This window comes from Mobula hypostoma, chromosome 9 (assembly GCF_963921235.1).
Source record: "Mobula hypostoma chromosome 9, sMobHyp1.1, whole genome shotgun sequence".
In the NCBI taxonomy this organism is placed as follows: domain Eukaryota; kingdom Metazoa; phylum Chordata; class Chondrichthyes; order Myliobatiformes; family Myliobatidae; genus Mobula; species Mobula hypostoma.
The window spans coordinates 93,877,233-95,027,200 of NC_086105.1; the positions used below are offsets into that span (position 1 = coordinate 93,877,233).

The 1,149,968-nt window shown below is 41.9% G+C and overlaps 2 protein-coding genes across 3 annotated transcripts; one reads left to right on the forward strand and one right to left on the reverse strand.

Annotated features, from left to right (window-relative positions):
* Positions 1–74,296: 74,296 nt before the first annotated feature.
* lmf1 (lipase maturation factor 1) lies at positions 74,297–859,233 on the reverse strand. Of its 2 annotated transcripts, XM_063057364.1 has the most exons (12): positions 859,088–859,233; positions 829,564–829,844; positions 828,634–828,782; positions 824,129–824,438; positions 607,000–607,148; positions 442,198–442,263; positions 258,302–258,469; positions 171,418–171,601; positions 158,152–158,305; positions 147,687–147,870; positions 93,166–93,278; positions 74,297–75,858 (listed from the first exon to the last, which is right to left on the reverse strand). In XM_063057364.1, exons 5-12 carry the CDS (start codon positions 607,009–607,011, stop codon positions 75,684–75,686), a joined length of 1,056 nt encoding a protein of 351 aa, XP_062913434.1. In that variant the 5' UTR covers positions 607,012–607,148; positions 824,129–824,438; positions 828,634–828,782; positions 829,564–829,844; positions 859,088–859,233; the 3' UTR covers positions 74,297–75,683. The 2 variants fall into 2 exon arrangements, with proteins under 2 accessions (XP_062913434.1, XP_062913435.1); XM_063057365.1 differs by lacking the exons at positions 824,129–824,438; positions 828,634–828,782; positions 829,564–829,844; positions 859,088–859,233 and adding an exon at positions 706,596–706,650.
* Positions 859,234–879,101: 19,868 nt separating this feature from the next.
* Positions 879,102–884,949, forward strand: sox8a (SRY-box transcription factor 8a). The gene is made up of 3 exons (XM_063058692.1): positions 879,102–880,016; positions 881,485–881,726; positions 883,027–884,949. The coding sequence occupies exons 1-3, from the start codon at positions 879,595–879,597 to the stop codon at positions 883,749–883,751; spliced, it is 1,389 nt and encodes a 462-aa protein (XP_062914762.1). The 5' UTR covers positions 879,102–879,594; the 3' UTR covers positions 883,752–884,949.
* Positions 884,950–1,149,968: the final 265,019 nt, after the last annotated feature.

The window sequence follows — 1,149,968 nt, forward strand, 5'->3', positions numbered from 1 at the left end:
CTTCTAAAGCAGGGACAGAGACTAAATCCCAGTATATCCATAAAGGCTTGTGATAAGACCCAAGGGAATATTTAAAGGGGTTTTCCACAGCATCCCAAAGTACAAGGCACATGAGCAATGCATTCCTTATGGTCATTCAACTCCACTCAGTGCCATCAAATGTAGAGCCTGTGGTCAAGTAGTTCTGATTCAGGACTAGGGATTTGTTTAAAGGTGTAAAGTTTTAGGCCAGTTTGTTCATTTTACTAGCCATGGGCTGTGACCAGAGTTTGAGCAAACCTTGTACACATGATAATCAGTTTGTAACGAGGACAACTATGAAATCAATCTTCACATTTATACGTGCTCCGCACCAAGTGTTACACAATAAGAGGGGCTGTTAGACCTATCAGTACAATATTACTGCAGATGGCTGTTAACTCAGCTTTAGAGAGATATCTGATATGGGACATCAATATTTCACATGTCTAGGAAGTAACAGCATCACGTATGCCTGCACACGGGAACAGAGAGACTTAAAGACACTAAATGCTGCCTCTCCCCACACCCCTTCAACCCCTGCCGGCTCCCAGGATTGATCAATGCATTATGGTGTGTGAGGAGAGAGCAAACTGCTAAGCTCTGATAAGCAGGGAATCTACAAGCAATGATTGGGACTTGGGCTATATATATATATAGTGACTGGAAGTATTTCTGCTATTGTAACTATTTGTGCTGTGTATGACTGTTGGTATTGTGTTCTGTACCTTGGTCCTGGAGGAACATTTGGCTGTATTCATGTGTATGGTTGAATGACAATTACACTTGAACTTGAAGCAGAAAACATCAGTGAGGTTTCCAATCCAACACTATTGACTAAAGGACCCAACTGGGAAAAATATCCTTCACAGCAACAAGAGTAAGTTTGGGATTGCTCCATCATTTAATGGTTAAACAGCATTCATTCTTCCTTGCTCCATACCCCTTGAATCTACTGATGTTAAATGTGAACATTTCCAGTGACTTCTAATGCCCTCACACTTCTAAGTCCTGTGTCTCAATTTTCACTGCACTCTGTAAGGGAGGCTCCCTGATTCCACTGCTGAATGGCTGCACTCTAACCTGAATATAGTGCCCCTTGTTCTGGATTCACCTGAACACAGAGGAAATCACTTGTCTGTTGAAGTACTGCTTGATTTATAGAGCCACAGAAACACAAATGTATGATCCACAGGGGTTGCCATTTTCACACCCCAAATGTACAAGCTTCTCGCTCTCTCTCTCATTTCCCGCTGCTTTAATCTGGTCTGAGCTGAGATACAGAGTTGTGCACAGCTGCACTGAGACAGGTGATGAGAACAGCTGCAGTTTGAGCTTAACCTATTCTATCCCGGGCTGCTCTCCACTCCCTGGGGCAGCCTGGCCCCCTTAACAGCCCCTAAGCCTGCAATAACTAACGGGAACCAATTGCTGCTTTAAGCAGCCTGTTGGCTTCCACTTTCTGACTTCCTCCCAGAACCTCCTGCTTCTCGTCAATTACCTTCACAATGACAAGAGTTTACTCTTATAAGTCACGCAGTAAGATTCTGGGTCAAAGATCAAGAATCAAATGAGGCACCTGCTGCTATAGCTGAGGACAACCAGGCTGCCCAGAGATGAGCCCAGTGTGTCCAGGTTTGTGAAATTTTGATCCAGTTGTCAACAGAGGCATTCAGTACATTTTTCCTGCTTCACCAATTTGTCCCCCAAGCCTAGTCCATGTTCCTTTCAAAAACCTTAAATGATCCTGTGTCAATGCTTTCCTCCAGCAATAACCCCCCCCACCCCCCATCCACTGGAAGCGGAAGCGAGGCGAGTGGGCAGGAGTCCGTTCCAGGAAAAAAGCAAGCCCTAGCCGGCCGGCTCTCCTGTTCATTCTGTTCTCCAATGGACATAAATTGGACTACATCCAACTCCAACGAAATACTCAGCAGGAGCACAGAAACGGACAGAATCCCGGACGCTGCCATTCAGCTGTTTATTTATGTAACAGTCTTTCCCCCAAGCCATCGGACTACCAACCTACTGCCCTCCACTGTGCCTATTGTCTTGTTTATTATTTATAGTAATGTCTGCACTGTTCTGTGCACTTTATGCAGTCCTGGGTAGGTCTGTAGTCTAGTGTAGATTTTGTGTTGTTTTATGTAGTTCAGTGCAGTTCTTGTATTGTTTCATGTAACACCATGGCCCTGAAAAACGTTGTCTCATTTTTACTGTGTACTGTACCAGCAGTTACTGGTCGAAATGACAATAAAAAGTGACTTGACTTGACTTAACTTGATTAGGTGTTGAGTTTGCAAGTGATCCTACCTTTACGGGAAAGACACCACATTCAAAAAGGCCGGGTTGTAAAGATACATGCCTTGGGCTGGGTTTATATTTCACGCAGATGTTACAATGATTTCCAATTGAGAAGATGTAAGTACATGATGTCAGTAAAAAAATAATTTAGCCTTAGCCCAAATTTTAAATAAGCAAAGTCAAAATTCAGAGTCAAAGTTCAAATTTATTATCGAAGTATGTATACCATATACAACCTTGAGATTCATCTTCTTGCAGGCATCCACAAAACAAAGAAAAAGAAAGACTGACAAACATCCAAAAGAGGTCAAATCAAGCAAATAGTACAAGAAAATACACAAGAAATACATAGAACATCAGCAGCAGGGTCCGGAATGTGAGTCTACAGCTGAATGTCCAGCGCTGAGGTGGGTGAAGTTGGTGCAGGAGCCCAATAGCTACAAAAACTGGCAGCATGGGACCCAAGGCTCCTGCATCTCCCGCCCTATGGTAGTAGTGCAAAGAGCGGAAGACAGATCAAACACAAGCAGGCAGCGCTGAGCACCAGTTCATTCTCCGCACTTGGTCCTCAATGCTTTAATCTGTGCAGGGTCATGTAGCTCAGCACAGGTTCACTTTCTGGTGCTCACCTCCTTTCTTTCCCCTGCTCTTCTTCTAGAACTGTTTATATGTACCTGAGAAGACAGAGAGACCCCAGTGTAATGTCTCAACCTTATCATGACAGCTCAGACCTTGTTGCTTTCTCTTGTTACTGCGCTGGAGTGTCAGCAAAGATTTTGTGCTCCAGATCCTGGGGTGAAGCTTGAACAAACCTTCAGATGTGGAGCCAGTGGGTAGCTCACTGCCTCATGGCTGAAAGTGTAGAAACAGGGGAAGGCCATTCATCTCCTCACGTTGACTCTGCGGTTCAATAACTCAAAGGCACTTTCCTCTACTCGCCCTACATTCCCTGATTCTCTTAACATCTAAAAATCTACCTGTCTCAAGTCAGTCTGTATTCTAGTCAGTGACTAAGCCTCCACCACCCTCTTGCTCATAGAGTTCCTAAAAGCACTCTCTTTGAATGAAGGACTATCTTTTCATATCAGTCCTAAATGGCCAATGCTTTACTTCAAAGTTGTGACCCCTGGTTCTGAACACCCCAGTCCAGGTAAGCATTGTCCCTGCATCTGTCATGTCAAATCCCAGATAAATTTTATACATTTCCCTTTCAAAAGACTAAATCAATGAACTTTTAATTGACACAGACCAGTGTGTTATAATTATTTCTGGCATGTTCCAACTTTTGACTTTTTGTCCTTTGTGGTAGTTCGCTGTTTGTTTTAATGTCTATTAAGCACTGGCATTAAAAAAAACCTGCTAATGTAAAGGCTACTGAGATAAGGTTCATCCATTGTCATCGATGAAGACCTCAACACCATTAGTACTTTTTACAAGGTCGAGTTGCTAGCTTGACACTCAACCCAGCACGGATGGAGAGTGTGCAAGGGAGCCAGCCGGATTTGAACTCAGGACCTCTCGTCCCGAAGTCCAACGCTGATGCTAATATGCCACCAGTTGGCTTTTGATGGTGTCAAGACTAGCACTTGATTTGGATTTAAGTGAGGAAGAGTCAGCCTCACTCTCTATTCCCAATTCCCATCTCAATCCAGTGGCAAGACAGAGTCGAGACAGCTGGAGATGGGACTAAGCGCAGTGGATGACCAGGATGTCTCCTGTGTCTTGTCCTGCTCTACATGTTCCACGACGCTTGCAGAGACTGACTTCTTGACTGCTGGACCTTCCATTGGTCTCGTCCGCTCAATCTGCCGGAGTCTGTCTTCACATGCTGGGATAGACAACTCCCTATCTCACTGAGGGTTTGAGACCCATCGGCTACCCTCACCTGGTTTAGCAGGCTTGTCGAAGCCGTTGCCCAGGGTGTGGCCGCTGTCACATGCAAACAGCTACGGGGAGCCACAGGTGAGAGCTGAGTGCCAGGTGGGGACCAAAGGTGGACAAACCACCTTGAAAAGGACGTGACATGTTCCCCCACCAGAGGTGCTACCCCTCCCTGACACCCCATACATCCCAAAGGCTACTGAGATACAGTTAGTGTATAAAACAGAGGACATCCCACATTTCAATTCAAGTTATTTTAAACAATTCACAGTAAACTCTACAATAGGTTGGGAGAAAAAATTTGGCTTTGGTTTTAGAAAAATAGGCCAGGGAACTGGAAGGTGAATTGATGGGGAGCATTTGTATGTCAGTGATCACAACTCAGAAAGATCAGTGGGAGAGCCTTTTTGTGACAGTGATCATAATTTAGTTAGACATAGCAAACATTTGGAAAGGAAGAAGTACAAAATAGATACAAAAGTCTCCAAATTGGGGTTAGGTCAATGTTATAGTGATTCAGCAAAAATGTTCTGGAGGCAGATGTTAATAGGAAACTGGTCTCAGAGCAGTGGGAGTCATTGAAAACACATAGATTCTGGGTAAGTGTGCTCCCACAAGGAAAAAGACAACCAGCTCTGAAGCCCCCTGTTGACAAAGTGGGTAGAGGATTGAATAAGGCAAAACAGAGAAATTTAATAAGGCAGAAAATGATAGGAATAGAGTAAGTGTAGAAATTAAACGGGAAATTAGAAAAATAAAGAATCAGTATGAAGAACACTGGCAATAACATCCAAAGATGTTTTTAAGTAGCAAAAGGATAAAAAATGAGATTACGTACATTAAGGTACCAAAACAAGGGTGGGAATGTTTTTAATGAATGTAGTGTGGGTCTTCTTGAAAGAAGTGAATGTTGCTGAGAATGACGCTTCTAATATATCAGTAAAGTAAGGGAAGAGTTCAGTGGTTTGGTTTGGCACTATGCTGAAATTTTGTGTAGCCAGGTCCAGTGGTAAAGAACAACATTGCCTCCCTCTGTGTTCGCCACCAATTGTGGACTAGCAGGAGAATGGCTAGCAGAGTGACTGATACCCGTCAGTCACTGGAGACACAAGAGAGTGTGGATACTGGAATCTAAAGCAACATATAAAATCTTGTAGGAACTTGGTGGATAAGGCAGCATCTATGGAGTTAGTGGACAGCAGAGATCACAGAGGAGGTCTGAAAAAGCTCCCATCGAGAAGAGGAGGAAAGTTCCTTAAAGTCAGCATACCAGGAAGAGGCATCATGGTGGAGTATCAAAATGGGGTCACAGAAGATTACAGGTATTGGAATCTGGAGCAAAAAAATCTGTTGAGATGAAGGGGCTAGACCTGAAATGTCAACTGTCAATTTCTATCCATAGTTGCTGTGTGGCTCATTGAGTTCCTCCAGATTTTTGCATGTTGTTATCTGGGTTAGGCTGGCTGGAGTCGGCAGCAGATGACAAAGCATACGTTTATGTTAGGGTGGGAACAAGGTGAAAAAGTCAGAGTCATACAGCACATAAAGCTTCTTAGTTCACAAAGTTTTTGCCAACCATCTGTACCCGTCAATACCAATCCCATTTATCAGCACCAGGTCTGTAGTCTTCTATGCCTTGGCAACTTGAGTACTCATCCAAATACCTATGAAGTGTTGTGAAAGTATCTACCTCCACCACATTCTCAGTGCAGTGCAGATTCTAACTACCCTCGAATTGAAAGAATTCTTCCTCAGATCCCCTCTAAACCTCTTACTCTCTACAAACTATGCCATTTGAGTTATAGATCACACTACTATAGAGGAAAGTGTCTTCTACATATTCTCTTCATTCCCTTCATGATTTTGTGCATCTTTACTAAGTTTCCCCTCAGCCTCTTCTGCTCCAAGGAGAACAAAGTCAGCCCTTCCAGTCTCTCAGCATAGCTTCAATATTCCATTCCAGCCAACGTCCCAGTGAAACTCCACTGCACCGTCTACAGTAGAAGGAAGTCCCATTATCACATGACTCAAGCCCCACCCTGCCCCCCCTCCTGGTCACTAGCGAGCTGCACCTCCAACGTCCGCTCAGTGATAATGAGCAGGAACATGAGTCAGTAGCTGGTGGCAAATGAGAGAAGTGGGGCAGGTTTTCAATTAGAAGCTGAAATGTTCTAAACTTTGATGCTGGAAATTAATGCCCTGTGTGATTCAGCATAATCCACACAGACAGCTGTTCCTATTTAGTGTGCAATTCAGAGCAGTAAAGATGAGGAGTGCATTGAGAAGGGGGAGTGTGCAGGATATAAAACCCCTCAAGTGTAAGTGAGCAGTTGAATTTTAAGGGAATATGGGGAGATGGTGGTGAATACTGGTAGTTTGGTTGATTGACTCACATTTCTTTGGCTCTTGGGGCTTCATAGATGGCATCAATTTCAATATGTTTGTTTATAGCGTTATCAGAAAAGAAACGATGCTTCTAAAGATTCTCATGCCAGCTTTGCGTTTGCCTGCGCCAGAACCTCCAAGTTGTCCCAGAATTCAAAGATCAACTGAAGGCGTAACTCATCAGAACCGATTAAAGCAAATGGGGGTCTACATAAATGCAAGCACTCCCAGAGAGAAACACCAACAACTGCCCACTGAGGATGTCACGTCGACTGGTGATGAAACGTCTGCAAGCTAATTACCCAGCTCGGCGACCATCACATGGGGAGAATATAATGGGAACAGCATAAATAGGTGCCCAATAGTTACTGGGGATTTGGTGCACCAAGGAGCCTATTTCTGTGCTGTAGGGCTCTGTTGCTTATGCAGAAGTGAAGCCTAATCTCTAAAATCAAGAAGGAAAAAGTTAATATTCTCCCATCCACCTCTCCTTAACAATTACGCTTTTTACTGGCATTCAGAATGTTGTCTTGCTGCATTTACCATTGCAACCCCCTCCCTCCCTCTGCCCCTTTATGAGTGACCTTTCCACAGTGTGTGTCTGCACCAGCCAGCTCCATGATGAATAGTTAGTCTAGATCCCCTCTGTACCAAGCACGCACAGCTGTCTCATTCTTTATTAAGCAAAAAATATCGGGGACCTTGCCAGGGCATAAGTCGCCTCTTCTCTTACAGGGACCAGCTGCAAGAAATCTTGGCCAAAAGCGACAGATTCCAGTTTCTTTTTATATAAAAAAAATTGACATTTAAATAGCTTTGTGGACAATAAGACTTGGTTCCATCAGCACTGATCCCATTCAAGTATTAACCCTCTCATACTGGAACACAAAAAGAGACATTAGGACCAGTGGCAGAACAGAAAGTCGGCTCTCTTCTCCTGTCCCTCATCATTCCGCGAGACAGCATCCTCACTCCCACAATAAGAGGCAGACTTGGCGTGGCACCAGGTGTGGCAGGGCATTCATATAGCGCTAGTGAACTGCAATTTGAGAAGAAAAATACAAGTCGGAGAGTCACAGGGTGTTTGGCGGGGCGGGGGGAGAGCGAGCATTGATTCCACATTAGTGTGAGTCACCAGTTAGAAGATTTTGAAGAAGAAGATTAGATTTATTTGTTGTACATGCATCAAAAAAGTGAGACATACAATAAAACGCAGCAGTTACTTCAAATCTAATTATGAAGGGTTGTGCTGGGCAGTTTGCAAGGATCGCCATGTCACTGCTGCCGCCAACATCGCGTGCCCACGACTCACTAACCCTAACCCTGACCATGACCAGGGCCATGCTTCCCTGGAATGTGGAAGGAAGCTGGAGTGCCCAGATAGAACGAAGGGTGAGATTTAATCAGGGTCCCTTTCGCCAAGTTATGTCATTGGGATCTGAGTCCCAGGTAAACTTTTCGGGCATGTGTGAAAAGGTTCGCATGGATTGTTCATCAGGATTAGCCTGTTGCAAACAAGTGACCCGACCAGACATTCCAGGAGAAGCAGAAATTTACATGCACGTTCTGGCGTACTGTACGCGGGCCTCTGCATTGGACTAAATTAAACTAAATACAGGCTGGTGATTGCTTTGAGGAGCACCTATGATTAGTCTGCAGGAGTGCACCAGCAGTTCCTGTTACAGGCCACGTTAATTCTCAATCCCACTCCCATCCTACCCTGTCAGTTTATAGCTTTCTCCACTGGCTTAAGAAAGGTCCGACAGAGACTTGAAAAAAGACATTTTATCTTCAATCTACGTGTTTTGCAAACTTCTAAAATCAACTTTGAATTTTCCAACTTCAAGTAAACTATTCCCTCATTGTCTTCCATTACCTTGCTTGCTCTCCGAATGGCCAGTACTCATGCTCCTTATCACCTGCAACTCATGTTCTCAGTGTTTATTTGCCTTTATTTGCATGTGCTGTATTATAGGTTGTTGGTCAGTCTTTGTTTGTGTGTAGTTTTACATTGATTTATTTCTTATTGTATTTAGAGAAATACAATAAAAGGGCCCTTCCAGCCCTTCAATCCGCACAGTTCAACAAAACCCCAATTTAACCCTCAACTAATCACGTGAGAATTTACGGTGACTAATTAGCCTACAAACCAGTACTTCTTTGGACTGTGGGAAGAAACCAAAGAATCCAGAGAAAACCCACACATTCCATGGGGAGGACGTATGGACTCCTTACAGGTAACGTTGGAACTGAAATCTGAACTCTGACAACCCGAATAGTAGTAGCGCCACGCTAATTGCTACACTACCATTAATGTTCTACTGTGACACTCACAACACGCTGGAGGAACTCAGCAGGTCGGGCAGCATCCATGGAAAAGAACAGTCAACGTTTCGAGCCAGAACCCTTCGTCAGGACTGAAGAGGGAAGGGGCAGAAGCCCTATAAAGAAGGTGGGGGGAGGGTGGGAAGGAGAAGGCTGGTAGGTTCCAGGTGAAAAACCAGTAAAGGGAAAGATAAAGGGGTGGGAGAGGGGAAGCAGGGAGGGGATAGGCATCTGGGGGAGGGGGCAGTGTGAAACTGAGATGGGGGAAAGGAGGGGGAGGGAATTACCGGAAGTTAGAGAATTCAATGTTCATACCAAGGGGCTGGAGACTACCCAGATGGTATATGAGATGTTGCTCCTCCAACCTGAGTTTAGCCTCATCATGGCAGTAGAGGAGGCCATGTATGGACGTATCCGAATGGGAATGTGAAGCAGAGTTGAAGTGGGTGGCAACCAGGAGATCCTGTGTGTTGTGGCGGACGGACATTGAATTGAATAACATTGAATTCTCCAACTTCCAGTAATGTTTTTGTAAAGTGGCTTGCTGGGTTTGATCTATTTATTTTTAGTTTGTTTGCTTTGGGCTAGATCTGTGAATAACTGGTTGTCCAGTGTTGCCTCTTGTAAGCTCTAAACTCAGCTTTGGTCCCTGTTGATGGTAACCTCCCAGAGCCCAACTGCCTACCTGCTCTGTAGCTCCCCCTGTTGGGGACAATGACAAGTAGACTGTCAGTAAGAGAGGCCCAGGAGGCTAACTTCAGCTGCCACCTGGCTCCTTCACCCAGCTTTGGACCTAGGTCCTGCGAGTTATACACTGAATGGCTCTACTTTGGTGCAATGTTCCTCCATCCAACTTGCATGTGGTTATATTGCACAGGGAAGCCATTGTCCCATTTTCCCCATGTTGGCTCTTTGAAAGAGTTTTCCAATTAGCTCCACCTGTGGAGAGAGAAAGGAGTAGAGTTCACTAGGGTTTTTCCCTCCCTATCACTCTGGACCAACAGAGGCAAGACCCCTTCCATATGCAATCATCTTCTTGCACCATCAGAGTATCCTTAATATCTGATGAGATGAGGTACAATGGCTCTATAAGAAAGGTTCACTGATGGTTGGCCTTGCAGCCTCTCTCTCCCCTGGCCATTCATCACTGCTGTCACTCACATCCAATCCCTCACCCCTCCATCTGGCCCTCTATGCTCTCTCCTTGTAGATTAAATGCAGGGGCCATCCCTCCTTCTCTAACATTGTGAGAGGACCCTGTCTCCTCCCCCGGACCTGCCCCCTTGCAGCCATTTTAATCAGGACATCAGTACACATACGCCTCTGCTGTGCATTTGCTAATTAGAGAGTTAGATGCCCAGTAAGAGTGCACCAAGTTTGTAGGTATGGTTTTGGGGTCAGGTTAGGGTTTATAGGCAGGGATGTGTGGTAAGTTAACGGTCATGCCTCTTCTCCATGTTTGAAGGTCGTGACAGCGTGGATGTGGGGCAAAGGACATCCACGGTCAGATGTCAGACCAGCAGACCAGTGAGGACAAATTGCTGATGCACCCCCCCACCCTCCCGCTGGGCAGTGAGTCATCGGATTTGTCCGGGATTGGAGTTCTGTGCTGACAGAAGGCACGAGGGAGACCCCCTAGATATCTGATGGTGGAACCAGAGTTTGAGGCCTGGTGTTCAGGGCGCCATCATCAGTGAGTCTGGGTCCACATCAATCATTGTCGTCAGTGAGTCCTGGGGTCAATACAGAAGATCAAAGCCCTAAGGTCAATCAGGAGTCTAGAAGTCTGTGGGATCCTGATCTGCAGGTCTCTGGTGAAGTCAAAACGCAATGTGAAAGTGAATGAGGCTGCTGGAGGTCAGAAACAGCCTGTCCTTGGTTGGTGTGCTATGAATAGTATGTGTGTTGGTGGGTGGGTGGGACCCACCTAACTCCTTTCTGTTGCTGGAAAGGTCCTGGCTAAGGTGATGCTTCAGAGACTCATCAGCAGCATCACCGAGTCAATGCTGCCTGAATCGCAGTGTGGATTTAGGAAGAACAGGAGCACGATCCACATGATCTTTACAGCCGGCAGCTTCAGGAAAAGTGCCAGGAGCAACATCAGGACCTGTTTATGGCCTTTCTCGACCTCTCCAAAGCATTCAACACTGTGCAAGGAGAGCTCTTATGGGACGTCCTCCTCAGGTCTGGCTGTCCCTATGAATTTGTTAACATCCTCCGCCAGGTACATGATGGGATGACTGCTCGGGTGGCCATAGGAGGACAAGAGTCCGAGCTCTTCCTTGTACGCACAGGGGTGAGGCAGGGGTGTGTGCTAGCGCCAGTGTTCTTTAACATCTTCCTCTTGTGTGTTCCCAAGCTTCTCCACAACGAGATTGAAGACAGCAGCAGTGTGGCAGTGGATGTCAGATTAGATGGCAACCTCTTTGACATCAGGAGGCTCCACCCAACCACCAAACTCTGTAGAAAGCGGGTCCTGGAGCTGCAGTATGCAGATGACTGTGCTCTTTGTGGCCGGAGGATCTTCAAACTGTCCTTGCTGTAGTGGTGAGAGCGTACAGCAGGATGGGGCTGACTGTCAATACCACCAAGACAGAAGTGGTTTGCCAATGGAGTACCAGTGTCCCACCCACTCTACCCGCCTTCACTGTTGGTGATGAAAAGCTGTCAGTAGTGCCACCTTTCAAGTACCTGGGGAGCATTCTCTCTGAGGATAGCAGCATTGACAACGACATCCAGAGCTGCATTAAACAGGCATCAGCTGCCTTTGGGAGACTTCGGCGTAGAGTCTTTCAGAACAGGAGCCTTCGTCCGTCCACAAAGGTCGCCGTATACCAAGTGGTCTGTGTCACCACCCTCCTTTATAGCTGTGAAGCTTGGGTAACCTACAGCCGTCACATCAAGTCCTTGGAGCGCTTCCACATAAGCTGCCTCCAGCGCATCCTGGGAATTACCTGGCGTGAGCGGGTGCCTCACACTGAAAAACTTGTAAAGACCAACTGCAGGAGTATTGAGGCCATGATCACCCAGCGTTAGCTGCAGGGGCTGGGGCACGTGATAAGGATGCCCCCATGTCGGCTACCCCACAGAGTGTTATACGGCCAGCTACATCATGGTTGATGCTCAGCTGGAGGGCCGAAGAAGTGCTATAAGGATCAGATGAAGAATGCTTTAAGGAAGTGCAAGATCAGACCTGAGGACCTGGAGGATGTTGCTGCTGAATATACCACTTGGTGACAGCTGTTATGGGATGGGGTTCGTATTCTGGAGATGGAAAGAACAACCAGAAGACAGCAGAAGAGAGCCAGGAGAAATGCAGCCATGGTTGCCACCGCTACCACATATACATGTCCCACCTGCAATAGAGCTTGTGCGTCCAGGACGGGACCGTATAGTCATCAAAGATCTCACCGTTAAAGGAGTGGATATCGTCATCGGATTTCGATGGACAACCGAAGAAGAAGGGTGGAAAGGGGTAACAGAGCTTGTTTTACTGTTGCTGTGTTCTGCTTTGTTGTTGCGAGCACAGTGAGCATGCTATGTTGGCACAGGGGTGTGTGGCAACACTTGCAGGCTGCCCCCTATAGCTGTGTTGGTTGTTAATGCAAATAACACATTTCACTCTATGTTTCAATGTATACGTGAGAAATAAACCTGAACCTGAATCTATTAACCATGCTCCTGCTGATCTCTCTCCCTCCCCCTCTCTCTCTCTCTCTCACTCTCGCTCTCCCTCTCTGTCCCTGTCTTTCACTTTCCATCATCTTTCCTGCCCCTCGTTCTCTCCCTCTCCCTCACTCTTCTTCTATCCCCCTTTCTCTCTCTCTCCTCCTTCCTCTCCCTCTTTCTATACCTCTTTCTCTCTTTTTCCCTCCATACACACCCTGGCCCCCCGTTTCCTGAATTTCCTGGCAGCTCTGTGATATCCCAATGAATTTCAGAGTCCTCTGAACTGTTTGCAAGACATTAGGTGATTCTACCAGTGACGAACATTAAATGTCTGCATTGGAGTCAATTTCAAACTTGCCAGATCAAGGATCATAAATATTGTGCTCTCTATATGCAGAGCTACTCTATATTCCTACTTTGCTGAGGCAGGCTGAATCGAAGAAGAAATTAAATTCACAGTGTATCATTAATATATGCAGATTGTATTAATGAGCTTTGCTGACACAGACGCTGTTTGTCCCAGCTTTCTTCCACGCAATCTGTGCAAGAGACTTCTGTCTGTGGAAGTTCTGTCACATGTCTTTTGAACAACTCAACGACGCATCTGCCGTGATAATTGAAACAGGTTTCAAATCAACTGGTGGCAGTGTGAGGTGAAACTCTCCTTTTCCTGGCAATATTCGGTGTTTAACGTCTCCCTATCATACTTGCAATGATAGGGACGGCAAGTAGTGGGAACAATGCCAAAAACTTATCTCCAGAGACACATTTCCAACCCTACTCAACTGACCTCAAATCATCAAGAGCCAACCGGCCTATCAACTCTGTACCAGCTCGTTCAAAGAGTAATCCAGCCACTCCCAGTATCTGTGATCTTATTTGTCCTTTAGCTTTCCTCTTGAAAGCTCAATATTCACCATCACATTAGGCATCACATTTTATACCATACCATTTGTTCTGCAAGAAAAAGTCCCCCTTTATCTCACTCCCCTTAAATCTGTTGTTTTAGCTCCTGGTCTTTCTACCGCAAGGAAGGTTTATTCATCAACACAAGTTACAGAAGAACTTTGACAACGTGCTGCACATGAGGCTGCTAGACAAGGGAAGAGCCCATAGTATAAAGAAGGTACTAGCTGGGATCGAAGATTGGCTGACTGGCAAGAGGCGAAGAGCGGGTACAAAGGTTGCCTTATCTGGTTGGCCACCGGTCACTAGTGGTGTTCCACGGGGGTCAGTGTTCAGACCGTTTCTTTTCACGTTACAGGTGATTGGCAAAAGGGGATATGAGAGGATCACAGTCCCATGATCCTCTCGTATCCCTTTTGCCAATCACCTGTCCAGCTCTTGGCTCCATCCCTCCCCCTTCTGTCTTCTCCTATCATTTTGAATCTCCCCCTCCCCCTCCCACTTTCAAATCTCTTACTAACTCTTCTTTCAGTTAGTCCTGACGAAGGGTCTCGGCCCAAAACGTCGACTGTACCTCTTCCTAGAGATGCTGCCTGGCCTGCTGCGTTCACCAGCAACTTTGATGTGTGTTGCTTGATGTAATCCAGAGGTTTTATTGCGCGTTGGTCAGACTGCACTGTGAGTATTGTGAGCAGTTTTTTGCCCCTTATCTGAGAAAGCATGTGCTGGCATTAGAGGGGGTTCACAAGAATGATTCTGGAAATGAAAGGGTTAATGTATGAGGACCGTTTGATGGTTCTTGGCCTGTACTTGCTGGGGCTTAGAAGAATAAGGGGGGCTGTCAGTGAAACCTATAGATTATTGAAAAGGCTAGACAGAGTGGGAGTGAAGAGCACGTTACCTATAGGTAGTTTAGGACCAGAGGGTTCAGCTTCAAAATAAGAGGATATCCCTTTGGAACAGAGATCAGAAGGAATTTCTTTAGCCAGAGGATAATGAATCTGTGGAATTCATTGCTACAAACAGCCATGGAGACCAAGTCATATTTAAAGCGGAGGTTGATAGGATTTTGATTAGTAAAGGTGTCAAAGGTTACAGAGAGAAGGCAGGAGAATGGGATTGAGAGCAATAATAACTCGGTTATGATGGAATGGTGGAGCAGACATGATGGGCCAAATGGCTAATTCTGCTCCTATGGTTTTATGGTCTTATGGTTACTGATTTGAACATTAATGTCAACTTTCCTCAGAATCTCCTGCTTTAGGAAGAACAATGCTTGACAATCCCAGTGCTTTCTTAATCTTTCTAATCCATCACTTCATACAAACCTTTTATTTGCCAAATATAGCTTTTTTTTAATAAATTCCTTCTGTTACTGATTAACACATGCCTTTCTAAATGCTCACTCACCTTATCTCTGCATATTGATCATGCGAGTCTAATCACAATTGGCAGAAGATTGACCTGGTCAACAGCTTCCTGGTCTATCCTTATCTCCTGTCTTTAGTAACGAGGTTACACTGGTTACCTTCCAATCCCAAGGCAATATCTTGCACTTAAGTTATTTACTTTGATGCAAAAGGTCCTTGAGATATCCCAGATATGAATCGAGTTCCAGTCGAAGGAAGTATCGGTTGGACTGACATAATTTTCATATCAGAGAAAGCTTGCAGACTGGACTGAGACCGAACCCCTCAGTAAGTCCCTTGCAATGTCCAAATGGGAGCGGCAAGGTAACATGGCTGTTAGCGTAATGCTATTGCGGTGCTACTGACCTGGACTCACTCCCTGCTGCTACCTATAAGGAGTCTGTACATTCGCCTTGTGTCTGCACAGGTTTCCTCCAGTTTTCTTAATACTGAGGTTAGTGTGGAATTGGCCCTTCCAGCCCCTCGAGCCATGCCACCCAGCAATCCCCCAGTTTAACCCCAGCCTCATCACGGGACAATTTACACTGACCAGTTAACCTACCCACTGGTACATCTTTGAACTGTGGGAAGAAACCAGAGCACCGATGGGGTCACAGGGAAAACGTACAAACCCCTTAGAGGCAGCAACGGGAACTGAATGCGGGTCACTGGTACTATAAAGCATTGTGCTAACCATATTCCCACAATTCTTTTCTTCCCACATTTCAAAGACATATGGGTTAGAAGGTCATAGAAACATAGAAAATAGGTGCAGGAGTAGGCCATTCGGCCCTTCGAGCCTGCACCGCCATTCAGTATGATCATGGCTGATCATCCAACTCAGAACCCTGTACCAGCCTTCCCTCCATACCCCCTGAGCCCTTTAGCCACAAGGGCCAAATCTAACTCCCTCTTAAATATAGCCAATGAACTGGCTTCAACTGTTTCCTGTGGCAGAGAATTCCACAGATTCACCACTCTCTGTGTGAAGAAGTTTTTCCTAATCTCAGTCCTAAAAGGCTTCCCCTTTATCCTCAAACTGTGACCCCTCGTTCTGGACTTCCCCAACATCGGGAACAATCTTCCTGCATCTAGCCTGTCCAAAACCTTTAGGATTTTATACGTTTCAATAAGATCCCCCCTCAGTCTTCTAAATTCCAACGAGTATAAGCCTAGTTCATTCAGTCTTTCATCATATGGAAGTCCTGCCATCCCAGGAATCAATCTGGTGAACCTTCTTTGTACTCCCTCTATGGCAAGGATATCTTTCCTCAGATTAGGGGATAAAAACTGCACACAATAATCCAGGTGTGGTCTCACCAAGGCCTTGTACAACTGCAGTAGTACCTCCCTGCTCCTGTACTCGAATCCTCTTGCTATAAATGCCAGCATACCATTTGCCTTTTTCACCGCCTGCTGTACCTGCATGCCCACTTTCAATGACTGGTGTATAATGACACCCAGGTCTCGTTGCACCTCCCCTTTTCCTAATCGGCCACCATTCAGATAATAATCTGTTTTCCTATTTTTGCCACCAAAGTGGATAACTTCACATTTATCCACATTAAATTGCATCTGCCATGAGTTTGCCCACTCACCCAACCTATCCAAGTCACCCTGCATCCTCTTAGCATCCTCCTCACAGCTAACACTGCCACCCAGCTTCGTGTCATCCGCAAACTTGGAGATGCTGCATTTAATTCCCTCATCCAAGTCATTAATATATATTGTAAACAACTGGGGTCCCAGCACTGAGCCTTGCGGTACCCCACTAGTCACCGCCTGCCATTCTGAAAAGGTCCCGTTTATTCCCACTCTTTGCTTCCTGTCTGCTAACCAATTCTCCACCCACACCAATACCTTACCCCCAATACCGTGTGCTTTAAGTTTGCACACTAATCTCCTGTGTGGGACCTTGTCAAAAGCCTTTTGAAAATCCAAATATACCACATCCACTGGTTCTCCCCTATCCACTCTACTAGTTACATCCTCAAAAAATTCTATGAGATTCGTCAGACATGATTTTCCTTTCACAAATCCATGCTGACTTTGTCCGATGATTTCACCGCTTTCCAAATGTGCTGTTATCACATCTTTGATAACTGACTCTAGCAGTTTCCCCAGCATCGATGTTAGGCTAACCGGTCTATAATTCCCCGGTTTCTCTCTCCCTCCTTTTTTAAAAAGTGGGGTTCCATTACCCACCCTCCAATCCTCAGGAACTAGTCCAGAATCTAATGGGTTTTGAAAAATTATCACTAATGCATCCACTATTTCTTGGGCTACTTCCTTAAGCACTCTGGGATGCAGACCATCTGGTCCTGGGGATTTATTTGCCTTTAATCCCTTCAATTTACCTAACACCACTTCCCTACTAACATGTATTTCCCTCAGTTCCTCCATCTCACTGGACCCTCTGTCCCCTACTATTTCCGGAAGATTATTTATGTCCTCCTTAGTGAAGACAGAACCAAAGTAATTATTCAATTGGTCTGCCATGTCCTTGCTCCCCATAATCAACTCACCTGTTTCTGTCTGTAGGGGACCTACATTTGTCTTAACCAATCTTTTTCTTTTCACATATCTATAAAAGCTTTTACAGTCAGTTTTTATGTTCCCTGCAAGTTTTCTCTCATAATCTTTTTTCCCCTTCCTAATTAAGCCCTTTGTCCTCCTCTGCTGAACTCTGAATTTCTCCCAGTCCTCAGGTAAGCCACTTTTTCTGGCTAATTTGTATGCTTCTTCTTTGGAATTGATACTATCCCTAATTTCCCTTGACAGCCACGGGTGCATTACCTTCCTTGATTTATTCTTTTGCCAAACTGGGATAAACAATTGTTGTAGTTCATCCATGCGATCTTTAAATGCTTGCCATTGCATATCCACCGTCAACCCTTTAAGTGTCATTTGCCAGTCTACCTTAGCTAATTCATGTCTCATACCTTCAAAGTTACCCTTCTTTAAGTTCAGAACCTTTGTTTCTGAATTAACTATGTCACTCTCCATCTTAATGAAGAATTCCACCATATTATGGTCACTCTTACCCAAGGGGCCTCTCACGACAAGATTGCTAATTAACCCTTCCTCATTGCTCAATACCCAGTCTAGAATAGCCTGCTCTCTAGTTGGTTCCTCGACATGTTGGTTCAAAAAACCATCCCGCATACATTCCAAGAAATCCTCTTCCTCAGCACCCTTACCAATTTGGTTCACCCAATCTATATGTAGATTGAAGTCACCCATTATAACTGCTGTTCCTTTATTGCACACATTTCTAATTTTCTGTTTAATACCATCCCCAACCTCACTACTACTGTTAGGTGGCCTGTACACAACTCCCACCTGCGTCTTCTGCCCCTTAGTGTTATGCAGCTCTACCCATATCGATTCCACATCTTCCCGGCTTATGTCCTTCCTTTCTATTGCGTTAATCTCCTCTCTAACCAGCAATGCTACCCCATCTACTTTTCTTTCATGTCTATTCCTCCTGAATATTGAATATCCCTGAATGTTGAGCTCCCATCCTTGGTCACCCTGGAGCCATGTCTCTGTGATCCCAACTATATCATATTCATTAATAACAATCTGCATTTTTAATTCATTCACCTTGTTACGAATGCTCCTTGCATTGACACACAAAGCCTTCAGGCTTGCTTTTACAACACTCTTAGCCCTTATACAATTATGTTGAAAAGTGGCCCTTTTTGATTTTTGCCCTGGATTTGCCGGCCTGCCACTTTTACTTTTCACCTTACTACTTTTTGCTTCTACCCTTGTTTTACACCCCTCTGTCTCTCTGAACTGGTTCCCATCCCCCTGTTGTGAACTAACCTCCTCTCTCCTAGTCTCTTTAATTTGATTCCCACTCCCCAACCATTCTAGTTTAAAGTCACCTCAGTAGCCCTCGCAAATCTCCCCGCCAGGATATTGGTCCCCCTAGGATTCAAGTGTAACCCGTCCTTTTTGTACAGGTCACGCCTGCGCCAAAAGAGGTCCCAATGATCCAAAAACTTGAATCCCTGTCCGCTGCTCCAATCCTTCAGCCACGCATTTATCCTCCACCTCATTGCATTCCTCCTCTCACTGTCGCGTGGCACAGGCAGTAATCCCGAGATTACTACCTTTGCGGTCCTTTTTCTCAACTCCCTTCCTAACTCCCTATATTCTCCTTTCAGGACCTCTCCCCTTTTCCTACCTATGTCATTGGTACCTATATGTACCACGACCTCTGGCTCCTCACCCTCCCACTTCAGGATATCTTGGACACGATCAGAAATATCCCGGACCCTGACACCAGGGAGGCAAACTACCATCCGGGTCTCTGGACTGCGTCCACAGAATCACCTATCTGACCCTCTTACTATCGAGTCCCTTATTACAACTGCCCTCCTCTTCCTTTCCCTACCCTTCCGAACTACAGGGCCGGACTCTGTGCTGGAGGCACGGCCACTGTCGCTTCCCCCAGGTAAGCTGTCCCCCCCAACAGTACTCAAACAGGAGTACCTATTGTCAAGGGGCACAGCCACCAGGGTACTCGCTATTACCTGACTCTTCCCCTTCCCCCTCCTAACCATGACCTACTTGTCTGCCTCCCGTGGCCCCGGTGTGACCACCTGCCTGTAACTCCTCTCTATCAACTCCTCACTCTCCCTGACCATACGAAGGTCATCGAGCTGCAGCTCCAGTTTCCTAACCCGGTCCCTTAGGAGCTGCATCTCAGCGTACCTGGCACAGATGTGGACGTCCGGGAGGCTTGGAGACTCCAGGGCCTCCCACATCCGGCACCGAGAACAACAAACTGCCCTCACACGCATACTGCCCCTCCCCTCAAATAACAACAAAAAATGAATACCAAACCTTCCTCGCCTCGCCCGTTTCCATCTAAGCCCGGTGAGCCGAAGCCCTTAAGCCTTCACTCTGCTCCCGGCTCACTCCGCTGCCCGCAAACTATGCTGCCTGCTGTATAAGGCTCTGTTCCTTTTAAATCTTCCGTGCTTCACTGCCCGACATCACACGCCTGCGCAGTCCCGCCTCTCTGAACGCCGATGGAAAAAAAACGAAAAATCCAAAAATGGCTTCCTCCGCACTCCCGCTCCAATTCTCAGACTTCCTTCTTCAAATTAAATCTTCTACGCTTCACTGCCCGTTGATCACGTGGGTATAATTGGGCACGTTGGGCCAGAACGACCTGTTACCATGCTGTAAATATCTAAATCTGAAAAGGACAGAGATTGAGGAAAGACTTCCAGTGATGTTCAACAAGACAAGTATAATCGGAGCTTGCACAGAATTGAATGGAGATGAGGATATTGCATAACACAATAATATTTACATTTTCACAGAAGTAAATTGGAGGGAAGTAATTACCAAATAGTTTTATCATAGGCAGTCCATAAAAATACATTTGTACTGTATGAAGGGTAAAATAATAACAACCAGCTGCATGTTCTTCTGAGGATGTTGGTTGTGAAGTAAATATTGACCAGAAAAAGCTGAAGAACTCTCCTTCACTATAGCACTGTGGAATATTTTACGTCCTGTTGAAAAGGAAAATGCTTCACCCAAAAGACCACAGAGAGACAAACATCACAGAGGCAATTGAGTCCGAGCCAGCCATGTACACTAGTTCTGCTCTAATCCCATTTTATTCTCCCATCATTCCAGTCAGATCCTTTTGCTCTCCTACACACTGGGGGCAATTCACAGCTACACAACATATCTCACCTCTCATCCAAGGATAGTCCTCCCTGGGGCAGCCTCCAAATCCAGACTGATTTCTAATTCTACTTCCATTCTGCTGCCTTAGGTCCACCTATGCCTTGCCTATTCATGAGTTTGTTTAAGTGCGTCTTAAATGTAGTGATTGTATCCAACCCCTCTGGTGACACTTTCCAGACATCAACCACTCTCTGTGTAAAAATGCATTCCTCTCAAATCCACTTTAAAGCTCCTTCCTCTCACCATAAACCCCTAAAGTCTTGTTTTCAATGTAATCAGAAAAAGACATCATCTGCGTTAACCATGTCTCATAATTTTATACATCTCTCTCCCTTAGCCTCTTTCACTGCAGAGTACAGAAATCCAGCTTCTCTATTCTTTTTACAAACTCTTCATGATGAAATCTGCCCTCTCTCCAGTGCAACACACACAAATGCTGGAGGAACTCAGAAGGTCTGGCAGCATCAATGGAAATGAGTAAGAATATTCTCCTGTGCAATTACTTCGATGCCCATTGAACTCAGTTCTGTCAGGGCTCCTTGATGCCACACAGTGAAATCCTGTCTCAAAAGCAAGGGGAGACAATTGCACTTCACTTCTTCGGGCCAAGCCTGTGACTGAGGTTGGCCCTGGTGAAATTATTTCTGAATTCTTTAATTGTTAACAAGAAATCAGATGACTCCCTTATTCCTTTATGCCCAAGGTTGGTCGATGCAACCTGTCCTCATTCATTAATCATTTTTAGCTGAGTTATCACTGTGAACTGAAATCCCTGTTAGAATAATCCTCAATGTCATGACGAAATGTGTGGTGATGGCAGTGATTTACAAACTGGACTACAATTATTTTAAGAGGTGTTGGATTGTTTTACCTTGTAATTGCAGACCATTATTAGAATAAAGGCTTTGTCTTCACAGTCCAATGTCATTCTAATGCCACCTTCCATCTCAATTGTCCAATGATGGCAATAAGACTTTCATGGGAGCATTGCCGAACAAAAACTGACACTAAGCCACATGAGGTGATGTAAGTTGCAGGCAACTAGAACATGTTTAAAGGAATGCCTCAGAGGAGGGAAGGGAGATTCAGGGAGGAGATTTTGGGTGCTGTCAGCTTCAGACAGACTCAGGATGAGGCATTTAAGTTCAGAGCTGAGCAGGAGATCTGAACCATCGGCACCTCAGGAAGATAGAGAATGAAAGAAGATTACTATTGCTGTGAGAGTTCAGACTGTGGACGCATCGAAAAACAAAAACAAGAGATTTGTTTGTCACTCCAGTTAACCAAGTTAACCAACTCAAGCAAAACACCTTCTGAGAACTCAGTTACATTAGGTGGAACAGTGCAGGTGATTTGCAACATCCAGTATCGACTGAAAGCATTACCTCACCACAGGTCACTAAGGAGCAGTACACAGAGGCAACTGCAGTGACTCGGATGTCAAACATTAACAAACAGAGCAGTTTCTGCCAATGTTGTAGGTGGAATCATTCATCTCAAGGACTCCAGATAAGTCACAGGTTATGCCAGCTAATGACTCATTATATTAATGGCAAAGGTGATGCAGGAGAGAGAAAGGAGAAAAACCCAATCCTGTGTTAACTGAGCGACAGGTGGAGGGGAAGAGAGAGTGCCTCAGGGTCACCCACACAGCAGTTGTTTACCTGGAGAACACAGCCACACCAAACCTAACAACCATACCAGCACCAGGTGGGCAACCATGAGAGCTTCTTACCGTAAACATTTGCCTCACTCATCTCTAACCAGGATGCAGCTTAACATTCTGGCTTCAGAATCTTGTGGTGGTTGTTATAAAGGAACTGGATCCTATCATTGGCCTTCACCTGACTGGGTTAATGGCAGCGATAAAGCAAGAGCCCAATCATATATTTTCACCAAATACCACCCGTGGGATCAAGTATAAGTGTGGAGAAGAAGCAGCTGGCCTGTTCCGTGCTTCTACGCTGTCATTTATGTAGACTTTATGGATCTTTCACGTTTCTTCAGGTGCGGGCTGGTATTCTGTCTGCTCTACCTATCATTTACATGTTTAAGTCTGTTGCCAGCTGAATATCACATCAGAATGAGAGATGATGGAGGCAGGTGCTCTCATAACATTCAGGAAGGATCAGAATGAGCACTTGAATTACCAAGACATAGCAGTGTGGAAGTATAGTAGTTAGAGCAATGTTTTACAGCACCAGCTTTAAGATTGGTGTTTGATTCCCCCCCCCCCACTACCTGTGAGAAGTATGTACGTTTTCCCCTTGACCATGTGGGTTTCCTCTGGGTGATCTGGTTTCCTCCCACATTCCAAAGTCTTACAGTTAGGTGAGTTGTGAGCATGCTATGTTGACGCTGGAAGCATGGCGACACTTGTGGGCTGCCCAGTCTAATCCTCGCTGATTTGATTTGATGCAAACAATGCATTTCACTGTATGTTTCAATGTACATGTGACAAATAAAGCTCATCTTTATCTTTAAAACATGGAAAGGTATAGACTGATTTCTGGTAAATGGAATTACTACAGATAAATATTGGTGACTGGCATTGACTCGGTGAGCTAAAGGACCTGTTGCTGTGCTTTATGATTCGATGAAAGATGCTAAATCATGAAAAGAGATATCAGGGAGGTTGAGCAAAACATTGGATATGAGAGGGATTTTAAGGAGGAAGAGAAGTAAGAAGATGGAGAGGGTTGAGAGGCTTAGCCTGTGAATTCCAGAATTCCAGCAACACTCACAACGCGCTGGAGGAACTCAGCAGGTCGGGCAGCATCCGTGGAAACGATCAGTCAACGTTTCGGGCCGTCCTGACGTAGGGTTCCGGCCCGAAACGTCAACTGATCGTTTCCACGGATGCTGCCCGACCTGCTGAGTTCCACCAGCATGTTGTGAATTTTACATTGCATTTCAAGGATATTGTTCTCTCCAAAGATGTTTGCAGTCAATTTTCAATATCAGCAGAACAGGAAACTGTGGGAGCAGGCCATTCAGCCCCATGCCTCTGCTTTGGTATTCAGTAAGATCACAGACAATCTTTTACCTCTCCATTACTTTTCCAATATCCTGTAGAGTCATACAGCATAGAAGCAGGCTCTAGTACCCAACTAGCTCATGCTGACCTATATTCCCATCTAAAATAATTCTATTTGCCTGCATTTGGCCCACATCCCTCTAAACATTTTCTATCCACCTATCCTTAATGTAAAAAACATCAATCTCTTCCTTTTTATATCTTCACTGACTGAACTTCCAAGGCCCTCTTGGGCAGCAAACTCCTCTGGGTGGTGAAGTTCCAGCTAATCTTAATCCTAAATAGCAAACCTCTTATCTTGAGACAGTGAGCCCTAGTTACAGACACACCAGCCAAGCAAAACATCAACCTTGTCAGACGGTCTCTGTTCAGACAGTAGAGGTCCAATCTGCTTAATCTCTCCCTCATTCTTGCATCACCATCTTTCCGTCCACACTAAAGCAAATACGTGCACAAGCTGACTTTTATAAATCCCAGCTCAGAGCTGAGATCTCAGAAAGTGTCATGAATTCTCCAGTGTCAGAGTGAGTGGAGCATTTTCTCAGCTAGTTAAGCATTAAGTGATTTATGAGAGTTAATGTTTGACTGTGTTTTATCTGGGGACATACAATATGTGATTTATGATTAAATAAGCAGAAGCACGTAGGCGTTCTGACTAGACAGGACACTACTGCTCACAAACAAACACCCCCATACTTTGAAACTATTGTAACAACACAGTCTAATATTAAAGCAATGTCTGAACTGATCATAAAGCAGTGCTTGCCTTTCTGAAAGTAATCATTGGTGGAACACCATTTTTTTTAAAGGCATCTTGGGAACTTCAATGTAATATGCCTTTTTCAGAGATTAAATGATGATTTAACAGTTGCATACAAAATTGATAATTTGGTAAATTAGTTTTATTATTGTCACATTTACTGAGATATGGTGAAAAATATTGTGTTACATCCCATTCACTTATATAAATCATTTCAACAGACTAGTACATCAGGTAATACAAGGGAAAAGCTAAAAGAGACGGCAGAAAATTGTGGGACAGTGCAGTGCAAGCAACCAATAAAGTGCAAGGCAGATTGTGAGGTCAAGGCTTCATTTAATCGTTCAAGAGGTCCATTCAATAGTCATATAACAGCGTGATAGAAGCTGTCCTTGAACCTGGTAACATTTACCTTCAGACCTTTGCATGCTGAAATGGTCGAGAATGCAGAATGACTGGGCTGGGAGGGGGTCTTTGATTATGTTGGCTATTTTATTGAGGCAGTAAGAACATTTAAGATAGAAATAAAAGGAGACTTACTTTCTTTACAGGACAATTGCATGATCAGAGGACATAGATTTAAAGATTTAAAGGAACCAGAGAGGACTTGAGAATTAGTTTTTGCAGCCAATTATTATGATCTAAAAATTAGGGTCCAAAATGGTGGTGGAAATAGGTTCATTCATAATTTAGTAATCTGCAGGGCAAAAGCAACAGCTGATTATACAGACCTTTGACCTGCACTGCCTTCCATTAACATGGCTGATCCTGTACTTCACACCTCAATGCCCATCTTCAGTTTCTCTTACTCTCCAACAATCCATCAACCTAGAGTCTTCAGGCAACAAACACGATGCTGGAGGAATTCAACAGGTTAGGCGGCATCTGGGACAGAAATGGACAATCAGTATTTCAGAATCAGAATCAGGTGTATTATCACTGGCATGTGTGGTGAAATCTGTTAACTTAGCAGCAGCACTACAATGCAATACATGATAATATATTTACAAAGTAAATAAATTACAGTAAGTATATATACATATATTAAATAGATTTAAAATAGTGTAAAAACAGAAGTAATATATATTTTAAAAAAGTGAAGTAGTGTTCATGGTTTCAATGTCCATTTAGAAATCAGATGGCAGAGGGGAAGAAGCTGTTCCTTAATCACTTAGTTTGTGCCTTCAGGTTTCTGTACCTCCATCCTGATGTAACAATGAGAAGAGGGTAGTCCTGGGTGATGGGGGTCCTTAATGATGGAAGTCTCCTTCCTGAGGCACTACGTTTTGGAGATATCTTGAATATTACGGAGGCTAGTACCCAAGATGGAACTGACTAATTTTGCAACTTTCTGTAACTACTTTCAGTCCTGTGCAGTAGCCACCCCTCATCCCCCCATACAAGAGAGTGATGCAGCTGAAGAGTCCAGATGAAAAGTCTTGATCCAAAACGTCAACTGTCCATTTCCCTCCTCAGATTCTGCCTGACCCATTGAGTTCTTCAACATCATGTTTTTTTCGCTCCATTTTCCAGACTCTGCAGTCTGCTATCTTCAATATGGTGAAGGACTGAGCATCCAAAGGTTCCAAAAATATCCAAAGATTTTTCCAAGTAAAGAAACCTCTCCTCCTCTGCTCAGTCATCAGACCCTACCATGGGAGAAAGAGCAGGTAAGTGGGATTAAATGACACTCTATTGGCCAGCACATGAATTATGGTTTGAAAGCTCTCTCCTTGTTCTCTACAATTCTATATGTGTTGCTGTGTATCTAGCACCAATCCAGAGGAGAGATAGTGACACAGCTGATAGAACTGTTGCTTTAAAGCTCCAAAAACCTGGGTTTGATCCTGACCACCGGTGCTGCAGTTTGTATATTCTCCCAGTGACCATGTGAGTTTCATCTGAGTACTCGGGTTACCTCCCATTAGGCTAATAGGCAGCATCTATGGAGGGGAATAGCCAAGTCCTGATGAAGGGTCTCAGCCCGAAACGTTGCCTGTTCCTTCCTCTCCATAGGTACTGCCTGACTTACTGTGTTCCTCCAGTATTTTGCGTGTGTTACTCTGGATTTCCAGCATCTGCAGAATCTCTTATGTTTATGATTGCTGATTAACAATGACTTGTTGGACCAGAGAACTTCCTTCCATGCTGTGTGATTGTATTACATCTCTGCCCTCAGCAGTCCAAGGCTTCTGCATTTCTTCTAATACCCATTCCACAGCCCTAGCTCATGTGTTGGCATCAATTCAGTGGGGCTGCTTCCATATCACAAGGAAATATGGGAGTCTAACTTCATGTGATGAGCCAAACAAGGCAGCTGAAATATGAGCAATTGTGATCGATAAAAACAATTAGTAAGATTGAGTGTGAACCGAGCAGTGGCCCATCCGCATCTGTAGGAATGCTGCTTCAAATTCAAAGTTAAAGTAAACTTACTTTCAAAGTATATGTTACCTGTTACCATATACTACCTTGAGATTCATTTGCTTGTAGGCATTTACATGAAAATAAAGAATTTATGAACCAAGAAAGACTGACTAAAAACCAATGTACAGAAGAAGACCCGGTTGTGCAATTAAATACATATTGCTGAGAACTTGAGTTGTAGAGTCCTTGAAAGTGAGTCTGTAGGTTGTGGGATCAGATCAGAGTTGCGGTGAGTGGAGCTATCTACACTGCTTCAGAAGCTGATGATTGTAGGGTACTAACTGTTCCTGAGCCTGGTGGTGTCAGGCTCCAGTAGCTCCTGTGCAAAGGTAGAAGTGGGAAAAGAGCACAGCCTGGAAGGTGGGGATCCTTGATGGATGCTGCTTTCTTTTGATAGCACTTCATGTCAATGTGCTCAATGGTGAGGTGGGTCCTTGTGACTTCGGGTTCAAGGAGCACCGATGGCATTTGAACAAGTGCCAGCTTGGCTCAGCTCTACCACTTCCGGAGGTTACAGGTTCAAACTTGCCCCAAGGATAAGGGGTCGGACACACCCTCTGCAAGTTGCAGCTGGAAATACTTTGCCAGAAGTTGCAGACTTTCAAATGAGGCTGTTGCAAATCCCATGGTACTACTGGTCACAGAGAGTTCAGTGATCTAAAAGTTGGCAGATGCGGTGTGCGCAGGAAAATGTGAGGTTATTCTCATAGAGGTATGAACAGAAAAGGAAGCTGTTATTTAAATGGGAAAGGGGCCAAGACCGATTAGCCATGATCACACTAAATGGTGGAGATGACACAAGGGGAGGGGTTTAGCAGATAGATCAACTGAAGCTGAGGCTGAGTACATGTTTAAATATTCAAGCATCAGACTATCTGCTGGAAGAACTCAGCAGATCAAGTAGCATCTGTAGCGGGAAAGAAATTGTCAATATTTCAGGTTGAAACCCTGCATCAGGGCTTGGGTGCTGCATGACTTCATGCTCTTCCAAGGCAGATTAGCCCAACTGATTCATAACTCCTCGACCATCTTAAACATTCATACCATTAACATATAAATATTAAATATACTGTATGAATTTATAAGTGTAAATATCTAATGGTTCTTTGCTTTATAAATGGAAAGCAGGGTAATATGTAGTATAAGTATATATACTAAATTGAATAATTAACATGTGATTATACCAAGTACAGCTTTATTTTGTTTACTCATTTTCATGATCCAGGGCAAAGTCAGCAGTTCAAAGTTCAAAGTAAAATTTATGATCAGTGTACGTACATGTCATCATATACAACGCTAAGATTTTTCTTCTGTGGGCATATTTCCATAGAACAGTAACTGTAAGCTGTAAACATCAGGCACTGTTAACTGTATACAAAATGTGCAAATGCAGATATAAACAGCAATAAACAATGAGCATGAAATAACAATATAACAGAGTACTTAAATGAGTGTAGTTATCCCCTTTTGTTCAACAGCCTGATAGTTGAGGGATAGCAACTGGTTTTGAACCTGGTGGTGTGAGTCCTGAGGCACCTGTGCCTTCTACCTAAAGGCAGCAGCAAGGAAAGAGCGTGGCCTGAGTGGTGAGGATCTTTGATGATGGTTGCTACTTTTCTAGGGCAACGTTTCATGTAGATGTGCTCAATGGTTGGGAGGGTTTTATCTGTGACGTACTGGACCAAATCTCCTACCTTTTGTAAGATTTTCCACTGAAAGGCGTTGGTGTTTCCATACCAGGCTCTAACGCAGCCCGTCAGCACACTTTCCACCAAACATCTATAGAAGTCTGCCCAGATATTCGATGACATGCTGAACCTCCACAGACTCCTGAGGAAGTAGATGCATTGTCGTGCTTTCAGCGCAATAATATTTATAAGATGAGTCCAGGACAGGTACTCTGAGACAGTGACACCCAGGAATTTAAAATTACTTAGCCTCTCCACCTCGGATCCTCTGATGATTACTGGCTCAGGGACCTCTGGTTTCCCTCTCCTGAAGTCTACAATCAGTTCCTTGGTCTTATTGACATTGAGTGAGAGGTTGTTGTTAAGACATCATTCAGCCAAGTTTCCAGTCTCCCTCCTGTCTGCTGGTTCATCACCCGCTTTGATACAGCCCACAGCAGTGGTGTCATCAGCAAACTAGTGGCTGGTGTTGGAGCTGTAGTTAGACACTCAGTCATAGGTGTAAAAGCGAGTAGAGCCGGGGTGGTGGGATGAGGGGTAAGTACACACCCCTGTGGTGTGCTCCGGTGCTGATGGAGATTGCAGAGGAGACGTTTTTGCCAATTCAAACTGACTGGGGTCTAGAAGTGAGAAAATCCAGGACCCGATTGCAAAAGGGGATATAGAAACCCAGGTCTTGGAGTTTACTGATTCGTTTTAAGGGTGTGATGGTGTTAAATGCTAAGCTGTAATCAATAAAGATTGATAAAGACCCATTAGTAATTGCCCAGAGAAGATGGTGGGGATCTAGCTATTTGAACCACTGCAGTTCAGCTAGCAATGTTCCTCCCACAGTGCTACTAGAGTGAGTATTTCCAGATTTATACCCAGTGATAAGGAATGTACGGTGATGTAGCATCTCTAAGTCATTATGGTGTGTGACTTGAAGGGGAACCTGCAGGGAGTGTTCCCTTGTACTGCTTGGTCTTAGAGGTTATGGACTGGGTGGTACTATCAGACAAGCCTAGTGAAGTGCATGTTGTAGATGGTACATTCTGCAGCCACCGTACACCAATCCTTGATGGAGTGAGTATTTAGGATGGTTAATGAGTTGCCAATCAAGTGGGCTAGTTTGTCCTGGAAAACCATAGAGTTATATAGCCCCACAATAGACCCATCATGCTCACATTGGCAGAGAGCTTTCAAAGGATTACGGGAGAGATATTCAGCATAGAATATCCAACCATCAACCGTCTCCTGTACCTAGAACCATAGAAAACCTACAGCATAATACAGGCCCTTCAGCCCCCAATGCTGTGCCGAACATGTCCTTACTTTAGAAATTCCTTAGGGTTACCTATAGCCTTCTATTCCTCGAAGCTCCATGTACCTATCCAAGAGTCCCTTAAAAGACCCTATTGTATTTGCCTCCACCACCATCCCCAGCAGCCCATTCCACACACTCACCACTCTCTGGGTAAAAAAACTTACCTCTGACATCTCCTCTGTACCTGCTTCCAAGCACCTTAAAACAGTGCCCTCTCGTGTTAGCTACTTCAGCCCTGGGAAAAAGCCTCTGACTATCCACACGATCAAAGCTTCTCATCATCTTATACGCCTCTATCAGGTCACCTCTCATCCTCTGCCACTCCAAGATGAAAAGGCCAAGTGCATTCAATGGATTCTCATAAGGCCTGCTCCTCAATTCAGGCAACATCCTTGTAAATCTCCTCTGCACCCTTTCTATAGTTTCCACATCCTTCCTGTAGTGAGGTGACCAGAACTGAGCACAGTACTTCAAGTGGGTCTGACCAGGATCCTATATAGCTGTAACATTACTTCTCGCCTCTTAAAATCAATCCCATTGTTGATGAAGGCCAATGCACCGTATGCCTTTTTAACCACAGAGTCAACCTGCGCAGCAGCTTTGAGTGTCATATGGACTTGGATCCCAAGATCCCTCTGATCCTCCACACTGCCAAAAGTCTTACCATTAATACTATATTCTGCCATCATATTAGACCTACCAAAATGAACCACTTCACACTTATCTGGGTTGAGTGCCATCTACCACTTCTCAGCCCAGTTTTGCATCTATTGATGTCCCACTGTAACCTCTGACAGCATTCCAACTATACGCAATACCTTCAACCTTTGTGTCATTAGCAAATTTATTAACCCATCCCTCCACTTCCTCATCCAGATCACTTATAAAAATCACAAAGGGTAGGGGTCCCAGAGCAGATCCCTGAGGTACACCACTGGTCACCGACCTCCATACAGAATATGACCCATCTACAACCACTCTTTGCCTTCTGTGAGCAAGCCAATTTTGGATCCATAAAGCAAGGCCCCCTGGATCCCATGCCTCCTTACTTTCTCAATAAGCCTTGCATGGGGTACCTTATCAAATGCCTTGCTGAAATCCATATACACTACATTTACTGCTCTACCTTCATCAATGTGTTTAGTCACATCCTCAAAAAATACAAAGAGGCTCGTAAGGCATGACCTGCCTTTGACAAATCCATGCTGACTATTCTTAATCATATTATGCCTCTCCAAATGTTCATAAATCCTGTCCTTCAGGATCTCTTCCATCAACTTACCATCCATTGAAGTAAGACTCACTGGTCTATAATTTCCTGGGCTATCTCTGCTCCCTTTCTTGAATAAGGGAACAATATCTGCAATCCTCCAATCCTCCGGAACCTCTCCCGTGCCCGTTGATAATGCAAAGATCATTGACAGAGGCTCAGCAACCTCCTCCCTCGCCTCCCACAGTAGCCTGGGTTAATCTCAACCAGTCCCGGAGACTTATCCAACCTGATGCTTTCCAAAAACTCCTTTCTTAATGTCCATATGCTCAAGTTTTTCAATCCGCTGTAAGTCATCCCTACAATCGCTAAGACCCTTTTCCATAGTGAATACTGAAGCAAAGTATTCACTAAGTATCTCTGCAATCTCCTTCAGTTCCATACACACTTTTCCACTGTCACACTTGATTGGTCCTATTCTCTGATGTCTTATCCTCTAGCTCTTCACATACTTGTAGAATGCCTTGGGGTTCTCCTTAATCCTACTCGCCAAGGTCTTCTCATGGCCCCTTCTGGCTTTCTTAATTTCATTGTTAAGCTCCTTCCTGCTAGCCTTATAATCTTCTAGATCTCTATCATTATCTAGTTTTTGAACCTTTTGTAAGCTTTCTTTTCTTCTTGACTAGATTTTCACAGCCTTTGCACACCATGGTTCCTGTACCTTAGCATCCTTTCCCTGTCTCATTGGAACGTACCTATGCAGAATGCCACACAAATATCCCCTGAACATTTGCCATATTTCTGTCATAAGTTTCCCTGAGAACATCTGTTCCCAATTTATGCTTCCAAGTTCCTGCCTGATAGCTTCATATTTCCCCTTACTCCAATTAAACACTTTCCTAATTTGTCTGTTCCTATCTCTCTCCAACGCTATGGTAAAGCAGATAAAATTGTGATCACTATCTCCAAAATGCTCTCCCACTGAGAGATCTGACACCTGACCAGGTTCATTTCCCAATACCAGATCAAGTACAGCCTCTTCTCTTGTAGGCTTATCTACATATTGCGTCAAGAAACCTTCCTGAACACACCTAACAAACTCCACCTCATCCGGACCCCTTACTCTAGGGAGATGCCAATCAATATTCAGGAAATGAAAATCTCCCACCACAACAACCCTGTTATTATTACACCTTTCCAGAAAGGAAGTACCTATGGTATTTTATGTGGTTAGTCATTTGAGTTTCAGGTCAAGGGTGACCCTCCTGGATATTGAGAGTGGGAGACTTAGCCATAATAATGCCATTGAATGCTAAGCAAATGTAGTTAGAGATGGAGGTGGTTATTGCCTGGCACTATTGTACACAAATGTTATTTTCCACTTACTGGTCCATCTCTGAACGTTGTTTAGGTCCTACTGCATTCAGTTATAGTTTGCTTCATTTGCTGAGGAGCTATGAATGGAATTTAATGTTGTGCAATCATCAGCAAGCACCTTATGATGAAAGGAAGGTGATCGATGAAGCAGCTGAAGACTCCATGGCTTAGGACACTCCTTGAGGACATCTTACAGTGACGTCTGGTAGACAGTTTGATTGACCTTCAACAATCACATTTGTACTCACTAGAATTTAGAAGAATGAGGAGTGATCTCACTGAAACTTGTTAAGTGTTGAAAGTCGATGTGCAGAGGATGTTTCCTATGGTGGGGTGGCTAAGATGAGAGGACACAATCTCAGAATAGAGGAATGTCCATTTAGAACAGAGACAAGGAGGAATTTCTTCAGCCAGAGAGTGGTGAGTCTGTGGAATTTGTTGCCACAGGTAACTGTGGAGGTCAAGTTATTGGGTATACTTAAGGCAGAGGTTGATAGATTCTTGATTAGTCAGGGCATGAAGGATTATGGGGAAAAGGCAGGAGATTGGTGCTGAGAGGGAAATGGATCAGCCATGATGAAATAGCAGCACAGATGTGATGGGCCGAATGGTCTAACTCTGCTCTTATATCTTATGGTCTATGCGCAGGGAATGATGGTAATGAAAGTAGTGTCTTTTATTTCCCCTTGCTCCTTGATGACAGTTTTACCAGGACTCCATGATGCCACAGACTATCAAATGCATCCTTGATATTATGACCAGTAACTATCTTCTCAGGAACTCAGCCCTTGGGTCCACTGTGAAAGCAAGGCCGTGATGAGGTCTGGACCTGAGTCACCCTGGTGAAACCCAACCTGGACATCAGTCAGTAGATCAATAGTGAGTATGCACTGTCTGAGGTTTTCACAGGTAACAAATGAGTTCTAATTTTATACATGACCATAAGTCAATTATATCTGTAACTTAGAAAATACATTTACAAAATCACTTGATACAGTAATCATAGCTATACAATATTGTAATGAATGACACCAATAAGAAAGAGAAGAGAGGGGAAACCAGTTCTGCCACTCATAAGAATGAACATACACGTGTTCGTCAGTGTGTAATAACATTAAGGGAGCTCGTTGATACGTTGGGGATGTCCATAACTCAGCTGTTCTTAACCTGGGGATGGCCTGTACATAATAACACCATTTGTGTCACCTTCCAGTGCTTTGTTGTTGATTATGAATTAATTGATTAGGTGGAAAATAGTTAGACTGGATTTGTCCTGCTTCCTTGTGAACCAGAAATATATACAATGCCTACAAAAAGTATTCAGCCCCCTTGGAAGTTTTCATGTTTATCGTTTTACAACATTGAATCAGAGGGTTTAATTTGTTGACAGTGGTCAACAGAAAAAGACTCTTTCATGTCAAAGTGAAAACAGATCTCTACAATTAATTACAAATATAACACACAAAATAATTGATTGCATAAGTATTCACCCCTTTAATATGACACACCAAATCATCACTGGTGCAGCCAATTGGTTTTAGAAGTCACATAATTAGTTAAATGGAGATCACCCGTGTGCAGTCAAGGTGTTTCAATTGACTGTAGTAAAACATTCACTTGTATCTAGAAAGTCCAACTGCTGGTGAGCTAGTATCCTGGTAAAAATTACATCAGGAAGATAAAAGAACACTCCAAACAACTTCATGAAAAGGTTATTGAAAATCACAAATCAGGAGATGGATACAAGAAAATTTTCAAGTCGCTGAATATCCTTTTGAAGTACAGATAAGTCAATCATCAAGAAATGGAAAGAATGTGGCACAGCACAGCTGTAAATCTGCCAACAGTAGGCCATCCTCAAAATCTGCGTGACCGTGCAAGAAGGGGACTAGTCAGGGAGGCCACCAAGAGACCTATGACAGCTCTGGAGGAGTTATAAGCTTCAGTAGCTGAGACTGCGCATACAACTGTTGCCCAGTTGCTTCACCAGTTGCAGCTTTATGGGACAGTGACAAAGAGAAAGCCACCGTTGAAAAAAATCTCTCATGAAATCTCAGCTGGAGTTTACCAGAAGGCAGGTGGGAGACTCTGAAGACAGCTGGAAGAAGGTTTCTACAATCTGATGAAACCAAAATTGAGTTTTTTGGCCGTCAGACTAAACACTATGTTTGGTATAAGCCTAATAACACCGCACACCATCAAAAACACAACATCCCTTCCATAAACATGGTGGTGGCTGCATCATGCGGTGGGGATGTTTCACTGCAGCAGGCCCTGGAAAGTTTGTGGAGGTAGAGGGTAAAATGAATGCACCAAAATACAGGGAGATCCTGGAAGAAACCCTGATGCAGTCTGCAAGAGAACTGTGTCTTGGGAGAAGATTGTTTTCCAACAAGACAATGACCCCCAAGCATAAAGCCAAAGCTACACGGGAATGGCTTAAAAACAATAAAGTTAATGTGTTAGAATGGCCAAGTTAGACTCCAGACTTCAATCCAATTGAGAATTTGTGGGTAGATTTGAAAAGGACTGTTCACTCTCAATCCCCATACAATCTGACTGAACTTGAGCAGCTTTATAAAGGAGAATGGGGGGAAAATTGCAGAGTCCAGATGTTCAAAGCTGATAGAGACCTATCTACACAGACTCAAGGCAGTAATTGTTGCCAAAGTTGGATCTGTCAAATATTGAATTGAAGGGGGTGAGTAATTATGCAATCAACCATTTTGTGTTTTATATTTGTAATTAATTTAGATCATCTTGCAGAGATCAGTTTTCACTTTGACACAACAGTCTTTTTCTGTTGATCAGCGTCAAAAACCCAAATTAAATCCATTGTGATTTAATGTTGTAAAACATGAAAACTTCCAAGGGGGTTGAATACATTTTATAGGCACTGTAGGTAATTTCCCTCATCGTCGGATAATTGTAACAGTGATGGAAGAGCTTGCTAAGAGGGTCAGGTAGTTCTTCAGTACTACAGCTGAGATGTTTCTTGTCCCCATGCACTTTTCTCTATCCAGATCTTTCTGCCCGTTCTTGATATTACAGTGACTCAGCCTTGTGTGATCATGGGATCTCTGGCAGATCAGAAATGTGAATGCGTCATCTTTCTCTCTAGCACTTAGAAAGCTGGGCTCCACTAAGATGCTGATATTGGCTACAAATGATGGTCCATATTGCCTCATGGGTCTAGTTTGAGCTGCTAGATCTGTCTGACTCTATCATTGAATTTTGTATGAACTTAGAGAGAGACAATTGCATGCACAACAACTGTAATTGGGTTTGATTGCCATTAATTGCAATAAGGTGAAACCTCGCAGTATTAATGATAGCGATGCTTCAATCCCCAATAAGCTTAATGTCTTTTATGCACACTTAAGAAAGGGGGAATAAAACCACAACCGTGCAAACCCCCACTGCATCTGGCAATGCAGTAATCTGTTTCAGAGACAGACATTCTAACATCCTTTAAGAGGATGAACCCTGCCAGATATAGAAACATAGAAAACCTACAGCACAATACAAGCCATTCGGCCCACAATGCTGTGCCGAATATGTATGTACTTCAGAAATTACTTAGGGTTACCCATATACCACTATTTTTCTAAGCTCCATGTACCTATCCAGGAGTCTCTTAAAAGACCCTATCATATCTGCCTCCATCACCATTGCCAGCAGCCCATTTCACGCACTCACCACTCTCTGTGTTTATTTTAAAAAAAACCTGACATCTCCTCTGTACCTACTGCCAAGCACCTTAAAACTGTGCCCTCTCGTGCTAGCCATTTCAGCCCTGGGAAAAAGCCTCTGACTATCCACACAATCAATGCCTCTCGTCATCTTGTACTCCTCTATCAGGTCACCTCTCATCCTCCAACGCTCCAAGGAGAAAAGGCTGAGTTCACTCAACCTATTCTCGTAAGGCATGCTCCCCAATCCAGCAATATCCTTGTAAATCTCCTCTGCACCCTTTCTATGGTTTCCACATCCTTCCTGTAGTGAGGCGGCCAGAACTGAGCACAGTACTCCAAGTGGAGTCTGATCAGGGTCCTATATAGCTGCAACATTACCTCTCGGCTCCTAAACGCAATCTCACAGTTGATGAAGGACAATGCATCGTCTGTCTTCTTAACCACAGAGTCAACCTGCGCAGCTGCTTTGAGTGTCCTATGGACTCGGACACCAAGATCCCTCTGATCCTTCACACTGCCAAGAGTCTTACCACTAATACTATATTCTGCCATCATATTTGACCTACCAAACTGAACCACCTCACACTTATCGGGGTTGACATCTTTAACCTCTCATTTCTGCAGCTGGAGGTTCCCACCTGATTCAAGAGGGCATCAATTATACCAGAACCCAACATGACCAGAGTGAGTTACCTCAATGACTACCACCCAGTTGCATTCACATCTACTCTGATAATGTGCTTTGAGAGGTTGCTCATGGTTAGAATTAACTCGGGCTTGAGCAAAGACCTGGACCCGTTACAATTTGCCTCCCACTTCTAAAGGTCTACAGTGGATGCAATCTTATTGGCTCTCCACTTGGCTTTGGGCCAACTGGATAACAGTAAACCTACATCAGGCTGCTGTTTATCAATTACAGTTCAGCGTTTAACACTCATTATCCCCTCAGTACTAATAAAAGGTTTCAAAATATGGCCTCTGTATCTCTGTCTGCAACTGGATCATTGAATTCCTCATTGGGAGACCACAGTCAGTGTAAATCAGTAATCAGCTCGCCTCCTCACTGAGAATCAAAACAGGTGCATCACAAAGTTGAGTGCTTTGCCCACACTCTCTACGCTCATGACTGTCTGTCTAGACTCAGTTCAAACATCACCTTTGTATTCACTGATAACACCACTGTTGTTATCAGAATTTCAGATGACGATGAGGAGGCATACAGGAGTGAGGTAAATCAGATGGCTGAGTGGTGTTACAACAACAATCTTGTACTCAATGTCAGCAAGACCAAGAAATTGGTTGTGGACTTTGGGAAGGGTCAGTTGGAAAAGCACACACCAGGCTTCATTGAGGGGTCAGCAGTGGAAAGGATGAGCAGCTTCAATGTCCTGGGCATCAACAACTCAAAGGATCTCTCCTCAGCCCACTGTTTTGATTCAATCATGACAAAGGCATATCAGCAGCTATACTTCATTAGGAGATTTGTTATGACACCAAAGACTCCAGCAAATTTCTACAGGTGAATTGTGGAGAGCATTCTGACTGGTTGCATCACTGCCTGATACGGCGCCTCCAATGTACAGGCTTGAAGGAGGCGACCCAACTCTATCACAGGCTCAAGCCAACCCTCCATCAAGGACACCTTCAAACGACAGTGCCCCAAGGAGGCTGCTTCCACCATTATGGGCCCTCACCGTCCAGGACATGACTTCTCTTAAAGATTCATACATCTTTAAAGATGAACTTTATTTGTCACATGTACATTGAAACATGCAGTGATGTGCATTGCTTTCATCAGCAAAAACACAGCCTGAGGGTGTGCTGGGAGCAGCCTGCTAGTGTCACCACGCTTCTAGCATCAACATAGCATGCCCACAACTCACGAACCCTAACCCCATTCTTTGGCATGTGTGGGGAATCTGGATTGGTCACAATTGCTAACCTTACCAATAATCCCCAGAGCCTTAAAGAGAAAAAAAAGAACAAAAATTAACAGTTCAATAGTTCAGTAGTTCCATTTAATATCAGAGAAATGTATGCAAAATACATCTTGAAATTCTTGTTCCTTGCAGACATCCATGAAAACAGAAGAGTGCCCCAAAGAAAGACAGTTAAAAATGTTGGAACCCCGAAGACTCGACCCTTCTTCCCCTCCCACGCACAGGCAGCAGCAAAGCAACACCCTCCCCCAACCCCACCCCTACCCTCTACCACAAAAAAAGCTTCAGCACCCTCCACTCACCAAGCAAGCAATAGTACAGCCCCCAAGAAAGACCATGATCTGCAGTACAATAAAAACTAATTGTTCACCGGACAATTTGACGTACCACAGTCTCCCCCTCCCCATCCCCCTCGAAAAGGAGGTGCCCCTTTCATAGCAATAGGGGAGACATACCAAAACAACTCACTGATTTAAAACTCTGTCAGGCTGCTTTTCTTTCTGAGTTCACCACCTGGAGAATCGGCAACAATCTTTCCCCGAGGGAGAGAGCGGGAGAGCACAATTCACCAAGTACAGAGCCTCTCACAGCTGGTCCACTGTTCATGGTTCCATTATCTCCCCAATGCTTCAGTCGGCAGCACCCCCTTAGAATCAGCCTGTTCACAGGGCCGTGAAACCTCGGAAACCAAAAGGTGCGCTCATCTCCTAGGCCGCGTCCTTGGGATATCAAAAAGAATCCGGACCTGAGCTCCTGGGAGTTTGTCTCACCACCACAAAGAGACGAAGTCTGCGTGTAACCCCGGGTTCTTCGACAGAACCCCATCCACCCTGAAAAGGAAAAAGGGGGGCACCAAAGGTAGTAATTAAGCAGTTTTTGCAGATGAACACAAAGGAGTCACCTCTGAGTGCCATTTTAACTCCACCTCTAACTCTAAGAACAATGACCTCACTGATGAGATCAATGGTATTAGAATGAATTAATGTGTTAGCATGATCGTCCATTCCATTCAAATACTGTACATTTGTATAGTTTCCCACTGGTTACAATCACATTATTTTCTTTATCTTCTCCAAGCAGTGGAGAGTTCCCAATTCCCACCATACTCTGAGTAAAATACTCACTCTAAATTCATTCTTAGATATATCAGCAGAGGTTCAGTATTTACGCCAACTAATTTGAGTCCACAACTGGAATGAATAACACTATATAATGCAAATGGTTAATAACATTGGCCTCCTTCTTTATTGAAAGCTAAGCAGAAATTGTCCGATTGCTATAAAGTTGAGATGTGGGATAATTCAGAGCCCAAGTAATGATAGACATCAGGAGAAAGTGACACAGATTTTAATCCAGGATTAAATTGAAATTTATCTCTTGACTTCAAAATCCACATCATTAAGACCTTGCACCTTATTGCCTGCCTGCCTGTACTGCACCGTCTCTAACACTTAAATCTGCATTCTAATGTTGTTTTCCCTTGTACTACCTCAATGCCCAATAAATTATCCCTCGTGTTCATGGTCAAAGGTACGAATCACTGTGCCATTGGGTATAAATTTCCAGGATGTAGATGTAATGATGCTAAAAGACCATCAGTATATTTTCAACTCGGAGTGGTGTGTGATCTCACAGTACTCCCATAAGACTTTGCTGTTGTTCTTCGGGATGGTGAAAATGAAGAATGTGGGAATAAGGTCTAGAGTCCATGGGGCTTATTTCAGTGTACTCTATATGTAGTCTACTTTGGTGAGCCCTTAGTGGAGAGAATGAATGCTGAAAGTGTGCATTTGATTTATGCTTGCAAATGAAAATTATTATTAGGCTATGGAGAAAGAGCAGTGCGATGATTTGGACATCTCTTTTAAAAAAACTTCGTAGGCACCATGGGCATTAACCTTCCTCCTGCAGGATGTAATTCTACAGAGGCACAGGTTTAGCTAACACCTGACGTGCCAGAATTGAAGAGTATTACACTGAAGCGTTTCACTTCAGACTGTGACCTTAAAATAGAAATTGTGAGGAAAATTAATAAATCTTACATTTATGTAATGCATTTTATGACTACAGGATGTCCCAAAGTGACATACAGGCAGCTATTTTTAAGGGAAGTGCAGTTAATAAAGCTGCTGCCTCTTGGTTCCAGCAACCTCAGTCCAATCCTGACCTCTGGTATTATCTGTGGAGTTTGCATATTCCCCCTGTACGATAAGAGTTTCCTCCATGTGCTCTCATTTCCTTCCACATCTTAATGATATACAGTTTAGCAGGTTAATTGGATATGGTAAATTGCAGAATAAATTATCTCTGGTGTATTAGTGAGTGCTAGAATATGGGGAGAGTTGGTGGGGAAAATAAAGAGCGATTAATATGGTATTTCCGTAAATGGTGCATAGTGGTTACTGTGAACTCAGCGGGTCAAAGAAACTGTTGCAGATTTAAGCAGGAATCAGGATAAATGCAGTAAGTAGACAGAAGTAGAGAGGAGAATAAAGCAGAGAGAGAAGTGCAAGGAGATGGGAATAAAGTGGAGAAATACTGAGAAATGAATACTGAGGAAAAACTCCTTTGGTCTAGATATCACTCTTTGCTAAAAGTGAGGATAAAAGAAAGGACTTGCCATAAACTTCAATAGAACCAAGGAGATGCCTGAGGTCAGCAATTGACTATCCCTAATCTGAAAGCATGCTTTTGACAAATGGGAGGAAACTGGAGCACTCGGAGAAAATCCATGTAGAGGATATGGGGAGATACTTCAATCAGGTGAGTCAAGATAGATAGAAAGATATACTTCATTGATCTCGAGGGAGATTGGGTTTCGTTACAGCCGCACCAACCAAGAATAGAGCATAAATATGGCAATACAAAAACCACAAACAATCAAACAACAAAGTGCAAACTATGCCAGATGGAAAATAAATCCAGGACCAGTCTATTGGCTCAGGGTGTCTGACCCTCCACGGGAGGAGCTGCAAGTTCGATGGCCACAGGCAGGAACGACCGCCCGTCGTGCCGCCCCGTGTTGTATCTCGGTGGAATATGGCCAAAGTCCAACAGTAAAAAGTTCAATATCCGGTCTACAAACACTAGCGTCCGAGAAAAAATGTTGCCAGATTGCTGGTAATACTGTGCCATGCGTAAAGGCAGGGTTGATAGTCCCTTTAGAAATCTATGCAGCCCCTCCTTAAGTATCCATTCCAAGTGCCTATTATTTTATTCTGTGATTAATGTTTCTATAACTTTACCCACTCCTGATATAAAACTGACTGGCCTAAAAGTGTTGGAAATGTCCTTTCACCCATGCTTAGAACAGGATGTCTTACTTGCCACTTGCCAACATCATCTTCTTTACTTTTTATTTACAAGACAGAGGTGAGCAGATGCTGAGATAGGATGGGTGAGAACGGTTAACATGGACGGACAGCTAGGGTATTTACTATTAGATCAGCCATGATCATATTAAGCGATGGAGCAATCTTCAGCGGCTGAGATCATGCTCCATCAGTTTGCATGTTAATTCAAATCTGGTTACTACAGTTTCAGAAGGATGTGGAAGTCCTGGAGAGAGTGTTGAGTATATTTGCCAGCAGGATTCCCAAGGTAAGAGATTTTCACTACAGCAGTAAGTTGAAAAGCTCAAGGTCATTGTCCTTGAAGTGGAGGTGAAGACAAAACAGAGTGGACAAGATCATGACAAGTTTAGATATGCATAGTGATCCCCTTTAGTTCAAGGTGCAAGGGCTGCAGGACATGGATTAAGGGAATGGTGTGATACAGGGAATGGTGTGAAAAGGAAAATTTTTCACGCAGCATGTTCTAATATCATAAATCTCACTGTCTATGAAGGTGGTCAAAGCAAAAGCCATCAATGAAATCCAAAGGCAATTGGATGGATTGCCAAAGGAAATATACCCACAGGATGACAGGGATTGATCAGGGAATGTACTGGCTGGATTACTCCACAGAAAGCCAGCGTAGACTCAATAAACAGGTGGCCTCCTTCTGTGCCATGACAAATTGGTCATTTGACATTAAGATGAAAAATCTGTGGAAGTTCATTTAAGTTTCTCCAAACAAGTTGCAATTTTGAACTTAGTGATACAATTTAAGGCCAGGGAGGACTTCTCCAATTTACAGCATACGGCGTACTTTTCGAAAGTAAAAAGAGAGTAGACTCTACGATGACTGCATTTCAGAGAGATTTTAGTATTGCTCATAGCTGCCGAGCGGTATTTTTCACATTTCCTTCCATTCCCCAAAGTGGGTTGGCTCTAAGTGTGTGCTGATGTAAAGTAAAAGGCTGATTTTGAATCAGTGATTATTTCAGGAATCAGATGTAATAGTCTGGGATTTATTGCAGGACTGTACAATCCCCAGAGGCTATCATACAGTCTGCATTTTTTTTTTGTCCGTCTGTACCTTCTTTTTAAATCTTAACTGTTTCCTGGCATTTGGTACTGCTCACATCTAGAGCCAGGCAGAGTGCTGAAGGGCTACTCTCTTGTCCCATGGGCAAGAATGTGGTGTGTGGGCAACGCCATGTGTGCTGATTAGTACTGCAGAGTGCACACTATCTGTAATACATCATCCCCTTGCTTCCCTGTCCAGTACACTCCTGCCAAGCTCCGCTCAAGAACAGTATCGTATTTAGTTCCATGTCCATTATCACCACTCACCCTCATTCCACGACTCCTTCACTCATCATTCATTTTCAATGACCACTCGCTCTCCCTGTTGATTCAAGGATGTGTCCATTTCTTTTCTGAAAGCTTTCATTTAATGAACCATCAGATTCTATAGGACTTCAATACTAAGCTAAAACAGTCTGTCTGATCTCTCACCAAAGATCCCATAGAGATAGTCATCCACGTCCATCTAAAATTAAGATCTGGCCTGGGCAAAGTAAAACCCCTTAGGATTCCACCTTCCTTTCCTATCGGATTCCATCTCCTGCAGGCCTCTGTTGTCTCCACCTATCAGATTCCATCTCTTGCATGCCTCTGCTGTCTCCACCTATCAGATTCCATCTCCTGCATGCCTCTGTTGTCTCCACCTATCAGATTCCATCTCTTGCATGCCTCTGCTGTCTCCACCTATCAGATTCCATCTCCTGCATGCCTCTGCTGTCTCCACCTATCAGATTCCATCTCTTGCATGCCTCTGCTGTCTCCACCTATCAGATTCCATCTCCTGCATGCCTCTGCTGTCTCCACCTATCAGATTCCATCTCCAGCAGGCCCTTGTTGCCTCCAACTATCACCTCTCAGCTTCCATCACTATTTCCATCCTTCCTTCCCCCAACTGCCTATCACTCCCTCTGACATGGATTCACCTATCACTTGCCACCTCTTGCTCCACTCCCTCCCCTCACCTCTTTATACTGATAACTACCCCCTTATCTATCAGTCCTGATGAAAGATCGCCTCTCCCACCCTCAATAATCATTGATGGTCCATTTGCCTCCATAGATACTGCTTGGCCCTCTGAGTTCCTCTGACAGTTTGTTTTCTCCAGTCTCCAACATCTGCAGTCTCTTATTTTCCTTGGGATTTTAAAAAAGACTTCCAACCAACTCGTTCATTTAGGATTGCATAGCAACAAGCAATCAGTTTGGGCCTGCCTCTGTCTCCCGGTTCCACCCCTTCCCCTACCCTATTTGGCTGCATCAGCTCATCATCCTTCAACCCACTCCTCAGTCCACCACCTACTGCTCTCTGTCTCACCACTTATCCCTCTGCTCTTCATACTATCTTCCCTCTGCCCTCTCACTCCTGATACAGAGTTTAGACCCAATGCATGAGCGATTCATTCCTCCTACACATGCTGCTGGACCTGTTGACTTCCTCCAGCAGATTCTTCATTCCAGCTTCTGCAGTCTCTTGAGTCTCTATTTTGGATTTCAAGTCCTGATCTGGCACACAAAGGATTAAATGGAAATTATATCAGTGTTGACCTGAGTTAGTGACAAAGAATTTAATGTTCCAGTTGTCTATAGGAGTCTTGGTGAAAATTATAAGCAGTTTTGGCTTTGGAGTGAGAGAAATCATTGGAAACAGAAGCTGTGTTAAAATATTTAAGTACTTATCTTCCACCTTCTGCCTTGATTGATAAAAGCAGATGAGATGCTTGCAAGTACAGGTAATCAAGGGCCAAAATCAGCAGGGAGGGGACAACAGGGAATGGAGGAGGTAGGAGTTACAATAAGCCTCTCTACACGTTATAAAACCCTGCGCCACAGTTCCAATAAACTTTCACTTGAGGAAAAAGCAAGAACTTTGCTTTATAACTTTCCTTTCACAGATTACAATCTCTTTGACCTTGTGTTAATGATAACACTTCCTGTTATAGCTGCACGTTTTGCCCTTGAGGCTAGATTACTAGATAGTCATTTAAACGGCGATTAACGATCAAAGCTTTCATGTTGCTGGGAACTTTTCTACAAAGAAGGGCAATATAGGTCTGATTAATATGCTAATGTACAATCTTAGTTTCTTGTTGATGAGAACAGAGATAAATAAGGGGGAAGATAAAATACTAGCAGAAGTGCAAATCGACTTTCCCCTCTGAGTCCAGGAGTTGGGGCAGCAGTTGATATCATACACAGGTGTTAAAAGCTGCCAGGGAAGCTGGGGTTTATGGTCCTTCCAAGTGCCTACAGGTGTGAGAATGACTGTATTTAGTACAGTAACCACCCTACAGTTCAAGGTTGCAAATTATTGAGTGGTAATTCTGTTTCCCCATACATTTAAAAAAAGAAATCCATCAGTGTGAGAGGGGTTCTCCACATGAACCTCTGCACCTGTAAAGGTGATGTAGTGGTGGACTTGTTCCTAGTTAGTTCAGTAAACTCGAAGACTGAGCCAGCGGGTTAACAATCTGCTGCAAGGCTTCACCTGGAAGGTCGATGATTTCATTTCTCCCACCCATACTGAGTTTCTCCATTTGATTCCAGCATCTTGTTTTTCCAGGTTAACGTTTGGATGGCACCCTTGACATGGCAAAATATCTCAGGGCAGTATAATCAAAGAAAAATTGATCCTAAGACACAGAAGTTCCTGTCAGGGCAGGTGACTAAAAGCTGGATCATTGACAAAATGTTGAGGAAAGTTTAGAGACAGACAAAGGCAAAGAGAGGTGCGAAGGTGGAATTCCAGGGCTTAGGGGTTCATACTTCCGAAGACAGCTTGCAGCCATGGGGTGCAGTGTGTCAGAGATAAAGAAGAGTCAGAACAGGTAATTCTCAAGAGACAGTGACATTCAATGAGAAGGCAATAGCATTTAATTCAGATTCAATAAGACCATAGTGAATCGCATGTGTGGCATCTTCAAGAATCATGGTTTTAAAGTAGTGAAATTGAAGATAATCCTTCTAATGGGCTTTTTTTATGTTGAAATGACTTTGAAACTCAATGTTCCTGCTTTTTCAACTATCATTGTTTCTTCACCATGCACTGGTAAAAAGAAAGGACAACAAAAATATATTTATTCAAATAAGTGACCAAAGCTTGGGGGTAGAAGGGAAGACAGATAATAAATCAAATTATCAGGTGTTGACGCATCACACAGTTAAGGATGTCACCAGATTCTTAGTGGGACTGTGGCATGAGGAAAGATTGGATCAGCTCCACCTATATTCAATGGATTCATAGAACGAGAAGGAATTTCATTAACACGTACAAAGATCTGACAAGCTTGATGAAGGAAGGTTAGTTCCCCAGGCTGAAGGGTCAAAGGTAAGGGATCATAGTCTTTAAATATGAAATATTTTGGGTCGGATGAGGAAACAAATATTCTTTTGGGGTGATAAAATCTGTAATTCTCAGTATTTATGGCTAAATTGCTGAATGCAGTTAAAAAGGAGATACATAGATTCCCAGACACAAAATGCATTAAGGGATATAGTGAGGAAGTGGAGATATCTTACTGAGATAAAAGATTGGTCACAACTATACTGAATAGCAGAGCAGGCTTGATGTGCCTATTCTATTCAAACTTCTGGATCTGATTAGCTTCAGATTTTTGGATCATTCGGCTCTTCCAGGGAAAGTAGGACCTGTACAGAAGAGATGGCTTGCACTTGAACTGGAGGGGGGTGTAATATCCTAGCAGGAAGGTTTGTTATTGCTGGGGGGGGGAGGCATGGTTTAAACTACAGCTGCAGAGAAATGAGAACCAGAGTGCCAGAACTGTTCGTGGAGAGGTTGTGGAGACAGATGTTGTTTAAGACCTCGGGCAAAGTCAGAGATGAAAAGGTTGAACATGGTGCGACTAACGTCCTGAGCTGCACATACTTCAATGCAAGAAGTACTTTAGGAAAGGCAGATGAGCTCAGGACGTGGATCAACTCATGGAGTTATGATGTTGTAGCCATTAGTGAGTCTTGATTGAAGAAGGGGCAGGTCTGGCAGCTCAGTGTTCCAGGGTTCCATTATTTTAGACACAACAGAGCGGGAGGGGTGGTGTTACTAGTCAGGAAAAATATCACGGCAGTGCTCCATCAGAACAGACGGGAGAATTCGACTAGTGAGGCTTTATGGGTGGAGCTGAAGAATAAGAAAGGTATGACAATGTTAATGGGGCTAACCCAACAGTCCGCAGGATTTAGAGGAACAAATTTAAAGACATATCGTAGACTGCTGCAAGAAATTTAAGGTTGTTATTGTAGGTGATTTTAATTTTCCACATATTGGCTGAGAATCCCACACTGTGAAAGGACTTGATGGGATAGAGTTTGTCAAATGTGTTTAGAAAAGTTTCCTTCATCAGTACATAGAAATCCCAATGAAAGTGTGTGCAAAACTAGATCTCCAATTAAGGAATGAGACAGGGCAGGTGTGTACTGGAACATTTTGCACCTCATGATCATAATACCATTCGTTTAAAAGTAAATATGCAAGAAGATAGGTCTGATCCGCAGGTTGAATTCTAAATTGGAGAAAGGCCAATTTTGATGGTATCAGAAAGGATCTGGCGAGTGTGGATTGGGACAGGCCGTTCTCTGGCAAAGGTGAACTTGGTAAGTGGGAGGCCTTCAAAAGTGAAATTTTGAGAGTACAAAGCTTGTATGTGCCTGTCAGAATAAAAGGTAAAGATAACAGGTTTAGGGAACCTTGGTTTTCAAGGGGGGGAAAGGGTGCTTAGCAGTTATAGGCAAGTAGGAACAAATTAGGTACTTATGGAGTAAAAAATGGAAGAGAATACTCAAGAAAGAAATCAGGAAGGCTAAAAGAAGGTACGAGGTTGCCCTGGCAGACAAAGTGAAGGATAATCCTAATGGATTCTTATAGATACATTAAGAGCAAAAAATTGCAAGGGACAAAACTGGTCCTCTGGAAAATCAGAATGGCAATTTATGTGTGGATATTGTAAATGGATTTTGCATCTGTATTTACTCAGGAGATGGACACAGTCTATAGAAGTGAGACAAAGCATCAACGAGGTCATGGATCCTTTAAAGATTGCAGATAGTCCGTGAGTCAGGACCCCAAAGTTGGGCGACCAGTACCATCTAGAGGGAATAATTCTTATAGTGATTTTTGGCAAAGTATACACCACTAGTGCGAGAAAATATGTGATAGCATTGCAGTGGTGGTAGCTTTCTGTGTGTAATCACTCAATTTATAACCCCATGACAAAACACAATTTTCAAAACTATACATAACACAGGATAAAGCATTCTACTTCAAACTGATGGTTCTCTCTTATTATTGATGCTTTATCTTTGAAAATCGGTGGGAATATAGCTCCAACTATATGTTTTTCAGAAAAGTTGTTAAAATTAGCATCTCTACAAATGTCATCTATTACTGGCAGTGACAACACAGTGACTATACATGACATAAGATGCGCTTCTGTTTTCATGTTCTGTTTCACATTTATATCTTGTATATCACCATTTATACATACATTTATATCACCTTTGCAGCAGGTGCTTTTTACACCAGCAATGTTAATGTGGTTTTTTTTCTGTTTCAGGTACTGTGGTGGTGGGATAGTCCTGCACAATAGAGGAGAGAGAAGAGGAGAATAGATTTAGATCTGGAGTAGCTGAATCACTTTGCTTCAGAGTGGAGAGCCATAAACACAAAGTATCTATTAACAAGCAGTTAATACACCAGAAAACATCAAAAGAAGCTGATGACCACTTAGTTAGTCCTCAAGACTATGAATACTGGAAAACATTACTTGAAGCAGCCAAAGTGAGAAACTATGCCCCTATTTTAGACGTTGCTAAAGAACTTGGAGAAAAAGAAGTCCCAAAAATCTACTATCACCGAAAGTGCCGAAGCCTCTTCACCATGAAGAGAGACGTAGAGACTCTGAAAAGGAGAGCCACGGAAAGCATTACTGATGAAGCTGGTGGGAATACCTGTACATCAAAAAGGCCAAGTAGGAGATCTTCTCGGAAGCAAGGGTGGGTGATCAAATCTGCATTTTTTGTAATAAGGTGAAATTTCTGAAGGGCTCCAAGTCACGTGAAAAGTTTACACAAGCTGTACAACTCAGAGCTGACCAAACACTACAGGAATGTGCAACCCAAAAGGAAGATGAAAAGATTCTCGCAGTAACAAGCAGAGACATAGTTGCTGCAGAGGCCCACGATCATGTTTCATGCTATAAGGATTATACCAGAATCAAGAAAAAGGAACCTGAGTACAAAGAGAATGAAGATGAAACAGATGGTGATGAACTGTATAAAAGGATTGAAAGGGAAGCCTATAAAGAACTTTTCAAGTACATCAGAACTGATACCATACCCAACAAGATGATTGTGCAAGTCACTTCTTTGGTCATGAAACTTGAATCTTTCATGCTATCTGTGGAGTTACGCTCCTGCAAGATTCTACAAGGAAGCTCATTCGTAGGAAACTGGAATCTGAGCTGGGCAATTCAGTAGATATATTTCCAGGTGACAAAGAAAAATTGTCCATGATTCCTGAAAGTGTATCATTAAGGGACGTTGTCTTAGAAAATCAAACTCTACAGAGAGAACTCAAAATTTGGAGGGCCAAGGCAAACAATTTTGAGCAGTAGAAGAGTAACTCCCAGGAAACTCTGCTACAGTGGTTGATGGAATGAACTTGGTCCAAAGAGTGAAAGGTGATCAAGTTACTTTCGGAGATGTTGCCACAACAATTCTGAGTATGGTTCTGAGGGAAGGCAGTCAGAGTAGCAGAATAGATGTTGTGTTCGACACATACAAGGAGAACTCCATCAAGAATAGTGAAAGATCTCTACGGGATGAAGAGACTGGTCATGAGTTGCAAGGTATCACAGGTACACAGATGGTGAGGCAATGGAGGAGCTTACCTTTTGGGGGTGGGGTAACATTTTCTGCTGTACTGATGTTAATATGGAATATATACTAAAAGTGATTACTTATTTGAAGTAATAAAGCTACCACTGGTGCAATGCTATCACATATTCTCTAACTCTAGAGATGTATACCTTGCCAAAAATCACTATGAGCATTATTCCCCTCAGATGGTACCGACCAACCCTACTGGCTCACAGACTAAGAAGAGGAGGTGTTTGCTGTCTTGTGGCAAATTAGGGTGGATAAATCCCCAGCACCTGACGAAGTGCTAACTCGGACCCTCTGGGAGGCAAGTGAAGAAATTGCAGGGGCCCTAGCAGAGATATTTAAATAATCTTTAGTAATAGGTGAGGTACTGGAGAATAAGAAGATATGTAATGTTGTTTTGCTGTTTAAGAAAAGATCTAAAAATAAACCAGGAAATTATAGGTCAGTGAGCTGACATCAGTAGTGGGAAAGTTATTGGAAGGTATTCTAAGGGACTGGATATATGAGTATTTGGATAAACATGGACTGATTAGAGATGGTCAGCATTGCTTTGTGTGCAGTAGGTTGTGTGCAACTAATCTTATAGAACTTTTCAAGGAAGTTACCAGGAAAGTTATTGAAGGCAAGGCAGTGGATGTTATTTACATGGACTTTAGCAAGGCATTTCACAAAGACTCTCATGGGAGGTTAGTCAAGAAGGTTTAGTTGCTCGGCATTCAAGATGAGATAGTAAACTGGATTAGACACTGGTTTTGTAGGAGAAGCCATAGAGTGGTAATAGGTGATTGCCTCCCTGACTAGTGGAGTGGTGCAGGGACTGGAGCTCAGTCTGTTGTTGTTTTCCATCTATTTCAATGATCTGGATCAACACTTTAGCAGATGACACCAAAATTGGGGATGTAGTGGACAGCGAGGAAGACTATCAACACTTGCAGTGGGATCTGAACCAGTTGAAAAAAAAATGGGCTGAAAAATGAAAGATGGAATTTAATACAGACAAGACACTTTAGTTGGACCAATCAGGGTGGGTCTTACACAGTGAACAGTAGGACACTGAGGAGTGTGGTAGAACAGAGGGATCACAATTTATTGAAAGTGACAGCTCAGGTAGATAGGGTTGTGAAGAAAGGTTTTGACATATCGGCCTTCATAAAACGAAGTATTGAGTACGGGGGATGGGATGTTATGTTGAAGTTGTATAAGACATTGGTGAGGCCTAGCTTGGAGGATTGTGTGCAGTTTTGGTCACTCACATACAGGAAGGATGTAAAGAAAGTTGAAAGAGTACGGAGAAAATTTACAAGGATGTTGCTGGGTCTGGAGGACCTGAGCTTTAGGGAAAGTTGGAATAGGTTAGGACTTTATCCCTTAGAACGCAAAGATTAAGGTGAAATTTGATAGAGGTATACAAAATTATGAGGGGTATAGTTAGGGTAAATACAAGCAGGCATTTTCCAGTGAGGTTGGGAAGGACTACAACTAGAGGTCATGGGCTAAGGGTGAAAGGTGTAAGGGAACATGAAGGAAAACTTCTTCACTGAGAGGTCTGTAGGAATACAGAATAATCTGCCAGCACAGGTGATGCATGAGAGCTTGATTTCAATGTCTAGAAGTTTGGATAGATACCTGGGCGGTAGGGTATGGAAGGCTATGGTCCAGGTGCAGGTCGATGGGATTAGCAAGTTTAAATGATTCAGCAACGGCCAGATGAGCCAAAGGGCCTGTTTCTCTGCTGTACTTTTCTTTGACTAAGACTTTATGCTGCTTTGCCCATGGATTTCCTTTAGCAAACTGTTAGTGGCTCCAGATTCCAGTATTTAAAGTCTCTTGTGTCTCCATGATTGAGGGCACATTTAATTACAGACATGAAGGTAATCAGAAAATACATGGACAAAAGGGGTATTTGGAAAAAGAGCTAAATTCTCTTTCCAGTGTTTATGACACAGTCGATTCCAAGTTGTTATGCATTTTTCAAATGCTGAATTCACTAACAGCAGCAAATGATACATTGAATTTCATTCTCTTTCAACACAAAGGTGTTCCTTCCTCAGTTAAAGTGGCAACAGTTTTGCATCATGCTGGTTGCTTTGAGGAGTTAGCACAGCTTCAGGCTGGCAATTGACAACCGAGTGTTGAGCAGCTCGCAGCCAGAGGAGTTGGTGAGCAGCAGCTGTAATGATCTGTTGCAAATCTGAGGGTGTATGGGAAAATGGAACAGGTGACAAAATAGAGTTCAGGCCATCAACCGTCAGTTAAACCAAGTTAATCCCGATTGCAAACGAAAGGGGAAGGGTGGATGGTGGTAAGGATAAGGGAGAAAAATCAAAGATAGCCAAGGAGCATTAAAAGAAATGAATGTTTAAATCCTATCTCCCTCTGGACAAATTAAACCTTCATCTGCTGAACCAACAACTGAAAGTGGAACGATATGGATATCTTCCAAGAATGTGTGTTCAAGAGAACTGCTGAAAAAGATATTTCAAAGTGAGCACTAAGCACTCTAAACTACAGCTGTTCTCAGATTGCTGCACAGTAGAATGTTTTGGTCATTTATGTTGGAAGAGAAGTTTAATTGTGAGCTCTCTGATCGGTCTCTTCCATGATTAAATTAGTATATTTTAAATAATTTTGTTAGGACATCCTGTCCATTACCCATCAAGCAAAGTACAGAAAAAAGCCAAGCAGCACATCAATGCCAGGTGTTTAGCACCCTTCAGCTTAGTCCTGCTACCCCATCCTTACAGTCTTGCAGATTTTTATTTATATTTATTCAATTCCCATTTGAAAGTCACAGATGAATCTGTTTGCAACAAGCAAAAAGCTGGAGGAACTCAAAGCGTCAGGCAACATCTATGGAGGGAAGTGGACAGTCAACATTTTGGGTCGAGAGTCTTCTGCTGGAAAGACAGAGGAAAGACAGTCAGTTTGAAGAAGTGAGGAGAAGGGGCAAAACAAGAGCTGGCAAGCAAAAGGTGGACCCAGGTGAGAAGGGTTGATTGGCAGAATGGAAAGAGTGACAGAACCTAGGAGATCATAGTCAGAGCTGCCAGGGATGAAGATGATGGAATCCGATCGAGATTCAGATTCTGATCCATTTATTTATCATGAGTACTTCGAAACGTACAGGGAAATGAGTCGTCTGCATTAACAACCAACGCAACCCCAGGATGTGCTGCACAGCACGTAATTGTCACCACACATTCCGGTACCAACATAGTATGTCCACAATGTGCAGCAACATAATGTCCCCTTCCTCCCTTAAATCCAGCCACCACTCACGCGCATAGACAGGAGGAAGGTGGAGCATGGAATAAAGGGATGGAGGGGGGAGGGTAGAGGGGAATCAATGGGGCGCGTGAGCGGGTGTTGAGTGGAGGAGGGGAAAAGAACAGGGTGATAAGGTATGGGATGAGTGTAGGTAGAACTGGGTAGATTGGGAGAGAGTAAAGAGGAGGAGCAGTTTAGCGGAAGCTGGAAAATTTGGTGTTTATGCCGTGGAGTTGTAGACTAAGCAGGAAAAATAAGAGTCTAGTCTGGATCTTTGAGCTCTGCCCTTTCTGGCTGAACAATCAGATTGTTACAAGTTGCTGAGAAGAAATTAAAATATCTCCGTTTCCCCACCTCAACCACACAGCTCTTTCATTAGTTACCTCGGCAGAGCGTCCTCTCCTGTTGTGATGCTGACTTGAAGAGTGGTACAACAGACACAGTGTTTGTGGCTCCAGCACACAATGCAGCAAAACAGTCTGATTATGAACTCTATCCTTCTTGGGTTCAACTTCCTCTGCAAATTGCTATCTTGACTGAGGATTACAGTAGGCCCTACCATGATCTCCTAAAATCTAAACTCTACAAAACAGGGACTCTTGGGTCTAGTAGATCATCAATGCTGAAAGACCTAATTTGGCTTCTCCAAAACTAGATGACCTTCCAGTGTATGGAGACGCCTGTAAGAGAACGCTGCTAACTTACTCAGTCCAGGCTGCAGGAGTGTGTGCTGAGGAATGCAGTGAAGCTCAGTGCAGACAACACAAAAACTTTCTGGAAGAATACTACAGTCTAGTGTTCTACCCTACTCTGGGCACTGAGGGGTTGGGGTCCTGAGTAATAACCTTTCAAAGTGTGGATGTGTTGCTGAAAGAAGAAATGTGACAGGCACTGGTGCTTTGCAAGAATATGTATTGGTTTGATGAGACAATAAAAGTAATAAAAGGCATCTACTGATCGTATTGCATTTTCTGTCAATTGTTTTATGAATAAAGTCTGTTTTGAAAATCAAATGGTCTCAGTAAAAATGTTTCTGCAGAAAAATTTTGGCCACAAGTCCAAGAGGCATTGGTCAACAAAGAATGGCCTACATGCCCAGTGGAGAAGAACATGATAGATGTTGTGGGATGGTTTCCATGAACGAACGGTCAATTGCCACAACTCACAAATGCTATTGCCTTCCTTGGCTGGCAGTGGGAAAAGCCGTCCCTGTCAGATTCTTCCTGCACATTTGGGTCCCATTCCTGATGTAAACCACCCTCAAGGTGACTGTGATAGAGATGAAATCTCCTTGTGGACTTTATGTTTGCCAAGATAATATGGAAAAGGATCCAATGGTTGTCAAGGTTCATCCAAGCATCTGTGTAACACTGGACTCTGTGACCTACAGGGTGTTTCCAGGGATGTATACCAAATCAAACATTGACTGCTATTGGAAATGATCAAGTCTGTATACGATACCCTTTAGTTCATCCAAAACTTGTGGCTCTCCCAGTGTAAGGAAATGTCCAGAAGTGAATGATTCCAAATGGCACAATCCAAGGTGCAGATGTCTGTGCTGACGGACACTGAAGCTTGCTGCAGCAATGCAAAAATTTTGTGGGGGAGGAACCAGTCTGATTTATGCATTGCAATCTACCTCTGTCAATTTAAATAGTTTACTTGCTTGAGGAGGAAAAGAATTATCCAATTGCTCAAATGAAACAATTTGAATAAAACAGCTGAAGAGTGATTAATTAATACAATATTTATCAAGCAATAAAAATGTTGCCTGTTATACCCAAAGAGCATGATTTATCTTACATTTGATAGGTTTACTTTGAGGCTGTATTTATTTTGGAAGATTAAAAGATTAGCTTTATTTGTCACATGTACATTGAAACATACAGTGAAATGTATTGTGCGCATTAAATCAACAGCAAAGAATTCATTGAACAGCCCACAAGTGTCACCATGCTTCCACTGCCAAAATAACATGCCCCAATTCGCTAACATAAACGTCTTTGGAATGTGGGAGGAAACCAGAAGAATCTCATGAGGTTTTGGGGAGAACGTATAAACTCTTTACAGACAGAGCTGGGAATCAAGCCCCAATCTTACAGCTGGCGTGATTAAACTCACTACTATGCTACCATGAATCCCCTATTTTTTGAAAAGGAGTCAACCAGATGTGGTGATCATCAGTAATCTAGTGAAAGAAAGGACTCCCTCTCTTGTTTCCAACTACATATTGTGAGGGGCTGAACAGGAAGACCCAGAAAAGGAGAAAGGAGGAAGGAAGTGGAATAACCTTTGGGAGTGGCAATGTGGCCACCAACATTAGATGCAGTTAAGTTCTTCATGAACAATCCAGGGCAGTGTGAAAGAAGCTAGGAGAAGTCATTTGTGGCTAGACAAGAGGCTAATGCTTGGGAGGCTGAGCTTCCCATTGCTGTTAACACACCACTCACCAGGTATGAGGTTAGAATACATATTGGTTTGTGCCTCAGATGTGGTCTACACAATGACACATCATAGATTATCTAGAAAATAAAAGGTCAAACAGGCTGTTTCCTCCTCCTCACTCCAAGTTTTCAAGTTTCAAGTTTAATTATCATTCAACTGTGCATGAATATTGCCAAATGAAACAGTGCTCCTTCGGGGCCAAGGTGCAAAACACATTACCAACAGCACACCACACATAGCACAAATGGTCATAGTTTCACAAAAACATACAGTCACAAATGACAAAAATATAGCCCAAATCCCTGAGCTGTCCTGGTCAAGCTTGTTCTTCTGCTGAGCGAAAACTGGAGGGCAGCAATGAGTGGCCATTGGAGGGCACTGAGTGAACACTGGAGAGCAGCACTGAGTGAACATTGGAGGGCAGTACGTACAACAATCCTGAGTCAGGAAAAGAGAACTGACTTCCTAAAACAGAATGATATTCAGTCCAATACATTCACTTTTCACCCAACCCATCCAATTCACCCAACTTCTGCACTATATTCCAAACAATATTTTTTTCTTAGCTTTTTAAGTATTCATCCAATTCTATTTCAAGTGTAGAATCAGCTCTCAAAAGCACCTTTTACATTGTCTCTTGCTCCTTAGCCAGTGGATGGCCCTCAACTCTGGGCTTTGACAGAGAGAAAAAAAAGATTAAGCAAAATAGATGCACATTTCTTCATTTTTAAACAATGAATTTATAGAAGTTAATGAAAAGTCACCATTGGCTCCAAAACCACATGATAGCTATGATAGGCTTCTGTTTCTAAAGAATAATTTAGATTCCCTGACAAACCAGGAACTTCAAAGGTTTATTTTATTGTTAAAGTAAGCATGTACAATACAACTCTGATATTTGTCTTCTCCAGATAGCCATGAAATACAGAAAAAACATCTTCTTGTTAAAGGAAAAGACTTCAACCCTGCCACCAGGCACAAAAATGAAAAAGAAACAAAATTAGCAAGCCACAACCCCGCCCCCCCCATCCCCTCGCTTGCACAAAAAGCTAACAGATCGCTCCAAATAGAAAATGGTAGCTGGAACTTCAAAACCCCAAACCCCCCAATACCTCCCTCACAAAAGAAGAGTGACAATAACATCAAATCTTCAACCCCCTCCCTTGCAAAAAAGCAACAACAGCATGAAACCCCCAAGCTCTTCCCTCACAGAAAAGAAATATGACAACAGTATCAAACCCCCAGCCCCCCTCACAGATGAGAAACTAACAGATCGCCCACACAGAAAAACACCAACAAGAACATCAGACTCCGAATCTGCAACTCCTCCCTCACACAAAAAGTAACATATCACCCAGCTGCCAATTGGCAACAAGAAAGAAACCATCTAAAACTGAAGGACACCAATATAAACTACAGTTCAATAATCAAATAAATGTCAAAATTTTGACAACATTCCCTTGTCGGTGTTGAAGGGAGCAGTCCCACAACCTCAGTCCTTCCATGAAGAGCAACCGCCACACTGGGTCCGAATGCCATTGACCCAGTTCCAACCACCATGGACCTCATGGCCTGTGGAGACTGACCACTGACCTCCTCCACAATCGCCTCGACGCTTTAATCTTCCTCGACGCATCGAAGTGGGGTCGATCATGACGCTGCACCCCGTCTCTGGTCTTCTCCACGAAGCAGCTCATGTTCTCAGTCCTCTCCAAGGACTGCAGAGCACTAGACCACTCAGTCGAATTCTAAACTGCACGTCACAGGCTTCAACGGTTTCTGAAACACAATCAAGACAAAAAGAGCAAGCAGAAGATGTAGAGAAAGTGAAATAATTGAAGAGGTTGGCTAGCTGAAAGATGTTGCCCGAGGAATCGTTGTTTGCTGGCACCGTCTTGACCACATGCAAAGAATTTCATCCTCTTTATTACTGATACTGTATTTTAAACTTATTTAAATATATTTAAAATTTCCAGCTACTCTGTGATTTCATGTGATGTTTCCTGATCATTTAAACTACTGGTCCTACAGTATAATTACAGAACAATTGTACCTCAAGATCATAACCCTTTTTTAACCACTTGTTCAGAGAGTTAGTACTGTAATGAATAGGAGGCTTTGTTCTTTTACAAACTGATTCTTTGGAGAGAGTCCACAGAAGGGAAGCTGGTATCCGTGATATGCTCACCCGTGTCCACAATTCTCTACAGTTTCTTGTTGTCTCAGGCAGAACAGTTACCATACCACTTGTGATGCATTTGGATAGGATGCTTTCAATGGAGCAACTATAAAAGTTGGTGAGAGTCAATGGGATCATACTGCGTTTCTTTAGTCTCCTGAGGAAGTAGAAGTGCTGGTGAACTTTCTAAGCCAAATTCCAAAGTCCATATTTTCCACTTTAATTTCCCACCTAAGATTCAATTAGTGTGGATTGAAACAAATGGATTAAAGAATAAAATAGCCACATCACGTAGGGCTATTAACTTCTTAGGAGATGTTTGCAAAATATCAGGCAGTCAACATTATGCTTTCTTTTTGCATAATCTCAGGAGACTTCCAGTTATACTGTAACCATTTATGACTCAAGTCATTTGACACCTTAAGATTCTCAATGGCGATACACAGGGAGAGAGGTTACAATGCCTAAGATTCTGTGTTTTCACTTGGCATGGACCTATTTTCAAAAATATTTCCATCACATGCACTCATAGAAAGCATTTGATTCCTTTTAACCCATGATAGTAGCCAGCATTTAAAGTGCTGCATCTGGTTTCTGAGAATTAGGCAAAGACTGCAATGCAAAAAAGAAATCCTTTCCTTTTGCAAAACAAAGGGAAATTGCATCCAGAAGGCTTCCCTCTAGCAAAGCATTCAATTTCAGTCATAGTTAGCAAGGATGAAAGTCTATATATCTGTACACCAATTCTTTTTCCCATTTGAGCCTAGCAACCTATGGATCTGCACTATTTCTATTTGGAAACACAAGCTCAGGAATCAGTTTCAGATTTGGAGTACATCATGGTGGTGAGAAAGGAAGATGGTTATTTTTATAGAGCTATGCAGTTGAGGAAATGATCACTACATGTCTGGAGTACTTCCTTTCCTTGCTAAATGTTGCTTTGCTTTTCCTTTGTTTGCACTTCCCAATCTGTTGGGACAGTCTACAGGAGTGAAATACCAAACAGAGCTACATTGGAGGCTGAGGATATTTTCTGTCCTCCTTTGAAATCCCAGTTTGAGAAGTAAAACCTGAGATCATAATTATTCCGACAGAAACCATGGTATGTGTTGCATCTCACAGAATGTGCCCAGACAGGCAAGCAAGTGACACTTACAACTCTCAGATGTTTCCACATGTTATCTGGTGAGCTGGTCATATGATAGTCAGTAGGGGAACCACATTACAATTTAACCCCTTGTGTGCTGTAAACAATCCTCATGAAGGAGAAAGAGGAAAATATGCTGGTAGGCTGAATCCAGAACAAAGGGAGCTGGAAATACAAGGAAAGCCATTCATCTTTTCATGGAATTTCTGATGATTCAATAGGTACAATGCAAAAGCAGAAAACTGGACCCAGAATGTGAGCTGGGTTTGCTCTGTGTAAATATTATTAGTTTTTAGTTTGATTTACTTCCAGTTATTTATTAATTAATTGTACTTCCATCCCCATTATGGAGACAAAGGTGAGGTGCACTGAGCTCAGCTGGAAACATCCACTGCGAGAGGTGGCCGTTCAGACCTTTGTGCTCTGCTCTGAACTGGATGTCCAACCTAATACCACATCTGTCTTTTTCCACATAAATTTCTGTACAATTTACCTTTCAGATTGTCTGCTGAAATTTATTAAGTCTGTGTGGGAATTGCTAACTTTGCCAATCATTTAAATCCCTAATCTTGAGATATAATCAAGCTGCCAAAGGAAAAAGGTTCTCCCTATCTACCATGTTGGATGTCATCTTAACTTCTCTAAGGTGAAGAATCCCAGTTTCCAATCTCAATTCTCCAATTCTATTTTTCCAATCCTACTTTCCAAACCCATCTCTCCAATAACAGTTCTGCAATCTCAATTCTCCAATCACAGCTCTCCAATCCCATTTCACCAATCCTGGTCTCCAATCATAGTGCTCAAATTCCATTCCTCCAATCATTTCTCTCCAATTGCAGATCTCCAACCAGAATTGGAGATTCTCCACATACAGCACATGATCCAAGAAAGACAATGCTACACAGTTGGAAATTGGCCTGATTTAGAGGACAGCAACTTTACATACCTTTCTGAGTGTTTTATCAATTGATCCCCTGAATTCTCAGTGGAGTATTTATTCACCCTGGCACTGCTATTTTTATGGCATCAACCTTTCATGATAACATTAGCTTGTAATATTTGTCTCCTGTGAGATTTTCAACCTTTACAATTTGAACAGATATGGTAAATTATAAAGGTTAAAAATCCCATTGGAGACAAATATTGCAAGTTAATGTCATTGTGAATGGTTGATGCCATTAAAAAAACACCACTTCCAGAATACACTTGATACATTACCTCCAGTGTGAGGTTGTAGGTGGATTCCTCCAACCAAGTTGCTCTAATTGTATTATTTCTTGTTCATCATTTTGACATAAATCTTCATCAGCTTCCCATGCATACTCCTGTATTGTAATTCTCACCCAATGCAGCAGTACCAACATGTGACCTCTCTCTGCAGTGTGCTGGTACTCTAGTCACTCATTGCTTCTGCTCTCTGGAGCCCACTAGCACCAGCTACCTTCCTTTAAACAGTTGTGCCAGTATTTGACCTCGTTCTGCATGGTGTGAGGTGCTGTGTCCATTCCCCTTACCCTGGTGCCTCCTCGGCTGAATGGGTCTCCCTTGATCGAAGAGCATATTCATTGGGAGTTCTTGGCACTATTGCTGGGACTTCCCAGCAGACACACACGGGTACCTGAAGACACCAGTGTAAGGGAGGGATTAGTAGCGAATGACAATAAATGACTTGTATGTTAGGGAGATTCAGCCCAATGGGTTGAGGATCCTTTCCTCCAGACAGTTGAGACTCTGGCTGAAGTGTCCGCTCTGAGTAGCTTTGGCTGCTTTCCTGAGGCAGCAGGAAGAGCAAGTGGAGTCAATGGAGTAGAGGCTAGTCTGCCTGATGTACTGGGTTGTTTTCCACCACTCTCAGCAATTTGTTGTGGTATTGGGCAGAGCAATTACCACACCAAGCTGTGACACACCTGGATCGGTGCATTTGTTATAACTGGTGAGGGTCTTCAGGAACTCTGTAATCTGTGTTATGACCCAGCCTGCCACTACAAAGCAGTGGATCAATCCTGGTTCAGTGAAGAGTACAGAGTAGCAGCAGCAGGTATGCCTAAAACCATCCTGGAGGAAGTGCAACGTATGTGCTGAACAGCATGCAGCAGACTGAGCCAATCAATCCTCAACTTCAGGTCAAATTCTGGAGCCCTGCAACATCTGGTCATGTGTGGTGGTGGACAGTTAAGAGGATCACAGCCAGACTGGGCCTCAACACAATCCCCATCCTCAACAATTAAAGGATCCAGCATGTGAGCACCAAACACAAGGTTATTCACAGGCATTCACAACTGCATCTGGTAGTTTTCATCAGCAAGGTCATTGATCCAAAATGCTGAATTTGTTTCTCATCCCACTTGCTGCCTGGCCTGCTGTGCATTTCCAGATTTTGTTGCAAAGGTTGACTATGCATCCAGAACCATTACAAAATCCAGGCAATTGCATAGTTAGGGAAAAGTCTTTGTTTATAACCAATTTTTTTAAATCATGCATTAATGGAATTGTGCCTAGCATTTATTGCCAATCTTTAATTATCCTTAAGAAGGAGGTGGTAAGCCCCCTTCTTAATCACTACGATCCTCACACAGTGCTATTAGGAAGAGAGAGCCAGGATTTAGAACCCATGTTGATGAAGGAACTGTGACATATTTTCAAGTCTGGATGGTGTGCACACTGGAGGGGAACCTGCAGGTCCTGGTACATTCAGCCAGAGACTCATTCCACCGAGATGCAGCACAGAGCATCATAGGAAGTCATTCCTGCCTGTGGCCATCAAACTTTACAATTCCTCCCTTGGAAGGTCAGACATCCTGAGCCAATAGGCTGGTCCTGGACTTATTTCATAATTTACTGGCAGAACTTACATATTACTATTTAACTATTTATGGTTCTATTACTATTTATTATTTATGGTGCAACTGTAACGAAAACCAATTTCCCCCAGGATCAATAAAGTATGACTATGACTATGACTATGTAATCCCATGCATTTGTGACCCTTGATCTTTGTATATCACTAACAGGGCTCAATAACACAGATCCGTTTAATTTTGCTCATTAAATGAGATGATTGTTAATGATGCCTTGCATCTTCAGTAGTGCAATTCCCTTCAGTTGGTCTTATCTTCAATCCAAGACAATGGCAACATGCTATTAGTGACCAGCATGGATGTAATTGTCTGTCAAATAGATAACAGCCTTACTAAATTGTTTACCTGCAGTAATGCAATGTTTTTGGGTCATATTTCTCTGTCAACACTTTTTTTTAACACTAGTCTATATTGGATAGATAACTGCATTAGTTTTACAAAGGTCTCTGTTCAGCACAGGATTGCTCGATGTCCAAATCTCTCAAAAGATTGCTGTATCGGGACTGAAATCTGCAGAGAGAGAGCTGTCAAAGAGTGGGAAAATTCTGCTTTAAACCCGTAATTTCAACAAACCCATCACAAAGCACCAGGCCAAAACAGTTATGGGTGCAGCAGAAGAATACACCTCATCAAAAATCTTTGATCAGTCACAACGTACTGAGCCAGCCTCCAATATGTGAAATGTGTCTGTGTTGCTTTGAATCACACTCTTCATTGTGTGTTTTCGGGAACATTGAACAGGCTCATGCTTGAGTCGGTGACTGTGTCAGTGAACACTGAAGTATCTGAAGCCAATTCACTATGGCAAAGCACAAAGCAAGAGTTACCATAGGACTGATGTTACTGCTTTATGTTCTTCATGTTAGACATAATTCAAAATCAGAATCAGCTTTACTATCACCAACACGTCCTGATATGTGCTATTTTTCAGCAGCAGTACATTGTAATACAAACTATAAATTACAATAATAAGTGAATATAAAAATCAATTAAGTAAGCATTGCAAAAATAGAGGGAAAATTGCTGAGGTAGTGTTCATGGGTTCGTTATCCATTCAGAAATCTGACAGTGGAGGGGAAGAAGCTGTTCCTGAAATGCTGAGTGTGGGCCTTCAGGCTCCTGTACCTTCTTGATGATAGCAGTGAGAAGAAGCTGTGTCCCGGGAGTCAGGGGTCCTGAACGATGGATGCTGCCCTTTCTGAGGCATCGCCATCTGTTCTCGAAGCTGCAGAGGCTAGTGCCCATGATGAGAATGGCTGAGTTTACAACTTTCTGCATCAACACATAGAAAATGCTGGAGGAATTCAGTAAGCCAGGCAGCATCCAGTAAGCAGTTGATATTTCTGGCCGAGACCCCTCATCTGGACTGGAAAGGAAGGGGAGAAATCAGATCAAGCAGGTGGAAGAAGGGAAGGAAGAAGTACAAGGTGTAAGGTGATAGGTGAAACTGGGAGAGGGGGAGAGGGTGGAGTAAGGAGCTGGGAAGTTGATTGGTGAAAGATAAAGGGCTGGAGAAGGTGGAATCTGATAAAAGAGGGCAGAAGACCATGGAATAAGGGAAGGGGAGGAGCATCAGAGGGAGGCGATGGGCAGGTTAGAAGATAAGGTGTGAGACGGAAACAAGAGGGGTGGGGCAATTACCAAATGTTTGAGAAATCAATGTTCTGCCATCAGGTTGAAGACTACCCAGACGGAATACAAGGTGTTGCTCCTCCACCCTGAGTGTGCCCTCATCGTGGCAGTACTGGAGGCTGTGGATTGACTTGTCAGAATGGGAATCTGAAGTAGAATTGAAATGGGTGGCCACTGGGAAATCCCACTTCTTGAGGCAGACAGAGTGCTTTTTATGGCAGAATGTCAAGCACATTCCATAGATGCTTCCTGACCTGCTCAGTTCCTCCAGCATTTCATGTGCATTGCTTTGTATTTCCAGCATCTGCAAGTTTTCTTGTGTATGTGATTTACAACTTTCTTCAGCTTTTTCTGAAACTTTGCAGTGAGTGCTCCATACCAGACAGTGATTCAACTAGTTAGAATGCTCTCCACAGTACTTCTGTAGAAAGTTATCAATGTATTTGTTAATATACCAATTCACCACCCTTTATATGAAAATGTTACCCCTCGGGTTCCTTCTAAGTCTTTCCACTCTCATTTTAAATCTAACTCTTCTAGATTTAGATTCTCCAACTACGGGAAAAAAGACCTTACTTACTCCCTATACGATACAAAACTCTATATGTTCCCACCTCAGTCTCCTACACTCCAGGGAAATCAATCCCCATCTACCTAGCCTCCTCTTATATCTCAAGCCCTTCACTCCTGGTAGTTTCTTCATGAAGCTTTTCTGCATCCTTTCCAGTTTAATGGTAACCAAAGTACATATATGTAAACAAATATGATATTAAGATTAATTTTCTTGCATTTACAGGAAAAAAAGGAACACAATAGAATTTACAAAAAAAACTAGACATAAACAAAGACATAATAGAGAAAGTGAGTCCATAGGTCATAGGTTCAGCTCAAATCAGTACTGATTGAAGTTATCCATGCTGGTTCTGGAACGTGATGGGTGTAGACTAATAACTGTTCCTGAACCTGGTGGTGGGAAGCTAAAGCTTCTGTACCTCCTGCCTGATGCTAATAGCAAGAAGAGGGCATGGCCTGGATGGTGGGATCTTTGATGATGGATGCTGCTTTCCTGTGGCTGTGCTCCATATAGATGTACTCAATGATGGGGAGGGCTTTGCCTGTGATGGACTGGGTTGTATCCACCACTTTCAGTAATCTTTTCCATCGCTGAGCATTGGTGTTTTCATTCCAGGTCATGATGCAACCAGTTAGGATAATCTCCACTGTCAAAGTTTGTTGGAATGCCGGATCTATGCAAACTTCTAAGAAAGTTGAGGAACTGTTGTGCCTTCTTTATGACGACACTTATGTGCTGGCCCAGGATAGATCCTGGTTATATGCACTCTTCCTCTCACAACTGTATGCAATACTCCATGTTGCAATTGTAAATATCTCACTAAAAACTTCGACGGTTGCAACACAACATTCTATCTCCTGTAGTCAATGCCTTGACGAATGAAGGAAAGCGTGCCACCCTGATTATTTGTGTCACCAGCTTCAGGTACCCTTGGATCCCTCTGTTCTACAATACTCCCAAACCTCTATTTACTGTGTAAGTCCTGCCCTAACTTAAATAGTGAAATGCCTTGCAGTTATCTGTGTTGAGCTTGCTGTTCTTATCTGCTTTTACAATTTATGGCCTGTTCTTGTGCCTTAAATACAAAATAATCTACAGATGCTGGGATCAAAGCAACACTCACAGCACGCTGGAGGAACTCAGCAGGTCGGGCAGCATCAGTGGAAACGATGAGTCGACGTTTCGGGCCGGAACCCTTCGTCAGGACTGAAGAAAAAAAGAGGGGGAAGTATTTGAAGAATGCTTGTAGGTTCAGTTGAAAAACCAGTAATTTGAAAGACAGAGGGCTGGGGGAGGGGAAGCAGGGGCATCATAGGCAGGAAAACAATGGGTAGTAGAAGAAGGAGGCTTCTTCTACTATTTATTGTGTTCACTTCTTCTACTACCCATTGTTTTCCTGCCCATGATGCCCCTGCTTCCCCTCCCCCAGCCCTTTGTCTTTCAAATTACTGGTTTTTCAACTGAACCTACAAGCATTCTTCAAATCCTTCCCCCTTCTTCTTTCTTCAGTCCTGACGAAGGGTTCCGGCCCGAAACGTCGACTCATCGTTTCCACTGATGCTGCCCGACCTGCTGAGTACCTCCAGCGTGCTGTGAGTGTTGCCTTGTGCCTTAAAGCTGCTCTTCCATGGGTTTTCCAGTTGCTTGTACCATCTTGAGTACACTCTGTCCAGTGTGTGATGTGCATACAGCTTTCACTGTGTTTTCAACATGTAAATCTAATCACCCCATGTGTGTGCTGCACCCACTCTGCATCAGAGAATGAAAAACATTTATAGCACAGAATGAGGCAATCCAGCCCATTAAGTCCACACCATCCAAAAAGTGTCACTATTTATGATAAAAACAACAGAAAGTGGAGGTCAGGCAATAGAAAGAAAATTCATTAATGTTTCAGGCTGGAGAAAGAAAACAAATTGGATGGTTTTAAGTTGCAGAGGAAGTGGAGCAGGATTAATCTGATAATGAGAATATTTTTGAAAGCGTGGGGTCTTGATGATAAATTGATGAAGCCCTCTTGCTGGAAGATTAATGAAGACAGTTAGAAAAGAGAAAAAGAAAACAAAAAAGAACATGTAAATATTAGGAAACATAGATCAAAGCTGTATGAAATGCCCAGCAGACCAGGCGGAGTCAGTGAAGAGCAAAAAGTGAATTAATGTGGATAACCTACAGAAATGGCCATTTAAAAAAATATTTTTACCTTAAATTGTTAAATTCAGCACTGACTCCCAAATGCTACAAGTTGCCTAGACACAAACTGAAGCTCTGTTCCTCAAGCTTACTGTATATTGGTCACAATAGGAAGCTATAGATGGAGAGATAGAGTAGGAATGCGATGGATAATTCAAATACATAATTCAATATGTAGCTCAGGGTCACCTCTGCAGACTGAAATGATCATGCTTTGTAAAGCAGTCTCCAATATGCTCTCTGACTGTAGGTTGGTAATTTACAGCTCTTCAAGGGTTCATTTTGCTTCACTTTAAATATGATGATAGGTTCTGGCTCAGGCAGTGAATGACTTTTAAAGAAAAGGGTTTTCCTGAACTTCCCATATTTCTTCTCGAAAATATATTCTGTACCTTATGTAGTGCTCACTTTTTCTTTCTGGAGTGTGACAACCTGAAATGTATGCAGTGCTCTCATCATGGCTTCACTAATGGAAGGATTAACAGTTCTGGCATCATCTCTCTGCTACTATATTCCATGTTACTGCCAATTTAAGGTAAGTATTTTAATTGGCTTTTGTCTGGCCGTGTTGCAGTCTGTAAGAGTCAGTACTGAATTCAACAGTTTCAGGTAAAACTATTTCAAAACTAGTCAGTTCTGTAGGTTAAACATCACCTTAGTGTATTCTCTTTTCACCAACACTACCTGGTCTTTCTTCCACAAAATACCTTTGTTTGAATTCCATTTGCCATCGATTGCAACTCACTGACATTATCCTGCATTTTATTCCTTTCGTCAGCTACACCTTCAATTCTAGTATGATCAGAAAATGTATTCATTGTTACCTCATACAAAATTGAAATTCATTGAAACATTATTGGACCGAGCAATAAGTCCTTATGGATCCTACTATACCATAGGTCCTGTGAAGATACTTGTAAAGTAATTCCCATTGACAATCACCTTTGCTTTCTCCCACTAATGTGCATTTAATTCCCTTATCAATCTAGTAAGTGGGATACTGTCTTACTAAAGTAAAGTCAATGTATACTACAGTATACATCAGTTACGTTACCCTCTTGACGCTCTCTATTACCTCTTCAAACAATTCTGAATCAGACATAACCTGCCCTTAACAAATGCTGTTGTCTCACTAAACACTGATACCCCAGAACTTTTACCACATTTTCCCCCCAGTGATTACACCTGTACTAGTCAAAGCTGTACTTTTTCTTCTCTTTAGAACATTAGATACATCTTTCTTGGACTTTGCAATTTGTTTTCTTATAGATATTAAGAATGTAACTTAATATGCCCTCTATTTTTACTGCTTTCAATGGTACATCATCTTCTTCCTTAATGCCAATGTCAGTACTATCCCCTTCACTTAGAACTATATAGGTAGCTAACTTCACTTCCACACTAAGGAAGGAAGGAGGGAAGGAAGGAAGGAAGGAGGGAAGGAAGGAAATGCAAGTAGTTAACATGGAGATAATGTGGCACACATATTACACAGCAAGAGCAACACAAAGGAAGTGGCACACACATCTGACAACAAGAACAGTTTACAGCTCCCATAGAAAGAGCTGTATGCAACACACACGGTAAGAACAGAGTTGGAAATGTAATTGATTTATTATCACATGTACTGAGATAAAGTGAGAAACCTTTTATTTGTGTGCCTTCCAACCAGAACATTTCGCACGTAAGTATTCATCCCATACATAAGGAAGTAAAAACAGAAAAACAGAATGCAGAATTTATTTCTGATACCTCCCTCCCTTTACTTGATCTCTCTGTCTCCATTTCTGGAGACAAACTGTCAACCAACATCTTTTATAACCCTACCGATTCTGACTATATCTCGTCCCACCATTTCTCCTGTAAAAATTCCTTCGTCTCCACTGCATCTGTTGTCAGTATATGGCTTTCCTTTCTAGGACATCAGAGACATCCCCCTTCTTCAAAGAATGGGGTTTTCCTTCTTCCACTATGGTTGCTGTTCTCACCCACATCTCCTCTATTTCCCAAACATGCACACTCATCACATCTTCCCCCCACTTTAACAGTGATAGAGTTCATCTTGTCCTTACCTATCATTCCATGAGCCTCTGCAACTTCCATCATCTCCAAAGGGATACTACCACCAAACATATCGTTACCTTCCCACCTCTTTCTCCATTTTCTGCAGGGATTGCTCCCTCCATGATTCTGTTGTCCATTTCCTCCTCACTAATCTCCCTCCCTGCACTTATACCTGCATGCAGCCTAAGTGCTACACCTGCCCATTGTCCTCACCTCCAATCGGGGTCCCAAACAGGCCTTCCAGGTGAATCTGCTGGGGTTGTCTATTGTACCTGGTGCTCCCAATGCGGCCTCCTATATATTTGTGAGACTCATTGTTATTTGGGGGACCGCTTTGTTGAGTATCTCTGCTCAATCTGCCAAAAGCAGAACTTCCCACTGGCCAAACATTTTAATTCTGATTCCTATTCCAATTCCGACATGTCTGTCTCCTCTTGTGCCACAATGAGGCCATCCTCAGGGTGGAGGAGCAACATCATATATTCTGTCTGGGTAGCCTCCAACCTGATGGCATGAATATTGCTTTCTTCTTCCAGTTAAAAAATCTTACCTCACCCTCCTCTTCTATTTCCTACTCTGGCCTCTTAGCTCTTCTCACTTGAAGGAGATCATCTTCTTCCCTTTCTTCTATGGTCCACTCTCCTCTCCAACCCTTTATCTTGTCCACTCACCTATCACCTTCTAGCTATTCTCCTCCACCTCCCCCCACCATTTTATTCTGAGATCTTCCCCTTTCCTTTCCAGTCCCGAAGAAGGGTCTTAGTCCGAAATGTCGACTATTTATTCATTTCCAGAGATGCTGCCGAACTTGCTGAGTTCCTCCAGCATGTTGTGTGTGTTTGGATTTCCAGCATCTGCAGACCTTCTCACGTTGATACAGAATATAAAGTTAGTTAAAGAGAAAGTACAGAGCAGGTAGGCAAATAATGTGCAAAGACCACAATGAGGCACATAGATCACAGAAAAAACCACACACACACAGTGTGCATCATAAAAGGATGTAGATCATATTTTTTAAAAAAACATGAGAAATAAAAGCAGGAGTAGGGTATTTGGAAACTTAGTGCCTTCTTCATTATTCATTACTTTATGGTGACCCTTCACCATATGACCTACATGATGCTGTGTGTGTGAGGTATCTTAATTCTGTCTGCCTTAACAGGATGCTCCTGTTGTGCAATGTGTATGCATAATACTCATTCTGCATGCATCGTGCTCTGACTATGGATTTTGCTCTTTGTGTATCCTATATATGTCTTCAAATCAATTTGCGCTGTACTTACATATGATCTACATGCAGCTCTCACCATGTACTCAGTGTGCAGCTCTCTCTATGTATTGTACAGGCCACACACTGTCCATTTTGCATGCTGCTCTTTCTATCTATTCTATATGCTGCTCCTGCATCAGGGGACTGCAGAGAGGCTTCAGAGGGATACAGACTGGCAAAATGGATGGATAGAGACATGGCAGATAGAACTATGTGTTGAAAAGTAAAGGTCATCCAAATTGCCAGAAAAAAGAGAAAAGCAGAGTATTATTTTTAAACAGAGCATTTGACAGATAAGCAACACACATCAAAGTTGCTGGTGAATGCAGCAGGCCAGGCAGCATCTCTAGGAAGAGGTACAGTCGACGTTTCAGGCGGAGACGAAGGGTCTCGGCCTGAAACGTCAACTGTACCTCTTCCTAGAGATGCTGCCTGGCCTGCTGCGTTCACCAGCAACTTTGATGTGTGTTGCTTGAATTTCCAGTATCTGCAGAATTCCTCGTGTTTGCATTTGACAGATAATGGAGTTCAAGAGGAACTTGGGCAACTTTGTACACAGATCTCTGAAAGTAAATAAGCAGGTAAAACAAGCAAGTATAATGTGGCGTGTATGGCAAAAGAAATTGAGAAGAACTGAAATTTTGCTCCAAATATGGCAAAAATGGGTGACACTGCTACAGTAAGCAGTAAAGATTCACTAAATTGGATGGCATGTTTGTCAAATGAAGAGAGGTGAGACAAACAAGAACGTACTCTCTTGAGTTTAGAAAGAGAGGTAATCTTATAGAATTGTACAAAAATCTAAGGTTTTTATAGGGTAGATGTGGGGACAATGCCTCAAAATAGAGGGCCAACTATTAAAAACTGAGATGAGAAGAAATTTCTTCACCCAAAAGGTTGTGAATCCCTGGTTGTTGAACTCTCTACCCAGAGGGATGTTGGCATGCATTTGCTGAGTATATGCAAGGCAGCCTTTTCAGGAAATCAGGTCAGATGTGATTAGTCTAAATGTCAGTGATTTTACTGAATGACAGAACTTTTGACACCCTTTCTTCTTCCCTTTCGCAGCAAAATCACTGAAAACTCCAAACGGTATTAAAAAAATGTCACAATGCTTTAAAATACAATTGCTTACATCTTCAAATTTTTAATAGCTAATCATTTAATTGAACGGTTATAGTAAAAATAGATAAAGGTGTAACGTTAACTAAATATTATTAAGTGTTGATTACTTGTTAATTACGAGTACATATGCTTAAAAGAGCATGTAAAACTAAGGGTTGTGTATATAATTTCATTTATATTCACTTTTGGCATTTTGGCTTCATTGGGAAGACAACAATTTAGCACTATGCCTAATTCTCACGACAATTAGGAACTGAGCTGCTACCTTGATTTGTTGCAATGCTTCTAGCACAGATTCTCTCGATGAAGAGTCTTGACCCAAAAACATCAATTCTTCATTTCCTTCCTTAGAACCCGCCTGACCTACTGAGTTCCTCCAGCATTTGGATTTCCAGCATCTGCAGAATCTTTTGTGTTTAAGATTCTGCCAGTGTTGTTGTGCGGAGCAATAGCATGAGACCTATCTAGGATGAAGGACTGTCAATATTCTTCTAAGTCAGAAGAGTGTGCGACTGGAGGGAAAACTCTAAGTACTGGTGTCCTACTTGGTGTTATGAGTCATGAGTTTGACAGTTACTGTCAGAGTAACCTGGGCATGTAACTGTAGTGCATTTTGTTGATGGTGTGCTTTACTGCCAATGTTGACCCTGTTTAGGTCTTATCGAAACGTATAAAATTCTAAAGGGATTGGACAGGCTAGATGCAGGGAGATTGTTCCCGATGTTGGAGAAGTCCAGAACGAGGGGTCACAGTTTAAGGATAACCGAGATGAGGAAAAACTTCTTCACACAGAGAGTGGTGAATCTGTGGAATTCTCTGCCACAGGAAACAGTTGAGGCCAGTTCATTGGCTATATTTAAGAGGGAGTTAGATAAGGCCCTTGTGGCTAAAGGGATCAGGGGGTATGGGGAGAAGGCAGGTACAGGGTTCTGAGTTGGATGATCAGCCATAATCATCCTGAATGGCGGTGCAGGCTTGAAGGGCTGAATGGCCTACTCCTGCACCTATTTTCTATGTTTCAACAGGGTGCCAATCAAGAGGGCTGCTTTATCCTTAATAACGTTAAGTATAAGAGTTGTTGACTCAGTACTCATCCAAATGGAGATTATTCCAAAATGTTCCTTACTTGTGCCTTACAGAGCGAGAGCGAGAGAGAGAGAGACAAGAACATGTGGTGGCAGTAGAAGGGTCACGCTGCAGTTCATCTAACTTCTGACTAGTTCCAATAGCCATAATAATTAATGTGGCTGCTCAGTTGGGTTTCCAATCAATGATTACCTTCAGGACACTGATTGAGGGACTTGCGATGACAATGCCATTAATTGTCAAACATAGCTATTAAATCTTTCTTGCTAGAGATGGTCATTATCCGGCATTTCCGTGGGATGAATAATGCTTTCCACTTGTGAGCACTACTGCATCCAGGCACAGTCTGCTTCATTCACTGAAACGTTGTGAATAAAATTGTGCCTTATGCAATCATTAGTCAACATCCCTACATGTGGCTTTCTGAAAGAAGGAAAGACACCAATGAAGCAGCTGAAGAGCAATTGACAGGATACAATCATCTTTCTTTGTGTGGAGTGTACTGGAGGCCTGAAACTCCTGACTGAGAAGGTGGTAAAATAAATCCCAAAATTCCACAGATGCTGGAAATCCAAAGCAATACACACAAAATGCTGGAGGAACTCAGGCACCCTCTAAAGAAACAGTCGATGTTTCAGGCCAAGACCCTCCTTCAAGATTGGAAAGGAAGGGGAAAGATGCAGGAATAAAAAGGTAGAGGGGAAGGAAAAGGAGAATAGTTAGAAGGTCATAGGTGAAGCCTGGTGGGAGGGAAAGGTAAAGGGCGGGAGAGGAAGGAAGCTGATAGAGGAGAGTGAACCATGGTAGAAAGGAAAAGAGGGGCACCAGGGGGAGGTGATAGGCAGGTAAGAAGAGGTAAGAGGCCAGAGTGGGGAATAGGAGAGGGAAAGAGGGGAGAATTCTTTTTATCAGAAGAAAAAAATCGATGCTCATGCCTCCATATTGGAGGCTACACAGACAGAATATGAGGTGTTTCTCCTCCATCCTGAGGGTGGCCTCCTCTTAGCACTAGAGGAGGCCATGGACCAACATTTCAGATTTGGAAAGAGAAATTGAAATGGTTGTCCACTGGGAACCTACACTTTTGGCAGATGGAGTGGAGGTGCTTGACAAAGTGGTCTCCCAATTTACAACAGTCTCACAATGGGAGCACTAGATACAACAGATGAACCCAACAGATTCACAGGTGAAGTGTTGCCTCATCTGGAGGGGCTGTTTGGGCCTGTGAATGGAGAGATGTGGCACTCTTGGCACTTGCAGAGAAAAGTGCCAGGAGGGACAAACGGACATGGGAAGCACGGAGGGAGCAATTCCCAGAAAGCAAAGAAATGGTGGTATTTGATGGTAGGATTACTTTGGAAATGGTTGTGGAGGATGATGTGCTGGATGCGGAGGCTCATGGGGTGGTAGGTTAAGACAAGAGGACTCTATCCCTGTTAAAGTGGTGGGAAGATGGGGTATATAAGGATGTCTGTGAAATGGAGTTGACGCAGGAGAGATCAGCAAGAACCGTGGTAAATGCTCATCACTTTTAACTGTATTTTAACTATATTTGCATACTTGAAGAGATGGGACCTGCAGAGTTATGGATCCAGTGTGTCAGAATGTGGATTAGTACAGATATGATAATCAAATGGCCTCCTTCTGACTTGCAAGTCCTATACTGAGTGGCAGATAGAAGATGGTGAAGGTGAGCAGCAGGCAAAAGCAATTACGTATTTATATAATGACCCAAACATCCTCAGGATATCCCAGAGCACTTTATAGCCTAAAAAGTATACTTCAGTGATATTGTCCTAGACAAATGCAAAACAGGAAATACAGATAAGGTAGGGAGACAATGGCACAGACAGTGGAAGACGAACGGAGAGAGCATTATTGAAACAAAGACAGTTGTTGAAGCCATAAGCAGAATATCAGATAATTATGCCAATTTGTCACAATGTTTTAGTTATCTCCTGTCTATAGCAACTAAATTATAACCATAAGCAACTCGGTAAAACTGAAAGTTGGGCATTGAAATAGCAAATGAAATAATAGGTCAAATTATATAATTTGAATTCCACAACAATAGAGTAAAATGGGAACAAGTGATGTATCAATAAGAAGAGTATGACTTCAAACTGTGGTGAAGTTTTAAATGCAGGAAGCATTCTCTGATCTCAAATGAAGATACTACATACCAGCTTTCTGTGGCAGTGATCTAAACCGTACAACCCCATATTCTTCACCAATTTATGTTTAATCATTTGAGAACTATTGAAAAGCATGATATCGGACAGATCCTCAGCACACAGTGACACTTGGTGGTTGTGTGCTTTGATTCCACACACAAAGCTGGCCATCAGGACAAAGGTGATGTTGGATGAGCTTCTCCTCCCCATTGTCTAGGGACCTCTACATCATGACCCATTCCATCTCAGATCCCCAAAAGAAACAGAAAATGGCTCTACGACTAGCAGCAGAGAAATTGGGTATCAGCCACATCTGTGCCAAGTACAATACTAACTGCTGACCACTGCTTACCTCTCTTCAGGTGCACAAGTGACAGAAACCTCATTATATAAGAGATGAGCTAAATGTGGACTGAGGATCAATGGAAATACTCTTGAAAACATAAAGGATCTGTAAGGGTCTGTATGCATCTTGGATACATAGACAATGTGAAGTTACCCACTAAAATACCAAAGTATATTCTCTCCGTTCCCAGAAAAGTATTTGACAGAAAAAGGCAGGAGTTGGGCAGGAAAGGTCAGTCAGGTATTCACAAGTAGTATGCAGAATAATTCCTTCCACTGCTGTCACTGTTCTACTTACTATCATTCTAAAATGGTCATGCTGTTTCAGCACCACATAAGAAAGGCATTCATCAATGGAACTGTGCTGACTCTTGGAACCATCCTGCACTCTAACATTGCGTGATCAAAGTTCTGTACCCTGGCCACTTGGGGCAAAGAATTGTTAACTCAATTCTGTTAAGCACTTCCAAACCCACCCCTTGCCATCTCTTCTCCATCAAAATGCTATACCCGATGAAAATTGGAAAAAAAAACATTACATGGGATGATAATTTCATTGCAAAAACAAAAGGAGGCAGGTGATAAATTCCTTTATTTAATTTTGAAAATACAAAATCCATTTCTGGTTATAGAGTTGATTGATCAGCAGTAACCACTTCAAGAGGAGTTGGGTCTTTAGCCTGCCCAGGAGCACATTCACAAAGCCACCACACAACCTTCAGGCAGTTCTTTGTCTATTTTCTTGCAGAAAGATGAATCAACATCATAAATCACTGATACTTAGAACAAATGCATTTAAAAGAAGAAGGTTCAAATTACAACAAAGTTTTGAATGGTTACAGCCTCCAGAATAAAATCACTGTTCAACTTCAATTCATTCTCTCACTTTTGTACTCTGAAGCCGTTATAGGATCAACCATTGTTTGATGAGATCAAGGATTAAATTGCTCAACAATCCACCTTAATGGCATAATTGATTAATTATGTCATTAAAGAAGTACATAAAACAGTAAGTGGGGGTGTGTATGATGGTTCGTTGTTGGGTCAGAAGGGGTAGATGTGAGTGGGTTTGGGTGTGACTCGGTAGATGTTGGCAGATAGGGGTGTTAAGGGATGGGTAGGTGTGGGTATGGAGAGGTAGGCGGGAAATATAAATGTTAGGGATAGGTAGATGTGGGTGGGTTTGGGTGTGGCCAGGTTGATATTGGGAGATAGGGATGGATACGGGTGATGGTAGGGTGGGTTTGAGTGTTAGGGAGCTGGATCCAACAGAACGAATGATAAAGGGAGTGAGCAAGGAACTGGAAGAATGATGCCTTCTGCCACTCCTTGGCTGTAGCCAAACATAACAGTGGGCAACACAGACAAAATGCTGGAGGATCTCAGCAGGCAAAGCAACATTTATGGAAAAGAGTAATCAGTCACGTTTCAGGCTAAGACCCTTCATCAGGCCAAACCGTGGCTGAACTTGATTCTGGACAAATCAATGGTCCAAGCCTTTTCTGAAGATTGACATAGGAGCTTTACGGGTTGAAATGATGAGCAGGAAACTGCACAGAAGAGAGGTGCACGGAGCAGTTAGTCTAGTTGTATGTTTTAGCCTCTTGATTTGTATCTGTCAAGTGAAGATGCATAGAAAGGAAACAAGAAATAGGTCTAAATTACAATTTCCTGAAATAACGAGTTAAAGAAAATTCCTTTGAAATCTGTAAATATTGTAGATATTGGGGTATGAAGATTTGTTGGAGGTTCATCTGAAAACATCACAGATCTTAAAAATGACTCCCGTTTTCAATTAAAATATATTCATTGTGTAGGGAACAATGTAATTCCAGTCATTTTGATTCTGTCAGATGGAAATTAGTCATTATGCTTCACGGAATGAAGTGATATGTTTGCATTCTGAGGTGGCATTGTGGTGTTCTTGCTGGAAGCCAACTGCCTTAATTCATAAAGGAATCATTGCTTCAGTGGTTGCCTTGAATGGGCCATTTCCGCTCCTTAAAATACCTCTTCAGCCCATTCACATTGAGAGGTGGAAAGTATGCACCAATCCGTTTCCGAATCCACCACTTCCCCTCCGCAGCATGGCCGCCACCAGGTCTGCTGAACTTGTAGCGATAGTGCTCTCCCCTTATCCATCTGTTGACAGAAACAGATCGTGTCACAGAGGCTGGTTACCAAGCCAAAACAGCAAAAAAAAAACAACAACCAGTCGTAACAGGTTACTCGGCTTTAGCAGGCTGAGTGGGAGATTGAAAAGAACTACTTGCTCCTTTCTCAACATTAAAATAACACGAGGATTGACGACAATTCTGCGCATTTTTGTGGTGCTGTCAATGTATGGAATACAACATGCAATATACCTTCAGCAAGAATTCACAGAAAACAAGGTAATAATGATCAGATACCCTACCCCTCTGTGATTTAAGAATAAAGGATATCAGGGAGAGCTCTCATACAGATTGTTTGAGACAGTTCTAGTTAATGCTTCATGTTCACCAGAGAATACATATTGGGACTTGGTTAAATGCTTGGCCAAAAAGACCTTCTGGAGTTCTCCCTTAATATTCTACTGCAGAATCAGTCTGCTTTACAGGTTCCTTTCAACATTAACACTCCCACCTCATTTAGTACCATCAGCTAACTTGAACATATGATATATAGTGCCCTGATTCAAACTGTTTATATGCATTGTGAATATCTGAGGCCCAAACAGCTGAGAGGTTTCTGCTCCTTTCCACTCTTTGCTTTCTGTTCAATACCAATTTTTAATCCAATTTAAATCTAAAATTCTTAGATGTTAACTGTGTTGACATCTGGACATGATCTGGGTTTCAGATTTGTAGATCATTGGGATCTCATCTAGGAGAGGTATGGCCTGCACAAGAGCGACAGGTTACACCTAAACTCGAGAGATCAATATCTTTGTGGGCTAGAGCTGTTGGGGAGGATTTAAACTAAGTTGGCAGGGGGATTGGAAACAGAGTGATAGGTCAGATGATGTTAGATGCAATGTGTAGAGAATCTGTGATGAAGGCCTGGCAGTAGATAAGGCATAAATGAAATCAATTGGATGGGTTGAAATGTCTTTACTTTACTGTGAGAAGATTCAGGAACACAGGGAATTACTTAGAGCATGGATCAGTTTTTGAAGCTACAATGTTATAGCCATTGCAGAGAGCTGATTCACAAGGGCAGGAATGACTGTGGGATGTTCAGGATTTTAAATGTTTCAAAACAGAGGGAGGGAGGTAAAAGAGGTGGGTGAGTGGCATTAATAATCAGGGATAGTATCATAGCTACAGAAAGAGAAGACACCATGGAGGGATTATCTACTGATTCAGTATGGTTAGAAATCAGAAATTGAAAAGCAGTAATCTCTGTATTGGGAGTAATATATAGCTGCCCAATTGCAACAGAGGAACAGATCGAGAGACAGATTTTGGAAAGGTACAAAAATAACAAGAGTTGTGGTCTTGGGTGATTTCAACTTTCCTAATATTATTGTCACTTCCTTAGTGCAAGAGGTTTAAATAGGACAGAACTTGTTAGGTGTGTTCAGGAAACATTCCTGGCACAATATGTGGACAGATAGACTAGACGAGAGGCGATACAAGATGTACTACTAGACAATGAAACTAAGTTTAAAGTAATCTCATTATCAAAGTACATATATGTCACCATATACATCCCTGAGGTTCACTTTCCTGCAGGCATACTCAACAAATTTATAGAACAGCAACTATAACAGGATCAATGAAAGATCAACCAGAATGCAGAAGACAACAAACTGTGTAAATGCAAATATAAATAAATAGCAATAAATAACAAGAACATGAACTATCAAGATAAAGAGTCTTTAAAGTGAGATCATTGGTTGCAGGAACATCTCAATGAATGGGCAAGTGAGTGCAGTTAATCCCTTTGTTCAAGAGTCTGAAGGTTGTGGGGTAGTAACTGTTCTTGAACCTGGTGATACGAATCCTAAGATTCTTGTACCTTCAGCGAGAAAAGGGCATGGCCTGATTGGTGAGGATCTCTGATGATGGATGCTGCTTTCCCATGATAACGATGTACTTAATGGTTGGGAGGGTTTTACCGTGAGGTACTGAGCCAAATCTATTACCTTTTGTAGGATTTGCCATTCAAAGGCACTGGTGTTTCCATACTAGGCTGTAATGCAGCCAATTAATACAGGAAACCCCAATGTACTTGACACAAATGAGAAGAAGAGAAGAATGACTAGACTGAGGGTAGGACTGATCAGAGATAGTAGAGGAAATATGTGCCTGGAGTCGATGGAGGTAGGGGAGGTCCTTAATGAAGCAAACTTCCATATTCACCAGTGATGAAGATCTTGACGTTTGCGAGGACAGTGCAAAACAGAATGATATGCTGGAACATGTTGACACTAAGAAAGAGGATGCACTGGAACTTTTTGAAAACATAATGATAGTTGCGTGCTGGGGCTGGGCAGGATATATCACAAGTTACTATGGGAAGTGAGGGAAGAAATGGCTGCAACTTTGGCAATGATTTTTGTGTCCTTACTGTCCATAGGAGTAGTACCAGATGACTGGAGTGTGGCAAATGTTATACCTTTGTTCAAGAAAGGGAGTAGGAATAACCCTGGGAATTATAGATCAGTAAACCTTAATTCAGTGGTGGGCAAATTATTGGAGAAGGTTCTTAGAGACATGATTTATGAGAATTTGAAGAAGCATAGTCTGATTAGGGATAGTCAGCATAGCTTTATGAGGCACAGATCATGTGTCATGAGCCTGATTGAATTCAGTAGTTCCGTTTATTATTAGAGAATGTATACAATATACACTCTGAAGTTCTTACCCTCCACAGACATCCTCGAAACAGAAGAAAAACCCCAAAGCCCCCTGCCTCATCCCATGCAAAAGCAGCATCAACCCTCCCATCCTCAATTCTTTGAGGATGTGACAAAGCACCCAGATGAAGATCGTGTAGTGAATGTGATGTATATGGGTTTTAATAAGGCATTTTTACAATGTTCCCCATGGAAGGCTCATTCAGAAAGTTAAGAGGTATGGGATCAAGGGTACAGAATTACTTCCCAATAGAAGGCAGAGGGTGATAATAGATGGAGAATATTCTGCCAGTGGTCAGTGACCAGTGGTATTTTGCAGGGATCTGTTATTGACCCCGGCATTGACAGGATGCAGAACTGGGCAGAGAAGTGTCAGATGGAGTTTAAGTTGGAAAAGCATTAAGTGATTTACTTTAGTGGGTTGAATTTGATGGCAGAATACAAAGTTAAAGGCAGGATTCTTTGCAGTGTGGAGGAAGAGGGATCTTGGGGTCCAAGTCTATTGATCCCTCAAAGTTGATGCTCAAGTTGGAAGGGTGGAAAGGTGTGTGGTATGTTGGCCTTTATTTGTTGCAGGATTGAGTTCAAGAGACGTGAGGTAATGTTGCAGCTCTATAAAACTATGGTCAGACCATGCTTGGAGAATTGTCTTCACTCTTGGTTGCCTCATTACAGGAAGGATGTGGAAACTTTAAGTGCAGAGAAGATTTATCAGAATGTTACCTGGATTAGCGATGTCTTGTGAGGAAACGTTGAGCTGGCTAGGGATTTTCTCTTTGGAGTGAAGGAAGGGGAAGGGGAGTGGTGGCTTGATAGAGGGGCCTTTCTCCCAGGGTGGCAATGGCCAATATGAGAGGACATACAATACTTTTAAGCTGATTGGAGGAAATTACAGGTGGGATGTCAGAGGTAGGTTTTTTACACAGAAAGTACATGTGATGCACTGCCAGGGTGGTGATAGCAACAGATACACTAGGGACATTTAAGAGACTCTTACATAGACACATATATGGATGAAAGGAAAATGGAGGGCTATGTGGGAGGGAAGGGTTAGATTGATGATGGAGTAGTTCGATATAGGCCAGCACAATATTGTGGGTCGAAAAATCTGTACTATGCTGTACTGCTGTTCTATGTTATTATTTTATTTTGTACTATCTCAATATACTGTTGTGATGAATTGATCTGTATGGAGGATATGCAAGACAAATTTTTCACTGTACCTTAGTATATTGACAAAAAAACGAATTACCACCATCACCAACTGTTCTCCTACTTTTTTGATTAAAAGGTATATCCTTCAGTTATTCATTCTCACTGGACTCCTGATCCTTTAACATTTCTAAAAGGTATTTTGTGAATTCTTCATTGAAGATAGACACAAAGTATTTGTTTATTTACCTCCATACCTTGATCAGGACACCTCAATAAAGTGCTCATCTGCACAGTCTCTCCTTGTAACTCAGTGCCCAAGTCCAGGTAACATCCTGGCAAATGTGTTCTGCACTTTTTCTAGTTCAGTAACATCTTTGCTTTAACAGGTAATAGAAACTGTACATATACTCCAAGCGCAGCCTCCCCAACATCTTGCGTAACTCCAACATAACTTCCCCCTGAATGATGGAAGTCTGCATGCCAAACACCTTCTTCATCACCCTGTCTGCTGTGATGCTGCTTTCATGGAACTATGCACTTGCACACCTGGATGCTTCTGTTCTATAACACCCCAGGGCCCTACCATTCACTGTACAAATCTTAATCTGGTTTGACCTCCCAAAATGCAATAGCTCACATTCATCTGCATTTAAAACCAAGTCCTCAGCCCACAAACTTTGCTGATCAAGTTATTTCAAACTTTCTACACTGTCCATGATAGCACATAGTTTAGTATCATCCACTAACTAAATAATCATGCTTTGAACATTCATGCCTTGACCGTTCATACCTCTATAATTTACATTATATTTCTCACCTATGTTTTGTTTCTCATCAGATTACTCATATACAATTTTGCCTGTATATTAATCATTTTTTGACATACAGTGCAAAGTAAGCCCTTCCAGCCCTTCCAGCCTCGCTGCCCAGCATTCCACCAATTTCATTCTAGCCTAATCATGGGACAATTTACAATGACCAGTTAACTTATCAAGCAATACGCTTTTGGACTGCGTGAGGAAACCCGAGCACCTGGAGGAAACACATGCGGTTACAGAGAGAACATGCAAACTCCTTATAGACAGTGGTGGGAATTAAACTCAGGTTGTTGGTACCAGAAAGTGTTGTGCTAACCACTGCATTATCGTGCCGTCTGTTTCCTGGTGTTTTCTTGCCAAGTTGTAAAATATTCCTAATGCCAGGTCCTGTTGCTATTTCTGGCAATTTTATAAGTTTCCTCCTTTAATTTAATGTTATTTTAAATTTGTTTTGAAGCTCCTACGTGCAGCATTGACACCTGTGTAATGCATTGGCAGTCAAGATGCATAACAGAAGACAATGAGTATACCGGACATGTAAAGAATTAAAATGGTCAAATAGTGCAAACATAAAAAATAGTGGAGAAGTAATCATAAACAGAATAAGTTTAACATAAACATTCTTTAATAATTTGTAAAAATTTTTAAAAACTGCAAAAGAAAAAAAAACACTGGATCTACTCGGCAGGTCAGATAGCATCTGATACTGTGATCTTCATTCACAGAAGAACTTGCTATGAATGTGCTTATGCATTCAAAACTACTATCACAAAGCTCAAGTCAAATCCATTGCTTGCAGCTATCACTGAATTTGGATATTATGTACTTTCAGCTTGATTATTAAGATGCTTGACTAGAAATGACTCCTGAGAATTCAGTTCACTTCAAATCTCAGGATGCAAATTTGTGCCAAGACAGAATCATAAGCAAAACCTCATGCTGGTCAGGAGTTGGAAATATTAATTATTTAGGAACATAAAAATGGAATTACTTTTCCTATTTTATGAAATAATTAGTTAACACTAAGTCAACACTTCTGGAAGGTCTTTCTGCCCTCTCCCAGTTCTAGATACACAGACCACATTCAGCCCAATCCTTTGCCAAGGTGGTTGGGAGTATGACCAGACATTCTCGTCTGTAAGTGCTGTAAATTCTATTTTTTCAACTAACAATAGGGACTCAATTATTTACAAATTTTGACAACTGAAAATATTAAAAGGTCTTACCTGACCTCTTCAGAATTTGAGTGCTTCTGAGAGGCTATTCTAGCAATCTCCAGCATTGCAGACTCTAAGAAGACCCTGATCATCTGTGGAAAATTCCTTCTCTCAGCAAGTCCTCAGCTTCCAGCTCTTTAGGTCAATCTTCCTAATTATTCCCTTTACTATAATCTGTTCATTCTCCTTCCCTCCTAGGAGTACTTGGGGCCAAAGAATGCAGAGGATTGGATTCACCTACTCAATTAGAGTTACACGCTTCATTCCATCCATGACCTTATGATCTTTAAAAGCATTCTGCATCAAAAATTCATCATTTTTGAAATGTTCAAATTGCATGCTCATCTTACTACTACCCACAACACTTTAAATGTTCTCTAGTGAACATTTTTTCTAATTTTCCATTATCACTTAAATTATGTTTAACACAAGTGCTGTCAACTTGTACGGTATAATTTCTACTTTAATGTATTGGCTTATGAGAATCAGCTCCTCCATATGCTAACAATATCTGGGCTCAAGGGGCTAAGGATGTCAACAAATTGTCCTCCATTCCCAATTCTCACTGCCAATCTACAAAAGGATAAAGGAGAAGGGCCTTTTGCTTGCTAAGTGGGAGAGTAGAGAACTGGTCAGATACCTGACCCCAGAAAGCTCTTTGGGACTCCATTCAATATTTGTCACCATCATAGAAAAAGAAACTGATACTTAAATGCAACCTTTAAAGTGCAGAAGATTCTCAAGGGATATTTACTGGTATTACCAATCACAATGTGAGGCTGAACCATATCAGGAGATAATGGTACAGGTGACAAAAGATTGGAATGAAGTTAATCTATCAGCAAGTAGGTCTTTAGGGTGTAGGAGAGAAGTGGAACACCCAGAGGGTGAACCTATGTTATCACAGGGAGAATGTGCAATCTCCACACAGACATGGGTTAGAATCTAACCTAAATCACTGAAAATAAGAGGCATTTGCTCTCCTTGTTGTGCCCTTGTACTACTTTTACACAGAAAAGTGGAAGCAAAGGCATGGAATCATCTTAGGGCACAAGTATTGGTAATGGCTTATTATTGTTGCATGTACCAAAATACAGTGAAAACCTTGTATTGCATACTCTGCGTACAGATCAACTCATTTTGCAGTGCACTGAGCTCAGATAAGGTAAAATAATAACAATGCAGAACATGACCCATGGAATGCATGGGTTTCTTCCGGGTGCTCCAGTTTCAATCGCAGTCCAAAGGCGTACTGGTTAGTAGGTTAATTTGTTGTTGTAAATTGTCCCCTGATTAGGCTAGGGTTAAGTTGGCGGATACTAGCCAGTGCGACCCAAAAGGCTGTAATAGCCTATTCCATGCTGTATCTCTAAATAAATAAATGAATGAATGAATGAATGAATAAATAAATAGTGTAAAAGCTACCAAAAAAAAAGAACAGCGCAGGTAAATGATAAAGAGCAAGCTCACTGTGAGGTAAATCGTGAGGTCATAAACACAAGATTCTGCAGATGCTGGAAATCCAGAGCAACACACTCAAAATGCTAGAGGAACTCAGCAGGTCAGGAAGCATCCATGGAAATATATTAACCGTTGACATTTTGGGCCGAGACCCTTCATCAGAATTGGAAAGGAAGGGGGAATAAGCCAGAATAAGAAGGTTGGGAGAGGGGAAGGAGTACAGCTAGAAGGTGATAGGTGAAGCTAGGTGGATGGGGGAGGAAGTAAGAAGCAGGGAGGTGATAGGTGGCAAAAGTAAAGAGCTGGTGAAGAAAGAATCTGATAAGAGAGGAGAGTGGAAGAAAGGGAAGGAGGAGAAGCACCAACGGAAGGTGAAAGGCAGGTGAGGAGAAGAGGAGAGGCGAGAGGCAAGCCAGAGTAGGGAACGGAAGAAGATGGAAAGGGGAGGGGGGAAATTACCAGAAATTTTTCAGTGTTGTAAGTTTACTTGTGTTCATATAAATAACATGATAAAAAACTGAACCTTTGAATCTTTTCTTTAAAGAGTTTTTTTTAAGATTTTGAAAGTCAGCAATATTCAGTACTTATGATGGTGAAACCAGAAATGAAGTAACAACTTATTAAGTGAATTCTATGTACACATTGATGACATGGGCAAAGGCAGGTTAATCTTTCCTATGCTTTAGAAAATTTTGACAATACATCTGGTGCCTTGGCCTCATTAAAACTGTGGGCTTTTATCTAATGCTCAGAATTCCTATTATTGATATTCTCATTCTGAGCAATTTCCATTTATATCCACCAGGAATGACTAGGACGGGGAGAGAACTGACTGCCCAGTAACAGTGGCATCAAAAGGGTGGACAGGGAAGGTAACATGGAAAACTGGAGAGGGATAACTTCTCAATTTTGTTGAAAACACAGTGCACCGTAATTTGTGGAAATCTTGTAGCTTTTTTTTAAATGATGACTAGAACTCAGAAGAACAAGAAATAAAGTCTGACATATTTTTCATAATGTCTATAAGCAATAAAGAGATAAACATATCTTGGAAATGGCAGATGAAGTGCCAGAGGACTGAAATATGGAAATCATGACACACACAATGAACAAGGTTTGTAAGGGCTCATCAGACAACAACAGTGTAGTCAGCTTAACCTCAGATACGGGGAAACTGTTCAAAACAACGATCAAGGAAAACATTGACAGACAATTGCAGAAGTTTGAGTTGGGGAATGAAACCATGCACAGACTTGTTAAACACAAATCATACTTGACTTACAAGATTAATGTTTTTTATTGAATTAACAGAAGGCTGAAGAAGGGGATATGAAAAATATTGTCTACATGGATTTTTAGAAGGCATTTGACATGGTCCTGCATTAAAGGCTAGTTAGTCAAGAAATAAAAGGTTCTACATAACATGAATAAAAACCCTTAATACAGAATACAGACAGCTGTGTTAAACAATTTGCTTTTCAGACTAGAGTAGGAGTCAAAGTTAAAGTCCAGTTTACTGTCATATGCACAAATACATTCAAAGGATTTAAAGTATTACAACCCTGAGATTCGTCTTCTCCACAGACAGCCATGAAACAAAAAAAAACCATGGAAACTGTTCAAAGAAAACTATCAACCCCTCCCCCCACACAAAAACACAAATCACATGTGTGTACAGGTGCAATGAAAATCATACTTGCAACAGCATCTCCAGTACAGAGCATCAAATAAGCAGCAGTCACAAGAAAAACATAATTTACACATAAATTGTCATACAATTTTTACAAGAACGACAACTTTATAAGGGACAATGCAAAGGACCACATTTATCCTTTGAGTATGGGTGTGAAAAGTAATAAAATTTGCAATTGACACTAAACTTTGAGTTGTGATAAACGAGTCTCCTATTTCTGCATACTGATTGTAGGCTGAGTATCATCACCAACAGTGATGACAGAATAGAGATACAGTGTTTTTTGGGTAAGGCTAATATATCTAAACAAAGAGAACAGCATTATATAATGGGATGTCCAAAGCCATGCTATTAGCAATACATAACACAAAGTATAATCTGCTTCATCTGCCACATGAATCCATTTGGTCTCAACCTACCAGAGATATTCTTTCTTTTTCCACCTCCCTCCCCCACTTCTCTGTTACTGAAAGCTAATATGTTTTCTCTCTTTCCCAGTTGTGATGCAAGGTCTCAGATATAAAATATATTCCTCTCATACTGTATATTTCTCTTTCCACAGATGTTGTCTAATCTGTTGTGTTTTATATTTAAGATTTCTAACATCTGTGTTTTTTTTTATTTTTCATTTACTGTGAAAAGACCTTAGCTGGAAAAGACTAGAACTCTTCTCTCCAGCCACTCATGGCAGAATGAAATTTGTCCAATACATCAACAGGCAGAAAGAGTCAGTAATTAGCCTTCTATTGTCATAGCTACAGCATTGAAGTAAAAATTGAATTTATTGCCTATTATTTAATTCCTGTGTCAGATATGATTAATTTAAAAATAATTTCTGTTCCAAGCCACTGGGGTATATTATGTCATGATTCCTGATAAAGTTGCAACAAATTAGTATTCCATATTAACTACTGAATTTTATTTTGATTTAGGAAATAAATATGTGGATTTGTTAGAAATATGGCATTATTCCAACTCTGAAATTTCATGGCTACTTTTATCCAAGTTTTGAAGGCAACTTACTTGTTATGATCCTCCATAAAATGAAAGGTCATCTTCACAACAATCTTCACCCTTCCACTCTTCCAGAAAAGAGAGACAAAAGTACAGGTTCACCAGGAGATGTTGGGGTAAAAAGAGCTAAGGTGAAGTTGAATGGATTAGGCTTATATTTCTTCAAGTTTAGAAGGTTAAGAGCATCCACCTAATGTGATTAAAAAACAGGGTAACACAGACAGAGACAAACTACTTTCTCTGAATGCAGAAGTCCAGTATATAGGAGCATAATTGTAAAATTCAAGCTGTCAAAGTCAGCAAAGATTTGAAGAAACAGTTCAGCCAATTCTGAACTGAGTTTGAGAGGTTTTTTGTTAAACCAGAATACAAACAGATGTGAAACCAAGATAAGCGTGTTTCTAAACACTGATTCTTCCTTACTTAGCTGAAGTTCCAGCTTGGATCGTAGTAATGACAGTTTGGATAGAGTTAACATTGTTTCGGAGCTGCACTCAGTATTAAATTTCACTAGCCAGGCTCACAAATTAGGAATGAGCTTTCAGATTCTTTTGCACAATTTGGGTATAGATACCAAGGCTGGCTTTATTGTTTATCCCCTATGCTACAAGAGGTGGTGGCAACTGGTCTTGATACGCTTTTACCTAGATACTCCAGAGGATGGTTGAAACTCTATACATTGGTATGGGGGCTGGATTCTGACTAAGTAAGTAAAATGAAAAAGACATGGAAAACCTCTCTGGGTTTTACAACAGCCTGGCACTTCTCAACTGGATTTACTGAATACCATTCACTTATATTTTCAAAGCAGCAAATTCAGATTCCAGGATCTAAACTGCTTCTGAAAGATTTGAGCACTATGACTAAAGAATTTAGATCTGTAATCTCTCAATTTTACAAGAAGGGTGATTTTGTTGAAATGTGCACAATCCTGAGGGGGCACAACACAGTGGATGTTAAGCAACAAACAACTTTCTGGAAGAACTCAGTGGATCAAGCAGCATCGGTGGGTGGTTAGGAACTGTTGATATTTGGACTTGAAGGGTTTTGACCCAAAACATCAACAATTCCTTTCATGATGCTGAACTCACCAAGTTCACCCAGCATGTCGTTTATTGTTCCAGCAATTGCTGTCACTTGTGTCTTCAGGGTAGATGCTGAGATATTTCTATTCATGGGAGAGTCTTGAATGAGGGGACAGTGTTGCAAGATTAGAAAGTACTTATTTAAAATTGATGTGCATGGGAATTCTGGATTTCTCTACCCTGGAGTTTGAGGAAAAGTGCTCATTTGGGGTATTAATAGAGGATGTGTATGTATTTCGAAAGAAGGAGAAATTGTGGGCTCTGAGAAACTGGCTGAGAAGAGGGGGGCAGATCAGACATATTGAATGGTGGAGGCAGGCTTGAGGGTCTGAGTGGCCTACTTCTGCTCCCATTTTAGTTTGTTCTAACTTGTGCAGAAACAGAATTATGCCTTGACTGCCCTACAGCAAGGTTTGTGGTTCTCAGAGGAATGGTATTTTAATAATATCTCAATTGCAGTCAAGTTTCAAAATGAACTTTAAAGAATATCACAGTCATAATTGAGAGAAATGGACTCTGCCCAATAAATCATGGGTACATCCCTCTCCACCATTGGCAGTACCTACAGGAGGCAATGCGTTAAGAAAGCAACATCTATTGCGCAAGTTCCCCAATATTTGGGCCATTCCATCGTGCAGGAGATACAGAAACCTGAAGTCCCACACCACCAGGCTCAAAATCAGTTTCAACCATTCAGTTCTTGAACAAAGTGGCACAATCCTTATCACCAGGCAACACTATGACCACTTTCATCACTTTACACTAAAATGGACAGTTTTTTTATTGTAATTTAATTCTTGCAAAAATGATACTTAAGGTTTTTTGTGAATGCTGATAATATGGTGCCATATGCCTGTGATACTGCTACAAGAATGTTTTCATTGAACCTGGGCATGTATGTACTTGTGCATACATCCAATGCTTAAAGAGTTAAAACCTTTAACCCATTAATTACTGATCATACGGTTTTATTACAATAACTGGCTGTAAAAATTGCAAGATATCTTGGATCAAGATTTGTATAGAAGTCTTGCTTGGTTAAATACAGATTAATTACTGTACAACAGCAAGAACAACTTTAAAAACAGCTTGATCAACATTGCTTTTAAAATTTTCAGTACCCTTCTGAAAAAACACCAAAAAAGGCAGAAATTATTCTGAAAAGTTAGATCAATTTTTTAAAGAGTGGCTAATTACCTGGGAAAAGAAAACTTACAGAAGAAAAATGCAACATAAACTAAAAAAACACGTGGCTATATTTGTAACGTTATGCTTACTGCTTAAGATTCCCGACAGCTGGAATTAATTCCAGAGGGTAGCAGCTGCTCCTGAACAGCAGCTGGGAAGTTTTGGAGGGAAAACCTAATCATGTCTTGTGTCAGGATTAATGGTCCAACAGGAAGTTGGACACTCAAGAGCAAAATTGAGCAAAGCAGGGTTTTACATCTTCTCTACTTACGTGTAGTTACTGTAAGTCCAAACGCCCCCGACAAAAAGTTGTATCCTCTTTATCTTTATGTCTGGTTTTTAAATTACTGCACGTATGCTCCAACAACTGCTATTGCTTCAAGCTACTCTTATGAGGATTATTTCAACATTGCTTTATGCTTTTTTTAAAATATATAATGTAACCACAAATCATTTGTTCAAATTTAGTCTGTGACTTATGTCATGGGGATGTTGGCTATTTTGCTTTGCTGTTCATATTTTTTTCCTTCAGTCTCTCTTCAGCAAATGTTCCTGGCTAACAGAAAAAACAAGTAACCACATTAAAAAATAAATAAAAGAAAAGAAAAAAGAAGGTAAGTAGGTATAAAATAGAAAAGGGAGGGGGAAAAGGGAAGAACAAAAAGGAACGAAAAACAAATAAGAAAGTAATGAGGAGAAAAAAGAATGCCTTTCATGATCTCAAAATGATTGGCTCTTCAACAACTCTGTTTTGAAAGTACTGCTGTAATAAGGAAATACAGAGGTAAATTAGCATACAGTGATTCCAACAAAAGCAATGTTAGATGACGAGGAATTAATGCCTAGTGTATATCTTTCTCTTCTTCAAAAAGAGGTATGGAATGTTGTATATTTAGCAAGGAAATTTTCACCTTTCATCGGAAAATTGGCATTTAGTCAATGCACCACAAGGTGTTCAGCTGTTTTATCAACCTAGGTGTTTGTGCACAGGTCTCTGGGAGGCCTTGAAAGCAAACAGAATCAAGGTCAGTATTTCACATTTAGGACAACATATCCTATTCGAATGCTCCCATTTCCCCATCCTTCATTTGTTATTCTCACTTCAGCATATCCTATTAGCCCAGTTTACACAGAAGTAGTAATAGTGTCAAATGGTTATTCGACAAGGCCTAGTCCTGCCTATAGTGGGTATCACATCAGCCCAAGAGCTGGAATCAGCACTGGCAGCATACCTCTGTGAGTTAGAGCTGAGGTTAGTCTTCACAACACAGATTACAGTTGAAACTTCCCCTCTCCACCATCATTGTATCCACATGAGAGACTGGCTCAAGAAAACAACAACCATCATCAAAGATCTCTACATTCTGGTTCACGCCATTTTCTCACAGCTACCGTTGGGCAGGAAGTACAGAAACCTGAAGTCCTGCACCACCAGGTGCAAGAACAGCTACTTCTCTTCAATCATTTAATTCCTGAACAAACCAGTACAACCCTAATCACTACAGTTCAGCAACACAAGCACCACTTTCATCACTATACTAAAATGGACTTTGATTTTTATTTCATAATTGGTGATATTCACAACAAAAAAACAAGTTTTCACAGAATTTTTTCTGGTAAAAATTGTGTACAATTTATGTCTAGAACATATAAGATAGAACAATGCAACACAATAAGGCATTTCAGCCCACGATGTTGTGCCAAACTTTTAACCTACTTTTAAGATTGATCTAACCCTTCCCTCCTACATAATCCTCCATTTTTCTATCATCCATGAGCCTAACTAAGAGTTTCTTAAATGCCCTTAAAGTATCTGTTCAACACACCTACCAATCTCTGTGTAAAGAATTTACCTCTGACAAACCCTCTAAACTTTCCTCCAATCACCTTAAAATTATGTCCTCTCGTATTAGCCATTTTTGCCCTGGGAAAATGATTGTTGGCTATCCGCTCTATCTATGCCTCTTATCTTGTAGACGTTTATCAAATCGCCACTCATCCTGCAGTGGTCCAAAGGGAAAAGCCCTAGCTCGGTCAAAAATGCCCTCTAGTCCAGAAGCATTCTGGGAAATATCCTCTGTACCCTCTCCAAAGCTTCCATATTCTTCCTATAATGAGGTGAAGGGTGTATGGGGTATCAGGGAGGGGTAGCACCTCTGGTGGGGGAACATATGGCATCCTTTTCGAGGCGGTTAGTCCACCTTTGGTCCCCAACTGGCACTCAGCTCTCACCTGTGGCTCCCTGTAACTGTGTGCATGTGACAGCAGCCACACTCCGGGCAACGGCTTCAACAAGCTAAACGGCTAAACCAGCTGAGGGTAGTCGACGGGTCTCGAACCCTCGATGAGATAAAGAGTTGTCTATCCCAGCATGTGAAGACAGACTCCGGCGGATTGAGCGGACGAGACCATTGGAAGGTCCAACGGTCAAGAAGGCGGTCTCTGCAAGGGTCGTGGAATGTGCAGAACACAAGGCACAGAAGACATCCTGGTCATCCACTGCGCCTAGTCCCATCTCCAGCCGTCTCGACTCTGTCTTGCCACTGAATCCAGATGAGAATTGGGAAGAGAGAGTGAAGCTGATGCTGCGTAACTCCCCCTCACTTAAATCCAAATCAAGCACTAGTCTCGATACCATCATGGTGTCAAGGTCTTCATCGACGATGGCAATGGACGAACAACATAATGAGGTGACCAGAATTGAACACAATATTCCAAGTGTGAGCTAACCACGGTTTTATAAAGCTGCAATATTACATCAAGGCTCTTGATCTCAATCCCCTGGCTAATAAGGGCCCTCACCTATACACCACCTTCATAACCCTATCAAGTTGCATGGCAAATTTGAGAGATCTATGGACATGGACCCCAAGATCCCTCTGTTCCGCCACACTGCTAAGAACCCTGCCATTAATTGTGTATTCTCCCTTGAAATTTGACCTTCCAAAATGAATCACTTTTTGCAGGTTGAACTCCAGATGCCATTTCTCAGCCCAGTCCTGCATCCTGTCAATATTGCAACCTACAACAACCATCCACACTATTCACAACTCCACTGGCCTTTTTGTCATCTGTAACCTTACTAACCCACCCTTCCACTTCCTTATCCAATTCAATTCTAAAAATCACGAAGTCAGGAGTCCCAGAGTGGATCCCTGCAGGTCACTGACCTCCAGGCAGAATATTCTTCATTTACCACCACCCCCTGTCTTCTGTGGGCAAGCCAATTTTGTATCCACACAGCCAAGTCATACCTCCTGACTTTCTGAATGAACCTACCATGAGAAACCTTATCAAAACATCTTTCTAAAATCCATTATACACCACATCCACTGTTCTACCTTCATCAATGTGCTTTGTCATATCCTCAAAGAATTCACATGGGCTCGTGAAGTATGATTTGCCCCTCACAAAGCCATACTGACTACCAACTCTAACTATGTTTCTCCAAATACTTGTAAATCCTGTCTCTAGGAACCACCTCCAATAAGTTGCTCACCACAGAAGTAAGGTCTACAATTCCCAGGGTTATCTCTAGTCACATTCTTGAACAAAGGAGTAACATTTGCCACTTTCCAATCATCTAGTACTATTCCTGTTGCCAGTGGGGATCCAGGGATCATCACCAAGGGGTAATCCGCTGATATTCCATCTGTTTTTCTTGTGAATGCTTCTTATATGATGCTATGTTCATGTGATGCTTCCATAAGTAAGTATTTCATTGCACTTGTACATATGACTATTAACTTGACTTAGACTTTGAAACCTTAGGTCTTCCTGGCTTGCATAGTTTTGCAAATCACTAGTATAACTCACTGAAGTACCAGATGTGTGCCAATGGTGCCAGTCAACAAACACAACTACTGTTGATTGGTGAAATTAGTGCCATGAGCACTGTTATTATTAAACAGCTTAACTTCTTTTTTTAAATTAGTTACTTCAAGTTCCTTAAGAACAGAAATATTACACCTACAAATTCGTATATTAAATGGACATAGAATAATTTGACACTGTATCATGTACCTCAAAATATTAGAATGACTCGGGTCAGAAACACAAACCGTAAAGCACGTTCAATAATCCTACAGCAACATCAGCGAATGTCATGTCTGGCCTTTCACTTTCACTCATTCACTAAATAAACAAACCATGGGCTTATAGTCATTTTTGGGTGCTTTTTCTGTGTGGTATCATCTTACCTTTTTTTTTACACTGGGAAATGAATCCCCTGAATACAAATATTAAAGTTATTTAACAACCTGTTTATACACTTCATTCTCATTCGACGGTCTCCCTATGGAGTATGTTGGCTCCATGTTGCCGGTGTTATTAGGCCCAGTCTAATTACAAATCAATTTGGCTTTTATACCCATTCTCTGCATCCCACATGGAACTTTAGCAAACACCCAGGCCCAGTCTGTAAGTAAAAGCATAAAATGTCCTAGCTGTTACCTTTTATTAAAAAAAACTTAGCTGGTGTGCATCACAACAGATGAAGTAATGATCAACTCTTAAAAATACCGTTACTGAGTGAATTGCAATCCACAGCACTGTATGGACACACAAGGGACTAAAGATTCTAGAATCTGGAGCAAAGAGTCCTGGTGCAGGGTCATGATTTAAAATGTTAACAGTTCTTTGCCCCCATGGATACTGCTTGATCCACTGAGTTCTTCCAACAGACTGTTGCCATAACATTATATCATTTGCATGCACATATAAATCAGGAAGAGTAGTCTAGATCTCGGAAATCCCTGCCTAACAGCTCTACACAAACTAAATTGAGTGTTTCAAGATGGAAACTCACTACCATCTTCGTAGGGACAATAAATGTTTGCTCTGCTTGCAAAACCCACAATCAAAGTTTGAATTTTTAAAGAAAGCCAAATGAGAGATTAACAGATTACAACGAGGAGACATTTCACCATCAAATCAACACAAAATGATGGAAGGAAGCAGGGTTAGGACTTCTCACCTTGGTGGTCCTCGATCTTGAAATGGGTTGTATTCTATTAGTGACATTACAAGGCTATCATTCATCAGAAGTCGCCCAGCCAAATGGATTAACCATTCATTTTGTTCATAGGTCTGGAAAAATAATAGAGACAAAAGAGAATTTATTAATACAGACAACATACATCAAAGTTGCTGGTGAACGCAGCAGGCCAAGCAGCATCTATAGGAAGAGGCGCAGTCGACGTTTCAGGCCGAGACCCTTCGTCAGGACTAACTTTTTTTTTTATTAATACAGACTTTGGGCCAAACCAACCTAATACCTCCTCTTGTGGCTCAATTTAATTCTGTGCAACACCTTATGCAGCACACAAACACAACCTGTTGTTGATGACCGATACCCAGGACTGTGTTTTAATGTTGTAGGAATGTGCACCTAGAAATTGGATTCCAGGGTATTAGTTTGCTAACCCCATGGCACTGAAAATGAGTTGTAGACAGAGTGGAATGCAATTGTAACTGTTTCAGGGTCGCATTGTGGCACTCAAAAATTCAGCTGGGCACTGTTAAGCAAAAAGTGCCCTTGTACTCTGAAACACTTTCTGCATTAGAATGGAATCACGTTATTGTCTTTTCAAACGCAAACACGAGGAATTCTGCAGATCCTGGAAATTCAAGCAACACACATCAAAGTTGCTGGTGAACGCAGCAGGCCAGGCAGCATCTCTAGGAAGAGGTACAGTTGACGTTTCGGGCCGAGTCCTGATGAAGGGTCTCGGCCCGAAACATCGACTGCACCTCTTCCTAGAGATGCTGCCTGGCCTGCTGCGTTCACCAGCAACTTTGATGTGTGTTGCATTGTCTTTTCAAAGCTTCTTTTATAGCTTTGGCGAGAGGAAGCTTGGATGTACTGTGCTCGGACCTTCACCATTGGACACTGCAGGGATAATGTCAGACATCCCACCCTGCAAAAACTCATTTCGGGGAGGTACCATCAATTTACGGGAGACTCCCGGAACTTCCAGGAGAGGTGGGATGTCCGCAATAGAGTAGCTCCTTAGCAGCTAGCCAGCTAGTTTAAATAACGTTAGCTATGCTAATGTTAGCTATGCTACCAGAACTAGCCTACAAAGTACCCAGGATATTTTTAGGGAGCGGTGTCTCAGAAAGACAGCGTCCATTAATAAGGACCTCCAGCACCCAGGGCATGCCCTTTTCTCACTGTTGTCATCAGGTAGGAGATACAGAAGCCTGACGGCACTCAGCGATTCAGGAACAACTTCTTCCCCATCTCATTTTTCTTAATATATAGTATTTCTGTTTTTGCTCATTTTTAAAAATCTATTCAATATATGTAATTGATTTACTTGTTTATTTATTATTATGTTTTATTTTTTTCTCTCTCTCTGCTAGATTATGTATTGCACTGAACTGCTGCTGCTAAGTTAACAAATTTCACGTCACATGTTGGTGATAAGAAACCTGATTCTGATTCCGATATTAACTGCCGTTGGATCTCGGAGATTTTCTGGTCCCCAGGTTCTTTCAGGAGTCCAAGAATGAGTGAAACTTTGTTTCTTCATGACAAAAGAATAATGATTCAAAGCAGATGAAAGATACCAAAGAAAAAGGTGACTTAGAAAAATCTATCACCTTCCTAGGTCAGATAAGACAAATTCCATAGATAAGAGAATCCAGTCAAAGACTGTACAATCATAGCATGTGTGTAATGTACTAACACTTTAGCCAACTAAAAATGAAAAGGTGACAAACCATTATGTAACTACTATACCGCATTTCTGCCCATAAGTGGGGACAAAACACCACATATTGTAAAAAATATATGAATTTGTTAAAAATACAAGTTGTGTCAGTAAAAAAGAAACTACAGTTTTAGTTTTCAACAAATACCTTACAAAAAGCATAAAAAACCGATTCCAACATTGCTATGCTACCATTGGATAGAGACGTTTACGTGATATTAACCAGAGTAACTCAGGTCCATTTTGCTATCAAATCTATTTAATGAATTTGATGATCTGGTAAAAGAACATTTAAAAGCTGGTAAAACAAAACATATGAGTTCTTCCAACTGCACAGGATTGGGAGTGGTTGAAGCAAAGACACCAGAAGTGGAGAAATAATCGGAATCAACGACAACAAACTTTTTTATTACAAAGAGTGAACCAGCAAACTCTGACAACTTGCAAGATTGTTTTTGATGATTAATCAACACCATCCAAGCTGCAGATGTAGTTCAAAGACCCAGTGGTGTTTTGCTTGTAGGCTCAATCCCAACATTTTAAAGGTAAAAACTTTTAAGAATTATCAGATAGATGATAACAGTGTTTTTCAATCCTGATACAGTCTTGACCCAAAATGTCAACTATCCCTTTGCTCTAAATTAAGTATAACTTATGTTAATTTGTTTATATTAACGTATGTTTGTCCTGTTTTCGATGTGCAAAAAGCTAATTTTCATGTAATGGCACCATATGCATGTATATGTATATATATATATATATATATATATGTACATGCCTATGACAATAAATTGGCCTTCACAGATGCTGCCTGGCCCACAGAGTTCCCCGAGCAGTTTTGTTTTTGCTCCAGATTGTGTATCTAGCCTTTTCTCAGTGTTCTAATAATAAAATGAACACTCCTAGTGGTGCCATATTTTATAGGAAGGATGCCTGCAGAAAGATTGTAGAAACACACCATGACTGGAATACTTTCCATAGAGGATTAGTTTATCTACAAACTCTAGAGATGATGTAGTACTGCAGCAGCTTGAATCTGCAATGTTTTAAACTTGCCAAGGTAATTACATGAACGCTCATGTGTTGATTATCAAAAAAACTAATAACCATATGAGCTCTAGGAACTTCAACATTATAGTTAATATCATGATTTTAATATTAAGTGCTGAAACGTACATTAAGATTGATGAAAGCTGAATCTGGAGAGCGAACAAACTATTATTCAGGGTTGGGGAATGATCTCAGTCTTTAATGTTGCTTCACTGATTAAAAACATTTGTTTAAGGATTGTATAAAAATATGAATTGGAGTAACAATGTTGAAATATCAATAATAAAAAGTTAAGACTAACCTAGCAGTTGAAGTCTTTCCAGTAAACCCAATCTCTGATTCACTTGAGCTGAAGAGCAAGCAGCAAATGGACAAAGGAATAGAAAGATCTGTTGATGGAACTGGATGGAAGGAGGTTAGGCTATAAGCGTCCCTCTATTCAACTTGAATGATTAGTTTGGCCAAATAAGTTGAGTAATATGATACTGTGTGCTTTGTACCAGAAACATATATTTCTCCTGTTCCTGCAAGAAAGAGGCAAGATATGAATGAGGGTAGAGAAATGGAGGAGGGAGAGATGGTGTATAGGAATGTGCATGTCTGTGTGTGAGAATCATTCTGTGAGAGAGTAAGTAAGAGAGGAGGGTGGGGCTAGTAATAGCAAAGGAGAGTGAGACAGAGAGACAAAAGATGGCAAGAGGAAAGATGATGGTAATACCCAAGAAAAGGAGTCTGCACTGGCCAAGTGACTCTGAGATTATATTCTGATATAATCTCCACATTTTCAACTGTTGGTTTCCAGAGTTATCACTGTCTGTGCTCCCAAAATCCCCCAATCATATTCTTTTTCTTATCGGATCAATCAGGGATGTTTCAATTTTGTTGGCTCAAGGTCATCTGACTCCGCTGTGTCAGTTTCTCAGTTGACGTGGTCCAAGGCACCGCAAAGCAGTATCAGTATTGCTTTAAGACACCCCCTTCAGCCTTGTGACCTAGGTAATGTATTTTGTTCTGTGCAACTCGGACTGGTTCAAACCAGTTCAGCCAAACACTGGGCCCAGACAACCAGATAATAGATTGTTCCTTCTACAACTTATGTTGGCATAAAACATCCCAATCAACTGAGGCAATAGGGATTGCTGGTCTCCTCAAAGTAATTACCAAGCAGTACTGACTGCTTCCATAAGTGCAAGAATAATAGCAGAAGAAGAGCAATGGAAATAAGAATGGAAATGAGAAAGGGGATTGATATATTATCAGGGAAAGCAGCCTTATTACATTTCCATAAGATTTAACCTTTTATTTAAGAGAGAAGTTTTCGTATTGTGAGCACTGATGACATTAGTGAAGACCTGCCATGAAAAGCTACTGTCATCAGAGCTATGTGGAGCCAGTGATAAGTAGCAGAAATGATAGAAATGCTGAAATAAATGTATCAGCTATTGTTTAGAGGACAGCACATTTGCCCAATGTCAGAATGTTTTTGGAGACATCAGAAAGGCTGCAGATGCTGCCTGACCTTCCGGGTTCCGCCACCATTTTGTGTGTTGCTTCAGAAAGTTAATGATCCCTTTTCAGAGGACATGAGCACAACACTTAAGCCGACATGGTGTCAGATTTTTTAAAAATAAGTTGAAGTAGCACAGGAGGATAAGAACAGGAATGACAACTCAAATTTGGGCATCAATAATACTCCACTGACTATCAGCAGCAGAAAAGACGTACATCACCCCAATCTGTAACATCATGTCCTCACTCCATGATTACAATCAAATAGTGGATCAACCCTAGTTCAGTTCTGATGAAGGATCATCAACCCAAAATAGAAACTCTGCTTCTCTCTCCACAGCTGTCTTCTGCACTTCAGTTGATCTTTCATTGATCCTTTTACAGTTACTATTCTATAGATTTGCTGAGTATGCCTGCAGGAAAATGAAATCTCGGAGTTGTATTTAGTGACATATATGTACTGTGGTGCTAGAAAGTTGGTGAGCCCTGTAGAATTTTCTCTATTTCTGTGTAAATATGACCTAAAGTGTGATCAGCTCTCCACGTTAAGTCCTAATACTAGACAAAGAGAATCTAATTAAATAAATAACAGAAAAAACATGGTTCTTGTTCAATTATTTATTGAGAAAAATGATCCAATATTACATGTATTTGTTGGAAAAATTATGTGACCCTCTGGAGTAATGCCTTCTACAAAAGCTATTTGGAGTCAGGTGTTCTCATCAATGAGAGGAGATTGGAGGTGTGGGTTGTAGGGGTGCCCTGCCCTATGAAAAAGACACACAAAGTCAAGTTACTGACAGAGCCTGCTCTTCTCAAGAAAGATCTGTTCATGTGCACCATGCCTTGATCAAAACAACTTTCGGAGGACCTTAGAAGATGAATCGTAGAGATGCATAAAGCTGGAAAGGCGACAAAAGCATTTCTAAAGACCTGAGTGTTCATCAGTCCACAGTAAGAGAAATCGTCTACAAATAGAGGAAACTCAGTACTGTTACTACTCTCTGTAGGAGTGGGCATCCTGCAAAGATCACACCAAGAGCACAATATGCAATGTTGAAGGAGGTGAAAAAGAACCCAAGGGTTACAGCTAAAGACCTGCAGAAATCTCTAGAACTTGCTAAAGTCTCTCTTCATGTGTCCACTATAAGAAAAACACTGAGCAGGAGTGGTGTGCATGGAGGGACACCATGGAAGAAACCATTGCTCTCCAAAAAAAATTTGCTGCATGTCTCAACTTTGCAAAAGACCACCGAGATGTTCTACAACACTTCTGGGACAATGTTTTGTGGATAGATGAGATAAAAGTTAAACTTTTTGGCAGAAATGCACATTGCTATGTTTGGAGGAAAAAGCACACCAACACCAAAACCTCAACCAAACTATGAAGCATGTTGGAAGGGGCATCATAGTTTGGGGATGCCTTGCTGTCTCAGGGCCTGGACAGATTGCAATCATTGACAGAATAATGAATTCAAAATTGTATCAACATATTTTTCAAGAGAATGTCAGGGAGCAGTCTGTCACCTGAAGCTTAATAGTAGTTGGATAAGGCAACAAGACAATGATCCAAAACACAAGAATAAATCAACAACAGAATGGTTTAAAAAGAAGAAATTCATGTTTTGGAATGGCCAAGTCAAACTCCTGAACTTAATCCTATAGAAATGTTGTACAAGGACCTGAAGCAAGCAGTTCATGCAAGGAAACCCACCAACATCCCAGAGTTGAAGCAGTTTTGTAAGGAGGAATGGCCTAAAATTCCTCCAAGCCAATGTGCAGGACTGATCAACAGCTACCGGAAACATTTGGTTGAAGTTATTGCTGTACAACTGGGGGGCACATCAGTTTCTGAAAGCAAAGGTTCACATACTTTATCCAGCAAATACTTGTAATATTGGATCAATTTCTCAATAATTAAATAATCAAGTACTATAATGTTTTATGTTATTTATTTAATTGAGTTCTCTTTATCTAGTTTTAGCATTTACGAGAAGATCTGATCATATTTTAGGTCATATTTATGCAGAAATAGAGAAAATGCTACAGGGTTCACAAAATTTCTGGCACCACTGTACTTTGATAATAAAATTTACTTTGAACTTTGAATATCCTGTGATCAGTGACGCATTTCCTTTTATCTATCACCAACAACAGATATTAGAAACGTGAAGGAATGCTCTCCATTGGCCAAGGTGACTGCAGTTCCAATAATTCTCAAGAAGCTCAACACCAACTTAAGTAAAGCATTTGATTGATTGGCACCCCCATCCATTACCCTAAGTATTCATTCCTTCCTCCCTCCACAATTCACAGTGGCTTCAATGTGTACAATCTAAAAAATGAACTGCACTTGCTCACCTGGATTACTTTGACAGCATAGCTCACACTGTAACTTCAACTACAAAGGACAAGGGCTTCAGGCATGTGAGGATGGGGATACCATGGTAAAGGGTGTCCCTTCATGCTGTTCCACACTATAGACCCAGCAACAGCAGTGGCCACTTTATTAGGTACAACTACTCATTAATGCAAATACCTAATCAAACAATCACATGGCAGCAACTGTTCAGTTGTTGTTCAAACCAAACATCAGAGTGGGAAAGAAATGTGATCTAAGTGACTTTGACTGTGGAATGATTGTTGGTATGAGATGGGGTGGTTTGACTAACTCAGTAACTGCCAACCTCCTGGATTTTCATACCCAACAGTCTCTAGAGTTTAGAGATAATGGTGCAAAAAACAAAAAAAAACATCCAGTGAGTGGCAATTCTGTTGGTAAAATGCCTTGTTAACAAGAGAGATCAGAGGAGAATGGTCAGACTGGTTCAAGCTGATAGAATGGCACCAATAACTCAAATAACCATGTGAACAACACTGCTATGCAGAAGAGCGTCACTGAACGCACAATACATCGAACTTTGAAGCTGCAGCATCAGAAGTCCACAAACAGACACCATTATATTTGAAGACCACTGATTCCATACTTGAACCAGTGGCTGACAAGAGAGAAGCCTGCTAACAATGGGTCATCAGCTTTATAATGGAAGGATGGCATAACCATACATGTAAACAGAATTACTGGCTTTATGAGAAAAAGTAAATGAAAAAAAACACCACTTACTTTACTGCATATTAATATTATTACAAGTCGGTAAGCTTTTTATGAATAATTTAATCCAAAACAAGAGGCACAACTTAGAATGCCTGTTTTATTAGGTGGGGAGAAAGCTTTGCCTTATAATGTTTGAGAATAGTCTTGGGTGATGTACAGTATGTTCTGAGGCAGTCAGTTTGTACAGTGCACCCACAAATGGCAAAGTGTTTATGATCTAAGAATCTTCTTTTTTTTAGGTGAAAAACAAGAATTATCAGTTGCTGAAAATCTGACATAAAAATTAAAATTGCTGAAAATATTCAGCAGGTCAGACAGCATGAGAGAGAGAAACTGGGTTAACATTACATGCCTGATGCCTACAGATTGGAATAGAATTACTGTAACCCCAATATTTTAAAAAGGAAGGTGAGAAAGCAGGGAATTGTTACACTGATTAGCTTGATATCAGTTGTGAGGAAACTGGTAAAACCCATTATTAATGGCAGAGCACTTGGAAAATAGTGACAAGTCAGCACAGATGTACAAAAGGGCAATAATGTGTAAAAAAAAATTTATTGGAGCTTTCTGAGGATGTTGAACCAGTAGGTGTGGTATATTTGTTCTTTCAGAAGACTTTTAATAAGATTACTTGAAACAGATTACACTGTTGCGTTAAAGTGCGTGGGATCGGAGTAATGTACTGACATGTACGGACATACATCTGGCTGGCATACAGAAAACAAAGAGTTGTGGTAGACTGGTGTTTTTCTTAGCTTTGTGAGGTTGTGTAACTATTTACAATATGCATTAATAATTTAAATAAATAAACTAAACTCACTACCTCCACAAAGATAGATTGAAGTGTGGACCTCAAGGGAAGTGCAAAAAGGCTCAAGTAGATTGAGTGAATGGGTAAATGCATGGCAGATGCAGTGTAATGTGGATAAGTGTGAGACAGAATATTATCTGAGAGATTAATGAAGGGGAAAGTGCAGCAAGAGAGTGGTGCCATTGTACATCTGTTAACGGAAGTAAGCATGCAGTTCTTCTGGGTGGTTTGAAGGTAAATTGTCTGTGGGCCTCAATAATGAGAGGATTTGAGTACAGGTGCAGGGAAATCTTACTGCAATTGTTCATGGCTTTTGTGAGGCCACGCCCTGTGTGTTGTGTGCATTTCTGGCTTCCTTACCTGAGGAAGGATGTTCTTGCTATGGAGGGAGTACGGCAAAGGTACATCAGACTGATTCCATCAGACTGAAAGACTGGGACAATAGGGGTTAGATTCACTACAGTATAGAAGGATGACGAATACCTCATTCACACTTAGTATATCCTGATGGGACTAGGCAAAACATGGAACCTGCAGAGGAGTAGACAATCAGATGCACCATATCTGACCTCCAGCCTGTCTAGAATTTCAGCATTTCAGCCTACCTGCCAACAACTAATCAGCGTGATTCAGGACAAGATGGTCCAGTGATCAATGAAGCTATCAACTTGTGCACAAGTGCTCCCACGAAAAGCAAGGAAATGATTGACCAGACCATCTGATTTAATAATGCAATTCAGGGGAATATTGATTAGGAATATCTCTCCTCCCCTTCTTTGAAATGTAAGGAGACATCCTTCAGATCCACCTGAGAGAGCACATGGGCTTCAGTTTAATGGCTTAAAACTTGTCTTGGTGAAGTGCTACAGCACAGATGGATGTGATACTGGGAGGTTGATCTCAGCCATGCATAGATATGAGAAAGAGGGAACCTCATAACTCTATGATTCCTTCACTGACATGATGGACAAACTGGACAATAAGACTGGACACAGAAGATGCAGGAAGAATGGTTCAAATGGTAGGGAATTCCTGAACCAAGGATCACAGCCTGAGGACGTTGAGGTTAACCTACTATGGTGAAATGAGGAAAATGTCTTCACCCAAAGATTGGTGAACCTGCACCTCCCTACCATAGAAGACATTTCAAGCCCAAATCATTAAACCTATTTAAAAAGCAATTGGATTTCATGCTGAAAGCTAAACAGATTAAGGGATATTGGGAGAAAAAAAGTTATAGGGTACTGAGTTTGCACGCTCCTTCTGCTTTATATCATTTTGGATGATCAGCCATGACTGTATTGAATGACAGAACAAGTTTGGAGGGATAAATAGCTGACTCATACTATGTTCCAGTTTTTTAATGCAAAAGCTGGTTATCTGAAAGTGATCTATTTAAAGGGAAGAAATGTAAATGAATCAGTGTTTCATGGATGCTGGGAAGGAAAGTGGTAAAAAGAGGTCAGGCACAATCTTTGCAGCAAAAACATTATTAATGATTTACATCAGTGACCTTTCAGAAAAATATATAAAATGCTTGGAATGTCTTTCTCTTCAAACTTGTATCATTGTATTTTGTTGGATTCATGTTGAGCATGGAGGCTCAATCCTTCTACATCTGAGCAAAATTATGTAGGATGGGTGTGGAGAGGGGTAGGGGGAACCACCAAGCAAATGATTAGGTCCATGATGATCAAGTCCCTTCAAGGTAAGCGAGAGAAAGTTTTGTCAAAGAAGCTGAGGGACATCTTAAAAAAGGAGTGTAAGAAATTAAGGAAGGTATTCCAAACATTATTTATCATTGCTGAGCTAAAGGAAGCAAAACTGCATTAGTTGGTGGTGTCAAAAGATATCAAGAAATTATCAAATCAACAGAGGTTACTGAAATCACCTTGGTGTCATGAAGTCAAGAATGGGTCAAAGGATCGCTGAATGGATACGTTATTAATGGAGGCACAAGGGACTGTAGATGCTGGAACCTGGAACAGTGAGGAAAATGCTGGAGGAACTCAGTGGGTCAGGCAGCATTGGTAGTCAATGGGAAATGGGCAGTCAATGCTTTGGATCAAGACCCTTCAGCTGGACTAAAAGACATGGGAGTGACAGCCACTATAAGAGGTGAGGGGAAGGGGTAGATCGAGAGCTGGCAAGCAATTATTCCACTCCCCCTGTTTTCCACATTCCCAGATAATGGGATTATGAAGCTACTTTGAGGCTACCATTCTTGGACATAGGCAAAGCAGACTTTGGTAAGAGAAGTCCTGAGGAAGCATAGAATCATGAAGCACAGCAGCTGAATATTCAGCCCATCGTGCAAGAGCTTGCCATTTGAAAGAACTTCCTAACCAGTCTTGGATCCCTGGACATACTCCATGGCCCTATGCATCTTTTTCATTTTCAAATATTTACCTTTTTTTGGGAAATTACTAATGAATTATCACATATTCAGACAGTACATTCTAGATCATAACTCTTAGTGTAATTTACTTTCCTCATCTGCCCCACCAAACTTGTTACTAATTTTGTTAAATTTATGTCCTGCCAGTGGAAACAATTTCTCTCTATCCATTCTGTCAAAATGCCTCAACTTTTGAGCAGCTCTCTTAAATTTCCACTTAACCTGCAGAGTGAGAGATTTACGATTTTGCACCTGAGCCTCCTGGGGTAAACAGGGAACTAGTAGCCCTACACATTAAGTGGCGTCCACACCAAACTGAGCTCACATTGGTAACCTATGGGAAAACAGCCACAAACAAACAATATCCTGCGTCGTTTTCATCGCCTCTAGGCGTAAAAGTCTTGCATTCAACAGAGAGAAGCAATCCAATCTGCACATAAAACAATCAGCACTTCCTTACAAGGAACACATGTGAGTAATTTAGAGGAGGGAGAAGGGTGGAGAAGTGCAACATCTGGTTTGATTTGTTGGAATAAGTTGGAAGCCTAGTTACTGTTAACACTCATTTTTTTTCTTTTGCTTGATGGCAGATTATGGCTTGAAAATAGAAGTTATCCAGCAGCAGGCAAAAACTCTCATTTTTGCCCATCAGCTTGAGGAGTTCAGGACCAGAGTTTCCATTCATTAGTTCACATTGCTCAAATCAAGCTCTTGAGCCATGCTCCTTCATGTCTTCACAACAATCTGCTCTAGTTTCTTAACTCAGTCTAGCAAATTCTACTCCTTTACTTCTAACTCTAACACCTCAATAAACTTTGAATCCTTTAAGAATATCTTGTATATATTGCATATGAACTGAAGGTCAACATCTGCTGGGGTTACCTTATTATGGAAGTAAAGAACTTGCATTAATTGATACAGGAGTTTTCTGACTTATGGATGCCTGACTTATGGAAATCTGACTTTATGTAAATTCTCCCGTTCATTTTTAAAGCATTTGTCAAGCTAGTGATAAGATATTTAAGCATTTTCATTAATGGGTGGCTACAATATATATTCCATTTGTTCAATTATGGATCCTCCCTAGCACAGCCGACACTTGCACAGCCTGTGCATAAAAATGAGCTATGGGGAGACTGATGGGACGGATTTACCAGTGCTGCAGGCACCCTCTGCCATGAAGAAACTCAGATCACAACAGTATCATGGCACCTTGCAGAGAAATCTGAATGGTTAAGTTAAATAGCCTGGTTTAACTACATGTTGGCCTATGTTTTTATTTAAATATATTGCTAGACAGCACATTTTCAACTTGTGAACTGTTCAAGTTACCAGCAATTCTCCAGAATGGAGCCATGTTGTAACATGGGAAGGACGTGTATGGGTACTGTACCATTATGGAAAATACTCGATGAAATGAAAGAACTGAATGAAAGGCAACATCTATCATCAAAGTCACTAATACCCAGGCCATGCCGTCTCCTTGCAGCTACTATTGGGCAAGAGGTAGAGAGGCAGGAAATCAGTTCAAGAACAGCCACTTCTCTTCAACTATTTGCTTCTTGAGTTTGCACAACCCTCACCATTACATCACTATAGCAACAGTACGACCACTTCGATCAAATTGCACAGCCATTGACTTTTTGGTTCTAATTGGGTTCTTACTTGTACAATTTTGCATAATTTCCCTTTAATTTATGTTTTTGTTTGAATATTGTGCATCAGATGCTGTGCCTGCCATTCTACTGCTGTTCATTGCACATGTGCATACTGTACAAATTCTTGTGCATATGGCAATAAACTCAACTTTGAATTACAGTAAGTTAATGCAGAGCAATGGTATGGATAGCAATAGAAACTGAGTATTTCTGACTTATTGAGAAATCGGCCTCTGTACAAGTTCTCAGAGAACCAGGGTGTGCCTATTTAATCTCTTTCCTTCTCAGAAGATTCTTGAGTGCATTTACAATTGAGGAAGTTTATTTCAAACTACAGTTGCTGTCTTAATAACAGGGGCCTTGCAACCTCTAAGCAGAAGAAATTTCAATCACAGGAATTTGAGCTGAATTCCAAACTAAGGATAAAATGCCATTACCTTACACATGAAGATCCCACTACCATATGCATCCGCCATATACAATGAAACATTTGGAAAGTGGTAATATCACTAGGATTCTTTTCATTAAAATATTTTAATTGCTCACCCCTTGAAGCCAACTGCAAAGATTTTAAAATCATCAAGAAGTATTCTTCAATTATGAAGAGCCCTCTGCTCTTCAAATTCCCTTTTCTTGCACACCCTAGGTATTTTCTGCCCTGCCACTTCATCAGTCTAAGGCCTAAGTTCCAGAGTTCTGTCACTAAACTTCCCTTCTCTGTGCACTATTAAAGTCTAGCCCTTTGAGAGTCTCAATAATTCTTTATAATTCATATTAAATTATTATAGAGGCATTTTATTACATTAAGCAGTATTTAAACCTATGCTGTTGTTGTGGTCCATGCTCCATCTTTGCCAAATGCTTCTTTTGAAAAAAACATTCATGTCTACAATCTACATCATTGTCTGGCATTCTGGTTTTAGATTAGATTATGAGAACACTCAGTCCTCTTTTATTGTCATTTAGAAATGCATACATGCATTAAGAAATGATGCAATGTTTCTCCGGAGTGATAGCACAGAAAACAGGACAAACCAAAGACTAACTCTGACAGAACCACATAATTATAACATATAGTTACAGCAGTGCAAAGCAATACCATAATTTGATGAAGAACAAACCATGGGCACGGTAAATAAAGTCTCAAAAGTCCCCGGGTCCCCGATAGCAGGCCGCAAAAGGGAGAAACTCCCTGCCATAAACCTCCAGGCACCGTCAACTTGCCAATGCCTTGGAAGCAGCCGGCCACAGCCGACACTGAGCCCATCCGTCTGAAAACTTCGAGCTTCCGACCAGCCTTCTGATACAGCCTCCCGAGCGCCTTCAATCTCGCCCTGGCTGCTGAAACACGTAAAGCCAAGGATTTCGGGGTCTTCTGCTCCGGAGATTCCGGTTACCACACAGTAGCAGCGGCAGCGAAGCGGGCATTTCAGAAGTTTCCAAATGCTCCTCCATACTCTCACACCCGTCTCTCCATCACATCAGAATTGTGCATGGTCCCCTACTTGACAAATAACAGACATCACCACCGAAGTGGCCGCGCGCGCTGCCATCACGCCGCCATTTTCTCCCTGTAGAAAATGTGGAGATCCCTGTTTTTCTAGGTCAGTTTTCTGGCTCAATTGTTGTGACATGCTGAAATTTCAGACTATACAGCTCAAAAGAGAAGCCAGTGTTTCTTTCTGGAAGCACACAGTTGAAAAGCAGAGGTGTTACAACACACACCCAACCTTCGATCCCCTCACTCTCTGGAATATGGATAGCTGGCACGGGCCCTTTGAAGATTGAGGCCAGCCCCACTAATTGGTGGTTATTTCGGGCCACATGATTTTAATATTCAAAGAGCATCTGAACTGAAGTTTGATGCCCAATCATCAGCTCAACTTTGGATTCTCACCTAGAGTCATGTTTAGACCCCTGTCTTCCTTTCAGTCTCGCATCATATCTTGATCCTAGTCATGGATACTCCAGAACGTGGGTCATAATCATCCTCACTTAGGTATCTTATCTCAGTACAATTGATCCTAACATGGACCCAGTGGGATATTATAGCCTCCCATCAGCTGTGGCTAGCCACAGTGACAAAACTTTGAGACAGAGACTGAAGGTACATGACCTCCAAGTCGCCGTGCACCAACTGTTGCAAGGAGGAAACCAGAGTCGCTCGGGTAAGGCTGCCGGTCACTCTGCAGAGTCAGTCTATCTTCTGACCCTGGAGAGATTCGATGGTGATCTGAAGCTTCCTCACTCAATGTTCATTGGTGTTTGAACTCCAGCCATCCTGGTTTCCAACAGAGCGCAGAAAGGTGGCCTTCATGATCTCTCTCCTGATCGGGAAAGCCCTGGCCTGGGCCACCACACATTGGGAGCGGAGATTTACTCTGATTCAGAGGAATTCATGGAGACCATGGGGAGAATGTTCCATCACCTGCTGGAGCTAACGGAGCCTAGAATCATGTGATAAAGGTGCATCAAGGTAGTTGGTCAGCAGCCAACTATGTTATTGAATTTCAGACCTTGGTCAAGAAGAATAGCTAGAACAGGGAGGCATTGGCAATTCTCTAGCACCACGGACTCTGAGGGAAACTAAAGGATGCCCTTGCCTTGGGTGAGCCAGATACAGAGGCTCTGATTGACCAGTCCACCTGCCTCGATAATCACCTGGCGGAGCAAGAATAGGACTACCTCAAGAGCATGATGAGGGCTAGCCTGAGCCCACCCTCAATGCATTGCAGCCATTCTCCTTGACCAAGGTCCAAAATTCAGTAACGTAGTTGGCTGCTGACCAACTACCTTGATGCACCTTTATCAGATGGTCCAACCTCGGACAATGTCCAGCCCGTCTCCTGCTCAGGATCCTGTTAAGGCCTTGCAAATCAGGTGCAGAAGACTTTCCGCTGATGGAAGTTCCGGCATTGAGTCAAGGTTCCTGCTATTAACGCATGAAAGCAACCTGCGGGCTGAATGTCCGATGCAGCAGCCATTATTGTTAAGACCGTCCAGTCTCGAGAGGATTGTGATGGTTGCAGTGAGAGGTAAATGCCTTTGTGGACTCTGGGGCAGCCAGAAACTTCCTGGATTTGGAGACCATCCGTTTGCTCAAATGTACCTTTGCAGGTATGAGCCAGCCCGTGCCCACAACTTCCCTGAATGGTTGACCTCTTGGTTCCAGGCAGATCCTGTAGCAGACGTAAGGTTTGCGGATGAGGACAGAAGAACACGAGGAGGTCAATGTTTCTATATCATTGATTCCCCTCATGTACCCCTGATCCTTGGGCACCCTTGGCTGTCCCAGCAGGATCTATCCGTGAACTGGAAGAAAGGGAGAATCATTACACAGTCCAGTCATTGTAAGAGGATTTGTTTTCTGCTTGGTGCTCCAGTTCTCAGACTCTCCTAAGACCAGTAGTCGAAGAGGAGGCAGACTTTTGTTCGGGGTAACCTGCGGGCTTTGGGAGACCCAGTCTGGCCTCCAAGGGAAGACAAGCTGGTTCAAGCCAACAGGACCATGCAAGTCCCGACCCTGTCTAGTTGGAGGTGTGCTGGAACTAGAGAGAGAGGGTCTTTAGTTCAGAAGCAAGCCAATGAGGTGCATAAGCAGTCTGGAGCTCTAGCAGTCAAACCTAAGGGATCCAGTCACCAGGTCTCATCTACCGAAAAGGCTCCTCAAAGTGGACCCTTGGAGCCTAGTCCCAGGAGCACAAAGACCATCTGTAGTGCCTTGATGCCGTTATCTGAGGATACAGATGAAGAACTGGGCTCTGATTTGGTCTCTGTTTCAACTAAAGACTCCAGTGAACCTATGGAGGAGACCGAGGTCTGCCAGGTCACCCCACTAAGGAGCCTCAGGAGTTGTACTCAGAGGAAGATTTGAGGGCAATTGCAACACCCAAACCAGTCGAAATCTCTTCCATCTACATGGATTTGGAAGAGGTCTTCAGTAACGGAAAGGCCTTGATCCTTCCACAGCAATGACCCCACGATTCAGCTATAGATATACTGCCGGGTATTTGTCCTCCACAGAGTCAATTACACAAACTCTCAGGTTTGGAGGCAAGTGTTATGGAGGAGTACTTCTTCATTTACTTGAATGATATCCTAATCTTCTCAAAGTCTATGGAGGAGCACGTCATTCACATCAGAGACATCTTAAAGAGGCTTCTAGAATCATGGACTTTATGTCAAGTTGGAGAAATCCAAAATTCACGTAATCACCATTTTATTTTGGGTTTTATCATCTCTAATCAAGGTGGACCCTACTAAGACAGTCAGAGATTGGCCACAATCATTCCATATGAAACATGCCCAACAATTCCTGGGGTTTGCCAACTTTTACAGAAAGTTCATCAGGAACTTCAGCTCAGTGGTGGCTCCACTGACATATTCCCAGGTCCAACAATACATGCAGGCATGAGAAGCTGCTTTTACAGCAATTCAAGACAGCTCACATTTTGGTTTCACCCAGCCTGGACCATCCCTTCATCATGGAGGTGGATGCTGCAGATGTCAGAGTGGGTGCACCTTCAGACAATGAACTGCACCCGTGTGCATTCTTCTCCAGGTAGCTACCCCCAGCAGAGGTGAACTGGAACATCGGAAATAAAGAGCTGCTCATGGTCACATTGGCTTTGGAAGAATGATGTCACAGGCTTGAGGGAGCCAAGAACCACAAGACCACAGGAAGCTAGCTTATATTCAGGAGGCCAAAAGACTGAATTCTAGGCAGGCCAGGTGGTCTCTTCTTTAACCATTTCACTTTCATCCTGATCTATCGACCGGGGTCAAAGAAACAGAAACCATATGTCTTGTCTCACCAGTTTGATGAACCCAAAAGTGAGGAGCAACCTACCACCATTTTGCCCCAAGCTATAGTGATAGCACCCATTCATTGGGGAATCAATGTTCTTGTTTGCAAGGCCCAAACACAAGGACAGATTCTGAAGAATGGTTTTCTGGATTGTCTGTTCATCCTAAGTTCCATCAGATCTCAGGTACTTCAATGGGGACGTGCATCAAGAGAACTGCTCACCCAGGGATTGCCAGGACTCTTGAGTTCATTAAGAGAAGATACTGAAGCCTTGGAGTGGTGAGAGAGGTCCAACAATACATGCAGGCATGAGATTAGCACCAGAAACAAGGAGCCCCACCCAACCTCAAAGGCTCCTTCACCCTCTACCTGTTCCATGGAAGGCAGAAGACCTGTGACGAAGTCTACGGAGGGTGCACATCTCCGTAGACTTTGTCACAGGTCTTCTGCCTTCCAAGAGGAAGACCATCACCATGGTAATTTTAGATCATTTTTCAAAGGCCTGCAAATTCATTGCCATAGACAAAGTACCATCTGGCGTTCCAGGGTGGTTTTGAGGTGACAGACTGGCAGGCACTCTGTGAGCCACATGGAGAGAATATTGATGGGCTCACAGAGTGCATCACTGATTGCATCAACTTCCATGTGGACTGCAATGTTCAAACAAGAACTGTCCTTTGTTATTCAAATAACAAGCCATGGGTGACAAAGGACATTAAGGACATCCTGAACGCTAAAAAGAGGGCATTTAGAAATGGAAATAGGGAGGAGCTGAGGGCAATACAGAGGGACCTGAAAGCTAGGATCAGGGAGGCTAAAGACAGGTACAGGAGGAAGCTTGAGTGGAAACTCCAGCAGAACAACATGAGAGAGGTCTGGAGGGGGATGAGGACCATCACTGGGTTCTGGCAAACTAGCAAAAGAGGAGCTGAAGGCAGTGTGGACAGGGCCAATGAACTTAACCTGTTCTTTAACAGATCTGTCATTGTGGCCCCTGCCCATCCCCCACATGAGCCATCTGTTGTCGGCCCCCAACCAACACATATTCCACTCTCCCCTCCTACCCCTCCTCACAGTCCCCCACCCTGCTCTCATGACCATACCCCTTCCCCACACGAAACCACCACTGTGGGCTTCACAGCTGAACAGGTGAGAAGACAGCCGAAACGTCTCAACCCAAGCAAGGCTGCAGGACCGGATGGTGTCAGTACCAGGGTGCTCAAAGCCTGTGCCCTTCAGCTATGTGAAGTACTTCGCCATGTATTCAACCTGAGCCTGAGGCTCTGGAGGGTTCCTGTGCTGTGGAAGATGTCCTGCCTCGTCCCTGTGCCGAAGACGCCGCACCCCAGCGGCTTCATTGACTACAGACCGGTGACATTGACCTCCCATATCATGAAGACCCTGGAGAGACTTGTTCTGGAGCTGCTCCGGCCTATGGTCAGGCCACACTTAGATCCCCTCCAGTTCGCCTACCAGCCCCGACTAGGAGTTGAGGATGCCATCGTCTACCTGCTGAACCGTGTCTACGCCCACCTGGACAAGCCAGCAAGCACTGTAAGGGTCATGTTTTTTGACTTCTCCAATGTGTTCAACACCATCCGCCCTGCTCTGCTGGGGGAGAAGCTGACAGCGATGCAGGTGGATGCTTCCCTGGTATCATGGATTCTTGATTACCTGACTGGCAGACCACAGTACGTGTGCTTGCAACACTGTGTGTCCGACAGAGTAATCAGCAGCACTGGGGCTCCACAGGGGACTGTCTTGTCTCCCTTTCTCTTCACCATTTACACCTCGGACTTCAACTACTGCACAGAGTCTTGTCATCTTCAGAAGTTTTTGGATGACTCTGCCATAGTTGGATGCATCAGCAAGGGAGATGAGGCTGAGTACAGGGCTACGGTAGGAAACTTTGTCACATGGTGTGAGCAGAATTATCTGCAGTTTAATGTGAAAAAGACTAAGGAGCTGCTGGTAGACCTGAGGAGAGCTAAGGTACCGATGACCCCTGTTTCCATTCAGGGGGTCAGTGTGGACATGGTGGAGGATTACAAATACCTGGGGATATGAATTGACAATAAACTGGACTGGTCAAAGAACACTGAGGCTGTCTACAAGAAGGGTCAGAGCCGTCTCTATTTCCTGAGGAGACTGAGGTCCTTTAACATCTGCTGGATGATGCTGAGGATGTTTTACGAGTCTGTGATGGCCAGTGCTATCATGTTTGTTGTTGTGCGCTGGGGCAGCAGGCTGAGGGTAGCAGACACCAACAGAATCAACAAACTCATTCATAAGGCCAGTGATGTTGTGGGGATGGAACTGGACTCTCTCACATTGGTGTCTGAAAAGAGGATGCTGTCCAAGTTGCATGCCATCTTGGATAATGTCTCCCATCCACTACATAATGTACTGGGGGGGCACAGGAGTACATTCAGCCAGAGACTCATTCCACTGAGATGCAGCACAGAGTGTCATATGAAGTCATTCCTGCCTGTGGCCATCAAACTTTACAACTCCTCCCTTGGAGGGTCAGACACCCTGAGCCAATAGGCTGGTCCTGGACTTATTTCATAATTTACTGGCATAACTTACATATTACTATTTATAGTTCTATTACTATTTATTATTTATGGTGCAACTGTAACGAAAACCAATTTCCACCGGGATCAATAAAGTATGACTATGACTATGACTATGATCTGCAGTAGAGAAGGCTGAAATTGTCTTGCACCAGGTCATCAGGATCCATGGATTTTCAGTGGACATTATGTTGGATTGCAGTCCTCAATTTGCATCATGTTTTTGGAGGGCATTCTGTATGCTATTAGGGGCAACAGTCAATCTTTCCTCTGGGTTTCACCCACAGTACAACAGCCAGATTGAGCGGGTGAACCAGGATATGGAACAAACCCTAAGATGCTTGGTCTCAGGGAAAACAGACAAGTGATGCAACCATTTGATGTGGGCAATGGTCACCCACAACAGCATTCTACCAATTTGGATATTCTCTGTCACTCTTCCCTGAGCTGAGGTTGAACTTCCTGCAGCCAAAGATCTTGTCTAACACTGCAAGGGAAAATGGACTAGGGCAAGGGAGATTTTGTTGGCCTCGATCCGGAAAGCTGAAATAAAGGCTAACTGAGAGAACTGCTTTACAACAGGTCTGGCTGTCTGCTTAGGATTTCCCTCTCCAGGTGGAGTCTAGGAAGTTGGCGCCAAGTTCTTTGGACTCTTAAAGGTTCTCAAGAATGCAAACCTGGTGGTTTACACTTTGCAGCTCCCGAAGACCCTCATGGTTAATCCCACCTTCCACAGTTCCAAATTAAAACCTGTAAACACCAATCCTTTAGCACCATCACCATCACTCCCATTGCCACCCATGTTTGTTCATGGGCACAAGTCTTCAACAGAAGAAGAATTCCAGATTCACAAACTGTCCAGGGTATCTGGCAGTTCCTTGTGGACTGGGAAGAATTTGGACTCGAGGAATGGTGCTGGGTTCTTGAAAGGGACATCTTGTTTCTGGCATTTATCCATGACTACCATCATGGATAAATGGAGCAGCCAAGGGCAGTCAAGAGTCAGCAGTAGGGGAGGGGGTCCTGTTTCAACAAGCACCTGGCCACACCAAAGTATCCGGGGCTTATACACTGTAGCTCTCTGGAAAATTGATAGCTGACACGGCCCTTTTAAAGCTTCAGACCTTCCCCGCTAATTGGTGGCCATGTTTTGCTGCCAAGATTTTAATATTTAAAGAGCACTTGAACTGAGGTTCAGTGCTCAATCGTCAACTCAACTTTGGATTCTCATCTAGCGTCCAGCTTAGAACCCTGTCTTCATTTTAGTCTCCTATCGTGTTTTGACTCTAGTCTGAGGTACTCCAGCACTTGGGTCCTAACTATCCTTGCCCAGGTCTCTCATCACAGGAGGAACTGTTAAACATGTATCAAACCTTAAGACCATCCCTGCAGTGAACACTGGTCTTGTGTGGAACATAAGCTTTGACATGGGCTAACTAGTGTAAATGGGTGTTTGACAATTGGCAAAGACTTAGTGGTCTAAAGGGCCTATTCCAAAGCTGTTTCTTTCGATGGTTCTATCAGAGACATTTAGCAGCAGTGAAAAAGCCCTTGAGAACACAAGCAATCAGGAATCATTAGAATGGATTACAGGTCAGCATTAGTTTCCAATGCCTGTAGTCCAGTCAACTCTTTTGATCCACAGTGCCTTGTATCTCCAGAAGGAGGTAACAGTGAGATAGGGAGTCAGATTAAAAGAAATCCAAAATCAGAAGAAGATGTTTTATCGCTGAATATGAGAAGAACTAAAGAAATGTGACTTGGTAATTCCAATGATGATCAGCACTACTGCATTTCAGACATTTGATATATTGAATACACATGGAGTGACACAGTTAGTGTTGGAATGAGTGTGAGTGTTCGGGGTCATCCAGAGAACCTGGCCCACCGATCTCATTTCAGGTAATTCACTCATGTAATTTTCACAGAGCTCTATTCACAGCAGTTAAACAATGTAAAGGACCAATGTAAAGGATCTTTATGTCCTCGTTGTCCACGGGAATGGTACTGGAGGACTGGAGGGAGGCAAATGTTGTCCCCTTGTTCAAAAAAGGTAGTAGGGATAGTCTGTGTAATTATAGACCAGTGAGCCTTACGTCAGTGGTGGGAAAGCTGTTGGAAAAGATTCTTAGAGATAGGATCTCTGGGCATTTAGAGAATCATGGTCTGATCAGGGACAGTCAGCATGGCTTCGTGAAGGGCAGATCGTGTCTAACAAGCCGGATAGAGTTCTTTGAGGAGGTGACCAGGCATATAGATGAGGGTAGTGCAGTGGAGGTGATCTATATGGATTTTAGTAAAGCATCTGACAAGGTTCCACACGGCAGGCTTATTCAGAAAGTCAGAAGGCATGGGATCCAGGGAAGTTTGGCCAGGTGAATTCAGAATTGGCTTGCCTGCAGAAGGCAGAGGGTCGTGGTGGAGGGAGTACATTCAGATTGGAGGATTGTGACTAGTGGTGTCCCACAAGGATCTGTTCTGGAACCTCTACTTTTCGTGATTTTTATTAACGACCTGGATGTGGGGGTAGAAGGGTGGGTTGGCAAGTTTGCAGACGACACAAAGGTTGGTGGTGTTGTAGATAGTGTACAGGATTGTCAAAGATTGCAGAGAGACATTGATAGGATGCAGAAGTGGGCTGAGAAGTGGCAGATGGAGTTCAACCAGGAGAAATGTGAAGTGGTACACTTTGGAAGGACAAACTCCAAGGCAGAGTACAAAGTAAATGGCAGGATACTTGGTAGTGTGGAGGAGCAGAGGGATCTGGGGGTACATGTCCACAGATCCCTGAAAGTTGCCTCACAGGTGGATAGGGTAGTTAAGAAAGTTTATGGGGTGTTAGCTTTCATAAGTCAAGGGATAGAGTTTAAGAGTCGCGATTTAATGATGCAGCTCTATAAAACTCTGGTTAGGCCACACTTGGAGTACTGTGTCCAGTTCTGGTCGCCTCACTATAGGAAGGATGTGGAAGCATTGGAAAGGGTACAGAGGAGATTTACCAGGATGCTGCCTGGTTTAGAGAGTATGCATTATGATCAGAGATTAAGGGAGCTAGGGCTTTACTCTTTGGAGAGAAGGAGGATGAGAGGAGACATGATAGAGGTGTACAAGTTAATAAGAGGAATAGATAGAGTGGATAGCCAGCGCCTCTTCCCCAGGGCACCACTGCTCAATACAAGAGGACATGGCTTTAAGGTAAGGGGTGGGAAGTTCAAGGGGGATATTAGAGGAAGGTTTTTTACTCAGAGAGTGGTTGGTGCGTGGAATGCACTGCCTGAGTCAGTGGTGGACGCAGATACACTAGTGAAGTTTAAGAGACTACTAGACAGGTATATGGAGGAATTTAAGGTGGGGGCTTATATGGGAGGCAGGGTTTGAGGGTCGGCACAACATTGTGGGCCGAAGGGCCTGTACTGTGCTGTACTATTCTATGTTCTATAAACTTCTACAGTTTGCTGGAGATTGAATGAGGATTCCTGAGCTTAAGTAAATTACAATAGTTTTTGAAGGAGGGACACATTACCTCCTCACCACAGTACTTCTGCAGTGGACTCTCTAGAGTGGAAGCAGTGCAGTCTGCCTGGGGGTAGCAAGAGAGGAGGAGGAAAAAGAGATCATGTCCAGAGTATCAAGAGGAAGTCAATCTCTTATTTCTATATAACAAATTATCTGAGCACTCTGGCTAAGTGGGCAAGTGAATATGAGTTTCCTGAGGCTTTAGGGAGGTAGATTACACCCACACATTATTTCAGGTTCCAATTCAGAGTACAGAGATCTACATCTACAATAACATATAGCAACCATCAGAAAATATTTCTGACAGCTCATTTCATCCAAGGAAGGACAACTGTCACCCACAACTGGAGAATTATTTCCAGATTTAAGTGCCAAACTTTAAGAAAGATGTAAAAGTTTTGGCAAGGGTGCAAAGAAAATTTACCAAAATGAATCCAAGGATGAGTTATTTCAGTTACATGGATGGATTGCAAAAGCTGGGAATGCTTTTCTTGTTACAGAGCAGTTGTGAGAGGATTTGATTTGAGATATTTAAAATCACGAAGGGTATAGACAAAGAGAAATCATTCCTATTGCTGGAGGCATCTGGAACCAGGGGGCTTGAAAGGGAGCTGGATTAAAACCTGAATGGAAAGGATTTTTAAAACTTTAGTGGGAGGGCAGGTTACTCAAACTAATTAGATTACTGGGCATTTAGCTGGTATGGACTCTTGTATTTTATAAACATTCTGTGGTCCTGAATGGAAGAAGTGTGAATAGGTAGATATGGAAAGTTTAGAAGGGCATGTGGCAAACACAAGCAAATAGAATTAGTTTAGCTGGGCATTTTGGCCAACGTGGACAAATTGGGCTGAAAGGTATTCTTCTGTGATGTGTAACTCCATAAATGGGCTCTCCCAACCAGGGCTTATCTAACCAATCAAAAACATTAATCTTCTTGAAAACCATAATTAGATTATCCCTTTAATTTATAAGTGACAAAACTACCCTTTATTTGATCTCTTTAAGCTCAGTTTAAATTGACAAGGCTGGTTTATAGTCTCTCCAATGACATTATACCTTCCCTCAAGTGCATTACCCAGGAACAGACTTATGTGGACCAAAATGAGATCATGAAACTGGAACAAAACATCTCCTCTATTGCATACTGTTTCCTTGGCGGAAGTTATGAGCTGGAAAGCATCAACAAATAATGCTCAAAATTAGAAGTATGTTGAGGAGATCTGGTTCCATCTAGCTCAATGTGCTTCCTGCAGTGCAAAATCTATTTTTTACTGTAACAGCAAATAGCTAAAAGCCAGTTAAATGACAGAGAGCATTATCATTCCAATACCTAAAATGAGTGTATGAGTACCCAAAGTTTTATCCATCAGCAAATCCATGATGTTCCAATTTTGAGACTCTAATTTATTCACTTCTGAATAGAGCTGGTCTGTCTTCAGTTCCCATGAACTACAAATGCTAAGTTCTCCCTCAACTTAATGAAAAACTTCTCTTTCTGCTATAATGGTACTCCAGAATACCTACCCCTTCGACCATACTTTTGCCTTGATATTTCATGCAGACTGGTGCATGATTTATGGGAATGCTCGTGTAAAGTGTTTGCTCGACAAGAGAAGCTATAAACATGAAATTTCTTTTGTTATGACAATGCAGGAAGGATCAAAGCTGACAATAAAATCAATCAGCTCATACACACTTTTGTACAAAATGTATGGTTCATCTCGACTACATTGTAAAAGAACTTTATTGCTATTATTACACTACAGAATTATTTTTCTAACAGCTGCTATTATTTCATTTTTTAAACTTTCAAACCCTTTGTGCATAATCCCATGGGCTAACCTGTACATGCCACAGCTGTGCACCCTTTAGGATTTATGGACAAAAAGCAGCAGGCTGCCAGGTAGATGCTGAAGCAATGGAGAAGGCCATGCAGTGGAGGTGAGATATGACACCTAGCCTAGCCTCGAATTACAGCAAATTACTTCACCATCATTTAACTTTCTAACCTCCCACTGTAATAGAATTCCTTCATTTTCAAAAGTCTTACTCAAAGATTGTTCCGTATCAGGATTCTTTTAAAATTCAGGAGCTCATTGTGATTGTGAGATTTAAGCACATACATACTTAATATAGCTACAAATATAATTTTCCGAGGAAAAATTCTTTGTGATGTGCTGATTATATAATAAAGGAAATTGTCGGAAGAATTCCAGTGGAGTGAGGTAACTGAATTCATTGCAATAATGATGTAGCCATGCATGCGGTTGTTCCAGCTATTGTCTCATTTCAACTGTGCTAATCCAGTTTACACACCACCTCTCCATCTACATGACAGTTCAAAAGTCACAGCGCCTCAAAGCACTTCATACAATCAAGCCCTTTTGTAGTAGAGACCATTGCAAGACAAATTTGACATTCAGCAATATCAGCAAAAATACATATTCTGAAACTGCTTTACTTTGTGCCATACAATGGCTTAGAATGAAAGGGTTATTTATGAAATGCATCATTGGCATGGAGGCAGCTATCTGTATTAGTCTAACCCAGCTTTGAATGGCACAAGAGGGCCTCTTGACTGTTTACTCACCTTCTACTTAAAATTGCCTTCTATTCCCGAACAGCCTGGCTCTCCCTACCAGTTGGCTCCATGGATTTCAGACTTTGGCTCTAGATAGAATGGTGACACCATGATGTCACATGATATGTAGATTTAAATCATGGAGGAAAGCTCAGTTGCCAACGATCTCTCTATCGAAAACAAAGACTTAGAGTATATTTTGGCAAAAGACTCAAAAAGGATGTATTAAATTGAATAATGCTGGGCTGAGTTTTCATGCTGGAACTACTGATGTAATAAATGAATTCATACAGATCCACCCAATAAATCTCAATATCATGGAGCATTTGCCAAAGGATCTTATCATTAAAGGATTACTTAAACCTTCACAATATTGTCATAAAAATGTTTCTAATTGAATTGATAGAAAAATCTTTATTGAAGCAATTTTCCAAAAGGCTAATATGTTCTGTTTTGTTTAATATTTGCACTTCACATTAAGTAAACCTTTTCTGCATTTCTCTGTACAAGCAGCATTGTTTACAAGAATAAATGCCTTGGGTTCAGGATCTATTTAACTATGAGTAGTGTTAAGTATTTCCTTCTTTAAGAACTTGTTGTGTTTCTAATGTCCAGGAGGTAGAATTTTTCACATTACTCAGGAACATTATGTAGTATTTTGAATATAAATATGGTTTTCCTGCTTTTATACTTTTAACACAATTTCTCTGGTAAAAAAAATCCTCATGTTATGATAGATTTGACTATGCTTGTCATTTAAAGAGTATGTCTTTCAAAATGATGAGAATGCCAATTTGAACATGTAGGGAAAAAACACATTTTACTGAAAGAGTTTTCAAATAAAAATAGTTGGCTAGGAAACTGAAACCGAAGAGGGGGACCGAAATCAGGGAGGGGAGGAGGGGAAATACTACCTTCCATCGAGTTGCTATGAATTGAAGAAAATTGTTTAGATCTAAAGAAAGTTGGTTAACTACAGGAAAATTAAAAAAAACAATCCAAGTCTCTGCAGAAAAGAGAAGGGCAATGAGGCACAGTGGGTAGAAATACAGAGCAGGCGGTGAAAGATGTAAGAAAGGGCAGGGTAGTTGGACAGGGCAGGACAGTGGTACAGTGGAGGATAGTGGGAGAAACTGGAACAGAGCAGGACAGTAGGAAAGGCAGGAGCAGTGAAATCGAATGCGGCAGTGGTTCTGTTCAACAGAGGTGAAGAGTTGGAACGATGGATAGAGAAGAGGCGGTGGACAAAGCAGCAGCGTGGAACTGGGCTGGACAATCAGATAGAGAGGAACAGAAGGACTGAGAGTAACAGTAGAACAGAAAGCCAGGGAAGGATAGTGGGAATGGGAATGACCAGGACAATGGGGAACTTGTTCCAATGACTGTACAGTTTGCTTCTGCCACCACGCTAGGCCTTAGAAGGGAAAGCATTGGTGCAGAAGCTGTAAGATGGAATTTTACACTTATAAATTTTTGCTGTGCAAACAGTCTACATTAATGAATGCAGTTGAACAGATCTTGATTCACTCACATTTCAAATGTAAGTCTTTCTGTAGTACTACTGCTCAATCATTTGAGGGAGCCATGCACAACTAGAAGGAAGTAGATGGGAGAGTACAAGAATTGCTAAGTAAGAAGTTAAGTACGTTGGAGCAAAATAGGTTGAAGTATTTATCAAGGAAAAATGTAAATTAATGTATACACAAACAGAAATTTTCTAGTGAATCAGGAAAACGGTCAACATTTTACCCAAAAGAACAAACAGTATTTAAAAACTTCATCTGAACTTTTATCCAGCATTCACCAGCATTTGTTACACCATATGTAATGGAATGCCTTTGTACAAGTCATGGCTAGTAACCACTGATGCCATAAAGTGCATCTTTAAAAATACTACACAGTTCAAATTGACCATACTAAAATTAAACTTCAGTTCTTTGTAGTAAACTATATCCATTGGCTTCTTGTGGTCTATATAAACAAGTTGAGTTCACCAAACCTTAAACGAAAGTTTCAAACTTACTGCAACAGTTTTAGGGATATTCTTCCAACTATCTCTTTGTTTAGTTTATCATCCACCATCTGAAAGTCAATAGGTGCCAGAATTTTATTAGGATTTTGAAACACTTGTAAAGAACACCCTGAACATCAGTAGATTTTCTTCCCTGTTGTCTTTAAAAGTTCAATTTCAATTATTTTCCATTTCTTACATTCAAATAAAAATACTCTTCACTGTCTCCAGTGATACCACTAGTGAACCCTGCTTTATCCTTGTGAAAAATGAATGAGAATACTTCCTGTGTATTCACAAAAGAACTAGCAATGATGGATTTGCAATGGATAAGGTAGCCATCATAAGCTGAATAATTGTCAGATACTTGAGCTTGATCTCCACGACATGCATAACTTAACTTCACGTAAATGATAAGGTACAGATAAGATGAAATGGAAAAAACAATTTCCAATAAGGTTCTGATATCTGCCCTTCATGACCTCAGACTGTCCAAAACTTTTCTTTATAGTCAATTAATTATTTTTAAATAAAGACACCTTTGTAATGTAGGAAATACAACAGCTAACTTAAAATATCAGAAGTAGCAGCAAATGATTATTCTGGGTTTGTTGGTCTTGCAAGGGGGGCGGGATCAGTATTAGATGAGGCTGCTTCACTTGGACAGGTGCGATCAAATTGTTCAGGCCCAACTCTGGCAGCAGAAGAGGCCTTGGTTCACCATTTCAGTCACTCCCTTAGTTCTGCTAGCACGAAGTTTTGATATCACCGGAGTACAATTGATCCCATGACCTTATGAGACAGCAGTCAAAAAGCCACCTAATTGCTGAACATAGGGTGACAGAAAAACTTGGTGTACCAATGTGATGGGAAATAAATCCAACAATGGTGGGCAGGAAAGAAACTTGTCTGAAAGGAAAAAGCACCAAGCAGAATCTAACAAATGTAACAACTCTCCTGCACCTTCCAAGCTTGGCAGAAAGCTGTCAAAGAAATCTCGATCAAAAGAAAATTAAAATGGATTATAAAGCAACCTACCTGATATGAGGAAAAACTGAAAGACAGGTAATGCTGCTTATACTCAGCAATTCATAAAGCATTGGCTGAGAAAGAAAGAGTTAAGTTTTCCAGTCAATGACTGTCAGAACTAGGTAGGAATGTTTAGAAAACGAGTGTGTTTTAAGCTGAAGGGTAAATGATGCATGGAGGGAGTAAAGAGGATGTTTGTGACAGTGACTAACAGAAAGTAAATGATGTTGGCTGTCAGATGGTTGGTTAAAGGAGGTATAAATAAACGGACTGAATGAGTGGCGGGGTAGAGATACACCTCTATCAAAGGAAGTGTGAGGCACCCTTTCCCTCGCTTGCAGGTCATCCATGGGCAAGATATAGTACCTGCTTAGACCATAATTAAGGTCACGTGAAGCCATGGGAGTGGGTAGTGGATGGTCATATGAGCAGATGAAGCACATTACAAATCCTGGTTAGGTGACCACTGATGCCAGGCAGACAATCTCTTAAGAGAACTGATAATGGCTGGGGTCACCCATCTTGTCCAGAAGAAAGGCAATGGCAAACCACTTCTGTAGAAAAATTTGCCAAGAACAATCATGGTCATGGATACAGATGGAAGACCATGATCACCTATGTCATATGAAATAGCACATGATGATGATGATGACAAATGAAGTTAGAGGAGAAATAGTACTGGAACCTTGATCTACAGAGAGTATAGCCACTGCCGAAAATCTGAAATAAAGCAGGAAGCACGAGAAGTTCTGAAATAAAGCAGGAAGCTAAAAAAACTGATGTCTAAATAAATTGATTTTACCAAATCACTTCCTTTCAATTACAAAAGTTGCCTGGCCTTGATGGGTTAACACAACAGTGCTCCCACAACTACCCCAGCAACGCTAAAGCATTCTTAATTTCAAACTAGAGGTTCTTCACCACATTTCATCCTTGGGAGTCTAAAATTCTGAAACCACATTATATTGGGATCATAATAGCTGACAGATGCATGCCTCTGTTATGCTGCGAAAGATGAGCAGTGCTTAAGTTGCAGTCACTACATTCAGACATACTTCTTTCTCTATCTCTACACATCATCAATTAACATGTCCAGCGGCCCTACTGCCAAATCACCTCATAACTTTCTTCTGTCCACCTTGATGGAAAATGGCTTAATTTTCCATCATTCTCTAATAAATCACAGAAAATTTAACCAAGACCTCTAAGATAATTTCTATCCACAACAATAATGGGGTCCAACATAGAAACATAGAAAATAGGTGCAGAAGTAGGCCATTCAGCCCTTCCAGCCTGTACCGCCATTCAGTATGATCATGGGTGATCATCCAACTCAGAACCCTGTACCTGCCTTCTCTCCATACCCCCTGATCCCTTTAGCCACAAGGGCCATATCTAACTCCCTCTTAAATATAGCCAATGAACTGGCCTCAACTGTTTCCTGTGGCAGAGAATTCCACAGATTCATCACTCTCTGTGTGAAGAAGTTTTTCCTCATCTCAGTCGTAAAAGGCTTCTCCTTTATCCTCAAACTGTGACCCCTCGTTCTGGACTTCCCGAACGTCGGGAACAATCTTCCTGCATCTAGCCTGTCCAATCCCTTTAGAATTTTATACATTTCAGTAAGATCCCCCCCAATCTTCTAAGTTCCAGCGAGTATAAACCTAAGTGTGCTCTTAATAAGAGTGAAATTTTTGTAATAATTTTTAGCCAGAAATGCTAAAAGGACAGGCCTATGATACCGAGGGGTGGCTCCTTGAGTAAACTGTCCAAATCATTTGGTGGAATGTCTCATTATCAAAACTCACTAACAAGTACCAAGACCTTGCATGTTTGGCAGTGAGAGGGCCCTCCTGGTCAGATCCCTCTTGTATAGTTGAATACAGTACTAAGTGGGTGTGGAAAAGGATGCAAGGGTCCTTGCCTCTGTTCGTCACATGCAACTGCGCAACAGAAGACTCCCTGATCTACAAGATGTTCCCAGGGACAGGAACACAGACAAATGTCAAGCACTGCTGTTAGATTTTCATTGGAGATTTTGGATTGGTGGGCACCACAGGTACTCCAGTGTGGTCTGGATGGAGATGATTGTGTTATAATTGAAATTATAAATGATATGAATCATAGAAGACTGTCGTATTGTAATAGTGTGATTTTATATTCACTAAACAAACCTCCTTTGAAAAGGAAATAAAGAAGGACCATCAACAGTGAAAGATGCTCTTTGTCTGCCTGAAACATGTTGGTCTTCCTGCATAGTGAAATATCTGTAAGGGGATGCTGTCGACTGTTACATTCCAAGTTGCAAGACTACATGCTGAACTTCGCACTGAAGTATGGTTCAACTGATGCCATGGCTTTGTGGGGAAGGAGACATGCAGGGGCATGAGTCTGGAGGGGAAGCCCCTAAGACAATGAAAGGGCATTTCTTCCCCGGAAGCTATGAGTGGCAATGATGTTATAGTTTTTAAGAAAATTACCAAATATGTTGACTAAATGACACTAAGAATGTAAAGAGTTTTACTTACACAAACAAGGGCTATGGGTAACCCTAGTAATTTCTAAGGTAGAGACATGTTCGGCACAACCTTGTGGGGCGAAGGGCCTGTATTGTGCTGTAGGTTTTCTATATTTTTATGTTTCTAAGAGAAAATCTGCAGATGCTGGAAATCCAAGAGTTTTACACTTTTTTCTTATGGATAAAGATTATTAATGAAACAAAAATCTTGGCCATTTCCTGATTTGACCAAGCATCAATAGGCCTTGTCTTCTGCCAATACAATTTAATTAGCCCATGTGGTATCCAAGACCAATTAAGAACTCTGGATACAGCAAAACCTATGGGCTCAGACAATATGCTGGATGTACTGATGAAGGTACTGCACATAGGCCAAGCTATCCTAGTGCAGTTATCACACTGGGTTCAGTTGGAATATTATCCTATGTATTAATATGAAAGATGGAGTAATCCCTCCAGGTAGTTATGGTCACCCAGTAAAATGATAAAAAGGGTTATGAAATGGCAAATAATCAACAAATGAAACCAAGTTTGAGTTTCACAAGTCCACATCACAGCCTTGGCCCAAACACTGGTAACGAGGTGAATTACAGAGGTGAAACCAAGTGAGTGCCTTTCACTTGAAGCAAAATTTGACAGTGTAGCAACAAGGAGCCCTGCTAAAACTGATGTCAACAGGAATCACAGGGAAAACCTCCAGTGACAGACTCCTAGCTCACACATTCTGTAGATGTTTCAAAACAGAAAATGCTAGAAACATTCAACAGACCACACATGGAGAGAGATGTAAGCATGGCTTCTCTCTCTACTGATGATGTCAGACCATTCTGCGCTTTTCAATTTTCTGCTTTTATTTAACATCTGCAAAGAACATCTCCATGAAACGACAGTTTTCCATCTTCTCTTGATGTAGAACTTTGTATCCTAGGGGACTCCAACGGCACTCAAAAAGCCACATGACTGAAACTCCATCCATCTCCAGCAACCAACACAGCGCTGTGGTACATCTACAAATGCACTGCAGTTACTCATTAAGCATTGTCTGACTGCACTTCACAAACCTAGAACAGTATGCTTATACCTATGCTGAGAATGCTGGTAGCAAACTTCTCACCTCTTCCTAAACCAGAGATACACCATCCTGCATGGGAAAAATTGTCTATCTTTCATAGACATTCTGACAATACAAAGCTTAACTATTTCCATCCTATAGAGAGTGTGTCTGTTTGTAACTGAGTGAGTGGCCTGTGTGGCTGTATTCTCAGATGAAAGTAAATTTAACTGGCAAAACTTGGCGTATATCCTGAAGCTCCTTGCCAAAAACATCATGGAAGGACTGCATCAATCAAGGCCTTGCCTCAGTCTCACCAGCTCAAGTACAATTGGGCATAGGAAGTAGCTTTACCAGTGCTGTTCATACTCTATGAATAAATGAATGAAGAAAAAGACAGATTAGTTATGCTGACCAGCTATCCCAGGCTACAGTAAATATTTTGTTAAAAAAAAGTTAAAGTTTCTTTTCACCCAAAACGCCAGCTCCACAGGATGCTCAGAGATTCTCAGTTGAATGGAGATATCTATGGCCAATGCTGTCACAACTTCAAAGTAAGGATCAAGGATTTCCTTTATTTACCATATACAGTTATACACATATTAGGAATTTACTTCGGTGTATTAGTCTGACGTGCAACAAAAAAGAATGTTCAACAATTATAAGAATTGCAAGAATAAAGAATGATATAAAAATAAACAAAGGAATAAATGTACATATATATATATAAATACCATCATGTATTTATGAAAAAAACAGCATTATAAAAAGTGGTTTAAAATGTTTACAGTGTAATGCAGTGACTGAGGTAACAAATAGAGCGGGTGATGTCTTACTATAATGGTTGATCGGATTAACTGCTTGGGGAAGAAAGCTTTAAGATGGCATGAAGTTTTTGTTTTAATAACCCTATAGCATAAGGACACCAAGAAAGACGTTTGTTCATAAAGTGCCTTCTGCAACATCAGGACATCTCTTCAGTGTTTATAGGCGATGCATTGCTTCTAAAGAGAAGCGGCCTTTGTGATGCAAGACGCTTTTTGTCCACCGCAAGCTTTCACATGTGTTAATCAGATTTTTTTCTGAAGTGGTGTTTTTGAGGGATAAATATTAACCAAAGAGAAAATAATGCCTTGGTCTTTACCACCTATCTGACTGCACAGAACTAGAACTACAAAGCACAAACCTCACAAACAAGAGTTGACATAGTGAGCTAAGTAAATTATTAAAATATTTAGTAAGCATAATCCGGCACTATTAGCAGAAGCTAGTTAAAATAAAACAGTTTTAGTATAATTATGGGTATTTTTCCATGAGTTAAGGAGTGGGAAATGTGTGCGTGTAAGCCTCAGCTAAAATGCAGTCGGATGTATGTATACAACAAGTTGGACAATGCACTCTGTGACTCAACTGGAAGTATGTCAGAGACACCTAGTATTTATCAGGAGGAAATATAACTGCTGATAGGCCTTAACTAAAATAAACAGAAACTGCTGAACAAGTGATTCTTTTTTAAACCATCCGTTAATTTACCTGAGCAGAAAATGTGCTTTATTTGTGACAATAAAACAATGGATACACAATAAGTTTTCTCTTAGGATAATTATGTTTTCAATATATTTTACTGTTCGTGAAGCAGAATTTACATAGCCTGGATTTTGTGGCAGTAATTAATGCAAAATTCAGAGTTACCTTTATTACACTGTGAAACCAGTTGCAAATTCAAAAATCCAAGGCGTGTCTGATTCAATGCAGGAATCTCAAAGCTTCTGCCAGTGATTGAGCTCATCTCTATACCATTTAGAGAATCTTCAAACAAGCAAGAGAAATGACTTGAATTGGTCTGGACATGATTGACTAAGCAGTGCCAATGAATTTATACAGAATAAATGTTGCACTTCTTTGCTGATAACAAATATCCTACCCCTAAAAGGCTAACTTTACATATATATTTTGTAATAATCTTATGTAAATATTTCATGTTTGTTGGGAAGTCTGTTTATATGCCTGCTGTCTGTTAAGATTATCTGCATTTGTTTTCCTTCTTGGTCTTCCGACTGTGAGAAGCATTTAATATGATTGGCTGCTCATCTAACCTCATAACATCACAATGTATGCATGTCTGATACCCATAGTTTTCACAACAGAGATGGGTTTAAATTCCGACCATAAAACCATAAGATATAGGACTATTCTGCTCTGCCATTCAATCATGACTGTTTTTCTCCATCCCATCCTCCTGCCTTTTCCCCAATAAGGAACATATCAATCTCTGTCTCAAATATATTCAATTATGCCTCTACATCCCTCTGTGGTAATAAACTTGACAAATTCACCACATCCTGACTGAAGAAATTCCCCTTCACCCCAACTTTAAAATCTATGATGGCGCTTCACAGTGACCCCTTCGAGCTCATCTGCAGAAACAGCTTAACTTAAACCTTTAATGTCTTTCTTTTCCCTTTTCAAAGCGGATGCGGTTCTTTCAGAGACTGTGACCTAGAGGTACACTCAGATGGGACCCACTCCTGGGGGCTCAGGACTGGCCATTTTTTGAAATCCCAAGTACAAGGCCCAGAAGACGAGTGCACCTTTGGGGTTCTGAGGCTTCCCAGCCCTGTAGACGAGTTAATCCTAAGGCAGTGAATCACGGGAGGACGTGGAACATCAGGAATAGTGGATTGGCTATCGGGTGCTCTGTACTCAGTGGATTTCTCTCTCTACCTCTCTCTCCATTCTCTCTCTCTCTCTCTCTCTCTCCAAAAGAAGCAACATAAATAATACTCACAAAAAATAAAAAAGCAATAAAATATTGAGAACATGAAATGAAAGTATCCTTGAAACTGAGTCTATACATTGCGGGATCCATTCAGTGATGGAGCAAGTGAATTTCAGTGAAGTTATCCCCTCTGGTTCAGGAGCCTGATGCTTGAGAGGTAATAATTGTCCCTGAACCTGGCAATGTGAGTCCTGAGACTACCTTTTTCCTGATGGCAGCAGCAAGAAGAGAGCTTGACCTGGATAGATGTTGCCTTCCTGTGACAAAGTATCATGCAGATGTGATCAGTGGTGGGGAGGGTTTACCTGTGATGGATTGGGCCATATCCACTATTTTTATAGGATCTTCCATTCAAGGGATGGATCAATACTTGGAGCTATGATGTTGTGGCCATTACAGAGACTTGGGGCTCAGGGGCAGGAATGGCTACTAAGGGTGCTAGGCTTTAGATGTTTCAGAAAGGACAGGGAGGGGGGCAAAAGAGGTGGGGGCGTGGCACTGCTGATCAGAGATAGTGTCACAGCTGCAGAAAAGGAGGAAGTCATGGAGGGATTGTCTACTGAGTCTCTGTGGGTGGAAGTTAAAAATAGGAAGGGTCAATAACTCTTCTGGGTGTTTTTTATAGACCACACAATAATAACAGGGGCATCGAGGAACAGATAAGGAGACAGATTCTGAAATGGTGCAATAATAACAGGGTTGTCGTGATGGGAGATTTTAATTTCCCTAATATTGATTTGCATCTCCCTAGAGCAAGGGGTTTAGATGGGGTGGAGTTTGTTAGGTGTGTTCAGGAAGGTTTTCTGACACAATATGTAGATGGGCCTACGAGAGGAGAGACTGTATTTGATCTGGTATTGGGAAATGAACCAGGTCAGGTGTCAGGTCTCTCAGAGGGAGAGCATTTTGGAGATAGTGATCACAATTCTATCTCCTTTACCATAGCATTGGAGAGGGATAGGAACAGACAAGTTAGGGAAATGTTTAACTGGGGTGAGGGGAAATAAGAAGCTATCAGGCAGGAACTTGGAAGCATAAATTGGGAACAGATGTTCTCAGGGAAATGGACGGCAAAAATGTGACAAATCTTCAGGGGATATTTGCGTGGCATTCTGCATAGCTGTGTTCCAATGAGACAGGGAAAGGATGGTAGGGTACAGGAATCCTGGTGTACAAAGGCTGTTGAAAATCTAGTCAAGAAGAAAAGAAAAGCTTACAAAAGGTTCAAAAAACTAGGTAATGATAGAGATCTACAAAAATTATAAGGCTAGCAGAAAGGAGCTTAAGAATGAAAACTAGGAGAGCCAGAAGGGGCCATGAGAAGGTCTTGGCAAGCAGGATTAAGGAAAACCCCAAGGCATTCCACAAGTATGTGACGAGCAAGAGGATAAGACATGAGAGAATAGGACCAATCAAGTATGACAGTGGAAAAGTGTGTATGGAACCGGAGGGGGTAGCGTTGGTACTTAATGAGTACTTTCCTTCAGTATTCACTATGGAAAAGGATGTTGTAGGGATGACTTACAGCGGACTGAAAAGCAAGTGCATATAGACATTAAGAAAGAGGATGTGCTGGAGCTTTTGGAAAACATCAAGTTGGATAAGTCACTGGGACTGGACGAGATATACCCCAGACTACTGTGGGAGGCAAGGGAGGAGATTGCTGAGCCTCTGGCAGTGATCTTTGCATCATCATTGGGGACGGGAGAGGTTCTGGAGGACTGAGGGGTTGCAGATGTTGTTTCCTTATTCAAGAAAGGGAGTAGAGATAGCCCAGGAAAGTGAGTCTTACTTCAGTGGTTGGTAAATTGATGGAGAAGATCCTGAGAGGCAGGATTTATGAACAAATCGAGAGGCATAATATGATTAGGAATAGTCAGCATGGCCTTGTCAAAGCAGGTCGTGCCTTACAAGCCTGAATGAATTTTTTGAGGATGTGACTAAACACATTGATGAAGGTAGAGCAGTAGAGATAGTGTATATTGATTTCAGAAAGGCATTTGATAAGGTATCCCATGCAAGGCTTAGTGAGAAAGTAAGGAGTCATGGGTTCCAAGAGGACCTTGATTTGTGGATTCAGAATTGGCTTGCCAAAAGAAGGCAAAGAGTGGTTGTAGACAGGTCCTATTCTGCATGGAGGTCGGTGACCAGTGGTGTGCCTCAGGGATCTGCTCTGAGACCCCTTCTCTTTGTGATTTTTATAAATGACTTGGATAAGGAAGTGGAAGGATGTTTAGTAAATTTGCTGATGACACAAAGGTTGGGGGTGTTGTGGATAGCATGGAGGGTTGTCAGAGGTTACAGCAGGACATCAAGCGGATGCAAAACTGGGCTGAGAAGTGGCAGATGGTGTTCAGCCCAGCTAAGTGTGAGGTGGTTCATTTTGGTAGGTCAAATATGATGGCAGAATGTAGTATTAATGGTAAGACTCTTGGCAGTGTGGAGGATCAGAGGGATCTTGGGATCCAAGTCCATAGGACACTCAAAGCTGCTGTGCAAGTTGACTCTGTGGTTAAGAAGGCATATGGTGTATTGGCCTTCATCAACCGTAGATTATGGAAGCCTGTTGGTGGGGGATCGTGGACTAGAGGTCACAGATACTAAGTAAAGGGAAAGGAAATTAAGAATGGCATGCAGAAATACCTTTTGATGCAGCATGTGTTTGGAATCTGGAATGCACTGCCTTCAGAAGTGGTGATGGCAGGGTCCATGTGGTTTTCATGAGGATTTTGGATAAATACATGGTGAGAAAAATTTGCAAAGCTACTGGGCAAATGTAGTGAGACCAAGAACTATCTTCTGACTGAAATCATTCTATGATTCTATTCCCTATTGTATATACCTAAAGTACACTGCTCGAACTGAAGGACCAATAAATGTTAATTAAAATTTGGCAGATTCCATGCTTCGTGATGGGTTTGATGTTCCACTCCACTGGATTACAGTCTGAGTGATGATGATGAAAAGTTAATGTCTGAACACCTTAGTTTAGATTGACAATTAAAGATTACATCAAAGGACAGCTGCTTGAGAAAGTTTTCAGCAAGTGTACTCAAAAGGCTGAAAAATAAACAAAGGTCATAAACACCACTTGGCTTGAAAGCAACAACTTAACCTTCAGTATGAATTCTATAAAATAATCTTAACAACCCACTGCAGATGAGCCTTCTTCCAAAGTTCACATTCAAAATATTTTTGCAGAAGAACATTTCAATCAACCACTAAACAAACGATCAAAGGTGTGGTTGAAATTCCACTGCTCATGCCATGATTTTCCTTTTATCATTAAGCTTATTGGCCAAAGGAATTTTATCCACAAAGTATTCTGTCGTAAAATACAAAACAAAAGTGAAAAATGAACAGAGCATCTGTTTGAAAAAAAAGGATTTGATGAAGACCATTGACTGGAAGTTCAAATACATAATGCTGTCTTTTTTCAGCACCATGCAATTGAGTTGACTTTCTTGGAGTGAAATGCAATGAAATATCTCTCCAACATTCCCCAATGCTAGTCACCCTTGTGCTGTTGTTGGAATTTCCGTATTATTCATGCATGGGTTAATGCCATTGCAGTGCAGTGCTTACTATGAAGTATTGCCTGGAAACAAAGAACACGTTGTCCAAGGATACTCCCAGAGCAACTATTTTCAGCAGCACAACACTGGAATGGGAACCCTATGAGCCAAGCCTCCTTAATCATATTTCATTCCTCAGAACCCCTTTCCACACTACCTTGATTTGTGTTCCTTTTCCTCCAATCTCACTCTCCATTCCTTGAGGTTCAAGCTTGATATTTCCACACCAAGTCCTTCTGCCCACATTTCCAATCCTGCTGTCAATCCAAGACAGACTCTGATCTCCATAGTAAACCAGCCACAGACTGACACAGATAGGCCTTGGCTGATCTAAATAATTCCTACACTGCACTGCTGGCCATCCTTTGTGCCCATCCAGTCCCAGAAACACATTCCTAAGTGTCTAAGTAGTCAAAGCTCATTCAGTATGCTCAACTGCACAATTGTACCTTAGGTACAATTAAGCTTGTATAGGGATGTCACGTCTGGGGCAGTTGATTGCACCACAGTTCTGCTGTTGTGTGGCTACACTAAAAGTTCCTGGCCCATCTGTACCCCAGCTCAAGGTGGAGCATCCACCTGGACAAACTACACTCATCTCAAGTAACTTCTTATTTGTTGAATTAGAAAAAAATCCAATTTCTTGCTAAATGGTTTAATTAACAGATGATGTCATACCTTAGGGGACATAACCTTTTTCACTGCTATAACAATTACTACTTTAAAAAGATCTAGTGATTTCCCAGCATATATATAGATATGACGAATAAACTTCTCCTGGGCTTCCAAGCTGGGTAAAGGTATCACTCTGCCATCTCCATCAGGGATGACGCCTGGACATGTCTAGTCCAGGGGTATTTATATCCCAGTTGTCCGTCCCTCCTGATTGGTTAGTCCTCGTCCAATCAGGTTTCCTCTGTCCCACCTTGTCTACAATTGAATTCCAGTTCTTACTTAGAGCAAGAACTTCATCTTTGTTAAATTTTTTTCCTCTAGTTTTATTCCAATGGGTTCCTTCACCAGGCAGTCCAAAAGCCATTGGCACAGTATAGTAGTTTTGTGCCATCAAAGTGAATCCTATGGCCTTTATGAATGCAGTGTTCTGCTACCACCAATTTCTCTGGGTAACCCAAATAGATACAGCACCTGTGCTCCTTGATGAAGTTTTCCACCATGTGTCCCGTCTGGCCAATATATGCTACTCTGCATTCACAGGGAATCCTATAAACGCCAGCCATCCTGAGTCCCAGGTTATCTTTGACCTGCATAAGCTGTGATTTTAGCTTCCTTACATGTTTGTGGATGGTATTAATCGAGAATTTCTTCAAGATCCTGGTAATCCTTCCAGAAACCGTGGAAATACAGGGAAGACAGGCAGTAGCAACAGGTTCCTCCAGTAGTGTTCGGTTTCCTAGTTCTTCCGTTGGCCCTTTTAAGGACCCAATTGATTTCTTTCACCTTGTAGTCATTCTGTAGGAATGTCGTGCATAATTACTATTTATGTAGCACCTTTAATGGGACAAAACTATCTTAAGATCTTACACCTGGCAGTTACGATGAGCAATGTGTAGGAGGTATCAGGGAAGATGACCATAATAAAGAAAGAGACAGACTTTGAGAAGTGAAGACACTTAAATTGTAAATTGGTTTATTATTGCAAGATGCTCTGAGGTACAGTGTAAAACTCTGTTTTGCCTGTCATCCATATCGATCATTTCATCAGATCAGTGCACTGAGATAGTACATGGGAAAACAATTATGGAATGTAGAGCATAATGCTATAGACACAAAGTGCAGTGCAGGATGACAAAAAGGTACAAGGCTATTACATGTTAGATTGTGAGGTCAAGAGTTCATCATATCATACTAGCAGGTTGTTCAATAGTCTTGTAAAACAGGATAGAGAATAGATTTGGGAGGTAGCTTAGGGTTTTAGTGAATGAACACAATTCCATGTGGAACAATTCCATGAAGAGAGCAAGATTTGTAACTTTATCGGTATGCTATATTGCAGGAGGAAATTGAAAAGTGAGGAGGAAATCACAGACAATCTACCTTATCATTGAATTCCGGAAATGTTTAGCACAGAATGAGACCATATCATCCATTATGTCTACATCAGTTAAAAATGGATTATGTAGGTTAACTGAATTTTTCATTCTTAACAATAAAACCAGAGAAATACACTTCCTGAGGACTACCGAGAAGACTGGTTTTTATTATTTTAACCAATAAAACTTTATATTAGCAATAAATCTCAATTATGCAGGACTTGCATTTTGCTTAAAGACTGCTATATAGGGCTAACTGAACGGACATTGAACCCATGCACACTATCTCACTACTTCTTTTATTTCCTATTCTTTGCACTACTTACTTAATTTAACTATTTAAAATACAGTGACTATAAAAATAACCCCCCCCCCCGAAGTTTTCATGTTTTATTGTTTTACAACATTGAATCACAGTGGATTTAATTTGGCTTTTTTTACAATGATCAACAGAAAAAGACACTTTCGTGTCAAAGTAAAAATAGATATCTACAGATGATCTAAATTAATTACAAATATAAAACACAGAATAATTAATTGCATAAGTATTCACCCCCTTCAAGTCAGTATTTAATAAATGCACCTTTGGCAGCAATTACAGCCCTGAGTCTGAGTGGATAGATCTCTATCAGCTTTGCACATCTGGACACTACAATATTTCCCCATTCTTCTTTACAAAACTGCTCAAGCTCTGTCAGGTTGCATGGGGATCGTGAGTGAACAGCCCTTTTCAAGTCCAGCCACAAATTTTCAATTCTGACTTGGCCACTCCAGGACATTAATTTGTTGTTATTAAGCCATTCCTGTGTAGCTTTGGCTTTATGCTTGGCCTTTTCTCCTTGGAGTGACGGAGGATGAGAGGTGACCTGATAGAGATGTATAAGATGATGAGAGGCATTGATCGTGTGGATAGTCAGGGGCTTTTTCCCAGGGCTGAAAGAGCTAGCATTAGAGGGCACAGTTTTATGGTGCTTGGAAGTAGGTACAGAGGAGATGTCAGGAGTAAGTTTTTTACTCAGAGAGTGGTGAGTGCATGGAATGGGCTGCTGGCGATAGTGGCAAAGGCGGATACGATAGGGTCTTTTAAGAGACTCCTGTATAGGTACATGGAGCTTAGAAAAATAAAGGGCTATGGGTAACCCTAGGTGATTTCTAAAGTAAGTATGTTTGGCACAGCATCGTGGGCCGAAGGGCCTGTATTGTGCTGTATTTTTCCTATGTTTCTATGTCATTGTCTTGCTGGAAAACAAATCTTCTCCAAAGTCACAGTTTTTCTTGCAAACTGCATCAGGTTCTCCTCCAGGGTTTCCCTGTATTTTACCCTCTACCTTCACAAGCCTTCCAGGGCTTGCTGCAGTGAAACATCCCTACAACATGATCCAGCAACCACCATGCTTCACTGTGAGGATAGTGTGTTTTTAATGATGTGTGGGGCTTGGCTTACGCCAAACATTGCATTTAGTCTGATGGCCAAAAAGCTCAATTTTGGTTTCAACCTTCTTCCAGCTGACTTCAGAGTCTTTCACATGCTTTCTGGCAAACTCTAGCTGAGATTTAATGTGAGTCTTTTTCAACAGTGGCTTTCTCTTCGCCACTCTTCCATAAAGTGGCGACTGGTGAAGCACCCAGGCAACAGTTGTTGTAAGTGCAGACTCTCCCAGCTCAGCCACTGAAACTTGTAACTCCACCAGAGTTGTCATAGGTCTCTTAGTGGTTTCCCTTACAAGTCACCTTCTTGCATGGTCACTCAGTTTTTGAGGATGGCCTGCTCTTGGCAGATTTACAGTTGTGCCATATTTTTTCCATGTCTTGATGATTGACTAAACTATACTCCAAGGGATATTCAGAGACTTGGAAATTTTCTTGTATCAATCCCCTAACTTTTGCCTTTCAATAATCTTTTCGCGGATTTGCTTGAAGTGTCCTTTTGCCTTCAAGGAGCAGTTTTTGCCAGGATACTGACTCATCAATAGTTGGACCTTCCAATACAGGTGTATTTTTACTACAATCAATTGAAACATCTTGAAAGCACACAGGTCTCCAAAAACAGATCTCTATTTAACTAATTATGTGACTTCTAAAACCAATTGGCTGTATCAGTGATGACTTGGTATGTCATATTAAAGGGGGGGGGGTGAATACTTATGCAATCAATTATTTTGTGTTTTATATTTGTTATTAATTTGGATCACTTCGTAGAGATCTATTTCCACTTTAACACAAAAGAGTCTTTTTCATTGATCTGTATCAAAAAAGCCAAATTAAATCCACTGTGACTTAATGCTGTTAAACAATAAAACATGACAACTTCCAGGAGAGGTGATAATAAACCAACCAGAATTTTTTTTAAAATGACAATTGAAAAATTCATTCTCTTAGAATAGAATAGAACAGAATTTTATTGTCATTGCTCAAGACAACAAGATTGTGGTGCTACTCAAATCCAAGCAAAAACAGATATTTACAATGTATGCGGTACGGCTTAATTCAAAAAAACTCCCAAATTTACATGCAACAAGTGACTTTCATAGTCCATAACACTCAAAGGCCATTGGCAAGCCAGGGTGTGGCACTATTCAGCTGCACAACAACCCCAGGAAGAAGACGTTTTTCTGTCTTACTGTCTTGGCCAAGATGTTTCTGTAACTCCTATCAGGTGGCAGGAGATTGAACAGCCAGTGTCCAGAATGGGTTGGGTCTTTAATGATGTTACGCCATTGGTACTGAGAGCTGTGGATTGTCTCCAGGTCCAGTAGTTGAGTCCCAATAATGTGCGAAGCCATCCTAATTACCTGTTGGAGTGCTTTGTGATCTGTCTTGCTGCAGATAGAGTACCACATCTTGGGAATTGGGTATGACAGTTGCTGCTTTGAAGCATGTCGAAACCATAGCCTGGGACAGTGAGTGGTTCTAAATATCCGTCAGAGCTTCCTCCAGCTGGTCAGCGGAGTTTCTGAAGACTCATCCAGGTACGCCATTGGATCAAATGTAGAGGATCATGCTGCTCTACATTATGGAGTACATGCTCACTTCATGTACGTTCAGTGCTCCTCCATCTGATATTAAGGTCCTCATCAGTTGTTCCTTGTAGTCCTTATCAAAGCAAGCAAAGAATTAGTTTAGCTCTTCAGCTTGTTTGGTCTCACCATAAGCAGAGCAGGAGAGCTTTCCAATGCAATCTGAGGTAGATCTGATGTCTTCCCAAACACATCGAGAATCAGTGGCATTATAGAAACATGTCTCAATCTGTATTTTATGTCGATACTTGGTGACCTTGATGTCTTTCTTACGATCTGATCTGACCTCACTGTATGCTTTGACATCACTGGATCTGAAAGCAGAATCATGAGCTTTGAGCAGGTTCCATACCTCGTTGTTCATCGGGTTTGTGAATACCTGGATGTTTTTGGTTGTGATGACATTGTCTACACAAAGCTCGATGCAATACATAACATGCCAATCCTTTTGGAAGTGTTACGTCACTGTGCCAAGTTGAAATGAATTATGAGCACTCCCTCCAAAATGCTTTTCTATTGCAACTCCCATTTACTTGTCCACATTTAAACCCTGAAACTAAGTCCAGTAAATTTAAAAAGATCTCCTCAGAAGATTCAGCAACACTGCTCCACCTAGTACTGTTAATACCCCGGTTCGTTATGGTATTCCAACTATAATTTTTGTTTGTTTTTAGACACTTGTTCACATTTTGAGCTTCTATTTCCGTGTTTCAAGATGATTATACATTCCTACCCATGTGAGATTTTTTTTGTTCTTCATTCCCATAGATCATCCATTGATCTTCTGACATATCTTACGCTGTTTCCCAACAAGAGAACCACTCTAGGAGGAAAATTACTTTTCTTCGGCAGCTAGGCTCAGAAAGGGTTTCACTGGTACAAACACTAGCATAGAACATTTTGGATTATTCTACATAACTTTTTAATGTTTTTATATTTGTAAATAGGTTTATTATTGTTACATGTACTGAGGTACAGTGAAAAACTTTGTTTTGTTTGCCTTGCATACAGATTATTTCATCCCATTACTGCATTGAGGTAGTACAAGGGAAATAATTACAGAATGCAAAATGTATAGTTACAGTAGTTAGCACAGTGCAGTGTATCAGACAATAAGATACAAGGTATAAGGTAGATTGTGAAGTCAAGAGTCCATCTTATCATACTAGAGGAACGTTCAATAGTCTTACAATGGGGTAGAAAATATTCCTAAGCCTTGATGAATGTGCTTTTAGGCTTTTGTATCTTCTAAAACAAGAGAAAATCTGCAGATGCTGAAAATCAACCAACACACACAAAACATTGGAGGAACTCAGCAGGCCAGGCAGCATCTATGGAAAAAGTAAACAGTCATCATTTTGGGCTGAGGCCCTTCATCAGGACTGGAAAAAAAGGTGAGAAATCAGAGTAAGAAGATGGGGGGAGGGGAGGAAGAAGTACAAGGTAGTGGGTGATAGGTGAAACCAGGAGAGGAGGAGGGGTGAAATAAAGAGCCGAGAAATCGATCGGTGAAAGAGATAAAGAGCTGGAGAAGGGGGAATCTGATAGGAGAGGACAAAAGGCCATGGAAAAAAGGGATGTGGGAGGAGCACCGGAAGGAGATGATAGGCAGGTAAGGAGATAAGGTGAGAGACGGAAATGAGAATAGGGAATGGTGGGGGGGGGGGGCAGGGTGCAATTATCAGAAGTTCAAGAAATCGTTGTTCATGCCATCAGGTTGGAGGTTACTGAGACAGGACATGTGGTGTTGCTCCTCCAGCCCTTATGTGGTCTCATCGCAGCAGCAGAGGAGGCTATGGACTGACATGTCGGAATGGGAATGAGAAGTAGAATTGAAATGGGTGGCCACTGAGACTTTTAAAGTTAAAGTTAAAGTCTGTCCCGAGCCTTGTGACCCATCAGGCCGGTGCTTATGCCAGTGGCGTGAAGCGACTGAGAGTACAAGACTCCCCCCCCACCCCCCGATAGGACGCCAGTCTATCGCAAGGTTAACCCCCAGCATTTGCCGGTACCCATTTTCAGCTGGGTGGACTGGAGCAGTGTGTGGTTAAGTGCCTTGCTCAGAGACACAACAAGCTGCCTTAGCCAAGACTCGAACCCACGACCTTCAGATCATGAGCCCAACGCCGTAACTGCGCGCCACACACTGGGACCTTTACCATTTCATTAATCAGGGCCCTAGCTCTACTCAGAGCTCTACTTCCTTAGACAAGCTGTTTCATAGAAGTAACTTTTGTATTCAACATGTTTAATATAGTGTATTAAGTTTTCTTTCAAACCAGAAAAAGAGGAAAAGCATTACTAGATGGTCCTGTTGAAGGGCTCTGGCCCAAAACGATGAAAGTTTATTCTTCTCCATACGTGCTGCTTGACTTGCCGCTGAAACCTTCCAGCAGCATTTTGTGTGTGTTACATGTGGAGGAGTCCCTGTGGTTGTCAATTACACCAGGAACCTATGCTAGAAAGCATTACATATTCTTGACAACCATTCTGCAGTGAGTACCCCATATCCACAGACAAGGATTGAAGGGATGACAAGAGGTCTTAAAGAATGAAAATGAACCATAGAGAAAGGACAGAAACAGGAACAGGAAAAATAAAATAAAGATAATGCAGACCAGTAGCAAGAAATAAAAACTGCTGAGCAGTTACAGATGAGCAATCACATCCAAGATATTAGTCTTGAAGTTTTCTTGAACTAATAAGCAAGAACATGCTATGGTAGAGAATAGGACTCTTCTTGCTGTTGAAATACTTTCTCTGGAGCAACAGAAACAAAGTACTGTGACCATAATGTACTGTATATCACGTGCTGTACTTAAAACAATCTTTAAGTTCAAGTTCAATTGTCATTCAACCATTCACATGAATACAGCCAAACGAAACAGCATTCCTCTGGGGCCAAGCTGCAAAACACAGAACCAACAGTGATACACAGCACATATAATTAAGATATCAGATAAACAGTTATAAAAAGATAATATAGTCCAAGTTCTTGAGTGCCATGGCCTGTAGAATGATGGAGCATAGGATTTTGCCCCGAAGCGGTGTTTTGGCAAAAACAAGCACCTCAACGCACTAATGCAGCCAAGAAAGACGCAATCCAACTTGTCTTCCACCAACACTGTTCCCTCTAAACTGTGCAGGTGCATGGCTATGCAGTAACTGAAATGCTCCAGCGCACGTCAACTTTGTCGCTGCACAGTTGCAATTTTCTTTTATATAACGTTTTGTTAAAGTGCCAAGCATTTTTCAGGCAGTGTAAAAATCTCCTGCTCAGAGCAATGATTGGTCTGCGCAGCTTTATAAAATAAATTAAGGGGAACGTTGTCAAGTGAAAACTGGAGAGCAGCACCATTGAGAGGGACCAGCACCGAATGGAGGAGCCAGCGCTGATAGGAGGGGCCAGTGCTGATTGGAGGAACCAGCACCAATGAGAGGGGCCAATGCCAATGCCCAGTCTCTAGTGTCTCTTCCCCTAGGCAGCTGCAACTTAGTCTGGTCCAAATAGCAACCAAGGCCAAGCAGCCCCCCTGCCATTCCAATTTGCATACAGCTGCCTAAATTCAGATTATTTCACAGGGGCAGCTTGGTTACCTTCCAGAAATGAACAAATGGATGAGCTAACCAAGATCCTTTTAAATGTATTTTGTTTTTTTTCTGCATTACTGGAACTATTCACACTTACTGCCAACTCCTAACTGCCTTAGAGAAGGTGATCATGAGCTGTCTTCCTCAATCACTACTTTTGACCTAGCAACAATGAAGGAAAGGCACTATATTACAAGTCAGGATGGTGTGTGATTTAGAGGGATAACTGAGGTGGTGATATTCTCATGTCTAAAACTCATGACCTTTTGAATGGAGCAGTCATGGTTTTGGGAGGTTCTAATGAAGCAGCACAGGTAAGTACTGGCAGTGGAGTTTGCAGATGCTTTATGTGCTTATAAACTGCACTACAGCTTCAGTAGCACCAGCACACAGCACTTCACATTTAGGGACAGCCAGTCTTTTTCCCAGCATGCCCTTCTCAAATCCTCATTAAAGAGGGATTGATCCCATAGCTTATATATTGGAACAGTACGCTTACTGATGTGATGGTGTATTTAGCTGGTACTGATGGTCCACAGAAGCTCATGAGTGTGAAGTTTGCAACTGCCAGAGAAGTTGAACATTGACAGGAAAATAAAACAGAAAGTTCCAGAAATTTTCATGAAAGATAATCAACTTGAAGCATTAACCCTCGTTTCTCACTCCCCACAGATATTACTTGACCTGATGAAGTTTTCCTGAATACATCTAGCATCTACAGTTTTTGCATTTGTGCACCAAAGAATCAATTGAGACTATTTATATACAAGTCACAATCATGCTGACATGGAAAAAGAAGTTACAAATTGTTTTAATTAGTAACTTAGAACAGGCCTCAATGGATCTCAGTGGAGCAAAGGGACAAATAATTAAAAACATGTTTTGCATTTGTATTTTTGAACAAAAGTAAAAGAAAAAAATCTGAGGTATTAATGTAATGTCAGGAAGATGCTATTAAAAAAATTCCCATAGCTGAGGAGCACAGAACTTCAGTTTGATGTGAAGCTCATCAAATCTTTTGCAAGCTGAACTTGAGCAGGCCGTTTCGCACCGACTGGCTCATGTGTGAAGCAAAATCCCATCAACAAATAGACTTGTGGTGGTACAAGTGATTTAAAGTGGATCCCTAAGAACTATGCTAATCACTCAGAAAAAAAATCTGCAGCTTCAAGTATCTCAATCATTCAACACAGGGTTTGTTCTAACATTCCATCAATATGTGCAAGGAGAGTTTCATCTGAAGTAATAGGGGTTACATGGCTAGGAAGATAATATTGTACCAAAGGAGGAGTGTCATCAGGATGATGAGCAAAAGGCAGGCTTTAACCTTAAAGAATTCAAAGGTTGGGTAGGAAGCAAGTACAGAATCAGCTGAGAGATTTGGCATGGATAGTATGGATGTCAGACCTTCTGGTCATATCTGCCTGTGAACATGGACAACTATGTAGAACTAATGGTTTTGGGGTATGTTGCCACATGCTTTGAGAAGTTTATTTAGCTGAGATGAGTAGTGCAGCTCAGCCTTGGAAGGACCATTTTATGATCAGATGGAGGACTATAATTTGGAAAGTCAACGCAGCAATGCAGAAATAGGAATAAAAAAAAATGGCCCGAAAAGGAGTGAAGATTTCACACAGAAAAGAAACACCAAATAAAGGGAAATTTAAACTGCAAATTACCATTTCCTCAATACCCTTCATAAACTTAGCATTAACATACTAAATTCGTTTAGCACTTAACATTATTGTAACATTGGGAAATGTCACAATCAACTTGGATGCAGTAATTGGTTAACTAACTAATTAAATCACTTCTGAAATTCAAGAAAGAATATTCCTTCAATTATCTCAGGACTCCCAGGCACTTTAAGGGTATGAGGTACAAGAGGAAGTTGGACAAATTTGGTTTGCTTTCTCTGCAGCATCAGAGAATGACAGGAGACATTTTATAGAAGTTTATAAAATTATGAGTGGTATAAATAGGGTAAGGAATAAGAATCTTTATTCCAGTGTAGAACTGTTAAATACTAGAGGACATTTATATAAGGTGAGGGGGGAAAGTTAAGGGAATTTTTTTTTATATAAAATGACTAAAATACACTGTCAGGTGTACTGGCAGAAGCAAATATGATAGTGGTGCTTAGGAGACTTTTTGATATGTAGTTACAAGACTACATAGGCAGTCTACGCAGGGAATGGAGTGGTATGGATCAGATGGAGGCAGAGAAATTTAGATTAATTTGGCATTTAACACAGACATTGTGGCCTGAAGGGCTTGTTCCCCTGTGTATTGCTTGGTTTTACACTATATTTTATTTTTAAGTCAAAGAAGAGCATTAGGGCAAGGGAGAGGTTGAAGCCTAACCAAAGTATTAGTGTTATTAAAATGTTATATGTAGGGAATAAGTACAAATTGTTTAAAATCATTTGCAATTCTAAAAGTAAACTTAAACTTGCAAAGAAATATCAATGATGCTTTAATCATTACTCACCTTGGATTATTTTATTAAAACAATAAAACAAGTGACTTGCAAGGCATATTCTAAGGCAATCACTCAGCATGCTCTTCTTTACGAATAGCAGCTAGTTACAGTAAACATTTGTAAACCAGTTTCCAATGCAGCTGCTAAAAATGACCAGTCAGGTGCCAAGCAGAGTTTAAAGAAAGACACTCTCTGATTTTGAGGAAGTGAAAGAATTATTTCCTCCCCTTGTGTACCACCCAGATTCCTACACTTTGCCAGGTATGCACCAGCATATACACCCATCAGTTGTTCAAAATTACATGAAGTTACCATTACCAAACTGGCAGAGAGTATATTAAAGCATTCAAAAGAATCTCGAGTGAAAGTCAAAAAGGTTATCCAAAGGATTTTTCTTGTTATTACAGAGGTACTGTTCTCACTCTAGTGAAATGTTCCAGGACTACCCACATTAGAAGATTTGCTCATTTTTCCCTTCTTGATGAGATTATTCATGATGAGATTGCTCACTGCCGTCACAGAGATTGCTTCCTCCCCGGCAGAGACTCTCACTCCCTCATAGAGATTGCTCATTTCCCCCACAAAGATCACTCACTCCTTCCACAGTGATAACTTACCTCACACAGCTATTACTCAAAATCTCTACAATGTGATTACTCATTCCCTCTGCTGACCAATTATTCACTCCCTCTACAATGAGGTTATTCCGGCTTCCTTCAGCATCCATTTAATTTAATTTAATCATGAACACCACTTTATGTTCCAACTTTCTGTTTCAACCTGCCAGCAGATGCCTGGTTAATTTCAATTCGCAGCATGACATTCCATTACATTTGAAATGCTGATTGTTGCTTGATTAAATTTGAACCCCAGAATAATTTAAAATTTTTCATCTGTCAGAGATTAGATTTTAATCTACCAATTAATTTTTTGGTTAAATTTCAGCATATCATCCTGTCAAATGGGGTTTAATTAAATGCAAATCTGTCAAGTAATCTTTAATGAAATTCCAACTAACCCAATGACGTTTGGTTAAATCCTTACCAACTGGCTAAATCTGATTAAATTTAAACTTAGAAATTAACACTTAGTTTATTTTCAATTTGATGACAGATGTTTGGTTACATTCTAAGCTGTTGACTGATGTTTGATAATATCTCACCCAATCAACTGATATTTGGTTAAGTCCCAACCTGTTCACAGATATTTGGTTGAATTTCAAACTGCTGACTGATGTTGGGTTAACTGCGCAACACCACTCCCCACCCCCATTGATATTTGGTTAAATTAAAACTTCTTGACTGACATTTGATTGAACTTCAACCAAATTTTAGTCAGGAGTTTTGAATTTAGTCAAAAGTTACACTTTTGACTAAATTCAAAACTCCTGACTAAAATTTGGTTAAATTCCAGCCTACTGACTGACAGTGATTAAATCCTAACCTACCAATGAACTTGTCCTTACATCCAACCTGTGGAGTGAAGTCTGATCAAATCGCATCCAATGGACTGATGCTTGTATGAATTACAATCAGCAGATTGAAATGGCGTAAATTTCCATGTACTTTTGGTTAATTTACAACCTGTTGACTTACCCTTGGTTAAAGTCCAATCAACCAACTAACCTTTGGTAAAATTTCCACCTGCCAATTGATGTTTAATTAATTATCAATCTGTTAATGCATGATTGGTTCAACTACAATCTGTTGCATCATGCTTAAGTGAATTCCAGCTGACATCCGGCTAAATCCCATCCTCTGAGTGTAATTTATTTAAGTTCATCCCACTGACTGCCATTTGGTTAAATCCAGCCTTTCAGTTGATGCGTGGTCAAATTCCAAATTCTTTACTGACACTTGCTTAAATGTTGTTAACTAACACCTGATTAAATTATGTCAACTGATGTTTGGTTACATTCTCAAATGTGAATGATAGTTGCCAACTGGCATTTCATTCAAAGCCAACACGGCAATACATTTAGTTAAGTTCCAGTCTTCCAGACGGAAGCAGATGAAGTTCTAATCTGCTAACCACTATTTCATTAAATTCCAGCTTACCTACTGATATTGCTAATAGCAACCTACCATGGGACACTTAAATTTCAAACATCTGACTTACAATCAGTTAAATTCTAACCTCATGAGTGGTATTTAGTTAAAATCTAGATTTCCAAATAACAATTGGTTGAACTCCAATCTGTTTACTGACATTTGGTAAAATTCCAACCTTCGAACTGATGTTTGGTTAATTTCTATTCTGTCTACTGAGGTCTGGTTAAATACCAATCTACCAGCTGACATTTAATTCAATCTCCCAGATTGCACTTGATTAACTTTCAGCCTGTGCTGATTAATATATGATGAACTTCCTTGTTCTGATTATGGAAGTACTTTATTTTAATGCTAAGATTCTGCTGTTATTATTTTCCTGTAATTTATAACACTACTCACCTCTTAATAATTCAGGATGGTGGGGTGGAGATACATCTCTAGCAAAGGAGATGTAAGGTGGTCCTTCCCTCCGCTAGCCTGCAGGTCACCCTTGGGCAAGGTGTAGCACCTGCTTAGCCCCCCACCACCCCCCCCAAGTCATGTGAATCCATGGGAGCAGTACTAGATGGTCGTATGAGCACCTAGTTCACATTACAAGTCTTGGATATGTGACCACTGATGCCAGGCAGACAATCCCTGAACAGCATTGATAATAACTGAGTTACCCATCTTGTAAAGATCCTGCCCAGAAGAAGGCAATTGTAAACCACTTCTGTAGAAAAATTTGGCAAGAACAATCATGGTCATGAGACCATGATTGCCTACAGCATATGACACAGCATGTAATAATGATGATAATTAATTCAGAACCTCATAAATTTTCATCAGTATGACTTGCTGAGAACTTAAATAACAGTAATTACACATTTACAAGTGTTTTATTTATGGAATTTTGCTCAAAGATATTGATTCTGGGTTTTTGATTTACGAATCTATTTATATAATTACTATATAACAAATAGCATGCAGACTCTGCTCACAGGAATACACTGTACTAAAATGCCCAGAATGTATTTTCATTAATTTACAACCGTTTGCTGAATTAAATCTTCCAAGAGTGCATCCCTTTGCTAAACAAAAGAAAAGTTGTACATGAAGTTTAAACATACAGTGAATTCTGGTTAATTTGGGACAGACTGGGACCGGTTCATTTTGGCCCAATTATGTGGCTGCTCTAATTAGCTGAAGTTTCATGAAAATAGTTTAAAAGGTATAAAAAAGACAAACTACCATTTAACTGAGTAACAAATTATGTACTTCGTTACCGAAGTTAACATTCAAGATCACTGTCAATACCCTTGAGTTCTTCGTAGTTCCTAACCTGTTGAAGTAGTGAAATCATTTAATTTTCACTCCCGGGCGTTCCGGCATTTCCAAGTCTGAATGCTTGAAACCACAGTGAGGAAAACAGCTCTGAATTGCCTTACTGTTTATTTCTTGCCCACTATCAGTAACAAAAATCATTGCTTTTGAACACAAATACACGGAACTGAAGCATTTAGAAACTGTTCGCTCTAAGAACAGTATGGTATCTAATAGCCACATAATGTTCACACAACTGACACTACTTAGAAAATGTTCGACAACAGTCTCCTGCCCCAATTAAGTGTTATATTGTCCTAAATAAATGAAGGCAATTCCAGCTATTTTCTCAATTTGTTATTGTTCTTTATCAGTTGTCCCAAATAAGTGATTAACCAATGGCCCAATTAACTGGAATCCACTGTACTAATATATTAACTTTTCATAAAGAAGCTAACATTTCAATTTTCCCTTGGCTGAGTGATAGACACAATTTTCTATCTCCATTTGCACCCAAATAAAAAAAAACTGCAGATGCTGGAAGTCTGAAATAAAAACAAATATTGATGACAAAGGATCTTGGACTTGAAATGTTAGCATGGCTTCTCTTTCCACACATACTGCCTGTCCTGCTGAGTGCTTCTCTTTTTTATTCCATTCTCATTTACTTCAATCTACATGAAATTTGTTTTAAAGCACGTAATTTCATTTTGCTATTTTTGCAGTGTACTTTATTTTTAGCATCTCCTCCAGTGTAGGAATTACAATAAATCTTGCCATCTTGTTAACTTACTCAGTTATACAGATGTGGACATTCTGTCAAAGCAAAGCATTTGTTGGCCATTCTGCTTTGCCCTCAAGAAGACAGTGCTGAGCAGTCTTCTTGTATCAGTGCAGTTCTTCTGGTGAGGTGCTATACTAGATGTGTTAGGATTAAGACCCAGCATCATCAATAAAGGAACAGCAGGGCTAGATGAGTACACTGCTTTATATGCTTCTGTAAAGACTGCAGTTCTGAGATTTTGAAGACAAACATAATGGACATCACATCAAGATGCAACATTTTGCACTTATACTGTCACTTCACATTGTTTTCTCTATTTACCTGTTCATTCAGCATAACTATGGAGCATGGTCCTTGTATTCTATTAAACGACTTAAACTTTTACAGATAATCTAAAGTTGACGATAAATGAAGTGCTTGCCTGGAATAAAGCAAACCATATTAGCCAGTCCAGACAAAACTAGTATGGACTAACAATGTAAGAAATTAGTATTGATGAAAAATAAAACACTTGCCTGGAATGCAGCAAACCACATTAGCCAGTCGAGACGGTAATGGTATGGACTAATAATACACGGTCTCCGCTTTAGATCGCCAGGTTTACACTTGAATTCATATTCCTCCCACAAGGCACTGGGATCTTTTGGATCCACATTCATTGTTCCCTGAATTATGACCTCAGTCCGTTCCTTTGTAATACTGAGCAAATAAAAATACAATAGAAAATTTACAAAAGACATTTTTTCTCTATGCTTGAAACATCCAAGTTGTAAAGTTATCACCTTTAAAATATATTTTATATCTAATTTACAGCCCAGAAACAAACCATTTTATTCAGATGATCTCAATGCTTCATGTGAGACTCATCTTATCAAATAACATTCAATCCGGTTTCTTTTTTGTATATGCATCAGTTTTCCTTAAATGCTTCAATGCCGTTTGTCTTGACTACGACTTGTAGGGCGATCATCTTTTCAAAATAGAGGGCACATTCAAATACAAACAAAAAGAAGCTTAGAAAGTGATGTGAGAAAGACAGCAGTGCTTTGGATGGGGTTTTACAGACCCTCCTGACACACTTGTCACCCCGCTCCATTTGCTGGCTTTGACAGTACAATAAGCAGTATTAAAAAGGAATGTCAGTGTATAACCAAGTCTGAAGAAACAGGAGGAAAAAACAGTGATAAACTGGCCATAAACCATTATAAAAGACTGCTCAGGAAAAAATGAAAATAATAAATCTACAATGGCATCAAAACGAAGCACTAAATTTATGTCATAAATGAAATGAGGGGCCAGATAGTCTACTCCTGTTCCTGTTTCTTGCGGTCTTAGTTTTAAATAATCTTGAATTGACAACTGTACTCATAGTCATGGCAGTGGACAGCATCATCAAGACTGAATAATGTAAGCTTTAACATAAATCTTCAAATGTTAAGAAATCTGAGTCAAAATGCCACATTAAAAACTAATTTATGATTATGTCACAACCACTGCTCCCCTAGGAGACACAGTTAATCTTAATGGTGACTGTGGAAGATAAAAGAATAAATGTACAACATTGGATACTGAAAACCTAACTGCAGAAAGCTCTGAATCTTCCCATTTTTGCTCAGTTTAAAAAACAGATAATATAAAAATCATTTATTTCCTTTTCTCTTTGGATAAAAATTCAGGTGTACTAGAACACGCTCAGACATTCTTGTGTAGATTTTGTAAATAAATGTTGTGCTAAATTCCCATAACAAATATGTATGATTTATCTTTTTTAATAGTGAATTCTTGGGGCTGGAAGGGTTAAGTTATTCCCAGTGAATAAAAATCCTGCAGTCAGGCAGTGCAGTTCATTAACATATAAGGTTTGTTCTAATTCCAGGACACTAAATGTTCAAAAGAACTAAGTTCTCTATCATCACTTGAACTATGCAAAATTCAACATACATCACAAATGTCACTTCTTCCTACAGGGCAGACATTTCATTCAACATAAATTTCAAATGCACGTTATCAATTATTCAAAAAAATAGTAACAAAGGTTATCCCTGCTCTGAACTTCTATATTAATGATTCCTGCTGTGTAATGAATTGCTTAAATCTCCAGATTGTTTCTGGACTCTTGCTCAGCATCGGTTGACAGTATCAAGTACTCCCAGGTGTCACTGAGCAAACATTTGTTGACTATGTGACAGCAACAATGAATTATGGGGTAAATGGCCTGAATATAATTACGCCAGTTAACAACCTGACAACTTAGTTTGTATTTATATAACATAATCTAACATTTAAGAAGTCTTGAAACTTCTATTTGGCCAACCATACCTATGCTTAATCTTTGATAAAAAATGTCCAATCTAATACACCATAGTACTTAAAATTTACTTCTGAATAGCACTTGTCTTTTGAAATAGCCAATGAATTTTGTTTCAATTTTTTTTCACACAGAGTGGTGAGTATATGAAACTAGCTGCCAGATGGAGTGGTCAAGGCTTCAGTAGTATTATTTAAGAAGCACTTGGATAGGTACATGGAAGGGAGGGCATTTAGGGCAAAGGGCCAGTATCCATGCTGTACTACACTATAATCTAAATCTTGTTAGCAATAGAATTCATGGTGATCTACATGATAAAGTATTTTGCATGCCAATGGTAGTGAGTAATGTATATTTAATATTTCAGAAATATTTCAGTAATATTACAAATACAGTCGGCCCTCCTTATCCGTGAGGGATTGGTTCCAGGATCGCTCGCAGATACCAAAAAATGCGGATGCTTAAGTCCCTTATTCAACCTGTCTCAATGCAGTGGACATTAGGACCCGGCGGCAGAGCTCTGAATCCACAGTGTTTCTGTTCATGAAAATAACCACGATCGTGATTTAAAATAAAGTGGAAATAATAAAGCAATCGGAAAGAGGTGAAAAACCATCGGTCATTGGAAAAGCGTTAGGCTACAGTCGGCCAACAATTGGAACAATTTCAAAGGATAAAGTGAGAAAGGCCCTGCCCCGATAAAAGCTACAATCATTACTAAGCAACGCAGTGGTTTAATTATTGGGTTTTGAGGTTTTGGGCTTTTGATCCTCCACATCAACCCGGCACGGATGGAGAGCACACTCGGCAGCTGTCTGTCACTGGATCGAACTCGGGAACTTCTGTTCCCGAGCCTGGAGCTGAAACATACATTTCTTAGTGTTTTATATGCATTGAAAGGTGAAATATATACTAAGACAAATGTTTGACCAACTGACACTAAATAATACTGGATGTACCTGTTCCGACTTACTTAGTAAGAGAACTTCAGGTTTTTTTTCAATCTCGATCCAGGATAACCTACGTACATCCTCCCGTATACTTTAAATTGTCTCTAGATTACTTATAATACCTAATACAATGTAAATGCTATGTAAAATAGTTGTTATACTGCATTGTTTAGGGAATAATGACAAGGAAAAAAAGTCTGTACATGCTCGAACAACAAGTGCTGGAAGAGCACTTCCAGGTTTTCTCAATTCGCGGTTGGTTGAATTTGTGCATGCGGAACTCGCGGATAAGGAGGGCTGACTGTATATTGTTTAAGCATTCTGTGTTGTTTATATAATTCATTATGGGTTATAGGTACAACGTGAATGGCATACGTCATTACAGCATTACTTCATATTTGAGCACCTCAAAGTATTTCCATTTCCCAGCTCCCATGTTTTACATTTGATTAGTTTCTAGAGTTACAAAACATAACTGTTGTGATGAAGTAGTTTTAAAACAAACCCAAGGCAACTACCTACCAGTGCAGTGCAGCACATATTTTTTATTCATTAGGGGATAGAGACAGTCAAGTTAGATAAAAAGCAGGGAACAGACAAAATGCAAAGGTTCATAAACAATGAGTATCAGGTGGCTACATCAGAAAGATATAGACGTGTTCAATTGCACAACAGATAACTGGCAAATGTACAATGAATGAATTGAGCAGTAGTTTGAAGCAAATGAAATCACCAATGATAGATGAGTGCCAGTTTTGCTGAGTGCAAGTGAGTGCAACTGAGTTGCACTAGGGACGAATGTGAGTGTGAACAAAATTGCAACATTTAAACTGAAACCTGTCTGGCTGAACACCATTGTGATGGGGGCTCAAATACACCAGACTAATGCAGGTTTAAAAGTAAAATCTACAGAAAATGCAACAAAATAGGACATATTCAAGGGTATGCCAGGAAAACAAAAATAAATAGACTGCACAGGGAAGAGATAAAGATAAACAGTTAAGTTACAGTTTCAAAAAGGGCACTAATCTGCATGCTGTTGATGACAAATCTGGTAATGATGAGAGTGACACAGGACTGAGTAGCCTTGAAATTTACAGTGTGGAAACTAACAGGAGACAAGCAATATTGCTTACACCAAGATTGAATGGTAAATTAATTAAAATAGAATTAAACATTGGCTCAGCTGATTCAGTTATTCCACTAAATGAGTTTGAACAGCATTTCAATGAAGCCTGCAGATATCCAACTAAAAACTTATACTGGAGAAAAGATAACTCCTGTGGGAATGACATTCGTAACAGTGAAATACAATAACCAAAAGGCCACCATGGCCATGTACATGGTAAAAACAGGAGGGTCAGTATTGTGGGGTCATGAATGACCAAGACAACTACAACTTGATTGGAGATCTATCCACATCCCCTGTAACAGAGTCAACTGGAAGCGAATTAAGGAGGGTACTGGATGAGGCTGCAGTAGTTTTCAAGGACGGTATCGGAAAACTCAAACATTTCAAGGATAAAACAAAATGTTAAATGAAAATGCCACACCTAAATTTTACAAATCCCCTTTGGTTCCTTATACCATCCATTATAAAGGAGCCAGTGAGTTACATTGCATAGAGGGTGAAAATACTCTTTTCAAGGTTGAGTGGTGCTCATGGGCAATGCCAGTGGTCCCAGTATCTAAAAAGGATAGTTCTGTCAGAATCTGTGCTGATTTTAAGGTCATCGTCAACCAAGAACAGAAAGTAAATCAATACCCTCTGCCCAGGATAAAAGATATATTTGCAAACCTTTCTGGGGGAAACACTTCAGCAAAATGGACTTGGCTGAGACCTATCTACAGGTAGAGATGAAAGAAAAGTCAAAAGAATTTCTCACCATAAGCAATCACAAAAGGCTTTGTTGCTATAACAGGCTTATTTTTGGAATAGCATCTGTGCCTGCACTCTGGAAGAAAGCCATGTTTTGCAAGACTGCCCAGGCATCAGAGCACCTTGCAACAAGTGTGAATTCTTCAAACCAAGCATCACTTGCTGTGGTCACACCATTGACACACAAGGATTACATGACTGTGTTGAGAAAATTCAAGCAGTGGTAGATGTCTCAAGGCCAAAGGATGTGTCATCATTGTTGTCCTTTTTAGGATTTGTCAATTGCTATAACAGGCTCCTGCCTGCACTACTCCCTGTTACTATTGATAGTGAGGAAGTGGATGTGCTGAGGACCTACAGGTACCTGGGTATGCACCTGGATGACAGACTCGAGTGGAGCACCAACACAGAAGCTGTGTACAAGGAGCGCCAGAGGTGCCTGTACTTCCTGATGAGACTGAGGTCCTTTGGAGAATGCAGGCCTCTCCTTCACATGTTCTACCAGTTTGTTGTCGCCAGTACAATCTTCAATGCGGTGGTGTGCTGGGGTAATGGCGTCAACATTGATGATGCCAAAAGGCTCAATAACCTGATCAGGAAGACTGGCTCTGTATCAGAGTCAAACTGGACACACTGAAGGCTGCGGTAGAACAAAGAACTGTCCGGAAAATCCTAATGTTTCTGGACAATGTTTCTCACCCTCTGTATGCCACTTTGCTGAACAGAGGAGCACTTTTAATAATAGACTAAGACAACTGTGCTGCTCCAAAGGAGCGCTATATGAGGTCATTCTTATCCTCGACAATTAGGCTCTATAATGAGTCAACCTATAGCCGGGAAAGTGATAATCCCCTCTTGTAAAACTGCTATTAATCTCTGTTTACCACACCCTGCAATCACAGACCCCCAATGCAATATTACTACCACTTCTTATCTGGACGGTGTGAATGTGCACCATCACTGTATAATACTATGGTAATTCCTGCACTACCAATTTATCAGTGTGAATTTGGAAATCTTGTAAATCTTTTAATCTTTGACTTGTAAATCTTGTACATCTTATTTTTCTTCTTTTTTTTGACCCTCCCCTCCCCTCCCCTCCCCTCTTGCACCCCTGCCACCATCACTGTCATTCCGTGCAGAACCACATCTTATTTTTAAGGTAACTTTTTTTTTATTCTTTCTTACTTCTAGTATTTGTATATCTGTGCACTTGTAATGCTACTGTGACACTGTAATTTCCTTTGGGATTAATATAGTACCTATCTATCAAACCTGAGTACTTTGCTCCACCCCTTGAACGTATTACTACAGATTGGGAAGAAATGGCAAAGGACAAAGCAGTGGAAGACGGCTTTCCAAAATGCAAAGGGAGTGGTGGGGTCAGACATGGTACTCACACAGTATAATCCATATCATCCAGTGAAGTTTGCCTGTGATGCCTCAGCTTATGGCATAGGTGCAGTCATGTCACACATTATGATTGATGGAAGTGAATGCCCCATAGCTTTTGCATCACATTCCCTTATCGCTGTAGAGAAACATTATGCACTGATTGTCAGAGAGTTTTTGAGTCTGGTTTGGGTGTAAAACATTTCAACCAGTACTTGTATGGGAGAGAGTTTACCCTCATTACCGATCATCAACCACTGGTGTCCATTTTTAATCCAAGGAAATACATTCCACTAACAGCAGCAGCACAAATGCAGAGATCGGCCGTTTCTTGGAGGACACAATTACAAGATTGGTCATCCTCTTGAATTCAGTTATAAAAATGCTAATGGATTGTCCTCCTTATCCTTGTTAAAGAAAATAGCTGAAAGATTTGCAAAAGAGGATGCTCCTCTTGACATATTCTGCCTAATACAAATCAAAAGCCTCCCTATCACAGCAGAGATGATCCAAGAGGAAACCAGAGAAGACCCCACACTGTCTCAGGTCTATATAGCTACCTTAAGTTGCTGGAATGTACAGCAGAAATTCCAGCTCCCCCATTTTTACCAGCATCGGGATGAACTTGCCCTTGACAAGGTTGCATTTTGTGGCGATTGAGAGTTGTTGTACCATCCAAGCTCAGAGCGCAAGTGTTGGAGGAGCCACATGCCAGTATTCTAGGCATGATCAAAATGAAAGTGTTGGCTCTAAGATTCGTCTGCTGGCCTGGGATTAGATCCGCAGATTGAGTAGCTTGCCGTGCACTGTTCGGGATGCCAAAAGCAGTTCCTCTCCATCCCTGGGAATGGCCTGCATTGCCCTGGCAGAGGATTCATGTGGATTTCACCGGAAAATTCATGGACCGTTGATGGAGAGGGGAGACAGCCTTTTTTTCGCTGGTGGGTTTGCTTTGCCATCGGAGAGGGGAGACTGTCTCTTGATCGCTGGGGGATCGTTCTGCTGCTGGAGATGGGAGACTGCCTTTTGATCACTGGTTGGATGAGGACTAACCAATCAGGAGGGATGGATAACAGAGGTATAAATACCACCCAACTAGACATGTCCCGGTATCATCCTTGATGAAGATGGCAGAGTTTGTCATCAAAATGTCAGTTAAAATCGATACCTGTACCTAGCTGGAAGCCCGAGAAGAGTTTACCCATAACTGAGGTGCATTCTATATTGATTTTGAATTTGTAGCTAAATAGGGAGGAGTATTGTGCATTTATTCATAATTCATTATGGGTATTTGGACAAAGTACTTCATTATACCACCACATCATATTTGAGTGCCTCACTAAAGTAAGTAGACCGGTTTCTCGTGTTTTTCTTTTTATTAGTTTCTGGAGTTACAAAACATACAAGTGACAAATGTTTTCATCCTATGAGAAGATTGTTGAGAAATACCTCAATAATCTGAGGAATCTGCTAGGGGACATGATTAATTGATAACTGAGACACTATGCACCTCCCTATCTTCTTGAATAACAGTATCCATAACTATGATAATAGCAAACTGAATTTGTATGGTAACACCCAAGGTTTGCATGAAGAAAAACAAGTCTGTAGGTATTAGGTGACTTCCTTTTGTGCTGTAAATCAAGCTGAGACACAGCCATCAAATGGTGCAGAATGGTTAGGTGATTAAGAATCAGAATGCCATCCGGTTTGAAGGTAGCACAGCACTAGGCAACCTCTCATTAATGACCAATCTATATCATCCTGAGCACACTCTCTCCTACAGTCATAAGGGTATGGATATGTGCCAGTCCCCTTTGGTTGTTTACCGTTGCTATTGCCTGTGATTTCTTGTCTGTGTTAAGGAGTGTCACACAATGTTTTTGACTGCATTGTTTCTCATTTTTAAAAAGTGGAAGTGTATGCCATGAGATAAGACCATAAAACACAGGAGCAGAATTAGGCCATTTGGTCCCTTGAGACTACTCTGCCATTCAATCATAACTGATTTATTATCCTGCTCAATGCCGTTCTCTCGCCTTCTCCACATAACCTTTAACACCCTTTCTCATCAAGAAACTATCAGCTTCTGCTTTAAATATACATAATGACTTGGTCTCCACAGCCTTCTGAGGCAATGAATTCCACAGATTCACCATCCTATTCCTTGAAATAGGGAAATAAGGTATGTAGTAATGCTGAATGTGTCAGGATATGGTGAATCACACAAATATTAGGTGGTAAATACATCTGAAAAATTTCAAGACTGTGGTACATTGAGCAGTGCTTACAGAAAGTATGCAGCTGGTGGGAGATGGCATAAACTGAAGCTAACCACTCAAGTGAGGTCAAAGCATCTTGCAGCAGTACATCCAGACCTCCAGGGGTCATTTCCTGCTATTGACTGTCAGGACAATCTCTCACCCTGCCCCCCCTTGTTTTGTCCACCAATCACTCTATCCTCTGTTTCTGCACTGTTCCTCTCCATTTTATACTACCTTTCTTCTCCACTCTCAAACATGATGCAGGGTTTCAACACAAATGTTGATAATTCCATTCCCCCCACAGTTGCTGCTTAATGAGCAGACTGCTTGAGGCTCCAGATTCCGTCATCTGCAGTCTCTTGTATGTATCTCTACAGCTATGTCATTCTTCAGCAACTCCCAAATCTCTGGCAACAACAATATGTGCCCCTTTTAAGATCCGAAAACCATTCAATCTGAAGAGATGTGTAGCTTATGAACAGCACAGTTAAGGCTGATTTATACTTGTGCATACGGGCTACACCATAGGCCTGATTTATAGTTTTGCGTAGCCCTACGCTGTAGCGAGCATACATAGTTGTGTCTGCGTCGCTCTGCAGTTCACTGCCAAAATGCTAGTTGACGGTGGTGTTTCCATACCACTGTGTTGAGTTTCTTCGTGAGAGACATGGACGAGGAAATGCATTTCAAATATTTTCGGATGTCGGCAGGTAGATTTGATGATTTGGTTCATCGTCTCCAACCATTTATTTCGCATCAGTGTACAGACATAGCGGAGAAAAGCAACCGGAAATGCGTATGAGGAAATGCGATGCTACCAAGCAGACCAATCACAGTTGCTGCAGTCTGTGTCGCCGCGACGCATGAGTTACATTTTTGGGAAGGTGCACGTCACCCTACGGCGTACAGTACGTGATACCTACGGCGTACATTTGACGCACAAGTATAAATCAGCCCTTAGTCTGGCTCCACACTACAATCAGCTGTATGAATAGTTGATAGAGAGTATATAGAGACATAGAGTCATACAGCACAGAAATGGGATTTCAGCCCGACATGTCCACGTCAATCAAGGTGACCGAATAAGCTAATCCCTTTTGCCCGTATTTGGCTGGTATACCCTCTAAACTGTACCTATCAATGTACTTTTCCAAATGTCTTTTAAATGCTGTTATTGTAGCTAGCTAAACTACTTTTTCTGGCAGCTCATTCCATACACGCACCAGACTCTGCATGAAGATGATGTTTTATTTATCGGGGCACAGTGTGGAATTGGCCCTTCCGGCCCTTGGAGCTGTGCCGCCCAGCAACCTCCAATTTAATCCTAGCCTAATCACAGAACAATTTATAATCATTAATATATCTTTGGACTGTTGGAGGAAACCTACGCAACCACGCACAGAATGTACAGATTCCTTACAGGTAGCGGTGGGAATTGAACCCCAGTCTCTGATAGTGTAAAGCATTGGGTAAACCACTATGTTACTGTCCTCCTGAAATCCCTTTTAAATCTTTCCCTTCTTACCTCTAGTTTTTGGTTCACTTTCACTGGGAAAAAGACTGTGTGAGCTCACCCTATCTATGCCCCTCATGCAAGTTTATTCACTTCTCACCCTTCAGTCTTCTATATTCTAAGAATAGTCTGCCCAACCTTTCACTATAACTCAGGTCCCCAAGTCTTGGAAACTTTCTCAAATAATGTCTTTGTTTTCTGAACATATTCAATGAAATCCTAACTGTGGATAACTCCATTCGGACAGTCCCAAACCCAAATGAGAAAGGAGGGTTGGGTATGGGTTTAGTAATTCCATCCTGTAGAAAACCTTGCGCTACAGAAGCTCCAAAGACCTCATCCCTGGAAGAGGAAGGATACACTAAGATGGGGTACACCTGGGGACAATGTGAAAGACAGTAGCAAGCTACTTTTGGTGGCCTATGCCCCAGTAGGGGTGATGGGCTAAGTACATAAGTAAGTTAACTATTGATAAGGTTATCAGCAATCTGCATAAAAATTAATTAAAGACTAACATTATTTTGTACAACTGGGCACACTTGAAGCAGAATAAGTAAAACATCAGATCTCACCATATTTGTGACCAATCTCAACTCATGAGAGATCATGAAAAATACTGTTTGTGTGAAAGGTGACAATATTATTGGGTTACAGAGCTGTTCCCTGCTTTGTACCTTCCAAAGGCTCCATAGGTGTTGACAATTCGCAATGGATTAAAGGAAGTGTTCATCATTTGTGTTGAACTAAGCAGGTTTACAATCACTGGTAGACTGAGGTAAGCAATGAGGACCCCAAAGGAGATGTTCAGACAATGTCGAATGAAGGCACCTGAGAAAGAAAGCATTGAGAATGACTGCTTTAATATCATATAGACAGATGAAATACTAATGAGTGTTACAGACTGACTCAGTTAGTTTGACACACTGCTACCTCGCTCATCAAAACAAACTGGGGCTTGAGTCGAGGAAAATCAAATAACAGCTGTGGCGGCTAACATTGTCTAACTAGGTCAGGTAGGAGCTGTGGGAAGAGAAACAGTGTTAACGTTTCAGGCTGAAGACGCTTCTTCAAGGTTTGATAAATGGGCTTTGACCTGAAATAATAACTTTTTTTTCTCTTTCTATAGTTACTGCCTGACCTGCTAAGTATTTCCAGCATTTCCTGATTTTATTTCAGATTTCCAGCATCCTCAGCTTTTTTGATTTCCAAACAGCAATAGGGTCTGTAGTTCCCACTTACTGACTGCTGAACAACACACATATAACCACAACATCAGCCAGATGGTGGACAGTCTTCACCTGGATGCTGACTTCCTGATTCCCTAAAGATCATCTAAAGTGTGTAAAACTCAGTTAGAGGGTATGTGGAATGTTAACTGTACTCCTGATTGAATGCAGCAAGAACAACACTGGTTCTTGACAGTTCCCTTGAATGAATTGTCTGCAACCAAGCTCAATATCCATCCACTTTGAGAGCATCTCCTTTTCTGCAAAATCTGAGTACTGGGAAGGACAAGAGAAATTTATATAGATGCACCATAGAAAGCATTCTATTCAGATGCATCACAGCATGGCAAGACAACTGGTCTGCCTTAGTCCACAAGAAACTGCAAAGAGTTGTGAACATAGTTTAGCAGATCATGAGAACCAGCCTCCTTTCCATGAACTCATAGTCATAGTCATACTTTATTGATCCCGGGGGAAATTGGTTTTCGTTACAGTTGCACCATAAATAATTAAATAGTAATAAAACCATAAATAGTTAAATAGTAATATGTAAATTATGCCAGGCAGTAAGTCCAGGACCAGCCTATTGGCTCAGGGTGTCTGACCCTCCAAGGGAGGAGTTGTAAAGTTTGATGGCCACAGGCGGGAATGACTTCCTATGACGCTCTGTGTTGCATCTCGGTGGAATGAGTCCCTGGCTGAATGTACTCCTGTGCCCAACCAGTACATTATGTAGTGGATGGGAGACATTGTCCAAGATGGCATGCAACTTGGACAGCATCCTCTTTTCAGACACGACCGTCAGAGAGTCCAGTTCCATCCCCACAACATCATTGGCCTTACGAATGAGTTTTTTGATTCTGTTGGTGTCTGCTACCCTCAGCCTGCTGCCCCAGCACACAACACAAACGTGATAGCACTGGCCACCACAGACTCGTAGAACATCCTCAGCATCGTCCGACAGATGTTAAAGAACCTCAGTCTTCTCAGGAAATAGAGACGGCTCTGACCCTTCTTGTAGACAGCCTCAGTGTTCTTTGACCAGTCCAGTTTATTGTCAATTCGTATCCCCAGGTATTTGTAATCCTCCACCATGTCCACACTGACCCCCTGGATGGAAACAGGGGTCACCGGTATCTTAGCTCTCCTCAGGTCTACCACCAGCTCCTTAGTCTTTTTCACATTAAGCTGCAGATAATTCTGCTCACACCATGTGACAAAGTTTCCTACCGTAGCCCTGTACTCAGCCTCATCTCCCTTGCTGATGCATCCAACTATGGCAGAGTCATCAGAAAACTTCTGAAGTGTAAACTCTGTCTACACTTCCAAGTGCCTCAATGAATCAGCCAACATAATCAAAGACCCCTCGCACTCCAGGCATTCCCACTTCTCCCCACTTCCACTGGGCAGAAACAAGCGCCTGAAACTACATATCACCTGGCTCAAAGACAGCTTCTATCCTGCTGTCACAAAACTACTGAATGGACCTCTGGTAAGATACAATGGACTCTTGACCTTACAATTTACCGCATCATAGCCTTTCGCCTTATTATCTGCCTGCACGAAACTTCCTCCATAACTGCAGTACTATATTCTGCATTGTTATTGCTTTTGCCTTGTACTGTGTTAATATATTTATATGATGAAATTATCTGTATGCAAAGCATGCAGAACAAGATTTCTCACTGTACTTCAGTACATGTGACAATAATAAACCAATTTGTCTGCTTAGAAATTGATTTGTGGGAGCACAATCACTTCCAAGTCACCAAAGTCTTACACCATCACTAATATTCAATGCTGTCTACTCAGAGAAGCAAGAGCAAGTGATAGATATGGACTTTAGAATATACTTAAGAAAAAAAGAACATAAGAAAATAGGAACAAGAGTACGCACTCAGGTCCACCTACCAATTAGTGTGATCATGGCTGATCTATAATGGGTTCAACTCCACTTCTTTACATTTTTCCATACTTTACTCTATCAAGTATTTATCCACCTCCACTTTAAATACTTCTAAAGATTCAAATACCACCAACCATCAGGCAGAGAATTCCAGAGTAAATATATTTCTATGCACCTCCATTTCCAATAACCAGACCCTTATGTTGATATTGATGTAACGTTCCCTCGGCCAGGAATCTTGCACCAGTGAAAACATCTAGCCTGTCAAGCCTCCTGATACGTTTGAATAGGTCACCATCATTGTTCTAAAATCTAATATAGGCAGGCCAAAATTATTAAGTTTCTTATAGTAATGCAACACTCTCAGCCTGGTAAACCTCCTTTGGACTACCTCCTAAGTTACTATATCTTTTTTATAGGTAAGGGAAAAAACCATGCACATTATTCCAGCTCTGACTTCACTGAAGTCTTGTACAATTGCAACAAAACCTCTTTATTTTTGAACACCAACTGCTTTTCAATGAAGACCAGAATGCCATTTGGCTTCTCAAGTACTCATTGGACCTGCCTGTGAATGTTTTGTGATTTATGGACAAGAACACCTTGATCTCTTTGCACTTCACCCACTTGCAGTTTTTCTCCATTTAGAAAATAACCTGCCTTTTGTTCTCTCTTCCTGAAGTGCACAACCTCACACTTCCTCATATTAAACTTTATTTGCCAGATTTTGCCTATTCAGTCAATCTATCTGTATCCTATTCCAGAATCACAGTATCCTTGCACAATATGGCCTTCTACCTATTTTCATATCATTGGTAAACTCTGGAACCTTATGGACCATTTCTTCCTCCAAGTCATGAATGTAAATAGTGAACAACTTATGGACTAAGAATTACATTGATGTTTTCTCTCACAATACATTTTCACCTTCATATGAGCTGTTTACTCTCTCGCTTCTGGATTCTAAAAGCTTTTCCGTTTCTGGTCTAGCAGTGACCCTTACCCTGTTTATATACTCTAGTTTTCTAATTTAATTTTATCTCCTTTGTTAACCATGGTTTCTGTGTCTTTCCCATGGATACCTCATTTTGTCTGGGATAAACTGTTACTGAGCTTCATACACCAGGTATTTGAATATTTATCACTTTTCTTCTATTGACCCATCTCTTACTTAATTTATCCAGCCCACCTAGGGCAACTCTTCCCTCATACCAATAAAATCACTCTCAGTTAAACTGAAGACACTAATTATGGACCTTTGGTGTTTATTCTCAAACGGCATTGTTATCATTACCTCCTTGGGGATCTTTGAACACAGGATATTATACTAATCCTTTCTCAATACCTAAGAGCAAATCCAAAATAACCCATTCCTGGGTAGGTTCTGCAATATACTGCTCTAAAAAGCAATCTCTTGGGTATCCCACAAATTCTTCTATGATACCTTTTCCAGTTTGATTTGTTCAATCAATATATAGATTGGCAGCTCCCATGATAATTACAGTTCCTTTGAAATGTGCCCTTGATATTTCCCCATTATTAATCCCTTAATATTCCCTACTTCCTGAGGAGACTGAGGTCCTTTGGAGTATGCAGGCTTCTCCTTCACATTTTACATCTGTCTGTTGTTGCCAGTACTATCTTCTATGTGGTGGTGTGCTGGGCAATGGCATCAATGTGGATGATACCAACAGGCTCAATAAACTGATTAGAAAGGCTGGCTCTGTTATAGGAGTCAAACTGGACACACTAGAGGCTGTGGTAGAACAAAGGACCCTACAGGAAATCCTGGCAATTCTGGACAATGTTTCTTACCCTCTGCAGGCTACCTTGATGGAACAGAGAAGCACCTTTAGTAATAAAACAAGACAACTGCGCTGCTCCAAAGGGCTCTTTATGAGGTCATTCTTACCCTCGACCATTAGGCTCTATAATGAGTTAACCTACAGCTGGGAAAGTGTTGATACCCTCCTGATATACTGTTTGAGGTAACTTGGCTTTTTTATTCTTTTTTTACTTCTCTTCTAATGTTTGTATATCTGTGCACTTGTAATGCTACTATAATACTGTAATTTCTTTTGGGATCAATAAAGTATCTGTCTATCTTAATGCACTTGAGACCTATTGAGAGGTCACATTTTGGAGGTCTATACATTACTCCCATCTTTGTCTTTCTTCCCCTGCTACTCATGAAAAATCACAACTTAATCAACGGCTTCTTAGTACAATTTTATGTCCTCAACCTAATGACACATACCTGGATTATATAAAAGTATAAAATTTATTGCTGAATTCACAGAAGTTATTGGTCTATCAAGTCCCAATCAGCATTTTTGCTCACTACAAACTTCCTCCTCCCCTTTTTAACTTCATCAACATATCCCTCTATTTCTCTACATCTCTGTGCTTATGTGGTTTTTCTTTGAATACACCAAATAGTACTTCCCTTAGATACTTTATGTAATGAGATTTAAATCCAACTTATCACTCCATTCAATGTTCTAAATTCTGAGCTATCTTTAAAAAAGTTGCTAATGTTGGTCTCTCACACAGCACTTAGCCCCACTCTGCTTCACTGCTCCAAGTTAGATTCTACATGCACACACTACAAAACCGAGAGGAACTGGACGACTCCTACCATTTACTTGGAGTGGAAGGGATTGGGCAGGAAGCATAAATAATATCAGTGCTATCACATCTCATTTTACAAAGAGCTCAATCAAATTAAAACAAATACATTCTTTACAAATTAGTATTTTAGTAACTATAAACTTCAACAGTAATCACTCAATGTAACTGAAACAAACCTGACTTTTATTTCATTTCAATTCAAAGATTCTGGATCTGGCAAATTAACTTTTCCCAAAGCTTAATTGGCATAAATGAATATTTAATGAACACATCTTTATGATATATTGGGCAATAGAGCAAAATAATGAGCTAAGTGACATCGCAGAGCTAAGAGTTCAGATGTTGTTCTGGCTCGGGCCGTTTGCCGAGTAACAAATAAATCAAACTGCTTAATGACCCAGGTGTTAACATACTGTCATTAATTACATATACAAAGTGACATGTTTCAAGAATTATTATTTTGAAAGCAATCATGAAATTATATGGAAGCAACCATGGTAATGCTATAAAATGTTCAATAACCCTTAACTTACAAACAGATTTTTTTTAATGCAGGAAGAAGAGTTGCTGAATGGTCGCAGGAATACCCTATTTTTACTCCATAATGATTCTGAACATACTGAGGCAAATTGTGAAACTGCACTTGATACTGCTCCAATCCTGTCTGGAAAATGTGTGTGATACTGTGTAATCTTGGTGTCCAAGAAAAACAACACACTTGTGACATTGTGTGTGTGTGTGTGTTTGTTTGTTTGGGAAGGGGAAGACAGATAGTGCAAGAGAAAGAGAGAGAAACCAAAGAGAGTGTTTACAGAAAATCCTTCACCAACTAATGCCACTTCACTACTACATTTTAGATCATCAACAAAAATAGTGTCTGCTCCGAGGACGTTACTATTTGTCAGCTTGGATGTGGATTTACCATAGGCTTGGACAGGGATAGGAGCAGAAAGAATGGAAAAGTATTGAATTGAATTAGGCAGGAATGGGAGCATAAATTGGGAAGAGATGTACTCAGGGAAATGCACAATTGAAATGTGCAGGTTGTTGAGGGAGCACTTGCAGAGAGTTCTGGTAAGCCTTGTCCCATTCAGGCAGAGAAAGGATGGTAGGGTGATGGGACTATGGTTAACAAGAGATGTGGTACATGTTGACAAGAAGAAGGAAGCTTACTTAAGGGTTGGGGAAGCATGTATCAGACCAGGCTTAAGACAGTTACAAGGTAGCCAGGAAGGAGCTTAAGAATGGACTCAGGAGATCCAGAAGGGGACATGAGAAGCTTTGATGGAACAATAGAAAACCCTAAGGCACTCTACACTTACATGAAGAACAGGAGAATGACTGGAGTGAGGGTAGGAGTGATCAGGGATAAAAGAGGAAATGTGCCCAGAGTAGGAGGTGGTAGAGATACTTTGCAGCAGTGAAATAACTTATTGAATTTTCAAGGGAATACAGAACATGCTGATATGCTGGACCCATGGCTGACAAGGGAAATTAGGGATAGTATCAATTCCAAAGAAGAAGCAGACAAATTAGCCAGAAAAAGTGGCTCACCTGAGGACTGGGAGAAATTCAGAGTTCAGCAGAGGAGGACAAAGGGCTTAATTAGGAAGGGGAAAAAAAGATCATGAGAGAAAACTGGCAGGGAACATAAAAACTGACTGTAAAAGCTTTTATAGATATGTGAAAAGAAAAAGACTGGTTAAGACAAATGTAGGTCCCCTACAAACAGAAACAGGTGAATTGATTATGGGGAGTAAGGACATGGCAGATCAATTGAATAATTACTTTGGTTCTGTCTTCACTAAGGAGGACATAAATAATCTTCCGGAAATAGTAGGGGACAGAGGGTCCAGTGAGATGGAGGAACTGAGCGAAATACATGTTAGTAGGGAAGTGGTGTTAGGTAAATTGAAGGGATTAAAGGCGGATAAATCCCCAGGGCCAGATGGTCTGCATCCCAGAGTGCTTAAGGAAGTAGCCCAAGAAATAGTGGATGCATTAGTGATAATTTTTCAAAACTCTTTAGATTCTGGACTAGTTCCTGAGGATTGGAGGGTGGCTAATGTAACCCCACTTTTTAAAAAAGGAGGGAGAGAGAAACCAGGGAATCATAGACCGGTTAGCCTAACATCGGTGGTGGGGAAACTGCTAGAGTCAGTTATCAAAGATGTGATAACAGCACATTTGGAAAGCGGTGAAATCATCGGACAAAGTCAGCATGGATTTGTGAAAGGAAAATCATGTCTGACGAATCTCATAGAATTTTTTGAGGATGTAACTAGTAGAGTGGATAGGGGAGAACCAGTCGATGTGGTATATTTGGATTTTCAAAAGGCTTTTGACAAGGTCCCACACAGGAGATTAGTGTGCAAACTTAAAGCACACAATATTGGGGGTAGGGTATTGATGTGGATAGAGAATTGGTTGGCAGACAGGAAGCAAAGAGTGGGAATAAATGGGACCTTTTCAGAATGGCAGGCAGTGACTAGTGGGGTACCGCAAGGCTCAGTGCTGGGACCCCAGTTGTTTACAATATATATTAATGACTTGGATGAGGGAATTAAATGCAGCATCTCCAAGTTTGCGGATGACACAAAGCTGGGCGGCAGTGTTAGCTGTGAGGAGGATGCTAAGAGGATGCAGGGTGACTTGGATAGGTTAGGTGAGTGAGCAAATTCATGGCAGATGCAATTTAATGTGGATAAATGTGAAGTTATCCACTTTGGTGGCAAAAACAGGAAAACAGATTATTATCTGAATGGTGGCCGATTAGGAAAAAGGGAGGTGCAATGAGACCTGGGTGTCATTATACACCAGTCATTGAAAGTGGGCATGCAGGTACAGCAGGCGGTGAAAAAGGCGAATGGTATGCTGGCATTTATAGCAAGAGGATTCGAGTACAGGAGCAGGGAGGTACTACTGCAGTTGTACAAGGCCTTGGTGAGACCACACCTGGAGTATTGTGTGCAGTTTTGGTCCCCTAATCTGAGGAAAGATATCCTTGCCATAGAGTGAGTACAAAGAAGGTTCACCAGATTGATTCCTGGGATGGCAGGACTTTCATATGATGAAAGACTGGATGAACTAGGCTTATACTCGTTGGAATTTAGAAGATTGAGGGGGGATCTTATTGAAACGTATAAAATCCTAAAGGGATTAGACAGGCTAGATGCAGGAAGATTGTTCCCGATGTTGGGGAAGTCCAGAACGAGGGGTCACAGTTTGAGGATAACGGAGAAGCCTTTTAGGACTGAGATTAGGAAAAACTTCTTCACACAGAGAGTGGTGAATCTGTGGAATTCTCTGCCAGAGGAAACAGTTGAGGCCAGTTCATTGGCTATATTTAAGAGGGAGTTAGATATGGCTCTTGTGGCTAAAGGGATCAGGGGGTGTGGAGGGAAGGCTGGTACAGGGTTCTGAGTTTGATCATCAGCCATGATCATACTGAATGGCGGTGCAGGCTCGAAGGGCCGAATGGCCTACTCCTGCACCTATTTTGTATGTTTCTATGTTGACATTAAGAAAGAGGACAGGCTGGAGCTTCTGAAAACATCTCAACAGATAAGCCTGGAATTGGACAGGATATACTCCGACAGGAAGTGAGGGAAGAGATTGCCTCACCTTTGGCGATAATTTTTGCATTTTCATTTGCCACAGTAGTAGTACCAGAAGATTGGAGGGTGGCAACCCTTTGTTCAAGAAAGCTGATAGAGATAATCCTATGAATTATAGGCCAGTGAGTCTTACACCAATAATGGGCAAAGTATTGGAAAGGATTCTTAGAGAGAGGATTTACAAGCATTTGGAGAAGCATAGTTTGATTAGGGTTAATCAACACAGCTTTATGAGGAGCAGGTCTTGCCACAAGAGCCTGATTGAATTCTTCGAAAAAGTGACAGATCAAATAGATAAAGATAGAGCAGTAGATGTGGTGTATGAGGGTTTTAGTAAGATGTTTGAGAAGATTCCACGTGGTAGGTTCATTCAAAAAGTCAGGAAACCTTTGATCCCTTAAAGTTGCTAAGCAAGTTGATAGGGTGTTTAACAAGGCATAATGCATGTTGACTTTCATGAACTGGAGGGCTGAGTCAAGAAATGTGAAAAAACGTTGCAGTTCTATAAAACTCTAATTAAACCACACTTGGATTGTTTGTTCAGTTCTGGCTGCCTCATTATAGGAAGCTTTAGAGAAGCTGCAGAGAAGATTTACCAAGATGCTGCCTCGATTAGACAGCATGTCATCTGAGCAACACACACACAATGCTGGAGGAGCTTAGCTGGGCCGGCAACATCTATGGAAAAGAAAACAACAGGAATTCTGCAGATGCTGGAAATTCAAGCAACACACATCAAAGTTGCTGGTGAAAGCAGCAGGCCAGGCAGCATCTCTAGGAAGAGGTACAGTCGACGTTTCAGGCTGAGACCCTTCGTCAGGACTAACGTCAGGACCCTTCGTTAGTCCTGACGAAGGGTCTCGGCCTGAAACATCGACTGTACCTCTTCCTAAAGATCTATGGAAAAGAGTACAGTTGACCTTTTGGTCCAAGGCTCTTCTTCAGGACTCTTTTCCAGAGACGTTGCCTGGCCTGCTGAGCTCCTGCAGCATTGCATGTGTGTCACTTGGATTTCCAGCATCTGCAGATTTTCTCTTGTTCGTGATATCGCTTGAGGATAGATTGAACAAGCTAGGTCTTTCCTCTTTGAAATGAAGGAGGGTGAAAGGTGATTTGATAGAGATGTATAAAATGAGAAGAGGTATAGATTGATTGGACAGCCAGAGACTTTCTCCCAGGGTGGAAATGGCAAATATGAGGGAGCATAATTTTATAGTGATGTGAGGAAAGTATCGGGGGGGGGGGGGGAATGTCAGAGGTAGGTTCTTTTACACAGAGCAGTGGGTGCATGGAACACACTGCAAAGGGCAGTGTTAGAGGTAGATACTTTTGGGACACTTGAAGTCTCTTAGATTGGCACATGGATGAAAGAAACATGGAGGACTATGTGGGAGGAAAGGGCTTGATTCATCTTACGGTATTTACTTACTTAGCGATTCAGCAAGGAGTAGGCCCTTCCAGCTCTTCAAGCCACGCTGCCTCAGCAACCCCACAACTCCAATTAACCCTACCCTATTCATGGGACAATTTACAATGAACAATTAATCAACTGGTATGCCTTTGGTCTGTGGGAGGAAACCAGAGCACCGGGGGAAAGCCCACACATTCCATGGGGAGGATGTATAGACACTCCTTTACTGATTGGAGCCGGAACTGCACTCCAAACCCCAAAACGCCCTGAGTTGTTACAGTGTCGCGCTAGCCACTACACTACTGTGGGATGAGTTGGTTCAAAGATTAACACAGCATCATGGACTGAAGAGCCTCTACTGTGCTATATCATTCAATGTTCCATGCTCTTGATGGTGAGAGATGGCAGCAAAGTTGGAGCAGGTAGCTTTGTGGAAACACAGCAAGCGAATTAACGAAAAGAGTTTGAAGATCACAATGTCAAACCCAGCACAAGTAGTCTACTGAGCTGTATTGACTGTAATGGTTCTATCCTTCTGCACACATCTGAGATATGGACAGTAGACATCGCTAAACAATGAAAAGATATCACCAAAGGAGTTGCCACAAAACCCTCTAATAGTTGGGATAAATGAACAAACACCAGTATCTCTGCCCTAATTATATTTGTTGGGTCTGACAAGCAGGCTACATCATATTTATCTGCAATACCACAGCTGACCACTTTTTTCTAAATTCTAAATATGGCATGAGATTATCAGGTGAAAAGTTTCTTTGAGAAACTGTAATGTCCTCACCAGCTCATGGGGATGCTCCGGTTAAAGACAACTTAAAATGGAGGAGGAGCATGTGGATTTGCACTGCGAACTATCAGTCCTTGTTTTGGAAGTATACATTTTGTAAAATACCACCTGCCTGCTCCCAGCAAACACCTCCTACTCCAACTACAGCAAAGTTTGCAGATCTCACTTGACTTCATCCACCACAAAGGCAAACACAGAACTCAAAAGGTAACATGTCATCCTCAATCTCAAGGGTAAGTCTAAAGAGGAGGCAACAGACATAACTAATATCTACAATAAACACAAGCAATCTGTAAATGCTGGAAATTCAAGTAACGCACACACAATGCTGGAGGAACTCAGGTCAGGCAGCATAAATGGAAATGAATGAACAGGGCCAAGCTCCTTCTCCAGGACTGAGAAAGAAGGGGGAAGATGCCAGAATAAAAAGATGGAGAAGGGGAAAGAGGCTAGCTAGAAGGTGATAAATAAACCCAGGTGTCTGGGAAAGGTCAAGGGCTGGAGAAGAAGGAATCTGGTAGGAGAGGAGAGTGGACCATAGGAGGAAGGGGAGGAGGAGAGGACCCTCGGAAGTGATTGGTAGGTGAGAAGAGGTAAAAGGTCAGAATAGGGAACAGAGGAGACAAGGGAGCACCAGACACAATAGACGAACCCAGCAGTTATGTAGGTAAAGTGGTGCCTCACCTGGAAGGACAGTTTGGGCCCTGAATGGAGGTGAAGGGGAGATGAATGGGCAGGTGTAGCACTTAGGCCACTTGCAGGGATAAGTGCCGGGAGGGAGATTAATGGACAAGGGAATCATGGAGGGAGTGATCCCTGCAGAAAGTGGAGGGGGGTGGATAAAGGCAGGATCCCTTTGGAAATGGCCGTAGTTGCAAAGGCTGATGTGTTGGAATATCTACAATGTTTTTTCTGACAATAGGAATAACCATCTGAACTATAGCCTATCAGGTGATAGCTCATAGGTGAGATAGGTGAGGCAGTATAAAAACTTTTAAAATGTTTAATAAATTGTCCAAAACCAAGAGAAATCAATACATAACTGGTGTCTTTCAACTATTCCTTGTTCACTAATTCTATACAATAATAAGCAAATTGTACCATGGGAAACAAGAGAAAATCTGCAGATGCTGGAAATCCGAGCAACACACACAAAATGCTGGAGGACTGCTATGGAAAACAGCAGAGTCAACGTTTCAGGCTGAAATGATTTAGCAGGACTGGAGAAAAACAGCTGAGGAGCAGATCTGAAAGGTGGGGGGGGGAAGGTAAACAGAAACACCAGGCGATAGGTGAAACTGTGTGGTATAAGCTGGCGGCAAAGACATGTTCCCAGAAACGATACATGGCTGTAGTAGTAGGTCTGGGTAAGCACGTGGTCAAAGAGTTGAAGAGCAGCAGGGATCATAGCAGGGGAGCAGTGAGAGAGTTTCACTGAACTCTTTTCAAAGGGAAGATTTAAACTTCTTCAGGGTAGGCATCTTGGACGAGACTTTGCAGAGTAGTAATCAAATCACAAACAATAGAAAATCTGCAGATGCTGGAAATGCTTTCCGGGAACATGTCTTCACCGCCAGCTTATACCACAAGGTTCCACCTATTGCCTGGTGTTTCTCTCTCCCTTTCAAACCCCACCCTGCCCACCTTTCAAATCTGCTCCTCAGATTTTCTTTTCTCTAGTCCTGCCGAATGGTTTCGGCCTGAAACGTCCACTGTACCATGGGTATGTCTGTACTTCTCTTCAGTTGAAATGGTGGAATCCAATGAATGCACTTTTCAAGTGAGCTGCAAAGAGTTGAAATCAGAAAAACTGGATGCGAGTGACAAGAATTCTAGTAGGAAACCATCAGGTCTGACTGAGGAAGCTGAAAATATGTGATAAAGTTATGAAGCACTGATAAATTGCTGTCAGGTTCATATGTTAATAGCTTACAAGTTTCTAGCAGATAATGAAAACTGGAAAGAACTGTAATTACCATTGCTGGCTGTTCACGGGAAACAATATGGATGCATTTTTCACATTTCTGTGAGTTGATCTTGTCTGTAAGTTGGCAAATACACAATAACCTATAATGCCAAACTAACTGATTAATACACTTCTGACTTGAAATTCTGAATCCCACTTAACTTTAAATTCTTCTTTAATTTATCTGCTACCAAAAGAGCAATCACATTCTACCCCAGTGATAGTAATATTAGCATTAGCTGATATTTTGAATCAAGCCTCATTTTATTAACAATGAAAAATTGCTGTGCTTCATTGTGAATGAGGTAAGGAACTGATGTAGAGTTGGTTGAAAAGGCCTGAGTCTGAAACACTGAGCAGATCATTAATCATATTACATACCATAATGAGTAGGTGGTTTCTGACCTACTGCCTCTCTATCCTGAATCATGGATACTTGATCTTTGGCTTTGCCTTTTCGTGAGCTGAAGAGGAAGGCCAGACTGGAGTCATCAAAACAAGCAATACTGGGAACAATAGTCAACCAGTTTAAGAAACTGAGATTCCCACTGATGATGAGTAAGACCTAAAGAGAAGGAATAAAAATCAAATTAACAGCTGAAGCATAAGACCAAAATTGTATTGTAAAATATTGGTACAAAATTTATATAGTAGAAATGAATTACTATCAAATAATTTTACATTCAGAATCATGTTATTACAGTACACCAAAATACCAAACCATTTTCTCTTCCTTTTTATATATGTTATTCTGTTTCATAAGATAAAGGAACACAATTTAATTGTCATTTTTTTTTCAATTTTTTTTGGGTTCAACAAATCCAACTTTAATTGAATAATTTTCTTGGCTTAGCTTTGTAGAAGGTATCTAACTAAAATATGATCTAAATTTCTTCTCACCCATGCATAAACACATACAAACTATCTGAATTTATTTTCTTTATTTACTTTTTTTCTGTTATGGAGAGGCCAGACGGGTTGTGATTTCTTTTCTTAGAGCTGAAGAGGTGAAGAAGTGACCTTACAGATATTTAAGGTGAGGGATACAGGTAAGGTGAATGGTCACAGTCTTTTTTCCCCAGGGTAGGGGAATCCAAACCAGAGGGCATAGATTTAAGGGGAAAGGGGAAAGCAACCTGAGAGGCAAATTTTTCACATGGACATGTATAAGGAACAAGTTGCCAGAGGAAGCTGTACAAGCAAGAACAACGACAATGTTTGGACAAGTGCATGGATAGAAAAAGCCTACAGGAATATGGACCAATTGTAGGCAAACAGAACTAACTCAGAGAGACATCATACTCAGCGTGGGTGAGATGGGCTGAAGAATCTGTTTCTGTGCTGTATAACTCTAGTTTGTCAACTGATCCTTGTTACAATACTCTGATTCACATACTACATTCCTATTTTGATGTTCAATAATTTCATTATTTATTGCAATAACTGAGATGACTTTTGTGTGCAATATGTTTGGTGCCAAATGTGTACTCTGTGTCTACATTACAGCACTAAAATATTCACTGTTTTTAATGGAGGTCGGGATTGAGGACGTGATTTTAAGTTTAACTCTGTTTGGTTTCAAGTTAGCCCATTGCTTTGCTTTGCTTTTAGTTAGTTGCACGGTGGGTTTTTTTGGGGTTTTTTTTTTTCTTTTTTTCTATTGATATATATATAAAATTTAGTATACTATTATGTTATCTTGGTTTCTTATGTTTAAATTACATTGTTTGTAGTATTTTTTTGGTATTGATACCTTCTGTAATTTTATTATATTTTAACATTGTATTAATGTTTATATGGCTTACCTTTTGGTATACTTATTCAATAAAAAGATTTAAAAAGAAAAAAAACAAAAGCACTAAAATATACAGGATAGTCCAATTTATGCATCAGGACATTCAAGTCTAATTAATATTAGTCGAAAGCAGAAATGTTGGATCCTAGTAGAGAAATGGAAGTTTGTGAAGTAAATTTAGAGAAAAGCTTTGGATGAGCTATATAGTTTATTGAAATGTGCTAGGCTTAGCAGCAAAGACAAATGCTCTGCAGAAGAACACTAAGAGAGTTAAGCTACCAAAGATTTCTGCTGAAAAGGAGGCATAAGGTTTTTCTTGTCTTAATCTCTTGTATTCCAATCCTGTATGCTATATTTAACTCATTTAAAATCAAGTGAGACAGACTCATTTCTACTTGAGAATTTTTCTATGTGATTCCATTTCTAAGGGAAAAGTATGAAGATTTTAACAAGAGCATCCCAAATGAATGAAAAGTTGATTTTCTATTTTAGGCCGATGAACAGTGCAATGCTGTCTGGAATGTGGACAAATACACAGATTAGAAAGGATGGGACGCTTTTCCAAATATTGTCAGTTAAGAAAAACAGTTGTACAGGAATACAAAAAAAAAGCGATAAATCAATGCAGAAGATTGTGTCATTCTCAAAATAAGTCAGTCTCCCTGTAGACTTGATATTGCCTATATTTGCGTAGGAAGGTTAGTAGAAGACAGCACTAAGATTGTGGAGGGCAGTGCAAAGGCTTGTGAAGATAACAACAATTTACAGTTGTCAGTGGGAGTTATAGAAAGCTGCACACTAGCAGAATTAGTTAACAGATATTTTTAGGCTTCTTTTGACGTGCTGTTGCAGTTACAATGCTGGAGTGGCCTTCATTTTACATTTCTTTCCTTTGATGCTTGGCACGTGGCTCTGCACATCATACAGGGCCCTTTTATTTAACAAACATCAAAACTGAGGAGGGAAATTCACTGCTTATAAGCCAGTTGTGTTACTGACAGTAATAATATCAATGATCTAGCATTTCATGACTAAACTGGAAAATCTGTTTACTATTGTCATATAAACAGAGTACAGTGATAAATTTTGCTTTGTCGAAAAGTATTAGATGAAGATCTTTGAGTGCGTTAATTTCTATGGCAAATGCTCATTCAAACGTTTCTAGAATTATGTCAGCTGCCCTCTGTGCCAAACAGAACATAATGACACTTGTTGATTCTAAATGAATAGTATACTAAAGTCTTTGGGGGTAATGCATTAGGGGTGGGCTGTGACTTTACTACTTCATAATGAAACAATGCAGACAACTTCATATAAAATGATATATTAGAGTCATATGATTTGTACTCAAGAGAGAGATGTGGCATTTTTGTTATAAAATAGCCTCATAAACAATGAATTGCATACATTGGCAATGTTATGCCAACCAATTTTTAAAGCCTAATTATAACTAGTGGCCTAAGTTTTGGAAAGGTCCATAATGAGCTATAAAACAATTCTCACAGCCTCCAATTCTTCCATTGCAGTGAGGTTATATGTGCAATTTAGTCAATTACAATTGACATTTCATTTCCAAAGTGTTTTACTCTGAGGCTCTTTGCTTGCGGCAGAGTAGTGAATTAATTGGACTGGATTTGGGCTCTCTCCCAGACTCCGTCATTCCAAATTTCTCCAGTATTTTACTTCCTATGATGTATGCTTTAACATTATTGCATATAATATCATAGAATAAAGCACCTGCATGATCCTGACTTTTTTCTGGCTACATATTTTTAAAGGTATAGCCACTGAAAAGTGCAGAAAAAAAAAGAATTTTCAGAAGAATACACCAAATATTAACTTCCAGATCATCTGTTACAGAGGAATAAAAGCCTGGCAATTTTAAGTCAGGCGTTTGAGGGTATGTTGTGAATAAAATAACACATTTAGCTTTCCTGCTAGATATAGCTCATGTCTCAGGAACAGAAAGTATTTGGATGTTGTGCATGCATTCAACTCCTGGAGCAGGAGATAGAGAAAGATCCTTGCTGGAAATTGGATTGCATAGTCACAAGCTTTTGTGATGCAATTACGATATTAAAAAAACCCTTCACAGCAAATCAGGAACCATACTAGTTGCAAGATACATCAGTCAAGTTCCAAATCACTATGCACTTGATACAATGATAAAGCACAAAACATGCATAAACTCCCACAAAATTAAATGCATATGATGATGTTTTTATAAAATCACACATGCATACCAATACTATCTGTGGTTCATGCAGAAATTATTTCCACCTAACTTAAAGATCATGCCAAAAAGGGATGAAACTATTCACAAGTACTGTATTCACAAGAACATCAATTGGCTGTAAAGCGGCATGACCAACTCTCCCTACTCTCCACCTACGAAGATCGAGAGGGACACAGATTCCACTAGGTATCAGTCAAAGTCACGACGCAAGCAAACACGCAGCATGCAGAATTCCACAATCAATTCTATAAACAGACATAGACTTTAATCCTATTGATAAGCCATTGTGGGCAAAATTTCAGACCGCAACACACAGAGTTTGCCATGCAATAATGGGAACATCTCCCTGCATCACTGTTGAGTTTCCATGGTGACAACATTAATAGGCATGTAGGGGCCGAGCAGTCAGAGGACACACCACAAATGAACAGCGCACTGATGATATCTATTGTACGGTGACGAAACATTTGCAAATGGATTGCCAAGATAAGAGAACAACTGAACCCAACCAGCAACCTTCCGAGCTACATATTTTCAGAGTTATTTCTGTCACTTGTGCATCACACATATGTATTGATGCAGCCATTCAGCATGTTAGATTTTCAACAGCGATGATCTTAGAAAACTTCAATGAATTTCCCTGCTGCTTTGTAATCAGTAGACATTTTTATCATCACAAATTTTTAAAAATTCAATGCAGTGCAAGCAACACAACCATTGACATTTCAGGCCGAGACCTCAATGGTTTATTCTTTTTCATAGGTGCTGCCTGGCCTCCTGAGTTTCACCAGCATTTTGTGTGTGTTGCTTGGATTTCCAGCATCTGCAGATTTTCTTTTGTTTGGAATTTAATGCTGTACCTTTTCTTAAATTTCTGCAACCAGCCTGATGAATATTCACAACTAGCTTCAATTTTCAGTTCATCATGACAGATCTTTCCTTGTTTCATGATAAGCATACTATTAAGAGGTATAGTATACGTTCACTCCAACACTGATGAATCCACTCTTTCAATACATTATCGAGATCTTCATTTGTTGCTTTATGTAGTGCTTTTTATTTCTCATTAACTTCTGTTCATTCCATATGTGAAGTCTGTTCCCAGAACCGTCTGCGGTGCACAGACCTGCTCATCGCTTGGAAACTATTCCAACGCCTTGTGGAATTTCCACTGGTAACGTCATGTCAACATTCAAAACGGTTTTGGATTTTGCAATTTTGGATAAGGGTTCAACATTGTATATACATATACTTATGTAGCAGCTCTATCACTGCAAATGCCTCAGGCCCTTTATAGCACTATTATAAAGTAGCAGGTGAGTAACAGTAGAGTTGGACAAAGTATTGGAAGTGGAAATAACTTATCATGATGAAAACTAAGCACATTTGGCCCACGGAGTCCATGTTAGCAAACCTCTTTTCTTTTTTTCCCCTGTAGTCCTGCAATTTATTTTATCTCTCTCATGTTATCATCATCTTTCCCTTTAATTTTTTCCACTTACCTAGACCAGGGATCGATTGCAACAGGCAAGTAACCTGTCAGCATGTCACTGGGCTATGGAAATAAATCAGAGTACAATGGAAATCTATGAGGTCACATGCAATCTCCATGAAGTTAAGATCACATAAATATCCCTGGAAGTGTGAGGCAACATCACTAACTGCTGTGCTGTTCTGCAGTATCTAAATCAATGAAAGTTCAAAGTAAATTTATTATCAAACTACATATGTCACCATATGCAATCCTGAGATTCATTTTCTTGAGGGCATTCACAGTAAATACAAGAAACACAATAGAATTAATGAAAGACTGCCCCAATAGAACAGACAATCAATGTGCAAAAGACAACAAACTATGCAAATACAAAAGAAAAATAAGAAATAATAATAATAAATAAGCAATAAAAATCAAGAACATGAGATGATACCCAGAACTAGAGGCACAACCTCCAAGGCAGAGTACAAAGTAAATGGCGGATACATGGTAGTGTCAAGGAGCAGAGGGATCTGGGGGTACATGTCCACAGGTCCCTGAAAGTTGCCTCACAGGTAGATAGGGTAGTTAAGAAAGCTTATGGGGTGTTGGCTTTCGTAAGTCGAGGGATAGAGTTTAAGAGTCGCAATGTAATGATGCAGCTCTGTAAAACTCTGGTTAGGCCACAATTGGAGTACTGTGTCCAGTTCTGGTCATCTCACTATAGGAAGGATGTGGAAGCATTGGAAAGGGTACACAGAGGAGATTTAACAGAATGCTGCCTGGTTTAGAGAGTATGCATTATGATCAGAGATTAAGGGAGCTAGGGCTTTACTCTTCGGAGAGAAGGAGGATGAGAGGAGATATGATAGAGGTGTACAAGATAATAAGAGGAATAGATAGAGTGGATAGCCAGCCCCTCTTCCCCAGGGCACCACTGCTCAATACAAGAGGACATGGCTTTAAGGTAAGGGGTGGGAAGTTCAAGGGGGATAATAGAGGAAGGTTTTTTACTCAGAGAGTGGTTGGTACGTGGAATGCACTGCCTGAGTCAGTGGTGGAGGCAGATACACTAGTGAAGTTTAAGAGTCTACTAGACAGGTATATAGAGGAATTTAAGGTGGGGGGTTACATGGGAGGCAGGGTTTGAGGGACGGCACAATATTGTGGGCCGAAGGGTCTGTAATGTGCTGTACTATTCTATGTTCTATGTTCTATGTAAAGTTGAGGAGCAACCTTTCAGAGGTGGAGGATTTCTTTTTTAGCCAGAGTAGCAAATCTGTGGAATACTCTTCCAGAGACTGCGGTGGAGGCCAAGTCTGTGGGTATATTTAAGGTGGATGTTGATCGTTTCCTGATTGGTCAAGGCATCAGAGGATATGACAAGAAGGCAGGTGTATGTGGTTGAGTGGGATTGGGGATCAGCCAGGGTGGAGTGGCAGAGAGGACTTGATGTGCTGAATGGTCTAGTTCTGCTCCTATGTCTTATGAAGAGTTCTTGAAAGCGAGTCCATACATTGTGGGAACAGTTCAGTGGTGAGGCAAGTGAAGTTATCCCCACTGGTTCAACAGCCTGATAGATTAGGGTAATAACTATTCCCAAAATTGGTGGTGTGGGTCCTGAGGCTTCTGTACCTTCTTCCTGATGGCGGCAGTGAGAAGAGAGCATGTCCTGGATGGTGAGGGCCCTTGATGATGGATGCCGCTTTCCTGGGACAGCACTCCGTTTAGATGTGTTCAGTGGCAGAGAGGGCTTTATCCACTACTTTTGTTTTGGCTTTTCTATTCAAGGGCATTTCAAATGGTCCGATTGATGAACTCAGTAATTTAGTGGGAAATTGAGCCATTTCTCAACTACTGTTGATAGTGCATCTAGTAGTAGTAAGGTTGGGGATGGTATTAAACAGGAAATTAGAAATGTGTGCAATAAAGGAACAGCAGTTATAATGGGTGACTTCAATCTACATGTAGATTGGGTGAACCAAATTGGTAAGGGTGCTGAGGAAGAGGATTTTTTGGAATGTATGCGGGATGGTTTTTTGAGTCAACATGTCGAGGAACCAACTAGAGAGCAGGCTATTCTGGACTGGGTTTTGAGCAATGAGGAAGGGTTAATTAGCAATCTTGTCGTGAGAGACCCCTTGGGTAAGAGTGACCATAATATGGTGGAATTCTTCATTAAGATGGAGAGTGACATAGTTAATTCAGAAACAAAGGTTTTGAACTTAAAGAGGGGTAACTTTGAAGGTATGAGACGTGAATTAGCTAAGATAGACTGGCAAATGACACTTAAAGGATTGACGGTGGATATGCCATGGCAAGCATTTAAAGGTTGCATGGATGAACTACAACAATTGTTCATCCCAGTTTGGCAAAAGAATAAATCAAGGAAGGTAGTGCACCCGTGGCTGACAAGAGAAATTAGGGATAGTATCAATTCCAAAGAAGAAGCATACAAATTAGCCAGAGAAAGTGGCTCACCTGAGGACTGGGAGAAATTCAGAGTTCAGCAGAGGAGGACAAAGGGCTTAATTAGGAAGGGGAAAAAAGACTATGAGAGACAACTGGCAGGGAACATAAAAATGGACTGTAAAAGCTTTTATAGATATGTAAAAAGGAAAAGACTGGTAAAGACAAATGTAGGTCCCCTACAGACAGAAACAGGTGAATTGATTATGGGGAGCAAGGACATGGCAGACCAATTGAGTAATTACTTTGGTTCTGTCTTCACTAAGGAGGACATAAGTAATCTTCCAGAAATAGTAGGGGACAGAGGGTCCAGTGAGATGGAGGAATTGAGCGAAATACATGTTAGTAGGGAAGTGGTGTTAGGTAAATTGAAGGGATTGAAGGCAGATAAATCCCCAGGGCCAGATGGTCTGCATCCTAGAGTGCTTAAGGAAGTAGCCCAAGAAATAGTGGATGCATTAGTGATAATTTTTCAAAACTCGTTAGATTCTGGACTAGTTCCTGAGGATTGGAGGGTGGCTAATGTAACCCCACTTTTTAAAAAAGGAGGGAGAGAGAAACCGGGGAATTATAGACCAGTTAGCCTAACGTCGGTGGTGGGGAAACTGCTGGAGTCAGTTATCAAAGATGTGATAACAGCACATTTGGAAAGCGGTGAAATCATCGGACAAAGTCAGCATGGATTTGTGAAAGGAAAATCATGTCTGACGAATCTCATAGAATTTTTTGAGGATGTAACTAGTAGAGTGGATAGGGTAGAACCAGTGGATGTGGTATATTTGGATTTTCAAAAGGCTTTTGACAAGGTCCCACACAGGAGATTAGTGTGCAAACTTAAAGCACACGGTATTGGGGGTAAGGTATTGATGTGGATGGAAAATTGGTTAGCAGACAGGAAGCAAAGAGTGGGAATAAACGGGACCTTTTCAGAATGGCAGGCGGTGACTAGTGGGGTACCGCAAGGCTCAGTGCTGGGACCCCAGTTGTTTACAATATATATTAATGACTTGGATGAGGGAATTAAATGCAGCATCTCCACGTTAGCGGATGACACGAAGCTGGGTGGCAGTGTTAGCTGTAAGGAGGATGCTAAGAGGATGCAGAGTGACTTGGATAGGTTGGGTGAGTGGGCAAATTCATGGCAGATGCAATTTAATGTGGATAAATGTGAAGTTATCCACTTTGGTGGCAAAAATAGGAAAACAAATTATTATCTGAATGGTGGCCGATTAGGAAAAGGGGAGGTGCAATGAGACCTGGGTGTCATTATACACCAGTCATTGAAAGCGGGCATGCAGGTACAGCAGGCGGTGAAAAAGGCGAATGGTATGCTGGCAATTATAGCGAGAGGATTCGAGTACAGGAGCAGGGAGGTACTGCTGCAGTTGTACAAGGCCTTGGTGAGACCACACCTGGAGTATTGTGTGCAGTTTTGGTCCCCTAATCTGAGGAAAGACATCCTTGCCATAGAGGGAGTACAAAGAAGGTTCACCAGATTGATTCCTGGGATGGCAGGACTTTCATATGAAGAAAGACTGGATGAACTGGGCTTGTACTCGTTGGAATTTAGAAGATTGAGGGGGGATCTGATTGAAACGTATAAAATCCTAAAGGGATTGGACAGGCTAGATGCAGGAAGATTGTTCCCGATGTTGGGGAAGTCCAGAACAAGGGGTCACAGTTTGAGGATGAAGGGGAAGCTTTTTAGGACCGAGATTAGGAAAGACTTCTTCACACAAAGAGTGGTGAATCTGTGGAATTCTCTGCCAGAGGAAACAGTTGAGGCCAGTTCATTGGCTATCTTTAAGAGGGAGTTAGATATGGCCCATGTGGCTACAGGGATCAGGGGGTATGGAGGGAAGGCTGGGGCGGGGTTCTGAGTTGGATGATCAGCCATGATCATAATAAATGGCGGTGCAGGCTCAAAGGGCCGAATGGCCTACTCCTGCACCTATTTTCTATGTTTCTATGTTTACTTGGAAACCCTGAAGAAATCTGCAGCCTGTCCAAGGAGCAGTTTCCATTCATTGGTGAGTGACGGCTGCAAGGGATTATGTTTTAACTTTAGCATATAACAATTTTTATTGAATGTCACTGAAAGGTCCACTTTTTGACAGCTTGGACAAGTGGTGTGATTAACTAAACTAGCTACCAATCTTTTTTGCTTGAATTGGTCTGGCTTTGGACACCACATATGAAAACTATGTGTGCAAGGACTCATTGTGAAGGATTGGATCAGACCAGTATACCTCGTTTGGAAGACAGCAATGAGCAGGTGCTTTTCCTTCATACCTAAATTAAGCCTAGAATACAGATGACTCCACTTAATTATAAATTTTCCCCCAGTGCTTTCAGTTTTCCAATTATTTAATAGGAAATGTCACCTCCTCCAATAACACATGTCAAAAATCTGTCTTTTAATGTAGATAGATACAGTGATGGGTTCAAGAGAGGCAATTGTGGGTTGTGGCTGTGTTATCAGAGAACATATAGAAGCTATCACTATGCTTCTGCTTTGCAAGGGTACGTTGCCTACATATCAATGTGCTTTCTGCTTTGCAAGGAAATATTGCATTGATGGAAAATAGGAGGGTGGAATAATAACTTTATTAAGCATTGAACTGCATTTGTCAAGGAAATATAAAGACCAACAAAAAACATAAGAAAAGAACATAGCTCTGTTTCCTGCATATCTGCATTATATATAGATGAGTGAAGCAGAAAACAGGTTGATCTGGGAGATCGCATTAGCTAACATGCTGTTTAGATTGTGGTTTGCAGATGACATAATCCTCAGTCATTAGATAATTCAGCTCTCAAATGCCAAACAATTTACTCCAAAAGTAGTTGTCCCTGTGGTCTAACCTTGGGTTCACGTTAAGTAGTTTGACAAAAGTCTGGAATGAAATTCAAACCATATGGCTTTAATGCAAATACTGTAAATTCTCTTAAAATCTGCTAGATAACCACTAATATTGACCAAGTAAATACTTCCATACCAACAAAGATATCTTAGTCTATCGAAATAGACTCTTCTAAATTTCTTATCAGATACTGTCACTGCAATTAAAATACATAAATATACAACTAGCCGTAATATGTTCATTAATCTTCAACTGGTTGACTTCATGGTTAAACAACCAAAAAAACTGGAAGTCCAAACATCAGCAAAGGTATCCCTCTTCAAACTGATGCTCTATTATTTGATAAAATATCTGAGTACTAAGCAGCCTTCCTCTGCGCACTAATCTATCATTGGCTGCCTTACTCTTACTGCATCAGGCAGTGAACTTCACTCCCCAAACTTCTGTTTCCCCTCCTCATTTTTTAATAAATTCTTCGGTGTCTCTGTCCTCCTTTGTGGCTCAGGTTCAAATTCAGATCGATAAGGTTCTTGCAAAGTACTTTAGGATTGTTTGTTGTTGTTCAAAGCATTATATCAAAGTAAGCTGTTGTTCATGGGTTATGATAGATCCATGAAGTCCCAGCTTCCACTTCAGTCTGGAGACTTTCATTTGTTTGTACCTCCACTCTTGCTGGAAGCTCCAATTCACTACATCAGACTCATTCTTTGAGAAAGAAATTGTTCAATCATTTATATCTGAAATGGAGTAGAGCTGTCAAGCCTTATAAACAGCACTGGCTTTGTGCCTGTTATGACTTTTGGTCAAGGGAATTAAGTATTTCTGAACTCAAGAACCAGTTGTAATTTATTAAGTATAATAATAACCAGATCATTTGGCCTAGTGACACAGTGGTGTAGCAGGAAGTGCTGTTGCTGCACAGTTCCAGGGATCCAATTCTCAGCTCCAGTACAGTGTGTCAAGTTTGCACATTCTTCCCTAGGTACTCCAGTTTCCTGCCACATGCCAAATCATGTCAGTTGGTAAGTTAATTAGCTACAGCAAATTACCCTTTGTGTAGATAGATGGTAGTAGAAGCAGGGTAATGTTGATTGGTACGTGAAAGAGAACATGTTACAGGAAAATGGGTGGGGCAATTATATTGATGGGATTACTTTGAGAGCCAGTATTGACTCAGTGGACTGAATGGCCTATGTCACGTGAAAACATGAAAAAATACATTTGTACTGTCAAATAAGGAATGCTGAAGCTCGGAGACCAAAGGTCGATCAGAAGTCCGGAAGTTGAAGTCTAATGGCCAAAACCTGGAGACTGGAGACTAGAGAAAAGCCTGCCCTGGAGTTGGAGGAGTGTCTGTGTGTGCTTTGGTGCGTTGTAAAGAGGAAAGGGGCTTGTTTTGTTGCTTGTGGTGTTGTGTTATCCTGCTGAGCACTGTAGGCATGCTAGGTTGGCGCCAGAATATGTGGCTGCCCCCAGCACGTCCCTAGGTTGTGTTGGTTGTTAACACAAAACAAAGCATTTCACTGTATGTTTCAATGTACATGTGATAGTCGATCTGAATCTGAATATCAGCCAGAATTCCATGGAAAATTTACCCTCCTCTCATTCAAAATTATTCATTTTATTATTCAAAATATTCAAAGTTATTTTATTCTAGATTACCCAAAAACTTGAAGCTTTATTGCTTGGATTTTTCTATTCTGGTGTTTTTATTCTACAATAAAGTAAGGATGGCTGCTCCATCTAGGATAACAAGTATAATATAATCCAAAATTAAACAGAGATACGTGCCAATAAATTAAGCTGTTTTAACTCCACATCAAATCCTTTTGCCGAACTTCTGCCTAATCAGCGCTTCAAAAGGCAGGCCACCAGAGTTGCACTATCTGCTCTTCACTGACCCTCAGACAACATTTGGTTCACAGTGTCTGTGCATAGTTGTGAAGGTTACCACAGAACAAAGCTTTCATGTAACCACATCCTTTCAAGCGACCCCAGCAGGGGACATCTGCTGCATCAGGCAGTCTGCAGCATACACATGTAAGAGAGAGAAAAGACTAGCTGTGTTTTCAAAGGGAATGTGATCTTCTCCACACTTCCTGCACACAGATTGCAATAAGCAACAGAGTTCCTTTGAATGCAAAAAGTCACATGTTTCACCCAGATAAGCAAGAATCTTTTCATATTATTTCCATTGTCTTTGTATTGAGGAGAGGCTTGCATTCAATTCCATCATCACACCAGTGATAATTATCCAGGAATCACTATGTGGCATTCTTTGGCCCTCAGGCTAATTCAGGGAAAAGAAACACAGGATGGAACTCCATATATCTGTGGCTTCTGATTGCATTGAGAAATTCGCCCAGTCTCAGCCTTTATGCCATTTCCCCAAGTTCTGTCTCTATATTTTGGTTTTTATTTTGTGAGCGTGGCATTCCTGGAATATGAGATCCATCCCAACAGGGTCTGTTATATTCCTAATAGGCTAACTCAAATCTGCAAAGATTAATCTAGACCCTGTCTATCAGAATATTTTGCCGTCGTTTGCAAATGGCTTAAAAGGCAGATGGTGCCTAAATTGACCTGCATGGTGACTTGTCTTGTCAATCTGCAGCTAGGTCTCAAATGCATGGGATCATTCACTGTAAGAAATAAACTCCCACAGTGGGTGCAACTTTGACAGTAAACCTGCCACCATCATAGGGAGTAATTCTGCCCACAGGTTTCTGTATCACCACTGCTAATTAGTCCATTTACCTGCCTTTGCCCCAACTACAGTCTTTAATAGTTGCTCCACCTGTAAATTTTGTGCTGCCAAACCAACTACCATTACTTAATTTTATTTCAAAATCTATTGGACCTAACCTTCCAATATGCCTCATTGGTTAAATAGGCTTCCAAGTATGGTACCAAACTAGTTTCAATCTTCTACTGTGAGAAAGGCTCCTAAACAGAATGAGTAATCAAAGCTGGTCAAAAATATACAACACATATGCCTGTCACTTCAAATTTGCTACGCTTCTTAAATTTGAGCAAAAATTGCTTAAAATATTCAGATTGCTACCCAAGCATTCTATACTTAATCTGAAATCTGAAATTAAAACATGTTCATTTGATTATTTCCGCATTACTCATCCATTACATCCTATGCCTCAGAAGCAACATTCCTCTGTAACCTGCCAGCTATACTCACTGTATCACAATGAATAACATCATTCTCGTCACTGAACAGAACTATCTACTGCAGTGGTATATTGGCTGTAATCAGTTAGTGAAGAAATACTGTACTTAGATAGCAGATTTGGAAAATCCTAATTTTTTTTCATGGTCTACCAATACCAAGATTCTCCCTTATGATTATCTTTATTTATAAATAATATTTTCACTATCTCGACAAAGGTAAAGTTTATTGACCATCCCACATTGATCTTCATAATGTGGTGGTGAGCTGCTCACTTGAACCACTCTGACGAAGGTACAGTATTCCCACAGTGTTATTGGATAGAAAGTTTCAGGATGGAGTTTCAGTGGCAATGATGCAATACAAAATGATATGTGACTTGCAGGGGACTTGCAAGTTTCTATGCACTTGCTGCTATTACCTTTCTTGGCAATAGAGGTCATGAGTTTGAATTATGTTTTTAGAGTGGTTGGGTGAATTTACCTTTTGTAGATGGTACACACCACAGCCACAGTGCACTGGTCCCTGAGGGAATGAATATTTCTGGTGGTAGGAGGGGCACTAATCAAGTTTTCCTTGGTGCCTTGTTGGCTAATTGGACCTCTCACTGCAGTATCAAACTTGCTGATTTAGCTGTGCTCTGCTCAGATCAAGCTTGAGGGGTGTTAGATCCTGATGCTTTTGCAACACAAAGGTTCTTCGGAAGTTAAAAATGAGGCATCAAACTTATTGCTTACAATCATTTTATTAAGTGTTACAAGAACAAAGGAAATGAGGAAAGAAGCATGATGAAAGATGAAGGGGGGGTGGAAGGTCAGTGGAAGAGAGCCTAAGGAAAAGGAAAAAGGGAGAGAATAAGCAAAGGTGGTCTGGTCTTTTTATATCAGACCACTGATTCCACTGAAATTCCAACAGGTAACAGTTACCAATTAAATAGCCTGATTCAAGTAATGTGACACTTGCCATCGAAACCAAAAAGTTTCCAGAAAAATGCAGAGACAACTGTAACCATCAAAACAACTCACTGAACAATCTCATATATGTTGGTTAGTCCATCATTGACGTCAATGAGGACCTCGACACCATTATGATGGTGTCGAGACTAGTGCGTGATTTGGATTTAAGTGAGGGATTGTTGCGCAGCGTCAGCCTCACTCTCTCTTCCCAATTCCCATCTGGATCCAGTGGCAAGACAGAGTCTAGACGGCTGGAGATGGGACTAGGCGCAGTGGATGACCAGGACGTCTTCTGTGTCTTGTCCTGCTCTACACGTTCCACGACACTTGCAGAGACCGCCTTCTTGACCGTTGGACCTTCCATTGGTCTCGTCTGCTCAATCCGCCAGAGTCTGTCTTCACATGCTGGGATAGACATCTCTTTATCTCACCAAGGGTTTGAGACCCGTCGGCTACCCTCACCTGGTTTAGCCGGCTTGTCGAAGCCGTTGCCCAGGGTGTGGCCGCTGTCGCATGCAAACAGCTACGGGGAGCCACAGGTGAGAGCTGAGTGCCAGGTGGGGACCAAAGGTGGACAAACCGTCCTGAGAAGGATGCGACATGTTCCGCCACCAGAGGTGCTACCCCTCCCTGACACCCCATACACCTATATATATATAGGTGAATATATAAAAATACAAATAAGCATAAGAAAATTAAACTACAAGGAAAACAACAATTCTACAGCCCAATCCAACAGGATCAATGAGAATGTCAAAAAGGGCTCTTAAATCCAATAAATAGTTCATGAGGGCTAAAAATATGTCACCCACTCCAAATTCACTGAGTTTATGACATTTGAGGAGAACTTGCTTAAGAAATGGAACCACAAACAAGATGCTGGAAAATCTCAGCAAGTAAAGTGCATCTGTGGAGGGAAATAAACAGCGAATGTTTCAAGACCCTTCATCTGAACTGTCCTGGATGCAGCTGAGCTTCATGTATTGATGGAACTGCACTCGACAGTAAGCAATGTGTGTCCCATCAAACTCCTAAGATTCCTTCTAAATGTGGAAACTCTTGGGTGTTAGGAGATAATTGCTGCTGGATACCCAACCACTGGCTTGTTCTTGTAGCTCTAGAATATACGTAACTAGTCATGCTGAGTTTCTGTCAATGAGTGATTCCAGGATGTTGATGGCAAACATTGAATGCAGAAGGCTGGTAGAAAGACCTCGCTCTGTTTTGAGAAGGTCTCTGCTTGACACTTCTGTGGCACAAATGTTACTTGCAACATATCGGCCCATGCCTAAATGTTGTCCTGGTTTTGCTGCATGCCAGAATGAACCGCTTCATTTTGTGAATGGAACTGAATGTTTTAAAATAATCAGTAACCACCTACTTCTGACCCTATAACAGGAAGAAGGTCGATGATGAAGCAGATGAAGATGGTTGGGTCTAGGACACTGCCCTGAGGAACTCCTACAGGAATATTCTGAGGCTGGCATGACTGACCACCCACTTCCACAACCAAATGCCTTTGTGGAGTGGAGTGTTTTTCCTTTGATACCCATTGACCAGTTTTACCAGAAGTCCTTAATGGAATAGGACACCGCAGATGCTGGAATCTGGAGCCACACATAATCTGCTGGAAGATCTCAGCAGGTCGAGCAGCATTGGTGGACCCCAAATGTCAACTATGTCTTTCCTCCTACTGATGCTACTAAACTCATTGAGTTCTTCCAGCAGATTGTGAGTTTGTTCTTTATACCATACTTGGTCAAATGCTGCCTTGAAGTCAACAGCAGTCACACACTTGTGGCATGCAACTTTATCTCTCTAAAATAGTGGAAACTTCATCACAAACAACAGGAATTCTGCAGATGCTGAAAATTCAAGCAACACACATCAAAGTTGCTGGTGAACGCAGCAGGCCAAGCAGCATCTGTAGGAAGAGGTGCAGTCGACGTTTCAGGCCGAGACCCTTCGTCAGGACTAACTGAAGGAAGCAGTTCCTTCAGTTAGTCCTGACAAAGGGTCTCGGCCTGAACGTCGACTGTGCCTCTTCCTACAGATGCTGCTTGGCCTGCTGCGTTCACCAGCAACTTTGATGTGTGTTGCGGAAACTTCATCAGTTTGTTTTAAGACTACAGTGCACATTTGTTGTGGTTTTAAAAATGCTATGGTTAATTCTCCCCATCTTACAATCAGGACTGAGATTTGCAGAACCACTGGAAAAAAGTGGGAATATATTTGCACTTCTTGTGCCACTTAATATATTCAATCTAATCTCTCACTGCCGTTTCAACTTCCCGGCCCATAGCCCTGAGATAACCTGACTATTGTTTGACACAACATACATCAAAGTTGTTGGTGAACGCAGCAGGCCAAGCAGCATCTATAGGAAGAGGCGCAGTCGACGCTTCAGGCCGAGACCCTTCGTCAGGATGGCCTGAAGCGTCGACTGCGCCTCTTCCTATAGATGCTGCTTGGCCTGCTGCGTTCACCAGCAACTTTGATGTATGTTGCTTGAATTTCCAGCATCTGCAGAATTCCTGTTGTTTGCGTTTATTGTTTGACACACTCTATTTATGTTACAACTTGCCAGTATTAATCTAGCACATACACTCCAGTGGACGGTATCCAGTTAATGTCAATGATCCATTTAAGGAGACATCAGGGCATTCGTTAAAAATTTGGTCAAATACTTAGGTAACATTCAATTGTTAGGATTAATTGCTCATACAACCCTGAAGAGGGACTATGATTCTCTATAAATCCTTCCCTCAAGTGCAGCGGAGCTGAAAGTAAAAAGTAATTAGTTTTGTCCCCCAGAAATGAGACTTTGTTCAATTAAATGAAAACCTATGTCTTTAATGCCTTATGAAGTGTACAACAAAATGACAAATTTATAGAACACAGAGGAATAACCACTGATATGTTTTTGTTGTGCAAGTCATAAAATCCAAAGATATTTCTTATAACTGTCCAAGGTATCATAATTGTCCAGTCCAAAGCTTAAGCCATCATGTACCTACTGAAGCAACACACATCAAAGTTGCTGGTGAACACAGCAGGCCAGGCAGCATCTCAAACAGATAGGTATCAGAACAGAGAGGAAAAAGTCAGAATGGTGTCAAGATCAGAACTCAGTGTTTTGGAGCAGATTCAACTAATAATTTTAACAGCCATTTATAATATGGACAACTGATGAGTAACAGGAAAATTGAAATGAGAAACAGAAGCATTGAACACCGTGATGCAGTATTATACATGAAGTGACTACTAAAGGTTATTTTAAGGGTGAAAAACAATTCCGATTGAAGTTAAGAGATGGAATTGGATGCACGTCAGCTCTGGCAGGGTTTGCAAAGCCATTACTTCCTACAAGGCGAAACCTAACATCATGAATGGCTGTGATGTTTCACTCCCAGATGAACTCAACACTTTTACGCATGCTTTGAAAAGGAGAATAAAACTACACCTGTGCACATCCCTGCAAGATCTTGTGACCATGTGTTCTCTGTCTTGGAGGCAGATGTCAGAAAATCTTTCAAGAGGATGAACCTTCACAAGGCATCAGGTCCTGATGGTGTAGCTGGCAGGGCATTGAAAGCCTGTGCCAACCAAATGGCAGGAGTGTTCAAGGACATCTCCAATCTCTCACTACAGCAGTCAGGAGTTCCCACCTGCTTCAAAAGTGCGACAATCATACCAGTGCCCAAGAGGAGCAGAGTGCACTCGCCCAGTTGCACTCACATCTACTGTGATGAAGTACTTTGAGAAATTGGTCATGGCCAGAATCAACTCCTGTCTCGGCAAGGACCTGGACCCACTGCAATTTGCCAATCACCACTATAGCAGTTTCTCTCCTCTTGTTTTTGGACCTCCTGGTCAATAGCAATAACTACATCAGGTTGCTGTTTATTCATTACAGCTGAGCATTTAACACAATCAAACCCTCAGTGCTAATCAACAAACTGCAAAACCTGGGGCTCTGTACCTCCTTCTACCACTGGATCTTTGACTTCCTCACCAGTAGACCACAGTCAGTGCGGATTGGAAATAACATTTCCTCACTGACAATCGATACTGACGCACGTCAAGCATGCGTGCTCAGCCTACTGATCTACTCTCTGTGCACCAATGACTGTGTGGCTAGGCACAACTCAAACTGCATCGATAAATTTACTGATGACACAACTTTTGTTGGCAGAATTTCAAATAGTGACGAGGAGGCATAGAAGAACGAGATATATTAACTGGTTGAGTGGTGTCGCAACAACAACCTTGCACTCAACGTCAGTAAGACCAAGGAATTGATTGTGGACTACAGGAAGGGGAAGCTGAGGGAACACACACCAGTCCTCAATGTGACACCAGCAGTGGAAAGAATGAACAGTTTCAAGTTCCTGGGTGTCAACATTTCTGAAGATCTACTCTGGGTCCAACATATTGATGCAATTACAAAGAAGGCACACCAATGGCTATATTTCATTAAGAGTCTGAGGATACTTGGTATGTCTCCAAAGAATCACGCAAATTTCTACAGGTGTACTGTGGAGAACATTTTAGGAAGTTGTATCACCATCTGGTATAAAGACAGGATTGGGGAAAAAAAAGCTGCAGAAAGTTGGAATCTCAGCCGACTCCATCATGGGCTAGCCTCCCCAATGTCGAGGACAGCTTCGAAAGACAACACCTCTAGAAGGTAGTATCCATCATTAAGGACCCCCATCACCCAGGACATGCCCTCTTCCCATTGCTACCATCTAAGACGAGGTGCAGGAACCTGAAAACATGAACTTGACATTTCCGCAATAGTTTTTTTCTCCTCCGCCCTCAGAGTTCTGAATGGACAATGAACCCTTGAACACTACCTCACATTTTTTGTTCTCTTTTTGTACTACTTACGTAATTTAATTTTTAAATATATATTTCTTATTGTAATTTATTCTTTGTTTCTTATTGTAAGGTTTTTTCATTACAATGTCTTGCAATGTATAGCTGCTGCAAAACAACAAATCTCACGATATATGCCAGTGATATTAAACCTGATTCTGATTCTGAACTAATCAGATGCGAAGGGGAGATTTTTTTCTGTTTAATATATGCAACACAACAATAAAATCTGTGTTGCCCAAAAGAACTCAGTAGGTCAAGCAGCATCTGTGGAAGGAATCATTGAATTACAGGTTGAAACTCTGTATCAGGACAGGTGCAGGATTTTGATGCAAAATGTTACCAATTCCTTTCCTCACACAAATACTACTCAACCTATTGAGGTCCTCCAGCACATTGGTTATTGTACCAGATTCCAGCTCTGCAGTGTTTTATGTCAAAAAAAAAGGAATGAGATAAAAACATGAACAGACAAAGACAAGGCAGGGAGGAAAGAGCAGGTGACTGAGATTAATTAGGTTGCTTGATCATCGTTCTGAGATGAAACATGCATGATGGGCTGAACAGCTTACTTTTGTGCTGGACAATTTAAGATGAACGCAACACTTTTCTACACATTCAGCTGATTTGTATATTTGCCCCTATCATTAGACAGAACAATGACACATTTGTAAACAAAGTATCAGAATACAAGAGGCCAGTGATCTTCCTCCCCAGAAAGATATCCTCTGACTAGATGATAGTGAAAAGTTCTCTTGCATGAATATGGCACAGAAGTTGTGAGATTACTGACAGCAGTAAAATACTATCAGAATGTAAAGGAGCAAGCCTTTTGGTAATCGAGATAAATTACAGACCTGCAGCAAGGAAATGATCTCTTTTACAGTAGGATTTGTCTTGTGCATATCTGATAAAACTAACCAGACCAAATTTCAGGAAACCATTCTGTAGACACACCTTTTAAATAAATGACAATAATGTACCACAAAATCACTTTATTAAAAATCAACTTGTTTTGTTCAAGTTGTAGGATAGTGGCATTTAATGTTTTTGGTGGATTTTGGATATCATATGAACAGTTCTCATTGTACTTGCATTTAATTACCAATAATAAATTATCTTCCTTGCACCAATATGCCCTCAGAGCCAGTTGCAGCGTGGATATTTCCACTGATGTCACCAAGATCATTTGAGTAATCAGTATGGTATTCCTTTCTCAGTTTGAACTCTGTTTCGTATGACCATACCTATATTGACATACTAACTGGGCAGATTCAGCACCAACATATGGAACATGACAGAACTGTTTCCAGGAAACAGCATATAAAGCCTTGCTGTTCTTTGCCAGTGTGAATCCTTTCCTCAAACTCTGATCATCTCTCCAATATGTCACTATAAGGCTTCTACTTCTGATGATTGTGTTTTTGAGAATACCAACAAGGCTAAAAATTGTTGCTATATATGTAGTTCATCTTGTGGACACTTGTTCTTGAGAAACTCCCAACGGCTCCCAGTCATCTCAGGTGAGACTATATAGAGAACGACTTCTCTTTTCAGCATTCATTGTTCTGGGATTAAAACCTGAACTCAGAATCCTAGCTGAGACTACCCTCTTTCACTGAGGGGAAACTCTAATGCTGTGGTTCCCAAACTTTTTTACGTTAACCCCGCTTGGCTCCCAGACCATATCTTCAGCATCCCCTTCTCCCTTTCTGGACATTACATAAAAATTGTAAAGAATTTTGACTTATGACACATAGTGAAAGAAAATAAGAACTGAAAATTTAAAGTAGTGACAAATAATTGCAAAAATATTCAAATTTATTTAAAGCTACAAACGATACTATTTCTTTATTTAATTACAGTTAAAAATAATTTTCATCAACAATTTTAGAGTGTACATTAATAATCCAACTATTCACTACTTCACTGCTTTTTCACCTTTCAGTGAGATGGATGGGCTTGGCACAATGATATCAGGTTCTCAACATTAGCCTGAACGTCACTCAGAAGGAGTCTCAGGTCCCCACGGTCAGTAATTTGCAGTCTGTTTTGTTGATTTGAAAGAAGTTGAGTAACTGCAATGAAACTGTGCTCCACTAAATATGATGTTGGGATACATTAATTGGACTAGTATTAGAACAGTCAGGAGGTCCATTTTAATCCAATTGTTATTGGGTAAAAGTATAGGGTTAAATAGGGGATTTCCACATGCTTCTCTGCATGTGCACATCATGGAAAAATACTAGCAATAGTCGTTGGGAGTTAGGGTCACTGAACAGATTAGGGATAAAGAAAGGCATTGTCTGCAAAGATTGTGTTTTTCAAGTAGTTTCCAAAGAAGGGTCCTGAGGTAGTAAACATAGGATCACAAAACTCTTCCAGCACATGTTTGTCCTTCCATAATCGTTGTCATACAATTAATGCAACTACATCAACCTTTGTTTTAATGTGTGCAGAGATTTTCTTCTTGCAATAGAGCTTCAAGCATTGATACTTGTCATACAGTCATTCAGTTTCACATCATCTTGTGGGTCATCTGCTATATGCATAGTCAAAACATGCCTTGGAATTTGAGAAACATTGTCTGGCAGAAAGTGAGACACATATTCACTCATTGCAACAATATGACTTTCACTGTAACACGTTTGAGAAAACCATTGTTTCACATCCTCTAAAAATGCACTGCTATAGCTATCAATGCTTGGAAAACATTCATTCTGTTTTTCTTGTTCATCCTCGGAAAGTAATGGCATGAGCGTTTGACGTTGGTTAGAAGCTTCTTTATTTTTCATAAGATCCTTATTTGATGGTATTAAACTATAATTTTGTTAACATTTGTTTCATACTTCTTTCAAAGACTTTCAATTTGATAGGCCTTAGATTTTGATGGAAGCATATTTCCTTTTTTGTCAGCCCTGACTTCCATGCTTTGATTCACTCATGTCACTTTCGTCTTATTGCACAACTTGAAATTAACTTTTTGTTCGCCCACAGCAGATTTGCAAAATGTACCAGCGATATTCCATTCAGCGAACGTAGGCAACAAACTGTCCACAGTTCCTAAACCAGACCAATAAAACAGTGTCCTATTCAAATATTGGCAACTGGAACAATATTTCAACCCTTCAATAAGACAAGGAGACTAACCCTCAGGCAAACACCATGCCATCGAGCAAAGGACAGGCAGAGGTGACCGTTCAGAATTGTGGTTAGACTACAAATACACAGCATGAATCAACAAAAGGTCGCAGATAATCCTACTGCAATCTGCTCCAGTTTCGCCAACAGGGCCAAGACAAACCTTTGCCGTAGAATGATATTCAATTGGTATAGTATTTTTATATTGACAAAAATGTAGCAGTTACTTGAAAACAAACTAAAACCACTGACAGACTGAGCAAGGGACTCGGCGCTGTATGACGTGCTTTCAAATAACTGAGTTTCAAGTCAAAAAAGTACATTCAATCTTTTATTATGACACCAGCAAAGATAAATGATCTGAGAGCAATATTAGAAATTAGCATAACCAACATTAGCGAAATAACAAGATAAGCGGAATAAGAGTAATTAAGAGTTCAACTAAAAAGTAGCAACTCCGGCTCACTCCCTCTCAACTAAGCTAGGCTAACTAACTAACTAACTAACTAACTTGGACAAAGCATGTACATGACTATACTCATTTGCTTCAATAAACGTGCAATACAAAATACAATACAGACAGAAAATAGATACAGTACATAACTCCTACATGTCTGTTTTAATATGATTTCCACATCAGCCTGTGTTTCTTACTAACTAATGAACATGGCATCAAAAATCACTGTTGAAAATCCGAGAGGCTGGATCAATGGTAACTAATATCACTTCAAGAATACATGTAGGGCCAAACTGAATTGTGTTCAGCACTGCAGGATTTTATCATTCCAAACTCCTGAAAATACAAAAGTCATATTTATTCTGTAGTCCCTGAGTTAAAATAAATGTCAGAACCTTGTCCAATAATTGAAACAGCAACCAGGAGTGGAGTCTACACCTCCAACCCACATTGCCGCTGCTGGAGCAGATTTAGGGTTTGCAGACTGTGACCTCTTTAGTTCAACCAGGAAATCAGCTGTATCAGTGTTGAAGGAAATGGGTGGTTAGATTTATTACCTGTTACTGCTCCCAGATGATTTGTTTGAATATACAGCCACTGGGTGTCTTTTAACAAATACACAGGGCCATAAAACTATCTTTAAATGTCTGCAAATTTGCCATTTGTTTTAATTAGGAACTGCTCTAATTAGTTCTCCTAGATTGCAATAAGATTGCAGCTGGATTTTACCGAGAAGAATTAAGAATGAAAACCATGACAAAATAAATATTCAGACAGCTGCCAAGATTAGTGAATACTTGGCTTTATTAATGCCAAGGAACTCAGCTGACAGACACCAACCACACTCAGTGAAGCAGAACAGAGGAAATTGATCCTGAGGAAGATGCAATCTAATTCATTTGAATATTTGTATTTCTTTCAAATAATAACCAAGTTTCCTACAAATTAAAAACATTCTCATTTTTACACATACAATCATAAAGATCAATATGAAGGATATCTTCATCATGGCATGTGTAATTTGAATCAACTGCTTTTCATGTGTTCGTTCTCTAACACTTGGCCAGAGATATCACTGGAATAGCTACATAAATATTGTGGTTACAAAAGCAGGTCTATGATGGGTGACTCACCTAGTCACAGGCCAAAATCATCTACAAGGTCAAAATTACAACTGTGTTAGAATACTCTCCACTTGCATGGATGGGTACATCTCCAGTAATGTTTCCACTTGTAAAAAATCCACTGACTCTATTTGCATCCCACAGTAGCTACAGGAATGCCATCTGCAAGGTGCACTGCAACAGTTCAATGAGGATTCTTCAAAAGCATATCTCATACTCACTATTGCTACCACCTGAATAAATCAGAGGAGTAGGTGCACAGAATCCTGCTGGTAATCCACTCTTGCCCTGCCCCAACCTCCCAGCTCAAATTTCTCCATCCATCCTAATCCCAAGTCGCAAAATATTCTGACTATGTTACTGTTCTTTCATCATTGTGTGCCAAAGGGTCGGAACTCTTTACACAATAAGTTTAAAAGCACACTCACCAGCACATACCTTCAGAAAGAAAATCTTATCAAAGTTCAAAGTAAATTTATTATGAAACCATATACAACATTGAGATTCACCTTCTTGCAGGCATTCACAGTAAATACAAATAAACACAATAGAGTCAAAGACCGCACAAAACAAGATGGGCAAGCAACCAATGTGCAAAAGACAACAAACTGTGCAAATACAAAAAGAAACAAAAAACAAATTGATAATAATACATAAATAAGTAATAAATATTGAGAACATCAGATGAAGAGTCCTTAAAATGAGTCCTTAGGTTGTATTTGGTTCTGTGTTGATCTGACTGAATTTATCCCTCTGGTTCAAGAGCCCAATAGTTGAGGGGTAATAACTGTTTCTGAATCAGGTGGTGCTGGTTCTGAGGCTCCCGTACATTTTTCCTGTTGGCAGCAGTGAGAAGAGAGCATGACCTGGATGGTGGGGGTGCTTGATGATGGGTGCTGCTGTTTTGTGACAGAACTCCATGTAGATGTGCTCATTGATGGGAGGGCTCTACCCATGATGGACTGGATTGTATCCACTATTTATGTAAGCTTTTTTGCTCAAGTTCATTGATGTTTCCATACCAGACTCTGATGTAACCAGTATATATACTCTCCATTGTATATCTGTAGAAGTTTGTCAAAGTTTTTGGTTACATGCTGTATCTTTGCAAACTTCCAATAATGTAGAGATGCCGCAGTGCTTTCTTTGTAATGACATTTACATGTTGGACTTAAGAGAAATCCTCTGAAATGATAACACTGAGGAATTGAGAGTTGCTGACCCTCTTCACCTCCAATCCCCCGATAAGTACTGGCTCATGGATCTCTAGTTTTCTCCTTGGTCTTGCTGACATTGAGAGAGAGGTTGTTGTTATGACACCACTTAGCCAGATTTTCAATCTCCTATGTGCTGATTTGTCACCACTTTTGATTCTGCCAATGATAGTGGCGTCATCAGCAAACTTAATTAAGGTACTTGAGCTGTGCTTAACCACACAGTCACAGCGAGTAAGCAAGTAGAAGCGAGTAAAGCATGGGGCCAAGCACACAGCCTTGTAGTGCACCTTTGTTAATGGTGATTGTGGAGGAGGTTTTGCTGACTGGGGTCTGCAGGTGAGGAAATCAAGGATCCATTCACACATGGAGGTATTAAGGCCTAGGTCTTGGAGCATATTAATTAGTTTGAATGCAGAGCTGTAGTCAATGAAGTCCTTATCTCTGGTGTCTTGCTCTTTAGACTCTGCCCAGATGCAGATGAAAAAGGACAGCCAGATGATCAGATTTCTTGATATGTAGTCTGGTCAACTCACGCACATCAACTCTCTAACCAGCTAGTATCCTCCTACATTATCGTGAGGAACGTAGTTCTATGAAGAGCTCTTAGTAAGGAGCAAAAGAAATTAAAAGTTCTCTAGCAAAGTACTATAATTTTTACAATTTCAAAACTAAATTATTTGCCAATCATCTCTTGTGAGGAGATGTTTTTAAGTTATAGTACACTGTAATACACACTCACAACTTTAAGTTAAAATATTTTCACACCAGTTTATCTGCTAAATTGAATATGCATCAAATATTATGATGCAGTGATACAGCAAACTCATGCATGTCAACATGTGTGCATACATAACCAAACACAAAAACACATTCCTGTACATGCATATTCAAATAAATCCTTCTTTCTTGGCCCTTGTTCAAGGCAAAGCCAGTCAGTTGCACCCTACTGTATTTGAAGAGGCCATTCATTCCATGCAATTAACAAACAATGAAATCTTTACTGATGTTAAAAAACAAAGAAATTTCAGTTGACTTTCTCACAAATGTTTTCTTAAATTTAAAATATAAGTGTCTATCAGCACTAGTTGAGAAGTAACAACAAAAGTACAACTATTTCCAATAACATGGACCATGTATACTTTGGATTAGGACAATATTGTGGAGTAACAACAGGGAAATGTGCTTAAGTATACTAAGGACCATTAGACCATAAGACATAGGAGCAGAATTAGTCAGCTCCAGCATTCCATCATGGCTGATTTATCATCCCTCCCAACCACGGTCTCCTGCCTTCATCTTCTCCCCATAACCATTGATGTCCTGACTAAACAAGAACTTATCAAATGTCGTTTTAAACTTACCCAATGAGTTGGCCTCCGCAGCCGTCCATGGCAATGGATTATATAGATTCACCACCCTCTGGCTAAAGAAATTCATCCTCATACGTTCTCAATTTCTTCTGAGGCTATACCCTCTTTGTCCTAGATTCACCCACTATAGGAAACATCCTCACTATTACCACTCTATCTAGACCTTTCAATATTTGATAGGTTTCAATGAGATCCCCCCTCATTCTAAACTGCAGCAAGTACAGGCCCAAGGCCATAAAATGTTCCTCATACATTAACCCTTTCATTCTCAGAATCATTGTTGTGACCCTCAACTTGACACTGCAATTCCAGTACAATTTTTCTTAGACAAGGAGGCCAGAACTGCTCACAGTATTCCAAGTGTGGTCTGACCAATGTCTTATATACCCTCAGTATCATGTCCTTGCTGTTATATTCTAGTCTTCTCAAAATGAATGCTAACATTGCATTTACCTTCCTTTCCACTGATTCAACCTGCAAGATAATCTTAGGGAATCCTGCATAATGACTCCCAAGTGCTTTTGCACCTCTGACTTTTGAATGTTTTCCATCTTTAGAAAATAATCTATGCCTTTATTCTTTCTACCAAAGTGCACAACCATAGACTTTCCTAGACTATATACACTAGTCCTTGGTATCAGCACGAGATGAAACAGTCACTGGGAGATCCCTTTGAATTGTTGTTCATTCTTTATCCTAGAATGAGGCCATGACATCTTGTCTATAGTATTGTGATGCACAAGGAGATAGCTGATTATATCTATCTGGGTTTGGATGTTCCTTTCCCTCAAGGAACAGAGGTGTCGAGATGCTGTTGCATCACTGGTTCCTGATTTTTGAGATTCTTTTTTCCTCTTTGCGTCCTCCATTCCAGCGTCTTCCAGCTTCTTCATATAAGCAGGTACTATTTTTTATGCAGAAAATAGAAGATTCCAATGCTTATTGCTCCCAGTGGTGTGTGTCACTGTTGAAACACTTTAGGGACTTTATAAGAGAGTCTATGAATCTGTCTTTCTGTCCACCATATGATATTTACCCTCAGTCAACTCTATAAATTAGCAGCTTTAGGATTGTGTCATCAAACAAATAAGTTGCCATAGCCGGGGACAGTAGTGGGGTTAAGCTCCTACCACCTGTTAAATGCTGCCAATAGTATGCATCTCAAATAGCCTCTGACAACCAACCTCCTGGCCTTAATCTGTAACTCAGCTATTAAGCCTGGAGAAACCATTTCTAATCACAGGAGAAGGGGCAAAGGGAGGTTACTATTACCTTAAAACCAGACGCTTCAGGCAAATGTGACTCATCAGGCGTGGCTGGCAGCTCATCTCAGAGGAGGAAAACTCTAATCTCAAACCTCTGCTGCCTTGTGGCTCATGGGGAAGGCTTTGGGAGTAAACTCCGATGAAAAATCTGGAGCTGGAATCCCTAAGGTAGTCCTACACTGGTTCAATGCTGACTGGCAACTCCTGCAATGCCACTGGTGCCAAATTATATCAGTCTCTGCAGATCCTTTGGATTCATCAGATGCGTATTGGGAAGGGAAGCCTGCTGCAAGGACAACAGTTTCCTCGCCATATCATAATGCCCTAGCTTGCATATCGCATAGACAGTTAGGACACAACATCTGAGGACAATCCCTCACATCCTGACCACCTCACTAGTAATTTGTGAATTTATGAATACTGAGGAGGTTTGTTTAAATGAAAAACGACTCAAAATCTCTTTACAAAGGTCAATTAGGAATTTAATATTAGGCAGACAGTTAATATCTAGAATTTCCTCATCACCTTTTGCAGGGATTGTCGTATTCTGTGGGATTTATCAATGGCAATTTGAGATTGGGAGATTGGTGACACCTCCTTCCTCAATATTCTCTGTTCATCCCCTTCTTTTGTCAGCAGATGTATTCTGGACTGTGACTACAGCTGTCTATTCCAACTGAGGTGATCATAGTTCTGTTGGTATTACTATCACTTCAGAGTCAGAATGTTGTGAGTTTGGATCCGTACCTCCACCTCATGCCCTGGCCAATCTCCCTTAACTGACATGACTAAAAAGTGACCATCCACTCCTACACACAACTTGTAATGGAAAAGTGCAGTAAAGGAACCTGCTATCCAATTTCCTTTATTACAAAGGTAAATGCACTGCAAGACTGAATCAAATGCTGTAGCAGGAAGAACAATAGCTATGTGTTGCAGGTCTCCACTTGAGTGCCATTCCTTGAGTGTTTTGTGTAATGTTTTAGGCACTGCTTACAGACTCAGGTGCACAAACTTATTTGACACGGTTAATAAATGAGCAGTGAAATGTTATCTGAAGTGGGAAGAGATTAGATTGAATAAGAAAGGACCTGCATATGTACTAATTAAGCAGGTCCACGCCAGTAAGTCATATGCACAGAAGCACACTTTGTTTCCTGCAATTTCCTAAGCATAGAACAACTATATTTCAACTCATGATTCAAGAATTTAAAAAAAGACTTGCCAATTATTCTCTCAGTAGATTTTTTAATATACTTCCCAGGACAGACACACGTTAACTTGCCTAGAATCAAACTTCTGATGGTTTTCCTGACTGGAAAGACAACTGGGGCTACTTTTATGCCTCAAACAAATGATTTCATTTTCTTTGGTTCCTAAAGGTTGTTATAGCCAGAGGTGGTAGTGGGGATAATCTCCCACTAACTATTGAATACTCCCAATGGTCTGTGTCTCAAATAGCCTCTGAAAACCAAGTGCAGCTCCTGGCCTTCATGTGTGGCTTAGCTACTAAGTCCAACAGGACCATTTCTACTGACAGGTTACTGGTGCCTTAAAACCAGTCACTTTGGGCAGATGAGGTTCATCAGCCGCGGTTGGCAGCTTATTTAGAAGAATGGAAACACTGATCTCAAACCTCCACTGCCTTGCAACTATATCCAGTCTTGGAGAAGGCTTCGGGCGTAAACCACAAGGGAAAATCCAGAGCTGGAGTCCCTAATACAGTCCTACATTGAGTTCAATGCTGACAGGAAACCCCTGCAACACCGCTGGTCTCTGCCGTACTTTTGAATTCATCAGCTGTATGGTGAGCGGGAGCTTGCTACATGGGCCACAGCTTGCTCTCCATATTGTTATACCCTGGCTTGCGTACTGGTGGGCATATCACGTAGAAAGCTGGGATGCAACATTCACGGTTGACCAACGGAGGGCCTCAAACAATATATATATATTATATATGTAGCCCCCCGGTAAACCTCAGGCTCACTCAACTCGCTGTCGTCTAGGGGAAGCAGCCTTCGGCCCTGCCAAACTGGGTAATTAAGTTTGTGTGGATGCTGTGTGATGTACCCCACCCCGCCAAATAACAGACAATACACCATATACGATTAATTGATTACAATTTATAGATATTACTGGAACTATATAATTAATAGAGATAAAATATAAAAGGAAAATAAAAGGCGCCAAACTTATCAAAGTTCAATCTCTTCGTGCATAATCAGTTGGAGCTCTAGTAACGATCCTCTCTTCACTATTCGATTCCCTCTGACCACTTCGACCCGCAGCCTGGGACCAACCATGGTGGTCGACCAGACGCTCCACATGAGTCTGTCTCCTTCTCCTCTCCTCGCTGAAGACCCTGGACTTTGGACTCCTGCTCGGGGTCCGACCCCGTTAGCCAGTCACAGCACTGCGTCCACCCTCTCTCTCCCCATAGCACCTTCTGCCCAAAAACCCGCGCATCACAACAGCTTACAGACACACAAGAAAGAATAACATCTATCCCCATCAGTTCGTTCACTCTCTTATCAATAATACAACCCAAACAAGCTGCTAATGAGAGAACTTTCTCAGCAGTTAACATAACAAAGAAGCCATTTTAATTAGCTTATGCAGTAACATAAAAGAAGAAACCCCTTACATATATACAAAATTAAATAAATTGTTTTATTCTGCTTTCTACAAAGTAACCTGTAATTAGACAGATACAAAAAAAATGGCAATTGACAATTACAGTCATTATTCTGAGTTAGGTCTCCAATTGTCTTCAAATCTATTAAAAGCAAGCAAATATGTGACATTTCCTTTAACATGCCACATTCTGCCCATAAAGTCACCATGTGTTTCTATAAAACTATCTCCAGATGACAGAGTCTGATAATTATCTTGAATTCCTAAACTCTATCTTTAACAGATGAAAACAAAAATGCTTTACTCCACTCCGTAAGACAAAATGGGCAACCATTAACTATCATGCGTTCTCACTGGCAGCAGGATTTAGTCCACCATAATTAGTAATCCAATACTCAGCATATCCCTTATTCTTCCATAGCTATTAAGTCATGGGACCAATCCTGAATGTTGAAAAGCGTGCTGGCATGATCTCCATATTTAACCATGAAGGAAAGTGCAACACAAGACCATGAACAGTGCAAGCAATGTGCAAAATCCACACAAAGTGATTCTGAAGCAACAGATTGACTAAAACACAAGGGATTTGGCAGATGTTGGAAATCCAGAGCAACACACAAAAAATGCTGGAGGAACTCAGCAGTTCAGGCAGCATTCATGGAAATGAATAAACAGTTGACGCTTCGAGCCAAGACCCTTCATCAGGACTAGAAAAGGCAAAGATGCCAGAATAAAACTGTGGAGCAGGGAAAGGAAGACAAGCTAGAAGGAGATAGGTGAAGCCAGGTGGTTAGCAGAGGGGAAATGAAGTTGAATTGAATTGAATTGACTTTATTTCTTACGTTCTTCACATACATGAGTAAAAATTTTTACATCTCCGTCTAAAGTGCAATGTACAATCATAGTTATTTATAATAAATAGAACAGTTAACGTAACATAGAAATACACTCAAATCAGCATGAGTTAATCAGTCTGATGGCCTGGTGGAAGAAGCTGTTACCAAACATACCAAACTTCTTCAACTGGCTGGGGTGAAAGAGGGGCTGTTGTGCCTTTTTCACCACACGGCTGGTGTGTACAGACCACGTGAGGTCCTCAGTGACGTTTCGAGGAACGTAAAGCTGTTTAACCTCTCAACCCTAGATCCATTGATGTAAATAGGGGTTAGCCCGTCTCCACTCCTCCTGTAATCCACAACCAGCTCGTTTGTTTTTGCGACGTTGAGGGAGAGGATGTTTTCTTGAAACCATTGTGTCAGAGAGATAACCTCTTCCTCGTTATTGTTTGAGATTAGGCCAATCAATGTAGTGTAAGAAGCAGGGAGATAATAAGTGGAAAACGCAAAGGGGTGGAGAAGAAGGAATCTAATATGGGAGTAGACCATGGAAGAAAGGGAACCGGGGGATTGATATGCAGGTGAGGAGAAGAGGTAAGAGGACAAAGTGGGGAAAAGACGAGGAGGAAAAGGTGAAGGGAAAAAATACCGGAAGGAGTAATCAATGTTCATGCCATCATGTTGGAGGCTACCTGGACAGAATATGAGAAGTTGCTCCTCCACCCTGAGAGTGACCTTATCATGGCAGAAGAGGAGGGTGTGGACCAACATGTCAGAACAGGAATGGGGAAAGGAATTAAAATGGTTGGCCACTGAGAAATTCCGCTTTTTGCAGATGAAGTGGAGGTTTTCAACAAAGCAGTTCCCCAATTTACATTGGGTTGCACCAATGTAGAGGAGACAGCATCGGGAGCAGTAGGTGATGGAGGAGGTGAATGGGCAGTTGTAGCATTTTTATCGCCTGCAATGATATGTGCCAGGAGGGAATCTGGTGGGGATGGACGAATAGGCAACTGAAACACAAAGGGAGCAATCCCTGTGAAAAGCAGTGAGTAGGGGGAGGTAAAGATGTGTTTGGTGGTAGGATCTCTTATAAGATGGGGGAAATTGTGGAGAATGATGTGTTGGATATGAAGACTTGTGAATGTTAGGTGAGGACAAGAAGAACTCTATCACCATTAGGGTGGAGAGAAGATGGGGTAAGCAAGGACGTCTGGGAAATGAAGGAGATGGGGGTGAAGGGAGCATCAATGGTGGAGAAAGAGAAGTCCCATTCTTCAACTGAAGGTCAGATCGAAACCCTGCTGAGTCATGAATGGTGGTGGACTATCAAACAGGGAAGAACACTTGCACTATCAATAAGAAAGGGCGCAGCAAGTGAATGCCAGGCTGAAAAATAACTTCTATCGTTTGTGATTAGTGCCAGATGAATGACCCACAGCAGCCAGTCTTTAGCAAGTCAGATTCCGATTATGTAACACCAAATGACTTAATAGTGAATACTCCAAAAATGATGGATCAAACAACATTGAAGCTGAAGATCTATATTCTAGAAATAGCTACACATGCATCTGGCCAATCTATTTCACATTTCCAATAGTGCATCTATCCTATATGTGGAAGATTACCGAGCCACAGAGACACACAAGATTGTAGATGCTGGAATTTGAAGCAACAAATAATTATGAACTCAAGCCAGTGTTTTTACCTGAGAGATCAACAATTCCTTTTCTCCCACATCTTCTGTTCAACTTACTGAGCTCCTCCAGCAGATAGTTTATTGCAATTACCCCGCATTTATGGTCTTCAAAACGCAGGACAAAGGACAATAGTTGTGCTCATTGGTTTCCAGTCATTCTAGCCCCAAGAAGATATTGCAGGAGTAATTCATCTTCAAACCATTGTCCAGAAACTTAACTGTATCAATTACATAAATACAGTGACTAGAAGAGCAAGCCAGAGGCTGGAAACCCAAAACAGGTAGCTCACTGCCATACTCTCCAAGTCCTTTCCACTTTGATAAGTCACAAGTCAAGAGCTTTAATAGCACTGCCCTTTAAAACCCCACTCAACAAAAACAATACAGCATGGGGAGGAGGAGGAAGAGGAAAAGACAGTGGCAGATGAGATGAATTTAGGGCACTTCCAGAGAGAAAATATCCCTTACAGTGCCTATAAAAAGTATTCACCCCCCCAGAAGTTTTCATGTTTTATTGTTATACAACATTGAATCACAGTGGATTTAATTTAGCTTTTTTGATATTGTCAACAGAAAAAGATTATTGTGTCAAAGTGAAAACAGATCTCTACAAAGTGATCTAAATTAATTAAAAATATAAAACACGAAATAATTGATTGCATAAGTATTCACCCCCTTCAATATGACACACCAAATCACCACTGGTGCAGCCAATTGGTTTTAGAAATCACATGATCGTTAAATGGAGATTACCTGTGTGCAGTCAGTGTTTCAATTGATTGTAGTAAAAATACATCTGTATCTGGAAAATCCAACTGCAGATGTCTCAGCATCCTGGCAAAAACTACACCATGAAGACAAAAGAACACTCCAAGCAACGCTGCAAAAAGGTTATTGAATAGCAGAAGTCAGGAGATGGATACAAGAAAATTTCCAGGTCACTGAATATCCCTTGGAGCACAGTTAAGACATCAAGAAATTGAAAGAATATTGCACAGATGTAAATCTGCCTAAAGTAGGGTGTCCTCAAAAACTGACTGACCCTGCAAGAAGGGGATTGATGAGGGGAGCTACCAAGAGACCTATCACAACTCTGGAGGAGTTGCAAGCTTCAATGGGTGAGATTGGAGAGATTGGACACACAGCAACTGTTGCCTGGGTGCTTCATCAATTGCAGCTTTATGGGAGAGTGGCAAAGAGAAAGCCACTGTTGGAAAAAAAACTCACATAAAATCTCAGCTAGAGTTTGCCAGAAGGCATCTGGGAGACTCTGAAGTCAACTGGAAGAAGGTTCCTTGGTCAGATAAAACCAAAATAGAGTTTTTTGGCCATCAGACTAAACTCTATGTTTGGCGGAAGCCAAACACCACACACCATTAAAAACACACCACTCCCACCATGATGCATGGTGTTGGCTGCATCATGCTGGGGAGATGCTTCACTGCAGCAGGCCCTGGAAGGCCCGTGAAGGCAGAGGGTAAAATGCAGGGAAATCCTGGAGGAAAACCTGATGCAGTCTGCAACAGAACTGCGATTTGGAAAATTTGTTTTCCAGCAAGACAATGACCCCAAGCATAAAGCCAAAGCTACATAGGAATTGCTTAAAACAACAAAATTAATGTCCTGGAGTGGCCAAGTCAGGGTCCAGACCTCAAACCAATTGAGAATTTGTAGACGCAAACACAAGGAAATCTGCAGATGCTGGAATTTCAAGCAACACACATAAAAGTTGCTGGTGAACGCAGCAGGCCAGGCAGCATCTATAGGAAGAGGTACAGTCGATGTTTCAGGCCGAGACCCTTGGTCAGGACTAACTGAAAGAAGAGATAGTAAGATATTTGAAAGTGGGAGGGGGAGGGGGAGATCCGAAATGATAGGAGAAGACAGGACGGGGAGGGATGGAGCCAAGAGCTGGATAGTTGATTGGCAAAAAGGATATGAGAGGATCATGGGACGGGAGGCTGAGGGAGAAAGAAAGGGGGAGGGGGGAGAAACCCAGAGGATAGGCAAGGGGTATAGCGAGAGGGACAGAGGGAGAAAAAGGAGAGAGAGAAAAAGGATGTGTGTATATAAATAAATAACAGATGGGGTACGAGGGGGAGGTGGGGCATTAACGATAGTTAGAGAAGTCAATGTTCATGCCAACAGGTTGGAAGCTACCCAGATGGAATATAAGGTGTTGTTCCTCCAACCTGAGTGTGGCTTCATCTTGACGGTAGAGGAGGCCGTGGATAGACATATCAGAATGGGAATGGGAAGTGGAATTAAAATGCGTGGCCACTGGGAGATCCTGCTTTCTCTGGCGGACAGAGCGTAGGTGTTCAGCAAAACGGTCTCCCAGTCTGAGACGCAGACTGCCAGTGGATTTGCCAGTGGCCACGCATTTTAATTCCACGTCCCATTCCCATTCTGATATGTCTATCCACGGCCTCCTCTACCGTAAAGATGAAGCCACACTCTAGTTGAAGGAACAACACCTAATATTACGTCTGGGTAGCCTCCAACCTGATGGCATGAACATTGCCTTCTCTAACTTCCGTTAATTCCCCACCTCCCCCTCGTACCCCTTTTGTTATTGCCCATCCTCTGGGCTTCCCCCTCCCCCTTTCTTTCTCCCTAGGCCTCCCGCCCCATGATCCTCTCATATCCCTTTTGCCAATCAACTGTCCCCTCTCCCTCCTGTCTTCTCCTATCATTTTGGATCTCCTCCTCCCCCTCCCACTTTCAAATCTCTTACTAGTTCTTCTTTCAGTTAGTCCTGACGAAGAGTCTCAGCCTGAAACGTCAACTGTACCTCTTCCTATAGATGCTGCCTGGCCTGCTGCATTCACCAACAACTTTTAAGTGTGTTGCCTGAGAATTTGTAGATGGATTTGAAATGGGCTGTTCACTCACCCATGTAATTAGATAAAGCTTGAGCAGTTTTGTAAAGAAGAATGGGGAAGATTTACAGTGTGTAGATGTGCAAAGCTGATCGAGACCAATCCACACAGACTTAAGGTTGTAATTGCTGCCAAAGGTGCATCTGCTAAATATTGACTTGAAGGAGTTGAGTAATTATGCAATCAATTATTTTGTGTTTAATAATTGTAATAAATTTAGACCAATTTGTAGAAATTTGCTCTCATTTTGACATGATCAGTGTCAAAAAAGCCAAATTAAATCCACTGTGATTCAGTGTTCTAAAACAATAAAACATGAAAACTTCCAAGGGAGAGGGGAGAATACTTTTTATAGGCACTCTAGATATCAGCATTTCTCCTCTCAGCAATGGAATTCGGATAACTACTACAAGCTCAAAGGATCTAGTAGTGCCTGCCAGTGAAGTAAGTGTGTGAGCGTAACAATAATGGAACAGTGTATCACACAATGATGTTCCTCAACATTCACTCAGTTGTTAAACGTTAATAAAAGCATAGACAACATAGAAGGTCAAAGTCAAGTTTATTGTCATATGTGCAAGTACCTGTATGCACAGGTGCAATGAAAAACTTACTCGTGACAGTATCACAGGCACAAAGCCTCTGAAATATAGCATGGGTATATTGCTATATTCTTTAGAAGCCACCGAAATACAGGCTTCTTACAGGACAGCTCGAAACCTAGTTATAAAGAAAGTAAAATGGTGGGTGTCTCAAAAATATCTTCTGAAGGGAAGGTGCAGTTTTTCCATTCATAACTTTGGGAGCAAATTATATTGTACCACACTCTAGAAATACAGTACAAGAAACCATTCGTTGCTGATTAAGGCACTGTTTGAATTGTCAGTTCTAATCACAATCTCAACCATCATTTAGTTAGTCTTATAAATGGCAAGTGATTCTGTGGATATACAGTCAAAACCAAAGACAATGCTCTAGTAGACAATCCAAACAATTGCTTGGCTGATGAACAGTTAATTCCCTAAGACACTGTGAGATAGTTTTCTTGTCCTCCTGCAACATAAAACCATGTAGCCAAAATGACCAGTCTTCCAAGCTTAATGGTCTGCACTAATACCTTTCCTTCCATTGTTGACTCCTCCTCTATTATTAAAATTGTTCACCTGCAAAGATGATCAAGTTCTCCAAGCAACCTTGGAAAACACAATGCAACACAAATCAAAGTTGCTGGTGAATGCAGCAGGCCAGGATGCTGCCTGGCCTGCTGCGTTCACCAGCAACTTTGATGTGTGTTGCTTGAATTTCCAGCATCTGCAGAATTCCTCGTGTTTGCATTTTTAAAAACATAATGCATATTTTTAAAATCTCATCTGCCTGATATTGATTTAATTGGATATGTGTTTGACACAAGAAAAGTGCTGGTCGAAATGTAAATGCCACTTTAAGGAAGCAAAGCATTCTTTGTGTCAAAGTCATCAGGTTGGTACTCAATCATGCTCCAGAAGTAGCTAGTGAAGAAATTGTCTAATTAAAAGGCTGAGTGGTTAAATGATCTATGACAGTATACTCAGAGTTTATGTTACTCCAAGAGATCCATCTCCTCTGACACCTATATTCATCATCCTTCTCTGAAGGGCCTCAGGTCAGCTCTCCCTTTGGTTAACCTCTGATAAACAACACAGAGCCTTTTGAAAAAGCTATTGGCGTTCTCCACTGGACTTCATTTTGCTAACATTCGCCTGCAATCACTGAAGCACATTTGGGAGGTCAGAAGCCAAAGCTGAGGATAGTGCCTTTATCTATTAAGGTCGAACGCAATGTTTTGTTGTAGGGTCAACCACACGTTTACATTAAGGAACTTTTGGGCCTTGTGATTCATGAAGAGCCATACATTCTACAGGAGAAAGCAGAGCGCAGCATGAACGCAGTCTGTCACTGTGTGAAACTCCTGGAATCCTGCACTACTGAGAAAGGCACATGCCCATACAGCTTTACGTTCTTGATGAAGGAAAGTCCTTGTTTTGAGAATGGAGAGCATCAATAAGCCCTAACACGGTGTTGAAGAGCATACTGAAAGATATGGCAGAGAAGAGCTTCTGGGGTTGGAGGATGGTAGTGGCCTGGACTTCACAGAAAAAGCATTCCAGGTATGTGACAGATCTTTATAACAATTTATATGAAATGGTTTGTTCTCTGGAAGAATTGAGATTAGAACCTGGATATTATGGGAATAATCTACTGACATGAGGCCTTCCCTTTCTCCAACGCGCCCCCCCCACCCCGCCCCCAACTCCTGGGCAAGTTTGTCCTGCTACTGACATCAATCCTACACTAACAGCTCCTGCAGCGCATATCATGAGACCACACTCATAGGAAGGAAGGTTCTGATGAGTAAATTTCAATGAAGCTCACCCATGGTCCCTAAGATCAATATTGACAGTGTTTACTCAGCAGTCACCAGAATATTCTGCAGCAGACTGAAAAAGTTTGAGCAAAATCTAAGACTGGAAAGAATGCAAGGCTCTAAAATCATACTTCTCCACTGAAAGGCTGAACACCAAATGGATCAATATAACTTAATTTCTCCTGGGAATGTGTCAAACAAATGAGAATTGAATATGCATGTTAGAGGAATCATTCCCCCAAGTACAAGCTCCAACTGATAGTGTTCACTTTGATTTCCAAAGTGAGCTCAGTTATATATAAAAGGCATACTTAATACTTTACATTTCTTAGATCAGAATCAGGTTTATTATCGCCAGCGTGTGACGTGAAATTTCTTAGCAGCAGCAGTTCAATGCAACACATGATCTAGCAGAGGGAAAATAACAATAATAATAAATAAATTTTAAAAAATAATAATAAATAAATCAATTATGGTATATGTATATTGAATAGATTTTAAAAAGGGCAAAAACAGAAATACTGTATATTGGAAAAAAGTGAGGTAGTGTCCAAAGATTCAATGTCCATTTAGGAATCGGATGGCAGAGGGGAAAAAGCTGTTCCTGAATCGCTGAGTGTGTGCCTTCAGGCTTCTGTACCTCCTTCCTGATGGTAACAGCGAGAAAAGGGCATGCCCTGGGTGCCGGAGGTCCTTAATAATGGAAGCTGCCGTTCTGAGACACCGCTCCCTGAAGATGTCCTGGGTACTTTGTAGGCAAGATGGAGCTGTCTAGATTTACAACCTTCTGCAGCTTCTTTCAGTCCTCTTCAGTAGCCCCTCCATACCAGACAGTGATGCAGTCTGTCAGAATGTTCTGCACGGTACAACTAGAGAAGGTTTTGAGTGTTTTTGTTGACATACCAAAACTCTTCAAACTCCTGATAAAGTATAGCCACTGTCTTGCCTTCTTTATAACTGCATTGATATATTGGGACCAGGTTAGACCCTCAGAGATCTTGACAACCAGGAACTTGAAACTGCTCATTCTTTCCACTTCTGATCCCTCTACGAGGTTTGGTATGTGTTCCTTCATCTTACCCTTCTTGAAGTCCACAATCAGTTCTTTCATCTTACTGACGTTGAGTGCCAGGTTGTTTCTGCGACACCACTCCACTAGTTGGCATATCTCACTCCTGTACGCCCTCTCATCACCACCTGAGATTCTACCAACAATGGTTGTATCATCAGCAAATTTATAGATGGTATTTGAGCTACGCCTAGCCACACAGTCATGTATATATAGAGAGTAGAGCAGTGGGCTAAGCACACACCCCTGAGGTGCGCTAGTGTTGATCGTCAGCGAGGAGGATATGTTCTCACCAATCAGCACAGATCGTGGTCTTCCGGTTAGGAAGTTGAGGATCCAATTGCAGAGGACGGTACATAGGCCCAGGTTCTGTAACTTCACAATCAGGATTGTGGGAATGATGGTATTAAATGCTGAGCTATAGTCAATGGACAGCTTCCTGATTAGGTGTTTGTGTTGTCCAGATGGTCTAAAGCCATGTGGAGAGCCATTGAGATTGTATCTGCCATTGACGTATTGTGGCGATAAGCAAATTGCAATGGGTCCAAGTCCTTGCTGAGGCAGGAGTTCAGTCTAGTCATGACCAACCTCTCAAAGCATTTCATCAATGTTGATGTTAGTGCTACCGGGCGATAGTCATTTAGACAGCCCACATTATTCTTCTTAGGCACTGGTGTAATTGTTGTCTTTTTGAAGCAAGTATGAACTTCCACCCATAGCAGTGAGAGGTTGAAGGTGTCCTTGAGTACATCCACTAGTTGGTTGGCACAGGTTTTCAGAGCCTTACCAGGTACTCCATTGGGACCTTCTGCCTTCCGAGGGTTCCCTCTCTTTAAAGACAGCCTAACATTGGCCTCTGACACATAGATCACAGGGTCATCAGGTGCAACAGGGGTAGTTGTGTTCTCCCTTTCAAACATGCATAGAAGGTGTTGAGTTCATCTGGTAGTGAAGCATCACTGCCATTCATGCTATTGGGTTTTGCTTTGTGGGAAGTAATGTCTTGCAGACCCTGCCAGAGTTGGCGTGCATCCGACGTCACCTCCAACCTCGTTCAAATTTTCTCTTTGCCCTTGAAATAGCCCTCTGCAAATCATACCTGGTTTCTGGTATAGGCCTGGGTCGCCAGACTTGAATGCCACAGGTCTAGCCTTCAGCAAATGACATATCTCCTGGGCCATCCATGCGTTTTGGTTTGGGAATGTACAGTAAGTCTTTGTGGGCACACACTCTTCCACACAGGTTTTAATGAAGTTGGTACAACTGCAGCATACTCATCCAGGTCCAAAGATGAATCCCTGAATACAGTCGACTGGACCGATTTAAAGCAGTCCTGTAGGCGCTCCTGTGCTTCTCTTGTCCATACCTTCTTGGTCCTCACTGCTGGTGCTGCAGTCTTCAGTATCTGCCTGTACTCAGGGAGTAGAAGTACAGCTAGGTGATCAGACTTCCCGAAGTGAGGGCGTGGAATAGCACAGCAGGCATTCTTGATGGTGGTGTAACAATGGTCCAGTGTGTTGTTTCCTTTGGTATTGCAAGTGATCTGTTGATGGTAATTGCTTAGTAATTTTTTCAGACTGGTCTTGTTAAAATCTCCCAAAACGGTGGTGAAGGCGTTGGGGTGCACTGTTTTGTGTAAGTTGATCCCATTGCTCAGATCATCTAAAACCTGCTTGACATTGGCCTGAGGTGGAATGTAAACTGCTACCGAACTGACCCCAGAGAAATTCCCTGGGAGGAAAAAAGGAAGGCACTTTACTGCTAGATATTCCAGGTCTGGTGAGCAGAATTGGGACAGCACTGATATGTTTGTGCACCAAAAGTTGATCATGAGGCATACTCCTCACCTCTGCTTTTCAAGTCAAGTCATGTCAAGTCACTTTTTATTGTTATTTCGACCATAACTGCTGGTACAGTACACAGTAAAAACGATATTTACATGAAACAATACAAAAACTACACTGAACTACGTAAAACAACACAAAAACTACACTAGACTACAGACCTACCCAGGACTAAATAAAGTGGACAAAACAGTGCAGGCATTACAATAAATAAACAAGACAATAGGCACAGTAGAAGGCAGTAGGTTGGTGTCAGTCCAGGCTCTGGGTATTGAGGAGTCTGATGGCTTGAGGGAAGAAGCTGTTACAAAGTCAGGTTGTGAAAGCCCGAATGCTTCGGTGCCTTTTGCCAGATGGCAGGAAGGAGAAGAGTTTGTATGAGGGGTGCGTGGGTTCCTTCATAATGCTGTTTGCTTTACCGATGCAGCGTGTGGTGTAAATGTTTGTAATGGCGGGAAGAGAGATCCCGATGATCTTCTCAGCCGACCTCACTATCCGCTGCAGGGTCTTGCGATCTGAGATGGTGCAATTTCCCAACCAGGCAGTGATACAGCTGCTCAGGATGCTCTCAATAAACCTCTGTAGAATGTGGTGAGGATGGGGGGGTGGGAGATGGACTTTTCTCAGTCTTCGCAGAAAGTAGAGATGCTACTGGGCTTTCTTTGCTATGGAGCTGGTGTTGAGGGACCAGGTGAGATTCTCCACCAGCTGAACACCAAGAAATTTGGTGCTCTTAACGATCTCTACGGAGCAGTCGTTGATGTTCAGCGGAGAGTGGTCGCTCCGTGTCGCCTAAAGTCAACAACTATCTCTTTTGTTTTGTTCACGTTCAGAGACAGGTTGTTGGCTCTGCACCAGTCCATTAGCCGTTGCACCTCCTCTCTGTATGCTGACTCATCGTTCTTGCTGATGAGACCCACCACAGTCATGTCATCGGTGAACTTGATGATGTGATTCGAGCTGTGTATTGCTGCACAGTTGTGAGTTAGCAGAATGAACAGCAGTGGACTGAGCACACAGCCCTGGGGGGCCCCCGTGCTCAGTGTGATGGTGTTGGAGATGCTGCTTCCGATCCAGACTGACTGAGGTCTCCCAGTCAGGAAGTCTAGGATCCAGTTGCTGAGGGAGGTGTTCAGGCCCAGTAGGCTCAGCTTTCCAATCAGTTTCTGAGGAATGATTGTGTTGAATGCTGAACTGAAGTCTATGAACAGCATTCGAACGTACGTGTCTTTTTTGTCCAGGTAGGTTAGAGCCAGGTGGAGGGTGATGGCAATGGTGTCATTTGTTGAACGGTTGGGTCAGTACGCAAACTGCAGGGGGGTCCAGTGAGGGGGGCAGTAGGGTCTTGATGTACCTCATGACGAGCCTCTCGAAATACTTCATGATGATGGATGTGAGTGCAATGGGACGGTAGTCGTTGAGGCAGGACACTGACAGCCTCTCACAGGCAGCGCGACAAGGCAGCAGCGGCCTTTTGGATCTGGTGTTACTTTAATTTAATTTTTAAATTTAATTTTAAGGCACAATTTTTGATTAAGGCACATGGATAACAGAGCGACTATGTACCATCACCAGATACTGCTACAATACAGAGATCGCCCAAAAACAAACTTTCATGCAGATCTGCTGGTTAAATTATGCAACCTCGGCTTGCTGAGGGGATCGGGCCTATACTCCTCGGAGTCGCCTGATGCCGGTGGCCGGAAGTGGGAACGTCGTAAGCGGTGTGCGAGGAAGCGGAAGCGAGGCAAGCGGGCAGGAGTCCGTGCCCAGGCAAAAAGCAAACCCTAGCCAGCCACCTCTCCTGTCCACTCTGCTTTCCATTGCCTGCTCCCTGGACAATAAATTGGACTACATTCGACTCCAACGAAATACTCGACGGGAGTACAGAGTCTGCTGTGCGTATGTTTTCACGGAAACGTGGCTCTCCAATGGAATCCCGGACGCCGCCATTCAGCTGGACGGGCTCGTCTTGTTTCGAACAGACAGATGCAGCTCTTTCCAGTAAGACTCGCGGTGGTGGCTTGTGTGTTTACATCAATACGGAATGGTGCAAGAACTCTGTGCTGGTTTCCAGATACTGCTCATCGCTAGTGGAGTTTGTGACTGTTAGATGCAGACCATTTTATTTATCACAGGAATTCACCACTGTCCTTATAGTCGGTGTCTTCATTCCCCCCAGCGCTAACGCTAAGGAGGCGCTCTGTGAACTGTATGGGGCTATTAGCAAACTGCAGAACGCACACCCTGATGGACTGTTTATTGTCGCTGGAGATTTTAACCTTAAGTCAGTGCTCCCCAGATTCCATCAGAACGTGGACTTTGCAACAAACATTCTCGACGCGTACCGGGAGGAGCCCCGCACACACCTCGGTTACTCAGACCACTTCTCTGTTATGCTAATCCCAGCATACAGACCACTCATCAGACACTCCAGACCAGTTCAGAAACAGGTGAAAACCTGGCCAGCAGGAGCCATCTCTGCTCTCCAAGACTGTTTTGAGCACACTGACTGGCACATGTTCAGGGAGGTTGCAACCGATAGCAACTCTACCAACTTAGAGGGGTACACGGCATCAGTGACTAGTTACATCAGCAAGTGCATCGATGAAGTCACTGTGGCCAAGACCATCACTACACGCGCTAACCAGAAGTCATGGATGACCGTGGAGGTGCGTGCGCTGCTGAGGACCCGTGACTCCGTCTACAGAGTAGGCGACACGGCAGCCCTAGCAACAGTGAGGGCCAAACTGACCCAGGCCATCAGAGAGGCAAAGCGTGCACACACCCAGCGAATCCACAGCCACTTCCAGGACAGCGGCGACACGCGGCGCATGTGGAAGGGCATTCAGGACATCACCAACTACAAGACAACATCACCTGCCTGGGCTGGTGATGCCTCCCTCCCAGATGTGTTGAACAACTTTGAGAGATCTTTATTCTTTGGCAATTAGAAAATAAGGGATGATCTTATTGAAACATGCAAAATTGTTAGGAGACAAAACAGAATAGATGTCAAGATGTTTTCCTAAGTGGGAAAGTCTCAAATGTGGAGACATAATTACAAGAGTCAAGGATAGTCAATTAACACTAAAGTTTACAGGAATTTCATCTTGCAGGAGGTGGTGAATCTATGGAATTCTCTACCCTTGACTGTTGTGGAAATCAGATCCTGGGGTGTTTAAAGAGGAAAAATTAAATTTTTGAAAGATCAAGGAAATAAAGGGCATCGGGAACTGGCACAAAATACAGGATGAATCTGGGGCAGATCAGCCACGAACATATTGAATGCCAGGGCAGGCTTGAAAGGCAAAATAGTCTACTTCTGCTCCCGTTTCCTGTTCTTCAAACTCATGGCACGTGAGAGATTTTTTTTAGAAGATTATCCAATCGCCAATTTGAACACACTCTCAAAGGTTTGACACCTCTACTCTAGAAACTCTTCCCTAAAACCCACTGTGTTTGTAGCACTCTATTCTTTAAACTCTACCTTTGTGACCAAGCCCAAGCCTTCATTGACCAGGTGTCAAATTTTTATTTTAATTAAGCTTCTAACAGTCAATGTTACTTTGTAAAGGCACCGTATTTCAATAGTGGAGGACCCAATTACTAAAATTTCTTTCTTATAATTAACTAGTAATTTTAAGAGTGCCAAAATCACAGTACTGTAATTAATGTTAAATGCTATTAGTGAGCTGTAAATGGAACAATTGCTCTTATTTTACAAGAATGACTAAACTTCAAAGATGCTTTATTGGCAGTAAACTGGTGTGGAACACTCTTAAGGTCAAGAAAGGAGCTATATTCTTCTTTGTATATCTTCTTTGATAAGGTTGTCTAGTAAATCTATTTTGTTAGTTAAGCAGTACATTGATTTTAAGGAGAGGGAGTGTATCCCTGTAATACCATCATTTAAATTGTAGGTAGGCACAGTGTAATGTAGTCTAATGCTGAGTAAATGCTGCAGAAGTCACATCCTACAGAACTCCTTGTGTGTCATCTGTGGACCAAGTGGTTGTTGTGGACATAGCTGGTTTGAATATATTTAGATGTTTCCATATTTTATCCAGCAGATCAAAAAAAACAGGAATTTTTACTGTAGGATCAAAGAAAAGCAGAAAGACGCCTTCCTTTCCAGTCCTGATGAAGCATTGACTTTTTATTCCCCCACCCCAAAGATGCTGCTGACATACTGAGTGGATGTTTACAGTCTTTGTTATGTGTGGTTTTTCAAGGATTCCATTGTATTTCTTTATTTTGTGAGTGCCTACAAGAAGATGAAGCTCAAAGTTGTATATGGTATACGAGCATTGATAATAAATTTACTTCGTGCTTCATCTAGCAACTTGTGTGTGTTGCTTAATCATTCACCTGTCCGGGATATCTCTGCACCAAGATGGCGCTGGTGAACTATGGTGGCGTGCTACAAGCAGCTTACAAAACTTCTAAATATACCTCTCTTGAACTACACTTTCTGCAATCTGCAACCTGTAATTTCCCATTAAGTAACATTCTTTTGAACCATCTTTACAAACTAAAGATTTCATGATCTTCTGAATGACTCTATGACTTAACTCTCAGGCATTCTTTAGGTGGACACAGGTACATTGCCACAGCCAAAAGAAAGGGAGGAGGGGAGGACTCAAGCCAGGCTAAAATAAAGAGGCATGAAACTTCCTCTACCCGGCATTTTATTAACAAACGGACAGTCACTGGAGAACAAAACTGAAGATCTAAGGGTAAGATTGCTGTATCAGAAAGAAATGAGGAATTGCTACATTCTCTGATTCACGGAGACACAGCTTACTCCAGACACACCAGATACATCGGTAAGACCTGGGGATGTCTTGGTACATGGGATAGACCAGAATGCTGATTTGGAGAAGGTAAAAAATGGAGTCGGTGTTCTATGGCAAAATTCTTTGTGTGCTCAAATGCAGCAGTCTTGTCACATTCTTGTTTGCCTCAACATGGAACATCTAATGAGTAAGTGCTCTCTGTTCTATTTGCTAAGAGAGTTCTCCTCCATCATCCTGACTGTAGTTTACATACCAGCAAAGGCCAATGTTCAGCAAGCACTCAATGTATTGAGTGCCCCCATCAGAAACAAGAAACAGCCTACCCCAATCCCTTTCAAATCACTGTTGGAGACTTCAATCAAGCTTGTTTGTAGAAGTCTCTGCCCATTTATCATCAACATATCACCTGTAGCACCAGAGGCCTCAATACACTCGACCACTGCTGTACTATGATTAGGACCGCTTCCTGTTCCATGCCGAAATGACATTTCAGGAAGTCTGATCGCTTAGCTGGCCTGTTCCTACCCGCACATAGGTAGAGGCTAGTGCAAAGCTTCAGAAATAAGGACAACAAAGAAATGCTCACGGGAGGCAAAGGAATGGCTACAGGATTGCTTCAAGTTGGTGGACTGAGCTATGTTCAAGGACTCGTTGGAGAATTTGAACAATACACCTCAGTTGTCATGGAATTTATAAAAACAGTCACAGACGAGTGTGTCCTCACAATATTTCTCCAGCAGTTTGATTGGGGCATGACTGTGCAAGCATGTAGACGTCAGCCAGGTAGAGCAGCAAGAAGAGTTTAAAAGGAGACAGCTTTATAGAGCGGGCATCTGAGTAGAGGGAGACAGAGGAGGAAGGCTTTGGCCCAACGGGGCTTCGGTATTAACGGGTCGAGGCGATGTAGGTTGCCTGTGTAGAATACAGACAGGAAGTATATGTGTGAACAACAGGAATTCTGCAGATACTAGAAATTCAAGCAACACACATCAAAGCTGCTGGTGATCGCAGCAGGCCAGGCAGTATCTCTAGGAAGAGGTACAGTCAACATTTCAGGCCGAGACCCTTCGTCAGGACTAACTGAAGGAAGAGTTAGTAAGAGATTTGAAAGTGGGAGGGGGAGGGGGAGATCCAAAATGATAGGAGAAGACGGGCGGGGGAGGGATGGAGCCAAGAGCTGGACAGCTGATTGGCAAAGGGGATATGAGAGGATCATGGGACAGGAAGCCCAGGGAGAAAGACGGAGGGGGGTGGAACAGAGGATAGGCAAGGGGTATAGTCAGAGGGACAGAGGGAGAAAAAGGAGAGTGAGAGAAAGAATGTGTGTATAGAAATAAATAACGGATGGGGTACGAGGGGGAGGTCGGGCATTAGCAGAAGTAAGTCAATGTTCATGCCATCAAGTTGAAGGCTACCCAGACGGAATATAAGGTGTTGTTCCTCCAACCTGAGTGTGGCTTCATCTTTACAGTAGAGGAGGCCATGGATAGACATGTCAGAATGGGAATGGGATGTGGAATTAAAATGTGTGGCCACTGGGAGATCCTGCTTTCTCTGGCGGACAGAGCATAGGTGTTCAGCAAAGCAGTCTCCCAGTCTGCGTCGGGTCTCACCAATACATAGAAGGCCACATCGGGAGCACCGGACACAGTATATCACCCCAGTCGACTCACAGGTGAAGTGTCGCCTCACCTGGAAGGACTGTCTGGGGCCCTGAATGCTGGTAAGGGAGGAAGTGTATGGACATGTGTAGCACTTGTTCCGCTTACAAGGATAAGTGCCAGGAGGGAGATCAGTGGGGAGGGATGGGAGGGACGAATGGACAAGGGAGTCGTGTAGGGAGCAATCCCTATGGAAAGCGGGGGGGGGGGGGGAGGGAAAGATGTGCTTAGTGGTGGGATCCCGTTGGAGGTGGCAGAAGTTACGGAGAATAATATGTTGGACCCGGAGGCTGGTGGGGTGGTAGGTGAGGACCAGGGGAACCCTATTCCTAGTGGGGTGGCGGGAGGATGGAGTGAGAGCAGATGTGCGTGAAATGGGGGAGATGCGTTTGAGAGCAGAGTTGATGGTGGAGGAAGGGAAGCCCCTTTCTTTAAAAAAGGACATCTCCCTCATCCTGGAATGAAAAGCCTCGACCTGAGAGCAGATGCGGCGGAAACGGAGGAATTGTGAGAAGGGGATGGCATTTTTGCAAGAGACAGGGTGAGAAGGGGGATAGTCCAGATAGCTGTGAGAGTCAGTAGGCTTATAGTAGACATCAATGGATAAGCTGTCTCCAGAGATAGAGACAGAAAGATCTAGAAAGGGGAGGGAAGTGTCGGAAATAAACCAGGTAAACTTGAGGCAGCGTGAAAGTTGGAGGCAAAGTTAATAAAGTCAACGAGCTCAGCATGCGTACAGAAAGCAGCGCCAATGCAGTCATCGATGTAGCGAAGGAGAAGTGGGGGACAGATACCAGAATAGGTACGGAACCTAGATTGTTCCACAAAGCCAGCAAAAAGGCAGGCATAGCTAGGACCCATACGGGTGCCCATAGCTACACCTTTAGTTTGGAGGAAGTGGGAGGAGCCAAAGGAGAAATTATTAAGAGTAAGGACTAATTCCGCTAGACGGAGCAGAGTGGTGGTAGAGGGGAACTGGTTAGGTCTGGAACCCAAAAAGAAGCGGAGAGCTTTGAGACCTTCCTGATGGGGGATGGAAGTATATAGGGACTGGACATCCATGGTGAAAATAAAGCGATGGGGGCCAGGGAATTTAAAATCATCGAAAAGTTTAAGAGCGTGAGAAGTGTCACGAACATAGGTAGGAAGGGATTGGACAAGGGGGGATAAAACCGTGTCGAGGTATGCAGAAACGAGTTCGGTGGGGCAGGAGCAAGCTGAGACAATAGGTCAGCCAGGACAGGCAGGTTTGTGGATCTTGGGTAGGAGGTAGAAACAGGAAGTGCGAGGTGTGGGAACTATTAGGTTGGTAGCAGTGGATGGGAGATCCCCTGAGCGGATAAAGTCGGTGATGGTGTGGGAGACAATGGCCTGGTGCTCCTTAGTGGGGTCACGGTCGAGGGGTAAATAAGAGGAGGTATCCGCGAGTTGTCGCTGTGCCTCGGCAAGGTGGAGGTCAGTACGCCAGACTACAACAGCAGCCCCCTTATCGGCGGGTTTAATAGTAAGGTTAGGATTAGTGCGGAGGGAGTGGAGAGCAGAGCGTTCGGAAGGAGTGAGGTTGGAATGGGGACAAGATGTGGTGAAGTCGAGACAGTTGATGTCCCGTCGGCAGTTAGCAATAAAGAGATCCAGAGCAGGCAGAAGACCAGAGCGGGGTGTCCATGAAGAAGAGGAGGGTTGAAGACGGGAGAAGGGGTCATCGGTGGGGGTGGAAGAGTCCTTGCCGAAGAAGTAGGCTCGGAGACAGAGACGGCGGAAGAAGAGTTCCGCATCATGGCAAACACGGAACTCGCTGAGGTGTGGGCGAAGGGGGACAAAGGTGAGGCCCTTACTGAGGACAGAGCGTTCTGCCTCCGACAGTTGAAGGTCGGGGGGGATGGGAAAGACCCGGCACGAATGAGAGCTGGGATCAGAGGGGGGAGGGGGGAGGCTGGGGGTGTCAGTGGAGGGGGAGGGTTGGGGTGAGAGGAAGACGGAGCCTCTGACTACCCTACAGCCGACGATGGGATCTGAGGGAGACGGGATTGCAGAGTATTCGTGGGGGAAGGGGAGACGGGAGTCACAGTAGCAGCACATAAAGACCCGGCCTGGAGTTCAAGGCTGGCATCGCAGTTGGTGGTTGCGCAATCGCTGTGAAGGTGTCCATGGTCGTTGCTGGAGTCCAGGTTTTAAATATGCCCTGAGGTGTTGGAGCCGGGGAGATCAATGGCAGAGGCAATCTGAAGTTCATGCCTGCTAGTTTCAGGGCCTGCAGGCTCTGGGGTCCGCAGATGTAGGATCTTGCGATCTTTGCCTAACATGACAAAGTCAAAAAAACGGCGACTGCAGGCATGGATCCGACGGAGGGTGAAATAAGGGTAGGACCATTACAAACGGCGAAGAAAGTGTCCCAAAGGTGTGGAAGGGTCTGGGATAGGGAACACCAAATACTTCCTCATGGCGGACAGGGTCGCCTTCAGAGCTTGACGGGAGAAGCAACGAGAGGCAGAGTCAATAAAATGTGAGTACCTGGGATCCTCAGAAGGTCCAAAATGAAAGGCTCGGAAACGAATCCTAAAGCCAACTGGAGTAAGTTGGCGACGGAGGCACGCTCCAAGAAAGGATATATGGCTGTGATAGCGAGTCTGAGTCAAAATATGGTTGAAAAGTTGAAGAGCCGAAGAAATTACAGATGGGAAGCAGTGAGAGATGGTTTCACTGAACTCCTGTAGAAGAGAGGATTTATACTTCTTCGGTGTAGGCATCACCACAAGAGGCTTCGCAGTAGTGAATTTAAAAACGCAAACAACAGGAATTCTGCAGATGCTGGAAATTCAAGCAACACACATCAAAGCCGTTGGTGAACGCAGCAGGCCAGGCAGCATCTCTAGGAAGAGGTACAGTCAACGTTTCAGGCCGAGACCCTTCGTCAGGACTAACTGAAGGAAGAGTTAGTAAAGATTTGAAAGTGGGAGGGGGAAGGGGAGATCCAAAATGATAGGAGAAGACAGGAGGGGGAGGGATTTAGCCAAGAGCTGGACAGGTGATTGGCAAAGGGGATATGAGAGGATCATGGGACAGGAGGCCCAGGGAGAAAGATGGGGGGGCTGGTGGGGGGGAAACAGAGGATGGGCAAGGGGTATAGTCAGAGGGACAGAGGGAGAAGAAGGAGAGTGAGAGAAAGAATGTGTGTATAGAAATAAATAACGGATGGGGTACGAGGGGGAGGTCGGGCATTAGCAGAAGTTAGAGAAGTCAATGTTCATGCCATCAGGTTGGAGGCTACCCAGACGGAATATAAAGTGTTGTTCCTCCAACCTGAGTGTGGCTTCATCTTTACAGTAGAGGAGGCCATGGATAGACATGTCAGAATGGGAATGGGATGTGGAATTAAAATGTGTGGCCACTGGGAGATCCTACTTTCTCTGGCGGACAGAGCATAGGTGTTCAGCAAAGCGGTCTCCCAGTCTGCGTCGGGTCTCGCCAATATATAGAAGGCCACATCGGGAGCACCGGATGCAGTATATCACCCCAGCCCACTCACAGGTGAAGTGTCGCCTCACCTGGAAGGACTGTCTGGGGCCCTGAATGCTGGTAAGGGAGGAAGTGTATGGACATGTGTAGCACTTGTTCCGCTTACAAGGATAAGTGCCAGCAGGGAGATCAGTGGGGAGGGATGGGGGGACAAATGGACAAGGGAGTTGCGTAGGGAGCGATCCCTGCAGAAAGCAGAGGGGGGGGAGGGAAAGATGTGCTTAGTGGTGGGATTCCGTTGGAGGTGGCGGAAGTTACAGAGAATAATATGTTGGACCCGGAGGCTGGTGGGGTGGTAGGTGAGGACCAGGGGAACCCTATTCCTTGTGGAGTATATGTGTGAGGCCAGTGTCCTGTGCCTGGTGTCAGATGTGGGAAGTCCAGGAGATTCCCAGCCTCCCAGACGGCTACATCTGTGCCAGGTGCATCGAGCTGCAGCTCCTTAGGAACCACGTTAGGGAACTGGAGATGCAGCTCGATGGCCTTCATCTGGTCAAGCAGAGTGAGGAGGTGATTGATAGGAGCTATAGGCAGGTAGTCACACCGCGGCCTCAGGAGACAGGTAAGTGGGTAACAGGCAGGAGAGGGAAGGGCAGGAGTCAGATGTTAGGCAGTACCCCTCTGGTTGTGCCCCTTAATAGTAAGTACTCCTGTTTGAGTACTGTTGGGGGAGACGGCCTACCTGTGGGAAGCAACAGTGGCTACACCTCTGGCACAGAGTCTGGCCCTGTGGCTCAGAAGAATAGGGAAAGGAAGAGGATGGCAGCAGTAATAGGGGACTCTATAGTTAGGGGGTCAGACAGGCGATTCTGTGGATGCTGGAAAGAAGCACGGATAGTAGTTTGCCTCCCAGGTGCCAGGGTCCAGGATATTTCTGATCATGTCCACAATATCCTGAAGTGGAAAGGAGAACAGCCAGAGGTCGTGGTACATAGTGCTACCAACTAAATAGGCATGAAAAGGGAGGAGGTCCTGAAAACAGACTACAGGGAGGTAAGAAGAACATTGAGAAGCAGGACCACAAAGGTAGTAAGCTCGGGATTACTGCCCGTGCCACGTGACAGTGAGTATAGGAATAGAGTGAGGTGGAGGATAAATGCGTGGCTGAGGGATTGGAACAGGGGGCAGGGATTCAGATTTCTGGATCATTGGGACCTCTTTTGGGGCAGGAGTGATCTGTACAAAAAGGACGGGTTGCACTGGAATCCCAAGGGGACCAATATCCTGGCAGGAAGGTTTGCTAAGGCTATTGGGGAAGAGTTCAAACTGACATTGCTGGGGTGTGGGAACCAAACTGAAGAGATGGAGGAAGAGGCGGTTGACTCACAAATAGAGAAAGTTTGAAGACAGTGCAAGAGGGAGGATAGGCAGGTGATAGAGAAGGGACACGCTCAGACTGATCGTTTGAAGTGTGCCTATTTTAATAAAAGGAATATTATGAACAAAGCAGATGAGTTTAGAGCATGGATCAGTACTTGGAGCTATGATGTTGTCCCCATTATGGAGACTTGAATGGCTCAGGGGCAGGAATAGTTACTTCGACTGCCAGGCTTTAGATATTTCTGAAAGGACAGGGAGGGGGCCAAAAGAGCTGGGGGCATGGCACTGTTGATCAGAGATAGTGTCACAGTTTCAGAAAAGGAGGAAGTCACGGAGGGATTGCCTACGGAGTCTCTGCGGGTGGTAGTTAGAAACAGGAAGGGGTCAATAACTCTACTGGGTGTTTTTTTAAAGACCACACGATAGTAACAGGGATATCAAGGAGCAGACAGGGAGAGAGATTTTGGAAAGATATAATAATAACAGGGTTGTCATGGTGGGAGATCTTAACTTCCCAAATATCAATTGGCATCTCCCTAGAGTGAGGGGTTTAGATGCAGTGGAGTTTGTTAGGTTGTGTTCAGGAAGATTTCTTGGTACAATATGTAGATAAGCCCACAAGAGGAGAGGCTGTACTTCATCTGGTATTGGGAAATGAACCTGGTCATGTGTCAGATGTCTCAGTGGGAGAGCATTTTGGAGATAGTGATTACAATTCTATCTCCTTTACCATAGCATTGGAGAGGGATAGGAATAGACAAATTAGGAAAGCGTTTAATTGGAGTAAGGGGAAATATGAGGCTATCAGGCAGGAATCTGGAAGCATAAATTGGGTACAGATGTTCTCAGGGAAATGAACAGAAGAAATGTGGCAATGTTCAGGGGATATTTGCATGGAGTTCCAATGAGACAGGGAAAGGATGGTAGGGTACAGGAATCGTGGTGTACAAAGGCTGTTGTAAATCTAGTCAAGAAGAAAAGAAGAGTTTACAAAAGGTTAAAAAAACTAGGTAATGGTAGAGATCTAGAATATTATAAGGCAAGCAGGAAGGAGCTTAAGAAAGAAATTAGGAGAGCCAGAAGGGGCCATGAGAAGGCCTCGGCGGACAGGATTAAGGAAAACCCCCAAGGCATTCTACATGTATGTGAAGAGCAAGAGGATAAGACGTGAGAGAATAGGAGCAATCAAGTGTGGCAGTGGAAAAGTTTGTATGGAACTGGAGGTGAAAGTACAGGTACTTAATGAGTACTTTGTTTCAGTATTCACTACGGAAAAGGATCTTGGCGACCGTAGGGATGACTTACAGCAGACTGAAAAGCTTGAGCATGTAGATATTAAGAAAGGGGATGTGCTGGATCTTTGGAAAGCATCAAGTTGGATAAGTCACGGTGACTGGACGAGATGTACCTCAGGTTACTGTGGGAGGCGAAGGAGGAGATTGCTGATCCTCTGGTGATGATCTTTGCATCATCAATGGGGACGGGAGAGGTTCCAGAGGATTGGAGAGTTGCGGATATTCAAGAAAGGGAGTAGAGATAGCCCAGGAAATTATAGACCAGTGAGTCTTACTTCAGTGGTTGGTAAATTGAGAGGTAGGATTAATAAACACTTGGAGAGGCATAATATAATTAGGAATAGTCAGCATGGCTTTGTAAAAGGCAGGTTATGCCTTACGAGCCTGACTGAATTTTTTGAGGATGTGACTAAACACATTGACGAAGGTAGAGCCATAGATGTATTATATATGGATTTCAGCAAGGCATTTGACAAGGTACCCCATGAAAGGCTTACTGAGAAAGTAAGGAGGTATGGGATTCAAGGGGACATTTCTTTGTGGATCCAGAACTGGCTTGCCCACAGAAGGCAAAGAGTGGTTGTAGACAGGTCATATTCTGCATGGAGGTTGGTGACCAGTGGTGTGCCTCAGCGATCTGTTCTGGGACCTCTACTCTTTGTGATTTTTATAAATGACCTGGATGAGGAAGTGGAGGGATGGGATAGTAAATTTGCTGATGACACAAAGGTTGGGGGTGTTGTGGATAGTGTTGGAGGTTACAGTGGGACATTGATAGGATGCAAAACTGGGCTGAGAAGTGGCAGATGGAGTTCAACCCAGATAAGTGTGAGGTGGTTCATTTTGGGAGGTCAAATATGATGGCAGAATATAGTATTAATGGTAAGACTCTTGGCAGTGTGGAGGATCAGAGGGATCTTGGGGTCCGAGTCTATAGAACACTCAAAGCTGCTGCGCAGGTTGACTCTGTGGGTAGGAAAGTATACGGTGCACTGGCCTTCATCAATCGTAGGATTGAGATTAAGAGCCGAAAGGTAATGTTGCAGCTATATAGGACCTTGGTCAGACCTCACTTGGAGACTTGGAGTACTGTGCTGAGTTCTGGCCGCCTCACTATAGGAAGGATATGGAAACCACAGAAAGGGTGCAGAGGAGATTTACAAGGATGTTGCGTGGATTGGGGGGCATGCCTTATGAGAATGGGCTGAGTGAGGTCAGCCTTTTTTCCTTGGAGCAACGGAGGATGAGAGGTGACCTGATAGAGGTGTGTAAGATGAGAGGCATTGATCGTGTGGATAGTCAGAGGCTGAAATGGCCAGCACGAGAGGGCACAGTTTTAAGGTCCTTGTAAGTAGGTACAGAGGAGATGTCAGGGGTAAGTTTTTTTACACAGAGAGTGGTGAGTGCGTGGAATGGGCTGCCAGCGACAGTGATAGAGGCAGACACGATAGGGTCTTTTAAGAGACTCCCGGACAGGTACATGGAGTTTAGAAAAATAGAGGGCTATGGGTAACCCTAGGTAATTTCTAAGGTAAGGACATGTTGGCACAGCTTTCTGGGTCGAAGGGCCTGTATTGTAGGTTTTCTATGTTTCTAATATCATTCAGAATCTTCCCCAACCAGAAGTCCTGGATGAACCATGTGATCCACAATCTGCTGAGGGCCAGATCAGTGGCATTCAGGACTGGTGACCAAGTAAAGTACAAGAGGTCCAGGAACGATCTCCAGAAAGATGAGAGCATGGCCTGGATGTTGAGAGTCCTTGATAATGGATGCAGCAGTGTTCTGTTTAGATATGCTCAATAGTAGGGATCTCATGTGTGAAGTGGTAATTCTGGACCAAACTTGAATAACTGATGGATGCTCAGCAGCCGTGGCAGAGCTTAAATACTATCACCTCTTACAATGTAAAGCCATGTGATATAGGTGACTGCAAGGTTTCACTCCCAGATGAGCTCAATGCATTTGATGCTTGCTCCCTGGTGTTATTATTTCAGGGGATCCGTCCTGGATCCAGCACTTAAGTGCCATTTGAAGAAAGCACAGTTGTGTCTCTACTTTCTTAGAGGGTTGCGAAGGATGACATGCCGAATCTAAGACTTTAACAAACTTCTATAGCAGTGTGGTTGAGAATATATTGACTGGTCGCATCACAAACTGGTATGGAAAAACCAATGCTATTCAATGGAAAAGCCTACAAAAAGTAGTGGATAAACCCCAGTCTATTATGGGTAAAACAATCCCTACCATTAAGCATATCTAAACAGAACACTGCTGCATCCATTATCAAGTACTCCTACCATTCAGGCCATGCTCTCTTCTCTCTGCTACCATCAAGAATGTGATACAGGAGCCTCAGTACTCTTCACTACCAGGTTCAGAAACAGTTATTACCCTTCAACCTTCAGCCTCTTGAACCAGACAGAATAACTACACACAACTTCACTTGACTCATCACTGAACTTTTCCCACAGTCTATGGCCTCACTTCTATTTGCTCTCTATTTGTTCCTTATTTGTTATTATTATTCTCCTTTATATACATACCTGTACCACTTGTTGTCTTTTGCACATTGAATGTTTGTCTGTCATGTTGGAAGCAGTCTTTCATTGATTCTATTGTGTTTCTTGGATTTATTGTGAATGCCCGCAAAGAAAGTGAATCTCATAGTTGTATAATAGTCAAATAAAAATATGCTTTGATTTAAAATAACTAAATAAACAAATACATACACACACACACTCACTCTTCGAACTCCTCCCATAACAGAATTCAACGCAGATTGCAAGCTCTGGCTATCTGGCATCAGTCTCCCAGCTATTGTGTGTGAACCAGGCACTAGACTCGCCTGCCAGCCCAGCAGTGGACACTTACTGAGGAAAGCGTCTTGCCGTGCAGCTGGCCCATGGCTTTACACCAAATAAGTGGGTGTCCAAGCAGTAGCTCTATTCATTTTAATGAGGTCCCCAACTCTGTGGCAAATGGTAAGTGTCGCCATGTTTTACTCACTTCCCTTTATTTTAATTCTCTGTTGGTGTTCTAAGCTGCTCTTAATTAATTTTTGTTAACTGTTTAAAACCACACGAATAGATTTTAAATGTTTGTGACAATTATAGACATTTAAAAAGCCTTCCAGAGTCAACGCACCATCAACAGCTGTCAAGGCATTCCGGGACAGGGGTTCAGGTTACATTGCCCAAGGCACCTGTCCAGGGCTACAGATTGTTCAGCTCTTAGTGGACCAAGAAAAAAGCTGGTGGGTGGTAACTGCATGGAGGGCACTAGGTAGGCCATGGCACTTTCTGAAAACTATTAAAAATGAAATAAACAATTAATGTTATAAAAAGTACATACAACTTACAAATAAAATGTGAAAAATAAAACAAATAATTTTAAGAATGAGCTTGTTTTCTGCTCTGTAGATGTATAAACTCAATTGAGATGTTGGCATCTACCCCAAGACAGGGCTATCAGCTACAGGATCACAAGAAAACACCACTGGTGGGTACCATGACACATACAGTGTCCACAGTTGCTCAGAAGCTTTGTACCTTCCATATCTGAATACACAAGCACAGAAGTCCCAAACATCCAAATAGGCACTTTTAACCCAGGAAAACTTTCAAAGTTGATTCACATATTTACCAGGAGACAAAATTTGACAGAGCCACATGACAAAATAGGTGAGATGATAAAGGAAATTCCATTTTACTGAATATGAAGGGACATCCTAGAGGAAGAGAGCTAGAAGAAGTATGGATGGGTCAGTGGGAAAAATGATTAAAGACGCAACCACTTGTAACAATGATGTCAGTAAACACAGATATCAAGGATGATGCCAGAAATTAAGAACCAAAATCACTACCTTTATTTTGGTTTTGGTAGATCCTGGAGGTCTCACATTGTACCGTTCAAAGTGAGTATTTTCCATTCCTATTGCTTGTTCAGTAACAAATAAGGCCATTGATTGTTCATAGAAATAGGTAACAAGGAGACTAAACTCTTTCTGATTGCTGCAGGAGTATGTTAATGGAGTGCAGGGAGGGTGACAAGCTGAAGGGCATGTGATAAAAATTACAGAAACAGTAAATAACTGCTTAGACTCATATGGAGAGGTAAATTTGGTTACAGAGCACATAGCATCAAATATCAACCTACAAGTCCCTGTGCAACATCACAAGACTGCAATGTAAATTCCATCTATCCCATTAGACAGTAGAAAAGACTGGTACTTGCAATTAAATTGCTAGAGTTGTTTGGTGGACAGTATATTCAGAGAAGAGCTGTTTGTGATGTTCATTTTGCACAGTGTCAATTCAAAGCAACCCTATTCATTCAGCACGGCCTACCTTTCTTTATTAAGGTTATATCCAAAGGGGATTGTTGAGGGGTGATGGATTTTCTGTCATTTAGTGCTGTGCTGAAATACTGCAGGTATGAGTCTGAGTTTTTTCAGTGGTACCCACAGTTTCTGCCCAACAGTTAAGTTTCTTCTCTCAGTCTCTTCCAGGATCATATGAATGCCACAAGCAACTGCGCCAACTATGATCCATTTCAATGCACTGGTGTGGTTCAGTGTGGTGTCAAAATTTTTAGTGAGCCAAGCATAATACTCATGGAAACTGTGGTATTTCTAAGTACTTTGAAGTCAATACCCCACGTTGAACTGGTTAGGAAGCTTATAGCAGCTACCAAGCTGATACTTTAAAAATTATGCTCTGAATGTGATATTTTTAGGGAAAGGAAGTACAACACCCAGATAGATTTGGATCAATTTGAAGTCTCTCTGCTCTAATATCCGGAGTATATTTGGCTTAGTAAATGTGGACTGTTGTTTCATGTCGCTTAACAGTTTGAGTTCAGCAATGAACTGCATAGCAAAATTCATTCTTGTCCATTTCCAACATTTGAGTTACCACAGCATGTGTCACTTGGATAAATTCAATGCAGAAGAGAGCTAGCTTATCATCATATTATCATCGGTACAAAGTCAACTGGCAAGGTTTAACTGAGACCTCGGAGTGAAAGGAAAGTGTGCCTCATTTCTGGTGAAGTGGGTGAGTCCTAAACCAGCTCATTACCAGCTGCTCAATACTTACCAGGGGTGATGATGAGAGCCGTAAGATTTTGTTGGTATTGTATATACCTCACCAAAGTACAAGCAGTGATGCTAAACAGGCCTGAAATAATTGCATTACTACTTCATCACAGAATGATTCTCTCTTTTATTACTACACATCCATAGACACACTGGGAGTTTATACTAAGGAGCTTTCTCTTTTTTTTATATTTCAAACATCAATCAACAATTCGCTGTAAACAATTGAAGGATGAATTAACTGAATCCTTCGTATTTCTGTATTTTGAGAAGTCTGGAATCAGTAGTAAGTTCCATTTGCCATGATAGAAGAGATAATAATTGGTTCAATGTGCATCAAAATGCTGAGAGGTGCTTGTCTACATCACATGTACGATAAGATTTGTTAGAATTTTGTATATTTGAATTTGCACCTTTTATCTTTCAAAAGAGTGAAAAGCTAAACTATTTAATCTCTTTGTATGATAATCTTACCTTTCCATGAATTAATCAGGAGAACCTTTGCTGCACTCCCTCTACTGTTCAAATATCTTTCTTCAGATTGGGAGGTCAGACTGGACACAGTATTTTAAATAGAGACTCACAAGAGCTCTATATATTCAAATTCTCTCGCAATGAAGGCCAGCACAGCATTTGTTTTCCTAATTACTTACTACAATTGCAGATTTAATGATACACGTAGAGGACCAACCTGGTTCCTCCAAACACCAAAAGTTTTTAATCTCTCGCCTTTTAAAAATGCTCCACCTTTCATTTTTGCTACTAAAGTCAGTAGCCTCAAATAATGCATATCATTATAGCTGCTAGATCCTTGCACATTCCAGAACCCATCTACATCTCACTGAAGCTTCTCTGCACCCTCCTCAAAAACTTGTTGCCTCCTCAAAAACTTATTGCCATCTTGCTTAGCATCATCAGAAAACTTGGATACCAAGTATACCAAATCTCCTCATAGAAAGTGATTGTGAACAACTAGGATCCAAACACCACTCTCTGCAGCTTCCCATTCCCAACCCAAATTCTATTCTACCTTAGAAGTATGCTTCCACTGCCTTTTGAAGAAGGCCATTTCAACACTCATGGTTCCCTAAGAGAGATTAAAAAATCAATAAATGGGCTCCCCCATATCCTAATGTCTCCCACAAGAGGAAACATAAGATCCTGAGGGGTACACAATATTCCCAGATACAGACTAACCAGCACTCTGTAATAATTGAGGCGTATTTCTACCAACCTATCACAATCTCTCAGGATCTTATATGTTTCAAGTAAACTCCTGCAGATATAAATCTAGACATCTAACCTTTCCTCACAAGAGAGCCAGCCTATTCTATGTATCACACTAGTAAACCCTTTTTAATCAATTGTCAATGTGTTTACGTCCTTCCATAAGATAACATTGTGATCTTGCCCATTCAATTAAAATTAAGAAGGAATATTAAAAATGATTAGTAGCCATCACCTCTACGGCGACTATTGGATGTTAAACCATAAGACAAAAGTGCAGAATTAGGCTATTTGGCCTATCGAGTTTACTCTGCCATTCAATCATGGCTGATTTATATTCCCTCTCAAACCCATTCTTCTGCCTTCTCCCTGAACCTTTGACGCCCTTACTAATTTACTCCACTTTAAATGTACCCAATGATTTGGCCTCAACAGCCTTCTGTGGCAGTTAATTTCATAGATTCACCAGCCTCTGGCTAAAGAAACTCCTTCTCATCTCTGTTCTAAAAGGATATCCTTGTATTCTGAGCCTGTGCCCTCTAGTCTTAGACTCTCCCCACTGTTGGAAACATCCTCTCTGTGTCCATTCTGTCTAGGTTTTTCAATATTCAGTAGATTTTAATGAGATTCCCCCCACCCCCATTATTCTAAAGTCCGGTTTGTACAGGCTCAGAGCCATCAAATATTCTTCATACATTAATCTTTTCATTCCCAATCCACTCATTCTCATAAACCCCCTCTGGAACCTCTCCAATGCCAGCACATCCTTTCTTAGATATGGGGCCCAGGACTGCTCCCAATACTCCACATGTGGTCTGGCCAATGTCTTATAAAGCCATAGCTTATAAACTTGTTTACATATTCTAATCCTATTGAAATGAATGCTAACCTGTAAGTTAACCTTCAGGGTATCCTGCACTCTGCCTCCAAAGTTCCCTTGTACTTTAGATTTCTGAATTTGCTCAGTTTAGAAAAGAGCCTACACCTTTCCTTCCACCAAAGAGCATGATCCTATACGGTATTCCATCTGCCACATTTTTACCCCTTCCACTAATCTGTTCAAGTCTTTCTGCAAACCCCCTGATTTTTCAACATCTACCCTTCCACTGATCTTTGTACCATCTGTAAACGTGGCCACAAAACCATTAATTCTGTCACCCACATCTTCAACATACAACTTGAAAAGAAGCAGACCCAATACACCTCTGCAGAACTACACTAGTCACTGGCAGCCAACCAGTAAAGATTCCTTTTACTTACTCTCTTTGTCTCTGCTAGTCAGCAGATCTTCTTCCCACATTAATATCTTTCCATGGGCTCTTATCTTATTTAGTAGCTTCAAGTGTGGCACCTTGTCAAAGGCCTTCTGAAAATCCAAGTAAACAGTATACACTGACCCTCCTTTGTCAATCCTGTCTGTTATTTCCTCAAAGATTTTCTAACAAATTTGTCAGGCAAGTTTTCCACTTAAAAAACCATGCTGATTTTAGTCCATTCATCATGTGCTTCCAAGTACCCCAAAACATCATCCTTAATAATAGACATCATTTTGCCAACTACTGACGTCAGACTAGCTGGCATATAATTTCCTGTCTTGCCACCCTCCATTCTAAAGAGCGAAGTGAAAATTGTGCAAAGACTGCACAATTACTATCTTTGTAAATGAGCAAAGATCAGGAGAGAGTAAATTAGAAACTTCCAAGTCTCTTCATAATTCACAGGCACAATACTAGTGTCATGTTATAAGGAAAAGTGATTTTGAAGGCTGAATAAATTATGATCAACCTACACACCATAAAATATCTCAACATGCATAATGTTTAATTACTCTGGTTTTTAACTTCAAAGACATTTGTTTGTCCTTTTTTTCCCTGGAGTCCGTAACCACAATTATGCAGGTATATGTCAGTTTTTCATAAGAAGCTTCTTCAGCTGAAGTATCCCAGGTGCAGTTCGCAGTCTTGGATCTGGTTTCAGTCTTAAAGATTGAGTCACTTCTACCTTGTATCTTAGGTGAAGAAATCTAATGTAACATCAGCCAGTGATGCATCCTCCAGCAATGGCACACATGACGAGCCAAACTTTAATGCAATCTTCTGGCATTTGCCTCCACCTTTTCTGTTGCTTTCAAGTAAAATATATGTTCACACAGAAGAACAAGAGACATGTCTGAGAAGGCTCAAGTTTCTCTTGCTTTATTCACCCTGTAACTACTTTCAGTCGTACCATTGGCAGTCTAGTATTTCACCAGTGTTTAAATTCTGCCTCCAGCAGGAAGTAATGGATCTTCAGTGACTGCACTAACACAGCTGAAATGACTAAGAGTGTTGTACAAAGAACTGAAATTCAAGTCACTGGGAAAAAACAATAGCAAATTACGAAATTCACTGAAGCTATGCAATTCCCTCACGGTCTACCTCCCGCTGCTTAAACTGTCCCCTAAAAATTCAGTGTTTCCTGAACTAATGATTAAGATATATTATTTTTAACAACAACAATCATGAAAAGATTATTTCAATTCAGCTTGTTGTCAGCAAGTTACGGCCAATTCTCAGCTTGTAACCTAGATTGAAGATTCAATGTATAAAGTTTGCTTGACAATTCCATCTAACTTGCTCAAAACAAAATCAGAAAGAAAGACCTTTCACACTACAGAACATCCCAAAACTTTTTACAGATAATGAAGGTACTTTTAAAAGTGCCACCAGTGTTGTAATGTTGGAAACACTGCAGAAAATGTGCATGTAATAAGGTGTTGAAAGCAGCACTGTAGTAATGGCCAGTTTAATCAGGGGAACAAAGAAAGTTACTTTACCCGCTATGTCCATATCAGATGAAAATGAACTTTAATGATGAGTCAGGGGCTACACATCATGATTCTTCAAAAGTTCATCCGTGTTTTTTTTTAATATGGTGAAGGAACTACCTCTGCCACCCATTCAGGTAAGGAGTTCCAGACTCCCACTGTTTATTGAATGAAATAACTTCTCAATTCCTTGAGAAAATTACATAAATTTACATCAGTTAAAAACGTCTCTGCCAAAGAAAATAAGTCCTTTGTGTTCACCCTGTTTTGGTCTCATAATTTTATATACATCAATTAAATCTTTCATCAGCCCTCCTCGCTCCAAAGAAAAAAAAAGAGACCCGGAAAGTCTCCCTTCATAACTATGGTTCTCTGGACTTGGCAAAATCTTTGTAAAAGTACTTGGCACCCTCTGCAGTGATATCATGCCCTTCCTGTAGCATGTGGTGACTAGAACTCTATATTATGTTCTTGCCAAGGACTAACTAATATCTTTCAGGATTGTTGCATGATCTCCCTCTTATATTCTGTACTACAGCCAATAAATCAAGTATTCCCATGCCTTTGTGACACTCTTGCCTGCCTAAAGAGTACCCCCAAAACTCAAAACGTCCAACCACAAAGAACAAGGGCAGAAGGCTTACATAAATTTTATTAGAATTTATTAAAATCTTACATCCATCCCACAACATGAGGGAGCAAAAGTATTTGTGACTCTGTCGCAATGTACAGACCATCATTTGCACGCTCCCCTCCAAGTCATGCACCATCCTGACTTGGAAATATATCATCAGTCCTTCATCATCATTGTGTCTAAATCCGAAACACCTTATTCAAGGGCAAGAATTGGTTGAATTGTCAGCAACATCCATGTGGTGAACAATGAACATAAAAACTGCTAACATTCCTCTGTATCTCTACACTTAACAACGATGTTGAAGAATACATTACCCAGGAATTGGGGTATGACTTCTTCAGAATGGTACAATGGAATATTTAACATTAAACTGAAGCACAGGATTTTGATATATCACTTAACACAACATATAATACTTCAAACTGTGCAGTACTCACTCAGTGATGCAATGTAGTGTAGCCCTAAATTTTAAGCTCAATTTTGTTACAGAACTCAAACAAACAGAACAAAAATTACCTTCACTAACAGTTAGAGAGTGTTTCAAAGAAGTCTAAAACCATCACCAGGTTGGTAACCAGCACATTGCTTTATCATTGACCCTTCTGGAAAATATGTTAAAGAGACCTATTCCAAATAGCTTTTTTCTAAATACCAAAGTACTCACTTTCTTGACTGCTGAGGTTATTGAAGGCTTCAGTTAAATGTGATCAGACAAACCATACTCTCAGTCCAGTGCTACCCATAAAAATGCACATAACAGCAGCAACAGCAGGGCAGAAAGAGCTGTAAACCCACTCCATCATTCCATGGAATCATGGCTTATCTTGCTGTCCACTATTACATCCAATCACTTTACTATTCAATTCCCTTAATGGCCATAAACCTTCCAGTCTCAACTTTGAATATGCTCAATATTCACAGCCCCTAAGGTAGAGAATGTGAAACATTTACAATACTATGTAAAAAAAAATCCTCATCTCATACATATATGGCTGACTCCTTCACCAGAGCCTACGCCTCCCAAATTTTAAATTTTTCAGTTAAAGGAAAAAGCCTCTTCATGGCAATTCCTCTCAGAATCATGAATATCTCAAGGAGATCACAAACAAGCCAATCTTACTTATTCTTTCCTCATAGAATAAACCCCTCATCTTAGGAAACCTTCATTTGTACTAATTCCAAAGAACTATGTGATTTTTCATGTGCAGACATCAAAACTGAACAATTCCGCAAATGAGATCTTGGCAAGACCCTGTGATCTCTCAGGAAATCTACCTTCTTACTGCTTTCTTATTGCATGTTTATATTTTATGCCTCGTGATCTTCAACACTCTGTACATCGAGCTGACTGGTTCCCATCATTTAAAGCAGAAGCTCCCTGGGTTATGGATGACCTGATTTCAGAAGATCCTGCTTTACACAAACTCTCCCATATATTTTAAAACCATTGTTCAAGCTAATAATAATAATTTTTTAAATGTTTTTGCTGTAGTCATTAATAATAAGATACAGAAAATATTTTGTAAAATTCTACATATAACTCTGTCTAATTCTGTATAATATATTTTGCTAGAATTAACTCTTGCCTGAACCTGTTGCAATTTGCCAACTGCTACGACAAGTCTACAGTGGATATAATTTTTTTGGCTCTCTACCTGGCCTTTGGCCATCTGGACAACAACAATACTCCATCAGGCTAATGTTTAATGATTACATCGCAGTGTTGAATGCTATCATCTCCTCTGACAAGCTTCAAACCCTGGGCCTCTGCAACTGGATCCTTGACTTCCTCTTAAGGAGACCACAGTCAGTGCAAATTGGAAATAACATCTCCTCCTCATTGACAATCAACACAGGTGCACCTCCAGGATGCATGCTGAGCCCACTGCTCGACTCTCTCCAGTTTCGTGACTGTGTGGCTAGTTACAACTTAGACACCATCTATAAATTTGCCTATGATACAACTGTAGTTGGCCGAGTCTCGGATGGTGACAAGGAAATGTACAGGAGAGAGACAGATCAGCTGGTTGAGCAGTGTTGCAACAACAAACTTACACTTGTATCAGCAAGACCCAGGAATTGATTGTGGACTTCAGGAAAGGGAAATCGGGAGAACCCATTGCTGCTCTCATCAAGGAGTCAGCAGCAAAAAGGATGATTCTCAAACCCAATTTACACCTCAAAAATATTGTTAGCTTAAATCTGCACTTCTTTATTTGCTTCATCTTTGCTTTCATAGATAGCAATGTATTTCCAAAGGCCAGTAGGCAAATGGAATTCCTCTGTTTCTTCTAGTGTGTTTCTAGGCACAGTCTCCCATCAAGTACATCCCTCTGCTAAAATGCAAGCTCCTGCATTGTGTAACCATCTCCATCTTGAACTTAACTGGAGCTGGACACAGCAAACGGGGAAGGCCGAGAATCAGGAAGGATGGAAGATGGGAGATGTGGAGGGCGAGGGAGTCGGACATCATGAGTACTAGAGGGGATCAGAGGTCAAATAAATCAAAGTATGAACTATATTAGAATATTTTAAAGTTGTTAGATAAGCTGGGATTCAATTATTTGGCTCAGTCCATTTTTCTATTATTACAGCAAAATCTATTAATCTTGGTCATCAAACAACTCAGATCAACTGTTAAAGAGTTTTCAGTCTCAATAAGTGTAACAGAATCAAAATAACAATAATGAGAATGGATGATACAAGAAACACTAGGTAGTTCACAGTATCTGGCCTACTGAGTGTTTCTGGAACTTTCTGAAGACAAAAGAGACTCCAGATGCTGGACTCTGGAGCAATGCAAAAGAAACTCAGGTCAGACAGCACCTATGGAAGGAAATGGACAGTCGATGTTTTGAGTCACAATCCTTCATCTGGACTAGTTCCCCCAAAGCTTTCTACCCAGCATATTGTGTGTTGATTTCACATTCCCAGCATTTTCAGATTTTTAGATTTTCAAACTTACAATCAGATGATGGGCTGGCATGGTAATAAATCAACACTGATTTTTAGCTACATGCTGAAGTTCCATATTTTGAAATGTACTTACTCTGATTTTAGAGGAATACATTTGAAAGAACCCTGCCACTTGTTAGACACTGCAATAAAGACTGCCCTTAGCCTTGATTCTTTTAAATAGAATTTGTAATTCACAATGATGAAAGGTAGAACATACAGGGTAAATGGTAAGGCACTGAGGAGTGCAGTAGAACAGAGGGATCTGGGAGTACAGATACAAAATTCCCTAAAAGTGGCCTCACAGGTAGATAGGGTCATAAAGAAAGCTTTTGGTACATTGGCCTTTATTAATCAAAGTATTGAGTATAAGAGCTGGAATGTTATGATGAGGTTGTATAAGGCATTGGTGAGGCTGAATCTGGAGTATTGTGTTCAGTTTTGGTCACCAAATTACAGGAAGGATATTAATAAGGTTGAAAGAGTGCAGAGAAGGTTTACAAGGATGTTGCCGGGACTTGAGAAACTCAGTTACCGAGAAAGGTTGAATAGGTTAGGATTTTATTCCCTGGAGCTTAGAAGTATGAGGGGAGATTTGATAGAGGTATATAAAATTATGATGAGTATAGACAGAGTGAATGCAAGCAGGCTTTTTCCACTGAGGCAAGGGGAGAAAAAAACCAGAGGACATGGGTTAATGGTGAGGGGGGAAAAGTTTAAAGGGAACATTGGAGGGGCTTCTTCACACAGAGAGTAGTGGGAGTATGGAATGAGCTGCCAGACGAGGTGGTAAATGCGGGTTCTTTTTTAACATTTAAGAATAAATTGGACAGATACATGGATGGGAGGTGTATGGAGGGATATGGTCCGTGTGTGGGTCAGTGGGACTAGACAGAAAATAGTTTGGCACAGCCAAGAAGGGCCAAAAGGCCTGTTTCTGCGCTGTAGTTTTTCTATAGTTCTTTGGTTCTATGATGCTTCGTTCAAAGGTGAGCAGAAGTTGAAGTGGGCCTACTTTGCAATCTGACAGGAAACAGATTTAGCATTAAATATGATCCTATAAGTCACAATGTCTCTTAGTTTTCTTTCACCAAGTTTGCTGGTGCTTGGTTACAGATGAGGGAGAATTCACAAAATTGCTCTTTGAACAACTTAGCTTTGGGAATGAAACCCTTCAGTCTCTAACGACTGCAGGAATACCTGCATATTCTTTAACTTGATAAGCCATTGGTTTTATGATCAATTGCCACCAACACTTTTTTGTCTCCTCAACACTTAATCTCATCACCACCATCATACAGCAGACCAGTGTATCTGATCGATGGGGTTGTCAGTCATTTACCTGCATCTGAAAACAAGAGGACAGAAAAAAAACACAACAGCTGAGAAAAGAAAGTGAGAGGGCAGCAAGAGAGAAATGTGCAAGAGATGGGAAGAAAGTATGAGACAGAAAAAGTAGGTGAACAGAGAGAACAGTGAGAGTACATAAAGTGTGACAGCAGAGGGAAAAAGTGAGAGAGCAGAGAAAAATAGTGGGAGCACAGTGCATGAGAGAGAGGTGTGTAAGAGATGAGGAGAAGGTATGATAGCAAACAGAGAAAGTACACGAGCAAAAAGTATGAAGGCGGAGAGAAAAAATGTGGCAGTAAAGAGCAAAAAAAGCACGAAAATCAGAAATATATTTATTATCACTGACTTATATGATGAGAAATCCATTGACTTATGGCTGCAGTACATTGTAAAGGCATCAAATTAAACAAATAGTACAAAAAAAGAATAATGAAGTCGTGTTAACCGGTCAAAGACTGTTCATAAATCTGATAAACACAGCTGAGAGAGTGAAAGTGTGAGAGAGAAAGAAAGAAATAAAGAAAGAAACGGTAGAAAGCAAGAGGGTAGAGTGAGAAGGCGACACGAGAGCTGAGCAAAATATATAAGAGACAGGATCAACAGAATGTGAGATATGTGAATATACGAGACTCTGAGAAACAGAAAAAAAGCACAGAAGAATGAAATATAATTCTGTCTTTCTATATATAGTGCTAGAGTAGAGTTCAAAAATTACTGTTCGGCCCAATGGAATTTTAATCACGGCAGTAGATAATGCCTTAAGAAGATGGGAAAAAGAAAACAGAATAATTTTATGAGCTTTTTTTTCTCAAATGTCTTTTGGTTCTTGAATTGAAACATACGTCAGTCAAACTTCTAATTTTGACATTTACATATATTTTTAATTAGCTACAAACTGGCAACTAACAAATTTCCACAGGAGAAAATAATTAATAATGTATGACTTAAACAGTAACAAAACAACTTGTTTTAATTAGCTTACGTCTAGGCCACTTCAGGGTGTATTTTGAGAACTAACAGCACTCCATAAGAATCTGGTTAATGTACTGATATCCCAAAGGTTTTGAACATTTAGCTAGTAGTTCAGCAACATTTTAATTACCAATAAATTATCATGCAAAGCTATCAACAAAAACAGTTGAAGGAACCCAGTGTGGTGAATGCACCACGGCTTCAACGTGTTGTCAGAACAGTAGGACATAGTTTAACTCCATGATTTGCCGTTACAATAGTCTGTCAAGGGAGTCTCAGAAGTAGAAGCAGTGGAGCCAGTAAAGGGCTCGAGGTGAGCAAGAGAATTTCCAGTAACCCAACTGCTGCACAAGTTCATTAAAGAAACAAAAACACTTCTTTTGCAGTACCACCCTCTCTGGATGCCTCCCTGTTGTTCCAAGCTGAATCCAACAAGCTTGCTTCTTCATTTTTGTAAATGTGGACTTTGGACTTAGCTGCTTCTATTCTAATACTCCACAGTTCTAATCTTTCACACCCCATCCAAAGCTGGTTTAGCTTGTGCACCCTGCATTTGACAAACCACAATGACTCCAAATCAGACAACATCTCAGTTTAAAAGTCTTTGTCCTTATCTCCAAGTCCTTATCTATTAACCTCCCTTGCCCACCCAATCTCTACCATTCCCAAGAATATTTAATTAGCAATACAGTGTGGAGTAGACCCTACCAACCCTCTGAGACATGCCACCCCAGCAACCCCTTAACAATCTCGATTAACCCTAAGCCAATCCCGGGACAATTTACAATGAACAATTGCCCTACCTGGTACATCTTTGGACTGTGGGAGGAAACTGGAGCACCCGAGGAAAACCCATACATTCCACAGGGAGGGCATACAGAAATTCCTTACAGATGGTGCCGGAATTAAACTCTGAACTCTGACGGCCTGAGCTGTAATAGCATTGTGCTAACCGCCATGTTACCATGGTGCTATTATTCTTCTGGATTCTTTGCTGCTCTCTTGAATCTCTTTTTTTTAATCACTCCTTTTCTGGCATCTTTGCTTTCAGTTGACTTGGTCCTAGTCTGCTTCATTCAATCCCTTAAATTCTTGACCAGTCCTCCTTTAAAATGTTTTCAAACCTCCAAACTTGCTGCTTTTCAGCAATGATCTCTTCCTCAATTTCTGTGCAACTCCAGGCCAAACTTTACGTAATTTAGGAGGACGATGGCACCTAACGGCAACTCCTTTGCTTGCATCTTCAGAAACAGCTCTATTTCTATATTTAATATCTCTAGTTTTCCCTTTCAGGGTTCTTTTGAAGACCCTGACCTGGAGTTACACGCTGACTTCGGTTCTTTGCGGGAATGGGACCTGCTCTCGGGGTCTCACAACTGGCTGCTATTCGATATACCAAGGATGTGGCCTTCAGGGTTCCAGGATTTTGTGGCTCTGGAGGTGGGAGGACTCCAGATCGGTGCCTCTGCAGGAAACTGGTGTGTTGTGGGAGTACATGGAAGGTCGAAAGCAGTCAGCCAGCTGCTGGCTGTGTGCCCAGAGACCCAAGTTCTTTGGGCACAGAGCTTGGAAAAAGCAACGCAACAGACTTTTAACATCGTAAATCTGCGAGTTGTTTTGTTATGTCTCCCCTCTCACTGTGAAACAGGAACACCTCTTTTTCGAATTACAGCGTGAAAGAGTAGTCTTTGGGGTACAGTAAGTCTGTGTCTTTATTGATGTTTTGCTGCCTGCTTTAGTGGTCGGTGGGAAGTGCTGATGCTTTTTTTTGCTGGGGGGTAGTTGCTCTACTGCTGTTTATGCATGGGGGGAGCTGGGGGGGCTTTAGGGTTCTAACATTTAACTTTCATTCATTCTTTGGGGCACTCCTGTTTTTGTGGACGGTTGTGAAGAAAAAGAATTTCAAGATGTATATTGTGTACACTTTTCTGACATTAAATGTACCTTTGAAACCTTTGAATTTTTGCTTGATTTTACCTTTGTTCAGTGTCATGAGGTCCCATTTAAATAAAACTGTTGTTGTGTCGAATCCAGTTTGTTTGCTTCTTCTCTTTTATATTTGTACCCTTGATCATAGCTGGATATTATAATTGGAGGGGCAGCAGATATTAGAAAAGAGGCTGAGATCTAAAGAACACTGTCAGTCATGCTGCCTAGGCAGCATAATTGAATAAATCACTTGGAAAGGATCGTCTTTCAAGTTTCAGGATGTAATCTTATGATGAAGCTCCAATCTCTTTCCAGAGAGTGAGCACGAGGTCTACCATTCCCAGGCACTTACAGAAATCTGGTAAGGGTGGGTGTTACGTGTTGGACTGGGACGGTGCTCATGTTCATTTGCTCTCTGCCCCAATTTAGCAATAGCAGCTTAGTAGGCAAATGAAAGCTGCTGGTGCTTCAAAATAAAGTTCTGCTGTAAGCAGGAATTCATTGCACTGAAATATTGTAAATTCACTACAAACTTTGTCAATTATGTATTTATTAAAGGATTCTAAAATGCATGTGCATAGTATATACTATAGTTACTAAAATTTGCTTTTGATTTTACAACAATTGGAAAAATAAGAGCAAGTAGTAGAGAGCAAGTAGTAAAGAGCAAGGCATTTGGTAATACTGCAGTGTTTTAATGAGTGTTTTAGTAACGAGGTGTTTGACTTAAATGAATTACAGGATTCCTACTGTGAGAGCCATTAAACTGCTATAGGAAAACATGTGGATAAGTTCCAGAATGGTCTAATGATGTTCAAAATGCTGTATGTCAGAAGCTTGGACATAAAGTGTAGCAAATTCATACTTGCTGAAAACTAATGTTCAGAAAATCACACAAGAAATAAACAGGTGTCTAACCTTAAATTCCTAACATGCACTTTATCATAGGAACCACCGCATCATCCAACATTTTACCTACAATCCTACATGCATACATGGGTTAGAATATCCATTACTTTTAGCAGCATGAGTCTCTGGTCAGACAAGTAGCTCATCAGATCTCGGGCTGAGGATGAACACACGCACGCACACACACACACACACACACACACACACAAAATGACCACAGAAAATACTGGATGAACACAAAACATATGGAAGCAGAAGTGGGCTAGTCAGCTTCTTGTGCCTTCTCTGCTGTTCACTAAGATCATGCCTGTTCTTTCAAATCAGCACCACTTTCCTGCACTAATCCCTTGTTCCTAGGTTCTTTTATGTAGTCTATCCAACACTATTGTAGCTTGAGTTTTCTATCTTCCTGTAGTTAATGTAAATTTCCCAAAGGGCTAAATAAATGTAAGAGAAAATCCTACAGCCACAAGACAAATAGGAATAGAAATAAACCACTTATCATTTCATCAAATTAAATTTGATATGCATCTTAGCTTCAGGGTAAACAGAACAGAAATTGGAATTTCCCCCTCTAATCCCTCATTCTTGGCTCATTACTAACAAAACCCATTCCTTAATTTCTCTTATGGAAATGGTGGTAAGTCATCTTCTTGAACTGCTGCAGTCCTTCTGGGAAAGGCGTTTTCATGGAGGATGTGCCATGATTTAGATCCGGCAATAATGAAGAGCCTTCTATATCAGAGTAGTGGGCAATTTGGAGGGAACCCTGCAAGTGGCGATGTTCTATGGTGTCTGCTGCTCTTGTCCATCTTGATATTAGAGATTGGGAGGTGATTCAGAGTGGTCTAGGTAAGTGGTCTGCTTTGTCGTGGATAATTTGGAGTTTCTTGAGAGTCACTGGAGCTGCACTCCACTGAGAAAGTGGAGAGTACTGCAGTATGTTCCCTACATGTGTCTTGTGAAAGGTAGAAAGGCTTTCAGGTGTCAGCACATGAATTACTTGACACAAGATAGTCAATCCTGATCTGTTCTAACACCCACGATATTCATGTGATTGGTCCCAATGAATTTCTGATAAATGGAGACCACACCCAACCCTTGAACTACTTGTGTTGTTGATGGGTAAGCTCAACAATGGTAATGGCATTGAATGATAAGGATAGCTGAGAATTTTTTATCTTTTTGGAAAAGTCATTATCCCTGTTCTCGGAATCTACATGTTAAAATGGTAGAAAAATTTTAGGGACTTAGGGGTGGAGCTAAGATATTGTCAGCGGGCAGCTTCTTCGAGCTCACCTTACCCAGCTTAATGTCTTCCCTTTAAAGTCTCTTTTTCCCTATCCAAGGTGGATGGGGTTCTGTCAGAGACCCTGATCTACAGCTGCACTGAAAATCGTGGTTCTTTACGGCAATGGCTCCCGCTTCCGGAGCTCGCCAACCAGTTGCTTTAGGTATCCCCAGAATGTGGTATATATCCCCAGGATGATATATATATATCACTCTCTCTCTCACCCTATCTCGTTTGCTGCCCATTCTCAAGTCATAGAACTTGGAATACAAGCGCCCCAGCAGACTGTTAACATTGTAATCAGCCAGTTGTTTTCTTTTGCTGACCTCCCCTCTCACTGTGGAAAGGGCAACACCTCCCTGTCCCTTGGTAGGGCAAAAGAAAGCATGTTGAATTGTCAAGTGAACAATTAGTTTTTGTTAGACCTGGTCTGTCTTTGGGGGCTTTGCTACTGCTTGCTTAGTGGGTGGTGGGTGTGAATGATTTCTGCTGAAATAAGTGGGGGAGGGGAGGTTGATGCTTTGCTACTGCTTGAGCACGGGGGAAGGGAGCCTTGGGGTTCTAACATTTTGCTGTCATTCATTCTTTGGGGTTTTCTTCTGATTTTATGGAAGAGCAAAAATGTCACGTTGTATGCTGTATACATTCTCTTGTGGCGACCCACTTTCTAGCACACACGAACCGGCTCACAACAGCGCGCGCAGGCAGAGGGCCGGCCCCAAAAAGGGCGCCAGGCCATCTTCACCAGCAGGGGGAAAATCCCACGCGCGGAAAGGGTCTGGGAATATGCATTCCCCACGGTAGTCCCGCCCTACACTCTAATATTAAATGGAACCATTTAATATCAGTTCTGGTCACCTCACTACAGGCAGGATGTGGGTACTATAGAAAGAGTGCAAAAGAGATTTACAAGGATGGTGCCTGGATTGGACAGTGTGCCTTATGAAAACAGGTTGAGTGAACTTGCCGTTTTCTCTGTGGAGCAGCAGAGGATGACAGGTGACTTGATAGAGGTGTATAAGATGGTGAGAGGCATTGATCGTGTGGATAGCCAGAGGCTTTTTCCCAGGACTGAAATGGCTAACACGAGAGGTATAGTTTTAAGGTATTTGGAAGTAGTTACAGAGGGGATGTTGGGGTAAGCTTTTCACACAGAGAGTGGTGGGTACATGGAATGCACTGCCAGCGGTGGTGGTGGAGTTGGATACAATAGAGTATTTTAAGAGATTCTTAGGTACGTACATGGAGCTTAGAAAAATAGAGGATTATGCAGTAGGGAAATTCTAGGCAGTTTTTAGAGTAGGTTCCATGGTGGCACAACATTGTGGGCCAAAGTGCCTGTAATGTGCTATAGATGTCTATGTTCAATGTTCTATGTTCACTGAACCATTGAAATCACTCATAGGATTCCTTTCCTGCAAAGCTGAAAGAAGGCCTGACAGCTCTGTAAGTCTTTTAAACTGTTTTTATTATTGTAGGAGAATTTAAAAATACTGTTATCTGTTTAACACTAGGGCAAGAACTGTGAACAGCAAATGAGTCCTCACAGAGCTGCAAAAATAGTATTTTAAATTTTAAATCCAATTTATGGGTTTCTCAATCAAGACATGGAATCATCCACTCATAGAAACTAACAATGGAAACAATTATGTGTTGGGTCAACAGTGGATACATACAGGTTTGTTACTCTAAAATCCATCCACTACGATGAAAGTATGTACAGGAGCTTGAAGACACACACTCAATGTTTCAAGAACGGCTTCACTTCCTCCATCTTGAGGACAATGAACCCATGAACACTACCTCAGTATTTCTCCTCTTTTTTTGCTCTACTTATTTAATTTATTTTTGTATACACTTCTTATTGTAATTTATAGTTTTTATTGTATATGTATTGTAATTTATATTTTATTTATATGTATTGTTATATGTTTTTATTTATATGTATTGCAATGTACTGCTGCCACAAAACAACAAATTTCATGACATATGCCAGTAATATATGAAGATTGCAAATAAAGTTGCAGAATTTAGTACTGAATTCTGTAGGCTGAAATATGCCCAGATGGAAGATGGGGTGCTGTTCCTTAAGCATGTCGTGGGCCTTGGCTAACAGTGCAGCAGGTCACAGATGGAAAGGTTAGAGTGAGAGTAGGATGGTGAATCCATATGACAGGCAATCAGAAACTCAGGGTCAATCCTGCTGACTGAGCAGAGGGGTTCCCCAAAGCAATCACCTACTCTATGCTCAGTTTCTCCACTGTAGAAGAGACCATACTGTGAACACCAAATGCAGTGCAGTAGATTATAAACATCAAGTAGAGGGACATGGGTGATGTCAGATCAGGGAGAGTATACTGATATTCTTGGACATGTCCCTGTTGTAAGGAGGGAGTACAGCCAAAGACATTTTCCTAGAATGGAAATGGCGAATACAAGGATGCATAATTTAAAGATGATTGGAAGAAAGTGTATGGGGGATGTCAGAGGTAAGTTTTTACACAGAGAATGGTGGGTGCATGGAATGCCCTGCTAGAGGTGGTAGAGTCAGATATATTAGGGACATTTAAGAAACTCTTAGATAAGCACATAAATGATAGAAAAATGGAGGTCTATATAAGAGGGAAGGGTTAGATTGATATTAGAGTAGGCTATAAGTTCAGCACAACATTGTGGGTTGTAGTGTTCTATGTATAGACATTATGGATGAAAATGTTGGTACCTGATAATCTATTTGCAGACAACACGAAGACTGGCGGTATTGAGGATAGTAAGGAAGGTTGTCAAATGATACAGCAGAATGTAGGTCAGCTGGGAATTTGTGCAGAAAAATGGCAGATGGAGTTTAATCTGTGTATGTGTGAGATGTTGCTTTTTGGTACATCAAATGCAAGAGGGAGGTATACAATAAATGGCAGGACCTCAAGGAGCACTGATGTACCACAGAGATCTTGTGGTGCAAGTTCATTGCTCCCTGCAAGGCTTCTGGAATGTTTGCTTTCATCAGGGGTGGTACGGAGTACAAAGGTTGGCATGTCATGTTACAACTGTATACAATTTGGGCCACATCTGGAGTACTAAATGCACTTCTGGTTGCCACACCATGAGAAGGATGCGGAGGCTTTGGAGAGGACTCCAAAGGGGTTCACCAGAATGTTATGTGGAATGGGGTATATTACAATAAACAGAGGCTGCACAAACTTGGATTGTTTTCTCTGGAACATCAGAGGCTAAGGGGAAACCTGAGAGAAGTATATAAAATTATGTGAGTCTACAATAGGGTAGATAATCAAACTGTCTTCCTAGGCTGTAAAGTTAAATACCAAAAGGCATAGCTTTAAGGTGAGAAGTCGACAAGCTTAAAGGAAACGTATGAGGCAAATCCTTTACACAAGGACTTGTAGGTAGCTGTAATGTGTTGCCAAAGAAGATGGTGGAACCAGATATAATAGCAATAATTAAGAATCATTTATACAGACACATGCACAGGTAGAGAATAGATGGATACAGACTTTGTATAGGCAAATGGGATAATTTAGATTAGCATCATAGTCAGTGCAGACATAATGGTTGAATGATCTGCTCCTGCACTGTATTCTTCTATGTTGTAACTATGGGACCCAGAAAGAATGTTTGGGTCCCATACAACTACAGGATATGAAATGCCTGCTTTTTTTACCTCTTTCCTTTTCACCATCCAGAAGGTTAGCGAAAGGTCTCTCCCAGTGAATCAACCATTCAAGTTTATTTCTTCTATTCCTGTCTTTAACTGAGGTCTCATCTGGTGAGCATAAAAGACCTCAAAATACCATGTTGTAGAGAAGCCATTGACCCAAGCCAGAAAGTGTATTACAGGCCTAGTTTCTTCCTGTGCCCCATGCTTCATGACATCATATTGCCCCACAGCCTTTCAAAGCCAATGACATTTTCCTGCAGTGTATCTGCTGTTGTAATGTAGGAAACTTGGCAGCCAAGTTTCCATAACAATGAGATCATTTGAATATCTATGGCTAGGTCATAGATTTTGGTTAGCACACCGCAGGAATGTCCCTTATTCTTCTTCAAGATAGTGGCATGGGGGTAAATAATTTCTTACTGAGGGAATATCGGGGTCTTGGTTTAACAATCTCATCCAAAAGATAACATTTTTGGCATCTCCTCAGTATAGCACCAGTATCAGGTCTTTGGACAGGCAAGACTGCTATTGCTGAGAATGGCTGACTCCTTCCTTATAGAAAAATGAATTACAATGAAACAAACTTATTACTATTCCTGTTCTTACGGTGATCAAATCTCTAACTGCTCAAAGCCATCCTCATGGTGCACCCCAAGTACATTGTCTTGAATAGCCTTTATGTTATTGATGTTAACAATGCCAGCTCTGAAACTGTCTATTAGTCGAAACAATTTTATGATATTTTAGCACTCTTTGAGCAGCCCAAATTATCTTTCATTTATGACAGGCTCGGTGCTGCCACATAATTTTGTTTCTGTGTGCTTGTTCTAAGTTTGGCAAAAGTCTAACAAATATATGAAATCCGATTTGAGTCAAGAAAAAGTTGAAACAGTATCAATCCCACGTGCAGCTACTGTGAGTGACTACATCCTTTAAAATTTGAGGTGTGAACCAGACTTTGCTGCCTTTTCCGTCAGGGTGGCTCCATCATGTGATCGATGTTGCACAACAGATTGCAGTAATGAGCTAGCCCAAGGAAGGTCTGCAGTCACTACTCTTCTCACTAGTTTTAAACCAGCAGCTAATTACACTTGTGTCTATTCTCAATGTTTAATTGATACGATTTTCTTCCCCTGTGCCACATATGTCTATGGATTACAATGTAGCTTTAAATCAGAATGCATTGTTCTATTAAAGCAATGATAATGCCCTTATAAGATGGTCAACTCTGCCAAACCTTCTGATATGCTCTGCTGTCAAGAATTATTCCATTGATTTCCAAGGAAATAAAAATGTTCCATTGGCATCTCTATGCCTTGATTGTCCCTGAAGCTTTCCATTGGATAAATCTATAATTTACAGAACCATCTCTGTACCACAAACAATTTTTTTTAGTCTCCTTCACCGCACAAGAAAATGTACTTGGGTATCTTGGTCTCAGACTGAATTGCAACTGTTCTTCAAAGAAGTTTTTTATATAGATTTAAACAGCATCAAAATCAATTTCAACTTGATTTCCAACTCCTTTCTTCAAAGCTAGCTCCCTACGTAACCTGAATATAACAAATTTTACGACACATACTGATGATAATAAACCTGATTCTGAAAAAAGTGCTGGTATTGTTCTTTCATTGAAACAGGTAAAAACTCAAAACTTGAGACAGTAAGAGTCATATTATTATCTGGCGTAAAAGTTCAATATCTCTGAATATGGTGTAAATGATTCACTATAAACACAGATTTCCTCATCTCTTAATAAGTTATATTGAATGATTTAAGCAGAAGAAAGAAGCTTAAGCGACAGGTTATTTCTCAGAAGCTACACTGCATTTAATGTGAGATATTCCTAATGATAGAAATCAGCAAATTGCTTACCAGGTCCATCTTCGAATCATGAAATATATTACCCCAGGTTTGAAGCTTCAAAAATACTAAATGTTTGTTTTATGATTTTGGTTTCTCTAATTACAATGTCAATTGCCCCTTGCAACTAAAAAAAATATCAAAATTAAGATATAGTCCAAGTCTGTTAGCAATCACATGATGTAAAAGAGTAGCTTTTTATCTAAAGGCAAAATTAGATGGTTGAAACAGAATTCAGACAACAGCACGGCATGATCAATCAGTTTCTTATTGAACGGCTACAGAACTAAAGTTCCTCTCATTTACCCACCTTTCCTCTTCTGATTAGTTAATTAGGGGCAGGTTTTTCTTTTTGTTCTTAACTGTGCAATTTATCTACCCTATATTATTTTTACACTGTCAATTGAAGATCACTGCAGTAAAACTTAACACTGACCAAACAGAGAAAGGAAAATTTATACCAAGCATAGCATGAGCGACATTTCCTCCAGGGTAGGTTTGTCGAAAGTAGCCTTGTTATTTTCTTTTCATCAGTAATACTGTAGGTGTGAGTTATATTACTGAGGTTAAGTTTCATGAAATTACAGTTCCTGCACTTCACCAATGCACATTAACAATATTAACCAATGATCCATTCAATGACAATTCCCTTTTGAAAGTATCCACTCAGAAGCTACATTAATAAATTTACAGGGGGATGAACAGTACCTGAATTATTTTTTTCATTCTAAAGGTCTTATTTTTAAGCAGTACGTCAGGATTAAGGATGATTTCCTTCTCTACCATCTGACCTAAAGTGACTGATGAGGTCAATATGGGATTTGCTGTTGCAGCAGGAAGTGCCTAACAAGATTTGGATGTCTTTAGCACCTGTGATGAATACACATAGATAAGATGTTAGCTGTCCAGTGTGATCAGCAGTTGGTCTGCCACCTGTCTTCAAGAGAGAGATAGGGACACGATGAAACAGCACCTGGAGATGTGTAGAGAGCTGTCTGGAGCGGCTCCCCCTTTGAACCCTGAACTGTTTGAAGTGATGGACAGGCGATACCCCAGCAGGGGGATAAAAAGGGACAGGTTCGCTAAGGCAGGACACACGCCACCCGAGGTAACGAGACCCTGGAAGCGGTGCGCCTCTCACGAGTCGGTGGGAGGTATCAGACAACGCCCAGGGTGGAAAGGTACGATCAGCGGGAACCCGGTGTGTGTCCGCCCTTGCCTGGGTGCCGGGTTCACTGCAGAGGATCGACCGCATCTGGAGGAGGGGTCACAGTCGGTGACCTCAGGTGACATCACCAAGGACCTGCCCAAAAGTTGCTTGTGAGCCATATCGCCGGTCTGTGAGTGAAGCCGTGTCTGAATGATCAGTTGTTCCCGTTCTCTCTCTCTCTCCCCACGTTGTCCATCGCCATGGCAACGATTACTGCGAACTGAACTACTAAATTGGACTGAACTTTGAGTCACTTTGAAATTTGGTCATTTACCCCTAGACAACGATAGAGCTTGATTGATGCTGTTATCTTAATTCTGTGCACATGTGTGTTTATCATTGCTGAACTGTTGCATTTATTATCCTTTCGATTACTGTGTTGCTTGTTTCTTTAATAAAACTTTCTTAGTTCTAGTACTCCAGACTCCAACTGAGTGATCCATTTCTGCTGGTTTGGCAACCCAGTTACGGGGTACGTAACACACCTTACTTGCTCAATAACCAGCAGCAATTGAAGAACAGCATAGACTGGGCACATATGATTATACTACAGTCCATTGCTCTTGAAGATTTACAAGTCACAGCAACTAAGTCATGGAGAGATCACACAAGGAGAAAATGGCACAATAATGCAACTGATTGAGTTGCTGCCTCACACTTCCAGCGACCTGGGTTCAACCCAACTTTAAGTGGAGTTTGAATGTTCTCCCTGGGACTGTGTATGCTTCCTCCAGCTTTCTTTCCAAAAGCCAAAGACATGTGGGTTAGTGCAATTAGTTAGCCACTGCTCCTAGTGTGTAGATGAGTGAAGGTGTTTGGGAATGTAGGGGATGGAAATATTAGGGTGTGGGAAGAACTAAATGGGATGAGTGTCGGGTTATTGTAAATGGGTGGGTGGTGTGGATTTGATAGGTGAAGGGGCTGTATTGATCTTATGGCTCTAAAACTCATAATTTACTGTGCATTAATATTAATAGAAGCCTTGAATCATCACTTCAAGACTTTTTAGTAAATTATCTTTGATATGTAGACAGTGTAACAAAGAGGGATAAACAAAATACAATTTGTACACAGATGGTGGCAAATTTCCACACACAGCAATGTGAAGCTGACAGCTGTTTCTTTTAGTTATCTAATAACACTTATCACCTATCAATGTACCAGGCTACACCTATCCACTTTCCCTTGTACCTCGATATACTGAATCTATATATGACTATATAATTTCAACCTTTTATGATCCCTCTTAGCCCTGATGAGGGTCTTGACCTGAAATGTAGACCTACACCTCCTTACCTCCAACAGATGCTGCTTGATCCAGCAATCTATACTTGTTTTTGTTCCAGATCCCAGCAGCTACAGTTTATTTTGACTTCAAACTACTATCTTTGTTTTAATAATAGTGGATAATGGACCAGGAAATAAGGATACCTCCCATCTTTCACAATCACACCATGGAGTCTTTTATCCCCATGACAGAGAAGAGACCTAGGTATAACATCACTACGGGAAAAAAGGACTCCTGACAGTGCAGCACACACTTAGCTCTGCACTAGGGTGTACTGCACTGAAGCATCAGTCTAAGTTTGTGCTTAACATTCTAATGTAGTATTTGAATCCACAACGTTATGACTCAGAGCAAGGATGGTGAAAATGTGCTAATATAGTGTACATCCTCAGACAGTCTTGGAGACATAGCGTGTCAAACAGAAACAATGGAAAAAAACAATGACTGATGAGCAGCACCACCCTAAAGAGCATTCTAAACAAACAATTTCAAAAATAATTGTAAACTTTGAAAACCTTTGGATAAAAGTATCAAGTTTAGGTCGTCCATTAAAACAAAAATTGTGAGGCTCCACTGTGCTACTTGCCAATCCATTAAACTGGCTCTTAAGCAGAACCTGTGGTTAGAATTTCCTGAATGAAGTTGAGTCTACTCTCATCAGTGAGACCCTACATAATGCAAAGCCTTCCAATTTCATATCACACTGAAATCAAAGACAGCAATAAAATCATACCTCTAGGCACTTGCAAACATTCAAAATCTAGCAAAATTAAACCATATCAGAAAATACTAAAAAATTAGACATTTGTTAAACAATAAGAACCCACATTTTTCGAACCCAAAGTTGTTAGATACATTGAAATTAACTGAATTATACTGCAAAAAATGTAAAGGACTTAAAATGATGATTGCTTTGCCAAGTACCTGTACTCAGTCTGCAGAAGATCCCAAACTTACTGTATATATTAATTTGCCATTCTGTCAACACTCTAACATTTCTGTCTACAGCTCCTTGCACTGTTACAAGATTCAGTGAGAAGACTAGCACCCCTTCGTTCATTTGAGCACATTGCAGCCTATAGGACTCAATGCTGAATTCTTTTTCTGTCTGCATTAGAACATGTTATTTCTGCTTCTCATCAGTTTTGCTCAGTTTTTCTTATTCTATTCATTTAGTCTGGCTACTGATCATGTGCCAAGGTCTCACAGATAGACAAGCTTAATATGCTGGCAATTGCCCCCATTTAGATTTCCCCTTTTTAGTAAAGATTACACATTTGAGATAATTCCTTTGCTCTACCTATTTCTCCTTCACCCTCTCCCATTGAAAACTAACTTGTTTTTTTCTCATTTTTCTAGTTCTAACACAGAATTGAAACATTAACTGTTTCTCTCCTGCCAGAAGCTGCTTGACTTGCTGAGTGCTTGCAGCATTTTCCATTTTATATTCCATGGTTAATAATCTTCCGTCACATGGTTCACGCACAAAATAGCTTTACACTTCAGTGGATATTCCTGCCTCAGACGTATGGCTTTATTATATTCCACACAACAGTGAATATAACGGCAGTGTAAAAGCAGGGATTCATTTGCCCGCAGTTACCAAATTTTTTACTGAATTTTATAAGCTGTTGAAAAGCACAGCAGCAGCCTGAATATGAAAGCAATGAGATTACATTGCACCGATTAGTACATGTGGGACAGATCTCTGAGAAAATGGAAGCATTTATTGGGAATTTGGACATGGAGACTGGTGTGTTTCTTTCATTGTCTGAATAATGTTACACGAAAGATCACGGCACAGCTAATTGGTATGTTGATCTTCTCACCCAGACTGTTAAAATACACTCCTTCACACAGCTGGGTAATGGAAGTTCAGATCTGTAAGATCTCTCATAATTGTCACAAAATATTGTCGTATGCAACATGATAAGCTCACTATTCAGAACTATTGATGGAAATAATATACTTGATGCGTACTCCCTTGAGTATAGGTTCATGGTTAATCTGATTAAGACATTTAAAACTATTTAAAAGAAATTGATAGGTTAGTTATCTCTACTGAAAGGTAACGAAGGGTAAATTGAGAACAAGGAGACAAAAACTGAAAATTAACACCAGGCTATTCAGGAATGAGCTTATAAACACCAAAGTGTATCTGAAGAGTGGACTTGGAATACTCTCCATGAAAGGAATTGATCTTAAGAACCAAATTGAGCTCTTAAGACCAAGATTGATAGATCTGATTGGATTATCATATTGTAGTACATTATATAGAGGGTTTCTGAACTGAGCACAGAATCACATCATTCGGAATCTTTCCGCATGCAATATTTGATTGAGGGCTATTTTTCCCACAAGATTGTACTCTGTTTTATTTTTTTGGAATTCATATTTGGCTACTAAATTCAGTTGCCTTGAAATTCAATCTCTTTTGCTGTTATTTTTTTCCACAATTGTGCAATTGAAAACAGATCTTTCTTGGAGTAAAATGCAAGAATGACAAGTTCCAGATAATTTTGTGTCACTCAGGAAATTTGATCATGCACTTTTTGACTCAATCAACTTGTATCTCTGAAGTGACTTCTTCATCAGGTGCTCATTAGCTTCTGTCACCTCTCATGTAACCTTTCTTTTAGAGAAAAGGAGGGAGACCCAGGCCACTGCAACCAGAAACAACAACCACTGGGAACTGTTTGGACATGCATGCTTCCATAGCACAGCACTGCAATAGGAACCCTCTGAGATGTATCATATAAAATCTTTCAATCATTGAGATTCAATCTTATTCCCGATCTCAAGTTCAATGTCTCAACTAATCCACTAGATTCCTCAAGACTCCAAAAGGAGATCCGAATTCCACCTGAGCCAGATCTTACTTCTATACCTAACATCCCTCTTCACCCAGTGCCAGACATTGAACCATTACAGACCCTAAATGTATACAACAATAACATGTTTTCCCCTAGGCCACAACCAAAATGTACAGCAAGAGATTCAGAACCAAAACAGTCATAGCACCCTGCTGCAGTACCAAACCTGAGCCCCCAGGTCATGCTCTCTTCTCACTACTGCTATCAGGAAGAAGATACAGGAGCCTCATAACTCACACCATCAGTTTCAGGAACAGTTATTACCCCTCAATCATCAAGTTCTTGAACCAAAGGGCTGACTTCACTCAACTTCACTTGCCCCATTGCTTAACTGTTCTGACAACCTATGGACTCACCTTCAAGGACCATGTCTCATGTTCTTGATATTTATTGCTTATTTATCTAGCATTATTATTATTTCTTTTTTTCTTTCTTTCTTTTTGTATTTGCACAGTCTGTTGTCTTTTGCACACTGGTTGTCCACAGTGCTGGTGTGGTCTTTCATTGATTCTATTCTGGTTATTGGATTTATTGAGAATGAATCCACAAGAACATTAATCTCAGGGATGTATATGGTGACATATATGTACTATACTTTGATAATAAACTTACTTTGAACTTTGAAACCAGAGCATTCATTTAAGTGCACTAGAAATTCTAATGAAATCCGTTCACATATCCCAAACACATTTATTACAGCAAAGGCTGATTGCAAATTTGGAATTTTATTTGAAAATAGCACTTTTCATAGTAAAAATATTTGACTACAAGAATGACAAGTAATCAATCCTCACATATAAGAATGGAACACAAGCAAAAGCAGAAATTTCTGGTATGGAAACTCTGATGGAATTTGACTCATTCTGCCTTTGGGCATCCTTGCCTCCAAAATGCTGGGTGCAGCAAAAGGCAGAAAGAGGGAAATGTCATTCTGCTTTGCATTTGATAGACTTAATGTAAAAGTAACAACTGTTGAGGTGAAGTAAATCTAGCCCAGTGCTATATATAGACAATGAGCATTTCCATAGCTTTCTCCCCATAGTGATCTATCAAAGTGTTTGACAGCCAGTGAAGTGAATAATAAACATCATCAGTGCTAATCATAACTGTAGTCAGCAAGCTCACACAAAGAACAATATAGTTAACTTGCTTTGGGTGGGATAGGGCATCAGGGATAACTCCTCCACTCTTCAAAATACTAGGATCTTTTATTTCCAGATTACTTTTGGATCGGGACTACAGAGCATCGTGGGAGCTGAATTCTGAAGGAAGGCAGTTTTTTAAAAAACTTCTTCGAGTGCAAGAAGGACGAGACTGCGCAGGCGTGTGACGTCCACAGGAAAGCGCGGATAGTTTAAAAAGGAAGGTTGCTACAAACGGCTGTCTTTTGGATCGGGACTACAGAGCATCGTGGGAGCTGAATTCTGAAGGAAGGCAGTTTTTTAAAAACCTTTGAGTGCAAGAAGGACGAGACTGCACAGGTGCGTGACGTCAACAGGACAGCGCGGAGAGTTTAAAAAGGAGACCACCCTATACAGCGGGCAGCTGTTGGAGCGGGCAGTGGAGTGAACGGTAGCAGAGTGTAGGGCTTTGGCTTCAACGGGCTTTGGCGGTAAACGGGAAGAGGTGAGAGCGAAGCACCAACTCTTTTTTTCTCCTCCCCCCCCCCCCACACCTTTCACGAATCGGCCTGGACAGACAGGAACAGCAGGCCCCTCACAGCTAACGGTACAAGCTAACGGTTTAAAAAGTTTATCTGTTTGGCGAGGTAATTGGGTGAGGAGACTTATTTTTCCTGTTTCATTCCTGTAGAGTTAGATAGCATGCCTGCAGGGTTAGTGCTTTGTTCAGGGTGTCAGATGTGGGAATCCTGGGAGACCTCCAGCCTCCCTGATGGCCACATCTGCGCAGGTGCACCGAGATGCAGCTCCTCAGAGACCGTGTTAGGGATCTGGAGCTGCAGCTTGATGACCTACTGCTTATCAGGGAAAGTGAAGAGGTGATAGACAGGAACTACAGGGAGGTAGTCATCCCTAGGCTACAGGGGTCAGAAAATTGGGTGACTATCAGGAGAGGGAAGGAAGATGCCCGGATAGTGGAGAGCACACCTGTGGCTGTCCCCCTCAGCAACAAATATCTTGCTCTGGATGCTATTGAGGGGGATGACCTGACAGGGGACGCCTATGGTGACCGGGTCTCTGGCACTGAGCTGGCGCTGTTGTGCAGGAGGGAAGGAGGGAGAAGAGGAAATTCTAAATTTGTGTATGTTTACAAAATACAATTAAGTTGGTCAGTAAAACTATTGAAAATCTTTTCTTTGTACTTTTGTCAGTTAAATAAAGGTTCAAGTGAATTAACATATCACAGATTTTTGTTTTTATTGCATTTTGGAAAATATCCCAACTCTTCTGGAAATGGGGTTTGTAGATTAATTTAAAGGAAATTCAGTTGAGAAAAAAAGAGTGATAAAATGTTTAAGGCTATTAATTGAAAGAGATTTGGAGAAATCATGAATGGAGCTTTAACATAGGAAAATATTGGCTGAGACAAGTTGCTGATTTTTCTGCTGTATCATCGATGATATAAACCAGCAAGTGTTGGCCCTTCATCAGAGACAATTAAAAACTGAAAACAAATACCAGAAAGGAAACTGATGAATTTAGAAGGCAATTAGCACAGTAGGTCAGTAATTAGATGAATCAAACACTTTTGATCTTAAATGTTGTTCTTTCTCTGAAGACCTTTAAAGAAATATGCACGAGGAACTGAATTATTGAAAAATCCAATCTTACCTGGAAAAAGATCTGCAGAATTCCATGGATAATACACATCCGGCGCCCCAGAAGTAAGAAAAATGGAACAATGAGCTCAATAAAATGGTTGACCAGAACTTCAAAGCTGTGGAACCACCATGGAGATCGATGCATGTAATATGCAATTGGATTAGGTACAGGTTGAGTCTAAAATTAAAAAATCGAAGTTGGTAAGTAATAGGGCTAAGCAAACTAGTTTCAACTCACATATTCAAGGTCTTGATAATAGAAAGAATTATGAAATGCTATGAACAATGCTCCTTTTCATATCACCTGGCCCTTTCTCCCCCTTAATTTAAAATATAAACCTATCCACTCATAGAAATTTCAGTGATTAAAAAACCTTGTGCATCTTTAAGGTTTTGGGATGAGGGAAGTTTGATATTTCTGGCTATGGTATAGATGGGGTTGTGCTGAAGAAGAGGAAGAACAGTCAGTTCAACATGAAGTTGTGGAATGGAGTAGAGTAGGGGGAGCTTGTCAGCAGAGTCAAGGGTGAGGAATTTTGGGCACACTACTTGGTGACTGAGCATGAATTCAGGTAGTTAGCCAGTGAGATAGTGCTGTTGGGTGGTTCAGCGAATGGTAGAGAAGCCAAAGGATTAGGGTACTATTTCACTTACCAGCACTTATTCCTATTAGGTGCTGTGAGAACATGACTTCATTGTGCTGCGAGTGTGCAATGGGAGTGTCATTCCTGGAAAAACACATCCCAAGCTCTTCTCTAAAAGAAGTATTGCATGGAAATAACATCACTTTGTGGGGTCAAGGCAGAAGTTGTGATGGTTTGCAAAGGAACAAATATTGTCCAGCTAAATTTTGTTATTAGCATGATTCAACCCAAAAATCATTTCAAACATAATTTATTCCAAGTTAATCTTCAGCTACAGACCATAAGAGAAAATGGCATTTTATAATCAAATTTCAAGGTCCTGATCACTTTTCTTAGACTTCTGGAAGCAGTTGTAACATGTTATAAATTACTTGCTTTAAGGACCAGGGAGACATTGCCAGCATTTGAGTTCAGAGCTTTGCAAACCATGTATTAAAAGGGCCACAGCATGATAAGTGTGTTTACCACAAAAGCGAACAGAAATGGCTGTATGCCCACTGTGTTTTGTTTGCTTAGTATGATGAGAACTGAAGGCAAAGGGAGAAGAAATTTAGCGGATATGCATTTAAGGTGAACAGAGGATGTCAAGGGTAGGCTTTTTAACAGAGAAGTTGGTGGGTGTCTAGAATGTACTGCCATAGACAATGGCAGAGGCTGATACAATTGGGTCATTTATCAACCAGACATATGGATTAGATAGAAATACGGATGTAAGAAAAATGGAGGGTTATGGGCTGTCTGGGAAGGGAAGGAAGATTGCTCACTGTGTAGATTTACATTGGTTGGCACAACATCATGGAACACTGTGCCATACTGTTCTATGTTCTAACTCCAAGGATTGGTTCTAGAACTCTGAAGAGATCTGGAACCAATCATCTGGGAACAGATGAAAGTGAACAATGGAAGGAAGAAAGCTGCAATATCCAGGACAGACTTGGAAAGGAGAATAGCCACACAGCAGAATTTGTTACTTGTGCAGTATTCTTTTATTCTGTTTCTATACTAGGAGAAATGGTAAAATAGGAATTACTGAATTAAGTACACCATTGTAACTTGTTTATAGATAATACCATGAGAACATAATTATATATTTCCATCAGTCTTTTATTCATACACAGAAATTAAATGATGAGAAAGTTAATTGCACAGCAGAGAACTGGAATGGGGAGGAGGAGAATCATTGGCTTTGGTTTTCTAAATAGGAGCAGAGTGATACGAAAACACAGGACCATGTAAACAAGTCACGTTCAGTCTCACAGCACATGCAAGACATCTGGACGAAAGCTAAATTAATTTAAGGTTATTGATGTTTTTTGAGTAGCCGGCTGACATGAATACAAATAGAATTCAAGTAACTGAAGAATGACTTTCACATAATTTGAGAAGTGACAGAGGCAATTATAAGTATTTGCACAACATATTTTTACGCTTGTTTATTTCCAACATTTAGTTCTTCACAAGCAGTTTGACAAAAACACATCCGCATTGCCAATAAACAAGACTGATAATAATCTTTGTACAACCTGGATTTAATAAACTAGTTCTTGTGTTCATATTAAGAGAGTACTCATTCCCTCCCCTGGGGATACTACCGCATCCTTCCTTCCTCTTCCAAGACCAATGCAGGAAGCAGCCTGCTATGGCTAGAAGTTCACCAACTGCTTTGGGTAAGGGTCACAGAATTATTACTTCCCAGGTCAGCAAGGCAGATGTGTTTGAAAGACTTCTCAAGTCATTTCCTGAGGGGAAGCAACTCAAGGTTTCTGTGGTATCAGACGCAGCCAGCTTTCACTAACTATGATGCTTCAATTTATAGGCAACAATTCCTTCAAATAAACATTAAAAAAATCTTAATTTATGTTTATTGAGCCATGTTCTAGATTTAGCAAGTAGAGAGTGTTCAAAAGGCTTTAAAATTGGAAGTATATAAGCAGGAAAATATTTGTTTCTGAACATTAGGATAGTTTCTGAATAATAACCTTGTTTTTGAAAATCTAATAAAAATCATCTTGTACATAGTAGTTTAATGATGTTGCAGTTGCAGGGTTCAAAATAATGCTCTTTTCTTTCTACTTTTTTTATCAAATAAATTCTCGAAGTTCAAGAGCAGAGATATACTGCAACACCGTCACTTCTAACTCGTGCTGTAATCACATACCTTCCTGAATTGAATTATACAGCTATGCCTCAATTACCATTAGGTTGAAAATCTGGAACTTCCTACTCATCAGAACCATTCCACAATTTTCAAGGATGCCTACCATCATCTCTAAGTCAGGGGTAACCACAATTATAACTGGTAGAGATAAGTAACAACTGCTAGACCTGCCATCAATATAGTTACTCTCCATGATCAACAACAGTTTCTGTTTTGGTGATCTTATATTTTGGAAACTATAGCCATGCATCTACAGTATGCATAAAAATGACATGTTCAGTTGAACTACTGAAATATGGAATATGCAATTTATCCCAGAATTAATTAGTTTTTGAATTCTCTTCTTCTCAGATGAAAACATTTCCATTCAAATTCCAAACTGAAGTCTCTGGAACTAATCCAAATTGCTCGTGACATAAACTGACTACTTTAATTGTTGGTTATTGAGCGTGTTATTTATGTTTCTGACAAGAGAGTGTTTTGCACTACTGAAAATGTGTGACTTCTTTGGAAGTTGGGAAAAGGAGTCTTCCAAACCTAGATAAAGTTTGAAATATTTTAAAGAGATCCTCATATTGAAATGCTAAAAGCCTTTAGCAAGCACAGCTTTGACTTACTTGGAGAAGAGTGGAAAACAAAAGCAGTTGAAATCACTTTTCACCTGCAGTCCAATAGTATCTCTCACTGATCAATCTCAATTACATGGATTCTACACTCATCCTAAACTCTTTGATTCTGTAAATGCAGAACATGTGTCACACCTAGTAATTTGCAAAATGTAAAAAACTACTGTCAAAATAAACAAATAAACAAATTAGGACACTACTACATACCTATGGGCAGATGTTACCATTCATTGCTCAATGGAAAACCATCAGTCAAATTTTTCAAGTGGGTGGACAGGTAAGAAATGGGAGAAAGGTACATAGCATCTGGCCAGGATGGGTTCCTGGCCAAGTACTAAAGACCTGTGCAGACTAATGGCCTGTGCATTCACTGAGTTCTTTAACCTCTCACTTTGGCAGTGTGTGGTATCCACTTGCTTCAAGCGGGCTTCAATTATGACAATTATGGCCCAAGAAGAGCCTGGTGACCTGCCTCAATGTCTATCACCCAATAGCACTTACATCCACAGTGATGAAGTGTTTTGAGAGATTAGTGATGGCACAAATCAACTCCTGCCTGAGAAGTGACATAGATCCACTCCATTCTGCCTACTGGAGCAACAGGTCCACAGCAGATGCCATCTCACTGGCTCTTCACTCAACCCTGGAACACCTGGACAGCAAAGATGCCTACATCAGGATGCTCTTTATCGACTATAGCTCAGCATTGAATACCAGCATTCCCTCAAAACTAATCAATAAGCTCCAACACCACCTTGTGCAATTGGATTCTTGATTTCTTCATTAGCAGACCCTAATCAGTTCAGATTGGCAGCAACATCTCCTCTCCGATCTCCATCAGCACGGCTGCAACACAAGGCTTTGTGCTTTATCTCTTTGCTCTATTCACTTTACACTTATGACTGTGTGCCTAAGAACAGCTCCAATGCCATATTCAAGTTTGCTCATGACACCACTGTCATAGGCCAAATCAAAGGTAATGATGAATCAGTATATAGGAAGGAGACTGAAAATCTAACTGAGTGGTGTGATAACAACATAACAACAATCTCTTACTCAAAATCAGAGAGCTGATCATAGACTTTACAGGAAGGAAACCAGAGGTCCATGAGCCAGTCCTCACTCCTCACCGGAGGATCAGTGCTGGAGAGGGTTAGCAACTTGAAATTCTGAGGTATTATTATTTTGGAGGACTTGGCCTGGGCCCAGCGTATAAGTGCAATTACAAAGAAAGCATGACAGCGCCTCTACTACCTTAAGAGTTTGAAGAGATTCAGCATGACATCTAAAACTTTGACAAACCTCTATAGTTGTGTAGTGGGAGTATATTGATTGGCTACATCACAGCCTGGTACGGAAACACCAATGCCCTTGAATGGAATATCCAACAAAAAGTAGTGGATACAGCCAGTCCATCACAGGTTAAAGACCTCCCAACCATTGAGTACATCTACATGAAACACTGTCACAGAAAAGCAGCATTCATCATCAGGAACCACCCTGGAATGCTCTCTTCATGCAGCTGCCATCAGGAAAAAGGTACAAGGAGTTGCAGGACTCAAATCACCAGATTCAGGAACAGTTACTACCCCTCAGCCATCAGGCTCTTGAACAAAAAGGGATAATTTTACTCAACTTCACTTGCCCCATCATTGAAATGTTCCCACAATCAATGGACTCACTTTCAAGGCATCTTCATCCATTGTCCTTGATATTTATTACATTTATTATTATTATTTCTTCTTTTTTATTTGCACTATTTGCTGTCTTCTACATTCTTGTTGAATGCCTACTTGGGTGGTTTTTCATTGATTATGTTATGGTTATTAATTCTATTTATAGAGTATGCCCACAAGAAAATGAATCTCAGGGTTGTATATGGTGACATATATCTAATTCGATAATAAAATTTACTTTGAACTTTGTACTGCTTCACTCATATGTTAACCATGATGTGTAGCCAGATGATTTATGCAAGTCATGCATGAGAAACAAATTGCTATAGGTATACTTATTTCAACCCTAAAACAGTGAGTCTGACTGATAAGTGCCCTGATTCTCCTTTGGCAAATATATGCCAACATTTGCTGGAGAGCTTGTTAAAATACACTGCAAGGACATAATGGTGATTCAGCCAAAAGTCGAAGATGAACATTTCCCATCATTTCTAATTTCAGTCATATTTATACACGCTTCCTACACTTCCAGTGAAACTTTAAAAAACCTTACACTCAACTGTTGTGCTTAATTTTGAATTTTCCTGAAATGTATTATTCATTTTGGTATTCTATGTTGCGAAGTTATCGGTTTGTGTAATATGGGCAGTCCATGTGTTATTGCAGGTACCTGAGGTTATTGAAGGCTTCTAAATTGTAATTGTTTTCATATGTTAGTGGCTAATGCAGTTCAAAGCACGTGTCCTGCACTCTGTCGATCAAGTACATTAAAAACTCAACTCAAGATACTGTAGGAACTCATTATTTAATAATCTACTTCTCAGATAACATGCCCTTAAATTTGGAGCAGCTGCACAGTCTTGAACAGTTTTCTTAACTCTTACAAGACCAATATTTTCCCACAGCACAATATTTATGGATGGACTACTTCTTTGAATTGGAATTGCATGTACTTATTAATACAACTTCCAAAAATAATTAGTCCTGACGAAGGGTCTCGGCCTGAAACGTCGACTGCGCTTCTTCCTATAGATGCTGCCTGGCCTGCTGCGTTCACCAGCAACTTTGATGTATGTTGCTTGAATTTCCAGCATCTGCAGAATTCCTGTTGTTTCCAAAAATAATGTTAGTTTCCTAGAAATTAGTAATACAATCTGAACAAATTGGCAAGTAAAAGCTGGCATGAAAAGCTGACTTTAATTCACTGAACTCCTCTTTACAGTAGGAACCTTCGTTTTGAATATATCCAGCATTTAATAATGTAGCAATGCACTAAAGCACATCACTAAAACTTCCCATGAAATTTTGGCCATTGTGTGATTCAGGATCAGAATCCCTCACACAACAATTTCTAGGAAGTTGCAAAGACTTAGCAGTATAGAGCCAATATATTGCCATCAATTTTCAAAGCAATATTGTTTATAAGCCTTGGCCAATGTAATATTTATATCATCTTCTTCTATTTTACTACCCCATAGACAATGCCCTACCAATCAACTTAACTAAATGATACATCAAATGAATCTTAATCAGGAAAGATTTCTTCTGATGAGAACATAGCGGTGCTTAGAAACAAAAAAAATAGAGGTGGGAGAAAGTGTACATGAAAGGGGGTAGTTTGAAAGCAATGAGCAATTTCTCTGAAAATAAGTAGTTAGCCTAGGGGTTCCCAAACTTTTTTATGCGATGGACCAATACCATTAAGCAAAGAGTTCATGGATTCCAGTTTGGAGCTGAACTTCACTGGTATGATCAGGAAAAAGTGAGGAATAGACTACCAGCTATAAGAAAGTGTCTAAGTAGTAGGAAGTTTAAAAATCAGTTTAATATAAAGTTGAGTGTAATAACTTTTAATGAATGGAGAATATGGTTCACTTAAGCCTAGTTTTTAGTACAAGATGGAGGTGACAATCAAAAATTTGACTACTTTTATTAGACTAACACCTACTCTCTTAATTGAAGGGACGGTAGTTTCAGCAAATAAACGGAGGACAAACTTAAATTAATACTTTGTGTTTCAACAAGAATATTAGCAGATCTCCCATTATTTCTGAAAGCAAATCAGGTAATATCTTTTATAATGATAGGGTTAGTCCAACACTGTTACTACAGCTTTATTTACCTAACCTATATGCTGAAATATTTTGGAAAGAGCCACTCTTCGAGGTTTATTTCTACCTGAGTAGAACTGCTTCATTGACAGTAGAAATTCTATTGTATGGCAGCTTTTTCTTAAGCAAAATGCAATAGAATTATTGAGAAAAATAACTTGCTATTTGCACTTTTTATAAGTATTGAAAATTTGGCACGGTAGAGAATAAATTAAATGGAAGCCCCATACAACACTTGATTGGCAGCTGCCCTATGACTGTGATTTCTGGGTATGTCATTAACTTGGTCTGGACCAGCAGGAGCTCCGTCACCTCCTCCACCCAGAGTAATAAACATACACACCTATCTGTGAAGATTTTTTCTATTATCTCCATTCTTCATATTCTCTATCCTTGCAATATTTACTGTTCTTTTTCTCCACATTTTACCTGTAGAGATGAAGTGCTGGTCCAGTCTGGCCAAAATGGCGTTGAGCTATAGCATGCATCAAGTTTGTGACTCAGACTTGGTTGCTTTTAGGTTCGTACGGTTGGTTTAGAGGAGTTAGGGGTCAGATTAGTGCTAAGGGACAAGGAAATGGGGAGTTATAAGTCAGGCTGGAGACCTGGGCTCCACTCTGCACTCTCCATTTGCAGGCCAGCAACAATACGGACAAAAGCCATCCACATACAGATGCCGGGCCGGTAAGCACTGTGAACAAGGGTTGATGCCCCCAAAACCCCGGATAACTGAGTCCCCTGTGCGATCAGAAGGATTGTAAGTCTGTGCGGGCAGGAAGTATGAGGACCAGTAACCCCCTAGGTATGTGAGTTGGTGGCCCCGGAGTTCAACGCCTGCATTTCAGGATCCCGTTATCGGCGAGTGCAGGGGCTAACATGAAAGATTGAAGCTGCAAATCCATCGGAAGTCCAAACATTGTGGACCAGTAGCTGAAGCCCTGGGTCTGCAAATCAACTTGGGATATTGGAGGCCGATATCTGAGAGTCCGAGAGTACAAAGAAGCTTGGAGACCTGGCCTGTCGTGGGGTTCAAACACTATCTCTTTGTGTGAGTTGAAACCAGCTTATTTCACTGTTGATTTGTTGCTGTTGTACTGTTGAACATCGTAGGCATGCAACGTTGGTGCCAGAATGCATGGCTGCCCCCGGCAAATCCTTAGGTTGTGTTGGTTGTTAAATCAAATGGCACATTTCACTGTGTCTTTCAATGTATTTATGATAAATAAGTGAATCTGAATCAGTGCTTTAAATATACAGTGTCTCTTGATTCACTGAACAACTGGTTGAAGTGGTAGAAATTTTTCACAGCATTTTTTAAATCATGACTTGATAACTTTCAGTACAAAAAGACAAAAGGAAGCAGAACTTTAAATGGTAAGACATTTCCAGAGAAAGGTAAGAAGCCTCTTCCAGAAGTGCCTTAAGTATTGGCCCTCAACTTCCTATGGTTTTCCCAAGAGGTCTGTTTAGTAATAGTATCGCTGCTATATTTGGGTACACATACTTCTGACAAATGACCATATTTTAGGGATGATTGTCTTAGTGTTAACTAGAGTATTTAAAAAACACTTCTAAAAATCACTTGCACTGACAGCTTCTAAGGAGACAGAACTTGCACTGATCTTACAAGAAGATAGTGTACTTTTTCAGAGTCCCCATCCAATGTTTTCTCACAAAAGTGTCCTTCTGGCAAATTAAAGATTAATTCTGTACATCTCAAAACCCCCTAAAGGCTATAAGTTTCTGCTACTATGCGGATGTTCTGCAATCATGTGACTTGAACAGGAACATCTGGCTATCATATCGAACTGGAATAGGATCTCAAAGGTATAATAAAAATCAAATTGTTGCTTGACCTACAATTGTAAAACCATTCCTTTAATATTCTGCAGATTCTTTGTAATTAGCTGACACATAATATCTTAGGAATACATTTTATAAAAAGTAACCCTCCCCTCATCCAAACCTTCTAAGGCTGAAGTACAAATATTAGCTTGCTTTGAGTTCTAATTGACAAATGACCTGGATTAATTAGCAATAAAAAAATGCAGTTTTATATTAAAGATTAATTAACAACTGTTTGCAAGTAAAAATCCAGTTTGGTCAGATTAAAAAAAGAAGTAAATTTCAAAAGACTATAAATTTGCTCAACCTGTGTTGCACTGCCAATTCACCCATATTTATGCTCCTGTGGATTGGAAAAAGGATATATCATTATCCTGATGAAAATGTGTGTAGTAAGCTGCCTTCAAGCTGTTAATGCAGGAGTTATGATTATTATGGTTCAGTAGTGCATCAACCCATTCCCAAGCAATCAATGTGCCACTCCCCGTATGCCACAATTAATATCAGTTCAACTGATTGCCAGAAAGATCCCTGTTGGTTCATAATTGCTGGGTCTAGTTCCTGGAACTCTACCTAACAGCAATATAATTTGGTAATTGGTAATTGATTTACTATTGTCACATTTATTGAGATATGGTGAAAAGCTTTTGTTTGCCAACAGATCCTTCCACCCATAAGTCTGAGGTGATGGAAATGAAAAATGTTGCAATGCAGAATATAGTGCTGCAGTTTCAGACAAAGTATATTGCAGGCAGACAAATGGAGTATGAGGACCATGATGAGGTAGATCATATCATATCTTATCATGTAAGAGGTCCGTTCAAGAGCCTTATAACAGAATAGAAGCTGTCCCTCAGCAAGGTGGTACATATTCTCAAACTGTTATATCTTTGGCCCACTGGAATGTGTGTGTGTGGGTGGGGAGGGGAGAGTGACGAGGAGAAAACGACCATGGTACAGGAGTCCTTGATTATGTTGACTACTCTCCCAGGGCCGGGGGAAGAGTAGACAGAGTCAATAGAAGGGAGGCTGGCTTTCATGGTAGAGTTGGTAGAGTAGTTTCGATACCAAGCTGTGGCACGTTCAGATAGCATGCTGTCTATCAAACGAAGGACTACTGTTGTTTAAGTCAGTAGATCACCACCATTTTTTGAGCACACTCAAAGATAGGTATTAAATGCCAGATTTGCCACCAAGAAACAAAATGCTGAAATTTTATAAAAACCCTGCCTAGAAGGAAGCACCTTGATTTGTTTAAATTGATCCGCTGCTGGTTTCAAATCAGCTGTGTAGTTTGGGTCTCAGTAGATACACAGACTGCTAGATGTCTGTTCCCTGGAGGGTTCCACCAGCTTTGTTGAGCCTCAAAGTATCTTCCTCCCACATGATATCTTCATCTCATCTCCCATCACTAGTTCTCAAGCATGTGCTTTCAGTCAGCAACCATGCACTTGGGAAAAGAGCAAAGAGCAAGTTAGTGTCTTCAGAAATACATCAAGGTTAGTGCATCATAGAAAAAAAACCTTCCAATATTCTGAATAAGCATTGCATAATGAGTGACATCACTTGGACTGCATACTTTCATAAGCGGATGTGAGGTGTCATGTTTTGTGAACTACAGAATATTTACAGACTTACTGTCTTTCCTGGATTTCCTCACACACAAAAAAATGTTATTTAATCTAATGCTGCTTAAAGTCACTGCATTATACAATCCAGTTTCTAGGAAATTGTTCCTTGAAGTCAATCCTTTTATTTCTTTAAAAATTTAACTTTCATATTCTAGTACATCAGCATAGCCAGGAGTAGTAATCATGTCATCACTCGAGTCCAATATGATGTTCTCCTAGAGGGTTGTCTATTAGTGGGTCTTCAGGAGGCTGTAGAGGCCGATCTGGGATCCACATATTCTGAGGAGCTTCCAAACCTCACAAATCTGCCCCCTTCACCACTTGTTGATCACTTAATCCAGGATGTTAAGGTGGATTCCCTTAATTGAGAATACTTATGCATGACTTTGTTTACTGTGGAGAGGCTGATGCATGAGCAACCACAACACTGCCCTTGACAAATTGGGGTCAGGGCCTTGTGGCATGGAACGCAAGACAATTGGTGACTCCTCACTTCTGCGGCCTTCCTCCACCTTCACTGTCATTGTGATGTGTCATCATCTTCTGTCAGCTCCACCATTAATCACTCTTGTCTGGAACCTGCTCCTTGAACTTACCACCATGACCAACCCTACTAGGAGCTAAGTGTCAGATAGCTAAACTCCAGAAGCTGTTGCTTTCAGAATCTCAGGAACTCACAAGCCTCTCTACACATCAAGGTGATATCCTCAATAAAGATCCGGAAGTTTACTACAGGTTACACTGTCTGGTGCAAGTGACTCCAGAGGGAAATCATCTCACTATGAACACCTGCTTTCCCAATGTCAACAGGAACTAATTTATTGTGATAGTTATCATTTTAATACCAGTACATAGCTTTTGGCATCTCAGAACAAAACCTACTAGCAACGATATCAAATGAAGACCAACAGCTCTGACGATCACCTCAAAACAGGCAAAAAAAGTTCAATTTTAATTTATAAGTCTGCAACCCTCTCGAAAGTAATAGAACAACAAAAAAAACATGAACAACTTGTACTGATTTGACAACTCTAACAATGTAAAATGATCCATGGAGATGGCACACTATTTGACAAAATCAATGGTCAAAAAATCCTTAAAGGAACCTGACCAATTTTCAGCAACAAGAATGATGACATCAGCTATGTGGGTGAAACTGAGTAGGATGATAAAGCTCATAAACCAAAGCATATCTTTACCTTATTCCATACTGGACACCATTTCTCTTTCCTCTACCCCATAGAGGCAAAAAAGCAACATCTAAGCCACTTTGCATTTACCTTCACCTTTTTTTTAAGGATCTCATTACAAAGAACCACAAAACAGACGCAAGCAACTTTCAAAACATGAAGAATGCACTAATAAAAGCAAACTACTTGAGCACACATAACTGTCTAGGAAATCCTGGTGCCATTCACTTTGGCTTAACCCCAAGGAAATTCCCAGCACATGTTACAGGAAAGACTAATCCAATGCTTAAATAAATGCAAGATTTCAAAAATGGATAGCAAGATACCAGGCTTGAAATTGCTGCAAGTAAGCGATTACTAGGGGGAATACACAAACTAGGGGTATTCTCTAGTAAATGTCTGATTTAATCAAAGATTTCAGAGGAACTGATAGGGTCAATTGGGAGAAATTATTTCCTTCAGTTGGAAAGTCTAGGACTAGGGGGCATAGTCTAAAAATTAAAGCCAGCCCTTTCAGAAATGAATTTAGGAAACACTGCTACACACAATGGATAACAGCAGTTGATACACTCTTCCACAAATGATGTACAATTCCATGCCAATTGCTTGTTTTAAATTTGATATTGATAGTTTTATGTAAACCTAAAGATAAAAAATGATAATGGGAACAGAGTACATGGAGTTAGGTCACAGGTTAACCAATAAAATTATTAAATAACAGAATAAACTCAGGGGCTGAATAGCCTGTTCCTGCATCCTGAGTGGGTGAACAATTTCCATCTGCCCTTTGAGCTCTGTAATCATTGATTCCAACTGCATCTGGAACGTATGTGAGCCTGTCCAATGCAACATCCGGATCCACTTAGCCAATGATCAGAAGGTAAAAAATTCACCAGGACTATGTTGGTTTGATTGGAATTTTAGACAATATGTGCTGTTTGTCATTTTGTAAATACTGCAGCAGCCATGATTTTTCAAGCAGGATACAATACTTGGACACAATCCCTGGTATCCACTGCCTCAGGCTAAACCAGACCACTCTCATCAATTGCATCTTACTCAAATGAACTTTTAAAACATTATTTAGTTTAACAAGTAAGGCATTTAGCTCACTAGGCAACATGGACGAATTAGGACTTTGTTGTACATTTGTGAATGCAAATTTAGGTCAACAAGGTTGGTGATAGATCGCAGATAGCTGCACAGGAACATGTTGTGATGGCAATATCAAAAACTGCTCAAAAAGGAGCAGACTGGAAACAAAGTCCTCAGGAAGGATAGAGAAGAGAAGAAAGAAGGGTGCCAATAGTGATTAAAGTGTTGGATAGAAAGATAGAGGATGGCAGAGAACGATCAAGCACAGAATCTGTTTGGTTAGAGCTAAGGAACATAGATTAAATGATACTGTTAATTGTAATCCATAGGGGTCACCAATGCATGGGAAAGATGCAGAGGGGCAAATATGAAAGAAATCATTGCGGAGCACAAAGCTATAATGTAGTTATAGTTGGGTGGAGGGGGTGCAAGAATTTCAATTATCCCGATGTAAACTGGGATAACACCAATGTTAAATGCTGAGAGAGTGAAGAGTTTTCTGAAGTATATGAAGTGTGTCCAGAATAATTTTATTGCTCAACGAGAAGGGAGGCAGTGCTGAATCTGGTTCTACGGGATAACATAAGGCAAAGTATTCAAGTTCCCACAGTGGAATTTTTAGGAGACAGTCATCAATAAGGCATGACATAAGATTTATTTAGCTATAGAAAAGGAGAGGATGTAATTCAAAGATTAGATAATGAATTGCAGAAAGGTCATTGTCAGTGAATCCTGCCTTGAAACTGGAACATTCAATATTGTATCAGAATAGTTAACCAGTTTTAACAAAGAGTTGTTCAGGTACAGACATATTTACATGAGAGTCAAAGGAAGGACAAGCAAACTTTTTAAAAAAGGAGGGAGAGAGAAACCGGGGAATTATAGACCGGTTAGCCTAACGTCGGTGGTGGGGAAACTGCTGGAGTCAGTTATCAAAGATGTGATAACAGCACATTTGGAAAGCGGTGAAATCATCGGACAAAGTCAGCATGGATATGTGAAAGGAAAATCATGTCTGACGAATCTCATAGAACTTTTTGAGGATGTAACTAGTAGAGTGGATAGGGGAGAACCAGTGGATGTGGTATATTTGGATTTTCAAAAGGCTTTTGACAAGGTCCCACACAGGAGATTAGTGTGCAAACTTAAAGCACACGGTATTGGGGGTATGGTATTGATGTGGATAGAGAATTGGTTGGCAGACAGGAAGCAAAGAGTGGGAATAAACGGGACCTTTTCAGAATGGCAGGCAGTGAATAGTGGGGTACCGCAAAGCTCAGTGCTGGGACCCCAGTTGTTTACAATATATATTAATGACTTGGATGAGGGAATTAAATGCAGCATCTCCAAGTTTGCGGATGACACGAAGCTGGGCTGCAGTGTTAGCTGTGAGGAGGATGCTAAGAGGATGCAGGGTGACTTGGATAGGTTGGGTGAGTGGGCAAATTCATGGCAGATGCAATTTAATGTGGATAAATGTGAAGTTATCCACTTTGGTGGCAAAAATAGGAAAACAGATTATTATCTGAATGGTGGCCGATTAGGAAAAGGGGAGGTGCAACGAGACCTGGGTGTCATTATACACCAGTCATTGAAAGTGGGCATGCAGGTACAGCAGGCGGTGAAAAAGGCAAATGATATGCTGGCATTTATAGCAAGAGGATTCGAGTACAGGAGCAGGGAGGTACTACTGCAGTTGTACAAGGCCTTGGTGAGACCACACCTGGAGTATTGTGTGCAGTTTTGGTCCCCTAATCTGAGGAAAGACATCCTTGCCATAGAGGGAGTACAAAGAAGGTTCACCAGATTGATTCCTGGGATGGCAGGACTTTCATATGAAGAAAGACTGGATGAACTAGGCTTGTACTTGTTGGAATTTAGAAGATTGAGGGGGGATCTGATATAAAATCCTAAAGGGATTGGACAGGCTAGATGCAGTAAGATTGTTCCCGATGTTGGGGAAGTCCAGAACGAGGGGTCACAGTTTCAGGATAAAGGGGAAGCCTTTTAGGACTGAGATTAGGAAAAACTTCTTCACACAGAGAGTGGTGAATCTGTGGAATTCTCTGCCACAGGAAACAGTTGAGGCCAGTTCATTGGCTATATTTAAGAGGGAGTTAGATATGGCCCTTGTGGCTACGGGGATCAGGGGGTATGGAGGGAAGGCTGGTGCAGGGTTCTGAGTTGGATGATCAGCAATGATCATAATAAATGGCGGTGCAGGCTTGAAGGGCCGAATGGCCTACTCCTGCACCTATTTTCTATGTTTCTATGTTTCTATGTAAATCAAGGGTCCTGGATTACAAAAGAGATGCAGAAGCTTAAAATGCAAAAGAAAAACTGTGCATGCTAAGTGTCAGGTTAGGACCTTAAATGATAACAAAGGAATCAAAGGAGAAGTGACAATTAGAATCTGAGAAGCTGAGAGAGAATGTGAAAAGATTAGCTACTACATACTGGGGAATCCAAATGATTCAATAGCATATTCGTAAGTTATAGTTGGTTTACTTTTGTCCCATATACCACAGCATAATGAAAACTTCTGATTTGCATGCCACCCATACAGATAATTTCAAAGTCAAAACATATTGAGGTAGTACAAAAGAGAAGCAACAACAGAGCACAGAATATAGTCACAGTTACAGAGAAAGTGCAATGTAGGTAGACAACAAGGTGCAAGGGCCACAATGAGGTGCATTGAGAGATCAGAAGTTAAACTTCATTGTATAAAAAGTCCATTCAAGAGCGCTATAACAATGGGATGGAAAAAATCATACTTATGTGGTTGATAGTATTTTTAATACAGTAACGGATAGAGTTGATTAACGTAATGTGGATGATGTGATGTACTATATAGAACAAATCCGCAAAGTAGAAGCTTATGACATAAAAGAGTATCAATAGCATAGATGTGAAGTCAGCTAAGAAACAAACAACAGAGGGTCAAGCTGACTGGTTGATTTTCAGGTTGGTGGAAGGTAGATTGCAGCATGATCCAGGGATCAGAGTTAAAGCCAAAAGCAGATTTTTCATTAAATATAAAGAATGCAGTTTTGCAAATGCCTACAAAATGTCAACAAAGTTAGTAACCATATATAACAATTACAGCACGGAAACAGGCCATCTCGGCCCTTCTAGTCCATGCAGTCCGATACCATTCAAGGGGAATCACACATACGCACAGAAATGGTTGTTCAGTATGACATAAGAACTTGAGGTGCTCTTCTGATCCTGAGACCCTCCATAAGATTCAGAAGCTTTTTCCCTGGAAGCTTGTCTTTGAAAACTGGAAATACCTAAGCGTTCTTGTGGCCTTGGAGGTGAGCTGGTCCTAACTCTACAATACTGATGATGAAGAAGTCTTGCTGGGAAACCAATCTTTATACCAAGTCAGCCAAAACCTGTTGGCTCTGTGGTTAAGAAAGTATACAGTGCATTGGCCTTCATCAATCGTGGGATTGAGTTTAGGAGCCGAGAGGTAATGCTACAGCTATACAGGACCCTGGTCAGACCCCACTTGGAAGTACTGTGCTCAGTTCTGGTCGCCTCACTACAGGAAGGATGTGGAAACCATAGAAAAGGTGCAGAGCAAATTTACAAGGATGTGGCCTGGACTGGCGAGCATGCCTTATGAGAATAGGTTGAGTGAACTCAAGTCTTTTTTCCTTGGAGCGACAGAGGATGAGAGGTGACCTGATAGAGGTGTACAAGATGATGGAGGCATTGATCGTGTGGATAGCTTTTTCCCAGGGCTGAAAAGGCTAGCATGAGAGGGCACAGTTTTAAGGTGCTTAGAAGTAGGTACAGAAGAGATGTCAGGGGTAAGTTTTTTTTACACAGAGAGTGGTGAGTGTGTAGAATGGGCTGCCAGTGATGGTGGTGGAGGCGGATACGATAGGGTCTTTGAAGAAACTCCTGGATAGGTACATGGAGCTTAGAAAAATAGAGGGCTATGGGTAACCCTAGGTAATTTCTAAGGTAAGGACGTGTTCGGCACAGCTTTGTGGGCCCAAGGGCCTGTATTGTGCTGTAAGTTTCCTATGTTTCTATGTAACCCCAATGGGCATCAACATGATTTCCAGACAGCAAGGATTTCTGTTAAAATATCCAGCACTAAAACAACACACACAAAAAAGATGAATTTACCTAATGAAATTGCTAAGTTGTAGTTCCATTGCTGATTACTAAATAATGCTGTTCTGCAAGATTTGCTTTAATCTATAAACAAAGAAACAGATTCAGATAGAATAAGCAAGGCACATCAGACATTTGCAAAGCTATCAAACAACAGGCTTCCAGTAATCTTTTTTAGTTTCAAGACTTAACTTACATGGTGATGATTCATGGTGATGGTTTATAATGTTGAGGTTTGGCATTATTATGAAACTTCACAATCATAACACTTTCACCTTTAAGGCTGCACTGCGGGAGAACTATTAGGCCTCAGAGATAAGTCAATTAATTTGAAACCCAACTTAATAAATGGGGGTAGATTTTACTTTAATGTTTCAAAATGTGAATGGTTAGTTGCAGTTATTGCCCATCCACAATTATCTTTGTCAAATATCGGGGTGAAACACCTCCTTCTGATAGAAGTATTTCCACAGTACTGTTAGGTTGGCAATTAGACCCAACAAAGATTTCCAAATCAGGATGTTGTATGAATTGGTGGGAAAGCTGCTGAAGGTGATGCTCCTCTCCATCAGCTACTCTTGAGTTAGTTAAAGGAAGAGTTGCTCTTTGAAAAGATGCTATCTGAGCAGCCTGAATGAATAACAGTAGTGCATTTTGTGTATGGTATATAATGCAGCCATAGTGTTCAGTAGTGCAGGGAAGGAGTGTCAAGCATGGTAGTTGGAGTGCCAAAGGAAGGTTAATATCAGTTGGTATTAAATTGTTTAAAGGAAACAGTTCACTCTTAAGTAAATTTAATTTATATCCTGAGAACTGACTAAAATTAGTCAGTAAACAGAACACAGATGGTAAAGAGGTTGTAACATTAGATATAAAAAGCAATAAATTATCAGCATAAAGCGACACTTTATGACTAGTACCACTCCTTAAAATACCAGTAATCTCTTTAGTCTCTCGAAAAGCAATTGCTAAGGGTTCTAATACCAAATCAAAAAGCAGAAGGCTCAAAGGATAACCTTGTCTAGTCCCACGTTGGAGTTTAAAGGGTTTAGAATTCTGAAGATTAGTAAGAACCCGAGTGGAGGGAAATAAATAAAGTAATTTAATCCAATGAATAAAATTAGGTCCAACCCAAAATGAAATTTTTCTAAGGATGCAAAATGATAATTCCATTCAACTCTGTCAAAGGCCTTCTCCATATCCAAAAATATCACATATTCTGATATTTGCTTAGATGGAGAATGCATAACATTTAACAAACACCATATATTAAAATGGGAATATCGATTTTTAATTAATCCTGTCTGATCATCCAAAACTATAGAAGATATAATATTTTCACGTCTGCGAGCTAACACTTTAGATAAAATTTTAATATCAAAATTGAGTAAAGAGATAGGTCTATATGAAGAACATTCAGTAGGATTCTTATTCTTTTTAAGAATAAGCGAAATGGAAGCTTCGTAAAAAGACTGCAGTAACCTTCCTACCTTAAAGGAATCTGTAAGGGTACAGCATAAATGTGGTATAAGCAAGGAGGAAAAAAGCCTTATAAAACTCAACAGAGAATCCATCGGGTCCTAGGGATTTCCCAGAATGCAATTCTCGATAGCCTGAGCAATTTCCTCTTGGGAAATAGGTTGATCCAGTTGCCTATGATCATCTATCGAAAGATTAGGAATATTTAACTGATCTAAAAAATTATTCATTGCAATATTATCATTAACAAAGACAGAACTATACAATTTGGAATTAACATTCCCTAAAAGTGTCATTAATTTCAAAGTGACTAGTTGTCATGTCCCCATTAATTTCACGTATTTCTTTAATTTGCCGCTTGGCTATAAATGGCTTCAATTGATTAGCCGGTAGCTTACCAGTTTTATCTCTGTGAATATAAAATTGACTTCTATCTTTTAAAAGCTGGCTTTCAATTGGATACATTAAAAGAAGATCATATTTAGTTTTGCTTTTAATACGTCTCTTATATATTTCAGGATCGGGTACCGAAGCATATATATGGTCCAGATGTTTTAACTGACTAACTAGTTCGTATCTCTCTTTGTTAACTTTTTTAATGATGTTTGCAGTATAGGAAATAATTTGACCCCGGATATATGCTTTAAAAGTATCTCATATAATAAGACTAGACGTCTTTTCCAACGTATTTTCTTCAAAACAAAGGTAATTTGATTCTCCATAAATTTTAAAAAGTCCTCATCGGATAACTTTTTTTAAGGCATCCGTTAGTCTTGCGAGACCATGGATCTGCACCTGGAAAGTCTTCACTCTCCAGGGCACAGGCCTGGGCAAGGTTATATGGAAGACGAGCAGTTGCCAATGCTGCAAGTCTCCCCTCTCCACGACACCAATGTTGTCCAAGGGAAGGACATAAGGACCCATACAGCTTGGCACCAGTGTCGTCGCACAGCAATGTGTGATTAAGTGCCTTGCTCAAGGACACAACACGTTGCCTCAGCTGGGGCTCGAATTCACGACCTTCAGGTCGCTAGTTCAATGCCTTAACCACCTGGCCGCGCACCCACCATCGGATAACAGAGTTAAATTAAATCACCAAAATCTACTCATAGGGATAGGACCAGGAAGATTTAAAGATAAAAGTACAGGAGAGTGGTCAGAAATAGCAATCTCTTTATATTCGATCAATCGAACCAATGGAATCATTTGACTGTCAATAAAAAAATTATCAATCCTGGTATAAGAATGATGGACATGTGAGAAAAAAGAATCTTCGCTGTCTGTCAGATGAAGAAAATGCCAAGCATCAACTATACCACATTTAGTTAGAAAGGATTGGATAAACAAAGCTGATTTATTAAGTATGGCTGGTTTAACAGACCAGCGATCTAATACTGGATCTGACCAGCAGTTACAATCGCCTCCCATCACAAGAGAGTAAGTACACAAATCTGGCAAAAACGAAAATAGACGTTCAAAAAATCTTGGATCGTCTACATTGGGGGCATATACATTAGCAAAAACAATCAATTTACTGTCGAAGCTCCCTGATAAAATAACAAATCGACCATTAGGATCAGAAACAACTTTATGCTGAACAAAAGAAACGGTATTATCTACAAAAATCGAAACTCCACGTGATTTTGCATTAAACGAAGAATGGAATTGCATAACCTTCCATGAAGTAAAAAAACGTAAGCTATCACAGCTGCATATGTGCATTTCTTGTAAGAAAATAATGGGTGTTTTTAATTTTTTAATAAAACCAAACACTTTGTTCCGTTTAATGGGGTGATTCAGCCCTTTCACATTCAAACTAAATAAGTTAATATTTCAAACCATTTTAAATACCAATCATCATGTAATTAAAAGATTTGGCCATAAGTTATTAAAACTAGAAAGCAAACCGTAGGGTAAGGTAGTCAAACAGACAATCATATAATCAACCCAACACAGCTCCCAGAGAGAAATATAACAGTTTTAGACTTTAGCCTTCAGAAACTCTTTTGCGTCTTCAACTGACTTTATTTTTTTTTGCAATCTGTTCTTCAAAACAATAATCAGACAGGCAGGAAAACAAAGGGATGGTTTAAATCCTTTAATGTAAAGTTCCGACATAACTTCTTTATATTTCATACAATCAGCTATAACTTCAGGTGAATAGTCCTCCATGAATCTAACCTTGTAACCATGGAAATCGATCATCCTTGTCGACGGGTATGGTGAATTAAAAGGTCCTTAATACAAAACTCATGAAAACTTAGAATGACTGATCTAGGTCTCACTGCCAATGACAGTGGCTTCGAAGTCGGCGAGCAATATGCTTGATCAAGCTCAGGCTCAGAAGCGAATAACACAGGGAATAGTTACTTCAGAAAGTTTGCAAAGAACTTTGTAGGGTCAGCGCCTTCAATTGATTCTTCAAGACCCAGAATTCGCAAATTATTTCTCCTATTTCTATTTTCCAGATTGATAATCCTTTTCATCAATTTTTCATTGGATAAAGATAACTCTTTGCAGAGTTTAATTGTATCTTCAACATCCCCTTCAAATGTCAACAGCTTTGCAGGGTTTTTCCTGAATTCGGTTCTCATGTTCAGTTAAAGTTTGTTGGATTATATCCAATTTGCCATTAAGTCATTGAACCTCCTCAGAAAATTCCAATTTTTGCCGTTTAAGGAAGTTACTGATTGAACCCAAAGTGACTGTGGATTCATCTTCTACTTCCCTTTCTTCTGCAAAAGCGTTTTTTTTCCCAACCATAGTAGAGCAGTATTAAAATATTATAATAAGGTTTAAAAAAAAACTGGTAGGATTTGTATTTCCTACATCTACACTCGACTCTCTTTTACCTTTCATATACTTAAAAAAGCTTTTATTATCTCCTTTGATATTGGTCACTGGCTTCCTCACATAATTCATCTTTTCCTTCCAAATGACCTTCTTAATTTCCTTCTGCAAGTTTTTAAAAGCTCCCCAATCCTCTATCTTCCCAATAGTTCTGGCTTCCTTGTATGTCCTCTCTTTTGCTTTTACTTTGGCTCTGACTTCACTTGTTAGCCACTGTGGTGTCCTTCTTCCCTGTGAAAATTTCTTCTTATTTGGAATATATCTTTCTTGCACTTCTCTCATTTTCGCAGAAACTCAAGCCATTCCTGCTCTGCTGACTTTCCTGCAAAAGTGCCTTTCCAGTCAATTTCGGCCAGTTCCCCTCTCATACCATTGTAATTTCCTTTATTCCACTGAAATACCAACACATTGGATTTTATTTTTTCCCTCTCAAATTTCAATGTGAACTCAATCATATTATGATTACTCAAACATAAGGAAATCTGCAGATGCTGGAAATTCAAGCAACACACATCAAAGTTGCTGGTGAACGCAGCAGGCCAAGCAGCATCTCTAGGAAGGGGTATAGTCAATGTTTCAGGCCGAGACCCTTCATCAGGACTAACTGAAAGAAGAGCTAGTAAGAGATTTGGAAGTGGGAGGGAGAGGGGGGTCGATCCAAAATGATAGGAGAAGACAGGAGGGGGAGAGATAGAGCCAAGAGCTGGACAGTTGGTTGACAAAAGGGATATGAGAGGATCATGGGACAGGAGGCCTAGGGAGAGAGAAAAGGGGGAGGGGGGAAAAACCCAGAGGATGGGCAAGGGGTATAGTGAGAGGGACAGAGGGAGAAAACGGAGAGAGAGAAAGAAAATGTGTGTACATAAATAAATAACAGATGGGGTACGAGGGGGAGGTGGATTGTGATTACTGTTCCTAAGTGTTCTTCAACCTTAAGCTCTCTTATCACCTCCAGGTTGTGTTGTTTCATAGTAATGAAGATCCTGTTAATGTTGGCCTCCTCCAGTACAGTGGTGGTACATCCACCCTTCCAGCTAATCCTCAAAATCTTTTGTAAGGATCTATGTGGTATCGTTGCAGAGCTTTCAGGTGTCTTCTCTAGGTGGTCCATGATTCAGCTCCATACAGTAATGTAGAATTCATTAATGAGTCTTTGAAGACTGCAACCTACAGGTCCAAACATATCTTTTGGTCTGTAAAACAATTGTGCACTATTGTAAGCTTGTCTAGCATTCATTCACAACATATCACCTTGAAGTGAGCCTCCTACTAAAAACAATTTTTAAAAATTGATCTTTACAAAGATATAACTTGCTTACAAATAAAACTTTCCACAATTCCACAGATATCTCGAAGCACACTACAGCCAATAAAATATTTTTCAGAAACAGTCACTGTTGTAAAGTAGAAAACATTATGCATTACTCAAGGGAAATTCATACATATTTTCACTGGAAATGTTATTATGTTACTGTATAATATTTATTTCTATACATCTTAAAAAATGATTAAATGTGAATTGGGATATTAATAGGACTGGAATCCCTTAGGTCTGAAAATCTGCTGGGTCAGCACCACCAAAGTCCTGAGAGTGCTGGATCAACAGAGATTTACTGTTTTAAGATCTAGATGCAGATTTATTTATCACATGTATATCAAAACGTCATTTATGTTAACAACCAGCACACCCAAGAATGTACTGGGGCAGCCAGCAAAAAAAGTAAACAAAAACCCATGGAACATTCAAGATTCAAAGCACATTTATTATCAAAGAATGTATAAGTGATACACCTTGAAATGTGTCTGCTTACAGGCAGCTATAAAGCAAGAAACCTGAATGACCCAATTGAAAATAGACCAAAAACCACTGTACGGAGAAAGAATCGAGGAAACAACAGAAGCAAGCCAACAGCATTCCAAACCAGACTGAGTCCCAGGTTCACTCCCAGAACAGCCGAAGTAGGCCCAAGGCTCAGCCCACTGTTCATAAACGGGGCAAAAACGCACAGCACCCGGAACAGATCACAGCCTCAGCACTGTGAAAAAAGGAATAAACATTCATGGGAGAGTGAGCGAAATTAGCATGGCCTTTGCCTCCATATCCTGCACTTGGGCTTCCAGTCTATCTGGCCTGATGTTTAAATTGTCCAAGGACCAGGTAGTGCCTCACCCTAGGAGCCTATCCCAGCACCACAATACACTTGGTCCACCCAGCTGGAAGTCATTCTTGGTCTCACCAAATTGGCTTGGCGCTTAGAGTGATCCAACTTCGCAGCCGGGTTGGATGGACAGGCACCAACGCTCTTTCACATTGACTCTTATCCAAAACGCACACTCCATCTCCAGCAGCAATACGAACTCTGTCTGCAAACTCGACTCGACATGCTGTGCCTCGCATTGCCCCAGCACAGCTGATCCCCCGAACCAGCCTTGCCTCTGCCTGCCTCCTCAATATCTGCAGCAATAGTTTACCACAAATTGCTTCAGAAAAGGTGTTATAAGCAATGTTTTTTGCCAAATCTCTTGCCACACATCTTCAGTAGCACCATCTTAAACCGAAATTAAAATGTAGAGACGAGGAAATCTGCAGATGCTGGAAATTCAAGAAACACACATCAAAGTTGCTGGTGAATGCAGCAGGTCAGGCAGCATCTACAGGAAGAGGTACAGTCAATGTTTCAGGCTGAGACCCTTTATCAGGACTAACTGAAAGAAGAGGTAGTAAGAGATTTGAAAGTGGGAGGGGGAGGGGGAGATCCAAAATGATAGGAGAAGACAGGAGGGGGAGGGATAGAGCCGAGAGCTGGACAGGTGATTGGCAATGCAGAGTCCCCGAGAGTGAGTACACTTCACTGTACAGCCCTTTCGGCACAGAGGTAGTGAAATCCGTACAGGAGCCCAATGGCTGCAGAGGCAATAAATGCTCCCAAACCTGGTGGCATGGGACCAAACACTCCTGCACCTCCCCCCGAGAGGGAGACCAGTCAAATGGAGGCAAATGGCAGGGAGCACCTGTTTCTTTTCTGCTCTCATCCTCGACAGTTTTAATCTTGCTCAACTCTTTAGTTGGCACAGAGTAATGGAGCCATCCACAGGTTCGTCTTCTGCCACCGGGTCTCAATGTAGCATCTGCCTCCAGCATTGGTTGCACTCTTGAGTATCTCGTTCACCAAATCCCTCAAGTGAATATAAAAGCACCAGGTCATTTAGTTGGTTCAAAGGAGCTTCCTTAAAATGGAAGTTACAGGCTGCAGACTACAGTGATCACAGTTCAGAATAAGTTGACTACAGTATCTAGTAGTTTTGTGAGCTGTCTGCAAAATATCGCCGTTGGCCTTCAGCACCATCTTGACAGTCAAGACAAGAGCAGAACAAATAGGCTGATCAATACCCTCTGGTGCTACTTAACGAGTAAAAATTGGCCTTATGTCCTTGAGAAATTCTTGTCTCAGAATCGAGTTTAACATCACTGATATGTCATGAAATTTGTTGTTTTGCAGCAGAAGTACAGTTTAAAACATAAAAAGCTATAACTTATAATAAGAAACATATAAAAGGTTAAATGAAATAAGTACAGTAGTGCCAAAAGAGAGGAAAGCATATACTATTGAGTTGATTGTCAGTGAGGAGATGTAATTTCCAATCCACACTGACAGTGCTCTCCCGATGAGGAGGTCAAGGTTCCAATTGTAGAGAGAAGCAGGGAGGCCCAGGTTTTGAAACTTGTGATTAGTACTGAGGATATGATTGTGTTGAACGTTGAGCTGTAACCAACAAACAGCAGCCTGATGTATGTAGATATTGTTGTTGTCCAGGTTGACCAAGGCTGAGTGGAGAGCCAGTGAGATTGCATAGACCTATTATGGAAGTAGGCAAATTGCAGTGGGTTGAGGTATTTTCTTAGGCAGTAGTTAATTCTGGCCATGACCAAACTCTCAAAGTACTTCATCACAGTAAAGGTGAGTGCAGCTAGGCAGTAGTCAAATAACATTATCAAAAACAGATCACATTTGGTTTTGTTGTCAGGTGACCAAGCATTTGGTCAAAGACAAAGACATAGCAATTCCAAACTTTGGGCTGTGGTGCATGAATGACCACTGAAAATTCTGTTACAATTAAATGTGAGGAAACTAAAGAGCCCAAATCCAGAAGAATGCAGGGCTAGTGTTAATTACAAGGTCTACAGTCCTTGATTTTATCTTCTTAACTGAGACCTGGTTAAAGCCAAGTAAATACAGCCAGTTGTCTGACCTGTGTCCCCCTGACTATGCCAGTTTCAGCATACCAAGCATACCATGGGCAAGGCGGTAGGCTTGTCATCATGTTCAAAATGCATTTTTGGTACAATCTACTGTCTGTCAATATATTTTTCAAGTTTTGAGGCACATATGTTTAAAATTTGTGGTACGGACTGCAGACATCCCACCTCTCCCAGAAGTTCTGGGAGTCTCCTGCATATTGGTAGCGGCTCCCTGACGCCTGCAAGTTATATACAATATCCCAGAAAACGATTTTTTTGAGAGAGAGCGAGTGGGAGGAAGGGAGGGGGAGAGAGAGAGAGTGAGAGAGTGACAGACGTAGCGAGAGAGTGACAGAGAGAGCATCCTGATTGGTCTCTCTTTGTGCTAAGTAGACCTATCAATTTTCTCTGTTGGCGGGCTTTACAATTGACCTCTCTCTCTTTTTCATTGTCCATCAGTTCAGTTTAGTATCCTGTAGCACCATGGCAGAGTGTTTCAAAAAAAGAAAATATAAAACGTAATTCACCCAGACTACACTAAAGTCTACCCCTGCCTAAGAGGGGTCAAAAATAATGACAGTGTTGCTCACTGCACTGTTTGCAACAGTGACTTTTCTGTTGCCCATGGTGGGTTAAATGACTGTAAAAGACATGTTGGGGTGAGTTTAACAGGTGTCATTTGTTCATTAGCATAGCTAATGTTATTTAAACTAGCTGGCTAGCTGCTAAGGAGCTACTTATTGATGTCCTATGTGATGAGGCCAAACTCCCTTGCTTAAAGTTGTAATAGAATAAAAAAACGACTCCATGACGCCATGATAAGTTGTGATTCAAAGAGCTCTGCCAGTTGATGAAGCTGCTTTAGGTGCAGCCAAATTCTAATTGTGATGTAGAAAGGGCATTCAGCATGGTGCGTCACATTAAGACAGAATTCAGAAGACAGCTGTCTCACAAAACACTTGTGAATCTGATGTCTTGCAAAATTAACAAATTCATTGACACAGACTGCTATGAGGTTGAGACTTCCAACAAAATGCTTAAATCTGCCAAGCAAGCCACAGCACAGTACAAGGAAAGTTTGCAAAAGAAATAGAAAAGCTATTTGCATTAGCATTTATCTATTAGCATTGAAACTGCCAACAAAATACTCAACAAGGAATAGACAATAGACAATAGGTGCAGGAGTAGGCCATTCGGCCCTTCGAGACAGCACCGCCATTCACTGTGATCATGGCTGATCATTCACAATCAGTAGCCCGTTCCTGCCTTCTCCCCATATCCCTCGACTCCACTATCTTTAAGAACTCTATCTAACTCCTTCTTGAAAGCATCCAGAGAATTGGCCTCCACTGCCTTCTGGGGCAGAGCATTCCACAGATCCACAACTCTCTGCGTGAAAAAGTTTTTCCTCAACTCCGTTCTAAATGGCCTACCGCTTATTCTTAAACTGTGGCCTCTGGTTCTGGACTCTCCCAATATCGGGAGCATGTTTCCTGCCTCTAGTGTGTCCAATCCCTTAATAATCTTATATGTTTCAATCAGATCCCCTCTCATCCTTCTAAATTCCAGTGTGTACAAGCCCAGTCGCTCCAATCTTTCAACATATGACAGTCTCGCCATCCCGGGAATTAACCTCGTGAACCTACGCTGTACTCCCTCAATAGCAAGAATGTCCTTCCTCAAATTTGGAGACTAAAACTACACACAATACTCCAGGTGTCCTGTATACATACACGCTTGGAGGTCAACCGGGGTGGCGGGGGAGGGGGATATGGGGTTGCGGGGGCGCCGGGGGTGGTGGTGCTACCTCCCTGAAATGAGTTTTTGCAGGTGGGATGTCTGGGACCCTGTCCTCTGCATTATTATTGATCGTCCTCCTAAATCCAATGCCTGCTTTCTCTTGGAGTTCTCTGAATTCTTATTCTCTATTATTTTGAAATATGACAGGATTCTCGTCTCTGGTAATTTCAATATTCATATTAATGAACTTTCAAATAAGAACTCTATGGTAGCTGAATTCATGAGTTTACTAAACAGCCTAGAACTTACACAGCATGTCACTGAGCCCTCCCATTAACTTGGAAATACACTTTATTTAGTAATGACAAAAGGGTTAAATATTATCACTGTCTCTCTGTCTGATACCACTATCTCTGACCATTTTTTATGTACCTTTGATACCTTCCTGCCTGGAACCAAGACCACAAATGCAATTACTGTTTTAAAAAATGGTTTCTTGATGCTGCAACGCAACTTAAATTATCTGAGCTGACTAGTTTGTCTGACCCATGTGACTTAAACTGCTCAATAAATGAAATGGTTGATTCATTCAACAATAACTTGACGGGTATATTAAAGCCCGATTTAGGGTTAAGAAGAAATCACTGAGCAAAACAGCACCATGATTAAACAATTTTGTCCACGTACTCAAGAGACCATACCAAGTAGCTGAGAGAAAATAGAAGAAAAGTGGACTAGTAATGTTTTCAAGGAAAAAACTAGCCTCCTTTAATGCTGCTATAAGCTCTGCAAAAAAAGTCAATTTTTCCAATATTGTTACAGATGATAGTAGCGTTTCAAGAGTATTGTTCTCAACTGTAAACCAACTGTTGAACCCTGCCCCAGTCTATAATTTTCTCAGTCAAGCATCTGCCACAAAATGTGAGGAATTCACATTACTTTATCATCAAGAGAGGATAGTTACAGGTACTGATAACCCCTATAGCCAGCCTCTTAAAAAGACAGTAACCATGTCAAAATTTACAAGTATTGCTCATTCAGAACTCTGTAAGATTGTAGCAAAGAGTAAAACAGCCTACTTTCTGTTTCAACCACACTTGTCCCTGCCACACTTTTTAAGGACTTTTTTAATAGTGCTTTCAATTCTGTTAGGGAAATCATTAACCCGTCCCTTGAAACTAAAGTTTTTCCAGATCCCTTCAAAACTCCATCTGTCAAAACCGCTAAATAAAAAGCCCAATATTGATAGTGAGGGACTAGCTAACTACGGGCCTATATCAGATCTTCTCTTCCTGGGCAAGATTCTTGAGAGAGTCATTTTCAACCAACTCAACAACTTTCTGAATGAAAATAATATTCTAGAAAAGTTTCAGTTAGGTTGTAGAGCAAACCACAACATGGAGAAGGTCCTTATCAAAATTGTCCATCCACTTTTCTTCTATTTTCTCTCAGCTACTCTGTATGATCTCTTGAGTATGTGGACAAAATTGTTTAACCATGGTGCTGTTTTGTTCAGTGATTTCTTTTTAACCCTAAATCGGGCCACTGTGTTTCAATATACCCGTCAAGTTATTCCTCATCATGAGGAAGGACAATTATGTGGATATATTGAAGCAACATCTCAAGACATCAGCCAGGAAATTAAAGCTCGGTTGCAAATGGGTCTTCCAAATGGACAATGACCCCAAGCATACCTCCAAAGTTGTGGAAAAATTGCTTAAGGACAACAAAGTCAAGGTATTGGAGTGGCCATCACAAAGCCCTGACCTCAATCTGATAGAAAATTTGTGGGCAGAACTGAAAAAGCTTTGGTGAGCAAGGAGGCCTACAAACTTAACTCAGTTACACCAGTTCTGTCTGGAGGAATGGAACAAAATTCCAGCAACTTACTGTGAGAAGCTTGTGGAAGGCGACCCAAAATGTTTGACCCAAGTTAAACAATTTAAAGGCAATGCTACCAAATACTAACAAAGTGTATGTAAACTTCTGACCCACTGGGAAAGTGATGAAAGAAATAAAAGCTGAAATAAATCATTCTCTCTATTATTATTCTGACATTTCACAGTCTTTAAATAAAGTAGTGATCCTAACTGACCTAAGACAGGGAATGTTTTCTGGGATTAAATGTCAGGAATTGTGAAAAACTGAGTTTAAATGTATTTGGCTAAGGTGTATGTAAACTTCTAACTTCAACTGTATATAAAGAATTTCTTTTAACCACGAGTGTGGGACAGAGTCAAATGCTTTTTGGTAATCAATATGGCAACATAAAAGATTTCTGCTTTTCTGTCGGGCTTGATTTAGAATTACAGAATCTATTATCAGTTGGTCCTTACCTCCTTTCATACACTTACAGCATCCTGTCTGCCTCTTCTGTAAGTATATTGTGGTTATTTAAGTGAGTGGTGATTAGTTACGAGATACATGATGTTACAATTTTATATATAAATTGGAAAACAAGTAATAGGACAATATTTTAAAGGATCTTTTGTGATTTTCCTTTTAGGTAAAAGCTAAGTTTTACATTCTGTCAGAAATTCAGGCACTTTTTTCAGGGTATTTAAGAAAATTGTTGGTATGTATTCACAGGTACAGATGAAGGCCAGTAAATTTTATGTACTAAGAATTATGAATATTATCAGTGGAGATAAGCTCCCGCTACCTATTAAATGCTCCAAATCTCATGTGTCTCAAATAGCCTCTGACAACCAAGTCCTGCTCCTGGTCTTCACGTGTGGCTTAGCTACTAAGCTGTGTGGAATCATTTCTACTGACAAGAGAAGGGGCAAAGGTAGGTTATAGGCACCTGAAAACCAGTCACTTTGGGCAGATGGGGCTCGTCAGCCATGGTTTGCAGCTCATTTTGCAGAAGAAAAAACTCTTATCTCAAACCTCCGTTGCCTTGCTGGAATATCCACTCATGGGGAAGGCTTCAGAAGTAAATGCCAAGCGAAATATCCAGGGCTGGAGCCCCTAAGACAGTCCTATCTTGAGTTCAACGCCAACAGGCAACTCCTGTGACGCTGCTGACGCCAAACTCATCCCAGATCCTATTCGTCCCCATATACCTGCTCTCTCACCATATCCCTTGATGCCCTGACCAATCAGGAATCTAGCAATTTCCACTTTAAATATACCCACGGACTTGGCTTCCACCACAGACCGTGGTACAGCATTCCACAGACTCACCACTCTTTGGCTAAAAAATTTCCTCCTTACTTCTGTTCTAAAATGTCACCTCTCAATTTTGAGGCTGTGCCCTCTAGTTTTGGATACTCCCACCAAAGGGAATATCCTCTCCACATCCAACTTATCTAGTCCTTTCAAAACTCAGTAGGTTTCAATGAGATCCCCCACATTCTTCTAAATTCCAGTGAGAACAGGACCAAAGTTGCCAAATGTCCTCATATGTTAACCCTTTCATTCCCGGAATCTTCCTCGTGCCCCTCCTCTGGACTCTCTCCAATGACAATACATTCCTTCTGAGATAAGGGGTCCAAAACTGTTGACAATACTCCAAGTGCAGCCTGACCACTGTCTTCTAAAGGCTCAGCATTATCTCCTTGTTTTTATATTCTATTCCCCCGGAAATAAATGCCAACATTGCAATTGCCTTCTTCACCACAGACTCAACCTGTGAATTAACCTTCTGAGAGTCTTGCATGAGGACTCCCAAGTCCCTTTGCACCTCTGATGTTTGAATTTTTCCCCATTTAGATAATAGTCTGCACTATTGTTCCTTTTACCAAAATGCATTATCATACATTTCTCAACACTGTATTCCATTGCCACTTTTTTTGCCCATTCTTCCAATTTGTCTAAGTCCTGCTGCAATCACATTGCTTCCTCAGCACTACCTACCCCTCCACCAATCTTTGTATCAAATGCAAACTTTGCCACAAAGCCATCAATTCCATTATCAAAATCATTGACCAACAATGTGAAAAGTAGCGGTCCCAATACTGATCCCGAGGATCACCACTAGTGACTAGCAGCCAAGGAAAAAAGGCCCCAGTTATTCCCATTTGCTGCCACCTGCCTGTTAATCATGCCACTATCTTTCCTGTAACACCAAAGTATTTTATCTTGCTAAGCAGCCTCATGTGTGCACTTTATCAAATGCCTTCTGAAAATCGAAGTAAATGACATCCACTGCCTCTCCTTGGTCGACCCTGCTTGTTATTTCCTCGAAGAATTCTAACAGACACGTCAGGCAAAAACTATACTGACTTTGACTTATTTTATCATTAATCTCCAAGTACCCCAAAACCTCATCCTTAATAATGGACTCCAAAATTTTCCCAGCTACTAAGGTTAAGCTAACTGACCTATAATTTCCTCTCTCTTGTCTTCCTCCCTTTTTAAAGAATAGAGTGACATTTACAATCTTGCAGTCCTCCGGGACCATGCCAGAATCAAATGATTCTTGAAAGATCTTGACCAATAAATCCCTTATCTCTTCAGCACCTCTTTCCGGATTCTGGGATGTATTCCATCTAGTCTAGGTGACTTATCCACCTAAAGACCCTTTAGTTTGCCTAGCTGACTAATTTTCCTTTCTAATAGCAAAGGCACTGACTCCTGCTCCCTGGCACTCACGGACCTCTAGCATACAGTTAGTTTCTTCCACAGTTAAGGGTGAAGCAAAGTACTTATTAAGTACATCTGCCATTTCTTTGTCTCCCTTTACTACCTCACCAGCATCATTTTCCAGTCGTCCAATATCAACTCTCACTTCTCTTTTACTCTTTATATAACTGATAAAATTTCCAGCATCCTGTTTTATATTATCAGCTAGTTTGCCCCTATATTTCATCTTTTCCCTCCTTGTAGCTTTTTTTAGTTGCTTTTTGCTGGATTTTAATAGCTTCCCAATTATCCAACTTCCCACTCACTTTTGCTACCTTATATGCCCTTTCCTTGGCTTTTATGTAGTCCTTAACTTCCTTTGTCAGCCATGGTTGCCTAGCCCTGCCATTTGAGAACAACTTCTTCTGTGAGACATATCTATCCTGTACCTTGTGAATTATTCCCAGAGACTTCAGCCACCTCTGTCCTGCCATCATCCCCACCAGTATCCCCCTCCAATCCACCTGGGCAAGCTTCTCTCTCTTGCCTCTGTAATTCCCTTTATTCCATTGTGATAATCATATATGTGAATTGGGCTTCTCTCTTTCAAATTACAGTATGAATTACGGGGTTATGCTCCTTCCATGAAATGTGAGAGATCAGAATGAAGTTAAGATTTACAGGAAGTGTGTCTAGTTGCAGCTGCTCTCAGACTGCATGGATTGGTTGGGACACTCACTGTGGAGCATACAAGAGGCAGAAGGTGCCATAGACAGGTGATCACAGGTAGGTTCAGCCACAGAGTAGATAGGTGCCTACTAGGAGAGGCAGGCAGATAGTGCTATTGTTCCCTGTAGCTATTCCCCTCTCTGGGAGGAATACTGTGTTGGATACTGTTGAGACAGGAAACTATCTCTCGGGAAAAACAATATTAACAGCCTGATCAATGATCTAGCTCTTTTGTATAGCCGAGAAGGTTAAAATCCAAGACAGTAGCAGTGACAGCAGACTCTACAGTCAGGGGCACAGACAGGCATTACTGTGACAATGAACAGGACGCTAGGATGGTATGTTGTTTTTCCGGTGCCTATGTTAAGTTTGGCTTTGGCACCAGAGAAGTCATGATCTGAGTGGCCACAGGATATTCTGAAAGGGGTGGGTGAACAGCCAGAGTTTGTTGCCCATATTGTTATTAGACATTGTCAAAAGGAGAGAAAAGATGCATTGAGAAACTAGGTGGAAAATTATAAAGGACTTCGAGGGTTGCAGTCTTGAGATTACTCCCTTCTGCCATGTGCTGGTGATAGTTAGAGATTAAGATTGCTAAATTGGGGGAAAGCTAATTAAAACTGTAGTAGACAGGAAGAATGTAAATTGGCAGTGGCTGTTTGAGGAGAAACCAACATCTGACATGGGGTCTTTTAAAGGCCAGTAGATCAAGTACATCATGTTCCTCTGAGGATGAAAGATAAGGATGGCAAGATTCGGGAATCTTAGATGATAACAGGTACAAGTTCATTCAAAATGTAAAAAGAGAAGTTGCTGAAGAAGTCTACTTATTAAGATTTTCTAGTAGCAAGTACTGAATAACAAAAAAAAACATTTAACTAAATATTAGGTTGGCACATTGGAAGAACTTTGGTCAAGTCATAACATAATCTGAAAATCCACTTTGGACAGTATTGAAAGCGTTCATAGCATGCCTCAGCTAGAAAAATAATCCAAAGCCTTTTGTAGAGGGCACTGAACATCTCAGATCAATATCAAGAGCAACCCTATCAAGCATTTCTCTCATACCCACCAATACTAAAAATCGTGATCTGAAGTGCATTCCCTAAACAGGCCAATACAGACTCAAAGGCAACTCTCAAATGGAGATTGAGAAATTAAAGTAAAGGAGATATATGATGAGCTCTGGAATAAATTTAAGGGATTGAACAAACTGAATTACTCTTTCAAAGAGCAGGCATAGACATCATAGAATGAATGGTTGCTTCACAGGTTCTCAAAGGACGCAAAGATAAATAAAACCCTGCTTTGATTGTTCAGATTGGCATTTGCTTACATTTCACCACATTTCAAAATAACATTGCTTGTAACAATTGTAGATGTACAATAATGTTAGTTATTAATGAAATATAATTTTTCGTCCAAAATGTTTGTAAGTCCGAGGAGACAGTGACCAACAATCTCCAGATAAGCATGCTTGGTCATCAGAGATTAAGTACCTAAACAGTGAAATTCATCTTGCTTCAATGTCACTCCATCTCTTGGTTGCATGCAATTGCAGGCTAACTTCCTGAAATATTCTTCAGCAAAAATCTTTCACAAATAAAAAATAGGTTCCAAAGTATTACCTACTGTAACATTGAATTGGATCTGTTTAAAAAATGCTTGAGGTGCATTTTACCCAAAACTATTTTGTCAACCTGTGGATAAAACCCTAATGTGCTCTGATTCACTGATACCACACAGATGTAATTGCATGATAAATATTTAATAGCAGTGCAAACTACGCAAAGGTTAATTCTGCCCTAGAGGCAGTTTTACTCGATTCCTGCTCAGATTTATACCAGCATAATGGATAATGGATTTTAATAAACACAGTAGATTCTGCAGATGCTGGAAATCCAGAGCCACACACACAAAATGCTGCATGAACTCAGCAGGACAGACAGCATCTATGGAAATAAATAAACAGTTGATTTTTTGGGCCGAGCCCCTTCATCAGGACTGGAAAGGAAGGAGGAAGAAGCCAGATTGAGAAAGTGGGGAGAGGGGAAGGTGTACAAGCTAGAAGGTGATAGGTGAAGCCAGATGGGTGAGGGAGGGGTATGAAGTAAGAAGCTGGAAAGATAGTAGCAGGAAGGTAAAGGGCTGGAGAAGAGGGAATCTGATAGGAGAAAGGGAACAGGAGGGGCACTAGAGGGAGGTGACAGGCAAGTGAGAAGAAGAAGTAAGAAACGAGCCAAAGTGCGGAATTGAGGAAGAGGGAAAAGGCAGAGGGAGAAAGTACCAGAAGTTAGAGATTTTGTGTTCATACTGTCAGTTTGGAGGATACCCAGACAGTGTATGAGGTGTTGCTCCTCCATTGTAGTCTCATCGTGGTGGTAGAGGAGGCCATGGACCGACATTGTTGAATGGGTATAGCGATTGTAATTAAAAGGGTGGTCACCAGGAAATCCTGGTTTTTTTTTGAGGATGGAGCACAACTGCTTGACAAAGCAGTCCCTCTACCTACATTTAGTCTCACTAATATACAGGTAGCTGCATCAGGAGCACCAGATATAGTAGATGACTCCAACAGATTCACAGGTGAAGTGTTGCTTCACCTGGAAGAACAGTTTGAGGCCCTGAATGGAAGTGAAGGAGGAGGAGAATGGGCAGATGTAGTACGTCTTCTGCTTGCAGGAATATACTTGGAGGGAGATTAGAGGTGAGGGACAAATAGATAAGGGCATCATGAAGGGAGCAATCATTGTGGAAAGCAGAGAGTCAGGGGAAGTAAAGATGTGTTTGGTGGTCAGATCCCTTTAAAGATGGAGGACATTGTGGAAAATGATATATTGGCTGCCTAGGCTCACGGGGTGGTAGGTGAGAACAAAAGTAATTCTATCCCCAATAAGGCAGTGGAAAATTGGAGTGAGGGCAAACGTCCAAGAAATGGAGGAGATGCGGGTGAGCGCAGCATCAATGATGGAGGAAGGGAAACCCTATTCTTTGAAGAAGGGACATCTCTGATGTCCTGGAGAATAAAGTCTCCATCCTAGGATCAGATACGATGAAGACAAAGGAACTGAGAAGAGAATTGGCATTTTTACAAGAAACAGCATAGAAAGAGATATAATCAAGATAGCCGTGGGAAACGGTAGCTTTATAAAAGATGGACTTTCCTGCCAGTTCAAAAGCAGGGGTCCACATAGTGCTGTTGGTCCATACCACATCTGCAAAATTTTTTGCATGTGGTCCCACAAGAAAACCTTTCCTAATTAATCTTCATTGCCTTTGGAAGCCCTATGTTACAGAAGATAGAATAGTTTGTGATCTGTCCATGGGCATATTTGTCGACAGGTGTGTGAATGTAGATGGTTAAGTAGAAGAATAAACAACAATTTTGGAAAAAAAACATCCATTTATTAGCAACATTGAATGTCCAAAATGAGTATTTTAGTTCTACTTAAGAGGAGAAAAATACATTTTAGTTCTTTAAAAAATGGCAAACACTAGAGGTTAACCCTTTACAGTCATAGAGATCATAATGTGAGAAATGTGTCAGCCATTTTAGACATCATTGGCACCCATAGATAACAATGTGGCAATACCTCAGTATCATCTTCAGTGATGTCATTTAAAGAGTAATGTGTATCACATGTTGCATCCATTTCAGGATGCTTCAATATGATTTATAATCAATGAAGCAATTTTAAAGTGTTGTCACTATTTTAGTATCTGAAGTGCACCAGGGCAATTCAATATATAAGCTCACATGGTCCTCTTATCCTACACTGTAGTATGGCACATAAGGTAATGCATAGGTGATAAAAGTTCCAGGTCAGGTAGCTATTTATGTTTATTAGCAATTATGCTGTTACGTTTTATTTAAATAGGAAAGCTGAAAATCTCAGCAGTATCTTAGATCAGTTCTGACCTAAAAGGTTAAAACTGCTTAGGTTAAAACTGCTTTTATGTGGATGCTGCCTGAACTATTGCGTGTTCCCAGCATTTTTTCAATTTTTCTCACTGAGCATAATCATCTCAGTACACCAAAACATATTTATATCCCCCGGTAATCAAATGTTAAGAAGCAACTTCGATTAACACTTGACCAATATGGTAGTAAATACTGCAATCCACTAAAAGCTCATTTGGCAGAATTATCACTCACGATAGAGCACGAATAGTACACAGACCTTCTGAACTCACATGGAGTCATAGAATAATACAACATGGAAACAAGTCATTCAGCACACTGTGACCACACCAACCAGAGGATCCCCATCTGTATTTATCCAATATTTCATCATTTGGTTCATATCCTTCGATGCTGGGCAACTGAAGTGCTCATCTAGATACTTCTCAAGTGCTACCAGTGACTCTGCTTTCACCACTCTCTCACTATTCAAAGTACAAATTTCAAAGTAATTTATTATCAAAGCACCTACTGTATACATCACCATATACAACCCAGAGATTCATTTCCTCACGAGCTTACTCAATAAATCCAATAACCATAACAGAATCAATGAAAGACCGCATCAACAATATGGATAACCAGTGTGCAAAAGACAACAAACTGTGCAAATACAAAAAGAAAAAAAATTATAATAAAATAAAGTAACAATAAATACCAAGAACATAAGATGAAGAGCCTTTGAAAGTGAGTCCATAATTTGTGGAAACAGTTCAGTGATGGGGAAAGTGAAGTTGAATGAAATTATCCCCTCTGGTTCAGAAGCCTGATGGTTGAGGGGCAATAACTGTTCCTGGACCCATGGTGAGTGTCCTAAGGCTCCTGTACCTTTGTCCTAATGGCAGCAGCAAGAAGAGAGCATGGTAGAGCGGTAGAGGTTTCTCATGATGGATGCTGCTTTCCTGCAACACTGCACTGTGTAGATGGTGGGGAGGACCATATCCACTATGTTTTATAGGATTTTCCATTCAAGGGCATTGGCATTTCCATGCAGGGTGTGATGCAGCCAGTCAATATTTTCTCAACCACACATTTATAGAAGTTTGGGAAAGCTTTAAGTGTCATGCCAAATCTTTGCAAACTCCTAAGGAAGTAGAGGCGCTGCGTGCTTTCTTCAAAATTGCACCTATGTACTGGGCCCAGAATAGGTTCTCTGAAATGATGGAACTGAGGAATTTAAAGTTGCTGACCCTCTCCAGCTCTGATCCCCTGATGAGGACTGGCTCATGGACCTCCAGTTTCCTCATCTGAAGTCACTAATCAGTTCCTTGATCTTCCTGACAATGAATAAGAGCTTGTTGTGGTACAACTCAGCCAGATTTTCAATGTCCCTCATATAAGCTGATTTGTCACCACTTTTGATTTGACCTACAACAGCAGTGCCATCAGAAAACATAAACAAGGCATTAGAGCTGTGCTTAGCTACACAGTTATAAGCGTAAAGAGAGTAATACTCTCAGGCAGTGTATTCCAGATACTCGCCACTATCTGGGGTGAAAAATTCATCTTCAGATCTTCTCTAAATCTCTTACCACCTTACCCTAAATATATGTCCTTAAGTTTACTCAACTCTAATAAGAGAAAAAGTTTGTTGCAGTCTTACCCTCAAATTCTCTAAACCTTAGTCATGTTCCCTCTTAACCTCCTCTGCTCTAGGGGAAATAGACTCAGCCTGTCCTGTTTCTCCTCAGACATAAAACCTTCCATCCCAGGCAACATCGTGATGAATCTTCACTACATTCTCTCCAGTATGATCAGATCCTTCCAATAGTATGGTTACCAGAACCACATGAGGTCTAACTAATTTCTTTTGTAAAGTGGAACAGAGCCTCCCTGTTTGTATATGTCCCAACTAATGAAAGCAGTATCCCAAGTAAGCAGAAAAAGGCAAGCAATATCATGAAGGATCCCACCTACATTGTTCATGAACTGTTTATCTCATTCCCCTTAGGGAAAAGCCTATGCAGCATCCATGCCAGGGCATTGGAATCAAAAGCAGTTGCTTTCCCCAAGTTGTCTGGCTGATAAACTCCTCCAGCCATTAACCCACCACCACGATATCTACATCAGCCATTTCCTGTCAGAGTCACCATATGTTCAGATAATCCTGCTTCTAGTGACACTTTAGGTACATGCAATCAGTGTGTATGTGTGTGTGTGTGTGTGTGTGTGTGTGTAAACTAATCTTATGCATATACAGCCAAACTGAGCAGTTACTTGTACATTGTGTTTTTTAGGATTGCTTTTATATTTATCGTGTTTTATGCTTATTGTGTTTTATAATACTGCATCAGATCTGGTGTAATAATCATTACATTCATCTTTACACATATGTACTGAAGAATGACAGTAAACAATCTTGAATCTTGAAAATGCTTTCATAACAACACTGCTCATGGAACTGTAGACTTGCACGCTAAGGTCCCACTGTTGCTCAATACATTGTAGGGCATCACAATTCATGGTGTATGCTCTGACCATATCAGTACTCACAAAATGCATCACCTCACATTTCTCTGGATTTAACTCCATTTGCCATTTCTCGGCCCATCTGTAAGAAATATCTTCTGCACTTACAAACATATATATTCTCTTCCCCCATTTCAGACAGTAGAAGGGATTATACCAGGGTGATCTGTTCACCAATCACAACCCCCTGTCCAGAAGCACCTGGCTTCCATTCATAGCAGAGCAAATGCATGGTGGAGATGAGAAATCTAAGAACCTTCCTTACTTGCAGCTGTTAGAAATTTTACAACCACCTGAGGTTATCTCAAGCTATATCATAAAAATGGTATACTTGCTTTGACAAGCCTGCCAGATTCTGCTGGATAAATCAGCATTTAAATTGTACCTTACATGGGATTTAATAAGATCGATTAGATCAAATTCTGCAGGGTTTTTTTGCATTTGTATAATTCGACGATCAACATATTTTCTAAATTAAATAATACGTTTAAATGTTTTTTTCTTTACTCACCTTTTGGTCTATAATCCTGGTTAATGAGTATCATAGAGTACTTCAGAACAGAAACAGGCCCTTCAACCACCTAGTCCATGCTGAACTGTTATTTGCATCAACCTGCACCTGGACCATAACTGTCTACACTCTTCCCAGCCACGTACTTATCCTAAATGTTGCAATCAAACCCACATCCACAACTTCCGCTGACAGCTGGTTCCACATGCATACCACCCTCTGACTGAAGATGATCTCTTCAGGTTTCTTAAATATTTGACTTTTCACCCTTAAGCTATGATTTCTAGTTCCAGTCTCACCCAATCTCAATGGAAAAGGCCTGCTTGCATTTACCCTACCTATACACCTCATAATTTTGTACACCTTTTATCAAATCTCTCCCTATCCTCCTATACTCCAGGAAGTAAAGTCCTAACCTATTCAACGCTTTCCCTATAATTCAGGTTGTCAAATCTCGGCAAAATCCTTGTAACTTTTCTCTCTATTTGTTCCATCTAATTGACAGCTTTAGGTGACCAAAACTCCATACAATATTCCAAATTTGGTCTAACCAATGTCTTATACAACTGCAAAATTGCATCCCAAAACCTGGATTCAATACCCTGATTTATGAAGAACAATGTGTCAAAAGCTCTCTTTACGACTCTATCTACCTGTGATGCCACTTTCAAGGAACTATGGATCCTTGATCATAACACTGGACTACAAATTTTTTCAAAAGTGTTGCTTCCTCAGAATTTTTTTTTGTTTATGATAGACTGCTTAAAGATGAACACAAATAAAATTTCAGACTACTTGTATCACGTAGGAATTTGGAGAAACAACAAATTAACTTTTATCAAATATAATGTGTTTAATTGCATAACGGTGCTGATGCTTTGCAATAGTTCAACTAAGTTAAAAATATTTTGTTAATGATTTTCATTTGTACTCAGTGTCTGAGGCTTCTCACTTAAGTATCCAACAACAATTCGCCAGCTTTGATGGATTCCAGTTGCCCTGGTATCTTTTCTCCATGACCGCAACGTCCTAGTGAAACCTTTCACCATGCTCATCACTAACAGCATCAAGATTTACAGGGAAGAAGTCTAAATGGGAATGCAGAAAATGAATCTTTAGTGACCATGTTGCATTTTATGGTTTTATATGCTTGAAGCATGCTTTCAACCAGCTACATGTAGTTTGGTGCTCTGTAGATTCCGAGAAAAAATTCAACAACTTCCTTGAATGCCTTCCATGTGATTTTCTCCGGTCCCACTAGAAATTCTTCAAGTTGCCTATCATTGATGACCTGTTAGATTTGTGGACCAACAAAAATGCTGTCCTTCATCTTGGCATCAGTTATTCTGGGGAACATCTATCTCAAATTTCAAAATCCTTCATAGAAATTTTTGTGCCTGGTGATAGCAAATTCCATCCTTACAGTCTTGAACCCAGTAATTATTACTAAAACCTGTCCTGCCATGCAGCAGCCACGCCGCCTAAGCCTGCCCAAGCATGCCTGGACAAGATAGGAAACTTCCCAGCTTACATTGTAGGCAACCTTTTATTTGACTTGAATTATGAATTGAAATAATAAACGTAAGTGATTTCAAAAAATGGTGTGTGATAGGGAAATTACATGGTGATTTTAATGATCAGTAGCCCAAAATACATAAGATACACCTAAAGGTATTCAGGAAGCAATATCTTTGTTGTCCAGTGTAATCAGGGAATATGGATTCTGGGATCCATAATCCCAGAATTATGGATCTGGGAATACAGATCCCTTTGTTCTACAACACTCCTCAGAGCTCTACCATTCACTGTGCAAGTCTTGATCTGGTTTGTCCTCCCATAGGGCAACACCTCACACTTGACTGCATTAAATTCTGTTTGCCATTTTTTTCACCCATTTTTTCCAGTTGGTTCAGATACTGCTGCAAGCTTTGATAGCCTTCCTCACTACCAACAATGCCTACGATCCTGGTGTCATCTGCAACTTTGCTGATCCACATTCAAAGTTCAAAGTTCAAATTAAATTGTATTATCAAAGTCATACGTCTCATCACATACAACCGAGATTCATTTTCTTGTGTACATACTCAACAAATCGATAGAATGTTAATTATAACTGAATCAATGAAAGAACTCCCAACTACAGTGTTCGATCAGAGTGCAAAAGGCAAGAAACTGTGCAAATGCAAAAGAAGAAATAATAATAAATAATAAATAATAATACATAATAAATAAACAAGCAATAAAATATCAAGAACATGAGATGAAGAGTTCTTGAAATTGAGTCCACCGGTTGTGGGAACATTTCAGTGATGGTGCAGGTGAGTTGAGTGAAGTTATTCCATTTGGTTCACGAGCCTGATGGTTGAGGATGGTAACTGTTCCTGAACCTGGAGATGCAAGTCACAGGGCTCTTCCAAATTGTACCTGATGGCAGCGGTGAGAAAAGAGCATGTCCTGGGTGGTGGGGATCCCTGACGATGGATTCTGGTTTCCTACGACAGTGTTTCATGCAGATGTGCTCAATGGTTGGGAGGGCTTTACCCGTGATGGACTGTGGCGATATCCACTACTTTTTGTAGGATTTTCTGTTCAAGGGCGTTGGTGTTTCCATACCAAACTCTGTTGTAGCCAGTCATCTAAATCATTAATATAGATGAAAAGCAACAATCCCTGATGGAACCATCTACTGGTTTCTCCTGCTAAGCCAATGTTGAATTAAATGTATGCTGAATACCAAGCTATTGAACCTTCTAGACCAGCCTCTCCTGCAGGCCTTTGTCAAAGACCTTGCTAAAGTCCACGGAGACAACATTCCCTACCCTTCCTTCATTAACCTTCCTGGTAACCACCATGAAAAACTTTATAGCATTGGATAGAAACGACCTTACCACAAACAAAGCCATATTGATTATCACTAATCAGGGCCTGTTTTCCAAATACCTATATATCCAGTCCCTTCAAATACCTTTAATAATTTACCCACGAATGACATCAGGCCTACCAGCCCATAATTTCCAGGCTTATGCTTAGAGTTTTTAGACTATAAGACCATAAGACATCGGAACAGAAATAGTCCACTCAGCCCATCGTGTCTGCTCTCCCCATTCCACCATAGCTGATTTATTATCCCTCTCTACCTCATTCTCCTGCTTTCTTTCCATAATCTTTGACACTCTGATTAATTACAAACCTAACAACATCTGCTTTAAATATACTAAACGACTTGCCCTCTACAGCCATCCATGGCAATGAATTACATTAATTCACCACCCTCTGGCTAAAGAAATTCCTTCTTATATCTGTTCTAAATGAACGTCCCTCTATTCTGAGGCTGTGCACTCTGATCCTAGAGTCCCTAACTATAAGAAACAACCTCTCCACATTCACTTTGTCTAGGCATTTCAATATTCAATAGGTTTCAAAGAGATCCTCCTTTATTCTTCTAAACTTCAGCTATCACAGGCCCAGAGCCATCAACAAGCTCCTCATTCTGTAAGTCTTTCATTCCTAGAATCATTCTCATGAACCTCCTCTGGACCCTCTCCAATGCCAGCATATTTATTCTTAGATAAGTGGCCCAAAACTGCTCATAATACTCCAAGTGCTGTCTGACCAAAGCTTCACAATTTTGCCTCATAGCTTCAGCATCACATCTTTGCTCTTATATTCTAGTCCTCTAAATAGAATGTTAATATTGCATTTGCCTTCGTTAGTCTCAATCTACGTTAATCTTTAAGGAATGCTGTACAAAGACTAGGCACCTCTCATTTTTGAATTTGCTTCCTGCTTAGAAAATAAACTATGCCTTTATTCCTTCTACCGAAGTACATGACCACACACTTCCCTACACTGCATTCCACCTGCCACTTTTTTGCCCATTCTTGCAACCTGTCCAACTACAAGTTCTGTTTCCTCAACACTAATGTCCCTCCATTTATCTTGGTATCATCTATAAACTTGGCCACAAAGCCATAAATTCCATCATCCAAATCATTGACATGTAATGTGAAAAGAAGCAGTCCTAATACTGACCCTATACAACACCACTACTCACCAGCAGCCAACCAGAATAGGCCCCCTTAATCCCACTCTTTGCTTTCTGCCAGTCAGCCAATCTTCTATCAATGCCAGTATCTTTCCTGTAATATCTAATATCTTTTAAACAGACTTATGTGTGGCATTTTGTCAAAGGGTTTCTAACAATCCAAATAAATAAGATCCACTAACTCCCCTTTGTGTATCTTACCTGTTAGTTTCCCAATGAATAGCAACAGGTTTGTCAGGCAAGAATTCCACTGAAGGAAATTATGCTGACTTTGGCCCACTTTATCATGCACCTTTAAGTACCCTGAAGCCTCACCCTTTTCTTGAACAAAGGAACAGAATTAGCTATCTTTCAGTCCTCCAGAATCTCACCGTGGCTAAGGATGATTTATTTACCTCTGCCATGTATGTGCACAGCCACGCAATAACTGAAACGCTCCCGCACATATAGCTGTTGTTGCTGCACAGCTGGAATTTTCTTTTAAATAACTTATTAAAGTGCCTTGCAGTTTTCGGGCCTGCTCAGGGCAATGGTTAGTCTGTGCAGCTGTAAAAAAAAATAGACAGAACGTTGCTGCCAGGACCCCTGAAATTCCTAGACTAGCCTCCCACAAGGTCCAAGGAGATAACTTGGAAAACCCTGAAGACTTATTCACCTAATCTGCCCCAAAACATCAAGCACCTCCTCTTCTGTAATCTGGATATGGTCCATGACCTCACTCTTCTTTTGCCTTTACTCTGACTCCATCTCTCAAGTGAACACAGATGCAAAAAATCCTTTTCAGATCTCCTGCAGCTCTTTTGGTTCCATACATAGATGACCACACCGATCTTCAGGTTGATCTATTTTGTCCCTTGCTATCTTTTTGCCCTTAATATATCTGTAGAGGCCCTTGGGATTCTTCTACATCTTGTCTGCCAGAATAAATACATGTCTTCTTTTAGCCCTTGTGAGTTCCCTCTTCAGTATTCTACCTAATGACATGCTATCCTTTTCCAAAACTATATTGAAAATAATGCAATTATGATCACTAGATCTAAAATGCTCAATCCATATAGGCTCAGTAGATGAGCCTTCCAAACTGTCCTGTCTGAGCACTGTGTGACATTTTCCCTACAGAGTAATGCCATCCTTCCCCTTTAAAGAGATGGTTGTTGACTTCAGGAGGACACGGAGCGACCACTCTCCGCTGAACATCGACGACTTCTCCGTAGAGATCGTAAAAAACACCAAATTTCTTGGTGTTCACCTGGCGGAGAATCTCACCTGGTCTCTCAACACCAGCTCCATAGCAAAGAAAGCCCAGCAGCGTCTCTACTTTCTGCGAAGGCTGAGAAAAGTCCATCTCCCACCCCCCCATCCTCACCACATTCTACAGAGGTTGTACTGAGAGCATCCTGAGCAGCTGTATCACTGCCTGGTTTAGAAATTGCACCATCTCAGATCGCAAGACCCTGCAGCAGATAGTGAGGTCAGCTGAGAAGATCATCGGGGTCTCTCTTCCCGCCATTACAGACATTTACACCACACACTGCATCTGTAAAGCAAACAGCATTATGAAGAACCCCATGCACTCCTCATACAAACTCTTCTCCCTCCTGCCATCTGGCAAAAGGCACCGAAGCATTCGGGCACTCACGACCAGACTATACAACGGTTTCTTCCCCCAACCCATCAGACTCCTCAATACCCAGAGCCTGGACTGACACCAACCTACTGCCCTCTACTGTGCCTATTGTCTTGTTCATTATTTATTGTAATGCCTGCACTGTTTTGTGCACTTTATGCAGTCCTGGGTAGGTCTGTAGTCTAGTGCAGTTTTTGTGTTATTTTACATAGTTCAGTGTAGTTTTTGTATTGTTTCATGTAGCACCATGGTCCTGAAAAATGTTGTCTCGTTTTTACTGTGTACTGTACCAGCGGTTATGGGTCGAAATGACAATAAAAAGTGACTTGACTTCACTAACACCCCCTCCGGAACACTGAGCTACCATTTCTACTCTTCTTGCAACTAGGTCTCACTAATCACTATAACATCATAATTCCATATGCTGATCCATGCTCTAAGCTCCTATAATACTCCTTGCATTGAAATAGACGCAACTCAGACATTACTCCGACCATGTTTAACCTTTCCGTTCCTGTCTTTGAACGTAGGGTTAACTTTTCCTTTCCCCATACCACTCCATGATCTGTCCTGGTACTCTGGTTCTTGGCCTTCTGGAGCAGCATTAGCAAACCTTCCTGCAAGGATATTAGTTCCCCTCCAGTTCAAGTGCAAACTATCCAGTTTGTACAGGTCCCACCATCCGTGGGAGAGAGCCAAATGATCCATAAATCTTAAAACCCCCTCCTGCACCATTTCCTTAGCTACATTTTAAATTCTATTATCTCCCTACTTCTGGCCTCACTAGCATTTGCCATGAGTAACAGTCCTGAGATTACCACTCTGGAGGTGCTGTCCTTTAAAGTAATACCTGACTCCCTGAATTCATTTTGCAGGACTTTGTCATTCTTCCTGCCTGTATCATTAGTACCAACATGGACTACAATTCTGGCTGCTCACCCTCCCCTTTAAAAATCTATGGACTCTCTTCCCTTAACATCTGAGTCACAGAGCCATCAGTCTAGCTGCTGTGGATTTCCTCTGCTAGGTTGTCCCCCAAATAGTAACCAAAACAATATACTTGTACTGACGGGAATGACCACAGGGCAACCCTTTCCCTCTCCTAACAGTCACTCAGTTACCTGTGTCCTGCACATTATGTGTAACTATCGCCCTTTATCTCCTTCAATCAACCCCACCATCTTCTGAATAATCCAAAGTTGATCCAGCTCTAGCTTCAGTTCCCTAACTTGGTAATTAAGAACCTCCAGCTGGATGCAGTCTTGCAGGTGTAGTTGTGAAGGATACTGGAAGTTGTTCCTGTCTTCCCACATCCTACAGGAGGAGCACTCTACTGTCCTGATTTTCATTCCCACTGTTCTAACTGGAAAGAAAGAAAGAGAGAAAGAGAGAAAGAAAGAAACTTACATTAGCCTCCACCTCTTCTCACCAAAGCCTCTTATGCCAAAGCCTCGGTTCCCCTCCTCACGCTATGGACTCCTAAACCTCACTTCTTTTTATTGGCCCTTGCCAAATGCCTAATACTGGAAACAATTTCAAGCCCTGCAGAAAGTCCCAACAGGCCCTACCCCTTTTTTAAAACTAGCATTTAATTTCCATAAACAACTGTCTCTGTGACCTCAAGTTACTTGTCTTATAGAAAACACCTAACGTTCCAAAAATACTGTGCACATATTCTCCTATGCAGCAGAGTAAAAGTTGGATTGCAGTCCTGTGTCAAAGATGTTTCATTTATTCAATTTGATTTAATTTAATGTTGTCATGAGATTATTGTAAATATCTTCAAGATTGTCACATTTCCACTTCCAAATTTACAAATGTGATCACTGAAGGAATGCAACACCAGAGTTTAGAATACAGGCACAGAATACAAGGAATTTTTCTCTTTAGAGCAGAGACGAGGAGGAGTTTATTTAGCCACAGAGTGGTGGAACGTAGCTGAGAGGAGAAAAAAAATGCGCCATGACCGAATGGTGGAGCAGACTCAATGGGCTGAATGGCCTAACTTTGCTCCTGTGTTCCATGGTCTTTTCATCAGTTTCCTACACTAACCTTACATCCCACTCTTTTCTTAATGTCTCAAAACTTATTGTTTTCTATCTTGAATATGCTATGCCACTGAGCATCCACAGCCTTCTTGGGTAGACAATGCTATAGATTCACTACAGTCTGGGTGAAGGCATTTTTCTCATCTTTGTCCAGATAGTCAAACCTTTATTTTGCAACTGTAAGCTCTGGTTTTAGACACAGCAGCCAATGGAAATATCAACTCTGTATGAATCCTATAAAGGTCTATGAGAATTTGATATGCCTCAACAAGACCAGATCTTATTTTTCTAAAGTCAAAAGAGTACAGCCCTAGTATGTTTAGTCTCTCCTCAAATGACAAACACACCATTCCAGGGATTATTCCAAAAATCATTCACTGACTTACCTCTACCCCAAGTATATCCTTTTCTCCCAAGTAAGGAGACCAGACCTGCAGACATTATTCCAATGCTAACTTACCAGTGCTCTATATTAATCCAATTAATAGTTTAACTGAGGTGTCTATGCAAGTGTTCTCCTTACGTCTGTTGTAGGAAGGTATCTTCAGGGGCCTATATGACCCACCTCCTCCAGTGGCAGAGGAGCTACTCCCTAAATCACGGTTGCATCTTTACCACATAACAGCTCCAAGAAAAATGCAAGGAGCAGCAGCAGACACTATTCATATCTTAGAGACATGAGCAGCAGCTGATGTGGGAATCTGAAGCAAAAAAAAACAAGTTGCTGAATGAACACAGGTCAGGCAGCATTTAGGGAGACAAATGAAAATCAATGATTCAGGTTGAAAGTCCAAGATCCGAGTTCTAAGTCTCAACCTGAAACATGAACTATCCTTATGCCTCCATAGATGCTGCCTGGCCCATTGAGTTACTCCAGCAACGTATCATGTCCTTTCTGATCTGAGCCTCTGATTGCATTAAATAGGATTAACTGTAGAATATCCTCCTCAAATTCAGCCATTCATCTCTATTATTTGAACCCTTCTACAAACTTACAACAGTCCAATAAACTTTTCAGCTGATTAAGTACTTCTAATTTATTGACATATAAATGGAAAATGCTGAAAAATTTCAACAGATCAAACAGCATCTATGGAAAGAGATCCAGTCAATATTTTAGACATGCAACCCTTTATCACAATCGAATTTGACAAAGAATAATATAAACAACTGATCAGATTATAATTTTAGTAATAGTGACAATTGTCAGGGCACAAGGAAACACGTCACTGTTATCCTGTGAAATAATGCTATGAGATTTTTCTCACCCACCTTTGGGGAAAGTCAGGGCTTCAGTGAAACCACTTTACTGAAGGCAACAGCTCACTCTATTTTTTATCATTAAAAATCAAAAAGATGGTTTTTGCAACATGCAATTTTCCTTTACTCAGCCCCCAAACACCTAAAGAGGGCAGCATTGTATATAATCACAGATCTTTTTTGGATAAAGTATGAAAAATCCAATTTCTTTTGTTACATAAAATGGCTCAGTTTCAGAAGATTGAAAGACAGAGAATGCAGCCTGATTTGTTGTGAGACATAAAGCTGGTCATTTCAATGAACAAAAATCAGATAACCAAACAAAAGCAACTTTAGTCCAACCTACATTTTGATCCTGTGAGTCGGATAACTAGATACAGCTTTCTCTTAATGAAAATTTTCAGTTTTCTTTTAAAATGTTTCCCAAATGAAGTATTCAGCAATGTGCTATTCAGAATTCAGCTTCCATGCCAAAGAGCAAGTCTTGTACTTCAAAGAAAGGAGATGAAGGTTAAGTTTTCAATACTTTATGCATTATAACTAAAGAATTATATCTAGTGAACAAAAGATGTCCATTCCAACACTTCTGATAGCATGCATTTAAAACAAATTCTAATCAACTCCTGTGAAAGTTTTCTAAGGAACAGATAACATAAACTTTTGGGGTGTGTTACATGATGAGCCAATATCTATTTTTATTACATCCCAGACAGTTGCAACATGTTAACAACAGGAATTCTGCAGATGCTGGAAATTCAAGCAACATACATCAAAGTTGCTGGTGAACGCAGCAGGCCAAGCAGCATCTATAGGAAGAGGCGCAGTCGACGTTTCAGGCCGAGACCCTTCGTCAGTTAGTCCTGACGAAGGGTCTCGGCCTGAAATGTCGACTGCGCCTCTTCCTATAGATGCTGCTTGGCCAGTTGCAACATGTTACTGGTTTTGTACCACCAGCAACTGGAGTGGCCTTCTGGTAGAGGGTTAGAGCTTCAATTGAATACATATATACTTCAGATTTTCCACATTGAATACATATATTAAATCATTTTGATTAATGTATCACCAACAGAGTCTGTTTGTTGTTCGTGTTTCCTGCCTATATTTCGCTTCTCATTTCACCACTAGTCATTTGGATTCATCCCAGCAGGAACCTGGGAGATTAAGTAAACCAAACTATAATTCCTCAAAAATTTTCCCATAACAATCTGTTCCCCAGCAGAATTTTAGCTTTCAAACTGAGCAAGTGAGCACTTAGCAAGCTGATTGTGATGAACTACACTCAGTGGACACTTTATTGGGTACCTCCTGTACCTAATAAAGTGGTCATTGAGTGTATGTTCATGGTCTTTTGCTGATGTAACCCATCTACTTTAAGATTTGAGGTGCTGTGCGTTCAGAGATGTTCTTCTGCACACCACTCTTCTAACATCTGGTTATCTGAGTTACTGATGCCTTTCTGTCAGTTTGAACCAGTCTGGCCATTCTCCTCTGAACTCTCTCATTAACGAGACTTTTTTTGCGCACAGTATTGCCACTTACTAGATTTTTTTTTTGTTTTTTCACACCATTCTCTGTAAACTTTACAAACTGTTGTGTGGGAAAATCCCAGATCAGCATCTTCTGAGATACTCAAACTAACCCATCTGACACCAACAATCATCCCACGGTCAGTCACTTTGATCACATTTCCTGAATGTTTGATATGAACAGCAAATGAACTTCTTGACCATGTCTGCATGCTTTTATGCACTGAGTTACTGCCACATGATTGGCTGATAAGATATTTGCATTAATGTGCAGGTGTGCAGGTGTACAGGTGTACCTTATAAAGTGGCCGGAAAAAATTCAGTGATGCAAGTTCTTCTACAGTGCTGTTAGGGCATTCCAGATATTGAGCTAACAACAATGAAAGACAGATGATCAATATTCACTTCAGGCTGATGTATGATTTGCTTTCCCAAACACAAGCAGCCTTTAAGTAGCACAGGTCATGTGTTATTGAAGACATCTTGGAGAGTTGCAGCAGAGTAAAAGATATATTGCAGTGGTCAGAATATCAAGGTTCTGCAAACTATTTCCAGTGCTAATTTTCTGATTCCCGGCTGATTTACAGATGTATTTGCTCAGCATCAGTAGTAGAGAAAGTGCTGGAATCTATACTGAAAGTTCTAATAATGTGCATCTTGGACAGAACAGTAGGACTGAACAGAGTCAGTGGGCACTTCTGAAAAAGAAATCATTTTGACTAATCTACTGGAGTTCTTTGAGGATGTTACAAGAGAATAAACAGTGAATGTTTTCTATTTAGAATTTCCAAAGACATTCCAAAAGAGAAGGTTAGTCAATGAAGTCTGTCTGTAGCCCCTGCACTGCCATAGTGTGGTCCAATGTAAACCATAGGAACAACATCTTATCTTCCGTCTGTCCATTTCTCAAATGAACACAATTCTCCAACTTCAGATAAAGGGCTCACATTGTTTTCCATTATCCTGCTTATGTCACTTTCTCACTTCATTTCTATAATGGTCAATACTAGTGCTCCGTCTCACCTGACCTGTTTTAACCAAGCTCCACAGAGTCTTTTGTCTTACACCTCATTTCTCCTCTCAACTATGTTTTGGAAAATTCACTCATTCCCCAGTTCTGAGGAGAGGTCCTGACCCAAAACATTAACTGGTTTCTCTTTCTAAAGATGCTGGAATGGATGAACTCCTCCAGCATTTTGTGGGTGTTGCTCAAGATTTTCAACATCTGCAGAATATCTTGTGTCTATGATTTGTTCTTCTAGCATTTTATGTTTATACTGAGGAAATCATAGGTTAGTTGTGCAAATAAATTAAAGGCTTGCCTCAGAGCCTGGTTCCATTAAATCCACAATGGATCCTGATGCATGTTATTTCAGCTACCCTTCCCATTCCTACACTAACTTGTGAGTCCTCAGCCTTCTACATTACCAAGGTGAGGACTAACACAAAATATAAAAGCAGTACCTCATAATCTGTCTGGGTTGTCTACAAGCTAAAGAACATAGGATTTTCTAATTTCAGAAAACCCTCACCTCCTGAGTTTCTCCCTCTGTCACCTTCTGGTCTGCCTCAGGTCCTTACATTATTGTTTCCTTTTCCATGTCCCTTCTGCACAGCCCCTATCATCCTTTATCGGCCCCCTCCCCTACTGATTCCATCCACCTACTGCACGTACACACTACACAATTGGATCTTCTCCCACATCTGGTTCCTTCTACCTATCATCTCTCTTTTAAAGCTTCCCATTATCATCTTTCCTACCTGACACCTTCACCCTACCCTCCATCTCCTCGCTCCAGCTGCTCCCTTTTTCCCTCAACACACATCAAAGTTGCTGGTGAACGCAGCAGGCCAAGCAGCATCTCTAGGAAGAGGTGCAGTCGACGTTTCAGGCCGAGACCCTTCGTCAGGACCCCTGACGAAGGGTCTCGGCCTGAAACGTCGACTGCACCTCTTCCTAGAGATGCTGCTTGGCCTGCTGCGTTCACCAGCAACTTTGATGTGTGTTGCTTGAATTTCCAGCATCTGCAGAATTCCTGTTGTTTCCCTTTTTCCCTGTCTGCTTCAATCTGTCATCCACCTATCTCTGTCGCCCAAATGTACCCCTCGCTCATCTGGATCCATCTGCTCACCATTCTTCACCCCTCCTCAGTCCACCTTTCACCTACCAGCTCACCTCTTTATCTTTCCTCTCCACTCACAATACTGGTGCAGGTTTTTGACCCAAAACATCAACTATTCCTCTCACCCAGTGATACCGCTCAATTCAGCAGTTTATTTTTTGGTTACATTGACATGAGTTACTGAGTTTACCAGCAATCTACTCGCTCCACCAGCTAAAGGATAAATGGTTCCAGACTCAAAGCAAAACATTCAGACCAAAGGAAAATGGTTGTAGTGCATCCAACGTACTTCACAGGAGACAATGAGTTTTGCCAGTTTAACAAACAAGCACAAAATCAAAGAACAGACAGTACTGTGCAAAAGTCTTAGTCACATATATAATGCTAGGGTGGCAAAGACTTCTGCACAATACTGTATTTGTCAATGTAGAGCAGACAGCGAGTTGGTAAATCTGGCAGGAACAAAGGATATTGGGAATGGTGAGGGTGGAGTGTCACGTGAGGGGTGTGGTGCAGGTGAAGACACACCTAGTCCTGAGACACCAGGTAAGGTCATTTGATTCCATACAATTGGTTTATTGTTCATTACAGATGTCCCCCTGGTGCTCCCCTCTCCCTGCACCCTTCCCACTCGCAATCCACAATAGAGACCCATATCAGAATCAGGTTTATCATCACTCACATATGCCATGAAATTTGTTTTTTTTTTGTGCGAACGCAGTACAGTGCAATACATAAAATTACCACCGTACTATGCAAAAGTCTTAAGCATCCTAGCTATATCTATCTATCTATATATTTCTATCTATCTATCTAGCGTGTGTGTGTGTGTGCGCGCGCCTAAGACTTTTACACAGTCATGGGATTGAATCATGGGATTGCATGATTCAAAAGGCTATTCGATCCTTCAAATCCATGCTGATGTTCATGACTCCCATTTCCCATAAGCCTGTAGCCATCCTCACTTCAAGTGTAAAATCCTTTTAAAATTAACTACTAAACCTATTATATCTAAATATTTACTGTATTATAACTATTTTAAATCATACAAAATCTATTGTAATTCCATCACTAATTTTTCTGTACTATACCAAAGCATATTCTAAGTATGGTGCAGAAAAGGAAGCTATTCAGCCATCATGACCCTACCAGCTAGAAAGATATTATCAAAGTTCTCTCACTGTTCAGCTTATGATCCATTTGCCTTTTGGCTAAACTGTCAAGTATTCGCACAGGCAGCTTTTAAAAGTGATCAGGGTTCCTACCTGTACTTTTTATGACAACAAGTTCTATCCACCATCTCCTACCACGAATTCTTGATGAAAATATTCTTCGCCTGTTCCTTTAACCCTTCTATCATTCAATTACCTTAAATCTATACCCCAGTTTCTGAATTTTGCCAAGACAAATAGACCAGATCCGTTTAAACTGCCCAGAGGCCCTTCCTAATCAGTCTTTATTTCTTCATTCTGCTTCGGGGAATTCCAGTCTTATGTTAATAAAGTCAACTGACAAACATACAGAATGAAATCTGCACATTAAAATCGCAAGTTACTAGCTGCACATATCTAACGTTCTTTTTTGACATAAAGGAACATTGGCTGTTGTGTTATTCATCACGGCATAATTCTGACCCTCAATGTGCAAAGTAATTTAGTTAGAATAAATTCTTCATGAAAAGAAAATAGAAATATTTGCACACTTGACACTATCAAGTTGCACATAGTGACTTCTGTAATGTAATAAAAACTTGAGAGCTGCCTGATACGATTACCAAGTTACTCAAAGGTCATAAAATCATGGTGCAGACAAACAAAAGAAGTATTAATGTACAGTATGAGATAAGAGTGAAGTTGAAACCCAGGATGATTGTTCTAACACTCTACAGAGAATGTGGCAATCTATGAAATAATCTATGTAATATTTTAGGTTCTTGATTCGTCATGGCTATCCCTCGAGGTCGAGGATGACGGTCTTCATTCTGTTGATCTACTTATGGGCTCTCAAGTGGCTTATGAGTCCAATCTTGAAAAAAGTAAGGGTGTCAAAGGTTACTGGGAGAAGGCAGGAAAATTTGGTTAAGAAGAAAAATAAATTAACCATGATCAAATGGCAGAGCACATTTGATAAACCCAAAGGCCTAATTCTGCTCCTATACCTTATGGTTTTATTATTATGATAAAGACAATCTCATTCAAAGAAATAAAAATAGAAAATACTGGAAGCACTCAGCAGGTTAAGCAGTATCTGTGGAAAGAGAAATAGTTAATCTTTCAAGCCAAAGATGTTTTGTCAGAATAGAAAAGAGAGAAAACAAGCTAGTTTTAAATTGCTCAAAGGGTGGGGAATGATGAACAAGACAAAGGGAACATCTGTGACAGGATGAGGTCAAGTCACCAGAAGGATAAAATGTAGATTAAACAATCCAGTTGATAGTTTAATGAACTAAGTTAGAGATCACGAATAACAGAACACAAAAGCAAGGAAAATGAATAAACATTTCTTTATGTTTTCTCTCTCTCCCTCTCTTCTCTAAAGGATTTAGTAATTTATTAACCAGGTAGCTTCATCAAAAGCTTATTGCTATCCCTGGTCTTGCACTATCATGCCCAATGAAAGATAATCCCTTTGCCACTACACTGCCCCCAACTACCCCCACCCCACACCCACTGCAACTTAAAACTAATTTAGTCACTCTTGTTCAGTTCTGATGAAGGGCCTTCAACCTGAATCGTTAATCTTTTCACAGTTGCTGAGTGTATTCAGCATTTTCTCTTTTATTTCAGTTTACCAGAATTTGCAGTTGGTTTTTTATTTATTTTCATTCAAGAGATGATTTATGGATTTATTGAATATGCCTGCAAGACAATGAATTTCAGGGTTGTATATGGTGACATATATGTACTTTGGTAATTGCTAGGGTGTACTCAGGAGTTACAGTATAGAGCAAACATTAATTTTAATAGCAACAAGTCTTCAGACCTGAATGTGGATTGTAGATTGAGGTTAAAATGCAACTCAGAGCAATGGTGTTCTTGGAGCTGCAGACTGGGGCTAATTACAAACCAGAGTCAGTGGTGATTAACATTCATTTTCAGTATCTGGAGTGTTGGTGTGAAGATGGAAGTATTTATGAAAATTATATGTAATTCAAAGGAAGAATTGTAACTGTAGAATTGCCCTGTTGTTATCTTTGATCTTTAGCATATAAAAATGTCATGTAACATTGGGTCAGGAGGCCTCTTCTTCCAAGAGTGTCTGCAGTACGATGCCTGCTTCTTATGCAAAATAAAGACTCCTAAATAACCAGCTTCAGTGTCTCCCAGTGACTTCAATCATAATCACAACAATAAATTTACTTTGGACTTTGTTCCAAGGGGGTTGAGTAAAGAGCCAATGAGATGGCACCTGCTGTGGTCCATTCAAGGGACAGAAAATTCTGTGCAAGTTAGTATTTGTACTTCATCGTTTACAGAATTTTATTAAACAAGCACAGTTTTTCCAGAAATAATATTGCTAAATAAACTTTGCCAATGCAGATCTGCAATGGCTAAATTGACCAAAGAAGTCAGAGCTTTTTTCAAAAGCACACATTTATTCATCAAAATATAATTGATTACTTTCAGTATCATTCTCTGATTTGTTAACACCAAAATTTGATGTTACTATCCAGCATATTATTAGGTAATTTCCAAATAGATACTTATTAACTTGCAGCATCCACTAGTTCTTAACAGTGTAATTAACACAAGTAGACAGAATTATTGAGAGTTGATCCATAAATTGGGATTATCACTCTAAATTTTATACAAGCCACTGAACAGAATTTTAACTTCCACACACATAGGCAGATTTCCATAAAATAATTAGAACAGAGAAACAGAAAGCCTGTCTCCCATTATGTAGGGAGTTAATTAAATCATGTAAGGCAGAAATCATGCCAGAGATACATCATCATTCTCCAGTTGATGACTTTGGTCACTACTCTTTACCAGATGACTGCCAACAAGGGGAGAAAAAAACAAAATTGGGCAACTGTGTTTGTATAATGAGCTCTTTGCTATACATTCAATAAAATGAAGGAAAATAAACATAACCATGTTTAATAAAAACATTGTGAATGTCAAAATACTGGACTAATTATGATGCATTCTAGTGGAGGAAAACATTTTCTCAGGATTTAGTCCAAATGCCAATTTTTCCAAGTTGGGAAACAAGAACATTCACATCAATTTAGAAAGAACTTTTTTTTCATTTCTCCAGCAGAATAAACTTTACTTATCTGAACTGAGTAGCAGTTTTAATTTTTAAAAAACTGCAAAATTGATTCTGAAATTAAAGATGTCAGAGATTCGTTACATGGCTGGGGTTATGATGATGTAATTATGATGGTCATGTTCTTTACAGAAATCATCAGACACAATGATAGACTGTAGCTTAAGAAGGCTATACTTTGTATTAACAGGCACTGGAGAAGACATAAAAATGACATTCAAAGATAATACCAGAACTAAGAGGATATAACTGTCAGGGAAAGCTGAATGGGTAAGAGCTGTATCTCCAATGATGACAAGGCTGCAGTGAGTAATAGTAGTAATTAAAATGGTGGAGTGGTTTGACAGGAATTACATAAAAATGAAGTACAGAAAATCCATAATGGGGGGTGTCATAACTAGGTAACTTCAGTGAAATTACAAGAAAATATTACTTTACTCAGACGATGGTCTGAATGTGGAACTTACCACAACATAGAACAAAAGACGTTATTGCACCTAACTGTACGGTATCTGTAACTATAACACTATATTCTGCATTCTGTTACTGCCCTTCCCTTTGTTGTAACTCAATGTACTTACGCTTTGAAATGGTCGGTATGGATGGTAAGTAAAAGGAAATTTTTTACTGCATCCAGTACATATGACAGTAATGAACTAATTACTAATTAGCAACAGAATTGAAAACGTGAGTTCTATTCAATCATTAAATGTTGGTAGGTCCAAAGCGCAAAACTTAGCCCTGCTCCCATGCTATCTGAAATATTTTCTCTTTCAGATGTTAATTCAACTTTTATTTTTATTTTTATTTAAGAAGTTGGCTGAGTTTGTTTCTATGACTATATCAGGTAATGCATTTCAATTCCTATCCCGAACAGCCCTTGCTTTGGTACTGATGATGAGCATTCGGTGATCCTTCTAGTAACAGTGCTCCCAATGCTGTTGCAGACCTGATTACGTCAAAGGAAGAATTATATATTTTAAAGTCAAATGGAGTGTGACTTTGAGGGGAACCTGTAGGTGGTGGTGTTCCCATGCACCTGCTACCTTATCCCTACTCTGGCAGAGACTGCAGGCACAGGAACAGTACCAAGTAATTCAATTTGTGGAGGTCTCATATTATCAGGGATAGCACATTCCTAATGAAGCATCGAATCACACTTCACAATCATGCCTAGGACATTGCCCTAAGGAACACGCACAGCAATGCCCTTCCTAGGGATGGGTTAATCAATTACTGTACCATTAGCTGGAACAATACTGTATGTATTCGTTATATGAGATGCAACTCCAGTGAACAGTACAGACAATAGTCAAACCTATCATTTGTGAGTCAGTTGTTGGATGTTAAGTACTACTTGACTGCCTGTCAATAACACCATCATTCACTCCTCTAATGACTGAGACTGGACCGGGCAGTAATCAACCAAATTTGACCTGTCTTCCTGCTTGCTGACAGAATATGCCTGGGCAATTTTCCATAAGAACATTGAAAATACTGTCTAAAATCTACTGTCAGTATTGTAACTATACCAGGCCAACATGGCGAGAGACATGACTTTTTCTGGAGTACAGATCATTATTATCAGTGCAGCTATATTGTCACATCCCCACCATCTTTGCTACACCCCATGCTCCCATCTTTCCTTCAAATCATATCGGGTGAATCAGATTGTCAGTAGATTGGCTTCTGGGGTTTTGGAGTCTTCAGGAACAAACCAAGAGGGATCATCCACTCAGCACTTTTGGCTTTAACATGGCTTAGCACCATTACATTGTGGATTTCAGCATCATTAAGGATGGGAATTTTCAAGGGAGCCTCCTAATCCTGTTTACCTCTCTACCAACACTCAAGATTGCATGTTGCAGGATTAAAAAGCTTTGAGCGAATCTATTAATTTTGGTAGTACTTCCCCTGTTGATTGCGTGCTGCTTTTGCTTTTAGCTTGTTTGGAATTCTGAGTGATCCCTGTTCATTTTCCATTGTAACACTGTGAAAGGGCAGCAGAACCTCCAAAAATAAACTGCTCACACCAAGATCCCAAGGATTTCCAGTGGTGTTTCGGAGGGATCTGGGAGAATCCTATGGCACTTTAAAGTTGTTACTTTTAGGAGTTTAGAATTTGCTCTTTACAAAATCATTTAGTCTGACAGAAAAGAAAACTTATACTTGTGTATGATTGTTCATGAACATAGCATGTCCCCAAAGGCAGTGAAATACTTTAAATATTACAATCTAAGAAATTTTGGAACCTAAATGCACACATGCTTTCACAACAAATTAAACAGAAAACATGCTTCAGTTTCTTTGGCTGAAGATATATATTGGCCAACACAAAGGGGGCAATTTCCATGCAATTATTGAATGCTGTAGTGCCTACCTAGAAGCATTATTTATTATTAATATCTGAAAGAGAACACCTTGAGTATTGCTCAGTTCTGAAGTGAACCTCCAGGTCTGCCACCACTGAGCCACAGTAACATTGCTAGCGCTGGGCCAGATTATCCTAAATGTGAGCAGCAGGATTTGAATTCACAAAGCATACTTCAAAGGTAAATACCTGTGAATAAATATGGACAGCACAATGAAGCAGGTGGTACAGTCACTGTCTCATCACTCATTGACCCTGGTTCAATCCTGACCTCTGATGCTGTCTGTGTGAAGTCTGCACATATTCCTTCTGACCACATGGATTTCCTCCAGGAGCTCCAATTTGCTCCCATATCACAGACATGTGAATGGGTATATTAATTGGCCATTGTAAATTGTATTGGTGAGCTGTTGCTGAAAATGTGCAATGAATGTAGGATCAATGTAAATGGGTCACTGATGTTCAGCACAGATTCAGTAAAGTTCAGGACCTGTTTTCATGCTGTTTTTCTCTATGACTGTGAGTAAATCCTCTTCTGCCAACATTTATTCACAGTATTCATACACCTAAGTATTTTGCTCTTAAGCACAAAGAAAATAACATCAGCTCACTTTCCTGAAACTACTGCATTTTGAAGAGTGCAAAAGAGGGAAGGGCTAAGCATGTTCAGTATCATTATAGTAACCACTTATCAACTTGGATCAAGCCCTTTTAGAACTCCCGCTACAGCAATTATAGAGTTGAGAAATTGTTCACCTTGCCTGTAAACCATCAAACTATCTGATGCTTTGTCACTCAGACACAGAGAAACACACTAAAATGAAGCTCAATAGCAATGATCACAGACGAATGACCAAAGGAATGATTAATTTTACCACAATATGTTCTTAACCATGAGCTTTAACGAGATTTAAAGTAGACTTGCCACTGGATTAGTTCTGGTGTACAAAGATTCCATGGTGAAAATATTTGTAAAACAAAACCCTGCTTCTAACAGCGTGCACGCAATGAACATTTCATTTTACAAAAAATGTTTAGGTTATTAAAGGGAATGCACCTAAATAACACATACAACATATATTCACAGCAGCTTGCTGATCTAAATTGTGTTACTTTTGCTTTTGCAGTTTTAAAACTGTTGTGGGACTATGCAACTAGTTGTTGTTTCGTTCCTTCTCCACGTCTTGTGGCTCATCGGGAGGCAACCTTGCCATTTCTTAAGCATATGTCTGTTTTTTACAAGGCCGATTGTAAGATCAACACTCAGCCCAGCACAGATGGAAAGTGTGCAAACAGCCTGCCGGACCAGATTCAAGTCCGGGACCACTCACCATGAAGTCCAGTGCGGATACCACTACATTACCGGCCAGCTATGCACCCAGTAGGTATGGGTAAGATCATCCAAATCAACATCTACATCATGTAAGGAAATGCAAACCAAACCAGTACAAACAGCTCAAGTGTCTATTGAATTGTGACCCACACAGCAAGCCAGGCAGCTGACTGAAAGCATTCAAACATTTTTTCTCCATACATTCAAGGAATGGTCATTCCAAACTTGTTTGAGAGTTTCCTTGGGAAGGGCAGAGAACCAGCACCCACAACACTCAACTTGCTTCTCGAATAATGTATGAATGTTCCCTGTTGGAGGTTTGCTCACTACTAGTGAACCTAACTGTGTACACTAGACCTTTATAGACCAGAAGAACAAAGGTGGGATTAAGTGTAAGGACTTGCTGCCATGTACACACTGTATTTTTTCATCCTCATTTTTCCCCACACTTTGGTGGTAATTTTCAATCCACAGAAAATGAAATCAGTTTCCTTATCCCAGTTTGACGTGATACAACATTTAGAAGAGTGTGAAAATTGTATTACAAACTAGCAAAGATTAAAATACATTCACCTTTAATATACTCGCCTGTCCCCTCACACAGACACCCATTGACAGATCAGTGTGTACCTCAGAGGGGATGTTCTACCCTGATTTTCATCCAGCTCACATACTAGTATTCTTATATAGAATCAGAGGGAGGCCACTTTGATAATATTGTAGCTGGTATGACTGCAACATCAATTCTACATTCCCATCAATCAATGTCTATATTCAAAATCCATTTATTACCAAAGTATGTATAAATCTTGTTGTTGCTGTTGACTGCCAACAGGCTGTTGTTGACTCATGGCGACTCTATGGATAGTGCAGTTGTCCATTGAGTTTTCATGGCAAGATACAGAAGTATCTGTATCTTGCGGCTGGATTCGAACTCAAACCATCCACCTTGATGTCCAGTGCTGATGTCACTACATCACTGGCTGGCCCATATATACATTATACAACCTACTTATTCATCAAAAATATTCAAAGATTTAGTTCCACTGCCTTGAAGAAGAGAGTTCTAAAGACTCAAGATTCTCTAAGAGAAAAAAAATGTCTCACCTCTGTCTCAAATAAGCAACTCCCCTTTTAAAACAGTGATTGTGATTTCTAGTTTCTCCTATCATTCTATCAAAGTCCGAGTCAAGTTTATTGTCATATACACAAGTACATGTATGCAGAAGTACAATGAAAAGCTTACTTACAAGTGGCATCTCAAGCATATATCATATAAGCAGCAGTCACAAGAAAAAACATAAGATTTTTTTTACAAGAAAGAATATAATTTCAACAAAAATGTTCATTTTAGCGCAAATCAGTCAATGTCATCATAAGCGACAAACACAAAATGCTGGAAGAACTCAGTAGGTCAGGTAGCATCTATGGAAATCAAATGAATCAAATCATAGTTTAATTATCGTTCAAACTACACATTGATACAGCTAAATGAGACTGTGTTCCTCTGGGTCCAATGTGCGAAACATTCAAAATAGCAAGCAGACATTCAAAAGCAGTGAGCAACATCATTCAAAATAGCAAGCAATGAAACATATTCTTTCAGAACAAAACATATACTGCATATGGTCTAAGAGACAATGTCCAGTGATCGATGTTACAGTATCCCAGCATGCAAACCAGCCTGTCATTCCATGGACGGGCAGCACCGATGGGAGAGGCCAGGCACCAGCTGAGCTTGGACAACACACTGTAAACGCTTCAGTGTCTCTCATCTGGTCTGCAGCAGGAGGCAAGCCCGGGGCTCGAAGCCTAGTCCCCGCTACAACCAAGGCTATACAGCCCCCATGTTATCTGTCGCTCCACCATACAAGGGTAACAGGCCTGTGGCAACTTACATTATCACTGTCCAACAGAGTCTTGCAAACGCAAGTGAAACCTCCCACAGCTATACTGCACCAACTCTGATGCTTCTGAGTAGCAGGCAATGTGCTCTGCAGCCAGGCCCGCTCCTCCAATATCCCGACGGGCTCCTCTGATATCCAACCAGCTCCTTCACCAACTTGGCCAGAGCCTACTTCAACATCCTGGCTGGCCTTTCAACACCTCAGCCAGCTCTACCACCGGCACCAGTCTAGCTACCACAATCAACAAGCCGCTCACTGATGGAATAGCCCTGCAATACTCAATTCTTGGTGTAGAATTGTCTTTGGATCATAAAAAACAAATTTTACAAAGAGAAAAGCACCTTTGGTTGGCCCCTGAGAGGTCAGTGCATTCGCATCAATCACCATTTTACCGAAAACGTCTGGTAAGATAGAATAAATAGATAGTCGCCGTTTTGAGACAAGACCCTTCTTCAGGACAAATAACAAGAAGTAAAGCTCTCAAACTCACTCCCTAAAACAGCCATTCTGTTCCTCAATCCATTGATACCTATGTCTCACTATTTTGGCATGCATTTCTTTAACATTGAATATCCTGCAATGTGGCTCAGCATCTGATACTTGCTTCTGCAAAGTGCACTGAGAAGTTTATATAATGTGAAAGAGCTACATATGTGTGAAAATAGTTAGACATTCCCCTCTACCTCATCCTTAAGTACTGCTGGCTATTGTTCACTGATTTACTTTTACCCCTTCTTTCTAGATCATGGTGTCAGTCTCTACCTGTGACTAGCAGCCTACAAATGAAAGATTGCATCCAATAATTACTAAACAATGCAAATCTAAAAATACAGAAGCTGAGAATCCAAAGTAACAGTCAATGCTGATAGTTTGCAGCCAGTCTGGCAGTGCCTGTATGGCAGAAAAGAAACTGATCAGAACTGCTTATCTGGGACTTCATTTACATTGCTAATTAGTTGCTTATTGATGTTAATCACTCTTCAAGGCTGAATCTTTAGCAACTGAAATCTTTGCTTTTTCCGGAATTTCACACACTTGTCTTGGGTCTCTTTAATATAAATGACTCCAACCCCATTATATAAAAATTATGTTTATTAAAATGATCTGAAGTTATTAAATGAACAATGAACTAAATATAATATTGCATTGATAATAAATGTTTACTTCACCAAACTGTTTCAGAATACTTGGTGCTTTACCATGAAATTTGACAAAACTAAAAGCTTTGAAATTGTTCCCTGGTCCTCAAGAAATTCCAGTCAAATAAACAACATTGCATCATGAAAAATGATTCTCCATGTGGATAGCCTCAGGCTTGGAACAACTGCTGAAATTTCTGAAACTGCATCATATGATGTGACCTGAAGAAGGCCAAGTACTACATCGCTGCCCTGAATGAGATGACCTAATTCTGAATTTCCAACCTCTATTTCTGTAATATTAGTTCACACAAAGTATTATTTTACCCCTTTCAATAGTATCCTGAGCCTCTTGATGTTCATTTAGGCGTAGAGATTGTATTTCTTTTGTTGGTGACAGAATAAAATGCAACTTTCTCTCATCAGAGATTGTTTGAAAACTATCGAAACTATCAAGGAAAATAGAGGTGTCCACTTCAAGTTAAACAAGGCATTTTGTTTTAGTTGAAGCATTAAAACCTAAAGTCAACACTTTTAAAGCTTTGTTACTTACCTTTCAAATTCACAAAAGATATAAAATGCAACAAGGAATGAAAATTACAAGTATTATGTTCAGGTGACATAAAGGTATGTAGTGTGGAGATCAGATACTGAAATCAGAGTTGAGATCATGGTACAGGAGGAAATCACAGTGAGATTTCAAGGTTTCTTGGTAGCATTACCCAGTCACAAATCCCATCAATACTCAATTCCCTGCCTGCATATTGCAGAACAATATTACACAATGGCCCAGATTCTGTGACAGCAAGGACACTAAATCTACTGACGATCACTTTCACTCTTGCGAAACTGAGAGCAATGTATGGATTCTGACTCAACAATAATTTAATGAAAAAATCCCTGTATGTCAGTGTTTGTAACCTCCTTTATTGAACTCAAAGGAAATCGTGAGATCTTATGTGAATTTAACTGATTTTTAAACTGGTCATAATACTATATAGCCTGAAAACATTATTATTCATCACAAAAGGCCTAAAATTTGTTTATGGTGTAAGTTCTAACTATTGCTTATCAAACTATTATCTATAAAATAAAATGTTGAAAATGGAAGAAAATATTTTAAATAAATTTTACATGGTACTCCAGAATGAATTTTATTTGTATCTGCATATTCTAAACTTTATTTACCACTGTACAATTTTAAACTTAAAGCCATGAATTCCAGTAAAATTCACTAGAAATGCAGTTGAATTGATGTCTGAAGAAAGACAGCAGAATGAAAATTGTTCTGGCCACAAGTTTTATTAAACCTTGGAGGGAACCTTACCTTAAGGCCAGTAGCTAATACCTGTTCTGCCGCTGATCACAAATTCTGGGCCAAGATTAGAAGAAATTAGATTTACCACTGATCGAGTACAATGATTCTTCACAACGTCAACTGTTCCACCTAAAAGTAAGTTGTCTGTACAATAATTGTCTCCATCAGGGAGCAAATATTGTAGGATGACTTTGATAATAGTCCAAGAGCTTCCCAGGTGAGACATGATTCATTTTGATCTACTTTGCTTATGTTCATTCAATGGACGAATCAACATCAGAAAGAGAGTGTAGAAATATCATCTTAAAGAGCTCCATGGTAGTGTAGCAGTTAGCATGACACTATTACAGCTTGGGAACATTCTGGAGTTCAATTCTGGCACTATTCTGTACAGAGTCTCTGTACATCCTCCCTCTAGAATGCGTGGGTTTTCCCCGGGTGCTCTAGTTTCCTCCTACAGTTCAAAGGTGTCCCAATTTGTCACTGTAAATTAATTGTCCCATGATTAGGTTACGGTTAATCAGGTTAGACAGGGGTTGCTGGGGCAGTGTGGCTCGAAGGGCCAGATGGGCCAACTCCAAACTGTATCATTAAACAAATAAACAAAATGAAATAAAGGAATCACTTTTACATAAGGTGCACTGTTTTTTTAAAGTGTAGACTTCATCCGAGTAACTTAAAAGTCTTACCATTAGAGTCATGTAAATTTTTAACCAACATCATCACATGGGTCACTTTCTTACTAAATCACTGTAACAGAAATATTAACTTACTTTACCTCTGCTTCAGTGAGGAGAAGAAAAGATCATGAACTGCTGGGGGAGAAAACATCACTTCATTAATGCTCTTTTGGGGCGAGGGGAGCAGAGCAGGAGGTAGATATCACCTCTTCCTTGCTCACTTGCTCTGGTGCTACGTGATGTACCCACCTCCATACCTTCACATACAAAGTCATTTATTAGCACAAGATAGTTGCCAGGGCACGTCAGTTCAGAAAAGGAATAATTAATAAATGCAGCCTTATCACCATTGTAATTATTCCGAGATCAACAAAACAATTTCATCTTTATTTTTTAAAAAAATGTGCAATTGTAATTAACAAAAAGATGACAGAATACAGTTGTTTGTTAATTGCAATTTTCTTATTAACAAAATTTCTAAAGACAAACTCTGGGTACATATTCCATTTTGCTATTTCTTTATTAGTCCGAAGCCATGCTAGTTTTTGTTCCATTTCTTTCAGTCACCCTACAATACCATTCTTGAAAATATACTGGATGTTGTTTGGTTACTTCAGCGCACCAGGGGATTATTCTCTGATCAGTGCATCACAGCTAAGTCCAAGTCTATCATTACTAACTTCCGCACATATCAACTCCCATCAGGAGTGACTTAGCAAAGCCCTTCCCAAACACAGGACACTGCCAATTCCAGCAGAAGGAGACATCAGTAACTTAGTTTTCTATAGCGTACAAAAAAAGAATTATAGTAAAATAAAAGCTCACTAACTAAATCCAACATCAATATATCAAATACACTATTTATGTACAGTTTTACTAGTATTAAAGTTGCAAGTGTTCGCACTTCCCAAAATGAAAGCTTTGCTGGCTATGCAAGAATTTAATTTGACTCTCATCATAATGTTTGCAAATAATTTTTTCTCCACAGAGAGAAAAATTCCAATATTAAATCTGGTTTAAGATTTGAACCTATAACATTTAATATAACGAAATACCCCACGGCTCTTCAAAGGAGCATTAGAAAGCAAAACCCAATCCTGAATCACGTGAAAGACTATTTTAGATGAAAAGCCTGGTTAAACGGTTATGTTTTAAGGAATGTCTTGATAAGGAATAAGTAGAATGGAATGTTTTAGTGTCCACAACAGAAAGCGAGAAAAAATTACTCAGAAAGAACAAGGCTAGCAGGTACATAATTATTTCTAATTCTCTAACACAAACAATCCACATCATTTATACATCGTTTTTCCTTTATGCTTGTTGGATAAAAATCATAGAATCCCATACCTGTGGAACCAGCTTGACTACATGAACTGAAGAAGCTCAAGAATAAAGCCCACTACCATTTTAGCAAATGCAATTTGGAATTAGGAATAAAATGCCAGCATTACCAGTCGTGCCCATAACACCAGAATCACTTTTTTTTAAGCAGTTCCTGTACTGAAAGATCCACCATATGTTCTCATGAAAACCTTTAGGGTTTTCATGTATTTAGAAAATGGAAGGGTGGGGGGGGAGATCAATTACTGTTCATGTGTGGAAATGAACCTGAAAAGAGAATAGGGTGCTATATTAATAGATGAGTTTCAGATGTTTCCAAAAGTACATCCTCTAGGGTTTTCGTTTTTAAAAAAATTCTGTGTTGCAAACGGAAAAGTAAATATCATTATTACAATAATTTTTGGGACATGTGGAAACAAGCCAAAGAATTAATGTAAATATTTACCTTATAACTCTAGAGAAATTAAAACATGAATTAGTGTATAGCCTGCAGCCAAGCAAGAACCCTTGCATCTGACTTCCATTTTTCAATTGTGAATCTGACAAGAAAATCCGTCCATATGATACAACTTTGCACTTCAGCATCAGCTGGCCACTCAAATACCAGTATACTTAAACACCTCCCCATCAAGTGGTTACCAGGAAATTCGGCCTGTTATCTGGGAAATTCAAACCACAATTCATTTAAGCGTCTTGTGTCTTTCATTTAAAAATGCATTCCATCTGATTTTAGTTAGGATTTTTAAAAAGGAGAATCTCTTTTTGGGCATGTTATCTGCTTCGTCTTTGAGTTTTTTCCCCCTTCATTAATCCCTTCCTGAGCTCCATCTACCCTGCAGTCTACTGTACAATGACAGAACATCCCTCCAAACCTCATTAAGAAGACTTGCATATTTACAGAGCTTTTCATGATTCTAGATTTCCAAAAGCTCTTTATGACCAGTAAGTATTTTTGAAGAGCATCAATGGTTGTTATGCAAAAGTAGGTGGAAGGATATGTTGTGTTGAAGACATTATGATTCTACAGGGAATGGAGATAGATTGAGTGATTGGGAAAATGCCTGGCAAATGGAGTTTAATGTTCAGAAGTGTGAAATCATGCACTTCAGTAAGAGGAATCAAAAGGCAGATAATTATCTAAATGGAAAGACAGAGACTGTTAATTAGCAAAGTAGAGAGAGATCTAGACAACTAGAATAGCGCAATTAAATTGTTGGATCAGTAACCTAGAGACCTGAACTAACAATTCAGATACAAATTCAAATCCCACCATGACAGTTGACGAGATTAAACTAAATTAATAATCTGGAATGTAAACTGTAATAATGATCATAAATTTACTGGATTGTTATAAAACTCACTAATGTCCTCCAGGTCTCATTCCTACCTGGCCAGGATAGATATGGTGGGTCAAAAAGCTTGCTTCTTTCAGTATGATTCCATGACTTTATGCACCAATGTGGTTAACTCTGTAGTGACCCAATGAGCAACTCTATATTAAAGCTCAAAAAGATGAAATTAGACATCAAATTCAGATATGGCCATGTCACTTCAGCCAGGTTGATCCTTCTCACGAGCATCTATGACTGGTGTCTAAAGTGATGGAGTTGTCCTACAGACTGGTCAAGAAACCACCTGACACAGCTGTACTCTCAGAAATACCTAAAAAAGGAACTGGCACTGGAGATGGCCCAGAGAAGATTCATGAGAATTATGATGGGAATTAAAGGGTTAACTATGAGCCGTGTTTGATAGCTCTCAGACTGTACTCAATGGAGTTTAGTAGAATGATGGACAATCTCTTTGAAACCTATTGAATATACATACAAAGGCCTAGATGGAGTTGACTTGGAAAGGACATTTGCTATAGTGGGGAAATCTAGGACCAGAGGGCATAGCCTCAGAATAGACGGATGTCCCTCTAGAACAGAGATGAGAAGGAATTTCTTTAGCCAGAGGGTGGTGAATCTATAGAATTCACTGCTATAAAAAAATGTGGAGGCCAAGTCATTGGATATATTTAAAGTAGAGGCTGATACGTTCTTGATTCTTAAGGTTCTTAAGGCTGTCATAGGTCATGGAGAGAAGGTAGGAGAATTGTGTTGAGAGGGATAATAAATCAACCATGATAGAATAGTAGAGCAGACTTGATGGGCTGGTAGGCCTAATTCTGTTCCTATGTCTTACACTCTTATGGACTGTGATAAAAACAAGGTTGAGCCATTTAAAACCACATTTAAACAGAAATGCTAAATGAACGATCCATCTTGGCTTCCATGAAATCACCACCTTCACTGAAGCAATCTCGAATCAATTCTATTTACTCCATATGACATCAAGAAATGGCTGTAAGCACTGAATACATCAAAGATTATGAGACATGACAACCTGTTTAACATAGCAATAAAGATTGTGCTCGGGAACGAGCTGCGCCTCTAGCTGAGCTGTTCCTGTAAAGTTAAAATCATGGCATCTGCCAGATATCATGGACGACTGACAAGCTATATCTTCGTCACAGAAGCTGTTCAAATACAGTCTGGCTTATTATGATCAACCCTATCCTCAAGCATCAAAGTAGTAATAGAATCTGTCAGCAACAGTGCTATCAAGTGAAACTTACTAATAAATCTGCACACAGATGCCCCAATGGAATCATCAGTACTGCTCATGTCCAAAATTCAGAACTCTGATCCAAATCTGGTCCAAAGGGTTCAACTCCAAAGGTGAGGTGAGAGTGGATATCCTTTATATTAAGTCTGCATTCAACTCCAAAGGTGAGGTGAGAGTGGATACCCTTTATATTAAGTGCAGCATCAAGAAACTCTGGTCAAACTGAAGTCAATCCATCAAGGGGAATACACTCTGGTGGTTGGAGCCAAAACTTGCACAAAGGAAAATGATAAACATGAGAAAGTCTGTAGATGCTGGAAATCCAAAGCAACACACACAAAATGCTGGAGGAAATCTATGGAAATGAATAAACAGTCGACTTCTTCAGGACTGAAAAGGGAGGGGGGAAGATGATTGTGGTTACTGTTGGTCAATTATACCAGCCCTAGATATCGTTGCAAGAATTCCTCAGATCAATATCCAGGTGATCAGGTCAGAAGCCAGTTACCATAAGGATAGTTGCTCACTTCTTGAAACTCCAAATGTTTTCCTTCATCTACTAAGTAAAGTCAAAAGTGTGATGTAATACTCTCCACCTACTAGTATAGCTCCAATGAACATTAAGAACATGATACAATCAAAGACAAAGCAGCTTGCCTGATTTTTTACCCCATCCATTGCCAACAAGCCATGACTTCAGAAGAACATACTTGATTTTCTCAATAAAATGGAATAAATCAGAATCAGATTATTATCACTGGCATGTGTCATGAAATTTTGTTTACTTAGCAGCAGCAGTTCAATGCAATGCATAAAAAGAAGAAAAAAAGAAAATAATAATAATAAAGTAAATCAATTACAGTATATGTATATTGAATAGATTAAAAATCATGCAAATAACAGCAATAATATATATTAAAAAAGTGAGGTAGTGTTCAAGGATTCAATGCCCATTTAATAATAGGATGGCAGAGGGGAAGAAGCTGTTCCTGAATCACTGAGTGCGTGCCTTCAGGCTTCTGTACCTACTGCCTGATGATAACAATGAGAAAAGGGCATGCCCTGGGTGCTGGAGGTCCTTAATAATGGATACTGCCTTTGTGAAGATGCTCCTTGAAGATGTCCTGGATACTTCGTAGGCTAGTATCCAAGATAGAGCCGACTAAATTTACAACCCTCTGCATCTTCTTTTGGCCCTGTGCAGTACCCACCCCACCATACCAGACAGTGATGCAGCCTGTCAGAATGCTCTTCAAGGTACATAGAAGGTTTTGAGTGTATTTGTTGACATACCAAATCTCTTCAAACTCCTAATGAAGTAAAGTCTCTTACCTCCAAGACGGGAAAAAAGGGAGCCCTGGTTTAATTTTTCATTGATAATAAACAAGTTCAACAATGCATCATTCTCCTAGTATTCAACTAAAGTGTCAACATAGATACTTTGAAGCTTGCAGTTTGAAAAGGAATACCTAAGAATCACCATGGCATATTGCCAGAAAATCCCAAGTTTCAGTCAGAAGGTTTTAAGGTTTTGTTTCATTTTAAGTTTTATTGCAAGTCAGTCAGTTGATTAACTGATGAAGCCAAGAATGATAAAAAAAAAGAGTCACTCTTGGCATTGGTAGGTGACTCGGAGATATTGATGCTATTGAATGTCAAGTGTAGGTGGGTACTCTCTTCCTCTTAATGGAGAGGATCATGGCATGGGAACTTTGTGGTGTAAAGTTTGATCCCAGAAAAATACAGCATTATTTCTTCCAAACTTTTCTGGAACCGACTTTCCTGGTTACCTTCTTCCTAAAACTGGACAGGTACAGTTGTTCTGTACCTGCACTGTATCTGCCAGGCCAATGTTCTCCTCAGAGCTGGTTCCAACATTTTTTTTAGGCAGCTCAGAACACCAAGTGATGTGACCAAGCTAGTGATGCACTATGTAGGGAAGAGAAAATAGCTATGCCAATCTTTAACAGAAGAACCAAATTTACTTCTCATGAGAAACCATGGAAATTCTGAGCCAACATGAAGTGACAAAGATTCCACTTTACAAACACTACTGTTTTCACTGTGCAACACACATCAAAGTTGCTGTTGAACGCAGCAGGCCAGGCAGGATCTCTAGGAAGAGGTACAGTCGACGTTTCGGGCCGAGACTCTTCATCAGGACTCAGGATTAGTGCAGAGGAGTGGAGAGCAGAGCGTTCGGAAGGAGTAAGGTTGGAATGGGAACAAGGTGCGGTGAAGTCGAGACGGTTGATATCCCATCGGCAGTTAGCAATAAAGAGATCCAGAGCAGGCAGAAGACCAGAGCGGGGTGTCCATGAAGAGGAGGAGGGTTGAAGACGGGAGAAGGGGTCATCGGTGGGGGTGGAAGAGTCCTTGCGGAAGAAGTAGGCTAGGAGACGGAGACGGCGGAAGAAGAGTTCAGTGTCATGGCAAATGCAGAACTCGCTGAGGTGTGGGCGAAGGGGGACAAAGGTGAGGCCCTTACTGAAGGCAGAGTGTTCTGCCTCAGACAGCTGAAGGTCAGAGGGGATGGTAAAGACCCGGCATGGATGAGAGCTGGGATCAGAGGGAGGAGGGGTGAGGCTGGGTGTGTCAGTGGAGAGGAGAGGGTTGGGGTGAGAGGAAGATGGAGCCTCTGTGGGCCCAGGAGCTGACGGTGGGATCTGAGGGAGACGGGGTTGCAGATTGGTGGTGGGGGAAGGGGAGACGGGAGTCACAATAGCGGCACATGAAGACCCGGCCTGGAGTTCAAGGCTGGAGTCGCAGTTGGTGGTTGCGCAATTGCTTTGAAGGTGTCCATGGTCATTGCTGGAGTCCGGGTTTTAAATATGCCCTGAGGTGTTGGAGCTGGCGAGATCAGTGGCAAGGGCTGCAATCTGAAGTTCATGCCTGCTAGCGTCAGGGCCAGCAGGCTCTGGGGTCTGCAGATGTAAGATCTTGCGATCTTTGCCTAACATGACAAAGTCAAAAAAACGGCGACGGCAGGCATGAATCCGACGGAGGATCAAATAACGGGTAGGACCATTACAAATGGCGAAGAAAGTGTCCCGAAGGTGTGGAAGGGTCTGGGATAGGGACACCAAATACCTCCTCATGGCGGACAGGGTCGCCTTCAGAGCTTGACGGGAGAAGCGATGAGAGGCAGAGTCAATAAAATGTGAGTACCTGGGATCCTCAGAAGGTCCAAATTGAGAGGCTGGAAAACGAATCCTAAAGCCAAAATGAGTAAGTTGGCGGCGGAGGCACGTTCCAAGGAAGGATATATGGCTGTGATAGCGAGTCTGAGTCAAAATGTGATCGAAAAGTTGAAGAGCCGAAGAAATTACAGATGGGGAGCAGTGAGAGATGGCTTCACTGAACTCCCGTCGAAGAGAAGATTTAAACTTCTTCAGTGTAGGCATCACCGGAAGAGGCTTCGCAGTAGTGAATTTAAAAACGCAAACACGAGGGATTCTGCAGATGCTGGAAATTCAAGCAACACACATCAAAGTTGCGGGTGAATGCAGCAGGCCAGGCAGCATCTCTAGGAAGAGGTACAGTCGACGTTTTGGCCAAGTCCTGACGAAGGGTCTCGGCCCGAAACGTCAACCGTACCTCTTCCTCGAGATGCTGCCTGGCCTGCTGCTTTCACCAGCAACTTTGATGTGTGTTGCTTGAATTTCCAGCATCTGCAGAATCCCTCGTGTTTGTGTTTTCACTGTGGACAGGAAGTAAGTGTGCCCACAGGTAATAAGGATAGAAGGAGATGGGGAGGATAGAAGTGTTGAAGGGATATGTCATTTATTAACCACTGACCTCTCTGTACCAGGTAAAGTTAAAACTGCTTCTCATACCAAGATTATTCAGGACTGCAAAGAAAAGCAGCAGTTTTTCTCTACTCCTAAAGTCCTTATAAGCCTCTCTCTTCTGCTTACTCTGCTCTCGCATCTGACACATGCTTGTTCCCTGAGACTGAGATCATCCAATCAGCTGCCTTTGACCCAATGTTCTTCTCCAACTTAACCTGAACCAAACATCCTTCTCTAGTTCCACAAACACGAGAAAATCTGCAGGTGCTGGAAATCCAAGCAACACACACAAAATGCTTAAGGAACTCAGCAGGCCAGGCACCACCTATGAGTAAACAGTCAACAATTTGGGTCGAAACCTTCATCAGGCCTGGAAAAAAAGAAGAGGTCAGAATAAGAAGATGGGGAGGGGATAAAAAGTACAAGGTAGCAGGTGACAGGTGAAATCGGGAAAGTGGGAGAGGGTGGAGTAAAGAGCTAGGAAGTTGATTGGTGAAAGAGATAAAGGGCTGAAGGAAGGGGAATCTGCTAGGAGAGGACAGAAGACCATGGAAGAAAGGGAAGGGGGAGGAGCACTAGAAGGAGGTGATAGACAGGTAAGGAGATAAGGTACGAGGGAAACAGGAATGGAGAATGATGAAGGGGGGAGGGGGCAATTACTGGAAGTTTGAGAAAACGATGTTCATGCCATTAGGTTGGAGGCTATCCAGATGGAATATAAGGTGCTGCTCCTCTACCCTGAGTGTGGCCTCATCACCGCAGTAGAGGTGCCCATGGATTGATATGGAAAAGGGGGGTATTTTCCAACAATACTGTAATCTCAGTCAAATCAAGTCAAATTTATTACCATTTAACTATATATATGTATATAACATACATAACTATATAATGATTATAGAAATGAGATAATGTTTTTCCATATCAGGGAATTCTCGAAGTGTATTGGAAGTAGTCTTAGAATATTTTCAAAGCTGAGGCAGGCACTTGATAAGCAAGGGGTGAAAGCTTTCTGTGGCTATGTAAGAAAGTGGATTTGAGTGGATGGACATATCGGAATGGGAATGAGAAGTGGAATTAAAATGGGTGACCACTGGGAGATCCTGCTTGTTCTAGAGGAAGGAGCGTAGATACTCGGCGAAGCGGTCTCCCAATCTACGGTGGGTCTCACTGATGTACAGGAGGCCACACTGGGAGCACCGAACAGTAAATGACCCCAACAGACTCACAGGTGAGGTGTCGCCTCACCTGGAAGGACTCTTTAGGGCCCTGGATGGTAGTGAGGGAGGAGGTGTAGGGGCAGGTGTAGCATTTGCTCCACTTGCAAGGATATGTGCCAGGAGGGAGATCAGCAGGAGGGACAAATGGACAAGGGAGTCACATAGGGAGCGATCCTTGTGGAAAGCAGAAAGTGGGGGTGGGAGGGGAAGATGTGCTTGGTGGTGGGATCCCGTTGGTGGTGGTGGAGGTTTCTGAAAATTATGCGCTAGACACGGAGGCTGGTGGAGTGGTAGCTGAGGACAAGAGGAACCATATCCCTGGTAGGGTGGCGGGAGGATGGGGTAAGAACAGATATATATGAAATGAAAGAAATGCGGTTGAAGCAGCGTTGATGGTGGAGGAAAGGAAGCCCTTTCCCAGTGGCCACCCATTTTAATTCCACTTCCCATTCCCATTCCAATACGTCCACCTATGGCCTCCTCCACTGTCGTGATGAGGCCATATTTAGGTTGGAGGACCAACACCTTATATTCCATTTGGGTAGCCTCCAACCTGATGGCATGAACATCGATTTCTTAAACTTTTGGTAATATCCCCCAAAACCGCACCCTCTACCTTCACCATTTCCCATCCCCTTTTCCCCTCTCACGTCATCTCACCAACTAACTTCCCAGCTCTTTACTTCATCCCTCCCCCTCCAGGTTTCACCTATTACCTGGTGGTTCGCTCTCCCCTCCCCCACCTTTTAAATCTACTCCTCGTTTTTTTTTTCTCCAGTCCTGCTGTAGGGTTTCGGTCTGAAATGTCGACTGTACTTTTTTCCATAGATGCTGCCTGGCCTGCTGAGTTTCTCCAGCATTTTGTGTGTGTTGCTGGGATTTCCAACACCTGCAGATTTTCTCTTGTTTGTAGTTGGAGTTCAGTCTAGCCCCATTCTGCTTAGTCATTTTTAAGTGGTAATGAATGAACAACAATAATCTAATAATCATCTTCATTAACACAACAGAGCAAAAATTGCTGCTGGCAACAATAATAAAACAGATTTACTTTACAATACTCAATTTAACTTTTCCATTAAATTGGTGAAGACGGCAGTTCAACATTCCCAATGTTAATTGGTTTAAAAAGTCCTGAAATCATAGTTGTGAGAAACAATATCTCCCAATGCTATAGTTAAGATATATTACCAGGAATGAAATAGGGAGTTTATCAACATATGAGACTCATAGTGCAAACAGCTTGGATATTTTGACATTCAAAACCCCAGTATAAATAACTTTGTTTAATGAGCAAAAGATTCATCCAAATAATTAGAATATATGAACATCGGAAATAGAGGCAGAATTTGGCCATACGGTTTCTAGAGCTTGCTCCACATTCAATAAAAATAATGATTGATCTTATCTTTGGCCGTAAATCCACCTTCCTGTCAGAACTAATTACCACTGATTCTCCAGCATTTCTAAGAAGCATTACAATCTTGAATACACTCAATTCCTCAGGATCCAAAGGTTTCTCAATTAGAGGACTCCAGAGATTTAAAAAACTTTGGGAGAAATATATTCCTCAAATTCTCATTCTTAACTGGCTGACACATTATGCTAAGTGTTTGGCTTTTAGTCTTAAGACTCCTCATAACATTCATACAATCTAGTTCACTGAAAGTCTCAGCGCATTGCAATGAGATCAGCTCTCATTCTTTTTGAGTGTAGTCCCATTCCACTCCCGTTTACCTTATTAGACAATGGGAGTGAATACAAAGAACATTTGTTGTACTGTTTCCAAGGCAAGCCTGCCATTCCCTAATTAAGGAGACCAAAACGAGATGCAAGACCCTAGGTCCAGACTCACCAAAGCCCTAAAGAGCTCAGACAGTCAGGGTGCACAACTGCTCTTCCCTCCCAATTATTGTCAGCACAGGTGTCCTCCCCTCCCCACCCGCAGGGCTGCGTGCTGAGCCCATTGCTGTACATTCTACTCACATATGACTGCACGGCGGACACCCAAGTAATCACATTATGAAGTTTACCAATGACACAATGGTAGTGGGGCTCATCACTAATAACAATGAGACAGTCTACAGAGAGGAGGTGGAAGAGCTCAAGTTCTGGCACCAGGCAAATAACCTCTTCCTCAGTGTCAATAAGACAAAGGAGATGGTTATTGAATTGAGGAGAACTTGCACCAACAAAACCCTTTTTACATCGGCAGTGGAAACTGCAAGGAGTTTCAAACTCATGGGAATGCACGACTCGAACATCCTCTCATGGTACCAGAACACATTGTACACAGTAAAGAAAGCTCACCAATGCCTCTACTTTCTGAGAAGTCAGAAGAAAGTTAGTCTATACACATCTATACTCATGTTATTTTACAGGTGTGCAGTAGACAGCACTGTAACAAGATGAATCATAGCTGAAAACTGCACTGTGGCAGATAGGAAGGCTCTAAAACAGCAGTCGAACCTGACCTACGTATTACCAGCAGCAGCCTACCCACCATCAAGGACATACATACAGAAAGGTGCAAGAAAAGGGCCATGAAGGATTCCAACCACTCTGCCCATTCTCTGTTTGTCCCACCCCATCAAGGAGGAGGCAATGTAGCATCCACACCAGGACCTCCAGACTCAAAAGCAATTACTTACTCCAAGCAGTAAGGCCAATCAACACTTTCACCCCCTAACCCACCCCTGCCACAGACCCCGACTACCACTATTTTATCATTTCCTGTCAATCACCTATGTACAGACACATGTGCCTAGCCTCACTTTATGGACATACAATCAACGTACACAAGCTATTTTATGTTTTGTATCTGTTGTGTTTGCTTTTATTATTATTGTGTTCTTTATCTTATTGTGTTTTTTGTGCTGTATTGGATCCGGAGTAATAATTATTTTGTTCTCCTTTACACTTGTGTACTGAAAATTACATTACACAATTTTGAATGTTGAATCATGAATCTTGAATCTATTCAGTTAAAATAACATTTGTAATCTGCCCTCTTTGCAATAATGGTAAATATATCATTTGCTCTAGTTACTTGCTATACCTGCATGCTAATTTCTGAACACTCTAGTTCCTCCGAACAACAGCATTTAGGTCTTAGTCCATTTATTACTGCTTTTCTATTTTCCTACAGACGAACACATCAATTTCCTGCCATTATACTCCATCAACTATCTTCATTTAATGTGCATCTATTTGTAGACACCTGTATCCTCTACACAATTTAATTTCCCACTCATATTTTTACCAGCAAAAGTGGAAACGTTACTCTGTAATGACATCATTAATATACCATAAGTTGTAAATAGCTGAGATCTATCCCATTACTGATTCCTGAGGCATCCTTCTAGTTACAGCCTACTGACTTGAAAATGACCAGTTTAACTTTACCCTTTTGCTAACAAATCCTTCATTGATAGCATACCGAGAAATTCAGTTGGAAAATGTGCTTTTTTAAAGACTGAAGCACAGTAGCAACTATTTCAAGGTTATTTTATGTCACTTAAAATTTTAATCAGGGAAATTTTGCCTTGAGCAATCCTGACAAACATAATGAGCTTTATGTATCATGACAACAATGAGATGACATCAGTTCCTGTGCTGCATCCTTTTTTGAGCACTGTGGGGACAAAATTGTGCACTCCCAAGACAAAATGGGCTTGCTCCTGTAATCTGCTAGATAAGTCAAGAACTCATCCACTTGAACAATTTGCTAAACACTTGCCTCACCAACCACAAATCTCCACTAAAATGTTGCCAGCTCCAAATTCACTCATTTCAGAACCTGATCCCTACCTGAAACATAAGACTGCCAGTGTGTCTATCGATCCCCTTCAGAACCAAGTACACTCAGTGGCCAATTTATTAAATACAGGAGTGGAACCCAGTGTGGTCTTCTGGTGTTGAAGCCCATCCACTTCAAGGTTCGACATGTTGTGCATTCCGAGATGCTGTTCTGCACACCACTGTTCTAATGCATGGTTATTTAAGTTACTGTCAATTTCCTGTCAGTTTGAACCAGTCTGGCCATTCTCCTCTGACCTCTCTCATTAACAAATCATTCTTGCCCACACAACTGCCGCTCATTGGATGCTTTGTTGTCTCTTGTGTCATTCTCTGTAGGCTCTACAGAATGATGTACATGAAAATCACAGCAGACCAGCAGTTTCTGAGATTCTTAAACCACCCCAACTGGCACCAATAATTATTCCACAGTCAAAGTTACTTAGACCAAACTTCTTCCCCATTCTGATGTTTGGTCTGAACAACAAATGAACATATTGACTATGTCTGCATGCTTTTATGCATTGAATTTCTGTCCTATGATTGGCTGATTATACACTGTATTTGCATTAATGAGCAGGTATAGATGTACCTAATAAAGTGGCTGAGTGTACAGGCATTTCCTCCAATTGTCTTCCAACCAATTGTCTTTCAACACTACATTGGCCCTCCACCAATGCTTATCAGAACCAAAGGCTCGCATTTCTTAGATCATCTCTTAAGATAAGAACCAGTGTCTCTCCTCATTTTACATCCACATCACCTTCCCAATTAACTGCCAACACTTCTCTCCAATGTTTTTCCGAGCCAAACATCATCATTTTCTGATCACCTCTCAAACCAACTGCCAGCATGTCACCAATTGCCTTTTGGAATGGGGATGTCAGGGGCAAGTTTTTTCGCACACAGAGAGGTGGATGCGTGGAATGCACTGCCAGCAAAGGTGGGAGGGGCCGATGCAATGTCTTTTAAGAGACTCTTAGATAGGTACAAGGAGCTTCGAAAAACAGGGGGCTACATGGTACAGAAATCCTAGGCAGTTTCCAGAGTAGGTTACATGATCAGCACAATAATGTGGGCCAAAGGGCCTGTAACATGCTGTAGATTACTATGTTCTATGTCCCGAGATATAGTGAAAAGCTTTCAGCTGATTGCTATCCAGAGAGATCATCCCATATGTAAGTACATAAACGTACTTGATAAAAGTGAAATAGACCAAAAAGTATAATATTACAGTTATAAAAAAAATACAGTGCACATAGACAAGTGTAAGGGCCACAGCAAGCTAGATCTTCTCTTGATCATATATGTTTTCCACAAATGAACTGTCCTCTACCCAAATTTGTCCTGCAAATGCCAGGTTCCCTTCTTGTTCACTATCTATAAGTATCAGTCCCATACTCCTAATGCATCCTTACCCCATCAGCAAATACCTGAGTTCATTTAAAAACTCTTCTTTGATTAAGCTTCTACTTAGCCTGAGGTTGAATATTGTTTGAAAAGTCTCCTGCGAAATAGTTTACAGCACCTCATGATACTAAAAGTGTTGCATAATTGGAATTTTTTTGTTGTTCAAGTTACCAAACTCAAATTGGTACCCTGCTGGACCTCTTTTATTCCGGGGTAAATATAGTACATCTGGTAGAAATCTGCTATTTTTTTTGCTGAAGAGTCACAGTTCCCTGTCCTTCAAAATGACTTCACCAGGTTCATGTCCTATCAAGAGCTTTACTTTACTTTATTGTCGCCAAACAATTGATACCAGAGCGTACAATCATCACAGCGATATTTGATTCTGCACTTCGCGCTCCCTGGATTACAAATCACTAGTAAATATTAAAAATTTAAATTATAAATCATAAATAGAAAATAGAAAAGAGAAAGTAAGGTAGTGCAAAAAAACCAAAAGGCAAGTCCAGATATTTGGAGGGTACGGCCCAGATCTGGGTCAGGAGCTGAATCAGACTCAAGTTGCTTGTAGCTGTATGGTGGATTGCCACTTCAGAAGGCTGTGAAATTGGGAAGCATGTTTGTGTCTGTAACCATGACATCACTTAGTTGTATTTGACATGCTGATTTTCAAGACAAGTCATTTTGCTGTACCTGTTGCAGGGTCAGCTATACTTCATAGAATTATCTTGGAGTATTTAACTCCCAGGGACATGGAAAGGAGCAAGCAGCAAACGGCTGACTGCAAGTAGCTGCATATACTAATGCGTTCAAATAGTGTTGGATTATTAGGCAACTTAGAAGAAGGTAGACACCACATAGAGTGATTTTAATAAACTATGAATATTTCTGGAAAATTTGTTTATCAGTAAATATTAAATTATATAGCTATTAACATTAGCTATTTTCACTGCAAGTTCAATAAATCTTAATTTTAGATGGATCAGATGATGCAATCAGTAGTAAGTCACAGAACTGGAACAAGTATGCTGCTGTGGCATGTTGGCTTGATTCTAGCATAATTTTGTAGGACTGGATGAAAAACAGGATATCTTAGGAATTCAGAGCAAAATGTATTCTTCAGTATTACAAAAGTAGTCATTAATATATAGATGTGGAAGTTTGCATTTGGCTTGTATGAGTGCTATTTGACAACTATAATACTTCAATGTTTAACACTTTGGGACATTGAGAATATGAAAGGTAGTTAATGAGCTCGCTAATTATCTCTAAAACTGGGGTTCGCAACCTGGGCTCCACTGAGCCTTCAGTTAATGTTAAGCCTCCATGGCATAAGAAAGGCCCCTAGGAACCCCTGCTCTAAAGGAAGTAGCATGCTGATATTCAAATGACAAAGAATATCAGAGTCACAATGATCAAAGTCATATCATATGCGTCCACGTGTATCTACAGATGATAAAATAGCATGAATTGCTTTCGTGCTTTAGCAGTAACTCTTTTTTTCCATGTACACATGAATTCAACTACAGTTGGCTAATCTAAATAAATTATTTAACAAATGTTTAACCAAGCTAATAGCCACAGGGAGATCTTTAATTTGTGCTTAAAATGTTTTCATGAACCATCCAGTTAAGGCACACAACTGCTAACATAAGTTGTATTGACAATACCTCTAGCCAAGGGGTTTTGTCCTTCTCAGCTGATTGAGGGCATTGCAGAGCTTGTTTGTGATAGTTCCAACCAATTTGCATGATTTTCAGTGATACAGCAAAATGAAAACATCTCAAATTCATGAGAGTGCAGGTTCCTTCTATGAAACTTGTCATCAGAAAAAAAGGAAGTTAATCGCATGCCAAATGAAGCAAAGAGTCACATTCACTTTAAGGGATATTAATACATTTTCTCAGAAAGGTAGTTCATTTTTCCATACCTTCATTTGTGTGGTTGAATGTACTCTGAACCCCTTAGGGGCCTTCCTGTTGCAGTTTGTTAGTGGTGGAAGTGCCTCAGGCAAATATAGTGCTAACATTCAGCCAACAGAAAAGCCTCTACAGGATGTAGCAGAGTCTGAAGCTCAGGTTACTCAGTTAGGTGCAGAGCAGGAAGCTGAACAGTCTGAATAGCCTGGGATTAACCCTCTTTCCCCAAAGGCACACAGTAGCATGTTTGACACTACATCATAAGTATATTATTCATCAATGGCTTTATCTTAAAGAGACAGTCTCTTTTTAATCAATTGGCAACAGACATAGCATAACACAAAAATGTTAATTACCTTTTAACACTATCCTATTCTCACCCAGTGCTTTGTTAACTCCACTGAACAAACTGATCCACAGAACTGTTACCTTGAGTTTTCAATGAAAGGAATCAGGAAAGACCATTGCCTGTTGTAATGTTCATCAACACGCACAGACAGTAGAGTCAATTCCCAATGAGTGCATCTTCTAATTAACACCAAATCATCAACAAGGATTTAACTTTGTACATGTTTCTAGAGGCTGCTTAACAGACAACAGTCTGCATTTCTCAAACACAAAATACTCTGCAAATGCTGGTTTCCACGGATGCTGCCCGACCTGCTGAGTTCCTCCAGCGTGTTGCGAGTGCTAGTCTGCATTTCTCCCTCCACACAGACTATGATTGATACACTGCCTGTAATTAAATAGGGAAAAGCCACAGAAGCTGACAACATCTTTGAAGAAGCTCAGACATTCATAGAAATGGGTAGTAAAACTGTTCACATACATCCAGAGAACTGAGGTCTTCAGACCCAGTCAATTGTACTGGAAAATCTGAAGTTAACAGCATTATACAGGCTCTTCAACTTTCAACCAGGTTAAGGCCTACAGTGTCTGAAAAGTTAAAATTCAATAGAGTTTGCCACTGTTCTTATCAGTTGCTTTCAGATATTCCCCATTAAGACTCAGCATTGGGCTGTCCTCAAAATGGTGACTTCTTCTGTAGAACTTTCTGTACCTGCAACATTATCTGTAGTCTTCAGTGTCCTGCCTCAACGACTACCATCCCATTGCACTCACATCCATCATCACAAAGTGTTTCGAGAGACTCATCATGAGGCACATCAAGACGCCGCTGCCCCCCTCACTGGAACCCCCTGCAGTTCACGTACCGTCCCAACCGTTCAACAGACGATGCCATTGCCATCACCCTCCACCTGGCTGTAAACCACCTGGACAAGAAAGACACGTACGTTCGAATGCTGCTCATAGACTTCAGTTCAGCCTTCAACACAATCATTCCTCAGAAACTGATTGGAAAGCTGAGTCTACAGGGCCTGAGCACTTCCCTCTGCAACTGGATCCTAGACTTCCTGACTGGGAGACCTCAGTCAGTCTGGATCCGAAGCAGCATCTCCAACACCATCACAATCAGCATGGGGCCCCCCAGGGCTGTGTGCTCAGTCCACTACTGTTCACTCTGCTGACCCACAATTGTGCTGCAACACACAGCTCAAATCACATCATCAAGTTCGCCGATGACACGACCGTGGTGGGTCTCATCAGCAAGAACAATGAGTCAGCATACAGAGAGGAGGTGCAACGGCTAATGGACTGGTGCAGAGCCAACAAGCTGTCTCTGAATGCGAACAAAACAAAAGAGATGGTTGTTGACTTCAGGAGGACACGGAACGACCACTCTCTGCTGAATATCGACGACTCCTCCGTAGAGATAGTTAAGAGCACCAAATTTCTTGGTGTTCACCTGGTGAAGAATCTCACCTGGTCCCTCAACACCAGCTCCATAGCAAAGAAAGCCCAGCAGCATCTCTACTTTCTGCGAAGACTGAGAAATGTCCATCTCCCACCCCCCATCCTCACCACATTTTACAGAGGCTGTATTGAGAGCATCCTGAGCAGCTGTATCACTGCCTGGTTCGGAAACTGCACCATCTCGGATCGCAAGACCCTGCAGCGGATAGTGAGGACATCCGAGAAGATTATCGGGGTCTCTCTTCCCGCCATTACAAACATTTATACCACACGCTGCAAAGCAAACAGCATTATGAAGGACCCCACGCACCCCTCATACAAACTCTTCCCCCCTCCTGCCATCTGGCAAAAGGCACCGAAGCATTCGGGCTCTCATGACCAGACTATGTAACAGTTTCTTCCCCCAAGCTATGAGACTCCTTAATACCCAGGGCCTAGACTGACACCAACCTACTGCCCTCTACTGTGCCCATTGTCTTGTTTATTATTTATTGTAATGCCTGCACAATTTGTGCACTTTATGCAGTCCACTTCTGGGGCATTGGAACCAGTTCTGGAGGAGGTGGGACCAGGACAAACAGGACGGTCTGCACCTGGGCTGGACTGGAACCAATGTCCTAGGGGGAGCATTTGCTACTGTTGTTCAGGAGGATTTCAACTAATGTGGCAAGGGGATCGGAACAAGTGCAGAGAGACAGAGGGGTGTAAAGTGAGGGTGAAGCAAAAAGTAGTAAGGTGAAAAGTAAAAGTGGCATGCAGACAAATCCAGGGTAAAAATCAAAAAGGGCCACTTTTCAACATAATTGTATAAGGGCTAAGAGTGTTGTAAAAACAAGCCTGAAGGCTTTCTGTGTCAATGCAAGGAGCATTCATAACAAGGTGGATGAATTGAATGTGCAGATAGTTATTAATGAATATGATATAGTTGGGATCACAGAGACATGGCTCCAGGGTGACCAAGGATGGGAGCTCAACATTCAATATTCAGGAGGGATAGACAGGAAAGAAAAGGAGGTGGGGTAGCATTGCTGGTGAGAGAGGAGATTAACGCAATAGAAAGGAAGGACATTAGCAGGGAGGATGTGGAATCGATATGGATAGAGCTGCATAACAATAAGGGGCAGAAAACGCTGGTGGGAGTTGTGTAGAGGCCACCTAACAATAGTAGTGAGGTTGGGGATGGCATTAAACAGGAAATTATAAATGCGTGCAATAAAGGAACAGTAATTATAATGGGTGACTTCAATCTACATATAGATTGGTGAACCAAATTGGTACGGGTGCTGAAGAAGAGGATTTCTTGGAATGTATGCGGGATGGTTTTCTGAACCAACATGTCGAGGAACCAACTAGAGAGCAGGCCATTCCAGACTGGGTATTGAGCAATGAGGAAGGGTTAGTAAGCAATCTTGTCATGCGAGGCCCCTTGGGTAAGAGTGACCATAATATGGTGGAATTCTTCACTAAGATGGAGAGTGACATTGTTAATTCAGAAACAAAGGTTCTGAACTTAAAGAAGGGTAACTTTGAAGGTATGAGACGTGAATTAGCTAAGATAGACTGGCAAATGATACTTAAAGGGTTGACGGTGGAAATACAATGGCAAGCATTTAAAGATCGCATGGATGAACTACAACAATTGTTCATCCCAGTTTGGCAAAAGAATAAACCAGGGAATGTACTGCACCCGTGGCTGACAAGGGAAATTAGGGATAGTATCAATTCCAAAGAAGAAACATACAAATTAGCCAGAAAAAGAGGCACACCTGAGGACTGACCAGAGTCCAGCAGAGGTCAAAGGGCTTAATTAGGAAAGGGAAAAAAGATTATAAGAGAAAGCTGGCAGGTAACATAAAAACTGACTGTAAAAGCTTTTATAGATATGTGAAAAGAAAAAGATTGGTTAAGACAAATGTAGGTCCCTTACAGTCAGAAACAGGTGAATTGATCATGGGGAACAAAGACATGGCAGACCAATTGAATAACTACTTTGGTTCTGTCTTCACTAAGGAGGACATAAATAATCTTCCAGAAATAGTAGGGGAAATACATGTTAGTAGGAAAGTGGTGTTAGGTAAATTGAAGGGATTAAAGGCAGATAAACCCCCAGGGCCAGATGGTCTGCATCCCAGAGTGCTTCAGGAAGTAGTCCAAGAAATAGTGGATGCATTAGTGATAATTTTTCAAAACTCTTTAGACTCTAGACTAGTTCCTGAGGATTGGAGGGTGGCTAATGTAACACCGCTTTTTAAAAAAGGAGGGAGAGAGAAACCAGGGAATTATAGACCGGTTAGCCTGACATCGGTGGTGGGAAAAGTGCTAGAGTCAGTTATCAAAGATGTGATAACAGCACTATTGGAAAGCGGTGAAATCATCGGACAAAGTCAGCATGGATTTGTGCAAGGAAAATCATGTCTGATGAATCTCATAGAATTTTTTGAGGATGTAACTAGTAGAGTGGATAGGGGAGAACCAGTGGATGTGGTATATTTGGATTTTCAAAAGGCTTTTGACAAGGTCCCACACAGGAGATTAGTGTGCAAACTTAAAGCACACAGTATTGGGGGTATGGTATTGATGTGGATAGCGAATTGCTTGGCAGACAGGAAGCAAAGACTGGGAATAAACAGGACCTTTTCAGAATGGCAGGCAGTGACTAGTGGGGTACCACAGGGCTCAGTGCTGGGACCCCAGTTGTTTACAGTATATATTAATGATTTAGACGAGGGAATTAAATGCAGCATCTTCAAGTTTGCAGATGACACGAAGCTGGGTGGCAGTGTTAGCTGTGAGGAGGATGCTAAGAGGACGCAGGGTGACTTGGATAGGTTAGGTGAGTGGGCAAATTCATGGCAGATGCAATTTAATGTGGATAAATGTGAGGTTATCCACTTTGGTGGCAGGAACAGGAAAACAGATTATTATCTGAACAGTGGTCAATTAGGAAAAGAGGAGGTGTAACGAGACCTGAGTGTCATTGTACACCAGTCATTGAAAGTGGGCATGCAGGTACAGCAGGCGGTGAAAAAGGCAAATGCTATGTTGGCATTCATAGCAAGAGGATTCGAGTACAGGAGCAGGGAGGTTCTACTGCAGTTGTACAAGGCCTTGGTGAGACCACACCTGGAGTATTGTGTGCAGTTTTGGTCCCCTAATCTGAGGAAAGACATTCTTGCCAAAGAGGGAGTACAAAGAAGGTTCACCAGATTCCTGGGATGGCAGGACTTTCATATGAAGAAAGACTGGATCGACTGGGCTTGTACTCGCTGGAATTTAGAAGATTGAGGGGGGATCTTATTGAAACGTATAAAATTCTAAAGAGATTGGACAGGCTAGATGCAGGAAGATTGTTCCCGATGTTGGGCAAGTCCAGAACGAGGGGTCACAGTTTGAGGATAAAGGGGAAGCCTTTCAGGACCGAGATGAGGAAAAACTTCTTCACACAGAGAGTGGTGAATCTGTGGAATTCTCTGCCACAGGAAACAGTTGAGGCCAGATCACTGGCTATATTTAAGAGGGAGTTAGATATGGCCCTTGTGACTAAAGGGATCAGGGGGTATGGAGAGAAAGCAGGTACAGGGTTCTGAGTTGGATGATCAGCCATGATCATACTGAATGGCGGTGCAGGCTCGAAGGGCTGAATGGCCTACTTCTGCACCTATTTTCTATGTTTCTATGTAGTTCAGTGTAGTTTTTGTAGTGTTTCATGTAGCACCATGGTCCTGAAAAATGTTGTCTCATTTTTACTGTGTACTGTGCCAGCAGTTATGGTCGAAATGACAATAAAAAGTGGCTTGACTTGACTTGACTTGAGATAAGAATGATAGCACAACTGTTGAAGATCAGCTGTTGGGGCAAAACATTACCAGTCATCAGTTCATAGCTGAGTAATCAAAATGTTAATTCTCCAAGCTAAATGTGAAAGTAAGTAAATTATGTGACATTTTACCTTTCAATGAACAAAACAGTGACCTCTAAAGTTTAATCTCTTGACATACGGATGACATCTAACTACGAATAGCAATCAGAATGATGTTAAGTTCATTCGAAACTACATTCTCCTGAAGATTATTTCTCAAATATTGCCCAAACTAGCCTTTACCTGAGAAACACAAGGCTGCTGAGAAACACAAGGCTGCTGAAAAACTTGTAAGTTAAATATTATGGTCGACCCTAGCTCATCATCAAACCCCATCTGAACTTGACAATCCCGACACAACACCTCTAGAGTCCTGAGAAAAAAAATCTAGACTGAATTTTCATGAACTGGCAAACAGAGCTTGGATACTACACAATTCCACTTGCAACTGTTTACTCAACAGTAAGATACAATTCCATGGGCTGCTGAAATTCAGCCAAGGAGAGACATGATGCAACTTCAGGGATACTGAAATCAATTATACTAATATGCTGTCAAGATATAGAAAGCAGTCATTTGGCCCACTAAGATTAAGCCTGTCCTGGGATTAGAGGGCTGGGTATTTGTATGAGTATTGCATAGTTGCTTGGTATGTTCTGTTTTGTCATGTTATTTGTTACTCTGATGGACACGGTGAGCATGCTATGTTGGCACCAGGATGTGTGGTGACAACTGCAGGCTGCCCCCTAGAACATCCTGTGTGTGTTGATTGTTAACACAAATGATTAATTTCACTGCATGTTTCAGCCATTCTAGAGGTAGCTAATAGCAGCCAATTATCCTACCATCCAGCACATCTTTTGGGTCTAACAAAAAAAAATCAAGGTGAAGAATGAGAACCAGTCATAAGGTAAATTTTGTTTAAATTAATGATCATGCTGAAGCAACATAACAGAAAATTGACCACTCAAACCCAATCTTCAATTGGGAAGTTTACTGATAGTGATGCATTAGAGGCTCCAACTATACAATGATACATTTGTTCTGCAATTTTACAAACCATCCTAACTTCTTTGCTCCAACTTAAATAAAAATGTATAGAAGAGTTAACCTAGAAATGAGAAGAAACCGGATTTTTGTTCTATAGTCCTTCATAGAAGACTTTTTTGAGGATTTTCGAAACTCCTTAAATCTTCATAATTAATGTAGAAAGAAGCGTAGTGAAAGAAAGATCTGGATTTCTGAGGCTAAATGGATTAAAAATACGTCATCATCCAATTGTGTTTTGGCATTTTTCTCAAAGACAAAGTAACTGCTGAGATCATAAAAATGTTTTACTTATTGGGTTACTATACCTTTTTCAAAACATGCCCAGTGGCCTGCATTCAATTATTCATTCTGTATAATCACACAGACACAATCCTTACTATGTTAATTGGAAGTTAAGCAAAGGAAAATGTCTTATTAGGCAACATCGTTCTGGCAGGGAAAGTGGAGGAATAATGTTTACATTAACAAATCAATGACAATTTAAAAAGTTTCCTTCCAAACAACCATGATTAAGTATACATCTGGAGGGATTCACCAGCACTTATTTTCTCTTAAATACACTGACTTACAGGTCTCTGGAGAGGTGTTATACTGTTTTGCAACAAGATAGGGAATACAAAAGTTTGGTTGCTAATAAACGAATTATTTGCCAAATGTCAAATCTACTTCCACACTAAACACAGCTCAGATGTCATGGTGAGTCAAACTGATGAAGCTACATCAGCAACAAAATGGAAGCAGTCACCAACAATGCAGCCTCATAGTATTATTTTGTTATACGTCATATAAATGCTTATTGTTGCTGCTGAAGGAAAGTGAAATTGCGCAGTGCTACCTAGCAAGGTAAGCTCAGCAAAGACCATACCCTCCTCTACACTGTTGGCCCCTTCACTGCTCATAGTGGAGAAGATTGTCTTTTTCAGACGTGTTCCACCTAGCAATATTCTACACAATTCAATCTCCCCAAATGCTTCGTTGCACTACTTCAAATCATCTGCTTTTCCAGTTGTCCGAAAGTCTCTCACAGGAACCTTGCCCAATGTATTTAGCCAGCACTGCTCATTTCCCGTGATATTGCACAATGATTGTTACTTTGTTCACTTACAACCTGTGTAATTTCACACTGTAATGACAAAGTTGCTCATGCATTTGAAATCTAGACTAAAGCTGTCACTTTAGCTATCTTGCAGCATGGAATCAAACGTCAAGGTTACTTATCAATGCAGACATGCTTAGTAAGTGACAACTTGAGCTAAAGCAAAAAGCAGCTGAAGTTTTGGTTACTCAGATTGTTAGTTAATTGCGATGGTGCACAGACCAACTTAAAGTCAAGCACTGTGTGAAAGCCAAAGGAGAGCAGGCATAGTGCTATTGATGTACTTTACATGAGCGGGGTCATCTGTATCCAATTAACAGGGACTTCTACAATCCTACTCTCCAGCCACTTTGCCAAGATGCAGTCATAGTAATGAGGCTGATCTGAGAGGGTGCTGTTTGATTCCAAACCAATATCTATGTTCTGCTGTAATCCACAAAGATTGTTTCCCAAATACAGATCACAAAAAGCAATTTCCTTTTAAAAATCAGAATGTTAACTTCAATATTAATTTCAACAATCGTATGTGCTTTGTCGAAATCACTGAAACATACTATAATGTACCTAAGAGATGGGAAAATTTAGTTATAGGAAGAAATAAGAAGATTTGAAGGTTGATCACCTATAAACAAAAATGTTACATGAAGTTTCCGGGGAGTAAATAGGGTGAAGTGGTCTCCACGGGCAAGAGGAGCAGTAAAAGGTTTTGGATGATTGGCACAAATCTTGGTAGAATAAGGCACTTAGTTTTACACAGAGGAAACTAGTGATCTGGAACACCATGTCTGAAAAGGTGGAGAAGCAGATTCAACAGCAACTTTAAAAAAACGTATAAAACTGGAAAGAATGCATTTGAAGCCTAAGGGAAAGGAGCAGGGAAGTGAAACTAATTGGAACATCAGAAGTGAAGTAGGGTGTTTATCCTCCACCCTCCCCCGACCCTATTCCAACATTGAATGAGATCATGCCTAATCTGTCATCGTCATCCACTCCCCATACTTGCCCTTGTCCCATACTCTTTATACATTCAGTTGACAACAAAATTATCAATCACATATTAAATTGTCAACTGACTTAGCATCCAATGCCACTGGCACAAAACAGCATTAAACATAAATGCTATTCTGAAGAAGGCTCTTGGCCCAAAATGTCGACTGTTTGATCATTTCTATAGATGTTGCCTGGTCTGCTGAATTCGTCCAGCATTTTGCGTGTGTTACATTAAACATCAATCCTAGTTCTAAATTTTTGTCTGCACCTCCAAGTCACACACTCCACAGTGAATGCAACAAATTTCTCCCTACCTATCCTATCAGTTCATTTTCAAATATATTTTACAAATGAATGCTGCTCAATCTCATTTTAACGTTCTAATTTCTTGGTATTAAACTCTGGTTTAGTAATCTCACTTCATAAAGTGAATATTTATGGTAAACCTTTTCAGACATGGAACTACATGCAAATAAGTAATTTTGGACTGCTGCCTGGGATATAGTAATCACTGCACAGTCCACTTAGCCTCCACCCAGCCATTCAACTGACATGCACACACTAAACCTTCACTCCTTCCTCATCTTCCATCAATACAAACTAGTCCAGCCTTTTACACCATCTTCACCTCTCACTACAGGGCATTAGGTCATACCACTTGCCCTTTGGTACTCTGAGATGTTCCGGAATTAGACTTGTTTAAACTGTCCTTGTGCCGGTATAAATTTGACCTTCCTCTTCCTAAATTTCTCCTGTAGTATAACTCCTGTGGTTCCAGCAAGTTGCTCAGCGTGCTTATTACCCAGATATATTGCAATCCTACTACAGATTTTCCACCTGACCTGAGTAGTAGCAGACTTCGGTATTAGGTGAAGTCATGACCATGGAAAGTGGGAGAAGTGTGCAGTCATGTCATCAATCTCTCGCATTTTATTCCAACACTTCCCTACTTGCAATAAGCTGATGAGCACTTATAGTGATTCAGTGGGGTCAGTGACAGGCTAGTATTAAGATAAGGTAATGCATATGCTGTTCACATATGAATGGGCCTGTTTGTTTTTGTGATTGATGCAATTGATATTCCATTCTTCCTATGGATTAAGACATCATAGCTAGCAAAATCACATCACCCATCCAAAATTCAGACACTTCCTATCTCTGTGTAAATATGCACATGCAGCCCTTTGTGTAAGTGTTTGTACGAAGTTGGAATGTCTACCAAATCATCACATACCATGTTGCTACTCCAGAAGGATAAGGTTCAACAATTTCTTTTCATTAACATTAAATGGTCAGATAGAGTTTGCATGCTCCTGTGTCCCCCAGTGTAAATTTTCACTTCTGTCTCTTTCTCTCTCCACTATCATATGACCATATGACAATTACAGCACAGAAACAGGCCATCTCAGCCCTTCTAGTCCGTGCCGAACTCTTACTCTCACCTAGTCCCACCGACCTGCACTCAGCCCATAACCCTCCATTCCTTTCCTGTCCATATATCTATCCAATTTAACTTTAAATGACAACATCAAACCAGCCTCAACCACTTCTGCTGGAAGCTCGTTCCACACAGCTACCACTCTCTGAGTAAAGAAGTTCCCCCTCATGTTACCCCTAAACTCTTGCCCTTTAACTCTCAACTCATGTCCTCTTGTTTGAATCTCCCCCACTCTCAATGGAAAAAGCCTATCCATGTCAATGCTATCTATCCCCCTCGTAATTTTAAATACCTCTATCAAGTCCCCCTCAACCTTCTATGCTCCAAAGAATAAAGACCCAACTTGTTCAACCTTTCTCTGTAATTTAGAAGATGAAACCCAGGCAACATTCTAGTTAATCTCCTCTGTACTCTCTCAATTTTGTTGACATCTTTCCTGTAATTCGGTGACCAGAACTGTACACAATACTCCAAATTTGGCCATACCAAAGCCTCATACAATTTCAACATTACATCCCAACTCCTATACTCATTGCTCTGATTAGATTAGATTAGATTATGAGGACACGCAGTCCTCTTTTATTGTCATTTAGTAATGCATGCATTAAGAAATGATACAATGTTCCTCCAGTGTGATATCACAGAAACACAAGACAGACCAAGACTGAAAAACTGACAAAAACCACATAATTATAACATATAGTTACAACAGTGCAAGCAATACTGTAATTTGATAAGAACAGACCATGGGCACGGTAAAAAAAAGTCTCAAAGACTCCCAAAAGTCCCAACATCTCATGCAGACGGTAGAAGGAAGAAAACTCTTCCTGCCATGAGCTTCCAGCGCTGCAAACTTGCCGATGCGGCATCCTGGAAGCACCCGACCACAGTCCGACTCTGAGTCCGTCCGAAAACTTCAAGCCTCCGACCAGCCCTCCAACACTGAGCACCAAGCACCATCTCTGCCGAGCGCTTCGACCCCGGCCCCGGCCGCCAGCAACAGGCAAAGCCAAGGATTGGGGCCTTCCCCTTCGGAGATTCTCGATCGCACAGTGGCAGCAGCAGCGAAGCAGGCATTTCAGAATTTTCTCCAGATGTTCCTCCATGCTTCTCACGTCTGTCTCCATCAAATCAGAATTGTGCACGGCATCCTACTTACAAATACCAATATCATTCACTGGAGAGGCCACACGCGCTGTGTTGTGCCGCCATCTTCTAATCCCAGCACTTATAAAGGAAATGCTGATCTGATTACTGATTATTTGTATGTGAATCACCAGGTGGAAGACTGCTGAACTGGTAACATCTGAACCAGTGCACAACTCTCACCATTGTGCATAATCAGAGTGATGACAGAGGAGTAAGCATTTTCTAAAGACACATCTTGTGTGTCATGTGAAAGTGCTGGGAAAGATTAGGATGTAATTCTGTCAAAGTGAATCTTTCACCAAGTATCTGTGAGGCCCCCCAATCAAGAACCTATCAACCTCTGCTTTAAATACACCCAATGTTTTGGCCTCCACAGCCATCTGTGGCAATGAATTCCAGAAATTCCACTACCCTCTGGCTAATGAAATTTATCCTCATCATAGTTCTAAAGGGATGTCTTTCTAGCCTGAGGTTGTGCCCTCTGGTCATAGACATTCCCATTATTGGAAACATCCTCTTCTCATCCACTTCTAAACTCCAGCAAGTACAGGCCCAGAACAATCAAATGCTCCTTACACATTAATCTTTTCATTCCCAGGATCATTCTCATAAACCTCTGGACCCTCTCCAATGCTAACACATCTTATCTTTGATATGGGGTCCGAATCTGCTCACAATACTCCGAATATGGTCTGATCAAAACCTTATAAAGCCTCAGTATTATATCCCTGCTTTTATATTCTAGTCCACTAATAATGAATGCTAATATTGCATTTTCATCCCTTACTACTGACTGAATCTGCAAGTTAACCTTTAGGGAACCCTGAAGTAGGATTCCCAGAGAATTAAAATTCTGAAGGAATCAAGTTACATGGGGATTAATCAGGAAAAATGTGGATGAAGCTGAGGATGAACCTACCAAATAGCAGTCCTGCCTTATCAGGCAGTAAAACTACTCCTGTTCTATCTCTTTCATTGTTAGAGCGGCAGAAGAAAATAGAAACATCAGAATTCATGTTTGATTAAAACACTGAACTATAAAGGGCAAATCAGCAATATGTGTAATAGTTTCCCCTTCTAAAACAAAACAAATAAATTTACTAAGTAGTCCAATTTATTCAAAAGTTACACAGTGGCCTATTTTTATGTCTCAGTATTTACACACAATGAGCTAGATTATCTAACCCAGGCACTGTGCAGACATCCAACCTCTCCCGGAACTTCCGGGAGTCTCCCACAAATTGATGGTGCTACCTCCCTGAAATGAGCTTTTGCAGGGTGGGATGACGGCACTGTGTTACCAGCATTGCTGCTGGAATTTAATGGAGGCTTGGATCAAAATAAGGATGGATCAGCACGGACTATCATCAGTACGTCCACTTTCTCCAGATGAGGACTCTCTCTGAGGCCTATTGAGCTTTCAACTGTGCATCAACGGCCTCTGCACTCAGTAATCCAAACGTGTCAATACATTTTACTAGACTCCTACATAATGGGATTTGCTCTGCCCATTTGAGATCCCAGAGTCCCTGGCTCAATCAGGCTCTCTGTAGGGCAGAAGTCCATTTTCCCATGGGGTAGATTTATTGCTGCGTAAAACTTTCAGTCTGTGCTGTGGCGTAGAAGCAGAAGGATCTCATAGTTAAAGCTATTGAAAACCACAAAATACAGGCCCAGTTGCAGAATGAAAAAGTAAAATACTGGATGATCAATTATACTTCACTGGAACAATATGATAGCACCCAAGCTGGCTATATAAAAATTTTACAGAGGAAAGAAAATCTCTAATTTCCAGAAGCACACAGCAGGTAAAGCGATGTCTGTCTGGAGGATAGCATTAATGTTTTGGATTCAGAAAAGTGCAAAGGCTGTAAATACTTGGCCATAGACTTCTCCCACAGCTGACATACTCAATAGCAAAAATTGAGCCATTTGGACTGTTGCGTGGAAGATCTGTTTTTACTGCCATCCTTGGCAAGTCTATTAGGGCTGCTCTCACCTGTTAGAATATTTCCACTAAAAACCAAAACAGAAGTACTTTAGATGTAAATAAAGAATTACAGAGTATCAGTGCAAGATAATAATATTTGGTTCTGAGATGTTGAAAAAATTTCCAGTTGGTAACATAAAATCACACTTTACTAGTCAAAATGTTTCTCCTGCAGTGTATCTGTCAAAACTTACATCATCAACATTCAGGAAGGCTGATCATATAGTCTCCACTGATCTGGAGTCTATCTCCTGGTAAGATATGTTAGATACGTGATTACAAAATTACATCCAGAATTCAGCAAGAACAGAAAGGGACAAAGGAACAAAGTACGATACAGCTGTACATATGCGTACTGTAACTTTTAAGTGATGGATGATCTAGCGTTTCATTGAAAGATTCCTTTCTCAAAACACTCTGGTGTTACCAAGCAAACAAACAAACCTGACCTACAGATCAATGCTAAGTAATTCACCTGCTTTCTCAACCTGTACTTCCCAAATAACATCTGTTATAATCATCAATGTTTAAAGCTGCTGTTTCATTGCCCTTACCAACATTATTTTGATACATTTTTGTGCACATCAAAGTGAGGCATGGTAGCTCTGGGAAATGGAATAGTTTCCTCCTTCTTCCCAATTATGTTGGCTGCATGAGAAGCCCCTGCACTGCTTCAATAATGAGCTTGGGGCCTGGCTCACAGAAGAGTGTGTTTCATCTGGTAGCATGAGAAAAAGGAACACTTTAATTGAGATTTTTAACTTAGAAGGTAAGTTCAAGAATGAGTAATTGATATCGCTGTGATGCCACTCACTCTGAGTGACCCCAAAGTCCTGCACAATTAAATGGCAGAAAGAAAGAAGAAGCCATAAATATTAACTGTACAATCCCAAAGTTAAATGCCACGTTTGGGACTTTTCTCTCACTTTCTGAATGCCGTACAGTACATTTCATTCAATAAAGCATTTTTTACAAGATAGTTACAGCTAGAACGAAGGGAACACAATTTTATAAACAATATACTCCCATCCCAAAAAAAGAATTGTAATAATGACTAGCTAAGTCATTTATCAGTAACGCTGAACAAGGGTCATAAACTGCAAAATACTGGAGATATTTCTCTTGCTATTATTCCAAAGAGTACTACAGGATCCATTACATCTCCCCTCACTGAACTGATGCCTTACCTAAAGGACACCAATCCTGATGGTGCAGAATTCCCTCAGTACTACACTGCAGTGTCAGCCTGGGTTATTGCCAAGGCTATATGGAGTGTGGTTTAAATCTACCATAATTCTGATTCAGAGATACAGTATTATCAACTAAGCCAAAGTTAAGCATTTAAATCTTTATAATGATTGCCTATAGGAAGAATGCTTTTAGAGTAATTCTTGAGCAAAATACAACAATGGAAATGCCATTGTCATTCTCCCCGTATCCTGTTAATATTTTCTATCTCCTCCAAAAGTTAAATTTGAGTAAGGCACACATTGTATGTTCTAAAACAGACAAACTTCTTGCAGGGTTTAATAAGGTAGATACCAGAAAAGTACAGTTTAATAAAACTGGATAAGTGTCTAGAGCTGGGAGTCACAGTCTCAGCATTTATGACTTAAGTAAGGAGAAAATTCTTCACTCAGTGAAGAATTTTCACAGTAAAGAATCTTTGTAATTCTTTGCGATGGAAAATTGTGTAGACTCAAAGCAGAGATTGACAAATTTCTGGACATTAAAGAAATCAAGAGATATGGAAGTAGTACAACAAAATAATGTTGAGGTAGAATATTAACCACAATCTTTCTGGATGGCATGATGATTCAAGGTTATAAGCTTATGAGGTCAGTCTCTTGATTTATGCCTGTAAAGAATAGATCACATTCTAAATGAAAAAGTAGAGACCAAACAGTTCACATCTTCAATTATCCCAAATTTTTTTTTGATGTAACTAGAGACTAGTATAGCAACAAAGCTCAGTGCCCAAGAAGAGTAGTGTAAGCTGCCTTAATGACTATCGTCCAATAGCACTCACATCGTAGGTGATTAAATACTTTGAGAGGTTGGCCATTGCCAGAATCAACTCCTGCCTCAGGAAGGACCTGGACCCACTGCAATTTGCCTATTGCCATAATATGTCTACAGCAGACACAATCTCAATGGCTCTTCACATGGCCTCAGATCACCTGGACAATACAAATACCTACATCAGGATGATGTTCGTTAACTATAACTCAGCATTTAATACCATCATTTCTACAGTCCTGATCAATAAGCAATAGAACCTGGGTCCCTGTGCCTCCCTTCGCAATTGGATCCTCGATTTCCTATCTAGAAGACCACAATCTGGTATTAATAACACCTCCTTGCTGACGATCAACACTGGTATCCCTCTAGGATGTGTGCTTAAGCCCACTGCTCTACTTTCATTAATATGCTTTGTCACATCCTCAAAGAATTCAATCAAGCTTAATTGGCTACACTTACTTGTCTATAATTTCCTAGTTTATCCCTACTCCCTTTCTTTAACAAAGAATAACATTTCCCACTTCCAATCATCTGATACATCTCCTGTGGCTAATGAGAATGCGAAGACCATCATCAAAGATGTAGTAAAGTCTTCCTTTGCCTTCCATAATAACCTGGGGTATATTCTGTCTGACCCTAGGGAATTATCTATCCTAAGCTTTTCAAAATTTCTAGCACATTCTTTCTCTTAGTATCAACATATTCAAGCATATCAGCTTGCTTTATGCTATCCTCACCAACCTCAGAGTCTCTCTCTGTGGTGAATATTGGAGAAAAGTATTGATTAAGGACCTCCTTTACCTCCTCCAACTCCAGGCACATGTTTCTTCTACTATTCCTTATCAGTCCTACCCTCACTCTTGCCACCCTATTGTTTTTCACGTACACGTAGAAAGCCTTGGGGATTTTCCTTAATCCTACTCATCAAGGCCTACTCATGCCCCCTTGTCTCTCTCCTAAATCCATTCTTTAGCGCTCTCCTGACTACTATGTTCAAGTTCCTGGGTGTCAGGGTCTCTGAGGATCTACCCTGGTCCCAACATATTGATAAACAACAGAAATTCTGCAGATGCTGGAAATTCAAGCAACACACATAAAGGTTGCTGGTGAACGCAGCAGGCCAGGCAGCATCTCTAGGAAGAGGTGCAGTCGACGTTTCAGGCCAAGACCCTTCGTCAGGACTGACTCTTCCTTCAGTTAGTCCTGACGAAGGGTCTCGGCCTGAAACGTCGACTGCACCTCTTCCTAGAGATGCTGCCTGGCCTGTTGCATTCACCAGCAACTTTTATGTGTGTTGTCCCAACATATTGATGTAGTCATAAAGAAGGCAAGACAGCAGCTATAGGAGTTTGAAGAGATTTGGCATGTCAACAAATACACTCAAAAACTTCTATAGTTGTACCGTGGAGAGCATTCTGACAGGCTGTGTCACTGTCTGGTATGGAAGGGCTACTGCACAGGACAGAAAGAAGGTTGTAAATCTAGTCAGTTCCATCCTGGGCACCAGCCACAAAGTACCCAGGGCATCTTTAGGGAGTGGTGTCTCAGAAAGGCAGTGTCCATTATTAAGGACCTCCAGCACCCAGGGCATGCCCTTTTCTCACTGTTACCATCAGGTAGAAGATACAGAAGCCTGAAAGCACACACTCAGCGATTCAGGAACAGCTTCTTCCCCTCTGCCATCCGATTCCTACATGGACATTGAAGATTTGGACACTACCTCACTTTTTTTAATATACAGAATTTCTATTTTTGCACATTTTTTAATAATCTATTCAATATACGTATTTCATTTACTTGTTTATTTATTATGTTTTATTTAATTTATTTTTTTCTCTCTATACTAGATTGCGTATGCATTTTACTGCTGCTGCTAAGTTAACAAATTTCACGTCACGTGCCGGTGATAATAAACCTGATTGTGATTCTGATGTAACTCTCGAGAGATCTATTTGATCATTGCTTCCCGAACCTTCAGTCAGCTTCTTTCTCCCTTGACTAGATATTCCACATCTCTTGTTAACCACTGTTCCTTCATCCAACCATCCTTTCCCAACATCAATGGGACAAATCTATCCAGAACCTCCACATTTGTGCTATGCATTTCCGAATGCATGTGTTCCCAATTTATGTTCCCCAGCTCCTGCTTAATAGCAATATAATTCTGCCTTACCAATTAAATATTTTCCCATATCATTTGCTCTTATCCCTCTCCAAGGCTATAGAAATGGGATCTGATACCTGACCAGGTTTATTGCCGTGCACAAAGTCTAATATGGCCTCTCCTCTAGTGAGCCTGTCGACATATTGTATGTGAGATCCCTCCTGGGTGCACCTAACAAGTTCTGCACCATCCAAAACTTTTGCACTAAGGAGGTGCTAATCATGCATCAAAAGTTACTGTGGAAAATAAAACCTCAAGGTATAGCAAGTATCATACCGGCTTGGATGGAGACTTCAGGAAAGGGAAGTTGAAAGAACACACAGCAATCCTCATTGTGGGGTCGGCAGAGAGAACACACAGCAATCCTCATTGTGGGGTCGGCAGTGTCACGTGCCTAACCATCTACATCTCAGTTGACAGCTCGGAACATGAACCAAACACAAACAGGTGTGCCAAACACACTGATGTAATAATGAAGAAGGCACACAAGAAACTCTATTTCATTTGGAGTCGAGGAAGTTTGGTATGTCACTAAAGAAGAAGATGAAGAAAAATAGCCCTTAACTCAGCAGTGGAGTTATCGGGGCACCGTCTTTTTGACGGTGTTTCCGTAGCAAGCTATTCTTGTTTTTACGAGGCCGAGTTGCTAGCTCGACACTCAACCCAACTTGGATTCGAACTCGGGAGCCTTCGCCCTGGAGTCCAGCACTGATATTATTGTGCCACCAAACAGAATGTCACTAAAGACTCTTGCACATTTCAACAGATGTATAGCTGGAGATGGTCGTGGGGATAAGCTCCCACTACCTATAAAGTGTTCCAAATGGCATGCATCTCTAACAGTCCCTGACAACCTAGTCCAACTCTTGAGCTTCATATGTGGCTTAGTTACTAGGCCCAGCAGAACTGTTTCTACTGACAAGAGAAGGGGCAAAGGTTGGCCACTGGCACCTCAAAACCAGTTGTTTCAGGCAGGTGGGGTTCTTTAGCCTTGGACAGTGGCCCGCCTAAGAGTAGGAAATGCAAAAGGAGATCTGCAGATGCTGAAATTTCAAGCAACACACATAAAAGTTGCTGCTGAACGCAGCAGGCCAGGCAGCATCTCTAGGAAGAGGTACAGTTGACATTTCGGGCCGAGACCCTTTGTCACGACCAACTGAAAGAAGAGCGAGTAAGAGATTTGAAAGTGGGAGGGGGAGGGGGAGATCCGAAATGATAGGAGAAGACAGGAGGGGGAGGGATGGAGCCAAGAGCTGGACAGGTGATTAGTAAATGGGATATGAGAGGATCATGGGACAGCAGGCCTAGGGAGAAGGAAAAGGGGGAGGGGCGAAGCCCAGAGGATGGGCAAGGGGTACAGTGAGAGGGACAGAGGGAGAAAAAGGAGAGAGAGAAAAAGAATGTGTGTATATATAAATAAATAATGGGGCACAAGGGGGAGGTGGGGCATTAGCGGAAGTTTGAGAAGTCAATGTTCATGCCATCAGGTTGGAGGCTACCCAGATGGAATATAAGGTGTTGTTCCTCCAACCTGAGTATGGCTTCATCTTTACAGTAGAGGAGGCCGTGGACAGACATATTAGAATGGGAATGGGATGTGGAATTAAAATGTGTGGCCACTGGGAGATCCTGCTTTCGCCAGAGCGTAGGTGTTCAGCGAAACGGTCTCCCAGTCTGTGTCAGGTCTCGCCAATATATAGAAGGCCGCATCCGGAGCACCGGACGCAGGATATCACCCCAGCCAACTCACAGGTGAAGTGCCCATCATCCCCCCCCATCCCTTCCCACCGATCTCCCTCCTGGCACTTATCCTTGTAAGCGGACTGCTTTCTGCAGGGATCGCTCCCTACGCGACTCCCTTGTCCATTCGTCCCCCCCATCCCTTCCCACCGATCTCCCTCCCGGCACTTATCCTTGTAAGTGGAATAAGTGCCACACATGCCCTTACACTTCCTCCCTCACCACCATTCAGGGCCCCAGACAGTCCTTACAGGTGAGGCGACACTTCACCTGTGAGTCGGCTGGGGTGATATACTGCGTCCGGTGCTCCCGATGTGGCCTTCTATATATTGGTGAGACCCGACGCAGACTGGGAGACCGCTTTGCTGAACACCTACGCTCTGTCCGCCAGAGAAAGCAGGATCTCCCAGTGGACACACATTTTAATTCCACGTCCCATTCCCATTCCCATTCTGATATGTCTATCCACAGCCTCCTCTACTGTCAAGATGAAGCCACGCTCAGGTTGGAGGAACAACACCTTATATTCCGTCTGGGTAGCCTCCAACCTGATGACATGAACATTGACTTCTCAAAATTCCGCTAATGCCCCACCTCCTCCTCGTACCCATCCGTTACTTATTTATATACACACATTCTTTCTCTCTCTCTCCTTTTTCTCCCTCTGTCCCTCTCACTATACCCCTTGCCCATCCTCTGGATTTCCCCCCCGCTCCCCCTTTTCTTTCTCCCTGGGCCTCCTGTCCCATGATCCTCTCATATCCCCTTTGCCAATCACCTGTCCAGCTCTTGGCTCCATCCCTCCCCCTCCTGTCTTCTCCTATCATTTTGGATCTCCCCCTCCACCTCCCACTTTCAAATCTCTTACTAGCTCTTCTTTCAGTTCGTCCTGACGAAGGGTCTCGGCCCGAAACGTCAACTGTACCTCTTCCTAGGGATGCTGCCTGGCCTGCTGCGTTCAGTAGCAACTTTTATGCGTGTTGCTAAGAGTAGGAAAACTCTGATTTTAAACCTCCGCTGCCTTGCGGCCATACCCACCCATGGGAAAGGCTTCGTGAGTAAACTATAAGGAAGAAAACTGGAGCTGGGGCCCCTAAGGCAATTTAATGTTGTTTACAACTTCACTCTGGCAATCTCTGCGACGACACTGGTGCCAATCTGCACCGGCTCTTGCCCTTCCCTTGGACTACATAAGTGATGTGGAGAAGGGGAACCCACTGCATGGGCAATAGCCGGTCCTTCAAATGTTCCCACCCAGGCTTGCACCCTGGAGAGGATACAGTCCACCAGGGGCGCAAACCCGTGATCCCTGGGATCAACGGCTGCCTACTACTACAACTATAGTGGAGAGCATTCTGACTGGTTGCAGCACCACCAGTCATGGAGGCTCCAGTGCATAGGATCAAAAGAGACTGAAGAGGGTTGCAGACTCAGCTCCATCATGGCACAACCCTCATACTGCTGAATACTACCTGGTTATTTGTTTTGTAACTTATGGCATTTTTTACATCTTGCACAGTACTGCTGCAGCAAAACAACAAATTTTACGGCATATGTCGGCATATTTCCGGGAGAAGGCTCAGGAGCTTGAAGACTCGTACGGCCAGATTTGGGAACAGCTTCTTTCCAACTGTGATAAGACTGCTGAACGGATCCTGACCCGGATCCGTACCCTCCAAATATCCAGACCTGCCTCTCGGTTTTTTTGTACTACCTTACTTTCCATTTTTCTATTTTCTATTATGGTTTATAATTTAAATTTTTAATATTTACTAATTTTAACTATTTTTAATATTTAATATTTGTAATCCAGGGAATGGGAAGCGCAGAATCAAATATCGCTGTGATGATTGTATGTTCTAGTACCAATTGTTTGGCGACAATAAAATATAAAGTATAATAATATACCTTATTCTGATTATGATATTGGTTGGCTGAAAAGAAACACAGTAGCTTCAATGGGTTTTGCTCCGTTTGGCAAGATGTGTTGAGTAGTGTGTCACAGGCATCGGGTGCTGGATCCTCAGCTTTTCACAATTTATATAAATGGCTTAGATGAAGGCATTGAAGTTGCTGTTGCCTTATTTTGTCTGTGTTCCAATATTTGTTGCTCTGCCTTCCAAGCTCTCATTAATTCTCTGTCTTCTATTTCCAGTTCTGTTTCACTATCCTTTGAATCTTTGCTCAGTTTTCCATGCTCCTGCTAAGCTAGTTGAAACCCTACGCAATTACAGAATCAAGCAGTCACAATGCCTCAGCAACCCAAAGCTTTCATCCTCTAGTATCCATCCAGCTGCATATTAATCTGCAGTACCTTTTCTTAGACTTCCTGGCACCCCTGGATTCATCTGACCATTAAAATCCAGATTCTGAATCTCTTCCCTTAAAATCTACTTTTATATCTTTACATCTTTTGTTCTATCCATGTCACTGATGCCAATCTGGAACAACTGGTTGCTCCCCCTTGTGCTCCTGAAGATCATTTTCTTGATGCCAGGAAAGCAACAAAGCATCCTGGAAACACGTCTCAGAGGACAGAAACACCTGCCTGCTTCCTTATCAAGAGAACTCCCATAATTTTCCCCACTATCCCAGTGAATCCTGGCTGAATTCCAAAGTACTTTCAAGGTTAATGATGACTGTAAGTATAATTCTTAAATTAATAAAACAGTAATGTCGATGCATTCTGATTAAGGGAATGCTCTAACAATTAAATGCAATTTCAAAAGATTCACTCTCTCTTAGGTTATATTTCCTTCTGTAACAGGATTCTCAATTTCCTGTTGAACATGTGGAAACTTTCTCTGCATGCGATTTAACCATCTGTGTTAAACTATACATCCTCTCAGGTACAGGGTCAGTGAACATCTAACACTTTGCCATAGGCATACACACGTTATGGCTGGCCATCTGGATATTTCCAACAATTTATATTCTTATCTATTCTAACTGTGCACCTGATTAACATTTCAGGTCAATTTCATGGACATTGCACCTGCCCAGTTGTTACAGTCTTTTCAGTGGTCCAATACGCTCTAACCTAATTAAGTAGTAAAACAGTCTCCGCCTGTTTGTACATTGTTAAGGTATTTGGAGATATGCAAATACCCTCAAGATTTTCAAAGCTTCGGTTTTATAAAGCCATGTTACAACAACATAAGGATTAGAAGTGAAGAAGTATTTCAAGTTCAAGTTGATTGTCATTCAACTGTAAACATGTATACAGCTAAAGGAAACAACATTCCTCAGGGATCAAAGTGCAAAAACAGTATATACAGCACACACATACACACAGTATATATAGCACACATACACACAGTATATATAGCACACACATACACGCAGTATATATAGCACACACATACACGCAGTATATATAGCACACACATACACACACGAGAGATTCTGCCGATGCTGGAAATCCAGAGCAACACACACAAAAGGAACTCAGCAGGTCATGAAGCATCTACAGAAATGAAAAAACAGTTGACATTTCAGGCCAAGACCCACACAGCATACAACACATAAAATAATAAAAACACAATAATATTAACAGATAAAAAGTTTTCTATAAATGTACAATTTAACAAAGTGCTATTAATGCTGTTGGTGCTGTCATAAATAATGTGTACTGGATGGTAGAAGGTTGTTCAAAAGCATTACAGCCTGGGAGAAAAAGCTGTTACGCAGCCTAACAGTCCTTGTTCTCATTCTGCAGTACCTTCTGCCTGATGAAAGGAGGTTAGAGATTGTGGGATGGGTGAGGGTCCTTGACAATGCTGAGGGCTCTGCAAATGCAGCGCCTCTAGGGTATGTCCTAGATGGGGACCCCAATATTCTCTCACTAGGGAACAGGTGAAATAATCTGACATGTACATGCCAAGAAATTTGGTACTCCTGATTCTCTCTATGGAGAAGCCGTTGATGTGCAGTACAGAGTGGTCAGCCTGTACCTTCTTGAAGTCCACAACCATCTCTTCATTCTTGTCCATATTAAGACTCAAGTTGTTGTGTTCACATCAGTCCACAAGCTGCCTTACATCCTCTCTGTATACCGACTCATCATTGTTGCTGATGAGGCCAACCACTGCTGCGTCATTAGCAAACTTAATAGCATGGTTAGAGTTCGATCTAGCAGTACAGTCATGCATCAGCAATGTGAAAAGCAGCGGGCTGATGACACCGCCCTAGGAAAGCTTAGCGTGATAGACTATCTGAAGTCTCTCCAGCAGAACCTTGTGTGCCAATGCCTTGGATACAGATTGTTTGATTTCCATTTTGTTGAAAATGAAGCTCCATTTTTTTTAATGTGGACATTTCATAGGACTTAATTAATCACACTGGCGTAACCAATAAAGGAAAATATTTAAATTAGTATGTCAACCCAGAAAATTTTCCTGCTGTTTACTGTGTAACTTATTATCTGAATATTTTACCTGGAAGCGAAAACTAAAGTAGATGAAGTTTTAGGTATTTCAATATTTAAGGCTGACTGCTAGAAAATGAGGCGGAAGAATAATAACGGGGGACAAGGAGATGGCTGATGAACTAAATGAGTATTTTGCATCGGTCTTCACTGTGGAGGACACTAGCAGTATGCCTGATGTTGTAGTGTGTGATGGAAGAGAAGTAGGTGCAGTTACTGTTACAAGAGAGAAGGTGTTCAAAAAGCTGAAAGACCTAAAGGTACATGAGTCACCCAGACCAGATGATCTGCATCCTAGGGTTCTGAAAGAGGTAGTGTTAGAGGTTGTGGTGGCATTAGAAATGATCTTTCAGTAATCAATTGACTCTGGCATGGTGCCAGAGGACTGTAAAATTGTAATTGTCACTCCGCTCTTTAAGAAAAGAGGAAGGCAGCAGAAAGGACATTATAGACCAGTTAGCCTGACTTCAGTGGTTGGGAAGATATTAGAGTCAATTGTTAAGGATGAGGTGAGGAGTACTTGGTGACACAGGACAAGATAGTATAAAGTCAACACAGTTTCCTTCAAGGAAAATCCTGCCTGACAAACCTGTTGGAATTGTTTGAAGAGATTACAAGTAGGGTAGATAAACAGACATCCCACCCTGCAAAATCTCATTTCAGGGAGATAGCACCACCATTTCAGGGAGGTAGCACCCCTGTCCCCCGCAACCCCATAACCCGTGCCCCCCCCCGCAACCCCATATCCCGTGCCCCCCTGCCCCCAGTCGACCTCCAAGGGCGCATGTATATAGGACATTTGATTATGAAAGAACACAACAATTTATTTAACACACATTGAAACTATTTATACACACACACACACACACACACACACACACACACACATATATTCCTTGTTGAGTATTTTGTTGGCAATCTCAATGCTAATGCAAATAGCTTTTCTATTTCTTTTGCAAACTTTCCTTGTACTGTGTTGTGGCTCTGCCGAAAACAACTGTGAATAAACCTCCCTAATATGTTGTGGTCCCCAAAATAAATAAAAGCACAAGGCGTATCCTTATTATATTGTTTAATGTAATACTTTGTTTAGTGATTTTGTCTAATCTGTAAACCAATCTGTAATCCGTAAACTGGGTATATGCAGAAAATGTGACATTAAAATATGTACTTGTATATTATCATGGAGTCATTCTATTACAACTTCAAGCATGTCTACAGGGAGTTTGGCCTCATCACGTAGGACATCAATAAAGTAGCTTCTTAGCAGCTAGCCAGCTAGTTTAAATAACATTAGCTATGCTAATAAACGAATGACACCTGTTAAACTCACCTCAACATGTCTTTTACAGTCCTAACCCACCATGGGCAATAGAAAAGTCACTGTTGCAAACAGTGCAGTGAGCAACACTGTCATTATTTTTGACCCCTATTAGGCAGGGGTAGACTTTAGGGTAGTCTGGGGTGAAGTGCGTTTTATATTTTCTTTTTTTGAAACACTTTCACATGGCGGTGCAGGACAGGAAACTGAACTGATGGAGAGACAGAGGTTGACTATAAAGCCCGCCCACAGAGAAAACTGATAGGTCTACTTAGCACAAAGAGAGACCAATCAGGTTGCTCGCTCCTGCTCCCACTCTCGATCTTGCTCTCGCTCCCGCTCTCCCTCTCTCTCTCATTTCCAGGATATTGTATATAATTTGCGGGCATCAGGGAGCTGCTATAAATATGCGGGAGACTCCCGGAACTTCCGGGAGAGGTGGGATGACTGGATAAAGGGGATGCAGTGGATCTTGTATATTTGGACTTCCGGAAGGCCTTTGACAAGGTGCCACACATGAGGCTGCTTACCAAGTTCTATGGTATTACAGGAAAGTTACTAACATGGTTAGAGCATTGGCTGATTGGAAGAAGGCAGCAAGTGGGAATAAAAGGATCCTTTTCTGCTTAGCTGCCAGTGACTAGTGGTGTTCCACAAGGGTCGGTTTATATACATTTCTTTTTATGGTGTATATAAATTATTTAGATAATGGAATAGATGGCTTTGGCGCCAAGTTTGCAGATGATACGAAGATTGGTGGAGGGGAAAATAGTGTTGAGGAAACAGGTAGGATGCTGAAGGACAGACAGATTAGGTGAATGGGCAAGAAAGTGGCAAATGAAATACAATGTTGGAAAATGCATGGTCAAGCACATTGGTAGTAGAAATATTTTCTAAACAGGGAGAAAATCCAGGAATATGAGATGCAGAGGGACTTAGGAGTCCTTGTGCAGAACACCCTGAAGGTTAACTTTCAGGGTCAGTCAATGGTGAGGAAGGCAAATTCCTTGTTAGCATTTATTTCAAGCAGCGTAGAATACAAGTTAAGTCACTTCTTATCGTTATTTCGACCATAACTGCTGGTTCAGTACACAGCAAAAACAAGACAATGTTTTTCAGGACCATGGTGCTACATGAAACAATACAAAAAACTACAAAAACGACATTGAACTACGTAAAACAACACAAAAACTACACTAGACTACAGACTTACCCAGGACTGCATAAAGTTCACAGAACAGTGCAGGCATTACAATAAATAATAAACAAGACAATAGGCACAGCAGAGGGCAGTAGGTTGGTAGTCCGATGGCTTGGGGGAAAAAAACTGTTACATAAATAAACAGCTGAGTCCCGGATTCCGTCCATTTCTGTACTCCTGCCGAGTATTTCATTGGCGTCGGATGCAGTACAATTTAATGTCCATTGGAGAGCAGAATGGACTGGAGAGCTGGCCGGCTAGGGCTTGAGCAAGGATGTGATGCTGAGGCATTATAAGGCACTGGTGAGGCCTCACGTTGAGTATTGTAAACAGTTTTAGGCCCCGGAAATAAAAGGGTTATCATATGAGGAACATTTGATGGTCTGGGTCTGTACTCGCTGGAATTCAGAAAGATGAGGGGGGATCTCATTGAAACATTTCAAATGTTGCAAGGCCTAGACAGAGTAGATGTGGAAAGGATGTTTCCCATGGTGGGAGAGTCTAGGACAAGAGGGCACAGTCTCAGGATAGAGGGGCGCTCTTTCAAAACAGAGATGCGAAGAAATTTCTTTAGCCAAAGAGTGGTGAATTTGTGGAATTTGTTGCCACATGCAGCTGTGGAGGTCAGGTCATTGGGTGCATTTAGGCAGAGATTAATAGATTCTTGATTGGACATGGTATCAAAGGTTACAGGGAAAAGGCCGGGAACTGGCTTTGAAGCGGAGAAAAAAAAGGATCAGCCATGATTGAATGGTGGAGCAGACTCGATGGGCCAGATGGCCTAATTCTGCTCCTATGTCTTAAGAATTACTTAAAGCCTGCATGCAACACTGCAGTGCTAATATGTGCTAATCATATAATATCAAGCTAAAGGAAGTACTGCATGCATGAAGAGGCATAGGTTTACTGCACAGTACAGGCTCAATGCACCTATTTACAAATAGATGAATTTCTGAGCTAAACTCTTTAACAAACAAAAAAGAAACATTCCATCTACTTTCTTTACCACGTTAATTTTATTGAATCAATCATGGCTCTACCATCAAACCTCATCAGTAGCATCCAGAAACAAATGGCTACCAAATCTAAATCCAACAGAAAAAACTCTACGAGGGTCTTGATCATCATTCATAAATCAGCAGAGATATGAACCAATCAGTAATTAGGAAGAATACTTTCTCATAAGTTACAGAGACTTTAAAGGGAGAGTGAAAAATAGGCATAACTACAAGGCTGAGCTTTCCGTGCAGGAATTTCACGCACAACTTTATTACCAATGACCCAAAGCAGCTTCAGTCAATAGTTGCTCTGTTTATATGAGGAAGAAAGATAGACCTTAACTTCACCATACATTATTAATCATGAACCATCAATTTATATATACAAAGGTCTTGTGCCATGAAATCAGTAACTAGCTTTCAATACAGCAAACACTATTCACATAACTATGCTGTAATCAGTTTACAGGCTGAGGCAGACATTGCCTGATGCCATGATCAACTGTAGTTGACAAGGGTTATGTAAGTCATAGCTGTACTGCTATCATCAATAATTTCTCCATGACTGCATATTTAACAGAGGAGATAATTGGTCTATTTTGGGAATACAGATAACAATTGAGCACTCCAGAGAACAGTTACAACTTGCTTAAATCATGACATTACTAGCACGCCGATTTCTTTTTAAAATTATTAGTGGGATGATGAGTTATTGGAAAGCGAAATATTCATTGCCCATCACTAATTCCCCTTGAGAAGTGCAACAATAAGGCACATTATTGAAAGTCTAACTTATTTCTGGTGAAGGCATTCCTAAGGATGGTATTGAGGAGGGTGTCCAGCATTTAAACCACCAATAATGAAGGAATGCCATGTATTTCCAAGCCTAGATGGTACCAGGTTAGGAGTGGTGGTATTTGCATCTTTTGGACTCAATATTTAGACGACAATTATGGCACCTGGTCAGATTGAAAAGGTCAGGGTGTCGCAGCCCGAGGCAAAGGACAGGCTGGTTCAGTTTGCTGCTCCGCTCTGCGCTGAACTGAAGGTCTGTAGATGGACTTCAGTTCAGAATGGTATTTGCTTGTGTTTATTGCTTGCATGATTTTTTTTTTCTGCACATTGGGTGTTTGAAAGTCTTTTTAATTATGCTCTTTTGGGTTTCTTTGTTTTGTGGTGGCCTGGAGAAGACAAATCTGAAGGTTGTATAATCTATATATACTTTGATAATAAATGTACTTTGAACTTTGGTCTGGAGGAAATACATAAATACATGTTCATTCTGGTGCATGGTATCACAGTTAAGTAGCCTGCTTTATTCAGAAGCCCTGATGTGGTTCTTTCCTCTCCTCCACCCACCCCATCTGTCAATCACCCACACACTCCTTCCTGTGGTTCCACTCACTCACTGTTCCCATCTTCCCATCCCTCACTTCTCACACCTGATGCCATGGGCCTTCTTTCAGATTCCTTCATCTTCAGCCCTTTGTCATTCCCAGCCTCTATCACTTTTTCCACTCGACCCTCATCCATTTGCTATCAGCCTTCCCCACCTGGACTTACCTATTGTTTGCTAGTTTTGCTCTACTCCTTCCCATTAATCTCTTTATCTGGTACTTCCCCTCTATCTTTCAGTCCAGATAAAGAGCCTCAACACAAAATCTTTCATATCCATTTCCTTCCATAAATTCTGCCTGCACGGCTGAGTTCCTCCAGCCACGTGTGCGTTACTACAGGTTCCATTATCTGCAGGCTATTGTGTCTCTTTTTATTTAGGGGGTGGGGTTGATATGCCAGGCCATGAGTTTTCACTATTTCTCTTTTAAGGCGGTCTCTGAAGATTGAGAAATGACTGGCTTCCACCCCAACCTTGTGGAATTTGTGGTGGGTAATGGGGATAAAAAGTGCCTTAGACAGCACAAGAACCATTTGCAGAATGGCAGGTGGATATTGAGAGGTAGACATTCCTTCTGCAGTTTGTGCTGAGCACCTGTGTGCTCCTAATGAACAGACCCAAATTTTCAATGCCATCCAAAACACTCCTTCTTCATTTTGAGTGGCCATCAATCTGGAATACCACAATCGGTGGGAATGTCACAGTTTTTCTGCAAGAAGAATCCCCATATATCTTTTCCTCTATCCACCAGATAATTTCTTGGAACAACAGAACTCATAGATAAGCCATCTATTTTGGGAGTCAGGTGTTGGGCATGTGAAGAATTCTGCCTGCCCAGGGGAGTCAATCAAATGTAAGTAAGGCCTCAGTGCAGGAGATGTTGTCCTGGGAGATGATGGTTTGCTTATCTTGTCAATAGATTTGAATGATTTGGTGGAATTTCTCCTGAACTTCGAGATGCTTTTTTTGCAGTAGAATACAATTCTGTCCACGATTAGCCACAGCGTCTCATAGGTTCCATTTGTAAATATGGCAAGCGTTTGCCGCTACTGCTAGCAACCATTATCTGATTACAGACATCCCACCTCTCCCGGAAGTTCCGGGAGTCTCCCGCATATTAATAGTGGCTCCCTGATGCCCGCAAATTATATGCAATATCACGGAAATCAATTTTTTGAGAGCGAGAGAGCAACCACGAGAGAGAAAGCAAGCAAGAGCGATCACGAGAGAGAGAGAGCAAAAGCGAGAGTGACCATGAGAGAGCACGAGCCAGAGCAACGAGAGAGAGAGAGAGAGCATGAGCGAGAGCAAGTGAGAGCACAAGCGAGAGTGTGAGAGAGAGAGCATGCAAGCAAGAGCAAGCAAGCAAGAGCGACCACGAGAGAGAGCGAGAGAGCAAGCAAGTGAGAGCGAGAGAGCAAACAAGCAAGAGCGCGACCGAGAGAGAACGTGCGAGCGACAGAAAGCAAGAGCGACCACAAGAGACCAAGAGACAGCGCACGAGCGAGACAGCAAGCAAGCGAGAGCACGCGAGAGAGAGAGCAAGCAAGCAAGGGTGACCACGAGAGAGAGAGAGCGTGAGCGAGCAAGCGACAGAGCAAGCGAGAGCAACCACGAGAGAGAGAGAGAAAGCGCGAGCGAGAGAGAGTGCGCGCCATGGGAAACTGTTCCAAAAAAAAGAAAATATAAAATGTATGTAACCCCGGACTACCCTAAAGTGTACCCCTGCCTAATAGGGGTCAAAATAATGACAGTGTTGCTCGCTGCGCTGTTTGCAATAGTGACTTTTCTATTGCCCATGGTGGGTTAAAATGTAAAAGACATGTTGAGGTGAGTTTAACAGGTGTCATTCGTTCATTAACATAGCTAACGTTATTTAAACTAGCTGGCTAGCTGCTAAGGAACTACTCTACTGCAGACATCCCACCTCTCCTGGAAGTTCCGGGAGTCTCCCGCAAATTAATGGTGCTACCTCCCTGAAATGAGTTTTTGCAGGGTGGGATGTCTGTGATTACACACTGCAACCACCATCTAGCACTTCACATCCCAATCCCCCACTTCCAACTATCACATACAAGAATAAAGGAAATGGGAGCAGCAATAGGCCATCACGTTTCTTAAGTCTGCCCAATCATGTCTGATCCACCCCTGGCCTCAACTCCCATGCTAATTCCCAACAGCCCTCAATTCACTGTTCTTCCAAAAATATACCTACCTCCTTTTTAAACAGCTCTAGTGATTTAACTTGCACAGCCATCCAGGTTAGAGAAACACAGAGATTCACTGTCCACTACAAGAAAAAACCAAGCTCCCATGCATAAGTCAAAATACAATGGGCAATAAGGTCGTCCACCGTAGAGATCACTAACACCAAATGTCAGTCCTGTCCATTGGCTTAACTCCATCAAACATGTTAAATTTATTAGGAAAATTAAGGTTCTCCCATTTATTCGCAGCCTCACAGGTTCCAAATTTACAACTTAACAATCTTAGTCAAACTGGGCAAGAAACTTAAAAAAGAATCAAAGGACTAGGCAAACAGGGAGTAACCATTGGGAAGGGAAAGATATAAACTAACATGGAAGGAAGAGAGATATTCCAGTTTAAAACAGAGCATTGAAATTATAAATGGATACTCAAAAACAGACCATTCCACTGAAATATGAGATGCAAGCAGTAGTAGTCCAAGCTAGATCTAGATCTACCCTTCAACCCAAAGCTTATCAATATCTCCTATTTCTCCCTTCACACAATTAACCTGGGCCCTTAAATGAATCCTGCCTATTATGAAATGATTATCAAGTCACCATCATGTGTGCTAAAAGTAATTTCATAAAACTAAGTTAGCACGATGGTGAAGCAGGAACAGAAAAGGCTACCAAAAGCATGGATACATTTAGAAGGAGTGCTACTCAATACCTCCTTGTGTAATTCGATCCTTGATTTCCTCACTTGCAGACCACTGTCAGTTCAGATTGGCAACAATATCTCCTCCACAATCTCCATGTGTGCTTAGCTCCCTACTCTACTCACTTATACTTGTGACTCTGAGGCTAACCACAGCTCCAGTGCCATATTGGAAGTTTGCTGACGACACCATTGATGTTGGCTGAATCAAAGGCAGTGATGCATTGTACTGTGCAAAAGTCTTAGGCACATCTAAAAAAATCCTATAAGATGAAGATGCTTTCAAAATTAATGAAATAGAAAGTTTCTAAATATAAATAGCAATAAACAGTAAAAAACTATATCAAATATTTTGTGTAACCAGCTTTTGCCTTTAAAACTGCATCAATTCTTTTAGGTACCCTGCTATGCAGTTTTATAAGAAAATCAGCTGGTAGGTTGTTCCAAGCACCTTGCCACAGTTCCTCTGAAGACTCTGGCTGTCTCACTTGCTTCTGTCTCTCCAGATAATCCCAGACAGGCTTGATAACATTGACATCAGGGCTCTGTAGAGGCTATACCAAATGACACTGCACTAAAAAAAAATCTGGGGTGCCTTAAGGCTTTTACACAGTACTGTACTTGATAATAAATTCACTTTGAAATTTTTTTTCATTGCCTTTGCAAGTCAATTCAATTCACTTGGTTTGGAGAGGTGTAAAACAGAGAGCAGATTTTATACCAACATTCAAAGATAAAGCCATCCAGAGATTCACAAAAGGATTGAACACTATAGCAGAAAGAAAGTAACATGAAAACTCAAAGAAAGAATATGTGAGAGAGAATGAGAAACAGCATGAAAGAAAGGGAAAGAATAATAAACAAACCAGAAAAGTGAATATGTGACAGGCAGAGTTGACAGATTGTGATAGAATGATATGAAAAACTCACAGAGAAATTAACTGGACAAAAGCGTGTGAAAAGTCACATTGGTGAGTCACCATACTTTTCTGTTAGAAAACAGCACCTGGAAGCATATAACTGCCATTCATTGAAATATTAGTTGCTGTGATGGCTGAGAATGTCTTCACTGGGTATCAACATTATTTTTTCGATATCCAGAAAAAAAGTGGCAATAGGCTTTTCAATTACACTTCAAACAATACAGTTGGAGTACATTTAAAATAACTGCTTCTGAGTGCAAAAAAAATCTTTAAATTTGGTATGCAAAATAAAACTTAAAATTCAATACATGCAAATGTTTAGCACTGCAGCTCAAACATTAATCCCTCTCCTTGCTTTGAATGTTTGATTTAAACCCAGAAATGGGCTGAAGCTATTCAAATCAATTCAACAAAAATGGGTCTGTTAGTTCCCTTTGAGACCAGTAAGTATATCCTAACACTCTTGTACCACAGTCAAAGGATTTTGAAAGTTTATCTTACAAAAATTAAAGCCAGTTCAGTAGTTCTAAAACCATGAAAGCGACAGAAAAAGACGAACACCCAGGCACTTCACCAGCATTAGCAGAACTGAAGTATGGTAAATAAGGCAACAAAAGAGTAGTTCACACCACTTTAGTGTATACCCTCATGTCAAGCAGCTTTACTTCATCATTCACCCTGGGTCAGGAAGTGTCCAGGAATACGTAATAGAGCAAAATGTAAATATGGGTCCAACTGCACAAATCGTCAACTAGTCGCCATCGTAACAGATAAGTGCACCCTACAGCAAAGGCGAAACAATATCTGAACTGATAAATGAGCTACTGGAACTCAGCATCTGTGGAGGGAAATGAACAGTAGATGTTTCAGATTGAGACTCTGCATCAGTCAGTCCAGATGAAGGGTCTCAACCTGAAACACGAATCCAGATGAAGGATTTTTATTTCAAATATCAACTGCACAATTCCTTCCCAAATGTTGCCTAACTTGCTGAGTTCTGCCAGCAGCTCTTTATTTTTGCTTTAGATTGTAGGATCAGCAGTCTGTTATGTCTCCAATATCTGAAGCAATGAAGTTCTGTAGCCAGTATTTCTGCCGACTGAGAACAGCAGAAGATAATCAGATAGCAAACTGAAGGAGATATTTTGGAGGACTGAATACAACTAGAAAAGAACAGCCCTAAGTCACCATGTCATCTGGTGTGCTATATGTGCTCAACTGTGTAGTAAGTGCCAGGATTTAGATATCTGATTGAGTCCCATTGTGCTTTATCAAAAAGTTGAAATTGGCTCTGCCACAAAACTATAGTGAAAGTTGGTTTGAAATGAAAACTAAACTGTGATATGAATACTGGCTCGAGGTTAGCAATTATGTCAAATGATAGGGGATAACAAGCAACTCTGGAATCCCCACTCTTTCTCAACAAGTGAAAACAATGAGTTTCATAAAGGTACATCTGCAAAGGTGGACTAACTGGGATCCAAATGTTCGTTAAATTTTAATATTAAAATTATCTAACAAGATAAGCAGCTCTTGGTTAAAATAAAAGGATATAATGTGAAAAGTTAAAGCAGCCAGCTTTTATGCACCCTCTAGATATCTGTGCACTGAAATAAAGTAATGTAACTTGAAGCTACTTTCCACTAATGCAAATTATATTATTTAAATGGCTTGGAATATAACAGTTCCTTATTAGGAGAAAGAATTAATTTTTCAGCAAAATACCAACAAGAGTTCCAGAAAGAAAGCACAACAAAGTAAAGAGCATGAAGGATTTCAATTACAACCTCCACCAGTGGGGCCAAGGGATTGCTAACACCTCCAAGAAAGCCCCCTGGTTGCATATGATGATGTATTGCTGTTTGTTTATAATTGCTAGATCAAACTTTTCTATTCCCAACAGCACAATGGTAGTTACTTCACCACAATATAGATTACAAAGACTCAAAAAGAAAGCTCTGTGTCATCTTCTCAGAAGCAATAAATTCCAGCCTTGTCACTGACATCTGCATCACAAGCAATAAATAAAGCGCACTAAAATATGCTCAAAGGGTGGAAAAGCACACAGCAGGTCAAATAATTACTGACATTACATAATAACAATTAATAGTTGTTTATTAGTATTTAATATCTTTTTATTTTGTTACAAATATTGATACTAATAGTAATATTAATATCAATTAACAACTGAACCAACAACTTTGATATATTTAAAAAGTGTGTTATTGTACTAAAGATAATCGACTGAAACGTGTTAGCAGTTCATTTCCTTATGAACGGAAGAAAGTGATTTATCAGAGGAAACCTTTTCAAAATTTGCAGTAATTGGTGTTGCAATGATTTATGTTTGATAGACCTGAAGAGCAGATTACAAAACAGCAAGAGCTTGTTTAGTACTGCTTATTTTATTCAAAACATCTGGGTTGGAATCCTGAGAGTACCTCCTAGAAACAGCCGCTGTTGCTAACCTTTGTATTGTTAGCTTGTGCTGGTTTTCGATGTGACCTTTCACTGTGAAATTGAACAGCAGCAATCTTACTCACCACTGTCATTAAGTATAACCAGTTGACTAATGTTAAAACATAAAATTTGCCAACTCAACCCAAGTTTTTTGAAACTATTTTTTGTAGAATCAGGTTATGTCCAAAATTATTGTTTTGAATAAACAGAAAGACCTAAATGTTTTTCAATCTAAATCCTATTTTCTTCCAAGCAAATCTTTAAGTCAATGCATGCAAAGCTCAGGATAATGTCATCTGAACCTTGGTGAGGTACTCTTCAGATTTTACTCAGTGCTCCTGAATCTCATCTGCCATTGGCATCTCCCTGTCTAAAATGGAAAACGCATGTAATGTTTAATTCAACAACAGACATCGGGGCCAGAGCTTATTTTAGCTGGAACAGATATCATGATGCGATTAATCCACCACTAATAGTGTACAGTTGCACTTGAATCACAAACTACATTTATATACCGTCTTTAAAGACCGGTGAGGTGTCAACCGCAGATCGATAAAATCTCTAGAATGGGGTCTAAGTACATTGGCAAGTGTACGTGGGCTAAAGAAATAGCAATGTTAGTAAAACGCATGGTAAACAAGTGTGTGAAATTATGCTAAAGGGAGTGCCTTCACATTCAGTAAAGAAGCGCTTTAAGAAATTGAGGGCAGTTTGTTAAAACAGATCTACATTCCCTGACATTTACAAGAATGAGAAATAATCTCATTGAAGCACCTATAAATCTTGGAGAACTTTACTGAGTGGATGTTGACATTTTTCTTTCTTTCCCTCCAACTTGAGACTCTAGAAGTATAAAGGGATTAGCTACTTAAGACTGAAATGAGCAGTGTGAATCTCTAAATTTGTCCATGCTACAGACCTGTGGAAGTTCATTTCATTAAGTATATATTCAAGACTGTAATCAATAGACATGTAGAATCAAATAGCCTGGAAACGAAAAGCACAAGTTGAGTGGAACATCAGTCATGAACTTACTCAAGGCACAGAAAGCTTAAGGAACCACACCAGATCCTGGTTTCATAGCCTGATGACCTGGTGATGCTATACCCTCCATCAACACCAGCAAACAAAAAATCCAGATTAACTAGTTTTTTTTGTAATTTATTTTTTATTGAAGTTCATCGTCAAACAAAACTTTCCATAACATGTATTTTAGATACTGTACATATGTATCATATAGTCATATTTGTCACAAATCTCCACATAATATTTATCTGAGGTATACACTTATAGAAAGGAGAGGAAAGAAAAAACAATCAAAAGAAGAAAACTATGTACAAAGTAGGGAGTGATTTTTTTAACATCATATTCATAGACTTGTGAGAATAAAATCAGGCCTATGAGGTGTTATGTAGTTAAACCATTTTTCCCAGTATGAATCAAATTGTTCAAACTTATGATTAACAGATGCTGTTATCTTCTCCATTTTGTAAATGTCTATTGTAATTTCCATCCATACATTTAAAATGGGGCTCTCCTGTGATAACCATTTCCTGGTAAGGGTATTTTTACCAGCCACCAGCAGTATATTCATTAAATATTTATGGAAACCAAAATGCAAACCATTATCATATTTTCTGGGAATACCCCGTTATCAAAGACTATTGGAGTGGGATACACAATGCCCTACAAGACATCTTTAAATGTGAAATATCCTTAGAAAGTAAGACCATATATTTTGGGTATATACCTCAGATTAACTAGTTATGCAGTTCTTGAAGGTTAGCAACCACATTTCTACTCACAACATAATATATTGCATGACTGACTTTTAGTAAGTACTTTGAGACTTTTGCATTAGATGCAATAAATTGGCAAGTAAGTACTCATCCAAATAAAGTCAATGACAACCGCTGAGGCACAAGGAGAGTAAATAGTTATAAAAGGCACATGAAAGTGATTTAGATGTTACTCTGGGTGGTACTCCATAAACATCTTTTAAGCAGGCAGTAATCTTTTGAGTTGAAATCACAAAAGTAGTTGAGGTAGATGTGTTGTTTTTTTAAATCTGGTTTTCATTTGCAGCTTCATTTGTTGTAACTGAAGTTCACTGGGCTATATTTCATATCTACATTTGGCAGTTTCAAAGTATGTGCCCATAACTCAGATTTAACATATATCAGAAAATGTAAATATTTTCCCAAAAAATACATAAATATAAAGAAATGTTTTGTCATTACTCATCTATCATCTTTTTTCTTGCACTTCTGCAAAGACTGTATTTTAGTAATGACTCGAAATGCAAATTAAGACCTTAGTGATAAGGAATGATGTTAGATATACTGTACTATAAACGCCAGAATTTTCAACCTAGTTTATGGTTTTCCCCTCTTTTAGGTCCCATTGCAAGAGCAGTAAACAGGAGTTAATTAATGTCAACTAACAGTGTGCTTTATCATAAAAAAGAACCCAGCCATCAAAAATTCACGTTATAAGATTTTCTCACAGTTTTTGGAGGAGTGAACTTGGCAAGTCAACTCCACACCACTCATCACCTATTTTTCCACATCAGAAAAGGCAGTGATGAACAATGGAACAATGAGCAGTCTCACCCTCCTTTCTTTTATTTGTACTCTAGAGAATCTCCCTTTTATACCAACATTGAGACTGGGAGCTCTGTAAAAGAAACTGTAGTTAACTATGATACTAGATCTTCTAATAGGGAGTGAGACAGGACAGGTGACAGAAATTTGTGTAGGGGAACACTTTGCATCTAATGCTCATAATACAGGAGGGCACTGAGGAGTGGAGTAGAACAATGGGATCTGGGAATACGCATTAGCCTTCATACTGTAAATCAATTTACAGAGTTCATGAGTTGGGACGTTATGTTGAAATTGTATATGATGCCAGTGTGGCTTAATTTGGAGTATTGTGTGTAGCTTTGGTCACCTACCTACAGGAAAGATGTAAATAACATTGAAAGAATACAGAGAAAATTTACAAAGATGTCGATGGGACTTGAAGATCTGGGTTATAGTGAAAGGTTGAATATGTTAGGACTTTATTCCACAGAATGTAGATAATTGAGGGGAGATTCAATAGAGGTATACAAAATTATGAGGTGTATAGATAAGCTAAGTGCATGCAGACTTTTTTTCATTAAGGTTGGGTGAGACTAGAACTAGACATCATGGGTTAGGGTGAAACATGAAATGTTTAAGGGGGAACTTCTTCACTCAGAGGGTGGTGACAGTGTGCAATGATCTGCCAGCACAAGTGATGGATAAAGGGTTGATTTCAACATTTAAGAGAAATTTGGATGTACATGGATGGGAGGTGTACGGAGGGCTATGGTCTGGGTGCAGGTCGATGGGACTAGGCAGGTTCATGGTCTGGCACAGACTAGAAGGGCCTGTTACTGTGCTGTGGTGCTCTATGACTCAAACTATGCTTCTTACCACTTCTCCATTCACTGTATTACTCATACATTTACATCTATTATGAAAAATAGGCAGCTTTGAATGGTAATATGAGAGAGACAGAGAGACAGAGAAAGGAACAGACAGAGACAGAGAGAGCGAGATAGAGAGACAGAGACTGAGAGAGAGTGAGAGACAGAGACTGAGAGAGAGTGAGAGAGAGAGACAGAGACAGAGACAGAAATGAACACAGGAGGATAAAAACATAAGAAATAGGACCTTTCAATTAGTCCAATTGAAATTTCAAAGTTACAACCCTTACTGAAGAAATGATTTATTCCTATCTGAAAAGCATTAACCTAAAGCTACACCTGCTAATCCTTAATTCATCAGAAAAAGACATCCAATACCTTTCACACCAATTTACTTCTGAAAACAGAGAAAGCTGGAAATACACAACAGGTCAAGAAGTACTTGTGGAAAGGGAAACAAAGTAAACATTTTGAATACAAAAATCAGGGACATGCAGCTGAACTCCACTCTGCAATCACTCCAATTTTAAAATCAGCGTTAATTCAGCAGTTCCCACTGCAGGTATATATCACTCATCTGCATGCCAGATGAGATGCCAGAACAGAGTGGTTGTGCAAATCATCAGCAACCCACACCTGGCAAATAAGAGGGCACGGGCTTAAGGAGAGGGGAAGAAGTTTTAAAAGGAATCTGAGAAGTTGCTGCTACCAAAAGTTCAAAGTTCAAAGTAAATTTATCATCAAAATGCATATATGTCATCAAATACTATCCTGAGATTCATCTTCTTGCAGGCATTCGCAGTAGAGCACAGAAATACAATGATATCAGTGAAACACTACATACAAAGACTGACAGGCAAAACTAACGAGCAAAGGAGGACAAACGGTGCAAAAAAAAACAAATAATAAATAAATAAGTATTATTTATAGCCTACCCTGATGCCTTCCGCTCCTAACCGGGAATTTCGTTCAGGCTTGCTTGGCAAAGTCACCGCTGAATCACCATTAGCCCTTCTCCTGCAACACTGGGGACCCAACACACTCGACCACTACTACACTACCATCAAGAATGCCTACCGTTCCATCCCAAGACTGCATTTCGGGAAATGTGATCATCTGGTTGTCATCCTATCTGCATTTAGGCAGAGGCTAAAAAGCAAGGCACCAGAGCTAAGGACAACAAAGGGGTGGCCATGGGAGTCACAGGAACAGTTACAGGATTGATTCGAGTCTGTTGGGGTTATCTACTGCATCTGGTGATCCCAGCAAGCCCTCCTCTACATTGCTGAGACATGACCAACTTTCCCTCTAACTTATTTTTTACAGGTTTACAGACTAACCATTGCTCTGAGCAGGGAAATTTTACATGGCCTGAAAACCACGGCATTTTAAATGTTTTTTTTTGTAATATGCAAATTAGGAATCACATTTTATCACATTCTTTAGATTATACTTAACAATTGAAGGGTATAATAAAATACAGTACAATAAAGAAAATCTTTCATGTTTCATAAACTTTTTCTCATCTATCTTTATTGCAAATCCATTATCTATAAACACTGTCCAGATTAATTTTGCATCCAGATGAAAGACACTCTTAATTGTCATGAGATCATTTACATGTTCCACTTCTAGTCCGTTTCTGGATTTACATTTGATTGAATTCATAAGACTGAATCCACGTTCATAGTCAGCACTGGAAGCTTGAAATGTTCCAATGATGTAAACAAAAACTTCAAATTCTTCATTTCTATGCAAGTAGTTCAATATATCAGTGAATGTCTTAATTGAACCCCAGACTTAACTTTCTCAGAAACAACAAATTTGAAATCATAGTATTGCTGCGATATCTTTGAAGCAACGCTTTCATCGTAGTTCAAAAAAGGAGCAGAGTATTTTTTTGTCAGTCGAACAAAATTCTCTTTTCCAAATTCAAAATTGGTCATGTTTGCAATAGCAACAGGGTAAAAAGCTTGCTATTCTCTTAACTCATCATCAGGAAAACTATTACCCAAGTGTAACGCCCTGGGAAAGGTTTTACTGCTAATGTAATGTTTTCTCTGTAGCAGCAGCGTTTGGGTTATGACTAGAGATAATGGAGGCTTTGGACCGTGCGGTGTCCAATGCCCCCGAGAGCGAGAGGTTCGCAGGCTTTTGTTCGGCAGAGGATTGAGAGAGAAGACGCCAGAACAGAGAGGTCGTAGACTGCAGAACTGTGGACATGGAATGGGGTCGAGAGTTGACGACGCACAGGGGAAATCAATGAAGAACGAACAGACAGGAAAATCGTGAGCTCCAAAGTGCGCATTAGACTATTTCGTTAAAATGGGCCTTTTTCTTTTTGTTTTCTTTACTAACCCTCTAGTCAAATTAAGAATTATAAAGCTAAATCATTTAATTGTATACGGTGTACTGTTTGTTATTTCCTGGTACTGACTTCAAATGGGGAAAACTTCACGCAGCATCCACAAAAACGAGATTTCACAAGTTTGGCAGGCCAGAGAACATCTTCCCCTGGATTAGCGCTGGCAAATGAACCTGAGGGTTACACAAGTGATTTCACACATATTGAACGAATCGAATAATAAGCAAAGTATCAGCATCAGAACTTGTAGGTGCAGGCAGATCTTTCACATTGTCACTCTAATAAGCAGTATTGTCAAGATACTGTGACCATAACTCGTTAACTTTTGCTTTTGCATACTGAGGTGCTTCAATTGTATTCAACAATTTTTCTGAAGAAATTTACAAGAGATGACAGATCCTCTTAAATATCGTTAAGGACAACATCGTTTATGCTATTCGATATTGTAGATTGGTCAAAATATTCAGGCAGTAAATGCTGATTGGATCGTTAATGAATTTGCTCTTTGCAATTACTCAGAATCAGGTTTATTATCACCAGCATGTGACGTGAAATTTGTTAACTTAGCAGCAGCAGTTCAATGCAATACATAATATAGGAGAGAAAAAAAGTAATAAATAAAAGAAAAATAATAATAATAAGTAAATCAATTACAGTATATGCATATTGAATAGATTAAAAACATACAAAAAACAGAAATACTGTATATTAAAAAAAGCAAGGTAGTGTCCAAAGGTTCAATATCCATTTAGGAATCGGATGGCAGAGGGGAAACCTGAGTCGCTGAGTATGTGCCTTCTGTATCTCCTACCTGATGGTAACAGTGAGAAAAGGGCATGCCCTGGGTGCTGGATGTCCTTAATAATGGACGCTGCCTTTTTGAGACACCGCTCCCTGCAGATGTCCTGGGTACTATGTAGGCAAGTACCCAAGATGGAGCTGACTAGATTTACAACCCTTTGCAGCTTCCTTCAGTCCTGTACAGTAGCCCCTCCATTCCAGAAAATGATGCAGCCTGTCAGAATGCTCCCCACAGTAGCTCTGTAGAAGTTTTGGAGTGTATTTGTTGACATGTCAAATCTCTTCAAACTCCTAATTAAGTATAGCGGCCGTCTTGCTTTCTTTATAACTACATCGATATGTTGCGACCAGGTTAGATGCTCAGAGATCTTGACAACCAGGAACTTGAAACTGCTCACTCTCTCCACTCCTGACCCCTCTATAAGCAGAACTTCATAATTCCTCATGAAAGCAGTAACAGCGAAAGTACTGATAGCCATCTTACTTCGTTTAGTGGTCTAAATGACACAATACCACATTCTGTGACATCAGCTAAAAATCAACGACCTGCTGAACATTGTCTACATTGTTCAAAGCAGTGCTTCTATATCCTGCATCATGGATACGTTTTCAAAGTCTAATCCCAGGCCTTCTCTGTGTGCAAAGCCATGTTGCTCACACAGACACATTATTTCTCATCAAAGAATTGCTGGCAGGTGATTATTCTTTCCAAGTGTAACTTTGCCCATCTGACATAAACATCTTTTGAATATCAAGATTGTTGATAAAAAATTTTTATTGCTTCAACAATAGTGATACCGTCACAGAGTTTCAAAGTACCGACAAATACAGTCTTATAGGAAGTTTCATTTTCCAGTCGAAACTTAAAATACAGAATTAATATTTTCTGTACAAATATGCTTGTACTTCCCTCAGCAATTAGTGTATGAAAAATAGGTTTCCGCATTTCTTCCATTATCTGTTTTTGAAGCACCCAACAAATTCAAATGCAGGTTTTGCTTCACCAACTCCCTGGTATATTAACATAATTGGTCACATGTGCATGAATTTCTTGCACTGAATGCATAGCAGCATTAATCTTAATTGCTAAGATAATGCTATCAATTATCACTTTGGCCGTATGAGAGTTAGGCTTCATCCACACTAGACTGGATAAATCCCTAACCAAAGCTTTTTCTCTTCGTTTTGACCCTCCGTGCACACTGAAACGGCGCTTTCCTTTCCCGAAAACGGAGCTTTTCTAAAACACTCTCCAGAGTGTTTAAATCTGAAAATGCCGGCTGTCCGTTGTAGTGTGTACTGGGTAACCGGCTAATTTTAAAAACACTGTCAGGATGTGCTGGAACAAATTGTTCATTGTTTTCTTGATCGCAACCTCCAACACCACAACAACAATATCTGACAATAGATGTGTAACAGTCTAATGTAACATTGTATGGAAATACAAGATAACACTGATGCAGACATGTTTTTTACATTTAACAAGGCGCTTTATTTGTCATGGTCCCTTCTGGCAATCCCCCACTTTACTATTTACCTCAGGAATTGGGCTTCAATCCCCTCATTTAATTTCCAATCATTCCCAGATTCCACTAACTACACACACCTGCTTTCCATCAGAAAATGCAGGATAAAGACCCTGTGATCACAACAAGGAGCTGTCAGTGTGTTGGTCGACTCCAGTGTGAGTAACCTCGTTTCATGGATCTTAGGGCTATTAGTTCTAAGTCTAGCATTACTCCTGGATTCTCTCCAAACCCAAGACTTCAGGTAAAGACTCTCCTGGAAACCAATTCCATGCTTGCTACAGCGATAACCCCTCCTGACTCTGCCCCCACGCCCGTGTTCTGCATTTGGGTTCGTCCACTGACACGCTCACGTCACATTATTATTGTATTGCTTGTGCAAACATTCAATAGATGCAATTGTCACTTTTGCCCAGTAACTCATTTTATTGCACGTGTTAAATACAGCAAAATAATACACAAAGACATGGCAAAAGTAAAGGCAAACAAATGAGGTAACAGCAAATTTCACTTTTGCCCAGTAACGAACCTTATTGCATTTAGTTGTAGCTGTTGTCCCTTTTATCGGTGAAGAGACTATGGCTGTAGGAAATGTTTCTGGACAAACGCGCACCAAGTCTTTCGTTTGGCAGTTTCCTTTTAAGTTTTTCTAGTCTAACTGGACAAACGCGCACTAAGTACACTATACCATTTCCTCTTTGCTTGTTTTCTGTGTGTCCTGTGCATACCCAGTAGGAGGAGATTCACCCAAATATCCGTGCTAATGTGGCTGGAGGTACTTTGAAAAATCCCTGGTGTGGACTCCTATCGTTTTTACGCGAAACCAGCATTTTCAAAATTATCTGGTCTAGTGTAGACGTAGCCTTAGACTTCTTTCACGCATCTTGTTTCACTCTCGCTTCATGCTCTTTCGGAGTTTCAATTAACATGCGCAAAATTCCATTTTTCTTCTGTTGCATAATTTGGAAAATGCATTTCATTTTAAGTCATTAACTTTCATTCTTCCCATTTTTTCCACTACTGAACTCACCCCAAACTTTCGCTTCTGCACAAATGGTGCATACACCGCTAGTATCTTGATATGTAAAAACATCACCAATTTTTTTTTGTTTTTGATGCGAAGACGCTAGTTCAGTATCCACCAGTTGCAAAAGCCATTCTACCTTAAATTTTGTACAAGTTTTATTTGTCAAAGTATTTACTTTTCTGCTTTTCCTTTTGGCATCCTTAGAATACTAAAAATAACAATTGTAGAGTACTTACAAAAACATTATTTTTAAAATTTTTTAAAGGTAAGTCAAAAACTTTACGTTAATAAAATAACCACAGTCATGCAAACAATTTTATAGAAATGAATTTTTACCTTATTCTGACATTTTTTAATTTTAAAAATTCTTATTATATTATGACTTTTATGAAAAATCACTTCCCACAAATGTCAGAGCATAGAATTTTTCACCTCAAACAAGCACAAATCACAACTCACAACACAAGTTAATGATGTCAGGCAGTCCAAAGTAAAATGTTTTGACTTGACTGCACTGGCATTTATTAACAATGAGCTACTGACTTCCATTTTGTGTTTATTGTTACAATTTGTAACAGTGTTGCAAATTGAAACACTGACAATGTAAATATGTTGAATCTTTAAAATATTTCAAAGTAAAGGTTGTGATACATTTATTATTTAGAAAATTTATGGAGAGTATTGATTAACACATAATTAATTCAGGTATTTTATAATAACATAGATTTTAGAATTATATTAGCATAATTTAAAAATTATGTGAACATTACATAAAAGAGAAATTCCAGCTGCGTAACAACAAAGCCTATGTGGAAAGAAGTATTTCAGTTTCTGCGTGACCGCATACCTATGCAGTTTAGAGGGAACAGCGAACTGTTTCGCTGAGCACCTCAGCTCCATCTGCAAAATCCGGAATTTTCCGGTGGCAAACTATTTCAATTCATGTCCCCCTTCCCATCCAACATGTCAGTCCATGCAAAATTCCACATTTTTTCTGGTTGCATAATTTGGTAACTACGCCTACTCCCTCTTTAACCACGATAAAGCCACTCTCAGGTTGGAGGAGCAACACCTTGTATCCCATTTTGGTACACTCCAACCTGGTGCCATAAACAACAATTTCTCCAAATTCCAGTAATTTTTCCCCATCCATTTCCCTCTTCATTGCCCTAGTCTGGCCTCTTACCCCTTTCTTCTCAGCTGTCTATCACCTCCCCCTTCACAATATTGGTATGGCACTGGAACAGTGGTTAAGTTTCAGAAATAGTGACTGAAAGAACCTTCACTGCCAACATTCTGGAGAGTTAACAAACAACATAAACTCATCTAGAGCAGCCACATAAATACTGAGGCTATAAGAACAAGTCAGAGATTGGGTATCCCACTAAGAGTAACTCAACTTCTTTCCACACACATCAGTGTCATGATGGAGTACTCTCCACTCACCTGAATGAGCAAAGCAACAGAACCCAAGCAGCGTAACACTAGGCAAGGATAACTGGCACCCATCTATCACCTAACATTAATTCCATCCAAGCCCAAGCATGGTTGCAGTGTGCACTATCTCAAAATGCAAACTGCAGTCATTCACTTAATCTACTCTGACTGCTTCTCCAAATCTGTGACCTTGACAGAAGGTTAAGGCAGCAGCACCCCTACAAGTCGTACACCTTTCAGCCCAGGAAATATGTTGCTGTTCCTTCATTGTTGCTGGGTTTAAATGCTGCAAATCTATCCACAGCTGCACTGCAGAGGCACATTCACCAGAATAACTCCAGTGCTTCAAGAAAGTATTTCACCACTGTCTTCTCAAGAACAATTATGGATAGGTAAGCAATACTACCTTGTCAATCATGCTCATATCCAGAGAAAAAGAATAAAAAAAAATAGCACAGAAAGAATGTGTGTGTTATCTCTCTATCAGAAGAAGTGTCTTCATCTGCAGGCCCTTGCCTGTAGCCTTGCAAGATTTTCTTCACCATCTATTTGATTCACTGTTTTAGGCCACAATTGGACCTGTTCTCAGCAGATCTTTAAGCAATGCACTTCAAATTCCAATCCCTCCAAGAGGAAAAATAACATTTCTTCACGCTAACCTTAACTTTCATCCCCAACAGAAAGGATTCTACAGAAGGTGGAAATCTTGAGTAACACACACAAAATGCTAGACGAACTCAGCAAATCAGTTAGTATCTATGGAAGGGAATAAACAGTCAAGTTTCAGGCTGAGATCTTTCTGTAATCTCCATCCTTCAATCCTTCCATGAATGGACAGCCTCTCACTATCCGTCTGATCCCTTATCACTTTCTATATTTCTATCAGAACTTTGTTCATCCTTCTTATCTCTAAAGAACGGTCTCAGTCTCTGTAATATACCCTAGTAACTGTAGTTTTTCATCCAAGGGACCATTCTCATAAACCTTGCTAGGTTCTTTCTGATGCCTACACATTTGTCCTATAATGAGACAACCTGAAGTAAATACAACATTCTAGCTGAGACCAACAATTTTCAGAAAGGTTCAGCATAATTTCTCTGATTTCATACTCAGAGCTCTATTAATATATCCTTACTTCTTTTCAAAATGACTACATGATCATTTCATTCCACCAGGAAAGTCAGTCAGTCCTTCGTTTAATTGTTTAACACACTGTAGGGAACCCTCTGTACTGCACTGAAGAATCGGGCATGATGAAGTCATAGGCAAGACATCTGAGATCATATCTGAAAATATAAAAGCTCTGAGCAAAGCTACCATCCATATAGTACTTAAAGCACAGAAAAGCTGCATTCAGCAGAATAGTTTGTCGGATAAGAGAAAATAAAAAATATATTTCAATCTTTTCATTATTACTTTGACTATAATCAATACAGGATACATGGTACCAATCCACAAAACAAAACTGTTATAACTATCACATAAATACATTTTAAATTTATTTTGCTCTTTCATGTTAATGTACAAACTAAGATTCTCATCCAAACTATCAAACTAAGACTAAGAATTGATTAAACTGGAATGCCTACTGTTTTACAGGTAACTAGTTCTGTAATTAAATATTCATAATCAAGAATGTGGAATAATTTGCATTATTTGTTAATCCTTTGGATCTGCAATTATCTAAGCTGGATACACATTCACAATTGATGGAGTGAATGGTTATAAGCATTAAGGACATGAGAAAAGGAAATAGGAGAAGGTCAAACAAGTCCTCAGTGATTCCCTTGTCCAATACCATCATGGCTAATTTAATCTTTGGACTCAACTCCACTATCCTGTCCAATTCCCTGTCCCCTAACTTCTCTGGTCCAAATATCTCTCTCAACGTTGTACACTGATAATGACAGTTTTCAAAGTTTCCTGAGGTCAAAAAAACTCAAGTTTTGCAATCCTCTGAGAAAAGAAATTCCTCCTCATCTCATTCTCTGATCATTTATCCTCTGAGTCTAGAAATCACAACAATATAATCAGCCGGTACCCATCTTTCTCCTCCAAAACCTTGCACATCTCAGCAAGAACACTTTGTTCTTCTAAACTCCAGAGAGCATCTGCCAGTTCTACCAACCATTATTCATAAGGAAACTGCCTCAATTAAAAAATAAATCCAGTGAACTTCTGATGCATTGTCTCTTAAGCAAGTACATACTTTTTAAAATAAAGACAAAGAATTGACCTCATCAAAGAACTCCACAGTGATACCAAGACTATCCTACACTTGCCCTCCATACCGCCCCCTTGCAATAAAAATCAACTTTTTGTGTTTCTGGCTGTACGTCTATACATTTTTCCGTTAACTACTAGGATATCATTTCAGGTTGGGTCTGTATTTTCAATGGAAATTAGAAAATATGTATTTAAATATCTACTATTGCTTCCCTTCCATTATTTTTACCTATTGTTCCAATAATTCACCCCTCATAACCTTTCTAATTGTCTTGAAGTTGACAACTCAATTCTGTCTTGAATTCCTTCACCACCAACCAAAACTGGATTCAGACTTGTAACATGTTAGAGCACACTTCTCTAGATGATTGTTTATAATAGTTGACTTACAGCCTTTCCCAATTTGATAAGATCAGAACCTTGTAAGATTAACTGTCCCAATGATCTTGCATTACCTTTGTTACACGTCCAACTATTTCTTGATTAATTGATTCTCTTTGTAACTGTGTAACCTCTAACTGGTCTTCTGGTAGGCAACCATTGACAGTTCAATGCTTAAACCGATTTCTACTGCCTGTTTTTCTCAAGAAAGACTCTTTCCGGCAACCATCCAAACATCATCCTTTATTACAGGTCCTTCTGTAGCTGCTATGCTCGTCTCAAACCCAACACCTATTCTCCTTTCCATTCCTCTTATCTTTCCGATTCATCAAGTAACTTGGAATATATTTTCTCAGTTCCAGCATTCTTCCTACTGTCTCTCTGAAATGGCTTTAAATCATCCAAGTATCCATCGTTATTATTACTTCTTTCCATTTTGCTACAAATATTGTGTGCATTCAGATAAAGAATCTTTCCATTCAGATAATGAATTTTTCATTTTGACTTACTTACCTTTCACCTAATTACAATACATTTGCTGCTTTACAGCTGCTTTTCAACTATATTGTTAAGTTGGACTATTGCCATCTCTTCTTTATTTTGCCCCTTACCTGAGCCCTTTTCTACTTAACTATTTAGTTTTAAAATCTTATCTACAGCCTTCATTGTTTTATTTATCGGGACACAGGCTGCAGGCCAATCAATTCAAGACAGCAAAAACAAAACATTAATTTTTGGCTCTTTTCTAATTTGTTTTACTTAAAGCTCTGCCCCTTGCCAGGAAAACAGAATAATTATGGACCTTCTCAGATTCACTATAAATGCTCCTCCATTTAAATTCACAAGAGATAAACAAATCATCATTCATCCCCAATACCTTCCAAATTTTAATTAGAAATAAGAGATAGAGGTTCAGCCAGTTCCAGCGTCCTTGCCAAAGCTTGCACCATCTGTTCCTACCTTCTAATGGTCTAATCAATGTGCCACAATAGCGGCACAGTAAAAAAGAATGATGTACTTTATTTAAACTTACAGGCACAGACATCCCTGAATATCCAGCCTTTGACCTGTTCTTGTAGGCACAGTATTTATGTGGTTTGTCCAGCCAAATTTCTAGTCAATGGTGATCCCCAGGGCAGTGGAGGGTGCATTGACTATAATGTCATTGATTGCTTTCAATGGCAGTACTGTACTGTTTCCATCAGTTATTAACTCAGGTGGGGTCTCTTCCAAAATTCTTTCTTTACACTCAGGATAAAAGATTAGCTTTATTTATCACATGTACATTGAAACATACAGCAGATCGTGTCATTTGCATCAATGATCAACATATTCCGAATATGTGTTGTGGCAGCCTACAAGTGTCGTTATGCTTCCAGCGCTAACATAGCACACCCATAACTTACTAACAGTGATCCATATTTCTTTGGAATATGGGAGGAAACCCACGTGGTCACAGTGAGATTGTAGAAGCTCCTTACACACAGCTGCAGGAATTGAAACCTGATCGCTACCATGCCGCCCCAATGATTATTGGCAGCAGTGTGATACAAATTCCACTCCCCCCCCCACCCCCCAAAGAGACTGAAGTCTTAACCTAACACCTTAGAGACCACTTGGCCAGGCTGCTGACCGACGTATAATTTGCATCTAGCAGACTGAAACACTAAAAATTGCAGTGCTGAAGCACACAATTGGTTCATCAAAACTAGTCTGGCTTTATTAAACCATTAATAATAATAATTAATAAGCATCCATTAGTCTCATGAGACCATGGATATGTGCCTTGGAAGGTTTCCAGGGCGCAGGCCTGGGCAAGGTTGTATGGAAGACTGGCAGTTGCCCATGCTGCAAGTCTCCCCTCTCCACGCCACAGATGTTGTCCAAGGGAAGGGCATTAGGACCCATACAGCTTGGCACCAGTGTCGGCGCAGGGCAATGTGTGGTTAAGTGCCTTGCTCAAGGACACAACACCCTGCCTCAGCCAAGCCTCGAACTAGCGACCTTCAGATCACTAGACGAACACCTTAACCACTTGGCCACGCGCCAATACACAAACCATTATTAAGACAACATAATACCCCTAGCCCCTTTAGGGAAAACTGATTTACATGATGTGATTAATCAACTAGCTTTGTAACAACAAATATCCTTTTAAGTTTCTTCTGAAATAGAACAATATTTTTTATCTACCTCAAACTCCCTTCCTCTCAAAATGCCATTTCCCAAGAGTCAAATGGTTGGAACTTAAAAATCTCTTTATTCTCGTTTCTTTCCCAAGAGGAAGCATCTAATTCGCTTGAAATTACGGGTTGAAGACTGAATGTGTGAACACATCACGAAGAATATTTTAGGAGTTTAATCATAAAAGATCACTGCAAATGCTCCCAAACAATCATAATCAGATTTAAAAATATTCAGAATTTCAGTTACCATTATCTTGGTTGTTAGATTAGGTAAGTACAAAATTTGTGCTGCAGATCTACAAAAACAAAGTTTTATCTGCCTTTGCATGCTTTTGTTTGGGGATGATGTCCAAAGCATTCTGAGAATCCCTCAACACTTTAAAACAGCTAATTGAACTTGTAGATCACTAAATTTCAAGTGGCTGTGTTTAAGTACCTCTGCCAGGGACAAGGTGGTGTAATGGTTGCTTTTCAGGCCTGCCAAACCACTTAAAGGGACAAAAAGTGCAGTGATGGTTACCTTCCATAACCGATTAAAGTGCTTGTAAAGTATGTTTGAGGTTGAACCCAATTAACACTCAAAGGTTTGCTGCAATATTTGAAATCAGATTCCGACTGTATAGGTGGCCCCTAGTCAGAGTTTCAGATTCATGGGAGTCTGAGACAACTGGGAAACTAAGGATTGTTAGACTTACGGTAATACTTTCAAGAGGGATATTATTTATGTATATTAAATATCCACATGCAAGAATCAAATTACATACCTTTAAAAGTTTATTGAGTAAAGAATAGTGTTTGGAATTCAGATTTATATACAGAAAAGTATCAGTGTTGGAAAAGCTACATACTGTGGCTGCCAGAATTCAGAAACAGAAGGGAAAATTTCCAGAAATAGTCAGTCAGGAAATATTTCTAAAGAGATTAATGCTTCAGGTAACAATTTTTAAATCAAATTTAGGCAGAATAGTAGAAATAAACACATCTTAAGGTACAGAGAAAGTGGGTGGAGGGAAGAGTACAAGATAGGACAAGTGTGGGAAAGAGAGAGAATTTTTTTAATTATACACTCAGTAGCCACTTTGCTAGGCATAGGAGGTATCTAATGGAGTGGCCACTGAGTGTAAGTATTGCCATTGTCCAGGTGCTCCAGAGTGAGATCTAATGAGACTGCAATCATTGTAGACCTGTTGTAGCAGCAGGAGAATTGCAACAGGTCTAGGTCCTTGCTTCGGCAGGAGTTAACTCTAGCCATAACCAACCTCTTGAACTACTTTTTTATGGTAGATGTGAGTGCTATCAGCTGATAGTCACTGAGGCAGCTCAATCTGCTCTTCTTGGATATTGGAAAGATTGTTGTCCTCTTCAAGTAGATGGGGAACCTCAGTCCACAAAAGAAAGCAAGCACAAAAGGCACTGAGCTGATTGGGGAGTGAAGCTTCACAGCCTTTATATTGTTAGGCTTTGTCTTATAGGAAGTAATGGTATAGCTGTTATACATCTAATTTTGTCCGTAACTTCACTCAGAATTGCCTTTAAACTCTCACAATAGCCTTCCATAGGTCAGTCCTGTAATTCTTGTAGGACCTTGAATCACAAGTCTGGAAGGCCACCAGTCTTGGAGCTCTCAGCAGACTGTGAATCTCCTAGTTCATCCAGGGTTATGGCTTGGGAAAACTTGGTATGTTCTCAAAGGCACACAGACACCTCGACAGTGGTCCTGATAAAGTAGGTGACAGCTGTGACATATTCATTCAGATACAAAGGTAAATACATTAATATGATCCAGTCTACTGATTTAGCCCTGTGAGAGCTTCTCTGCCTTTCCTGTGCATTCCTTTGTGGTTCTCAGCCTCTGCCTATATGCTAGGAATAGAGGTCATGCGATTAGACTTGCCAAAGTCCAGATGTGTGATGCCACTTGCGCGTTCTTGATGGTGGTGTAACAGTGATCAAGAGTGTTGGCTCCTCATTAATCTGCAATAGGAGATCAGGCTTCAGAGTCCAGCCAGGGCAGTGAATCAGATCTTGGACTGCGGCTGTTGCCAAGGTTAGGGTCCAGAATATCAAAGGTTGGGAATGTGGCTAAGTTTGCAGCCAGGGCAGGGGTTCGGAGTATTCATGGGTTCACAGAGCAGTGGTCCCCAACGTCCAGGCCACAGACCAATACACTGCCGCGAAGAATGCAGCGGTGCAGCGGTAGCCGGAACGCACCCAGCACATCTTTAAGAAAAAAGCCGAAATAAACAAGCTAATTAATTAGGCGCCGGTTGGCACGTAAATGTCAGCCCAGATCTTTACATGCCAGGCAGCACCTAATTAATTAGCTTGTTTATTTCGGCTTTTTTCTTAAAGATGTGCTGAGTGCGTTCTGACTACCGCTGCACCACTGCATTCTTCGCGGCAATGTATCAGTCCTCAGCCCGGTGGTTGGGGCCACTGGTTTAGAGGAATAGAATTCAATGATCCAGAAAGCTGGTTTAGAAACAAAGTTTAAAGCTATAGGAGAAGAGGGAAGGGGTGAGGAGAACATAAGTGATTGAGTGGACACAAAGAGAAATTGAATGACACAAGTGTTGAGAGAGGGTGGTAAAGCCTAGTGAATCACAAAAGGTATACCTGGCAGAAGAAGGTAAATGAAATTTGAAATAGCAGAAAAGGAGAGAAAGGAAAAACAATCAATGCTGGAAATACAAGACACAAAACTGTGCAGCTGACTATAAAAGTGTTGAATTCAGCTTTAAATACAGAGGGACATATTGTACTAAATCAGATGAGGAGGTGCCATGTATTGAGCTTGTGGTTTGCTTCAATGGAATGGTGCAGAAGGTCAAAGGAGATTAGGGTAGTAATGGGATAGAGAGGTAAAGTTACAGATACATACTAGAAGTTCAGGGTCAAACCTGCATTCAAAGCAGTGGTATTCTGCGAAGTGGTTACCCAATGCACAGAAGACTACATCATTAGTAATAAATGCCGTAGACTAAATTTGGAGTACAAGAAATCGTTCCTTCAGCTGGAGGAAATGTCCCTACCCTGAATGGTGAGAAAGGCTCAGATGAAATGGCTCTCATTGCTGACTAATAGAACACTGGACAATTTCAGTCTCTATCTTACAGACATACCTTTGGTTCTATTCACCATTCCCACTTTCCTCATTCTTTCAGTTCATTAACCTGAAGCATGACTTTGTTTATCCCTCTCAAAAGATATTGCCTAACCTCCTGAGTATTTCCAGAATATTCTACTTTTTTTCACATTTCCATCCTTTTACACTGTTTCAAAATGGGTATCAAGTTGAAAGTTAAAAGTTTGTAAAGGTAAGTTGGAAAAAAGGAAGTAGATTGCGAGACTGTTAAGATTAGTTATTAATGACAGATAAAATCAGCTAAAAACACTGAAGTCAAGGAAATATTAGGATAGATATTTGATCAGAGGTGGTTTCTAAGTGTAATGTTATAAGAGGCAGAAGAGTGAGGAAGGAGGTAGAGTGGTTTTGGGAGATAATTTGGGAGAAGCATGAAACAATGACATTCAGGAATGACCAAGAGCCAGGGACTAAAGGAACACACAAATGTCAGAGGATTAGTGTTAGAGGACTAATGTCTCTATTTTCCTTTTCAGGGTTGCCGAGGCGGTCCTAATGGGATCTTTGATCTACAGTGGCACTTCTGCATAGCAGCATGTTCCTGTTCTTGGAACTCACCAATCAGCCGCATTTTGGTATGTCCGGGTGCAGCCTGAAGTCAGGAAATTTCCGGACCTTGCACAGCCCTGTAGACATGAATTCTCACAGGTGTAGCGGGAGCCGGAACATCAAGGACAGCGAGCAGCTGTCGGAGGGTTCTGTACTCAGGATCCCTCTCCCTCTCTCAATCTCTCTATTAGGAGCATTTGCTTCTGCTTCGAGTCAGGGATCTTGAAATAAAAAGCAACGTTTCAGACTGACTGTAACATCGAAATAGAGACTGGTCATCTCCCCTTGCGCTGTGTCTCCCTTGTTAGTGAGAGAGAGAGAGCCTGTAGGATGTTGAAATGTTGGAGTGAACAGTTAGTTTTTGATGCACTGTAGGCCATGGTCTCTATTTGGGGGCTTTGCTAGTGCTTGCATGGTGGGCAGTGGGAACGCTGATGCTTTCGCTGCTGCTCGTGCGTGCAAGGGGGCCAGGGGGCTTTGGCATTCTTACGTTTTTGCTGTCATTCATTCTTTGGGGAATTTCTTCTGTTTCGAGGATGTCTGTGGAGAGTAAGAATTTCAGGTTGCATATTGTATACATTCTCTGATATTAAATAGAACTTTTAAACTGTTGATTACAGGACTGGAGAAGATTACAAAGACAGGAAGGCAAGATCATGAAGATGTTCAAGCCCAGCATGGGAGGTTTAAAATGAAGACACTGCTGAACTGGGTGTTAATGCTGGTCAGCAAGCACACGGATAGTGGGTGAATGTGGCACAATTTGAATTTTGACATGGGTAGCATATTTTTAATGAGCTCAGTGATTTGATCTTTGGAATGATATCCAAGTTTGCACTGGGACAGTAAAATCTAGAATGGGTAACGATCTCAAAAACAGATAAACTGATGCCAGGCTTGAGACAAGCGAAGTCATAGAGATGGAAATAGCTAATGAAACAAGTCAGTTATGACACCAAAGTAGCAAACCAGCTGTTTCAATTTCACAGTTGGCAGGAAGAGGCAGAACTTAGGGTTGAAGGTTCAGGCCATGTGTCAGAAGCTAGATATAAGTAATTCTTTCTAAATTTTCTAATGTACATAACTGGACTTGTGACCTGATTTACAAGGAGAGGTGGGGTAGATTAGGAGTTTATTCCATGGAATTTAGGAGATTAAGGGGATACCTGACAGAGGTATATAAGATTATGAAGAGTAGAGACAAGGTGAAAGGACATAGTAGTCCTTTTCCCACGGAAAGAGGTGCTGAAAACAGGACAGCATAACATTAACTTCAGAGGTAAGAGATTTAAAAGAGACATCAGGGGTGGCTTCTTCGCACAAAGGGTGGTACGTATTTGGAATGACCTGCCAGAAATTGTCGTTGAGGTGGGCACATTAGCAACATTTAAAGGCCATCTCAATAACTACATAAATAGGAGAGGTTTAGAGGGTTACAAGTGAAATGTGGGTAGATGGGACTAGAGCAGATCACTGGGCAACACAGCTCACATAGATCAGTTGAGCTGAGTTGAACTGTAAAAAACAAAAAACTTTTTTAATGGCTTACTCAAAGAGGAGGAGGCTAGCATTTCCTCAGCATTGATGCAGTCTTAAAAAAATTCTTTGTGACCTTAAACCAAATAAATTATTGTTTATTTTAAACAACCTTTCTAGAGCCTTTACAACACGGCTGATCTCTGTCTTCCTTCAATCTCACTCCATCCTTCAGTCATGTATAAATTGTTGGTCATGTATCAAATTACATCCAGAATTAATAGAATAGTAATATCCCAAAACTACTTCTAGAAAATTGCAAAGGTATTTCCCAAACCCCCTCCAATTTCTCATCCACATGCCACTTCTTCACAATCCTATCAAAAAACTCATCATGATCCAGATGTACATTAATGATACAGTTCGATCTTACCATCACATCTTTTGTCCCCTCTCCTTTATTCATTGCTTGATTTCTAACATGATTTGCCAGACATTTAATGTCTTCCAACTAAATGTCAGGGAGCCTGAAGCCATGGGATTTTTGCCTTACAATAAACTGCATCCCTGGTCACTATTTCCATCTCTGGAAATCAGCCAAAACTGAATCAAGTCAATTGCAACCTCAGTGCAGTGTGTGACGTGGAAATTAGCTTATCTGCTTTATCAGTAAGATTGGCTGTTGCCACCTCCATAATACAGCCCAGCTCATCAGTTGCTGAAACTCTCATTGATAGCTTAGTTGCTTTCAGTCTCAATAATATGAATTTTTGTCTGGCAACCCTCCCAATTTCTTTCCTATGCACCTAACATACCGTGGAATGCAGGTGGTCAGGTAGCATCTATGGAGGGGAATAAACAATTGAGGTTTCTCGCCAAGACACTTCATCAGGACTGCAAAGGAAAGGGGAAGAAACCAGAACAAGAATATGGAGGAAGGAGAAGGAGTACAAGATGGCAGGAGATAGATGAAGATAGGGAGGTGGGGGAGGGGTGATGAAGTGGGAGATGATGGTGGAAAAGGTATAGGGTTGAAGAAGAACAAATCTGACAGGAGAAGAGAGTGGACCATGGGAGATAGGGAAGGAGGAAAGGCACCAGAGGGAGGTTACAGAAGAAATCCATGGTCATGCCATCAGGTTGGAGGCTTCTCAGATGTAATATAAGGTGTTGCTCCTCCAGCCTGAGAGTAACTTCATCATAACCATAAAGGAAACCATGGACTGACCTGTTGGTATGAACATTGATTCCTTTCTTTAAGCAAGTACAGGAATCAAAGCATTCTAAAACAGAGTCCCATTGTGCTGGTTTATATGAGACTTTACATTTGGGGATATGTAAATAAATGGATAGAAACTTGATGAACACAACATCACAAAAATTTGGATGCAATTGTACCTTGACTGCAGACATTTCAAAACACACACAAAATTTTCAAGGAACTCTGCAAGTCAGCGAGTATCTCTGGAGGGGAATAAACAGTAGACATTTTGGGCTGAGACTCTTCATTAGTACTGGAAAAGAAAGGGGCAGAAGCCCTTTCAAAAAAGCAGAGAGCTTTAAGACCTTCGTGATGGGGGACATAAGTGTATAGGGACTGGATGTGTCACGGATGTAGGTAGGAAGTGCCTGAACCATGAAGAACAAAACAGAGTCAAGGCATGTGGATATGAGTTCAGTGGGGAAGCAGCAGGCAGAAACAATGGGCCAACCAGACGGTCAGTTTGTGGATCTTGGGTAGGAGGTAGAAACAAGCAGCACACGGAATGGGAACTGAGGTTGGTGACGTAATTGGGAGATTTTTCAGAGGTGATAAGGTTGGTGATGGAGACAATGGCTTGATGCTTCTTAGTGGGGTCCTGTTCAACTGGTAAATATGAGGAAGTGTCCAACAGTTGCTGCCAGCCCTCAGCAAGGAAGAGATCAGTCTGCCAGACTTGTTAGTGGATTTGATGGTGAGGATGGAACCAGAGAGAGTGGTGGACAGTGGGTTCAGAAGGGATGAGGTTTACATAGGGAAGAGAAGCGCTGAATATAAGACAGTAGATGTCTTGTCAGCAGTTAAAGATAAAAAAAAAATCCAGAGTGGGCAGACGACCAGAGTAGAGTGTCCAAGAAGAGGAGGAGAGTTGCAGAAGGGAGAAGGGGTGGTGGGGTATTATTGCCAAACTGGTAAGCTCAGAGACTGAAGAAAAGCTCAGCATCATGGCACGCATTGAACTCAGAGAGGGAAAGGTCGGAGAGGAATGGTGAAGATGTAGAAGAGATTAGAGGTGGGATCAGGAGTGGATAGAGAGTTGGAGGGGTCAGATGAGAGGGGAATTTGGGCTGTTCAAGGAAATTGAGGTGACCGGAGGCTGGGGCTCAGAGGAATGAAGGAAAGATTAGGGGTAGAAGGGAACCAAAAGGATTAAGGGTTGGTGGGGAGCAGTGGCCGAAGAAGAGAAGCTGTAGGATGCAGTGGCCGTAAGAAAGGTCTCAGCCCGGAGATAATCCACACTTCTGCATCCTTCCTTTTTAGCCCTGAAGGGCCTCAGCACAAAACTTCGACTGCTTATACCCTTCCACAGATGCTGTCCAACTTGTTGAGATCCTACAGTCTATTGTCTGTGTTGCTCAAGATCTCCAGTATTTGTAGAATTTCTTGTGTTTACAATTTGCAAAAACTGGGAATATAATTTGAGATTTCTAAATATATTTAACTATAAACTCTTAAACTACTAGTGACTTTAATTTAAATCATCAGTAAACTCAGCTATTTATCCAAAAATCTTTATTACAGACCATAGTACTGTCCCTTATCCATTCAGTCAGAATTCAATTTATGTTTTTGACAATTAAACTCCTTCTGATACAATGTTGCCTATAAGAATGAGGGTGTTCTGAATGAACCACAGAGGTAAACAGAGATAAGGAAGAATCCTAATCTCCAACCATCAAAGAAATCTTCAAGATAATGTGTGAATTCTTTCAGAAAACCTACTGTCTTAGTTTTAATGTAATTTTAAGTTAGTTGTTATAAGTATTTTTAAGTGTTCTGATACCTACACAAGGGGGGATGAGGGGGTTAGAGGGTAAGAAGGTAAGAGGGGTGGGGATGAGGGGTGGGACGCACAGGTGGGGGATGCGTGGGTTAGGAAGAGTGGGAGGGCAAAAGAGAGGGAGGGGAATGAATGGCAGGAGAGAATAACAGGCAGGGGAAAAACAGGAAGGGGATGAAAGAGGGTGGAAAGAGATTGGAGAAAGATTGTCGAAGAGAGAGGGGGTAGGGGAAGAGATAGTATAAGGAGAAAGTGGGAAGTAGAAAGAATGTGAGGAGAGAAAAGAAAAAGTCATGTCAAGTCATGCAGAGAGATACAGCATTGAAAAAGGCCTTTTAGCCCCCCGTTCCTCTGCTCACCAGTGTTAACACTAATCCTACTTTAACCTATTTTATTCTCCCCACATCTCAATCTGCACCATCTCCCCTCCTGATTCTACACTCACCCTTACACTGAGAATGTTAATCCAGCAACTTGCACAATTTTGAAATGAGCGAGGAAACTTGAGCTCCTGGGGGAAACCCGTGCAGTTAGGGACAGAACATGCAAATTCCAGACATACAGCACTGGAAATCAGGATTGAACCTGGAACACTGGAAAAGGAGGCAGCATTGTGCTGTGCCGTTATGCAAAGCTGAATTCAAATCCTTGCTTTGAACGGCACTGTAACATTTTTGAAAAACATAGTGACTTCACTTTTTTAAAAGATATTTGCTCCACTTTTAAGGGCATGATATCTAGCTTCTTTGTGTGCTGATCGCTGAGAAACAGACAAAAGCAGAATTAGTTTTCACTCCCTTGGTCACTGCTCTGTTTTTTTGGAAGCTCTACGTTTACACTGGCATGACATTGAACTCACCTTATGGAAGCTGACACATGGACAGCAGTTAACAAGTTAATGCATGTCTAATGATTATTAACGATCTTTAAGAATATTGTTTTACTGGCTTTACAAACAATGGTAGCAACAACTTTAGATCCTGGGTTAAGAAACTATATTGAAAACTTCCTAGATCTCCTCGAAGTTTCTTTCACACTGATTAAATATAGGCTCCAACTAGATGGTACAAATCAAATAAATACTTCATTTGATATAGATGTTAAAGTGGAGTCACTGAGTAGTTTAAACCAGTTTCTGATGAATACTAGTCCATATCCCAAGGCTGCTATAAGTGGCAAATTCAATTACTAAGCAAGTGCAATTAGAATTGTCAGCATAGCAAATCAAAATCACACTCTTCTCACTAGTTCACGTGAGCACTCTTTGTGAAAGGGAAAGATTGCCTTCTTTTTCCATATTTCTGATCATTAAACATCATCGTCATCTATCATTACAAAGACAAATGGATCATATCACTTTGAAATACCTAGATACTGACAGTTGCTATCCACAAGTCTGCCCTGACTCCAACCTCAAGCATGTCCACATGTTTTTGGTTCTCCACATCAACTACCCACACATTCATCCCTGAATCACAAAATCAGGTGCTTCAAGTTGCAGTCCAATGGTTACAGCATCTCGGCCAGGGGTTCTCAACCTGGTTAATGGTAGGGCCCATGGCAGAATACGCTGAGAACCCCTAATCTAGGTTGTTACTTTAGTGATGCATTAAGGAAATGCAACACATTCAGATTAAAACTGTCCCTCTTTCCTCCAAGATGGCCTTAAAAAACTACAGAGTGGGAATAAAAACAGACAGAAAGATCTTGAGGCAAATTTGTCTCTCGGTGAAGGCCTAAAACAAACAAATATCAGCTCAATTTTTCTCTCTGTACAGATGCTGCTTGATTTGCTTGACACTTCCAGCATTCTTTGTTTCAGATTTCCAACAGCCATATCTCACAGCTTCAGCGTTTCTCTCTCTCACACACAAAATCAAGTAATTCCATAGGTATTCAGGAGCTCAAACAGTATCTGTTGGTGGAACAAACAATTTAACATTTAAAAGTAGATTATTTATCAAAGCAGCTTTAGCAACAGGTCTCAGACTCTAAACTTCAATATGTTTGCTTTTTTGTAAACATGCTTCCTAAGCTACTGATAATAACTACATGTTAAATTCTTGTGCAATTCACTGTTCTTCCGGAAGAGTTACAGTGACAAGCATAAGAGCCATAGATCTGATGATCAGTGTTGAAGCTGGTTATGGTCTAGTTGGTGTTAGGAATCTCTCAAAATGCATCTCATAAGCTCAAACCACAACTTCATTTGACCCTGCAAATTCATTGATACCAGTTAAATAAACTTCACCAGATCTTTGCCAATTTGCTGCCCTCAGAATTTTATACTGACATAAAATAGAAAAAAGTCTGTAAACCACTAAGGGGAGCTCCACAGCATGTTTGCCTACATTAAGTATGTTTTGTTTGCAGTCACTAGTGTAAAATATTTTGATTTCTCATGATACCTGATACACAAATGCTAGTTCTTACATTTCTCTCTGGTAAAATACTAACTAGAAGCAAACTAAAAGCTAAAAACTAGATGGAGCTTTAAAAATAATTTCAATTAACTCTTTTCTGATGAAAGTTTTATTTATGGCAGGAATTATTGTTCCCTTTTCAGCAAAAGGTCAGTCCAGAATCCAGCCCAACCTCTAACAGTTCAGTGAGAATTTTTCTGTGCATTACTCTTTTGTTCAAAAAGAAACAATGCTGCATCAGGATTGGTTTTTAAAAAATGCTCTTGTTGGTGGCATATGTTCAGCACACAGTTGTACTCTCACAGTTTTGAATTAAAGATATACAAAATTGCTTCCTTGGACATTAGTGCTTTTTTTTCCCAAAAAACCATAAACACAACAATTTTCCTGACAAAATACTGCATTCCAAGTAACAGGATATATCCTATTAAAATATTATAGCATTTTATAATGTTCTGAAATCACATGTGGATCATGGAATGATATTGCTGCTTTGATCAAAATTTGCAAATAGACCCCTAATAATTAAGCAGTAGAATAGCATAGATGCTGCTGCTGGTCCAATGTTAAAATGTGCTCATTATGCTGTCAGGGAAACACATAAACAGATCAATATGTATTCACTTTCTACATCAATCATAATTTAAACAATAAATGTCCTTTGATTCACAATCACAACAACAAAATCAGTGAAGACAAGGAAAATTTTATAATATGCTGGACTGAAATCATATACTGTTCTGATGAATAAATCAGATTTTAATAGATTCCAGCAAGAGATAGTACTAGTCATAAATATAATTATATTTGCTGCGATTTTAACCAAATGTGCTCATCATTGAAGGCACATTCCTCCAAAGGAAAGCTTTTAAACAGATTGCTTTCATAATAAATCTGTTGAATTATAATTATAATTTACCATACTAAATTTTTCAATAATGCCACCATGGGAGTGGAGAGAAGTGAGAGGGGGAACCACAGCAGAAAAAGAAAATAAGCAATACCAATCTGATTTTACATTCTTTTCAAAAGACAGGAAATGGGGTGTATTTGTGCAGGAGAAGAGATTGAGGCTATAAGACCATTAGTTACAGGAGCAGAATTAGGCCATTTGGCCCATCAAGTCTGCTCCGTCATTTCATCAAGGCAGATCCATTTCCCTCTCAGCCACAGCTCCTATGTTTTCCCTGTATCCTTTCATGCCCTGACTAATCAAGAATATACCCAATGACTTGACCTCCACAGCCAACTGTAGTAATGAATTCCAGCTCACCTCTCTTTGGCTAAAGAAATTCCTCATCTCTGTTCCAAACAGATGTCCCTCTATCCTGAGGCTGTGTCCTCTGGCCTTAGAACCCCAACCATAGGAAACATCTTCTCCACATCCACTCAACAGTCAATAGGTTTCAACATTCTTTCACACCTTTCAACATTCAATAGGTTTCAAAGAGATCCCTCTTGAATACAGGTCCAGAGCCATCAAACAATCCCCAAATGATAAGCCTTTCAATCCTTGAATTATTTTCGCTAAGTTCCTTTGAACACTCTCCAGTGTCAGCACATTCTTTCTTAGTTAAAGGGCCCAAAACTGCTCATGATATTCCAAGCGAGGCCTCACCACTGCCTTATAAATCCTCAACACTACATCCTTGCTTTTATATTCTAGTCCAGCAGTCCCCAACCACCGGGCTGCAGAGCATGTGCTACCAGGCCGCGAGGAAACAATATGAGTCAGCTGCACCTTTCCTCATTCCCTGTCACGCACTGTTGAACTTGAACATAGGGTTGCCAACTGTTCCTTATTTGCCGGGACATCCCGTATATTGGACTAAATTGGTTTGTCCCGCATTCCCCCGCTAAGGTAGAGCATTCCTATGAAACCTTTCGAGCCGAAGTGGCGTGAAGCTAAGAAGCAATTACCATTAATTTATATGGGAAAAGTTTTTGAGCGTTCCTAGACCCAAAAAATAACCTAACAAATCATACCAAATAACACATAAAACCAAAAATAAATAACACTAACATAGAGGAAAAGCAGGAATGATATGATATACAGCCTATATAAAGTAGAAATAACTTATCTACAGTATAGTCGGGAAGATGAAGGCAAAATCGATTTGTGGGGAAAAAAATCGGCACGTATGCGCACGTCACATGCGCACACAGGTTCCCGCGCAAGGCTTCATGGTCATGGTAGTCTTCCCTGGGGTAAAGTGTCCCAGGATTTGACTCGCAAACATGAGGAAATCTGCAGATGCTGGAATTTCAAGCAACACACCTAAAAGTTGCTGGTGAATGCAGCAGGCCAGGCAGCATCTCTAGGAAGAGGTACAGTCAACATTTCGGACCGAGACCCTGAGTCCTGACAAAAGGTCTTGGCCCAAAACATCGACTGTACCTCTTACTAGAGATGCTGCCTGGCCTGCTGTGTTCACCAGCAACTTTTATTTGTGTTGCCCGGGATTTGACTGCTGCTTTTGTCCCTTATTTGGGAGTGAGAAAGTTGGCAACCCTAACTGTAAAAGACATGTTGAGGTGAGTTTAACCCTACTCGAACAACCGCGGCCCCCCCCCCACACCAGTCGGCCGGTCAGCAAGAATATTGTCAATATTAAACCGGTCCGCGGTGCAACAAAGGTTGGGGACCCCTGTTCTAGTCCTCTCAAAATGAATGCTAACATTGCATTCGCCTTCCTCAAAACAGACTCAACCAGCAAGTTAACCTTTAGCGAATCCTGCACGAGGACTCCCAAGTCCCTTTGGACCTGAGAGTTTTTAATTTTCTCTCCATTTAGAAAATGATCCACACTTTTATTTCTTCTTCCAAAACACATGACCATACAGTTCCTGATACTGTGCTGTATCTGCCACTTCTTTGCCCATTCTCCTAATCTAAGTACTTCTGTAGCCTCTCTGCTTCTTCAACACCACCTGCCCTTCAACCTATCTTTGCATTGCATGCAAACTTGGCTAAAAAGCCGTCAATTCCATCACCCAAATCATTGGCATTTAACGTAAAAAGATGCAGTCTCAACGCAGACCCCTTTGGAACACCATTAGTCAATGGCACCCAATCAGAAAAAGCTCCCTTATTCCCACTCTTTGCCTCCTGCCAATCAGCCAGTGTTCTATCCATTCTAGTATTTTCGCTGTAATACCATGGGCTTTTAACTTGTTAAGCAGCCTCATGTATGGCACCATGTCAAAGGCCTTCTGAAAATCCAAGTACACAACATCCACTAATTCTCCTTTGTCTATCCTGCTTATTATTTCTTCAAAGAATTCCAAAAGATTTGTCAGGCAAGATTTCCCCTTAAGGAAATCGTGCTGACTTTGGCCTATTATATCATGTACCTCCAAGTACACAAAACCACATCCTTAACAATGGACTCCAACAGCTTCCCAACCAGAGGTCAACTAACTCACCTATAGTTTCCTTTCTTCTGCCTCTCTCCCTTCTTGAAGAGTGGAGTGACATTTGCAATTGTCCTGTTCTCTGGAACCATGCCAGAATCTATCAATCCTTGAAAGATCATTACTAATTTCTCTACAATCTCTTCAGCCACCTTTTTGAAAACCTTGAGGTGTAGACCATCTGGTCCAGCTGACTTAACTACCTTCCAACTGTTCAGTTTCCCAAGCACCTTCTCCCTAGTAATGGCAACTTAACTCACTTCTTTCCCCTGACACCCTCAAATTCCCAGCATACTGCTAGTGTCTTCCACAGTGAAGAATGATGCAAAATACTTATTCAGTGTGTCCGCCTTTTCCTTGTCCATATGACTATCTCTCGAGCATCATTTTCCAGTGGTCTGATATCTACTCTCATTTCTCCTTTACACTTTGTAATCTTTATAACCTGAAGATACTTTTGGTATCCTCTTCAATATTAATAACTAGCTTACCATCGTATTCCCTTAGTTCCTTCTTTATGACTTCTTGAGTTGTCTTCTGATGGTTTTTAAAAGCTTCCCAATCCTCTAACTTCCCACTAAATTTTGCTCTATTGTATGCCTTCTCTTTGGCTTTTATATTGGCTTTGACTTCTTTTGTCAGTCACTGCTGCATCATCCTGCCTTTAGAATACTGCTTCATCTTTGGGATGTATCTGTCCTGCGCCTTCCAAATTACTCCCAAAAACTCCAGCCATTCTACTGTGCCGTCATCCCTGATAGTGTTCCCTTCCAATCAATTTTGGCCAGCTTCTCCCTCATGCTTCTGTAATTCCCTTTACTCCATTGTAATACTGAAACATCTGACTATAGCTTTGCCTTCTCAAATTGCAGGGTCCTAAGGGTTCCTTTACCTTAAGTTCTCTACTCAATTCTGTTTCATTGCACAACACCCAATTCAGAATAACTGATCCCCTAGTGGGCTCAACAACAAGTTGGCCTAAAAAGCTATCTCATAGGCATTCTACAAATTCCTCCCCTTGGGATCCAGCATCGACCTGATTTTCCCAATCTAACTGCATATTGAAATCCCCCATGCATATTGTAATATTGACATTTTGAGATATTCTGTGGATTTTCTATCTACTGTTGTAATTTGTACACCACACCTTTGCTACCATTTGAAGGTCTGTATATAACTCCTATCAGGGTCTTTTGAGCCTTGCAGTTTCTTAGCTCTACCCACAACGATTCTACATCTACTGATCCTATGTCACCTCTTTCTGATGATTTGATTTCAATTTATTTTAACCAACAGAGCCACCCCAACCCCTCTGCCTACCTGCCTGTCCTTTTGATACAATGTGTATCCTTGAAATGTTAAGCTCCCAGCTACTGTATAACCTTTCAGCCACGATTCAGTAATGCCCACAACAGTAATGCCCATGCCGATCTGCAACTGTGCTTCAAGTTCATCTACTTTATTCCTTATACTGTGTGAATTCAAATTTAACACCTTTGGTCCTGTATTCATCACCCTTTACGATTTTATCCCCCTTTATACTGGAACACATCCCATTGACTGCAATTTTGCCCCATCATCAGCCTCTCCTTGCTAGCAGTTTCACAACACACTGCCTCTGTTTGTAAACCAACTACCCCATCCTCAGCCCTGTCACTCTGGTTCCCATCTCCCTGCTAAATTAGTTTAACCCTGCCCAACAGTTCAAGAAAATCGACTCAAAGATATTGGACCCCCTCGAGTTCTGGTGTAACCCACCCCTTTTGTACAGGTCATTCCTTCCCCAGCAGAGATCCCAATGATCCTGAAATCTGAAACACTTCCTCCTGCACCTATTCTGCAGCCACACATTCATCTGCTAAATGTTCCTATTCTTACCCTCACTGACCTGTACCACAGGAAGCAATCCAGAGGTTACTAATCAGGAGGTCCTGTTTTTCAGCTTTCTACCTAGCTCCCTAAAATCTCTCTTCAGGACCTCCTTACCTTTCGTACCCGTGTCATTGGTGCCAATGTGTATCAAGACTTCTGGCTGCTCACACTCCCCCTTTAGAATGCTATGAACTCAATCCTAGACATTCCTGACTATTGCACCTGGGAGCCAAAATACCATCTGGATGTCTCTATCACATCCACAGAATCTCATCTCTATTCCTCTAACTATGGAATCTCCTATCACTACTGCAGTCCTCTTCACCTCTCTTCTCTTCTGAGTGTGATTGCTGCAGCTCCCTCTGGTAGATTCCCTCCAATAGTATCTAAAGTGGAATACTTATTATTGAGGGGATTGAAAAATAGTTTAGTATACAGACACTTGTGCTAAAACCAGTGTAATTACATAAATTTGTCTTTACAGAATTCACAAATTACTACACAAAAGGATGAGATATGGAATAAAACTAGTTCTCACAAAAGTTGTTCATCATTTTTTAAAATTTTATTTTCACCTCAAGTACCTTGGTGCATGCAGATGATATGGCATTGCATCCTGAAAAATGCAGTCAGTTAGCAAAGTTAAAAGGACAAGACATAACACCTGTTCTTCATTCACGTTATCTTTAAATATGCTCATTAATCAATCAAATGGGTTAATTCTTCAATAACCCAACAACAATGGTCCTTCTGCCCTTGGAGTTTAGAAGAATGAGGGGAGACCTCATAGAAACATTTTGAATGTTAAAAGGCATGGACAGAGTGGATGTGGCAAAGTTGTTTCCCATGATGGGGGAGTCTAGTACGAGAGGGCATGACTTAAGGATTGAAGGGCGCCCTTTCAGAACAGAAATGCGAAGAAATTTTTTTAGTCAGAGGGTGGTGAATCTATGGAATTTGTTGCCACGGGCAGCAGTGGAGGCCAAGTCATTGGGTGTATTTAAGGCAGAGATTGATAGGTGTCTGAGTAGCCAGGGCATCAAAGGTTATGGTGAGAAGGCGGGGGAGTGGGACTAAAAGGGAGAATGGATCAGCTCGTGATAAAATGGCGGAGCAGACTCGATGGGCTGAATGGCCTACTTCTGCTCCTTTGTCTTACGGTCTTATGTCTTTGCCACCTTCTCTACAACTCTAACTTGCTAACAAAATTAACTTAAAAATAACTTCTTTACTCTCTTTCTCAGTGCTAATAAGTCTTTGATCTAAAATTTCAACACTTTCTCTTTCCACAGTTAATACCTGACCTGCTAAGCGTTTCTGGTATTTTCTGTTTTTAATTGAATTATAAACTCTGCGATTGTTTTGATTTTCAAATATTGTGACTGCTTGCTGGGGGGGGGGAACCTCATGCCACCTATATGCTTTACTAGTTACTCTGAATCTGTAGTCTCCAAATTATGACCCTTTAGCCAATGGAAACAACTGCTCTTGATTGTTAACATTTAGATTTTATGGTTTCAACACCCTGCAAAGTTCACCGTTCTATGAAGGGTATTCCCAGCTTCTCCAGCCTGTCTACAAAAACAAGTTCCTCATTGCCAGGACGAGTCCAATAAAACCCTTCTGAGCAGATTAGGCAGCATCGGTGGAAGCAGCACAATGGTTTGCATTTCAGGTCAAGGCCGTGAGTGCGGACTGAGAATACAGAGAGGAAGTTAGCCAGTACATCAAGTGAAAGGTAGGGTTGTGAAAGAGGCTGGGTAGGACTAGATAGGGGAGGAGGGGGGAATATAAGGGGTAATCAAAGCCAGGTTGGGGTGAGAGAGGATGACATGTTGAGAAAGAGGCTGTAGATGATAGGTGGAAACAAACAAGATGGCAATGATGGGCAGATGAAACCAGGTGAGGAAGGGGGAGGACTCTAACTCCATGTACTCTAACAAATTTCAAGAGATACACTGTAAAAAAAAAAAATCCTCAATTGTTGAATTAGGGTCTGATACAACAATTCCAATGCAGAGAAATGTAAGCAGCTGCAGAGAGTAGTAGAGTCAGCAATCCATCATGGACTCAGACCTCCCCACTATTTAAAGCATCTACATGAAGTATCACCTCAAGAAGGCAAAATCTAGGAACAGGAAAAATGAACCAAGGAAGGAGAACCTAGATACATAGGTTTGTTGGGAGTAGGCATATTGAATAACATGGGGCAGAGTGCCAATAGATTGGGGACGGTGCTAGGAATGGAAATGGTTAACAATAGAGAAGGTTAACAAAGGGACTGAGTACCTGGATGAACAAATGAGAAAGAAACACTAGGGTTCTGAATTACCTGAAATAGGAAAATTCAATGTTCATACCATTAATAACATGCAGAATACGAAGTGTTGTTCTTCTAGTTAGTGATTGGGCTCACCCTGGCACTACAGAAAGCCAAGAACAGACATGCCACGTGGGAATGGGAGAGGGAGTTGAAATCACATGCCATTTGAATTGGATGTTATGGCCAAAACCCAGGTGCTCTGCAAAATTGTCAACCAGTATAACCAACAAATCCCAGAGCATACAACCCTACATTTGCAACCTCTCCTCTTAATTTTAATCCTTACAGTCTACATTGCAGTCCCTCCAAGACCAACATATCCCTCATAAGGTGTGATGCCAATAACTTCATGTAGTACTCTATGTTTGGTCCAAAATGTGTTTTTTAAAGGTGTAGTGACAACACCAAGAGAAATACAAGAGCAGCACCTACCACTGTACACGGCCTCTTTCAATCTCTCTGAAGTCTTGGATGTTATCAAATGTTATCCATCCACAGAAATTTGTCTTCAACTTGCGTCTGCTTCATGGTGGCATACAAACCATGATCTTAGTCAACAAGTCTACAACAGTGGCAATCTCAGTGGCATTCTGTATCAAACAACCTCTTAGACCTAACCTTTCAGTCTTTCTCATGCAGTGCTGTGCCTCATGTTCAATAAGATTCCAGCAAGAATACACCTAATCTGCAGGACCAGTGGGTAACTGTTCAACCTGGCAACTACAGTTCTGAACTAAGGTCATCCCACCTTGCACTTCCTTGAATACCAAGCTCAGTGTCATTCACTGAAACATACAAGAGGATGGAACATACACTCAACATCTGTAAAATTTCCTCCATCAACCTACCCCCGCTTCTGATAACTAAAGTTAATAGCAAAACCTTGGAAAACATGGACCACTTTCCAAATCCAAGTTGACTTCATAAAAAGGAAGTCAGGAAACCATGAGGTAATTCTCACTGATGAGTCAAACGTGGAAAGAGTTCGCAGCTTCAAAGTCCTGGGCATTAACATCTCAAATGCCCTATCCAGGTTCAGCACATAGATGAAATCATGGAAAAGGTGCACGGGCACCACCATATTCCTAGAAGCTTAAGTAGATATAACAAGTCACCAAGTACTCCAACAAACTGTGACAGTATCCCAATAGCTGAATCAGGACCTGGTACATTTCCAACATACAGAAATGCAAGTAGCTGCAGATAGTCGTCGAGACAGCAGTCCGTCATGGGTTTAGCACTTCCCACTATTTGAAGCATCTTCATGAAGTGTTGCCTCAAGAAAACAACATCTACAATCAAGTATCGCCAGTGCCTGGGTCATGCCTTCTTCCTGCTGCAATAGTTGGCCATGAAGTACTGAAGCCCACATTATTAGGTTCAGTCTTGAAGATCAAGACTTAAAACCTGGCACAAGACTCATGATTTAATGGAGTAGTGATCTCCATTCTTCTATAAACTTTATGAGCTTGGACTATCTCCAGCAGGCATCTCAGGACACTAGAACGATAATACCTCCACAAATTCCTCCAAATACACCAAAAGGATAAGCAGATGAATATCAGTGTCCTCTCGAGACCAACATACCCAGCACATGGGTCAGACCATGTTGCTCTTATGTCTACCACCAGACTCCCAAAATTGACCCTGTATTCTCAGTTACACTGTATTACAGGAAGAGATTGTCAGTGGAAAGAGGAAAACATTCAGGGAGATTCTGAAATCCTCCTCTAAAATTTGCAACATCCATTCTGACTCCTGTCCCATGACCACTTACAATGAAGAAGAACTATTTATACTGGCACTCAAATGTCGAGGCCATATGTTGAGAGTATTCAGAAGCCCAGTAAAAATGGCAGAAATAATGCACCATCTCACAAATGAGCCACCCACTCTTCCTGTCAGGCACATCAGCTTCCCTGAAAGTGGTAACACAGGTAGACAGCATGGTGAAGAATTCATATGCATTCTTGCCTTCAATGGCCAAAGCACTGAGTACAAGAGTTGGGACATCACATTACAGATGTACAAAATGTTGGAAAGTGTTGGAGTATTGTGTGTAGTTTTGGTCACCGTGCTATAAGAAAGATATACTCAAGCTAGAGATGGTAGAGAAGGATATTGCTTGTACTAGAGGGTTTTTAAGGAGAGATTTGATAGACTGGGATTGATTTCTCTGGAGAGATGGAAACTGAGGGGTGACTTTACAGAGGTTTATAAGATTTTGAGAAACAGAGAGAGAAAAGATAGTCACACTCTGTCCCAGGATTGGAGAGCCTCAAATTATACTTAGGTGAGAGTTTAGGTTTGAACTAGGTTTAAAGTGAGAGAACAGATATTTAAAGGACAGGGCAAGTTTTTTTTTCATACTGAGAGTGGCAAATATACAGCACATGCTGTTAGAGGAAGTGGAGAAGCAGATATAATTACAATATTTAAGAAAGAGTTAATAAAGTACTGTACATGGATAGGAAGGTTTGGGGGGCATAGGCAAATGGAATTCATGTAAATAGGCATCTAGGTTAGCATGCATGAGTTGTGCTCAAGGCCCTGTTTCCATGCTATTCTGTAACCAGTCTGTAGGCCTGTGTAACTCTGTAGTCCCACAATGGCCCCCAATCTTCCAGTCCTTTGGACTGAGAAGTTAACATTCTAATAGTACTTCAGATTTTTTTTTAAGTCAGATAAGCAAAGGTAATGCATCAAGAAGACCAGCCTTCACTGCCATCCCAAAATCCTGTTAAATGAATGATTTCTAAGGACATTTTAGAGAGCAGCTGACAGTCAAAATCTCGATTCTGGAGTCACGCACTGATCAGACCAAGAAAAATTGGTAAATTTCTATATGCTAATGCCAAATTATAATCCAATAGTTCACAGTCACCATTAACATTTTTTCTGCACTTACTAAACTACCTAAAACAAAATTTCTCACCTGTAGAATATGTACTCCTATTATTGGTTCATTAGCCCAAGCCTCTTGATTACTAACCTAATAGCAGACTCACTATGTCACAATACCACTTTCATTCAATCACAATTTTTTTCATTATCCACATTCATGGACACCCAGGTTTCTTTGATTTTCACAAGCTCTAGTTTCTGAATACTTAACATGTTTAAGATATATATTGGTATTATTCAGAGATCCTTCAGTGTATTTTTATTCAATTTGCGAAACTCACTTCTGAATGAGTGAGCATGGCAAAATTCAGGAAAAATATCTTCCCCCATCTTAGTTTTAGAATAAAGTGGAAACCATTTAGGACCGAGACAAGGAGAAACTTTTTTTCATTCAGGGTCTTTGGAATCTTTAAAATTCTTTTTCCTGGAGAGGTAAAGAGATGGGTCACTGTATTTGTTCAAAGAAGAAATACTAGATTTTTGGATATGAAAAAAATCATGTGAACAGCACTGGAAAATGGCACTAAGGTCGAAGATCATCAATGATCTTGATAAACAACAGAGTGGGCTCAAAGAACCAGATGAGCTCCTCCAGCTCCTGTTCCTATCTCCTATGCCCTTCAACCCTCAAGTGGAATGAAGCAAATTATCTAGACTGACAATACAGTGGAGCAGCAAGAGAGTGCTGCACTGTCAAAGTTGTGGTCTTTTGGGTGAGATGCTAAAATTATTTGCCCTTTAAAGAGGATCTAAACAATGCCATTGTACTATTCAAAGAATGGCAAGGGACATTTTCCCTTTGTATCCTTGCTGATATTGATCCCACAGTATTACCAAAACATGGGCTCTCAGTATTCTTTTTCCTGTTATTGGGACTACACTGTCTGAAAGTGACTACTGCATTTTTTGCATCACTACAGTGATTTACATTTTTAAAGGTTTCTTGAACTATAAAATGTTTTGGGAAGCCTCAAAAGATGCAAAAATGCACTCTATAAATATAAACTTTATTGATTTGTCTAGTAGCTGAGAACTAATTGGCCACTAAAATAAAACTGAAACACTGCTGCTTTTCAGAAGGATCCTGTAGCCTTAAGATTATGGAAATGAACTACAAGAGTTTCCATAAATTACTCACAGAAGGAACTAGCCAAAGAATGCAGAGTAGTGAGAGAGTTGGAGGGTGTATCAGAAGATGAGAGCTGGAAATAATACTAGCACTAAACTCATAATTAATAATGAATTTTAATCATTCATACAACTTTGTTAATCCAAAACAAAAATAATGAAGATGTAGAAAGTTGAAACACAACAGCTTTCTGGCTAGGGACAGGTTAAACTAAAGAAAGGTAAATTAATTCCATCTGCAACATCTACATTGTTTTTTTACTGTATGCTGCTACTACTGAAGGCTTTTGGCATCAGCACTGCAGGGCACAAAAGGACACCATGGAGATGTCAAGCAGCATGATCCAAAGTACAGCATGTGATTGATTAAAAAGTTAAAGCCTGCTCTCTCAGGGCTGGTCATTATCCAATGACTTGGTGCAATACGTCACAATGCACAAGTGCGTGCACTAACTGGATTATAAACTGCAGTGCTTCAGTACTTTAGAAAGCAGCTTTGTTTTGCCCTATTTTCTGTTTAGGTTATTCCACCACACCTAGTTACACAGTTTCACTAGAAGGGTGGACATGTCACCAATTCTTGACAATAATATAAGCTTTACATTGTAAATAATATAAAAATTTAGCTAAAAGGCTCGCCCTGTACAAAGTGCTTCTTACATAAATGATTTCAAAAGATCTGAATATTGCAAAGTAACTGAAACAATAAACTACAACCATTGACAATTAACTGAATATTTAACAATGTTCTCCTATAATATCTTCAACGCACTGTCCTTCAAGGACTCAGAAATTCTCCAAATCCACAACTCCTCCTGGGCAATCTTCACTTCCAACATCTAATCAATAATTATTATTGTTTCTACCAATTAATACCCTCTCAAAATCCCTCCATATCTCGCTCCATTAACCCTACCTGTCCTAAACAACCTTTTTCAATGCGTAAGCTTTCCTCACCTGTAAGGACATCTTCATTGGGCAACAGCTCAAGAAGGTGGCAACCATCATTAAGGACACTCACCATCCAGGACATACCTTCTTCTCATTACTGTAATCAGAGAGGAGATACGGGAGCCCGAAGACTCACCCTCAACATTTTAGGAACAATTTCTTCCCCTCACCATCAGATTTCTGAATGGACTATGAACACCACAACTCACTTTTTGCTTTCCTTTTCCATGACATATTTTATATATTTTTATATTTTTTATTGCAACTTAGAGCAAGTTTTCTATGTTATGCATTGCTGCTACAAAACAAAAAAATGCATGACATACTTCAGTGATAATAAACCTGATTATGATTCTGTACTGTTACCTAGACCACATCTTGTACTTTCAAATATTTTAAGATTATAAGCATGACATAAGCTCGTTTTCTTATTCGTCTGGTGTCTTATTTAATTTGCAAACTAAAGAAGAAATTTTGAAAGGACTGCCACTTGGATTATAAATATAGCTTGAAATGGTGCTGCATGGCAGTGAAAGAGTCACTTCCAAAGTCTGACCACAAGACACTCTGTAACTTTATCCTACATTCTTATACTGTATTCAGATTTATGGCTTCTGTAATTTGCCCACCAGCTCACAGTGGCAGTGAGAAACAGAACACGCAAGGGAGAACTGCATCATTTTGCAATGTTTTTAATGCATCACATCTTTCTGGAACAAAAATGTTTCCAAATTATTGGCAGCATCTTTTTCAAAAAAACAAGAAGAAACAGACATTAGTGTCAACAGAAATTTACATACGTCATTGGATTCGCTTACATTCACATCTCTAGTAAAAACATTGTGTCCCAATTGTAAATCAAGTAATTGCTACAAAAGCCAAAAGCTATAACTTCCAAAAAGTTTTGAGAAAATTGGCAACAGGGCACTAACAATGGAGACCCAATGCAGTCTTGACGCAAACAACATTTAACAGAAACTAGTTAAGATGCAAAGGAAGAACCAGGAAGTCTAAAATTAAGTACACATTTCATTGTTCTTCTTCAACAATATATATACTGAACATAAAATTTCCCACTAATCAAATACAAATTATTTCTTTATGAACTTGGAAATAGCTAAGGCAAAACCATTGACGCTCATATTATTGTGTATCAATATCAATGGCTAAAATAAGCAAGAATATCCTGCTACTTTTAGGCTTTTAAACTCTCTCATCAAGTCATTTCCTCAGCATCCCAGAAAACAAAGTCAGTGAGGATTAGAACTCTTTTGCTGTTTTGGTCTGTTTAGTATTCTCCTCACCAAAAACTTCTAATGATAAATATGGGAACTAGACATTCAAATATTACTTTTGAAATTGTAATTTTTCTCCTGTATTTGCAATGCACTTCACTAAGAAGCTTTAAAATAAATGCCAACAAAAAGATTTCTCAAGAGCTACAAGCAATAAAGAATTGCAAACTTTATAGTATAATCGAGAAGAGTAACTTGCTCAAGCTTTGCTTCTTCAGCTTATGATGCCATTTGAGCTGGTAAAATTGTGTGACAACTGCTCACTACAATTCTAGAGAACGATGTAATTTGAAGCATTTTGCTGTGGGGAAAACTAGCAAAAATAGCTATTTACCCTAGTGCCTTGACAACTACAGCAAATCACTCAGGCAGATTAATTACCACTGTACAAATACAAAGGGTCAGGTTCTCATTAAACACTTTAATAACAGGTGAAATTCCCACAGTAAAGTGTTAGCAGCTTGTTCCAATGATACATATGTTGTCCCTATTATGCCCAATTTATTGATTATTTCATGGACTGCCAAAAATCTCAAAAGTTCAACTAAAACTAATATTGCATCTCAAGGGAAGTTGATCTTTAGCAGATGACTCAATTAGATCAAAGAAACGGTGAGATTATAAATGCGACAAGATTTGACAGAGCAAAGTTCTATATCATAAGGAAACTTAATTAAATTCAAAATTGCCTCAAAGAAAATCCCTTTTACAAACATAGTTACAGTGTTGAAATAGGCACAAAAAGAAATCAAAAGTCTTGATTTAAGCATCTAGGTTTATTTCTGTACTAAACCTGTAAGATTATAAATGATCCTTTCGTAAATAAGTGGTGTTCTCCTTAATTCATTTAACCATTGTAAACATTACGAATAGCCAAATACAGTTGATTACTGGGGTCCCTCAAAAAAATTAAAAGATTTTAAATAGTGGACAAAGATTTCCAGTGAGTTGTTTTAATTGCATAAACTTATATTATCGTGAATATGCTGTCTAAAAGGATGGTGCAAGCAGATTTTAAACTAATTAAAAAATAATAATAGAGCAATGGAGACAGAGCAGTATTTATACACAGCATCCACCAATTAGTTCAGTGATTTGCTGGATAATTTTATACTTAGTTCTTCCATTTTTTTCCTTCTATCTGTCCAATCTAGAGAACTCCATAATTAAAACATTAGCTTGTTTGCTCTATCACAAACATAGCCTGACCCTGTTGTATATTTTATTCTTCTTCTATTTATAAGGGATGTCTGGAACCAGCTATAAACATTACAGATAAGTAAAATTCACACCTTCATGAATCTCATAGTTTAATCCTAATAATCCCTTTATTACCTGAGGGCCTTATGTCTGGCCACAATTCTCCAAGTCCTAAAAAAATGTTCATGGGTCTTTAACTCATTCTCTACACTCAGTCAAGTCCCTTGCAAATATCGACCTTCATTATCACAAAACTCCTCATATCTTTTTGACCCAGGTCAATCAGTAACCCAGAAATGTAAGCAATAAGACCTTAACACACATATCTAAGACCCAGCCCAATACCAAGATACGATGTGGTCTTTATTAACGTCATCAATAGGTTCCCATTGCTCCTATCAAACAAGTTTCCTGACTCTGGTGATGACACTACAAGATAATTTTCACCCCCATGAAAATAATTGCCCTATAATGAGTTTTTAATTACTCCCTAAGCCATAAAATAGTCAAGACAGACTCCAGTTCACTGGTAATTTTGGAAGAAAGACAAAAGGGATAATTGCCTCTCTTGAGCAAGGGGCAAAGGTTAATTGATGTGACGAAACAAGCTCCAAATGACAAGAGTACCTTCTATTCTGATCTTTATCAAACCCATTATCAGTTAGTAAGTGTGTAGTTAGAGGTTACCAACATCACAGTTTATGGGATCTTTTGTGTAAGCTGGAAACCAAAGTAAATCCAAATATGTTGATCAAGTGGTTCTGTTAAAGGAAAAGGTGGTATACTTCATAGGATTTTAAGAAAAATAGTCTATATACTATTCCTGATACAAGTAAAGACAGATTTTAAGTACTTAAATAGTCCCGTGTCTGTTTTCAACGCAATCTGCAATTATAGAATAAAAATTAGGTTTAATGAAAGTAATACATGGGAATTAAAGAAAAAAAGCCAGGCAAATAAGAGTAACAACATTTAAAATACACTTAGAAAAGCATGTGGAAAGAATTAGAAGGAGATAGATCAAACAAAGGCAAATGCAAATAGGTAGGCACCTTGGTCAGCATGGACAAGTTAAGCTGAAGGGCCAGTTTCTGTGCTGCAATGCCTTATGACTTAAAGTCATATTAACAAAGAATCTATCAAACTGCTATAAAGATTATCTGATTCACTCATGAAAATGAGCCATCCTTACCCAATCTCAAGCCAGCTGGTGGCGTAGTGGCAGCAGCGCCCGACTTTGGAGCGAAGGCTCCTGAGTTCGAATCCAGCCGGCTCCCTTGCACACTTTCTATCATTGCTGGGTTGAGCATCGAGCTAGCAACTCGGCCTCATAAAAATAAGAAAGCCAGCTAAAAATATGCTGTCATGCCATCAAATATCTCATGACTGTGTGGCCAGATTCTGCTTTAACTCCATCTACAAGTTTGCAGATGACACCACCATAGTGGCCCAGATTTAAAACAATGAAGAAATAGAATACAGGAATGAGATAAAAGGCTTAGTTGCCTGGCGTCATGGCAATAACCTTTCCTTCAATGTCAGCAAAGCAGAAGAACTATCCACTGATTTCAGGAAGTAGGGCATAGTATATGCCCTTGTATGCATCAGTGGTGTTGTGATGGTTGTGAGTTTCAAGTTCCTTGGTACAAAAATCACCAACAGCTTGTCCTTACATATCGAAGCTATGGCCAAGAAAGATCAACCACATCTCTGCTTCCTCTGAGGGCTAAAAAAAACTCAGGATGTCCCTGTGAACCCTCATGAATTTTTATAGATATAAATCATGGCAAGCTTCCTGCTCAGATGTATCAGAGCTTGCAAAGCCAACTGTATGCTAAAGGCTGCAGGAACTTGCAGAGAGTCATGGGCACAGCTTAATTCATCCCAAAAAAAAATGGGCTCCCCTCCATTACCTTTGTTTACACTTCCCATTGCCTCAAGAAAGAAGTCAGCATGATCAAAGACCCTTTCCACCCTGGCCATTTTCACTTCTCCAATGGGTAGAAGACATCACAACCCCACCAGGATCAAAGACAATTTCTACCACACCGTTATAAGATTCTTGAACAGACCTCTTGCACAATAAAAATGAACTCCTGATCTTTCAATCTATGTTATCATTGCCCTTGCACCTTATTTGCCTATCTGCATTGCACTTTCGCTGTAACGGTAACTGTAACAATATATTCTGCATGTTATTGTTTTTCCCTTTGTACTACGTTGATGTACTTAAGATGGCATGCAAAACAAAGTTTTGTGACAATAATGAACCAATTACCAAATCCCGTGGCATTCCACAGGAACTTTCCCAACCAAAATTATATGCCAAGCCCCAATGAAAACAGCTAGACAAAATCTGGGCCTATTTGGCAGATTCAAAGAGCAGCTTAAAAGAATGAGTGGTAAAGTCCTATTCAAAAAGTTCAAAGGAACATCTAAACAAGCCTGATGCATTTTGGAAACAAGTCCTGTGGACTAATGAAGTTAAAATAGAACTTTTTGACTGCAATGAGTAAAGGTATGTTTGGAGAAAAAAGGGTGCACAATTTCATGAAAAGAACACCTCTCCAACTGTTAAGCACGGGGGTGGATCGATCATGATCTGGGCTTGTGTGGCAGCCAGTGGCATGTGGAACACTTACTGGTAGAGGGAAGAATGAATTCAATTAAATACCAAACACGAGGAAATCTGCAGACGCTGGAAATTCAAGCAACACACATCAAAGTTGCTGGTGAACGCAGCAGGCCAGGCAGCATCTCTAGGAAGAGGTACAGTCGACGTTTCAGGCCGAGACCCTTCGTCAGGACTAACTGAAGGAAGAGTTAGTAAGAGATTTGAAAGTGGGAGGGGGAGGGGGAGATCCAAAAAGATAGGAGAAGACAGGAGGGGGAGGGATGGAGCTAGTTGATTGGCAAAAAGGATATGGGAGGATAACGGGACAGGAGGCCCAAGGAGAAAGAAAAGGGGGAGGGGGGGAAAACCCAGAGAATGGGCAAGGGGTATAGTGATATCTCTATCCATGGCCTCCTCTACTGTAAAGATGAAGCTACACTCAGGTTGGAGGAACAACACCTTATATTCCGTCTGGGTAGCCTCCAACCTGATGGCATGAACACTGACTTCTCAAACTTCCGCTAATGCCCCACCTCCCCCTCGTACCCCATCCGTTATTTATTTATATACACACATTCTTTCTCTCTCTCCTTTTTCTCCCTCTGTCCCTCTCACTATACCCCTTGCCCATCCTCTGGGTTTCCCCACCCCCCCTTTTCTTTCTCCCTAGGCCTCCTGTTCCTTGATCCTCTCATATCCCTTTTGCCAATCAACTGTCCAGCTCTTGGCTCCATCCCTCCCCCTCCTGTCTTCTCCTATCATTTTGGATCTCCCCCTCCACCTCCCACTTTCAAATCTCTTACTAGCTCTTCTTTCACTTAGTCCTGACGAAGGGTCTCAGATCGAAACGTCGACTGTACCTCTTCCTAGAGATGCTGCCTGGCCTGCTGCGTTCACGAGCAACTTTGATGTGTGTCAATTAAATACCAGCAAATTCTGGAAGCAAACATCACACCGTCTGTAAAAAAGTCAAAGGTGAAACGAGGATGGCTACTACAACAGGATAATGAACCTAAACACACATCCAAATCCACAACGGACTACCTCAAGAGGCACAAGCTGAAGGTTTTGCCATGGTCCTCACAGTCCCCCGACCTAAACATCATCAATAATCTGTGGATAGAACTCAAAAGAGCAGTGCATGCAAGATGGCCCAAGAATCTCACAGAACTAGAAGCCTTTTGCAAGGAAGAATAGGCAAAAATCCCCCAAACAAGAATTGAAAGACTCTGAGCTGGCTACAAAAAGCATTTACAAGCTGTGATAGTTGCCAAAAGGGGGTGTTACTAAGTACTGCCATGCAGGGTGCCCAATCTTTTGCTTCGGGCCCTTTTCCTTTTTTGTTATTTAGAAAATGTAAAAGATGGAAATAAACAAGTTTTCTTGCTTAAAATATTAAAGAAATATGTCATCTTTAACTTTATGCCTTTTGGAAATCAGTTTATCTTTTACTTGCTTTGCTACTCACAGTAACAGAAATTTTGACCGGGGTGCCCAAACTTTTGCATGCCACTGTATATTTCTTACTGTAATTTATACTTTTTATGTATTGCACTGTACTGTGCTACAAATTCCACAAAATATGCCAGTAATATTAAATCTGATTCTGATAAAAAAAATTGTTCACAATGTGTAGCAATAAAAATCAAGGATAGCCATAGAACCATAGAACATTACAACACAGAAGCAGGCCTTTTGGCCCTTCTTGGCTGTGCCGAACCATTTTTCTGCCTAGTCCCACTGACCTGCACCTGGACCATATCTCTCCATACACCTCTCATCCACGTACCTGTCCAAGTTTTTCTTAAATGTTAAAAGTGAGCCCGCATTTAACACTTCATCTGGCAGCTCATTCCACACTCCCACCACTCTCTGTGTGAAGAAGCCCCCACCAATGTTCCTTTTAAACTTTTTCCCCTTCACCCTTAACCCATGTCCTCTGGGTTTTTTTCTCCCCTAGCCTCAATGGAAAAAGCCTGCTTGCATTCACTCTATCTATACCCATCATAATTTTATATACCTCTATCAAATCTCCCCTCATTCTTCTACACTCCAGGGAATAAAGCCCTAACCTATTCAACCTTTCTCTGTAACTCACTTTCTCAAGTACAGGCAACATCCTTGTAAACGTTCTCTGCACTCTTTCGACCTTATTAATATCCTTCCTGTAATTTGGTGACCAAAACTGTACACAATGCTCCAAATTCGGCCTCACCAATGCCTTATACAAACTCACCATAACATTCCAACTCTTATACTCAATACTTTGATTTATAAAGGCCAATGTACCAAAAGCTTTCTTTACGACAAATCTACCTGTGACGCCACTTTTAGGGAATTTTGTATCTGTATTCCCAGATTCCTCTGTTCTGCTGCACTCCTCAGTGCCTTACCATTAACCCTGTATGTTCTACCTTGGTTACCTAATAGCCTAGAAGCCTATCAGGCTATAGAGCTGGAGAAGGTTATACAGGTAACCAGGGAGAAACTACCTTGAAAACCAATGCAAGAACTTAAAATATAAGATGCTATCAGGCTGGCAACCAATTAAATCAACAAGCATAAGAATCTTGAGAAAACGAATTGTAGAAATTAGGATATAAACATTAAAAAACTGAATGAATTTGAACCATTCAACTGTATCTAAATATTTATGAATTGAATTGAATTGACTTTATTTCTTTCATCCTTCACATACGTGAGGAGTAAAAATCTTTATGTCTCCCTCTAAATGTGCAATGTGCAATCATAGTAATTTATAATAATTTATAATAAATATATCAGTCAATGTAATATAGGGTACACTCAAATCAGCGTGAGTTCATCAGTCTGATGGCCTGGTGGAAGAAGCTGTCCCAGAGCCTGTTGGTCCTGGCTTTTATGCTGTGATACCACTTCCTGGATGGCAGCAGCTGGAAGAGATTGTGGTTGGGATGGTTTGGGTCCCCAATGATCCTACGAGCCCTTTTTACACACCTGTCCTTGTAAATATCCTGAATCATGGGAAGTTCACGACTACAGATGTGCTGGGCTGGCCACACCACTCCATACATCCCACCTCTCCTGAAGATCCGGGAGTCTCCCGCATATCGATAGTGGCTCCCTGACGCCCGGAAATTATATACAATATCTCGGAAATAGATTTTTTTGAGAGGGAGAGGGAGAGTGAGCATCCTGATTGGTCTCCCTTCATGCTAAGAGCGGTCCCCAACCACGGGGCCGCGAGGAAACAATATGATTTGGCGATATGAAACGATATGAGTCATATACACCTTTCCTCATTCCGTGTCACGCCCACTGTTGAACTTGAACGCACGCGAGGTCATTACCTACGCGTCATCCATGTCAGCGCAGGAAGGAGATCAACTCCTCGAGCTTGCAAATGACGGCAGGCTGAAAAGTTTGTTTGACATAACATCTCTGCCGGCATTCTGGATCAAAGTCAAGGCTAAATATCCTGAGATAGCCACGAAAGCACTGAAAACGTTGCTTCCATTTCCAACATCATATCGCTGCGAAGTGGAGTTTTCTGCAATGAATGCAACGAAAACTAAATTGCGGAATAGACTGGACATAAGGAACCCCCTTCGAGTATCGCTGTCTTCCCTTACCCCTCGATGGGGCCGTCTTGTTGCAGGGAAACAAGCCCAGGGCTCGCACTGATTCTGCGATATTGGAGTGTTGCAATGATCTTATATGTTCATACGGGAAAAATATGCGCTGTGTGTTTAATATCCAAAATGTTACTTAAAATGTTATGATGTTATTGAGTTATCACCTATATTCCGGTCGTGATTAACACCCCCTCCCCCGGTCGGCCGGTCCACAAGAATATTGTCAATATTAAACCGGTCTGCGGTGCAAAAAATGTTGGGGACCTCTGCTAAATAGACCTATCAGTTTTCTCTGTGGGCGGGCTTTACAGTCGACCTCAAAAATAATGACAGTGCTGCTCGCTGCACTGTTTGCAACAGTGACTTTTCTATTGCCCATGGTGGGTTAAAATGTAAAAGACATGTTGACGTGAGTTTAACAGGTGTCATTACAGCATAGTTAACGTTATTTAAACTAGCTGGCTAGCTGCTAAGGAGCTACGCTATTGATGTCCTACGTGATGAGGCCAAACTCCCTGTAGACTTGTTTAAAGTTGTAATAGAATAAACATGATAATATAATATAATATAAGCACATATTTTAATGTCACATTTGCTGCATATACCCAACTTGGTTTACAGATTAGACAAAATCAGTAAACAAAGTATTACATACACCCTTGGAGGTCGACGGGGGCGGGGGGGTGCTACCTCCCTAAAATGGTGGTGATACCTCCCTGAAATGAGTTTTTGCAGGGTGGGATGTCTGCCACTCTCTGCAGATTCCTGAATTAGCATTAGCTACAATTAAGTTACTTCCACTCTATCTATATTCTACTGTGTAGAAGCAGGTTAGAATATCCTACAGTCATGCAGTTTAATCTCATGGCAGCAGCAAAGACCACAACACCAGAAATCTTGTTTGTAAAGTCTTCATTTCATCAATAAATAATAAAACTTGGAAAATCTGCTATCATTTGGGAAGCAAAATTTGTAATTACATTTAAAAAGTCTATTTCTTATTCCTTTGCAAAACAGTTAGTTGGATTTTGACCAAGGGAAATTGGCCACAGTGGGATAGGGGAGATTTACACAATAGAGAAGCAATTAGGGATTGGAGATGATGGATAAACACATGGATGTCATTTGCAATCTGGCAAGTAGTTTCGTTGTTCAGCTAACCGAATCATGCTACATCAGTTGGCCAGCAGAATGATCCTATCCTGAGATATAGGAACCAAAAGCGTGCAATAAATTAATAAAAAACATGCTGTGCCACTATTTTAATATATTTTATCAGATCAATAATGAAAGTTAATACCATCCAAAGACATAATTACCTCATATCATGATGTGCTGACTATAATGTTCAGGGGAAAATAGGCTTATAGCATCATGGAAATCACACAAAATTTACAACACAGGAAGTGATCATTTGGCTGACTGTGTTTGTGCCAGTTTAAAAAATAACACTGAGCCTAATTCCTCCCTTCCAGCACTGTGTCCATAACCTTGAAGGTCACGGCTCTTCCAATATACATGCAAGTTCAATTTAAACGTGATGAAGATTCTTGCCTCTACAACCTCAAGGAATGTCTTGCAGACTCCTACTACTTTCTGGGTGGAACGAAAATTCCATTGCCTCCACCCCCGTTTACTCTTCTCTCAGTCACTTTCAGTCAGTTTTTTTTAGCCACATTGCCAAGGGAAACACATCCTAGTTGCCTAACTAGGCCTCTCTTAATTTTATGCACATCTATTCAGTATCTCCATGGTCTCTTCTACTCCAAAGTAAACAACCTAAGCCTATTCAATCTTATCTCATAAATACATCAATGGGAATGGGAGAGGTTCCAAAGGATTGGAGGATTGGTAAATTGTGGTTCCCTTATTCAAGAAAGAGAGTAGAGATAGCCCATGAAATAATAGACCAGTGAGTCTTGCTTCAGTGGTTGGTAAGATGATGGAGAAGATCCTGAGAGGCAGGATTTATGAACATTTGGAGAGGCATAATATGATTAGGAATACTCAGCATGGCTTTGACATTACGAGTCTGATTGATTTTTTTGAGGATGTGACTAAACACATTGGTGAAGGTAGAGCAGTAGATGTAGTGTATATGCATTTCAGCAAGGCATTTGATGTTACCCCATGCAAGGCTTATTGATAAAGTAAGGAGGCATGGGATCCAAGGGGACCTTACTTTGTGGATTCAGACAACACACATCAAAGTTGCTGATGAACGCAGCAGGTCAGGCAGCATCTCTAGGAAGAGGTACAGTCAACGTTTCGGGCCAAGACCCTTCGTCAGGACTAACTGAAGGAAGAGCTAGTAAGAGATTTGAGAGTGGGAGGGGGAGGGGGAGGGATGGAGCCAAGAGCTGGACAGGTGATCGGCAAAAGGGATATGAGAGGATCATGGGACAGGAGGCCCGGGGAGAAGGAAAAGGGGGCAAGGAAACCCAGAGGATGGGCAAGGGGCATAGTCAGAGGACAGAGGGAGTAAAAGGAGAGAGAAAGAAAAAGAATATGTGTATATAAATAAATAATGGATGGGGTACGAAGGGGAGGTGGGGCATTAGCGGAAGTTAGAGAAGTCAATGTTCATGCCATCAGGTTGGAGGCTACCCAGATGGAATATAAGGTGTTGTTCCTCCAACCTGATTGTGGCTTCATCTTTACAGTAGAGGAGGCCGTGGACAGACATATCAGAATGGGAATGGGATGTGGAATTAAAATCTGTGGCCACTGGGATTCAGAATTGGCTTGCCCACAGAAGGCAAAGAGTGGTTGTAGGAGGGTCATATGGAGGTCAGTGACCAGTTGTGTGCCTCACGGATCTGTTCTTGGACACCTTCTCTTCATGATTTTTATAAATGACCTGGATGAGGAAGTGGAGGGATGGGTTAGTACATTCGCTGATGACACAAAGGTTGGGGGTGTTGTGGATAGTGTGGAAGGCTGTCAGAGGTTACAGCGGGACAACAATAAGATGCAAAACTGGGCTGAGAAGTGGCAGATGGAATTCAACCCAGATAAGTGTGAGGTGGTTCACTTTGTTAAGTCAAATATGATGGCAGAATATAGTATTAATGGTAAGACTCTTCGCAGTGCGGAGGATCAGAGGGATCTTGGGTCCTAGTCCATAGGACACTCAAAGCTGTTGCGCAGGTTGACAGTGTGGTTAAGAAGGCATATGGTGCATTGGCTTTCATCAACCGTGGGATTGAGTTCAAGAGTTGAGAGGTAGTGTTACAGCTATGTAGGACCCTGGTCAGATCCCACTTGGAGTATTGTGCTCATTTCGGGTCACCTCACTACAGGTAGGATGAGGAAACCATAGAAAGGGTGCAGAGGAGATTAATAAGGATGTTTCCTGGATTGGGAGCATGCCTTATGAGACTAGGTTGAGTGAACGTGGCCTTTTCTCCTTGGAGCGACGAAGGATGAGAGGTGACCTGATAGAGTTGTATAAGATGAGAGGCATTGATCGTGTGGATAGTCAGAGGTTTTTTCCTAGGGCTGAAATGGCTAGCACAAGAGGGCACAGTCTTAAAGTGCTTGGAAGTAGGTACAGAGAGATGTCAGGGGTAAGTTTTTCTACACAGAAAGTGGTGAGTGCATGGAATGGCTGCCGGCAACGGTCGTGGAGGCGGATACAATAGGGTCTTTTAAGTGACTCTTGATACATGGAGCTTAGAAAAATAGAGGGCTATGGGTAACCTTAGGTAATTTCTAAAGTAAGTACATGTTCAGCACAGCATTGTGGACTGAAGGGTCTGCACTGTGCCGTAGGTTTTCTATGTTCTATGTTTCTCATACAATTTTTCAACCGTTGCCAAATTTTCCTAACTCTCCTTTGCACTCTCGCCAGTACAGTCTCATTTCTTCATCATATGGTGGTCAGAACTATATCCAATACACAAGCTGGGGCCTAACTAATGTACACAATTCATACATCACCTCCCTGCTCTTAAGAACTAAGCCTCAATTTAATAAAGGAAAGCCTCACTAACTGGCTTATTGACTGAAATTAATATCTTTAAAGACTTCTGAATATACACTAAGATCTCAATATTCACCCACATCTCTGACAATCTTCTGTTTATTATGTACCCATTGTCTTGTCAGAATTTCTAAATGCACTACCTCGCAGTCTTCAGATGAAATTCCATTTGCCACACTTTGCCCAACAAACCAGACAGCCTCTATTTTCCTGCAGCCTGAAGCTTTTCTCCTCAATGTCAACCCAACAGCCATTTTCCCTATAATTTGCAATCTATTTTTGATCAAACTACCTGTACTGAAGACTAACATTAATGAAAAAAACAAGGGACTGAGTACTGAGACCTACAGAACAACTTTGGTAATAGACTTCCAATCACAAAAATAGATATTGACTAATTACCCTCTGCTTCCTGCCACTGAGTACATTTTGGATACAATTGGCATTTACTTTTCCCATCTGGGGATGCCAGTGGGGATGTCGGTGATAATAAAGCTAATTGATGCCCCTTGCTAACTAAACAAAAAAAATAGACCAGTCATGTTCTCCCCTTAGCAAACTCATGCTAATTAACCTATATCTATTCAAATCTAAGTTCATACAATATGCAAAATTGATTTCAATAATTTTGCCATTAACTGACCTGTGATTATATGGTTTATACCTCCCTCTCCCTTTAAACACCAACACAATGCTAGAAGTCTTCTAAATTCTGCTGTCTAGGATCTGTCCCGGGACCAGCACATAAGTGCCATCCATCACAAAGAAGGCACAATAGAGCCGCTACTTTCTTAGAGGTTGGCACAGATTTGGTATGTCAGCTAAAACTCTGATAAACTTCTATAGATGTACAGTGGAGAGTAATCCTGACTGGTTGCATCACAACCTGATTAGGAAACACAATTGCCCAAGAACAAAATGGTAGGTTTAGGAATAGTTATTACCCTTCAATCATCAGGCTCCTGAACCAGAGTGGATAACTTCACTCACCTCAACTTTGAACTGATTCCACAACATCTGGACTCAATCTCAAGGACATTTCAATTTATGTTCTCAGTATTATTTATTTATTTAATTTGCACATTGGTCGTCCATCTTAATGTGTCATTTTTCCATCAATTTGATTGCATTCCTCTGTTCTACCTGTGAATGCCTCCAAATCTTAACATGGTGACATATACTTATTTTGATAATAAATTTACTTAGAAATCTGAAATCACTGACACCATTTTTGTAGCCACGGAGGACAGAAAAAGATGGTCAGATCACCCACAGTTTCCAAGCTTCCTCCTTTAATGAGCCTATGATACATTTAATTTGGGTCTGGCGACTTGTCAAGTCACCAAATTATATAATTATTGTTACTGAAACTGTGAAAAGTTCTCAAGAATCAATCAATTTTTCAGGAGCAATGAAGATCAGATTTAAACAACTAATGACAATTATACTCGGGCAGACTACATTGGTCAAGATAATCTATGCAAATGAAAAGTTGAAAGTTAAATTGATGGAAGTATCTTTGCATTTCACTCACTCATATCCACAGCTAGATTGAACAACACAATGTACAAATCTCTGGCTGCAATTGAAAACGTGTCTCTATATGATCTTACATAAGCAACACACACAAAATGTTAGTGGAACTCAGCAAGTCAGGCAGCATCTTTGGAGAGGAACAAACAGTCAACATTTCAGACCGAGACACTCCATCAGGTCTCAGCCTGAAACATCAACTGTTTATTCCCCTCCAAGTTCTTCAAGCATTTTGTGTGTGCTGCTCATATTCGATCAGAGAGGGGCATGTTTGCAAATGCAGCCAGAGCTTTGCACATAGCTAGATTGCTCAAGATTTCCAACATCTGCAGAACCTCTTGTGTTTATGATTGTTCAAGAATTTCATATACATGTTTCCAAAAAATGTGATGACATGCTAATATAAATTCAAGTTTTTTTCCATTCACTACAAATAGAGGTTCTTAGCAGATACTCAAGTCCAATATTTCTACAGAAGACAAAATCATAAATTTGCTAGTGAATTCTGGCAGTTTTTATAATTACCTCTTTTATAAGTAACTTTAGCATCATTAAGAATAACTTGAGAGTGAGAGAGAGATTGTATAGTAAATCTATGTTGTTGCATTGATTGGTCAATTGTTATTACACCAATCCTAAGCATTCAGTGGTGCAGAAGTGGAATTCATTTACTTAGAAATATCCTTCAGTCTTCTGTAAAAGAAACCACTATGTAAGAAACATGATATTGATTGAATGATCAATGTGATATACTACTCAAATTACCTGTTGGAAATAATTTGTTCTTGTGCAACATTTGCCATCTCATCAATAATCCTCCACTCCATGACCATCAGAAATAAACAAAACAACAAAGCTGGTGCAATGTTCTTCAACTTATCTAGAAGGCAGGGGATGATGGTCAAAGAGTCGGAGTCATACAGCACAAAAACAGAACCTTTGACTCACCATCTTCATGTTAGCCATCAACACCTTACTTATGGTAAACTCTTAGTCTGTAGCATACTATGCCACAGTGATTCAAGCTCTTGCACAGATTCAAGCTCTTGCTCAGATGTTCAACTATGATTAGAGGAAAGTGTCCTATTCCAATCACTAGTGTCTTAGTCATAAAGTTATACAGCATAGAAACAGGCCCTTTGGCCTGACTCATCTATACTGACCAAGATGTCTATCCAAGCTAGTCCCATTTGCCTGTGTTTTGGTCCATATCACTCTAAACTTGTTCTATCCACGCATCTCCCTTTATGCCTTTTGAAGTTAAAGATTACAATTAGTTTCCAGGACAATGAATTGTCACTATTTGAAAGAAACATCAATTTTCTTTTATATCAGTTTATTTACATGTCCCAGTTTCAATTCATGATGAACTATGTTATGATAACAAAATGACAACCCAAAATTCATTGCAGAGGAGGCAATGATGGGTTTCTGCTATTTGAAAGATGAGCTGAATTCAACTCCCAAGAAGTGCTTCTCTTTCTAAGGAGCTCAATCACAAAGTTTTTGCTGAATCCACCATTGCACACGAAGGGAGTATCACTTCATCCATGGCATTTTCTTTCAATGAGGCATTAAACAGAGGCCTTGCCTTCTCACGTGAATAGAGTTGCAACAATGACCACACTTCATTCACTGTGAAGCACTGTACAACAACCTTTGAGAAAAGTGGTGCATTAATTCAGTTCTCACTGCAAGCAGAAAACAATGTAAAGATTTATACACGAAGAATCTGCAGCAGAAGCTTTGCAATTCCTAGCTAACAGTCTTTATAAAACTACATGCTAACAGTTGAACATCAACACAGTAATGAAGTTGTAACTCCATCTGCTTAGTAGATAAAGATGAACCTGGTGTAATATAGAAGTCTAGGACATTTGACTTCCCGCCAGGACTTCAGACAGAATATTGGAGTCAGACTCAACAGGCTAAATCTTATTTACCGCTAGCCAGTTGTTTCATAGAGAATGAATGGCAACATCCTTCTCATGACTCTACTCATTACAAACATTGAAATGATAAAGTCTGATGCGCTGGAGCTTAGATGTCAGTGAATCTGACCTGCTGCTCTCCTGCTACACAGTCTAGTGGCAAAGCTTTGATGTGCGGAACGGAAGTCCAGATCAGCTTCTATTTGCTAAGGCAAGCACAACTAAGCATTGCACTAATTTAATTTTTACTTTTATTTAATTTGCTATAAATTAAATTGGGTGCCAGGATAGTGTAGTGGTGAGTACAACACTCTTACAGCTCAGGATGTTCTGGAGTTCAAAGTTCAATTCCAGTGTCCTCTGGAGTCTCTGCATGTTCTTCCCATGGAACATGTGGGTTTTCTACAGGTTCTCCAGTTTCCTCACACAGTCCAAAGGCATGGTTAATTGGCCATTGTAAATTGTCCCGTGATGAGATTAGGGTTAATTGGGATTGTCAGGGGTTGCTGGGGCTGGTAGGGCCTGCTCCATGCTGTATTGCTAAAGTAATTAATTAATTAATTAGATTTCTAATAGTTTTCGTAACACTGAACTATTAAAGACACTTAAAAAGGGAAAAAAGCTTTTGACAATGGCAAACTAATGACCAGTATCTACCACCTCACACTTAATCACCAGTTACAGTTTAATCAATTAACCCCACACAGAGCTGCAAAAGATAAATGCAGATAAGGGAAAAGCTCTGGGGCTGAGGTCGGTGAGGGTGCAAAGAGGATGGATTCAAGTGAGAATGACAAGCCAGAACAACCACAAACCAACCAAATATCCTGGAGTTGATTAAAACCGACCAGATTTCCTCACTCAAAATAGGGTCAGAACTCACTTTTATCAACATGGATAAAAAAAACATGATATTATAAGGAAGTGGAGGGATTAATTAGTAAATTTGCTGATGACACAAAGGTTGGAGGAGTTGTGGTTAGTGTGGAGGGCTGTCGGAGGTTACAGCGGGACATTGATAGGATGTAAAACTGGGCTGAGAAGTGGGAGATGGAGTTCAACCCAGGTAAGTGTGGGGTGGTTCATTTTTGTAGGTCAAATATAATGGCAGAATATAGTATTAATGGCAAGACTCTTGGCAGTGTGGAAGATCAGAGGGATCTTGAGGTCTGAGTCCATAGGACACTCAAAGCAGCTGCGCAGGTTGACTCTGTGGTTAAGAAGGCGTACGGTGTATTGGCCTTCATCAATCATGGAATTGAATTCAGGAGCTGAGAGGTAATGTTGCAGCTAAATAGGACCCTGGTCAAACCCCACTTGGAGTACTGTGCTCAGTTCTGATCACCTCACTACAGGAAGGATATGGAAACTATAGAAAGGGTGCAGAGGAGATTTACAAGGATGTTGCCTGGATTGGGGAGCATGCCTTATGAGAGTAGGTTGAGTGAATGTGGCCTTTTCTCCTTGGAGCGATAGAGGGTGAGAGGTGACCTGGCAGAGGTGTATAAGATGATGAGAGGCATTGATCCTGTGGATAGTCAGAAGGTTTTTCCCAGGGCTGAAATGGTTGCCACAAGAGGACACAGGTTTAAGGTGCTGGGGAGTAGGTACAGAGGAGATGTCAGGGGTAAGTTTTTTACTCAGAGTGGTGAGTGCGTGGAATGGGCTGCCAGCAACGGTGGTGGAGGCAGATACGATAGGGTCTTTTAAGAGACTTTTGGATAGGTACATGGAGCTTAGAAAAATAGAGGACTATAGGCAGGCTTAGTAATTTCTAAGGTAGGGACATGTTCCGCACAACTTTGTGGGCCGAGGGGCCTGTATTGTGCTGTAGGTTTTCTATGTTTCTATATTGACAGCATTTCTAACTGGAAAAGAGATGGGGTTTAGGGTTTTGGCAATTCAAAGTGCATTGACCAATATAGGAATGATTTTACAAAGGTAAAAAGTGATGAGATCATATTAGCATTGGAAAAGAAGCATGTGATATTTTAAATTGAATGCCTGTACATTAACAAGTATTTTAAATGAATGGGACAGTGATATTTAGAATAAAGAAATTTCAATGACATCAAGTTGATAAAGGTAGAAAATGTGATGGCAAGTACTGTATTGATCAAGTTTCAGGGAAACAAAGTCACAGGTGTCAGCACTGGGTGTGCTGAGGCAAGCAATGTTAGATGATCTTCACAATGATCTGGATATGGCTAGAAGTTCATCTCAAAGCCAAACATACTTGGTACATCTCAGACAGCTTCCAAAGACCACTGGTCTTCTCACTCTCCATGGCTTAATCTATATTCTTTTTGACTAGGGACAGCTTCTCTGCCACCGGTTTTTGTTGAAGCTTGCTGTGCACAAAATGGCAGCCATTTCTTCTAGATTATAATTAGTAATTACATCCCAATATTTACTTTGCTGGAAAATGTTTTATATAATTTGAAAGGCATTGTAGTACTACAAGAGCTTTCTTTCCTTTGAAAAAGGCATCTAATAATAATATTTAAAACCAATATGAAAACAGATAATCAACTCATATAGCTTCCATTTCATCCAGTGGTTAATCTTGCTCATTTTACCTTTTGCAGTCACTGTTTCTGCAACTTGGCAAATAGCCAAAAGTCTACCATCACCTCTTTAAAGGCCGAGTCTGTGTTATAAAATACCCCTCTAATTGTACATTGTCCAGCAATTTAAGTTTAACCATCTGTTAGAGAATTACTACAACCACTATTCCTCACACATTAGGTCAGAAGTGCCGCATTATAACAGCTATTAGTTAATAACTGAGTCGATAATTTCACTTAGAAGTTGGTCCTTCTGCAATGTTTTGCTCTGATACAAAGCCAAAACTTTCCATCAATGCAAACTGAATTACAAAATTGGAGAGAGAAGTTAGAAATTTGGCAAGAAGTGTGAGACCACTTCAAGGAGGTAGTTTCACATTATAGTCAGCGCAAAACAAATTTCAAAAGTTTCTGAGTTATCTAAACTACAATTTTAACCTTTTCAATTCTGGCAATAAACTGACATTTATTTGGCATCTTGTTAAAAGTCTCAAATTTTGAAAGGAAAGAGAAATACTTCAGCAACACACACTAAATGCTGAAGGAATTCAGCAAGTCAGGCAGCATCTATGAAGTAGAAGAAACAGTTGATGTTTCAGGCCAAGATCCTTCATCAGGATTTTCATTAGTAATGCTCTAGCCTTCTGTACACAGCACATTTTCACAATCAAAACAGGTCAATATGTTTAAATATACTGCCAAGTGTCACTGACTGTGATTGAAATAATCGTTGGGAAAACAATGAGTTATCCACTTCGCTTGAAGAATATTGAAGGATTTTAAACATCCACCAGAACCAGAAAAGGCAAAGGCAGACATCCCACCTCTCCCAGAAGTTCCGGGAGCCTCTCCAAATTAATAGTGGCTCCCTGATGCCTGCAAATTACGTACAATGTCCCGAAACTTGATTTTTTTGAGAGCAAGCGTGAGAGAGCGCGCGAGAGAGAGCGAGCGCAAGAGCAAGAAAGCGAGCGTGAGTGAGAGCGACCACGAGAGAGCAAGAGAGTGCACGAGAGCAAGAAAGCAAGCACGAGTGACAGCGACCACGAGTGAGAGACCGCGCACGCGCACGCAGTAGAGAGAGAGCGAGAGAGTTCCAAAAAAGTCAGAGTGGCAGAGTGTTCCAAAAAAAAGAAAATATAAAACGTACGTCACCCCAGACTACACTAAAGTGTACCCCTTCCTAATAGGGGTCAAAAATAATGACAGTGTTGTTCGCTGCACTGTTTGCAACAGTGACTTTTCTATTGCCCATGGTGGGTTAAGACTGGACATGTTGAGATGAGTTTAACAGGTGTCATCCGTTCATCAGCATAGCTAACTTTATTTAAACTAGCTGGCTAGCTGCTAAGGAGCTACTCTATTACAGACATCCCACCTCTCCCGGAAGTTCTGAGAGTCTCCCACAAATTGATAGTGCTACCTCCCTGAAATGAGTTTTTGCAGGGTGGGATGTCTGGATGCTGGCTATCTTAAAGAAAGGACACAAAATCAATTGTGGTAATAAGAGGGCTCCCTCCTGGTTATTAAACAGTAACTCATTGCCAGAGTCCCCCTCAGCTTCCCCCCAGTAGCCTGTATCCATCTAATTAGAAATACTATGCAGCAAATCTCAGAAAAAAATAAAGGACAATAGGGAGCAGCATCAACCACTGCATGTAGCCTTCTCCTATCTCACAAAAACCTTTGATATTATCAGCACCAGAAATATATCATCATTCTGCTGCTACTACATGATGTTATGCAAGCCGTGATCCTACCAGTGACCAAATCCCCATGCACAATGAGGTCAAGCAAGGCTGTGTCATTATGCCAACCTGCTGCTTGAACTTCCCTGCTGCAACACTATATTTCCAGTAGGATTGACTCTGTGATGAGTTAAGCCATGGGACACATGGTAAACTGCTTCTTCACTCCAGTACAAACAGCACCCCAACCTCAGTTATTGATTTAAACTAAGTAGGCAAAAATTGTGAATGTCTACATTTGCAGAGCAAGCTGAATCTAATTCCTTCACATTAACAAACAACAGGATGAAGCTTTCACTTCATATAGGGAAAACAAAGCTGCTCTACCAACCGACTGAAGCCACACAATTCTACCTTTGAAAACATGGGCCATTTCCTGTATCAACAAGTAAACTTCTCTAAACACCATAACAGTACAAGAAATAAAATCAGGAATGGACTACTTGGCCATTCAGAAAGATCATGGTTGATCTCTTACCTCAGTGTCATTTTCCATCACATAGTTCATATCACTTGATTACCTTAATATGTTAAAAAATTGTCTTGAATATATTCAGAGACTAAGTTACAAAATCCAGCTTGGATTGAGGACTCCATAGCTTCAGCTCCTTAGGAGTTAAGAAACTTTTTCTCATCTCAGACCTGAATGACCAACCCTTTGTTTTCAGTTAAAGAGTTAGCAATGCCTCAAAGCTTAATCTGCAAATGCAGACACACATAAGTTTGGTCTGCTTACTGTAACTCAATGACTGAGGCTGGGGTACTCATTGTACTGGATCTGAGATGCAACTTACACAGCTTCCTAATTGCCGCCTGGCTAATTCCACTTCAGAGGCAAATTTATTGGAGATGCAGTATTGCAGCAAGGAAGATTGAGAAGATTGATACAATGATACAGACTTGCATTACCATCATGCACGGGGATTTGTTCAGCAGTGGAGTCGTTGGTTGGATCAATACTTGTATGACATCAGGAGCAATAGAACAGAGCAGAAAACACTACAACATAGTACAGGCCCTTCGGCCCATAATGTTATGCCGACCTTATAACCTACTCTAAGATCAATCTAACCTTTCCCTCCTACACAGCCATCCATTGTTCTATCATTCATGTGCCTCACTAAGACTTTCTTAACTTCCTCTAATGTACAATCAGTGGCCAGTTTATTAAGCACACATGCAATTATCTAATCAGCCAATTATGTGGCAACAACTCAATGTACAAAAGCATGCAGATACGGTCAACAGGTCCAGTTGTTGTTCAGATCAAACATCAGAGTGGGGAAGAAATGTGATCTAAGTGACTTTGATGGTGGAAAGCTTGCTGGTGTCAGACTGGATGGTTTGATTAGCTCAGGAACTGATCTCCTGGGATTTTCACACGCAACAGTCTCTAGAATTTACAGGGAATGGTGCAAAAAACAAAGAACATCCAGTGAACAGCAGTTCTATAGACAAAACGGCTTGTTAATAAGAAAGATCAGAGGAGAATGGCCAGACTGATTCAAACTGACAGGAAGGTGTCAGTAACTCAAATAACCATGCATTACAACAGTGGTGTGCAGAAGAGCATCTCTGAATGCACAACACATTGAACATTGAAGTGAATGGGTTACAGCAGCAGAAGACCACACTGGGTTCCATTCCTGTATCCAATAAAGTGGCCACTGAGTATTATCTACCTTCACTACCATTCCTGGCAGGGTGGTCCATCACTCTCTGCAAAAAACATACCTCTGACATCCCCAGTATACCTTCCTCCAATCACCTACAGATTATGCCCCTTCATATTAAACATTTCCACCCTGGGAAAAAACTCTCTGGCTATCCACTTAATCTATGGTTCTTATTATCTTGTACAACTCTATCAACTCATTTCTCATTCTTCTTCACCTCAAGCCCTATCTCACTCAATCTATTCGCACAAGACATGCCCTCTAATCCAGGCAGCATTCAGCATCCTCTGCACTCTCTCTAAAGCTTCCACATCCTCTCATAAGGCAACCAGAACTGAATACAATATCCAAGTGCAGTGTAACAAAAGTTTTATAGAGCTGCAACATTACCTCATGACTCTTGAACACAATCCCCCAACTAATGAAGGCCAACACACTCTATGCTTTCTTAATCAACCTATCAACTTGTGCAGTAACCTTGAGGGATGACTGACAGTTCTAAACAACCCAGAGAAAACATCAACTGTGCAACAACCTTCCAAGCCTATTAATAACTTTGCATGTTCAATGTGATCACCTCTCATTCTTCTAAATAAGAAAATATACACCTGGTCTGTGTAATCTCTCTAACACATGAATCAGGACCAGAAGTTGAGGAAGAGAGGTTACTTTCTTATTTGTGTCTGTGTCATTAGCAAAATCAGAACAAAACAGCTAAATGAATGATAAAAAGTTCAAGACCCGCACCGATTTCTCTTGCCCTTTACAACTTGTGAACCAGAAAGAGAACCATTTATATCTATTCCCTGTTTCCTATTGACCAGCTAATCTTTGATCCATTTCATTCTGTAATACATACACAAGCTTTTGTTTTCCCCAATAATCTTTGAAGTAATACTTTATCAAATTCTTTCTGATATCTGAGTACATCAACCAGTCCCCCTTTATCCAAGGCACATAGCACTTCCTCGAAGAACTCCAATAAAGAGGTCAAACATGATTTCATGATATCCTTTTCATAAAACCAGATTGATTGGCCTGATTATCTTGGATTTCCCTAATTTTTTTTGCTATAACACCTATAATAATATCTTCAATGTTTTCCCTAAGACAAATGTTAAGCTAATTGGAGACTGACATCCTACTCTCAAAATAAATGTACGTGCAATTTTCCAAACCTTCCCTGAATCTAGAAATTGTCCTCAAAAGGCAAGCCATCTTGTAATCAGTCTGACAAGTTTTGTTGCACTTCCTTTAATACAAGCTTGCATCAAACTTGATACCTCTTCCATTCACAGGAACACAGGGTCTGTAGTGAACATTCAAGGTGTGTTCTCATCTGTTCCTACATAACTTGAGTAAGATATCTTAATTCCTGAACTTAAGTCTTCTTAAAATTAAAGTTGTCTTAAAATTTGTTCAAAGACTAAAATATGTTTGAAAAATCTCCTTATTGGTGGAAGTATCTGCAACAGAATGATGTGAGAGTGTTCAATAGATAATGAATTTCCAGAAGAAATGACTGAAGCTCTGTTTCTCCACAATCAACAGGTGATAAAAGTGGAGCCAGAATACAAACAACTATTTCCAATCCAGTGCCATATATATATGAAGTAAGGCTTCAAGAGGAGAAAGAAATGTCAAATGATACACAATTCATGGCCTTTCATGTCTTCTGTTAAAGAATATTACCCTTATGCAAAGATTTGTTTATTGTGTGTTGTGTTTAATGATTGTTGTACTAAATCTTTTTGTAAATGTTTGCACAGAATTCAATAACTATTGAACAGGCTTTGTAGTAAATGCCTCAGTACAGACAGTATCGAGTATCCTAGTACTAAACTAAAGAAAGAATGAAAAATTAAACAATTTCCAAAGAGCACACTTATCAGGGATTTGCATATTCAATTACTGCAGATCTCAATTTATAATTTCCTTATTTTCTGAATCAATTGCACTAAAGTACAGATATTGCTTTCCTTGGTTGCAGAGTGGTGTCTCTTAATCCTGGCACTCAAACAAAATCTATCCTCGAATGCAACTATGCAACTTTGCCTGCAGACATTGAACAAAAGTAGAAAACAAAGCATGCTAGGTATACATCCAAAGCGCTATACAAGGGTAAAATATTGGGTGCACAGTTAGTCCAACTAATTAACATAGGAATTATTCCATAGGTAGCAAAGAAAAGGGGTCAGAGATGAGTTATAAACATGAGAAAATTTGAAGATGCAGGAAATCCAAAGCAACACACACAAAATGTTGGAGGAAATCAGCAGGTCAGGCAGCATCTATGAAAAATAGTAAACAGTCGACGTTTTGGACCGAGACACTTCTTCAGGATTGAAAAGGAAGGTGAGAAGTCAGAATAAGAAGGTGGAGGGAGGGAAAGAAGAAGAACAAGGTGGCAGGTGATAAGTAAAACCGAGAGAGGAGGAGGGGTGAAATAAAGAGTTGAGAAGTTGATTGGTGAAAGAGATAAACGGCTGGAGTGGGGGAATCTGATTGGAGAGGTTAGAATATCATGGAAGAAAGGGAAGTGGGAGGAGCACCAGTGGGAGATGATGGGCAGGTAAGAAGATAAGGTGAAAGAGGGAAACAGGAATGGAGAATGGTGGAACAGGTGGAAGTTCGAGAAATCAAAGCTCACACCAAATGTTTCAATCGTGAATAAAATCAACCTGATGACAGAGCAGAGATGGAGGAAATTATTGAGTTTAAAAGTAGAAATGCTCACCAATGAATTCATCCTACTGTAAGAATTAGGAAATAAATTACATTCAAGACATATGCATGTTGGCCTTAGTTGGAAATAAAACAATCAATTTACCATCTCTACAGTAATCTGGAGGAACCTTCAGCTCAAGCAAATGATATTGGTAAAGTACTGAGCCAAATCACACTTACTGTTATCAACATACGTGTAAGAACAAAACAACATGGTTATGGATGATAACACCAAGGACAATAGTGATGAGGAGAAACTCAACATGATGAACTGAACGAGGAAACAGTAAACCATACATAATACAGCCAAATGAAACAGCGTTACTCCAGGGCCAAGGTGCAAAACACAGTACCAACAATTACACACAGCACACAGCACACTGCACACATAGCACATATAAGATAGCAAACACAAATAAGATATCAGTAAAATAGAGTCACACAATAAGTTATAGTCCAAGACCCTGAATCCATTAATGTTGCAGCAATCTGCAATTGAACACAATGTGGCTTGTCTTCAGCCGAGCAAACACCGAAGGCAGCACCCACTCCAGCTTGGATGCAGTGCCATACCGCCTCCGGTGGAACGCACCAACTCCAGTGCCCCTCTCTTTGGTGGCTGTAAACAGGCGACACCACAGCTTGGGGTGTCCTCACTATGACCAACGCCATGCTGCTCCTTTATCATTCACCCTTGCCACCCACCAATAAGTCAGTGAATTGGACTTGCAGCATTCCACATTAACAATGTCTAACAAGGTCTTTTGATCATAAGAAAAGTGACTAAGACAATCACTTGCTGTCAGACTGCACACAGCATTCACACACTGACTCCTCCGATGTCTCTCTGATGAAGGTAGAAGCACACTCCAAACCAAGTCCAACTCCTTCAGTTTCTCCACCAACAAGCAATTCACTGATGGGGTAGACCTTCAGTACTTTAAGTTCTTAATATTCAGCAGGGTCTTGTGATCATAAAAAATGTTTAAAAAAGACAGTAACATCTTTGATTGACTCAAAGAATCCACTGTGATTGAATGCATCACCATCTTACTGGAACTCCCACACAGACACGAATACAAAGATAAAATGGTCAGCTATGAAAATGGGTACATGGGATATCTCCATGTACTGCCACTGTTTTCTCTGGTGCACTTTTGACATACATTGAAATTTGTGCACGTGGAGACAGACAGACAGACAGACACACACACACACACACACACACTCACTCTGAGTATTTCACCGGTTTACAGTTCATTTATACTGTTTAAAATCAGTTTACCTATCTTGCACTGATTAGTCGGTCACTCTGCAGAGATGTGCCAAAATGGTCTGATATACTTCAGATATAAAGATGTGCAGTAAAGAGCATCCTTATGTGCTGCATCACTGCATGATACAGAAACTACACTGCAGTGGACAGGAAGGCTTTACAATGGGTAGTCAAACTGCCCAACACATCACCGGTACCAGCCTACATGGCATCAAGGACATATATACAGAAAGGTGGTGGAAAAAGGCCAGCAATATCATGAAGGATCTTACCCACCCTGCTCATGGATTGTTTGTCCCAATTCCTTTGTGGAGGAGGCCATGAACAATTGTTCATCCCAGTTTGGCAAAAGAATAAATTGAGGAAGGTAGTGTACCCGTGGCTGAAAAGGGAAATTGGGGATAGTATCAATTCCAAAGAAGAAGCATACAAATTAGCCAGAAAAAGTGGCTCACCTGAGGACTGGGAGAAATTCAGAGTCCAGCAGAAGAGGACAAAGGACTTATTTAGGAAGGGGAAAAAAGATTATGAGAGAAAACTGGCAGGGAACATAAAAACTGACTGTAAAAGATTTTATAGATATGTGAAAAGAAAAAGATTGGTTAAGACAAATGTAGGTCCCCGACAAACAGAAACAGGTGAATTGATTATGGGGAGCAAGGACATGGCAGACCAATTGAATAATTACTTTGGTTCTGTCTTCTCTAAGGAGGACATAAATAATCTTCCGGAAATAGTAGGGGACAGAGGGTCCAGTGATATGGAGGAACTGAGGGAAATACATGTTAGTAGGGAAGTGGTGTTAGGTAAATTGAAGGGATTAAAGGCAGATAAATCCCCAGGGCCAGATGGTCTGCATCCCAGAGCACTGAAGGAAGTAGCCCAAGAAATAGTGGATGCATTAGTGATAATTTTTCAAAACTCTTTAGATTCTGGACTAGTTCCTGAGGATTGGAGGGTGGCTAATGTAACCCCACTTTTTAAAAAAGGAGGGAGAGAGAAACCGGGGAATTATAGACCAGTTAGCCTAACATCGGTGGTGGGGAAAATGCTAGAGTCAGTTATCAAAGCTGTGATAACAGCACATTTGGAAAGCAGTGAAATCATCGGACAAAGTCAGCATGGATTTGTGAAAGGAAAATCATGTCTGACGAATCTCATAAAATTTTTTGAGCATGTAACCAGTAGAGTGGATAGGGGAGAACCAGTCAATGTGGTATATTTGGATTTTCAAAAGGCTTTTGACAAGGTCCCACACAGGAGGTTAGTGTGCAAACTTAAAGCACACGGTATTGGGGGTAAGGTATTGATGTGGATAGAGAATTGGTTGGCAGACAGGAAGCAAAGAGTGGGAATAAACGGGACCTTTTCAGAATGGCAGGCAGTGACTAGTGGGGTACTGCAAGGCTCAGTGCTGGGACCCCAGTTGTTTACAATATATATTAATGACTTAGATGAGGGAATTAAATGCAGCATCTCCAAGTTTGCGGATGAGACGAAGCTGGGCGGCAGTGTTAGCTGTGAGGAGGATGCTAAGAGGATGCAGGGTGACTTGGATAGGTTAGGTGAGTGGACAAATTAATGGCAGATGCAATTTAATGTGGATAAATGTGAGGTTATCCACTTTGGTGGCAAAAACAGGAAAACAGATTATTATCTGAATGGTGGTCAATTAGGAAAAGGGGAGGTGCAACGAGACCTGGGTGTCATTATACACCAGTCATTGAAAGTGGGCATGCAGATACAGCAGGCAGTGAAAAAGGCAAATGGTATGCTGGCATTCATAGCAAGAGGATTCGAGTACAGGAGCAGAGAGGTACTACTGCAGTTGTACAAGGCCTTGGTGAGACCACACCTGCAGTATTGTGTGCAGTTTTGGTCCCCTAATCTGAGGAAAGACATCCTTGCCAAAGAGGGAGTACAAAGAAGGTTCACCAGATTGATTCCTGGGATGGCAGGACTTTCATATGATGAAAGACTAGATCGACTAGGCTTATACTCGTTGGAATTTAGAAGATTGAGGGGGGATCTTATTGAAACGTATAAATTCCTAAAGGGATTGGACAGGCTAGATGCAGGAAGATTGTTCCCGATGTTGGGGAAGTCCAGAACGAGGGGTCACAGTTTGAGGATAAAGGGGAAGCCTTTTAGGGCCGAGATTAGGAAAAACTTCTTCACACAGAGAGTGGTGAACCTGTGGAATTCTCTGCCACAGGAAACATTTGAGGCCAGTTCATTGGCTATATTTAAGAGATAGATATGGCCCTTGTGGCTAAAGGGATCAGGGGGTATGGAGGGAAGGCTGGACAGGGTTCTGAGTTGGATGATCAGCCATGATCATACTGAATGGCGGTGCAGGCTCGAAGGGCCAAACGGCCTACTCCTGCACCTATTTTCTATGTTTCTATGTTTCTATGTAGCATCCATGACAGGCCCATCAGACAAAAAGTTACTTTCCCCATGCAATAAGGCTCCACCGACTAACACACCCCATTACATCCCCCTATCACTACTTTATCATTTCCTGTCAAAATCACCTTATGTACAGATACTCTTGTACCTGTTATGTACATACTGTATCATCAATCTATGTATATAAGCTATCTTATATATTTATATTTACTGGCTTTTTATTATTGTGGTCTTTATCAGTGTGTTTTTATATGTAGCATTGGATGTGGAGTAACAATTATTTTGTTCTCCCTTATAGTTGTGTACTGGAAATGACATTAAACAATCTTGAAGCCTTGAAATACTGCTACGCTGCACATACCTCATAATGGTAGTTCATGCAGGTCAGATTTTTCCAACAACGATCTCCACGTATCTTAATCAGCCCCTGTTAATATAACAAAAGGTATTCACTTTAGATTACAACTTCAGTAACAAATACATAAAACAACAATATACAGAATCTGAACAATATTTGCTGCAATGTCATCATTAACTGACATCAATGTTTACATAAACAATTATTGATTCCATAGCCAACAAACTATCTGAAAATGAATAATCTGGAAGGAAATTATAGGCCAGGTCACTGCAAAATTTCTTTAAGAAACAAAAGCAATACACACAAGATGCTGAAGGAACTCAGCAGGTCAGACAGCATCTATAGCAGGGGTTCCCAACCTTTTTTACGTCATGGACTCCTACCATTAAACAAGGGATCCATGGACCCCAAGTCGGGAACCCCTAATCTATGGGGAGGAATAAACAGTCAGCAATTTGAGTCAAGAGCCAACTCATGAGGGGTGTCGGCCTGAAAAGTTGACAGTTTATGCCTCTCCATAGATACTGCCTGACCTGCTGAGTTTCTCCAGCACTTTGTGTGTGTGCCAACCTGTTTAATCTTTTTTAATTGCTGCATCCGCGATTCCCGTAACCACTAATAATGACACTGATGTATTCACATTGCTACCATTCGGGAGGAGGTGCAGGAGCTTGGAGACTCACACTCAACATTTTAGGAGCAGCTTCTTCTCATCCGCCATCACATTTCTGAACAGTCCATGAACTCGTGAACACTACCTCACTATCTTGCTCTCCGTTGGCACAATGTGTTTATTTTGATAAATTTCCTACTGTAACTTAATTTTTTTTAATGCATTACACAGCTGCGGCATAAAATCAAACTTCACAACATATGTCAGTGATAATAACCCTAATTCTGATTCAGGTAGGCATCTGTATTGGCACATGTATGCATTGCAAATGAGAACTTCTCCTGTACTTCAATTCCAAAACAAATGAGGGATAACATTTTTGACCCACTGAAAATGGATTAAATTTCTTCATCACTGCAAATAATAAAAATGAATCAGTGGCCTACAACAACAAAGACACCTGGATGAGGGCAATCCCATTGACAGGAAGATACACAATCAGATTGCATGGCCCTCGAGCTATGTAGCCTGACATGGGCCTTTGAAGTGTAGGCAGATTCTGATTAGAATTATAATGTAACAGACCAAAGAACACATCAGTAGCCAGAAAAATCTGATCCAATCTCCGCCTTTTCTTTCTCAAATTACAGGGATATCTCGAGGTGATCTCACAAGAATTCTAGAGGCATACTGCCAAAGCTGTCACCAAGGAGACACCACTTTATAGGAAAGCATGCAAAAGAACAGAATAGGATGACAGAAGATAATCTCGATAACCTTTTGCCGTTCTCCAATTAGTTCTGTTATTAAGCTGTAATATTTCAAATGGAGCTTCAGATTGGACACCACTATAACTTTTGTTAAGTGTTCCTTCCTTCATTCCACATTGCTTCATTTCATAGATAATAAACACATGGACCAAAACATTTCATGAATATTCTGGATGCTCTTTGGAATCCTGTTAAGTCAAATTTTGGAGAACATATTCCTGTCATTTAAATGGATACTACCGCTCATTCCAAGCCAACTTCAATTTTTATTTTGTCCCATATAATTTAAACATTAATTCTGCATGCATAACAACTGTGTAGCTTTTAAGTAGTGCATAAAATGCAACCTTTACAATCAAAGACAATAGTAAAAATGTTTCTATCTTCCTTTTTGCTGAATACTATACCAGTGATCAAACAGAATTTCAGAGGAGCCGGGGCTACATATTTGCAATCCTGCCAATTTTTATGGCAGCTCAGCCTAGCTACAGGGCTTTTAGATAAAGAAAGAAGATAAAGAAAAAGGACATACAGTGGGGAGATCATCCATATGGCCTGGTGGCATGCATGACACAGTGTACTGAACTCTTTCATCGCTTACCAGCTGCGGATTCTCGAGTGGACTTGGGTATATAGCCAAAGCTAAAATTACCCTTGATGAACCAAGAGAGCACTATTCGCGCAACAGAAACAAAGCTGGCATTGAGCTAAAGGAAACAAAGAATTAAGATTTAAGAAGGACCCTAAAAGGGGTGAGAGTTGGAGGCATGGTGAGGTGTGGGAAGGAAATGCAGAATTGAATGGAGATGCAGTACAAACAAGAGGAAATGAAATTCTTACAAAATTGGTGGAGGGGGACTATTTAAAAGCAAAAATATGAAAAATAAGATGACAAAATTTAATTGCATATTCTTTAATTTGGCAACAAAAGTGATTTACTTAAATTATAGACTTACATATGAAAGTGTCACATTGCAACCATCACTGGATAAGGCCTACAGTTGGGCAGGAATGGCAGCTCAGCTTGGCATTGGGATTTTCAGATAAAACAGAGGAGGATAAAGGGAATGTAGCAAATTTGGTTTAAGAAAACAATTAAAGCTGGGAGGAGGAATGATATGTGAGAAAGACTAGCCAAAGAGGTGATATACAGCAATTTGAATGGAAAAAGAAAACAATATCAGCTATCACATTACCAGGATTGTTCCAGTGACTTCAAAAGTCAATGGATATGGAAGAGCAAAATTAGAAAGAAATTTCTTAAATGTGAAAAGCAAATACAGTCACAGAGTAAAGGGTATCAAAATGTTGCAATTTCCTAGAAATATTTTCAAGATAACTTTTTTAAAATTTGCACATAGCAGGCCATAACAGGGAGGCAGCAGTTCTGAATGTGCTGAGCAAAAAACCTCACCAGTGGAGGGTGGCAGTGGGAAAGAAGCAATCATAATCTGATTAGAATTAGCATAAATAGATCTGAGGAGAGCCAAGGTACCGGTGACTCCTGTTTCCATCCAAGGGGTCAGGGTGGACATGGTGGAGGATTACAAATACCAGGGGATACGAATTGACAATAAACTGGACTGGTCAAAGAACACTGAGGCTGTCTACAAGAAGGGTCAGAGCCGTCTCTATTTCCTGAGGAGACTGAGATCCTTTAACATCTGCCGGATGATGCTGAGGATGTTCTACGAGTCTGTGGTGGCCAGTGCTATCATGTTTGCTGTTGTGTGCTGGGGCAGCAGGCTGAGGGTAGCAGACACCATCAGAATCAACAAACTCATTCGTAAGGCCAGTGATGTTGTGGGGATGGAACTGGACACTCTGACAGTGGTGTCTGAAAAGAGGATGCTGTCTAAGTTGCATGCCATCTTGGACAATGTCTCCCATCCACTACATAATATACTGGGTGGGCACAGGAGTACGTTCAGCCAGAGACTCATTCCACCGAGATGCAACACAGAGCGTCATAGGAAGTCATTCCTGCCTGTGGCCATCAAACTTTATAACTCCTCCCTTGGAAGGTCAGACACCCTGAGCCAATAGGCTGGTCCTGGACTTATTTCCTGGCATAATTTACATATTACTATTTAACTATTTATGGTTTTATTACTATTTATTATTTATGGTGCAACTGTAACGAAAACCAATTTCCCCCGGGATCAATAAAGTATGACTATGACTATGACCAGGGGTCCCCAACCTTTTTCGCACTGCGGACTGGTTTCATATTGACAATATTCTTGCGGACCGGCCTACCGGGGGTGGTGCTGGTAGGGTTGCCAACGGACAAGAGTAGCAGTCAAATGCTCTGGGTTTACCCCGAGAAAGACTACAATGACCATGAAGCCTTGCGCGGGCACCAGCGCGCATGCGTGACTTGCGCATGCGTGTATAATTTTTTTTCTACAAATTGTTTTTGGCGATTCTGTTCGGGGGTGTTAATCACGACCGGAATATTGGTGATGAGTGGCTAATACACTCAAAATTTCCTTCCTAAAAGGATTTATCTAACGAATTTAATATTAAACACACAGCGCATATTTTCCTCGCATGAATATAGTGATAAGTCAATTACCAGGGGAGCTTGAAGTAAGTGTTGAACGAACTTCCAGTAGAAGTGGTAGAGGCAGGTTCAATATTATCATTTAAAGAAAAATTGGATAGGTATATGGACAGGAAAGGAATGGAGGGTTTTGGGCTGAGTGCAGGTCGGTGGGACTAGGTGAGAGTAGCGTTCAGCACGGACTAGAAGGAGAGAGATGGCCTGTTTCCATGCTGTAATTGTTATATGGTTATATAAGTCAACAGCATCATAACATTTTAAGTAACGTTTGGATATTAAACACGCAGCGCATATTTTCCCCGTATGAACATATAAAATCATTGCAACACACCAATATCGCTGAATCAGTGGGAGCCCTGGGCTTGTTTCCCTGTAACAACACGGTCCTATCAAGGGGTAATGGGAGACAGCGATTCTCGAAGGGGGTTCCTTGTGTCCAGTCTATTCCGCAATTTAATTTTCGTTGCATTCATTGCAGAGATATGTTGGAAATGGAAGCAACGTTTTCAGTGCTTTCGTGGCTATCTCAGGATTTTTAGCCTTGACCTTGATCCAGAATGCCGGCAGAGATGTTATGTCAAACATACTTTTTAGCCCGCCGTCATTTGCAAGCTCGAGGAGTTGATCTCCTTCCCACGCTGAAATGGATGACGCGCGGGTAATGACCTCGCATGCGTAATGGCTCAACAGTGGGCGTGACAGGGAATGAGGAAAGGTGCAGCTGACTCATATCGCCAAATCATATCGCTTCCTTGCGGCCCGGTGGTTGGGGACCGCTGACTATGACTATAGAAAAGGGAAAAGATAAATCATAAGTTATAAAATATTCTTTATAGAGGCAGAATGAGGTATGATATAGTCAAAGTAAATCAGAAACAGCTACTTTGCAGAAGTCAGTATCAGAGTGATAAGAAAAATTAATGGAGAAAATTCATGGGTTCAAATCAATCAAATTCCCAATAACAGAGTGACCTTCCATTTTGAGACGCAATGGATACAAAAAAAATTATAACAATTATCAAGAATTAATCTTGGCAGGAATATAAAGTAATATAGGAGGTACACTGATGAAATTATAAAATGAAAACTAGGAAGACAAAGAAGATGAATCTAAAGATATTATCAAGTAAAAGCAAGGAAATCCCACAAAGATTTTGTTCATAACTATGTGAAAGCATACAAGATAGCAAAGTAAACTCTTTGAAACCAAATTGAGGCAACATAGGAAAGTAGAAGATATGTGCAAAGTTCTGAATGTCTATTTTCACTCAAGAGACTTCAAAATTAAAAGAGAATGTGAAGCACTATATGTGTGTATGTGGGGTAGGGAGGAGGGTGAAGGAAGCTGAGAGAGGGTGAGAAAGATGGAGCAAGATGGCGGAGAGCAAGAGAAGGAGAGAGAGGAGGAAGAGGGAGAGGAAGAGGGTGAAGAGGGGGAGGGGGAGGGGAGAAGGGGATAGATTTTTGGGGGGAGGAGGGATGGGGAGGAGGGAAGCGGAGGGGGAAGGGGAGGAGGAAGGGGAAGGGGAGGAGGAAGGGGAAGGGGAGGAGGATGGGGGAGGGGAGGGGGAAGGGAAAGGGAAAGGGGAAGGGGAAAGGGGGTGGGAAAGGGAGCAGGAAAGGGGAAGGGGAAAGGGATGAGGAAGTGGTGGGAAAGGGGTGCAATGGGGAAGGGGAAGGAAAAGGGGTGAGGAAGGAGAAGGGTGGGGAAGGGTGAGGGAAAATGGGTGGGGAAGGAAAAGGGGTGGGGAACAGGGAAGGGAGTGGGGGAAAATGGGTGGGGAAGGAAAAGGGGTGGCGAACAGGGGAGGGAGGGGAAGGGTTGGGGAAGGGGAACTGGGGAGTGAGTGGAGGGGGGGCAGAAAAAGGGAGTGACAGGGGAGTGGAAGGAGGAGAGAGAGAGCGAAAGAGAGCAGAGAGGGGGCAAAGGGAGAGGGAGAGGGGGCAAAGGGAGAGGGAGAGGGAGTGGGAGAGGGGAGGGGGAGAGGGAGAGGGAATGGGAAGAAGGAAAGGGGAGAAGGAAAGGGAACAGAGAGAGATAAAGGGAGAGAGGGAGAGAAAAAGTGTGTGGGGGGGAGCAAGGGAGGGAGAGTCCAGAGTTGCACATCTCTAGAAATTAATAAATCATCAAACCTAGATAAAAACATATCCCAGCACATTTTACAAATAGAAGGGAGCCAAGGTCCCTGCTCCCATGTTCCACTCATCTTACTGGCTGACTAACAAATGACTATGTAGCACCATGTTTAATTAAACAGGGTTAATCAGAAAAGTATTTGTAAAGTCACAATGGATCAATGGACTGGAGGAGAAGGAGCTTAGGAGAATCAATGCTGCCTCACGGCGACTCCTTCGCTTGCATCTTCGGAAACAGCTCTATTTCCATCTTTAATATCTCTATTTTTCCCTTTCAGGGTTCTTTTGAAGACCCTGACCTGGAGTTACATGCTAACTACAGTTCTTTGCGGGAATGGGACCTCCTCTCGGGGTTTCACGACTGGCCATTATTTGGCACGCTTTGCTCACCTTCGGAGGTCCGAGATTTCGTGGCTCTGGAGATGGAGGGGATCGGAGGTCGACAGCCGGGCAGGAAATCGGTGTGTCATGGGAGTCAGAAGTTCTAAGGCTGTGTACCCAGAGACCCAAGATCTTTGGGCACAGAGCTTGGAAAAAGCGATGCAACGGACTCTTAACATTGTAAACCAGCGAGTTGTTTGTTATGTCTCCCCTCTCGCTGTGAAACGGAGACATCTCTTTCTCCCTTACTAGGGAGACAGAGAGCCTGTGTGGTATGTCGAATACCAGGTAAAGGAGTAGAGCAGTCTTTGGAGTACTGCCAGTCTGTGTCTTTGTTGTTGCTTTGCTCACGCTTGAGTGCTCAGTGGTGGGTGCCAATGCTTTTTTTTTGCCTGTGTGGGGAGGCGGGATCGTTGCTTGCTGCCACTTACCTGCGGGAGGGAGGGGAGCTGGGGGGACTTTGGGGTTCTAACATTTAACTGTCATTCATTCTTTGGGGGCACTCCTGTTTTTCGTGGATGGTTGTGAAGAAAAAGCATTTTAGGATGTATATTGCATATATTTCTTTGACATTAAATGTACCTCTGAGGACTCTTCATCTCATCTCATGTTCTCAATTTTTTTTGCCTTTATTTTTCTTTCTTTCTTGTTGTATTTGCAGTTTGTTGTTTTTTGCATTGTCCATCCAGTTGGTGTGGTTTTTCATTGATTCTATTATAGCTATTGGATTTGTTGAGCATGCTTGTAAGAAAAATGAATCATATACAGTATGTACTTTGATAATAAACTTAATTCAAAATTTGAACTTTGGACAGTGAGTGGCATACCAGGTTACAAATCAGCTCAATGATAGAAGGCAATGAGTAATGATGAATGGGTGATTTAACATCTACACATCTGTGCGCAGTCAGATTTATACAGCTCAGCAATAGGTCCCTTGCTTTTCATGTTCATTGTACTTTCATCATTAAGAATGTGATGCAAGTAACTTTGACCACGGAATGATTGTTGGAGCCAGAGGGGATTTGGCAATTATCTCAAAAACTGCTCATCTCCTGGGATTTTCATGCACAAAAGTCTCTTGAGTCTATGAAGAATAGTGCAAAAACAAAAAATATCCAGTGAACAGCAGTTCTGTGGGTGAAAATGCTTTGTTAATGAGAGAGGACAGAGGAGAATGGACTAGTTCAGGTGACAGTAACTCAAATAACCACAAGTTACAACAGTGGTGTGCAGAAGAGCATCTCTGAATGCACAACATGTCAAACCTTGAAGTGGATGGACTACAGCAGCAGAAGACCATAAACATACAGTCAGTGGCCACTTTTTATTAGGTACAGGAGGTATGTACTGCATGAATGTCAAACAGAATTCAGTCTTGAGAACTAAAGTGTGAAGCCTTTGCCTCAAGGCCAGGGATATATCATAAATATGATTGTTACAAATGAGAGGGACAGACAGAGTGAGTGTTTATCAAGGTTTGAGATACATCCAACAGAAACTGAAGTATGAACCATTAGAGCAGTTATTGTGATAAAACTATATAAAACACAAGTTAGTCTAATTCTGAGGGAAAGTAATAATAAAAGCAGAGAAGATGCGGTGAAGATTTAATGTCTTAATTATAATTATGGAGATATACTGACCAGGCTGGGCATAGTTTGGGGAAGCTCTGCAGAGGAAATGGAAGAGGCATTAAGTAGGTGAGCGAGAAAACACTGAAGATGGTGACTTCCCTCCCAAATATAACTAGCCTTCACTTTGGTTAATATACACTGATTAAACAATATTCTGACCAAATATAAATATTTAGCATGCAGCATGCAGTGAGTATAACAGGAGAGGTAATCTGATTTACATATTATCTTTATCAAGAAATTACCTATCATTAGTAGGATCACCAGGAAAATTCAATACAGACTCAGACTGGGCGAGATGAACAAAAACTAATCAAAAGAGTGAGAAAACTGTGTTTCAAAAAGTATGGTTGATGCAAAGGCATAATCAGAGATATGGGAAGCAAATTCTGGAACTTGATTCTTTGCAGCTGAAAGCAAGCCTCCACATGGTAAAATGGAATAAAACGGATTAAAATAAATTAAAATGGAGGTGTGTTTTGGAGCAGAACCAAGATCAGAGAACTCTACAATTACAGGGGATTAATTTCAAGACTGCCAGTTTAGCTGGTATGTAGCCTCACTCTACGGTAGGGACATCTGTTCCAATGCAGACTGCTTTTTCAGTGCCTTTTAATTCTCATTTGAAAAACTGTTTTTAATTCTTAATCTACTTTCAACCTTACCCATCAAATGACAAATAAGTTACAAAATAGCAGTCTCAGAATGATGAATGGTCTGCTATCCTCTGTCTGCATTCCTTGCAAAAATTGGTACTGGGCCCTTAAATACACAGAACTCAAACCAATGCGAGACTACGCTGTAGTATCTTCAAATACAGACTGAAGTGATTTGAGTCCTAAGTTAAATACAGCAGATTCCGGTTACTTAGGCCATCAGTTCATCAGGACAGTTGCTTATTTGGAACAATCAAGAAAATAGCTGGGATTCCCTTCGTTTACTTAGGAATCTATGCCACTTAATTGGGGCAGGAGACGGTCAGTCACTTTCACTTGTGTGGCTGTTAGACATCACGCCATGCTTTGAGCGATGTTGTATCAATTGCATATGCTTGTATTATGCTATCCATTTGGGCCAACAGACGCCATTTCTAAAAGCAGTTGTTTTTGATATTATTTTAAAACTTTGACTTTAAAAACACTTTTGAGACCCTTGCCAAGATGCCATGAAAAGACTTGACATGAGCCAAAAAAATTACCCTACTAGATCAAATTGAAAGTATCTGCCTAACACCATTTATTGTCAGCTGGCAGAGATAACTGAAGTGCCAAATGTACAACTGCATGCTTGATACATCAGCAAGATAAACTGTGAGAAGACTGGGCATTACTCGAGGGACAACAGGGCACATCCCAAAAACGAAATGGTGAAGGTAAGGATCCAGATGTTTAAGAGGCCCTCAATCAATTGTTTTCCATTTAAACTGGAAGAGGTGAGCCTGTCAGTGGGCCAATATTGAAAAACCAAGTCAGAGGAGCTAGCTAAGAAGCTGGGTCACAAGTATTTTAAAGCAACAGATGGCTGGATGTCTTGATGGAAATGTAGGCACCACATTAAAGTCAAGAATGTACACAAGGAGAAAAGTAGTGCTGATGCTGTAAGTGCAAAAACATGGAAATCTACCAAACTACCTGACCTGCTTCAAAGATTTTGTGCTTTCAATACCTACAATGTCGATGAAACAGGCCTCCTTCTGCACACAGTATTCCAAATGACATCTCACCAATGCCCCATAGAGCCTCATCAACACCTCCTTACTCTTATACACTATTCCTCTGGAAACGAATGCCAACATAGCATTCGCTTTCCTCACTGCTGATCCAACCTGGAGGTTAACCTTTAGGGTATCCTTGACGAGGACCCCCAAGTCCCTTTGCACTTCCAATTTTTGAATTTTCTCCCCATCTAAATAATAATCTGCCCAATTATTTCTTCTTCCAAAATGTACAACCGTACATTTCTCAACATTGTATCTCATCTGCCATTTCTTTGCCCACTCTCCTAAACTGACAAAGTCTCTCTGCAACCTTTCCGTTTCTTCAACACTTCCTGCTCTTCCACCTATCTTGGTGTCATCCGCAAACTTAGCCACAAAACCATTTAATCCATAATCTAAATCATCGATATACATTGCAAAAAGAAGTGGCCCCAACACTGACTCCTGCAGAACACTACTAGTAACCAGCAACCAATCAGAATAGGATCCCTTTATTCACACCCTTTGCTTTCTGCCTATCAGCCAATGCTCCACCCATTCCAATATCTTTCCTGTAATTCCATGGGCTCTCATCTTATTAAGTTGCCTCTTATGCGGCACCTTATGAAGGCCTTTTGAAAACTCAAATACACAACACCCACAGCCTCTCCCTTGTCAATCTTATTTGAGATTACCTCAAAAAATTCCAATAGGTTGGTGAGGCAGGATCTTCCCTTCATGAAACCGTGCTGGCTTGAGCCTATCTTGTCATGCACCTCGAGGTATTTCATAACCTCGTCCTTGAGGATCGACTCCAGTAACTTCCCAACTAGCAATGTCAGACTAATAGGTCTGTAATTTTCTTTTTGCTGCCTCCCTCCTTTCTTAAACAGCGGAACTACATTTGTGACCTTCCAGTCCTCCGGAACCATGCCAGAGTCTATTGATTCCTGGAAGATAATTTCCAATGCCTCCACAATCTCCAAAGCCATCTCCTTCAAAACCCGTGGGTGCACCTCATCCGGTCCGGGAGACTTATCTATTCTTAGTTCATTTAGCTTCCCAAGCACTTCCTCTCTAGTAATCTTGACTGTACCTAATTCTATTCTCTGAGACCTCTGGCTATCAGGTATGTTGCTATTGTCTTCCACTGTGAAGACTGGTGCAAAATACTCATTTAGTTCCTCTGCTATCTCTTTGTTACCCATTATAATTTCTCCAGCATCATTTTCAATCGGTCCTATATCTACCCATGTCACTCTTTTACTCTTCATATATTTTTTAAAAATGGAGAAGTTTGTCAGTTTTAGATGTCATGCTGAATCTTCGCAAAAGAAGTAATAGTGCTGCCGTGCTTTCTTCATAAATGCAGGATAGGTCCTCTGAAATAATAACACTTAAAGTGCTGATCCTCTCTACCTCTGATCCACCTATGAGGACTGGCTTATGGACCTCTGGTTTCTTTCTCCTAAAGAGAATAATCGAGTCCTTGGTCTTGCTGACACCGAGTTAGAGGTCAGCCAAATTTTCAATCTCCCTCCTATGTGCTGAGTCGGCCTACAACAGTGGTGTCAGCAGTAAACTTGAATATGGCATTGGAGCCGTACCTAGCCACGTAGTCATAAATGTAAAACAAGTAGAGCAGGGGACTAACCACACAGCCTTGTGGTGTATGGAGATCACGGAGAGATGTTGTTGCCAATCCAAACTAACTGGGGTTTGCAAGAGAGGAAATAGAGAATCCAATTGCTCAAGAAGGTATTGAGGCCAAGGTCTTGGAGCTTATTGATTAATTCTGAGGTGATGATAGTATTGCATGTTGAGCTGTAGTCGATAAAGAGCATCCTGATGTATGTACAAGTTTCTCCCTCCATCCGAAGGTAGTGCGTTCCTATGAAACGGTTCATAAGCCGAAATGTCGTAAAGCGAAGAAGCAATTACCATTTATTTATATGGGAAAATTTTGTGAGCGTTCGCAGACCCAGAAGTAACGTACCAAACCATGCCAAATAACACATAAAACCTAAAATAATAGTAACATATAGTAAAAGCAGGAATGATATGATAAATACACGGCCTATATAAAGTAGAAATACTTTTCCACACTCATTACTGCACTGTTCTCCGAGGTGAAAATCTCACGCAAGCGCCGTTGACAGAAAATCTCACACAAGCGCTGTTGGCAAAAACACGGCTCAAGTGCTCTCCAGTAACCTTTAAGCTATGAAGCTGCCAAATCATACCAAATAACACGTAAAAATACACAGCCTATATAAAGTAGAAATAATGTAGGTACAGTGTAGTATCACTTACTGGAATCAGGAAGACAGCGCCAAGCACACTGATGATGGTGTGTTAGGCTGAGTCGGAGCTTGGGTGGTGCAGTGGCCCCCACCCTCCAGGCCGCCAAGCGATACATTGCCGTGAAGCATGCGGGGGTGCAGCAGTAGCCGGGAAGCGCACAGCACATCTTTAAGAAAAAAGCCGAAACAAACATGCCAATTAATTAGATGCCGCCCGGCTCGTAATTGTAGGCCCAGATCAGTGCCGATTTCCAATGGCGTCGTCTCGTCTCTGATCTGGGCCGACAATTGCGTGTCGGCGGCACCTAATTAATTAGCATGTTTATTTTGGCTTTTTTCTTAAAAATGTGCTTTGTGCCTCCCGGCTACCGTTGCATTATCCACGAATCGGTATCTGTCCATGGCCTGGGGGTTGGGGTGGTGGGACACTGGGGTGTCATCTTGTCATCATCTATTTCCATTAGGGCAGGCAGGTCATCTTCTACCTCTGCCCGCCTCGATGTCAAAGGTTGAGGTTCATCATCTGCTGTGGCTGATGTGGAAGGCTTGCTTGACTGCTGAGCCTCGCGCATTTTTCTATCTCACAGTTCTTTGTAAGGACTCAAACCATCCTGCAAATATCCCCTAAACTGAATACCCTTTCAAAATTAAAGTCGTACTTTATCATTACTCATTAGGTTTTCATTGTTATCCTTTTTTCTTCCAATTGCATCAGCTCTTCATCTATCAGATCTTGGTCATGGGATGCCAAAACCTCTTCAACATCATGTTCGTAAGCTTCCACAGCCAAACTCACTTTGTCCTTACTTCGTTCACCACGATCGAAACGCTTAATTATGTCTAGTTTTACACTAAGTGTAACACCCTACGAGCTCTTTTAGGCTTTTCTGATACCATAGAACTCATCTTGCAAACGACTGCTCACAGGCATGTGTTTAAGCAATGCCGGCTAGAATGCAGTTCCGAATCCGGGGGAGACCGGCTGATCAGGGCGCGCGCTGCCTTTTATCGCACGCTGATTTTTTCGTGTGCTGATTTTTTTATCACGCGCTGCTTTTTTTCGTAACAATGAAAACACCTTCTGAACGCGAAAACAGGGTACTAATGTAGGTCTTTCGTAACAGTAAGGTTTCGTAAAGTGAACATTCAAAAAGCGGGGGACACCTGTATCTTTGCTGTCCTGATGTTCCAGGGCTGAGTGAAGAGCCAATGAGGTGGTATCTACTGTGAACCTGTTGCTCCCATAGGCAAATTGTTGTCCATCCTGTTGGGTGCAGACTTTCATTAATTTTATTGTGTTTCTTGTATTTACTGCGATTTCCCGCAAAAAAAATGATATCAGAGTTATATACAGTGACAGATAGAGTATGTACTTTTATTAATAAATATATTTTGAACTTAGAAGGTAGTCCACTATCTGCACTAGGTGACTGTGCTGATTTTGTTCATTTACAGTCAAAAGATCACATCAGCATACACTCCAAATATTTCTTCGACAGTAACCATTATGAACTAATACAGTTTTATAGTACTTTAGGAATATTGGTAGTGTTCTAATTTGTTCTGTTCTTCATTTAAATACATAACTTATTACTCAGTTAAACAGCAGTCTGTCTTTTTTTAATACCTCTTTTAATTATGTCCACGAAATATAGGATAATCGGGCAGCTGACTGAGCCAAGACATACTTATGCTAGTGTCCCAATTATCTGTATCCACTGTATCTGTTAGAAGATACAATCTTGTAAACAATTCATATGGAAAATTATTTACTTTAAAGCTAGTAGCCCAGTTTTAATTCACATGCAGAAAACACTGTGATCAAAAGTTTGTGATCTTTGCTAATTTGCTGGTCATTAATCTAATTTAAATAATTCAGCTAATTTGTGCCTGAAGGCACTGCAGATTATGCTACTGCCTCATAGCTCAAGAGTTTGAGGTTCGAACCTGACCTCTGGTGCTGTCAGAATCACTGAGGGACGTCATGAAATATGTTTTTTTTTGTCATAGCAGTACAAGACACAAAATTATTATAATTTACAATAAAAATTAATAATAAATAGTGCAAAAGGGGAATAGTGAGGCAATTCAGAAATCTGATGGCAGAGGGGAAGTAGTTGTTCCTAAACACCAAGTGTGCATCCTTAGGCTATTCTACCCACTCGCTGATGATGGTAATGAAAAGAGGGCATGACTCGGGTCTGAGGCCTCTGTCAGTCAGAGTCAACCATGGATATTGTATCCGAGCTGTCTAGATATGCAAGCCAGGGCAGTACGATATGGAAGGCAAGCCGTTGCCCACGTAACAAGCTCCACCTCTCCACGTATCTGATGACCCCAAAGGAACGGCAGAGACTGAAATAGTTTGGTACCAGCAGCATTGCAGGAGTTGCCGGTCAACATTGAGCTCAATGTAGGACCGCCTTAGGGAGTCCTGCTCCATATTTTTCCCTGAGTATACCCCGAAGGCTTCCCCATGATTGGGTATAGTCGCAAGGCAGTGAAGATTTAAGATCAGAGTTTTCCTTCTCCTAGATGAGCTGCCAACCACGGCTGACAAGTCCCATCTGTCCAAAGCGACTGGTTTTAAGGCACCAATAACCCGCCTTTGCCCCTTCTCCTGTCAGTAGAAATGGCTCTGCCGGGCTTAGTAGCTAAGCACACATGAAGGCCAGGAGCTGCACTTGGTTGTCAGAGGCTATTTGAGGCACATACCATTGTTTAACGGCGGAGAGACTTGAGCTCATAATGCATCTGGCTCAGTCTACAATCCTCTGCAGCCTCTTACAATCTTGTGCATTGGAGCCTCCATATCAGGCAGTGATGCAGCCAGTCAGAATGCTCTCCACGGTACATCTGCATAAATTTGCTGATTTTTGGTGACATGCAAAATCCACTCAAATTCCTAATGAAGCATAGTTGCTAGCATGCCTTCAACATGATTGCTTCAATATGGTGGGTCCTGGACAGATCCTTTGAGATGTTGATATCCAGAAACTGTGTAGAGTTTGCACGTCCTTCATGACTGTGTAGTTTACCCCCTCCCCTCAGTGTTCTGCTTTTCTCCCACATGTGTACATAAGGTTAATTGGCTACTGCATATTAATTAACTCTGTGTCTTGATGTATGTATTGGGCATTTCCAAGAGAGAAAAAGTTGTACAACTACATGGAAATAAGGAGAGAGGAATCTTCTATTAAATGCCAGCAGACACAATGGGCTAAATGACTTCCTTCTGTGCTGTAATAAGCAAGTGTACTATATAGCAGATACATATTAACATATTGGATGAGTTTCAAATTCTTCCCAAATGTTTGAAGCTGCTCTTTCCACAAGGCAGCAAGGTGACTCCTTGGCACAAAGTTAAGAACCAACATGTAAACCTGTGCATAGAGATGGTTCTGACTCACATAAGCTGCATTAACAGTGTTCAAGATTTATGCAATGTATACTAGTTACTACAAACTAGTTTTCTGCTCATAGAACAACATGGAAATCTTATTTCCATGCCACAAGTGGTCATTCCCTCTGGCTGAAACAATGCAGACAAAATCCAGTTAGCCCTCAGAATCACATTTCCACTCTAATCCCCTATGACCCTTTTCCTTGTCTTGCTTTGGAAACAATCTCATGCCTACAAAAATGCTGAGGAGTTCAGAAAAGCAGTAAAGAGAGCAAAATCAAAGACAATATTATAAAGTTGAACACAGGAAATACATTATGTTCTGCAGTTCCAGACAGCCACATACAGGCACTTAAAAATTTGTAAGGGTTTGGAAGTTTGCAGCCACGATCAGAACAAATGTTAATTCATTCTGAAATGGGTATTCAGAATGAAGTGATCTCACTAACTCTTATACTAATTGTGCATGAACATGTTGATTTGAATATTATCTTTAAAAATAAGCACCAATCTCCGGGCAAGCATTTAAAATGAGCATTGCAGCACGGTGGTTTTAACTAACTGCTTCAGAGTTCCAGTCACTTGGTTTGACCCTTACCTCCGATGCCAACTGTGCGGAGTTTACGTTCTCCCCAATCTGGCATAGGATTTCCCACCTCCAAAGGTGTGTGGATTCGTAGGTTAATTGGTCACTGTATGTTGGTGAGTGCAGTGGTAATGGTAGAAATAAAAAGGGGTCAGCTGAGAATGGTGGCAGAGTCTCACTGACCATAGGGCCTGTTCCTGTCCTATCTGTGTCCATGACAATGACTACACTGATGTGGCTCCAAGCAAAGTCTTGCCTCAGAAGCAATATTCAAGGTCAAAGTGTAGAGAATCAACTAAGTACCAGGAACAGATATTCACGAATTGTTATATTTTTACTAAAGGCATTTGAGCCAAGGTCACCTTCGAGCATCTCAAGAAATAAGGGAATAATTATAAAAAGAAATAAAGCTGTTGCCCCAAGACACCTGCGACAAACAAGAGAAAATATGCAGATGCTGGAAATCCAAGCAACACACCCAAATTGATGGAGGAACTCAGCTGGCTAGACAGCGTCTGTGGAAAAGAGTCAGTTGACGTTTTGCGCTGAGAACCCCGACAGTCAGCCTGAAACATCGGCTGTACTCTTTTCCATAGATGCTGCCTAGCCAGCTGAGTTCCTCCAGCATTTTGTGCGTGACACCTGTGACAATAGTGAATGCTACCACTGAGGTACATAAGAGTTAACTGCAGTAGCATTTTAGCTAGCTGTGCAAAAGGAATTCCATTGTTCCAAATTATGTAGGGGAGAATGACAATTAAGTGTCCTCTCTCCCACGGCAACCACTGTGTATTAATTTCAGTTGGGCGAGCTGTGTGATTAGAAATTACCAACAGCTGTAATTTCACTTTATTTTGGGTCAAACTAAATCTCCAAAACACAGTTTAGAGAGCACAGAAAAATGATTTTTTAAAAACTTTCATTTCTAGAGCATGTAAAATCGAATTTCATCAGGTGTCAAGCAGCAATTAACACAACAGCTCAATTGCAGTTAGCTCAGGCAGCATTTTTACATCAAAAATATCTTACAGTAATAGATATCGTGTGGTTTTAGAATAGCTCTTTATTTTCGTAATGTGGCAGCTTTTCCAATATGAAACCAGATTTGAACAATGGCACCTTTCACTATGACTGGGGAAAATAATGCCTTGCAATTCAAATAACAACACTTACAGAGGCAATGTGCAAATGAGGATGCTATCTCCTGTCCTAATTATATAACAGCAGATGTCTGTGTAAGTTATTCCAATTGCCAATTTTGTTACTTGTGCAAACAAGTTCCACATCAGTATTTATTCGGCTGGAAATAAAATTTGGCAGCATTTCAGTTTCATTCTTCCTCAGCCACCCCAAAATTATCAATGCCTCTGTAAAAGTGGAATTCTTAACTTGAGTAGTTCTTATCTCTTTGTGTACTAGATTCCACTAAAGCACACACATACTCTATACATATTCAAACAACCATGATTCATTCATCATCTGCTTTCCGTTTGTAGTAAATCACAGTTGGAAATAATGCAGCGATGGGTTTGGAGCTTTTCCACAGAGAATAATAAGGTTAATGCTAAGGATGGGAGTCTACCAGATTGTCAAGCAATTCCTGCTATAATGTTCATGTGATAGAGCCGCACCACCACATCACACTGCCTGCCCCACCTTCATGGCCCTCCACATTTCCTTCCACTTGAAAGAAAGACTCGATGTTAGAGCACTTTACAAGAACTTGAAATGTGTCAAAACGCTTTCTATTCAAGAACATAGTTTAAGAATGATAGAGCAGCACAGTGTACAAACAAGCTCTTTGGCCTACTGCAGGGGTCCCCAACCTTTTTTGCACCGCAGACCGGCCGACCTGGGGGGGCGGGAGGGGGGGTGTTAATCGCGACTGGAATATAAGTCACTTATAAGTGGCTAATACACTCAATTTTGTTTCTAAAAGGGTATATCTAATGAATTTAATATTAAACACACAGCACATATTTTCCTCGCATGAATATAATGATAAATCAATTACAAGACACTTATAAATCAATAGTATCATAACATTTTAAGTAACGTTTGGATATTAAACACACAGTGCATATTTTCCTCGTATGAATATATAAAATCATTGCAGAACACCAATATCGCTGAATCAGTGGGAGGCCTGGGCATGTTCCCTGCAATCATACGGTGCCATCGAGGGGTAATGGGAGACAGCGATACTCAAAGGGGGTTCCTTATGTCCAGTCTATTCCGCAATTTAGTTTTCGTTGCATTCATTGCAGAAAATCCTGCTTCGCAGAGATTTGATGTTGGAAATGGAAGCAACGTTTTCGGTGCTTTCGTGGCTATCTCAGGATATTCAGCCTTGACTTTGATGCAGAATGCCGGCAGAGATGTTATGTCAAACATACTTTTCAGCCCACCGTCATTTGCAAGCTCAAGGAGTTGATCCTCTTCCTGCACTGACATGGATGATTCACCGGGGACATTCACAAATGGGTTACGGACCCATTCCTTTGCACGTCTTGGGTCATTTGCTGTTAGGAAGTAATGCTCAAATTCTGTTGACAGCAAAAATAGGTGATTGTGCACCAGCTGCGAGAAAGACGGTGCAGCCTCAGTCTCCCCAAACTCCCAGCTAATGTTGGGAACATGTCAAATATGCCCCTGTCCACTCGCCGTCCCCACAGTTCCAGTGTGAAAGCAGACACTTTATCTGCCAACTTGAAGACAGTTGTCATTCTCCCCTGAAGTGACAAATTGAGTTCACTGAGCAGGTTGAAGATGTCACACAGATAAGCGAGTTTTGCTATCCACTCCTCGTCACTGAAGTGTGCTGCCAGTGGTGACTTTTTTCCTGAAATAAATCTCTGCAGCTGCTCTCTTAACTCAAAACTCCTGGCCAGGGCTCTCCCCCGTGATAGCCACCTGACTTCAGTATGTAAGAGAAGTGTTTGTGCTCTGCATCCATTTCCTCACAAGGCTGCTCAAACAGACGTTTCTTAGCCTTAGCAACACAGCTAACCACTAAGTACGACGCTCTCAGAGCAGCAGCATTTGTGGAGGTGGTGGTTCTCAGCACTTGCTTCTGTCCCACTTGCTCATGTTTTTTCTGCTCAAAAAACACAACGGGTTTGTCTTTAAGGGCAGGGTGCTTGAACTCAGGGTGCCAAAGCAGTTTTGAAGGCTTCATTGCCTCATTAGGCAGTTTGTCTCCACATATCACACACAGGGGGCTTGGAGCATGCGAGTCACCAGTCGCAATAAAGCCATATTTTACGTACGACTCGTCGTATTTTCTGTTGAAGGAAGCTTTCTTTTTTTGCAGTCTCGGCCTCAGCTGTCTCTGCGTTATCATCATCATTAGACCTTTTACATCCCCTACCACCTCTTCTAAAGAAACTCTCAAGCGACGTTTGTCTTTTACTCATCATACCACCAAATCATACCGTTTCCTCGCGGCCCAGTACCAATCCATAGCCCAGTAGTTGGAGACCACTGGCCTACAGTATATATGTTGAACATCATGTCTCTATACTAATCCCACTTGCCAGTATTAATTCCATATTGTTGTGTTCTTTACATTTATACGTACCGTGAGTTTCTAATAAAGAATCATGTTCTGGAAGAATTAAAACTTTTATTTAACAGCAACAAAACCAAACCACGTTCTTACACTGCCATGCTTCTAGATCATTCTCTCATTTCTGCGCATGCTCCAAACTCTCTCCAATCACGTTCTTACACGTCATTACAGGTGATACCACCACACATATCTTTTACATCCTGCTCATTCAAGTACGTGTCTAGATACCTCTTATATGTTTTTACTCTTCTTGCCTCTGTCACCTCTTCTGATAGCTCTCCTTGTATGAACTACCCCTCAGAATCCTCTTCAACCTCCACTTTACACATTAAACATTGGCCCTATAGCTTTAGACACATCCTGCATCAGAAACAGATTCTGTATTTCTACCCTCTTTACTTAATTCCTTTACCTCAACCGAATTCATAATTTTGCAAACCTCAATCATGTCATCTCTCAGTCTCCATTCATTGACGGAAAACAAAACAAGTTTACCCACGCTCTCCTTAGAACACAAGCCAGGTAACATCCCTTTAGATCTTTTCTGCACCTTCTCTAGTTTAATCACATCTTCCCTCTAGTGTAGTAACCAAAACAGCACAACACACTCCAAGTGCAACCTAACCAATGTTTTGCATAACTGTAATATAACATTCCAGATCTGGTACTCATTGTCCCAGCCAATGAAGAAAAGCATCCCATACCTTCTTCACTGCTCCGCCTACCGGTGTTATAGTCATAGTCATAGTCATACTTTATTGATCCCGAGGGAAACTGGGTGTTGGTTGTATTGTTGGTTTCAAGGAACTAAGTACTTGTACACCGATGTCTCTCTGTTCAACGCTATCTCTCGGGTGCCTGCCATTAAATGTGTGTGTTCTTCCCTGGTTTAACTTCCTATAAGGCATCACTTCACACTTGTCTGAACATTACAGCAGTGATGTGAAGTGATGCACAATAGGCATTCTGCTTGCCACCCTTTTCCCCACTTTTCCAGTTGATCCATATCCGGTTGTAACCTTAGACAATTTTCTTCACTGTCCATAAAAACCCATAAATTATAAAAATAAATAAATAATGGAAAAAAGAATAGCAAAATAGTGGGACAATAGCAACTCCTAAATCTCTCAATATGGGTCTTCTGGATCCTTTAGCTCCTCGTTAATGGTAGTAACAAGAAGTCATGGCCTATATGGTAAGGGTCCTTAATGATAGATGCCTCTTTCCTGAGGCACCGCTTCTTGAAGATACCCACCTAAGAACATGGTAACTTGCCTCAATGACTATTGTCCAATCACACTTACATCCATTGTGATGAAGTGCTTTGAGAGGTTGGTGGTGAAATATATCAACTTCTGCCTGAGAAGCAACTTGGATCCACTCCAATTTGCCTACCATTGCAAGAGGTCAATGCCATTTCATTGTCTCTTCGCTCAATCCTGATACATCTGGATTGGCTTATAGCTCTGCATTCAACGAAATCATCCCCTCAAAACTAATAAATAAACTCCAAGACCCTGGCCTTAATATCCCCTTATGCAACTGAATCATCAATTTCCACATTTGCCAATCCAAGTCACTTTGGATTGGCAACAACAACTCCTCCACAATTACCATCAGCACAAGCGTACCACAAGCTTGTGTGCTTAACACCCTGCTCTACTCACTTTAAACTTATGACTGTTTGGCTAAGTACAGCTCCAATGCCATATTCAAGTTTGCTAATGACACTACTATAGTTTGCTAAATCAAAGATGGTGACAAATCAGCATGAAGGAAGGCTATTGAAAATCTCGCTCAATAGGCATCTGTTAGTCTCATGAGACTATGGATTTGTGCCTTGGAAGGTTTTCAGGGCGCAGGCCTGGGCAAGGTTGTATGGAAGACCAGCAGTTGCTCATGCTGCAAGTCTCCCTCTCCACACCACCGTTGCTGTCCAAGGAAAGGGTATTAGGTCCCATACAGTTTGGCACTGGTATCGTCGCAGAGCAATGTGTGGTTAAGTGCCTTGCTCAAGGACACACATGTTACCTCAGCCAAGGCTCGAACTAGCAACCTTCAAATCACTAGACGAATACCTTAACCACTTGACCACGCGCCACAACAACAACATCATTCTCACTCATCGTCAGCAAAACTAAAGAGCTGACTAGTGACTACTATTTCAGAGGGAACTGTAAGTCCATGAGCCAGTCCTCATCGGGGATCAGAAGACGAGTGGGTCTGTAACTCTAAATTCCTGGCATTATCATGTAAGTGCCATTACAAAGAAGGCACAACAGCAGTTTTGCTTCCTTAGAAGTGAGCAAAGATTCGGCATGTCATCTCATAGTCATAGTCATAGTGATACTTTATTGATCCCGGGGGAAATTGGTTTTCGTTACAGTTGCACCATAAATAATAAATAGCAATAGAACCATAAATAGTTAAATAGTAATATGTAAATTATGTCGGTAAATTATGAATTAAGTCCAGGACCAACCTATTGGTTCAGGCTGTCTGACCCTCCAAGGGAGGAGTTGTAAAGTTTGATGGCCACAGGCAGGAATGACTTCCTATGATGCTCCGTGCTGCATCTCGGTGGAATGAGTCTCTGGCTGATTGTACTCCTGTGCCCACCCAGTACATTATGTAGTGGATGGGAGACATTGTCCAAGATGGCATGCAACTTGGACAATATCCTCTTTTCAGACATCTTTAACAAACTTTTATAGATGCTCCACGTACTAACTGATTGCATTACAGCCTGGTATGGAAACACCAAGGCCACTGAATGGAAAAGCCTATTAAGGGTATTGGATACAGCCTAAGCCATCACTGGTAAAGCCCTAATCATCAATGAGCATAACCACAATCAGCGCTGTCGCAGGAAAGCAGAATCTATCATTAAGGACCCCCACCATCTAGACCATGCTCTCTTCTCACTAAAGCCACTAGCAAGGAAGTACAGGAGCCTTAGGTCCCACACCACCAGATTCAGGAACAGTTGTTACCCCTTAACCATTAGGTTCTTGAACCAGAGTGGATAATTTCACTCACACTCAATACTAAACTGATTCCACAACTTATGGAGTCACTTTCAAGAACTCTGTAACTCATGTTCTTCATATACTCATTATTTATTTACTTTTTATTATTATTTTGTGTTACTTTTTCATTTTTGTATTTGCACAATTTGTTGCTATTTGCACCCTGGTCCATCCTTGCTGTCTGCAGTTTTCATTGATTCTATTGTGTTTCTTTGTATTTCGTGGGAATGCCCACAAGAAAGTGAATCTCACTGTATCATACAGTGACATATATGTACATTAATAAATACATTTTGAACTTTGAACTTAACACCTCTTTCATCAACCTATTCACTTGTGATACCGCCTTCAATGAACATTGCACTTGTACTCCATGGTCCTTCCAATCTATTCCACTTCCTAGTGCCCTACCATATATAATGTAAGCTTTAGGCTGGTTTGAACTTCCAAATTGTATCATCTCACACTTAACTGCATTGAAGTCCATTCGCTAACTCTTTAGCCCACTTCCCTAACTGATCAAGATCCCCTGTAATCTACAATAATTTTCTTTTCTATCAAGAATAGCTCCCAACTTCATGCCATCTGCAAACTTGTAGATCAAGCCTTGTGCAATCACATCCAAACCACTTATAGAAGAAGGATTATAAAAGTGAGCTCTACAGCACACCATTAGTTGCCACTCTCCATTCTGAGAAACAACCTTCAACCACCACCCTCTTCTTCTTACCATTGCGCCAATTTTGAATCCACCTGGATACCATGGGACTTAACCTTCCAAACTAGTTCAGCATGTGAACAGTCACTGCCTTACCATCATCTACACTTTTGATTACTTCCTTTTAAAAAACTCTAAAAGATTTGTCAAATCCAGCATCCCACACACAACGTCATGCTGACTCCTCCTAATCAGATTCTGTCTATCAAAAAATCACCTCTGGCTAACAATGAAGCAAGCATCTCTGCAAGGACCTCTGCAATTTCTCCTTTAGCCTCCCACAGAGTCTAAGGATGTACTCAGCCAGGTCCTGGAGTTTCACCTACCTTAATGCACTTTAGGAACTGCAAATACCTCCTCCCTGGAAATATGAATGTTCTCCAAACATTTTCACTTGCTTCCGATAGCTCTTGAACAACCATGATTTTCTCCTCAGTAAACACCAAGGAGAAATATCCATTAAAAATCCCACCGATCTCCTGCAGCTTAAAACATAAAAGGAACTATTCCCTCCCTAGTTCCCCTGTTGCTCTTTATACAGTAGCTTTAAACCTCTTCAGATTTTCATTAACCTTACTTGCCAAACCCATCTCATACCCACTCTTTGCCCTCTGATTTCCCTCTTAAGAGTATTCTTAATCTTTTTATAGTCCCTGGCTATCCCAATAACTTGATTTGTTCTCAAAGGCCACCTCTTTATTTCATGATTTGCATCTGTTTAGAGTCACACCCCTTCTCCACCCAACTGTCAATCTAGTTGAAATTTTCCTTGTAGCACGAACAAATGTCTTGTACCTCTCTGGTTCAAGTGTAACCAGTCTCTACTCCAGAAGAGAGTCCAATAATCCAAAAACTTGACTCCCTGACTCCTGCAACTGCTTTGCAGCCACAAGTTCAACTGACCCATCTTTCTATTTCTGACTTCACTAGCAGAGATCACTCCCTTTGTGGTCCTCCTTCTTAACTTCTTACCTAACTCCCTCTGCTGGTTCTGCAGCATATCTTTCCTTGTACTACCTATGTCATTTGTACCAACTTATTGAGTGGTACAATTAGCAAACAAGAAATAATCTACTCCAACGCCTTCCACATCCGTGCCAGGGACTTCAATCACACTTTCTTGAAGAAACGTCGGCCTAATTATCATCATTATATTACCTGCAGTATCAGAAATCTCAACACACTTGACCACTGTTACTCTATAATTAGTAATGACTACCGTTCCATCGCCAGGCTGCATTTCAGGAGATCTGATCATCTGGCTGTTCTCTCCAACCTGAATACAGGCAGAGGTAAAGTGCAAGGCATCAGAGGCAAGCACAATGAAGAGGTGGTTGCATGAAGCAGAAGAGCAGCTACAAGATTGCTTCATGTCAATGGACTGGGCCTTAGGACTTAGGAGGATCAGAATGAAAATGCCATGGTTACCACAGATTTATAAAGACATTTGTGGATGAGCGTGTCCCTAAAATTCATTCAGGCACCTCTACAACCAAAAGCCCTGGATGAACCTGGAAAAGCCCTATCTGCTAAGGTCTAGACTGGTGGCATTCAGGTCTGGCGACCGTGTATAAGAGATCCAAGTACAACCACCAGAAAGCCATTTCACATGCAAAGTGGCATTTTTCAGCTAAACTTGAATCACAGAAGGATGCTTGACAGCTATGGCAGAATTTGAATACTATCACTTCCTACAAAGTAAAATGCTCAACGTATATGTGACAACAACATTATGCTCCCAGCTGAGCTCAATCGCTTTTATGCTCGCGTTGTCCAACAGTACATGAAGCATGTTCATGAACTCCCACAGATTCAACAATTTCAATATCTGAGGCTGACACAAGCGCATCCTCAGGAGGGTAAACCCAAAGGAAGCATCTGGCCCAGACAGTGTACCTGGCCAAGGACTGTAATGAAAACCTGTGCTAATCAACTGGCTGGACTGTTTACTGTAATCTTTAAACTCTCCTTTTAGCAGTCTGAGGTACCCACCTACTTCAAGCAAACTTTAATCATACCAGTGCCCAAGAAGAACATGGTAATCTGCCTTAATGAATATTGTCCAGCAGCACTTCCATCCACTATGATGAAGTGCTCTGAGAGGTTAGTGAAAAAACATCAACTTCTGACAGAAGAGCAACTCGGATCCACTCCAATTTGCCTGATGGCACAACAGATCAACAGTAGATGTAATTTCATTGGCTCTTCATTCAGTCCTGGAACATCTGGACAGTGAAGATGCATACATTAGGATGCTCTTCATTGACTACAGCTCTGCAACCAACACCATTATCTCCTCAAGACTAATCAATGATCTCCAAAACCTAGCCCTCAATCCCTCCTTGTGCAACTGGGTCCATGATTTCCTTGCTTATAGACCCCAGTCAGTTCAAAGTGACAACAACATCTCCTCCACAATCACCATCAGCACTGGTGAACCACTAGGTTATGTGCTTAATCACTTGCTCTACTCACTTTAAACTTATGACTGTGAGGCTGAGTGCAGCTCCAATGCCATATTTATGTTTGCAGACAACACCATTGTTGTTTTCCGAATTAAAGGTGGTGATGAATCAGTATGTAAGAGGGAGATTGAAAATCTGGCTGAATGGCAACAACTTCTCATTCAATCTCAGCAAAACCAAAGCACTGATTAGTGACTATAGGAAGAAGAAGCCAGAAGTCCACAAGCCAGTCCTCATCAGGTGATCAGAAGTAGAAAGGGCCAGTACCTTTAAATTCTTCACCGTTATAACCTCAGAGGATCTGTCCTGGGTCCAACATGTAAGCACCATTATAAAGTAGACGTGGCATCACCTCTACTTTCTTAGAAGTTTTCAGAGATTATGATAAACTGCTGTGGATGCATGATGGAGAATAAACTGACTGGTTGCATCATGGTCTGGTATGGAAACACCAATATCTTTGAACGGAAAATCCTACAAAAGTTAATGGATACAGCTCAGTCCATCACAGGTAAAGCCCTCCCCACCATTGATTCTGATTCTGAAATAAAATACCACTCACAAACCAAACAGAAACAAATCCAGGAATGTGTGTACCCAGAATAGGTGATACTCTGGTTAGTGTCTGTTCTCCATGTTAAGAGTGGCTGAAACAAAAAACCTAGCTGTAGGTATAAAAAGCAATATCCTTTTGCTTTAGAAATGGAGAGAAGTCTATGGAATAGAGTGATACGGCTGCTGCTGGGGGAATCACCAGAACATGCCTGAAGCTAGAGCTGGGCATGACAGCAAGCAAACCGCTAATGGTGCACTGCTGAATCGGTGGGCAGACATCGGGAAACCTGAAAAAGATACAGCCAGCATTCAAAGTCACTCAACACCACAGGCTGTGACTGCTGCAGGTATTTCTCAGCGAAGCAGTCCACTTAAAACTGAGACCACTCAAGCAGTTAAGAGAAGGAAGACACACATGAAATGATTATTAGAGTAAACACATTTATAATGAATGCATACTGGGGACTGACATGACAGCGTACAGGGACAAACTTCATCAACAATGCACATTGCAACATCCCTTCATGCAAGTAAATGCACAACAAAGAGCAGAACAAGGTAGAGTGATATTAAAAAAATAACTTATCCCCTATCAACATGTTAAACCAAATCAAATATGAAATTGCACAAGAGCTAGAAAGAAACCAACTTAAAGACCACAACACCAATATACATGAAAATAATGAAAATGCCAACCCCCCCCCAAAGCATTGGTGAAAGCAGAATTACTTCAACAACTGTTCCACAACCTAAAGGTGATAGCAACAACACAGATGTAGAGCCTCCAAAGAATGCTGATGATAAAGCTGAGTTTATAGGCAAATTAACCCAAACTTTAACATCCATTAACAGAATACATGGACACTGACCCAAAAAAAGACCCAACCTACCAAAACAAAACACATTATCAAAATATGGAAAGATTGTTAATACACTCAACAATATAATATTATCACAATATTTAGGAAAACACGAAACATTTGAAGAACTACACACAATAACATACTGCATGGCATTAACAGCAGTGATTGCAATGTCTCCAGAATAGAGGCATTCATTAATAGAAACCCAAAACTGAGTAATGAAATGAGAACACCAAAATGGCAAAAGAGATTAAGGAACAAAATTGAAACCTTAAGAGCAGAAATAGCCCACCTAATGGAGTATAAAATGTATAACCAAAATTAAGAAAGTTAAGAGAAAAGCGAAGGAATACTATGGAAATATTAGGCCCATACCAGATACAATCAATCTTTCAAAAGCATTGTAGAATCTACAGGTACACTGAAACAAAAGCTTGGTGCATACAAAGCCAGACTAAATAGATACATCAAATGTGTCAGATGAAGAAAACAGAATTATCAGTTCAGGAGCAATGAAAAAGGTTTATACAGCACATTGAAACTAAACTGGACACACCAAAATGTCACCATCTCTAGCACAGAATTACCAACAAACACAGAGATAAGGGTCAAACAGGGTGATGAACAATCAAGAAGCAAGCTGGTTTAGGGAGGAAAAAGAATGCACTCACACATTTGAAGACATGTAAACACCTGAAGTTACAATGGACATGCAAAAAGCAGTTATAAAAATACCTACAACTGGAAAAGTACTGGCAGTGATAATATTCATAATTGCTGGTATAAAATTACTTATCTTCATCTGTACCTATTAATATATATCAACAATTTTCTTAAAAATCCTAAAAAGGTGCCCAAATTTTGACAGAAGTTAAAACATATCTCTTACCTGAAGAAAAAAATCATAAATAACCCATCAAAACATGGTCTTATTACTTGTTAAAAAACTACATATAAAATTGTTACATCATGTATCTCACAACTATCATCACTCACTTGGACAACCACATTAGACTTACAGAAGATCAGAAAGGATGCCATAAGCATATGAAAAGATGTAAAGAACAACCGATAATAGATATTGTAATTCTAAATCAAGCCCAAAGGAAAATCAAAAATCTTTCATGTTGTTATATTGACTACATAAAAGCATTTGATTCTGTCCCACGCTCATGGCTAATAGAAATTCTTAATATATTTAAATTACATCCAACACTTGTGAAATTCCAACATCATCTGATGAAACATCAGGGTACTAAAATCAACCTATCAATTAACAACCAAAAGAGATCAATCACCATTATCAAACTAAACTGAGGTATTTTTCAAAACGACTTTGTAAACCCACTGTAGTTTGGTGCAGCATTAAATCCACTAATTTATTTTAATTGGACAAAAATTGGTATTAAATCTGAAACAACCAAATGAATTATACTTTGCGATACCATCTATATATTGATGATTTGAAGTTGTGTGCTCCTTCATCAAAAGAGCTAAAGCAATTAATTCAAACAGTAGAACTATTTTCAAAAGATAATGTATAAGCATGAATTTCTAGATAAATACAGAACATTAAACATAAAGGTGCAACAGAGCTAACAGAATACAAAACAGAGCAGCAGGATACAATACAACCAATGGAGGGATATAAAACATTTAAGTATTTGGATTATTAATAAGCAAAGAGAATAGATCATAGTGCGATAAAGGGAAAACTTTTGACAGAAATTACTTCAAGGTTTAAAGAAAATCTGTCATACAGAGCTCAATAGTAAAAATATAACAAAGACAATAAACACTTTCGCTATACCCATATTACCATATTCTTTTGGCATAATATCTTGTTCCAAAACTGATCTGGAAAATCCACACAAAGAAAAATAAGAACTGAAACAACAAATTCTAGAAAACACTATGTACACTCGAACACAATTAGATTAACACTACCTAGGGCAGGAGAAAGAGGAAGAACAGACATTTAAAATTTACACAACAGTCAGATAAAACTTATATGGACATATTTTCATCAACGACAACAGGATTCAGCACTCCATGCGAGCATATGCAGTTCTGATAAGAACTACACACCACTAAACTTAAACAAGAGCACAATGCAGAAAACTAAAGAAATTATCATTATAGAAAGAGAAGTTAACCAATGGAACAGCATAACCCTCCACAGAAGACAACCCCACAACCTGAGCAGACTAGATGTTGACATGGAAGCGTCGAACACCTGGTTCAGAGTTGAGACAATTCTTCCTAGAAACATAGAGGTTTATTGTGGCAATACAGGACCAGGTAGTTAACACAAAAAATTATGAAAAATACATAATAAAAGACCAAAAAATTCAAGATGATAAATGCAGAAAATGCCAAGAGAAACCAGAAACAATCCAACATATTACAGGATTCTGCAACAGTTTAACTCAATCTGATTACTTACAAAGGCACGATCAAGTGGCAATCAACATGGCAGTAGTCTCCCCACCATCAGGAACATATTTAAAAGCTGAGGCCTCAAGAAGGAAGCATCCATCATTAGGGACCCACACCACCTGGCACATGCCCTCTTTACTGCCATCAGTGGAGCCTGAAGACACACACTCAATGTTTTAGGAATAGCTTCTCCTCTCCATCATCAGATTTCTGATTGGACCATGAACCCATGAATATTACCTCACTATCTTGCTCTTTTTGCACTACTTATTTATTGCAACTTATAGTAATTTTTAAGTATTGCACTGTACTTTGGCAAAACAATAATCTACATGACATACAGGAATGTCAGTGATAATATATGTGATTCTGATCCTGATTATTGCTGCAGTCTCACAATTCACTATAATAAGTTACATGTCATCCAAAATCTTAAACATTCTGTTTGGATGAAAGCTTTCATCGTATCTCAGTATATATGACAACATTAAAGCAAAGTCCGGGTCATTATAATCACCAAGTAATAGTCCCAACACTGATTCACTATCCTCCAGTTCAAAAAACAATCATTCAACTCATTCTATTAATACAAAAAAAGAGTAGGCTCTGAAGTTGGTGGTCTAACTACTTACATCCAGTGGGATCATGGTGTGATGCCCAGCAGCAATCACAGCTCAGAAGAAATGCATTCAGTAGAGAAAGTAGCAATATACTTTATAATGTACTTGAACAAACATCTGGCAGGAACCTTGCACTTCTTTCCTTAGATGAAAGGGAAACACGTTGGGTAGCAGAAAAAGTCATGAAAAATAGTTCTATAATTTGGAGCAACACACACAAAATACTGAAGAAATCAAGCAGGTCAGGCAGCATTTATGGAGACCAATGGGTCCTGGCCTGAAAAGCGACTGTTTATTTCTCCCCATAGATTCTGTGTGACCTGCTGAGTTCCTCCAGCATTTTGTGTGTGTTGCTCTGGATTTCAGTATCTGCAGAATCTCCTGTGTTTATGATTAGCTGTATAATTGGCTTGTCAAACACAGTATAGGTCATAATTTATTGATTTATTGCCATTTTCAAAATTAAGAGAAGCTGAGATACAGCTGTGCACAACTTTCTCAAACTGCCGCAGGACAGAACTATTTTTGCATAACTGTTTGGAAGTTAATGCAGCATTAAGCACCTTTTCAAAAAATTCAAATAATACTGAACTTATATTTGCAATCACAGCAAGAATTTTAAATTGCCATTTTTTTGTTTTTAAAAAAAAGCATTACTTCTTATATGGGAAAATGTTTAGCAGTTAAACAAAGCTTACATGGTAGTATTAAGTTTCAGTCTTGACGAGCAGCAAGTTAAAGTAGAAGTATTCCATCTGACAATTGCAAACAGCATGCCTCATTATGATCTAAGGTGGCTTCACCCCACACCAGCAGAAATCATAAATAGAGTGTTGATTCAATTCGATGTATTGCATATTTTGTGCTTATTATTTTAAACAAAAATAGATTCACAAGAAAAACATTACTTCTTCATGGCACATTGGTTTACGGTACATTGTCCTTTAAACATAGAGATAAACAATGACAAGAGAAATACCATTGTAATACCAAGCAGAAAACATGTTTATTACATATCTACTATTGCTTCCAACTTTACTCGGCCTCTACTATAACTTTAATAATCTACAAAATGTAAAACCACATGTAAATTAACTACTGCAAAGTCATAGGGTGATACAGCATGGAGAAAGGGCCTCTGCTCAACTCATCCATGCCAACCAAGATGGCTTCCTGAGCTAATCCCATTTGCCTGCATTTGGCTCATATCCTTTAAACCTTTCCATGTACCTCCCTAATATATTTTTTGTAAATCTACGAGCCTCAAGCACTCATTCCATGTGCCACTATCTGCTGTGTGGCAAAAAATGGCCAGGGTTAAGTCTAGGGTTTATAATAGTGAAACTTAACTGCAATTCAGCTTTTAATATGACCATAGCCTCTCATAACAAAGAATACCTGTGGATTATTTTCTTAAAATAAAAGATAATGGAAACTTATGGTGATTTTATATTTATTTAAGTAAAAACAATGGAAACATTTTTGACACAACATTGAAAGTGATGCTCTGATGAGAATATGGTTCTAGTTTTACTTTTACACATTTGGACCAATATTCTTTGAGACATAGTCATAAAGCTAATTAAAAACTAGGCTAACAGAGATTATGCTTTGTGGTGTGATGTCTCTTCCTGCCAACTTATTTCAATATTTTGGTATTTGAATATCATTTTACTACAAATGCAAACTCATGGAGGAGTAATATTTCTATTTCTCATTCACCTTACGTAGGGATATTTTGAAACAAAAATACTGTCGAACTTAAGTTCAAAATTATTCCTGAAGTTTAATGTAAGCTAATGAACAGAGAGATCAGTTAATTTAACAGAAAACAATAATTTATTTCTGCACCTCATCAAATATGCATTGGAGACTTTTCTGAAAGCACTTCTTTTGCAAGTTAACTAACAGAAATGACATGCACTGAACTGCAATTCAGATCAAAGTAAGGGCATATTTCAGCAAACATATCACAGTGTATTTGACAAAATTTTGGTAGATATTAATGTAGCCCCCCCCCCCGGCCACCCTCAGGGTCGCTCAGCTCGCTGTCATCTAGGGAAACAGCCTCGGCCCCGCCAAACTGGATAATTCATTTGTGTGGATGCTGTGTGAGGTACCCCACCCCGCTCAAATAACAGACAATACACCAGATGCAATTAAATGATATACAGTTTATAGATATTACTGGAACTATATAATTAAAAGAGAATAAAATATAAAAGGAAAATAAAAGGCGCCACACTTATCAAAGTTCAATCTCTTCGTGCACAAAAAACCGTTGGAGCTCAAGGACCTTCTTCTTCACCCTGTGACCCCCTCGGACGACCTCGACCGGCCGCCTGGGACCAACAACTGTGGTCGACCAGACGCTCCACACGAGTCCGTCTCCGTCTCCTCGCCGAACGTCCCGCTCGGGGTCTGACCCCGTTAGTGGACTCACAGCACCTCGTCCATCCTCTGTCTCGCTCTCCCGCCTTCTGCCCCAAAACCCCGCGCATACAGCCTCTTCAAATACACCAAAAACATAACAACTATCCCAATTGGTTAATAACGTATTTCTTATCACACTCTAAACCACAACAAGCTGCTAGCGCAAACTTTCTCAGTGTTTAACACAACAAAGTCGCATTCCCCAGATTAACATAACAAAGATACCATTTTAATTAGCCTCCGCAGTAACATAAAAATCGAAACCCCCTTACACTAATCATATATAGCACTACCTCCAAACAACCCAGACAATGAAGTAAAAAGTACACTCTTTTGATAAAGGTGCCATGCATAAGGAGATGTTCAATCCATCTAGTCAATGTTGGTTCTTCATAGAGGAGTATCAGTTCTAATTCCCATTATCTTCGGACGACTCAGAGTCGAACTGTGGTTGGACAGGGCAGGGAGAGTTTTCTTCCTTCTCCCGTCTGTGTGAGATGTGGGACATTCGAGAGACTTTGAACTTTTTTACTGTACCATGGCCTGTTCTTCATCAAGTTATGGTATTGTTGCACTGTTGTAACTATATGTTATAATTATGTGGTTTTTGTTAGTTTGTCAGTCTTGGTCTGTCCTGTGTTTCTGTAATATCACACCAGAGGAATATTGTATCATTTCTTAATGCATGCATTACTAATAAAAGAGGACTGCATGTCCTCATAATCATACATTACTGGATTCTGCAGCAGTTTAACTCAATCTGATTACGTGCACAAGCAAATATCCAGTGGCAAATATCATTCATCAAAATCTTGTTTTAAAACACAAACTCATAAAAGACAGAATACGTTACTATAAATACAAGTCTGATGCAGTTTTAGAGTCAGAGTTCCACAAATTATATTATGACAGATCCATTATTACAGATAGAGCAATCCATAACAATCGTCCAGATATAACATTGCAGGATAAACATGCAAGAACAACTTACTTAATAGATATAGCCATTCTAAACACACATAATATGCAGAAATCATTAAATGAAAAACACCAGAAATATACTGAATTAAAAGAGGAAATTGAAAGACTATGGAACGTGAATAATATATGCAATGTCGCAATAGTCATGTCTACAACTGGTATCATCCCAAGTCACTAAACAATAGTATTAAACAAGTACGCCTACACAGCAATATCTATGCAAATCTTCAGAAAGCCACAATACTAAATGCTACTAGAATAGTCCAAATGTCCCCAGCAATTGAGAAATGAATGTACTTGGTTATGCCCATACCTCACATTTTACCAACTTGAGCTGAGAAAAAATAAAAGTATAATAGTCATAGTCATACTTTATTGATCCCGGGGGAAATTGGTTTTCGTTACAGTTGCACCATAAATAATTAAATAGTAATAAAACCATAAATAGTTAAATAGTAATATGTAAATTATGCCAGGAAATAAGTCCAGGACCAGCCTATTGGCTCAAGGTGTCTGACCCTCCAAGGGAGGAGTTGTAAAGTTTGATGGCCACAGGCAGGAATGTCTTCCTATGACGCTCTGTGTTGCATCTCAGTGGAATGAGTCTCTGGTTGAATGTACTCCTGTGCCCAACCAGTACATTATGTAGTGGATGGGAGATATTGTCCAAGATGGCATGCAACTTGGACAGCATCCTCTTTTCAGACACCACCGTCAGAGAGTCCAGTTCCATCCCCACAACATCACTGGCCTTACGAATGAGTTTGTTGATTCTGTTGGTGTCTGCTACCCTCAGCCTGCTGCCCCAGCACACAACAGCAAACATGATCGAACTGGCCACCACAGACTCATAGAACATCCTCAGCATCGTCCGGCAGATGTTAAAGGACCTCAGTCTCCTCAGGAAATAGAGACGTCTCTGACCCTTCTTGTAGACAGCCTCATTAGGAATAAATATCAAAACACAAATTATAGAGTCCTTAAAAGTAAGTCCACTGGTTGTGGAATCAGTTCAATGTTGGGGTGAGTGAAGTTACCAACTACGGTTCAATAGCCTAATGGTTGAGAGGTAATAACAGTTCCTCAACCTGGTAATGGGGGCCACCTCTAAGGCTCCTCTATCTCCTTTCTGATGGCAGGAATGTGAAGAGAGCATGGTCCTGATGGTAGGGACCCTTGATGATAGATTTTTCTTTCCTGTGATAGCGCTCCTTGTAGTTGTGCTCAATGATGAGAAGGTTTTTACCTGTGACGGACTTGTCAAAGTTTTAGATGACATGTGGAGTCTTTGTAAACTACGAAAGTAGAGGTGCTGCCATGCTTTCTTTGTAATGGCACTTACATGTTAGACCAAAATGACAACACCGAGTAATTTAAAATTACTAACCCTCTCCCCTTCTGATCCCTAATTAAGATCAGCTTGTAGACATCTGGTTTCACCTTCCTGCAGTCAATAATCAGCTCTTTGGTTTTGCCGACGTTGAGTGAGAGATTGTTGCAATGGCACTACTCAGCCATGGATTCAGCCAACAACAGTGGTGTCATCTGCAAACTTAAATATGGCATTGGAGTTGTGCTTCCCTCACAGTCATAAAGTGAGTGGAGCAAGTTGCTCAGCACATAACCTTGTGATGCGCCTGTGCTGTAGTGATTGTAGAGGGGACGTCGTCAATGTACTGACTGGGGTCTGCAGGTGAGGAAATCAAGGATCTAATTACACAAGGAGTTACCTAAGTCTTAGAGCTTTTTGATTAGATTCAAAGTATTGGAGCTTATTGATTAGATTCAGTACAAAGGACAGTGCTACTTTTTTTTTACTTTATTGTGTCAGAAAGCTGGGAGAAATTATGCCAACAGCGCTGTTGCTCAGTTTATGCAGGTTCTCCACAGAAGGCCCATGATGTTTTCACAAGGAAATGGGAGAAACCTCATGGAATTCTGAATTCTATCTTCAATATCTCACAATAAAAATAAATAACAAATTATCATTCTTCACTGGGTGAAGTTACCAGATTTGTAATGCAGAGGCTTGAACCACCAAATACAGTTTAGATGGCAGTTTTGAAGACTAAATCACTTAATACTCAGGAACTTCATAAACCCACTCTAACAATAAGCAGAGATTTCAATTAAAAAAATGTCCACTTCAATTCTGTCCTTCACGAGAGGAAGGTCTTCTGTCTTATTAGATCTGTCATCCTTAGACAGCCTCATGGCCATTCTATGTGACCAATGCGATTGACTATTAAATACCCTTTCCAAAGGGTACCCTACCAATGGTGCCATAACCTCTGATAAAAATCAAAAAGAATAAAACCAGATTAACTACTGGGTACTGACCAGATTCAGACACAATAAACTTTCTGAGCTCAGTCAACATTACAAAGACGTGCCCTCAAATAGGTGTCAAACTGGAGTATAACAGAAAGGAAAAAAATCTGGGAGTCCTCAGCAACAAGCCTAAACCTATAATGCCTTGTGGCATCAGATCAAACTTGGGCACGGAAACCTCCTCCCGATTACCACCAAATATCCAACTTCAGCTGATGCATCTGTGCTCCTCCAAACCTTCAAAGAGCACTGACATTGCAAGGACACAGATGTCCTTTGGATGGAGAGTTAAAAATACACGTGGACTAAGATGTTAACTATCCTGTGCTATCACCAGTTGATCTGCCATCTGTCTTCAGGAGTTTTGGCCCGTTTATGATCAAGACTCCCTCGAGGTGATGGGCCAGCAGTGCTAAAGCACCACCTCCCACTGGTGAGCTCTTCATTATCAATCACAAAGATTTGTGATGTATGGCACTACAGTTGCACAAAAGTACTGTTACAATTTTGTAACGTACCAGCAGCAAGAGATGACAAATTGAGTCAGGTTTTAATATTAAAACCACTATATTTACTTACATATACTCAAGAGATTAGAAAATTGAATAAACTACTTTCTTAAACAGAAGTTAACAGTGTTATGCGTCTATAGCTCCCTTACAGTCAAACTTAGAACCCGTTTTTAACAAATCTTACTCAAGCACAGTCGTAAAGTGGCAGTTCAGAGAGTCCCAGTAATTCAGGAAATAGGTGAGAGGAGAGACTTGTGGATTCACAATGCAACGATGAGGCCATCACAACGAATTCCAAAGATTCCACGGCTAGCGAACGAAGAAACTGTTACCGAGGATCCCAGCCAAGGAATACTGTTCCAATGTCCACAAAGAGTGATTTCACAAAATGACTGTCACGAAATCCACACCCATGGATCATACAAAGGACAGACACGTCTCCACAATGCACAGCGTGCCACTGATTAACCCAATCTTTTGGGTTTGGGTAAGAATTAGACTTTATCCTTCTCGATCGTGGGCTGTTCCCAGATAGCTCGAAGCTTGCGATCTTCACTCTCTCCCTCTTTCCTTCGACTCCTCCTCAGCACTGTCCACATTTCTTTTATACAGTCAGCATACGTCATAAGGTAATGCTTACAGAAACATAACTGTGGACTCCCAGTAAAACGAAACTGGGAATACGTGACGCCCACAGTAAACGAAACTACGGACTCCCAGGAAAACAAAACTGTGGACATGTAACAGTACTCAGTACAGGTCTGACAACCTATTCAGATGAACATCCATGAAATGGTATGGACCAGCAACAGAATATATATCACTGCAATCTGATATCACACAATCAGATCTTTCTCTCCAACTATTGAGTCAAGGAATCAATGGTTCAATGAGGCATATGCAAGGCTAAACCAAACCGGCAGCAGGAATAGCTAAAATGGTACGTAAACTAGTGAAACTGTAAAAGACTGCATGTGTGCCAAACAGTAAAAGCAACATGTATTCAACAAAGTTAAATTATCTCATGGCTTTGCAAGTAAATTAAAGCCTTGCAGTCCTACTATGTCTAGTGGTACATGGTAATTAAACAGCTAACATGAGGAGAGAGTATGAAGAACATCCCCAATTTCAATAATGGTGAGTAACAGCAATTAGAAGGCTGAAGCATTTTCACAAAATGTTGGAGGAACTCAACAAGTCAGGCAGCATCCAAAAAGAGGAATAAAGAGTTGACATTTCAGGTTGAGACCTTTTTTCAGGACCTGATGATTTATTCTTGAGACCTGATATAGAGTCTCATACTGAAATGTCAATTCTTTATTTTCCTCCGTAGATTCTGCATGACCTGCTCAGTTCCTTCAGCATTTTGTGTGTTGCTCTGGATTTTCATTATCTGCAGAATCTCATCATTATGAAGCACTGTCGACTATGTTCCACGAGAAGTACCAAAACAAATAATCCAACACAGAATCAGCTGCAGGAGGCCAGCAGGTCAATCAGAATGCTCCCCTTGTAAGATGTGGGAAGACAGGGAGACCTCCAGTGTCCCAGACAACTACACCTGCAAGGTGCAACCAGCTGCAGCATCATTCAGACTATGGTAAGGAATTAGAGCTGGAACGGGACAATTCATGAGGTTGAAGGATTGATCGACATTACATACAGGGAGGTAGATACACCCAAGGTGCAGGACACTGGTAACTGGCTAACCATTAGCAGGGGGAAAGGGAATAGGCAGCCAATGCAGAATACCCTTGTGGCAATTCCCCTCAACAACAGGTATACTGTTTTGAACATTGCTGGGAAGATTGACCTAACAGAGGAAAGCCACAAAGCTCAGGCCTCTGGCACAGAATCTGGCTCTATGGCTCAGAAGAGGAGTGCAGTAGTGAAAGGGGATTCCATAAATAGGGGAGCGGGCAAGAGATCCTGTTGATGTAAAAGAGACACCCAGATAGTATGTTGTCTTGCCGGCGCCAGGATCACAGATGCCACAGATCGCATCCAGGGGAATGACTGAGCAGCCAGAAGTCTTAGCACCAACAACATAAGCAGGAAAGGGATGAGGTCCTTAAGAGACAATATAGGGGACTAGGTAGAAAGTTGAAAAGCAAAACTTCCAGGCTAGTAATCTCTGAATTGCTGCCTGTGCCATACAACAGTGAGGGTAAGAACAAGATGATTTAACAGATGAGTGTGTGACTGAGGAATTGGTTCATGGGGCAGAGTTTCAGATTTCTGGATCATTGGGATCTCTTCTGGGGAAGGCATGGCTTGCAAAAAAGGACGGGTTACACCTGAAACCCAAGGTTACCAATATCAGTGCAGGCAGGTTTGCTACAGCTGTTGGGGAGGGTTTAAACTAATTTGCCAGCAAGATAAGAAACAGAGTGATAGGGTTAAAGATGGGGCACTTGATACACAAGTAGATGCAGTGTGCAGTGAGTCTGTGAGGAAGGACAGTCAGATGATAGGGCAAAGCTGCAGTCAGTGGGATGAGTTGAAGTATAACGTAGCAAAATTGAAAAATGTGATGAATGTAAGACTGAAGGTGTTAAAATTTCAATGCATACAGTATATGGAATAAGGTAGATGATTATGTAGCACAGTTAGAGATTAGCAGGTATGACGTTGCGGGCATCACTGAGGCGTGGCTAAAAGAAGATCATAGTTGGAAGCTTAACATCCAAGGATACACGGTCTATCAAAAGGACAGGCGGGTAAGCAGAGGGGGTGGGTGGCTCTGTTGGTAAATAATGAAATTAAATCCTTACAAAGAGGTGACATACGATCAAACAATGTAAAATTCTTTGTGGGTAGGGTTAAGAAACTGTAAGGATAAAAAGACCCTGATGGGAGTTATATACAGTACAGACCTCTGAAAAGTAGTTAGGATGTGGAATACAAATTACACCAGGAGATAGAAAAGATATGTAAAAACAACAATGTCACAATAGTCATGGGGGATTTGAATATGCTGTTAGATTGGAAAATCAGGTTGGTGCTGGATCCCAAGAAATGGAATTTGCAGAATGCCTACAAGATTGTTTTTTTTTAGAACAGCTTATGGGAAAGTCTGTTCTGGATTGGGTGTTGTGTAATGAACCAGATTTGACTACGGAGCTTATGGTAAAGAAACCTTAGTAGCAGTGATCATAATATGATTGAATTCACCCTACAGTTTGAGGGGGAGAAGCTAAAGTCAGATGTATCAGTATTACAGTGGAGTAAAGGGAATTACAGAGGCATGAGAGAGGAGCTGGCCAAAGTTGATTGGATAGGGATGACGATAAAATAGCAATGGCTGGAGTTTCTGGAAGAAGCAATTCGGATGCCACAGGATACAATCATCCCAAAGCTGAAGAAGTATTCTAAAGGAAGGATGCTGCAGCTGTGCCTGACAAGGGAAGTCAAAGAAGCATAAAAGCAAAAGAGAGGGCATATAATACAGTAAAAATTAGTGGAAAGTTAGAGAATTGGGATGCTTTGAAAAACCAATAGAAGGCAACTAAAAAGCCATAAGGAGAGAAAAGATGAAATTTGAAGATAAGCTAGCCAATAATATAAAAGAGGATACCAAAAGATTTTTCAACAATATACAGAGTAAAAGAGAGACAAGAGTGGATATCGGACCTCTAGAAAATGATGCTGGATCATTTATGGAGGATAAGGAAATGGTGGCCTATTTTAATAGGAATTTTGAATCAGGTTTTGCTGTGGAAAACACTAGCAGTATGCCATAAATTCAAGAATGTCAGGGGACAGAAGAGTGCAGTCACTATACTGAAGAGAAAGTACTTGGGAAGCTACAAGGTCTTAAGGTAGGTAAATCACCTACACCTGATGGACTACACCCCAGGGTTCTGAAAAAGGTAGCTGAAGAGATTATGCAAGCATAAATAATAATTTTTCAATAATCACTGAATTCTGGAATAATTCCAGGGGACTAGAAAATATCAAATGTTACTCTACTCTTTAAGAAGGAAGAGGGGTAGAAGGAAATTATAGGCCAGTTAGCCTGACTTAAGTGGTTGAAAAGATGTTGGAGTCCATTATTAAGGATGATGTTTTGGGGTACTTGGAGGCACATGATAAAATAGTGCAAAGTCAGCATGGTTCCCTTCAGGAGAAATCTTGCCTGACAAGTCTGTTGGAACTCTTTAAGGAAAGAATAAGCAGTATAGACAAAGCAGAGTTAGTGAATGTTACATACTTGGATTTTCAGAGGGCCTTTGACATGGTGCTGTACATGAGGCTGCCTGACAAGCTAAGAGCCTGTGGTATTACAGGAAAGATACTACTATGGATAAAACATTGGCTGACTGGCAGAAAGCAAAGAGTGGGAATAAAGAAGGTCCTTTCTGGTTGGCTGCTGGTGTCTACTGCTGTTCTGCAGGGTTCAGTGTTGGGATCACTTCTTTTCACATTATATGTCAATGATTTCGATGACAGTAGTGATGGCTTTGTAGCTAAGTTTGCAGATGATACAAGGATTGGTGGGGGGGCAGGTAGTGTTGAGGAAGCAGGGAATCTGCAGAAGGACTTAAGGCAGATTGGGAGAATGGGAAAAAAAGAGACAGATGGAATACAGTGTAGAGAAGTGTATGGTCATGCACTTTGGTGGAAGGAATAAAGGCATAGATTGTTTTCTAAATGTGGAGAAAATTGAAAAATCAGAGGTACAAAGGTACTTAGGAGTCCTTGTGCAGAATTCCCAAAAGGTTAACTTGGGGTTGAGTCAGTGGTAAGGAAGGCAAATGCAACGCTACCGTTCATTGCAAGAGAACTAGAATATAAAAGCAGGGATGTAATGCTGAGGATTTATAAGGCATTGGTCAGACCGCACTTGGAGTACTGTGAGCAGTTTTGAGCCCCTTATCTATGAAAAGATGTGCTCACATTGGTGAGGGTCCAGAGGAGGTTTACGAGAATGATTCCAGGAATTAAAGGGTGAATTTGATGATCTGTACTCACTGGAGTTTAGAAAAATGAAGGGAAATCTCATTGAAACCTATTAAATATTGAAAAGCCAAGATAGAGTGGATGTGGAGAGGATGTTTCCAAACGTTGGTGAGTCTAGGATCAAAGGGCACAGCCTCAGAATAGAGGGATGTCGATTTAGTATAGAGATGAGGAGGAATTTCTTCAGCCAGATAGTAGTCAATCTGTGGAATCTTGATTGGTCAGGATGTCAAAGGTTATGGGGAGAAGGCAGGAAAATGGGGTTGAGAGGGATAATAAATCAGCCATGATGGAATAGCGAAGCAGACTTGGTGGACGTAATTCTGCTCGTATATATTATGGTCTAATACTCAACCAGGCTACTCTGATAGAAACACTCAAAGCCGTGACCTACACCTCTACAAAAATCTAAGATCAGGTGCATGGGATAATCACCACTGAAATGTGTTCATCCAGGTTATATGTCACCCTGACTTATTAACTTATTACCATCAACTCTGTCTAAATCCTAGCAAACCTTACCCAAAATCATTTCTTAGCAGTTTATCCCCACCATCTCAAGAGCATCAAGTGGGTGAACATTAAATGCTGGCGTTGTCAACTAGACCCAAATTCTGAGTTTAATGGTGGTTTGGTAGTTAATAAGAGTAGTCTAACATAGGTGCCGTTACTAGATCAGTACCAAACTAATTTATTCTCTTCTTTCCAACACACAGGTATATAGTTAAGTGGACAAACTGAACCACCACTATAATTCAGATCTGAGGTAACACCTTTCCAGAGTAGCCTGAAACAGGGAAAAAAAATCCTCTTCACTTATGATGCTCAGCAAACTATGAATCTGGAGACACAGGGACTGCAAAGGATAGAAACTGAAGACACAGGAACTGCAAAGGCTGGAAACTAGAAACACAGGGACTGCAAAGGCTGGAATCTGGAGTGAAAACTCAAACTGCTGGAGGAACTCAGCAGGTCAATCAGCATCTCTGGAGATAAGGGGATGTTCAACATTTCAGATCGTGATGCACCTCAACTCACTGATTACTTCAGCAGTTTGCTTTTGATGAGCTCTTTAAGAGTTTCCCTGCTCAGGGCCATCATTAAAATTTGGGGAATGATGATAAAACTAAAGTTCTTGGCCCATGCATAATCACCTGCCAAGTACTTCACTTGAAAGGTGGGTTTCCACTACTAAGTTAGGATGCCTGAATATCAAACCCTTTTAATCACTATTGTTATTTAATATTTAGTTCTGTTGCTTCAAGAACTAGTCTCAGAAAAGAAAGTATCTGAGCTTGTTATACAGAATTCTCTCCACTTTCAAACTTAAAATTAGAGTGTGCAGAGGGTGGAGTATTACAAATAGGTAATTCTGCACAGCTGATGAAATTCACTTAAGATTCCAAAAAACTAATATCACTACATCATAAGCCTCAATAGCAACATGGACAAATAGATTTTTAGACAAATGCATGTCAGCATAATTCTGCGGAACTTCTGAATAACCTTCTGGAAATAGAATTTCTCCAGATTGAGCTCATTTTACATAAACCTTACTCACAACTGAAATTCATAAACACTCTCCATATATTGATGGCTAGACACTTCCATGATACAGAGGTTCTAAAATTCTGTTGGTCATATTCTATACAGGAAACTTCCAGCAGGACCTATAGAGAGATTACTGAATTTATCAAGTTTTTAGAGCAGCACTGTGAATGAATGAACTAAGAGTTGATGATTCCTAAGATTTTCAAGTAATCTAAAAACCCTTCACAAGATGCAATGGTGTCGTAATTCAAAGTTAATGCAAATCTCGAGATGGAATCTACACACTTTATTTGTTAGTCAAAATTCCACATGGCAGTTAATTCTGCTGTAACATGTGCTCCAAAGACGTTTCTGCACTGTTCAGGAAATTAAGGAAGTTAAATAATATGATCTGGTAACAGTATAGAGTTGTACAGCAGGGAAAAGGCTGGTCAGCTTATTCAATACCAACACTTTTACCTATCTCCACTCATCCCATTTGCCTGCACTGGTTCTGCATCTATTAAAGTCCTTGCCTATTAAAGCATGTTTCTTAAATATAATCCATCACCTCCTCTGAAAGTAAGTTCCATATATAAAGTACTCTCTGTGTATAAATATTCCCCATAAATCTCCTTTAAAGCTTCTTCCTCTCACTTGAAACCAATTGTCTCTTGATTTTAATGTACCCTGGGAAAAGGATTCTGATAAATAGACTATGGTTTTTATAACTTTATACAATTTTATACTCCTTAGCTTCTTTCACTCTAGGAAAATCTAGCTCAACCTATCCAAACTCTCAGCATAATAGAAGTCCTCCAAAGTAGGTAACATCCTATTGAATCTCTAGACAGTGCAACCATATTATTCCTACAGTGTAGCAAACAGGATTGTACATAGCAACACACATCAAAGTTGCTGGTGAACGCAGCAGGCCAGGCAGCATCTATAGGAAGAGGCGCAGTCGACGTTTCAGGCCGAGACCCTTCGTCAGGACTAACTGAAGGAAGAGTCATAATTAGTTAGATTATGAGAACACTCGTCCTCTTTTATTGTCATTTAGAAATGCATACATGCATTAAGAAATGATACAATGTTTCTCCAGAGTGATATCACAGAAAACAGGATAAACCAAAGACTAACACTGACAGAACCACATAATTATAACATATAGTTACAGCAGTGCAAAGCAATACCATAATTTGATGAAGAACAAACCATGGGCACGGTAAAAAAAGTCTCAAAGTCCCCGAGTTGATCGACTCCTGAGTCCTCGATAGCAGGCAGCAAAAGGGAGAAACTCCCTGCCATAAACCTCCAGGCACCATCAACTTGCTGATGCCTTGGAAGCAGCCGACCACAGCCGACACCAAGTCCATCCGTCTGAAAACTTCGAGCCTCCAACCAGCCCCTCCGATACAGCCTCCTGAGCGCCTTTGACATAGCCACGGCCGCTGAAGTAAGCAAAGCCAAGGATTCGGGGCCTTTTGCTCCGGAGATTCCAGTTACCACACAATAGCAGCGGCAGCGAAGCAGGCATTTCAGAAGTTTTCCAGATGTTCCTCCGTACTCTCACGTCCATCTCCATCAAATCAGAATTGTGTACGGTCCCCTACTTGACAGATTACAGATATCTCCACCAGGGAGGCTGCGCGCACCGCCATCTTCTCCTCCTCCAACTGCTGTCTAACCAGCACTTAGTAAAGTTGCAATATAACTTCCAAAGTATAGTCTCTGTCCAAACAAATGAAGGCAAGCATGTCAGAAGCCTTCTTCACCGCTTATACACAAGAACTGCCAGTGACATGTCTTCTTCACCATTCTATCCACTAAAATTGTATACTTTGCAATAACAGCAAATATCATGTGTGTTTGCAGTTCCATATCAAAACTGTATCTTTGCTGAAGATACTGACTCTTCCCTTTATGTTCCATACCCTCAAGTAGCCAGATTGTTACTCTTAACTAAGTATGATCCATGATCTTGGGGATATGGTTGAGTTATTCAAAGATTACATTTACTGAATTATGAAGAAATCACATTAACTGTGAAAATGAAATACCAATCATATAGAATAAACACCACACAAATAGGCTAACATGTGCTCAAATATACCTCCTTCCTCTAATTAAGCTACCATTTATCTTTTTATTTTTCTTCATCTTGCACTTAGATAAAGAGGGACAGAGGGAGAAAAAGGAGAGTGAGAGAAAGAATGTGTGTGTAAAAATAAATAACGGATGGGGTACGAGGGGGAGGTGGGGCATTAGCGGAAGTTAGAGAAGTCAATGTTCATGCCATCAGGTTGGAGGCTACCCAGACGGAATAAGTATATTTTACACATACATTCTTTCTCTCACTCTCCTTTTTCTCTCTCTGTCCCTCTGACTATAACCCTTGCCCATCCTCTAGGTTCCCCCCACCCCCCGCTTGTCTTTCTCCCTGGGCCTCCTGTCCCATGATCCTCTCATATCTCCTTTGCCAACCACCTGTCCAGCTCTTGGCTGCATCCCTCCCCCTCCTGTCTTCTCCTATCATTTTGGATCTCCCCCTCCCCCTCCCACTTTCAAATCTCTTACCAGCTCTTCCTTCAGTTAGTCCTGACGAAGGGTCTCGGTCTGAAACATCGACTGTACCTCTTCCTAGAGATGCTGCCTGGCCTGCTGTGTTCACCAGCAACTTTGATGTGTGTTGCTTGGATACATGCAGGCTGCCCAGTACAATCCTTGCAAACAATAATTTCAGTATATGTTTTGATGTGCATGTGACAAATAAAGCTAATTTTTTAAAAACACAACCATGGTGTCATAAAACACATTCTGTATACACTTATGATTATGCCCTGAGCCGATAGGCTGGTCCTGGACTTATTTCATAATTTACTGGGATAATTTACATATTACTATTTAACTATTTATGGTTCTATTACTAGTTATTATTTATGGTGCAACTGTAATGAAAACCAATTTCCCCCAGGATCAATAGAGTATGACTATGACTATGACTATTATGAGTATATTAGTTATATAACTAAGTAATTACATGACATCTTTAAACAATACACCATCAAGTGCCTGAGAGACTATTACATAAGACCTAGCCCTTCATTGTCTAGTCACGGCAGGTCCTTAGATTACAAACTTTCCCCACAAACCCTTGCACTAGCAACATCAGACTTTGATATACTTACTCCTGTAGCCTGTAATGTTCCATTTGGCAGCCCTCCCTTACAGACATCTCCTTTCTCTGGTCAACTAACAGGTTTCAAGGAAATCAAAGTTGATCTTGCATAAAGTTGATGACCTTCCAGCAGCAAATGATATTTGCCTCAGTATGAATCCTAGGAACAGCCCGCAGACCAAAGTCCCCGTTACGCAGCTGCCCATGATGAACTTTAAGAAGAATCCTAGCTTCTTTTTCCAGACCTTCTTGCCAAAAGCACAGCCACAAAGATGCAGTCCTTCATCTCATCTGCATCACAGCCATATCAGGGCAGCATGCACTGGGAGAAGGACTTCAAACATGCAAGAAGGATTTGACTGGAAAGTTCTCATTCACTGCTAGGTAAGCAAGGTTTTCGTGTTTGTCAATGAGTTCTAATGATAGCATTGACACTCTTCTCAGTAAACCACCCAATCTTGCCTGATAGACTTGTAGTAAGAGGTACTTCTTCTGCAAAAGCTTTTCCACAAAGGAAAGGTGGTGTTGCTCGTTGCACTGAATAGAACATAGTGGCCAGGTCCATTCTTTGTAACACTGGTGATAAGTAGGACTTCACTGCATAGTTTCACAGGATGCTTGTGTACTTCAGTTCAATGCAGCACATGCTAAACCACATACAAAGATGGACATCAGAACGAAGTTGATATTGAGCCCACTTTTTCCTGTCCTTGCTGGAGACTTTTGCATCACAACCCATCAGGCTCTATCATGGATCTCCCATTGAAAAGAAGGTGGCTCAGGTATACTAAGGTGAAGGAGAATGGTTTAGAACATGTTACCAACACATATAGCAACATAGAGAGCAGTTTACACATGATGATCAATTTCTTGACTACCATCAAGAGGGAGTGCCACTTTCATGTTCCCAATTTTTATTTAGCCTTGCTTATCCATTCCAGCCAATTCTTGCCATGTGCTTCGGAACAAGATGATCAGCAACTTGAGTAGTCAAACTCAATGATAAAGGAAACAGAGGGCTAGGCCAAATGCCAAAGAATCTTCCTACAGTTGACTTCTTTGCAGATGATGATCATTCAGCAGACCTTGGATCCAAGTAGAAGATTGTGACTTTGTTCATACACAGTGAGGCTTTGATCTGAATGCTTCTGTTGCCTGGAATCATCACCCTGATATGCCTGAATCTTTTTTGACAGATTCAGAGAAAGGTTCCTTGCAGCAAACAAACAAAATGGAGGTGAGTGGCCAACATTGCCAAACCCCAGAAATTATGGGAAAGCTTTAAGTTTCCCACCTATAAGTTTGGGCTGCACTGCAAGCATATGTGTAGAGCAGCTAGATCCAATTACCAGTTCCTTCCTGAAAACCCATTTTAAAGAGGACATCCATCATGCTCATGTACAATAGCCTGACAAGGCCTTCTCCTGGACCAAGTAGACCAGGAAAGTGCCCATTATAACCCTCCCCCTGACCCCAACTTCCATTCCACATGCAGAAAGTTATACCTCTCTGCAGCACAAAGCTGTCAGAGCTTTCCCATCATGAAACCTGTTTGGTCCGGGTGGATCATTTATCCTTGAACAGACTTACTCTGATTGCTGATGACTCTGGACAAGACCTAGATACTTCTCTAATCATCTCCTGCAGCTTTACATAATTTTCCAGACATTTATAGCCCTTTGTGGTAAAAAGTGCATATAGTTTATGTTTAATTTATATTTTTTTCTTGTGAATAGTGTCTATTTGATGCTATTTACCTGTGATGTGCTGCAAGAAACTTCTTCATTGAAAAGGTTTGTGCATATGATTATACTCTTAACCTTGACACACTTTTTTTAAAACCTCTAACGTGTGTTAGTCTTGGATGCTTGTGGTTGGTGTGTAGGTTGTTTGTGGTTTTCTTCCAGTATACCAGCTCATTGTCACTACAGGTTTCTATTGTTTTGTAAAATATGTACCACCAATTAATTTTCTGACAATCTAACAAAGAAAAATAAACTGCACTTTGTTGGACTTAGTACACCTTTGGTGCTTCAGAAAGTGCCTTTTCTATAAAAAACGCATGTACGTAGTTGTGTCAACGCACGCCTTTTTAATCGGTGGAGGGTTTTACAATTTCATTCTTCATTTAGAGCAAAATCTCGAGGGGTCTTGATTTTTACAGACAATACAATTTCTTTTGTTCAACATAAAGTTGTCTCGGACCCTAATGGGCGATTTGTTATACTGTCAGGGGAATTAGATAATAAATTAATTGTATTTGCTAATGTGTACACCCCTAATCTAGATGACCCAGGATTTTTTGAGCATTTCTTTTCATTCTTCCCAGATTTGAGTCTTTATTCTTTAGTGATGGGAGGAGATTTTAATTGTTGTCTTGACCCAGTATTAGATCGTTCTTCTCCTAAATCAGCCACACCTAATAAATCAGCTTTTTTTTTCAATCCTTTCTAATGAAATGTGATATTGTTGATGTCTGGCATTTTTTTCACCCGGCAGAAAGGGACTATTCATTCTTCTCTCATGTCCATCACTCCTATACCAGGACTGATTATTTTTTAATTAATAGTCAAATGATTCCATTAGTTTGATCTATTGAATATAAAGAAATAGCTGTATCCGACCATTCTCCTGTATTTCTATCTTTAAATCTTCCTGGTTTCACTCAAATGAACAGATCCTGGCATTTTAATTTAGCTTTGTTATCTGATAAGAACTTTCTAAAATTTCTGGAGAATCAAGTTACTCTTTTTTTTAAGAAAATAAGTTGGAAGAGACTTCTAGTCTTATCATTTGGGATGCTTTTAAGGCATATATTAGAGGACAAGTTATCTCCTATACTGCATATATTAAGAAAAAAGCTAATAAAGAGAGAACTGACTTAGTTAATCAATTAAAACAATTAGACCACAAATATGCTTTGGCACCAGAACCTGAACTATACAAAAGACGTATTGAAATTAAAACTAAATATGATCTTCTTATAATGTATCCAATTGAAAGCCAACTTTTAAAAGATAGAAGCCAATTCCATATACATGGAGAAAAAACTGGTAAACCATTGGCTAATCAATTGAAGACCTTTATAGCTAAACGGCAAATTAAAGAAATTCGTAAAACCAATGGTGATTTGACAACTGACCATCTTGAAATAAGTGACACTTTTAGAGAATTTTATTCTAAACTGTATAGTTCTGATTTTGTTAAAGTTAATACTGCAATGAACAATTTTTTAGACCAATTAAATATTCCGGGACCTTCGGTTGATAATCGAAAGCAGTTGGATCAACCTAGTTCTCAGGAGGAAATCACTGAGGCTATATGTTCATTGCATTCTGGGAAATCTCCAGGACCTGACGGATTCTCTGGAGAATTTTATAAGGCTTTTTCTTCATTGCTTATACCTCATTTATGTTCTACCCTTACTGATTCCATCTAGGTGGGTAGGTTGCCACAGTCTTTTAAAGAAGCTTCCATTTCGCTTATTCTTAAAAAGAATAAGAATCCCACCGAATGCTCTTCATATAGACCAATTTTTTTACTCAATGTTGATGCTAAGATCCTATCTAAAGTTTTGGCCCGTAGACTTGAGAATATTATACCTTCTATAATATCTGATGATCAGACAGGATTTATTAAAAATCAATATTCTCATCTTAATATACGGTGATTGTTAAATGTTATGCATTCTCCATCCAAGGAAATATCGGAATGTGTGATTTCTCTATATGTGGAGAAGGCTTTTGACCGAGTTGAATGGAATTACCCATTTAAAACCTTAGAAAAATTTAATTTTGGGCCCAATTTTATTTTTTGGATTAAATTACTTTACTTATCTCCCTCCGCTCAGGTCCTTACTAACTTTCAGAATTCTAAACCAATTAAACTCCAACGTGGAACCAGACAAGGATGTCCACTGAGCCCTTTGCTTTTTGATTTAGTATTAGAACCGTTAGCAATTGCCTTTTGAGAGTCTAAAGATATCACCGGTATCTTAAGGAAAGGTACTATTCATAAAGTTTCACTTTATGACCTATTGCTTTTTATATCTAACGTTACAACTTGTTTACCCGCTATGTTTCTTTTACTGACTAATTTTAGTCAGTTTTCAGGATATAAATTGAATTTACATAAGAGTGAATTGTTTCCTTTAAACAATTTGATACCATCCGATATTAACCTTCCTTTTAAAATTGTAAGAAAACAATTTACATATTTGGGTGTAACAATCACAAAGAATTATAAAGATCTATTCAAAGAAAATTTTCTAACCTTCATGAATTATGTGAAAAAGACACTTTCTAATTGGTCGCCTCTCTCTTTATCATTGATTGGTCAAATTAATTCTATTAAAATGAATATTTTACCTAAATTTATATACCTTTTTCAAGCTGTACCTGTTTTTATTCCTAAGTCTTTTTTTGATTCTTTAGTTTCGATTCTTTCTTCCTATAAATGGAACAGAAATCCTCGATTAAATAAAGCCCACCTTCAAAAAATTAAAAAGAATGGAGGCCTTGCTCTACCCAATTTTAGGTTATATTACTGGGCAATTAACATACGAAATCTCACGTTCTGGTTATATTATATTAGTCGTGAGGATTGTCCAATATTGGTCTTTTTGGAAGACAATTCTGTTATGAAATTTTCTATTATTTCTCTTCTCTGACCCTCTCTTCCTTTATCTTTAAATAAATTAACTGACAATTTAGTAGTTAAACACACTTCGAGGATCTGGCTACACTTTAGAAAACATTTCGGTTTATTGAGATTTTCTCTTTCTAGTCCTATTTTTTCTAATTTTTTTTAAACCATCTACGACCAATCTGTTTTTTAGAGAATGGGATAGATTAGGCATTAAACGATTTCAGGATCTGTTTGTTGGAGGGATTCTTCCTTCTTTTGAGCAGCTCTCAGTGAAATATAATTCATCAAGTACCCACTTTTCTCGATATCTACAGATTAGAGATTTTTTAAGATCTAAACTACATATATTTCCTACCAGCCCAGAAAAGAACATAATAGATGTAATTTTTAATTTGAAACCTTTTGATAATGGCTCAATATCTTATATTTATGGTCTGTTGTTGGAACTGAGAATGGCTCCTTTAGACAAAATTTAAAAAGATTGGGAAAAGGCTTTACAGACTTCATTATCTGATGAGACCTAGAGGGCTATTTTCAAAATGGTTAATTCTTCATCATTATGTGCTCGTCATTCCCTCCTACAATTTAAAGTGGTACAGAGGGCTCATATGTCTAAAGACAAGCTGTCTCGTTTTTTTGCAGGTATATCGCCTTATCGTGACAGATGTAATAATGGAGAGGCTTCATTAATTCATATATTTTGGTCATGTTCGAACCTTGAAAAATATTGGAAAGATGCATTCCAATCTTTTTCTGTACTTTTTAAAGTTAATTTTAAGCCCAATCCTTTGACTGCCTTATTTGATATTGTTGAGGAAAGAGCTATAATTTTGGAGCCTTCTCATTTGCGGGTACTGGTTTTTATTTCTCTTATGGCTAGGAGGGCGATCTTGCTTAAATAGAAGGAGGTTGCCCCCCGCCCACACATGCTCAATGGTTATGCGATGTTATGTCATGTTTAAATTTAGGGATGATTCGTTGTCCGATTTCTGATTCCAATCAATCGTTATGGGGACCCTTTCTGAACGATTTTGAAAATCTTTGAATTCTTACTGTTATTAAAATATAGATCTGGGCTATTATTATAAAACACTATATGGTAAAGTACTCTTCTTTTGTTTTTTTTTAACCAACCAGCTTTGTCTTCGTAGTGGGTGTAGATCTTTTTTTATAATATAATTAACCAAATTATTGTATTTCATAATTCAATTTATTTTATTTGATTGATCATGAATATGGGATACCGTGATTGTATCAGTGTGATTTATATACAGTGCATTATGTGCTACTTTATTTTGATTTATAATAAGTATCTTTATGAATTCTGTATTTGTGTATATGAAAATTAATAAATTTAATAAAAATATTGGGAAAAAAGTAAGTGCGTTACAGCTATTATCACAAGGCCGCTCAGTATAGGCCAGTGCAACATATTGCTCAGAGTCCACATGGTATTCACAACAAATGAGTAAAATATGATAGAAATGAACAGAAATAAACTTTAAGAAATTTTAAATTACTTTCACTTTTGGTTTTTATATAGAACACACAATGAAAGTTGCAATCACACAACCATTATTTCTGAGCTAAACCTTTTTATTAATTTTCAGGGCTTAGCACTTAATTTTCAAAACTTTACCAGAATCATTCAACCATAAAGATAATGTGTCTGTCTTGGCTAAATATCTTGTTCAGTATTTCAGCTTTGTAATAAATAGAAGAGGATAGAAAATGAGCACAATTGAATCAAGTTAAAGTTTGAAACTTCAAATAGCTCATAAATTTTACATTGTGAAATTTTAATGAAAGTATGTTACAAATAAAAAATTGTATAAATTAAATATGAAAGGATGCAGGAATCTTTCAAACAGCACATAATTACACTGACTCTTAATCTATTGATTCTCTACATGCAGATGTCAGATCCTCCACAGACTTTTAGATCACAAGTGTTTGCTGAACAAAGCAGTCTTTGAGCATTTAAACCCAAAATTAATTCAAAAACTGGTAACAACAGGGCAAGGGCAATGGAGACTAATAAATGCCAAGTGACCTATAGCTATGTCTGCATTGCTATTCATTTCTGGTGGGAAACGATGAGAAGAAAATTTCATCAGTAAACCCCTTTGAGATAATCTCCCAAAATGGAGCTTCTGCTCTCTTAACCATCATTTTAACTTGAAAGTAATTCTGCAATTAAACTTCTGGAATCAAAATTACAATGAAAGACACCAGTATCATGAACATTAATATGCCCTTTTAGATGTGACCAACCTGACCTATATTTCTAAAATGTTCCATCTTCAGATCTAACATACAGAAGTAATTAATGCATTTTATTTGAATCTTTGCTTCCCAAATGTATACAAAATATATTAACAATATTTCAGTAGTACTTGCCATTAAAATAAGATTAAAACATAAAATGAAAGTGAGTAAATGGATTATTTCATATAATTAAGACTGAAATAATAAAATTATTTCATACAGAAGATATGTACTTTGTAAATATTAGCCAGGGCATCAAAGGGTATGGGTGAAAGCAGGGGAACGGGGATGACTGGAAGAATTTGATCAGCCTATGATTGAATGGCGGAGTAGATTCGATAGGCGGAATGGCCTACTTCTGCTCCTATGTCTTAGAGTCCTATGGTCTAAATATGGTCACTTATGAGATCTGAATGAGAGACATTACTTAAAACCAAATAAAAATTAATAAAATCATCCACAGAAGTGATAGCATTGAAGTTATCTCTCAATTAAAAACAAAATTATAAACCCCACCACAAAAAGCAGTCTTCATGAAGGGAATAAATTAACTCTTCCTCATTAAACATGGGCAGTATAGGGAAAGACAGGCAAATGGTAAAAAAAAATCTGACATGAGACTGACAAAAATTTGATTTAACAGAAAATACAGTCATCAGTGAAGAGGCATAGGAGGTTAGTGAATTTACAATTTCATGAAATATAACAAACTCCAGTTTAGGTTACCAGCCCTGTCAATATTGACCCTTTACGATCACCAAGGGTGCTTACAGTCAGATATCTAAGATTACCTTTATCTAATATGCTTATGAAAATAAGTCACAAAAGTTACATCTCCAATTTATGAGAACAAAGTCATTTTAATATATACTTTAAAAAAAGATTTCAATTTTGAATGATAATGATATTTGTAGTATTTGAAGAGCTTTTATGTTTTAAGCTGGATAGTTTCAAACCAGCAACATTATTTCACATATATAAGTTCATACTGGTATGATTAGATCCATCAAACACATCTGCTGGGTGGTTAGATTCATGGAATGAAATCTGTAAATATACCTCTGCTTTGGAACTAAAGATTACAGTCAAAATATAATTAAGTCACTGCGATCTGAGAGAATCTATTCTATAAAGAACTGGTCTCCTTCGTTGCAAGTAAAATGCAAACACATTTCCTGCTTCACTATTGTCCCAAAATGGAACATGCATAAAAGTAAAAAAAAACTTGACTTTCAACCCCCATTGTTTACGTTCAGTTAATGTTTGTGAAATAGATAAGGCAAAATGGAATTTATTCTATCTTACTTCAGGTAACTTTATATTAGATTATGAGAACACTCAGTCCTCCTTTATTGTCATTTAGAAATGCATACATGCATTAAGAAATGATACAATGTTTCTCCGGAGTGATATCACAGAAAACAGGATAGACCAAAGACTAACACTGACAGAACCATATAATTATAACATATAAGACCATAAGACCATAAGACAAAGGAGCAGAAGTAGGCCATTCGGCCCATCGAGTCTGCTCCGCCATTTTATCATGAGCTGATCCATTTTATCCTATTTAGTCCCACTGCCCCGCCTTCTCACCATAACCTTTGATGCCCTGGCTACTCAGATACCTATCAATCTCTGCCTTAAATACACCCAATGACTTGGCCTCCACTGCTGCCTGTGGCAACAAATTCCATAGATTCACCACCCTCTGACTAAAAAAATTTCTTCGCATTTCTGTTCTGAAAGGGCGCCCTTCAATCCTGAAGTCATGCCCTCTCGTACTAGACTCCCCCATCATGGGAAACAACTTTGCCACATCCACTCTGTCCATGCCTTTTAACATTCGAAATGTTTCTATGGGGTCTCCCCTCATCCTTCTAAACTCCAAGGAATACAGTTCAAGAGCGGACAAACGTTCCTCATATGTTAACCCTCTCATTCCCGGAATCATTCTCGTGAATCTTCTCTGTACCCTCTCCAACGTCAGCACATCCTTTCTTAAATAAGGAGACCAAAACTGCCCACAGTACTCTAAGTGAGGTCTCACCAGCACCTTATAGAGCCTCAACATCACATCCCTGCTCCTATACTCTATTCCTCTAAAAATGAATGCCAACATTGCATTCGCCTTCTTCACTACTGACTCAATCTGGAGGTTAACTTTAAGGGAATCCTGTACGAGGACTCCCAAGTCCCGTTGCATCTCAGAACTTTGAATTCTTTCCCCATTTAAATAATAGTCTGCCTGTTTATTTTTTCTGCCAAAGTGCATAACCATACACTTTCCAACATTGTACTTCATTTGCCACTTCTCTGCCCATTCTTCCAATCTACCCAAGTCTCTCTGCAGACTCTCTCCGTTTCCTCAGCACTACCGGCCCCTCCACCTATCTTCGTATCATCAGCAAACTTAGCCACAAAGCCATCTATTCCATAATCCAGATCGTTGATGTACAATGTAAAAAGAAGCAGCCCCAACACGGTTACTTGTGGAACACCACTGGTAACCGGCAGCCAACCAGAATAGCATCCCTTTATTCCCACTCTCCGTTTCCTGCCAATCAGCCAACGCTCTATCCACGTATGTAACTTTCCCGTAATTCCATGGGCTCTTATCTTGTTAAGTAGCCTCATGTGTGGCACCTTGTCAAAGGCCTTCTGAAAATCCAAATATACAACATCCACTGCATCTCCCTTGTCTAGCCTACTGGTAATTTCCTCAAAAAATTGTAATAGGTTTGTCAGGCAGGATTTTCCTTTAAGGAATCCATGCTGAGTTCTGTCTATCTTGTCATATGCCTCCAGGTACTCTGTAACCTCATCCTTGACAATCGACTCCAACAACTTCCCAACCACCGACGTCAAGCTAACAAGTCAATAATTTCCTTTTTGCTTCCTTGCCCACTTTTTAAATAGCGGAGTGACATTTGCAATCTTCCAGAACCATGCCAGAATCTATCGACTTTTGAAAGATCATCGCTAATGCCTCCGCAATCTCCACAGCTACTTCCTTCAGAACACAAGGGTGCATTCCATCTGGTCCAGGAGATTTATCGACCTTTAGCTTATTCAGCTTCCTGAGTACTTTCTCTGTCGTAATTGTGCCCGCGCACACTTCTCTTCCCTGCCACCCTCGAGTGTCTGGTATCCTGCTGTCTTCCTCAGTGAAGACTGATGCAAAATACTTGTTCAGTTCCTCTGCCATCTCCTCATCTCCCATTACAATTTCTCCAGTATCATTTTCTATCGGTCCTATATCTACTCTCACCTGTCTTTTACTCGTTATATACTTGAAAAAGCTTTTAGTATCCTCTTTGATAATATTTGCTAGTTTCCTTTCATAGTTAATCTTTTCTCTCTTAATGACCTTCTTGGTTTCCTTTTGTAAGGTTTTAAAAACTTCCCAATCCTCTGTCTTCCCACTAATTTTTGCTTCCTTGTATGCCCTCTCCTTTGCTTTAACTTTGGCTTTGATTTCTCTTGTCAACCACTGTTGCATCCTTTTTCCACTCGAAAATTTCTTCTTTTTTGGAATATACCTGTGTTGCACATTCCTCATTTCTCGCATAAACTCCAGCCACTGTTGCTCTGCCGTCTTTCCCGCCAGTGTCTCTTTCCACTCAACTTTGGCCAGTTCCTCTCTCATGCCACTGTAATTTCCTTTACTCCACTGAAACACCGACACATCAGATTTCGACTTCTCTTTTTCTAATTTCACAGTGAACTCAATCATGTTATGATCACTGCCTCCTAAGGGTTCCTTCACCTCAATCCAAGCTTCAATCAAAGCCAAGGATTCGGGGCCTTCTGCTCCGGAGATTCCGGTTACCACACAGTAGCAGCGGCAGCGAAGCGGGCATTTCAGAAGTTTTCTAGATGTTCCTCCATACTCTCATGTCTGTCTCCATCAAATCAGAATTGTGCACGATATAAAGACATTTGCCATAGTGGCCAACAAATGTATTGAGGACTTTGAATACTAAATGGGCCATCTTTCCAAAATGCTACTGATCACAAATCCTGGCTTCCTCCTCTCCTCTAAAGACATGAAATCTTTAAAAAACATTTTGGCCTCTAACAAAAAAAAAATTCAACCAAAAGTGTACCTCCAGGGTAATCTAAGCAACAGTTAGTCCTAAACTGGTCAATAACCCAGAAGCGATATACTACAGGCACTGAATATCTAAAATAAAATAGTAAATCATGCAATATCACAGATTCATACAGCTTAGAAAAAGGCCCTTTGACCCTCCAAACCTGCACTGAGCATCATGCACCTATGTATTTTACAATAATCTTATTCTCCCTACAAATTCCTCAACTCCCCCAAGATTCTACCAATCAACTACACACAGACAACAATTTACAGTGGCTAATTACCCAACTTACTCCTAAGTCTTTGGGATGCAAAGATCAGGACTGAATTATAACCATGAAGCAACAGCTCTGCTAGTTGCACCAATGAGATTCCCTTCTTTCTGTGGAGAGAGAAACAAACTTGATATTTCAGACTCATGATCTTTCATCACATTGGCAGACAACACTACAGTGTCAAATAAAAATAGTGGGTCAGGGTTAGCTCGTCTGTGCTCATTGAATAGGTCTTCTATCTCTCCACCACTTCCAACAAAACTTAAGTTCAATGATTTTCCAAATGGCAGCAACCACCTAACAAGGAACAATGCATCCTTAGGCAGAATAATAATTTATAAAGCCCCTCTAGTTCAGTTTATACTTGCTTAATATCCACACCAGCAAGGTAAAGCAATCTTGGGAAGGAGACTCATGTGCAGCAGTTCTGCAGAAAGGCCTGTTTCTAAGCTGCAAAATATACACCAAACCACTATTACAGAAAATCATAGGATGTCATGCTCGAAACTCATAGCTGAAACCCCTTTTTTAAAAAGGATAAAAAGATGTACCAGACAGAATGAAGCCTGTGATTTTTGGATTTGAAGTTAATTGGCAATTATATTCTATTGAGTTCCTCAACCTTAAAATGTTCTCAATGGTCACTTTCTTTCTATGATTTAAACCCCTGATAATAGATTTTGACTCCTCTTTTGAGGAAAACAAAAGCTTGATCCTTCCTAAATTTTAAACACCCCAATAAAGTCTTCCATCATCCTCCTAAGGAAATGAAGCATAGCTTTCCAAATGTGTCCTCATAACTAATTTTTTTACAATCCTGATAATATCCTCATAGATCTCCTTCTGCCCTGATAATAGATAATAGAGAATGATAATTTAGTTAACACTTAAAATCCAAATTTGCAGAATTCATTATAACTCCTCAGCAAAATTCCATGGATTTTGTTGACATATATGTTGCTTTGTTGTATGCTGTGAACAAAATCATTGAAAATTTACAACATAAGCCATTCATCCCTTCATTTCATCCATCACTGAAAAGGAGGTGCTATTCAGCCGATTAAATCTGTGCTTTTAAGAGAAAAAATATTTACCCTGTATTCAAAATGTCTCCTTCTCTCACACATGGCCATGAATCTGATTTCTCCCTCCAAACTAGAGGTGGTTCTAATAGGCATGTCTGAATGGATGGGCAATTTACAGTAATTAATTAATCTGATAATTTAGTAATGGGAGAAACCATAGGAAATGGGGAAGACTCAGTGGCTACAAGAAGACTGCCTAAATTCTAAATCTAAGTCACCAAAGCTGTGAGACAGTTACACTAGCTGCAGTGCCATTGTGACAATTTATAATTGGCAATTCGGTCGGAAAAGCCTCATATGATACTATCTTCAAAAACTTAGACCAGAGCCCTGCAGGCCACAGCCCATCAAATACACATTTTAAAGTGTTATAAAGTTCTTTCAGTGAGTACCATACCCTTACCACCCACCCAGTGAAAATACCTCATTTCCCCAACCAATTGTTTTAAATTTCTGCCTTCTAGATTTTGACTCCTCTTTTGAGGAAAACAAAAGCTTGATCCTTCCTAAATTTTAAACACCCCAATAAAGTCTTCCATCATCCTCCTAAGGAAATGAAGCATAGCTTTCCAAATGTGTCCTCATAACTAATTTTTTTACAATCCTGATAATATCCTCATAGATCTCCTTCTGCCATTTCTCCAGTGAAATCTCATCTTTCCTGTAAAATAATGACCAGAACTCTGATGTATTACACAATCTGTGATCTACAGCAGTGGTCCCCAACCACCGGGCGGCGGACTGGTACTGAGCCGCAAAGCATGTGCTACCAGACCGCGAGGAAACGATATGATTTGGCGATATGAAACAATATGAGTCAGCTGCACCATTCCTCATTCCCTGTCACGCACTGTTGAACTTGAGCACCACCCTCGCCCCCCTGTCGGCTGGTCCGCAAGAATATTGTCAATATTAAACCGGTCTGCGGTGCAGAAAAGGTTGGGGACCCCTGATCTACAGTAGCTAGTGTTACATACAACACCAGCAACATCTCCCTATTTCCACAGTGTATGCCAGGACTAATAAAGCATCCCATACACCTTTTTAAACAACTGTATCAACCTACCTTGTTACCTTTAAAGATCTATGAGCCTATATTTCAAAGTTTCGGTATTCTCTCACACCTTTCAGCATTCTCCTATTTATTACATATTCCCTAGCCTAGTAGCACCTCCCAAAAATATCACCTTTCATTTCTGTAATACTAATTGCACCATCCACTGTTCTGCCCAACTGATAAGACAATTTATATCGTTCTGCAGTCATTAGCTTTCAGCATTATCGTCAACCATACAGCAATCCACAGTTCTTTATCTTGCCCCATACACTAATGTTAAAATTATTAAAATCTCTCAACTACAGTCCATTAACTTGTATGTTAATAACAAAAGATTAATGCAATTTAAGTGTTAACAAAAGCAAGTTTTCAAAAATGTAATTTCTGAAATGGAAATTATATGAATGGGTCATCAGACTGACAGGAAACAAATGCCCCCTCATTTTGCATTCATTAAGGAGGCACCTTTATGACCCTCAAACTTTGTTGGAATGGGTGTCAAGTTGATGCCGGAAATGCCAAAAGTTTTTGGGAGTCGAAGATCTGTTGGCAAGTCTTCCAGCATCAGCTGCATTTAAAATTTTGAGCATTTCAATTCACTGTTGCATCAAGCTCATTCAAGCTATTAAACAAAGAAAGCATCATCTTTGATTTCATACAAATAACCTCAATAAACAATTGGAAGAAAAACTACACATACAAAACTAATAACAATGATAACATTGTTTCACTCAAGCAATGTGATCATTACCAGCTCCAAATGTCCCTTTACTAGTCCAAACCAATAATAAAAAAAAATTTCAGGGTGCACCATATTGCATGACGAAAATATTGTTAGTCCTTTATTTCTCCTCAGCTGATAGAAATTACATTACATTTCAAGAAGAAGTGACTAATGTCACAGTAAGTGCCTTACCTCAAAGAGCTCATTAAATACCCCAAAGTAGTTTTTCCTTTGTTTAAAGAGACATTTCTCTGAAGGTAAGGCATAAACTAAGCTAATCAAGGTAGAGAAGGATGGCAGCCAAACTCATTTGTTGGACTGGACTACATCAGAAATTAAAAAATGTTTTTTTATATAAAATAGACTACATCAAGTAAGACATAAGGCTGAAAAGAAAAAGTAATCAAAACATTTTACACCTCCAATTTATATCAATTTGTATCAAGATGAAGCAATAAATAAATAGTGTGCATAGTTGAGACATATGAATGTCATTCTCAACAAAGCAGAGTATTTTACTGCATCGTTTCCATATGTTTGAACCATGTATGTAGATAAGTAAGTGACTGTGGAGGAAGGAACAGAACTGACGTTTCATAGTGAACAACCTTTCATCCTCAGTGGAAAATATTAAAGATGCATAGTATTCAGTAGTTATAACGTGAGGCATTTTTTTCAGTCATTCTGCTCCTCACTCCTTTCTCTGCATTCTTTATCACTTTCTTTTTCTATATGCACAGTTTTGTCCCACATTGGTTGTTGTTCCTCCTGTTAAGTGTGGTCTTCCACTGATTCCATTGTGTTTCTTGTATTTACTGTGATTTCCCACAAGTAAATGAATCTCAGGGTTGCATTTAGTGACATAAAAGTACTTTGATAATAAATTTACATTGAACTTTTAACTGTGATCTTATACTTTATCTCCAACTTCCTTCCACTGTGAAATCTTAACAACGAACTCTCCACTAAACTCCAGTTATTTCTACCATTTGATAATTTTATTTTAGAATTGTAACATCTGCAATAATTTGCTTTTGTAACAAATAGTTAAGAATGAATAAACTTAGGAAATGTTAAAAAAAGGGAGAGCTATAAGATTGATCAAGTACTGGAAGACAAGAGATAGTACACAATAATATGGAATAATAAAAAGATGGGCAGGGCGAAAAGCATTATCAGGGATGCATCTCACCCTAACCATGGACTTTTTACTCTCCTCCCATCTGGTAGGCACTACAGAAGCCTCCGCTCCCGCACCAGCAGGCACAGGAAGAGCTTCTTCCCTGAGGCTGTGACCCTGCTGAACCTCTCATCACAGCGCTAAGCAGTATTGCATCCATATTGTACTGTCTCAGTACTTTTATATTTGTGTGCTGTAGCACTTTTTTTATTCACAGTTATTTTGTAAATAACACTATTCTTTGCATTTCTGGTCAGATGCTAAATGCATTTCATTGGCTTTGTATCTGTACTTGGCACAATGACAATAACGTTGAATCTAATCTAATCTAATCTAATAAATTTCATGGCTGCTGAGAAGAATACTGCTCACAGCAAACAATTTGTGTAAACAGGGTTGAAATCAGGAAATGATACGTAGATGATATAATTCAAGTCCTAAGAAACAGCAATAGGTTTTTCAGCCTTGCACATCCATGCCAACGATCAAATACCAATTTATACTAATCACAGCATCTGATGTGTAACTTGTGCATCAATGCAACTTGGTACCTCTGAAATCTTGGAAGAATTTCCACCTTTACCACCCCTTCAAGCAGTGCATTCCTGATTCCAATCACTCTCTCAGTGACAAAATTCTTCGTCAGACCTTCTGGAAACCTCCAACCCTTCACCTGAGACCTCTGTCCCCTAATTTTAGATCCTCTCCTGTAGAGAAATATTTCTTACTATTTGCCCTGCCTTCCTTTACCAAGTCCTTTGACAAGGCTCCGCATGGGAGCTGTGTCAAGAAGGTTCATTGCTTAGCATTCAGGTTGAGGTAGAAAATTGAATTAGACATTGGCTTTGTGGGAGAAGCCAGAGACTGGAGATGGTTGCTTCTCTGACCGGAGGCCTGTCACTAGTGATGTGCCACAGGGATCAGTGCATGGTCTGTTGTTGTTTGTCACTTATATCAATGATCTGGATGATAATATAGTAAACTGAATCAGCAAATTTACAGATGACATCAACATTGGGAGCCTACAGGAGAGTGTGGAAGACAATCTGCAGGACTAGACCAGCTGAGAAAATGGGCTAAGAAACGACAGATGGAACTTAATGCAGACAAGAGTGAGCTGTTGCACTTGGGAAGACAAACCAGGATATGACTTAATGGTGCATGGCAGGGCACTGAGGAATGCAGGAGAACAGAGCAACTGGCTATACAGATCCATAATTCCTTGAAAGTGGTGTGATAGGTAGAGAGGGTCATAAGGAGAGCTTTTGGCACATTGGTCTTCATAAATCAAAGTACTGAGTTCAGCAGTTCATTTGTTATGGTGAAGCTTTATAAAAAGTTGGTGAAGCTTACTTTGGAGTATTGTGGGCAGTTCTGGTCACCTACCTACAGAAAAGATATCAATAAGATTGAAAGAGTGCAGAGAAAATTGTTGTCAGGAATTGAGGACCAGAGTTATAGGGAAAAGTTGAAAAAGTTAGAACTTTATTCAATGCAGCATAGGAGAATGAGGGGAGATTTGACAGAGGTACAGTATACAAAATTATGAGTGGTATAGATAGGGTAAATGCAAGCAAGCTTTTTCTACAGAGGTTGAGTGAGACTAGATCTAGAGTTCATGGTTAAGGCTGAAAGGTGAAATGTTTAAGGGGAATATGAGGGGGAGTTTTATCAGGGTGAGAGAATGGAATGAATTTCTAGTGTATGTGGTGGATGTGAGTTCAACTTCAGTAGTTAATAGAAATTTGAATAAGTACATGAATTGGAGGGGTATTCAGGGTTATGGTCTAGGTGCAAGTTGATGGGTCTAGGCAGAATAATAGTTCAGCACAGTCTAGATGGGCTGAAAGTCCTGTTTCTGTGCAGTAGTACTTAATGAAGCTATGATTCTACATCCTAATAGGTTTGTATACCTCCTACCTGGTCAGTCATCATAAACGATCAAAACTAGACCAACCTTAGAGTAGCAGTTCCTAATATAATTTCATTCTGATAATTTAGTGGTTTACTGCACTTCAAGAAATGAATTGTCCAATAATTACAATTAGGCAATCCAAATCCCAAAGCAAGGTAGGGATTGAGTGTTTTAAAATGACAACACTAAACTTCTGAGCCTCTCAGAATTAAGAGCAAATCACAAAGGATATCTAATAAAGCATAGATACCAACTCTCATTTGTGTTTTCCACTCTGAAGTATGTATTTTACTGCTGCCACTTTCCCATTTCCACAGTGGGAATATACAGCTCTGAAGAAATACAATTTCGTCATTTTAACTTTTATGGGAATGAATCTAAATAGAGTCATAGAGTCACTGATCAGTACAGCAGCGATACCAGCCCTTCAGCCCAACAATTCTGTGCTGACCACAGTGCCCAACCAGCCAGACCCAATTTCCTGCGTTCGGCACAGATCCCTCTAAGACCCACCCCTCCATTAGCTATCCCAAGTGCATCTTAAATCATGCTATTGTATTTGCTTCAACAATTATTTCTGGCAGCTTATTCCATATCCTCACCATCTTCTACATGTTAAAAAATTGCCCCTCTAGTCCATCTTAAATCTTCCCACTCTCACTGTAAATCTATGTCCCTTAGTTTTGGTCTTCCCTGTGCTGGGGAAAAGACTGTTACCATCCTCTCATAACTTAAAAAAATTTCTAAAAGGTTAAAAGGAGACGGTTATTTCTTCAGCAGTTTGATCGAGGTACAACTGTGCAAGTGCATGGATGTCAGCCAGTTTGAACAGCGAGAAGAGTTTAAAAGGAGACAGCTTTATAGAGCAGGCATCTTAGGAGCGGGTGATGGAGTAGAGGGAGACAGAGTAGGAGGGCTTTCATTCAACGGGGCTCCGGCAATAATGGGTTGAGGCGAGGTAGGTTGTCTTTGTAGTATACAGACTGGAAGTATGTGTTCTATGCTCGGTGTCAGATGTCGTAAGTCCTGGAGATTCCCAGCCTCCCAGACGGCCACATCTGTGCCAGGTGCATCGAGCTGCAGCTCCTTAGGGACCGCGTTAGGAAAATGCAGATGCAGCTCGATGACCTACGACTGGTCAGGGAGAGTGAGGAGGTGATAGAGAGGAGCTATAGGCAGGTAGTCCCACCAGGGCCTCGGGAGACAGACAAGTGGGTATCAGTCAGGAGAGGGAAGGGCAAAAGTCAGATGCTAGAGAGTACCCCTGTGGCGGTACCCCTTAACAATAAGTACTCCTGCTTGAGTACCGTTGGGGCGGATGGCCTACCTGGGGAAGCAACAGTGGTCGTGCCTCTAGCACAGAGGCTGGCCCTGTGGCTCGGAAGGGTAGGCAAAGGAAGAAGATGGCAGTAATGATAGGGGACTCTATAGTTAGGGTCAGTCAGGCGATTCTGTGAATACACGAAAGAAACACAAATGGTAGTTTGCCTCCCAGGTGTCAGGGTCTGGGATGTTTCTGATCGCGTCCAAGATATCCTGAAGTGGGAAGAAGAACAGCCAGAGGTCATGGTACATATTGGTACCAACGACATAGGCAGGAAAAGGGAGGAGGTCCTGAAAACAGACTCAGGGAGTTAGGAAGGAAGCTGAGAAGCAGGACCACAAAGGTAGTAATCTCGGGATTACAGCCTGTGCCATGTGACAGAGAGGAGAGGACTAGAGTGAGGTGGACGATAAATAAGGTGGCTGAGGGATTGGAGCAGAGGAAAGGGATTCAGAGTTCAGGATCATTGGGACCTCTTTTGGGGCAGGAGTGACCTGTACAAAAAGGACAGGTTGCATTTGAATCCCAGGAGGATCAATATCATGGCAGAGAGGTTTGCTAAGGCTATTGGAGAGAGTTTAAACTAGGATTGCTGGAGGGTGGGAACCAAACTGAAGAGACGGAGGAAGAGGCGGTTGGCTCACAAATAGAGAAAGCTTGGAGACAGTGCGAGAGGGAGGATAGGCAGGTGATAGAGAAGGGACGTGCTAAAACCGATGGTTTGAGATGTGTCTACTTTCATGCAAGGAGTATTATGAACAAAGCGGATGAGCTTAGAACGTGGATCAGTACTTGGAACTATGATGTTATGGCTATTATAGAGACTTGGATGTCTCAGGGGCAGGAATGGTTACTTCGAATGCTAGGCTTTAGATGTTTCAGAAAGGTTAGGGAGAGAGGGAAGAGAGGTGGGGGCATGGCACTGTTGATCAGAGATAGTGTTAAGGCTGCAGAAAAGGAGGAAGTAATGGAGGGACTGTCTACGGAGTCTCTGTGGATGGAAGTTAGGAACATGAAGAGGTCAATAACTCTACTGGATGTTTATCATAGACCACCCAATAATAACAGGGACATCAAGGAGCAGATAGGAAAACAGATTCTGGAAAGGTATAATAATAATAACAGGATTGTCGTGATAGGACATTTTAATTTCCCCAATATTGATTGGCATCTCCCTAGAGTGAGGGGTTTAGATGGGGTGGAGTTTTGTTAGGCGTGTTCAGGAAGGTTTCTTGACACAACATGTAGATAAGCCTACAAGAGGAGAGGCTGTAATTGACCTGGTATTGGGAAATGAACCTGGTCAGGTGTCAGATCTCTCAGTAGGAGAGCATTCTGGAGAGAGTGATCAGAATTCTATCTCCTTTACCATAGCATTGGAGAGGGATAGGAACAGACAAGTTCAGAAAGTGTTTAATTGGAGTGAGGGGAAATATGAGGTTGTCAGGCAGGAACTTGGAAGAAGAAGTTGGGAACAGATGTTCTCAGGGAAATGTACAGAAGAAATGTAGCAAATGTTCAGGGGATATTTGTGTGGAGTTGCATAGGTACGTTCCAATGAGATAGGGAAAGAATGGTAGGGTACAGAAACCGTGGTGTACAAGGGCTGTTATAGTCATAGTCATACTTTATTAATCCAGGGGGAAATTGGTTTTCGTTACAGTTGCTTCATAAATAATAAATAGTAATAGAACCATAAATAGTTAAATAGTTATATGTAATTATGCCAGTAAATTATGAAATACGTCCAGGACCAGCCTATTGGCTCAGGGTGTCTGACCCTCCAAGGGAGGAGTTGTAAAGTTTGATGACGCAGGCAGGAATGACTTCCTATGACGCTCAGTGCTGCATCTCGGTGGAATGAGTCTCTGGCGGAATGTACTCCTGTGCCCAACCAGTACATTATGTAGTGGATGGGAGACATTGACCAAGATGGCATGCAACTTAGACAGCATCCGAGACAGCTATAAATCTAGTCAAGAAGAAAAGAAAAGCTTACAAAAGGTTCAAAACACTAGGCAATGATAGAGATCTAGAAGATTATAAGGCTAGCAGGAAGGAGTTTAAGAATGAAATTAGGAGAGCCAGAAGAGGCCATGAGAAGGTCTTGGTGGACAGGATTAAGGAAAACTCCAAGGCATTCTACAAGTATGTGAAGAGCAAGAGGATAAGACGTGACAGAATAGGACCAATCAAGTCTGACAGTGGAAAAGTGTGTATGGAATCAGGGGAGATAGCAGAGGTATTTAATGAATACTTTGCTTCAGTATTGACTACGGAAAAGGATCTTGGTGATTGTAGGGATGGCTTACAGTGGACTGAAAAGCTTGAGCATGTAGATATTAAGAGAGAAGATGTGCTGGAGCTTTTGGAAAGCATCAAGTTGGATAAGTCACCAGGACCAGACGAGATGTACTCCAGGCTACTCTGGGAGGAAAGGGAGGAGATTGCTGAGCCTCTGGTGATGATCTTTGCATCATCAATGGGGACGTGAGAGGTTCCAGATGATTGGAGGGTTGCAGGTGTTGCTCCCTTATTCAAGAAAGGGAGTAGAGATAGCCTAGGAAGTTACAGACCAGTGAGTCTTACTTCAGTGGTTGGTAAGTTGATGGAGAAGATCCTGAGAGGCAGGATTTATGAACATTTGGAGAGGCATAAAATGATTAGGAATAGTCAGCATGGCTTTATAAGAGGCAGGTCATGCCTTACGAGCCTGATTGAATTTTTTGAGGATGTGACTAAATACATTGATGAAGGAAGAGCAGTAGATGTAGTGTATATGGATTTCAGCAAGGCATTTGATTAGGTATGCCATGCAAGGCTTATTGAGAAAGTAAGGAGGCATGGGATCTAAGGGACATTGCTTTGTGGATCCAGAACTGGCTTGCCCACAGAGGGCAAAGAATGGTTGTAGTCGGGTCATATTCTGCATGGGGTTCAGTGACCAGTGGTGTGCCTCAGGGATCTGTTCTGGGACCCTTACTCTTTGTGATTTTAATAAATGACCTGGATGAGGAAGTGCAGGGATGGGTTAGTAAATTTGCTGATGATACAAAGGTTGAGATGCTGTGGATAGTGTGGAGGGCTGTCAGAGGTTACAGCGGGGCATTGATAGGATGCCAAACTGGGCTGAGAAGTGGCAGATGGCGTTCAACCCAGCTAAGTGTGAGGTGGTTCATTTTGGTAGGTCAAATATGATGGCAGAATATAGTATTAATCGTAAGACTCTTGGCAGTGAGGAAGGTCAGAGGGACCTTGGGGGTCCGAGTCCATAGGACACTCAAAGCTGCTGCTCAGGTTGACTCTGTGGTTAAGAAGGCATACAGTATATTGGCTTTCATCAATTGTGGGATTGAGTTTAGGAACCAAGGGGTAATGTTGCAGCTATATAGGACCCTGGTAAGACCCCACTTGGAGTATAGTGCTCAGTTCTGGTCGCCTCACTACAGGAAGGACGTGGAAACCACAGAAAGGGTGCAGAGGAGATTTACAAGGATGTTGTCTGGATTGGGAAGCATGCCTTATGAGAATAGGTTGAGTGAACTCGGCCTTTTCTCCTTGGAGCAACGGAGGATGAGAGGTGACCTGATAGAGGTGTATAAGTTTTTTTAAGCAGAGAGCGGTGAATGCGTGGAATGGGCTGCCAGCGACAATGATAGAGGCGGATACGATAGAGTCTTTTAAGAGACTCCTGGATCGGTACATGGAGCTTAGAAAAATAGAGGGCTATGGGTAACCCTAGGTAATTTCTAAGGTAAGGACATGTTCGGCACAGCTTTGTAGGCTGAAGGGCCTGTATTGTGCTGTAGGTCTTCTATGTTTCTATGTTTCCCTTCATTTTCCTATGCTGCAAAGAATAAATGCCTCAGCTGACCGATTCTTCCCTATAACTCAGGCATCTATTTCTGGTAACATCCTCGTAAATCTTTTGTGACTCTTTCCAGTTTAACCATATTCTTCCTATAAAAGGGTGACTAAAACCATATACTGTAAAGGACTCCAGGTGCAGCCTCACCAATGATTTATATAACTGCAACATAATGTCCTACCTTCTATACTCAGTGTCCTGACTGATGAAGCGTAGCATGCTAAATGCCTTTTTCATCACCCTCTCTACCTGTGACACTCCTTTCAACAAACTATGCACTTGTAACTCCTATATCCCTCTATTCCATTACACTCCCTAGCACCCTATTATTCACAGGACAAACTCTACATTTTCCAAAATACGCCACCTCACACTGATCAGTACTGAGGTCCCTTTGCTACTCCTCGGCACACCCTCCTAATTGATCAAAAAATCAAGATCTGCTTGTAATGTATGATGACCTTCAACTAAAGACTGAAGATTGTATCTTATAATCTTCTTTAATGGAAGGGTATCTAATGAGGATAATAATGAACCTTCCAGTCAAACTAAGTGGAGACAATGTGGATCTCAGTAATCAATCATGTGTTTACATTTCAGTTGCAATTTGTAATTTCATTTGTAGTGGTTGCACACTGGGTATTACTGCACCAAGGTATGCCTCAAATATCCATAGTTCTAGATCATAAAACCATAAACAGTTTACTTCATGACCTGGAATGTTCTTTTACAAGTGACAAATTCACAAAAAGAATTCTTTTATACACTTTACTACCACAAAGTGACACCGTTTATAATTTAGGGTGAAATATATTGCGAATTTCAATATGCCATAGAACTGCAATTTGGTTTTAATTTCACTTTCATCTTAATTTCTTTTTAAGGGATACTTTCCCAACATTCTCTGCACCAGCTAATGGCATGGATCCTACTTATGAAGTAACAATTCTACTAAGTTATACAAGAAGATGGATTGGAGTGGAAGGAAGTGTTTTAGGAGCCGGGTTGGTGGTAGAGAAGCACTGCAGAGCAAGAATATAGTGCTTATCCCTAACTCTCCTGCAGATATGGTAGCGACCATGTGAAAGTGCTAGCACAATGCCTCTTGGAAGGAACTTCAGCTTTGGTAACCAGAGATAAAGGAGGAACAATGATGTATTTCTTGGACAGAAATGTCAGTGACTTAAAGCAGTTGATCAAGATGACTAGTTTGGGAGATGATGTTAATGTCATACTGGTGTGACAAGAATACACATAGATAAGATGTTAGCTGTCCTGTGTGATCAGCAGTTGGTCTGCCACCTGTCTTCAAGAGAGAGATAAGGAACACAATGAAACAGCATCTGGAGATGTGTAATGAAGGGATTACTGTGTTGCTTGTTTCTTTCATAAAACTTTCTTAGTTCTAGTAATCCAGACTCCAACTGAGTGATCCATTTCTGCTGGTTTGGCAACCCAGTTACGGGGTACGTAACACTGGCAAGTATTTATAGTGCATTTTGTAGGTCGTACATATGAAAACTGTCGAGTACCAGTGAATACTTCGGGATGAGAACAGAGTGCTGCTCACGTGAGCTGATTTCGACTAGGTCAGGGTTTCCCAACCTGGGGTCCGCAGACTCCTTAGTTAATGATAGGGGTCCATGGCATTATAAAGGTAAGGAACCCTTGATCTAGGTGGTGTTGAGTTTCATTGGAGTTGTACTCATCCAAGATAGCAGTATTCTTTACACCGCTGACCTCTGCTTTGCCAGTTAATGACTAGTTATGCTTATGATAGGACAGTTTTAGATAAACCATCTGAACATGGCATAGTCTAGATAATTGTCCTGAAGTACTCCTACCACCTGAATTCATGATTATTTACGTCCATCAGCTACAACCACTCTCCTCTGCATTGGAAATAATAGGGCTGCAGTGTCTTGATCTCATCATCAGTCAAGGTATTGCTTAGCTTTGTCTATTGCATGCTGCCTTTGCTTTAAAACTCACAGGTATCACTGTGTCATAGCAGTAACATGCAGGCACATTATTTTTAATACACCTAATGTTACCTTTGGAATGTTTTTCAATGAACTCGGCTCAGTTCTCTTTACTTGGTGGAAGTAGTAGAGAAGCCTATTCCAGATAGTTAGATTGTATTTGAATATAAGTACATTGGGAAAGATAGTTCAGAAACAAAATCTTTGTCCAGTGAACTTTTCTTTTGCGAAGCTCAGGGTTGTATATGACGACATATATGTACTTTGATAGTAAATTTAATGTGAACTTGAACTTTAAGATTATGGTAATTTAAATCTCACACTGTATTTCTTTATTTTGCCCCAAGTTCACAATTTTTCTCATATTTAATATAAACTGAAACTAACTCCAACTTTTAATGTTAAATTGTATCACTCCATTGAATTCTTAACATACATGGTTGCACAAGATTACAATCCTGTACATCCAGGTGTGATGTGAATGCCATGTGGTGGAAGAAAGAAATTTGAAAAGATCAAGACATTAATGATTTGATGGTATCAAATTGTGCTGCCAAAGGCTACAATCAAATAAACAGCAGATGATAACTACTACAAAGGACTTTCTAAGAAATCAAATGTGGGATCCCCGCAGAGAGAAGGCTGTGCAGCTGGAAAGGTCACAGGTCAGAGCATTTTAGACATCATTTTCTAAAAATTCCCATGAAGCATAGCACAAAAGTCACAAGTATAGGCTAACTGACTCTTCGCTTCTGAATAATAACAGAAAAATAAAGAAAGCCCTCTTTATTCATATGACCTAAATTGACGTAATAAAACAAATTAGAATAATTGCTCTCAATTTAAGGCCCGAATATGCAGGATGGAGACATACACGTAAACAGGATGACAAATAGCTCAGTTACACTTGGTATTTATCAGCACTGAGAAACCACTACGTACCACTTTTTATCTCATTACACCCAGGATGTTTACAAGTATACAGATGTCTAAAGCAATATGATTACTTTAACAAGTATTCAGACATTTGGTTGAGAATACCCAATGCAGTTGTCATAAGTGAACATCTTTATTTTCCATTCAAATAAAACTGTCTTGGAAAAGGTAGTTAGGAAAAAAGTTAATTTGAAATCCTTACCAAAGGGTGCATACTTGTAAACTGAGAGAAAGGACCACTCGATAGAATTGCTCTTAAACATAACAACTTGTTCTTATTAGCAATCAATTGTCCTTGAGCTGGAAAATGGGATCATGTTAACCAGCATTTTCAATCTATGAGCTGTTTCTTCTCAACTGGGTTATGTTGAGCAAGAAAAGAATAGAGTGCTTTGGGAGTGTCTGGCTTTTTTTTTATAATAGAAATGAGTTTCAGTCTTAGATCAGTATTAAAATCTTTCCAAATGAATAACAGCAGAATGAAACCTTCTATAAATATTCTGATACCACTTTCTATAAATATTCTGGTACCATACAACTTAGTTTAAAACGACAATGCCTCCATCCAAAAAATACACAAGCACAGTTTTAAAACAAAATCTTAAATCAAAATTACTCCAATCCCCTTTGTATCTACTAATGTCACAATGCACATATGATTTAAAAGAGAAGCAATATGCACCAGTTAAATACTCACAAACATTTTGAAATAGCAGTACAGTAGTAGCAAAATAAAAACAATTTTGCATTACCTTCCTCATTTAATCATGATGCCCTTGAAAGCCTGTTTTAACCCAAACACCTAAAATTTCTATCAATGATTCAGCATATCACCACAGTTTGGTTATCAGTAGTACATTCTAATAGAGCCAAGATAAACCATTTGAACCATCATAGTCAAGTCATGGGCAGCCATATAGTAGTACAGCATAAAAACTAGTCCTTGCCAATCTACACTGATCCCATTAGACCCACATCTCTCTACACTGTTCCTATCCAAATGCCTTTTGACAACTGTCATTGGCTCTACTTCTTTGACAGCTTGTCCTATACAGCAGACACCTTTCATTTGAAAACCTTGCCCCTCTGAATTTTCTTTAAGTTTCTTCCTTTACACTACAAATCTCTGAACTAGTTTTAGACTACCTACATTAGGAAAAACATTAAGTTGCAAGTGTGAAAAAAGCATTGGTCAGGCTGCACTTGTAGTACTGTGTATAGTTCTGACCATCACACTGCAGGGTAGATGTGGTATGAATAGAAATAGTGCAGAAGGAATTAATGAGCATGTGGCCTGGAATGGAGGATTTTCCTTGAAGGAAGGATAGGATGGTCTGAATTTATTCTTACTGTAATATCGGAGATTCAAGGTTGAATTTATAGAGGCTTAAGCCTCTATAAATTCAACCATCCTATCCTTCCTTCAACGAAAATCCTCCATTCCAGGCCACATGCTCGTTAATTCCTTCTGCACTATTTCTATTCCTACCACATCCACCCTACAGTGTGATGGTCAGAACTACACACAGTACTACAAGTGCAGCCGGACTAATTTTTCTTTACACTTGCAACTTAATATCCAAACACTTATACTCAGTGCATCAGCTTGAGAAGGCAAGCACGCTAAATGCCTTCCTCATTCCCCAATCCACCCATGCAATCTTTTCAGGGAGTTATGAACTTTCACCACAAAGTCCTTCTATACATCAACATTCTTGAAGTCCTTGCCATTTACCGTATATGCCCTGTTACTATTTGACATCCTAAAGTACTGTACTTCACACATTATCTGGATTAAATTCCTTCTGCCACTGTTCCAACCAACTAACTGACAACCCTCTGCATCTTTTCACAACCTTCCTCACTGTAATTTCAATAATTTTTATATCATCAGGAAGCTTACTAACTGGTCCATTTACATTCACATCCAAATCATGTACACACTGTATATGACAAATAACTATCATCTCCACACAAATACCTGTTCCATCATTGGTTTCAGAGTTCCATTCAGAAAAGCACCCCTTGACCACTATCCTCTATCTCCTACAACCAAACCAATTTTGAATCAAGTTTGTCATACATTTTGCATCCTGTGTGCCAACTATGCAGGAATTTGTCCATGTAAATCACACCTACTTCCCTGCTTCCTTTAAATTTCCTAGTTTTCTCCTCAGAAACTCATCAGATTAATGAGACAAGACTTCCCCTGCACAAAACCATGCTGACTCCTCGGATCAGTTCCTGCCTTTCCAAGTAAACATGTTCCTTATAATTTTTTCCAGTAAATTCCCTACTATTCATGCAAGGCTCACTGGCCTGTAGTTTACTAACTTATCCCGATGTCCTGTTTGAATGTGAACATCAGCAGCTATCCACCAGTCTTCTGGTACCTCACCTGTGACCACACTCCACTACAGTTCAAGCAATCTCTTCCCTTGCTTTCCATATCATCCTGGAATACATTCCATTAATCTTTAGAAATTCTAATGGAATCTACCTTAATGTGTAGCAGTATCTCTAAAACTTCCTTCCTCCTGACAGACATGGCGCAAACTATCTCCATACCCCTCCACCAACTCTCCACTCTCTGCAACTTCTCCTTTGCAAAAAACCATCAGAAACATTCATTTAGGATCCCACTCATATCCTCTAGCTCTACTCATTGATTTCATGTTTTGTTTCTGCAAGGCAATCACTTTTTGTCTTGCTACTATTAATAAAAGATTTTGTGATTCTCCCTATTCTTGGTTACCAGGGCTGATACAAGCCATCATTTTGCCCTCCTAATTTCTTTCTTAAGTTCTCTCCTTCATGGCTATGAACCTCAAAAGACTCACTTAATGGAAATGCCTATACCTAACATATACTTCCTTCTTATTTTGGATTTAACAACCAACTTCCAAAGAAAACCACTTTACTTTATTCTCAGCATCTTTGCCTCTTGTTCTTTAATCTCACCATCTTTGCCTCTTACAAGTTCATGTTGACTCTGAGCTCTTACTATCACATCTTCAAATTGGTCCCAATTATTAGATATTGTTTTTCACTCTAGCAGCTGCTCTCAATATACTTCCCCCACATCCTGTCACATCCTGGTGAAATCATCCCTCCCCTCATGAATTTTAGATACTTATGGACTTACGTACAGATTATTAGACAGTGTTCATGATTAACAGATGGTCAAAATGTGAGAGCTCCAAGTCTGTACAGAGTAGCCTGGTCTCTATTTGCCTTGCGACTGAACCAAGTATGGTAACTCATATGCAATAGTAACCCTATGTTAAAAGAATTCATTCACTGATATTTTCCACTCCTCTGTGAAAGGAATTCTGGAGTAGTGCCTAAAAATGAACAATGATATAGGCCTACATTAAATATAGTATGTCAAATTGTACAAATTGTTGCCTTACGTCTAAGGTATTGAGCTACTACAATCTCTCAGCTACCAATCCAGCACTTCACAATTTTATATATGGATTGCAACTCATTCATGTGAAGTTTTTAAAGTAAGTGATTTGAAAATATTTTAAAATTATCTGAACTGCATGTGTGATCCATCATTTTATAGCACCCTGAACAATATCTCCGTTCTAGCATCACTGCAATGTCATTTTCATACTTTTGTCACAGCAAGACTCAAATATTACTGAAGTACCCACACTCCTCCCAGCTTAGCTATAAACTCCAACTCATATAGAATGCATACCAACTCAAACATTTAAGGAACTGCTCTCTAGTCATATATAAAACAACCACTGTAATTTTAAATTGTCCTATTCAGACCTAATCATTGTGGAGGACTTCTTACACTTGTGGAATAATGTCTCTCCTGACCGGGGTCGGCGGCGGGGGGGGGGGGGGCGTGGGGTGCATCAGTCTGCTTGGCAAGTGAGAGTTATGGCTGTGAAGCAATCTCAGGTTTTGGGGCCTCCTCAGTGGTGAGTTGTCAGAGTTTACTCTGGACCGAAGGAAGTAGTTCTGACAGCTCTGGACAATTTTCTTCTCTAACAATAGAATCTGGTCTCCTTAACTGATCGATGTATCGTCTCCAGATGACATCAGGTGCAATCTCCACCGTGTAGGAGAATGGTCCAATTCTGTCCTTAATCTTTCCAAGTACCCACTGTGATCACCTCTGAGTCCTTCACCAGGACTGCTTGTCCAGGAGTAAAATATCGAACCTCCTTGTTTGAGGAGTCCTCAATTTGACTCAGCTGTTTGCCCTGCAAACTCCTTCTGAGATTGGGTTTGAGGAGATACAAGCGCGAGCACAATGAATCACCCAGGAACAGCATAACTGATGAGTTGTTGGTTGTGGCATGTACTGTATGGCCATACGCAAAGAGGAAATTGGTGAGCTTCGGGTTCAGTGTCAGTGTAGTCTGTTCTGCTGACATTACCCACAGTGCATCCTTTAGACTCAAGACAAAACTTTCCACCAAGAAATTTGTAGCTGGGTGATACAGTGCAGATGTTATGTCTTATTTCATTCATTTTCCGGAATGATTAAAACTGTTCCATAACAAACTATGGTGCACTGTAACTAAGTGTTCTGAAGTCAGCCCTTGAGAAGAGACTTCTCAACACATCAACAGTGTGCGAGGCTACATGAGGCCACAGGGAACACTTCTGGCTACTTTGTAGCTGTATCCACTACTACCAAGAAATCAGAGCTCATCAAAGATCCGGCAAAATCCACATGAATCCTCTGCCAGGGAAATGCAGGTCATTCCCAAGGATGAAAGATGCTGCTCTTGGTAAGTTCTGGACATGTTGGCATCTCAAACAGTGCATAGCAAGTTGCTTGATCAACTGATCTATCCCAAGCCACCAGACAATGCTCTAATTTTGACCATGCCCATATGACCAGTATGTAGCTCCTCCAACATTTTAGCTCTCAGATTGGATGGTACAAAACCTCTCAATCATCCACATAAGGCAACCCCCATCAAGGACAAGTTCATCTCAGCACTGGTAAAAGTGGAGAATATCAGTTTTCTGCTGCACATTCCAGCCATTTGGAGTTGCCATGTAGACCTGAGACCGTGTGGAGTCTTTTCTGTTTCCCTTTGGATCATCTCTGCCATAAGGAGACTTTCCATTTGCATTAGGGAGAATACTCTTTTGTCAATTTTTTTAGGTATTTCCTTTTCCAATGGTAAATGGAACAATACATCAGTACTTCCATGATTAACTGTCCTTTTGAATTTGATCTTGTACAGTAATTGTTTCCCCCAAGAAACAGAGTCCTCCCTCTACATTCACGCTGCTTTTGTTAGTGGAATGCACTTCCGTGGATTGAAAATGTATACTACTGGTTGATAATCAGTAATGAAGGTAACCTCTCTCCTGCAAAAGTACTGGTTGAAAAGTTTTACACCCCAAACCAGACACAAGGCCTCTCTGTCAAACTGTTATAATTATTCTCTGCGGTGGTAAAGGAATGTGATGTAAAGGCTATAGGACGTACACTTCTATCACTCATGGCACGTGGCATGATTGTACCTATACCATAAGGCAAGGCATCACAGGCAAGCTTCACTGGATGATATGGATGATTATGTGCGAGTACAGTCTCTGACGTCACCATTTCCTTTGCTTTTTGGAAAGCCATCTCACATGGCTTTATCCATTGCCACTTCTTCCCAATCTGTAGTGGTGAATTCAAGATTTGGCAGGAACCTGTAATAGTAATTGTCAAATCCTAAAAAGTACCACAAGTGTGACACATCCTTTGGCCCTTGGGCACGCACCACTGCTTGAATTTTCTCAGCACACTTGCATAATCCTTATACATCAATAGTGTACCACAGTAAGTGATACTAGGTTTAAAGAATTCACACTAGTCTCATCATGTTCTGAGCCCATAATCTTTTGAATACTATTTTGAGATTTTGATCCTTGTCATCCTCACCATTAACAATTATGTTATCAGGGTAACACTGAGCGCCTAGGCAGCCTTGCAGTACCTCATCCATAACTTTCTGACAGAGGATAGGTGCAGATGCTACTCCAAAATAAGCTTATTATAACAATAAAGCTATTTGTGAGTGTTTATGGTGACTCTTCTTCCACCTCCATCAGCTCCATTCGGCCTCAGCTAAGTTTGCTGAAGGACTTCCATCCAGAAAGGTTTTCAAGGATATCTTTTATCCAGGGCAGAGGGTATCGATCTACTTTCAGTACTGGGCTGGTGGTGACCTTAAAATCACCATGGATCATGACAGATCCATCTTCTTGACTTACCAGGACCTCTAGCAATGCCCATGGGCTCCACTCAGCCTTGGAAAGAGTTCCTTCAGCCCCCATGCAATCAAGTTCACTGGCTAATTTATCACGAATGATATAAGGAATGGGATGGTCTTTGCAAAACTTGGCTGCCGTATTTTCATTTAACACTATTTTACCCTTGATATGTTTGAGTTTTCCAATGCCATCCTTGAACACTGTTGTGGCATCATCCAGTACCCTTCTTAATTCACTTTCAATTATTACAGAGGACACGGCATGCAAATAGTGCTTGGATCTCTAATCAAGTTGTAGTAGTCTCAGTCAATCACAACCCCACAATGCTGGCCAACCTGCTTTTACCACATACAAGCCCAATATGGCTGGTTGACTGCTGTATTTCACTGTTACAAATAACATTCCCACAAAAATGACCTTTCTTCCAGTGCAAGTTCTTAGTTAGATAATGGCAGGCTTCGATTCAGTAACTTTGAAATGCCTTTCAAACTCATTTTGTGGAATGACTGCCAGTGTCCAATTCCATTTTAAATAATTTGCTGTTCACTTCTGGTGTAAGTCATATTGCTCATCTATTGTTAGTTTTTAAATTGTAAATCTCAAGGCTACTCAGTCCTATGTCACTCTTATCATTATCAGATTTTTCATCAACATGCAGATTAGTGCTTGTTTTGAAACTACAACTCAACTAATTTATCTTCTTCTCTTCCCTGAGCAGTCCATTTATTTTTGTCTGCCCAACATGCCCTTTGTATATGTCCTACTTTGTTGCATTTTCTTCAAGTATTGCCTTGAAGCCTGCATTGGTCTAGTGTATATGAGCCCCTGCCATAATGGTAACCCAATTTGTTCGCCCAGGCTGGTTTCTGTTTAATCGTTGTAATTTTCTTCACACTCACTTTCATTTCTGACTGCAACTTAATTGCATCTCTGGCTGCTGTTTCCATCAATACGGCACTCTCTACTGCTCTTTCAAATGTGGGTTGTGTTTCAGTTAGGAGAAGCTTTTGACTGTTTTCCTGTAAGATTCAACAAACTAAATGATCCCTCAGTGCTTCATTAAGCCCATCACTGAACTGGCAATGCCCAATTTCAATTCATCCACGTAAACTGAAATGAACTCTCCCAGCCTTTGATTCTGCTTATGAAACCTAAAGCATTCTTCAATCAATAATGTTCTTCCCCAACTCTGCAAAACCCCTCCCCACCTTAATCCTTCATCACTCGGACTCTGCACTTTTGCATTTTTATTGGCTGTGTTTTCAGCTCTTGGTTCTCCAAAATCACTCCCTCAAACTAGCAATCACTGTCTCTTACCAGAAAAAGACCTTAGTCATACCTTCTACTATATTGCTCACAGCTTAGAGATTGTTCTTTAGATATTTTTTCTTCAAAGGTGATCTTAAATTTAAATCCTTTCTATTCCTGTTTTATCAAAGCAGTGATTGTTTCAAGAAATCTTTAATAAGCACTTTAAAATAGGTTTACTTCCATAGAAATCACACTTGTGTTGGAATTATATTTATGCTAACATCTTCCCAAACAACAAGAAGCCTGGAACAACATACACAAAATGCTGGAGAAACTCAGCAGATCAGGCAGCATCTATATAAATAAATAAACAATCACCGTTTTGGGCTGAGACCCTTCTTCAGGAATTGAAAGAAAAGGGAAAGACACCAGAACAATAAGGTGAGAGGATAGTTAGAAAATGATAGGTGAAACCATGTGGGTTGGAAAGATCAAGGGCTGGAGAGGAAGGAATCTGATCGGAGAGGAGCGTGGATCATAGGAGAAGGGAGGAGGAGACCCGGGGAGGGGGGTGTAGGGAGATAAGAGGCCAGAGTAAGGAATAGAAGAAGAGGGGAGAGCAGGGAAACATTATTTTAACCCAAAGGCAAAATTAATATTCTCGACATCAGGCTGGAGGCTATCCAGACGGAATATAAGGTGCCTGTGGGTGGCCTCATCGTAGTACAAGAGGCAGCCATAGACCATCATATCGGAACCATAATGGGAATTGGAATTAAGATGGCTACTGGGAAATTTTGCTTTTGGTGAATGGAGCGGAGGTGCTCGATGAAACAGTTCCCCAATTTACGATGGGTCTCACCGACGTAGAGATAGCCGGATTGGGAGCACTGGACACAATAGACGACTCCAGCAGATTTTCAGGTGAAGTGTTGCCTCACCTGGAAGGGCTATTTGGGGCCCAGAATGGAGAAGAGAGAGGAGGTGAATGGGCAGGTTTGGTTCTTTGGCTGCTTGCAGGAATAAGTGCCAGGAGGAAGATTAGTGGGGAGGGACAAATAGACAAGGAACTCATAGAGAGCACAATCCCTGTGGAACGCATAGAAAGGGGAAGTAGGTAAAGAAATGTTTGCTGGTAGGATCCCTTCGGAAATAGCGAAAGTTGCAGAGGATGATGCGCCATATGCGGAGGTGCATGGGGTGGTAGTTAAGGACAAGAGGAACTTTATCACAGTTAAGGCAACAGGAAGATGGGGTGAGCACAGATGTTCGGGATGTGGGGGAGATACAGGTAAGAACAGCATCAATGATGGAGGAAGGGAAACCCCATACTTTGAAAAAGCAAGACACTAGCCTCCCCAGCATCCAAGGCATCTTCAAGATGCAATCCCTCAAAAGGTAGTATCCACCTTTTGGATAGAGAGGACAGAGGTATACTCAAGATAACCATGGGAATCGGTAGGTTTGTAAAAGATGTAGATTGACAGTTTGTCTCCAGAGGTGGAGGCAGATTGAAGAAGGGGAGACAGGTGTCAGAAATGGATCAAGCGAATTTAAGGGCAGGGTGGAAGTTGGAGGCGAAGTTTATGAAATTGTTAAGCTCAGTAAGGCTGCATGAAGCAGCACCAATGCAGTCATCAATGTAGCATTACCAGGGAATTGAGATATTTGTCTTATGATAGAGACTAATTAAGACTATAATGCACATGTTCTTTCAAATAGCAACATTGCCATTTACTGTATTCTTTTCCTTAAATGATAAATGTATTTTTTAGTAGTCATTTATGGGTAAAGAAGCACTAGTAATTTTTCAGTCCAAGGTTACATCTAATTAATGGTAATTTCTACATTCCTGTTTAATCAGGTTCTACTGACTGAGCACATGTAACAGCTTTTCATGCTTTCTTGCTGATTTCTTACTATCCTGATAGTACATACAAAGTTCAAGAATCCTCATGATAGTAAATAAGTGATTGGGGTGTAATTTAATCAAGAAGTTCAAATAATATTAAAAACCACAGTACCAAAGTTCAAGTGACTTATAGATGTCATCTGAGCCCATTGATTCAATTACACAATTATTATTTCATTACTCTGATCCACTAAAGTCAATATACCGAGATAAAAACCAAAGCCATATCCATAACACTAAAAACAGAGCTAAAGGCTATTTGACAAAGTTCTCACGCAATCAGTGCAATATAATATTATTGTTGTATTGTCACATTCTGCAAAAGATAGAAAGGTTTAAGGTAAAATGTAAATTAAATAAATTATAGCCCCAGGTTCCTCATTCAGCCAGTTTTCAAGGTTGTACATCACAGAAGTATTGAACCGCAAACTACAAAAATAAATAAATACACTTCAGCTTCCCCATTTTCATTTTTACCTTTTTTCCAACATCTACTTTAAATTCCACATCTGCATTGATTTTGAAATAATTTCTTCTTCATTCTGAGGGATTGCATCTAGTCTAAATCATTATTAAGTTTATATCGAGGCAAAAATGTCTATTCTTGAAGTCAAAAGCAAATATTTGTTAAATATTTAGGTCTGGGTAAACTATTATCCGAATAAATGTTATGTAATGAAGTCGTATTGCAAATGCATTCCAAAACCAGTACACATTGGCAATTGCCCACACAAAGCACATGCAGTATGAAAAGATCTTAAGGAATATCAGGAAAAACTCTTGTGAAGCAAACAATCAGCATTTTTCCATACTTGCACCATTTACTCAAAGAGCAGAAGTTGCATGTCACACCGTAAACAGCCAAACTACTACATGCACACAGTCCATCAGAGCAAAATGGGAAGTTGTTGAGAATCAATTATCCAAAAGCATAACAATGATCATGGTTTAAAGGAGCAGCGTTTAATCACCTCCAATACGTGTTAATCTCTTCATAAATCGGGTTCAATTTCAGGCCAAAGTTACACAAAAGAACTGGACAAAAAGTGTTGGGGAAGTCCTGTGACATACTTTATACTGTGTGTGAAGAGTGCCCTAATATTTGTTGGACAGGGAATCGTAAAAAGCCCTGCTAAACCAAAAAAAAGGGAGTGTTTGACAGCCAACATCACAGGTATTTTAATCCTGGTTACAAAAACAATTTTTGTCTGAAAATCAACTGCAGGCTGTTCAATTAACTTCAATGGGTAACTATAGTAATCAAGAATAGTTAAAGTTCAAGTTTTTTGTCATCTGATGGTACATATATATATATATATTATATATATACAACCAAAAGAAACAACGTTCCTCGAGATCATCATGCAACCCAAAATACATACAAACATACATCACGGACAGGTCATGAAACAAAATATTACCACAAATAAGTTAATAAAATTTTAAATGCATGTAGTGTACAGCACAGGTAAACTGTAAAGAGCACAGTAAACAGCACACTGTCCTACTGATGATACCTCGGTGGTGGTAAGGGAACCATTAGTCTCACAGCCTGAGGGAAGAAGCTGTTACTGAGTCTGGCAGCCAAATCCCTGACGCCTCCGTACCTTCTTTCTGACAGTAGCAGAACACATGTGGGTGGGATCCTCAACAATGCTTCGAACCCTTTGTATACAACACTCCCAGTAAATGTCACAAATAGTGGCAAGGGAGACCCCAGTGATTCTCTCAGTAGTTTTTCTATCTTCTGTGGTGTTTTGCAATCCATTGCCTTGCAGCTTCCATACCACACAATGATGCAGCCAAACAGGACACTCTTGATGGTCCACCTGTAGAGAGTTGTTAGAATGGGGGGAGTGTGGGGAGCCTTGCACAGCTCAAACTCCTCAGAAAGTGTAGACGCTGTTGTACCTTCTTGACTACTGAAGTAGTGTTGTGGGTCCCGGTTAGGCTGTCTTCACTCTTTCCATAACAGAACCATTGAAGTGCAATGGAGAGTGGTTGACCTGCACCTTCTTGAAGTCCACAATCATATCTTTTGTTTTGTCACATTGAGAAGGCTTCTGGGGCATTTGATAGCTCCTTGGCTGATCTGACTGCTCTCAATTTTGCATTCCATCTAGCACAGTAACCTTTCATCACTTTGTTTATCAAGTATCTATCTATTCTTGCTTTAAAAATTCAAAGATCCCACTTCAAACAATTTTAATAAGAGAATTCCAAAGATTCATAACACTCTGTCTTACATAGGCATTTGTCTTTAAATAGTAATCCCTACTTCTAAATTCTCTCACAAGAGGGAACACCCTCTCCACATCCATCCTTGAATACTTAAATCAAGGGTTTTTAATATTTAAAACAAAGCCTCTTCTAGGTATTAGTATAATAAGCCTCCTTTAACCTCCCATATATTAATATCAATTAATAACAATGTATCTATTAATACAGTAAAGAGATAGAAAGCTTAATGATATGGTGGCATGACAATCATCTTTCCTGCAATGTCAATTAAACAAAACACCTGGTCATTGACTTCAGAAAGGGGAGCAGTGCACATGTTCTTGTTTACATCAATGGCATTGACGTTCAGAGGGTTAAGAGCTTCAAGCTCGTAGGTGTGAACATCGCCAATAGACCACGTTGGTCCAACCACAGGATTATGAGCATTTGGAGAAGTATTGCTTTGTAAAAGACAGGACATGCCTCATTAGCCTGACTGAATTATTTGAGAATCTGACAAGGCATATTGATGAAGGTAGAGCATGGTATATATGAATTTAGGTAAGACATTTAATAAGGTTCCCCATGGTAGGCTCATTTAGAAAGTCAGGAGACATGAATTCCAGAAAAACTTGGCTGTGTGAACACAGAATTGACTTGCCCATAGAAGGCAAAGTGTGGTGGAGAGTATTCTGCCTGGAGGTCGGTGACCAGTAGTATTCTGCAGGGATCTATTCTGGGACTCCTGCTCTTGGTGCTTTTCATAAATGACTTGGGTAAGAAAGTGGAAGAGTGGGTGATTAAGTTTGCATATGACACAAGGGTTGATGGAGTTTGTGGATAATGTCAAGGGTTATTGTTGATTACAACAGGATATTGACAGGATGCAGTGCCGGACAGAGAAATGACAGATGGAGTTCAACCCAGAAAAGTGCGGTGATTCATTTTGGAAGATCAAATTTGGAGGTGGAAAACAGGCTTAACGATAGGATTCTTAGCAGTGTGGAAGAACAAAGGGGATCTTAGGTACACGTCCATAGATCCCTCAAAGCTACCATGCAAATTGATAGCGTTGTTAACAAGGTGTATTACCCCTCATTAGTCCAATGACAAAGTTCAAGAGCCGTGATGTAATGTTACAGATCTATAAAACCTTGGTTAGACTACACTTGGATTATTGTGTTCATCAATTCTGGTCACCTCATTATAGGAGGATATGAAAGCTTTAAAGGGGGTGCAGCGAAGATTTTACAGGATACTGCCTGGACTAGATAGCGTGTCTTATGAAGATAAGTTGAGCTGGAGCTTTTCTCTTTGAATCAAAGGAGGAGGAGAGGTGATTTAATAGAGATGTACAAGATGATAACAGCATAGATGGCATGGATAGCCAAAGACATTTTCCATGGGCAGAACTATCTAACACAAAGGGGTATAATTTTAAGGTGATTGGAAAGAAAGTATATTTGGGCGTCTGTTGTCAAAGGTAATTTCACCACACAGAGAGTGGTGGGTGTGTGCACTAGCCTACCGAGGTGGTGGTGGTGGCAGATACGTTAAGGGCATTTAAGAAACTCTTAGATAGGCACATGTATGATAGGTTATGTAGGAGAGAAGAGTTAGATTGATCTTAGAGTAGATTAAAAGGTTGGCACACATCGTGAGCAGGAGGGCCTGTCCTGTGCTATAGTGTTATATGTTGTAACATTTCTCCTGTAACGAATGAGCCCATAGCAACAATTTACTCAAAACCATTGCCTTAGTGCTTGTAATTTTCATGAGCATCTAGCTCCCTTCCAATTCCCAATTTACAGCTATTTATATTACTTGTATCCTCAGTAGTGAAGACTGATGCAAATTATATTTAATTATCTTTCTTATTTTCCATTAATAATTCTCCACTCATGTTCTGTAGAAGAGCACCCACTGTGCCAACTACTTCTCAATAAAATATCACCAAAACTCTTATAACCTGCTTTACATTTCTGCTAGTTTTATTGTACTCAAATTGTTCCTTCATTAATCTTTTAATCATTCTTTTTTATATTCTCAATCTTTTTTATATTCCCACTTCTTATACAGTTTTTTAGATTCTCAGACTTCAGATCTGCTACCCATTTTTATTCAACTGTATGTTATTGCTTTAAGTTATATATTATCTTTTTGTTAGTTGGTGCCCTTCAGAATTTTTCGCTCTGAACGTTTTCTCTAACTGCTTACATTCTGAACAGTTCCTGAATTTCAGCCATCCCTCTCTATTCCTCTAAGACCATCACTAATTATCAGAGCCAGTGTGGCACCCTTTCCTAACTTCTTGTCCTGCAGCCTTCAAAATTAGATCCCTTTTCTATGCCATTTTAAACACACAGCACTGTAACAGTAATCAGACCGTATTTAGTGCAGTTCTGTGTTTCAGGATTTGAATGTAATGAGCAACATCACCTCTCCAGGCCACCAAATCTATGCACAGAGAGAGACCACAGAGGGCACAGAATATCATCTGGTAGGTTTGCATGGTACATCATTGGCTAAACCACAATCAAAATCACTGATCCTTCAGAATTTGCTACACCATAACCAAAATGTCTTGGCTTAAGAATAAAGATCATTGTACTTAATATAGCCAAATATTCCAAGAAACTTCACAGCAGTTTTACCAAATAATACTTAGGGCATCGAGGGACAGAGGAAGAGGAGAGCCATCCACAGTACCACCGATGCGGCAGAGAGGGCCTCAAGATGGCTGTGGCTCAATAGAGGAGAGCGATGGAGTCATAAGTAACTAGCCATCTGGACACAAGCTGGGGTCTGATTAGCCCCGGCTGGGTCACCTGGAGGAGGTTGTATGATGTTGAAAGACCCAAAACACCTGATGATTCCAGGAACGTCACTGAAGATGTGTCCAGAAGCATCAATAGATGTATGTACATGGCACCAACTTGTATATGGAGAAGAATCCTGAACTGTGTTTAATGGATAAGTTTTTAAGAACCAAATTAAATGAACATGTAAGAGGTGACAAAGTCATATAATGCAAGAAAATCAGAGATCACAGTTGTCAGGATTTATACTGTGCATTATTTACAGTATTATGGTAAGAAATTGTGAATCAGTGTACCTTTAGATTCTTAACTGAATATTTATAATACATATTTATAGTTTTAAAATCTACTAATTTTTATTTAGAACCATAGCACCTGAAATTTACAGCAAAAGATTCAGAAAATAATCACAATTCTGAAAATAATGACTATAATATCAATCCCATTCAAATAATATCTTACATTTTTATTCTACCACAAAATATGTAAAAGCCATTGATATTTGCCAAAAGGAGCGATATAAACAATCTGATAATTTATAAAACTATTCAATACCAATAATGCAGAAACCATTTTGTGCCTTCCATCTCAATGCTTTCACTAATGCACTCACAACTTTCAATGGAGGTGTTTAACCAAAAGACAAGGCACACTACCCCAAGTTTTATCTTTGATTATTGAAATCACAGGAACTGAAAGAAAAATTTAAAAATTTAATATTGTTGCTTAACAATGTTCTTGGAATTGCCAGAGCAGTATGGCTTCAGTCCAACTACAAGTATAATAATAATAGAGTAGGTGTGCATGTAGGAGGGCATGAAGAGCAATATTTCCATACTCATTCACTTCCTTCTCAGCCCTGAACCAGACAGTCCTTATTATGGGTTACACAGAACAAAATCATGCACCTGCACAGAGCTTTGCTAAATCATGACAATCTGCACTCCCAGACTGTGCAATCAAATATTATTCATGCCAATCTCAATAGTTGGTCACTATTAAAGGAACAATAGCTGACAAGAGATGTGGATTATCTTGTCAACAGGAAGGAAGAAGCTTACTTGAGGTTTAGGAAGCAAGGGTCATTCAGGGGATCTAGAGAGTTACAGACAGTGAAGAAGGAGCTGAAGAACGGATTTAAGAGAATTAGAGACGGGGTATGAGAAGGCCTTGGCAAATAGGATTATAGGAAAACCCAAGGTATTACACACATGTGTGAACAACAGGAGGATGACTAGATTGAAGGTAGGACCAATCGTGGATAGAATCATTCACCAGTGAGAAGGACCTTGGCATTTGTGAAAGAACTGATATGCTAAAACAGGTCGACATTATAAAAGAGGATGTGTTGGAACTTTAGAAAAACAATAGGATTGATAAGTCCACATGGCCAGACAGGATATACCCCAGGTTACTACAGGAATGAGGGGAAAAAATTGCTGCAACTTTGGCTATGATCTTTGCATCTTCACTGGCCACAAGAGTAGCACCAGATGACTGGAGGGTGGCAAATGTTATTCATTTGTTCAAGAGAAGAAGTAGTGATAATCCTGGGAATTCTAGACCAGTAAGTTTTAATTTGGTGATGGATTATTGGAGAAGATTCTTAATGACAGGATTTATGAGCATTTGGAGAAGTAGAGTCGAAATATGGATAGTCAGCATGATTTTGTAAGAGGCAGGTCATGTCTCACAAGTCTGATTGAATTATTTGAGGATGTGACAAAGCACATTGATGAAGATAGTGGATATTGCGCATATGGATTTTAATAAGGCGTTTGATAAAGTTCCCCATGGTAGATTCATCCAAAAAGTCAGGAGGCATGGGATCCCGGGAAACTTGGCTGTACGGGCTCAGAAATGGCTTGTCCATAGAAGGCTGAGGATGGTTGTATACAGAGAGTATTCTGTCTGCAGGTCAGTGACCAGTGGAGTTCTGCAGCAATCTGCTCCGAGACCTCTGCCCTTTATAAATTTTACAAGTAGCTTAGATGAGGCAAAGGAAGGGTGCGTTAGTAAGCTTGCACATGGCTCAAAGGCTGGTAGAGTTGTGGATAGTGTAGGAGGTTGTCATAGCTTATAATGGGACACTGACAGGATGAAGAGCTGGGCTGAGAGATGGCAGACACGGTTCAAACCAGAGAAGTGTGTAGTGATTCACTTTGAAGCAGAATACAGGGTTAATGGCATGATTCTTTGCGGTGTGGAAGAATAAGGGGATCTCGGGATTCACGTCCAGAGATTCCTCAAAGTTGCCACACAAGTTGATAGAGTAGTTAAGAAAGCATATAGTATGTTGGTATTCATTTGTCAGGGGATTGAGTTCAAGAGTTACAAAGTCATGTTCTGTTCACCTCATTATAGGGATGATGCAAAAGTTTTAGAGACGGTGCAGGGATTTACCAGGATGTTGCTTGAATTAGAGAACATGTCTTATGAGTAGAGCATACAAAATGCTGGAGGAATTCAGCAAGTCAAAAAGCATCTATTGAAAGGAATAACGAGTCAATGTTTCAGACTGAGACTTTCCAACCCATCATCTTGCATTTTTGTTTTTATAAGGATAGGTTGAGCAAGCTAGGTTTTCCTCTTTGGAACAAAGCAGGATGAGGGGCAACATGATAAAGATATACAAGATGATGAGAGGCATTGATTGAGTGGATAGCCAGAGACATTTTCCCAGGGTGGAAATGTCTAATATCAGCAGGGATATGTTTAAGGTGATTGAAGGAAAGTATGGGAGGGGGAAATGTCAGACATAAGGATTCTACACAGAGTGGCGAGTGTATTTAATGTCCTGCCGGGGGTGGTGGTTGAGACAGATACAATAGGGGCATTTAAGAAACTCTTAGATAGGAACATGGTTGAAGAAAAATGGAGGGTTGGGTATGAGGGAAGGATTAGATTGATCTTGGAATAAGTTAAAAGGTCAGCCCAACATCATAGTAAGAATGACCTGTATTGTGCCATGTTCTATGTTCTATTCCAAAAACTGGTGGTCCAATTAATGGATATTTATCAGAGTGATAAATGATTGAGGTCAATTTGCAGTAAAAATAGAAATAATATTGTAGGGCAATGTAAAGGATGGAAATATATGCATAATTCACAACCATCGACATTAAGCTGCGGTTCACTTTAAAAGGCTGATCTGACGTGATGATGTACTGATGTGAAGGTTTTTTTTTAAACCATGCTTTAGGTTCTGTGTTTGGTTGACAATTAAGAAGTTGTTACAGTTTCCTTTAAACTTAGAACGCCTCTGTCATTTTATTTATGAAAGCCTACAACATTCTGAAAAAATGGATGATTTTATTATCTGTAAATTAAATGGTGTAGTAGCAATGAAAAGAAAGAACTTCTAAAATGTCTCTAGATCATGTTCAAGAATAGTGTCTCTTCATCAATAAGTGGGACAATAATCAGGAACACAAATATAAATGATCAAAATACATTAAGAGATTAATCATATGGGGGAAACGAATAGAAAAATGAAAATAAAACTTGGCAGATTATGCAGAAGAGAGTATCAGGACAATAATTTGCAAAATGATATTAGCTAGATGAATTTGGTTCCAACAACACTCGGCCTGAAACGTTGACTGTACTCTTTTCCATACATGCTCCCTGGACTGCTGAGTTCCTCCAGCATTTGGATTTCCAGCATCTGCAGATTTTCTCGTCTTCGTCCAACAACACCCAATAGGATTAATAACACTTAGGACAAATTATTTATTCTTTTCACCACCATGCAAAGTAAGTTGCTGTATGTACCACCTACAAAATGCAATGCAGTTATTCGCTTAGTTTACTTCAATAATGAGGGGTGGAGCTTAGAAAATAATGGCACCTAATGGCAACTCCTTTGCTTGCAACTTCGGAAACAGCTCTATCTCTATCTTTAATATCTCTATTTTTTCCCTTTCAAGGTTCTTTTGAAGACCCTGACCTGGGATGACATGCTGACTTCAATTCTTTGCAGGAATGGAACTTGCTCTTGGGGTCTCATGACTGGCCGTTATTCGATATACCAAGGACGCAGCCTAGAAGATTAGCTCACCTTCACAGATTCGGGATTTCGTGGCTCTGGAGGCAGACGGACTTGAGGTCGGTGCCTCTGCAGGGAATCAGTGTGTCGTGGGAGATGGAGGATCTCTGGCTGTGTACCCAGAGACCCGAGTTCTTTGGGCACAGAACTTGGAAAAAGTGACGCAACGGACTTTCAACATCATAAATCAGCAAGTTGTTTGTTATGTCTCCCCTCTCACTGTGAAACGGAGACACCTCTTTTTCCCTTATGAGGGAGAGAGAGAGAGCCTGTGGTATGTCAAATTACCGGGTGAACGAGTAGTCTTTGGGGTACTGCAAGTCTGTGTCTTTATTGATGTTTTGCTGCACATTTGAGTGCTCAGTGGGGGGCACCAATGCATTTTTTTGTTGGTGGGGGAGAGGGATTGTTGCTTTGCTGCTGCTTACATGTGGGAGGGGGGAGCTAGGGGTAGGGGTTGGGATTCTAACATTTAACTGTCATTTATTCTTTGAGGCACTCCTCTGTTTTCGTGGATGGTTGTGAAGAAAAAGAATTTCAGAATGCATATTGTATACATTTCTCTGACATTAAATGTACCTTTGAAATACTGCACCGGCCGGTGGTGTAGTAACATGTGCACCAGACTTCAAGGCGAGTGGACCCAGGTTAGACTCTGGCTGGCTCCTTACCCACTTTCCATTTGTGCTGGTTTGATTCAGTCTCATAAGAAAACAGACAAATGCTGAAGAAACTGCAGGTTTGCCACCTGATGCACCACAAGGCACAGAGAGGAACAACAATAACAACTTCAATAAAACCTTCAAAACTCCCAATTTCTACAATTTGGAGTGCAAGAGAAGGCGGCACATGGGAACACCAGTACTCACAAGTAGTCCAAAAATTTCTACACCATAAACACAAGAGATTCTGCAGATGCTGAAAATCCAGAGCAACACACAAAAAACGCTGAATGGACCCACCAGGTTAGGTAGCTCTATTGAAATGAATTAACAGTTGACGTTTCAGACTGAGATCAGGACTGTACCATCCTTCACCACCTTGACTTGAAAAACAATATCACCATTCATTCATTATTCTTGGTTCTAATTTGTGGAATTCCTACTAGAAGGCACTGAGGGTGCACTTAACAGTCAATGTACAACAGCTCAACAATGCACCTCAGCAACATCTTCACAAAGGCAATTAGAATGTACAACTAGCGGTCACATCTGAAAGAAGCATATGTAGGGCTCTCAGTATACTAGGTGGACTGTTAACTGTTGATCACTTATTATCAAAATGGCTTCTCTGAAGTGTTATATTAAAATGGCTTCTCGTAATGTTAACTGCTGAGCAAGAGGTTCTCTGTAACGGCAATGTTTGGGTTATACAGGGAGATAATGGAAATTGTATTCATTTGTTAGCCCATGGAAGTCATGTTCTGTTATCTTGTATATGTCTGCTGAGTTGAGGAGCGCGGGCTTTTCGGGAGGAGAGCGGAGAGGACGGACGTGTGTGGAACGGACAGCAGTTCCAGGGCGGCGGACACCAGACCTCGGGAGTTCGGAGGGTGGCCGGAGTCTTGGAAGGAAGTGTGGAGGGAATCGGAGGCGTGAGCTCCAACATATTAAAATCCTATGTGCACAAGACTGATAAGTTACTTATGTGGCGCCTATTTTTTTTGTAGTTATTTCTACTAACCCATCAGCAAAAATTTGTTATAAAGTATAATTCTTTATTCGCACTTGGTATATCGTTTCATATCTGTGGTGTGGCTGTTCATTGGGCGACTCACACCTTATCCACACCAAAGCAATTGCACTGTTTGGCGGGGTTGACGGCTATTTACGCTAGGCAACGAGGGGTCAGTGGGGCAAAGACGTTTACACATAAAATTACTCCATGTAATTGACTGTACCACAATGAATCCATTCAATGCATGTGGGTAGTAACTTCAACAGCATGCAATTGTGCTGTGTTCTTCATACATTTTTAAAACAGTATGTTAACTTCTGGCAAGTGAAGAAATAGAGGACATTGTTCAGTGCCCATCTCTATCTGAGTAAACTTTGAAAGGTTGCACATACAGTGTATATATAAAGCTTTCCTACATTAATACTATAACTGTGAGCACCTTCAACAGGAATGCAATGCATGGTGAAATTAACCTCAAGTTTTTAATGGAAACAGAATGATTGATGCAAATAGCTTGCCAGTCTTTAGAATACAGGTTAAACACTAGAACAGTTCAGCATAATGTATGTATGGAAGGATGTCAAGCCGAGGAGTGGTAGTGGGGACAAGCTCCCACTACCTAAAAGTGCTCCTCACGGCATGCACCTCAAATAGCCTTTGACATCCAAGTCCAACTCCTGGCCTTCTCATGTGGCTTAGCCTCTAAGCACGGCAGAACTGTTTCTACTGACAAGAGAAGGGGCAAAGCGGGTCCTGGTGCCTTAAAACCAGTGCTTCGGGTAGATGGAGCTCGTCAGCCTGGGAAGGCAGTCCACCTAAGAGAGGGAAAACTCTGATTTCAAACCACCGCTGCCTTGTGGCCATACCCATTCATGGGAAAGGCTTCAGGAGTAAACTCTGAGGACAAATCCGGAGCTGGAGTCCCTAAGGCAGTCCAACGTTGTCTTCAACCTCATTCCGGCAATTCCTGCAACAACACTGGTGCCAAGCTGTATCGGCCCTTGCCCTTCCCTTGGACAACATCGGTGTCATGGAGAGGGGAGACTTGCTGCATGGGCAACTGCCGGTCTTCCATACAACCTTGCCCAGGCCTGCGCCCTGGAGAGGTCAAAGACTTTCCAGGGGCAGATCCATGGTCTCGCGAGACTAACAGATACCACACATGTATGGAAACATATTATTGTTTCAAGTCTATGAACACTTTTCAGAACAACATTCTCTTTTCATACATCCCTGATAGGTTCAAATAATAGATATTAGCCAGATTTATTCTCAAGTTGCCAAGTTGCACTTAGCACCAACATCACTTCTTCAAAATAACTGAAATATCTAACAAGAATTTGTACAGTATTCAAAAACAATTAGAACACAGTGAAAGTCACTTTAATGAGCAAACTGTTCAGTTATAATATCTTTCAGAAGGAAGTCTGATAAACAAATTTAAGAAATGATAAAGGATTTTAGTTAAAGAAAAAACAATACTTCAATATTAGTAGCCTCAATTATTTTAAGTGACTGTATAATTAAACTATTTATTTATTTAGAGGTGCATTGCAGAATAAGACCTTCCAGTCACACTGCTACAGCAACCCCCTACAACCCCAATTTAACCATAACCTAATCACGGGACAATTTACAATGACCAATTAACCTACTCGGTACATCTTTGGACTGTGGGAGGAAACCAGAGCACCTGGAGAAAACTCACACATTCCACAGGGAGGACATACAGAGGCTCCTTACGGAGGATGACAGGATTAAACTCCAATTCCTTGAGCTATAATAGCATCGTGCTAACAACTATGCTGCCATGGCACCCATAATGGAATACTGTACATAATTCATGTGGTCATTGAAAACATAAGAAATAGATCGATTAGACCTCTTGGCCCCGTGTACCTACTCCCTCAGTAATCAAGATCATGCCTGATTTCTAGCAGATACCCTACATCCCCCAATTTCCTTGATATCTGAAAATCCACTAAACCTCAGCCTTCAGTAAACTCAGAAACAGTGCCTTTGCAGCTCTTTTGGGTGGAAAAGTCCGAAGTTTCACCACCCACTGGGTGAAGAAATTGCTTCTCAGCTATGTCCTGAATAGCAAATCCTCATTTTGAGACTGTGAACTTTGTCTAAATATCCCAACCAGAAGAACATGAACATAAACATAATGTTTCCACAAGATCATCTATCCTTCTTATACAGTCAAAAATGGGCCCATTCTCTCAATGTCTTAATATAAAACAAACATACCATCTCAGAAATTAATCCAGTGATCCTCGTCTCCACTGTCTCTATTATAAGTATATCGTTCCTTAGGTAGAAAGACCTTATTTGTACAGAATATTCCGGATGAGGTCTCACCAGGCTCTTTATAAGTGGACCAAGATATATCTAACTTTCATTCTTAATTCAGTTGAAATAAAAGCTGACATGCCAGTTGCATTCCTGATGTTTGCTGTAGAGAAAATTAACTCCAGATGATTTGTATACAGGAACACCCAGCCCCACTTAAATAAAATTTAAAAATACTGCACTTATTTATTCTTTCTATTTCATATTTCATCAAAATGTATTCCACCTGCTGCGTTCTTGCCCATTCACGTAACCTGTAAATACCTCCACAGGAAACCCCTCTGCATTCTTCTCCTGGCCATACTGCCATGAGTTTTACATTTCAACCAACTCAGAATAAATTTCACTTGATCTCCTCATCCAAATCATTGATAAAGAATGCAAGTAGCTGAGAGCATAGTACTTGATGGTTACTGCCTCTTAATCCATAAATAAATTATTAATTCTGAACCTTGATTTATTGTCTGATAATGTATCTCCAAATTTGCATCAATATATAACTTCTCAATCTCTGTATTTTAATGTTGTCCAATAATTCTTGTGTTGTCATTGTAAATGTGGTGGCAGCCTGCCTTCTTAATCTACTGCAGGCCCTCTGCTGAAGGTACTCCTTGGCAGTGATGTTGCAGAAGGAGGAGGGCGTTAAACATGGGGATGATAAAAGATGGACAATATTTTTCCAAGTTTGGATGGAGTATGATGGTAGGAAACCTGCAGGTTCTGATCTTCCCATGAGTCTGTTGACCTTATGCTCTTGGTGGCTGAGGTCATGAGTTTGGGATGTTCTGTCAGTATGGCCTGGCAAAGTAAATGCAATGCCTGGTACATACTGAAGGCAGCCAATGCTGATGAAGGGAGTGAATAAATGACTGGGGTAGCTTATGGAATACCAACCCTGCAGGATGTTTTGTCTTAACTGATATTGTACTTCTCAAAAATTGATGGTTTGTCACTTATCCTGGCACATGGAGAGTATTCCAACATACTCCTGACATGTCTTGTAGAAGATAGAAAGGCTTTGATGTATTAGTTTGCAAGTCACTGTGATACCCCAACTTGAAATTGACCATGACAGAATTAACAATAGTAATATTGATGAATGTCGGGATTCTCTCCTGATGCACTTCACATTTTTGTGAAATGAATGCTTTTTGCTGGTTATCAGTCCATGCCTAAAAGTAGTCCAGGTCTTACTGTATGTAGGATTGGACTGTTTCCTTTGCTGAGCAGTTGTTAATATAACAGAACACAGTGAAATCATCAGCTACCATCCCCATCTCTGACCTGATGATGGAAGAAAATTGGTGAAGCAGCTGAAGAAGGCTGCTTCCAAGGACACTTCCATGAGGAACACTTGTAGCAATGTTAACCTCTGCTTTTATGTATAACTCCGACCATCACACGTTTTCCCCTTGACGCAAACTCGGTTCAATGCTACTTTGACATCAAGGGCAGTCACTCTCACCTCAAAAAATCACCTGTTAGCTCCAGGACTGGGTCAAATGAGGTATAAAGCCAGTCTTCCTAGCGACAGCCAAACTGAGTATTGGTCAGCAGGTTACTGGGGAGTAACTGCACTTGATAGCACTGCCAATGACAACAACATTTTGATGAAGATTAAGATAGACTTATTCAGTGTTAATTGTCCTGGTGAATTCATTCTGCATTTTCTGAGCAGGACATATCTGGGTAACTTTCTATGGTGTTGCACCTGCACTGGAAAAGCTTAACTAGAACTACAATTAGATTCAGAGAAAATATCTTCTGTAAGTGGGATGTCAACTGGTGCCATCTGTGAGTCACATTGACAGTGTGAGTCTAGGGTGTATCTAGGGTCACAATGACCATGTGAATCAAAATGATGAAATACTGGCTTCCAAAGCGGTGAAGATTTCAGCAAGAATCTAAGTTGCCATTTCTGGTTGAACACGGGTGCAGTTACTCAGGCTCATGTCCTGCACTCACTTGTTAGGTCGTGGCAGTGTTGAGAATATGAATATTCTTATAGCCTTCCTCCCATGTTCAATATCCACCTCTGTTAATAACTAGATGTGGAAGAACTGTGAAACTTCAACATTCATCCATTGCTTGTAAGATTGTTTAGCTCTCTCTGCAGTATGAAGTAATTCACAATTACATTGGGTGTAGAACAGAACTAATATTTACTCCACAAAATAGTATTGTATCTTAATTTGAAAACTCAAGACTTCTAGGATGTAGTCTAAAAATTGCAATTAGGAGCTAAGTATATTATAAACAAACTGGATAAATATATGTAAGAGAGAAAATCTGCAGATCAGAGATATCAAAGGAATGGGAGCTCCTTCGGATACTTAATAGACCAAATGATACCCATTTATGCTGTAAAATTCTCAATCTGCAAAGTGTAAAATATTTGTTATAGATAATTACTTGGGGAATATTATAACTATGACCAATTTAATCAGTAAAATCATATTTTCTAATGTGGTCATGTTTCAGAGACTTTTAAACTCCATATATAATTGCAAGATATATCTAAATCTATCAAAGGTTCAAAGGTTCATTTTATTATCAAAGTATTAAACACTAAATTCTTCTTCTCCAGATAACCACAAAACCAAGAAAGAAAATGGCAGCACAATCCTCAACCTCCAAATCCCTGCTCCCTGCATAAAAACTAACAAAAACAGAACAAGCACATCAATCCACAAATGCTCCTTCCCCAGACACAAAAAGAACAAGAAAGATCATGCAAAAAACAGAATATAAAAAAAACCATGAGACTGAAAAAAAAGTCTACAGTTCAAGTCCACATCCAAAATGCAGAAAACCTGGGTAACATTCTCCAGACCCAGAGGCAGACCTTTCCCTCTCTGTAGCAAAAGGATCTCAACAGCAATCAAAAGGCAGGCAGGTGGTGCTCACCTTCCACATTTGTCTCAATGTTTCAATCTCCAAAGATGCTTTAATCAGTGAAATGAAGTCAAACATTGGCTTGTAAGCCTTCTCACCACAAGGTTCCCGCATACTGCCTTTGTCTCCTGGATTCCTCTCAGAGACTGCAGAGCACGGAAACATCCAAACTCACAGTTCCGGATTCACATTCAAGATGAAAAGCAAACTTAAAAGAGATAAAAGAAGTGAAATATATGGTTTCATGATCTATCTAGAAGCGTTGTACACTGGCGCCACCTTGACTGGAAGTAAGTTAAAAGGTCAACCTAAAAGGTCAATCTATCAGCTAAATAAATAATGAACATTCATGCTGTAAATGTAGTGTCTAAAATGATGGTTTTGCTTTCCACCAAGTCCATAATTCATTTTAAAGTCAGCATAGTGGAGTACCAACTGACACTGGATATAAGAGATGTGTAGCTCATTGAAGGACAAATTCCAGTTCAGCTTTACTTTGAAGTTAATATGGTCTTAGACACCCAACTTAAGCTACACATGATAACATCAAAGCAAAGAGAAAATTCCATCATGATACGCATACTACAAAATTTAGCCAATGAATTAATGGCATTGAGACTTTATGCATCTTTATTTTTCAGTGATTTTTCTTACATTTTGCAGAGGTTATTTACAGAGTCATGAAATCCTATTAAATCATTGCTAGCAAATGACAAACATGTACTGATTTATTCTAACTTCAAAGCACCATGAATACAGAAGAAATTCATAAGGATATTACAGATTCTGGACAATTTGAGTTATAAGTAGAGACTGAACAGGCTAGGACTTTTTTTTTCCTTGGGCCAAGGAGCTTGAAGAGTGACCTCAAAGGGATATATAAAATAATAAGAAGCACAGATGAGTTGTAGATTGTCTTTTTCCCATTGCAGGGGAGTCTAAAATAGGGGACAAAGATTAAAGTGAGAGCCAAAATATTTTATAGCAGAAATTTTCTCACACAGAAGATGAAGGGCATATGAGGCCGTCAGCAGAAGCTGTAGAGATGGGTACAATTATAAGGCTTAAAAGACATTTGTACAGGTATGTGAATAGCATATGTTTAAAGGGATATGGGTCATGTGTAGGCAAATGGGATGAACTCAGACACACATCTTGGTCAACATAGATGAGCTGATCTGTAGGATTTAATTCAGTACTCTATGATCAATGCTTTATAGTTTGTGGTGGTGCACTTTTTATGTCTAATTGATAAGTTAACAGGAAAGTTTCCCACTGGCAGTGGATAGTTGGAAAATTACTCCTGCTACACATAATTCAATAACTAATGTTAAAGGTGCTTATAAATGGCATGAGAAGATTACAATCATAGAAAAGTCTCTCAGGGTGCATTAGTTAAAGACGGTGCAAGCGATATTCAGCAGTGCTGGAAGGGTTAGAGGTTAAACATGATGCCTCAGGGACAGCCTATCCTGTTCCCACAGCAGAGATTGCTTTTTTCAAAAATTTCCACTCCAGCTGAAAATTCACAACTAAAATAAAGATTCTTCTGTTCAATCTAAGTGAGCAGATTTTTCAGAAGTATTCGTACATTGTAAAACCCAGAGAAAGAAAATCATTCTGAAATTGTACTTAGCTTTCTCTCATCTTCTTAAAAGCAGTAACTCAATTAAGAATTGATTGCAAGCTTACATTCATACAATTTAAAAGTTTTGATATTAAAAATGGGACAGAATTTTCTCCCACTAGCAGGAGGGTGAAGACAGTTAGAGCAACAGAATGCACTGACTGAGGAAAGATAGAATCAAATTCAACTTTAGATTTTAATTAAGAGGTTGTTGAACACTCAAAAGAAAGGATTTCTGAGGAAGAACAATGTTGTGACAGTTAATGCGATAACACTTTCATAGAGACTGCAGATTCAGTAGACAGCAGAGGCTTCTTGAATGCTGTTTTAATTTAGGTATTAGAAACATAGAAATCTACAGCGCAGTACAGACCCTTCAGCCCACAACGTTGTGTCAATCATATAACCTACTCTAGAAGCTGCCTAGAATTTCCTTACCACATAGCTCTATATTTTTCTAAGCTCCATGTACCTATCTAAGAGTCTCTTAAAAGACCCTATCGCATTGCCTCTTCCACTTTCACTGGCAGTGCATTCTATGCACTCACCCGTCTCTGCATAAAAAACTTACCTCTGACATCCCCCTTTTACCTACTTCCAAGCACTTTAAAACCATGTCCCCTTGTGTTAGCCATTTTAGTGCTGGGAAAAAGCCTCTGGCTATCCACGTGATCAATGTCTCTTATCACCAGGTCACCTCTTACCTCTGTCACTCAAAGGAGATAAGGCCAAGTCCACTCAACCTATTCTCATAAGGCAAGCTCTCCCAATCCAGGCAACATCCTTGTAAATCTCCTCTGCACTCTCTTTACATTAGATTATGAAGACACGCAGTCCTCTTTTATTGTCATTTAGTAATGCATGCATTAACTGATACAATATTTCCTCCGGTGTGATATCACAAAACACAGGACAAACCAAGACCGAAAAAACTAACGAAACCACATAATTATGACATATAGTTACAAAGTGCAACAATACCATAACTTGATGAAGAACAGTCCATGGCACAGTAAAAAGTTCAAAGTCTCTCAAATGTCCCACATCTCACGCAGACAGGAGAAGGAAGGAAACTCTCCCTGCCATGCCCGACCACAGTCTGACTCTGAGTCATCCGAAAACTTCGAGCCTCCGATCAGCCTTCCGACACCGAGTACTGAGCACCATCTCCATCTGAACGATTCGACCTCAATCTTGGTCGCCAGCAGCAGGCAAAGCCGGGGATTTTGGGGCCTTCCCTCCGGAAGATTTCTCGATCACGCAGTAACAATGGCAGTGAACTGGCGTTTCAGAAATTTCTCCAGATGTTCCTCTGTGCTTTCACGTCTGTTTCCATCAAATCAGAATTGTCCACGGCCCCTATTTAACAGATACGATACTATTTTTCACCAGAGGGCTGCGCGCACACGGCGCGCTGCTATCTCTCCTCCAGATGCACATTATCTACATCCTTCCTGTAATGAGGTGACCAGAACTGAACACAGTACACCAAGTGGGGTCTAACTAATGTCTTATATAGTTTTAACATTACCTCATGACTCTCAATCCCAAGGTTGATGAAGGCCAACACACCATACACCTTCTTAACATCACTGTCAACCTGTGCAGCAGCTTTGCGTGTTCTATGGACACGAACTCCAAGATCTCGCTGATACTCCACACTGCCAAAAGCCTTACCATTAATGTTATATTCTGTCTTCAAATTTAACCTACCAAAATGAACCACTTCACACTTATCTGGGTTGAACTCCATCTGACACTTCTCAGCCCAGTTGTGCATCCTTCCAATGTTGCGCAGTAACCTCTGACAATCCTCCAGTCTATTCACAACACCCCCAACTTCTGTGTCATCAGCAAACATACTAACTTACCCTTCTACTTCCTCATCCAGGTCATTCATAAAAATCACAAAGAGTAAGGGTCCCAGAACAGATCCCTGTGGAACACCACTGGTCACCGACCTCCATGCAGAATATGAACCATCCACAAACACCTTCTGCCTTCTGTGGGCAAGTCAATTCGGGATCCACAATGCAAGGTCTCCTTCGATCCCATGCCTCATTCCTTTCTGAATAAGCCTCGCATGGGAAACCTTATATTGTGGGGTTGAATGTTTTTCGTTTAATTTCTGTTACCGCACCCCAACCCAAAATCTCCTCACACATCTAATAAATTGGTACTAATGTGTCCAAGGATTGCAATGCCTGTGACAGTGAGGTCTCAGACAGCTTAGCACTGTGTCCTTCTGAAAGTCCTGACAATCTTTGACAGCTCGTCAAAGGTAATTTAACAAATTAAATGTTTCTGTGAGAGACAGTTAAAAACCATTCCGAACTATGTAAACAAAAATTTAAAATATACTAAATCTTTCATTAATTGCTTGCATGAAAAGTTTTTAAAAAATAAGCAATCATCCTCTTGCAAAGGCTTGCTGAAACTCATTGAAATAACACACATACCATCTCCCTGACATAAAGCTGTGTCCCTTGAAAAAGTTTACTGATCTGCTATGGACTCAGTGGAACTGTTCACTGTGATTCCATTCACCAGGATAAGAATAATAAAGAAAAAAAAACAACATATTCTCTGAAATAATTGTTTGGTAATCTGTTGAAATGACTATCACCCAGTGGCACTTGCACCTACTGTGATAAAGTGTTTTGAAAGGCTGGTGTTGAAGCAAATCAGCTCCTGTCTGAGCGGCCACTTGGATCCACTGAAATCCACCTACCAAAGCAACAGTTCTACAGTAGATGCTATCCACACAATCCACTCTCCACACAACCCTGGAACATCTGGACAGCAAAGGTGTATATATCAGGATGGTCTTTATCAATACAGCTCGGCATTTAACACCATCACCCCCTCAAAATGAATCAGAAAGCTTGAAGACTTGGGCCTCAATACTGTCTTATGCAATTAGATCCTGGATTTCTTCACTTGCAGACCCCAGTCAGTTCAGATAGGCAAAAATATCTCCTCCACAATCTCCATCAGCGAGAAGTACCGCAGGGATGTGTACTTACCCCTCTCCTCTACCTGCTTTTCACCTACGGCTGTGTGGTTAAGAACAGCTCTAACACCACATACAAGTTTGCTGATGACACCACTGGTTTGGGCTGTATCAAAGGTGATGATGAATCAGCATACAGGAGGGAGTTTGAAAACTTGGCTGAGTAGTGTAATAACAATAACCTCTCACTCAATGTCCATAAGACTAAGGAAGTGATTGTAGACTTCAGAAGAGGGAAACCTGAGGTCCATCGGAGGATCAGAGGTGGAGAGGGTTTGTAACTTTAAATTCCTGGGTGTCACTATCTCAAAGGACCTGTCCTGAACCTATTATATAAATATAATTGCAAAGAAAGCAAAATAGCACTTCTACTTCCTCAGGAGTCTGCGGGGATTCGGCATATCATTAAAAACCTTGGCAAACTTCTATAGATGTGGGGTGGAAAGTGTGCTGACTGACTGCATTATGGCCTGGTATGGGAACACCAATGCCTTTGAGCAGAAAATCCTACAAAAGGTAATGGATTCCGCCTAATACATCATGGGTAAAACCCTCCCAACCATTAAGCACATCTACACGAAACATTGCCGTAGAAAAGCAGCATCCATCATCAAAGATCCTCACTACCCAGGCCATGCTCTTTTATTGCTGCTGCCATCAGGTAGAAGGTACAAGGGCTGCAGGACTCACACCACCAGGTTCAAGAACAAATACCACCCCTCAACCATCAGACTCTTGAACAAAAGGGGATAACTACACTCATTTAAGCACTCTTTATTCTTGTCATGTTTATTATTTATTACTATTTACTTATTATCAGCATTTGCAGAGTCTGTTTACAGTTTACAGAGCCTGTTTACAGTTACTATTCTATAGATTTGTTGAGTATGCCCATTGGATGTGGTGACAAGAATCTACTCTGATAATAAATTTTCCTTTGAACTTTGGTCTATCTGGCTATTTTGAAAACTCAAAGCCAAGGGAAGGGTACTCCAGCACAGGAGTTCTCACCTTGGCCAACATTGCCCTGCTCCAGCAATTGCCTCTGTCCTGAACACTCTGCAGAACCACTCCCCTGGGTTTCCAAAGGAACTCTCAAGAGTCCAAAATTCAATTGCTTTTATACTCTTCTCTAAGGATAAGTAATAATATCCAAGGCATGAGCCAAGGTCAACATTTTAGTAACCCTCTAATTTTGTAACAAGCTCATTCAGGGCTGCAAAGGGATTTTGCTAGTTCACAAACAGCAGCTCTCATCCCTTAAGTTAAAATCTGCTCTTACATCATCTAATTTTTGTATATTACTCTGTTATTATTTCTAACAGAGATTTTTCAACTCTGCTGCATAATTCTGCATGTAACAATAGTTTAATTTCAAATGTCCATTTGGATGTATGTTCTTTCACATGCCACACAAGGAACATTAGGCATATTGTGAACATTGGTGCAACAGATAGAGCACACACAACAACACCATAACATTAACAATTTTGCGAGTTATTTGTCTCCATAAATACATTCAAACATGTTGGTTATAGCACCATCACTGCTACACACTCACCTTCTCAACATTCTTGAATGTTGAAATGAGGTTCTAAATTCTAGAAGTAAAGGCATAGTGAAAAATTGTCCCTACATTTTAATTTGGCGGTCTTCATCAACAATTTTGAATTTTTTTGAATAAAATCCATTTGTGTCATTTTCAACTAATAGTGCCATCACTCACATCTAAATACTGTATATACAGTAGTAGCCTATTACATGCACTGGAAGGAATCAGTGAGTAAAAACTATTAGCTTAGAACCAACTGCGCACGTATAGATGTTTGTTGAATACTAACAACATACGTGTACATCAAAGATCTGAACAGAGGAAAATCAGCATACCATAGGTTGTGTCGTTACAGAAGCAACTTCTAACTCTAAAGAATTGTGTGGAACCTTCTAAAATAAACTTTAAAAAAATTAAAAAGCACAGAAAGCACTCACCTAAAATTAGTATGGGGAGGCATGTGCTCAAGGTTTAGCGTTATTTTGCTGGGAATGCCACAAATAAATCTACAATTATTTACTTGTAGTTTGGAGAACACAAATCTTTCAAACAGCTTTCCTGCTGGCTTTTATTACAAATAGCTGTCTGCCTTGCATGACAAAAGCTTGACAACCTTTACCTGAGAAGTGGGAGCAGCACAAAAATCTCTAAATCTGTATTTTTTAAAATGCCTCAGTGTTTTAAACTAAGAATTAGCCATGGCAATGACCAGCATTTTGCAAAAAAAAACATCTTTAAGCATGATTAGGAACAGAAAGCAAAGCACACTATAACATTTAGATTTTTCCATTTTCTATGTGACCATTGCATAGCTTTTTCCCCAACTACTTAAGGAGTTTTTGGGAAAACAAATTAATACGTGATATTTGGAAGCCACTTAATGAGCATGCATAGACCTATGACGAGTCCCAAAGCACTTCACTTGAAGTGGTCAGTATCACATGCATATAGACATCCCATACAAATATAACTCCGCATATGAAGAACCAAATCCAAAATAAAACGTTAGTTAGATAACATTTGGAGTATTCAGCACATTTCTGATCCCCATTCTAAGTGAATAATGTGAAGTCTTCGGAGAGGGTACAAAAGAGGTATATCAGGACATTGTCTGGATTGGAGCACTTTAACTACAATAAGAGATTGGGAAAACTTGGATATTTTTTTCCCAGAACATCAGAGGCTGAGGAGTGACCTGTCAGAAGTATATAAAATTATGATTGGCAAAGATTTCACAGTCTCTTCCCCCCCGCCCCCATTGTTAGGGTCAAGAGGCAGGAAAGTTGAAAGGAGATGTGCAAGGCAAGTTTTTATGTAATATAGAGAATGGTAATGGATTGGGACATGCTGCCAGAGATAGAAGTGGCAGATATCACAGTGGCATTTAAAAGGTCTTAACGCAGACACATAAACAAGCAGGGAATATAGATTGTATGAGAGCTGATGAGACATGAGAGAAATAATGGGTCACAGGACCTGACTCTGCACTGTTCTAGGTTATATGAGGGACAGGGAGAGGGCCAAAATAATAAATAAAATGAAGTGCTCATGAAAATAAGATTATATTCCTGCATCATTTTAACCAATTTCACATGAATTAAGCAACTTTCATTCATTGTGTAATTATCTCCAATTCTACTTTGCAACATTGAAATTTCACAGAATATTATCTGATAGAAAACTGTAACTCGAAGAATAAAACTACACAGCAAGACAGCAAATAAAATTCAGTTTACATGCTACTGCACTTTGCAGATCTACCACCCAACAGAGTGCATTATTGAATACTTTGAGAACTACTGTTAAGCAGTATAGTTTGTTGAATTATAGTCTTCTACAACAAATTTTATAACCAAATATTTACAGTTCCTATAGAGCTCTTTTAACCTAAGCAGTATTTCAGGTGCTGATGTACAAAAGATAGAGAATGCAAATTCACAGAAATTCTATTGGCAGAAGTAAAAGGCATACAAAACATGCAAATTGAGAGAAAGTCTAACAAAAACAGAGTAAAAGAAAACAAAATCACCAGCGCACAGGATAATCCAAACAACATCCACAGCTATTGAACATTATAGGTCCAGCAATGACATGCATCATTGTATGCTGTAACCCCAGTTTTGTTATACATTTTGACAATTTTTGGACCTGCATTTATTTGACAATAAATCAAGATTTTTAAAAAGGTGCTCATTCCGGCATCAAAAAATAAAATCTGCATGCTGGGAAACGCCACTTATGTTCGTAGGTTTATCTGCCCTGGAAGAATGATGATTTGAAACATTCAGCAATTGAGCTTCAATGCATACAGAGTCATAGAATTGCACAGCACAGAAACAGGCTATTTGGCCCAACTAATACATGCTAACCAGTGGGCACCCTTCCATATTAATCCCATATCCAGTACTTGGTCCATAGCCTTCTATGCCCAAGCAATTTAAGTGCTTATCATTAATCCTGTAACTTCATTTCATTAACTAATTACTTAATGCACTTCATTAATGTTGTCAGTGATCCAACTTCAACCACTCTTTCAGGCAGTACTTACCACTCTCTGGGTGAAGAAGGTCTCTTCACCCTTACACTAAGTCTATGCCATTTAGTTTTATCTTCCTCTGATATGGAGAAAGGTTTCCTGCAGAAAATTGTACTTATAACACTCTCCTTATAATTGAACTGCTCCATTCCAGCAATATCTTAGCTAATTTCCTCTTCACCCCTTCTAGCACTATCACATCCTTCATATAGCATGGTGACCTGAATTGCATGCAGCATTCCTGCTGACATCTGACCAAGGTTTTATAAAGTTGAAGCATAACCTTCCTACTTCTGTATTCAGTGCCCTAACTAATGAAGACCAGTAACCCATGTGCTCCTAAAAACGTTATCCATCAATATCACCATCTTCAAGAATCAATGAACTTGTACTCCAATACATTTGTGGTATATCCAACCCTCTTTAGTGCCCCGAAATGCATCATTTCATATTTGCCTAAATATAACAAAAACAACAAATTTCAGATCATATATGAAGGTGATAATAAACCTGATTTTGATTAATTTGATTAAACTCCATCTGCCATTTTCCAGTACATTTCATAATACATCAATATTGTTTGATATATAGTTGAATACCCAGCATAAGAAAAAACAAGATACATCTTAAGTGGTTCAAGCATATATATATGATATTTGATGTTCAGTGTTATTAATGTGAAATTTCAGTTAAGAGTAGTTACACAAGATCCCACAAAATGATAACCAAAATGATCAATATGCTTTTCTTGTTTTTTTTAAACAAGAAATACTGCCGTCGAAAGAAATGTCAGGAGGAACTTCAGTCTAACATCTTACATAAGCAATTGCTTCACTGCACAGATTTCTGGGGAAGAACAAAAGAAAGAGGGTATGACAAAAATTTCATGACATAAAGTATTGAGCATCGTTTTGTGGAAATAGCTATCAGTCAACCTATAAGCAATAACAGGGATAGCTAATATGGGTCCTTAAAATGTGTCGTGTCACTTTCCCATCCAACTGTCAAATTTTCTGATTCTGGAAGAGGGTAAGATCTATCAGTCTCTGTAATGAATGCACACAGCAACTAAAAATACCCAGTGCTAAAGTGCACAGAATCCCAAAGATTCATAACTTCACAAATGAAAAACAAAATTATTTTCATGTCAAATGGTTAAGCTATAATGCTGAGATAATGAATCAATGGAATCTCCAGGGAGGGTCCCAGCTCCAATCTCCTACATACTCATATTTGCTATGAATGGACTTTCCAGGAAGATGAGTTCCTCACACTACATAAACCTGCTTGTCATTCTTCAGTTGGGTTTGAAACAGAATAACATATAATAATACGAAGTTCTAGCTCTGTGAAGCCAGAGAGAGAAATGATGTCCATAACAACTCAAAAAAAAACTTACTATGTTATCGATCCTTTCACCTCAGGATATCTCAGATCAACCTACAGCCAATTCCGCATTTTAACCTTAGTCATGGTTTGTAACACAAATAATTCCACACAGGCACACATCCTACAAAGCAATCACGAGCAGTACTGTCAGTAAGTTTAATTAACAACGAAGGCCTGAACCATTTCATCTACTCAGATAAAGGATGTTTTCTGCCTTGATTTGTATTTTCCTGACTAGTATCAATCTCAATCACACAGGAGCCTGTTTTTGTCCTAGGTTAAAAGGAGGAAGTTCCAAAAATAATCAGCAACTCAGCTGGTGCTTGTGCATACTTTTATGCATTGAATTGCTGCCGCATGATTGGCTGCTGAGATACTCGCCTCAATGAGTGGGTGTACAGGTGTACCTAATAAAGTGGCACTGAGTGTATGTTTTTAAACTAGAACCTTATAGGATAGGGAAGTCAATAGTTGAGGGAGCAGCACAGAAAAACTAAAATACAGTAAGACAAGGAGAAGTTGCTCTTATATCTTGCCTGTTACCACCATCCTGGAGATCAAAGGGTATTTTCAGATAATGCAGAGATTCACTTGCTCTTCTTCAATCTAACGCAGTGCATTCACTGTCCATGATGTGGTCTGTTCTACAATGAAGAAACCAGTTGTATCTTGGTTTGATTTGTAAATGCTTGTAATATTTTATGAATCACTAGTTTTTATTTTGCTTTTTGAAACTCATCTATATGTTGATACCTGCTCCAAATGTTTCTTGTCTTAACATTGTATATCATGCAACATCATCTTATTCTCTTGGTTCCAGGTATCGTTTGCCCTCATTTCCTCATTGTCTTCATATCAGTACTAGCCTGACCATTCCCTTTCCACAGACTTCAAAGTAATAACCTACCTCAGCCTTGTCCTTATTATAAAAATCCTTAAAACCCAGAATTAGCTACATTTAGACATTGCATTTAGGATTTGTTTGGTCTTACTGTTTAACATTGCTGATATCCTAAATTGGAGGTCTTGAAAATTGTTTTTGTATCTCAGAAAAGTAAGTTGCAACATGGTTATGGTACTTCACTGCTTTTGTAATCAAATCTTTTTTCTGTGTCTCTGTGGATACATCCAAACACATCCAATCACATTCAACAAACAAATCTAGGAAATCAACCAGCTATAAAAAGAGCACAAGTTTCACAACTGAATTTCTTCCAAAATTTACTTGCTTGTGAGTTACCTTGTAAGTAAAGCAGTCAGTAGACAAATAATATGAAACAAGTCCAGCTACACCATGCGCTGTAGACAACTGTGTTTAGTAAACTAAACAAAATAATCCTGAATCCATATAAAGAAAAGAACCAAAGCAACTGTTGGAAAATACAGAGATCATTAACAGCTGCTTGATAAATTTGCTAACAAACCTTCAGTTAAACTGGCCATGCTGCATTCACTTTTATGCAAAAATAGATCTACAGATTCCAAATCTTCCTTTGCATTGGTATCTTCCTGAACAAATGGCAAAGGCAAGAAGCAGCAATGGAATGTCTACAAACTTGTCTAACTATACACGGTCATTTAGATTAAATGTGTGCATGCACACACACCACTCACATGGAAAACAGCTAATCATTAGTGTCCTTTGTTCACTCACATTCTCTATTCCCTCTCCCTACCACTCACTGTATCTTAAAATACACTTGTCCCTTAAGAACGACACAGTTCATTACCTGAAATGTAGACAGTTTTTCTTCCTGCTGACACTACTTAACATGCTGAAAGCTTCCAGAAAATTCTCTTTCATGCTCTGCACCAGGAATGGATCGCTCCATAATCATCTAAAATGTTGCTGCCCTCATTGTAACTCACAATGAGATCTATTCACCTCTGATTATTGAAATACATTGTCAGTTTTGTTCCTATCCCCAAAGGTCCAACATCTCTGAGTCAGTGCCCATTTGTTTCATTAGAAGTCTACTGAAAGGATGAGGATGAGAGAATGGTCATGTGAGGAGAGATTGAGCCAAACTGATCAAAATACCCTCTGTAGTTTAGAAAACTGAGATGTAATTTCTAAGTTATCAATCTACAACATTAATTATGCTTATCTCTCCATTGATGCTATCTATCTTACGGAGTATTTCCAGAATACTCTGCTTCTATTAAAAATTCTAAGTGGGATTGACAGAGTTAATGCCAAGAGGCTGTTTCTTCAAGCTAAAATGTTTAGAACAAGGGAACATAGCCTTAGGAAATGGGGTTGGCCTTTAAAGAATAAGCAGAAGAAATATCTCTTTACTCAGAATGGTAAATTGCTAGAAGATTGACCCTAGGGGTACACTGAATACAGAATATAGATGAATGGACATCCAGATAAATTTAACTTTAGACTCTCAAGAAATCAAGGATCATCATGAAAGCGAAGTTGAGGTATAGGAGCAGCCTTGAACTTATTAAATCGAGCTGGCTTAAGGACTGAGCAGCCTATTCTTCCTTTAACTTCTGTTTTGTGTTCTCAATCCAACTATATGTGCCATTCAACTGCCGCTGTTATGAAATGAGAAATACTGTATGTTAAAAAACAAAAAGTAATTTGTTTTCCTTCACAAGAGAATTGGCTGTAATCAAAAGAGAACCATAGCAAGAAGAGATGACTGAACATCAGATCCAAACCTCTGGGGTATGAAGCATTATGAATAAAGCATAAGATCTCTGTAGTGGGCCAGAAAAGAAAAAAATATCAACAATTACCCAGAATTTTAGTACTTAGCTTTCCCTTTATTTTCACTTGTACCCGATAATTAAGTCATTAGTTAGCAGTGTGCCAGTGGGAAAAGGAGATGTGACAAGCTTCCTACTTCCACCTAAGGAATTTATCAGAATCCAGTTAACTAATTAATGCATCTAAATGTAATCCTGAAAAAAGGCTTAGCAGAAACTATCAGCAAGTAACTTCCACAAAGAAAAGATATTTGGGAAGGGTATAAGAGTAAGGTATCAAAGAAATAGATAGGAAAGATGAAATAAAATATTTCTACAAGTAATGGTGTCCTGAACCAAGGGTGCAGTCAAATCACACAGATAGTGACATTGATTCACAGAGCACTATCGCAGAGGAAAAGGCCTTTTGGCCCATCACACCAAGCTATTATTCTGCCTCATCCCATTGACTGTACCTGGACCATAGACCTCCATACCTCTCCCACCCACATACCTATCCAAACTTCTCTTAAATTTTGAAATTGAGCCCAAATCCAAGACTTCCTCTGACAGGTCATTCCACACTCACTCCACCCTCTGAGTGAAGAAGATCCCCCTTAGGTTCCTCTTAAATATTTCACCATACACCCCAAACATATGAAGATCTAGTCTCAGCCAACTCCAGTTGAAAAAGCCTGCTTGTATTTACCCTATCAATACCCCTCATAATTTTGTACACCACTATCAAGTCTCCCCTCATTCCCCTATGCCATAGGAAATAATGTCCTGAGCTATTCAACCTTTCCCGAAACTCAGGTCCTAAAGTCCCAAAGCATCCTTGTAAATTTTCTCTGTGCTCTTTCAATGTCATTGATACCTTTCCTGTCGGTAGGAGTATGCATGCAATACTCCAAATTTAGCCTCACCAATGTTGTCTACAATTTGAACTTAATATCCCAACTCCTGTAGCACTTTGATTTATGTAGGCCAATGTGCCAAAAGCACTCTTTACATTATCTGCCTGTGACACCACTTTCAAGTAATTACAGACCTGCATTGCCAGATCCCTTTGTTCTACCACACTCCTCAATGTTTAACCATTCAATGTGTATGTCCCTCCCTGGTTTGTCCTCTGAAAGTGCAACAACTCACACTTGTCTGCAATGAATTCCATCTGCTATTTTTTCACTATCCACTCACCAGCCTCCGCATCCAGCACATAATTCTCCGAAACTTCTGCCACCAAGCACATGTTTCCCTCCAACCCCCACTTTCTGGTTTCTGCAAGGATCGCTCCTTACACAACTCCCTTGTCCATTTGTCCCTCCCCACTGATCTTCCTCTTGGCATTTGTCCTTGCAAGCGGAACAAGTGCTACACTTGTCCCTATACCTCCTTCCTCACTACCATTCAGGGCCCTAAACAGTCCTAGGTGAGATGGCACTCCATCTGTGAGTCTGTTGGGGTCATATGCCGTGTTTAATGCTCCCAGTGTAGCTTCCTGTATATCGGTGAGAAGCGACATAGATTGGGAGACTGCCTTGTCCGTCAGAAAAAGCGGGATCTCCCAGTGGCCACCCATTTAAATTCCACTTCCCATACCCATTCCAAAATGTGTGTCCATGGCTTCCTCCACCTGTCGTGATGAGGCCACACTTAGATTGGAGGCACAACACCTTATATTCCATTTGGGTAACCTCCAACCTGATGGCATGAACATCGATTTCTCAAACTTCTAATAATACTCCCCACTCCCCCTCCCTTTTCCCCCTCTCACCTTGCCCACCCATCACCTCCCTCTGGTGCTCCTTCCCCTTTTCTTTCTTCCACGGTCTTCTGTTTCTTTCACCAATCAACATCCCAATTCTTTACTTCATCCTTCCCTCTCCAGGTTTCACCTTGTGTTTCTCTCTCCCCTCCTCCCACCTTTTAAATCTACTCCAGCTTTTTCCTTCGAATCCTGTCAAAGTGTTTCAAGCCCAAAATGTCAACTGTACTCTTTTCCTCGATGTTGTCTGGCCTGCTGAGTTCCTCCAGCATTTTGTGTGTGTTGCTCAGATTTCCAGCATCTGCACATTTTCTCTTGTTGCCTAAACCTATTAGCCTTGCCTTTTATTCTAAAAGGAACATGCAAACTCGGTAGTCTCAATATTTCACTTTCGAATGCCTCCCACTTAACATTCCACACCTTTCAGATCGTTTTCTGATGACATCAAAATTGGCCTTCCGCAATTCAGAAACTTAACCCAAGGACCAGCCCTCTCCTTTGAAAATCTACAAACTAGGAGTGGTAAGTAGAGTTGAGTTGCAGCTCAACCAACTTGATAAACAGCCAAAAAGAAGCATAGTGTCCTACCTCAATAACTACTGTCTGGTGACATACCAAATATAATAAAGTATGTTGAGAGATTGGTTATGGAACAGATCAACTATGCCTCAGAAATGGCCAGTATCCACTCCAATTTGCCTCCCACCACAAAAAGACAATTTTTCTGACTTTTCACTCTGCTCTGGACCATCTGGACAACAAGAACTCATATGTCACTCTGCTGTTCATCGACTACCATTTGAAGTTCAACACAATTATCCTAACCAAACTTATTGTTAATCTTCAAAGACTTAGGCCTCTGTACCTCACAGAACAACTAGATACCTTTCACATCAGCAGGCCTCAAGCCGTGAGGAACAGTAACAACAACCCCTTGCTGACCATCAGCACAAGTGCACCCCAAGGCTGCATGCTTAGCCACTTGCTCTATCTCACTATATATGCACAACTGGGTGGCTAAAAACAGCTCTAAAGCCATCTTCCAACTCCCCAATGACAATACTGTTGTTGGACAAATCATAGATGATAATGAGTCAGCTAATCAGAGTGAAATAGGTCATTGGCTTGAGTGGTGTCACAAAAACAAACTCTCAATCAACATCAGCAAAACTAAAGAGGTAATATCTCATTAACATTGATTTCTGAAACTTCTGTTAATATCCCCCCCACTCTCCTTCACCATTCCCCAACCCCTTTTCCCTCTCTCACCTTATCTCCTTGCTTGCCCATATCTATCTCTGGTACTCTACCTCCTTTTCTTCCTTCCATGGCTTTTCTGTTCTCTCTGATCAGATTCCCCCTTCTCCAGCCCTGTATCTCTTTCACCAATTAACTTCCCAGCTCTACCAGTTTCACCTATCACCTTGTGTTTCTCTCTCCCCTCCCCTCCCCCCACCCTTTAACTTTACGCCTCATTTTTTCTCTCCGGTCCTACTGAAGGATCTCGGCCCGAAACACCAACTGTATTCTTTTCCATAGATGCTGCCTGGCTTGCTGAGTTCCTCCAGCATTTTGTGTGCGTTGCTTGGATTTCCAGCATCTGCAGATTTTCTTGTTTGTAAAGAGGTGATTGCTGACTTCAGGAAGGGAAAGAAGGGTGAAGGTGTGCCAGTCTATGTTGGGGAATCGTAGAGTGAGACAGTATCTTTAAATTCCTTGGCATTATGATATCAGATGACCTGTTCTGCACCTAGCATGCAATGCAATCTTAAGGAAAGGACATCAGCATCTTTACCTTCTTAGGACGAAGGAGATTTTCTATCTATCTATTTATTTATTTGTTGAGATACATTGTGAAATAGGCCCCAGCAACCCCTAATTTAACCATAGCCTAATCATGCGACAATTTACAATGACCAATTAACCTATCAACTGATACGACTTCATCACTGAACATCCTGACACACTTCCACAGATGGTACTGCAGTAAGTATTCTGACCGGTTGCATCATGGCACCATGAATATGGCACTAGCGAACAACGTGACCAAAGGTGAAGTCATTCAGACAGCTTACAAAACTACTTCTTTCACTTATTCTTCTTCTTTCAAATACAATTCTGCTACTATTGGAACCTGTGATTTACATTCTGATGGTGTGTTTTCGGGCCGATTAAGCGATCTAGCACTTTGCTGTATCCAAGGGCGTTTGGTGAGGTGTCGAGGGCAGTGCATGGCCTAGAGGCCAAGAAGCCTGGAGAAGGAGCACGAGCTATTGATCAACTAAATCTCTCATTGATCTCGTCAATTAAAGCATCAAACAAGATTGAAATCAATGACAATGAGAGGGGAAAGTGCCCTACCTGCATTTGACAGTTTTCTCTCTCTCACTCACTGCTGTAAGAGAATGGTGCCTGTGTTTAGTCATAGTCATAGTCATACTTTATTGATCCTGGGGGAAATTGGTTTTCGTTACAGTTGCACCATAAATAATTAAATAGTAATAAAAATAAATAAATAAATAGTAATATGTAAATTATGCCAGGAAATAAGTCCAGGACCAACCTATTGGTTCAGGCTGTCTGACCCTCCAAGGGAGGAGTTGTAAAGTTTGATGGCCACAGGCAGGAATGACTTCCTATGACGCTCTGTGCTGCATCTCGGTGGAATGAATCTCTGGCTGAACGTACTCCTGTGCCCAACCAGTACATTATGTAGTGGATGGGAGACATTATCCAAGATGGCATGCAACTTGGACAGCATCCTCTTTTCAGACACCACCGCAGGGAGCCCAGTTCCATCCCCACAACATCACTGGCCTTACGAATGAGTTTGTTGATTCTGTTGGTGTCTGCTACCCTCAGCCTGCTGCCCCAGCACACAACAGCAAACATGATCGCACTGGCCACCACAGACTCGTAGAACATCCTCAGCATCGTCCGGTAGATGTTAAAGGACCTCAGTCTCCTCAGGAAATAGAGACAGCTCTGACCCTTCTTGTAGACAGCCTCAGTGTTCTTTGACCAGTCCAGTTTATTGTCAATTCGTATCCCCAGGTATCTGTAATCCTCCACCATGTCCACACTGACCCCCTGAATGGAAACAGGGGTCACTGGTACCTTAGCTTTCCTCAGGTCTATCACCAGCTCCTTAGTCTTTTTCACATTAAGCTGCAGATAATTCTGCTCACACCATGTGACAAAGTTTCCTACCATAGCCCTGTACTCAGCCTCATCTCCCTTGCTGATGCATCCAACTATGGCAGAGTCATCCAAAAACTTCTGAAGATGACAAGACTCTGTGCAGTAGTTGAAGTCCGAGGTGTAAATGGTGAAGAGAAAGGGAGACAAGACAGTCCTCTGTGGAGCCCCAGTGCTGCTGATCACTCTGTCGGACACACAGTGTTGCAAGCACACGTACTGTGGTCTGCCAGTCAGGTAATCAAGAATCCATGACACCAGGAAAGCATCCACCTGCATCGCTGTCAGCTTCTCCCCCAGCAGAGCAGGGCAGATGGTATTGAACGCACTGGAGAAGTCAAAAAACATGACCCTGACAGTGCTCGCTGGCTTGTCCAGGTGGGCGTAGACACGGTTCAGCAGGTAGATGATGGCATCCTCAACTCCTAGTCGGGGCTGGTAGGCGAATTGGAGGGGATCTAAGTGTGGCCTGACCATAGGCCGGAGCAGCTCCAGAACAAGTCTCTCCAGGGTCTTCATGATGTGGGAGGTCAATGCCAGTCTCTCTCTCTCTCTCCCTCTCTTGTCTGCTGCTCCTGGAGGAAGGTGCCTGTATTTGACCAGTCTCTCTCTCTTCTTCTCACCAGTCTTAGGTCTCAGTCTTAGGTTTCATTCATGTGGCTTGTGGATTGGTCTCTGTAGTTCATGTTATGACGTGTTTCTGGTCTCTGGTTCCTCCTTTTTTTTTGAATTGTTATTTTATGCTATTTTGATCGGGGCAGACTAGGTCTCTGGCCTGCAGTCTATGAACAACAAAGCACTAAACTGAACATTCCCAGACTGTTTCAATTACTTTGTGGTTTAATGTTTTATATCTTTTCACTCATTTTTGCCTTTTGTGCAAGTTGTTCTTTTTTTTTGCGTGTTGGCTGTTTGATGTCTTCTGTGAATGGGTCCCATGGTGTTTCTTTGTTTCATGGCTGTCTGTGGGAGGACAAACCTCAGGGTTGTATACTGCTTGCATACTTTGATTATAAATGTACTTAGAATCTTTGAATGGTCTGGTACAGTAATACAAATGTATGAATCTACAGAGTAGTGGACTCTGCTGAATACATAATGAACATATCCCTTGCCACCACTGGTAGTATCTAGAGGAGTTCTTGACTGAAGAAGATAACAAATATCATCAATGATCTCCAACTTCCAGACCATGCCATCTTTTCACAGCTACCATCAGAACAGAACCTTGAAGTTCCACACAATCAGGTTCAAGAACAGCTACTTCCTTTCATCTATTTGGTTCTTAAACTAACTGACAAAGCCATAATGATAGTTTAGCGACACTATGAACACTTAGACCACTTTACACTAAAATATAATAAAAAAGATCTTGTAAAAATGTGCATAATTTCAGTTGAATGCGTTGTTTTGATTGTTAATGCACCTTAAATGATGCTAATTCTCTAGAGCACATTAGAGCAATACCTTACCAATGAATCACTTCGCACAATGGTTTACTAGGTTTCTATGCAATTCGACTATTGCAAATAGCAATTGCATTTACGCTGATAATTCTTTTCTTCAAATAAAGGTTGATGAAAAGTAATAACTAGAAAAATATATGTAACTCATCAGTCCATGATGTTACAGCTTATGGTTCAGGTTGTACTGAGGAAACAAATTGATCATTATAAAAAGCTTCCATCCACACCACCATAAGTACAAACAGCCAAACTGAACACCCACTTATGCTGTTTTTGGCAAAACATTTCATGAGATTGACTTGGTCATTGAGTAAATTTATATTACTTTAGAAAAATAATGCATTAATTCCATATAGAATATTTTGCAGTTAAGATTCAAAACTATTATTCCACAGAATATTACCTTGGCTCTTACCAGAGAACTGTATCCTGTTTATTTTGCCAAACAATTGGAAAACTCCTCCATAGGAATCTCCCAAGTGAGCCTTAAAGAGTAATCATACTAAGAAAAGAACTGCAATGAAAAATCTACACTACATCCATTAAACAAAGTTCATTTAGGCAATCTAAAGTTGGAAGCAAAAGAGCTGACAAAATATATAATGCAAGAAACCAGAAGACGATCTGAAAGTTAGTGCTTTGTAGATTCTTCATTGCTGGTAGAAGGTATAATTAAAACAAGTATAAGAAAGCAAACTCAACACATGATTTCAGCTTATCCCGCTTAGTCATAAGGTTCCATTAAATATGGTGTATAGAAAAGGCAGGATAAACCAATTGGTCTTTCCATCACTGTTAGTTGTCTATATTCACCTATAACAGGGTTGCGGTGACGTCATCGTTGAGAATGGCAGCTTAATTCAATAGCTCCTCTGGAAAAACGCATATTTTACCCCGTTAATCCATCAAGTATAAGATCTTTTGAAAATATCTGAATAGATGAGGGGAGAAAGAATGGGGAAAACGAATGGACATAAAAAAAGCACCACTGCGGAAGAGAGAGGTACAGCGCGCGGTCCTCTTGCACATGTGCGTGGTGGCAAGGCTGATGCGGGGCCTCGTTCAGGCGAAGCGGCAAATATGATAAGGATTCTGGAAGAGATAAGGGAAGTCCAAAAACATGTAAAACAGCAACTCAGTGATATAAAGTCAGAGCTCACCAACGTCAATCAGAAAATAGCGGTGGCAGAGACTCGAATTGAGAAGGTGGAAGATCGCATGCAAAACGTGGAACAGAACTAAGTAAGACAATAAAAATATTAAATCAACAGGAAAGTAAATTACTTAACCAGGAGGGAAGATCCTGACAGAAAAGTATCAGGATTTATAATGTTCCCGAAGGAGCAGAGGGACTGTCAATGATAGACAATGTAGAAAAGCTGCTGCGGGAAGCGCGGGAGATTCCACCGACTATGGAGATTGAAATTGAGAGGGCGCATTGTTCGCTCGTCCCGTGGCCTCCCAGAGACAGAGAAAGTAGGCTGCTTTCAATAGTACTTAGATTCCTTCGACTCAAGAGCAAGGCGGAGATTCTACGAAGGGCCTGGGGTAAGAAGAGGGTTTTTTGGAACGGAAAGTTAATATACTTCGATCATGATTCCGCCCTACCCCACCCCCCGGCAATCCTACAGAAACAGAACGAATATTCCAAAACAAAACGAATATTAAGCAGGAAAAGATTAAATTCCAAACCCCATACCCTGCTAAACTGAGGGTATTTTACTAAGAAGGTATAAGACTGTACCAGACGGTGGAAGAGGCCACTACACACATGACCAACCTGGGACTGCCCATAAGCATGGTCAAACCAAGGGAAAGTCTGGCTGAGCAGTTATCCTGATCTACTCGGGAAGTTGTAAGAGAACCAAAAAAGCAGGGGACGAGGGAAGGATATTAGGAAGAGACTGTAGGTTCTCCGAGGACAGCCCTCACCTCCTCCAGAAGAGCCATAAGGTTTGGCTAACTTTAAAAATGCTGATAAACTAAATGGAAGCAAAAATAGACGGTGATATACCTATCTCGAGAAATACATGGATTTTATATTACTCAATTTTTTTTATTCATTCATTCACTCCTTTTTCCCCAACTAAATGAGAATATATACATGGGAGGAATACACAGGAAATCACTTCTGTGTAATGGACATAGTTTTTTTTACTTACTTTTATAGGTCCTGCAGCGGGGCCCTCGACTCACAGGTAGGAGGGGCTATTCCCCACGGCTAGATGTTTCTTCTAACTCAACCCAGGGTCATATAGAGACCCCAGCCTTGGAATCACACCTTTGTTACCTTTTTTTTTCAATTATTCGCGTTTCTTGGCTCTTATTTGTTCAGGGAGTAGATCGATTAAGTTATATTCTGCAAATTTCAATGATATACTAACAGATAAATACACATGGCTAAGGATAAAGTAAAATTCATTTCTTTTAATGTCAATGGGCTGTTGAATCCAGTCAAACGCAGTAAAATTCTATCAAAAATGAAAAAAGAACAAGCCCATGTAGTATAGTTACAGGAAACTCACTTGTGATAATGAGCATGGAAAATTAAAAAGAAAGGGCTTCACTAATTTGTTTTTCTCCTCACATAAATCAGGACATAGAAGAGGAGTTGCTATTCTCATCTCAAGCACGCTAATTTTTGAAAAAGTATTCGAAATGGGAGATAAGGAGGGCAGATATATTCTGGTAAGGGGGAATATAGATGGAAAACCAGTTACTTTATTGAATATACATGCACCCCAGGAAGTGATATTAGTTTCTTCCAGAAAACTACTAATATTATGGTAACGGAAACAGAAGGTCTCTTGATATGTGGGGGAGACTTAAAGTTACAATTACAACCAAAGTTAGACTCCTCCAATAGAAAAATTTATGAAACAAAATTTATGATTGCCGATGCATCGACACTGATCTGGGCCGACAATTACATGCTAGGCGGCACCTAATTAATTAGCATGTTTATTTCGGCTTTTTTCTTAAAGATGTGCTGTGTGCCTCCCAGCTACTGCTGCATTCTCCGCGAATCGGTACAGTATCTGTCCGGGGCCTGGGGGTTGGGGTGGTGGAACACGGGGGTGTCATCTCATTGTCGATCAGGGCAGGCAGCTCATCTTCTCCTATGACCTCCTGCCTCGATATTGAAGGTCGAGGTTCGGCGTCTGCTGTGGCTGATATGGAAGGCTTGCTTGATTGCTGAGCCTTGAGCATTTTTATATCACACAGTTCTTTGTAAGGACTCAACCCATCTTGCAAATATCCCCCAAACCTACGTACCGTTTCAAAATTAAAGTTGTACTTTATCATTACAGCGAAAATCTCACACAGTTGTTTCACGTTCAGTTCCTGGACGACTTCACTTTCGCTACTGCATTCGGTTTCAATTGTTATCCTTTCCTCTTCCAATTGCATCAGCTCTTCGTCTATCGGTTCTTGGTCATGGGATGCCAAAACCTCTTCAACATCATTTTCGTCAGCTTCCACGAACCAAACTCACTTTGTCCTTGCTTCGTTCACCACGATCGAAATGCTTAATTATGTCTAGTTATACGCTAAGTGTAACACTCTTACAAGCTCTTTCAGGCTTTTCCAACACCTTAGAACTCATCTTGCTAACGGCTGCTCAATGCAACGTGTTTAAGCAATGCCGTTCCGAATCTGTGGGAGAGCGCTGCCTTTTATTGCACGCTGATTTTTTCGCGCGCTGATTTTTTTATCGCGCGCTGCCTTTCTTCGTAACAGTGAAAACACCTTCTGAAAGTGAAAACAGGGTACTAATGTTGGTCTTTCGTAAAAGTGAGGTTCCGTAAAGCGAACGTTCGAAAAGCAGGGGACACCTGTATACAAGAATAGACTATTTCATAACATTTGGAAAAGATAGAGACAAAATAATCACCTGTGAAATTGGGACAATAGATGTAAGTGACCATGCACCTATATATTTATCTGTTGATTTTGACCGACAACCAAAGAATACTATTTGGAAACTAAATTCAAGTCTACTCAATGATCCCTATTTTAAGGAACAAATTAAAAAATAAATTGGTTTTTACTTAGAATTCAATGATAATGGAGAGGCTTCATCTCCTATTCTATGCGATACTCTGAAGGCTGTCTTAAGAGGGAAAATTATAGCGATATTGTCATATAAGAAAAAAAAAGGAATAAAACATTAGAGGAATTACGAAATAAGCTGAAGGAACTAGAAAAAAAAAACACAAATTGAGTTTGGCACAGGATAACCCAGAGGAAATTTTTAAAATTAGGAATGAAATTAATAATTTGGCTACACAACAAATTAGAAAAATATTAATGTTTCTGAAACAGAGACACTATGAAAGTGAATCTAAATCAATGAAAATACTGGTGTGGAAACCGAAAAAAAAATAGCAGAAAATACAATTCATAGAATTAGGGATCCAATAACAAAAGTGATAAAAAATAAGCTAAGTGAAATTCAAGAAGCTTTTGAAATGTTTTACAAAACTCTATATTCCAAAGTTCCAGGGGGAAGCATAACCCAAACTGACATCTTCCTGAATTCTTTCGAGTTACCCACTTTAAACAAAGAACAAAATAGAACGATGACTGCTGACATAACTGAAGCTGAACTAAAAACTGCAATTAGTAGGCTTAAATTAAGCAAGTCACCAGGATCAGATGGATATACGGCAGAGTGGTATAAAGAGTTTAGAAGTGAGTTAATCCTGTTTTACTCCCCACACTGAACTAGGCCCTAAGAAAGGCACAAATGCCACCCAGCTGGAAGGAGGCGATAATCTCAGCTACACCGAAAGAAGGCAAGGATAAAATGGAATGTGGGTCATTTAGACCAGTATCTGTTCTTAATGTGGATTATAGAATATTTACCTCCATCATGGCCAAACGATTAGAAGGGTTTCTACCCACACTGAAACACAGTGATCAGACAGGTTTTATACAACAACGACAAACACAAGGCAATATACGAAGGACACTACACATTATGGATCATATTTTAAAACAATGAAATTGAAGCAATAGTGATAAGCGTGGATGCTGAAAAGGCATTTGATTCGGTTAATTGGAATTTTCTTTACAGAGTTTTACATAGATTTGGCCTACATGACACAATTATTAAAACTATACAGGCACTATACGACAATCCTACTGCCAGGATTAAAATCAATGGATATGTATCTAATAGTTTTACCCTAGAAAGGGGCACGAGACAGGGTTGTGCATGGTCACCGCTACTCCGCATTATATCTGGAACCATTAGCTCAATACATCAGACAAAATGAAGATATCAGGGGAATTACTATTAAAGGGACAGAGCATAAATTGGCCTGTTACGCAGATGACATTTTGATCTATCTTGGCCAACCAATATACTCTTTACCTAAATTGATGAAATCCTTTGAACAATATGACCAATTATCAGGATACAAGATCAACATAGATAAAACCCAACTACTTTCATATAACTGTAGCCCACCAAGAGAATTTGCAAGTAGATATCCTTGGGCATGGCAAACAGAATCCATCAATTATTTGGGCATTATTATGCCAAAAGATTTGGCAAAATTATTAGAATGCAATTATCAGCCTATATGTAAAAAAATTAAGGAAGATATAACAAGATGGAACCTAATTCCTTTACCTGGTCTCAGTTCAAGGATTGAATCTACTAAAATGAATATACTGCCCAGACTACTTTTTTTTTTCCAGACCCTACCAATAGAGATTAACCAAAATCAATTCAATGAATGGGACAAGATGCTATCAAGCTATATATGGCAAGGTAAAAGGCCTAGGGTTCATCTCAAAACTTCGCAATTAGCCAAGGAGAAGGGGGGCTGGGGGCCTACATTCTCTTAGAGATTATTATTTTGCAGCACAGTTGACAGCCGTGATATGCTGGTGCAACCCATCACGTGATGCTCAATGGAAAAACATTGAGGAGAGGATACTTTCTATCCCCATACAGGCAATTTTGGCTGATAACAAGCTACAAAGTTACATAAATAATATTGACAACCGGTGAGTGAAATGGACTCTTAAAATATGGAAAACTATTATAAAAAGAATATAAACTAGAGAGAGACATTGCAATTCTTAAATGGTGTGCATATGACTCGGATTTTACGTCAAATAAACTGGATGCTAGATTTAAGGACTGGACAGCTAAAGGAATAACAGCTATTTGCAATATAATGAAAGAAGGAACACTACAGTTTTGAAATGTTCAAAAAGAAACACATTAGAAAAACAAGAATTTTTCGGTATTTACAGATGCGACAGTATGTTAATAGGACTGTTAAAAATGTAACCAAGGCAAGTACATGTCTGATAGAGCTATTTAGAAAAGTATATAATTTAGACAACGGTAGTAGAATCATTTCAAGCGTGTATAAGGTTTTGTCAAATCTTACAACACATTCGACTTCATACATTAAAACAAGATGGGAGAAAGAAGGAGGGATAATAATATCTGAGGAAGACTGGGCAATAATATGAAGGTATCAATGGAAGTGTCCAAGTTCACAGAAATGGAGGGAGTTCGGGTGGAAAAACTTGATAAGATATTTTATTACACCCTCTCAGAAATCCCATTATGATCGTAACCCCCCTGATTACTGGAGAAATTGTGGAAATCAAAATGCAAACCATCATCATAATTTCTGGGAACGCTCCGTTATCAAAGACCATTGGAGTGGGATACATAATGCCCTACAAGACATCTTTAAATGTGAAATACCCTTAGAGAGTAAGACCATATATTTTGGGTATATACCTCAAGAATGGTGGAAAAGAGATAGATATTTAATAAATGTACTGCTGGTAGCTGGTAAAAAAAACCCTTACCAGAAAATGGTTATCACAGGAGAGCCCAACTTTAAATGTATGGATGGAAATTACAATGGACATTTACAGAATGGAGAAGATAACAGCATCTGTTAATCATAAGTTGGAACAATTTTATTCATACTGGAAAAACTAGTTTAACTACATAACACCTCATAGGCCTGATTTTATTCTCACAAGTCAATGACTATGTTGTTAAAAAAAATCACTCCCTACTCTGTACATAGTTTTCTTCTTTCGATTGTTCTTTCTTTCCTCTCCTTTCTATAAGTGTATACCTCAGATAAATATTATGTGGAGATTTGTGATCATAAGACCATAAGACAAAGGAGCAGAAGTCGGCCATTCGGCCCATCGAGTCTGCTCCGCCATTTTATCATGAGCTGATCCATTCTCCCATTTAGTCCCACTCCCCCGCCTTCTCACCATAACCTTTGATGCTCTGGCTACTGAGATACCTATCAATCTCTGCCTTGAATACACCCAATGATTTGGCCTCCACTGCCACCTGTGGCAACAAATCCCATAGATTCACCACAAATATGACAAATATGATTACATGATATATATGTACAGTATCTGAAATACATCTTATGGAAATGTTTGTTTGATGATGAAATTCAATAAAAAATAAATTACAAAAAAAATTCACCTATAACAACTGAATCATAATTAACAGAGGTCTGGTAACATAAAACAGTTATGCTTTGCTGGTAAAGGATGAAGCAGAAAGCAAGCATGTAGAAAGAGATTTAATTATTCCAGTTGGATTATATACTTTAAATGACTTGTTTAAAACAGCAAATACTGGAAATCTGAAAAACAAACAGAACTTGCTGGAAAATATCAACAGGCCAGTCAGCGTCTATGGAAAGAAAAACAAAGCCTACTTTCAGGTCAATGATTCTTCATCAGAATACCTTTAAGTTGGAAAGAAAATACTTCTGCAAAGAGAATACTTCTGATGGCATGAGGCTAGGATACTATAAATGAAGCCAAGTTAGATGGCAGAATAAAGAAGAAGGTTAGAGAAAGAGAAAACAAGCAAAAGAAACATTGAAGTTGTGAAATGCACATCAGAGTGGTTGCAAATAGGTAACAAAAGATGATGAACTTACAGCACAACAGCCCAGTTCTAATACACATAGGGAAATTAAGTTACTTAAAATTGTTGAATTCAATAACAAATCTGGAAGATCGCAATGTGCTTTGAGCGAAGTTGAAGTGCTATTCCTCAAGCTTGCATTGGGCCTCATAGGAGAACTGCAGAATACCACAGTTACACATGTCAGAATGGAATTGAGGATTCAAGTCAGAGGCAACTGGAAAGCTCATATTTTCCTTTGTGGACTGAATAAAATTGCCTGCAAAGCTCCAATGATTGTTGTCCTCAAGATGAGAAATATAAAGGGTGGTAGCTAATGCGAAAGCATAGAGATGTATAAACATCAAGATTCCTAGGATTGGATCAAGCAATGGGGAGTTAGAATGGATTTCACCAGCATACAAAATACTGCCTGAATTTGTTTAAAATAAAAACACATTAACAAGACGCAATTGAGTTCATATCCAGGAAATGGTTAGTTTGTTAACAGTTGTAATCTACCACTGTGAAATTGAGATGTAGCATTTCAAAACCATTTAACATTTTTAATTTCATCTTTTCACTGACGTAGACTCTCTCTTCTTGTGGAATAAAATTAACATTTCCAAACAAAGCCCAGTTTTAATGTATAATAATCCATATTACATATTAAGAAAAATGAATCCACTAACGACTTTATTCCTTTCTTTAATCATAAGAATTTTTTTTCAATGCAACAGTTATTTTTAAAAGGGGAATGGAAATGCACATGTATCTATCGGGGATCTAAATTAATGGACTTTAAAATAAAATATTGGAGCTTGAGTTTCAAGATATTAATCAAAACATTAGCTTGCCTTAAAAATTTATTGACTGTTTTTTAAACCTCTGGAAAAAGTAGTACCATAAACTTTCATGTATTATTTATAAAATAAATCCTAGCAATAAATATGTCACAATTAAGGACATATCAAAAGACAACGATGTATTTAAAATTATTGCTTGATATACTTAATTGGATTTCAACTCTCATATGGTGGGATGCAATCTCAAACTTTGTCAACATTCTTTTCCCTCAATTATTTTTCGACAGGGAGGAAATCATTGACATGCTGCCAATAATCCTCTACCCATAACAGAAGCTTATTCTCATGATTCCAGATATCAACCATTCTCTACATGAAAACCTATCACTTCAGATACCTTTTTCAACTCCTTCCTCTCACTCAAACCTATTTACTCTTGCTTTAATATCTCTACATGTGAACACAATCCTGTGCAGCTTATCTATGCCACACATCAGTTTATATACGTCTGTCAGGTCACTCCTCAGTCTCCCCTTCACTTTAGAGAAAACAAGTCCAACCAATCGAATCTCAACCCATAACTAAAGTATTCTAATTACCTCAATTCAGGCAGCATCCAGTGAATCTCCTCTCATCCCCCTGACATAGCCAAAGAATACTAGTAAATTTATTAAACATGAATGTCCTCTCATAAAACCAAACTGACTTTAATCCCATCATCTGCTCAAAACTAATCAGTAAACTCCAAGTCTTGGGCCTCAATACCCCCTTGTGCAACTGGATCATGTGATAAAGTGTTTTGAGAAGCTGGTGTTGAAGCATACCAGCTCCTGTCTGAGTGGCCACTTGGATCCACTGAAATTCCCCTAACGAAGCAACAGGTCCACAGCAGATGTTATCTCGTTGGCTCTCCACACAACAATGGAACAACTGAACAGCAAAGATGCATACATTAGGATGCCCTATATTGATTACAGCTCAGCATTTAACACCATCATCCCTTCAAAATCAGAAAACTCTTAAGACCTGGCCCTCAATACTGTCTTGTGCAATTAGATCCTGGATTTCATCACATCCAGACCCCAGTCAGTTCAGGTTGGCAAAAACATCTCCTCCACAATCTCCATCAGCCGAGGAGCACTGCAGGGATGTGTACTTAGCCCCCTCCTCTGCTTGCTTTATACCTATGACTCTGTGGTTAAGTACAGCTCCAACGCAATATACAAGCTTGCTGATGACATCACTGTGGTGGGCTGTATCAAAGGTAATAATGAGTCAGCATACAGGAGGGAGACTGAAAATTTGGCTGAGTAGTGTAATAACCTCTCACTCAATGTCAGTTAGACCAAGGAACTGATTGTAGACTTCAGGAGACGGAAATCAGAGGTCCGTCAGAGGATCAGAGGTAGAGAGGGTCTGTAACTTTAAATTCCTGGGTGTTACTATCTCAGAGGACCTGTCCTGAACCCATCATATAATTACAAAGCAAAGAAAACAGCACCTCTACTTCCTGAGGAGACTGCGGGGATTCAACATATCAGCAAAAACCTTAGCAAATTTCCATAGATGTGTGGTGGAATGTGCTGACTGGTTTCATTATGGCCTGGTAGGGGAACACTAATGCCTTTGAGCAGGAAATCCTACAAAAGGTAATGGATTCAGCCTAATATATCCCGGGTAAAACCCTCCCAACCATTGAGCACATCTACATGAAACATAGCCGAAGAAAAGTAGCATCCATCACCAAAGATCCTCACCACCCAGGCCATGCTCTTTTCATCAGGTATCTGCTACCTGCCATCAGGTAGAAGGTACAGGTGCCTCAGGACTCACACCATGAAGTTCAAGAACAGTAACTACCCCTCAACCATCAGGTTGTTGAACAAAAGGGGATAACTACACTCATTCTATTTCTGGTGTTCCTACAACCAACGGTCTTACATTAGGGACTCTTTATCTTGTTATTTCATGTTATTTCATACTCGTTATTTATTAGCATTTATTTATATTTGCATTTGTACAGTTTGTTGTTCATTGATCCTGTTTACAGTTATTGTTCTATGGATTTGCTAAGTTTGCCCACAGGAAAAAGAACCTCAGGATTGTAAGCGGTGGTACGTATGTACTCTGATAATAAATTTTACTTTGAACTTTGGTTTGACTGACTTCAAATTTTTCAAATGTTCTGTTATTTCTTTCATAATTATGGCTTATTTTGCTTTATTTCCCCCTTGACTTCTTGTTGGATTTGAGTTTTGCCTCATTTAGCTGCACACAGAGACAACATACATCATTTGCTGTCATGGTTCTCAGATACATTCTCCAAAACCTATGCAGGTGTGACTGCTATAATGACAGTTTTCCTCTTTGTGGGATGCAAAATATCAAGGATCCCCATTATCCTGTGCAGCAATTTGCTCTCATCACTTAAAATACTTTCTATTTTATTGGTTCTTCCCCCACCTTTCCCAATAGCAACATTGTTACAATGTCACTATAGATCAAACACCCTAGACCAATATACCCCATGTATCATTGAAAAGAATTTTGTTAAAACCTGCAATACAAATTGTCCAAAGCACCCATTATTCACCTCAAGAAAAAGAAACTAAATCTATCTACTTAGCTTGCAAATTTTTTCCTATCTGATGAAATTGGATGTAATAAGACCATAAGACATAGGAGCAGAATGAGGCCATTCAGCCCATCGAGTCTGCTCTGCCATTCCATCATGACTGGTCCCAGATCCCACTCAACCCCACACACCTGCCTTCTCTTTTTTGCCCTGACTGATCAGGAATCAATCAACTTCCACCTTAAATGTACAGACTTGGACTCCACTGCAGTCTGTGGTAGAACATTCTATAGATTTACTTTTCTCTGGCTTAAAAATATGTTAAGCAAAATTAACATACATTAACAACAGACAATAGTTTAACAGCTTGAAATTTATCTGCTCACTACTTTGGTGTGCTCCTAAAATTGTTTTATGCATTCAATAGTGAAATTACAGAGATAATCATGGGGAAAATATTCCAGCTTTCATTAACATCATCTTCCAACACTCACAAAAATGTGTATCTTTCTTCTTCCAATACTGTATTTAATTGGACTCCCTAATCGCAAACTGTACGCCCACAACTCTATCTCAGATCTAAACTTCCTTGAATATGTTAAAAATTGATAGTATTTTGTTAATTCATCAAATTTTGCACAGAATGTAACCCAACATTACTGTGGGATCATTGCAGTTTAAGCTGAAGCCTCTGCTAACTTCTTAGTCTAAAGACCCATTTCAACTTTTAACAACCATAAGATTCTCTTTCTTTCTCTCAACTACACAAAATGAGTATGAGGTTTTCATTTTTTCTTCTTTGTTAACTAAAGGCAAAAGGTTATTCTTAGTTGGCCTGCATTCTCGATTGCCTTTGGAGAAAAATGAGAATGAGGTACTTTCAAAAGATTACATTTCATCTTTCTATGTCAATCACTTGTGAGTGTGGGTAGCAAGTTCCCAACCACTTTTATCATTTGAAATGAAGTTTTATTTTATCATTTGATGTAAGGAATAAATGTAAATCTTCATAAGTACCAGAAGATAAATCAATAACGTATATGTCATTAGATATATTGCAGTTAAACTTTAATAGCTGTAAATTAAGATTGCATAATAAATTACTACCTTCATCGACAAAAAACTACATTGTCTTTTGTATGTACATATATAAATTGTGGCAGAACACACCAGAATAAATTTAGTATTTCTTTTGTGCCAAAACCTATGCTGGAAGAACATCATGTAGTGGAAATGCGGAATAAAATAAGAACAATATGTTCTTTCTATTATACAGTTTGGAAATTAAAATCAGGAATATCAGTCATCAAAAGCAATGCTGGCATATTAATTATGTTTTCTCATAAAGGTTAAAGTAATTTTAATTCTCAACATGGTGTGTACAGATTCATTTTTATCTATATTTAACAGTACGGATAGTATTAATCTCATCACATCAAAAATATATAAAATACTGTAGTAACTTCATGTACACTTCAAAGAAAAGTTGCTCATTCTATTTTGCAGTGTGTCCCTGATTTATGAAAAAGGTCCATTTTTACAGATATCCATACGTCAATTTGTCCATAAGTTGGAAAATGTACACTCGATACAGTAACTACAGCTCTACAGTACAGTAACAAATAGTGTTGATGACAGCCAATTAACAAATATTTATTTATTGTCTTCCCCTGCCTGGTTACAATGGAACAGAATCTGGATGTCTCAAACTAAATGGCTAATTTTGATGGGCTTGAAATATCAGTGTAGGTTACATTGTTTAATACATATGTTTACATAAGTATCAATAGAAGCAATTACTTGTCAATTACCAAAGCAATTCATTGAAGTGGCCTTCAGGACAGTGAAACTGACAGCTGTGTTTTAAAGAGACAATGGTGCCTGATTACTGCAGGGAAGTTACATATATACAGGTCCCCCCCCCCCCAAAAAAAGAATGGTTTTTGTTTGAATTTAATATAATTTATGAAAGCTGATATGTATGTACAAATGTCCATAAGTCATGTATTCATAAGCTGAGAATGGCCTGAGTTTATATGTCAGTGGGGTACATGAAGGATTCCATCAATGAACATCAGCACGAGTTGCTGAAAATTTAATCTAATTGTGGATGAACTCCAATGCAGCTTTGAGGAAGAAGCAATTGATTCATCATCATCTTAACAAACCACTAAATTCCAACACTTGTGGCTAAAATTTGAATGAGAATGTCAAAAAGCCCATAACACTACTTGAAGAGTAGGTGACCTAGCCAACATTCCTTCAACTACAGCCACTAAATTTAAAATCAGCCAGTCACTACAATGTATTTTTGTGTAATGTTGAGTGGTGAGTTAAGATGCAAACAAAATCAAAATCAATTCTTTCCAAAATACAGCAAATTATCAAAGCACTGTATAAAATCATTCTAATGTTCACAGAGGGTAAAATCCTACAAAAAATGATTCAACTTATGTGCCAGAATACATTACATCTCCAGTATGATCGAATTTGTATTTACACATCTGTCGTAAATGAAGGAGGAATTTCAACATTTGCAAAAGCTGGATGTGATCAATTCAGCAGCTCACAAAATAATAAAATGAGACAGTGTTTAAAACCTTGGATCAGATGCTATAAAATTGAATGAAAAAAAACATTACTTTTGAAAATTTTATAATTCCCATCTTCTATGCAATGGCACAAAGCAAATTTGTGAATTTATATACTTGAAGTTATTCTGATTTTGTTGAGGTAAACTTGAGGAGATCAAATATACCTGCATTAAAATATTGCACCATTCAAATACAACTTCTCAAAAGTTAAATGCGCAACTTTTATGCCTTTGATAAACTTTGGAGATTAACAAGAATAAAACTCATTTTCACCATGACTTCATTAATGCCAGCAAGCTGTATTACTGCTACAGCTGTCCATTACACTGCCGAGACACTAGCAAATGAAAAGGGCAGCTACTGTAATCTTGGGCTCTGAGCTGCTTGCCTCCTTGACATTTTCACAATCAGCAGTAGGAAAAACAGAAAGATCTTTAGTCTTCTGCTATTAAAAATTATGAAAAACATTACTTGGTCTTTCAAATAACTTTCAGCATAGAAGGAATTGAATTCATGACTAATCTTAAAATTAGTAATGTCCTTTTTCTATTTATAATGGGGGGGGGGGGAAACTACTTTGAAAACCAGCAAATCAGCATCACCACAAACAGATCAACACAAAATATCTTTTCTTAACATATGATCATGACAATGTCATGTGAATCTGATGCTGCAGCAGATATTCTGGAGAGTGAAAATGATTTTGTTTCTTTCTCATTAGAGCTGACAGGATATGGTCTGGTACACTGAATTCAACTTTACACCAGCTGTAACACAAGATTACCAAAGTTGTTTATAGTTTCCAAATATTCATATGGAGTGAGCAAAAAAAAAACACCATTTATACAAATAACCCACAATTAGCAAGAATATTTTGTTCTACCTTTTGTTCAATTTTAACCAATATTCTCCAATTGGCTCATATCACAGATCAGCAGCCAATCAAAACCAAAGAATTTTTTTAATAAGACAATTGCAATATTATATTGTAGCTGAGAGTTAATCTATGTTTCCAAGAATTCAGTTAGATTTCGATTTAGAACTTAGCAATGTTAAGAAAAAACAAAGTTAAAATATTAACGCTGTGGGAAGGCCTTCTTTACTAAATTGATAAATGCATTTGTCAAAATGTAGAGGCAATAGCCACTTCATATAAATCAGTCTCAGAGCAGGGGAGCATGCAAGGGACTTGGGGTAAATATATTCCCACAAAAAGAAAGGATGCCATGTCTAGAGCTCGCCAGATGACCAGATGTACAGAAGACTGAATAAGTCAATAAAAGGAAACATATGGCAGCACAAGAACTAAATACAGCAGAGAGCTGATAGAGTAGAGAAATGTAACTGTGAATGTAAAGTGAAATTTGAAAAGCAAAGAGTGGCTACAAAAAAAACAAAAGAAAATCCAAAGAGGTTCTAAAAGTGAGAGTAGGTGGAAAGCGTGAGACTTATTTAGGAGTGAAAAGATAAACTGTGTGTCGAGGCCCCTTTATGAATACCTTTCAGCTACCCTCACTAAACAGAAAGCCAATACTAATGTTCCAGTTAAGGAAGAATAGTGAAATATTAGATGAGATAAATGGAGGCGGCATAGTTGTTAGCACAATGCTTTACAGTGCCAGCTGTAAGATCAGAGTTCATTTCCCACCGCTGTCTGTAAGGAGTTTTTACATTTTCCCCTAGACAACGGGGTTTCCTCCGGGACCTCTGGTTTCCTCCCACATTCCAAAGACATATGATTAGAGTTAGTAAGTAGTGGGCATGCAATACTGGCGCCAAAAGCGTGGTAACACTTGTGGGCTGCCCAGCACAATCCTCATTCATTTAATTTGATTTGACACAAATGACGCATTTTACTGCATGTTTTGGTGTACATCTGACAAATAAAGCTAATCTTTATTTTTAACCTTTGCAGGGGGAGAAAAGTTTGGCATTTTGGAAGTAGAAACATAATCCACGATTTTAAAAGGAACAAGGCAAAAAACACTGGATGCTCTGACAATTTTCTTCAATTCTCAAAGGAAGAAATACAGATGCTGACATTCACAAACAAAATTTTAAATCTTGCAAGTACATAGTAAGCAAACCAAAGCATGGGGAAGAAATACAGTTAATATTCCTGGTCAAGGGCCATTCATTAGAACTAAAAACATGAGAAGTCTTAGAATTAAAATTGTGCAACGCAGAAACAGGCCTTAGACCCAGCACATCCACACCAAACATTTTCCACCCATGGGAACTAATTGCATTTACTCACATTAGGTCCATACCCTTCCATGACTTGGCAACTGTTGCCTGGCAAGGACAGAAGGATTGTTTGTGATAAGACTGCAAACCAAGATATTTAAGGTAATAATTACTTTAAAGATCATCAATTAGAGAAAGAAGAAAAAAACAGAAACTAAAGTATACACCATATTTATGGGAAAAGAACAGTAAGTTAACCTTAGTTAGTCCAATCTAGGTTAATGTTCTCAACCGGAAATGTCAACTGTCCATTTCCCTCCATGGATGCTGCTCTTCCAGCACCTTTGTATGTTGCTCCAGTTAAATTCCTGGAAGTTCAGACTGAACACGTGGCTAAAGAATTGCTATAGAAGGTAGGGTTTCCGATTTCTGGATCAATGGGATTTCTTCTGGGGAAAGTATGAACTGTTCCAAAAAGATGGGTTACATCTGAACCCTAAAGTTGTGGGAGAGGGTTTAAACCAGGGGTTCCCGACCATTTTTATGCTATGGACCAATATCATTAAGCAAGGGGTTGGTGGACCCAGATTGGGAACCCTGGTTTAAACTAATTTTTCAGGGGGATGGGAACCGGAGTGATAGGGCTAAGGGTGGGGCAGTTGGTATACAAGTAAATGCAGTTTGTTGTGAGACTTTGAGGTAGATCAGGCAGATGATAAGGCAAAATTGCCATCAGTGGGATGAGTTGAAGCAAAATCGAAAATCTGAAAAAATATCATATGCGGGTAAAGTCATCCAAATGGGAGAAAAACAGTATAGGTATAAGGAGTAGTCAGGATTATTTGGTATGGGAAAGAACATCAAGAAGTATGACAGACACACAGGGTAAACTAGAATCCATTCCTCTGCCTTCAATGTCTGTGTCTGCTGCTCGTTGGTATGTCTTTTTAGCTGGAAATGTTTAATCAAGGTACATTTGTTGTTATTGGTTTACAAACTGGGATAAGACAGTTAGACAGTCACACATTCAGTTAAGAACAGTTCCATCACATATAAACTGGATTCTACAGCAAGTTTATATCAAATCCAGACTGGATTATTCCAAAACTTCAGTAAATTCAAATCTTCGTTATTATTTGACACATACTTCTTTGTTCTCTTTTATCTGCACCAACTACCAGTCACCACCGTTGAATGAAAGTATGAAGGAAACTTGAACTTATTGCTGTCAAACTGACTTTTTCAGGATCACCTAAAGTGCCTTACTGCCAACTGAAACACTTAAAATGCAGTGACTGCTGTGATGTAGGAAACTAAGCTGCTAATTCTAATATGTATTCAAGAGGGCTGGCAACCTTAGTGTCTTGATATTTTTATATACAGAAAGGTCTACAAATTCAAAGAATCGCAACATTCTCAGAGCACTGAAGGGAGCCATTCAGCCCTTAGACTCAGCTAACTTCTTGTAAAACAACCAATACAACACATTCCTTTTCTCCTTTTTCGTTGCCTGACAAAATTACTCTTTCATGTATCAACCAAATTCCCTTCTGAAAACCCAAGATGATTCCATGTTTTTCATACCTCCAAGTTCTGTGTTAACAGCAAATTTTGAAATTTTCCCCTATACTCTTGTCCAAGTCACTTATATGTATCAGAAAATGGGTCCAGCAATGCCCTTGAGGAACACCACTATCTGCCATTCTCCAGTCTGAGAAACAACTCTTTACACTTGCCTTTAAACCAATTTCTCACTCATTGTACAATTGACCCTTTAATTTCATGGGCTTCAATCTATCCAACCATTATCCTACTACTATTAACAAATTAGCCATCTGTCCTTGTCATTTTAACGGCCATCAGCAAGTGTAGGGCTACCAAACAGTAGAAGAGCACATGTGAACAAGCAGATGATTTGTTGGTGACCTCAAAGTAACACTGGTCGGCATAATTTCAGCTGCCTGCTGACAGAAGCAGCCGTTTCCTGACCTCTATTACCCAACTACGTTGGGCAGTGCGTTAGGCTACCAACCATAGACAGAGGCCCTAAAACACAGTAGTTGGGTCTGCATCTTGCCATCATACATTTGAAGCTTTTCTTCAGAGCAAACAATGAAAATGCCAACTCAAATTGGTGGGCCCTGATCTTAAATATCCTGGTGATGCTGTCGACCTTGGGATGCAACTGTAACTTAAGCCTGCGCTGACATAGGAGTGGCAGGGGCAGGTGGGGGGGGGGTCATCATATGCTAAATACAGAAGTGTCACATTGCTTTCAACAACTGTAACGCACTTCGAGCAAAGTCTAAGGGAAAAATGGGTTAGCAAGAGATGAGGTGATTACATGATCATTGTAATCAATTATGAGGCACTTCGGATTAAATTCTTGTAATACGTAATTAATTTCTTAATTTAAGTCTATAATCCCTCAGCTGCCCTGCTCATTACCAAGTGCCCCCCCCCCTTCATCTTTATTGCCCTTTAGAAACTTACACCACCCCCAGAAGTGTGATATCACCCACTTTGGAATCCATCAGTGCAGATGTTCCTGGGCACTGGCAGAAGTGTGCATTCAAACAGTAAGGTAGAAGGGCTGAAATGTGTGTCCCTCAATGCAAGAAGCATCAGGAACAAAGATGATGAACTGAGAGCTTGGATACATACAAGGAATTATGATGTAGTGGCCATTAGAGAGACTTGGCTGGCACCAGGGCAGGAATGGATTCTCAATATTCCTGGATTTCACTGCATTAAAAGGGATAGAGAGGGCGGAAAAAGGGGAGGAGGGGTGGCATTACTGGTCAGGGATACTATTACAGCTACAGAAAGGGTGGGTAATGTAGCAGGATCCTCTTTTGAGTCAATATGGGTGGAAGTCAGGAACAGGAAGGGAGCAGTTACTCTACTGGGGGTATTCTATAGGCCCCCTGGTAGCAGCAGAGATACAGAGGAGCAGATTGGGAGGCAGATTTTGGAAAGGTGCGAAAATAACAGGGTTGTTATCATGGGTGACTTTAACTTCCCTAATGTTGATTGGCACCTGATTAGTTCCAAGGGTTTAGATGGGGCAGAATTTGTTAAGTGTGTCCAGGATGGATTCCTGTCACAGTATGTGGACAGGCAGACCGGGGGGAATGCCATACTAGATCTCATACTAGGTAATGAACCGGGACAGGTCACAGATCTCTCAGTGGGTGAGCATCTGGGGGACAGTGACCATCGCTCCTTGGCCTTTATAATTATCATGGAAAAGGATAGAATCAAAGAGGACAGGAAAATTTTTAATTGGGGAAAGGTAAATTATGAGGCTATAAGGCTAGAACTTGCGGGTGTGAATTGGGATGATGTTTTTGCAGGGAAATATACTATGGACATGTGGTCGATGGTTAGAGATCTCTTGCGGGACGTAAGGGATAAATTTGTTCCGGTGAGGAAGATAAGGAATGGTAGGGTGAAGGAACCATGAGTGACAAGTGAGGTGGAAAATCTAGTCAGGTGGAAGAAGGCAGCATACATGAGGTTTAGGAAGCAGGAATCAGATGGGTCTATTGAGGAATATAGGGAAGCAAAAAAGGAGCTTAAGAAGGGGCTGAGAAGAGCAAGAAGGGGGCATGAGAAGGCCTTGGCGAGTAGGGTAAAGGAAAACCCCAAGGCATTCTTCAATTATGTGAAGAAAAAAAGGATGACAGGAGTGAAGGTCGGACCGATTAGAGATAAAGATGGGAAGATGTGCCTGGAGGCTGTGGAAGTGAGCGAGGTCCTCAATGAATACTTCTCTTCGGTATTCACCAATGAGAGGGAACTTGATGATGGTGAGGACAATATGAGTGAGGTTGATGTTCTGGAGCATGTTGATATTAAGGGAGAGGAGGTGTTGGAGTTGTTAAAATACATTAGGACAGATAAGTCCCCGGGGCCTGACGGAATATTCCCCAGGCTGCTCCACGAGGTGAGAGAAGAGATTGCTGAGCCTCTGGTTAAGATCTTTATGTCCTCATTGTCCACAGGAATGGTACCAGAGGATTGGAGGGAGGCGAATGTTGTTCCCTTGTTCAAAAAAGGTAGTAGGGATAGTCCAGGTAATTATAGACCAGTGAGCCTTACATCTGTGGTGGGAAAGCTGTTGGAAAAGATTCTTAGAGATAGGATCTATAGGCATTTAGAGAATCATGGTCTGATCAGGGACAGTCAGCATGGCTTTGTGAAGGGCAGATCGTGTCTAACAAGCCTGATAGAGTTCTTAGAGGAGGTGACCAGGCATATAGATGAGGGTAGTGCAGTGGATGTGATCTATATGGATTTTAGTAAGGCATTTGACAAGGTTCCACACGGTAGGCTTAATCAGAAAGTTAGAAGGCATGGGATCCAGGGAAGTTTGGCCAGGTGGATTCAGAATTGGCTTGCCTGCAGAAGGCAGAGGGTGGTGGTGGAGGGAGTACATTCAGATTGGAGGATTGTGACTAGTGGTGTCCCACAAGGATCTGTTCTGGGACCTCTACTTTTCGTGATTTTTATTAACGACCTGGATGTAGGGGTAGAAGGGTGGGTTGGCAAGTTTGCAGATGACACAAAGGTTGGTGGTGTTGTAGATAGTGTAGAGGATTGTCAAAGATTGCAGAGAGACATTGATAGGCTGCAGAAGTGGACTGAGAAGTGGCAGATGGAGTTCAACCCGGAGAAGTGTGAGGTGGTACACTTTGGAAGGACAAACTCCAAGGCAGAGTACAAAGTGAATGGCAGGATACTTGGTAGTGTGGAGGAGCAGAGGGATCTGGGGATACATGTCCACAGATCCCTGAAAGTTGCCTCACAGGTGGATAGGGTAGTTAAGAAAGATTATAGGGTGTTAGCTTTCATAAGTCGAGGGATAGAGTTTAAGAGTCGCGGTGTAATGATGCAGCTCTATAAAACTCTGGTTAGGCCACACTTGGAGTACTGTGTCCAGTTCTGGTCACTTCACTATAGGAAGGATGTGGAAGCATTGGAAAGGGTACAGAGGAGATTTACCAGGATGCTGCCTGGTTTAGAAAGTATGCATTATGGGAGCTAGGGCTTTACTCTCTGGAGAGAAGGAGATGAGAGGAGACATGATAGAGGTGTACAAGATAATAAGAGGAATAGATAGAGTGGATAGCCAGCACTCTTCCCCAGGGCACCACTGCTCAATACAAGAGGACATGGCTTTAAGGTAAGGGGTGGGAAGTTCAAGGGGGGTATTAGAGGAAGGTTTTTTTTACTCAGAGAGTGGTTGGTGCATGGAATGCACTGCCTGAGTCAGTGGTGGAGGTAGATACACTAGTGAAGTTTAAGAGACTACTAGACAGGTATATGGAGGAATCTAAGGTGGGGGCTTATATGGGAGGCAGGGTTTGAGGGTCGGCACAACATTGTGGGCCGAAGGGCCTGTACTGTGCTGTACTATTCTATTCAAAACAAAGACAATGCACCTGTCACAAATCCTGCAACACTACTTGAGCCAAAACCCATAACAATAGAAATGTGTACTAAAATCTCAGTTTCCAAGGTTACTGGACTATAGACAATAGGTGCAGGAGTAGGCCATTCGGCCCTTCAAGCCAGCACTGCCATTCACTGTGATCATGGCTGATCATCCACAACCAATATCCGGTTCAAGATGGACTAAGAATGTCCATCCAAAGTAAACCTGCAGGTTGTGGAGAAATGGAATTTCTAGGCTTATTTTGTGAATGTAGAGAGGATAAAATAAAAGGCAGAAAACAATTAAGATAAATCAAGCAGAATATTACTGGAAGTCACCTCACTAAAGATTGAGAATGTCAGTGCAATAATGGTCAAATATGCTTTGTTCCATAATGATATATCTTACAAGCCATTCTTTTCTCAGCATAGCAGTAACAATAAAAAAAGTTCTTACTTCATGGATGTCCTGTTATTTCAGCCTTCATGACAATTTACAGGTTAAGTATCTTGTCACCAATATTTCAAGGAAGCCCTCGATTTCTTTCAGTGAAACACCAGCTGTCTCATGCTCAAAGTTGCACAGTCTTATACTTTGCACCATTTTATTACAGCAGAAATCCTGCCGCCAGATCAGAATCAGAATCAGGTTTAGTATCACCAGCATATGTCATGAAATTTGTTAACTTTGTGGCAGCAGTACAATGTAATAAATGATAAATATAGAAAACTCTGAATGACTGTAAGTATTTATTTGTATATTAAATGGTTAGATTAAGACAAATAATGCAAAAACAGAAATTTAAAAGCTGTGAGGTGGTGTTCATGGGTTAAATGTCCATTTCGATATCAGAATACAGGGCAGGTTTGAGCCAATCCAATGACACCTTAAGAAATGATGCTAAAGTTTGGCTTGGAATATTGGGCTGACCACATAGTCAATTTTGATGCAGGTGACCAAGAATTTATTAGGTGGAATCGTCAATGTAATAAAAGACACTGAAGTTTCCTAGGAAAGCTGACAAAACAACCATATTATAAACTGACATAGATATAAAGAGATAGAGAACAAAAGTACAAAAATGTTGGAATCCTTCAGCAAGTCAAGAAGCATCTGTGGAAAGAGAAGCTTTTAACATTTCCGATCATGGACCCTTCAGAATCCTTAAAGACCAAACTACTTATAATGATGTGTCCCAATCTGAAATCCAGGATCTGAGACATTGACAGTTTCTCTTTCCCCAAAAGCTGCCTGACCTGCTGAGTGCTGCCAGCATTTTCAATATTTTTTTCATTTCAGATTTTCAAAATCTGCAGTTTTTCTTTATTTTCATACAGATAGACAGATTTTAAGTTGAGTCATGGGAGAGAGAAATATTTAGAAAGGGCATTCAAGTTTAAGGGCAATGCAACAGAAAATGCAGTCACCACAGAAATTAAGACTTGGGATGCACGAGGGATCAGAATAAGAGAAATGGAGAGAACCTAAAAGACTGGAAAAGTTTGAAACGTAACAGGCCCTACAGGATGCGGCTTTTAAAAAATGATATGTTCCCTCCCCACCATTGATAGCACCTACAGGAGGCACTGCCTCAAAAAAGCAAAATCCATCATCAAAGATCCCCACCTTTCAGGCCACCACATTTTCCATCAGAAGCATGAAATCCCACACCAGCATGTTCAAAGAACAGCTACTTCCCTTCAACTATTTGGTTCTTGAACTAACCAGCACACCCACAGTTTAGTAACACTATGACCACTTAGATCACTTTGCACTAAAGTTATCTTTTCTTTGTCATAATCGTTTCCTTTCTTGTAATGATTGTATATAATTTGCATTATTATGATTATCTTGTAAATGCTGTTTACATGATGCCATGTGCCTGTGATGCTGCTGCCAGTTAGATTTTACTGCACTTGTGCATATGACAAGTAAACTCAATTTTGTCAATTGAAGCCAGCAAACACAGGAGATTTGGGTGAAGAGGAAGGTTTCAAGTTACCTGAAAGAAAAAGAACTAAAATTTATAGCGGATGAAAGTTCTGAAACCGGAGAAAAGAGCAAAGAAACTGCCATATGTACAGGTAGTAAAAGTATAATTGAGGATTTACGGAGACAGGATGAATCTAGGAGCTGCTACAGAAGTTGAAGTAGAGTTTTCATGATGAAGATTGAAACTGTTCTTGGAAGTTCATCTTGGGGTCAAATACAACTTCAAAATTACATGTAGTTTGAAGGGTGAAGTCTACAGCATAGGAACAAAGTTCCATGAAAGTAATTAAAAACAATGACTTTAGTCTTCTCCATATTTAGTTGGTGGGAATCTTGATTCACCCTGTACTGGGTTTTGGTTATACTGTTGAAAATCACATAGAAGTAGAGGGGTTAGGGTACTAAGTATTGTTGGAACTAACAAATATTGTCCTGTCATAATTAAGCTACCATAGCAATAGTTCAACCATAGAAACATTTTTACATAACCTGTGAACCAACCAGGAAATCATTCCGCTTTTTCACAATTTTCTCTGTAAATGGCCTTGAACAAATACAACTTTGATAACAAACCTACAGTTGCATGTAGGGTGAGTCAAAGATCTTGAGAGCTCATAAAAAAGAGATGGCTAACAATATTCAAGACAAAAAAGGCAATTGGCTAAATGAATATTATTGATTGTATTGTTGTAATTGCATATATTGAACTATATAAGTGTTCTCCACTCAATCACACAAATATAAAGAGATACAACTTGCAATTGTTCAACTCTGCAATATTTCAGATTTTGCTCCATCAGATTTCAAACCTGCCCTCAAACTAACTTCCTCTACGTTCACCACCATGGGAGAAGATTGTGAAGTAAGGACCTATTCAGCAATGCACAATCCCTTGGACACGGCACGTGGTAAAATATTTGAGCCTCCTTCCAGAGTGCTTAAAATAGCCATATAGTAATAGTGTGAATGACTGTACCGTACTGCACACTTGGATTTGTGGATGTATTTTGCCGGGTTAGTGGGAATGAAACTGAATGAATAACATTCATTAGCACTCAATTTCTCTCTAATCATACAGTAAAATATAACAGACTATGAGCAGACAACAAATAAATCTGTCTACGAATCATTTATCATGAATATGAACCTTAAAGAAATCATTTGCTTAAATTTGGGCTAAAGCAATTTGTAAAAGCAGTAGTCAATTTGTTTGTCACTACACTTGTCAAATGCATTTGCTGTGCTTGGCAAAATCCCACCAAACTTGCTTTCAATTAAGTTACAAGATAATTATGCAAGTAACTCATTAGACACATCATACACCCTGAAGAGTCCTACTATCCCCAAACCTGATTCTTAAAAGTTTTAAATGCTCCATTTCAATTTTCTCATTAGCAACAACCCAAATAAGACAGTTCCATGTCTGAGTTCAAGTCACAAACTCTGACTTGGAAGAACTGACTTCAAATTTAGTTATATAATAAAATAAATACAGAATCATTGGTTACTGTGCCTTTTTTTGAAATCTAACATCAACATAAATGAGTTAACATATTTAAACCACTGGAAGTATCTGTAATAAAATATGTTACTGATCCACTCTGTGCAAGAGTCTCCATTTTAATCACCAACAACGATTTAAATGCCAACAATCAATAGAAAAGGTTCGGATGACAAAATGAGTATTTTTGACCTCCGTTGAAGATTCAGCCACAGGCTGATAAAGATAGTTACTTGAGATTAGTAACAAAAATAACAAGATTTTAATGAAGTAAGTTGGGGAGGGGGAGGGTTGATGCTTTCTGCTGCTTGTGTTTGGGGAAGGAAGGGGGTTGGGTTCTAACTTTTTTACTGTCACTCATTCTTTGGGGCACCCTTCTGTTTTCGTGGATGTCTGCAACGAACAAGATTTGGGTTGTATATTGTATACATTCTCGGATATTAAATAGAACTATTGAACTTCAATTCAATGGTTTGCAATGAACAGTGAAAGCACTGGATACTACACACTGTGCAAATCACAAAATCATTCTATTTAAGTACATAAATTTCAAAGTCATACCCATGATAGCAAAACTGATTTCCTTTAAATGCCACCTTACTTACCTCAAAATGTTCTGTTGGCCTAAACCCTTTGCTAAAAGAACAACAGCTAACACATTGTATATTCACATTATATCATCCATTCACAAATATCTTTTATCTCAGGGAGAGATGATCCATTACTCTCCAGGAGAAGCAAAGCCTTTTGAGAGAATATGCACAGATAGGCGGTAAAATCTTCCAAAAAAATTCTCTTGCATTCAATGGTAATGTTGAGCAGAAATTATCATTGGTTAATGATTTTGCAACTGCTATTATCACTGAATATTCAGTATTCATTCACAAATGACAGAAGCAAATAATAAGTAGAGCAAAGCCAATGCCAATGGGCCCAATCACTACTATCCAAATACTGATGTGTACATCAGGTCTGCAAGTATTTCAAAATGTTATCATGCAACGTCAGGTCTCCTCACAAACCTCTTGCTAACACCAAGTCAGCATGAGACAATTAAGCAGCAGCACTGCATGCAGCAGCACGTGTCAATAAAATTTTTGTGCATGGCAACTTAGCCACATGTGCTATAGATTTGCTACACCTGCACACTGTCCTGAACAATGAAATAGAATTTTCTGGCAGTTGTTTTCAATGTCTACCATATGAAGTGTTAGAATATTATGAAACAAATTTCTAGTGTATACTGTTCTTCTCAGCAAATGAATACAGTTCATTGCACCTTCAGTTCTCATCAAACATTACTCATTTAGAATAGTAACATTCAGAGAATTATTGAAAGAAGAGCTGTAACAACAAAATCACATGTAACAACGAAGTACTGAAAGATGTTATTAATATATAATATTTTTAAAGTACATTAATTCATAAAAACTTAAATATCATTTGATTAATATATTTTTAAAGCAGCATCTTTCTGTATACGGTATATGTCCTTGATAGCCTACCTGCCATCAGGAACATATATCCAGAAAGGTGCTGGAAAAGTAACATCATGAAGGATACCACACACCCTGCTCATGAACTGCTTACACGACTGCCATCAGGGAGGAGGCTACATAGCATCCACACTAGGACCACCAGTCTCAAAAACAGTTACTTTCGCCAAGCAGTAAAGCTGATAAACACCTCCACCCACTAACTCCACCACTACTTTATTATCTCCCGTCAGTCACATTATGTATAGCTTAGCATCACGACCAATCTATGAAGAAGCTATCCTATACATCTTCTCCTATCATTTTGGATCTCCCCCTCCCCCCCCCCCACTTTCAAATCTCTTACTAGCTCTTCTTTCACTTAGTCCTGACGAAGGGTCTCGACCCGAAACGTCAACTGTACCTCTTCCTAGAGATGCTGCTTGGCCTGCTGCATTCACCAGCAACTTTTATGTGTGTTATTTATAATTATTGTGTTTTTTCAATTATTATTGTCTTCTTTACCTTTTTGGGGGGGGCGGTTGTGCTGCCTTGGTTCCCTAGTAACAATTATTTTGTTCTCCTTACACCTGTTTACAAGAAGTGACATTAAACAATCTTGAATCATGAACAAGAAACCATGCAACTTATTGTACTGCAGATACAATAGAAGATTCATTAGACAGGGCAAATGAAATAGGGCAGGGGCAAATGGATCAGACTTTGTTAGACAATGTTAGAGTGAAGATTTGAGGCTTTAGTTCTTCGTAGCTTCAGGGAAGAGTGGTTTGAGTGAGAGAAGGTAAAAAGCTGTAGGTAGATTTTTTTCAATATATTTGTCATATCCTTTATAATTGCAGAGTTAGAGCAGTAGGATAAGTGAATGCTCCTCTTGCAGGATGTGGGAAGTCAAGGAAATGCCCAAATAGTGCGCATGCGCCGGTCGTGCATGCAGCCTGTTACAGCCGTTCCAGACTAGTATTCTTACTTTTTCTTCTTACTTTTTAATTTACGTTATGTTTTGTTTTTTTTTGCACGGTAACACGTCGAAGCTGCACCCTAACATGCTAGTAGAAAGAGTTTTATTTGGGTTTTTAGCGCTGGAAATAGTTACATTCCGACACGTCTCATTAGCGGGACAGAAGCATGGTAGCATTGTGTATTCCAGGGACCAGCTGATTGAGCTTATGCCAGCCGGTTTAGCAAGCAGAGCGGTGGACACCCCTGCTGAAATCTGGAGGAAAACACATAGAGGATGCAGAGGGGGATCACAAGGTTGAGGAAAGAGGACCAGGTCAAGACAACAGAGACTTATGGAGAAGAGGAGTTCGGTGGGTAATAAAATGGACGAGTTCACGGCACTAGCCAGGCGTCAGAGAACATTTCGGGAGTGCAGTGTTATGTGTTTCATTGGAACGGGGCTGCATGAGGACATACCCGATCAAAACTTCTCCATGGATGGCTTCCAGACCGTTTGGGCTGACTGGAAGTGCACTGAGAGCGGTAAGCGTAAAGGAGTTGGGTGCTTACTGTTCAGGTTAACAACAGATGGTGCAATCCAGGTCATATTACGATCGAGGAACGGGTTTGTAGACTGGATATTGAACTTTTTGCTGTAGGACTTTGGCCATATTCCACCGAGATACAACACTGGGCGGCACGGGAGGTCGTTCCTGCCTGTGGCCATCGAACTTGCAGCTCCTCCCGTAGAGGGTCAGACACCCTGAGCCAATAGGCTGGTCCTGGACTTATTTTCCATCTGGCATAGTTCGCGTTTTGTTGTTTGATTGATTGTGGTTTTTGTATTGCTATATTTCTGCTCTATTCTTGGTTGGGGAAACCCAATTTCCCTCAGGATCAATAAAGTATATCTATCTATCTATCTAGTATCCCTGATGACTTCTAACACTCCATCTAAGGAGATGGAGCTGGAGCTGGAACTGGATGAACTTTGGATCATTTGGGAAGCTGAAAGGGTAATAGATAAGACATATAGAGAGGTAGTTACACCCAAGGTGCAGGACACAAGAGACTGGGTGACAGGCAGGAAAGGGAAAGGGGTTAAACAGTCAGACCAGAGTACCCCTGTAGCCATCCCCCTCAAAAACATGTATACCACGGAATTCTGCAGATGCTGGAATTCTGCAGATGCTGGAAATTCAAGCAACACACATCAAAGTTGCTGGTGAACACAGCAGGCCAGGCAGCATCTCTAGGAAGAGGTACAGTCGACGTTTCAGGCCAAGACCCTTCATCAGGACTAACTGAAGGATACACCTTGGATACAGTTTGGGGGGGCGGGGTGACCTAGCAGAGGAAAGTCACAGTCCTCAGGTCTCTGGCACTGAATCTGGCTCTGTGACTTAGAAGGGTACCAATGACATTTGTAGGAAGAGGGACAAGGTTCTGCGAAGTCAGTTCAGGGAGTTAGGTGCTAAGTTAAAGGACAGGAACTCCAGGGTTGCGATCTCAGGATTGTTACCAATGCCACATACTAGTGAAGCCAGAAGTAAAGAGATCATATAGTTTAATATGCGACTAAGGAGTTGATGTAGGAGGGAGGGCTTCAGATTTTAGGATCATTGGTCTCTTTTCCAGGGAAGGTGAGACCTATGCAGAAGAGATGGATAGCACCTAAACTGGAGGGGGACAAATATCCGAGTGGGAAAGTTTGCTTGTGCTGCACAGGGGTTTAGGGGTGAGGTTTAGAGGATGGGAAATAGAGTGCAGAACAGACAATGGAGCAGTTGTTGAGATAAATGTTGTTAAGACCTCAGACTAAGTCAGCAATCAAAAGGTTGAACATGGTGGAACTGATGTTGTGAGTGGTATATACTTCAATGCAAGAAGTATTGTAGGAAGTGTTGACGCATGGCTAAGTGGTTAAGGTGTCGGTCTAGTAATCTGAAGGTCGCTAGTTCGAACCTCAGCTGAGGAAGCGTGTTGTGTCCTTGAGCAAGGCACTTAACCATACATTGCTCTGCGATGACACCGGTGCCAAGCTGTATCGGCCCTACTGTTCTTCCCTTGGACAACATCGATGGCATGGAGAGGGGGGACTTGCAGCATGGGCAACTGCCGGTCTTCCATACAACCTTGCCCAGGCCTGCGCCCTGGAAACCTTCCAAGGCACAAATCCATGGTCTCACGAGACTAATGGATGCCATATATTGTAGGAAAGACAGATGAGCTCATGGCATGGATTACACATGGAATTATGATTTGTATCCATTAGTGGGCCTTGGTTGCAGAACGTGCAGGACTGGCAGCTCAGTATTCCGGGATCACATTGTTTTAGGCATGATAGAGCGGGAGGGATTAAAGCAGTGGTCCCCAACCTCTGGGCCACGGACTGATACCGATCCACGAAGCATGCAGGTGCAGTGGTAGGTAGAGTGCACCCAGCACGTCTTTAAGAAAAAAGCCGAAATAAACAAGCTAATTAATTAGGTGCTGCCCGGCACGTAAATGTCGGCCCAAATCAGAGGCGACTGCCAATTTCATTTGCTCTATGCGATGTTCACTCCTCTTTCCAGGGCGCTGGAGCCTTTAGCTGTTCCATTGCTTGGTCAATTTAAATGCCAGCCCAGACAGGCTGAAAAGACAGGGCTGTCAGGATCGAGGTGGCATGTTGAATCTACACAATCTTCTAATAAATTATAGGCGCTGCCGTTTTGTAATGACAGTTACGTGCTGGTCCCAGGACAGATACTCTGACACTTTTCAGAGAGAGAAACGTCGATCCTTAATGCCGAAGAATTTAAAGTTATTGACCCTCTCCACCTCAGTTCCTCTAACTGGCTTCTGGGCGGCACCTAATTAATTAGCTTGTTTATTATGGCTATTTTCTTAAAGATGTGCTGGGTGCACTCCGGCTATCGCTGCACCCCTGCATGCTTCGCGGCCTGGTATCGGTCTGCAGCCTGGAGGTTGGGGACCACTGGATTAAAGGAAAGGTGGCATTACTTGTCTAGAAAAATGTCACGGTATTGCTCAGTGAGGACAGACTAGAGAACTTGTCTAGTGAGGCATTATGGATAGAACAAAGGAATAAGAAAGGTATGACTATGTTAATGGAACTATACTATAGACCACCCAAAATCCCACGGGATTTAGAGGAACAAATTTGTAGAGAGATCACAGACTGTTACAAGAAACATGAGGTTGTGAAAGTAGGTGATTTTAACTTTTCACTTATTGACTGGGATTCCCATACTGTAAAAGGACTAGAGGAATTAAAGTTTGTCGAATATGTTTAGCCAAGTTTCCTTAATTAGTGCATAGAAGTCCTAACAAGACAGTATGCAATACTTGATCTCCTGTTAGGGAATGAAACAAGGCAGGTGACAGGAGTTTCTGTAGGGAAACTCTTTGCATCTAGTGATCATAATCCCGTTAATTTCAAGGTAATTATGGAAAAGGATAGGTCTAGTCCTCAAACTGAGATTCTAATTTGGAGAAAGGCCAGTTTTGGTGGTATCAGAAAGGATCTGGGAAGTGTGGATTGGGAGAAACTGCTTTTTGGCAAAGGTGATCTTGGTAAAAGGAGGGCCTTCAGAAGTGAAATTCTGAGAGTACAAAGCTTCTATGTGCCTGTCAGAATAAAAGACAAGGATAACAAGTTTAAATCTTTTACATCTCTTCTTTCAGTTCATCCTGACGAAGGGTCTAGGCCCGAAACATCGACCGTACCTCTTCCTATAGATGCTGCCTGGCCTGCTGCGTTCACCAGCAATTTTTATGTGTGTTGCTTGAAATTCCAGCATCTGCAGATTTCCTCGTGTTTGAAGTTTAGGGAGTCTTGGTTCTTGAGAGATATTGAGGCCGCAGTTAACGAAAAAAAAGGAGGTACATAGCAGGTATAGGCAGGAACAAATGAAGTACTGAAGAGTGTAAGAAATACAACAAAGAAATCAGAGGGCTAAAGGAAAGGACACGGTTGTTTTGCCAGATGTAGTGAAGCAAACTCCTAAGGGCTTTTACAGATCTGTTAAGAACAAAAGGATTGCAAGGTGCAAAATGAATCCTCAAGTAGATCAGAGTGGTACTCTATGCGTGGAGCCAAAAGAGATGGAGGAGATCTTAAATGGATGTTTGCATCTGTATTTATTTGGGAGATGGACACAGAGTCTACAGAAGTGAGGCAAAGCACCAGCAACATCATGGATCCCATACAGATTATAGAGGAGGAGATGTTCGAAGTCTTCAGGCAAATTGTGTGGCACGTGGCCAAGTGGTTAGGGTGTTGGACTAGCAATCTGAAGGTCGTGGGTTCGAGCCTCGGCCAAGGCAGCGTGTGTGTCCTTGATCAAGGCACTTAACCACACAATGCTCCAGTCCACCCAATGAGAATAGGTACCAGCAAAAATGCTGGGGGTTAACCTCACGATAGACTGGCATCCTATCTGGGGGGGCGGGGGAGGAGAGGAGTCTTGTACTCTCAGTCGCTTCACGCCACGAGAATCGGCGTAAGCACTGGCCTGATGGGCCACAAGGCTCGTGACAGGCTTTAATCTTTGATTTCAGGCAAATTAGGGCGGACAAACCCCAACGGCATGACGAGGTGTTCCCTCAGATCCTGTGGGAGGCAAGCGCAGAAATTGTGGGGCCCCCGGTAAAGATATTAGGGACAGGTGAGGTATCAGGGGATTGGAAGATCATTAATGTTATTCCACTGTTTAAGAAAGGCTCCAAGAATAAATTCGGAAATTATAGGCTGGTGAGCCTGACATCAGTAGTAGGAAAGTTATTGGAAGGTATTCTAAGAGACTGGATATATGAGTATTTGGATAGAGAGGGACTGATTGGGGATATCCATCTTGGGTTTATAACCAATATTATGGAGTTTTTCAGGGATGTTACCAGGAAAGATGATGAAGACAATGAATGTTGTCTACACTGGCATTTCACAAGGTCCCACTTGGGAGGTTAGACAAGAAGGTACAGTCACTTGGCATTCAAAATGAGGTAGTAAATTGGATTAGACATTGGCCAGAAAGTGGTGGTAGATGGTTGCCTCTCTGTCTGAAGGCCCATGCTAGTGGACTGCCACACAGATTAGTGCTAGGTCGTTTGTTGTTTGTCATCTATATCAACGATCTGGATGATAATGTGGTTAACTGGATCAGCAAAAGTGCAGATGATACCAAGATAGGTCGTGTAAAGGACAGTGAAGAAGACTACCAAAGTTTGCAGTGGGATATGGACCAGATGGGAAAATGGCCAATGTAATTCAATGCAGACAAGTGTGAGGTATTGCACTTTGGGTGGACAAACCAAGTAGGTCTTACACGGTTGAGTGGTAGGGCACTGAGAAGTGCAGTAGAACAAAGGGATCTGGGAATACAGGTCCATAATTTGTTGAAAATAGCATCACAGGTAGATAGTTTCATAAAGAAAGCTTCTGGCACATTGGCATTCATAGATCAAAGTACTGAGTGCAGGAGTTGGTATGTAATATTGAAGTGGTATGAGACATTGTTGAAGCCTAATTTGAAGTATTGGGTGCAGTATTGGTCACTTACCTACAGGAAAGATATAAATAAGATATAGAGAGTACTGAGAAAATTTACAAGAATGTTGCCAGAACTAAAGGACGTGAGTTGTAAGAAAAGACTGAATAGGTTAGAACTTCATTCCCTAGAACATGGGAGATTGAGGGGAAATTGAATAGAGGTATACAAAATTATGAGGGATTTCAATACAGTAAATGCAAGCAGGCTTTATCCACTGACATTGAATGAGACTACAATGGGAGGTGAAACTTGGAATATTTTAGGGGAACACGGGGGGAAATTTCATCACCCAGAGGGTGCTGAGAGTGCAGAATGAGATGCCAGTGTAAGTGGTGGATGTAATTTCGATTTCAAGAGAAATTTGGACAGGTACATGGATGGAAGGAGTATGGAGGGCCATGGTCCAGGTGCAGGTTGATGGAACTAGGCAGTTTAAATTGTTCGGCACAGACTAGATGGGCCGAAGCCTGTCCGTGTGTAGTTTTCTATGACTCTATGACTTTAAAGCATTCAATAACATCTCCCAACTGAAGAACAACTTACATTTATAGGGGAAACTGAAATAGCTGTAACAAAGGAAACAGCAGAGACACAATTGAATTGCAGTCAGGAATGAAAGTGAGCGTGAACAAAATTGCAACGTCAAAACAGAAACTAGCCTGGTTGAACGCATTGTGTTACTTTTGTAGAAGGGTTCACATACACTAGACCAATGCAGATCTGATAATGATGAGTGTGACACAGAACGGTATAACCTTGAGATTTACAGTGTGAAAACTATCAACAGACAAGCAATATGGTTACACCAAAAGTGAATGGCAAATTAATTAAAATGGAATTGGACACTGGCTCAGCTGTTTCAGTCATTCCATAAAATGAGTTAGAACAACATTTCAAAGATACAGAAATGTAGCCTACAGATATCTAACTAACTGGACAAAAGTTAAAATAAGAAAGGTACTGGATGATGTGAAAGCAATGTTCAAGGATGACATTCAAAAACTCAAACATATTTAGGGTAAAATAGTGTTAAGTGAAAATGCCACAGCCAAGTTTTGCAAAGCATGTCTGTTTCCTATACCATCTGTGATAAAGTAACTAGCGAGCTAGATCTCATGGAGGCTGAAAGAATTCTTTCCAAGGTTGAGTGGAGCCCATGGACAATGCCAGTGGTCCCCCCAGAAGCCAAGAACAATGGGTCTGTCAGGATTTGTGGTCATTTTAAGGGCACCATCAACCCAGTACTGAAAGTAGATCAATGACCACTGCCCAGGATAGAGGATACCTTTGCTGAGGCCTACCTACAGATGAAAATGGAAAAAGAGTCTAAAGTGTTTTTCACCATAAACATGCATAATAATAGTCTTATTTTTGGAGTAACACATGCAGTTAAGCAGAAAGCTATGGACTAGGTGCTGCCCAGGCATTCATTGTTACCTGGATGACATCATTGTTAGCAGTAAGGATAACAAGGAACAACTCCAAAATCTCAAAACTGTGTTAAAAAGATTATAGGCTTAGAACATGACACAACAAGTATGAATTCTTTAAACCAAGCATCACTTACTGTGGCCAAGAAATGTGTTACAGAGCAACACTCACAACACGCTGGAGGAACTCAGCAGGTTGGGCAGCATCCGTGGAAACAATCAGTCAACATTTTGGGCCAGAACCCTTCCGCCAGTGTGTTGTGAGTGTTGCTTTGACTCCAGCATCTGCAGAGTATTTTGTGTAAATGTGTTACAGAGATGGTCTTTTTTATGATTTGTCAGTTTACTGTACCAGGTTCCTGTCAAAGCTGGGTACTGTGATCCAGCTGTTGAGCTCATTGCTACAGATCAGGAAGAAATGGCAATGGAAAGCAGTGTGAGGGGGCTTTCCAAAAGGTAAATGAAATGGTAACCTCAGTCACTGTACTGAAACGTTCTGATCCACGTTGTCCAGTGAAGCTTGTCATGCACTATTCAGGATGCCAGCACTTCCAGAAGAAAGGTGCTCAGAACTCGGAGAACCACTTCCTGTAGTCGCAGAGTCAACTTCTACAACCACCACAGAGGAGGCCCCAGAACCTGAGATTTGCCAAACGGAGTGACCAGACCCCACCCCCAGGTCAAGAAAAACATTATGCCACAAGAGCACGAAATCCTCCACAGCAATTAAATCTTCAGGCCTGAATCGGACAATTTTTAATTTATAATCATCTGCATATCTATATAGTAGTTGTATTATGTAGTATACTTTTTAGATTATGAGGACACAGTCCTCGTTCATTGTCATTCAGAAATGCATGCATTAAAAAATGATACAATGTTCCTTCAGAAAGATATCACAGAAACACAGGACAAACCAAGACTAAAACTGACAAAACCACATACTTATAACATATAGTTACAACAGTGCAAAGCAATACCATAATTTGATAAAGAGCAGACCATGGGCGCAGTAAAAAAAAGTCTCAAGACCTGATAGCCCCATCATCTCACGCAGATGGTAGAAGGGAGAAACTCTCCCTGCCATGAACTCCAAGCACCGCAAACTTGCCGATGCATTGGAAGCACCCAACTGCAGCCGACTCTGAGTCCGTCCGAAAACTTCAAGCCTCCAACCAGCCCTCTGACACCGAGCACCATCTCTGCTGAACGCTTCAACCCCGCCCCGGCCACCAAGCAACAAGCAAAGCCGAGGACTCAAGGCCTCCCCCTCTGGAGATTCAGGATCACACAGTAGCAGCAGCAGCGAAACAGGCATTTCAGAAGTTTCAAAGATGTTCCTCCGTGCTCTCATGTCTGTCTCTATCAAATCAGGATATGCACGGCACCCTACTTGACAGATAACAGACATCATTCACCGGAGTGGCTGCTGCAAGCTGCGTCGCGCCGCCACCTTCTCTTCCTTATTCTGTGTTTATAGTTGAGGAACATTCTTTAAGTTGAAGTTTACAGCTAAGCAGGAAGGATGTTGTATATTTAATATTTCAGTAATATTTGAATAATGTTGTATATTGTTTGATTAAGCACTTTGTGCTTGTTTAAATAATTCATTACATGCTATATGTAATAGTACATGAATGGCATATGTCATCATGCTTCCACGTAATACATGTGCAACTCACTAAAAGTAAAACTAAGGATGTACACAAGATACCCCCGCTCCATGTTTCCTTCAATTAGTTTTTTATGTTTTGGAGTTACAAAACATAACACCAGGTACTATCTGTGGAAAGAATAACAGTTAACTTTTCAAGTCTGAGACCCTTCATCAGAACTTCAAAGTTCAAAGTAAAATTTATTATCAGAGTACATACACGTCACCACATAGAGCCCTGAGATTCTTTTTCTTGCAAACATAAATTAATAAATTTATAGGATAGAACTGTAAACAGGATCAATGAACAACAAACTGTGCAAATGTAAATATAATTAAGTAACCAGTATGAAATAACATGAAATAACAAGATAAAGAGTCCTTAAAGTGAGACCACTGGTTGTGGGAACACCAGAAGTAGAACAAGTGCAGTTATCCCCTTTCATTCAAGAGTCTGATGGTTGACGGGTAGAAACTGCTCTTGAACTTGGTGGTGCGAGTTCTGAACACCTGTACCTTCTACCAGATGGCAGCAGCAAGGAATGAATACGGCCTGGGTGGTGAGGATCTTTGATGATGGATGCTGACTTTTCTACGACAATGTTTCACGTAGATGTGCTCAACAGTTGGGAGGATTTTACCTGTGATGTACTGGACCAAATCCACTTTTGTAAGATTTTCCACTCAGATGCATTGGTGTTCCCATACCAGGCCGTAACGCAGCCAGTCAGCACACTTTCCACAATACATCTATAGAAGTTTGTAAACGTTTTTGATGACGTGCCAACTCTCCGCAGACTTCTGAGGAAGTAGAGGCACTGTTGTGCCTTCTTTGCAATTATATTTATATGATAGGTCTAGGACAGGTCCTCTGAGATAGTCCTCTGATCCTCTGATGAGTACTGGCTCATGGACTCTAGTCTCCCTTCCCTGAAGTCTACAATCAGTTCCTTGGTCTTATTAACATTGAGTGAGAGGTTGTTGTTATTACATCACTCAGCCAGATTTTCAATCTCCCTCCTAAATGCTGATTCATCACCACCTTTGATACAGCACACAACAGTAGTGTCATCAGCATACTTGTACATGCTGTTGGAGCTGTTCTTAGCGACATAGTCATAGGTGTAAAGCAGGGGGCTAAGCACACAGCCCTATAGTGCTCCTGTGCTGGTGGAGATTGTGGAGGAGATGTTTATGCCGATCCAAACTGATTGGGGTCTATAAGTGAGGAAATCCTGGATTCAGTTGCACAAGAGGGTATTGAGACCCAGGACTTGGAGTTTACTGATTAGTTTTAAGGGTACAATGGTATTAAATGCTGAGCTGTATTCGATAAAGAGCATCCTAATATATGCATTTTTGCTGTCTAGAAATTTCAAGGTTCTGTGAAGAGGCAATGAGATCGCAGCTGCTGTAGACCTGTTGCTACAGATTGGAGCAGTTCCAAATTGCCATTCAAAGAGGATCTGATATGCTTCTACCACCAGCCTCTGAAAACACGTCATCACTGTGGATGTAAATGACACTGGGCGATAAGTCATTGAGGCAGGTTATCAGGCTCTTCTTGGGCACCAGTATGATTGAAGCCTGCTTGAAGCAGGTGGGTACCACACACTGCCAGAGCAAGAGGTTGAAGATATCCATGAACACATAAGCCAATTGATCAACACAGATCTTCAGTACTTGAGCCAGATGCTTTCCTTCAAATCACTCTCTTGAAGGCAGCCCACATGTCATCTTCAGATACTGAGACTAAAGGATTATCAGAAGACATGGAAGTGCGCGATGGTTCCTCCCTGTTCTGGTGGTCAAAGTGAGCAAAGAAGGCATTGAACTCATCTAGATGCGATGCTCTGCTGTCCTCTAGGTTGCAAGATTTAACTTTATAACACTGCCACAGCTCCCCAACAACCCTCATTGATACCAGTCTAATCTGGAATCTCCACTTCACTCATGAGATGGCTTTCTGGAGATCATACCTGCACCTCTTGAAGTATTCTTGATCTCCAGACTTGAATGTCTCGAATCTGACTCTCAGCAAATTCCGGATTTCATAATTCATCCAGGGCTTCTGATTGGGTAAACCCTGAACAATTTCATGGGGCACACTCATCCACAGCTGTTTTAATAAAGTCTGTTACGACCCTGGTATTGTTATTCAGATCATCAGATGAGTTCTTGAACATGGCCCAGACCATTGACTCAAGGCAATCCTGTATCCGTTCCTCTGCCTCCCGCAACTACCTCTTGGTTGTCTTGATCTCTGGAGCCTTGCTTTTAGGCTTTTGTCTGTATGCAGGTAGTAGGAGTACAGCCAAACAGTCCAATTTGCCAAAATATGGTCTTGGAAAGGAACGATAGGCATTCCTTATCGTAGTGTGGCAGTGGTCTACTGTGTTGGGACCTCTGGTACAATAGATTTCTTGTTGTTGATAATTGGGCAGGGTTTTCTTCAAACAGGCCTGGTTAAAGTCACCAACTATAATTTGAAATGTGTCAGGATGGGCTATTTCTTACCTGCAGACACCATCATGCAGTTTTGCAAGTTCATCAGAGTTCTCAAATATTAAGCTACCTAGAATCAACATTTAATATGCATTTGTGTTCAGCTGAAAGCATCTTAAAATATAATGCAAAAATATTCCATTTCTGTGTTTGAACATCAAAAAAATAAAGAACTGGCATTTATATAATACCTTGCCATATAATATTGATCAGAATGCTACATAGTAAATGAAATGGTGTTGGAAGATTCCCTTATGGAAAGGTTTTATTCCAGTGGGGCCTCAGGGATCTGTTCTGGGACCCCTACTCTTCGTGTTTTTTTTATAAATGACCTGGATGAGGAAGTGGAGGGATAGGTTAGTAAATTTGCAGATGACACAAAGATTGGGGTGTTGTGGATACTGTGGAGGGCTGTCAGAGGTTACAGCGGGACATTGATAGGATGCAAAACTAGGCTGAGAAGTGGCAGATGGAGTTCAACCCAGATAAGTGTGAGGTGGTTCATTTTGGTAGGTCAAATATGATGGCAGAATATAGCATTAATGGCAAGACTCTTGGCAGTGTGGAGGATCAGAGGGATCTTAGGGTCCAAGTCCATAGGACACTCAAAGCTGCTATGCAGGTTGACTCTGTGGTTAAGAAGACATACGGTGCATTGACCTTCATCAATCGTGGGATTGAGTTTAACAAGCGAGAGGTAATGTTATAGCTATACAGCACCATGGTCAGACCCTACTTGGAGTACTATGCTCATTTCTGGTTGCCTCACTACAGGATGGACGTGGAAACGATAGAAAGGGTGCAGAGGAGATTTACAAAGATGTTGCCCGGATTGCTTGTGAGAAAAGGTTGAATGAACTTGGCCTTTTCTCCTTGGAGCGACGGAGGATGAGAGGTGACCTGATAGAGGTGCACAAGATAATGAAAGGCATTGATCGTGTGGATAGTCAGAGGCTTTTTCCCAGGGCTGAAATGGCTAGCACGAGAGGGCATAGTTTTAAGGTGCTTGGAAGTAGGTACAGAGGAGATGTCAGGGGTACTCAGCAGGTCAGGCAGCATCCGTGGAAACGTGTGAGTCAACGTTTCGGGCCGGAACCCTTCAGCAAGACTGAAGAGGGAAGGGGCAGAGGCCCTATAAAGAAGGTGGGAGGATGGTGGGAAGGAGAAGGCTGGTAGGTTCCAGGTGAAAAATCAGTAAGGGGAAAGATGAAGGGGTGGGGGAGGGGAAGCAGGGAGGTGATAGGCAGCTGGGGGAGGGGGCAGAGTGAAATAGAGACGGGGAAAGGAGGGGGAGGGAATTACCGGAAGTTGGAGAATTCTATATTCGTACCAAGGGACTGGAGACTACCTAGACGGTATATGAGGTGTTACTCCTTCAACCTGAGTTTGGCCTCATCATGACAGTAGAGGAGGCCATGTATGGACATATCCAAATGGGAATGGGAAGCAGAGTTGAAGTGGATGGCAACTGGGAGATCCCGTTTGTTCCTAGGTAGTCTCCAGTCCATTGGTATGAACATAGAATTCTCCAACTTCCAGTAATTATTCTCCTGTCTCTATTTCACTCTGCCCCCTCCCCCAGCTGCCTACCTCATGGTTCCACCTCCTTCTACTACCCATTGTGTTTCCCCCTATTCTTTCTTCACCTTTCCTGTCTATCACCTCCCTGCTTCCCCTCCCCCACCCCTTCATCTTTCCCCTTACTGGTTTTTCACCTGGAACCTACCAGCCTTCTCCTTCCCACCCTCCCCCCACCTTCTTTATAGGGCCTCTGCCCCTTCCCTCTTCAGTCCTGATGAAAGGTTCCGGCCCGAAACGTTGACTCATCGTGTCCACGGATGCTGCCCAACCTGCTGAGTTCTTCCAGCGTGTTGTGAGTATTGCTGTGACCCCAGCATCTGCAGATTATTTTGTGTTTAAGATGTCAGGGGTAGGTTTTTTACACAGAGAGTGGTGAGTGCGTGGAATGGGCTGCTGGCGGCAGTGGTAGAGGCGGAAATGATAGGGTCTTTTAAGAGACTCCTGGATAGGTACATGAAGCTTAGAAAAATAGAGGGCTGGGGGGCATCACGTGATGACGTGGGATTGAGACGTGTAAATCCAGCTCTCCCGCAACAAATCAGTAAAGTACCATTTAAACAAAACAAAGTTAATAAATATTTTCTGAAAACTATTTATAAACTTTGTAAGACTACCTTACGATATGCCTCCTAAACCGCAACAAAAGAAGTCTGCTGTTGCGAAGCAGCCGCGAGAGGGGAAGAAAAAAGGCCTACTGCAACGATGGAGCCTCGGACTCAGGTTGGATCTCCTTCGGTAGAACAGGGAGCAATGGCGGTGGTAACGGGTTCTTCGAAGAAGGCACCGGAAATGCGCATGAGCAAAGAAGAGCGCATGCGCAAATCGACACAACGCAAACTACAAGAACCGACAGCCACTGCAATTGAAAATGACTCAGAGTCAGAATTGGATTCTGCAGAGAACACAGATGAAGAAGAGGAGGAAGAATTGGAAGCGATTGGAAGTAAAGGAGATGATAGAGACATAAGAGAGGCTATATTGCAATTAATGGCTGAACTAAGAAAAGTAAGAGAAGAGCTTAGAGATACGAAGATGTGCTATAATAAAGTTATGGAAAGACAGGACAAAATGGATAAGAAGCTTCAAAAGATGGAAAGAGCAATGGGGCATATGAATGATAGAGTGGAAAAAACAGAAAATGATTTGCTTGTCTGGAACTCAGAAAGAAATCGACTCTTGGAGAAAGTGGACATGTTGGAAAATTTCAGTAGACGTAATAATATTAAAATTGTTGGTCTTAAAGAAGGTACGGAGGGAGAAAAACCAATAGAATTTTTTTTAAATGGATCCCGGATGTTTTGCAAATGGAAGAGGAGGTTCGACCAATTGAAATTGAGCGGGCACATAGAGCTCTAAGACCAAAACCAAAAGATGACCAATATCCACGATCGATTTTAATAAAATTCTTAAGATTTCAAGACAAGGAAAGGATTCTACAGGCAGCTGCTCGAGCTGCCAAGGATAGAAAAGGGCCATTGATAATTAAACGGAACAAAGTTTTTTTCTACCCTGATATAAGTTATGAACTTTTGAAGAGAAGGAAGAAATTTAATCCAGTGAAAAAAACCCTATGGGATCATGGTTATCAATTTATATTGCGTTATCCTGCAACCTTGAAGATTTTTTTGCCTGGTGGAGAAAAAAGATTTTTTGATGATTACCAGAAAGCAGAGCAGTTTGTGCGAGATTCTCTGAATATTCACCAGATACAAGAACAAATCCAGGCGAGCGAGATAGATTGAAGATGAACATTGGGTTAAAGAATGGACTTGTTGGATTTTTGAAGCTGGATAAATGTATAAATATATCATTAATTATACGAGGGGGGTAAGAAAGGTTAAAACTGGAGGAATATTAGTTGGGAATACTAACATTAATTTTGCCTATATATATATAATTTTTTTTGTTGCGGGGGAGCTGGAAGAAGCACTGATCGATTGCTACGCTAATCATGTGTGCAAGCGTGGCATTTGCCACGACCCGTAAAATGGAGGGGGGTAGTGTTGTGTATCTTTTCATTCACAACATTAGTGGGAGGGTATTTTGATTTTTCTTTTTTTGTATTCTTCCTATCTTTTCTTTTCTTTTTGCCTGGAAGGTTGGGAGGGAAACACATAGCAACATGGTGAAGTTTAAAGAGATTCCCCAAGGAACTATGAGAGTTGAGAAGATAAGTAATGTTTTAGATTGGAGTAACTTTGTTAAGAATAATGACTAATTTATTGAATTTTTTGAGTTTTAATGTTAATGGGCTTAATGGACCAGTGAAAAGAAAAAGAATCTTAACACATTAAAAAAATGAAGATAGATTTAGCTTTTTTACAGGAAACGCACCTAACAGAAACAGAACATCAGAAACTAAAGAGAGATTGGGTGGGAAGCGTTGTTGCGGCTTCATTTAATTCAAAAGCGAGGGGAGTAGCAATTTTGATCAATAAAACGTTACCAATTAGAATACAAAAGGTAATAACTGATTCTGCGGGGAGATATGTGATTATACATTGTCAACTTTTTTCTGAATTATGGACTTTTATGAATATTTATGCACCAAACAAAAATGATGCAAAATTCATACAAGAAGCTTTTCTGAATTTGGCGGATGCACATGAAAAAATATTAATTGGAGGAGACTTTAATTTTTGCTTAGACCCAATCTTAGATAGATCAACCAAGGCTGTTATAAAATCGAAGGTAGTAAATTTAACTTTATCATTGATGAAGGATTTAAATTTGATTGATATATGGAGAAGAATCAATCCTAAAGAAAGAGACTATTCGTTCTACTCCCATAGACATAAAACTTACTCAAGGATAGATTTGTTTCTATTATCAATGCATATTCAACACAGAGTGAAAATTATGGAATATAAAGCAAGAATATTATCAGATCATTCCCCTTTATTAATGACAATAATAATGGCTGATAAGGAAGAAGTGGCTTATAGATGGAGATTTAATTCAACATTATTAAAACATCAAAATTTCTGTGATTTTATGAAAAAGCAGATTCAATTTTTTTTGGATACAAATTTTCATTCAGTGGATGATAAATTTATATTATGGGATGCGATGAAAGCATATCTTAGGGGCCAGATAATAAGTTATACGTCTAAAATTAAGAAAGAATATATGGCAGAACTAGATCAATTGGAAAAAGAGATTACAAAAATAGAAAAAGAATCTCAAAGATATATGTCAGAAGAAAAACGAAGACAACTTGTTAATTAGAAGTTACAATATAATACGCTTCAGACATATAGAACGGAAAAAGCAATTATAAGAACTAAACAAAGGTATTATGAGTTAGGTGAGAGAGCACATAAAATTTTTGCCTGGCAGTTGAAAACAGAACAAGCTTCCAAAACAATAAATGCAATTAGAACAAGGGCAAATAAAATATCTTATAAACCTCTTGAAATAAATGAAACTTTTAAAAATTTCTATTCTGAATTATATCAATCAGAATCCCAAAATGATGTTAATGAGATAGAAAGGTTTTTATCACAAATTTCTCTTCCAAAATTGAATTTGGAAGAACAGAAGGGATTAAATATGCCTTTTACATTAAAAGAAGTTGAAGAAGCTTTAGGATCACTCCAAAGTAATAAATCTCCAGGAGAAGATGGTTTTCCACCTGAATTTTATAAAAAATTTAAAGATTTATTATTTCCTCTTTTTATGGAACTAATACGTCAAGTAGAAAAAATACATAAACTTCCAGAATCTTTTTCAACAGCGATTGTAATAGTATTACCAAAAAAAGACAGAGACCCTATGAAATCAACATCATACAGGCCTATTTCTTTATTGAATACGGATTATAAAATAATAGCAAAAATTTTATCGAATAGATTATCTAAATATTTACCAAAATTAATACATATGGATCAAACAGGATTTATTAAAAATAGACAATGGGCAGATAATGTAACCCAGCTACTCAGTATAATTCATTTGGCAAAAAAAAGGGATGAGAAGAGTATAGTAGTAGCTTTGGATGCAGAAAAAGCATTTGATAGATTAGAATGGGATTTTTTATTTAAAGTATTAGAAAAATATGGGTTAGGAACATCTTTTATAAATTGGATTAAAACTTTAAATTCTAACCCTAAAGCTGAAGTAGTGACAAATTCTCAAATTTCAACACCATTCCAGTTAAAAAGGTCAACTAGACAAGGTTGTCCATTATCACCTGCTTTATTTGTACTGGCGATAGAGCCATTAGCAGAACTAATCAGAATTGATCCAGATATTATGGGTTTTAGAGTTAATCAGGAGGAATATAAAATTAATCTTTTTGCTGATGATGTTTTGATCTATTTGACAAACCCACAACATTCGTTACATAAACTATCTTCTAGATTGGATGAATATGGGAAGGTATCAGGTTACAAAATAAATTGGGATAAAAGTGAAATTTTACCTCTTACTAAAGGAGACTATAGTCAATGTCGATTAGTAACCCAATTTAGATGGCCGGTAAATGGTATAAAGTATTTAGGTATAAGACTTGATAATGATGTAAAGAATTTATATAAATTTAATTATTTACCGCTGTTGAAAAAAATTCAAGAAGATTTTGACAGATGGATGATACTACCAATAACATTAGTAGGTAGAGTCAATGTTGTAAAAATGAATATATTTCCTAGATTACAGTATTTGTTTCAAACATTACCAACACAATTGCCACAGAAATTTTTTCAAGAGTTAAATAAATGTGTGAGAAAATTTCTTTGGATAGGTAAAATGTCAAGAATATCATTGGAAAAATTGACATGTAAATTTAGGTTAGGAGGGTTACAACTTCAAACTTTAAAAACTATTATAAAGCAAATCAACTTAGATTTATTGCATCTTTCTTCGATGATCAAAAACCAGCATGGATTAAAATAGAACTAGATAAGATAGGAGAAAATAGACCTGAAGATTTTATATATAAATGGGAATCTAAAAAGATACGGGAAAAGAAAGAATCTCCTATATTAACACATTTGATTGATTTATGGAATAAGATAAATGATGATAATGAAACACAGAAATCTCTATTAGCAAGGAGACCTTTGTTTCAAAACAGACTTATTCCTTTTACAATGGACAATCAACTTTTATATAATTGGTACCAAAAAGGGATTAAATTTATAGGAGATTGTTTTGAACGAGCTATATTGATGTCATTTGAACAATTAAAGGATAAATATAAAATATCTAGTAATACTTTCTTTTGTTACTTTCAATTAAGGGCTTACTTAAAAGGTAAGCTGGGTCAAACAATGTTTTTGCCAAAACCTAATGAAATTGAAATTTTAATTCAAAAAGGGAAAATTAAAAAATTTATTTCTTGTATGTATAATTTGATTCAAGAACAGACAATTAAACAAGGAACCCATAAGTCAAAGCAAAAATGGGAAACAGATTTGAATATTAATATTGATTAAACAAATTGGTCAAGACTCTGTCTTGACAGTATGACAAATACAATAAATGTTCAACTTAGATTAGTACAATATAATTTTTTACACCAATTATATATTACAGCACAAAAAATAAATAGATTAAATTCAAATCTATCTGATAAATGTTTTCGGTGTAATCAAGAAATTGGTACTTTTTTACATTCTACTTGGTCTTGTTTTAAAATTCAACCCTTTTGGATAAATTTAAGAGTCTTATTGGAACAAATTACTGGAACTCAACTTCCACATAACCCTGTATTATTTCTATTAGGTGATATTGAAGGGATAAAACCGAAACTTAAATTGAATAAATATCAGAAAGACTTTATAAAAATTGCATTGGCAGTAGCTAAGAAGACTATAGCAGTTACTTGGAAATCTGATTCGTATTTAAGTATGGATCGTTGGAATAATGAAATGGCTAGTTCTATTCCACTCGAAAAAATTACTTATAATTTAAGAGATAAATATGTAACATTTTTGAATATTTGGCGCCCTTATTTACAAAAGATAGGATGGCATATTTAAGTGCTCCGATAAAGACCTTGGTCCCTTGGGGAAAGTAACAAATAATTATACCAAATTTATTTTGAATCCCATGGAGCATGTGGAAACCTTCCAACACCCAGGCGGTTCTTTTCTTTTTTCTCTCTTTCTTTCTTTTTAGGTAGGACTATATATATGGGGGGGGAGGGTTAAGGGGAGGGGGGAGGGTAGATTTTATCTTTTCATGTATTCTTTTTGAAAACTCAATAAAAATTATATTAAAAAAAAATAGAGGGCTATGGGTAAGCCTAGGTAGTTCAAAGATAAGGATATCTTCGGCACAGCTTTGTGGGCCGAAGGGCCTGTATTGTGCTGTAGGCTTTCTATATTTCTATTCCTATTAAACACATGCCAGCATTTGTTTTCAATACAGTTCACCTTCTTAAAAATGGTCTATAACCTACAGGGGATTTTAGTCATAAATCCAGTTAACTGCTCAGCTTTTCATATAGAATGCTGGGCTAACCTATATGACTGTTCATTTACCTAAAGTAGAATCTCTAATTGATAATTGATTTCAAATTGTTATTGGAGTGACAGCAAGTTATTGATGAGAAAGCATGCCGGCATCTTGCCATATACCTTTACTGATTACTGTGCCAAAAACATTGGGCAATGACATGACTTTGAAACACAACAATCAATTTATTCCTAAGTATATGAGAAAGTGAACATCCATCTAAAATTACCATTATCATCATCGTCAAAATGGCGGGAGGAGAGAGAGCAGCGCGCCACGCATGCACAGCCCTCCAGTGAAAGATGATGTCGTATACGTTAAATAGGGGCCGTGGACAATTCTGATTTGATGGAGATAGACGTGAAAGCACAGAGGAACATCTGGAGAAATTTTTGAAACGCCAGTTCGCTGCTGTTGTTACTGCACGGTCGGGAATCTTCCGGAGGGAAGGCCTCAAAATCCCCAGCTTTGCCTGCTGTTTGCGACCGAGATTGAGGTCGAATCGTTTGGACAGAGATGGTGCTCAGTACTTGGTGTCGGTGAGCTGATCGGAGGCTCAAAGTTTTCAGATGACTCAGATTCGGACTGTGGTCAGGCATAGCAGGGAGAGTTTTTCTTCCTTTCTCTCGTCTGCATGAGATGTGGGACATTTGAGAGACTTTGAACTTTTTACTGTGCTCATGGACTTCTTCATCAAGTTATGGTATTGTTGCACTTCGTAATTATATGTTATAATTATGTGGTTTTGTTAGGTTTTTTTCGGTCTTGGTCTGTCCTGTGTTTTGTGATATCACACCGGAGGAAATATTGTATCATTTCTTAATGCATGCATTACTAAATGACAATAAAAGAGGACTGTGTGTCTTCATAATCTAATAATCTAATCTAAAAGTAGAAGAACAATTCCCCTGTTTTCACAAACAAATCAATCTTCATTTATTTTATCCTGGAAAACTATATCGTTCCAGGTGAGCCGATTCCAGTTAAAAGTACCAGGTCAAAAATCAACCACTCCCATGTACACAACTCCCCAACTTTAAAATAGCACATATTCTTGATCCGTTTCTCTAAAAGACACACCAGGTAGATCATCACAACTTGTAAAGAAAAACATGTCTCTTACAAGCAATTATATTGTTTACTCCACAGTCAATAAATTATACAATACTCCACATTCAGCAAATCTGCTCTACCCTGCTATTTCTACTTTAATGAAATCTCTTCCCATTCCACCTCATCTAATATTAACAGCATTATTTACTAGATACTTCTACGTGTGGCAAACAAACTTCCAGTTAAATTATGCTATTTGCCTCAACTTCTCCAGATTCTAAAAAGTTAATTTTTCTAATCACTCCTTATTTCTTTACTTTATAGTAACTTTAAATGAAGGGGCTGCTTGCTACTTAGGGTAATATATACAGATTTTATATTCTCATTAAAGGTGGCAGATTATACAAGGATGTGAGATGATCAATGATTAACCAGACAGATGAATAAAAATTATTAGCTGACAATCTTATTTGAAAGTAATAATCGCAGTGAATACTTAAAGATCCTTTTAATATTTAGTTGCTAGGCATCAGTAAGATCTGTTCACATTGTTTAACACTGTTTGTCAGATGCAGCATCTTGTTTTTCCTTCATTGTAGTTTAATTAATGATCCTGTTGCAGAAGTAGTACTTTAGGATCCCTCATCTTAACCCAACCACAGTTTTCACTGCACATTTCTGAATTAGATAGTCATAGTCATTAGATCCTAAAGTACTTGATGTCTGAGAACCAAATATGATAGTGAAGTTCAATACTTTTGAAATAGGGAAAAAAATTCCACTCACCGCTCCTAGCATAATGCGGAAAATGAGCCAACGGAAAGCCCAGATGACTATTTTGGATGGTGGTGTATGATGTGGAATGGAACAGAGGGTCAGCACAGGGCACAGGAATATTCCAAGGAACCCGGTTTCTAGTAATTGAGACTCCCAGCCTGTAAAGAAATGGAAAAATATAGTAAAATCACAACGTTATTGAACTCTATTTTGATTGCTTATCTATAAAATTCTTTCTTTTAAGTTTCCCTCTGGATCCCAAAAAATTCAGGAGAACAGGTATTTTATCAACAATATATTGCAAGTTGATTCTAAAATTGTATTGTCTCTATCATGAACTATATGGGACTATATTGTTGTCTCCTTCATAATATTGGGATCTTGTCAACAGTAGCTGAGTTATATTCAGGAATTTATAATAAGATGAAATAAAAGAGCACCTTCTGTCCTAGAAGAGGAAAAAGCATTTAGTTGTGAGCTGAATGTGTAGGTTGGACTGTTTATATATACTGGAAATTTCATTCGTACATGACTTCCCAACTTCATACATGAAGTCCAAAAAACATACGTAGAAACAGAATGAGGCCATTTGCCCCTTTAAGCCTGCTCCCTCATTTGATCATGGCTGATTTATTTTCCCTCTCAACCCTATTCTCCTGCCTTCTCCCTGTAACACTGACACACTTACTAATCAATAACTTACCAAACTAAATATACCCGATGACTTGGCCTCCACAGCTGAATGCAATGAAATCCACAGATTCATCATCCTCTGGCTAAAGAAAGCACATCCTTTCTTAGATACAGGGTCCAAAACTCCAAATATGGTTTGACCAATGCCTTATAAAGCCACAATATTACATGCTTACTTTAATATTCTACACCTCTTGAAATGAAGGCTAACATTGTATTCATCTTCCATACTACGAACTCCACCTTCAAGTTAACTATTAGGGAATCCTGCACTAGGACCCCGAAGTTCCTCTGCACCTCTGACTTTGAATTCATCTTTATGCCTTCTACCAAAGTGCATAACAATACACTTCCCAACACTATATTCCATCTGCCACTTCTTCATCCATTCTCCTAATCTGTCCAAGTCTTTCTGCAGAATACCTTCTTACTCAACACTACCTGCCCCTTCACCTATCTTTGTAACATTGGCAAACTTGGCCACAAAGCCATAAGAACATAAGAAATATGAGAAGGGGTCGGCCATCTGGCCTGTCGAGCGTGCTCCGCCATTCAATAAGATTATGGCTGATCTGACCATGGACTCATCTCCACCTACCTATCTTTTCCCCGTAACTCTTAATTACCCTACTATGTAAAAATCTATCCAACCTTATCCTAAATATATTTACCGAGGTAACCTCCACTACTTCACTGGGCAGAGAATTCCACAGATTCACCACACTTTGGGAAAAGCAGTTCCTAAATTTACTCCTCCAAACCTTGAGGCTATGTCCCCTAGTTCTAGTCCCACCTACTACAGGAAACAACTTTCCTAACACTATGTTATCTATCCCTTTCATTATTTTATATGTTTCTATTAGATCTCCTCTCATTCTTCTGATTTCCAGCGAATACAGTCCCAGGCGACTCAATCTCTCCTCATAGTCTAACCCCATCTTTTCTGGAATCAACCTGGTGAACAACTTCTGCACTACCTCCAAAGCTAGTAGTATATCCTTCTTCAAGTAAGGAGACCAGAACTGCACGCAGTACTCCAGATGTGGCCTCACCAGTACCCTGTACAGTTACAGCATAACCTTCTTGCTCTTAAATTCAATCCCTTTAGCAATGAAGGCCAACATTGCATTTGCCATTTTGACAGCCTGCTGCACCTGCAAACCAACCTTTTGCAATTCATGCACAAGCACTCCCAAGAAAATAGACAATAGGTGCAGGAGTAGGCCATTCAGCCCTTCGAGCCAGCACCACCATTCACTGTGATCATGGCTGATCATCCACAATCAGTATCCCTTTCCTGCCTTCTCCCTATATCCCTTCACTCCGCTATCTATTTTTACAATTTTTATTGAAGGAATGACACAATACAGAATATATAATGGATTACATTTTCCTCCATTTTGCTTTAATATCGTACCCCCAAAACAAACCTCCCCCACCCACCCTCCCCGAACATATCATGGCAGCTAATATATTTACATCACAACAATTCACAAATACAAGTACGGACATTTCACAACCATACCCCAACACTACTTCAAGACGACGGCTCACACACATCTGCAACATGTCAGATGATCCAAAATACACTCATATTTACAATTCATCAACCACCCTGTGAGGTAAATTATAAGCGTGTTAAATGGGAGGCAACTTCCCAAGTACAATCAAATGCCCTCAACTAGTAGGTAATTCCTTAAGACTCCCAAAATATGATAAGAAAGGTTCCCATTTCGAATAGAACTTTTTCACAGACCCCCTCAAAGTGACTTTAATCTTTTCTAATTTCAGAAAAAACATTACATCTTCTAACCAAGCAGCAGCAGTTGGGGGAGTGGCAGATTTCCAAACCAGCAAAATTCTCCTACGGGCCAATAGCGATGTAAATGCAATGATATCCGACTGGCTTGCATTTAAACCCAAATCATCATCTGCCACACCAAATACAGCTATAAGCGGGCAAGGTCTCAGTGCCACCCCCAAAACCTCACTGATAATTTTAAAAACCAGTGCCCAATAGTCATCATGCATGTACTAAACCAGCTGGAGAAAAGGAACACCTGTCACAGCCAGCATCTGTCCCAGGGTATATGTCTGCAAGTCTGGCTTTACTTAAATGTACCCTGTGTAAAACTTTAAATTGTACAAGCTCCAGTCTAGCACATGATGATGAGAAATGAACCCTATTCAATACTTTTGCCCAATATTCCTCAGCCAGATCCATACCGAGGTCATCCTCTCACCTACTCTTAGTTTTGTTTAGATTTTGAACTCCCAAAGACATCAGCTGAGAGTATAGTTCAGAGATCAGCCCTTTATTGTTAAAGCTAAGAGTGAGTTTTTCCCATAACATAGCAGGTGGTAGAACAGGAAAAGAGGGAAATTTTTCCTTGACAAAGTGGCGAATCTGCAGGTATTTAAAAAAATGATTATGCGGAAGGCCATACTTACCGCACAGGTTATCAAAACTATCAAATATGTTATCAGTATACAAATCCTTAATGCGCATAAGACCGTTCAAACCCCATTGTTTGAAAGCTGAATCGAATGTAGAGGGAGGAAATAAATGGTTTTTATGAATGGGGCCCAAAACTGAAGCTGATATGAACTTATAGTGGCAGCAAAATTGATTAAAAATTTTGAGGGTGGAGAGCACGACCGGGTTAGATGTAAATTGAGAGGATTTCAATGGTAAGGAAGAATACACCAAAGCTGGGAGAGACGAGGAGTGGCAAGACCGTGACTCAAGCAGGCACCAGATTATATCTGGCCGGTGGAGCCAAAATAATACTTTTTGAATGTTCGATGCCCAGTAATAATGAATAAAGCCGGGAAGACCCATTCCACCTACGTCATGACCTCTTTGGAGAGTGCGCTTATTAACCCTTGGGACCTTATTTTCCCAGATAAAGGAGGTTATAGCTTGGTCAACTGATTTAAAACATAACTTAGATAAGAAAACTGGCAAACACTGAAACAAATAAAGAAATCTAGGAAGTATACTCATTTTCACTGACTGAATTCTCCCAGCTATAGTAAGGGGTAAACTGCGCCATCTCTTGAAATCAGCCTTCATTTGGCTAACCTGAGGCCTGTAGTTAGCTTCAAACAGAGATGTAAAAGAGCGAGTAATATGTATTCCTAGGTGTACAAAACCATCTTGAGATAAAGGAAAAGGTAAAGACTCCTGTCGAATCTGTAGGGCCAAGTTATTAATGGGAAAACACTTGCTTTTTTGAAAGTTCAGTTTATAGCCAGAGAAGGCTCCAAATTGACCTAATAATGACACAATAGCAGGACTACTACCTACAGGGTCGCTAACATAAAGTAAGAGGTCATCAGCATATAGGGATACATGGTGTTCCATGTCCCCTTTTCTAACACCTTGAAATAATGTAGTTGACTTAAGTGCAATAGAAAGAGGCTCAATTGCAATTGCAAAACAAAAGAGGGGACAATGGGCAGCCTTGGAGAGTGCCACGTGTTAATGGGAAATAGTCAGATCGAAAATAATTTGTCTGTATACATGCTAAAGGCGAGTGGTATAATAGCTTAACCCAAGCTATAAATATTCTGCCAAATCCAAATTTCTCCAAAACACTAAACAAGTACCCACTCCACTCTATCAAATGCCTTCTCCGCGTCCAAGGAGATAACAACCTCTGGACTTGGAGAATCGCTGGGTGAATAAACCACATCAGCCAGTCGACGGATATTAAAACAAGAATAGCGATTTTTAATAAAACCTGTTTGATCGTCTGAAATTATCTTGGGAAGGGAACGTTCTAAACGACATGCAAGCACTTTAGCCAAAATTTTCACATCTACATTCAAAAGTGAGATGGAGCGATATGATCCACATGGAGTCGGGTCCTTGACCTTTTTAAGAAGTAGTGAAATAGCTGCCTGTGAAAGAAAAGGGGGTAAGGAGCCATTCTCCAAAGATTCCTGAAACACTTACAGAAGGACCGGTATGAGCTTATCCTTAAATTTCTTATAAAATTCTATTGGATAACCATCAGGACCTGGGGACTTACCACTCTGCATAGCCATAATGGCATTATTAATCTCTTCCTGCCCAAGAGTCCAATCTAGGTTCTCCACCTCCTCTGGTTCAAGAGTTGGTATTTCCAAATTATCTAAAAAACATTCCATATTTGTTTTATCTGAGGGGAACTCTGAGGCATACAGAGAGGAATAAAAAGTTGCAAAGATGTTATTAATCTCTTTTGGATTGCTTGTCAAGGTTTGGTGTGTGTCTCTTATCTGAGGAATAAGTCGTGATGCAGCTTGACGTTTCAGCTGATGAGCCATAAGCCGGCTCGCCTTGTCACCATATTCATAATAGAGGCCACGTGTCTTAAGAATTAATTGTTCTGATAGGTTTGTAGATAGAAGATTAAACTTCACTTGCAAATCAACCTGGCTTTTATATAATTCCGCAGTGGGTGCCTCAGAGTATTTTCTATCCAGGTCCAAAATAGATTGCAATAACACTTGCATTTCCTTCCTACACTCTTTATTGGCATGTGAAGTATATTATTTGACCCCACAAGTAAGCTTTTAAAGTTTCCCAAAGTAAAGAATACGATACCGACTCAGTTTTGTTAGTCTCGAAGAATGTGTCAATGTTAGCCTATATATAACTACAAAATTTCTCATTAGAAAGCAAAAGGGGGTTAAGTCTCCACAGAGGCCGTTCTCTAACATTTAAAGGAAAACATAGGTCCACTTTCACGGGCAAGTGATCAGATATAACTATAGCAGTGTATTCAATTTGTCTAATCATTGGTATCAAGGAGTTATCTATAAAGAAATAGTCTAGCCTGGAATAGGAGTGGTGAACATGAGAAAAGAAAGAGAATTGCCTAACTGATGGATTCAAAAATCTCCAAGGATCCATATAACCATTTTGTTGCATAAACATTGAGAAGGCCTTTGCCATACCAGAAAATGTTCCCCTAGGGCAAGACCTATCAAGCAGTGGGTCAATAGCACAGTTCAAATCTCCGGAAAAGATTAGCGTATGTGTATTCAGGTTAGGTATTAATGACAAAACCTTATTTGCAAATTGGACATCGTCCCAATTAGGAGCATAAACATTTACCAAAATAACAGGTACCTGAAAGAGAGAGCCAGAGACTATAATAAAGCGACCATTAGGGTCACTGATTACATCAGATGGTGTGAACTGCACTCTTTTGGTGATTAATATTGCCACCCTCCGGACCTACTATTAAATCTGAAATGAAAAACCTGACTAATCCATGCTTTACGAAGTCTATTATGGTCCTCCACTCTTAAAAGTGTCTCTTGTAGAAATAGTATATCTGCTTTTAATTGTTTCAGATGAGAGAAAACTTTAGCTCTTTTAACCGGACCATTGAGCCCCTTTACATTCCAAGAAATAAACCTCACAGGGTGGCCTCCATCAGCAGCACTCACGTTAACCATATCAAAAGCCACACAGGGCCTACAATCCAAAACAGTGCGAGGGCATAAGTTGCACACAATAACGCACAATGAAAAGAAAGTCTGATCAATCCGTAACACACAAAAGAATAAACTGCCATGGTAATCCCCCAAAACACTCCCCCCACCGCTTTACACAAACAACAAAAAAACCCAATTAACCCCCGAAACCTAAATCTACCTTCCCAATTGAGGATGATCGCAGGCAGTACCCAACTTCCAAGGCGTTCCCCATACAGCCCAACTTTCAATCTAATCTAGGGTGGCTCCCCTCCTTAAAATATATCCTTTCACTTATACTACTTTTAATATAACATATAGGCTAAAGATGACACAGGTCAAGCTAAGCATTAAAAACAAAAAAAACACTAGGCAACTTAGCCTGAGATACAAATCCCAAACATTTACATTTTGCTGGTTGAAAGTTTCTGTTAATCAGTTTCGGCAGCATAGCAGTTCAACCCGATCGCGTTCCACAAATTAAACTGGAAAAAATGAACAAAGAAGTGGTTTATGAAAATTAACAGTTTGCCTCGGTATGAGGCCCCTTCCATGCTGCATGAATAACCTAAAAAAAAGTCATTGCTCTTCTCGTTCTTCTTCTCCCCAGCGCGAATGGTAAAACTCTTTGGCTGCCTCTGGTGTATCGAAATAATGCTTTTTACCTTCATGTATGACCCGGAGCTGGGCAGGGTACAAGAGGCCAAACCTGACCCCTTTCCCATAAAGCAGGGATTTCACTTCCTTGAAAGCTGCTCATTTCTTACCCAGCTCCGCACTAAAATCTTCATAAAAAAACACGCGGTGTCCGCGGAAATACAGCTCCTGCTTCCGTCTATTGATGATGCGTTGCTTATCTTGAAAGGAGTGAAAGCAAACCAGGAACGTTCTTGGTCTCGTTTGCTTGGCTCCAGAGACACTGGATGGTTTATGTCCGACTCCGTGAGCACGCGAAAGTACGAGAGGCCTTGGGAAAAAATTTGTCCCCAGCACTTCGTCAAAAAACTCGGTCATAAATTTAACAAGGTTCGAACCTTCCAAATTTTCAGGAATGCCGACCACTCTCAAATTGGATCTCCACAACCGATTTTCGAGGTCATCTAGCTTTCCCTTCAAAAATGCGTATTCCCTCTGCAATGCTGCAATGGCGGCTTCGGCGCTCACCAGTCAGTCACTGTAATCATTCAGGCCGTCTTCAACCCCATGAATGCGTTCGTCGTGCGACTCGTAAGAAGACACTATTTGTTCCATGGTAGCATTCACTGGTGATAAAGCATCTTCAAGTTCTCTTTTTAGGGCAGAATGCACTGCTTGAGTCATGTCAGTAATAAGTACTAAACGAAGCCTCTCCAAGTCATCGGGTAGCGCAGGTCCGGGTCCAGGTCCAGCAGCATGCAACGGTGCCATTACTGTAACATCCGCCTTCTTGCTCGAGGCTTCGCTATCTTTTTCCCCAGTTTTACTTTGAAGGTACATTCTATTTGCCACTTCAATGTCCAGCTATGTCCCGCATTGTTCACAATGGTAAATATTCAGTTATCTCGAGCATACGGCAAAGATAAACAGGTAGATTTTCAATAAAAATCGGGAGCCACACTCACACACACCGACTCACGCCATATTCAACCCCGGAAGACCTCACTCCACTATCTTTAAGAACTCTATCTAACTCTTTTTTGAAAGAATCCAGAGAATTGGCCTCCACTGCCTTCTGAGGCAGAGCATTCCACAGAACCACAACCCTCTGTGTGAAATCTGCCCACTCACCCAACCTGTCCAAGTCACCCTGCATTCTCATAACATCCTCCTCACATTTCACATTGCCACCCAGCTTTGTGTCATCTGCAAATTTGCTAATGTTACTTTTAATCCCTTCATCTAAATCATTAATGTATATTGTAAATAGCTGCGGTCCCAGCACCGAGCCTTGTGGTACCCCACTAGTCACTGCCTGCCATTCTGAAAAGGACCCATTAATCCCTACTCTTTGTTTCCTGTCTGCCAACCAATTTTCTATCCAGGTCAGTACCCTACCCCCAATGCCATTTGCTCTAATTTTGCCCAGTAACCTCCGATGTGGGACCTTATCAAAGGCTTTCTGAAAGTCCAGGTACATTACATCCACTGGCTTTCCCATGTCCATTTTCAAAGTCACATTCTCAAAAAATTCCAGAAGGTTAGTCAAGCATGAATTCCCCTTCGTAAATCCATGCTGACTGGGACCTATCCTGCCACTGCTATTCAAATATGCCGCTATTACATCTTTTATAATTGATTCCAGCATCTTCCCCACCTCTGATGTCAGACTAACTGGTCTATAATTGCCTGTTTTCTCTTTCCCTCCTTTCTTAAAAAGTGGGATAATATTAGCTACCCTCCAATTCGCAGGAATTGATCCTGAATCTATAGAACATTGGAAAATGATTACCAATGCGTCCACAATTTCTAGAGCCACCTCCTTAAGTATCCTGGGATGCAGACCATCAGGCCCTGCGGATTTACCGACCTTCAGTCCCATCAGTTTATCCAACACCATTTTGTGGCTGATGCGAATTTCCTTCAGTTCCTCTGTTACCCTAGGTCCTCTGGCCACTATTACATTTGGGAGATTGTTTGTGTCTTCCCTAGTGAAGACAGATCCAAAGTACCTGTTCAGCTCGTCTGCCATTTCCTTGTTCCCCATAATAATTTCACCTGTTTCTGTCTTCAAGTCCTTCTGCACAGCAGCATGCTGCAATCTTTTACCACTTAAGTAATAATCTGATCTTCCATTTTTTCTTCCAAATAGGATGATGTCATATTTACCAACATTGTACTCCATCTGCCAGACTCTTGCCCACTCATTTAACCTATCTATATCTCTCTGCAGACGCTCCATATCCTCTGCACAACTTCCTTTTCCACTCAATTTAGTGTCATCAGCAAACTTAGATACACTACACTCGGTCCCCTCTTCCAGACCGTTAATGAATATCGTGAATTATTGTGGGCGCAGTACCGACCCTTGCTGCACACTGCTCACCACTGATTGCGAACCAGAGTCAAAACCATGTATTCCTTTCTATTGGTTAGCCATACCTCTATCTATGCTAATACATCAACCACAACTCTATGTACCCTTATCTTATGAATGTTTTTTATGTGGCACCTTACCAAAGCCTTCTGGAAATCCAAGTAAATAACATCCATCTGTTCCCCTCTATCCACTGCACTCGGTATGTCCTCAAAGAACTCCAGTAAGTTTGTCAAACAGGACCTGCCTTTGCTGAATCCATGCTGCATCTGCATTATGGATCCATTTCTTTCCAGATGCCTCACTATTTCTTCTTTAATGGTAGCTTCAAGTATTTTCCCAACTGCAGATGTTAAGCTAACTGGCCTATAGTTACCTGCCTTTTGCCTACATCCATTTTTGAACAGTGATATGACATTTGCCTTCTTCCAATCCGCCAGGACCTGTCCACAGTCCAGAGAACTTTGTTAAATTATCACCAAAGCCTCGACTATAACCTCTGCCATTTCTTTCAGTGCCCTGGGATGCATTCCATCAGGACCAGTGGACTTGTCTATCTTTAGGCCCACAAGTTTGCTCAGTACCATCTCTTTAGTGATTGTTATTGTATCAAGGTCCCAACCTCCAATCGCATCCATAACATCTATCTTTGGCATGTTAGGTGTGTCCTCCACAATGAAACCAGCACAAAATAGTCATTCAAAGCCTCAGCTCTTTTCTCATTACTCAATATCAATTCCAACTTTTCCTCCCCCAAGGGACCTACGTTCAATTTAGCCACCCTTTTCCACTTCATATAATTATTAAAACTTTTACTATCCATTTTTATATTCTGTGTTAGTTAATTTTCATAATCAATCTTCCCTTTCTTTATTGCTGACTTAGCGGTTCTCTGTTGCTTTTTAAAGTTTTCCCAATCTTCCAGTTTACCACTACTCTTAGTGATTTTGTATGCACAAGCTTTTAGTTTGATGCCTTCCTTTATTTCCTTAGTTATCCATGGCCGTCTCTCCACACCCTTACTGTCCTTGCTTTTGACTGGAATATACTTTTGCTGAGCACGATGAAAAATCTACTTGAGAGTCTTCCACTGTTCCTCAACCATCCCACCATATAGCCTGTGTTCCCAGTCTACCCTACCCAACTCCTCCCTCATCCCATTGTAGTCTCCATTGCACTCTCCATTTGTATGAGAAACTCAATCATACTGTGATCACTCTTTCCAAGAGGATTCCTAGTTAAAAGATTGCTAATTTTACCTGTCTCACTGCATAGGACCAGATCTAAGATAGCACATTCCCTTGTAGGATCAATAACATGCTGTTCAAAAAAGCTACCACTTAAACATTTTATGAAGTCCTCCTCAAGACTGCCTTGAACAAACACTCAAAAATTTCTATAGATGTACAGTGGAAGGCATTCTGACAGGCGAGTATGGGACGGGTTGGGTGGGTTAGGGGGCTGCTGCACAGGACCGAAAGAAGCTGCAGAAGGTTGTAAATTTAGTTGGCTTCATTTGGGTATTAGCCTACAAAGTACCCAGGACATCTTCAAGGAGCTGTGTCTCAGAAAGGCAGCATCCATTATTAAGAACCCCCAGCACCCAGTGTATGCCCTTTTATGAATGTTAGCATCAAGTAGGAGGTACAGAAGCCTGAAGGCACACACTCAGTGATTCAGGAACAGCTTCTTCCCCTCTGCCATCCGATTCCTAAATGGACATTGAACCCATGAACATCACCTCACTTTTTCAATATATATTATTTCTGTTTTTGCATGATTTTTAATCTATTCAATATACATATACAGTAATCGATTTACTTATTTTTTTCTCCTATATTATGTATTGCGTTGAACTGCTGCTACTAAGTTAATAGGTAGTAAATGGGATTAGACATTGGCTTTATGGGAGAAGCCAGAAAGTGGTAGTAGATGGTTGCCTCTCTGACTGGAGGCGCGTGACTAGTGGGTGATTAGCTGGATCAGCAAGTTTGCGGATTACACCAAAATTGGGAAAGTAACAGATAGTGAGGAACACTATCAAAGCCTGTGGCAGAATCTGGACCAGCTGGAAATATGGACTGAAAAATAGCGGATGGAATATAATGCAGACAGATATGCGGTGTTGAGGACAAACCAGCATAGGACTAACACTGTGAGCAGTAGGTCACTAAGGAATGCAGTAGAACAGAGGGATCTGGGAATACAGATTCATAATTCCTTGAAAGTGGCAACACAGGTCATAAAGAAAGCTTTTGGCATATTAGCCTTCATAAATAATTGTATTGAGTACAGGAATTGGGATGTTATGTTGAAACTGTATAAAACATTGATGCAGCATAATTTGGAGTACTGTGTAAAGTTTTGGTCACCAATTTACAGGAAAGATAACAATAAGATCGAAAGAGTACAGAGAAAAATGATTAGAATGCTGTCAGGACTTGAGGACCAAAGTTATAGAAAAAGGTTGAATAGGTTAGACCTTCACTCCTTAGAGTGTAGAAAAATGAGAAGAGATTTGATAGAGGTATATGAACTTATGAGAGGTAAATGCAAGCAGGCTTTTTCCTCTGAGGTTGGGCGAGACTAGAACTAGAGGTTATGGGTTAAGGCTGAAAGAGAAACATTCGGGTGGAACATGAGTGGGAACTTCTTCACCAGAGGCTGATGAGAGTGTGGAACAAGCTGCCAGCAGAACTGGTGGATGCAGATTTGATTTCAACATTTAACAGAAATTTGGATAGGTATATGGATGCGATGGGTACGGAGGGCTATGGTCCAGCTGCAGGTCAATGAGACTAGGCAATTTAATCGTTTGACATGGACTAGCTGAGCCAAAGGGTCTGTTTCTGTGCTGCAGTGTTCTATGACTCTATGACACAGTTGTTTCCCAATTACTGGCAACGTTGAAGATCAAGCTGATTGCTCTGCAGTGTAGAAGCCATAGTATTCCAGCACTACATCAAACTGACAGAAATGTACTTTGAAATCAGCAAAGCAGTGTGAAAATGGCATTGCCAGTAGCAGGTGGTTATAATTGCTCATGCTGAGCTTGTGCTTTCTTTGGCCAGTCATCAAGAAATGCAAGGATTAAGCTAGCCTCTTCCAACTACAAGGTAAAAGCAAAAAAAAAGTTGTGTTGATACAACTCCACATTTGCAATCAGAAGCTGGTGATGAAACTCAGTATGATGCTTCTCATCTGGAACATGGATGATTTGAAGCTCAGCTATAAGCAGAGTTTGAAAAGAAAGTTTGCTCATTAATATTCTCTCGCTATTTTATCTTGCTTTATACTTCATATTAATTTTTACAAACACGTTTAAGCTACCAACTAGACAACATTCTGACATACTAGTGTTGAAAGTTACAAGCTCTAATCTTTCCTTCTTTGGTAAGTGACAAGGATCCATACAAGTTTGAAGATCTATACAGGTATACAATAGCAAGGAACTAAATTCATAAATAAAGATATAAAGTATTGAAAATAGAAGTGTAGGGTTAGGATATTTTACAACTAACAGACTGTTTTCTGGCAAAGGTGTTCTTGCAAAACGGAAGGCCCTCAAAAACTTGTTTTTCTGTGATGTACACAGAATGACTCCAACTATAAGTATAGTAGATCATCTTCACACTTTAAAATAACTACTTAGGTTTCTTGGGCCCTATATCACTAAGACAAGACACTGTTCATCAATAGACAATGATATTAAAATACGGTTTGTACGTTATTTCCACATTATCAAAAATGAATGAGTTTAAAATGATTTGATGGGAAATAGTGTTTAGCTCATTAAACACGACTATGGTGGTATGTTCAATCTTCTGATAGAAGAAACACATGTTTGAATTGCTAGCTTGGGACCTAATGTTACAATATAATAAGTATTAGTAGAACACATAACTGGTAAACATTTCCAACACCACATTTAATCCACATACTTTAAACAAAACAGAGACAAATGCAGGAAACAATCCATCGAAATTTCTTGATATTCTAGTGGAGGCAATAACCTATGTAAAATAAATATAACAGTCATAAAACAAATAGGATGATTAGAATGAAAACTAGGCAGGATGTGTGTTATGAGCATGAAATTCCACAACTCCTTTTCCTCTTTGTCCTGCTCAGGTCACATCTGACATTCGGGCTATAAGATTATATCCAGAATCAGATTCAGAATCAGGTTGATTATCATCAGCATCTGATATGAAATTTCTTAACTTAGCAGCAGTTCAATGCAATACATAATCTAGCAGACAAAAACTAATAATAATAAATAAAATAATAATTATAATAAATAAACAAGTAAATCAATAGGTTTTAAAAAACATGCAAAAACAGAAACACTACATATTAAAAAAAAGTGAGGTAGTATCCAAAGATTCAATGTCCATTTAGAAATCGGATGGCAGAGGGGAAGAAGCTGTCCCTGAATCGCTGAGTATGTGCCTTCAAGCTTCTGTACCTCCTACCTGATGGTAACAGTGAGAAAAGGGCATGCCCTGGGTGCCGGAGGTCCTTAATAATGGAAACTGCCTTTCTGAGACACCACTCCCTGAAGATGTCCTGGGTACTTTATAGGCTAGTACCCAAGATGGAGTGACTAGATTTACAACCTTCTGCAGCTTCTTTTGGTCCTGTGCAGTAGCCTCCCATACCAGACAGTAATGCAACCTGTCAGAATGCTCTCCACTGTACATCTATCGAAGTTTTGTGTGTACTTGTTGATATGTCAAATCTCTTCAAACTCCTAATAAAGTATAGCCACAGCCTTGCGTTCTTTATAACTACATCAATATGTTGGGGCCAGGTTAGATCCTCAGAGATCTTGACACCCAGGAACCTCAAACTGCTCACTCTCTCCACTTCTGATCCCTCTATGAGGTTTGGTATGTGTTCCTTCATCTTACCCTTCCTGAAGTCCACAATCAGCTCTTTCGTCTTACTGACGTTGAGTGCCAAGTTGTTTCTGCGGCACCACTCCACTAGTTGGCATATCTCACTCCTGTACGCCCTCTCGTCACCACCTGAGATTCGACCAACAATGGTTGCATCATCAGCAAATTTATAGATGGCATTTGAGCCATGCCTAGCCACACAGTCATGTGAATATGGAGAGTAGAACAGTGGGCTAAGCACACACCCCTGAGATGCACCAGTGTTGATTGTCAGCGAGGAGGCGATGTTATCACCAATCCACACAGATTGTGTTCTCCTGGTTAGGAAGTCAAGGATCCAATTGCAGAGGGAGCCCAAATCCCTTGGGCTTTCTGATCAAAATGGCTTCCATCAGTGTGTAAGATCTGAAGTATTACATTCATGCATATGTCCCTTTTCTGTTAGATTCCATATGGGAAAGAAATCTTACAAATTATGAGAATCTTGCTCATTCTGGTTTTCTTGCTTCAAGATGGTGCCTAGCTGCGGTCTCCGTCGAGGTTGTGGCTCAGATTTAGTTGTTTTATTACTTGTCTGTTAGGTTCATAGGGATGGTTTTGCAAATGGGGGGTGGGGGGAGTCAAGGGTCAGATTTAGGAACAGGGATATAGGGGAATTAGAGGTCAGGCTGGAGACTAAGCTTCTGCTTCGCATTCGAAAGCCAGTGACATGGACAAGGGACATCTACGGGACATCTGAGATTGGAAGTCAGGCCAGCAAACCAGCGTGGATGTACATGTGATAAATAAATTTGAACTTTAAATCATCAAACCACTGCTAAGGAAGTTCAATAGCCATGGCTCCTATCTGCATTATTCAAGAATTAGCATACTGATATAGCCACATAAAAAAAATAGAACATGCTTTTAATGATCTATCCCGAAGCAAATTCTGCTATGTACTCAGTATCAATGTCTTCTTCTTCTTCATGTGTCTTGCGCGTTACATGCTTGGGCGATCATGGCTTTCCACATCGAACGATCCCACGCAGCGTCAGTGATACCTCACACACTTAGATCTGTTAGTTTTTTCACAGTGTCCATATATTTTCTTCTTTTCCTTCCTCTTCCGCGTTTCCCAGGCATAAGGCCTTGTAATGTAAGGCATTCTGTTTCTCCCTTTCTGATGACATGGCCCAGGAATTTAAGTTTCCTCTCATTTAATGTTCTCATTAAAGATCTTTTTGTATGGGCACATTGGAGTACTGTCTCCTTAGTTACCCTATCTCTATATGATATTTTCAACATTCTTCTAAGAAACCACATTTCTGTTGCTTCTAAGTTTCTTTGGAGTTCTGGTGTTAGTCCATGTTTTGGAAGCATACATCAAGATTAACCAGATGTAACATTTTAGTAGCCTAAGCCTTGTTGTCATAGATATGTGTATGTTGGTAAAAATGGGTTTCATATTTTTGGAAGTTGGTTTTGGCGATGGCATTTCTTCTTTTTATTTCTAGCATCTTGTGATATAAAGCTACCAGGGTAATTGAAGCTGGTCTTTTGTTCAATCTCTTGGTTACTGATGTACAATTGGTAGTTGGGAGTATCCTGCTGTTTTGATATTACCATACATTTGTTTTTTTTACAGTTGACAGTTAGACCAAAATCTGGACTTGTTTGTACTACTTTGTCTAGGAGGATTTGTAGGTCTTCTGCAGCACTTACTATTAGGGTGGTATCGTCTGCATATCTTATACAAGTTTCCCCCACCATCCGAAGGTAGAGCGTTCCTATGAAACGGTTCGTAAGCAGGAATGTTGTAAAGCGCAGAAGCAATTACCATTAATTTAGATGGGAAAAATTTGTGAGCGTTCACAAACCCAAAAACAACCTACCGAATCATGCCAAGTAACACATAAAACCTAAAATAACAGTAACATATAGTAAAAGCAGGAATGATATGATGAATACAGAGCCTATATAAACTAGAAATACTTTTCCACAATCATTGCCGCACTGTTCTCCGTAGCGAAAATCTTATGCAAGCACTCTCGGCAAAAACACGGCGCAAGCGCTCTCTAGTAACCTTTAAGCTATGAAGCTGTCAAATCATACCAAATAACACGTAAAAATACACAGCCGATATAAAGTAGAAATAATGTATGGACAGTGTAGTATCACTTATGGGAATCGGGAAGACATCGAGCACACTGAAGATGGTGGGTTAGGCTGTGTCGTCGGAGGTTGGGGTGGTGCTGTGGCCCCCACCCTCCGGGCAGCAAACCGATACCGATCCGCGAAGAATGCAGGGGTACAGCGGTAGCCGGGACGCACCCAGCACATCTTTAAGAAAAAAGCCGAAACAAACAAGCTAATTAATTAGGTGCTGCCCGGCACGTAAATGTTGGCCCAGATCAGAGGTGACGCAATCAGCAATCGCCTCTGATCTGGGCCGACATTTACCAGCCAGGCGGCATCTAATTAATTAGTTTGTTTATTTTGGCCTTTTTTCTTAAAGATATGCTGGGTGCGTCCCAGCTACTGCTGCATTCTTCACGGATCAGTATCTGTCCGTTGCCCAGGGGTTGGGGTGGTGGGACACTGGGGTGCCATCTGTTTCCATCAGGGCAGGCAGGTCATCTTCTTCTATGTCTGCCTGCCTCGATGTCAAAGGTCGAGGTTCATCGTCTGCTGTGGCTGATGTGGAAGGCTTGAAAAACGATAGTATGCTTGACTGCTTAGCCTCACGCATTTTTCTATCATACAGTTCTTTGTAAGGACTCAAACCATCTTGCAAATATGCCCTAAACTGACGCACCCTTTCAAAATTAAAGTCATACTTTATCATTGCAGCGAAAATCTCACGCAGCTGCTTCACGTTCAGTTCCTGAACGACTTCACTTTCGGTCCGTTCACTACTGCATTCAGTTTTGATTGTTATCCTTTCCTCTTCCAATTGCATCAGCTCTTCATCTATCAGTTCTTGGTCATGAGATGCCAAAACCTCTTCAACATCATCTTCGTCGACTTCCACAAGCCAAGCTCACTTTGTCCTTACTTCGTTCACCACGATCGAAACGCTTAATTATATCTAGTTTTACGCTAAGTGTAACACACTTTCAGGCGTTCCGATACCTTAGAACTCATCTTGCAAACGGCTGCTCACAGGTACGTGTTTAAGCAATGCCAGCAAGAATGCCGTTCCAAATCCAGGGGAGAGCGGCTGCTCGGGGCGCGTGCTGCTTTTTTTCATAACAGTGAAAACACCTTCTGTGAGCGAAAACAGGGAACTAATGTAGGTCTTCCGTAACAGTGAGGTTTCGTAAAGCGAACGTTCAAAAAGCGGGGGACACCTGTATTGCTGATGTTAACACCTCCAATTTTTATCCCATCTAGGTCTTCTATTTCTTTGAGAATCATTTCACTATAGATATTAAACAATTCCGGTGAGGCAACGCATCCCTTTCTAACTCCTCTTTGAGTTTTAGTCTAACTGCTTATATTATCATCATTTTTACTGCCGTCATTTGGTTCCAATATAAATTTTGAAGCAGTTGTTGGTCCCTTCCATCAATGTTTAGATTAGTGAGAATTTGAAATAATTTTTCATGTTGCACTTTGTCGAATGCTTTAGTGAAATCAAAAAAAAACATTAAAAGACATCAATTTGATATTCAATTGCCCTTTCTGAAAGCATTCGTAGTATGAAAATTGCATTCCTAGTTCCTCTATCCTCAATAAACCCATATTGTAGTGTAGAAGTTTCTGGTCTTGTTTTTAAATCGACTCAGAATAACTCTCAACAAAATCTTTATTATGTGATGCATAAGACTGATTGTTCTACAAATTTTCGTAGTCAATAGTTCCAGTAATTTTTGGCAGAGTTATAAATACTGATTTCAAGAGATCATCAGACAATACATCAGACTCATATATGCCATTAAACAGTTCAAAAAGAATATCTATGCCCAGATCTTCTAGGGCTTGTATCATTTCCACTGAAATTTCATCAGGTCCAGTGGCTTTACCATGTTTCATGCTTTTCATTGCTTTAGTTATTTCTTCTTTGGTAATAGGTGGGCCAGAATTAGGGTGTTTAATATCTGGGGGTTCCCCTCTATTATCCTCAGACAGCTGCTCTATATACTGAATCCACCTCTCATACACTTTATCTGGATCTGTTAGTATCAATGTCATTAACTGTTAAATATCTTGCTGCTACATATTTCCTTCAAAAAAAAGTCCTTTATACTATGTGTAGAATATCCAAGTGTAACAATTGTTTGATCCAAGTGTTTGATACAGGGTTGTAGCAGTTAATGCAGTTTACTTTGAAGTTGACTCCCTTCAAAAAACACAAATTTTAATGGTTCTCTTTATAACTCTACCTCTAAATACTTTCTAATGCAAACCACAACGCTGATGGGACATTATGTCACATGTGATGAAGGCCTGTCACTGATTACAGACGGCACATGGTGCACTCAGTAAAACACTCATCACCAGCAGTAATAGTGACTGGGTCTGAAACAGAGCTGCTGCATAGAGCTGCCTTATATAGAGGCAGCAGCAACCTGCACAGGTGTGCTGATGATGGAGGATACCATCTTTAACTGGGTCAAGGGTTATGTTACCTAATTATTCATCTTGTGGTAAAGTTTTGGGGTTTATTTAAGTTATTTAATCGGGAAATGGTGAATCCTATAATGAGGTATATGTGTTTATTGTGAGAACTGGCAGTAGAGTTTCAGATTGTGTGAAATGGAAGATAATTGAGTTAATTAGCTTTTGGTTGGTCTAAGGGGAGGGGCTTAGCAGTTATAAGCCTCGGGTTACCAAGGCTTTGGGGGTTTTTTTTGGTGTTTAGTCTGAGGGTGGCTGTTAACCAGACAGGTGACAATTGCAAGCTGTATATATATATATATATATATATATATATATATGGTATTATTTTTCAGTTTTTTTTCTTGTTTTGTGTGGATGTCCAAGTTTTTGTTTTCCCACTATTTTTGTAAATAAAAGCACCTCAATCTATTTTTGTGAATCAAGCCATCTTGTTATTTTTCTTAGACGGTTAACCCACAGTTTTTGTGACATCACAGTTGCATAAAACATTGGTGAAGCCAAATTTGGAGCATTGTGTGTTCTGGTCACCTACATACAGGAAACAGATCAGTAAGACTGAAAGAGTGTAGAGAAAATTTACAAGAATGTTTCCAGGACTTGAGGACCTGAGCAATGGGGAAAGGGATGAATAGGTTAGGATGTTGTTCATCGTAGTGTAGAAGAACACAGAATGACTTGATAGAGCCATACAAAATTATGAGGGGTATAGATAAATAGGGTAATTACAAGCAGACTTGTTCCACTGAGGTTGGGTGAGAAAAGAACTAGAGGTCATAGGTTAAGGTTGAAAGTTGAAATGTTTAAGGGGAACATGAAGGGGAACTTCTTGACTCAGAGGGTAGTGAGAGCGTGGAATCAGCTGCCAGCAGAAGTGGTGGATTCCGGTTCAATTTCAAGATGTAGGAGAAATTTGGATAGGTACATGGATGGGAGGGGTAAAGAGGGTTATGGTCCAGGTCTAGGTCAATGGGATGAGGCAGATTAATAGTTTGGCACAGATTAGGTAGGCCAAAGGGACTGTTTCTGTGCTATGGTGTTCTATGACTCTATGACATGAATACTACACTGTCAACAAGGCTGTAATGTTGCTGCCTGAGGAGAAAATCCTGAGCAAGCAAAGTGAAAAGTGTGTCTTTTGAGAAGCAATGATAGTGGGTAGTGGATGTGTAAGATATCAGTGAACTCAGAATATTTGAGCAAACTTAGCCATTTGCCCTGCTTATGAGTCAAATAGAAATGGTCTTGAGCAAAAACCAAGTGGAGGGCATACAACATAGCAACACTGTATATGTGAGTAGAGAATACATTAGTGCTATCAACTATAACGGAAAGCACACAAAAGATCTCAATTAACTTACAGCACCAAACAAGGTTCCATACAATGGTAAAACCATTTGAGGGGACATAGAATATGTAATGAACCAGAGTGATTTGGGAGCTTATGGAACACTTGGGAGTCAATGATCACAATATGATTGAATTAATTGTGCAGTTTGAAAGGGGGAAGATAAAGTCAGATGTATCAATATTACAGTGGAGTAAAGGGAATTATCGAGGCATGAGACAGGAGCTGGCCTAAGTTGATTGGAAGGAGAAATTAACAGGGATAATGGCAGAAAAGCAATGGCTGGTGTTTCTGGGGGAAATTTGGAAGGCGCAAGATAGATGCTTCGCAAAGATGAAGAAGTACTCTAAGGGGAAGACAAAGCAACCATGGGTGGCAAGGGAAGTCAAAAGCAGCATTAAATCAAAAGCATCTGCAGATGCTGGAAATTCAAGCAACACACACAAAAGATGCTGGTGAACGCAGCGGGCCAGGCAGCATCTATAGGAAGAGGAACAGTCGACGTTTCGGGCCGGGACCCTTCGTCAGGACTAACTGAAAGAAGAGATATCTCTTACTATCTCTTCTTTCAGTTAGTCCTGACGAAGGGTCCCGGCCCGAAACGTCTGTACCTCTTCCTATAGATGCTGCCTGGCCTGGGGCGTTCACCAGCATTAAATCAAACGAGAAGGCATATACAGTAATATAGCAAAAATTAGTAGGAAGTTAGAGGATTGGGAAGATTTAAAACACCAATACATGGCAACTAAAAAGCCATAATGAGAAAAAAGATGAAATATGAAAGTAAGCTAGCCAATAATATAAAAGAGCAAACCAAAGGATTTTTTTTAGATATATGAAGAGTAAAAGAGAGGCGATAATGGATATTAGACTGCTGGAAAATAACGTTGGAGAGGTAGTCATGGGGGACAAAGAAATGGTGGACAAACTTAGTAAGTATTTCAAAGGTTCAAAGGTCGAATTTAATATCAGAGAAATGTATATAATATAAATCCTGAAATACTTTTTCTTCGCAAACATCCATGAAAAGAGAAGTGCCCCAAAGAATGAACGACAGTTAAACATGAAAACCCCAAAGTCCCCCCCAGTTCCCCCCTCCCGCACGTAACCGGCAGCAAGCAAATATCCCCCTCCCCCCACCACTAAAAAAAATGCATTGATACCGTCACTGAGCCCAAGAGTGTGCTAAGCAATAGCAAAGACACAGACCAGAGTTACCCCAAAGGCTTTGTATTTCATCCGACATTCGACAAACCACAAGTTCTCTTTCTCCCTGGCAAGGGAGAGGGAGGTGTCCCCCATTTTAAGAGTGAGCGGGAGACATAACAACAACCCACTGGTCTATGATGTTTAAAGTCCGCTTCGTTGCTTTTCTCGTCAGTCTTCACTATAGAAGACATAGGTAGTATGCCAGAAATTTGGGAGTATCATGGGGCAGAAATAATTATAATTGTTATTACTAAGGAGAAGGTAGCTTGGGAAGCTGATAGGTCTGAAGGTAGATAAGTCCCCTAGACCAGATGGACTACACATCATGATTCTGAAAGAGGTAGCTGAAGAGATTGTAGAGGCATTAGTAATGATCTTTGAAGATGAAAATGCAAGAAGAGCGTGCAGTGAATATAACAATTTGGTGTAGCACTGCACCAACACCTTTGCAGATGGAATTTGACAACAATCCATCCTGACTAAAAATGTGGACTATAAGGAAAGCTAAGCAATTAAATGGAGCCTTCTTAGAGGGAGGTAAACCAGCAGTGTGGTTGAATCATCAGGATATTGAATGCAAAAGAAATGGAAAAAAGGTCATGTGATAAAGAGATAAGGGGTGTGACAAATTCAAATGACAATGAATTAGTACATGATAGTCCCATATGTTCTCTGCAATTAGAATGGGCAGAATCAAAAAAAACATATACCTTCTGAAATACAAACTGAATTGAGGGGTTCTGACTGCTTAGGTGTCTGCCACAAAGAACTGGCCATGTGCCTGCTTCAGCACAGATCAGCTTGTGAAACAAGGTACTGCACCATAATGGCAGTCAGATTAAACCACAGCGAGACGTCTTGGACAGAAAAACATTCTGAGTACAAGTCCAGTGAAAATAAAAAGTTCATGATGAGCAGTCAGAGTCAAATGCAGCACTTGGGCAGTGATACTGCCATATCAGTCAGAACAATAGAAGTAATCAACAGAAAGGAAGCCAGAGGAAAAGACCATAATCTGTTTGAAAAGTTTGAGACCACCAGTTCACAGGACTTGGATGGCAAATATTTCCACCACAAGTGTCATAGTGAGACCCAAGGTGCAAAACAACATGAAACCAAAAGCACTAAGATGGAGTGGCTTAAGAAGCAACTAAACCCAAGACTGTTGAGAAACAGTACATAATATCCAGCAATGTACCAAATAAAACACATAATTACAACTGTTTAAGTGATCAATACCAATTACTAGCCTTGTGAAGTTTTATGTGAAGAGATTGGCATTTAGATATATCCATATTTATGAATACAAACATTGAAGCAACAATTACAGAACATGATATGAAACCAGATGTGCATGAACCCTACCCAGCTAAGTAACCCACTGTAATTACCAGTTTCTGAAAAAGATACTTCAGTAATGTTAATTTATAATTGGTCAAATATGCATACTATATGGTTTGCACAGCTTGATATTTTAAAGTAGAATCAGTGCAATGTAACTGTACCTTTCAAGATAGAGTGTACAATTTCTGATGAATTGTCATTCAGGACACTATTGGTTGTGTGTTTAGTTTACTTTCAGTAAAGGATGTTCTATTGATTGCCATTTCTTACGTTCTAGCTTCTGTAAGCAACAACAGCAAAGTGTCTACCATGTTCCTGAAATTACAATTGTACAAAATTTCAAAACATCACATCCACCAATATTATCAGCAGAATTTCTAAATATCTTGAAACAGGAAAAATACTAATTTGGTCTTGTTTTCTAATTTATATAATCAACATAAACATGTGAACAATGACTAATGAACAGGTAGCAAGTGCAGTTCCCCTTTATGAAAACAGAAGCGGGGAAGGTGTGCTGGTCTGCAGGTACTATTGAAACAAAGGCTTTAGACTCCCATTCCTGACTATTGAATTGGTGAAGGTAGTCTCTGGAAAATAAAATTGAATAAATCTCAGTTATATTGCTGTACCAGAGGGACATCAGGGACTGCCGTGTACTTTGCTTCATGGAAACATGGCTATCACTCACCATTTTGGACACAGCACCACAACCTGATGGCATGCCTCATCATGGGGCATAGATGTGGCAGTTCTGTCTCAGACTTACTCACCCAACCTGGAATATCTAGCAGTTAAATGTCATCCATTTCATCTGCCAAGGGAGTTTTCCACCACCATCCTGGTAGCGGTGTACATTCCTCCTCAGGCTAATGTCAGGCAGGCACTGGAGGAGAAGAGCATCATAATTAGCAGGCACAGAACAGTGCACCCTGATGTCTTCATATCTCATTGCAGGGGATTTCAACCAGGCCAGCTTGAAGAAGTCTCTGAACAACTGCCACTAAAATATCACCTGTGAAACCACAGGAGCCAATGCACTTGATCACTGTTATACCACCATCAAGAATGCTTCCTGTGCCATTCCACACCCACAGTCTGATAACCTGGCTGTACTTCTACTCCCAGCGTATACGTAGAGACTAAAGATCACACCATCAGTGGTGAGAACCAAGAAGGTATAGACAAGGGAAGCAGAGGAGTACTTACAGGACTGCTTAGAGTAGGTGGACTGGACAAAAATTCAGGGATTCATCTTCAAACCCAAATGAATACGCCACAGATGTCACCAACTTCATCAAGACCTACGTGGATGAGTGTGTGCCTTTGAGAACCAAACCAAAAGCCATGGATGAACCAGGAGATTTGTAATCTACTGAGGGCTAGATCTGTGGTATTCAAGACCAGTGATCCTGAAATATGCAAGAAGTCCAGGTACGACCTATAGAAGGCTATCTTAAGAGCAAAAAAACAATTCCGATTGAGGTTAGAAACGGAATCGGAGGCATGTCAGCTCTGGCAGGGTTTGCAGGCCATTATTTTCGACTAGGTGAAACTTAACCATCGCATGGCATCAGACCCTGATGGCGCACCTGGTAGGGCACTGAAAACCTGTGCCAACCAACTGGTGGAAATGTTCAAGTGTTCAATTGTTCACTTCTGCAGCTGAAGGTTCCCACCTACTTCAAAAGAGCGACAATCATAGCAATGCCCAAGAAGAGCGGGGTGAGCTGCCTCATTGACCATCACTCAGTGGCACTGAACAATATTAATACCTACATCACTTGGACAATAGTAATAGCTGTGTCAGGCTGCTGTTTATTGATTACAGCTCAGCATTCAACAAAATCATACCCTCAGTTCTAATCAACAAGTTTCAAAACATGGGCCATTGTACCTCCCTGTGCAAATGGATCTTTGACTTCCTCACCAGGAGACTACAGTCTCTGTGAATCAGAAATAACATTTCCTCCTCAATGACAATCAAGAATGCAGGCTTAGTCCGCTGCTCTATTCTCTCTACACTCATGACTGTGTGGCTAGGTACAACTCAAACACCATCTACTAAAGCCTCTAACAATCACCAAAGAAGGCAGAGGATCATTCTCAAATTTGGCTGCCTTCTAAAGGTCTTCTAAATTTGACATCTACTGCATAACAACACGCAAGCCACTTTAACCATCTAGTCCACCACAGATGCAATCCTATTCCAGGCTCAAGCAAAGCTGTCTTTCTCAATCTTTCTCACTGTGATAATGCACCTAACATCCAACAATCTTCCCGCTGGAGTGAAGTTAATCTACAGAACATATAGGAAGTAGTTCAATCTCTTTCACCTGCACTCCAGAACCAGTCACTTCGGTCTGATGCTTTGTAGTGTTGGTTTCAGGTAATGCAAAGCTCAGAAGCTATAGGAGGGCAGGGATCAGGATTTCCCAGTGAACCATGGATTTTAAGCCAGGTTTGTGATCTTGATCTTCAAACAACCTTTTCAATTGGCCGTTGGTTATCGTGGTGCACTGAAAGGTGCCGGTGAATTTCATTTTGATAGTTGCCTTCACTGAAGGGTGCTCCTAAAACATGGAAAATGGACCATGTTTTCCAGATTCTCCCTGACCACCTTTGCTGTTGGAAGTTTATGCTGTAAATTGAGGACAAGTGGCTGAGGGCCTTTGTTTTGCAAATGTAGAGTCTAAGGCCCATCTTCTCCAATGCTTTCAGTCATAAATAAATAAAGGCATCCGTTAGTCTTGCGAGACCATGGATCTGTGCCTGGAAGGTCTTCACTCTCCAGGGCGCAGGCCTGGGCAAGGTTGTATGGAAGACCAGCAGTTGCCCATGCTGCAAGTCTCCCCTCTCCTTGTCCAAAGGAAGGGCATTTGGACCCATACAGCTTGGCACCAGTGTTGGCGCAGAGCAATGTGTGATTAAGTGCCTTGCTCAAGGACACAACACATTCCCTTGGCTGGAGCTCGAACTCACGACCTTCAGGTCGCTTGTCCAATGCCTTAACCACTTGGCCACGTGCTTTCAGTCAACAGTGATGCCAACAATGACTTAAAGCTCAGCTTCTGACCATATACAAATATCATCTGAAAACTGCAGAATATGAAAGCAAGGATGTAATGCTGAGGCCTATAAGGTATTGGTCACACCACACTTGGAGCATTGTGAACAGTTTTGGGCCCCTTATCCGAGAAAGGATGTGCTGGCAATGGAAAGGGCCCAGAGGAGGTTTAGGAGAATGAGCCTTAGAATAAAAGGGTTAATAAATTAGTATTTGATGGCTGTGGGTCTGTATTCACTGGAGTTTAGAAAAATATGGGGGAATGTCATTGAAAGCTATCGAATACTGAAAGGCCAAGATAGAGTGGACATGGAGAAGATATTTCCTACAGTGGTAGAGTCTAGGACCAAAGGGCACGGCCACAGAATACAAGGACGCCCTTTAGAACAGAGATGAGGAGCAATTTCTTACCCAGAGGGTGGTGAATCTGTGGAATTCATAGCCACAGACTCCTATGGAGAACAAGTCATTGGGTACATTTCAAGCGGAGGTTGATAGGGTCTTGATTAGTCACCTGCATTTCCCTTCAGTTTCTCGTACAGTGAAGGCTAAGTCTCTGTGCTTCCAGCTGGATGGCATCCACATTACAATTCAGGAAGAGTAGCTCTTTGCTACTGAGAGAAAGCAATTCTCACAACAGTCTGATCAGAACTGAAGTGAAAGCAAGTCATTCTTGATCTTAAAGTCAAAGTAAATTTATTATCAAAGTAAGTATATGTCACTGTATGCTATCTTGAGATCAATCTTCTTGCAGGCATTTAAAGGAAAATATAGAAATACAATCAAATTTATGGAAAAACTATATAGCACATAAACAAAGACTGACAAACAATATACAAAAGATGACAAATCGTGTAAATAAAAAAGAATAAATAATACTGAGAACCTGAGTTACAGAGTCCCTAAAAGTGACGTCTGTAGGTTGCTAAGTCAGTTCAGAATCAAGGTGAGTGAAGTGATCCACACTGTTCAGGACTCTGATGATTGTAGAGTATTAAATGTTCCTAAACCTGGTGGTGTGCAATCTCCTGTACTTCCTGTCAGATGGTAGTAGAGAGAAGAGAGCATGGCGCGGATCCTGGAGAATGGATGCTGCTTTCTTGTGGCAGTGTTACTTGTAAATGTGTTCAATCATGGGGATGGTGCTGCCTGTGATGCACTGGGCTCTATCCATTACTTTCTGTAGACTTTCCCATTCCTGGAAATTGGTGTTTCCATACCAGATCATGATACCACCAGTTAGGATACTCTCCACTGTGCATCTACAGTCTGTCAAAGTCTTAAATGACGTACTGAATCTATGCAAATTTCTGAGAAAGTAGATGAGTTGATATGCCTTCTTTGTGATAGCACTTAAGTTCAAATTTAAAGTATGTTTATTATCAAAGTATGCATACCATATAAAACCTTGAGATTCATCTTCTTGCAAGCATCCATAAAACAAAGAAACACAATAGAACTTATGAAAAACCCCACAGGACAAAAACGGTCATGCATCCATTGCGTGAAAAAGAAAGAACAAATCATGTAAACAATATTTTTTAAAAAGCATGCAATCCACAGAACACGAACTACAGAGTGCTCAGAAGTAAGTCAACAGCCACGGAGCCATTTCAGCACTACAGGCAGTCCAGGAGGCTGATGGCTGCAGATCACAGACACGGACCCAGGTTCAGCACAGAGGTGAGTGCCAGTGGCTGCAGGCTGCAGCTATACAGTCTGTCCAGTGCCGAGGTGAGTAAAGCCTCACGCAATAGTGAGCTGAACACCAGTTCATCATCCACCCTCTGCCTTGATGCCTTAATCCTTTTAACCTGGATCCGCTCTTAAATCAGCCAAAACATGTTATTTGTATGTTATTCATGTATGTTATTTGTTCCTGAGCCCGAGCCTCATTGCTTTAGTCCAGCCAAAAGTTTCAGTCCGACCTCTATTCTGTTCCAACAATGAACGCCACAGCCATACCTGCATACTCGAGAGTCCAGTTTGCCGAATATTTCAGAATAACGCAAAATCGTCAGGTCATACAGACGGTTCAAAAGTGTATCATCTAGCAGGAAATTTCAAGCTGCGTATTGCTGCAATTAAACTACAGCAAGTATATTTAGTAAAATCATTAATAGTTTTGTTGGCTGCCTGCAAAATATCACCATGTCTCACCAGTGCCACCTCCGTTCAGGATTTGCACGCTTATCCCAGGACAGATCCTCTGAAATGATAAGCCAAGAAATTTAAAGTTGCTGACCCTCTCCACTTCCAATTCCCTAATGAGGACAGGTCATGAACCTCCAGTTTCTTCCTCCTCTAGTCAATAATCAGCTTTTTAGTTTTGCTGACATTGAATGAGAGTCTGTGTTCAACTAGATTTTCAATCTCTCTCCTATATGCTGATTCTTCACCACCTTTGATTCAGTCACCAACAGAGAAGCCGGTAGAAAACTTAAAATATAGCATTGGAGCTATACTTAGCCACACAATCATAGGTATAAAGCAAGTACAATAGGGGTCTAAGCTCACAGCCTTGTGGTGCCCCTGTGATGATGGTGATTGCGAGGAAACGTTTTTGTCAATCCAAATTGACTGGGGTCTACAAGTGAGGAAATCAAGGATCCGGTTTTACAAGGAGGTATTGATGTTTAGATCTCAATCTTGGTTTAGTGATTAGTCTCAAGGGGATGATAGTGTTGACAGTAGAGTAGGGGGCTAAGCACACAGCCTTATGGGATCACCTAGGAAGAAAAGCTTTTTAGGGCCACTGCAATGCTTTAATGCTTTTCCTCTGCGCTTTTGGGTAAGGAATCCCAGGATTTAGACTTAGAAATAAGAAAGGAAGGACAATATAATTTCAAGGGAGGTTGACATGTGATTCTGTGGAGGAAACTGCAAGTGGTGGTGTTCTCTTGCTCTCCTTGATAGAAGAGGCTATGAATTTAGGAGCTGCTTTTAAATCAGTTTGCTGAGTAACCGCAGTGTATTATGTCCATGGTACACATTATAGCTATGTTCCACTGGTGGTAGATGGTTGCCAGTAAATGGCCTTGCTATGTTCTTGATAATGTTGAGCTCATCGAATAGTGCCGGAATTGCACTCATTCAAGCAGGTGGAGAATCTTTTGTCTCATGTACCTCTGGATCTATATCACAAATATTACTTATATTATGAACCATGATCCAATATTGTCTCGGTTTTGCTATGTATTCAATTTTGCATCATTTCCTGAGGTGCTGAGAATGAAAATGAAAATTGTACAATCAGCAACATCACCACTTCTGACATTATAGTGGAGGGAATATTGCTGATGAAACAGCTGGGACACTATACTGAGGACAACCATCACAGAACCATCAGCTTTAATGCACACTGACTTCAGTTTTATCAGGAACCCTTGATCACACACTTGGTCTGATCTTGCATTGGTGGAAAGGTAACTCGTCTAACTTCACCTCTAAATTTTGGCACTTTTGTTCATGTCCATTTTGTCCATCAATAAGCTGAGAAATCCACTCCCTGGTTAAGTCTAGGATTGTAGCATTCAAATCAGGTGACCCTGACCTTTACAAGAAATCAAGACATTGTCTCCATAAAGTTATCACGGACACCAAAAGGCAATATCAGTCTAAAACCACGTTCCCGACCAGCCATTAGTGTGGCAGGGTGTACATGCTATAATGGGCTGCAAAATTAAGTTAAGCAGCAACACTAGCAACAGCACATCCCTTCCCAATGAACTTAACACATTTTCCACACGTTTAGAACAGAAGCCTCAAATGCAACTGAACCCATAGTCACTCTTGCAGATGTAAAGATCAGTCTTCTGGAGAGTGGACCTGCAGAAAGCAACTGGCTTGGATGGTGTCCTGGCTGGTGTCCATAGATCCAGCACAGATGAGCTTGCTGAGGTACTTGTAGACATTCTTAACCTCTCCCTAATTTAATCTGGAGTTCCCACCTGCTTTGAATAGACCACTATCACCCTGTTATTTAAGAAAATTAAGTAATGTTCCTTAATCACTACCGGCCCAATGACTGTGATATAAACCATCATGAGTAATTCACAAGACTGGTCATAATATGCATTTACTCCAGCTTCCCACACAACCTTGACCACATCAATTCGACTACCACTGAAACAGGTCTGTGGCTGACACTATATCCTTGGCTGTACACTCATCTCTGAAGCATCTGGACAGTAATGACACCTATGTTAAGACTTCATTTATTGACTAAAGCTCCACCTTCACTACTATACTTCCAAACAAACATCTCCAAACTCCTAAACCTGGGACTCAATCCCTTGCTTTGAAACTGGATCGTTGCTTTCCAACCCAATAGACCACAATCAGTAAGGATAAGTATCAACAACTCCATCATAAGTACTCTCAGCACTGATGCCCCACAAGGCTGCATCCTCGGCCCCCTACTCTGTTCCCTATGCAGATGATACCACCGTAGTAAGCCATATCCAAAATAATTATAATCAGTGTACAGACATGACAACAACCTTTCCCTCAATGTCAGCAATACAAAAGAGCTGCTCATTAACTTCAGGAAGTGAAGCACTGCACATGGTCCTGTTGCATCAATGATACTGAAGTTGAGAGGGTTGACAGTTTCTAGTTCCTAGAAGTGACCATCACCAATAACTTGACCTGGTCCAACCACATTGATAACATACCAAGAAAACTCATCTGTGCCTCTGTCATTTCAGGAGGCTAAAGAAATTTGGCATATCCCCTATGACCCTCACCATTCTTATCAATGCACCATAGAAAGTATCACATTTAGATGCATCACAGTTTGATATGGCAACTGCTCTGCGTGTGACCAGAAGAAACTGCAGAGAATTGTGGACACCACTCAGCACATCACAAAAACCTGCCCCTCTTCCATGGACTCAGCTATACTTCTCAATGCCTCAGTAAAGCAGTCAGTATAATCAAAGACATCACTCACCTTGGACATTCTTTATTCTCTACCCTCCCATCAGGGAGAAGATACAAAAGCTTGAAAGTAAGTACCACCAAGCTCAAGGATAGATTCTAACTCGTTGTTATAAGATTATTGAATGCTTCCGTAGTAGGTAAGACCCGACCTCACAATCTACCTGTGCTGCACGTTCTCTGTACCGAAACAACTTATTCTGCATTGGTATTGTTTATCTTGTTCTACCACAGTGCACTGTTTTGTGCACTAAATTGTATGGACAGTGCACTAAATTGTATGGACAGTGCACTAAATTGTATGGACAGTTTGCAAGACAAGTTCGCTGTACCTTAGTACATGTGACAATATTAAACCAATACCATGTTCCTAACAAGTCTGCAAAGAGGTCTGTGGCTAAGGGGTCCTGGTCAAAGTATCAGTGATCATTTTAGTGTTTTATTGTATTTATTCGTTTTACATTAGGTGGTTGATGGTTGCAAGAACAACATTTAGTTTTGAAAAGGAAAATGATAGAGTTGCTGGAAATCGCAAATCTAAAAAAAAGAAATTGCTAGAAATACTTAGAACTTTGGAACTGCCTCACTGGAGGAACTCTGCACTTCCTGCTTTTATTTCTGCAATTAATACATCCCTAAATTACCTTGAGAAAGTGATGGTAAGCCTTCTTCTTGAACCACTGAAGACCTCCTGGTGAAAATAATCTCACAATGCAGTTGGAAGGGCAGCTCTAGGATTACAACCCAACTACAATGAAGGACGGCAAAATACTTCAAAGGCAGAAAAACACGGTGAAACTTCAATTGGTTGGCATTCTTTATTGTGTTATGTCTACTAACCTTGTCTTTCTTGGTAATAAAAACCATGCATTTTGCAGTTGGTACATAGTGCAGCATCAATGTGTTGGCACAAGAAGAAGCCAATATTCTGAGTGGTGAAAGTGGTACTAATCATGCAGGATGTTGTGACCTGAATATTTCTGAGCTTCTTGAGCATACTTGGAGTTATACTCATCCAAGCAAATAAACAGGAATCCTACTCAATCTAGACTTGTACATGTAGATGGTGGAAAGTTGTTGTGGTGTTATTTGTTGTAGGGTACCTTGACCTGACCTGTTCTTGTAGACAGTTTTTTTTATGGCTGGCTCAGCTCACTAGCTAGTCACTCCTTAGTACTGTTCATTATTCTTTGCATTAATCTGCTGATGATTCTGAACAGACTAAAAAGGTGGTATTGGAAAGATTGGATTTATCATGCTTTTTGTGGACACCTAGACAATTCTTATATTGTCAGGTGGAAGACAAAGTTTTAAATTTATTAGGACTGATAGAATGATGTCCGGCCCAAAAGTCACCCCAAGAGAAAGCCATGATGGATCAATCTCTCAAGACATGGATGGAAATAACTGAAAACATTTCTGCCTTGCTTGGTTCTCATGAGCTAGACTGCCATCACTGAGGAATTTACTGGAGGATCCTGCTCCCACTAGCTGTTCCATTGTCCATACCATTCTGATCCATGGGCTGCATGAATGCCCCACTCCACCTATTGCATGCTACTTTAATGTTCAGCTCATGCAGAGTTCTATATCACAACTGAATCAGACTGGCACTCTATCTTTCAGTTTTGCTGATGCTACTTCCAGTGTACCCTTCTTCCTGCAATAAACTTGATACCCTGGCTTCAAGAGCTGAACAACATCTCACTTTTACATCTCACTTTTCTCTTTTCAACAGAAGAACCTCACCAATTTACTCTTTCTTGTTGGTACAATCTCATTCTCAGAACCAACTCTGAAAATGTGTTTTAACTTTCCATTGCTCCAATAATGCTTATAATACAGCAAGCAGAATTTGACTTTCTGAAGAAATAATTTCTCAAGAAATAAACTCAAGTGCTTGGTTTGCCTACTAGTTTAACGCTAGTTTTTTTTTAAATTTACAAACAGACACGTTCATTCCTTGTCCTTGGATTACTTTCAAAATAATATGAGGCATAGTTTTCAAGAAAACAAACTGTGTTACACTACTAATTAATGTCTAAATTAATTTGCCAATTATGTGGCAGTTCTGGAAATTAATGCTTATCTTGTGATTCAGATAAGATATAATTAAATTTGGAAATTGAGTTATTATAGGCCAGTGTTATCAACACTTCCCAAATTTTGAATATCCCTTCAAATGCTGAAAGGATCAGTCATGAAGGAATCGGAATCATTTCTCACTTCACCATGTGACTAAACAAAAATCAAAATTAAACACCACTGGCAAAAAAAGTACTCAGACAAGTGTGTTTCTGCCAGTACTCAATCACCTCTGTAATATTTAAATGCAGGGTGCAGCAAGGAAATTATGTCTATGTGTCTTGAAACTGGCATTCACCAGGCACACAGAGAGTAGTACCTAGACACAGGAATCTTTTTTGGCTCAGCTCTTAACTACAATGTCCATCATCTTTCCACATTTACACCTGAATTGTATGACATTAAAATAAAATGCCAGAAACAGAAAATGCCCAGTATTTCCACACCAAAACCATTCATGTCATGAAAAACAATCCTCTGAGAAAGACACCCTTCTTATATCCGAGACTGCATTAGAAATAGATTAATTCAACAACAATAATTCTCAGCCACATCTGCTCTCAGGATGAAGATTTTCATTCCAGAACAAAGGGGAGTCTTCCTTTTTCAAAAAAAGGGGCTTCCCTTCCTCCACCATCAACACTGCCCTCAACCACATCTCTTCCCCTTCCGGCACATCTGCCCTTACACCTTCCTCCCTCCACCCCACCAGGGATAGGGTTCCTCTTATCCTCACCCTACCAGCCTCCTCGTCCAGCACATCATTCTCCCTAACTTCTGCCACCTCCAACGGGATCCTACACCACGCTCATCTTGCCCTCCAACCCTCCCCACTTTCTGCTTTCCACAGGGATTGCTCCCTATGTGACTCCTTTGTCCATTCATCCCTCCTCACTGATCTCCCTCCTGGCAGTTATCCTTGCAAGCGGAACAAGTGCTACACCTGCCCTACACCTTCTCCCTCAGTACCAGTCAGAGTCCCAAACAGTCCTCCATGTGGGAGGCTACTCTTCAGCTGTGAGTCTGTTTGGGTCACCTACTGTATCCGGTGCTCCTGGTGCAGCCTCCTGTATACTGCTGAGACCCAACATAAATTGGGAGACCGCCTCGTCAAGCCAGAAGAAGCGAGACCTACCAGTGGCCACCCATTTTAATTCCTCTTCCCATTCCTATTCCGACATGTCAGTCCATGGCTTCCTCTATTGTCGAGATGAGGCCATACTCAGGTTGGAGGAACAACACCTTTATTTCTGTCTGGTGGCATGAACATTAATTTCTTCAACTCCAGTAAATCCCCCCCCCCTTTACCATACCCCATCCCCTTTTCCCTCTCTCACCCCATCTCCTTGCCTGCCCATAGCCTCTCTCTGGTGCTCCTCCCCTCTTTTCTATCTTCTGTGGACTTCTGTCCTCTCCTTTTAGATTCCTCCTTCTCCAGCCTTGTATCTCACTCACCAATCAACTTCCTAGCTCTTTACTTCACCCCTCCCCCCTCCAGGTTTCACCTATTACCCTGTGTTTCCCACTCCCCTCCCCCACCTTCTAACTCTGACTCATCTTTTTTTTCTCCAGTCTTGCTAAAGGGTCTCAGCCCAAAACATTGACTATACACTTTTCCATGGATGCTTCCTGGCCTACTGAGTCCCGCCAGCAGTTTGTGTGTATGGCTTGGACTTCCAGCTTCTGCAGATTTTCTCTTGTTGTAATTCAGTAACAGAATTTGTTATATTCACAAAATAAACTTTATTATTATTTTCCACTTCAGTGTTTTTTTCTGTTATTTTTATATTCATAAAATGAACTATCATCTCTATTTCATTGTTCATCACCTTAACAATTTTAGCAAAATTAAATTTGCACAGAAAGTATTTCTTGGATATGAATTTCCTCCTGCTACAATTAACAGAAACAGGAAACAGTATGCAAATATTAGGACCACGCAACCTTGATCCATGTAAATACCTGTGGATTAATAGTATCTAAGCATGCAAAGCTTATGCCTTTTTATCTTCACTTATCTTTCCTAGAATAACGATCTGATGGTAAGCTAATATATAATTAACAAATTTTGCCTCTACTGGTTTTCGGAATTCAGTAATAAGTACTTTGTACAAAGGGATTATTTTCTGAAAAAACAGTATGTAGTTGATGTGGGTAGAATATGTTTGTAACTTACTACATAAAGTAGTCTGAAAATACCATATAAAAGAACAATGACAAACGAACATGTACCCAACATTTGCAAAGGAACCCATGCAAACAGGAATATCTTCCCTTCACTGGTCTAAGACATGCTCTTTTGGTTGTTTTGATTCTAAAAATATATTTAGCAGGGGGCTAATCAAGAATCATTTCAAAACATGCACACAGTCCACGGACAATGCATTAATGAAGTGAAACAAAATGTCAGGCAGTATCACTAGAGAGAGGAAAACTGAGTTGAGGTTGACAAGCTTACATCAGAACTGTCAGTGCTGTATCACAAGGGTGCTGAGGTGCTGTTTCATAAATTGATGTTAGGCTTCATTGCACAAGTACAGGGGACTAAATACAGGTTAGAATGGGAATGGATTGGAGAACTGAAGTGAAGGCAACTGGAAAATCAATCCGCAAAGTGACTCAACAAAGCTCAAGGAACAGCATGACTTCTGACTCGGCATTTGGAAGCCCTCGAACTCAACAATTTCAAATCAGTAGTCACAGAGTTGTAAAGCACAGAAACAGCCCCTTTGGCCCAACGCAACCATGCCAACCAAGATGCCTACTGAACTCGTCCCATTTGTCTGCATAGGGACCAAATTTCTCTTAACCTATATAGTTATATAGTGGAATCACAGAATTATACTATTGTCTTTTATACCCATTTACTTGTGACATTAACTCAGTGTTCCCCTCTCCATAGATACTGGCTTATCTGCTGGGTATTTCCTATGTGTTATTTTGTCATTTACCAGCAACTATTGTGCTCTGTAGCTTTCAGTTCCAGCATGTACTTTTCTTTTCCCTCTCTATGTCCTTCATTCTTCTATTATTAAAGATACTGCATTATCTGAACAACCTTAGTTTCCACCCTTCACAGACATCACCATTAACCTCGCTGTCCCTCCCCCTCTCTGCAGTATAAAGTACATTTGTTTTTTCACTAATAGAAAATTAAAAATAGAAAATGCAGAAAGCATTCAACAGGTCAGATGGCATAAGTGGAAAGAGAAATGCAGTTAACATTTCAGGCAAAAGACCTTTTATCAGAACTGGGATGGCAAGAAAATGAATTAACTTTGTCATTTTCCCAGATCAAACAAAGGATGAATTAACCTGCAATACTTAGGTTTTTTCTCTCTCCATAGATGATGTCTGATCTATTCCAGAGCTTTGCTCTATTTCACATTTGTAGTTTTTTTTAATCTGAACTGAATTGAACTGGTATCAAAGTTCAAGTTTATCATCTTTCAACTGTACACATGTATATCACCAAGCGAGACAATGTTCCTGCAGACCAAGGTGCACAACACAATACATATAACACACACACATAACACACAAAATAATATTACCACAAATAAATTAACAAGCAATAAAGTACATATACAATACAAGTTAAAAAGTAAACAGTATAACATTACTGGTTCTTCATAAATGATGAGACCTGGATGGTGGCAGGGAGTTCAGTGGTATTACAGCCAAGGGGAAGAAGGTGTTTCCCATCCTAACAGTTCTTATCCTAATGCTATGGTACCTCCTGACTGATGGAAGAGAATCAAGGAGATTATTGGACAGATGGGAGGGATCACTGACAATGCTAAGGGCCCTGAGTGCACTGCGCTCCTGATAGATATCTCTAATGGGTGGGATTTAGACCCCAGTGATCCTCTCAGCAGTCCTCATAATCCCTTATAGAGACTTGGTGGCCTCGGATGTCTTGCAGTTCCCGGACCAGACAGTGATGCAACTGGTTGGGACACTCGAAGGTGATCCTGTAAAAATTGGTTAAAATATTTGGGGAAGAGCTTCACTTGCCTCAATTTCCTCAGGAAGTGCAGACTCTGCTTTGCTTTCTTGACCAAAGAGGTGATTTTGAGGGACCAGATGAGATCGTTCATTCTGTGCGCTCTCAGAAACTTGATGCTCCCAACCTTCTCTACAGAGGAGCCATGTACATGCAGTGAGGAATGCTCACCCTGCACCTTTCTAAAGTCTACAATCACTGCTCTACCAACTGTTCTACCTCTTTTCTGTACACCATCTCGTCATCATTGTTGATGAGGCCACTGGATGATTTGGTTTGAGTTGCATCTAGCAGTGCAGTCATGCATCAGCAGCACGAAGAGCAGCGGGCTGAGCTTGCAGCCTGGGGGAGCACAGGTGCTCGGTATGATGGAGCTAGAGATGTTTCTGTCAACACTCACTGACTGTGGTCTTCCTGTCAAAAAGTCCAGAATCCAGTTACAGAGAGAGATGTTGAGACCCAACAAGGTCGGTTTACTAACCTCATTCTGAGGGATGATCATATTGAATGCCGGGCTGAAGTTAATAAACGGCATCTCAGCATATTAGGCACCATTTCCCAGGTGGACATGACGGAGTGGAGTGCAGAGGCTATGGCATCATCAGTGGAACGGTTTAGGTGACAATTGAACTAGAAGGGGTCCAATGTAGCACGAAGGTGAGATTTAATGTGAGCTATAACCAGACACTGAAAGCATTTCATTATGTGTTAAAGTCCGTGCCACTGGACTGTCATCGTTGAGGCAGGTAGTGTCGCCCTCTTGGGTATCAGGATGACGGTAGTACCTTGAAGCCTGAGGAGAGAGATGTTAAAAAGATCTGTGGGAACCTCAACTGAAGGTTGCAACCAATGTTCCAATAACTCTATTTCTGCAAAAAGTCAAGCTTTGTAAAGTTTATCTAAAGCAGTTTCTGCTTTTGCAACCACAGTAGTCAAATGCAGGTAAATGGAGGCCAAATTATCATCCGACCTATATTAATGTTCAAATAAAAGGTCCCTGACCCCATAATATGAACTTCTTTTTCACACACAAGCTGTTGATCATCACCTGCATTTTCTGCTTTATTTGACACCAATATCTTTCTGCTGTTTCCGCAAGCCTGCACCACTTGATTTAGACTGAATGTGGGGAACACATTGCAATATAAAATTCTACACCCTATCCTCATTATATGCGGGGGATACGTTCCTCGAAGTCGACACATAATGTGAATAATTATTTAACTGGAGAAAATAGGGATGCGTTCTTGAGGGCTTCCTAAATATGTTTTATCTGTAATTTACTCACATTTTCATTCCAATACGACACAAAAGCAGTACCACAAGGCAACATTCATATTATATTTCATCAAGTTAAGGTAATATTCAACATAATAAATCATAGAAAGTTAACATACTAGGGTGTACAGTACTCACCAATAGTGGCAGCTGTGTTCACTCTGGGAGATGAGTGGTTTTTGTGGTGTCGGGCAGCTTTACATGGATGAGGTGGATGGTTGTGCATCATCAGGATCATCAAAGACAGCAAGGGGTGAAGGAAGACTCATAAAACTCTCAGTACTGCTCTCAGCAGGAGATGACACCGGTTTGAAGAAAGTGGTGAGGATTGTTTGCTTGGCAGCATTTGTTTTTCAGCATAAATTTGCTTGTAGGGAAGAAGGCTTAACTGCAGGGAACAACGGAAATGCTGACTTCGTTCTAAACTTGGGACCATGTCCATCGCCATTTGTGCCAAGTGTTCCACAGCCTTAAAACATTCTGTCAGTTGCTTCAGAGTGGAAGACCTGACCTCTTTCCAGGATTCATCAATGTTGTTGATGGCATGTCTGATGTTGAAGAACTTCCACCATTCCCTCACCGTTGGTAAACTCCCAGGATTTTCAAAATCGTCTGTTGCTTGCAGCATCTGAGAGACATTCCGCCGTTAAAAAATATGCCTTGAATGTGGATATCACACTTTGGTCGTGGTTGAATCAGTGATGTTGTGTTAGGCGGCAGGAAACGCACTGTTATGTTAGAATGAATGCAGTCCAAATGTTTAGGATGGGCTGGCACATTGTCAAGCAACAAAAGAACTTCAAAGGCAAGATTCTGTTCCCGGCAGTAGCATTCAGCCTCAACAGGAAAATGATCAGCAAACCAATCTTCAAAGGTTTGACCAGTGACGCATGCTTTCTTGTTAGCTGCCCAGTGGACAGGAAGCATATTCTTACTCAAACCCTTAAGAGCACAGGGGTTTAATGAATGGTAAACTAAGAGAGGCTTCATCTTACAGTCTCCTTTGGCATTGGAACACATAAGCAAAGTCAATCTATCCTTTGCTGCCTTGAAACCTGAAGCAGTTTTTTCATCCTTACTAATGTAAGTGCATTTCGGCATACGCTTCCAAAACAGCCTGGTCTCACCTGCATTAAACACCTGCTTTGGTGTGATGCCTAACTATGCCTAACATAGCCCGCAACTGCACAGGGTAGCGTCCCAGAGCTGTGTTACCTTCACCTGACGCCGCCCTGTTTATAATTTCTAACTTTTTTTCCAAGTGTTAAAGTGGTTCTCTGCCACTTGGCTGATGGCCCAGGACTTGACATTGGACGCTTAGGAGGCATAGTTAGATACTTCAAGCACAAAATCACTGCACTAGAGGTAAAAACACAAAAGTTTAAGAGCACAAAATCACACATCCACGCATTGCCAAAACTAATGCGAGACTGGCGGGAGTGAGACTGTGAGGCGTGCGCACGTGACTTGTATTGGCGGCAAAGCAGTGCTCCTTGCATAACTGTGAGTTTTGGACGCATATAACGAGAAGTTGGTAGAAATAGGTTCCTCGCATAACTGTGAATCTGCATTGTCTGAAGACATATATAACGAGGATAGGGTATACTTTGACATATTAATGCAATCAAAAGCCCAGGAACTTGTTCTTTTGATAAGTTTTTTTTTCTTCTGATATCATTAGCAAGGGTATCATTTAATACCTGTCCCTAACTGCACTTGGGCTTGAGATGACCAACTTCCTTGATCAGTGCATCCTTCAGATGAAGGTGCTCTCACAATACTGTTGGAAAGAAGAGTTCCAGGATTTAGAACCACCGAAGAAGGGAGGCAGAGTTTGATTTACGACATGGAGGGGAACCTGCAGGTAGATTCCCGATGCAACTAAATCCTTTGTCCATTTTGGGGGACAGCTTGCAGGTGCTGTTGGAGTGGCCTTGGTGAGTAACCATAGTGCATTTTATAGTAGTTCGGTGGTGAAGGGAATGAATGCTCAGGATGGTGTATGGGATGGGATTCAAACAGGCTGCTTTGTTCTGGATATTTTTGAGCTTTCTGAGTGTTGTTGGAGTTGCAGTGATCCAGGCAAGCGGTGAGAGTTCCATCACTGTCCTGATTTGTGCATTGTAGATGGTGAAAAGGCCTTAAGATGTAAGAAAGCAAATACCCGATCTCCAACATGCTCTTGTAGCCGCAACATTTATGTGGCTATTTTTTTTACTTTTTGGTGTTTGATAATCATTTGATGGTGGGGAACAGAGCAATGGCAAAGACAAGGGGTCGGCTTCTCACTTCTTTGAGATGGCCATGATGCTGTTACTTTCCACTTATCAGTCCATGCCTGAATGTTGTCTGGGTCCTGCTACTTTCAAGCACAAACTGCTTCACCTGCTAGGGAGTTATGAACAGAATTGAGTATTGTGCCTCAAGAGATACACTTCTTCTGATCAAGAGAAGTAAGGTCACTGATAATGCATCAGAAGATGGTTGGGCCTCAGACCCTGCCCAAGGAATTCCTGCAATGATGTCCTGGGGCTGATAATAATTAACTTTCAGCAACCATAAGCAGCTTCCTTCACACACTGAGCTAATCAAATGCACTAACAACCTCAAGGCACTCTTTGAGGCAAAGCTCATTTTAAAAGCTATAAAGGAAGTCTGCTTTTGAAATAACCATCAGAATACTGAGAAAATAACCAAAACAGGACAGATGAAAGCAAGATCCATATATCAGCATATTATAGCCCTGCTACAATACTGGAAAAGGAATTAGAAATATGACTTTGTTAAAGCTAAAATGAATTCCAAATATGTATGTTTTAATGTCTGTGAGAAATGCAACTTATTTGCAGGTATTGCAAATAAATTAAGTAAGCAATTCACTCATAGTTCAGAAAAGTACAACATGTCCACAGATTACAAATACCTGAGTTAGGGACCCCTTCATATGATTGAGCTCCCATTATATTTTTATTAGAGATATAGCACGATAACAGGCCTTTCCAGCCCAAGAAGCCTGCACCACCCAATTACACCCATGTGACCAATTAACCTACTGATCCGTACATCCTGGGAAAGTGCGAGGAAATTAGCTCACCTTGAGGAAACCCACACGGTCACGGGCAGAATGTACAAACACTCAGAGAGCAGTGGAAATGAACCTAGCAGATTCTGGATCGGTGGGCTGAGCACTTTAACAACGTCCTTAACCACCCTGCCGACATCAACGACGAGGCCATTGCCCACCTGCCCCAGGTAGAGATCAACAAGAACCTCGACACTCTTCCCACAGTAGATGAAGTCAAGAAGGCAGTGAAGCAACTCTCCTGTGGCAAAGCGCCAGGACCCGATGCAATCCCTGCTGAGGTATACAAAGCAGGAGGCCCTGTCATGATGCAAAAGCTGACTGTACTCTTCCAGTCCATGTGGAAAAAGGGACAGGTCCCGCAACAGCTGAAAGATGCCAGCATAGTCCACATCTACAAGAGGAAAGGCAACCGCCAGTCTTGCGACAACCACCGAGGCATCTCCCTCTTGTCCATTGCGGGGAAGATTCTGGCCCGCGTCCTGCTCAACCGCCTTCTCCAACATCTTGAGCAAGGTCTGCTCCCAGAAAGCCAGTGCGGTTTCCGTGCTGAACGTGGGACCGCGGACATGATTTTTGCTGCACGCCAACTCCAGGAAAAATGCCAGGAGCAACACAGCGACCTCTTCGTGACCTTTGTCGATCTAACCAAGGCTTTCGATACAGTCAGCAGAGAAGGCTTGTGGAAGATCATGGAGAAGTTTGGCTGCCCCAGCAAGTTCATCACAATCGTCCGGCAGTTCCACGACGGTATGATGGTGAAAGTTCTGGATGACGGCGACGAGTCGGAGGCCTTCCCAGTGACAAATGGCGTCAAACAAGGCTGCGTCCTTGTCCCAACTCTGTTCAGTATGGTATTCTCTGCCATGCTGACAGATGCCTTCCGTAACTACGAAGAAGGAATCCACGTCAGGTACTGGACTGACGGCAGGTTGTTCAACCTTAGGCGCCTGCAGGCAGTTACAAAGGTGCGAGAGACTGTCATCAGAGACTTGTTGTTTGCTGATGACTGCGCACTCAATGCCAGCACAGAGCAGGAGATGCAGCGTGAAATGGACTGCTTCTCACAAGCCTGCGACAACTTCGGTCTCACTATCAGCACCAAAAAGACCGAAGTTATGTACCAGCCCGCCCCAGAAAAGCCATACCAGGAGCCGCGCATCACGGTGAAGGGCCAGAACCTCCAGGCAGCCGACAACTTCACCTACCTGGGCAGCATACTCTCTCGCGCAGTGAACATAGACGCTGAGGTCAACAACAGGATTGCCAAAGCCAGCGCCGCCTTTGGGAGACTCCGTGAGAATGTCTGGGAGCGGAGAGGACTCAGCCTTACCACCAAGCTGAAGGTCTACTGTGCAGTGGTCCTTACCACCCTCCTTTAGGCCAGCGAGACCTGGACTGTCTGCAGCAGACACGCCAAACAGCTCAACCACTTTCACCTGAGCTGTCTCCGCAGACTCCTCCACATCACGTGGCAGGACAAAGTCCCCGACACGGAAATCCTGGAACGAGCTGGGCTCTGCAGCGTCTACACCCTCCTGCTGAAAGCCCAAGCCAGGTGGGCTGGACGTGTGGTCAGAATGCCAGACAGCCGATTGCCTAAGCAGCTGCTGTACAGAGAACTGTGTCAGGGCAAGCGCTCAGTCGGGGGGCAGAAGAAACGTTACAAAGACTGCCTGAAAGCGTCCCTCAAAGGCCTGGGTATCGACATCAACATGTGGGAGACGCTTGCCCTCGACCGTCCAGCTTGACGCAGCAAGATCACCACAGGAGCCCGTGCAGCTGAAGTCAGGCGCATCATCGAGGTGCAACGAAAGCGTGCTGTGCGCAAGGCCCGAGCAGCATCCACTGCCACGACAGCACCTACCCACTTGTGTCCCACATGTGGGCGAGCCTTCAGGGCCCGGATTGGCCTCATCAGTCACCTCCAGACCCACAGCCACCAATCTCCCATTTGACTTTGAAGCCATGGTCATCTTCAACTACGAAGGATGAACAACAACAGGTCATTCGTACTGTAACAGGGTTACACTACATGCTATGCTAGCATGTCGCGCAATTCAAAACTCAACAACTCTGCAAATATTTGCTTCTACAAATGACAGAAAAAGTCTCTCTCTCACTCTCTCTCTCTCTCTCTCCCTCCCTCTTCAGCTAAAAGCTGGGCCTTTACTCAGCCACAAGTTAAAATGGAAAAAAAAACACAGATGTGTACTTTGAAGACTTTAGAGACAATAAGGCCAAAGACCATGCATAGATCTGTCAAGGAAATGAAGCAAACTGCAGGGGAACAGGGTATCAGAAAACTGGAAATTGGGAGGGAGAAACGTCTTGAGAAAATTGGGTTGAATCAGGCTATGCAAGGTTGGGAGATTTTAAGGACAGAAAATATAGAATAAAGATCTTTCAACAAAATTAGGTAGTAACTGGCTTGCTGTGTGCTACCAGCATTTTCTGAGATTTTCTTGGAGGTCAGTGAGTTAGACTGGAGAGAAGAATTTAAACGGAGAGCGTTTTTTCTTCAGCGGTTTGATCAAGGCACGACTGCGCAGGCACGTGGACGTCAGCCAGTTAGATCAGCAGGAAGAATTTAAATAGAAGACAGCTTTATAGAGCGGGGCATCAGGAGGAGCAGATGATGGAGTAGAGGGAGTCAGAGTAGGAGAGCTTTGGCTCAACAGGGCTTCGGCGATAATGGGTCGAGGCGAGGTAAGTTACTTGTGAAGAATAGGAATAAGAAGTATGTCTGTGAGGCCAATGTTCTGTACTGGGTGTCGGATGTGGTATGTCCAGGAAACACCCAGCCTCCCAGACGGCCACATCTGCACCAGGTGTGTCGAGCTACAGCTCCTTAGGAACCAGGTTAGGGAAATGGAGATGCAGCTCAATGACCTTCGTCTGCTCAGGGAAAGTGAGGAGGTGAAAGAGAGGAGTTATAGGCAGGCAGTCACACCGGGGCTTCAGGAGACAGACAAGTGGGTAACAGTCAGGAGAGGGAAAGGCAAGAGTCAGATACGAGCGAGTACCCCGGTGGCTGTCCCCCTAACAATAAGTACGCCTGTTTCAGTATTGTGTGGTGGGGGTGGGGGGAACAAACTGCTTGGAGGAAGAAACAGTGGCAGCACCTCTAGCACGGAGTCTGGCCCTGTGGCTCAGAAGGGTAGGGAAAGGAAGAGGATGGTGGCAGTGAAAGGGGACTCTATAGTTAGGATGGGACAGACAGGCAATTCTGTGGAGGCAGGAAAGAAACACAGATGGTAGTTTATCTCCCAGGTGCCAGGATCCGGAATGCTTCTGATCGCATCCACAATATCCTGAAGTGGGAAAGTGAACAGCCAGAGGTCGTGGTACCTATTGGTACCAATGACACAGGTAGCAAAAGAGAGGAGGTCCTGAAAAACGAGTGAGTTACAGGGAGTTAGGAAAGAAGCTGAGAAGCAGGACCTCAAAGGAAGTAATCTCGGGATTGCTGCCTGTGTCACACAACAGTGAGTATAGGAATTGAGTAAGGTGAAGGATAAATACATGGCTGGGGGATTGGAACAGAGGGCAGAGATTCAGATTTCTGGATCATTGAGACCTCTTTTGGGTCAGGCGTGACCTGTACAAAATGGATGGGTTGCACTTGAATCCAAGGAGAAACAATATCCCAGCAGGGAGGTTTGCTAAGGCTATTGGGGAGAGTTTAAACTAGAATTGCTGGGGGTGGGGGGGGGGTGCTGGGAACTGAACTGAAAAGACAGAGGAAGGCATGGTTAGCTCACAAATAGAGAAAGCTTGTAAGCAGTTTGAGAGGGAGAATGGGTGGGTGATAGAGAAGGGATGTGCTCACACTGATGGTTTGAGATGTGTCTATTTTAATGCAAGGAGTATCATGAACAAAACGGATGAGCTTACAGCGTGGATCAGTACTTGGAGCTATGATATTGTGGTCAGTACAGAGACTTGGATGGCTCAGGGGCAAGAATGATTACTCAGAGTGCCAGGCTTTAGATGTTTCATAAAGGACAGGCAGAGAGGCAAAACAGGTGGGGGCGTGGTACTGCTGATCAGAGATAGTGTCACGGCTGCAGAAAAGGAGGAAGTCATGGAGGGATTGTCTACTGAGTCTCTGTGGGTGGAAGTTAGAAACAGAAAGGGGTCAATAACTCTACTTGGTGTTTTTTATAGACCATCCAAAAGTAATAGAGACATCAAGGAGCAGATAGGGAGACAGATTCTGGAATGGTGTAATAATAACAGGGTTGTCGTGATGGAAGATTTTAATTTCCTCAATGTTGATTGACATCTCCCTTGAGCACGGAGTTTAGATGGGGTGGAGTTTGTTAGGTGTGTTCAGGAAGGTTTCTACAATATGTAGATAAGCCTACAGGAAAGGCTGTACTTAATCTGATAATGGGAAATGAACCTGATCAGCTGTCAGGTCTCTCAGTGGGAGAACATTTTGGAAGTAGTGATCACAATTCTATCTCCTTTACCATAGCATTGAAGAGGAATAGGAACAGACAAGTTAGGAAGGTGTTTAATCGGAGTAAGAGGAAATATGAAGCTATCAGGCAGGAGCTTGGAAGCATAAATTGGGAACAGATGTTCTCAGGGAAATGTATGGCAGAAATGTGGCAAATGTTCAGGGGATATTTGCATGGAGTTCTGCATAGGTACATTCCAATGAGACAGGTAAAGGATGATAGGGTACAGGAACCGTGGTGTACAAAGGCAGTTGAAAATCTAGTCAAGAAGAAAAGCTTACAAAAGGGTCAAAAAAAAGGTAATGATAGAGATCTAGAACATTATAAGGCTAGCAGAAAGGAGCTTAAGAATGAAATTAGGAGAGCCAGAAGGGGCCATAAGAAGGCCTTGGCGAGCAGGATTAAGGAAAACTCCAAGGCATTTTATAAGTATGTGAAGAGAAATATGATAAGACGTGAGAGAAGAAGACCAATCAAGTGTGACAGTGGAAAAGTGTGTATGGAACCAGAGGAGGTAGCAGAGGTACTTAATGAATACCTTGCTTCAGTATTCACTACGGAAAAGGACCTTGGCAATTTTAGGGATGACTTACAGCGGACTGAAAAGTTTGAGCGTATCAGAATCAGGTTTATTATGACTGGCATGTGACGTGAAATTTGTTACATAGGCATTAAGAAAGAGGATGCGCTGGAGCTTTTGGAAAGCATCAAGTTGGATAAGCCACCGGGACCAGGCTACTGTGGGAAGCAAGGGAGGAGATTGCTGAGCCTCTGGCAATGATCTGTGCATCATCAATGGGGAGGGGAGAGGTTCCGGAGGTTTGGAGGGTTGCAGATATTGTTCCCTTATTCAAGAAAGGGAGTAGAGATAGCACAGGAAATTATAGACCAGTGAGTCTTTCTTCAGTGTTTGGTAAGTTGATGGAGAAGATCCTGAGAGGCAGGATTTATGAACATTTGGTGAGACATAATATGATTAGGAATAGTCAGCATGCCTTACAAGCCTGATTGAATTTTTTGAGGATGTAACTAAACACAATGATGAAGGTAGAGCAGTAGATGTAGTGTATATGGATTTCAGCAAGGCATTTGATAAGGTATCCCATGCAAGGCTTACTGAGAAAGTAAGGAGGCATGGGATCCAAGGGGACCTTGTTTTGAGGATCCAGAACTGGATTGCCCACAGAATGCAAAGAGTGGTTGTAAACGGGTCATATTCTGTATGGAGATTGGTGACCAGTGGTGTGCCTCATGGATCTGTTCTGGGACCCCTTCTCTTTGTGATTTTTATAAATGACCTGGATGAGTAAGTGGAGTGATGGGTTAGTAAATTTACTGAAGACATAAAGGTTGGGGGTGTTGTGGATAGTGTGGAGGGCTGTCAGAGGTTATAGTGGAACATCGTTAGGATGCAAAACTGGGCTGAGAAGTGGCAGATGCAGTTCAACCAAGATAAGTATGAAGTGGTTAATTTTGATAGGTCAAATATGATAGCAGAATATAGTATTAATGGTAAGACTTCTGGCAGTGTGGAGGATCAGAGGGATCTTGGGGTCTGAGTCCATAGGACACTCAAAGCTGCTGTGCAGGTTGACTGTGCGGTTAAGAATACATGCGGTATATTGGCCTTCATGAACCATGGGATTGAGTTCAAGAGCTGAGAGGTAATGTTACAGCTATATAGGACCCTGGTCAGACCCCACTTGGAGTACTATGCTCAGTCCTGGTCACCTCGCTACAGAAAGGATGTGGAAACTATAGAAAGGGTGCAGAGGAGATTTACAAGGATGTTGCCTGGATTGGGGAGCAGGGCTTATGAGAATAGGTTGAGTGAACTTGGCTTTTTCTCCTTGGAGCAACGGAGGATGAGAGGTGACCTGATAGAGGTGTATAAGACGATGAGAGACATTGATCGTGCGGATAGTCAGAAGCTTTTTCCCCAAGGCTGAAATGGCTAACACGAGAAGGCATAGTTTTAAGGTGCTTGGAAGTAGGTACAGAGGAAATGTCAGTGGTAAGCTTTTTACACAGAGTGGTGAGTGCATGGAATGGGCTGCCAGCGACGGTGGTGGAGGCAAATACAATAGGGTCTTTTAAGTGACTCCTGGATAAGTACATGGAGCTTAGAAAAATAGAGGGCAATAAGTAACCCAAGGTAATTTCTAGAGTAAGTGCATGTTTGGCACATCATTGTGAGCCAAAGGGCCTGTATTGTGCTGTAGGTTTTTATGTTTCTATGTTTCTAAAATTCTCTTGGGTTCAGAAGGAGAGATAACCTAAGAAAAACATACAAAATTCAAATCAGCTTAATCGGGTAATTGCAGAAATGCAAGGAGTTAGTGTCTCGAAATCTTTTCACTCTGAGGGTAGTGAATCTTTGAAATTTCTACCAATGAGGGCATTACAGGTTCTTCGGCAATGCTTAAAACAAAAAATCAAAAACTAATCGATACTAAAGAGACAAGCATTATATTAATGCACTGTTCCTTAAACTTTCTTGGGTCTCATTAGCACAGTGCAGTTGTGACAGATGGATAGGTCAGAGTGGGAGTATTTAGTTTGGTCTTAAAAGTCTTTTAAATTATCTTACTGTTTAGTTTGTTATAGCATGGGCACTCAGAAACATTTACTATTTTAATAATCAGCTAAGCAAAGAGCATTGTTTACAGTATGTGAATGTCAAAGTTTTGTCAGCTATTTTATGAAACAGGTATTTTCCCTTATCGTCAATCACATCACAGCGTCATATCATTCAACAACATTATTGCTCATTGAGGACTTAAGCTGGCTTACAACCAGCTGACCAAAAGGTATTCACCACTGAGATCAAGACAAATTAGGTGGGCCTGCAGTTGACAAGAAATTCAAGGGTAAAATGTTCAATTAAATAGTACTTCAGAGATGAAATAAACTGTTTGAATAAAATGCTTATCATAAGCTTAAATTGTAAACAGCCTCGACAATACAACCTGTCATTGAACTTTTCATATGGAAATTTTACCCACATTCTCTGTTCAAATACTACCAAGTTTTTCATATTTATAGTTTGGATTACTGGTCTGTTTTCAACCACGGTAGCACAGATTAAACTACATCCTTGTTAAACACAAACCAACCACTCTGCAATCTGCACACCTGGTAAGTCATTCTAACAATGGCTGTGCTTTCACTTCTAAAATTTATGAACTTCCATTACATGGTAGGAATGTTAAGCAGAATTCCAAATCCAAAAGCAAAGTCACATGGACAAATAGTTCATAGCAAATTTTAGATACAGTTAAGTCAACAAATTGAATTATATTGCAAAACCCTCACCTTGGTAATCAAACTTTATCAGTTATCCTTGAATCTGCATCTGAAAGTTTCCCATTAAAGGAAGAGAAAATTGACATATAGCAGACATCCCACCTCTCCCGGAAGTTCCGGGAGTCTCCCGTAAATTAATAGTGGCTCCCTGATGCCCACAAATTATATACAATGTCCTGGAAATTGATTTTTTTGAGAGCGAGCGTGAGAGAACGCGCGAGAGTGAGAGAACGAGCGCAAGAGCAAGAAAGCAAGCGCGAGTGAAAGCGACCGTGAGAGAGCGCGAGAGAGCGAGAAAGCAAGCGCAAAAGAGAGTGAGAGCAAGAAAGCAAACGCGAGTAAGAGTGACCACAAGTGAGAGAGCGCGCACGCGCGATAGAGAAAGAGCGAGAGAGTTCCAAAAAAGTCAGAGTGGCAGAGTGTTCCAAAAAAAATATAAAACGGATGTCACCCCAGACTACACTAAAGTGTACCCCTGCCTAATAGGGGTCAAAAATAATGACAGTGTTGCTCGCTGCACTGTTTGCAACAGTGACTTTTCTATTGCCCATGGTGGGTTAAAATGTAAAAGACATGCTGAGGTGAGTTTAACAGGTGTTATTCGTTCATTAGCATAGCTAACGTTATTTAAACTAGCTGGCTAGCTGCTAAGGAGCTACTCTATTGCAGACATCCCACCTCTCCCGGAAGTCTCCCGCAAATTGATGGTGCTACCTCCCTGAAATGAGTTTTTGCAGGGTGGGATGTCTGCATACAGTATATTGTCATCGAGTATGTGGAGTGAGAATAGACAGCCAAATGGTCCCGCCACACCTATCTGGCTATCTTCCAAATTACATTATTACTTTAAAGTGAACAAAACCTAGAATCTTCTACAGAGGTAGCATGTTCAGAAGTACACATATCCACAAAGACTATGAATATCCAAGTTAAATGAACATAGCACACAAAACACTTCAAATACAATAAACCATCCACCCATCCGTACTTTCTTGGACTCAAGAAAAGGCAAGTAAGCTCAGCAGATTTAAATCAAATTCATAATGAGTGTTTAGCTGCTAAGCGATAATATTTTTTCTATTATGTATTGCATTGTACTGCTGCCACAAAGACAACAAATTTCACCACAGGTGCCAGTGATATTAAACCTGATTTTGATTCTGCACATACAAAGCAAAGCATGGCTCCCTAAAGTGCATATGAAGAGCTATGACAGAAAATCACAGAGTCATTTCCCCATGTAATAAGTAGTGAAGGACAATCATTAGCCTCAGTATAACAAGATAACAGATAAATCAGTTAGGTTTCCACTCAAACTGCTAACTGGTAGCTCTTGCTGTAAATATGTGACTATGGATATAACAGAGAACACAGGCAAGCCTTGATCATCATCATAGAAGATTAACACTGTGTAAAGAGTAAGAATCACTTAGACAAGGTATCAGAAAGCAACCAGCATTGGTACTATAATGTATAGATCTATTTCTTTTAGATCAATGATCTCCCCCCTTGGCACTAATTATGATCTGCTGTCTGCGCATGCACATTGACGTGTTGGCTACACATGCACATTCATCTGCTCTCTACACCTGCACATGGTTCTCTCTCTCTCTCTCTCGCGCTGCAATGTGACTACACCAGTTAAAGCCACCTCCTGCTTGCCTGCTTTTATTTAATTGATATGTAGCTGTGCACAGACACAACAAATTGGCAACAAGTACGAACCCAAATGTCAGAGAATATCACCCACTGCACCGACAGTTATGGGATGAAACAGCGAGAGTTTAACAGTATGAGGGGCATCACAGACACTAACAAAGGGATGCATGAGTAATTGCTTGCATAATATAGAGTGAAAGACGCAACTAGCAAAGTTAAGGTGAAAATAACAGGCTTCATTTAGGAAAGTTGATGAATTTGATAGCGCTAATGAAGGCTGGAAGTCATATATCAAGAGAGTGGAACAGTGAACAACGTGGAGGAGCAAAAGAAAGCCCCCAGGCTTCTTAGTTTAATGGGTCCTAGAACCTAAGTCTTTTTAGCAACCTAGCAATCCCTGTAAAGCCAGCAAGCAAGACACTCGATGAAATTGTTATAATTTTACAAAATCACTTGAGCCATAAACCACTGATAATAGCTGAGCGGTTTTAACTTTACAAAAGGAACCAGTCAAAGGATGAAAGCATTTCTGAATACACTGCAGAACTGCACAAACTTTCCCAGGACCGTGAATTTAGAGATGGACTTTCTGATGCATTAAGGGACAGGCTTGTATGGGGCATGCATATTCAAAGCACTCAAAAGAGGCTACTATCTGAAAGAGACCTAACCTTGGAACGGGTATTCGCCATTGCAATATCATTACAGAATGTAACAAAGGATGCTGCACAATTACAGAAAAGGAGGTTAGAGTGTGAAATGCAGAAAATATTCCTGAATGGTGCAAAAAGCCAAAAGTGTTATTGCTGTGGCAAATCCCTCCATGATCCAAAAGACTGTTGGTTCAAAGAAAAAGCCTGCAGAAAGTGTCACAGACAAGGTCACATAGTATGCAAAGCAGATAAAAAGCAAAACCAAGTGAAAAGTCTCGAAAACAAAACTAAGCAAGTGCATAAAGTAACTGAATGTACAACAGAATCAAACAACAAAGGGTCCGACAAAGGTGACCTGTCATGCCTAGAACTGCACAGAATTACTGAAGATCACAAAATTATATGGATCACAATAGATGTGTCTGGTGTAAAACTGAAAATGAAGCTAGATACTGGATCAGCTTTGTCCATAATTCCTGAGGCTGACTACAACAGACTGTTTTCTAAGCTATTATTAGAGAAGACCTCAGTAATCTAAAGATTTACACAGGAGAAAAAGCGTCTCCCAATGCAAACTGAAAGTAAATGTGACAAATGGAGGCCAAACACAGCAGCTAGAACTTTAGGTATTAAAAAGTGGAGGGCCAGTACCTCTTAGACGTAAATGGTTAAGAAAATCCAACTAGACTGGCACTCAATCAAAGCTCTCAGTGTGGCATCAACAGGCAACGGTAGCCTAGATGGACCATTAACCAGAGACTGGCATAGCTGCTTAATGCTAATGAGAAAGTGATCGGTAAACTCAAAGGCATGCAGGCCTGAATTGAGCTGAATGAAGCAGCAAGACCAAGATTCCACAAAGCAGGTCCAGTGCCTTACGCACTACGTCCTAAAGTGGATGCTCAACTTCAGAGCCTGAAGTCATCTGGAATTCTCCACAAGGTTGAGTGGAGCGATTGGGCCATGCCCATTGTCCTGGTGATCAAGAAAGGGAAGGCCACAGCTGTTTACATATGTGTAGATTTCAAAATGAGCATCAACTCGGTGCTGCATACTATGCAATATACCCTGTCATGAATAGGAGACTTTTTTACAGCTTGGCAGGCAGGGAGAGGTTTTGAAAGATTGACTTGTCACAAGCCAGAAGCAGGAAGTTCCTCACAATCAACACTCACAAGGGACAATTCCAGTATAATCATCTTGTCTTTGGCATTGCATCAGCTCCAGAAACTTGGCAAAGAGCAATGGACCAGGTGCTCCAAGATATCCCAGGAGCACAGTATTACCTTGATGACATCATCATGATGGACAAGAATAATGAAGAGCACCTCCAAAACCTGCATACCAGACTGAGTGAGTATAGTGCGCAAAGAAAGAGAACTATGAGTTTTTCGAGAATGAAATTTCATATTATGGACATGTCATTGACAAGTGTGGCTTACAGAAGTCATAAGAGAAGATTGAAGTAGTGTTACAGGCACCTAAACCAGAAAATGTGTCACAAGTCAGGTCATACTTGGGCCTTGTAAACTACTGCCACCAGTTTCTCCCAAACACTGCTACAGTGCTACATCCATTGAATGCACTGTTGCAAACAGGAGCAAAGTGGGAATGGTCAGAAAGATGTGAAAAAGCATTCAAGGAAACAAACGGACTAATGACATCCAATGAACTGCTCACCCATTATGACCTATTGCTGCTATTCAGACCGAAGTGCAGTGCGTCTCCTGATGCCATTGGAGCTGTTTTGTCACACGTTATGAAAGATGGATCAGAACGGCCAATTGCTTTTGCTTCAAGATCACTGATGAACACAGAATGCAACTACGCACAGATGACTGAGAGGCACTAAGTCTAGAATGGGGAATAAAGATATTCCACCACCATCTCTATGGAAAAATTTATGTTAGTGACAGATCTCCAGCCCCTTGTATCCATTTTCAACCCCAGGAAGAGAATTCCAGTGATGACTGCTACCTGGTTACAACATTGAGCACTGTTCCTAGGAGCCCACTCTTATGACATAGAGCTCAAGAGGACCAAACAACACAGCAACACTGATGGCTTATCACACCTTCCACTGCTGGCAACTGGGAAAAAAAAATCTTCATACTGTGACCCAGCAGAAGTGTTCCACATAGCATTGGTGGACCAGTTGCCAGTAACAAATTCAGAAATACAAAGTGAAGCAGAGAATGACCCACCATTGCCAAAAGTCTATGAAATCACCATGCAAGATGGCCAGCTCACGGTAACCCTATGTTTTCAGAGTTCTCAGCAAGATGAGACCAACTCTCAGTATGTCAAAGAACACTGATGAGTGGATCTCGCGTTGTGGTTCCCTCTAAACTAAAGTGTTACAGAGTCTGCATGATGGAGACCTAGGTACAGTCAAGATAAAGAGTCTCGCCTGGAAATAGATAAACAGATTGAAGACTTGGCCAAAAGCTGTTTGGGATGCCAAAAAATTCGAAATGCACCTCCACAGGCACCATTACACCTATGGGAGTAGCTGTTTTCACTATGGCAAAGAGTACATATTGACTTTTCTGGGCCATTCATGGACTTCATGTTTCTGATTGCGGTGAATGCTCATTCGAAGAGGCTGGACTTTATACCAATGTAGTCAACCACCTCAGCAAAGACCGTCTCTGCTCTGAGGGCTATCTTTATCTGAAATTGCTTACCAGAACAAATCGTGAGTGACAACGGAGACATTGTGAAGAAAAGTGGCATCAGATGATTTCAAATCAGCTTCTCACCATCCAGCAATGAATGGTTTAGCTGAAAGGTTTATCCAAACCTTCAGGAAGTCCATTAAAACAATGGACAAAGAACATTTCTCTGCAGTACAAGGTGGACAATTTCCTTTTAGTATATCAGAACTCTGTACATGCTATAACAAATCAAACACCTGCAATGCGGTTCATGAACAGGAATCACATTACAGCCTTTCGACTTACCTCTCAGTGATGATCATGTCACTAACAGCAACATCACATTGGCAACCGAAAAAGTTGTCTTAAACAAGACAACTACCAAACCTGATGTCACTCCACAGGTCCAGATGTACTACGAGAGCATTGTCATTGACAAGACACCTGCCAAGCTGATACCACTTTACAGGTCCAGAGGCGCTATCTTGAAAGAAGCAAAGCACCACCCAAAAGACTGAATTTTTAGTATAGTGAAGTTAGTTATGGACCATTATTGTGAAAGCATGTTTATTTGGAATAAGGAAAATTCAATGTTTTGTACATATACAGTTTTTTTGTTGTATTACGTTGTATTACTTGAAAGAGGAAGTATAATGCATGGATCTATTTCTTTTAGAGCAATCAGCGCCCCCCCCCCACCCAGCACTACATATGATCTGTTGCCTACTCATGTGCTTTGTTCTGTTTCTCGCAACAATATGAACACACCTGTTAAAGCCACCTCCAGTGTGCATGCATTTATTTAATTGATATGTAGTTGCAAAGATGCAAAGGTACTACCTTGCAGATTTAACAAGCTATTAACTGAAACCTCGCCACATAAGATTACGTTAAGAAAGAACAAGAGACACAAAATGCAGGAGGAACTCAGTAAGTCAGGCAGCATCTATGGAAGGAATAATCAATCAACATTTCAAGATTTCCAACATCTGCAGGATCTCTTGTGTTTACTGTTGCCTCAATGCACAACTACATATCAATTAAATAAAAACACCCATGCGGGAGATGGCTTTAACTGGTGTATTCACATTGCAGTGAGAGAGAGAACAATGCACATGCATTGACAACAAATGAATATGCACGAGCAGACAACAGATCAACAGGAATTCTGCAGATGCTGGAAATTCAAGCAACACACATAAAAGTTGCTGGTGAACGCAGCAGGCCAGGCAGCATCTCTAGGAAGAGGTGCAGTCGACGTTTCAGGCCGAGACCCTTCGACAGTCCTGACGAAGGGTCTCGGCCTGAAACGTCCACTGCACCTCTTCCTAGAGATGCTGTCTGGCCTGCTGCGTTCACCAGCAACTTTTATGTGTGTTGCTTGAGACAACAGATCAATATGCATGTGTAGACAACATTGCTCTAATTGCTGTAAAAGAAAAATATCCATACATTCTACTTCCTCCCCTTTAGATTAATGTAGTTTAAACTGTATATGTAAAAGACATTGAATTTCCCTTTCACAAACCATATTCAAATTCAATAACAGTCCATAACTAACTTCACTGTTCTAAAGATTCAGTCTTTTGAGTGGTGCTCTGTTTCTTTTAGGATAGGGCCTCTGGATCTGTGGAGTGGCATCAGGTTTGGTAGGTGTCTTGTCTAAGATAATGTTCTCAGTTGCTGGTGTCATGTTGCTGTTCGTGACATGATCATCACTGAGAAGTAAGTCCAGCGGCTTTAATGTGTCTGTCTTGTTGGATGCAGTCAACTCAGGTGTGTTTTTCGGTTGAGCATTCAGTATTTGGCCCACATGATGTCTTCATGTATGATCTCCAACATCCACTGTGTACATCAGTAGTCCAGTTCTTGCAGCTATCCTACCAGATGTCCACTTGACTTCTCAGTAATCATGCGCTCGGACTTCCTGTCTAATCTCAAAGCTCCTTGCTGATTTATTCAGCAATTGGTTGAGCTGTTTATCTGCACCCCTCACTGAAGATCTGGTTTTGAGGTCTATGCAAGATCTCAGATTCCTGCTCATGAACTTAATTGCAGGTGTTTGATTTGTCGTCGCATGAACAGAGTTCCAATACACACAAAGAAAATTGTCCACCTTGTGCTGTAGAGAAATGTCCTCCTTGTCCATGGCTCTAATGGACTTCTTGAATGTCTGGATAACCTTTCAGTTAATCCGTGAGGAGCTGACTTGAAATGTCTGCTGCTATTTTTTTCATAAACAGTCAGAATTCTTCTGACTTCTATTGCGGTCCGTTGTCACTCACAATTTGTTCTGGTAAGCCATTGCTGACAGAGATAGTCCGCAGGGCGGAGACAGTCTTTGCTGAAGTAGTTGACTTCATTGGTATAACTTCCAACCACTTCGAATGAGCATCAACAGCAATGAGAAACATGGAGTCCATAAATGGCCAACAAACTCACTTCGTACTCTTTGCCATGGTGAAGACTGCTAGTACCACAGTGTAACAGTGCCTGTGGGGGTGCTTTTTGAACTTCTTAGCATTCCAAACAGCTTTTGGCCAAGTCTTTAATCTGTTTATTTATTCCCTTCTCAAACACCTTCTCATCAGTATTAAGCAACTGTGCCAGTCTCTGGTTAGTGCGATCATTTGGCTGCCGTTACCTGTTGATGCTACAGTGAGAGCTTTGATTGTGTGCCAATCTAGTTGGATTTTTCTCAGCTATTCACATACAAATAAAATTTTCAGTTTTATACCAGACACATCTATTGTGATCCATATGATTTTATGACCTGCTTCACAGTAATACCATTCAGTTCTAGGCATGACAGCTCAACTTTGTCAGACTTTGCGTTGTCTGATTCCATTTCACATTTGATCACTTTATACACTTGCTTAGCTTTGAGCTTGGAATGTTTCACTCGATGTGGTTTTTCTCTTTGGTTGTGCTTTTTGTCTGCCTTGCACACTCTCTCAATGTGACCTTGTCTGTGACACTTTCTGTAAACTTTTTCTTTGAAACAACAGTCATTTGCATCCTGGGAGGATTTGCCACATCATAACATTTTTGCCTTTCTGCACCATTCAGGGACATTTTGTGCATTTCACATTCTAACCTCCTTTTCTGCAGTTTTGCTATTTCCTTTCCTGCAGTCTCTAACAATATTGCAATGGTCAATGCCAGTTCTAAGGTTAGGTCTCTTTCTGCCAGTAGCCTCTTTTGAGTATTTTGACTATGCATGCCACATACAAGCCTGTCCCTTAATGGATCAGAAAATCCACCTCTAAATTCACAGTATTGGGAAAGTTTGCACAGTTCTGCAATGTATTTAAAATCTAAATCTCTCAGCTATTATCAGCGGTTCAAGTGATTTTGTAGGCATCTTGCTTGCTGGCTTTTCAGAGGTTACTAGGTCTCTAGACTGTATGTCCTAGGACCCATTAAACTAAGAAGCGTGATGGCTTTCTTTTGTTCTTCCATGCTGTTTGCATCACAATACAGTTCCACCCTCACAACATACAACTCCCAGCCTTCATTAGCGCTATCAAATTCGTCAACTTTCCAGACTGAAGCCATCACTATGATATTTTCACTTTAACTTTGTTAGTTGTGTCTTTCACTGTTACTGATGTGCTCCTTTGTTAGCATCCGTGATGACCTTTGTACTGTTTAACTCGTGCAATGAAAGAAGAGTGAGAGAACAACATGCATGCGCAGACAACAGATCAATGCGCTTGTGTAGACAACATTTCTCTAATTGCTCTAAAAGAAATAGATCCATACATCACATTTACATTAAGAAAGAGATCAGGAATGACACATCACATCTATCTGTGATCAAAAGTCAAAGAATAAGACAAACAAAAGTTAACTAGTATAAAATAATGTTGCAAAGTAACATCAGGTGTGCATTAACAAAAATAAAATAGCATTATTCCTCACAAAAAAAAATCAAGTCTGAAATACTCCAAGAAATATTGGCAGATGTGGGAGCAGGAAGGTAGGTAGGTGGGTTAACTCAGCAAACTTACTGTCTCCTTTTTTTGCAGAAGTAAAAATACAACTGTAAAATCTCTACTGAAATGCAATGGGATCAAAGATCCTGTGCAGATCTGAAGTCAGACTCCCAAAAGAAAAAGTTGAGAAATTCCAGCAAGTGCCTTTTTCAGAACACAACCAGGATAGCTTGGCTACTAAGCTGAGGACTTCTACATTTGACTAGAAGACCAACATTATACAGCAATTATAGCAGTAAACATCCACAATTCCAAGCCTGCAATGTTACAAAAGAGCCAATAAAATAACCAGCTCTTCGGCAGCAATATTCACTAGGGTCAAGAACAGCTTCCATCGACTTGTAAGATATTGAATGATCCCTGAGAACAGTGAGATGGACTGTGGATGGCATGCAAAACAAAACTTTTCACTGTACCTTGGTACACATGACAATAATAAACCAGTTTATTCATTTAAATAAAAACAGAAAAATGCAGATTTGACAGTATTTATGGAGAGAGAAACAATGTCAGATCTTTTTGGTTCAGAATTCCCAACAAGAATCGCCACTTGCATTTTTCTCACACCTGTACTTATCTGGTCCAGATTATGAGGGCCCATAATCCTGCAGATCTTCCAAGTCTAATGTCTGACATTACTAGCACTGATATCCAACACCTTCTGTCACTTTAAACAACTGAAGAAATGGTTTTGTTCAAAACTCTTATAATCAGTCAGAAAGATCTGCTCAAAAGCTTCCAGTAAATCAACTTTCATCAAAATTTATTGATGAAAGGGCATAAACTTAAGGGTTAATTTTAGTTGTTCCACAGGATGACTCTTGAATCCAACATTTTCTCCTTTTATTTCACATTTCTACCAGAATACTTGCTTTTTTACCCCCAGGAGTAAAACTAGGGCCTGTAAAAGTACAGCCACTTTGATACAACACCAAACCCTTCTGTTCAGCATGGACTTGGTGTGCTGAAGAGCCCGTTGCTGTTCTGCAGCTCTCCATGACTCCAAGGCCAAATTCTACGTAAGGTTTAAACTTTACTGATAAATTAGTTTCATACTATAACTGTTGTTACTCCATGGGTGCTTTTAATTGTTTGTAGAAAAGAAAGTGGTCTGATAACAAACTCAATTTGAAATAAAACCACGATTTATCAAAAGAAATTTCAGAACTGCAAGCAAAATAAATCTATTGGCCCAGATTTTGTGCAGAAATGCCAACAGCTCCACATACTTCCCAATGTAAGAGCTGGCAAGTTCAGGAATTCCACACAATTGTGCAAAACCATACAAGTCCAGTACTTCCTTACAAATGATTACCTCATTGGATCTAAGTTACTGAGACTTACTGCCACTTTGTACAGGAATCCTTTATTTCCCAGATATATTTATCTTTGGTATCTGCATTTATTACCCATCTCTAATTGTAAGACAAGCATTTATTGACCAGCTCTAACAGTCCATGAAAATGTGGCAGGGAATCATCACCTTGAACCTCTACAGTCATTCTAATGATGTTGCTCTCATGGAGCAGTTGGAAAGGAGCTCCAGCATTCAGACATAGTGACCAAGAAAGAGCTTTGAAATTTTCCAAGTCAGGATGGTATTCAACTTGAAACGGAAACTGCAGATGATAGGGTTCCCATGCCTTCATTGGTGGTAGAGGTAATGGGTTTGGGAGGACCTGCTGGACTAGTCAGGACAAGTAATTACAGTGTGTTTCATCGATGGTACAGACTGCAATCAGGTTGTCAATGATGGAAGTAAATTACATTCAAAGTGTGTGTTGGAGTACCAATCAAGCAGGCCACTTTATTTTGAATAGTTTCAAACTTCTTGACATTTGTTGGTGTTACCCTCTCCAGCTAAGTACAGTATTCCATTGCACACAATGCTCATGATTTCTGGATAGTAGAAAGACGTTTGGTTGTCAGAGAACAATTCACTCATCACAGGATACATGATCCCTGACCATTCCTGTAACATGGTATTTATGTTGCTGATCCAGTAGACTTTCTTATCACTGGTGATGCTGGTGACAGGGGATTCATTGACAGCAATACTTAAAGCTAATACTCACCAATTTGGACAACAACCTATTGAACTCTTCTATAACCTCTCAAAACTCTCACATCCTTCCTGTAATGTGACAACCGGACCACACATAGTACTCCAAATGTGGCCTGCACTAAGTTTTCACGCTGCAAAATGACTTTCTGGCTTTCATTTTCAACACCCTGACTGATGAAGGTAAGTAAGCCATATGCTTTTTACCACCCTATCTAGGTGAGGTGCCACTTTTAGGCAGCTATGGACATTCACTCTAAGATCACTCTGCACATTAGTTCTTCTAAGGATCCTGCCACGTACTGTGTACTTTCCTCTTACATTTGACATCCCAAAATGCAACATCTCACATTTGTCCAGATTAAGCTCCATAGCCACACCTGCCACTTCTCTGTTCATATTTCGAACTGGTTTATATCCTGCTGAACTCTTTGACAACCTTCTTCACTATCCACAAATATGTTGATTTTTTTATTAGCTACACAGCCCACCTACATATTTGTCCAAATTATTTATATTTATCATAAAGTACAGAGTTCCTGGTACTGATCCCTGTGTAACTCCTCTGCTCATAGAACTCCAGTCAGACTATATCTCTCACAACTACCCTACGCCTTCAATGGCCAAGGCAATGTTGAGTTCAAAATACCCAGTCTCCATGGATCCATGTGCCTTCATCTTCTCGATCAGCCGATGATGAGGGGCCTTCTCTAACGTCTTACTGAAGTCCATGTATACAACATTCACTGCTCTGCCTTCCTCATTCATTTGCTGCACCTCCTCAAAAAAATTCAATCAAGTTTGTAAGACAAGACCTACTCCACACAGAGCCATCCTAACACGTTTATTCCTTATGTGCCATGTCATATGACGTTGACAATCATGGTCTTTCAATGAGCATGATTGTTCTTGGTAAATTGTTCTACATTAGTGGTTTGCCATCACCTTGTTCTGGGTAGTCTTTACAAGACGGGCGACTCCAGTCTGCCTGGTATCAGTGGTCACATAACCAAGACTTATGATAGGCACTAGCTGCTGATAGGACCGTCCACCATCTGCTCCCATGGCTTCATCAGGGGGTTAAGCAGGTGCTACACCTTGTCCAAGGGTGACCTTCAGGCTAGTGGAGGGAAGGAGTGCCTCACACTTCCTTTGGTAGACCTTGCCACCCTAAGACCATAAGACATAGGAGCAGAATTTGGCCACTTGATCCATTGAGACTGTTCCAGCATTTCATCATACCTGATCAAATTTTCCTCTCAACCACAATCTCCTGCCTTCTCCCTGTATCCCTTCATGCCCTGACCAATCAAGAACCTATCAAACTCTGCCTTCAATATACATAAAGACTTAGCCTCCACAGCTACCAGTGGCAACGAATTTGAGTGATTCACCACTTTATGGCTAAAGAAATTCCTCCTCATTTCCTTTCTAAAAGAGCACCTCTAATCCTGACTATCTCTAATAAATCTCTGCTTTTCCAGATGTGTGCAGATCCTAACCTTTAGCTGTTAACTTCCCTATCACTGATGTAAACACACTGGTTTATCCCAATTGCCTCTTATAAATAATGGAACAATTTCATATCTCCACATTTCAGATATAATAACTGATCCAAGCAACCCTTACATCTCAAGTCTTCTCTGCGATCACCTAAAATGCCTGTAATCAGAGCCAATGCAGTTCTGACTTTTTCTTTCATTCATAAACTTCTTCACTCAGACCTGCCTCTATTTCAAAAATGCTTCAACATCTGCTCAGGGATTTGTCAATGCATCACATCAATTTTCAGGATTTTATTGCTCAGATAAAAAATTTCTGTTTGATTAGATTCAGATGGCTTGACGACACGAAGGTGGATGGTGGTTGGAGCAGTTACAGCTATGGAAGGAGATTTGAACAAGAAATATACAAAATTATAAAGATTTTACAAGTATTTCAATGAATAATACTATGTTGTTTAGTATATTTCACCTAAATCAGTTAAAACATCTGAAGCTTGTTACAAAATCACTGTCACTTTCTCAGCAAAAGTTATTTTTCCTTTCTCTGATCAACTTGATTTACTCCAAGCAAAAATATAATAAATTTTTCATGTCTTCCTTCCCAATCATCAGACAAGCGTCCAACAACTTTAGCTTCCACAGGAATCTCATTATTCATGTAATTTTAATTTAATATTTCTCACTTATCTGAGTAAAGGGCCATTTCAGAAGCCTGTAATTTTCTTCAATTGCATACTGCCTTTAGCTTATCACTGAAAAAAATCAGACTGATACGCATCTACAAGAAATGATCCGAAACTTCATTAGGATTTACAAATCAGAGCTTTTTTTTAAAAAAAGACAGCTCATTCAATTGAAGGAATGGTGTGACATTATAATCAAAGTTTAAGTTTCAAAGTTTCATATAAAGGGACACAAAGATTTAAAAGAAGAGGAAGTCAATTAACTATAATCATTTTGAAACAAGATCTTATGACAAACAGCAAAATATACTTACAAACACCTGACCCACAACTATTTTCTACTTCAAGACATCAGTCTCTTTTCTATACTGACCCCATACATTAAAGGTTGATGGTATGTGCAAAATATTGCACTCGCTTTTTAAGAAGCAACAGAAAGTCCCTGGGGAAAATGCCAAAACCAAATACAAAAAATCCTAATGACGAAACCTATCAACAAAATACTTGCAACTTGCTTAAATCCGATAACGCCAATTGCATTTGGTGAAAGGGCCTAAGCCCAAAGTCTCTCGACTGCTCAGAGAGAACTGAGGGCCTAATGATATTTAATGCAGCTTGCCCCAGGCCCAGAGTGGAGCTTGATATTTATGGGAAAGAACAGACTGGTTTGTTGGTTCACCTGCTCCTGCTCCTCTCTATCCCGTTCGATTTCTCCACACACCAGCTGCAGTCTGATGCAATAAGTCACTGTTGTTTCACTCAGTGTCACATATGTATTCCCCCAAAAAGGGCGCCAAGTGACTTGAATGCAATTGTTTGCACTTGTCCAATTCAAGTGTATCTTCTTCTCAAAGATGATAATGTAAATCAGTAATTCTATCCTGACTGTTACCACAAAAAGTAAGTAAATAGATGTTATTAGTCACTGTCTTACCACAAATGACTTGTATTTCAAAGAAAAAAATATGAAACTATCCAAATATGGAATGATAAAAAGTGCTGGAGCGTTTTTTAAACCCTTCACAGCATTTGCAAACATGTTCACAACAAAAAAAAAATTCTCAAACAGGAGACTGACAATAACTTTACTACCCACATACATGGAAACACTGAGGATTTATTCAGCTTTAAAAACATTAACATTTTAATCAAAAAGCATGCTCTTATTTGTTAGTTCTTACAATTCCTGGTGTTATAAGAAATAAATTCACTCACTGTTAAAAAAAAAATTCCATGCCAACAAAACAGGATTAATTTCAGGCTAGCTAGATCACTTGAAAAAGAAATACAAGGCGATACGGAACATAAAACAAAACTTACCTTTATGAGTAACATTAAACGATAAGTAATATAAATATATTTCTTCTATTCTGTAAATAATATTGAAGAAAGTCATGGGATAAAACTATTTCCATTCTCTCAATAATCAAAAGAGCAAATTTAAAGAGAAATAATATATTTGCTTTAACGCCAAAAATTTGGGACTGGGTAAATTGATTGGGTTAAAATGCCCGAAAGTAAAAAAAGAGGGCAAACAGCAGAAATGGACATTGAGGAATTTCTAAAGGCACCAACCTTGGATGCATTAGAGGATGCCAGGAAATCAGAATTGGCGACTGTTGCAAAACAGTTGAATCTTTTTAAGGAGAAGCCGACAATGAGGAGAGCGGAGGTGCACAGATCTATCATTGAGCATTATGTATCTAAAGGTGTTTCCCCATGGGGAGCTGGAGGTGGTGTCTATGAGCAAACCTGGTGGAGAAGCAGTGCAGCTGCAGATGGAAAAATTAAGACTCAAGCACGAGTTCCGAGTCAAGCAGCTAGAACAAGAAGAGAGAGAGAAGCAATTAAAACGAGAAGAAAGAAGCAATTAGAATGAGAAGAAAGAGAGAAGCAATTAGAACGAGAAGAGAAGCAGTTAGAACAGGAAGAGAGAGTAAGGCAGTTAGAATGAGAAGAGAGAGAGAAGGAAAGGGAGTTTGAGCTGGAGAAGTTAAGGATGGCGCTAGAGAGGAGCCAAATGCCGAACAAAGGTGGAGGGTTCAGGGTGACCAAGGAGGTTAGGTTGGTTCCCCCATTTGAGGAGGCCGATGTTGATCGGTACTTTCTACATTTTGAAAAAGTCGCTGCAAGTCAGGACTGGCCGAGGGATAAGTGGGCTGTTTTGCTTCAGAGCGTGCTTAAAGGGAAGGCTCAACAAGTTTACTCAGCGTTGTCAGCAGAAGATGCCCAGAGGTATGATGTGGTGAAAGAGGCTATACTCAGGATTTATGAGTTGGTCCCGGAGGCATACCGGCAAAGGTTCCGGAATGTGAGGAAGCAGTGGGGCCGCACATATTTAGAGTTTGCCCATGAGATGCAGATGTATTGTGAGCGTTGGTGCGCCTCGAAAGGAGTCACTGGAAATTATGACAGACTGCTACAGATAATACTGATTGAGCAATTTAAAGTTTGTGTCCCTGAAGGTATGAAGCCCTATCTAGATGAGAAAGAGGCAGAAACCTTAGCCACAACTGCTAAGTTGGCGGATGAGTACGCGTTAACACACAATGTTTACCCCGAGTAAGAGGTACCAGAAGGGTAGCCAAGAGGGTGGAGAAAGTCCGCCAGAAAAGCCAGAAAGTGAGCCAGGGACTAGTAAGAAGGATAAGGAAGACAGGAAGCAGTTTGGTAGGAAGTCTCCTGGGGTCATATGCTATAATTGTGGGAAAGCCAGTCACATTGCATAGATGGTGTCATTCCTGTCAGGTGGTAGGAAAGCCGAACCAGGTCCTGCCTAAGGCACCCCTTCGACCGATACCCGCTTTCGGGGAAGCTTTTTCCCGAATAATTGTGGATTTTGTCGGTTCCCTGCCCAGAACTGCGAGTGGGCGAGAGTATGTGATGACTATGATGTGTGCCACCATCAGGTTTCTGGAGGCTGTGCCCCTGGCAAGCGTCAAGGCTCCCGCAGTGGTAAAGGCGCTTGCGAAATTTTTCACTACAGTGGGGCTGCCAAGGGAAATCCAGTCAGATCAGGGGAGTGTCGTCACATCTCACACATTCCGACGGATGTTGGATGAGATGGGAACAAAGCAGATTTTGCCTCCGCGTACCACCCAGAGTCCCAAGGGGCGTTGGAAAGATTCCACGCCACATTAAAGACCATGATTAAAATTTATTGTCAACAGAACGCTAGGGACTGGGATGATGCCTTGCCTCTTCTGTTATTTGCCGTAAGGGACACGGTTCAGGAGTCATTGGGGTTCAACCCCTTCGAGCTCGTCTTCGGTCATTGGCCCAGAGGACCCCTAACCTTACTGAAAGAGCAATGGTCCAGTCCGACAGTACAAGTCAATGTGATTGATTATGTTTTAAAATTTCGTGAGAGGCTTAAAAGGATCTGTGACCTTGCCAAAGAAAAAGGCACAATCGACGGGAACCTGGTGCGTGTCCACCCTTGCCTGGGTGCCAGGTTCAGCGCAGGGAAACGATCGTATCTGGAAATGGAGGGGTCACGGTCGGTGACCTCAGATGATATCACAAAGGAGTCGCCCGACAGCTGACTGCGAAGGTCTGTGTGTGGAAGCTGTTTGAATATTCATTCGTTTTTGCTCTCTCTCTCCTTCCCCCATACTGTCCATCTCCCACGGCAGCGATTACTGCGAACTGAACTGAACTTTGCGTCACTTTGAAACTGGTCATTTGCCCCTAGACAACAATAGGGCTTGATTGATCCTGTTATCTGAATTCTGTGTACATGTATGTTTATTATTGCTGAACTGTTGCATTCATTATCCTTTTGATTAGAGTACTGTGTTGCTTGTTTCTTTAATAAAACTTTCTTAGTTCTAGTAATCCAGACTCCAACTGAGTGATCCATTTCTGCTGGTTTGGCAACACAGTTACGGGGTACATAACATAAGTGGGGGCTCGTCCGGGATTTTGAACGCTAAATTTGGGACGGAGTAATTGATTGGGTTAAAATTTCCAAAAGAAAGAAAAGACAAACAGCAGAAATGGAGGATGAGGAATTTATAAAGCCGCCGACCTTGGAGGCATTAGAGGATGCCAGGAAATCGGAATTGGTAGCTGTGGCCAAACGGTTGAATCTTGCTAAGGGGAAGTCGACAATGAGGAGAGAGGAGATACACAGAGCAATCGTAGAGCACTATGTATCTAAAGGTGTGTTTCCCCAAGGCGAGCTGGGGGTGGTGTCTATTGAAAAACCTGCTGGAGACGCAGTACAGGTGCAGCTTGAAAAACTGAGACTCGAGCACGAGTTCCGGGTACGGCAGTTGGAGCGAGAAGAGAAGGAGAGAGAGTCAGAAAGGCAGGAGAGAGAGTTAGAAAGGCAAGAGAGAGAGATAGAAAGGTGGGAGAAAGAGAAACAGTTAGAAAGGCAGGAGAGAGAGAAAGAGAGACAGCTGGAGCGAGAGGAGAAACAAGAGGGAAAGGGAATTCGAGCTGGAGAAGTTAAAGATAAGGGCAGAGCAGGGGCTCGTGCCGAACCAAGGTGGAGGGTTCCGGGCGACCCAGGAGGTTAGGCTGGTTCCCCCATTTGACGATACCGATGTGGATCGGTACTTTCTCCATTTCGAAAAAGTGGCTATAAGTCAGCACTGGCCGAGGGATAAGTGGGTTGTTTTGCTTCAGAGTGTACTGAAAGGGAAAGCCCAAGAAGCTTACTCAGCTTTGTCCACGGAAGATGCCCAGAGGTATGAGGTGGTGAAAGAGGCCATCCTCAGGATTTATGAGTTGGTCCCAGAGGCATACCGGCAGAGGTTCCGGAATGCGAGGAAGCAGTGGGACCGCATGTACTTAGAGTTTGCCTGTGAGATGCAGGCATATTGTGAGCGTTGGTGCGCCTCGAAGGGGATAGAGGGGGATTATGACAGACTGCTACAGCTGATCCTGATTGAGCAGTTTAAAGGTTGTGTCCCTGAGGGTATGAGACCCTACCTAGATGAGAAAGAGGCAGCCACGTTAGCCGCAATTGCTAAGTTAGCGGATGAGTATGCGTTGACGCATAAAATGAAGTTTGCCCCGAGTAAAGGTTACCAGAAGGGTAGTCAGGACGGCGGGGAGAGTCCGCCGGAAAAGTCAGAAAGTAAGCCGGGGTCGAGTGAGAAGGACAAGGTAGACCAGGAGCAGTCTGGTAGGAAGTCTCCTGTGGTCGTCTGTTATAATTGCGGGAAAGTCGGACACTTTGCGTCCAGGTGCTTTGCCCCAAAGAAGGAGACGGGAAAAGGAAAAACGGCGATTTTGACTGGCTGTATCGAGCTGGTAAACGAACCGCTAGGGAAGGACAGGTCTGCCAAAGTTCAGGAAGGGCGTGAGAAGTTTATCTCGGCCGGATTGGTGTCAGTGAAGGAGGGGTTAAAACCAGTTCCAGTGCGGATCTGGAGAGACACGGGAGCGTGTCAGTCACTAATACTAATACTGAAGAGTGTATTAGAGTTTAGCTCAGAGACCCAGACTGGGGAGGTCAAGGTCAAAGGTATTGGAGGAGGGACAGAGACAGTCCCTTTGCACCAGGTACACTTACAAAGCAACCTGGTCTCTGGACTAGTCACGATCGGGGTGAGGTCCGAATTACCGATGAAAGGCATGGAAGTCTTGCTCGGCAATGACGTCGCCGGGGGAATCGTGTTCCCAGTCGTGAGATTGACAGGTCAGCCTGCCAGAATTGAGGCCCCGCCCATGGACTCACAGGTTCATCACGGGACCGCAGTAGTAAATTTAGCTGAGACATTTCTGCCAGCCTTGTACGAGAAGGGGGTAGAAAGTGAAAAGGAGTGTAGTGAGGCAAGAGGTAGTGAGGGAGCTGGGACAGACGTAGCATTAGCCAGGAAAGAATTTGTGCAGACGCAGGAGAGAGACGAGGGGCTGATGGTTTTGGCAGAGACAGCTCTCTCTGACACAGACTTGACAAGGGAACTAGTAGGCTATTGTGTGGAGGAGGAAGTGCTAAGAAAGCAAGGCAGACCAAGTGCCGTGCCCGCAGATGAGGAATGGGGGGTGGTGCAAAAGAGTTATGGGGATGAGGTTTTTAACCTGGCCCACAAGGTACCCCCCGGTGGACATATTGCGGTACTGGAGGGAACAGTTGGTGGAATCATGAAAGAGGTTTACCGGCTGCCCAGTGGGAAGGATGTTATTGATTATGACCGACGCGAACTGAGACGGTCACAGGCTTTTGATATGCTAACAAACCTAGTTGGGGTTAGCGCGGAAATCAATGAAGCTAGGGTCCCCCCAATAAGAGAAAAAACCATTTTGAAAAGATGAGTATGGTATCGACCAGATGGGAGAAGGCTATTGTTCTGGCCAGGTCTGCTGATAAGGTCTCTCCCTTAATCCCCGAACACAGCGACTCTTTAGGAGAAGTAATTAAATGACTCGCACCCGTGTGTTTGGTTGTCCCGAGGTGATGCAAAGAACTGGGACGTTGGGTGGTGTCTGTTACACTAGGTTAGCCTAGCAAGCAACATCCATATAGAACGAGTAATTCAGTGACTAAAGGGCTGACGAACACAGAGGTGTGTATTGGCAATTTAATACAGTTGTCTGAAGCCAGCTTGATAGTGAACCTTGAAAAAAATGAGTTCGGCCACACGAAGATCACTTACCTGGGAATTGTGGTGACACAGGGGCAGCTGGCAGCGATGCAAGCTACAGTGCAGGCTATCGCTGACCTCCCAACCCCGACAGACAAGAGAGCCCTCAGAAGGCTCTTGGAGATGGTGGGGTACTGTAGGAAGTTTTGCAATAACTCTGCGGTCACTACCCCTCCCCCTCCTACTAAGCCCTTGCGAGAGAAAACTAAGTCGGAATGGGATGACCCTTGTTCTTGTGGTCCAGTACAAAACCAAATGAGAGGTTACATTGATCGCAATTCATCAGTGTTTTTGGCCACTATGAAGGTTGCTAAGTTGGAGCCTGGTCTAAGGGATTATTAATAACACATATAAGAGGAACAGAAAATATGATGGCTGACTGTCTGTCAAGGTGTTGACAACTTCAAATTCCCTGTATTAGCCAAATAGCTGATAAAGATGTATATTTGTGTGTGTATCAAATAATGTATTCATGTTTGTAATTTTTACCCCCCGGTAAAAATCCTTAAAGGGGGGAAGTGTGACAAGAATACACATAGATTAAGATGTTAGCTGTCCTGTGTGATCAGCAGTTGGTCTGCCACCTGTCTTCAGGAGAGAGAGAGAGAGAGATAAGGAAAACAATGAAGCAGCATGTGGAGATGTTAATGAAGGAGGGAGAGCTGTCAAGAGCGGCTCCCCCTTTGAACCCTGAACTGTTTGAAGTGATGGACAGGTGATATCCCAGCAGAGGGATAAAAAGGGACAGGTTTGCTAAGGGAGGACACACACGACACCCGAGGTAACAAGACCCTGGAAGCGGTGCGTCTCTCACAAGACGGTGGGAAGTACCGGGCCATAAATGCACAGGGTGGAAAGGCACGATCGGCGGGAACCTGGTGCGTGTCCACCCTTGCCTGGGTACCAGGTTCAGCGCAGGGAAACGATCGTATCTGGAAACGGAGGGGTCACGGTCGGTGACCTCAGATGATATCACAAAGGAGTCGCCCGACAGCTGACTGCGAAGGTCTGTTTGTGGAAGCTGTTTGAATATTCATTTGTTTTTGTTCTCTCTCTCCTTCCCCCACACTGTCCATCTCCCACGGCAGCGATTACTGCGAACTGAACTGAACTTTGCGTCACTTTGAAACTGGTCATTTGCCCCTAGACAACAATAGAGCTTGATTGATCCTGTTATCTGACTTCTGTGTACATGTATGTTTAGCATTGCTGAACTGTTGCATTCATTATCCTTTTGATTAGAGTACTGTGTTGCTTGTTTCTTTAATAAAACTTTCTTAGTTCTAGTAATCCAGACTCCAACTGAGTGATCCATTTCTGCTGGTTTGGCAACCCAGTTACGGGGTACATGACACTATTACCCTATTTCTGTGTATATATGTGTATTATCATTGCTAACCTGTTACATTTATATCCTTGCAATTAGTGTACTGTATTACTTATTTCTTTAATAAAACTTTATTGTTCCTAGTAATCACAGACTCCAACGAGCGTTCTATTTCTGCTGGTTTGGCAACCCAGTTACGGGGTACGTAACAATGAGTAACATTAAATGATAAGCAATATAAATATATTTCTTCTGTTCTGTAAATAATATTGAAGAAAGTCATGGGATAAAACTATTTCCAATCTCTCAATAATCAAAAGAGAAAATTTAAACAGAAATAATATATTTGCCTTACAATTATTTCCTAATTAAAAAGGTGCATTATACAGGTACATCAATCTGTAAATATTCTATTCAAGATCTACTCCTTTTGCAAAATGGGGAATAGAGTAAAGGGGAGAAGAGGGCAAGAGGGAATGACAGGGCAAGTGGGACGACGGAGTGGGGGGGTACGGGGCGGGGGGGAAGGGGAAGGACGGGGTGGGTGGGACGACGGGGGAACGGGTCAAGGGGGGATGGGGTAAATGGGATGACGGGGCGGGGGTAATGGGACGGGGGCGACGGGCTGGGGGGCGATGGAGCAAGGGGAGATGGAACAAAGGGGAATAGAGCAAAGGGGGGAATAGAGCAAAGGGGGGACAGAGCAAAGGGGGGATGGAGCAAAGGGGGGACGGAGCAAGGGGCAGTGCAAGGGGCAGAGCAAAGGGGGACAGAGCAAAGGGGAGACGGAGCAAAGGGGACAACGGAACAAAGGGGACGACGGAGCAAAGGGGGGACGGAGCAAAGGGGGGGACGGAGCAAAGGGGGGGACGGAGCAAAGGGGTACGGAGCAAGGAGGGATGGAGCAAAGGGGACGGAGCAAAGGGGGGACGGAGCAAAGGGGGGGATGGAGCAAAGGGGGGGACAGAGCAAAGGGGACATAGCAAAGGGGGGGACGGAGCAAGGGGGGGACGGAGCAAGGGGGGGACAGAGCAAAGGGAGACGGAGCAAAGGGGACACAGCAAAGGGGGGACGGAGCAAAGGGGCCACAGCAAAGGGGGGGATGGAGCAAAGGGGGGGGACAGAGCAAAGGGTGACAGAGCAAAGGGGGGACAGAGCAAAGGGGGATAGAGCAAAGGGGGGACAGAGCAAAGGGGGATAGAGCAAGGGGGGACAGAGCAAGGGGGGGACAGAGCAAAGGGGGGACAGAGCAAAGGGGGGGAAAGAGCAAAGGGGGATAGAGCAAAGGGGGACAGAGCAAAGGGGGGGACAGAGCAAAGGGGGGGACAGAGCAATGGGGACATAGCAAAGGGGGGGACGGAGCAAGGGGGGACAGAGCAAAGGGAGACGGAGCAAAGGGGACACAGCAAAGGGGGGGACGGAGCAAAGGGGACACAGCAAAGGGGGGGACGGAGCAAAGGAGGGGACAGAGCAAGGGGGGGACAGAGCAAGGGGGGGACTGAGCAAAGGGGGGGACAGAGCAAAGGGGGATAGAGCAAAGGGGGACAGAGCAAAGGGGGGGACAGAGCAAAGGGGGGGACAGAGCAAAGGGGGGGACAGAGCAAAGGGCGGGACAGAGCAAAGGGGGGCAGAGCAAAGGGGGGGGACAGAGCAAAGGGAGGACAGAGCAAAGGGAGGACGGAGCAAAGTGGTGGACGGAGCAAAGGGGGAACGGAGCAAAGGGGGGGACGGAGCAAAGGGAGGGACGGAGCAAAGGGGGGGACGGAGCAAAGGGGGGGACGGAGCAAAGGGGGGGACAGAGCAAAGGGGGACAGAGCAAAGGGGGGGACAGAGCAAAGGGGGATAGAGCAAAGGGGGGGACAGAGCAAAGGGGGGGACAGAGCAAAGGGGGGGACAGAGCAAAGGGGGACAGAGCAAAGGGGGATAGAGCAAAGGGGGATAGAGCAAAGGGGGACAGAGCAAAGGGGGACAGAGCAAAGGGGGGGACAGAGCAAAGGGGGGGACAGAGCAAATGCGGGGACAGAGCAAAGGGGGATAGAGCAAAGGGGGACAGAGCAAAGGGGGACAGAGCAAAGGGGGACAGAGCAAAGGGGGGGACAGAGCAAATGCAGGGACAGAGCAAAGGGGGACAGAGCAAAGGGGGGACAGAGCAAAGGGGGATAGAGCAAAGGGGGACGAGCAAAGGGCGGGACAGAGCAAAGGGAGGACAGAGCAAAGGGAGGACAGAGCAAAAGGAGGACAGAGCAAAGGGAGGACGGAGCAAAGGGGGGGACGGAGCAAAGGGGGAACGGAGCAAAGGGGGAACGGAGCAAAGGGGGAACGGAGCAAAGGGGGGACAGAGCAAAGGGAGGGACAGAGCAAAGGGGGGGACGGAGCAAAGGGGGGGACAGAGCAAAGGGGGACAGAGCAAAGGGGGGGACGGAGCAAAGGGGGATAGAGCAAAGGGGGGGACAGAGCAAAGGGGGGACAGAGCAAAGGGGGATAGAGCAAAGGGGGATAGAGCAAAGGGGGATAGAGCAAAGGGGGACAGAGCAAAGGGGGGGACAGAGCAAAGGGGGGACAGAGCAAAGGGGGGACAGAGCAAAGGGGGGGACAGAGCAAAGGGGGATAGAGCAAAGGGGGACAGAGCAAAGGGGGGACAGAGCAAAGGGGGGGACAGAGCAAAGGGGGGGACAGAGCAAATGCAGGGACAGAGCAAAGGGGGACAGAGCAAAGGGGGGGACAGAGCAAAGGTGGATAGAGCAAAGGGGGACAGAGCAAAGGGCGGGACAGAGCAAAGGGAGGACAGAGCAAAGGGAGGACAGAGCAAAGGGAGGACAGAGCAAAGGGAGGACGGAGCAAAGGGGGGGACGGAGCAAAGGGGGAACGGAGCAAAGGGGGGACAGAGCAAAGGGAGGGACAGAGCAAAGGGGGGGACGGAGCAAAGGGGGGGACAGAGCAAAGGGGGACAGAGCAAAGGGGGACAGAGCAAAGGGGGGGACGGAGCAAAGGGGGATAGAGCAAAGGGAGACGGAGCAAAGGGGACACAGCAAAGGGGGGGATGGAGCAAAGGGGGGGATGGAGCAAAGGGGGGGACAGAGCAAAGGGGGACAGAGCAAAGGGGGGACAGAGCAAAGGGGGATAGAGCAAGGGGGGACAGAGCAAGGGGGGACAGAGCAAAGGGGGGACAGAGCAAAGGGGGGGACAGAGCAAAGGGGGATAGAGCAAAGGGGGACAGAGCAATGGGGACATAGCAAAGGGGGGGACGGAGCAAGGGGGGACAGAGCAAAGGGAGACGGAGCAAAGGGGACACAGCAAAGGGGGGGACAGAGCAAAGGGGACACAGCAAAGGGGGGGATGGAGCAAAGGGGGGGACAGAGCAAAGGGGGATAGAGCAAGGGGGGGACAGAGCAAGGGGGGGACAGAGCAAGGGGGGGGACAGAGCAAAGGGGGGCAGAGCAAAGGGGGGGACAGAGCAAAGGGAGGACAGAGCAAAGGGAGGACGGAGCAAAGGGGTGGACGGAGCAAAGGGGGAATGGAGCAAAGGGGGGGACGGAGCAAAGGGAGGGACGGAGCAAAGGGGGGGACGGAGCAAAGGGAGGGACGGAGCAAAGGGAGGACAGAGCAAAGGGAGGACAGAGCAAAGGGAGGACGGAGCAAAGGGGGGGACGGAGAAAAGGGGGAACGGAGCAAAGGGGGGACAGAGCAAAGGGAGGGACAGAGCAAAGGGGGGGACGGAGCAAAGGGGGGGACAGAGCAAAGGGGGACAGAGCAAAGGGAGGGACAGAGCAAAGGGGGGGACGGAGCAAAGGGGGGGACAGAGCAAAGGGGGACAGAGCAAAGGGGGGGACGGAGCAAAGGGGGGGACAGAGCAAAGGGAGGACAGAGCAAAGGGAGGACAGAGCAAAGGGAGGACGGAGCAAAGGGGGGGACGGAGAAAACGGGGAACGGAGCAAAGGGGGGACAGAGCAAAGGGAGGGACAGAGCAAAGGGGGGGACGGAGCAAAGGGAGGGACAGAGCAAAGGGGGACAGAGCAAAGGGAGGGACAGAGCAAAGGGGGGGACGGAGCAAAGGGGGGGACAGAGCAAAGGGGGACAGAGCAAAGGGGGGGACGGAGCAAAGGGGGGGACGGAGCAAAGGGGGATAGAGCAAAGGGGGGGACAGAGCAAAGGGGGGGACAGAGCAAAGGGGGGGACAGAGCAAAGGGGGATAGAGCAAAGGGGGATAGAGCAAAGGGGGATAGAGCAAAGGGGGATAGAGCAAAGGGGGGGACAGAGCAAAGGGGGGGACAGAGCAAAGGGGGACAGAGCAAAGGGGGGACAGAGCAAAGGGGGATAGAGCAAGGGGGGACAGAGCAAGGGGGGGACAGAGCAAAGGGGGGACAGAGCAAAGGGGGGGACAGAGCAAAGGGGGATAGAGCAAAGGGGGGGACAGAGCAAAGGGGGGACAGAGCAAAGGGGGGGACAGAGCAAAGGGGTATAGAGCAAAGTGGGATAGAGCAAAGGGGGACAGAGCAAAGGGGGACAGAGCAAAGGGGGACAGAGCAAAGGGGGGGACAGAGCAAAGGGGGATAGAGCAAAGGGAGATAGAGCAAAGGGGGACAGAGCAAAGGGGGACAGAGCAAAGGGGGGGACAGAGCAAATGCAGGGACAGAGCAAAGGGGGACAGAGCAAAGGGGGGGACAGAGCAAAGGGGGATAGAGCAAAGGGGGACAGAGCAAAGGGCGGGACAGAGCAAAGGGAGGACAGAGCAAAGGGAGGACAGAGCAAAGGGAGGACGGAGCCAAGGGGGGGACGGAGAAAAGGGGGAACGGAGCAAAGGGGGGACAGAGCAAAGGGAGGGACAGAGCAAAGGGGGGGACGGAGCAAAGGGGGGGACAGAGCAAAGGGGGGGACAGAGCAAAGGGGGACAGAGCAAAGGGAGGGACAGAGCAAAGGGGGGACGGAGCAAAGGGGGGGACAGAGCAAAGGGGGACAGAGCAAAGGGGGACAGAGCAAAGGGGGACAGAGCAAAGGGGGGACGGAGCAAAGGGGGATAGAGCAAAGGGGGGGACAGAGCAAAGGGGGGGACAGAGCAAAGGGGGATAGAGCAAAGGGGGATAGAGCAAAGGGGGATAGAGCAAAGGGGGGGACAGAGCAAAGGGGGGGACAGAGCAAAGGGGGACAGAGCAAAGGGGGGACAGAGCAAAGGGGGACAGAGCAAGGGGGGGACAGAGCAAAGGGGGGACAGAGCAAAGGGGGGGACAGAGCAAAGGGGGATAGAGCAAAGGGGGACAGAGCAAAGGGGGGGACAGAGCAAAGGGGGGGACAGAGCAAAGGGGGGACAGAGCAATGGGGACATAGCAAAGGGGGGGACGGAGCAAGGGGGGACAGAGCAAAGGGAGACGGAGCAAAGGGGACACAGCAAAGGGGGGGACGGAGCAAAGGGGACACAGCAAAGGGGGGGACGGAGCAAAGGGGGGGACAGAGCAAGGGGGGGACAGAGCAAGGGGGGGACAGAGCAAAGGGGGGGACAGAGCAAAGGGGGATAGAGCAAAGGGGGACAGAGCAAAGGGGGGGACAGAGCAAAGGGGGGGACAGAGCAAAGGGCGGGACAGAGCAAAGGGGGGCAGAGCAAAGGGGGGGACAGAGCAAAGGGAGGACAGAGCAAAGGGAGGACGGAGCAAAGGGGTGGACGGAGCAAAGGGGGAACGGAGCAAAGGGGGGGACGGAGCAAAGGGAGGGACGGAGCAAAGGGGGGGACGGAGCAAAGGGGGGGACAGAGCAAAGGGGGACAGAGCAAAGGGGGGGACAGAGCAAAGGGGGATAGAGCAAAGGGGGGGACAGAGCAAAGGGGGGGACAGAGCAAAGGGGGGACAGAGCAAAGGGGGGGACAGAGCAAAGGGGGACAGAGCAAAGGGGGATAGAGAAAAGGGGGAGAGACCAAAGGGGGACAGAGCAAAGGGGGACAGAGCAAAGGGGGGGACAGAGCAAAGGGGGGGACAGAGCAAATGCGGGGACAGAGCAAAGGGGGATAGAGCAAAGGGGGATAGAGCAAAGGGGGACAGAGCAAAGGGGGACAGAGCAAAGGGGGACAGAGCAAAGGGGGACAGAGCAAAGGGGGGGACAGAGCAAATGCAGGGACAGAGCAAAGGGGGACAGAGCAAAGGGGGGACAGAGCAAAGGGGGATAGAGCAAAGGGGGACAGAGCAAAGGGGGACAGAGCAAAGGGCGGGACAGAGCAAAGGGAGGACAGAGCAAAGGGAGGACGGAGCAAAGGGAGGACGGAGCAAAGGGGGGGACGGAGCAAAGGGGGAACGGAGCAAAGGGGGAACGGAGCAAAGGGGGGACAGAGCAAAGGGAGGGACAGAGCAAAGGGAGGGACAGAGCAAAGGGGGGGACGGAGCAAAGGGGGGGACAGAGCAAAGGGGGACAGAGCAAAGGGGGGGACGGAGCAAAGGGGGGGATAGAGCAAAGGGGGGGACAGAGCAAAGGGGGGACAGAGCAAAGGGGGACAGAGCAAAGGGGGATAGAGCAAAGGGGGATAGAACAAAGGGGGACAGAGCAAAGGGGGACAGAGCAAGGGGGGGACAGAGCAAGGGGGGGACAGAGCAAAGGGGGGGACAGAGCAAAGGGGGATAGAGCAAAGGGGGACAGAGCAAAGGGGGGGACAGAGCAAAGGGGGGGACAGAGCAAAGGGCGGGACAGAGCAAAGGGGGGCAGAGCAAAGGGAGGGACAGAGCAAAGGGAGGACAGAGCAAAGGGAGGACGGAGCAAAGGGGTGGACGGAGCAAAGGGGGAACGGAGCAAAGGGGGGGACGGAGCAAAGGGAGGGACGGAGCAAAGGGGGGGACGGAGCAAAGGGGGGGACAGAGCAAAGGGGGACAGAGCAAAGGGGGGGACAGAGCAAAGGGGGATAGAGCAAAGGGGGGGACAGAGCAAAGGGGGGGACAGAGCAAAGGGGGGACAGAGCAAAGGGGGGACAGAGCAAAGGGGGGGACAGAGCAAAGGGGGATAGAGCAAAGGGGGATAGAGCAAAGGGGGACAGAGCAAAGGGGAACAGAGCAAAGGGGGGGACAGAGCAAAGGGGGGGACAGAGCAAATGCGGGGACAGAGCAAAGGGGGATAGAGCCAAGGGGGATAGAGCAAAGGGGGACAGAGCAAAGGGGGACAGAGCAAAGGGGGACAGAGCAAAGGGGGGGACAGAGCAAATGCAGGGACAGAGCAAAGGGGGACAGAGCAAAGGGGGGACAGAGCAAAGGGGGATAGAGCAAAGGGGGATAGAGCAAAGGGGGACAGAGCAAAGGGCGGGACAGAGCAAAGGGAGGACAGAGCAAAGGGAGGACAGAGCAAAGGGAGGACGGAGCAAAGGGGGGGACGGAGCAAAGGGGGAACGGAGCAAAGGGGGAACGGAGCAAAGGGGGGACAGAGCAAAGGGAGGGACAGAGCAAAGGGAGGGACAGAGCAAAGGGAGGGACAGAGCAAAGGGGGGGACGGAGCAAAGGGGGGGACAGAGCAAAGGGGGACAGAGCAAAGGGGGGGACGGAGCAAAGGGGGGGATAGAGCAAAGGGGGGGACAGAGCAAAGGGGGGACAGAGCAAAGGGGGATAGAGCAAAGGGGGATAGAGCAAAGGGGGATAGAACAAAGGGGGACAGAGCAAAGGGGGACAGAGCAAAGGGGGGACAGAGCAAAGGGGGGACAGAGCAAAGGGGGGGGACAGAGCAAAGGGGGATAGAGCAAAGGGGGACAGAGCAAAGGGGGACAGAGCAAAGGGGGGGACAGAGCAAAGGGGGGGACAGAGCAAAGGGGGGGACAGAGCAAAGGGGGGACAGAGCTAATGCAGGGACAGAGCAAAGGGGGACAGAGCAAAGGGGGGGACAGAGCAAAGGTGGATAGAGCAAAGGGGGACAGAGCAAAGGGCGGGACAGAGCAAAGGGCGGGACAGAGCAAAGGGAGGACAGAGCAAAGGGAGGACAGAGCAAAGGGAGGACGGAGCAAAGGGAGGACGGAGCAAAGGGGGGGACGGAGCAAAGGGGGAACGGAGCAAAGGGGGGACAGAGCAAAGGGAGGGACAGAGCAAAGGGGGGACGGAGCAAAGGGGGGGACAGAGCAAAGGGGGACAGAGCAAAGGGAGGGACGGAGCAAAGGGGGATAGAGCAAAGGGAGAAGGAGCAAAGGGGACACAGCAAAGGGGGGACGGAGCAAAGGGGACACAGCAAAGGGGGGGATGGAGCAAAGGGGGGGATGGAGCAAAGCGGGGGACGGAGCAAAGGGGGACAGAGCAAAGGGGGGACAGAGCAAAGGGGGATAGAGCAAGGGGGGACAGAGCAAGGGGGGACAGAGCAAAGGGGGGACAGAGCAAAGGGGGGGACAGAGCAAAGGGGGGACAGAGCAAAGGGGGATAGAGCAAAGGGGGACAGAGCAAAGGGGGGGACAGAGCAATGGGGACATAGCAAAGGGGGGGACGGAGCAAGGGGGGACAGAGCAAAGGGAGACGGAGCAAAGGGGACACAGCAAAGGGGGGGACAGAGCAAAGGGGACACAGCAAAGGGGGGGACGGAGCAAAGGGGGGGACAGAGCAAAGGGGGATAGAGCAAGGGGGGACAAGCAAGGGGGGGACAGAGCAAAGGGGGACAGAGCAAAGGGGGGGACAGAGCAAAGGGCGGGACAGAGCAAAGGGGGGCAGAGCAAAGGGGGGGACAGAGCAAAGGGAGGACAGAGCAAAGGGAGGACGGAGCAAAGGGGTGGACGGAGCAAAGGGGGAACGGAGCAAAGGGGGGGACGGAGCAAAGGGAGGGACGGAGCAAAGGGGGGGGACGGAGCAAAGGGGGACAGAGCAAAGGGGGGGACAGAGCAAAGGGGGATAGAGCAAAGGGGGATAGAGCAAAGGGGGACAGAGCAAAGGGGGACAGAGCAAAGGGGGGGACAGAGCAAATGCAGGGACAGAGCAAAGGGGGGGACAGAGCAAAGGGGGATAGAGCAAAGGGGGACAGAGCAAAGGGCGGGACAGAGCATAGGGAGGACAGAGCAAAGGGAGGACAGAGCAAAGGGAGGATGGAGCAAAGGGGGGGACGGAGCAAAGGGGGAACGGAGCAAAGGGGGGACAGAGCAAAGGGAGGGACAGAGCAAAGGGGGGGACGGAGCAAAGGGGGGGACAGAGCAAAGGGGGACAGAGCAAAGGGGGGGACGGAGCAAAGGGGGATAGAGCAAAGGGGGGGACAGAGCAAAGGGGGGGACAGAGCAAAGGGGGGGACAGAGCAAAGGGGGATAGAGCAAAGGGGGGGACAGAGCAAAGGGGGGGACAGAGCAAAGGGGGACAGAGCAAAGGGGGGACAGAGCAAAGGGGGATAGAGCAAGGGGGGACAGAGCAAGGGAGGGACAGAGCAAAGGGGGGACAGAGCAAAGGGGGGGACGGAGCAAAGGGAGGGACGGAGCAAAGGGGGGGACGGAGCAAAGGGGGGGACAGAGCAAAGGGGGACAGAGCAAAGGGGGGGACAGAGCAAAGGGGGATAGAGCAAAGGGGGGGACAGAGCAAAGGGGGGACAGAGCAAAGGGGGGGACAGAGCAAAGGGGGATAGAGCAAAGTGGGATAGAGCAAAGGGGGACAGACAGAGCAAAGGGGGAGGGGGACAGAGCAAAGGGGGACAGAGCAAAGGGGGACAGAGCAAAGGGGGATAGAGCAGAGCAAAGGGAGGGGGGGACAGAGCAAAGGGGGGGACAGAGCAAATGCAGGGACAGAGCAAAGGGGGACAGAGCAAAGGGGGGGACAGAGCAAAGGTGGATAGAGCAAAGGGGGACAGAGCAAAGGGCGGGACAGAGCAAAGGGAGGACAGAGCAAAGGGAGGACAGAGCAAAGGGAGGACGGAGCAAAGGGGGGACAGAGCAAAGGGAGGGACAGAGCAAAGGGGGGGACGGAGCAAAGGGGGGGACAGAGCAAAGGGGGACAGAGCAAAGGGGGGGACGGAGCAAAGGGGGATAGAGCAAAGGGGGACAGAGCAAAGGGGGGACAGAGCAAAGGGGGGGATGGAGGGAGAGCAAAGGGGGGACAGAGAACAAAGGGGGGACAGAGCAAAGGGGGGACAGAGCAAAGGGGGACAGAGAGCAAAGGGGGGACAGAGCAAAGGGGGATAGAGCAAAGGGGGGACAGAGCAAAGGGGGGGACAGAGCAAAGGGGACAGAGCAAAGGGGGACAGAGCAAAGGGGGGACAGACAAAGAGAGCAAAGGGGGGACAGAGAAAGGGCGGGAGAGCAAAGGGGGACAGAGGGGGGGAGCAAAAGGGGGGACAAAGAGCAAAAAGGGGGGGACAGAGCAAAGGGGGGACAGAGCAAAGGGGGGACAGAGCAAAGGGGGGGAAGGAGCAAAGGGGGATAGAGCAAAGGGAGACGGAGCAAAGGGGGACAGAGCAAAGGGGGGGAGCGGGAGAGCAAAGGGGGGACAGCAGCAAAGGGGGGGGACAGAGCAAAGGGGGGACAGAGCAAAGGGGGACAGAGCAAAGGGGGGGGGAGAGCAAGGGCAGAGGGGGGACAGAGCAAGGGGGACGGCAAAGGGGGGAGACAGAGCAAAGGGGGAAGAGGGGGGACAGAGCAAAGGGGGGGGGACAGAGCAAAGGGGGGGGGGCACAGACAGAGCAATGGGGAGCAAAGGGGACAGAGCAAAGGGGAGCAAAGGGGACACAGCAAAGGGGGGACGGAGCAAAGGGGGACAAAGGGGGATAGAGCAAGGGGGGACAGAGCAAGAGCAAGGGGGGACAGAGCAAAGGGGGGACAGAGCAAAGGGGGACAGAGCAAAGGGGGGGACAGAGCAAAGGGCGGGACAGAGCAAAGGGGGGCAGAGCAAAGGGGGGGACAGAGCAAAGGGGGGGACAGAGCAAAGGGAGGACAGAGCAAAGGGAGGACGGAGCAAAGGGGTGGACGGAGCAAAGGGGGAACGGAGCAAAGGGGGGGACGGAGCAAAGGGAGGGACGGAGCAAAGGGAGGGACGGAGCAAAGGGGGGGACGGAGCAAAGGGGGGGACAGAGCAAAGGGGGATAGAGCAAAGGGGGGGACAGAGCAAAGGGGGGACAGAGCAAAGGGGGGGACAGAGCAAAGGGGGATAGAGCAAAGGGGGATAGAGCAAAGGGGGACAGAGCAAAGGGGGACAGAGCAAAGGGGGGGACAGAGCAAATGCAGGGACAGAGCAAAGGGGGACAGAGCAAAGGGGGGGACAGAGCAAAGGGGGATAGAGCAAAGGGGGACAGAGCAAAGGGCGGGACAGAGCAAAGGGAGGACAGAGCTAAGGGAGGACAGAGCAAAGGGAGGACGGAGCAAAAGGGGGGACGGAGCAAAGGGGGAACGGAGCAAAGGGGGGACAGAGCAAAGGGAGGGACAGAGCAAAGGGGGGGACGGAGCAAAGGGGGGGACAGAGCAAAGGGGGACAGAGCAAAGGGGGGGACGGAGCAAAGGGGGATAGAGCAAAGGGGGGGACAGAGCAAAGGGGGGGACAGAGCAAAGGGGGATAGAGCAAAGGGGGATAGAGCAAAGGGGGATAGAGCAAAGGGGGGGACAGAGCAAAGGGGGGGACAGAGCAAAGGGGGGACAGAGCAAAGGGGGGGACAGAGCAAAGGGGGTTAGAGCAAAGGGGGACAGAGCAAAGGGGGGGACAGAGCAAATGCAGGGACAGAGCAAAGGGGGACAGAGCAAAGGGGGGGACAGAGCAAAGGGGGATAGAGCAAAGGGGGACAGAGCAAAGGGGGATAGAGCAAAGGGGGATAGAGCAAAGGGGGGGACAGAGCAAAGGGAGGGACAGAGCAAAGGGGGGGACAGAGCAAAGGCGGGGACAGAGCAAAGGGAGGGACAGAGCAAAGGGAGGACAGAGCAAAGGGCGGGACGGAGCAAAGGGCGGGACGGAGCAAAGGGAGGACGGAGCAAAGGGAGGACGGAGCAAAGGGGGGACGGAGCAAAGGGGGGACGGAGCAAAGGGGGGAACGGAGCAAAGGGGGGACGGAGCAAAGGGGGGAACGGAGCAAAGGGGGGGACGGAGCAAAGGGGGGAACGGAGCAAAGAGGGGGACGGAGCAAAGGGGGGGACGGAGCAAAGGGGGGACGGAGCAAAGGGGGGACGGAGCAAAGGGGGGATGGAGCAAAGGGGGGATGGAGCAAAGGGGGGGACGGAGCAAAGGGGTATGGAGCAAGGTGGGATGGAGCAAAGGGGACAGAGCAAAGGGGGGGATGGAGCAAAGGGGAGGACGGAGCAAAGGGGAGGACGGAGCAAAGGGGGGGACGGAGCAAAGTGGGGGACAGAGCAAAGGGGACATAGCAAAGGGGGGACGGAGCAAGGGGAGGACAGAGCAAAGGGGGGGACAGAGCAAAGGGGGATGGAGCAAAGGGGACACAGCAAAGGGGGGACGGAGCAAAGGGGACATAGCAAGGGGGGGCGGAGCAAATGGGGGGACGGAACAAGGGGGGATGGAACAAGGGGGGATGGAGCAAGGGGGGATGGAGCAAAGGGGGATAGAGCAAAGGGGACACAGCAAAGGGGGGGCAGAGCAAAGGGGACATAGCAAGGGGGGGACGGAGCAAATGGGGGGACGGAGCAAGGGGGGACGGAGCAAGGGGGGATGGTGCAAAGGGGGATAGAGCAAAGGGGGATGGAGCAAAGGGGGGACAGAGCAAAGGGAGGACGGAGCAAAGGGGACAGAGCAAAGGGGGATGGAGCAAAGGGGGGACAGAGCAAAGGGGGATGGAGCAAAGGGGACAGAGCAAAGGGGGATAGAGCGAAGGAGGCGACGGAGCACAGGGGATAGAGCAAAGGGGGATAGAGCAAAGGGGGATAGAGCAAAGGGGGGGACGGAGCAAAGGGAGGACGGAGCAAAGGGGACAGAGCAAAGGGGGATAGAGCAAAGGGGGGACAGAGCAAAGGGCGATGGAGCAAAGGGGACAGAGCAAAGGGGGATAGAGTGAAGGAGGCGACGGAGCACAGGGGATAGAGCAAAGGGGGATAGAGCAAAGGGGGGGACGGAGCACAGGGGACAGAGCAAAGGGGGGGACGGAGCACAGGGTCAGAGCAAAGGGGGGATACAGCAATGGGGTTATACAGCAAAGGGGGATAGAGCAACGGGGATAGAGCAACGGGGGGACGGAGCACAGGGGATAGAGCAAAGGGGGGGACGGAGCAAAGGGGACAGAGCAGAGGGGACAAAGCAAAGGGGGATAGAGCAAAGGGGGACGGAGCAAAGGGGGACGGAGCAAAGGGAGACGGAGCAAAGGGGACGGAGTAAAGGGGGAGGGAGCAAAGGGGGGGACGGAGCAAAGGGGGACGGAGCAAAGGGGGATGGAGCAAAGGGGGACAGAGCAAAGGGAGACGGAGCAAAGGGAGACGGAGCAAAGGGGTGATGCAGCAAAGGGGGGGCGGAACAAGGGGGTACAGAGCAAAGGGGGGGACAGAGCAAAGAGGGGGAGAGAGAGTGGAAAAAGTGGAGAGCGAATAATCAAAGAGGGAGAGAGGGAGGAAGAGCAGAGAAAGGGAGAAAAAAACAAGATATAGAAAGGATTGCAGGGGGGAATATAGGGTAAAGAGACAAAAGAGCAACATGCGTAAAGATGACAGAGATCATAGAGGAGAAAGAGAAAGGGAAGGAAGAGAGAAAACGGGAAGAGAAAGAGTAAAAAAATGGATGGAAGGGGAGAATGAGAAAAAGGATCTGATGTGATGAATGGTTTCATTTATTTAAAATGGACCTATCTACACCCAGCTCTCAGTGCTCAGTAAGGTCTCTTTCACCCTATGCTGAAGCAAGCATTGTTAAGCTATAAGCCTAAGGCACCAATAAAATCTCAGAAGTAATATTCAGACGTGTGCTGCACTGCCTCCTCCGCACATTACAATGTAATAAGCATCAATGGAAGAAATATTCAGAATTCAGTTCAAGTGGATTATATAACTTGGTAATTCTATCGTGGAGTACACTTCACAGCTATGTTACATGACAGTTTCTTAGTCTTCATCTTTTTTAGGAGCAAGTTTCATGAAATGGTGTAAACTTATTTTGAAATGAGATTATAAATTGTTATTTATTTCAATTGAATGCCAGTTTATACTCTGCAAAATAAACAATTTAAAGTTTCATTTAAACAACAGAGCTAAATAGGTAACACGCACAACACACTGGAGGAACTCAGCAGGTCGGGCAGCATCCGTGGAAACAAACAGTCAATGTTTCAGGCTGAGACCCTTCATCTGGACTGAAGAGGGAGGGGACAGGGGCCCAGGGCCCTATGAAGAAGGTGGGGGGAGGGTGGGAAGGAGAGGGCTGGTAGGTGCCAGGTGAAATACCAGTAAGGGGAAAGATCAAGGGGTGGGGGAGGGGAGGCAGGGAGGGGATCGGCAGGAAAGTTGAAGAAGGCTAGATAGTTATTGTACAAAAAAAAAGTTAACATACGAATGAAAAATAACAGTTGAAATAAATCAGAACAGTTGCAGGTCTTTCCAGCAGCTGGAAGCCACTTGTTTCTGCAGCTGAAGAAAAGCCAAAGAATGGGGCGGCATGGTAGAATAGTGGTTAGCACAATGCTTTACAGTACCAGCGACCCGGGTTCAATTCCCACTGCTGTCTGTAAAGACTTTTGTACGTTCTCCCCATGACTGCATGGTTTTCCTCCCACAGTCCAAAGATGTACCGGTTGGTAGATTAATTCGTCATTATAAATTGTCCCATGATTAGGCTGACGTGAGATTGGGGGTTGCTGCATGGCGTGTTTGAAGGGCCATTCTGTGCTGTTTCTCAATAAAAATAAAAATAAAGTTGGAAGTCACTGCTAATTGTGTTATGATGCATCTAAGCTAAACTAAGGAGAATGTCACCATGCTCACGGATCTTGAGTTAAGTGCTGCATTAGGCAACATATCAGTGGTTCCTTGCAGAGACTGTCTGTCCTTGGGCCCAAATGTTAACTTTATGACCAACATGCAATTACCTCCACTGGAAAAGCAGGGTGACACCATTACACACGCTTCTCCTAGGAAACTAAGTTATACACTGACAGTAAGTGAGGGAAAATTAGTTTTAAATTAGTTTTTAGTTTTCTTTTCTATCTTACTCAATAAAGAAAACTTTCATTTCAGATTTCAGAATTTGAATACCTTTCTTGAAAGGTTTCTCCCACACTAACTCTTCATTTAATAGAAAGCAAGCCAATTTGCCACAGCCAACTCTTCTCATGTTAAAACTTTCTATTAAATTTCTTTCTGCATAATGAATGAGTGGCCTCCACACCATGGCATCCAAAGCTGGGGTCTGAGATAAATACAACGGAAAGAACTCTAATTAAACTCAGCAACAAATATCTTGTTCTGGATGCTGTTGAGGGGGATGACCTGATGGGGGACGCCCACGGTGACCGGGTCTCTGGCGCAGTTATGCAGGAGAGAAGGAGGGAGAAGAGAAATGCGGTAGTCGTGGGCGATTCCATAGTCAGGGGAACAGACAGGAGATTCTGTGAGCCTGACAGAGATACCCACATGGTGTGTTGCCTCCCAGGTGCCAAGGTACGGGATGTCTCGGATCGGGTCCTGAATATTCTAAAGGGGGAGGGTGAGCAGCCAGTTGTCTTGGTACATGTTGGTACCAATGACATAGATAGGACAAAGGAGGAGGTCCTGAAGAGAGATTTCCAGGAGTTAGAAAGGAAGCTGAGAAACAGGACCTCCAGGGTAGTAATCTCGGGATTGCTACCTGTGCCACGTGCTAGCGAGGGTAAGAGTCGTTGGATCAGGCAGATGAATACCTGGCTGAGAGACTGGTGTAGGGGTCAGGGCTTCAGATTCTTGGATAATTGGGATCTCTTCTGGGGAAAGTATGATCTGTTCAAAAAGGACAGGTTACACCTGAACCCGAAGGGGACCAATATCCTGGCGGGAAAGTTTAACAGAGCTGTTAGGGAGGGTTTAAACTAATTTGGCAGGGGGATGGGAACCGGAATGATAGAGTGGAGGAAGGGGAAAACAGAAATAAATCTAAGATAGTGAGCAGTAAAGATGTCAGGAAAGACAGGCAAGTGATGGGGCAAATGTGTAGCCATTGGGATGAGTTGAAGTGCAATAAAGTTGCAGTGAAATCAAAGCAAAAAGTATCAAATACTGGTCTTAAGGTGTTGTACTTAAATGCACGCAGCATAAGGAATAAAGTGGATGATCTTGTTGTACAGCTACAGATTGGCAGGTAGATATTGCGGCCATCACTGAGACCTGGCTAAAGGATGCATGTCTCTGGGAGCTGAACGTCCAAGGATACACAGTGTATCGGAAGGATAGGAAGGTAGGCAGAGGGGGAGACGTGGTTTTATTGGTAAGAAATGATATTAAATCATTAGAAAGAAGTGATATAGGATCGGAAGATGCAGAATCTTTATGGGTTGAGCTAAGGAATAGCAGGGGTAAAAGGACCCTGATGGCAGTTATTTATAGGCTTCCAAACAGCTTCAGGGATGTGGACTACAAATTACAACTGGAAATAGAAAAGGCTTGTCAGAAGGGCAGTGTTATGATAATTGTGGGGAATTTTAACATGCGAGTAGATTGGAAAAATCAGGTCGGCACTGGATCTCAAGAGAGAGAATTTGTAGAATGTCTGCGAGATGGCTTTTTAGAACAGCTTGTTATTGAGCCCACTAGGGGATCGGCTGTACTGGATTGGGTATTGTGTAATGAACCGGAGGTGATTAGAGAGATTGAAGTGAAGGAACCCTTAGGAGGCAGTGATCATAACATGATTGAGTTCACTGTGAAATTAGAAAAAGAGAAGCCGAAATCTGATGTGTCAGTGTTACAGTGGAGTAAAGGAAATTACAGTGGCATGAGAGAGGAACTGGCCAAAGCTGACTGGAAAGAGACACTGGCGGGAAAGACGGCAGAGCAGCAGTGGCTGGAGTTTATGCGAAAAATGAGGAATGTGCAAGACAGGTATATTCCAAAAAAGAAGAAATTTTCGACTGGAAAAAGGATGCAACCGTGGTTGACAAGAGAAGTCAAAGCCAAAGTTAAAGCAAAGGAGAGGGCGTACAAGGAAGCAAAAATTAGTGGGAAGACAGAGGATTGGGAAGTTTTTAAAACCTTACAAAAGGAAACCAAGAAGGTCATTAAGAGAGAAAAGATTAACTATGAAAGGAAACTAGCAAATAATATCAAAGAGGATACTAAAAGCTTTTTCAAGTATATAAAGAGTAAAAGACAGGTGAGAGTAGATATAGGACCGATAGAAAATGATGCTGGAGAAATTGTAATGGGAGATGATGAGATGGCAGAGGAACTGAACAAGTATTTTGCATCAGTCTTCACTGAGGAAGACAGCAGGATACCGGACACTCAAGGGTGGCAGGGAAGAGAAGTGTGCGCAGTCACAATTACGACAGAGAAAGTACTCAGGAAGCTGAATAGGCTAAAGGTCGATAAATCTCCTGGACCAGATGGAATGCACCCTCGTGTTCTGAAGGAAGTAGCTGTGGAGATTGCGGAGGCATTAGCGATGATCTTTCAAAAGTCGATAGATTCTGGAATGGTTCCGGAAGACTGGAAGATTGCAAATGTCACTCCGCTATTTAAGGAGGGGGCAAGGAAGCAAAAAGGGAATTATAGACCTGTTAGCTTGACGTCAGTGGTTGGGAAGTTGTTGGGAGTCGATTGTTAAGGATGAGGTTACAGAGTACCTGGAGGCATATGACAAGATAGGCAGAACTCAGCATGGATTCCTTAAAGGAAAATCCTGCCTGACAAACCTATTACAATTTTTTGAGGAAATTACCAGTAGGCTAGACAAGGGAGATGCAGTGGATGTTGTATATTTGGATTTTCAGAAGGCCTTTGACAAGGTGCCACACATGAGGCTACTTAACAAGATAAGAGCCCATGGAATTACAGGAAAGTTACATACGTGGATAGAGCGTTGGCTGATTGGCAGGAAACAGAGAGTGGGAATAAAGGGATCCTATTCTGGTTGGCTGCCGGTTACCAGTGGTGTTCCACAGGGATCAGTCTTGGGGCCGCTTCTTTTTACATTGTACATCAACGATCTGAATTATAGAATAGATGGCTTTGTGGCTAAGTTTGCTGACGATACGAAGATAGGTAGAGGGGCCGGTAGTGCTGAGGAAACAGAGAGTCTGCAGAGAGACTTGGATAGATTGGAAGAATGGGCAGAGAAGTGGCAAATGAAGTACAATGTTGGAAAGTGTATGGTTATGCACTTTGGCAGAAAAAATAAACGGGCAGACTATTATTTAAATGGGGAAAGAATTCAAAGTTCTGAGATGCAACAGGACTTGGGAGTCCTCGTACAGCATTCCCTTAAAGTTAACCTCCAGGTTGAGTCAGTAGTGAAGAAGGCGAATGCAATGTTGGCATTCATTTCTAGAGGAATAGAGTATAGGAGCAGGGATGTGATGTTGAGGATCTATAAGGCGCTGGTGAGACCTCACTTGGAGTACTGTGGGCAGTTTTGGTCTCCTTATTTAAGAAAGGATGTGCTGACGTTGGAGAGGGTACAGAGAAGATTCACGAGAATGATTCCAGGAATGAGAGGGTTAACATATGAGGAACGTTTGTCCGCTCTTGGACTGTATTCCTTGGAGTTTAGAAGAATGAGGGGAGACCTCATAGAAACATTTCGAATGTTAAAAGGCATGGACAGAGTGGATGTGGCAAAGTTGTTTCCCATGATGGGGGAGTCTAGTACGAGAGGGCATGACTTCAGGATTGAAGGGCGCCCTTTCAGAACAGAAATGTGAAGAAATTTTTTTAGTCAGAGGGTGGTGAATCTATGGAATTTGTTGCCACGGGCAGCAGTGGAGGCCAAGTCATTGGGCGTATTTAAGGCAGAGATTGATAGGTATCTGAGTAGCCAGGGCATCAAAGGTTATGGTGAGAAGGCGGGGCAGTGGGACTAAATAGGATAAAATGGATCAGCTCGTGATAAAATGGCGGAGGAGACTCGATGGGCCGAATGGTCTACTTCTGCTCCTTTGTCTTATGGTCTTATGGTCTAAACTAATTGTGTTATGATGCATCTGAAGCTAAAGGACTCTAAGGACTCTAATTAGGACAATTCATTAAATACAAATGCCACGGTAGCGTAGCAGTTTGCATGGCACTACTACAGAGGGATAGTCAGAGCTCATAGTTCAACCCTGGTCTCCTCTGTAAGAAGTCTGGACATCCTCCCTGTGGCATGTGTGGGTTTTCCAAGGTTCTCCAGTTTCCTCCCACAGTCCAAAGTAGTACTGGATAGGTTAACTGGTCATTGTAAAGATTGGGGTTAAATCAGGAATACTGAGGGTTGCTGGGGAGGCACTGCTCAAAGAGCTGGAAGGGCCTACTCTGCCTTGTATCAAAAAAATAAATAAATAATGCCAACCACATGATTTCAGTTTTTACTTGTCTGTGAATCACTTGATAATTTTGAAAAATGAGTCATCTGTAAAACACATGAAAATTCTACATTTATCAAAAACTCAGAAATTTGGATAATTCTTTTAAATACTAAAATAAAATCTCAAAGTTATTACCTTACATAAGATTGAGCTTTAAAGACCAGAAGAGCTAATTTCACACAAACACGAGGACAGAGTGTTCCCTCGGACCTTGAAGGAGACTGGTGTTGAAATTGCGGGGGCCCTGGCAGAAATATTTAAAATGTCACTGTCTACAGGTGAGGTGCCGGAGGATTGGAGAGTGGCTCATGTTGTTCCGTTGTTTAAAAAAGGATCGAAAAGTAATCCAGGAAATTATAGGCCGGTGAGTTTAACGTCGGTAGTGGGTAAGTTATTGGAAGGAGTACTAAGAGACAGAATCTACAAGCATTTGGATAGACAGGGACTTATTAGGGAGAGTCAACATGGCTTTGTGCGTGGTAGGTCATGTTTGACCAATCTATTGGAGTTTTTCAAGGAGGTTACCAGGAAAGTGGATGAAGGGAAGGCAGTGGATATTGTCTACATGGATTTCAGTAAGGCCTTTGACAAGGTCCTGCATGGGAGGTTAGTTAGGAAAATTCAGTAGCTAGGTATACATGGAGAGGTGGTAAATTGGATTAGACATTGGCTCAATGGAAGAAGCCAAAGAGTGGTGGTAGAGAATTGCTCCTCTGAGTGGAGGCCTGTGACTAGTGGTGTGCCACAGGGATCAGTGCTGGGTCCATTGTTATTTGTCATCTATATCAATGATCTGGATGATAATGTGGTAAATTGGATCAGCAAATTTGCTGATGATACAAAGATTGGAGGTGTAGTAGACAGTGAGGAAGGTTTTCAGAGCCTGCAGAGGGACTTGGACCAGCTGGAAAAATGGGCTGAAAAATGGTAGATGGAGTTTAATACAGACAAGTGTGAGGTATTGCACGTTGGAAGGACAAACCAAGGTAGAACATACAGGGTTAATGGTAAGGCACTGAGGAGTGCAGTAGAACAGAGGGATCTGGGAATACAGATACAAAATTCCTTAAAAGTGGCGTCACTTTAGATAGGGTCGTAAAGAGAGCTTTTGGTACATTGGCCTTTATTAATCAAAGTATTGAGTATAAGAGCTGGAATGTTATGATGAGGTTGTATAAGGCATTGGTGAGGCCGAATCTGGAGTATTGTGTTCAGTTTTGGTCACCAAATTACAGGAAGGATATAAATAAGGTGGAAAGAGTGCAGGAAGGTTTACAAGGATGTTGCCAGGACTTGAGAAACTCAGTTACAGAGAAAGGTTGAATAGGTTAGGACTTTATTCCCTGGAGCGTAGAAGAATGAGGGGAGATTTGATAGAGGTATATAAAATTATGATGGGTATAGATAGAGTGAATGCAAGCAGGCTTTTTCCACTGAGGCAAGGGGAGAAAAAACCAGAGGAGATGGGTTAAGGGTGAGGGGGGAAAAGTTTAAAGGGAACATTAGGGGGGGCTTCTTCACACAGAAAGTGGTGGGAGTGTGGAATGAGCTGCCAGATGAGGTGGTAAATGCAGATTCTTTTTTAACATTTAAGAATAAATTGGACAGATACATGGATGGGAGGTGTATGGAGGGATATGGTCCGTGTGCAGGTCAGTGGGACTAGGCAGAAAATGGTTCGGCACAGCCAAGAAGGGCCAAAAGGCCTGTTTCTGTGCTGTAGTTTCTATGGTTTCTATATGGTTTCTATGGAAATCTGCAGATGCTGGAATTTCACTCAGTTTTTAATGGATGGCACTAGCCAGATTCAGCTGGGTAGTGACTGAGCTGCAGTGAGTGGCTTCAGAATATATGGAAGAAAACCAATGGAACAGAATTGGAATCAAGATTAATATCACTGGCATATGTTCATGAAACGTGTTGTTTTGTGGCAGCAGTACATCACAATACATAATAATAAAAAACTATAAATTACAATATAGTGCAAATTGAGTGCAAAAGAAATTTTTAAAAAGTAAGGTAGTGCAAATGGATTAATTGTCCATTCAGAAATCTGCTGACAGAGGGAAAGAAACCGGTTCAAATGTCCAATTTAATGTCAGAGAAATGTATACAATATACATCCTGAATTACCCTTTCTTCGCAAACATACATAAAAACAGAAAAGTGCCCCAAAGAATGAATGCCAGTTAAACATGAGAACCCCGAAGTCCCTCCCCAGTTGCCCCCTCCTACACGTAAGTGACAGCGAGCAACGATCCCCCCTCCCCCAACTAGCAAAAAAAGAGTGCATCGGTACCGTCACCGAGCCCAAGCGTGTGCTAAGCAATAGCAAAGACACAGACCAAAGTTACCCCAAAGGCTTCAAATTTCATCTGACATTCGATAAACCACAGGTTCTCTCTCTCTCCCTAATAAGGGAGAGGGAGGTGTCCCCCGCCCCCCCATTTTCACAGCGAGCGGGAGACATAACAACAACCCACTGGTTTACCATGCTAAAAGTCTGTTTCATCGTTTTTTTCGAGCTCTGTGTCCAAAAATCGCAAAGAACTCGAGTCGTAGGGCCCACAGTGAAAGATTTTCCGGCCTCCCTGACGACACATGAGTCTCCTACCGTGACACCGACCCCCAATCCGCCCATGTCCAGAACCCCGAGATCTTAGGCTTCCAAACACGAGCGAGACTCTCAGGCCACACCCTTGGCATGTCGAATAACGGCCGGTCATGGAACCCAAAGAACAGGTACCATTCCCGTATAAGAACCGAAGCCTGCGTGTAACTCCAGGTCAGGGTCTTCAAAAGAACCCTGAAGTGAAAAAATAAAGATATTAAAGGTGAAAATAGAGTTGTTTCCGAAGATACAAGCAAAGGAATCACCGTGAGGTGCCATTGTCCCTCCTAAGCTCCACTGGTCCTAAAATGTTGAATGTGTGTCTTTGGGCTCCTATACCTCCTCTTTGATATTCACAATGAGAAGAGGGTATGTCCTGGGTGATGGGGATCCTTAATGATGGATGCTGCCTTTTTGGTGTATCACCTTTGTGAGTAGTCCCCGATGCTGGGAAGACAAGTGCCCATGATGGAGCTGGCTGAGTTTGCAACCTTCTGCGGCTTTTTTCAGATCCTGTACTGTGGCCCCTCCATACCATGCAGTGATATAACCAGTTAGAATGTTCTCCATGATACATCTGTAGAAATTTACAGGTGTCTTTGGTAACATACCAAGTTTCCTCAAATTTGTAATGACATATAGCCGCCATTGTACCTTGTTGGTAATTGTATCAATATGTTGGGCCCAAGATAGATCTTCAGAGATGTTGACACCCTGGAACTTGAAACTGCTCATCCTTTCCACTGCTGATCCTTCGATGAGGACTGATGTGTTTGCTCGACTTTCCCTTCCTGAAACCCACAATTAATTCCTTGGTCTTCCTGATGTTTTTGAATAATAGCATTCCAAACAGTTCTGAAATAATGGTGAGGCCCATTTTCCATTTAGATCTATTAACTTGGAGCTGAATTTGAGCAATTCAATGTGAGCATTTCTTCAAAGTATTATCTGAACAAAATATTGAGCAATTGTCTTGGTGCTTTCTGCATCAATTCTTAGAAGGCTGAAGAAAATTTCTATGTTTCTGGCTGTAGTAAAAAAAAGACTGACAATAAAATAGGTATTCTTTTTATTACTCAGGGGAAAAAGGGTTCTGCTGGCTGAACATTTTCGTTATGTTATTTTCTTCTCCTTTTGATGCCTACATACAAGTGTCATAAATAGCAGAGTTAATTGTTAACAGTTTTAAAAGACATTGTAAAATACAGACAGAAAAAGTGACTAGGGTGACCCAAACACCCACATTAATAACCTTGCAGTTAAATTCTGTCCTGCCATAATGTTTGCTAAAAGTCAGTCTCCATAACAACCAGCATTCTCACAAACAGATGTACAGTGTACTCTCAATCTACACAGGTGGTACAAGACTGGTGTTCCGAAATAACAACAATGACCTCGGTCAATTTTACTTCTGTCAAACAGCTATCTGAGACGTTCTTTCCTTTTTTAGGAAATTAAACCAAACAATACAGGGCTCTTTGAGATTAATAGATTCTGGTGAAGTAGCACATTGCTGAAAGGCAATATAGAAACAAGTAGAGAACTCGGTTTTCCAACTGTTAAAATTATTGAGAAATTATCTTTAATGGATACAAGCTGTTTTATAGAAGTATTATGATTTTATTATTTGAAATCATTTTGGCACAGTTTTAAAAAAAAGTCCTAAAATCACAATCCAATAATTCTTCCTAGAACATGTGTTCATACCAAACAAGAATTGTATGCATGAATGTTAAGCTTACAAGCACATCCAGCATACAAGATGGTTCCCTCCCAATCCTTTAAGAAAACTGTCATTGCCATGTGTGCCTTCATGAAAACTAAACTGTTTGAGCTGTTAGCTAAGCCAGCCCAATCACAACCCTGCTTGGGAATGTGGGAGAGAGTGATTTAAAGATTCAAAGAACATTTATTATCGAAGTATGTATGCAGTGTCTGTGAGCATGTGGCCAAATGGTAAAGGCATTGGACTAGCTACCTGAAGGTCGTGAGTTCAAGCCCCAGCTGAGGGAACGTGTTGTGTCCTTGAGCAAGGCACTTAATCACACATTGCTCTGCGACGACACTGGTGCCAAGCTGTCTGGATCTTAATGCCCTTCCCTTGGACAACATCGGTGTCGTGGAGAGGGGAGGGGCAACTGCTGGTCTTCCATACAACCTTGCCCAGGCCTGCGCCCTGGAGAGTGAAGACTTTCCAGGTGCAGATCCATGGTCTCGCAAGGATGACTTTATTTTATTTTTTTGTATTCAGTATATAACCAACAGTCACAAAATGCTACAGGAACTCAGCAGGCCAGGCAGCATCTATGGAAAAGAGTACAGTCAATGTTTTGGGCCAAGACCCTTCAGCAGGACTGGAGGAAAAAAAGATGAGGAGTAGAGTTAAAAGGTGCAGGGAGGAAAGAGAGAAACACAAGGCAATTGGTGAAGTAAAGAGCTGGGAAGTTGATTAGTGAAAGAGATATAGGGTTGGAGAAGAGGGAAGCCAATTGGAGAGGGCAGAAGGCCATGGAGAAGAGAAAAGTGGGAGGCGAGGAGCACCAGCGAGAGACGATGGGCAGTACACAACCCTGAGATTCGCCTTCCCTACAGACAGCCATAAAACAAAGAAAAACCATGGAACCCATTCAAAGAAAAACACCACCCCCTCCGCCCCCCACATGCACTAAAAAAAACAAAATTGCACAAATGGCAACCAAAAAACAAATAGAAAAACACAGAATTTAAAACACAAAAATGAATAAGCCCAGGCTTATTCAGTTCAGCTCAGTGTTCGTTAGCTACAGGCTGACCCAATTCAAAATCACCCAAAATAGCAACAAAAAAAAGGAGCAACCAGAAACTCAAAATGTATCATAATATGAACTGCAGAGTCTAATCCACAAACCGCATCAGTTAAACCTTGCTCTGGCACCATCCTCTGACAGCATCGAAGGGGAGTAAGACCATTCAAACGCAAGGGCTTTCTTTCGAGAGCAGCAAGCAAAAGGAAGAGAGAGACAGTCACACTCAGAAACCTTCCTCCAGCAGTAGCAAGTGAGAGGCTGATAGACGGCGCTGAACACCTGCTGGCCTTCCGCACTCTCCTCCATGGTTTCAGTCTTTCTTGTCACTTCAGTGGAGTCAATCATGGGCTTGCGCCCCGTCACCAGGTTTCTTGGCCTCAGGGCCACACATTTCACTTGAAGCCTCACAGAAAACCCCCGGAGAAAGCAGGGCAACAGATTGCTAAATTGGCCTGAAGATGTAGATCACAGGATCTACATTTAAAAGATGCAGCAAAGAAAAGAAGGCTCAGTAAAAACAAGGGAGCCTTGGAGAGCAGGATCAGTGATCAGCAGAGACTCAAATGCATAAAAGGATCAGAAAGAAAAAGCAAAAAGATTATATGAATCTCAAAGGTTCCACAAGAAAGTAGACAAATATTTTGCTTTCTTTAAGGCAATAGATTAACTGTATATTTAATTTACCAATGGAGGGTTCCAGTCCAAAAGGAATTCAATTTGGAAATATAAAACACTAAGAATTACAGTTTCAATGAACTTACAAGATCACTGTACCAACATCCACCCAACTAATCATCCATTGAAAATATAAGACTTAGGTCATAGCAACTTTACAAAAGATATGACTATGTATTCCATATCACAATAGGATTTGCTGTTCTAACCAAGTGTTACGTTGTCATCCAAGCAGATTCAGTCGTCATACAAGAGTGCTCAGAATGCTTAAGGGAGTAAAAGTAATAACTAAAAAGGCATCTATGCCAGACCCATTTTGTTATCCAATTTCAGAGAAATTAATCATTTCACTTTCCAGGGAAGAGTCTTTATCCTGAAATATTAACTCAGTTTCTCTTTTCACAGGCGATCTTCAACCTCTCCTTGCTGTTGTCTGAGGTTCCCAGCTGTTTCAAAAGAGCAGTAATCATACCGGTGCCCAAAAAGAGCAGAGAGTGAACTGCCTCATTGACTATCAACTAGTCGTACTCATATCTCCTATGATGAAGTGCTTTGAGAGGTTGGTCATCGCCAGAATTAACTCCTGCCTGAGCAAGGACCTAGACCAGTGGATGAAATGTTACTGGCTAGCCACTCTGCTTTGGTGCGCCTAGACAACAGCAAAACATATGTCAGGCTGTTATTTATCAAATACATTTCATACCATCACCAAGCTTCTAAACTAGGCCTCTGTATGTCCCTCTGCAGCTGGATCTTTAGCTTCCTCATTAGGAGATCACAGTCAATAAAGACCGGTGATAACATTCCCCTCCTTGCTGTCAATCAATATGAACACACCTCAAGGATATGTGCTCAGCCCATTACGTGCTCTACGCTCTCTACACTCATGATGGTGTGGCTAAACAAAGGTTAAATACCATTTATAATTTTGCAGATAACACTGCTCTTATTTGTAAAACCTCAGAGAATGGAACTGTAGAGGCATACAGAAATCAGATATTGTAGACTGGCTGATTAAGATGTGTTACAACAACCACCTCACACTCAAAATCAGATGACATGACAGCCATAGCACTCAGCAGTAGTGGTGCTGAATCAGAACCAGTCACTCTCAAAACGGGGCTGCATCATTGCATCCACCCCAGTTTCCACCTTTATTGCTGCTGTCCTTCACTTCATTGGCCAAGAACTACCATACAGAATCCCAATTAGGTATATAATGGATAGCAAACTTTTCAACCTTAACTGGTTCAAGGCCAAGAACAAGGTCAACACCAATCATGGAGCTTCATTATGTAGATGACAACACCATTGCAGCACACTCTGAAGGACTTCAATGCATCCTGAATGTCTTTACCAAGGCATACAGGGCCCTAGGTCTTGTCTTGGAAATAAAAAAAACACATCCTATCTCAGCCACTGCCCAACCACCATTTATCCAGCCCTCCATAAAAGTTGGCAATATCATCCTTTAAAATGTAGACCACTTTCTTTTCCTTGACAGCACTCTCTCCTCAAAAGCACACATCGACTTACAGATCAACCACTGCCTGGGTAGTGCTAGTGGAGCCAATGCACAATTAAGGAAATAGTCTTTAAATATTGTGACCTATCGGTCCAAACAAAACTTTTGGTCTACACAGCAATTGTCCTTCCTATGGTATTGAATGGAGCTGAATCATGGACTATGAAACCACCTGAAAGCCCTAGAACAATTCCATCAAAGTATCTTACAAAATATTTTGAGGATCAGCTGGAAGGTCAGATATACTAACACCAGCATACTATAGGAGACCAACATGAACAGCATCACCATCAGCAATAAAGCAATACCAACTCCCAAGGATGGTACGTCATCCCTAACTCACACCTCACCAAACAGATCCTTTACTCCCAGTCAAAGTCAGTGAGCCTCTGGTGGGTGAAGGAAACACTTCTAAGATAATATTAAAATCAGCCTGAAGAAATTCAATATTACATCTAAAAACTGGAAAGGCATTGCACTCAATAGATACACCTGGAGGAAATATGTTCAAGAGGGAGCTACAGAGAATAAGACATATGGTAACTGAAAGCTGGAGCGTGTTGACCTGGAGTCTCTCCTAGATTTGCTGCCTTGCTTCCCCCATTGCTGCCCTCATGATATTGTTACGTACCCCATAACTGGGTTGCCAAACCAGCAGAAATGGACCACTCGTTGGAGCCTGGATTACTAGGAACTAATAACGTTTTATTAAAGAAATAAGTAACACAGTACTCTAATCATAAGGATATAAATGCAACAGGTTAGCAATGATAATACACACATGTACACAGAACTAGGGTAACAGAAATCAACCAAGCTCTATTGCAGTCTAGGGGTAAAATGATCAGTCTTAAGTGACGCAGAGTTCAATTCAGCTTAGTACAGTTCGCAGTAATCGCTGTTGTGCCATTGGAGAGAGAGAGAGAGAGAGAGAGAGAGAGAGAGAGATGCAATTCGATTCAGACAGACCTTTGATGTCTTCACAGGTGGTTTCGGGCGGACCCTTTTATGTTTTCTATCCCGCTGTGGTCACTGACTGTGACCCCTCTGTTCCGGATACGACCGTTCTTCCGCGGTGAACCCGGCACCCAGGCAAGGGCGGACACACACACCAGGTTCCCACCGATCGTACCTTTACACCCTGTGAGCCTATGGTCGGTTCCTGCGAACCGGACCTCCAAACTCCCACCACTCGTGGGGGCACACCACTCTTTCCAGGGGTCTCGTTATCTCGTGATCTCGTGATCTCGTGGTGTCCCATGCCTTAGCGAACCTGTTCTTTTTATCCCCCTGCTGGGGTATCGCCTGTCCATCAAACTTCAAACAGTTCAGGTTCAAAGCAACTGGTCTGTCAATATTCTGAATTGTGTTTCTTTTCCGTTATCTCTCTCTCCTCTCTCATTAACATTTTGAACGTTTCTCCATTGTCTTCCTTAGCTCTCTCATTAGCATCAATCGTCTGATAACTTGGTTTGTCGTCACAATATGGACAACTTGTCCAGAGGCAGGTGGCCTTCCTTGGTGGCCCTTCCCACCAACAGTTCAACAGTGTAGCTTGGAAGTCAAAAGGGCATCAGATGGCATGGCAAGCAGCTCTGTTTAGGAACACCCCTGACAGGCAACAAAACTAGGAATGCAGTTGTTACAGCTGCTAAAACTATAGTTCACTTAATAACTTTCCCATGTCTCTGATATGCATCTTTTAAAAATATAAGCACTGAATTAAATAATTTTCACTGCAGTGTGTACTTTTAATATAAATTTATTTCAAAACAAAATTTAAGCATTAAAACTATTTTTTTAACTTCTGCTTTGCTTTCTAAATCATAGAAACATAGAAAACCTACAGCACAATACAGGCCATTCGGCCCACAAAGCTGTGCCAAACATGTCTTTACCTTAGAACTACCTAGGCTTACCCATAGCCATCCATTTTTCTAAGCTCCATGTATCCATCCAGAAGTCTCTTAAAAGACACGATCGTTTCCGCCTCTTTGCCCTTGAATTCCTATTAAAACCAATGGAGTCTTGAGTGCTATGTCAGGTCCTACCTGAAGCAAAATTCAAGAGGAATTTTCATATGACAATGCCTATTAAGGCTTGACTTTATTTCTTGACTCCAAGTTGATACAAGTGGCTTCAACTCTGTAATCAAGTTCTAGAAAGACACATTTCATAGTAATGTTCAGAATATGCCTGTTTCAACAGCTAAATGCTAGCAGATAGATAGTACAGCCACTATATTCATCAAGAGCAGCAAGAGTTCTCTGCAAATATGGAATCGTCCATTTTAAAATGTAATGAAATGCTGTTGAATTGCTAATGGTATACAAAATATGGAATGAGAGAGGCCAATTGCTCAAATGGCCAGACACCCTAGGTAAAAAAACAGATGCTGTCTGGGATCCACTTCCACCACATGTACATAGAGAAGGTAAAAATATCACGACAATTAAGTTGGCAGGCATTGTATTAATAATTCTATTGCTTTATTCTAAACCAAGGCTAGCAGGAGCAATAAACTTGACTGTTCGGGCTGCAATTTATTTAACTTGCTTCAAGTAATGACAGATGAAACATATTAAACCAATTAACACAACTTACTAAAATTAAGTGACTCCATAACATTGCTCAAGCATTTCTGGCTTTTTAAAACACACCTCAGCAAAGATTATTTATAAGGAACAACTGACCTTTATCTTCTTACTAACCTCTTTCCTGTTACCACAGGAAATTGGGTGCTGGTTTCTGACTCCTATTTTTGAATTTTCTGTAAAGTACAACAGAGATGATATTTTATCCTCCCATGCCATGAATATGTTGTGGAACCTTCTGGGACTAGACAATAACTCCCCTTATTACTTGAAGTTGCCCTAAATAAGCTTCAATATCTTACTTTAATAAAAATACCTAAACCTCCAACACTGTTTTTGAACCTAAACAAGCGGATTCCATTTTTAAATCTAATATTTAGACATATTTTTCTCAAACCTATTCTGCAGAGAACAACATTCAAGTGAATCTGGAAGAAAAGTAGGCCACTGGGCCTTGAAAATCTGCATTGCTATTTTACAACACCACGGCTGATCTGACTGTAATCTTAACTCTGTAATCCCATCTATCCGTGGCAGCCTTTCACCCCTTTGCTTATCAAGAAACTGATCCACAACAGCCTTTAAAATAATCAAAGACTTTGCTTACAACACCCTTTGAGGAAGAAAATTCCAAAGATTCATGAATCTCAAGAGAAAAAAGTCACTTCATCTATCTTCAATGAGCCGACCCTTACTTTTAAGCAGTGACCCCTAGTTCTAGATTCTCCCATGAGCAAACAACCTTGCCAAATCCTTCCCATCAAGACCACCCAAGTTCTTAAATGTTTTAATCACTGACTCTTCTAAGTCAGAAGATACAAGACTAGCTTATGTAACTTCTTCTCACCCGATGACTCATCCATTCCAGATGAGTCTAGTAAACTTTCTTTAAACAGTTTCCAATAAAATAACATCCTTCCTTAAACTTAAAGGAGACTAATACTGTGCACAATACTCTAAGTGGGGTCTCACAAGTGCCCTTTATAAGTGAGGTATAACATCCCTATTTTTATCTTCATCTCCCCTAGCAAAACACTGTTAGCTTAGCTAATCCAAGGATCTATTCTGGGCCAAGATATTGATGCAATTACAAAGAATTCACGAGAACGGCTATATTTCATTAGGAAATTGAGGAGAATTGGTAAGTTACCAAAGACACTCGCAGATTTCTACAGATGTACAGAGCATTTTAACATCTTGCATCACCATCTGGTATGGAGAGCCACTGCAAATGATCGGAAAAAGCTGCAGAAAGTTGTAAACTCTGCCAGCTCAACTAGCCTCTCCGGCACCAAACACCTTCAAAAGGCAATGCCTCAAAAAGGCAGCATCCATCAATAAGGACTCCCCATCACCCAGGATATGCCCTCTTCTCATTGCTACCGTCAAGCAGGAGATACAAGAGCCTGAAGGCACACATTCAACATTTCAGGAACAGCTTCTTCCCCTCCACCATCAGATTTTTGAATGGACAATGAACCTATGAAAACTACTTAATTAATTTTCTTTTTACTTGTATATACCTCTTACTGTAATTTATAGATTTTATTGTTATGTATTGCAATAGACTGCTGCTGGAAAACAACAAATGTTGTCACAAATGCTAGTCATATTAAACCTGATTCTAATTCTAATTACTTACTCTACCTGAACACTAACATTTATGAATAATACAACAGGACATCTAGATCACTACATCTCAGAGCCCTGTAATCTCTCACCATTTAAATAAAGTAATTCCATTTGATTTTTCTGGCAAAATAGATGGAGAGAGAAATAGTTAATGTTTCAAGTCTGGTTCTTTTGTCAGAACAGGGAGAAAAGTTAGCTTTCAGTTCTGAAGAACAGGAGGAGCAAATAAGTAGAAATGGGAGTATTTCTACTTTATTAGGCCTTGATTAAATGGGTTAGAAGCAAGGTATGTTCTTAGTCTGTGTTATGCTAATAGCAGTACTGTGGGACATGCCCAAAAAACTAGGCTGTATTAATGGAGCGAAAAACTGAATCAAAATCAGAGGTATATTACTGGCAGAAGAGTCAGTTCTGACAGATAGAAAGACTACCACCACTGACTGTCAGGTCCTTGCTGCAGTTAATACTTGACTGAAAATTTCAGTGACTTTTCTTACTGAACACAGTGAAAGACAGTTTTAAAAACTTGTATTTATTTATACCCTCAATTTCGCAAAACACTTACAACTAATTATGAACCATTTGAGATTTAATCATTCTTGTGGAACATGGGGTTCAAACGTAGATAATGATATTACTTTTGATCCAAGACTGTCACTAAAATTAATATTAATAGCTTCAGTTCCTGCCTGCACCAGAATGACTTTGATTAACTGAATCTGCCTGATCAAAAGATTAGGATAAATTCGCAAAGCTGGATTTGATGTGGCAACGATGTCAAATTCTGGTGTGAGGTGAAATTTGCCCCTCATTTACAACCATTGCCAGGAACATCATCAATCCTTACCACCTTATGCTTTATCCATAGTTTCATCATTTGTGGACTCCACTTTTCAAATGTTCCTTTCTCTAATTTTTCTCTGAGCATCTACAACCACCACAGCAAATGCCCCAAAAGAAGGGTGACAAAATTGGCAATAATCTTCTAAAACATTCTTGCGGATGCCATGGTAATTTTTATTTATTTTTCTACAAAGTCATCAAATAGGAAAGGAGTAAACACTAGCCATGACTCTTTAACATGTTCCCCATCACTGAGTCAATTGCTGTTTCATTTGGCAATACACATAATCATTATGTATCTTTTTATTATGGGTAAGGTTTAAAAAATTGAGGTGTGGCACTACATGCATGCCATAGGTGTGGTAAACCATGTTGTAACTCGGTTACCTGTCTGGACACACCCCTCTGCTGACTGCCCCTGTGGCTCCTCCCACAGAATCCTGTATAAAGGTGTTCACCTTGCCCCTCCCCCTCAGTCCGGGGGCAGACACTCACTGTGGAGGTCATATTGTACAGCGAATAAAAGCCTTTCAGTATTTTACCAAACCTCAGTCTTTTGGAGTAATTGAAGGTGCTTCAATTTTATTCACTGTACGTTTTAAAACATGGAACAGGCCCTGAGACCAGAAAAATTAGACCTCAATCCGCAAACACCTGAAGCTGGAAACGCTTTCGAACTCTGGCTGGCCTGCTTCAAAGCGTATCTAGAGGAGATTAAAGCGACCGACCCCGTAGCGAAGTGCAGAGTTCTACTTTCCAGGGTCAGTCCATGGGTCTATTCGCTGATCAGAGACCAGCCGAACTACGACGGCGCAATGAACGCGCTCAAAAGACAATACCTGCGGCCGATAAACAGCGTCTATGCTCGGCACCGTTTAGTGACACGGCAACAATGCCCCGGGGAATCGAGTGCTGAGTTCATCCAGGCCCTACGGACGCTCGTGCGAGCCTGCAATTGCCAGGAGCTGACGGCGGCGCAGCATGCAGAACTCCTAGTGAGAAACGCCTTCATCACGGGGACCAGGTCAGCGTACGTGCACCAGCGGCTGCTGGAAAAAGCCGATCTTACCCTAAATTCGGCGATGGAGCTGGCTGATACGTTGGAGGCCGCTCTGCATAACTCCGAGGCTCTCCAAGCACGCGATCCCCCAATGGCCTCGTGGGTGCCGCAGACCCCGCAACCTGCCGGCGAATCGACCTCGGCTGCCGCCAGTCGTGAGTCCGCGAAGTGCTACTTCTGCGGACTGGAGAAGCACCCCCGGAAACGCTGCACGGCCCAACAAGCTACCTGCTCCAGCTGCGGAAAGAAGGGCCACTTTGCCAAGGTCTGTAAGTCAAAACCGCGAGCGGGATCGAGCAGCGCCGTGTGCGAGACGTGGGGGTCGCCATCTTCCCTGCACACTGCCACCACGTGCGAGACATGGGGGCCGCCATCTTCCCTGCACACTACCACCACATGCGAGACATGGGGGAAGCCACCTTGGTCGGCGCCACCTCCCACCGCCTACGACCAACGGGTGCTCATGGGGCACCCCACCACGCCGGACCAGGACAGCGACCCCACCCTGTCTTATGTGACCCTCGACCAAAGCGCTCCCCACCAGCTCGCAAGGTCAATGATGGACATCCTGGTGGAGGGGCACAGGACAAGCTGCCTGTTTGACACAGGCAGCACAGAGAGTTTTATCCACCCGGCCACGGTGCAGCATTGTGGATTCATGATACAGCCGGTAAGTCGGAGGGTCACCATGGCCTCTAGGTTGCATACAACAGACATCCGGGGGGGTTGTGTAGCCACACTAGTGGTGCAGGGCACAGAATATCGGGACTTTACGTTACTGGTCTTGCCTCAACTGTGTGCCCCTGTGCTGTTGGGGTTGGACTTCCAGAGCCACCTGAAAAGCGTGACAATGAAGTATGATGGGCCCCTCCTGCCAATTACTGTCATAAATCCCCTGTTTTGTAGAGATATGTCACGTACCCCGCTACTGACCACACCAACACACCAACCCGCACATCCCACCCAACATCATGCCAACTGCCACACTACCGACACCACTTGCGGCCTCTCCACCCTCAGGATCCCTCCCCCACCGCTGTTCGCCAACCTGACCCCCAACCGTAAACCTGTGGCAACTAAAAGCAGGAGGTACAGCGCGGGGAACAGAGTTTTCATTAAGTCGGAGGTGCAGCGGCTGCTCAGGGAGGGGGTCATTGAGGCAAGCACAAGTCCTTGGAGGGCGCAGGTGGTGGTTGTTCGGAACGGTAGGATGGTCGCGGACTATAGCCAGACCATCAATAGGTTCATGCAGCTCGACGCGTACCCTCTACCCCGCATCGCGGATATGGTCAATCAGATAGCACAGTACAAGGTGTACTCGACCATAGACCTAAAATCCGCTTACCATCAGCTCCCCATCCGCCGGGAGGACCGCCCTTACACTGCCTTCGAGGCGGACGTCAGGCTTTATCAATTCCTGCGTGTCCCCTTTGGTGTCACGAATGGTGTATCTGTCTTCCAGAGGGCAATGGACCGGATGGTGGACCAGTGCCAACTGAAGGCCACATTCCCATATCTGGATAATATCACCATCTGCGGTCACGACCAGCAGGATCACGACAACAACCTCCAAAAATTTATCCAAGTGGCCAAATCTTTCAACCTCACCTATAACAAGGACAAGTGTGTATTTGGGACCACCCGACTTGTTATCCTTGGGTGTGTCGTGGAGAATGGAGTCATTGGCCCTGACCCCGACCGTATGCGCCCCTTGTTGGAACTCCCTCTTCCCAATACCCTCAGAGCCCTCAAAAGGTGCCTGGGCTTCTTTTCATATTACACCCAATGGGTCTCTAACTATGTAGACAAGGCCTGCCCCCTGGTCAAGTCCACCACATTCCTCCTCTCTGCCGAGGCCCACGTGGCCTTCAACTGCATAAAAGGGGACATTGCCAAAGCAGCAATGCATGCGGTGGATGAGGCCATCCCTTCCAAGTAGAGAGTGACGCCTCCGACTTTGCGCTGGCTGCTACCCTCAACCAGGCAGGAAGACCAGTGGCGTTCTTCTCCCGTACCCTTCAAGGCCCTGAAATTCGGCACTCTGCGGTAGAGAAAGAGGCCCAGGCCATAGTGGAAGCTATAAGGCACTGGAGGCACTATCTTGCCGGCAAAAGGTTCACCCTGCTAACTGACCAGCGCTCAGTCGCATTCATGTTTAATAATCAGCAGCGGAGCAAAATCAAAAATGATAAAATTCTGAGGTGGAGAATCGAACTCTCCACCTACAACTATGACATCATGTACAGGCCTGGGAAGCTCAACGAGCCCTCCGATGCCCTATCCCGGGGAACATGTGCCAGCGCGCAGATCGACCGGCTATACGCCCTACATGTAGACCTTTGCCACTTCGTGAAAGCCCGGAACCTGCCTTACTCCCTTGAGGAGATCAGGATTTTTGATGACCAGGGACTGCCAAGTCTGCGCAGAGTGCAAACCGCACTTCTACCGACCCGAAAAGGCACCACTCATCAAGGCCACCCACCCCTTTGAGCGACTGAGTGTTGACTTTAAGGGCCCCCTTCCCTCCACCGATCGCAATGTGTATTTTCTTAACGTAATTGACGAGTACTCGCGGTTCCCCTTCGCCATCCCCTGCCCCGACACCACTACCACGTCAGTTATAAAAGCCCTGCGCAAGCTCTTCACTCTGTTCGGATACCCATGCTATATCCACAGTGACAGAGGGTCCTTGTTTATGATTGACGAGCTGCGCCAATATCTACTGGCTAGGGGAATTGCAACCAGTAGGACCACGAGCTATAATCCCCGGGGGAATGGACAGGTAGAGAAGGAGAATGGCACAGTGTGGAAAGCCACACTCTTAGCCCTCAGGTCAAAGAGACTGCCGGTCTCCCGCTGGCAGGAGGTCCTTCCCGAGGCACTCCACTCCATCCGCTCCCTGTTATGCACAGCCACCAATGCCACCCCTCATGAGCGGCTCTTTTCTTTTCCCAGAAAATCGACCACTGGAACCACCCTACCATCTTGGCTGACGTCCCCGGGGCCAGTGCTGCTCTGGAAACATGCAAGGAGCAATAAATACTCCCCGATAGTCGAGAGGGTTCACTTACTTCATGCGAACCCCCAGTATGCCTACGTGGTTTTACCTGATGGGCGGGAGGACACGGTCTCCATCCGCGACCTGGCGCCCGCAGGAGCTCCGGGCCCCTACCCTGAACACTCCGTGGTGACTATTGACCCCGTACCCGCCAATGTATGTACCTACGAGACACCATGCACCCCAAACCCTATACAGACACCACACGACACTCCCATACCAGGTGCGACGCACACGCACGAGGGATTACCGACGCCTAACATGCTGGCACCTGAAGTCAGGCTGGAGCCAGCACAACCGCCATCGCCGGTGCAATCACCGCCGGTGCTACGTAGATCGCAGCAACGGACTCGACCGCCTGATAGACTTAACCTGTAAATATACTTCTTGTAAATATTGTCAGTCACTTCACCCCGCGGGACTCTTTTTAAAAAAAGGAGGGGTGAATGTGGTAAACCATGTATATATGTTGTAACTCGGTTACCTGTCTGGACACACCCCTCTGCTGACTGCCCCTGTGACTCCTCCCACAGAGTCCTGTATAAAGGTGTTCGCCTTGCCCCTCCCCCTCAGTCCAGGGGCAGACACTCACTGTGGAGGTCGTATTGTACAGCGAATAAAAGCCTTTCAGTATTTTACCAAACCTCAGTCTTTTGGAGTAATTGAAGGTGCTTCAATAGGTTTGCCACCCCATGTGACCTACCACATTCCTATGTGTAAATTGCAAATCTAGCACACTGCTCTACGTCCAGCATTCCATTCTTGCTATGATGCAGTGGTTCCCTGTCCATCTACAAATTTTTTAATCCTTTCCACAGACTTGCATTAAATCATCTTCATGCTTCAAAGATACACCCAAAATGTTGGCCTGACGTCTATCTTTATCAGTTCCAATACACTTTGCACACAGTATTCTGTTTCAGGTTTCTGGTTCATTTCCAGTATCTTTTTAATAATTTTGAATTAAAAGGTTGGTTGACAAGTAATTGGACAGATTTTAGTCATAAAGCTGCAAGACAAATCTTCAAAGTGAAGACAATGTTTGATTAATAAGTCAAGATGAGTGCATACTGTTATCTCAGATCCATAGCAACATATTACATATTGGAGTCTAGTCAAATGTCATATTTTACTAAGATTTTACTATTGAAGGTTACCACAATGAAGCTGTAACTGTGGTTAGCATCAATAGTAAAATATGGTATTTGAATGCATATAGACAAAACAATGTTTTTAAGTTGTTACAATTTTTCGGTTCAAATTTTAGCACCAAGTAGATACTTTATTTGACACCTTTTTAATCATGAACATCATTTCCAATTGTGTATTTTTTGCATGCTTTGAAAGTAAATCTAAAGCATCAACAAAAGACAAGATATTATTTTCTTCCTTGGCCAGCATACAGTCCCGTCTCCATACTGCCCACTAGTCATGAAAAATCTTGTTAGCCTAACCTTAATGGTGTAAATTCTTACTCTGCTGAATCATTTGTTACAGCCTCAACAATCCTTATATAACCTCACTTCCCAAGCAAATGCAGTATAGAGATCACAATTGTTAATCATGTCCATTAGCTAAATAGTGATTTGGAGACTCTTGACTCCAGTCATTCAACACCTTAAAAGCAACCAACCATAAGATTTTAAGTGGCTGACTTGGAGGATTTTAAATTGTTTGTAAGAGTTACTCACAAGGAATGAAGTCACAAGTCAATAATAAAAGTATCTTGTATGTTGTGATTCAGAGATGGGTACGTGGTATACTGACAAATAACATAATGAGACAGGAATTAATGAATTTCATTTGCTCCTCCCAACTTGTGCACTCTTTTGTTTTCCTCATTTAACTATTCACAATACTTCTTTCTTTTAAGACAGAATATCTAGACCTTTTAATTCCTGGACACCAGCAGAAATTCTATAGGACCTCACTGTAATCTTTAAAAGTATTTATGAATTTAAACTTTAAGTCGATAATTAAGTACACTAACTTACTTCCATCTGATTACTCAATTCATAATGACAATTACAGAAACAAAGTAATTTAATTTTAGGACAGATTGGTTAGATCAGAGGACTCTTGTTTCTTAAGCAGAAACAATAGGGCACCAACACCAAACTATATTCCAGTATTAAGGAAATGCAATATCTGCAAAGTAACAGCATCACAAATGAGGAGCCAAGGACAAACTAGAATTTAAACCAAACTTGTTTTTCAATGATGGCATCCAAGAATTTGAGTAATTGGCTGTGACGTCTATAAGAGATACGCTGAACATATGAAAGGCAGTAGTAAATGTATGTAGGTTTTTTTTAATTTAAATTCCAATCTCTACAGAGGTCAAAATTATCCTACTCTTCAATTAAAATATTTCCCCAATTTTCTCCATGAACAGTTTTCATTTTGATTGTGCCCTTGTTCAAAATTTTCAAAGTGCACTAAGCTGATTCGTATCATAAGACCATAAGATAAGGGAGCTGAAGTAGGCCATTCAGCCCATCGAGTCTGCTCTGCCATTCAATCATGGGTTGATCCAATTCTTCTAGTCATCCCCATTTCACTGCCTTCTCCCCATACCCTTTGATGCCCTGGCTAATCAAGAGCCTATCTATCTCTGCCTTAAGTACACCCAATGACTTGGCCTCCACAGTCGCTCGTGGCAACAAATTCCACAGATTTACCACCTCTGACTAAAGTAATTTCTCCGCATCTCTGTTCTAAACGGACAGATAGTTGTATCGATGGATAAATGTATTAGGATAGTTAATCACATCAATCTCATCAATAATAGAATACACATAATTCTGATTCAATATTACAACACTTGAAACAGCAGAGTAAACTGAGCTGGAATTCTTAATGCAGCCAGTTTCATTGCTGACATAAAAGCATTTTTTTCTGGAATTAAATAGAAGGCTCATACATATCTATGGCAGTTATCCTTTCTGTTCTTTCCTCAAAGAATTCCAACAGATTTATCCTGCTGATATGTCTATTGAAACAATCTCTTGTATGATAAAGATGAACGCTGGACCACACAATCTACCTCATCAAAGCCAAGCTCCTTATTGTCAACCTGCAATGTACTTTCTCTGCAACTGTCACACTTTATTCTGCATTTTGTCATTGCTTTTCTCATGTGATATCTCAATGTACTTACAATCAGTGGCCACTTTATTAGGTATCTCCTGTACCTAATAAAGTGGCAACTAAGTGTACGTTCATGGTCTTTTGCTGCTATAGCCCATCCATTTCAAGGTTCAACATACTGTGCATTAAGAGATGCCCTTCTCCTCACCACGGTTCTAACACTGGTTATTTGAGTTACTGTCACCTTCACGTCAGCTTGAACCAGTCTGGCCATTCTTTTCTAACCTCTCTAATCAGCAAGGCATTTTCACCCACAGAACTGCCATTCACTGGATTTGTTTTTGTTTCTCACACTTTTCTCTGTGAACTCTAGAGACCCTCGTATACAAAAATCTGAAGAAATCAGCAGTTCCTGAGATACTCAAACCACCCTGTCTGACCCCAATAAACATTCCACAATCGCAGTCACTTAAAACACATTTCTTTCCCATTCTGATGGTTGGGTTGAACGATAACTGAACTTCTTGACCACGTCTGCATGTTTTTATGGATTGAATTGCTGCCACATGGTTAGTTGATTAGATATTTGCATTAACAAGCAGGTGTACAGGTGTTCCTAAAGAGTGGCCACTAAGTTTATGTGTTGAAATGGTCTGTATGGGTTGCATACAAAACAAAGTGTTTCCTGTATCTTGGTACATGTGACAATAATAAACCAATTACTTCAACTCCTATAAATAGTCTTACTTTCCCAAAAAAAAATAACTTGAAAAACTGATCACAAAGACTCTCTTTGGGTTCAGGTGTGAAACATATAAAAATCGATTAATGCAGCAACAGACAGGGCACCTGCATATGTTTGGTACACTTGGGGGAAGCCTGTAATGGTAGCAAATCCTCATGTGAAAATTAGAAGCTTATTTGGTTTACTAATGAAAATCTGGTTACCTCCTTAATTGCAACACAGAAGAGCAAACTGGAAAGTCTGGAATAGATCAGCTGCAGAAGTACAGAATGATGTTGAATGAGTTCACAGATTTCAGTCGGAATGATCTTAGTGAAGCATAGCCTGCATGCATATTCCTCTCAGAAGAGCCTGGCTATCAGCAAATGTCCATGCAATCACTTGGATATTGATCTTGGGTGATAAACCTTTCTATGCCTCCTCTGATGCTTCAATTCCATTTCTATGTCACCTAATGAAGAATTGTTAGGTGCAGACAACAGCTATAGGAGGTAAATTCTGACTGCAGAGAACTTGTTGAAGATGCAAGGAAAGATCAATCTTAAATGTGAACAGCATACATATTAGGCAACACATGCAAAATGCTAGAGGAACTCAGCAGGTCAAGTACACCTAAGGAGGGAAATAAACTGAATTTCTGGCTGAAACCCTTCATCGGGTCCTGATGAGACTCAGTCCAAATGATTGACTATTTATTCCCCTTCATAGATGGTGCCTGACTTGCTGAGTTCCTCCAGCATTTTGTGTGAGTTGTTCAAGATTTTCAACATTTTCAGAATCTCTTGCATTTAGCACTTGGGCACTGAGTTTGCACAGGGTTAAGGAGCAGCCTAACAAAGAATACAGTTTCAGTGCTGGTTATTTAAGTGGCACAGTTTCAGAAGAAGACACATTACTAAAAGCTGGTTGTTTTGCAAGTCAAAAACAACTGCCATTTTTCAGATATGTATTGCTTCATTCTCGATATAATTTGGGAGTGTATCATGTTAAAAATTAGGTTAAACATATTTTCAGAAGACATCGGGACAGCATGATAGCAGCAGTTAGTGTAACGCTATTAGACAGCCAACGATCCAGGTTCAATTGCCACCACTGTCTGTAAGGAGTTAAAATATATTCTCCCCATGACCGCATGGGTTTCCTCCAGGTGTTCCAGTTTCATCCAGAGTCCAAAGACTTAAGTGGTAGGTTAAATGGTTGTTGTAAATTATCCTGTGATTAAGCTATGGTTGCTGGGCAGCTCAACACGTTGGGCTGGAAGAGCCTACTCCACACCATATCGCTAATAAAATAAATAAACATTTAAGCATTGTTAGAACATACTGTTTACCTAAGCCCCTGTATCGAAGAATGTTAAATGGTAGCCCTTCCCTTTTTTTGAAATGTCACTTACAAGTACCTGTACTATTCTGTAACTCATTTGGTTATTTGTGCCACAATTTCACTAAACTTATTTACCACTCATTAAGCAGTTGCATATTCTCAGGTAACTTTCTCTTTGGCTTTCTCAATCAGCTCCTACCTAAAACCATATGCATCGTACTCCAGCTTTTCGACTGCTCCTTTGGCTTTCTCTACTATCCTACGGCAATGCACATCTCCCTGCCAGCTTGATTTAAACTCTTCTTGTGAACCTTCCTGCCAGCTGGACCTAATAAGGAATCACCCAGCCATCAAAAGAAGTCCCACAAAAAGCAAATATGGTGGATGTTACAAATCCGACATGAAAAAAGAAAATGCTGGTTTTCATGTCAGATTTATAGCATTTGCCATTTTTGCTTTTTGCTTTGAAGGTGGCAGCAACAAGAAGTATTATGCACAATTGTAGGGGAGGTTCAGCGGACTCAGGAGAATAAAGGACTACTCGCAGAGGTCGACACCATGATGATGTGAAACCAAAGAACCTTTGGAATTCTCACTCTCCAGAAAGAAATCTGGACCTTATTCTGCAGGTATGAAGCAACACTGGAGCCCTCATGTTAAGTGATAATCTTGATTTTAAATACTGTATGGACTTTGCATATCTTCAGCAACCACGAGAGTTCCTTCCAACATCCAAGTCATGTCTTCTTGCAGTTACCATCAGGCAGTAGCTACAGAAGCCTGAAGTTCCACACAACCAGGTTGAAGAACAGCTAGTTCAATCTGGTTCTTGAACTAATCGCCACAATCCTAATCACTACAGTTTAGCAACATTGTGACCATTTTGATAATTTTGTACCAAGATAAACATGGTTTTAATTGTGTTATTTCATGTAAAAAAATGCTGTTTACATATGCCTCTGATGCCAGTGCAAGTATGTTCTGCATTTAATCTGTGAATACATGTACTTGTACTTGACTTTGACATTCATCTATAAGGAGTCTGCACACATCCTCTCTGTGGAATGCATGTGTTTTCCATGGGTGTTCCAGTTTCCTAGGGTTAGACCAGGGTTGTTGAGGTTTTCTGGGGTGGCAGTGCCGGAAAGTCTCACTCTGCACTATTATCACAAAATTAATTAATTAATTAATTATACTGTCATTTCGTTTTGAGGCAGGTCATCGAGAAACTGGCAGCTGGATAAAACTACAGATATCTCTCAATGTAGTCAGTTTATTCTTGTTCGTTGTGCGCATGTTGACAGCATCAAAGAAGAATTCTTATTCTGTGAGTCCTTTTTGTAAATACAAAGACCATCAACGTCTTGGATATGGTAAAAAGATTTTTTGCCAAACAAAACTGACTGGAAAAATAACTTCATACTCTTTGCACAGATGGAGCTCCTGCAATGCTTGGTAATACATCTGGTTTTGCTACTCTCATGAAAAAGGAAGCTCTTCACATCGTCATCACTCATTTTTTTTTACACAGACATGCACTGGCAACAAAGACTCTTCCAACAACCCTGAAAGAAACTTTTTCAACCACCATAAAGTCATCAACTTTATTGGAAGTAGGTCTCTGAACAATTGCATTTTTAAAAGACTTTATCAAGAAATGGGTGCAGAATATGAAGTGCTTCTCTACCACATACCAGTTCTCCGGCTTTCAAGAGGACAAGTCTTAAAGTGCTTGTTCAAACTAACGTCTGAAGTTTCACTTTTTCTGATGGAAAAAAAAACACTCTTGGAACAATTTGGAAAAAAAGGCTAACCTGGTAGATATTTTTAACCATATGAATGAATTTCAAGGTCCTGAAGTCACTATTCTGGATGCCTCTGAAAAATTACAAACTTTATTGGCTAAGCTAGCAATATGGAAGAAGAGAGGAGCAGCTAACATCTTTGCAAACTTTCAAATGCTAGAGGAAGTACTTTACCACAATGGAGTTGAGATACAAAATTCTCTGTCAACTTCTTTGGAGAGGCATCTACAAACACCTGGAAACATTTCAGAACTCTTTCAAAAGTTATTTCCATCTTGATATCATTAAGATTGAACCATGGACCTACAATCCTTTTCCTTCTGATATGTATTGAAGCTGTTGACGTAGCCAAAGATGAACTTATTGATCTTAGAACAAAAAACTTACTATAATTGGACTTTAACTCAAAATGTCATGGCGAATTATGCTGATCCTTGAGAGAAGCCTATTCTCGCCTTGCAAAGAGAGGTATGGAAGCTTTAATTCTATCAGAAACAACATAACTTTGCAAATCAAGATTTTCCATCATTTGTAACTATTAGAACAAAACATTGAAATCAATTGGCTGTCCAACATGACATGCGTATTGCTTTGTCAAAGACCACCCACCCCACAGCTTAATGTTCTTATTCAAGCTAAGCAACAACAGTCTTCACACTGATGTGTCTTTAAAAATAAAATTTAATTTTAACTTGTTTATACTTTACCTGTAGTCATGTTACTTAATGCATTAATAAAGCACATGTATATCACAATTTTTAAAAAAATATTTTGATAACTGTATTTCAATATAATTGGTTTCTTTCATGATCCTATGTATTTTATATTATATATTTAAATACATTATTCAGAGAAGGGGTCCATGGGCTTCACCAGACTGACAAAGTGGTCCATAACATAAAAAGATTCAGAATACCTGATCTACCAATCTATATATATTGCATACATTTAATATATACTTTCAATCATTTATTCACCACCCTTTTCAATTTTATCCCCATGCTACCTGAAATTGAATTCTTATCCCTTTCTAAACTTTTTATCTTTTATTCTGGAAACTTCCATAACATCTTCTGCACTCACCTTCCCTTTTACTTTATCCATACTTTCCCTTAAAATTAAGTTCAAAACCCTATCCACAGACCTAGTTATGCGATTCACCAGGACCTTGATGCCAGATGATTCAGGTGGAGCCTGTCCCAACGAAACAGCTCCCTCCTTCCCCAATACTGAGGAAAGGCTCATCATTGAAGAGGTAATTACAGCACTAATGACCACAGTGCTGACAAGCAACACATCAGGGAAATCTGCCAGGATCAATTGTATTTACCAAATCTTCCCAAGGAAAGCAAAGAAATACAAAAATCAGGAGCAGAAATAAGCCACTTAGCCTTACGAGACTACTCCAGCATTCAACACAATCATGGCTAATAATCCACTTCAGTAACCTACTCCTGCCTTTTCCTCATTTACCTTGAACCATTTAACATGAAGAAATAATATCTACCTCCTTCTGGAATATTTTAAAGACTTGGCCTCCACTGCCTCCTGTCATGGAGAATTTCACAGGTTCATTATCCTGTGGATGAAAACATTTTTCCTGATCTTGATTCTCAATAACATAACCACATCCTGAGGCTGTGAACTCTGGCTTGGACTCCACTAACATCCACCCTGAATCCATTCTATCTAGTACTATTAGAATTTTTACAAGTTTCTATCCACTCTTTTTTATATATGTTCCGGTGTATAAAGGCCTGACTAATGTTCATTATAACAGATCCCCTTGGGAACATTTATCAGCTATATAAAGGGATTTTGTTTCCAAGTTTTTAGCACAGGACAGCTCCAGTGGTGATCACATCTAATTGTTGAAGAGTATTATTATTCAAAATAAATTGCAAATTTCCCCAGAGTTTTGTTGCTGGTATCTTCAATGAAGATAAATAAAATTTAATTCTTTCAATTTTATAGAAAAAATATAGTTCTTAGGTTTTTAATGACCTCCCTCATATTTGCCAATTTCTAAATTACAGCAAATAACTTTATGCCACTGCTTCAAGTGCAGCAAACATTGGAATGGAGTGGACCTGGGTAATGTTTTTAAAATACATTAATAGAGAAGGCCAATAAGCTAGGCACAGCAGATCTCTGCATGATTTGCTTTCAAGTGCTTCCTGAATAGATGAAGGGGCTTAAACAGAGATCAATATAGAAAAGTCAATAAAAGTTATGTAACAACTCGGTTAAACTGAGCTAAGAGAAACTTTATCACATACTTTATGCAGTTTGCAGCATCATCTATTTTCAGCCAGGTTGCTGAAGATAAATCATGCTCCACTTGTTGAGGTAACGAAGCACGAACTCAGTGGCCACTTTAAAAAGCAGGGCCTTAAAAGTAGTAATCTCTGGATTGTGGCCTGTGCCATATACCAGTGAAGGTAAGAACAGGTTGACGTGGCAGCTGAATGTGTGGCTCAAGAATTGCTGCAGGAGCAGAGATTCAGATTTGTGGATCATTGAGATCTCTTCTAAGCAAAGTATGACCTAAACAGAAGGGACGGGTTATACCTGAACTTGAGAAGTCCAACAACCTTCTGGGCAGGTTTGCTAGGGCTGTTAGGGAGGGTTTAAACTAGGAAGGGAACCAAAGTAATACGTCAGAGGTTGCAGCAGTTGGTGTAAAGGTAGATGCAATGTGTGGAGAGATTGTGAGGAAGGATAGCCAGTGGTTAAGGCAGCAAGTTGGATGTGTTGGAATGTGCCCACTTCATTGTGAAAAGCATCAGAAGCAAGGGTGATGAATTCAGAGTATAGGTTGGTGCATGGAACTACAATGTTGTGGCCATTACAGAGACTTGGCTGTCACACTGGCAGGCATGGCAGTTGTATGTTCCGGGGTTGAGGTGTTTCAAAATGGATGAAAAGGAGGCAAAAAGAGTTGGAAGAGTGGCATTGCTAATCAGGTTTAGTATCATATCTGCAGAAGAGAAGGATGTCATGAAGGGATCATCTACTGAGTCAGTGTGAATGGAAGTCAGAAACAGGAAGGGACGATCACTCAATTGGAACTGAGTCACTGATGAGCAGATCAGGAGGCAGATTTTGGAAAGGTGGAAAAATAACAGGGTTGTTGTCATGGATTACTTCAACTTCTCAATTAATGATTGGAAATTCCTGAGTGTAAAAAGTTTAGAAAGGGCAGAATTTGTTAAGTGTGTTCAAGAAGGAATCCTAGCACAATATGTGAACAGGCTGACTAGAAGAGAGGTCAAATTGGATTTAGTACTTGGCAATGAAACTGATTAGGTGACAGATCTCTCAATGAGTGAGCATTTCAAAGAGAGTGACCACAACTTTCCCATAGCCGTGGACAGGGATCGCAGCAGATGGAACAGAAAAGTTTTTAATTGGAAAAAGGCAAATTATGATGTTATTAGGCAAGAAGTTGGGAGCATAAATTGGAAACAGATGTACTCACAGAAAAATGGAGGTTGTTTAGAGAGCAATTGTAAAAGGATATGGATAGGTTTGTCCCACTGAGAGAGGGAAAAAAATGGTAGGGTGATTGGTAGGTTGGCAAAAGATGAGGAACATCTAGTGAAGAGAAAGAAGGAAACATACTTAAGATTCAGGAAGCAAGGATCAGAAGGGCTCTTGAGCATTAGAAAAGGTAGCTAGAAAGGAGCTTAAGAATGTACTTAAGAGAGCTAGAAAGAGGCATGAGAAGGCCTTAGCAAGTAGAATTAAGGAAAACTCATAGGCATTCTACATGTACAGGCATTCTATAAATAGAGAAGTAGACACAAGATTTTGTGGACACAATGAGCGACACCCAGAAGGTATGTCACCTCCCAGATGGCAAGGTCAGGGACATCTTGGATAGGGTCCACAAAATTCTAAAGGGAAAAGGTAAGCAGCCAGAAGTCTTGGCACATTTTGCCACCAATGGCATTAGGTAGGAAAATAGAGGAGGCCCTGAAGAGAGAATTTAGGGAGTTCTGTAGAAAGCTGAAAAGCAGGACCTTCATGGTAGCAATCTCTGGATTGCTACCTGTGCCACACACCAGTGACAGTAAGAATAGGATGACTTGGCAGCTGAATGTATGGCTGATACATGAGTGCTGAAGGCAGGGTTTTAGATTTCTGGATCCTTGGGATCCCTTCTGTGGAAGGTATGACCTGTACAAACAGGATGGGTTACACCTGAACCTGAGGGGAGCCAATATCCTCACAGTCAGGTTTGCTAGAGCTGTTCAGAAGGGTTTAAATTGATTCGGCAAGAGAATGGGAATGGGTGTAATAGGGCTGAGGACAGGGCTGTTGGTTTACAAACTGAGGCAGTGTGAGGTGAGACTGTCAGAAAGGATAGGCAGATGATAGAGCAAAATTGCAGTTAGCAGGATGAGTTGCAATGTAGAAGGGAACAAAAATTGAAAAGGGTGTGGGATACATGACTGAAGGTTTTATATTTGAACGCACACAGTATACAGAATAAGATAGGTAATCTTATAGCACAGTTAGTGATCAACAGGTATGATATTGTAGGCTTCTCTGAGTCATGGCTAAAAGAAGACTTAGGTTGGGAGCTTAACAGCCAAGAAGACACATTGTATCGAAAGGACAGGCAGGTAGGCAGAGGGGGCGGTGTGGCCCTTGATGAAAAATGAAATCAAATCCTTTGAAAGAGGTGCATAGGATTGGAAGGTGTAGAATCTTTGTAGCTAGAGCTAAGAAACTACAAGGGTAAAAAAAAAACCCGGATGGGAGCTATATACAGACCTCAAAATAGTAGCAAAGTTGTGGTCTACAAATTACAAAAGGGGATTTTAATATGCAAGTAGATTGGGAAAATCAGGTTGCTGCTGGGTCCCAAGGGACAGAATTTGTAGAAAGCCTACAAGCTGTTGTTTTAGAGCAGCTTGTGGTTGAGCCTACTAGGGGATCAGATATTCTGGATTGGATGCTGTGTAATGAACCAGATTTGATTACAGAGCTTAAGGTAAAGGAACCCTTAAAAGACAGTGATCATAGTATGATAGAATTCACCATGCAATTGAGAGGGACAAGCTAAAGAATTACAGTGGAGTAAAGAGAATTACAGAGACATGAGAGAGGAGCTAGCCAAAGCTGACTGGTAGGGGACAGGAGCAGGGATGACAGCAGAGATGCAATAGCTGGAGCTTTTGGGAGCAATTTGGAAGGTGCAGGATAGATACATTCCAAAGAAGAAGTCTTATTCTAAAGGCAGGATGATTCAGCTGCGGCTGACAAGGGAAGTCAAAGCCAACATAAAAGCAAAAAAGGTGTTTAATAGAGGAAAAATTAGTGGGAAGTTAGATGATTGGAAAACTTCTAAAAACCAAAAAAAGGCAACTAAAAAGCCAGAAGGGGAAAAAAGAATAAATATGAAAGTAAGCTAGCTGACAATATCACAGAGGACACCAAAAGCATTTTCAGATATATAAAGAGTAAAAGAGAAGCTTAAGTAGATATTGGAACATTGAAAAATGATGCTGGAGAGGTAGTAATAGGGGACAAGGAAGTGGCAGATGAATTGACGCTAGCAATATTCCAGAAGTTTGAGAGTGTTAGGGGGCAGAATTGAGTGCAGCTGCTATTATTGGGGGAGAAGGTGCTTGGGAAGCAGAAGGATCTGAAAGTAGGTAAGTGACCAGGTGGACTACACCTAGGGGTTCTGAATGAGATAGCTGAAGAGAATGTGGAGGCATTAGCAATGATCTTTGAAGAATCAAAAGATTCTGGAATGGTTCCAGAGGACTGGAAATTGCAAATGCCACTCCATTCATCAAGAAGGGAAGAAAGCAGAAGAAAGAAAATTATAGGTCCATTAGTCTGACCTCACTGGTTGGAAAGATTTTGGAGTTGATTGTTAAGGAAGTGGTTTGGGGTACTTGGAGGCACATGGTAAAATAGGCCAAAGTCAGCATAGTTTCTTCAATGGAAAATCTTCCCTGACAAAGCTGCTGAAATTATTTGAGGAAATTAACAACCAGCATAGACAAAGGACCCGGCTGGTGACGTAGTGGCATCAGTGCTGGACCTCGGGATGAAACGTCCCGACTTTGAATCCAGCCGGCTCCCCTGCACGCTTTCCAACCATGCTGAGTTACGAGCCGGTGATCTCTTTAGAAACTCACCCGGCAGAAGGCAATGGCAAACCACTGCTGTAACTTGCCTCGTACGTGATTCCCCACTACGTCAAGAGAGGCGTGGAGGGAAAAGACACCACAGATGCTGGAATCTGAAGCAACAATCTGCTGGAGGAACTCATCAGGTTGAGCAGCATCCATGGGGAGAAAGAAACTGATGACATTTCACACCAAATCCATGTATCAGGTCAGACAGCAAAGATAGAAAATAGACAGTAAACGTAAAGAGGAGGTGGGGGAGGGAAGGATGTGACCCTTTACATTTTACTCAATATGTCAGATCTTTGGGCACTATTAAAAGTACCTGTATCCCTTGGTAGCTTCTTTATGTCCTCTTCATCACTTACTTCCTGATCTAATTTTGTATCATCACAATCAGGCTAATTATCTATCTCAATAGTATAGTCTCACTTTATCCTCCAAAACACCTTTTGCATCTCGAGATGTATCTGTCACCAGTATCTTGGCCTCTGCAGCCCTCTGGAATAGCAACTTCCAATTCACTACCCTCAGTGTTCAAATAACTTTTAATTTTAGTCTTTTGCCCTGTAACCTAAATCTGCAGCCCCTTGGTTCAGACACTGCAGCTATGAGAAATATCCTCCCACATCCCCAACTGTCTAGCGATATCGGAATTTCTTAAGTTTCAATTGGAAACTTCTCATTTTCTAAATTTGAGTGAACACAAACCTACCTATCTTAATCTCTCATATGACTTTCCAGATATCCCTAGAATTGGACTGGTGAACTTTCGCTGCACATACGTTGACATATCTCTTTTCTGAGGTAAATAGAGCAAAACTGCATGCAATACTCCAAGTGCAGTCTCATTAAGGTCCTGTAGCAAGATACCCTTGTATTTCAAATCTTATTGCTATTAAGCCAACATATCATTTTGCAGTTTAGCAACTATTGTACAAGTACAACCAAGTTCCGGTGCATCAGCACTTCCTATACTAATATCACTTAAACAAGATGCCAACTTCCTGTCTTACCATCTGAAATGAATAAGAGGAGGAAATAATTTGGAGTCAGTACATCATAATTTCATTAGACTGAGATAACAAAGTTGTCATGTGAAGAGAAACCAAGAATTTAGAAGATAAGAATGATAAATTCAAGATTTAGAAAGGAATTGAGAGGAAAAATTGCCTAGAGGGTATTTCTTCTTACTGCAACAACTCGAATTAGACAGCATGATCAAAAGATAGGAGGCTGGATATTTTGAGCTGAGATAAGAAGCAATTTCTTTCAACAGGTGCTATGCATCTTTGAAGTTCTCCTTTGGCTGCTCAGTCATTAGAAATATACAAGGTTAAGATATTTCAATACCAAACGAAACGTAGAAAGTGGGAATTAGATGAGAAAGTTAGAAGTAGGACACCAGATCAGCCATGACCTTATGAATGACAGGGCCAGCTCAAAAGCCTCCTGCTGCTTTTCTAACATTTCTGCACTTACTTCACTTATTTAAGATCTTGAACTTTTAAGGACATTGACTAAAACTGCTGATGTGGGATTGCTGTGCCAACAAATGATCAGTTATATTTTTGTGATTAGCCTCACAAAAATGATTAGAAACAGAAACAATCTAATGACATTCAAAAGGCATTTTTTGTTAGCAGCTGGACCACAAATACAGAGATGCTCCCCTAACCTGTTGTTGAGTGTAATTCTTAAATAGAACCATCTGGTAAAGATAGCTAACAATGGTACTCCCTCTGGAGTATTGTGAAGCCTTATCCTCCAGTTGAGGTTTTGAAAAGATGGTTTTTAGACTGACAGTCTCTTGTGGTAACAGACCCTGCCTGAAGAACCAATTTTCTAACAGTCAATTTCAGTAGGCATTATCATGACAAAGATGTGATTTCAGTAACCCTAATATCCTTGGTTTAACAGCACAAGCTGGAAATCATTTTCCATAAGCAAAAATCGTTCGTTTTATTTCAATGTTCTACCATTTGAATAGTATTCTGTTGTACAGCTTCTCATATATCTGTACATATTTTCTCATTGCTGTATAAACTGATGAGTATTTGCTTTGTTTTTTTTAATTTTCACTGCTTTTAACTTCCCACTGTAATGGAGTCAAGCACTTGGTCTTGCGTCTCATTCAATATCTAATCACAGGTTAAATGGCGCTTTACAACTAGAAACATGGAGGTCTTGGTGTCATCCGCAGAATTTTACCTTCTTTAAAACTACTTAACAACTTTAGAACCATTAAAAAAATCTGATACTTCCCAGTGCAATACAGCCAGTGCTCTAGGGTAATATGCAAGTAGGTTGATCTGTTACAGATGTCTGCTTGTGCAGGATACAACATTAATGCATTCCATCAGAATTTCTTTAAATAGATATCATTAGTTTTTAAGCAATTGAAAAAACTTGAAGTTTTCAGTGTAAAGAGTGGAATCAAGCTACCTGTAGCTAGCAATACAAAACAAGACCATCAGCATTCAGTCATTTGCAAATAGGTACATCACAGACTAACGTAAACCCATCTCACGTCTGAGACAAGCCAACTGATGGGTGTCTGTGCAAATGTGAAGCTACAATATGTGGAGTTGGCAACTAAGAGCAATTATACTGAGATCCTTCAGCACTACTCTGGAGAATGAACCTCTGCAATCATACACTCAACGCTATTACAAGGTCCATCATCTGAATGGGGATTCCAGATCTGGAGATTTAAAAAAAGTTCCACAATTTACTTAAATTTACCATAATGCTTTTGGTTCTTTGTGTTTTAACATTTTCAATAAGTTTATTTTGCTTAAATTTTATAATATTTAAGCAACTTTAATAGTTTTCAAAACGTATTTGTATAACAGTTACATTGAAACTTCCAAATAAAGGACTGCTGCTGCCCGTTCTCCATAGTGCTGACACTTTCTCATTTCAGTAATGCTCTCCAGCATGTGACCTTTTAATATGACTGCACCACTCCTCTAATTATGGCCCGTTATCAACCCAGATTTAATTAGTCCACTACTGACAGCCAGGCCTTCAGCACCCAAGGCACCAAGTTCCATGATTCCCTTGCTAAGCCTCTCAATTACCTTCCTCGTCTAAGACTCCTTGACCCTGGCAATGGTAATATCTCCTTTTATGGCTGGGTGTCAATATTTTTGCATGATTCTCCAGTGACACCCCTCATGACATTTATGGAGAAAGGTCCATAAACTTTTATTGCAGAGATATATTTTTGCCTCTCAATTTTGTGTCCGCAAATAAATATAATCAAATTTTATTTTCAAGCTCTTCATATTCTTGAATTGACTTTATTTCTTACATCCTTCACATACATGGAGTAAAAATCTTTGTTACGTCTCCATCTAAATGTGCCATGTACAATCACAGTAAATCATAATAATTTATAATAAATAGAACAGTCAATGTAATATAGAGTACACTCAAATCAGCATGAGTTCGTCTGTCTGATGGCCTGGAGGAAGAAGCTGTCCCAAAGTCTGTTGGTCCTGGCTTTTATGCTGCGGTACCACTTCCCGGATGCAGAGAACTGAAGCAGCAACACTTTAGTAATTTTAACTTTAAATGAAAACATAAGATTAAAAGGTGGACACTCTTCCACCAAAATTTTAAACTGAAAGAAATTATGGACTTCAAACCCATGGATGAAAACTCAAGAACTGATTCAAGAGAATCATACCCATATCAGCTGCACATTTGAAATAACTCAAGTGTAGACAACTATACTCTCCATGCATCATGGCAGGTAGATTCTGTTTGACACCTCTATGGCTTAAATCAGGCACAAAGACTCTACTTGACACCAAAGAAGCCCGAACCTCCCATCTCCCAACAATCTCCTTCTTGTTTGTTGCCCTATATGTTAGTTCTTATCTACTCCCTGGTCTTCCTTTTGCCTGATTTACTTTACAGTTTCCATCTGGCCTTTCTATATTCAGCCTGCTCTGATTTGCGTTATCTGATGTATCCTTCCTTTTCTGCTTTATCCTGCTTTCTAACTTGCGCACAACAGAGTGAAGGAGCAGGATGGCCAGCGGCAGTGCACAAATTCAGTATGGACCTCGGAGCAACATCCCTTATCCTACCTATTTCACAATAAATATCAAAAAAAAAGCATTTCAGAAGTAGTCTTCACCAATGCTTTCACAGATTTGTGGCTTGGCTGTCAAGAATCATGGAATGTTTACAGAAGTCCATTCATTCAGATATCAGTCTTTGAAGTCTACATAGAAGACTTCATTAATACAGGAGCAAGCTCATTATTGCCACTGAACAACTGCCCACCATCATGGATGCTTAGGCATCCATCAAATAAAAGCTTGGCTCTTGGACATTGCATGAACTGAATCTAGCTGGCTGACAACTAGCTTCTGTGTCAGTTGAGGACGGGGAAAAATGGATTATGAATTTAGTACTTCTTGAAGGTATTGAATGTACAAATACTTCAGCCATGTTTTGTGCATTCACATGTTGGGTTTGGCCATATGGAGGATAGGAATGTTCAATTGACTTCCTGCACCCATACTGTGTTAATTGCCTTAACACAGGGCTAAATGTGGCAGTACTGTGAAACTTTCATCTGATCCACTGAGAATCATCTACTCAATCTGTAACTTATTGTTTTAGTTATATACCAAGACCTGTAGCTCTGTGTTTCAGCTTCACAACATTAGCTTCTTATTTTCTGGTAGAACTACTCCAGAAATGCTTTCCTACAAAGTAATTACAAAGGATGACCCCTGGCTGGGTAATAAAAGCAAAACAAGGAAAATGCCAGCATGAGAATTTATGAATTACAGTGGAATACTATTCTGCTGTTGTTTGAAATTGACAACACCTTGGAAGTACCCAAGTTCAAGCCAATTTTGTTTTTCGAAATCTATTCCAACCGCCATGGTGACACTGCACACAACATGACAGAGGGCGTCCTTAGTTTGAAGATAAAACTATGCCTCTGCAAGGATTATGCAGTAGCCATAAATAAATGGCTCTGCAATAGATAGATTAGCAAGAAAGTCAAGTTCTTGCCTCATCATTCCTTCACCTGACACACACAACAGACCCACTCTAATAACTATATCCCTCCAGCCTAGGTTCCATTCTAAGCCACACTGAATAACAAATATTGAAATCCCACATTCAGATTACACTGCAACATTGGTACACCCAGCAGTTAACTCCAAGTTGTGTTGAGTATGGAGCATAGCTGCATGCTTATTGCAGAATCAGAATCAGATTTATTAACACTGTCTTACCTGACATGAAATTTGTTGCTTTGCAGCAGCAATACAGTACAAAATAATAAGATTACCATAATTTACAAACTGATAAAAGTGTGAAAAAAAGAATAACGAGGTAGTGTTCATAAATTCATGAACATTCCAAATTCTGATCAAGGGGAAGAAGCTGTTTTTGAATCATTGTGTATGGGTCTTCAAGCATGGGCTTTAATTAGTGAAAATCATTAAATATTTGATAAAAGTTGCATTCAGTTTTTGCAAATACAGATTACCAACTTTAAAAATAACATCACCATGAATATGCACTAGGTCATTAGAAGAAAACATGAATATTTATACACTTCATAGCAAAAGTCATAGATGTACAAATTCTCACTGTGTGGGGAAATATATGATTTCATGAATGCTAAAATCATAAAGCAACAAACAAAATATAACAATAATATTATTACTACACTGCCCCTTTCCGAAGTACATTACCTTTAAATAAATTCTTTGTGTTTTGAATTTGTAAACCACATATAGGCATGTAATATTACTTTTGGAATTGAATACAAGTTGGAGGAAAAGTTAAACATCCTAACTATACGTAATAATAGCAAACAGATGGCAAAGTACTGCTTCAAGTTAAACACACAGGAAGTTTGCCAGAAAGATTTAATCTACTCTTATTTATTAACCCTCTAAATACAAGCATGGTGTTGAGTTATAGCAGGTCCTATTCCTTCATCAACATATTCATAAAAATACTTTACCCTAATGGAACGTGCCTTCTACTGAGAATAGTGACATAGAACATAAGCTTTTAATGCAACTTTAATTTGACCCCACAAATTTTGACCTCTACTCTTCAAACTCTACCACTGAAAAGATCAGCTATATCCAGTTACATACGTACTGTTGATAGTCAATACCTGAAATGCCAGATCACATCATTCATTGGTACACTCGCTCAAGCCAGGAAGCTGTGGAGGAAGCCAAGTATGAGTTGTACTTCGAACTTGAAAAAACCTTGACTGGTGTCCCAGTAGGGGACAAATTGATCCTCCTAGGCAATATCAATGCCAAGGTCATAAAGTATGCAAAGATCTGGATTCCTAAAATGAACAATATCACCCCCCTAGGGACAGAGGGAATTTCTAAGGGGGTGAGGGGGTACTTAGTAGCAAAAGGGGTACCTGAGAGATTACAGGCTAATTTAAGAAATTAATTACTTATTATAAGTATTTGATGCTCAGTGCCTCATAAATTACAATGATCATGTAATCACCTCTTGACTTGCTAACCCACCATTCGGTTAGACTTTGTTTGAAGCGCATTATAGTTGCTGAAAAGCAATGTGACTCTTCTGTATTTGGTATATCATGAGAAATCTGGACTGAAGGAATCGTGTTATTTCCAGGCCCAGACTGCGCGTTACTACCAGTCACTACTGTAATACAGTGTTAGCTAGGATAATTCCCATAATCTAATCACGCACTGATGCAATTTTTGTAACACAGTTCCTATGAATTGGGATATGGCATTCAATTGGATCAAGTTCAGAATCTGGCCTTTCAAATGATCTTGACACAATTAAATGGCTCCTTGAACATTTGAAGAGAACAGATGTTAATAAAACAAACAAGAACTTGACTTACTTTCAGTCACTTTGTGAAAACTTTCAGAAACAGAAAATACTTCAAAATATGTTTGCCGGCACTTCAAAACAAGACAGTGAAGGTTTGCATATTTAACACAACATTTCATTGCTCATTGTTAAATCTGGAAAGCCCCATACAATTCAAGAAGAACTGAATCTGCCAGCATTAAGGGAGGATCTGACTACCGTTTTGCATAAGTCACCAGACCAAATAATTAAAGCAATTATCCTCAGCAACAACTCTGTTCAAAGACAAATAGATGAAACGTCCGAGAACGTGGAAGGCGCATTATGCAACATAGACAGGACAAAAGAAATTGCTCTGCAGTTGGATGAGTCAACTTTGCCAGAAAATGAATCTTTGTTTCTTGGTTATGTTCGCTTCATAAAAGATGGAAGTATGGTTCAAGAGTTGTTATTTGCAAGGGGATTATAAACAGATATGAAAAGCAGTCAATATTTCAGGTTATTGATCAATTTTCAAAGAGAAGGACACTCTGCTCACCAACATTGGCCGTTGCAACCTTTTCCAATTTCTGAGCCTCTCTGAGTTGGAAGAGAAAGAAAGAACATCAGATGATGATCTTCAAGTACTCTGTGCCCACCTAGGTAGGCTGCATAAAGATATGCCAGAGAGATTTCAGGATCTTCTCTCAATCCAAATTCCAGATTGGGTAATAAAATCATTCCTGAACACTTGTAATAAGGATTTAACAGGAATGATGGAGGAAGAACTGATCTCACTACAAAATGACTTTTAGCTGAATCCAAGGTTCAAAAAATCATATTAAGACTTTTGGTTGCAGAAAGAAATCTCTGAACGCTATTCTGCACTGTCGAAAAAGGTCAGGATGTTCTTTATCACCTTCCCAACATCGTCTTTAGTGGAGCGTGGTTTCAGTGCAGTTGCCTAACTTTTTCAAAGCAATGAAACAGACTGCAAGTTACTGAACATGGGGATATAGCAACTCCAGGAATGATGAAATGATAGATTCGATAATGCTCTGAAGACCATCTGTAGCCCACAAGATCACCCTACTACGAACCAAAAAACAGAACAGTGCATATTAAGGATAGAGAAGTAGCCATTGTTGTTTGAAGCAGCACTTTGATGAACTCCTTAAGTACCTCCTTTATGTGACTGCAGAAAGCTGCTCATCAAATCACAGAAGGAAGTCTGTCCATTTTTGGCACAATGCACAGGATCTTCACGGAATGAGAATATTAAATCCAGGAAGCAACGTTAGCAATTATATGTCACCTGTTTCGCCCTTATAAAAATATGTGAACTGTAAACCAAAAAAAGACCCTGGAATAATCTTCTAAAATTAAGCTTCCCTCAGAAATTTCTCCTAATTCTATACCAACTGTATGATAACTTGCAAGCAGTGATTCTAATCAACAAGTTCACCACAGACCTAATCCAAAGCAAAGCTGTAGTCAAACAAAGCTGTGTGTCAACTGGGGTACTAAGCCTATGAATTAATAAGATCTCCCTCTCTCAAAGGTCAAAGGTTTATTTATTATCAAAGCATACAACTCCGAAATTCTTCTTCTCTGGGTAGCCATGAAATCAAGAAAGAAAAGAAGCACGATTATCAACCCCTAAATCCCCCTACCCCACACAAAAAAGTGAACAAAAGTGGAACAGGCGCATCAACAACCCCTGCTCTGCTGTACACTTTGAAGATAGAGGCGACAAAGAGCAGACATTTAAGTGCACTTGAAGTCAGGATTGAATGCAGGTTGCAGGAGCTGTGAGGCAGCAACTCTACAAGCTGAAGAAAATATTTCCTCTTACTGACAGGATGGATGTACAAAAAATGACTAATGCAGGAGGGGACTGGCAAAAAAATGAGAACAATCATGAACTTCCATTCATTATTTCAGAGACTCCCATCCCCCACCACCACCAGCATCACATACTTAGCATTAATAGGCAGCACGGTAACACAGCTAGTAGAGCCACTGCCTTGCAGAGACCCAGGTTCAACTTTGATCTCAGATGCTGCCTGTGTGGAGTTTTCACATTCACCTTGTGACCATGTAGATTTTCTCTAAGTGCTCCAGTCCTCCCACATCTCATATACATCCAGGTCCTCTTTGCTACATCAACAGACAAAATAAGTTAAATTTAGCTGTTCCAAAATCCAGTCAGCTTGGTAGGGAAAAATAATTCAGTCATACGTTTCAGCAAACATCTCAAAATGTTCCATCATCACCAGATTTGTTTGGCTTCAGTGATCAAAAAGCCTAACAATGGTAGTAACACATTGATATTCATCATAATGGAGGGGCCTAGAAGGCTCCAATGGTGATTCAGAGAATCAAAAATCTATGGCACAGTGTCTCCATTCATGACCTTTTAACTCATGCTATCCACACCAGCCAAAATAAGAACCACGCAAGTTACTCCCACTTTCCATTTCATGTTCCATAGTCTTGTATACTACAGCACTTTAGGCGCTCACCTAGATACCTCTCAATCCATTACTCACTTATGCAACAAGATATGGACACCAATGAAAATATTTTTCTTCAGACTTCTTCTCTTGTATTCCTAATTATTTGAAACTTTCATCCCCTCATCATCAACCACTTCAAGAGAAATGTGCCCTTCCTATTCATCCTAATGTTAGGTTAGCCTAACATCGGTGGTGGGGAAACTGCTAGAGTCAGTTATCAAAGATGTGATAACAGCACATTTGGAAAGCGGTGAAATCATCGGACAAAATCAGCATGGATTTGTGAAAGGAAAATCATGTCTGACGAATCTCATAGAATTTTTTGAGGATGTAACTAGTAGAGTGGATAGGGGAGAACCAGTGGATCTGGTATATTTGGATTTTCAAAAGGCTTTTGACAAGGTCCCACACAGGAGATTAGTGTGCAAACTTAAAGCACACGGTATTGGGGGTAAGGTATTGATGTGGATAGAGAATTGGTTAGCAGACAGGAAGCAAAGAGTGGGAATAAACGGGACCTTTTCAGAAAGGCAGGCAGTGACTAGTGGGGTACCGCAAGGCTCAGTGCTGGGACCCCAGTTGTTTACAATATATATTAATGACTTGGATGAGGGAATTAAATGCAGCATCTCCAAGTTTGCGGATGACACAAAGCTGGGCGGCAGTGTTAGCTGTGAGGAGGATGCTAAGAGGATGCAGGGTGACTTGGATAGGTTAGGTGAGTGGGCAAATTCATGGCAGATGCAATTTAATGTGGATAAATGTGAAGTTATCCACTTTGGTGGCAAAAACAGGAAAATAGATTATTATCTGAATGGTGGCCGATTAGGAAAAGGGGAGGTGCAATGAGACCTGGGTGTCATTATACATTCATTGAAAGTGGGCATGCAGGGACAGCAGGCGGTGAAAAAGGCAAATGGTATGCTGGCATTTATAGCAAGAGGATTCGAGTACAGGAGCAGGGAGGTACTACTGCAGTTGTACAAGGCCTTGGTGAGACCACACCTGGAGTATTGTGTGCAGTTTTGGTCCCCTAATCTGAGGAAAGACATCCTTGCCATAGAAGGAGTATAAAGAAGGTTCACCAGATTGATTCCTGGGATGGCAGGACTTTCATATGATGAAAGACTGGATGAACTAGGCTTATACACGTTGGAATTTAGAAGATTGAGGGGGGATCTGATTGGAACGTATAAAATCCTAAAGGGATTGGACAGGCTAGATGCAGGAACATTGTTCCCGGTGTTGGGGAAGTCCAGAACGAGGGGTCACAGTTTGAGGATAAAGGGGAAGCCTTTTAGGACCGAGATTAGGAAAAACTTTTTCACACAGAGAGTGGTGAATCTGTGGAATTCTCTGCCACAGGAAACAGTTGAGGCCAGTTCATTGGCTATATTTAAGAGGGAGTTAGATATGGCCCTTGTGGCTAAAGGGATCGGGGGTATGGAGGGAAGGCTGGTACAGGGTTCTGAGTTAGATGATCAGCCATGATCATACTGAATGGCGGTGCAGGCTCGAAGGGCCGAATGGCCTACTCCTGCACCCATTTTCTATGTTTCTATGTTTCTATCCTCTCTGGAACTGCCATAGTTTAATGCATTTTATCGCAGATGGGCAGTAATCAACCTGAAACACTATTGCTGTCTCTCTCTTCACAGATGCTGCTTGACCTGCTAAACATTTCAGCGTTCTCTATCACATCTCAAATTGAAAGTATCTGCACTGCTTTGTTTTTCAGGTCAACCTCCCTTCAGTCCCCTTTATTTCAAAATCATACTTAACCTGCAGTGTAGATCTCCAGCTATGGCTACACCCACAAAAATTTCCTTTGCATTGCTAGCACATCTTTCCTGAAGAGTGTAACTAGAACCGTTTCACAGTTCTCTTGTGCCCTTAGTGTTGCACATTGTTTTAGCATGACTTTATGCTCTTAAGGTGCTCCCTCAGCCAAATATTTAGAAACTTTTAGGAATGTCAAAAAACTAAAAATCTTCAGCTAATGACCGTTTTCCTAACTGCCAAAAACAGAATATCAATAATTCGAATCGTTCAAAGAAAAACATTTTGCATCTTCCACTGTGAATGATACAATTCATTGTTTAATACAGTATTCTCTAATTTTTTAAATTTCCAGTCCCTCTGCTGGTGGACATGAGTAAAGAGGGAGATTGAGCAAAATTAGGGTACAATCAGTTGAAGGCAGGGGACAACATTTGGAAAACCAGGAAGGTTAGCAAAGAAGGAAACTGTGAAATACAAGATGAGGGAAATTAGAAGATAACAGAAGGCTAATACAAGGGGAGGGGGAAGAACCGAAGAGAAAAGGTTGGGTCAGCAAGGTAATGGTTGGGAACAAAGGCATTCAGAAGAGGTGGTAGGGCCAATTGATAAAGACAGAAGGGGGAGTCAGCACACAGTGTAAGAATCAGAAGTAGCAATAGAAGAGTCAGCAGAGAAGTTGATGTGGCAATGAGGTAGTGTCCTTGCTGCCTCACTGATCCAAGGCAGTAGGAACGAAAAAACTCAATCTTATAATTTCATAGGTTAGGTCATGTGAATACTGGTTGCACCAGCAGCTACAAATTGAACATTTCCTGAAGTTCAACATTGGAGCTGGAAGTGGGCGGAATCTGGTCCAATCTCCAACTGACACGTCAACTTAAAGCAAGACATATCAAGTCAGTGTGGAACCCTCAGAACCATGAATGTATTGATAACAAAATTACACATTAATCACTCCCTTTAACAATGATCTGTTCACAGTTCTTGTTCTTTCTCAACCCATTTCTTCCTTCTATCATTCAAAACTTGTTATAAAGCTTGAATACTCTGCAGATCTCAAGCATCTTCTGTGAGCATTGCAATAAAATTTGAAAATTGTTGTATCTCAGATCCTTTAATGTTATAATACAAATTAATTTGATTCGAAAGGCTAACTCAATTCCTCCAGGAAATCACGCTTATTGATTCTATCTTTATTTCAAAATAGAAAGTATTATGCCCATTATGTAAACTTACACAACAAATTCAAAACACATTAACTTTGTCATTCATTGTATATCCATAAAATGACAGGCTTTGTTTGAACCTGCTGTTCACTTCCTCATCTAAAAAAGTTATTAATATCTTGGTGCAAATATTTCATATTTTTTCTCATTGTCTACCTGAAGAATGTTTTGCCTTAACGTAGTCAACAGAAGAATACGAGAATTTTTTTTTTAAGTATTTTACAGGAATTACCCAATTATCATTTAGAGTTATCTGGAAAATTCAATTTGTATTGATGGTGGTGGCATCCGTTAGTCTCATGAGACCATGGATCTGTGCCTGGAAGGTTTCCAGGGAACAGGCCTGGGCAAGGTTGTACGGAAGACCGGTAATTGCCCATGCTGCAAGTCTCCCCTCTCCACGACATCGATGTTGTCCAAGGGAAGGGCAAGGGCCGATACGACTTCGCACCGGCGTCATCGCAGGAGTTGCCAGAATGAGGTTGAAGGCAACATCGGACTGCCTTACGGACTCCAGCTCCGGATTTGTCTTCAGTATTTACTCCCGAAGCCTTTCCCATGAGTGGGTATGGCCGCAAGGCAGCAGAGGTTTGAAATCAGAGATTTCCCTCTCTTAGATGGACTGCCTTCCCAGGCTGATGAGCTCCATCTACCCGAAGCATTGGCTTTAAGGCGCCAGGACCCACCCTCACCCCTTCTCCTGTCAGTAGAAACAGTTCCGCCTGGCTTAGAGGCTAAGCCACACGAGAAGGCCAAGAGTTGGACTTGGATGTCAGAAGCTATTTGAGTCGCATGCCATGAGGAGCACTTTTAGGTAGTCCTTGTCCTTGGAAAACTTGGCACTCAGACTTATTAAATTCAGGTATTATTTTTGAGCTATCAACAAATTTCATTTGTTAAATCCAGGAAATTAATTGTATGGAAGTTGTAACCAAACCATTTTAATAAATAAAACACATTCCAAACCAAGGATAATGACAAATAGGATGCATATTTTGTATAATTAAACATCATATCAACATACAGTATACTGACTCCACACAAAATGCTGGAGGAATTCAGCAGGTCAGGCAGCATCTATGGAAAAAAGTACAGTTGATGTTTCAGGCCGAAACCCTTTGGCAGGATTGGAGAAAAATGACTGAGTAGATTTTAAAGGTGGGGGGAGGGGAGAAAGAACCACCAGGTGATAGGTGAAACTTGGAGGAGGATGAAGTAAAGAGCGAGGAAGTTGATTGGTGAGATGACATCTTTCCCGCCTCCCAACTTTCTGCAGGGATCACTCCCTGAATGACTCCCTTGTCCTTTCATCCCTCCTCACTGATCTCCCTCCTGGCACTTATCCTTGCAAGTGGAACAAGTGCCCCTACACCTCCTCCCTCAGTACCATCCAGGGCCCTAAACAGTTCTTCCAGGTGAGGCGACACTTCACCTGTGGAGTCTGTTGGGGTCATTTACTGTGTTTGGTACTCCCAATGTGGCCTCCTGCACATCAGCGAGACCCGAAGTAGACTGGGAGAGCGCTTCCCCGAACATCTACGCTCTGTCCACCAAAACAAGTAGGATCTGCTAGTGGCCACCATTTTAGTTCTGCTTTCGATTCCCATTCCGATATGTCCATCCATGGCCTCCTTCGCTGTCATGATGAGGCCACACTTAGGTTGGAGGAACAACACCTTATATTCTATTTGGGTAACCTCCAATCTGATGGCATGAATATCAATTTCTCAAACTTCCGGTAATGCCCCCCAACCCTTCTCCATTATCCATTTCCTTCTCTCACCTCATTTCACCAATCAACTTCCCAGCTCTTTACTTCATCCTTCCCCTTCCAGGTTTCACCTATTACATAGTGTTTCTCTCTCCCCTCCCCCACCTTTTAAATCTGCTCCTCAGTTTTTTTTCTCCAGGCCTGATGAAGGGTTTCAGACTGAAATGTCGACTGTACTTTTTTCCATAGATGCTGCCTGGCCTGCTGAGTTTCTCCAGCATTTTGTATGTGTTGCTTGGATTTCCAGCATCTGCACATTTTCTCTTGTTGTGGTTTGAATGCTGACTCCAGTTGGGGCAAACGGAACTTTCAAAAAATGTTATTATCATCTATTTCAAGAGTTTCACAAGCAATATAATGAGAAAATCTCAAATATTTAGAACATAGAATGTAAGAAGATATCAAAGTCTTGAAAACAAAATTAAATTTCAGATGCTAAGTGGATTAGTACAGGTACCAGAAGGGTAACATACAGGTCTCTAATGATCACAAATGTTCTGTCTGACATGTAATTCCATTTCCACGATCCCCGCGCCCCCCCCCCCAGGGCAACTAGAGTGAACATAAACTGCCACGTTAGTGTCGTCCATTCATCCATAACTTGTGAACAATATAAGGATATGCTGCAGGAGACCAAAGTTTCTGCAATATACCTACAAACATATCTGGAAACTGCAGACACAGAAAAAAATACTTTTAGGTCTGCCATTTCATACATTGCCACAAATTTCCTTTCTGCCTCTAAATAACATTACTCAGAATAAATATTTTCTTTGTGCTAAAAATAGCCAGTGCTATTCAAACAGTAGCAACTTTCATATCTAAAATCAGCAAGAGATATGTGAGCAACATTAACCTCACCATTCGTGAATGACTGTTCCACTCCTGAAGTTAGCGGATCCCTAAAATCACATTTAATTTCCCTTCATCCCACAGAGAATGGAGGTGAATCATAACGACTGATAGCCAACAATTCTGAAAGAAACCATTGGCCTCCAGCCATTTAAAGCTCAACATCACAGACTTCTGTGCACAAGGCCAAATGTGAAAGTCCAAGATGCTTTAGCATTTTGCCATTTCATCTGACTAGCTACTCTACGGTTGGGCTTGCCATCAACCTGAGTGCCACAGGAAAGCGTCCAGAGCACTACATGCAGCCCTTGATTTTGTACCATAAATGACTGGGTCACTCACCCAGTGGAAATACTTCTTGGCATAAGCTAATGACTTCAAATTTTACTTTTTATTTTAAATATTTTAAACTGTGCTTTATTATTTTTTCTTAATTTTTGTTTCATTATATTCATTTTAATAGCATTTAAATGACCCTAGCAAAGATATTTAGAAAGTGTTAGGTGTCTTTGATGGCTGTAAATACGTTCTGTTGGCAGGGCCTCATTATATGCTGTATGAGATCTACTAACTGTACACAGCCTGCCACTCCTCACCAGATTCCCAATAGTTGTATAAGGTCAGCTTATTCAGCTCTCTGAAGCTGGTAAAACTCAATCCTGGTGTAGAATACAAACAGCCAGTTGAGTGCTGGGTGCCTAGAACCTGAGGAATCAATATCTCTAAAATAATATGACATTCATAAATGTACTCACCAAAAAGACAGCCTTTTAATCTGCTCTCCTCTCAGCAATCTTTTAAATGTAATTATGGGGACTTGTACCTCTCAAGATCCACTTGTGAACAGTGCTAATATGTCTCATGCTAACCATATCTACAAGACTGCTTTTGCACTGAGTTAATCAAATGCATACACTAAAACTCTACGGCAGGATTGCCCAAAGGTTTCACCTTTGGAAGGGCTGTTAAATGCCTCAAAAACACGGGGCCACATTTCAGTCAAGATTCCTATTCATCTATATGAACGGAAGCTACTGATTCCATTGATATGGATATCAATGTGCTAAAATGGATTTGGTACAATATTATGCAAACCTCAATGATAATAATGCCATCCGACCAAAATAACACCAGTGTGATATTCTGAATCTTCTCTAAGCAAATGTGAAATTTCTGCTTAGTTCAGCAATCTACATGCTTTTTTTTCAGCTGTTGCATGCTGAATTATTGACATAATTAAATATATACAGTATATTTACCAAACAATACCCTTAGATGTCATCAAACCTTAGTGTTAGCTATGCTAAACTTTACAGTACAGCTATCTGGAGTTTGTAAACTTCACTGTGATTGCAATGTGTTGCAACGAGTTTCTGAAGCAAGGTCAAATATAAAGTTAAAAATTAGGGTGTCCAACAAATAACATATGGAGCACTTCTCATAAGAACTAGTACCCAGGATAGGCCACCTGGTCCTTCATGCCTGCTCCAGCACTCATCACGATCCCTGGCTGACCTCCAACCTCAGCCATACTTTCCTATACTATGGGGATAATCACTTAGTTTCCACCATATACAGAAATCTATTCATCTTTCTTTTCATGATCTCAATGAACATCCTCCCATCAAGCTTTATAAAAGCTTCAATGAAGTCATCACGTATTCTTCTATCCTCATCAACTCAATCTATCTTCATATGGTAAACCCACTATTCCAGGAATCACTCTAGTGAATCTTTGCTGCAAACCTTCTCTGGTAGGTACATCTTTTTTCTTTGGGTAAGGAGATTAAAATCATACTCTATTCTTCAGCTGGGGTCTCTCCTAGACTACATACAATTGCAATAATTCATCTTTAATTCCTGTACTCAAATCCACTTTTAGTAAAGACCAACATAGCATTTCCCTTGTAAATTGCTTGCTACATCTGCATGCTACATGCAGTGACATGTGTACAGACAGCTAGGTCCGCTTTTATCATCATGACTCTCTTAACATTTGAAAAATACACCATCCACCAACGAGATGTCCTCACAGTTTTACTTCCTGCTTTCTACAATAAAAACCCAATAATGTAACTTCATTCCCTTTCACTATTTCTAAACAATTCCCCTGATTTTTTTTGAACTCTCACAGCTTTACAACTGTTAAGTCCAGTGTGAATTATTCATGTTGCTGAATATTTGATAGAAGGTCTCCAAGGACCTTTTGTGCAAAGTCTAATACTTAATTAAAACCAATAATTCTTATTTCAATCATTTCTAATGCTGTTGGTGACTGATCAGCAACTAAAGGAGTTGTGATTAAACATACATAATGAGTTGCAGTGCTTATGTCTTGGTATGGGTCCACCATTACAGCCACAGTTCAACCACATTGCATAAAGAAGTCTCTTCAGCATGATACTCTAGTTACTAAAACAGCACTGCAACTTTGTATTCATAATTTCTGCAGTTAAAGAAGGTAGCGCAAGAGTTAATCAACCAATCTGGAAACATTTAATGGGAAGGTCCATTAGCGAAACCAGCACCAAGCAGGGTTTCTTTTAGTAATCGTTTCCTTAAGGAACAACTTTTAGCACTAATAGGTTTTATTAAAACTTCCAATTGGGTCAGTAAACCCCTCATTATGCTGTTTTTACAGCATGAAATTAAAGGAGAAGAAAAGGTGAAAGGTCTAAACTAAAATCTGTCACAGAACTATTCTCCATAGGTGATGTTATGATTAGAAACACAAGGGTTCAACTGGCCAGGCCACATAAACATCCGACTTCACTGCTGCAAACAGAGAAAAAGTGACAGCATGAAATATTAAGCTACACTTCCTACTGACGTGCTGATACAAAAAAATAGCTTTGTGAAATGCACTTTAAAATGAAAATTTTGAAATAATTTGAATATATCCATTAAAATGGTTTCAACAAAAGTGCTTTCTTCACAACTTGCAGTACCACACTTTATTTCTCAATAGGTTGGTCAGAATCAGATTTAATATCACTTGCATATGTCGTGAAATTTGTTGTTTTTGTGGCAGCAGTACATTGCAATACATAATAATAAAAAGTATAAATTGCAATAAGTATCGATATATATTAAATAAGTAGTGCAAAAAGAAAGGAAAAAAATAGTGAGGTAATGTTCATGGGTTCACTGTCCATACTGAAATTTGAAGGCAGGAAGTAAGAAGCTATTTCTGAAACAGTAAGTCTGTATTTTCAGGTTCCTGTAGCAATGAGAAGAAGGCATGTCCTGGATGATGGGACTCTTCAATGACAGTGCCACCTTTTTCAGACATAACCTTTTAAAGAGGTAATGTCCATGCTGAAGAGACTAGTACCCAAGATGGAGCTGGCTGAGCTTACAACTTTCTGCAATTTATTTTGATTCTGTGCAAAGCCCTCCCCCACCCTCCATACTAGACAGTGATGCAACCAGTTAGAATGCACTCCATGGTACATCTGTAGAAATTTGGAAGTGCCATTGGTGAAATATCAAGTCTCCTCAAGGTCCAAATGAAATACAGCCACTTTTGTGCCTTCTTTGTAATTGTATCAATATGTTGGGCCCAGGATAGATCTTCAGAGATGTTGATAACTAGGTGCTTGAAACTGCTCACCCTTTCCACTGCTGATCCTTCCATGATGACTGATGTGTGATCTCATGGTTTCTCCTACTTGAAGTCGACAATCAATTCCTTGGTTTTACTGAAACTGTGTGCAAGGTTGTTATTTTGTCACCACTCAACTAGCTGATCTATCTTGCTCCTACACGCTGCTTCATTACAATCTGAAATTCTGGCAACAATAGTTGTGTCATTTGCAAATTTATTGATGGTATTTGAGCTATGCCTAGCTACACAGTCATGGCTGTAAGGAGAGTAGAGCAGTAGGTTAAATAATGAATCCTTGAGGTTTGCTGGTATTGATTGTCAGTGAGGAGCAGATGTTATTTCCACACAAACTGTGGTGTCCCAGTGAGGATGTCAAAGGTCCAGTTGCAGAGGGAAGTACAGAACCCCAGGTTTTTGAGCCTGTTGACTATAACTGAGGAGATGGACCCCGGCCATATTCCATCGAGATACAACACTGGGCGTCACAGGAGGTTGATCCTGCCTGTGGCCATTGAACTTTGCAGCTCCACCCATGAAGGGTCAGACACCCTCAGCCAATAGGCTGGTCCTGGACTTAATTCCATCTGGCATAGTTTGCATATTGTTGTTTGATTGTTGTGGTTTTTTGTACTGCTAGTTTTATGCTCTATTCTTGGTTGGTGCAGCTGTAACGAAACCCAATTTCCCTTGGGATCAATAAAGTATATCTATCTATCTATCCGACATCATTGTACTGAATGCTGAGCTGTAATAAATAAATAAACAGCAGTTTAACATACTTATTACTATCGCCCAGATGATCCAAAGCCAAGTGGAGAGCTAGTGAGCTTGCATCAGCTACAGACCTATTGTGATAATATGCAAGTTGTAGAAAGTCCAGGTTCCTGCTTAGGCAGGAGTTGATTCTGGACATGACCAACTTCTCAAAGCATTTCATCACAGTAGATGTGAGTGCCATTGGGTGAAAGTCATCGAGGCAGCTCACCCTGCTCTTCTTGGGCACTGTATAATTGTTGTCTTTTTGAAGAAGGTAGGAACTTCTGACTACAGCAGTGAGAAATTGATGATGTCCTTGAACATTCCTGCCAGTTGATTGGCACAGGTTTTCACAGCCCTTCCAGGAACACCATCAAGATCTGACATCTTGTGAGGGTTCTCCCTTTTGAAAGATGTTCTAACGCCGGCTTCAGAGATGGAGATCACAGTGTCACCACTTGCTGCAGGGATTCACACAGGTGTAATTTTATTCTCCTTTTCAAAGTGGGCATAAAAGGTGTTGAGCTCATCTGGGAGTGAAACATCACAGCTATTCATGAAGTTAGGTTTTGCTTAGTAGGAAGTAATGGCCTGCAAACCTGCCAGAGTTGACGGGCATCCAATTCTGTCTCTCATTTCAATCAGAATTGTTTCTTTGGTCATAAAAAAGCCTTCCATAGGTTGTACCTGGACTTCTTGTATAGTTCTGCATCACCAGTCTTGATTGTCACAGATCTAGTCCTCAACAGACCACAAATCTCCTTGTTCATCCATGGCTTTTGGTTTTGATATGTCCGGTAAGTTATTAAAGGCATACACTCATCCACACAAGTCTTGATAAAGTCAGTGTCAACTCTGATGTACTTGTTCAGATTCAAAGATGAATCCCTCATATTGACCAGTCCACCAGCTCAAAGCAGGTTGTAAGCGCCCTTGACCGTAGCATTTTGGTCCTTACTACTGGTACTGCGGTCTTTAGTCTCTGCGTATACACTGAAAGTAGAAAATATAGCCGGGTGATCAGACTTTCCAAAGTGTGGGTGCAGGACGCATGGTAAGCATTCTGGATGGTGGTATAACAGTAATCAAGTGTGTCAACTCCTCTGGTTCCACAGGTGATATGCTAGTGGTAGTTATTCAGAGACTTCTTCAAGCTGGCCTGTATACGTAAGACTACTTTGTTGTAAGCAAGAAGCAGAGAAGTGGCTCAGATCCAGGGAATGTTGAAACTCCAAACAAGCCATGTAGTGGTAAGGACACAGGGTCACACCCATAATTCCTCACCAGAGTTAAATCATTAATCTCAACTCCGCCACAGTAAGATAGCTCTCCTAGACGACGGAAGGCTTGTATAGGATCTACTCTGCTTGCCAAAATACTCCTGTTTGATGTGGTAAAAGTGTGAAATCAAAGTTTAAAAAAAATCACTGAGGTAGCCAAACAAAAATGCTATCCAATGAAAGGACTTTAAGAAAATCTATATTCAATGTACAAAATATGTTTCCTGACATTTATTTTAACTTGCTTCTGGCACTGAAATTATTTTAATCACTTACCAGCAATATAGTGCCACTCATTCTTTGCAGCCTTAAAGGAAATTATGCAAACACCTAGCTGTGGGGGTCTCTTATCATATGTAGTTTCTTCTGTGGTGGACTTATGGCAGATAACAAGATTTTCTAAGTGGCAAGTCATAAGTAACTTACATTGACACAGGGAAGAAGCATATTTTTCCATAATGTGAAAACAACATCGTTGTTTTGAATACTGGAACACAAGAACGAGAGTAAGTCATTGTGTCTCTCAATTCTATTCCAGTACAAGCAACACACATAAAAGTTGCTGGTGAACGCAGCAGGCCAGGCAGCATCTCGACGTTTCAAGCCAAGACCCTTCCTAGAGATGCTGCCTGGCCTGCTGCGTTCACCAGCAACTTTTATGTGTGTTGCTTGAATTTTCAGCATCTGCAGAATTCCTGTTGTTTCTATTCCAGTACAAGTAGTTCTGCTATAATGCTCATTTCCATATCACAAACTGGTTACAATCTGTTACAGTTGATGAATTAGGGAGCATATTGGATAAAGCATGATCATGATTGTGAAAACCTGTTTAAATATGTGCTTCAAGGCCAACTATAGCCTGTCCTACTGTAATACCACTTTCCATAACATGAGGTTTCTTCGGAATGTAACGGTCAAATTATGGCAAAACTACTACCTGTATTCAATCAAATCATGTACATCTTACCTAATTTTATTCCGGTTTCCTTGATATCTTCACAAAACAAAAAATTATCTATCTTTCAATCTCAGTCATGAAATTTACAATCCTGCAGCCTTCTGGGGAACAAGAGTTCAAATTTCTACTACCCTTTGTATGAAGAAAGCGCTTCCTGCCTTACATCTCATTTTAGGATTATGTTCCCTTGTTCCGGAACCTCCACGGGAGGAAACAATTTCTCTGTATCTACTTGTGAGTCACTTCTGCTGAAATCTTAACTTAAAATTCAATTATAAACCTAACTAATAGAATTAGAGTAAACTACTGTAGCTTACTGGCAAACTCAGTCAGTAGTTCCCGCTCTGATATTTTATTAGCCAGATTTGCATATATGGTATTTATTTGTTTGTTGATTTACTTATTTAGAGATACAGTGTAGAATAGGCCATTCGAGCCACATCACCCAGCAACCCACTGATTAACCCCAGCCTAATCACAGGACAATTCACAATGTTATTAAACTACTAACCAGCACAGCTTTGGACTGTGGGAGGAAACTGGAGGAACTCACACACACACAGGAAGGATCGTACAAACTTGTTTACAGAGGACACCAGAATTGAATTCCAAACTCCGATGACCCAAGCTGTAATTGCGTCACACTAACCACTATATTATCATGGTATGACAAACTTATGCCGGAACTACATGCAGTCATTTCATTCAAACAACTAAGCTGCGATACAAACATATGAATTAGGCGCGGGGAGGACGATTTAGTCTCTGAGATGAGATTGATCTGATTGTGACCTGACCTCCACAACCCTGCCTACCCACAATAAACTCACAACAGAAAGGATTTTCTCCATATCCACCCTACCAAGGCTACCCAAGATTTGATCCCTTATGATGAAGTTGCCTCTCAAGTTTCTAATTTGCAGCAGATACAAGCCTAGCCTGTCTAATCTGAACATTCCCAGTCTGAGTCTAGTAAACATTGGCAGAGTGGCTTCCAAAGTAGTTATATTCTTGCTTTAAAAAGAAAATAATACTGGATGCAGCATTGCAGATGTGATCTTATCAATGTCCTATCCACACCCAACAAAACCCTAAATTTTTAACGCTACATGAACAAACACAGAAAGCAACTTCTATAAATGATGGGCACTTTCATAATATTCAGAAATCCGATGGCAGAGGGGAAGAAGCTGTTCCTGAATCATTGAGTGTGTGCCTTCAAGCTCTTGTACTTCTTCCCTGATGGTAGCAATGAGAAGAGGGCATATCCTTGGTGATGGGGCTCCTTAATGATGGACGTTGCCTTTTTGAGGCATTGCTCCTTGAAAATGCCCTGGATGCTGGGGAGGCTGGTACCCATGACGGAGCTGGCTGATAAAAATTAGACAGACTGTTGTGGCTACCACAGACATCCAACAGCAAAACTGGAAGTGAATCTTATAGAATACAGGTTAACACTTCACCACACAGCAAAAATGATTGTTTTGTTCTGGTCTTATACCTTTATAACTTTTCCACTGAATTATCACCTTAATTTTAAATTAATATTGTAAAAGAATTAACTATTTTGCATATTTGATTAGGCTGTATAAATATATGAGCATGCAAGTTTAACCAATTCTTTCTTTGCATGCTTTTACCTCATTCAAAGTACCCTAAAAGCAGCATAGTGGATCTGTCATGTCAGGCTACGTCCACGCTACGGCGGATAGTTTTGAAAACGAAGCTTTTTCTCTTCGTTTTGACCCTCTGTCCACACTAAAGCGGTGTTTTCATCCCCCAAAAACAGAGATTTCAGAACAGACGGCAATGAGACTGAAGCCAAAAGAGTTAGAAATGTACTCACCAAATACTTTGACCCACAGCTTACTGAATAAATAAGTATACTCACTTTGCCCTGTTTTCTGTCCTTGCTTGTATGAAGGTGATTTACCTATTTATGCAAGCACTTCTCTGACAATAGATGTGTAACAGCCTAATGTAACATTGTATGGAAATACAAGATAACACTGATGTAGACATGTTTTATACATTTAACAAGGTGCTTTATTAGTCAGTTTTTCAATGTTCGTCGTCAGCCGGATCATTCTGTCCGTGAACTCCCTGTCGGTTGCCTCCATACGCTCCAGTATTTGTTTTTTTTAGTTTTAAGTCCTCCTGCGCGAGAGCCAAGAGCAATTCCTTTGAAGTTTTTCTACTCTGTAACTGGACAAACGCGCACTAAGTATACCGTTTCTTCTTCGCTTGTTTTCTGTGTGTCCTGCGCATGCCCAGTAGAGGAGATTCGCCCAAATATCCGTGTTAGTGTGGACAGAGATATTTTGAAAAATGCTTAGTGTGTACGCCTGTCGTTTTTACTCGAAACCGGTGTTTTCAAAATTATTCGGCGTAGTGTGGACGTAGCCTCAGTCTATTGACATGATAAAGAGGTGAATGCGGGCTCAAGCTCAACAATAAATAAGTCAGCCCAAAGAGACAGGAACTCATCTGCTCTCCAGCACCTTCTCAGATCTGTGTGCACAAGGGGCTAGCCAATTAAACCTTCACCTGCTGTGCTGCCTCAGCATGAACATGAAAGTATAATGAATAAATATATTGTCAAAGGCATCACTGCTTACAGTGTCAATATGATTACAGCAGCATTGTCACTTCAGCTGAAGTGGTGCTAATTTCATCTGAGGATGAAAGTTCAATAGTTGCATAGTTTTATACCTACTTCCCCTCTGCCATCAGAATGGTCCATGAACTCATGAACACTACCTCACTATTCCTCTTTTGCACAACTTGTTTTTTAACATTATAGTAAGTAATTTGTTATTCCTGCTCTGTAACTGCTGCCACAAATTTCACAACTTAAGTCAGTGCTGATAAACCTGATTCTGATTCTGAAAAAGGAACAAAAGGAACAAAAGTATATTTTTTCTTTTCCATGTCATGATATGACTCTTATGTCAAAGGCACAATTCAATAACAAAGCATAGAGAAGTGACAGAAAAGGTAGAGAAGTAAACACCACCAAGCAAATTACAGCATTGTGTCTTAACACACAGGATTTGCTCTCAGCACACAAAAATGCACCTTAGTCAATAATTACAATCACAAATTCATAGTTGTGAAGGCTTCCAATTCCTTTATTAGCATTGGTACTAGCTAAAATAAAGTGAAGTCTCCAATTACTTTGATATAATTAAAATAGAATGAGAAATAATATTAATGTGTTCTTTATTCCTTTCCATGTAAAAGTAGCATTAATATATCATTTCCTGTGGCCTACACACATTAGACTTGAGTCTGAGATTTATTCCTCCCAGTAAGGATCCCTACTAAAATTAATTAGGTACATAAATCGTCTGGTTCAAAATTACTTGACAATTAGCCCAACAGCATTTTATAACTGTAGGATCTGCCTAGGAACAGCCTGATTGATTGTGGCGCTGATGGTAAAATTTGTCAGAGCCAGCGGAACTAATAATTAGACAGTTACTGATTTCAGAGGTGACCATAGGTGTAATGACTTGACAGTCAACAGAACTAAATAAAAATAAAAAGTACAGAAGAACTCACTCTGACAATACAGTTAAAAAAAAACACTTCAACAGGGTTCAACTGCTCAGAGTTTCAAACATAATAATTTAAGTTCAGTTTAATTACCATTATTGGATGTCTTAATAATCAACTTTGTTGCTTTTTGATTACTACACGAACCTCCTCATTCAGCTGCATTTAACAATATTCCGTCACTTCATTACAGCTTTATTCCTGGGGGTTTTGGCATCTGAATATCTTAATTGCTCAGAACAAGAAGCGCAGCATAAAGGTTAGCCTTGTTCTTAAACTGTTATTATAAAGCAAGGATGACAGATGCTGTAAATGTGAAATGAAAAGGAAAAGCGCTGTAAATAGTAAGCAGGTTAGATTCATTTTTAAGGGAGAAGGATTAACATGTGAACATACAAACTAAGAGTAGACCACTCAGCCTCTCAAGTCTGCTGCTTTGACAGTGGATAGGCTCAGAATGTTTCTCCAGGAGTAAAGGCAGCTAAGGGGTGATCTCACAAAGATATACAAGATTATGAGAGGTATAGATGGGTAGATAGTTATAGCCATTTTTACATCGGGTGGGGAAATCTAAAACCAGAGAACTTAGGTTTAAAGTAAGAAGAGATAAATGTCAAGGGGATCTGAGGGCCCAAGGTTTTCCAAACATAGGTTTGGTAGATATATGGAACAAGGTGCCAGAGACAAGTACAATTTCAATGTTTAAAAATCATTTGAGCAGTTAAATTTACAGGAAAAGTTTCGAGAGAAACAAGCTTAATGCAGGCAAATAGGAGGAACATTGTGCATTTTGGTCAGCATACATGAGTCAGGCCAAAGAGCCTGTTTTTATGAGCTGTATAACTCTATAAATCAATGCATCATAAGATCCTGTCTAATCTGACTGCAATCCTCTCTACCTGCAGTGATCTTTCAACCCATTACTCAAGTGTCTGTATACCTCTGCCTTATAAATATTTAGTGACTCTGCTTACACTACTCTTTGAGAAACAAATTTCCAAGGATTTCCAACCCTCAGAATGAATATTTCACCTCATCTGTCCCCAATTTTTAAACATCCTAAATTGTAAATTCTCCCCTAAGAGGAAACATCTCCATATCCATCTTAACCTTCTCTCTCCACAAATGCTGGATAATCTGAGTGTTTCCAGACATTGCTTTTATTTCTCAACCAGCCGCAATTCTGTGCAAGTTTAGAACATCAAAAGATGTTGAATTCATACCAGCCCATTACAAGATAAATCTATAGATCAATTTATTGTATTGCGATCTCCCCCACTTCATATACTGTGACATTTTCTCTTTAAAGTTGCACAAGTCTTCCTCAACATCTCTCTCTGACAAAGCATTTGTTACCACAAAATTCAATTATAAACATTTTCCAAAACACTTTTATTCCTATTTAAATAATAATTTTAATTGATAACACTTTCTTCCCTCTCTTTCCAAACAAAGGAAATAGCTTACATGTGTTCAGCTTATCAAATCCCATAACAAATTTGAAAATCTTTTTTAAATTTTCATTTGACCATCCCTGCATTTGAAATTAAAAAGATTTCTAAAAATTACCATTAAGCAGAATTATTTAAATGAGGAGGAGGTGCAATTTCAAATTTCAAACCTAAACCTTCAGACACAGCAATATTTCCAATTATTTGGCAATTTAACACTTACAAAAATAATGTTTAACTTCTGCACACGACATATCATCTATTTACTAATGAACCACAGATCTACCTCAACTGAGTGAGATACTGAAAAGTGCTAGAAATGGAGATGTGCATCCCAATAGCACCATTTCATGTGAATGTTGCAACCTAGTGAACTAAAGCATATTTATCATATTTATTTTTCATTCTAGCATTTGAAATACAAATAGGATTAAATTCCCATTTTGGTATAACAGACAGAGCTGGTCAAGGCACTTTTTTTTTGCTCTGGGTCATAAATATTGGATTATTAATACAGTGTCACTGTGAATATTATTTGCATATGAAAGTCTGAAACAGGCTTAATTAATTTTGATTATATTTATTTCCTTTTTTTCCAAGTGGATAATTGCATTTAAAAGGAATGTTTTCTGGAAGTGCAAATCTAAAAATAGCAGGTCAGAGACCTCTGTTCAGTGGAAATTCATGACCCTTGATAGCAGAGCATTCAGTTCAAATTGTATGTTGGTACAGCTGTTCCTCACTTGCAGATAAGTCTGATTACCCTTTTGTTTCAATTGATTTGATTATATAATTACACCCTCATACATAACTATTATTTTTATTTTCTTATTTAAATATATTCCAACAGTTTCGTAAAAACAGAAGCTTCAAAACATACAAAGAAATTCTGCAAAATACACACATTAGCTTTGGTTACAACAGTTTTCAAGTTTACTTCCCAAATTAAGCTCCGTCCTTTTGGAAGTGAGAAGATATTTTTGGGGACGGTGGGGGGGAGGAATGACCACTATACCTGGGTAGCTCTCATAACAAAATCATACAATTTTCTGTTGCTACAGCATTCAGCCTCTCCTCACTCCAAAGGACAATTAAATTCACTGGCGCTACTTTTCTAATAACCTAGTAGTTTATTGAACAAGTTTATGCAAAAAATACTTTGCTGCACTGCTGAATTTAAAAGTTTAATCCGATATTGAATAATTCACAACACAATTTGAAAAGATCAAACTTGACAACTAAAACCTTTACAAGCAATTACTTCTCTTGCTCTATGACTGGCAGTAAATAATTCAACTACACATGGATACACATATAGGATGTGTACCCAAGCAGTTTAATCTTTATTCAATAACAATTTGGAAAGTTGCATTTCTATGAATATAATGTATGGTGGCAGAGTGACCAATGCTCAAAGACTGAAGACTATGAATTCCTACATTAAAGAGAGTGAACCCTCGCAAGGCAGGAGGTCCCAATAGAGAACCTTATAAGGCTCTGAAAACCTGTGCCAACCAACTAGCGGGAGTATTCAAGGACATTTTCAACCTCTCACTGCTACAGGTGGAAGTTCCCACTTGCTTCAAAAAGGCAGACATCCCACCTCTCCCAGAAGTTCCAGGAGTCTCCCGCATATCGATAGTGGTTCCCCGACGCCCGGAAATTATATACAATATCCCGGAAATAGACTGTTTTGAGAGGGAGAGGGAGAGAGAGAGGGACAGCGAGCATCCTGATTGGTCTCTCTTCATGCTAAGAGTGGTCCCCAACCACCGGGCCGCGAGGAAACAATATGATTTGGCAATATGAAACGATATGAGTCAGCTGCACCTTTCCTCATTCCGTGTCACGCACCATTAAATTTTAACGCATGTGAGGTCTTTCTTTCTTTTTAAATCTTTTTATTGAATAAGTATACAAAAAGGTAAGCCATAAAGGCACTAATACACTGTTAGAATATAATAAAATTACAGGAGATATTAATACAAAAAAATGATACAAACTATGTAATTTAAACATAACATACTAAGGTAACATAATAGTATACTAATTTTTATATATATATATACCAAAAGAGAAAAGGAAAAAAAAAAACCCCAAAAAAACCACCGTGTAACTAACTAAAAGCAAAGCAAAGCAATGGGCTAACTTGGAACCAAGCAGAGTTAAAAATCTTAAAATCACGTCCTCAATCCCGACCTCCATTAAAAACAGTAAAAAAAACAAGAAGGGTATATAAATATGGAGCAAAAAAAGGAGAAAAAAAATTACATTAAATGAAAATATTGAATAAAAGATCTCCAGGTCTGTTCAAATTTAAGCGAGGAATCATAAAGATTGCTTCTAATTTTCTCCAAATTCAAGCATAATATCGTCTGAGAAAACCAAAAAAAGGTAGTTGGAGCATTAAGCTCTTTTCAATGTTGTAAGATACATCTTTTCGCCATTAAAGTAAGAAATGCAATCATTCTACGGGCTGAAGGAGAAAGATTACTGGAAATTTTAGGTAGTCCAAAGATAGCAGTAATAGGGTGAGGAGAGATATCTATATTCAATACCTTGGAGATAATATTAAAAATGTCTCTCCAAAAAGTTTCCAGAGTAGGACAAGACCAAAACATATGAGTTAAAGAGGCTATCTGCCCCGGACATCTATCACAAAAAGGATTAATATGAGAATAAAAGCAAGCTAACTTATCTTTGGACATATGTGCTCTATGAACAACTTTAAATTGAGTTAGGGAATGTTTAGCACAAATAGAGGAAGTATTGACTAATTGTAAAATCTGCCCCCAGTCATCCACAGAAATGATAGACCCCAATTCCTGTTCCCAATCTACCCTAATCTTATCAAATGGAGCTTTCCTAAGTTTCATAATAATATTATAAATCATAGCCGATGCACCTTTCTGACATGGATTAAGGTTAATTATAGTATCTAAAATGTATGTAGCAGGAAGCATTGGAAAAGAAGAAAGTATAGTACTTAGGAAATTTCTAACTTGTAGATATCTAAAAAAATGTATTCTTGATAAATTATATTTATTAGATAATTGTTCAAAAGACATAAGGGAACCATCTAAAAATAAATCCAAAAACCGTGAAATACCCTTAATCTTCCAAATTTGAAAAGCACGATCCGTAAAAGAGGGAGGAAAAAATATGTTACCTAAAATAGGAATCACTAGCCCAAATTGGTTAAGATCAAAAAATTTTCTGAATTGAAACCAAATACGTAAGGTATATTTAACTATCAGGTTAGATACCTGTTTGAGGCGTTTCAAATCAAAAGGAAGAGAGGAACCTAAAATAGAGCCAAGTGTATAGCCCTGAACAGATTGTAATTCCAATGCTACCCATTTAGGAATGGATAGTATATCCTGGTCAAGTAACCAAAATTTCATATGTCGAGTATTAATTGCCCAATAATAAAATCTAAAGTTGGGTAATGCTAAACCTCCATCTCTCTTAGCTTTCTGTAAATGTATTTTACCCAGTCTCGGGTTTTTATTTTGCCAAATAAATGAAGAAATTTTTGAGTCAACTTTATCAAAAAAAGATTTTGGAACAAAGATTGGTAATGCCTGAAATATATATAGAAATTTTGGCAAAAAAAACATCTTAACTGCATTAATACGACCAATCAAAGTTAAATATAAAGGAAACCATTTAGATGAAAGTTGAGTAATATGGTCAATTAAGGGTAAAAAGTTAATTTTAAATAAATCTTTGTATTTACAAGTAAATTTAATCCCAAGTCATCAGCATAGAGTGATATTTTATGGGACTTTAAGCCCCGAGTTATCCCAGTAATATTTGGAGATTCTCGAATGGCAATTGCAAGAGGTTCTAATGCATAAAGGACTAAGAGGACAACCTTGTCGAGTGCCTCGAAAAAGAGGGAAAAAAGGTGAGCTTAGAGAGTTAGTACGGACCGAGGCCACAGGAGAATGATATAACAGTTTGATCCAGGATATAAATTTCGAGCTAAAATTAAACATTTCAAGCACCTTAAATAAGTAAGGCCATTCTACTCTATGAAAAGCTTTCTCAGCATCTAAAGAGATAACACACTCAGGAACATTTTGTGAGGGGGTATAAACAATATTTAACAGTGTGTGAATGTTATAAAAAGAGTAATTTGGTCTTCCGAAATAATAAAAGGAAGTACTTTTTCTAATCTGTTTGCTAATAATTTAGAAAAAACTTTAGAATCAACATTTAATAAAGATATTGGTCTATAAGATGCACATTGAGCAGGATCTTTATCTTTCTTTAATATTAGAGAGATTGACGCTCTATTGAAAGATTCGGAAAGTTTACCAAGTTTTAATGAAGCCTCGAAAACCCTACAGAGCCAAGGGATTAATGAAGGTGCAAAACATTTATAAAATTCTATGGTAAACCCATCAGGGCCAGGAGCTTTCCCCAAATTCATAGAGGAAATAACATCCTTAATCTCATCAGTGGTAATGGGAGTATCTAACATAGAAGACATATCCTGTGAAATCTCAGGGAAGTCTAGGTTATCTAAAAAAATCATTCATATATTTAGAGTCTCGAGGAGACTCTGATTGATATAAGGAAGAATAAAAATCACAGAAGGTTTGATTAATCCCCGCATGATCAAGTATCAGTCGGTCATTTTGATTATAAATCTGATTAATTTGAGATTTAGCATAATTAGACTTCAACTGGTTAGCCAGCAGTTTGCAAATTTTGTCACTGTGTACATAAAATTCACTTCTTGTTTTCTTTAATTGGTTTACAATCGAGGACGAGAGTAATAAACTGTGTTCCATTTGAAGTTCAGTTCTTTGTTTATATAACTCCTCAGAGGGAGCTGTAACATATTTCTTATCAATTTCCTTAATCTTGTCCACAATTACCAACTCCTCCTGCTTCAGCTTCTTCCTCAAAGCAGCAGAATACGAGATAATCTGACCACGAATATAAGCTTTAAAAGTATCCCAAAGAATGTTCACAGAAATATCCTCTGTATAGTTGATTGTAAAAAAAAGATCAATCTGTTCATTCATAAAGTTAACAAAGTCCGAATCCTGAAGCAACAGCGAATTAAAACACCATTGTCTATTATTTTGTGTATTGGCCTGAATTTTAATAGAGAGCTTAAGTGGAGCATGATCCGAAATGGTTATAGAGTCATAATCACATTTAATCACTGAAGAAATAAGACGAGAGTCAATAAAGAAATAATCAATTCTTGAATAGGAATGGTGAACATATGAAAAAAAAGAAAAATCTTTTTCCTGAGGATGCAAAAAACGCCAAATGTCCGTCGACCCAGAATCAGAGAGGAATGAATTAATCAAAGTTGCAGATTTATTAGGTAAGGTCCGTAGAGGAGCCGAACAGTCCAAAGCTGGAGATAAACAGGTATTAAGATCTCCACCCCAGATCAATGAAAACTCATTCAAATTCGGGAACTGATTGAATAATGATTTATAAAATTCCGGACAGTCCATATTAGGAGCATAAACATTAACCAAAACTACCTTTTTATTAAATAGTAGACCACTAACCAGTAGAAATCTACCATTCGGATCAGAAATAATATCATGTTGTATAAAAGTAACTGAGGAGTCTATAAAAATAGAGACGCCTCGAATCTTAGCGTTGGAGTTCGAATGAAACTGTTGCCCCTTCCAGAATTTAAAAAACGTAGTCTGTCCCCCCTCCGCACATGGGTCTCTTGTAAAAATAAAATTTGTGCTTTAAGTCTCCGGAACACTTTAAAAACTTTTTTCCTTTTAATAGGATGATTAAGACCATTAGTATTCCAGGAGACAAAATTAATAATAGACTCCATAAACCCTAAAGTCAACCCGCAACAAGAAGGATTGACGATAGGCTCGACCCATGAACCCGGAAAGGGAACAGAACAAATAAGAGATACCGGGAAGGAGAACGCAACCAATACTTCAATAGTGTACATAGTCCAAGAAGAAAGAAACTAAAACATGAAGCCCCTCCCACCACCCCCCACTCCATGACCCCAAGGCTAAATCTAACACAGACCAGCCAGAAAGAAGCAAGCACTAAAACTACCCCCATGACTTCCGGTATACGCTCCCTAAAAAAAGTGTAAATATAAAAAAGATCAGCTAGTTATAAAACAGTAAAAGAATAAAAAAAGGTAAATTAATTAAAAAAATATAGCTGATCATAAGAAAAAAAACTCAGAGGTAATGGAGCGAGTCAAGACAACGACTTCACTCCATGAGCTCTACCGGAAGTCCGCATGTGAGGTCATCAGTGACCCAAGACCTGCAAAGGAGTGGGTCCGTGACCCATTTGTGAAAGTCCCCAGTGAATCATCCATGTCAGCGTGGGAAAAAGATCAACTCCTCGAGCTTGCAAGTGACGGTGGGCTGAAAAGTATGTTTGACATAACATCGCTGCCGGCATTCTGGATCAAAGTCAAGGCTGAATATCCTGAGATAACCACGAAAGCACTGAAAATGTTGCTTCCATTTCCAACATATTTCTGCGAAGCGGAATTTTCTACAGTGAATACAACGAAAACTAAATTGCGGAATAAACTGGACATAAGGAACCCCTTTTGAGTATCGCTGTCTCCCATCACCCTTCGATAGGACCATGTTGTTGCAGAATAACAAGCCCAGGGCTCCCACTGATTCAGCGATATTGGTGTGTTGCAATGATTTTATATGTTCATATGAGGAAAATATGCGCTGTGTGTTTAATATCCAAACGTTACTTAAAATGTTACGATGCTATTGACTTATAAATGACTTATAATTCAGTGGTCCCCAACCTCTGGGGCGCAAAGAATACAGCGGAGGCCAGAACGCACCGAGCATATATTTAAGAAAAAAGCCGAAATAAACAAGCTAATTAATTAGGTGCCGCCCGGCATGTAAATGTCGGCCCAGATCAGAGGCGATTGCCGATTGTGTCATCTCTGATCTGGGCCGACATTTACATGCCGGGTGGCACCTAATCAATTAGCTTGTTTATTTCGCTTTTTTTCTTAAAGATGTGCTGGATGCGCTCTGGCTACCACTGTACCGCTGCATTCTTCGTGGCCCGGAGGTTTGGGACTACTGTTATAACTGACTGATCACTACATTCATGTGAGGAAAATATGCGCTGTGTGTTTAATATTAAATTCGTTAGATAAACCCCTTTAGAAATGAAATTGAGTGTATTAGCCACTTAAAAGTGACTTATAGTTGACTTGTCACCTATATTCCAGTCGTGATTAACACCCACCTCCACAACCCCCCCCCCCCCCACCACCAACCGGGTCAGCCGGTCCGCAAAAATATTGTCAATATTAAACCAGTCCACGGTGCAAAAAAGGTTGGGGACCCCTGATTTAAACTATTGATGTCCTACGTGATGAGACCAAATTCCCTGTAGACTTGCTTAAAGTTGTAATAGAATAAACATGATAATATAATATAAGTACATATTTTAATGTCACATTTGCTGCATATACCCAACTTGGTTTCCAGATTAGACAAAATCACTAAACAAAGCATTATATACACCCTTGGAGGTCGATGGGGGGGGGGTGATATGGGGTTGCGGGGTGCGGGGGTGCTACCTCCCTGAAATGAGTTTTTGCAGGGTGGGATGTCTGGAAAGGCAACAATTATACCAGTGCCTAAAAAGAATAATGTGGGGCCTTAATGGCTATCGCCCAGCAGCACTCACATCAACAATGCTTTAACGCAGTTAAGATGTTTTTTTTGCCAACATTTTTATATATATTTCAGGCGTTACCAATCTTTGTTCCAAAATCCTTTTTTGACAAAGTTGACTCTAAAATTTCTTCATTTATTTGGCAGAACAAAAACCCGAGACTGGGTAAAATACATTTACAGAAAGCTAAGAGAGATGGAGGCTTAGCATTACCTAACTTTAGATTTTATTATTGGGCAATTAATATTCGACATATGAAATTCTAGTTACTGGACCAAGATATACTATCCATTCCTAAATGGGTAGTATTGGAATTACAATCTGTTCAGGGTTTTACACTTGGCTCCATTTTAGGTTCCTCTCTTCCTTTTGATTGGAAATGCCTTAAACAGGTGTCTAACCCGATAGTTAAATATACCTTGCGTATTTGGTTTCAATTCAGAAAATTTTTTGATCTTAATCAATTTGGGTTAGCGATTCCTATTTTAGGTAACATATTTTTTCCTCCCTCTTTTACGGATCGTGCTTTTCAAATTTGGAAGACTAAGGGTATTTCACGGTTTTTGGATTTATTTTTAGATGGTTCCCTTATGTCTTTTGAACAATTATCTAATAAATATAACTTATCAAGAATACATTTTTTTAGATATTTACAAGTTAGAAATTTTCTAAGTACTATACTTTCTTCCTTTCCAATGCTCCCTCCTACATACATTTTAGATACTATAATCAACCTTAATCCATGTCAGAAAGGTGCATCAGCTATGATTTATAATATTATTATGAAACTTAGGAAAGCTCCATTTGATAAGATTAGGGTAGATTGGGAACAGGAATTGGGGTTTACCATTTCTGTGGATGACTGGGGGCAGATTTTACAATTAGTCAATACTTCCTCTATCTGTGCTAAACATTCCCTAATTCAATTTAAAGGTGTTCATAGAGCACATATGTCCAAAGATAAGTTAGCGCGCTTTTATTCTCATATTAATCCTTTTTGTGATAGATGTCCGAGGCAGATAGCCTCTTTAACTCATATGTTTTGGTCTTGCCCTACTTTGGAAACTTTTTGGAGAGACATTTTTAATATTATCTCCAAGGTATTGAATATAGATATCTCTCCTCACCCTATTACTGCTATCTTTGGACTACCTAAAATTTCCAGTAATCTCTCCCCTTCAGCCCGTAGAATGATTGCATTTCTTACTTTAATGGCGAAAAGATGTATCTTACAACATTGGAAAGAGCTTAATGCTCCAACTACCTTTTTTTGGTTTTCTCAGACGATATTATGCTTGAACTTGGAGAAAATTAGAAGCAATCTTTATGACTCCTCTTTTAAATTTGAACAGACTTGGAGATCTTTTATTCAATATTTTCATTTAATGTAATATATACCCTTCTTGTTTTTTTCACTGTTTTTAATGGAGGTCGGGATTGAGGACGTGATTTTAAGTTTAACTCTGTTTGGTTTCAAGTTAGCCCATTGCTTTGCGTTGCTTTTAGTTAGTTGCACGGTGGGTTTTTTTTGGGGGGTTTTTTTTCTTTTTCTCTATTGATATATATATAAAATTAGTATACTATTATGTTACCTTGGTATGTTATGTTTAAATTACATTGTTTGTAGTATTTTTTTTGTATTAATATCTTCTGTAATTTTATTATATTCTAACAATGTATTAGTGTCTATATGGCTTACCTTTTTGTATACTTACTTAATAAAAAGATTTAAAAAGAAAGAACAATGCTGAAATGCTTTGAGAGGTTGGTCATGACTAGGCGGAACTCCTGCCTCAGCAAGGACCTGGTCCCATTGCAATTTGCCTATCACCACAATAGGTCAACAGCAGAGGCAATCTCAATGGCTCTCCACACGGCTTTAGACCACCTGGACAACACAAACACCTATGTCAAGATGCTATTCATCAACTATAGCTCAGCATCTAATACCATCATTCCCACAATCCTGATTGAGAAGTTGCAGAACCTGGGCCTCTGTACCTCCCTCTGCAATTGGATCCTCGACTTCCTAACCAGAAGACCACAATCTGTGCGGATTGGTGATAACTTAACCTCCTCGTTGACGATCAAAGTAGGTACATGTCAGGGGTAAGTTTTTTTTACACAGAGAGTAGTGAGTGCATGGAATGGGCTGCCAGCAGCGGTGGTGGAGTGGAAACGATAGGAGACTCCTGGATAGATACATGAAGCTTAGAAAAATAGAGGGCTATGGGTAAGCCTAGGTAGTTCTAAGGTAAGGACATGTTCGGCACAGCTTTGTGGGCCAAAGGGCCTGTATTGTGCTGTAGGTTTTCTATGTTTCTAACACTGGTGCACCTCAGGGTGTATGCTTAGCCCACTGCTCTACTCTCTATATACACATGACTGTGTGGCTAGGCACAGCTCAAATACCATCTATAAATTTGCTGACAATACAACCATTGTTGGTAGAATCTCAGGTGGTGATGAGAGGGCGTACAGGAGTGAGATATGCCAACTTGTGGAATGGTGCCGCAGCAACAACCTGGCACTCAACATCAGTAAGACGAAAGAGCTGACTGTGGACTTCAGGAAGGGTAAGACGAAGGAACATATACCAATCCTCATAGAGGAATCAGAAGTGGAGGGAGTGAGCAGTTTCAAGTTCCTGGGTGACAAGATCTCTGAGGATCTAACCTGGTCCCAACATATCAATGTAGTTATAAAGAAGGCAAGACAGCAGCTACACTTGATTAGGAGTTTGAAGAGATTTGACATATCATCAATTATACTCAAAAACTTCTATAGATGTACCGTGGAGAGCATTCTGACAGGCTGCATCATTGTTTCGTATGGAGGGGCTACTGCACAGGACCAAAAGAAGCTGCAGTAGGTTGTAAATCTAGTCAGTTCCATCTTGGGTACAAGCCCTCAAAGTACCCAGGACATCTTTAGGGAGCGGTGTCTCAGAAAGGCAGCATCCATTATTAAAGACCTCCAGCACCCAGGGCGTGCCCTTTTCTCGCTGTTACCATCAGGTAAGAAATACAGAAGCCTGAAGGCACACACTCAGCGATTCAGGAACAGCTTCTTCCCCTCTGCCATACGATTCCTCAATGTACATTGAATCTTTGGACATAAGTTCACTTTTTTCCCCATATACATTATTTCTGTTTTTGTACATTTTTTAATCTATTCAATATACATATACCACAATTGATTTACTAATTTATTATTATTATTTTATTTATTACATTTTTTCTCTGCAAGATTATGTATTGCATTGAACTGCTGCTGCTAAGTTAACAAATTTCACGTCACATGCTGGTGATAATAAACCTGATTCTGATTCTGTCAGAATGCTTTCAATTGTTCATACTCGAGCTTCACATTTAAATATTTTTGTGATTATATTTGATAGCTAACGTTTTCTAGGTTAGATGCTAATGAAAAAGTTCAAGAATATGAAAGATACCAATCACGATTTTCCACTTATCCCTTGTCCACTGACCCCCCTCACTGATCTCTCTCCTAGCACTTATCCCTACATGTGGGACAAGTGCTACACCTGCCCCGACATCTCCACCCTCACCACCACTCAGGATCCCAAACAATCCTTCCAGATGAGATGACAATTCACCTGTGGGTCTGTTGGGTTATCTACTATATCTGGTACTCCTGGTGCGGCCTCCTCAACATCAGTAAGACCCAACGTAGATTAGGGGACAACTTTGTCAAGCACCTTTGCTCCATCCACCACAAAAGCAGGATTTTCCACTGGGCACCCATTTCAAATTGACTTCCTATTCCCATGCTGACATGTCAGTCCATGGTCTCCTCTACTGCCATGATGAGGCCACTCTCAGGTTGGAGAAGCACCATCTCATTCTACCTAGGTAGTCTTCAACCTGATGGTATGAATATTGATTTCTCTAACTTTCGGTAATTTAACTCTCTTCCCAACCTCTTTTTGCATTGCCCATTCTGGTTACCCTCTCACCCCTTCTCTTTTCCTCACCTGCCGATCATCTTCCTCTGGTGCCCCTCCTCCTTTTCTTTCTTCCATAGTCCACTGTCTTTTCCTATCAGATTCCCTCTTCTTCAACCCTTTACCTCTTCCACTATCACCACCCAGGTTCTTATTGTACTTCATTACTTCATCCGCCGCCCCCCCACCAAAACCCTCCCTTCACCTGCTTTCAGCTATTTTTTATACTGTTTTCTTCTCCCTTCCTTATCACTCCTGATCATAGGTCTTCCCCAAAACATCAACTGTTTATTGCCCCATATAGCTTGACTTGTTAAATTCCTCCAGCACTTTGTGTGTATTTCTCAATCATTACAATACCTTTACAGTTCAATTTAAAACATACTTCAATTTAAATGTAGGAAAATTAATAATGAGTACTGGCACTATTTATACTGAAGTCTTTAGCAAATGGGAGAATATATGTCTAATCTCTCAAAAAATTCCTAATTCTTTAGCACATATTATAAGAAAAATAACTTGTATCTTTAAACATTCATTCTTTACAAAATTTTGTCACAGTTTCTCACCGCAGGACATTTTGTGGAACCATTAAATGAATGCTAAAAACTATCAACACACATCCTTTCTCCAAAATTATTGCTGATTTTTGTTAAATTTCACAGGAAAGCCCTGTGAAAGCATATCTCAATCCTAACTATCAATGCATATGCCAGTGAAACACTGGAGAGGCATCATCTTAACCGATCCAAAGAACTACTGGGGATAAAATACATTTTGGCCATTATACTTGAGCATATTTGGGATGCCCTCACCTCCTGATATTAGATAAATGGAGTACATTCCAATAAGAGTAACTGTGCAATTATCAGGCAAAATTTCTACCATGTGGGTTTCCAGCAGGCTGATTTAGTAATGCTAAAACACATTTAGAAAGACTGACAAATTCCCTTACATGTCATCTTTTTGGCCATTGAAACAAAGTGCTTGTATCCCATGATTCTGTATTGAACTGCCTCTTAAATGTGTTAAGAACATTGAGGATTAGTTAATAAAATAATTCATCTCCATTCACCATACCCAGAAAATGCTTCAAAAAGAAAATGATGGCCACCAATCTCTAATAAGGCATTGTGCAAATGAACAAATAACATTTTGGAGCCCGGACCATCCTTTGGACACACATCATAATTTCCACCATTTTGTTTTAATTTATAACAGATGGATGACAACTAAAATTGATAAGTTATCACCTGATAATCAAGGTTTTCTTCATAAAATACACAAAATTGACAGCACAACAGATCGAACTACCTATAACAACCAGCAGGATCTTGCCCATTAATCTCGCATGTACACTGCAGCGTGGTCATGTAGGAAGAAACATTATTGTAATTATATTAAATGCAGGACTTTTATATCCAATAACAAGACTTACATAACATGCTTTATTCCATCATTTATCATTCTAACATTAGATGCGCTCTAATAGGCTTTAATCCATTTGTTAAATTATTATTTGCACTATATCACCACATGATTTTCAAAATATATGAAGTTTTATCTACTTACCAAAGGAGTACCTGAAAAAAAGAATAGAAATAATTAGGAAAAAATATTTTAAAAGTTTATCAAATGTTTCTTGTTATCAAATATTAAACAAAGGTTATTATTTAACATCAAAAGACTTGACTGAACTGATAAAATAAAAAGTGACAATCAATTATCAAGTCATTGCCAGTGGTGTCCACAGCTTGATGAAATACCGCCTGAAATCAGAGTGATTGGGATGGGATGAAAGCGTAGGCACCAACATAAACAGCCTTGCAACTTGAAGTCTGGCCCTGCAGGACTAGGTAGTGAGTTAAGTATAGATAGCTAAAAGTGGCACTACCAGTCGTTCTGTATTTGAAGAGCAGGGATCTGATACAACATTACAAAGCTGAAATATTAATTCTGTTTCTCTCCACAGATGCTGCCTGGTCATCTGAGAATTTTAGTGTTTTGTGCTTTTATTTCAGAATTCCAACATTTGACATTCTTTGCTTGACAATGCATTTAAACTGCAGGCTCTCTGCATACTCCTCATGGCTTTCTTTCCTACCCAGCACTGAACCATCAGCAAACTTCAGAACTTGCTGCAGTAACACCACTTTATTTATCTTGTTCACTGAACATGGGCAGAGCTGACAATTCCAGTATCTGCTGTCCCGAAAGAGGCAACACTGGTAGCTCTGGAATTGTAAGTAGACCTGGTAAAGGTGACAGATTTCCTTCTTGAAAAACCTTAGTGGATCAGATGTATTTATCTGGCAATCCACTGATACTAACATTTATCCTAAATAAATGTGGATTAGAAAGCTTGAATTTAAGTGCCAGATACCAAGGTTGGATTTAAACTCAGGTTGTTAGTTCAATTGTCCTGAAGTAAAGCTTTTACCAATACCTTCATAAAAAAAGGAAGTGGAAACAAATGAAGATAAATAAACTAAAGGGGAAAAAGCAGAAATCCCAGCAGTGATAGGAGCAGAGTGTCTTCATGATGGGAGTCGCCTCACTCCTGACAGGAGTGACATTCATCTCTTTTATCTTATTCACCTCCACTGGTTTCTGTTACCTTCTTGTATACCTCACTGGCTTTTTATGCAACCCAAAAATGTAATGTTTGACTTCTCCAAGCTGTGAAGAAAGATCATTGACCTGAGACAGGTCCTCCACAGATGCTGCTTGACCTACTATTTCCCGTTTTTATTTCAGACCTCCAACAACTGCAGTATTTGGCTTAAGAAAATATTGTCTATTTTAATTGAAAGATACAGTACATAATTCACTATGTAAACAGCTTGAAATAATGCTAATTTCTTTTCCCACCATATCAATCTTGAACATTACTTTGACCAACTGATCCTATTAATCACTTCCATTATGTTGCTATGATCCATTTTCACAAAGGATAATTAGGAAAGCTTTCCATTAAGAAAGGGAAGCAATTAAAATCTTTGAACCAACAAATTCAAAGCACCCATGTCAGAGCAATTACAAGAGCCAGCTCATGAAGTTAAAAGAATAACATATATAACAAAAAATTACATCTTCTCTCAGATGGTGTGAGCACAAAAACACACATATTTTAAATTTGTAAGAAAGAATACAGAGCTACTTTCAGAATAGGGAAAAATTATTCAGTAAAGATTTAATGATTGCCTGAAGAAAAGTCAAGAAAATGCATTCTATCCATCCCTTGGGGAACAAATCTATGTACTATAATATCATATATAAATCTCCCAGGCTAATCAGAACACAGTGACAATATTCTGTCAACTATTGGCTCCATCCTTCCTTGAACAAAGCTTTATGTTAAACCAGAGCAACATACACAAAATGCTAGAGTAACTTAGTAAGTCAGGCAGCATCTATGGAAATGAATCAACAGTCAATATTTTGGGTGAAGACCCTTCACCATCTGCAGAATCTATTGTATTAATGTTAAACCAGACTTGGTCATTTTTTAAAAAAATCAAATACTGGAAATCTGAAGCAAATCAGAAAATGTCAATAATGCCCAGCAGATAGAAATGACCTACAGCAGAACTCGTGAGTTCTGATGCAAAAACTAAAAGTCAATTATCTGAACTTTAACAGGTTCTTCACCATCTGTATCAGATCTGAACAGTAGGTCATCCATCTGTAATACTGACTCAGTACTTCTCAATCCACAAAGTGTAACCTGCTGGGCTATTCTTATAGTTCTTCATTTTGCATTGCTTACATTCTCCTGTGTTCTCCTTTCCAAATGCCCTCATTTCACGGCTTTTGTATCCCTTTGTCCATGTTCTTCCTCTCTAACTACTCTCACTAACTATCAACCAAGTAAATTCTTCTACAACTTATATGCACAGCAGCCCAAGGGATACCCTTTGAAGTATTCCCCTTGTTCTGGAGTCATAAGTGTCTTGCAGCACAGAAACAGACCCATCAGCCGCTATATCCAAGCAACTATCTAATCACCTATACTAATCCCATTTAACAGCACTTGGTCTGTGCCCTTCTGTGCCTTGGAGATTTAAGTGCTCATCTAGAATTTCTTAAGTTTTGTGTGGGTACTTTCCTCCTCCCCCTACTCAGTTATCATTTTCAGAGTTTACCTCACATCCCCTTTAAGCCTCTTACCCTAAACCTATACCATCTAATTTTAGACAACTCTCACCTCTGCCAAAGGGAAAAGATTCTACTCTATCCATACCCTCATATCTTTGTACACCTCTATCAGGTGGCAGCTCCCCAACCAAATGGCTCCACCACATTCCCCCAGCAGCTTCTTCTACAAGAAAAACAAACTCAGCCTCTTCCAATCTCACCTCATAACACAAATGTTCTATCCCAGCAATATCATGGTGAATGCCTTCTACATGTTGTCCTGTGCAATCAAATCTTTCCTATAGTCTTGTAAATAGAGCACACACACTCTTCCCAGCTCTGACCTTACCAATACTTTATAAAATTGCACTTTATCTTCCTGCTATTACATACTGTGTCCCGACTAATGAAAACAAGTAGCTTGTGTGCTTTCTTCACCATCTTCTCTAAGTTCTCTAAGGAATCCTAGGACACGTATACCAAAGTCCATCTCTTCCTCAATACTCCTTAAGATCTTACCATTGTGTACATCCTACCTTCATTAGCCCTGCAAAGTACATCACCTCATACTAACCAGGATTAAGTCCCTCCCCTGTTGCTGTGCCCATCCTACCAACTGATCATCCTAATATTACTCTTCTCATTATCCAAAACACCACCTGCTTTTGTGTCACCTGCAAACTTACTGATCATATCTTCTACATTCATATCCAAGTTGTAAGGGCCTCATAACTGATTGATCATGGAGGTACACAATGGGTCACAAGTTTCAAGTTAAAGCAATTCTCCATCATCATCTTCTGTTTCCTGTTACCCAGCTAATTTTGGTTTCAATTTCCCATCTTGCCTTGGATCCCATGTTCTCTAACCCTCTGGACTGGAAACTCAAGTAGGATCTTGTTGAATCCTGTACAGACTACATCAACTGCATGGACATCATCAACAAATGTTGTTACCTATTTGAAAAATTTCAATCAAATTGATAAGACAGGATCTCCTTTTAACAAAGCAATAATGACCATCTTTGATTAGTTCCTGCCTTTCCAAGTCCTATCCCTCAGATTTTCTCCAACTAATGCTAGATTCATGGGAGGTCTGTAGTTACCTGACTTATCCCTGCAGCCTTCTATGAATAAAGCTACCACATTTCTTCTCTTCAGGACATCTAGTACGTCACCCGTGGCAAACAGAGATTTTTAAATGTCAGGCAGGTCCTCAGCAATGTCCTCCCTTGGGTCCCTTGTATTGTGGGATCTCATCAGGCCCTAGGTATTAACCCACCTTAATATGTTTTAAATGTCATTGTACCTGAAATATCCAAATACAATATCCTTTTCTTTAGTGGAGACAGATGAGAAATATACAATTAAGATTTGACCTGCATCTTCTTACTTTGTAGAGCTGTACTGTAGCGACAACAAAGTGAGTGTCCCCTTTTTGTTCCTAAGTTCTCCCTAAATAGCCTCACTTGACAAGCCTTCTAGATAACTCATTGCCTCCTTTTAATTATTCAAAAACAAATACTAATTTTCAGATGTTCAAATGCAGCAATGAAAGATCCAATAATGAAGTTTTAAGAACATGTTATTGTCTTTTCTTTGGAACTGTCAAGTTGAAAACATTGCATATATTAATAATTGAATGCAGTTGCTTTTCTTTAAGTACCATTTCCATTTTAAATTGAAGACCCTATAGGATGCATGGAAGATTCATAGAGGAATAAAGATTAAACCCCACGTGTACATCAAATGGGGGTCAGCAGTATGGCACAAACAATCTCAATCAAATCCAAACTGTAACAACATACAAATTGTAAAAGCAGAAATTCAGTCATTAATACAGTATCACTCAGATCACTCGTTGTTTTAAGAAACTCCTCTACTCAAACAAATGTAGATCCTTCAATACAATTCTACTGTGCCTCTATTCTAACATTCCTTCCGTCTTAATGGCTCAACTACTCAAAAAATTGAGTCATTAAATTAAGAGCAAAATTAACACTATCCTTCTGTAAATATGTCCCCTTCAGATAGGTTTGTGGTCATCCAGCACCGACATTTTTCCTTATTACTCAAAAACTATTTTATTCCTATGCTTTTCGTCCTTGGCTACAAATTTATTTTAAATGATATTTTCCAATGTAATCATCTTTATCTTTGTGGGCATGTGGCCAAGTGGTTAAGGCATTCAACTAGCGACCTGAAGGTTGTGAGCTCGAGCCCCGGCCAAGGCAGCGTGTTATGCCCTTCAGCAAGACACATAACCACACAGTGCTCTGCAGCAACACTGGTGCCAAGCTGTATCGGCCCTTGCCCTTCCCTTGGACAATATCAGTGTCGTGGGGAGGGGAGACTTGCAGAATGGGCAACTGCTCGTCTTCCATACAACCTTGCCCAGGCCTGCGCCCAGGAGAGTGAAGACTTTCCAGGCGCAGATCCATGGTCTCGCAAGACTAACGGATGCCTTAAATAATAAAATCATCTTTATCTAAACTTACATATATTTGAGTGCTCTCCAGTGCCTGTCAAAAGTATTCACCACCCCCCTGGAAGTTTTCATGTTTTATTGTTTTACAACAGTGGATTTAATTTGGCTCTTTTGACACTGATCAACAGAAAAAGACTCTTTTGTGTCAAGGTGAAAACAGATCTCTACAAGGTGATCTAAATTAATTACAAAAATAAAACACAAAATAATTGATTGCATTAATATTCACCCCCTTCAAATCAGCATTTAGTAGATTTACCTTTGGCAGAAATTACAGCCTTAAGTCTGAGTGGATAGGTCTCCATCAGCTTTTCACATCTGGACACTGCAACTTTTCCCCATACTTCTTTACAAAACTGCTCAAGCTCTGTCAGATTGCATGGGGATCATGAGGAAACAGCTCTTTTCAAGTCAAGCCACAAATTCCCAATTGGATTGAGGTCTGGACTCTGACTTGGTCAGTCCAGGACATTAACTTTGTTGTTTTTAAGCTATTCCTGTGCAGTCACAATTCTCATGCAGACTGCATGAGGTTTTCCTCCAGGATTTCCCTGTATTTTCCTGCATTCATTTTACCTTCTATCATCACAAGCCTTCCAAGGCCTGCTGCAGTGAAGCATCCCCACAGCATGTCATTGCCACCACCTTGCTTCACAGTAAGGATGGCATGTTCTTGATGATGTGCGGTGTTTGGCTTATGACATACATAGCATTTAGTCTGATGGCCAAAAAGCTCAATTTTGGTTTCATCAGACCATAGAACTTTCTTCCAGCTGGCTTCAGAGTTCCCACATGCCTTCTGGCAAACACTATCCAAGATTACATGCCAGTTTTTTCAACAGTGGCTTTCTTTTTGTCACTCTCCTATAAAGCTACTTCTGGTGAAGCACCCCGGCAATAGTTGTTGTAAGCGCAGTCTCTCTCATCTCAGCCACTGAAGCTTATAACTCCTCCAGAGTTGTCATAGGTCTTTTGGTGGCCTCCGTCACTCGCCCCTTTCTTGCACAGTCACTCAGTTTTTGAGGACAGCCTGCTCTAGGCAGGTTTACAGTTGTGCCATATTCTGTCCATTTCTTGATGATTGACTAAGCTGTACTCCAGTTATTCAGTGACTTGGAACTTCTCTTGTATCCATCTCCTGACTTGTACTTTTCAATAACCTTTTTGCAGAGTTGCTTGAAGTGTTCTTTTATTTTCATGGTGTAGTTTTTGCCAGGATACTGACTCACCAGCAGTTGGACCTTCCAGATACAGGTGTATTTTTACTACAATCAACTGAAACATCTTGACTGTACAGATCTCCATTTATCTAATTATGTGACTTCTAAAACCAATTGGCTGCACCAGTGATGAACTGGTGTGTCATATGAAAGGGGGGGTGAATACTTCTGTAATCAATTATTTTGTGTTTCATATTTGTAATTAATTTAGATCACTCTGTAGAGATCTGTTTTCACTTTGACACGAAAGAGTCTTTTTCTGTTGATCAGTATCAAAAAAAGCTAAGTTAAATCCACTGTGATTCAATGTTATAAAACAATAAAACATGAAGGGGGGGTGAATGATTTTTAATAGGCACTGTATGAGCAGCTAGCATGGAATCACTGGAATTGGAATTGATTTATTATCATGTGTACAGTAAAAAGTTAATCTTGCATACTGTTCATGCAAGTCAATTCATTATACAGTGTACTGAGGTAATGTAATGTAATACAATAACAGAATGCAGAATAAACTGTAACAACTATAGAGAAGGTGCAGTGCAGGAAGACAGTAAGACACAAGCGGATTATAGGGTCCATCTTATCATACTAGGAAACCATTCAAAAATCTTGTAACAGTGGAATAGAATCAGTCCTTAAGTCTGGTGCAATGTTCCCTCTAATTTCTTTGAGGAGTTTAGAAGAGTCAATGGTGCCTAATGGCAACTCCTTTGCTTGCATCTTCAGAAACAGAACTATTTCTATCTTTAATATCTCTATTTTCCCCTTTCAGGTTTCTTTTGAAGACCCTGTCCTGAAATTACATGCTGACTTCGGTTCTTTGTGGGAACCCGCTCTTGGGGTTTCACGACTGGCCGTTGTTTGATATGCCAAGGGCATAGCCTAAGCGCTTCGCTCACCTACAAAGGTCCGAGATTTTGCGGCTCTGGAAATGGGCGGACCGAAGGTCAGGGTCATGGCAGGAGATCGGTGTGTCGTTGGGGGAGTTAGAAGATCTGTAGCTGCGTGCCCAGAGAACTGAGATATTTGGGCACAGAGCTCATAAAAAGCGATGCAATGGACTTTTATCATCATAAACCCTCTCACTGTGAAATGGAGACATCGTTTTATCCCCTATTAGGGACAGAGAGTGCCTGTGGTATGTCGAATACCGGGTGAACGTGTAGACTTTGGAGTACCACAAATCTGTGTCTTCGTTGTTGCATTGCTGCACGCCTGAATGCTCGGTGGTAGGCGCTGTTGCTTTTTTTTCCCTATTGGGGTAGGAGGAATCGTTGCTTGCTGCCACTTATGCGCAGGAGGGAGGGGAGCTGGGGGTGCGGAGGACTTTGGGTTCTAACGTTTAACTGTCATTCATTCTTTGGGGGCACTCCTTTGTTTTCATGGATGGTTGTGAAGAAAAAGCATTTCAGGATGTATACATTTCTCTGGCATTAAATGTACTTTTGAAACCTTTGATTTTTTATTTGCAGCTGCGTGGACCAACCATTGCTATGAGCAGGAAATTCTTACACAGCCTGAAAATTGCATGGCACTTTAAATGCTTTTTTTGTAATGTACAAACTAGGAAAATTACATTGGTATTCAGCAGGCCAGTAGTTAATTAACAATGAGCTACCGTCTTCCATTCTGCATTTATTGTTACCATTTGTAACAGTGTTGTAACTTGAAACACTGACAATGTAACTGTATTGAAACTCTAAGGTTTCAAAGTAAAGGTTGTGATCCATTTATTATTTAGAATATTTAAGGATTATATTCATTAACACAATTACAGGGTGTTTCACAAGTATATTAACATATATTTCATAATTATATTAACATTATATACAAAAAAATTCTAGCTTCATGGCATCAAAAGCTATGTGAGCAGGAGCATTCCAGTTAGTGTGTGGCTATGCACCTTAGATGGAACAATGGTCTGGTGGTACATGCTTTCAGGCTTCACTATCTTCTACCCAAAGGGAAAGGGGAGAGGAGAGAATGCCCAGGGTCAGTGAGGTCCTTGAGTATGCTGGCTGTTTTATTGAGGCAGCAAGAAGTGTGAACAGAATCCATTGTGGGGAGACTGGTTTCTATGTTGTGCTCAGTTACATCCACAATACTGCAGTTTCCTGCAGTCACAGGCAGAACAATTGCAATACCATGTCGTGATGCATCCAAATAGAATGCTTTCTATGGTGCATCAATAAAAATTGGTAAGGGCCAGTTTTGGTAAGGAACATGCTAAATTTCTTTAGCTTCCAGGAGAAGTAGAGATGTTTCTGAGCTTTCTTAACCATTTTGTAAATGGTACTTCTAAAGAGTAAGAAGCTTAGGACTTTGTCGAGTGGAGGAATTTTAATGGATTTAAAGTGTTGATTGCTTTAAATAATTTAGACAATTTGTATAAACAAGGTAACGTGCCTTTAACAACTACAGTCTAGTGGCTCTGACATCCACCATCAACAGAAACCATGCTGCTTACTGGGTGCAGCTGCAGTTGCTGTTTAATTAGGTGGCTAGCTCGAACTGGTTACCATATAAATGCTGCTACCAGTGATGATTCAAGTCTTTTAACCTTTTTTTTTATTAAGTGCAATCGTGAACAATAGCCAGATCAGAAATGCTGATCAAGTCAACTCTGAGCCCAAAGAGAACTCTGATAGGGCAATCAGATGGTTCACTGCTGCTCAATGATAGAACACAAAAAAATCATATGTACAACTAAGAAACATTAAAAAAATAGTCGAAATACTGGAGTCATGATGATCATGATGAAGTCTGCTGGAGAGAGACATTTATACACATGCTGTCCTCCATAATTCAAAGAGATTGAAGGATAACGTTGCAGGGTGACAAAACATGGCAGGAGCACTTGGAACTAAAAACTAATCCCTACCAGGAGAAAACAGCACCTGTTCTTTCTGCACTGTTCTCCAGTAGTTTAAGCACTAAGTCCGACCAGAACATAACTCACAAGTGCTCTTGAAAGTCAGGTATTAATCCTACCGGCCAACAACCAAGCATTGCCATCCTGGTCCCCTTCACGATAGTTTATGAAGAAGCATGTGACTTCCCTCCCACAGATGATAGGTGTTTGTGCACTCGACTTGTGAAGGCTTGGACCCCTTCGGCGCAGATGTTTCCAACCACAGCATCTGGAAGGCTGTTCCAAATTCTGATAGCACAGTGAAGGAAGCTTCTATCCGGTGTGTAGGTCCTCACATCAGGGATAGAAACAGCATGAGCAGGCATAGATAAACTTGATCATGTAGTGTGCTGTCTCTCATAAGATGAAGGCAGCATGGCGCGAGGGTCTGCAGGGCTGTGGCTGGTGTGCATTTTGTATAGCAATTACAAACACAGGAGACTTAGTCAATAAATTGAGAACTACTTATACAGAATACAAAATTGAGGATTTTGGAAAGAAGGGGAATGAGGCAATGCTCTGGTACTTCACTTCTGCTCAATGAATTTATATAACCAATAAAGAATTAGTAGGATACTTCTGACCAATGGAATACACTTCATGAACTAAGCAGGAACTCCATACTCCGGACAACAAAAGAGGCAGAGATTTCATCAGCTGAAGGAGATCAAGCTCCAGGTTTGCATTCTGAGCCACAGCCAATATCATTGTGGGTTATCAGCAAGATTAGGTGTTTTGTGAATAACATGCCTTAGTAGATAGTCAGACTGAGGATCAACAGTATATAGGCAAAGAAGGACTGGGTTACATTCAGACTAGCAATAAAGAAAAGATAACTCAAAAAACAACTGAGGTCACGTAGTCTTCTAATTAGCATTCCATTCTGAAAACAGGGACGGTATACTGGGGTGGGGGGTGGGGGGGCAGGGGGAATGGTGGGAGACTGGGCAAAAGTAGCCAGAGTCAATATACTAGCAGCAGGTAGCTCCACTGCAGAAGGAAGGAAAAGGAGGGTCAAAAATAAAGTAGTTATAGGGGAGGCAGGCACTCTGCCTTCACAGATGCAATTCCAGGAGAGCGTGCTGCTCTCCCTGCTTCCAGGATCAAGCAGGAATCAAATACAACCCTGATAACAAATCAAGTTTTAAGGGAGAAACCCAAACTTCCAAACAGGCAAAATGAAATTTTGATATTAGAAATATTTGCGTAACAAGTAAAATTCTTTCCAATTACCGGAGGCTGGAACCAAATATAACAATGTTATGTTTTTTCAATCCATGATCTCATTTAAGCAAATCCTATGACATATATATCATCAATTAAACCTTTATAAACTCACATTGAAGCTAATTGTCTCTTGGTTTTACGAATTATTAGAGCAACTCTTCAGATTTGTGAACAAAACTTCAGACCACTAAACTTGTGAAAATATTTGGTAATTACTTCGATTTGGCAGGTTTATCATAATTGACTATGGCTCCTTGTTTTTAAAAGCCTTTACACTGCAAGGTAATATTTCTCTAATTATGAGTGGCCTGGAGTGCTTCAAGTAAGGCCCTTCCTTCCGTCTCTATAATCAAATACCCTAAAGGAGAAAGCTTCCTCTGCACTTTTTTCCCTTCCTTGGAATATGGACAGTGTAATTACAAGTTTAGAAGCTCACTTTGGAGAAATGCAACCACAACAAAGAGAATGCAGAAACCAGACAAGTGGTTTCATTTACCACCATTCCAACTTATTTCCTCCCCTACGACTGTTTCAGAATATTTAGGCTTGGCACCAACTGAAAACAGCTGTCAAATTTGTAAATTATTTTTCTTTGTTTAATGATGATCTTCAGTTACATGCTTTAAAGAAAGCATTTATTTTAATTCTTTCAGAAACACATTTTAATCTATTTGCATGGTTTATTTAATGACTTTTTGTGGACCATTCCAACACACAAGGCGATTATTTTAACAATATTTTTAAACAAGGGCATTGAAGCCTGTAATAATTATGAGGCATCCTAAATAGCTTTAACCTTTTGCCCTTACCCCATAATCATTGCTTCAAGTGTCAGTCTGTTTTTGGCAGTGAGTATCCTGGAGAGGGCAAATAGTTAAACATTTAAAAACAATTTGAAAACCTCTTCATTTTTTGTACCAATTTAACCAGGGCTATACAGAGAACAGGTCAATTATTCACCCTGATCTGTCTAGATTAAAACTAAGAATCAGAATCAGACTGAAGAATGTTCTAGTTTAGAAGTTGGCCTGCAGGGGAAAATAAATAAAACAATGACTGGATTATACAGCAAGAGTAAATTGTGTGAATAGGAATCAAGATCAGAACTATACATATGAATTCAGATGCTCATCTATGATCTTAAAAAGGATATTGAAAGACTCTAGGTGAAAACAATTTAGTTTTTTCCCTTGGTAGTGGTGTCAATGCACAAGCAACTGAACAATTAAACTCACTCTAGTTGTTGCCAAAGGAAGTTGCATAATAGGAAATCTTTGAAGCATCAATAAGCAGAGGGAAGATTATGTTCCATACTATGAATTACTTGCCATTTCGTTCTGAACAAAATACTTAATTGGTGCATACCGACAGAAGCCACGTTGAAAATATTCCTGGAAGGAATCCAAAGAAAAAGACCACTGAAACAAAACTTAGATCAGTATCTGAATTCTTAACGTGGAATACCTCAGATGAAAGACACTGGAAAAAAAAATACAGTACATCTTAGTTATCTGTGTAGCCAATACTACATCTTTCTTTTGTGGGCTACTTGGACATTTATGCAATTAGTCAAAATCATCTAAATGTAAGGTCTAAGGGAAGCATACAGCAGTTTGAGGCAAAAGACTGCAAGACAACGTAAAAGACCAGTTATAGGATGAGGCTTTGTTATTTCAGCATTGATCAATAAGGCATTCCTGAAACACATCCATAGATAGCCAGTTGAAGGAGGTCTTGAAAAGGGCTGAGTCATTATCAGAAACAGAAGGAGTGTGTAATTTAATAAGATCATGGTTGACCTTTTATCTCAGTGCACTTTCCCCCACTAATTCCACATCCCTCAATATCAAAAAGTATAGTTCACTTTTCTAGAATGGATTCAGCAACTAAGCCTCCACATTCCACTTGAGTAGAAAATTCCAGAGATTCAACAAATCCCAAGTGAAATGTTTTCCACATTTCTGCCCTGAATGGCCAACCCCTATTCGGGGGATTTTAGATAACCCAGCAAAAAGAGAAATCAACTCTGCATCTACACAGTCAAGCCCTGTAAGAACTTTGAATGTTTCAGTGAGATCACCATTCTTAGATTCAGATTTATTTATCACATGTACATCACAACAGACAGTGAATTATGTCATTTTAATTAAGAACCAACACACCCAAAGATGCACTTGGGGCAGCCCACAAGTGTCACCATATATAACAGCACCAACACAGCATGCCTACCATGCTTCTCATTCACAACAGCACAGGTCCACTCTGCTTAATCTCTCAACCCAAGAATCAGTCCTTTCACTACACTCTCATTGTCAAAAGTATATCCAAACTTAAATAAGAAGAAATGACATACATAGATTATTTCAGAATTACTGAAAATCAATAAAGATCTAGAAGTCTGGAATAAATAAAAAAAATGATGGAAAAATTCAGCAGGTCAGGTAGTATCTTTCTACAGACATTTTCAGGATGAAGTCTTCAGGAGAACTCACACCCACTTTACGGCAATTGCACAGCAGTGCAAACTGCAAGTAATTTCAAACTCCTGGGAGCGCACATCTAGTGCAACCTCTCATGGTTCCAGAAAACATACCACACAATCAGTAAAGCTTACCAACACCTCCTCTTTCTGAGAAGGCTGAACAGAGATGGACTATGCACATCGGTACTCAGGTCATTCTACTAATGCACAGTAGAGAGAGAGCATCCAAATATGCTGCATCTCTGTATGAGTGGAAACTGCACTACAGTGGACAGGAAGTCTCTACATTGGGTAATCGAAACTGGCCAAGAGATCACCAGCATCAGCCTACCCACATCAAGGACATATATACAGAAAGGTGTCAGAAAAGGCCAAGAAACATCGTGATTCTGCACATGGACCGTTTTGTCCCACTCCCATCAGGGATAAGGTTACATAGCATCCATGCCAGGACCACCAGACTCAAAACAATTACATTCCCTTATTTATTTATTTATTTATTTTAATTGAAATTCAGCATCATACAAACATTTCCATAAGATGTATTTCAGATACTGCATGTAAAGATCATATATTCATGTTTGCCACAAATCTCCACATAGTATTTATCTGAGGTATACACTTATAGAAAAGAAAGAACAAACAAAAGGAAAACTATGTATAAGTAGGGAGGGCTTTTTTTTACAACATAATCATTAATAAGTGAGAATAAAATCAGGCCTATGGGGTGTTATGTAGTTAAAGTATTTTTCCAGTATGAATCAAATTGTTCCAATTTATGACTGACAGATGCTGTTATCTTCTCCATTTTGTAAATGTCCATTGTAATTTCCATCCATGCGTTTAAAGTTGGGCTCTCCTGAGATAACCATTTCCTGGTAAGAGTCTTTTTACCAACCATCAGCAGTATATTCATTAAATAGTTAGCTCTTTTCAACCATTCCTGAGGTATATACCCAAAATATGTGGTCTTACTTTCTAAGGGTATTTCACATTTATAAATGTCTTGTAGGGCATTATGTATCCCACTGCAATAGCCTTTGATAACGGGGCAATCCTAGAAAATATGGTAATGCTTTGCATTTTGATTTCCACAATTTCTCCAGCAAACAGGGAGGTTTCTATCATAATGGGATTTCTGAGAGGGTATAATAAAATATCGTATCAGGTCTTTCCACCCAAACTCCCTCCATTTCTGTGAACTGATACACTTCTATTGATACCTCCATATTATTGTCCAGTCTTCCTCAGATATAGTTATCCCTCCTTCCTCCTCCTGTTTTGTTTTAATATATGAAGTTGAGTGTGTTTTTAGATTTGACAGACCCTTATACACGCTTGAAATGATTCTACTACCATTATCTGTACTATACGCTTTTCTAAACAGTTCTATCAAACGTACTTGCCTTGGTTACATTTTTCACCCACCTATTAACATAATGTCACATCTGCAAATACTAATAAATGTCTTGTTTTTCTAATAAGTGTTTCTCTTTAAGCATTTCAAAACTGAACAGTGTTCCTTCTTTCATTATATTGAAGATAGCTATTATTCCTTCAACTGTCCAGTCCTTAAACCTAGCATCCAGTTTATTCAGCGTAAAATCCGAGTCATATGCACACCATTTAAGAATTACAATATCTCCCTCTAGTTTATATTCTTTTATAATAGTTTTCCATATTTTGAGAGTCCATTTCACCCATGGGTTATCAATAGTATTTATATAACTTTGTAGGTTGTTATCAGCCAAAATTGCCTGTATGGGGATGGAAGGTATCTTCTCCTCAATGTTTTTCCATTTAGTGTCATATGATGGGTTGCACCAACATATCACAGCTCTCATCTGTACTCCAAAATAATAACCTTGAAGAGAAGGTAGGCCCCATCCCCCATTTTCCTTGGCTAATTGCAAAGTTTTGAGATGAACTCTAAGTCTTTTATCTTGCCATATATACCTTGATAACATTTTGTGCAATTCATTAAGTTGCTTTTGGTTAACCTCTATTGGTAGGGTCTGAAACAGATATAATAATCTGGGCAATATATTCATTTTAATGGATCCAATCCTTGACTGAGACTGAAAAAAGGAATTAGATTCCATCTTCTTATGCCTTCCTTAATTTTCTTACATATAGGCAAATAATTGCATTCTGATTGATCACCCAGTAATCCACCCCTCCACAACCCTGGTCAGGTGTCAGGTCTCTCAGTGGGAGAGCATTTTGGAAATAGTGATCACAATTCTATCTCCTTTACCATAGCATTGGAGAGGGATAAGAACAGACAAGTTAGGGAAACGTTTAATTAGAGTAAGGGAAAATATGAGGCTATCAGGCAGGAACTTGGAAGCATAAATTGGAAACAGATGTTCTCAGGGAAATATACGGAAGAAATGTGACAAATGTTCAGAGGATATTTGCATGGGGTTCCACGTACATACGTTCCAATGAGACAGGGAAAGGATGGTAGGGTACAGGAACCATGGTGTACAAGGGCTGCTATAAATCTAGTCAAGAAAAAAAGAAGAGCTTACGAAAGGTTTAAGAAAACTAGGTCATGATAGGAATCGAGAAGATTATAAGGCTATCAGGAAGGAGCTTAAAAATGAAATTAGGACAGCCAGAAGGGGCCATGAGAAGGCCTTGGCGGACAGGATTAAGGAAAACCCCAAGGCATTCTATAAATATGTGAAGAGCAAGAGGATAAGATGTGAGAGAATAGGACCAATCAAGTGTGACAGTGGAAAAGTGTGTATGGAATGATACTTTGCTTCAGTATTCACTATGGAAAAGGATCTTGGCGATTGGATGAATGACTTACAGCAGACTCAAAAGCTTGAGCATATAGATATTAAGGAAGAGGATGTGCTGGGGCTTTTGGAAAGCATCTCTTTCAATATTTTTATTAATATTATATAAATTGCTTAAATACAAATACAAAATTCATAAGGATGCAAGTAATACAAATTACATTACATTTAAATCACAGTAATATGATCACAGTATCCCACATTCTAAATCAATCATGTAGAAAAAAAGACTGAATTATGAAATGAAATAAAATAAAATAATTGTATTTTATTTTTAAAAATCCACCCCACTACCAAAATGAGCTGGTTGGTAAAAAAAAAGAGAAGGAAAAAAATACCTTACCATATAATAATAATATTATAATAATAATGGCTCAGATCCATACTTTAATAACAGTTCAAAGATTATGAAAATAACTCAGAAAGGGTCCCCATCACATTAGAAAATCATGTTTAGAATCGGAAATCGAACAACGAATCTTCTCTAGATCAAGGCACAATATAACATCAGATAGCCATTGAACATGAGTGGGCAGGGCGGCCTCCTTCCACATGAGCAAGATCGCCCTCCTGGCCATAAGAGACATAAAGGCCAATACCCGCAAATTAGATGGCTTCAGTTTTGTAGCACTATCCTCCCACAGCAATACCAAACAAGGCAGTTAAAGGATTGGGCTTAAAGCTAACACTGAAAAGTACAGAAAAAGTTTGAAATACATCTTTCCAAAATTTTTCAAGCCTCGGACATGTCCAAAACATATGAATTAGTGTGGCCTCTCCATTAGTACATCTATCACAGTAAGGGAAAAGATCTGCATAGAAACGAGAGAGCTTGTCTTTAGACATATGAATTCTATGTACCACTTTGAATTGTAATAAAGAATGACGAGCACAAAATGATGAAGAATTAATCAATTTTAAAACAATCTTCCAGCTCTCTTCGGATATGAAAATCTGTAAATCCTTTTCCCAGTCTCCTTTAATTTTATCTAAAGAGGCCTTTTTCAGTCCCAACAGCAGACTGTAAATGTAAGATACTGAACTGTTGTCAAAAGGTTTCAGATTAAAAATTGTATCAATTATATTCTTATCTGGACTTGTAGGAAATGTATGTAATTGAGATTTTTAAAAATCTCTAATCTGTAAGTTATCAAAAAAAGTGGGTATTGGAAAGGTTAAATAATGTTGAAAGTTGCACAAATTAAGAGAGATTCCCTCCATCAAACAAATCCTGAAATTGTTTAATACCCAATCTATCCCATTCTTTAAAAGATAAGTCAATTAAAGATGGTTTAAAAAAACAATTAGAAAAGATGGGACTCAACAGGGAGAATCCCAATAAACCAAAATGTTTTCTAAACTGTAACCAAATCCTCAAAGTATGTTTGACCACCACATTGTCCGTTAGTTTATTTAAAGATAAAGGAAGCGAGAATCCAAGTATAGCTTTTGGAAAGCATCAAGTTGGATAAGTCACTGACCAGACGGGATGTACCCCACGCTACTGTGGGAAGCGAGGGAGGAGATTACTGAGCCTTTGGCAATGATCTTTGCATCATCGAGGACGGGAGAGGTTCCGGAGAATCGGAGGGTTGCAGATGTTGTTCCCTTATTCAAGAAAGGTAGTAGGGATAGCCCAAGAAATAGACCAGTGAGTCTTACTTCAGTGGTTGGTAAGTTGATGGAGAAGATCCTGAGAGGCAGGATATATGAACATTTGGAGAGGTATAATATGATTAGGAATAGTCAGTATGGCTTTGTCAAAAGTAGGTTGTGCCTTACGAGTCTGATCGAATTTTTTGAGGAAGTGACTAAACACATTGATGAAGGTAGAGCCGTAGGTGTAGTGTATATGGATTTTAGCAAGGTTGATAAGGTACCCCATGCAAGGCTTATTGAGAAAGTAAGGAGGCATGAGATCAAAGGGGACATTGCTTTGTAGATCCACAACTGGCTTGCCCACAGAAGGCAAAGAGTGGCTGTAGATAGTTCATATTCTGCATGGATGCCATTGACCAGTGGTGTGCCTCAGCAATCTGTTCTGGGACCCCGACTCTCTGTGATTTTTATAAATGACCTGGATGAGGAAGTGGAGGGATGGGTTAGTAAATTTGCTGATGACACAAAGGTTGGGGGTGTTGTAGATACAGTGGAGGGCTGTCAAGTGATTACAGCGGGACATTGATAGGATGCAAAACTGGGCTGAGAAGTAGCAGATGGCATTCAACCCAGATAACTGTGAGGTGGCTCATTTTGGTAGGTCAAAGATGATGAGAGAATATAGCATTAATGGTAAGACTCTTGGCAGTATGGATGATCAGAGGGATCTTGGGTCCAAGTCCATAGGATACTCAAAGCTGCTACACGGATTTAAGAGCCAAGAGGTAATGTTGCAGCAATATAAGTCCCTGGTCAGACCCCACTTGGAATACTGTGCTCAATTCTGGTAAGGATGTGGAAACCATAGAAAGGGTGCAGAGGAGATTTACAAGGAGATTGCCTGGATTGGGGAGTATTAGATTAGATTAGATTATGAGGACACGCAGTCCTCATTTATTCTCATTTAGAAATGCATGCATTAAAAAAATGATACAATGTTCCTCCAGAGTGATATCACAGAAACACAGGACAAACCAAGACTAAACTGACAAAACCACATAATTATAACATATATTTACAACAGTGCAAAGCAATACTGTAATTTAATAAAGAGCAGACCATGGGCACTGTAAAAAAAGGTCTCAAGTCTCGATAGTGTCATCATCTCACACAGACGGTAGAAGGGAGAAGCTCTCTCTGCCATGAACTTCCAGCGCCGCAAACTTGCCGATGCGCAGCACCAGGAAGCACTCGACCACACCCAACTCTGAGTTCATCCGAAAACTTCGAGCCTCCAACCAGCTCTCCGACACCAAGCACCGAGCACCATCTCTGCTGAGTACTTCGACCCCACCCCGGCTGTCGAGCAACAAGCAAAGCTAAGGACTCGGGGCCTTCCCCTCCGGAAATTTTGGATCACACAGTAGCAGCAGCAGTGAAACAGGCATTTCAGAAGTTTCACCAGATGTTCCTCCGTGCTCTCACATCTGTCTCCATCAAATCAGGATATGCACGGCACCCTACTTGACAGATAACAGATATCATTCACCGGAGTGACTGCTGCAAGCTGCGTCGCGCAGCCATCTTCTCCTCTCATGCCTTATGAGAATAGGTAGAGTGAACTCGGCCTTTACTCCTTGGAGCGACGGAGGATGAGAGGTGACCTGATAGAGGTGTACAAGATAATGAGAGGCAGTGATTGTGTGAATAGTCAGAGGCTTTATCCCAGTGCTGAAATGGCTAGCATGAGAGGGCATAGTTTTAAGGGACATGGAAGTAGGTACAGAGGAGATGTCAGGGATAAGTTGTTTTTTTTTTAAACACAGAGAGTGATGAGTGCATGGACTGGGCTGCCGACAGCAATGGTGGAGGTGGAAATGATAGGGTCTTTTAAAAGACTCCTGGATGGATACATGGAGCTTAGAAAAATAGAGGGCTATGGGTAAGCCTAGGTAGTTCTAAGGTAAGGACATGTTCAGCACAGCTTTGTGGGCCAAGGGGCCTGTTTGTGCTGTAGGTTTTCTATGTTTCTAACCCCAACCACCAATACTTTATCATTTCCTGTCAGCCACCTTATGTACAGATATTTTTGTGTTTAGTGTCACTTTACGAACATACAATCAATGTATGTTTATAAGCTGTCTTATGTATTTATAGCCATTGTGTTTCTTTTTATTATTGTGTTCTTTATCTGGCTGAGTTTTCTTGTGTTGTATCAGATCCAGAGGAAAAATTATTTAATTCTCCTTTACTGGAAATGACACTAATCAATCTTGAATCTTGTTGGCAAGAACACCATCTCTAATCGCTCGAGATGGTGGCAGGGACCTGCCTTCTTTAACCACTACAAGTCTTAACATTGATACTCTTACACAGTGAGGATTTAGACCAAGCAACACTAAAAGGAATGGCTACTTCCAAATCCGGGTGCTATGTGACTTAAAAGGCAAAGTGAGGTGTTGGTGTTCCCATATGTCAGCTGCCCTTGTCCTCCTCAGTGATACAGGTCACTCGTTAGGGACTGCTGTAAACGAAGTACAGTGTTTTCTAATGAACACAGCAATCACTGTGCACCCACGGTCAAGGTGGTGAATGGTTAAAGTGAATCATGGACAAGAGAAAATCTGCAGATGCTGGAAATTCAAGCAACACACACAAAATGCTGCAGGCCAGGCAGCACCTATGGAAAAAATTACAGTCGACGTTTCAGGCTGAAACTCTTCACAAGGACTGAGTCAAGGGGTACTCTTATACTATTGTTTTATAAATATGATAGAAATCCTCCAATACATCAGCATGGAGGTTCCCTTTTCCATCTGAGTTAATATTAAGTATACTCTCATTTTACAAGCTGATGAGGAGATAATTAACCCATTAAAACAACCTGATAATGCAGATACAAAAAACTGTGGATGCTGGAATCTGCATTAGCAAACAACCTGCTGGAGGAACTCAGCAGGTTGAGCAGCATTTGTGAGGGAAAGGAACTGTCACTGTTTTGGGCCTGATGCAATGTTTCAACCCAAAATATCAATAATTCTTCTCCCCACCAACAGATGCTGCTCAATCCACTGAGTTCCTCCAGCCGGTTGTTTGGTGAACCTCATAATGCACACTCACTTTAAATTGCAGCACATTTTAATCTGAAAAAGGGATCAGAATCAAAATCAGGTTTACTATCACTGGCATATGTCATGAAATTTGTTGTACTGTGCGAGCAGTACAGTGTGATACATAATAACAATAAAAAATACAGAAAGTATATATTTTTTAAATTATATAGTAGTGCAAGAAGAGAGCAATAAAGATAGTGAGGTAGTGCTCATGGGTTCACTGTCCATTCAGAAATCTAATGACTGTCGCCCCCTTGAAACAGGTGGAAACTTCTGACTGCAGACTGAAGATGTCCTTAAACACCCCCACCAGTTGGTTGGCACAGGATTTCAGAGACCTACCAGGTATACCATCAAGACCCTGATGTCTTGCGAGGGTTCACCCTCTTGATAGATGCTCTAGCATCAGCTTCCAAGGCAGAGATCACAGGGTCACTAGATGCTAGAGGGATTCACACAGGTGTATTTTTATTCTCAATTTCAAAATGTGCATAAAAGGCATTGAATCATCTGGGAGTGAAGCATCACAACCATTCAAAATGTTAGGTTTCACTTTGTAGGATGTAATGGCCTGCAAACCCTGCCAGAGCTGACATGCATCCAATTTTGTCTCTAACTTCAATCAAAATTGGTATTTTTTTGATCTGAATATAGCCTTGCATAGGATGTAGCTGGACTTCTCTGGACCTCTGGATTGCCAGTCTTGAATGCCACAGATCTAGCCCTCAACAGACTACAACCTCCTGGTTCAACCACGGCTTTTGGTTTGGACATATCTGATACGTTGTCAAAGACACACACTCATCCACATAGGTCTTGATGAAGTTGGTGACAACTGTGGCATATTTGTTCATATTTGAAGATGAATCCATGAATATCATCCAGTCCACTGACTCAAAGCAGTCCTATAAACACTCTTACACCTCCTTTGACCATATCTTCTTGGTCCTCACCAGTGGTGCTGTGGTCTTTAGTCTCTGCCTATACTCTGGGAGTATAAATACAGCCAGGCAAATCGGATTTTCCCAAGTGTACATGTGTAATGGCACAGTAACCATTCTTGATGGTGGTGTTAGAGTGATTTTTTGAGGTTAGGTCATTTACATTTAGCAAATGGCTTTGGCTACTGGACTTCTGTTCCTTGAAAATGTATTGTGGATTTAATTTAGAACAATGGATTCCTAAAAGCTGTGAATCCCAGTCCACAGACAATGCTGGCATCTGTGGGATAGATGCGAATCAGAAGCTTTGAAGTTTGCATGTAGTTTACTTTGTAAATATGGAATTGTCCTTTATGTTTATCACATAAAATACCAAGTAAATGTATTGTGGATTCAGTTTGGAACCATAGGTTCCTAAAAGCTGTGGATCCCAGTCCAGACAATGCTGGCATCTGTGGGATGGATGTGAATCAGAAGGTGTGAAGTTTGTTTGTAGTTTCAAAAGGAAGTTTGGTCTATACTGTGCAAATATGGAACTGTCCTTTGCGTTTAGCAAATAAATAGAGTCCCACGTTGGGCCAGCAGACCTTTCCACCAAAAGCATCTCCATATGATACCTGCTGTACCTTGTTTTGTCAAATAAAGAAGCTGCTTTGTATCTACCAGTAATTCTCTCCGGCAATTTCATTCACGCAACAACAGTGGTATAACAATGGTCATGTGTGTTGGCTCCTTTTGTTCCACAGGTGATATATTTGTGGTAGCTGTTCCGAGACTTCTCCAAATTGGCAGTTGAAATCCCCCACAAAGATAGGGAAGGCATAAGAGCATGCTGCTTCATGCCTGCTGATTATGGAGCTTAGCTCCTCTGGTGTCTACCTGACGTTGGCCTGAGGTGAAATGTACACCACTACCAGGATGATGACAGAAAACTCTCTTGGCACATAAAAAGGACGACACTTAACCACTATATATATATATATATAGCAGGTCAGGTGAGCAGGACTGAGACAAAACAGCCTCACCTGTGCACCATGATGAGTTAACCATAAAGCATAGCATACTCTACCTCCTTTGCCTTTAAAAGACTGAGCTGTGCTGTTTTGCAGAGAATACTGTAGCCATTGAGCTTCAGTGCTGTGTCCAAAATGACAGAGGATAGCCATTTTCTGTGAGGAAAAGTACACAGCAATCCCTGATGGCCTTCTGGTACAGTAATCTTGCTCTGAGTTCTTCAGTTTTATTTTCCAAGGGCTGTACATTCACCAGCATCATAGTCGGGAGTAGAGGTCTAAAGCCTCTGCATTTCAAATGTACCTGTGGACTGGCTCAGCTTCTGCGCTTCCATTTCTTAAAGGGGAACTGCACTCGTAACCTGAGTCTGCAGTCTGGGATCCATTGATTTGATATTGATAGATTTTTTTTAAACGTCTTAAAACAACATCGCTTACTGAAGTACCCATGGTTGTGACTGTGGAGTTTAGCTGTAGTAGTTCTGAATGGGAATATTTCATGATTCCCATCAGAGCTGCACATTAAGATTATTGGTGCCATCTTCCAGTATCTTCTGTTTTTATTTCTTGACCTTACAAATTAACTTTTTCTCTTTCTACAGGTGCTGCCAGTATTTTGTGTTTTTAATTCAAGCACTAATCCATAACATAATGCATCTATTTCATCTGCCAATCATTACATCATGGGTTTTAAATTCAGGGGGTAACAGAGAAAAATAGTGGTTACAGCCCAGACCACATGTAAGTCCCTCCTCGCCACTGAGCACATTTACAAGGAGTGCTGTCACAGGAAAGCAATATCCATCATCAGGGACCCCCACTATCCAAGTCATGCGTTCTTCTCACTGCTGCCATCAGGAAGGAGGTATAGGAGTTTAAAGTCTCACACCACCAGGTTCAGGAAGTTATTACCCTTCACCATCAAGTTCTTGAACCAGAGGAGATAACTTTACTCACCCAAACAGTGAACTGATTCCACAACCTATAGACTCACTTTTAAGAATTGTACAGCTCATGTTCTTGATACTTATTTCTTATAGATTTAGTATTATTATTACTTTTTCTCTCTTTTTTGGATTTGCACAGTTTGTTGTCTTTGCACTTTGGATGTTTGTCCATATTTATTGTGAGTTTTCATTAATTTTATTGTGTTCTTTGTATTTACTGTGAATACCCACAAGAAAACACATCTCAGGATAATATATGGAACCGATATGTACAAACTTTGTACTTTGATAATAAATTTACTTTGAACATTTCATTTAATATCAAAATGACAATATTTATGATTATGTATAACCTATATTACAATTATAAACATATTTATTAATATCAGGATTATGATTCTTACAAACATATAATAATAGAGACCAAAAATGCAATCAAACCTGGACAAATTAAACTGTCAAAAACAGGCACATATTTCCTTACATTTCAAGCAAAAAATATAATCTATATCCTCTGCATGGTAAGAATGTCCAAAAAATACATTTGCTTTTTGGCTATTGCTGTCTACAGTAATTGCAAAATCATCTTTGTGTATCTTCCTATGCTGACACTTGACAATATCACAAAACAAAATTTCCTCTAATCTAATATTTGGACAAAATACATAGTACACAGTGATGCTAGAAAGTTTGTGAACCCTGTAGTATTTTCTTTATTTCTGTATAAATATCACTTAAAATGTGATCAGATCTTCACATAAGTTCTAAAACTAGATAAAGAGAACCTAATTAAATAAATAACACAAAAAATTATACTTGCTCAATTATTTATTGAGAAAAATGATCCTATATTACGTGTATTTGTTGGAAAAATATGTGAATCTCTGGGGCAATGCCTAGAACAAAAGCTATTTGGTGTCAGGTATTGGAGGTGTGGGTTGTATAGGTGCCTTGCCCTATAAAAAAGACAAATAAAGTCAGGTTATTGAAAGAAAGATCTGTTGATGTGCACCATGCCTCAATCATAACAAATTTCAGAGGACTTTAGAAGAAGAATTGTACAGATGTATGAAGCTGAAAAAGGCTACAAAATAATTTCTGAACACCTGAATGTTCAGCAGTCTACAAAAAGAAAAATTGTCTGCAAATGGGGGAAACTCAGTATTGTTGCTACTCTCCCTAGGAGTGGGCATCCTGCAATGATCACACCAAGAACACAACGTGTAATGCTGAAGAAGGTGAAAAAGAACTAAGGATAACAGCAAAAGACCTGTAGAAATCTCTAGAACTTGCAAAGTTTCTGTTCATGAATCCACTATAAGAAAAACACAGAAAAGGAATAGTGTTCATGGAAGGACACCACAGAGGAGACCACTGCTCTCCAAAAAAAAAACATTACAGCATGTCTCAAGTTTCCAAAAGATGACCTGTACAGTGGCATGCAAAAGTTTGGGCACCCCTGGTCAAAATTTCTGTTACTGTGAATAGTTACCTGAGTAGAAGATGAACTGATCTCCAAAAGTCATAAAGTTAAAGATGAAACACTCTTTTCAACATTTTAAGATTAGTGTATTATTTTTGATTTGTACAATTTTAGAGTGGAAAAAAAGGAAAGCAGCGCCATGCGAAAGTTTAGGTATTCCAAGAGATTTGAGCTCTCAGATAACTTTTACCAAGGTCTCAGACCTTAATTAGCTTGTTAAGGCTATGGCTTGTACACAATCATCATTAGGAAAGGCCAGGTGATGCAAATTTCAAAGCTTTATAAATGCCCTGACTCAGCAAACCTTGTCCCAACAATCAGCAGCCATGGGCTTCTCTAAGCAGCTGTCCAGCACTCTGAAAATTAAAATAAATAATGCCCACAAAGCAGAAGGCTATAAGAAGATAGCAAAGCGTTTTCAGGTAGCTGTTTCCTCAATTCGTAATGTAATTAAGAAATGGCAGTTAACAGGAATGGTGGAGGTCAAGTTGAGGTCTGGAAGACCAAGAAAACCTTCTAAGAGAACTGCTCGTAGGATCGCTAGAAAGGCAAATCAAAACCCCCATTTGACTGCAAAAAACCTTCAGGAAGACTTAGCAGACACTGGAGTGGTGGTGCACTGTTCTGCTGTGCAGCGACACCTGCACAAATATGGCCTTCATGGAAGAGTCATCAGAAAAAAACCTTTCCTGTGTCCTTACCACAAAATTCAGCATCAGAAGTTTGCAAAGGAACACCTAAACAAGCCTGATGCTTTTTGGAAACAAGTCCTGCGGACTGAAGTTAAAATAGAACTTTTTGGCCACAATGAGCAAAGGTACGTTTGGAGAAAAAAGGGTGCAGAATTTCATGAAAAGAACACCTCTCCAACTGTTAAGCACGGGGGTGGATCGATCATGATCTGGGCTTGCGTTGCAGCCAGTGGCACGGGGAACATTTCACTGGTAGAGGGAAGAAGGAATTCAATTAAATACCAGCAAATTCTGGAAGCAAACATCACATTGTCTGTAACAAAAAAAATCTGAAGATGAAAAGAGGATGACTTCTACAGCAGGATAATGATCCTAAACACACCTCAAAATCCACAATGGACTACCTCAAGAGGCACAAGCTGAAGGGTTTGCCGTGGCCCTCACAGTCCCCCGACCTAAACATCATCGAAAATCTGTGGATAGACCTCAAAAGAGCAGTGCATGCAAGACAGCCCAAGAATCTCACAGAACTAGAAGCCTTTTGCAAGGAAGAATGGGTGAAAATCCCCTAAACAAGAATTGAAAGATCTTAGCTGGCTGCAGAAAGCATTTACAAACTATGATACTTGCCAAAGGAGGTGACCATGCAGGGTGCCCAAACTTTTGCTTTGGCCCTTTTCCTTTTTTTGTTATTTTGAAACTGTAAAAGATGGAAATAAAAATGTAATCTTGCTTAAAATATTGAAGAAATGTTTCAGCTTTAACTCTATGCCTTTTGGAAATCAGGTCATCTTTTACGCGCTTCGCTATTCACAGTAACAGAAATTTTGAACGGGGTGCCCAAACTTTTGCGTGCCACTATATGTTCTACATTACTTCTGGGCCAGTGTTCTATGGACAGATGAGATAAAAAATTGAACATTTTGGCTGAAATGCACATTGCTTATGTTCGGACGAAAAAGGGCACTGCACACCAGGCCGAACCCCTTCAGCAGGACTGGGGAAAAAAAAGCTGAGTAGATTTAAAACGTGCGGTGCGGTGCGGTGCGGTGGGGTGGGGTGGGGAGAGAGAAACGTAAGATGATAGGTGACACTTCACCTTTGAGTCTGTTGGGGTTATATACTGTGTCCAGTGCTCCTGGTGTGGCCCTTGTATATCAGTGAGACACAACATAGATTGAGAGACCACTTTGCTGAGCACCTATGCTCTGTCCACCAGAAAAAATGGGATCTCCCAGTGGCCACCCATTTTAATTCCACTTCCCATTCCCATTCTGATATATTCATCCATGGCCTCTTCCACTGTCGTGATGAGGCCACACTTGGAGGAATGACCTGATAACATGAACATCCATTTCTCAAATTTCCGGTATTGCCCGCAGCCCCCTTCCTTCACCATTTCCCATCCCCCTTTTCCTTTCTCACCTTATCTCCTTTCCATCGCCTCCCTTTGGTGCTCCTCCCCCCTTTACTTTCTTCCATGGCCTTCTGACCAATCAACTTTTTATTACACCTATCATCTTGTGTTTTTCTCATTCCCCTTCCCCCACCTTTTAAATCTACTCCTCAGCTTGTTCTCTCCAGTCCTGCCAAAGGGTTTCAGCCTGAAATGTCAGCTGTACTCGTTTCCATTGGTGCTGCCTGGCCTGCTGAGTTCGTCCAGCATCTTGTGTGAGTTACTGGAAATGACTGGTTGAAGTTATTGCTATACAAGGGGCTCACACCAGTTACTGAAAGCAAAGGTTCATATACTTTTTCCAACAAATACATATAATATTGGATCATTTACATCAATAAATAAACAAATATAATGTTTGTGTTATTTATTTAATTGGGTTCTCTTTATCTAGTTTTCAGACTTAGGTGAAGATCTAAACACATTTTAGGTCATAGTTAAGCAGAAATAGAGTAAATTCTACAGGGTTCACAAACTTTCTAGCACCACTGTAGGGTTGACACAGGACAATAATAAAATTATGATTAGACTAGCACAGCACGAAAGTATAATTAATTTCAACCTGATAATATTTTTCTTTTTAACCATTATTATCTGATAGCAACTTTATCATTCAAAAATAAATGAAGTTTATGTTGTGAAACAAATTTTAATCAAAATGATTTTTATACATTTACAAATTAGCTTTGATGCAGATCAAAGTGCTGTTCAACATGTTAGTACATTTCTACATGCGCGAAATTACATCTCCAGGTGTAGCTAGCTGTATTAATAAAAGCAGCAGTTATCTGAATCAATTGTTTGGTCCCACTACACATAATCACATGGAATTTGCACTAAGAATTACTCATAAAATGGAATGATTAAACTCTTGAGATTTTATTTTGAATATTATAAATACTTTCTTTGATACTGAATAATGTTGGGTGCCCTTTCTTATGCTGTGAGAATTCACACTACCCTTCAAAAGTAATTTCAACCAAGTTTTTGGTCAGCTGCTCTAACCTATTTCTCTGCAGCTAAGTGTTTCATATTTCTGCTGCATTGCAAATAATATAGATTGAAGTTGTTATTACAAATTATTTCATAATATTGGAGAACATTAAGGAAAGGTCTAAGCAGATAGTTAAAATTATGAGAGAATAATTGATTGGAGATCAGGATAATGGTAATGTGAAATGAGAACAAGATAGGGTAATCTTTTCATGCATAAGGTTTCCAGAATATGAAATATTCCATCAATAGCAGCAAAAGAAGAAGAATGCTCTGTTTTTGAAATTCATGAAATGTTTGAAAATCAAGTACACTGACTGTAATACCAAGAATACTTCATTTTTAAAAGCTTCAATGCTTTTGACTGTTGTAAATGTCAGGAGTAGGCCTAGGATTTGGCTTAACCAGCAATTCCGGGGCAGAGGTTTCCACATGTTTAGAAAGGGCCTGAAATGTGCCGGATCTCACCAATCAGTGTGATGCTAAGTTACCAGCGGAAGTTCACATGCAGGAATCTCTCTAAATAGCAGTGGCTTTAGAAGACAGCCAACCAGCAAGCTCAGACAGCATGTAAATTAAGAGAAGACCTTGGGCCAACATTTTCAACATTAACTACTATCACCAAAGATGAAGCTTGTATATGGCACATGCTGAATACATAAGGCGAACAGACTGCTAAATGATTACTTGAATTACTTCGATCTAACAAAACCTACAAATTACCATATATCATAATGTATCAGTGCAAATAAGCTTCAATAGATAAACCAAAATTTTTTTAAAACTTTCTTAAAAGTGTTACCACATTGTAATCTATCATATCAAACAGAATACGAGGCTTCCTTTTTAAATACCACACAATAATAATGATTCTGGAGTTGCTGTTTTTCATTAAGAATACATAGAGAACATGTGTTCTCAGCTTATCCAGGACAAAAATTCAGATGGTTACATGCCTGTATATATGTTCCATCATCTCACTTCCTTCTGATCTGGTTTTCAATGTGAATATGGAAATTTCCTCTAACTTACTGATCATCTATTGCAGGTTGAATATCCCTGCATCCGAAACACTTGGGGCCAGAAGCGTTTCAGATTTTGGATTTTTTTCAGATTTTGCAATATACAATGAGATAGCTTGGGATTGTCATCATTTCCAACACTGGATTTAGGTGCTACTGGTAAGCAGTCTTTGTCTTACACTTGTTCATCACACCTATATACTTAACAGTAAAAATTATTACATACCACTAATATAATGAAAATATGATGTTTGTAGGGTAACAAAAGCAGCACAGCAACACTGTGAGAATACCTGAATCAGCTGTCAAACAGCAGGCTTTCAGTCTGCACTTACGATGCCATGATTTGATTAAAAAGGTACAGTATACTGTATTTGTATTTTACTTTAATTTTTAAGGTCTGATAAAAGTATAAAAACAATCAGCTTTATAGGCCTGTTCTGATGTTAGATTTTCATTAGCAATGATCTTGGCAAACTCATCAATAAATTTCTCTGCTGCTTCATGATTAACAAACACAGTATCACCACAAATCTTTCAAAAATTAATGCCATGCCTTTTCTTAAATTTCTGCAACCCACTTGCTGAGTATTCACAATTACCTTCAATTTTCAGTTTGTTGTAATAGATCTTTGCTTGTTTCATGATTAGCATACCATTAAGTGGCATATATTCACTCTGTGCCAACAAATCCACTCCTTCAATACACAGTCGAGATCTTCAATTTTTTTTGCTTTATGCAATGTTTTTCTATTTTTCATTAACATGTTCATTACCTATGTAACAACACTTCTCAGAACCGTCTGTACTGTGCAGAGACCTGCACATCGCCTGGGAAACTTCCCAGCACCTTGGGAAATTTTCCATTTGTGATGTCAGGTCAGCACTCAAGACAAAATTCAGATTTCAGAGGTTTTTAGATTTTCAGATGAAAGGTACTCAACCTGTATTAGAATAGTAATACCATATTGCTTAAATTGCCTGGCATCAAAATGACTCTGGAATACGTGAGAGGGGGAAAACCAGGATAATCACAGAAATGAATGAATATAATCAAATTTCGTTACAAAAAAAAAATCTTTGATGATGACAAACGCAGAATTCAATCAAAGATTATGAAACTAACATTTACAAGCTCCTGGATATTACTGAATGCTGTATCCAGATATGGCACTCATACTGTAAGATTTTATTTCATCTGTGAAAATTCAAATATGAGGTAAAAGGACTATGGCAGAGGACATTATAATCGTTTAAAGAGAAAGGATGAGTAAATCAAACAATCATCATTGAGGTTTTAATTATAGAGTGAGAGGGTTAAGGTGAAAAGTTCCAAAGCTTATGTTTTAAATTAGTAGCATATTGAAGGATTCTGATGTCATTGAAAGCTCAAGCATTGAAAGCCCAAGCATGATTGAAACAAATTATTTCTATTCAGATTAATCCTAGAGCTTGAAATTTTCCGATATAATTGATCAAAACTGAAAATAAACACGAAAAAAATTGTCCATAGATAAAATTCCACGCTACCAATAAATGTCAATTCTAATTTAAATCTTCTTTCAGCATAATGCAGCTTGGGTATTTCTTCATTACCAATCCCACTTGTGTGCGGGCTGACTGTGGTGATAAAGGCTGAAGAAGTGCATAAAAGGGGTGTGCACCATTACACAATGGAAGAAGAAAATCTTCCCAAATAAATAATCAAGCGGAAATCTGAACTAGCCAATCGATACCAGAGTTCTCATCTCTGTGGTTTACAGAGCACCTTTACACTGTATTGCACATAAAATTAAAAACCCTGTTGCCACTTCCTGAGGGATACTAATATCACTTACAAGAATTCAGACGAAAATGAAAAAACATGAGGAAGAGGAGTACTGCTGCAATTGGGAACCTGAAGACAGATCGATAAAGAGTACACCTTATATTCCGTCTGGGTAGCCTCCAACCTCATGGCATGAATATTAATTTCTCTAACTTCCTTTTATGCCCCTCCTCCCCTTCTTACCCCATCCCTATTTATCTATTTACTTCTTCTCTTCCCCCCACCCCGCCCTTTCCCTCTCACAATAACTCCTTGCCTGTTCTCCATCTTCCTCTGGTGCTCCCCTCCCCCTTTCTTTCTTCCGAGGCCTTCTGTTCCATCCCATGATACTCTCCCTTCTCCAGCCTTGTATCCCTTTTGCCAATCAACTTCCCAGCTCTTGGCTTCATCCCTCCCCCTCCTGTCTTCTCCTATCATTTCGGGTCTCCCCCTCCCCCTCCCACTTTCAAATCTCTTACTATCTCTTTTTTCCATTAGTCCTGACAAAGGGTCTCGACCCAAAATGTCAACTGTACTTCTTCCTATAGTTGCTGCCTGGCCTGCTGCGTTCAACCATCATTTTGTGTGTGTTGCTTGAATTTCCAGCATCTGCAGATTTTCTCGTGTTTGCATCGATCAAGAGTAAAGTTTCTTACACAACTTTCTTAACATGCAATAAATCATTATGAATTCCCCTGAACTTATTATATTTTAGATCAATTTCAAAGGCAATAGATGCGGCACCCTAAATCTCAGGATTATTTCATCATATGGTTGGCTGTGCAATTGTAAAAGACACTGCACCAATTGCTTTGCTGATAAAAGTAGGTTTATGTGTAATTTTCAGAATACAATACCAGTGGAAGTGAAATAAATTCAAACATTGCATCTTGTAATATTTCATATGGTACTTTCAAGGTGCAGTTGCACAGTAATCACTAAATTTTCAATTTACTATCACTATGTGCAGTAAATAATATCTAATTTATGTTACCTGGATTTAATTTGGAACACAGGATAGAAGAGTCAGTTTACATTACAAAATATCTTTTATGCTATTGAACCTGAAGTAAACAAGAATGCAAATGATTGTTTCCACTATCTTGGTACATTTAAGTTAGTTTTAAGTCTGTTCAAACATGCCATGAAAGACATCTTATACTCTTATACTCCCTCTAAGATTAAATAATGCATTTACACCCCACTACAGGTACAGGAAACAAGAAACACCGAAGAATCCCACTGACCTTGGATATCAATCCTCAATTTATTCGATAATTTTAGTGTCCCCAAACAAGATTCACAACAATGCAAATGTCACACAATTACAGTACTTGCATATGTGTAAGGAAGTATCATCGGGAAAGAGCCTGGCAGCTTTTATAGTATTTTTATATATCATAAAACAATACAAAACTTTCTGGCAGTGGTGGTACAGGTCAGATGTTTCTCTTATATTCACTTCCCAGTGTAACCACTAAAGTCAATTTCTATATGATATTTAAACTCAAAAATGTCATATAAAATGGCAATTTTACAGTAAAAGATAACAATATACAAATGAAGCTTATTTTTAATCGCTTAATATATTGTCTAAGAAGAACACTTCAATTCACAGAATATGTAAGTACGTACCCAAAGGAATGTCTTTAAAAGACACATCAATCAAGAGTTGCTACACAGATCACCTAAAACATCCAATTTACAATGAAATGCACTCTCATTTTACACTCATTATTCAAATGAACTCTTCAACGCTTTCAAACTGTAAAAGTTCACAAAGATCACAGTGACAAAAGCTAAAAAAAGACAATCACATTTCCCAATTAAGAAAATTATTACCACTTTCCTCCCAGAAATGCTATTCAAAATATGGTCAATATGTATCCACTGATGAAACATCAATACCATTTGTGTGTGCATCTTTGGTCAGGAATAAGTTACCAGACAACTGATTTATTCTCAGTATTTAGGTAACATTGTTAAAAAAGTGAGAAGTACATAATTGCTTCCAAATTCACAGGAATACAGAGCAGTCCTGAACATACTCAAATATGTTTCTATTCAACATTTTAAACTCCTAAAATTCCATACCTGTACTTAATCTAGCATGAATTCAAAACCTATATGGTTGCAGGAGAGGTGTGATTGGCAACTAACTATTCCTGGATTTCGCTGCTTCAGGCGTGATAGAATAGGAGGGGCAAGAGGGGGAGGTGTTGCATTGCTTGTCAGAGAAAATATACCAGCGGTGCTTTGGCAGGATAGATTAAAGGACTCGTCTAGGGAGGCTATTTGGGTAGAATTGAGGAATGGGAAAGGTGTAGTGATGCTTATAGGGGTGTATTATAGACCACCTAATGGGGAGCGAGAATTGGAGGAGCAAATTTGTAAGGAGATAGCAGATATTTGTAGTAAGCACAAGGTTGTGATTGTGGGAGATTTTAATTTTCCACACATTGACTGGGAAGCCCATTCTGTAAAACGGCTGGATGGTTTGGAGTTTGTCAAATGTGTGCAAGATAGTTTTTTGCAGCAATACATAGAGGTACCAACTAGAGAAGGGGCAGTGTTGGATCTCCTGTTAGGGAATGAGATAGGTCAGGTGACGGAGGTTAGTGTTGGGGAGCAATTCGGGTCCAGTGATCACACTACCATTAGTTTCAATATAATTATGGAGAAGGATAGGTCTGCACCCAGGGTTAAGATTTTTGATTGGAGAAAGGCTAACTTTGAGGAGATGCGAAAGGATTTAGAAGGAGTGGATTGGGACAATTTGTTTTATGGGAAGGATGTAATAGAGAAATGGAGGTCATTTAAAGGTGAAATTTTGAGGGTACAGGATCTTTATGTTCCTGTTAGGTTGAAAGGAAAGGTTAAAAGTTTGAGAGAGCCATGGTTTTCAAGGGATATTGGAAACTTGGTTCAGAAAAAGAGAGGGATATACAATAAATATAGGCAGCTTGGAGTAAATAAGGTGCTCAAGGAATATAAAGAATGTAAAAAGAATCTTAAGAAAGAAATTAGAAAAGCTAAAAGATATGAGGCTGCTTTGGCAAGTAAGGTGAAAATAAATCCAAAGGGTTTCTACAGTTATATTAATAGCAAAAGGATAGTGAGGGATAAAATTGGTCCCTTAGAGAATCAGAGTGGACGGCTGTGTGCGGAGCCAAAAGAGATGGGGGAGATTTTGAACAATTTCTTTTCTTTGGTATTCACTAAGGAGAAGGATATTGAATTGTGTAAGGTAAGAGAAACAAGAAGGGTAGTTATGGAAAGTATGATGATTAAAGAAGAGGAAGTACTGGCGCTTTTAAGGAATATAAAAGTGGATAAGTCGCCAGGTCCTAACAGCATATTCCCTAGGACCTTGAGGGAAGTTAGTGTGGAAATAGCAGGGGCTCTGACAAAAATATTTCAAATGTCATCAGAAACAGGGATGGTGCCGGAAGATTGGTGTATTGCTCATGGTGTTCCATTGTTTAAGAAGGGTTCTAAGAGTAAACCTAGCAATTATCGGCCTGTGAGTTTGATGTGAGTGGTAGGTAAATTGATGGAAAGTATTCTTTGACCTGGTATATATAATTATCTGGATAGGAAGGGTCTGATTAGGAACAGTCAACATGGATTTGTGCGTGGAAGGTCATGTTTGGCAAATCTTATTGAATTTTTTGATGAGGTTACTAGGAAAGTTGATGAGGGTAAAGTCATGGATGTTGTCTATATGGACTTCAGTAAGGCCTCTGACAAGGCTCCACACGGAAGGTTAGTTAGGAAGGTTCAATCATTAGGTATTAATATCGAAGTAGTAAAATGGATTCAGCAGTGGCTGGATGGGAGACGCCAGAGAGTAGTGGTGGATAACTGTTTGTCAGATTGGAGGACGGTGTCTAGTGGTGTGCCTCAGGGATCTGTACTGGGTCCAATGTTGTTTGTCACATATATTAATGATCTGGATGATGGGGTGGTAAATTGGATTAGTAAATATGCAGATGATACTAAGATAGGTGGAGTTGTGGATGATGAAGTAGGTTTTCAAAGCTTGCAGAGAGGTTTATACCACTTAGAAGAGTGGGCTGAAAGATGGCAGATGGAGTTTAATGCTGATAAATGTGAGGTGCTACATTTAATCAAAATAGGACATACATGGTAAATGGTGGGGCATTGAAGGATGCAGTAGAACAGAGGGATCTAGGAATAATGGTGCATAGTTCCCTGAAGTTGGAATCTCATGTGGATTGGGTGGTGAAGAAAGCTCTTGGTATGCTGGCCTTTACAAATCAGAGCATTAAGTATAGGAGTTGGGATGTAATGTTGAAATTGTACAAGGCATTGATAAGGCCAAATTTGGAGTATTGTGTACAGTTCTGGCCACCGAATTATAGGAAAGATGTCAACAAAATTCAGAGAGTACAGAGGAGATTTACTAGGATGTTGCCTGCGTTTCATCTCCTAAGTTCCAGAGAAAGGTTGAACAAGTTGGGTCTTTATTCTTTGGAGCATAGAAGGTTGAGGGGGGACTTGATAGAGGTATTTAAAATTATGAGGGGGATAGATAGAGTGGACGTGGATGAGCTTTTTCCATTGAGAGTGGGGCAGATTCAAACAAGAGGACATGAGTTGAGAGTTAAAGGGCCAAAGTTTGGGGTAACATGAGGGGGAAATTCTTTACTCAGAGAGTGGTAGCTGTGTGGAACGAGCTTCCAGAAGAAGTGGTTGAGGCAGGTTCTATGTTGTCATTTAAAGTTAAATTGGATAGATAGATGGACAGGAAAGGAATGGAGGGTTATGGGCTGAGTGCAGGTCGGTGGGACTAGGTGAAAGTAAGAGTTCGGCACAGACTAGAAGGGCCGAGATGGCCTGTTTCTGTGCTGTAATTGTTATAAGATTATATGGTTATATACATTCAAAACGTGGAATAAATAACATATATGTACAACTAAACATTAAACACTAATTTGATATTATGTTGAACCTGTGGCCTCATGTAAAGTAAAAAATAATGCTTCACATTGCTCCTGATCCAGTCAGATCCACTATCCCATATTTCTGCAATGTCTCAACACTCAAGATTACAACTGAACAGAAACATTCCAAGCAGTCAAAAACAACCACTGAATAGGTGCTAAAAAGATCTGGTAGTTTCCTTCAAGGTAGAACTGTCAAGTAATTTTACAAAACTGAGGCAATGTGTAATTAATGATAATCAAGGCCAGAGGAGCTTCTACAATATTCAAGATCTCTTTCTAAAACAAAGAATTAACATTCAATATATTTCTTTTTCCATGGTCTTCTGTTTTTCACCTATCAACTTATAAGCTCTTTACTTCTCCCCTCGCCCTTCACGTTTCACCTATCACCTTGTGTTTCTCTCTTCCTTCACCCTCCCACCACCCCCCCCACCTTTTAAATCTACTCCTCAGCTTTTTTCTCTCCAGTCTTGCCGAAGGGTTTCAGCCCGAAACATCGACGATACTCTTCTCCATAGATGCTGCCTAGCCTGCTGAATTCCTCCAGTGTTTTGAATGTGTTGCTTGGATTTCCGGCTCCTGCAGATTTCCTCTTGTTTGTGATTCAATACATCAGTTCAGGTTTATGAAGGTGACACCACTTACTTGTTTTAGCATCAAGTAGGCCAGAAATTAAAACAGAAAACTCTGTAAACACTCAGAAGGCCAGATGTATTCCTTGGAGTTTAGAAGAATGAGGGGAGACCTCATAGAAACATTTCAAATGTTGAAAGGCATGGACAGAGTGGATGTGGCAAGGTTGCTTCCCATGATGGGGGAGTCTAGTACAAGAGGGCATGACTTAAGGATTGAAGGGCACCCATTCAGAACAGAAATGCGAAGAAATTTTTTTAGCCAGTGGGTGGTGAATCTATGGAATTTGTTGCCATGAGTGGCAGTGGAGGCCAAGTCATTGGGTGTATTTAAGGCAGAGATTGATAGGTATCTGAGTAGCCAGGGCATCAAAGGTTATGGTGAGAAGGCGGGGGAGTGGGACTAAATGGGAGAATAATCAGCTCATGATAAAATGGCGGAGCAGACTCAATGGGCCGAATGGCCGACTTCTGCTCCTTTGTCTTACGGTCTTATGCAGCAGAAACAGCCTACAAAATCACTGTTCATACTTTTACACCATCTGAGCATCATCCCATCCTTCCGTCTTACCCTTTCAATGTATTTTTGTTCTTTACTCTCTCATGAAGTTACCTAGCTTCTCTTTATATACATCTGTGCTGTCCTCTTTTTGAAAGGAGTTTGAAGTTAATTTCCAAAATACCCATTGCATGAAAATTAAATGAAACAACTCAACTTAATATTTCTTAAAGTGTGTACAACCAATTAACTTAAGTAAGGCAAAACTTTAAGACAGCTCCCTCATTACAGGTCAAGAAATAATTTAAGATTTGAAATGCACAAAATGCTGGAGGACCTTGTGCTTGGTGGTGTGATCAGAGAATTATGTGCTGGATGCAGGGGTCTGGGAGAATTATGTGCTGGATGCAGAGGTCCACAAATCTGCCTGTCCAGGTAGACCCATTGTTGCTGCTTGTACCTGCCCCACTAATTTCATTATCTGCATACCCTGTCTCAGTGTAATCACCCACCCCCCCCCCCACCCCGGTTCAGTCCCTTCCTACCTAAATCGGTGACACTTCACACACTCTTGATCTTTTCAATAATTTCAAGTTCCCTGGCCAGGAGCATCTTATTTTCACCATGGATATCTAGTCCCAAAACACCTCCATCACCTGCCTGGAAGCCTCAAAGCTCTCCATTTCTTTCTGGGCACCAGACCCAACCAGTTCCCCTTCACCACCACTTTCTTCCGTCTGGCAGAGCGTCCTCACTCTCAATAATTTTTCCTCTGGCTCCTCCCCACTTCCTTCAAACAAAAGGTGTAGCCATGGGAACTCGCATGGGTCCCAGCTATGTCAGCCTTTTTGTCTGCCTAATGGGACAGTCTAAGTTCCAAGCCTACACTGATGTCACTCCCCACCTTTTCCTACACCACATCAACGACTGCATTAGTGTTGATTCCTGCACCCGTGCGGAGCTCGTTAACTTCATCAACTTTGCTTCCAACTTCCATCCTGCCCTCAAATTTACCTGAACCATTTCTGACACCTGCCTCCCCTTTCTCGTTCTCTCTTTCTCCATCTCTGGAGACAGCTTATCTACTGATGTCTGTTACAAACCCATTGACACTCATAGCTATCTGTTACTTGTAAAAATGCCATTCCCTTCTCTCAGTTTCTACATCTACGCCGCATCTGTTCTCAGGATGAGACTTTTCATTCCAGAACCAGGGAGACAATCTCTGAAGAGTATTGATAATGGCTGGTGGAGGGGGGGGCGGGGGGGGTCACTCTTCTTGTAAGGATATTGGTCAGAAGGCAGCACTGGCAAACAACTTTTGTAGAAAAATTTGTCAAGAACAATCATGGTCATGGAAAGACCATGATTGCCTAACATCATATGACATGGAACATAATGAACAAATGAAAATTCTTTTCTTTTTTATTATAGATATTTACATAGATGTGTATGGTAGTTAATTCATTTTTCCTTATGAAGTTCAATGGGCATGGTGTCTATGCAATGAATGAATACTGGGATTTCATTTTTGGCTTTAGGAGGCTTGCAGAAGCCTTGGTCTTAAAGTCCATTGTACATTAACTATGGTTCAATTTCAGCATAGAATGTGAAACAATATCTCCCCAATTCTCAATGTAACCATTAAAATAATGGAGAATTAGGTTGATGGAAGTGATTGCAAGAAGTTTCTATGATATCACCATCAAATTGTGACTTTTTACATTTATTGATTTTTTTATGTTGTAGTTTGTTTTGCATTCCATTGTTAAGTTAGATAATAAATTCAGAAAATGCTGTTTTAACACATTAAAAGTCTCTTAATTATGTTTGGTGTTATAGCCCTGATAACTAACAACTGGATTGGAGAGAGAGAGAATTGGGACAGGATAGTGGACTAGAGAGAGTGTCAGAAAGGAGTTGAGTGTTGAGCGGATTGGAGTGAGGCAAAGTACTGAAAGAATAACCAAAATATTCATGTCTTCATAAGTATGAAAAGCATGCTTTACAAAGGATATTACATCTTAAACAAGAGAAAATCTGCAAATGCCAGAAATCCAAGCAGCACACTCAAAATGCTGGAAGAACACAGCAAGCCAGGCAGCATCTATAGAAAAGAGTACAGTTGATGTTTTGGGCCTAGATTCTTCATTAGGATTGGAGAAAAATAGATGAGGAGTGGGGGGAGGGGAGGAAGAAACACAAGTTGATAGGTGAAACCAGGAGGGAGGGGGAAGGAATGATGTAAATAGCTGGGAAGTTGCTTGGTGAAAGAGATGCAGGACTGAGAAGGGGGAATCTGATAGAAGAGGACAGAAGGCCATGGAAGAAAAGGAGGAGAAGCACCAGAGGGAGGTGATAGGCAGGTAAGGAGATAAGATGAGAGAGGAAAAAGAGAATGGGGAATGTGAGGGGGTGGGGTAGATCGTTACCTGAAGTTTGAGAAATTGATGTTCATGCTATCAGGTTGGAGGCTACCCAGACAGAATATAAGGAGTTGCTCCTCCAACCTGACTGTGGCCTCATCGCGACAGTAGAGGAGGCCATGGACTGACATGTTGGAAGTGGAAATAAAGTGGGTGGCCACTGGGAATTCCCGCTTATTTTGGTGGATGGAGTGTAGGTGCTCAGTGAAGCCATCTCCCTATCTTCATCAGGTTTCAGTGATATACTGGAGGCCACACCGAGAACACTGGACAGAATAGTGACCCCCACAGACTCACAGGTGAAGTGTCGTCTCACCTGGAAGGACTGTTTGAGGCCCTGAATGGTAGTGAGGGAGGAGATGTAGGGGCAATTGTAGCACTTGCGAGGTTAATTGCCAGGAAGGAGATCAGTGGGGAGGAACAAATGGACAAGGGAGTCGCGTAGGGAGTGATCCATGTAGAAAGCAGAAAGTGGGGGTGGGGGGAGGGAAGACATGGTTGGTGGTGGGATCCAGTTAGAGACAGCAGAAGTTACAGGAGAATTATGTGCTGATGTGGTGGCTGGTGGGGTGGTAGGTGAAGACAAGAGGAACCCTATCCCTGGTGGAGTGGCGGGAGGATGGGGTGAGGGCAGGTGTGCACGAAATGGAAGAGATGCATTTGAGGGCAGCATTGATGGCAGGGGAAGGGAAGCCTCTTTCTTTGAAGAAGGTGGACATCTCCCTGGTTCTGGAATCAGGGGAGCTAAGCAGGTGCTACACCTCGCCTAAAGGTGACCTGCAGGCTAGTGGAGGGAGGGAGCATCTTATAGCTCCCTTGTTAGAGACGTATCTCCGCCAAACCACACGAGAATTTTACCAGTGTTAAAAATCATACTTCAACTCAACCAAATTTACCGAAGGAATACTGGCAATCTTGGCGCATCACAGCTCACCTCATCAGATATTTTTCTAAAGTAAAACTTTGCTTCTGGACTCCAAAAAGAAGTGGCAATTCCCCACAGTTCCCCAAGACTTTTGCTGGAAAATCTGCTGGATGAACTTGTACTGAAACAGGGAGGGAGGAAGAATATCTTAGCCAGCTATCAAATTATATTTTCTTCAAATATCTTCTTACATAGCTCTATGGAAGGAAAGTGTTTTGGTGGTTATGAAACACCTTATGACATCTTTACTACATTAAAGATACTATGCATGTGGACATTGTTGATGTTGTGACAACAATATCCAGCTCCTTACAATTAGAACTAGACTAATATAATAAATAGCCATGTTTGCCCATGATAATAGAAACCACATTTTGGAAATTCAGCTAAGTACAGTGCAGTAATCACAACTGTTTTCCTTCTCTGTGACTAAGCCTTAAAATGGAATCAGCAGGTCTCTACTGCACAAACACCAAAGTGGGGGTGGGGGGGGAAACAACACACCAGAAAATGAACCAGTCGTAATTTAACTAGCAGAATCAAACTGAGGAACTGAAGCAGATAGCAGTGATAGAAAGCATTCAATAAGAGCAATAGAAATGCTGTCAAACTCTAAAGACCTCACTAGAACTTATCATAGATATATGTTTTACTATTTGTAAGCAAAAAAAAAATCCCATGTAGTTAATGACAGGCATTCTTAGTTGCTCTCATCAGATTGTTCATTGATATGACTAAAAAGATTAAACAGACACCATCATCTTCTTGGCTGTAACAGAAACTGGAAGTGTAAGTTCATAGAAAGTATCCTCAGCCAAAGAGTTACTGTTTTATCCTACAATTGCAGTCAACAATCTGTGTCCCAAACAGAATAAACATAGCTACACTTCAGCACCCGCTGATCTGCTGAATATACCTCCACCAACCTGTCCCCTTAATCCATCCTACATAATAAGTAGAAACTGAATCAATTTATTCTATCCTTGCTATCTATATATTGATGTAGAGCTGAAGGACAGATGAGCAAGCATTGGTTTCAGAATGAAAATAGATACAGTTAAAAAGCATTATCAAGCGAGTAACTCATAGAATCATACTTCCACATTCAGAGACATCAGTCAATGAAAATCACAAGCAATCCAGTTGCTGATACATTATTTTGCATAAAATCCAGTCAATTTATTTGAGAGTGTGGCTTCAATTCACTGTTATCCCTATATTTCAAATAGACACCTCCTAGAGTAGGGGTCACCAACCTGTCAATCGCGATCAACCGGTCAATCTTTGAGACTTTCCCAGTAGATCCCGAAGAAAAATCAAAAATAAATACACAAATACTGCTGTAATGTGAGCATTATAAAAGTAAGTAATACTAATTAGGATAATGGTAATATAGCAATATTTTCACTAAAAAGCGGTTTGTAAAGAGAGATTGTTTCCAGGTTGCGGGTTTCAGTTCCGTTCTTCCTGCCCAGTGCGCATGTGTGTAGTTCCCCCCACCATGCACCGCATTTTCAGCGCAGCCTGTGCTGCATCAAAGTGACCAATTAGATTAGGTAATAGTACAGACTATCGTAAACATCGATATACGGCAGTGTCCCCAACCTCCGAGCCGCGAAGCATGCAGGGGTGCAGCGGTAGTCAGGATGCACACAGCACATCTTTAAGAAAAAAAGCCGAAATAAACAAGCTAACAACAGGAATTCTGCAGATGCTGGAAATTCAAGCAACATACATCAAAGTTGCTGGTGAACGCAGCAGGCCAAGCAGCATCTATAGGAAGGGGCGCAGTCGACGTTTCAGGCCGAGACCCTTCGTCAGGACTAACTGAAGGAAGAGTGAGTAAGGGATTTGAAAGCTGGAGGGGGAGGGATAGAGCCGAGAGCTGGACAGGTGATAGGCAAAAGGGGATACGAGAGGATCATGGGACAGGAGGTCCGGGAAGAAAGACGGGGGGGGGGTGACCCAGAGGATGGGCAAGAGGTATATTCAGAGGGACAGAGGGAGAAAAAGGAGAGTGAGAGAAAGAATGTGTGCATAAAAATGAGTAACAGATGGGGTACGAGGGGGAGGTGGGGCCTAGCGGAAGTTAGAGAAGTCAATGTTCATGCCATCAGGTTGGAGGCTACCCAGACGGAATATAAGGTGTTGTTCCTCCAACCTTTGTGTGGCTTCATCTTTACAGTAGAGGAGGCCGTGGATAGACATGTCAGAATGGGAATGGGATGTGGAATTAAAATGTGTGGCCACTGGGAGATCCTGCTTTCTCTGGCGGACAGAGCGTAGATGTTCAGCAAAGCGGTCTCCCAGTCTGCGTCGGGTCTCACCAATATATAAAAGGCCACATCGGGAGCACCGGACGCAGTATATCACCCCAGTCGACTCACAGGTGAAGTGATGCCTCACCTGGAAGGACTGTTTGGGGCCCTGAATGGTGGTAAGGGAGGAAGTGTAAGGGCATGTGTAGCACTTGTTCCGCTTACACGGATAAGTGCCAGGAGGGAGATCAGTGGGGAGGGATGGGGGGGACGAATGGACAAGGGAGTTGTGTAGGGAGCGATCCCTGCGGAATGCAGAGGGGGGGGGAGGGAAAGATGTGCTTAGTGGTGGGATCCCGTTGGAGGTGGCGGAAGTTACGGAGAATAATATGTTGGACCCGGAGGCTGGTGGGGTGGTAGGTGAGGACCAGGGGAACCCTATTCCTAGTGGGGTGGTGGGAGGATGGAGTGAGAGCAGATGTACGTGAAATGGGGGAGATGCGTTTAAGAGCAGAGTTGATAGTGGAGGAAGGGAAGCCCCTTTCTTTAAAAAATGAAGACATCTCCCTCGTCCTAGAATGAAAAGCCTCATCCTGAGAGCAGATGCGGCGGAGACGGAGGAATTGCGAGAAGGGGATGGCGTTTTTGCAAGAGACAGGGTGGGAAGAGGAATAGTCCAGATAGCTGTGAGAGTCAGTAGGCTTATAGTAGACAAGCTAATTAATTAGGTGAATGTCGGCTCAGATCAGAGGCAACGCAATCGGGAATCGCTTGTGATATCCTGACAGCATGGCGGAGGCTCCATGAAAGAAGGCGAAAACATACAAATTCCATCCAGAATGGGAAGAGGAATTTCTATTTACCTTGGTGAAAGACAAGTGTGTATGTATGTTGTGCCACCAAACACAAGCACTGACTAAAAGAGGGAATCTGGAGCGGCACCACAACACCAACCACCAGAAATTTAAAGACACCTACCCCCCAAAGAGCGCCTGGAAAGTTGAGGAGCTGAAGTCGGGGTTGAAGGCCCCACAAAACGTTTTCCACAAAACATGCTGCTCAAAATAAGGCTGCTATTGAAGCATCATTTCACATAAGTCACCTTTTGGCTGAACACAAGAAGCCTTTTACAGATGGCAACTTATTCAAGGAAGCAATGGTCATTACCACAGAGAATGTTTTCAATGACTTTAAAAACAAAAACGGCATCACAACCGCAATACATAATATGCCGCTTGGCCCTGCAACAGTGACAAGGAGGGTAGAATCACTGTCAGAGGATGTGAATATTTTTCACTACAGTTCGATGAATCCCTGGATGTAATGCAAACAGCTCAGCATGTTGTATTTGTCAGAATGGCTTTCCAGGATTTTACAACAAAGGAGGACTTCCTCACGCAATTAAAGGAAAGAATGAGAGGTGAGGATATTTACAATGAGATTTTTAAAATATGTCTGTGAAAATGACATCCCGATTCATAAACTGGTGGCAATTACTACTGATGGGGTCGAGCAATACGCGGTGTATGCGTTAGTTTTATAGCACTAAAAGTCAGCGCCTACTTCGGGTCAACTTATCTATGTGAAATTGCATTTTCACAGATGAAAATTATTAAATCTAAGTACAGGAGCTGACTTACCGACAGACACCTCACGAGGGTTGCCAACTTTCTCACTCCAACATAAGGGACAAAAGTAGCAGTCAAATCCCGGGACATCTGCGTTTACCCCGAGAAAGACTACCATGACCATGAAGCTTTGTGCTGGCACCTGTGTGCGCACGCGCGTACGTGCGGATTTTTTTACCCCACAAATCGGTTTTGGCTTAATTTTCATTATTTCTACTTTATATAGGCTGTGTATTTATCATATCATTCCTGCTTTTACTATATGTTAGTGTTATTTTAGGTTTTATGTGTTATTTGGTATGATTTGGTAGGTTTTTTTTGGGTCTGGGAACGCTCAAAATTTTTTCCATATAAATTAATGGTAATTGCTTCTTCGGCGTAAAGCATTTCGGCACGAAAGGTTATGTAGGAACGCTCTACCTTAGCGGGGGAAATACGGGACAGTTGGCAACCCTACACTTCACAGACTGTCTCAGACTGGCTATCTGTGGTTATGAGACAAATTTCAGGAAACTAGCAGACAGTATTCAGCCCCAGTCATCACACTGAGTGCAACAGTCAATTTTTATTCATTTATTTTTCGTGTTGAAATAAATTAAATAATGAAACTTAGAATTAAAGGTGTGAAGTATTGTAATATTTTTAAAGAAAGACAGCTATGGCCTGTTTGATATGCTAGTTACAGTGTTTTCTTCTTTGAATTAATTTGAAAGTTTGACAGAAGTACTTTGTGTAATTCAAATACAATTCGCCCAAATAAAAGGCCTCAAATTGGAAGTACAATTTGAGCTGTTTTTTCTGTAAACGATTTAGTAGGTAGATCTTGCCTTTCACTGAGGTCGAGGTAGGGGATCTTGGGCTTAAAAAGGTTGGTGACCACTATTCTAGAGCAAATGATAAAGCAATAATTAAAGCAACACACATCAAAGTTGCTGGTGAACGCAGCAGGCCAGGCAGCATCTCTAGGAAGAGGTACAGTCGATGTTTCAGGCCGAGACCCTTCGTCAGGACTAACTAAAGGAAGAGTTAGTAAGAGATTTGAAAGTTGGAGGGGGAGGGGGAGATCCAAAATGATAGAAGACAGGAGGGGGAGGGATGGAGCCAAGAGCTGGACAGGTGATTGGCAAAAGGGATACGAGAGGATCATGGGACAAGAGGTCCGGGAAGAAAGACGGGGGGGGGGGAACCCAGAGGATGGGCAAGGGGTACATTCAGAGGGACAGAGGGAGAAAAAGGAGAGTGAGAGAAAGAATGTGTGTATAAAAATAAATAACGGATGGGGTACGAGGGGGAGGTGGGGCATTAGCATAAGTTAGAGAAGTCGATGTTCATGCCATCAGGTTGGAGGCTACCCAGATGGAATATAAGGTGTTGTTGCTCCAACCTGAGTGTGGCTTCATCTTTACAGTAGAGGAGGCCGTGGATAGACATGTCAGAATGGGAATGGGATGTGGAATTAAAATGTGTGGCCACTGGGAGATCCTGCTTTCTCTGGCAGACAGAGTGTAGGTGTTCAGCAAAACGATCTCCCAGTCTGCGTCGGGTCTCGCCAATATATAAAAGGCCACATCGGGAGCACCGGACTCACAGGTGAAGTGTCGCCTCACCTGGCCACAAGCAATAATTAATTATTTTTGACTTTAGTTTCACAATTTACTTGTGAAAGTGCTAGTGAATGGAAGTCACTCTGTCCACTTTCCTGTTTTTCATTGGAAATCAATAAAATTAATGGAAAATAAATTTATTTTGTTCACTATTGCAAGGATAATAGACATCTCAAATGATATATTTCCTCTTGATAATAACAGTGCAGTGAATCAGCAGTGAACTAACACTGCCCCCTAACCCATCACCAGAAATTAGTAATCTTAAAGGTACCCACAGACAGAATTCTTAACCTGGTCATTGATAGCTAAAGTCCCAAGGTGACATAACAAAGGATCTGGCTCAGAGTGATTGAAAAATCCTGAGTAAAACATGCATACCAAAAAAATACATGTAATACTGCCATTTTCAGCATGGCATCAATTAGAAATATATTCTCAGAGTGGGATGCAATACAACATTTACCAATTATTTGCATCAGACTAGAAATTAGACTTCTAGTCATGAAACTAACAAACACCTGGCAGCTTGTCATGTAAAATTCCACATATCAGGATCAGAATTATTAACACCGATATAAGATGTGAAATGTGTTATTTTGTGACAGCAGTAGCGTACAAAAACAAAAATCTATAAATTACAAAAACAATACAGTGGATCCCAGTTAATTGGGACACAACGGAACCAGTACATTTTGGCCCAATTAAGCAGCTGCCCCAATTAACCGAAGTTTCATGGAAAGAGATAAAATGGTATAAAAAGACAAACTACCGTTTAACTGAGTAAATGAAACAAGGAGAAATTAAAACATATCAATACCTCAATACTACAATACTGTGCATTAGCTCCTAATAGTTATCAATAGAGGAAATTATCTAGTGTACAGTGGCATATTCTTTTTGATTGACTGTAAATGAACAAAATCAGCACAAAAACGGTAGGTAATGAACTGCCTTCATACCATGCTTTCAGTGATTGCATCCTCCATATCTTCATTATCATTGTAACGTTCAAGATAATTATTGACACATTCAAATTCTTCACAGTTCCTAACTTGTTGGAGTAGTGAAATTGTTTCATTTTCACTCCTGACATTTCTGGCATCACCTAGTCTGAATGCCTGAAACCGCAGTGAGCAAAACAGTTCTGAATTATTTTACCACTTAAAATAAAAACTTCTAACGAACTATCACAAAAATCACTGCTATTTGAAGAAAAGCACACAGAACTAATCCTATATTAAAAAATATTTTGCTCTCAGCACAATTTAGTATCTAATGGCCACACAAAAATAAATAAAATTTTAAAATAAATAAATTACAGTATACATATATTGAATAGATTAAAAAGCATGCAAAAAACAGAAATATTGTATATTTTAAAAAGTGAGGTAGTGTCCAAGGGCTCAATGTCCATTTAGGAATTGGATGGCAGAGGGGAAGAAGCTGTTCCTGAATCGCTGAGTGTGCGCCTTCAGGCTTCTGTACCTCCTACCTGATGGTAACAGCAAGAAAAGGGCATGCCCTAGCTGCTTAATAATAGACGCTGCCTTTCTGAGACACTGCTCCCTGAAGATATCCTGGGTACTTTGTAGGCTAGAACCCAAGATGGAGCTGATTAGATTTACAACCCTCTGCAGCTTCTTTCGGTTCTGTGCAGTACACCCCCCCCCCCCGCAATACCAGACAGTGATGCAGCCTGTCAGAATGCCCTCCACGGTACATAGAAACATAGCAAACCTACAGCACAATAAAGGCCCTTCAGCCCACAAAGTTGTGCCGAACATGTCCCTACCTTAGAAATTACTAGGCTTACCCATAGCCCTCTATTTTTCTAAGCTCCATGTACCTATCCAAAAGTCTCTTAAAAGACCCTATCGTATCCGCCTCCACCACCATTGTTGGCAGCCCATTCCACGCACTCACCACTCTCTGAGTAGACAATAGACAATAGATGCAGGAGCAGGCCATTCAGCCCCAAGCCAGCACCACCATTCACTGTGATCATGGCTGATCATCCACAATCAGTACCCTTTTCCTGCCTTCTCTCCATAAGTAAAAGCTTACCCCTGACATCTCCTCTGTACCTACTCCCCAGCACCTTAAACCTGTGTCCTCTTGTGGCAACCATTTCAGCCCTGGGAAAAAGCCTCTGACTATCCACATGATCAATGCCTCTCATCATCTTATACACCTCTATCAGGTCACCTCTCATCCTCCGTCGCTCCAAGGAGAAAACGCTGAGTTCACTCAATCTGTTTTCATAAAGCATGCTCCCCAATCCAGGCAACATCCTTGTAAATCTCCTCTTCACCCTTTCTATGGCTTCCACATCCTTCCTGTAGTGCAGCGACCAGAAATGAGCACAGTAATCCAAGTAGGGTCTGACCAGGATCCTACATAGCTGCAACATTACCTCTCGGCTCCGGAATTTAATCCCGCGATTGATGAAGGCCAATACACTATGCCTTCTTAACCACAGAGTCAACCTGCGCAGCTGCTTTGAGCGTCCTATGGACTCAGACCCCAAGATCCCTCTGATCCTCCACACTGCCAAGAGTCTTACCATGAATGCTATATTCTGCCATCATATTTGACCTACCAAAACGAACCACTTCACACCTATCTGGGTTCAACTCCACCTGCCACCTCTCAGCCCAGTTTTGCATCCTATCGATGTTCCGCTGTAACCTCTGACAGCCCTCCACACTATACACAACACCTCCAACCTTTGTGAAATCAACAAACTTACTAACCCATCCCTCCACTTCCTCATCCAGGTCACTTATAAAAATCACAAACAGTAAGGGTCCCAAAACAGATCCGAGGCACACCACTGCTCACCGACCTTCATGCAGAATATGACCAGTCTACAACCACTCTTTGCCTTCTGTGGGCAAGCCAGTTCTGGATCCACAAAGCAATGTCCCCTTGGATCCCATGCCTCCTTACTTTCTCAATAAGCCTTGCATGGGGTACCTTATCAAATGCCTCGCTGAAATCAATATACACTACATCTACTGCTCTTCCTTCATCAATGTGTTTAGTCACATCCTCAAAAATTTCAATCAGGCTCGTAAGGCAGGACTTGCCCTTGACAAAGCCATGCTGAGTATCCCTAATTATATTATCTATAGAAGTTTTTGAGTGTAATTAATGACTTGCCAAATCTCTTCAAACTCCTAATAAAGTATAGCCATTGTGTTGCCTTCTTTATAACTACATTGATATGTTGGGACCAGGTTAGATCCTCAGAGATCTTTACACCCAGGAACTTGAAACTGCTCACTCTCTCCACTTCTAATCCCTCTATGAGGATTGGTATGTGTCCCTTCGTCTTACCCTTCCTGAAGTCCACAGTCAGCTCTTGCGTCTTACTGATGTTGAGTGCCAGGTTGTTGCTGCGGCACCACTCCACTAGTTGGCATATCTCACTCCTGTACATCCTCTCCTCACCACCTGAGATTCTACCAACAATGGTTGTATCGTCAGCAAATTTATAGATGGTATTTGAGCTGTGCCTAGCCACACAGTCATGTGCATATAGACAGTAGAGCAGTGGGCTAAGCACACATCCCTGAGGTGCACCAGTGTTGACTGTCAGTGCAGAAGATATGTTATTACCAATCCACACAGATTGTGGTCTTCCGATCAGGAAGTCAAGGATCCAATTGCAGAGGGAGGTACAGAGGCCCAGGTTCTACAACTTCTCAATCAGGACTGTGGGAATGATAGTATTAAATGCTGAGCTATGGTCAATGAACAGCATCCTGACATGTGTGTTTGTGTCGTCCAGGTGGTCGAAAGCCATGTGGACAGCCATTGAGATTGCGTCTGCCATTGACCTATTCTAGCGATAGGCAAATTGCAATGGGTCCAGGTCCTTGCTGAGGCAGGAGTTCAGTCTAGTCGTGACCAACCTCTCAAAGCATTTCATCACTATCAATATGAGTGCTACCGGGTGATAGTCATTTAGGCAGCTTACATTATTCTTCTTTGGCACTAGTATAATTGTTGCCTTTTTGAAGCAAGTGGAAACTTCTGCCCATAGCAGTGAGAGGTTGAAAATGTCCTTGAGTACTCCCACTAGTTGATTGGCACAGGTTTTCAGAGCCTTACCAAGTACTCCATCTGGACCTTCCGCCTTGCGAGGGTTCACTTTCTTTAAAGAAAAACCTAACATTATTTAATAAATAACCTTATTTCCTGGCATAATTTACATATTATTATTTAACTATTTATGCTTTTATTACTATTTAATTATTCATGGTGCAACTGTAACGAAAACCAATTTCCCCCCGGGATCAATAAAGTATGACTATGACTATGACTATAACATTGGCCTCTGAGACAGAGATCACAGGGTCATCAGGTGCAGCAGGGATCTTCACAGCTGTGTTGTGTTCTTCCTTTCAAAGCGGGCATACAAGGCATCGAGTTCATCTGATATTGAAGCATCACTGCCATTCATGCTATTGGGTTTAACTTTAGGTATTGGGTTTAGTAATGTCCTGCAAACCCTGCTAGAGTTGTCGTGCATCTGATGTCACCTCTAACCTTATTTGAAATTGTCTCTTTGCCCTTAAAATAGCCCTCTGCAAATCATACCTGGTTTTCTGGTACAGGCCTGGGTCGCCAAACTTGGAATGCCACAGATCTAGCCTTTAGCAGACTATGTACCTCCTGGTTCATCCATGGATTTTGATTTAGGAATGTACAGTAAGTCGTTGTAGGCACACACTCATTCACACAGGTTTTAATGAAATCGGTAACAACTGCAGCATTCTCATCCAGATTCGAAGATGAATCCCTGAATATAGTCCAGTCTACCGATGCAAAGCAGTCCTGTAAGCACTCCTGTCCTTCCCTTGTCCATACCTTCTTGGTCCTCACTACCGGTGCTACAGTCTTCAGTCTCTGCCTATACTCAGGGAGTAGAAGTAGAGCTAAGTGATCAGACTTCCCGAAGTGAGGGCGTGGAATAGCACAGTAGGCATTCTTGATGGTGGTGTAGCAATGGTCCAGTGTGTTGTTTCCTCTGGTATTGCAAGTGATCTGTTGATGGTAATTGCTTAGTGGTTTTTTTCAGACTGGACTGGTTAAAATCTCCCAAATTGATGGTGAAAGTGTTAAGCTGCACTGTTTCATGCATGTTGATCCCATTGCTCAGATTATTTAAAGCCTGACTAACATAGGCCTGAAGTGGACTGCAACCAAAATGACCCCGGAGAATTCTCGTGGTAGGTATAAAAGACAGCACTTAACTGCTAGATATTCCAGGTCTGCTAAGCAGAATTGGGACAGCACTGATATATTTGTGCACCAAGAAGAGTTGATCATGAGGCATACTCCTCCACCTCTGCTTTTGAGAGACTCTGATAGATCTGTCCTGACGGTGTACATTAAACCCGTCAATCTGAATTGCTATATCTGGTACGGAAGGGGTTAACCAGGATTCTGTGAAACAAAGGACACACGCGGTACTAATGGCCCTCTGATTCAGCACCCTAGCTCTCAGATCATCGATTTTATTCACCAGAGACTGCACATTTGCCAGCAAGATAGGTGGTATAGGGAGTTTAAAACCCCACTTCCTTAAACGCACTTGTTACCTGGCTCTGCACCTGTGCTTCCTCCATGGTGTCCTATGTGGGTGCATCCAACCACCACCAGTGTTGTTTCTGTCAGCTTTAAGCAGCGATAGTTCATTTAAACGCATTAAGATATCTTTGTTGACTGTACTGACCTTGGAAGCAGTTGTGCTTTTTAGCTGTATCAGGCTGAAATGGGAATATTTAATCCTATCCATTGAGAATACTGCTGCTAAACGAGTTGCACCCAGGCACCCCAGAAGAGCATCGAAGAGCAGTTTAGTTCTTCTCCAAAGACCAGAACACTTCATATGACAGTGTAGCCACATACCACAAAAGCCAACATTTTTGAAAAGCATTTTTGCTTCTTCATCATTCTGAATTTCGATCATTTTTTCTTGAAAGCTCTCTTACTGTTCTTCCACCTTGCAAAGAAATGAGTAAATTACCAAGTCCGGAATTGTTCAAACCTAGATTGTTCAAATCCTGCAATCGATTCTGAAAATCTTTCTTCACTGACTGCAGGTGTAAGCAGTGCTCTTGCAAATCACCATCTGTGAAAGAGAGTGCCGTATATTCCAAGCAAGGAAACAGAGAACATTCTTCTCCCAATGTTTTGCTTATATATTTCCAATTTTCTAATAAAAGTGGATTAAATTAAAATTCTCACCCTGCAGTTTCATATTTAGAATGTTCATTTTGTCATACAGTTTGGCTAGGTATGCCACATCTCCACGTAAGAAGTTCATCTTGTTTCCCAAGCTTTTGTTGACTTTGAGCAAAAATTCAACTACAATGCCAAAAAGATTTAAGAAACACTTTAAGCAGCAGCCTTTTGACAGCTAACACCTCAGTGTAAAGAAGCAAGCATTCAAACTCTTCACTGTTTTTATCTTGGCATAACTGGCAAAATATTTAGCTATTTAATGGATCAGCTTTAATTTTGCTGATAGCAGATATTACAAGAGTCATAATTGAAAAAAATTGCTGGCTGAGGTTTTTGGCGTGAGATGTTGACAATGAATTACACAATAGATTGCAAACAGACCTGAAATTTCTTTTTCATAAATGCCACTAAACCAGCATGGTGACCTGTCATATATAGTGTTTCATCTGTTGCACAAGAAATCATGTTCCTAATCAGAATGCTTTTATCCTCAATATACATTTTGAGCTTGTTGTAGATTGATTCTCCACTGATATTTGTTTTTAACTTCTTACAAAATCTCTTCATAAACTTTTCCATTTTTGATAAACTGTACATGCCATTAGCAATGCTCCGTTGTCTCACGCAGTTGACTCATCCAGTTGTATCCCAAATTCTGTTTTTTGTAGCTCTGTGCATAGCTGATACTCAATGTCTTTACTCAATTCATCAATACGACAAGCTACAGTGTTATTACTCAGAGGAATTGATTTTAAAATACTGGCATCCATTTTGAGAACAGGACGTCTGATACAGCAGGCATTATTAATCTTTCACCAATTGTATGAGATTTTCCACACTTTGCTATCATTTTGGAAATGTTTTAAGAAGCAATGGGACCACTATCAAGGTTATTTTTAGCTTCTTGGCAAATGACACGAGTGTGCAATGCTTTTCAGATGCTTCTTTCACCTTCTGGATCTGAGTAAAGGGAATTGCATTTTTACAGGAGTCAGGGTGGGAAGATAACCGTGGGAACCAGCAGGTTCGTAAAGGATGTTCATTGACAGTTTGTCTCTAGAGATGGAGGTACGGAGATCTCTGAAAGGGGAGGGAAGTGTCTGAAATGAACCAAGTAAATTTGAGGACAGGGTGGAAGTTAGAGGCAAAGTTGATGAAATTGATGAGCTTAGCATGGGTGCATGAAGCAGCACCAATGCAGTCATCAATGTAGCAGAGGAAGAGTTGGGAACATTACTGGGGAAAGCTTGGAACACGGACTGTTCTACATAGCCAACAAAGAAGCAGGCATAGCTGGTACCCATGTGAGTGTCCATGGTTGCCTCATGAGTCTGCAGAAAGTGGGAGGAGCCAAAGGATAATTCTTGAAGGTGAGGACCAGTTCTGCCCGATGAAGGTGGTGGTGATGGAGGGGAACTGGATAGTTCTTTAACCGAGAAAGAACCAGAGGGCTTTAAGCCCTTCATGATGCAGGATAGAAGTGTATAGGGACTCCACAACCACGGTGAAAATGAGGCAGTCTGGGCCACGGAATTGAAAGCTACTGAGGACATTGAGAGCATGAGAGGTGTTGCAGATATAGGTGGGAAGGGACTAAACCAAGGCGGATAGGATGGAGTCGAGGTATGCCGACACAAGTTTAGTGAGACAGGAGAAGGCAGAGACAATAGGCTTACCCAGACACTCAGGTTTGTGGATCTTGGGTAGGAAGGAGGCAAAAGCGAACGGTGCAGGTAAGGGTACTATAAGTTTTATGGCAGTAGATGGGAGTTCTCCAGAGTTGATGAGGTCAGTGGTGGTGTCAGAGACAGTTTTCTGATGGTCCTCTTCAAACGGTAGGTACCAGGAGGTGTCTGAGAGTTGCCGCTTGGCCTCAGCAAGGTAGAGGTCAGTCTGCCACACTACAACAGCATCTCCTTTGTCTGCTGGTTTGATGGCAAGGTTGGGATTGATGCAGAGAGAACGGAGTGCAGTGTGTTCAGAGGGGATAAGGTTTGAGGAGGAGAGCAGAGTGATGAAGTTGAGATAGGTGATGTCTCATTGGCAATTCAAGGTGAAAAGATCCAAGAAGATGAGGGGGTCTGAGATAGGAGAAGGGGTCATTGGTGCAGGATGTGGAATTCTTGCTAAAGAAGGGATCTCAGAGACGGAAGCGATAGAAGAAGAGTTCAAAATCATGCCAGGTCAGAATTCAATAAGGCGTGGGCAAAGGGTGACAAGGACAAGGCCCTTGCTGAGAATAGAACGTTCCACCGCAGAGAGGGGAAGGCTGGAGGGGACGGTGAAGACACAGCAAGGATTAGAGCTGGGATTAGAGGGGTGAAGAGAGTTGGTGGCACCAGAGGAGACAGGAGGGTTGGTGTGTTCAGGGAAAGTGGGATGGGAGGAAGACAGAGGCTCCAAGGACCCAAGAGTTGACAGTGGGGCCCGAGAGTCTTGAGATTGAAGAGTGATGGTGGGGGAAACAAAGCCTGGGGCCCCAGCAACAACAAAGAAAGCTATCTTACAATGTGTGTGAAATACGTGGTAACTCCAGATTAGCAGAGGCTCTCAATGATGTAGTCTAACTTAAAACGGAGATGAATGAAGTCCAATAAACAGCTTTTGCTTTCATGACATCCAGGCAAATCATTCTATGCACATTGAGGTAGACACAACAGGAAAAATTATAAGAGAACGTAGAACATTGTGCTACAGGTACAGAGGAAATGCAATGCAGGAAACAAATGCAGTGTGAGAGTTAAGAGTTCATCTTTGTCATACTATAGGTCTGGTCAGGAATCTTATAAGAGCAGGAAAGAAGATGCCCTTGAGCCTAGTGGTACATGTTTCCAAGCTTTTGTATCTTCTGCCTGATGGAAGAGAGTAACTGGGTTGGGAGGGGCCCCGGTTTATGTTGGCTGCATTCTCGAGGCAGAGGGAAGTCTGGATAGTGTCCAAAAGTATCAGACACTGAAAAGTTTGGAAACATGCTGTTCCCAAAGAAACTGCAACATTTGAACCCACTTCAAGAGGGAATGGAAAGATGACTCAGCTACTGGCTCATCTGCAGTGTATATCCCCTTGGAATCATTCAAACAAGGAAACAGAGGGAATTCCAGTGCTTCAGAATGACTGATCCATTTTAATGTTTCACATTTATTTCATTTGCAGCTACTAAAGTAAGCAGCCACAGATGGAATAAATATGAAACATTCAGCCTGACCCTAATGTTTCACATTTATTCCATTTGTATTCTTGATGTTTGAATTAATGAAAAATGACTTAAATTAGAATCAAGATTAAACTTAACAAAAATGATGCCACACTCATGCCAACTCTTTATGCTTACCTTCCAGGTCACCTGACTTGACTTGGCCTTATGTGATGCCCTCCACTGACATTGCTGCCAGGTTGGAGGAAGGCTGCTGCCTGCACTTAGAAGGCTCAGGAGGGGCTGAGTGGCAGCAAATAATGATGCTAAATAACCAGAATACACTCCCCCCTTGGTAATAGTACAGTATCTGCCAACTGTAAGTTACCATTCCAAATAATGTTGTGGAAGTCCAATGGCATTTATAAATAATTAAAATATCTTCCCACATATTCTATAGGCATTACCACATTACTGCTATTTGAATATGCAATAGCCTACATTGGTATGGTTAAAATATAAAATAATTGTCCAAATGAATTAAACCCAACAGCGCAACTCAGATAAGCTTCCTTATCAGGTATCCATAGCACTCGGAAGAAATGTTACATTACATATATAATTTACTTTATCCATTCATTTCGAGCAACAGCAAACACCAATTATATTCAGAGAACATAAGCAGTTTTAAAATTACTCAATTTCAAGACATGAAATACTGCAAAACTCAGTCAGCACCAATTGTGGAAAGAGTTAAATGTTCAGGTCAAAACCCCTTCTACAAAACTGGATGAAAGTTATTCAACCTGAAATGTTCACTCTGTCCTTCTCTTTCTACAGAGGCTGCCCGACCTGCTGAGTGTTTCCAGCATTTTCTGTACTTCAGATTTCCAACATCTGCAGCATTTTGATTTTCATTTAAAATTACCTTCTTTTGAACAACATTGAACATGTAAGGACTGGAACCAGCCCTTCAGCCCACAATATTCTGCTGAACTAAATAAAACTAATAATTGAAGGCCTACTAAACTAGTCCCTTCTGCCATGTCCCATTCACGTACTTATCTAAGAGCCCCTTAAGTGCCTCTCTCATATTTGCCTCCACTACCACCCCTTGCAGTGCATTCTAGTCATCCACGACTCCCTCTGCAGTCAACTTGCCCCACACATCTCCCTTGAACTTACCGCATCACCTTAATTCCATGCCCTATAGCATTAGACATTCAGAGCCAGGGGAAAAAGTACCAGCTACCTACTCGATCTATACCTTTCATAATCTTATAAACTTCTATCAAGTTTCCACTCAATTTACAACACTAAGAAAACAACCCACAAGTTTGTCCAGAATCTTCTCATAGCACATGCCCTCTAATCCACGCAGCATCCAGGTAATCTCTCCTGCACCCTCTCCAAAATCTCCACATCCTTCCTATGATGAGCCGACCTGAACTGAACGCAATACTTCACATGTAGCCCAACCAGTATTTTTTTAAAGCTGCTCCACAATTTCCTGACTCTCTTACTCAATGTCTCAGCTAATAAAGGCAAGCATGCCATATGACTTCTTTGTGACCCTATCAACTTTTGCAATCACTAGTGCAGACCAGTAGCAACAATTTCCCAATCTTGTGAAGTCAGTAAAATAGAAACCAAGATCTAGAAAAGGTAATTAATACTGAATAAATGCATAAAGACTCTATGCTTCATTTCTTGCAAAAATCACAGGACAACAAGCATGACTTTTAAATGATACTACTCACAATATTGGATATAGCATATTGAGAACACACAATATTTTATTCAGTCAACATTTCATGTTGGAGTAAAATGCATTGTGATGTGTCATAATTTGATTTAAAAGAACATAAAAACTGAAAGTGATCCTTCTTCAGAACTGAAATTCTCTTTCCATAGATGCTACCTAATCTGCTAAGATTTTCCAACATTTTTCTGTTTTCATTTCAGATTTCCAACTTTCTTTTTATTTTCAGCATGTTTAAAATCAGAGAAAATGTAAAGAATTCAGCGCCTTCATAAGACTTGGGAGGCCTGGAGCAAAATTACCAATAAAATTCAAACATAAACACTTAATATCCTTGCATTATTGTTACACAAGCAGTAAAACATTTATCAAATCTTCAACTCGAAAGAAATATGACAAATGCTGAGACTAGAGGAAATAAAAAGTTTTGTTTGCATGTTTTACTCACCATGTAATTACATGCAACCATTATTTTCATTTCCCAGTACTGCTGCCCTCATCATTGCCTCATCCAGCCCTCTCATTCCCTTTCTTTCTTTTTCTTTTGCCACTGATAATCAGAATAATAGTAGTATATTGCCTTGCCATGCCCTATCCCCAATAGTTTCAAATATCCCTCTGCATTCTCAGCAAACATCTTGACTTCCACCCACCTTACCTCCAACAATAAATCCACCTATACAAGTCCCACCAACTATTCCTCGGCCTCAGTAATCCACATTTGGTCTCAAATTCTCCAGCATATCAATTCAAAATTCCACACTTTACTTTGAATCCATTATAACTTTCATTCTAACCTTTACTACCTCACCCCATCAAATTCTACATTCCAAGGACCTCTGGATCTTGTACCTCTCTAACATTAAAAATAGGAAAGAAATGTATGCACTTTGAGCCTGCTATGTTATTCAGTAAAATCAGAGTTTATTCCTCTGCCTCAAGTCTACATTATGCATTTGAGAGAAACCCTCAATTGTAATTTCAGCCTGAGTACAAAGTGGATACCATAGGCTGAACAAATTCATGACATAATAAAATCAGAATACCCCCTCCATGAATTCTCATACAGCTTTCTTCCCAAGTTCCGTCAAAACTCAATACCAAATTTTGGATCCTGTAACAGGGAAGAATTTCTCCATGTATAGTAGAGTAGCAATTAACCCATTATTAAATGTAGAAATTTTTTCTACTGTAATTATACAATAAGGTAGTCACATCACTTACCAAATCTGACCAACGTTCACAAGTGAATGATACAGAATCCATAAGACAAACATGATCATCATATTGGCACATCCTGTGAGCATTATAAACGCTGACAGTCCCATTCCTAATAGGGCAATATTGTCGAGGTGTGCATCCATGTCTGACCAGTCCAGAAACCACAGAATCGTTGGTGCATAACTCAAAGCTTCAATGCCAACTTTACCCCCAGCATATTGTTGAATCTTCTGTAAATATAGCTGACTTGGTAGCAATCCGTTCTTTCCAAGTAATTGTTTGTTTTGAAGGTAAGCAACAGAAAATGCTACAACTGCAAAGAAGAGAAGTGATAGTGAATAGCACTGAATAAAGCACAACAAAAATCAGACTATAAATTTATCTGGCACTCTTGGAACATTGTCGCACACTGTGCGCACCTAGTTACAAAAACAGACAATAGCAAGAAATACACAACACTGGTCAAAATAAGAATTACCCTAAAAAAAACTCTGCTCTTGCAGAACAAATGCAAAACATAAAATTTCTTTCCTAGATTGGGTTTTCGAACAAGAAACAAACGTCCTGAATTAAATTACACGTCGCAACACCAAAGAAATCACTTTCAATTGAAAATAAATCGATCACAAAAGGAAAATGGACTTACTAGGTATTTTGCAATGTCAACAATTTTTATTCAATTTTCTCCATGTCTTAAACACCAATACAGAGTTGAACCAGACATGCAGCGCAATGCACACATAGCTACCACGTGCATAGTCTTCAAAGACATACTCCACCACTGTAAGCCTTGACAGAGCTATGTAAGGACCTCCTTAACTCTTGCCCCTTTATCTCCTCTTGATAGATAGTCTGGTCCTGAGGTAATGGAAACATGTTTGCCAATCTGAATGACTTTCATTCAGCCCCTTTCAGCCAACATCAGCCTGTCATTTCACTTTCCAAGCTTACTGGTTCATTTTTGTCATCCAAAGTTGAAAAGAATGAATTGGTAGGAGCAAACTTCCACCTCTTCCAAAATTAGATCCAAATATTGCATGGGATATCTGAATATAATTTATGAATATATCATGAATATAATTTTCTGCAGCTAAATTCAGCTAATTAAATTCTAAACTGATCTCAGAAAAAATGCTTATAATATGATCAATAGATTGATAAAAGTCTGGAAAAAAATCAAAACCTTTAAAAATGGTATCAGAACCATGAAGGGAACTTGAAATGCAGGTGATACGTGAGCTAAAGTGGGATTGAGAGAAACAACCTTCAGTGGATCAAACATTGCTAAGAAAATCAGAAAACCACAACTACTGAAAATCTGAAAAATGCTGGAAAGACTCAGCAGGCCAGACACATCTGTTAATGTTGCTTGGGTCAAAAATCATTTTATAGAACTTTTACTTGTCCTTGGCTTTTTGCAAAAATGCTTTTTCTGAAACAAGGCAATCAAAACCAATAACTAAATAGCAACCTGATTAAAGATTGAACATATTACATGAAAACATTGAACATATTAATGAAGTCTCCAAAAGATTTAAAAACTATTTTTCCCAATTTTTAAATGCCAAATTCTCAGAAGAAATCATTGAGCAAAAGCTAAAAATTTGTGAAAATTGGTACCATTGCATGATGCATTAGGCAACATTTTGGACTGATGATCTAAAGCTTGCACAACCTGGTCATCCACAGTAAAACTCCAATAATTCCGTTTCAGATTGTCCATTATCTGGCTCACTAAGTTGTCTGGAATATGATCTAAAGGGTACTAAAGTGTAAGCAGTGTGTGTAGCCAGAGCTGGGTGCACCAAGTGGAGTCTGAACAGGGTAGTGAACTCTAGGGGTCAATAATGTGAGCTTGTGGCCAGAGAGCTTAAGCATTCCCTATTCTCTTTAAACCATTGGGTTCATTGGAAAATGCAGTATATTGCTACATAATTTGCAAAAACGTGAAACAAAAACTTTAACAAGATCCAATAGTCCAGAAAATTTACTACTCTGGCACCAAAGTCCAAAAACTGCCAGATTATCTCAGGCCTTACTATGTTTACCACATCTTAAGAACAATTTTAACAGAAAGTCAAGTGGAAAAAAAGGCACCTGCTGTATGGGAAGAGAAAATAATCTAGTTGTCTCTCCCAAAAATCTTGCGGCAGGGAACGCAACATAGTATTGAGAGCCCTGGGAGTATTTTGTCTGCCACTTATTTCATTACAGCATGGTATGAAGAAAGTAAATGATTAAGGAGGTAAGGAAGGGAGAGTGAGTACACCCTCAATATCCAATTCAACTACTTCAGCTAGCACACTTTCTTCACACTGACTCAGAGATATTCCCTTTGTCCTAACCAGTCCACCCCTAGGCACTCTGCAACTTAAAACTAAGTTTCTTTCCCAATTTTGAAGGGTCTTAAACCTAAAATAATAACTGTTTTCTCTTTCAACAGATGCTGTGTGACTTGCTGGGTGCTTCCAACATTTCCTGCACGTTTCAGATTTACAACGTTAGCAGTTTATTGATTTTAATTTCTCCCCATTAGTTTGCATAGTATTACTTTTGATCTGTATATTCTCCCTTTCCTTCATTGAAAGCATTCCACTAATAGTGGACAAAGTCTTTTACTCTGAAAACTTATTCAATGCAGTTGCTCAATGTCTCAACAATTTCCATATTTTATGTACATAGAAGATCTTACTGTCTGCTATTATAGTTTTCTAATCTATTTCCTCCCTCTTATTAATCATTCCTGAGTTTCAAATAATTTTCCAATCAGACCCATCAATAATCTTTGCAATATTATGTTCTTATTTTCATTCTTGTAAAAATTGTATATAAATTGTTTAATTTATGTGCTTCTCTGAACGCTACTTATATGATGCCATAAGTCTGTGCTGCTGCAAGGAAGTTTTTTTTAAACTGCATAAGTGCACACATGAACTCACGCATATGATAATAAACTCAACTTTGACCATCACTTACTTCATTTGCCTTGGATGCATTATCTTTTGCATGGAATTTATTTCTCAATGGAACATATCGCTGTTGAAAACTAGGAAATGCTCTACCTCCTTACTTTTAAACCTATTTTCCTAATCTCCTTTATCGTTAGATTTATGCAAATACTTTATGTAAATTTTAGACATTTGTTTCAGACTCAGGTTTCCCACTCCCCAATCAAATAATCAACCCTAAATTAAATAACCTGTTTCCTGGTTTATTCCACAATATATTGTTCTATGAAAGCACCCCAAACATATTCAATGAACCCATCAAGACCACCATCTGTAAGTTAATTTATCCAATCTATATGAACATTATAGTTACCTATGACTGACCAGACCCATTACTTCAATATTTATACTCTGTAGCTATCCTTAGGAGCTGAAAATTCACGCCACTGACTTCTTTTCCTTGGGCCAGCACAGTAGCATAGTGGTTAGCACAATGCCTTACAGTACCAGCGATGTGAGTTCAATACCTGCCGCTGCCTGTGAGGTGCTTGTATGTTCTTTCTGTGACTGCGTGGGTTTCCTCCCACATTCTAAAGATGTACCAATTAATTATTGGTCACTGTATAATGAAATACAGTGAAAAATAATAAAATTACTTATTTCTACCCAGGAGACCTGTGTGCACAAACTGGCTGCTTTGTTTTCAATGTAAAAGTAACTATGCTCTTCTTTTCAAAATCTACTCATTGGTATATTTGGAATCACATTATTTATGGATTGTAACCAGAAAAGAAATACAAGCAGGCAATGCTTCAATTCCCTAAAAGTCCAGATGTGAACATGCAAGATTGGAAAAGCCGCCATAGGATTTATAAGGATTCATTGGTACAGAACATGGTTAGAGATTGCCAGTAAAATGAACCAAATCAACGGGAGAAGTGGGGTAAATAATATTTCAACAAGCTCGAGAAAGACAAGGACAGGGTGTCAGTGTGACAAATACCAAAATACTTAACAGTTTAGGAAAATTGAAACCTGAAGAAATCCAAACAGAAAATTACAAAATAACTTAGATGAATAATTTAAAGTTTTTTTTTGTAAAATTTAAAGACAGGAATTTTATATAAGAAAGGAAAAAACATCTACGATCAAAGCTGCATCCTTTCTGCCATAATTTCATGACATTAGCTTAAAAAAATACTGACAAATTCTATTCATGAGATTACTCTATAACAAAACTCGGCATAAATAAGAATTGCTTTGTACTTCTATTTTAATAACCACCCTGAACTTCAGTTTACAAAGACATTGGACACAAATCCCTGAAATAACTAATGAACAATACTAACCCCGTGTTCTATTACTACACATCAGAAAGTTTGCAATACCATCACATACCTGGAGTATTAAAATATATTCTATATAGTAGGAAATACAACCTTATTAACCATAACATTCTATATTAAATAAATCTTTTCTTACCCATGGGGAAATAGTTTTGTTTTCTAAATTCTCCTCTTCGATGTCTCAAATTCCTTTATAAACCAAATAAATAATTACCTTTTGATTCACAATTACTCTGTTCATGTTTATAGATATTTTCAAGTCCTGCAAGGCTCAATATGAGCAGTCAGTTTCATTAATTGCTCCTTCCTCTTTCACCTTTCCACAAGCTTGCTTTCTTTTTATTCGGAACCTTCTTACGGGCTCTTTTGTTAACAAGGGAAAGAGACACAAAAGGGAGTCATGAATAAAGATTTTTATCTGCAGTAACCGACCCTACACAAAGTGTCAGTCATTAATAGAGCCCATTAACTTGCATAGAAGATCAGCAAACAACTCCTGTTTTGTATTGGCTGAAAGGTTCTTTTTAACAGACAGAACCTTTCATTAAAAAGTACAGTAGTAAAACTAACTTATTACGTACTGTATGCAGTATGTGTATTGCCATTGTTCTTTCAATTGAAATAAAATACAGAGATAGCGGTGTGGTTGATAGTTTAAAGTTTTATCTATGCAATGGCTCTGAGTGCAAGATTACAGAAGGCCACAATTTGAAATTAAATGTCACCAAGTCCTCCAATTACAGCATATGAAAAGATAGAAAGAAAGACCACAAATATTCTGTAAAACATTCAATTCAATGCATGTCAGGTGTAAAACTCAATAAACTCTGTTTGCTTTTCAGTAGAAGATTTGCATAAATTGAGTCATGACTACCTTACGGATATAAGCACGGAAGAATTTCACTCTGTAAACAATCAGCCTTCACTGCACAGTGATATTCTGCAACGTAAGATTATCCATTTTGTGTTGATGAAATAATTTTAATCCATTTAAATTATAAAATGGTTATTTTTCACAACAAGATTTTAATTTAAGAAAACAGAAAATGCTGGTAATAGTCAGATGGTTATACAATATAAACAGATTGAGATAATCTCTCAGGTTGATGACCTTTAATTAGAACTCTTCTCTATGGATTGTCACCTTGTCGTGGTGGAGAAGCTTGTGTGGTCCTGTAATCCCGAGAACAATGTCGTCTGGAGCTATGCTCCTGGTAGGGTCACCCATGGCGGTGAGGTCGAGGGTGAGGTCCCTGACAAAGAATAATCCAACCAAGACCTCAACGGTGAAACAGCCGGACGAAGTTACTTCCAACTCAACGGCTATGAAGGCGGACGAAGGCTGCAACATATCTATCAGCTCCAATCGTCGTGGTTTCCATGCCATTGGAATCAGTTGGTTGATTTGTGAAGTATCGTGTGCTTCTTGGAGTGCAACAACAAGTACACGTTAAACAAATACACGCACAGGCATCTTCACTCTGGGCCACTTGATCAACAGAATGAAGACCATCATCCTCGACCTCGAGGGATAGCCACTACGACGAATTACAACTGAGGTAAGTTTTGAGAGGTAGAACAGGCAAAAGAAAGAGAGAAGAGGTAGAACAGGCAAAAGAAAGAGAGAAGAGTACTATAAAGGGAAAACCTGGAAAAGGATAGAAAAAGAGAAACTGAGAAAAGAGGTGAAAATGCAAAGTGATAGAGAGTGGTAAATAACAAGTACATAATCGTTAGGAGGGAAAGCAATTGGGAACAGACACAGAAGAGAAGATCCAGAAATGAATCTCAAAGTGGTATATCATGATATATACATACTTTGATATTAAAATTACTTTGAACTTTGAAGAGAGATACAAACTGCGACAACAGAATGAGACCATTTGAAGAAATAAGATGTAAAGTGTGTCCCAAGTAACTAAGGGTTTCAGGCTTCCAGAAAATACTAGTCACTTGCCCAGCTTATCAAATTAAGATTGAGAGGTCAAGAATGGGGCGGGATGAGCTAGAAGTGGATCACATGAAGATGAGAGCAAGTAAGAAATTGGCAACAAATTGAATAAAATGTCCGAGTTCAGTGTAAGAGCAATAAAAAAAATATAGAGAGCAAGAAACCAAAAGGAAAAGGCCAGTGTTTAAGAGCAGTAAAGAGAAAAGGGGGAGAACAGTGGGGGGGCAGGTAGATAAGGAACTCTGAAGACAAAGATCTGGACTGAAAACCTCCGGTCAGAAGTAGTCATAAAGTCATAAGAGATCAATAGCAACACACACAAAACGCTGGAGGAACTCAGCAGATCAGGCTGCATCTATGGAAATGAATAAACAGTCGACGTTTTGATCCGATACCCTTCAAAAAGACTGAGAAGGAAGGGAGAAGACGCAGAATAAAAAGTTAGAGAAAGGGGAAGGAGGAAAACTGAAAGGTGATAGGTGAAGCCAGGTGGGTGGGAAAGGTAAAAGGCTGGAGAAGAAGGAATCTGATAAGACAGTGGACCACAGGAGAAAGGGAAGGAGGAGGGGACCCAGTGGGAAGTGACAGGCAGGTGAGGATCTACATCCTGTCAACCTTGAAATTCACTGAGCTGGAGATGTAAACAGATAAATCAAGAGCCTCTGATGTTCACATACTGACAGAGTGGAGAATCAGACAGGATAATGAAAACAAAGCAAGATGTCACTCGTAGGACACTCAAAGCTGCTGCGCAGGTTGACTCTGTGGTTAAGAAGGCATACAGTGCATTGGCCTTTATCAACAGTGGGGTTGAGTTTAAGAGCCGAGAGGTAATGTTGCAGCTATATAGGACCCTGGTTAGACCCCACTTGGAGTACTGTGCTCAGTTCAGGTCATCTCACTACAGGAAGGATGTGGAAACTATAGAAAGGGTGCAGAGGAGATTTGCAAGGATGCTGCCTGGATTGGGGAGCATGCCTTATGAGAATAGATTGAATGAACTCGGCCTTTTCTCCTCGGAGCGGCGGAGGATGAGAGGTGACCTGATAGGTGATTGGAAGTAGGTACAGAGGAGATGTCAGGAGGAAGTTTTTTTTAAACACAGAGAGTGGTGAGTGCATGGAATGGGCCGCTGGCGACGGTGGTGGAGGCGGATATGATAGGCTCTTTTAAGACACTCCTGGATAGCAGCTTAGAAAAATAGAGAGCTATGGGTAACCCCAGGTAATTTTTAAAGTAAGTACGTGTTCAGCACAGCTTTGTGGGCCAAAGGGCCTGTATTGTGCTGTAGGTTTTCTATGATTCTATGTCATCATAGGACTTGAAATTGAACATGCAATATTGTTTTATTTATGTTTATGGTACATGGCTCTTGAAAGTGGGCAGAAAGAAATATGCTAAAGCATCAGATAAGGCAAAGGATAAAGTAGATTCATTCATAAGACAGTTTGGGGGGGAAAAGGTGAGCTTGTGCTTCTCAAGAGAGTAATTAAAATTATTCTTTTGTCAGCCCATGGCACTGAGTGTGAATACTTGGATGCAAACAAAATAATGACAAGTGTTGAATATCTTGAAAACAACTTCAATCACCAGCAGATCCAAAACTGGTATATTTTGTAACTCCAAAAACTATTCAAAAGTAGAACACAGGAGCTGAGGAATGGGTCTACTTAGTTTTACTTTCCTTTTCTTTAGTGAAGCACTCACAACCGACATGGTGGCGTAATAACTGATGCCATTAACGTACCTTTACATATATACCATTATGAATTATGTAAACAAAGAATAATCAAACAATATATTTATAATATTACTGAAATATTAAATACACTACAAAAATCTTACTCTGAACCACAGAAAATGAATTTAGGGCAGCTGTACAAAAAATTAATTACAGAGGTAAGTTTTAAAGAGACCCCAAAAGATGAAAATGGAGATGTTTACATGAGGAGGAGGCTGTGATGTGGGAATTCCAAAGTTTAGGTCAAGCAGTTAAAGAAAGGTTCATCCAAGGTGAAGCAATAACCTTTGATGATGCACAAAAAGTGTGAAATGGAGAAAACGGGGATTCCAAAAGGCATGTATTACTGCAGGAGGTTATTGGAACTGAAAGGGGCAAGAGCAATAAGAGTAAGATTTTTCAAATTAAGGCATTGCCTGAGGCAGAGATAAATTGCATCAGCAAACACAAGTGTGAATGGAGCAACAAATCAAAGAAACAAAGACAAGCATTAAACATTCTGGAAGGAAAACGAATCAATATAAACCAGTTTAAAGGCACAACAGAGACATTAGATAATTATGCATAAATCACATCTCACCACCAAACCCAAAGGTCTCTTGTGCTTTAAATACAGCCAAATACATAAACAGGCTTTTAATCTCAAGCATCAATATTAAAAGGTGCAACCATGCCAGCAGAGAAGGGAAGGCATGGTCTAACAGGAAATGTTAAAATAGTTCTGGCCTAACAAGCTTTCCGATATTCATTTTTGGCATCTGGACATTGCTTTCAAGACCAGCATTTATTGCCCATCCCTAATAGTCCTTGAGGGGATAGTAGTGAACAACCTTCTTCAAACACTAGTCCTTCTGCTGAAGGTATTCTCACTGTGCTAAAAAGGAAGATTTAAGATTTAGATCCGGAAATGAAGAATGCTTTCAGCTCAACATAGGAGGCAACTTAGAAAATGATCTGCAAGGAGTTGTGTTGCAGCCCCTGCTCCTGTCCTTCATGGAGGTAAAGCTTGCAGGTTTGGGAGGTGCATTTGGAATTGTTTGGAAAAGTAATTGTATTGCTGCTAAAAACTTATATATTCAATATTAGTAATTAATATTTTAAATACTATAAATGCCTCTGAAATAAAGCCTTGAAATGCTATTAATATTCAATATCTTCATACAATTTTGCCACATGTAAGCTCTATTTAAAGAGATTATCAAGTCATTAATATTCATGACGTTACAGTTCTCCCTGCTGCAAAACTGAATCCATACAAGTGTTATTGGTTAACTAGCCCATACAGCATTTACAGTGTATAACACAAATTGCAAAAGAGTGACATATTGCCATATGCTGGCAGAGGAGGGTGTCTGTGTGTGGCGGTCTCTCTCTTTCTCACTTGCTTCTCTCGAGAGAATGTCCTTGCATTCGAGTGATCTCTCTCTCCCTCGATGCTGTCAGAGAATAGTGCCAGAGCAAGGTTTAATCACTACAGCTTGTAGATTTTGACTAATTCGGGTACATGATGTGTATTAGTTCTGGTCTCTCGTTTTTTTGCTGCTACTTTTGGGCAATTTTTGAATTCGGGCAACCTGCAGATAATGAACACTGAGCTGAACAAAAACACAATTTTTGATTTTGTGTTTTATATTCTGTGTTTTTGCTCACTTTTTGCTGCAGTTTGTGCTTTTTTTTTGCCTATGAGGGGGTGGGTGATTCAAGACCACTCACCTCGAAGTCTGGTGTAGCTGCCACTATGCAACCAGTCAGCTATACTACATACATAATTTGATATAAATACACTTTGAATCTTTGAATGAATGAGTTTCTTATTGTTAATCTGTCAAAACATAATGTAAAAAGCTCAACGACTTCATATCTTGTACAGAACATTTGTATGGATTACTGCAATTCCCTAAGGTTAAAAATTAACATGCAGGTTTTTATATAGACATACTAACCATTTTTGAAACAAATGGTTGACATAAGGAAAGGCTTGCATTTACATGGTAACTCCCATAACCAAAGGATGTATCATCAAAGTCCTTTAAGCTAACACCTGCTGAAATTAAATCTCCTTTTCTTTGGAACATTTTTTTTTAAAGTATAAAATAAAATGCTAGAATCACTCAGCAGGTTGGGCAATACCTGTGAAGAGGGGAAAATGGTTTATATTTCAGGTCAAAGTCTTCTTACAAAGAGATAGTTCTGATAAAGTGTCTTAGAAATAGTTTTAAACTAGCCAGTCAAAGACCCTTCTTCAGAACTGCCCCTTTGTCATAAGAGCCCTTGATCAGAAACTTCAACCAGATGCTGCGTGACTCGTTTTGTGTTCCCAGCATTTTCAGTTTTCTAGCACCTGCACCTTCACTATTTTCAGAAGCAGAAATATGCCCCTTACATATGCTCTGACAATCAAAAAATATTGACTAATCCTTTACCTGAGCACCAATTTTCTGCACTGTCCACATACCCTTAATGTCTAAACATCTCCAGCACTTCTCAGCAAAATAGTTGTTGTGATGCGTCTAGTGGATAGTGCTTGTCACTCCCCTTTTTAGCTTCCACTGCTGGCTAGCAGTCTTGCGAAAAGTAGAACAGAATGTGTAGGTCTTCCCCTGCCAGTACATAGCCTCACGCAGTGCCTTGTGGGCACCACATGGAAACTAAGCTCCTTTCAGACTCAGGCTGAACTACAGAGGATGAAGAGGAGATCTGGCCCCTGCACATGTAGCACACAGGACTACCAGTATGTGGACATGCCCTGGTGCTCATGAACCGGATCCCCAGCTATCAGTAAATAGCCTCACTGCTTTGTGGGCAGCCTCGGGAGAGATGAAGGCTACGGAACTAAACCCAGACAGCAAATCTCGAGGGGAGCCCCAAAGGCAGTTGGATGTCATTGAACATCCTTACAGCAGCTCCTGCAGCCAAGCTGATGCCAAACATATTGCTGCATAAGCTTTCCTTAGGACTACACTGGTGAGGCTGAGAAGGGGATCTTGATGACTGGGCATCTCAGGATCCCTATACCTTCCACCCAGTCTTGAGATGATAATGATCGTCACCCATTGTCCTTCAAAGCAGATGGATGCCAACCATCACTTCTCAGCAACAAGTGCTGAAGGACATTAGTGACAAGTCAAGGGTTATCCAATTTCTCCACCACAAGAAATGCAAAGCTAAAGAAATGAATTAAAATTTTACAAATGTTCAATCAAACTGCTTTTCTCAATTTCATTCCACAGTGGATTCCGGTTAATTGTGACACACTGAGACCGACCAGTACTTTTTGGCCCCATTAAGCTTACTTTTTGACTGTTACTTCTGCTGTGCCTCACCATGCCCTTCGTTCTCCACATAGCATTGCAGAACCGCCTTCCTAGCCATTGGATCTCTGTAGATCTTAACCACCCAATCTGCCAGAGTTGACTGTGCATGCTAGTACACGCCTGCCCCTCACAGTGGTACAAGGTCCACTGGCTACCCTCACCTGATTTAACCCACGTGTCAAAGTGCTATACTGGGGTATACCCACTGTCACGTGTAACCAGCTCACTGGAGCCTGAAGGTACACTGCCCTGTTCTTTGGATTGACTATGAATGAACAAAATCAGCATATACACCTCATATAGATATGGACTGCCTTCATACAGTTTTTGACTATTGCATCCTCCAAATCTTTATTTTCATTGTAACATTCAAGATGATTGTTGATACCTTCAAATTCTTCGAAGTTCCTAACTTGCTGAAGTAGTGATGTTGTTGCATTTTCACTCCCAACTGTTTCTACCATCTCCAAGCCTGAATGCTTCAAATCTCAGTGATCAAAACAGTTTTGAATTGTCTTACTGTTTAGTTCTCACCAACAATCAGTGACAAAAATCACTGCTTTTTAAACAGAAGCACACGCAACTGACTCTATTTAAAAACTGACGCTATTTAAAAACAAGCAACATACATCAAAGTTGCTGGTGAACGCAGCAGGCCAAGCAGCATTCAGGCCGAGACCATTTAAAAACAGTTCACTCTAAGCACGGTGTAGTATCTAATGGCCACACAAGTACACATGTCTGGTGCTAGTTAGAACTGTTCAGCAAAAGTCTCCTGACCCAATTGAGCAGCATAGTGTTCCAAATAAATTAAGGGAACCCTATGTGTATTCTTGATTAGTTTTTGTTCTTTAAGAGATGTCCCAAATAAGTGAGAGCCCCAATTAAGTGATGGCCCAATTACCAGAAAAAACTACGACCTTTATTTTCATTTTGTATAAAAATCTTGGATTAACTACATCAAAGTCAATCTTAAGGACTTATTCATCTTTCACTTTTTTAAAATTTTCTCATCTGGGCATTACCGATAACCAGGAGTCGTCTCTGGAGAGTGGAGCTGTCAGCTGTCACACCTCTGAGCTTCACAGTGTGACAAAATACCAAGACTATTTTAAGGATTTGTTTTAAAGTAAAAATGAGCTCATGGGAAAACCTTTTTTCCAGTAGAGTAAAAACTCAGTTTCACCTGATTCATTCAAGAAGAAGGTGTCTACAGTAAAAAATGACTAAGCTATAAATTCTGAAGACAAATTCTACACACTGTCCATTGTTTATGAGGTGAAGTTAGTTCACATTATTGCAAAACACACATTAAGCTCCCATAAGCCTTTTCCCAAGACACGGTCAAAATCATTCTTGACCAGTTTACAGTGGAATCCTGCAAATTCCTCAACACATTTTCTAGTCTTCCTCCCCATGGGTAAATATTTAGCTCTACTTCCTGAAACCCAAAACGAACCAGTCTGAGCCAGTCAGGAAAAGTAAAAGGCTGAGACACTCAGCAGGTCAGGCACCATCTGTCACAAGAATGTCAACATTAGAGAAATTGAACACATCCTCAAAATTAAGAAGGATTCACAATTCAAAATATCAGTGTGATGCCCCATGATCTTCTGAATGCCCCTACTGTTCTTGACCTTACTTCAGATTTCCAACGAGATTTGCTTCTTGACCTGTTAAAAGTCACCCGTCAACTGCTGCACAGGAAAGAGAATGCCTGAACTTTCCCTTACATATTCAAACACACTCCAGACAGGTGATTTTAAGGCACCTTTCACAATTGTGGATACCCAAAATACCTTCTAGGCAATGATAAACATGAGAAATTCTGCAAGTGCTGGAGATCCAAAGCAATGCACACAAAATGCTGGAAGAGCTCAGCAGGTCAGGTTGCATCTATGGAAATGAATAAACAGCTGACATTTCAGGCCGAGACCAAAATATAGCATACTAATATGCAAACACGAGGAATTCAGCAGATGCTGGAAATTCAAGCAACACACATCAAAGTTGCTGGTGAACGCAGCAGGCCAGGCAGCATCTCTGGGAAGTGGTACAGTCGACGTTTCAGGCCGAGACCCCTCATCAGGACTAACTGAAAGAAGAGCTAGTAAGAGATTTGAAAGTGGGAGGGGGAGGGGGAGATCCAAAATGATAGGAGAAGACAGGAGGAGGACGGATGGAGCCAAGAGCTGGACAGGTGATTGGCAAAAGGGATATGAGAGGATCATGGGACAGGAGGCCCAGAGAGAAAGAAAAGGGGGAGGGGGGAAAACCCAGAGGATGGGCAAGGGGTATAGTGAGAGGGACAGAGGGAGAAAAAGGAGAGAGAAAGAATGTGTGTATATAAATAACGGATTGGGTACGAGGGGGAGGTGGGGCATTAGCAGAAGTTTGAGAAGTCAATGTTCATACCATCAGGTTGGAGGCTACCCAGACGGAATATAAGGTGTTGTTCCTCCAACCTGAGTGTGGCTTCATCTTTACAGTAGAGGAGGCCGTGGATAGACACGTCAGAATGGGAACGGGATGTGGAATTAAAATGTGTGGCCACTGGGAGATCCTGTTTTCTCTGGCGGACAGAGCATAGGTGTTCAGCGAAACGATCTGCCAGTCTGTGTCGGGTCTCGCCAATATATAGAAGGCCACATCGGGAGCACCAGTTGCAGTATATCACCGTCCCATCCCCATTCTGATATGTCTATCCATGGCCTCCTCTACTGTAAAGATGAAGCCACACTCAGCTTGGAGGAGCACCACCTTATATTCTGTTTGGGTAGCCACCAACCTGATGGCATGAACACTGACTTCTCAAACTTCCGCTAATGCCCCACCTGCCCCTCGTACTCCATCCGTTATTTATTTATAAACACACATTCTTTCTCTCTCTCTCCTTTTTCTCCCTCTGTCCCTCTCACTATACCCCTTGCCCATCCTCTGGGTTTTCTCCCCCTTCCCCTTTTCTTTCTCCCTGGGCCTCCTATCCCTTGATCCTCTCATATCCCTTTTGCCAATCAACTGTCCAGCTCTGGGCTCCATCCCTCCTCCTCCTGTCTTCTCCAATCATTTTGGATCTCCCCCTCCCACTTTCAAATCTCTTACTCGCTCTTCTTTCAGTTAGTCCTGACGAAGGGTCTCAGCCCGAAACATCGACTGTACCTCTTCCTAGAGATGCTGCCTGGCCTGCAGCGTTCACCAGCAACTTTGACGTGTGTTGCGTAATAATATGCGTGCTTTTAAGCAGATTGTAAAAAGAGGAGACCGAGTACACACAATAATCTCCAATGAGATCCCACCACCAAACACATCTTTCCTTCCCACCCCATCCCACTTTCTGCTTTCCGCACAGATCGCTTCCTACGCAACTTCCACATCCATTCATCCCTCCCCACTGATCTCCCTCCTGGCACTTGTCCTTGCAAGTGGGACAACTGCTATTTGCCCATACAACCCCTCCCTCGCTGCCAATCAGTGCCTCAAACAGTCCTTCCAGGTGAAGCAACACTTCACCTGTGAGTTTATTTGGGTCACCTACTGTGTCTGGTGCTCCCGGTGTGGCCTCCTATATATCAGTGAGACCGAACTTAGATTGGGAGACCACTTTGCCAATCACCTACACTCTGTCCACCAGAAAAAGTGGGATCTCCTAGTGGCCACCCATTTTAATCCTACTTCCCATTTTCATTCTGACATGTCAGTCCATGGCTTCCTCCACTGCCGTGATGAGGTAACACTCAGGTTAGAGGAGCAACAACTTGTATTCCGTCTGGTAGCCTCCAACCTGATGGCATGAACATTAATTTCTTAAACCTCCAGTAATGACCCTCCCACTCTTTTTCACCACTCCTCATTCCCTTCTCTCATCTTATCTCCTTACCTGCCCATCACCTCCCTCTGGTGCTCCTCCCCCTTCATTTCTTCCATAGCCTTCTGTCCTCTCCTATCAGATTCCCCCTTCTCCAGCCCTTTATCTCTTTCACCAATCAACTTCCCAGTTCTTCACTTCACCCCTCTCCCTCTCCCAGTTTCAACAATCACCTACTATCTTGTATTTCTTCCTTTCCTCCTCTACCTTCTTACTCTGACTTCTCATCTTTTTTCTCCAGTCCTGATGAAGGGTCTTGGCTGGAAATATCAACTGTTTACCCTTTTTCACAGATACCACTACACACAGTAATAGTGTGGCAGCAAATACTAGGCAAAGTAAGAGGAAATTGTTTTTAAAAAAAGTCAAAATTAAACATTGTTTTTCTGAATGCAGAAAGTACTTGGAACGAGATGGATGACAGAAAGAAACTTGAGCAAATAGTCATTACAAGGAAATGGGTGTAAACTGACCAAGACTTGAAACTGAAATTCCAGGTTATTTGACATTTCAAGAAGGAGGACAGATGGAAAAGAGGGTTGGAAGGTGATGAAAGAGTTAATGATGATAAAATAATACATTATTAGAGAGAAAAACTTCAGCTCAAAGAGTCAAGGGACAAAAGTCAGTATGGAGAAGAAGAAAATGCTGGTGGGAGCAGTCCACGCCTGTCTGTCTGTATGAGCAGTCCACGCCCTCACTGCAATGCTATATTATTGGACAACAATAGGGATTAACAATAGTATTGCAATTAATTAACTACCTTACAGGTGAAAAGTGATCATAAATGAATTCCTCATTCACTTTGAGAGTAGCAATAGTCTTAAACTCAATAAAAATAATCACATGGGTTTAAAGAGGAAGCTAGCTAAAGTAGCAGATTGGGAAATTAGATTAAAAGGTGTAACAGTACTGTAATGACATTCGCTCAGAAGAAATGTTTCTTGTACTTCTCAAAGAATATGCATTCCACTGAGAAATAAATGTATAACTAGGAATGTGAACTATTCATGGGTAAGGATCCCAATATATTGAAAATAAGACGTAACGATTAGCAAAGAATTAAAGTAGGCCTGAAGATAGATGAATTTTAAAAGCCAACAATTGATAATTAAAAATGATTGGGGTGGTGTAAATAGAATACAAGAATGAAGTGAGAAGACAAGTAAAGAAAAATAGATTGTAAGAGTTCCAAAAATGTGAGAAATTGGGGAAAAAAGTCAGCAATGGTGCCTGCTAAACTGCAAGAAGTTGAATAATAATGCAGAATATGGAAGTAGCATATTTTGTGTCCGCCTTAAAAACAGAAGACACTAACAGCATACTCAAAACAGTAGGTAACCAAGGGGCCCGAGGAGGTGAGGACTTAAAATAATATCACTGAAGAAAAATACTTGCCAGATTAATTCAACTAACTCTGGCAAATCCTCTGAAGCTGACGTATATGTCCGAAGGTTTAAAAGATCACTGGAGACAGAGGATGCATTGAGTGTTTTCTTCTAAAATTACTTAGATTCTATTAAGGTTCTTCAGATTACAAATCAGTAAATGTGATAATGCTAGTCAAAGAGGAAAAAGGGAACTATGGGCCAGTTACCCCAACATCTGTGGTTGGAGTACATGCTGGAAACCATTATTAATAAAGCGATAAAGAGCACCTCAAAAGTACAATATGATTAGTTAGAGTAAACATGGTTTTATAACAAGGAAATGATGACGAGTAAATATTTGAATTCCTGGAAAATGTAACTAGCAGAGTGGTTAACAGAAACAGTAACTGCAGAACAACCACAGGAGAAAGAAGCTGGAAGACCATAAGCCAGTCTTCATGAGAGTATCAGAGGTGGAGAGGGTCAGTAACTTTAGATTATTTGGTGTTATCAGATTAGAGAATATGTCCTGGGACCAGCAGATAAATGCCATAACAAAGAAGACACGGCAGCATCTCTATTTTCTTAGAAGTTTTAGTAGTTTTGGTAGATTTGGCACACCACCAAACATTTTGACAAACTTCTATAGATGCACAGTGAAGAGTATCCCAAATGGTTGCAAAATGGCCTGGTATGAAAACACTAATGCTCAGGAATGAAAAAATCTCCAGAAGGTGGTGGATATGGCCCAGTCCATCACAAACAAAGCTCTCTCTATTATTGAGCACATTAAAATGGAGCACTGCCATAAGAAATCAGCATCCATAATCAAGGACCCCCACTATGGAGGCCATTTCTCGTCATCACCACCATCAGGCAAAGGGTATATAAGGCCCCACAACACCAGGTTCTGGAACAGTTAATACTCTAGAAGCAGTGGGCTCCAGGACCTGTGTGGTCACCAGAACTCACCACAACTCTGAACTAATTCTCCAAATTACAGACACATGTAAAAGGACACTTAACAACTCATGTTCTCAGTATTTTTTTGTTGCACAATTTGTCTTCTTTTACATATTAGTTCTTTGTCAATCTTTATGTATAGTTTTTTTTGTAAATTCCATTGTATTTCTTTATTTTCCTTCTACGAGGAAATGAATCTCAATGTAGAATATGGTAACATTACCAACTTTGATAATAAATGTTACTTTGACTTTGATTTGAATTTTCCAAAAAGCATTCAATAAAATGTCACATAAATATTATTGCATAAGATAATACTTGTGAGTTTTTACAGTAAGCAATATTTAGAAGAATGAGTGGTAAGTTTATCAATACGAAATTCTGAAAAGGATTGACAATATAAATGCTGAGAGAATGTTTCTCCTCAGAACAATCCAGAACTCAGAAGCATTATTTCAGAATAAAGATATGCTCTTTAAGACGGAACTGGGGGAACTTCTTTTCTCAAAGGATTAAGAATTTTGAATTCCATATTTGAAAAAGACGTGTGGAGATTGAATATATTCGGTGATTCTACGGTGAAACATAGATATTTGAGGAGCCAAGGAAACAGAAGCAGGCTGGAAAGTAGAACTGAAACAGGGATCACAACAGCCATGTTTTCTATTCAATGCACAGCAGGCTTGAGGAATTAGAATCAGAATCAAGTTTAATATCACTGGCATATGTTGTGAAATTTGTTGTTTTGCGACAGCAATACATAATAATAAAAAATTATAAATTACAACAAGAAATATGTGTACATATAAATAAGTGAAATAAGTAGTGCAAAAACAGAGCAAAAAGGAAAAAAAAGGAACGTATGTGGAGTCATTGACCATTCAGAAATCTGATGGTAGTGAGGAAGGAGCTGTTTTAAAATGTTGAGTGTGTGTCTTCATGCTGTAGACCTGCTATGAGGATAGGCATATTCCAGCAGGTTCGGATCCGTGCTTAGGTAGGAGTTGATTCTGGCCATGATCAATCTCTCAAAGCACTTCATCACAGCAGATGTGAGTGCAACTCGCTGAAAGTCGTTGAAGCAGCTTAATAGCATTGGGTCAGAAAATATGGACTTTTCCTACTTCTGCTCCTCACATTCTTGTGGGATCAAAGGTAAATCAATACCGTGCATAGAGGATTTAGTAAAAGACAGAAAAAAGGATAAGAATAAGCATGTTATTAACAAGTTGACAAGGTATAGCTAGGGATCAGCGCAGCAATTAACAACCTACTTTAAAGAGGTGAATACTGTGGGGAAATAGTTAGGGAACAGTGAAAACATCTTGGACCTTGGGGAGTCTTGTACTGGGACAGGGAAAACTATGAGGGTATTAGGCAGCAACTAGGGTGAGACACTGGGTACAGCTGTTTTTTGACAAGTTCACACCCCTGGTATGTGGAAGATGTTTAAAGACCAACTAAACGAAGTATAGGACAGGTATGTTCCAGTAAAAAGTAAGGACAAGATGGCAAAGTCAGGAATACTTGGATCTCAAGAAAGATGGTGAATTAGGTCAAGAAGAAAAAAGTGTGGACAGCTAAAATCAAAAATGGCATAAAGACACTCGAAAAGTACTCAAATGAGAGAGGCATTATGATCCTATTAAGCAGGAACTTGGGAGCATAACTTAGGAATGATGTACTCAGAGAAATGCAAAACAGAAATGTGGGGGTTGTTCAGGGAGCACTTGATAGGTTTGTCCCATTGAGGCAGGGAAAGAATGGAAGTGTGAAGGAACAAGACAAGAGAACATAGTTGACAAGAGAAGTGGATTATTTGGTCAAGAGGAAGAAAAAGGATTACTTAAGGTTTAGGAAGCAAGGACCACACAGGGTTCTTGAGGGTTACAAGACAACCAGGAAGATGCATATGAATGGACTTAGGAGAGCTGAAAGGAAACATGAGAAGGTCTTGGCAAGTAGCATTAAAGAAAACCTCAAGGTGTTCAACACGTATGTGAAGAACAGAAAGATGATTCGAGTGAGGGTAGGATTGATCAGGGATCAAAGAAGAAATGTGCCAAGAGTCAGAGGAGGTAGAGGAGGTCCTTAATGAATACTTTGCTTCAGTATTCATAGAAACATAGAAACATAGAAAATAGGTGCAGGAGTAGGCCATTCGGCCCTTCGAGCCTGCACCGCCATTTATTATGATCATGGCTGATCGTCCAACTCAGAACCCAGCCTTCCCTCCATACCCCCTGACCCCTGTAGCCACAAGGGCCATATCTAACTTCCTTTTAAACATAGCTAATGAACTGGCCTCAACAGTTTGCTGTGGCAGAGAATTCCACAGATTCACCACTCTCTGTGTGAAGAAGTTTTTCCTAACCTCGGTCCTAAAAGGCTTCCCCTCTATCCTCAAACTGTGACCCCTCGTTCTAGACCTCCCCAACATCGGGAACAATCTTCCCGCATCTAGCCTGTCCAATCCCTTTAGGATCTTATACGTTTCAATCAGATCCCCCCTCAATCTTCTAAATTCCAACGAGTACAAGCCCAGTTCATCCAGTCTTTCTTCATATGAAAGACCTGCCATTCACAGCAAGTGGTACTTTGTCGGATGTAAGGAAGCATAAACCAGGCTGATATGCTAGAACATATCAACATTAGGAAAGAGAATGTGCTGGAATATCTGAAAAGCATTAGGCTAGATAAGTCACCAGAGCCAGTCAAAATATACCAATACTGCAGGAAGCAAGGAAAAAGACTGTTGCACCTTGGGCAATCATCTTTGCACCCTTGCTGGCCACAGGATTAGTACCAGATGATTGGAGGGTGGCAAATGTTATTCCTTTTTTCAAGAAAGGGAGTAGGGATAACCTTGGGACTTTCTTCAGTGGTGGGCAAATTATTGGAGAAGATTCTTAGAGACAGGATTTAAAAACATTTGGTGAAACATACTCTGATTAAGAATAGTCAGCACAGCTTTGTGAGGGGCAGGTTGTGCCTCATGAGCGTGATTCAATTCTCTGAGGATGTGATAAAGCATATTGATGAAGGTAAAGCAGTGGATGTGATGCACATGGAGTTCAGTAAGGCATTTTTGATAAGGTTCCCCATGATTGGCTCATGCAAAAAATCAAGAGGCATGAGATCAAGGAAACTTGGCTATGTGGACATGGAATTGGCTTGCCAACAGAAGGCAGAGAGTTGTTGTAGATGGCATGTATTCCGCCTGGAAATCAGTGGCAACTGATGTTCCCCATGGATCTGTTCTGAGACCGCTGCTCTATGTGATTTTTATAATGACTTAGATGAGGAAGTGAAAGGGTAATGAGTTTGCAATTGACACAAAGGTTGGTGGAATTGTGGATAGTGTAGAAGATTGTCATGGGCTACAATGGGACATTGGCAGGATGCAGAGCTGGGCTGAGAAGTAGCAGATGGAATTCAACCTGGAAAAGTGTGAAGTAGTTGAATTTGGAAGGTCAAATTTGAAGGCAGAATACAAGGTTAATGGCAGGATTCTTAACAGTATGGTGGAACAGATGGATCTTGGCATTCACATCTATAGATCCCTCAAAGTTGTCATGCTGGTTGATGGGTTGATAAGAAGGCGAATGGTGTGTTAGCCTTCCTTAGTCAGGGGAATTGAGTTCAAGAGCCATGAGGTAATGTTGCAGCTCCATGAAACCCTGGCTTGACCACACTTGGAGTTTTGCATTCTATTCTCAACACACAATCATAGGAAAGATGTAGAAGCCTTAGAGAAGGTACAGAGGAGATATACCAGAATGCTGCCTGGATTAGATCACATGTTTTATGAGGATATATGTTGAGTGAGCTGGAACTTTTCTCTCTGGAGCAAAGGCAGATGATAGGTGGCTTAATCGAGGTGCACAAGAGGGTAAGAGGCATTAAGTGGATAGCCAGAGAATTTTTCCCAGAATGGACATGACTAATACAAGGGAGCAAAATTTTGAAGTGATTGGAGGAAAGTATTGGGGGGGGGAGGTGAGAGGCAAGTATTTTATGTTGCATTGCCAGAGGTGGTGGTAGTGGCAGATACATTAGGAACATTTTAGAGACTCTTGTATCAGCACATGAATTATAGAAAAATGAGAGTGATTTTGACAGGAAGGGTTAGATTGATCTTAGAGTAGGTAAAAAGTTTAAGAAGGGCCTGCACTGTGCTATAATATTCTATGTTCAATCATGAAGCACCCATTTCATACTAATCCTACACTAAAATTCCCAACAACTGCTCCCAGATTCTACCACTCACCGACACACCAATGGTAATTTTACAATGGACAACTAATTTCCTAATCCATTTATCTTTGGGATATGGGAGGAAATCAGAATTCCCCAAGGGAACGCATTATACTGAGCAGCCACCATGCCCTTTATGTTCATATTCAAATATTAATTCAATTGGCATAATGTTTCACTCCAATTTAATGAAATTAAGCCATTAAAAAAGACTTCTGAGACCATGTGAGTTTTCAGTGCTGCCCATACAATAGAACTACATTCAAACCAGTTACAATTATCTTTACACGTCTATCATGAGCTTTCAACTCAACTTGGGTAACATCAACATCAAGGCAATGCATGACTGCATATGATTGAAGATTTTTTTCCAAATAAGTTCTATTCCTGAAATACTTAGATTTTATTTTCCTGGGACAACAATTAGGATTTCATGTTTCTTTAACTTAGTTTAACATACTAGATGTACTGATTTAATTGAGTTATAGTCTCAAAATAAGGGATTGTCCATGTAAGATCAAAATGGGAAATATTTTTATTGTGTGGTGAATCTTTGCATATCTATGGAAGCTTACTTAATAATTGCATTCAGAACAGAATGATATTTTTCTGGATATTAAAGAATATAAAATGTCAGGAAAATATCAGGTTATTTTTCCAGTGGTTTGTACAGGGCACAACTGCACAAGCACATGGACGTCAGCCAGCGAGAACAACTAGAAGAATTTAAAAGCGAGAAGAGTTTAAAAGGAGATGGTTATTTCTTTAGCGGTTTGATTGGGGCACGACTACGCAAGCGCGCAGACGTTAGCCAGTGAGAACAGCGAGAAGAGTTTAAAAGGAGACGTTATTTCTTCAGCAGTTTGAGCGGGGCATGACTGCACAAGCACGTGGACGTCAGTCAGTAAGAACAATGAGAAAAGTTTAAAAGCAGAGAGCCTTATAAAGCAGGTGTCGAGGGAGCGGTCGACAGAGCAGAGGGAGACAGAGTAGAAAGGCTTTGGCGCAATGGGGCTTAGACGATAACGGGTCGAAACAAGGTAGGTTCCCTATGTAGAATACAGACGGGAAGTATGTGTGTGAGGCCAGTGTTCTGTGCTGAGTGTCAGATGTGGGAAGTCCAGGAGACTGCCAGCCTCCTGGATGGCCACATCTGCGCCAGGTGCATCGAGCTTCAGCTCCTTAGGGATCATGTTAGGGAACTGGAGATGCAGCTTGATGACCTTCGCCTGGTCAGGGAGAGTGAGGAGGTGACAGAGAGGACCTATAGGCAGGTAGTCATACCGGGGCCTGGGGAGACAGATAAGTGGGTAACAGTCAGGAGAGGGGAGGGCAGGAGTCTGATACTAGAAAGCACCCCTGTGGCTGTACCCCTTGACTATAAGTACTCCTGCTTAAGTACTGTTGGGGGGGGAATGGCCTAGCTGGGGGAAGCAATGGTAGCCACGCCTCTGGCACACAGTCTGGCCCTGTGGCTCAGAAGGGTATGGAAAGGAAGAGGATGACAGCAGTGATAGGGGACTCTACAGTTAGGGGGTCAGACAGACGATTCTGTGGATGCAGGAAAGAAGCACGGATGGTAGTTTGCCTCCTAGGTGCCAGGTCCGGGATATTTCTGATCATGTCCACGATATCCTGAAGTGGAAAGGAGAACAGCCAGAGGTCATGGTACATATTGGTACCAATGACATAGGCAGGAAAAGGGAGAGGATCCTGAAAGCAGACTACGAGGAGTTAGGAAGGAAATTGAGAAGCAGGACCTCAAAGGTAGTAATCTCGGGATTACTGCCTGTGCCGTGTGACAGTGAGTACAGGAATAGAGTGAGGTGGAGAATAAATGCGTTACTGAGGGATTGGAGCAGAGGCAGGGATTCAGATTTCTAGATCATTGGGACCTCTTTTGGGGCAAGAAGGACGGGTTGCACTTGAATCCCAGGGGGACCAATATCCTGGCGGGGAGGTTTGCTAAGGTTATTGGGGAGAGTTTAAACTAGGATTGCTGGGGGGTGGGAACCAAACTGAAGAGACGGAGGAAAAGGCGTTTGGCTCACAAATAGAGAAAGCTTGGAGACAGTGCGAGAGGGAGGATAGGCAGGTGATAGAAAAGGGACGCGCTCAGACCGACGGTTTGAGATGTGTCTATTTTAACACAAGGAGTGTTGTGAACAAAGCGGATGAGCTTACAGCGTGGATCAGTACTTGGAGCTAGGATGTTGTGGCCATTACAGAGACTAGGATGGTTCGGGGCAGGAACGGTTACTTCGAGTGCCAGGCTTTAAATGTTTCAGAAAGGACAGGGAGGGAGGCAAAAGAGGTGGGAGCGTGGCACTGTTGATCAGAGATAGTGTCACGGCTGCAGAAAAGGAGGAAGACATGGAGGGATTGTCTACGAAGTCGATGTGGATAGAAGTTAGGAACAGGAAGGGGTCAATAACTCTACTCGGCGTTTTTTATAGACAACCCAATATTAACAGGGACATTGAGGAGCAGATAGGGAGACAGATTCTGCAAAGGTGTAATAACGGACTGTAAAAGCTTTTATAGATATGTAAAAAGGAAAAGACTGGTAAAGACAAATGTAGGTCCCCTGCAAACAGAAACAGGTGAATTGATTATGGGGAGCAAGGACATGGCAGACCAATTGAATAATTACTTTGGTTCTGTCTTCACTAAGGAGGACATAAATAATCTTCCAGAAATAGTAAGGGACAGAGGGTCCAGTGAGATGGAGGAACTGAGCGAAATACATGTTAGTAGGGAAGTGGTGTTAGGTAAATTGAAGGGATTGAAGGCAGATAAATCCCCAGGGCCAGATGGTCTGCATCCCAGAGTGCTTAAGGAAGTGGCCCAAGAAATAGTGGATGCATTAGTGATAATTTTTCAAAACTCGTTAGATTCTGGACTAGTTCCTGAGGATTGGAGGGTGGCTAATGTAACCCCACTTTTTAAAAAAGGAGGGAGAGAGAAACCGGGGAATTATAGGCCGGTTAGCCTAACGTCGGTGGTGGGGAAACTGCTAGAGTCAGTTATCAAGGATGTGATAACAGCACATTTGGAAAGCGGTGAAATGATCGGACAAAGTCAGCATGGATTTGTGAAAGGAAAATCATGTCTGACGAATCTCATAGAATTTTTTGAGGATGTAACTAGTAGAGTGGATAGGGGAGAACCAGTGGATGTGGTATATTTGGATTTTCAAAAGGCTTTTGACAAGGTCCCACATAGGAGATTAGTGTGCAAACTTAAAGCACACGGTATTGGGGGTAAGGTATTGGTGTGGGTGGAGAATTGGTTAGCAGGCAGGAAGCAAATAGTGGGAATAAACGGGACCTTTTCAGAATGGCAGGCGGTGACTAGTGGGGTACCGCAAGGCTCAGTGCTGGGACCCCAGTTGTTTACAATATATATTAATGACTTGGATGAGGGAATTAAATGCAGCATCTCCAAGTTTGCGGATGACACAAAGCTGGGTGGCAGTGTTAGCTGTGAGGAGGATGCTAAGAGGATGCAGGGTGACTTGGATAGGTTGGGTGAGTGGGCAAACTCATGGCAGATGCAATTTAATGTGGATAAATGTGAAGTTATCCACTTTGGTGGCAAAAATAGGAAAACAGATTATTATCTGAATGGTGGCCGATTAGGAAAAGGGGAGGTGCAACGAGACCTGGGTGTCATTATACACCAGTCATTGAAAGTGGGCATGCAGGTACAGCAGGCGGTGAAAAAGGCGAATGGTATGCTGGCATTTATAGCGAGAGGATTCGAGTACAGGAGCAGGGAGGTACTACTGCAGTTGTACAAGGCCTTGGTGAGACCACACCTGGAGTATTGTGTGCAGTTTTGGTCCCCTAATCTGAGGAAAGACATCTTTGCCATAGAGGGAGTACAAAGAAGGTTCACCAGATTGATTCCTGGGATGGCAGGTCTTTCATATGAAGAAAGACTGGATGAACTGGGCTTGTACTCGTTGGAATTTAGAAGATTGAGGGGGGATCTGATTGAAACGTATAAGATCCTAAAGGGATTGGACAGGCTAGATGCGGGAAGATTGTTCCCGATGTTGGGGAGGTCTAGAACGAGGGGTCACAGTTTGAGGATAGAGGGGAAGCCTTTTAGGACCGAGGTTAGGAAAAACTTCTTCACACAGAGAGTGGTGAATCTGTGGAATTCTCTGCCACAGCAAACTGTTGAGGCCAGTTCATTAGCTATGTTTAAAAGGAAGTTAGATATGGCCCTTGTGGCTACAGGGGTCAGGGGGTATGGAGGGAAGGCTGGGTTCTGAGTTGGATGATCAGCCATGATCATAATAAATGGCGGTGCAGGCTCGAAGGGCCGAATGGCCTACTCCTGCACCTATTTTCTATGTTTCTATGTTTCTATAACAGGGTTGTCGGGGTGAGAGATTTTAATTTCCCAAATATCAATTGGCACGTCCCTAGAGCAAGGGGTTTAGATGGGCTGGAGTTTGTTAGGTGTGTTCAAGAAGGTTCCTTGACACAATACGTAGATAAGCCTACAAGAGGAGAGGCTGTACTTGATCTGGTATTGGGAAATGAACCTGGTCAGGTGTCAGATCTCTCAGTGGGAGAGCATTTTGGAGATAATGATCACAATTCTATCTCCTTTACCATAGCACTGGAGAGGGATAGGAACAGACAAGTTAGGGAAGCGTTTAATTGGAGTAAGGGGAGTTATAAGGCTATCAGGCAGGAACTTGGAAGCATAAATTGGGAACAGATGTTCTTCAGGGAAATGTATGGAAGAAACGTGGCAAATGTTCAGGAGATATTTGCGTGGAGTTCTGCATAGGTACGTTCCAATGAGATAGGGAAAGGATGGTAGGGTCAGGAACCATGTTGTACAAAGGCTGTTGTAAATCTAGTCAAGAAGAAAAGAAGAGTTTACGAAAGGTTAAAAAAACTAGGTAATGATAGAGATCTAGAAGATTATAAGGCTAGAAGGAAGGAAGAAAGAAATCAGGAGAGCCAGAAGGGGCCGTGAGAAGGCCGTGGCAGACAGGATTAAGGAAAACCCCAAGGCATTCTACAAGAATGTAAAGAGCAAAAGGATAAGACATGAGAGAATAGGACCAATCAAGTGTGACAGTGGAAAAGTGTGTATGGAACCAGAGGAGATAGCACAGGTACTTAATGAGTACTTTGCTTCAGTATTCACTACGGAAAAGGATCTTGGCGATTGTAGAGATGACTTACAGTGGACTGAAAAGCTTGAGCATGTAGATATTAAGAAAGAGGATGTGCTGGAGCTTTTGGAAAGCATCAAGTTGGACAAGTCACCAGTACCAGACAAGATGTACCCCAGGCTACTGTGGTAGGCAAGGGAGGAGATTGTTGAGCCTCTGGTGATGATCTTTGCATCAATGGGGACGGGAGAGGTTCTGGAGGATTGGAGGGTTGCGGATGTTGTTCCACTATTCAAGAAAGGGAGTAGAGATAGCCCATGAAGTTATAGACCAGAGAGTCTTATTTCAGTGGTTGGTAAGTTGATGGAGAAGATCCTGAGAGGCAGGATTTATGAAAACTTGGAGAGGTATAATATGATTAGGAATAGTGAGCATAGCTTTGTGAAAGGCAGGCCATGCCTTACGAGCCTGAGTGAATTTTTTGAGGATGTGACTAAACACATTGATGAAGGTAGAGCAGTAGTTGTAGTGTATATGGATTTCAGCAAGGCAAGGTACCCCATGCAAGGCTTATTGAGAAAGTAAGGAGGCATGGGATCCAAGAGGACATTGTTTTGTAGATCCAGAACTGGCTTGCCTACAGAAGGCAAAGTGTGCTTGTAGATGGGTCATATTCTGCATGGAGTTCAGTCACCAGTGGTGTGCCTGAGGGACTCCTACTCTTCGTGATTTTTATAAATGACCTGGATGAAGAAGTGGAGGGATGGGTTAGTAACTTTGCTGATGACACAAAGGTGGGAGGTGTTGTGGATAGTGTGGAAGGCTATTAGAGGTTACAGCAGGACATTGATAGGATGCAAAACTGGGCTGAGAAGTGGCAGATGGAGTTCAACCCAGTTAAGTGTGAGGTGCTTCATTCTGGTAGGCCAAATATGATGGCAGAACATTAGTGGTAGGACTCTTGGCAGTGTGGAGGATCAATGGGATCTTGGGGTCCAAGTCCATAGGACACTCAAAGCTGCGGCGCAGGTTGACTCTGTGGTCAAGAAAGCATATGGTGCATTGGCCTTCATCAATAGTGAGATTGAGTTTAGGAGCCGAGTGGTAACGTTGCAGCTCAGGACCCTGGTCAGACCCCACTTGGAGTACTGTGCTCAGTTCTGGTCGCCCCACTATAGGAAGGATATGGAAACCATAGAAAGGGTGCAGAGGAGATTTACGAGGATGTTGACTGGATTGGGGAAAATGCCTTATGAGGTTGAGTGAACTCGGCCTTTCTTCCTTGGAACGACAGAGGATGAAAGGTGACCTGATAGAGGTGTGTAAGATGATGAGAGGCTTTGATCACATCGATAGTCAGAGGCTTTTGCCCAGGGCTGAAATGGCTAGCACAAGAAGACACCGTTTTAAGGTGCTTGGAAGTAGGTACAGAGGAGACGTCAGGGGTAAGTTTTTTTACGCAGAGAGTGGTGAGTGCGTGGAATGGGCTGCTGGTGACAGTGGTGGAGGTGGATATGATAGGGTGCTTCAAGAGACTCCTGGACAGGTACATGGAGCTCAGAAAAACAGAAGGCTATGGGTAACCCTCGGTAATTTCTAAGGTAAGGACATGTTCGGCACAGCTTTGTGACCCGAAGGGCCTGTATTGTCCTGTAGGTTTTCTATGTTTCTATATCATAGTGGAGATTTTGTGGAATGTCTAAACAACTTGTACTTCCAATCTTATTTCTTATGTTAAGTCTTAATGATTAAAGTTGGGCGGGTTGTGTAATAAAGACCAAAGTTCTCTACGTTTGAATGCAGAGGCCTGTGATATGAAGACGTTTGGATGAAAATGACCATTTATGTTGGTTCACATATGCACAGTACAAATGCAGCTCCATGCAACGTGCAGGTAGGATACACAGAAAACAATTGTGCAGTCACACAGAGTGTAGCTGGACCAGAATACAAGGTCAAGATTTGGGTGGGGAGAGATGTCACTTAGTCTCTGAAAACACGAGGAATTCTGCAGATGCTGGAAATTCAAGCAACACACATCAAAGTTGCTGGTGAACGCAGCAGGTCAGGCAGCATCTCTAGGAAGCGGTACAGTCGACGTTTCAGGCCGAGACCCTTCATCAGGACTAACTGAAGAAAGAGCTAGTAAGAGATTTGAAAGTGGGAGGGGGAGGGGGAGTGGGAGATCCAAAATGATAGAAGACAGGAAGGGGAGGGATGGAGCCAAGAGCTGGACAGGTGATTGGCAAAAGGGATATCAGAGGATCATGGGACAGGAGGCCCAAGGAGAAGGAAAAGGGGGGGGGGGAAAAAAACCCAGAGGATGGGCAAAGGGTATAGTCAGAGGGACCGAGGTAGAAAAAGGAGAGTGAGAGAAAGAATGTGTGTATATAAATAACGGATGGGGTACGAGGGGAAGGTGGGGCATTAGCAGAAGTTTGAGAAGTCAATGTTCATGCCATCAGGTTGGAGGCTACCCAGACGGAATATAAGGTGTTGTTCCTCCAACCTGAGTGTGGCTTCATCTTTACAGTAGAGGAGGCCATGGATCGACATGTCAGAATGGGAATGGGATGTGGAATTAAAATGTGTGGCCACTAGGAGATCCTGCTTTCTCTGGCGGACAGAGCATAGGTGTTCAGCAAAACGATCTCCCAGTCTGCGTTGGGTCTCACCAATATATAGAAGGCCACATCGGGAGCACCGGACACAGTATATCACCCCAGCCGACTCACAGGTGAAGTGTCGCCTCACCTGGAAGGACTGTCTGGGGCCCTGAATGGTGGTAAGGGAGCAAGTGTAAGGGCATGTGTAGCACTTGTTCTGCTTATAAGGATAAGTACCAAGAGGGAGATCAGTGGGGAGGGATGGGGGGGGGAACGAATGGACAAGGGCGCCGCGTAGGGAGCGATCCCTGCGGAAAGCAGGGGGGGGGAGGGAAAGATGTGCTTAGTGGTGGGATCCCATTGGAGGTGGCGGAAGTTACGGAGAATAATATGTTGGACCCGGAGGCTGGTGGGGTGGTAGGTGAGGACCAGGGGAACCTTATTCCTAGTGGGGTGGCAGGAGGATGGAGTGAGAGCAGATGTGCGTGAAATGGGGGAGATGCGTTTGAGAGCAGAGTTGATGGTGGAGGAAGGGAAGCCCCTTTCTTTAAAAAAGGAGGACATCTCCCTCGTCCTGGAATGAAAAGCCTCATCCTGAGAGCAGATGTGGCGAAGACGGAGGAATTGTGAGAAGGGGATGGCATTTTTGCAAGAGACAGGGTGAGTAGTCCTAGAGATGCTGCCTGACCTGCTGCGTTCACCAGCAACTTTGATGTGAGCTACTTAGTCTCCACTGTAGGTTTTGACAACTTAAAGCAATTAAACCACCTGCCCAAAAAGAGAAATTTTAAATTATCTGACTTGAACCAATAGCTTAAAACAGGAAGGCAAACTGACAAAGAAAATACATGAGTGGACCGAGAAAAGAATACTGCATTTCTTAAATCACAAAAAGTAATTCCTGCACCATATGAGAGCCTACACAAGTCTCCAAATAATATTAACACTCAGGGCTTAAGCATTATGCACAAAAGAGAAAAAGAAAGTTCATTCACTTCCTGGATTATATATGACACCCCACAACCACAGCGAATTCACAGTAGTAAATAGGTGAACTTTGGAGAGCACAAAAAGAATGTGCAAGTCTGGACAAAAAGTCTGGAAAGGCGAGGGGTAGGGGTAGGGGGAGGGGAGAGGGGTAGGGGGAGAGGGGGGAGGGGGGAGAGGGGGGAGAGGGGGGAGGGGGGAGGGGGGAGAGGGGGGAGAGGGGGGGAGAGGGGGAGAGGGGGGGAGGGGGGGAGGGGGGGGGGGGGGGGGAGAGGGGGAGGGGGGGGGGGAGAGGGGGAGGGGGAGAGGGGAGAGGGGGAGAGGGGGGAGAGGGGGAGGGGGAGAGAGGGGAGGGGGGAGAGGGGGAGAGGGGAGGGGGAGAGGAGAGGGGGAGGGGGGAGGGGGGAGGGGGGAGGGGGGAGGGGGGAGGGGGAGAGGGGAGAGGGGAGAGGGGAGGGGAGGAGAGGGGAGAGGGGAGAGGGGAGAGGGGAGGGGGGAGGGGGGAGGGGGAGGGGGAGGGGAGGGGGGAGAGGGGAGGGGGAGGGGGGAGAGGGGAGGGGGAGGGGGGAGAGGGGAGGGGGAGGGGGGAGGGGGAGGGGGAGGGGGAGGGGGGAAGGGGGGAGAGGGGAGGGAGGGGGGGAGAGGGGAGGGAGGGGGGAGAGGGGAGGGAGGGGGGAGAGGGGAGGGAGGGGGGGAGAGGGGAGGGAGGGGGGAGAGGGGGGGAGGGGGGAGAAGGGGAGAAGGGGGAGGGGGGAAGGAGAAGGGGGAGGGGGGAAGGAGAAGGGGGGGGAGGGGGAGGGAGGGGGAGGGGGAGGGGGAGGGAGGGGGAGGGGGGAGGGAGGGGGAGGGGGAGGGAGGGGGAGGGGGGAGGGGGAGGGAGGGGGAGGGGGGAGGGAGGGGGAGGGGGAAGGGAGGGGGGAGGGAGGAGGGAGGGGGAGGGGGGAGGGAGGAGGGAGGGGGGAGGGAGGGGGGAGGGGGAGAGGGGAGAGGGGAGGGGGGAGGGGGGAGGGGGAGGGGGGAGGGGGAGAGGGGAGAGGGGAGGGGGAGGGAGGGGGAGGGGGAGGGGGAGGGGGAGGGAGGGGGAGGGGGGAGGGAGGGGGAGGGGGGGAGGGGGAGGGAGGGGGGAGGGAGGGGGGAGGGGGGGGGAGGGGGAGGGAGGGGGAGGGAGGGGGGAGGGGGGAGGGGAGGGGGAGAGGGGGAGAGGGGAGGGGGGAGAGGGGAGGGGGGAGAGGGGAGGGGGAGGGGGGAGGGGGGGAGGGGGGGAGAGGGGAGGGGGAGGGGGGAGGGGGGAGGGGGAGGGGGAGGGGGGAGAGGGGAGGGGGAGGGGGGAGAGGGGAGGGGGAGGGGGGAGAGGGGAGGGGGGAGGGGGAGGGGGGAAGGGGGGAGAGGGGAGGGAGGGGAGGGAGGGGGGAGAGGGGAGGGAGGGGGGGAGAGGGGAGGGAGGGGGGGAGGGGGGGAGGGGGGGGGGGGGGAGGGGGGGAGGGGGGAGAGGGGGGAGGGGGGAGAAGGGGAGAAGGGGGAGGGGGGAAGGAGAAGGGGGAGGGGGGAAGGAGAAGGGGGGAGGGAGGGGGAGGGAGGGGGAGGGGGAGGGAGGGGGAGGGGGAGGGGGAGGGGGAGGGAGGGGGAGGGGGAGGGAGGGGGAGGGGGGGGGAGGGGGAGGGGGGGGGGAGGGAGGGGGAGGGAGGGGGAGGGAGGGGGAGGGAGGGGGAGGGGGGAGGGAGGAGGGAGGGGGAGGGGGGAGGGAGGAGGGAGGGGGGAGGGAGGGGCAGGGAGGAGGGGGGAGGGAGAGGGGGAGGGAGGGGGAGGGGGAAGGGGTGGAGGGAGGGGGGAAGGGGTGGAGGGAGGGGTGGAGGAAGGGGGAGGAAGGGGGGAGGAAGGGGGGAGGAAGGGGAAGGGGGAGGGGGGAGGGGAAGAGGGGGGAGGGGAAGAGGGGGGAGGGGGGAGGGGAGGAGGGGAGGAGGGGGAGGGGAGGAGGGGGGAGGGGGGAGGGGAGGAGGGGAGGGGAGGAGGGGAGGGAAGGAGGGGAGGAGGGGAGGAGGGAGGGGGGAGGAGGGGAGGAGGGAGGGGGAGGAGGGGAGGAGGGGAGGAGGGGGAGGGGGGAGGAGGGGGGAGGGGAGGAGGGGAGGAGGGGAGGAGGGGAGGAGGGGGAGGGGAGGAGGGGGAGGGGAGAGGGGGGGAGGAGGGGGGAGGGGAGGAGGAGGGGGGAGGGGAAGAGGAGGGGGAGGGGAAGAGGAGGGGAGGGGAAGGGGAAGGGGGAGGGGAAGGGGAAGAGGAGGGGGAGGGGAAGAGGAGGGGGAGGGGAAGAGGAGGGGGAGGGGAAGAGGAGGGGGAGGGGAAGAGGAGGGGGAGGGGAAGAGGAGGGGGAGGGGAAGAGGAGGGGGAGGAGGGGGAGGAGAGGAGGGGGGAGGAGGGGGAGGAGGGGGAGGAGGGGGAGGAGAGGAGGGGGAGGAGGGGGAGGAGAGGAGGGGGGAGGAGAGGGGGGAGGAGAGGGGGAGGAGAGGGGGGAGGAGAGGGGGGAGGAGAGGAGGGGGGGGGGGGGAGGAGGGAGGGGGAGGGGGGGGGGGGGAGGGGGAGGAGGGGGAGGAGGGGGAGGAGGAGGGGGAGGAGGAGGGGGGAGGAGGAGGGGGAGGAGGAGGGGGAGGAGGAGGGGGAGGAGGAGGGGGGAGGAGGAGGGGGAGGAGGAGGGGGAGGAGGAGGGGGAGGAGGAGGGAGGAGGAGGGGGAGGAGGAGGGGGAGGAGGGGGGAGGAGGGGGGAGGGGGGAGGAGGGGGGAGAGGGGGGAGGAGGGGGAGGAGGAGGGGGAGGAGGAGGGGGGAGGAGGGGGAGGAGGAGGGGGGAGGAGGGGGAGGAGGAGGGGGGAGGAGGGGGAGGAGGAGGGGGGAGGAGGGGGAGGAGGGGGGAGGAGGGGGAGGAGGGGGAGGAGGGGGAGGAGGGGGGAGGAGGGGGAGGAGGGGGAGGAGGGGGGGAGGAGGGGGAGGAGGAGGGGGAGGAGGAGGGGGAGGAGGGGGGGAGGGAGGGGGAGGAGGGGGAGGGAGGGGGAGGAGGGGGGAGGGAGGGGGAGGAGGAGGGGGAGGGAGGGGGAGGAGGAGGGGGGAGGGAGGGGGAGGAGGAGGGGGAGGGAGGGGGAGGAGGAGGGGGAGGGAGGGGGAGGAGGAGGGGGGAGGGAGGGGGAGGAGGAGGGGGAGGGAGGGGGAGGAGGAGGGGGGAGGGAGGGGGAGGAGGAGGAGGGGGGAGGGAGGGGGAGGAGGAGGAGGGGGGAGGGAGGGGGGAGGGAGGGGGGAGGAGGAGGAGGGGGAGGGAGGGGGAGGAGGAGGAGGGGGAGGGAGGGGGAGGGAGGAGGAGGGGGGAGTGAGGGGGGGAGGAGGAGGAGGGGGGAGTGAGGAGGAGGAGGGGGGAGGGAGGAGGAGGAGGGGGAGGGAGGAGGAGGAGGGGGAGGGAGGGGGGAGGAGGGGGGAGGGGGGGAGGAGGAGGAGGGGGAGGGGAGGGGAGGAGGGGGGAGGGAGGGGGGAGGAGGAGGAGGGGGGGAGGAGGAGGAGGGGGAGGGAGGGGAGGAGGGGGAGGGAGGGGAGGAGGGGGGAGGGAGGGGGGAGGGGGAGGAGGAGGAGGGAGGAGGAGGAGGGGGGAGGGAGGAGGAGGAGGGGGGAGGGGAGGAAGAGGAGGGGGGAGGGGGAGGGGGAGGAGGGGGGAGGGGGGAGGGAGGAGGGGGGAGGGGGGAGGGGGAGGAGGAGGAGGGGAGGAGGAGGGGAGGAGGAGGGGGAGGAGGAGGGAGGAGGAGGAGGGGGAGGAGGAAGGGGGAGGAGGAGGGGGGAGGGGGGAGGAGGAAGGGGGAGGAGGAGGGGGGAGGGGGGAGGGGGAGGAAGGGGGAGGAGCAGGGGGGAGGGGGGAGGGGAGGGGGGAGGGGAGGGGAGGGGGGAGGGGAGGGGAGGGGAGGGGGGAGGGGAGGGGAGGGGAGGGGGGAGGGGAGGGGGAGGGGGAGGGGGAGGGAGGAGGAGGAGGGGGTGGGGGGAGGAGGAGGGGGTGGGGTTGGGGCTGTAGGTGGGCGGGGGTGTAGGTGGGCGAGGGGTGGGGGAGGAGAGAGAGAGGGTTGGAAGGGGTGTGGGAGGGGGTGTGTTCGGGGTTGAGAGGGAGAGCTAGGGGCTGGGGTTCATGACCATTGTGCAGACATCTCTGAAATGACAAAGGTTGACGTGTCCCTGTCAGTATGAGGTTGCTTGTGAGGTACGGAGAGCAATGTTGCCTTTGGAGAAGTTGTTGCCCTAAGAGGGAGATGGTCCTCTGTGAGCGAGTATGGGGGACTGGGCTCCCTCAGAGAGGACACGGGAGAGTAGGTTCTCTGTGAAGGGAAATAGGGAGGAAGGTCCCTATGAAGGAGGTAGGAGAACCTGTGTGAGGAGAATTGAGTGGAGTGAGTTACCTACAGCCGTTACCTAATTTCTTTCATTCACCCCGCCCTCCCCCGTCATTTCACTCACAGTAAATGAACGCTATGGAACGCAGCAAAACTATCCTGGTGAGCCAGAAGGTTCCCGGCTGCAGCCCAGCGCCCTTGAGTGTGACGTGCCCTTCCTGCTGAACGTCTTTACCGGGCTGAGGAACACCAGCAACCCGCCGAGCTCGCAGTGCCGCCATCTTTGTGTGTTCGCGCATGCGCGGTCCGTGGTTACCGCCGGCCGAGCGCTCTGCGAGCCGAAAGGAGTTTCGTTTACTCTCACATCTGGGACTGTGTTTCAATATTGCTTTTAATATTTCCCCTTTCTGTCAGAAAATGCCAGTTTAATTCAATTCTATCCCTCCAATATTGCTACCTGCTGAGTCTTTCAAGCATCCTCTTTTATTTCAGATTTTCAGCAAATGTTGTGTTCTGCCTCTCCCAGATTTTGTATTCCAACCTCCCCCCACCACTATCCCCAATTCATTGCCCTCTATTTGCACTTTTTCAGGCACATTCATAGGCATTCATGAGCTCTCGTCCTACCACAGACATTCCCATTGCTTTCTCTCCAGTCTCTCCAGCTCTCAAACTTGTTGACACCATTACTTTGTTTCTATTTTGCATCATTCCAACTTGATCTGCCATGGTATCTCCAGTACTTTCTGCGTCTTAAATAAATGGTGGTCCTGGATGGCTACTGACATCAATGAAGTATCCAAGCTCAGCCAACGCAAGTGAGAATCATTCACTTTCATTCTAAGACATGGCCAAGTCTGATGCATTTGTTCAAGACCATCACATTATTATCACTGATTCAAATAAATTCTATAATTTCAAACTCAGTACCATATGTTTGTAAAGCAATATTAAAAGTTTGACAAAAGTTATTATTTTGCATATGAATAAATCAAATATATGTCATATATTAAAATAACTGATATATTTGTATTATAAATGTTTGTTGGAATATGTGGGCATGTGGCCAAGTGGTTAAGGCATGGGACTAGCTACCTGAAGGTCGTGAGTTCAAGCTCCAGCCAAGGGAACGTGTTGTGTCCTTGAGCAAGGCACTTAATCACACATTGCTCTGTGACGACACTGGTGCCAAGCTGTATGGGTCCTAATGCCCTTCCCTTGCACAACATTGGTCTCGTGGAGAGGGGAGACTTGCAGCATGGGCAACTGCTGGTCTTCCATACAACCTTGCCCAGGCCTGTGCCCTGGAGAGTGAAGACTTTCCAGGCGCAGATCCATGGTCTGGCAAGACTAACGGATGCCTTAATGTTTGTTGGAGTTAACTTTATTATTTTCAAAATGTTCTAGTTTTTACTAATTAAAGGTGTAAGTGGAATCTAGATTGTTTCATTCAATCACAAATGTTTATAATTGATGTACTGTAACTGCAAGATGTGCCTGCAACCTTGCAATTTACAAACATAAGGGGAAGATGAATGTTCTCATTAATGTTGTGTTTTATTACGTCATTAGGCAGACTACTTTCCACACCACCATAAGGTATCATCTAATGCGACTTGTTCACTGAACCTACACATTTCCATAACATTTTGACATGGGCTGCATAGAAAGAAACACCAGTCTCACAAACACAAGGAAATCTGCCGATGCTGGAAATTCAAACAACACACAAACTCAAATTCAAACAACACACAAACTCAAATTCAAACAACACACAAACTCAAATTCAAACAACACACAAACTCAAATTCAAACACACAAACTCAAATTCAAACAACACACAAACTCAAATTCAAACAACACACAAACTCAAATTCAAACAACACCCAAACTGCTGGTGGACGTAGCAGGCCAGGCAGCATCACTAGGAAGGAGCACAGTCGACGCTTGGGGCCGAGACCCTTCGTCAGGACACTTTAGTCAACTGTGCTTCTTCCTATGGATGCTGTCTGGCCTGCTGCGTTCCACCAGCATTTTGTGTGTGTTGCAACAATGTATTTTGTCCAATTTTTGTTCTAAAACATGGAGGAAACTAATTCTCAAACTGATCTAAGTGGGCAAAGAGTACAGAGCTATTCCAATACCATGCTGAAGAGAAATGCAATTTTCCAACAGTTGTTTCAAGCATTTAATCACATGTAACTTCCATTAATGTAATTTCCAATATGAAAGGACTTGCCAAGATGTCTCGCTGGAGAGATAGATATCAACAGTGAGCAGAAGAGGAGAATTAGCCAGAATACCATGATCCCCAACTTTCTAGGCAATTCACACACTATTCTAATTTTTTTGCATAGTTATTCCTTCACTGTAATAATTCTATAATAATCAAATGTCCTATCCAATCCAGTCCAACCACGTGAGCACCTTCTTCAGGATCTTCTCAGAGCAATAAAATATAGAGAACAAATATCTTGGACAGCCATCTGTATTTTGAAAACCAAATGGTTAATAATTCAATGTTTAAAAACTAGTTTTAAAAAGTGATCAAAGAAACTGCTTTCTATTATGATATAAGTACTTCTTAATATGAATGTGTATAGTATTGTAGCAAGAGACAGGAGTGATAATTAAGTAAGACTTGGTTACTAGATCATCACAATGAAATTGAGACATTTGTACAATTTTCAGCCCACTTGAGTGAGATGTAATCTCTTAAAGAGAAAGGAGACGCACGTAGTACTTCAGAAAATATCAGCATTGAAGTAAGTCTATTCCAAAATACTGTAAAATTCACTAAAGTGGTAAGCAACATTGACAGCGTTCATTTTCTAATTTTCTTTTCATCACCCCCCATTCTCTCCCTCCCACCCTCAACCAAAACAAATTCCTCAAAGAGCACACTTTATTATGATGCCATTGTTTTCAATGCAAATTACTATTGCCTTTTTGTAATGCTCTAATTTGTATAACTTAACATTTTTGTTCTGAATTCTAATCACATGTCATCATGGGCACCAGCTTCAAGAAAATGGTCCAAAGCCAGCCTATATTTTGTAATATAAAATGTATGACAGTTATTACAGAGCAGAGTGAATTATAAATATGATTTGTTTCTGAATGGAAAACCTCCAGACAGAAATACTTCATGATAAATGATTATAGCTTTGTGGGCCAACAGGCCTGTATTGTGCTGTAGGTTTTCTATGTTTCTAACATATTGATCTACATATCTCAATATTTTGTACTCTCAATTCTTTTTTCCAAAGCACAAGTGGCTGAAATGCCAAAATCATACAGGCAATCTTTAGGATGTAAATGCTTCGTTTTTTTTTGTTTTACATATCCAAAATGGGTCTTCCATGTGGAATTTACTACCAAATTGGTTTGCCTGTTTAACTGTTTGCATCTTTAGAAGTGCATATATTGCCAGGCCAGGATGTTGAAAGGAATAAAAGTTATTATAATTATGTTCCTTTCCATTTTGGCTACACATTTAGTAGCAGAGGATTACTATTGTTGCTTCCAAAGGGAAAATAAAACAGATATAGAGTTAATGCTTCACAACAATGAATGTTTTAGAATATAGAACTGCATAACACAGGGACCAATCCTTCAGCCCATAATGTCTGTTCCATACTTATTAAATAGGAAAAGCCAGCTTGGATTTGTTAATCAAAGGTTATTTTGGATCTCCACCTCCATCGAGTTGCATCTCCATCTGGTATGGGAGCAGTAGAGCATCAGACCAGAAGTCCCTGCGAAGGACTGTGAGAACAGCTGAGAGGATCAGGCAAGAGATGACAATGCATTAAAACAAGAATGATCAGGATGAGAAACAGTCTCTTCTCCCAGGCCAGTAGGCTTCTGAACTCCCAACCGCATCATATTCGAAGTGTCACTGGTTAATCTGTTGCATACCTTACAATATTTAACATTAATGCACTTCAGTTTATTATTAATGTGTGATTCATCTGTACATTATATCCTTACCTTCATTGTTATTGTGTACTACTGTGGTTTACACACTGGTTTGTAGAAACATTGTATATAGTTAAATGACAATAAACTTGACTTGACAACTTTATTTATAGCGAGAGGATTCGAGTACAGGAGCAGGGAGGTACTACTGCAGTTGTACAAGGCCTTGGTGAGACCACACCTGGAGTATTGTGTGCACTTTTGGTCCCCTAATCTGAGGAAAGACATCTTTGCCATAGAGGGAGTACAAAGAAGGTTCACCAGATTGATTCCTGGGATGGCAGGACTTTCATATGAAGAAAGACTGGATGAACTGGGCTTGTACTCGTTGGAATTTAGAAGATTGAGGGGGGATCTGATTGAAACGTATAAGATCCTAAAGGGATTGGACAGGCTAGATGCAGGAAGATTGTTCCCGATGTTGGGGAAGTCCAGAACGAGGGGTCACAGTTTGAGGATAGAGGGGAAGCCTTTTAGGACCGAGATTAGGAAAAACTTCTTCACACAGAGAGTGGTGAATCTGTGGAATTCTCTGCCACAGCAAACTGTTGAGGCCAGTTCATTGGCTATGTTTAAGAGGGAGTTAGATATGGCCCTTGTGGCTACAGGGGTCAGGGGGTATGGAGGGAAGGCTGGGGCGGGGTTCTGAGTTGGATGATCAGCCATGATCATAATAAATGGCGGTGCAGGCTCGAAGGGCCGAATGGCCTACTCCTGCACCTATTTTCTATGTTTCTATGTTTCTATATTATATTTTTTGAGGAGGTACTAAAAAGGATTGATGAGAGTAGAACAGTTAATACTGTTGACATGGACTTTAACAAAGATTTTTACAAGTTTCCATACAAAAGATAATTAAAAACCCATGTGATTCAAGGGAACAGGGATTCAAAATTGGTTTACTGCCAGAAAGCCAAGGGTAATGGTCAATAGTTATTTCAGTAGTTGGAAGGCTGTATAGATTTGGGGTTTGCAGGACTTAATGCTGGGTCCCTTACTTTCTGAGCTATATTTCAGTGGATTTGGCTTTAATTAGAAATCATCATTAAAATTTTATCAGAGTTAACCTAATGCTATTGACTGCAGAAAGATGTCAATGAGTGGGTGGCTGGGCAGGTTTCATCCCGGAGAAGGCAAGCAACGAAAGGAACGTACAAGTCAAGACTCAGAGAGGAATAGCTGAACAGCCTAATCTTGCACCACAAACCCGTGGATCCATGAACTTAGCAGGGAAGACAGAAGGGCATTAGAAACATAGAAACATAGAAAACCTACAGCACAATACAGGCCCTTCGGCCCACAAAGCTGTGCCGAACATGTCCTTGCCTTAGAAATTACCTAGGGGTACCCATAGCTCTCTGTTTTTCTAAGCTCCATGTACCTGTCCAGCAGTCTCTTAAAAGACCCTATTGTATCCACCTCCACCACTGTTGCCGGCAGCCCATTCCATATACTCACCACTCTCTAAGTAAAAAACTTACCTCTGACATCTGCTCTGTACCTACTTCCAATCACCTTAATACTGTGCCCTCTCATGTTAACTATTTCAGCCCTGGGAAAAAGCCTCTGATTATCCACACAATCAATGCCTCTCATCATCTTGTACACCTCTAGATATTAAGATAATACTGGCCTTTATTAGTTAAGCTCATAGAGGGATCACAGTGGAACTGTGAAAAAACACTTGTTTTTGACCTTGGCTGGAGTTATATGTTCAGTACTGGTTACTGCACTATAGAAATTATGTGATAGCACTGGAGGGAGTACAGAGCAGAGACATGGAAATTTTAGTTATGAAGCCAGGTTAGCCTGGCTAAGATTATCTTCATTGCAACAAAGTAAACTGATGAAAGGTTTAATCAGAGTGCTTAGCATTGTGAAACATGAAAGACGAACAGAGAAAAATTATTTCCCTGAACAGAAAGGACAATAACCAGTGGACATAGAATATGATGGAAGGACTAAAGCAGGTTTTCATCTTGAATGTTTTGGGTCTGGAATTCAAGGCCTGAAAGAGCGCTGAAAGAGCGCTGAAGCCCTGAAAGAGCGCAAAAATACCAAGCAGAACATGATCTGCCATTTCATGTTGCCTGCAAGCCTTAAGCTTAACATGGAGTTAATCTAGGTAGTTGATCTTTTAGCCACATAAACATACTGGTACAAAGACCTCCTTCCATACTATAATATCCTATTAATGTGTGAACACTGTGGATGTACTTTAGGTGATTCTAGATACATGATAAGAAAGAAGTGCTGAGGGGTCAAATTAACTTGCATGGGTGGAAAACTTACCAGCATAGCTCACTGGATGAGGTGGTCTATTTCCATGTTGTAAACTCTACCCAAACGTCAGACGGATAGGTTAGTTATAACCCATCCCTTTCAAGTGTTGTATAACCTTTTGCATTGCAAGTCTTTGAATTAAACTGAGTTGAATTAATGTGATATTACTGGAAGCATCTGGGTCTAGTAAATGTAAAACCACTTTCTTTTTTTTCATATGAGTGCTGGCAAGACCACCAGTTCCTATGCGTACCTAATTGACCTTCAGAATACATTAGAGAAAGCACTACCTGAATTGTTAAAATCTATCAAGAGAATGTATTCCTACTGTGAGGCTTGGGAGAGAGTTCTAGGACTTCCATTCAGTATCGATGAAAGAAAAGTAATACATTTCCAAGCCAAGAGGGTATCTGACTTGGAGGGAAATCTGGAAGAGTTTGCATACCCAGGAGCAGGTTGCCCACTGGTCATCTCCAAGCATTTCAGTCCTGGTGGGCACTTGGATGGGAGATCGCCTGATATCAGAGGCTGTCATGGGCTGACTGTTGAGGGAGATAGTAGTCTGAATTCAGTAAGGAGCCCAGCCACATTGTATTGCACATGATGAACAATTACTCTGTTGATTTTGTGGTAAGTATGTATTTAATCAAATTTAATGGAGGAGAATTCTTCATATATTGTTACCCTGCATTCAGTCTCTGTGTCACAGCCCTGGTAACATTATGGGGCTTCTGGATATAATACCACTATATTAGAGCAGCAAACAACTGTGAGAACATGAAAATCATAAGAGGAAATAGAAACATAGAAAACCTACAGCACAATACAGGCCTTTCAGCCCACATTGCTGCGCTGAACATGTACTTTAGAAATTACCTCAGTTACCCATAGCTCTTTATTTTTCTAAGCTTCATGTATCCATCCAGGAGTCTCCCGAAACACCCTATTGTATCCACCATCACCACCGTCACCGGCAGCCCAGTCCATGCACCCACCACTCCCCCATGCTTAAAAAACTTACCCCTGACATCTCCTCTGTACCTATTTCCAAGCACCTTAAAACTGTGACCTCTCATGCTAGCCATTCCAGCCCTGGAAAAAAGCCTCTGACTATCCACATGATCAATGCCTCTCATCATCTTATACACCTCTATCAGGTCACCTCTCATCCTCTGTTGCTCCAAGGAGAAAAGGCCAAGTTCACTCAATCTATTTTCATAAGGCATGCTCCCCAATCCAGGCAACATATTCGTAAATCTCCTCTGCACCCTTTCTATGGTTTCCACATCCTTCCTGTAGTGAGGCAACCAGAACTGAGCACGGTACTCCAAGTGGGGTCTGACCGGGGTCCTACATAGCTGCAACATTACCTCTTGGCTCCTAAACTCAATCTCATGATTGATGAAGGCCAATGCACCATATGCCTTCTTAACCGCAGAGTCAACCTGCACAGCGACTTTGAGTGTCCTATGGACACGGACCCCAAGATCCTTCCAATCCTCCACACTGCCAAGAGTCTTACCATTAATGCTATATTTTGCAATCATATTTGACCTACCAAATTGAACCACATCACACTTATCTGGGCCAAACTCTATCTCCCACTTCTCAGCCCAGTTTTGCATTCTATCAATATCCCACTGTAAACTCTGACAGCCCTTCACACTATCCACAACATGCCCAACCTTTGTGTTATCAACAAATTTACTAACCCATCTCACCATTTCTTCATGCAGGTCATTTGTAAAAATCATGAAGAGAAGGAGTTCCAGAACAGATCGCTGAGGCACATCACTGGTCACCAACCTCCATGCAGAATATGACCTGTCTACAACCACTCTTGGCCTTCTGTGGGCAAGCCAATTCTGGATCCACAAAGCAAGGTCCCCTTGAATCCCATGCCTCCTTACTTTCTCAATAAGCCTTGAATGGGGTACCTCATCAAATGCCTTGCTGAAATCCATCTACACTACATCTACTACTCTACCTTCATCAATGTGTTCAGTCACATCCTCAAAAAATACAGCAATCTCCTCCCTCACCTCCCACAGTATCCTGCGGTATATCTTGTCCAGTCCCGGTGACTTATCCAACTTGATGCTTTCCAAAACCTCTAGCACATCTTTTTTCTTAATGTCTATATGTTCAAGTTTTTCAGTCCACTGTAATTCATCCCTACAATCGCCAAGGTCCTTTTCCATAGTGAATACTGAAGCAAAGTACTCATTAAGTACCTCCACTACCTCCTCCAGTTCCATTCACACTTTTCCACTGTCACACTTGATTGGCCCTATTCTCTCACATCTTATTCTCTTGTTCTTCACATACTTGTAGGATGCTTTGGGGTTTTCCTTAATGGTGCTCGCCAAGGCCTTCTCATGGCCCCTTCTGGCTCTCCTAATTTCATTCTTAAGCTCTTTCCTGCTAGACCTATAATTTTCTAGATCTCTGTCATTACCTAATTTTTTGAACCTTTCGAAAGCTTTTCTTTTCTTCTTGACTAGATTTTCAACTGCCTTTGTTCACCATGGTTCCTGTACCCTACCATATTTTCCCTACCTCATTGGAACGTACCTATGCAGAACTCACGCAAATATCTCTTAAACATTTGCCACATTTCTGATGTACATTTCCCTGAGAACATCTGTTCCCAATTTATGTTTCCAACTTCCTGCCTGATAGCTTCATATTTCCCCTTACTCCATTTGAATGCTTTCCTAACTTGTCTGTTCCTATTGCTCTCCAATGCTATGATAAAGGAGATAGAATTATGATCACTATCTCCAAAATGTTTTCCCACTGAGAGAGCTGACACCAGGCCAGGTTCATTTCCCAATACCAGATCAAGTACAGCCTCTCCTCTTGTAGGCTTTTCTACATATTGTGTTAGGAAACCTTCCTGAACACACCAACAAATTCCATCCCATCTAAACTCCTTGTTCTAGGGAGATGCCAATCAATAACTAGAAGTTTTAGTTTAAAGAAAGAGTTAACAGCCGGACAGCACGATAATAGTTTTAAATGAAAAATCTGGCAAACAGGCGCTCCCTTTAATGCAACACACATAAAAGTTGCTGGTGAACGCAGCAGGCCAGGCAGCATCTCTAGGACGAGGTACAGTCGACATTTCGGGCCGAGACCCTTCGTCAGGACTAACTGAAAGAAGAGCTAGTAAGAGATTTGAAAGTGGAAGAGGGAGGGGGAGATCCGAAATGATAGGAGAAGACAGGAGGGGGAGGGATGGAGCCAAGAGCTGGATAGTTGATTGGCAAAAGGGATATGAAAGAATCATGGGACGGGAGGCCTCGGGAGAAAGAAAAGGGGGGGAGGGGAGCCCAGGGGTATAGTGAGAGGGACAGAGGGAGAAAAAGGAGAGAGAGAAAAAGAAAGTGTGTATATAAATAAATAAATAAATAACAGTTGGGGCACAAAGGGGAGGTGGGGAACTAGCGGAAGTTTGAGAAGTCAATGCTCATGCCATCAGGCTGGAGGCTACCCAGACGGAATACAAGGTGTCATTTCTCCAACCTGAGCATGGCTTCATCTTGACAGTAGAGGAGGCCGTGGACAGACACATCAGAATGGGAATGGGACGTGGTATTCCGTCTGGGTAGCCTCCAGCCTGGTGGCATGAACATTGACTTAGACCGTAAGACTATAAGACAAAGGAGCAGAAGTTGGTCATTCAGCCCATCGAGTCTGCTCCGCCATTTTATCATGAGCTGATCCATTCTCCCATTTAGTCCCAATCCCCCGCCTTCTCACCATAACCTTTGATGCCCTGGCTACTCAGATACCTATCAATCTCTGCCTGAAATACACCCAATGACTTGGCTTCCACTGCTGCCCGTGGCAACAAATTCCATAGATTCACCACCCTCTGGCTAAAAAGATTTCTTCGCATTTCTGTTCTGAATGGGCACCCTTCATTCCTTAAGTCATGCCCTCTCGTACTAGACTCCCCCATCATGGGAAACAACTTTGCCACATTCACTCTGTCCATGCTTTTCAACATTCGAAATGTTTCTATGAGGTCTCCCCTCATTCTTCTAAACTCCAAGGAATACAGTCCTAGAGCGGACAAACATTCCTCATATGTTAACCCTCTCATTCCTGGGATCATTCTAGTGAATCTTCTCTGTACGCTCTCCAACGTCAGCACATCCTTTCTTAAATAAGGAGACCAAAACTGCCCACAGTACTCCAAGTGAGGTCTTACCAGTGCCTTATAGAGCCTCAACATCACATCCCTGCTCCTATACTCTATTCCTCTAGAAATGAATGCCAACATTGCATTCGCCTTCTTCACCACTGACTCAACCTGGAGGTTAACCTTAAGGGTATCCTGTACGAGGACTCCCCTTGCAACACAGAACTTTGAATTCTTTCCCCATTTAAATAATAGTCTGCCCATTTATTTCGTCTGCCAAAGTGCATAACCATACACTTTCCAACATTGTATTTCATTTGCCACTTCTTTGCCCATTCTTCCAATCTATCCAAGTCTCTCTGCAGACTCTCCGTTTCCTCAGCACTACCAGCCTCTCCACCTATCTTCGTATCGTCAGCAAACTTAGCCACAAAGCCACCTATTCCATAATCTAAATCGTTGATGTACAATGTATAAAGAAGCAGCCCCAACACGGTTACTTGTGGAACACCACTGGTAACCTCCAGCCAACCAGAATAGGATCCCTTTATTCCCACTCTCTGTTTCCTGCCAATCAGCCAACACTCTATCCATGTATGTACCTTTCTCATAATTCCATGGGCTCTTATCTTGTTAAGTAGCCTCATGTGTGACACCTTGTCAAAGGCCTTCTGAAAATCCAAATATACAACATCCACTGCATCTCCCTTGTCTAGCCTACTTGTAATTTCCTCAAAAAATTGTAATAGGTTTATCAGGCAGGATTTTGCTTTGAGGAATCCATGCTGAGTTCTGCCTATCTTGTCATATGCCTCCAGGTACTCTGTAACCTGATCCTTGACACTCGACTCCAACAACTTCCCAACCACGGATGTCAAGCAAACAGGTCTATAATTTCCTTTTTGCTTCCTTGCCCCCTTCTTAAATAGCTGAGTGACATTTGCAATCTTCCAGTCCTCTGGAACCATGCCAGAATCTATTGACTTTTGAAAGATCATCGCTAATGCCTCCGCAATCTCCACAGCTACTTCCTTCAGAACATGAGGGTACATTCCATCTGGTCCGGGAGATTTATCTACCTTTAGACTATTCAGCTTCCTGAGTACTTTCTCTGTCGTAATTGTGACTGCGCACACTTCTCTTCCCTGCCACCCTTGGGTGTCTGGTATACTGCTGATGTCTTCCTCAGTGAAGACTGATGCAAAATACTCGTTCAGTTCCTCTGACATCTCCTTATCTCCCATTACAATTTCTCCAGCATCATTTTCTATCAGTCCTATATCTACTCTCACCTGTCTTTTACTCTTTATATACTTGAAAAAGCTTTTAGTATCCTCTTTGATATTATTTGCTAGCTTCCTTTCATAGTTAATCTTTTCCCTCTTAATGACCTTCTTAGTTTCCTTTTGTAAGGTTTTAAAAACTTCCCAATCCTCTGTCTTCCCACTAATTTTTGCTTCCTTGTACACCCTCTCCTTTGCTTTAACTTTGGCTTTGACTTCTCTTGTCAACCACAGTTGCATCCTTTTTCCATTCGAAAATTTCCTCTTTTTTGGAATATATCTGTCTTGCACCTTCCTCACTTCTCACATAAACTCCAGCCACTGCTGCTCTGCCGCCTTTCCCTCCAATGTCCCTTTCCAGTCAACTTTGGCCAGTTCCTCTCTCATGCCACTGTAATTTCTTTTACTCCACTGAAATACCGACACATCAGATTTCGGCTTCTCTTTTTCAAATTTCACAGTGAACTCAAACATGTTATGATCACTGCCTCCTAAGGGTTCCTTCACCTCAATCTCTCTAATCACCTCCGGTTCATTACACAATACCCGATCCAGTACAGCCGATCTCCTAGCGGGCTCAACAACAAGCTGTTCTAAAAAGCCATCTCGCAGACATTCTACAAATTCTCTCTCTTGAGATCTAGTGCTGACCTGATTTTCCCAATCCACTCGCATGTTAAAATCCCCACAATTATCATAACACTGCCCTTCTGACAAGCCTTTTCTATTTCCAGTTGTAATTTGTAGTCCACATCCCTGAAGCTGTTTGGAGGCCTATAAATAACTGCCATCAGGGTCCTTTTACCCCTCCGATTTCCTAGCTCAACTTCTCAAACTTCCGCTAGTGCCCCCCCTCCCCCTCATGCCCCATCCGTTATTTATTTATTTATATACACACTTTCTTTTTCTCTCTCTCCTTTTTCTCCCTCTGTCCCTCTCACTATACCCCTTGCCCATCCTCTGGGTTTTTCCCCTCTCCCTTTTCTTTCTCCCTGGGCCTCCTGTCCCATGATCCTCTCGTATCCCTTTTGCCAATCAACTGTCCAGCTCTTGGCTCCATTCCTCTTTCTCCTGTCTTCTCCTATCATTTCGGATCTCCCCCTCCCCATCCCACTTTCAAATCTCTTACTAGCTCTTCTTTCAGTTAGTCCTGACGAAGGGTCTCGGCCCGAAGCGTCGACTGTACCTCTTCCTAGAGATGCTGCCTGGCCTGCTGCGTTCACCAGCAACTTTTATGTGTGTTGCTTGAAATTCCAGCATCTGCAGATTTCCTCGTGTTTGCTCCCTTTAGTGCATCTCTTTTTGTGTGTTTTTCAATTCTTGCTCGCCGGCTAAAGATAACGCGATGTACATACAGAAATAAGAGAAAATCAGCAGATGCTGGAAATTCGAGCAACACACACAAAATGTTGGAGGAACTCAGCTGGCCAGGCAGCATCTATGGTAAAGGATATAGTTGACGTTTCGGGCCGAGATCCTTCATCAGCACTGGCAGATTCTGATGAGGCCTCTCGGCCCGAAACGTCGGCTATACTCGTTCCCATAGATGTAGACTGGCCTGCTGAGTTCTTCAAGCATCTTGTGTGGGTTGCGATGTACATACAAGCTCACTGAGGTCACCAGAACTGCAACATCTCATTATTGCGTCTTTACCTACCAGTCAGGTATGAACTGTGCCTGAATTGAGAGAATACTTGGAATCAACATAAATTGTATCAGACCGAATCTCTCTTTTTTGTGCAAGTGAAATCGATCCCCAAAATGTACAACTAAAACGAGTGAGAAGATGAATTCCATGGTGCTGAACGTGGCGGAGTGGAATTGCCGCTCGGATAGCTTATCCCCAGTTAGCGGAGAGTAATGCAGGATATATTTGGCAAACGAGGTCTTGCTTTCAGCGACAGCTTGTTTAACAAAGTGACATTTTTAAAAGAGAGTGGTTATGTTATTATTTCTACGTAAACGTTTTAAAGGTGTGACAGATAAAAGACATGTTTTAAATACCTGTATCCAAACTAGCACAAGTCTCGTAGGAATTGTTGGCTTACTTTTCACCCCCTAAAAACACATTAACTGTGCTCTCACAGATACCTCGAGTTTTTAAGGTGTAAAAGAAAACTGAGGCGCTGTTATCAGCCTTTCTGGCTTCGATAGGCCATACCCTCCGCGCACGCACATCCTGATTTGAACAGTAAGGGCATAGTAATAACATATCGGGAATGGTTACCATCAACGGTATAACATTAGCGTCTCTTTTGGGTGGGCGGAATATTAAATCTTGGTCGAATATATAATGAACACTTTATGGTCATATAATCCGTGGGTATTTTGTTGCCAGTGCTAATATTAATGCAAAGGCTAAGTGTGGTCTTACAAAATGTACTATCAAATTTCTTCTACTTCTGGTCGTCTATATGAAGTGTCAGTTGTTTCACTCTTCGCCACCCGCTGAGCATTTCAGCATCATTTTTGTTCAGGATTTCCAGAGCCGGTGGTATTTTGCTCGTATTTACAGAAAGTTGTGTTTGAGATTTATGCAAAAATCCAAGCCCCGTCGCTTTTCACAAGGAACTCTAGTTACATAATTTAAATGAACTATTCCTTCCTGCTGAAAAATGTACGACAGAAGAATTCAGTGAGATGTCCTTAATCCTTCACAAATCTACGCCACGGCTTTTCCCTGGACAGCAGGCGCATGGTTCAACGCTATATCTCCTTTAAACAAAAGTGACATTCCATTTGACAGGAATACCACGTAATTCTACAAAGATCCAGAATAGGTGGAAGGGCCGAACGGTCTCGATCGTAAATCGTGGACACGAAGAGCTGACAGTTTTCTCTGTGGCTGGCTCAATTTAAAATTTTGAAGCTTCCTGCTTCAGTTAAATTCTGTGCTCCCAATCAATAATATTTCAGTGTTGTTTGTTAACAATAATTTGTCCGTCCCGTTTGTCTGAACCTTACTACAGTCATCGCTATCATATGAATGCAAGAGACCTAAGGTCGCTCGTTTATTTAAGTGCGTTAGGAGAACATTAGGTGTTTCTGCTGCATTCGGGAATCGGTTTTAACTACAACGCGCCAGCTACGTGTACAGTTTACCGTGTCTCCGAAAGGAGGTATTTATCAGAGATCAGTCAACACGGGGAGGTGGGGGAATGCAGGGAGAACAAAAGATACCGTGGAATTTAGTGACATGCAAGAATGACAACCTTTCAAAAATATCTGAGCTGACAGTGAGAGACTTCACCCGCTCGGTAATACAAGATGGTCTTTGAGAGAATAGACTCGCCTGTTTTGTTTAGGGCGGACTAAATTACATAATTTAAACTTCAACTGTGTATCAGTTTATAGATATTAATGCAAACCATATCTAAATTTGTAACATCTTTGGAATAGTTTCGCTTTCAATTAAGTGGGAAAAATGCTAGATGGACGCCGAGATAGATCTAAATCGGTTACCATGGCCACTTCTAAAGTTACGAACGAAAACGTCGGAACATCTGGAAATTTAGAGAACGACACAAGTGAACCGGCCCCTTCGTATGCGCTCTAGTTAATTTCATTTGAACACACTCGCATCAAAATGATTAGTGGACAGAAATTAGTCATATCGGACCCACTACCGGTAGGCGAGATTATTAATTATTACGACAAATATCAAAACATTCAATAATTATGTGTGAGAATGTCGCAGGTCGCTCGGCCAAAGAGGCTTTGCAATTAATTATCTGAATTCTGACCACTCTGAAAATTCTGAACTCAAGACCGAATAATGGAGATAAACATATACTTACATAAATAACTTAATAAAAACTATGCACTTGGAACAAAATAAAGACAATGGAAACAAATGGAATGATGAATATTTGTTAATCCGTCTGCATATCGTGCAGTTTAATCCCCCTACACAGAAACTTGAGAAAATCCATTTATTGAGTCTCTCCCCCACCTCAAAGCCTATTTTAAATCGAAAAATGGGTAAATTTATCTGTAATTGGCCTGTACAAAACTTAAGACAGGGTAAAATAGCGTTCACCGTCCATGTTTATAATTTCATAAACATTAAAATCGTCTAATAATTGTATATTCCCGGAGTTTTTGTATTAATAACTAGGCTGCTCTAATGACATCTCGATTCTTATACCAGGAAATATGATGCATCTGTAAAAACGTCAATATTTGTGAATAAACAATGTATTGCTGACAAAAAGAGTTTTATTTCGTGTCTTTCGTTCGACAAAACGTCCTTTTCTGAAGCTATTTCAGTAAAAAAAAGGTATTATTTGATTATAGTGGACAGACATCGATATCTGAAATAGTCCAAACTGATCATCTCGAGGACCAGAATAGAATTGATGGAACATACTGCGAGGGGCATGGACTTGAAGATGCTTAGAGTCTCGAACACTTAATGCAAAATATAGTGTTTCAATAATTGGGTATCATTCAAAGGGAAATTGCCCGCAACTCATTATTAGGAGCTCTGGAGTCCTTATAGCTAAGCATCCCGATTTATCGGAGAGTCCTTCACCAGAGGTCCGCATTCAATAACTACAAACTCATAGTCAGGAAACAACGAATATTGCATCTGCAACTTAGCTAGTTATTTTAGAGAAATTCGCACCTGTTTACAAATGCCTGGATAAAAACGAAATTAATGCATACCGCAGTAGGTTAGGATCAATCGTATTCCATTCAAAAGACGAAATGAAATCTCACAACTTCTCTGATTTTTGTACATTTTTCTCCTCTAAAGAGAGAAGTTAAACTTTTAACACACGCGTAATACTTTTTAAAGCAACAAGGCAGAGAAGTGTTTGCACTGGGTCTGTAACATGGAGCCTGTAGTTAATCTATCAAAGCTTCTTGGCGAATATAATTCCCATAGCAACTTGAAGCAAAGACCGACAGAGAGCCATTTCGTTGTTTTCACCAGGGTCGTTTGTTTATTTCCAAAATGCAAAAAACAATAAATGTTAATACTATTTTTTCACTTCCAGAAGTACAAAGTGCGTGTCTATCAGTGACTGCTAATTACTATAATCATACTATTAAGAACATAACCAATTTTAACGTAAGTGGGACATCAATTGTATATAGTATTCGATTGATTTATATTGTTATCTACTTTTCAATATCAAGTATACGACGATAAAAACCTGGTTATATGTAGCAGGAGTCAGGGAATTTTTTCCTTAAAGAGGTTTGCCCTGGGCTGCTGTTACTCAGTGTACAGTGAGGATCAGATGATATGCAGTCTGTGCGCTCTGATACAGTATTCTGCGTGCTGGGCAGAAGAAACGCGAATATTCCGACTGGAATCTAATTAGGATAATAAAATCGCATTAGTTTCTATTAATTCATAACTGGACGCTTATCGCTAATTTGTATAAGACAGTACAAACTCTATTCTGCAAAAAGTACAAAACAGAACGTTTGTATAATTCCTTTCGACTCTGGGTATGTACTTTCCTATTAATTGACTCGAGGTCTTTAGCACTGACATCACCGTCTGCCGGGCACAAAGGTATAACTAAGATGAATATGAAGGTCAAAACGTACCACAGGCCTCTGCAGGCGTTCCAGTACGGTACCGCCGAAGCACTCGCACCGTGTGACCAGGAAACTCGAGTGTTGATAATTGACTCTAGTGCGGAAACATAGATCTGAGTTTGTTGACAAGATCGTTAATCAAACCAGAGTAAGTTATCACTACACCGTTAAACCAGAAAGTCAATCAAAAGAAAATGCTGAAACATAAGCCACTCACAGCTGAACACTGAAGAAAGCAAGGAATGTTCGAGTCGCTTCTGGGTGCTCAGGCCCACTCAATCCTCAATTAAAAGCTGACTCCTAATTCACTGTCACGAACCCTCACGACTTTATGATAAACTGCCTCAGACTCATCCCAGACCATTTAAGAACACTTGGATCGTTTGTTTTGCCTGGATTTCCTTATATATCCCACAGTCTGACCTAGCTGGAAAATTGAACGAGCTTCACCCCACAACCCAGCGGCAGCGACACAGCACCGCTCCTGTTTATCCTGATGTTTTGATTCATCGACAGTCTCCCCTATTCCCATCTTGTGGAAACATTAATAATCAAACCAGGTTATAACTGGAAAGTGGAAAGACAATGACTTTTGCACTTCAGTTGCCTTTCGTAATTGATCCGGTTTCTCTTAAATAAAACCTGACTGAATGCATTCAGTATCAATCCGGATCAAACCTCATCTCGGCAGAAAGCTTGCGTGTTCGAGCGAAAATCCCTAAGGCGGTGTTAATTTGGTTAATAATTCAATTCGGGAGAAGCGGCACATTGTCCGCATCTTTCAGCAATCAGACAGTCCACGGATTCCAGCAGCTTGATACGTCTTTGATACAAAAGTTTATATCGACTTTGCAAGTTTTTCCTAAGCACAATACTGGAGACAAGCAGGCGCTCTTAGAATGCATTAGGCACTAGTCATGAAGATTAATTAAACTCGATTAAAAAGGAGCCGGACAGGAATCGATCACCAACTGATTGTTATTTTCAGCACTGAACAAAGTCGTTTGCTAAATCCAATGGACGGTTATGTTTTCTTCTTTATGATCGATCGTCTTTTAAAGGACTTCTTACGTCAAAACTCCTTCCATATACCGTCAGACCCAATCTGAGGTAACGAGAGTGACAGTAATTGTTGATGATTTTAATAATAAAATTACACATTAATTTGGTCCATATATTTTCAGAAGCATGTTTATAGTGCGATGCATTATGCATAAGATTTGCATTAAAATGTTTAACATTGACATTAACATTATAAATTGCACTATTAAATGGTTTCGTTTATATGCTTGTAAAACGCTCAGCAATTAATAACGTTCAAGCTACCCCCGAGGTCCTCTATTTAAAATAAACAACGCACGATTTCTAGATGACATATCGTACACTCTCACTCCATTCTACAGCAAAAAGAACAAAAAATAACACATTGTTGGTATTCCAGGAAAGTAGCGTAAAATAACGAAAGAATTCAAACACCACGCCCCCAAATGTAAGTTTTAGTCGAATTACTGGACAAATGTTTAGGGAGTGATCCATATAAATTGTATGATCTCCCCGCTTGTTTAGGCTTATGGTCAAAGTCTGCATAAGACATTAATTTGCAGCGTTCATACATGCATAACATTTCTGATTGTAACATCTATTGGCGATATGGCAAGAGACAGAGTATAGAAGGGTCGGAAATGAAGAAAAATAAACTATAGTGGGAATCAGTTGACATCAACTCTTCGGAAATTAACTTGAAATAACACAAATAGAAGCGTCTTGATAAACATCAAGCTTCAAAAAATACTAATCTAGCAGAACATTTTGATGCTAACTTCATAAAGGCTCCAGTCTAGAAAATAGTCCAAATATTGAAACATTTACATGATATCCGAACGATAACTGAAAACCAAAAAAAAACCTGCTTACATTCACAATGGAGAGCGTTAGTAATTTTGTAACAGATTACTGAATCACTAAACTACATGGTGTAGGTCAATAAATATATTACAATCAGAGATTGGTTATAACGAAGTCTCACGCTTTGGGCAGTACAGTACTGTACTGTGTTCAGTAAACGCGTGGAAGCAGGATATAACGATTCAATGGTTACACACCGAGACAACTCTCCCAACTGGTAACACCAACAACAACACAAAGGATCCTTGTTTACCCCGGGTAAAGCATTTAATGCACGTTTAAACGCTGCAGTGAACCATAAAACAGAGGGGGTGAGAAAGAGAAGGGGGGGGGAGACAGACAGAGAGAGAGAGAGAGAGAGAGAGAGAGAGAGAGAGAGAGAGACAGACAGACAGACAGACAGACAGACAGACAGACAGAGAGAGAGAAAGAGAGAGAGAGAGAGAGGGAGAGAGAGCGCGCGAGAGAGAGAAAAGAGGGCTTATGATGCGTGCAAGTTACTTACCATGTAAAGAAGAAACAATCGACATGCCGGAAAGTTAGTAACAGTTAACTTTGAGACTTCGTTTAATCTTTTTAAAGATGAAATATCTACTTTAGCAAGCAGGTCCCAATTGTTCAGTTCACACATATAATGATAATTCTTCGTTCATTTCTGTTATGTCGGATTTATAAAAGACGCCTTTCTGTGTGCTCACTCGCTTTAAAGTTTGGCCAACTGGGAGACAAGAGAAACTAAGCGAGCCGCATAGTGTGGAAAATGCATACTGCAATTTAACGTTTTTTAAAGCATACATGCCTCTGAACATAAATATTCATATATCTTTTAAGCCTGCTAAACCACTGAGATTTCAGCCAATTTTAGCATGGTTTCTGTTCAGAGAAGAATAAAAGTTAACCGCGGTATATATACATTGAAATGCTTTGTGAATCGATAAGGGGAAATTGTTGTCCATTTTGCCAGAATATTCCTGGTGATCAGCCGTTTAATATTTAAATAGTTAAAAAAAAATTTCGGAGCGTTGCAACTTAAAAAAAACGGATCGCCCCTTTGAGTGATTCCCTCCTCTTTAACAAGAGGAGCCAATCAAGTCGTCAGAGACGCACACGGACCAATCAGAGAGACGCAGCCCGAGACTGATATACCAGCCGTAAACAAACTTATGACAAAAGTTTCTTTTCCAAGTTTTCCTAAGCAGCCGTCCGGCGTGTATCGAAGGCGATTTGACAGTGCGGTTTTGTGTCTCCATGGCCGCCGCCCGCTGGTTCCCTGTTCAACGTATCTCTTCCCAGCGATACTTTATTTAATTCCCCATCCCGAAGCACGTGGCCTTAATATAGGAATTCCGAGTTCAGAAACGAGCACTATCCTGAACTTCTGATTTCCCATTATTTGGAAACTTGCATTGCTTTTGAGTTTCTTGCAATTTCAATGCACCCTTGGCGTCTGCGGTGAACCGGTTTGCCAAGTCGATGCTGAACATGACGGAGGAACACGGGCAGGGGGCGGCCGATGCGGGCTGCAGCCCGGCCTGCAGCGGCTCCGACAGTGAGTCGGTGGGATCGCCGGGGTCGGTGTCCGAGGGCGAGCCTCAGCCGGAGGACTGCAGCCGCTCGCTGCCCGCTGCCGTCGCCAGCAAGAAGTTGGGCTGCGAAGAAGACGAGCGTTTCCCAGCCTGCATACGAGAGGCGGTCAGTCAAGTGTTGAAGGGCTACGACTGGACTCTGGTGCCCATGCCCGTGAGGATAAACGGCACTTCCAAAAACAAGCCCCACGTTAAGAGACCCATGAACGCCTTCATGGTGTGGGCTCAGGCTGCCCGGCGCAAACTGGCGGACCAGTACCCGCATCTTCACAACGCGGAGCTCAGCAAAACCCTGGGCAAACTCTGGCGGTAAGGATGGCCTGTCGGCTTGTATCTGGTTTCATCGTAATCAAATTACCAGTGGTAGCGGACCGGTTTGAACCTTCCACTGCCAGTGTTTCCGCGGCATCGGGGCGACCTGAACGCGAGTCAGCACAAATGGAGGAGCAGCGCCCTTTAGCTGTGGCCGTTCTGTCTGCTGTAGGAACTCAGCAGCATCTGTGGGACGAAAGGAATTGTCGGTATTTCGTATCGAAGGAGTTTCGACCCGAGGCACCAACGATTCCTTTCTCGCCACAGATGCTGCTCGCCCGCTGAGTTCTCCACCAGATTGTTGCTCGAAATTGCGGTATCTCCATACGCACCTTCCCCACTCTGAATTACCCGGCTGGGAGAGCATTGCCCCTTCTCCTACCAACATACCCCCACCCACCACCACCACGGGGTCATCGAAGTGGTAGTCCTTCGCGAGGGGAAACTGCCCCAGCCGTATTGTAGCACTGATAGACTAAAGGAGATTTTTATAGGCGATCCTCTCCACAGGGACACTCTGCCGAGGGTATGAGCAATTTGTCGGCGTACCCCGCACCTTAGGCTAAACCTCCTTTGGTTTCATGACATTGCCCTGATTTCATCCAACTCCTCCGTGTTCATTCCCGCGGTGGCAGTTTTGGTGATTGCGTCTATCTTGGATGGGCAGTGAGAACGCTTCCGTTTATGGGGTTAGTTAGTCATTCTTCCGCCAATACCTCCCAGACCTATAGATGCCGTCTGACCCGCTGAGTTCGCCCGGCATTTTGTGTGGCGTGGTGTGGTGTGTTGCTCTAGATTTCCAGCATCTGCGGTCACTGTCGTGTGTAGATTGAGCAGGTTCAGCTGACGAGACTCTGCCCGCAGAGGGAACGCGGCTGCTGTCCGAACAAGGGAAATGGGCGGAGAGCAGAAGGGGAACCCGCTGCCTTTCACTCTCAACGCGACTGCAAGGGAAAAAGTAGAATTTGTCAAGAGATACAATTGCTTGTCTTTCCATTATCAGAATTGAATGGCGCAGAAAAGACCCCGCTGGTGATCTAGGGAGGAGGGATTAATCTGTTTCCAGATTTTGTGTCCAAAACCGTTGATTTGTCCAGTATTAGACGAGGTGACGGGGAGACTCAAGGTGAATTTGGATTTTGTTCAGTAAAACATTTCAAAGGGGTATTAAGTACTGGAAGGGAATACTAGGAAAAGGGCGGGGTATCGGGATAGTTCAGCGTGCTGGAGGAACTCTGCAGGTTGAGCAGCACCTGTGGGCAGTCCTAAGTCGGGTTTCGATCGACAGTTTCTTTCCTCTCACAGATGCTGCTCGACCTACTGAGTTCCTTCAGCAGGTTGTTCGTTGCTCCCGAATCCAGCATCGGCAGTCTCTTGCGTCGCAGAGATCATCCAAGGTGGTTCGATTAGGGTGGTGAGTCCCCCAGGCTCGCACTGACTCACTGCTCGTGTCTCCCTTTGACAGCCTGCTGAGCGAAAGTGAAAAGCGTCCCTTCGTGGAAGAGGCCGAGCGCCTGCGGGTACAGCACAAGAAGGACCACCCCGATTACAAGTACCAGCCCCGCCGCAGGAAGAGCGTGAAGAACGGGCCGCCCGACTCCGAACAGGGCGCTGAGCAGAGCCAGCTGGCCGTCGGCCAGGTGTACAAGGACGGCCTGTCGGCAGGGAGGGGAGTCTCCGACGGCCACCACCCGCCAGAGCACACAGGTGAGGCGCAGGGCGCTTGTGAGTGGGAAGTCGATAAAGAGAGCGAGGGTAATACCGCCAGTCTGGGGACAAAGCGGAGTCACCCCGTTCATTCTGTATCAACCGAACCTATAACTAGATTACTGGCGGGACACCATTCATTTTGCCCACATACTTGTACTGAAGAACCCCTAGATCTGTCACAATACAACGTAGTCTGCGCTCAGAGATAACAGTGTCTAATCATCATTCAAGTTGGCCACAATATCGGGTTGGGTTAAGGAGCCTCTGCCGTTCCGCACACAAAGAGATAATATTTCTTCTCATCCACGATAAAATAAAATCTCAAAATTTTACAGGTACTCGGACGGTCAGTCACATCCGTAAAAAGAGAGACGGAGTTAATGTTTCATGTCGAACACCCTTTTATTTTAATTTTCTAGTGAAAACATTAAACTTCCTTCCTTTTCTCATACTGTCACAAGGACACGCTTTCAATTCACGATGCATTCGGTCCTTGGGACAAGCTTGGGTCAAAGACAGAGATAATATGGACCGTCCAATTTATTTAAATGTGTGCACAAAACAGACCGGTTAATACAGTTTGGATTGTTTTTAGTTGCATTTTAACCACTTCACAGAATTGTTGAAAGTTTTGACAGCTGGCAAAGAGCTCTGCTGGGCGATTAGCAGCGTCCAGATTGTCTTCCTAACGGCAGGGGAGGTTAAAAGAAGAGTCAATAATGTGTTTTATAAAATGAATACGGTAGTTTCAATTGGCAGGAGAGCCGGGTAACCAGAGGAATGTGGAACAGTGAGAATAATTTTTCCCACTGCTTTCACATTCTGCAACGGCCTACCCCAAGAGACAGTGGGAACAGTTTCATCAGCAGGATAGCGCCCAGGTACCAGTGGACACCACCAGTAACAGCCTCTCAAACACTTCCTCTCTGCTTTGTCTGGGCAGATGAGTGCTGTTTGGATTAATGTTTTGAATTTATGTTATAACACACGTAGGGAAAGATGTACAATCATACCTACTTTATGTCATGTATATTTTTAAAGAAATATATAACAAATCAGTTTCAGCACCAAATTTTGAAGGGAATTTCAGAGAGACTGGAAAGGAAAGTTGGTGGAAATGCAGTGTCAGGGTAGAGATGCAGGATGGAGTGACTGACCAGGACAGGTTCAATGATCAGGGACCTCGCTCTGTTTTGTGTGATTTTAAGAGCTAGCTTCTCTTCCTGTGGCTGTAGTGTAATTGTTTGCTCTGTTTCTGACTTCTGTAGTAAAGGCCTGTCCTTTTGTTCTTAACCAGGCCATGCACAAGGGCCCCCAACACCACCCACCACACCCAAAACTGACCTTCACGTGGGGAAGCATGAGCTGAAGAGGGAGGGGCGTTCCATAGCGGAGAACGGCCGCCAGAACATTGACTTCAGCAACGTGGACATCAGCGAGCTGAGCAGTGAGGTCATCAACAACATGGAGACCTTTGACGTCCATGAGTTTGACCAATACCTACCACTGAATGGCCACACGGTGCCCTTCTCCTCTGACCACAGCCATGGACTGAACACGGCCGGCTCATACAGTGCTTCCTACCTAACCAGCAGCGCAGCCCAGGTCATCTGGAATCATAAGAGCGCCTCATCTTCATCATCCTCTTCATCAGTCGCCAGTGAACCAAGTCAGCATAGGCCGCACATTAAGACAGAACAGCTGAGCCCAAGCCACTACAATGACCAGCATCATGGCTCTTCACCTCAAGCTGATTATAGTTCCTACAGTAATCAGGGTTGCAGTCCTGTCAGTGCTACTGCTACTGCCTTTTCTGGCTCCCAGTGTGACTATTCTGATGTCCAAGGCCCCAACTACTACAACCCTTATTCTGGATACCCATCACCCATCTATCAATATCCTTATTTTCATTCATCTCGCCGTCCTTATGCATCATCCCTCCTGAATAGTCTGTCCATTCCTCCAGCCCACAGCCCAACCAACTGGGATCAGCCAGTCTACACAACCCTGACTAGGCCATAGGAAGTTGTTATTTCCCAGGATAAATATTAGGTGGGGGGTGGGTTTGGAAAAACGTGATCTCAAGATCCCTTGAGGCTTACCCAGTCTTCCGTGGCGTTATGCACTAATGAAAGACTGACCGAGTAGAGCACAGTGCCATTCCAGTTTAAGTGCCTGCTGATCTAAAAATGCCAAATCTGACCAATGACCGCCATCAGTGACATGGTTCTCTGTAAAAGGAGCACAAAGAATTTGGTCTGTGCTGACTTCCAGCATGAAGATGGAGAAAAATTAAAACCTCTGAAATCCTCTGTGAGGACAAAGTACTTTTGAATGAAATAGGTCAGATTCCGTAAATCTTTATTCTTCCCCTGGTTGATTTATTTTCTAATTTCATGAAAAGAAGTGTTGAGGATATCTACATTTTTGAAACGTGTTGTTTCTGAAACTTAGTTGTTGAAGTGTGTATTTATCTTATGTATTTTAACTTTTTATTACTTGGAACAATTCAAGCATAAAAAAAGACTTTCTCTTGTGGGATCAAGAAATTATGTGGAAATGGAAATAGTGTCTTAAAGTAAAATAAATCAGTTGACTTATTTCCCATGGGTTTGGGAGGTAGTATTTTTGATTGACATGCCAACTGTTTTCTAAATCAGAGTGAAAACCATATCTTACTAAGTACGTTACATGCTTTGAAATCAAGTCTTTATCACAGTTTCTGGATATAATGGTAAGTTTTCTAACAAAAGTTTCAAAAGTTTGTTCCTTGGCAACTCAGACTATTGGGGACCACATATTTTAGCCAACAAGCTGTGAATCTTTTAATTCTCCACTATAATAAATCTGACCCCATATTAACAAATGCTGTCAATGAATAGTGTAGCCTAATGCCTTCTTTTATTCTCCAATTTCAATTGTATGCTGAGCATATAAACTTGTTTTCCATTTAAATGCTAATTTGTGCCTTAATGTTTGCAAGAGTAAAAAGATTTATGTTAATTTTTACTTCTATTTTTGGAAAAAAAATGTTTGTTTTTGAAAAAAAGATATTCTTGGCAAATTCTTTTTGCAAACTGTTTACTGTATAAAGTTTGAGAAATCAATTGTAACTTAACCATTCTGTTTGTACTAGTTTTCTGTTAGAGGAATGCAGAATAATTTCTGACTAAGCAATGTTAACTTTTGTACAGATCAAATGTCAAGATTAAAAACAAAGCTTTTTACTGTATTTCGGTGCATCTAATTTTAAGAGAAAGAGTTCATGTAGAAGTATTTGATAGATTTGTTGAATAATAATTAGTGAAGGCATATTTGTACAACATAGAAACAGTCCCTTCAGGCCACCATGTCCACAATGACCATCAATTACACACTTATACTAATCCTATTTGCAATTTGGTGTGTGAGTTTCTATGCCTTGGTAATAATTCATGCCTGTATCTAGATATTTCTTAAATAGTGTGAGAATCACAGACTCCACCACCCCCTCAGCTGCTCCATATTGCCACCACCTTCTCGGTGGAAAAAATCTTCCTCAAATCCTCTCCAAACTTCTTACTCTCACTCTAAACCAAGGCCATTAAATTTGGAATGAAGTAGAGAATAATTACCCCAAACATAACTTTCTGGTTCTACTATGTACACTGGTGGTTAAATATAGGATGTTGCTTTTGTTGGAGCCCCGTTGGATCATTTCTAATTTGGCCAGGGTCATGTTGATTTCATAAGGCATTTTCTTAAACATGAAAATCTTCAGCAATGGTTTGACATAGTTCACTTAATGTTTTTGGTTTTGGAAGAACATGAAAAATGGTCAAACAAATTTGTTTGTCTTTGCTTTTGGAAGAAAGACAGGGCTGATATCAACAAAGCACCAATCACGACATTGAGATACTTCACATTCACTTAAATATCTTTGTGTTGTAATCACCGAATATTTGTATCTTTTTTAAAGGGGTAGATACTTTTCTCTTCATTAATCTATATTTTTAAAAATATAATAACTTTAGAAATAGTCATATTATTCTTTCTGAAATCAGTTCTAGCATCTTTGTTCCATCTTTGTTGGTTGCATCCACTAGACATGGAGCTGATGTATACAAGTAGATTCACACAGTTTGCTCATTGTGAGTTACAGGCTCACAATATTTTTGTAACAGTTAGTGTTTTACCAGCAAAAGCTTATGGAGAACATGTTAAAGGAACTACATGTGACTGTAACACATGCCAACTTTCAATATATAATCTGAAGAAAGTTAAAAGATGCATGTTTAAAACATCTGTCTCAGGGTGACCCATTTACAGTCCATTTGTTATTTTTGGTGTAGCTGCTAGTTAAATGTAGGAAATATGGCACTAACTTTTGCACACAAATATTCTATAATGAGTGTGATAATAATAAAATGCAATTCTTAATGATAGATGAGTATTAAATATTGAGAATTTCCTGCAATTCTTTAGATTTGTACATTGTATATTTTATTTTCAACTGACCACACAGAAAATGCTTCAGTTTTATAATTTAAGGAAAATATCTCAGAAATTTGTGGATTTCTATAGATTTCTGCATTCAGTGAATCAAAAAATGTAGCTTTAATTATCACTTACGGTTTCCTTTATGATCAACAAACTGAACCTTAATCCTTTAAGCAATCAGGTTTGCCAACAGTTCTCAGACCATCAGTAAAATGGTCTCTGATTAATCTGATTCAACATCCAATGCCAAATGTACGAAAGAGTGGTGTTATTTCAACAACGGGCAATGTTGTGAATTGTTAAAAACAATACTTGAATTAAATATTCATTTCAGAATATTGCTCTATTTGAAGTTGCATCCAGAATAGAAATAACCAAGTTTTTACCAATAGACTCAAAATTATTTTGGAATTGATGAAGATATTGTTGAATTTTAAGGATTCGATTCAACTAAATAGAGCAGGCATCTACCTTTTCTAATTATACCCTTCCACTGTTATTATTGTGTCAGCCGGTGGTGTGGTGGCATTAGCACTGGACTTTGACGCAAATGGTCCTGGGCTTGAATCCAGCCATCTCCTTGCATGTTTTCCATCTGTGCTGGGTCATAAATGCTAAGGAAATGGTTAAAATGCCACCTGATGCGCCACAAGGTGTGAAAAGAAACAACTGTTGTTATTATTAGATTATCTTTCCCTCACAAACTGTGTCTGTTAATCATTCCCTCTCTCCCCAAAAAGCATGATCATAAGTCACCTCTGTAAAGTTGCCTCTGCCTATTCAAGATACTTCTTTCATTCTTGTGAATACTCAATTCCAGGTCTGCTTTCCTGAAACTCCCTTCCTGAATCTTTGATTTTTGTCTTATTTGCTACACTCCAGCCTCACCATGTCATTATCATTTAAATCATGCCATTGCCATTTTCATTACCCCCACCTTCCATATTTCTTCTCTATTCCACCTTGACTGGGAATAGTCTGAATTTCTTTGAGACCTATTTGTCTCAACCCCATTGGCACAGATTGTGCAATGGTTTCCCCTGTGCTCCCATCGCTGCAGTAGACCATGGGGCAATTTGTAGCTTCCTTAACATTGCGAATGCTATGCTGGCATTTATAGCGAGAGGATTCGAGTACAGGAGCAGGGAGGTACTACTGCAGTTGTACAAGGCCTTGGTGAGACCACACCTGGAGTATTGTGTGCAGTTTTGGTCCCCTAATCTGAGGAAAGACATCTTTGCCATAGAGGGAGTACAAAGAAGGTTCACCAGATTGATTCCTGGGATGGCAGGACTTTCATATGAAGAAAGACTGGATGAACTGGGCTTGTACTCGTTGGAATTTAGAAGATTGAGGGGGGATCTGATTGAAACGTATAAGATTCTAAAGGGATTGGACAGGCTAGATGCAGGAAGATTGTTCCCGATGTTGGGGAAGTCCAGAACGAGGGGTCACAGTTTGAGGATAGAGGGGAAGTCTTTTAGGACTGAGATTAGGAAAAACTTCTTCACACAGAGAGTGGTGAATCTGTGGAATTCTCTGCCACAGGAAACTGTTGAGGCCAGTTCATTGGCTATGTTTAAGAGGGGGTTAGATATGGCCCTTGTGGCTACAGGGGTCAGGGGGTATGGAGGGAAGGCTGGGGCGGGGTTCTGAGTTGGATGATCAGCCATGATCATAATAAATGGCGGTGCAGGCTCGAAGGGCCGAATGGCCTACTCCTGCACCTATTTTCTATGTTTCTATGTTTCTATGTCCTGTCATAGACATGAAGAGTATAGAAATGGAGGCTTCAGCTCATCGAGCCTGCATCAACCATTAACCACCCATTTTACACTAATCCTAAATTAATCTATTTTTATTCTCCCATGTTCTCATCACCTCCCTCTCCCACACTCCATATTCTGCCACTCACCTACAGCATTAAGGGAATTTTACAGTTGCTAATTAATTTACAAAACTGTATCCCACGTCTTTGGGAGTAAACTGGAACACCCAGAGGAAATCTATGTGGCTACAGGGAGAACATGCAAACTTCATATGGACAGCATCTGAGATCGGGATTGAACCAGTGCCTCCAGCACGGTGAAGCAGCAGCTCTTCTGTTGCACTCTATCAGGTGTCTAATACAACCAATCATTGGTCCAGTCACCACTTCTGTCAATTTAACATTACAATAATTGAAACTACCTGATCTGCTTTTTGCCAGGAGTCTTGAAATCTTGAACTTCTGTAAGGCCCTAATATATTATTAGAAAAAATATGTTTCCCTTAAGTCACATACGAAGGTAGTGAGTTAGCTGACAAAAAAAACATGGTTAAAGAGGTAAGATTTAAGGAAATTTTTAAAAGAAGGAGGGAGATCTGGAAAGGTTTTGAGGTGGATTTGTGAAGAGATGATTTTGAATGGTGGAGCAATGGAATTTTGGGATGTGGAAGAGACCAGAATTGCAAAAGCTAAGAGATCTCACAGAATTATAGACTTGAAGGAGACCTCATAGAGAGAGAGGGCTAGCTTTAATGGGACTTGAAAGCCAAAATTATATTTTAAAATGAATGGAAAGAATATTCTCAAACCAACTTGGCATGGCATGCGGTAGAACTCCAGTGTGGCATCCAGTAAAATGCCCCAGGGTATCCCATCTGCAACCAATTTCAATGCGGGGACAATGTGAATGTGGTCTCCCAGACTCTCAATACATATAAAATTTAACCACTGAGACAGAGACTGTGTGTTACTTAAGCATACTTGTTCTTGTATAATTAGGTTTACCAACCCTCCCAGATTGTCAGGGAGAATTAAATAGAATCTCCAGGAGTCTGTTGAGAGCATCCCAGGAGATAACATATTGCCAGCATGGGGAGTTTTTTCACAGTCATTTTTCAGACTAAATCAGGCCAAACAATGCTAGTGTAAACTCTGAACCAGCAATGTTCACAGATTTGAAGGGGATCAAGCTTCCACATCTAAAACACGCAGGAGAGCAGCTGTGCAGATATACCTCTTTCAAGATAAATCCACTTCCTACTCTGGAGAGGGGTGACACATGGAGTGGGGGGGGGTGTAAATACTGCAGCAGAGGTTTCTAGATGAGTGACGGGTCTGTGTGCAAGAGAGAAGTGACACTGTCCACTGGCAAAACCTGAAATCATTGTGTGAAGCCAATGTCTAATTAAAAATGAAGGCTGTGCAGGGAGGTCATATACATTTGGGTCCCTCTTCCACAGAAGAGCCCTGCCCATTTGGAACCTCTTCTGTCATGAACCTTTCCCATATTGGGACCCCTTCACACTCAGGAGCCTTTCATGCACTGAACCCTATGCTTCCCATGAACCCCTCCAAACCTGGCACCATCCCAGCTGGGCCCTGTTTGGAGGTCAGTCATTAATGTGCATTTTACTCAGAGATATGTTATGTCAGACATAACTGAGATCATAATCCATAAGATCATAAGGCATAGGAGTAGAATTAGGCTATTTGGCCCATTGAGTCTGGTCCACTATTTCATCATGGCTGATCTATTTTCCTCTCAACCCCAACGCCTGCCTTCTCCCTGTAACCTTTCATGGCCTGACCAATCAAGAACCTACCAACCTCTGCCTTAAATACACTCAATGACCTGGACTCCACATCCACCTGGCTAAAGAAACTCCTCCTCAACTCCATTCTAAATCGATGTCCCTTTATTCTGAGGTTGTGCACTCTGGTCTTAGACTCCGTAACCATGGGAAACATCCTCTCCACATCCACTCTATCAAGGCCTTTCAAATTCAATAGATTTCAATGAGATCCCCCCCTTATTCTTCTAAATTCCAGTGAGTACAGGCCCAGAGCCATCAAACGCTCATTATATGACAAGCCTTTCAAACCCGGAATCATTTTTCATGAACCTCTTTTGAACTCTTTCCAATGTCAGCATATCCTTTCTTAGACAAGGGGCCCAAAACTGCTCACAATACTCTAAGGGAGGCCTCACCATGCCTTATAAAGCCTCAACATCACATCTTTGTTTTTATATTCTAGTCCTCTCGAAATGAATGCTAACATTACATTCGCCTTTATCACCACCAACTCAACCTGTAAGTTAACCTTCAGGGAATCCTGCGCAAGGACTCTCAAGACCTTTTGTAACTCGGATTTTTAAATTTTCTCTACATTTAGAAAATTGTCTATGCTTTTACTTCTTCTACCAAAGTGCATAATCAAACACTACCCAACTCTATATTCCATCTGCCATTTCTTTGCCCATTCTCCTAATCTGTCCAAGTCCTTCTGCAGCCTTCTTGCTTCCTCAACACTACCTGCCCTACCAGCTATCTTTGTATTGTCCGCAAACCTGGCCACAAAGCCATCAATTCTGTCATCCAGATCATCGACATACAATGTAAAAAGAAGTGGTTTCAACACCAACTCCTGAGGAACACCACTAGTAACTGGAAGTCAATCAGAAATGGCTTCCTTTATTCCCACTCTCTACCTTCTGCCAATTAGCCAATGCTCTGTCCCTGCTAGTATCTTAACCTGCAATACCATGGGCTCTTGTCTTGATAAACAACCTCAAGTGTGTCACCTTTACAAAGGCCTTCTGAAAATCCAAATATACAACATCCACTGATTCTCCTTTGTCTATCCTTCTTATTATTTTCTCAAAGATTTCCAACAGGTTTGTCAGGAAAGATGTTTCCTTAAAACCATGCTGACTTTGGCCTATTTTATCTTGTGCCGCCAAGTACCCCGAAATTTCATTCTTATCAATCAACTTCAATATTTTGTCTACCAGTGAGGACAGCACAACTAGTCTATATTTTTTCCTTCTTCTGCATCCCTTCCTTCCTGAAAATTGGAGTGACATTTGCAATTTTTCATTCCCCTGGAACCATGCCAGAATCTATTGATTCTTGAAAGATCAATACTAATGCCCCCACAATCTCTTTGGTTACCTCTTTCAGAAACCTGGGAGGTGGTCCAACTGGTGCGAAAGGATATCCACCTTCAAACCTTTCAGCTTCTCTAGCACCTTCTCCCTAGTGATAGTATCTGCACTTTCTAATCCCCCCTGACATTCTCAAACTTCTGGATACTGCCAGTGTCTTCTACAGTGAAGACTGATGCCATTTGTCCACCATTTCATTGTTCCCACTACTACCTCTCCACGGTCCAAAACCTCCTCTTGCCTTTCTTTATTCTTTATATAAGTGAAAAAACTTTTGGTATCCTCTTTAATATTATTGGCTTCAAATTTCATCTTTTCCCTCCTTATGGCCTCATTTAATTGAAAACAAGATGTCATGGATGAAACTTCCCAGAATAGATCCAGACTGTCTATATATAGTTAATATTACCATCTCAAGATGTCCAAAGTGTCTTCCAGCCCATGACTTGCAGTCACTTCTGGCGTATTACACTTGAGAAATGTGATCACCATTCTGAACTCAGCAAAGTCCAATATGCTAGTCAAACTTGAAGTATTAACTGAGGGATAAATATTGGTCTCAAAATCAACAAGAATGCTCTCATTTCTTCTAAGTAGATCCATGAGAAGTTTACATCTGACAGAAAAGGTCTTGGTTGCTTTTCATTTGAAAGATGATGGTGTACCACTCCTTCATTACTACACTGAATTATTAAAACTCAAAATAATATGAGAATGGTAAATTGATTCTTTAACACCACTAGTATTTACAACTGGCAGAAGACCAAGCAAGTTTATTTTATGGGGCGATAAATAGTATGTCCAGAAGTTTACTTTAATGTAATTCAGGCTATTATTTGTTGAAAAGGTCACCACAGTAGCTGTGATTTACTGAATTGAGTAAGGCCATGTACAGGCAGAATTGTGCTAATCAATTCAATGAATCGTGAATTTTGATCAAGGTGTCGGTGTGAAAGTGCATTATATTTTTAGCACATGCTTAATTTTTACATTACATTAAATATTGTTGGATATATTTAAAGTTTGCTAAAGAGCTTGACAGTACTGTATATGTAATATAGATACTTTGAACAAAAATGATGATTGCAACGTATTGAAACTTTGCAACATTAAAATGATACATATTCTGCAATATCATATTCACAAGATTTTCTTATATTATTAGAACAAGAAATATTTTCATTCATATAGCAGCTATCCAAAGTTCTTCATAGTTACTGAAATACGTGCATTCACCACTGTTATCTCCTTCCACTGGTGGAATGCTATGTATCATTCCCAGCCCAAAACAGAACAAGCTACTACCAGAGTCAAACATTTTTCCTTTCTTTTGTTCCTTCCCAGATAACTAAATAGCCCGTAGGAAACAAGTCTTCCATTATCATATATTCACTTTATGTTTTTCAGTTACAAAGATTTACATCCTCTCCCCTGTGATAAATTTAAAACAATACTTGTAATTTCCCAAATCTTCTCCGTCTTCAAGACATTTCAAAGGTCGTTAAAGCTGATAAGGTATTTTTCCAAGTTTAGGCTATTTACCAAATGCTTGGATTTGCTATTTCAGAATCAGAATCAGAACCAGATTTATTATCACTGGTGTATGTCGTGAACTTCGTTGTTTTGCAGCATCAGTACAATCCAATACATAATAATAAACTATAAATTACAAAAAGAAGTATATATGAAATAAATTAAATAATTAAGGCAAAAAAAGAGAGGAAAATAGTGAGGTAAAGTTTATGGGTTTGTTGACCATTCAGAAATCTGAAGGCGGAGGGGAAGGAGCTGTTCCTGAACTGCTGAGTGTGTGCCTTCAGGTTCCCGTCCCTCCTCCCTGATGGTAACAGTGAGAAGAGAGTACAGTATGTCCTGGGTGATGGGAGTCCTTCACAATGGATGACACCTTTTTGAGGTGCCTTTTGATAGTGTCCTCGATGCTCGCTGCAGTACATCTCCCGTTTAAATCAAGTTTTGAAGTTCATTTGGTTCAGCATGGTACACTACAAAGGGAAGCAACATTTTTACAATCTTCTGAACATATTTTGCAAAAGGACAATTTAATCACATTGAAGGTTCCCGGTTGAAGGTCTCATTAAAGTAAGGCACTCCATCTAGTGGTGCAACTGGGAACGTTATTAAGCCGCAGCAGCTCATGAAATAATACTTCACAGTAATATGAGCGTCAGTACCTGTGTTGTTTTATGGTGTAATAGCCTCCTTTGCAGCTACTACTTCTGGACCTGATTACTACTTGTCTCCACTATAACCTCTCACTCTTCATAAACTTAACTTGCTGGTCCTAACTGCTGGCACTCTGATGATTTTCCTTTGACATAAAATATAACCTGCTCCAGCCCTATCATTGTTCAGTGTGAGGTTCATCCTTCCATTTGGTTCAATTCATTGGTCCATCAATCAATAATTTCTGATGGAAGCTTAAGTCCAGCATGTAAGTGATATTATGAAGAAAGCACAGCAGTGCATCTACTCCCTTAGAAGTTTGCGACAATTTGGCATGACATCTAAACCTTTGACAAACTTCTATAGATTTGTGGTGGACAGTACATTAACTGGTTGCATCACAGCCTGGTAGGGAAACACTAATGCCCTTGAACGGAAAATCCTACAAAAAATAGTGGATATGGCCCAGTCCATTATGGGTAAAGACCACCCAATCATTGAGCACATCTGTGTAGAGGCACTATTGCAGCAAAGCCGCACCCATCATCAAGGACCCCAACCATCCAGGACATGCTCTCTTCTCACTACTGCCATCAGGAAGAAGATACAGGAGCCTCAGGACCCACGCCACCCGGTTCAGGAACAGTTACTACCCCTCCACCTGAACCAGAAGATAAAACTTCACTCACCCCATCACTGAACTGTTCCCAAAACCTATGGACTCACTTTCAAGGACTCTTCATCTCATGTTCTCGATATTTATTGCTTATTTATTATTATTATTGTATTTTTTCTGAGCTCAAGCTGGTAAAAACCTGAGATATAGGCATAGCTAATCACGTGTAGTTCTCAATTGCTGGAACTTTTGGACTGTTTTAGTAGTGTTTATTATTGTGAATTCTGAAGATTTACATAGATATTTCTGTGTAGTCCTAATTGTTGAATGCTTTTCTGTCATGGCTTTGGGATGACACCAGGTGTAGATATTACTATTGGGATAATGTATACCCTGTACATGTTACATAGTTTTTTAGTTTCCTCTTTTAATTCTGCATATTTCTGGTGTTTTCACTTATTAATTTCTGTACGTTACGAGGGGTGATTGATAAGTTCGTGGCCTAAGGTAGAAGGAGATGAGGAGAAACTTCAAACTTTCTGCATTTTCACTCAAAGAGTTGAACTGCACGTGCATGTAACAAGAGCTGTATAACTCATCTCCTTCTATCTCAGGCCATGAACTTATCAATCACCCCTGTTGTGGACCACCTGGAGGTCCAAGACACTCTCGTTACATGCACGTGCAGTTCAACTCTTTGAGTGATTATGCAGAAAGTTTGAAGTTAATAACTCATCTCCTTCTACCTTAGGCCACAAACTTATCAATCACCCCTGCTGTGGACCACTTCTACAAAGAAGGGATCCGTATGCTCCACCATTGCTGGACTAAGTGTGTACATGTAGGAGGGGACTATGTTGAAAAATAAATGTGCTAGGTTTTCTAAAATTGACTCCTTCTACCGTAGGCAACAAACTTATCAATCACCCCTCGGAAGTGTGTTTGGAATGGTTATATCTGTTTAGTTGTCCTTGCTTGTTTATCCTGTATTATTATATCCGGGCGGTTATTATGCATTGCTCTGTCTGGAATAATGGATCAGTCGTAAAATGGATCTGACTCGAAAACTGGACCAGACTTGTATTTATAGTAAGTCATGGTGTCTTGTATTTTAAAACAAGATTTTGGTGAATGATGTTTGCCACTTGATTGTGGCTGTGTAAGTAATCAGATTGAGTTAAACTGCTACAGGATCCTGTAATGTGTTGGATTGTTTCTCGTTTTCCCTGGCATTTTCTGCATTTATCATCTTGAATTTGTTGCTTTTTGATAATGTATTTTTGATCATTTTTTGTGTAACCACCTGGCCCAGTATTGCCACAAAGAACCCTTTTGTTTCTGGGAAGAGACCTCAATTTTGAGCTAGGCATTCGATGCTTCCTTGTCGACATCTAGTCTGCTCATATCATGGGTATATCTTCCATGGAGGGTCATACTTTTCCATTGGTTAACTCTTTTTTTCTAAAGTGATATTTTCTTCATTTTCCGGGGTTGTACTTTCATTTCAGTTTAGTGATGTGTAGTTCTTTTCAGAATTTGCTTATGTTCATGTGGAGTGCTGAATCCTGTTTTCATTGATGAAAATATATCCTTAGAAGTTCTATCTGACTGTTGTCTTTTTTTTGTCTGTTATTCCTCTTCCTCCTTCTGTTGTAGGTCGTGTTAATCTAAGTGTGTTCAAGAGTACATATTGTTTTCTAAAATTTGTCATTTCAGTTCTCACTTTTCTTTGTAAATTTTCCAGATCGGTTTCAGACTAAAATATTATGCCAAAAGAATGCATTAATATAGATGTAGTAGAAATGTTTATTGCTTTTGTTATATTTTTACTATGAGGTTCTGTTTGGCAGATCTTTTCGAGCCTTGTAGTAATTATTATTACTTAAATTACAATAATTATTTTTATATTATAATTGTCGGGGTTGGGTGGAGTCTTTCATTGATTCTATTGTGATGTCATTCCATGACGTGTCCTTCTGTAAAGAATGGGGTTTCTTCCCCTCCGCTATCGACGCTGCCCTACCCACATCTCCTCCATTTCTCATACACTTACACTCACTTCATTGTCTGCTGCCATAATAGTGATAGAGTTCCCCCCTGTCCTGACCTATCCATCAGCTTTCTCATCCAATGCATTATCCTCTGCAACTTCCACCATCACAAAAGGGATCCTACCACCAGACGTATCCTTACCTTCCCCCCCCTGCTTTCTACAAGGAACATTCCCTCTGTCATTCCCTTATCCATTCCTGCCTCCTCACTAATCTCCCTCCAGGCACTTATCCCTGCAAGCATCCTAAGTGCTACACCTGGCCATACACCTCCTCCCTCACCTCTATTCAGAGCTCCAAACAGTCCTTCCAGGTGAGGCAACACTTCAACTGCGAATCTGCAGGGGTTGTCTTTTGTGTCTGGTGCTCTGAATGTGGACTCCTATGTTGGTGAGGCCCATTGTAAATTGGGGGACTGCTTTGTTGAGCACCTCTGTGCCATCTGCCACAAGAGGGACGTCCCGGTAGCCAAACATTTTAATTCCAATTCCCATTCCTGTTTTGATGTGTTGATCCACGGCTTCTTGTGCCAAGATGAGGCCACACTCAGGGTGGAGGAGCAACACCTTATATTTCATCTGGATATTCACCATCCTGATCATATGAATATCAATTTCTCCTTCTGGTGAAATCCCTTCCCCCTCTTTCTCTATTCCCCATTCTGACCTTTCACCTGCCTATTACTTCCCCTTGGGTCCCCTTCTCCTTTCCTTTCTCCTATTGTCCACTCTCCTCTCCTATCAGGTTCTTTCTTCTCCAGCTCTTGACCTTTCCCACCCACCTGACTTCAGCTATCACCTTCCAGCTAACCTCTTTCCCCTCCCCCACCTTTTTGACATGAAGAAGGGTCTCAGCTAGAAACGTCAACTGCTTACTCTTTCCCATAGATCCTACCTGACCTGCTTGGTTCCTCCTGCATTTTTTTGTGCATTGTTTTGATTCTATTGTGTTTCTTGGATTTACTGTGTATGCCCGCAAGGAAATGAATCTCAGGTCACATCATGGTAATACATATGTACTTTGGTAATAAATTTACTTTGAACTTCGAACTGTGAACTTAAAGGTCTCTTCAATGTAGAATCTGCATAAGCTTCTCTCTGACCCTTTAGTAATTATTTAGTCCCGCATCAGCTCAGCCCCGAGTCTCCATTTTTCTAATACTGACCTAAGGCTCGTGGCCAATGTATGACACAACATCTGACAGACTTGAGCGACACTGCTGTTTCCATGGTGTTCTTTACTGAGCCTTAAACGCACAGAAACCTCATCATCATTTCAATGGAGCCAGCTGCCCTGGATCCACCAGCTAACATTCAAAGCAAAATTTAAGATACAAAATTGGGTTCTTTGATCATTCTGATCAAGAAAGTGGATACATAACACTATTTTCTTCAAAATTATTGAATGGGATATCAAAATTTCCTGGAATTAAATGGAATAAAGACCATTTCATGTCACTGCCGAAAATCTTGGAAAAGTTCTTTGGGTGTCCACAATTGGATTCCATAGTGACGTCAATTTTCATGCACCACTATTCTCTGAGGCATGGCTAAAGTTCAGTGACATTATTCAAACTGCTCCTTTTTTTTTGCAGTCTATTGGTGCTGCTGGTGATGTTGGTGACTGGTACTGGGGGGACTGCAATATTTGTCAGTTTTTGATGCCAGCAGTAGCAAGGGTGCAAGTGTTCTAACACACCAGCTTTGGAGCAAATGAATTTCCAGGCCAGAGTTTGTAAACATGAACACATACAAAACATTTCTAACCATATCCTAACCACGTTCAATTCCTCTCTCACCTCTCCCTAACAGAGCTATAATGCTTCTTATTGTGAGAAAACTTTTACAAAATATTCTGCAAAATATTGCTTCCAAAATTTGAAACGTGAGCTGTGCAGTGCCATTAGTCACTTGCAAAGTACACACCCTGATGGTTTCTTTATTGTTGCTGATGACTTCAACCATGCTAACTTAAAACCAGTCCTGCTTAAATTCTATCAGCATGTTGCTACCAGAGGTGAGAATACATGAGACCTGTTTTATACAATGCACATTGGCTCCTTATCTGCATTCCAACTACTGACTAAATGTGTCAAGCCAGTTCAAAGGGAGCAACCTCAGCATTCCAGGACTGATTTGTAAAAAACGGACGGGAATATGTTCAGAGAGGCGGTTACCTATGGCATCAATTAACATCGATGAATTGAGGGAAGACCGCAAAGAGGATCATCTTCCGCCATTAGAGATATTTATCAAGGTGCTGCATATGCAGGGCCATTAGCATTGTCAATGATCCTTCCCATCCACCCAACAATCTCTTAACCCTACCATCAGGCAAGGGATGCCATAGCATTAGGAAAAGAACTGATAAGATGGGAAACAGCTTCTTCATTCAGGCTTTCAGACTACTGAATTCCCTGCCATCACCCAGGTCTCATCACATATGAAGCGTCAGTAGCATTATACTGTTTACTTTTGAACTTACATCATATTTGCACCTTATTAATTGTTAATTTATTTATGTGTTATGTGTGTGAGTTATATGCACCTTGGTCAGGAGGAAAGTTATTTCGGTGGGCGGTGTACCTGTATACAGTTGAATGACAATAAACTGAACTTGAACTTGTAGTGCAAACTGCATGAAGAATATGACCAGAGAGTAAAATGAGAGTATGGTTATGAAGTTGGTAATGCAATGATGAATATTTAATAATGGGAAGTGGAAAAATAAAATGCACATGCATACTTGTCACATTTACAGTGTTTTCCCTTTTTGATTCCAAACTTTGACATTACTTTTACAGCAGGCACTGTGTGTGGTTGAGAAAAGGGAAAAAGTAGAGGTACCCAGGAAATAGTTCCGCTTTGCTCTGGCAGAGCAAGGCAAAGTTGAAATCCTGTTCTACACAGGCTAAACAGGCACTGTTCTTTGGGTAAGAAACTGAGGGCTCACTGAAAGGAATGTGCTGAATTTTAATGATTAGTTATTGTGTGCAAACAGCCCTTTGTCTTTTGTTTTATCCAGCGCACAATGAAAGAATTAATTGAGCAGAAAATGACAGGGCATATAACTGACAAGTCGTTAATGCCTTCTGTATAGTTGATTGGATACACATGTGGGCAGAATTTCAAATTCAATTTCTCCCTTCCTGCCCCAGTATGGACAGCAGGTTGTGAAGGAAGGTGTGCCAGAACGTGGAAACACTGTCACAAGCAATGACATTCTTTTATTTTTATTTCTTACTTTTAATCCATAACTTTATAAGGAAGGAAGTATTTTAATCTTTTGGACTACAATTATTTTGTTCCAATTGCTAGCAATTTTTTTTACAAGATTTCTAAGTCTTGTGAAGAAATCCTTGCTTTCAACATACCTAGTTGTTGCTGACAGAAGATTGAAATCCTGCGCCCTATGACAGCAGACCAAGTATAGGCAGTCCTTTATGATTAATGCTGAAACACATCTTAAACACAGTTAGCTTATAGCCATAAAAGTGAGCAGGGGCTGTCAGGATTTTCGGCAGAGCTTGAGATCACGCAAGTCATTGCTAGTGGTGAGTAGTGTGAGATTTGAACAGTGAGTAGGACCTGTTAGGACTTCCAGTGGAGCTTGAGATCATTTGGGTTATTAGGCACTTGGTAAGGGCCAATAAAAAGAAGTTAGATTTAAGCAGAGTGGTCGTAGTATGAGTAGTCAAGTGTTAGAATGGGGAGCTAAGGCTTTGGCTCAAGAGGCTCTGGTGAGAAGAGACAGAGGCTAAAATAAGCTTCCAGTAAGTTTCTTTTGTTCTCATTGCACAGTTAGACCAGTGAGAATGACAGTCAGAACAGTGGAGTGCTCCGCTTTAGGTATATGTGAAGGCAGGGTCCCTGATGACTACACTTGCAAAAAGTGCATCCAGCTGTAGCTTCTTATGGATCCTGTTAGTGAATGAGCTAGAGCTGGATGAACTCTGGATCATTCACGAGGCCGACTGGTTGATTGAGAGGAGATACAGGAGTTTTCCCATACTGTAAAAGAGGTGGATGGGATAGAGTTTGTCAGATGTTTTCAGGGAAGTTTCCTAGATCAATGTGTAGAGGTTCCAACTCCAGGAAGTGTGATACTGAATCTCCTATTAGGTAATAAGACAGGGCAGGTAACAGAAATGCATGTGGGGGAACACATTAGATCTAGTGATCATAATTCTTTTAATTTCAAGATAATTATTGAGATGGATACAACTGGTTCTTGGGTTGAGATTCTAAATTAGAGGAAAGCCAATTTTGATTTGATTAGGGAGCTTATGATAAAGGAACCCTTAGGAGGTAGTGATCAAAATATGATAGAATTCACCCTACAGTTTGAGAGGGAGAAGCTAAAATCAGATGTATTGGTATAACAATGGAATGAAGAGAACTACAGAGGCATGAGGGAGGAGCTGGCCAATGTTGATTGGAAGAGGACACCAGTAGGGATAATGGCAGAGCATCAATGGTGGGAGTTTCTGGGAGCAATCCGGAAGGTGCAGGATAGATTCATCCCAAAGAAGAAGTGTTCTAAAGAGTGGATGAGTCAACTGTGGCAGATAAGGGGAGTGAAAGACAGCATAAAAGCAAAAGGGAGAAAATATAATATAGCAAACAAAATAAGCAATTAAAAAGCAATTAGGAAAGAAAAGATGAAATATGAAAGTAATCTAGCCAATGATATAGAAGATACCAGAAGGTTTTTTCAAATATATAAAGAATAAAAGGGAAGCAAGAGTGGATATTGGACCACTGGAAATTGATGCTAGACTGATAGACAAAGAAATGGCGGATGAATTGAGTAAGTATTTTGTATCAGTCTTCACTGTGGAAGACACCAGCAGTATGCTGGAAGTTCAAAAGTGTCAGGGGCAGAAGTGAGTGTAGTTGCTATTACACTGAGGAGAAAGTACTTGGGAAGCTGAAAGATCTGAAGGTAGATAGGTCACCTGGACCATATGGACTACACTCCAGGGTTCTGAAAGAGGTAACTGAAGAGATCGTGCAGGCATCAGTAGTGATCTTTCAAGAATCATTAGAATGAATCCAGAGGACTGGAAAATTGCACATGTCACTCCACTCTTTAGGTACAGAGGGAGCCAAAAGGAAATTACAATATAGGCCAGTTAACCTGACTTCATTGATTGCAAAGAAGCCAGAGTTCATAATTAAGGATGAAGTTCTGGGATACTTGGAGACACATGATAAAATAGATTGAAGTCGGCATGGGGAAATTTTGCCTGACAAAGCCATTGGAGTTCTTTGAGAAAGTAACTGGCAGGATAGAAAAAGGAGAATCAGTGGATGCTGTTTACTTGGATTTTCTGAAGACCTTTTGACAAGGTGCCGCACATGATGCTGCTAGGCAAGATAAGAGCCCATGGTATTACAGGAAAGATACTAGCATGGATTGGCTGATTGGCAGAGGGAAAAGTGTGTGCAAATAAAGGGGGCCTTTTCTGGATGGCTTCCAGTAACTAGCAATGTTGGACTGAGTCAGCATTGGGACCGTTTCTTTTCATGTTATATGTCAGTGATATGGATGATGGAATTGGTTGCTTGGTGGCTAAGTTTGCGGAAGATAAAAAGATAGGTGGAGGAGAAGATAGTGTTGAGGAAGCTGAGAGTCTGCAGAAGGACTTAGACAAATTAGGAGAATGGGCAAAGAAGTGGCAAATGGAATATAGTGTAGGGAAGTATATTTTCACTCACTTTGGTAGAAGGAGTAGTCATAGTCATAGTCATAGTCATACTTTATTGATCCCGAGGGAAATTGGTTTTCATTACAGTTGCACCAACCAAGAATAGAGTATAAATATAGCAATATAAAACCATAAATAATTAAATAGTAATATGTAAATTATGCCAGGAAATAGGTCCAGGACCAGCCTATTGGCTGAATACAGGCAGAGACTATTTTTTAAACAGGAAGCAAATTCAGAAATCAGAGGAGCAAAGTTGAGTCAGTGGTAAGAAAGGCAAATGTAATGTTGGTTTTCATCTTGAGGGTCTGAGGATTTATAAGGCTTTAATCAGACCACATATGGACTATTGTGAGCCCCTTATTTAAGAAAGGATTTGCTGTCATTGGAAAGGGTCACTGGAATGAAAGGGTTAATATATGAGAACCCTTGATGGTGCTGGGCCTGTGCTTGCCGGAGTTTAGAAAAATAAGGGGGAATCTCATTGTTACATTGAATATTGAAAGGCCTAGATAGAGAGAACATTGAGAAGTTTCCTATAGTGTGGATCTATGACCAGAGGGCACAGCCTCAGAGTAGAAGAATGATCCCTCAAGAACAGAGATGAGAGGAAATTTCTTTGACCAGAGAATGGTGAATCAGTGGAATTCATTGCCACAGATTCATTGCCACAGAAGTTATTGGGTATATTTAAAGCAGAGGTTGATAGGTTCCAGGTTAGTCAGGGTGTCAAAGGGTAAAGGGTTCAGAAGGCAGGAGAATGGGTTTGAAAGGGATAATAAATCAGCCATGACTCAATGGTGGAATAGACTCAATGGACCAAGTGGCCTAATTCTGCTCCTATGTCTTATGGTCTTATGAAGCCAGAGGTTGTAGATATAGTCCTAAATGAGTAACTTCCTAGGAGAAGAACATACTTAGGACCTGGAGAATTCCAAGGTAGGGAGGGTGGTGAAACTCTGTAACCATCTCTCATTTAAAAAGAGGAACTATTGGATGTTTTAGATGGTTTAAAAGTGGATACATCCCAAGGGCCTAATGTGATGTATCCTAGGCTGCTGTAGGATGCAGCTGAGAAGATTGTTGGGGACCTACAGATATTCTTAAATCTTCACTGGATACAAGTTAGAAGATCAGCAAATGTGGTATCTTTACTTAAGAAAGGCAATAAGACAGCTAACTATATGCCAGTATAAAGTCGCTGGTAGGGAACTTTCTGGAGAAACCTCTGGGGAAGAGGATTAACGTGCACTTGGAAGGGCATGATTTAATCAAAGAGAAAATCCCATCTGACCAATCTGATTGAATTTTATAAAGAGATAGCAAAATATATTGACAAGGGCAGTGCAGTTGCCCTAGTCTATGGGAAATTCAGTAAGCACTCATGTGAGACTGGTCCCAAAGGTTAGAGTTCATTGGATTCATGGCATGTTGGCAAATTGGGTCCAAAATTGGTTTGATAATAGGAGACAGAGGGTGTTGTGTTTTCTATGCCTTCATATCTCCTTCTTCATTTTGCAAGTATGTTATTGCTAACCTAATAACCTTATCATTAACTTTCTCTGCATCAACAGTTGGACCTTCCAGCAAGGTTCCTTAATGAAGGAAGACATGTTCTGTTTATTCTCAAATGCAGTTGTACCGGCATGTATTTAGGTGCCTTCAGTGAAGCGCATGTACTTTTAAAAATAGGTAAATAAAGAGGGTTAGAAATGAATTTTAAACAGATATATACTGGCATTCTTTTCTGTTTCATTTCTCAGTCTCACTGGTGGAACTATAAACATAATTCTGAATCAGAATCAGGTTTAATATCACCAGCATATGTCATGCAATTTGTTGTCTTTGCAGCAACAGTACAATTCAAAACATAATAATATATAAAAACATAAGTATATATTAAATAGTTAAATTAAATAAATAATGCAAAAATAGAAATAAAAAGGTATTGAGGAAGTGTTCATAGATTCAATGTCTATTCAGAAATCAGAGGCAGAGGGGAAGAAGCTGTTCCTTAATTGTTGAGTATGTGCCTTCAGGCTTCTGTACCTCCTTCCTGATAGCAGTAAAGAGAAAAAGGCATGACCTGGGTACTGGGGGTCCTTAATGATGGATGCTGCCTTTTTGAGGCATCACTCCTTGAAGATGTCCTGGATACTACAAAGGCTAGTTCCCATAATGGAGCTGACTAAGTTTACAACTTTCTGCAGCTTATTTTGATCCTATGCAGCAGTTCCCACCCCTCATACCAGAAGGTGATGCAGCCATTTAGAATACTCTCCACAGTACATCTGTAGAAATTTGTGAGTGATTTTGGTGACATACCAAATTTCCTCAAACTCCTAATGAAGTATAGCCATCATCATGCCTTCTTTATAGCTGTATTGATATGTTGGGTCCAGGATAGATCCTTAGAGATATTGACACCCAGGAACTTGAAATTTGCTCTGTTTTAACTTACAGTTTGAAACAGGCTCATACTGCATCTATCAGGTCTACAGTTTGTGGTTAGAAAATTGTAGAGTGTGGAGGTGCAGAGATGAGGATTGGAGACTTGGTTGTCACCTACTCCCTGATCACAGACTACTTCAGTCATATGGAGTCATCCATAAAAGCCCTCACTTCCTTTGTATTTGCATTGGCTTTTATTTTTTTGTGAAGGTCTTTAGTCTTTCCTTATCTTCCTGGATTCTTTTTAGATCTACTCTGATATGGAGCAAAGGTCATTGAGCTCAAGCTTGCAGGTCAATGCTCAAGATTGCTTCACCTACTGACAGCCTCTTAAAATGTTACATTCTTCAATCTTCCTCATTTGCCAAAGAATACACGCACATTTATTTTTGTGACGGGAATATAAAAGTGGCTGTGAATGCTTCGGCTGAAAACAAACTCATTCTTCCTGTTTGGCTTTGTAACTCACTCCCCATTTGACCTCACAGTTTATGTAATCAGACATCATCCTGTGATTTATTTTCTTTAGAATTCTGCTCCTCTTCATATCAGTATTTAATATTCAGCGAACAGCTCTGTCCGCTGCCCCTTTTCTTGGCGTACTCAAGGGATTTGAGTCTGTAATCCAGACTGACTGGAACTCAGACAGAGACCCGAGGATGAACTGAAGCACTGAATGTTCCTAGGTGGATCATATGGACAGAGAGTCACAGAGGCATACAATGCAGAAACAAGCCCTTTGGCTCACTTTTCGCACTGAACATCAAGCACCCAATGACACTAATTTTATTTTCTCCACATTCCCATAACTCTCCCCATATTCCATCATTCACCAGTGCACCTGGGCCAGTTTGCAGTGGCCAATTAACCCAGCAACCCTCAGTATTTGGGCCATGAGAAGAAACTGGACCACCCAGAGCAAATATTTCTGGTTGCAGGGAGAGCAAACAACACTGGAGATCAGGATTGAACTCTTGTCTCTGGCATTGAAAGGGAGCTGTCCTACTGTGCCATCCTACACAAAAAGCAGCTCTCAGCAATATTTATCTTTGTCAATATGACTCAAACAGATTATCTGGTTACTTCTACATCAGAATCAGGTTTAAATATTACTGGAATATTATAGTGTATTTAAATTTCAGTAATATTTGAGTAATATTGTAAATATATTGTTTGATCAAGCATTCTTTATTGTTTGCACAATTTATTATGGATTATATGTAAAAGTACATGAATGGCATACATCGTTATACCACCACGTCATATGTGCGCGCCTCACCAAAGAAATGGAAAGTAAAAAACTAATTAGACCTGCTCCATGCACCCATATTTTTCATTCAATTTTTTTTTTGTAATTACAAAGCATAGCACATATGTTGTGAAATCTGTTGTTTTGCAGCAACAGTACAATGCAATACATAACAAAAACTATAAGTTACAATAAGAAGTATATACAAAAATTAAAGAGGTAGTGCAGAAAGAGAGGGAACAAAGGTGAGGTAGTGTTCATGGGTTCATTGTCCATTCAGAAACCTGATGGTGGAGGGGAAGAAGTTGTTCCTGAAACATTGAGTGCGCTTCTCAGGCTCCTGTACCACCTTCTTGATGGAAGCATGGAGCAGAGGGCATGTCCTGGGTGCCTTAACGATGGATGCCACCTTTTTGGGGCATTGTTTTTTAAGGTGTACTCGATGCTGAAGAGGCTTGTGCTCATCATAGAGCTGGTTGAGCTTCAACTTTCTGTAGCTTTTTCTAATCCTGTGCAGTGGCCCCACCATACCAAATAGTGATATAATTAGTTAGAATGCTCTCCACGGTACATCTGTAGAAATTTGCGCGAGTCTTTGGTGACATACCAAGTCTCCTCAGACTCCTGATGAAATATAGCCACTGTCATGCCTTCTTTGTAATGGCATAACTATTTTCTTCTCCGTGGATTGTCACCTTGTCATGATGGAGAGGCTCGTGTGGTCCTGTGACCCCAAGAGCAATGCCATCTGGAGCTATGCTCCTGGTAGGGTCACCCATGATAGTGAGGTCGAGGGTGAGGCCCCTGATGAAGAACAATCCAACCAAGACCTCAACGGTGGAACAGGAGGATGAAGTTACTTCGAACTCAACGGCTGTGAAGGCAGATAAAGGCTGCAACAAATCCATCAGCTCCAATCGTCGTGGTTTCCATGCCATTGGAATCAGTTGGTTGATTTGTGAAGTATCGTGTGCTTCTTGGAGTGCAACATCAAGTATATGTTAAACAAATACATGCATAGGTGTTGTCGCTCTGTGGGCCACTTCTTCAGAACAAAGACCATCATCCTCAACCTCGAGAGATAGCCATGACAATGACTATGTTATGCCCAGGATAAGTCTTCAAAGCAGTTGAAGCCCAGGAACTTAAAACTGCTTACTCTTTTCATTGTTGATCCCTCAATGAGGACTGGATTGTGTTCCCTCAACTTCTCCTTCCTGAAGTCCACAATCAATTCCTTGGTCTTACTGATGCTGAGTGTAAGATTGTTGTTTTAACACCACTCAACCAGCTGATCTATCTCACTCCTGTATACCTCCTTGTCAACAACTGAAATTCTGCCAACAAAGCTTGTTTCATTGGCTGATTTATAGATACCATTTGAACCATGCCGAGTCATATGGTTGTGAGCATAGAGAGAGTAGAACAGTGGGCTAAGCACGCATCTTTGAGGTGCACCTGGGTTGATTATCAGTGAGGAAGTGACGTTATTTCCAATCCGCATAGACTGTTGTCTCCCATTGAGGAAGTCAAGGGCACAGTTACAGAGGGAGGTACAGAGGCCCAGGTTTTGGAGCTTGTTGATTAGAATTGAGGGTGTGATTATGTTGAAGACGGAATCATTTTCAGTAAACATCAGCCTGGCGTAGAGTCAGGTGATCCAATGCTGAGTGGAGAGCCAGTGAGATTGTATCTATAATGCATCAATATATTCTATAATTACCTGTGAAGTCTCAAAGTACACCTACGTCACTACATACAATGCTCAGGTTCATTTCTTGCAGGTGTACTCAATAAATCCATGATAGAATACTAACCTTAACAGAATAAATGGAAGACTGCACCAACTTTGGCATTCAACCAGTGTGCAAAATACAAATACAAATATAAGTAAATAACAAATAAATAAGCAATAAATATAAAGAACATGAGATGAAGAGTCCTTGAAAGTGAGTTCATAGGTTTTGGGGACATTTCAATGATGAAGTGAAGTTGAGTGAAATTATCTCCTTTTTTCAAGAGCCAGATGGTTGAGGGGTAGTAACTGTTCCTGAACCTGGTGATGTGAGTCCTGAGGCTCCTGTACTTTCTTTCGGATCATAGCAGTGAGAAGAGAGCGTGTCCTGGGTGGTTGGGGTCCCTGATGATGGATGCTGCTTTCCTGTGCCACTGTTTTACGTAGGTTTTCTCAATGGTAGGGAGGGCTTTATCCGTGATGTAGTGGACCATATTCACTACTTTTGTAGGATTTTCTGTTCAAAGGCTTTAGAGTTTCCATACCAGTCAATATTCTCTCTATCACTCATCACTCATCCAAAGAAGTTCATCAAAGTTTTACATGCCATGGCAAATCTTCTCAAATCCCTAAGGAAGCAGGGGCACTGCCGTGCTTTATTCCTAATGCCACTTGCGTGCTGGGCCCAGGACAGGTCCTCTAAAATAATTACACTGAGGAATTTAAAGTTGCTGATCCTCTCCACCTCTGATCCTGCGATGAGAACTGGCTTCTGGACCTCTGGTTTCCTCCTCCAGAAGTCAATAATCAGGTCCTTGGTCTTGCTGACATTGAGTGAGAGGTTGTTGTTAAGGCACCACTCAGCCACATTTTCAGTCTCCCACCTCTATGCTGATCAGAATCAGGTTTATTATCACGGGCATGTGACGTGAAATTTGTTAACTTAGCAGCAGCAGTTCAATGTAATATATAATACAGAAAAAAAGATAAATGAAATAATAATAATAAATAAATAACTAAACAATTACAGTATATTATATTGAACAGGTTTTAAAAAGTGCAAAAAAACAGAAATACTGTATACTAAAAAAGTGTGGTAGCGTCCAAGGGTTCAATGCCCATTTAGGAATCGGATGGCAGACGGGAAGAAGCTGTTCCTGAATCGCTGAGTGTGTGCCTTCAGGCTTCTGTACCTCCTACCTGATGGTAACAGTGAGAAAAGGGCATGCCCTGGGTGCTGGAGGTCCTTAATAATGGACGCTGCCTTTCTGAGACACCGCTCCCTGAAGATGTCTTGGATACTTCGTAGGCTAGTACCAAAGATGGAGCTGACTAGATTTACAACCCTCTGCAGTTCCTTTCGGTCCTGTGCAGTAGCCCATCCCTCCATACCAGACAGTGATGTAGCCTGTCAGAATGCTGTCCACGGTACATCTATGGAAGGTATCACCTTTGATTCGGCCCGCAGCAGTGACATTGTCAGTAAACTTAAATATGGCACTGGAGCTGTGGTTAACCACATAGTCATAAGTGTAGAACGAGTAGAGCAGGGGGCTAAGCACACAGCTTTGTGGTGCACCTGTGCTGATGGAGACTGTGGAGGAGATGTTGTTGCCAATCCGAACTGGATTGGCAACAACATCCAGCTATCTGTCCAGATTCAAATGTTTTTAATTGGCTGCAAAGCACTATGAGGTCAGGAACTGTGCTATGTAGTGTTGTCTTTCCTCACAGACATTGGGACAAAATGTTATTGAGATCCCACATGTGATTATGCTGAAATAATATTTTCTATGTGGAAATAAACTCGGGGCCAAAGCAGAGGAGAGTGCTTGTGGTAAAAGGATGAGACATTGGGAACGCTCAACAGCATTGGCAGCGTCTGTGGAAGGGGCAAACGGGGTCAATGGTTCAGATCGGCGTGACCAGTTACAAGTGTGAGAAAGTGAAATATTTCATTGGGACAGCGAAGGCGATGGGGATGGGGAGAGAAGGTGGTGCAGGAGGGGGGGAGATTTAGTCACAGAGGTTGGCAGAGAGGGGTAAAAGATGTGAGAGAGGATGAGAGGGGGTTTAGTAATGGGGAGGAGGGTGGGCAGCATTGGGTGAAGATAGAAGGGGGTGTGAATGGGAGTGTGGGGAGGAGGGATGATAACAGACTGACCTGAGGCAGGAAAGGTGACTGGAGTGGAGGAGAGGGAGGGTGGTGTTGGGAAATAATAGGAGGGTGAGAGACAGCCAATGAGGAACGTAAGTGAATACTTGGGTCAAAACTCGTCAAACTGTATTTTTTAGTTAATGAGCTTACTCAGAGTCAGGGATTGGTGTAGCATAACAACAGGACTTTTTACCCACTGCATCCATGCCAACCATCTCTATTTGTACTAATGTCACAAGTCTGCGTTAATTACACACGCCTTCATGCTTTTCTTGTTCAGTCCCTGTCCAGCTGCCCCTTAAATGACCACCAGCTTCACTGGCAGTGTATTTCAGATACTAACTACTACTAATGTGGAACACATACCCTTCAGATCCTCTTTAAACCCTCCCACCCTCTCACTGCAAATATACTCTGGTTATCTACTTTATTTATGGCTTTCACTTCTTTACATTCCTCTATCATGTCACCTCCACAACTACCCTCTGCTTCCTACCACCAAGCCAATTTATATCTGCTTGGCTAGCAACCCCTGTTCCCATGTGTTCTCACCTTCCAGACCAGCCAACCATGTGAGGTCTTGCTAAAGTCCAGGTGGACAACACCTACTGGCATGCCCTCACCAATCTCCATCTCTTCAAAAACCCAGATGAATTTCTGAGATCTGATTCCTCAAACACAAAGCCATGTCAACTGTCCATATTCAGTCCTTGAATTTCCAAAGGCAAGTAAATTTTGCCCCTCAGAATCACTTCCAATAATTTCCCCACCACTGAAATAAGGCTTGCTGGCCTTGGGTTATCCCTGCTGACCTTTTTAACTAAAGACACAAATTAGCTATTCTCCAGTCTTCCAATACCTCACTCGTAGCTAACAACATTACAAAATCTCTACCAAACTCTTCCTTTGCTTTCTCATATCATCCTACACACACCTGGTCAGGCCATGGGTATTCATGCATTTCAGGTCATTCAACACTTCCTCCTTTGTAATGTTGATAAAGGAGTATCACTGATCTTCTCTTTCCCCACCATCTCACACCAATCTCATTAACTTCCTAGTCCTTCTCCATGGTGAATACACAGAAGAACTATTCATTTGAGACCTCACCCATTTCCTAAGGCTTCACACATACAGTAGATTACCACTTCGATCCTTTAGGGGGCCTACTCTCTCCTTAGCTACCTACCCTTTTACTCTTAAAATACTTAATAGAATCCTTTTGGGGTTTCTTTCATTTGATCTGCCTGGGATATCTTGTAGTGTTTTCTTCTCACGTCCCTTATAACCTTCAAAGGATTTGCCTGATAATGGATGTCTATACTTGACATATGCCTCTATTTTTATTCTAACCATGCCCTCAATATCTCTTGTCAACCAAGATTCTCAAATCTCATCAGGAACACTCTGACAGGAACATACTAGCCCTAAACTCTTACCTCATTTTTAAAAGTCTCTCACTTGCCAAATATCCCTTTAGCTGCAAATAGTCTTTCCTGATCAACTTCTGAGAATTGCTGTCTAATACTATCGAAATTGGACTTGCTCTGACTTAGCACTTCAAATAGTGGACCAATCTTTGTCTCAAGGTGTTTCCCCACTGACACTTCAGATGTAATTGTCAGGAACACTTGACTTCTCCCAGATCCCCTATATTTTACAGAAGGATACCAGGGTTACCAGAGATGTGCTCAGGAGAAGCAATAAAAAAGCTTTCTCAGAACACCCCTCTCTTTGGGAAAGCTGTGGGGGCATCAGGTGAGGAGCAGGGTGGCAGCTGCCTCTGGGCCACCCTTCACCATAGTGACATTTCAGCCCACAGTATGGAAGAGACCCGACCCTGAAAAGAAATAGGCAGATGATCCAAAGCTTGATCACCCGGAGGAAGACAGAGAAATGGAGAGCCATGGGGGTCAGGGAGGAAATTCCAGAGCAGAGGATCTTTGCAGATGAAGATACATGACCAATGACCTATGGGATGACTGGAACAAGTTTAAATAACAAAACCAAGCTGAACTGGCTATTGTAAATTACCCTGGTGTAGTTGAGTGGTAAGTTGATCAGTACATATGGGATTGATCTGTGAGCCAGCATTCACTTGATGGGATGAACATCCTCCTTCTGTGTCATAAAGAAATATGAGAAATGTGAAATGAGAGAAATGAGGAATGAGGAGTAAAAATCATTGCCAAAACCCAGGGGACGTGTGAATCCACAATTCATCTTTATCAGTTGCAATGCTCACCTGTGCTAAACTAAGTGATGCAGCATCTGGACACATTAGTTCATTTAGATTCGGTGACCTCATACTGTTCCAGATCAGGAAATTTCATTGTGAATTTATGTTGTGTCATCTCCAATGAAATCCTACTGGGTAGGTTGAACCGAGACTATAAAGTCCATCTGTACTGTCACAGCAGGGTGATGCAGATGGTATCTTCTCCAATTCCCACCTCCATACCGCAGCTCCCTGTTCACTAAACCCTTCCCCAAACTATCATGGTTTTCTCTGAGAGGCAGCCACATTAAGTCCAGCATGATTTGTAAACCAATCAACTTAATATTTCTCTACCATTAAGCTCAGTTATAGCACTTGGTTCTGAATCGCAAAGTTGTGGATTAAATTGTACTCCAGTGACTATTCTGATCACAGAATCTATGCTGTCCATTAAGTGCTTCACTATATTGATAGATGATCCATCTCCCTTCCTCTTGTGTTCCCCATTGTTACACAAGCCAGCCTTCAGCCAATATAATTCATTTCATGTGCTATTAAGAAAGCACCATGAGCAATGGATAGAACAAGTCCCACGGAAGCAGAAAACATCCCAGATATGTGAATGAAGATTGGTGCTCCAGAACTAGTTGTATCTCCAGCCAAGCTGTCCTGGTTGGTTACAACATTCAGGTCTACCTGGTCATGAGGAAAATATCTCAGGAGCACCCATTCACAAAAAAAGCAGGACAAATCCAGTCTGTTTAATCACTACCCAAATAATCTACTCTCTATCATCAGCAAAGTGATGGAGGGTGTCATTGACAGTACTAACAATTGGCACTTACCCATCAATAACCTATTCACTAATGCTCAGTTGGGTTTCACCAAGCCGATTCTCATCACTGCCTCAGATGAGACATGAACCAAGATTTCCAGAGGTGAGGTCAGAGCCTTTGCCTTTGACACCATGGCAACATTTAGCCAGTTGTGGCATCAAGGAGTCTTGGTAAAACTGAAGAGGAAAACACTCAAATAGTTGGAGTCATACTTACTCTAAATAAAGGTGACTATAGACTTCGGTGATCGATCATGGCAGGACGTCATTGTGAAAGTACCTTGACCCAAGCATCTTCAGCTGCTTCATCATAAGATCAGAAGTTTGCTGATGATTGTACAATGTTCAATTTGTAGTTCCCTGGCAAATAAAGCAGCCCATACTTGTGTTCAACAAAATATTCAATTTGCAATGATATTTATTATATAGTATTCATGCCAATGAAGTGCCAGACAATGGGCCAGAGAGTCTAATCCTATCCATGTCATTCAATGACATTACTGCCACCAAGACCTCAATATCCTAGTTGTCACCATTAATCAGAAATGTAATTGGTTTAGCTAAGTGAATGTTGCTGTTATAAGCATGGTCGGAGCTGGATTTCCACAGACTACATAGTATAAATCAGAAGCACGATGGAATACAGTACTCTCCACTTGTCTGGATGAGTACAGACAAATCTTGACAAACTTATCATAATTGAGGACAAAGCAGCCCCCTTGACTGGCACTTCATCCACTGCTTTAAATCATCCCTTTACAAACTAGCTCCAGGCTGTACAACCTATAAAGTACATTTCAGTACTCACCTAGTCTCTGCCAATAGCACCTCACAAATACTTAGCTCCATAACCAACAGGGACAAGACCAAAAGTTGCATTGAAACATTAACAACTGCAGAAACCTCCGAAGTCATGTTTCGATTTGGAAGTGTATTACTCTCCCTTCACTGTTGCTGAGCCTGAATCCTTGGTCAGATAGCTATTTGTTATGAACTGCTCGTTGCAAGATTTTACTTCCCTAGGGATTGGTATCCACATATTGAAGATTTTTCCGTAACTTGCCTGACACTTGAAATTTTATTGTAAGAGTTCAAATGAAATGTCTATATTCCTTGGCATTGTGATACAATCTTTGAGCATTCCCAAACTAAGCTTTTGTCACTTGACTACTTTCTATGTGTCTTTTGCTCTCTTTGTAAGACCTAGGTGATCATGGTTCTTTTGTTTCCATGCTCTCGTGATGTTTAGCCTATGCTTAGCCTATGGTTTTAGAGCCATAGAGTGGTACAGCACAAAAATAAGCCCTCTGGGTCACTGAGTCCACTCTGACCATTAAGCACCCAATTTCACGCTAATCCTATCCGAACCCATTTTATTCCTCACACATTCCCATTATTCACCTTTCCCCTCCCATTCCTGATTCTACCACTTACCCACAAACTTGAGGCAATCTTACACAGTCTAATTAGCCCACCTGCCCACACTTTATTAGGATGTAGAAGAAAGCAGGAGCATCTGGGAGAAACCCTTGCAACGGCAGAATGTGCAAACTCTACAGTCATCACTGGATAACAGGATCAAACTCTACTGTCATCATTGGATAACAGGATCAAACTCCACAGTCATCACTGGATCACAGGATCAAACTCTACAGTCATCATCGGATAACAGGATCAAACTCTACAGTCATCATCGGACAACAGGATCAAACTCCACAGTCATCATCGGACAACAGGATCAAACTCTACAGTCATCACTGGATAACAGGATCAAACTCTACAGTCATCATCGGACAACAGGATCAAACTCTACAGTCATCACTGGACAATGGGATCAAACTCTACAGTCGTCACTGGATCACAGGATCAAACTCTACAGTCATCATCGGACAACAGGATCAAACTCTACAGTCATCACTGGATCACAGGATCAAACTCCACAGTCATCACTGGATCACAGGATCAAACTCCACAGTCATCACTGGATCACAGGATCAAACTCCACAGTCATCATCGGATAACAGGATCAAACTCCACAGTCATCACTGGATCACAGGATCAAACTCCACAGTCATCACTGGATAACAGGATCAAACTCTACAGTCATCACTGGATCACAGGATCAAACTCCACAGTCATCACTGGATCACAGGATCAAACTCCACAGTCATCACTGGATAACAGGATCAAACTCTACAGTCATCACTGGATAACAGGATCAAACTCTACAGTCATCACTGGATAACAGGATCAAACTCCACAGTCATCACTGGATAACAGGATCAAACTCTACAGTCATCACTGGATAACAGGATCAAACTCTACAGTCATCACTGGACAACAGGATCAAACTCTACAGTCATCACTGGATAACAGGATCAAACTCTACAGTCATCATTGGACAATGGGATCAAACTCTACAGTCGTCACTGGATAACAGGATCAAACTCTACAGTCATCATTGGACAATGGGATCAAACTCTACAGTCGTCACTGGATAACAGGATCAAACTCTACAGTCATCACTGGATAACAGGATCAAACTCTACAGTCATCATTGGACAATGGGATCAAACTCTACAGTCGTCACTGGATAACAGGATCAAACTCTACAGTCATCATTGGACAATGGGATCAAACTCCACAGTCATCACTGGATAACAGGATCAAACTCTACAGTCATCACTGGATAACAGGATCAAACTCTACAGTCATCACTGGATAACAGGATCAAACTCCACAGTCATCACTGGATAACAGGATCAAACTCTACAGTCATCATTGGATAACAGGATCAAACTCTACAGTCATCACTGGACAACAGGATCAAACTCTACAGTCATCACTGGATAACAGGATCAAACTCTACAGTCATCACTGGATAACAGGATCAAACTCTACAGTCATCACTGGACAACAGGATCAAACTCTACAGTCATCACTGGATAACAGGATCAAACTCTACAGTCGTCACTGGATCACAGGATCAAACTCTACAGTCATCACTGGATAACAGGATCAAACTCTACAGTCGTCACTGGATAACAGGATCAAACTCTACAGTCATCACTGGACAACAGGATCAAACTCTACAGTCATCACTGGATAACAGGATCAAACTCTACAGTCGTCACTGGATCACAGGATCAAACTCTACAGTCATCACTGGATAACAGGATCAAACTCTACAGTCATCATCGGATAACAGGATCAAACTCCACAGTCATCACTGGATAACAGGATCAAACTCTACAGTCATCATTGGACAACAGGATCAAACTCTACAGTCATCACTGGATAACAGGATCAAACTCTACAGTCATCACTGGATAACAGGATCAAACTCTACAGTCATCATTGGATAACAGGATCAAACTCTACAGTCATCACTGGACAACAGGATCAAACTCTACAGTCATCACTGGATAACAGGATCAAACTCTACAGTCATCACTGGATAACAGGATCAAACTCTACAGTCATCACTGGACAACAGGATCAAACTCTACAGTCATCACTGGATAACAGGATCAAACTCTACAGTCATCATTGGACAATGGGATCAAACTCTACAGTCGTCACTGGATAACAGGATCAAACTCTACAGTCATCACTGGACAACAGGATCAAACTCTACAGTCATCACTGGATAACAGGATCAAACTCCACAGTCATCACTGGATAACAGGATCAAACTCCACAGTCATCACTGGACAATGGGATCAAACTCTACAGTCGTCACTGGATCACAGGATCAAACTCTACAGTCATCATTGGACAATGGGATCAAACTCTACAGTCATCACTGGACAATGGGATCAAACTCTACAGTCGTCACTGGACAACAGGATCAAACTCTACAGTCATCACTGGACAACAGGATCAAACTCTACAGTCATCACTGGATAACAGGATCAAACTCTACAGTCATCATTGGACAATGGGATCAAACTCCACAGTCATCACTGGATAACAGGATCAAACTCTACAGTCATCACTGGATAACAGGATCAAACTCTACAGTCATCACTGGATAACAGGATCAAACTCCACAGTCATCACTGGATAACAGGATCAAACTCTACAGTCATCATTGGATAACAGGATCAAACTCTACAGTCATCACTGGACAACAGGATCAAACTCTACAGTCATCACTGGATAACAGGATCAAACTCTACAGTCATCACTGGATAACAGGATCAAACTCTACAGTCATCACTGGACAACAGGATCAAACTCTACAGTCATCACTGGATAACAGGATCAAACTCTACAGTCGTCACTGGATCACAGGATCAAACTCTACAGTCATCACTGGATAACAGGATCAAACTCTACAGTCGTCACTGGATAACAGGATCAAACTCTACAGTCATCACTGGACAACAGGATCAAACTCTACAGTCATCACTGGATAACAGGATCAAACTCTACAGTCGTCACTGGATCACAGGATCAAACTCTACAGTCATCACTGGATAACAGGATCAAACTCTACAGTCATCATCGGATAACAGGATCAAACTCCACAGTCATCACTGGATAACAGGATCAAACTCTACAGTCATCATTGGACAACAGGATCAAACTCTACAGTCATCACTGGATAACAGGATCAAACTCTACAGTCATCACTGGATAACAGGATCAAACTCTACAGTCATCATTGGATAACAGGATCAAACTCTACAGTCATCACTGGACAACAGGATCAAACTCTACAGTCATCACTGGATAACAGGATCAAACTCTACAGTCATCACTGGATAACAGGATCAAACTCTACAGTCATCACTGGACAACAGGATCAAACTCTACAGTCATCACTGGATAACAGGATCAAACTCTACAGTCATCATTGGACAATGGGATCAAACTCTACAGTCGTCACTGGATAACAGGATCAAACTCTACAGTCATCATTGGACAATGGGATCAAACTCCACAGTCATCACTGGATAACAGGATCAAACTCTACAGTCATCACTGGATAACAGGATCAAACTCTACAGTCATCACTGGATAACAGGATCAAACTCCACAGTCACACTGGATAACAGGATCAAACTCTACAGTCATCATTGGATAACAGGATCAAACTCTACAGTCATCACTGGACAACAGGATCAAACTCTACAGTCATCACTGGACAACAGGATCAAACTCTACAGTCATCACTGGATAACAGGATCAAACTCTACAGTCATCACTGGACAACAGGATCAAACTCTACAGTCATCACTGGATAACAGGATCAAACTCTACAGTCGTCACTGGATCACAGGATCAAACTCTACAGTCATCACTGGATAACAGGATCAAACTCTACAGTCGTCACTGGATAACAGGATCAAACTCTACAGTCATCACTGGACAACAGGATCAAACTCTACAGTCATCACTGGATAACAGGATCAAACTCTACAGTCGTCACTGGATCACAGGATCAAACTCTACAGTCATCACTGGATAAAAGGATCAAACTCTACAGTCATCATCGGATAACAGGATCAAACTCCACAGTCATCACTGGATAACAGGATCAAACTCTACAGTCATCATTGGACAACAGGATCAAACTCTACAGTCATCACTGGATAACAGGATCAAACTCTACAGTCATCACTGGATAACAGGATCAAACTCTACAGTCATCATTGGATAACAGGATCAAACTCTACAGTCATCACTGGACAACAGGATCAAACTCTACAGTCATCACTGGATAACAGGATCAAACTCTACAGTCATCACTGGATAACAGGATCAAACTCTACAGTCATCACTGGACAACAGGATCAAACTCTACAGTCATCACTGGATAACAGGATCAAACTCTACAGTCATCATTGGACAATGGGATCAAACTCTACAGTCGTCACTGGATAACAGGATCAAACTCTACAGTCATCACTGGACAACAGGATCAAACTCTACAGTCATCACTGGATAACAGGATCAAACTCCACAGTCATCACTGGATAACAGGATCAAACTCCACAGTCATCACTGGATAATGGGATCAAACTCTACAGTCGTCACTGGATCACAGGATCAAACTCTACAGTCATCATTGGACAATGGGATCAAACTCTACAGTCATCACTGGACAATGGGATCAAACTCTACAGTCGTCACTGGACAACAGGATCAAACTCTACAGTCATCACTGGACAACAGGATCAAACTCTACAGTCATCACTGGATAACAGGATCAAACTCTACAGTCATCATTGGACAATGGGATCAAACTCTACAGTCGTCACTGGATAACAGGATCAAACTCTACAGTCATCACTGGACAACAGGATCAAACTCTACAGTCATCACTGGATAACAGGATCAAACTCCACAGTCATCACTGGATAACAGGATCAAACTCCACAGTCATCACTGGACAATGGGATCAAACTCTACAGTCGTCACTGGATCACAGGATCAAACTCTACAGTCATCATTGGACAATGGGATCAAACTCTATAGTCATCACTGGACAACAGGATCACACCCAGGTCACCGGAGCAGTGAGGAGCAACGCAAGCAGCCCCACCGCTGTGCTGTCCTTATGGTTCAGCACTTATTGACAGAGATGGAGGAAGCCCCATGCCCCATGCCTAAGAATGAAAGGCTCAACTTTCTAATTTCTCAAATACAAGGAAATCTGCAGATGCTGGAATTTCAAGCAACACGCACAAAAATTGCTGGTGAATGCAGCAGACCAGGCTGCATCTATAGGAAGAGGTACAGTTGACGTTTCGGGCCGAGACCCTTCGTCAGGACTAACTGAAGGAAGAGCTGGTAAGGGATTTGAAAGTGGGAGGGGGAGGGGGAGATTCGAAATGATAGGAGAAGACAGGAGGGGGAGGGATGGAGCCAAGAGCTGGAAAGTTGATTGGCAAAAGGGATATGAGGCTGGAGAAGGGAGAGGATCATGAGATGGGAGGCTGAGGGAGAAAGAAAGGAGAAGGTGGGGAGCCCAGAGGATGGGCAAGGAGTTAAAGTGAGAGGGACAGAGGGAGAAAAAAGAGAGAGAGAAAAAAATGGAAAGAAAAAAAAAATAAATAAATAATGGATGGGGTATGAAGGGGAGGTGGGGCAGTAACGGAAGTTAGAGAAGTCAATATTCATGCCATTAGATTGGAGGCTACCCAGACGGTGTTGTTCCTCCAACCTGAGTGTGGCTTCATCTTTACAGTAGAGGAGGCCGTGGATAGACATATCAGAATGGGAATGGGATGTGGAATTAAAATGTGTGGCCACTGGGAGATCCTGCATTCTCTGGCGGACAGAGCGCAGATGTTCAGCAAAGCGGTCTCCCAGTCTGCGTCGGGTCTCGCCAATATATAGAAGGCCACATCGGGAGCACCAGACGCAGTATATCACCCCGGCCAACTCACAGGTGAAGTGTCACCTCACCTGGAAGGACTGTTTGGGGCCCTGAATGGTGGTGAGGGAGGAAGTGTAAGGGCATGTGTAGCACTTGTTCTGCTTACACGGATAAGTGCCGGGAGGGAGATCGGTGGGGAGGGATGGGGGGGGGGAACAAATGGACAGGGGAGCTGTGTAGGGAGCGATCCCTGCGGAAAGCAGAAAGAGGGGTGGAGGGAAAGATATGCTTAGTGGTGGGATCCCGTTGGAGGTGGCGGAAGTTACGCAGTATTATATGTTGGGCCCGGTGGCTGGTGGGGTGGTAGGTGAGGACGAGGGGAACCATATCCCTAGTGAGGTGGCGGGAGGATCGGGTGACAGCACATGTGCATGAAATGGGGAGATGCGTTTGAGAGCAGAGTTGATGGTGGAGGATGGGAAGCCCTTTTCATTAAAAAAGGAGGACATCACCTTCGTCCTGGAATGAAAAGCCTCCTCCTGAGAGCAGATGTGGCGGAGATGGAGGAATTGTGAGAAAAGGATGGCATTTTTACAAGAGACAGGGTGAGAAGAGGAATAGTTCAGGTAGCTGTGAGAATCCGTAGGCTTATAGTAGACATCAGTAGATGAGCTGTCTCCAGAGATAGAGACAGAAAGATCAAGAAAGGGGAGGGATGTGTCGGAAATGGACCAGGTAAACTTGAGGGCAGGGTGAAAGTTGGAGGCAAAGTTAATGAAGTCAGTGTGCTCAGCATGCGTGCAGGAAGCAGCGCCAATGCAGTCGTCGATGTAGCGAAGGAAAAGTGGGGATAGATACCAGTATAGGCTTGGAACATGGATTGTTCCACAAAGCCAACAAAATAGCAGGCATAACTGGACCCATACGGGTGCCCATAGCTACACCTTTAGTTTGGAGGAAGTGGGAGGAGCCAAAGGAGAAATTATTCAGAGTAAGGACTAATTCCGCTAGATGGAGGAGAATGGTGGTAGAGGGGAACTGGTTGGGTCTGGAATCCAAAAAGAAGCGGAGAGCTTTGAGACCTTTCTGGTGGGGGATGGAGGTATATAGGGACTGGACATCCATGGTGAAAATAAAGCGGTGGGGGCCAGGGAACTTAAAATCATCGAAAAAATTCAGAACGTGAGAGGTGTCACAAACATAGGTGGGAAGGGATTGAACAAGGGGAGATAAAACAATGTCGAGGTATGCAGAAGTGAGTTCGGTGGGGCAGGAGCAAGCTAAGACAATGAGTCTACCTGGACAGGCAGGTTTGTGGGTCTTGGGTAGGAGGTAGAAACAGGAAGTGCGGGGTGTGGGAACTATGAGGCTGGTAGCAGTGGATGGGAGATCCCTTGAGCTGATAAAGTTGGTGATGGTGTGGGAGACAATGGCCTGGTGCTCCTTATTGGGGTCATGATCAAGGGGTAAATAAGAGGAGGTATCCGCGGGTAGTTGCTGTGCCTTGGCAAGGTAGAAGTCAGTATGCCAGACTACAACAGCACCCCCCTTATCAGCAGGTTTTATAGTAAGGTTAGGATTAGTGCGGAGGGAGTGGAGAGCACAGTGTTCGGAAGGAGTGAGGTTGGAATGGGAACAAGGTGAGGTTGATGTCCCCTCGGCAGTTAGCAATAAAGTGATCCAGAGCAGGCAGAAGACCAGAGCGAGGTGTCCATGAAGAGGTGGAAGGTTGAAGATGGGAGAAGGGGTCATCAGTGGGGGTGGAAGAGTCCTTGCCGAAGAAGTAGGCTCGGAGACGTAGATGGCGGAAGAAGAGTTCCGCATCATGGCAAATGCAGAACTCGCTGAGGTATGGGCGAAGGGGGACAAAGGTGAGGCCCTTACTGAGGACAGAGCGCTCTGCCTCAGACAGTTGATGGTCAGAGGGGATGGTAAAGACCTGGCACGGATGAGAAGCGGGATCAGAGAGGGGAGGGGGAGGGAGGCTGGTGGTGTCTGTGGAGAGGGGAGGGTTGGGGTGAGAGAAAGAAGGAGCCTCTGAGGGCCCAGGAGTAGATGATGGGATGTGAGGGAGACAGAAGACTTTCCAGCTCTTAGTTCCATCCCTCCCCCTCCTGTCTTCTCCTATCATTTCGGATCTCCCCCTCCCCCTCCCACTTTCAAATCTCTTACTATCTCTTCTTTCAGTTAGTCCTGACGAAAGGTCTCGGCCCAAAACGTCGACTGTACCTCTTCCTAGAGATGATGCCGCATTCACCAGCATTTTTTGTGTGTGTTTCTAATTTCTCAACAGTTTTCAAATGGGAGGTTAGAGAAGAAAATGTGGGAGCCCTGGCTGAGATATTTGCATCATTGTTAGCCATGGGTGAGGTGCTGGTAGACTATAGGATGGCAAATGCTGTGCATTTATTTAAGAAGAGCAGCAAAAAAAAAACCTGGGAACTATTGGCCCGTAAGCTTAACATTTGTAGTAGGTGAGGTACTGGAGAGGATTCTGAGGGATAAGGAACAAGTACGGTACATCTGGAATGACAGGTTTTGATTAGGAGTAACACACATCAAAGTTGCTGGTGAATGCAGCAGGCCAGACAGCATCTCTAGGAAGAGGTACAGTTGACATTTCAGGCCGAGACCCTTCGTCAGGACGAACTGAAGGAAGAGATAGTAAGAGATTTGAAAGTGGGAGGGGGAGGGGGAGATCCGAAATGATAGGAGAAGACAGGAAGGGGAGGGATGGAGCCAAGAGCTGGACAGGTGATTGGCAAAAAAGATATGAGAGGATCATGGGACAGGAGGCCTAGGGAGAAAGAAAAGGGGGAGGGGGGGAAAGCCCAGAGGATGGGCAAGGGGTATAGTGAGAGGGACAGAGGGAGAAAAAGGAGAGAGAGAGAGAAAAAGAATGTATGCATATAAATAAATAAATAACGGATGGGGTATGAGGGGGAGGTGGGGCATTAGCGGAAGTTTGAGAAGTCAATGTTCATGCCATCAGGTTGCCAATCAACAGTCCAGCTCTTGGCTCCATCCCTCCCCCTCCTGTCTTCTCCTATCATTTCGGATCTCCCCCTCCCCCTCCCACTTTCAAATCTCTGACTAACTGTTCTTTCAGTTAGTCCTGACGAAGGGTCTTGGCCCGAAACATCAACTGTACCTCTTCCTAGAGATGCTGCCTAGTCTGCTGCGTTCACCAGCAACTTTTATGTGTGTTGCTTGAAATTCCAGCTTCTGCAGATTTCCTCATGTTTGATTAGGAGTAGTCAGCTTGGCTTTGTGCTTAGAAGACCAAGAAAGATGATGAAGGCAGGAGGGTAGACTTAAGTAAGGACTTCAGTAAAGCTTTTGATAAAGTTCTACAGGGCAGGCCACATTGGAAGGTTAGCTCTGCAAGAGATTCAGGGAGATCTAGCTAATTGTATACACAATTGGCTTGATGGTAGAAAGCAGATGGTAAGGAGAGAACGTTGTTTCTCTGGCTGGAGGTCGGTGGCTGGTGGTGTGCCCCAGAAGTCAGTGTTGGCCCTTTGTTGTTTGTCATCTATATCAACAATTGGGATAGTAATGCACAAGGCATGGTTAGTGAATTTGCGGATGACATTAAAATAGGTGGTGCAGTGGACAATGAAGTGTCATAAAGGAGCATTGGGAGCGGATTCAAATGCAAGGCACAGACACTGAAGTACTAGGAACAGGTCAAGGTTTATCAAGAAAGCAAGGGGAGTCAAGAGGAAACGATGCTGGACATGGGCACAGGCCCTGGACAAGACAAGGACACTGGGCCTGGGCTAGGACTAAGACTAGGAAAGCGGGACCAGGACAAGGAGCTAGGAACTAGGAGCCTGGGCTAGGACTCTGAGCCAGAGATTGGACAGGGACCCGGAACCTGGGTCCTGACTCGGGCTCGGACCCTGGATCTAGGCAAGGACAAGACGTGGCTACAGGACTGGACGTGGAACTCCTGCACAGGACGAGGCACATGGACAGGACAAGAACACAAAGCCTTGACTTGGACAGGACGAGGTTCTTGGACTTGGCTTGGACAAGACGAGGTTCTTGGACGTGGCTTGCACTAGACGAGGTTCTTGGACATGGCTTGGACTAGACGAGGGAACAGGACGAGGGAACTCCTGAGCTGGGCGAGGAATCTCCTGGGCTGGGCGAGGAGCTCCAGCACAGGACATGGCTGTAGGACAAGGTTTGGCTCGGTTCTTGGACTAGGCTTTATTAGGCTCTTGGGAGCCAGGACTCCTTCTTGGTGCGCAGGGCCGAGACCCTCCTCAGACACAGAGCCAGGACCCTTTCTAGGACGCAGGGCCGGGATGACTGCTGAGGATACTTGCCGAGGTGACTGCCGAGGTAAACTGCCGAGTAACTGTCGGGGATTTGGATGGGGAGGGGAAGGAAACAGTCCAGCTGGGAATCCTTGGTTTGCAGAGGTATTTATGTGCCAGCCTAAAACGAGAATCAGGTGCCTCAAATAAGGCATCCAATGGAATAAGCGGAAACAGGAAAACCCAGAATAAGGATTGATGAACCGGACTGTGAACCAGAATGTGGATTTCACGGACTGGACCATGACAGTAACCCACCCCCGCCCCCCCCATGGGACCCTCCTGACGACCGAACCGGGTCTCCAGGACTAAGGACGACATGGGCGGGTGGGAGATATTCAACAGGAGGGAACCTAGGTTGTCGAGAGTTAAATGACAGTGCCTGTGTTGCTGGGTCCATGTATGGCTGGGCTGTTCTGTCATACCATGGGTGTTGATGGTGGATGCAAGACACAGACACTGAAGTACACGTTTGTACTTGGAACAGGACAAGGTTTATCAAGAAAGCAAGGGGAGTCAGGAAGAAACGACGCTGGACATGGCCCTGTTTGAGATAAGGACACCAGGCCTGGGTGAGGACTAAGACTAGGAAAGTGGGACCAGGACAAGGAACTAGGAACTAGGAGCCTGGGCTAGGACTCTGAGCCAGCAACTGTACAGGGACTCGGAACCTGGGGTTTGACTTGGGCTCGGACCCCGGATCTAGGCGAGGGCAAGATGTGGCTACAGGACTGGACGTGGAACTCCTGCACAGGGCAAGTCACATGGACAGGATGAGAACACAAAGCCTTGACTTGGACAGGATGAGGTTCTTGGACTGGGCTTAGACAAGACGAAGTTCTAGGACTTGGCTTGGACAAAACGAGGTTCTAGAATGTGGCTTGGGCAAGACGAGGTTCTAGGACGTGGCTTGGACAAGATGAATTTCTTGAACGTGGCTTGGACTAGACAAGGTTCTAGGACGTGGCTTGGACAAGATGAGTTTCTTGAACGTGGCTTGGACAAGATGAGGTTCTTGGATGTGGCTTGGACAAGATGAGTTTCTTGAATGTGGCTTGGACAAGATGAGGTTCTTGGATGTGGCTTGGACAAGATGAGGGACTCCTGGACTAAACGAGAGACTCCTGGACAGGACAAGAGACTCCAGCACAGGACGAGGGAACTCCAGCACAGGACGAGGAGTCTCCAGCACAGGGCTGGGTGAGGAACTCCTGGGCTGGGCGAGGAAATCCAGCACAGGATGTGGCTCTAGGACAAGGTTTGGCTTGGTTCTTGGACTTGGCTTGATTAGGCTCTTGGGTAGGGAGCTGGGACTCCTACTTGGAAGTGCAGGGCCGGGACCCTCCTAGGACGCAGGGCCGGGAACCTTTCTAGGACGCAGGGCCAGGATGACTGCTGAGGATACTTGCCGAGGTAAACTGCCGAGGTAACTGTCAGGGATTCAGATGGAGAGGGGAAGGGAACAGCCCAGCTGGGAATCCTTGGTTTGCAGAGGTATTTATGTGCCAGTCCAAAACGAGAATTAAAGCACTCAATAGAACAAGGGAAAACAGGAAAACCCGGAATAAGGATCGATGAACTGGACCGTGAACCGGAATGCAGATTTCACGGACCAGACCATGACAGGAAGAAGGTTATCAAAGACAACAGGGAGATTGTGATCAGCTGAATTGGTGGACCAAGGGATAGCAAATGGAGTTTAATTTGGATAAATGCGAGGTGCTGCATTTTGGAAAGTCAAATCCCAGTAGGACTACACTGTGAATGCCAGGGCAAGAAGTGTTATAGAACAGAGGGACCTTGGAGTACAAGTACTTGATTTACTGAAAGTGGAGTCACAGGTAGAATAGATGAAGGCTTTTTTCACACTGGTCTTCATAAGTCAGAACATTGAGTTTAAAAGTTGGGAGGTCATAGTGTGGCTGTATAGGGCGCTGGTGAAACCGCACTTGGAGTATGGTGTTCAGCTTTAGTCACTCTGCTATAGAATATATGTTATTAAACTAGAAAGAGTGTGGAAAAGATTTACAAGGATGCTGCCAGGTCTTGTTTCCCTGGGACTGAGGTTTAGGACAAGTCAGTACTTTATTCCTAGGAAGATAGAAGACTGAGAGATTATCTTTTAGTGATATATAAAATTATGTGGGAATAGACAAGGTGAATGCACTCAATCTTTTTCCCTGAATTGGCGAATCAAGACTACAGAGCACAGGTTTGTGATGAGAGTGGAAAGATTTAAGAGTAACATGAGGGGCAATCTTTTTATACAAAGGTTGATATTCATGTGGCGTCTACAGCTAGCAGAAGTGGTTCATACAATGACAAGTTTTAAAAGACAGTGGACAGTTACCTGGATTGGAAAGGTGTAAAAGATTATAGGCCAAACTCTGGCAAATAGGACTAGATTGTAGGGGGCATCTTGGTCAGAACAGCCCAGTTGGGCCAAAGGGCATGTTTCCATACTGTACATCTCTGTAACTTTATGATTCTATGACTATGTCTCTAAAATGAACTTTTCATATGTTCTGTTAGTGTTGAAGCAAAGAGACCAATATATTAGTTTCCTCATATGTACTCCTTTAGAGTTTAAAGCCCAAGGGCACCAACTGTTCTCTTAACTACTTCCAATATCTGGTGAACTTGCATCAAGCTTAAATGGATTTGTACCCAGAATAGCTGATTGCTTCTGTTATCAGATGGATTTGGCATGCTTTCAACCTGCCTGGTAATTGGTGTATGAGGTGATTGTCAATGGGATGAGTGGCTGGCCATTGAAACAGTGAAAGAAGAAGACATCCACACTCTCCCCATCTTCTCATTGCCTTAACAGTGATAGACTTCCTCTTGTCCTTACCTACCATCTCATCAGCCTCCGCATCCAAAACATTATCCTCTGCAACTTCCGCCATCCTACCGCTAAACGTATTTTTACCTCTCCCACCACCCCCCACCATTTTCCGTAGGGATAGCTCCCTCTGCGATTCCCTTACCCATTTTTCCCTCCCCACTAATCTCCCTCGCGGCACTTATCTCTGCAAGCAGCTTAAGTGCTACAGCTGCCCACTCACCTCCTCCCTCACCTCCATTCAGGGCTCCAGGCAGTCCTTCCAGGTGAGGCAACACTTAACTCGTGAACCTGCTGGGGTCGTCTATTGTGTCCAGTGCTCCTGATATGGCTTCCTCTACATTGGTGAGACCCATCACAACTTGGGTGACTGCTTCATCGAGCACCTCAGCGCTGTCCGCCACCCCAGTGGGACTTCCATGTGGCCCAACATTTTAATTCCGATCCCCATTCCCATTCCGACATGTCAATCCATGGTCTCGTCTTGTGCCAAGATGAGGCCACCCTCAGAGTGAAGGAGTAACACATTATATTCCATCTGGGTAGCCTCCAACCTGATGGTACGAATATCAATTTCCCCTCTCCCCTTCTATTCCCCTCCCTGACCTTTTACCTACCTATATCTTCTCCTGGGTTCTCTCCTCCTTCCCTTTCTCCTATGGTCCAGTTTCCTATCCTAATAGATTCCTTCTTCTAAAGCTCTTGACCTTTCCCACCCACCTGGCTTCACCTATCACCTTCCAGATAGCCTCCTTTTATTCCCCACACCTTTTTATTTTGTCATCTTGTCCCTTCCTTCTCAATACTGAAGAAGGGCCTCGTTGGAAATGTTGACTGTCTATTCTTTTCCATAGATGCTGCCTGGCCTGCTGAGATCCCCCAGCATTTTGTGTGTGTTGCTCTGGATTTCCAGCATCTGCAGGCTTTCTCGTGTTTATGAGGAAAGATGTGGCTTTGGTTTTCAATTGACAAATGTGGGTGAAGGTCAACAGTGCCAAAGAACAGCAAGGCCTTCCATGAATTTGTTTCTGCGGTGTACGCTATTTTTCTGTAACAGTGACAATTTGAAGACTTTGTAACAGTGGTAGTCAGCAATGAGATAACTGAGAATATAACTGTGCTAGAATGTGCTTTATGAAAACACAGATTACAGTTTATTTAGGACCTTTCATGATTTAAGTTGCTCCAGGATGCTTCTCAGCTAATAAAATTATGCCTTTGAATGTTGTTGCATAATGTGGAGAACTTGGCACCCACAAACATCAGTGTGATAATAAGAAGATAATTGTTTTTTTTCTTCAGCTGAGAGATACGTATTGACCTGGAATCTATGGTTATGACAGCACAACTTTTCATAAGTGTTTAAGCTATGCTATGTTCCCTGTTTCCTTATGTGCTAGCCATGAACCTGTCTTTCACTGGCTTTAGTATTATTTTGTTTTTGTGGGGGTGAGGGGAGGTCTGGCCATCACTGGCAGAGTCAGCGTTTATTTTCCATCCTTGAATGTTCTTCAGAAATGGATGGTGAGCTGCCTTCTTGAACCATTGCAGCCCATCTGGTAAATCCTTCAGCATTCCCAGTATATAGCCCCCATGACAATGAGAAAATATGGTTCCAGTGTGTGGCTTGGCCTACCCCTGTCCTTCTCGGTGACGTAGGTCATGTGTTTGGAAGGTGCTTTCTGAGTAGCCCAGACACAGAACTGCAGTGCATTGTGTACTAGTACACACTTGCAGATACGGTTCCCCAGTGGGAGAGAGAATAGATGCTTTGAATGGTGAATGGTGTGCCAGAAGGCTTTATCCTGAATGGTACTGAGGCTCTTGAGAGCTGTAGAGGCAGCACTCCTCCAGGAAAGTGGAAAACATTCCCCCATGTTTCCGATTTGTGCCTTGTAGATGGTGGAAGGAGGTGAGTAACTTACTGCAGGATCCCAGCCTAGCTGCAGTCTCTCTTGAGTAGAACCATATTAAGCAGCCCCATAAATGATGTGGGTCTAGACACTCTATTGCAGGGAAAGATACTTTTTTATGTGCTAGCCATGGAATTTTATCTGAAACTGAACTGTACACCCTGTACACTTGCATGAAGTTTTCCTGATTCTCTTTCCATGAGCCATTCACACGTATCGTCTGTTGGTTACATGTAGTGACATCATCTGCTGATGAAGGGTGTGTGGCTTTCCTCAAAGGGTATCCGAACACTGAAGAAGCACAGGGTCCTCAAGCACTGGAGCATTTTAAATGCCGGGTTGGGGCTTGCTCTTGTGTTAGTTGAGGTATTTCTAATTTGCAGTTCTGGGTATAAAGAGATTCAGGCAAGTTTCTTTCCATAGAATTGTAACTTATTAGAAGTTTTACTTGTTGGAAGGTTTAAACGTAATTAAAGCACCAAAACCATAAGATTGGATATGAAAGAAATCCTTCCATCCTTAATCACACATGTTAGATCTGTACCAGTCTGTCCTGGTCTCATTCCACTTCTCTTTACTCCTGAGTAACACACACAAAATGCTGGAGGAACTCAGCAGATTAGGTAGCATCTATGGAGAGGAAGTTTCAGACTGAGACCCTTCATCGGGACTGGAAAGAAGGGGGGAAGAGGCCAGAATAAGAAAATGGGCGGGGGAGAGGAAGGAGTACGAGCTAGAAGGTGATAGGTGAAACCAGGTGAGGGGGGGAGGTAGGTGGGTGGGGGAGGGTGATGAAGTGAGAAGCTGGGAGGTGATAGGTGGAAAAGGTAAAGGGCTGAAGAAGAAACGGGGAATGGAAAAGGAGAGAGGGGGTTGGGGTGAGGGGAGAAATTACTGGAAGATGGAGAAATCAGTGTTCATGCTGTCAGATTGGAGGCTACCCAAATGGAACACAGGACGTTCTGGAGGGAGCACAAGTGCTCGACAAAGTAATTCCCCCAATCTACATCAGGTCTCACCATAGAGGAGGCTGCACCATGATCACCGGGTACAGTAGATGATCCGGACAGACTTGCAAGTGAAGTGTTGCCTCACCTGAAAGGACTGCTTGGGTCTTTGGATGGTGAAAAGGGAGGAGCTGAATGGTCAGGTGTAGCACTTGTTCTGCTTGCAGGGATAAGTGCCAAGAGGGAGATTGGTGGGGAGGGACAAATGGACAAGGGAATGAGAGGAACCAATGTCCTGGCTGAGAGTTTTGCTGGTGCGACTTGGGAAAGTTTAAATTAGTTTGGCAGGGGGATGGGACCCAGAGCACCAGATAAGTAAGTGGAGGGACTGCGAGGAAGGTAGATGTCAGGGTCAGTAAAAACAGACAGGAGCAGAGTAATAAATATGATGGGACAGATAGTTTGAAGTGTGTGAATATTTTAATGCTGGGCATATTATGGGTAAAGGTAATGAACTTGGTGAACTTGGAACGTGGATCAGCACATGGAACTACAATGTTGTGGCCATTACAGAGGTTTGGTCGAGAGAATGACAGGAATGGGTGATTAATGTCCCAGGGGTTCGATGTTTTAGAAAAGATCAAGAAGGAGGTAAAGGGAGGGAAGGTGTTGGAATTCTAATCAGGGACAATATCACAGCTGCACATAGAGGGGACATAATGGAGGGCTTGTCCGCTGAGCCTCTATAGGTAGAACTCAAAAATAGGAAGGATGTACTCACTCTGACGGGATTGTACAACAGACCCTTCCAGTAGCTACCGGGACATTGCAGAACAGAGATGCAGGCAGATAATGGAAAAGTGTGAAAGCAACAGGGTTGTTGTCCTGGGGGACTTCAACTTCTCTCGTATAAACTGGGACCTTCTTACTGCAAGTGATTTAGATGGACAACACACACAAAATGCTGGAGGAACTCAGCAGGTCAAGCAGCATTAGGTGTATCCAGCAGGGTTTCTTAAATCAGTATGTAGGTAGTCCAACAAGATGATGGAAATTTTGTGATAATCATGGGGGATTTTAATATGCAGGTAGATTGGGAAAATCAGGTTGGTGCTGGATCCCAAGAGAGGGAATTTGTAGAATGTCTATGAGATGGCTTTTTAGAGCAGCTTGTGATTGAGCCCACTAGGGGAAAGGCAATTCTGGATTGGGTGTTATGAACCAGATTTGATTAGGGAGATTAAGATAAAGGAACCTTCAGGAAGCAGTGATGATAATATGATAGAATTCACCCTGCAGTTTGAGAGGGAGAAGCTAAAGACAGATGCATTAGTATTACAGTGGAGTAAAGGGATTTACAGAGGCATGAGAGAGGAGCTGACCAAAGTTGATTGAAAGAGGACACTAGCAGGGATGACGGCAGAACAGTAATGACTGGAGTTTCTGGAGTCAATTCAGAAGTTGCAAGATAGAAACACCTCAAAGATGATGAAGTTTTCTAAAGGGAGGCTGAGACAACCATGGGTGGCAAGAGAAGTCAAAAACAGCATAAAAGCAAAAGTGAGGGCAAATAATATAGCAAAAATTATTTTGTAGTTAGAAAATTGGGAAGGTTTTAAAAACCAATACAAGGCAAATAAAAAAAAACATAACGAGCAAAAAGACGAAATATGAAGGTCAGCAAGCTAGAAGTATCAAAGAGGATACCAATTTTTTTTTCAGAAATATAAAGAGTAAAAGAAAGGTGAACCCCAATGCGAGCAGACTTTAGCTGACTCTCCTAATGATTTATACTGCTCTTCTCATCAACACAGTAATATTGCTAACGTAAGCACCCCTGGTCTAAATGTTTACTGTTTTTTTTTCTTTTTTTGGAAAATGGAGAATTAACACAAGTAAAGGAAAAGATTTGGGAAGGGGAAAAATGATAAAATTAAGTAAATAAGTACATAAGGATTGAATAATTATGTTTCACCTACAATGGTAGTTACATAGGCTTACATACAATATTTTGGACCAGAAAGAAATGGTCCAGAAGAGATATATGGAAATTATTATTAATCCACTATTATACTATTTTTCTTAACAGCTAATATCATTACTTAGCCTAATAGAGTAGAATTTCAACTGCACATAATTATCTATTTAAGTGTCTAATTTCTTTTTATATCATCTCAATGTGTACTTAGGAATGTATAAATAATTATAGATTTCTACATATATTAAAAAAAAGGATGAGGATTTCTGTGCACACTGTGATATTTACTGAGCAGCAAATCCAGAGGGGCAACAAAGTCGGCGTCAAAGTTCAGGTGAAGATCAAAAATTCCAGAGAAATCCAAAATCCAGAATCGGGAAACATACAGAGTACAGATACGAATACTGGAAAGGCTCAGGAAAACTCACTGGCACAATCTGGCAACAAGCAGGTGAAAACACAGGACTAAAATACACTGAGCATAAACAGAGAGGCAGGTGATAGGTGGAGCACAATGAGACAGAAGTGGCAGCAAAACAGGTAATAATGAGAAATAGGTGAGAGGCGGAGTACTCAGTAATACAGGGGCCGGAGTAGACCAGGAGCGGGGACAGGAACACATGGGGCATGAAAACAAACGAGCACATGGCAATACAAAACCACAGACTGACGGCTAGGGGAAAAGGGGAAAAACACACAAAAAGACAAAGTTCAACTGGAGGTACTGACAGTTAGAAGTCTGTCCAAGGTGAGAGAGGATAGATGAACCAAAAAGGAAATGTGGTAGTTAAATATATCTATATTCCTGGTAACAGAAAGAAAGCATTGTCTGCAGCCAAGGAAAAGTATCTTGAAGTTTATGTTGCCAACTCAATGGAAGGGTAAGGGATGTAGAAAGAATCTGAGAAGATAAAATGGACATTCAGGGCAAACAACACAGAGAGACCTTAAAATGGTGTTCAACAGAGTGCAGATAAAATATATTCCGCTAAAAAGGAAAGAACAAATTGGATGGCCATGAGATTCTATGACTCAACAAAGTCCTAAGCTGAATAAAGATATTAATGGGAAGGAAAGAGGCTGACATCAAATACACTGACAGTAGAAGAGTGCATGATATGATGATTCAAAGGGATTATGAGAGAGGGAGAAAACACAATTCCAAAATCAAAGAGAAAGGACAAAATTAAATGTACAACTTCGTGCAGCTTTTTAAAATCCTGAGCAGTGACCCCTCCATACCAGATGGTGATGCAGCCAGTTAGAATGCTCTCCACTCTACATCTGTAGAAATTTGCAAGTGTTGTTAGTGACATACCAAGTCCCCTCAAACTCCTAATGAAATATAGATGCTGTCATGCCTGTAATTGCATCAATATATTGGGCCCAGGATAGATCTTCAAATATGTTAACAGCCAGGACCTTGAAACTGCTCACCCTTTCCACTTAATCCCTTGATAATGACTGGTGTGAGTTCCCTCAACTTCCCGTTCCTGAAGTGCACAACAAATTCCGTGGTCATGCTGACGTTGAGTGCAAGGTTGTTGTTGCAATCCCATTCAATCAGATGATCTATCACTCTCCTGAACACCTGAAATTCTGCCAACATTAGCTGTGTAGTTGGCAAATTTATAGATAACATTTGAGCTGTGTCTAGCCACATGATCATGGGTGTAAGAGAGTAGAGCAGTAAGCTAAGCACACATCCTTGAACTGCATCAGTGTTGATTGTTAATGAGGAGGAGATGTTATTCCCAAATTGCAGCAACTGTGGTCTCCTGATGAGGCCTACAAACTTTGCCAGACCTGATGTGTATCTTATTCCATCTCTAACCTCAATTGGAATTGATTTTTCACTCTTAAAATAGTCTTCCATTGGTCATACTTGGACTTCTTCTATAGTTCTGGATCACTCATCTTGAAAACCACAAATCTAGCCCTCAGCAGCCTATGGATCTCCTGATTCATCCATGGCTTTTGGTTTGGGTATGTCTGCAATTCTCTCAAATGCACGGACTCATCCACAGAGGTCTTGATGATGTTAGTGACAACTGTGGCTTATTCATTCAGATTCCAAGATGAATCCCTAAATATTGACCAGTCCACCAACTCGAAAGTGGTCCCTCGCCAGATGAAATAGATGACATTTGACCACTAGATGTTCCAGTTTGGGTGAGCAGGTCTGAGACAGAACCACCACATCTGCGCACCACAATGTATTCATCATAAAACATACTCCATCTCCCCTACCTTTAAAAACCCAAGCTGTCCTGTCTTTGCAGAGAATATTGAAACCATCGGTCTGCAGTACTGTGCCCAAAATGGCAGGCGTGAGCCACATTTCCCTGATGCAAAGTACACAGCAGTTCCTGATGTCCCTCTGGTACAGCAATCTTGCTCTGGGGTCTTAATTTTTATTTTCCAGAGACTGTACATTCTGCAGCAGGACAATCAGGTGTGGGGGGGTCTAAGGCATTGGTGTTTCAATCGTGCCTGTAGACCAGCTTGGCTTCCATGCTTCTGTTTTCTTTAAGGGGAACTGCACCTATGATCTGAGTTTGCAGTCTGAGATATGTTAATCTTGAGCATCAATAGATTTTTAAAGATGTCTTAAAATGATATTGCTTACTGAAGTCCCATGGCTGTAACTATGAATTTCAGTGGCAGTAGTCCTAAATGGGAATAATTCATGAATCCCATCGGAACTGAATGCAAAGAGGCTCCATTTATCAGAACCATCTAAGACAAAGGTTATGCTGTATGTCCTTTGTAATGCAATATATTGTACTTTGTTATGTGAGATGGGTGTAGGAATGTATTTGTGTGCTGTGTATGTGTGTCATATCTGTGGCGTGAATGGTATGTGACATATGGCAGGCATGTATCATGCAGTATGTGTGTGTGTTGGTAATGGGGGAGATGTTTTCTTTCTACTGTGTCTACAGCTCTGTGTCTGTGAAATGGAAGCAAACTTCCTCTTTTGCCTCTGTACTGCCTCCAATGAGGTCCTCACACTTACAGTGGCTTTTCAGGTTAGGGAAGAGTTATCATTCAATATCTCTGGCATCTGGAATGTCTGCCGGATGTTTAGAGCAATGGCTCAGAGCAGGCCCTTCCTGACTAATGTGTAGCACTGTCCAGCAACCCTAGCCTAATCACAGGACGATTCACAATTCCCAATTAATCCACTAACCCGTACATCATTGAACTGTGGGAAGAAATGGGAGCATCCAGGGAAATCCAAGTGCTCACGGGAAGGAAATACAAACTCCTTATAGAGGACGATAGAGCTGAACTCTGAACTCCCTGCTCAACACTCCGACGCCGTCTCACTCCCCGCTATACACTCCGACGCTGTCTCACTCCCCGCTTGACACTCCGACACCGTCTCACTCCCCGCTATACACTCCGACAACGTCTCACTCACTGTTATACACTCCGATGCCGTCTCACTCCCCGCTCGACACTCCGACGCCGTCTCACTCCCCGCTATACACTCCGACGCCGTCTCACCCCCCCGCTCGATACTCCGACGGTCTCAATCACCGTTATACACTCCGACGCCGTCTCACTCCCCGCTCGACACTCCGACGCCGTCTCACTCCCCGCTATACACTCCGACGCCGTCTCACCCCCCGCTCGACACTCCGACGAAGTCTCAATCACCGTTATACACTCCGACGCCGTCTCACCCCCCGCTCGACACTCCGACACCGTCTCACTCCCCGCTTGACACTCCGACGCCGTCTCACTTCCCGCTCGACACTCCGACGCCATCTCACTCCCCGCTATACACTCCGACTCCATCTCACTCCCCGCTATACACTCCGACTCCGTCTCACTCACCGTTATACACTCCGACGCTGTCTCACTCCCTGCTATATACTCTGACGCCGTCTCACTCCCCGCTCGACACTCCGATGCCGTCTCACTCCCCGCTCGACACTCCGACGCCGTCTCACTCCCCGCTATACACTCCGACGCCGTCTCACTCCCCGCTTGACACTCCGACTCCGTCTCCCTCACCGTTATACACTCCGACACCGTCTCACTCCCCGCTCGACACTCCGACGCTGTCTCACTCCCCGCTATATACTCTGACGCCATCTCACTCCCCGCTCGACACTCCGACGCCGTCTCACTCCCCGCGATACACTCCGACGCCATCTCACTCCCCGCGATACACTCCGACGCCGTCTCACGCACCGTTATACACTCCGACGCCGTCTCACTCCCCGCTCGACACTCCGACACTGTCTCAGTCCCCGCTCGACACTCCGAGACCGTCTCACTCCCCGCTCGACACTCCCACACTGTCTCACTCCCAGCTCGACACTCCGACGCCGTCTCACTCCCCGCTCGACACTCCCACACCATCTCACTCCCCGCTATACACTCTAACACCGTCTCACTCCCCGCTCGACACTCTGACACCGTCTCACTCCCCGCTATACACTCCGATACTGTCTCACTCCCCGCTCGACACTCCGACACCGTCTCACTCCCCGCTCGACACTTTGACGTCGTCTCACTCCCCGCTATACACTCTGACGCCGTCTCACTGCCCACTATACATTCCGACACTGTCTCACTCCCCACTATACACTCCCACACTGTCTCACTCCCAGCTCGACAATCTGACACCGTCTCACTCCCCGCTCAACACTCCGACGCTGTCTACTACCCACTCGACACTCCGACGCCGTCTCACTCCCCTCTATACACTCCCACACTGTCTCACTCCCAGCTCGACACTCCGACGCCGTCTCACTCCCCGCTCGACACTCCGACGCCATCTCACTCCCCGCTCGACACTCCGGTGCCGTCTCACCCCCCGCTCGACACTCCGACGCCGTCTCACTCCCCGCTCGACACTCCGACACCGTCTCACTCCCCGCTCGACACTCCGACGCCCTCTCACTCCCCGCTCGACACTCCGACGCCCTCTCACTCCCCGCTCTACACTCCGACGCCGTCTCACTCCCCGCTCGACACTCCCACACCATCTCACTCCCCGCTATACACTCGAACACCGTCTCACTCCCTGCTCGACACTCTGACACCGTCTCACTCCCCGCTATACACTCCGACAACGTCTCACTCACCGTTATACACTCCGATGCCGTCTCACTCCCCGCTCGACACTCCGACGCCGTCTCACTCCCCGCTCGACACTCCAACACTGTCTAACTCCCCGCTATACACTCTGACACCGTCTCACTCCCCGCTCCACACTCCGACACTGTCTCACACCCCGCTATACACTCCCACACTGTCTCACTCCCAGCTTGACTCTCCGACGCTGTCTCACTCCCCGCTCGACACTCCAACACTGTCTCACTCCCCGCTATACACTCCCACACTGTCTCACTCCCAGCTCGACACACCGACGCCGTCTCACTCCCAGCTCGACACACCGATGCCGTCTCACTCCCCGCTCGACACTCCGACGCCGTCTCACTCCCCGCTTGACACCCCTACGCCGCCTCACTCCCCGCTCGACACTCCGACGCTGTCTCACTCCCCGCTATACACTCCCACACTGTCTCACTCCCCGCTCGACACTCCGACACCGTCTCACTCCCCGCTATACACTCCCACGCTGTCTCACTCCCCGCTCGACACTCCGACGCTGTCTCACTCCCCGCTATACACTCCCACACTGTCTCACTCCCCGCTCGACACTCCGACACCGTCTCACTCCCCGCTCGATACTCCGACAGAATCTCACTCTCCGCTATACACTCCCACACTGTCTCACTCCCCGCTATACACTCTGACACTGTCTCACTCCCCGCTCGACACTCCGACGCCATCTCACTCCCCGCTCGACCATCCGACGCCATCTCACTCCCCACTCGACACTCCGACGCCGTCTCACTCCCCGCTATAGACTCCGACACATTCTCACTCCCCGCTCCACACTCCGACACCGTCTCACTCCCCGCTCGACACTCTGACACCGTCTCACTCCCCGCTATACACTCCGATACTGTCTCACTCCCCGCTCGACACTCCGACACCGTCTCACTCCCCGCTCGACACTTTGACGTCGTCTCACTCCCCGCTATACACTCTGACGCCGTCTCACTGCCCACTATACACTCCGACACTGTCTCACTCCCCACTATACACTCCCACACTGTCTCACTCCCAGCTCGACAATCTGACACCGTCTCACTCCCCGCTCGACACTCCGACACCGTCTCACTCCCCGCTCAACACTCCGACACCGTCTGACTCCCCACTCGACACTCCCACACCATCTCACTCCCCGCTATACACTCCGACGCCCTCTCACTCCCCGCTCGACACGCCGACACTGTTTCATTCCTCGCTATACACTCCCACACTGTCTCACTCCCCGCTCGACACTCCGACGCCGTCTCACTCCCCGTTATACACTCCCACACTGTCTCACTCCCAGCTCGACACTCCGACGCCGTCTCACTCCCCGCTCGACACTCTGACGCCGTCTCACTCCCCGCTATACACTCCGACACTGTCTCACTCCCCGCTCAACACTCTGACACCGTCTCACTCCCCGCTATACACTCCGACACCGTCTCACTCGTCGTTCGACACTCCAACACTGTCTCACTCCCCGCTATACACTCTGACACCGTCTCACTCCCCGCTCGACACTCCGACACCGTCTCACTCCCCGCTCAACACTCCGACACCGTCTGACTCCCCACTCGACACTCCCACACCATCTCACTCCCCGCTATACACTCCGACGCCGTCTCACTCCCTGCTCGACACTCCGACGCCATCTCACTCCCCGCTCGACACTCCGACGTCGTCTCACTCCCCGCTATAGACTCCGACACCGTCTCACTCCCCGCTCCACACTCCGACACCGTCTCACTCCCCGCTCGACACTCTGACACCGTCTCACTCCCCGCTATACACTCCGATACTGTCTCACTCCCCGCTCGACACTCCGACACCGTCTCACTCCCCGCTCGACACTTTGACGTCGTCTCACTCCCCGCTATACACTCTGACGCCGTCTCACTGCCCACTATACACTCCGACACTGTCTCACTCCCCACTATACACTCCCACACTGTCTCACTCCCAGCTCGACAATCTGACACCGTCTCACTCCCCGCTCGACACTCCGACACCGTCTCACTCCCCGCTCAACACTCCGACACCGTCTGACTCCCCACTCGACACTCCCACACCATCTCACTCCCCGCTATACACTCCGACGCCCTCTCACTCCCCGCTCGACACGCCGACACTGTTTCATTCCTCGCTATACACTCCCACACTGTCTCACTCCCCGCTCGACACTCCGACGCCGTCTCACTCCCCGTTATACACTCCCACACTGTCTCACTCCCAGCTCGACACTCCGACGCCGTCTCACTCCCCGCTCGACACTACAACGCCGTCTCACTCCCCGCTCAACACTCCGGTGCCGTCTCACTCCCCGCTCAACACTCCGACGCCGTCTCACTCCCCGCTCGACACTCCAACACTGTCTCACTCCCCGCTCGACACTCCGACGCCGTCTCACTCCCCGCTCAACGCTCCGACGCCGTCTCACTCCCCGCTTGACACTCCGACGCTGTCTCACTCCCCGCTCGACACTCCAACACTGTCTCACTCCCCGCTATACACTCCCACACTGTCTCACTCCCAGCTCGACACTCCGACACCATCTCACTCTGCACTCGACACTCCAACACTGTCTCACTCCCCGCTCGACACTCCGACATTGTCTCACTCCCCGCTCGACACTCCGACATTGTCTCACTCCCCGCTTGACACTCCGACGCCGTCTCACTCCCCGCTGTACAGTCCGACGCTGTCTCACTCCCCGCTCGACACTCCAACACTGTCTCACTCCCCGCTCGACACTCCGACATTGTCTCACTCCCCGCTTGACACTCCGACGCTGTCTCACTCCCCGCTCGACACTCCAACACTGTCTCACTCACACACTGTCTCACTCCCAGCTCGACACACCGACGCCGTCTCACTCCCCGCTCGACACTCCGACGCCGTCTCACTTCACGCTCGACACTCCGGCGCCGTCTCACTCCCCGCTATATACTCCAACACTGTCTCACTCCCTGCTCGACACTCCGACACCGTCTCACTCCCCGCTCGACACTCCGACGCCGTCTCACTCCCCGCTTGACACTCCGACGCCGTCTCACTCCCCGCTTGACACTCCGACTCTGTCTCACTTCCCGCTATACACTCCCACACTGTCTCACTCCCAGCTTGACTCTCCGACGCTGTCTCACTCCCCGCTCGACACTCCAACACTGTCTCACTCCCCGCTATACACTCCCACACTGTCTCACTCCCAGCTCGACACACCGACACCGTCTCACTCCCCGCTCGACACACCGATGCCGTCTCACTCCCCGCTCGACACTCCGACGCCGTCTCACTCCCCGCTTGACACCCCTACGCCGCCTCACTCCCCGCTCGACACTCCGACGCTGTCTCACTCCCCGCTATACACTCCCACACTGTCTCACTCCCCGCTCGACACTCCGACACCGTCTCACTCCCCGCTATACACTCCCACGCTGTCTCACTCCCCGCTCGACACTCCAACGCTGTCTCACTCCCCGCTATACACTCCCACGCTGTCTCACTCCCCGCTCGACACTCCGACGCCGTCTCACTCCCCGCTATACACTCCCACACTGTCTCACTCCCCGCTCGACACTCCGACACCGTCTCACTCCCCGCTATACACTCCCACGCTGTCTCACTCCCCGCTCGACACTCCGACGCTGTCTCACTCCCCGCTATACACTCCCACACTGTCTCACTCCCCGCTCGACACTCCGACACCGTCTCACTCCCCGCTCGACACTCCGACAGAATCTCACTCCCCGCTATACACTCCCACACTGTCTCACTCCCCGCTATACACTCTGACACTGTCTCACTCCCCACTCGACACTCCGACGCCATCTCACTCCCCGCTCGACCATCCGACGCCGTCTCACTCCCCACTCGACACTCCGACGCCGTCTCACTCCCCGCTATAGACTCCGACACCGTCTCCCTCCCCGCGATACACTCCGATGCCATCTCACTCCCCGCTCGACACTCCAACACTGTCTAACTCCCCGCTATACACTCTGACACCGTCTCACTCCCCGCTCCACACTCCGACACTGTCTCACTCCCCGCTATACACTCCCACACTGTCTCACTCCCAGCTCGACACTCCAACACCATCTCACTCTGCACTCGACACTCCAACACTGTCTCACTCCCCGCTCGACACTCCGACATTGTCTCACTCCCCGCTTGACACTCCGACGCCGTCTCACTCCCCGCTGTACAGTCCGACGCTGTCTCACTCCCCGCTCGACACTCCAATACTGTCTCACTCCCCGCTCGACACTCGGACATTGTCTCACTCCCCGCTCGACACTCCGACGCTGTCTCACTCCCCGCTTGACACTCCGACGCTGTCTCACTCCCCGCTCGACACTCCAACACTGTCTCACTCCCACACTGTCTCACTCCCAGCTCGACACACCGACGCCGTCTCACTCTCCGCTTGACACCCCTACGCCGCCTCACTCCCCGCTCGACACTCCGACGCTGTCTCACTCCCCGCTATACACTCCCACACTGTCTCACTCCCCGCTCGACACTCCGACACCGTCTCACTCCCCGCTATACACTCCCACGCTGTCTCACTCCCCGCTCGACACTCCGACGCTGTCTCACTCCCCGCTATACACTCCCACACTGTCTCACTCCCCGCTCGACACTCCGACACCGTCTCACTCCCCGCTCGACACTCCGACAGAATCTCACTCCCCGCTTGACACTCCCACACTGTCTCACTCCCCGCTATACACTCTGACACTGTCTCACTCCCCGCTCGACACTCCGACGCCATCTCACTCCCCGCTCGACCATCCGACGCCATCTCACTCCCCACTCGACACTCCGACGCCGTCTCACTCCCCGCTATAGACTCCGACACCGTCTCCCTCCCCGCGATACACTCCGACGCCGTCTCACTCCCCGCTATAGACTCCGACACCGTCTCCCTCCCCGCGATACACTCCGATGCCATCTCACTCCCCGCTCGACACTCCAACACTGTCTAACTCCCCGCTATACACTCTGACACCGTCTCACTCCCCGCTCCACACTCCGACACTGTCTCACTCCCCGCTATACACTCCCACACTGTCTCACTCCCAGCTCGACACTCCAACACCATCTCACTCTGCACTCGACACTCCAACACTGTCTCACTCCCCGCTCGACACTCCGACATTGTCTCACTCCCCGCTTGACACTCCGACGCCGTCTCACTCCCCGCTGTACAGTCCGACGCTGTCTCACTCCCCGCTCGACACTCCAACACTGTCTCACTCCCCGCTCGACACTCCGACATTGTCTCACTCCCCGCTCGACACTCCGACGCTGTCTCACTCCCCGCTTGACACTCCGACGCTGTCTCACTCCCCGCTCGACACTCCAACACTGTCTCACTCCCAGCTCGACACACCGACGCCGTCTCACTCCCCGCTCGACACTCCGACGCCGTCTCACTTCACGCTCGACACTCCAGCGCCGTCTCACTCCCCGCTCAACACTCCGACGCCGTCTCACTCCCCGCTCGACACTCCAACACTGTCTCACTCCCCGCTCGACACTCCGACGCCGTCTCACTCCCCGCTCAACACTCCGACGCCGTCTCACTCCCCGCTTGACACTCCGACGCTGTCTCACTCCCCGCTCGACACTCCAACACTGTCTCACTCCCCGCTATACACTCCCACACTGTCTCACTCCCAGCTCGACACTCCGACACCATCTCACTCTGCACTCGACACTCCAACACTGTCTCACTCCCCGCTCGACACTCCGACATTGTCTCACTCCCCGATCGACACTCCGACATTGTCTCACTCCCCGCTTGACACTCCGACGCCGTCTCACTCCCTGCTGTACAGTCCGACGCTGTCTCACTCCCCGCTCGACACTCCAACACTGTCTCACTCCCCGCTCGACACTCCGACATTGTCTCACTCCCCGCTTGACACTCCGACGCTGTCTCACTCCCCGCTCGACACTCCAACACTGTCTCACTCACACACTGTCTCACTCCCCGCTCGACACACCGACGCCGTCTCACTCCCCGCTCGACACTCCGACGCCGTCTCACTTCACGCTCGACACTCCGGCGCCGTCTCACTCCCCGCTATATACTCCAACACTGTCTCACTCCCTGCTCGACACTCCGACGCCGTCTCACTCCCCGCTCGACACTCCGACGCCGTCTCACTCCCCGCTTGACACTCCGACGCCGTCTCACTCCCCGCTTGACACTCCGACTCTGTCTCACTTCCCGCTATACACTCCCACACTGTCTCACTCCCAGCTTGACTCTCCGACGCTGTCTCACTCCCCGCTCGACACTCCAACACTGTCTCACTCCCCGCTATACACTCCCACACTGTCTCACTCCCAGCTCGACACACCGACACAGTCTCACTCCCCGCTCGACACACCGATGCCGTCTCACTCCCCGCTCGACACTCCGACGCCGTCTCACTCCCCGCTTGACACCCCTACGCCGCCTCACTCCACGCTCGACACTCCGACGCTGTCTCACTCCCCGCTATACACTCCCACACTGTCTCACTCCCCGCTCGACACTCCGACACCGTCTCACTCCCCGCTATACACTCCCACGCTGTCTCACTCCCCGCTCGACACTCCGACGCTGTCTCACTCCCCGCTATACACTCCCACACTGTCTCACTCCCCGCTCGACACTCCGACACCGTCTCACTCCCCGCTCGACACTCCGACAGAATCTCACTCCCCGCTATACACTCCCACACTGTCTCACTCCCCGCTATACACTCTGACACTGTCTCACTCCCCACTCGACACTCCGACGCCATCTCACTCCCCGCTCGACCATCCGACGCCGTCTCACTCCCCGCTCGACACTCCGACGCCGTCTCACTCCCCGCTATAGACTCCGACACCGTCTCCCTCCCCGCGATACACTCCGATGCCATCTCACTCCCCGCTCGACACTCCAACACTGTCTAACTCCCCGCTATACACTCTGACACCGTCTCACTCCCCGCTCCACACTCCGACACTGTCTCACTCCCCGCTATACACTCCCACACTGTCTCACTCCCAGCTCGACACTCCAACACCATCTCACTCTGCACTCGACACTCCAACACTGTCTCACTCCCCGCTCGACACTCCGACATTGTCTCACTCCCCGCTTGACACTCCGACGCCGTCTCACTCCCCGCTGTACAGTCCGACGCTGTCTCACTCCCCGCTCGACACTCCAACACTGTCTCACTCCCCGCTCGACACTCCGACATTGTCTCACTCCCCGCTCGACACTCCGACGGTGTCTCACTCCCCGCTTGACACTCCGACGCTGTCTCACTCCCCGCTCGACACTCCAACACTGTCTCACTCCCACACTGTCTGACTCCCAGCTCGACACACCGACGCCGTTTCACTCCCCGCTCGACACTCCGACGCCGTCTCACTTCACGCTCGACACTCCGGCGCCGTCTCACTCCCCGCTATATACTCCAACACTGTCTCACTCCCTGCTCGACACTCCGACGCCGTCTCACTCCCCGCTTGACACTCCGACACTGTCTCACTCCCCGCTATACACTCCCACACTGTCTCACTCCCCGCTCGACACTCCGACGCCGTCTCACTTCACGCTCGACACTCCGGCGCCGTCTCACTCCCCGCTATATACTCCAACACTGTCTCACTCCCTGCTCGACACTCCAACGCCGTCTCACTCCCCGCTTGACACTCCGACGCTGTCTCACTCCCCGCTCGACACTCCAACACTGTCTCACTCCCCGCTATACACTCCCACACTGTCTCACTCCCAGCTCGACACACCGACGCCGTCTCACTCCCCGCTCGACACTCCGACGCCGTCTCACTTCACGCTCGACACTCCGGCGCCTCTCACTCCCCGCTATATACTCCAACACTGTCTCACTCCCTGCTCGACACTCCGACGCCGTCTCACTCCCCGCTTGACACTCCGACGCCGTCTCACTCCCCGCTTGACACTCCGACGCTGTCTCACTCCCCGCTATACACTCCCACACTGTCTCACTCCCAGCTCGACACACCGACGCCGTCTCACTCCCCGCTTGACACTCCAACACTGTCTCACTCCCCGCTTGACACTCCGACTCTGTCTCACTTCCCGCTATACACTCCCACACTGTCTCACTCCCAGCTTGACTCTCCGACGCTGTCTCACTCCCCGCTCGACACTCCAACACTGTCTCACTCCCCGCTATACACTCCCACACTGTCTCACTCCCAGCTCGACACACCGACGCCGTCTCACTCCCAGCTCGACACACCGATGCCGTCTCACTCCCCGCTCGACACTCCGACGCCGTCTCACTCCCCGCTTGACACCCCTACGCCGCCTCACTCCACGCTCGACACTCCGACGCTGTCTCACTCCCCGCTATACACTCCCACACTGTCTCACTCCCCGCTCGACACTCCGACACCGTCTCACTCCCCGCTATACACTCCCACGCTGTCTCACTCCCCGCTCGACACTCCGACGCTGTCTCACTCCCCGCTATACACTCCCACACTGTCTCACTCCCCGCTCGACACTCCGACACCGTCTCACTCCCCGCTCGACACTCCGACAGAATCTCACTCCCCGCTATACACTCCCACACTGTCTCACTCCCCGCTATACACTCTGACACTGTCTCACTCCCCGCTCGACACTCCGACGCCATCTCACTTCCCGCTCGACCATCCGACGCCATCTCACTCCCCACTCGACACTCCGACGCCGTCTCACTCCCCGCTATAGACTCCGACACCGTCTCCCTCCCCGCGATACACTCCGACGCCGTCTCACTCCCCGCTATAGACTCCGACACCGTCTCCCTCCCCGCGATACACTCCGATGCCATCTCACTCCCCGCTCGACACTCCAACACTGTCTAACTCCCCGCTATACACTCTGACACCGTCTCACTCCCCGCTCCACACTCCGACACTGTCTCACTCCCCGCTATACACTCCCACACTGTCTCACTCCCAGCTCGACACTCCAACACCATCTCACTCTGCACTCGACACTCCAACACTGTCTCACTCCCCGCTCGACACTCCGACATTGTCTCACTCCCCGCTTGACACTCCGACGCCGTCTCACTCCCCGCTGTACAGTCCGACGCTGTCTCACTCCCCGCTCGACACTCCAACACTGTCTCACTCCCCGCTCGACACTCCGACATTGTCTCACTCCCCGCTCGACACTCCGACGCTGTCTCACTCCCCGCTTGACACTCCGACGCTGTCTCACTCCCCGCTCGACACTCCAACACTGTCTCACTCCCAGCTCGACACACCGACGCCGTCTCACTCCCCGCTCGACACTCCGACGCCGTCTCACTTCACGCTCGACACTCCGGCGCCGTCTCACTCCCCGCTCAACACTCCGACGCCGTCTCACTCCCCGCTCGACACTCCAACACTGTCTCACTCCCCGCTCGACACTCCGACGCCGTCTCACTCCCCGCTCAACGCTCCGACGCCGTCTCACTCCCCGCTTGACACTCCGACGCTGTCTCACTCCCCGCTCGACACTCCAACACTGTCTCACTCCCCGCTATACACTCCCACACTGTCTCACTCCCAGCTCGACACTCCGACACCATCTCACTCTGCACTCGACACTCCAACACTGTCTCACTCCCCGCTCGACACTCCGACATTGTCTCACTCCCCGCTCGACACTCCGACATTGTCTCACTCCCCGCTTGACACTCCGACGCCGTCTCACTCCCCGCTGTACAGTCCGACGCTGTCTCACTCCCCGCTCGACACTCCAACACTGTCTCACTCCCCGCTCGACACTCCGACATTGTCTCACTCCCCGCTTGACACTCCGACGCTGTCTCACTCCCCGCTCGACACTCCAACACTGTCTCACTCACACACTGTCTCACTCCCAGCTCGACACACCGACGCCGTCTCACTCCCCGCTCGACACTCCGACGCCGTCTCACTTCACGCTCGACACTCCGGCGCCGTCTCACTCCCCGCTATATACTCCAACACTGTCTCACTCCCTGCTCGACACTCCGACGCCGTCTCACTCCCCGCTCGACACTCCGACGCCGTCTCACTCCCCGCTTGACACTCCGACGCCGTCTCACTCCCCGCTTGACACTCCGACTCTGTCTCACTTCCCGCTATACACTCCCACACTGTCTCACTCCCAGCTTGACTCTCCGACGCTGTCTCACTCCCCGCTCGACACTCCAACACTGTCTCACTCCCCGCTATACACTCCCACACTGTCTCACTCCCCGCTCGACACACCGACACCGTCTCACTCCCCGCTCGACACACCGAATCCGTCTCACACCCCGCTCGACACTCCGACGCCGTCTCACTCCCCGCTTGACACCCCTACGCCGCCTCACTCCACGCTCGACACTCCGACGCTGTCTCACTCCCCGCTATACACTCCCACACTGTCTCACTCCCCGCTCGACACTCCGACACCGTCTCACTCCCCGCTATACACTCCCACGCTGTCTCACTCCCCGCTCGACACTCCGACGCTGTCTCACTCCCCGCTATACACTCCCACACTGTCTCACTCCCCGCTCGACACTCCGACACCGTCTCACTCCCCGCTCGACACTCCGACAGAATCTCACTCCCCGCTTGACACTCCCACACTGTCTCACTCCCCGCTATACACTCTGACACTGTCTCACTCCCCACTCGACACTCCGACGCCATCTCACTCCCCGCTCGACCATCCGACGCCGTCTCACTCCCCACTCGACACTCCGACGCCGTCTCACTCCCCGCTATAGACTCCGACACCGTCTCCCTCCCCGCGATACACTCCGATGCCATCTCACTCCCCGCTCGACACTCCAACACTGTCTAACTCCCCGCTATACACTCTGACACCGTCTCACTCCCCGCTCCACACTCCGACACTGTCTCACTCCCCGCTATACACTCCCACACTGTCTCACTCCCAGCTCGACACTCCAACACCATCTCACTCTGCACTCGACACTCCAACACTGTCTCACTCCCCGCTCGACACTCCGACATTGTCTCACTCCCCGCTTGACACTCCGACGCCGTCTCACTCCCCGCTGTACAGTCCGACGCTGTCTCACTCCCCGCTCGACACTCCAACACTGTCTCACTCCCCGCTCGACACTCCGACATTGTCTCACTCCCCGCTCGACACTCCGACGCTGTCTCACTCCCCGCTTGACACTCCGACGCTGTCTCACTCCCCGCTCGACACTCCAACACTGTCTCACTCCCACACTGTCTCACTCCCAGCTCGACACACCGACGCCGTCTCACTCCCCGCTCGACACTCCGACGCCGTCTCACTTCACGCTCGACACTCCGGCGCCGTCTCACTCCCCGCTATATACTCCAACACTGTCTCACTCCCTGCTCGACACTCCGACGCCGTCTCACTCCCCGCTCGACACTCCGACGCCGTCTCACTCCCCGCTATACACTCCCACACTGTCTCACTCCCAGCTCAACAGTCCAACGCCGTCTCACTCCTCGCTCGACACTCCAACGCCGTCTCACTTCCCACTCGACACTCCGACGCCATCTCACGCCCCGCTCGACACTCTGACGCCGTCTCACTCCCCGCTATACACTCCGACACTGTCTCACTCCCCGCTCAACACTCTGACACCGTCTCACTCCCCGCTATACACTCCGACACCGTCTCACTCGTCGTTCGACACTCCAACACTGTCTCACTCCCCGCTATACACTCTGACACCGTCTCACTCCCCGCTCGACACTCCGACACCGTCTCACTCCCCGCTCAACACTCCGACACCGTCTGACTCCCCACTCGACACTCCCACACCATCTCACTCCCCGCTATACACTCCGACGCCCTCTCACTCCCCGCTCGACACTCCGACACCGTCTCATTCCCTGCTCGACACGCCGACACTGTTTCATTCCTCGCTATACACTCCCACACTGTCTCACTCCCAGCTCGACACTCCGACGCTGTCTACCACCCGCTCGACACTCCGACGCCGTCTCACTTCCCGCTATACACTCCCACACTGTCTCACTCCCAGCTCGACACTCCGACACCGTCTCATTCCCTGCTCGACACGCCGACACTGTTTCATTCCTCGCTATACACTCCCACACTGTCTCACTCCCAGCTCGACACTCCGACGCTGTCTACCACCCGCTCGACACTCCGACGCCGTCTCACTTCCCGCTATACACTCCCACACTGTCTCACTCCCAGCTCGACACTCCGACACCGTCTCATTCCCTGCTCGACACGCCGACACTGTTTCATTCCTCGCTATACACTCCCACACTGTCTCACTCCCAGCTCGACACTCCGACGCTGTCTACCACCCGCTCGACACTCCGACGCCGTCTCACTTCCCGCTATACACTCCCACACTGTCTCACTCCCAGCTCGACACTCCGACGCCGTCTCACTCCCCGCTCGACACTCCGACGCCGTCTCACTCCCTGCTCCACACTCCGACACCATCTCACACCCCGCTATACACTCCGACACCGTCTCACTCGTCACTCGATACTCCAACACTGTCTCACTCCCCGCTATACACTCCCACACTGTCTCACTCCCCGCTCAACACTCCGACACTGTCTCACTGCACACAAAGCTGTCCCCCATACTCTTGTGTATTCGGTTTACCTGTGCACATGTTGACATATTTGTTTAACTGATTCTCCAGTAACGTACTGAAGAAGTGCAGTTGCTGGAAATGAGGCAAAGGGCAGCAATATTTAACACATCAGGCACTTGCCTTGAACTTCTGGCCTTTCCTTGTGGCTCTTGTTAAAACCTTACAGGACAATCCAATTCTCGGAATCTGTCCTGTGGAGATTTCCAGCCCTGCACCCAGGAGGCTGTGTACCCAGCTATTGCGTGTCCTGGTTGCACCAGTGTTAATGGTTCACCCTCAAGGTCTGGCTCTTTAGCTTCGTGCACAACACCCGGCAGCTGAACTTAGACATGTCAGACCACCCATGCTCTCCTGTCAGAGCCTGGCAGTCAGCAGTACTAACAACTGTGTCACTTTAGCAACCACTAAATGTCTGAATTTGATCATTTCTGCGTTTTGCTCCGGGTGCTTACATCATGTTGAGGGGCAATTAGAAAGCAGGGGCCCTTTCAGAATCATATGGAGTACGACAACAGGCCGTTCTGCCCACCAAGTCGATATCGACCATCAAGCACCTGATTACACTAAAACTACGTTGTTCCTGTTTATATTGCCCCATATTCTCATCAGATTCTACCACTCACCTACACACGATTTGCAATTAAGCCCCTCTCTGAGCATCCCTGGGATATGAGCACCCGGGGAAACCCAGGGCAATGTGCAAACACCAGAGAGACAGGTCAGCATTGAAACATGGTGCTGTGGACAGCATCTCTACAGGCCAGTTTAATACAACCTCTCATTTGAAAGCAAGATACCTCAGATACAAGGTAATCAGTGTGATATTTAAGAATGGTCTCACCAAAAATTACACACCATGGAGTGTATCATTTCCCTCAAATCACTGAAATTCAGCTCAGTCTATGTCTGGTGCTCTTAATGGATAGAGGCTCCTGGAAAAATTGGGAAGAGGAGGAACCACTGAGGGCAACTGACCTCTGGATGTGGGAAGAGTGACCCATCTGGATCAAATCAGAATTGTAACTTTGCATACCAACCTGAAATAACACTGCAGTGATTATGTTGTGCCTGATCTGACTCACCACAAGCTCACATTCCCAGAACAGTTGACAGATTTTGTAATCATCTTCTCAGCTGCTATCTAAAAACCAAAACTGAATATTTAATCTTTTCTGATATTACATTACATTTTCTTGATGCACAGTTTTCGATCATCCACAGGAGATCATCAAGTCAGGCTGCTTCTCAGATCTTCTCAGTGCCAGTCTGCATAGGATTACTCAGGCTGGGGGAAGGTGGTTTACTCTATCTATATTTCCTCACTTCCCTGAAAGCAGTGAGCAATAATTCAGCAATCTGTTCCCCCAGCGTCACAGCAGCAGTTGTGATAAAAAATGTATTAAATATAGTGCTCAATTAGTTGAACAGATTGAGATTGTGCTTTATGTTTCAATCAGCAGTAAGTGATCTGAGTAATTGGTTGACACAGCAGCCAGCTACAAGAACGGAAACCCTTTAATTGCCTGTTAAGTGTAATTAACATCATTATGGCAAAAATCATAACTGTGATTCAGCAGAATGTTACATTCGTTTGAGCCTTAAGACAGCTGAACGTACTGTGGATGTGTTCTGGGAATACGATGTTTCTTTTTAAAATGATCTTTTTCTTTTCAATTATAATAGGATGAATATATCCAGCTTTAAATGAGCCTTGAATGATCAATGTCACGGTTTAATTCTGACTTTTTCCGATTACCTCGACTTGCATGAGACCCCAAGGGTACTTAGCAGATTCAGCTGAGCTGTTAGGTGGCACTTGGAAATTGTATGGAATTCTGATTGCCCCTCAACCGGAAGGATGTGGAAGTCTTGGAAAGGGTACAGAAGTGGTTCACCAGGATGCTGTCTGGATTAGAGAGAATGAGCTATCAGGAGAGGTTGGACAAACTTGGGTTCTTTACTCAGGAAAGGCGGAGATCTGATAGAAGTTTATAAAGTTATGAGAGGCATAGATTGGCACAGTGAGTGGTAGGTTCCTGGAGTGGGATGGCAGGGGTTGTGGAAGAATCATATACATTACTGACATTTGAAAGTCTTTCAGATTGGCACATGAATATGCAGGGTCAAACAAGAGAAAATCTGCAGGTGCTGGAAGCCCGAGCAACACACACAAAATGCTGGAGGAACTCAGCAGGCCAGGCAGTATCTACGGAAAAAAGCACAGTTGACATTGCGGGCTGAAACCCTTCGGCATGACAGGAGAAAAAAAGCTGAAGAGTAGATTTAGAAGGTGGGGGGAGGGAAGAGAGAATCGCCAGAAGATAGGTGAAATTTGGAGGAGGAGGGATGAAGCAAAGAGTGAGGAAGGTGATTGGTGAAAGAGACAGAAGGTCATGGGAGAAAGAAAAAATGGGGGGGGGGGAGCACCAGAGGGAGGCGATGGGCAAGCAAGGAGGTAACATGAGAGAGGGACAAGGGGGTGGAAATAGTGAGGGGGGGGTGGAGGCATTACTGGAAGTTTGAAAAATCAATGTTCATGCCATCAGGTTAGAGGCTACCCAAACAGAATATAAGGTGTTTTCCTCCAACCTAGTAGCCACCCTTTTTAATTCCACTTCCCATTCCCATTCTGATATGTCCATCCATGGCCTCCTCTACCGTCGGGATAAGGTCACACTTTGGTTGGTGGAACAGCAATCATGTTTGGTACTGATTCTGTGCCCCAAGTGCTGCCTCTCTAATGTCTTAATAAATCTTGGCCAATTCAATTTAATGTTCTATCTTGCTTTGACAAAGTGAATATTATCCATCCTCTGAGTCTACTTATGATTATCAAGTTGGAAGCAAAAAATGAAGGGAGATAGTGAAAACAGGGAGGTGATGAACATATGGCCATGTTTACATGTTACAAGGAACAAACAATCATCCACAGGATGGTAAATATTAATAGGCAGCTCACGAGGTATGTGATTTTCTGTGTGACTCTCTGTATATGTTACACCACTCTTGTCTATGATGTTCTGCAGCCAGTTGAGACTTCAAGCCAAGAATAAGAAATGATTGGATAGAAAACAAATACATATCCTGAAGTGACCTTGGACGACGTCAACTGTTCCCTTGTCAGTATTACACTTCACTTTCCAAAGATAAAGGAGAAGCAAGACATTTCTCAGTGATCAATTTACAGCATACGCTGTCGAGGTTCTAAACTACCTTGAGATCTTCCTGACAAAGGGTCTCGGCCCGAAACGTCGACTGTACCTCTTCCTATAGATGCTACCTCGCCTGCTGCGTTCACCAGCAACTTTGATGTGTGTTGCTTGAGATCTTCCTGTCGGATTTACAGCCCTTGAAATCTTTAGTCCTTGATAACTATGGTCTAGCTTTACTTAAAAGAAAATTGTTAAAGCAGAGAAAAAGACTGGTCAGGCTTTGCAAGTCATCTCTCCAGTTGTCCACATAACTCACTGAGCATCCACATTCATGCCTAATGTCCACTTGCTTTATAGATTGTTCTTAGACTATTTTCTCAATCCGTCATTTTGAGATGGACCAGACCAGGCGACTAGAATCAATGCCCAGAATCTGTAACCTGGGAGAAGTACTGGGGCCGACACACCCTCCAGGCTATTGATGGTCTTGGCTGACAATAGATGATGTTGTATGGAGAACTCACAACTCCCATCACTCCAGGAACACCCTAAAAGGTTTTCACTGCCAGCAAAGATAGAGAACAGGGCACTTTCAGCTGAGAAACATTTCAGAACCTCTAAAACACCTCTGACCTGTAGGGAACTAAAAAAAATACTGTGTAAGTGATTGCTCTCTGATCTTCCATGATCTTTCACTTCTCCCTAGCTAATGTTGAGGTGCTTCAAATTTAGTAAACAAGTATAAAAACCTTGTTAAAAATGTTACAATGACAAATTAGGTGCTAACAGGTAAACCACAACTGGAAGTGTTTAAAGTTATTTTCAGGGAATAATTGGTAGATACTTGGGATGGCTAGGTGGTGTAGGCCAGCTTTACTGTACAGCCTAGCTAGGTTCAATTCCCGCCACTGCCTGTAAGGAGTTTGTACGTTCTCCCTGTGACTACATAGGTTTCCTTCAGGTGCTCTGGTTTCCTCCCATAGTCCAAAGGTGTACCGGTTGGTAGGTTAATTGGTCATTGTCCTGTGATTAGGCTAGGGTTAAATTGGGGGATTGCTGGGTGGTGTGGTTCGAGATGCCTGTTCCATGCTCTATCTCAGTAAATAAGTAAAATAAGGAAAGAAAGGAAGGCTGAGCTGATAAAGGAAAAAAAACTACAGGTCATATTGGAAGTAAGTTGGGTTCTTACAAGTGAGAAATTACTGCCTTAAACTTAGTGCAGATGTGATGGCTCTTATCCTGTGGACATTTATTTTCCTGTGTAATTAATAATAATGTCATGATTTCCATGAATATAGAGCTCTCAAGGTCGCCATTAATTCATGGGATCCAGTGTGGGTGCAAGCGATTCGCTACCATTTACGGTGGATGACCTGCTCCAACATCTGCCTTGCACTGACTTTGTGCTGAGTATTGTCACTGATTTCAGTGGAGTGTGAGGGACTGAGGTGTTGCGGTAGTTAGTCAAACAAAAACTGTTGAAAATACTGAGCAGTCAAGCAGCACCTGTAGAGATAGAAACATTCAACATTTTAGATCAAGGGACTTTCACTAGGCTTTGAACATCAGCAGCATTTGTTGATTAAGTCCAAAGCACTGAAATATGCCTTTTGACTTTGTGTTTTATCTTCCTGTGTTTTTGCTCATTTTTTTCTTGCCATTTGTGCGAACTTTTTTTTGCGTGTAGGGGAAGGGGCGTTTGATTTTTTTTAACATGTTCCAGGTTTCATTCTTTTATGGCTGTCTATGAAGAAGAAGGATCTCAGAGATATATTCTGCATAAGTACTTTGATAATAAATCTACTTTGAATCCTTTGAAGTTCAAAGTAAGTTTATATTCAAATTCCACATATGTCACTGACACAACCTTGAGATTCGTTCATCTTGCAGGCATACTCAATAAATCCACAATAGGATAATAACCATAATAGAATCAGTGAAAGACCTCACCAACTTGGGCATTCAACTAATGTGCAAAAGCCAGCAAACTGTGCAAACACAAAAATGAAATAAATAATAACAAAAATAAATAAGCAATAAATATTAAGAACATGAGATGAAGAGTCCTTGAAAGTCAGTCCATGGCTTTTAGGAACATTTCAATAATGAGGCAAGTGAAATTAAGTGAAGTTATCTCTTTTGGTTCAAGAACCTGATGGTTGAGGTGTAATAACTGTTCCTGAAACCAGTGGTGCGAGTTCTGATGCTCTTGAACCTTCTTCCTGATGGCAGCCGTGAGAAGACAGCATGTCCTTGGTGGTGGGGTCCCAGATGATGGATGCTGTTTTTCTGCGACAACATTTCATTGTGCTCAATGGTGGGGAGGGCTTTACCTGTGATGGACTAAGCCGTATCCATTACTTTTTGAGGATTTTTCATTCAAGGGCATTGGTGTTTCCATACTAGTCAATGTACTCTCCACTACACACTTTTAGAAGTTTGTCAAAGTTTTAGATGTCACGCCAAATCTTCACAAACCCCTAAGGAAGTAGAGGTGCTGCCGTGATTTCTTTGCGATTGCACTTGCGTGCTGGGCACAGCACAGATCCTTTGAAATAATAACACTGAGGAATCTAAAGTTGCTGATCCTCTCCACCTCTGATCCCCCAATGTGGACTGGCTCATGGACCTCTGGTTTCCTTCTCCTGAAGTCAATAATCAGCTGTTTGGTCTTGCAGACACTGAGTAAGAGTTTATTGCTGTGGCACTACGATTCCAGATTTTTCATCTCCCTCCTATATGCTGATTCATCACCACCTTTGATCCAGCCACCAACAGTGGTGTTGTCAGTGAACTTGAATATGGCATTGGAGCTGTGTACAGTCGTAAGTGCAAAGCGAGTAGAGCAGGAGGCTGAGCACAAGCCTTGTGGTGAACTTTTGCTGATGGAGGTCATGGAGGAGGTGTTTTTGCCAATCCAGACTGACTGAGATCTGCAGGTTATTATTATTAACACTTTCAGGTTGCATTAAATGTTAATAATTATGATTACTTTCAACACACTGGACTGGGATAGAACTACTTTTAAAACATTTTTATTGGGGTTGGTGTAGCAGAGACCAGGAGACCATTAGAGAGTTCAAGAGTGATAGACATCTGCATGAGTGGGCTAGGTTAACACTGTCCCTGTAGTGTCAGCAAACTGGGCAGATGGTAGTTGGAGAAAGTGATGGAAGAATATGGGACAAAAAATCCATGGTAATTTAAGCGCTGGAATGGTTCCAATACCTCACAATGATTTCTTCGGACACTAGAGATTCCAATGATCCTTAACAAAGAAATCCTTTCTTAAAAGCAAGTTACAAAAGCTAGCTTCATTTGTTCAGGAGGGTTGGGGTCTGGTATTCGACCCCTCCCCACCCCCACACTCTGCCAGTATGATAAAGGATGTGGTGGAGAGTCATGCCTATTGTGTAATTTAATTAGTGTGCCGCTTTTCACTGAACGGTAATTATGGCAGACGCAGCGATTCAGCTCCAGGGCACAAGTTGTCCAATTTATGCCAATTTTGAATAAAATTTGGGTCACTGCAATCACGATGAGCAGACCAAAGGTTTAGCCATCGTCAATGCACAATAAATCTAATCCTCATGTAGATGTTATCAAGATGTAAGATTGCTGTCACATTTTAAGCAATTACATACATACTCCTGAGAAACTGACTGAATTTTACTCATAGCGCAGTGACTTACACTGACTTTCATGGGCACTGCACAATGTGGGATCTTGGAAAATGACAAGATGTGACAGACACTCCTGTGGCTAGTGTCACTTTATGGACATACAATCAATTTATATAAGCTATTTTATGTACTTATATTTATTGTGTTCTTTATCTTATTGTGCTTTTTTGTGCTGCATTGGATCTGGAGTAACAATTATTTTGATCTCCTTTACACTTGTGTACTGGAAATGACATTAAACAATCTTGAATCTTGAACAATGTAATGAGCAAAAATCTCTCTCCTTTGCCTTAAAGGCCACTTAGCGAAGTACGATATCATGCACCAAATAATGCTCTAAACAAATATATTAACAGAACACCGCCTAACTGGACAATTTAAACACAACACTCTGACAGGGGAATGAGCAATTGGAAAACAGCTGGAAATGCGGATTTTAGATTAACCCTATCCAACATCTCTCCACGGACAGTCAGAGTACACTATGTTGGTTGATTATTTTAGTCTTTTTAATAAAGGGAATCAGTGTGTTGAGCAATGACTTGGAATTGAAAATCAGAGGGGAATTCAACAGGTAGACAATGTCTTAAACCCTTTTTAGTGCTGACTACCAAGGGCAAACTTGGCACAAAATAAAACCAGAACGGTTATTTTGTAGCAAGACATTGCAGGAAATATGGGGAAGATTCATAATAAACAAAAAGTGAGTGGTATCACAAACATGAGAAAACCTGCAGGTGCTGGAAATCCAAAGCAGTCAACATTTTAGGCCGAGACCCTTCATCAGGACTAATGAATGGTTTTGGGCCGAAACGTCGACTGTCTACTTTTTCCATAGATGCTGCCTGGCCTGCTGAGTTCCTCCAGCATTTTATGTGTGTTGCGAAGGGTGAGCGGGGTCAGGTTAACGCTTAAAAATCTCAAAGCCCTACCTGCCCTCTTTCAACAGAATTGAAACGAGAAGCACACAGTCATTCCCTGTGGGCAGCTTGGTGGTTTAAATATATTAGCGAGCTTGGCAGTAGGTTTGATTGTGGGCCATCAGATTTCTCCAGCACTGGGGAAACCCAACAGTAAAGGGGGGCTTCAGGAGAAGTGAAATAGCTTTGTGGCACTGCAGGTCAGTCACAAGGATTCGAGGCCCCTCCAATCTCTCTCCGTCACATGTTTCCCCTTACTGCCTCCTTTGGACCAGTGTTCAGGAGCACCACCTGGTCAAGAGCTGAAGCCCCCATGGATCAGACCCCATCCCCTCCTGCCAAGTGACAGGATTGGGAAGAGAGGGAAAGAGGATCAGATGCAGTTAGCTGAGGACCAGGGGCAAATGGCCAGAGAGACAGCCTAGCAGAGAAGCAGACAGCTCAACAAGCCAAACGAGGTCAAGCAGACTAAAGCTGTGAAATAGTCCTGCACTCAACAGTAAAATGGGAAATTTAGTTTATGTGGCAGATGTTCTTGAAGGAGTTTTGATCAGCTCATTTCCTATGTAAATAAAGCCAATTGAATCAATTCGTTAATGTTGTTCTAATTTTCTCAGAGCCTTCTTTGTGGATATGTTGTGAGGGGTTCCACGGTGTCTGTGGGAGGCCTTGCTGAGCTGGCCACTGGCCACAGCAGAGATCGGTTTGTGCTCCCAGAACGGGAATCGGATTTTTGTTTTTGGATGTTACACGATCAGAAACATCTGTCAGGTGATTTGCTGGGATGCGCCCATTTTACCCAACAAGTTGTTTAGAAAGCTGTTTGTCAGATTGGATGCTCATGCTCCAACCGTTGATAGTAAAGTCCCCCAGTGACTACTCATCCTTCCCAGAAGCCGGTTCATAGGCTCACAAGGTCATAGAGAGTGGAAACAGGCCACCTGACCAAACACATTCACACTGACCAGTGGGCATCCATCCACATAAATTCCATCTTCCTGCACATAGCCTGTAGCCTTCTATACCTAGACAATCCAGACACTTCTTAACTGCTGTCAGCAACTCTGCTTTCACCACTCTCTCCAGCGGTATTTTCCAAGTATGCACCACTCGCTGGGAGAAAGAAAGTCCCCCTTAGGTCCCCTCTAAATCCCCTACTTCTCACGCTAAATCTTAGTCCTCTAGTTTTATCAACCTTTTATATGGGGAAGAGTTTCCTGCAGTCTGCCCAATTGAAATGATATGCATCAACCATAGTTGGTATAGTCTGACCTTTGCATCCATTTGCTCTGGATTCAGACAATCTCATGGAGAACTGGAAGAGGGAGAGGTTATTTAACCTCTTGAGCCTCTCCCACTGTTCCCAGCTGTCAAGGCCTTACCGCTACATCCCTAAACACCCGTTTCCCAATAATTTATCCCTTTTAGAATAGAATTCAACACTTCACCCAGAATCAAATTTCTGCCATCTTTTATATGTACAAGTGTTCCCTAACTTTATTCCTGAAGTCTTAAGTCTGTGTCCCTGAGCCTATTAATTCCTGAGTTTGTGGAAAGAAATTCTCTCCATTGACACTATCATTTTCCTCCAGTATAATGGAAATGTCAATATAGTCACCCCTTCACTTTCTAAATGCCAGCAAATTCAGGCCCGGTTTGTAGAGATCCCTTGCTCATTTTTACACAGCGGATGCAACACTAAAGTCCAGCTACATTGTCAGTTCTCTTGTCCCTTGGGTGTGATAATGTGGGAATGTTCTGTGAATATTCTTGGACATCTATAATGCTGTGATCTAGTTTGAAGAGACGGTCTGATTTGGACACCTCTCTTCCAAGCAGATATAACAGGTTATTTTAATTGGCTTTCATGGGATTATTGATTCAGATTGCGACACAGGTGACGTTTGTTGAAATGTTTCTGAGAATTCTAGTAGTGTTAATGTGCATAACTGAACACATTTTGGGAGACAAGGACCCAGGGGCAAGAGACAAGATCTGCTCAGCATTTCAAGCTGAGGGAGGACAGTGTGACAGCAAGAGCAGGATTGCCGTGGAGACAACAATCATGTAGCTGATTGGTGGCGGTGGGGTCGCGGGGCATTCTCATTGCTACCATCAGGGAAGAGGTAGAGGAGGCTGAAGATTCACACTCAATGATTCAGAAACGGGTTTCTACCCTCTACCATCCTATTTCTGAATGGTTCAGTACCATATGAAGTTAACCTTCTTATACATTTTCTTTGCAATGTTTATTTATTTTTGTGATTTATAATAATTCTATAACTTTACACTTTACTATTGCTGCAAAACAACAGATTTCATGTCAGATATAGTAAATCAGTGACAACAACTCTGATTCTTATTTTAATGACTGGTATCTTTCCACTACAACCCTACATGAATTAATTGTGATTTCAAACAAGTATCAAAACTTAAAATGATTGCCGAGTTTCTTTAAATAGAGGGCTGAAGCTGCAATTCATTTTTGAGCTTAACCAGACAGGGGCTACTTGAACCAAACACTGAGTTGAGTAACACACAAAATGCTGGAGGCACTCAGCAAGTCAAGCAGCATCTATGGAAAGGAACCTACGATGATGTATCAGTCCAAGACCCTTTCCTCATCTCAGTTCCTCCATCTCCACCGCATCTGTTCCAAGGATCAGGCCATCCTTTCCAGAACATCAGGAATGTTCTCCTGCTTCAAAGAACGGGGTTTCCTTCCTCCAGCATTGATGCTGCCCTCACCCGCATCTCCTCCATTTCCTGAATATCCACCCTCACCCCATCGTCACATCGCCTTAAAAGGGACAGAGTTCCTCTTGTTCTTACCTCTCACCCCATGTGGCTTCAGATCCAGCACATCAGGCTCAGCAACATCCGCCATCTTCAACAGGATCCTACTACTGAACACATCTTCACCTCTCTTCCCCACTCTCCACTTTCTGTGATTCCCTTGTCTATTCACCCCTCCCAACTGATGTCCCTCCTAGGACTTAAACTGCAAGCAGAAAAGGTGCTACACCTGTCCGTTCACCTCATCCCTAACGACCATTCAGGGCCCCAAACAGTCCTTCCAGGTGAGGCAACACTTCACCTGCAAGTCTGTCAGAGACATCTACTGTTTCTGGTGGTGCTGGTGCGGCCTCCTCTACATCAGTGAGGCTTGTTGTAGATTGGGGGGCTGCTTTGTCAAGCCCCTTCACTCTGTCCGCAGAAAACAAGACCTCCCAGTGGCCACCCATTTTAAGTCCATTCCTCATTCCTATTCCAACATGTCGGTCCATGCCCTCCTCTACTGCCAAGATAAGGACATACTCAGGATGGAGGAGCATCACTTTATTCTGTCTGGGTAGCCTCCAACCTGATTGAATGAACATTGATTTCTCTAAATTCCAGTAATTTCTCCCCCTCCCCTCTTCTCTTTTCTTCCATTCCTTATTCTGGCTCCTTTGTCATCTCTTCTCTTCTCCTTACCTGCCATCACTCTCTCTAGGTCCCTCCTCTTTCCTTTTCTGCCATGGTCCACTCTCTTCTCCTATCAGATTCCTTCTTCTTCAGCTGTTTATCTTTCCCACCAATCATGTCCCAGCTTCCCACATTCTACCTTCCTCCTCACATGACTTCACCCATCACCTTCTGGCTTGTACTCCTATCCCTCCTCCCACCTTCTAATTCTGGCTTCTCTCCCTTTTCTTTCCCGATGAAAGGTCTCAGCCCCAAATACCAACCGTTATTTCTATTGATGCTGCCTGACTCGGTAAATTCCTCAGCATTACTCTGGCTTCTCTCCCCTTTCTTTCCCGATGAAAGGTCTCAGCCCCAAATACCAACCGTTATTTCTATTGATGCTGCCTGACTCGGTAAATTCCTCAGCATTATTCCCGCTTCTCTCCCTTTTCTTTCCAGATGAAAGGTCTCAGCCTGAAATATCAACCATTGATAAGTTCCTCCAGCATTTTATGTGTGGTACTCTGGATTTCCAACTTCTGCAGAATCTGTTGTGTTACTGAGATGAGAAATTCACCTACCACCATAGTGAAGCCTTGGGGAAATTAAACTATCAGCTCTATCCCTTACTACCCATAGTCAAGCTTCACTTTGTAAGCCTAACACCAGCTGCATCTTGAACTAATCTGGGAGTCTGGAGCAAATCTTACAGGCCCGCATCATTGATCCACTTGGATCAATCAGTCCTATAATTGAACAGTTCTGAGGGATGAGAACAGTACAAAATACTAGGGCTAGCCATTTACCACCTCTTTGATTCAATGTCATATGTAGCCATTGGTAAATTAGTAAATTACTTTATTATTGTTACATGTACTGAGTTATAGTGAAAAACTTGACTTGCATACCATTCATACAGATCAAATCATTGTAGCAGAGCATGGAGATAGTATTTGTACAATAACAGAGTGCAGAATAAAGTGTTACAATTAAGGAGAAAGTGCAGAGCAGGTAGACAATAAGGTGCAAGACCATAATAAGGTCATAAGGCCTTAAGACATAGGAGAAGAATTGGGCCATTTAGCCTGTTGAGTATGCTTTGCCATTCGATCATGGCAGATTTAATTTCCCCCTCAACCCCATTCTCCTACAATTTTCCTGTAACCCTTACTAATCAAAAACCTATTAGCCTCCACCTTAAATATGCCAGTGACTCCGCCTCCACAGCCCTCTGTGGTAATAAATTCCACAGATGCCCTCTGGCTTAAGAAATTCCTCCTTATTTCTTTTCCAAACGGGACGTTTTTCTATTCTGATCTCTGCCCTTTGGTCCTAGAGGTAGATAGTGGGGCCAAGAGTTCATTTTATTGTAGTAGGGAACCATTTATCATTTTACATTCGTGGGATAGAAGCTGTCCTTGAGTCTGGTGGTACGTGTTTTCAGGTTTTATTTTATCTTCTGCCTGATAGGAGAGAGAAGAGCAGAGAATGCCCAGGGGACCTTGATTATGCTGAGGCAACAAGAAATGTAGACAGAGTCCATGGAGGGGACACTGGTTTTCCAGATGTATTGAGCTCTGTCTACAACTCTCTGCAGTTTCTTGCAGTCATGGACAGAGCGGTGGCCATACCAAGCTGTGGAGCATCCAGATAGAATGCTTTTGAAGATGTACGGATAAAAATTGGTGGGGTCAAAGGGAACATGCTAAATTTTTTAGCCTCCTGAAAAAGCAGAGACACTGGTGAGCTTTCTTGGCTGTGATGTCAGTGAGGGCAGGCTGCTGGTAATGTTTGCTCCCAAGAACTTCAAACTCCCAATGCTCGCAAATTTGATATAAACAGGGTTATGTGCACCCCCACTCTTCTTGAAGTCAATAACTGGCTCTTTTGCTTTGCTGACCTTGAGGCAAAGGTTGTCCTAATGTCCCATGTCACTGGGTTCTCTAACTCCTTCCTCTTCTCCGACTCATCATTATTTGTGATATGGCTCACAATAATGGTGTCATCTGCAAATGTATAGATGGGGTTAGAGCAGTAGTGAGTGCTTAGGGAACTCTGTGGGGCACCAGCATTGAGCATAATTGTGGCAGAGGTTTTTCTGCCTATCCTAAATGCCTATGATTTATTAGTCAAGAAGTCCAGTTGAAAAAGGAGGTGTTGAATCCCAGGTCTTAGGAGTTTGGAGAAGAATTTGCTTGGAATTATAGTATTGAAGTTGGAGCTCTAGTCAGTAAACACCAGTTTAACGTAACTGTCTTCACTGTCCTGTGTTCCAGAGATGAACGTAGGGCCAGGGAAATGGTGTCTGGTGTTTTGGCGGTAGGTAAACTGCAGTGGGTTGAGGTTGTGTGGGAGGCTGGAGGTGAATTGTGCCATAGCCAGCCTCTCAAAGTATTTCCCTATGGTGGATATCAGTGCCACCGGGCAATTCAAACATTTCCTGAACTCATCTCTAATCATTCTACCATGTCCCCAATTGCTGATCTGTCTGCTCAGCGCACAAAGCCCTTATTGTTGACCCTATCTATCAGAAAATCTATAATTTTATACACTTCAGTTACATCTCCTCTCAGTCTTCTCACTTTCAAGCTAAATGTCTCTGGTCTAGATACTCTCATTACTATAATTATTACTATAATTCTCCACCCTGACAACATCCTGGTAAATCCCTGTATCCAGCGTTACATACCCCGTAACTGGGTTGCCAAACCAGCAGAAATGAACCACTTAGTTGGAGTCTGGTTTAACAGAAACTAATAAAGTTTTATTAAAGAAACAAGTAACACAGTACTCTGATCGTAAGGATATAAATACAACAGGTTAGCAATGATAAAACACACATGTACCCAGAACTAGGGTAATAGGAATCAATCAAGCTCTATCGCAGTCTAGGGGTAAAATGATCAGTCTCAAGTGACGCAGAGTTCAGTTCAGCTTAGTACAGTTCGCAGTAATCGCTGTTATGCCATTGGAGAGAGAGAGAGAGAATGCAAATTTTGATTCAAACAGACCTTTGATGTTCTTCGCAGTTAGCTTTTGGGCGAACCCTTTTATGTCTTCTGTGGTCACCGACTGTGACCCCTCCGTTCTGGATACGACCGTTCTTCTGCGGTGAACCCGGCACCCAGGCAAGGGCGGACACACACACCAGATTCCTGCCGATCGTACCTTTTCACCCTGTGCGTCTATGGTCGGTTCCTGCAACCAGACCTCCAAACTCCCACCAACTTGTGGGGGTACACCGCTCTTCCAGGGTCTCGTTATCTCGTGATCTCGTGGTGTGTGTCGTGCCTTAGCGAACCTGTTCTTTTTATCCCCCTGCTGGGGTATCACCTGTCCATCAAACTTCAAACAGTTCAGGTTCAAAGCAACTGGTCTGTCAATACTCTGAAATGTGTTTCTTTCTCGTTAATCTCTCTCTTCTCTCTTATTAGCATTTTGAATGTTTCTCCATTGTCTCCCTTATCTCTCTCATCAGCATCAATCATCTGATAACTTAGTTTTTCGTCACTCCCCTATCCTTCAAAGGATTTTTACCGGGATAAAAATTCTGAGCATGAATACATTATTAGATACACACTAATATGCAGGGTCATCAGCTATAAGGCTAATACAGAGAACTAAGTTTTCAACACCTTGACAGACAGTCAGCAATCATATTTTCCATTCCTTTTATATGTGTTATTTTAATATCCTCTAAGACCAGGCTCCAACTTAGCTACCTTTTGTTTTTATCCTTCATAGTGCCCCAAAACACTACTGGGTTGTGATCAGTGTAAATTCTCAGTGGTTTCCGTGCCGGACAGATATAACAAAGATCGTCCCACACAAACTTCGCATTCTTTTGCAAGAGCTTAGTAAGAGGGAGGGTAATATCCGCAAAGTTTTTGCAAAACTTCCGATAGTACCCCACCATCCCCAAGAACCTTCTCAGGGCTCTCTTGTCTGTCGGGGCAGGGACTTCAGAGATAGCCCGCACCTTAGCCTGCATCGGAGCCAGCTGCCCCTGTCCTACCACAAATCCCATATAAGTGACCTTCGCGTGGCCGAATTAACTTTTTGCGAGGTTCGCTGTCAGGCTGGCTTCAAACAGCTTTTTAAACAGTTCCTCTACTGTCACAATGTGCTCCTCCCATGTGTCACTCCAGACCAGTAAATTGTCAATATACGCTTCCACGTTCCTTAGCCCTTTTGTCACTGAATTAATCATCCTATAGGGATGTTGCTTACTAGGCTGACCTGATGTGACAACAACACCATGTCCCGGCTCTTTGCATCGCCTCGGGACATCCGGACATATGTCTGCGTGCCGGTTAGTTAGTTTTATCAGTGGCTCGCTCTGTTCGGGGGTTAAGTGAGAGAACTCATCAGCAAAGTTGGCCAAAACAATAGAGTTCTCCCATCTGGTCGGCACCATACTTATCTTTTCAAAATGGGTTTTCCCCTTATCAGGTGGCACCCTAGCTTCATTAATTTTCGTGATAACACCAGCTAGATCTGTTTTCTGATCGTGGTGAGCTTTTAACATGTTAATAGCCTGTAACTGTGTTAGCTCACGTCTACAATAGTCAATAGCATCCTTCCTCCTGTGCGGCCAGTAAAACTCTTTCATGATTCTATCGACTGTTTTCCTCACCCCAAAATGTCCACCGAGGGGTATCGTGTGGGCCAGGTTAAAAATCTCATCCCCATAAATTTTCGGCACCACCCCCCATTCCTCATCTGCGGGCATGGTACTTGGTCTCCATTTCCTCCTTAGTACTCCCTTCCTTCACATAATAGCCCACTGGCTCCCTTTTTAATTCTGCTTCAGAGAGAGCTGTCTCTGCCAAAACCATCAGCTCCTCGTCTCTCTCCTGTGCCTGTATAAATTCTTTCCTTGCTAATGATAAGTCTACCTCAACGTCCGTTTCACTACGCCCCTTCTCACTTTCTAACCCCTCCTGGTACAAGGCTGGTAAAAACGTCTCAGCTAAATCTACATTCGCTTCGGCAGCCTTCCTGGACATGCACCAAGTCACTGCGCAGACGGGATAAACCTGAGAGTCAATGGGCGGGGCCTCAATGCTGGCAGGCTGGCTTGTCAGTTTTACTGCTGAGAACACATTTCCACCGGCGAGGTCATTACCGAGTAAGACCTCCACGTCTTCCATTGGTAATTCGGGCTTCACCTCTATCGTGACCGGTCGGGAGACCAAGTCACTTTTTAGGTGTATCTGGTGTAAAGGTACTGCTTCAGTCCCTTTCCCAATGCCTTTTATCACCCCGACCTCCCCAGTCTGGGTCTCTGAACTAAAGTCTAACACACTCTTTAAGATCAATGACTGACAAGCTCCAGTGTCTCTCCAGATCCGAACTGGAACCAGGTTTAACCCCTCCTTCATGGACACCAATCCGGCCGAGATAAACTTCTCACACCCTTCCTGAACTTTATCAGACCTCTTCTCCCCTAGCGGTTTGTTTGCCAGCTCAATACAGCCAGTCGGAACCGTCGTTTTTCCTGTCCCCCGTCTCCTTCATTGGGGCAAAGCACCTGGACGCAAAGTGACCGGCTTTCTCACAATTATAGCATACGACCCCAGGAGACTTCCTACCAAACTGCTCCCGGTCTTCCTTATCCTTCTCACTAGTCCCCGGCTTACTTTCTGACTTTTCTGGCGGACTCTCTCCGCCCTCTTGACTACCCTTCTGGTAGCTTTTATTCGGGGTAAACTTCGCCTTGTGTGTTAACGCGTACTCATCCGCTAACTTAGCAGTTGCAGCTAAGGTTTTTGCCTCTTTCTCATCTAGGTAGGGCCTCATACCTTCAGGGACACAACCTTTAAATTGCTCAATCAGTATTAGCTGTAGCAGTCTGTCATAATCCCCATTGACCCCTTTCGAGGCGCACCAACGCTCACAATACATCTGCATCCCACGGGCAAACTCTAAATACGTGCGGTCCCACTGCTTCCTCGCATTCCGGAACCTCTGCCGGTATGCCTCCGGGACCAACTCATAAATCCTGAGTATCGCCTCTTTCACCACATCATACCTCTGCGCATCTTCTGCAGACAATGCCGAGTAAGCTTGCTGGGCTTTTCCTTTAAGTACGCTCTGAAGCAAAACAGCCCACTTATCCCTCGGCCAGTCCTGATTGCAGCGACTTTTTCAAAATGTAGAAAGTACCGATCAACATTGGCCTCCTCAAATGGGGGAACCAGCCTAACCTCCTGGGTTGCCCTGAACCCTCCATCTTGGTTCGACATGGGCCCCTGCGCTAGCATCATCCTTAACTTCTCCAGCCTAAATTCCCTTTCCTTCTGCTTCTCTCTCGCTTCTCGTTCTAACTGCCTGTCCCTCTCTTCTCATTCCAGCTGTTTTAACCGGAACTCATGCTCGAGCCTCAATTTTTCCATCTGCAGCTGTACTGCTTCTCCACCAGGTTTGCGCATAGATACCACCTCCAGCTCCCCTTGGGGAAACACACCTTTAGATACATAGTGCTCTATGATAGCTCTGTGCATCTCCGCTCTCCTCATTGTCGACTTTCCCTTAAAAAGATTCAACTATTTGGCCACAGTTGCCAATTCTGATTTACTGGCATCCTCTAATGCCTCCAAAGTTGGCGCCTTTAGAAATTCCTCAATCTCCATTTCTGCTGTTTGCCCTTTCTTTCTTTTGGGAATTTTAACCCAATCAATTTACCCAGTCCCAAATTTGGCGTTCAAAATCGCGGACGAGATCCCCACTTATGTTACGTACCCCGTAACTGGGTTGCCAAACCAGCAGAAATGGACCACTTAGTTGGAGTCTGGTTTAACAGAAACTAATAACGTTTTATTAAAGAAACAAGTAACACAGTACTCTGATCGTAAGGATATAAAAGCAACAGGTTAGCAATGATAAAACACACGTACACAGAACTAGGGTAATAGGAATCAATCAAGCTCTATCACAGTCTAGGGGTAAAATGATCAGTCTCAAGTGATGCAGAGTTCAGTTCAGCTTAGTACAGTTCGCAGTAATCGCTGTTGTGCCGTTGGAGAGAGAGAAAGAATGCAAATTTTGATTCAAACAGACCTTTGATGTTCTTCGCAGTTAGCTTTCGGGCGAATCCTTTTATGTCTTCTGTGGTCACTGACTGTGACCCCTCCGTTCCGGATATGACCGTTCTTCTGCGGTGAACCCGGCACCCAGGCAAGGGCGGACACACTCACCAGGTTCCCGCCGATCGTACCTTTTCACCCTGTGCGTCTATGGTCGGTTCCTGCAACCAGACCTCCAAACTCCCACCAACTTGTGGGGGTACACCGCTCTTCCAGGGTCTCGTTATCTCGTGATGTGTGTCATGCCTTAGCAAACCTGTTCTTTTTATCCCCCTGCTGGGGAATCGCCTGTCCATCAAACTTCAAACAGTTCAGGTTCAAAGCAACCGGTCTGCCAATACTCTGAAATGTGTTTCTTTCTCGTTAATCTCTCTCTTCTCTCTTATTAGCATTTTGAATGTTTCTCCATTGTCTCCCTTATCTCTCTCATCAGCATCAATCTTCTGATAACTTAGTTTTTCGTCGCACCAGTATGTTGCTAGCACACCTTTCCTGTAACAGAGTTGTGGCAATAGACAATCTAATGTCTCATACAAAGTAACACATGACCTTGTACTCTACTCACATTTTCCTCCATTCCCAACCACTGCCCCCAAAATCGTTGTTCCCTTACCTCACACTGCTCACTTCTATTTCCTACCCAAAATCCACAAACCGGACTGTCTGGGTAGGCCTGTTGTCTCTGCCTGCTGCTACCCTACTGATCTTGTGTTCTCATATCTTGATTCCATTCAATCCCCCTTGGTTCAGTCCCTTCCCACCTACATCTGTGACATGTCTCATGTCCTCGATCTCGAACTTTCAATTCCCTAGCCCTGGCCACCTCACCTTCACCATGAACGTTCAGTCCCTATATACTTGTATCCACCATTAAGGCGGCTTCAAAGCTCTCCGCTTCTTTCTTGACAGAAGAACCAACCAATCCCTCTCCACCACCACCCACCTCTGTCTGGCAGACCTGGTCCCCCCCCGTCAACAATTTTTCCTTGACTCTTCCCATTTTCTCCAAACTCGAGGAGTAGCCACCGGCATTCGCATGGACCTCAGCTGCGCCTGGTTCTTTGTTGGCTTCTTTGAAGGCCCATGTTCGAAGCCTTCCCTGGTAACACTCCCCAACTCTTCCTCCGCAACATTGACAATTGCATTGGTGCTGCTTCGTGCATCCATACTGAGCTCATCAATTTCATCAACTTTGCTTCTAGCTTCCATCCTGTCCTTAAATTCACTTGGTCCATCTCTGACAGCTCCTTCCCCTTAACTGATCTCTCTGTTTCCATCTCTGGAGACAAACTGTCAACCAATAACTTTTATAAGCCTAATATTTTTCAGACTTATCTTGACTACACCTCTTCCCACCCTACCTCCTGTAACAATGCTTTTCCCTTTTCTCAGTTTCTTTGTCTCCACCACAATTGTTCCCAGGGGTGGCTTTCCATTCCAGGATATCAGAGGTGTCCTTTTTTAAAGCATGGGCTTTCCCTCCTTCCACTATTGATGCTGCCCTCACACACATCTCCTCCATTTCCAAAAACATCCCTGCTCACCCCATCTTCCCACCACCTTAACAGTGTTAGAGTTCCTTTTGTCCTTACCTACCATCCCATCAGCCTCTGCAACTTCCACCATTTCCAAAGGGATTTTACCATTAAACATATTTTCGCCTTCCCCCACCCCCCGCTCTCCACAGAGATTGCTCCCTTTGTGATTCTCTGGTCGACTTGTCCCACCCCACTAATCTTCCTCCCAGCACTTATCCCTGCACGTGCTACACTGGCCCATTCACTTCCTCCCTCTCCTCCAGTCAGGGCCACACACAGTGTTTCCAGGTGAGGCAACACTTCACCTGCAAATCTGCTGGGGTCATCTATCGTGTCTGGTGCTCCTGATGTAGCCTCCTTTACATTAATGAGACCCATCATAAATTAGGGGACTGCTTTGTTGAGCACCTCTGCTCCACCTGCCAAAAGCAGGACTTCCCAGTGGCCAAAATTCTGATTTCAATTTCTGTTCAGATGTTGATTTCTTCTTCTGATAAACAAATTCCCCCCTCTATTCCCCGCTCTGACCTTTTACCTCTTCTCACCTGCCTATTACTTCCCCCTGGGTCCCCTTCTCCTGTGGTCCACTCTCCTCTCCTATCCTCCGATCAGATTCCTTCTTCTCCAGCCCTTGATCTTTCCCATCCGCCTGGCTTCACCTTTCACCTTCCAGCTAGCCCCCTTCCCCTTATCCCACCATTTTATTCTGGCATCTTCCCCTTTCCTTCTCAGTCCTGAGGAGGGATCTCAGCCAAAAACATTGAGTTCCTCCATCATTTTGTGCATGTGCTTTAGAATACACTGTAACTATGAATCTAATTGCACCATCAATCCTCCAAGCGACATGTAGTCCCGTGCACAAACACACACACACACACACACACAAACTATTGTGTGTGCACATGCAAAGATACAGACAAATGCACAGACATGCACCCAAGCACAGGTTGAGCACACACACACACACACACACACACACACACACAGAGGTTTCTGATAAGCCTTGGTTTAACAAACAGCTGATTTTCACTAGGTGCGATTTAGGATCGATTAATATTAAATTTGACATAACTACAAATAATAATATATAATATATGTGACTGTTCAACAGTAGCAAAGACACACTTCTATGTGCAAATCTTCACTGAAGATTGCTCACAAAAGGTAGATGACATCTGGACATTTAGATGTGGACCTTCCTACACGTGGAATTCAACACAGAGTTGAAACTTCAGACAAAACTATTTTTTATTTGTTTGACTTGGAGTGCACAGCAGGCAATTGCAGAGATTTGCAGATGTTGCAATAACTGGGATGAAAATTATGCTCTCTACAAACAAACCAAAATGCAAACACCATTGGGGGGAAGGGGTTGGGACACAGTTTAGAAAGTGTCAGTGGTCCAACAGCAATAGATAACAACATTTAAGGAAACAAAGGCTTGCAATTTTACATCAATCAAATTGCTTTATGTCGAATGAAGTGCATCTCAATATGTACTTATTGCAGGAAATACTGCGGGCAATTATCTCAGAGTCTAAAACAGAATCAGGTTTAATATTACTGACAAATATCATGAAATTTGTTGTTTTGTGGCAGCAGGACATTGCAACACATAGTAATAAAAACTATGAATTACAATAAGAAATATTTATCTATCTATATAATTAAATAAATAGTGCAAAAAGAGAGCAACATGGAAAGAAAATTGTGGTGTGTTCATGGGTTGGTTCATTGTTCATTCAGGAATCTAATGGCAGAGGCAAAATAGTTATTCTCAAAATGTTGAGTGTCTTCAGAGTCCTGGACTTCCTCCTTAATGGAAGTAATAGGAAGAGGGCATGTCCTGGGTGATGGGGGTCCTTAATGATGAATGGCACCTTTTGAGGTATCACCTTTTAAATCTCCCACAACCAGCTCTGAGAAATGATTGGGGATGCTGGGACAGAGGAAGTCAATGGGAGACTTAACTAAGTTAAGACTATATGCCCATACGATATAGGAGCAGAATTTGGCTATTTGGCCCATTGAGTCTGCTCCAACATTTCATCATGGCTGAGCCATTATCCCCTTCAACCCCATTCTCCTGCCTTCTCCCTGTAAGCTTTCATGCCCTAACTAATCAAGAATCTGTCAACCTCCCCCTTATGACCTGGCCTCTACAGTCACCTGTGGCAACGGATTCCACAGATTCACCACCCTCTGGCTGAAGAAATGCATCCTCATCTCCATACTAAATGGAGATCCTTCTACTCTGAGGCTCTTTAGTCCTAGATTCCCCCTGTACGGGAAGCACACTCTCAACATCCTCTCTATCTAGGCCTTTCAACATTTGATAGCTTTCAATGAGAAAACCCCTCATTCTTCTAAATTCCAGTGAGTACAAGCCCAGAACCATCAAATGCTCCTCATACAATAATGCTTTCATTCCCCGTATCATTCTCATGAACCTCCTGTAAATCCTCTCCAATGTCAGCACATCCTTTCTTAGATAAGGGACCCAAAACTGCTCACAATACTCCAAGTGAAGCCTCACCACTGCCTTATAAAACCTCGGCATTACATCCTTGCTTCTATATACTAGTCCTCACCACTGCCTTATAAAACCTTGGCATTACATCCTTGGTTCTATATACTAGTCCTCACCACTGCCTTATAAAACCTCGGCATTACATCCTTGGTTCTATATACTAGTCCTCACCACTGCCTTATAAAACCTTTAGGGAACTCTGCACAAGGACTCAAAAGTTCCTTTGCACCTTGGAATTTTGAATTTTCTACCCATTTAGAAAACAGACTACTCTTTTGTTCTTTCTACCAAAGTGCATGATCACACATTTCCTGTCATTGTATTCCACTTGCCACTTCTTTGCTCATACTCATAATCCAAGTCCTTCTGCAGCCTCCCTGCTTCCTCAACACCACTTGCCCCTCCACCTACCTTAGTATTGTCCACAAACTTAGACACAGAGCTATCAATTCTGTCATCCAAATCATTGACATGTAACTTAAAAAGAAGGGGTCCCAACATTGATCCAAGTACACAACATCCACTGATTCTCCGTTGTCTATCCTACTTGTTATTTCCCCAAAGAATTCCAACAGATTTGTCAGGCAAAATTTTTCCTATAAGGTAACCATAGTGACTTTTGCCAATTTTGTCATGTATCTCCAAGTGCCCGAAACTTCATCATCTTCCCAACCACTGAGTTCAGGCTAACTGGCCTATAATTTCCTTTCTTCTGCCTCCTTCCCTTCTTGAAGAGTTATGTGATATTTGCAAGTTTCCAGTACTCTTGAATAATGCCAGAATCTAGTGATTCTTCAAAGATTGTTACAAATGACTCCCTGATCCCCCAGCCATCTCCTACCGAACCATGGGGTTTAGTCCATCTGGTCCAGGTGACTTATTCACCTTCAGACCTTTCAACTTCCCAAGCACCTTCTCCCTAGTAATAGCAATTGCACTCACTTCTGCCCCCGGACACTCTCAAATTTCCAGCATACTGCTAGTGTCTTCCACAGTGAAGGCAGATGCAAAATACTACTTTAATTCATCTGCCATTTCTTTGTCCCTATTGTTACCTTTCCAATGTCATTTCCAGCAGTTCAATAGCTACCCTTGCCTCTATTTTACTCTTTATGATTCTGATAAAACTTTTGCAATTCTCTTTGATATTATTGGCTAGCTTACCTTCATAATTCATCTCTTCCCTCCTTCTGACATTTTTAGTTGCTTTCTGTTGGTTTTTAAAAGCTTCCCAATCTTCTAACTCCCCACTAATTTCTACTCTATTGTATGCTCTCTCTTTTGCTTTTATTTTTTTTATTTACCCTTCTCAAATTGCAGGGTGAATTCTATCATATTGTGATCAAAGCCTCCTATCAGTTCCTTTACTTTAAGCTCCCTAATCAAATCCAATTCATTACATAACACCCAATCCAGAATAGCTGATCCCCTAGTGGGCTCAGCCACAAGCTGCTCTAAAAAGCCATCTTATAGGCATTCTACAAATTCTCTCTCCCGGGATTCAAAATCAGCTCCAACCTGATTTTCCCAATCTACCTGCATATTGAAATCCCCCATGACTATTATAACACTGCCTCTTGACATGCCTTTTCTATCTCCTGTTGTAATTTGTAGCCCACATCCTGGCTACTGTTTGGAGGCCTGTATATAACTCCCATAAGTGTCTTTTTTACCCTTGCATTTTCTTAACTCTACCCACATGGATTATACATCTTCCAATCCTATGTCACCTCTTCATAAGGGTTTGATTTTATATTTTTACCAACAGAGCCATGCCAACCTCTCTGCCTATCTGCCTTTCCTTTTGATACAAGATGTATCCTTGGATGTTAAGCTCCTAACAACATCTTCTTTCAGCTACGACTCAGTGATGCCTACAACGACATACCTGCCAATCTCTAACATGTGATTCCTGGCACTGAGTGAGGTAACTAGCTTTCTGAAATGGTCCACCAAACTGCAGAAGTACCCTTGGAATGACTTACAAAATTATATTGAATTCCATTGATTAAACTAAGAGAAGACTTCAGGTTCTAGGTTCTATTCCCTGGAATTTCAAACTTTGAGAGGTGGTTTGATTAGAGTTTCTGAGGTGATGGATGGGACATAAGGAGAGATGAAGTTTTGTTGGTTGTACAAGTCAGGAATAGGGAAGCTAACTCTTGAAAGTAAGAACCACGTCCAACAGAAACACCTCTCTCCCATACAAAGGTGGTAAAAGTTTACTGTTCTCTTCCTGCAAGGAAAACATGATATCTTTAAATCTGAGACAATCATATTTTTGCTTATAGGGTAAAAGCAAGTGGAGAGGAGATGACCTTTATCATAGACCCACTACTCACAATGTGTCTATTTCCTATAGTCCTCCATTACTGTCATATATTTTATCTGCTCAAGACAGGGAGAGGATTAATACGCTTTCTGTATTCCCTGCTTTGCACTTGATGGTAACACTTGCAAACCGCCCAGCACAATATTTGCTGATTTGATTTGATGCAACATAACTCATTTTCCTGTGTTTCAATGTACATGTGACAAATAAGTTTAATCTAAAGCTAACTTGAGAAAATACTTTACCAAAGAGTTAGTGTATCAATATCTGCTATCATTGTGACAGTGAATTATAGATTATGCCAACCATAGGCCCAGAATATTCTAGCATACTTCACAGAAAATGAAATGTGATCATTATTGGACTATTGGAAAGGTAACAGACATCAAAGCTGCACAAAAAGCACATACAGTCATCATCGTGGCTATCCCTTGAGGTCGAGGATGATGGTCTTCGTTCTGAAGAAGTGGCCCACAGAGTGAAGACGTCTGTGTGGGTATTTGTTTAACGTGTACTTGATGTTGCACTCCAAGAAGCACACGATACTTCACAAATCAACCAACTGATTCCAATTGCATGGAAACCACGATGATTGGAGCTGATGGATTTGTTGCCGCCTTCATCCGCCTTCACAGCCGTTGAGTTCCAAGTAACTTTGTCCACCTGTTAGTCATACATATATACAGTATGGAAAAGGGTTCTTTGGCTCACCAAGTCAACACTGACCATCACCCCTTCCCCTCCCCCCCAAATGGCCAGATACTTCTATTTGCAGAGACATTGCTGAGTGATACTGGTCTGGACAATGGAAATTAATTCTTGCCGCTTTTGTTCAAAATTGTGCAGAGAGATTTCATTTACATGCACCTGAGAGAGCAGGAAGAACCTGGTTTAACATATCACCTGAGAATGGTTGAATTTGGTGTTTCAGAACATCTGATGTTGGAGTAAGGAGGGAGTTGCTTTTAAAAGCTTTGTTAGTTGGTCATCCAATAGGAAGTATTCTCCAAAATTCATAATATCTATCTGCCAGTGGATGATTTTTGCTGGAGGATCTTAGTGGGACAGGCAGCAACTGTGGGGGGAAAATGAATGTGTCTCAGGCTAAAGCTCTGCATCGGCACCTGCAGGGACTTCCAGCGCCTGCATTGTCTTATGTCTCAATGATAATGCAAGAGTTGAGTGGCAAGCAGTAATGTTAATCTGGGTCTGTAACTTTTCTCAGGTAGCACTGTTTAGTAGGATTTAATTGTTTATACATAACCTGTTACTCTATCAACAGATTACAGTTTAGCAATCATGTTGAGAAGTGCAGCATTTTTCCCACTTGAAAACGGAAACACTATTGCAACTGGAAATCTGAAATAAAGACAGAAATGCTGAAAACACTCAGCAGGTCAGGCATTTGTGGAAAGAGAAACAGAGTTAATGTTTTGGGTTACCCAATGAAGGAAGATGCCACATTAACAATGAGCGCTGCCATAAGAAAGCAGTTACCATCATTAAGGACCCCCACCATCTTGGCCATGCTCTCTTCTCACTGCCACCATCAGGAAAGAGGTACGGGAGCCTCAGGTCCCACAACACCAGGTTCAGAAAGAGCCATTACCCTTCAACCATCAGGCTCCTCAACCTGTGTGGAGAATTTCCCTCACCTCAGCTCTGAACTGATTCTACAATCTGTGGTAATACACGCAAAATGCTGGAGGAACTCAGCAGGTCAGGAAGCATCCAGCATTTGCAGGCCTTCTCTTGTTTGTGACGCAACCTATGGACTCACTTTCAAGGACTCTTCAGTATTATTTATGTATTTATTTGTACAGTTTGTCCTCTTTTGCACATTGGCATTTTGTCAGTCTTTGTTTATGTACAGTTTTTCTTAAATTCTATTGTATTTTTTATTTTCCTTAACGTCACCTTGGAACTGAGAAGAGGAGGAATTTCTTTAGACAGAAGGTGGTGAATCTGTGGAATTCATTGCCACAGATGGCTGTGGAGGCCTGATTTTTGATATATATTAATTAACAAAGGTCTCAAATGTGAAGGGGAGAGGGAAGAGAATGAGGTTAAGAGGGAAAGTAAATCAATCACGACTGAATGACATAGCAGATTCAATGGACCTAATTCTGCTCCTCTGCTTTATGGCCATATGAGTTTCTGCTGCCGGACATATTATTGGATAACAGTGGGTGGCGATAAACTATCTGTGCAGGTAGCGGGATTGTAAGGCAAGTTGTGCTGGGGCAATACACTCTGGCTTTTCCCTGTTTGAATATCAGCTGAAGGGATAGTAGTTGCCTTTAGCTGCCTAGATGAAGTTGAGAACACTGGAACAGAAGGGCGCTCACCCCTCCAGCTTATTCTTAACTTTATCTCTACCTTCGTTCATTCCTCACAGAGGCTTACAATGTTAAAAGATGCAAGTCTTTTAATGATGAGTTGGAAATTTTGACCATCACATTCACAAAGGCAAAAATTAATTTCAACCTTCTTTGGGAAATTCTAGAACACACATCGCAAAACATCAGTTCTTGCTAACAGACTGCTAATGTGGGGCTTGTTTTGACTGGACCAAGATCACATTTTCCTGGATGTTATCCAGTGATCTGATTTGGCGTGCTTCCCTGATCTCAGGGTGTAGTGTCAACTGTTGTATCACATTAGTAGCGATAGCCACAATCCTGAACTCAAAATAATAAGTCTTAGAATTGCAACACGAGGAGGCCAATTGGTCCTCTGTACTTGCGTTGGTTCCCCTGATTAAGTGATATAATCAAAGCCTAATCCCTACTTTTCCCCATAGTTCCGGTTAGTGTCTTACTTATTCACTTGTTTATTGAATCTACTTTCAGCACCACTGCAGTCAGTACATTCTAGACCACTTTTCAAAAAAAGCCTTGAGTTCCTTTTGCATCTTTTACAGTTCAGACCATCAGACATAGGAGCAGAATTAGGCCATTTGGCCCATCAAGTCTGCTCTGCCATTCAATCATGGCTGATCCTTTTTTTCCCTCCTCCTCCTCAACCCCATTTCCCGGCCTTCTACCTGTATGCCATGTCCAATCAAGAATCTATCAACCCCTGTCTTAAATACACCCAACGACCTGGCCTCCACAGCTGCAAGTGGCAACAAATTCCACAAATTCACCACCCTCTGGCTAAAGAAATTTCTCCACATCTCTGTTTTGAATGGATGTCCCTCTATCCTGAGGCTGTGCCCTTTTGTCATAGACTCTCCCACCATGAGAAACATCCTTTCCACATCTACTCTGTCTAGGCCTTTCAACATTCAAAAAGTTTCAATGAGATCCCCCTCATCCGTCTAAATTCCAGCGAGTACAGACCCAGAGCTATCAAACGCTCCATGTATGATAGCCCTTTCATTCCTGCAATCATCCTTGTGAGCCTCCTCTGGACCCTCTCCAATGCCAGCACATCTCTTCTAAGATGTGGAGCCCAAAACTGTTCACAATACTCAAGGTGAAGCCTAACCAGTGCCTTATAAAGCCTCAACATCACATCCCTACTCTTGTATTCTAGACCTCTTGAGTCTGTGCTCCCTGGTCCATTTCCCTTCCAGGACATGTCTTTCTGTTATTGGAAACAGTACATGAACATCTACAAATGTACTTGACCAACCCATTGAAGAACTGTCAACATCTCTAACTAATCTCATCTCCACCCCGCACCCTCCCCCCGCCAATGAAGAACATCCCAAATCCTCTACAATCTCCAAGTGGTTCAGAGAAATAAAAGGATGACAGAAAACTTACTGAAGAGTGAGGCAATCAGGAATATTCGACTTACCAGTCAATCCTCGCATTAGTACACTGAAAGTCACATATGATGTTCCAGGTACCTGTGACTCCTCAATTAGCATCCAATCTCTGAGTCAGGGGCTTGTGAATTAAACCACAAGTGCTTACTCACTTTCCTTCCCTCCATCCCTCTCCCTCCTTTTTCACCCTTCCTCACTCTCTCTCTCCCCCCTCTTTCCACCCTCTCTCTCCTCTCTGCACCCCTCTCCCCTGCTTTCTGTCCTCTTACCCCCTCCCCCTCCCTCTGCCCCCTCACCCTCTCCCGCTTTCTCTCCCCTCTCCTCCCCTCTGTCCCCAACCCTCTCCCATCTCCCCCTCTCCCCCCTTGAATTGAACAGGAGCACTTAGTACCATATGTTGGCGCCTTCCCCAGCTTTATTCCTGATCTGAATACAGCAGAGGAAGCTCAGGCAGGGGAGGACCTTTTGGTCTGAATGGCTATTGTGTTATTCCAGCAGGGATCTGTCCCACTGGACCACAAGCAGCAGTTCCCGACCCTGCTGATCTCCCGCACTTACATCAGGTAGCACCAGTCAGGAGCAAGCGTTACTGCTGATTTACTGGTGTTCATACAACAGTGATGAGACACAGTGGACCATTGACCTGAAAACACTTCCTCTTCCATTAAATCTAGTCGAGTGAGACCCATTGGATACAGTGAGAAGGCAATGTCATAATTCATGTCAGCCACATGCAGCCTCCTAATGAGGTTCTGTTTCTGATGCAGACCTAACGTCTGTGGCAAACAATAATAATCCAACCTGCAGCCTTTCAAATGCTTCAGTAATAAGAGTTTGTTAAAGATATCTGTAGTAAAGATAAACAAACACCAACCTTTCATAACAGACTACAAGTTCACCAATGAATTATCTGAACTGTATTTGAAGGGAACCAAACCAGAACACATTTTTAAAAAGGACAAACAAGAGCCTTGCAATCAGGGTCTTTCTTTCACAAATGCGAGATGTCCCTCAAATAGTTTCAGCTAATGAAATTATAAACATAAGAGATTCTACAGATGCTGAGGATCTTGAGCAGCATGTACAGAAGGCTGGAGGAGCTCAGCAGGTCAGGCAGCATCAATAGAGGGGAATGAACATTCCACTGTGGCCGGCTCTGAGGCTCAGCTGGAAAGGGTAAGGGGCTCAATAGTTAGGGGGACAGTCAGGAGATTCTTTGGCTACAAAAGAGACACCAGACTCCCGGCTGCCAGGATCCAGGATGTATTGGAGCGGCTGCAGAATATTCTCAAGGCGGAGAGTGAACAGCCAGACATTGTGGTGCAGAAAAAGGGAAGAGGTCCTACGTAGTCGGTGTATAGAGTTAGGAAGGAGGCTGAAGGGAAGGGCCTTCAAAGTAGTAATCTCCAGATTACTCCAGGTGCCACGGGCTAGTGCAGGTAGGAATGGGGTGATAGCACAGATGAATAAGTGGCTGTGGAAATGGTGCAGAGGGCAGGGTTTCAAGTTCTTGGGACATTGGAACCTTTTCTGGGGAGGGGGTGACTTGTACCAGAAGGACAGATTGCATCTGAACTGGAGGGAACCAACATCCTGGCTGGGAGGTTTGCGAATGCTACTCGGCAGAGATTAAACTACAAATGTTTGTAGTTCTGCAGGGGTCTGAGAACCAGAGCACCAGGTTAGTAAGTAAAGTATCTGACCAGAAGGTAGATATCAGGGGAAGAAGTGAAAGGCAAAATCGATATAACAGGTATGATGGGTCGGATAGTCTGAAGTATGTATTTTAATGCTAGGAGTATTATGGATAACGGTGATGAACTTAGAACATGGATCGGTACATGAAACTATGATGTTGTAGCCATTATTGAAACTTGGCTGAGAGAGGGGCTGGATTAATGTACTAGGTTTTCAAAGTTTTAGAAACGATAGAGAAGGAGGTAAAAAAGAGGGATGGAGTTGCACTACTAATTGTGACAATATCACAGCTGTACTCAGGAGAGACATAATGGAGGGTTCAGACACTGAGTCCATTTGGATAGAAGTCAGGAATAGGAATGGTTCAATCACACTGATGGGATTGTACTACAGACCCCCCAATACCCACTGGGACATTGCGGAACAGATAGGAAATCAGATTAAGGAAATGAGTGAAAATGATAGGGTTGTTGACAAGGGGGATTTCAACTTCTGTCATATAAACTGGGATCTTCTTGGAGCAAGGGGTATGGGCGGAGCTGAATTCGTTAAGTGTACCCAGGAAATTTACTTAAATCAAATTGTGGATGGTCCAACGAGAAATGGGGCTGTACTGGATCTGGTGTTGGGTAATGAGTCTGGCCCTTCAGTGGGTGAGCAGTTAGGGAACACTGACCTCAATTCCTTAACGTTCAGGGTAGCTATAGATAAGGATAGGTATGGTCCTTGCGGGTGTGTTTTAAATTGGAGTAGGGCAAATTACGAGGGCATTAGGCAGGAGCTAAGAAGAGTTAACTGGGAACATCTTTTCTCTGACAAGTCCATATCAGACATGTGAAAGGTATTTAACGATCAATTGCACAGAGTACAGGAAAGATATGTTCCTGTTAGAAGGAAGGGCAGGAATGGAAAGCTGAAAACATTGGATGTCCCAAGAGGTGATAAATTTGGTCAAGAAGAAAAAGGAATAGCATGTAAAGCTTTTGAAGTTAGGATCAAATGCACACAAGGACTATAAAGAAGCCAGAAAAGAACTAACGAAGAGAACTAGGAAAGCCAGGAGAGGCCACAAAAAGTCCTTGGCAAGTAGGAGTAAGATGAATCCCAAGGCATTCTATACATACATCAAGAGCAAGAGGATAACTAGGGACCACTTAATGATAAAGGGGGCAATATTGACTTGAATGTGGAGAATGTGAGTGAGACATTTGACAAAGTCCCTCATGGGAGGCTAATCCAGAAGATTAAGATGCATGGGGTCAGCGGCGAATTGGCTGTTTGGATTCAGAGCTGGCTTGTGCACAGAAGACAGAGGGTAGTAGCTCAAGGGACTTATTTGAGCTGGAGGTCTGTAATTAGTGGTGTTCTACTAGGATCTGTACTGGGACCTCTGCTGTTTGTGATGTATATAGATGACTTGGATGAAAATGTAGATGGGTGGGTTAATAAGTTTGTTGATGATACCAAGATTGGTGGAGTTGAGGATAGTGTAGAAGACTGGTAAAGAATACAGGGTAATATAGATCAGTTGCAGATATGGGCAGAGAAATGGCAGATGGAGTTTAACTCAGATAAATGTAAGGTGTTGCACTTTGGTCGGGCAAGGAGGCGGTACACTGTTGAGGGCAAGATCCTTAACAGTGTTGCTGGGCAAAGAGATCTTGGGATCCAAGTTCATGTTTTAGGTTAGTTTAGCTGTTTTTTTCTCTCAATAACAGGAAATCTTGAGCCTTTTTTTTCTATGAACTGTTAAGAGGAGAAGTGGTTCTTTTCTCTCCTTATATTAGCTTAATACTATATATGATTTTGACAGTGTATATTCCTTTCTCTGTTCATACTATTACTGAAATATGTATTTGAGATAACCTCTCCTCTAGTTTGTATTTATCCTTATTCTTTTAAATCAATAATAAAAGATTGAAAGAACAAGAAGGCTTATGGAATGTTTGCTTTTATCAATCAAGGAACTGAGTTCAAAAGTCAAGAGGTTATGTTGCAACTTTATGAAACTCTGGTTAGGCCACATCTGCAGTGCTGCATACAGTTCTGGTTGCCTCACTATGGGAAGGATGTTGAGGCTCTGGAGAGGGAGCAGAAGAGCTGCCTGGTTTAGAGGGCATCGGCTATCATGAGCAACTGGACAAACTTGGGTTGTTTTCTCTGGAGCGGTGGAGGCTGGGGGAGATCTGATAGAGGTTTACAAGATTATGGGAGGCATAGATACAGTAGACAGACAGTATCTGTTACCCAGGGTAAAAATGTCTAATACCAGAGGGCATGCATTGAAGGTGAGAGGAGGCAGATTAAATGGGGATGTGAAGGGTATTTTTTTTACTCAGAGAGTGGTAGATGCCCGGTATGGTGGTAGAGTCAAATACATTAGAGACTTTTAAGAGATGTTTAGATAGGCACATGGATGTGAGGAAGCTGGAGGGATATGGACATTGTATAGGTAGGAGGGATTAGGCTCTGGGTGTGTTTGATTTACTTTTTAGCTGGTTCAGCATAATATTGTGGGATGAAGGGCCTGTTCCTGTGTTATACTGTTCTATGTTCTATGTTACAGGCAAGAGGAGATCTGCAGATGCTGGAAACCCAAGCAACGCACATAAAATGCTGGAGGAGCTCAGCAGGCCAGGTTGCCTCTATGGAAAAAAGTACAGTTGGCGATTCAGGCCGAAACCCTTCGGCAGGACTGAGCGTGTGTTGTGCATGTTCTATGTTGTATGTCCTAATAATAACCAGGTACTGTCCCTGGAAATAGCTTCTCACATGTTCAAATTAAGGTGCACACAGTTGTAATAAGGCTCTGCTTGGATTGGAATAATTTTGCCTCCATTTCTGGGTGTTTTTGTGCTTGCTGGGAAATTCAACTCCTGACTTTTCTGTGCGATCTTTGCTTACTCTAATACTTTTCTTTCCAGCGTTAATCTTCCCCAGAGTGCAATGTACTATATTTGTCTCTAGGGATACTTTCAGCCCCACTAGTCTGAAAACAATTTTCACAATAATAACTGACAGGGGGATCTTGAGATCCAAATCCGTAGATCCCTCAAAGTTGTCGTGCTGGTTGATAGGGTAGTTAAGAAGGCGAATGGTGAGTTGGCCTTCATTAGTTCAGGAATTACAACTTACGAAGTAAAATTGCAGCTCTGGTTAGACCACACTTGTTCAGCTCCGGTCAGCTCATTATAGGAAAGATGTGGAAGCTTTAGAGTGAGTGCAGAGGAGATTTACTAGGATGCTGCCTGGATTGGAAAGCATGTCTTATGAGGACAGATTGAGCTTTGGAGCAAAGGAAAATGAGTGGTAACTTGACAGAAATGTATAAGATAAGAATAAATAGATTGATAGATAAGCAGCATCTTTTCTCTTGGGTAACAATGACTAATACAAGAGGGAATACTTTTAAAGTGATTGGAGGAAAGTATAGGAGGGATGTCAAAGGTAGGTTTTTTACATAGGTAGTAGAGGTTGCATGGAACACTTTGCTAGGGGAGATAGTAGAGGCAAATACATTAGGAATACATAATTTGTTAGGACCACAGATGAAAAGAAATGGAAGGCTGTGTAGGAAGGATGGATTAGATTGATCTTGAAGTAGGTTACAATGTCTGCACAACATCGTGGGCCAAACAGTACTGTGCTGGTCTGTCCTATGTTAGACCATAAGATATAAGAGCAGAATTAGGCTATTTAGTCCATTGAGTCTAATCTGCCTTTACATCATGGCTTGTTTATGGTCCCTCACATTCTTCTGCTTTCTCCCTGTAAGCTTTGACACCCTGATCAAGAACATATCAATCTCCATTTAAATATACTAAATGACTTGACCTCCACAGAAATCTGTAGCAATGAATTCCACAGACTCACCACCTCTGGATACATAAATTCCTCATCATTTCTGTTCTAAAGGGATATCCTTGTATTCTGAGGGTGTGCCCTCTGGCTCTAAACTCCCCTATGATAGGAAACATCCTCTCCACATCTACTCTGTCTACACGTTTGTAGGTTTTCAGTATTCGATCGGTTTCAGTGACATCCCCCACCCCCTTATTCTTCAAAACTCCATTGAGTACAGGCCCAGAGCCATCAAATACTCCTCGTACATTAACCCTTTCATTCCTGGGATCATTCTCATGAACCTCTGCTGGAGACTTTTCCAATGCCAACTCATCTTTTCTTAGATAAGGGCCCAAAACTGCTCAGAATACTCCAAATGTGGTCAGATCAATGCCTTATAAAGCCTCAGCATTACTTCTATATTCAAGTCCTCTGAAAATGAATGCTAACATTGCATTTGCTGTTGTTTATTTAATATTTAAGTAATACTTGAGTAATCTTGCATATGTATACACAGGTTGATTCCGTATTCTTATGTATTTAACTAATTCATAACAATTCATAATTCATAATGTATAGATATGTGAATTGCATACATCATGATGCTATGACATGATAGTGCACACCTCACAAAGTAAACATGAAGGAAGACTCACATTTCAGACTCCTGGGGCTTCCTTTGAATTAGTTGAGTGGTTTGAAGTTACAAAACTAACAGCGGTGACGAGGTACTGAGATGGCTACTGAGCTGTTGAAGCGCAGTGAGATGTTCAAGTTAGCAGCAAAGAAGGTGAGGGAAGAAACAGCACACCACATGCAAAGACTGTCAAGTTAAAAAGAGGCAGGGTTCATAAACAGTGAGTACCGGGTGATAATAATCATCAAAGAGAGCAGAAATGGTTGGCTACATCAGAAAGATAGACTCATTTGGTTGAACAACAGGTAATTGGATTTTATATACTGAGCAAATTGAACAGTATTTTGAAGCAAATGAACCAGCCAATGAAAAACAAGTACCAATTTTGCTAAGTGTATTGGGTTTAAAGGCATTCAGTTTGTTTGAAGCTTGACTGCTCCAAACAAACCATCAGAAATTAGCTTTGCTAATATTGTGAAAGTGACACAGGAACATTTAGAACCAAAACCACTGTTGATCACATAAAGCTTTCAGTTTCATAAGCAGAATCAAAGGGAAGGGGAGTCCATTTTAGTATATGTGGCTGAGTTGAAAAGATTATATGAGTATTGTCTGTCCAGTAATGGGCTTAAGGATGCACTGAGAGGTTGTTTAGTTTGTGGAATCTTACAAGAAGGCATTCAAAGCTGGCTCCTAACTGAAGCACGAGTCACATTTAAAAGAACAGCTGAAATTGTTGTTTCAATGGAAACAGCAGACAGAGATACAATTGAATTGCAGTCAGGAATGAAACTTGAGTATAAACAAAATTCCAACGTCTAATCAGAAATCTGCCTGGGTGAACAAGTAGTGTTACCATAGTAGCAGGGGCTCACATACACCAAACAAATGCAGGTTGAAAGGTGAAACTTGCAGAAAATGCAGCAAAGTAGAACACATACAAAGAGCATGTCAGGCAGATGAAAATAAATGGACTGCACAGAGACGAGAAAAAGATAGTAAGTCCTGAGGAAGGGCCTCAGCCCAAAATGTTGACTGATTACTCTTTTACATAGAAGCTGCCTGGTCTGTTGAGTTCCTTCAGCATTTTGTGTGTGTTGCTTGGATTTCCAGCATCTGCAGATTTTCTCTTGTTTGTAAAAAGTCAAGTTGCAGTTTCTATAAGAGCCTTAATCTGAATGCTGTTGATGAAAAATCTGATAATGATGAGAGTGACATAGGACTGGGTAGCTTTGGGATTTATAATATAAAAAACTAGCAATATGCAAGCAAAATGATTTAAACCAGAAGTAAATGGTAAATTAATTAAAATGGAATTGGACATTATTTCAGCTGTTTTGAACATTTCACAAAATTAGTTTGAGAGGTATTTCAAAGATACTAAATGAAGCCTGCAGACATCCAACTATGAACTTATACTGGAGAAAAGATAACTCCTGTGGGAATGACATTTTTGACAGTGAAATACAACAATCATCAAGCTGCATTGAACTTGTATTTGGTAAAAACAAGAGGACCAGTATTTTGGGGCATGATTGGCTGAGACAACTACAACTTGATTGGAGATCCATCCACCATTTGCATGCCACACCCCCTGCAATGAAGCCATCTGAAAGCAAATTCATAAAGGTCCTGGATAATGCCAAAACATGGCCCAACAAACGGTAAACAGTATTGGTGCCAGCCTCTGTGCCTCTGGTTGGAAAACATATTGAACTAAGGAAGGACCATGCTGCTCAGAGGAACTGTGAAAGTGACAAAAGCAGTGGCCCAACTACAACAGTTTTTGTAGGTAACTTATCTGAGAAAGCTTCTGATACATAAATCATGCAGTCACTTGCAAAGTATGGCTTGGTGTTACGCTGGAAGAGAGTTCAAGGAGCTTCAGGAAAGTTGTGAGCATTCAGGTTTTGTGACTAAACTTCTCTGTGCATTAAGGTTATTGCACGAACTTCAATTGGGAGACAAAAAGCTGCTTGCAAAAGTAGATGCAAAGACCAAAGCCCAGCTGGATGAGTGGAAGGACAAAAAGAAAGGAGTCAATGAAGATAAGAAAACAGAATTTGTCAGTTGATATTGTGGATGAGGAAACCAAGAGGAGAGATCAGATCATAAAGGGAGCAATAGAAGGATTACTAAAGGAATATTCCGGTGAACTAAATGCACCTTCCCAAGATCAAGATGCACATCCCAGAAGAAGAAAAAGGAAGAAGAACGGTGTCCCAAATTGTCAGAACCACTTCCTACAGTCTCAAAATCAACTCCTGTAACCAGCATGGAGGAAGCCCCAGAACCTGGGGTTGTTTCACAGCCACAAGCCTTACCTGCCAAGCAGAGTGATCACCCCTGTAAAGAAAGACATCCCACAAGAGAGAGATATTCTCCACAGCGATTGGGACAATTTAAAATTTACTATGATGTGGATGTCTGTATACAGTAGTTTTATTGTATAGTGTATTGTGTATGCAGTTAAGATGCAGTTTATATTGGGTTGGAGTGTAGAGCTAAGCAAGGAGGAGTGTATTTAACACTTAAGTAATATAAGTATACATCTTGGTTGATTAAGCATTCTTATTCATTTAAATACTGTAATTCATTATGAGTTATATGTATAAACATGTGAATTGTATACCCCATGACACCATCATGTGATATGTGTGCACCTCACTTAAAGTAAACACAAAGTTAGACCCACATTTCAAACTCCTGTGTCTTCCTTTAATTAGTTTAATGTTTTGAAGTTACTAAAGCATAACGTCTGCCTTCCTTACTATTGACTCAACCTGCGTTTAACCTTTAGGGAATCCTGCATGAGGACACCTGAGTCCCTTTGCATCTCTAACTTCTGAATTTTCTTCAAACTTAGAAAGCAGTACACACTTTTATTCCTTGCCATTTCTTTACCCATTTTCCTAATCTGTCCAATCCTTTTGCAGACTTCCTGCTTCCTTAACATTACCGGCCTCTCCACCTAACTTTGCATTGTCCGCAAACTTGGCCACAAAGCCATTAATTCCATCATATAACGTGAAAGGAAATAGTCCCAACAATAACCCACGTGAAACACCATGAGTCACTGATAGCCAACCAGAAAAGCCCCCTTTATTTCCACTATTTGCCTCCTGCCAGTCAGCCAGTATTCTGTCCATACTAGCATCTTTCCAGTAATACTATGGGCTCTTATCTTGTTTAGCAGCCTCATGTGTAGCGCCTTGTCAAGGGCCTTCTGAAAATCCAAGTAAACAACATCCATTGACTCTCCTTTGTCAATTCTTTGTTATTTCCTCAAAGAATTCCATCAGATTTGTCAGGCAAGGTGGCCCCTTCAGGAAACATTATGTTCAGTGTATATTCTATGATCAGATTTTACCTATCTTGCATCATTTTACATTCTCATCGAATCCTCTGATTTATGTTGATCTCAAATTCAGCCTCACACATGAATCATGATTACTTTGTCTGTGGAGGTTATGGTGATGGTCACACCAGCTTCCTGGCCTCAGAACAATTCCAGAGTTCTGCTACATCTCAGTTTTCCACCTGTCTTTGGAATAATTCTTGGGACAGGGAGTAACTCTGGGTAGGGTGCCAAAATCTTGCAGGATCTGCCTCTAACCACAACATTGAAGAGTTTCCCCAAACACCAAACACAGAGAGAGGAAACTTCATCTGTCCCCAAGAGCAGGCAGAATAGACATTGTTCTTGTCAGCACTGCAGATTCACCAAAGGCCAGGCAGTTGGAGACTGCTCTCATACTTTACAGAGAGACCTCTGTCCCCCTCACGGCAGGAGTGCCTGACTGTATCCTGGAATATATCCACATTCAACATTAGGGTGACTCACTATGCTTCCTTAATGCTATTACAAGGTAGTTAAGTGATTTCTGGGCCAATAGTGCTGATAACTGAAGGTTAAATATTGGTCAGGACTGTGAGTATCTGCTCTAGTTCTCCTTAAAAAGTTGTCAAAAGATCTTGTGGCACTTTTGGAGATTTAAAACACCACATAAGTCAAAAAAGCAGTTGAAAACTTAGAAGCGAATCTTAATGGAAACAGTGAGGTTGACTGAAAGGCTCCAGAGACTGTAGGGCAGAGATTTACTGAGCCCCATGTGGCAAGAGCTCAAGACAGTACCACAGCTTCTCACTGAAACCTCCTGCAAGGGTGATAATCTTTTCATTTTGTTAACTTCCTGTTCGAAACATTAAAAAAATGTGATTGTTTATGCCAGCAAAATTGAGTACTAAATCAGGGAGCTTATACTTCAGTTACATACAGCACAGTGAGGTGACATCTGGAGCATTCTTTTAATCAAGGAAAGATACTAATGTATTGGAAAGAGTGCAGCTGTGTACATACATCTATTGATGCTTCTGAACACATCTTCAATGATGTTCTTGGAATCATCGGGTGTTTTGGGTCCTTCAATATCATACAACCTCCTCCAGGTGACCCAGCCGGGGCTGATCAGACCCCAGCTTGTGTCCAGATGGCTAGCTACTTATGACTCCATGGCTCCCCTCTTTTGAGCCACAGTCATCTTAAGGCCCTCTCTGCCACATCGGTGGTACTGCGGATGGCTCTCCTCTTCCTCTCTCCCTCGATGCCCAAAATGCTGAAGGCTTTAACGAAAGAATGGGCTACGAATCCCCTACAACCAACCTCCACTGAGAGACACCTCGCTCTCCATCCAGCCTGCTGATAGTTGCTGACCAGTCCTGCGTACTTGGAGAGCTTCCTTTCAAAGGCCTCCTCCAAGCGATCTTCCCATGGGACTGTCAGCTCCAGCAGCACCACTTGCTTAGTAGACTCAGACACTAGGACAATGTCTGGTCACAGGGTGGTGGCTGCGATATGGTTGGGGAACTTCAGCTGCCCTTCGAGGTCCACCAACAGCTGCCAGTCCCTTGCAGAGGTCAAAATGCCTGCAGATGTTCTTTTGGCAGGTATTGGCTGCTCCCCAGCTCTGACAAAGGCAATGGTCTGCTTGGAGGGTCGGGACCGCTTCGCCCACTCAACTCCTGCACTGACGGCTTCAGCGATGGTCTTCAGGACCTGATCATGCCTCCACCTGTACCGTCCCTCACCAAGCGCCCTTGCACAGCCGCTGAGGATGTGCTCCAGGGTTCCTCGCTTGGAGCACAGTGGGCACACAGATGACTCAGCCTTGCCCCATGTGTGCAGGTTTGATGGGCTTGGAAGCACATCGTACACTGCCTGGATGAGAAATTGGATGCGGTGTGGTTCGGCTTTCCGAAGATCAGCCCAGGTCACTTTCCTCTCAACCGCATTCTCCCATCTTGTCCAAGCTCCCTGTTGCTTCATTCCCACCGCCTTGCAGGCTCTCATCTCCTCCACTACTGCTCTCACCTCCTCCTGAACTAGACGACGCCTTTCCTTCCCTCTGGTGTCCATTTGGGGAGTTGGAAAGGATCCTAGCCCAGCTCGGCCTTGTGTGACCACTCCCACCAGCCTCCTGTGACGCAGCCTCGCCTCTGCCTCCTGAACAGCTTCCTCTGCCCTCCACTTCCTGCCAGTCCTCACTTGGATCCCTGCCCTAGTCACCTTCGGGTCACTTGAGTCCCTATACTGTAGCACTTCTCTGGCTCTTGTTACCTTGAATTCTTCCTCCAAGGATTTGAAAGGCAGCTGCAGTTTGTTGTGGTGTCCATAGAGTGCGATGCTGCTCAGGCTCTTTGGCAGCCCCAGCCATCTCCTGAGGTGGTTGCTAACCCTCCTCTCTAAGGTTTCGACTGTCGAGATCGGAACTGCATAGACGAGGAGGGGCCACAGGATTCTGGGAAGAATGTCATGCTGATACACCCAGGCTTTAAACTTCCCAGGTAGGCCAGACTTGTCCACAGATTTCAGCCAGCCATTCAACTCGGTGCAGGTCGCCTGAATGGATGTTGTGTCCCTTAAAGAGCTGTCAAAAACCTTGCCTAAGCTCTTGACTGGCTTTTCTGTGATGGTTGGGATGGCTGTGCCTGCGATGCTGAACTGGAACTTGTTCTCCACCTTCCCTTTCCTCAGCACCATCAATCTTGATTTGGCAGGTTTGAAACGCATCCGGGCCCCCTCCACCAGCTTTTCGAGCCCTTGCAGAATCCACCGGCAGCCTGGGACTGATTCTGTTGTGACTGTGAGGTCATCCATGAATGCCCTGATAGGTGGTTGCCGTTGAGCGGAATTCATTCTGGGCCCTCTGCACTCTGGTTCAGCAGACTTAGTGAGCATGTTCATGGCTAGGGAGAACAGTGTCACTGAGATAGTGCACGCTGTGATGATGCCGATCTCCACCTTGTGCCAGGTTGACGTAATTGCTCCTGAAGAGACCCTCATGTTGAAGTTGCTGTAATAATCAGCGATAAGGTCTCTGATTCTGCTGGGGACTTGATATTTGGTCAGTGTGAGCTGCACCAGTTTGTGCGGAATGGAGCCATATGCATTTGCCAGGTCGAGCCACAACACTGACAGGTTGCCCTTGTTCTCTCTGGCCTCCCTGATGAGCTGTGTCACCACACCGATGTGCTCCAGACAGCCCGGCATCCCTGAAATGCCACCCTTCTGGACTGATGTATCAATATAGGTGTTCTTTGCTAGGTAGGTGCACAGCCGGTTAGAAACTGCACTGAAGAAGATCTTTGCCTCGACACACAGCAGGGAGATGATGTGAAACTGATCTATCTGGGTGGCATTTTCCTCCTTCGGGATCCACACCCCTTCAGCCACACTCCACTGTTCTGGGATCTTCCCCCTTCTCCAGAAGATTCTCAGGATCTTCCACAGATGCAGCAGGGGTTTGGGGCAGTTCTTGTACACTTTGTGCGAGGTGTTCCTGACCAGAGAGCAATGTTGGTCTGGTTGTATAAATTGTGCTTAACACCTCTGTCTCTCTCCTGCTTTAAACCAGGGCTGTCAATGGTCCAAATTTGTTCTGGAGTCTCTAGGAAGTGGAGTCTAATTCCCAGGACGTTGCAGCAAGCAAAAAGTGGGAATATCACAAGAGGAGTATTGAAAAAAAAAACTATGTTATTTTTATTTCATTTTCTTTGAAGACTTCTGCTTATGATTTATAAAAATATTGGAGGGAGCTGTAGGGGAAAAAGCTTATGGCTGGCAGTCAAGAACCATCCAAATGGGTGATGTGAGGACCGATACCTTGGGTGAACAATGGGGTGAATACGAGGGCAGGTCATTTGCAAAAGGTCGAGATGAAATTGCCCATAGGATATTCCAGAATTGGCGAACCCATCATAAAATGCCATCTGCAGCACAATCTTTCACTTAAAGCACAATAGAGCATTTGTTCTTTTTTAAAATCTTGGTACAGTGATGCTACTGTAACTCTGAAAAGATTAAATTCCTCAGAATAGATAGAAGAACTATTCCTGGTGGTTGACAAGTCCAGCCTGGGGGATGGAGGGGGGGGGGGCGGGGTGGAATCCTTTAAAGTCTGCAACCAGGACCTCAGGAGTGATTTTTGGAAAGATTCCGCATGCAGAAAGCAATGGAAATACAGAGATATTTTCCACAAATGATAATTGAAGCTCAATCAACTGTTAATTTTAAATATGATTCTATTCTTATAGGCTTAGAGTTGTACAGTCATAGTCTTAGAGAGAGTCAGAGTCATAGCGTCATGGAGTCACTGATTATTAGAACCTTTAGGGTCTTTGAGGAATAGAGTCTTGAAATCTTAGAATCACAGAATTATGTAAACTTCACTTTGTCATATTGAGCTTCTAAAATTGAGTGGTACCCTGGCCAAAGTCAGCATGGTTTTCTAAAGGGGAAATTGTGCCTGACAAATCCGTTGGGATTGTTGAGGAAATAACAAACAGGATAGACAAAGGGGAGTCATTGCGGATGTTGCTTACTTGGATTTTCAGAAGGTCATTGACAAGGCACTACGCACGAGGCTGCTGAACAAAATAGGAGTCCATAGTGCTATAAGAAAGATGCTAGCATGGATAGAATATTGGTTGGCTAGCAGGAGGCAAGGAGTGGGAATAAAGGGGGCTTTTTCCATGTGGCTGCCAGTGACTCATGGTGTTTTGCATGGGTCATTGTTGGGACTACTTCTTTTCACATTATATGTAAATGACTTGGATGGTGGAATTAATGACTTTGCGGCTAAGTTTGCAGTCAAGTACAAAGATAGGTGAAGGGGCAGGTAAAGCTGAAGAAACAGGGACTCTGCAAAAGGACTTACATAGATGAGGAGAATGGGCAAAGAAGTGGCAGATGGAATACAGTGTCAGGAAATGTATGGTCAAAGAAATAAAGGAACAAGAGACAAGTGGACTATTTTCTAAATGAGGACAAAATTTAGAAATCAGAGGTGCAAAGGGACCTGGAAGTCTTCATGCAGGATACCCTAAAGGTAAACTTGCAGATTGAGTCGGTGGAAGACAAATTCATTCCAAGCATATCAAAGCAAGGAATGCTAAGTCCTTCTAAGGCATTGATCAGGTCGTACTTGGAGTATTATGAGCAGTTTTGGGCCCATTTGGCATCAAATATCACTGTGATGATTGTATGCACTAGTATCAATTGTTTGGCGACAATAAAGTATAAAGTATTATCTGGGAAGACAAGGTTCAGATGAGGTACACAAGAATTATCCCTGGAATGAAATGGTTAATGTCTGAGGAGCATTTGGTGGTGCTGAGCAAATACTCGCTGGAGTTCAAAACAATGAGAGAGGATCTCAGTGAAACCTATTGAATATTGCAAGGCCTAGACAGAGTGGTGTGGAGCGGATATTTCCTATACTGGAGGAGTCTACGACCAGAGGCCACAGCATCAGAACACCTTTAGAACAGAGATAAGGAGGAATTTCTTTAGCCAGGGGTGGCAGATCTGTGAAATTCAAAACCACAGCTGGCTGTGAAGGCCAAGTCATTGGGTATATTTAAACCAGAGGTTAATAGGTTCTTGATAAGGTGGTGAGCACAAAGGCCTATTTCTGAGCTGACTTTAAAGATGTAGTTCATATCAGTGAATCAGTTGTCAGATGGCTAAAAGTGAAGATGATAAAGCAGAAGAGAGAAGCAATGGAAAGGAAATCGGAGAGAACAGCCTTAAAACCATTGCAATAGATGTAGAAAAACAAGCAATATTGATCATATTGCAAGCTCAGACATCTAGAACTGGGAGGTGTTTGACCAAGATCGTTTCATGAGTGAGCCAGCTATAAACCTTTTCTCCATCGAGTTGTGGTAAATCAAAACTGCCAACACTTTCTCCACTCCTAAATTTTTCTAGTTATAATGTGATTAACTTCGCCATCACACAGTAACTGTCAGTCACTGGTACCTTCCAATTCTCAAGTGCCCTAGGTATTACGTTCCTGGTTCTGAGAAACTGATCCTTAATGTGGGGAAATTTCTCAAGCACAAGCATCGGGGGGGGGGGGAGTAGTCACCATTTCTCCTTATTTGCTGCACCTCTGAGAACTATATTTCTAAAACAACTATTTAAAAAATTAATTAATTGCTTTTCTGTTTCACCTGCACCAGTTGTATTTCAATATAATTAGCAAAATCAGCACATTACTAGTTTGAAAATAACTGGTATTAGTGATGTTGATAATGGGATCAATAATTCTGGTCTGAAAAATATTGCTGTGGGAACTTCTGCGCCCGTCCAAGAGGGAGGGTGGGATCTTAGTGTGATCCATCTGAAGGATGACAGCGCACAATCTTTTTTGAAGGTTGTAATATTATAAAGACATACAGTACAGAAACAGGCCATTTGTCCCACCATATCAATGCCAACTAATGGGGACCAATCTACACCAATCCCACCTCTTAGTACTTGGCTCATACCTGTCTATGCCTAAAGCAAATTAAGTGCTCATCTTGAAACATTGTAAATTCTGTTAATGACCCGGCGTCAACCATTCTCCCAGACAGTGCATTTCTGGTACTTATCACTCTCCGGGAGAAAAAGGTCATATTCATATCCCTCTGAATCTCTTTCCTCTTATCCTGAATCTATGTCCTCTTCTCTTGTCTACCTCTAATCCGAGGGAAGGTTTCCTGCAGCCTACTCTATCCAGATATATCAGAATTTTATATAACTCAATCAGCCGGCAATATATTGTGTTGGCTTAATAACAGTATATGTATTACCCCATAGAGCCTGCTTTTGCTTTCATGAAGTTCACAGTGATTTTACCACCCAATTAGCCTACCAGCAATCATCAGTGAAATGATGGCAGATGTTGTAGATACTGCAATCAAGTGGCACCTCCTCATCAGTAACCTGATCATCGACATCTCACCTAAATCTAGAGCTAAATTTGAGAAGTAAGGTGAGAGTGACCATCTCTTATATTGAGGCCACATTTAAGGAGCATCAGGGAAACTGGTCGAGGGAAAACTGTCCAGTGGACCTCGCGTATGGGAAGATGGTTACTGCTGTTGGAGGTCAATCGTCCCAGCTCAAGGACATTACTGCAGGAATTGCTCAGGATTGCAGCCTGAGGTTTGTTATGTGAGAGCTCACTAATGATTGCACAATGTTCAGTTCTATTCATAATACATCAAAAGAATCAGCTCATCCCCAAATGCAACAAGACTGAGACACATTGAGGGCTGATAAGTAGCGAGTAGCACTCATTCCATAAAGCAACAGTCAAAGGCTATGACCAAAGAGAGTGTCTATCTAGGTTCTCTTGACTTTCTTACCATCACTGAATTTCTTACCATTACCACCCTGATGTTACAACTGATCAGAATCTCAATTGAGCAAGCTGCTTATGTAATGTGGCTACAAGAGAGGGTGGGAGAATGGAAAGCGACTCACTTCCTCAAAGGCTTTCAACTCTCTACAAGGCAAAAATTAGAAGGATGATGAAATAATCTCCAATTGCCTGATGTGCAGCTTCAGCAATGCTTAAGAAATTTGGCACCATCCAGAGTGAAGCATTCCACTGATTGGAACCACATTCACCACCATAACCATCAGTCCTTCCGACACAAGCCTAATAGTATCTCCCAAACACACAACATCTACCACAGCAGGCACGTAGGAACACAGGTTCCCCTCACTCACCATCCTGGCTTGGAATTAGAAATCATAGAACTCCCTTCCCAGTAGTACAAGATGCAGGTATAAGAAGTGTGAAATGAATACAAAGATGCTCAGTAGGTCAGGCAGCCTCTATGGAGTGAGAAACAGTTAAAGTTTCATGTCAAAGATTTTACATTACGGTTGTTGATGTTTTCTAGTCCGAACATAACTGAACTTCAGTCTGGGTGAACTCACTAGAGTGATATCAGGTTACAAATGGTCTTCATCATATTTCATTTATAATTACATAATGCAGTAAAAATCAACCTCTCCGCTTGTTAAGACCCTCCCCTTAGTACTACGTATTGATCTGTTGTCTGCACATGAGAATTGTTCTCTCTCTCTCCCTCGCTGCAATGTGAATACACCAGCTAAAGCCATCTCCCTCATCCGTGTTTTTACTTAATTGATATGCAGTTGTGTACAGACACAACAAATTGCTGAAGACTACACATCTGAATATCAGAAAATATCACCAACTGCACTGACAGTTACGGGAGAAAATAGCGAGTTTAAACAGCATGAGAAATGTCACAGATGCTAACAAAGGCATGAGTACAGCATATTACATAGTGAAAGACACATTAAACATAAAGTGAAATTAACATGGCGATAGCTTCAGTCAGGAAAGTTGACAAATTTGATAGTGTTAATGAAGGCTGGGAGTTGTATATTAAGAGGGCAGAACTGTATTGTGATGCAAACAACTAAGAGAAGCAAAAGAAAGCCCTTACGCTTCTTAGCTTAATAGGGCCCAAGAAGGTACAGTCTCGTATGCAATTTTAGTGATCCCTACAAAGCCAACAAGCAAGATGTTCGATGAATTTGTTACAATTTTACAAAATCACTTGAGCCCTAAATTGCTGGTAATAGCTGAGATGTTTAGATTTTACAAAATCTAGCCAGTCAAAGGATGAAGGTATTTCTGAATACATTGCAGGACTACACAAACTTTCCCAGTACTGTGACTTTAGAGATGGACTTTCTGATGCATCGAGGGACCGGCTTATATGTGGCATGCCTAGTCAAAGCACTCAAAAGAGGCTACTATCCGAAAGAGACCTAACCTTAGAACAAGCATTGACATTGCAAAATCATCAGAGACTGCAGCAAAGGATGCAGCAGAACACAGAAAAGGAGGTTAGAATGTGAAATGCACAAAATATCCCTGAATGGTGCAAAAAGCCAAAGATGTTTTGCCTTCCTCCTTTTAAGAAGGGGGGAAGGCAAAAGAAAGGAAATTGTACGCCAGTTAGCGTAACTTCGGCGGTTGAGAAAGTGTTGGAGTCTATTATTAAGGATGAGGTTTTGAGGTACTTGGAGACTAATGATAAAATAAGCCAAAGTCAGTATTGTTTCTGTGAAGGTAAATCTTGCCCGACTAATCTGACAGAGTTCTTTAAGGATATAACAAGCAAGGTAGACAAATGAGAGGCAGTGGATGTCATTTTCTTGGATTTTCAGAAGGCATTTGATAAGGTGCCACACATGAGGCTGCTTAACAAGATAAGATCCAATGGCATTACAGGAAAGATACTGGCATGAATAGTGGAATGGCTGACAGGCAGGCGGCAGCAAGTGGGAATAAAAGGGGCCTTTTCTGGTTGGCTGCTGGTGACTAGTGATGTTCCTCAGGGGTCAGTATTGGGGCTGCTACTTTTCACATTGTTTGTCAATGATTTAGATAATGCAATCAATGGATTTGTTGTAAAGTTTGTGGATGATATGAAGGTAGGTGGAGGGGTAGGTAGTGCTCAGGAACCAATGTGATTGCAGCAGGGCCTAGTGAGGACTATTATCTAAATGGCAAAAAAGTTCAAACATCAGAGGTGCAGAGGGACTTAGGAGTCCTCATGCAAGTCTCCCAGAAGGTTAACTCACAGGTTGAGTCTGTCGTGAAGAAGGCAAATGCAATGTTGACATTTATTTCAGGGGAATAGAATATAAAAGCAAGGAGATAATCCTGAGCCTTTATAAGACACTAGTCAGGTCACACTTGGAGTATTGTCAACAGATTTTGTCCTAATATCTCCGAAAGGATGTGTTGTCATTGGAGAGAGTCCAGAGGAGGTTCACGTGGATGATTCCAGGATTGAAGGGCTTAACATATGAGGAGGATTCGGCCCCTTTGAATGTTGAAAGGATTAGATAGGGTGGATATGGAGGGAATGTTTCCTATGGTGGGGTTATCCAGAAATGGAGGGCACAGCCTCAAAATTGAGATGGTGAGGCTATGATTGGGGACTTTCAGAGCTTTGGGGAAAGTGAAGCTACTCCTTAGTCATTCATTGCTCCCAGGGCCGCTCTGACCCAGAATGGTAGCACCTGCAAGGGTTCCTGCTCAGGATATGAGCGAAGGCCAACGGCAGATCCGGCAGGTTCAGTAACTGAACTTATGATGGAGAAGGTGGATGAGCTATGCTCTCAAATGACAACGGCTATAGTACAGGTGGATGAACATTCGAAGAGAAATGGCGATTTCTTCAGTCTGCCCAATGGAAGGCAATAGCAAATCATCATTGCTAGATACTAGGTTTCCTAGAATCTATTTGCTAAGAAAACCATGGTCAAACTCACAAAATGCATCACACAACAACAGCATCAAGAGGATCTTCAAGACAATTCTGAAGATGCTTTGCTCGGTAGGGTTGATTCTGGGCAGCAGGGGATCCCCGACCGTCATCAAGCTACTGCTCATAAAGTTCAAGTAACACAAAAGAAAATTATTGCCACTTGGAATGTAGGAACCCTATATCAAGCAGGAAGATTGGACAATGTGATAAGTGAAATGGAATGACTAAAGATTAACATCATGGGAATTAGCAAAGTTCGTTGGACAGGTGCTGGAACATGTCAGAATAGAAAGAAAACACTAATTTATTCTTGTGGAACATCCCATACTAATGGAGTAGGAATCCTTATGGGTGAAAACATGGCAAAAAGTGTTTTAGGACATTGGGCAATATCAGAAAGAGTGCTCCTTGTTAGATTCAGAAGACAACCATTTGATTTAGCAATTATACAGGTATATGCACCAACAACAAATGGAACAATGAGGATATAGATAAATTCTATGAAGAGCTTGAACAAGCAAAGAATGGATGCAAATCTCAAGATAAGGTTATTGTTATGGGAGATCTAAATGCTAAAGTAGGACGAGATGCTGATGGAAATACCATAGGAAAATTTGGACTGGGGAAAGAAATGAAAGAGGTGAGAAATGGGTAGAGTGGTGCAAGATGAATAATCAGGTCATTATGAATACCTACTTTAAAAACTATCCAAGACGCTTGTGGACCTGGAAAAGTCCAGAGGTGATAACACCAGAAATCAAATTGACTTTATTACTATAAACCAAAGATTTAGAAATTCAGTGACTAAACATATCCAGGTGCAGACTTTAATAGTGACCATAATCCAGTAATATGTCATGTAAAAGTAAAACTTAACAAACTAAAGAAGAAAAACCTGAACAATCCCTTGACTACTCACAATTAATTAAAGAAGGAAACTTAAGACAAAAATTTACAATTGAAGTAGGAATAGATTTCAAAATCTAGAAAGAGGATCTGTTGAAGATGATAGCAATCATGTAAAAATGAAGTTTAACTCTCTGAAAGATGCCTTGGTAGAATCAGCAAAGTCAGTGATTCCTAAAAAAGAGAAAAGCACAAAGAATAATGGATGACAGATGAAATCAAAAATGTAATGGAAGAAAGGAGACCGAAGAAAGCAAATCCTATAGAATATAAGTTCTTAGATAAAAAAGTTAAAAGCCTATGTCAAAAAGCCAAAGAAGAATGGTTAAACCAGGAATGTGAGCAAATAGAAAGAATCCCTATTACTGATCCAAAAAGGTTACATCAACAAATCAAGAATATCACTGGTAAAAAGCTCCTCTGTTCTTCAGGTGGATGTTTGAAAGCAAAGGATGGTACCATTATCATAGACGAAGATGAGATTATGAATGGATGGACTGAGATTATTCAGGAATTGTTTGAAGACAATTGAGGCGAAAAACCAGAAATTAAGAAGAACTTTGAAGGTCCAAATATTTTAAAATCTGAAGTTCGTAATGCTATAAATAAGATGAAGAAAGGAAAGGCAGCAGGTCCTGATGAATTAGTAACTGAAAAAGTTATCGCCCTTGAAGATTATGGAATTGAAAAACTTACTGATTTAATCAATGACATTTATGAGACTGGAATAATACCAGAAGAGATAAAAAAAAATCAGTATTTATCACTCTTCCTAAGAAACCTAGAGCAATAGAATGTGAATTACATAGGACCATAAGTTTAATGAGTCATATCACCAAAATACTTCTAAGAATTTTGATGATAAGAGCTGAAAGTAAGATACAAGCTGAAATAGGTAAAGAACAATGTGGTTTTGTGAAAGACAAAGGTACAAGAAATGTGATATTGATGTTAAAGATACTATCAGAACGAGCTATTCAAGTGCAAAGAGATTTGTTTGTTTGTTTTATCGACTACACAAAAGCATTTGATAAAGTGAGGCACAACAAGTTATTTGAAATATTACAGAAAACTCTAGATCTAGATTCGAAAGACCTCCGCCTAATCAGAAATCTGTACTGGGAACAAATTGCCGCTGTATGTATAGATGAAGAAGTGAGTCAGTTTATGAAAATCAAGAGAGGCATTAGACAAGGGTGTGTTTTCTCCCCTGATTTGTTTAATGTGTACAGTGAAACAATATTACAAAAAATAAGAGACATCTTGGGAATCAAAGTTGGCGGTGAAAACATCAATAATTTTAGATATGCGGATGATACTGTGCTAATTGCAAGTACAGAGGAAGAACTACAAAACTTAATTGATATAGTTGTTGAAGAAAGTGCAAAAGTGGGTCTATCTATCAATTACAAAAAGACAGAATGTATGGTGATATCCAAAAAGGAGAATCCTATCTGCAGACAGAACAAGTACAGAACTTTTGTTGCTTAGGAAGCTGGGTGACATCAGATGGCAGGTGCAACATGGACATCAAAAGAAGAATAGGGATGGCAAAAGACACCTTTACGAGCATGAAAAATATACTGACCAACACTAAACTAGGCATGACAACCTGCCTCAGAGTACTGAAATGTTGCGTTTATCCAGTTATGTTATATGGCTCAGAATGTTGGACAATATCTAGGACATGAGGAAATGAATTGCAGCAGCAGAGATCTGGTTTTTGAGGAGGATGCAAAGAATATTATGGATGAAACGAATATCTAATGAGGATGTCATGACTAGAGCAAACACAAAAAGAGAAATAATGTATGAGATCATGAAAAGGTAACATAACTTCATTGGACATGTGATTAGGAAAGAGAAGTTAGAATGCACGGTAATTATGGGAAAGATTGAAGGGAAGTAAGCAAGAGGAAGGCAAAGACAAATGATGATGGAGACAGCAGCCAGAGAATTGGAAATGAATGCCCATGAATTGATCCACTTGACCCAAAACAGGAGTGTGTGGGCCATGGCAGTCAAAGCTCAAACTGGGCATGGAAGCTGATGATGATGGCCCCTTAGAACAGAGGTAAGGAGGAACTGTTTTAGCCAGAGAATAGTAAATCTGTGAACAACAGGAATTCTGCAGATGCTAGAAATTCAAGCAACACACATCAAAGTTGCTGGTGAACGCAGCAGGCCAGGCAGCATCTATAGGAAGAGGCGCAGTCGACGTTTCAGGCCGAGACCCTTCGTCAGGACTAACTGAAGGAAGAATGAGTAAAGGGTCTCGGCCTGAAACGTCGACTGCGCCTCTTCCTATAGATGCTGCCTGGCCTGCTGCGTTCACCAGCAACTTTGATGTGTGTTGATAGTAAATCTGTGGACTGCTCTGCCACAGACTGTGGTGAAAGCCAAGTCCATGGGTATATTTAAGATAGTATTTGATAGTTTCTTGATTGGACAGGGCATCAAAGGATATGGCAAGAAGGCAGGTGTTTGGGGTTGAGTGGGATCCGGGAGGTTCAGCCGTGACGGAATGGCGGAGCAGACTCAATGGGCTGAATGGCCTCATTCTGCTCCTATGTCTTATGGTCTTAGGTTATCAATGTGGCAAATCTTCCCATGATGCAAAGAACTGTTGGTTCAGAGAAAAAGTCCACAGAAAGTGTCACAGATAAGGTCACATAGAGAGAGTGTGCAAGGCAGACAAAAAGCAGAACCAAGTGAAAAGGCTGAAGCACAAAACTAAGCAAATGCAAAAGGTTACCGAACGTAAAACAGAATCAGACAACATAGAGTCTGACAAAGGTGAACTGTCATACCTAGAACTGCATAGTATAACTGAAGCAAAATCATCTGAGTCACAATAGACATGTCTGGTGTAAAACTGAAAATGGAGCTGAATACAGAATCAGCTCTGTCCATAATTCCAGAGGTTGACTACAACAGACAGATATCTAAGATACCATGAGACTTACACAGGCGAAAAAGTGTCTCCAAGAGGCAAACTGAAAGCAAATGTGATGAATGGAGGCCAGGCACAATAGTCAGAGCTTTACATACTGAAAAGTGGAGGGCCAGTGCTTCTCAGATGTGAATGGTTGAGAAATATCCAACTTGGCTGGCACTCAATCAAAGCTCTCAGTGTGACATCAACAGGCTATGGCAGCCCAAATAGTAGTACAGTACTAACCAGAGACTGTCACAGCTGCTTAATGCTAATGAGAAGGTGTTTGAGAAAGGTATTGGTAAACTCAAAGGCATGAAGGCCAGAATTGAACTGGATGAAACAGCAAACCAAGATTCCATAAAGTGCATGCAGTGCCTTATGCTCTACGTCCTAAAGTGGGTGCTGAACTGCAGAGCTTGGAGGTGTCTAGAATCCTCCCCAAGTTTGAGTGGAGTGATTGGGCCACACCCATTGTCCTGGTGACCAAGAAAGAGAAGGCCGGACCTATTTGTATATGCGGGGATTTCAAAGTGTGCATCAACCCACTGCTGCATACTGTGCAGTATCCCCCGCTACAAATAGAAGACATTTTTGCATTTTTGGCAGGTGGGGAGAGGTTTTCAAAGATTGACTTGTCACAATCCTATCTGCAAGTGGAGTTTGAGGAGTCAAGCAGGAAGTTCCTCACAATCAACTCTCACAAGGGACTGTTCCAGTATAATTTTCTCATCTTTGGTGTCGCATCAGCTCTAGCAATTTGGCAAAGAGCAATGGACCAAGTGCTCTCAGGTATCCCAGGAACACAATGTTACCTTGGTGACATCATTGTGACTGGCAAAAGTGATGAAGAGCACCTCCAGAAGCTTGCTAAAGTGCTTACCAGGCTGTGTGATATGGTCTGTGTGCGAAGAGAGAGAAATGTGAGTTTGTCAACAATGAAATCTGATATTGTGGACATGTCATTGACAAGTATGACTTACAATAGTCACAAGAGAAGATTGAAGCAGTGCTTCACCCAAACTGAAAAATGTGTCCCAACTCAGGTCATACTTGGGCCTTGTAAACTACTACCACCGGTTTCTCCCAAACATTGCTACTGTGCTGCACCCATTGAACGCACTGTTACAGACAGGAGCAAAGTGGGAATGGTTAGATGGATGTGAAAAAGCATTCAAGGAAACAAGGAGACTAATAACATCCAAAGAACTGCTCACCCATTATGACCCATCCCTGCCCATCAGACTGGTGTGTGATGCGTCCCCTTATGGCATTAGACCTATTTTGTCATACATGATGAAAGATAGATCTTTACACCCAGTTGTGTTTGCTTCAAGATCACTAGCGAGCACAGAACGCAACTACGCACAGATCAACTGAGAGGCCCTTAGTCTAGAATGGGGAATAAAGAAGTTCCACCATTACCTCTACAAACAAAAGTTTATGTTAGTGACAGATCACCAGCCCCTTGTGTCCATCTTCAACCCCAGGAAGAGAATTCCAGTGATGACTGCTACCCGGTTACAACGTCAGGCACTGTTCCTAGGAGCCCACACTTATGACATAGAGCTCAAAAGGACCAAACAACACAGCAATGCTGATGGCTTATCATGTCTTCCAGTGTTGGCAACTGAAGAAGAAAGTCTTCATACTGTGACCCAGCAGAAGTGTTCCACACAGCATCGGTGGACCAGTTACCAGTAACAAATTCAGAAATACAAAGGGAAACAAGGAATGACCCACCATTGTCAAAGACTTTGAAATCACCATGCAAGGATGGTCAGCTCATGGTAACCCTATGTTTCCAGACTTCTCAGCGAGACGAGACCAACAGTTGGTACTTCAAAAAACGCTGATATGTGGATCTTGTGTTGTGGTTCCTTCTAAACTACACACCAGAGTGTTAGAACATCTGCATGAAGGAGACCTGGGTACAGTCAAGATGAAGAATCTTGTCTGGAGCTATGTGTTGTGGCTAGGAATGGATAAAAAGATTGAAGACTTGGCCAAAAGCCATTTGGGATGCCAAAAAGTTCAAAACAGGCACTGTTACACCTATGGGAGTAGCTGTCTTCTCTATGGCAAAGAGTACATATTGACTTTTCTGGGCCATTCATGGACTTCATGTTTCTGATTGCTGTGGATGCTCATTCGAAGTGGCTGGAGGTTATACCAATGAAGTCAACCACCTCAGCAAAGACTGTCTCTGCTCTGAGGACTATCTTCACCAGAAATGGCTGAACAGAACAAATTGTGAGTAACAATGGACCACAATACACGTCAGAAGAATTCTGACTGTTCATGAAGAAAAATGGCATCAGACGTTTCAAGTCAGCTCCACACCACCCAGCAATGAATGGTTTAGCTGAAAGGTTTATCCAAACATTCAAGAAGTCCATTAAAGTGATGGACAAGGGGGACATTTCTCAACAACACAAGGTGGACAACTTCCTTTTTGTGCATCAGAACTCTGTTCATGCGACAACAAATCAAACACCTGCAATACTGTTCATGCACAGCGATCTGAGATCTCGCTTAGATCTCTTGAAACCAGATCTATGGAGGGAAATGCAGAATAAACATTCAGCCAGTTGCCAAGTGAAGTAGCAAGGAGCTTTGAGATTGGACAGGAAGTCCTAGCACGTGATCATAGAGAAGACAAGTGGACACTCAGTATGGCTACAAGAACTGGACCACTGATAACCCAGTGGATGCTGGAGATCAGACATGGAGACGTCTTGCGGACCAGATACTGGATGCTCAACTGAAGAACATACCTGAGTCGTTTGCAACAAGATGGACACATTTCGGTCACCAGACTTACCTCTCAGTAAGTCTGAGAAGTAGCAGGTGGAGTTCAACCCGGAGAAGTGTGAGGTGGTACACTTTGGAAGGACAAACTCCAAGGCAGAGTACAAAGTAAATGGCAGGGTACTTGGTAGTGTGGAGGAGCAGAGGGATCTTGGGGTACATGTCCACAGATCCCTGAAAGTTGCCTCACAGGTAGATAGGCTAGTTAAGAAAGCTTATGGGGTGTTAGCTTTCATAAGTCGAGGGATAGAGTTCAAGAGTCGCGATGTAATGATGCAGCTCTATAAAATTCTCGTTAGGCCACCCTTGGAGTACTGTGTCCAGTTCTGGTTGCCTCACTATAGGAAGGATGTGGAAGCATTGGAAAGGGTACAGAGGAGATTTACCAGGATGCTGCCTGGTTTAGAGAGTATGCATTATGATCAGAGATTAAGGGGGCTGGGGCTTTACTCTTTGAAGAGAAGGAGGATGAGAGGAGACATGATAGAGGTGTACAAGATAATAAGAGGAATAGATAGAGTGGATAGCCAGCGCCTCTTCCCCAGGGCACCAGAGAGTGGTTGGTGCGTGGAATGCACTGCCTGGGGAGACTTCCGGTAGCGCTCATGGAGTGAAGTCGCGTTCTTGACTCGCTCCATTACCTCTGAGTTTTTTCTCTCTATGGTCAGCTATACTTTAATTAACCATTAAGGCATCAACTCTTACAATACTTTGAATTAAACTGAATTCTCCGACAACTGGATGGAACTTAGATCTGCTATGTCTAAGAACGAGAAAGACGGCAAGGATGGTAAACCTCCGGTTAAACCGAAAGTTACGGATCTCCCTCCGACTGAATCACCGGTGACTTTGAAAGCGATATCGGAGTTAATTCAGAGGGAAATCTCAACCTCTGTTAGGGAGATGATTCGTGCGGAAATTGCAGGCCCTGTTAAAGACCTGATTCATACGGAAATCTCAACTAATTTCCAGAAAATTGCCGCTTTAATTGATAAGATGCAAACATGTATTGCGGAACATCAGTCGGCTATATCTGATCTTCAAAAATTCGCGCAACAAAGTGAGCTTAAGATGGGGAAAATCGAAGAAACAATTAATGTAATGAAGAAGAAACTTGACTTTTTGACTTTTAAAAACTCTGACTTGGAATCTAGAATGCGACGGCAGAATTTACGAATGATTGGCGTGAGGGAAGCCGCTGAAGGTAACAACCCCATGAAATATTTCTCCCAACTTTTAAAAGATGCATTCCCTACTGTATTTCCTGACCAACCACCGCTACTGGATCGTGTTCACAGAATCCCATCATACTCGTCTAGGTCAGATAGACCTAGGCATGTTATCTTACGTTTTCATTACTTTCAAGACAAGGAGAGACTGTTTCGATTCGCTCGATCTAAAGGTTTCATTGATTTTTCGGATCTTAAGTTCCGATTCGTGGAAGATTTCAGTAAACCAATCTGGGACCAACGGGTCCGTTACAGATCCGTGATGTCGGAATTCTATAAGATGGATTTAAGACCAGCGCTGCTGTACCCTGCACGTCTAAGGATTCGCATGGCAGATGGAGCCCTTCGTTTTTTTGATTCTCCATCGGATGCCCAGAGTTATCTGGATCAACTTTCATCTCCAACATCTTAATTGCTTTCTTTTTAATTTTCTCCGTCGATCGGAGGCTGTGAATTGGTTGGTTTTAACTTTTCTGTGCCCTATTTGGGCAGAAAAGTTTACTTTCGATTTCTTAATATGGCTACTAAACTTTCTTTTTAACTGCGTCATTTCTTTCTTTTCCCAGGGGATTCTGGGTGGTTACTTCCCTTTTGTCATCTTACGTATTTCCTGTGCGGCCTTAAATTTTGTAGTTTTTGTTTAAATTTTATTCTGTTTTGCTTTTTATAATCACTTTATGTTAATAATCCTATTTTTTTTTGTTGCTGTGTCTATTCATGAGTTTGAGGTTTATTGTGGTTTTTTTTTAATATATATTTTCCGGCTTTTGTTCTGTTCTGTGTGTATTCTAATTGAGTTAACTTTTTTTTACTTATTTTTTTACTGTTTTACAATTAGCTGATCCTTTTCATATTTATACCTTTTTTTTAGGGAGCGTATACCGGAAGTCATGGGGGTAGTTTTAGCGCTTGCTTCTTTCTGGCGGGTCTGCTTTAGATTTTGCCTTGGGGTCTTGGGCTGGGGGGTGGCGGGAGGGGCTTCACGTTTTAGTTTGTTTTTCTTTGGGCTATATACATTATTGAAGTACTGGTTGCGTCCTTTTCCCCGGTATCTTTTGTATGTTCTGTTTCCTCTCCGGGTTTGTGGGTCGCGCCTATTGTCAATCCTCCTTGTCGTGGGTTGACTTTAGGATTTATGGAGTCTATTATTAATTTTGTCTCCTGGAATACTAATGGTCTTAATCATCCTATTAAAAGAAAAAAAGTTTTTAAAGTGTTCCGGAGACTTAAAGCACAAATTTTATTTTTACAAGAGACCCATGTACGGAGGGGGGACAGACTACGTTTTTTCAAATTCTGGAAGGAACAACAATTTCATTCGAACTCCAATGCTAAGATTTGAGGCGTCTCTATTTTTATAGATTCCTCAGTTACTTTTATACAACAGGATATTATCTCTGATCCGAATGGTAGATTTTTATTGGTTAGTGGTTTACTATTTAATAAAAAAGTAGCTTTGGTTAATGTTTATGCTCCTAATATGGATTGTCCGGAATTTTATAAATCATTGTTTGATCAGTTTCCGAATTTGAACGAGTTTTCATTGATTTGGGGCGGAGATCTTAATACCTGTTTATCTCCAGCTTTGGACCGTTCGGCTCCTTTACGGACTTTACCTAATAAATCTGCAAATTTGATTAATTTTTTCCTTTCTGATTCTGGGTCGACGGATATTTGGCGTTTTCTGCATCCTCAGGAAAAAGATTTTTCCTTTTTTTCACATGTTCATCATTCCTATTCAAGAATTGATTATTTTTTTATTGATTCTCGTCTCATTCCTTCAGTGATTAAATGTGATTATGATTCTATAACCATTTCGGATCATGCTCCACTTAAGCTTTCTATTAAAATTATGGCCAATATACCAAACAATAGACAATGGCGTTTTAATTCGCTGTTGCTTCAGGACTCGGACTTTGTTAATTTTATGAATGAACAGATTGAGCTTTTTTTTATAATTAACCATACAGAAGATATTTCGGTTAACACTCTTTGGGACACTTTTAAAGCCTATATTCGGGGTCAGATTATTTCGTATTCCGTTGCTTTGAGGAAGAAACAGAAGCAGGAGGAGATGGCAATTGTGGACAAGATTAAAGAAATTGATAAGAAATATGTTATGGCTCCTTCTGAGGAGCTATACAAACAAAGAACTGAACTTCAAATGGAACACAGTTTACTACTCTCGTCCTCGATTGTAAACCAATTAAAGAAAACAAGAAGTGATTTTTATGTTCACAGTGATAAAATTGGCAAGCTGCTGGCTAATCAATTGAAATCTAATTATGTTAAATCTCAAATCAATCAGATTTATAACCAAAATGATCGATTGATATTGGATCATGTGGGGATTAATCAAACCTTTTGTGATTTTTATTCTTCTTTATATCAATCAGAGTCTCCTCGAGATTCTAAATATATGAATGATTTTTTAGATAAGTTAGACTTTCCTCAGATTTCACAGGATATGTCTTCTTTATTAGATACTTCCATTACAATGGATGAGATTAAGAATGTTATTTTTTCTATGAATCTGGGGAAAGCTCCTGGCCCTGATGGGTTTACCGTTGAATTTTATAAATGTTTTGCTTCTTTATTGATTCCTTGGCTCTATAAGGTTTTTGAGGCTTCTTTGAAACTTGGTAAGCTTCCGGAATCTTTTAATAGAGCATCAATTTCTTTAATACTAAAGAAGGATAAAGACCCTGCTCAATGTGCATCTTATAGACCAATATCTTTATTAAATGTTGATTCTAAAGTTTTTTCTAAGTTATTAGCAAATAGACTAGAAAAAGTACTTCCTTCTATTATTTCGGAAGACCAAACGGGTTTTATTAAAGGTCGTTACTCTTTTTATAATATTCGTACATTGTTAAATATCGTTTATACTCCCTCACAAAATGTTCCTGAGTGTGTTATTTCTTTAGATGCCGAGAAAGCTTTTGATAGAGTAGAATGGCCTTATTTATTTAAGGTGCTTGAAATGTTTAATTTTAGCCTGAAATTTATATCCTGGATTAAACTGTTATATCACTCCCCTGTAGCCTCGGTTCGTACTAACTCTTTAAACTCACCTTTTTTTCCTCTCTTTCGTGGTACTCGACAAGGCTGTCCTCTTAGTCCCCTATTATTTGATATTGCATTAGAACCTCTTGCAATTGCTATTCGAGAATCTTCAAATATTACTGGGATAACTCGGGGATTAAAGTCCCATAAATTATCACTCTATGCTGATGATTTACTTTTATATATTTCTAATCCTGAGAGATCTATTCCTACTGTTTTAGAGTTATTAGCACAATTTGGTCTTTTCTCAGGTTATAGATTAAATCTTAGTAAGAGTGAACTTTTTCCGATTAATAAACATCTTCCCTTATATTATAAATTTCCATTTAAATTGATTAATAATTACCTTTCATATCTTGGGATTAAAATTACTTGTAAACATAAAGATTTATTTAAGACTAACTTTTTACCATTAATAGACCATATTACTCAACTTTCATCTAAATGGTTTCCTTTATATTTAACTTTGATTGGTCGTATTAATGCAGTTAAGATGTTTTTTTTGCCAAAATTTTTATATGTGTTTCAGGCATTACCAATTTTCGTTCCTAAATCTTTTTTTGATAAAGTCGACTCTAAAATTTCTTCATTTATTTGGCAGAATAAGAATCCGAGACTGGGTAAAATACATTTACAGAAAGCTAAGAGAGATGGAGGTTTAGCATTACCTAACTTTAGATTTTATTATTGGGCTATTAATATTCGACATATGAAATTTTGGTTACTTGACCGGGATATACTATCTATTCCTAAATGGGTAGCATTGGAATTACAATCTGTTCAGGGTTATACACTTGGTTCTATTTTAGGTTCATCTCTTCCTTTTGATTCGAAACGCCTTAAGCAGGTCTCTAACCCGATCGTTAAATATGCTTTGCGTATTTGGTTTCAATTCAGAAAATTTTTTGATCTTAATCAATTCGGGTTAGCGATTCCTATTTTAGGTAACATATTTTTTCCTCCCTCTTTTACGGATCGCGCTTTTCAAACTTGGAAGACTAAGGGTATTTTACGGTTTTTGGATTTATTTTTAGATGGTTCCCTTATGTCTTTTGAACAATTATCTAATAAATATAACCTATCAAGAATACATTTTTTTAGATATTTACAAGTTAGAAATTTTCTAAGTACTATACTTCCTTCCTTTCCAATGCTTCCTCCTATATATATTTTAGATTCGATAATTAACCTTAATCCATGTCAGAAAGGTGCATCGGCTATGATTTATAATATTATTATGAAACTCAGGAAAGCTCCATTTGATAAGATTAGGGTAGATTGGGAACAGGAATTGGGGCTTACCATTTCTGTGGATGATTGGGGGCAGATTTTACAATTAGTTAATACTTCCTCTATTTGTGCTAAACATTCCCTAATTCAATTTAAAGTGGTGCATAGAGCACATATGTCCAAAGATAAGTTAGCGCGTTTTTACTCGCATATTAATCCTTTCTGTGATAGATGTTCGGGGCAGATAGCCTCTTTAACTCATATGTTTTGGTCTTGCCCTACTTTGGAAACTTTTTGGAGAGATATTTTCAATATTATTTCTAAGGTATTAAATATAGATATCTCTCCTCACCCTATTACTGCTATCTTTGGACTACCTAAAATTTCTAGTAATCTTTCCCCTTCAGCCCGTAGAATGATTGCATTTCTTACTTTAATGGCGAAAAGATGTATTTTACAACATTGGAAAGAGCTTAATGCTCCAACTACCTTTTTTTGGTTTTCTCAGACGATTTTATGTTTGAATCTGGAGAAAATTAGAAGTAACCTTTATGATTCTTCATTTAAATTTGAACAGATTTGGGGACCTTTTATTCGATATTTTCATTTAATGTAATATTTACCCTTCTTGTTTTTTTTTCACTGTTTTAATGGAGGTCGGGATTGAGGACGTGATTTTAAGTTTAACTCTGTTTGGTTTCAAGTTAGCCCATTGCTTTGCTTTGCTTTTAGTTAGTTGCACGGTGGGTTTTTTTTTGGGGGTTTTTTTTTTCTTTTTTTCCATTGATATATATAAAATCTAGTATACTATTATGTTATCTTGGTTTCTTATGCTTAAATTACATTGTTTGTAGTATTTTCTTTTTGGTATTGTTATCTTTTGGAATTTTATTATACTTTAACATTGTATTAATGTTTATATGGCTTACCTTTTTTGTATACTTACTCAATAAAAAGATTTAAAAAGAAAAAGGAATGCACTGCCTGAGTCAGTGGTGGAGGCAGATACACTAGTGAAGTTTAAGAGACTACTAGACAGGTATATGGAGGAATTTAAGGTGGGGGTTTATATGGGAGGCAGGGTTTGAGGGTCGGCACAACATTGTGGGCCAAAGGGCCTGTACTGTACTATGTTCTGTGTTCTATGAGCATGTCACTGACGGCAATGTGACACCGGAAACCGAGAATGTTGTCTTAGACAAGGCACCTACCAAACCTGATGCCACTCCACAGGTCCAGAGGCCCTATCCTGAAAGAAACAGAGCACCACCCAAAAGACTGAATCCTTAGAACCATGAAATTGTTATGGACTGTTATTGTGAAAGCAAGTTTATTTGGAATATGGGTTAATGGAAGAGAAATTGAATGTTTTGTACATATACAGCTTTATGTTGTATTCTAAAGGGGGAGGAAGTGTAATGTATGGATCTATTTCTTTTAGTGCAATGACTCTCCCCCTTAGCACCACGTATAGATCTGTTGTCTGCACATGTGCATTGTTCTCTCTCTCCCTCACTGCAATGTGAATACACTAGTTAAAACCATCTTCCACATGCATGCTTTTACTTAATTGATACGTAGTTGTGCACAGACACAATAAAATGGTCTTCATCATATTTCATTTTATAATTACATATTGTGATAAAAATCAAACTCTCCATTCATTAAAAGGATACGGGGAGAAGGCAGGAGACTGGATCTGAGAGGTGAAAATGGATCAGCTATGTTGGAATGGTGGAGCAGACTCGATGGGCCAAATAGCCTCATTCTTCTCCTATATTTTATGGTCTTATGATCTTAAATAGACTTTGTTAATTATCATTCCCCAGTATTTTTCTAACTGCTTTTATTTAATGTGGGCCATATACAGAGTGACTAGTTCAGATAGGTAACTGGGCTGACATGGCTGAGTTGGGCTGAATGGCCTGTTTTCCATGCTGCATAACTCTATGTATCTACTCTGTGGTTCCTGGTTGCCTTTACTTCCTGGAATCTCCAGGGTGCTCCCACAAGGTTCACAAACCCAGCCTCCTCGTTGGCAGGGGTGACTGTTGTAATGTCCTGAAAAGGATGGGAAGACAGACAGCATATTTGTGGAATGTCATGCTTTTTTTTTTAGTGGTGGAGTTGAAAATCCATTTGGTTTCAAGTCACTACAGTTTCACTTACTTTGAATGTTCCTTCATTTTTTTGGTTGTATTGGAACTGTGTTCTTGCAGACTCAATCATTACAAACTCAGAAATACGAATTCCTTTGCCTCTGGCTCAACTGATCCAGCGAGGACCTTACATATCAGGCAAATGATCTGATTTTCTGGTCGCTGTGGATTTGTAATGATGAGGTTAGAATGCATGTTGGTGAGTCTGCAATGATTAGACCCTGGAAACAGTGGCTTATGGATATGGGGATGTGTTGCATTTTATCCACATTCCCACCAGTTCCAGTGCGATGAGTGGAAGGGACATCCGCACTGGTGCCTGGGTGGGGCTTCTCCCTTTCCCCTGATCTCTCGGTAATTTGTCTCAGCCAGAACCAATCAACATAGTTGTGAGCAGTGACTAGTCCACAGGTAATGGGGATCAAACTCCACCCAAGGGTCATATTAGGGGCTTTCTGACAACTCAAACTCCACCCAAGGGTCATATTAGGGGCTTTCTGACAACTCAAACTCCACCCAAGGGTCATATTAGGGGCTTTCTGACAACTCAAACTCTCAAAGACATTGTCTCCACTTCCAGTTTCCCTGTTGCTCAGAAACAGCTGAAAAATAATTAAAAACAATAGATGCATTAATGTATTCTTAATTAAAACAAATAAAAAGTGAAAAAAAAGGGAAAATCTTTGTTTCAATCACCTTTTCAATAAAGATCTGTGACCCCTTAATCAGACAGTGATGGAGATGCTGGATGTTGGTGTTGCAGGCTCAGACCTGTGGTGTGCCAGGGCAATTGCACCCACATCAGATTTCTGAATTCTGTGCTGCTGTGCATAGGATGATGGTATCAGGAAGAGAATGTAGCACGGGATAGCTTGCTGAACGTTCTCTAGCTCATTGTCTGATAAGTCAGAAGCAATATTTGGCCCACTAAAGGAAGCTGCACTGTTATTATACATCAAAATGCAATTGTTTGTCTGATCTTGAAATGATTTCCAATACAGCGTTCAGACAAGGGAGCATCATTTTGCACGGTTTGCTGCCGCTGTTACTGTGCGATCGAGAATTTCCAGAGGGAAGACCCCAAAATCCCGGGCTTTGCCTGCTGCTGGCGACCGAGGCTGAGGTCGAAGCGTTCGGCAGAGGTAGCGCTCGGTACTTGGTGTCGGAGGGCTGATCGGAGCTCAAAGTTTTCAAATGACTCAGAGTCGGACTGTGGTCGGGCATGGCAGGGAGAGTTTTCTTCCTTCTTCCTTCTCCCATCTGCATGAGATGTGGGACTTTTGAGAGACTTTGAACTTCTTTACTGTGCTCATGGCCTGTTCTTCATCAAGTTATGGTATTGTTGCACTGTTGTAATTACATGTTATAATTATGTGGTTTTTGTTAGTTTTTCAGTCTTGGTCTGTCCTGTGTTTCTGTGATATCACGCTGGAGGAACATTGTATCATTTCTTAATGCATGCATTACTAAATGACAATAAAAGAGGACTGCGTGTCCTCATAATCTAATTATAATCTAATAATCATTTCTTGAGAAACTCCCTACTCTATAGATACAAATTAACACTGAGGTTAATTCCAGAAGTATTTTCTTAATCTTTGGACTGGCAAGGGAGGAATCTGAAGGGATTCTCAGTACATTTACTTTAAAATGTAATTCTGCTAGGCAAAAGAATATGCCGGACATTTTAGTGTCTGTATGATGTACACATGTAAACAAATGTCTAATTTCTTTTGCCTGTAAATAAGTAACTTAGTATTGAGTGATAACTGCCATCTGGTAAGATGAAGCCACAGCAATTTCACTATATAATTTTCAGCGATTGTGGCTGATTGCTGGGTCTGTTTTTCCTTTCACTGGTTGTTCACACTGACTCGAATTTGCCAGCCATGAGTTTTACTCCAGCAAGTCCCAATGCAAGGGTTTGTGCATTTTCACAACATCAAGTCACGATTTGTCCCTCTGCACGTTTTAGTGGCGGCAACAATATATTTTTAAAAATTTGTATGGCTGTTACTGATTTCCTTGCCTCATCAACACTCTGGTTAACCTGAACAGCAGCCAAAAGCTTGTGTTAATGAGCAATGGGAATCTATGATGTGCTCTTACTTTAATGTTACACGGGGCACACGTGGAATTGCACGATTTTGGATGGAAACTGTCCGGTCTGAAGTACGTGTAGTGAGGCTGCACATTTCCTCTGCATCCCCCTTGGGCCTGAAGGTTGGTTAGAATGATTAATCTCATAATGTGTCTGTGTGAAATCAACCCTTTTACATGAGAAAGCCTACCTGCCAGACCCTTGTCAGTAATATTCTATAAATAGCAGAGATATCCTTGCGTTATTTTCACTTATCTCAGCTTGGACATCTTTTGTATTACATTGGTGAACAGCCTGTCATAGTCCAACCACATTAGTCATAGAGTCATAGAAAAGTACAGCAACACAACAGGCCGTTCAGCCCAGCTAGTCTGTGCTGAGCCATTTAAACTGCCTACAACCATTGACCTGAACCACACTGGCCCTCCATACCCCTGTCATCCATGTACCTATCCAAACTTCTCGAAACATTGAATTCGAGCTCGCAAGCATCACTTGCGCTAGCAGCTTGTTCTACACTCACGACCCTCTGAATGAAGAAGTTTCCCCTCATGTTCCCCTTAATCTTTTCACTTTTCACCCTTAACCCATAATCTCTAGTTGTAGTCCCACCCAACCTCAGTGGAAAAATCCTGTTTGCATTTATCCTATCTATACCCCTTGTAATTTTGTATACTTCTATCAAATCTCCCCTCCATCTTCTATGTTCTAAGGAATAAAGTCCTAATTCATTCAATCTTTCCATAAAACTCCGGTCCTCCAGTCTCAGCAACATCCTTGTAAATGTGCTCTGTACTCTTCCAACCTTATACAGCTTTCCTGTAGGTAGGGACCAAAACTGCACACAATACTCCAAATTAGACCTCATCAATGCCTTACACAGCTTCAACATAACATCCCATCTCCTGTACTCAATACTTTAATTAATGAAGGCCAATGTACCAAGAGCTTTCTTTACAACCCTTTCAACCTGTGATGCTATTTTCAATGAATTATGGACCTGTATTCACAGATCTCTTTGTTCTACCACACTCCTCATTGCCCTACCATTCACTGCGTAAGACCTACCCTGGTTGGTCCTACTTCAGTGGAACACCTCATACTTGTCTGTATTAAATTCCATTTGCTATTTTTCAGCCCATTTTCCAGCTGGTCCAGATCCTGCTGCAAGCCTTTCTCGCTGTCCACTAATCTTGGCCTCATCCACAAATTTGCTAGTCGAGGTAACCACATTATCATCCAGATCATTGATATAGATGACAAATAACAACAGACCCAGCACCGATCCCTGCCACACTCCATTGGTCACAGGCCTCCAGTCAGAGAGGCAACCATCTACTGCCACTCTCTGGCTTCACCCACAAAGCTAATATCTAATCCAATTTACTACCTCATCTCGAATACTGAGCGACTCAACCTTCTTGATCAACCTCCCATGCTGAACTTTGTCAAAGGGCTTTCTAAAATCCATGTAGACAATGTCCACTGACTTTCCTTCATCAACTTTCCTTGTAACTTCCTCAAAAACCTCCATGAAATTGGTTGGACATGACCTACCATGCACAGAGCCATGTTGACCATGCTTAATCAGTCTGTGTCAATCTAAAGACTTACATATCTGGTTCCTTAATATACTTTCCAATAGCGTTCCCACTACTGATCTCAGGCTCACTGGCCTTTCATTTCCTCATTTATTTTTTTAGAACCTTTCTTAAACAGTGAAACAACATTGGCTATTCTCCAATCCTCCGGTACCTCACCTGTCATGAAGGATGATTTAAATATCTCTGCTAGGATCACGGCAATTTCTGCACTTGCCTCCCATAGGGTCTAAGGGAACACCTTGTCAGGCCCTGGGGATTTATCCATCCTAATTTGCCTCAAGGCAGCAAACACCACCTTCTCTGACATCTATACAGTATAGAGTCCATGGATGACGCTGTTTTGCCTCACTTCTATAGGCTCTGTGTATGTCTCTTGATTAAATACAAATGCAAAATATCCATTTCTTTTTGCCCAATGCATGGTTCACAATTCTCATCTTCCAGAGGACTAATTTGGTCCCTCGCAGTCCTTTTGTTCTTAACATATCTGTAGAATCCTTTAGGATCCTCCTTCACTTTGTCTGCTAAGGCAACCTCATGCCTTCTTTGAACCCCTCTGATTTCTTTCATAAATGTTCTCTTCCAAAAGCTCCTCATTTTTTCCTACCTGTAATGTGCCTCCTTCATTTTCTTAACCAGGGTCTCACTATCTCTCGAAAACCACGGTTCCCTAAACTGTTATCCTTACCTTTTATTCTGACACCTACAAGCTTTGTACTCTCAAAATTTCACTTTTGAAGGCCTCCCACTTAAAAACTACACTTTTGCCAGAAAACAGCTTGTCCCCATTTACACTTGCCAGATCCTTTCTGATAGCATTAAAATTGACTTTTCTCCAATTTAGAATCTCAACCCATGGACGAGACCTATCTTTTTGCATATTAACTTTGAAACTAATGGCTTTGTGATTATTAGATGCAAAGTGTTCCCCTACACAAACTTCTGTCACCTGTCCTGTCTCATTCCCTAACAGCAGATCAAGTATCACACACTCTCTCATTGGGACTTCTATGTATTGATTAAGAAAACTTTCCTGAACACATTTGACAAATTCTATCCCATCTAGTTCTTTTACAGTATGGGAATCCCAGTGATGTGTGGAACGTTAAAATCACCTACTATAATAACCTTATGTTTCTTGCAACAGTCTGTGACTGCTTTACAAATTTGTTCCTCTAAATCCCTTGGACTGTTGGGTGGTCTGTAATATAGTCCCATTAACATGGTCATACCTTTCTTATTTCTCAGTTCCACCCAGACTGAGCACTGCTGTGACAATTTCCTTGACTAGTAACACCACCCCTCCTCCTTAAACCCTGCTACTCTATCTTGCCTGAAACAACATACCCTCAGAATATTGAGCTGCCAGTCCTGCCCCTCCTGCAACCAAGTCTCACTAATGGCTATATTATAATTCCAGGTGTTTATCCATGCCCTGATCTCATCCTCAAAATTTCCACTCTAACTCTGTTCACTCCAGCAATGACCACTTCGACAATGGCTGCTCTGCTGGCCCCTGCTTTACTTTCATTTGTTCTTGCCAATCAATCCCGAACACTGGCTGGGCGCTGTTGAAAGCTTCAAACTTCTGCGAGTCGCTGCCTTTTCTACTCAAATGGCAAACCTAAGCGAATAAAGTCTTCTCAGGCTTCCGATCTCCTATTGGGCGCTGCTCAAAGCTTCAAATATTCAAAGCTCGAAGTTTAAAGTTCAAAGTGCATTTATTATCAAAGTACATATATGTCACCATATACAATACTGCAATTCATTTTCTTGTTTGAGTACTCAGTAAATCCAAGAAACATTATAGAATCATTGAAAGACTGCACCCAACAGGACGGACAACATGTGCAAAAGATAACAAACTACAAATACAAAAAAAAGGAAATAATAATAATAATTAATAAATAAACAATAAATATCGAGAACATGAGATGAAGGACCCTTGAAAGTGAGTCTGTAGGTTGTGGGAACAGTTCAGTGATGGGGCAAGTGAAGTTATCCCCACTGGTTCTAGAGCCTGATGGTTGAGGGGTAATAACTGTTCCTGAACCTGGTGGTGTGGGTCCTGAGGCTCCTGTACCTCCTTCCTGATGGCAGCAACAAAAAGATTAGGCCTGGGTAGTGGAACCTTTGATGAAGGACGCTGCTTTCCTGCAATAGCGCTCTTTGTAGATGTTGTAGATGGGGAGGGCTTTACCTGTGGTGGACTGGGCCATAGGATTTTCTGTTCAAGGCCATTGGGGTTTCCATACTAGGCCATGATGCAACCAGTTGATATACTCTCCACCACATTCTATAGAAGTTAATTAAAGTTTTAGATGTCATGCTTCTATGAAAGTTGAAGCATTGCTGTGCTTTCTTCATAACTGCACTTACAGTACTGTACATGACTTAGGCACATGCAAAAAAATTCTGTAAAGCAAAGATGCTTTCAGAAATAATGAAATGAAAAGTTTCTAAATCTCAATAGATTTATTTAAAAAAGCAGAAAACAGTAAAAAAAACTATATCAAATCAATATTTGATGTGACCTTGAAAACATCATTTCTCTTTGGCAAACTGTCAGGCGTTTTACAAGAAAATCAGCTGGTAGGTTGTTCTAAGCATCTTTGCAAACTTATCACAGTTCTTCTGCAGACTTTGGCTGTCTCTCCAGGTAATTCCAGACCCCTTGATGATGTTGAGGTCGGAGCTCTGAGGAGACCGTACCATCTGAAAGCATATAGAAATTTGAGGATGCCTACGACCTTTTGTACAGCACTGTACATGCCGGGCCCAGAACGGATCCTCCATAATGGTAACACGAGGAATTTTAAGTTGCTGATCCTCCATCTCTGATTCCCTGATGAGGACTGGCTCATGGACATCCCGAAGTCAATAATTAGCTCTTTGTTCTTACTGAGATCGAGTAAGAGATAGTTGTGACACCACTCAGCTAGATTTTCAATCTCCCTCCTATATACTGATTCATCACCACTTTTGATTCGGCCAATGACGGTGGTGTCATCCGCAAACATAATGTGGCAAGCATTTGGTCCACAATGACAGACGAGGAAGCTCTTTAACTCCAGAACCATTTTATTGTGATAAACACAAAACAGACCGGGCACCCTGACCCGGAGAGTGAACCCAACCAGTCTCACACCGACAGGGGAGGTGACCATCACACACCCCGGTTACAGTCAGGGTGACCCACAAATACACAAGCGACTAACTGTATAACCCGAACTAAAATAAATGAACTGGAACTTCCCACCATAATCCCACAAAAGTATTTTAACACAAGAGCAAACAGTACTGGTCATTAGAAATGCAGGGGTGGGCTGTAGACCACACCCCCACCCAGAACTTCACACTGCCTCACCCGAGGGGTGAGCCGTCCCCAGCAACCCCAGAGTCCGTAGCAAGGGTCCAAAAGTCCCAGTGGGCGTGGACACTGCCGCCTGTTTGTGTGAGGCAAGAGACAGAACACCCGGACTGTCACTTCCTTCGTTCAGCCTTGCTGGGTTAATGGCGGCCAGGGGCTGATACGGAGCCTTCCGTTGCTTAGCAACCGCACCTGATATACCACACTGGAGATGCGGTCGAGCACCTCTCCCAGCCCCTTCCAGTGGCTTCCAAGCCTGGGAGATAGTCCCTTCTTTGGGGAGGGGCAGTAGACCCATACTGGGGCCCCCACCATGTACTGCTGCATTAGCACCCCAGACTGGCGGCCCAGGCCCTTCTGGGATGTGCAAAGTCGTGGCCGCGCACGAACAGCTCCACGTCCCGCCTGTAGCCAGGCCAGTAGAAGCGTTCACACAGCCTGCCCAGCGTCTTTGCAACTGCGAAATGGCCATCCCCACCAGCCCGTGCACCGAATGCAGCAGCATAGCACGGAGCCCCCGGGGGACCACCAGCTGCAAGAGTCTGTCATCAGACAACTGCCACCGCCTGAACAGCAACCCGTCGTGGACCTCCAGCGTTCCCCACTGCAAGTACAGGGCTTTGGTCTCTGGGTCCAGGGCGGAGAGCTCTGCCCACTCCAGCCGTCGTCCCACACTCAGCCATTCCCTCACCCGGGCCAACACGGGATCACTCACCTGTTCACTGTGCAGCTGCTGGTGGTCCACAGTGGGGAGGTCGTTGTTGGTTGTCACCTGAAGTGCTGTCACCGTCGGTTCAGCGGTGTTGCGTTGGGCCGCTGCCGGGTGTGCCGCACTGCCCCAGGCCGCTGTGAAACCGGTGGTGGTCACTGCCCCTACTGGGACCGCTTCCTGGAGCTGCCCTGCCGGAGAGCCACGGCTTCAGCACCGAGGTAGAGTGTTGTACCTGACACATCCACACGGGCTGCCCAGCGGGACAGTAGGTCCAGGCCCAGTATGAGTTTACTGCCCTTCCTGGAAGATGGGACTGCCCCCCAGGCTTGGAAGCCACTGGAAGGGACCGGGAGAGGTGCTCGACCGTATCTCCGATGTGGTATATCGGGTGCGGTTACCTGAGCAGCGGAAGGCAGTCGTGCTGCACCAGAACTGGCTGGCACCGTGTCGGCCCTTGGCCACCATTAACCCAGCGAGGAAGGAAAGAAGTGGCACTCATGCTCCACTGTGTTTTTCCTCACTGTGATGCGCAGCCTCCTCTTTCCTCTCATCGCCGCATAGTCACTGGTGACCACCGCCAGCTGGACCGCCATCGTTGTCCATCCAGGAGGGGGCTGGCTGGTCTGTGTTGGGGAGAACACCGGGACGGATGATAGTGATGGTTGACCCCGTGTCCACCAACGCAGGGCATCTGATGCCCTCCACCACGCAGTCCGCGTGCAAGCCTTGTTCTGCACCCAAACGGCCCACCCAAAGGGGTTCTGATGCACGATTCGGGTGGCGCTGCCCGCTCAGCGTTTCTCGATGGCTGCGCTGGGCTGTGGCATGGTGCCAGTGCGGGGCAGTCCTAGGCCAAATGACCTGCCACACCGCACTGGTAGCCGAGGTCATTTCGCGGCTGGCGGCAGGGTCAGCACGGTGCTGGTCGGACCCGTCTCACAGGCTCCTCCTCCGCCTCGGTGACACAAGCCCGGACTCACGGCATGCGGGGCGATGCTGGAACACCCTGGGAGGCTAAGATCGCTTCTGCTCTCTCCGCCTCGTCCAGCGAGGATGGCGACGTCAGGCGAACGTGCTGCCAAAGGCGTTCTGGCATCAGCGCCTTTACAAAGACGTGGAGGGCAACCTCTCCCTCGGCGGTGGGAAGGAACTGGGGGTAGCCACGCCGAGCACAATGGTGGAGATCTGCTGCAAGTGCCCCCAGACTTTCTCCCATACGGCACCGTCTGCTGCACAGTTCTTCCCTCATTGTTTCCACCAACGGCTCTGCTGGAAACGCCGCTCCAGCGCCACTACGAGGGCCCTGTAGTCACGCTGCTCCGCCGGCGTTAGGTCAAGGAGGGCCCGCAGGGCATCTCCCTCCAGTGCCAGGGCAAGGTGCACCGCTGTGTCGGTGGGGCTCCTTCTGTTGTGCCATGCAGCATGTTTGACTTGCGCCAGGTAAGGCTCCAGGTGGCTGGTACCGTTGTATCTGAGGATCTTCAGGGTGGATCTTGAGGCGCAAATCACCGGGGCCCTTTGACCTTCCTGTTGCTCCGGTGGCATCTGCCATGGTGCCCATCCTCCCATGGTTATGGCGTCTTGGGTTCCCCGGTGTGGGTCGCTATGCAGGCGAGTGATGCGCTTCGATCTGTCCCCCGGGACAGGGAGCCTGGGTACGCTCGTCCCGGCCAGGTTCCCTGGGAAGGCACGATGCTCGTTTCCCAGGTCCTCCCTCCGGGTCCCATCTTCACAAGCCCTGTCCATGGGTGCGGGAGCAGGCATACTGCTCGGTCCCTCGTCTTATCCCGGGGTCTTAAGGCACTCTAGTCGCCGTTTTAGCTCTTCAATCTCGCATCCCACTTCTGACACCAATGCGGCGAGTATTTGGTCCATAATGACAGATGAGGAAGTTCGTTAACTCAACAACCGTTTTATTGTGATAAACACAAAACAGACCGGACACCCTGACCCGGAGAGTGAACCCAACCAGTCTCTCACCGACGGGGGAGGTGACCATCACGCACCCCGGTTACAGTCTGGGTGACCCACAAATACACAAGCGACTAACTGTATAACCCGAGCTAAAATGTAACAATAAATGAATTGGAACTTCCCACCATAATCCCACAAAAGTATTTTAACACAAGAACAATAAACAGTACTGGTCATTAGAAATGCAGGGGCGGGCTGTCGACCACACCCCACCTCAGAACGTCACAATAAATATGGTGTTGGAGTTGTGCAAGTATGAAGCAAGTAGAACAGTGGGGCTTCACCTGTGCTGATGGAGGTTGTGGAGGAAATGTTGTTGCCAGTCAGAACTGAGTGAGGAAAATGAGCATCCAATTACACAAAGAGGTATTGAGGCCAAGTTCTTGAAGCTTATTGATTAGATTTGAGGGAATGATAGTGTTGAAAGCCAAACTGTAATCAATAAAAAGCATCCTGATGTATAGACCTTTACTGTCCGGATGACCCACAGTTGGGCTAAGAGCCAATGAAGTGCCATCCGCTGTGGACATTTTGTGCAGGTAGGCAAACTGGAGTGGATCCAGATTGCTCCTCAGGCAGGAATTGATAGATTTCGATTGATTTTCGAGTGAGTTAATAAGACGTGACAACATCGTGGGTTGAAGGGCCTGTGCTGCCTGTGCTGTCCTGTGTTGGCCTGTGTTCCTCGACATGACTGGCCCACTGTCCTTATCAATTCCCTGAAAGCTGCAGGCTTCGCCAAGAAAATGCATTTGTAACTTTTGCATGAAATTGGAAACAAATCTGCACCCACCGTTGAAAGAATTGACACTCAGCAGTTCTTTTTCAATGCCCTGGGTTCAATAATAAGGAGTGTGGGGTTATTCAAGCTGAAGGTAAGTGTGCATGACGAAAGGTAATACTGTCACCCTGCAGAAAGCACTGACTCATAACTCAGTGTTCAAAGGGATACGATAAGCTGATCAGCTGCAGGTTATAAAATAAATGTAAGAGTCATAATTTATAGCACTAAGTTATCCATTGAGCCCTCCTTAACATAACTTTATTTTCCAGGGTCCCCTGTGGTGCAGAGGTTTCATTGGAAAGCAGCAGGATACTGAAGAATTGTAGTGTTGTATCATGGGTTGCTAATGCTGGGCTCAGATCTTCGGCCTGAGGCTGGAGTCAGTGGTTTCTTTAGAAAATGCCTAGAAGTTTCCCTTTGAGCTGAAATTAAGAACTGCCTCCTCTTGTAACTCTTTGCTCTATTCACTGACAATATTGCAACTAGCTTAACATAACACATTCAAGTAGATGTTCAATTGAAACTCACAGTATATTACAACGAATTGCTGGCTGGTGTTGTTCACCAATCAAAATCAACTACTTGCATATCAGGCTACCTGACACTCACCAGTATGATTGAACAACTGAAACTAAATGGCCAGTTTGTAGAAATTATTACTACAATCAAGAGAGAGTAACCAATGCCTCATAGAAGAACTGGACGGATTGTTTTATGGACATTTTTTTTGGCTGTGATTCCAGGAGAAACTTCCTTTATTTATTGTGATACAGAAAAGGGCCATTCATCTCATTGGGCCAGATGGAGCAGAGAAGTCCCAACAGTCCCATCCCCACCCTCCTACTTCCCTGGTCCCTGACCCTCTCACACATGCCCCTCAATTCTCCTTCAGTCCTTTCATGATGTACTGCACTGTGGGTCGCCTAGAGCAAATAAATAACCTCCCAATACATGTTTGGGATGTGGGAGGAAGGGAAGCAGCCAGGAAAATCCCACACCATCGCAAGGAGAACGTACACACTGAGCAGAAGCTGAGGCTAAGCTTGAACTCAGTGCATCACTCTGCCTCAAACGAACGTCAAATCACAGCCTCACATTTCAGTCTCAACCTAACCTGTTACTATGGCTGGGCTCAACATTCTTGTTCTGAGCCAGAAGGTCTTGCAATTGTTATTCCTGTAAGTAATTGAACACTTTGTCTCGGCTGGCACTGCTGAGGTCACAGACTTTGGTGAAGCTGAAGCTCTGTCGATTGTCTCGCCTGGGCATCATTGTTCTTTATGAAGCCTTCATAGAGTTATACAGCCAGGAAACAAGCCTTTCTGTCCAGCTAGTCCATGCTAACCACAGCATCCTCCCAGCTAGTCCCAGCTGCCGCCGTTCAACCCACAACTCTTCGTACCCTTCCTGTACATGAAGCTGTCCAAATGCCTCTTAAATGCAGCAACTGTACTTCCCTCAACCACTTCCTCCAGCAGCTCATTCTAGGAACTCACCACCCTCTGCGTAAAGAAGTTACCTCTCATGTCTCTTTTACACCTCCCCTTCTTATCTTGTATCTGTACTTTCTAGTTTTGAACCCGTACCGATCCTGGTAAAAAGAACACAACATCCATCCTATCCATAGCCCTCGAGATTTTATAAATTTCGATATTAGGTCATCCTTCATTCCAAGGGAATTCCAAGTGCTCCAAGAAATAAAAATCCATTGTAGCCAACCTCTCCCTATAACTTAGTTATTCTAATCCAGGTCGCATCCTCGTAAATCTCTTCTCCACCCTCACAGCTTAACAATACCTTTCCTGTAACAGCATGACCAAAACTGTACACAATAGTCCAAGTGTGGTCTACCAATGACTTTCAAATCTGCATCAGAATATGATTTAAAAAAAACACATCCTCTTTATCTGGAGCAAAATTTAACCCACAAAGGACAGTGTAGAGGCAGGTCTTGTATGTCTGCCTCCCTCTGGTCATCAGCATCGCTCTTCAGAAATACATCAGTAGAATTGGCAGCATGATCCCATCTCTGTTCAGTGTTACCAGTGTTCACTTTGGGAGTGCCAGGTTTGTACAATTCAGTGTCTGATGCACAAGCTTCTGCCAGTGGTACACTCCCCGGGCACAGACTGCCTTTTCCAACACTGCTGGGAGCCACTACCATTGGGTGGTTAAAATGAATTCAAAAAGGGCCCGTATCCAAATTCTCTCACAGAGGTCAATTGACAAAGGAGTTTGCTGAAGCTGAACACATTCCACAGTTCACATTGCTGACTGTGTTTCTGAACCACAAGCTTCCACTCCCTCATCTCTTGTGGACAAGAATGAGCTCAGTACAGGGTTACCAACTGTCCAAACTTATTCTGATTGTAACTCAGTCTCAAGGACACAGTCAATTAGAAGAAGAATTGTTGAGGCATTAAAAAGAAAGTTGTGTTTCTTGTCACAGGCTTGGGTTTTCATGAGTGGTGGCACTCCCCCATCCCTAGGTAAGGCTTACCCATTAACTCACTCTCCTCAACACTGAGTGGGGCTCACCCATTCATTGACACTGTAGGGTAATGTAATTGGTGGAAGCATGCATAATTCAGAGCCATCGACATTGAGTGGGGGTTCACTTTAAGAGGCTGGTCTGATGTGATGATGTAATTATGTAAAGGACTTTTGCTATGCTTTGTGTTCTGTGTTTGGAGTGTAATAAATGAGTTGCTATGGTTTTTCTTAAACAAAAAATGCTTCCACCATTTTTATTTGTGAAAACTTACATTGATGATCCCAATGCTTTGGGACAATTCCAGAGTCATTGAACGTATTGGCCAACGCAGTCACTTTGAGACTGCTGGAGTTTTGGGAGCAAAATGCCCTTGACTGCTTTGTGCAAGCCAAGACCCAACTCATGCTGCAAGAAGTCTCTACTGACAACACCAAATATTTCTGTGTGGTAGCGATGCTCAGTAACTCCACAGCTGTGAGAGTGGTGAGTCTGCTAAAACACCCGCCTGCATGATGAATACTGATCGCTGAAAACTCACCTTTTACAGTCTTTTGGACTGTCAGAATCTGAGCATGTCAAACAATTGCCCTCCTTGTCCAGCCTCAGCAATGCGAAGCCGTCGGAGCTAATGAATCACATGCTGTCTCTCCTGGGAAATCACCATCCTTGTTTTATTTTTAAAGAACTCTTCATGTAGTAAATGCCTGATCAAGTTTGCTTAGCCCTCGCTAATCCGCGTGAAGGACTATAGGGAGCTTGCTAAAATGGCTGACAGTCTACACACAGCCGGGCAACAGTGCATCCTTCCTCCTCCTTTCTCTACCTCAATAAGCCTGGTCAGCAAGGCCCCCGACATAAAGTGCCCACATCTGCAAAACAGTTGACTCCGGGCCTGTGTTTTTATCATGCTTGGTTTGGTATGAATGCTAGAAAGTGCCTACCACCTTGCAGCTTTGACAGTTCAGTGAATCAGAGTCAGTGAACACCATGGGTTCCAGCTGCTAAGGTCATTTCTGTTCATTACGGACACCCTTTCAGGGCGACGCTTCCTGTGTGACACAGATGCTCAAATGAGTGTGCTGCCAGTAACTCCTATTGATGAGAAGGCAAAGAGTGACAAAACCTCGCTGGAGGCCGCCAATGGCAGCAGGGTCCAGACTTATGGGACACGGCAGGTGAGACTCTGCTTCAGTGGGCAACGTTACAGATAGGACTTCGTCCTGGCTAAGGTGGCTAGACCTTTGCTTGGTGCAGATCTCCTGTGTACCCAAGGATTATTTATTAGTCGTTCTTAAGGAATGCCGGCTTGTCATGGACTTTGGGTCATTACCCTGCTCCCCCAGTAGGTTCCCTACAATGACTCTGTCAAGTGTGTGCACTGCTGCATGTGAGTTACTTGACTGCTGGGCGAATTCCCAAACTGCTGGGATTTCTCTCCTGTACAATCTCTCAATTGGTCGCCCTCACCCCATAGTGCCTGTAAACTGGAAATGGACTGCTTTTGACTCCATGCATGGCCTCTCACTTCACAGAAGCCTCACAGAAATTGGTTGCACTAAAGTTTGTGTGGCATGGCCTTAGAAAGGATGTGCATGATTGGAGTGCCAGCGGACAAAAATTAACCATCGTGTTCAGACACCACTGGCATCTTTTGAGTTCTCTGAGTGACGGTTTGACCATGTTAATATGGACCTTGTTGGTCCTCCTCTCCTTCCTGTGGGTTCACACACCTCCTTACCATGGTGGACTGTATCACCAGATTGCAAGATACGGTCACCCTATCACCGTTTACCATCGACTATGGCTGCAGACTTGGCTTGGGCATTCATCAGCATATCATTTGCTCTGTTTGGCATCCCATCTGATATTTCCTCTAACTGTGGTTTCAAGTTCATTTCAAACCTCTGGGCTGCGATGGCCCAGAACCTTGGCGTTAGGCTACATCACACCCATAGACCAATGGCCTATGCGAGTGGTTTCACCGCTCCTTAAAGGCTGCTCTGAGGACTTCCCTGACAGATGAGTGTTGTATGATTATCTCCCTTGGACTGGGCTGAGTGGCAGAACAGCTCTAAAAGAGGACCTGCAATCACCCATGTCTGTGTTGGTATACGAGCAGCCATATGCATGCCAGGTGATTTCATTTCTGATGCCATGACTGCCAGGTTGCCCTCTCAATAGCGTTCCACCCTCCTCAGTAAATTCAATTCCTTTTCGCCTGTTGCTACCTCCCATCATGGTGCTCAGCACCCTTGGGTTCCTGTTGACCTGAATTCCGCCTTGTTTGTTTTCATCCTCCATGGTGCACGCCAACATCCCCTTTATGTTGGATCGTTCTGTATTTTGGAACAAAGAGAAAGGACTTTTTTCACAGATAAGAGGGGTAAACCTAAATGTATTTCAGTAGATCGCCTTAAACCAGCCTGCCAAATTTGGACGATTCCTCTACCATGCCCCTGCCATCACCACCTGACCCTGTGCGTGTCAACACACCACTGGACAAGCCAGAGGCTCCTGCTGTTCCTCCCCCCATGGAAAATAAGACCTGAGCAGGGCAGCTCATCAAGCACTGGACAGGCTCACAATGCTGGATTCAGTGAATTCTGGGGGGGCGGGGGGGCGCTTTGTAGGGTAATATAATTGGTGAAGCGCACGTAATTCACAACCACCCATAGTGAGTCAAAGTTCACTTGAAGAGGCTGGTCTGATGTGATGAGGTAATTACATAAAGGACTTTTACCAGTGTTCAGTGTTTAGAGTACAATAAATGAGTTGTTAGAATTTTTCTTAAACATAACCACCTCCGCTGTTTTTATTTGTAAAAGCCTATACTATTGGATCAGACCCTTCCAATCTCATATATCAATCATATTCCCCTTCCCCCTGTGCCGGGCCCACCCTCACATGCTAAACTCCTCCTCCCCTTACCCTCAGAGATGGGACCCACCCACCCACTCACACTACAAAGCTTACACTCCCCTTACGTTTAAGTGTGGCCCAGACACTTGCCTGCATAGTTCATGCTCCTTTTGCACTTGAACGTGCCTTCGCTGGATCCCTGAGGCTGAGACAGCAGTGCTTCCTACGATGCAACCACTGGGTGACATGTGCCAGCCACACGACCCTCTCCAACGGTCTCGGAACAGCTGGCATGTCCCCACATTGATGTCTGTCAGGAATGAAACAAATACTTAAAACATCTACAAACTTGTCACTAAATGTAATCTCATGTCTCTTCAGTGATACTGTTTACATTAGCAAACAACTAGAGGTAGAACTAACAATGGAACATCTTTATTAATAACCTCCAAGAAGATGGCGCCAGCAAACAACACTACCAAAGGTGACATCCTCAAGATGGATCACAAAGCATTTCCCTTCATTTCTTTTGCATCTTCTTTTTATTTCAGATATGGCCCTGCTGCCATTAGAGACTGTAGTCTACATTCCAGTGGTGTGATTTTGGGCCAGTTTGGCCATCAGGTGCTCTGCCGTCTCTGAGAGTGTTCCACGAGGCTGCGATTAAAACGTGCAGCAGGGAGGCCAGGAAGCCTGGAGACGGGCCACGAGCCCACGATTGACTCCATCGCTCACCAATCTCGCTGATTAAAGCACTGAGGAAGATTGAAATCATCGAGGCGGGTGAGTGTTCAGTGCCGTCTACCAGCCTCTCACTTGCTACTGCTGGAAAAGGTGGATGTGGCGGTCTCTCTCTCTCCCTCTCACTCACTACTCTCGAGGGAAGGTCCTTGCTTTCGAGGGATCTCTCTGTTCCTCAATGCTGTTGGCAGATGGTGCTGAAGCAGGGTTTAATCACTGTGGTTTGTAGATTTGGACTCTAGTTCAGGTTTATGATGTGTTCTAGTTTCTAGTTCTGTTTCTGGTTGCTCTTTATCGTTGCAACTTTGAATTGAGGCGGCCCGCAGATAATAAACACTGATCTGATCTGAGCTGTAATAAAATCTGCCTTTTGATTTTGTGTTTTATATTATGTGTTTTCACTCATTTTTTTGTTGCCGTTTGCACATTTTTTTTGCGCATTGGGGGAAAGGGGTTTGATGTTTTCCCTTGAATGTGTTGCTTCCATGGTTCTTGTTTCTTGACTATCTGTGGGGAAGACGGATTTCAGGGTTGTATACTGCATGCATACTTTGATAACAAGTGTACTTTGAATCTTTGAATCTTTACTGAACACAGTAACTCTCAACCAAAACATACCGTCTAGTACAACATGTCATACCATCTGATACCAACTTCTCCTTAAAGATATGCTCACATGCATACACACTTCAGAGCCCAAACCATGTAAGTATCGAGAGCCAGGGCAATGGGAGTAAACACCAGGCATAATCCTTAGAGCTGCCACCAGCCAGATAACTACTCTCTTTCATTCTCAGACCAGGTAAGGCTGCTTCCCTTTGACCAACATACATGCAGGCTCATCATTCAGCTTTCGACCCTCTTCTATGTGAGTAGCCCTGGCCCTTCCCAGAGGCCTGATGTGTATTATTACACAGTACTTGATGTCAAGGCATGCCCCCGTGCATTGGCATGAGCTCCCAACGCAGGAGCTGTCAAACTCCCAGGGCAGCTGCAGGAGCAGGAAGTATTGAATGATCAATATAACAGGCGGTATAACAGGATGTCTGAACAAAAGGCTTAAAAACAAGCAACACACACAAAATGCTGGAGGCTTCCCCTCCTCCCATTTTCTTTCTCTGACTCTCATCTTTTTTTCCAGTCCTGATAAAGGGTCTCGGCTTGAAATGTCCACTGTACTCTTTTCCATAGATGCTGCTTGTTCCTCCAGCATTTGGTGTGTGTTGCTTGGATTTCCAGCATCTGTAGATTTGCCTCCAACTTTCACCCTGCCCTCAAGTTTACCTGGTCCATTTCCGACACCTCCCTCCCCTTTCTAGATCTTTCTGTCTCTGTCTCTGGAGACAGCTTATCCACTGATGTCTACTATAAGCCTACTGACTCTCACAGCTATCTGGACTATTCCTCTTCTCACCCTGTCTCTTTCAAAAACGCCATCCCCTTCTCGCAATTCCTCCGTCTCCGCCACATCTGCTCTCAGGATGAGGCTTTTCATTCTAGGACGAGGGAGATGTCTTCCTTTTTTAAAGAAAGGGGCTTCCCTTCCTCCACTATCAACTCTGCTCTTAAACGCATCTCCCCCATTTCACGTACATCTGCTCTCACTCCATCCTCCCGCCACCCCACTAGGAATAGGGTTCCCCTGGTCCTCACCTACCATCCCACCAGCCTCCGGGTCCAACATATTATTCTCCGTAATTTCCGCCACCTCCAATGGGATCCCACCACTAAGCACATCTTTCCCTCCACCACTCTCTCTGCATTCCGCAGGGATCACTCCCTACACAACTCCCTTGTCCATTCATCCCCCCCATCCCTCCCCACTGATCTCCCTCCTGGCACTTATCCGTGTAAGCGGAACAAGTGCTACACATGCCCTTACACTTCCTCCCTTACCACCATTCAGGGCCCCAAACAGTGCTTCCAGGTGAGGCATCACTTCACCTGTGAGTCGACTGGGGTGATATACTGCGTCCGGTGCTCCCGATGTGGCCTTTTATATATTGGCGAGACCCGACGAAGACTGGGAGACCGCTTTGCTGAACATCTATGCTCTGTCCGCCAGAGAAAGCAGGATCTCCCAGTGGCCACACATTTTAATTCCACATCCCATTCCCATTCTGACATGTCTATCCACGGCCTCCTCTACTGTAAAGATGAAGCCACACTCAGGTAAGAGGAACAACACCTTATATTCTGTCTGGGTAGCCTCCAACCTGATGGCATGAACATCGACTTCTCTAACTTCCGCTAAGGCCCCACCTCCCCCTCGTACCCCATCTGTTACTCATTTTTATGCACACATTCTTTCTCTCACTCTCCTTTTTCTCCCTCTGTCCCTCTGAATATACCTCTTGCCCATCCTCTGGGTCACCCCCCCCCCTTGTCTTTCTTCCCGGACCTCCTGTCCAATGATCCTCTCGTATCCCCTTTTGCCAATCACCTGTCCAGCTCTTGGCTCCATCCCTCCCCCTCCTGTCTTCTCCTATCATTTTGGATCTCCCCCTCCCCCTCCAACTTTCAAATCCCTTACTCACTCTTTCTTCAGTTAGTCCTGACGAAGGGTCTCGGCCTGAAACGTCGACTGCACCTCTTCCTACAGATGCTGCTTGGCCTGCTGCGTTCACCAACAACTTTGATGTATGTTGTCTGTAGATTTTCTCTTGTTTGTGATTGACATAAAAATGAAGGAAGTTCTTATACTTAAATAGTACCATTGATAATTTCAGGTTATGCAAGGTGTTCAGCATTCAATAACACACTGTTGTACCTGTAAACTGGGGATTTTAAGCACATTACAGTTGATCAAACATTGCAAAGTCCATTAGATATTCTGATTAAAAGATTTTTAGCCAAAATGATTTTAATTGGATCATCCATGAGTACTGGGACCAGGCTGCTCGTCTTAAAATACCACTGAAAGCAGTGTCCAAAATCATCTCCCCTTGACCAAAGGGTATATATCTGTTTGCAAAACACACAAGAAAAATGGCAAATCATAAAATAATGTTTTTTATAATGCATATGCCTTGAGCTCTAATTGAAGTTAACACCCACAATAGCAAGAGGCCCTCCCAAAATTCTTGAATATCTTGAAAATAAATGCTTTCTTGCAACAAGAAGACTTGGAAAGAACGGTGACCTTTGAACCTTTCAATCTCCACCTTCCTGTTGCACTCACACTCTAGATTACTCCTTATCCTTCAGTATTCAGTGTATGTAGCATATCCTGGACAAAGCAAATGGTAGGCTAGGCTAAGTTGTTGTTTATGATGAACACAAGCTGATTTAAGGCACAGTTCATTAGTTTCAAAGCGCCTCTCTAATGCTTCCACAGTAGGCTCCGGGAAATTGGAAAGAAAATCATTGGCTTTAAAGTTGACTCTGCAAAAAGAACTTGTGAAGTTTCAGAAATAACATTTTGGTTTAACCACTAATCCTTCACTGTCACACCACCAATAACTCCAACAATCTTTGTAGGAACTGAATCAGTATATAATAAAAAAAATGTCCTGTTTGTAGAGAACACAGGATATCGTGGACTTACTTGTGGCAAGGAAATAACAGGTTTGTAGAAATATGAAATAATGTTAAAATAGCTAGTGGGAAAATATTGAGATAGGTTTTAATCTTAAAAGCTGTGAGTCTTTTAGAAGCAACTGTGGGGGATCATGTGAGCAAGCAATGGAATAAGAAGTAACTGTGAATTTAAATGTTCAAAAGTAAATAGGTTTCATTAATCACACTAACTATGATCGACATGTTTAGAAGAGCTTAGTGACAACTGTGGCCTATTCCAATATTTTGTTATATTTAGTTTCATTCAAGAGGTAAATAAATTTTAGATAATTACCAAGTTTCAAACAAATTGACAAGTTAAGGATGGGATGATCAGTGGCCAAGATTTAGAATTAGAATTAGCATTGGAATTTTTTATTTCTTACATCCATCTCACAATGGGAGGGAGTAAAAATCTTTATGTTGCATCTCTATCGCTATGTAGAAGCAACAAGGAAGGGATGTGTGGGAGGATATTGCCCAAACACTAAGATTGTATACATCATTGTTTTGCACACATGTATGCACAGTCAGATCAGTGTGTATTGATAAATATGATGGCCTGATGAAAGAAGCTGTCCCATATCCTGTTGGTCCTGGCCTTAATGCTGTGGTGCCATTTGCCAGACAGAGGCAACTGAAACAGTGTGTGGTTGGGGTGGCTGGAGTCCCTGATGATCCTCCGGGCCCTTTTTACACACCTGCTACTGTAAATGTCCTGAGTAGAGGAGAGCTCACATCCACAGGTGCGCTGGGCTGTCCGCACCACTCTCTGCAGTGCTCTGTGATTGAGGGAAGCACAGTTTCTGTACCAGGCAGTGACACAGCCAGTCAGGATACTCTTGATGGTGCCTCTAGAAAGTCCTGAGGATTTGGGGACTGATACCAAACTTCTTCAGCTGTCTGAGGTGAAAGAAGTGCTGCTGTGCTTTTTTCACCACACAACCAGTATATTCAGTCCAGGTGAGATCCTCGGTAATATGTAGACTAAGAAACTTGAAACTACTCACCCTCTCATCTACAGTCCCATTGATGTCAATAGGGGCTAGCCTATCTCCGTTCCTCCTGTAATCCACCATCAACTTCTTCGTTTTTTCAAGGGAGAGGACCACTGTGTCAGGGTGTTGACTTCTCTACAGACTGTCTCTTCATTGTTGGAAATAAGGCCTATCAATGTCATATCATGTTCGAAAGTTTAATTTTTTATCTGAATTGGAGAATGTTAGAAATGTTTAGCATGCCATGAAACATTTTTGGTGAGAAAAACACGGCTAATATGTCGGGTTAAAAAACTTTCATCGATACTAAGAATAGTTATGGAGGACATAAGTTTTAAACTGCAGAAAAAGGAAAGGGAAAGAAGAGACAGGCCCAAACACCACCAACTTGGCTGCTGATTGTTGTCGCCCCACTGGCCTCTGTTGGGAGCGATCACTGACCGGGTCTGAGTACCACTGCCCATCGTCACCTCGGTGGCCTCTATTGGAGCGATCACTAACTGGGCCTGAATGCCACCGACCTGGCTGCTGACCGTCATCGCCCTAGTGCCCTCCACTGGGAGCGATCGCTGATACCCTCTGCCTCCACCTTGATGCTTCAATCTTCATCACCACTTCGAGATGGAGTCATTCATGACCCCGTGCCCTGTCTCACTGGTCTTTTCCACAGGTCAGCTCATGTTCTCGGTCCTTTTTGGTTCCAGTCTCTGATCTCCTCCACGAGGCAGCTCACCAGACATGGCAGAGTGCTAAATCATTCGATCGAGTTCCAAGCAGCTTGTCGCAGGCTCCAACAGTTTCCGTAACACAAGCAAGACAAGAAGAACGAGCTTAAAGAGAAAAGACAAAAAGAGCAGCCAGGAAAATGGGATTCAGAATGATAATAAATCAGCCATGATTTAATGGCAGAGTAGACTCAATGAGATGAATAGCTAGTCCTGCTCCTATATTTTATGGTTTTATGGTCCTAATTAAAACATTAAATATGCTTTGTAAATATGTAAAATGTTAAGTCAAATGGCAGAGTTGGAGATCAGATTATAATGCATCCAACTCCTACTCTCTGTATACACATAACTGTGTGGCTAGGCATAGCTCAAATATCATCTATAAATTTGCTGACAATACAACCATTGTTGGTAGAATCTCAGGTGGTGACAGGAGGGCGTACAGGAGCCAGATATGTCAACTAATGGAGTCGTGCCAGAGCAACAACCTGGCACTCAACGTCAATAAGACAAAAGAACTGATTGTGGACTTCAGGAAGGGTAAGACGAAGGAACACATACCATTCCTCAAAGAGGGATCAGAAGTGGAGAGAGTGAGCAGCTTCAAGTTCCTGGGTATCAAGATCTCTGAGGATCTAACCTGGTCCCAACATATTGATGTAGTCATAAAGAAGGCAAGACAGCAGCTATACTTTATTAGGAGTTTGAAGCAATTTGTCATGTCAACAAATACACTGAAAAACATCTATAGTTGTACTGTGGAGAGCATTCTGACAGGCTGCATCACTGTCTGGTATGGAGGGGCTACTGCACAGGACCGAAAGAAACTGCAGAAGGTTGTAAATCTAGTCAGCTCCATCTTGGGCACTAGCCTACTAAGAACCCAGGACATCTTCAGGGAGTCTCAGAAAGGCAGCATTCATTATTAAGGACCTCCAGCATCCAGGGCATGCCTTTTTCTCACTGTTACCATCAGGTAGGAGGTACAGAACCCTGAAGGCACACACTCAGCGATTCAGGAACAGCTTTTTTCCCTCTGCCATCCGATTCCCAAATGGGCATTGAAGCTTTGGACACTAACTCACTTTTTTAGTACACAGTATTTCTGTTTTTGCACATTTTTTAATAATCAATATACGTAATTGATTTACTTGTTTATTTATTATTATGTTTTATTTTTTTTTTCTCTCTATCTGCTAGATTATGTATTACACTGAACTGCTGCTGCTAAGTTAACAAATTTCCCGTCACATGCCGGTGATAATAAACCTGATTCTGATTCTAATAACCACAGTGAGGTGCACCAGTACTGAGGTCCAATTGTTGCATGTCCTGCAAGCTATTCTCTATAGACCCCTTTACTAGCTGGCAGCACAGCCCTGTGCTGACTCTATCAGACAGGAGTTTAGGGACAGACTCCCTAGAGTTAAGCCCTGGACAACTGGCATGTATCCTACCACTGGACTCCATGAGGAGTCATAGAATCTCCAAATTATTGGACCATTTGGCCTATTGACTACATCTCCTTGTAGACTAAACCCATTCTGTACACTTTCCCATGGATTGACAAATTACTTCTTCCACAGAGTCTATCCAATTTGCCTTTGAAAGATCTACTTGGCTCTTCTAGGAAGCAGGTCCCTGTTCATCACCACTCTTTGCATAAGAATTTTCCCCCTCACATACTCCTATCTTTTATCCATCACTTCTTTAAATCTGTGCCCTTAGAGACAGTTGCTAATGGAAACATTTTCTCTCCATCTACCCTTCTTAAACCTGTCATGATCTCGTTCACCTCTATCAAATCTCCTCTCAATTTTTTTCCTCCAAGAAGAACAAATCCAGTGTTTCCGGACTTTTCCCCATCCCCGGAACTATGCCAAATCTTTTCTGAACCTCATGTGGGACCTTCACATCCTTCCTCAAATGTAGTGATCAGAATTGTATACAAAAATCCACTTATGGCCCACCTAGTGTTTTATACTGATTCAATGCAATCATCTGCTTTATACTCTCTGATTTTATTTATGAAATATCAAATGCTTTCTCTCTCAATGTGCTCTGCCCCATTCAAGTATTGGTGCATTTCCATATCTTGCCTCCTCTGTTCTTTGATACCCTATAGAACTGGACCATTTAGCTACCATTGGTCTAGAACGGGGGTTTCCAACCTTATTTATGCAAGGACCCCTACCTTTAGCCAAGGGGTCCATAGACACCAGGTTGGGAACCCCTGGCCTAGAAGATACCTCACTTCCTTTCTTAAAAGTTCAAAGTTCAAAGTAAGTTTATTATCAATTTTCAAACTATGTCACCATATACAACTCTGAGATTTATTTTCTTGTGGGCATACTCAAAAAATCCATAACAGGATGATAACCACAAGAGAATCAATGAAAGACCGTACCAATTTGAGCGTTCAACCAGTGTGTAAAAGATAACAAACTGCAAATAAAAAAAAGAAATAATGATAGTAAGTAAATAAACAATAAATATCGAGTACATGGGATGAAGAGTCTATGAACATGAGTCCATTGGTTGTGGGAGCATTTCAATGATGGGGCAAGTGAAGTTGAGTGAAGTTATCCCCTTTGGTTCAAGAGCATGATTGTTTAGGGGTAATAATTGTTCCTGAACCTGGTGGTGTGGGTCTTGAGGTTCTTGTTCTTTCTTCCTGATGGCAGCAACAAGAAGCGAGCATGTTTTGGGGTGGTGGTTGTCCTTGATGATGGATGCTATTTTCCCGCAACAACACTTTGTGTAGATGTGCTCAAGTCCATACCAGACTGTGAGGTAGTCAATCAACATACTCTCCAGTACACATCTATACCATTTTGTCAAAGTTTGATGTTGTGCCGAATCTTTGTAAACTCCTAAGGAAATAGACAATGGACAATAGACACTAGACAATAGGTGCAGGAGTAGGCCATTTGGCCCTTCGAGCCAGCACCGCCATTCACTGTGATCATGGCTGATCATCCACAATCAGTATCCAGTTCCTGCCTTATCCACATAACCTTTGATTCCGCTATCTTTAAGAGCTCTATCCATCTCTTTTTTGAAAGCATCCAGAGACTTGTCCTCCACAGCCTTCTGGGGCAGAGCATTCTATATATCCACCACTCTCTGGGTGAAAAAGTTTTTCCTCAACTCCATTCTAAATGGCCTACCCTTAATTCTTAAACTGTGGCCTCTGGTTCTGGACTCACCCATCAGCGGGATCATGCTTCCTGCCTCCAGCGTGTCCAATCCTTAATAATCTTATATGTTTCAATAAGATCCCCTCTCAGCCTTCTAAGTTCCAGAGTATACAAGCCCAGTCGCTCCAATCTTTCGACATATGACAGTCCCGCCATCCCGGGAATTAACCTTGTGAACCTATGCTGCACTCCCTCAATAGCAAGAATGTCCTTCCTCAAATTTGGAAATAGAGGCACTGCTATGTTTTCTTCGTAATTGCACTTACGAGTTGGGCCCAGGACAGGTCCTCCTCCAAAACAGTAACATCGAGGAATTTAAAGTTGTTGCCCCTCTCCCCCTCTGATCCTCTGATGAGGACTGGCTCATGGACCTTTGGTTTCCTCCTTCTGGTCAATAACCAGCTCCTTAGTCTTGCTGACATTGACAGAGAGGTTGTTGATGTGGCACCACCCAGCCACATTTTCTGTTTCCTTCCTATACCATAATTTGTCACCTCCTTTGATTTGGGTTATGACAGTGGTGTCATCAGCAAACTTGAATATGGCATTGCTTAGCCACACAGTCAAAGTGCAAAACAAGTAAAGCACAGGGCTGAGCACATAACCTTGTGGTGCACCTGTGCTGATGGAGATCATAGAGGAGAAGATGTTGCCAATCTGAACTGACTTTTGCATGCAAATGAGGAAATCGAGGATACAATTGCACAAGGAGGCATTGAGGCCAAGATCTTGAAGCTTATTGACTAGTTCTGAGGTGATGATGGTACTGAATGCTGACCTGTAATCAATAAAGAGCATCCTGATGTATGCATCTTCGCTGTCCAGATATTCCAGGGTTCCGTGAAGAGCAGTAAGATGGCATCTGCTATGGACCTGTTACACTGGTAGACAAATTGGAGCAGATCTAAGTGATTGTGGGCCATTGGGACTGTGGCCTAGGCCTGAGTCGACATAGTAGTAGTAGCAGTGGGACTATTGTCTTTTTTCAATCCAGTATTTTCTACTGAAATGTTGCAAGATCTTGCAGCTGCCCACATTTAGTCCAGCAAGTGCAATCGCTGAAGCCAACTCTTAAAGGGACATACAGGCAAAGCTCTTCCAGCTGAAAGGATGTTTTACCTCTGAATGAACAGGGAGAGTGTTTTCAGGAGTTTTGCTGGGCTGCAGCAAGCATAATCTTTGCACGAGGGATCAATGGTGTTGCTTCAGTGCTATAACTAGATATATCTGCTTGAAAGTGGTCGGGGCCATTTCTGTAAAGATGTGAGTGCACTCTAAGGCTAAAATGCTGGCAAATGCCCATATCTGCATTAACTACCCAAATAAGACCATAAGATCATTGAAGGTTGTGGACCAAGTCTTAGCAAATGAGATTAGTGTAGATAGGTACTTTATGGTCAGCATCGGCATGGTGGGTCAAAGCACCTTTACTTCATGACTTCATGACAATTGAGCTTTATCCTTCTGTCCAGCAGAAGCAGATACTGTGGCAAACAGCAAGAACAGTAGAAGGGAAAACACCCTGTTCATAGAATGAATGCCACAGATACATAAAGATGAGTCTCTTTTCACCTTGGGGTGGAGGGTGGAAGACTAGTAGGAGGTTGGGGAGAGCTAGCAAAGGTGGGCGCTTTGCAATTCCACAGAATTCTCAGAAGGCAACTGAGGGAGAGAGTGAAGAGATCAAAATCATGACACTGGACCCAGACGGAGAAGAAACAGGGTGTGGACAGAGCAGGAAGGCTCAGAATGAGCACACACCTTTGCTACCATGGTGGTAGAAGGACGAGAGCTGTAGTTGCAGGTAGATATGGCTGCAGCATGTTTTTCAGAAAGCTTGAAGGAGCAAAGCAAGTGCTAAAAATATACAACTGTATAACTAGGGATAAATGTAGGCTGTAAATGAAACAGGTAAAGAATGGAAAGGAGTTGACAGGAGAATTAGCTGGTTTTGAAGGCAATGGAATGCCAAACCTTGGCAGCCTTACAGCCTGGCAAATAAAGATGGCAATAGCTTGGCAGAGAACCAAATGGGTGCAACTACAGACACGACAGCGGAACTATTACGATCATGTCATTATCATACTCTGACATTAACACCCTCTGCATGCGAGGTAGGTGGTTCACACCAAGTGCTAATCACCTGTACTAAGTTCCAAAGGTTGGTGGTGGAAAGGCTGACACCCCTACTGGAGCTGATGTTGCCACAGGTACAAAAAATCTGCAGGTATATATTTCCTCTGCAGTGAACGTTCTGTTGATGTGTCTCTGGATGTCTGTTAGACACAGCTCCCACAGCGCTGGGCACGCAGCACCACTAAAATCTAGCCTTATCACTCGGGAAGTACCACTCAAAGTCCCAGCTGTGACCCAACTCCTCCCCTCTCCACTGAACCATTCCTCTGCAGTTAATTCACAGACAGTCCCAAGATCCAGATCAGATACGAGACAATGCAAGGTTTAAACGTAGAATACAAGATACCTGGGATTCATGTGAAGAGGTAGAGAGCACATAAGCTGCAGTTAACTCAGAGAGCCTGGGAATCTGGTGTGGCGGTCCACAATGGGAATCTGGTGTGGCGGTCCACAATGGGAATCTGGTGTGGCGGTCCACAATGGGAATCTGGTGTGATGGTCCACAATGGGAATCTGGTGTGACGGTCCACAGTGGGAATCTGGTGTGACGGTCCACAATGGGAATCTGGTGTGACGGTCCACAGTGGGAATCTGGTGTGACGGTCCACAATGGGAATCTGGTGTGACGGTCCACAGTGGGAATCTGGTGTGGCGGTCCACAGTGGGAATCTGGTGTGGCGGTCCACAATGGGAATCTGGTGTGGCGGTCCACAATGGGAATCTGGTGTGGTGGTCCACAATGGGAATCTGGTGTGATGGTCCACAATGGGAATCTGGTGTCGTGGTCCACAATGGGAATCTGGTGTGATGGTCCACAATGGGAATCTGGTGTGGTGGTCCACAATGGGAATCTGGTGTGGTGGTCCACAATGGGAATCTGGTGTGGTGGTCCACAATGGGAATCTGGTGTGATGGTCCACAATGGGAATCTGGTGTGATGGTCCACAATGGGAATCTGGTGTGGTGGTCCACAGTGGGAATCTGGTGTGATGGTCCACAATGGGAATCTGGTGTGGTGGTCCACAGTGGGAATCTGGTGTGATGGTCCACAATGGGAATCTGGTGTGATGGTCCACAGTGGGAATCTGGTGTGATGGTCCACAATGGGAATCTGGTGTGGTGGTCCACAGTGGGAATCTGGTGTGATGGTCCACAATGGGAATCTGGTGTGGTGGTCCACAATGGGAATCTGGTGTGACGGTCCACAGTGGGAATCTGGTGTGGCGGTCCACAATGGGAATCTGGTGTGACGGTCCACAATGGGAATCTGGTGTGACGGTCCACAGTGGGAATCTGGTGTGGCGGTCCACAATGGGAATCTGGTGTGACGGTCCACAATGGGAATCTGGTGTGACGGTCCACAATGGGAATCTGGTGTGACGGTCCACAATGGGAATCTGGTGTGATGGTCCACAATGGGAATCTGGTGTGGTGGTCCACAATGGGAATCTGGTGTGGTGGTCCACAGTGGGAATCTGGTGTGACGGTCCACAATGGGAATCTGGTGTGACGGTCCACAATGGGAATCTGGTGTGACGGTCCACAATGGGAATCTGGTGTGATGGTCCACAATGGGAATCTGGTGTGGTGGTCCACAATGGGAATCTGGTGTGGTGGTCCACAATGGGAATCTGGTGTGATGGTCCACAATGGGAATCTGGTGTGGTGGTCCACAATGGGAATCTGGTGTGGTGGTCCACAATGTTCAGCAGAACATCACAGGCAACAACAACAACAAAAGAAAACAGGATAAGACAACAACAAGTCCCTTTCCCATAACTCCTTCCACCCACTCACCCATTCCCTCACACAGACAGACCTCAAATACAGGAAAGGCCACCTGTCCTTGTCACCAGGCTTTCAGACTTGCAAATATTGATCCTCCAACTCTGGATTTCACAATCATGAATTTGACCTTTGAGCCATGAATTCTGGACCTGCATGGACCTCTGACTCCAGTGATCTGGTGACTTATTTGGACCTCTACCTTTGGTCCTTGATTTTCAGGCTTCTACCCTTCAGACTCACCATATTCTTGACTTTGAACTGCCCGCTGGACTTTGCTGACCACAGTTTGACCTTTGGGCCTCGACTTCCGCACCTGCGTGGACCGGCCCTCCAGACTTCGGTCGTTACGTGGGACTCACCACCCATATAGATTTTCAATACAAGGATGATTTGGGGATCGTTGGTCTCCTCAGCACTGGCCAACCAGATTTCTGGGATCGCTGACAGTCGACCATGTAATGCACCAACCTGGACTCAAATTCCTGCCCAGTCTCTTCATTTATTGCTCCTGAGCTCTAACTCCCTTCATCCCTGTTAAACTCTAACCTTACCCCCAACTCTCTTCGCTGCCCCCAAAACTAAGTTTGAGCCACGTTATCGACAGACATCATAGCTCAGGGCCACCTTGGCCAGATTGAAGTCTATGTTTTCTGTACATCTAATGTGGCTTCCAGATACCACCGCCCCTACTTGTATAATGGCTTACTGAAGTTTTCAGCAGCAGATTAGCATGATTTAGATTTCATGCAGTCAGACTATTTCTAAATATCATCGTGATACTTTGGCGGTGGTCTCAGCTTTCAAAGAGTTACCACACGACCCAGTTATGAGAAGGCTCCAACATGACACCTGGAGCAAGCCGAGCAATGGGTGCAGAGAGCCTGATGAGGCATCCCACTGCTCTCTCTGACTCAAACCTTGTTTCTCGAATGGTCACTGTCCACCTCACTACATTGCTACATTCCAAGACAAAGAGTTGGGGAACTCTATGCCTGGTTCTAGGTCATGTTCCTCTTAGTAGCATACACAGAGCGTTGGAGGAACTCAGCAGGTCAGGCAGCATCTATGGAAAAGCATAGAAAGCCAATATTTCGTGCCGGGACCCTCCTTCTTCTTGGCCTGTTTTCTTTTCTCCATAGGTGCTGCCTGACCTCCTGAGTTTCTCCAGCAATCTGCGTGCATCGCTTTAGATTTCCAGCATCTGCAGACTTTCTTGTGGCTTTCATATTCCCCTTGTCTGACGTGCACTGGAGAAAGGTGTTAGTTGACATAGTGAATCACTAGGAGCTCCTCTGATTTCAATTCGTGGAAGGAGTGAGCCAACTGATTCCTCTCTCTCCATATCTGTCAAATGTGCATTAAATACACACAGAACGTAGAACACTACAGCACAGGCCCTTCAGCCCACAATGTTGTGCTGACCCTTTTGACCTACTCTAAGATCAATTTAACCCATCACTCCTATATAGACCTCCATTTATTTTACACGTCTTAAATGCTCCTAATATATTTGCCTCTACCACCACCCCTGTCAGGGACCACTCTCTCTGTAAATAACTTACCTCTGACAACCCCACTACACTTTCCTCCAATTACCTTAACCTTACGCCCCCCCCCATCTTCATACTTCTGAGTTGTCCACAACTTATAAAGATGAAATCATTGAGGGGCTGTCATCTAATGACTATTGGTTGTACTGGTGGACCTGCATTTTGGATTTCCATGTGGTAATCTGGTGTGGTTGGTCTTTAGAGGGGTGTGGTCCAAGCCCTTCGTACTGCTGCTGGCAGAACTTGCATCAGCAGCTTAAATTTTTGGGTCCATTTTGGAAAATGTTTCAACTGAAGGGTCCCTCTGTGTATCTGTGCTGGATATTGTTACTGCTTCCTGTTAAGTGGAACAGGAAAAATATATAATTCATTCCAGAACTCCAAGTTCACCAGGGCCTCTTGGGACTTTTTATTCACTCACTAATCCCAGTTAAAGAAAGTATATTCAGCACCCTGCTAATGTCACTCAATTACACTTTGAGGCCATTAGTTTTGACCTCTGCCTTCTTCTAGGCTGGTAGTTTATCTAAATTTTAATGTAGGCAGTTTGAGAGCTTGAAATCTTTGTATTTTCTCTTAGCTCTGACTGCCACAATATGGGACCCATTTCTAACCAAAAATCTTCCAGCTCTCAGCCCACTTTTATAGCAAGCGAATTTTTTTGTCAATCTCTTTTCATTCGAGATTAAAATTTATGGCAAGGTAATTTATTTAAAAAAGAAACCTTTGAAAGAGCTGACCCCACTTTTTAATACATTTACCTTTAAGAATACGTTTGGTACAAGCTTGGGAAGGATTTTTTTTAAATTTTTGAACGAATTTTGGGAACTGGGGCACACTTTGAATCACTACTTTTGTCTTTGTAAACTGGCTTTGTGGAGTACAAGTCCAGCATGAATGCAAGAAATATTTACCCAGCAGCACATAATTGCAAATGCTACAAAGCTGCTGTGGATACCTAAGCACAAAATCTCAGCTGACTGGCTAGTTTGACTCTGTGTGAGTACTGCACAGCAGGGAGTGCCACATTCTGGATGAGATATCAGACGCAGATCCAACAGATCTCTCAGATGGACAAACGTATCCAGTGGCATCATAGATGTAGTCACCAAGTCACTTAGTACAGATATAGGCCCTTTGACACCCCTCCCCATCCATCTTGAGCACCCATCTATACTAATCTCATATCTGCACTTGATCCATAGTCATGATGACTCAAGGGCTCGACTAGATATTTCTTAAATGCTGTGAGACTCTTCACCAAATCTTCGGGTAGTATGTTCCAGACTCTAAATAGTCTCAGAGAGAGAGAAAAGATCATCCCCAGGTTGTCATTAAACCACTGACCCCTTACCCTAATTCTGTGCCTTGTAGTTTCAGGTACATTTTCTATGGAAAAGTATCAAGCATCGTTTCTACGTCCCTCATAATTCTATAACTTTTCTCAATTCTTTCTCAGCTTCCTCCACTCCAAGGAAATCAAGACAAACCTATCCAATCTCTCTTCATAATCTTCCATGTCAGGAAATGTAGAGGAGACTTGACCCAAAACTAGAGCATTGGAGAATATTCAGCAATGAATGACAACTTTAATAACAAACTGCAAAAATAACAAGCCCCAACGGGCCACAAAGTAAGAGAGAAGAGATACTAAGCACCACAGGCAACAAGGTAACTGAAGGCTAGGAGCAACTGCTTGAGGCTGGCTGGTTCGATGAGTGAACAAGGACTGTGGATGCGAGCCGGGTTTAATTAGGTTGCAGGTGATGAGTTGGAAATGAAGAGCAGTTATCTCCTGTTAGCTGGGTGGAAGCTGAGAGGAGCCTGCATGTACAGCCCTGATAGGATCTTCCCCACTGTACAGCTGGCTCCCGATGGCCCAGGACAATCTCGATGTGTCCTTTGGAACTCCTTGATGAGCAATGGATCCAAGATGTACCTGGACAGCACCCAACATCTCTTCTCTGGCCCATAAGCTTCTTAGTCGACCAGATATTGCATGCCCCATCAATGACAATGTGAACCATGTACACTGGACCACCCTCCATCATCCTTGGTTCCAGAAATCCAGGCTCAGGTAGGTTGAGAGGTCCATGGACAATTGGCTTGCAGCAGGACATGTGGAAGGCAGGTGTGATCCTGAAGTCTGGAGTTGGTAAGTGACTGGATTGGTGCAATTGGTAATGTTGAAGGGACCAATGACCTAGAGTGAGAGTTTGCAGGAGTCGGTGTGTAGGGGAAGATCTTTAATGGGCAGCCAGATATGCTCCCCAGGCTGGAGAGGTCTGGCTGCGTGCTGATGGTAGTTAACCTGGCGGCAGAAGGTGTGGTTGGCAGCTAGGGTGGCCCTCTGTGCCCTCTTCCAAGCTTTCTGGCATTGGTGAACCAGGGCCCTGGTGGACAGGACCACTACTGTTGGCTACTTCATGAGGACCAATGGGGATTGATAGCCATGAAGCAATTCTGAAGGTGACATAGTTATGGCAGAGGAGGTGTGTAGATTGTGGGACAGCTCGGCCCAGAACAGATACTTCTTCCATGTGGAAGAGTTATAGGAGGCAAAGCATTGCAGAAACTTCTCTTTTTGCTGATTGACTCTTGCTGACTGCCTGTTGGTCCACACATGATAGCCAAAGGATGAACTTACTGAGGTGTGGGGGAGAGAGAGCAGAAGGCTCGCCAGAAGCAGAAAATGAATTATGGGCTCTGGTCTGACACAATGTCCTGAGGGAATCCATAGGGGTGAACTACATGTTGGTAAACCAGATCTGCTATCTCAGCGGCTGACAGATGTTTGAGGAGGGCAGTGGAGTGGAACGCCTGGAAAACTAGTCCACCACTGTCATGAAATGACTACAAAAAGTAGTGAATACAACTCAGTCCATCATGGGTAAAGCCCTACCCACCACTGAGCACATCTACATAGAGCACATTGCTGGAAAGCAGCATCCATCATTAGGGACCCCCACCATCCAGGCCATACTCTCTTCCCATTGCTGACATCAGGAAGGTACAAGAGCCTCAGGACCCACATCACCAGGTTCAGGAACAGTTAGTAACCATCAACCATCGGGCTCTTGAACCAGAGGGGATAACTTCACTTAACTTCACTCACCCCAACACTGAACTGTTCCCTCTGAAATGGACTCATTTTCAAGGACTCTTCAACTCATGTTCTTGTTATTTATTGCTTATTTATTTATCATTGTTATTCTTGTATTTTTATTTTCCTCAGCTCAACCTGGTAAAAATTGAGGTATGGGCTTAGCCAAGCACACTCATAAGTGGAATCAAAAAGTCCATTTCAGCATGCATGGCTGAATTGAAGAGACTGTCTGAGAATTGTCAGTTCAGTAAAGGTCTTAATGATACTCTAAGAGATTATTTAGTTTGTGGAATCTAAGAAGAAAGCATTTAAAAACAGCTCCTAATTGAAGCAGAACTTCAGAAGAGCAGTTGAAGTAATTGTTTCACTGGAAACCACAGACAGAGAGGCAATTCAGTTGTTGCAGTCAGGAATGAAAGTGAACGTGAACAATTTTGCAGCAGCTAGATGGAGGCCTGCCTGGTGGAACAAACTGTGTCACTGTTGTGGCAGGGGCTCACACACACCAAACAAACGCAGAAGTGGTTCTGACAATGGTCGTTATTGCAGTATATAGGCTCCAGAATAGGGGCACTCATTAATAGAAATCCAAAACTGAATAATGAAATAAGAACATCGAAATGGTAGAAAAGATTAAAAACAAAATTGATACCTTAAGAGCAGAAACAGCCTGCCTATTGGGATATAAAATCCATAACTTGAGCAAGAAAGTTAAGAGAAAAGCTAAGGAAATATAAGGCCCAGAAGGGATCATGAGAAGAAGCGTGATTTCATTTAGGGCCATGGCTGAAGTTTAAAAAAGACAGCGCGTTGCAGCAGTTTTCAGAGTTTGCTGCGCCCAATCAGTGAACGGGATTCTTTAGAAAGGGGAAATAAAAATAAGGCAGGGGCCAGAGGTGTGGTTTTGGCTCATCAGGCTTTGACAAGATCAGGCTTGGCCGGTTAAACACTGAGTAATTTTCTCCTTCCTCTTTATTCTTCATTCCTCGTCTGTTAGGCCAGTCAGTGCAGTGAGAATGTCTGCATGGGTTGTGTTTTGTTCTGTGTGTGAGGTGTGGGAATTCTGGTAGGCATCCAGTCTCCCAGAGAACCATACCTGCACCAGGTGCACTAAGCTGCAGCTGCTCAGAGAACAGGTTCAGAAACTGGACCTGTAGTTCGATGACCTTCAGCTCAGACAGGAGAACGAGGAAATGACAGATAGGAGCTACAGGAAGGTAGTCACCTCTAGGTTACAAGAGGCAGATAATTAGGTGATTATCAGGGGTAGAAAGGGAAATGGGCAGCCAGGGCAGAGTACCCTGTGGTCATTCCCCTTAATAATAAGTATACCACTTTGCAAATGTTGAGGGGGACAACCTACCAGGAGGAGCTCAGTGGCCAGGTCTCTGGCAGTGAGTCTGGTGCCGTGGCTCAGAAGAGGACAGAGGTGAAGAGACTCCAGTAGTGACAGAGATTCCGTAGACAGAGGAATTGGACGAAATTCTGTGTACGTGATAGCAACACCAGCATAGAATGTTGCCTCCCAGGTGCCAGGATCAGGGATGTCTGAGATCAGGTCCATGACATTCTAAAAAGGAGGGTGAGCAGCCAGAAGTCTTGATAGGTATTGACACCAGTGGCATAGATAGGAAAAGAGAGGAGGTCCTGAAGAGAGATTAGGTAGAAAGCTGAAAAGCAGAACCTCGAGGGTAGTAATCTCTGGATTGCCGCCCATGCTATGTGCTACTGAGGGTAAGAATAGGATGATTTGGCAGATGAATGCATGGCAGAGGAACTGGTGCAGGGGACAGGGGTTCAGATTTCTGGATCATTAGATCTCTTATGGGGAAGGTATGACCTGTACAAAAGGGATGGACTACACTTGAACCTGAGGAGGGCCGATATCTTTGTGGACAGGTTTGCTATAGCTGTTCGGGAGGGTTTAAATTAATCTGGCTGGGAATAGAAACTGGATTGATAGATCTGAGGATGAGGAAGTTGGTTTACAAAACAGAGGAAGGAGATGCTGATGTTAGGGGAATATTGCAGAGAATGGGATGAGTTGCAATGTAAAAGGGGGACAAAATTGAAAAGGGTGACGAATAAAGGACTGAAGGTCTTATATTTGAATGCATACAGTATACAGAATAAGGTAGATAAACTTATAGCACAGTTACATATTGGCATGTATGACTGTGGGTATCACTGAGTGGTGGCTAAACAAAGATTATAGCTGGGAACTTAATGCCCAAGGATACACTTTGTATTGAAAGGACAGGCAGGTAAGCTGAGAGGCTGGGCTGGCTCTGTGGGTAAAATATGAAGTAAACTCATTAGAAAGAGTTCAAAAAGGATCGGAAGGTGTAGAATAATTTTTGGGTGAGTTAAAAAATGGCAAGGGTAAAAAGATCCTGGTGAGAGTTATATACAGACCACTGAACAGTAGTAAAGATGTGGTCTACAAATTACAGTGGGAGATAGAAAATGCATGTCAAAAGGCCAATGTTACGATAGTTATGGGGGATGTCACTACACAGGTAGATTGGGAAAATCAGGTTGGTACTGGATCCCAGGAGGAGGGAATTTGTAGAATGCCTGCAAGATACCTTTTAGAGCAATTTATGGATGAGCCCACTAGGGGATCAGTTATTCTGTTGTGCAATGAACCAGAGGTGATTAGAGAGCTTAACGTAAAGGAAATTAGGGAGACTGTGATCATAATATGGTAGAATTCACCCTGCAATTTCAGAAAGAGAATCTAAAGTCAGATATATCAATATTACAATGGAATAAAAGGTATTACTGGTGCATGAGGGAAGAGCTGGACAAAATTGAATGGAAGGGAGCACTAGCAGGCATGATGACAGAGAAGCAATGGTTGGAATTTCTGGGAGCAATTCAGAAGGCACAGGATAGATCCATCCTAAAGAAGCAGATGTATACTAATGGCAGGTTGATGCAACCGTTGCTGACAAGAGAAGTCAAAGTGAACATAAAAGTGAAAGAGAGTTTATATAATAGAGCAAAAATTAGTGGGAATTTAGAGGATCAGGAGGCTTCTAAAAACCAACAGAAGGCAAATAAAAAAGTCATAAAGAAGGAAAACTCACCAATACTATTCAAGAGGATACAATAAGTTTCTTCAGATATATAACATGCAAAAGAGAGGCGAGAGTAGATATTGGACTGCTGGAAAATGATTCTGAAGAGGTAGTAATGGGGAACAGGGAAATGACAGATGAATTTTACATCAGTCTTCACTGTGGAAGACACTAGCAGTACGCCAGAAATTCAAGAGTGTCGGGGCAGAAGTGAGTGAACATGCCATTACTAGGCTGAAAATGCTTGAAAATCTGAAAGGTCTGAAGCTAGATAAGCCTCCTGGACCAGATGGACTACAACCCAGAGTTCTGAGCGAGGTAGCTGAAGAGATTTTGGGGGCATTTGCAATGATCTTCCAAGAATCACTAGATTCTGGAGATTCTGGTTCTGGAGGACTGGAAAATTTCAAACGTCAATCCACCCTTGAAGAAGGGAGAGAGGCAGAAGAAAGGAAATTTGTAGACCAGACACTCTGACCTCTGTGAATGGGAAGATGTTGGAGTCAATTGTTAAGGATGTGGGTTTGGGGTACTTGGAAGCACATGATAAAATAAGTTGTAGGCAGCATAGTTTCCTAGAGGGAAAACCTTGCCTGAAAAATCTGTTGGAATTCTTTGAAGAAATAACGAGCAGGATAGACAAAGGAGAATTGGTGAATGTCGTGTGCTTAGATTTTCAGAAGGCCTTTGATAAGATGCCACGCGTGAGGCTGTTTAACAAGTAAACAGGAAAGATACTAGCATGGATAGAGCATTGGCTGATTGGCAGGAGGCAAAGAGTGGGAGTAAAAGGAGTAAATTTTCGAGTTAGCTGCTGGTGACTAGTAATGTTCCACAGGGATTTGTGTTGGAACTGCTTCTTTTTATATTATATGTCAATGATTTGGATGATGGAATTGATGGCTTTATGGCCAAGTTTGTGGACGATATGAAGATAGATGGAAGGGCAGGTAGTTTTGAGGAAACAAAGAGGCTACAGAAGAGTTTAGACAGATTAAGAGAATGGGCAAAGATGTGGCAGTTGGAATACAGTGTTGGGAGGTATATGGTCATGCACTTCAGTAGAAGAAATAAAAATGTGGACTATTTTCAAAAATCTGAGGTGCAAAGGGACTTGGGAGGCTCACGAAAATGATTCCAGTATTGAAAGGCTTATCATATGAGTAACGTTTGATGGTTCTGCGCCTGTACTCACTGGAATTCAGAAGAATGAGGAGGGACCTCATTGAAACCTAATAAATGTTGAAAGGCTTCAACAGAGTGAATGTGGAGAGGATGTTTCCTATGGTACAAGAGTCTAAGACCAGAGTACACAGCCTCAGAATGGGGGGGACATCCATTTAGAATGGAGAGGAGATGGAATACCTTCAGCCGGAGAGTGGTGAATCTGTGGAATTCATTGCCACAGATGACTGTGGAGACCAAGTCTTTATGTATATTTAAGGAAGAGGTTGATAGATTCTTGATTAGTCAGGGCATGAAGGGATATGGGGAGAAGGCAGGTGATTAGTGTTGAAAGGGAGATGGATCAGCCATGATAAAATGACAGAGCAGACTTGATGGGCCAAATGGCCTAATTCTGATCCTATATCTTATGCTATTATGGCTATACAAGATATGATCAACCTAACAAAAGTATGGTAGAATTTATAAATACACCAAATCAAAAGCTTGGTGTATTCAAAGCCAGACAAAATAAATACATGAAATGTGCCAGATGAAGAAAACAGGATTATCAGTTCAGAAACAATGAAAAAGGTTTATGCAGGACATTAAAACTAAACTCATAGCACCAAAGTGTCAGCAGCGCTAGCACAGAATTACCAACAAGCACAGAGATAATGAACTTTTGGACTAACATCTGGTCAAACAGGTGAGTCACAATGAAGAAGTAAGCTGGATTTGGGAGAAAAAAATGCACACTCACACAATTGAGAACATGCAAACACCTGAAGTTACAATGGATATGCTAAAAGTGGTTATAAAAACTACCCACAATTGGAAAATGCCAGCAATGACAATATTCATAAATATTGGTATAAAAATTTTCTTGCCTTCATGCATATCTATTAATACATACCAACAATTTGCTTAAAAATCCTGAAAAAGTGCCCAAATTTTTTGACAGAAGTTAAAACATATCTCTTATCGAAAGGAGAAATCACAGATGATCCATCAAAATATCATCCTATTACATGTTCACAAACTATACATAAAATTGTAACATCATGTATATCATCACTAATCACCACTCCCTTAGAGAACCACAATATGCTTACAGAGGAGAAGAAAGGATGCTGTAAGGGTATGATAGGGTGTAAAGAACAACTGACAATAGATTCCATAATTCTTTTTTCTCTCTTTTTCTTTGCAATTTATTTTTTATTGAATTTCATCATCAAACATTTCCATAAGATGCATTTCAGATACTGTATATATATATCATATAATCATATTTGTCACAAATCTCCACATAATATTTATCTGAGGTATACCCTTGTGGAAAGGAGAGGAAAGAAAGAACAATCAAAAGAAGAAAACTATGTACAAATTAGGGAGTGATTTTTTTTTTACAACATATTCATTGACTTGTGAGAATAAAATCAGGCCTATGAGGTATTATGTAGTTAAACCATTTTTTCCAGTATGAATAAAATTGTTCCAACTTATAGAAACATAGAAAATAGGTGCAGGAGTAGGCCATTCAGCCCTTCAAGCCTGCACCGCCATTTATTATGATCATGGCTGATCATCCAACTCAGAACCCCGCCCCAGCCTTGCCTCCATACCCCCTGACCCCCGTAGCCACAAGGGCCATATCTAACTCCCTCTTAAATATAGCCAATGAACTGGCAGGGAATTCCACAGATTCACCACTCTCTGTGTGAAGAAGTTTTTCCTAATCTCGGTCCTAAAAGGCTTCCCCTCTATCCTCAAATTGTGGCCCCTCATTCTCGTTATGATTAACAGATGCTGTTATCTTCTCCATTTTGTAAATGTCCATTGTAATTTCCACTCATACATTTAAAGTTGGGTTCTCCTGAGATAAACATTTCCTGGTAAGAGTCTTTTTACCAGCCACCAGCAGTACATTCATTAAATATTTATTTTTTTTCAACCATTCTTGAGGTATATACCCAAAATATGTGGTCTTACTCTCTAAGGGTATTTCACATTTAAAGATGTCTTGTAGGGTATTATGTATCCCACTCCAATAGTCTTTGATAACGGGGCATTCCCAGAAAATATGATAATGGTTTGCATTTTGATTTCCACAATTTCTCCAGCAAGCAGGAGAGTTACTATTATAATGGGATTTCTGAGAGGGTGTAATAAAATACCTTATCAAGTTTTTCCACCCGAACTCCCTCCATTTCTGTGAACTGGTACACTTCCATTGATACCTCCATATTATTGTTCAGTCTTCCTCAGATATTATTGTCCCTCCTTCCTTCTCCCATTTTGTTTTAATGTATGAAGTCAAATGTGTTCTAAGATTTGACAAACCCTTATAAATGCTTGAAATTATTCTACTACCGTTGTCTGAATTATATGCTTTTCTAAATAGCTCTATCAGACATGTACTTGCCTTGGTTACATTTTTAACCAACCTATTAACATACTGTCGCATCTGTAAATACCGGTAAAAGTCTTGTTTTTCTAATAAGTGTTTCTCTTTCAGCATTTCAAAACTGAATAGTATTCCTTCTTTCATTATATTGCAAATAGCTGTTATTCCTTTAGCTGTCCAGTCCTTAAATCTTGCATCCAGTTTATTTGGCCTAAAATATGCGCACCATTTAAGAATTGCAATGTCTCTCTCTAGTTTATATTCTTTTATAATAGTTTTCCACCTTTTAAGAGTCCATTTCACTCACTGGTTGTCAATATTATTTATGTAACTTTGTAGGCTGTTATCAGCCAAAATTGCCTGTATGGGGATGGAAAGTATCCTCTCCTCAATGTTTTTCCATTGAGCGCTATATGATGGGTTGCACCAGCATGTCACAGCTCTCAACTGTGCTGAAAAATAATAATCTCGAAGAAAAGGTAGGCCCCATCCCCCATCCTTGGCTAATTGCAAAGTTTTGAGATGAACCCTAGGCCTTTTACCTTGCCATATATATCTTGATAGCATCTTGTTCCATTCATTGAATTGATTTTGGTTAATCTCTATTGGTAGGGCCTGAAAGAGATATAGTAGTCTGGGCAGTATATTCATTTTAATAGAGTCAATCCTTGAACTGAGACCGAGAAAAGGAATTAGGTTCCATCTTGTTATATCTTCGTTAATTTTTTTATATATAGGCTGATAATTGCATTCTGATAATTTTGCCAAATCTTTTGGCATAATGATGCCCAAATATTTGACAGACTCTGTTTGCCATGCCCAAGGATATCTACTTTCAATTTCTCTTGGTGGGCTATAGTTATATGAAAGTAGTTGGGTTTTATCTATGTTGAATTTGTATCCTGATAATTGGCCATATTGTTCAAAGGATTGCATCAACTTAAGTAAAGAGTATGTTGGTTGCCCTAGATAGATCAAAATGTCATCCGTGTAACAGGCCAATTTCTGCTCTGTCCCTTTAATAGTAATTCCCCTGATATCTTCATTTTGTCTGATGTATTGAGCTAATGGTTCCAGATATAATGCGAAGAGTAGCGGTGACCATGCACAACCCTGTCTCGTGCCCCTTTCTAGGGTAAAACTATTTGATAAATATCCATTGATTTTAATCCTGGCAGCAGGATTGTCGTACAGTGCCTGTATAGTTTTAATAATCGTGTCATGTAGACCAAATCTATGTAAAACTCTCTAAACAAAATTCCAATTAACCGAATCAAATGCATTTTTCAGCATCCACGCTTATCACTATCGCTTCAATTTCATTTTTTTTAATATGATCCATAATGTGAAGTGTCCTTCGTATATTGTCTTGTGTTTGGCGTTGTTGTATAAAACCTGTCTGATCATTATCTATCAGTGTAGGTAGAAACTCTTCTAATCGTTTGGCCATGATGGAAGTAAATACTCTATAATCCACATTAAGAACAGATACTGGTCTAAATGACCCATATCCCATTTTATTCTTGCCTTCTTTCGGTGTAGCTGAGATTATCGCCTCCTTCCAGCTGGGTGGCATTTGTGCCTTTCTTAGGGCCTAGTTCAGTGTGGGGAGTAAAACAAGAATTAACTCACTTCTAAACTCTTTATACCACTCTGCCGTATATCCATCTGCTCCTGGTGACTTGCTTGGAACAGCTGCTTTCCAACTGTGATAAGACTGCTGAACGGATCCTGACCCGGATCTGGGCCGCACCCTCCAAATATCCGGACCTGCCTCTCGTTTTTTTTTGCACTACCTTACTTTCCCTTTTCTATTTTCTATTTATGATTTATAATTTAAATTTTTAATATTTACTAGTGATTTGTAATCCAGGGAGCGCAAAGCGCAGGATCAAATATCGCTGTGATGATTGTACGCTCTAGTATCAAATGTTTGGCAACAATAAAGTAAAGTGAAAGTAAAAAAATTTAAGCCTACTAATTGCAGTTTTTAGCTCAGCTTCAGTTATGTCAGCAGTCATCGTTCTATTTTGTTCCTTGCTTAAAGTGGGTAACTCTAAAGAATTCAGGAAGATGTCAGTTTGGGTTATGCTTCCCCCTGGAACTTTGGAATATAGAGTTTTGTAAAACATTTCAAAAGCTTCTGGAATTTCACTTAGATTATTTTTTATCACTTTTGGTCGTGGATCCCTTATACTATGCATTGTATTTTCTGCTATCTTTTTCAGTTTCCACGCCAGTATTTTCATAGATTTAGATCACTTTCATAGTGTCTCTGTTTCAGAAACATTAATTTTTTTCTAATTTCTTGTGTCGCCAAACTATTAATTTCATTCCTAATTTTTTAAATTTCCTCCAGTGTATCCTGTGCCAAACTCAATTTGTGTTTTTTTCTAGTTCCTTCAGCTTATTTTGTAATTCCTCTAATGTTCTATTCCTCATTTTTTCTTATATGAAGATATCACTATAATTTTCCCTCTTAAGACAGCCTTCAGAGTATCCCATAGAATGGGAGGTGAAACCTTTCCATTATCACTGAATTCTAAGTAAAGACCAATTTCTTTTTAAATTTGTTCCTTAAAATAGGGATCATTGAGTAGACTTGAATTTAATTTCCAAATAGTATTCTTTGGTTGTCGGTCAAAATCAACAGATAAATATATAGGTGCATGGTCACTTACATCTATTGTCCCAATTCCACAGCTGACTATTTTGTCTCCATCTTTTCCAAATGTTATGAAATAGCCTATTCTTGTATATACGGAATGGGGGGCAGAATAATGAGTGTATTCCCTTCTGTTAGGGAAAAGGTCCCTCCATATATCAGTTAGACCAACATCCTCAAAAAGAGTGTTAACTTTCTTATGTAAGGACTTTGTTTCATAAGTTTTTCTATTGGAAGAGTCTAACTTTGGTTGTAATTATAAATTTAAGTCTCTCCTACATATCAAGAGACCACCTGTTTCCGTTACTATAATATTAGTAATTTTCCGGAAGAAACTAATATCACTTCCTGGGGGTGCATATATATTCAATAACGTAACTGGATTTCCATCTATATTCCCCCTTACCAGAATATATCTGCCCTCCTTATCTACCATTTCGAATACTTTTTCAAAATTTAGCGTGCTTGAGATGAGAATAGCAACTCCTCTTCTATGTCCTGGTTTATGTGAGGAGAAAAACAAATTAGTGAACCCCTTTCTCTTTAATTTTCCATGCTCATTATCACTTAAGTGAGTTTCCTGTAAATATACTACATGTGCTTGTTCTTTTTTCATTTTTGATAGAATTTTACTGTGCTTGACTAGATTCAACAGCCCATTGACATTAAAAGAAATGAATTTTACTTTGTCCTTAGCCATGTGTATTTATCTGTTAGTATATCATTGAAATTTGCAGAATATAACTTAATCGATCTACTGCTTGAACAAATAAGAGCCAAAAAAAGCGAATAATAAAAAAAGGTAACGAAGGTGTGATTCCAAGGCTGGGGTCTCTAGATGACCTTGGGTTGGGCTAGAAGAAAAGTCTAGCCGTGGGGGATAGCCCCTCCTACCTGTGAGTTGAGGGCCCCCGTTGCAGTACCTATAAAAGTAAGTAAAAAAAACTATGTCCATTACACAGAAATGATTTCCCTGTGTATTCCTCCCATGTATATATTCTCATGTAGGTGGGGAAAAAGGAATGAATAAATGAATTTTTAAAAATTGAACAATATAAAATCCACGTATTTCTCAAGATAGGTATATCACCGTCTATTTTTGCTTCCGTTTAGTTTTTCAGCACTTTTAAAGTTAGCCAAACCTTATGGCTCTTCTGGAGGAGGTAAGGGCTACCCTCAGAGAACTGACAGTCTCTTCCTAATATCCTTCCCTCGTCCTGCTCCCGTCCCCTGCTTTCTAGATTCTCTTACTATTTCCCAAGCAGCTTGGGACAACTGCTCAGCCAGACTTTTCCTTGGTTTGACCACACTGATGGACGGTCCTCTGTTGGTCATGTCTCTAGTTGCCTCCTCCACCATCTGGTACAGTCACATCCCTTCTTGGTAAAATACCCTCAATTTAGCAGGGTATGGGGTTTGGAATTTAATCTTTTCTTGCTTTAATATTCGTTTCGCTTCGGAATATTCCTTCCATTTCTGTAGTACCACCGGGGGGTAATCATGATCGAAGTATATTAACTTCCTGTTCCAAAAAACCTTCTTCTTACCCCAGGCTCTTCATAGAGTCTCTGCCTTGCTCTTGAATTGAAGGAACTTAAGTACTATTGAGTGCTGTGTACTTTCTCTGTCTCCAGGAGGCTTCTGGACGAGTGAACGATGCACCCTCTCAATTTCAATCTCCATAGTCAGGGGAATCTCCCGCGCTTCCCGCAGCAGCTTGTCTACAAAATCCATCATTGACAGTCCCTCTGCTCCTTCGGGAACATTATAAATCCTGATATTTTTCTGTCGCGATCTTCCCTCCTGGTCAAGCAATTTACTTTCCTGTTAATTTAATATTTTTATCCTCTTACTTAGTTCTGTTCCATAGTTTGCACGCGATCTTCCACCTTCTCAATTCGAGTCTCTGCCACCGCTATTTTCTGATTGACGTTGGTGAGCTCTGACTTGATATCATTGAGTTGCTGCTTTATATCTTTTTGGGCTTCCCTTATCTCTTCCAGAATCCTTATCATATTTGCCGCTTCGCCCGCACGGGGCCCATCGTCAGCTTCGCCGCCACGCACACGTGTAGGAGAGCCGTGCGCTGTACCTCTCTCTTCCACAGGCTCAGCAGTGGTCCTTCTTGTATCTCCATTCTTTCTCCCCACTCTTGCCCCCCCTTATCAATTCAGATATTTTCGAAAGTTGTTATACTTGATGGATTTACGAGGCAAAATATGTGTTTTTCCGGAGGAGCTGTTGATTTAAGCTGCCATTCTGAATGATGACGTCACCGGAACCAGATTCCGTAATTCTAATCACAAACAAGAGAAAACCTGCAGATGCTGGAAATCCGAGCCATACACACAAAATGCCTGACAAACTCAGCAGGCCAGGCAGTATCTATGGGAAAAAAGTACAGTCGGCGTTTTGGGCTGAAACCCTTTGGCAGGACTGGAGAAAAATGCTGAGGAGTGGATTTGAAAAGTGGGAGGAGGAGAATGAGAAGCACCAGGCAATAGGTGAAACTAGGAGGGGGAGGGATAAAGCAAAGAGCTAGGAACTTGATTGATGAAAGAGACAGAAGGCCATGGAAGAAAGAGAAAAGGAGGGGAGCCTCACCAGAGGGAGGCGATGAGCGGTCAAGGAGATAACATAAGAGGGACAAGGGGATGGGAAATGGTGAAGTGGGGGTTGGAGGCATTACTGGAAGTTTGAGAAATCGTTGTTCATGCCATCAGGTTGGAGGCTACCCAAATGGAATATAAGGTGTTGTTCCTCCAAACTAAGTGTGGCCCTATCCCGACAGTGGAAGAGACCATGGATGGATATATCGGAATGGGAAGGAGAAGTGGAATTAAAATGGGTGGCCACTGAGAGATCTGTAATTCTAATTAAGCCCAACGGAAAAGCACAGATCTTTCATGTTGCCATAGTGACTACTAAAAAGCATTTGATTCTGTCCCACACTCGCAGTTAATAGAAGTTCTTTATATATAAACTACACCCAATACCTGTGAAATTCCTACAACACCTGATGAAGGCCTGGTGTACGATAATCACCCTATCTATCAAGAACCAGTTATAAAAATAAACAGAGATATTTTCCAGGGTGGCTCTCTAAGACCACTATGGTTTTGTCCAGCTTTAAACCTGCTCTCTAATCTACTGAATCAGATGAAAATTGGGTATCAAATCAGAAACAAGATACCTTGACACACCTTTTATACCTGAATGATTTGAAATGATATGCCCCTTCATCAATAAAGTGAAAGCAATTAATTTAAATAGCAGAACTATTTTCAAAAGATATAAACATGAACTTTGGACTGGGTAAATGCAGAACATTAAACATAAAGGAAGGTGCAACAGAGCTAATAGAAAACAAAACAGAGCAGCCGGACACAATACAACGGACGGATAATTATGAAACATTTATGTGTATGGGATGTCAACAAGCAAAGAAAACAGATCAAATTGCGATAAAGGGAACATTTTTGACAGAACTTACTTCAAGGCTTAAGAAAATCAGCCAAACAGAGCTCAGCAGTAAAAATATAACAAAGGCCATAAACACTTTCACTATACATATTATTAACATATTCTTTTGGCAAAATATTCTAGTCTGATATCAATCTGTAAACTTTCTAAAGAAAAATAAGAACTGAAATGACAAAATTTAGAAAACACTATGTACACTCGAACACACTTTGATTAACACTACAGAAGGAAGAAGAGGAATGACAGACATAAAAATTTACACAACAGTCAGATAAAACTTCCAAGGACATATTTTCATCAATGAAAACGGGATTCAACACTCCATGTGAGCATATACAGTTCTGATAAGTACACACCACTAAACTTAAATGACAACACAGCACAGAAAAATGAACAAATTATCACCTTAGAAGGAGAAGTTAACCAATGAAAGAGCATGTCCCTCCATGGTAGACAGCCCTCAAATCTGAGCAGACAAGATGTTGACAAGTAAGCGTCGAACACCTGGATCAGAGTTGGAGCCTGTGAAATTTATAACTTCAAAACATTAAACAAATTCAAAGGAAGACACATGAGTCTAAATTGCAGGTTTAACTACTGGTCTACTTTAAGCAAGGCTCACACATGTCATGTGGTAGTGTGATGACATAGGCAATTCATATTTTATACATATAACCTGTAATTAATTATTTAAATGAACAAGAATGCTTAATCAAACAATAATTAAATATTACTTAAATATTAAATACACAACACTCCTCCCTGCTTAGCTATAAACTCCAACTCAAAAGAGAATGTGTCTCAACTATATATGATGTTGTGGCCATTACAGAGACTTGGATGGTGCAGGGGCAGGAATGGCTATTTCAAGTGCCAGGCTTTAGATGTTTCAGAAAGGACAGGGAGGGAGGCAAAAGAGGTGGTGGCGTGGCACTGTTGATCAGAGATAGTGTCACAGCTGCAGAAAAAGAGGAAGTCATGGAGGGGTTGTCTACGGAGTCTCTGTGAGTGGAAATTAGGAATAGGAAGGGGTCAATAATTCTACTCGGTGTTTTTATAGACCACCAAATAGTAACAGGGACACCGAGGAGCAGATAGGGAGACAGATTATGGAAAGGAGTAATAATAACAGGGTAGTTGTGGTGGGAGATTTTAATTTCCCAAATATTGATTGGCATCTCCCTAGAGCGAGGGGCATAGGTGGGGTGGAATTTGTTAGGTGTGTTCAGGAAAGTTTCTTGACATAATATGTAGATAAACCTACAAGAAGAGAGGCTGTACTTGATCAGGTATTGGGAATTGAACCTGGTCAGGTGTCAGGTCTCTCAGTGGAAGAGCATTTTGGAGATAGTGATCACAATTCTGTCTCTTTTACCATAGCATTGGAGAGGGATAGGAACAGACAAGTTATGGAAATGTTTAATTAGAGATGTTGTTCCCTTATTCAAGAGAGGGAGTAGGGATAGCCCAGGAAATTATAGACCAGTGAGTCTTACTTCAGTGGTTGGTAAGTTGATGGAGAAGATCCTAAGAGGCAGGATTTATGAACATTTGGAGAGGCATAATATGATTAGGAATCATCAGCATGGCTTTGTCAAAGGCAGGTTGTGTCTTACAAGTCTGATTGAATTTTTGGAGGATGTGACTAAACACATTGATGAAGGTAGATCTGTAGATGTAGCGTATATGGATTTCTGCAAGGCATTTAATAAGGTACCCCATGCAAGGCTTGTTGAAAAGGTAAGGAGGCATGGGATCCAAGGGAACATTGCTTTGTAGATCCAGAACTGGCTTGCCCACAGAAGGCAAAGAGTGGTTGTAGACGGGTCATATTTTGTACGGAGGTCAGTGACCAGTGGTGTGCCTCAGGGATCTGTTCTAGGACCCCTTCTCTTTGTTATTTTTGTAAATGACCTGGATGAGGAAGTGGAGGTATGAATTAGTAAATTTGCTGATGACACAAAGGTTGGGGGTGTTGTGGATAGTGTTGGAGGTTACAGCGGGATATTGGTAGGATGCAAAACTGGGCTGAGAATTGGCAGATGGAGTTCAACCCAGATAAGTGTGAGGTGGTTCATTTTGGTAGGTCAAATATGATGGCAGAATATAGCATTAATGGCAAGACTCTTGACTGTGTGGAGGATCATAAGGATCTTGGGGTCTGAGTCCATAGGACACTCAAAGATTCTACGCAGGTTGACTCTGTGGTTAAGAAAGCATACAATGCATTACCCTTCATCAACCGTGGGATTGAGTTTAAGAGCTGAAAGGTAATGTTACAGCTATATAGGACCCTGGTCAAACCCCACTTGGAGTACTGCGTTCAATTCTGGGTGCCTCACTACAGGAAGGACATGGAAACCATAGAAAGGGTGCAGAGGAGATTTACAAGGATGTTGCCTGGATTGGGGAGCATGCCTTATGAGAATAGGTTGAGTGAACTTGGCCTTTTCTCCTTGCAGCGACAGAGGATGAGAGGTGACCTGATAGAGGTGTACAAGATAATGAGAGGCATTGATCGTGTGGGTAGTCAGAGGCTTTTTCCCAGGGCTGAAATGGCTAGCACGAGAGGGCACAGTTTTAAGGTGCTTGGAAGTAGCTACAGAGGAGATGTCAGGGGTAAGTTTTTTATGCAGAGAGTGGTGGGTGCGTGGAATGGGCTGCCGGTGACGGTGGTGGAGGCATAAATGATAGGGTCTTTTAAGAGACTCCTGGATAGGTACATGGAGCTTAGAAAAATAGAGGGCTATGGGTAAACCTAGGTAGTTCTAAGGTAAGGACATGTTTGGCATAGCTTTGTGGGCCGAAGGGCCTGTATTGTGCTGTAGGTTTTCTATGTTTCTGTTTCAATACACACAGTATATACTTTATACCTTATACTTTATTGTCACCAAACAATTGATACTAGAACGTACAATCATCACAGTGATATTTGATTCTGCGCTTCCTGCTCCCTGGAGTACAAATTGATAGTAATATTAAAAATTTAAATTATAAATCATAAATAGAAAATAGAAAATGGAAAGTAAGGTAGTGCAAAAAAAAACCGAGAGGCAGGTCCGGATATTTGGAGGATACGGCCCAGATCCGGGTCAGCAGTATTACATAAAACTACTACATAGAGTCATCCACAGAACAGTAAATTTTAAATTATACCACCCAGGCCTAAAGGTTTGATCGTTGTGGATAATTTCTTACTCTTGAAGTCTTTCCTGAAGCTGCTTGGCAGGTGAGACCTGTGGCTGCAAAACCAATCTCAGGTTCTGGGTCCTCTTCAGTGGTGGTTGTCGGAGTTGTCTCTGAGACTGCAGGAAACGGTTCTGACATCTTTGGACACTTTTCTACTCCTTTTCTTTTTCGTTCTCATATTCCGTTTACTCTTACACACTGCTGGAAGTGGTTCTGACAATGGTAGCCACAATGGTAACACCTGCAGCAACTGCAGCTTTATTTTTTAAAAATCTTTTTAAAAATTTCCACAGTTTGTTCTTTAGTTTTGTACATTAGTTGTTGTCTGCCCTGCTGGGTGCATTCTTTCATTGATTCTATTGTGTTTCTTGTACCTGCTGTGATTGCCCACAAGAAAATGAATCTCAGGATTGTATATGGTGATATACAGTATACGTACTTTGATCACTGTGGCCTACCGGAAGGTGGCAAATCCATGGTGACATGGGATCACAGGTGTCGAGAGAATGAGGGGGGCCCAGACAGCTGCTGGACTGGGAACAGTCAGGGTAGGCAGCGATGAACTGAGGTATATCTGCTCACCTGGCTGGCCACTAGATCTGGCATCACAGAAAATCCAGAATCGGTCATGCGCTTGGATGGCCAGAGAGGGGTGCGGAGTGAGCCCACTGGAGTGCTGTGGAGCGCACAGCTGCCAGCACGTACACGCGGTTGTCAGGTTCTGGTTTTCAAGGTCCCAGACGATTGTGACGAGGATCTGCGAGGATGGTTTGATGGACTGAGAGTCAATCTTCATTTCAGCTGGGTCACGACTGCACAATCGATCAACTCTGATCAACTGCAGCCTGTAATTTCCCTTTCGAGCCAACTAAATGATCTGATGGCTCTATGATCTCCTGTGGGATTCGGTGAGGATGGAAGGTGAGAGTGGAGACTGCCATCACTAGGAGTGCCTGTGTTGATTCCCGATGGTGGGACATACACCTGTGGGTGGCTCCATTATTCTGCAGTGATTAAAGAGTTGGGCAAGATTAAAGTTGTCGGGGATGAGAGGGGAAAACAAAAAGGAGTTCAGCACCATCTGCTTGCATCTGACCGGTCTCTCCCCACTTCTCACTAACTGCCAGTGGGTGGGAGGTGCCATGCTGGCAGGTTCAGTACAGCCGTTAGGCTCCTGGACAGGATTCACTCACCTCAGTGCAACTGAGGACTCACTTTCGGGGACCCTGCAATTCATGTTCAATGTGAACATTTTGTTGACTTTATCTTTACTATTTGCACCATTTAATCAAGGCATTTCAGTGCTGAACTGGCTCTGCACCTATTGGGCTCCTGGACCAGCTTCACTCAACCTCAGCACTGAAATGCCTCTGTGGATGGCATCAATGTGTTCCTTTGTTTTGTGGCTGCCTGCAAGAAGATGAATCTCCAATATACCTACAATATACAATATACAATATACAATATACCTACTTTGAAAATAAATGTACTTTGAACTTGGCGATGATGAGGAACAGAAATTCAATTCCGTGTCATTGATTGAAGAATTATTTGTCAGCGTGCACATTGGTACTGGAGTGCATTGGACCGTCGTAAAACAGGACGTGTAAAATTGCCCAGTTGCTTTCCAATGAGGCAAAGCACAGTAGTGCAGTGTGCAGATGGATGAAAACCTCAACTGCTGAGGAAGGGAAATTATTGGTCGCACTCAACAATTTACGGGTTCATTTGCTTGTCACGGTTTGCACACGTATATTGAATTGAGTCACTCAGACTGAGGGTTTTGAAAGGGTTGGTGAGCAGTTACCCCAGTCTCAGACATCATTGCAAGATCCAATCATCTTCAGCTGCTTTATCAATAACCATCTTTCCACGAGATGGTTAAAGCAGGAATGTTTGTTGACAATTGCTCAATGTTCACGTCCATTAAGTGCAAAGCAAACATCCTTCCCTGTGATTGTCCAACTCTTAAAAAATGTGATCCCAGCAGTGTTAAAACAAGCTTTGGGCACTGAATGATGTTTCTACATGCAGTTTGCAAAGCCTAACTTCTGCTGTACGCTGGTATATACCACAGCCAGGGGAGGCAAGACAGAAACCTTGCATTTTCACCACTGCCACAGAAAAAACACCAGAATTTAATCACATGTGACTAAAAAAAACATCATATCATGCTCAAGCGTCTCAGCAGGATATTGTCTATGGCTGTGGTGCCAAGTGTGGGGGAATGCCTTTCATTTTCTATTCTCCTGGGATCAGATTCAAAAGCAAAGAAAATGGGATAAGTTTGAAAACCAGAAGCAATCCCAAATGATTTACAATTCTATTGGACTTCAATACATTCATATTCAATGTTGGGGCGATAAATATATTTGTATGTCATTTGTTTCAGCTCTTGGACTGAACAGTTTGTTCCAAGCAATCTGTTGTCATGGTGTTCAGTAAACAGGCGCAGTTGCAAATTAAATTTATATTCACAAATGATGTGTAACGTTTGAAGAGTTAAGTGGTTAATAAAGATGGATTTGCTAAAAGGTTTTTTCTGCCAAAGTAATTATTAATTTGAAAAGCATGTTGAATTTTTTTTAAATAAAGGAAGCCTTTCCTTACAGTCATGTTTTGGGCTTTGTGAAGAATGATTTTTGTATGCAAATGCCCTTATTTTTGCTAATAATGGGAAGTAATGGACCTGTTACAAGCATTAAAGTGTATTGGCACTGAATTTAGAATATTGAACAATAAACCTGAAGCTTTATGTGCATTGTTTTGATGACAGCAATTTTTAGATACTCTGCTCTCGAAAGGAAATACGGAAACAAGTCCTTTGAAACTATATTTTCTCTGATGTATACAGAACTTTAAATTTTATTTAAATAATCTTAGTGATAAGTAATACTTTGCACCTATGTCATGGCTTTCATAAACTTAGGACTTCTAACATGATGTGAGACTGGATAGGTTGGGTCTGTCTTGCCTGATACAAAGACAGTCGATGGGCTTACAGGGGCTTATTAAATGTGGGGTACAGTTAAAGGGCATGGCCTCTGTCTTTTGCCCAGGGAAGTTTAAAACTAGAAAACCTTGGTTTAAGGTGAGATGGGAAAAATTGAAGGGGACCTGGGGGAAAAGGTTTTTCAACACAGGGTAGTGGATATATGATTCAGAAGTGGCAGATGAGAGTACAACACAACATTTGGAAGACATTTGGGCAGGTGCATTGATAGGGAAAGTTTAGAGAGTTATGGGCCATATACAGGCAAATGGGACCAGCTCAGGAAGTCATGATGAATGGCAAGAATGATTTGGGACAAAGGCCATGTTTCTGTGCTGTATAACTGAGAATAGGAGGATAGTGTGCAGATAATGAAGTACATTTGAAGTATAGTCAGTATGGTATCCTAGGAATTGCAGGGTTCTTTTTACATATAACAACTTCCATAAGTCTATGGCACAACGTAGAAATGGTCAGATAATTTGCTTTTAGTTGTTGATTAAAAAGCAACCATTTGATGTAAAAAGTCAAAGTTATAACTTTAGATGCTGAACATAAGAAATAAAAAGAGAAATTGCTGGAAACAGCAGTCCGGGCAGCACCTGTGAAGAAGAAACTGAGTTAGCATTTCAGTCAGAGCGCCTACAGAGCTGACGGAAGATGTCCAGCCTGAAACATTCACGTAGGATCATGGCCCTTCCCCTTTAGAGGGCAGAGTCTCATCTGAAAGCTGAGTCATATTCTCTTGCATTGGGTCTTGCACTCAAATATGCCACAGTTATTTTTAATGAAAATATCTTTCGACCTCAGATTTTATTTTCAAAATAATTCAGATTATTAATGCCACATATAGGGCAAAGTAATGGGTGACAGATGACTCATATTGTTCATGATAGAAACTATTCTTCATAATTCACTAAACGCCATCATTGAGTTGTTATGTTTACTTAAGGAACGGTGTCTGACCTAATGACGTCGGTGTAAGGTGACTGCTTTTGGTTTGTTCATAATAGAAGTAACGAACCGCGGCTTTTGTTAGGCACTTAAAAAACTCATGTTTTATTCACAAAATCCTGATGCTTTCAGACAATTCCAGAGTTACTCAGTGACATGTTGACCAATGCAGTCACTTTGAAGCTGCTGGACTTTTGGGAGCATGGTTTGCATAGGCAGAAGTCAAGTTCGTGCTCTGAGAATTCATCACGGACAGTACCAAATTTTACTACATCCCAACGTTACTAAGTAGCCCCACTGCAGCCAGAGTGGTGAGTCTACTAGAAGATCTGCCTGCACATGATAGATATGTCACTCTGAAAACTCACCTGTTACAGAATTTTGGACTGTCTGAGTCTGAGCGTGCCAAGCAGTTGCTCTCCTTGCCTGGCCTGGGTAATGCTAGTCCTTCAGAACTAATGGACCACATGCTGCCTCTCCTAGGCAAGCACCATCCTTGTTTTATTTTTAAAGAACTCTTTATGCAACAAATGCCTGATCAATTTTGCACAGCTCTCAATAATACACCTGTGAAGGACTATAGGGAACTCAGGGCTTATTGAGGCAGGGAAAGGAGGAGGAATGATCCACCTTTGCCTGGTTGTCAGCAAAGCCCCCAGCAGACGCACACACCTTGACAACACTGGGTCTATGTTTTTTCCATGCATCCTTCAGCACGAATGCCAAGATGTGGCAACTGCCATGCAGCTTTGACAGTGCCAGCACATCGGGACATCAGAACAACATGGGTTCCAGCTGCCCGGGTCATCTGTTGTTCATTACGGATACCCCCTCAGGGCAACGCTTCCTGTGTGACATGGGTGCTCAAGGGAGTCGGCTGCCAACATTGCCCATTCATTATAAGGCAGAGATCGACGGACCCTCGCTGGAGGCAGCCAATGGCAGCAGGATCCTGGCTTCTGGGAAACGACACGTGATGCTCTGCTTCAGTGGACAGTGTTCCACATGGGACTTTGTCTTGGCTAAAGTTGCTAGACCTCGGCTTGGCGCAGATTTCCTGTGTGCCAAAGGGTTGTTAGTAGAGGTTAAGAACTGCTGGCTTGTGGATACAAGGGATCTTGTGTCATTGCCCTGAACCCAATCTAGCTCATGTGCCACCACATGTGAATTCACTCGCCTGCTGGGTGGATTCCCAAACATCACCAAGCCCACACTTTCCACTGCAGTAAAAGAGCGTGGGGTTGAGCACCACATTTCCACACGTGGCTCACCAGACAACACCCATGCACGCAGACCGGACTCAGAGAGGTTGGACAGTGTGAAGGTTGAGTTTGCCAACGTGGTAATGCTTGGCATTGGACGCAGGTTGAACAGCTCTAGGGCTTCACCCCTCCACATGGTCCCTAAGCCCAGTGGTGGTTGCTGTCCACGTGGCAATAACCGCCGCTTTAACGAGGCCACTTCCTCCTGATCGTTACCCAGTCCTAAACATTCAAAACTTTTCGGCACATTTAGCTAGAAAGAATTTTTTCCAAAGTGGAGTTAGTCAGGGGCTACAATCAGGAGCTTGTGTGCACTGAGGACATTCCCAAAACTGCGTTATATCCCCGTTAGGCCTGTTTGAGTTTCTGCACATGCTGTTTGGGTTGAAAAGTGCAGCACAGAATTTCCAGCGACTAATGGACTCTGTTAAAAGACTTAGATTTTCTTTTAGTTTACCTGGATAACATACTTGTCGCCAATTCTTCCAAAAACCAAACACTTACCGCATCTCCACATACTTTTCAAGCTCTTAAGCCAACATGAGCTGATTATTAACCTGCTAAATGCCAGTTTGGGTTGTCTACTATCGACTTTCTCTCTACAGAAGGTGCAACACCCCAACCATTAAAAGTCACTGTTTTTATGGACTTCTCACTGGCCCACACTACCAAAGCACTGTAGGAATTTTTGGGCATGGTGAATTTCTATCATCCACTTCATTCTGCAAGCTGTTGAACTTATGCTCCTCTTGCATAGTGCCTTTAAAGGCAGTGCCCCTAATCGCATCTTTGAGCAGTCAGCAGACGCGGCCTGACCATTTGACAGCACCAAACAAACTCTTTCAAACACAACCCTACAGGTGCAGCCACACCCCAAAGCACATGTACCCATCAATACTGAAGCCTCAGACTATGCTGGGGGTGCTCTGCATGAACAGTTGTTTGGAGGAGTATGGCAGCCACTCACCTTCTTCAGCCAGCAGCTCTGCATCCCCGCCACCCCTCCAAGAGGAAGTACCGCAGATCCTCAGCCTCTATCTGGCCGTCTGCCATTTTTGTTTTCTACCGGATGGTCGGCATTTCATAGCGTTCATTGACGACAAACCCCTTGTGCACATGATGGCCAAAATATCAGACCCTTGGTCTGCAAGGCAGCAATGCCATCTGTCAATGTTTTGGAATTCACGTCTGACATACGGCACATCGAAGCGAAAAATAACGCAGTGGCTGATTGCCTTTTACGGCCCGCCGCTGATTCCATACACATCAGGATTGACTCTGCTGTCATGGCAGCCAACCAAGCCACCGACCCAGAGGTCCAGGCTCACAGGGCAGCAGTCACTGGCTTTCTTTGGCTGACATCAACTTTGGGGACGCAGGAGTTTCTCTCCTGGTCACCCTTGCCCATAGTACACGAACTGCAAGCATACTATTGTAACTCCATTCACGGCTTCTTGCATCCAGGAAGGAAGGCTTCATGGAAACTGGTTACTTTAAAGTTCGTGTGGCACAGCCTTGGGAAGGACATGTGAGACTGGGGTGCAGCCTGGTGTGTGTCAGTGGGTGAAAATTAACCATCGTGTTCAGGCACCTGCGGCATCTTTTGAGGTCCCTGAGCAACAGTTTGACCATCTCAAGGTGTTCTTGGATGGTCCTCTTCCTCCCTCCTGTGGTTTCACACGTTTCCTTACCATGGTGGACCGTATCACTAGGTGGCTGGTCAGAGGCTGTCCCTCTAGCGTAGATGATGGCTGCAGATGTGGCTCGGGCATTCAAGACCTGGACCACTTGGTTTAGCACCCCATCTGATATTTCTTCCGACCACTGTCCTCAATTCACTTCAGACCTCTGAGCCACAATGGCCCAGAAATTCAGCGTTAAATTGCATCACACCACAGCTTATCACCCGCGGTCCAATACCTGTGCAAGTGGCTTCAGTGTTCCTTAAAGGCTGCTCTGAGGGCCTCCCTGATGGATGAGTGTTGGCACGATCATCTCCCAAAGGTCCCCTGGGGCTCAGAAGTTAAACCAATGGAGGAATCGTTTGACATGGATCCCTCGAATCTTGAAGAAAAGTATAGACTCTGTTATGTCATTGAAGGGTCCCATGCACAGACACAAGACATTGAAACTGTTAGATTAGAATATTGTGAAAGACCATTTTTTTTACTGAAGACCTCTATTAGACAGGTATCTTATTGCACTTTCCCTTTATGGCCAACAAGTCTATGAACATACTTACTACAAAGATTTTAGATTATTCCTTTTCTCCAATTATGGGTACTATTCCACTCCATTGTTAAGTGTCAAGGTAGCAAGACAATTTTGTATTTTCTGGGTTATGTTTTATATGGTTCAGCGAAGCTCTTGATCCAGATTTTTGTAGGGACCGATGAACCAGGGTGAGAGCTTACGGGAATCACTGTGCAAGAGCAGATCCTGGTTGGACAGCTAGACCTGGTCCCCAGGCCAGAGTAGTCTGGCTGGGTGCTATTGATGGTACCAGGCACAATTGGCAGCTAGGATGGCCAACCATGCAATCTTCCATGTATTCTGGCGAACCAGGTACCTGATGCACGGGACCTGTGCCGATGGCTCCTCCGCGGGAAACAATGAGTGTTGGTAGCCATGAAGCTCTTCAAAGGGTGACATACCCGTAGCAGAGGTGTGTAGGTTGTGGGACAGCTCGGCCCAGTGCAGATACTTTCTCCATGTGGAAGTGCCAGAAGCAGCAAAGCTGATTGGCTTTTCTGACTGACTGTTGGTCTGCGAATGATAGCCAGAGGATGAACTCACTGAGGTGGGAAGGAGCGAACAGGAGGCTTGCCAAAAGCGGGAGTTGAATTGTGGGCTCCAGTCTGACAAAATGACTTGAAGGAAATGGTAGAGGGAACTACATATTGGAGAACCAAGTAGCTGATGGACGCTTGAGGAGGGCAATGAATTGGGCCTCCTTGGAGAATTGGTCCACCACTGTCATGGTCACCATGGTCTCTTCAGACAGTGGCAAACCCGTGATGAAATCCGTGGCGATGTAGAACCATGGGACCAGTGGGGGACGCAGAAGCCCAGAGGGCCATTGGTTGGAGGAATTTGTCTGGGCACATTGAGGGCAGGCAGTGACAAACTAACGTACATTTGCGGTCATGGTGGGCCACCAGAACAGCCGTTGCAGAAAATCCAGAGCCCATTATATGTCTGAATGGCCGGACAGGGGTGAGCAGTGGATCTGCTGGGGTGCCTCAGAATACTCAGTACATACATACGATTCTCAGGTGTATCAGTCGGAGAGGCTCATGCTTAGGGTCTGGCAGATCTGGTTCTCAAAGTCCCAGATGACTGGGGTGAGTACCGGAGATGATGGAACGATGGGCTGAGGGGTCGATCTTCATTTCAGCTGGGTCGGACTGTTGTGATAGGGTATCTGCCTTAGTGTTCTTGGAGTCTGGTTGGTAGGGGATAAAGTTGAATTCCTCGAAGAAGAGGGCCCTGTGAGCCTGACGTGGGTTGAGTTGGTGGGCCCATTGCATGGATATGAGATTCTGGTGGTCAGTCCAGATCAGGAAAGGCTTAGTGTTTCTTACCAGCCAATGTCTCCATTCCTCCAAAGCCCATTTAATGAGGAGAAGCTGCCTGTCTCCTACTCCAGAACAGCAATGTGTAGATTTGAACTTGCTCAAGAAGAAGGCACGATGATTGTGCCTTCCCTTCTGGTTCTCCCTGGGAGAGGATTGCCGCAGGGTCCAGACTACCACCAAAGGTCTGGTGGACGGCAAAAAATGGCAGCCGTGGTGAAGTGTCTCTCGAGCTGCTTGAAAGCGTGGTCCACACAGCAGACCAGGTTTATCAGTGGCCTGCATCAGCATGAGAGGTCGGTCATCTGGTGCTGTCAGCTCTTTTTGGTGGACCGCAATTAGTGTGAGAGGTCATTCGCTGGTGACACAACACAAGGAAAAGGTGGAATAAGGTAGCCAATAACATTAAAGAGAATAACAACACTTATTTTCAGATATATAAAGAATGAAAGAGAGATGAGAGTGGATATCAGACTGCTGGAAAATGATGCTGTAGAGATAGTAATGGGGGACAAAGAAATGGAGCATGAATTTATGAAGTATTTTATGTCAGTCTTCTAGCAGAATGCCAGAAATGCGAGAGTGTCAGAGGACACAAGCGATTGTCGCTGCTATTACTAAGGAGAAGGTGCTAGGGAAGCTGAAAAGTCTGAAGGTAGGTAAGTGTCCTGGACCAAATGGACCACAGCCCAGAAATCTGAAAGAGGCAGCTGAAGAGATTGTGGAGGTGTTACATACTTTTATACTTTATAATTTATTATTGCCAAACAATTGATACTAGAATGTATAATCATCACAGCGATATTTGATTCTGCGCTTCATGCTCCCTGGAGTACAAATCGATAGTAAATATTAAAAATTTAAATTATAAATCATAAATAGAAAATAGAAAAATCAGAAGTAAGGTAGTGCAAAAAAAACCGAGAGGCAGGTCCGGATATTTGGAGGGTACGGCCCAGATCCGGGTCAGGATCCGTTCAGCAGTCTTATCACAGTTGGAAAGAAGCTGTTCCCAAATCTGGCCGTATGAGTCCTAAAGCTCCTGAGCCTTCTCCTGGAGGGAAGAGGAGTGAAAAGCGTGTTGGCTGGGTGGGTCATGTCCTTGATTATCCTGGCAGCACCGCTCTGACAGCGTGCGGTGTAAAGTGAGTCCAAGGACGGAAGATTGGTTTGTGTGATGTGCTGCGCCATGTTCACGATCTTCTGCAGCTTCTTCCGGTCTTGGACAGGACAACTTCCATACCAGGTTGTGATGCACCCGAGAAGAATGCTTTCTATGGTGCATCTATAAAAATTAGTGAGAGTTTTAGGGGACAGGCCAAATTCCTTTAGCTTTCTCAGGAAGTAAAGGCGCTGGTGGGCCTTCTTGGCAGTGGACTATGCTTGGTTGGACTAAGTCACGTCATTTGTGATATTGACCCCGTGCAACTTAAAGCTTTTGACCTGTTCCACATGCACACCACCGATGTAAATGGGGTCGTGTGTTCCGCTACTCCTTCTGAAGTCAACAACCAATTCCTTCGTCTTGCTGACGTTGAGGGATAGGTTATTGTCTTCACACCATGCCACCAGGTTCCTAATTTCCTCTCTGTACTTAAGCTCATCATTACCCGAGATACAACCTACAATTGTGGTGTCATCAGCAACTTATATATTGAGTTTGATGGAAACTTGGCTACACAATCATGGGCGTACAGTGAATACAGCAGGGGGCTGAGTACACAGCCTTGTGGGGCACCGGTGCTCAGAGTGATTGTAGAGGAGAGCTTGTCCCCTATTTTTACAGCCTGGGTCCTGTCTGTGAGGAAGTTGAAGATCCAGCTGCAGATCTGAGTGCTAAGGCCCAGGTTCCGGAGCTTAGGAATCAGTTTATTTGGAATGATGGTATTAAAGGCAGAGCTGTAGTCAATGAAAAGGAGCCTTACATATGCGTCTTTATTCTCCAGGTGTTCTAAGAAGGAATGTAGGGCCATAGAGATGGCATCTGCCGTTGACCTGTTGCTCCGGTAGGCGAATTGCAAAGCGTCGAGGTTGACCGGTAGGCTGTGGTTGATGTGTGCCATAACCAAGCTCTCGAAGAACTTCATAGCAATTGATGTCAGAGCCACAGGTCGATAGTCATTCAGGCATGCCACCTTGCTCTTCTTCGGCACTGGGATTATCGGTGCCTTCTTAAAACACGAGGGGATCTTAGACTGAAGCAAGGAGCAGTTGAAGATGTCAGCAAACACTCCAGCTAGCTCACTTGCACAGGCCTGGAGAACTCGTCCTGGGACGCCATCTGGGCCCGTCGCCTTCCTTGGATTTATCTTCAGGAAGGCCCTTCTAACGTCCTTCTTGGTGACGATGAATCTCGAGTTAGTTATGATCTTTCAAGAATCACTAGATTCTGGAATGGTTCAGGAGGACAGGAAAAATGCAAATATCACTCTACCTTTTAAGAAGTGAGGGGAGCAGAAGAAAGGAAATTATAAGCCAAGGAACACATACATAAAATGCTGGATGAACTCAGCAGGCCAGGCAACACCTGTGGAAAAAAGTCTGATCAGCGTTTCAGCGTTTCAGGCCGAGCCCCTTCAGTGAGAAGGACTAATTAGGATAACTTCAGTCGTCGGAAACATGTTGGACACTATTAATAAAGATGGGGTTTCAGGGTACTTGCAGGTACATGATAACTCTTGTCTGTCAAATCTTTTGAAATTCTCTGAGGACATAACAAGCAGGATAGACAAAAGAGAACCAGTGGATGTTGCTTATTAGCATTTTGAGAAGGCCTTTGACAAGGTGCCACACCTGAGGCTGCTTAACTACTTAAGAGCCCATGGTATTACAGGAAAGATACCAACATGGATAGAAGATTGATTGACTGGTGGGGAATAAAAGGGGCCTTTTCTGGATGACTACCAGTGAATAGCGATGTTCCACAAGGGATGATGTAGGGACTGCTTCTTTTCACTTCATATGTCAATGATATGGATGAAGGAATTGATGGCTTTTTGGCCAAGTTTGCAGATGATATGAAGATATGTGGAGGGAGAGGTAGTGTTGAGGAAGCAGGGAGTCTGCAGAAGGACTTAGACAGATTGGGAGAATGGGCAAAGAAGTTGCAGATGGAATAGAGTGTTGGAAGGTGTATGGACATGTACTTTGGCTGAAGGAACAAAGGCATAGACAATTTTCTAACAGGGAGAAAATTCAATAATTTGAAGGGCGAAGGGACTTGGGAGTTCTCATGCAGGATTCTCTAAAGGTTAACTTGCAGGTTGAGTTGGTGATGAGGAAGTCAAAATCATTACTTTCGAGAGGACTGGAATACAAAAGAAATGATGTAATGCTGAGACTTCATTAGACATTGGTATGACCGCACTGGGAGAATTGTAAGCAGTTTTGGGCTCTTTATCTAAGGAAGTATATGCTGGTATTGGAGAGGGTCCAGAGAATCACCGGATTGATCCCAGGAATGAAAGGGTTAACATACAAGGTACATTTGTTGGCTCTGGGCCTGTACTCAATGGAGGATGGAAGAATGAGGGGTAATCTCATTGCAACATATCAAATATTGAAAGGCCTAGATACTGAGTGGATGTGGAGAGGATGTTTACAATAGTGGGGGAGCCTGGGACCAGAGGACACAGCCTTAGAATTGAGGGGCATCCATTTAGAACAGAGATGGGGGGAAATTTCTTTATCCAGAGGTGGTGAATTTGTGGAATATATTGCCTCAGACAGCTGTGCAGGCTAGTTCATTGGATATATTCAAGGCAGAGGTTAATAGGTTCTTGATTAATCAGGGTGTCTAAGGTTTCGGGGAGAAGACAGGAGAATGAAGTTAATAGGAATAATAAATCAGCCATGATAGACTGCCCGACTAGAATCAACGGGCCAAATAGCCTAATTCCGATCCAATATGGCTATCCATGAGATAGGTGACTTGGTGAAGGAGGTGAGAGGAGTAACGATTTGGCTGTAGTTTCTGACGAAACAGTGGTAGAAGTTGGAGAAGCCCAAGGATCACTGTAGTTGTTTGAGGGAGCACAGACGGGGCCATTCAGCAGTGCCGTGCACTTTCTCTGGGACCATGGATATGCCTCACGGTGAAAGGACGTAACCCAGCACGGAGAAGACTGAGGGTTGGAAATGGCATTTTTCTACTTGCAGTACAGCTGGATCTTGAGGAGACTTTGAAGAATGGAACAGATGTGACAGACATGGTCTGGGGGAGGGCCTTGGAGAAGGTGAAGATGTTGTCAAGGTAGATGGACACATACCTGTGTTGCATGTCTCAGAGTATCTTGTTAATGAAGGCTTGGAAGATGTCTGGACTGTTTGAAAGTGCTAAAGGTATCACCAGATATTTGTAGTGGCAAGTGGGTGTTATGAATACCACCTTCCACTCAGGCCCTGGAGGGTGCAGATCACGTTTGGGCCCCATGGAGTGCTTTGAGTTTGCTATCCATCAAGGAGAGAGGGTAGTGGTTCTTAACAGTGATTTTGTCGAGTGGACAGAGATCTCCATCTTTCTTTTTGACAAAGAAAAATCTTGCACTAGCTAGGGACTGGGATGGTCAAATGAAGCCATGTTGTAGCACTTTGCAATGTAATCATTCATGGCGTGGATCCCAGAAGAGGAGAGGGAGACCAGATGACCTCAGGAAGGGGTGGTGCCCTGGAGGAGGTTGATCACACAGTCATGGTGTCAGCTTCTCTTTTTCTGAAGGCAATGGCTAAGACGTGGTATTCCTGTCGGAGTCTGATGAGGGCGAGAGTTTCCTCCGGCTCCGCCGATTTATGGGATACAGTCAGACGAGGCTGCAGCCAGGTGGGTCCCCAACTCAGTAGTGAACCGGATGACCAGGTGAAGTGAGGGTCGTCAGTGAAGAGCCAGGGGTAACCCAAGATGAGAGGAGTGTTGGGTGAGTCAATAATGAGGAAGTGGGTGGACTTGCGGTGCTCTCTGATGCTCATGTGTAAAGGCTGTATGTGCACTCTGACCAACTCAGACCCCGATGGGCATCATCAATGGCCGTGATGCAGAGGGGGTGAGAGATAGTCTCAATTGGCGGTCGAAGTTGTGCACGCAGAGACAGGCCCAGAAATTTGCCTGCTGCGCCAATTCCACCAGAGCCTCCTTTTCACGTAGAGCCGTCGGGGATACGGTGGAGGACAGGGTGAGTGAGTTGGTCTATGGTGCTGGAATGAGAGGCTGGAGTTCGGGAGGGGGGGCTCCTTGCCTCTACCCGGCGGTGCTGTTTCCCAGACACGGTGGGTATTTGATGCATGGGTGATCAGTGGCTCCGCAGTAAGTGCACAAGTTGTTTCTCCATCAACACTCACGCTCTCGGAGGGCCAAGGGAGCTCTCCCTAACTGCATGGGTTCTGTTGGCATTGCAGCCTAAAATGGTTCTGGGAGCGGAACTGAGTTCTAGCTGATGATCTGAAGGGTTGTTCCATCTCTTGTCAATACAGTAGGCCAGAGTGATGATGCTTTTGAGTTCAGTAGGCGTCTCCCGGGTAGACAGGTTATCTCTCAAGCACTCTAAGAAGCTGTGATGTTATTGGGTCCACTGCAAGGGTCCTGAATCCAGCAGTGTAATCAATCACTGAGCATAAGTCTTGACGTAGACCTAGTATCTGAACTGCTGCCTCACTTTCAAATCCCGGATGGTCAAAAACCCGGTGCATCTCAGTAGTGAGATCCTCATATTCGCTGCAGATGGGGTCCTTATTGTTCCAGTCAGCAGTAGCCCAGGTCAGTGTTCGCCCAGTCAAGAGAAAGATGATGAAGGCAATTTAGGGTCAGTCTGCAAAATACAGAGATGACTGAAGCTCGAATTGCAAGACAGGAAGTTATAGCGTTGGGTTGTACATCCACCAAAGCATTTGGCCACCAGGATCTGGGACTTTGAGGGAGAAGATTGACTGTTGCAGGGTTGCTGTATTGAGATGGAGAGTTGGTTGAGAGTGGTGAGCAGATGGTCAATGGCTTCCGGCTGCTTCTGGGTCATGTGCTCATGTCAATGGATGACTTCCTTTAGACATGTCAACTTTGCTGGGTCAATCACTGGTTCACCCATCCTGTCAGGAAACACAGAGGAGACTTGACCCAAAAGCAGAGCAGCAGCGATGATTCAGCAATGAACGATAACTTTAATAATATTCTGCAAAAATAACAAGCCACGAGGTACCACACAATATGAGAAAATGGACACTAAACACCACAGGCAACAAGGTAACTGAAAGCTAGGGACAACTGGTTGAGGCTGATTGGTTCCCATGGGCTGCGGCTGAGAGCTGGGTTTAAATAGGCTGCAGGTGATAAGAAACATAGGAAACATAAGAAATAGGAGCAGGAGTCGGCCATCTGGCCCGTCGAGCCTGCCCCGCCATTCAATAAGATCATGGCTGATCTGTTAGTAAACTCAGCTCCATCTACCTGTCTTTTCCCCATAACCCTTAATTCCCCTACTATGTAAAAACTTATCTAACTGTATCTTAAATATATTTAGTGAAGAAGCCTCAACTGCTTCCCTGGGCAGAGAATTCCACAGATTCACCACTCTGTGGGAAAAACAGTTTCTCCTCATCTCCGTCCTAAATCTTCTCCCCTGAATCTTGAGGCAATGTCCCCTTGTTCTAGTCTCACCTACCAATGGAAACAACTTTCCTACTTCTATCTTATCTATCCCTTTCAAAACTTTGTATGTTTCTATAAGATCCCCTCTCATTCTTCTGAACTCCGGAGAGTATAGTCCCAGGCGACTCAATCTCTCCTCATAGGTTAACCCCTTCATCCCTGGAATCAACCTGATGAACCTCCTCTGCACTGCCTCCAAAGCCAGTATATCCTTCCTCAAGTATGGAGATCAGAAATGCACACAGAACTTCAGGTGTGGCCTCACCAGTACCTTGTATAGTTGCAGCATGACCTCCCTGCTCTTGAATTCAATCCCTCTAGCAATGAAGGCCAACATTCCATTTGCCTTCTTAATAACCTGTCATACCTGCAAGCCAACTTTTTGAGATTCATGCAGAAGCACACCTAAGTGCTTCTGCACAACTGCATGCTGCAATCTTTCACCATTTAAATAATAATCTGCTCTTCTACTATTCCTTCCAAAGTGGATGATGTCGCATTTACCAACGTGCATTCCATCTGCCAGACCTTGGCCCACTCACTTAACCTATCTATATCCCTCTGCAGGCTCTCCACATCCTCTGTACAATTTGCTTTTTTTACGTAGTTTAGTGTCATCAGCAAATTTTGCTACGCTACACTGGGTCCGCTCTTCCAAATCATCAATGTAAATGGTAAACAGCTGCGGGCCCAGCACCAACCCCTGTGGCACCCCACTCACCACAGGCTGCCAACCGGAGAAACACATATTTATACCAACTCTCTGCCTTCTGTTGGTTAACCAATCCACTATCCATGCCAATACACTTCCTCCAACTCCATGCATCCATATCTTATTTATAAGTCTCTTGTGCGGCACCTTATCAAACGCCTTCTGGAAATCCAAGTATACGACATCCACCTGCTTCCCTCTATCCACTGCACTCATTATGTCCTCAAAGAACTCCAGTAAGTTTGTCAAACAGGACCTGCCCTTTCTGAATCTGTCTAATGGAACCACTCCTTTCTAAATATTTCGCTATTTCTTCTTTAATGACAGCTTCAAGCATTTTTCTGACTACAGATGTTAAGCTAACGAACAATGCAATGCAAAGCCACAAAGCACAAAGCATTTCGGGTCCAGTGCTCCCTAACAAATACCTCCGTCACTTGCCCTATCTCATTCCCTAACAGGAGATCCAACACTGCTCCTTCTCTAGTTGGTACCTCTATGTATTGCTTCAAAAAACTATCCTGCACACATTTTACAAACTCCAAACCATCCAGCCCTTTTACAGAATGGGCTTCCCAGTCTATGTGTGGAAAATTAAAATCTCCCACAATCACAACCTTGTGCTTCTACAGTTATCTGCTATCTTCTTACAAATTTGCTCCTCCAGTTCTTGGTCCCCATTAGGTGGTCTATAATACACCCCTATAAGTGTCACAACACCTTTCCTATTCCTCAATTCCACCCAAATAGCCTCCCTGGATGAGTCCACTAATCTATCCGGCCAGAGCACCGCTGTTATATATTCTCTGACAAGCAATGCAACACCTCCCCCTCTTGCCCCTCCTATTCTCTCACACCTGAAGCAACAAAATCCTGGCATATTTAGTTGCCAATCACACCCTTGCTGCAACCACGTTTCACTAACAGCTACAACATCATATTTCCAGGTATCAATGCATGCTCTAAGCTCATCCACCTGTCTTACAATGCTCCTAGCATTAAAATAGATGCATTTAGGAAACTCTCCACCTCCCACTCTCTGTTTATCCTTAATTGAGCAAACAACTTTGTTACCTTCTTCTTCTTTTTCCCTTACATCAACTCCCCCTCTCCTAGTCTCCTTAATTTGATTCCCTCCCCCCAACCATTCTAGTTTAAAGTCACCTTAGTAGCCTTCGCAAATCTCCCCGCCAGGATATTGGTCCTCCTATGATTCAAGTGCAACCCATTCCCTTTGTACAGGTCACGCCTGTGCCAATCGTGGTCCCAATGATCCAAAAACCCGAATCCCTGCCCCCTGCTCCAATCCCTCAGCCACGCATTTATCCTACATCTCACTGCATTCCTCCTCTCACTGTCGCGTAGCACAGGCGGTAATCCCGAGATTACTACCACTAGTTTTAGATCTAACTATTTCATCCTTTACCTGAATGCGAAATTCAATCATACTATGATCACTCTTTCCAAGAGGATCCCTGATTACAAGATCGTTAATCTTACCTGTCTCATTGCACAGGACTAGATCTAAGATAGTATTTTCCCTTGTAGGTTCACTGACATGCTGCTCAAGAAAGCCATCATGGATGCATTCTATGAGGTCCTCCTCAAGACCTACTTAACCAACCTGATTCACCCAATCTATGAGGAGGTTAAAATCCCCCATGACAACTGCCGTTCCGATGTTACAAGCCTCAGTTATTTCTTGGTTAATCACCTCTGCCTCTGCAATATTTTTATAAGGTGGCTTATAGACAACACCCACCAGTCATTTTTTTCCCTTTACTATTCTTAATCTCTACCCAGCTGGACTCAACATTCTGCTCCGTAGATCTTATATCGTCTCTCATGATCACCCTGATCTCATCCCTAATCAAGAGCACCACTCCTCCTCCTCTGCCTTCCTGCCTATCTTTCCGTATTACCTGATACCCTTGGATATTTAATTCCCAGTCATCTCCACCTTGCAACCAGGTTTCTGTAATGGACACTAAATTATATGCCTTGGTACTGATCTGTGCCATAAGTTCACTAACCTTGTTTCTAATACTACGGGCATTTAGATAAAGTACCCTTATACTCATTGTCCTTTTAGAATCTAGTTACCAATGCGATTTTGCATTTTACTTTTGTGCACTCTACTCTTACTTTTTTCTTCACTAACTTTAGCTTTGGTCTCTGCATCACTTCCCTCTTCTTTATTGTGTAGTGTTCACACTCCAAGAAAAGGTCAGTTCCTTTAAGCTGTTTTATTTCCTTCGTCGTGAATCCTTTGGAGAATCAGCAGTAATGTCACGTCTTTGAAAAAATCTATCTCCAGAGAAGTCTCTCTTTACCCAGATCTCAATTTTTTTGATACCTACAGATTAGAAACTTTTTAATTACTGCTTCTCCTAATTTTCCACACTCATATCCAATGGATACTTTGGAAAAAATTTTAGATCTAAATCTCTCTCAGAAAAGTGTTGTAGCAATTATTTATAACATAATTATGAATTTATGTCCTGATGTTTCCAATAAAATTAAAACTGATTGGGAAAGAGAACTTAAGATCATTATACTGATTGAAAAATGGGAAAAAATTCTTCAGTCGGTTAATTCATCCTCTATATGTGCTAAACATGTGTTGATACAGTTTAAAGTAGTGCACCGGGCTCATATGACCAAAGATAAACTATCTCGTTACTATTCTTATATTAATCCTATATGTGATAGATGTCATTCTTTAACACACATGTTTTGGTCATGTCCTTTGTTGGAAAAATATTGGAAAGATATTTTTGATATTATTTCAACGGTTTTGAATACAGACTTACAACCTCACCCAATTACTGCTATTTTTGGATTACCAATGATAGACTCAAATCATTTAACCTCTTCAGCTCATTGGATGATTGCATTTCTTACTTTAATGGCTAGAAGATCCATTTTGCTGAATTGGAAAGAGATTAATCCTCCTACTGTATTTCATGGTTTTCACAAACTATGTTGTGTTTAAATTTGGAAAAAATTAGAAGTGTAGTTTATGACCCTTCCATTAAATTTGAAAAAACTTGGAGGCCATTTATTCAGCATTTTCATATGATGTAATTTGACTATTTCCAAACTTATTTTACTTCTCTGTAGTGTTGGTTGAGAGGAACGGAGTCGTCGACACTAAGGTTTTCTTTTCTTCTATTATTATGTTGTTAAAATTGCCCAAGTTTTTTTAGTTTAGTTGATTAATTCTGTTTAGATTAGTTTTTTTTGGGGGGGGGTTGTTTTTTTTTTCTTTTTTCATGATTTTTCTCTAGTTATTTTCTTTTTGTCCTGTATTATTCATTGGTATCCTACATGATTGGGAGTTTTGTCAATTAATACTATTTGGTTTTATAATTACTCATCTTAACTACAACAATGTATTCCCAACACTTTTGGATTATTGCTATGTTATGTTTATATTTTATGAAACTAATAAAAAGATTAAAAGAGAGAGAGAGAAGTCTCTCCTTATTGACTGTGTAAATCACTTGGACTTTCGAATTTACCATTTTAAGACTGTGTTCGAATTTACCACTTTAAGAACTGTTCCAGAGTTGCCATATAGCAGTTAACTTCCAGTTAGATTATTCGTTTGAATACTTTTCGCTATTGTTGAGTAGAGTTTAATAAATGTTTATGTTTGTTTATAAAACTTAATTCTATATTCATTGTTGCTGGTCATGTGACACTGCACACATAGTTTTCAGGGACACTGTCAGCCTCCCTGAGTTCCCACATGTCACAGGAGGAGCACGGCATGGGTCTGATCTCACCTGCCATGACAGAACAACGGATGTTAGCGGAAGAGGACCATGGGAGAAAGGGAAGACCCCGATGGGGGAGTCGAAGACTATTATCTGTGAGTCTTTGCAAATCAGTTCTTCGCCAAAACCCTCTCACTCCGCTTAGAAAGGAGTTAGAAACGAATGGCAGATAACTCCTATTCACTGAATGGAGACTGGGAGGAGGCTGCTTTTTCATGCCTGACAGTTGAGAGTTTTATGTACTCAGGGAAGTTAGCTTCACAGTATTAATTATAGGTAGCTTGGAACTGCATCTCCAGCAAACTCTTAGACCATTTGTGTAAAAAAATTTCTGAGAAAATATCATAAATATGTGAAAATACCCCAGTGGCAAAGAAACTATATAAATGCAGAGAGTGGCTCAGGCTTATAAGGAATGGTTTCGGAACATCAAGAAGCGTGAAAGAAACACGGGGTGAACTAGAATCCATTCCTCTAGCTTTGAATTCTGTGATGATTTGTTCATCTGCATCATTAGAAAGTATTTTTAGTTTATAGATCGCGTTTATAGATCATGCACCTGAGTTTCGGAAATCCTTTGCATTTTAGAAATGGTGTGTAATTTGAAAATGTTTAATGTCAAAATCCTCTGTGTCATGGTCCGGTCCGTGAAGTCCGCATTCCGGTTCACGGTCCAGTCTGTGGACTCAGGACTCCGGGTCTTCCAGCTGTCCCTTGTTTTGGTTGATATAATCATAGGCACCTGATTCCCATCTTGGGGCTTGCAATTTAAGTAGCCTTGCAGTTGAGTGTGGGCTGCTGGTTTGTCTTGTCAAGATCCCTTGGGAGCAACCTGCTGGTGGAAGGCTGGAGCGGCCACTTGCCATCTTTAGGCCACGTTGGGGAATCATCCTCTCATGGAGCCTTGCTGTCAGTAGTCAGAGCTGTCTTTGTGGTATGGATTTGGCTGTTTCTGGGCCAACTGAGTGGCCGTCAGCCACTCCGAGCTAGGTAGGGATCTGGCTGTTTCTGTAGCCAGCTGTGGTAGTTGGCCATAACTGTGACTTGGAGTAACCCCAAAGCAGAGATGGAACTGTCTGTCGATCTTTGGTGTTTGGCTCTTCTTGTCCTCGCCTCCGTGGGGTAAGTCAGGCTGTTCTGCCATTGCCCTGTGGGGGGGATCTGTCTTGTCTTGTCCTCGCCTCTGTGGGGTAAGTCAGGTCATTCTGTTCAAGCCTGTCCCCAAGTTCAAGGGCCAAGGTCCCAGCGCCATCCTGTCTGGTAGCAATGTCATGTCCTTGCCTAGTTCTGGGGTCCGAGCTCGAGGCAAGACCCAGGTCCTGGGTCCTTGTCCAGTCTCTGGCTCGGAGGCCAAGCCCAGGCTCCTAGTGCATAGCTCCTTGTCCGGGTTCCCTGTCTTGTCCATGTCCTAGCCCAAGTCTGCCTTCTTGTCCCTGCTCCTTGTCTGTATCCTATCACATCCCTACTCTAGTCAAGTCCTGTTCCTTGTACTTCAGTGTCTGTGTCTTGCATTTGGGTCCATTCCCAACTGTCCCACTGTGACACTCTGAGTTTTAATGGTTCAATTAAATATCAAAGAATGTATACAGTGTACAACCTGAAATCTTTACTCTTCGGAGACATCCACAAAACAGAAAAAAACAAAGAATGAATGACAGAAAAATGTTAGAACCCAACTCCCCAAACTCCCTTTGCACAAGCAGCAGTAAAAGCATCATCCCAATTCAATAAAAAATAAATTACAAAAAAAAGCATCATTCCTCCCCCTTCCCCCACTTGCTCCAGTGAAAGCATCAACACCACCATCACCATCCATGCACGCAATAGCAAGCCCCCAGACACCATGATCTAGAGTCCATCAAAACCTACTGTCCATCCCAACACTTTGACATCTCATCATGTTCTCTCTCTCTCTCACTAGTGAGAAAAGGAGAGATATCACTCTAGCCACAGTGAGAGGGGAGGCCAGTAGGTCACTGTTTCAATATGACTATCTGCAGTGCCACTTATTCGAGTTCCTCTGATTCAAGAATCAAGAGACTCTCTCTCACCATCGAGAGAGAGAGAGAGAGAGACCGCTCGAGCACAAAGGCCTCCCATACTCGCTGTCCCACGTCGTTTCAGTCAGTGACACCAGCGAGGATTTGGGTCATTCACAGGGCCGCACCCTGAAGGTGCACGTCTTCCGAGTCGCTTCCGGAGCTCCTGGAGCGCAGGCTGCTTCGTGAGTTCCGAAAAGCAAGAACCCACTGCCTGTGAAGAACATAGTTTGAGTGCAGCCGTAGATTATGGAGGCTAACAGGGCCCCAGCCACCTTAAAAAGGAGAAAAGAATCATGAGAACAGGAGGTTTAATCTGTCTCATGGATGAACTGGAAGGTCCACAAAAACCTCTAGCACCATCTTTAGCTCTTCCCACACTTTTAAACGTGTTTTAAGAATGTTGTTTGGATTTAAACATGCATCACTGAAAATAAATGAACTGCATTTAAACTACTTTGTTAGCTGAAAGTATCTTCTCCTCGGTAGGGAGGGGGACCCACCAATCAAGTACTGAGTATCGGCACTTAAAATCACCATGGAGAATAAACAGGGAAGTGAACTAGTCTTTGAAGACTGGGTAGGTACAGTATAACTTCCCTTTAGTGAGGGTACTCATGGCTATTTATATCCGGTAGAGCTTAAGGTCTTCATCTGAGTTTAGAACTTTGTGGTCAGCAAACCCAAAACCATACCAATGGTACGCAATAAGCCTATGCTGTGCCACTTCTTGTAAAGGTAAGATGGGGACATGTATTAGTGGCCTGCTGAATTTGATGAGGGTACTTCACCATCCCTCCAGGTGATGGAGTCAAAAGCTTTGGTGTTGTCAAAAAATTCATGTACAGTGGCTGGTGCTCCCTCAGTGAAGATCACATCAACTGTTTCTCTCTGCGGAACACACACGGCAATACACATAACTGTGGCCATTCTCAAAGGACAACACAAGTCCAACTGTAGTAACAGCTGAAGGTCTTGCTGCTAAATCACGGGAAGCTCTGAAGGTAACACATCACCTGGTAACAGGAGTCACCTCACTTCACTAGAGCGAGCTTCTCAGAGTTTTATGTGGATTGGCTGCATTTGCTTGATGCTCACTTTCAGGAAACAATACAACTTGGCAACGGAAGACTGACTTTGACTGGAAGGCTTATGATTGATAATACTGAGCAGCCCATTTTTAGAACGTAGCTGGTTAGATAGCAAACTATTGAACTATGGAAAGAAAGTGTCCCTTTCAAAGAGTTTTGTGTGGAGAAGGGCTTTTCACATCTGCCTAAAGATTAAAGTCACATATAAAAGAAAACACTTCTCACTCATGTATCAATCCCTCAGTTGTATTACAGGAGGTAATGCCTCAGGAGAGTAGCATCCATCATCAGAAATCCCCACTATCTGTCCATGTCATCTTCTCAGATCTACCATAGAGCAGGAGTACAGAAGCCTGAAGTCCCACACCACTATGTTCAAGGCTATTTCCCTTCAACCATTAGGTGTTGAATCAATCTTTCACACCCTAATCACAACAGTTTAACAACAAACTTTGATCACTTTGCTCTAAAATGTACTTCATTTTATTTTGTTCTTTCTTGTAAATGTGTATAATTTGTTATATTTATGTCTTTGCAAACATTGACCATCTGATATTACATGCCTGTGATGCTCCTGTAAGTATTTCATTGTGTCGCTGCATACGTGTACTTGTGCATATGACAATAAACATAACTTTGACTTAGTCATCAGGACTCTGAGCTTCAGCCAGTTACAGGAAGTGCTATCCATTGCTCCCATCCTCCTGCTCTCTGTCAGAGGCTGTTCCCTGGCTTGGTTTGTGCTTGGTAAATATGAAAGACACTCTCCAAACCATTCAGATTAATTCTTGACTCAGTTTGGAGTCACTGTGTACATACATCTATTGATGCTTCTGGACACCTCTCCAGTGATGTTTCTGGAATCATCGGGTGTTTCGAGTCTTTCAACATCATACAACCTCCTCCAGGTGACCCAGCCGGGGCTGATCAGACCCCAGCTTGTGTCCAGATGGCTAGCTACTTATGACTCCATGGCTCCCCACTTTTGAGCCACAGACATCTTGAGGCCCTCTCTGCCGCATCGGTGGTACTGCGGATGGCTCTCCTCTTCCTCTTTCCCTCGATGCCCAAAATGCTGAAGGCTCTAACTAAAGAATGGGCTACGAATCCCCTACAACCAACCTCCACTGGAAGACACCTTGCTCTCCATCCAGCCTGCTGATAGTTGCTGACCAGTCCTGCATACTTGGAGAGCTTCCTTTCAAAGGCCTCCTCCAAGCGATCTTCCCATGGGACTGTCAGCTCCAGCAGCACCACTTGCTTAGTAGACTCAGACACTAGGACAATGTCTGATCTCAGGGTGGTGGCTGCGATATGGTTGGGGAACTTCAGCTGCCCTTCGAGGTCCACCAACAGCTGCCAGTCCCTTGCAGAGGTCAGAATGCCTGCAGATGTTCTTTTGGCAGGTATTGGCTGCTCCCCAGCTCTGACAAAGGCAATGGTCTGCTTGGAGAGTTAGGACCGCTTCGCCCACTCAACTCCTGCGCTGACGGCTTCAGCGATGGTCTTCAGGACCTGATCATGCCTCCACCTGTACCGTCCCTCACCAAGTGCCCTTGCACAGCCGCTGAGGATGTACTCCAGGGTTCCTCGCTTGGAGCACAGTGGGCACGCAGATGACTCAGCCTTGCCCCATGTGTGCAGGTTTGATGGGCTTGGAAGCACATTGTACACTGCCTGGATGAGAAATTGGATGTGGTGTGGTTCGGCTTTCCGAAGATCAGCCCAGGTCACTTTCCTCTCAACCGCATTCTCCCATCTTGTCCAAGCTCCCTGTTGCTTCATTCCCACCGCCTTGCAGGCTCTCATCTCCTCCACTACTGCTCTCACCTCCTCCTGAACTAGACGATGCCTTTCCTTCCCTCTGGTGTCCATTTGGGGAGTTGGAAAGGATCCTAGCCCAGCTCAGCCTCGTGTGACCACTCCCACCAGCCTCCTGTGACGCAGCCTCGCCTCTGCCTCCTGAACAGCTTCCTCTGCCCTCCACTTCCTGCCAGTCCCCACTTGGATCCCTGCTCTAGCCACCTTCGGGTCACTTGAGTCCCTATACTGTAGCACTTCTCTGGCTCTTGTTACCTTGAATTCTTCCTCCAAGGATTTGAAGGGCAGTTGCAGTTTGTTGTGGTGTCCATAGAGTGCGATGCTGCTCAGGCTCTTTGGCATCTCCAGCCATCTCCTGAGGTGGTTGCTAACCCTCCTCTCTAAGGTTTTGACTGTCGAGATCGGAACTGCATAGATGAGGAGGGGCCACAGGATTCTGGGAAGAATGTCATGCTGATACACCCAGGCTTTAAACTTCCCAGGTAGGCCAGACTTGTCCACAGATTTTAGCCAGCCATCCAACTCAGTGCAGGTTGCCTGAATGGATATTGTGTCCCTTAAAGAGCTGTCAAAAACTTTGCCTAAGCTCTTGGCTGGCTTTTCTGTGATGGTTGGGATGGCTGTGCCTGCGATGCTGAACCGGAACTTGTTCTCCACCTTCCCTTTCCTCAGCACCATCGATCTTGATTTGGCAGGTTTGAAACGCATCTGGGCCCACTCCACCAGCTTTTCGAGCCCTAGCAGATCCTCCGGCAGCCTGGGACTGATTCTGTTGTGACTGTGAGGTCATCCATGAATGCCCTGATAGGTGGTTGCAGTTGAGCGGAATTCATTCTGGGCCCTCTGCACTCTGGTTCAGCAGACTTAGTGAGCATGTTCATGGCTAGGGAGAACAGTGTCACTGAGATTGTGCACCCTGTGATGATGCCGATCTCCACCTTGTGCCAGGTTGATGTAATTGATCCTGAAGAGACCCTCATCCTGAAGTTGCTGTAATAATCAACGATAAGGTCTCTGATTCTGCTGGGGACATGATATTTGGTCAGTGTGAGCTGCACCAGCTTGTGTGGAATGGAGCCATATGCACTTGCCAGGTCGAGCCACAACACTGACAGGTTGCCCTTGTTCTCTCTGGCCTCCCTGATGAGCTGTGTCACCACACCGATGTGCTCCAGACAGCCCGGCATCCCTGAAATGCCACCCTTCTGGACTGATGTATCAATATAGGTGTTCTTTGCTAGGTAGGTGCACAGCCAGTTAGAAACTGCACTGAAGAAGATCTTCGCCTCAATAGATTTGTAGAGAAATTTAGTGCATAAACAGGCTCTTCAGCTAACCAAGTCCAGCAACCACTCATTTACACTAACATAACATAAATCCACTTCAAATTTACTTCAATTCCTTAGTATTTCAAATACACTTTTCAATGCCAGTATTTGCCCTACTCATGGAAATATTTCAGAAGCAGACTACTTTTACTCTTTCAGTCTTGAACTTGGCTGAACAATACCTCACCTTTCTAACGTTAATACAATCTCCCTAGGGATTTATATGGCACCAGATGCTGAAGTGTTTAGTGGCCATTACAGTGTCTCACTTCACACAGACTCTTTGATTTTTTGAACAGTTTCCAAGCAGGCTTTTAACCTCCATGAATTCCACTGACATTTTTATGAGAAGTTCTATTGGTATAGATTTATAATGTCTGATCACATAATTGTTTCTAAGGTCAAATAGATTTTTTTTATTGAAGGAGGAGAAAAGAAATTGGAAAGAAAAAAGTTGTGGGAATGCCACTCACCCATCTATAGGCACCAGACTTCAGCCCACTCTTCATCAACCAATAAGCCTTGTTGGCTGGGCCACCATAAGGTGGTCTTTGAGTTACACAACTGACCACTTCAATAGGGTCCAGCTTTAACCACACTGTGACTACTGGAGAATTTGTCAGAGAAAGGGTGATGGTACAGAAAATGAGGAGTGAAATCACTTGAGCTTGTTATAGACCAGCTTTTGAGAAGTTTCTCTTGACAAACCTCTCTCAGAATGCAAGATTCAAGCTTATTTATCACAGGTACATTGAAGCATACAGTGAAGTATGTCATTTGTGTTAACCACCAACACACACGAGGGTGCTCTGGGGGCACCCAGCAAATATCACCATATATTTTGGTGCCAACATAGCGTGCCTACAATTCTCGGCAGAACAAGACAGAATACAACAAACAACAAAACAATAGCAAAACAAGCTCTGTTCCTCCTTTGTCCCCTACCACACACATACACAGTCCTCCAACCCCTAGGCAGACCATGTTCTTTGGCATCCAGCCTCCAGCGGACTTGGATTTTTTTTTAGATTAGATTATGAGGACACGCAGTCCTCTTTTATTGTCGTTTAGTAAGGCATGCATTAAGAAATGATACAATGTTTTTCCAGAATGATATCACAGAAACACATGACAAACCAAGACTGAAAAACCAACAAAAACCACATAATTATAACATATAGTTACAACAGTGCAAAACAATACCGTAATTTGATAAGAACAGACCGTGGGCACGGTAAAGTCTCAAAGTCTCTCGAAAGTCCCATCATCTCACGCAGACGGTGAACCTCCAGCGCTGCAAACTTGCCGATGCAGCATCCCAGAAGCACCTGACCATACTCCAACTCCGAGCCCATCCAAAATCTCCGAGCCCCCGACCAGCTCTCCGACACCGAGCACCGAGCACTATCTCTGCCAAGCGCTTCGACCCTGGCCCCAGCAACAGGCAATAGGCAAGGCTGAGGATTTGGGGCCTTCCCTCCGGAGATTCTCGATCGCACAGTAGCAGCAGCAGCGAAGCAGGCATTTCAGAAGTTTCTCCAGATGTTCCTCTGCGCTTCTTCACGTCTGTCTCTATCAAATCAGGATTGTGCACGGCATCCTACTTCACAGATACAATATCATTCGGAACGGCCGCGCGCACTGCATTGCGCCACCATCTTCTCCTCCCTCCTGAAGATTTGGACTTGCAGTTAGACTCAGACATGTAGACATTGGACCTTGATCCCAGGACCCACCAAACACCAAACACCAGACCTCAAACTCCAGATCCGTTAATGATGGAACCCCAAATACTCGGCCTTGAACTGCAGTCTCACCGACTTGCAAACCCAACAAGTCACTTGACATCGTTCCTTCTGCCCTCACGGAAATCTGATTCCAAAATCCACCAACAACTCACTGACCCTGGGAGAGCCACCAGCCTTCATCCACATTGGTCTGAAGGTCCGACATCCAATCAAACATCCCAGCTTGCTCTGCAGATGTCCCATGTCTGCGTCAAGGCCCTTCAAACAGAAAGCATATACTTAAGACTCTGCCCTGTCCTGTTATTCCTCTAATACCCCCAAAAGCAATTCCACTTAATCCTGTTGGGCTGCCCTGGGGAATCATGGAGCACCAGGCAACGTAACAAATATCTGTTATCTTCTATGCTATGGTACATTGTTGAGGGCTGGTCTCCAGATATCCTTGCTTAGCATGTAGCACCTCCTCATCTTTGCTCCATAACCCTAGTTGCAGTTTAGGTCACAAAAAACAACTCAGACTGTGAAGTTCAAGTTGTCTATGTGCTTTTGAGAGCACTCATGTTGATGGAAAGCTGAAGGCGGAAGCAGAAGAGATAAAAGACAGACCAAAGACAACAGGTATGTGAACATTTGCCATTACAGTGGTGTCCTGGCATTCATGTTTGCTGGGAGAATACAAGGTGTTGGATATTTTTCATCTGCTTCCAGGAAAAGCTTGCTAGAATGATGGGGAGTGAGCTGTGAAAATGGACAGTATAGTCTTTAACCAGAGATACTTGTGGCATAAATTAGAAGAAACCCTTGTTTCACATTGACAGACTATACCTGTTTGCTTGAGAGAACAGATTATTAAAATTATTCCACCTATGATAACCTTCAAACTTCACAAATGATCTTAAAAAAGCACTTTGTTACAGTAAGCTGTAAGTATTTGGCGCTCAAACAAGGCAATTTATGAATCCCTCTTATTGAGTAAATGAGGCCCATTCAATCCAACTTTTAGCAAGTGGAGTCATTGCAAAAGTTTGATGTGTACCTTTAAGTTGAGTTGGTTGAAAATGGATTGAGAACAGTGCTCGGAAAGAGTTACAGGACTACTGCATGGGGAACCTCAGTTGCTGCTTTGAGAAGTGACTATAAAGCCATTGTCTCTGGTCTTCGAAATAGGTCAGCTAGATGTTTGATTGATCAGTTGTGAAACTTCATTGTTCTGCGTAGGCCTGTTGTACCCAACATGCCCTGGGAGATGTCTGTGCCTAAAACACATCTAATTGTGAGTGATAAGCAGTTCTATTTTAGTGGAACCAGTATGTGAAATTCTCAATGCAGCCTCTGGCATCAGAAATGAATTTAACCTTGATTCATGATTGTGGCATGTTAGACATGTTTATGAGCTGAGAGGTAACACAGTAACTGCAGCAAAAGGATACTGGACCCCTATTCTTTGGTCTTAAGTTCAAATCCCTGTCTCAAGCACGTTTCAGACTTGATTCAACTCAATGGCTTGGTTGCATTTGATCTTAGAAGCCCCGAGGACTGTCAGACCATCTGAAGGATCAGGAAAATGGTTACTGCTCACCTCACTCTAAAATGTTTATCATAGCTATATTGTGTGTGAACTTACTGTCTGGCAGGGGGGAAATGGATCAGCCATACTGAAATAGCAGAGCAGATTCGATGCACTGAATGGCCTGATTCTGCTCCTATCACTTAAGGTCTTATGGTCTTTTACAGCTTTCCTAATTACCATGTTCCATCACTTCAGCTCAGGAGGTGGAGCAGGGCCAAGTACCAGTGTGGAGCAGAGCAATGGGCCAGACATTGACTTCTGGCATATAGTATGCATCGTGAAAACTATCTTCCAAGAGCACCTTGTATTTACTAGCAGCTTCTATGGTACACATCTTGAGAAGGGGATTCATTCCAGAAAATGGTCCATTTCATGATCTTCTGTAACATGACACTTATAACATTGTATGTGTATGTGTTATGAAATACCAGTTGAAATATAACACATTTTATGTTGATATTGATGCACCTCAGTCTTTCACATGAAACGACCAACCTCGGTCTACATTTCCTGATGCCCAGCATAATCCAGGAGCCCTCTCACCTCGGTCATTCTTCCTTCTCTTCCCTCCTATCAATCAAAAGATACAAAGGCTTGAGAACACATACCACCTTTGTTCAGTGGTGTGTATTTAATATTCCAGTAATATTTGAGTAATATTGAAAAATATATTGTTTGATTAAGCATTCTTGTCCATTTAAATAATTCATTATGGACTATATGTAAAAGTATGTGAATGGCATACGTCATTACACCATCGCGTCATTAGTGTGTGCCTCACTGAAGTAAAAAACTAAGCATATACTTTCATCCCAGTCTCCCGTGTTTTCCTTTTGATTGAGTTCTGAGTTCCAAAATGTAACAGTGGTGATGAGGAAGTTTTAAAATGAACCCCTGGGTGACTACCTACCTGTTGAAGCACAGCGAGACATTCGAGTTTTAAAAAGGAAGCACAGCGCTTTCTTTGCAAGAAAAAATAGTTGAGGTTTTTTAAAAAGTGAAGCACCTTCTTTTTCTATGCAAGAGGAGAGAGATGTTTGAGTTTTAAAAAAGTGTAGCACATGTCTGTTCGGAAGAGGAAGAGAGACAATCGAGTTTAAAAAAGGTAGAAAATAGACAAAATTCACAGGTTCATAAATAGTGAGTACTGGTGATAATAATAAATGAAATAAAAGCAGAAATGGCTGTCTACATCAGAAAAATTGCACAAAAATAACTTGGCGATGTACACTGAATGAATTGAGTAGCATTTGAAAGCAAATGGAACAGCTGATGAGAAATGAGTGACAGCTTTGCTGAGTGCACTTGGTGGAAGAGAGTACAGTCTCTTTCACTGGTTTCACTGCTCCTACCAAAGCAACCAAAATTATCTTTGCTGATAATGTGAATGTATTGCAGGAACATTTAGAACCAAAACCATTGTTGATTGCAGAACACTTTTGGTTTCATATGCAGAATCAAAAGGAAGGAGAGTCCATTTTAGCTTATGAGGCTAAATTGAAGAGATTGCTTGAGCATTGTCAGTTCAATGCTGGGCTTAAAGATGAACTGAGAGATAGTTTAGTTTGTAGAATCTTACAAGAATGCATTCATAAATGGATCCTAACTGAAGCACAATCCACATTTTAAAAAGCCGTAACAATTTATTTATCAATGGAAACAGCAGACACATGACTGAGTTGCAGTCAGGAATGAAAGTGAGCGTCAACAAAGTTGCAATATCTAAACAGAACCCAGCCTGGCAAACAAATTATATTACTGTTGTGGCAGGGACTCACATACTCCAGACCAATGCAACACAGACAAGATGCTGGAGGAACTCAGCAGGTCAGGCATTTGAGACCCTTCTTCAGGACAGACAGTTGACTATTTATTCATTTCCATAGACGCTGCCTGACTTGCTGACTTCCTTCTGCATTTTGTATGTGTTGCTTTGGATTTCCAGCATCAGCAAAATTTCTTGTGTTTACACCAGACTTCAAAAGTGAAACTTGCAGAAAATACAACAAAGTAGGACACATACAAAGAACATGTTGGGCAGATAAATTTTAATGAAGTGAACAGGGAAGATAAAAAGCTGAAAAGTCAAGCTGCAATTTCAAAAAGAGCACTAATCTTCTCTGCATACTGTTGATGAAAAATCTGATAATGATGAGAGTGACACAGGATTAGTAGCCTTGAGATTTCCAGAGTCGAAGCTAACAATAGACAAGCAATATGGCTTACACCAAAACTGAACAGCAAATGAATTAAAATAGAATCAGCCGTTTCAGTCATTCTGCAAAATGAGTTAGAATGGCATTTCAGAGGCAATGTACTGAAGTCTGCAGATATCTAATTAAGAACTTACACTGGAGAAAAGGTAACTCCTGTGGGAATGAAATACAGCAATCAACAAGTCGCATTGGGCTTGTATATGGTAAAAACAGGAGAACCAGCATTCTGAGGTTGTGATTGACTGAGACAATTACAACTTGATTGGTGATCCATCCACTGCAATAGAATCAATTGAAAGTGAATTAAAAAAGGTACTTAAAAGGATGATGCCACAGCATGCTCAAAGGTGGCATTGGAAAATTCAAACATATCAAGGGTAAAATAATGTTAAATGAAAATGCCACTGCCAAGTTTTACAAAGCTTGACTGGTTCCATATATCATCCATGATAAAGTAGCCAGTGAGCTGGATTGCATGGAGGCTGAAGGAATTCTTTTCAAAGTTGAGTGGAGCCCATGAGTAATGCCAGTGGTCCCAGTAGACAAGATGAATGGGTCAGTATGATCTGTGGTGATTTTAAAGTCACCATCAACCCAGTACTGAAAGTAGATCAATACCTTCTGCCCAGGATGGAGGATACCTTTGCAAACCTTTCTGGAGGAAAACACTTCAGCAAAGTGGGTAAAGCTGAGGTCTGCCTACAGATACAGATGGAAGAAGAGCCCAAAACGTTTCTTACCAGAAACTCTCACAAAGTTATTATCACTGTAATAGGTTTAGGTAGATAGATAGCTACTTTATTGATCCCAAAGGACATTACAGTGTCACAGTAGCATTACAAGTGCACAGATATAAATATTAGAACAGAAGTAGAAAGAATAAAAAATAAATTACCACAAGCAGTTTAACGGGAGGAGGTCATCACATCTCCAGCTATAGGTTGACTCATTACAGAGCCTATTGGCCGTGGGTAAGAATGACCTCATATAGCGCTCCTTGGAGCAGTGCAGATGTCAACTCCTCTGTTCAACCAAGGTGGCATGCGTTGGTAAGAAACATTGTCCAGAATTGCCAGGATTTTCCGTAGGGTCCTTTGTTCTACCACAGCATCCAGTGTGTCCACTTTGACTCCTATAACAGAGCCAGTCTTTCTAATCCATTAAGTGAGCCTGTTGGCATCATCCACATTGATGCGATTGCCCCAGCACACCACCGCAAAGAAGATTGCACTGGTGACAACAGACTGGTAGAATGTGAAGGAGAGGCCTGCATACTCCAAACGACCCCAGTCTCCTCAGGAAGTGGAGGTGACTCTGGCCCTTCTTGTACACAGCATCTCTGTTGGTGCTCCACTCAAGTTTGTCATTCCCAGGTACACCCCAGATACTTGTAGGTCCTCGCCCCATCCGCGTTCTCACCATCAATAGTAACAGGGAGCAGTGCAGACTTAACCTTCCTAAAGTCTATCACCATCTCCTTTGTCTTACTAACATTGAACTGCAGATGATTCAGCTTGCACCATTTGTCAAGGTCCTCCACCAGGGCCTTGTATTCATCCTCCCATCCTCCCTTTATACACCCAACTATTGCTGAGTCATCAGAGAATTTCTGCAGATGACATGACTCGGTGTTGTATCTAAAGTCCAAGGTATACAGGGTAAACAGGGAATGAGACAATACAATCCCCTGTGGGTCCCCAGTGCTGCTTATAGCCATGTCCGACACACGGCTCTGAAGCTGCACAAGCTGTGGTCTGCCAGTCAGATAGTCCATTATCCAGGATACAATGGAAGTGCCGACCTGCATTGAACAGAGCTTTTCCCCAGCAATGAGGGTTGTATGGTATTGAAGGCACTTGAGAAATCAAAAACCATGATCCTCACAGTGCTGCTCTGCTTATCCAAATGGGAGAAGACTCTGTTCAGCAGGTAGATGACAGTATCATCAACTCCATTGTGCTCCTGGTAGGCAAACTGCAGAGAATCGAGGGCTGATCTGACGAGGGGTTGGACATGAACCAGGACAAGCTTCTCTAGAGCATTCACACTGTATGAGGTTAGGCCCACTGGATGGTAGACATTCAAGACTTTCGGTCAGCCCTCATTGGGTACTAGGACCACACATGATGTTTTCACACAGTCAGGACCCTTTCTAGGCAGAGACTCAGATTGGAAATGCACCGGAGAACTCCACACAGCTGCTCAGCACACTCCTTCAGGACCCTGGGGTTCGCACCGTCCAGTTCCAACTGTTTGCCGTGCCTGAGTTTCCCCAGAGCCCTTCTCCCCTGCTCAGTAGTGAAGGTGCGTCCATGATGACTGGGGAGTTGGTGAAAGCTGGGAGCTGGGAGAGGTGAAGACTGGGACGTCCAGCAATTGATATTTTGAGGTGTGGATGGTAGGTGCAGGGCAAAGAGGGGATGTAGACAGTGGCAGCCTGTGTTGTTCATCCAAGTGTTGAATTGGAGGGGGAGGGTGGAGGAGGGAGAAGGGGAGGTGTTGGTGCTGAGGGAGCATTGGGCACCTCAGCACCTGGACTGGTGTGCAGAGAGGGTGTGAACAGAAGGGCAATTGTCAAACCTATTGAAGAATTGGTTTAACTCATTAGCCCATTCACAGCTGCATTTGAGGCTCGACAGCGAGGCTGAATGAAGCCAGTGATGTTCTTCATGTCTCTCCGCACCCTCACCCCGTGTGCTACTCTGCCCAAGCTTGTTCTCCAGCTCCCTCCTGTATTCCTCGTTAGCCACCTTGATCTTCTCCTTTAGCTCCCTCGCCTCACGTTTCAATTCCTCCCTGTCTCCTAGTCTCTCCTTTTGTGGTTGAGAAGAACATTTAGATCACTACAGCTCCAATTTCTTGGTAGTAGTGGATACAGCTACAAAGTAGCCAGAAGTGTTCCCCGAGGCCTCACTTAGCCTAGCACGCTGTTGATGTGTTGAGAAGCCTCTTCTCAAGGGCTGGTGTTCCAGAACACTTACTCAGTGACAATGGACCACAGTTTGTTGCGGAACAATTTCAGTCATTTCTGAAAATGAATGGAATGAGACATATTACATCTGGGCCCCCAATGTTCCTGGGCCATCCCTTGCGCTCATGATTGGATCTCGTCAGACCCAATCTAGGAAGGAGTTTGCGGGACAAACAGCTGAGTCAAACTGAGGGCCCCTCAAACAAGGAGGTTCGACATTTCACTCCTCGACAAGCATTCCTGGTGAGGGACTACTGCCGTGATCAAAGCGGGTACTTGGAAAGATTAAAGACAGAACTGGACCACTCTCCTACACAGTGGAGATTGTGCCTGACATTGATCAATTGAAGGCAGAATCAATTGTTAGAGAAGAAGTGTGTCCAAGGCTGTCAGGACCATTTCCTGCAGTGCCAGACTTAAGTCCTGCAACCAATGCAGAGGAGTCCCCAGAACCTGCGATTGTTTCACAGCCACAAGTCTCACCTGCCAAGTAGGGTGACCCCCCCAACCCCCCACTTGTCAGGGAAGGCATTTTCCCACAAGGGTAAGAAATTCTCTACTGGGAGGAGTGTTGTGTATTTAATATTTTGGTAATATTTGAGTAATATTGTAAATACATTGTTAATTAAGCATTCTTGTCTGTTTACATAATTCATTATGTGTTATATGTAAAAGTATGTGAATGGCATATGTCATCAAGCCACTATGCTATTAATGTATGCTTCACTAAAGTAAAAAAAACTAAGTATACACGTTTACCCAGTCTCCTGTGTTTTTCTTTCCTTTAATTTCTTGAGTTACAAAACAACATCAAGGACAAGTTCCACACTGCTGTCATCTGAATGACCCTCTCATATTCTCAATATGGGTCATCTGATCTTTCAATCTACTTTGCCTTGGCCTTGCACTTTATTGTAACTGTGACAACATATTCTGTGTCCTGTCTTTCCCCCTTTTGTATTACCTCAATGTACAGAAGCATGGAATGATTGGTCCAGATGACAAAAATGAAAGCTTTATGTTTTGGCACAAACAAGAGAAAATCTGCAGATGCTGGAAATCCAAGCAACACACACAAAATGCTGGAGGAACTCAGCAGACCAGGCAGTATCTATGGAAAAAAATACAGTCAACATTTTGGGCAGTACTGGTATAAACCAGTTACCAGTTAGCACACAAATTTCATGATAATAAATATTTTTCCACGTCTCAAATGTTTGAATAATGATTTGTGAATTCTGTAAGAGAGCATTTCCATAACTCATAATATGAAGGGTGTTTTTATCCATTTGCCACAGTTTGTCAGCCTTTTTTGAAGTAGATTGTGTAGGGCACCTTTTACAATATACTGTTTAAGCAGATTCTGTTTGCTGAATACATGGCCTTAGTATGAAATAGAATGTTCAAAGTAAGTCTTGCAAGTGCACTGTCACTCTAATGATAAAAATAATCATTTGAATTGCTGACAATGATGGACAAAATGTGGCTTAAGTTGGGAAGTTTAATTTGAGCTCCATCACCATCACAGTTAACAGAGGCGTGGACCACTGTCTTGTGGAAGCCTCTGTGGCACTCACTCGTATCAGGTAAGTCATGATGGTAAGAGTGACCACTGGTTATTCAGAGGAACTAAAATATAAAAATACCAGACCCACAGCTATGACCAAGGGTGTGTTTTCATACCTGAACAATTTTTACTTCGTCCTGTAAATTTCTGTAGCACTAATTACAAATGAGAAGTTGTGATAGTCAGCCAAGTGAGCAAACTGCACCTAATCCTTTGGAAAATAGAAGGCTAAAGGGACATATGGAAGAACGTTCAAGTATTCTAAGTGCAGAGGTAGATGGGATGGAGGTTGGAGGTTTATCAGACCTGATGTAGGGTCTCAGCTCAAAGCATCAGCTGTACTCTTTTCCATAGGTGCTACCTGGCCTGCAGAGTTCCCCCAGCATTCTGTGTGTGTTGCATGAATTCCCATCTTCTGCAGATTTTCTCGTTTGTCGATGTTTGCATTTGATAGAGAGATAGAAAGTGGGCAAATCCTGGACTAGGTTTTTGCCAGCACCTGGAAGGATATACAAATCAGGCCACTGAATGGTTTCTTCATAGGCTTGCATGTGGAGTTCTCTGAGGTACAAGGTGTTCTATGCTGCAAAATGGCCTTCACAAGTTAAATATGATAACTTCCTTTCCCTGGGATCTCTGCTTCTGTGGCATGTGAAGAGGGAAACTTGAGGGTTATCAGGATTGTTAGGGGATGGAAGTGAAGAATAGTTTTGGGAGATAGGCAAGGAATGATGGTAATGAGGGGTGGGTTTTGAGTCAGTATTGAAGATGAAGAGAAGACTATGCTCTCTAAGATCAGGTTTAAGGGGATGGGTGTATGAGAAAATGAATCATTTGCCTGAAGGGTGATTGTAGGGGGGCAGTGGTTATGGTTGAATTTGGAATGGTCTCACAAGTGAGTTGGACGAAGGGGGCTGTGGATTGTCACTGAAAGTGGGAGAGAGGAGTGGGTAGATTGGGATGTCCAAGCAATAGCTACCATGCAATAGCATTTATAGGTTAAAGAGGGCGTCCTTGAAGTGAGCAACCATGACCAGGCTCCATCCTCAGTGAAGTGCTCAATAGAGAAGCAATCCTCACCTTGCTTGGGTCACTCATGAGTCTGCAGTCATGGTAAGCTGGCATGGTACTCTACATCACTGGCAATCTATGCATCTCATAATTTTCTATACCTCAATCGTGTCCTCCTTTGCTCTAGGTAAATCAGACCAAGCCTATCCAAGATCTCCTTATAACTCAGTCCGAGCCTATCGAATCTCTCCTTATAACTCAAACCTATCAATTCAAGCAACATGCTGGTGAATCATCTCTGCACCCTCTCTAGCTTTATAACATACAATACTTCTTATAACTAACTCGTTTTGTTAGATTTGAGCCAAGGTTAGTACTGTGTTCCCATGGTTGGTGACAATCTGTTGACCTTAGCTGGAGAAGCCAATGAGTAAGAGGGTGAATCAGGTCAGGACTTGTTCATCTGTGATTAATTCCTCAGTGGAATTTCCAGCTAATACCGACAAAGGTAGAATCGTTCCTTTTATCAAACACAAGGTTCAGTTGGCAGTATCTCAGAACAAATCTGCATTTACTGGATAACAAAAACATAAACTAATTTTATACCTAATTACAACATTTAAAAGACATGCTTACATAGGAAATGCATAGATGGATACAGGCCTAACGCAGGCAAATGGGATTAGCAGTTGGCATGAAGGGACTGTTTCTGTGCTGTTCAATCCTATGATTCTATTCATGACTCTGTCTCCACAACTAGCATCATGCTCACTGATTCCAAATATCATACCAGGAACAGTGCCAATTGTTTTTATAACTAAGTGTACGGGATAAATTTTAACAAAGGACATGACATCTAAAAGAAGCCGATCGACATTACTGCCAGGAAGAAATGTTGGTTGAGGTTTGCAGTGAGCTTTCAGCCAAAATACATAACTTATCTGCACATACACTTGTCTGTGAGATTAGTCACAATCCTCCCACATCCTGGTAACACTGAAAGATCTCTAGACATTTCCACTGTGCTGAAGTGGTTTCAAGAGGACACTTTTGATGTTTTACAGTTTCAGATGAAAGAAAGAACTTGCATTTATATGCCATGCTCCTTGACTTCATAACATCCCAAACAGAACTGAAATTGCTTTCTACAATGGCCACTATTATATGTATAGTAAGAGAATGTAAAATATCACATTTGTTAGTAAATATACAACGTTTTGAAGAATTGCTGAATTGTTCACTTCTGCTAGCCGCTTTCATTTGGAAATAGAAGACAGACCATAGACCATAGAAAACCACAGCACAGGAACAGGCCTTCAGCCCACATTGTTGTGCCAAACCAATTAAGTTAGCAATCAAATGGCTAACTAAACTAATCCCTTCTGCCTACACAATGTCCATATCCTTCCATTTCCCTCACATCCATGTGCCTGTGTAAATATCCCTTAAAAGTCTCTAATGTTTCCGCCTCTGCCATCACTCTAGACAAAGCATTCCAGGCACCCACCACTCTCTGTAAAAAAACTTGCCCCTCACATCTCCTTTGAAATAACCCCCTCACAGAGTAAATGTGTGCCCTCTGATATTAGATATTTCAAACCTTGGAAAAAGAAATTGTCTGTCTACTCTAACTATGCCTCTCATTAGCTTATAAACTTCTATCATCTCCCCTCTGCCTTCAGCGCTCCAGAGAAAACAACCCAGGTTTCTCCGACCTCTCATTACAGCACATGCTCTCTGATCCAGGTAGACTTCTTCTGCACCCTCTCTAAAGCCTCAGCATCCTTCCCATAATGGGTCAACCAGAACTGTATGCAATACTTCAGATGCAAACTAACAAGGGTTTTATAAAGCTGCAAAATAAATTCCTGACTTTTGACTCAATCCCTTGGCTAACAAAGGCAAGCGTGCTATGTGCCACATGCCTTCTATCAAACTAAGTAGTCACTTTCAGGGATCTATGAAGTTTCACTCTAAAATCCCCTGCTCATCAATCTTGCTTTGAACAACGTACGGTTGCTTTGCATTTGACCTATTAAGGTGCAACATCACATTTGGCTGGGTTAAATTCCATATGCCATTTCTCTGCCTGTAGCTGCAACTAATCTATATCCCACTGTATTCTTTGCCAGTCTTCTACGCTATCCACAACACCACCAATTTTTGTCTCATTTGTAAACTTACTAACCCACCCATCTACATTTTCATCCAGGTCATTTAAACAACAGAGGTCCCAGTCCATAACCCTCACAGACCTCCAGCTAGAATAAGTCACTTGGACCACTACCCTCTGTCTTCTATGGGCAGGCCAGTTCAGAATCCAAATGGCCAATTCACCCTGGATCCCATGGATTTTAACCTCCTGGATGAGCGTCCCAAAAGGGACCTCATCAAAAGTCTTACTAAAATTCATGTAGAGAACATCCACAGCTCTATCTTTATCAATCACCCTCATCACTTCATCAAAAAACTCAATCAAGATAGTAAGATCTGACTTTCCCTGTGAAAAGCTATGTTGGTTCTCCCTGATTAGGCCATGATTTTCCCTTTGCTCATAAATCCTATCCTTAATAATTCTCTCCAATAACTTGCTTACCTCTGACATGAGACTCACTGGTCTATAGTTTCCAGGATCATCTTTCACTCCCTTCTTGAATTATGGAACTCATCAGTCGCCTGTGTTACGTAACTGGCAACAATGACTATCAGTTGAGACAGGTTATATAAAAACAACCAAACATTTATTAAATACAGATGAACGATAGGGAAAAAAAAACAAACGAAAACTTTAACTGAAGTTAACAGATATACAGCCGTTCACCAACTCGCCACTCGGCTCTGGTTCCTAAAGCGTTAAATGTGAAAACAGTTCTTAAAGCGATAAAGTCAAATATAGTTCTTAAAGCGATAACTTCGAAAGTCCAACAGATTTACACGTTCAATTGGGAGAGACTTCTCTGGAGAAGGATTTCTTCACAGACGCACCTTTACTGCTGGTTCTGTCCACAGGATTCACGATGCCAAAAATAAACAGTTTAAATCAACTAACCTTAAGTTCCTTTAGAGAGAGAGAGCACCTCTTTGCATGAATTCCTTGGTCTTTTTGGCAAGAGTTATCTTGATGCATGTAGCTACTCCTCCAACGAAGACTCAATAAGGTCGATCCTTTATTAAACTGCCAAACGATGCCGACTTCTCTCGATCCTTCGATCCTGTAACTTTGATAAATTCTTCACTCTCCCTTCTAATGTTGGAATTGAGTAAATCAGCACATCTAGCAAAAATTTCCAGTCCAGATAATATGGTATTTTGCAACAGAACACACACTCCATTTTAAAATGAAACTGCGTCACCCAAAACAAACACACAACAGAAGCAGAGATACAGCACTTTCTACCTGGAAATCTACAAACTAAAAAAAAAACCCCAGTGTCACCTGGGTCGACCCTTATATAGTCATGGGTCACATGTCATCACATGACCTCACATCGGTGGGAAAATCACATCAGGTGACCTCTAAAAGACCATTACATCATTCCCACAAAAAAAAACACATCTCCTTGAGCATGTAACACCTGGAACCTCGCCTGTGGCTAGAGAGGACACATAGATATTGACCAAGGCCCCAGCACTCTCTTCTCTTGCCTTTCTCAATACCATCAGGTCCTGGGGACTTATCCACCTTAATGCTCTTTAAGAGACCCAAAAATTACTGATGTTTTTACCAAGAAGTGTTCTTAAGAAAAAGAGAGAGAAATTGCCTCACGAGAGAGCATAGGCCATCAACTTTTTGCTGTTGATGTTTCTGTAGCAGGCAATTTCTTTTTTATGAGGTCAAGTTGCTAGCTCGACCCTCAACCCAGCACAGGTGGAAAGCACAGGAGCCGGCTGGATTCGAACTCGGGAGGCTTCCGCCCCAAAGTCCAGAGCTGATGCCACTACACCACCAGCTGGCGCAAGAAGTGTTCTTAATGAACTAAAATATCCCTCAAATTGGAGAAATGTTCACGCACAAATATCTCATCCTCTTTGGCTTAATGGCAGACAGTCAGGCCCTACCAGCACTCTCAGGACAGCAACATTTACAAAAACTCCCTTTTCACTGGGTAGTCCTGGTTGGAATCTATGGCCTCATGAAGCCTCAAATACAAGCCCATGCAGGTGTATGACGTCGGGCAGTGCAGCGCGGTAGATTTAAAAGGGCAGAAATTCTGCTTCGGGTTTGATTCGAAGAAGGAAGTCTGAGAGTCGGAGCGGGAGTTCGGAAGAAGACATTTTTGAGGAATTTTCGGTTTTTTTTCTCCATCAGCGTTCAGAGAGGCAGGACTGCGCAGGCGTGTGACGTCGGGCAGTGCAGCGCGGCAGATTTAAAAGGAACTGAGCCTCATACAGCGGGCAGCGGAGTTTGCGGGTGGCGGAGTGAGCCGGGAGCAGAGTGAAGGCTTAAGGGCTTCAGCTCACCGGGCTTAGGCGGAAACGGGCGAGGCGAGGATGGTTTGGCATTCATTTTCTGTTGTTATTTGAGGAGAGGGGCAGTATGAGTGTGAGGGCAGTGTGCTGTTCTCGGTGTCGGATGTGGGAGGCCCTGGAGTCTCCAAGCCTCCCGGATGTCCACATCTGCACCAAGTGCATCGAGATGCAGCTCCTAAGGGACTGCATTACGGAACTGGAGCTGCAGTTCGATGACCTTCGTCTGGTCAGGGAGAGTGAGGAGTTGATAGAGAGGAGTTATAGGCAGGTGGTCACACTGGGGCCATGGGAGGCAGACAAGTGGGTCACGGTTAGGAGGGGGAAGGGGAAGAGTCAGGTAATAGAGAGTACCCCGGTGGCTGTGCCCCATAACAATAGGTACTCCTGTTTGAGTACTGTTGGGGGGGACAGCTTACCTGGGGGAAGCGACAGTGGCCGTGCCTCCAGCACAGAGTCCGGCCCTGTAGCTCAGAAGGGTAGGGGAAGGAAGAGGAGGGCAGTTGTGATAGGGGACTCGATAGTAAGGGGGTCAGATAGGCGATTCTGTGGACGCAGTTCAGAGACCCGGATGGTAGTTTGCCTCCTTGGTGCCAGGGTCCGGGATATCTCTGATCGTGTCCAAGATATCCTGAAGTGGGAGGGTGAGGAGCCAGAGGTCGTGGTACATATAGGTACCAATGACATAGGTAGGAAAAGGGAAGAGGTCCTGAAAGGAGAATATAGGGAGCTAGGAAGGGAGTTGAGAAAAAGGACCGCAAAGGTAGTAATCTCGGGATTACTGCCTGTGCCACGCGACAGTGAGAGTAGGAATGCGATGAGGTGGAGGATAAATGCGTGGCTGAGGGATTGGAGCAGGAGGCAGGGATTCAAGTTTTTGGATCATTGGGACCTCTTTTGGCGCAGGCGTGACCTGTACAAAAAGGACGGGTTACACTTGAATCCTAGGGGGACCAATATCCTGGCAAGGAGATTAGCGAGGGCTACTGAGGTGACTTTAAACTAGAATGGTTGGGGGGTGGTAGTTAAATTAAAGAGGCTAGGCGAGAGGAGGTTAGTTCACAACAGGGGGATGGGAACCAGTGCAGAGAGACAGAGGGGTGTAAAGTGAGGGTAGAAGCAAGAAGTAGTAAGGAGAAAAGTAAAAGTGGCAGGCCGACAAATCCAGGGCAAGCATCAAAAAGGGCCACTTTTCAACATAATTGTATAAGGGCTAAGAGAGTTGTAAAAGAGCACCTGAAGGCTTTGTGTGTCAATGCCAAGAGCATTCGTAACAAGGTGGATGAATTAAAAGTGCAGATTGTTATTAATGATTATGATATAGTTGGGATCACAGAGACATGGCTCCAGGGTGACCAAGGATGGGAGCTCAACGTTCAGGGATATTCAATATTCAGGAGGGATAGACATGAAAGAAAAGGAGGTGGGGTGGCGTTGCTGGTTAAAGATGAGATTAACGCAATAGAAAGGAAGGACATAAACCGGGAAGATGTGGAATCGATATGGGTAGAGCTGCATTACACTAAGGGGCAGAAAACGCTGGTGGGAGTTGTGTACAGGCCACCTAACAGTAGTAGTGAGGTCAGGGATGGTATTAAACAGGAAATTAGAAATGTGTGCAATAAAGGAACAGCAGTTATAATGGGTGACTTCAATCTACATGTAGATTGGGTGAACCAAATTGGTAAAGGTGCTGAGGAAGAGGATTTCTTGGAATGTATGCAGAATGGTTTTTTGAACCAACATGTCGAGGAACCAACTAGAGAGCAGGCTATTCTAGACTGGGTTTTGAGCAATGAGGAAGGGTTAATTAACAATCTTGTCGTGAGAGGCCCCTTGGGTAAGAGTGACCATAATATGGTGGAATTCTTCATTAAGATGGAGAGTGACATAGTTAATTCAGAAACAAAGGTTCTGAACTAAAAGAGGGGTAACTTTGAAGGTATGAGACGTGAATTAGCTAAGATAGACTGGCAAATGACACTTAAAGGATTGACGGTGGATATGCAATGGCAAGCATTTAAAGGTTGCATGGATGAACTACAACATTTGTTCATCCCAGTTTGGCAAAAGAATAAATCAAGGAAGGTAGTGCACCCGTGGCTGACAAGAGAAATTAGGGATAGTATCAATTCCAAAGAAGAAGCATACAAATTAGCCAGAAAAAGTGGCTCACCTGAGGACTGGGAGAAATTCAGAGTTCAGCAGAGGAGGACAAAGGGCTTAATTAGGAAGGGGAAAAAAGATTATGAGAGAAAACTGGCAGGGAACATAAAAACTGACTGTAAAAGCTTTTATAGATATGTAAAAAGGAAAAGACTGGTAAAGACAAATGTAGGTCCCCTACAGACAGAAACAGGTGAATTGATTATGGGGAGCAAGGACATGGCAGACCAATTGAATAATTACTTTGGTTCTGTCTTCACTAAGGAGGACATAAATAATCTTCCAGAAATAGTAGGGGACAGAGGGTCCAGTGAGATGGAGGAACTGAGCGAAATACATGTTAGTAGGGAAGTGGTGTTAGGTGAATTGAAGGGATTAAAGGCAGATAAATACCCAGGGCCAGATGGTCTGCATCCCAGAGTGCTTAAGGAAGTAGCCCAAGAAATAGTGGATGCATTAGTGATAATTTTTCAAAACTCGTTAGATTCTGGACTAGTTCCTGAGGATTGGAGGGTGGCTAATGTAACCCCACTTTTTAAAAAAGGAGGGAGAGAGAAACCGGGGAATTATAGACCGGTTAGCCTAATGTCGGTGGTGGGAAAACTGCTGGAGTCAGTTATCAAAGATGTGATAACAGCACATTTGGAAAGTGGTGAAAACATCGGACAAAGTCAGCATGGATTTGTGAAAGGAAAATCATGTCTGACGAATCTCACAGAATTTTTTGAGGATGTAACTGGTAGAGTGGATAGGGGAGAACCAGTGGATGTGGTATATTTGGATTTTCAAAAGGCTTTTGACAAGGTTCCACACAGGAGGTTAGTGTGCAAACTTAAAGCACACGGTATTGGGGGTAAGGTATTGATGTGGATAGAGAATTGGATGGCAGGCAGGAAGCAAAGAGTGGGAATAAACGGGACTTTTTCAGAATGGCAGGCAGTGACTAGTGGGGTACCGCAAGGCTCAGTGCTGGGACCCCAGTTGTTTACAATATATATTAATAACTTGGATGAGGGAATTAACTGCAGCATCTCCAAGTTTGCGGATGACACGAAGCTGGGCAGCAGTGTTAGCTGTGAGGAGGATGCTAAGAGGATGCAGGGTGACTTGGATAGGTTGGGTGAGTGGGCAAATTCATGGCAGATGCAATTTAATGTGGATAAATATGAAGTTATCCACTTTGGTGGCAAAAATAGGAAAACAGATTATTATCTGAATGGTGGCCGATTAGGAAAAGGGGAGGTGCAATGAGACCTGGGTGTCACTATACACCAGTCATTGAAAGTGGGCATGCAGGTACAGCAAGCGGTGAAAAAGGCGAATGGTATGCTGGCATTTATAGCAAGAGAATTCGAATACAGGATCAGGGAGGTACTACTGCAGTTGTACAAGGCCTTGGTGAGACCACACCTGGAGTATTGTGTGCAGTTTTGGTCCCCTAATCTGAGGAAAGACATCCTTGCCAAAGAGGGAGTACAAAGAAGGTTCACCAGATTGATTCCTGGGATGGCAGGACTTTCATATGAAGAAAGACTGGATGAACTAGGCTTGTACTCATTGGAATTTAGAAGATTGAGGGGGGATCTGATTGAAACGTATAAAATCCTGAAGGGATTGGACAGGCTAGATGCAGGAAGATTGTTCCCGATGTTGGGGAAGTCCAGAACAAGGGGTCTCAGTTTGAGGATAAAGGCGAAGCCTTTTAGGATTGAGATTAGGAAAAACTTCTTCACACAGAGAGTGGTGAATCTGTGGAATTCTCTGCCACAGGAAACAGTTGAGGCCAGTTCATTGGCTATATTTAAGAGGGAGTTAGATATGGCCCTTGTGGCTAGGGGGATCAGAGAGTATGGAGGGAAGGCTGGTACAGGATTCTGAGTTGGATGATCAGCCATGATCATAATAAATGGCAGTGCAGGCTCGAAGGGCTGAATGGCCTACTCCTGCACCTATTTTCTATGCTTTCTATGTATCCCTGGACTGGTCTTACCATCATACTGAACGGTCTAACCTCTGGACCATTCCAAGTCACTGTTGCTGGTCTTCGCCAAATTTCAAGGTTTGTTCTCATTGCTGCATCGGGGAAGTTATCAGTCTTCACAGTCACTGAGCAGGGATTTCATCAGTGTGTCCTCCAGCCCTTCATCCACACGGACCAGGCAGACAGACTGGTCTGCTGTGTTTGTCGCCACATCCGCTTGCCCACAGTGCTGCTAGTTGTAGACTGGACGTGCTGGTTGTCACACCCGGTCTCCTCTCATAATATGGCACAGTGGCACAGCTAGTTGAGCTGCTGTCTAACAGCTCCAGCCATCAGGATTCGTCCTCACCGCTGATGCCGTCTGCATGCTCCCCCTATAACCATGTTTGTTTCTCCTTGGTGTTTCGATTTACCTCCCACATCCAAAGGACATGGAGGCTGCTAGATTAATTGTTCATTAGAAATAGTCTCTAGTGTGCAGATGAGGTTTAGATTCAGAGTGGGGTTGAATGGAATGTGGGAGGATAAAATGGGTTAGAGTAGGATTATCGTAAATGGAAACAACAGGTATTCTGCAGATGCTGGAAATTCAAGCAACACACATCAAAGTTGCTGGTGAACGCAGCAGGCCAGGCAGCATCTGTAGGAAGAGGTGCAGTCGACATTTCAGGCCGAGACCCTTCGTCTTGCGTTCACCAGCAACTTTGATGTGTGTTTATCGTAAATGGGTGTTTTTTTGCACAGTATAGGTTCTCTCTATGACTGAATGACAAAAATGTTCATTAACAGGAAGGGACGATGTTCTCTCAGACCATCAGAGGATCTTTCTGGTGACCTGGCAGCTTCCACAACTCATCACTTACAGCTGACTCACTCAGGGGAATGGATTGTTGGGGGGACTAGAGACCTCCCTGCTCAAGGATTTCCTCTCTCCATTCTCAGCAAGTGAATTAAGCTGAAATTTTACACAATTTTACATTGATCGTGTGGATAGCCAGAGGCTTTTCCCCAGGGCTGAAATGGCTAACACGAGGGGGCATAGTTTTTAAGGTGCTTGGAGGTAGGTATCGGGGGAATGTCAGGGGTAAGTTTTTCACACAGAGTGCTGTGGGTGCGTGGAATGCACTGCCAGTGGTGGAGACAGGTACAATATGGTCTTTTAAGAGACTCCTAGGTAGGTACATGAAGCTTAGAAAAATAGAGGGCTATGTGGCAGAGAAATGCTTGGCAATTTGTAGAGTAGGTTATGTGGTCAGCACTACACTGTGAGCTGAAGATGTAAGGTGCTGTAGGTTTCTATGTCTATGTTCTATGTCTGACCTATAGAGGGGACTATTACATCCCAAATTAGCTGAAGATCAGGAACTAGAAAGGGAGAAATCAGGAAAAAAATAATAATAAGTACTTTATTGATCCCAAGTGGGAACTTATTTCCAGGGCAGCAGTACTGAGCAAATTGTTGGGTGGCCTGCCCTGTTCTGATGAAACCTTCAGATATATGAGTAGAATTAGCCAATTCAGCCATTGAGTCTGCTCCACCATTTCTTTTTTTTCAATACTGCCCTCCTGCCTTCTCCCCATAACACTTACCCCTTACCAATCCAAGACATAGCAATCTCAATGACTTGGCCTCCACAGCCCTCTGTGGCAACAAATTCCAGATTCACTATCACCTGGCTGAGCAGCTTCACCCCACCTCAATTTTAAAGCTACTCCCTCTGATCCTGGACTCTCCTACTAATGGAAAGATCCTACATACACCCACTCTCTCCAGGTCGTTCAGTATCCAATAAGTTTCAGTGGGTTTTCCATTCATCCTGAACTTCATCAAATACAAGCCCTCATAGGATCTCTGAGCTTCCTCACTGTGTCTTCCAACTAATAACTAGGGAGAGAGTTAAAGCACTGGGGTTTCAAACATTTGGATGGCACGGTAGCATAGTGGTTAGCACAACTCTTTACAGTACAGACAATGCAGGTTCAATTCCCACCGCCGCCTGAAAGGAGTTTATATGTTCTTCCTGTTACCGCGTGGGTTTCCTCTTGGTGCTCCAGTTTCATCCCGCGGTCCAAAGAGGCGGGTTAATTGGTCACTGTAAATTGTCCTGTGATTAGGATAGGATTAAATCGGAGAGGTTGCTGGACGGCGCAGCTCGAAGGACTGGAAGAACCTATTCCACACTGTATCTCAGTAAATAAATTCAACAAGGTTCTCTAGGTTTAAGGAAGGTTCCTTTAAAAGTAGCAAAAAACAAATTCTTTAATGAAAAATGAAAAAAGGCCAGAAACCAGGAAATACAGTCTAATTAGCTTGTCATCTATCACAGGGAAATAGCAAGAGTTATCATTAGGGCTGTTATAGCAGGGCATTTAGGAAAATTCAAGGTACCCAGAAAAGTCAACGTGGTTTAGTGAAATGAGAGTTTGCTGAGGAAATGATATGCGCTGTAGATAAAGGGGCAAACTAGTGGATGTATTGAAGAACCTTCAATTACTCCAAAAGACTGAGGTTTGGTAAAATACTGAAAGGCTTTTATTCGCTGTACAATATGACCTCCACAGTGAGTGTCTGCCCCCGGACTGAGGGGGAGGGGCAAGGCGAACACCTTTATACAGGACTCTGTGGGAGGAGCCACAGGGGCAGTCAGCAGAGGGGTGTGTCCAGACAGGTAACCCAGTTACAACATATGTATATGGTTTACCACATTCACCCCTCCTTTTTTTTTAAAAAGAGTCCCGCAGGGTGAAGTGACTGACAATATTTACAAGAAGTATATTTACAGGTTAAGTCTATCAGGCGGTCGAGTCCGTCGCTGTGATCTACGTAGCACCGGCAATGGCGGTTGTGCTGGCTCCGGCCTGATTTCAGGTGCCAGCACGTTAGGCATCGGTAATCCCTCGTGCGTGTGCATCGCGCCCGGTATGGGAGTGTCGTGTGGTGTCTGTATAGGGGTTGGGGTGCACAGTGTCTCGTAGGTACATACATTGGTGGGTACAGGGTCAATAGTCACCACGGAGTGTTCAGGGTAGGGGTCCGGAGCTCCTGAGGGCGCCAGGTCGCGGATGGAGACCGTGTCCTCCCGCCCATCAGGTAAAACCACGTAGGCATACTGGGGGTTCGCATGAAGTAAGTGAACCCTCTCGACTATCGGGGAGTATTTATTGCTCCTCGCATGTTTCCGGAGCAGCACTGGCCCCAGGGACGTCAGCCAAGATGGTAGGATGGTTCCAGTGGTCGATTTTCTGGGAAAAGAAAAGAGCCACTCATGAGGGGTGGCATTGGTGGCCGTGCATAACAGGGAGCGGATGGAGTGGAGTGCCTCGGGAAGGACCTCCTGCCAGCGGGAGACCGGCAGTCCCTTTGACCTGAGGGCTAAGAGTGTGGCTTTCCACACTGTGCCATTCTCCTTCTCTACCTGTCCATTCCCCCGGGGATTATAGCTCGTGGTCCTACTGGTTGCAATTCCCCTAGCCAGTAGATATTGGCGCAGTTCGTCACTCATAAACGAAGACCCTCTGTCACTGTGGATATAGCATGGGTATCCGAACAGAGTGAAGAGCTTGCGCAGGGCTTTTATAACTGACGTGGTAGTGGTGTCGGGGCAGGGGATGGCGAAGGGGAACCGCGAGTACTCGTCAATTATGTTAAGAAAGTACACATTGCGGTCGGTGGAGGGAAGGAGGTCCTTAAAGTCAACACTCAGTCGCTCAAAGGGGTGGGTGGCCTTGATGAGTGGTGCCTTTTCGGGTCGGTAGAAGTGCCGTTTGCACTCTGCGCAGACTTGGCAGTACCTGGTCATCATCCTGATCTCCTCAAGGGAGTAAGGCAGGTTCCGGGCTTTCACGAAGTGGAAAAGCTGGGTGACTCCCGGGTGGCAAAGATCTACATGTAGAGCGTATAGCCGGTCGATCTGTGCGCTGGCGCATGTTCCCCGGGATAGGGCATCGGAGGGCTCGTTGAGCTTCCCAGGCCTGTACATGATGTCATAGTTGTAGGTGGAGAGTTCGATTCTCCACCTCAGAATTTTATCATTTTTGATTTTGTTCCGCTGCTGATTATTAAACATGAATGCGACTGAGCGCTGGTCAGTTAGCAGGGTGAACCTTTTGCCGGCAAGATAGTGCCTCCAGTGCCTTATAGCTTCCACTATGGCCTGGGCCTCTTTCTCTACCACAGAGTGCCGAATTTCAGGGCCTTGAAGGGTACGGGAGAAGAACGCCACTGGTCTTCCTGCCTGGTTGAGGGTAACAGCCAGCTCGAAGTCAGAGGCGTCACTCTCTACTTGGAAGGGAATGGCCTCGTCCACTGCATGCATTGCTGCTTTGGCAATGTCCCCTTTTATGCGACTAAAGGCCGCGTGGGCCTCGGCAGAGAGGGGGAATGTGGTGGACTTAACCAGGGGGCGGGCCTTGTCTGCATAGTTAGAGACCCATTGGGCGTAATATGAAAAGAAGCCCAGGCACCTTTTGAGGGCTCTGAGGGTATTGGGAAGAGGGAGTTCCAACAAGGGACACATACGGTCGGGGTCAGGGCCAATGACTCCATTCTCCACGACACACCCAAGGATAGCAAGTCGGGTGGTCCCAAATACACACTTGTCCTTGTTATAGGTGAGGTTGAAAGATTTGGCCGCTTGGAGAAATTTTTGGAGGTTGTTGTCGTGATCCTGCTGGTCGTGACCGCAGATGGTGATGTTATCCAGATATGGGAACGTGGCCTTCAGTTGGCACTGGTCCACCATCCGGTCCATTGCCCTCTGGAAGACAGATACACCATTCGTGACACCGAAGGGGACGCGCAGGAAGTGATAAAACCTGCCGTCCACCTTGAAGGTGGTGTAAGGGCTGTCCTCCAGGTGGATGGGGAGCTGATGGTAAGCGGATTTTAGGTCTCTGGTCAAGTACACCTTGTACTGTGCTATCTGATTGACCATACCCGCAATGCGGGGTAGAGGGTACGCGTCGAGCTGCGTGAACCTATTGATGGTCTGGCTATAGTCCACGACCATCCTATTCTTCTCCCCGTTCCGAACAACGACCACCTGCGCCCTCCAAGGACTTGTGCTTGTCTCAATGACCCCCTCCCTGAGCAGCCACTGCACCTCCGACTTAATGAAAGCTCTGTCCCCCGCGCTGTACCTCCTGCTTTTAGTTGCCACAGGTTTACAGTCGGGGGTCAGGTTGGCGAACAGCGGTGGGGAGGGATCCTGAGGGTGGAGAGGCCGCAAGTGGTGTCGGTAGTGTGGCAGTTGGCATGATGTTGGGTGGGATGTGCGGGTTGGTGTGTTGGTGTGGTCAGTAGCGGGGTACGTGACATATCTCTACAAAACAGGGGATTTATGACAGTAATTGGCGGGGGGGGCCCATCATACTTCATTGTTACGCTTTTCAGGTGGCTCTGGAAGTCCAACCCCAACAGCACAGGAGCACACAGTTGAGGCAAGACCAGTAACGTAAAGTCCCAATATTCTGTGCCCTGCACCACTAGTGTGGCTACACAACCCCCCCGGATGTCTGTTGTATGCAACCTGGAGGCCATGGTGACCCTCCAACTTACCGGCTGTATCATGAATCCACAATGCTGCACCGTGGCCGGGTGGATAAAACTCTCCGTGCTGCCTGTGTCAAACAGGCAGCTTGTCCTGTGCCCCTCCACCAGGATGTCCATCATTGACCTTGCGAGCTGGTGGGGAGCGCTTTGGTCGAGGGTCACAGAAGCCAGGGTGGGGTCGCTGTCTTGGTCCGGCGTGGTGGGGTGCCCCGTGAGCACCCGTTGGTCGTAGGCAATGGGAGGTGGCGCCGACCAAGATGGCCACCCCCATATCTCGCACATGGTGGCGGCGTGCAGGGAAGATGGCCGCCCCCATGTCTCGCACGTGGTGGTGGCGTGTAGGGAAGATGGCAGCAGGCAAGATGGCGACCCCCACGTCTCGCACACGGCGCTGATCAATCCCGCTCGCGGTTTTGACTTACAGACCTTGGCAAAGTGGCCCTTCTTTCCGCAGCTGGAGCAGGTAGCTTGTCGGGCCGGGCAGCGTTTCCGGGGGTGCTTCTCCAGTCCGCAGAAGTAGCACTTCGCGGACTCACGACTGGCGGCAGCCGAGGTCGATTCGCCGGCAGGTTGCGGGGACTGCAGCACCCACAAGGCCATCGGGGGATCGCGTGCCTGGAGAGCCTCGGAGTTATGCAGAGCGGCCTCCAACGTATCAGCCAGCTTCATCGCCGAACTTAGGGTAAGATCGGCTTTTTCCAGCAGCCGCTGGTGCACGTACGCTGACCTGGTCCCCGTGATGAAGGCGTTTCTCACTAGGAGTTCTGCATGCTGCGCCGCCGTCAGCTCCTGGCAATTGCAGGCTCGCACGAGCGTCCGTAGGGCCTGGACGAACTCAGCACTCGATTCCCCGGGGCGTTGTTGCCGTGTCGCTAAACGGTGCCAAGCATAGACGCTGTTTATCGGCCGCAGGTATTGTCTTTTGAGCGCGTTCATTGCGCCGTCGTAGTTCGGCTGGTCTCTGATCAGCGAATGGACCCGTGGACTGACCCTGGAGAGTAGAACTCTGCGCTTCGCTACGGGGTCGGTCGCTTTAATCTCCTCTAGATACGCTTCGAAGCAGGCCAGCCAGAGTTCGAAAGCGTTTCCAGCTTCAGGTGTTTGCGGATTGAGGTCTAATTTTTCTGGTCTCAGGGACTGTTCCATGTTTTAAAACGTACAGCGAATAAAATTGAAGCACCTTCAATTACTCCAAAAGACTGAGGTTTGGTAAAATACTGAAAGGCTTTTATTCGCTGTACAATACGACCTCCACAGTGAGTGTCTGCCCCCGGACTGAGGGGGAGGGGCAAGGCAAACACCTTTATACAGGATTCTGTGGGAGGAGCCACAGGGGCAGTCAGCAGAGGGGTGTGTCCAGACAGGTAACCGAGTTACAACATGGTTTACCACATGTATGATGCTTACATTTCCAGAAGGAATTTGATAAAGTTATGTGTTAAAAGCTTTTGATGTAAATCAAATCTCATGGTGTGAGAGGTAATAAACTGATGTGAATAGAAGACTAGCAGTTCTATAGGGCAATGATGAGGGAGGGAGAGAGTTTCTGTGTTCGTATATACTGTATGAGAGTGGGAAATATAATTGTCCTTTAGAGGACAAGATTGGGGAATAAACAGAGAAAAGGCAGAGATGTAGAGTATGTCTTTTGGGACTGCATAAGTATTCAACCCCTTTAATAAGACACGCCAAATCATCACTGGTGCAGCCAATTGGTTATAGACATCACATAATTAGTTAAATGGAGATCACCTATGTGCAGTCAAGGTGCATCAATTGATTGTAGTAAGAATATACCTGGATCTGGAAGGTTCAACTGCTGGTGAGTCAATATTCTGGCAAAAACTATACCACAGAGACAAAAGAACACTCCAAGCAACTCCACCAAAAGGTTATTGAAAAGCACAAGTCAGGAGATGGATACAAGAAGATTTCCAAGTCACTGAATATCCCTTGGAGTATAGTTTAGTTAATCATCAAGAAATGGAAAGGATATGGCACAGTTGTAAATCTGCCTAGAGCTGGCCGTCCCCAAAAACTGAGTGACTGTGCAAGAAGGGGACTAGTGAGGGAGACCACCAAGAGACCTATGACAACTCTAGAGGATTTACAAGTTTCAGTGGTTGAGATGGGAGAGACTGCGCATACACAACAACTGTTGCTTCACCAGTTGCAGCTTTATGGGAGAGTGGCAGAGAAAGACATTTGTTGAAAAAAAACGCACATGAAATCTCAGCTGGAGTTTACCAGAAAGCATGTGAAAGATTCTGAAGTCAGCTGGAAGAAGGTTCTATGGTCTGATGAAACCAAAATTGAGGTTTTTGGCCATCAGGCTAAACGCTATGTTTGGCATAAGCTAAACACCGTATGTTATCAAAAACACACCATCCCTACCATCTCATGGTGGTGGCTGCATCATGCTGTGGGGATGCTTCACTGCAGCAGGCCCTGGAAGGCTTGTGAAGGTAGAGGGTAAAATGAATGCAGCAAAATACAGGGAAATCCTGAAGGAAAACCTGATTCAGTCTGCAAGAGAACTGTGACTTGTGAGAAGGTTTGTTTCCCAACAAGGCAATGACCCCAAGCATAAAGCCAAAGCTATACAGGAATGGCTTAAAAACAATAAAGTTCATGTCCTGGAGTGGCCAAGTCAGAGTCCAGACCTCAATCTAATACAGAATTTGTGGCTAGACTTGAAAAGAGCTGTTCACTCACAATCCCCATGCAATCTGACAGAGCTTGAGCAGCTTTGTAAAGAAGAATGGAGAAATATTGTGTGTCCAGACGTGCAATCCACACAGACTCAAGGCTGTAATTGCTGTCAAAGGTGCATCTACTAAATACTGACTGAAGGGGAGTGAATACTTATGCAATCAATTATTGTGTTTTATATTTGTAATTAATTTAGATCACTTGTAGATACCTGTTTTCACTTTGACATGAAGAAGTATTTTCTGTGGGTCTGTGTCAAAAAAGTCAAATTAAATCCACTGTGTTCAATTTGTAAAACAATAAAACATGAAAACTTCTTGGGGGGGAGGGGTAAATATTTTTTTATAGGCACTGTACATTGGTTGTTTCTCTTGTTCAATATATGGAAGTACCAACTAAGGAAAAGACTATTTTAGATTTGAGAAACAATTAAATAATAATCTTGCTTACAAGAAGGAGAGTGATCATAGTAAGATAACGCTTTACATCAGGCTGAGGATACGTCCACTCTAGACCAGATAAATCCGTAACTGAAGCTTTTTCTCTTCGTTTTGACCTTCCGTCCACACTGAAACGGTGTTTTCCTCCCCCGAAAATGGAGCTTTTCTAAAACACTCTCCAGAGTGTTTAAATCTGAAAATGCCGGTTGGCCGTTGTAGTGTGTATGGGGTAACCGGCTAATTTTAAAAACGCTGTCATGACGTGCCGGAACAAATGGTGGCGGCAGTGCGGTATTTCATTGTTTTCTTGAACACAACCTCCAACACCACAACAACATCTGACAACAGATGTGTAACAGCCTTATGTAACATTGTATGGAAATACAAGATAACACTGATGCAGACATGTTTTATACGTTTAACAAGGTGCTTTATTAATGTATTGCTTGTGCAAACATTCAATAGATGCAATTGTCACTTTTGCCCAGTAATTCGTTTTATTGCACGTGTTAAATACAGCAAAATAATACACAAAGACATGGCAAAAGTAAAGGCAAACAAATGAGGTAACAGCAAATTTCATTTTTGCCCAGTAACAAGCCTTATTGCATTTAGTTATAGCTGTCGTCCCTTTCATTGGTGAAGAGACTATGGCTGTAGGAAATGTTTCTGGACAAACACTCACCAAGTCTTTCATTTGGCAATTTCCTTTTAAGTTTTTCTAGTCTGTAAATGGACAACCACGCACCAAGTATACCGTTTCCTCTTCACTTGTTTTCTGTGTGTTCTGTTCCTGCCCAGTAGGAGGAGATTCACCCAAATATCCATTTTAATGTGGACCAAGGTATTTTCAAAGACGCCTGGTGTGGATGCCTATCGTTTTTATGCGAAACCGGCGTTTTCAAAATTATCCAGTCTAGTGTGGACGTAGCCTGAGAGGAAGAGTTCAATGGGGATGTTAAACTTTAAACAATGAAGGCATGATAGGAGAGATGTTCGTGATTAATTGAAAGTGAATTGAACAATTGGCAGTGGTTAGCATTTAAACAAATAATGCATAATTGCAAAAATGGTTAGAGTTTTATAGGGTATGTAAAAGAAGAGCTTTATGGAGGTGAGCGTGGGACTTTTATGGACAAGATGGGAAAACGTTTAGTGAGGAATCACTTTGTGCCCGTCTTCAGGGGAGATGATATAGGAAACCTGAAACATGAGAAAGTCTGTAAATGCTGGAAATCCAAAGCAACACACACAAAATGCTGGAGGAACTCAGCAGGTTAGGCAGCATCTGTGGAGATGAATAGATAATCAACATTCTGGGCCGAGACCCTTCTTCAGGACTGGAAACCTGCTAGATATATGCATTACAGAATTAAGGGCCTGGTGAGAATGAAGGAAATCAGTACTAGTTCAAAAATAGCACTGCTGGAGAATCACAAGCCGAACAGAAGCAGTAGAGTATAGGGCTGGTTGATATTTCGGTCATGCACAAAGACTCAGAGGACTACCTGAGAAACTGGTGAACATGGAAACTGTTAGGTCCCAAGCATTTAATAGAGTCCCTTAGTCATGCCCCAAAAATCTGTAGTGTATGGAATGGTTCCTCTGAACAGCAGGATAGTAAATAGTGTCATAGATTCATAAAACACTCCGGCACAGAAGCAGGCCCTTCGACCCATCTAGTCCATGCTGATCTATTATTCAGCCTAGTTCCATTGACCTGCACCCAAACCATAGGCCTTCATACCCCTCCCATCCAAATTACTTTTAAACATTGAAATTGAACCCCTATCGACTACTTGCACTGGCAGCTCGTTCCACACTCTCACCACCCTCTGAGTGAAGGAGTTTTTCCTCATGTTCCACTTAAACATTTTCACCTTTCACCCTTAACCCATGACCTCTAATTGCAGTCTCAATGGAAAATGCTTGTTTGCATTTACCCCATTTATACCCCTCATAATTTTGTACCTCTATCAAATCTCCCTTCATTGTCCTACGCTCCAGGCAATAAAGTCCTAAGGTATTTAACCTTTCCTCAGGTCCTAGCAACATCCTTGTAAATTTTCTCTGCACTTTTGCAATCTTATTAAAATATTTCCTGTAGGTAGGTGACCAGAATCGCACACAATATTCAGAATTAGGCCTGACCAAAATCTCATACAGCTTCAACATAACATCCCAACTCTTGTTCTCAATACATTGATTTTTAAAGGTCAATGTCCCAAAAGCTCTCTTTCCAACCCTATCTGCCTGTGATGCCAAGTTCAAGAAACTATGGATCTGTATTCCCAGATCCCTGTGTTTTACCACACTCAGCAATGCACTGACGGTCACTATGTAAGTCGGGAGGAGAAGATGGCAGCACGACGCAGCGCACGCAGCTCTCCGGTGAAATGATATCATATTTGTAAGTAGGATGCTGTGCACAATTCTGATTTGATGGAGACAGCTGTGAGAAGCACGGAGGAACATCTGGAGAAACTTCTGAAATGCCCGGTTCGCTGCCGCTGCTACTGTGCGATCGAGAATCTCCAGAGAGGAAGCCCCAAATCCTCGGCTTTGCCTGCTGCTGGCGGCCGGGGCTGGGGTCGAAGCACTTGGCAGAGATGGTGCTCACTGCTGGCTGTCGGAGGGCTGGTCAGAGCTCGAAGTTTTCAGATGACTCAGAGTCGGACTATGATCGGGCATGGCAGGGAGAGTTTTCTTCCTTCTCCCGTCTGCGTGAGATGTGGGACTTTCAAGAGCCTTTGAACTTTTTTAACCATGCCTATGGCCTGTTCTTCATCAAGTTATGGTATTGCTTACACTGTTGTAACTATATGTTATAATTATGTGTTTTTTGTCAGTTTTTCAGTCTTGGTCTGTACTGTGTTTCTGTGATATCACACCGGAGGAATATTGTATCATTTCTTAATGAATGCATTACTAAATGACAATAAAAAAGGACAACGTGTCCTCATAATCTAATCTAATCTTCGTAGGACACAATTTGATGGAGCCAAGGCACGGAGGTCTACTAAGGATCAGAGAAAATGGCATTTGGAAGATTGGAGCTCCAATTTGTGCACAGTTGACTACTTAATTATAATGGGCCCTTTTTGGGTTTCTTTCTTTCTTTTCTTTACTAACTGTTTGGTTAAGATAACGTTCACAAATATACTTCTTTATAATTGTATGCAGTGTGCAATCTGTTATTTTATGCTGACTGGCTATTGCAGGGCAGTAAGTCACACAGCATTCACACAAACCGGGGTTTAGGTGGACGAGACACCTGAACCCCACAGATCTGGCAGGAGCGAGGTCATATACACCCCAGACGTACAAAGCCTGAGAAAGGTGCGTCCTCACCGTGGAGTCCAGTGGCTGTTACAGAGGGGCTAATGAGCCGCATTTCCAGAGACACCCGGTAAAAGGGGTTTCACTTAGAACTAGAAATGAATCACAATAGGTAGGTGAAAAATTCTTCTTCTGGCCATTAGCACAGACTATCCTTCTGGATACATTCCATAGCCTTGTAGTTCACAACCTGTTACACTTTTGTATTCTCAAAGTTCAAAGTAGATTTTATTATCAAAGTACATATGTCACCATATACAACCCTGAGATTCATTTTCTTCTGGGCATACTCAATAAATCTATAGAATAATAGCCATAACAGAATCAGCGAAAGTCCACTCAACAAGGGCATTCAACCGGAATGCAATAGACAACAAACTGTGCAAATACAATAAGAAGTAATAATAATAATAAATAACTAAGCAATAACTATTGAGAACATGAGATGAAGAATCCTTAAAAGTGAGTCCACTGGTTGTGGAACATTTCAATGATGGGACAAGTGAATTTGAGTAAATTATCCACTTTGGTTTAAGAGCTTGATGGTTGAGGGGTACTAACTGTTCCTGAACCTGGTGGTGTGAGTCCTGAGGCTCCTGTATCTTCGTCCTGGTGGCAGCAGTGAGAGGAGAGCCTGTCCTGTCCTGGGTGGTGAGAGTCCCTAATGATGGATGCTGCTTTCCTGTGATAGCATTCCATGTAGATGTGCTCATTGTTGGGAGAGATTTACCCATGGTGGGCTGAGCCATCACCCTCTAAATGCTCCATTAACACAACTATTGAATGACCTCCATCATCCTGGCTTTGCCCTATCAGAAATGTTCCTTTGGTCCTATCTATCCTTCATCCACCTTCTCTGCATTAACTTGTCCTCACATACTTATTACTTTCAGAATTTTCTATTTTTTTATTTCAGATTTCCTGCAACTGCAGTTTTTTAAAATTTTCAAATACTTTGTGTCAGTTTTCACAAAAGAAAGACACATAAGCTACCAAAAATATAATCGTGAGCAATGGGCTTGAAGTAACTGAGAAACTTGTAGAATTTAGCTGGTATTGGAATTTTAATGAGACCAAGGGATAGCAGATTCCCAAGAATGATGACCTGCATCCACGTGTTTTTATGGAGATCGTGGATGCGCTAGTTGTCATCCTTCAGAATTCCATAGGTTCTCCAACAGTTCCCAAGATTGGAAAGTAGCAAATATAGTCTCTGCGTTTACAAAAAGGAGTAAGAAAGAAGGAAAGAAATACAGACCAGTCAGCCTGGCATCAGTTGTAAGGAAAATGCTAGAATCTATTATTGGTAATCTATTATTAGGAACGAGTCACTTAGGAAAAGGGCTGCACTCAAACTTGGAAAGAATTCCTTCAGCTTCCATGCAGCCTAGCTCACTGGCTACTTTATCATGGATGGTACAAGGAACCAGATGGGTTTTGTAAAACTTGGGTGTGCTATTTTCATTTAACTCTATTTTACCCTTGATTTGTTTGTTTTTCATCCTTAAACGCTGCTGTGGCATCAACCAGTACCTTTCCTAATTCACTTTCAAATGATGCTATTGCAGGGGATGTGGCATGCAAATGGTGGTTGGATCGCCAAACACGCTGAAGTTGTCTCAGCCAATCACACCTCCACAATGCTGGCCCTTCTGTTTTTACCACATACAAGCCCAATGTGGCTAGTTGGTTGCTGTATTTCACTATTATGAATTTCATTCTCACAAGAATTATCTTTTCTCCAGTACAAGTTCTTAGTTAGATATCAGCAGGCCTCAGTTCAGTATCTTTGAGATGTCTTTCAAATTCTTTTTTGTAGAATGACTGAAATAGTTGAGTCAGTGCCCAATTCCATTTTAATTAGTTTGCTGTTCACTTCTGATGTAAACCATATTGCTTGTCCATTGTTAGTTTTCACAGTGTAAATCTTAAGGCTACTCAGTCCTGGGTCACAGATTTTTCCCCAACAGTATGCAGATCAGTGCTGTTTTTGAAACTGCAACTTAACTTTATCTTTTTTCTCTTCTCTGTGCAGTCCATTTATTTGTGTATGCCTGACATGCTCTTTGTATGTGTCATACTTTGTTGCATTTTCTGCAAACGTTGCCTTTAAACCTGCATTGGTCTGGTGTATGTGAGCCTCTGCCACAATGCTAATACAATTTGTTCGACCAGGCTGGTTTCTGCTTAGACATTGCAAGCTTCTTCATGCTCACTTTCATTCCTGATGTCTTTATGTCTTCCTCTGGTAAAATCACAGAACGTTCAAAGCATTTGATCTGTGGAAAATGCAACAATTAATAAAGATGAAAGAACTGGGGCTGTTGTGATGCGCATGGGGTGAAAAGGGAAAGTCAGGGAGTTGGGCTTTAAATTATGGGTTCAGAAAATCAACACTTACAGAAATATACAACTTTGAGGGCAGAAAAAGTAACATTTAAACCTGTCCCAAAACGTTCACAAAGAGACAGAACTTAAGTATGAAAGACATTCCCAAATCACAATGTTTTGGACTGGGTTCTCTAAGTCTGTGGTCTAAACTGATAATATCCCACGATAGAAGGAAGCCATTTTTTACACAATTACCTTTCCAGTCATTAAGAAGATTTTCATTATCATGAATTGTGGCTGGAATGATAAAAGTCCACCTTTGATAAAGGAATTCTGCCATCATCTAATTATAGACCACTATGATTGACATGTAAGCTGTACAACAGCCTTATCAAATAGCAGTATGAGAATAAGTTGCTGAGAAACTGGATTACAAAGATTGATTCTTCTTATACTTTTGGTGATTAAAAGTGTATAGTTTGGGGATTAAATCAAGAAAGCATAGAAACTCCTCAAGTCCTGATTCTTAAAACAGCAAGACCAGATACTTTTATCTAAGTGCAGGTCAGCTGAAAACAGCAGAGTGCCATCTGAATGAAGTGCTGGTTCAGGATTTGACGTTACTTATTGCTATGGCACCAAGTCACCATCCACCATTGCCTGAGAATTTGGAACCGAGATTGAGACCCCCCCTGGGCAGCGGATTGATTTCTGCACAAGAATTTCTCTAAAATAGCTGCCATTCTTCAAGAAGCACAGATCCCTTTGCAAGCCATTTCCCAGTCTGGACCTCCACTGAAGCTTGTAGCAGACCTGCTGGGGACATGAGGACAAAAGTGATCAGAGCAAATGTTGGCCAGGTGGCCCAACTTGCTGCTGCCTTTCAATAAAATCACAATTGATCTACTTTTGTCCTCAACTCCACCGGAACCTCTTCAGGATCCAGGGAATTTTAAAATATCTCAATCAGTGCCTTCACTATTGGTGCAGACGCACCCATATGACCCCAGGATGCAAGCCATCACGTCCAGTGCACATTAAACTCCAGTCCCATTAGTTTGCCATATCCATTTTTTTCTGGCAATGGTGATGGTTTAAATTCTTCCTTCCCTTTAGACCCTGAATTTAAAAGATTTGAATATCTTAGTATCTTCTACCATGAATATTTCTGATATTTCTCATGTTTCCTGACACAATACGTAGATAAGCCTACAAGAGGAGAGGCTGTACTTGATTTGGTATTGGGAAATTAACCTGGTCAGGTGTCAGGTCTCTCAGTGGGAGAGCATTTTGGGGATAGTGATCACAATTCTTTCTCCTTTACCATAGCATTGGAGAGAGATAGGAACAGACAAATTAGGAAAGCGTTTAATTGTAGTAAGGGGAAATATGAGGCTATCAGACAGGAACTTGGAAGCGTAATTTGGAAACAGATGTTCTTAGGGAAATGTACGGAAGAAATGTGACAAATGCTCAGGGGATATTTGCATGGAGTTCTGCATAGGTACGTTCCAATGAGACAGGCAAAGGATGTTAGGGTACAGGAACCGTGGTGAACAAAGGTTGTTGCAAATCTAGTCAAGAAGAAGAGCTTATGAAAGGTTTTAAAAAACTAGGTGATGACAGAGATCTAGAACATTATAAGGCTAGCAGGAAGGAGCTCAAGAAACAAATTAGGAGAGCCAGAAGGGGCCATGAGAAGGCCTTGGCGGACAGGATTAAGGAAAACCCCAAGGCATTCTACAAGTATGTGAAGAGCAAGAGGATAAGACATGAGAGAATAGGACCAATCAAGTGTGACAGTGGAAAAGTATGTATGGAACCGGAGGAGATAGCAGAGGTACTTAATGAATACTTTGCTTCAGTATTCACTATGGAAAAGAAACTTGGTGATTGTAGAGATGACTTACAGTGGACTGAAAAGCTTGAGCCTGTATATATTAAGGAAGAGGATGTGCAGGAGCTTTTGGAAAGCATCAAGTTGGATAAGTCACCGAGACCGGACAAGATGTACCCCAGGCTATTGTGGGAGGCAAGGGAGGAGATTGCTGAGACCCTGGCAGTGATCTTTGCATCATCAATGGGGACAGGAGAGGTCCTGGAGGATTGGAGGGTTGTGGATATTGTTCCATTATTCAAGGAAGGGAGTAGAGATAGCCCAGGAAATTATAGGCCAGTGAGTCTTACTCCATTTGTTGGTAAGTTGATGGAGAAGATCCTGAGAGGCAGGATTTATGAACATTTGGAGAGGCATAATATGATTAGGAATAGTCAGCATGGCTTTGTGAAAGGCAGGTCATGCCTTACAGGACTGATTTAATTTTTTGAGGTTGTGACTAAACACATAGATGATGGTAGAGCAGTAGATATAGTGTATATGGATTTTAGCAAGGCATTTGACAAGGTACGCCATGCAAGGCTTATTGAGAAAGTAAGGACGCATGGGATCCAATGGGAAATTTCTTTGTGGATTCAGAACTGGCTTGCCTACAGGTGGTTGTAGATGGGTCATATTCTGCATGGAGGTCAGTCAACAGTGGCGTGCCTCAGGGATCTGTTCTGGGACCCCTGCTCTTCGGGATTTTTATAAATGACCTGGATGAAGTGGAGGAATGGGTTAGTAAATTTGCTAATGACACAAAGGTTGGAGGTGCTGTGTATAGTGTGGAGGGCTGTCAGAGGTTACAGCGGAACATTGATAGGATCAAAACTGGGCTGAGAAGTGGCAGATGGAGTTCAACCCAGATAAGTGTGAGGTGGTTCATTTTGGTAGGTCAAATATGTTGACAGAATATAGTATTAATGGAAACTCTTGGCAATGTGGAGGATCAGAGGGATCTTGGGGTCTGAATACATAGGACACTCAAAGCTGCTGTGCAGGGCGACTCTGTGGTTAAGAAAGCATACGGTGCATTGGCCTTCATCAATCGTGGGATTGAGCTTAGAAGCCGAGAGGTAATGTTGCAGCTGTATAGGACCCTGGTCAGACCCCACTTGGAGTACTGTGCTCAGTTCTGGTTCCCTCAGTATAAGAAGGATGTGGAAACCATAGAAAGGGTGCAGAGGAGATTTACAAGGATGTTTCCTAGATTGGTGAGCATGCCTTATGAGAATAGGTTGAGTGAACTCGGCCTTTTTTCCTTGGAGCGACGGAGAATGAGAGGTGACCTGATACAGGTGTATTAAATCATGAGAAGCATTGATCGTGTGGATAGTCAGAGGCATTTTACCAGGGCTGAAATGGCTAGCATGAGAGGGCACAGTTTTAAGGAGCTTGGAAGCAGGTACAGAGGAGATATCAGGGGTAAGTTTTTTTTAACGCTGAGAGTGGTGAGTGTGTGGAAAAGGCTGCCGGCAATGGTGGTGGAGGCGGATACAACAGGGTCATTTAAGAGACTCCTGGACAGGTATATGGATCTCAGAAAAATAGAGGGCTATGGGTAACCCTAGGTAATTTCTCAGGTAAGGACATGTTCAGCACAGCTTTGTGGGCCGAAGGGCTTGTATTGTGCTGTCGGTTTTCTTTGTTTCTGTGTTTCTCTATCCAGCAAATCCATATTCCTAGTGTGTTAAGAACTGGCCACCAAAACTAAAAACACTCTTTTTGTGATGTTCCCATCTGTCGACACGTTTAACAGGGTGATCATTTCTCTGCCCCCTCAAATTTACCCAGTATGTTAACATCAACTTCATCTTCCGCAGTTGTAAGGGTAATTGTCCCATTTCAACTGGTAAAGCTTACTGATATGGTGCTTCTATGTCAGCTTATTATCCAGCCCAATGCGAGAAATCTTATCACTGACACTTCAAGAGTTTGACTATATAATTTCAAATCAAGTGCAGGTCTATTGATCCCCTTTGTCAAGCAGATAACTTGTGTTTTAGCTAAAACCCCATTTTTGCCCACTGTTCGCCCAGCCTCAGCTGACAGTAATTACCAGGGAACTACTTCCGTTAGACCATCCAGTTAACTATAAAACAGCCACTGGCACTCTAGTTGTATACCACAGGCTAAACATGTAAAGGAAATGAGAAGTTAAAATTAAGGTTGCTTTAAAAACGTTAATGCAAAATGAACAATTCCATGCTTTGGAAACATAGATACAGGCCTGATCAATGCAATGCTACCCAATGAATGGGATTGGAACAAAGGACTGAGCCTGCTGTTGGGAGTTGCTCGCTGGTAGAAGTGGGGTAGAGATGGCAGGAAGTGATGGAAAAGCTGGAGGTAGTAAATGGGAGGCGGTATTGAGTGGTAGGAGTTGTATAGAGGAAGGCAAATGACAGGTTTCTGGTAAACAGAAAAATAACCAGCCAATTAAAGAGTATAGTGGCTTATCAGTGGCTATATTTCATTAGGAGTTTGAGGAGATTTAGTATGTCACCAAAAACACTTGCAAATTTCTGCAGATGTACCGTGGGGAGCACTCTAACTGGCTGCCTCGCCATCTGGTATGGGGAAGGATACTGCATAGGATCAAAGTTAGTTGCAGAGAGTTGTAGATTTTGTCAGCTCCATCACGGGCACTAGCCTCTGTAGTATCCAGGACATCTTCAACGAGCGATGCCTCAAAAAGGTGGCATTCATCATTAAGGACCCCCATTACCCAAGTCATTCCTTGTTCTTGTTGCTACCATCATGTAGGAGGTACAGAAGCCTGAAGGCTCACACTCAATGATTCAGGAACAGCTTCTTCCCCTCTGCCATCTGATTTCTGAATGGAAATTGAACCCATGAACAGGTACCTCACTACCTGTTTATTTCTATTTTTGCACTACTTATTTAATTGAACTATTTAGCATACACATACTTACTGTAATTCAGTTTCTCTATTATTATGTATTGCATTGTACAGCTGCTGCAAAGAAATCAAATTTCACGACATATGCCGACAATATGGTTCACTAATATTCTTTGGGGAGGAATCCTACCGTCCTTGCCTGGTCTGGCCTATATGTGACACCAGACCCACAGCAATGTGGTTGACTCTTAAGCGCCCTCTGAAATGGCTTAGCAAGCCATTCAGTTGTATCCAACCACTAAAAGGAAAATAATAAGGAATGAACCTGGACAGACAACCTGGCATTGACCTAGGCACTGGAAATGACAATGGCAAAACTAGCCCTGTCAACCCTGCAAAGTCCTCCTTACTAACATCTGGGGGCTTGTGCCAAAGTTGGGAGAGCTGTCTCACAGACTGGTCAAGCAACAGCCCAACAATTGTACTGAGTTAACACTCTGGGCTCCCTCATCATCATTCCTGGGTATGTTCTGCCTCACCAGCAGGACAGGCCTAGCAGAGGTGGTGACCCAGTGGTATACAGTAGAGAGGGAGTTGCCCTGGCAACTCTCAACATCGACTCTGGACCCCATGAAGTCTCACGGCAACAGATTAAACATGATTAAGGAAACCTCCTGCTGATTACCACATACCATCCTCCCTCAGCTGATGAATCAGTACTTCTCCATGTTGAGCAGCTCTTGGCAAGGCATTGAAGGTGACAAGGGCACAGAATGTACTCCGGGTGGGGGACATCAATGTCCATCACCAAAAGTAGCTTGGTAGTGCCACCATAGACTGAGCTGGTCAGATCCTACTGGACATAGCTATTAGACTGCGACTACAGCAGGTGCTTGAGGGAACCAACAAGAGGGAAAAACATACTTGACCTCATTCTCACCAACTTGCCTGCCACGGAAGCATCTGTCCACAATAGCATTGGTAGAGGTGACCACCACACAGTATTTGTGGAGACTAAATCCTGTCTCCACGTTGAAAAGACCCTCCACCGCGTTGTATGGCACTACCACCATGCTAAATGGGATTGACTTTGAACAGCTCTAGCAACCCAAGACTGGGCATCTATGAGGCGCTGTGGGCCATCAGCAGCAGCAGAATTGTACTCAACTACAATCTGTAACCTCATGGCCCAGCATTTCCCCACTCTAACATTACCACCAGGCCAGGGGGTCAGCCCTGGTTCAATGAAGAGTGCAGGACAGCATGCCGAGAACAACACCAGGCATACCTCAATATGAGGGTCACCCTGGTGAAGCCACAGTACTGGACTACTTTCATGCCAAACACCATAAACAGCAAGTAATGAAGAGAGCTGAGTGGTCCACAACCAATGGATCGGATCCAGGCTCTGTATTCCTGCCACAACCAGCCGTGAATGGTGGTGAACAATCAAACAAATATCCCCATCCTCACTGATAGAGGAGCCCAGCACACCTGTGCAAAAGATAAGGCTGCGGCATTTGCAACAATCTTCAGTCAGAAGTGCCAAGTAGATGATCCAGCTCGGCCTCCTTCAGAAGTCCCCAACATCCCAGATGTCAGTATGCAGCCAAACCAATTCACTCCACATGATATCAAGAAATGGCTAAAAGCACTGGATACTGCAAAGGCAATGGGTCCAGACAAAATCCTGGCAATAGTCCTGAAGACTTGTGCTCCAGAACTTGCCACACCACTAGCCAAGCTGCTCCAGTACAGCTACAACAGTGGCATCTACCCAACAAGGTGGAAAATTGCCCAGGTAAGTCCTGTACTCAAGAAACAGGACGAGACTAATTCAGCCAGTTACCGCCCTATCAGCCTGCTCTCAATCGTCAAAGTAATGGAAGGGATCACCAACAGTGCTACCATGCAGCCCCTACTCAGCAACAACCTGCTTACGGATGCCCAGTTCGGGTTCGTCAAGGCCGCTTAGCTCCTGACCTCATCACCTCCTTGGTCCAAACATGGTCCAGAGGTGAGGTGAAAGTGATAGCCCTCAATATCAAGGCAACATTTGACCGAGTATGGCATCGAGGTGCCCGAGCTAAAATTGAGTCAATGTGAATTAAGGGGCAAACCCTCAGCTGGTTGGAATCATACCTGACACAAAGGAAGATGGTTGTAGGGGTTGGCGATCAATCATCTCATCCTCAGGACATTATGGCAGAACTTTCTCAGGGAAGTGTCCTAGGACCAACCATCTTCAGCAGCTTCATCGATGACCTTCTGTCCATCATAAGGTCATGAGTGGGGATGTTCGCAAATGACTGCACAATGTTCTGCACCATTCGTGGTTCCTCAGATAGTGAAGCAGTTCATGCCCAAACACAGCAGGACCTGGACAATATCTAGGGTTGGACTGACGAGTGGCAAATAATATTCGAGCCATGCAAGTGCCAGGCAATGACCATCTCCAACAAGAGAGGATCTAGTCAGCGTCCCTTGACATTCAGTGGCATCACAATCACTTAATCCTCTACTATCAACATTGACAGAAAACTGAACTGGTCTAGCCATATAAACACCATGGCTACCAGAGCAGGTCAAAGGCTAGGAATCCTGCGGCATGTAACTCACCTCCTGACTTCCCAAAGCCTGTCCACCATCTACAAGTCTCAGATCAGGAGTGTAATGGAATACTCGCCACTCACCTGGATGAATGCAGCTCCATCAACACTCAAGAAGCTGGACACCATCCAGTACAAGGCAGCCCACTTGATTGGTACCCCTTCCACAAGCATCCAATCCCTCCACCATCGACGAACAGTTGGAGCAGTGTGTACTATCTGCAAGATGCATTGCAACAACACCCCAAAGTTCCCAAGGCAGCCCCTTCCAGACCCACGACCACTATCATCCAGAAGGATGAGAACAGCAGATACCTGGGAACACCACCACTTGAAATTCCTCCTCCAGGTCACTCATCATCCTGACTTGGAAACATATCGCTGTTCCTTCATTGTCATTGGGTCAAAATCACGGAATTCCCTCCCTAACAGCACTGTGGGTGTACCTACACCTCAGGGACTGCAGTAGTTCATGAAGGCAGCTCATCACCACCTTCTCAAGGGCAACTAGGGATGGGCAATAAATGCTGGCTTAGATGGCAACGCCCACATCCCGTAAATGATTAAGTAAAAAAAAACGAAATCTGATTCTGTTTCTAAAAGCAGTAGACAGGAATTAAATAAAAGGAGGAAGGAAGAGTTTGAGGTTTTGTTGCATTTTGAATGTGGACCTGTTTGTTATCCAATTAGATTAACTAAGGATTTGAAAAAAGTATTAGGAAATATCGTGGGGGCAAAATCTTTAAGAGATGGGGCACTCCTAGTATTTTGTAAAGATAGTAATCAATGTGAGAAAGCTTTGGGATTAAAAGCTGTAGGAGGAAGGAAAATAACACCAAGCAATTATATTGAATGACAGTGGCATTGGGGAGTAATCTCTGGAGTGCCTCCAGATGTATTCATAGACCAAGTTAAAAATAACTTAGTTGAGGGAAAAGTTGCAGACACTAAATGTTTAAAAGGGTTTTATGGTGGAATAAGAACAGAGAGCTTATTGGTGTTGAATAAGTATGCTGGAAAAAAAAGTTGCCAGACAAGGTTAATTTAGTTATATGGTTTGAGTCTATGAACCACTCCCGTCTCAGATGTTTTCAATGCCAGAAGTTTGGTCACGTAGCGCCTGCATGTAAGAGTAAAAGGCTTATACAGGTTTGTCCTATATACAATAAAGCTGTGGAAGTGCAGCATGTTTGATGGAAATGGGCATATCATATGCAGAGGCTCTGCAGAAAGTACAGAAGATAGCATCAATGGGACCTATCAATATCCATAATAGATAGATTAAATTTAGTGTGTAAAGTGCATGATTGTATAACAAAGGATTCATTGATTGATGATGAACTAAAGTTTGTAACTTTCATGGAAGATGTAGTAAATTGTACAGCACAAAAATAAAAGTAGGAAAGAAAAAAATATATTAAAAGATGCAAAAAAATCTAGAGGTAAAAGACTTAACTCTAGACGTTATTAATGATGCCTTACAAGGAGTATATAATATTCAGACTTCAAAGGAAGGTTGCTAATAGTTTTCCTAATCTTACGATGGAATGCCAAATGATTATTAGCTAATGGTCAAGAACTTAACCAAATTTATTGAAGATTTACCAAATAAACTTGACGTTATATGTGTCCGGGAAATCTATTTGAAATCTTCTCTAAGTTTTAAGACACAAGGTTATGTTGATATAAGATGCAATTAAAAAATAAGCAATGAAGGAGGATGGCTACCTTTCCCAAAAATGGGACAGCATGTAGAGCTATGGAAATTAGGGTTGTTTATGAGTCAATTGTGGTTGAAATTTGGGGAAAGAATAGTAAAGTAATAAATTTTTTAATCCTTGTAAAAGATTAACACCTGCTATATTAGAAAGTATGGGTGGAAATGGGAAAAATTAGGTTATATGGTGTGGGAATTTTAACGCTCGTAGTACTATTTGGGGTTGTAGTGACAGAAATGTGAATGGAACAGTGGTAGAAGACTTTCTGGAAGAAAAATGTTTGGTGTTCTTAAATGATGGTAGGAGTACAAGGATAAATCTATTTAACAACACTATTTCTGCTATAGACCTTACACTGATATCTGAGGATATAGCAAGTGTGTGTAACTGGGAAGTATATAATGATACAACAGTGGGGAGTGATCATTTCCCCATTATCTGTACAATGGGGGTAGATGTGTATCAGAGGAAAGGTTCTCATATCTTCAGATAGAATTTTTTAAAAAGCAAATTGGGATGTATTTGCTGATTTATGTGAAAGTAGATTTCTTGATCATTTGGTTTTGGAGGATATCGGGTTGAGTAATTCTAGCTTGTGCTCTGTACTCAACTCAATAGCTAAGGAATCAATTCCCAGATCATTGAGAGATGATAAAAGGAGAGCTGTTCCCTGGTGGATGGATGATTGCAAAAGAGCTGTGAAGGAGCAGAATAAAACTTTTAGGAAAGTTATATAGTGTTACTCCTATTCATCTTTTATACAATATAAAAGCTCTAGCTATAGTTAGAAAAGTAGTGAGAAAGGCAAAGAAAATATATTGGAGAATATACTGTGATAGCATTGGGAAACAGATCCAGAGAGGGAAGGTTTGGGGTTTGATACGGAAAATAAGGAGAGTTAGAAAGCTTGAAGTATTGCTGGTTTTGTATGGTGGGGAGAAGGTTGCTGTTGCTAACTCTGAAAAGGCAGAGTTATTAGCAAAAACATATGTCAGTATACACAGTTCAGCCAACTTAAGTAAAGAAGGGTGGTCTTATAGAGAAACAGTTTTGGCAAGCAATCCTCAGTTTGCTGAGAAAAAAAAAAGCATGTTCCAGTTCCTGTCTGGATGCTGAATTTATATTGCCTGTACTTAAAAGGGCTATTAATGGTGCTGGTCAGACATCACCTAGAAAAGATGATATTTGTTATAATATGTTTACATGGTTATCTGATTCAAAACTTATGTTGGTTTTGAAATTTTTTAATACAATATGGGTTGAACAATGATTTCCTGGAAATTAGCGGTAGTTATCCCTATATTGAAACCTGATAAGGATCAACCAGATCCTTCCAGTTATAGACCTATTTCACGACCTTCACTTGTAAATAAGATAATGGAATGAATGGTTATAGCAAGGTTTTCTTATTTTGTGGAAAGTAGTGGAAAATTAGTTGTACACCAAACTGGATTTGGTAAAGAGAGAATGACCACGGACTTGGTGTTAAGTTTGGACTTTGATACTCATGAGGCCCAAGTTAATAAAGAATCTCTGTTAGCAGTTTTCTTTGATGTAGAGAAAGTTATGTACACAAGGGTGGTTGCTGAAACTGGAAAAGGTGGGAATAGCGAGTATGTTCAACTGGATTCAGGATTTTTATTGTGAGAGGAAGATACAAGTTAGGGTGGAAACAACATTCCCTAAAGACTATGAGATAGAGCATGGCACTCCTCAGCCCAATCCTTTTTAATATTATGATTAATGATATTTTCTTAAATGTTGTCTCAGATATTTCCAATTTGTTATATGCTGATGATGATGCAGTGTGGAAGAGAGTCAAGAATATTAATTATATTGTATACTTTTGGAAAATGCAGGCAGCTACAGTATTAATGAAGTAGAGGAATGGGGAAGGCAGTGGGAGTTTACATTTTCTGTTGCAAAGACTCAAGTTATTTGTTTTTCTGAAAGGAACATTAGACCTACAATTGATCTCAAGTTATATGGTAAAGTTCTTAAACAAGAACCAGTGGAAAAAGTGCTAGGTATGTGGATGGACACAAAGTTAACATGGAAGGTGCATGTGTATAAAATTCTAGAGAAGTGTGAAAAATGCCCTTAATGTACTCAGATGCTAGGTTGGGTGTGATTGGGATGTAAGTAGGAGGTAATTTAAACAAACGTATGCTACTCTAATTAGGTCTGTCTTTGATTGTGGATGTGTTGCTTATGGGTCAGCCTCACCAGTGGTCTTAAATCCCCTGGATAAAGTTCAAGCTCAGGCATTGAGATTACGTTGTGGTGCTTTAAATCATCCCCAATTTCAATGTTACTGGTAGAAATGGGTGAAGTTCATTTACAGGTTACAGTATGCAATGGTTTATTGGGTTAGCGTAAGAGGACATAAAATTTCTCATCTGATATTAGCAACATTAGTAGTGTGTTGGGAGCACTGCATTTGTAAGTTCTTCAGTTTTGGGTGGATGGGAAATGAATGGGCATAAAATGTTGGGTTGTTTAATGTGGAATATGATCCCAGTGTACCCCTTTCTGTTGCTCCTCCATAGGTTTTCCCTTTGTGTGTGGTTGATTTGGGCCTTCAGGAAAAGATCAAGATGAGGAATGATTGTGGCCCAGAAAGTTCGGCAATATATACAAGGCAGATATTATTGTTTCTTACATATCTATACAGATGTTTCAAAACATCCAGTGACAGGTCATTCAGGTGTTTCTGTTTATGTTTCACAGTTTCAGGTGACTATTAAGAAAAGATTATGAGACAAAGTATCAATATTCACATCTGAGATGGTTACTATCATTTTAGCCTTGGAATGGTTTGACAAAATATGCCCTGATTATGTACTTCACAGCTCTGATTTGTTTGGTTTTAATATCTATCAAAACACGTATTTCAAATTGTAAGCCAGACATTCTTCTTGAGATTGGACAATATCTTTTGAGGCTGCAGTGTCTGGTCTTGTGTATACATTTCTTACGGGTCCCTGTCCATGTTGGGGTTGAAGGAAACAAGATGCCAGACATTCTAGTCAAGCAATCACTTAAAATCAAGGATGTAAATGTAGTTGTGCCTTTTCATAAGGGGAGGTGAAAGCCAGAATTAAAAAGACAATTTGATCACTGTGGCAACTAATTTGGGATAAGATAAAAAAAGGACGGCATTTCTATATAAAATTCAGAGGATGTTGAGAACTCAACTAGGAGATGGGTATAGGAGGAGGGAAGAAGTTATACTTACACATTTACATATTGGACATACTAGGTTGAGTAATTCCTTGTTCAGGATTAAAATGCAAGATCTGGGCATATGTAGGGAGTGCACATATCAAGAAGCAGTGCAGCAGATATTGTCTGAACTCAGTTCCCATGAGGTGCAAAGGAAAGATCTAATTGCTAAATTCAGATCTCTAGGACAAACATAGTTTAACATGGAAAATTTGTTAGGATATCACTGTCATCATATTGTATACAAGTGTCTATCTGACTTTCTGAAAAGCATTAGACTTTTTTGATATTTGAGTTTTTTGGGAGGGGGGGAAGTTAGTGGGTATACTTCCTGTCTCTTTGCTCCACACTTCAACTCAGTAAGTGGCAGTACGTTGGTCAGTCAACCACCATTAAACTTTACAAGTAGAAGAAAAGTGCCAATTCCTATACTTTCTCAAATGCTGACCTTTGCACTCTGATGAAATGAGACCGGATGAGGTGCTCCAGACTCTGTGTGGTGACTGTGCTGATGAACAATCTGTTCCAGTTTCTCTGAAACAAAAAATACATTATAAACATAAGTCAATTTTTCAAAATTTTATGTTTCTTATAGATATTAAACCTAATTTTTACTATACCCTAACCTAACTCTTTCCATTCCTGATTTGACATTGAATTTGCCCGATTCTACAAGTATCCCAAGAAGTACTCCTTCCACAAGCACCCAATCCCTCCACCATTGATGAACAGTTGCAGCAGTTTGTACTATCTACAACAACACACCAAAGTTCCTAAGGCAGCCCCTTCCAGACCCACGACCACTACCATCTTGAAAGATGAGAACAGCAGATACCTGGGAACACCACCACTTGGAAATCCCTCTCCAAGTCACTCACCACCCTGACTTGAAAACAGTTCGCTGTTCCTTCATTGTTACTGGGTCAAAATCATGGAATTCCCTCCCCAGCAGCACTGTGGGTGTACCTAAACCCCAGGGATTGCAGTGGTTCAAGAAGGCAGCTCATCACCACTCTTCAAGGACAATTAGGGATGGGCAATAAATTCTTGCTTAGCTGGTGATGCCCATATCCCGTAAATGAATAAATTTAAAAAAAGATAATTCTAACTTACACTCCCTTGTCCATCATGCAGCAATTCATTTCATGAACCTTCTGTCAGGAGATGAGGAGAGACAAGCCACTTGGCCTCTTCACTATGCTCCCAGATCCTTTTGGAGTGCAATTATAAGCCTTCTCTTTCAGAAACCATGGACATACTGTTTAAGGTAAGGTTGCCGGATCCATGTGCATGAGCTGGTCTAGGGGTCAATATTGTCAATCTATGGGACTGGGCTATGTGTAGATGTTGTCAATCTATTTGAGCTGGTCTACTGGAGGATGCTGTCAATCCATTTGAGATAATCTGTTGGGATTCATTCAGTTGCCCTGCTGCAGCAAAATCTCCATTTTCTTCAATAGTGTCTCCCAAACAGCAAAATAGTGCAGTGGTTAGCACAATGCTTTATGGTATAGGTGACCTGTGTTCAATTCCCACTGCTGCCTGACATCATCATCATCAGGTTCCGTGCCCAGTTTGAGCTTTGACTGCCATGGACCACACACTCCTGTTTTGGGTCAAGTGGATCAATTCATTGGTATTTATTTCCATTTCTCTGGCTGCTGTCTCCATCATCATTTGTCTTTGTCTTCCTCTTGCTTTCTTCCCTTCAGTCTTTCCCACAATGACCGTGCATTCTAACTCCTCTTTCCTAATCACATGTCCAATGAAGTTACGTTGTCTTTTCATGATCTCATACATTATTTCTCTTTTGGTGTTTGCTCTGTTCAGGACATCCTCATTAGATATTTGTTTCGTCCATGATATTCTTTGCATCCTCCTCAAAAACCACATCTCTGCTGCTTCGATTCATTTCCTCATGTTACTAGATATTGTCCAACATTCTGAGCAATATAATATAACTGGATAAATGTAACATTTCAGTACTCTGAGGCAGGTTGTCATGCCTAGTTTAGTATTGGTCAGTATACTCTTCATTCTCATAAAGGTGTCTTTTGCCAATCCTAATCTTTTGATGTCCATGTCGCACCTGCCATCTGATGTCACCCAGCTTCCTAAGTAGAAAAAGTTCTGTACTTGTTTTATGTCCTCCCCGTTTATTCTCAGCCTGCAAATAGGATTCTCCTTCTTTTTGGATATCACCATACATTCTGTCTTTTTGTAATTGATAGATAGACCCATTTTTGCACTTTCTTCAATAACTATACCAATTAAATTTTGTAATTCTTCCTCCGTACTTGCAATTAACACAGTGTCATCTGCATATCTGAAATTATTGATGTTTTCACCTCCAAATTTGATTCTCAAGATGTCTCTTATTTTTTTGTAATATTGTTTCACTGTACACTTTAAATAAATCAGGGGAGAAAACACACCCTTGTCTAACACCTCTCTTGATTTTCGTAAACTGACTCACTTCTCCATCTATTCTTACAGCGGCAGTTTATTCCCAGTACAGATTTCTGATTAGGCGGAGGTCTTTCGAATCTAGATCTAGAGTTTTCTGTAATATTTCAAGTAACTTATTGTGTTTCACTTTATCAAATGCTTTTGTGTAGTCGATAAAACAAACAAACAAATCATTTTGACTTGCATAGCTCGTTCTGATAGTATCCTCAACATCAATATTGCGTTTCTTGTACCTTTGCCTTTCACAAAACCACATTGTTCTTTACCTATTTCAGCTTGTATCTTACTTTTAGCTCTTGTCATCAAAATTCTTAGAAGTATCTTGGTGATAAGGCTTATTAAACTTATGGTCCTATGTAATTCACATTCTACTGCTCCAGGTTTCTTAGAAAGAGTGATAAATACTGTTTTTTTCATCTCTTCTGGTATTATTCCAGTTTCATAAATGTCATTGATTAAATCAGTAAGTGTTTCAATTTCATAATCTTCAAGGGCAATAATTTGTTCTATTACTAATTCATCAGGACCTGCTTCCTTTCCTTTCTTCACCTTATTTATTGCATTACGAATTTCAGATTTTAAAATACTTGGACCTTCAATGTTTTTCTTAATTTCTGGTTTTTCACCTCGATCATCTTCAAACAATTCCTGAATATACTCAGTCCATCTGTTCATAATCTCATCTTTTTCCATGATAATGGTACCGTCCTTTGCTTTCAAACATCCACCTGAAGAACAGAGGAGCTTCTTACCAGTGATATTCTTGATTTGTTGATATAACCTTTTTGGATCAGTAATAGGGATTCTTTCTATTTGCTCACTTTCCTGGTTTAACCATTCTTCTTTGGCTTTTTGACATAAGCTTTTAACTTTTTTATCTAAGGATTTATATTCTATAGGATTTGCTTTCTTCTGTCCCCTTTCTTCCATTAGATTTTTGATTTCATCTGTCATCCATTTATTCTTTGTGCTTTTTTCTTTTTTAGGAATCACTGACTTAGCTGATTCTACCAAGGCATCCTTTAGAGAGTTAAACTTCATTTCTACATGATTGCTATCATCTTCAACAGATTCTATTTCTAGACTTTGAAATCTATTCCTTACTTCAATTGTAAATTTTTGTCTTAAGTTTTCTTCTTTAATTAATTGTGAGTAGTCAAGGGATTGTTCAGGTTTTTGCTTCTTTAGTTTTTTAAGTTTTACTTTTACATGACATACTATTGGGTTATGGTCACTATTACAGTCTGCACCTGGATATGTTTAGTCACTGAGTTTCTAAATCTTTGGTTTATAATAATAAAGTCAATTTGATTTCTAGTGTTATCACCTGGACTTTTCCAGGTCCACAAGTGTCTTGGATAGTTTTTAAAGTAGGTATTCATAATGACCTGATTATTCATCTTGCACCACTCTACCCATTTCTCACCTCTTTCATTTCTTTCCCCTGGTCCAAACTTTCCTATGGTATTTCCATCAGCATCTCGTCCTACTTTAGCATTTAGATCTCCCATGACAATAACCTTATCTTGAGATTTGCATCTATTCTTTGCTTGTTCAAGCTCTTCATAGAATTTATCTATATCCTCATTTGTTCCATCTGTTGTTGGTGCATATACCTGTATAATTGCTAAATCAAATGGTTGTCCTCTGAATCTAACAAGGAGCACTCTTTCTGATATTGCCCAATGTCTGAAAACACTTTTTGCCATGTTTTCACCCATAAGAACTCCTACTCCATTAGTATGGGATGTTCCACAAGAATAACTTAGTGTTTTCTTTCTATTCTGACATGTTCCAGTACCTGTCCAACAAACTTTGCTAATTCCCATGATGTTAATCTTTAGTCATTCCATTTCACTTATCACATTGTCCAATCTTCCTGCTTGATATAGGGTTCCTACATTCCAAGTGGCAATAATTTTCTTTTGTATTACTTGAACTTTATGAGCAGTAGCTTGATGACGGTCGGGGATCCCCTGCTGGCCAGAATCAACCCTACCAAGCGAAGCATCTTCAGAATCGTCTTGAAGGTCCTCTTGACGTTGTTGTTGTGCAATGCATTTTGTGATTTTGACCATGGTTTTCTTAGCAAATAGATTCTAGGAAACCTAGTATCTAGCAACGGTGGTTTGCTATTGCCTTCCGATGGGTGAACTAAAGAAATTGCTATTTCTCTTCCCAAAAGTTCATCCGCCTTTACTATAGCCGTTGTCATTTGAAGTCATAGCTCATCCGACTTCTCCGTCATAAGTTCAGTTACTGACCTGCCGGATCTGCCGTTGGCCTTCGCTCGTATCCTGAGCAGGAACCCTTGCAGGTGCTACCATTCCGGGTCAGAGCGGCCCTGGGAGCAATGAAGGACGAAGGGGTAACTCCACTTTTCCCAAAGCTCTGAAAGTCCTCAGTCAGAGCCTCATCACCGGTTGCCATTTAGAGTCATACCCAGGACAACCGCTGCCTGTAAGGAGTTTGTATGTTCTCCCCATGACTGCATGGGTTTTCTGTGGGTGCTCCAGTTTCCTCCCATGGACCAAAGACGTACCGGTGGGTAGGTTAGTTGGTCACTGTAAATTGTCCCACGATTAGGCTCGGATTAAATCAGGGGATTGCTGTGCGGTGCAGTTCAAAGGGCTGGAGGGGTCTACTCCACGTAAATAAATAAATAACTAATAAAAACAATGACATAGTAATGTAGCAGCTGCTCGAGATACCAGCACCTGCAAATTCCCTTCACATTGGCTCGGAAATGTGTCTTTTCTTTTATTGTTACGGGTTTCAGACCCCCTAATAAACAGAACTTCAGCCAAAGACCACAGTGGCTTAAGAAGGTGGCTCACCTGCTCATCACAATAAACACTGGCTTTGCTGGTGATACTCACACTTTACATATGAATAAAACAATGAAGTATGGACCATCCAATATTTACATCACACTATCCATGGGCTGGTCCTGTTATAATACAGACATAGAAGCTCAAATTCATTCATTTAATGCCATCAATGGTGGCTAATAAATCAACAAAGACCAGTCTGAAGGATTTCATTAGCCATCATTCAGATGGAGCAGTTGTATTTTACTATAGCAACTGGAAAGTGGCCAGAGAAAGGGAGGGAAGAAAGAATGAGATTTGCAGTCTGTAGGTTAAGTGACTGGGTTATTTACTTGATTCAGTGTTCTGGAATTGCTCCAGTATTGTTCAGGCCTGCACTGACTTCAATAGCAAAACGTTTCGCAATGAGGGAACATTATTTCAATAGGAAATAAAATGCCAATTCTAGCCCAACTAATCTGTCTTTCAAGATTCAGTTTAACTTTCTATTTATTTTTCAACTGAATAAACAGTTAAAGAGAACTCTTGCAAAGATGCACATTAACTTTTGTAACATGAAACCCACACAGAATATTTTCAGAACTTTCAAAGAGCGTCAAGTTTTATTTTTCAAGGAATTCGTCAGGCTGTTCTGTGTATGAACGCATAGGAATCCTAGATCATTTTCCTGCCTTTTAGCAGAGGTGAAGGGTAATTGTTGCACCTAATCTTATTCCATTACCGCCAAAGAAAACAGAAATTCACCTTTGGTTGCTTGTTATAAATGAGTACTTTGTATTGGCAATAGAAACACTGAGAGTGGGCACAGTGTGAGACAGTATAGTAGTGGCCACTTACTGCTGTGTCCAAAAACAGAATTTCATCTGCAGTAACTAATTTATTAAAAAAGACATCAATAAAATACAGAGTATGTGGTTAAGCTCTTAGCCTCAATGTTGTTTTCCATTAACTACCTTCTCTTTTTCCTATCTCAATATCTCTTTCTGTTCAAGATCTACAGTAAATCCAATTATTCCTCTGAAGATGACTGCACTCAATACTTATCAGCAATCTGTGCCACACATCCCTGGGCACCAGAACTCCAAATTGCTTTTCTATGCCTATTACATTTTAAAAGCTGTGTCTGTGGGAAGTGTTCTCAAGACCTGCCACGTGCTGAGTGACAGGTTTGATCCTCATTTCTGTTCTGCTGGAAGACCAGGTCATCATAGCTTGAGTAGGACAAACATTCCTTTGAACTGATCACTGGACCAAAATAACTCAAAAACTTCTATAGTTGTACCATGGAGAGCATTCTGACAGACTGCTTCACTGTCTGGTACGGGAGTTGGGTGGTGGGTACTGAACAGGACCGAAAGAAGCTGCAGAAGGTTGTAAATCTAGTCAGCTCCATCTTGGGTACTAACCTACAAAGTACCCAGGACATCTTCAAGGAGCAGTGTCTCAGAAAGGCAGTGTCCATTATTAAGGATCTCCAGCATCCAGAGCATGCCCTTTTCTCACTGTTACCATCAGGTAGGGGATACAGAAGCCTGAAGGCACACACTCAGTGATTCAGGAACAGCTTCTTGCCCTCTGCCATCCAGTTCCTAACTGGACATGAACCCTCAGACACTACCTCATTTTTTTAATATATAGTGTTTCTGTTTTTGCATGTTTTTTAATCTATTCTATATATGTATACTGTAATTGATTTACTTATTATTATTTTTTCTCTCTGTCTACTATATTATGTATTGCATTGAACTGCTGCTGCTAAGTTAACAAATCTCATGTCACATGCCGGTGATAATAAACCTGATTCTGATTCTGAGAAATTGCAAAGAGCAAGTTCATTAATGTAATAATCCAATCAGCATTTACTGCCTGAATATCTTGACCAATCCAAAATATCGAATAGCATAAACGATATTGTCCTTAACGATATTTAAGAAGATCTGTCATCCCTTTGTAAACTGCACATAAAGTGTATTGCTGTGGCCTGCTAACCGATTCTTTCAACTCTGGGTGTCAGTGTCCCGGCTGGCAGGGGTTGGATTTGCTCCATTTCCACTCAAGTCTGTTTTACAAAGGCACTCCTGCCAGTTGGCCCAGTGTCAAATGCCACGCATGTGTTGGGTTAGGAACCACTACTCAGCTGCAGGTCTTCACATGGTGCCATCACCACTCAAGGTGTGACAACACTTAGAGTCTATGGAGGAGACCAAAGAAGAATTCACAGGAAATGGAGAATTTTGGCCATAAAAGAGGATTGACATGCATGAAGTTGTTTTTTTTGGAACAGGAAGGTCTAAGTAAAGATTGAATTAAGGTGTATAAGATCATGAAAGGCTTAAACAGAGTGGATATGAAGGTCATACATCTATTAACAGAGTGGTCAATAATTAAGGAGCATGGAATTAAGGCTGCTGGAAAGATAAGTGGTGAAGGGGATGTCGTAGGGGGCAGCATCCATCATCAGGGATCCACCACCCAGGTCATGCTCTCTAAACACAAAATACTCTGCAGATTCTGGGGTCAAAGCAACACTCACAACATGCTGGAGGAACTCAGCAGGTCAGGCAGCATCTGTGGAAACGATCAGTCAACGTTTCAGGCCGGAACCCTTCATCAGGACTGAAGAGGGAAGGGGCAGAGGCCCTATAAAGAAGGTGAGGGGAGGGTGGGAGGGAGAAGGCTGGTAGGTTCCAGGTGAAAAACCAGTAAGGGGAAAGATGAAGAGGTGGGGGAGGGGAAGCAGGGAGGTGATAGACAGGAAAGATGAAGAAGGAATAGAGGAAAGCACAATGGGAAATAGAAGGAGGCGAAACCATGAGGGAGATGATAGGCAGCTGGGGGAGGGGGCAGAGTGAAATAGGGAGGGGGAGGGAATTACCAGAAGTTGGAGAATTCAATGTTCATACCAAGGGGCTGGAGACGACCTAGACGGTATATGAGGTGTTGCTCCTCCAACCTGAGTTTAGCCTCATCATGGCAGTAGAGGAGGCCATGTATGGACATATCCAAATGGGAATGTGAAGCAGAGTTGAAGTGGGTGGCAACCGGGAGATCTTGTCTGTTGTGGCGGATGGAGCAGAGGTGCTCGACGAAGCGGTCCCCCAATCTGCGTTGGGTTTCACCAATGTACAGGAGGCCGCACAGGGAGCACTGGATGCTATAGATGACCCCAACAGACTCACAAGTGAAGTGTTGCCTCACTTGGAAGGACTGTTTGGGGCCCTAAGTGGTGGCAAGAGAGGAGGTGTAGGGACAGGTGTAGCACTTACCCTTACAGGGATAGACCTCACCAGCTCCCCACCACCACTACCCTCCTCTGGTAAGTGGAACTGGTAATCACACTTAATAACTTCTCTTTTTGCTCTTCCCACTTTCTTCAAACCAAGGGTGTGGCTACGGGCACCCGCATGGGCCCAAGCTATGCCTGCCTCTTCGTTGGCTATGTGGAACAGTCTGTGCTCCAAACCTATTCTGGTACTGCTCCCCAACTTCTCCTTCACTACATTGACGACTACATTGGTGCTGCTTCCTGCACCCATGCTGAGCTTGTCAATTTCATCGACTTTAATTCAGACTTCCACCCAGCCCTCAAATTCACTTGGTCTATCTCGGACACTTCTCTCCCCTTTCTCGATCTCTCGGTCTCCATCTCTGGAGACAGATTGTCCACTGACATCGTCTACAAGCCCACTGACTCTCATAACTACCTCCACTATACCTGTTCCCACTCTGCCACATGCAAAAATGTCATTCCCTATTCCCAGTTCCTCCATCTCTGCCGCATCTGCTCCCAGGATGAGGCATTCTGTTCCAGATGTTCCTCCTGTACATCTCAGGAGACATAGAAAAAGTGTGGATAGAACTGAAAAATTCTAAGGGTAGAAAGACCCTAATGGGAGTTATCTACAGGCCCCCAAACAGTAGTCTGGATGTAGGGTGTAAGTTGACATGTTGCAAAGGTAATGCTATAGTTGTTATGGGGGACTTCAACATGCAGGTAGACTGGAGGAATCAGGTTGGTACTGGACCCCAGGAAAGGGAGTTTGTGGAGTCCCTCCGAGATGGATTCTTAGAACAGCTTGTACTGGACCCTACCAGAGAGAACGCAATTCTAGATTTAGTGTTGTGCAATGAACCGGATTTGATCAGGGACCTCGAGGTAAAGGAGCCATTAGGAGGTAGTGACCATAATATGATAAATTTTAATCTACAATTTGAGAGGGAGAAGGGAAACTTGGAAGTGTCAGTATTACAGTTGAACAAAGGGAACTATGGCACAATGAGGGAGGAGCTGCCCAAAGTTCAATGGAACAATACCCTAGCAGGGATGACAGTGGAACAGCAATGGCAAGTGTTTCTGGGAATAATGCAGAAGGTGCAGGAGCAGTTCATTCCAAAGAGGAAGAAAGATCCTAAGGGGAGTAAGGGGAGGCCGTGGCTGACAGTATAAAAATAACAGAGAAGAAGTATAACATAGCAAAGATGAGTGGGAAGCCAGAGGATTGGGAATCTTTTAAAGAGCAACAGAAGGTAACTAAAAAGGCAATACGCGGAGAAAAAATGAGGTACGAAGGTAAACTAGCCAAGAATATAAAGGAGGATAGTAAAAGCTTCTTTAGGTATGTGAAAAGGAAAAAAATAGTTAAGACCAAAATTGGGCCCTTGAAGACAGAAGTGGGTGAATTTATTATGGGGAACAAGGAAATGGCAGACGAGTTGAACAGGTACTTTGGATCTGTCTTCACTAGGGAAGACACAAACAATCTCCCAGATGTAATAGTGGCCAGAGGATATAGGGTAATGGATGAAATGAAGGAAATTTATTTTAGGCAGGAAATGGTGTTGGATAGGCTGTTGGGTCTGAAGTCTGATAAGTCCCCGGGACCTGATGGTCTGCATCCCAGGGTACTTAAGGAGGTGGCTTTAGAAATCGTGGACGCATTGGTAATTATTTTCCAATGTTCTATAGATTCAGGATCAGTTCCTGTGGATTGGAGGGTGGCTAATGTTGTCCCTCTCTTCAAGAAGTGGGGAAGAGAGAAAACAAGGAATTATAGACTGATTAGCCTGACGTCGGTGGTGGGAAAGATGCTGGAGTCAATTATAAATGATGAAATTACGGCACATCTGGATAGCAGTAACAGGATTGGTCCGAGTCAGCATGGATTTACAAAGGGGAAATCGTGCTTGACTAATCTTCTGGAATTTTTTGAGGATGTAACTGTGAAAATGGACAAGGGAGAGCCAGTGGATGTAGTGTACCTGGACTTTCAGAAAGCCTTTGATAAAGTCCCACATAGGAGATTAGTGGGCAAAATTAGAGCACATGGTATTGGGGGCAGAGAACTGACATGGATTGAAAGTTGGCTGGCTGACAGAAAACAAAGAGTAGCGATTAATGGGTCCCTTTCAGAATGGGAGGCGGTGACCAGTGGGGTACCGCAGGGTTCAGTGCTGGGACCGCAGCTGTTTACAATATATATTAATGATTTAGACGAGGGAATTAAAAGTAACATTAGCAAATTTGCCGATGACACAAAGCTGGGTGGCAGTGTGAAATGTGAGGAGGATGTTATGAGAATGCAGGGTGACTTGGACAGGCTGGTGAGTGGGCAGATGCATGGCAGATGCAGTTTAATGTGGATAAATATGAGGTTATCCACTTTGGAAGTAAGAACGGGAAGGCAGATTATTATCTAAATGGAGTCAAGTTAGGAAAAGGGGAAGTACAATGAGATCTAGGTGTTCTTGTACATCAGTCACTGAAAGCAAGCATGCAAGTACAGCAGGCAGTGAAGAAAGCTAATGGCATGCTGGCCTTCATAACAAGGGGAATTGAGTATAAGAGCAAAGAGGTCCTTCTGCAGCTGTACAGGGCCCTGGTGAGACCACACCTGGAGTACTGTGTGCAGTTTTGGTCTCCAAATTTGAGGAAGGACATTCTTGCTATTGAGGGAGTGCAGCGTAGGTTCACAAGGTTAATTCCCGGGATGGAGGGACTGTCATATGTCGAAAGATTGGAGCGACTGGGCTTGTATACTCTGGAATTTAGAAGGCTGAAAAGGGATCTTATTGAAACATATAAGATTACTAAGGGATTGGACACGCTGGAGGCAGGAAGCATGTTCCCGCTGATGGGTGAATCCAGAACCAAAGGCCACAGTTTAAGGATAAGGGGTAGGCCATTTAGAACGGAGTTGAGGAAAAACTTTTTCACTCAGAGAGTGGTGGATATATGGAATGCTCTACCCCAGAAGGCTGTGGAGGCCAAGTCTCTGGATGCTTTCAAGAAAGAGATGGATAGAGCTCTTAAGGGTAGTGGAATCAAAGGTTATGGGGATAAGGCAGGAACTGGATACTGATTGTGAATGATCAGCCATGATCACAGTGAATGGCGGTGGTGGCCCGAAGGGCCGAAGGGCCTACTCCTGCAACCGTAGCTCCGCCATTTCCCGCACTTCAGCCCTCACCCCATCTTCCCGCCACCACAACAGGGACAGAGTTCCCCTTGTCCTCACCTACCACCCCACCAGCCTCCAGATCCAGCACATTATCCTCCGCAACTTCCGCCACCTTCAACAGGACCCCACCACTAAGCACATCTTTCCCTCTCCACCCCTCTCTGCTTTCCGCAGGGATCAGCCCCTCCACGACTCCCTTATCCGCACGTCCCTCCCCACGGATCTCCCACCCGGCACTTATCCCTGTAAGCGCAAGTGCTACACCTGTCCCTACACCTCCTCTCTTGCCACCATTCATGACCCCAAACAGTCCTTCCAGGTGAGGCAACACTTCACTTGTGAGTCTATTGGGGTCATCTATTGCATCCGGTGCTCCCGGTGCGGCCTCCTCTACATCGGTGAAACCCAACGCAGATTGGGGGACCGCTTTGTCGAGCACCTCCGCTCTGTCTGCCACAACAGACAGGATCTCCCGGTTGCCACCCACTTCAACTCTGCTTCACATTCCCATTCGGGTATGTCCATACATGGCCTCCTCTACTGCCATGATGAGGCTAAACTCAGGTTAGAGGAGCAACGCCTCATATACCGTCTAGGTAGTCTCCAGCTCCTTGGTATGAACATGGAATTCTCCAGCTTCCAGTAATTCCCTCCCCCTCCCTTCCCCCATCCCAGTTTCACTCTGCCCCCTCACCCAGCTGCCTATCACCTCCCTCATGGTTCCGCCTCCTTCTACTACCCATTGTGTTTTCCCCTATTCTTTCTTCACCTTTCCTGCCTATCACCTCCCTGCTTCCCCTCCCCCACCCCTTTATCTTTCCCCTTACTGGTTTTTCACCTGGAACCTTCCTGCCTTCTCCTTCCCACCCTCCCCCCACCTTCTTTATAGGGACTCTGCCCCTTCCCCCTACAGTCCTGACGAAGGGTTCCGGCCCGAAACGTTGACTGATCGTTTCCACGGATGCTGCCCGACCTGCTGAGTTCCTCCAGTGTGTTGTGAGGCCATGCTCTCTTCTTGCTGCTGCCATCGGATAGAAGGTACAAGAGCCTCAGGCCTCACCAGGTTCAAGAATAGCCTAGTTGGGTGGTCTTTCATTGATCCTGCTATAGTTACTGTTCTATAGATTTGCTGAGAAAACTCACAAGGAAATGAATCTCAGGGTTGTAAATGGTGATATATATGTGATTTTATAATGAAATTTACTTTGAACTTTTAAATCGATTTAATTTCCTGAATGAGCACATTGTTGTTTCTCCATAAAGGAGGATATTGATTGAAGTCGCCTTCGGTCCCATAATGTTGACTTTTCTAGAACTGTCTCCCCAATCAGCTGCAGGAACAGATAATGTTAAACTAGTAGATACATCTGGGCATGTCATGCAATATAAAAGTTACCTTCGGATGTTAAATCTGTAAAGTGTCTCCAAAACTCATTATTGAAAAGCTTTTCAAAACATCTACAGTAAGCCTGGAAATTAAATCAATACTTCTCTTTCAGTGTTGTGAGATAGTATAAAAAAAAATCAACATTATCTGGTCAGAAGTCTGATAACCATCATCAATACTGCCAGGACAGAGAGCACGAGAGAAACTTCACCAACTTATGTTCAGCCAGATGTGTGGAGTAGACGATTTGTCCAGTCCAGCAAGAGTGGCAAAATTCCACCTCAGCAAGGTTAAGCAGTTTCATCAAAAATCCTCAGCAAATATTGCTCATCCAGGAGTGTATAATGGCATCGCCCACTTTCCTAGGAAGCTGGCTGCAACACGTAACCTTGTTTAGAGAGGACATTTATGTCATCAGGTTTTGTTCTTAAGTGGAGCTGCCTGTGCACAATCAAAGCCACACCATTCTCCTGTGAGTTAAAGATCTCTCCTGCCTTTCCTCATTAGTGTCATTTGTCTCTACTGTGTGAGGAGAGAATTGATCAGCCAGGAAGCAGAATCATTGCTTTTGCGGGAATTCTGTATACTGCTTTATACATCAAAACCTTGCCTTTCCCAAAATCTCCAGCAATCATCAGAAAAATTGCAGTGCCTTTCAATTCTACACTACCTTACAGCATAATCTTTGCCAAGGCATTTCCACATAAATCTCTGTAGTTTGTTGTTGAATAATGAGAAGCTCATTTTCCAAGGTGTAGAAATTAACAAACTGATGCATTTCACTTTCATTGTGAGGTACCTTCAAAAATAACCTAATTTTGAATGACACCTATATGTACCAAATCATTACAGACAACTTCTTTGGAGAACCATCAGGCAGATACAGCATAAAGAAGGAGATATTCAGACAGCTGGCCTCTTAAAAATTAATAGAACTGTTTGAACTTAGTCATTGGTTCTGAAGTGGTTGCAGTCCACCTCACACTTAAAGTTCCTTGGACCTTGGGAATGAATGGAAAGTGCAGCCAACATATGCACATTCAATCTTTCTGACCAAAGATTAACTCCCACCACCCGCCACCTTGCAAGGTGTACATAGAATAACTAACTTTTCATTAAAATTTATTTTAGATCTCTGGATAAATTGTTCTGCCTTTCTACCTTGCAAAGTTTTATTTAAAGCATTGTACCAGAAACAGCAGAGAGAATTGTTTTCAGTTAAAAAGAAAGCACACAAGAAATTTTAGTTGAGGTAGAGATGGAGAGATATTTATTTAAAAAATACAAGAAAGTGAAGTTGGTGAGGATATTATTGTGAAGTAGAAAAAAATACAGTTGAAGGAAGGTCACCTCTTCAATACTAGGACAGCTACAATAAGATATTTCTCACAGGGCCTGCTCTGCTGCTTGTCTCTGAGGTGGGAGAAAGGAGACAGTATTCATTTTATTGCAGGATTCTGCTCTGAGTTTTCACACCAGGCTATGTAGCATGTATGCCACAGAAAGAGGCCCAGCCAGTCGAGGTAGTCCACTATGCTCCAGTAAAGTCTTCCCTCATTCAAATCTCAGTACAACTCCCAAATCCCTTCTTCTTCACACGGTTGTCTGGCCTCCCCTTAATTTGTACAGGTCTGCCTTCTGTAGGTATCATTACAAGTTTGGCTCCTTGTTCCAAGTACAGACCACCTGTAAGGCTACAACGATGAAACTTCTCTGATATTGTAACATGTATGCTGTCCAGTAATGTCCTCTGTAACTTTGCAAAGCTTGAGCTCTTTATTACGAACCGCCTGTTAAATTATGCTTGTGTTCAGCAGCACTCTCCTCCAGTAAATAATCCAAGTCAGTGCCATCACTGTCCCATAATTACGCACTGCTAACCCAGACCAATACTGTTGCAAATTCCATTCATTTATTTTGTTTTTATTTATATATATTTCGGGATCTGAATACTACTAACTTATTACCCTGCATCGCATCGCTTGTTTTTGCCCCCCCAAAAGGGTTAACATGTAAGTATTATTCAATTTTTACTTGCAGTTGTCCAATAACTACTGCTCTTCTGTAACATGGCATTACTGCTGTTGTTCGATATCATCCTGTGGAAAAATTCCAGTCTCAATGTTGTCCGGTCCTATCCTCCCATAAAGCTGCAATCAAGTGCTGATTAGTACAATCCAGACATCCCACCTCTCCCGGAAGTTCTGGGAGTCTCCCACATATTGATAGTGGCTCCCTGATGCCCGGAAATTATATACAATATCCCGCAAATTGAATTTTTTGAGAGGGAGAGCGAGAGCGAGCATCCTGATTGATCTCTCTTTGTGCTAAGTAGACCTATCAGTTTTCTCTGTGGGCGGGCTTTACAGTCGACCTCAAAAATAATGACAGTGTTGCTCGCTGCACTGTTTGCAACAGTGACTTTTCTATTGCCCATGGTGGGTTAAAATGTAAAAGACGTGTTGAGGTGAGTTTA

Coding starts and splice junctions, on each gene's coding strand:
- lmf1 (XM_063057364.1), bottom strand. Junction 258,470..442,197: donor GCATGAACTACCATTATGAG/GTATGTGCAGCG, acceptor TTTTAATTTTAG/ACTCAACCTGTACCTAATCC. Junction 93,279..147,686: donor TGTGGTTTGCTGCATTCCAG/GCAAGTGTTTTA, acceptor TTATTTTTCCAG/ACCTATGAACAAAATGAATG.
- sox8a (XM_063058692.1), top strand. CDS start 879,595: ATGCTGAACATGACGGAGGAACACGGGCAGGGGGCGGCCGATGCGGGC. Junction 880,017..881,484: donor ACCCTGGGCAAACTCTGGCG/GTAAGGATGGCC, acceptor TCCCTTTGACAG/CCTGCTGAGCGAAAGTGAAA. Junction 881,727..883,026: donor CCACCCGCCAGAGCACACAG/GTGAGGCGCAGG, acceptor GTTCTTAACCAG/GCCATGCACAAGGGCCCCCA.